General features: G+C 43.6%; 3 protein-coding genes and 2 long non-coding RNA genes across 6 annotated transcripts; 2 read left to right on the forward strand and 3 right to left on the reverse strand.

Moving 5' to 3' along the window:
- The first annotated feature begins 10,733 nt into the window (after positions 1 to 10,733).
- LOC137340864 (uncharacterized) lies at positions 10,734 to 284,711 on the forward strand. The gene is made up of 4 exons (XR_010966889.1): positions 10,734 to 10,939; positions 241,280 to 241,332; positions 282,786 to 282,838; positions 284,647 to 284,711. It is a non-coding gene; the product is annotated as an uncharacterized lncRNA (long non-coding RNA).
- Positions 284,712 to 297,267: 12,556 nt separating this feature from the next.
- On the reverse strand, positions 297,268 to 302,578 carry LOC137340469 (transcription factor SOX-8-like). The gene is made up of 3 exons (XM_068002918.1): positions 301,761 to 302,578; positions 299,992 to 300,248; positions 297,268 to 299,202 (listed from the first exon to the last, which is right to left on the reverse strand). Exons 1-3 carry the CDS (start codon positions 302,201 to 302,203, stop codon positions 298,475 to 298,477), a joined length of 1,428 nt encoding a protein of 475 aa, XP_067859019.1. The 5' UTR covers positions 302,204 to 302,578; the 3' UTR covers positions 297,268 to 298,474.
- A 12,495-nt stretch (positions 302,579 to 315,073) lies between these two features.
- On the forward strand, positions 315,074 to 784,907 carry lmf1 (lipase maturation factor 1). Of its 2 annotated transcripts, XM_068002920.1 has the most exons (11): positions 315,074 to 315,304; positions 333,156 to 333,465; positions 374,967 to 374,977; positions 470,307 to 470,455; positions 553,675 to 553,740; positions 675,824 to 675,991; positions 725,081 to 725,264; positions 732,822 to 732,975; positions 736,073 to 736,256; positions 767,169 to 767,281; positions 783,450 to 784,907. In XM_068002920.1, the coding sequence occupies exons 1-11, from the start codon at positions 315,079 to 315,081 to the stop codon at positions 783,622 to 783,624; spliced, it is 1,740 nt and encodes a 579-aa protein (XP_067859021.1). In that variant the 5' UTR covers positions 315,074 to 315,078; the 3' UTR covers positions 783,625 to 784,907. The 2 variants fall into 2 exon arrangements, with proteins under 2 accessions (XP_067859021.1, XP_067859022.1); XM_068002921.1 differs by lacking the exon at positions 315,074 to 315,304 and having other exon boundaries at positions 333,385 to 333,465; positions 374,967 to 375,036.
- Positions 492,606 to 498,098, reverse strand: LOC137340865 (uncharacterized). Its single transcript, XR_010966890.1, has 3 exons — positions 498,030 to 498,098; positions 496,497 to 496,636; positions 492,606 to 492,872 (listed from the first exon to the last, which is right to left on the reverse strand). It is a non-coding gene; the product is annotated as an uncharacterized lncRNA (long non-coding RNA).
- A 319,034-nt stretch (positions 784,908 to 1,103,941) lies between the features above and the next one.
- On the reverse strand, positions 1,103,942 to 1,107,527 carry LOC137340471 (ATP-sensitive inward rectifier potassium channel 12). The gene has a single exon (XM_068002922.1). It carries the CDS (start codon positions 1,107,507 to 1,107,509, stop codon positions 1,106,211 to 1,106,213), a length of 1,299 nt encoding a protein of 432 aa, XP_067859023.1. The 5' UTR covers positions 1,107,510 to 1,107,527; the 3' UTR covers positions 1,103,942 to 1,106,210.
- Positions 1,107,528 to 1,153,433: the final 45,906 nt, after the last annotated feature.

The following is a 1,153,433-nucleotide window of genomic DNA, read 5'->3' on the forward strand; positions in this document are numbered from 1 at the left end:
AATGTTCACAGCATAGTCTTATTAGGTGTTAGAAATAATATTTTAAAGTACATTCATTTCTAATAATAGATATATATGTAATCCTGTTACAGGAAAACTCCTCAAACTGCCCTCAAATATGAAAGTCACCAGTGAGTCCCGGTTTTGTTCCATATACAGTCTGTGGTATATCCACATTATATTTAACTCTAGTTATCAATACTTTTTAAAAAATCAGTCTCCACACATTGGGGGTAATTTTGACTTTGGGCGAAAATCAATGGAAATAAAAATCGTGAGAGATGAAAAGCAGGCTGACGATTCGCTGAAGCCTGTTTTACACTATCGCCCAAAAGCAAAATTACCTCCATTCTATATGATATGATTCCACTGCAAATGTCTCATTGTGTGACACACAACACCTGGCACGAGCCACATGATAGGTGACCAAAAGCTTATTCAAAGATGTAGATTTTAAGGAGCATCGTAAAGGAGGGGAGAGAGAGGCGGAGAGGTTTAGGGAGGGAATTCCAGAGCTTAGGGCTTAGACGGCTGAAGGCACGGCCGCCAATGGTGGAATGATGAAAATGCCAGAATTGGAGGAGCGTAGAGTTGTAGGGCTAGAGAAGGTTACAGAGAAAGGGAGGGGCGAGGTCATGGAAGGATTGGAAAGCAAGGATGAAAATTTTAATATCTGTATCATTGCATCTGTTCAGTCTGCGTTAGACCAACATTCATACCTCATGATTATTGAAACAATAGCTCCTCTGATTCACCTGTGAATTTCAATCAAATTAGACATGATTTTGTTTCAATTTACAAGTTTGTATGTGAGTCATCACTTTGCAGACATTTATATTCAAAATCAAAATAACTTCATCAGCAACTGGAAAAAATCGACAGCCACACATTGATCAACCAGCACCACCTTCTGTGCAAGTAGCATTCTTTGCCAATAATTGTACTTATATTGTGAAACCTCTACCACAAATCGAGGCGCTTTCTCAACCAGCTAAGCAAGCTCAGCTCCAATCTGAACAGCTTCATCAATCGTTGTCAGCCACGGCTCATTTGGTAGCACTCTTCCCTCTGAGTCAGAACGTTGTGGGTTCATAGTCCCACTCCAGAGACTTGAGCACATAATCCAGACTGACACTTTAGTGCAGTACTGAGGGAGTACTGCACTGTCGGAGGTGCCATCTTTCAGATGAGATGTTAAACCAAGGCACTGTCTTCCCTCTCAGATGGATGTAAAAAATCCCATGGCATTATTTGAAGAAGAGCAGGGGTGTTCTCCCTAGTGTTCTGACCAACATTTATCCCTCAACTAACATCACCAAAACAGATTATCTAGTTGTTATCACATTATGGGACCTTGCTGTGTACAGATTGACTGCTGTGTTTCCTATATTATAACTGTGACTACGCTTCAAAAGTACTTCACTGGCTATGAAGCACTTTGGGACATTCTGAGGTCTGAAAAGCGCTATATAAATGCAAGTTCTTTCTTCTTTGATGTGACGGGTTCATCTCCAACATAACAGCTCTCTCTTATAAGAAAAGCTTTCTATATTATCCCCATCTTTTCGTGGATTATTTTTCAGGCAGGATTACTTTCAAACGGAAGATTAAGTCAAGTGAAAAGGAAACGCACTGCAGCCATAAATTAATACAAGATGGTGTGACAATGATGTCACATGACATGAATCAAAAAGGATTTATAAAACTATTAAGGAAACAACATGAAAAAAAAATTGGTTATAAACCAAACACTTAAAAGTTTTATGGAAAAATGACAAGCTAGCCTCGAAACTATGATAGTTTCTGAGCTCCTGAATATCGACTGAATCACCAGTGTCTGCCATAACAGGCAAAATATATTATCTATCTATTGAACATCTATAACTTGAACACATATATCTATTAATGGAATGACTTTGCATATAACCTAAAAGCTTCTTATTCCTTGTTAATGATTCTGTTCGATCAATTGCTTTTATTTAATGAAATTGAAAGAGCTGAGCAAGGATTCATCTTATAGGGGAGGGTCCTCTAATGTCTCACACAGCTCAACAGACCTGGGGTTTCTTACGTTTAATCCTCAGTTTAAGCTGAGTTAGATGATCTCAGCCAGGGTCATGTTAGGGCTGCTACAATTTGCCTTAGCCCACCGAAGCAGGAAAAGAAAAAATATCAGCCTGGGTTCCTGATCTTGATCGCGGTCAAATGACCCTGCTGTAAAGTCTAGGTTCATATGTGGTGAAGATCAGGGACTTGACCAAGGCACCAGCGGAACTGTACTCCAGCACAAGTCTGAAGAGAGGAGGAATGAAAATGCAAATGACAAGGAACGAACACTGCAAGATGGAAGGAACAGGAAAAGAGTTTGATGGTTGTTCACGAAATAAAAGATCCCACGGCAATTTTTGAATTTGGAAGTTACAGGAAAATTCAAAGAAAATGTTTTCCTGAACCAATGACAGCAGCTGGGTCTAAACAGCTTTTGCAACCAACATTTTAAAGGACCCCAGTTCCCATGAGAAGGTGCATGGCAAACCTTTGTTACTGGTTTGCCAACGAACAATGAAATAACGGGAATTACATTTGAACACATCATTATGTGAGGTCAAGACAAGAAAAAAAGAACATGTGTTATATAGCACCTTTCATATCCTCGGGACATCCCAAAAACACTTTGCAGCCAATGAGTTACTTTTGCAGTTGTTTTGTAGGCAAACATGGCAGCCAATTTGCCCACCACAGGGTCCCACAGACAGCAGTGGGATAAATAACTAGTTAGTTGTATTTGGGGGTGTTGATGGTGGGATAAATATTGGCCAAGACACAAGAAGTCCCCTGCTCTTCTTTTACAAGCAGGCAGGCCCGCAGTTTAACATCTCATCCATTGCATCTTCAACAGTGCAGCATTCCCTCAGTGGTGCACGAAAGTGTCAAGGCTGATCATGTGCTTGAGTCCCTGGAATGAGAATTAACCCAAGACCTTCTGACTCAGAGTTGAGAGTGCTTCCATTGAGCCAAGCTGATACAAAGTTAGTCTCTAGCTTCTCTTTCTTTCTCCGCGCCCTCCCCCCAACAAAAAAGTTTGCCAAAGATGTTTTTTCATGTCAACACTCTTTTAAGGACTAATTATCCTAGAACGTCGAAGACAGGAATCTCTGTTCTGGTGACCTGGACCAATAGCTGCTGTGCTGAGAAACAAACGGTTTATTGTCTGGAGGCTGCTAAATTGTTTGAGGCAAGAAGCCTGTCAATCCCTTTGATAATGCTTGCTGCTTTAGGCTGCTGGATGTGCCTGAAGACAGCAGGCCTTTGAGTTCTGCTGGTCAGATTCAGTGGTTGAGACTTCTCATGGAGCCTGGCGACAGGATCCTATCACGGGATTGAGTTGCTGCACATGCTGAAGGGTGCCTGGCAGCGAGAAGCATTTCAGTTTGAAGCTGCAGAGTCCTCAGAGCTAAAAGCCTCTTGGCCCTGTCAACCTGAATTGGCTGCAGACTGCTAGGAGTGCCTGAGGCAGAAACCTTTTTGTTCTAATGGCAAGTTGTTGCACATCTAGCAAGCAAATGTCAAAACATTCAAGAGCATATAACTGTCTCTGAGGCCCAAGTCTGTGCAAGGTTTGAGTACTACATCCATAGTTGGGAGAGTCATCTAGCACGTTTCTCAAACTATTCAATTTCATTAATATGCTAATTTGACAAATGGCCACATTCTGAGCTTTTTAAAGTTTCTTTTTTCACCTCTAGCTTCCAGTCTTTCTCTCTCTTGCTCCATCCACTGCAACCTATTTCATCCAGTATTGGATGTGCGGAAATTTCCTCCGATTAAATATTGGGAAGACCGAAGCCACCGACTCCATCCCTCTCCCTGGTCACCATCTGAGGCTGAACCTCAGCCTCCTATTTGACCCTGAGCTGAGCTTCCGATCCCATATCCTCTCCATCACCAAAACCACATACTTCCAGCTCGGTAACATCGCTCCTCTGCTGTTGAAACCCTGAACAACTGAAAATGTCACCTCCAGAGCGCATTCCTGACCACTAGACGGCATGATTGTACATATTCAACATTCCCAATTTGCAGCATTTTGTCCTTCAGCAATACCATGAACAGTAAGCAGTGGTAACAGCCACTGCGTCTTGAGCGTTGAATTCTAAAGCTCCCGTGCATGATGTCTGCTTACAGACAAACTCCAAGTAGAAGTTTACAGCACATAATATGGAAACAGAGAAGCACCAACAAACACCTGTATAATTTCTCTTTAAAACATTTAGGATTACAGAGGAATTTTGATCAGAAGATGAGTAAGAATTTTTTAGGAAGCACAAAAGTCATAGGAACATTGGAACAGGAGGAGGCCATTCAGCCCCTCGAGCCTGTTCTGCCATTTAGTTAGATCATGGCTGATCTGTATTTACCCACCTTTGTTCCGTAACCCTTAATACCCTTGCCTAACAAAAATCTATCGATCTCAGTCCTGAAATTATCAATTGGCCCTCAGCCTCAACAGCTTTTTGGAGAGAGAGTTCCTGATCTCCATTACCCTTTGTGTGAAGAAGTGCTTCCCGATGTCACCCCAGAATTGCCTAGCTCTAATTTTAAGGTTATGCCTCCTTGTTCTGGACTTCCCCACCAAAGGAAACAGTTTCTCTCTATCTACCCTACCAAATCCTTTAATCACCTTAGGCCATTAGGCCACTCATCCAGCCTCTTTTTGATAGATCTTAACCATACCTATCTGCCTTCTCACCATATCCCTCAACCCCTTCTCTCTGCCTCTTGATCTCATTCATACTGCCTGTTTCAATGGCCTTTCCTGGTAAGTTATTCTGCAGCACTGTTACCTTCTGGGTAATTCCGTCCATTTGACATTCCATCTTACTCATCGACCTTAATTTGCACCTCACGTTATTTGAACCTTTCATTTTAGTGAAAAAAATCCTTGATCAGCTTTGCCAAATGTTTTCATAATGTTGAAAATTTCAAATAGGTCACCTCGAATTCCCTCTTTTACAAAGAGAACAAACCCAAATGTCTTAACTGTTGACAATGGGGAGAAGTTAATTCATAAAGATTAAACACGCTTTGGCTCTTTTCTCTAGAACAGAGATGGCTGAGGGGTGAGATTATGAAAGGGTTCGATTGGATAGACGTAAAAAAGATGTTTCCACTTTTGGGGGAGACTAAAACTCGGAGCCATAAATATAAGATAGTCACTAATAAATCCAATAGGGAATTCAGGAGCAACTTCTTTACCCAGAGAGTGGTTCGAATGTGGAACTCGCTACCACAAGGAGTAGTTGAGACATGAATGCATTTAAGGGGAAGCTAGATAAACACATGAGGGAGAAAGGAATAGAAGGATATGCTGATAGGGTAAGATGAAGAGGGGTGGGAGGAGGATCGTGTAGAGCATAAACACCGGCGTAGACCTGTTGGGCCGAATGGCCTGTTTCTGTGCTGTACATTCCATTTTTTTAAAATCTTAAAAAGATGAATTAGCTTTTCTGTTAATACCAGCGCACAATACCCCTGCCAACAATTTATCTGATGTGCTTAATCATTTTAATTTAAGGATAAAACATTAATGCAGTTGATAACAGTTCAATTCTCAAATCCTGTTAAAGTTGGATTAAGACATATTTCTATTTGAGTTTTCGACTCTGTTAAGTCTTAAACATTTAGGAGAAAGTATTTTTTTTGCAGCATTCAAAATACCATTGCTTCAGTTTAAAGTTTCAGGCAATCACACTTTAATCAGCCCAAAACATATTTTTCCAGAGTGTGCCTCATCAATCATACACTAACTTATCAGCAGACCTGTTGGGCTAAATCATTATTTAAACCAATTTTGGGTTTACATTTGTTTGCTTTTTGACTGTTAGATTGTTGAACAAGAAACAACTTCAGGACAATTGAGCAGGAATTCATAATCTTTCTTTTCACTGAAGTATCTATTAAATGTGATGAATGTTCCCAAATTGTTCCTGTCCTTCAAGAAAAGGTCCTATAAAAAGAATGTTAAGCACTTGATTGAGGTCCAATTTAAGAGCCACTAACTGCAGACATCAATACAAAAATAATCTGTAGAATCAGCCCTCATTAACCATCCAACACCTGCAGCCAGATGTCAAATGTGGAATGCTGCGGAAATAGAATCCTGTCGCTAGGAATACTTCTGCATCATGGGAGACCAATAGTCTGTTTATTTTACTGCCCCTCCGCCAACAACAGTCCCCATCAGCACCAAAACAATGAAAGAACTTGCATTTTTATAGCGCATTTCACAACCTCAGGAAATCCCAAAGTGCTTTACAGCCAATGAAGTACTTTTTTTTGAAGTGTAGTCACTGTTGTAATGTAGGAAACATGGCAGCCAATTTGCACACAGCAAGATCCCACAAACAGCAATTAGATAACGACCAGATAATTTTTTTTTAGTGATGTTAGTTGATGGATAAAACATTTGCCAAACATTTTTCATGAAGACAGTACCTCTTTATAGGGCTATTCAGTGGCTTTTCCTGCGAGCTAATTAGGCAACAATGAACGGGTAGGTACGTATATTAGGGATTTTATCACATCAGTGATTTTTCGCTGAATTGCATCAAGTGCTGGACTGTTTCCAAGAAAAATGTTTGGACAGATAGACAAAGGAAATACATAGCAATCTAATGACGCATTAATATTACAGCACTGGCAACATGAAAGAGGCTCCCAAGGGGAGGTGTCTAGGGGTGTCAACTTTGGTTGCACATATTCTGGGAGTTTCCATCACATGACCTCCCATCTCCAACCGCCCCGTTCCCCCACCCCCCCCACCAAAAACTCCAGGGTCGACAGTCTCACTGAAACAGTTGCTAGGAGTTTGCACCCGTCCCCATGGAGGCCCAGGTCCCTGTGTGGAGGCAGGTTATGATGACGAGGGCGGAACAGGGTTGGCGCCAGAGACCGTCGCGTGAGAACCGGGAAGCCTGCAAGCAGGCGAAGAAAGTACATAGCAAACTAAGAGCAGCTGTAACACGGTGAAGTCTGGATATAGGCAGAGCACTTTCTACATCTGGATGAACACAAGAACCGGAATGAGAGACAAGATTCTCACAGCTGCATCTGGAGACAGCCATTTTTAAAAATATGTATAATAGTCTATTCTCGCCCTCTGAACCTGCACACAATGATATTGTTGGGAGAATGTTAGGTAGCAGCTTCAAGGTGGAACATATCATTAGATTACATAGCACCTTAACTTAATTTTTGTTAGGTAAGGATATTGAGGGATATGGAATCAAGGCAGGTAAATGGAATTGAGCTACAGATCAGCCATGATCTAATTGAATGGTGGAGCAAGTTACCTGCTTCCTGATTTCACTCCTAAATGGCCTAGCTCTAATTTTAAGATTATGTTATTTCCTCCTATTCTGGATTCCCTCAACAGAGGAAATAGTTTCTCTGTATTTACCCTATTGAATCCCTTAATCATTTTAAATGCTTCGATGATATCACCCTCAACCTTTAAACTCAAGAGAATGCAAGCTAAATTTATGTAACCTGGCCTCATAATTTAACCCTTTAAGGCCCGGTATCATTCAGGTGAATCTGCACTGTATCCCATCCAAGACCAAAACTGTACACAATACTCCAGATGGGGTTTGACCAAGGCTCTGTGCAACTGAAGCATCACTCCCTCACTTTTGTATTCCAGCCCCCTTGAGATAAAGGGTAACATTCCATTAGCCTTTGATTACTTTTTGTACCTGTGCACTGCATTCAGTGATTTGTATACATGGACACCTAAATCCCTTTGCTCCTCTACTGCTCCTAGTATCTTATCATTAAGAAAATATTTCAATTTGTCTTTCTTAGATCAAAGTGGATGATCTCACATTTCCCCATATTGAACTCCATCTGCCATAATTTTGCCCAAAGTCTGTCTTTGCCCCATTATAATTTCCTCCTCCCATCCACACAACATACTGTGCCTCTTAACTTAGTGCCATCTGCAAACTTGGATATACAACTCTCTATTCCTTCATCCAAGTCATTGATATATATGGTGAAATGCTGAGACCCCAGTACAGATCCCTGGGGAACACCACTTGTCACATCCCATCAAACAGAGAATGAACCATTTATCCCTACTCTCTGTCTCTCACCTCCCAACCAATTACAATCCATATCATAAGGTTATCTCCAATTCCATCTGCTCTCATTTTTGCTGATAAGAACCTTATCAAATGCCTTCTGGAAGTCCATATAGACAACAACCATAAACACTCCCCTATCCAACATGCTAGAGACCTCCTCAAAATATTCAACTAGATTAGTCAGACGTGACCTACCATTCACAAATCCATGTTAACTCTCTTTGAACAACTCGATATGTTGATAGGGTGAGATGAAGAGAGGTGGGAGGAGGCTCGTGTGGAGCATAAACACCAGCATAGACCTGTTGGGCTGAATGGCCTGTTTCTCTGCTGCAAATTCCATGTAATTCTGTGTGATACCTGTCCAAATGTTCAGTCACTTTGTGTCTGATCATAGATTCCAGTAACATCTCCACAATTGATGTTAGAACTGAGAGGATATATTTATCAGGAAAGGCAGAACAGGCTGGGGCTCTTTTCTCTAGAAAAGAGAAGGCTGAGGGAGTGATCTGTTAGATGTCTTTAAGATTATGAAAGTGTTTGATAGGTAAACGTAGAGAAAATGTTTCCACTTGTGGGGGAGTCCAAAACTAAAGGTCATAAATATAAGATAGTCACTAATAAATCCAATAGGGAATTCAGGAGAAACTTCTTTATCCAAAGAGTGGTGAGAATGTGGAAAATGCTGCCACAAGGAGTAGTTGAGGCAAATAGCATAGATGCACTTAAGGGGAAGCTTGATAAGCACATGAGGGAGAAAGAAATAGAAGGATATGCTGATAGGATTAGATGAAGAGGGATGGGAGGAGGCTTGTGTGGAGCATAAATGCTGGCAAAGACCTATTGGGCCAAATGGCCTGTTTCTGTGCTGTGGACTCTATGTAACTCTATGAAATTCTATGTAACTTACAGGTCTGTAGTTACCTGGTTTCTCTCTTCTTCCCTTCTTAAATAATGGAGTGACATTTGCAGTTTTCCAATCCAAAGACAATTCCTGAATCTAGAGAGCTTTGGAAAATTATGACTAATACATCTGCAATTTCCTCACCTATTTTAATACTCTGGGGTGGAGCATTCATTTAACAAGTCTGCCATTTCCTTGTTATCCATTTATAGTCTTGCCTACACCTGTCTTTAAGGGCCCACACTGCCCTTTATCACTCTCTTTCTCTTAATATATTTATAAAAAGTTTTGCTTTTAGCTTTGATATCCCTTGCAAGTTTTTTTCATATTCTCTTATTACTTTCTTTGTATCCCTTTGTTGCTTTTTATATCTCTCCCTGTACGCTGGATTTCCACTTTTCCTTGCATTTGTGTAAGCCTTTTCTTTTAGCTTGATACTATCTCTTACCTCATTGTTGACCATGGTCACTTAACTACACCATGCTTTTGGTCATCTGTCCTAACTCCCCCTCCTACTACTCAGCACTTTGGGACATTTACTAGGTTAAAGGCACCAGATAAATACAAGTTGTTATTACATTACATTCAGATCCACACTCACACTGCTTTCACTGCAAAGCTGAAGAATTTAATGAATAAAATATTTCATAAAATAAAATGAAAAGAGTTGAAAAATTCAAATTATAAATTGCACACCTGAATAAAAAAAATTAAAATCTACATTTAGAGATGCATAAAGGTATGACTTGTACACCAGATTAGAACTGTTAAACTAACACATTAACAAAAAAATCTCACTGGTACATTCATGATCAACAATTATTAATCCCTGACCCGGTCCCGCTGCTGCTCAGGAGGTGAATTTACAGCACAGAAACAGGCCATTCGGCCCAGCAGGTCTATGCCAGTGTTTACGCTCCACATGAGCCTCCTCCCACCCCTCTTCATCTAACCCTATTAGCACAACCTTATATTCTTTTCTCCCTCACGCACTTATCTAGCTTCCCCTTAAATGCATCGATGCTATTTGCCTCATCTACTCCTTGTGGTAGTGAGCTTCACATTCTAACCATTCTCTGAGTAAAGAAGTTTCTCCTGAATTCCTTATTGGAGTCATTAGTGACTATCTTATATTTATGTCTCCTAGTTTTGGACTTCCCCACAAGTGGAAACGTCTTCTCCGCATCTACCCTATGGAACCCTTTCATAATTTAAAAGACCTTTATCAGTTCACCTCTGAGCCTTCTCTTTTCTAGCCTTTCCTGATGGTTATAACCTTTCAGTTCTGGTATCACCCTTGTAAATCTTTTTTGCACATATAATAAAGTCATGGGTGCGACTCATCCTTTTTCATGAAATAGAGACCATGAGGTAAATATGATAATTATAGATATATAATATTTGATTAATATTATCAATAGTAATATGAAACTTGCAACCAGAATGAAAATAAAAACCAGCCTTAAATGTTGTAGAAAACTGGATGCAGTCCGAAACAGAAGTTGGCAGCTATTTGATGATTGACATAACTCTCAGCCAACCGGAATTGAAAATGGGATGGCTGTCGGTTTTTGATTGGAGAGAAGTAGTTTCCAACAGCCAATGATCGTAGAAAGGCGGGGTCATGAGGTGGGGGGTACGCGCGCGTTGTTTTTGCCCTGTGTGTAAAGTTGTGAGATGTTGAAGGGAGGGGATGGGTCATCCCTCACATATATCAATGCTAAGTGCAAGGAGAGGACTGGGGAATCTTGATGTGACTGGATTTGAGTGGAGTCTTGGCTAAAGAAGTTTGTGTTAGTTAACTTTGGGGACTTGTCTTTGTAATCGAGGAGGAGTCCAGGACAGGATGCTGGTTGGAAGGACAGCTCGTGCAGAAAATGCAAACACGCAGGTAAGTGTTTGGGTTTTTAAATATCTGCTCCGCCCCAGGCAAGTTCTGTTTCTTTATTGAACCTGCATCGTTTTGCACGTTGTTTATTGCAGTAGCCATATAGTGCATCATTGCAACGTGCATTTTTGCTGATGAGTCTGTTTTGCAACCTGCCTTTACTTTAAAAGTTGTAAACAATTTTACAACACCAAGTTATAGTCCAGCAATTTTATTTTAAATTCACAAGCTTTCGGAGGCTTCCTCCTTCGTCAGGTAAATGTTTCAAAGTAATATATTATGTATTTGCTGCTGATGCACATCAATATTTGTAAATACTTGTGTAATGTTTTCCTTTGACGTGATTCCTAAGAGATTTTCATATTGGTATGTGTTTCTGCTAAAATATTTGAAGGGACATTCCTCCAAGCTGTTAGCTGCTCTTTCTCATCTCTGGAAACACGAATCACTTGTCTGTGATGTGATAAAGATCCCAAACATAACATTCTGCTCCTTCAAAACCGACTGACTGAAATCGCCTCCTTAAAACAAGGATATTTCTTCCCCTTTAAATAGAGTCGCCAATTCTCTGAATTAATTTTAAGGGCAGTAATCTAATCTAAAGACAGAAAATGCTGGAGAAGCTCAGCAAGTCAGGCAGCATCTGTGGAGAAAGAAACAGAGTTAACGTTTCAGGTCGAAGACCAGCATTTTCTGTTTTTATTTCAGATTTCCAGCATCCGCAGTATTTTTCTTTTGATTCAGTAATCTAATCCGATGGGTTCAGACAATATAACAAAGCCCAAACAGATTACAAGTATCATTTCAAACCCAAAATTTGCGTAATACCATGAAATGACTTCAGGATACATACTTATCTCAAAAGTACACTTAGTTTGAGGGAGTGATTTTATACTGTTTTATGGATACGGACTGTCAATTCTCTCGTTGGAGTTGCAGTATGGTAAGTCACATTGGAAAAAATAACAGTTGTTACGTTATTCTTGCAAATACATTGTAGATTATTGTATGGAAATCCTTTGTGCAGTATTTCATTTTATATGGAGTATATACAATTGTGAACTAAACTTTACTTTCTGTTTTCCTCATATATTCTGAAGTGCATCATGGTGAGTTTTAAAAACTAATAGTTTGAATAGTGAGATTACAATTGCAGAGGATGGTTTAATGCACTTCCTATTATGTATATAAAAAATACTTGCAATTATATAGCATCTTTCATGACATCCCAAAGACTTTACAGCCAATGAAGAACTTTTGAAGTGTAGCCACTGTTGTAATATAGGAAACTCAGCAGTCAATTTGCACACAGCAAGGTCCCACAAGCAGCAATGTGATAATGACCAGATAATCTGTTTTAGTGATGTTGGTTGAGGGATAAATATTGGCTAGGTCACTGGGGAGAACTCCCCTGCTCTTCAAAATAGTACCATGGGATCTTTTGCGTCCACCTGCAAGGGCAGACGGGGCCTCAGTTTAATGTCACATCTGAAACACAGCACCTTCAACAGTGCAGCACTCCCTCAGTACTGCAGTAGAGTGTCAGCCTAGATTTTGTACTGAAGTCTCTGGAGTGGGACCTGATCCCAACTACCTTCTGACTTAGAGGCAATAATGCTACCAACTGAGCTATGAATGAGTGAGATCATGCTGCAGACGTGATTGGCTGCTATCTTGAAATCCTCTGGACAAAGAAAGTCCCAGTTGAACACAAATCTCTATGGGGAGTGGTTCTCAACAGCCAGGAGTGTCCAAAGACTGATAATGTGGTAGACTGATGAGCAATGTAGGTGGTGACCTGTTTCTATGGCATGGTGCTCATTTGATTGTACCTTGAAATGAAAGGATGAGTGAACCCACCTGACATCCAACGCTCAATGAACGAAGCAACCTGGTGCTTCCTAAATATAGGATACTAAATTCATCTTGCTGCTAAATATTCATTCATTTACAAGGCTGCGACTCAATTGTAAATGCAGAAAACTAAAAGATACATTTTCATTCATTCTTAGTGCTTTAGTTACAGTACAGGTTGTAAGTGCAGTAGTACTTCCGTAAAACATATTTGTGATAGTCAAGGGGGAAGGTGAAATAGAGGTGAAGTTATCATGTGTATGAGATTTTTTTTAAACCCAGGAATATGGTGTTATCACATGAAGAATATAACACACATCTGTTGTATCACTGTACATTTATTACCTAAGAATTACATTCTGGTCAGCAGTGGCAAAAGAGTAACATATAAATTTCCTTCCATTCTGTGTAGCGACAGCTTCCACTTGGCATCTTCTCAGGAAAGCCTGGATGGAATAGGAAATTCACTGTCTGGAGAACATCGTACCACTCCATTGTGCAAACTGCTATATCAATATATTCCACCAGTCTTCAAGCTTTAAGTCTTATTTCTCAACAGTTGTCAGCAAATATGCCGAGATGAAGCTTTCACCCTAATTCAGTAAACGTCTTCTATTAATGGTTGAAAATAAAATTGGTAACTTGAAACTCAAGAATATTTGCCAACAGGAATTTGAGGTAACTATTAATTTGCTTCTCTCCTCCCTAATATTGAGAATTATTATTTAAAATTAATTTCCTTGTGTTTACTTCTGAAAGAGCCTAGTTGGTTTTCAGTCAGAACCCTGGTCCCAGGGGTAACTTTACTGTTAGCACCAAAGAGCCTCAGAAACTGAAATTACATATAATTACATGGAACTTTACACCACAATGCAGAAACAGGCCACTCGACCCAACAAGTCTATGCCCATGATTATGCTCCACATTAGCCTCCTCCCACCTTACTTCATCTCACCCTATCAATATAACCTTCTATATCCTTCTCCCTCATGTGCTTAAATGCATCTATGCTATTTGCCTCAACTACTCCTTGTGGTATCGAGTTCCACATTCTCATCACTCTCTGGGTAAAGAAGTTTCTCCTGACTTCCTTTTTGGAGTTATTTGTGACTGCCTTATATTTATGGCCCCTAATTGTTCTTTGTTGAGCAACATTCATCCTTTGAGCTCCCCTGTCAGATTTTGTGATGTATACCAGGGATTATATTTAATTATTCATGAGTTTTGAATAATCTTTCTGTGACTGGTAATAACGAGATCTGACTTAACTGCACAAACCGACCTAAAATTGGATCATTAAATCAGCTCCTGCTGTTGGTCTCCACTTGGCCAACAAAAGTGACTTGCCGTCCCATAAGGCCAATCTAAAGGATGTCTAGCAAATCAGTTAGTGTTCTAAGGCACCTCTAGACGAACAGGAAAGCAAATGGTTCAGTGTTCTTTGTTAGGGCTGGAATTGACCTGCCTGCTTCTGAAATACGGATTCAGTACACATTTCTTCTATTTGACAAAAATGGTAATTTTGACCTTTTTTTTATTCCTAGCTGAAAACATCAATCATTTGTCTGATGAATGTTTGGTTTTGCTTAACTAGTCAGCAGCCTGGTTGTTTTCGATGATATTTTATGGCTAAAGTGACACGTACAAAATCAAATGTTAAGTTAACAATTTATTACCTTTTTTGGATTTGATTTCCTTGAGGCTAGTTTGATCAGTCCATACTTTCCGCATTGTGAGTCTTAAAGTTGGTTTCTTTTCAGCTCAGGTATGTTATAGATACTTGCGATTAAAAAAGAATTGTATATTTTATGAAAATAGGGTGATGATTCAGATATTTAGTTAAATTTGAATCTTCTTGTCGTCCCATTGAAATAATCATTGAGAACTCACAATTTATCCCTTATTTAATGAGTGAGTATAATCCATTCCAATAGATATTCATTGTTCTGTTAGCTTCATGCACATGTTTGATAACATTCATATTCCACCTGTACATGACAAAAGTAAGTCAGCCAATTAGGGCTCTTTAAATACAGTCGGGAGCCTGTCATAGAGTCAAATGTGCCTGGCAGTGCGCATTCCCGATTTTAACTGCTCCACCATTGGTGACCAAGCCTTCAGCTGCCTAGGCCCTAAACTCTAGAATTCCCTCCCTAAACGTGTCTACCTCTCTCTTCTTGAAGATGTTCCTTAAAACCCATCTCTCTAACCAAGCTTTTGGTCGCCTGTCCTAATACCTCCTTATGTGGCTCAGTGTCAAATTATGTTTGATAATCGCACCTGTGAAGCACCTTGGGATGTTTTACAATATTATAGGCGCTATATAAATGCAAGTTGTTATTATAGCAAGGTAAGCAACTGACCAATCAGCATGCAAAATAACTCATTACCTGATACCTACTAACCAGTGTCCTGCTACTTATGCCATCAATGGTAAATCTGGTCATGTCTGATCATTTAATGGGCAGCTGGGAATCCAACTAGCCACACCACAATTATACAGTTTGCCAGTAATAAAGTTTGGCACAGTATTGATATTTCCTCAATAGATGTCAACATATTTAGTAAGTTCTAGGACATATATATTTATAAAGTGGGTTAAACTAGATCTATAATGTCAATGTTTTTGATATATAGATGAACTTCTTTTCTGAATTATAGCTCTAATTCTATCTGCTGTTATCCTTTAAAAATCATCCAACTATGTACTACTGAACTCAACATGATGCTGGATAGGGAAGATAAATTTGCTGTTCCTAATTAGTAAATTCAAAAACGAAAAACTTCCTGTGAAAAATGAAATTGCGCACCGCAGTGATATTATAGAATTTTTTAAAATTCATTTTCGGGCTGTGGGCATCACTGGCCAGGTTGACATTTATTGCCTACCCCTAGTTGTCCTGAGAAGGCGAGAGGTTGGCCGCCTACTCGAACCACTGCAAGCTGGCGTGCCCAGTTTTATTTGTGTTATTGTTTGTAGTGGTTTGATACCACTGAGTGGCTTGCTAGACCACATCAGAGCGCAGTTAAGAGTCAACCATATTGACGTGGGACTGGAATCATTTATACCGGATAAGGTCGGCAAGGTTCTTTTCCTAAAGGACATTAATCAACCAGTTAGGTTTTTATGACAATCTGACAGATTCATGGTCACTTTCACTGATACCAGCTTTTTATTTTAAAAATTGTATGCAAATTCTCAAACTACCATGGTGGGATTTGAACATGCATATTCTGGATTATTAGTCTAGGCCACTGGATTACTGGTCCAGTAACATAACCACTGCACAACCATACTGTAAATAAAGAACCTGAATTTATACAGTGTCTTTCATGGTCACCGGGCATCCCAAAGCGCTTAAAGCCAATGAAGTATTCTCTGAAGTGTAGTTACTGTTAGCGACACACAAGTTGCCAAGGAATTGGAGAGGGGGAGTGCAATTTGTTCCCATATGCTCATAAATGACTCTGCCTGTGGAACTGCAATATATTCATTAAGCAAGGAACAACTTATTGCCTTGTAAAGTCAACAGTTCAAACTTATATTGATCAAACTTATATCAATCAAACTGCATTGCTTTCATTGTATTTAATTCACAGAATCCCAAACATCTGTCACTCTCATTGAACGCATAAAAATAACTCAATAGAGATTTTTGCCATCTCGAGTACATTGTAATTAAATCTAAAAATAGGCTTGTGGTTACAGTTATGTGAAATTAAAGAAGTATCTAACATTAAATTGTTGCATTATCGGGGTATCTGCACTGACGGAAGACAAAAGTACATCGATTTGTGTATAACCCTTGTATATATGTGTAAAATATAGACTTTCTCCCCAGGCCATTAAGATTTTACTAGTATACATTTCTGTTAAAAATCATGAGAGTTGGCCAATTGTTCTTGCACCTATGAAAATAACATTGTGGATTTTGTGGCGGTGAAGTGCTGATAAAATTCTGGCAGAGTTACTGGTCACTTAAGGACTACCTGAAGGTAATCGCGGACTTTTTTATACTATCAAAGTTCCTGAACTATCTTTGGATTTTCAGGATATTCTGCATTTCTCAAACTCACATGCATCCTAAGTTGGCCTAGCTTTATCCTTCATAGTCGCTGGGTCAAAATCCTGGAACTCCCTACGGCACAGCACTGTGGGAGCACCTTCACCACGTGGACTGCAACGGTTCAAGAAGAAGGTCCACCATCACCTTCTCAACGGCAACTAGGGATGGGCAATAAATGCCAGTCTTGCCAGCGACGCCCACATCCTGAGAATGAATATTTAAAAAAAGTCTTCTATCCAAATTTGCGAATGGTAGAAAATGCACCATGTGTTTTATTATCCATGGTGACTTCTTTAAGAAAGATCCATGCATCTGCACAAATATGTATTGAAATTATTTTTTGGTGAACACTTGAGTGAAAGCAGATCTTAAAATTGAATTTTGAAAATTTGAATTTGCTTTTCACTATACACACACACACACACACACACACACTCACTCACTCACTCACTCACTCACTCACTAGAAATTGTGTTTCATTTCCACACTTTTCCCCTCCTGTAGTTTCTATCTGTAGTGTGCCTACACCAATACCACACTACTCTTACAAAAAAAAACATTTTTTTTGTTAAAGACTACAGCTTGGTATTTGCTTCCTTACGTTAATATACAACAACAACTTGCATTTACATAGTGCCTTTAACGTAGTAAAATGTCCCAAGGTGCTTCACGGGAGCGATTATCAAGCAAAATTTGAAACCGAGCCACATAAGGAGCTATTAGGATAGGTGACCAAAAGCTTGGTCAAAGAGGTAGGTTTTGAGGAGCGCCTTAAAGGAGAAAGGAGAGAGGCGGAGAGGTTTAGGGAGGGATTTCTAGAACTTGGGAGACTAGGCAGCTGAAGGCACGGCCGCCAATGCTGGAGTGATGAAAATCAGGGATGTGCAAGAGATCAGAATTGGAGGAGCGCAGAGACCTCAGAGGGTTGTAGGGCTGGAGGAGGTTACAGAGGTGGAGAAGGGCACACAAGGGGTTTAAAAATCAGCTTCGCTCACAGAGTACTGTTCCAATTCACGTTTGATACATTTGTTGCTGAATCAGTAGTTGTTGTAAGACAGATGCCTGAGGGAGAGACCAAACCATTCAATTCAAACACAAGCATTTTGTAAGAAATATTGACATTTAAGTTATTTCAATTTGCTGGATCCAGTCATTTTTTTGAAGATATGAGCCTGTCTTTTTCAGGCCAGTGAGCTTCTCAGAGCCTTCAAAGAGGATTAGTTCTCACAGATAGCTGGTGAAAAAATCATTCACATCATAGATTAGCACAATAGTTGCAAACTATTATTTTCTACTACTCGAGCCAGCAAAGCTTAATAACTCCTGTTTAAAAAATGTCATGTTACTGCCACTATTCACTTGTTCGTGCTGTCTAAGAAGCTTGCTTGCAGTTGAAGCCTAAGCCGAAGTCCAACGTAGTGTTATTTCGGTACCTTCTGAAGACAAAGTAGCGACATCATAGAAAGATACAGCACAGAAGGAGGCCATTTGGCCCGTCGTGTCTGTGCCGGCTCTTTGAAAGAGCTATCCAGTTAGTCCCAATCCCCTGCCCTCTCCCCATAGCCCTGCAAAATTTTCTCTCCAAGTATTTATCCAATTCCCTTTTGAAAGTTATTATTGAATCTGCTTCAACCACCCATTCAGGCAGTGCATTCCAGATCATAACAACTCGCTACATTTAAAAAAAATTCTCCTCATCTCCCCCCCCCCCCCGGTTCTTTTGCCAAATACCTTAAATCTGTGTCCTCTGGTTACCGACCCTTCTGCCACTGGGAACAGTTTCTCCGATCAAAACCCTTCGTAGGAGCCCATGTGACAAAACCAGTTAGGTGAAATAAACTGGAGAGGGTGCGCTGTTACCTGGACAACTATGAATTTTACATCTCTCTGGGCAAGTGGAATACTGGGAGCTTGGATTAGTCTGCAAGAATAGTCTGAAACATTGAAGCCAAAAAAAAGTTAAGAAACCCTAAAAGCATAATACCCACAACCTCAGACCAACCCATCTGTGTTCCTCAACATGACAAACAGCTGCAATCCAGTTGCTAATATTTGCAAAGCACAGATATTAGCAACTGGATTGCGACACAGATCAACTTGCATGCTTTCAGAGGAACGAAGTGGCATGATCCGTTTTTTTTCATTCGTTCATGGGATGTGGGCGTCGCTGGCGAGGCCAGCATTTATTGCCCATCCCTAATTGCCCTCGAGAAGGTGGTGGTGAGCCGCCGCCTTGAACCGCTGCAGTCCGTGTGGAGAAGGTTCTACGACAGTGCTGTTAGGAAGGGAGTTCCAGGATTTTGACCCAGCGACGATGAAGGAACGGCGATATATTTCCAAGTCGGGATGGTGTGTGACTTGGAGGGGAACGTGCAGGTGGTGTTGTTCCCATGTGCCTGCTGCTCTTGTCCTTCAAGGTGGTAGAGGTCGCGGGTTTGGGAGGTGCTGTCGAAGAAGGCTGGGCGAGTTGCTGCAGTGCATCCTGTGGATGGTACACACTGCAGCCACTGTGCGCCGGTGGTGGAGTGAGTGAATGTTTAGGGTGGTGGATGGGGTGCCAATCAAGTGGGCTGCTTTGTCCTGGATGGTGTGGAGCTTCTTGAGTGTTGTTGGAGCTGCACTCATCCAGGCAAGTGGAGAGTATTCCATCACACTCCTGACTTGTGCCTCGTAAATGGTGGAAAGGCTTTGGGGAGTCAGGAGGTAAGTCACTTGCCACAGAATACCCAGCCTCTGACCTGCTCTTGTAGCCACAGTATTTATATGGCTGGTCCAGTTAAGTTTCTGGTCAATGGTGACCCACAGGATGTTGATGGTGGGGGATTCGGCAATGGTAATGCGTTGAATGTCAAGGGGAGGTGGTTAGACTCTCACTTGTTGGAGATGGTCATTGCCTGGCACTTGTCTGGCGTGAATGTTACTTGCCACTTATCAGCCCAAGCCTGGATTTGTCCAGGTCTTGCTGCATGTGGGCTCGGACTGCTTCATTATCTGAGGGGTTGCAAATGGAACTGAACACTGTGCAATCATCAGCGAACATCCCCATTTCTGACCTTATGATGGAGGGAAGGTCATTGATGAAGCAGCTGAAGATGGTTGGGCCTAGGACACTGCCTTGAGGAACTCCTGCAGCAATGTCCTGGGGCTGAGATGATTGGCCTCCAACAACCACTACCATCTTTCTTTGTACTAGGTATGACTCCAGCCACTGGAAAGTTTTCCCCCTGATTCCCATTGATTTCAATTTTACTAGGGCTCCTTGGTGTCACACTCGGTCAAATGCTGCCTTGATGTCAAGGGCAGTCATTCTCACCTCACCTCTGGAATTCAGCTCTTTTGTCCGTGTTTGGACCAAGGCTGTAATGAGGTCTGGAGCCGAAAGAGAAAAAAGTGAATCAGCTGCGAAGATTCTAGACTTGGGCAAGGCCGACTTCAATGGGATGAGACAGAGACTGTCCACAGTAAACTGGGCAAATCTGTTAATGGGTAAAACGACTGATGATCAGTGGGAAATGTTTAAAGAAACATTTAACGTGATACAGAATCGGTTTATACCCCTGAGGGGCAAGAAATCTACTTGCCAAAAAAAACAGCCATGGACAACTAAAGAGGTACGGGACAGTATAAGACATAAGGAAAGGGCTTACAAAAAGGAAAAAAATGGCACAGATCCTGGCGAATGGGAAAGATACAAAGATCAACAAAGGGTCACAAAACAGATAGTAAGAGCTACAAAAAGAGAGTATGAAAAGAAACTCGCAAGGGATATCAAAACCAATACGAAGTACTTTTATCGTTATATTTGGAAAAAGAGGGTGGTCAGGAGCAGTGTTGGCCCCTTAAAAACTGAAAGTGAGGATATTGTCATTGACAATGAGTGGGGATATTGTCATTGACAATGGGGAAATGGCGGACATGTTGAACAATTACTTTGCGTCAGTATTTACAGTCGAAAAAGAGGATAGCATGCCGGAAATCCCAAGAAAACTAATATTGAATCGGGGACAGGGACTCGATAAGATTAACATAAGTAAAGCAACAGTAATGAAGAAAATAATAGCACTAAAGAGTGACAAATCATAGAATCATAGAATCATAGAAGTTACAACATGGAAACAGGCCCTTCGGCCCAACATGTCCATGTCGCCCAGTTTATACCACTAAGCTAGTCCCAATTGCCTGCACTTGGCCCATATCCCTCGATACCCATCTTCCCCATGTAACTGTCCAAATGCTTTTTAAAAGACAAAATTGTACCCGCCTCTACTACTGCCTCTGGCAGCTCGTTCCAGACACTCACCACCCTTTGAGTAAAAAAATTGCCCCTCTGGATCCTTTTGTATCTCTCCCCTCTCACCTTAAATCTGTGCCCAGGACCAGATGGTTTCCATCCCAGGGTTTTAAAGGAAGTAGGTGAGCACATTGCAGATGCCCGAACGAAGTTCTCTAGATTCAGGAACTGTCCCTCTAGATTGGAAAATTGCACATGTCACTTCGCTTTTTAAGAAAGGAGAGAGAGGGAAACCGGGGAATTATAGACCAGTTAGCCTAACATCTGTTGTGGGGAAAATGCTGGAGTCTATAATTAAGGATAGGGTGACTGAACACCTCGAGAATTTTCAGTTAATCAGAGAGAGCCAGCATGGATTTGTGAAAGGTAGGTCGTGCCTGACAAACCTGATTGAATTTTTTGAAGAGGTGACTAAAGTAGTGGCCAGGGGAATGTCAATGGATGTTATTTATCTGGACTTCCAGAAGGCATTTGATAAGGTCGCACATAAGAGACTGTTAGCTCAGATAGAAGCCCATGGAATCGAGGGAAAAGTACGGACTTGGTTAGGAAGTTGGCTGAGCGAAAGGCGTCAGAGAGTAGGGATAATGGGTAGGTACTCACAATGGCAGGATGTGACTAGTGGAGTCCCGCAGGGATCTGTCTTGGGGCCTCAATTATTCACAATATTTATTAACGACTTAGATGAAGGCATAGAAAGTCTCATATCTAAGTTTGCCGATGACACAAAGATTGGTGGCATTGTAAGCAGTGTAGATGAAAACATAAAATTACAAAGCGATATTGATAGACTAGGTGAATGGGCAAAACTGTGGCAAATGTGGACAAATGTGAGGTCATCCACTTTGGATCAGAAAAGGATAGAACAGGGTACTTTCTAAATGGTAAAAAGTTAAAAATAGTGGATGTCCAAAGGGACTTAGGGGTTCAGGTACATAGATCATTGAAGTGTCATGAACAGGTGCAGAAAATAATCAATAAGGCTAATGGAATGCTGGCCTTTATATCTGGAGGACTAGAGTACAAGGGGGCAGAAGTTATGCTGCAGCTATACAAATCCCTGGTTAGACCGCACCTGGAGTACTGTGAGCAGTTCTGGGCACCGCACCTTCGGAAGGACATACTGGCCTTGGAGGGAGTGCAGCGTCGGTTTACTCGAATGATATCCAGACTTCAAGGGTTAAGTTATGAGGAGAGATAACACAAATTGGAGTTGTATTCTCTGGAGTTTCGAAGGTTAAGGGGTGATCTGATCGAAATTTATAAGATATTAAGGGGAACGGATAGGGTGGATAGAGAGAAACTATTTCCGCTGGTTGGGGATTTTAGGAGTAGGGGGCACAGTCTAAAAATTATAGCCAGACCTTTCAGGAGCGAGATTAGAAAACATTTCTACACACAAAAGGTGGTAGAAGTTTGGAACTCTCTTCCGCAAACGGCAATTGATACTAGCTCAATTGCTAAATTTAAATCTGAGATAGATAGCCTTTTGGTAACCAAAGGTATTAAGGGATATGGGGTATATGGAGTTAGATCACAGATCAGCCATGATCTTATCAAATGGCAGAGCAGGCACGAGGGGCTGAATGGCCTAATCCTGTTCCTATGTTCCTATGTTCCTAGTCCTGGCGGAACCCAAACTGAGCATCGGTGAGCAGGTTATTGGTGAGTAAGTGCCGCTTGATAGCACTGTCGACGACACCTTCCATCACTTTGCTGATGATTGAGAGTAGACTGATGGGGCGGTAATTGGCCGGATTGGATTTGTCCTGCTTTTTTTGGACAGGACATGCCTGGGCAATTTTCCACATTGTCGGGTAGATGCCAGTGTTGTAGCTGTACTGGAACAGCTTGGCTAGAGGCGCAGCTCGTTCTGGAGCACAAGTCTTCAGCACTACAGCCGGGATGTTGTCGGGGCCCATAGCCTTTGCTGTATCCAGTGCACTCAGCCGTTTCTTGATATCACATGGAGTGAATCGAATTGGCTGAAGACTGGCTTCTGTGGAGGTGGGGATATCGGGAGGCGGCCGAGATGGATCATCCACTCGGCACTTCTGGCTGAAGATGGTTGCAAACGCTTCAGCCTTGTCTTTTGCACTCACGTGCTGGACTCCGCCATCGTTGAGAATGGGGATGTTTACAGAGCCTCCTCCTCCCTTTAGTTGTTTAATTGTCCACCACCATTTACAACTGGATGTGGCAGGACTGCAGAGCTTTGATCTGATCCGTTGGTTTTGGAATCACTTGGCTCTGTCTATAGCATGTTGCTTCTGCTGTTTAGCAAGCATGTAGTCCTGAGTTGTAGCTTCACCAGGTTGGCACCTCATTTTTAGGTACGCCTGGTGCTGCTCCTGGCATGCTCTTCTACACTCCTCATTGAACCAGGGTTGATCCCTTGGCTTGTTGGTAATGGTCGAGTGAGGAATATGCCAGGCCATGAGGTTACAAATTGTGCTGGAATACAATTCTGCTGCTGCTGATGGCCCACAGTGCCTCATGGATGCCCAGTTTTGAGCTGCTAGATCTGTTCTGAATCTATCCCATTTAGCACGGTGGTAGTGCCACACAACACGTTGGATTGTGTCCTGTTTGCAATGTCATGTTTTCTCGTGCCTCCCCAGAGCTGGGTTATTTCTGCAGGTCTATTGGTGTGAGCTGCCCTGCAAGATTTAAAACGCACTAGAAACGAGCAACAAAGCTTTCATATTTTCCGAAGTGTCCTGTGTTACTGGTTGTTGGCACATTATGCTCTTTGTGCAGCTCAGTTATTGCATATTTTCCTAAATTGGTTCCTTGTTTAGTGACTTTATCTGAATTGAAATACCTTTTTCTTTAACAAGAAAAAGCTGGTTATGGGCTTTGAATAATCCCAGTAATGCACATTAACAAGCTCTGGTACAGAGAGAACATTCTGTATTAGAATTGCTTGAATGCCAGTGTGTCAAACCTTTACACAAAGGGTTCAGTTGATGTGTTTAAGTTTTCTCAGAGTGGTAAACTGTGAAGGGCCAGATTGTAAACGGCATGAAGGAGCATTGCAATTACCTTTGAACACAGTTGTCATTTATTAGTCTTTGGAGGACAATGCCGAGTTTGTTCAGAGTTGGATGTTAAAGCCAGTCATTGGGCTACAAGGGAAAGGCTGTCGACCAATATGAGATCAAGCTGTTTATTTTACCCCTCGATGACCCCAGCTTCTCGGAAAAGACCACCTTCTGTTCTACTGAAAAGTCTTTTAAAGATCTTCCATGACTTCAGTTTAAAAGAACTGTGGCTAAATTTGATTGTGGGTAATGTATGTCCCCCAATTCTTTACCTCCCTCGACAAACTGAATGCAAATTAAAAAAAATAAATAGTTCAACCTGCTACATGATTCACACTGCAGACTGAACGTGCTGTTGCCAGTCATGGCTGTGCAAAAATCCTGACCTCGTATCACTCTAGTTTCAGTAGAGGACCTATGGAACTGAGTGGTGCATATCATTTAGTGCCGGACACAAACTGCAACATTAGGACAGTACCGTTATAAATAAATCAGTTGAATCCGTTATTTAGTGGTTAACCATGAATTGCAACAAAGAAACAGTTTGTAACCAATCTGTACCTGGATCAAGTTAACAGGCTGCAGTCTGATCATATTTCTATCTCAATGTAACATGAAGGGCATTGGAACTGACGCACAGTAAAAGTAGTAGCATTTTAAAAATCTGTTTGGGTTTTAGTGCTGACTCCATATTCCTGTATATGCACCAGTTATTATATACAATATTTTCTATTTCTAAATTCATTGACAAAAGTTACTGTCCCCGACCCATCTTTCTGCTGCTGTACAGGTTTTAGCAAAGAAATCAAAGTGCTGTCTCGTTAAACACACACACATACACACATGCAAGCTCAAATTCTGCAGTTTCTACCTTTCCTCCCAAATCCGTGCCCATCTTTCTTGCAACTCCATGCTTGAATCCCTCCAATCGGGTTTCTGCCCCGGCCAGAGTACTAAATCGGCCCTTATCAAAGTCACAAATGATATCCTATGTAACTGTGACGGTGGTAAACTATCCCTCCTCATCCTTCTCGACCTGCCTGTAGCCTTTGACATAGTTGACCACACCCCTCCAACGCCTCTCCTCTGTCGTCCAGCTGGGTGCGACTGCACTCGCCTGGTTCCATTCTTATCTATCCAGTCGCAGCCAGAGAATCACCTGCAATGACTTTTCTTCCCGCTCCTGCACCGTTACCTCTGGAGTCCCCCAAGACCTATCCTTGGCTCGCTCCTATTTCTCATCTATAGGCTGCCCATCGGCGACATCATCCGAAAACACGTCAGATTCCACATGTACGCTGACGACACCCAGCTCTACCTCACCGCCACCTCCCTCGACCCCTCCACTGACTCTGATTTGTCACACTGCTTGTCTGACATCTGATGCTGGATGGGCAAAAATTTCCTCAATTAAATGTTGGGAAGACTGAAGCCATTGTCTTTGGTCCCCACAACAAACGCCATTTCCTGGCCATTGACTCCATTCCTCTCTCTCTCCATGGCCACTGTCTGAGGCTGAACCAGACTGTTCACAACCTTGACATCCTGTTTGACCCTGAGATGAGTTTCTGACCACATATCCACTCCATCACCAAGACCCCCTACTTCTACCTCTGTAACATTGCCCGTCTCTGCCCCTGCCTCAGTTCATCTGCTGCTGAAACCCTCATCCATGCCTTTGTTACCTCAAGACTTGACTATTCCAGTGCTGTCCTGGTCGGCCTCCCATCTTCCACCCTTCATAAACTTGAGCTGATCCAAAACTTAGCCTATATCCTAACTTGCACCAAGTCCCGTTCACCCATTACCCCTGTGCTCACTGACCTACATTGACTCCCGGTCCGGGAATGCCTCGATTTTAAAATTCTCATCCTTGTTTTCGAATCCCTCCATGGCCTCGCTGTAACCTATCTCTGTAACCTCCTCCAGCCCTACAACCCTCCGAGATCTCTGCGCTCCTCCAATTCTCGCCTTTTGCGCATCCCCGATTTTCATCGCTCCACCATTGGCGGCCGTGCCTTCAGCTGCCTAGGCCCTAAGCTCCGGAATTACCTCCCTAAACTCTCTGCCTCTCTACCTCTCCTTTTAAGATGCTCCTTAAAACCTATCTCTTCGACCAAGCTTTTGGTCACCTGCCCTAATATCTCCTTATGTGACTTGGTGTCAAATTTTGTTTGATAATCGCATCTGTGAAGCTCCTTGGGATGTTTTAATACATTAAAGGCGCAAGTTGTTGTTGTAGGTCATTGTTATTTCAAGCTGTCACTCGGGGGGAGTGTGTCACAGTCAAGGTTGAATCTGTGCTCATGCAATGTCCACATGCACTCATTGGGTAGGGCTTGCAGGGCAATGATCAAAAGTGTGAATGTTGGTCAGTTTTCCCCTCCCTGATGCTACATGTTTTATTTGCGTTGTTATGACTTCAGGTCTGCCACAGATAGCTATTTGGGTTCGTTGGTGTCAGCTGCTCTTTGACGCAGCCTGGTCACCTGCTTCTTATGGAAGTTGACTCTCACTCCGCCTTATCGCCTAGGGTTGCCAACCCTCCAGTATTGTCCTGGAGTCTCCAGGAATTGAAGATTAATCTCCAGGACACTGCTGTGAGCAACCCGGGAAAAAAATCATTGGGGGCATTAAACACAGTTGTGTGTTTTTCATTTTCTTTGAACATTTTCATTTATTAGTTATAGAAATAGTGGAGATGGGAAGGGTGGGGAAGGCTGTTTCACTAACAGTCAAGATTTAATCCGGTTTGGTAACAGGAGTCTGTTCCCTTTCCAATTAGCCGTGGGAAGTCAGTGGCGCCTGGAGGATGGGCCAGTGGCGGGAATGTGGGGGTGGGGTGGTTCGCCGCGGGAGGTCATATGAGGAATACACCCAACCAAGTTGGCAACCCTAGTATCTGCTAGTGTTGTAGCAGGACCTGGGAGCATAACAGTGAAACTCTCGTGTTCTGGGCCAGATCTCCATGACTTACACAAGTGTACTCCTTCAATCTTTTCGAAAGACAGATCAGGTTAACATCAGGTGTCGTTTGATTCGATTTATAAGCTGTTTCATTCCACTGTAAGCAAAACATACAGAACAGAGTACAATTGTACCAAGTGACTATCAGTACAACTTCTGCTTGTATACCATTACCAAATAAAGAACCCACTTTGATGGGCCGTTTACTTAACATAAAAGCATGAGTTGACATCCTCTGTGACTGTGGTGTATTATCTCTCCTTGTCATACTCAGCCTCCCTGCAGCCTTTTGACAGGGTCAATCACACCATCCTCCTCCAATGCCTCTCCTCCATTGTCCAGCTGAGTGAGACTGCATCAGTTGATTCCATTCTTACCTATCCACTTGTATCCAGAGCATCTCCAGCAATGGCTTCTCTCCCCACCACACATCTCCCGAGTTCCTCAAGGCTCTAACCTTGATTTCACCACCCCCCCCCCCAGGCCCTTCTTCATCTACATGCTGTCCCATGGCTACTCACCACAGACATGGGGTCAGGTTTCACATGTACGCTGACAGCACACAGATCTACCTTTCCATCACCTCTCTTGACCCCGCCATTTCACCTGTGTTGTCAGACTGCTTGTCCGACATCAAGTCTTAGATGAGTCACAATTTCTTCCAGTTAAATATTGGGAAGACTGAAGTCATTGTTTTCAACTCCTGCCATAACCTCCCCACCAATTCCATCCCCCTTCCCCAGCTGAACCAAACTGTTCATAACTTTGGCATCCTATTCAACTTTGAGCTGAGCTTCTGAGCCCCCCTATCTATCACAAAGACCACCTACTTCCACCTCTAACATCACCTGACTCCACTTCAACCTCAGCCCATCACACCATCCTCCGGCAATGCCTTGCCTCTATTGTCCAGCTGAGCTGAAGCAAATTGATGCAAAAGCCCTCAACCCCAAATGCTTTTGTCACCTCCAGAATTGACTATTCTTATGACCTACTGATTGGCTTCCCATCCTCCACCGTCCAAAACTCTGCTGCCTGCATCCATTCCCATTCATCTATCACCCCTTACTGAGCTAATTGGCTCCCGGTCCCAGTGTCTCCAAATTAAAATTCTCATTCTTGTATTTAAATCCCTTCGGCCACACCCTCCTATCTCGGTAACCTCCAGCTCTATACCCTCTCCCGAACTCTCCTTTCCTCTGATTCTGGCCTTTTTGCACCCTTCCCTTCCTTTACCCCTACAGTGTCAGCTGTGCCTTCAGAGGCCTAAGCCCCATGCTCTTGAAATCCCTGCCTAAGACCATCTGCCTCTCCTTTTTAAGACCCTCCTGAAAATCCACCTCTGACCAAACGTTTGGTCACCCCTCCTACTATCTACTTCTTTGGCTCGGTGTCCAGTTTTTTTCCTGATTTACGCCTCTGTGAAGCAAATTGGGATGTTTTTCTACTTTACGGGTGCTATATAAATCCAAGTTGTTGAAATCACCTTGTATTCTGATTTTTAAAAGCCTTTCTTCAAAGACTCGTAGAAATGAAGAGGGTTTGTCAAGATGCTAGATGTCTTCCTGAATGGCCAGACATTGCGAACCAATTGGTCATTTTTTAGGATCTGTGCAAAGCAACTGCCCATCCTGCATTTTAAATATCTCTTTTATCTGCCTATGCATCCACTCAGCACGAGGCTGACCCGAAAGGCTAACACCTTTTTAGGATCAGTAAATATATTTTTAAAAAAACACTTGTTTTCAGACCTTTTCTGTGGTAAAATTGACCAAAGATTCCCAAACTTTGTCCCCTTTAAGTATGGTTCTTCCACTGTTCAATTTGGTTTCCAGCATTTATGTTGTTAAATCTGTCTCTTGTAGTCTGGTGACAGACTCCGAGCATAAACTCAAGGAGCTAGGTCAAAGACACCACACTCCTGGAAGCTGAATTAAAAGAACATCAATACTAATATTAGCTGTAGTCTGCATGGTAAGAATGGCACTAGTCTTTGTGATTTAACTTTGCAAGGAAGCGACTGAAGTGGGGAACATTTTAAAAACATAAGAAATAGTAGCAGGAGTAGGCCATATGGCCCCTCGAGCCTGCTCTGCCATTCAATAAGATCATGGCTGACCTTCTACCTCAACTCCACATGCCCGCCCTATCCCCATGTTCTTTGATTCCCTTAGTGTCCAAAAATCTATCGATCTCAATCTTGAATATACTCAATGACTGAGCACCCACAGTCCTCTGGGGTAGAGAATTCCAAAGATTCACAACCCGCCAAATGAAGAAATGTTTTCTCATCTCGGTCCAAAATGGCTGACCCCTTATCTTGAAACTATGACCCCTTGTTCTAGTCTCTCCAGCCAGGGGAAACAGCCTCTCAGCATTTACTCTGTCAAGCCCTCTAAGAATTTTATACGTTTCAATTGGATCACCTCTCATTCTTCTAAACTCCAGGGAATATAGGCCCATTCTACTAAATCTCTCCTCATAGGACAACCTTCTCATCCCAGGAATCAATCTAGTGAACCTTCGTTGCACCCCCTCTAAGACAATTATATCCTTCCCTAGGTATGGAGACCAAAACGGTACACAGTACTCCAGGCGTGGTCTCACCAGAGCCCTATATAATTGCAGGAAGACCTCCTTACTCTTACACTCCAACCCCCTTGCAATAAAGGTTAACATATCATTTGCCTTCCTAATTGCTTGCTGTACCTGCATGTTAATTTTCTATGATTCGTGTCCAAGGACACCCAAATCCCTCTGAATACCAACATTTCTTAGTCCCTCACCTTTTAAAAAAATATTCTGCTTTCCTATTCTTCCTACCAAGCGGATAATTTCACATTTCCCCGCATTATAATCCATCTGCCACATTCATGTCCAATCACTTAACCTGGTTATATCCCTTTGTAGCCTCTTTACACCTTCCTCACTGCTTATTTTCCCACCTAGTTTTGTATCATCAGCAAACTTGGATACATTACACTCGGTCCCCTCATCTAAGTCATTGATATATATTGTAAACAGCTGAGGCCCAAGCACTGATCCTTGCGGCACCCCACTAGTTACAGCCTGCCAAACTGAAAATGACCCATTTATTCCTACTCTCTGTTTTCTGTCCGTTAACCAATCCTCAATCCATGCTAATATATTACCCTCAATCCCATGAGCCCTTATCTTGTGTAGCAACCTTTTATGTGGTACCTTAATGAATGCCTTTTGAAAATCCAAATATACTACATCCACTAGTTCCTCATTATTTACCCTGCTAGTTGCACCTTCAAAGAACTCTAATATATTTGTCAAACACGATTTCCCTTTCATAAAACCATGTTGACTCTGCCTAATCACATTATGATTTTCTAAGTGCCTTGTTACTACGTCCTTAATAATAGATTCTAGCATTTTCCCCACTACTGATATCAGGCTAACTGACCTATGGTTCCCTGTTTTCTCACTCTCCTCCTTTCTTGAATAGCGGAGTTACATTTTCTACCTTCCAATCCATGGGGACTGTTCTAGAATCTAGGGAATTCTGGAAGATCAAAACCAATGTATCCACTTTCTCTGCATCCACCTCTTTTTTAAAACCCTAGGATGTAGACCATCAGGTCCAGGGGATTTCTCCAATACTTTTTCTTTACTAATCTTAATTGCTTTAAGTTTACAAGATGTTCCAGCGGTATTGATCAGGAAAATCCGCAGCATTACTTGAAAGTAATTCAAGACACTAAGACAAGGTTACAAAGGCTAAAACCGGACAATTTAAGAATAAAAGTAAGGAAGAATTTCTTCAGAGTGATCAACATTTGGAATGGTCTTCTGGGTAGGGTAGTTGAAGTGTCAAGAGACAGTTAGATAATGTGATGGGTAAATATATTGTCTTTTTTACGCTGGATAGACATTGGAGGAGTCTAGGACAAGGGGACATAACCTTAAAATCAGAGCCAGGTCATTCAGGAGAGAAATTAGGAAATACTTCTTCACATGGAGCTCTCCTGCAAAAAACAGTAGATGATAGCTCAATTAATAATTTTAAATCTGAGATCGATAGATTTTTGCTAGCCAAGGGTATTAAGTGATATGGAGCCAAGGCGAGTTGATGGAGTCAGGATACAAATCAGCCGTGATCTCATTGAATGGTGGAACAGACTCGAGGGGCTGAATTGCCTAACTCCTGTTCCAGTGTTAAGATGGGTTGAATGGCCTCCCTCTTTGCATCTATCCCGATGGTCTGTATTCCTGGTTTCATCTGGACTGGAGAATGTCACTGTTCCTCTTCTCTAAAGGAAGGGGGAAGGACCATTGAAGGACAAGCCAACTTGTGCTGTTCTGATAAACTCCAGGATGGTCGAGATGTTGCCTGTGCTCAGTCAAGCAATGGAACATGACCCTTGGTAGGAGAGAGAGAGAGAGAGAAAATCAGCAGCAGCTTGGCAGAAATGCTAGATTGACGTAGGCTTGGGGAGGGAGTTACCTTAGAAAACCAAAACTTCCCAGGAGGACAGTACTCCAGAGATGGAGGCAGTAACGAGTACGTATTGTCCCAGCAGAAGCCTCAGGGTCAAAAGATGTTGCGTGTTTCTTGAGTGAAAAAGTTTCTTTTTCTGGTAGCGCTCAATTTCTGAAGGTTGTTCAAAGGCACAGAAACATCAGGAGGCTTAGCTAAAATGTAAGCAGTTGGTCACAGTGCTGAGAATATTGTGGGAAAGTTGACATAATGAGCTGCCAGCCTGACCAAATGCAGCGTTTGCTTGATTGACACACTTCGAAGTAGAAAACTGGCGTCTGCTGCCTCCTGAGGGACGCCTGTCCTCTGGAAGGGATGTCCTTTGCACTCATTTTACAGCCTTTTGACACACACTTTGTCCAAGAGAGCAGAGAGCTGGTAGTTCTAATGCAGCGTCCAACCTGAACATAAGAACGTAAGAAATAGGAGCAGGAGTAGGCCAATCGGCCCCTCGAGCCTGCTCCGCCATTCAATAAGATCATGGCTGATCTGATCCTAACCTCAAATCTAAAGAACACAAGAAGTAGGAGCAGGACCCGGCCACTCAGCCCCTGGGCCCGCTCCGCCACCCACAGGGCCTTGACCGATCCGAACTCAGCTTCATGTCCAATTTCCTGCCCGCTCCCCGTAACCCTTAATTCCCTTTACTTCTAGGAAACTGTCTATTTCTGTTTTAAATTTATTTAATGATGTAGCTTCCATAGCTTCCTGGGGCAGCAAATTCCACAGACCTACTACCCTCTGATTGAAGAAGTTTCTCCTCATCTCAGTTTTGAAAGAGCAGCCCCTTATTCTAAGATTATGCCTCCTAGTTCTAGTTTCACCCATCCTTGGGAACATCCTTACCGCATCCACCGATCAAGCCCCTTCACAATCTTATATGTTTCAATAAGATCGCCTCTCATTCTTCTGAACTCCAATGAGTAGAGTCCCAATCTACTCAACCTCTCCTCATACGTCCACCCCCTCATCCCCGGGATTAACCGAGTGAACCTTCTTTGTACTGCCTCGAGAGCAAGTATGTCTTTTCTTAAGTATGGAGACCAAAACTGTATGCAGTATTCCAGGTGCGGTCTCACCAATACCTTATATAACTGCAGCAATACCTCCCTGTTTATATATTCTATCCCCCTAGCAATAAACGCTAACATTCCGTTGGCCTTCTTGATCACCTGCTGCACCTGCATACTAACTTTTTGATTTTCTTGCACTAGGACCCCCAGATCCCTTTGTACTGCAGTACTTTCCAGTTTCTCGCCATTAAGATCATAACTTGCTCTCTGATTTTTCCTGCCAAAGTGCAGAACCTCACATTTTCCAATATTGTATTGCATCTGCCAAATCTCCGCCCACTCACCTAGCCTGTCTATATCCCCTTGTAGGTTTTTTATGTCCTCCTCACTCTCTACTTTCCCTCCCATCTTTGTAACATCTGCAAACTTTGATATGTTACACTCGGTCCCCTCCTCCAAATCGTTAATATAGATTGTAAAGAGTTGGGGACCCAGCACCGACCCCTGCGGAACACCACTGGCTACTGGTTGCCAGTCCGAGAATGAACCATTTATCCCAACTCTCTGCTTCCTGTTAGATAACCAATCCTCCACCCATGCCAGAATATTACCCCCAATCCAGTGATTCTTTATCTTGAGCAATAATCTTTTATGTGGCACCTTGTCGAATGCCTTCTTGAAGTCTAAATACACTACGTCCACTGGTTCCCCTTTATCCACCCTGTACGTTATGTCCTCAAAGAACTCAAGCAAATTTGTCAGACATGACTTCCCCTTCATAAAGCCATGCTGACTTTGTCCTATTAAATTATGTTTATCTAAATGTTCCGTTACTGTCTCCTTAATAATAGACTCCAAAATTTTACCCACCACAGATGTTAGGCGAACTGATCTATAATTTCCAGCCTTCTGCCTACTACCCTTTTTAAATAAGGGTGTTACATTAGCAGTTTTCCAATCTTCCGGGACCTTTGCTGAAACATTAACTCTGTCAGAAGTTGATTGACGCATTGTGCATTTTCAGCACTTTCTACTTTTAGCTCAAATTTGTGGTTTCCTTTTTGCTTCTGATGTTTCCAACAATCTGTTACCACATATTATTTATTTACCACCACTATAATCTCAATGTGATTTGAAATTCAGGAATGCTGAGAATCAGGAGCCAGGTACCTAAAGAAAGAACTTGCATTTACAAAATGCCTTTCATGACCTTGGGCCGTCCCAAAGCGCTTTACAGCCAATGAAGTACTTTTGAAGTGTAGTCACTGTTGAAGGAAATGTGGCAGCCAATTTGTGCACAGCAAGGTCCCAAAAACAGCAATAAGATAAAGGACCAAAAACAGCAATAAGATAAAGCAATAAGATAAAGGATAAATCTTTTTTATGATGATATTGGTTGAGGGATAAATATTGGCCAGTACACCGGGGTGAACTCCCCTGCTCTTCTTCAAAATAGTGCCATGGGAACTTCTCGGGGTCTCAGTTTAACATCTTATCTGAAAGACGTCACCTCCAACAGCACTCCATCAGTATTGCACTGGGAGTGTCAGCCTAGATTATTGGCTCAAGTCTCTGGAGTGGGACTTTGAACCCACAACCTTCTGACTCAGGCGAGGGTGCTGCCAACTGAGCCATGGCTGACATGAAAATAAATGGAATGAAAGCCAGGCAGGTTCTATTAAGCACAGGCGATCTGTTCGGTCAGATTACTATCCAGGCAGTGAAGTTAAAATTCCACCCTACCGTTTTATCATTAATTAGTCTACACTAACATGACTTTGGACTATTTGCACGTTAAACACCTTTTATTTTTCCCTCCTTGTTTATGCTGTTCCTTTCTGTTACTGACCTCTTTATATTTTAAATTTTGCAAGTGTACAAAATACTTTGATCTCTGCAGAATATTCAGTATGGCCATTGCTGTTTGAGATTTGCATTGAAGGAAATCCTCGATATAAACAAGAAGCCTTCTCTGTACTTGTGTTTCCTGAAATGTAATGCTGAAGTTCTGGATTTCGGAAATATTTGTTGACTTGCTAGTACATTGTTTCTGCTGCTGGAAATTACACGAATGAAACATTTTCTGCAATGGTAGAATTCTTTTCATTTGGGTAATTTGATAACGACAACTACAACTACTACTTGCATTTATATAGCGCCTTTAATGTAGTAAAAGTCCCAAAGTGCTTCACAGGAGTGTTATCAAATAAAATTTGACACCGAGCCACATAAGGAGACATTAGGACAGGTGACCAAAAGCTTGATCAAAGAGGTAGGTTTTAAAGAGCGTCTTAAAGGAGGAGAGAGAGGTGGAGAAGTTTAGGGAGAGAATTCCAGAGCTTAGGACCTAGGCAGCTAAAGACACGATGATGCGCAAGAGGCCAGAATTGGAGGAGCGCAGAGATCTCATAAGAAATAGGAGCAGGAGTAGGCCAGACGGCCGCTCGAGACTGCTCTGCCATTCAATAAGATCATGGCTGATCTTCGACCTCAACTCCACTTTCCCACCTGATCCCCATATCCCTTGATTCCCCTGGAGTCCAAAAATCTATCAATCTCAGTGCTGAATATACTCAATGACTCAGCATCCACAGCCCTCTGGGGTAGAGAATTCCAATGATTCACAACCCTCCTAGTGAAGAAATTTCTTCTCATCTCGGTCCTAAATGGCCGACCCCTTATCCTGGGACTATGATACCTAGTCCTAGACTCTCCAGCCAGAGGAAACAGCCTCCCGGTATCTACCCTATCAAGCCCTCTCAGAATCTTATATGTTTCAATGAGATCACCTCTCATTCTTCTAAACACCAGAGAGTGTGGGCCCAGTCTACATAATCTCTCCTCAGAGGACAACCCTCTCATCCAGGAATCAATCCAGTGATCCGTCGATGCATCGCCTCTAAGGCAAGTACATCCTTCCTTAGATAAGGAGACTAAGGCCCCGATATTACCAGGGAGGCGGGACGGCAGCGATGGGGGGGCGACTGGGCGCATGGGTAACCCGCCCAGTGAAATCCGTCCGTTCCCCACGCGATCGCGGGTAAATTGAAGCCACTTACAGTGTCTTCCGGGTTTCCCGTCGTCAACCTGCGCAGCGGGCGGACTGCGCACCCGCATCACAGGCTGTCAGCCGGAGGAGCCCTATTTAAAGGGGCAGTCCTCCAATGCTGCTCCTCAAGCAAACAACCAAAATTATAGAATGGAGCAGCCCAGGGGAAAGGCTGCTCCTAGATTTACTGATGCCTCACTCCAGCTCCCACTGGATGGGGTGAGGAGGAGGAGGGATATTTTCTACCCAGCGGATGGGAGGAAGTGGCTTGCCTCTGCCACCAAGAAGGCCTGGCTTAAGGTGGCAGAGGAGGTCAGCAGCAGCAGCAACGTCTCCCGCACCTGGATATAGTGCAGGAAGCGCTTCAACGACCTAACTAGGTCATCCAAAGTGAGTACACTTACTCATTCTCCTACACTCCGTCTTCCACATCACCACCCCCACCCCACAACTCCTTCTGCACTGCCAACACTACTCCATCACATCTCTCCTCACACCCACTCAAACCTCATCTTCAACTTACCTGCACTCCAGACCTCCCCAGTACTCATCCCACCACTACCACTCATCCCAATCCTCATATAATGTCATGGCTCTGTCTCACACTCACCCTCTGATGCATCTCTTTCACGGTCAACCTCACCCAAACCAATGCATTCAGCGGTTGGCCACGTCACCGTCCCTCACTCACGCCTCTCTACTTTCTCCCCTTATAGGAGAAGAGCGCACAGAATGCACGGGAGAGGGCGAGTTCCGGAGGGGGGCCGCAACATCTGGTCGTCCTCACGGACGTGGAGCAGGAGGCTCTCAAATTGAGCCGCACCTTCGAGTGCCTGTCCGTGGGGGACGCCGAGACTGCCACCCGACAAACAGCTGGTGACAGAACTTTAACATTCAGCACTCACAATAGCAATTGATGTCAACATGCCTTGCCATCTTCAGCACCTCAATATCTGTCATCATGCTTAATATTGCCTTCTGTTCTCTTACAGGGCCTTCAGCGACCAATGTGATGGCAGAGAACGATTCCTCGGAGGACCTGCCGGCCTCTGAGGGGGCACCGTCACATCTGAGCGAGCCATCCACCAGCGCAGATGCACACACCTCAGTGGGTCCCTGTCCTCACTTAGATGGGGTCCCACATGGTGAGTCACCACACACATGTGAGCACGAGCAGGTACTGGTGGCAGGGGCAGCTGTGGAGAATCCGTGTCGGTGGGAGCTCTCTTCTCCAGGCTCTGCTCAGCTGGACACAGATGCTGAACCCTGCGGGCCATCCATGAAAAGGAGAATGATCGAGGGCCAGCAGCATATTTGCGAGGTGCTGGAACAGGTGCCACCTGCACTCTTCACATCGCGCAGAGGATGGAGGAGTCCAACTCCTGCATGAGTGGAATGGTGGCTCAGGCTCAGGTACAGGAGGGAATCTCTGAGATACTGTCACAGGGACGTGTGGGTATTTCTGAGATAGTGTCGCGGGTAAGTGCGGGAACGTCTGCGATGGAGAGAAGGCTAGTCTCCATCGAGCTTCAAGAACGGCTCACCAGTGAGTCCTTTCAGGCCCTGACAACGGCCCTTCGGACTCAGGGTGAGCAACATTCTACCGCCTTAAACAGGCAGGCAGATATCCTGGCACTGGCCTTACAAGGCTTCACACATGTCCTCCAAACTGTCGTCCAGCAGAGTGGTAGGAGTGGTGTGGGCTTGACTCAGTGGAGGGAAGATGCCGAAAGGGGACATGGAAGTGGGTACGCCACTCAAAGCGCCCCCACGTCTCACCCGTTGCCCCCCTCTCAACCAGTACCCGCAATGCTGCCTCCTCTCCTGGTGGCCGAGTCTGCCCCTGCACAGGTGCAGGTGGAGCAGTCTTTGGAGGGGCCCTCACGGGCACCGAAACCCAGCGGGCGTAGGCCCAAAGCATCTAATCGGTCAGGGCATGAACAAGAGCAACCTGCCACTACCTCTGCCGCAGCCACAGGGGATGCACCATGTAGGAGTAGTCGTAAGCGTAAGGCGAAGGTTTTGTGAGCACAAAGGGGATGCACAAGGGTGTTTGACGGTTTGTCATGTTTTTTATTTATATTTGATTTTTGTTAATGGCACATTAATTATTATTATTGTCACCACTACTGCCACGTCTTGCCCATTCTTGACTGGCTTCTGTAATAAGGCCCTTTCATGAGGTTCACCATGAACACCCACACTTGATTGCACCCATTGGGTCACTCTACAGTGGGTGTATGTGTAGCTGCACGACTATTTTGAGCAGGGGACGGGGGGGTGGGGGGCGGCACTGGTGTGGCCGCTCATCTGTCCAGGTGGTGAAGACTGGACTCTTCACACTGTCTGATGTTAGGAGAACCGTTCACATATCAGTGACTCCCTGGTGTATCCCACTCTGTCTGGTGCGTATTGAAGCGCTCCCCCAGAACGATCAGGGCACCTGAAGCGCATTTTGAGCATCCCTATAGCATGCTCAATTATAGACCTGGTAGCGATGTGGCTGTCGTTGTATCGACGCTGTTGCTCAGTGGTGGGGTTCCTCAGAGGTGTCCTGAGCCACGTGTGCAGGGGGTATCCCTTGTCCCCGAGGAGCCAGCCCTTGCGGGTGTTCGGTGCGTGGAAGAGGGGCGGGATGTTGGACTCCCGGAGGTTGAAGGAATCATGGCAGCTGCCGGGGTATCTGGCGCACACGTGAAGGAATCTCTTGCAGTGGTCACAGATGAGCTAAGTGTTGATGGAGTGATAGCCCTTCCTGTTGATGATCAGTCCTGGCTCGTGTGGAGGTGCTCGTATTACTATATGGGCGCAATCGATTACCCCCTCCACCCGTGGGAAGCCAGCCACAGAGTGGAATCCCACCGCCCTCTCCGTCTGGCTGAGGTCATCCATAGGGAAGTTGACATTGTGCGAGACCCTGCGAAACAAGTCGTCAGTGACCTTCCTTATGCACTTGTGTGCAGACGACTGAGAGACCCCGGTGATGTCCCCGGTGGCACCCTGGAATGATCCAGAGGCGAAGAAGTTGAGGGGAGTGGTGACTTTGACAGCGACAGGTAAGAAAATGCTGCTCGGGGCAGCCGGGAGCAGCTCAGCATGAAGGAGGCTGCAGATATCCGCGACTACCTGGCGACTGACTCTGAGCCTCTGAATGTGCTGCTCCTCAGAGAGGTCCAGGAAGCTGAGCCTCGGTCTGTAGACCCTGCGGCGAGGGTAGTGCCTTCTGCAACGTCGCTGTCTCTGTTATTGCCCTCTGTGCTCTTGTGCAGGTGCCTGTGGCACAGCACTGTGTTGTGGAGCTCCACGTAGCGGAGGTGGACGGCGTGCCTGGCGAGGCTGGTGATGTTCCTCGTCCTCGGATGAAGTGATGAATGCAGTTACGGCGCGCCCCACCCTGACAGTGTGAGTTTGAGGGGGTCCACAAAGTAGGGAAATATGTTTGCACAGCAGAGTTTAGGGTATAAATTAAGAATTTTGAGTGGAAAGACAAAGGTCTTGCAGCCAAAACTTTGTCTGAAGTGACAGAGTGCCCTGCTGCAATAAATGAGGTTTTCCCCCCCACCTGTCAAATAATCCTTTGCATCTTCCACTGGCTGCTGGCTGAAACACATTTGCTCCAATAGGGAGTGTTTCCCCCACCACAGGAAACATGCTGAGGATCCTTCAAAATTGCACCCCTGCCAAAATCTCCACTCAATGAGGTCTGTCATGTACCTCAACTATCTACCTAACTATCTAAAACAGCATCCCGCCGGCTTTAATTGCTGGTGGGAGTCCCGCATTCGGGAGCTGCGCGAGCACCTGAATGCGTCACTGGGGAACCCGGAAGTCAGCGGGTTGCAGCCGGGCTCCGAACCCGCTCCGGGATTCCGCCATTTTAGGAGCACCGCCCAACGCAACCACTCAGCCATCGGAAAATCGGCCCCTAAAAATGTACACATTACTTCAGGTGTTGGAGTATTCGGAGGTTTGTGGGCTGCAGGAGGTTACAGAGGTAGGGAGACTGTTTCAGAACAGGACACTAGGGAGCCGATTTTCGTATGGCCGAGCGGATTCCTTCACGTGTGTGCCAGATACCCCGGCAGCTGCCACGATTCCTTCATCCTCCGGGAGTCCAACATCCCGCCCCTCTTCCACGCATCGAACACCCGCAAGGGCTGATTCCTCAAGGTCAAGGGATACCCCCTGCACACGTGGCTCATGACAACTCTGAGGAACTTCACCACCGAGCAACAGCGTCGGTATAACGACAGCCAGTTCGCTACCAGGTCTCCAATTGAGCATGCTATAGGGCTGCTCAAGATGCACTTCAGGTGCCTTAATTGTTCTAGGAGAGCACTTCAATACGCACCAGACAGAGTGGGACACATTATAGTTGTGTGTTGTGCCCTGCACTACAGGGCACAACAGAGAGGGGTGCCGCTGGAGGAGGCCCCATCCACATCTGCCACCCATATTGAGGAGGAGGAGGAGGACGATGACGAGGAGGCAGAGGAGGAGCAGCAACCCATGGGCAGAACAGCGGTTCACCTGGCTGCTTGTGAGGCCAGGGAGTCACTGATATGTGAACGGTTCTCCTAACATCAGACAGTGTGAAGAGTCCAGTCTTCACCACCAGCGCCCCCCCGCCCCCTGCACAAAACAGTCCTGCAACTACACATAACACCCACTGTCGAGTAACCCAATGGGTGGCATCAAGTGTGGTGTTCATGGTGAACCTCATGAAAAGGCCTTAAGACACAAGCAGTCAAGAATGGGCAAGACGTGGCAGTAGTGGTGACAATAATAATAATTAATGTGCCATTAACAAAAATCAAATATAAATAAAAAACATGACAAACCATCAAACACCTTTGTGCATCCCCTTTGTGCTCACAAAACCTTCGCCTTGCGCTTCCGACTACTCCTACATGGTGCCTCCCCAGTGGCTGCAGCAGTGATATTGGCAGGTTGCTCTTGTTGATGCCCTGACCGATTAGATGCTTTGGGCCTACGCCTCTGGGTTTCTGTGCCCTTGAGGGCCCCTCCAAAGACTGCTCCACCTTCACCTGTGCAGGGGCAGACTCGCCCACCTGGAGAGGAGGCAGCATTGCGGGTACTGGTTGAGAGGGGGGCAACGGGTGAGACGTGGGGGCGCTTTGAGTGGCGTCCCCACTTTCATGTCCACTTTCGGCATCTTCCCTCCCCTGGGCCAGGCCCGCACCACTCCTACCACTCTGCTTGACAACAGTTTGGAGGACATGTGTGAAGCCTTGTAAGGCCAGTGCTAGAATATCTGCCTGCCTGTTTAAGGCGGCAGAATATTGCTCACCCTGAGTCCAAAGGGCCGTTGTCAGGGTCTGAATGGACTCATTTGTGAGCCGTGCTTGAAGCTCGATGGAGACTAGCCTTCCCTCCATCGCAGACATTCCTGCACCTACCCGCGACACTATCTCAGAGATGCCCTCACGGCCCTGTGACAGTATCTCAGAGATTCCCTCCTGTACCTGTGCCACCATTCCACTCATGCACAAGTTGGACTCCTCCATCCTCTGCGCTATTGCGGCGAGTGTGTGTGACACTTGTTCCAGCACCTTGCAAATGTGCTGCTGGCCCTCGAGCATTCTCCTTTTCATGGGTGGGCCCCAGGGTTCAGCATCTGTGTCTAGCTGAGCAAAGCCTGGAGAAGAATGCTCCCACCGACGCGGACTCTCCACAGCTGCCCCTGCCACCAGTACCTGCTCGTGCTCACGTGTTTGGTGACTCACCATGTGGGACCCCATCTAAGTGAGGACAGGGACCCACTGAGGTGTGTGTATCTGCGCTGGTGGATGGCTCGCTCAGATGTGACGGTGCCCCCTCAGAGGCCGGCAGGTCCTCTGAGGAATCGCTCTCCGCCGTCACAGCAGTCGGTGAAAGCCGCGTCAGAGAACAGAAGGCAATATTAAGCATGATGACAGATGTTGAGGTGCTGAAGATGGCAAGGCATGTTAACATCAATTGCTATTGTGAGTGCTGAATGTTAAAGTTCTGTCACCAGCTGTTTGTCGGGTGGCAGTCTCGGCGTCCCCCACGGACAGGCACTCGAGGGTGCGGCTTAGTTCCAGAGCCTCCTGCTCCGCGTTTGTGAGGACGACCAGATGTTGTGGCCCCCCTCCGGAACTTGCCCTCTCCCGTGCATTCTGTGCTCTCTTCTCCTATAAGGGGAGAAAGTAGAGAGGCGTGAGTGAGGGACGGTGACGTGGCCAACCGCTGAATGCATTGGTTTGGGTGAGGCTGACCGTGAAAGAGATGCATCAGAGGATAAGTATGAGACAGAGCCATCACATTGTATGAGGATTGGGTTGAGTGGTAGTGGTGGGATGAGTACTGGGGAGGTGAGGAAGTGCAGTTAAGTTGAAGATGAGGTTTGAGTGGATGTGAGGAGTGATGTGATGGAGTAGTGTTGGCAGTGCAGAAGGAGATGTGGGGTGGGGGCGGTGATGTGGAAGACGGAGTGTAGGAGAATGAGTAAGTGTACTCACTATGGCTGACCTAGTTAGGTCATTGAAGCGCTTCCTGCACTGTATCCATGTGCGGGAGACGTTGCTGGTGCTGCTGACCTCCTTTGCCACCTCGAGCCAGGCCTTCTTGGTGGCAGAGACAAGCCACTTCCTCCCATCCGCTGGGTAGAAAATATCCCTCCTCCTCCTCACCCCATCCAGTGGGAGCTGGAGTGAGGCATCAGTAAATCTGGGAGCAGCCTTTCCCCTGGGCTGCTCCATTCTATAATTTTGGTTGTTTGCTTGAGGAGCAGCATTGGAGGACTGCCCCTTTAAATAGGGCTCCTCCGGCTGACAGCCTGTGATGCGGGTGCGCAGTCCGCCCGCTGCGCAGGTTGACAACGGGAAACCTGGAAGCAACTGTAAGTGGCTTCAATTTACCCGCGATCGCGTGGGGAACGAATGGATTTCACTGGGCGGGTTACCCATGCGCCCAGTCGCCCCCCCGCCGCCGCTGCCATCCAGCCTCCCTGGTAATATCGGGGCCTAGGAGTCTGCAAGGGGCCTCAAGCACACAAGGGGCTAGAAATTGGACCGTGTATCGCCCGTTGTTTTCGTCAATACGCAGCCTCTTGAAGTGCCAAGATGGAGTCTTGCGTTTCTAGCGTGACTTGCGCGGATGCCATCTTGATATTCGTATTAGTGCATGCGCCAGTACCGAACACCGGCAGCATGTAAAGTAAGGAGAAAATAGATACAATCAGTGTGCAACGCTGATTAAAAGTGATGAGTTCCAAAATGGTGTCTGAAGCTCAACTCAATGCACATTGTTAACCACGACCATCTGAACATGTCTTTAGAGTGCCTGGAGGACCCCCCACCAGCGTTATTTAAAGGGACTATTCAGGATTTACAGGTTAGTTGGTGGATTATTGCTTCTGGCGGCTGATGCATTTGTAATTATTTTTTGGAGGTCTCCTATACTTGAATACTAGGACGCGGGGACACAGCCTAACATTTAGAGCCAGGATGTGCAGGCGTGAAGTTAGAAAACGCTTCTACACGTAAAGGGTGGGAGACGTATGGAACGTTCTTCTACAAATGGCAGTTGATGCTAGCTGAATTGTTAATTCTCAATCTGAGATTGATGAATTTCTGTGAACCAAGGGTATTAAGGGATGTGGGGCTAAGACAGGTATATGGAGTGAGGTCACAGGTCCACCATGATCTCATTGAATGGCGGAACTGGCTCGAGGGGCTAAATGTCACTGCCACTTGCTACCTCTTGATATGCGCCACCTTCTTCTGCAAGAAAGCTGGACGTGTGCCTGGGTGATGTACCTGTCATGGTTGAATAGCTGCCAGTGTGTGTGGTCTGTGAGATGTGGGTCAGCGGCTTGCAACAGTGGTAATGTGCAAGGGTGAGAGGAGGCATCTGATTGGAAGAGTTGAGTACCGATGGAAAGACTTTGTTGGTATGTGGGTGATGGGGGGTGTAGTGCATGGATCAGTGGATGCGGCCAGTGGTGCAGTTGGTACGAGTTGCCACTTGACGGTTAACCTCACTCACCTTGCTCATTCGTGTCAAAGCATTGAATTTCTTCCTGCACTGCATCCATGACTGTGATGCTGTGCGCCTGGCATTGACTTTGTCCCTCGCTGCCTCCCATTGCCTTTTGGGCAGATGTCTGGAGGGCCTCTTGTCCCCCCACCCCCCCACCCCCTCTCCACTGCGGATATAGGTGTCTCTCCTTCTGTCCACCTCTTGCACCATGGCCTGTAGTGCATCAGCAAAGAACCTTGGTGTACATACTCGTGCAGACCTGGTACAAAGTCAGATCGGCAGATTTGTGAGGTCTGGCATATAGATTGGAGGACGTGGGATTTAGTAGTGCGCAACCTTTATTCAGTGTTTTAACATAACTTATCAGTTTATAAACATAGGGATGGGACCTGCATCTGTGTTTTACTTGTGTGACGTCTGAAGTCCATTCAGACTCCATGCAGACAGCAGACTGTTATTTTTTTTAGCAAATAGCTACCTTTTTAAGAGATTTGAAGAGACATCCTCCCTTTAAGAGATTGGGGCTCCCCCAGCTGGTGGAAAGTGCGCATTTCCTTGAATCGTTGGGTCAGACCTAGTTTTTAACAGGTTGATGTCTCGACCTGCCTGCGCAGGAAGCACCGGGTGTGGGTTAATCGCGGATCGCGATACCCGCGCCCGGTTTGTAGCCCTATCCAAATTAACCCCCAAAAAGTTTGAAAAGCACTGGCCTAAAACTCAGATATGCGTGATAAGTGGGCATTTGTCGCCCCCTAGAGACAGGTACCGATACTGAAACAAAATCTCACTGTTCGGAGAACAAGCTATTAATCTGTTACTGTTTTTTGATATATAACTCAACTAATTAGAAAATGACAAAAACTGTGTGCTTTTAATTTATTAAATCTTTTAGTGATGCCTTTCCCATTTATAGGATCATTACTTATTGTTTTCAGTGCACATAATGCTCTCTCTGCCGAGTGAAATCCTTTTGTGAGAGAATTCCACGTTTCTGCCCTTGTGTTGGTGCAAAGATCCGCTTGATTGGCACCCCATCCACCGCCCTAAACATTCACTCTCTTCACCATCAACGCACCAGTGGCTGCAGTGTGTGCCATCCACAGGATGCACTGCAGCAACTCGCCAAGGCTTCTTCAACAGCACCTCCCAAACCCTCAACCTCTACCACCTAGAAGGACAAGAGCAGCAGGCACATGGGAACAACACCACCTGCACGTTCCCCTCCAAGTCACACACCATCCCGACTTGGAAATATATCGTCGTTCCTTCATCGTCGCTGGGTCAAAATCCTGGAACTCCCTTCCTAGCAGCACTGTGGGAGAACCTTCACCACACGGACTGCAGCGGTTCAAGAAGGCGGCTCACCACCACCTTCTCGAGGGCAATTAGGGATGGGCAATAAATGCCGGCCTCGCCAGCGACGCCCACATCCCATGAACAAATAAAAAAAAATTAGAAATCCGGTTGTATTTATTGGATACCACAGCCAACATTTGCAAATATCTTTTTCTTTATCCTGAAGTCCTGTTGGACAGAAGTTCTATCCTCAGTCCCTTGGAGGAGATTAACATCTTGTTGGTCATTGGTATAATGTCACAATTACTAGTATTGCACGCATCAAAGCTCTACAACTGAAAAAAACGAGAAGCCCTTTCTGAATAATGAAACTGAAGAAAGCAGGGGGAAGCCAGTCATCCTAAGATGCTGAGGCACTGACTGAACAAGAAATAAACCAGTTAGGCGCTATAAGGTTAATCAGTCTGTTCAGTAGTGGATATGTTCAGGTTCAACACTGGATTCCATTTTCTACATGAATCAACCCTGAGAAATACTGATGCTGAGTCTCGCCACCTTTTACGTAATACCGACTGCGGAAGCAATTCCCACCTCCCCATTACGTTCTATCTTAGTATCGTGTTGTTGTACCAGTCTCAGAAACAGTTAAGGAACAGTTAAGCACGATTGCCACAAGATTGGTGGTTCAGCATTCACAGCGGATGCAGAACTTTGGTGCAAAACATTGTAGACCATCACCTCCACCACTGCCTTATGTTGGTCACCCATGTTTCAGGTCATACAAATCTCAGTATTATCAGCAACTATTTCATTCTATCAGAAATTGAGCAGCATGCTGTTTGAAACATCCTATCTGAATCAATTCTGCATATAATCCTCCATCTGACTCAAGACAAAATTGGAGCAACATACTCCAGTCCATCTCTGGCTCTAATGTGATGATGCATAGAAACATCCAGGCCTATTACGGTACAGGTTCAAGAGACTTGGATTCAACTGCAAATGTGACGATGGATTGAACACTTCATCTGCACTTAAGTTGACTCGAGGGCATCCAGCCAGTTTGCTCAGTACTCGGTCCGGCACAGGCACGATGGGCCGAATGGCCTCCTGTGCTGTAAAGTTTAAGCACTTCATAGAACCAATCATCAAAGGATGAAAAGACTGGGGCTCTTTTCTCAAGAAAAGGGAAGGCTGAGGGGTGAGCTGATAGAGGTCTTTAAGATTATGAAAGGGTTTGATAAGGTAGACGTAGAGAAGATGTTTCCACTTGTGGGGGGAGACCAAAACTAGGGGCCATAAATATAGGATTTTTACTAATAAATCCAATCGAGAATTCAGGAGAAACTTCTTTACCCAGAGTGTGGTAAGAATGTGGAACTCGCTACCACAAGGAGTGGTTGGGATGAATAGCATAGATAAGAAAATAAGAACTAGGAACAGGAGTAGGCCATACGGCCCCTCGAGCCTGCTCCGCCATTCAATAAGATCATGGCTGATCTTCTACTTCAGTTCCACTTGCCCGCCCACTCCCCATATCCCTTGATTCCCTTAGTGTCCAAAAATCTATCAATCTCAGTTTTGAATATACTCAACAACTGAGCATCCACAGCCCTCGGGTAGAAAATTCTAAAGATTCACAACCGTCATGAATTTAAGGGGAAGCAAGATAAACACACGAGGGAGAAAGGAATAGAAGGATATGCTGATAGGGTTAGATGGAGGCTCGTGTGAAGCATAAACGCTGGCATGGACCAGTTGGGCCGAATGGCCTGTTTCTGTGCTATACATTCTTTGTAAATGTGTAAATGGACACATCTGCTGCACAGTTCAATTTTTACTGCAATTTTGCTCATTGTTCACTTGTTTTTGCTCTTTATAGAAATGTCACGTAAACTTATAAAGGTTTACAGTATGTATAAGCATCATTGATCAGGACTTGACATTTGTTTTTCCCATTTGAGAACTTATAGAACTCCACAGAGGTAGCGAGACCCTCTGTTAATCATATACTTCAAAGCAGTAACTATGGGTTTCCGTATAATGATGATGAAAATAGCAGGGACTGTTAATACATCATTGGAGAGACCTGTTGAGTTGCGTCTGCTTCCATATGTGTCGGTGATCTGGCTGATTATTTTCTCATTGGCGAAAATCACAAGTTTATTTCCCACCTGCAGGTACTGGCTGATGTACAACAGCAACTTGCATTTACATAGCACCTTTTAACATGTCCCAAGGCACAACACGGGAGTGTTATCAAACAAAATTTGACACCGAGCCACATAAGGAGATAATAAGACAGGTGACCAAAAGCTTGATCAAAAAGGTAGGTTTTAAGGAGCGTCTTAAAGGTGGGGAAGAGAGAGGTGGAAAGGTTTAGGGAGGGAATTCCAGAACTTAGGGCCTAGGCAGCTGAAGGCACGGCCGCCAATGGTGCAGCGATTAAAATCGGGGATGCGCAAGAGGCCAGAATTGGAGGAGCGCAGAGATCTCAGAGGGTTGTAGGGCTGGAGGAGGTTACAGAGATAGGGAGGGGCGAGGCCATTTTTAAAGCTATTGTTTGCATACCCCTGCTGTTCAAATCCAGCACTGACAGTAGAGAGATGTTGGTATGGGTCAGGCAGTGGTGCAGTGACAATTGCAGGATGAGGTCGACTCTACTCACGTCTGAGATTTATTTTCAAGGAGGACATAATCCCCCAGAGAGTTCTGATTTTTGACACTCTTTAGTCCATTCTCCAGCATTTGGAATAGACTGTTTGCACATCCACAAATATATTGTGTGCACTTCTTATGAGAGAATATGCCTCAGTTAGAAGTTAAACTATTGGTGAACCATGTACGTTATAGTTATTTAGGTGCCACCCGTGGCTCAGTTGGTTGCACTTTCACCTCTGAGTCAGAAGGTTGTGGGTTTAATTCCCACACCAGAGACTTGAGCCCATAATCTAGGCAGACAATTCAGCGCAGTACTGAGGGCATGCTATGCAGTCTTTTGGATGAGATGTTAAACCGAGGCCCCATCTGCTCCCTTAGGTGGACATAAAAGATCCCACGGCACTATTTCGAAGAAGAGCAGGGGCGTTTTCCCCAGTGCCCTGGCCAAGATTTATCCCTCAACCAACATCACTAAATCAGAATATCTGGTCATTATCACATTGTTGTTTGTGGGACTTTGCAGTGCGCAAATTGGCTGTTACATTTTCTGTCTACCTTTCTGTAGGTCTTTCTTTCTTTCTTTCTCTCTATATGTCTGTATTTCTTTCTTTTCTGCATGTCTTTCTTAAAACATTTTACACCTTAAAATATTTTTAAAATGTTGGAATACAAAGCAGCATATGAAAGAGGAAACATAGGTTAAAGTATTTTCCTTTTCACAAACCTGCTATGTATTTCCAAGGTTTTCCATTTTTATTTCACAGTTTTTCTTTTTAATTTTACATCTACGAGTGCAGTTCAGGTTGCAGCCTGACAGTATAATTTTTTACTTTACTTGTCTCCTGTAGTGCCAGGAACTCTGAGCACCCTGCTCAGGATAGAGCTTTGTGCATGCAGCTGGGGTACGGGCACGTGGCTGGGGTGCGGGCACACGGCTGGGGTACGGCACGCAGCAGGGGTACGGGCACACGGCTGGGGTACGGCACGCGGCAGGGGTGCGGGCACACGGCTGGGGTAAGGCACGCAGCAGGTGTACAGGCACACAGCTGGGGTACGGCACGCGGCAGGGGTGCGGGCACACGGCTGGGGTACGGCACGCGGCAGGGGTGCGGGCACACGGCTGGGGTACGGCACACGGCAGGGGTGCGGGCACACGGCTGGGGTACGGCACGCAGCAGGGGTACGGGCACACGGCTGGGGTACGGCACGCAGCAGGGGTACGGGCACACGGCTGGGGTACGGCATGCGGCTGGGATACGGGCACGCAGCAGGGGTACGGGCACGCGGCAGGGGTACGGGCACACAGCTGGGGTACGGCATGCGGCTGGGGTACGGGCACACGGCTGGGGTACGGCATGCGGCTGGGGTACGGGCACGCAGCAGGGGTACGGGCATGCGGCAGGGGTACGGGCACACGGCTGGGGTACGGGCACACAGCAGGGGTACGGGCACGCGGCTGGGGTACAGGCACACGGCTGGGGTACGGGCACACGGCTGGGGTACAGGCACACGGCTGGGGTACGGGCACACGGCTGGGGTACAGGCACGCGGCTGGGGTACGGGCACGCGGCTGGGGTACGGCACGCGGCTGGTTATCTGTGCGTGCAGAGATCTCTTCCCAACAGGTGAAATGTAAATGTCTAGAGAACGTGTCACGCTCCCTTCACATTGAAATTAAGGAAAGTGTCCTAAGTGATCCAGGGAACACTTTGTAGACCAGTTTGACACTGACCTTGATTTACACTCGTGCGGTGTGTGATTCCATCCTCCAGGAAGCCTCGCCACGGAGTCACGACCGACCCTGACTGCAGTTAGATTGCAAATTTAGTGTCGGTGCGAAGCAAATTCTGTCTTTGCACCAATGTTAAATTTTCAGTGTAAACACCTTTTCAGTTCAGATATGAAACAACAGCTTGCCCCCCCCCACCCCAAATAAATCAGACACCAGCTGTTGCCACAGGAACATAATTGAGAGAGGGGCCTACTTTCCCCTCCCCAGGAGCCATGGAGCTGCAGTCGGCAGTTTTCTTTCAGCGAGTCAACAGGTGGAATAAGTGATTGAGCGAAGAAAGAGTAAAATCTTTCAGCACATTAGGGCCATTTGTTATTTACTGAAAGTACTGTTGAGTGATGGACCCTCTGGGTTGTAACACTCTGTACCATGTTCAGTGTAGTCTTGATTACCGGACTGACATCTGAACAGACGAGTGCTCTGCCTGTTTGGGGAGGGCAGGGTACAATGTGTGTATGTGTCGTCATCATCAAAGCAAGGTTTAAAAATTCTGTGCTAAGTCCTTTGAGTGTATTTTTTCTTATCTGCAGTTGCACCAGAATTTTCAGTTTGTGTAAAGTTGCTGCTGTACAGCACATTAATCTACTTTTCAGTATGTAACAGGAATAGTTAAAACATCAAAATTTATGAAGTCAGTTTGTATAAAAGGAAAAGAAAGGCTTGCATTTATATAGCACCTTTCACAACCACAGGATGCTCCAAAGCGCTTTACAGCCAATTAAGTACTTTTTTAAAGTTTGAAGTGTAGTCACTGTTGCAATGTAGGAAATGCAGTAGCCAATTTGCGCGCAGCAAGATCCCTCAAACAGCAATGAGATAATGACTAGATAATCTGTTTTAGTGATGTTGGTTGAGTGATAAATATTGGCCTGGACACCAGGGAGAACTCCTCTGCTCTTCTTCAAAATAGTGCCATAGGATTTTTTACGTCCCCCTGAGAGGGCAGACGGGGCCTCGGTTTTATGTCACGTCCAAAAGAGGGCACCTCCGACAGTGCAGCACTCCCTAAGTACTGAACTGGAATGTCAGCCTAGATTTTCGGCCTATGTCTTTGGTGTGGGACTTGAGTCCACAACCTTCTGTCTCAGAGGCGAGAGTGTTACCCACTGAGCTGATTGATTCTTCTCTACCCCAAGCACTGCAGTGGGATTCATGACAGTGGCAGAGAACAAACTTCATGCTGGCAGCAGCATTGCTACCTGCAAAAACCTCCTGGAACTATGCCTTAGGAATGTACTGAAAGTCTTACTGTTCCTGTATTCCTTTCCCAACCGTAGAGGGCAGCATTTAGCCATGTTTATTCAGTTATAACCAACCCCCCTGTTTAAATTGCTTGCAGTGGATGTTGGGTGTAGCAGTAACAAAATATTTCACTGGTTCGCATAGCCCATTTATAAATAATTTCTGACAATATGGGCCTGGAATTTCCTGGATTGCACTCGCACAGAAATTACGCTGAACTTATGCCCAAATTTCCTGATGAGCTCATTTGCCTACGCTGGAATTTAAAATCCGGCATAAAACGAGTGCAAATTCAGCAATGTTTCTATATTCCAAATGGCTGGACAGAGGCTTAAATTAATGATTGATTGTTTTAGTCCTGTTCTAATAAAGTTGATCAAAACAGTACACCTGTATGCTAGCATTTTTACTTCATTGTATATCTTTAAATAACCAAACTTGCTGATCAATTAAACTTTGTTCTTTACTATATTTGTCCTTGATAAACACAACTAATTCAGAAAGCTCAAATGTGAATTCTTAGAAAACCAGATTTGAAGAGTAGCTACAAATGAATCAAATGATTTCATACATTGCGCAAACAATGTTTCGGTGTCCGGTGAGTAGTGATGTTTCGGTGTAAAACTGGTGTAAATCAGTCACGCTTGAATTTCCTTGGAGAAAATCTCCATTCTTACACTGTGGATACACTGTAAAATTCGAGGAAATTTCAGACCACATTGTTTGGTAGCACACTCCAGTCTATCTCGTTAACCGGCACACCCGAATTTAATGTGTACTTTGAGAAGAAAAATCCTTTTGCAGATTAATATTTCTATGTTCTGAAATTGAAGTGTTTCATACAAATACATTCCTGGCCCAATTAGTCTTGTTATCACGACAAAGCACATCTATCGATGATTTACTTTTTTTTTAGTAAAATCATCAAGGTCGATCGGTATAATTGCACAATACTTCGCATTAGTAACTGTGAACTCGATGTGAAACATGTCTAGCTGTAATAGTCTTGGGGAGATTTGCTCATTGCAAGCAAGGACAGGTGTAGATGATTTCACTTCGAACTTTCTTTGGTTGGGCGAACGAAATAGTGAAGTTGGAATAGATTGTGGCCGGGAAATTGGAGCCCGTTTTTTGGGCGTAAAACAGGGGTAGGGAAATCACAAATTTTCCGGGCCCCCAAGGACGCCTGAAATGCGTCTGCCTCCATATTGGGTCAGGTGATATTAAACAGGAGATTGGCCCCTTATTAACTCATACAGAGGGCTTGATGCCTGCTTCAGGACCCCTCTCCTAAATTGCTCAGTGCTGAGCGGGATGCTCCGCTCAGGTTTTCTGGCATCTGCTGCCTAACCAGCGACCGCCATCATAAACATACCTTTTTGTATTATACTTACATTCACGCGGAGCCGGGAGGAGCAGGGAGCTCCTTCCGGCCTCACGACACTACTACGAGTCGCTGTCGGCCCGCGTGAGCTCCCTCCCCCCCCCCCCCCCCCTTCTCTTCCCAGTACACCTGCGAGCTGCCTCTGGAGGCGTGACAGGCCTGAAAATAGGCCTAAGACGAATTTCTAGGCCTGTACCTTTCGGTAGCAGAAGAGTGTATGGCCAGAGAGTAGGACCCATTGTAAGCATTGTTATTTCAAGAGTAGCTTCAGACAGGAGGGCAACTGTAGCGCAGAAAAATTCATCAGGAGCCCACTTATTCGCCTCCTTTAAGGCAGTAATTTCCAGATGGGTACAGGCACTCAAATAACTGCTCCATGGGTCAGAGGATACTCTAAAGTGTAATGGCTTAAAGTGTGATGCTTGCAGGAAGTGCGTTCTACATGCAAGATCTCTCATATTATGGATATATATTTGGTACAAAATAACAAGAGGCTTCTGAATCTTTCACTAGCTGTTTTTGCCACGTTCATCAAAAAGCAATTTGCTTGGCCTCATGAGTCTGTAGTTGTAACTTGTACCCTCCTTCAGGCAAAAACATTTTAAAAAAGAAATTTTTTAACTTCTTATCTATGTTTCTTGTGTGTGTGTTTTGTGTGTTTGGTTGCGTGTGTGTTTGTTTATAGTTTTGCGCATGTGTTTTTTTTGCATACGAACATACGTACGAACATACAAATTAAGAGCAGGAATAGGCCATTCGGCCCCTCGAGTGTGCTCTGCCATTTGATAAAATCATGGCTGATCTGATTGTGACCTCAACCCTACTTCCCGTCTACCTAATATAACCTTTTGTGTGTGTTTTGTTGTTTGTGTGTGTGTGTGTGTGTGTGTGTTTTGTTTGAAGTTACATGAACAGCAAGTACAAGTTTCCCACTCTCCTATAAAAATATTCTGGCAGAAAACAAGCGGAGCAGCACTCTAGGGGCCAGTGAAATCTGATTTTTATTTTCACTCATGAGACAGGACAGATAACTCAGGAGCAACAAGTGGAAATAATTTGTATTTTACTGGTCCCTGAAGCATATCCCGTTTATAGTGCTCGAGGCCAGATGGTTTCCAAGAAAACAAGAGTGTAAACTATTTGTTTCTTTTGGGTTTTGGCGTAACTTCGTATGTGGAGTAGGGGAGGAGGAACATTCATGCAGTGATGCTGCACATACCCTCACTACCATGGGTATTACGTCCATTGGAGTTGAGGGACTTTTTTAAGATCGGCAAGATCTGGTTGTTGGCAAAGAAAACCAGTGAGGTGGGAAGAGCTGGACTGTAGGTAGATATCAGATGTGCCATTTTGTTCTATCAGTGGCTGGGCTCAACTATGTTTGCACATGGGGGCTACCTTGGGGAGGGAGGGTTGACTTACATTGCTTGCCCGCATGGGTCTTCCACTGATACCTAGAAGGTTTGTAAGCAGCGACGACCAAAATACAGCTTGAACTGCTGCGTGATGCAAGCGAAATTTGGGTATACCCAACGCCATCTTACAGAAAGACTTCAATTCAGAGCAGCTCCGAAATATGAATGACCTATGGAGGGGAGGGTAAATTTCAAGAAACTTCTGTTTGGCATATTGAAATGTTTACAATTTCTCTCATTGTCGATGATTTACTGTCTCTGCATCAACTTTTGATTCCCCACTTCCAAGAAGATATGTCGGAAACAGAATGAAAAACAAGCTTTGCCTTGGGGGCCCAGTAAGGAATCTCTTCCAGAATCAGGAAATGCTCTTTCCACCCGTGCATATTTGATTCTTTTTTTTAAATCGTTGGAAATCATCTTTTTACTGCTGTCACCCTTTATCTTCATCAGCAGCAGAACAGAAGGAATCTAACTCTTTACGGGATTTGCTCCAGAGTTAGAACGAAAAGCTCCCAGAGCTACTGTATGGCATGCAAAGTAACTCAGCACAAAAAAAAAGTGATTTGGAGGGCAAAATAAACTCTTGGAATCTTATACTACACAGGAGTGTGAACGGTTAAAATGACCAGTCCTGCACTCAAGAAAGTTTATTGTTGATGTAAGCTTATCTGTACAGTGTTTAGGGACTAAGAGCATCTGGCACAGTATGTACAAAAATATGCACCTTGGTTGCAGATTAATTAATGAGTAACACACAAGGTTAGCTCTTGTTTATTGTTCTGTTATGTTAGTTATTACAAATGCAAATGATTTACGAATAGAAATGTCATGTAGATATTATCAGCATATCCGTTCTACTTTTTACCCACTCTGGCCTCTGCTCCCTCCCAGACCTGCAATGAGTAGTCCCAATTTATCTCCAGTTCCTCACGACCAGCCCACCTCCAATAATCCGGCTCTGGCTCCAGTCCCACCCACCCTAGCCTGCCCTGAGTGCTTATCCCTGCTCCCTCCGTCCCACCGAGACTTGCCTCCAGGTCTACTCCCGCCCTTCTAGGGAGGCCCCCCACTTTGCCGAGCTCCAGGACCCTTCCTTCTTTCCTCCTCCCAGTTCTCAACCCTGCTCCCCAAGTCAAGAGATGCACCATTGCTGTTGCTGCGGGCCAGGAGATTGATAGATTTTTGGACTCCAGGGGAAATCAAGGGATATGGGGATCGGGCGGGAAAGTGGAGTTGAGGTCGAGGATCAGTCATGATCTTATTGAATGGCGGAGCAGACTCGAGGGGCTGTATGGCCTACTCCTGCTCCCATTTCTTATGTTTCTTAGCAGCTCAGGTATTAAGTGGATAGAACGTCTTGCTGAATGTGAGGGCTTGCACATCACCTGTTTTCTTCTTCCAAGGACTGTTCATATTGCTTCTAAAAATTAAAATGGATAAACAGCCCCGTTGGTGGTTGATTCTAGGTCCACCGGGGCAGACTTGCTCCCCTGAAAAGGTGCGCGATTCCTTGGGGATTCTCACTGAAAAATTGGTGGGGGGTGGGGGGGTGGTTGCCGATAATACAGCGATGTGGAACCATTTACTTGGGCATTTGGGAAATCTCCCGATCTCCCATGTGGCCAGTCCACCCCTGGGATCCACCACATGAAGAGGGTAGAGGACCATAGCTCCAGATGCAACACCTGTCCCAAGTAAGACCTCAATCCCATGCTTCCTCCTGGCCTGATGTCCCTGCTCGCTCACAATTCCCCAGTTTCTCTGATACCCTTAACACTAGCCCTGGATGGCCCCAGCCACAGCCTCTTTGACCAGCCCAGAACCCCATCTGTGATGAAGCATGTTATTCTTCTCATCTGGCTGTGTGCTCTATCCTTTAAAAATGTGAAAGGTATGAATCCTTCACCTTTGTGGTAACACAGTCTGCCCGGCCACCTGTCTCTTTCCATGTATGGAGGAGAGGAAAGAGCTTTGTGGATATTGGCCTGGATTTTCCGCTGCTCATTAGACTTGCACTGACCCATAAACTTTTCATTTGTTTTTTGCGCGGCAGGTTCCTCTCATGGGGCGCTGAATCCAGCGTGGCCCCCTCTACAGGGCATCTGGGACCTGTGTGAACGGGGCAAGCAACTGTCTGTGCCCTTAACTAATCAGATTAAAGCATCTGATGAATGGCAAAGTGCAAGTAGAATAGTGAATTCAATGTCAGATTAGGTACAGAAAGGGAAATGAAGAGTGGGTAAGAAATATTGAATTAAGAGACAGTGTTAAGACATACGTATCACGCTGATTCAGTCAGTCCTACATCAAGTGAAGGAACTAAACTAGTGGCATGTATAACGAGTGCAACTAATTTCTAAATTGGAGATCTATACATCTGAATTGATCTGAAAACATAGAGATTGGTCTGTCAATCCAGAATTGTAAACCTTGGCAGAAATTTAAAAGCTACAATATTTCACTTTTTTTGCCTGTACAAAAAAAAATCCCTGTTTCCAAAAGTTTTTTTTGCATACAGATTGGTTTCACATTTTTCCTATGTATCCCGGACATTTGTTTCCTTTGTGTGTTTTATTATCTATACACCAGGAGTGCAAACCTGCCAAAAGTATGGAAGCATTGAAAGTGTTTTGATATTTGGGTCCAAGATTATAAGGACAGTAATTATCTGCTCATGTGACCAGACTCTGCATTCCTCCAACTCTGGTCCCTTGCGTAGCCCCGATATCTGACCCTCCACCATTGGCGGCTGTGCCTACAGCCGTCTAGGCCCTAAGCTCTGAAATTCCCACCCACAACCTTTTTGCGTCTCCACCTTTTTCTCCTCCTTTTTAAGATGTTCCTTTAAAATCTACTTCTTTTGACCAAGCGTTTGGTCACCTGTCCTAATATCTCCTTCTTTGACTCGGTGCCAATTTTTGTCTGATAATCGCTCCTGTGAAGGGCCTTGGGATGTGTTACTACATTAAAGGCACTATATAAATGCAAGTTGGTGTTGTGACTTTCGTTCTCTGACATCAGAATGAGTTTCTGACCTGAATGAACTGAGCCCTTTCCAAATTTCCATGTTAACGTTAAGCAGGGATCATAAAACCATGAGACACCATAGAACAATAGAGTGTTGAGCATACTTTGGTTACACAAGTACATATACAGAAATTAAATTTACTAAAAGTCTGCTTTGATTTATTTTTCCTCCCCCACCAAAAAAATTGTCAATTTCTAGGGTGACGGTGATTTAAACTTTTAACGCAGTTTTATTTCCATCTTATTACTTCCCGTACCAATTTAAAAGTTAAGAAAGCATCAAACTATAAAAGCCCATCCCTTCCACAGACCAGGCACAATCTGTTCCATCATTGATCTTTGCCCGTCCCATTTAACCTCACGAGGAAATGTTCAGGTGGGTTCTGCGCAAAGGTAAGTCGTGAGATTCTGCATATTTGACTAATCCTTAGTCATTCATCCTTGACTGGTTCTGATCCTTACACTGCATTTCCATAATTGCAGTAGCTCAGGAACCATCCAAATTCACAAAGCACTTTTCATCCCCGATCTGCACGTATTCTTGATAATCATGGTACCATGGTGCAATGGTTATGTTACTGCCCTTGTTAGTCCAGTAGACTGTGAGTTCAAATCCCACCGTGGCAATTTGAATTCAGTTTTTAAAAAAAACTCTGGAAATAAAAAGCTGGTATCAGTAAAAGTGACCATGAATCTGTCAGATTGTCGTAAAAAAACCCAACTGGTTCACTCGAGACCTTTAAGCAAGGAAATCTGCCATCCTTACCTGGTCTGACCTATATGTGACTGCAGTCCCACATCTACGGGGTTGACTCTTAACTGCTCTCAGAAGTGGTCTAGCAACTAGGGGATGGGCAATAAATGCCGGCCTTGCCAGCGACGGCCACATCCCGAGAATGAATAATAAAAAAAAAACGGCAGTCTTGTTTCTTACCAGGCTTCCCTCCAGCATTTCTCACCTATTCTCCCTGCTGCCTCGTTCTCCAGACCAGGGAGAATTATTTACACTGTGGGAGGATGGTGATCACCTGTATTCTCAATGCAGGATAGATGAATCTACAAAGAGGTTTTAACCAACGCTACCATGTTTCCTTTGCTGGTGAGAAGAATGGAGAGGGCAAGAGGAGGTTCTGGGCAATAAACAAGTGGGATCATCACCTACACCACTAGGGGCAGCATACCCGTATTTCTGTCCTACATGCATTAAGGATCATGTAAGGGGAGTTCACTGACCTTCCTGTCAGCTTATGTCCGCATATCGCTGACCTTTTTTTAAAAAAAAGTCAAAAGCCTATATTAAAATAAGTAACTCAGCGCTGACCACAAAGATTTACAATTCATGACATTTTATGGGCAACATTAATTTTTTTGTGCCAAACAATAGTATTGGGAACACATCATTAATTAACAAAGATTTTGCATTAATAACTTTACTGCAGGCAATTATCATTTTGTTAAAGCTCGGGTGTTGGTAGCATTTGAGCAAATAAATTCAAATATGAACCGAGATCAATATTCATTTTGTCAGCTATTGCTGATGGCAGTTGTGTATTAAGCAAAGTTCTTTTGCTTTGCTTCTGAGTCTGTTTATTTTTCCCATATCAATGTCATCACTGGAGATTTGCAGAATACTGATTTCACAACTCTGGAGCAAGAGCAGAGCAATTCAAGTCTTGAAAGCTGGAAAAATCAATGGGTTACATTTTTGCAAGTATTTGATTTTTTTTAAACATGCATGGCCCTGAAAAAAGTATGTATTTTTTTGATATCTTGCATGCAACATACTTTATACACATTATTTTTAAAGAGGTGTGACACGTGGGGTGGGAAGAAGAAAATTATTTTGGCTTCCTGCTTCAGATGGGTGTCCGGCAGACCCTGCTTGGAGTACATGTGTGGACATCCAGTGTGGGCTGGATTGGGATCAACTGAGACTTATTCCTTCCTCCTCCTTCCCAGGCAGTCAAACCACCTGTCAACCTGCTCGGGGCAGGAAGCAGTTCATTGCCAATCCCAATGCTCTGAAGAGGACACCAGAAGGTGCCACAGTGTAGCCCAGCGACAGTTCTTTCTTTTCCTTTTCTGCCTTTCTGTCTTTCTTTCTAAAGATACAACAACTCTGGTATCTTTTGTTCCCCCACCACAGTTTATCTCCTCCAGTTCTCCCCCCGCCCCAGAAGGTATAGATTCCTTGCTGGGGTACAATCCCACAGCTGTCCTCTAGTACCTCGCTCGAGTGGTAATTGCTCATGTGTGAACCTTGAGTACTTGGTAATGAACAAAGACAAAGGACTTCATGTCAACTCTTTTATATATTCAAAAGTTCAGGAGCATTTCTTAATCCCATGATGAATTTTCATCATCTTGGCTGTAGACCGTGGTGTTTATTTTATCAGTTTAATTAAATGAGCCTAATAATACCCCTAGACTTCATTTTCTAAAACATGAGCACGTGACTGAGCATATCTGTTTGCAAACTGATATGCCCAGGGGCTTCAGTCCCAGATTCCCACGCCTTTCCTGCATCCTGATCCTGTAATTTATAAGCTGAAGGTGTATTTGAGAAGCGCAAGTGCCAGTTTATAACGAAATGCTGGTAATTTATTAACTTCCACTGGGCCGCCTGCCTAGCCTTCCTGACAGGATGATTGACAGCGGAGTCTGGGCTTATCTCTCTGTGAACATAATGACATTAACAGGAGTTTACAGGGTAGGACATGTGCTTGTATAGAACCCGACGGATCAAAACAGACCTCCCTCCCGGCCCTGCACTTATCCATGCTGTAGAACCGAACAGGATAAAGTTACTGCAAAGCGAAATCAGGTTGGCAGCATTTCTGCCGACTGATTAACCCTTTGGATGCTCCACTACTCAAGCCCTTTTGCAGAAATCAAACCCAAACGTTTATAATCCTAAAATCCAGGAGAACAATATTTAGTAAAGCTGTGGATGGAGATCAGTGGTAAATAACAACAGTAACTTGCATTTATATAGCGCCTTTAATGCAGTAAAACGCCCCAAAGCACTTCACAGGAATGTCATCAAATAAAATTTGACACCGAGCCACAAAAGGAGATATTAGGACAGGTGAGCTTGGTCAAAGAGAGAGGTTTTAAGGAGCATCTTGAGGAGGAAAGAGAGGTGGAGAAGCTGAGAGGTTTAGCGGGTAATTCCAGAGCTTAGGGCCGCGGCAGCTGAAGGCACGGCCGCCATGGTGGGGCAAAGGAAGTGGGGGATGCACAGTAAGGACTGCAGATTAGGCCGGTCAGACTCCGTGTCCTGGCCTAACGTCCAAGTTCCTGGGCGCCCACTTGGGGGGGTTGGCCCTTCACCAACCCATTGACGCAAAAGGAGCAAAGGCCAGGGGGGCAGGGACTCCCAATGCCAGGAGTTCCCGCATCTCTGGCTTTCAGAAGGACCTGGTGTAACATCAGCGTCAGCATGCCTGATAAGATCTGGAGCCCTGAAGATAGAGGTAAGTCGATCCTTAAAATTTTTAAATGGGGGCCACTGGAAGCAGTTAACGGATGTTTCCGAGAGGCCCCCCCCCCCAATATCCTCCCACCACCATTTGGCGCACTTGTGTCGCAGTTTGTGGCTACTTGGGGCAAGTAAGCACCAGAGATGTGCCCCTGCTGGCATGGAAACCCACCTGAGGTATTTAACTCGAGGGGCCTTTTCCTGACCCCACAAACCTAGGCGGAGGTCCAGAGTGGATCTACAGACCCAATGTGTATTAATGACTAGTGGATCTCCCGTAACTTTGCCCATGGAAAGTTAGGACAAAGCTAATTCTCCTCAGTCTATTCTTGATGCCGTCAGTATGCTATGGGGATCTGCAGTTTCTTGAGCTTTACATGCAGTACCTGTTATGCCTGTAGGTGGCACTCTGGGGGGCTTTCAATGGTGTTAGCTAATGTTGTAAGACCCTAAAGCTACTAACGCCCAAACTGCTAACACAATAACTGCTATTTTACATATAGGTGCCTGCACAGTAACAAAGTATTCTCACCTTCTGCAATTCCCAAGCCCTGCATAGAAAAGTATAAATAGGACCTCCTTGTAATTGCAAAAAAGGTGACATCTGAATTTAAAAAAAACTCAGGGCCATTTACTCCCTCCTCACCGCACCCCTTCCAGCTGAGAGTTGTTCCAATCCCTCCCCACACACACACACACTGAGTGTTTCAGACTCCTTCTCTTCTCCCCACCCCACCCCCATATTCTGAGGTACATGATAGCCCATTCCTTTCTCCTTCTTGCCATGGTCCAATTCACCTCTTGCCCTCGAACCCAATTTGACCTGAACTCTGCACTTGGTGTTGCACAATGGGAGGTAAGACTATGGGAGATTTACTAGTGTAGTAGATATGTAGTGGGACTCTATCCAAACATGAGTGACTTAAAAATTCACTATAAAACTTCCATTTATACATCCCAAATTGCTTTATAGTCAACAAATAACTTTTTGAAATGTAGTCACCGTTACGTAGGCAGCGATCAATTTTTGCACAGTTACGTCCCAGAAACAAGTGAATGATTGATCTGATCTGCTTTTGGTTGTGGGAGGAATGTTGGCCAGGACACCAATCAATAGACAGTGCCTCCAACAATGCAGCACTCCCTCACTGACGTGTCAGCCTAGACTGGTGAACAGTAGCAGAGAAAGGGCTAGGAACTGAGGTAACACAAAGATGCACATGTTTCAGCATCCCAGGCACACAAGCCACGATGGGGGAAGAATTCCTCTGGTTTCTATGGGCAATGCCATTATAACTGAGTTTGTGATGGTAAATATAAAGGAGTAAATTCTTCACATGCATTTATAACATCGCAACCAGAAGAATTTCTTGCCCTTATGTGTTTTATTTCACTTAGATTTTTTTTATTCATTAGAAACCGGGAGAAAGGCTGGATGGACTAATTAGGTCTTCCTCTGGAGTGTTCAGGTAGCACACGACATGAACTGAGTTGAGAAAAAGAACACTTCTCTTTATAATGTACACTAATAACCAGGATCACATTTTCAAGAATATTCCCGTGCAGCAAAGTAACAGAAGTGCAAAACAAAAAGCACCAAATGTCTTTTGCAGGAAATGTTGCAGGAGGTGAAAGGTTTCACATCAGATACATTTTTATGCCCTTGGCCATGTGACATTTCCAAAAATTATTTCCTGTCATTTTTCATACCTCACCACACATAATAGATTGAGAAGTGTAGAACACCTTGCATTTAAAAAAAAAACTCCACTCAAGTACGTGCACAAATACAGTCCTCCATTCATATTATTGCAAGTAGAAATTTTATTTTGAAATAAATTTTGACATTTTTTACATCACGCCAATGTGGTGGCATGAGAAATATCTTGTATTTTTTTTGTGTAGTGACAAAAGGGATTTGGCACAATGCTCAGAAGATCAGTTTACTGTGGTGCTTTGGGAGGTCAGTAGTCAATAGTTCTGTTCACAGCCCTCTCATACTTGGCTTGTATGTAAATGTGTCACATCGTAAGACTGATGACAGAAATATTCTGTGCCTGGTAGCACTGAGCAGGTGAGTGCTGTACTAGTTTTCCCTCCATTTTCTTCCCCCCCCCCTCTGTCGGGACACATGTGGCTTAGTGCGAACTATCTATTGCAAAGGTGGAATTATTTTCCAACCGTTGACGGAAGTGAGAGGCATCTGCAGGGTGGATGTAACCGATACCGTGAAAATGTTTTGTAGCTCATTATCGCACTCCGCAATATTTCTCTCGCGCTGGGGACATCTGTTGTTGCAGAGTTGGCTTCAGTTAGTTTCAGTTAAACGGACAGCTGCAGCGTTGGAAGAGGTGGAAGATATGTGTGACCTTCTGCAGTTGTTCGTTCTGTTTTTCACTGGACTTTTGACTTGGGGGTTTTCAACGTAAATCACATTTTGAGTGGATTGAACATGGCAAAATGCCACTGTGGGAACTTTTGGTAACTTACAAACTGAGCAACGACATTTTTCAAAGCCCTAAACAAAAGTATATTTGAAACTTCTCCAATGTACAAATAATCAGTATAACTGATCAGTATCACTATTTACATTATGGTATTTTCAGTTTTGGTATGGATTATACTTGTAATGAACAATATACACACGAGATGAATATGTCTTACAATAAATTGTTTTGTCTGGGTGTCAAATAAAATGAGGCCTTTTATAACTGAAGTTTAGCATTCATAGTGTTTGTCATTTATAAAATGTAATTGCTGGTATTAAATCTATTTCTATTTGCAGTTTTAGAACCATACAGCACAAAGGAAGGCCATTTGGCCCGTCATGCCTGTGCCGGCTCTTTGAAAGAGCTATCCAATTAGCCAATCCAACTAATAATGGGATAATAGAATGTACGGCATCAAGGAGGGATAAGTTGAGAGAAGGATCTTACTGGGATAATTGGGGTGATATCCTCAGCTTTCATCAAGTTGGCAGACAGAGGGAAAGTCATAGCACCATTACACTATCTCTGTCAGCTGTGACTTGGTGGGTAGTACTCTCGCCTGAGTCAGAAGTTTGTGGGTTCAAGTCCCACTTCAGGGACTAGGCTGACACTTCAGTGCAGTACAGTGTTGGAGGTGCTATCTATCAGATGAGGCGTTAAGCCGAATCCCCCATCTGCCCTCTCAGGTGAATGTAAGAGGTCCCATGGCATTATTTTGAAGAGCAGCGGAGTTCTCCTCGGTGTCCTGGCCAACATTTATCCCCCAACCAACATCACATTTTTATTTTAAAAAAAGCAGATTCTGGTCAATATCACAATGAGTTTGTGGGAGCTTGCTTTGCCCAAATTGGCTGCTGTGTTTCCTACATTACAACAGTGACTACACTTCAAAAGTATTTCAGTGGCTGTGAAGCACTTTCGGAAGTCCTGAGATCATGTCAAGTGCTGTATAAATCAAATTCTTTCTTTCTTCTTTATCTCCCTGCCTGATCCTGTTGCTGCTGTACACCTTGTACTGACTCATGCTATGCTGCACCTCTTTTAACTTCTTTCCTGGCATTGTGCAATATGATCAAATACCACATCAATTGCTATCTGCAGACACTTGGGGGCAGATTTTAACTCGGGGCAGGTTTCCGGCGGGAAACTGAACCGGCGAGTAGATTTGCCGCCCGGCAGAGACAGCGGGAGGCCACGCCAATTTTAGCCGCCAGTCTACTTCCAGGTAAGAGAGGGGCTCTCGGGAGGGTCTCGCAGTGGGGAGGCAGCGACGTTCCTGGTGGGGCCCGGAGGAGCACTCCTGCTCCGCCCCGCAAAGGAAAGTTTTGGATTAGCCCAAAGGGCCTCGTCTGTCTTCAGACCCGCTTCTGCCCAACGGGAAGGCCACAAAGGCTTCCCCGCTCAGGCCCTCGGTTAAAATCACATCAGGGTCCTAGTGACGTAATAGGACCCTAATTTGCATAAATTTATGAGGCTCCACCTGCTTTAGGTAGCTACCTCATCCGCCTGCAAAACCCTTTAGGTTAACATTGTAAATGGTCAGGATCTGCGCGGGTAAGTAACCTGATTGTTTTTTACTGCCCGCTCCCCTAGTTTCCACCGGACAGGTAGTGTTAAGATTGACTCCTTGGATGCAATGTGGTCACCTCTTTTGTTTTTGCCCTCTAACACTCCAGTGGCTGTTACCTACTCAGTTATCAGGGTTTCCTGTGTACAAAGCCATTTGTTCAATGCCATGTCATTTTAAAAGTTAGCCGTATTGAGCCAAATCCTACTTGAGAGAAACATTTTAAAGTTCACTTTACTGGAATGGTGAAGATTATGTTCTAGAATCTGTACAATTCTGTAAGGCGGTGGGGGGGGGTGGGGTGGGGGTTGTAATATTTTTACCAAACATCAAGCAAATATTGACTGTAATTTCCAGCAAGTATAATAGTACCCTTGAGCTAAAGCATTAAATATAGAACAAATCAATGGAACTTTGAGTGCATTTGTATTTGTGTAAAGGCAAAGTGGGATCTTAGATTACACGTGTTGTCATTGAATCAAAAGACACAGATTGTTCTGTGACTATATTTGATCATTTAAAACATTTTTTTATGGCTGTTGCTTCTTATTGATTCTCATTGACTTAGAAATGTTTCATTTATCTGCAAATAATTTCCAAAACACTAATGTAGATGGATGAGATAAAGGTCTGGATGGCTCCAGTTTCTGTTTCTGATTTCATTAATGTACAGTTGGCATATTTGTGAGGAGGAAAGGCATTTGGGTATTAGTGTGTCGTCACTGTGTGGGTGGTCCACACTTCAGTTCCACTAGTATTCTTGACCCTGCATGCTGTGCATTATCTTGTATCTCAAGTCGATACCCTGCAATAATTCAACGTGACTCTGTAGAATGTCCCCTTTAGATTCGATCACAACATTGGATTTTATTTGGTTGTAACTACTTAACCGAAGGGTTTAGAATGTCCAATACGATCCGACTTTTGCAAACCTTTTGGATAAGATTAAGGCATAACACTGAATAGGAAGTTCTCTCCAAGTAACTGTTGGAAGATGCAAGAATGCATAGAATGAGAAACGGTTGCAGTCCATCAAGGCTGCTCATTTTGTATACCGTATATGATCTATTCTTCATGTACTTCCTCCGAAGACAAAAGTGTGGATGAAAAGTTTTAAAAGGGGCAGTTTTGTTTGGCCTTTTGCCTGTTTGTAAAGCTTATTGTATTCTTATGTTCTGAGATTCTGTAAAGCTTCTTAGTGCTTCATAGATGAATTGAGTAAAATGCCAGCATATCTTGCCCAAACCAACATCTTGCACTCTCTAACCTTGACCTATTGCCTTCTGTGACGTGACCTTTCTCAGGTAGTACTAGTTCCGTTTATAATTTCATTAGAATATTTAGATTTTTTGTATTTAGAAAGAATTCTTGGGGGACAGGGTGGTGGAGTGGGCAAGAAACTGGCCTTTCAACTCAGGTCAAGATTAAAATTCAAGCCAAATTGATGGGATGAAAGACTGCTGACTGGATTAATAGCCCCACATGAAATGTGTTTGTGCAGTTTTAATCTGGATCCGAGTAGGATTGGGACTATGGCACAAAAGTGCCCTTAATTCAGGATGAAATTCACAATCTCCCTCAGAGAATCCATAGAATTATTGATTATTTCACTCATACCTTTTGTAGCCAGTACATCTCCAAAAAATGGCTTCTCCGTTTGCCCCTACACCGTCAGCTCCAGAGTTCCTCACAGTTTCATTCTCAGACCGGAGAAACTATTTCCTCTGGTGGGAGAGTCCAGAACAAGGGGGCATAACCTTAAAATTAGCGCTAGGTCGTTCAGGGGTGATGTCAGGAAGCACTTCTTCACACAAAGGGTAGTGGAAATCTGGAACTCACTCCCCCAAAAAGCTGTTGAGACTGGGGGTTAATTGAAAATTTTAAAACTGAGATTGATAGATTTTTGTAAGGCAAGGGTATTAAGAGTTACATAACCAAGGCGGATTGATGGAGTTAAGGTACAGATCAGCCATAATCTAATTGAATGGCGGAATGGGCTCGAGGGGCTGAATGGCCTACTAGACATGCTGGGCAGAACTTTCCAAGGCCTCACACAGTGGACAGCTTATCGGAGGATCATGGGTGCATTGACCCCGATTTTCCTCACATTATTATTATTTATTATTATTGAGTTGATGGACAGAAAATCACTGGCAAAACACCCAAAATTTTCCAAACACTCGGCTGCTGCTCGTGAAGCCCTATAAACTGCACAGTTGAGATTTAAGGTTTGGTGAAGAAGGATGTGGTTTGTAATGTGACCAACTCCACTAACACTAATACCAAGGAGCAGATATATTCCATTCACTGATGTCACTTCAGCATGCTTAAGGAGTAACAAGTACGCTCGTAGGCTTTCCTTCCCCTCTAATGAACCATCTACACCGATATGGCTGGGATAGTTAAAGGTAATATTATGCAATGCTGTTCCTATATCTAGCCCACATAAAACAAATTGAGGGACACCCTCTCTCTCTAGCATATTGCACAAATAAGTAAGTTTCAAATTGCAGACATGGTCCAGAAATTCCACTGGTAGCAGACCAGTAGAAACACCAAACAGAGGTGCAAGTGGCTGGAAATGGCCATTTGTGCTATTTTTCTTGGGCTTCTGCTGGACTTACGCTGTGGGGTGGGGGGGAGGGGGGATGGGGGGGACTGCAAGACCCTGGCAGAATTTCAGAGCCTATATATTCATTTCTTACTGGCTATTGGTTTGTCAAATGTGGAAAAAATGAGAAGAAGTATTAAACCTGAACAGGACCAGGGATGTGTCTGTTTGTTGCCCACCAATTAGCTGGAGCTGGGTGCGTGGATGCGTCCATGAGTATGACTCACGGAGTTTCAGCTGATTCTTTTTCTAATTTCCTTACACATGTGCAGGAAAACAGCTGCAGTAGTTGAGCTGAGTCTGCGGAGGATATCCTGTACTTTATGTTGGCCCTGGTGTATTGTAAAAAGTTGGTGAGTATTTTGGAAACGGTACAGATAAGCTCATATAACAGTGGAAAAAGGAGCGTGGAAAAAGTTTCTAAGTGCAGGAAAGTGCCCTTTTAGAATCTTTGATCTTCTAAATGACACAGCTTCCAGAATTGAAAAGTTACTGTTTGTCTGCAATTCCACCGTCCTCCAAGATGCAGATTTCCCCAAGGATTTGGTTCCACCATGGGTGCAAGAAGCCCTCGATTATTCGCCCAAGTGGCTATTTTTCATACTTTGACTGAGAATTGGCCGGCAGTTCAAACAAGAGGCTTCGCACCTGATCCTTTCTTACCTGACATTCACACCTGCGCACTTTCTGGCAAGGGTCACCTAAACAGTGATCACTAGTGTGAACCCTGGCTGGTTTTCACACCACAGTTACGTGTCCTTCAAGGCAGGTTTATCATCCATCCACCTTGTCTAATTTTGCAAAACGTCATATAATCAATGTCTGGGTGGAGTGGGGGGGGGGTTGAAATTGGTCACCATCAGTACCGCGAAATGGGCTGAAATCGGGCACGATGTAAAATGAGCTGCCGATTCACTATCAGCCCATATTGTGCTGCTGGTGGTGACCAATTTCACCCTTTGTCATATTTGCACCTCTTGGGCTCAAATATATGTATTGTATTAAAATTGGTACCTGGGTTGTGCACTTTATTGAAAAATCCTGTGTAAACTTTCCTATGTGAAACTGTCCACAGGCACTTGTCACTCTTTTTATCTGTAACTATTCCTTTTGATGCCAGTATGTGGTGCTGCAATGCAATTCGCAATGTTAATTTGATCACTGACCTGTAACATTCAACCTGTAAAGCACAAATTGTGCATTTTCAGCAGGCAGTTGAAGGCTCTGCTGTATTATCTTTTCCCCCACAAATCAATCAAAATGCTTTATGGAAAGTGTTCATCTTTTTTTCTCAGTAACTGAAATTTCTAACCTTCAAGATAAGCGTTCAAAGAAAATAAAACAAATTAGGGAAAAATTACACACTCTGCAATAACATAATCAAATTTGTCCATTCTGTTGATTTTTCTGTCTTTTAATGCCTTCTTTAAAGTTTTTACTTGAAGGCCTCAGCCTCTCCCAAAAGCCTGGGCATGGGCTTGATATTTTTATGCAGAGTACTAAAGCTGATAGTTGATTTCGAATTGTGCACCCTGAGCATGTGCAGTGTGCCAGGACACTACAGAATCATTCAGAAGTTGAATGGCTGGAATGCTTTTCTTTAATTTTTAGCAAGGGTTTTTTTTTGGTGGGGGGAACAAGAAAGAATAGTAATATACCTTAAATAGTAGAATTGGCAACAGATTAGAGCACCAGAGAGGTGGTGCAGAGACATAGATCTTTTAAAAACCATGTTGCAGGTGGAAAAAAAGCCATATAAAGGGAAAATGGTATTCTGGGTTTTATACACGGGGCATTGAATACAGAAGGATCTGAGATGAATCTTTATGAAATATTAGGCTACAGTTGGAGTTAGCCCACAGCTGGAAGACTGTTTGGACACCCTATTACAGAAAGGATATTGTAACCATGGAAAAATGCAGTGTAGACATCCGAAGATGACACTAGGGATGAGAGTTATGATGAGAAACGTGAAGAACTAGGACTCTGTTACCTGGGTTAGAGACCTTCAGGGGAGGAATGTAAAGAAGTGTTCAAAATTCGAAAAGGTTTGATAGGGTAAATAGTGAAAGATTATTTTCACTGGTTGGTGAATTGCTAACAAGGAGGTATAAATTTAGGATTAATATTAGTTGCACTGGGGAGGGAGGGGGAGTTGGTAATTTAGGATTAATACTAGTAGCACGGGGTCGGGGGGGGCGGGGGAGTTGGTAATTTAGGATTAGTACTAATAGCACAAGGGGGAAGTTAGAAGCAATTTAGGATTAGTACTAGAAACACAAGGGAGGAGGTTAGAAGTGGTTTAGGATTAGTACTAGAAACACAAGGAAGTTAGAAGTAATTTAGGATTAGTACTAGATGCACAAGGAAGTTAGAAGTAATTTAGGATTAGTACTAGAAGCACAAGGAGGTTAGAAGTGATTTAGGATTAGTACTAGAAACACAAGGAAGTTAGAAGTAATTTAGGATTAGTACTAGATGCACAAGGAAGTTAGAAGTAATTTAGGATTAGTACTAGAAGCACAAGGAGGTTAGAAGTGATTTAGGATTAGTACTAGAAACACAAGGGAGGAGGTTAGAAGTGGTTTAGGATTAGTACTAGAAGCACAAGGAAGTTAGAAGTAATTTAGTATTAGTACTAGAAGCACAAGGAGGGCAGTTAGAATTAATTTTCTCCCTGCAAAGGGAAAACAACATCACAAGTGGCTCTGGAGATTGCATCTTACACTTCCAGGAGAAAAACACTAAAAGGTATTGGAAAAGATCAGTGAAACAGGATTAGAGTAGATAGCTCCAATGTGGAGCTAGCACAATGGATCGAAATAGCTGCCTCGTGTTGAAATTTCAATGATTTTTTTGGATAAAGCAGTGCAGCATTGCTGGTAAGATTTATAATGTGATTTCTAATCCTCTCTCTCTTAGCCCCCTTCAACACACTCAAGGGTCTGTGCAGTTTCCTGAAGTTTTGACAAATTTGTTTCATTTTAAGTTCATAAAAGCCTCTTCGCATAATCTTTGAAACCTACTTGTGGTTGTATTCTGGATTGTCACTAGACCCGGTTGCCCAAGGCTGTATTCTTTGGTTTGTTTTTGTTTCAAAGGCAAGTGACCCTACACACATACATCCACTAAAGGAAATTGTGTAAGGCTCCAGTGGTGAAATTAATGTTTCACCCACCGGAATAAACGAGTGTAAGGATCACAGGGTCGAGATTGTCTGCTTGTTGTTGTAATGTTAATAGTTGATTTGGCCCATTTCAGAGGTCAGAACAAATTATATCTTTTGAGGTCTATGTCTTAAGTAAAGAGGTTCCAAAATGAAGCCTCTCCTTTTTTTGCCTTCGACTTGTAAATGACGCTCATAAGAAATATAATATGGGACAGCACAACAACATGGACAGTGACACCATTTGTAATCATACCATCGTCAATTGTATTGGTTGTTTTCACTTGTGGGGGAGTAAAACTAACGGCCATAAATGCAAGAAAGTCACTAATAAATCCAATAAGGAATTCAGGAGAAACTTCTTTACTCAGAGTGGTGAGAATGTGGAATTCGCTACCATATGGAGTGGTTGAGACAAAAAGCATAGATGCATTCAAGGGGAAGCTAGATAAGTGCGAGCAAGAAAGGAATTGAAGGATATGTTGATGGGAGGTGGGGGAGGGGGGGGAGTTGAAGTAGGGTGGGAGGAGGTTCAGGTGGAGCATAAACACCGGCATGGACCTGTTGGGTCAAATGGCCTGTTCTGTGCTGTAAAATTCTATGTAATTCTATATAAAGGAACATGAATGATACAAAAAATGATCAGACAGCACAACAGGTGAAAATTGTTAAATTCCTGTCAATTTCAAGAATTCAACCTGTTGGGTTTTGGAAGTTGGGCCTTAGAAATACCTACCCAGTGTAGTAGAGGATGGTGGACTGAGGCCATATCACACAGGGAACCCCATCATGAAGCCCAACCTAGACTGGCTCAGCATGTAATACGTAGCCCTGCAGCATTGACATTAGGAGCACAAAGTGTAACATTTTTTAGTATAAGTATTGTTGATTTTTTTTTAATTGATAAACCTAGGTGAAGGGTCTCAACTCATACTGCAAGACATCACTGAGGCTAAAGGGAGGAAAAGATAAGATAAATCAAGTAGTGGTGGTTAGCTCGTGTCAAGCTTTGGTTTTAAAAGCCTATGTATTCTAGGAACACGGAAGACAAGGCATTCTACTGTTTTGAGGTCCTGGGAAGGATAGTGTCATGAAAGAACTTGCATTTATAAAAGTGTCTAATCACATCCTTAGGACACCCCAAAGCACTTTACAACCAATGGATTAGAATCATAGAAAGTTACGGCACAGAAGGAGGCCATTCAGCCCATCGTGTCCGTGTCAGCCGAAAAAGAGCTATCCAGCCTAATCCCACTTTCCAGCACTTGGTCCGTAGCCCTGTAGGTTACGGCACTTCAGGTACACATCCAAGTACTTTTTAAATGCGATGAGGGATTCTGCCTACACTACCCTTTTAGGCAGTGAATTCCAGACCGGCAACACCCTCTGGGTGAAAAAATTTCTTCTCAGCTCCCCTCTAATCCTTCTACCAATTACTTTCAACCTATGCCCCCTGGTCACTGACCCCTCTGCTAAGGGAAATAGGTCCTTCCTATCCACTCTATCTAGTCCCGTCAAAATTTTATATACCTCAATTAAATCTCCCCTCAGCCTCCTCAGTCCAAAGAAAACAACCCCAGCCTATCCATCTTTTCTCATGGCTAAAATTCTCCAGCCCTGGCAACATCCTCGTAAATCTCCTCTGTACTTTCTCTAGTGCAATCACATCTTTCCTGTAATGTGGTGACCAGAATAATCCTATAACTCCAAGAACCCATTGTTGTTTTGTAGCCCACATTAGAAGCGTTGTATCGCAATGATGAAACATCAGCACCAATCCCGATATAGTTCATTGTGTTTTTGATTTGGAAACCACCGTCTAGTAGAGGAGTGCAAGTTGATGCCTCACTTCATTGGCACTGGTTGACAGAGATCAGATTATTCTATGTTCATGTCTTCAGATACTGGGATGCTGAATAAAATGTAATCTAAACTTTGATGCAGTTATTGGTATGAAGCTTGCTGTAGATGGCAGTGTGGTTCTACTACAGTGAGTCGCACTGTGTTGCTTTCACGTGTAATGTAAATTGTGGACTTTATTGGAGTAAGATTTTTTTTTAGAACAAATGGAGAAAACTCCGTGGTAACTTCACCAAGACATTCAACGAGATTAGATGCATTACAGGACACTTTTTGGAAATAAAACAATTCTCTTCACAGATTTACTTTATTAATAACTGAACATTAACAAAGCTGAGTCTTTGCATTTTGAACGTTCAGCTGCACAGGATAACAAAAACTTGGAGGCTTTGGCTCTGACCGTTGGCAGTGGACTGAAATCGAACCAGGCTAGGGAAGTAACTGTGGGCCAGAACAGGAGCTTTCAAGCCAAATTATTAGCTTCAAACTCAAGCAGAACAAAATCTTAAGGCTGCAAGGCTACACTGCAGCCCAGATTACTCAATGCACATTGCTCACCTATATCAGACAGCAATCAATAAATAAACCTCCAGTAATACTGATTGACTGTAGAAGTGATAAACACACAGTAACCTAAATGCCAAGTCTCACGATTTTCTGCATTTCTGGTAAGTGGCGTTTAGAGGTATGATTCAGTGCTGCTCCTAACTCGTAATGTAATTAGTTTTGTATTGCATTGTTTTTGAAAGTTGGACAATGGATGTCAAAATATGTGTTTATTGGAGGGGGTTTGAACACACTAGGGGTGGTTTTTCCTTTGGATCATAAGGTTGTCAACTTTACATGAAAAAATATTATTTGCATTTCAGTTTTTAAAAAAATAGTTGCATGAGAAAGTGCAAGGAGGAAGGGATTGGAATTTGAAATGAATGTTGTGTGTGTTGATACTGTGGTTTTTGCAAGCTTGTGATAGCCATTTGTTTTACCCGGTGATGATGCCACATTCGCTGGCTCCTTTTAGCCCAAACCTAGACTTCTGAAAGTACCAAAGAGAATAATTGAAACTTTTGGGTGTTGGAAGGCATGTGTTGGTGAAATATTCAAGTTACAATCAATTTGCTGCTGAACAAGCATCAATTTTAGTGAAAATGGCACACACACTTTGAATAAATATAGAAAGACAGTATTGGACAGCACCCATTGGCTCATGTTTCTGCAAAAAGTCTCAGCTTTTTTTGGATGGAATTATACAGCAAATTTCTGATTTAAATGGGGGCAATTTTAACCTAACTTGCCAGTCGGGAAACTGACAAGATTGGGTGGAAAGCTGGTTTAACACCACCCGATTTTATTCTCTGTTGAAGTCAACGGAGACTAATATTGGGCGGGGTGTAAAACCGGCGATCCACCGGATCCCATGGGTTTTCCGCCCAGCAAGTTAGGTTAAAATGACCCCCAAAGTGTATTTCAATTCTCACCCCACTGAAGGAATAGAAGCTCGATTTGGAAACCCGCTTTATACTCGGTGACTTTTTCACTAAGTTTAAAAAGTGGGGAAATCCACCTTCAGAGTTATCAACTGGTACAACAGATTCTGCAGCAAGCACTTTTATGGGTTAACTTGTTTCACAGGAATGTTGTTTATTGACAGAATACAGTTTCCAGACATTTTTCTCCCTCCCACCCAGTTAACTGGCAGTGGGATCATGTTGTGTTGGTTTTTTTTTTCATTTTCAGTTCAGTAACTTAAGGAGGGGAGTGTTCCGCTCTCATCAGACACCTTTGTAAATGGGCACACCCTGAACCACCAACATGTCCTGTCTGGATGTCTGAATCCACTAACATTACCTCAGTAACAATTTTTTCTTTCAATTTTCAACAATATCTAACGATTTGGGTTTCTTTCAAACATGAACATGCTGCGAGTAGCATATTATGCTATTGAGTTGAAATCACTGTGATTTTAGTAAAGAGCACACTATTGAATCATCTCATCGTCTTTTGTCCTCTATTAAACAGACATTAATCTGTATTAACATATCTGTTAAAAAATCGTGACGGGAATTTCATTCAAATGCGTTAACAGTTGATCACTAATATTGCAGAGTATGACATCAACCCAGATGTGTTTGGAAATAATTTGTGTTCAAACACTGAACTATCTTTCAGTAATGTTAAAATATTTAAAATTAAAATAAAATGTCAAATGTTGGAAACAGCCAACCAGTCAGTCATCATTTGAAAGAGAAAGACAGTTTAACATATCGAGTGGGCCCTTCATCATCGAAATGTTAACTAGTCTTTCTCTTTCAGAAGCTGACTGAGCTACTGTTCAGTTCCAGTTTATTTGTTTTTATTTCAGCTTATGGCATTTGTTGCTTTTTCTTCTTTGGCTTTCACTAAACGAGGTAAGGGATTTCAACTCGATGCATTCTTGTTCCTTTCCATATCAGATGAGCGGTCTATAAACTACCGATATACATTCATTCATGCATGTTTATGGACCTATAAATGCTGACTTGTGACCTCAATAAGTTAAAGACTTCATTAGAATTTAACCAAACTCTTAAGTGACTTCCTCTCATTAGGCAGTGTGCTAGTTTTAAAATAAAATTTGAATTGTAGGGTGAGCACTCTCGGTATTTGCGTGATTGCGATTGTAACCCATTAAAGACTGCACTGTGTGCTGTAGAAACATCATCTACTACACTATGAAAACGTGAAAGTGTACAGCAATTCTAGCATAAAGCACTTTTTTAAAAAGCTTGCAAATACACAGCGCAATGCATTGAAAACGACCTCCCTTTTACGTTGTGATGGCATTCATATATCAATATCTTGTTCAATTTGATTTCCGTAATCTTTGTCCGATGACACATTTATTAGGGCAGAAGAATTTTGTTAGTTTCGCCCACAGCTCTGGTTCTGAAATGTCTCGTGCATATTAATTTCCAGCATTGCTGTGCCTATGATGTTTTCTGCAATAACTACAGTAAACACAGCTTTAACTCTCAAATTACTCAGTGCTGGAAGATATATAGGTTTCTTGTAAATCTGTGAGGTGGGGCGAATCTCCTGTGTTACAAAATGTTAAATCATACAGTCTGCCATGCCAGAATAAAATCGAAGGTTTTGTATATTCAGCCTAAACTGGAGCACACATTAGAAATTTAGAACTCGTTTATTTTAAGAGTGTAGCCTTGTGTTTGTTTGGTTTTAAAAGCTCCATTTGACTCCTTCCCAGGGATAGCCAGCTGCCCATCCAAGCTTGTCCAAGCTGGCCAGCGCCAGAGCTACCTACTGAGGAGAGCAGCTCTGCAATGCCGATGGCAACTAGTTGGCTAGTTGTTATTGCAGCACCTCTGCCTCTCCCCATGAGCACCCCCCCCACCACCCCAGCACTCCTGAGCAGGGGTGACCCCAGCCCTGACACTAAGCAACCCTGACGCTGATGTAGTTAGAAATGTGTACTATGGCCATCCTAATCATGCCGGGCAGTATAAACAGCAACTTGCATTTATACAGTGCCTTTAATGTAGTAAAATGTCCCAAGGCGCTTCACAGGAGCGTTATCAGTCAAAATTTGACACCTAGCCAAAGAAAGAGACATTCGGACAGGTGACCAATAGCTTGGTCAAAGAGGTCAGTTTTAAGGAGGGTCTTAAAGGAGGACGGAGAGGAGGAGAGGTTTAGGCATCAAATTACAGAGCCTAGGGCCAAGACCTAGGGTGAAGGAAGTGGGGGTTTGACAAGAGGCCAGAGTTGGAGGAACGCAGAGTTCTTGGAGGGTTGTTAGGGCTGGAGGAGGCTACAGAGGTGGGGAGGGGCGAGGCCATGGAGAGATTTGAACCCGAAAATGAGAATTTTAAAATCGAGGCGTTGCCGGACCGGGAGCCAATGTAGATTGGCGAGCACAGGGGCGATGGGTGAACGGGACTTGATGCAAATTAGGATATGGATAGCAGAGTTTATGGAGGGTGGAAGATGGGAGACCGGCCAGGAGTGCATTGGAATAGTCTTGTTTGGAGGTAACAAAGGCATGGATGAGGGGTTAAGCAACAGAAGCATGTACTGCTGGCTATGAATGAGTACTGCAGCTGCCAGTTTCAGAGCAGGGGTTACAGTATAACTGCACCCTGAGTTGTTATGCAGCAAACCCCTGTTCTTGGGCAATATTGTATGTATATAGCAGTATATTCAGACTGTTACATATATATGAATTATTCTAAACATTGGCAGAATTACTGAAAGGGTTAAAGTAGATTTTTGCCAATTTAACTGAACAAAACCTTAATTTGAATATAATTCAAGTTATTGTCAATTAGATCCGTTGATCGACTTAGCACTAAATTTTAAAATTAAGACTGTTCCATTTACTTTGTTGCCATAACGATTGTCCGGACTGAACCATGTGCAGAGATCCTTTCTTCCTAAAAGCCAAACACTTCATTCCCTCTCATTTTATTTTTGGTTATTGTTTTTAAAGTCGAAAAGAAGCTTTAGGGCAAGAACCCTAAAGGGGTTTATCTCATACTCGGGGTTGATCCCATGTCAGGTACTGAGGGACAGACCGGGTAGTGGGCCCACGCCATTAGTCACTGCACCACACACTGTCGGAGAAATGGGGTCAGGCTGCAGAGGGGGTGGGGGGGCGGGAATGTTCAGCTGTCGAGTCCCAGAGCTGGCGTGCATCCAAACTGGTGGAGTTGGCGTGCTGCAATGTTTTTTAATCTCGATGCAAGTTACTGTAGTAACCGTTTAAGTCCCTGTGTCAGGCATTACTCACTTGCAAAGTCTAAAAAAGATTCTTGCCAGCAACAGGTTCTGCTGCAGGCACAGCAGACTAGTTAGTGGCAGTAAATATGAGGCAGATAAGATTTGTCAAATTCTGATTCCCAGAGACTGACTGACTGACTGACTGTTTTCAAAATTAAGCACAATGTAATTTATTTTTGTGTTTTTTTTCTGGAAGAGTTGGCTCTGGGACGCCCAGGGTTGCCAATTCTTCTTGGACGTATTCCTGGAGGTTTTATCACATGACCTCCCACCTCCAACTGCCTCCCGGTCAATCAGCCTTCCCCCCCGCCAAATCTCCAATATTTTTACAACTAAGAAACTAAATTGTTCAAAGAAAGTGAAGAAAATACAGAATTTTTATTTAATGCCTCTACGATTTTTCTCCCGGGTTGATTGTAGCAGTGTCCTGGAGATTAATCTTTAATTCTTGGAGACTCCAGGGCAATTCTGAAGAGTTGGCGACTCTAGGGACACCAGACAGTAATTGCTTAAACCATGTTGGTTGGTAACTCCAGCAAGCAGACACGGCCCGCAGTATGAACTTTTTGTAAAGTGGCATTTTGATTTTTGCTATAGTCGATGTACTTAAAAACTGTAGCAGCCGACATCATCGGTGACACAATTACGCAAGTGTGTGCACTCCATTTAAAAACTGGGCAAACTGGCTTTGGAGACACTTCATCAGCCCATTGAATACACAATTTACAAGCAGCATCTGAAAGGGTAAGATAGGTCAACACTTGAGTGCAGTTTGGATAAAAGGGTTACACCAAATGCTAACCTATCTTTCTCTTTTTCACATTTGCACTTCCAGCATTTTGTGTTTCTGTCAGTAGAATGGACTCTTGTCTGAACCACACTTTTTAGTTGGGTTTCATCCCATTTTTGAGCCACTACATTCCTGCCCGCTGGAATTCTCTCACAGAACCACGTTGCTCTGCTACCTCTGCTCCTGACTTCAGAAGCCTCCTAAAATTTAATCTCTGTTCTCTTTCCTCCCCCCACCCCCGGTAAAATTCCTGCTCCTCTTCCATGACACCCACTTCTCTGGTAATTTTTAGCATTCAGAGACATTCTCTTGCTGTATAAATGCAAGTCTTCATCCACAATTGGATCAGCAGCCTGGATTAAAAAGAATGCTGATTCCCCTCACTCAGCTCAATGGCAGACAGCCGGAGGTGGACCTACTTGGATATGTGTGAGTGGGTCTGTTCCAGCAGTGAGTCCCAACTTGGCAGATCTCCCCGAGGCTGTTTTTCTTCCTCTCCTCTCGGGGTAATATTCTCCGTAACTTAATGTTCCCTTTTCACTCCCTCCCCCCTCAACTATCGTTCCTTTTTATGGTTTCTCACTCAAAATAGTCCTTCGCTGTTCCTGGTGGTGTACTTTAAGACTGAGTAAGGATGTACTGTTGTTAGGAGGAATATAAATTTAGACTTTTTAAAAAAAAAAGCACTTTGGCTTTGTCCACAGTCAAGAAAGTGATTGGATTTCACTTGAATAAGCTGCAGCCAACTTTGGTTTTCCTGTTCTTGTATGTTCCCATTTCCTTCACTGCACCATTGATGGCCGTGCCTTCAGCCATCTAGGCCCTATGCTGTGGAATTCCCTCCCCAAACCTGTTCGCCTCTCCATCTCTCCTCCTTTAAAAGGCTGCTAAAAGCCTACCTCTTTGACCAAGCATTTAGTCCGCTGTCCTAATGTCTCCTTCTTTGGCTCAGTGTCAATTTTTGTCTGATTACGCTCCTGCGAAGCGCCTTGGGACATTCTACTATGTTCAAGATGCAATATAAATGCAAATTATTGTTCAAGGTATCTCTTATTAACAATTGTCACTGCATTGCATTTTCATAAGTATAGCTCGGAAAATCAGGTTCTCACTATTTACAAAGAAACTGCAACGATATTCCTGAAGGCCACAAAATGTCAGCAGAATTTCAGTGTGGTAGTGTAGATTTTATGCAAGTTGTCTTTTTTTCTGAGGTGGGGGGACGCAGAGGTTAGACTCTTCAAATAGTACATAGGAACATAGGAATATAGAAACAGGAGTAGGCCATTCGGCCCCTCGAGCCTGCTCTGCCATTTGATAAGATCATGGCTGATCTGTGATCTAACTCCATGGGCTCGATTTTACCAGCGGGTTCCGGGTGCGTTCCCGGCGGGGGGGCGTCGAAAATCGCGATATCCAGGTGCGTCACCGGATCGCGCCTCGATCCCGCCCACTTCCGGGTTTCACGCTGACGTGCGGGGGTGCGTGCGCAGACCCCGCCGGTGGGAATCCCGCAGGCAATTAAAGCCAGCGGGATGCCACTTGAGTGTATTTACCTTGCTTGTTGAGGTCATTAAATGACCTGATTCAGCTGTCATAACAGGAAGTGTGGGATTTTACCTTCAACTCAGACTGTTTCACACACTGGGGGAAACAGTCTCACTCCAACCGGACGTGTTGCAGCCAGCAGCCTGTGGCAGCTGCCAAGGTGCACTCCACAGCAGGGGGGAGAGCCCTCACCCACGCAGGAGGCCACCGCGTCACATAGGGCAACCCCTGCCCTCCACCACCCCCGCCAAGCCAGAGGACAGACCGACGTGAAACAGCAGCCCCAGTGCAAGGAACCACCTACCTACCCTGCACAACCCCTCAGACCAACACCTGCCAGATGGGTGGTGCGTTGACATCCTCGGAGGACGAACAGCATGACCAGCCCCAGCAGCCTCGCAGTCCACGCCCTCCGCCTCAGCGACGTGGAGCCCCCCAACACGGTGCTGTGGCACACCCACCTGCACAGCAGGAGGGAGGGCAACCGCAGAGAGAGATGCGTCGCAGGAGGCACTACCCTCCGCACAGGGTCTACAGACCGAGGCTCAGCTTCATGGACCTCTCCGAGGAGTAGTGCATACGGCGGCTCAGAGTCAATCGCCAGGTGGTCGCCGACATCTGCAGCCTCCTTAACGACGAGCTGCTCCCGGATGGACCAAGCAGCATCTTCTTACCTGTCGCCGTCAAAGTCACCACTGCCCTCAACTTCTTCGCATCCGGATCCTTCCAGGGTGCCACCGGGGACATCACCGGGGTCTGTCAGTCGTCTGCACACAAGTGCATAAGGCAGGTCACCGATGGGTTGTTCCGCAGGGCCTCGCACTACATCAACTTCGCCATGGACGAGCGCAGCCAGATGGAGAGGACGGTTGGATTCCATGCCATGGCTGGCTTCCCACTGGTACAGGGTGTAATCAACTGCACCCACATCGCAATACGGGCACCTCCGCATGAGCCAGGGCTGTTCATCAACAGGAAGGGGTATCACTCCATGAACGCGCAGCTCATCTGTGACCACCGCCAGAGATTCCTACACGTGTGCGCCAGATACCCCGGCAGCTGCCACGATGCCTTCGTCCTCAGGGAGTCCACCGTCCCGCCCATCTTCCACGCACCCAACGCCGGCAACGGCTGGCTCCTCGGCAACAAGGGGTATCCCCTACACACGTGGCTCATGACGCCTCTGAGGAACCCCATCACCAAGCCAGAGCGTCGGTACAATGACAGCCACACTGCTACCAGGTCTACAATTGAGCAGACCATAGGGCTGCTCAAGATGCGCTTCAGGTGCCTTGATCGTTCTGGGGGAGCGCTCCAATACACACCATTCAGAGTGGGACGAATCATAGTTGTCTGCTGTGCCCTGCACAACATGGCCCAACAGAGAGGGGTGCCGCTGGAGGAGGCCCCATCCACACCTGCCACCCACATTGAGGACGGCGATGAGGACGAGGAGGTGGAGGTGGAGGAGGAGGAGGGGGAGGAGGGGGACGCGCCAGAGGATGATGTACGACCCATGCGCCGAACCACGACTCACCGGGATGCTCGCCGGGCCAGGGAGGCACTCATATGTCAACGGTTCTCCTAGAGTCAGACAGTGCGAGGCGTTCGCATCTCCTCACCTGCACATGCGAGGGGCCATACCAGCCCCCTCCACTGAAGAGTGTTGCCAGTACTCCTGCACCCACAGCAGCATGCCCAATGGGCGGCAGCAGGTGTCCGCCGTCATGATGGGCTGCACGGAACGCACCTATTGCACAGGCCGCGGAAGAATGGACGAGAGGTGGCAGGAGTGGTGAGAACGATAGTGTTTAATATGTACAAGGTGCAATACTATAAACAAAAAGTGTACAAATTAACAGACACCCTGGTGCATTCCCTTTGTGCTTATAACGCCTTTGGATTTCTTTTCCGGGTACCCCTACGTGGTGCTACCCCTGTGGCTCCAGCAGAGGTAGTGGCAGGTTGCTCCTGTTCTTGCCTTGACCGGGTAGATGCTTTGGGCGGACAGCCCCTGGGTTTCGGTGCCCGTGAGGGCACCTCCACAGACTGCTCCTCCTGCACCTGTGCAGGGGCAGACTCGGCCACCTGGAGAGGAGGCACCATTGCGGGTACTGGTTGAGAGGGGGGCAACGGGTGGGACGTGGGGGCACCTTGAGAAGCGTCCCCGCTTCCATGTCCCCGGTCACCATCATCCCTCTCGTGGCCGCGGCCCACATCACCCCTTCCACCCTGCTGGACGACAGTTTGGATTGCATGTGTGAGGCCTTGCAAGGCCACCCCTAGTGTATCCGTCAGCCTGTTTATGGCGGCAGAATGTTGCTCACCCTGAATCCGTACAGCCGTTGTCAGGGCCTGCACGGACTCTATGTGGAGCTGTGCGTGACGCTCGAGGGAGGCCAGCCTGTCCTCCACCGCAGACGCTCCCGCACCTACCCGCGACACTATGTCGCCGGTACCCTCCTGTGCCTGCGCCACCAATGCCCGCATGCAGGAGTTGGACTCCTCCATCGCCTGCGCAATTGTGGACAATGCGCGCGGCACCTCTCCCAGTACCTCGGCAATTAGCTGGTGCCCCTCGACGACTCTCCTTTTGACTGGTGGCCCCCTGGGTTCAGCATCTGGGTCCGGCTGAGCAGAGCCTGGAGATGAGTGCTCCCACCGACGCGGACCCTCCGCGGCTGCCCCTGCCACCAGGGTCTGCTCATGCTCACACGTGCGCGGTGAATCACCAAGTGCTACCCCAACTAGTTGGCGAGGGGGACCCACCGAGGTGCGTGTCTCTGCGCTGGTGGATGGTTGGCTCATATGTGACGATGCACCCTCAGAGACCGGCATGTCCTCTGAGGAATCGCCCTCCTCAACCACAGCGCTCGCAAACGGCCCTGCAAGAGAACAGAGGGCACTATGAGGCATGTGCACAAACGTTACGGTGCGCCTGATGCCAGGTGATGATACGGTCACTCGAGATCATGAGTGTTGGTTGTCAGCTTTCCCTTACCGGCCGTTTCTGCAGCGACAGACTCGCCATCCGCAACAGAGAGGCAATGTTGCGTGCCGGCGAGGTCGAGCGCCTCCACCTCTGCATCCGTCAGATCGACCACGTGCGGCGGGCCACCTCCGGTGCGGGCCCTTTCTCGGTTGTTCTTGCATCTCTTCTCCTGTCAAGGCAAAACACAGATGCGTGAGTGGGTGCGTATTGCATAGTGAGACGCATCAAGCATCGGTGTGGGTGGGTTGAGCGTGGGGCAGATGGATGGGAGGATGCGTGTGCCACATGCCCATCCCATTGCATGGGGATTGGGGTGTGTGGTAGTGTTCGGGTGGGGACAGGGACGGTGGGTACTTGCGGGCACGGCGAGGATGGTGAGTGAGTGGCTGTGAGGATTGCTGCGGGAGCGCTGTGGTGGCTCTGCAGGAGGGGTTGTGATCTGTTTGGCGTGATGGTGGGGACGGGTTGTGGGAGGGTGCGTTGGTGTACTCACCTTGCCGGACCTAGTGAGGTCATTGAACCGCTTGCGGCACTGCTCCCATGTCCTGGGGGTGTTGGCCCTGCTGCTGACCTCCGCCGCCACCTCTGCCCATGCCTTCCTGGTGGCGGAGCCAGGGCACTTGTGTCCGTCCGCAGGGAACAGCGTGTCCCTCCTCCTCCTCACACCCTCCAGCATCAGCTGCAGCGCGAGGTCCGAGAAGCGTGGCGCAGCCTTGCCCCTGGGTTGCGCCATCCTGTTTTGCCTCTTGATTGCAGCAGGAGGGGCTTTGGGGGACTGCCCCTTTAAGTGGAGCTCCTACATCACATAAACGGTAGTGCGCATGCGCAGCCCGCCGGCACGCAGCTGGGGAGCGGAGAACCCGGAAGCAGGGCTTAATGTGATCAATTATCCCGCGATCGCGCGGGGGGGCGCACTCAATTAGCCGTCCGCGTTTTCCATGCTCCCGAAGGACCACCCGCTGGGAACTCGCAGGCCTGCTAAAATCGGGCCCCATATACCTGCCTTTGGCCCATATCCCTTAATACCTTTGGTTGCCAAAAAGCTATCTATCTCAGATTTGAATTTAGCAATTGAGCTAGCATCAATTGCCGTTTGCGGAAGAGAGTTCCAAACTTCTACCACCCTTTGTGTGTAGAAGTGTTTTCTAATCTCACTCCTGAAAGGTCTGGCTCTAATTTTTAGACTGTGCCCCCTACTCCTAAAATCCCCAACCAGCGGAAATAGTTTATCTCTATCCACCCTATCTGTTCCCCTTAATATCTTATAAACTTCGATCAGATCACCCCTTAACCTTCGAAACTCTAGAGAATACAATCCCAATTTGTGTAATCTCTCCTCGTAATTTAACCCTTGAAGTCCGGGTATCATTCTCGTAAAACTACGCTGCACTCCCTCCAAGTCCAATTTGTCCTTCCGAAGGTGCGGTGCCCAGAACTGCTCACAGTACTCCAGGTGCGGTCTAACCAGGGTTTTGTACAGCTGCAGCATAACTTCTGCCCCCTTGTACTCTAGTCCACCAGATATAAAGGCCAGCATTCCATTAGCCTTCTTGATTATTTTCTGCACCTGTTCATGACACTTCAATGATCTATGTACCTGAACCCCTAAGTCCCTTTGGACATCCACTGTTCTTAACTTTTTACCATTTAGAAAGTACCCTGCTCTATCCTTTTTTGATCCAAAGTGGATGACTTCACATTTGTCTACATTGAATTCCATTTGCCACAGTTTTGCCCATTCACCTAATCTAGCAATATCCCTTTGTAATTTTATGTTTTCATCCACACTGCTTACAATGCCACCAATCTTTGTGTCATCGGCAAACTTAGATATGAGACTTTCTATGCCTTCATCTAAGTCGATAATAAATATTGTGAATAATTGAGGCCCCACGACAGATCCCTGCGGGACTCCACTAGTCACATCCTGCCAATGTGAGTACCTACCATTTATCCCCACTCTCTGTCGCCTTTCGCTCAGCCAACTTCCTAACCAAGTCCGTACTTTTCCCTCAATTCCATGGGCTTCTATCTTAGCTAATAGTCTCTTATGTGGGACTTTATCAAATGCCTTCTGGAAGTCCATATAAATAACATCCATTGACATTCCCCTGTCCACTACTTTAGTCACCTCTTCAAAAAATTCAATCAGGTTTGTCAGGCACGACCTACCTTTCACAAATCCATGCTGGCTCTCTCGGATTAACTGAAAATTCTCAAGGTGTTCAGTCACCCTATCCTTAATTATAGACTCCAGCATTTTCCCCACAACAGATGTTAGGCTAACTGGTCTATAATTCCCTGGTTTCCCTCTCTCTCCTTTCTTAAAAAGCGGAGTGACATGTGCAATTTTCCAATCCAGAGGGACAGTTCCTGAATCTAGAGAACTTTGAAAGATTATAGTTAGGGCATCTGCAATCTGCTCACCTACTTCTTCTAAAATCCTGGGATGGAAACCATCTGGTCCTGGGAATTTGTCACTCTTTAGTGCTATTATTTTCTTCATTACTGTTGTTTTACTTGTGTTAATTTTATCGAGTCCCTGTCCCCGATTCAATATTAGTTTTCTTGGGATTTCCGGCATGCTATCCTCTTTCTCTACTGTAAATACTGACGCAAAGTAATCGTTCAACATGTCCGCCATTTCCCTATTGTCAATGACAATATCCCCACTTTTAGTTTTTAAGGGGCCAACACTGCTCCAGACCACCCTCTTTTTCCTAATATAACTATAAAAGTTCTTCGTATTGGTTTTGATATCCCTTGCAAGTTTCTTTTCATACTCTCTTTTTGGAGCTCTTACTATCTGTTTTGTGACCCTTTGTTGATCTTTGTATCTTTCCCATTCGCCAGGATATGTGCCATTTTTTGCCGTTTTGTATGCCCTTTCCTTATGTCTTATACTGTCCCTTACCTCTTTAGCTGTCCATAGCTGTTTTTTTTGGCAAGTATAGTCTTGCCCCTCAGGGGTACAGACCAATTCTGTATCACGGTAAACGTTTCTTTAAACATTTCCCACTGATCATCAGTCATTTTACCCATTAACAGCTTTGCCCAGTTTACTGTGGACAGTCTCTGTCTCATCCCATTGAAGTCAGCCTTACCCAAGTCTAGAATCTTAGCCCCTGATTCACTTTTTTCCCTTTCAAACACTACATTGAACTCGATCATGTTATGATCGCTATTGGATAGATGTTCACGCACAGTTAAGCTGTTAACTAAATCTGGTTCATTTCTCATTCCTAAATCTAGTATGGCTTGCCCCCTTGTTGCCTCTAGGACATACTGCTGTAGAAAACTATCCCGGACACACTCAAGAAATTCACTACCTTTCTGAGAGTTGCTAGTCTGCTTTTCCCAATCTATGTGAAGGTTAAAGTCCCCCATTAAGACCACTATACCTTTGTTACACGCTTGTCTAATACAATCTAGCATTTCAGAGCTGCTGCCAGGGGTCCTATACATAATTCCCACTATAGTCTTAGATCCTTTCCTATTTCTCAATTCAACACATAAGGTCTCTGTTGGCTGCTTACCCCTTGATATATCCTCCTTTATCATTGAAGTGATTTCATCTCTAATCACTAAGGCTACTCCTCCCCCTCTTCCTTTTTCCCTATCTCTCCTGTAGACCTTATAACTTGGTATATTTAGTTCCCAATCCTGACCATCCTGCAGCCATGTCTCAGTAATAGCTATCATGTCATACCCTCCAATTTGAATTTGAACCTGTAGTTCATTTAATTTATTCCTTATACTCCTTGCATTTGTATATAGAACTCTTAATTGGGCCACACACCCTAGCCTGACCTTCAGCTTTGATGCTGAGTTAATCGCTTGACACCTTCTAGTTTTCACTATATCTGTAGTGCCTAAAGTACACTTCCTTTTTGCTGCTCTACACTTTTCCCTTTCACTTGTTCTTGAACAACTATTTGTATTGTAAATTTCCCCTGGCTTCTCCCCTCTCTTGCTTCTCTCAACTTTACTCTCTTCTGACTCCACGCTCAGTTTCCCATCCCCCTGCCACTCTAATTTAAACTCTCCTCAACAGCAGTGGCAAACCCCCCTGCAAGGATATTTGTCCCGGATCTGTTGAGGTGTAACCCGTCCGGCTTGTACAGGTCCCATCTTCCCCAGAATCGGCCCCAATTCCTCAGGAATCTAAATCCCTCCCTCCTGCACCAACCCTCCAGCCACGCCTTCATCTGATCTATTCTCCTATTCCTATACTCACTAACACGTGGCACTGGGAGTAATCCTGAGATTACTACCCTTGAGGTCCTGTTTTTTTAACTTATTTCCTAACTCCTTATGTACATTTCTCACATCAACAGTGATCCCACTTCCCAACTGGCTCAACTTTGTTCCTCTCACTGTCGAGATTAATGGCATCCAAAGCTTTGAAGCAATTAGGTGAGAAGTAGACCTCGTTGACACGAGTGGTGCGACTTTTATTGTATACAGGCGGCTCCACTTAAAAGCAGAGGCTGACAACCATGAATTCTCTCTGAGCAAACTTGCTTAACGTGTTGTGGTTCATTTCTGTCCTGATTTCTTGTTAAAGGGCCCATATCATCACAAAGAACTGAGTGAGCAATCTTGTTTGCCAAGCGTGACTATATATATTAACATTGTTTCAACATCATTCCAGTTGCAAAGACATTATTTTGCCACTTGCACACGACTGGACAAGAGTAACACAGTTCCCGTCCCTCTCCCCAGTGACGTCAGTGAGTCGCCTTCAAGAAAAGCTGTTCCCTTTATAAACAGCTTCTCTTTTACCACAGTCCAACCCCATCATCTAAGGTGATAGGTAAGAATAGGAGTCGGCCATTCAGCCTCTGTATCTTAACTCCATCTACCCGCCTTGGTTCCATAACCCATAATACCCTTGCCTAACAAAAATCTATTAATCTCAGTTTTGACATTTTCAATAGACCTGCCCTCCCCTAAGCCTCAACAGCTTTTTGGGGGAGAGAGTTCCAGATTTCCACTACCCATTGTGTGAAGAAGTGCTTCCTGACACCACCCCTGAACAGCCTTGCTCTAATTTTAAGGTTATGTCCCCTTGTTCTGGACTCCCCTACCAGAGGAAATAGTTTCTCTCTTTCTACCCTATCAAATTCTTTAATGATCCAGCACCAATTTGCCCTGTGTAATAAAGGTTGTTTTGATTTATTTTTTAACGTGCTTTGTTTTTCTGTGTTCGAGAGGTGGTGATTCTCAAAAACAAGCTACCCAACAGTATCTCGCCACTGCGTACAGAGTTCAGGTTGTTCTTAGAGGCTTGAGTTCCTGCAGCAACCCACTCCAAAAACCGCAACTTAGCTTTTTAAAAAAAAAATTAAAGTAGACATAATCAACACTCCAATTACTTCAATATCAACGAGATCATTTTTTTTGTTAAATTATTTTCACCCATATTTTCTCCTCTGGTGCCCCAACCTCCTGAACTGAGCAGACAAGCCCGATGTGCCCCAGAGCCAGCCCCCCAGGAGCTGCCCAAAGTGACTGGTCCTCCTATTTTCCATCCTTCCCCTATAAGAAAGTGCCGAGTCTCTGCTCTGTGCCACCCCTCTGGCAACACAATTGGGAAATTCTCTTTTTATATGTAAGAAAGAACTTTCATTTCTATAACACCTAGCATGTCCTCGGGACATCCCAAAGCGCTTTGTAGCTAATGAAATACTTTTGAACAGTAGTCACCGTTGTAGTATTCTAAATGTGCATGAGTGTGTTCAAGGCTGTAATAAGGAAAAATTTGCAGGGCTTTGGGGAAAGAGCAGGGGAGTGGGACTAATTGGATAGCTCTTTCAAAGAGCTGGCACAGGCACAATGGGCCGAATGGCCTCCTTCTGTGCTGTATGATTCTATGAATAAATGAGGGCAGCCACAGCTTATGATGTCATTCAAAGCACTCAGCTGGGTTTCAGCCTTGGTACTTACTTCCAGTCATCTGTAATTTTCTACATCTTTACCCCATATACATTATAAAAGAATAATTTATGTAAGTTCTCTCTTTTTTTATCTAATCAATTTTCTGTGTAATTTGCTTTAACTTCCAAATTGCTAAGCATCAATTGAAAAGAAGCAGAAAGTAGCCAGTGAAAGGATTAGTTTTGTGATGTTCTTGTAGTCGGCAATGTGTCATTCCTCTTGAATGAATGGGCTTTGCATAAAGGCATGTTGCAAAAACAGAACACAATCCTGTCGAGCTGATTTGGTCAAACTGAAGTCATTTTGGCATTCACCCGCAAATTTAATATTTTAGTAAAAGAGACAAATGAAAAATGAATTTCCTTATTCCCGTTTCACCTATGATTTAGGAAAATATTAAGAGTTTTTTTGATTAATAATACTAAAACACGTGTTCAGGGACTCGCCATTTGACGTGGGGAGGTTTTTATCCTGTTCTTGGTATTATACAGTAATTAGGTTGATGTATAAATGCTCGCTAATCCTACATGGCAGGCTTAATACAAGAACTTGTCTGACAGAAGTGGTAGAAAAACACCTGGCCATAACCCCGTGTTGGAAGTGGTTTTTAAGAGAGTGTAATTTATTCTGTCAAAGATATTTAAGACTCAATTATGCTGCGACTTAAAGGAATGCAGGCACTACTTGAGATGCATAATATCTTGGAGTAGGAGGCATGAAAGAATGCTGTGGATGTGGAAATCGCAGCAAATTAAGTCAAAGCAGGCACCGTATTACGAGCAAGTATTTTGCATGCATATTCAAGGCTGCTTGAGAATGACCAAATTGCACTTGCATAGCACAAAAGGCGTCTTGGTTTGTCTTCGACATTCTGTCGCGTTGCTTGCACGCAGCTTTGGTTGGTAAAGTTCTAGTTTAAAATGTCTAGTTTGTAGACCAGAGTAATTGGCATTCGCATTTTAGTTTGTTACTTTATTTACATCAGCTTTATGGTCACGGCAAGTTAGTTTTCTCTGTATCGTGTCAACATATACATGTGGGGGGTTTTTTGGGGGTGTTTCTCCTTCAATTTTTTGGCCTTAAACCTTTCTTTCCTAAAGATGGTGGGGGGTGAAATTGGATGCGGGGGTGCAGGTGGGGGACGCAGAACGGGGTATGGCATTGGTCGTGTGTTATAAGCTCAGCTCGATATTCAATTCCCTTGACTTAAATGTCATGTCGAATAACCATCGGCCAATATCATTCCGCCTGGCTTGCGTCCCCGCCCATGTCCAATTCCTCCCTGACTCATGTTAAGTTACTGTTCCAAAAGTGGCAGACACCCCACCCCATTCCCCTACACACATGGCTTTTCCCCGTGGGTGAGCGTGTGAGGACAGAAATGGGAACCCCAGATAATTTCTCTCCTCCTCAAAGCAGGGGACACAGAAGCTAATAGCATCGTACTTGTCGACATAGAAAACTAGTAAAAGCTGACACCAGCCCAGAAAAGCTGACAGCTCAGAAAACAGCCTTGAATATAGGCCTAATGTCCCATGAAAATGAAGAGTTGCACTGATAGTGATGTTGGACGTGGACAGGTGATAACTTGAGCTGCAAGTATACCTAACATTCTCTTTTATTGGAGGGGAAATGCCCTCTAGTACTTAAAAATGCAGTTTGCAACAGTGATGAATTTAGAAGCTACTGAAAGTTGGGGAGGGGCTTGGAATACGAGTACTGAAGGTGTAAGATTTATTTTTGAGAGGGATCTGGGGATATACTGTCCCCCAGGAAGACACCATTCTTGACACTTTATTTGGTGCATTTTCTGGCGTTTTGGAGCCTACTGTAATTCCGCCTTTAAATCCAAAAATAATTTCTCATGGGTCAGAAGTATTTTAAATGTGAAAATAAAAGTCAATGAAATGGACTTCAATAAGTGACATCACCCATTAAAGTAATGGATAGAAGGATGCCAAACGATCACATTAAGTGTTCGTCGACTATTATTGCCGTCAATAATTTCTAGCCTTTGTCGCTCTTTGGAACCTGTCATTCTAGTTTATTTTCTTCGACTACAAATAAAAATCATACACATTCACAATCATTTTAAAATAGTAAAGTGTACAAAAATGTAGTTTCCATTAACAGGCAGTGGGAAGCTAAATTTCGATGCACCTACCTGCCTGCTTTAGTCTAGGGCTGGCCACTATACCCTTCTTGATTACTAATGTTATTCCTCTAATTTCCGCACGGATCTCGACCTCTCTAATTGGATGGTGTGACTCTTTCCCCAGTTACTCCAGAAGAACAAAGGTACCTCCACCACGTGGGCATAAAAAACTGAAAACCGCTAAGTTATGGACCATAACCTGGCATTGTGCTTCGTTGCGTACAATAGAGCAAAGCTCACTAAAAGTTCTTAAGTGAAGAAACACAGCTGATTCCTGAGATGTCCAAGAGCTTTGAGAGAGCCATCTTTTGGTACAGGGACCAGTACCAAATTTAGTATCCTGCAGTATCCCTTTGCAGCTCTCGAATGTACTATCCGCCAGTTTGCTCATTGAGTTCCAACATTAAGACCTCCATTCCCAAGAGTCAACGTTGTTAAATGATCCTACTGCTGCCTCTGGAAATTAGTTGGAAGAAACCATTCAGGCAGAAGCTCAGTACAAGGCCTGACTGCGGATGATGTTTATGATCAATGCGTAAGACAAATTCTACAAACATGGGATTCTGAATGGCCAGCACTGAGCAAGGATATGTTCACTTTGAGGAACATAAGCAGCTCCATGACCCCCCATTCAGACTGTCTGTATGAAGTGACACCGTGTTTTCTGTTGTGCACAGTACAGGGAGGAAAGCTTAGGTATTTTGCTACCTTTCAAGTGAATGCAAGTCTCACCAGTCTCTTGGACATGTTCCAGAAAAAGAAGTCAGTTATGAGCTTTCTGAGATATCAAATGACCATCTTATCACTTTACTGCTTTAACATGTGGATGCAGCTTTTATTTGGATGAGCTAAATGCAGATGTTTGTTATCAGCGGTTGCCACTGTTTCATCATTGCCTTTTCCTGCAGCTGATAATGGAGACAATTCCAGTATGGCCTGTCTTCTGGGACCTAGAGATGATCTTGACTAATCCCCTCACAGATGTTGTATTCAAAACATCTTGAATGATGTGGACCTCCCTGACAGAGTCCTCCTCAAAGGACATTGTCTTGTAGAACAGAGGCCTTAAGGTGAGAGTTGAGCAGTATGACTCAATTGTAACTCTATTCTAAAGAAAAGGTGAAGTTAAATGACCCCTTGAGCACCCTGGAAATAGATCTAACAATAGCCACTGCTTCAGTGTAGATCTCAGTAGTTTCCTCTTCAGTTGGGTTAGTTGACAGAGAAATAATTTTAGTTTTCCTCTCTCATTTTCAAATGGTCTCAGCAGATTGACCACAGACACTAACTGAACATCGAGTACCATGTTGTTTTGAAACATTCACCAGCTTTCCTTCTCTAGACAGGACAGGCAACTAGTTTTAATACTCTTCATTCTTTGTGTGTTTTAATACTTTCAACATAGGTGTGATCAATATTTCACACAGATTAAAAAAAACAATTGATTACACGTAAGCAAAATATCTAACTGCTAACGAGTGAGAGAGGTTATAACCAATTTGCGCATGCAGTAATGTACTTGAGAGACCTTAAACCATTTTTGCAGAATTTAGCCGTTAAACGTATGCCACTCTTCAACAATATTAATAACACTGAAAAAACTGGGGCTGATTTTTTTTTTTATTCGTTCACGGGATGTGGGCGTCGCTGGCAAGGCCGGCATTTATTGCCCATCCCTAATTGCCCTTGAGAAGGTGGTGGTGAGCCGCCTTCTTGAACCGCTGCAGTCCGTGTGGTGACGGTTCTCCCACAGTGCTGTTAGGAAGGGAGTTCCAGGATTTTGACCCAGCGACAATGAAGGAACGGCGATATATTTCCAAGTCTTGGAGGGGAACGTGCAGGTGGTGTTGTTCCCATGTGCCTGCTGCCCTTGTCCTTCTAGGTGGTAGAGGTCGCGCGTTTGGGAGGTGCTGTCGAAGAAGCCTTGGCGAGTTGCTGCAGTGCATCCTGTGGATGGTGCACACTGCGGCCACAGTGCGCCGGTGGTGAAGGGAGTGAATGTTTAGGGTGGTGGATGGGGTGCCAATCAAGCGGGCTGCTTTATCTTGGATGGTGTCGAGCTTCTTGAGTGTTGTTGGAGCTGCACTCATCCAGGCAAGTGGAGAGTATTCCATCACACTCCTGACTTGTGCCTTGTAGATGGTGGAAAGGCTTTGGGGAGTCAGGAGGTGAGTCACTCGCCGCAGAATACCCAGCCTCTGACCTGCTCTCGTAGCCACAGTATTTATATGGCTGGTCCAGTTAAGTTTCTGGTCAATGGTGACCCCCAGGATGTTGATGGTGGGGGATTCGGCGATGGTAATGCCGTTGAATGTCAAGGGGAGGTGGTTAGACTCTCTCTTGTTGGAGATGGTCATTGCCTGGCACTTATCTGGCGCGAATGTTACTTGCCACTTATCAGCCCAAGCCTGGATGTTGTCCAGGTCTTGCTGCATGCGGGCTCGGACTGCTTCATTATCTGAGGGGTTGCGAATGGAACTGAACACTGTGCAGTCATCAGCGAACATCCCCATTTCTGACCTTATGATGGAGGGAAGGTCATTGATGAAGCAGCTGAAGATGGTTGGGCCTAGGACACTGCCCTGAGGAACTCCTGCAGCAATGCCCTGGGGCTGAAATGATTGGCCTCCAACAACCACTACCATCTTCCTTTGTGCTAGGTATGACTCCAGCCACTGGAGAGTTTTTCCCCTGATTCCCATTGACTTCAATTTTACTAGGGCTCCTTGGTGCCACACTCGGTCAAATGCTGCCTTGATGTCAAGGGCAGTCACTCTCATCTCACCTCTGGAATTCAGCTCTTTTGTCCATGTTTGGACCAAGGCTGTAATGAGGTCTGGAGCCGAGTGGTCCTGGCGGAACCCAAACTGAGCATCGGTGAGCAGGTTATTGGTGAGTAAGGGCCACCTGATAGCACTGTCGACGACACCTTCCATCACTTTGCTGATGATTGAGAGTAGACTGATGGGGCGGTAATTGGCCGGATTGGATTTGTCCTGCTTTTTGTGGACAGGACATACCTGGGCAATTTTCCACATTGTCGGGTGGATGCCAGTGTTGTAGCTGTACTGGAACAGCTTGGCTAGAGGCGCAGCTAGTTCTGGAGCACAAGTCTTCAGCACTACAGCTGGGATGTTGTCGGGGCCCATAGCCTTTGCTGTATCCAGTGCACTCAGCCGTTTCTTGATATCACGTGGAGTGAATCGAATTGGCCGAAGACTGGCTTCCGTGATGGTGGGGATATCGGGAGGAGGCTGAGGTGGATCATCCACTCGGCACTTCTGGCTGAAGATGGTTGCAAACGCTTCAGCCTTGTCTTTTGCACTCACGTGCTGGACTCCGCCATCATTGAGGATGGGGATGTTTGCAGAGCCTCCTCCTCCCGTTAGTTGTTTAATTGTCCACCACCGTCCGGTTTTATTCTTATTATGACTTTTCGTAGCGAGATTTTACAACTGAGTGGCTTGCTAGGCCATTTCAGAGGGCAATTAAGAATCAACCACATTGCTGTGGGTCTGGAGTCACATATAGGCCAGACCGGGTAAGGGTGGCAGGCTTCCTTCCCTAAAGGACATTAGTGAACCAGATGGGTTTTTACGACAATCCGGTAGTTTCATGGCCATCATTACTGATACTAGTATTTTAATTCCAGATTTTTATTTAATTAATTGAATTTAATTAATTCATTGAATTTAAATTCGCCAGCTGCCGTGGCAGGATTTGAACTCATGACTCCGGATTTTAGTCTAGGCCTCTGGATTACTAGCCCAGTAACATAACCACTATGCTACCGTACCCCAGAAATGAGCACAGAGGGGCATAATGCAACAGGAAATTCAGTGGTGATCAGCCCCGACTGATGGTTGCCCATTCTGCACATTCTTGACGTTTGCGATTGGCACTGGGGCAGGCTGTCGTCCACCAGGATCTTCGTTTAAAATATGGAAACGGGGCAGGGACTATCCAACACACAATATCTTGACATGACGATGTGTGATGTTGACCACATCCAAGAAACCAGACTCCCAGGATCGTTGGAGTCCTGAAAGGTCAGGCAGCAGTTCATTTACAGCACACAGTGATACAAAGAGGTTTCTGAGGTGTTCTGGACCGTTTTGGATCTCTTTCATTTTTATTTGTGCCGTGCTGGCATGTCGGCTTTCATGAGCCTTTGTGCCAGTTGTTCTTAAATTATTTATTTATTTTGCCTCCAGCAGCATTGCTGGCGCCAGCGGGTTTCCCTATGGGAATCCTCTTATCTGAGGAGGCTAGAAGAGGAGGAGGATCTGTGGAGGGATGCCAGGCGGGCCAGGCTGCACAAAAAGATGTTTGCGTCTACCCACTGGTTTCTGCGCATTTTCAGACAGAGGTGAATATATTTCACTTTGGCAGACAATTAGTGGCAGATGGAGGCTTCTCTTCCCAAAGAAAGCTGGAACACAAGATCAAGTGGTACAATTAAGATGTGTGCCTTTAGGTGATTGGGTTGTTTTATTTGGAAGATTAATCAGAATCATCTCTAGCCATATATGCCAAGATGCCATCAATCATTTCTATAGGTGATGACTGTGGGAGCTGTAGTGATGATTTGGTCAGCCAAGAGGCAGATGCAGAGCTATGTCACCTGCTGGGTAGACAAATGCAGCATAGGGTTGGCACATCCAGTGACCGTAATGGTCAACTGCTGCCTGAAACTTGGTTCAGCTCTTTGCAGGCACACTGTTGCACTTGGCCTATGGGGATGGTGATATGGAGTGGCAGTCAAACGGTTAGTTACTGGGCTGATCTGCATAAAGTGTATACCTCGTCCCCCGCCCATTCATTTCACTTGGCATTCAAATCTCAGGTAACCCGTCACTAAACAATGTGTTGCTCGTTGGGTTTTGATGTACATCTTTGTTACGAAGTGGCAGGTTGACAACCCGATAAAGTGAACGCTTGTTCTACTCAAGCCATGACCACCTGAAGGGCCAGCCTCAAAAGAATCATCCTAAACCTCATGGAGCAATCCTCACACTTTTGCTCGATGTGTTGGAGTTCTTCAGCAGGACAAGGGCAGCAGGCGCATGGGAACACCAACACCTGCACGATCCAAGTCACACACCATCCCGACTTGGAAATATATTGCCGTTCCTTCGTCGTCACGGAGTAAAAATCCTGGAATTCCCTACCTGACGGCACTGTGGGAGAACTTTCACCACACGGACTGCAGCAGTTCAAGAAGGCAGCTCACCACCACCTACTCAATAGCAATTAGGGATGGGCAATAAATGCTGGCCTTGCCAGCGACACCCACATCCCAAGAATGAATTTTAAAAATAGCACAGTTCTTACGCGCATAACTTTTTAAACATAAGACACTATTTTTAGTTATGCTATAATGGAGGGAATCAAGGTGTCGTGATTCAGCCACTGCACTAAAAGGGCTCCCGGGCTTATGTGCAGTGAGGTTGTGTAGAACGTGGCTGAATGTACAATTATCAGCAAAAGGATAGATGGAATTTGATGATGAATTGAGACAAAGAAACAACAGAGTGAGAGAGAGGATAATTCATGGAAAAGAGATGTGGAGGATAAGCTTCAACCCAAGTTTCTCTGTTTATTTGTACTTTATTGGTTCATTTTGTAACCAATGATGAGTCGTTCCATGGCGCCAACTTTAAAGTATTTGTCCCGACCAGTATAAGGTTTGGTGCAGATATTACCCTTGATTTTAGCCTAAAGACTGAAAAATGATCCAGGGTGCCTTATGCCTACATACACTGCAGCATGTTGACACAGTAGTATGTTGATACTGTAGTATGTTGGCACTGTCATCAGTGAGCATTTTAATGAATTAATTGAAGGATAAAGCTGCACCCTGTTTGAATGTTCTGAAAATATTCTGCGTATGTTCTTTGTCACAAAGTTTAACATACACTTTCACAACATTTTTCTTTGTGGCTTTTCCACTAGGCAAAACTTTAAAGAAAATGAAATTGAAACGCAAAAGGTAGATTTGCTGGGCCAGAATTTGCTTTCTATTTTCTATTGGAAAATTGTTCCTTTTTTGCAAGACTCTTTGCCATTAAAACCAATGGTGCCTTGAACAATATTGGAGCATTTCCCGGATATTGAGTTGAATAATTAACCAGCTCACTTAACCTCCAGACTGTAAGTCTTCCTGCATTCTTCCTTCCTTCTCCCTGGCTGTTTTGCAGTTGCTATAGTAATGACTCCACAGTTGCTTCATGTGAATGATATCTATGGAAATCACTCTGAAACTTGTTGATTTATTAGGCTCTGTTGGTGGCTCCCAATGGAAGAATTTGGGCTTCTGCGACACTGTAATGATAGGTATAATCCAGTATGCTATTAACTGATTGGATAGTCTGCATTTTAATGTGTTTTGACCAATTGGGAGCAACAGTTGATGGGTCAGGAGACATGTCTTTGAATCGCAGAGACCTCTGGCTGAAAGTACACTCTCTCAATTTTTTTTAAAAAATGCAGCGCTCATGTCAATACCCATATGTGCTTTTGCTTAGCAACTTGCTGAGACTGTTCCAACAGCAGCTTAATCAAAATGGACTCTATCTGTTGGATATCTTGTTATTTTCTTCCCCTTTCCACCATCATTCTCAGTTCTGCCACCAACGCTCTGTTTTCAACTGCTGAAAGTTATGCAAGGACACCGTTTCATTTTGTGGAGTTAAAAGAAAAATTTTACCTGAGATATTAACAAAAAAGCAAAACCCTGCAGATGCTGGAAATCTGAAACAAAAGCAGAAAGTGCTGGAGACTCTTGGCAGGTCAGTTCAGAGGAAGCATTTACAGCTGAAACGACAGCTGACTTGACAGTGGCTGCCTGACCTCCTGAGTGTCTCCAAGGTTTTCTCTCTACCCAAGATGTTTGGTTGAAGTGCGCACAGGTATTAAAAAAACATGGTGTAGTCGTCATAATTCTTCATTCTGAAAATCCAGTCCAATCCTGATAGAGGCAGGCACATTGGTCAGATCTCCCAGTGGTTTTAAGCCACTTACACCTGCTGCCTGATCCCTGGTCTTGTGCTACATTTGCTGATCTTAGCGAAGCAATTGTGGGCGCATTTCAATCAATGTTGGCGCCCCAAACTATGGAGGGGGGAAGAAAGTCAGCTGAGAGAATGCTCAGGAGTGGGAACTGCTGGGGATCATTAAAGAAGGTGCTAATAGCACTGGAAATCTACCATGAATATATATTTGCATTGAGAAAAATTGGGCAGTTTCTTGGAGGAGTTACACTGACCAGTGGATGTGGTTTTGGTTCTATTTTAGCACAAAATCCACGAGAGAAAAAACTAGACCCTTAGTTCGTTCTCAGAACTTATCTGAACTTCCTGTAAAACTTTAAATTCCTATTCTTATGCTGCTTGTATGCATTATCGTAACATTCTGTATTCTCAGTGCCTTGGGTACAAGAGATTTTAAAAGGACCATTCAATGGACAGAATCAAGTATTAGTCATGTAACCATAGCAAAAATCAGATTCACCAAAAATATTTTCTCATGAAACTACCTGATCAGTGAGTGATTGTTGAAAGGAGAGTTTGAGTTTCAAAACCAAGCCAAGTATTGGAGTATTTTAGTTTTGAATGGGTGGATTAGTGTTAAGTAAATAAAATATTAAGTTTGATAGTCTTGGCTCACCCATGGCTCTGCTGGTGAGTAACTGAAGCCTACAGGCCAGGAATGTCCCAGTTTGATCACTGGTCTACACTGAGTTAAGTTATAGCAATGAGAGTGTTGGTCCGGGCAATAAAATTGGCCCCTTCCTAGTTAACGGAGCGGGGGTCGGGGGGAGAGGAGAGGGGGGATTAACCAGGGTTCCCGATCCTGATGTGCACATCTGCGGATTATAGGCCAAGACTGGATTGGACTGGGCTGTGAAGCCAACCATCCTGTAGTCGAATAGCTTGCTGAAATTCAAAGCCTGGATTCGTGCGTAAAGCACTTGGCAAGGTACCAGCACTGTTGTAACGGTACCTCAGCAAGGAGTAGATACCCTCGGGCAGGTAGAGGGCAAGAAAATGAATGGAAAAGGAAGAAGCAAGAAAAAAAAAATTTGCACCCATTCTCTCCATTATAGTGTGGTCCCCCGTGTATTGCAGTGAAATACATCACCTCCTAATGTGGCATTTAGTGTGGCCCCATCCAATAAATATAAATGAAAGAGCTGATAAATGAAGCCTAGTGCTCTCTTTACAGAGACTGTTACGTAACCGAAGGTTTTCCAGTGAGGGTAAATACATACATGAAATCTTCAAAATGGGTCTGAAAATGACTCTGGGTAACCCAATTTTATCCAATTTTATTAATAGACCCCAACGACTTGTGACTCATTCCCTCTCGAGCAGGACAATTTCTAGTTGTCAGTTGTAAACTATCTTTTTTTTTAACAGCACCATGTGCCGAAACTTTTAATTGGAGGCAATAATGAATTGTATGGCTACTGTTTAGCAGGAAATTATAGTGAGCTCAGTGTTATAGTGATGGCAGAAATAACTTGGGCAAAGTGCTTTCAGTTTTAAACCGAAAAAAAGTTTTGCTTTGAAGATTTTTGCGTATATAACAGTTTGTGAATTTTAATTCAATTTCAAAAATCTGGGAATAAAAAGCTGGGGCTCGATGTTACCAGGGCTGCGGGTACGCGGCGGAGGGGCTATTGGGTAACACGCCAGGTGAAATCAGTCTGCCCCGCACGCGATCGCAGCCTAATTGGAGCCACTTACCTGTTGTTCCGGGTTCCCCGCTGCTGATCTGCGCGTCGGGCGGGCTGCGCATGCGCAGTAAGGTCTGTCAGCTGGAGGAGCTCTATTTAAAGGGGCAGTCCTCCACTGACTGATGCTGCAACAAATAGGAAAAATTACACCATGGAGCAGCCCAGGGGGAAGGCTGCTCCCAGGTTTAATGATGCCTCACTCCAGGTATCATTAGATGGGGTGAGGAGGAGGGGGAGGACAGAGATCTTCCCCCCGGCGGGCAGGAGGAAGCGGCCTGCCTCTGCCACCAGGAAGGCCTGGCTCGAGGTGGCAGAGGAGGTCACCTGCACCACCAACATATCGTGCACCTGCATACATTGCAGGAGGCGCTGCAATGACCTAAGTAGGTCAGCCAAAGTGAGTACACTTACTCATTCCCCTACACTCCGTCTGCCACATCACCGCCCCTACCCCACATCTCCTTCTGCACTGCCAACACTACTCTGTCACATCACCCCTCACACCCACTCAAAGCTCATCCTCATCTTACCTGCACTTACTCACCTCGCCAGTACTCATCCCGCCACTACCACTCAACCCAATCCTCATACAATCTCATGGTTCCATCCCATACTCACCCTCTCATGCATCTCTTTCACAGTCAGCCTCACTCAACCTGCTACTACCTGTGCTGCAGCCACAGGGCATGCATCACATTTGTGCAGTAGGAAACGTAAGGCAAACGTGTTGGGAGCATGAAGGGGATGCACAAGGGTGTTAATTTCTGATCAACTCACATTACATATTATATTGGCACCACTACTGCCACGTCTTTGCGAATCTTGTCGGGTTTGTGCAATAATGCCCTTTCCTGAGGATCACAATGAAGACCCACACCTGATGCCACCCATTGTGTCACTGCAAAGTGGGTGTAGGTGTATTTGCAGGGCTCTTTTGTGCAGACGACTGAGAGAAGTCGGCGATGTCCCCGGTGGCACCCTGGAAGGATGCAGAGGAGAAGTTATTGAGGGCAGTGGTGACGTTGACAGCGACAGGTAAGAAGATGGTGCTCGGGCCAACCGGGAGCAGCTCGGCATGAAGGAGGCTGCAGGTGTCCACGACTAAATGTCAAGTGACTCTAAGCCTCCGTGTGCACTGCTGCTCAGAGAGGTCCAGGAAGCTGAGCCTCGGTCTGTGGACCCTGTGGCGAGGGTAGTGCCCTCTGCGACGCATCTCTCTCTGCGGTTGCCCTCCCTCCTGCTGTGCAGGTGGATGTGTCACAGCACTGTGTTGTGGAGCTCCACGTGTCAGAGGCGGACGGCGTGGCCGGCGAGGCTGGTGATGCTGTTCGCCCTCCGAGGAGGTCATGACTGCAGCTACGGCGGCCCCCATCCGGAAGATGTACATCTGAGGGGGTCCGCAAGGTAGGTACATGTGTCTGGACCCCGGGGTAAGTGTGCAAATTGGTGAATTTGATTGTCAGGAGGAGGGTGGTGGAGGCCAAACTTTGTCCCAAGTGACAGAGTGGCCTCCTGCAATGAGTGAGGGTCTGTCCCCCCCCCCCCCCACCTGTCAAATGGACCTTTGCAGCTGCCACAGGCTGATAGCTGCAACACGTCCATTTGAACTTGGAGTGTTTCCCCCAGTATGGGAAACAGTCCCAGTTGTTTCTAAAATCCCACCCCTCCTGACATATTCCCTTAATCAGGTCTGTTAATGACCTGAAATACCTAGGTAAATAGTCTCAAGTGGCACCCCGCTGGCTTTAATTGCCTGCGGGAGTCCCACATGCGGGGGCTGCGCGCGCACGTCGACGCGTCTGTGGGGAACCCGGAAGTGGGCGGGTTGGAGCCGGGCCCCCGACCCGCTCCAGGATTCCCCCATTTTCGGAGCCCCCCCCGCCAGGAACGCACCCGATAGCGGGTGCTAAAATGGAGGCCCTGGTATCAGTAAAAGCAACCATGAAGCTGTCGCATTGTCATAAAAACCCAACTGGTTCACTAATGTCCTTTTAGGGACAAAAACCTGCCTTCCTTACCCAGTCTGGCCTATGTGTAACTCCTGTCCCACATCAACGACTGACTCTTAATTGCCTTTGAAAGTGGCCAAGCAAGCAATTCAGTTGCAAGGTAGCAGATCAAGAAGAAGGCCCACCATCATCTTCTCAGGGCAGCTAGGGATGCGCAACATTGCCAGCGATGCCCATATCCGAAGAATTAATTTTTAAAATTACGTACTATTACAACACAGAAACAGGCCATTCGGTGCATCAAGTCTGCACCTTTTTTTTATTCGTTCATGGGATGTGGGCGTCGCTGGCAAGGCCAGCATTTATTGCCCATCCCTAATTGCCCTTGAGAAGGTGGTGATGAGCCGCTATCTTGAACCGCTGCAGTCCATGTGGTGAAGGTTCTCCCACAGTGCTGTTAGGAAGGGAGTTCCAGGATTTTGACCCAGCGACGATGAAGGAACAGCGATATATTTCCACATCGGGATGGTGTATGACTTGGAGGGGAACGTGCAGTGGTGTTGTTCCCATGTACCTGCTGCTCTTGTCCTTCTAGGTGGTAGAGGTCGCGGGTTTGGGAGGTTCTGTCGAAGAAGCCTTGGCAAGTTCCTGCAGTGCATCCTGTGGATGGTACATACTGCAGCCACAGTGTGCCGGTGGTGAAGTGAGTAAATGTTTAGGTTGGTGGATGGGGTGCCAATCAAGAGGGCTGCTTTGTCCTGGATGGTGTCAAGCTTCTTGAGTGTTATTGGAGCTGCGCTTATCCAGGCAAGTGGAGAGTATTCCATCACACTCCTGATTTGTGCCTTGTTGTTGATGGAAAGGCTTTGGGGAGTCAGGAGGTGAGCAACTCGCCGCAGAATACCCAGCCTCAGTTTCTGGTCAATGGCGACCTCCAGGATGTTGATGGTGGGGGATTCGGCGATGGTAATGCTGTTGAATATCAAGCGGAGATGGTTAGACTCTCTCTTGTTGGAGATGGTCATTGCCTGGCACTTGTCTGGTGCGAATGTTACTTGCCACTTATGAGCCCAAGCCTGGATGTTGTCCAGGTCTTGCTGCATGCGGGCTCGGACTGCTTCATTATTTGAGGGGTTTCAAATGGAACTGAACACTGTGCAATCATCAGCGAACATCCCCATTTCTGATTGTATGATGGAGGGAAGGTCATTGATGACCTGTGCCACAGAATGGAGAGGAATCAAGTATCAGCATTCAGATAGAAGACCATATAAATCGAGAAGTAGTGATTGGATGTTGCTAAAATTGGGTTTTTAAAAGCTTGGATCATGGCTGATCTTCTACCACAACTCCACTTTCCCCCCCAATCCCCTTATCCCTTGATTCCCCTAGTGATTCCCCCAGGGTAATAATCTATTGATCTGAGTCTTGAATATACTCAACGACTGAGCATCCATAGCCCTCTGGGGTAGAGAAGTTCAAAGATTCACAACCTTCTAAGTGAAGAAAGTTTTCCTCATCTTGGTCCGAAATGGCAGACCCCTTGTCTTGAGACTATGACCCCTAGTTCTAGACTCTCCAGTCAGAGGAAACAGCCTCTCAGCATCTACCCTGTCAAGCCCTCTAAGAATTTTATATGTTTCAATGAGATCACCCCTCATTCTTCTAAACTCCAGAGAATAGAGGCCCATTCTATTCAATCTCTCCTCATCCTAGGAATCAATCTAGTGAACCTTCGTTGCACCCTCTCATCCTTCCTTAGGTAAGGAGACCAAAACTGTACACTGTATCCCAGGTGTGGTCTCACCAGAGCCCTATATAATTGCAGCAAGATCTCTTTACTCATATACTCAAACCCACTTGCAGTAAAGACTAACATAGCATTTGCCTTCCTAATTGCTTGCTGTACCTGCATGTTAACTTTCTGTGATTTGTGTACAAGGACACCCACATTCCTCTGATTACCTACATTTCTTAGTCTCTCACCTTTTCAAAAAAAAATTCCTACCAAAATGGATAGTTTCACATTTCCCCACATTATACTCCTTCTGCCACCATCTCATCCATTCATTTAACCTATCTATATCCTTTTGCAGCCTCTTTGCGTCCTCCTCACAGCTTACTTTCCCACCTAGCTTTGTCAGCAAACTTGGATACACTACACTTGGTCCCCTCATCTAAGTCATTGATATATATTGTAAATAGCTGAGGCCCAAGCACTGATCCTTGTGTCATCCCACTAGTTACAGCCTGCCAACCGGAAAATGACCCATTTATTCTTTCTCTCTGTTTTCTGTCTGTTAACCAATCCTCTATCCATGCTAATATATTGCCCCCAGTCCCATGAGACCTAATTTTGTCTAACAACCTCTTGTGTGGCACCTTATTGAATGCCTTTTGAAAATCCAAATACACCACATCCACTGGTTCCCCCTTATCCACCCTGCTAGTTACATCCTCAAAGAACTCTAATAGATTTGTCAAACACGATTTCCCTTTCATAAAACTGTGTTGACTCTGCCTAATCATATTTGTTTGATAACGCTCCCGTGAAATGCCTTGGGACATTTTACTACGTTAAGGGCACTATATAAATGCAAGTTGTTGTTGCTCATGGACTGTTTATTTCAGTCTCTCTCTCTGATGTTTCTTAAGTGATAAATGTAGATTTAATTTTAAAGCCCATCAATGTGATCTTTGGTAGATTTATATTCTTCATTAAGTAAACCATCCTGAATAAAGATGGGGGTGGGGTCCACAAGACATAATTAAAATTGTAAGTTATGGGGGAGGTGCCTCGTCTCCTGCCACAGGTACATTGGGAGCCTGGGAGAATCTGCGTAGAATTTCAGACCCTCTACCTCTTTTGGGTTTGTGTGTGTCCGTGACCTTTATTGAGGGAAAATAACTTGGGAGAAAGCTTCTTCTTTTGCTGAGGCTAAAGGAAAAACTGGGAGTGATGGATATCTGCAGTAACAAACGGGGAGAAACTGTTTCCACTGGCAGGTGGGTCGGTAACCAGAGGACATAGACTAAAGATAATTAGCAAAAGTACCAGAGGGGAGGTGAGGAGAAATTTTCTTACGCGCCAAGTTGTTATGATCTGGAATGCACTTCCTGAAAGGAGGATGGTGGAAGCAGATTCAATAATAGCTTTCAAAAGGGAATTGGATTAAAAACTTGAAAAAGAAAAAAATTGCATGGCTATGGGGAAAGAACAGGGGAGTGGGACTAATTGGATAGCCCAGCACAGGCACAATGGGCCGATTGGCCACCTGTACTGTATCATTCTATAAATGCTGGAAATTTTGCATCTGAAGCATCTGGGATTTTTCTTTTGCTTTTTTTATTTCAAATTTTCCACCATTAACAATTCTTTTTTTGTTTTTGGTCCCAACTTTGATTTCCAGTCTGTGTTGAGGTAGCTGATTACATCCAGGAAGACACTGGGTGGGATAGAGTTGGCTTCAGTGCCCCTGGGCTTGGGAACGGAGCCAGGGCTCCCGGTCATTATCCCTGCTGTAATAGTGAGCATCAAGCGAGAGCACGATTGGTCACGGCTGTGAGGCCTCACTGTTGAATCACATGCCAGCAGTTACTGTCTCGGCTCACAAATAAAGCATCCGCCACTTAGCCTAGGTACCAGAGGGTATCCAATGGGAATAGACAGCTTCAGGAGAGAGATGGGGATGGGGTGGGGGGGGGGATAAAACAGCAAAGAAAATACATAACTTGCAGCGCTCAGAAAGTTAGATTTTCTTCAGGACACCGTGTGTGTGCCAGAAAATCCTGAGTTAACCAAAGGTTTACAAACCTGCAAAAAAAAATCCCACACCGGTTACAAAAACTGTTGACGTTTTTATGGTTATGTCAGAGTAATATATGTTTAAAAGCACCAGGTTTATTGCATAATATGATGAAAACGATTATACCGAGAACAAGGATTTGAATACAAATTAAGACTTTGAAATCTGTCATAGAGCTACCTTGTGCTAATAGAGTATCACATACCGAGGTCTGATGACCATTGTTTACGTTGAGAGATAATGACTGAAATAGCACGTAATTATTGTGCACATTTTTTTTCAAAAAATATACTTTATTCATAAAATTTGCAGCAGTTCATACAATACAGTTCTCATATCACATTCCAAACATACACAACATCGATTATGCAATTTGCAGGTTACATCAAGTACAGTTCAATGAAACACATTGGACATCATTACAGTTCATGACACTCTTGGGTGCCTCATTGCATCACAATCAATACAGGTGATTCATTACAGATTCATTGCAGATTTATTGCGGGTACATTACATCAATTTTGAGTTTTACATTCTGCCCGAGGGGGTTTTTCCCTGATTGCAGCCCCTCGGTATACAATGGCGGGAAGGCTCCAAACGGTTGCCTTTCCCCACAGAGCCTTTGCGGCGGCCGCACCCATCCTCAGTGCGTCCCTCAGCACGTAGTCCTGGACCTTGGAATGTGCCAGTCTGCAACACTCGGTCGAGGACAGCTCCTTGCACTGGAAGACCAGCAAGTTTCGGGCAGACCAAAGGGCATCTTTCACCGAGTTAACGGTCTTCCAGCAGCAGCTGATGTCCGTCTCAGTGTGCGTCCCCGGGAACAGCCCGTAGAGCACAGAATCCTGTGTTACGGAACTGCTCGGGACGAACCTGGACAGATACCACTGCATCTCTCTCCAGACCTTCTTTGCAAAGGCACATTCCAGAAGGAGATGGGTGACGGTCTCGTCTCCACCGCAGCCTCCTCGGGGACAGCGCGCGGTGGCGCTGAGAGTTCGGGAGTACATGAAGGATCTGACGGGAAGGGCCCTTCTCACCACCAGCCAAGCTAGGTCTCGGTGCTTGTTTGAAAGCTCTGGCGATGAGGCTTTCTGCCAAATGATATTGACAGTCTGCTCGGGGAACCAACCGACAGGATCCACCATCTCCTTTTCCCGCAGGGTCTCGAGGACGTTACGTGCGGACCACGTGCTGATCGCCTTGTGGTCAAAGGTGTTTTTCTGCACAAACTTTTCCACGAAGGACAGGTGGGGCGGAACGGTCCAACTGGATGGAGCGTTCCGTGGCAGCGTGGCCAGGCCCATCCTTCTCAACACCGGGGACAGGTAGAACCTCAGCATGCAGTGACACTTTGTGTTTGCGTACCGAGGGTCTATGCACAGCTTGATGCAGCCGCACACAAAGGTGGCCATCAGGATGAGGGTCACATTGAGCACGCCTTTCCCCCCTTTCTCTGGAGATTTGTACATCGTGACCCTGCGGACACGGTCCATTTTTGATCTCCGGGCAAAGCGGAAGATGGCTCGGGTGACTGTCGCGGCGCAGGAGCGAGGTATGGGCCAGACCTGCGCCACGCACAGCAACACCGAGAGCACCTCGCACCTGATGACCAGGCTCTTGCCCACGATCGAGAGGGATCGTCGATCCCACAGTCCCAGTTTCTGCTTAACCTTGGAAATACGCTCCTCGCAGTTTTTGGTGCACGCCCCGGCCCCCCCGAACCAGATCCCCAGCACCTTCAGGTAATCCGACCTGACGGTGAAGGGGACAAAGGATCGGTCGGTCCAGTTCCCAAAGAACATGGCCTCGCTCTTGCTACGATTTACCCTGGCCCCCGAGGCCAGTTCGAACTGGTCGCAGATGCTCATCAATCTGCGGACCGAGAGCTGATCCGAGCAAAAGACGGTGACGTCATCCATGTACAGGGAGGCCTTGACCTGAGTACCTCCGCTGCCTGGGATCGTCACCCCTCTTATGCCCGCATCCCTCCTGATGGACTCGGCAAAGGGTTCAATGAAACACAGTGAACAAGACAGAGGAGAGAGGACAGCCCTGCCTGACTCCAGATTTGATCGGGAAGCTTTCTGATTCCCACCCGTTGATTGAAACTGCGCTACTGATGTCTGTGTAGAGCAGTTGGATCCAATTGCGGATTCCCTCCCCAAACCCCATTTTGGAGAGCACATCCATCATGTACATGTGGGATATTCTGTCAAAGGCCTTCTCCTGGTCCAGGCTGATCAGGCAGGTATTCAGCCCCCTGTCCTGTACGTAGGCAATCGTATCCCTGAGTAGCGCCAGGCTATCAGAGATCTTCCTGCCGGGTACGGCGCAGGTCTGATCGGGGTGGATCACCACCTCCAGGGCTGACTTGACCCGATTGGCGATGACCTTTGTAGTCCACGTTAAGTAGTGAGATGGGTCGCCAATTTTTGATTTCTTCCCTCTCCCCCTTCCGCTTGTAGATGAGGGTGATGATGCCTTTCCTCATGGAGTCTGACATGCTGCCTGCCAGGAGCATACCCCCGTACACTTCCAGCAGGTCTGGGCCTATCCAGTCCCACAGAGCCGAGTACAACTCCACCGGTAAGCCGTCGCTTCCGGGAGTCTTACTCTTCTCGAAGGAACGGACGGCCTTCGTCAGTTCGTCCAGAATTAGCGAGTGATCCAGACTCTCCCGCTTGCTGTCGTCTCAAACCTCCGTGATAGACGACAAGAAGGACTGGGAGGCCTTATTTTTGTGCACATGCCAACATGTCTAACAAGCCTGTTTTTTCATTGATCAGCCACTTAGTTACCTTCTTAGCCACACCCATCACCCCCACTCTTCTCATTTACACTGACTGCATCAGTGGCGATTTATTCCACAACTCTAAGCCCTTTGAGCTCATCCAAAAATTCTGCTACCCACATCCTAACTCGCACCAATTCCCGCTCACCCATCACCCTTGTGTTCACTGACCTACATTGGCAATGCCTCAGTTTTAAAATTCTCATCCTTGTATTCAAATCCGTCCATGGCCTCGCCCCACCCTTTCTGTGTAACCTCCTCCAGCCCTCTGAGATCCCTGCGCTCCTCCAATTCTGGCCTCTTGCATATCCCCAATTTTCATCACTCCACTATTGGCGGCCGTGCCTTCAGCTGTCTGGGCCTTAAGCTCTGGAATTCCCTCTCCACCTCTCTGGTGTTTTGTTGGCTTGTTGCTTTTCCTAAAGGTCTGCCTCAACAAAACACCGTTAATAAAAAAAAAAGTTACTCTGCTCATGCAGCTTGCCTGCATCAATTACTAAAGCAAAACAGCCAAGGCTTGCCTCATTAATGATTTACTGAGAAGTTGGGACAGTATCAGTGCCATCTCACTGGAGCCTGTTACTACTTGCATAAATTCAAGGAAGAATCAGGTAGTGTTGTGTATAAAATACTGTCTGTGGGGGATCTCATTTTCAGAACTTTCAGTGCAAAATTACAGCTATTTTCCAACCTTTCAACACCCACTAGCTTCATACGTTGCTGCATATTTCATAGTACACAAAATCAGCGAAATTACCTTTTATGAAAGTTCACTTTGGGTGGAGGAGGGGAGCAGTGACCCATCCATTGTGATTGTCCGTTCTCAAACATTCCAGGGGTGAACTTCAGCTTCCCCCCAAAATGGGAGATTGTTTTCAGGTAACCACCAAAATCCGTAATTCCTTCTTGAGCAGCATGTGTGATATCCCACACTCATTGCTTCTCATCGGTAATGATCTTCCTTGGGACAGTACACAGACCTGCCATAATGGCTGCTGTTTTCTAGGAATAAAAATTGGGAGGGTGAAAAATTACTTATGTTTATATTACCCAAAGAATAGATGGTCTGTGAATTGGGTTTGCTGAAACTTTTAACGGAAACATTTCACTTTGCAGAGATCTCAAGCTTCAAGTATCTTTTTTTCAACAAAGGCATTCTGGCCTTTGGAGCCATTAAACTTATTTATTTAAGTTACCACACTGCAGTCTGTGTGGTGAAGGTGCTCCCATAGTGTTGGTAGGTAGGGAGTCCTAATCTTCTCCAAACGCACTTCACCCACATTGCTCCTAGTTAGCACTGGGAGAGGTAGATCAGGTGCTTGTATCTCACCAGAAGTTTCCATTATTAAACAAAGGTTTTTCTCGATGCCTTTTTAAAGGACCCCCTCATTTCTGACGTGGTTGGAGCCATATGGTCAGCATGGTAGTGCTCAATTCCTGCGATCAAAAAGAGTGGCCACCACAAATTATACAATAAAAGTTGCAGCAAGGCCCTCATTCGGTACTCAAGCAAATGTTCTGCCTTGTCTCATTGTCAGCAGCGACCAGGAGAAATAATCACCACAGCACGAGCACACCACCATGCAGGTGCTCCTCTCATCTTGCCAATAGCCAAAATAAAAAACCGGTGGCAACAGATTTAGTGCCAGTGACACTGACCGTGCCCACCACCCCCCTTCCAGAACAACGTCTTGGTCTGGACGCTTTTCACATCAGTCATCGCTTTTCCTGAGCAGATATTTTTTTAAAGGGGTGCTGATGAGATCTTGGCAGGAAGAATATTTATTATTTTCATCCCTTCCCCTTTGTAGTGCCCTCAAGCCGCATGGCATCATCATCCAAAACGGGAGGCAAGCAAACTCTGCCAATTCAGCTGGGCCACCAGAAGCTGTATGATTTCCCCGGCCCCCTCTGATTTCTCCCCATTTTTCTCTGGGAGATGCCTGCTGTGGAGTCACTAGCTCCAGATGGAACGTTTGAGTATTTTTGAGTAGTTCCTGTCCACCATCCTTGAGAGAGTCTCTTTCTTAAAGCCTCAGGGGACTATACGTAGTTCAAGATAATCATCTACCTATTACCTAACTGGAAAGGTATCTCCAAAAAAAAATTTCAGCCTAAGGCAAGAACTTGGCAGTAGAGTATGGACCATATCCCTGTATCAGCCTTTCTAAAATGTTGTGACCTTAGTGTGGTCTTTCTTGCTCATGGTATGCCTCTTAGTAAACTTTCTAATTAAGGTCAACAGGGTGAAGTTTTGTTTGAGAGTTTAAATGTCACTGTTTGTGCTTTTAAAGTTGTATATTTTTCTTAGTGACTCCAAATACTAAACCGTAGAACTTGTTGCCAAAACCACTTCCGAAGCAACACCCTTCTGTAGCTTAAACCCCCTTCCTCCCTCCCACTTTGCTTTATCTCACAGTGCTCATCATGACAGCCAACAGAATGTTGACACGACTCTTTTTAGTGTGTTTTATAAAAATGTTTGCATTTTCAAAATTTTGAATGCCTCCAGGATCCTGTGATTCTACTGCAAGGAGCCATATTGTAACCCTCAGACTCGTTTGAGTATGGTTGGTTTAGTCACCATATTACAAAGCCATTTTCGGAAGTCATAAGACTGGAGCCCATGGTTTAAAAAAAAACATACATGTGTCAGCAATTATACAAATGCAAAAAAAATTAAAATTTCACTGTAGGAAGTAAAAAGAGATTGTACATTATAAAATGTTGGCAAAAAAGCAATAGAATAAAGCTGCAAAAAATTAGCGAGGCCTCCTTGATTTTTATTCAACCCTAGTTTAACTATTTGAGACATTTTCCCCCGCTCCACTTCATTTAGAATATGGTTTCAGGAGTATCAGCTGTGGCTCAGTGGGCAGCACTCTCGCCTCAGAAGACTATGGGTTTATATCCCACTCCAGAGATTTGAGCATATAATCTAGGCTGGTAACTCCCAGTGCAGTACTGAGGGGGTGTTGCACTGTCAGAGGTGCCATCTTTCAGATGCGATGTTAAATGTCCTCTCTGGTGGACATAAAAGATAGCATGGCACTATTTCAAAGAAGAGCAGGGGAGTTCTCCCGGGTGCCCTGGCCAATATTTATCCCTCAACTGACATCACTAAAAAGACAGATTACCTGATCATTATCTCATTGTTGTTTGCGGGATCTAGCTGTGCACAAACTGACTGCCGCATTTCCTACATTACAACAGTGACAGCACTTCGAAACTACTTCATTGGCTGTAAAGCACTTTGGGACGTCCTGAGGTCATTAAAGGTGCTGCATAAATGCAAGATTTTCTTTCTTTAAAGCATGCTCTTCAAATGCCTCATAAATCTAGTGCCGAGGGTCGATACTCTTTTAATAAAAGCGATGAATTTGTGCCAGGTTCGGTCCCTGATTTGTGGTTAAGAATACTACAGTTGGCCTCAGCACTCCCTGGGCTAGGGAAGGGATAAATGAGCCATGGTCCTGGCTTTTGCTGGAAAGTCGGCATGCACGGATGTTGGGTGAGGCCAGGATTGGACTCGGCTATGATGGTTCCATTCAAGTGCCCTGCCAGCACTCACCATCTAAGTTGAGGCACGGAGAATAGCCACTTGGGTCAATGTACCAGAGGATGGCACTGAACCCTCACAAGAGACAAGTGCCTCCAACAGCATTAACTTGCATTTATATAGCACCTTCAACATAGTGAAACGTCCCAAGATTCTTCACAGGAGCGTAATCAGACAAAATTTGACACCACACCACATGCGATGTTAGGACAGGTGACCAAAAGCTTGATCAAAGAGGTAGGTTTTAAGAAGCGTCTTAAAGGAGAAGAGGGAGGTGGCAAGGTGGAGAGGTTTAGGGAGGGAATTCCAGCGCTTAGGGCCTAGACAGCTGAAGGCACAGCCGTCAATGATGGGGCAAAGGAAATCGGGGATGCACAGAGGCCAGAATTAGAGGAACACAGAGTTCTGAGGGTTGTAGGTTTGGAGGAGGTTGCATAGGGTGAGGCTGTGGAGGGATTTGAACACGAGGTTAAGAACTCCACAACAGGAGGGGAGAAGATTGGAAGGAAAAACAAATATAATATTTGGGCCCTTTATTTTGTTTCCCCTGCCCAATTAAACTAATTCTCTCTGTTGCTCGCCCACCCCTTAACCATCATGAGCACCAATGGAGTGCCCAAGTAATTCCTAAACTGGTCGAATTCTAGGTGAAAATGCACATCAAGTAGCTTTCAGTATCCTTCTCCCAGATGCGTTATGCTGAAATGTGAACAGTTCAAAATATTCTGACCTGCCCGCGATTATTCCACCGTTTGGAGGAGACGTTTTTGTATGTGTTATGTGGAGGATGACGAACCCAAGTTACGTTGGTGAGATCTGCATCACTCTGTTAGGTTCCACACCATTATCTACCAGGAATGTGGGTGGCCATGGATTATAGGCAGTAATCCAATCTCAGGGCTGATATTACTAATAAACCACTTGAGGCTCAAGATAAAATTGAAAACTGATTGGAAGTGGAATAGTAAATAATACAATTACTGCTTAGCAATCCATCCAGTAATCTCTGCTTTTGTAAAAAATGAAAGGAATGCTTCTTTGTCATCTCTCCCAATGGCCATTTCTCTTTTCTCAAAAAATATATATATTTGCTCATTTAGTATTTGCTTTAGATATATAAATTGCCACACAAATGCATGTCGGTGTGCAAGTTAGCACCAGAGCTAAGAAAGGAGGAGGTATCATGGCCTCCTTCTGTGCTGTATGATTCTAGGAACGGTTTTAATAGGGATGCAGTGTGCTTTTTTTGTTTTAAAAAATGTAAGTAAAAGGCCAAGGTCCATTTGTGGAAGGTGCCATCCAAGTTGAAAATAGTAGAACAGAAGCTGAGATAAATCAAGAAAGTGGTCAGGTGACGCCAATCTTGGGTTTTAAAGGTTTTCAAATTGTAAGCAGAAGGGGAGACTGAGGGCGGTTTGGAGTTTTAAGGTCCTGAGAACAAGTTAGAGTGGATGAATGAGTGCAAAGTCTTGATTTCACCACATGGAGGAGGTAAGCAAGAGCAATAAGATGGAAGGCGGTGCATTTTCAACTTGAGAGGAACAAAAAAGGAAAGTTTAACGGTGCACTGACCATATTGGTATTGGTAAAAGAGGGAAAAAGTTTGCAGCGAGTGAGAGTGTAAGTTAGAGGTGCGAGGAGGGCCGCCCATCAAACATCGAGGCTTGTCTCGTGTATCCTTTCCAGGAGTACAAAAGAGATGTAAGAAAAGCCTTCCCATTTATGGGAATAGTATTTAAGTCTTAGAGAGTCAAGAAGTGCATGGCATGATGGAGGAAACTGAGCTTCTTGGAAGTAGCTATCGTAATGGAAAAGATGTGGGAGTTCCATTCAAGACTAGATAACATAATGAGGCCAAAAGTGTCAAGAGATGGAGAAAAGCAGCTCCTGTATTGATCGAATCCACGTAGAGCACTTGTATATCCTGAGTCATTCTTCCTGGCCGGCTGAATAGATTTTAGTATGTCGAGGCACATTTAATATGTAGCTCCAGCAGGAATAAAAAACATTAAAATTTTATAGATAGCTGCTAATGCATAGCTGAGAGTGATTACAAGCAGCTGGTGTAAATATTGTCTTCCGATAATACTATAAAGAAGGAAAGTACCTTGTAGTCATCTGAACTCTTGAGATTAGATTATCTTATTTATATAGTGCCTTTAATAATGAAAAAGCTTCACAGAGACGTAATAAATAATTTGGATGCCAAGGCAAGGAAGGAGGGGTTGGTCACCGAGGTGGGTTTTAAGGAGCAGGAGGTGCAGGGGTTTGGGGAGGGAACTCAAGAGCTTGGGGCCCAGGCAGTTAAAGGCACAACTACCAATGGCAGGAAGGGGGAATGGGGCTACAGAAGAGGCTAGAATCAAAAGAATGGAAAGTTAGGGTGGGTGGGGCTGAACGGTTGGAAGATGTTACAGAGGTAGGGAGGGGGAGAGGTGCTTTATCGTTCTGAGATTTATTGATGTGCAATGGATGTTAAACGAGACAATAAAGTTCTTGACTCTAGGTTGGTGCAGTGCATTGGAGTTACGACACATTGTACCAGGGTGTGGTACCACTTAAGTTTACGCCTCCAACTGCCCACATGGTGTATTTCTGATCTTCACCATGGCAGTTGTAGGCGAGCCCTGAGCAGAGGCCAGAGTGTAGGGAGAGTTAGGTAGCTCCTAGTAGCCAGTTATAGAATGGCTATGTAGAGAACAGGAGACAGGCTGTCAAGTGGCTCTCGGCAAGAGAAGGTGCATAGCACAGGGAAACTTACTTGGAATGAATAAAGAAAGCAGAAATCTCTAAAAACACAACTCCAAACACCACCACAAATTATTTACTTCATCTAAAGCATATGGGATAAAACCTCACCAGGATAAAGCTACTATTTTAAAGTGAACTTTCAATCACAGTAAAATAAGCTTGTGTTGTTGTAAAGTTAACCTTATTTTAGGGTTTGTTATAATCCAACATTACATAGAACCATAGAAAAGATACAGCACCGACTCGAAGAACAACCAGATGCCCATTTTAATCCCACCTTCCAGCACCCGGTCCGTAGCCCTGCAGCTTAAAGCACCTTAGGTGCAGGTCCAGGTACTTTTTAAAAGAGTTGAGGGCCCCTGCCTCTACCACCAATTCGGGCAGCGAATTCCATACACCCACCACCCTCTGGGTAAAAAAGTTTTTCCTCATGTCTCCTCTAATCCTTCCGCCAATCAGCTTAAATCTATGTCCTCTAGTTCTTGAACTCTCCACTAGGGGAAACAGGTACTTCCTGTCTGCTGTATCTGTCAATCAAGTCTCCTCTCAGCTGCCTCTGCTCCAAGGAAAACAACCCCAGCCTGTCCAATCTCTCCTCGTAGCTGCAATTTTCAAGCCCTGGCAACATTCGTGTAAATCTTCTCTGCACTCTCTCCAGAGCAATTACGTCCTTCCTGTAATGTGACCAGAACTGCGCACAATACTCCAGCTGTGGCCTTACCAGCATTTTATACAGTTCCATCATTACATCCCTGCTTTTGTATTCTATACCTCGGCTAATAACAGAGAGCTTTCCGTATGCCTTCTTCACAACCTTATCTACCTGTACTGCCACCTTCAGGGACCTGTGCACATGCACTCCAAGGTCTCTCACTTCCTCTACCCCTCTCAGTATATTCCCATTTACTGCGTATTCTCTTTTACTGTTTGCCCGCCCTAAGTGCATTACCTCACACTTCTCTGAGTTGAACTCCATTTGCCACTTTTCCGCCCACTCCACCAACCCATTGATATCTTCTTGGAATCTACAGCTGTCCTCTTCATTGTCAACTACACGGCCAATTTTTGTGTCGTCTGCAAATTTGCCAATCATTCCCCCTACATTCAAGTCCAAATCATTAATATATACCACAAATAGCAAGGGACCCAACACTGAGCCCTGTGGCACACCACTGGAAACGGATTTCTATTCACAAAGACATCCATCGACTTTTATCCTTTGTTTCCTGTTACTGAGCCAATTTTGGATCCAATTCGCCACATATCCCTGTATCCCATGGGCTTTTACCTTTCTGACCAGACTGCCATGTGGGACCTTGTCAAATGCCTTACTAAAATCCATGTAGACAACATTCACTGCACTACCCTCATCAATCCTCCTTGTCACTTCTTCAAAGAATTTAATCAGATTTGTAAGGCATGACCCTCCCTGAATAAATCCATGCTGACTATCCCTGATTAAACCATGCTTTTCCAAGTGACAGTTTATCCTATCTCTCAGTATTGATTCTAATAGTTTGCCCACCACTGAGGTAAGACTGACTGGTCTATAATTGTTCGGCCTTTCCCTCGTACCCTTTTTAAACAATGGTACTACATTTGCAGTCTTCCAGTCCTCCGCTACCTCCCCTGTATCTAGTGAGGATTGGAAAATTATCCTTACAGCATCTGCTATTTCCTCCCTGGCTTCCTTCAATAGCCTAGGAAACAATCCATCCGGCCCTGGTGACTTATCAACTTTCAAGGATTCCAATCCCTCTAGTACTTCCTCTCTCGTTATGTTTACCTTATCCAATATTTCACACCTCTCTTTAACTACTACGTCTGGATCATCCCTTTCCTTTGTGAATACGGAGATAAAATATTCATTTAAAACCCTACCCACATCCTCTGTTACCCTTATCATCCCTGACAGGTCTCACCTTTTCCTTAGCTATTCTCTTGTTCTTAATGTACTGATAAAACATCTTTGGGTTTTCTTTAAACTTACTAGCTAATATTTTTTCATGCCCTCTCTTTGCTTTCCTTATTTCCTTTTTTACATCATCCCTGTACTTTCTATACTCCTCTAGGCTTTCTGCAGTATTTAGTTTACTGTGACATTCATAAGCTTTCTTTTTCTGCTTTATCTTACCCCGTATACTTCTAGACAACCAGGGGGCTCTAAATTTGGCAGTGCCACCCTTTTTCTTTGAGGGGACAAGTCTGCATTGTACCCGTAGAATTTCACTTTTTAGTACCTCCCACTGGCTTACCACTGATTTCTCCTCAAGTAGCTGTGTCCAGGCCACTTCTACCAAATCACCTCTTAGTTCCGTAAAATTTGCCTTCCCCCAATTTAAAACGTTTACTCCTGATTTAACTCTGTCCTTTTCCATAATAAAGCTAAAACGAACTGAATTGTGGTTACTATCCCCAATATGGTCATCCACTGTCATTTCACCCACTTGCCCATCTTCATTTCCCAGGGCTAAATCTAGAATTGCATCTCCTCTTGTTGGGCTTGTTACGTACTGGCTAAAAAAGTTCTCCTGGATACCGATCAAGAATTTTGCGCCCTCTGTGCCCCTTACACTGTTTGAATCCCAGTTGATGTTAGGGTAGTTGAAGTCCCCTATTATTATTGCCCTCTTATTTTTGCACTCAGAAATGTGCCAACAAATCTGTTCTTCTATCTCCCTTTCGCTATTCGGGGGTCTATAGTACACTCCTAATAGTGTGACTGCCCCTTTTTTATTTCTTAGCTCAACCCATATGGCCTCGATTGATGATCCATTTAGCATATCATCCTTTCTCACAACTGTAATTGATTCTTTAACCAATAATGCTACCCCCCTCCTTTTTTATCACCCACTCTATCCTGCCTAAAAACTCTATATCCAGGGATATTGAGCTACCAATTATCCCCCTCTTTAAGCCAGGTTTCCATTATAGCAATGATGTCATGTGTCTATCTGTGCCCTTAGCTCATCTGCTTTGTCTGTAATACTCCTTGCATTGAAGCATATACCCTTTAACCCCATCAAATTTCTGTCCTGAACACTATTTAACCTTTGCTTCTTTTGCCTTTCTGAGTCGCTAACTACGTCACTAACTGCTTTTCTATTTCCCGTTTCCTGGTCTGAATTTGTCCTATCTGTACCTGCACTTTGGTTCCCATCCCCGTGCCATACTAGTTTAAACTCTCCCCAACAGAACTAGCAAATATCCCTGCGAGGATATTGGTCCCGGTTCTGCTTGGGTGCAACCCGTCCAGCTTGTACAGGTCCCGCCTTTCCCAGAATCGGTCCCAATGCCTCAGGAATTTAAACCCCTCCCTCCTACATCACCTCTCAAGCCACCCATTCATCTGGTCTATTCTCCTATTTCTGCTCTCGCTAGCACGTGGCACTGGGAGTAATCCTGAGATTACTACCTTAGAGGTCCTGCTTTTTAATTTATTTCCTAACTCCCTATATTCTGCTTGCAGGACCTCCTCCCTTTTTTTACTGATGTCGTTGGTACCGATATGGACCACGACCTCTGGCTGTTCACCTTCCCCCTTCAGAATGTCCTGCTGCCGCTCCGTGACGTCCTTGACCCTAGCACCAGGGAGGCAACATACCATCCTGGAGTCACGTCTGCGGCAGCAGAAACGCCTGTCTGTTCCTCTTACGTTGGAATCTCCTATCGCTATTGCTCTCCCATTCTTTTTCCTCCCCTCCTGTGCAGCTGAGTCACTCGTGGTGCCACGGTCTTGGCTCTTGCTGCATTCCCCTGATAAGCCACCTCCCCCAACAATATCCAAATCGGAATATCTGTTTGAGAGGGAGATGGCCCCAGGGGACTCCTGCTCTACCTGCCTAGTCCTTTTATTCTGCCTGACAGTCACCCATTTCCTTTCTGCCTGCGTAATCATTACCTGCGGTGTGACCACTCACTGAATGGGCTATCCACGATAATCTCAGCATCACGGATGCTCCACAGTGAATCCACCCGCAGCTGCAGCTCCGAAATGCGGTTAGCCAGTAGCTGCAGCTGGACACACTTCCTGCACACGTGATAAAGGAATAGAATGAGAATAGACGAGCGCTGGGAAGAGAGAGGGACCAGGTCTGATGCAATAGCGGAAGGACTCTGCTAGGAGCGGGAACAGGGGAGAGGGTCCCAGATTGTGCTGATTCTTGTCAGCAAACTCTAACATGCTGACCGAGCCACCAAAACAGTGAAAGTGTTTGAGATTTATTCAGGTATAAAACAACCTTGTAATCAGCAGATCAGGCCTCTGCTTATTACAAACTCCATCTTGTGGGCTGACTGACTCACCCGGTCTGAATCCAGGCAGTTGTTTAATTGCAGTATTGATACGCACTTACTAATGTTAAAGGAATGTCTTTGAATTCCCGTACTGAAGCTGATATATTCGGGAAATTTTAACCTAGCCCGCCCAGCCAGAAACTGACTGGATCAATTTGGATGCCGGATTTTACACTCCATTGAACTCAGAGTAAAATCTGACAGAGTGTAAAACGGGCGGCTGGTATGAGTCTGTTAATTTCCCACTAGTTGGGTTAAAATGAGCCCTGTCATTACAAAGTTGATGTGGAAATTGGATCAGGTGCTGACTGTATGCAAATGAAGTGACACCCTTGACTTGAACAAAGGGATCACAAAACCCAATATCAACGGCTGCATTTCCCTTGCGGAAACCTGCAGTGTTCCAGATATACACGGCTAATTTTTGCTCTCCAGGGTCCCTGGTCATCTAATCCACCAGCCCAACAGGGAAGGTTTGTGTCTCTTATGTTTGCTTATTGCACAGCCCTGATTTTCATCATTCCACCATTGGCGGCCGTGCCTTCAGCTGCCTAGGCTCTAAGCTTTGGAATTCCCTCTCCACCTGTCTCTCCTCCTTTAAGACGCTCCTTAAAACCTACCTCTTTGACCAAGCTTTTGATCACCTGTCCTAATATCTCCTTATGTGGCTCAGTGCCAATTTTTGTCTGATCACAAAGAAAGAAAGACTTGCATTTATACAGCGCCTTTCACAACTTCAAGACATCCCAAAGCACTTTACAGCCAATGAAGTACTTTTGAAGTGTAGTCGCTGTTGTAATGTAGGGAAACGTGGCAACCAATTTGCAAACAGCAAGCTCCCACAAACCGCAATGAGATAATGATGAACCTGTCTTACTGATGTTATTTGAGGGATAAATATTGACCAGGACACCAGTGAGAACCGCGCTGCTCTTCTTCGAAATAATGCCATAGGATCCTTTACGTCAACCTGAGAGAGCAGACACGGCCTCAGTTTAACGTCTCATCTGAAAGACGGCACCTTCGACAGTGCAGCACTCCCTCAGTACTGCACTGAAGTGTCAGCATGAATTATGTGCTCAAATCTCTGGAGTGGGACTTGACCCCATGACCTTTGGATTTATTTAATTAAGGGGAATTTTAATTATTAATGGATTTCAGTGGACAAATAGTGTAAGATTATGTTCACTGGTCAGTGAATCAGCATGTGGAGATGCCGGAGGAAGGAGGTAGCCTCCGAAAGCTTGTGAATTTAAAATAAAATTGCTGGACTATAACTTGGTGTTGTAAAATTGTTTACAGTGAATCAGCGACAAGGGGTCATAAACTCAGGATTAGTACTAGAAGCATAAAGGGTGAGGTTAGAAGGAATGTTTCCACACACAAGGTAATTGGGATATGGCACGCATTACCACCAGTGCCCACTGCTGACAAGTTAATCATGATACTTAAGATGGCTTTAGTTTTCAAAGGGACAGGTAAAGAGATTTGAATAAATATCTGCAACGTGGAGCTAGCACTAACACAGGCACAGTAGGCCGAATGGCTCCTCCTGTATTGAAATGTCTGTGAATCTATGAAATCCTCCACTTCGTCCTATTATCTTGGCCTCCAGGGATTGTCCATCTCTTATGGTCAAGAGGGCAGGCTAACTACTAGACTAGCAACCCCGATGTCCTGTGTTCAAATCCCAATGTGAGATTAAATTCATTAAATCCGGTAAATTGTGGGCTGGCAGGAGGAATAAATAACCATTTAAAACTGCCAGATTTAAGCCCCAACCCAGTTCACTAATGTCCTTCAGGGACGGGAACCTGCCACTCCCACCCGGTCAGGTCTAGTCCACACTACTCTTCATGCTGTCTGAAATGGCCTAGTGAGCTGCCACTTTTTAACATGAAGACCCATCACCGCCCTCTTGGGACACCCAGGGGTGGCCAATAAATGTGGCTTTGCCAGCATCACCCACATACGAAGAGCAGATTTTTTTTTAAACTGCATGTATTGGTAGGGATCTCCCATTATTACTATATTGTGCTAGGAATATGCATATCGTTTGCTGGCCCTATACACACAACACGTCTTTAGTGATGCACTGACGTAGGTTAGTATTTGTCCTCTGAGGTTAACCTTGACTGATGTCACACACCTTGTTTTAAATGTGGAGTTAGCAGAGAAGGAGGAGCTTCAGTAGCCTATTTTAAATAAACCAATAGGGGTGACGCTAGATTGCCCCATTGTCACTAACAAAGAGGCAACTGCACAAGACCCTCCCTCAAACTGAGGAGGCACCACTGACACAATTAAACATAAAATCTAATGCTCTGTGAAGCGCCTTGGGACATTTTACTACGTTAAAAGCACTATATAAATGCAAGTTGTTGTTATTGAACTTGCGAAGATGTAGCCTATGTGTTGGACGGGCTCCATTGGCAACACTTTCAGCCCTGTTTGGGATTTTGCACAAATGCCGTATAAAACATCTGCTATTCTTTTAACACTTGAGCTCCTGAAGTTATTGAGTCCATTTAGGCTGCTGAGGAAGAAAAAAAAGTACACTCTAAGAAGATGGAAAGAAAAACCACAAACGCTAGAAATCTGAAACAAAAAACATTAAATGCAAAGAATTGGTTAAAGCTTCAGGTGGGGTACTGCCTCAGAACTGTGTTCCCATATCTGCATAAAGTAAACTGGCAATCTACAAAGAAAGAGAAGAATACAGGATAAACTGTACAGTCTAAAGGTATAGTCTGACTGTCTGGGAAAGGCAATGAGAACAAACAAAAGAAAATGTGGAAACTGTTTAGCACTATGTGTGATTTCTACTCATTCCCTGGAATTTGCATTTCCACATGAAAATAGACAGGGGAAACACTCGGAAATTATTGAGTGCAGCAAGGTGAATTGTTGGGTTGAAACAGCCAACTTTAATATCAACTCCAATTATAAGGCCATCTAGAGCTCAGGCTGAGTAATTACATATAAGTACAAGCGTATGTGCGTGTGTATGTATATAGCATCAGGGTATGATACACACGGTGGGAAAGGGGGGAGCTGTAAGAGAGCCAATAGTGCTGTAATTGTAAATTATATGTTTCTTTGAAGTACAGCCTGTGTCTTCACACCCATTGTGCCCCCTTGTTCTGGATTCCCCCACCAGAGGAAATGGTTTCTCTATATCTACCCTACTGAATCTTTTTAAGCACCTAGATTAGATCACCCCTCAATCTTCTATACTCAAGGGACTACGAGCCAAGTTTATGCAACCTGGCCTCGTAATTTAACCCTTAAAGCCCAGGTATTGTTCTGTTGTATCATTATGTTCTATATTATATGCAAAGGGAATATTCCAGAGAGTCTGAAATAAAAGCAGCCATTATATTACCACACCAACTTGAGTGTTTATCCGACATCACACCGCCCATCACTTATCATGTCTGTAAAGCCCTCTCCTGGACACTGCTTTCAACTGCAACTCTGTATGCAGATATTTCAACACAAGATCAGCCATGATCTTATTGAATGGCGGAGCAGGCTTGAGGGGCCGATTGGCCTACTCCTGCTCCTATTTCTTATGTTCTTATGCTCTTAAGAGTTAATCATCGCTTACAGAACATGGGTTGTTGTATCATCATGCATTGGGCTGTAGGAAATCTGTTGGTTTCAGTACAACAACAACAACTTGCATTTATATAGCACCTTTTACATAGTAAAACATCCCAAGGCTCCTCACAGGAGCGTAATTGGACAAAATTTGACACCGAGCCACGTAAGGAGATATTAGGACAAGTCAGTCTGGTGTGTGACTTGGAGGGGAATGTACAGGGGGTGTTATTCCCATGCACCTGCTGTCCTTGTCGTTCTACGTGGTAGAGGTCGCGGGTTTGGGAGGTGCTGTCGAAGAAGCCTTGGCGAGTTGCTGCAGTGCATCCTGTGGATGGCACACACTGCAGCCACTTTGCGCCGGTGGTGAAGGGAGTGAATGTTTAGGGTGGTGGATGGGGTGCCAATCAAGCGGGCTGCTTTGTCTGGATGGTGTGAGCTTCTTGATTGTTGTTGGAGCTGCACTCATCCAGGCAAGTGGAGAGTATTCCATCACACTCCTGACTTGTGCCTTGTAGTTGATGGAAAGGCTTTGGGGATTCATGAGGTGAGTCACTCACTGCAGAATACCCAGCCTCTGACCTGCTCTTGTAGCCACAGTATTTATGTGGCTGGTCGAGTTGAGTTTCTGGTCAATGGAGACCCCCAGGATGTTGATGGTGGGGGATTCGGCGATGGTAATGCCGTTGAATATCAAGGGGAGGTGATTTGACTCTCTCTTGTTGGTGATGGTCATTGCCTGGCACTTATCTGGCCGAATGTTACTTGCCACTCACCAGCCCAAGCCTGGATGTTGTCCAGGTCTTGCTGCATGTGGGCATAGACTGCTTCATTATCTGAGGAGTTGCGAATGGAACTGAACACTGTGCAATCATCAGCAAACATCCCCATTTCTGACCTTATGATGGCGGACGGTCATTGATGAAGCTGCTGAAGATGGTTGGGCCTAGGACACTGCCTTGAGGAACTCCTGCAGCAATGTCCTGGGGCTGAGATGATTGGCCTCCAACAACCACTACCATCTTCCTTTGTGCTAGGTATGACTCCAGCCACTGGAGAGTTTTCCCCCTGATTCCCATTGAGCAAATGGGAAATGGTGACCAAAAACGTGGTCAAAAAGGTAGGTTTTAAGGAGCGTCTTAAAGGAGCGGAGAGAGGTGGAGAGGTTTAGGGAGAGAATTCCAGAGCTTAGGGCCTAGGCAGCTGAAGGCACGGCCACCAATGTTGGAGTGATTAAAATCAGGAATGGACAAGAGGCCAGCATTGGAGGAGCGCAGAGATCTTGGAGGGTTGTAGAGCTAGTGGATGTTACAGAGATAGGAAGGGACGAGGCCATGGTGGGATTTGAAAACAGTATAATTTCTTCACATCTTGCTGTGCTCCCAGTGACCTCCAATTACAATATTTTGATGCAACTGGCGCCGAGAGCTTGCACCCTGTTGTGCTGCCTGTTGTACAAGAAAACACTTCTCTCTTTTCAGTACGTGAGCAGGACCTCAATAAATCAAAAAAACTGCGTTAATGTTTGGAGAAAGAATTAATAGTGGTCCCCAGTTTCTCTTATTTTGTGCCTTCCGTTGCTATGCTACCTTATGGTGCTGTAATATTACCAATTTAATCCTGAATTTATGCCAGCGTTGTCATATTTTTGGCACCCAATTGGTAATATTGCACCATAGTGGACTGCTGCGTTTGAAGAGAGCCGTCTCACGAGAGTCTGGTTCCTTCCAGACTATAGGAAGTGGCAGGCTAAGCATTGGCATTGCCCACTATGGCAGCTGAAGCTGGCACAGCACTCCAGGAATCTATGTATGTCATAGTGCGCTCAGAGCCTGGTCAATCTACTAACCCATGCAATTCCTGCTCTCCACCACCTGCCGTTTTTGGACCAAAGGACTCGCACCAGTGAACACAAGTGGATTGCGCACACTGTGTGGTCTATTTTCTTCAAACAACAAACTTGTGCTGGCAAAGGAAGCCAAAGAGCTAGCAGTATGAGAAAGTCTAATGTTGCACGGCCAAGACAGACAGAATTGTTTCATGTCACACCCCCTGTATATGTATTATAATGTACCTGCATTTATATTATAACCTTTCACATCAAAATGTTTCAAACCATTTTGCACTTTTTGATTGCTGTGTAGACAGGCCGCAGCCATTCTGCATCAGCAACATCCCATAAACAGCCATGAGATGAATGACCAATCTGGTTTCTGGTGATGGTCATTGCGGAGGAATCTTGGCCAGGACATTGGGAGAACTGTCTGCTGTTCTTCCAATAGTGTCGCTGCACCTTTTCATATCCACCTGATTCCTGATACCGGCAGACGGGGGCCTCAGTTTAATGTCTCATCAGAAAAGGTGCTATTGCTACATACGTAATAGCAACTTTAACAGTGTAGCTGCATGAGAGTGCACTGTACAAATGTGCTGCATCAAATCTTTTTCTCCCCCCCTGATTGTGTGTGTATAATTCTCCCATAATTCGGACCATTGCTCTTTGCTTAGAAGTATCCATGCTACGTTGTGAACTTGGGTTAAAGTAGTATTCCATCTATTTGTCTCTTGATACAGCTGTAACAGAGTTTGGAAATTGCTCTTGCCAAACTGTCTGGGGGGTGGGGGGGGGGGGGGGCGGGGTGGTGGCGGTGGATGTGTGGGGCTGTTACTTTCTAGTTCTGCCAAGACTGAAAATAAAACAGCGCTTGGACCCTGGGGGGCTATCAGTGTATCTGTCCCTCTATCTCCAACCTTATTACATTTTCACCTCTTTGTTCTTGTAGCATTTGATCTTTTGTAATCTATTGCAGCTCCTACTTGCTCCACTGCACCATGTCCCACCTGAAAGAATGCTGTATTTCCTTTTTGCAATTAATTTGCACAGGTTAAAATTCAAGGAACAGTTTTGAATAGGTGAATATATCATTCGGGTACATTTAAGCTTTTCCAAATAGCTACCAGTGTTGGAAACATCATTTAACACTCGATCGTTTTCAACTACATTCCAACTAACGTAGCAGAGAATATCAAATACATTGATATAATATATGTTGGAATGGCATAGATTTGTGTACATGTGGGACCATATGGCTGATGCAAAGCATCTGTGTTGTTTGAAACATATACTGTCATTCTCTTATCTCTAACACAATTTTCCCAACTTAACGGGTGGCTAAATTGGTATCGCCCATTTTACATAAATTGATATCGCCCGAAGTCAAAATGACGCCCATTGTGTTTGTTTTACTGTCAGTAGAGCTTATCACTAGTGTTCACCGACACCTAACAGATTGATGATGAGAACTGGGTAGCATACCCTAGTTAACTTCTCTTGCTTTGTGCTTGGGTGAACCTGGAGGCAATTGAGTGCCTAACCGTGTCATACTTCCACCTCTTGTATCGATACAAAGTGGTTTTGGATGTGCATCAATGTGAAAGTGGCAGTGGAACTCGTAATAATTAATAAAGTGAAGCACTAATACCAAGATTTATAAAGCAGCCACCATGAGGCCACCTTGCATTGCTTTTATTTCAGGTTTAGTATATTCCACCTGGTGCAAAGCCAAGTTTGAAGAGAACTCGGGTCAACCACCAGTTTAAACTTCATTTTCAATATTAGCATACTCCCCTCAACTCTCAGAAGGTTTCGCCTAACATTAAAATGTGACCTCCCAATAAACAGAGCTCCTTCGTCATTGAACAGTTTACAATGCGGAGCCGGCAGTATAACTCGGGTCTGCTGGCTGCACTTTGCTGGTACCTCCAGTACTAGGTCACCCTGAGTTAGATGAAAAATTCTTTCCCAAACTCCATGTGACGAAGTATCTAGCCTTTACTCGGCATCTACCCTGAGTGCCTGTCCAAGGTGCGGAGTTTGCCACATGTGGAATTGCGAGTGCAGTACAACATCCTACCAGACTGAAAAGCATCGTACTGATACACAAACTCTCTGTGATATTGGGTCACCTCACCCTGCCTTAATATTCTACAAGCCTAGATGAGGCTTAAAGAGTTGAAGAGTGTTAAAATTGGCTTTCGCAGGAGTCACTTTAAAGGGTGGAGGGGGGGTCAAAATTCATATTTTCAAGTTTGATAGGCTATATTGCCATTGTTTTGATCCCAATCATGATCGAAATGTTTTATATTCATTGTGGAATTGGAGCAAATCTTCCAAGTGTTTTCTATATTACAGTGGTGCACTGTCATTTTCCAGTTGCTTTCTACAGGGGGTATATCTGGTTTCTTAACAGACAGTGACACAATTTGCTTGTTGTGAGGTCCAGAACAACTTATTATTTGTTTTGGGAGTACTCGAAATAAATGTTATAACTCTTCCTTGTGATCTTCATATTTCGCAATCCTAAGGGGACATTAGGCAGGGTCTACACAGCATATTCCCTACAGAATGTGTTGGCAGTCCCTTGCTTTCTGACTGTGAAAACATTGGGCTTGCTTGTGAGAGGGTTTGCTGAATCCCTGACAACCAAATGGATGTTTGCCAAAGAGCCAACAAACGCCCAACTGGAAAAATATCCTCAGCTGAAACTATACTACAAGATATTGAAAGTAACGTTTAACTTGTCACTGAATTTATGTCTGCTTCTCTCTAAAAGATTAATGCATTCTCTTACAATTTTGTCATTGCGTTTGGTGAATTTCTGAATTTGTTGTATTTTGGTTTTTTTAAACCAACAACAATTTGCATTTATATAATGCCTTTTATGTAGTGAAATGTCCCAAGGCACTTCACAAGAGCGTAATCAGCCAAAAATTTGACACTGAGCCACATGAAGAGATATTAGGACAGGTGACCAAAAGCTTGGTCAAAGAAGCAGGTTTTAAGGAGTGACTTAAAGTAGGAGAGAGAGGCAGAGAGGTTTAGGGAGGGAATTCCAGAGCTGTCCTTTCGGAATCTTTTACGTCTCTCCTGTGACCTCTGCGTGATGCAGATTTTTAGTGTGAGCAGTAATCTCGTTGACATAGTTGTTTGACCATCTGAAGCACAGATAGCTGGAGGGATTATCCAGTTAATGTGCTTTAGCTGAGCCAGTGCACTCTCTTCTTGGTCATGATCATCAGTTGACAAATGAGAGTCCACTGATTCACTTTCAAAGGGTCCAAATGAGAATGAGTCATCGTTAGGATGTTTCTGTTAATTAAGTGGCATAATGGGATGCTAACAAGAGACGGACTTCTCATAAGATCGACCCTTGGCTGCTCAAAGTACTGAAAGACCTGAAGGCTTTGCAGAAGGATGAGTATGGAGTCATCCTTTGATCTAATGCACGGTCTAACCATTCCGTTTCCGCAATGCTTTCCTTGTTGACCTCAAGACACAACCCAGTGTGTATGGAGCTCTGGAAGAGAGAGAGAGCCTGTGCCATTACAGAGAGAAGGGTTGAGAGAAATTGGAACAAGGTTCTCCAGTCCAGGATTGGGGCTGGAAGGTTTGACATTTCAGGTTCTTCCCTCTTTCTTTTCCTCATGCAACTTTTTCACTAATGGATGGAGTGAATGGAGGACAATACGGGATGAACTGAGTGTTTGAGAAAGATTCCCAAATCTCCCAACTGCTGTTTAGAATTAGAGGATGATTCTTTTGATTCCATGCACAACCCCCAAAAAAACCTAAAGGGGGACATTCATTCATTTCAGAGGCATTTATTTCCCTTGTTTTCCAAACCTGCACATACTTTGGAAGGTAATGGACGCATGAGAATAATTAGAAGTTAGTTCGTTAGGGTCTTCTGTGCCTAGTGGCCCAAGAGGCGACCCATTTCTTCCACTGCTATCTGTCCAAAGCAGGGTATTTGACTCCACTCGGAGTATCATCTCCCCTCGCCTCCAGCAGATCGCGCTCCTCCATAGGTGATTTGCCAGTCTGTAACAGATGAGTCTTGTCTCTGGGTTGTTTCTGTAACATGAGGCATTTTTACATGGACAGGTTGTTAGCCTGACTCACAACTCCCTTCGCCTCGCCATTGGCTGCCGTGTCTTCAGCCGTCTAGGGCCTAAGCTCTGGAATTCCCTCATTGAACTCTTTACCTTCTCTCCTTTTAAAGATCCTCCTTAAAACCTACCTCTTTGACCAAGCTTTTGGTCACCTGTCCTAATGTCTCCTTCTTTGGCTCAAGTGTCAATTTTTTAGGCCTAATAACACTCCTGTAAAGTGCCTTGGGACATTTTACTACGTTAAAGGCGTTTTGTAAATGCAAATTGTTAATTGCTGTGAAAAATAAGTCTGTGTATGTTGCATGATTAGTAATGCAAATCAGCTGATACATTTGTCTACAAAATAACAGTGACTACTCTTGAAAGGTACTTTGGGATGTCATGAAGACTTGAAATGTGCTTTACAAATGCAAATTTTCGAGCTTTGTTTGATATGTCTGTTACTTTATCATGTCAAAATCAAACCTTGTCATCTTAAAACCACTTCAGTACTGTGGGAAAGCCTTGAGCTATCAAGATGTTACAAGGATGTGGGAGGAACTGTGATCTAATCCTGCAGACAACTGCAGATAAAGATAAGTTAGATGATATCTTGGCTCAAATCTCACTGAAACCTCGAGTTACATTTCTTTGATTTTGTTTTTCCTCTTCTGGTAGCAAACTACCTTAGCTTCTTAGAAATATTATGTCCTTCATTGAATGTTAGCTTAAGTAGTTGGTTTTAAAAAAACTGGCACAATTCCAGATGTGATATTGGTGATCAAATAGCACTGTGCCAGATGTGGTATTGGTAATTAACTGTTGAAGTTTTCTACTTTTTTAATGGAATTTTTAAAAAAGGTTCTCCAGAAGGTGCAGATATATACTGAGGTACTGCTGACTGCCCTCTGGTGCCTTATACAAGTGGCTATTCTTCATGTGTAAGCCTTAGCAGGCTATTTCACAGTGGAAGGCATCACAGACGAACAAAGCCCTGTCCTTATTCAGTGCCTTTACACACAGGCTTTTCCAGCAGGGGTCACTAGAGAGTCACCACGTGCCAGAACAACAACAACTTACATTTATATAGCACCTTTAACATAGTAAAATGCCCCAAGGCACGTCACAGGACCATTATCAAACAAAATTAGACACCAAACCGCATAAGGAGATATTAGGACAGGTGGCCAAAAGCTTGGTCAAAGAGGTAGGTTTTAAGGAATGTCTTAAAGGAGGAGAGAGGTAGAGAGGCGGAGAGGTTTAGGGAGGGAATTCCAGAGCTTGGGGCCTAGGCAGCTGAAGGTATGGCCGCCAGTGGTGGAGTGATTAAAATCGGGGATGAGCAAGAGGCCAGAATTGTAGGAGCGCAGAGATCTCGGAGAGTTGTAGGGCTGGAGGAGGTTACAGAGACAGGGAGGGGGCGAAGGCCATGGAGGGATTTCAAAACAAGGATGAGAATTTGGATGATATGTCCGTTCCAAGCCAAGGGACACAGAGGTCCAATTGTGCACCCCTCCCCCACACTGCTGTCCTGAATGAGATCAGCTAACTCCATACCGAACAGGGTTGAACCTGGGACCTTCTGGTCTTTATGGCTCGGTATCACACTGGGTATTGCCTTTAACCACAAAACCATCTGTGGAATGTACTTTTTTTAATTACAATCTCCTCCACTTAACAAGTGGCTTCTATTACATTCCGCTCACTACCATCCAGTTATAAGAGTGGGACACCCTGAGCCAAGAACATCTTCCATGACCATCAACACGGTCAATCAGTGGGAGTCACAGGTAAAATTAGGCAAGATAGACAATGCTAGTTTCCCCATCCTTTGGAGATGTAAATAGCAACCTGGAGTTTTTAGATGATGTTGTATTTAGCAGCTACGCTGAGCATTGACTAAACTGAAGCAGGTTCTGAGGTAAGTGAGCCTGAGTAGCAGGAAGCCCTTAGGCTGACCCAGTGACTGGTTAGGAGCACTCAATTGCTTGAGCTGCCGAATCAAATCTGTTAAACTTTAATCCGGACCTTTCATCACTGTAGTACAGTTAAAATTATTTGTTTTTTAAAAAAATTGGTGCATTGCCGAGTTTTGTCACTCAGGTAGACATGCACAGACTCATGCAAGCCTACAGGTAGGTGAGATAGAGAACATAAAACATTATATTAACACTTTAAGAGCAAGTTGTATCTTGAGGACTTGATTCTCCATTAATGTTTCTGCATCTCCAAAAAAACCCACTAATGTACCATTCTGGGGTTCCAAATGGAGCAGAGGCCATTTAAAAATAAGTTAAAAGAAAGGTTGAAGGAAAGGGGAATAAAGGAATTTGGGAATAGAGCGGGCAACATGGCATTAGGATCACTGCTCTTGTGGAGGATAAATACCAATATGGACTGGTTGGGCCGAACGGCCAGTTACAGTGTTGTAATTTCTATGTAATTGTATGCTCTACCTAAGACCATCCAAGAATATAATAAAGCAAATATTATTACATAGAATGTACAGCATAAACTGGCCATTCGGCCCAACTGGTCTATGCCGGTGTTTATGCTTCACATGAGCCTCCTCCCACCTCTCTTCATCTAACCCTATCGGCATAACCTTCTATTCCTTTCTCGTGTTTATCCAGCTTCCCCTTAAATGCAGCTATGTTATTCGCCTCAACTACTCCTTGTGGTAGCAAGTTCCACATTTTTTGTAACCACAATCTGGGTAAAGAAGTTTCTCCTGAATTCCCTATTGAGTTTATTAGTGACTACCTTATATTTATGGCCCCTAGTTTTGGTCTCCCTAACAAGTGGAAACATCTCTATATCTACCTTATAGAATCCCTTCGTAATCTTAAAGACCTCTATCAGGTCACCTCTCAGCCTTCTCTTTTCGACAGAAAGGAGCCTCAGCCTGTTCAGTCTTTCCTGATAAGTATAACCCCCTCACTTCTGGTATTATCTGTACTTTGCGGCCTGTAAGGTAAACTCACTTCTTCTCGGGTTACAGCAACGATCTCAGAAGCACAGGGTTTGTTTAGATATTAAAATAGACTCATTGTCACAATTGTAACGCAGGCATTTTAATACTGTAGCCTCTAGAGCAACCAATGTTTATAAAATGGTCATGATTTGCCGTTGTCTTCCCCAAGGTAAACAGCACCTAATGGAGTTTTCGATGTTAAGTGCGTCCACACCTATGTGTCAAATTTGTAATTGCCTGTAACGCCTACTGATGATGCTCTAATTGGACTTTCCCAGCTTAGATAACAATTTGGCTGTCACAAAACCCTGTGATGCAATTCAAGTACAGAGTGTCTATTGATACCACTGTATCAGCCTCTGAGTTGGAGGCAGGGCGCGGCTTATGGCAGGACTCACAGCAAACAAAGTCTATTTACTCAGCAAACAGAGTCTATTTAAACAACACACTACAGCAAACTATCTACAGAGTCTATTTAAAAAGAGTCTCTACGAACTAGATGAAACGGAACTCATGACTGAGATTACAGCAACTTCTCCCGATAAAAGCAGGGTGATTTCTCCAGCAAAATGCAGTGAGTGGAGGATAGTCACATAATACAAATTGATTATATCTCCAGCAAAATACAGAGTGGAGGATAGTTCCATTATGTCCGTAAAATCAATCCCAGTCACTTACGGCAGCGCGGTCTCCAGGCGCGATTGACGGAGAATTATCCAATCGTCTCCATTCTGGCCGGGCATAGTTGTGTCTCTACAGGCAGCCATTAAAGTATTAATTTAAAAAGTTGGTTTGAGCCTGCATGTAGTTTCAGACTCTGACCACCAGGCAGCACTGTGGAACATTTTTCTTTCCTTCTCAGCTCTGAGCCTTCGCCATGTTGCATTTCCATTTTGACAGTTTAGCTAGTTTAGTTTAACTATCATTTACATTTTTCAATACATTTTTTTTTCTGTTCTCATTTTTGCCCCTGTGCACACACACTCCACGCTCTCTGGCAATTCCCAGTCGAATATTATAGTGTGTATTTGCAGGTCCCACGAAGGCCTGCTTTCATAGGCACAGAGGGGCCGATTTTTGAGTGACTGAGCGGGTGTGTTGGGGGCCGGGGGGGGGCTCCAAAAATCGCTAAAATGCCGAGCGGGTTTGGAGCCTGGCTCTGACCCGCTGACTTCTGGGTTCCCCAGTGACGCGTCCGGGTGTGCGCGCGCGCCTCCCGAATGCGGGAGTCCCACCAGCAATTACAGCCGGCAGGATGATCATCTGCATAGTTTCTCCGATAGTTGAGGTACTTGAACTACTTGATTGACTAGACATTTTGGCAGGGGTGCGATTTTGAAGCTTCCTCAGCGTGTTTCCCGAGCTGTGGGAAACACTTCCTATTGCAACAGACGTGTTTCAGCCAGCAGCCAGTGGGAGATGCAAATGATTATTTGACAGGTGGGGGGGAAAACCTCATTTATTGCAGCAGGGCTCTCTGTCACTTCAGACAAAGTTTTGGCTGCAAGACCTTTGTGTTTTCACTCAAAATTCTTACTTTGCACCCAAAACTCTGCTGTGCAAACATATGTAACAACTTTGCGGATCCCCCTCAAACTCACACCGTCAGGATGGGGGGGGGGGGCGCCATGGCTGCATTCATCCGAGGACGAGCAACATCACCAGCCTCACCAGGCACAGCGTCCACTTCCACCACGTGGAGTTCCACATCACAGTGCTGCACCACAGGCACCTGCACAAGAGCATGGAGGGCAACAACAGAGAGAGCGGCGTCGCAGGAGGCACTACCCACGCAACAGGGTCTATAGACCGAGGCTCAGCTTCCTGGACCTCTCTGAGGAGTAGTGCATACGGAGGCTCAGAGTCAGTCGCTGGGTAGTCGCAGACATCTGCAGCCTCCTTCGTGCCAAGCTGCTCCCGGCTGGGCCGAGCAGCATCATCTTACCTGTTGCTGTCAAAGTCACCACTCCCCTCAACTTCTTCGCCTCTGGATCATTCCAAGGTGCTACCGGGGACATCACCGGGGTCTCTCAGTCGTCTGCACACAAGTGCATAAGGCAGGTCACTGACGGCTTGTTTCTCAGGGTCTCGCACAATGTCAACTTCCCTATGGATGACCTCAGCCAGACGGAGAGGGCGGTGGGATTCCACTCTGTGGCTGGCTTCCCACGGGTGGAGGGGGTAATCGATTGCGCCCATATAGCAATCCGAGCACCTCCACACGAGCCAGGACTGTTCATCAACAGGAAGGGCTATCACTCTATCAACACTCAGCTCATCTGTGACCACCGCAAGAGATTCCTTCATGTGTGCGCCAGATACCCTGGCAGCTGCCACGATTCCTTCATCCTCCGGGGGTCCAACGTTCCGCCCCTCTTCCACGCACCAAACACCTGTAAGGGCTGGCTCCTCGGGGACAAGGGATACCCCCTGCACACGTGGCTCAGGACACCTCTGAGGAACCCCACCACCGAGCAACAGCGTCGATATAACGACAGCCACATCGCTACCAGGTCTATAATTGAGCATGCTATAGGGCTGCTCAAGATGAGCTTCAGGTGCTTTGATCGTTCTGGTGGAACACTTCAATACGCACCAGACAGAGTGGGACACATTATAGTCGTGTGTTGTGCCCTGCACAATATGGCACAACAGAGAGGGGTACCGCTTGAGGAGGCCCCATCCACATCTGCCACTCACATTGGGGGGGAGGAGGAGGAGGAGGGGGCAGAGGAGGAGGAGGATGAGGACGAGGAGCAGGTGCAATCCATAGGCAGAACAGCAGCTCACCTGGCTGCTCGTGAGGCCAGGGAGTCACTGATATGTGAACGGTTCTCCTAACATCAGACAGTGTGAAGAGTCCAGTCTTCACCACCTGGACAGGGCAGCAGCCACACCAGCGGCCACACCAGGACCCCCCCCCACCGCCCCCTCCCGGAACAAAACAGTCCTGCAACTACACCTACACCCACTGTAGAGTGACCCAATGGGTGGCATCAAGTGTGGTGTTCATGGTGAACCTCATGAAAGGGCCTTATTACAGAAGCCAGTCAAGAATGGCCAAGACGTGGCAGTAGTGGTGACAATAACAATATTTAATGTGAGTTTAACAAAAAGCAAATATAAATAAAAAATATGACCAACCCCTTGTGCATCCCTTTTGTGCTAACAAAACCTTCGCCTTTCGCTTCGACTACTCCTACGTGGTGCCCCCCCCCCTGTGGCTGAAGCAGTGGTAGTGGCAGGTTGCTCTCGTTCATGCCCTGACCAATAAGATGCTTTGCGCGGACGCCCTTTGGGTTTCGGTGCCCGTGAGGGCCTCTCCAAAGACTGCTCCACCTGCACCTGTGCAGGGGCAGACTCGACCACCTGGAGAGGAGGCAGCATTGTGGGTACTGGTTGAGAGGGGGGGCAACGGGTGAGACGTGGGAGCACTTTGAGTGGCGTCCCCACTTCCATGTCCCCTTTTGCCATCATCCCTCCCCTGGGCCAGGCCCACACCACTCCTACCACCTTGCTGGACGACAGTTTGGAGGACATGTGTGAAGCCTTGTAAGGCCAGTGCTAGAATATCTGCCTGCCTGTTTAAGGCGGCAGAATGTTGCTCACCGAGTCCGAAGGGCCGTTGTCAGGGCCTGAATGGATTCATTTGTGAGCCGTGCTTGAAGCTCGATGGAGACTAGCCTTCCCTTCATCACAGACGTTCCCGCACTTACCCGCGACACTATCTCAGAGATGCCCTCACGTCCCTGTGACAGTATCTCAGAGATTCCCTCCTGTACCTGTGCCACCATTCCACTCATGCAGGAGTTGGACTCCTCCATCCTCTGTGCGATTGCGGAGAGTGCGCGTGGCACCTGTTCCAGCACCTTGCAAATGTGCTGCTGCCCCTCGATCATTCTCCTTTTTAAAAGATGGCACCCAGGTTTCAGCATCTGTGTCCAGCTGAGCAGAGCCTGGAGAAGAATGCTCCCACCAACACGGACTCTCCACAGCTGCCCCTGCCACCAGTATCTGCTCGTGCTCACATGTGTGGTAACCCACCATGTGCGACCCCAACTAACTGCGGACTGAGACCCACCGAGGTGTGTTTATCTGCGCTGGTGGATGGCTCACTTAGATGTGACAGTGCACTCTCAGAGGCCGGCAGGTCCTCTGAGGAATCGACCACCGCAGTCACGGCGGTCGCTGAAGGCCCTGTAAAAGAACAGAAAGCAATATGATCACAGATGTGTCATGTTGCGATTAGCATACTGAGCTGCTGAAGATGGCAAGGCATGTTAACATCAATTCATATTGTGTGTGCTGAATCTTAAAGTTCTGTCACCAGACGTTTGTCGGGTGCCAGTCTCGGCGTCCCTGACGGACGGGCACTCGAGGGTGCGGCTTAGCTCCAGCGCCTCCTGCTCTGCGTCTGCGAGGACGACTATTTGTTGTGGCCCCCCTCCAGTCCTCGCCCTCTCCCGTGCATTCTGGGCTCACTTCTATCTGGGGAGAAAGTACAGATGCATGAGTGAGTGATGGTGACGTGGTCAACCGATGAATGCATTGGTTTGGGTGAGGCTGACCGTGAAAGAGATGCATCAGAGGGTGAGTATGTAACAGAGCCATGACATTGTATGAGGATTGGGTTGCGTGGTAGTGGTGGGGTGAGTAATGGGGAGGTGAGGAAGTGCAGGTAAGTTGAGGATGAGGTTTGAGTGGGTGTGAGGAGTGATGTGATAGAGTAGTATTGGCAGTGCAGAATGAGTTAGGGGGTGGGGGCGATGATGTGGAAGACAGAGTGTAGGACAATGAGTAAGTGTACTCACTTTGGCTGACCTAGTTAGGTCATTGAAGCGCTTCCTGCACTGGATCCAGGTGCGGGAGATGTTGCTGCTGTTGGTGACCTCCTCTGCCACCTCAAGCCAGGCCTTCTTGGTGGCAGAGACAGGCCACTTCCTCCCGTCCGCCGGGTAAAAGACATGCCTCCTCCTCCTCACCCCATCCAATAGCACCTGGAGTGAGGCATCAGTAAATCTGGGAGCAGCCTTTCCCCTGGGATGCTCCAATGTGCTGTTTGGGTTTTTGCCCCAGGAGCAGCTGTCTGAGGACTGCCCCTTTAAGTAGAGCTCCTCCAGTTGACAGCCTGTGATGTGGGCGCAGTCCGCCCGCTGCGCAGCTTTCGGACGACAAACCCGGAAGCCACGTTAAGTGGCTCCAATTGACCTGCGATCGCATGGGGAATGAACAGATTTTATTGGACAGGTTACCCACGCGTCCAATAGCTCCCCCCTCCCCCCGCCCTGCTAATATCGGGGCCATAATATCATTACTTTCACATGGAGTACTCTGAAATCCATACAGGTCAGTCGGGACTTGAAGGTCATTTGCAATTCGGATCTGATGTTCCATATATTGGCAGCTTTTCCATATTTTGTGCCTGGTTTTTTCCTCTTTTTTTTTCCCCCCTGTGAAGCTGCGGAGGAGGACAAAACTTCCACAGATGCTTGTCACACTCCAGTGCCTCATCCAAGCAGTCATTCTTCACACATGATTCTAAGCAGTGGATGTTGACAGTCTGTCCAAGCATGGGGAGCCTCTCTCTGTCTCTCTCTCTCTCTCTCTCTCTCTCTCTCTCTTCGCTCCCGACCCCTGCTCCCCCGATCCTGAGCCTCCGACCTCCTCTCCTGACCTATGATCCCCGGCCCCCACGATTCCCCGGTCCTCCGGATCAGTGGAAAATAAAAACAGGCCGCCGATTCGCTGTCGCCTTTCACGGGCTACCGTCAGAGAACAGTTTCACGCGCAGCATATTTACAGCAAATATTTGGGAGCAGGGAGAGGGGTGAGCGACAACTCTTCGCTCTTGTGCAAAAGACTTGACAATTATGGAGGCCCCTAAGATCAAATGAAACCAAGCCATTGCAGAGAATCGAGTTTGACAGGTTGTCAAGACTGGGATTTGAACTTGAGCCACTAAATAGGGGTCCAGTATTGCATTGCTGCAGTTACTGGGCTACCCCCAGCTCATAAAAATGTCCAACTTGGTGCAGTGATAAGTTAGAGTGAAATTCTTCTTGTGACACCATATAATGTGTTGAAAATTTCACAGTTTGGTTTTTGCCTACACATGAAATGGGTCTACTTGTCACTCACAATTAAAGGTGGTGCTGACTGCCAACACCCCTGTTGCAGGCTGGGTAAAACAGAAGCCAAGTATAACACGCCTATCAGATTCTGTTCCGAACAATGAAGTTTCACAACTGGTCAATCAATCATCAGACTGACCTGTCTTGAACACTTGGCCAGCTGGATTGTCGGGCTGCCTAGTGACTCATTTAAAGTCACCTCTTCGGGAAGCAGCTGAAGTTTCCCATGCATCCCCTGTCATAAATCTCTCTTTGTGCTGGTCTCAACCAATTTTCAGGTGAGCCAACTTTAAGAGCTGCAGACCAGATTTTGGCATTGCCTTCACCAGCCAAAATGAAGATTGCTGAATTGGCCCCCAATAGTTCATGGAGGCGACTATAGCGATCCAGTGCTATTAGGTGCTAAGTATTTACACTTCAGTTTGTCATTAATGCGTTTTATTTTCTTGTCTTTTGAAAAGTCTCTTAAAATAATTACGAGTGGCGTAATGTTAATTCTCCATTTGCTCAGACGAGCGGACAGGTCGTCTGATGTGAAGCAAAGAGTTCCCTTAAGCGTATCAGCTTAAATATTGAGAAGAATATTGAGAGAGTGCTACACTGTCGGAGGTGCTGTCTTTCAGATGAGATGTTAAACCGAGGCCCCGTCTGCCCTCTCAGGTGGACATGGTTGATCCCATGGCACTATTTGAAGAAGAGCAGGGAAGTTCTCCCTGGCCAATATTTATCCCTTGACCAACGTTGCAAAAACAGATTATCTGGCCATTATCACATTGCTGTTCATGGGGCCTTGCTGTGCGCAAATCGGCTGCTGAATTTGTGCAGTACAACAGTGACTACACTTCAAAAGTACTTCATTAGCTGCAAAGTGCTTTGGGAGGTTGTGAAAGGTGCAACTGGTGGCACTTTTTACAGGCTGTATTTTTTTTCCTCATCATTTCTACCAAGCTTTTGCTAGCCTTGGAGGAGACGAAGGAAAGGGTTTGAACACCGTTTACCTGTTTATTTCTAGTCAGCAAACATGAATGCAAATCACTGATTGTATGAAAGTTATAAATGATCATACAGCTGTATTTGTCCCAGAATACAGTTCTTTTCTCCCCTATCTTCACCTTCTATAGTCTCCCCACACCAGTAACCAGCCCCAAAAGACTGTGGACAATTGAAGCTTTCAAGACTTGGGATAGATAGATTTTTGTTAGGTAAGGGATCTGGAGGAAAGGCGGGAAAATGGAGTTGAGGTGCAGATCAGCCATGATCTAATTGAATGGCAGAGCAGGCCTGAGGGGCTGAATGGCCTGCTCCTGTTCCTATGTTCCACTAGAATAGCTGGAGACCTGCTCCCAACACTATTCTATCACTACATGCTAAGAAGTTTGCAGGCATTTACTAGCACTGGTTGGTGCTCTGTAGCGCCCCAGTGTAGCGCAGTTGCATTAGAATGGTCACGGCGAGTGAAATTGTGGGCAACAACTCAATGTTCCTTTACGCAGCATGTTGAACCTCTCAAGTGTTGGTCCACCACGTAACCATTGGAATTCATTTCTTGTTTCCTGTACCTTCAGTTCAATCTTCCTTCACTTTACCGAGAATGCAAGGCCTCCTTTGGTCACCATCAATGTAGCTGAAAGGCAATCAACTTGGGGGCCCCCTGACACGGTGAGCTGTGTCACCACAAAGTCCTCTTTCCAATGACCCAACCACGAAACGGTCACGTGTGGGATATAAAGCTGACGCCTATAACTGGGAGTGCAGCATTCCAGCAACCTTATTGGTTTTTTTTTATTCCTCCTTCAAAAAATCTATTTGACCTTCAAAACAATTACGTGATCAAACCTTATAAATCTATAGCGATAGATTTTCTCATAAAAATGTCAGTGGAATTTATTGAGGTTAAAAGCCTTCTTGGAAAGGGTTCAAGAAAACATAAAGACTGAGCGAGGCGAGACAATGTAATGACCACTAAAGGTTTAAGCATCTGGTGGTGCTTAAATCCCCAGGGAGATTGTGTTTAAATTTGGGAAAGTAGGATTTTTTTCAGCCAAATAACAGGATTGAAATATTTCAATAAGTAGGACAAGTCCTGACAAAAAAGCTATTTAAAATCCTAAAGAAATTAAGTTCAGCTTAGTAAAGCATTAACCTAAGGATTTGGATTCCTGCTTTTAAGTCAAATAAATTATTGGGATGTGCAATTTTTATAATTTGCTTTTTTCCTTTTACATACAAATGAAATCCCAGAGAGCAAGCCAGGATAGGGCTATGGGGAAAGAGATGGGGAGCGGGAGTAATTGAATAACTCTTTCCAAGAGCTGGCACAGGCACGATGGGTCAAATGGCCTCCTTCAGCCATTCATGGCTCGGTGTTAGCACCCTCTCGCCTCCTGAGTCAGAAGGTTGTGGGTTCAAGTCCCACTCCAGGGACTTGAGCACATAATCTAGGCTGACACTCCAGTGTAGTTGCAGGTGCCGTCTTTTGGATGAGACGTTAAACCGAGGCCCCGTCTGGCCCTCAGAGGTGGGCATAAAAGATCCCGTCACACTATTTCGAAGAAGAGCAAGGGAGTTACCCCCGGTGTCCAGGCCAACATTTATCCCTCAACCAGACCCTAAAAACAGATTATCTGGTCATTATCACGTTGCTGTTTGTGGGAGCTTGCTGTGCGCAGATTGGCTGCCGTGTTTCCTTTCTTTCCCTTTCCTTTCTTTGACTACACTTCAAAAAGTACTTCATCGGCTGTAAAGCGCTTTGGGGCATCCTGAGATCATGAAAGGTGCTAAATAATGCAAGTATTTCCTTCTTTCCTTCTCCTTTCTTTCTTTTCTTTATGATTCCATAGAGGACAGTAGAAATGATGCATGCGAAACGAAGGCAGAAGAAAACGATCAGGTGCATCAGGCATGCCCCTTCCAGTAGACGGTGTAACCTTGTACACCATCCTCCCGTGCCCTAGTAATGCTTTTTCCTGGAAGTGATTTTTTAAAAAAATAAAATGCGTCCAATTCAGGTGAAACTCTAGGGAAACTCCTCTCTGACTCATTGAGGCAATTAAGCAAGCTCCAGACTGGAGACCACTGTTGCCCATAATGTATTACAGTCTGAACTAACTAAGCACTTACCCCGTATAATTGGCAATGTCCTCTTCTCTCAGGAATTTAAGTTCCCTATAAAGGACTCTTGGCAATCCCATACTCACCACGTGTGGACGTTTGATCCAAAGAGTGATGCTAAAAGAAATACTCCAGGCGTCTAACCTACAGATGCCTGCCAATTCTGCAGGAATGACAGGTAGTGTAGTGGTTATTCTTACGGGACTAGCAATCCAGAGACTTGGGCCATGATTTTAGCATGGTGGGAAGTCAGCAGGTGGGTGGATTTACACGTGGGGAACCCGGAAGCAAAGTGGGCACATTTAAATCAGCGATCGTACCTCGATTGCAGTCAGTTAGCTTTGCTTCTGGATTTTGCATCTCCAAGCTGCGCTGTGGGCCTACTGCGCACCGAAATGACGTAATTTAAAGCCGATTATTTAAAGGGCCAGTTCAAGAATGGATTTTGAAGGAGAAGTGGAGTCCAGGAGAGCAAAGGCAGCGCCTAGATTTACTGATGCTTCACTGGAAGTACTGCTGGGTGCGGTGAGAAGCAGGAGGGAGGCAACTTACCCAAGCGATGGGAGGATGAAACCTGGTTCTGTCACCAAGAAGGTGTGGCAGAAGAGGTGAGCAGCAGGAGCATGGTGCCCAGGTCTTGGCTGCAGTGCAGAAAGTAATTTAATGACCTAACCAGGTCAGGAAAAGTAAGTACATTTACTGATACATTTCACAGGATGTGAGTGAAACACCCCCCGTCCCCCACACCCTCACTCTGTGTTGACAAGCCTACTCCATCACATCACTCCTCACACCCACTTAATTCTCAGCATCAACTATCCTTCACTTACTGTGCACTTCCTCACCTCCCCATTTACGCACCCACCACTGCCACTCACCCCAGTCCTGATGCAATGTGATGCACCTGTCTGATAGTCACCCTCTGACGCATGTGTTTTAATGTCAGCCTCACCCAAAGCAATGCATCCATCGGGTAAACACGTCACCTTCAGTCGCTCACAGGTCTGTTCTTTCTCCCCTTGTAGAAGAAGAGAGTGCAAAATGCAAGGGAGAGGAGGAGGACTGGAGGTGGACCACCACAGATAGTCCAGTCACAATGCAGAGGAGGAGGCCATGGAGATAAGTCGCACCGTCGCATGCCTATCCATCAGAGATGGAGAGACTGGCAATCCGCAGATGGCTGGTGACAGAACTTTAACATCTTTCACACACACGATTGAAATGTTCCAGACCTCAGTATGGTCAGTGGAAAGACTGTCAATTTTCCGATGAATAATTAATATTGGCTTCTGTTGTCTTCCAGGGCCTTCACACCTCAACGAGGAATCAGCAGAAATGGAAGAAAGTGATTCCTCAGAGGAACTCATTCCTTCGGAGGGTGCACCATCACAGGACATCCAGCCATGCACCAGCGCAGATACCGGCACTTTGGTGGGTCTTGTTAACCAGATAGTTGGGTTGTCACCTGGTTATTCACCACTAACAAGTAAGCACAAGCAAAAACTGGCAGGGGCAGCTATGGAGAGTCCACATCGGGGGGCACACTCCTCTCTAAGCACTGCTCAGCTGGACGTAGACGCTGAACCCTGGGGGCCATCGTTGAGAATGAGAATGTTAGAGATACAGCTGCACCTTTGCTGGATAACGTGCCACACACACTCTCCATAAAGAGGATGGAGGAGTCCAGCTCCATCGCTAGTGGGTTGGTGGCGTGGATAAGTGTGGTAATGTCTGTGATGGAGTCAATGGTAACCTCCATTGAGCTTCAAGCACAGCTCTCAGATGAGTCCATGCATGCCATGACAACGGCCGTGCGGACTCTGGATGCCAACATGTCTGCCGCTTTAAACGGGCTGACAGATACATTAGCCGTGGCGTTACAACGCGGCACATCTGCTCACCAATCTGCCGGCCAGCAGAGTGATGGAAGTGATGTTGCGCTGGTCCAGGAGAGGGATGATGGCAAAAGAGGACATGGAAGTGGGGAGTGCACTCAAAGTGCTCCCATGTCTCACCCGTTGCCCCCTCCTCAACCAGTAGCCGCAATGCTGCCTTCTCTCCTGATGGCTGAGTCTGCCCCTGCACAGGAGCAGTCTTTGTCGGGGCCCTCACGGGCTCCAAAACCTAGAGGTCGTGGGTCGAGAGCATCTCAGCAGTCAGGGCAGGGATCTGAGCAACCTGCCTCCATCTCTGCTGAATCCACAGGGGATGCACCACGTAAAAGCAGTAGAAAGAGAAAGGCTAAGCATTTGTGATTCATCAAGGGTATACACAAAGGTGTTTGAGGAACTGTCATGTTGTTAATTTATATATTTTTTTGTTATGGCACATTAAATTTAATAATTATTACCACGTCTTGCCAATTATTGATTCCCTTTTCATGTGCTTCATCATGAATGCCAAGACATGATGATGCCCATTGGTCACCTATGCAATGGGTGTATGCATGGTTGAACGACTGTTTAGTGCAAACAAAGGGTGCGTGGGGAGGTTGGTGATGTACCTCCTCCTCAGATGTACTGTGGAATACATCCATTGTGCCCCCATCCTTGCTGCAGTCCGTGCCCGCATGCAGCAAAACCTGGACAACATCCAGGCTTGGGCTGATAAGTTGCAAGTAATATTCGCGCCGGACAAGTGCCAGGCAATGACCATCTCCAACAAGAGAGAATCTAACCACCTCCCCTTGAAATTCAACGGCATTACCATCGCCGAATCCCCCACCATCAACATCCTAGGGGTCACCATTGACCAGAAACTTAACTGGACCAGCACATAAATACTGTGGCTACAAGAGCAGGTCAGAGGCTGGGTATTCTGCGGCGAGTGACTCACCTCCTGACTCCCCAAAGCCTTTTCACCATCTACAAGGCACAAGTCAGGAGTGTGATGGAATACTCTCCACTTGCCTGGATGAGTGCAGCTCCAACAACACTCAAGAAGCTCACACCATCCAGGACAAAGCAGCCCGCTTGATTGGCACCCCATCCACCACCCTAAACATTCACTCCCTTCACCACCGGCGCATAGTGGCTGCAGTGTGTACCATCCACAGGATGCACTGCAGCAACTTGTCAAGGCTTCTTCGACAGCACCTCCCAAACCCGCGACCTCTACCACCTAGAACGACAAGGGCAGCACGCGCATGGGAACAACACCACCTGCACGTTCCCCTCCAAGTCACACACCATCCCGACTTGGAAATATATTGCCGCTTCCTTCATCGTCGCTAGGTCAAAATCCTGGAACTCCCTTCCAAACAGCACTGTGGGAGAACCTTCACCATACGGACTGCAGCGGTTCAAGGCGGCGGCTCACCACCACCTTCTCAAGGGCAATTAGGGATGGGCAATAAATGCTGGCCTTGCCAGCGATGCCCACATCCCATGAACGAATAAAAAAAAAATCCTGATCTTGTCAGTTTGAAGGGCTCCAAAATGTAGGTAAACTTGTCTGAACACAAGAATTCTCAGTCTCAACAAAGAAATCTCAGTCTCAACACAAAGAACTCCCAGCCAAACGTTTGTCTGAGAACTGAGTGCACATCTGCAATACCTCACCTTTTAATGAGCTGTGTCAATCACTGCTTTAAAGGGCCAAATGAGCTTTGGCTGCAACTCACCTCCATTTCGCTGGTGTGTTTCAGAAGCCACAGGAGACCCGTCCAGGAGTAGTTAAATCCGTTTCTGATGCAGAATCCACAAAAAGTTAATTACCTAAAAGTGTTTCAACTACCTGAATTGGCCCTTTAAATATCAGCCCTTCAGCTTTAAGTGAGGATGGGACTTCCGAATGTCTCTTGTGCGCGCGCACAACCAACATGCCTGCGGTCCCGTTCCAAAACTCCCAACCCGCCCGTTTTGGGGGTTAAAGTTACCCCCTGGACTATTGATTCAGCTAAGGTGAGTTCAAATCCTAACTTGGCAGTTGAGAATTTGAATTAAGTTTATTAAAAATAAATCTGGAAAGTTTCCACTGATTGTGGCCGTTCGAGGAGGGTCTTCAAATTAAGTTTGTTTTCTTAGGCGCGCAGGCACTAGTAGGCATGTTTTAAGCATTCTTGCATATTAAAAAATATTTAATTTACGAAGAAATTGACTATTGTACGCCAATGAAAGTAGTAAATGGTTCTGTATAGTTTTTTAAGTCATTCTCAGTGATTTTAAAATCAGGTTACTCACAGGTGGAGGACTGGACACCCTTATTAAAAATGCTTATTTTTTGTGATAAACCCATTTTCAGCTGTATTAATAAAACTGCACCAGGTTACCACTCTTAAATACATTTTAAATACATCAGTGAATATTTTTTATTGTAAAGAAATAAAAAATAGACACTTACGCTGTATTAAGCTTCCGGATTGCGCTGGTTCATGGAAGATTTTACATTTGTGATTATGCAAATACTTTTTATCAGAAACGCAAACTGTAACCTAACTGGCGCAATTTTCAGCCGCAATTTGCGCCCAATTACCGATTGCGCCCAAAGCGGAAACTCTACCCCTTGTTCTTTATTTCACATTTTTGTATCATTCAGGAATTTGAGAATCAACGCCCTCGTTTAGTGAAAATGATATGTAGTAACTGATCTAGTACAGAGACCTGAGGAACTCTGCTTCTAAATATTGCCTCAGTCAGACCCACTGGCATTAGTAACAGCTGTCTGGTTACATGATTTTAACCAGTTGCCTATCCAAGGTGCTAGCTGTCCAATAATGGGATTTTTTTTTTCCAATGGCCATATATGTGGAACATTATCAAAAGCTTTTTGGAAACCAAGGTAACCTACATTGACTGGATTACCTTCATCCATCATTCTGGCCGCTTCCTCATTGAACTAAATCAAGTTAGTGAGGCAGGGCCCGTGCTTCCGAAAGCCATGTTGGTATCCCTAATAACCGCTGTACTCTCCAAGTGGTCATCTATCGCAGTCGGCAAAACACTTTCTTACAGTTCCCCTGCAGCCGAAGTTAAGCTTACAGGCCTGTAAGTTCCAGGGTGTGATTCCCACTCTTAAATAACGGACCACATGAATCGCCCTCCAATCCTCAAGAACCAACTCAGATATCAACCAGCCATTGAACGCATGAACCAATGGCTCACGTACAAGCTCCCCCCATCTCCCTGAGCACTCTGGGGTAAATGGCGTTGAATGCTGCAGCACTATCAATCTTAAACGCATTAATCTCGGCTAAAACCATTTCCCTGCTTACTTCTGCCGAAGTCATTTTAGCCAAACATTTATATAATACAGGGAAAATGGCATCGTGAAAACAGATGCAAAGTATCTATTTAATTCATCAGCCATTTTCTTAGTGTCATACATAATTTGCCTGAACAAACCATTCAAAGGGTTGATATGGTCTTTGATCATTCTTTGCCTCCTAACCTAACTGAAAAAAACCTTGCCATCACCACTACAGTTGTCCACTACCGTTTTTTTCTAGTACTTTTTTAACATTCCTAATACTGGTTTTAATTATTGTCAGCCATTTTTTTTTAATACTTGGCCCTATTTTCTGACCATTGAACCTTTTGTACTTAATGAAATACCTGTTTATTACATATTACAAGAAATTTACAGCACAGGAACAGGCCATTTGGCCCAACTGGTCTATGCCGGTGTTTATGCTCCACACAAGCCTCCACCCACCCCCCTATCAGCATATCCTTCTATTCCTTTCTCTCACATGTACTTATCGATCTTATTTTTAGATTAATTTCTCTATGAATGTCCCTATTTAGTCTTTATCCTGAACCCTCCCTTTTCCCTATGAATATACAAGTTCCCTTGTCCTTGAGCATTGATTTTAAAAAGAATCTATTTTTCCTCGGTATCAGTTATTGTGATCCAACACCATACCCTAGTGTACCTTAAATCTTTCTTCATAAGTGAAAATTCAGTCCTCCTTTAGTTAGACACAAGTACCAAATTATCAGCACTATGAAGTCGCTATTGCAGTTAGAATCTAATAAAATGAACAGTATAGCCCAGGTACTGGCCCATATAAAGATTAGATATTGTCTTCGGCTCACTAATAAGCACTAAATTTAATAATTTAGCATCTATGGTATTCTTTCTACCATGTTACATAAGGTACTATCCCATAAACAATGACAACAAATAAATCCTCTGGATTGGTTGTCCCATATTGGAGCACGTGATGGACAGGTAGCGAAAATCTCCTATGATAACAATGTTACATTCTTCTGTTGCTCTTTCAAAGTGTCCGCTGCAGCTCAGTTGGCAGAAAGTTGTGGGTTAAAGTCCCACTCCAGAGACTTGAGCACAAAGTCTAGGCTAATACTTCCGATAGTGCAGCACTCCCTCAGTACTGTACTGAAGTGTTGTCTTTCGGATGAGAAGTTAAACCAAAATCTGCCCTCAGGTGGATGTAAAAGATCCCATGGCATTATTTGAAGAAGAGCAGGAGAGTTCTGCCTGGTGTCCTGGCCAATATTTATCTGACAACCAACATCAATAAAAACAGATTATCTGGTCATTTATCTCATTGCTGTTTGTGGGACCTTGCTGTGCGTAAATTGGCTGTCGCATTTCCCTTCATTACAACAGTGACTACACTTCAAAAGTACTTCATTGGTTGTAAAGCACCTTGGGATATCCTGAGGTCGTGAGAGGCGCTATATAAATGCAAGTTTTTTTTATTGTCACCATCAATTATACACGTATTTTTTTTAAATGTAAAGGCCTGTGGAAACTGCAAAGTACACTGTAAAATACAGTTTCAGAACAGCTTCCTTCTGCTTTTTGTTTTCAAGAGCTGAACTGCCTGAAAATATCCCCCAAATTGCAATGATGGCTATTAAGCATTGAGTTTTTATTTTAAACAGTACACATTTGTGAGGATAGCACTCAGACATTTTAGAAACTTCTGCTAGTTTCTGTTACCGTCAAAAAGAAAACTTTTTTTGGATATAAAAATAAATTCTGTTCAAAACCCAGAACTAACTGTGAGAAAATTTTTTTTGAAATTATATTAAAATGATTTTCAACTCAAACTTGTTTTGCCAAAAATTTGCATTTTGGCAAAATAATCCAATTTGTAATAATACCTATTTAACGTTTCAAATATTATGCATTATTTATGAATAGTGTGTTTTAATTCACAACTGTTTACTGAACTCCATGACGACAAGTTGCGTGGAACATACTGCTCAGGCCAAGATTTAAAATAAATGAAAAATAAATTTATCACGTCAACATCGAATTCTAATTTATTGGAGTTCCAGTCGACTTGTTAATCATTTTGGACTGCTGTTGGTTTTCAAAGTTGTCCTATTCTCCTTTCTTTTTGACCGTATCCCAGGAGAATAGCAAACTGCAAAGCATTCACCCGCACTTTACACTACTGGCAGCAGCCAGTCTCCATCGTCTCGCATCGTGATCATATTTTTCCGATTAGTTGGGGTAAAAGAAATTGTGTATTGCCTGGTTTTTGGTGGGGAGGGGGCAGGTTTGATTCACTATTCTTTCCGATGCGCATTTGTGAAAGGACATGCTGAGAAAGCGTTTAAACTGTTGAGGCATCTTGATCCAAATGTGGTTGCACAAGACGGTGTGTTGGAGCATCAGAGAATTGTGCCATAGAGTGAAGCAGATGCAACAACAACAACTTGCATTTATATAGCGCCTTTAACGTAGTAACATGCCCCAAGGTACTTCACAGAAGCGTTATCAATCATCCACCCAACAATGTGGAAAATTGCCCGGGTATGTCCTGTCCACAAAAAGCAGGACAAATCCAATCTGGCCAATTACTGCCCCATCAGCCTACTCTCAATCATCAGCAAAGTGATGGAAGGTGTCGTCGACAGTGCTATCAAGCGGCACTTACTCACCAATTACCTGCTCACCGATGCTCAGTTTGGGTTCCGCCAGGACCACTCGGCTCCAGACCTCATTACAGCCTTGGTCCAAACATGGACAAAAGAGCTGAATTCCAGAGGTGAGGTGAGAGTGACTGCCCTTGACATCAAGGCAGCATTTGACCGAGTGTGGCACCAAGGAGCCCTAGTAAAATTGAAGTCAATGGGAATCAGGGGGAAAACTCTCCCGTGGCTGGAGTCATACCTAGCACAAAGGAAGATGGTAGTGGTTGTTGGAGGCCAATCATCTCAGCCCCATGACATTGCTGCAGGGCAGTGTATTAGGCCCAACCATCTTCAGCTGCTTCATCAATGACCTTCCCTCCATCATAAGGTCAGAAATGGGGATGTTCACTGATGATTGCAGTGTTCAGTTCCATTCACAGCCCCTCAGATAATGAAGCAGTCCGAGCCCGCATGCAGCAAGACCTGGACAACATCCAGGCTTGGGCTGATAAGTGGCAAGTAACATTCGCACTAGACAAGTGCCAGGCAATGACCATCTCCAACAAGAGAGAGTCTAACCACCTCCCCTTGACATTCAACGGCATTACCATCGCCGAATCCCCCACCATCAACATCCTGGGGGTCACCATTGACCAGAAACTTAACTGGACCAGCCATATAAATACTGTGGCTACGAGAGCAGGTCAGAGACTGGGTATTCTGGGGCGAGTGACTCACCTCCTGACTCCCCAAAGCCTTTCCACCATCTACAAGGCACAAGTCAGGAGTGTGATGGAATACTCTCCACTTGCCTGGATGAGTGCAGCTCCAACAACACTCAAGAAGCTCAACACCATCCAGGACAAAGCAGCCCACTTGATTGGCACCCCATCCACCACCCTAAACATTCACTCCCTTCACCACCGGCGCACCGTGGCTGCAGTGTGTACCATCCACAGGATGCACTGCAGCAACTCGCCAAGGCTTCTTCCACAGCACCTCCCAAACCCACGACCTCTACCACCTAGAAGGACAAGAGCAGCAGTCAAATAGGAACAACACCACCTGCACGTTCCCCTCCAAGTCACACACCACCCCAACTTGGAAATATATCGTCGTTCCTTCGTCGCTGGGTCAAAATCCTGGAACTCCCTTCCTAACAGCAGTGCGGGAGAACCTTCACCACACGGACTGCAGCGGTTCAAGAAGGCGGCTCACCACCACCTTCTCAAGGGCAATTAGGGATGGGCAATATATGCCGGCCTCGCCAGCGACGCCCACATCCCATGAACGAATAAAAAAAAAATTGACACCAAGCCACGTACGGAGATATTAGGACAGGTGACCAAAAGCTTGTTTTTAAGGAGCGTCTTAAAGGAGGAGAGGGAGGCGGAGAGGTTTAAGGAGGGAATTCTAGAGCTTAGGGCCTAGACAGCTGAAGGAGGTTAGGGGTCCCCTTCTACCCCTCCACTGAGTTCCCCCTCTTACCTAGGACACTGTGTAGGAACGTGCCTGACTCGCAACAGCTGATTTCCCAAGGGATTGTCCACTGACTGTTTCCATTGTAAGAGGTGTGTCGCCTCGTCAGATGTTGGGGTGGGGAGAGTGTGGAATTTCATACCTTCAACAAAAAAAAATAATTCTGAACCAAGGTGTTTCTATCCAAAAAAAGCAACAAGGGAATGCACAGCTTACAGGAAATTCTTTGTTGTTTTTCTCCTTTGTCTGATTTGTTGTTTCTTATCTGTGTGCTGGGGGTGGAAGGAAAGGCTAAGCCATTATTTTGAAGGGACAGTGGGGTAGATTTTGACTTTGTGTGATAGTGTAAAACGGGTGATGAGCAAATATATTCAATGAACAAGTAAATACATGACAACAGTATAAAATGTAGTAGAAATGTTATCAACTATATCCCCAAAAAAAACAGTAAAAGCTTGCAAATCTATATGCTAACCTGCTTCTCTTTATTCAGCTGTTATTTACACAGCTGGCCCATTTCTTGTCTCCTTACTATCCGTGGGAGCCTAAAATCTACCTGCCTTTCTACGAAGATTTCAATTTATTTGATTCAACTTCACTCAGACAATGATTGGCAAATTTGTCTCTTTTTGTATTCCTCAACTTATTGTCAGAAATCATTAGAAATTCAGAACAGCCAGCCTTTTTTTAAATAGCTGTCAATTCTGCAACTGAATCAAGTCTTAAATCTGTATATATTTGACCTCGTCTTAAGCTTGTTACTAGGCAGACAATAATAAACTTTGCAACATATCTAAGGAGGTAGGCTGAGGCTGCCCGGGTGTCTTTTTTAAACGTTCGTGTATTGATTTAACGGGACAGCTACCAGACCAACACAGGACAGAAGCAAAATACTGCGGATGCTGGAAATCTGAAATAAAAACAGAAAATGCTGGAAGCACTCAGCAGGTCAGGCAGCATCTGTGGAGAGAGAACCAGAGTTAAGGTCTCCGGTCGATGACCTATCATCAGAACTGTTTCATATATTGTTACGGAATTAATATGGCGAATCCTATGCAGAAAGTTGGTTGTAATAATATGCACCCACTTTCACGTTTCCTATTTGTGTTTATTATATTTCAGAGAGTCATAAATCGATAGTCAGCATCAACACCATTGGTCGTGGACACCCTGAGCACAATGGCAGAAAAATATCCAAGAAGGTTATTAGAATGCTATCTTACACAATGCAAAGACAAAAATGTATCTATATGTTTCATGCTTTGGCCGGGGGGGGGGGGGGGCTATGAAATTGGTGGCAGCTTGACTTTTCCCGTAGATGGTGATCAAGTAGCTAATGAATCTACCATAGCTGTTCAAAATTGACACTTGAAAGAAGAGCTGTAGCCTCTCTCAGCCAGATCAATTTATACAGTCCATTCAAAAAAAAATACCCAGATCTCCACAGTATCTGTTGCTAGCATTTCTTAAATAACTCCAGTGAATGTCACATTTTGCCACTTGAACGAGCCAAGTTCCTTCGGTTCAAAGCCTTTGATCTAGTAAGTGAGACCCTGGCAAAATTTTACGGATGATGAATTGATCAAGGAGATCCAGACGATTGTAGACCTCTTAAATATGATTTGAAGGATCATTTTTATGACTCCCACAAGATCAGTTTGACTCGAGTTATCTGCACAATCATCTCCACTACCGGTGTACGAGAGATGAAAGTGATATAGTGGCTGAATGATGATGGTAACATCTGGACACATTGAAACTGTTATAGCTAAAACACTGCCCATTTCTTACCTCCAGCATGGAAAGCATAGCAAGACTGTAACTCTCTTTTCCTGTGTCCTTTTAACATTTATATTAAATTCAGTAGCTGTGGAATTCCCTGCCGAAACCTCTCTACCTCTCTCTCCTCCTTTAAGTCGCTCCTTAAAACCTACCTCTTTGACCAAGCTTTTGGTCACCTGTCTTAATATCTCCTTATGTGGCTCGGTGTCAAATTTTGTCTGTTAACGTTCCTGTGAAGCGCCTTGGGACGTTTTACTATGTTAAAGGCGCTGTATAAATACATGTTGTTTTACCCATTTTCTTGAGTCAAGTTAGGCGACAGGTTATCTAGTGCTTGCAGACATGTAGAGTGCTTTCTACATTTTTGATGCATTACATATTGACGACTGATAGATTGGGGTCACTTCTTGATGGGAGGTTACCAGGTTGAGCGAGTAAGGTGTATCAGAGTAAGGCGCTTACTGCAAGTGGGTCTGATTTGGGCATTAATGTATTCCACATTTACTTGAGCATTATCAAAGTACCTGGGCTATCCTTCCCATTTCTGTGCTTTCAGAAATAGTATCTATTATATTGAGAAATCTTATCTCTGCCCGATTGATGTGACAAGGGAATGCAATAAAAGTCAACTTGTTCATGTTAAAAATTATATCACCCAGTTTAATGTGCCCGTTCAGGACTGTTGAGTTAATTTTTTTTTTATTCGTTCACAGGATGTGGGCGTCGCTGGCAAGGCCGGCATTTATTGCCCATCCCTAATTGCCCTCGAGAAGGTGGTGGTGAGCCGCCTTCTTGAACCGCTGCAGTCCATGTGGTGACGCTTCTCCCACAGTGCTGTTAGGAAGGGAGTTCCAGGATTTTGACCCAGCGACAATGAAGGAACGGCGATATATTTCCAAGTCGGGATGGTGTGTGACTTGGAGGGGAACGTGCAGGTGGTGTTGTTCCCATGCGCCTGCTGCTCTTGTCCTTCTAGGTGGTAGAGGTCGCGGGTTTGGGAGGTGCTGTCGAAGAAGCCTAGGCGAGTTCCTGCAGTGCATCCTGTGGATGGTGCACGCTGCAGCCACAGTGCGCCGGTGGTGAAGGGAGTGAATGTTTAGGGTGGTGGATGGGGTGCCAATCAAGCGGGCTGCTTTATCTTGGATGGCGTCGAGCTTCTTGAGTGTTGTTGGAGCTGCACTCATCCAGGCAAGTGGAGAGTATTCCATCACACTCCTGACTTGTGCCTTGTAGATGGTGGAAAGGCTTTGGGGAGTCAGGAGGTGAGTCACTCGCCGCAGAATACCCAGCCTCTGACCTGCTCTCGTAGCCACAGTATTTATATGGCTGGTCCAGTTAAGTTTCTGGTCAATGGTGACCCCCAGGATGTTGATGGTGGGGGATTCGGCGATGGTAATGCCGTTGAATGTCAAGGGGAGGTGGTTAGACTCTCTCTTGTTGGAGATGGTCATTGCCTGGCACTTATCTGGCGCGAATGTTACTTGCCACTTATGAGCCCAAGCCTGGATGTTTGTCCAGGTCTTGCTGCATGCAGGCTCGGACTGCTTCATTATCTGAGGGGTTGCGAATGGAACTGAACACTGTGCAGTCATCAGCGAACATCCCCATTTCTGACCTTATGATGGAGGGAAGGTCATTGATGAAGCAGCTGAAGATGGTTGGGCCTAGGACACTGCCCTGAGGAACTCCTGCAGCAATGCCCTGGGGCTGAAATGATTGGCCTCCAACAACCACTACCATCTTCCTTTGTGCTAGGTATGACTCCAGCCACTGGAGAGTTTTCCCCCTGATTCCCATTGACTTCAATTTTACTAGGGCTCCTTGGTGCCACACTCGGTCAAATGCTGCCTTGATGTCAAGGGCAGTCACTCTCACCTCACCTCTGGAATTCAGCTCTTTTGTCCATGTTTGGACCAAGGCTGTAATGAGGTCTGGAGCCGAGTGGTCCTGGCGGAACCCAAACTGAGCATCGGTGAGCAGGTTATTGGTGAGTAAGGGCCACCTGATAGCACTGTCGACGACACCTTCCATCACTTTGCTGATGATTGAGAGTAGACTGATGGGGCGGTAATTGGCCGGATTGGATTTGTCCTGCTTTTTGTGGACAGGACATACCTGGGCAATTTTCCACTTTGTCGGATAGATGCCACTGTTGTAGCTGTACTGGAACAGCTTGGCTAGAGGCGCAGCTAGTTCTGGAGCACAAGTCTTCAGCACTACAGCTGGGATGTTGTCGGGGCCCATAGCCTTTGCTGTATCGAGTGCACTCAGCCGTTTCTTGATATCACGTGGAGTGAATCGAATTGGCCGAAGACTGGCTTCCGTGATGGTGGGGATATCGGGAGGAGGCTGAGGTGGATCATCCACTCGGCACTTCTGGCTGAAGATGGTTGCAAACGCTTCAGCCTTGTCTTTTGCACTCACGTGCTGGACTCCGCCATCATGGAGAATGGGGATGTTTGCAGAGCCTCCTCCTCCCGTTAGTTGTTTAATTGTCCACCACCATTCACGACTGGATGTGGCAGGACTGCAGAGCTTTGATCTGATCCGTTGGTTGTGGAATCGCTTAGCTCTGTCTAAAGCATGTTGCTTCCGCTGTTTAGCATGCATGTTGTCCTGAGTTGTAGCTTCACCAGGTTGGCACCTCGTTTTTCGGTACGCCTGGTGCTGCTCCTGACATGCTCTTCTACACTCCTCATTGAACCAGGGTTGATCCCCTGGCTTGTTGGTAATGGTAGAGTGAGGAATATGCTGGAATACAATTCTGCTGCTGCTGATGGCCCACAGCGCCTCATGGATGCCCAGTTTTGAGCTGCTAGATCTATCCCATTTAGCACGGTGGTAGTGCCACACAACACGTTGGATGGTGTCCTCAGTCCGAAGACGGGACTTCATCTCCACGAGGACTGTGCAGTGGTCACTCCTACCAATACTGTCATGGACAGATGCATTTGCGACAGGTAGATTGGTGAGGACGAGATCAAGTAAGTTTTTCCCTCGTGTTGGTTTGCTCACCACCTGCCGCAGGCCCAGTCTGGCAGCTATGTCCTTCAGGACTCGGCCAGCAGTGGTGCTACCGAGCCACTCTTGGTGATGGACATTGAAGTCCCCCACCCAGAGTACATTTTGTGCCCTTGCTACCCTCAGTGCTTCCTCAACATGGAGGAGGACTGATTCATCAGCTGAGGGAGGACGGTCGGTGGTAATCAGCAGGAGATTTCCTTGACCATGTTTGACCTGATGCCATGATATTTCATGGGGTCCAGAGTCAATGTTGAGAACTCCCAGGGCCACTCCCACCTGACTGTATATCACTGTACCGTCACCTCTGGTGGGTCTGTCCTGCCAGTGGGACAGGACGTACCCAAGGATGGTGATGGAAGTGTCTGGGACGTTGGCTGAAAGATATGATTCTGTAAGTATGGCTGTGTCAGGCTGTTGCTTGACTGGTCTGTGGTGACAGCTCTCCCAATTTTGGCACAAGTCCCCAGATGTTAGTAAGGAGGACCTTGCAGGGTCGACTGGGCTTGGTGTTTTCTTTGCTGTTGTCGTGTCCGGTGCCTGGTGGTCCGTCCGGTTTTATTCTTATTATGACTTTTACGTAGCGAGATTTTACAACTGAGTGGCTTGCTAGGCCATTTCAGAGGGCAGTTAAGAATCAACCACATTGCTGTGGGTCTGGAGTCACATATAGGTCAGCAGGTTTCCTTCCCTGAAGGACATTAGTGAACCAGATGGGTTTTTACAACAATCCGGTAGTTTCATGGCCATCATTGCTGATACTAGTATTTTAATTCCAGATTTTTATTTAATTAATTGAATTTAAATTCGCCAGCTGCCGTGGCAGGATTTGAACTTATGACTTTGGATTTTAGTCCAGGCCTCTGGATTAACTAGCCCAGTAACATAACCACTATGCTACCGTACCCCTGCTGATTTGACCATGTGTGCATTCACACCTGATGCTAGCCCTTCATAATGACATGCATTTAGTGCCCAAATAGCACCTGAAAAATGGGTGCTAACCTTTTGCCCCCTTCCCGCACCTGAATAACACTGCTCCTGAATTTCCTGACAGGCTTTTCTGGTGACTCTACTCCTTCCAGAGCTGCCACATTGGTGCTAGCAGTATTAAAGGAATGGACCGAACGTTACCTGGGCTCCAAGGGTTAAATTATGAGGACAGATTACATAAACTAAGCTTGTATTTCCTGGAATACAGACGATTAAGGGGTGATTTGATTGAGGTTTTTAGGATTTTAAAAGGAATTGATAAGGTAGATAGAGAGAGACTTTTTCCGCTCACGGGGGAGTCTAGGACATGGGGACGTAACCTTAAAATCAGAACCAGGCCATCCACAAGAGAAGTTAGGAAACACTTCTTCACGCAAAGGGTGGTAGAAGTGTGGAACTCTCTCCCACAAAAAGCAGTAGGTGCTAGCTCAATTAATAATTTTAAATTTGAGATCGAAAGATTTTTGCTAGCCAAGGGTATTAAAGGATATGGAGACAAGGCGGGTGGATAGAGTTAGGATACAGATCAGCCATGATCTCAATGAATGGCGGAACAGGCTCGAGGGACTGCATGACCTACTCCTGTTTCTATGTTCCTATATCATCAGGAAAGATCTTTTATTTATGGCTTTTTGAATTAAAAAAGTGCTGCATAAAGTGATGCCACAAGTCCCGGCCAGAGTGGAGATGATTGGGTAATTCCCCTGTCAATCACGCCTGGAGTGAGTGGAATTGATTTTACACACGTAATTTGTATTATGTAACTATCTTCTATTCACTGCATTTTGCTGGAGAAATAACCCTGCTATACTCGGGAGACTCTGTTTGCTGCAGTTTCAGTCGTGAGTTCGGAGACTCCGTAAATTAATACCACATGTCCCGCCCCACCTCCAACTCAGTGGCTGACACCGTGGTGTCAATATTCATTCCGATTTTCTTCTTGTTGCAGAATGTTGTTGGTCTTTCATATACCCACACGTTTTCTCAGTTTTTCCACGTATTGCTTGACACCACATAGTTGCCCTTTTACCAACTGCATCCAAGGCAGGTGGCAAGGATATCCATACTCCTACTCAGGGTGCAGCTGCCATCACAGGCTTGACACAGCAGTGGAAACTCACAGGAGCATAGATTCAGTCTGGTGAAAGGTGAATCTAGGCCTGGCGACAGAAGAATGACCAACCCATGAAATATACGGTAAGGTAGAGTCATGGAAGCAAAAGCCTTGAAATCATTCAAGAGCCGGTTCGATGCTGTGAAGGGGAGACTGTGAGATTCCTTTAAGAGCAGATGAGTTAAGATGGGCCAAATGGCTACCCTTGTTTGTATTAATCCTCTAAGAGGGAAGTTGAGCACATTTACTTTGGAAGTTGGGCAGAAACCCTATTTACACACGCAAACAGGTTTCCACCAAACTTCCGTCAAAGTTATGGTGGTGGAGCATGAAAATCCTTGAGGAAATTCCCAGTGACAGTATTCAAAAATTGAACTGCGCCAATAAATTCTGGGGAGGAAAAGCATTTTTTTTCTCCCTGAAACTGTTATTTGCATTACCTGTAACTTCTTTCCATTGGACAGGCTTTAAAAGTTCAAGCAAATGTCGAAACAGAGGTGCGTGTACTTTCAGATATTAAACTCATAAATTGTTCTCTGAACAACAGCTGCCAAAACCTGTCGACAAACCTGTGCTGCTGCTTTAAAAATGGAGGGGTCCATTTGAAAAGGACACGCTTCACATTTGCAACCTGCACCCGCCCAACTCCCATCACTGTTACTGTGACGGAAAAGTGTGTAAGACGTCCTGCACCGATTTTCAAATAAGTGTTTCAGTCTGAGGCAGCTGAGAGAATTAATTGTGAATGAAAATGCCATTTACATTGGTCCCACTGCCAGCAGGTTTCTCGAGCAATGTTATGCAAGCTGTGTACTCTGCACTTTCCAAGCCTTGCTGAAGACTTAAAATGAAACAATATGCAAAGAAATATACAGACTAACAAAGGGAATTCGGAAGCCGTATCTGACAACATCAGTGAGATAGCAGTGAGTGAATAAAAGGGTATGTGGAAGGAGGAAAGAGGAAAATATAAAATCATGCAATTTTACAGTGTAAAAGGAGGCCATTTGCCCATTGTCTGAAATAGCTATCATCTCTGTCCCATTCTTCTTCCCTTTCTGCCCTTTTACATTTTTCTTCAGAATCATAGTATGATACAGCACCGAAGGAGGACATTCGGCCCATCGTGCTTGTGCCGGCTCTTTGAAAGAGCTATCCAATTAGTCCCACTCCCCTGCTCTTTCCCCATAGCCCTGTAAATATTCCCCCTTCAAGTATTTATCCAATTCCCTTTTGAAAGTTATTATTGAATCTGCTTCCACTGCTCTTTCAGGCAGTGCATTCCAGATCAAAACAACTCGCTGCATAAAAAAAATGTTTCTTCATGTCACCTCTGGTTCTTTTGCCAATTATCCTCAATCTGTGTCCTCTGATTACCAATCCTTCTGCCACTGGAAACAGTTTCTCCTTATTTGCTCCATCAAAACCCCTCTATCAAATCTCCCCTTAATCTTCTTTGTCCTTTCTCAAATATGTATCCATTTCCCTTCTAAAAGACTTTGGGCCCGATATTACCAGGGCGGCGGGTTCGCGTTGGGGGGTAGATTGGGCGCGTGGGTAACGCGCCCAGTGAAATCAGTCTACTCCAAACGCAATCGCAGGCTGGTTGAATCCACTTACCTGTTCTTCCGTGTTCCCCGCTGCTAAGCTGTGTGTCGGGCGGACTGCGCATGCGCAGTAAGGTCTGTCAGCTGGAGGAGCTGTAAGAAATAGGAAAAATTACAGCATGGAGCAGCCCAGGGGGAAGGCTGCTCCCAGGTTTAATGATGCCTCACTCCAGGTATCATTTGATGGGGTGAGGAGGAGGGGGAGGACAGAGATCTTCCCCCCTGCGGGCGGGAGGAATCGGCCTGCCTCTGCCACCAGGAAGACCTGGCTCGAGGTGGCAGAGGAGGTCACCTGCACCACCAACATATCGCGCACCTGCATACAGTGCAGGAGGCGCTTCAATGACCTAAGTAGGTCAGCCAAAGTGAGTACACTTACTCATTCCCCTACATTCCATCTGCCACATCACCGCCCCCACCCCACATCTCCTTCTGCACTGCCAACACTACTCTGACACATCACCCCTCACACCCATTCAAACCTCATCCTCATCTTACCTGCACTTACTCACCTCGCCAGTACTCATCCCACCACTACCACTCAACCCAATCCTCATACAATCTCATGGCTCTATCTCATACTCACCCTCTCATGCATCTCTTTCACAGTCAGCCTCACTCAACCTGCCACTACCTGTGCTGCAACCACAGGGCATGCATCACATATGTGCAGTCGGAAGCGTAAGACAGACGTGTCGTGAGCATGAAGGGGATGCACAAGGGTGTTTGAGGGTTTGTCATGGTTTTTACTGATATTTAATTTCTGATCAACTCACATTACATATTATATTGGCACCACTACGGCCACGTCTTTGCGAATCTTGTCTGGTTTGTGCAATAATGCCCTTTCCTGAGGATCACAATGATGACCCACAACTGATGCCACCCATTGTGTCACTGCAGAGTGGGTGTATTTGCAGGGCTGTTTTGTGCAGACGACTGAGAGACATCGGCGATGTCCCTGGTGGCACCCTGGAAGGATGTGGAGGAGAAGTTGTTGAGGGCAGTGGTGACTTTGACAGCGACAGGTAAGAAGATGGTGCTCGAGCCAGCTGGGAGCAGCTCAGCATGAAGGAGGCTGCAGATGTCCATGACTACATGTCGAGTGACTCTGAGCCTCCATGTGCACTGCTCCTCAGAGAGGTCCAGGAAGCTGAGCCTCGGTCTGTGGACCCTGTGGCGAGGGTAGTGCCCTCTGTGACTCATCTCTCTCTGCGGTTGCCCTCCCTCCTGCTGTGCAGGTGGATGTGTCACAGCACTGTGTTGTGGAGCTCCACGTGTCAGAGGTGGACGGCGTGGCCGGTGAGGCTGGTGATGCTGTTCGCCCTCCAAGGAGGTCATGACTGCAGCTCCGGCGGCCCCCATCCGGAAGATGTACATCTGAGGGGGTCCGCAAGGTAGATAAATGTGTCTGGACACCGGGGTAAGTGTGCAAGTTGGTGAATTTTGTTGTTAGGAGGAGGGTGGTGGAGGCCAAACTTTGTCCAAAGTGACAGAGTGGCCTCCTGCAATGAGTGAGGGTCTCCCCCACCACCTGTCAAATGGACCTTTGCAGCTGCCACAGTCTGATGGCTGCAACACGTCCATTTGAATTGGGAGTGTTTCCCCCAGTACGGGAAACAGTCCCAGTCAGTTGCAAAATCCCATCCCTGCTAAAATATCAGGTCAATCAGGTCTGTAAACAACCTGAAGTACCTGTTCAAGTACTTTAAGTGGCACCCAGCCGGCTTTAATTACCGGCGGGAGTCCTACATGCGGGGGCTGCGCGCGCACGTCAGCGCATCAGTGGGGAACCCGGAAATGGGGCGGGTTGGAGCCGGGCTCCGGACCCGCCCCAGGAATCCCCAATTTTCGCAGCCCCCCCGCCACGAACGCACCCGATCGCGGGTGCGAAAATCGAGCCCCTTCTTTTTGTATTCTATGCCCCTATTTATAAAATCTAGGGTCCCATATGTGTATTTTAACAAATTTATCAACTTGTCCTCCCACTTTTAAAGATTCATCTATCTGAACCCTAAGGGCTCGATTTTCGCACCCCCAAGCGGGTGCGTTTGTGGCAGGGGGGCTGCGAAAATCGGGGATTCCCGGGGCGGGTCCGGAGCCCAACTCCAACCCGCCTACTTCCAGGTTCCCCAGTGACGCGCTGACAGGCGCGCGCGACCCCCGCATGTGGGACTCCCGCTGGCAATAAAAGCCAGCGGGGTGCCACTTGAAGTAATTAAAAAGGTACTTCAGGTCGTTTACAGAACTGATTGACCTGATATTTTAGGAGGGGTGGGATTTTCAGATCAACTGGGACTGTTTCCCGTACTGGGGGAAACACTCCCAGTTCAAATGGACGTGTTGCAGCCATCAGCCTGTGGGAGCTGCAAAGGTCCATTTGACAGGTGGTGGGGGAGAGCCTCACTCATTGCAGGAGGCCACTCTGTCACTTTGGACAAAGTTTGGCCTCCACCACCCTCCTCCTAACAATAAAATTCACCAACTTGCACACTTACCCCGGTGTCCAGACACATTTACCTACCTTGCGGACCCCCTCAAATGTACATTTTCTGGATGGGGGCCGCCATAGCTGCAGTCATGACCTCCTTGGAGGACGAACAGCATCACCAGCCTCGCCGGCCACACCGTCCACCTCTGACACGTGGAGCCCCACAACACAATGCTGTGACACATCCACCTGCACAGCAGGAGGGAGGGCAACAGCAGAGAGAGATGCGTCGCAGAGGGCACTACCCTCGCTACAGGGTCCACAGACCGAGGCTCAGCTTCCTGGACCTCTCTGAGCAGGAGTGCATACTGAGGCTCAGAGTCACTCGACATGTCGTCATGGACATCTGCAGCCTCCTTCATGCCGAGCTGCTCCCGGCTGGCCCATACACCATCTTCTTACCTGTCGCTGTCAAAGTCACCACTGCCCTCAACAACTTCTCCTCCGCATCCTTCCAGGGTGCCACCGGGGACATCGAAGACATCTCTCAGTCATCTGCATAAAAGAGCCCTGCAAGTACACCTACACCCACTCTGCAGTGACACAATGGGTGGCATCAATTGTGGGTCTTCATAGTGATCCTCAGGAAAGGGCATTATTGCATAAAACAGACAAGATTCGCAAAGATGTGGCAGTCGTGGTGACAATATAATATGTAATGTGAGTTGATCTGAAATTAAATATAAGTAAAAACCATGACAAACCCTCAAACACCCTTCATGCTCACGACACGTTTGCCTTACGCTTCCGACTGCACATATGTGATGCATGCCCTGTGGCTGCAGCACAGGTAGTGGCAGGTTGAATGAGGCTAACCGGGAAAGAGATGTATGAGAGGGTGACTATGAGATAGAGCCATGAGATTGTATGAAGATTGGGTTGAGTGGTAGTGGTGGGATGAGTACTGGCGAGGTGAGTAAGTGCAGGTAAGATGAGGATGAGGTTTGAGTGGGTGTGAGGGGTGATGTGACAGAGTAGTGTTGGCAGTGCAGAAGGAGATGTGGGGTGGGGGCGGTGATGTGGCAGACGGAGTGTAGGGGAATGAGTAAGTGTACTCACTTCGGCTGACCCACTTAGGTCATTGAAGCGCCTCCTGCACTGTATGCAGGTGGGTGATATGTTGGTGGTGCAGGTGACCTCCTCTGCTACCTCGAGCCAGTCCTTCTTGGTGGCAGAGGCAGGCCACTTCCTCCCGCCCGCCGGAGGGAAGATCTCTGTCCTCCCCCTCCTCCTCACCCCATCCAATAAGGCCTGGAGTGAGGCATCATTAACCTGGGAGCAGCCTTCCCCCTGTGCTGCTCCATGCTGTAATTTTTCCTATTTCCTGCAGCATCAGTCAGTGGAGGACTGCCCCTTTAAATAGGGCTCCTCCAGCTGACAGCCTGTGCTGCGCATGCGCAGTCCGCCCGCTGCGCAGCTTTCCAGCGTGAAACCCGGCAGTCAAGGTCAGTGGCTGCAATTAGCCTGCGATTGCGTGCCAAACCTACCGATTTCACTGGGCGCGTTACCCACGTGCCCAGTTGACCCCCCCGCTGCAAACCCGCCGCCCTCCTAAAATCAGGCCCTAAGTCTCTCTGCTCCTCTACTTTTAAAGTTTTTCCATTTAGTGTCTAGTCCTCTTCTTCCTCCTCCCAAAATGTATCACCTCACATTTCTGGGCATAAAATTTCATCTGGCATCTATCTGCCCAATCTACTAAGCTGTCTTTGACCTCCTGAAGTCACTTACAATGCTGTTCTCTCTTAACCATGTTTCTTATTTTTGTGTCCTCTGCAGATTTGGATGTTGTGCCACTATATTCAAATCCATAGATATAATGTTGAGAAGAGCAATGGTCTCAACATTGACCGCTGGCAACACTGCTGCTTCTATCTCTCCGGGCATAGAAACATCCAGAGAAACCACTACTCTCCGTTTTCTGACCTTTAACCCATGTGCCAGTGAGCCAATTGCCCTAGTTCACAGAAAGGTGGGGCAGAAATTGTTTTTTACCATTGGGATAACTTGGATACAAGAATGAGCAGGTCTGTACATGCACACCTACTCTTTTTGGCAACTTTGCCTTTATCTCTTACCCAAAGGGTTGGATGCTCAAGCAGGGTGGTTTCTTCCAGGAGGTCTCACCAACTTCCTAAGTGTGTGTCATGACATCTCCTTCAAGTCATCAGAGTCACCTTCTGCGACATTGCTGTGGAGACCAAAACAAAGGCTTGTTTGATACCAGGGGTCCTATCAAACGAAAATATGATTCTGTTGAAATTACCAAAAAAACTTGATGCACATTTTAGGGGGAACCGATATTAAGGAAAAGTAACTTAAGGTGTCCTGTATTTTTGGCTTGAAATCAAAAGTATGGTGCAACTTGATACTGAATCAGAGCGAAGGCTGTGTGTTCTACTCTGGCTTAATAAACATGATCTTATCTCCTTAACAACGCTCCCACGTAAGACAGTGGAACTTAATTTGGAAATTACTGTCAGGGCATGGCAGTCCCCTGCGGGGATATACATTGAAAATGATGCTGGTGTTCCCATTTTATATGAAAAATATTGTGCCCTTCATTTTGACTGCCTTCCAGCCAACACCGTATGCATTACTGTACCTGGTCACATGATGACAACTGGAGTTTGAGCAAAAGGAACTTAGGAACAGGAGTAGGCCATTCAGCCCCTTGAGCCTGTTCCGCCATTCATTGAGATCACGGCTGATCTGTATCCTACTCCATTTACCCGCATTTGCTCCATTTCCCTTAATACCCTTGGCTAACAAAAATCTATCAATCTTAGAGTTAAAATTATTAATTGAGCTAGCATCTACTGCTTTTTGTGGGAGAGAGTTCCACACTTCTATCACCCTTTGCGTGAAGAAGTGTTTCCTACCTTCTCTCCTGAATCGCCTGGCTCTAATTTTAAGGGAATGTCCCCTTGTCTTGAACTCCCCCACCAACAGAAGAAGTTTCTCTCTATCTACCCTATCAATTCCTTTCAAAATCCTAAAAACTGCAATCAAATCACCCCTTAACCTTCTATATTCAAGGGATTTTCCATAATAATTTTATTACAGAAAGATTTGAAAAAAAAATCCCTCATGTTATTTCGTCTCCTGACGTCCAGAAGCCAAACAGAAACTCATGATAAAGTTATTGATATGTTTTAGGTTTTTATCAAACTGTTATCTCTCTGTGGATTCTTAGGGCCCAACATTAGGAGGGAGGTGGGTTGGCAGCGGGGGGTCGAGTAAAATCGATGGGTTTGGCACGCGATCATAAGTAAATTAAAGCCACTTACCTTGGCTTCCAGGTTTTGTGCTGGAAAGCTGCGCAGCGGGCGGACTGCGCACCCGCATCATCGGCTGTCAGCTGGACGAGCCCTATTTAAAGGGGCAGTCCTCCACTGACTGATGCTGCAGAAAATAGGCAAAATTACAGCATGGAACAGCTCAAGGGGCAGGCTGCTCACAGTTTGAATGATGCCTCACTCCAGGTCCTACTGGATGGGGTGAGGAGGAGTAGGGAAATCTTCCACTCGGCGGACGGGAGGAAGTGGCCTGCCTCTGCCACCACGAAGGCCTGGCTCGAGGCGACAGAGGAGGTCACCAGTACCACCAACATATCACACACCTGCATACAGTGCAGGAGGCGCTTCAATGACCTAACCAGGTCAGCCAAAGTGAGTACACTTACTCATTGCCCTACACTCCGTCTGCCACATCACCGCCTCACCCCACATCTCCTTCTGCACTGTCAACACTACTCTGTCACATCACCCCTCACACCCACTCAAACCTCATCCTCATCTTACCTCCACTTCCTCACCTCCACAGTACTCATCCCACCACTACAACTCAACCCAATCCTCATACAATCTCGTGGCTCTGTCTCACACTCACCCTCTCATGCATCTCTTTCACAGTCAGCCTCACCCCACGTGCCACTACCTATGCTGCAGTCACACGTCATGCATCACGTATGTGTAATAGGAAGCGTGTGATGACCATAAAGGGGATGCACAAGGGTGTTTGAGGGTTTGTCATGGTTTTTACTTATATTTGATTTCTGATCAACTCACATTACATATCATATTATCACCACTACTGCCACGTCTTGACCATTCTTGACTGACTTGTGCAATAAGGCCCTTTCATGATGTTCTCCATGAACACCCTTGAAGCCACCCATTGGGTCACCTACAGTGGGTGTTTGTGTAGTTGCACGACTACTTTGTGCAGGTGCCTGTTGCGCAGCACTGTGTTGTGTAGCTCCACATGGCGGATGTGGACAGTGTGCCTGGCAAGGCTGGTGTTGTTGCTCGTCCTCCAATGGAGTGATGAAAGCAGCAATGGAACACCCCCCCTCCCCTTAATCCTGACGGTGTGAGTGTGAGGGGGTCCACAAAGTAGGTAAATGTGTTTGGACAGCAGAGTTTTTTTTTATTAGTTCATGGCATGTGGGCGTCGCTGGCAAGGCCAGCATTTATTGCCCATCCCTAATTGCCCTTGAGAAGGTGGTGGTGAGCCGCCTCCTTCAACCGCTGCAGTCTGTGTGGTGAAGGTTCTCCCACAGTGCTGTTCGGAAGGGAGTTCCAGGATTTTGACCCAGCGACAATGAAAGAACGTCGATATATTTCCAAGTCGGGATGGTGTGTGACTTGGAGGGGAACGTGCAAGTGGTGTTGTTCCCATGTACCTGCTGCCCTTGTCCTTGTAGGTGGTAGAGGTCGCAGGTTTGGGAGGTGCTGTCGAAGAAGCCTTGGCGAGTTGCTGCAGTGCATCCTGTGGATGGTACACACTGCAGCCACAGTGCGCCGGTGGTGAAGGGAGTGAATGTTTAGGGTGGTGGATGGGATGCCAGTCAAGTGGGCTGCTTTGTCCGGATGGTGTCGAGCTTCTTGAGTGTTGTAGGAGCTGCACTCATCCAGGCAAGTGGAGAGTATTCCATCACACTCCTGACTTGCGCCTTGTAGATGGTGGAAAGGCTTTGGGAAGTCAGGAGGTGAGTCACTCACTGCAGAATACCCAGCCTCTGACCTGCTCTTGTGGCCACAGTATTTATGTGGCTGGTCCAGTTAAGTTTCTGGTCAATGGTGACCCCCAGGATGTTGATGGTGGGGGATTCGGTGATGTTAATGCCGTTGAATGTCATGGGGAAGGTGGTTAGACTCTTGTTGGAGATGGTCATTGCCTGGCACTTGTCTGGCGCGAATGTTATTTGCCACTTATCAGCCCAAGCCTGCATGTTGTCCAGGTCTTGCTGCATGCTGGCACGGACTGCTTCATTATCTGAGGAGTTGCGAATGGAACTGAACACTGTGCAATCATCAGTGAACATCCCCATTTCTGACCTTATGATGGAGGGAAGGTCATTGATGAAACAGCTGAAGATGGTTGGGCCTAGGACACTGCCCTGAGGAACTCCTGCAGCAATGTCCTGGGGCTGAGATGACTGGCCTCCACTACCACGACCATCTTCCTTTGTGCTAGGTATGGCTCCAGCCACTGGAGAGCTTTCCCCCTGATTCCCATTGACTTCAATTTTGCTAGGCTCCTTGGTGCCACACTCAGTCAAATGCTGCCTTGATGTCAAGGGCAGTCACTCTCACCTCACCTCTGGAATTCAGCTCTTTTGTCCATGTTTGGACCAAGGCTGTAATGAGGTCTGGAGCCGAGTGGTCCTGGCGGAACCCAAACTGAGCATCGGTGAGCAGGTTATTGGTGAGTAAGTGCCGCTTGATAGCACTGTTGACGATACCTTCCATCACTTTGCTGATGATTGAGAGTAGGCTGATAGGGCGGTAATTGGCCGGATTGGATTTGTCCTGCTTTTTGTGGACAGGACATACCTGGGCAATTTGCTAAATTGTCAGGTAGATGCCAATGTTGTAACTGTACTGGAACAGTTTGGCTAGAGGCGCGGCTAGTTCTGGAGCACAAGACTTCAGCACAACAGTCGGGGCCTGTAGCCTTTGCTGTATCCAGTGCACTCAGCCGTTTCTTGATATCACGTGAAGTGAATCAAATTGGCTGAAGACTGGCTTCTGTGATGGTGGGGATATCGGGAGGAGGCCGAGATGGACCATCCACTCAGCACTTCTGGCTGAAGATGGTTGCAAACACGTCAGCCTTGTCTTTTGCACTCACGTGCTGGACTCCGCCATCATTGAGGATGGGGAGGATTTCAGAGCCTCCTCCTCCCATTAGTTGTTTAATTGTCCACCACCATTCACGACTGGATGTGGCAGGACTGCAGAGCTTTGATCTGATCCGTTGGTTGTGGAATCACTTAGCTCTGTCTATAGCATGTTGCTTCCGCTGTTTAGCATGCATGTAGTCCTGAGTTGTTGCTTCACCAGGTTGGCACCTCATTTTTCGGTACGCCTGGTGCTGCTCCTGGCATGCTCTTCTACACTCCTCATTGAACCAGGGTTGATCCCCTGGCTTGTTGGTAATGGTAGAGTGAGGAATATGCCGGGCCATGAGGTTACAGATTGTGCTGGAATACAATTCTGCTGCTGCTGATGGCCCACAGCGCCTCATGGATGCCCAGTTTTGAGCTGCTAGATCCGTTCTGAATCTATCCCATTTAGCACGGTGGTAGTGCCACACAACACATTGGATGGTGTCCTCAGTGCGAAGACGCGACTTCATCTCCACAAGGACTGTGCGGTGGTCACTCCTACCAATACTGTCGTGGACAGATGCATCTGCGACAGGTAGATTGGTGAGGACGAGGTCAAGTATGTTTTTCCCTCGTGTTGGTTCGCTCATCACCTGCTGTAAGCCCAGTCTGGCAGCTATGTCCTTCAGGACTTGGCCTGCTCGGTCAGTCTTGGTGCTACCGAGCCACTCTTGGTGATGGACATTGAAGTCCCCCACCCAGAGTACATTCTGTGCCCTTGCTACCCTCAGTGCTTCCTCCAAATGGTGCTCAACATGGAGGAGGACTGATTTATCAGCTGAGGGAGGACAGTAGGTGGTAATCAGCAGGAGGTTTCCTTGCCCATGTTTGACCTGATGCCATGAGATTTCATGGGGTCCGGAGAGAATGTTGAGGACTCCCAGGGCCAGTCCCTCCTGACTGTATATCACTGTACCGCCACCTCTGGTCGGTCTGTCCTGCCGATGGAACAGGACATACCCAGGGATGGTGATGGAAGAGTCTGGGACGTTAGCTGAAAGGTATGATTCTGTGAGTATGGCTATGTCAGGCTGTTGCTTGACTAGTCTGTGGGACAGCTCTCCCGATTTTGGCACAAGTCCCCAGATGTTAGTAAGGAGGACCTTGCAGGGTCGTCCGATGCCGGGTGGTCCGTCCGGTTTTATTCTTATTATGACTTTTCGTAGCAAGATTTTACAACTGAGTGGCTTGCTCGGCCATTTCGGAGGGCGATTAAGTATCAACCACATTGCTGTGGGTCTGGAGTCACATATAGGCCAGACCGGGTAAGGACGGCAGGTTTCCTTCCCTAAAGGACATTAGTGAACCAGATGGGTTTTTACGCCAATCCGGCAGTTTCATGGCCACCATTACTGATACTAGTTTTTTTTAATTCCAGATTTTATTTTATTGAATTTAAGTTACCCAGCTGCCGTGGCGAGATTTGAACTCATGGGCTCGATTTTCGGACCCCCGAGCCGGCAGGTTCGTGGCGGGGGGGGGCTCCGAAAATCGGGGGTTCTCGCGGCGGATCCGGAGCCCGGCTCCAACCCGCCCACTTCCAGGTTCCCCAGTGACGCGCTTACATGCGCGCGCAGCCCCCGCATGCGGGACCCCCACTGGCAATTAAAGCCGGCGGGGTGCCACTTAAGGTAATTATTGTGATACTTCAATACTTCAGGTCGTTAGCAGACCTGATTGACATGATATTTTAGGAGGGGTGGGATTTTCATCTCAACTGAGACTGTTTCCCGTACTGGGGGAAACACTCCCAGTTGAAATGGACGTGTTGCAGCTATCAGCCTGTGGCAGCTGAAAAGGTCCATTTGACAGGTGGTGGGGGGAGACCCTCACTCATTCCAGGAGGCCACTCTGTCACTTTGGACAAAGTTGGGCCTCCACCACCCTCCTCCAAACAACAGAATTCACAAACTTGCACACTTACCCCGGTGTGCAGACACATTTACCTACCTTGCGGACCCCCTCAAATGTACATCTTCTGGATGGGGGCCGCCGGAGGTGCAGTCATGACCTCCTTGGAGGGTGAACAGCATCACCAGCCTCGCCGGCCACGCCGTCCACCTCTGACATGTGGAGCCCCACAACACAGTGCTGTGATACATCCACCTGCACAGCAGAAGGCACTACCCTCGCCACAGGGTCTACAGACCAAGGCTCAGTTTCCTGGACCTCTCTGAGCAGGAGTGCATACGGAGGCTCAGAGTCACTCAACATGTAGTCGTGGACATCTGCAGCCTCCTTCATGCCGAGCTGCTCCCAGCTGGCCCGAGCACCATCTTCTTACCTGTCGCTGTCCAAAGTCACCACTGCCCTCAACAACTTCTCCGCATCCTTCCAGGGTGCCACCGGGGACATCGCCAACGTCACTCAGTCGTCTGCACAAAAGTGCCCTGCAAATACACCTACACCCACTCTGCAGTGACACAATGGGTGGCATCAGTTGTGGGTCTTCATAGTGATCCTCAGGAAAGGGCATTATTGCACAAACCAGACAAGATTCGCAAAGATGTGGCAGTTGTGGTGACAATATAATATGTAATGTGAGTTGATCAGAAATCAAATATAAGTAAAAACCATGACAAACCCTCAAACAACCTTGTGCATCCCCTTCATGCTCACGACACGTTTGCCTTACGCTTCCTACTGCACGTATGTGATGTATGCCCTGTGGCTGCAGCACAGGTAGTGGCAGGTTGAATGAGGCTAACCGTGAAAGAGATGCATGAGAGGGTGAGTATGAGATAGAGCCATGAGATTGTATGAGGATTGGGTTGAGTGGTAGTGGTGGGATGAGTACTGGCGAGGTGAGTAAGTGCAGGTAAGATAAGGATGAGCTTTGAGTGAGTGTGAGGAGTGATGTGATAGAGTAATGTTGGCAGTGCAGAAGGAGATGTGGGGTGGGGGCGGTGATGTGGCAGACGGAGTGTAGGGGAATGAGTAAGTGTGCTCACTTTGGCTGACCTACTTAGGTCATTGAAGCGCCTCCTGCACTGCATGCAGGTGGGCGATATGTTGGTGGTGCAGGTGACCTCCTCTGCCACCTCGAGCCAGGCCTTGGTGGCAGAGGCAGGCCACTTCCTCCCGCACGCCGGGGAGAAGATCTCTGTCCTCCCCCTACTCCTCACCCCATCCAATAAGACCTGGAGTGAGCCATCATTAAACCTGGGAGCAGCCTTTCCCCTGTGCTGCTCCATGCTGTAATTTTGCCTATTTTCTGCAGCATCAGTCAGTGGAGGACTGCCCCTTTAAATAGGGCTCCTCCAGCTGACAGCCTATGATGCGTCTGCGCAGTCCTCCGCCCGCTGCGCAGCTTTCCATCGTGAAACCCGGAAGCAAAGATAAGTGCCTTCAATCAAGCTGCGATTGCATGCCGAGCACCCCGATTTCACTGGGCGCGTTACGCACGCGCCCAGTTGACCCCCCCCCCCCCGCCTCCCTCCTAATATCAGGCCCCATGACTCTGGATTATTAGTCCAGGCCTTTGGATTACTTGTCGAGTGACATAACCACTATTCTACCATACCCTGTCAAGTTTAGGTTAAGATGTAATAATTTTGAGTGTGGAGACAACGGTGTGGCAGGCAAAACTTTGTCTGAGGTGACAGAGTGCCCTGCTGCAACGAATGAGGTAATCCCCCCAACTGTCAAGGAATCCTCTGCATCTCCCAATGTCTGCTGACTGAAACACATCTGCAACAACAGGGAAACATGCTGAGGAGAGTCCAAAATCACATCCCTGCTAAAATCTCTTCCCAATGAGGTCTGTCAACGACCTCAAGTATCTCCCTAACTATCTAAACTGTCATCTGGTGGGAATCCTGTATGCGGGGGCTGCGCACGCACCGATTCATGTCATTGGGGAACCCGGAAGTGGACGGGTTGGAGCCGGGCTCCAGACCCGCTCCGGGATTCCCCAATTTTAGAAACCCCCCCGCCACGAATGCACCCGCTCGGCCATCCTAAAATTGACCCCATAGCCTTTCTTGTAAGTGGACCTTGTCACCTATGATCTACAGAATGCAATGCAGCAACCAACCTTACTTCAACGTCACCTCCCTCCTCAGCCACCGAGGACAAGAGCACCCGTCATCTCCAATTTCCCCTCCAAGTCGTATAATCATCATGATTTGGATATATATCGGCGTTCCTTCGTCATCGCTGGGTCAAAATCCTGGAACTCCCGTGTGAGAGCACCATCACCACATGGACTGCTGTGGATCAAAGTCAAGGCCCACCACCATCTCAGGGCAACTGGGGATGAGCAATAAATGCGGCCTTGCCAGTGTCATCCACATCCCAAGATCACTGAAAAAATAAATCCAGAAACTTTTTTTCATCAATAAAATCTTTCACAAAGTTATATGATCAAAGGATTAACAGTTACAGTAATCTGCTTACTGGATTATGTAAAGTCTTGTACAATGCTGTCAATCACCTTGGAATGGCGGATATTAAACAAACCATATTTTACAGGCTAAATCTATGAATATATTTAAATGCAGCTGAATAAAAGTATGAAGCACAAAAGCTCAGTGAAATTTAACAGTACTATGTAACTATAAATATACATGTATATGATCAGTCATATACATGTATATGTCTATGGTCAGTCAGTCGACTTTGGTATGCAGTTCTTTTTGATTTTCTTGCATACTGGTGAAACAACTTCTTGTACCTTTTTCAGTGACTGCATAATTCACGAAATAGTGTCCATCAGGCAGGAGGTTACCATCTGTTCAAAAACAGAGATCATCACAAATGATTAACAGATGATCCTCCTACTGTTAACCTATGAGATCAAGATTTTCAGATAAAGTTTAATGAGGTTGCAATTCATGTGTACATTAGAAAACCTTACAGAATTACCAAATCTGACCCTTCGAGAATGGTGATGGAAATTCTACTGCAAATACATTTTTCAATTAGAAGAAAAAATTGCAGTGTGTTAGGACTTGTCCTCGTCTACCAAGTTTATTTTGTATTATGCATCGGAATTTAATATGAAACAATACTGATTTCTGTGTGTGGAACTGTGATAAAAGCGCTAATGAACTGTATCGAATGTTATTTTAAATTGAGAAACTGGGTAAGGGGTCAAGACCCATAATGCAGGACACCATCAAAGTTCAAAACAATAGGACACAACACATCGGTGGTGGAGAGAGTGCTTAGAAACTGTAACCTTGACTACATCGAGTTACTTGCCCTTCCCACAACATATTCTGTTGCTAGGCCAATATAATTCCAAGTATGTGGATAAAACTGCCTTCAAGACTGTCCACTGCCATGTGCATCCCCTACCCACCCCCCACCCCCCCAACCTGCCCCTATTATAGGAAGGATATTAGAGACATGGGAAAGATATGGTGAAGATTTACAATGATACCAAGAATAAAAAGTTATAGAAATGGTTCAAAGGAGCAGGGCTTATCACAGGAACAGAGATGGTTAAGGAGGATCTAGTAGAAGCTCTCAAAATTATGAAAATTTTTGAGGCAGTGAACAATGTAAGACTGTTTCCACTCTCTGGTGAATCATATTAGGGGGAGGGGAGGGGAAGGTAGGCGCAGGATTGTCACTAGAAGAACAAAGGAGGAAGTTAGAATTCTTTTCTTATGGAGTGTTATTGGAACATGGAATGCTTTACAACAAATGATTATTGAAGGAGAAAAGATGAGGTAAATCAAGAAGTACGGATTAGGGATGCCAAGCTTGGGTCTTTTTAAGTTTACTGATTGTATTCAGTGACGTATATTGATGAACTCATTCATCAACTACAAGATGTCACTCTTGAAATCAGTACATTTGGTTAATTTGCTTCTGCTTCAGTTTTTCTTAGTTGGACAGAAGTTGAGTTTGTTCTGTTACTGTGACTGTTAATCCTTTGGTCATACAACTTTGTTAAAGAAGATTTTATTCATCAAAAAAATACAGCTTCTTGGATTTTTTTTTTATGTGTTCTTGGGATGTGGGTGACCCTGGCAAGGCCGCATTTATTGCCTATCCTTAATTGCCCTGAGGAGGTGGTGGGCCTTCTCCTTCAACCGCTGCAGTCCATGAGATTCTGTTAGAACAAACAAAAGATCGTCACTGTTCTTTGACCTGAAATGTTAACTGTTTCTTTCTCCGCAGATGCTGCCTCACTTGCTGAGCTTTTCTAGCATTTTCTATTTTTATTTCAGATTTCCAGCATCCACAGTATTTTGCTTTTGAAAAGATTGTCATTAATGTAATGTCAGTGTTGCAGTAGCTTGCTCATTCCATGGCAAGTCTGCTTTTGATTTAATTCAGGTACAGCAGCATTGCCAGCTCTCACAATTGTGTTAAGTGTGGACTTTTCACTATTATTCTAATACACGATTCAGAAAGGAGAGATATGGAAATAGCTAATTAGAAAAGAGAAAAACAAAGAAGTAGCCAGTGAGGAAGAAGAAAACTAATCAATTTGACAGTGATAACAGTGATGACAGACACAAGAAATTTGATGTTTGTGTAGGCGCCTCCATTTGTTAATGTTTTGTGCATGGATGAGGAGTTTATCTCTCTGAAATAAAAGCACGCATTTCATATCTCATTTGTTGATCTCACTTTACATCTTGAAAGATTCAGAAATACCCATCAAAATATTAAGAAAAACTGTCTTGAACAAGAAGTACACACACACACAGCAGATTACGCTTTATTTTTTTGCTCTCAGGATGTGGTAATTCCACATTTATTGCCCATCCCTAGTTGTCCCGAAAAGGCAATGGACTGCTTTCTTGAACTACTGCAATCCTTGAGGTGATGGTGTTAGGTGAAAAATTCCAGGGTTTTGACCCAGTGACAATGAAAGAATGGCAATATATGTCTGTGCCAGGGTGGTGTGTGACTTGGAGGTGAAGGTGTTCCCGTGATTTGTTGCTCTTGTTCTCGTAGTCAACAGGGGTGGGAGCTGATGTTGACGTAAGCTTGGGTGAGTCACCACAGTACATCCTGCAGCTAGAACATACAGTTATACCACAATACACCGGTGGTGGAGAGAGTGCTTAGAAACTATAACGATGACTATATCGAGTTGCTTGTCCTTCCCACAGCATGTTCTGTTGCTACGCCAATAGGATTCCAGATATGTAGGTAAAACCAACTTCAAGATTGTCCAATGCCATGTGCATCCCTCCCATTATAGGAAGGATATTAGGAGACAATGAAAGGATATGATGAAGATTTACAAGAATGCCAAGAATGAAAAGTTATAGAAATGGTTCAAAAGAGTGGGGCTTTTCACTGGAACAGAGAATGTTAAGAAGGACCTAGCAGAGGTTCTCAAAAATATGGAAGATTTTGAGGAAGTGAACAATGAAAGACTGTTTCCACTTACTAGCAAATCATAATGGGGGGGGAGGGGAAGAGAGGAAACGTAGATTCAGGATTGTCACTAGAAGAACAAAGGAGGAAGTTAGAATTCTTTTCTTACGGAGCATTGTTGGAACATGGAATGCTTTACAACAAATGACTGTTGAAGCAAAGAATATAATATAATGTAAAATTGTTTAAGTATTTTAAAAAGGAAGAATATAAAAGGATATGGGGAAAGGGTAATGTTATGAGATTACAGTAGGCAGCTCCAGTTGAAGAGATAGGATTGTGAAAACACAATGGGCCAAATGGCCTCATGTTCTGTCATTCCTATGATTCTATACTATTTTAAATAGTGATGTGAGATTAGAAACAGTATGATTTAGGTTTTTTGTTGTTCCTTACCTCCCAGACTGGTGTCTATAACTTGGTAAGCATGCAGAGCCATTGTAAGTACATAACATCAAATGTTGCTATATTATAGGCTAATTATACTCTCCTGTGCATTTTGCATCCGTGTGAAGCAGTTTTCACTTCAGTACAGGGCACACTGTACAATGCTACTCCAATGTGAAGTCGTCTGAATCGAATTTAGCGTGAAGCATGAGACCATATCCAGGAGCTACTCCTTGGCTCTCATTGGACCATGTGGGAACATTTTAATCTTCACGTTTAATCCTGGAATATTAGCAGAGAGCCATCCACCTCAATAGCTCACTGCTAACTGCGTCAGAGAGTTCTATTTCCCTAGCCAGAGTGACCCAGAGCCGACACTGTGGGTGAAATGTTCCAAGATGCTGCATCGCTAACAGGGCCTCAATCACGTCAGATGGCTTACAGAACAATCGTGGGTGCACTGCCCGCCATTTTTCCACCTGTAGTTTTCCAGTAGGTTGTCTGCTGCGCATGGTGGTGCAAGATCTCAGACCGTTTCTCCCATGAACTTTGGTCTGCTGGTAAAGAATTGTTTGAAACAAGTGCCAGGATCAAACTGTCACTTACAGTGTAAGAACACTCTTAGCTGTGGCTCAGTTGGTAGCTCTCTCACCTCTGAGACAGAAGGGTTCAAGTCCCACTTTAGAGACTTGAGCACATAATCCAGGCTGGCATTCCAGTGACTACACTTCAAAAAGTACTTCATTGGCTGTAAAGCGCTTTGGGACGTCCTGAGGTGGTGAAAGGCGCTAAATAAATGCAAGTCTTTCGTTTTAGCTTCAATTGTGTTACTAGTTTCTGGCCAAAAACAGGAGCTTGAGCTTCCTGCAGCTTGATTCTTTGTAAATGTTGCTTTAAAGATCGGCAGTAATGAACAAATGACACGGGTATACTAATCTTAAACGTCACGCTTCCATTTAACTGTCTAATGGCTTAATATCAGTAATCATGCAAACTTTGCTACATCACACCTCTATTTGAATGTCTAATGTTGATCAGTAAACCTCAATCTGATTGCCACAGTACTGTATTAAATTAATGCACTGAATTTTGCTGACATTTTTCACATAATTTTCTGCAAAATGCATGTGTGGATGTGGACTAAATAGGGAGTGTCCATTATCTCCCAGCTCCATTCTTTGGTTGTAATGATGAGAGAGGTTCTTTAACTGCTATTGGTTTGAAGCAGTTTAAATTTTCTGTTTTTACTCTCCTGGGAATTTGCTTATTTTCTAATAATATCCAAAACACAGAGAAACTGGAAAAATGCTAAATTCTTTTATTAGACTTTACGTTGAACCTGGGCACGCGTCTTAAGACCTACTGCACAGCACCTTTAAAACCCTAATCGGAAGTGGTTTCCATGTTTGAAGTGTTGACAATATATAAACAGTTAACCCTGTTCGATCTGGAAATCCTGGTCGTGCGATCCTCATTAATAAACTAATTAAGATTACTGGTTTAAACAAGAAACTTCTACACTTGTCAAAAGCTCCCATCAACCTTTCTTTTTACGTTGTTGCCATAGCAATAATTGTTCGCTAATCTCTCATTCTTCAGATCAGCTCCCACTGTTTTGACTCTTCAGTCCTGCAAATACTGCAGCCGTACCTCTTCAGCCTCTTCTTTGAAATTTTTCTCTTTCCCCTTTAAGTAGGCTTTTATAGCCTTGGGCCTTGCATTTGTTTCTATGGTGACTCATGGCTCTGTTCAATAGGATACGGAGTAAATGCTGCCTTCTCAGGGATATCATACAACAAGGCCATGAAAACCCTTTATTGCAAACGTCACCTCTGACAGGATAATTTTACCTATCGGATCACATAATCTCTTCCCAGAATGCTCAGCCAGGAAATGAAGCAGGAACGTGCAGCCTTCTGCGCTAAAAGCTAAAATTCCTGGAGATAAGGGCCTGATCACTACTGGAGTAGCTGGAAGAGAATGGTGACAACATTGCCATGGAACAGTTAACATAACTGAATAGTGTCAGCCGTGGCTCAGTGGGTAGCACTATTGCCTATAAGTTAGAAGGTTGTGGGTTCTAGCCCCCTCCAGTTACTTGATGCACAAAATCTAGGCTGACACTTTAGTGCAGTACTGAAGAAGCACTGCACTGTTGGAGGTGCCATCTTTCAGATGAGATGTTAAACAGTGGCCTGTTTGCCCTCTCAGGTGGATGTAAACGATCCCATGGTACTATTTCGAAGAAGAGTAGGGGAATTCTCCCCAGTATCCTGGCTAATATTTATCCCTTGACCAACATCACTAAAAAAACAGATTATCTGGTTATTATCGCATTGCTGTTTGTGGGGGTTTGCTGTGCGCAAATTGGTTTCGTACATTACTACAGTGACTACACTTCAAAAGTGATTCATTGGCTGTAAAGCACTTTGGGACATCCTGAAGTTATGAAAGGTGCTTTATAAATTCAAGTCTTATTATTTTTCAATAAAATAAGCAATAATATTGCCTTATAACAGATTGCAGACATGCCACTTTATTCCAACAGTAATGTTGTCACCTTTTCTCAAGTCCAATCTTGTCCAAGACACAATAAGGCCATGACAGGGAGTACGATCAAGGCTTGAACTCAACATATTGCTTTGCTGCTCATCAAAATTTATTGAAAATCTCAATAACCTGTACCTTGAGATTTTGAGGCACTTAAGCAAAGTGGAAAACTTGAACTTCCATTTCAAAGAACCTTCTTTCAGTGCCCAGGGTGAAGTTTAGATATTTTCAGACAGCTTGTTCAAAAATGAGACAGGTTGTAACTGTACTCAACAGATTGTTTACAATGTTATGTTTTTTTTTCCTTCTGAATATTTCACGGGTTTATAGTTTAGCTAATGTTACCTATCCTCCTCAAACGCATCTCTTTTGGGGGTAGGGTTACCAACTCACCAGGATTGTCCTGGAGTATCCATGAATTAAAGATTAACCTCCTGGACACTGCTGTGAGCAACCCAGGCAGAAAAATCATAGAGGCATTAAAAGTTGTATTTTTACATATTCTTTGAACACTTTTGTTTATTAGTTATAAAAATATTGGAGATGTGAGGTGGGAGGGGAAAGGCTCTTTGACTGGGTGGAGTAGCTGGAGGTGGGAGGTCATGTGATGAAACCTCCAGGAATATGTCCAACCAGAGTTGGCAACCCTACTTGGGGGCCTCTGTGTGCTACTTCCTAACTGAGGCTAGTGGAAGTGATGAAAAGTATTCTGAGCTCATGGTTAAGACCACAACATGTGGATTAGAGGTTCAGGGAATGCTAAATGCCACTGTGTGTCGAATGCTATCAAAAGTTGGACATTAAAAGATGGTCACTTTACTCATTTGAGACACTAAAGTGAACAAGCCGTCCTGTTGTGTGGGTTTGCCACTCATTCCAGTTTTGAACCGGGCTGTCTAAATTTAAGAACTGTCCAAATTGTTCATTTGCAATAACTTTAGTGCTCAACGTTGAGTTTGTTTTATACAGTAAGGTCACATTAAACCAAGAAGTGATGTCACACTCCTCCAATTCTGGCCTCTTGCATATCCCTGATTTTCATCACTCCACCATGGGGGCCGTGCCTTTAGCTGCCTCGGCTCTAAGTTCTGGAACTTCCCCCACTAAACCTCTCTGCTCTACTTCTCTCCCCTCCTTCAAGATGCTCCTTAAAACCTACCTCTTTGACCAAGCTTTTAGTTATCATATCTCTGTAACTTTTTTTATTCATTCATGGGATGTGGGCATCGCTGGCAAGGCCAGCATTTATTGCCCATCCCTAATTGCCCTTGAGCATGTAGCTTTGTGTTAAATTTTGTTTAATGACGCTCCTGTGAAGCGCCTTGGGACATTTTACTATTTTAAAGGTACTATATAAACGCAAGCTGTTGTTGCTGTTGTCTGAATAGCAGGCTTATTTGCATTTTTATTTTTGATTGACACTTGATTGTGAATGGATAATGAGAATGCCGTTTATAAACTAAAGCTATTATGGTGTAGCAATTGTAGCAAGTGTCGCATTTGCGACGCCCACATCCCATGAATGAATAAACAGGTTATGCACTGTAAGATCGAAAAAGCCTAATCCCTGTCATTAATGTGTTTAAACCGGAAAGTCTACACTAAGGTGAAACATCAAAGTATGAATTTACCAACTCAGGATTTTACTAATCTCCCTGATGGTCTTTCTTTTTGAGATCTTACTTTCTTTTATCAGCTTTCTGGAGTAAAACTGGATTTAATTGCTGTATAGGTTATGGGGCTTAAGGATGTCCCCTCCACCTTCATCAACTTGCTTGTTGAGTCTCCCAACTTAAACTCAGAATCAGTGTCTGTGATCCCAGCGCCTGTTCCATTCGTCTTTATTTTCAGTGCTTGAATCCAAGTGCTGCACATGTGCTTCAGCCTCCTTGTCAGGGACTTCTCAGGCCCTTGATCATGCCATTATTTTGAAGAGGGGCTGAAATTGGCCATAGTTTATCTTAAAGAAACAAAACAGTTGCAAAGAAATATAATTTAGCTTCAACATAGTTTTTCTGTTGATTATTAACGCCACATGATTATGTCATCCTCAGGAAATACTTTTTCTTGCCAACTCTTTCCCCTCCCCTCCTTTGATGAATACATTGACTTTTTGCTGAGGAATTGACTCTTTGCCTTGGAATTGACTGCTGGACACATTGGGCTCGATTTTACCGTCGGGTTTCCTGTGGGTTTCTAGCGGGGGGGCCCCGAAAATCCCGATATCCAGTCACGTGACCGGATTGCACCACGATCCCGCCCACTTCCGGGTTCCCCGATGACGTGCGGGGGTGCGTGCATGGCCCCCGCTGGTGGGAATCCCGCAGGCAATTAAAGCCAGCGGGATGCCACTTGAGGTTATTTATTTTGCTTGTTCAGGTCATTAACTGACCTGATTAAGGGACTGTGTGTGATTTTGGGGAAACATGGGACTGTTTCACACACTGGGGGAAACAGTCCTAGTTGAACTGGACGTGTTGCAGCCGTCAGCCTGTGGCAGCTGCAAAGGTCCATTTGACAGGTGGGGGCGGGGGGGGAGACCCTCACCCATTGCAGGAGGCCACTCTGTCACTTGGGACAAAGTGTGGCCTCCACCACCCTCCTCCTGACAGTCAGAGTCACCAACCTGCACACTTACCCCGGGGTCCGGAGACATGTGCCTACCTTGCGGACCCCCTCAGATGTACATATTGCGGATGGGGGCCGCCGTAGCTGCAGTCATGACCCCCTTGGAGGGCGAACAGCATCACCAGCCTCGCCATCCACGCCGTCCACCTCTGACACGTGGAGCTCCACAATAGAGTGCTGTGCCACATCCACCTGTACAGCAGGAGGGAGGGCTACCGCAGAGAGAGACGCATCGCAGAGGGCACTACCCTCGCCACAGGGTCCACAGACCGAGGCGCAGCTCCCCGGACCTCTCCCAGCAGCAGTGCACACGGAGGCGCAGATTCACTCGACATGTAGTCGTGGAGATCTGCAGGCTCTTTCATGCCGAGCTGCTCCTGGCTGGCCCCAACACCATCTGCTTACCTGTCGCTGCCAAAGTCACCACTGCCCTCCACAACTTCTCCTCCGCATCCTTCCAGGGTGCAGCCAGGTACACCGCCGATGTCTCTCAGTCGTCTGCGCGGAGGAGCCCTGCAAATACACCTGCACCTACTCTGCAGTAACACAATGGGTGGCATCAGTGGTGGGTCCTCATAGTGATACCCAGGAGCGGGCATTATTGGACACAACAGACAGGATTCGCGGAGACATGGCAGTGGTGGTGCCAATATAATGTGTGATGTTTGTTGCTCTGAAATTCAATATAGGTAACACACATGGCAAACCCTCAGACACCCTTGTGCATCCCCTTCATGCTCACGACACGTTTGCCGTATGCTGCCTACTGCACATATGCGATGCATGCCCTGTGGCTGCAGCACAGGTGGTGGCAGGTTGAGTGAGGCTGGCCGTGAGAGAGATGCACGAGAGGGTGAGTATTGGATAGAGCCATGAGATTGTATGAGGATTGGGTTGCGTGGTAGTGGTGGGGTGAGTACTGGCGAGGTGAGTAGGTGCAGGTAAGATGAGGATGGGGTTTGAGTGGGTATGAGGGGTGATGTGACAGAGTAGTGTTGGCGGTGCCAAAGGAGATGTGGGGTGGGGGCAGTGTTGTGGCAGACGGAGTGTAGGGGAAAGACTACGTGTTCTCACTGTGGCTGACCTACTGCGGTCATTGGAGCGCCTCCTGCACTGTATGCAGGTGGGCGATATGTTGGTGGTGCAGGTGACCCCCTTTGCCACCTCGGGCCAGGCCTTCTTGGTGGCAGAGGCAGGCCGCTTCACCCCGCCCGCCGGGTGGAAGAGCTCTGTCCTCCCTCTCCTCCTCACCCCATCTGATGATACCTGGGGTGAGGCATCATTAAACTGGGAGCAGCCTTCCCCCTGGGCTGCTCCATGCTGTAATTTGTTCCATTGGTTGCAGCATCTGTCAGTGGAGGACTGCCCCTTTAACTAGAGAGCCTCCAGATGACAGATCGTACTGCGCATGCGCAGACCAGCAGTGGGGACCCCGGAGGAGCAGGTAAGTGATTCCAATTAGTGGATTGCCTGCTACGATCGCGCGGAAAACCCACTAATTTCACCGGGCGCGGAGGCCACGCACCCGAAACCCAACCCGCCGGATACCCGCAGGCCTGCTAAAATCAGGCCCATTGACTCTTTGCTGAGGAATTGACTGTTTGCTGAGGAATTGATTCTTTGCTGAAGGAATTGACTCTTTGCTGAACGCGTTGACTCTTTGCTGAGGAATTGACTCTTTGCTGAAGGAATTTACTCTTTGCTGAATGCGTTGACTCTTTGCTGAGGAATTGACTCTGCTGAGGAATTGATTCTTTGCTGAGGAATTGACCCTTTGCTGAACATATTGGGCCCGATTTTAGCACCCGCTACCGGGTGCGTTCTCGGCGGGGGGGGTCCCGAAAATCCCGAAATCCCGGATCGGGACCGGATCGCGCCTCGATCCCGCCCACTTCCGGATTCCGCGCTGACGTGCGGGGGTGCGTGCGCAGCCCCCGCTGGTGGGAATCCCGCAGGCAATGAAAGCCAGCGGGATGCCACTTGAGTGTATTTACTTTGCTTGTTCAGGTCATTAACTGACCTGATTAAGGGACTGTGTGTGATTTTGGATAAACATGGGACTGTTTCACACATTGGGGGAAACAGTCCCAGTTGAAATGGATGTGTTGCAGCCGTCAGCCTGTGGCAGCTGCAAAGGTTCATTTGACAGGTGGGGTGGGGGGAGACTCTCACCCATTGCAGGAGGCCGCTCTGTCACTTGGGGCAAAGTTTGGCCTCCACCACCCTCCTCCTGATGGTCGAAGTCACCAACCTGCACACTGACCCCGGGGTCCGGAGACATGTACCTACCTTGCGGACCCCCTCAGATGTACATCTTGCGGATGGGGGCCGCCGTAGCTGCAGTCATGACCTCCTCGGAGGGCGAACAGCATCACCAGCCTCGCCATCCACGCCGTCCACCTCTGACACGTAGAGCCCCACAACACAGTGCTGTGACACATCCACCTGTACAGCACGAGGGAGGGCTACCGCAGAGAGAGATGCGTCGCAGAGGGCACTACCCTCGCCACGGGGTCCACAGACCGAGGCTCAGCTTCCTGGACCTCTCTGAGCAGTAGTGCACACGGAGGCTCAGAGTCACTCGACATGTATCCATGGACATCTGCAGCCTCTTTCATGCCGAGCTGCTCCTGGCTGGTCCGTGCACCATCTTCCTACCTGTCACTGTCAAAGTCACCACTGCCCTCCCGAACTTCTGCTCCACAGCCTTCCAGGGTGCAACCGGGGACATCGCCGATGTGTCTCAGTCATCTGCGCAGAAGGTTCCCTGCAAATACACCTACACCCACTCTGCAGTGACACACTGGGTGGCATCAGTGGTGGGTCCTCGTAGGGATACCCAGGAGCGGGCATTATTGCACAAACCGGACAGGATTCGCGAAGCCATGGCAGTAGTGGTGCCAATATAATGTGTGATGTGAGTTGTTCTTTAATTCAATAGAAGTAAGAACCATGACAAACCCACAAACACCCCTGTGCATCCCCTTCATGCTCAGGACACGTTTGCCTTACGCTGCCTACTGCACATATGTGATGCATGCCCTGTGGCTGCAGCACAGGTGGTGGCAGGTTGAGTGAGGCTGGCCGTGAGAGAGATGCTCGAGAGGGTGAGTATGGGATAGAGCCATGAGATTGTATGAGGATTGGGTTGAGTGGTAGTGGCGGGGTGAGTACTGGCGAGGTGAGTAGGTGCAGGTAAGATGAGGATGAGGTTTGAGTGGGTATGAGGGGTCATGTGACAGAGTAGTGTTGGCAGTGCCGAAGGAGATGTGGGGTGGGGGCAGTGTTGTGGCAGACGGAGTGTCTGGAACGAGCTGCCAGAGGCAGTAGTAGAGGCGGGTACAATTTTGTCTTTTAAAAAGCATTTGGACAGTTACATGGGGAAGATGGGTATCGAGGGATATGGGCCAAGTGCAGGCAATTGGGACTAGCTTAGTGGTATAAACTGGGCGACATGGACATGTTGGGCCGAAGGGCCTGTTTCCATGTTGTAACTTCTATGATTCTATGATTCTATACTTGTTCTCACTGTAGCTGACCTACTGAGGTCATTGGACCGCCTCCTGCACTGTGTGCAGGTGGGCGATATGTTGGTGGCGCAGGTGACCCCCTCTGCCACCTCGAGCCAGGCCTTCTTGGTGGCAGAGGCAGGCCGCTTCCTCCCGCCCGCCGGGGGGAAGATCTCTGACCTCCCCCTCCTCCTCACCCCATCTAATGATACCTGGGGTGAGGCATCATTAAACTGGGAGCAGCCTTCCCCCTGGGCTGCTCCATGCTGTAATTTTTGCTGTTTGTGGCAGCATCTGTCAGTGGAGGACTGCCCCTTTAAATAGAGCGCCTCCAGCTGACAGATCTTACTGCGCATGCGCAGCCCGCCCGACGCGCAGTTCAGCATCGGGGACCCCGGAGGAGCAGGTAAGTGGATCCAATTAGTGTGTTGCCTGCTACGATCGCGCGGGAAACCCACTAATTTCAACGCGCCCGCTGACCTACCCATCGAGAACCCGCACCCCTGGTAAAATCGGGCCCATTGACTCTCTGCTGAGGAATTGACTCTTTGCTGAACATATTGACTCTTTGCTGAGGAATTGACTCTTTGCTGAGGAATTGATTCTTTGCTGAGGAATTGACCCTTTGCTGAACATATTGACTCTTTGCTGAGGAATTGACTCTTTGCTGAGGAATTGATTCTTTGCTGAGGAATTGACTCCTTGCTGAATGCATTGGCTGTTTGCTTAAGGCATTGACCCTTTGCTGAACATATTGACTCTTTGCTGAGGTATTGACTCTTTGCTGAACATATTGACTCTTTGCTGAGGTATTGACTCTTTGCTGAACATATTGACTCTTTGCTGAGGAATTGACTCTTTGCTGAGGAATTGATTCTTTGCTGAGGAATTGACCCTTTGCTGAACATATTGACTCTTTGCTGAGGTATTGACTCTTTGCTGAACATATTGACTCTTTGCTGAGGTATTGACTCTTTGCTGAGGTATTGACTCTTTGCTGAGGTATTGACTCTTTGCTGAGGTATTGACTCTTTGCTGAGGTATTGACTCTTTGCTGAGGTATTGACTCTTTGCTGAAGGCATTGGGCCAGATCTTGCTGGAGCGAGGCATCTTGTGGTGTATGCCGTTAGATGTTTTCCTGGACCCTTCAGCTTGAAATTTTTTGCGCCGTAACTTGCTAGAAGTGCGAGCTGATAATGGGGGCAATGGGGCATCTGGGACCTCAATGAACAGCGGGACCAACAGTTTGGGAAATCAAATAATTTCGTGAGCAAGGTAACAACATATAAACAAACTCAAACATTGATTAATTTTATCTTACTATTAACTCAATTTGATGCAGTTAACAAAAAATTGATTGGATGAGCACATGTCTTCTGAGTGATGCAACTCTGCTGACACATCTACCCAGGCATGGATTGCATGGACAACTACTCCAGAATAGAATTTGCAAGTTGAGGCATATTTCAGGCCAGCCGTTGGAACAAATGAAGAGTACTGCTGAAGTCTCGCCACTTGTCATATTCATCATCTAAGATCCAGCACTTATGTCGTAAAAAGGGCAAGAATGGGGAGGAGGAGGCAGAGAAAGCAAGAATTGTCTAGTCCCAGAAAGGCACTGGGTGGCCTGCTTAGCTTCTGGGCCCCAATTGTCTTTTCTTTTAAGTGGGGCAAAACGATGACTTTCTTCCCCTTCCTAACCTTTACTCTCCTGAAGGTATTGACTGCTTTACTGGGGCACAATCCACCGCCAACTTTGGTAGTACCTCATCCAAATGGCCATTATTCATGTGTGAGCCTTGCCAGCGACCGCAGATGGTCTCTCTGTGTTACAACCGAGCACAGTGATGTTTTCGCCCACCGTTTACAGCTGCGCACTGCCGCCCTTGGGTGGGCTAGGTGGTGACCAGTTGCAGGCAGTGCCAATACCCTGGCTACCACTCCTGCTGAGTTCAACTAACTTGGCACAGATGGAAGATCAAACCTGGGACCCTCACAATCTGTACGGCTGAGAGACAGTTACCTCACTGGTGTCTTTTTTTCCATTTGCATTCATTTCTTTGCATCTTGTTATGATTTCTGAATTACCAGTGCATTTTTTTGGTGAAACTTTTTTTTTCTCTAAATGCTGTTTTCACTTTCAAGACACAGTAAAAATGCATGTGTTTCTTAGTAACCAATATTTAACTAAGTGTGTTTAAAAACAAAGCCAATATTTCAGAGGAAAGAAGCCACATGTGAAAATGCCCACATGTAGTTCTAAGTTATGAGACAATTCTCATTAGAGACCTCATGTTAAAGAGGTGCCAAGCTCCTTTCACTAGATTCCCTAGTTTTCTTCTTTAATTGTAATTTATTTCCTCCACACGTTGCTTACGTCTCTGGTCTTGGGCACTTTCTGCTTGTTACTGTAACCCAGTGTGAGCTCAGGCCATAATCCCAGCCTGTACCATGCTCACTGTGCATTCTCTGGAATGCTGAACATACTGTCCCCTGCAGTGACGGAAGCCTGGTCTGCTTCTGTGATTCCCTGAACACTGAATTCAATCCTTCCACCGTGGCTAGCACTTTCCCAAAGGAAGAAGGAAAAGAACGCATCAGAGTAGGGTTGCCAATACTGGTTGGGTGTATTCCTGGAGGTTTCATCACATGATCCCCCGCTTTAAATTACGCCGCCCCCAAACTCCCGCCATGGGTCCATCCTCCAGGCGCCACTGCCTTCCCACGGCCAATTGGAAAGGCAACAAACCCTTTATTACCCAGTTGGATTAATCGTGACTGTTAGTGAAACAGCCTTTTTTCCCCATCTCCAATATTTTTATGAAGGTGTTTGGTGAAAATCAGAAAAATACAATTTTGCTTAATGCGCCTATGAATTTTCTCTTGGGTTTGCTCGTAGCAGTGTCCTGAAGATTATGCTTAAATTCCTGGAAACTCCAGGACAATACTGGAGGATTGGCGACCCTATGTCACACCCATAATTCTAATTCAATAGGGATCTTTCACTAGTAGCACAGATAGTCCTGCCTCCTAATAGCATTCCCTTGCCCCCTTTTGCTGGAAAGCCAGATAAAGTGAGGCAATGAGAGAGGCACAGAATCCCAGCTTGACCAGCATTTCTGAGAAGACCATAGGCAGCAGTCCTGACTAGGGCCATAGGCAAGGGGGAGAGAGGCTGCAAATAGCTCCTGAACTGTGTGATTAGTAACAATGTTCTTAACTGATTTTTTTTCCCTTCAGCAGTACTGCCAATTGACATCACGGCCTCTTAACCCTTTAAGGACTGCTTTGGACTTTTTCCACCAAAACTTATATGTTCAGTTTATTTGTGTAATTCTGTGCTTTCCTATTTTAGCTTGTGACATAAACAGAGTGTCACCTTTATTGCATTACGGTTAGATTGTGTGCTCTGGAAGCAGGACTCCAGATCAAGCACTGAAATGGCAGGCAAATCAAGAAGGGAAGTATGACGGGGCAAAACTAGCCTTGCCAAGCACTGTAGAGAGGGATCTCCTAGAAGGTGACATCGCCTGCAAAGAATAAGGGGTGAGACTAGAGAACTCCAGGACCCACAGACAGATGGTTAGTAACAGCGGTGGGTATCGCATAAGAAATAGGAGCAGGAGTAGGCACATGGCCCCTCCAGCCTGCTCCGCCATTCAATCAGATCATGGCTGACCTTCAACTTCAACTCCACTTTCCCGCCCGACCCCCATATCCTTTGATTCACCAAGAGTCCAAAAAATCCATCGATCTCAGCGTTGAACATATTCAACAACTCAGCAAAGGAAACTCAAAGGGATTCAAGCCAGGAAGCAAAAGCAGTGAATAATTGTGCGCTATTGAACAGAGATATCAGTCATGGATTGATATTAGGTGAAAAAAGAAAGTTGTTAAATGCTCCTGTTTGTAAAATAGTTGACTTATTTTACTAACCAGTCGGACTGAGTTAACAAAAAGTGAAGAAAGCTCTCCCTATCTGAAATAGAGCAGCCTCTGCTTTGTGCTGGCCTAGCACTGGACTTTGTACTTTTGGGAGGATTGCATGTAAAATATTTGGAAGGGTCAGGAGTCAACACTCATTAGCACATAGTGAATGAGAGATGATCACACAGGAAGTCCTGATTGCGTAACCCTGTTCACTTCTCCCACTTGCCAACTTCCAGACAGCTTCAGCTCCCACACAATGACCTCAACATCACTTACTCTTCTTTCTTGTCATTCTTTTGCCCTTTGTTTCTGACAAGTGAAGGTGATGGGGGTGGGGGGGGGGAGGGGGAAGAGTCGGTTTCTAAACATGTTAACTGTGACCGTGATTTTAAAATCCGGGCTTTAATCTTTTTGCTTATCAAATCCTCCATTAATTAGTCTTTCTTTTTAAAATGATATGATGATAGCATGATAGTTTGTACTTGTATTTTTGATGTGAAAACTAATGAACTAATTCCCATGGGTAGCATTGGTTTAGTGGGGAAGGATTTGGAATATACATTATTACTTCCTTCATTACCGTAATGATGTGTTGTATCTGATTTAAATTTCCCCAAACATGGAAGAATGGCATTATGTGTAAATGGGCGCTCTCTGCTCCTATCAAACATGTAGTCCTGTAAAAGGAAGATCACAGTGCTCAGTAGGACTTTGCCTGCACTAAGCAACAAGGCCTCAGCTGTGGTTCAGTGGGTCGCACTTTTGCCTCTGAGTCAGAAGGTTGTGGGTTCAAGCTCCACTCCAGAGACTTTAGCACAAAATCTAGGCTAATGCTCCCACTGGAGTAGTGAGGGAATGCTGCACTGTCAGTGGTATTGCCTTTCAGGTGGATGTAAAAGATCCCGTGGCACTATTTAAAAGAAAGAGCATGGAAGTTCTCCCTGGTGTCCTGGCCAATATTTATCCCTCAACTAACATAATTAAAACAAATTATCTGATTATTATCACATTGCTGTTTGTGGGACCTTGCTTTGTGCAAATTAGCTGCCACGTTTCCTACATTATAAGAGTGTCTACACTTCAAAAGTACTTAATAGCTGTAAAGCACTTTGAGACGTCCTGAAGTCATAAAAGGCACTATAGAAATGCAAATCTTCTTTCTTTCTTGTGTAATGCCTAGAGTATGCCGAATGTGAGGGTATCACAGCCTGACTTTAGAGGAACACACTCTCTTTCACAAAAAGGCATAATTTCTATGAAGAAGCCTTCAGGAGATGATTAAAGAAATTAGACACTGTTTGAAACTGTACCGTTGAAAATTTTAAATTGAATACTTTACATTTCAAGCACTTCAGCCTACGCTGGCATTCCCCAAATGACATTAAGTGGTTAAACAGTGCAGATGTGTTCTGAACAAGAAAAATTCAGCCCTCAAACGATGAAAAACAAAGCTCATGTGCCACAAACCAGACCAGCACTGGTGTGGGTGTGTGTAGATATATATCTTCCAATATTTCTGTTATCCCCTGGCCTAATTGCTTCTTGTTATTGCTGCCTGTCCCCTGCAGTAGGCTAAAAATAATTGCTATTCGATTCTAAAGTCTATCGATAATCATACATTGAATTCAGCTTCAATCCAAACTATCACAGCTTCTGTTAGTCCTAATCCTTTATCCTTAATAGTTTCAAGAAAACTAATCAAAGTCACATTATATATGTGACCATGGCGCATTGTCCCTCCTTGACCTCTCTGGAGCCTTTGACACGTTCAACCATATTATCGTCCTCCAATGGCTCTCATCCATTGTCCAGCTTGGTGAGATTGTGCTCGCTACATTCCACTCTCATCTATCCTATTGTAGCTGGAGCCTTTCTACCAATGGCTTCTCTTCCCACCCCCGCACCATTACCTCAAGAGTCCCCCAAGGATTTATCCTTAGCCCCCTCTTCATCATCTGCATGCTGCCCCTTGATGGCATCATCTACAGACGTGGTGTCAGCTTCTATGTGTACACTGATGACATTCAGTTCTACCTCCCTACCACCTCACGCCTTGGTACCTGTCTTGTCCCCTCCACTGCGTCTGACTGGTTGCACAACACCCAGTCTCAGATGAGTTGCAATTTTGTCTAGATGAACATTGCAAAGACCAAACCCTTATTATCTGCAGCTGATACCACAAACTCCGTGCCCGTACCACTGACTCCATCCCTCTCCCGAGCCACACTCTCAGGCTGAACCAGACTGTTCACAACCTCAGCAACCTATTTGACCCTGAGCTGAGCTTCTGACCCTATATCCTTTCAATCACAAAAGCCACCTACTTACATCTCTATAACATTGCTGCCTCTGCCCCTACCTCAGCCCATTTGCTACTGAAACCCCTCATCCATACCTTTGTCACCACCAACTATTCGAATACTGTCCTGGACAGCCTTCTATTCTCCACCCTCCATAAACCTCAACACATCCAAAACTCTGTTGTCTATATGCTATCCCACACCAAGTCCCACTTGCCAATCACTCCTGTCCTTACTGACCTACATTGGCTCCTGAACCCCAATTCCTCAAATTTAAAATCCTCATCCTTGTTCTATGCCCTCGTCACTTCACCCACCATTGCAGCTGTACCTTCAGCTGCCTAGGCCCCACGTTTTGGAAATCCCTTCATAAAACACCTTTCCCTCTCCACCTTCATCTCCCCCTTCAAGATCCTCCTTAAAACTCACCCCTTTGACCAACCTTTTGGTCATCTCTCCTAATATCTCCTTCTTTGGCTTAGCTTCCATTTTTTCCTTGTGCCTTTGTCAACTATCTCATAATGTTTTTCTACATTATAGATGCTGTGTAAATGCAACTTCTTGTAGTAGTAGTGATATAGCGGAACAAGTTAACAACCATTTAACAATCCAAACCAACATTTGAATTTCTTTAAACAAATCCTTTTTAGTTCTTGCACTTGCCACTATCACCACTCCGTTATCTCTCTGTACTTCTGCATGTCTTCACTTCAGCCTTCTTGGTTCTGGGCCAACCTAGGCTGAGGACTCCAACTCTGTTCTGCTCTTTGACGTCTCTCACTGAAACGTGACGTACAACTTGCAGCTCGCCCATGAAACGTTGTACACGCTCAAAACTTTACACGGTCAGTTCACTGCTGCACGTTGCAAGAAAAGAAAGGGAGATAGACATCGTCTGTCATTGTATTGAAACAGCTAACGATGAAGTTGAAGGAGATCCCAAGCTCAGTGTATTCAGGATTAATATGTCCAGTCACTGTGGAGCAAGGCAAATAGAATGTCGCACTGTAATCAGTAGTGTATAAGTTGGAGGATGCCATGCTGAAATATTACAATGCTCTAGTCAGACAATCCCTTAAGTTTTGTGTCCAGTTATTGTTCACCAAGACATATGGGAAACATCCTTGCCCTAAAGAGGTTACAGATAAGGGCCACAAGGATGATTCTTGTTATCAGAGGATTCAACTATAAGGAAAGACTGGAGAAGCTTTAGCCTTGAATAAAGATAGCTGAGGGGGGACTTTTCAGAGGTATGGAAGATATTAAATGGCATAAAACAGGCAAATCCATAGAACTATTTTTGAGGCAAACGGTAAATTTATGACTGACATAAGGAAGTTCTTCACACTTGGGATGGCATCTGAGTAGAAAGTGGAGGCAAAATCCTGGGAGCCCTTACAGTCACAGTTGGATATTGTGCTCACGGAAAGAGAGACTAGATTTTTCTAGGCAGATGAGCCAAGGTGGGCTGAGTAGCATTTCTCTTACAACAACAACTTGCATTTATTTAGCACCTTTAACATAGAAGGTGCTTCACAGGAGCGAAATCAGACAAAATTGACAACGAACCAAAGAAGGAGACAGTAAGACAGGTGAAAGAAGGAGGTTTTAAGTAGCGTCTTGGAGGAGGAGAGGAGGAGAGGCTTAGGGAGGGAATTCCAGAACTGAGGGCCTAGACGAATTAAGGCACGGCCGCCAATGGTGGGGCAAAGGAAGTGGGGGATGCACAAGAGGTCAGATTTGGAGGAACGCAGAGTTCTCGGAAGGTTGTAGAGCTAGAGGTGGTTGCAGAGATAGGGAGGAGCGAGGCCATGGAGGGATTTGAATACGAGGCTAAGAATTATAAAATTGAGTTGTTGGTGGACCATGTTACACATTTATATTGTGGAGTTTTTAGCTTGTACCTGCTGCAAGGTGAAATAAACTCCAATGACTGTATGCCATATGGCTAAAGAACAATTTAAAAGAAAAACAACTCTGGGTTAACAAAATTATCCAGTTATTTTTACCTTAACATTTGTTTCAAATCAAGAACTAGCACTGAGTTATGGCTGTAATTCAGTATAGGGTTTCTAATGGTACATTTGCTGTTATGAATGACTCTGGAATCTTAAGATTGAATTTGAACCATAAATTCACTGCCAGCTACTTGTTGCTAGAATAAATATATATTTAATAATTTTTCGTCTGCCTGCGTCAGACATGCCAAGTAAGGTCACTTGGTAAAGACAGCAAGATGGAGGTGAAAGCTGAATTTAGGACTGAAGTTGGGAAGGATTTCTGCACAAAAAAAGTAATCAACGCTTGAAATAGACTTCCGGGTAGAGTAGGGAGGATGGAGGGAGAAGAGCTTTAGTCATTCAAGGAAAGGGGGAACTGTAGGGTTTTGTTTCTGGAAGGATGAGTTAAGATGGAGTGACCTTCCTTAGCTGAATCTATCTTTGGGACTGCATAGCAACTACCATAGTATTAGATTTGTGGGGGTTTTTTTGCAAGTTAAAATTGTTTCCATTCACGTGGTGAATTTTCCTTGTTTTTGTCCGAGTATTTAATAGCTCCCAGAACAGCTGTCACAAAAGGCTTCATTGCCTTTTCATTTCAAACGTCCAGTTTGAAAATTATCCATCAGAAGTGGGGGTTACAGACTTCTCGCATCCGGATTTAATACAGCAACTCCCAAATGCAGAAGATTGCCTACTCCGCAGCTTCAGTATAAGGGCACAGCTGTTCCCCTAGGTGCTAGCTTGAGACCAGCGCCTTTTTTTAAAGAAATACCAGCAGCCTTGGGTCACACTACCAGTTCCATGTTGCTCTCGAGACAGAGAAAACTGAGGCCTGTGTGTGCGCCAAGTTCTGCTCACTGGCATCTGAATGCTTGTTAAATTTTAACTCAAACCAAGAGTTGATGGGGCAGCCAGTTCCTTGGGAACAAAAGGATTAAACATGAAGGTTCACAACTTTTTTAAGCTTTGCTTCACACCAGTTGCAGTTCTACTGTGATGGATGAGAACTGAAATGGTGTCAGAGTCGCCCCATTTGCCTAAATGCAATCTGGGGCACTTTGCACTTGAATAACACTCCGCAAAACCACTTCGCACTGACGTAAACTGTGAAGTCCAAGTATGTTTGACTGGACTTCCTAAAATAGCTGCATAAAACAAAAAATCCTTTCCGAGCTCGCACAAATAGTACTCTTGATGCTAAATTTAGTAAGAAGTGGAGTCAGATACTTCAACGTTTTTTTTAAGAAAAAGTCTTTCCATAAATTACAAGGTTGAATACAAAGAGTTTGACAAACAAAGAGTTCATCCGCCACAGAATTGGCCTGAGATCTGGGATAGCATCATAACTTAGTGCACGCAAAAAAACAGTTATGGATGTGGCTCCATTATGGTGGCAATTATATTTGGCGGGAGCCAAAAAGCTTCAATAAAAATTCCAAGCTGTCATTCTGGTTGTACTAAAACTCGGTTAAACTGTCAACCAAGAAAAAGGCAGAGGTCAAAGCTAATAGCTCATCAAAGAATAGTTGAGTGCCATCAAACAGTTGTCTACGACTTCTGCCCTTGTGCTGGATACTACTTCCTTTAACTGGGATTAGTGAGTGAATAAAAGACTTAAGCAGCCCAAGAGACAATTTACCAGTCAGCCTATTCAGTCTGGAATGAATTACATATACCTTCCTGTTCCATTTAACAGGAAGGAATAACAGTCTCTAGCACAGATACACTGGAGGAAATTTCTTTCACTTTCTAAAATTGATCCAAAAAATTTAGAAAGTTGACATCAGTTTTGACTGTCCCAGTCCAAAGAACTTGGCCCGGATGCCTCCCTTTCATGCCGACTCAGAACTTCTGCCTCAACTGTCCAACTCTGCGCCTTCTCCAACCCATTCTTTTGGGTCAGGGCCATTATTATGTGCACAGCACATTTCCAGCGTGATTCCTGTTGCCATGAGGGAGCCTGCCAGTGCCACCAAGAAACACCAGGTGGGACTATCGCTGAAGCACTTGTAGAGACAATGAGGGACCTTAAAGGATGAGACAAAGACTAGAGGGGAAAAGTGTTTTTTGGCCTCAGCTGGGACCACGGCCTAAAAAGATGATGTGTATGGGGCAGAAATTGAGAGAGAGGAATCCTCAACTAGGCGCTCTCCTTTCATTAGAAGAAATCTGGGGAGCTCCCGTTGCTACGCTGGGCCAGATGCCACGTGTCTCCGGGCAGTCCCAGAGAGTGACAAAGAGGAGGGAAAATGGGCCAGGAACCTGGCACTACCTACCCCACCAGTTGTGACTTGCGTCCAGAGGCTGGGGGTGAGACGGGCAGTGATGGTCCCAATAACATCAGGGGGAGAGAAGTCCAAGTCAGGCAGGAAGGCAGCAGTAGGTCTCATCAGGCCATTTTCTAGCCAATTTTGCCACTATCCCGCCCAATTTCGGGCAGGTTAATGGAGGAAAATCCAGCCCCCTTGTTTGCTTTCCTGTCCAAGCCTTGCTCTCAACAAACCACTCACTTGTATGTTACTAATTCAAATGAATTATATACAGTTTGGAACTACCAGCAAAAGCACAGTGGCTAAAGGCTTTCTCATATAGATAGTGTGCCCTTGGTGATACATAGGAATTGCTAGACGATAAAAGACAAAGGTCCATGTAGTTCTACAGCTGGGAGCAGCAGCAAACTACAATATAAAGGAGGCAAGTGGTATCTGGGACCAAAGAACAGCCACCAGAGGCACAGACAACATAGACCTCAAACTGCTGGTCCTCCAACATGGGCCATCAGCACACAAGCACTTTAAAATGAGGGGAGAGCAGCACTTGGAGACCGCAGTTTTACACTTGAGTGTCCCTCCACTGGTACCCCATAACTAATCCAAAACTGCTTTAAAAAAGAATTATTAGTTCTCTACTACCTCAGCTTCAGGCTGTTTTCAGTGAGCATCTTGAGGTGAGCTTGGGCAGTTATTCCTATAGTCCTGGCCTGATGAAGTGACACTGCTGGATGTGACCTAGTATTCATAATGGACAATTGGACTTACAGGCTTTCAGCTTTGCCAAAAAGAAAAGCTGTGAACAACAACAACTTGCATTTATATCGCACCTTTATCGTAGTAAACCGTCCCAAAGTGCTTCCCAGGAGCATTATCAGACAAAATCTGACACAGAGCCACACTTGAAAGACTTGCATTTATATAGTACCTTTCACGACCTCAGGACGTCCCAAAGCGCTTTACGGCCATTGAAGTACTTTTGAAGTGTAGTCACTGTTGTAATGTAGGAAACGCGGCAGCCAAATTGCGCACAGCAAGGTCCCACAAACAGCAATGTGATGAATGATGAGATTATCTGTTTTAGTGATGTTGGGTGAGGGATTAATTTGTCCAAGACACCGGTGAGAACTCCCCTGCTTTTCTTTGCATAGTGCCATGGATCTTTTATGTCCAACTGAGAGGGCAGACGGGACCTCAGATTAACGTCTCATCCGAGAGACGGCACCTCCTGATAGTGCAGCACTCCCCCAGTACTGCACTGAAATGTCAGACTGTGTGATGTTAGAACAGGTGACGAGGTAGGTTTTAAGGAGCATCTCAAAGGAGGAGAGAGAGGTATAGAGGCGGAGAGGTTTAGGGAGGGAATTCCAGAGCTTTGGGCCTAGGCAGCTGTAGGCATGGCTGCCAATGGTGGGGCGAAGGAAGTGGGGGGATGTACAAGAGGCCAGAGTTGGAGGAATGGAAAGAGATCTTAGGGCTGGAGGAGGTTACTGAGATAGGGAGGCCGCCAACAATGGAGTGATGAAAATCGGGGCTGTGCAAGAGGCAGAATTGGCTTTAATTGGTTTCTGACTTGCATCATATCATCATTACAATTGTCCACTACACTCTTTCTAAAGCCAAATGTAGAAATCCTAATATTGGCTTTAGTTATCATCAGTTTTTTTTTGTTTTTCATATTTGTCACTGCTCTCTTGACAATGGGACCTTTTGTAGATCGTGAAATACCTTTTTTAAGATTAATTTCCCTATGTAGCTCCCCATTTAGCCATTTAGGCTTCATTTTACCTTTTATCCTAGGCATATATAAGGCTTCCTTGTTCATCGGCATAGATTTAAAACTCCATTTTTCTTCTGTATCGCAGTTATTCTTACCCAGCAGCGTACCCTAATGTCGCATCCCCAAATCATCCCTCATTAGTGAAAATTTAACCTGGCTGAAATTCGGTAATTACACTAAATCATCAGCAGCGTTAATTTGCCTCAGAAACTGAACTCAAACAATACACTCATCGCTGTTGCCCAGATGCTCCCCACACACAGATCGGATAATGCCTCAGGTCACTACTAAGAACTTAATCTAATAGTTGCTCTCTCAAGCATGCTGATTAAGTTCAGACAGCGTTAATATATATATTTTGCAAAAACTAAAGTCAAAGCAGTCTTCAAAAGGTTCAACAGTTTTGATATTGGGCCAGAAATTGCTCCTGAAATAACGAAGGAGCTCAACAGCGCTCTCCGTCTTTATTGGCAAATCGAAGGAGCAAATTCCCGCGTTCGCACATGCGCACTAAAACGCAAAAATCGTGAACTCGCTGCTATTGGTTTGCCAGCGATTTGACAGCTTCCAATTAAAGGGCCATCACACGTTGCAATCAGAGAAATCATTGAAAAGTCGCAAACTTGCTTATCCGCCCAGCTGGAAAATAACTAATTATGGCACCAAACAGGTACGTTTAAAAATACCGGGTCTAAACTAAGTTTTAAAAGCGCGCTTAGTCTTAATGACTGTCAAACAACTAAAAATTAACTTTTAAAAATGTGAAGTCTCATATCACTCCCTATTTTAATAGTTTGTGGTCATTTAAAAAAAAATTAAAATTAAAAAGTTAAAAAAAAAATGTTTACTTTTCCCTTCTGTCTCTTTAATTTAATTCAATTATTTCTTTGGCTTTTTATTTTAAAAAATTAAAATTTTTATTTACAATGATATCCAAAATACTTACTTTAAATGAATGAAGTCTGCTTGCCTGCTTGTGGGCGTGGCTTCTCTTCCTGACAGATTATGTGGGCGTGTTTTGTATTCTCCAGACTGTTCCATGCGCATCAACTTACGCTGCTTAGAGGCTGGGTTGATAGCGCACAATTTTTTAAAAATTCAAAATCACGCAATTCGACTCCACAGACCCCGCAGTAATCATTTTCGTTAATTTAATTCGCAGGAGCTGTGGTGAGCGTTGCCTCGCCGCTCTGCACGATTCCTGGCCCATTAATTTTTATCTCAGTAGTTTCACACCGGCCAATGTAACGGTATTTCTTAGCACTGCTTCAAAACCCTTCTGCCTCGTGCCACAAGTAGGCCCATAATGTTCGCAGTACTCTGAGAAAAGTACAGTGTTCCTCTGTGTTAAATTACTGATTTTGTTCATACCAGGATTCTGAGTTACATGTTGGCTGAGTCGTCAGTGCTGGCGACACTGAAAGATTAGTGGTTAAACCAAAATATTACTTGTGAAACCTCACCCCCTCTCTCCTCAGAGTCAACCTTAAAGCCACTGGTTTCCCTTCCAACCCCCAGTACCAGCTGTAGGCAGCATTTTACAGGCAAATTGAATAGGCATATATCAAACCCAATAAAATGGATAACTAATATCCTGTGCCTTAAAGGCAGTTTATAGTTACGGTAAATAATTGTGAAGCAGGTTTTTATTCAACTTACCACAGCCCTCAAGTTACTTTGCTCAGGATCTGCTGCGTTTTAGGTAGACGTTTAAAAAAAAATCTGGAATGATGAGACGGCAGTAGGAAGGATGAGATCAAAGGGCTTTCTTCTTCCAAAGTTATCTTGTGAAAAGAAGATTTGCTTATGAGAGTACAATTGAAATGTGCATGGAAAAAACATTAATGGAAGGCCTGTTTACTATTACAAAAATCTTGCATTTGTCCCAACGAGCATGATCTCAAGACACAATAAAAAGTGTTTTTTTGTAAGACTAGAGCATATCGTTATTATAGTTTGCAACAATAAATCATTGCCATAATTATACCCTTCAAATGTGGTGGTATAAATGTGGACATCATTTCTAGTGTGATCTAGAGATGAGTAGCATAACCCAGTACCAAGGGTTCCAGATCAACTGCAGATTGGATTTGGGTTTAAATACCTTTTAATCAATGTATCTAAAGTTATTCGGAAAGAAGAGATGGGCTTGAGCTACTGTATTGGGCTCCACATGCTCAAATGTCCTGATTCTGCCCTAATTATCAGTGATAACTCCACAACTACAACCCACCGAGTTGGCCTAGGAATATGTTATGGTAGTTTGTGTTTTTGTGTGAACATAAGAAATAGGAGCAGGAGTAGGCCATACGGCCCCTCGAGCCTGCTCTGCCATTCAATAAGATCATGGCTGATCTTCTACCTCAACTCCACTTTCCCGCCCGATCACCATATCCCTTGATTCCCTTGGAGTCCAAATATCCATCGATCTCAGTCTTGAATATACTCAGCAACTGAGTATCCACAACCCTCTGGGGTAGAGAATTCCAAAGATTCACAACCCTCTGAGTGAAGAAATTTTTCCTCATCTCCAAGGGCCGACCCCTTACCCTGAGACCATGACCTCTAGTTCTAGACTCTCCAGCCAGGGGAAACAGCCTCTCAGCATCTACCCTGTCAAGCCCTCTAAGAATTTTATACATTTTAATGGGATCACCTCTCATTCTTCTAAACTCCAGGGAATATAGGCCCATTCTACTCAATCTCTCCTCATAGGAGAACCCTCTCGTCCCAGGAATCAATCTAGTGAACCTTCGTTGCACCCCTTCTAAGGCAAGTATATCCTTCCTTAGATAACGAGACCAAAACTGTACACACTACTCCAGGTGTAGTCTCAGAGCCCTATATAATTGCAGCAAGACGTCCTTACTCTTATACTCCAAACCCCTTGCAATAAAGGCTAACATACCATTTACCTTCCTAATTGCTTGCTGTACCTGCATGTTAACTTTCTGTGATTCATGTACAAGGACACCCAAATCCCTCTGACTACCAACATTTCTTAGTCTCTCACCTTTTAAAAAATATTCTGCTTTTCTATTCTTCCTAACAAAGTGGATAATTTCACATTTCCCCACATTACACTACTGTATCTGTCACCTTCTAACTCACTCACCTAACCTGTCCATATCCCTTTGTAGCCTCTACGTCCTCCTCAAAGCTTTCTTTACCACCTAGCTTTGTATCATCAGCAAACTTGGATACATTACACTCAGTCCCCTCATCTAAGTCATTGATACAGATTGTTAACAGCTGAGGCCCAAGCACTGATCCTCGCGGCACCCCACTAGTTATAACCTGCCAACCGGAAAATGACCCATTTATTCCTGCTCTCTGTTTTCTGTCCGTTAACCAATCCTCAATCCACGCTAATATATTACTCCCAATCCCATGAGCCCTAATCTTGTGTAACAATTTCCTGTATGGCACCTTATCAAATGCCTTTTGAATAATTTATGAAACTTTCTCATACCTGTAGTCCGTTCGTTGTTCAGATTCCTTGAAGCTTAATATTAAAGAGAGGAGGGCTATTTTCTATGGAACTGTCATTTTTCTAAGCACATATTTAATTTGTTACTACGCAAACATTTCACGGGGGAGGGGGTTTACTGAACCTCCCCATCCATTCTGAGAATTTGGACAAGAAATTCCAACTTGTACAAATTCCAATTATTGGGATAGTTTTGTTAACAGACCAGACTCATAATCTAAAACAGACTGTGCAGTAAATTGAAAACTTTTGAGAGAGTTTTATAGCAAGTTGAAATTTAGGAAGAGTTACTAAAAGTGATCAGGAGTATTTGCACATCCCAGACCCAGTGTTCTCTTTCTGTTCTTAGAGATGATCGATCCTGGATCTGAGGGTTCAGGGAGGCTAAAGCAATAAGTCAGCCTGGATTACAGACCTGTGGTGTAACAAACGAACAAGGGAAACGGCTGAGAGATGCGAAATAGCAGAAAAAGAATTGCTACAGTGATTAAGAATTGTTTTTAGGTTAAAACTAAATCTGAAGAATTGGAAAAATTCAATCACTTGGACACATGAACGGGCAGGTGTACGAACGTTCCCACATTAGGCACGAGTCTTGGCATCAGATCAGATCTCTCGCCCTCACACCTCCAAATTAACCTTATAATTAGAGCTAGGCCATTCAGGGATAATATCAGGAAGCACTTCTTCACACAAAGGATAGTGGAATTCTGGAACTCTCTCCCACAAAGACTGAGGCTGGAGGTCAATTGAAAATTTCAAAACTGAGATTGATAGATTTTTATTAGGCAAGGGTATTAAGCATTTCGGAACCAAGGCGGGTAGATGGAGTTAAAATACAGATCAGCCATGATCTAATTGAATGGCGGAACAGGCTCAAGGGGCTGAATAGCCTGTTCCTGTTCCTATGTCCCTGACACCCGCATTTTTCGCTAATTATTGACATTTCTTTCTCTCCCATGAGAAGATTTATTTTCTTGTGTGTGAAAGTTATCTTTTGCTGCTGCACTAGTTTCCACCTGAGGTAGGGTTGCCAGGACGTAGTCTTGGAGATTTCATCACATGACCTCCAACCACCCTGCCCCCACCCTCCCGCCATTGATCACCTGACACGTCCATCCTGATGGTGCCCCGCCACCCCAAGTCAATTGGAAAGGGAACAGGCTCTTTGTTACCCGATTGGATGATTCTTGACTGTCAGTCAGCCTTTCACCCATCTCCAATATTTTTATAACAAATAAACAAAAATGTTCAAAAAAGAGACAATTTATTTTTAAGTCCCTATCATTTTTCTCCTGGGTTGCTCGCAGGAAACTCCAAGACAATCCCGGAGCGTTGGCAACCCCAACCCGAAGGCCTGGTTGAGCCAGTTCTTGTCTACAGGAGATGAGAGTTAGGAGGCCTGAGATTCAAAGCCATGGTCAACTTGTTCCGTACTGCTAAGCCACGGAGCTACTGGGCATAACGTATTTTACCTTAGGAACCCAACCCTCATGGGATCTGATGTGTGAGACAAGCTAACTTCACTGAAGGGTTGTGGAGTGTGGAAGTTTGCAGCATTGTCTCTCACATCGTGATCACTAGTTACTTTTGACAGGGTTGGAAATGTATTTTAACAGTGCTTAAAATAAGACCTAAGCAAATTCAAATGAATGGACTGCTGCACAGTAAATATAGAAATTTTAAGAGTAAAATTTCTTAATTAAGAATGATAATTACAAGTAAGAATTAATTCCTTAATTCATGAAGGGGCTATGGGGAAAGAGCAGCGGAGTGTAACTAATTGGATAGCTCTTTTAAAGAGCCGGCACAGGCACGATGGGCCGAATGGCATCCTTCTGTGCTGTGTGATTCTACAATTCTAATCTAGGAAGGTGATTCAAGAAGACTATAAGTGGGTTCAAAACACAATTGGGTGTGTTTCTGAAGAGAGATGGGGTTGATGGATAAGTCGAGAAGGTGGGGTTGAAATCTAACAAAACAAAATCCTGAAAAATTCTTATCATCTTATGTAACTATTCCAGTGGTGCTATGTTGCAATGTGTTATTGTACCAAAGTAATGTGCTACTGAGTAGTAGGACTTGGCTTTCACCCATAAGTCTCAACAGAGTAGAGCTTATCTGGGCCTTTACTGGGAGGCCCCAAGTGGAGAGTCACAGAGAGGGGGGGGAAATTAGCCAAGGAATGATGAATGGTTCCAAGGAAAATTTATTTTGTAGGGAATTTAAAATGAGCTTTATTTCTTTTCCTTAAAAAAAACTACACATAAAACTATTCTATTATATGCACAAACGCAGTAATTCAGCTGAATCTTAAAAAAGAAATATTCCGTCTCAAACTCGAAATGTCACTTTTCATTAAGAGAACTGAACACTTTCACTGAACGAGTTCCAAGCTGGAGGCAGGCATGAGACTAGCTAGAGGTAGGACAAGAGCTGGAGAAATCCCACAGGGGCCAGCAGGTACTGCACAGACTGGAATCAATATAGTGCACACATAGAGAGCAAGTGGTTTGGGGTTTTAAATTTTTGTGGAATGAAGGTATTCACATACATGTAATCAACTCCACAAAACCACCATCAGGGGAACTCAAATCTCCAACCAATTTTGGTCATTGGCAATAGCATTTGAAAATATATTACAGTCTTTACCCACTCATGATTTTATCTTTCTAAAAGATGATCTGTTAATAGTCCTTTTTTTATTAAAAATAAAAGGTGCAAAGGCCACATTGGATGAAACTTTTCATGCAGTTTGTGTTGGCTGAAGGAGTTGATGAGTACAACTCTCATAGCCGCACACTCTACACTCAGAGTGGCTGCTTTTTTAGTGTTACTGGGGAATCTGTAATATCCGACAGGGGACCAACGCCCTCCCCCACCCCCAGATGGAGAATAGAAATTGGCAGATAATCAAATGTCTGCCAATTTTGGTCTTACACATATGGCACAATAGCCTAGTACAATACAAATAACAAACGACACATTATGTAGCTTTGTTCACCCGGAAAAGAGGACGGAATATACACAACAAAAGAAACTGCGTAATGAGGCAATGTCTCGCACAAGACATTGTCCTGTGAAAATTCTGGTGGATAAACAGGGTGGCAGACAATAGTGGGATTAATGGAGGTTCAGTTGTAATTTCTTTTAATATATTTTTGAGGGCGAGAATCTCTCTTTTTAAAGGTATTTTCTCCTCTTGCTTCCTCTTGGTCTCTTTCCTGTGATATCTGGCAAGGGGGTAGGAAGATGAGTAACTTGTCATACATCACTCCCGATCTTCCTTTTACTTCGCTCCCGATCTTCCTTTTACTTCGCTCCCGATCTTCCTTTTACATCACTCCCGATCTTCCTTTTACTTCGCTCCCGATCTTCCTTTTACTTCGCTCCCGATCTTCCTTTTACTTCACTCCCGATCTTCCTTTTACATCGCTCCGGATCTTCCTTTTACATCACTCCCGATCTTCCTTTCCCTTGACCTCAATGGAAAGGAAAATCGTGCGAGGTCTATAACTGGCGGTGATCTGATATCACCCATTTTATACTGTCACCACGAGTTAAAATTACCCCCGTATGTGTAACATGAATAACATCCTCATTGTTATAAAACAGCATATCCTCTAATGCACCATGAGCAGTGCCTTGGGACAGCTTAGTTTTATATATTATTGTCGATCTGACAATATTTGGTAAACAAGGGTGGAGCTAGCAATTTGAAGTTTGAATAGGCTAATGTCCCTGTGACTTTTTGTCTAGGGTTTCCGTTATTGTCCCGATTTCTGTATAGATAGTAACCCAGACAAAATCACAATGAACAAATCCCTCTGCACCACTACTGATATGATGCTTAAATAAGTACACTCCGTACACCTTCCCACATCCTGGAGCAGAAAAGGCTTAGCGGAGATTTAACAGAAGTTTTTAAAATTATGAAGGATTTTGAAAGGGTGAATAATCTGGTTGGGGAGTCAGTGATATTTAAAATTGTCACTTGAGAGTGAGGAGAGCGATTAGGAGAAATGTCTTCATGCAGAAAGTGGTTGGAGCACAGAATGCTTTGCCATAGGGAGTAGTTAAGGCACAGACAGAAAAGTGGACAAATATTTCAAGCAGAGAAAGATACAGGGGCTATGGAGAGAACAGCGCTGTGGAATTACTTTTGGATTGTTGTAGCTAAGAGCCAGCATAGAGACGATGGGCTGAATGGCCTTCTTCTGTGCTGTAAACTTATATGGTTCAATGCCTGCAGGGGGAAATCGATTAAATAGAAGAACTAAAACTTCAATGCTATTAATTATAGTGTAGAACTCATTTAGAATTTTTCCCCCACAAATATTAATTCTCTGAATGCTTCAGAGGGCTTTACTCATGAGTTAGTGGGACCACTAAAGACTATACTTACCGCCAGTTACACTATCAGGTTTTGACATGTTAAAGCACTGCAAAAAATTGACATTGTGTAGCCATGACCTTGTCAATCTTCCAATTCCGGGGTTTCGATGGCCAGGATAACAACCTTGAAAAGCTAGTATTCTGCCAATGGAGATCTATTTTTAAAACTTACTTTTAACCTTCAAAATAGGGAACAGGAGCCAGGAAAAAAGAAAGTAGGTTATGTAAAAATGTCAAACTTACTTTGCACAGGGGAGGGGAGGGGAAGAGAAAGATAGGAAAATACAAGGGGGGTGATTTTAAACCCCAAAAACGGGTGGGTTGGTGCCGGGTGGGAGTTGGAAATAGTTGTTTTTTGGGTCGCGACCGCAACCTGGTTTTATTTCCGGGTTTAACTTGGGCGCGTAAAAGTACAGGCTTCCCACTGGGAACGCAAAATCCAAATATTTTGCAGTTGCGACCCAAAAAACTATTTTCAACTCCCACCCGCCCCCAACCCACCCATTCTTGGGGGTTAAAATCACCCCCAATGGTTTAGATTCAGCAGAAAAAAACTCCAATTGAAGTTCAAAAAAAGTAAAATGGGGTGAATCGGAGGGAAAATAGGACGGGAACGGGTGAAGTGTTTATATTTTTTATTTTTATATAAATTTTTGGGTTTCTTTTTATAGTTTAGCGTTAATACTAAATAATAAAGCTTTTTAATTAGTTTTATTAGTGCAACAGTACATGGGGGTGAAAGTGGCCAAGATATGCAAAACAGGTGGAATTGTTTTTGCCCCCTCCGTCATGTGACACGCCCGAGATTCAGTTCCAGTGAGGTCAGTGGAAGTGTAACCGATGACCGCCTGTTTTGAGTCCCCCGTTCAATTTCACCCCCTTGCTTTCAGTGTGGCAGCCGGTGAGCTGCCAACCTAACTAGTTGGCATGGGATGAGGGAAGGGGGGGGGGGGGGGGCGTGGAGACAGGAATTTTATCTGAACCTGCCGACAGTCTTAAGGGTTAAATTCAGAACTTGAATCTCGAAAGCTTTAAAGTTATTAGCGAACTTGAATCTCGAAAGCTTTAAAGTCATTAGCGGACAAAGCAATATCACAGGAATGTGTCAAGTGTCTGTATGCTAATATTCGCAGAGTAAATTTTGATTTGATTGTAACTTATTTGTTTCACACTTGCTTTCATTTTTCTTTATAAAATCAACCCTATTTAGCCAATTGAAAGAAAGAAAGACTTGCATTTACATAGCGCCTTTCACGACCTCGGGACGTCCCAAAGCACTTTACGATGAAGTACTTTTTGAAGTGTAGTCACTGTTGTAATGTAGCAATTGAATTAAGTGAAGTAAATGGAAACAACTGAGAGAAATGATGTAGTTTTCCTGGAGTGCACTCGGCCTTTTTTTTAATACCACTTGTGTGTGCCCTTTGACCCCAGGGAATAACATCCTTCTACACGATCGCCTGCCATAGAATAACAGAGTGTTACTGGATATACTTTCAGCAAACATCCCCCACCAGCTCTTTTGGCGGCTGTGTCAAAAGTCACCCTTGCAACCGGGATTTAATGTTGAAGGAAACTTTCTTGGATCAGATCCTACAATGGGCTTATCCTCAAGTACACTGCAAGTAAAACAAAATCCTACCGAGCGATGCGGGGGGCAGGGTGGTGGTAAGGAGCCCAGGGAGCCCAGACTGATGCCAGGTTTCAAGTCCCAGATTTGGAAATGGTGCAGAGGTGAAAGGTCCCACCTGGGAGGCCAACCACGTGTGGTAAAATTCATTTCATTTTTAACTTAGGGATACGTTTTTATTACAAATGAAATGGAATGCTGGTATTAAAGCCGTGGTGCCGTTCCGTAGGCGTCAGTAACCCTCCAGTGCTTCACCTCAGTGGTTATCCTTCATGTCTGGCCAATTTTCATCAATTTAAAATTCTCACCCTTGTTTTCAAATCCCTCCATGGCCTCGTCCTTCCCTATCTCTGTAACCTCCTCCACAACCCTCCGAGATCTCTGCGTTCATCCAATTCTGGCCTCTTGCGCATCCCAGATTTCCTTTGCCCCACCTTTGGGGTCCATGACTTCAGCTGCCTCAGGCTCTAAGCTCTGGAATTCCCTCCCTAAACCTCTCTGCCTCTCTACCTCTCTGTCCTCCTTTAAGACGCTCCTTAAAACCTACCTCTTTGACCAAGCTGTTGGTCACCTGTCCTAATATCTCCTTATGTGGTTCGGTGTCAAATTTTGTCTGATACACTCCTGTGAAGCGCCTTGAGACATTTTACTACATTAAAGGCACTATATGAATGCAATTTGTTGTTGTTGAATGCCCAATTGTAGAACCCCATCCCCATTGCCTCCCAGACTGAGATCAGCTAACTTAGCACAGACGAAGGCATCAAACCGGGACTTCCATGATCTGTAAGGCTCAGTACTGCCCCATGTGGTGCCTTGACCCACTGCACCATCGGGGGCACTGGGAATTCTTCGACTTGTGACTAAATGCCACTTAAAACACTCGATCCCAAATGTGCTGCTTAGATGCTGAAAATGCCAGTATGAAAGAAAATACAGGAGTTACAGTGTCCACATTACGCTCCAAATGGCTGAATTCATTTTGAATCGAAATCTTTGAAGTTCTGTTCCATCACAGAGTGAAAAGTTTCCACCAGCTCCGTGACCAAATGTGAAACTACCTCCTCTTTATATAGAATTACGTAGAATTTTACAGCACAGAAACAGGCCACTCGACCCAACAAGTCTATGCCGGTGTTTATGCTCCACACGTGCCTCCTCCCACTTTACTTCATCTAACCCCATCAACATATCTTTCCATTCCTTTCTCCCTCATGTACTTATCGAGCTTCTCCTTAAATGCATCCATGCTATTCACCTCAACTACTCCTTGTGGTAGCGAGTTCCACATTCTCAGCCCCGTTTCAAGGAGGGAGTGTTATGTTCAGTCCCATAGCTGCAAAGAATTCTGATTGACATGGGAACATCAATTTCCTTTCTTCTGTCTATTTCTTAAATACGTTTTTTTTCCTTTGCAAATTCTTTTCCACCATCCTCTGTCAGCCCTGCCTCCTGCTGGGATACTGTTCCATAAGCTCAGGACGCCTTTCAGTAGCTTGGCTTGTGTAAGCCCAGAGAGTGAGTTGTGTCAACATAGAATTTGACCATGGGGAGTGTCACAACCCAGACCCCAATCCTGTCCTTCCCACCCCTCCCCCCAACATTTCACATGGATCCACTTTCCAGCTGGACCACATCATTTCAGGAGTAAGAATTGTGGCTTTTTATAGCCTCTCCTCCCAAGGGTTCTGAAGCCATTTGTGGCAGTCCCACCACCAACTCGGTCATGATCTGCTAACTCAGCACAGACTCGGGCAATCCAGTTCTATCTGTATCTGTCTTATTGTTTTTTTTTATTAATATTTCTCTTTTAAACAGTGATTTTACCACTGGGGATTCTGAGGGAGCTGTTTATTAACATTAGTAAAGATAATGTTAAAACCAAGGTGGGGGCTTCAGTCTCAACATGCATTCTTCCCTCCAAAGTTACATGCAATCCTTTTCCCAGCCAACTCCAATGCAGCACAGAAATTCCATGTGGTTTCCCCCATGTAAATCCAGTAATTTACAACATAATCTTTTACAGACTCAGGAAAAAGACACTGGTTGTACAATGACACAGTCAAAACTGATGTACAGTACCCTTGCAACTTGCAGTGAGAGTGAGGAGAACCAAGTTCTTTTTATTTATTGAAAAAAAACTCAATTTAAAACCTTTTCCAGCTCACTGTGCTTTCTGCAATAAACCCTCATCAGTGCTGTTGGTCACTGTTACAAGTACAAGTAAATTTGCAGATGACACAAAACTTGGAAGGTAGTAAGCAGTGAAGAGGATAGTGATAGATTTCAAGAGGATATAGACAGGCTGGTGGCATGGGCGGACACGTGGCAGAGGAAATTTAACGCAGAAAAATGCGAAGTGAAACATTTCGGTAGGAAGAACGAGGAGATGCAATATAAACTAAAGGGCACCACTCTAAAAGGGGTACAGGAAAAGAGAGATCTGGGGATTTATGTGCACAAATCGTTGAAGGTGGCAGGGCAGGTTGAGAAAGCAGTTAAAAAAGCATACGGGATCCTGGGCTTTATAAATAGACGCTTAGAGTACGAAAGTATGGAAGTCATGATGAAGCTTTATAAAACACCGGTTTGATCACAGTTGGAGTATTGTGTCCAGTTCTGGGCACCGCACCGTAGGAAAGATGTGAATACCTTACAGAGGGTGCAGAAGAGATTTACTAGAATGATTCCAGGGATGAGGGACTTTAGTTATGTGGATAGCTTGGAGAATCTGGGGTTGTTCTCCTTGGAACAGAGACAGTTGCGAGGAGATTTGATAGAGGTATTCAAAATTATGAAGGGTCTAGACAGAGTAGATAGAGAGAAACTGTTCCCATTGGCGGAAGGGTCAAGAACCAGAGGACATAGATTTAAGGTGATTGGCAAAAGAACCAAAGGTGACATGAGGAAAAACATTTTTATTCATTGAGTGGTCAGGATCTGGAATGCACTGCCTGAGGGGGTGATGGAGGCAGATTCAATCATGGCCTTCAAAAGGATAAGTACTTGAAAGAAAAAAAATTGCAGGGTTATGGGGAAAGGGCAGATGAGTGGGACTAGCTGGACAGGTCTTGCATAGAGCCGGTGCAGACTCGATGGGCCGAATGACCTCCTTCTGTGCTGTAACTGTTCTATGATTCTATGATCTCATACAGTGTCTTGGAAAGCCTTTCAGTGAGCAGGGGCTCGATTTTAGCACCCGCTAACGGGTGCGTTCTTGGCGGGGGGGCCCCGAAAATCGCAAAATCCAGGAGCGGGACCGGATCGCTCCTCGATCCCGCCCATTTCCGGGTTCCCCGCTGACGCGCCGGCGTGCGCACGCAGCCCCCGCTGGTGGGAATCCCGCAGGCAATTAAAGCCAGTGGGATGCCACTTGACGCTATTTCAGGTCATTAACTGACCTGATGAAGGGACTGTGTGTGATTTTTGATCAACATGGGACTGTTTCCCACACTGGGGGAAACACTCCCAGCTCGAATGGACGTGTTGCAGCTATCAGCCTGTGGCAGCTGCAAAGGCCCATTTGACAGGTTGGGTGGGGGAGACCCTCACCCATTGCAGGAGGCCACTCTGTCACTTGGGACAAAGTTTGGCCTCCACCACCCTCCTCCTGACGGTCAAAGTCACCAACCTGCACACTTACCCCGGGGTCCGGAGACATGTACCTACCTTGCGGACCCCCTCAAATGTACATCTTGCGGATGGGGGCCGCCGTAGCTGCAGTCATGACCTCCTCGGAGGGCGAACAGTATCACCAGCCTCGCCATCCACGCCGTCCACCTCTGACACGTGGAGCCCCACAACAGAGTGCTGTGACACATCCACCTGCACAGCAGGAGGGAGGGCAACCGCAGAGAGAGATGCGTCGCAGAGGGCACTACCCTCGCCGCAGGTTCCACAGACCGAGGCTCAGCCTCCTGGACGTCTCTGAGCAGCAGTGCACACGGAGGCTCAGAGTCACTCGACATGTAGCCGTGGACATCTGCAGCCTCTTTCATGCCGAGCTGCTCCTGGCTGGCCCGAGCACCATCTTCCTACCTGTCGCTGTCAAAGTCACCACTGCCCTCCCGAACCTCTCCTCCACAGCCTTCCAGGATGCAACCGGGGACATCGCCGATGTCTCTCAGTCGTCTGCGCAGAAGAGCCCTGCAAATACACCTACACCCACTCTGCAGTGACACAATGGGTGGCATCAGTGGTGGGTCCTCATAGTGATACCCAGGAGCGGGCATTATTGCACAAACCGGACAGGATTCGCGAAGACATGGCAGTAGTGGTGCCAATATAATGTGTGATGTGAGTTGTTCTGAAATTCAATATAAGTAACAACCATGACAAACCCTCAAACACCCTTGTGCATCCCCTTCATGCTCACGACACGTTTGCCTTACGCTGCCTACTGCACATATGTGATGCATGCCCTGTGGCTGCAGCACAGGTGGTGGCAGGTTGAGTGAGGCTGACCGTGAAAGAGATGCACGAGAGGGTGAGTATGGGATAGAGCCATGAGATTGTATGAGGATTGGGTTGCGTGGTAGTGGCGGGGTGAGTACTGGCGAGGTGAGTAGGTGCAGGTAAGATGAGGATGGGGTTTGACTGGATATGAGGGGTGATGTGACAGAGTAGTGTTGGCAATGCCGAAGGAGATGTGGGGTGGGGGCAGTGATGTAGCAGACGGAGTGTAGGGGAAAGACTACGTGTACTCACTTTGGCTGACCTACTGAGGTCATTGGACCGCCTCCTGCACTGTGTGCAGGTGGGCGATATGTTGGTGGTGCAGGTGACCCCCTCTGCCACCTCGAGCCAGGCCTTCCTGGTGGCAGAGGCGGGCCGCTACCTCCCGCCCGCCGGGTGGAAGATCTCTGTCCTCCCCCTCCTCCTCACCCCATGTATTGATACCTGGGGTGAGGCATCATTAAACTGGGAGCAGCCTTCCCCCTGGGCTGCTCCATGCTCCATGTAGTCATCTTTGCTATTGGTTGCAGCATCTGTCAGTGGAGGACTGCCCCTTTAAATAGAGCGCCTCCAGCTGACAGATCTTACTGCGTATGCGCAGCCCGCCCGACGTGCAGCTCAGCAGTGGGGAACCCGGAGGAGCAGGTAAGTGAATCCAATTAGTGGGTTGCCTGCTACGATCGCGCGGGAAACCCACTAATTTCACTGGGCGCGTTACCCACGCGCCCGCTTGCCCATCCGCCGAGAACCCGCATCCCTGCTAAAATCGGGCCCCAGATGTCTGAGAGGAAATTCCAGTGTCTTAAAGAAGAAAAGGAAAGAAAGAACTTGCATTAATATAGCGTTTTTCATGACCTCAGAACGTCCTAAAGAGCTTTACAACCAATGAAGTACTTTTTGAAGTGTAGTCATTGTTGTAATTCAGGAAACGTGGCAGCCAATTTGCACACAGCAAGGTCCCACAATGTGATAATGAACATATAATCTGTTTTTTAGTGATGTTGGTTGAGGGATAAATATTGGTCAGGACACCATGGAGAACTCCCCGGCTCTTCTTCGAATAGTGCCATGGGATCTTTTACGTCCACCTGAGAGGGCAGATAGGGCCTTGGTTTAACCTCTCATCTGAAAGACGGCACCTCCGGCAGTGCAGCACTCCCTCAGTTCTGCACTAGGAGTGTCAGCCAAGATTATGTGCTCAAGTCTCTAGAGTGGGTCTTGAATCCACGGCCTTCTGACTCAGACAAGAGTGCTACTAATTGAGCCACGACTGACACCTAATGATGGGATAAATACTTACTGAGAACTTTTTTTCTTTGTAAAAGTCTACTTGAACTATAAACCTAGCAATTCCACATGTATCAAAGGTGTAGAGGGGGCACACTGCTAGGATGCCTCCTTGCACCACTTCACTCTTTCAGTGCCTGCTGACTAAACTGGATGTACATTTTACTTTATAGAGGAACCCCTGTAAATGCAATTTATTTAACAAGTCACTGGAGGGAACAGAATCATTTCACAATCAACATCCAAGTAAGTCTACATCTTCCATTCAACCCAACAATAACATTACCCTTGCGCTGACGTCCGGCTTGTAACTCTCTTCCCAGCTACCTGGTGTTCTACAGGGGCTGAAGCACAACTTGGCACAACATTCTGTATTTTGTTGTAGATGTGGGGATGGAGGAAGAGAAAAATCTAACTTAAAAAAAAGAAAGAAAATGTAAAAATTAACAAGTAAGAAAACAAAACATGTGTCAATGCAAATATTTGCCCTTCATTTGAATAATCAACCGTGAATGGTTTTGTGTTGTTCTTTTTCCCTTTGTGGAAGTGAAAGCTAACGTAGGAAATAATTTTCATAGTCCTTTGCAACACTGAATGACCCCTCACCCAGTTTGAAAGAGCCTACATTTATATAGCGTCCCTCAGAAACATTCCAAAATGTTTCACCTACAGTGAATTACTTTGCAGTGTTATGTAGGCAAACACAGCTGCCATTTTGTTCACAAACAGCAATGAGATGGATGACCAGTTAGCTGTTTTTGACGGTGTTGGTTGAAGAAGGACTGATAGCCGAGACAATGAATAGGGCCTTTGGATCTTTAATCTCCATTTGTGCTGCTGGAGCAGGCAGCTCAAAGCGCGGTACTTCCAACAATGAAGCACTTCCTCAGTACTGTACTGGAGTGCTACCCTGGATTCTGTGCTTTAGTTCTGGAGCGGAGCTTGAACCACTATCTCGCTCAAACAAGAGTGCTACAAACTGACCCTAGCTGACACTGCAATGGAAAAGTTTCTGACCCGTCTCCTCAATCTCTACGCCCCCCCCGCCCCACATGCACGCACGCGGATCATTGGATGAAGGATCTTCCACAGCCCCCATTAGGCTACACACTCCATATACTTTGCTCTCAGCCAATGCCCAGCAAGTCCCCTGACTGACCCTCCTAAGCCCCTCTCCATCAAGAAAGCACCCCTCGTCTTGTCAACTTTGAATATTCAGTGCTAATGTTACGTACAAAACTCTGTACATAAACTGTATCTGCAGATACCATGCAAAGTAAGCTGCAGTGTACCGTACTCCAACAGAGTATGGAAACTTTGTTGAGTTTAATGAATAACCTTTTTATTCATTAGCTCATTGAAGGGGTTAAGCATTGTCCTCATACAGTTAAATTTCATTATAGCTAAGATTGTCATCACGGACCTCCCATTAATCCCAGTGCTTTCACCTTAGCTCCATCTGGTATAATAAGCAAGAAGAGCTAAAGCCTAAATAAGCTTGAACCTCTGATAAAAACAACAACTTTTTCAGTCCCTGTGAGCTAGCAATGAGGTTTTCAGTATTCCCGGTCCTTCGTCAAATATAATGTATTATAAAGTGTGTATTCAACCATCAGATATTGGAACTCCCCAGGGCAAATTGTAAACCCTTAAATATTTTTATCACTGTCTCCAGTATCCCATATAACAGTTTCACAAAAGAACTTGCATTTATATAGCGCCTTTCATGACCTCATGACATCCCAAAGCGCTTTACAGCCAATGATGTGTTTTTGAAGTGTAGTCACTGTTGTAATGTAGGTAACGCAGCAGCCAAATTGCGCACAGCAAGATCCCACAAACAGCATTATGATAATGACCCGATAATCTGTTTTAGTGATGTGGGTCAAGGGATAAATATTGGCCCGGACACCGGGGAGAACTCCCCTGCTCTTCTTCGAAATAGTGCCATGGGATCTTTTACGTCCACCTGAGAGGGCAGGCAGGGCCCCGGTTTAACGTCTCACCTGAAAGATGGCACCTCCGACAATGCAGGACTCCCTCAGTACTGCACTGGAGTGTTAGCCTGGATTATGTGTTCAAATCTCTGGAGTGGGACTTCGACCCACGACTTACTGACTCAGAGGCCAGAGTGCTACCAACTGAGCTAAGGCAAACCGTCAGATTAGGGGCCTAAATGTGAGGGAGTAATTCAAACTTAATACGTTGACCTTTGTCGCTGTCGCAATCACAGCCACAGAAGTAACGAAACATTGCATTTATAAAACAATCAGTTGAGCTCTGCTTTGTAAGGTTTTGGTAAATCTCCCATGACTTTTAGGTAAGTTCTAACAGATACCTTGAAACGGTCATTTAGTTTCAAATTTTTGGTCAGCCATGCTGGCAGCTCGACTGTTAATTTGACCTGCAAGCAGCTGAATTCGATCATAAAATGTCAGCTAGGAGCCTGTATTACTGTCAGTATTTTCCTTGCAGTAGACTGAGGGTTTCATTATATATATTTTTTTGATTGAGTTACATTAAGGTGTAGACAACTCGGCAAGGAGGATCATTTTTCTTCGTTTTGGTCCAAAGTAAATTAACCTCTTTCTAATGAAACCAGTGACTCCAGCTTCGGGCCGAACATTCGAGTCTAGCATTAGCAGGCTGCGGTTTCAGCACTGTCAAGCCTCAGTCTCCTGCTGCCTTCTAATGAAACCTCTCTGCACTACAGGGGACCCTGAAAAAAAAGTTAAGTATGCTGAGGGGATCTGGTTGGACATTTCATTGCTATGAATTATGAAAAAACAGTGCCGAAAAACGGATACAATTCCTTTATACCCACTGAATGCTGCATTTACTTTACAACATATATCTGATTGATGCCTTGCATCATACTATTAACCCTTTGAACATTGAGTGATCGATTTGAGTTTTCTGCAGAAAGACGACTATATTTTCTGTCACGTACACTTGTCTCTGACTACATGTCCACACACTCTTCATTATTGAACCCAGGAGTCCTCGAAAAAAAGAGGTAGCCACTGGTGAAAAATAGAAAGAAACGCTTTAGTTTGGAAAACAAAATAGCTTTGGGTGGATTAGGAACATAAGATTTGCGAATGGAAATCCGTTTCCAGTGGTGTGCCACAGGGCTCAGTGTTGGGTCCCTTGCTGTTTGTGGTATATATTAATGATTTGGACTTGAATGTAGGGGGCATCATTGGCAAATTTGCAGACGACACAAAAAATTGGCCGTGTAGGTGATAGTGAAAAGGATAGCTGTAGACTCCAAGAAGATATCAATGGGTTGGTGGAGTGGGCGGAAAAGTGGCAAATGGAGTTCAACCCGGAGAAGTGTGAGGTAATGCACTTAGGGAGGGCAAACAGTAAAAGGGAATACGCAGCAAACGGGAATATATTGAGAGGGGTAGAGGAAGTGAGAGACCTTGGAGTGCATGTGCACAGGTCCCTGAAGGTGGCAGTACAGGTAGATAAGGCTGTGAAGAAGGCATACGGAAAGCTCTCCGTTATTAGCCAAGGTATAGAATACAAAAGCAGGGACGTAATGATGGAACTGTATAAAATGCTGGTAAGGCCACAGCTGGAATATTGTGCACAGTTCTGGTCACCACATTACAGGAAGGACGTAATTGCTCTGGAGAGAGTGCAGAGAAGATTTACAAGAATGTTGCCAGGGCTTGAAAATTGCAGCTCCGAGGAGAGATTGGACAGGCTGGGGTTGTTTTCCTTGGAGCAGAGGAGGCTGAGGGAAGACTTGATTGAGGTGTACAAAATTATGAGGGCCAAGATAGAGTAGACAGGAAGTACCTGTTTCCCCTAGCAGAGAGTTCAAGAACTAGAGGACATAGATTTAAGCTGATTGGCGGAAGGATTAGAGGGGACATGAGGAAAAAATTTTTACCCAGAGGGTGGTGGGTGTATGGAATTCGCTGCCCGAATTGGTGGTAGAGACAGGGACCCTCAACTCTTTTAAAAAGTACCTGGACCTGCACTTAAAGTTCTGTAAGCTGCAGGGCGACGGACCGGGTGCTGGAAGGTGGGATCAGAATGGGCACCTGATTGTTCTTCGAGCCGGCGCGGACACGATGGGCTGAATGGCCCCCTTCTGTGCTGTACCTTTTCTATGGTTCTATCAGGAGTAGGCCATTCAGCCCCTCGAGCCTGTTTTGCCATTCAGTGAGATCGTGGCTGATCTGTATTCTAACTCTATCCACCCGCCTTGGCTCCGTATCCCTTAATACCCTTGGCTAGGAAAAATCTACCAGTCTCAGATTTAAAATGATTAATTGAGTTCGCATCTACTTCTTTTTGTGGGAGAGAGTTCCACACTCCTACCAACCTTTGCATAAAGAAGTGTTTCCTAAACATGAGTCTTGATCATGGGTGCTAAGAGCATGAAGTCAGAATTGTCATATTCACTGGAGTTTTTTTTTAAAGAATTCTTTGTCCATTTCAGTGCTAAAAAAATGGAATAAGTTTCCACTTTTTGTGTTCAGTGTGAACATCATACAGTCCCAGATCAGATGTAGTGTGACCACATGCAGATTAAAATTCCCTTTGCTTTGCCCAACCACATGTCTGAAGTCCAACCTCAGAATTCAGTTGCCAGCACACTTACCTCTGAGTTAGAAGGTTGTGGGTTCTAGCCCCACTCCGGGACTTGAGCACAAAGTCTTGGCTGACACTTCAGTGCATTCCTGAGGAAGTGCTCTATTGTCAGAGGTGCTGCCCTTCATCAGAGACGTGAAACCAAAGCCCCTGTTTGCCTGTTCTGATAGTTCAGGTGAACATTATAGATCCAATGGCACTGTTCAAAGAGCAAGGTGTTCTCCCAATGTCTAAACCAACATTCTCCCTCCACCAACACCGCCAAAAAAAAGATCAATTTGTTCATTATCTCATTGTTATGCACAAAATGACTGTTGCACCTCAGCTACATAACAATACTGACTGCAGTTCAAAGCAATTCATTGCACGTAAAGTGCTTTGGTACATTGCTGAGAGATGGGATAACGTACCATGCAAAGGCAAGATCTTTCCAAATATGTGAGGATTTACTCAGTGACAGTAAAGGGATAGGAAAATTAATTCCTACATTAGCACTCATTTACATTTTCAATTCCACATCCAGTTGATCTTTGAGTGAAATTTCTAATTTGGGCCAAATTATGGACAATTTTCTTTTTGTTGTTAACCCACGCACGCCAAGACTGCCCATACTCATTTCACAGCAGACTCTTAAAGCCCTCACAAAAAGAAGGTTTCATCCCATCCACACAGCCTGGATTCAAACCCAGGTTCCAGAGGTGAAAGAACAACATACTGCCCCTTTGACTCAACATTCCCAGTTGAATTGGGCCATTCCAGTTGGTGGGTAAATTTCAATCCTGTCCAACCATCCCAATTTTGGAGTGCCATTCCTGAATTTTAAAACTTCATTCAAGCCTGTTTCCCCTGTGGCTTGGTATTGTGTGTTTGTCGAGGGGGTAGTTCCTCACCTTCATAACAGATGAGGATTGGACAGCTCTTTCAAAGAGCCGACACAGACACGACGGGCCGAATGGTCTCTTCCTATGCTGTAAGCAGCCTAAATTTTGTGCTTAAGTCTCTGGAATACGACTTGAACCCACAACCTTCTGATTCAGAGGCATAAGAGTGTTATCAACTGAGCCACGGCTGACACCAGGACATATTTCTGAACCTGGACTGTGGTTTGATTTGATTCAGAAAGGGAAAATTAGCTTGTTGTCAGCTACTTTTCAAATAGTTTTGCTGCTCACCAGTTCACATAATTACATGGTTTGTTGGCTGCTTGTGTGTCATTTGCCATTAAAACTATCAAAATCTGAAAACTAGTCATCCAGATTTATCAACGGAATAAATTGCTGCCTGGGCTTCTGCAGTGTCAGTGGGGGTCAGTTGGAGATGAAGCGATGGGGCGAAAGATGCTACAATCACAATTAGCTATTCTTTTCTGTTTTGTTTCCGGAATTCTCATTAGCATAACGAGCTCTCTGGACAAAAGAAAGATTAAAAGTAATAAAACCGCGGACTGGGAATTACAGTTGCACAGCGTCACAGCTCTCAACCTACAGATTTGAAATTCAGGGACACAGCCCTAAAAACGAAGGGCAGATTGTCAAATTCGTGGACACTTTAATTTACTGTGTGCAGCACCGTGAATATTCCAATAGTGGTGTTTTTGGGCTAATGAGTTGATGCATTGTTTTGGCTTCCACTAATCTACTTCCCACTTCCCTATTGCACAATAGCTGATGTCGAAATCTCAGAAGATTAAACCAGTGTCCCACCTATACATAATGCCATGCATGTGCTTTGCCATTGTGCCACCCATCCACATAAATGTACATTAGGCCATTAACTACAGACGTGTGCCCCCCTTTCCACACTGAATCAACATTGGGGGCAGTTCCTGTCACTCTGTGTTGGCCGTAGCTCAGTTGCTAGCACTCTCACCTATATGTCACAAGTTTGTGAGCTCAAGCTCCACTCCAGAACATTGAGCACACAATTTAGGCTGACATTCCAGTGCATTACTGAGGGAGTGCTGAACTGTTAGAAGTCTGTATTTCGGATGAGACGTTAAACTGAGGCTCTGTCTGCACCTCTCAAGGTGGATGTGAAAGATCCCATGGTACTATTTTGAAGGAGAACAGGGGAGTTCTCACCGGTGTCCTGGCCAATATTTATCCCTCAACCAACATCACTTACAAAAAAATCTGGTCATTATCACATTGCTGCTTGTGGGACCTTGCAAATTGGCTGCCGTATTTCCTACATTACATCAGTGACTACACTTAAAAAGTATTTAATTGACTGTAAAGAGCTTCGGGACGCTGCATAAATGCAAGTCCTTTCCTTTCTAATCCTCGTGCTATGCACCAGCTCCTTCCTTTTAATTTTCAGCTCCCTGACTGAGTTATTCCAAACTAAAGTATGTGTTCAATAAGAGATACGCCAAGATCATCAGGTACTCCTATACACATGGACTGATGAAGCTGTGTAGCATTTTATAGCTCTCCTTCAGTACTTTAGCACAACATCATTGTCTTGAAGCTGTCCATCCCTTTACTCTGAACTCTAATCTTGCGTAGGCAAACATTACCTACAGATACCAAGAGACATTGAGAGATTTTGCATTATTATAGCTTGTGTTCTGGGTGCTGCTTTAGATTGTTTGTCAATCTGTGATTAAGGATTAATACCTTGTGCAGCTGAAGTTACATGATGCTGCTCTCTCCTGAATAATTTACTTATTGTATATCCTTTTTCTCCCCTCCTCCCCTTGAAGGTTGGCTGTGCTAAGGTATGATCCCTCTGATGCCAGACGCTCTCTTAGTTCTCACCTAAATGTCCACTCTTCATGTGTGAGCCTCAATGTCTCACCTCAGAGTCAGAAGAGTCGTGTGTTGAAGCCCCGTTCTAGCACTTGACTGCATCATCCAGGCTGACACTCCAGTGCAGGACTGAGGGAGTGCTGCACTGCCGGAGGTGCCATCTTTCGGATGAGACATTAAACCGAGGACCCATCTGCCTGTTGAGGTGGACGTGAAAGGTGACACCATTCAAAGAAGAGCAAGAGGTTTCTCGCTGGTGTCCTGGCCAGTGTTTATCCGTCAACATGTGGCACCCAAAAAAAAAACTGGTCTAGGGTCTAGGCTTTCAACATTGCTGCTCTGGTCTGACTGTTAGGAAATGTGCTGAAGTAGCCTGGGTTCATTGACCATCTGATCTCCCATCGCTCCCTCTGAGGAAGTGGCTGGTCTTCACTGAGTGTCTTCCTACAGCAGTACAGCTGAGATCAAGGACTAAACCTACTGTTAGGATTCAGGTGCACTTCAGATACTTTTCTCAAGCCCAGTGCAAGAGTCTGCTTCCACAGTCAGGTCCACTCTCCCGATGAATGAAAACTGTCTGGGATAGTTGACTGCAGGGCAATCAATGAGCCCTTTTATCAATGAGGTACCACTGTACACTCCTAATCTCTCCTGAGTAACAGAAAAGTAACTCTCCGGCAGACTATATATCTCAGGCTACAAATTATCAGGTTTACAAAAAAATAAAACAAACAGAACTAAAAGCAATACCAAAAGCAGGTAGATAAACCATAGTGTTTCAATTAATCTGTTACAAAACCATAAAATGTCTCAAAGTTCTAGACATTGCATAGAATTACATAGAATTTACAATGCAGAAACAGGCCATTTGGCCCAACTAGTCAATGCCGGTGTTTATGCTCCACACGAGCCTGCTCCCACCCTACTTCATCTCACCCTTTCTGCATATCCTCTATTCCTTTCTCCCTCGTGTACCTATCTAGCTGTCCCTTAATCTCTGTGGTATTCTACTTTGGACCAGTGTTTGTAATGCAAAGTTTACACGTGAAATCAGATATTCAGAGAATGCTCCATTAACCCAGCTCGTTAGCCATCTGGCAAAGCAGAGATTTGGGACAACGTTAGACTCCCTCCGTTTGAAGTCCAAACGGGGACAAATGAAGATAACGTAAGAGTAAGCTTCCGAATTATACAACGCTACCAATCAAAGAGTTTGTTCAGAGGCAGAGACACTGGCAGACAGGTTTTTCTGATATAGTGGGTTTGATTTTCACGAGACCCCTTTCATCAGGCGGGCAGTGATATTATTCGCAGAAAATAGAAGCCAAGCCCCAGCCTCAGGGATGGTATGTGACATAGAAACATAGAAAATAGGAGCAGGAGTAGGCCATTCGGCCCTTCGAGCCTGCTCCGCCATTCAATATGATCATGGCTGATCCTCTATCTCAGTACCATATTCCCGCTCTCTCCCCATACCTCTTGATGCCTTTTGTGTCTAGAAATCTATCTAGCTCCTTCTTAAATATATTCAGTGACTTGGCCTCCACAGCCTTCTGTGGTAGAGAATTCCACGGGTTCACCACCCTCTGAGTGAAGAAATTTCTCCTCATCTCAGTACTAAATGTCCTACCCCATATCCTGAGACTGTGACCCCTCGTTCTGGACCCCCCCAGCCAGGGGAAACATCCTCCCTGCATCCAGTCTTTCTAGCCCTGTCAGAACTTTATATGTTTCAATGAGATCCCCTCTCATTCTTCTAAACTCAAGTGAATACAGGCCGAGTCGACCCAATCTCTCCTCATACGACAGTCCTGCCATCCAAGGAATCAGTCTGGTGAACCTTTGCTGCACTCCCTCTATGGCAAGTGTCTCCTTTCTTAGGTAAGGAGACCAAAACTGCACACAATACTCCAGGTGTGGTCTCACCAAGGCCCTGTATAACTGCAGTAAGACATCCTTGCTCCTATACTCAAATCCTCTTGCAATGAAGGCCAACATACCATTTGCCTTCCTAACTGCTTGCTGCACCTGCATGTTTGCTTTCAGTGACTGGTGTACAAGGACACCCAGGTCCCTTTGTACATCAACATTCCCCAATCTATCACCATTGAAATAATACTCTGCCTTTCTATTTTTCCTTCCGAAGTGGATAACTTCACATTTATCCACATTATACTGCATCTGCCATGTATTTGCCCACTCACTCAACTTGTCTAAATCGCCTTGAAGCCTCTTTGCATCCTCCTCACAACTCACGATCCCACCTAGTTTTGTGTCGTCAGCAAACTTGGAAATAGGACATTTAGTTCCCTCATCCAAATCATTGATATGTATTGTGAATAGCTGGGGCCCAAGCACTGATCCCTGCGGTACCCCACTAGTCACCGCCTGCCACCCCGAAAAAGACCCATTTATTCCTACTTTCACTACAATGGGCATCTTCACTGCCCATGTACAAGATTGGACAGTCGCCATCCCAAGTGCTGTAATTCCATTTGTGACCTGCATAATATCGTAGCCATAGTCTCCCATAGATTTCTTCTGTTCCTTAACACAAAACTCTGGCTCCTGTGGAGTTGTCAGAGGTTCACTCTTGCCTATACTCTGGCTGACTAGTTTATTGGTGAGGCAAGGAAGGGATAAATCAGAAAATACTTTGCAAAATAAAATTACAACTGCAGAATATCAGAGTATTGGTATAGCCACTAAAATGTACAAATTCTGTTTCCATATTGTGAAATCACATAACTCCCAGCATTTGATTTTCCAGAGTAAAATTCACGGATGGAAAATCACAGGTTGACTATGCATACAAGTGGAGTGCAGAAAGGATGTAACAATTATCCCCGATTGCAGAAAATTATATAGTAGAATTGATGTAGGATTCCCACTATGTCTTCAGTCTACCAGATGGCAGAAAATATCACTCACTAAATTAGCTATCTACAGGTTAAAACAGCTAGTACAATTTATTTATATTTGCATATCATACAGAGGTAAAAATGCTTGGCATATGCTGTATAGTATCATACAAATATATTTTTAAATAAATGCACAGTACAGACAGAATCACTTTAGCATTCTCACCGTCCCTTCTAAAGCTATTAGAAAATACTTTTGAAATTAAGCCATTTCTTAGAATAACAAAGTTAATCTGCATCCCTTAGGTAGGGAATTTCTCATGAAGTACATAAGTGGAACAATCAGAGTTCTTTGGACTGAATATTCTCCAGAAATCTAGTAAGAACTCAAAGAAGACAGAACAATCCACTTGTGTGTGCTTCATTCCTTTACAAATCAAAACAACAACAGTATTTTGATGTGTGACAATGGTGCAGATTTCTTTAATGTTTCTCTAAGATTAGACTGCAATATCATGAAAAAAGACCCCCATGGAATGTTTATGAGGTAAGCACCACAAGCCTGGAATGTCCACAGGGGTTCTTCTGATCTCCCACTGTAACTTCGACCCAAGATCGGCAGAAACTCTAGAGGAATGTCGTTAAAGCCCTGCGGAAATCTATTGTATTAGTTGGAATATTAGCTAGTTTAACGCCTCAGTTTCCACAGCCAAAGAATTGTAACACTTGTTGAGAAACCTTTCACCTAGTTTGCAATAATCTAAAATGCAGAATCCAATTCATACCCAGTTTCTCCAGTCTCTTCACGTAACTGAAGACCCTCATCCCTGGGACCATTCTAGTAAATCTTTTCTGCACCCTCTCTAAGACCTTCACTTCCTTCCTAAAGTGCGGTACCAGAATTGAACACAATACTCGAGTTGTGGCTGAACCAGTATTTTATAAAGGTTCTTCATAACTTCCTTGCTTTTGTATTCTAAGCCTCTATTTATAAAGCCCAGGATCCCGTATGCTTTTTGAACCACTTTCTCAACCTGTCCTGCCACCTTCAGAGATTTGTGCACATATACCCTCAGGTCTCTCTGTTCCTGCAACCTCTTTAGAATTGTATCATTTAGTTTATATTGCCACTCCTCGTTCCCCCTGCCAAAATGTATCATTATATTTCTTAATGCTAGAAACTATGGTCTGGATTTTCCTCCACCATCCCACTAGAAATTGAGAAAGATAGCAGCAGAAATGATGGGAAAATGGGACGGTGACACTGACATCTTACGTCACCCACCGCGGTGATGACCTGGATTTCCCTGCTCTTGCCCCCAACGGGATCAGCATCGCGGCCCCCCTCCCCCCGCCATTTCCTTCTTACCACTGCTCCCCAGGACCATCTGATGGAAAAGGACTGTAGGTCCAGAGTGTTAGTGGTAATGGCCCCAATGTCTACAAGTGGACCGAGTGGGCCAAGTGGAGACCTCCTTTCTCTCCAATTTGGCTCCCAGCGTTCACCTTTGCAGGTCATGACCTCCAGTTAAGGCCACTGCAGCTCGTTCTTGGGGGGATCTTTTGCCCTTTTAAAGGTCCCTCGCCGCTGCTTCAGAAGAAGCAGCAGCCCTGGCATGCTGTCTCTCAGTGGCAGGAACCCACACTGCGAGGCCAATGAACCCCCTCCCGCCCCCACCCCCCCCAGCCCAGGAAAATGGGTCGGTGTTGCAGCGGAGTCAGAGGGAGGGGTGGAAGTCCCACCCCGACATCAGCAAGAAAACCCAGGCCCTGTCCCTTTCAATGGAGCTGGCAATAATGAGGTTAAAATACGACACATCCCCATTGGCACTGTGGCATTCTCCAGACCCCACACGCTACAATTCCCAAAGCCTTCACAATGCAGACCTACCAACATGATTCCCTTGAAGCCCTAAGCCATAAGCATTCTAACCTCATTATTACAAACCCATGGTGACCAGCAAAGTAGTTAGGAGATCATCTGACTGAGATTTAAGCTCCTCTACGGACTATAATGGAGCTTTAGTTGGGGGGAGGGAAAATTACAATAATAAGTTTGTAATGACAGAGGCTGCAAAATCATGGTTCCAATACCACTAAAAATGCTGAAGCATGCAAAGTAACTGAGGCTGCAATGACATCTTTAATCAAACTTCCTTTATACCCCTTCCCCTCCCCAATAAAATTCCACGTAGACGACAAAAATACCAACCTTGCTCAGGAAACTAGACATTTCTCATGCCTCTTAGATCCAGGTATGTTACAATAGCCACACCTCCCTGGGTCCAAGCTAGGGTTGCCAACCCTCCAGGGTTGCCCTGGAGTCTCCAGGAATTATAAACAATCTCCAGGACAACGCTGCGAGCAAAACCTGAGAGAAAAATAATAGGGGCGTTGAAACAAATTGTATTTTTCATTTTCGTCTATTAGTTCGAAAAATATTGGAGAAGGATAAAAAGGGCCGTTTAACCGGGGGTGGGGGGGATGCCGTTGGAGGCGGGAGGTCATGTGATGGAACCTCCAGGGATTTATCCAACCAGAGTTGGCAACCTTAGTACAAGCTCACTATGATTGTACCTCCTCTCCAGGCCAAGCTACTTTGCTTGGAGCCAGATCTCTAGTACCAGTTGGCACTTCGTGGAAGTCACCAGCACCTCTACAGAAGGAAGCAGGAATAGAACTTACATTTATAATTGCACCTTTCACTCCGCAGAATGTCCCATGCAGAATGCAGCCAATGAATTATATTTGAAGTGTAGTCACTGTTTGTGTGTGGGCAAACACAGCATCCAATTTGCACATATCAAGGTCCCACAAATAGCAATGATTTGAATGACCAGGTATTTGGATGGTGTTGGTTCAAGGATAAATATTGGCCAGAATATTGGGAGAACTCTCCTGCTCTTCATACATCCATGTGAGAGGGCAGACAAGGCCTAGGATTAATGTCTCATTCAAAAGGCAACACCTCCAACAGTGCAGCATTCCCTCAATCCTGTACTGGAGCGTCAGTCTGAATTACATGTGGAGTGGGGTTTGAACCCCCAACCTTCTGACTTAGAGGTGTGAGTGCTACCCCTGAGCCAAGGCCAACTCGTGGTATCTTTTATATCCGCTTCAGATGGCAGACGAGGCCTCAGTTTAACACCTCGTCTGAAAGATGGCACCCCTGACAATTTCATTTCCTTGGCTCAGAGTCACTGAGGCAATTTAAAAATAAAACAGTCCATCGCTTTGTGTAATTTCAGTACTCGTAACTTGAAATCTGCATAGTGAAAAGTCAATATGACCTTACTATTATTATATTTATCAATAGAATTATATAGTACAGAAGGAGGCTATTCGGCCCATCATGCCTGTGCCGGCTCTTTGAAAGAGCTATCCAATTAGTCCCACTCCCCCGCTCTTTCCCCATAGCCCTGAAAACTTTTCCTATTCAAGTCCAAAACTAAAAGATACAAATATAACATAGTTACTAATAAATCCAATAAGGAATTCAGGAGAAACTTCTTTACCTAGAGAGTGGTTAGAATGTGGAACTTGCTACCGTAAGGAGTAGTTGAGGTGAATAGCATAGATGCATTTAAGGGGAAGCTAGATAAACACATGAGGGAGAAAGGAATTGAAGGATATGCTGATAGGGTTAGATGAAGTAGGGAGGGAGGAGGCTCATGTGGAAGTAGACCAGTTGGGCTGAATGGCCTGTTTCTGAGCTGTAAATTCTATATAGTTCCATGTAAGTATTTATCCATTTCCCTTTTGAAAGTTACTGTTGAATCTACTTCCACCACTCTTTTCAGGCAGAGCATAATTTAAACCCAAGATGTTAATGCAATATTGTCTGCATGTGAGTTTTCAGTTGAGGTCTTTGCATTGTGTTATTTGACGGCATCTGTTAACTTAAAACGAAAGATTAATTTTGAGGGTTTTTTTTTGCCAGAAGCACAGAGATGTGTGCCTGCTGCGTTTTAGTCACGCTTTAGATTTCAAAAATAGTTGGTATAGTGCACTAGGTGGCCTTCATGTGGGGGGGAGGCCAGGCATCTGCCATATGTCCTGAGCAGTGAGGAGGGTCCTGGTGGCAGTCTTCAGTTCCACCATTATAAAACCCTGATAATTATGGTACATACCTCATGACCAAAATTATCATTCTGTCATTGACTGCGGGAAATTGGACATCTCTAATTATAGAAATACGACAAACTGATTTTTAAAAAAAAATCCCTTGCATTATTTAGGGTATGGTAAATTCTCAGCTATGTTTTAACCATTTGTTAACCCAGTCTAGTTTCATAGCATCTAACAGTACAGAAGGAGACCATTCGGCCCATCGTGCCTGTACCAGCCCACTGAAAGAGCTATCCAATTAGTACCGCTCCCTTGCTCTTTCTCCATGGCCCTGCAATTTTTCCTCTAGTGGGAAAAGAAATCAGATAAACCCATTTTTAGATGGTAATTTTAGTTTTGAGTTAGAATCTTAAGCTTGTGAGGCTAATTTGAGGATCCTAAAAGTAGAATTTTTAAACTATTTAAAAAAATGCAAATTTTTAAAAACATTTTTAAATGTCTAAACTATGTAAGAGTAGGAATAGACTGGATGCCAGGTGGTTCTTCTTTTCCCAGAGGGTAGTGAGCCTCTAGAATGCGTTGCTGGCTGGTGTTGTGGGTGCTGACTCTCAAGAGGGAGCTGGACTGGTTCTTGTCTGGGGCAGAGATCTCATCATATAGAAGATAAGTGTCTTTATGGATAACACTTGGTCCATGTGATCTCCTGGACTGGTTTCAATCACCCGAGGGGTGTCGGAGAGGAATTTTCCAGAGTATATTTTCCCTTGTCGGCCCTGGGTTTTTCTCTCTTTTTGCCCCTCCCAGGAGATGACATGCCCAAGGGGGAGGGTGGGGGAGGAGAGTCTAGTCACGATGCTCCAGCAATCATGCTATGGGGCAGGCTTTATGGGCCAGCTGGTCTCTTCCTGTCTTGTCAATTTTGTATGTTCGTATGATCCTTTATTAGCAGCTTGTTCTCAATATTGTTTAATGGGAATTAGGTTAGCAGCCAGATGCTGAAATGGCAGCTTTCGGTGTCTTTAACCCTCTGTCGGCACTGGCTAACATGTTTAAAGAGAGCATTAACAAACAAAAAACATTGGTCCTGAAATTACACCATGAGATATTAGTATACAGATGCTTGATAAGTACATCCTCAATTCCTCTGTCAGGTTTTTTAGCATGGGCATTAACCAGTTAAAAATGATTAAAGCTTGTGTTAAATCAATGGAGAGAGGAGTTTCAGGCAAAAGCATTCAGTGTTAGGATTCGGTGGTGTAATCCCAGGGCCTTTGTGTTAGCCTTTTTTGAAATCAGTCTGTAAACTGAGAGCATTTCTTGCGTGTTGCCTGAGAATTCATATTGTTCTGTTTGCAATTAGTTTTTGCTTTAATTGATATTTATTGAAATATCCTGAAAACATACGGATTCTGAGTCGTTTAAAATAAAATGGGGGAGTGGGGTGTCTTATTTTTGCATAAAAGCCGCCAAAGCAGAAGGGGAACAGCACTACCCAAATACACAAAGCCCTACACAATTGGGGTCACAGTGAGAGTTCTGCTGTTTTATAAGATCTACTGTAATAAAGAAACATCTGAACTAACTGAAAATCCCAGATGTACCTTTATTAAAAGAATAGAGCAGAGATTGCCCATGACCTAGAAATGTCTTAAGTTCAGGTTACCTGTACATTCAAATCATGTTTTAACTAAAACAAAACAATTTTTAAGTAAGTACTGTGTTTCATTACGAGGATTTGATATATACTTTTTTGGTTTCAAATGAATACCTTATGAATGGATTTACAGCAGGGAAAATGATATTTCTTAAGAGTAATATTTATTAGGACTGTAATTCATTAGTTAGTCAGAGAGAAGTTCGTGTTTCTATTCCCTTTCCTGCCTTTTTCGCGAGGTGACTACGCGGTGGTCCATCACGTACACTGATGTGTGGCTTGTGAGTTAATTCAAACACAATGGCCTCGATTTTTACGAGGGGGGTGGTGGGAAGGGTGCGAGGGAGGCTACCGGCCTCCCTCACACCCTTCGCACCACAAGTCGGGGAGGTGGAGGCCCGGCCGATCTTAACGGCAAGACCTCATTTAAATAAACCTTTCCAGTGTCCCGTCCGACACCCGGCCAGATTGACTAGCTGGCCGGCGGTGGGGAGTGGGAATTTAGCAGCAGGAAGCCGCAGCCGGGGACCTGTGGAAACAGACCCTGGCAGTTAGAGGGGTGGAGAGGGGGGGGGGGGGGTGGAATCTTTGGTGAATGGGTAGGAATAGTAGGCACAGCCCTGGGCCGGCTGAAATAGGAACACTTCGGGAAGATGATCGGCTAAAGGGAGGCTGTGGCCGCGATCGGCTGAAGTGGGAGAGGGGATGTGGGGTCTGACTGCAATCAGTGGGGTGGGGGGGTAGCCAGGGGAAGGGGATGCCCAAGGATTCAATGTGGGGCCTGGAGGAGCACAAGAAGTTCAGAGACGGGCAAAGTTCTAAAACTTACCAGGGCCTCTTCTGACCAGTCGGCTACTGGTCTCCCCCGTATGCTTAGCACCCTCCCTCAGAAAAATTGAGGCCGTTTTGTTGCTGCTGCCGTGGGTCTCCCCATGTTGACATCATCGGGCCATGACTTTTGAATCCTAAGCAGGTCCCCCTTACTTTTATTGGGGGCCTTGTCCACAGAATCACCGCCGTAAATATTACGTTGGCCAGGAACGCGGAGCCTTGAAGACGGGATCTACACATTTAGGATTTTAACCCCTGCCTGCCCGTCTTGGTGGATGTGGGGGGTTAAAATCGTGGCCAAGGTATTACTCATGGAAAGCTACGGTGATGTCGGGACCTGAGTATCACGAGTGAAGTCAAACATTTGACACTGCATGGAGCAGTCATGATTTCATCCGTATGCTGACCCAGGCCCGTGATCCCCCATCATGATTCTAGCATGGCCCAGTCAGCAGTGCGCTTTGGGAGGTCCTGAAGTCATGAAAGGCGCTCGACAAATGCAAGTTCTCTCTTTTACTCTGGCCTCTGGGTCAGGAGATTGTAGGGTAGGTTTTCCGATTTGGAAAGGCCAATGTTTGGACATAAAGTGGGCGTTATCAATCAGAACATTGATGGCGGTCACTTCCACCAATTTCTCATCCTACTTAGAATTACATTACATAGAATTTTACAGCACAGAGACAGGCCATTCGGCCCAACAGTTCTATGCTCCACACAAGCCTGATCAATTTTGGGATGGAAATTGTACTGGGTGAAGGAATGCAGCCACCAGTATGTGGACAGATGCCTGTCAACCAGGCCAAAACAACATCTTAACATCAAGCACTCTATTTTCCATCACTTCTGCCAGCTTAGCGTTGGTTCCATTGACTGTCCAGATGAATTGGTTGCCCAGGGTTAAAGAACCCAGTGAGAAGACTGCCAAATTGTCCTTAACCATTTCTTCTCTTTGTTTGTTCAAGTTCCTGTTGTGACTTCAGTTTCCTGTACTTTTGCTCCAATTGCGCTACAATGGGTTTCCCCGTGGGAATCGGTCTTTTTGAAGAGAGAAAAGAAAGGCCAACGGGTCAGGCTGTACCAGAGGTGCTCAGCACTCACCCGCCTGTAGTCCCCCCCTTCCCAACCAAAATCTACAGGCAGAGGCGCATGTACCTGCATTTGCCTGTGGAGACTCGATTTGGAAAGGACGCTGAGACAGAGCTATGCCACGTACTCCAACCAGAGTTGTAGCCAAACTCCTCCGGTGCTGTGGCTGCTTGTCGAGGTCATAACCACCCTTAACTTTTATGCTTCAGGATTATTCCAGGCTTCCACTGGGGACATCAGCAACCACAAGTCAATCAGCTGTCCATAAATATGTAAAGCAAGTGACCACCGACAGCAACGCGAGAGGGTTCGCAATTCTATAGAGAGGCAGGATTCACGGAGGTGCAGTCAGTTGTAGATTGTACCCCTGTGGCACTGCAATGCTGCATCACACATTGCTGCTACCTACATGAATAGGAAGGGATTCCACTCTCTATGTTCAGCTTGTTTGTGACCACCAGCTTCAGATTATGGAAGTCCATGCTCACTTCCCGAGCACTTGCCACAATGCTTTCATTTTAAGACAGTCAGCCGTCCCATCAATATTTGATTCACAAAGGCATCTCTCCTGAGATTTCTCAGATATCCTCTCGAGCCATGGCTACTTCCTACCTCGCCATGTCCAGCACCCTTCACGGCCTCCCTTCCCAGATACCCAGTCTGCCCCCTCTGTCAATGGAACCAAAGAGAATTACAACCTAACAAATGAGTTAACCTCCCCATCCGAACTTAATTTTTGATAATCCAATCATTCCAAAAGATATCCTTTCCAAGCATCCCATTGCCCCCTCAAATATTTCAGAATTAGTCTAACTGGATTTGTAGGGATAATTACAACTTACATTGCATTTTGCTTTGTCTTGCATAATGCAGTGGGAATTTCCAGAGTGAACAGAAAATTTTAGTTTTGTTTTCATTAAGGATTGAGTCATGGTCCCCATCTAACCCTAAATTTAAAAAATGTTGACTGTGACAGATTTTGACTCATTATCATTCACTGTTTAGATGCTGAATGTGACTGAATGTTTATCTGTCCGAGGGCAGGTTCTTGCTCCAACTTTTTACAGGCACCCCTTTGCTGGATATAAGAACATAAGAAATAGGAGCAGGAGTAGGCCATACGGCCCCTCGAGCCTGCTCCGCCATTCAGTCAGATAATGGCTGATCTTCGACCTCAACTCCACTTTCCCGCCCGATCCCCATATCCCTTGATTCCCCTAGAGTCCAAAAGTCTATCTATCTTAGCCTTGAATATACTCAATGACTCAGCATCCACAGCCCTCTGGGGTAGAGAATTCCAAAGATTCACAACTCTCTGAGAGATGAAATTCCTCCTCATCTCAGTCTTGAATGGCTGACATCTTACTCTGCGACTGTGCCCCCTAGTTCTCGACTCTCAAGCCAGGGGAAACAATCCCTCAGCATGTACCCTGTCAAGCCCCCTCATAATCTTATATGTTTCAATGAGATCACCTCTCATTCTTCTAAACTCCAGAGAGTATAGGCCCATTCTATAGGGGAGCTCTCTGGAGAGCTCAACGAAGGTAATCCCTAGAAAACGAGGCAGCAACCAACTTAGTCAGAGTCAGAAGGCTGTTGGTTCAAGTCCCATCCCAGAGACTTGGCATATAATCTAAGCTGACATTTCAGTGCAGTACTGAGGGAGTGCTGGACTGTTGGAGGTGCCGTCTTTCGGATGAGACGTTAAACTGAGGTCTCCGTCTGCCCCCTCAGGTGGACGTAAAAATTCCCATGGCATTATTTCGAAGGAGAGCAGTGGCATTCTCCCCGGTGTCCTGGCCAATATTTATCCCTCAAACACCTAAAACAGATTATCTGATCATCATCACGTTGCTGTTCGTGGGACCTTGCTGTGTGCAAATGGCTGTCGCGTTTCCTACATTACAACAGTAACTACATTTCAAAACAGTACTTCATTGGCTGTAAGGCACTTAGGGGCATCCTCAGGTCATGAAAGGCGCTTATATCAACGCAAATTCTTTCTTTCTTGAGTAAAGGGCTGGGTTGGCCAGGGTAGGTGTTTGGGTAATGGCCTAGATGAGCTAGGCCGGGTGCTAGGATAGTGGTTCGATTCGGTTTGAACCATGCCAGCAGCTCGAGTGATGGGCTGGTCTGAACTGGACCAGGACCAGGCCAGCCGCTGCAGCAATGGGTTGTGCTGAGATGGGCCGAGCCAAGGTCGTGGCCTAAAGTTGAGAAAAGTCATCCTGCAGAAGCTAAGATCGTGAATGGGAAGACTGCAGTGCGGGCTGGAAAAAATTCACCCTACTTTCAGGAACTCTACTTTCACCTGTAGCAGTCTGCCTCAACCATCTGATAACAGCTTCGAGTCAAAATATTATGCTTCACCAGCCTTAGGCTTGCCTTTGTTCAGGATGCCAAACAACTTTTATGTGGAATTTTGGGGAACTTCAACAAACTAATTATTTGCATGTTTTGTATATCTGTGTGCGCGCGCGGGTATTTTTATATATAATAATGTAGTATATAAATGAAAGGAGTATTGTGCTGATTTTGTTGATTAAGTTGAAATGCAGCTTGTGTAGGTTAAAATAAAAAAACAAAAGTGCTACTTTCTTCTTTTTTGAAAATAGTTGTTGCAGAAATATAGTTCTCAAAGGTGCAGTAAATAAAGATAAATGGTGATTGTTTTCCTGTCCTGTCTCTGCTGCTTTATAGCTTCCCCACGTTAAGCAGCGGTTCCCCTGAACCAAGAACATATTAGTATGAGTGCTTGGGAATTGGAAACTGCCAGTGACTGACAATTTACTGTGTGATAGCTAAATTAATTGCGTTTTAACAAGAAAAATATAGAAGCTGTGGAAGGTGATGGCTGTTGCGATTTACCGCACATCAATACAGAGGAAATCTCTAAATTATTTGACCCATTGACACCATCTTAGTGAGCACTTTCCAGTCAGTGCTCTACTGTGTCTAGTTGAGCTCACAGCGTGATCGAGACGGGTTCGTTTATTTTTTTTATATACAATGCAACAATTTTAGGTTTCTCCTCTCCAGTTTTCTTTTACCCTCCCTTCTCCAGCAGGCACTGAATCTTGCAGGGGTACAGTATTGTGACCACTGGCAACCATCCAGTACCTTGTCCATGTGACGCATAATTTACAGCATAGAAACAGGCCATTCAGCCCAACTGATCTGTGCCGGTGTTTGTGCTCCACACGAGCCTCCTCCCACCCTATCTGCATATTTTTCATGTCGCAGTTTAGATGATAACAGTGTCGGTATGCTATTTGACCATAGAAGGCATCACAGAACAGCCTGATCCTCTTCTCCCCCTCAATGTCCACTTTCCAGGGAGAGTCACAGAGTAGCAATCAGGAATGTAAACCCTACCTGTGTTTTTTTTCCTCTCCCTAGCTCAGGGTGCCAAGGGCCATTTGTAGTGCTCCAATTGTTGCCTGAGCTGAGGAGCCTTGGTGCAGTTTGTAGCACTCTCTGGCCGCTGAGTCAGAAGGGTGTGGGTTCAAGTCCAACTCTACAGACTTGAGCACATAATCTAGGCTGACACTCCCAATGCAGTACTGAGGGAGTGCTGTACTGTCGGAGGTTCTGTTTTTTTGGATGAGACGTTGAACCGAGGCCCCATCTGCCCTTTCAGGTGGACGTAAAAGATCCCATGGCCACTATTTCGAAGAAGAGCAGGGGAGTTCTCACCAGTGTCCTGGCCAATATTTATCCCTCAACCAACATCACTAAAACAGATTATCTGATCATTTATTTAATTGCTGTTTGTGGGACTTTGCTGTGTGAAAATTGGCTGCTGCATTTCCTACATTATAACAGTGACTATACTTCAAAAGTACTTCATTGGTTGTAAAGCACTTTGGGACATCCTGAGATTGTAAAAGGCGCCGTATAAATGCAAGTTCTTTCATCTTCCCACCTGTGGAGCCTTCCCCACCCACATCCCAGTGCATGCCCTAGTGTTTTCTGACTCAGGCCTCTTGTGCATGATCCCCTCGCTGTGCTCCATAGGGGCAGAGCCTTCAGCCATCTTGGTTCTAGTTTCTCAACCTCCCTCCCCAGATCCCTTGACCACTGCCTTCAAAACCTTATTCGAAACCTCTCTCTTCGAAGTGCCCCATTTCCTAAAAGCGCTGCTCCCTCACTAATGCATCAGAGTGTCGGCCTAAATTTTGCACTCAACTTGTGTTGTGGAGCTCAAACCCACGAACCTTCCGGCTCAGAGACACCAACTGAAGCAAGGCGACAGTGATGGCATTAAGCCCGCATTGAGGTGCAGTTCCACTGGCTTGGTATCAGTCCAGACCTGTTTCTGGGCCCAGTGCCCGAATCAGGACGGAGTCTTGCTCCACTACATTCTGTAGTCACGTCAGGCCGTGACTCCAGATATACTCTACAGCTTTAGTGCACCGAAGCTAAGGTTGCAGCGTAAATGCATCTTGAAGGGTTAATGTACTGCGTTAGCCATTGTACCAATGTTTAAACAGAACCTTATACAGCTATTTGTTGCATGAGCAGTAAACATAGCAAAACACGGTGGTGGGACATGCCGTCTTTCTTTATATGTCTGTACAGCTGCTCCTCAATAGTCATTATAAATGTTGGAAGAAACCACATGGAATTTAATGAGGACACCGCAGCCTGCTGGAAAGGATATTGTGTGGACATTTTCACATTCGTCACCCAGATGGGCACCAACTACACTCCGCTGGCAAGAAAGATTAAAACTCGGTAGTATGAACGGTGGCCTGAAGGACCATCGTAGTTTTTGATTAGAGTGTCACAGGTATCGTGTTTAACAGCACAGTGGCCAACGGGATTCTTGATGTTGGCTAACTGTGCAGTGCAAGTTCTCCTCTACTTCATGCAAGGGGTTAACTCAGGATACTCCAATGTAATGAGTACACAAGACAGATTGTGGTTTGCAAATAATGAGCACGGAGGAGGACAATTTTGAAACAAGTCACAATGTTGCAATTTCATTTTCTACTTCTGTTTCAGTCACAAAAACTATTCGCAACAGGTTTGTGATCGCAGTAGATTTTTAAGTCCTGCATTCGTACATTTCTGTTTCCCCCATCCTCACTCCCGTGACAGAAAAAGCTTTGGTGGCATTTATTTTCCTGTTGATTTTCCCTCCCCGCCCTCACCCTGGGCTACTTTAAATTCAAACTAAAGAAAAAGTTGTCGCAAAACCTAGGTCGGTAATACTTTGATCTCAGTTGGAGGTAAGCCATTGAGAGTTACAAGAGATTGTCAAAGAGGGACACTTGTAAACCATCAACAGCTCCAAGGAATTCGCTGCTCCCTGGGCCAGCCATTTTTTTTCTGCGATTTCAGCTCACGTACCTTGTCACTGAATCAAATCCTAAACAATAGTGATAACACTGCTTGGATATCAGGAGTAGCTTTGTTACTGTCACGATCTTACATGCAACTAAATTAATTTAACAATATTAAATACTTTTTTCTTTAAAAACCTCTTTTCTTCCTTATTATTTCTTTCTTTCTTTCTTCTGCACGTGGAATTGTAGAATGTTAGAAGAGGCCATTCTGCCCGAATCTCTGCAAGTGCTTTTCTTCACATAATCTGCCCAGCCACATGCTCCTGTAAAACCAGTTCACGGCATTTATGGCTCTTGGCCCTATTTGAGCTTGAACTCTTTATTCGAAATCTAGATAACAATCTTACCTGTTCCCCTTGCCTCTTCCATGCTTCCCCTTCGTATTCGAGACCAGTCCCCAGTTGTGTCAAAACCGGCTTGAACATTACGGGTTAGATTTTCCTCTTTTGCACTTGGGTGTTAAATAATCACCTGGGCGGAATGGATAGAGGAAAATCAGATGGGGAGGGTCAGTTGCTTGTAACAGAGCCCCCCCCCCCAGTATTCTGTTGATTTTAATTTCATGTGCTCAGGCGGGCTGCATGGCCTGATTCTCCTCCATACGCTCTGCCCAGGCGGTTGTCTAACGCCCAAGGACAAAAAAGCAAAATCTGCCCTTACTTTGGTATTTTGCATTGAGTGGCACCTCAAGAATGTAGTCTCGCACCGATTGCAGTTATACTGCATGCACTGTAATCACAAGAGTTAAAGTTTGCCGGCATAGGCACGATGGGCCAAATGGCCTCCTTCTGTGCTGTATTATTCTATATACAACCCACAGAGTCAGTAAGGCATTACTAGCACTTACATTCACTAGAATGGTATCAGGGATAAGTGACTTCAGTTATGTGGAAAGACTAGAGAAGCTGGTGGTGTTCTCCTTAGAGCAGAGAAGGATAAAGGGGGGGATTTAATAGAGGTGTTCAAAATCATGAGGGGTTTTGATAGTGTGGATAGAGTGAAACTGTTTCCACTGGCAGGAGGGTTGGTAACCAGAGGACACAGATTTAAGATAATTGGCGAAAGAACCAGAAGGGAGATGAATTTTTTTTAAGCAGCGAGTTGTTATGATCTGGAATGCACTCCCTGAAAGGGTGGTGGAAGCAGATTCAATAGTAACTCTGAAAAGGGAATTGGATACATACTTGAACAGGAAAGAACAAGGGCCGTTCAGCGATGATGTCAGGAAGCTTCTTCACACAAAGTATAATGGAAACCTGGAACTCTCTCCCCCAAAAAGCTGTTGAGGCTGGGGGTCAATTGAAAATTTCAAAACTGATATTGATAGATTTTTGTTTGGCAAGGGTATTAAGGGTTACGGAACCAAGGCGGGTAGATGGAGTTAAGATACAGATCAGCCATGATCTAATTGAATGGCGGAACAGGCTCGAGGGGCTGAATGGCCTGCTCCTGTTCCTATGCTCTTAAGTAGTGTTCTCCCCTCCTCTCCCAAAGGCATAGCACGTGCTGAGGTACAGTTCCATGGGTGCCGGCAGCTCTTGGGTACTTTGCCCTGGTGAACTATTCTTAAATGTAGCAATCAGAAGCAGGCAACCTGTCTGAGGGGGCCCAGTTGTAGCAGCCCAACCTCTGCCGCGGGTGAGACCAGTTAACTCAGTGCAGATCTAGCACCTTCTGGTTTGCATGGCTTTAGTGCTACACCGGAAAGGGTTTGTCCCACTGGGCTATCAGTGGAGCTGAGAACATAGTGTTTATGGACAGTACAGGTTTCTCCCACTTGGATCAAGTGGCGCCAATATGATTAAAATGCAGCAAACGTTGCTGCTGATTTACTAGTATTAGTACTTCTGTAATGAGACACAGTAGACCACTGACAGGCAAGCATTTCCTCATCCATTAAATCTAAGACTGGTGAGACCCATTGAACCCATTTAGAAAGTAATACTATAATTCAGATTAGTAATATATAGTCTGTTAATGAGATTCCATTCCTGTTGCAGGCATTCAGAAGCTGGGTTCAAACAGCCAATAATAATCCAACCTGTGATAGCATTCCCTTTCATGTACTTCAGTCTTAAAATAAGGTTGAATATAGTCAAGAAAGACAAGAGTAGGCCTATAGGAATGGACAAATGGGTTCACCTATAAACTACGTAAATTATAGTTTTAGATTATTTTTCTAAATACATGTATATTTATATTTTAAGAAGATTTGCTTTTGACAATCTTGAACAATTTCAGACAGAGTTTAATTCTTTAAAAAAGCAGGTGCCCAAAAGCGTGGTCAAAGAGGTAGGTTTTAAGGAACATCTTAAAGGAGGAGAGAGAGGTGGAGAGATTTAGAGAGGGAATTCCAGAGCTTAGGGCCTAGGCAGCTGAAGGCACGGCCGCCAATGGTGGGGCAAAGGTACCAGAATTGGAGGAGCGCAGAGATCTCAGAGGGTTGTAGGGCTGGAGGAGGTTACAGAGATAGGGAGGGGCAAAGCCATGGAGGGATTTGAACACAAGGATGAGAATTTTAAAATCGAGGCGTTGGGGGATCAAACAACAAGAACTGGCATTTAAATAGCTTTGCTGAACACCTCCGCTCTGTCCGCAATCGTGACCCTGACCTGCCAGCTGCTTGCTATTTTAAATCCCTGTCCCACTCCCACTCTGACCTGTCTGTCCTCGGCCTCTTACACTGTTCCAATGAAGCTCGAGGAACAGCATCTCATCTTTCGTTTGGGCACTTTACAACCCTCCAGTCGCAACATTGATTTCAATAACTTCAGATCATAACCACTGCTCCCATTTTTTCGGCCAGCCAGTGATGGTAATGGTTCTGCTGTTGCCATTCACAGCTACTCCTGATCAATCTTTTGTTTCTTCACCCATCCCATTATCACCCACCTTGCTTTGCACCATCATCCCTTTTGTCATTTAATCACTCTTGTCCTTTACTCTATCACACACCTTCTATTTTGTTATTTCCTCCCTTCCCCCCCCCCCTTTCCCTGGCTTTGTACTTGCGTAAAAACTTTAACCCTTTAACATCTTCCAGTTCTGATGAAAGTTCTTCGACCTGAAACATCAACTCTATTTCTTTCCCCACAGATGCTGCCTGACTTGCTGAGCTTCTCCAGCATTTTCTGTTTTTATTTCAGATTTCCAGCACCCGCAGTATTTTGCTTTTGATTTGGCATTTAAATAGTGCTTTTAACATAGTAAAACGTCCCAAGACACCTCACAGAGGTGTAAAATAACTGTTGACTTGTAGTAGGAAAAGAGGTAGCGAGGCAGAGGGGTTTGGAGAGAGAGTTCCAGATTATGGAGCCAAGATGGCTGAAGGGTCTGCCATCAAAGATGGTTTTGCTTTACCATAAAATTAATTGAGAGTGAACAGCAACGCATTACAGCTCCACTGTGATATCCCATGGAGTACTAGGCCGTGCTTTCATAGCCACAGATCCCCAGCCTACTTCAGCCCTGCCATCGTGGGAGGCATCAAGCAGAAGCCAAGTGTTTGCCCATAGGGAGAGAGAGAAAGTCAAAAAATGAGCCATTCTGCTCTGCTCATTTGCATCTTGTAGCAGCTGGTAGGGACCTGGTTGCAAGTTTTTTTTTTATATTCATTCTTGGGATGTGGCCATCGCTGGCAAGGCCAGCATTTATTGCCCATCGCTAGTTGCCCTTGAGAAGTTGGTGGTGGGCCTTCATCTTAAACCACTGCAGTCTGTGCAGTGAAGGCGCTGCTACAGTCACTTAATATATTTAAGAAGGAGATAAATAGATTTCTATTCACAAGGGGTATGGGGAGAGAGCAGGAATATGGTATTGAGATACAGGATCAGCCATGATCATATTGAATGGCGGTGCAGGCTCGAAGGGCCGAATGGCCTACTCCTGCTCCTATTTTCTATGTTTCTATGTTTCTATAACAGTGCTGTTGGGAGGGAGTTCCAGGACTGTGACCCAGTGACGATGAAGGAACGGAGATATGCATCCAAGTCAGGATGGTGTGGGGAACTTGGAGGTGATAGTGTTCCCATGTGCCTGCTGCCCTCGTCCTTCTAGGCGGTAGAGGTCATGGGTTGGGGAGTTCTTGCCTGTCCTCTCATGGAGTAATAGTGAAAGATCAGAGAAAGAACTACAGGGGGAAATGAAGAGAGAATATAAATACCTTCAAAAATAGATTAGGAGAAACGCAAAGAATTGCATTTGTTATTGTGGTTAAATAGACCAGTTAAACTACATATTGTATGATAAAGCAAAGTAGTTCCAGATACTCCTCAATGTAGAATATGAAGTAGACCTCCAGTGTGAGGCGTCCAATTGCAATTTAGAGAATATACAACAAGAACAGCCCAAGGGGGAGCAGGCATCACACCACCTCAGCTTCCCTAACTTTTAAAAGTTCTCACATGATGCAACTTTGATTTTTTTCACCTTGTGAATGTCAGCAGAGAGCTGCTTGTCCTGTCGACTTTCTAACATTAAAATTTAACCGGCATTCTAATGCAGTTGAGTGGAGCTTTGCACTTGCCCAGAGCCCGTCTTTTCCCGACCAGAGAGCAATGTCGGTCTGGCGGTATAACTCAGATCTACCAGCCCTGCCTCACTCTTGATCAGGTAACAGCCTCAAACTAGGGTTGCCAGCCCTCCAGGATTGTCCTGGAGTTTCCAGGAATTGAAGATTAATCTCCAGGACACTGCTGCGAGCAAAATCATAGAGGCGTTAAAAAAATTCTGGGTTTTTTTCATTTTCTTCGAACACTTCAGTTTATTAGTTATGAAAATATTGGAGATGGAGAATAAAGGATGTTTGACAGGACAGTCAAGAATCATCCAATTGGTTAATGAAGAGTCCTTATGCTTTCCAATTGGCCATGGGAAGGCGGGGCATCGCGAGGATGGACGTGTTGGGCGACCAACAGCGGGAGTATGGGGGCGGGACGGTTGGAGGCAGGAGATCATGTGATGAAACCTCCAGGAATACATCCAACCAGAGTTGGCAACCCTACCTCAAACTGCTATTTGTAGAATAACTGTGCCTTTAAAGCATAAAAAGGTCATTTTTTTCCTTTTAATTTTGATACAGTGAGGCTACTGTAGCTCTGAAGAGGTTAACAGTTTGCTCCCTCTGGAAATCATGATGTCAATTGAATTTAGAATAAATCAGTTAATCTCGTTTAATCTTTTGCCATGTGTTTCTAGTTATTACACAAACTCAGATGATTAATTTGTGTGATTTCAGAAAATCCCTTTTCCTCATTAAATAATTTATTGTATCTGATGTTGTTACTGCAGAGAGACTGAGTTCAAGTTCCCTTCTCGATTCTAATTCACGGAAACCGAAGCTCAAATTTTGTTTTTAAGTTATTGCAGTGAACAGTGAGAGCTGCCACTTAAATCCTAAGCTATGCAGCCACAACAGCCACCATGCAGTAACCACATCTTTTTTTTATTTTCTTTAATTTGATGGCATTCGCTAGCTGTTGGCTCGAAAAAGCCTTTCAATTAAACCACCCCACCAGTGGGGTGGCGAAGTGGGGGGGGGTTGGGGGCGCGGGTGGGCGAAGGGAGGTAAAACGGCTCTGAAAGGTCTTCACACGTGTACATTAGATTTAGAAGGCTCCCAGAAGAGAGATAGGATTTCTGTCATATTACAACTCACGCATTTGAGAAGTAAATTTTGCCATGTTTGTGTGGGAATTGGACAGGCTCAGTTGTAGTAACGGCTGCCACACACACACACCCCGCCCCCCCCACACACACACACACACACACCCATATGCCAACACACATACACACACCCCCACACACACACCCACACACATACGCCAACACACACACACACACACACACACACACATATGCTCAAAATCATGAAGGGTTTAGATAAAGTAAATAAAGAGAAACTGTTCCCATTGGCGGAAAGGTCGAGAACCACAGGACACAGGTTTAAGGTGATTGGCAAAAGAACCAAAGGCAACATGAGGAAAAACCTTTTTACACAGCGAGTAGTTATGATCTGGAATGCACTGCCTGAAAGGGTGGTGGAAGCAGATTCAATCGTGGCTTTCAAAAAGGAATTGGATAAATACTTGAAGGGAAAAACTTTTCAGGGCTACAGGGAAAGAGTGGGGAAATGGGACTAACTGGATTGCTCTTACAAAGAGCCAGCGTGGGCTTGATGGGCCGAATAGCCTACTTCTGTGCTGTAATTCATTCTATGATTCCATGCCAACTCACACACCAAAACTCACACACACATACACCCAACACACACTGACACACGCACACATATACACACCAACACACACACACACACAAACGCACACATACGCTAACACACACACAGGCCAACACACACACACGCCAACACTCACACACCGACAAAAACACATACACCAACACGCACACACTACATACATGCACGCATACTACACACGCACACGCACACAACGCTGCAGGTCTATGCCATATTATGCTTCTTAAAGACTGCATCTCTGAATGGAAGTAAGCTTAAGCGGCAGATGTTTGTCTTCTAGCCTCTTGCTTTGTACTCTTTGTGCAGACGATCTGGATCCACTGAAGAAATAATCAGGGGAAAATTGTATCAAAATGTTCCATTCCACACCACTGACATCCTCCATCTTAATGAGCACAAAAATTGATTAATAAACATATTTTAAAAGGAATGAGTTGATGGGTAATGCTGATACTGATTTAGAACAGAAGCATGGAGCTAAAAAGACCCCCCATACCTTCCGCAGACCCTCCTCAATTTGCCTCATTATCAAGGCTACTGATTTCTACCTTTCATGGAAAAGTGGATGAATCATGGTCCCCAAAACACTCGTAGAATTCCATGTAATAAAATGGATTTTGACTTATTCAACCATTGCAAAACAATGGCCTTGCTTATCATGCACTTCACCAAATTCATTCAACCTCCTGAGGGAAGATTCTGCAAAGTTCTTCCCTTCCTGTCCTCACCCACCAAAAGGTGAGTGTCAGCTTGGCTAAGTTAGCAGTACCTTCGAGTCAGAAGGTTGTGGGTTCAAGCCCCACTTCAGGATTTGAGCACAGACTCTGATCTGACACTCCAGTGCAGTACTGATTGCTGCATTGTCGGAGGTGCTATCTTTCAAATGAGATGTGAAATGAGGACCCATCTGCCTCTTCCACTGGACGCTAAAGATTCCATGGAAGTTCTCCCGTTTGCCCTGTCCAACAGTCTTACCTTCATCACCGCCACTAACAACAGATTAACTGCTCATTCACTTCAGTGCTGTTTGTGGGATCATGCTACGTGCAAGATGGCATTTACTTGCATGATGACAGACAGTGCACTTCAAAATAAATAGTAATTCATCCCTTTGAAATGTTTCTGAGAAACATGTTGTGGTGAATGTGAATCTTTCCCTCTAAGTGAAATTCTGGAGTATCTGTCAAACCCTATAATCTACATTCTTCACTCATCCTTTCCATGACTTGACACTTACCATTGTCCCACCAGCTCAATACCCTCCATGCTGCAGAGTACTTAACTGTGTATCTGAACCTGTCCTTCAATCTTCTTACTAATCAGGTTTTTATGGTTCTGTTTTCTAAAGGAGTTAATCAACATATCATTAAGTACTCTGCAGAGGTCCATATGTTCACTATGGGCTCATTAAATATGTAAACTCAGTGAATTTCTTTCTTCCATTGGCTACCAGTCATCTCTTGAAAATGTATGGCTTGCAATCAAAAAACCAGTAACACTACACTTTCATTGCATTTTGTATCATTTCCCTCTGTTTATTTGCTGTGGTATTCTATTAGCTTGTTTGTTAATTTGGTCTCCAGAATTCTTTGTAAATAGTATAGAAAGAAATAAATAACTTGCATTTATATACCACCTTTCACAGCCTCAGGACGTCCCAAAGCGCTTTACAGCCAATGAAGTACTGTTTTGAGGTGTAGTCACTGTTGTAATGTAGGAAACACATAAATACACCTGAAAAGTTAATATGTCTTTTTTTTTATTACAGATCCTGATGGACCTATTGTAGATTTCCAGCATTGCAGTTTTTCTTTTTGTCAGGTACAGTAAAATTTTGTTTCGCTGTTGGGAAAAAGCCAGCTTGCTGTGGTCTAGGAATAATGAGAGGCATTAAGAATCAAACCAACGGGCTCCCTCGATCAGACAGTTGGTAAAGGCAATGTGGTACTGAACCCTACAGACGAGGAAGATCCCAGGCTGGTCTGTGCTGAGTTACCAATCTCAACTGGGCTAGAATTGGAGGTGCTACAATAAAAGTCAACAGCTGTCCACAAGATCATTATTCAGTGACCTCTGCTGGAAAGTGCTCATGGAATGGGCTTGGCTGTGATTACCTCTCCTTTTCCCACTACGGCCTAAGGGCCGACTGACAGTATCTAGGCTCACACATGAAAAATGCCCACTTGGGCAAGGTATCGGAAGACAGGTGGGTCATGAGGAACGTGTCCCGATGCATTAGTGCCATCGGAAGTAAAGGAAAGAAAATTGGAGAGGATAAAGAATCAAACCTACTATGTGACACATGGCAATCCTCACAATAACCGATTTAGATGAACTTGTATTCCTTTAGCTGAACTACCATGGGAATAAAGTTCCACTTCTGTGCTCCCAGCCAGCGATTTTCTATCCACTAAAAGTAAAGGGCGAAAAATCACAGGCTGGGTAGAGCGCAATTCCACGATACGTTCTCACGCATGGCGTGAAGCGGAAATTTTACCTCCATGTTTCTTCACATATTTCCTTGAAATGCAAGTGAGAAGATTTTTTGTTTTGTTGAAAACTTATAACTTGATCTTTATAGGACCGGTGAGGAGAAGAAAAGATCCGAAAACTTTGATTGGGCAGCTCATCGCTACGGCTGCTCTGTGCTGGGTATCTGATTGGCTGGTTGTCCTTTTGGGGTTGACCTTGTCTGATGATGTCATTTGCCTTATAAGGCTGAAGACAAGTTGAAAAAAATAAAGAAAAGGGATAGTTTCAGTTCGAATTTCACCGGAGCATTGTAACTGGAAATAACGTCAGCACACGTCTGGCAAATTAGGAAGATTGTGTAATACATATTGTTGCTGTTTGTCCCACTCCACAGCAAGCTTTCTGTCATTCTCGTGTTACTCTGGACCATGTCTGTTGTTTTTTGTTAGCTTAGGGATTGCAAATATCACCATAAGATGTAATGCTACACTCCGCGCTAATCAATATCATCAGGGAATTGAACCAACGTTGGATCACTGGATGGCGTCCAGGAAAAAATGATCTCGATCCAGTGAAAACAGTCCTCACACTAGCAGTCTGTTCGCAAACCTGGCGTTTCATGGCTGCTGTTCGAAAATTTTCTAAAAACTGAATTAAATTAATGGGACGTCTTTGCAGTATGTAACGGCCGATGTTTTGTGAATAAATAAATTCTCCCCCTGGTCTCCTCAAGCCAGGCACCATCACCAGCTGGATGCTTAGGCAGAGACAAGGCAGTAAGAATGGCCCCACAGTGACTAAGTGTACCTTATCTTCACTCACTGCCATCCCATGCTGGGCTAAGATCAGGAGCTCATCACGGGGAGGCTTCATGGCAAAAATACATTTCTTTTCACCTCTTTGAATTATTCTGAAAACATTCATAAAAAATGGCCAATGCCAATTTATTGAGGAGAATTGAGCGATGCACTTCTTATAGGCTCATTTTCTTTGATAAAAGAAAGAACTTGTATTTATGTAGCACCTTTCATCTTCCAAAGTGCTCCATAGCTAATGAATTTGTTTTGAAATGTAGTCACAGTTGTTATGTAGGGAAAATGTAGGGAAAATGCGGCAGCCAATTTGCACACAGCAGGGTCCCACAAACGGCAATAAGATAAATGCACAGTCAATCTGTTTTAGTGATGTTGGCTGAGGGATAAATGTTGGCCAGGATGTCAGGAGAATGTCCCTGCTTTTCTTCGAATAATACCATGGGATCTTTTACGGCCACCTGAGAGTGCAGATGGGGCCTCGGTTTAACATCTGCCAGTGCAGCACTCTCTCAGTACTGCACTGAAAGTGACAGCCTAGATTTTGCGCTCAAGTCTCTGGAGTGGGACTTGAACGCATGACCTTCTGACTCAGAGGCGAGAATGCCACCGCTGAGCCAAAGCTGACACCTAACATATAACCAGAAACGCCCTGGTACCTCTCTCAAGTGGCACTTTTTCCATTTGCAACTCAAGTCAGCCAGTTATTGAAAAGAGGTATTATTGCCAAAGTTCCCACATGCAAATTTTCTAGCACTGCATGGTAATCAGGAGCTGATTATTCCCTTCCCTACTCAGAGGCACAGAGGCAAGTTGTAGCTTCCCTACTTCGACCATAGCTGAGATTAGCATAGACCCAGAATTGGAACTTCATGCCTTACATGGCACCTCATGGGCATTTACTACTGAGTTACCAAGGAAACATAGGGTTCATTATTATACTTTTTTAAAACCTATTATGAATTCCTATTGAATTTTGCACAGTTTACGTTTGCAAGCTGAGAAGCAGCAGTAAGTATCATAGCCAAGGTAGATGGGACAACTTTTGATGATGATGATATGCATTCTGGGATTATTGCCGGTGGCAAAGAGATTTATGCTGGCATGGCAATCAAGAGAGTCACTGAGATGTTCCCACTGAGGGAGCTTGGTCCTCACGAATAATAAACCCAGAAAAAATGGCTTTTTATAATTTCAGAGAGGTGAGACTCTACCATTAAATTTGGGAAGGGATGAAAAAGATCCTTGGAGTACAGGAATGAGATGTGGAAATCCTCTGGGAACCCTGCGTAACTGTTCTGGGTTGGTGGCTATAGGGGAACAATACTGGGAGTACATATCCCATCCAGGGACAGAGAAGAGCATTTACATTGCCAATTATTGGGCTATAGAGAAGGAGGAATGGAAGGCTCAGTTTATAATTGCATTGAGACATTTGTACCATACTTTGAGACGCACATGTATGTGTTGATTTGGATATCGGCCTGTGTTTATTTTGTTGATGTTTTGTAGCTTGTGATTCAATCTAAAAAAAACGTAATTTTAAAAATATAGTAATCCTACACTTGTATGCAGAAGCATATGGTAGAAATAAATCTGATATTTCCATACATTAGATGGTGTTAGTCTACAAGACTACAACAACTTGAGACCAGACTAATTGGCAGCCAGCTGTAACTGCGCAGTATTCTATCCCCATTGCAACTGGCTCCCCCTCAACACAATTACTTTTAAACAGACTTGCCAACACATCTTGTACAAATGTACACATTTTATACCGTAGCACCAATCATCCCAATTTCAGCTGCACAACAGTTAAGCTGATTAAAAACTACTGTCACAAGATTTACATTCTGCTTGGGACCAGCAAGCTATCTGTCATGTGCCAGTTTCAAATGCCTTTACTTCCCAAACAGTAAGTAAATCCTGCAGTGCATACAAGTTAACACATTGGCATTAAATGTTACACTAATAGGTACTAGACTGGAACCTAAAGTAACTAAGTTCCAGCACAGGCACGATGGACTGAATGGCCTCCTTCTGTGCTGTATGATGCTATGACTCGAAGTAGTTCAATGGCTTAGCTATTCTTCACTTATGTAGAGCACTTTGGAATGTTTTGTTGGGTTGAAGGCATGTTATGTAAGTTAAGCTGTTGTTAGTGGTTTCCATCTCTGCAAACTGTGGTTGAAAGTAACCTGATAGAATGAAGGTCTTTACCCTCTGCTGACTGTAAGGGTCTTGTGTAAAATAAGCCTGGGTAATCTTGCCCCACTTGTTACTGAGTGACAGTGCATAGCACAAAGTGCACTCACTACTAATTAGAGAGGGGGGGGGAAATCATTTTGATAGGTTGCTTGGGAGGAGGAGGAAGGAGAAAAGAAGTATTCTTTGTATGTGTGGTAATGCTTGCCTTAATTGTCTGCTTGGAAATATGGAGATGGAGTATAAAGCAGCTTGGATTTAGTCTGAAGCACACATGTGGCATCATAAGTGTGCCCTACATAACAAATCACCGAACTGCAGAAGTGATTTGTTGTATAAAGCATTTTGATGTGAAAGATGATATGCAGATGCAAGTATTGTTATTCTTCTTGGCAGTCTTAATCAGAGAAAAATAGCAGACTAATGCAAAAAGGGGGATGATGCTCTTAGTTTACGGTTAAAGCGCACCAGGGGTGTAATTATTAGCGTGAAATGAGCTGATAGCGAATCGGCAGCCCAATTTACACCATGCCCGATTTTCTTTTCCCTTGGACGCGGTGTAAAACCAGCTGCCAATTCACTAGGAGCCAGTTTTGCGTTACTGGCGTAGAACGATTTTCCTTCTTCCGCCTCCCCTCCCCTCGCTTGGTGAGGGCTGATTCTTGTTGGATGTGATTTAGGATTGCTTAATCTTGACATGACTACAAAAGGTGGGAAAATATTCCATCATCCAGTATTGATATATCTACACCTTGATGTGCAAATGTTCACTAAAAATTGGACGTAAATGATAAAAGACAATCTGGACAGTGGACTTAGGTCTCTTCTATGTTTGGAGTTCAGCGCTGATTTGGCAAATTCAAACAAATCTGATTATTTTCTTGACTTGGAATGCAGAGCAGGCAATAGCAGAAAATTGCCGATGTAACAACAAGTAGTGTAAAAATCACCCTTTCTACAGAGTGGAGAAAAAAAAGTTTAAAAATCCCTTTGGTCCAAAATCAGTGGAATACAAACTATGACCACTATCAAAGAGTAAGTGTTACTGGTGAAATGATAAGATGGACAAGGAAAGCAAGAAAAATGGGCCAGGTGAAGTCAAGTGATGAGTTGCTCCAACAACTTCATGACAATAAAAGCCTTGGTCCTTGTAGGCTCCAAACTCATTGAGACTCTCAAGGCTTTGACAGACACAGGAAAACTAGGATCAGCACAAAACCAAGAAAAAATACAGACAGAATTTTCCAGTCATGCATAAAAACGATGGGAAAATTCAGTCAATACCTAAAACCAAAGCTTACCCTCTGGTTCCTCATGCAATCCGCGATCCAGTAAACTTGCACAAAATCTATGCGCAACATAAACCACAAATGTGAAAACAGGAAATCTCAGGCTTTCTCTCAGGAATGAAAAAAAAAAGACAGGTTTCTATTTATATTCACTTGCATAACAACAGCGATTGGGCTTCAAAGTAATTCATGCACGTGAAGAGCTTTGGACTGTCCCTGAGAGGCATGATAAAGTGTTAAATAATGCAAGTTCTTTCTTAAATAATGCCTTATGACATCTCTCAGAAGTGTCTCAAAGCCTTTCAAATACAATGAATTTGTAGTAACTGACCCCACAATAGCAATATGAATGACTAGTTATAATCTTCTTCGGTTGTGTTGGTTGACAGAGTCGTGTTGGTCAGGGTTTCAGAGCAACTCTTCAAATAGTGTTGCGGGATCTTGGACACCAATCCAAATTAGCTGAACAGGCTGATGGTTTAATGTCTTATCTGAAGGACAGCACCTCTGACAATGGAGCTCTTCTTCAGTGCTGCCTTGATTGTGTGTATAAATCTGGAGTGGGACTGAACCCACAACTTTCTGACTCAGAGACGAAAATGCTACCAACACAATCTGCAAAGGAAGGTCTGCTCTGATTCATAGAGAAATCCAATGGGATTGAACAAATAGCGACTGTGGGGACATTGTAAGCAATGTTTTGGAGCACAAGCATCTAATCATACAAGAATGTCTCCAGGGGCAGTCTACCAGGAAAAAAGTGTTGCCAAGGTAAAATGGGCGCTTCCCATCAAGTCGCATGACGTAAGTTTCTGAGTGTAGTCATTTCTAAAAAAAGTGCTGTTGTGATTTGTTACAAGTAAGCTCCTTGTCCTGGGCCCATAAAAAAACTCCAGCCCCCGGGACTGTCTCTCCCCGCCCCCCCCAGACCTGATCTACCTGCCGTCTCAGTGTGGGAGCTGTCCAATTTCTCACCCTTCCACAATTGGCGAGCTGCAGTAGGGCACTCATTTGGTGCTGGTGGCATTTAATTGAGGCCGAACCCAAGTACGCTTCAGATGGGCATCGCTGCCACTCCACCGACTTTGTGCCCGTTTCGGCTGGAAGGCGAATTCTCCCCCCCACTCTCCCCTCCCCTTCCCCTCTCCCCCAACCATGGCTCAGTTCCGCACCGGGGTCTTGTCTTCATCAATTAATTGTAAACAATTTTACAACACCAAGTTATAGTCCAGCAATTTTATTTTAAATTCACAAGCTTTCGGAGGCTTCCTCCTTCCTCATTTACCTGAGGAAGGAGGAAGCCTCCGAAAGCTTGTGAATTTAAAATAAAATTGCTGGACTATAACTTGGTGTTGTAAAATTGTTTACAATTGTCAACCCCAGTCCATCACCGGCATCTCCACATCATGACTGTTCATCAATTAAGTCATTGATGGGAGCAAGTGAACACTTTATAAAATTGATACTGTTTTTTTTTAGTCGTATGCTCAACATTTTAAAGCATAAGCGATCCCAAAAATAACCCAAGAACTGGCAGAACCCTTACTACACAATAAACAGCTCTAACCCTGGCGGGGGGAGGCTGCAGTACGGTGATATAACCTGAAACTGAACTCATCCCAGAGAGCTCGAAAATAATCCTCGAAGCAAAACAGAAGTTCTAAAAGAGAGCCATAAAAACAATAAATGTCACTGCCCAAGATGTTTTTATGAGTATTATAAAGACACTAATGAATGGTTGCATATGTTGCATTATTTATACTTTGAGCAGCAAGCCAACCATAGCTCACTCATGAACATCTAAATCATGTAATCTGCTTAACCTTTTATTATCCTCCATTTGTAAGTCAAAGATAAATTGGCCCTTCATCTAATGATAAATGGTGACAGTTTATCCAGGAAATCATGCACCCTCTAGGTGTAGTCTTGTTTTTCTTTTCCTCCATAAAGATTAATGTATTATTGCAGGTTCTTTTTTAAAAATATCATGCACACTTATAGATACTACTGAAGAAGCATAAACATGTTGCAGTTTGGTGGCCTATAAATCTGTTTCATTTTAGCAATAATCATATATTCACTACATAATTATAATTCCAGGACTGCCTCTTGACTCTTGACAGCTTGGCTCAGTTGGTAGCACTCTCTCGCCTCTGAGCCAGAAGATCGTGGCTTCGAGCACCACTCCAGGACTTGAACATACAATCCAGGTGGATACTCTAGTGCAGTGCTGAGGGTGTGCTGCATTGTTAGAGCTGCTGCCCTCCAGATGAAAACCTTAAATTAAGGTCCCCTCTTGTCTGTTCCAGTGGATGTTAAAGTTCCCACGGAACTGTTCGAAGAAGACCATTGGTACCCTGGCCAATATTCCTTTCTCAGCCAACATGGTCATAAAAAGATTTCGCCGGTAGTCATGTCATTATTCTTTGTGGGATTTTGCTGTGCACAAACATGGCTGCCAAATTTGCGTACAAAACAAGTCACTGCTTCTCAAAGTAATTCACTGCGTGTGAAGTGCTTTGCTACATGATAAGGTCCTGCAGAAATGTAAGTCTTTATTTTGCTCAATTCTGTATCAACAAATGAAACAAAAATAAAGAGAAGTGGTTGGAGGAGTGGAGGGACTTGGTGTTTGATCTACAGGAAAGCTATGAAGGGACATGTGAGCTGCTTGTTTGTCATTCGATGTGGATGTTAATGGATCAACTTGTTATATTCCCACTTAAAAATAATTAAATTACAGCACTCTACAGCAGAACACAAATAATGGAGAAGTCAGATTTACTCTGAAATCTACCCATTCATATTTCATGATATCCACTGAATCAGAATGATACAGCACAGAAACAGGCCATTCAGCCCATCGTGCCTGTGCCTGCTCTTTGAAAGAGCTAATCAATTAGTCCCATTCCCCTGCTCTTTCCCCATAGCCCTGCAAATTTTTCCTCTTCAAGTATTTATCCGATTCCCTTTTGAAAGTTGTTGTTGAATCTGCTTCCATCCTTTCAGGTAGTGCATTCCAAATCATCAACTCACTGCCACATTTATTTTTCCTCATGTCACCTCTGGTTCTTTTGCCAATTACCTTAAATCTGTGTCCTCTGGCTAATGACCCTCCTGCCAGTGGAAACAGTTTCTCCTTATTTACTCTATCAAAACCGTTCATGATTTTGAACACCTCTATCAAATCTCTCCTTAATCTTCTCTGTTGTAAGGAGAACAACCTCTGATTCATAGCCGTCTTTCATAGAGCTTTGTCTCCTGTTGAGTTTTCCTGTCTCTGCTGGACACTTTTATGTTAATAGACCTGCTCAGATAACCATTAATGCAACGTTGCAATAATCGCCCAGTACGCTGAATGCTCGCACCATCCCAAGGGAGATGTAGCAAGGTGTCATTCTCCAACCCACATCTCCAGCGCTGGTCCAGTGAATCGTTCCCATGCCAAAGTGTTGCACTTAAATTCATATGTAGCATAACTGGAGATTGGTTGCTGCTCTGTTAATATAGTTAAGTGTAGACTTCTATTTAGTGGATAATATTGTGTTGCAACAAGACTATGTACTTAGGAATAGTTGACTGTGCACTAACCTTAGAGGCGGGGAAGAGAGATTTTTTCTCATTATTTCCTGCCAATTCCCAAAATCCCACATAATCCGGTGCCCAGAAAAGTTAGTTTAAGCCACTGTGTCATATGTAACCTGTAATCACAGTGTCTGTGGGAATCTGTATGGAGCTGCTTATAACGTGACAGGAATCTACTATCTCAGTAATATCTTGGTTAAGATTATATCTATGGTTATGGATTTAGGTTTGAGTCCCCGCAGTGGCTGAATCTTCAGTCTGCTAGTCACATACACAACAACCCCAATTTTATTAAAAGTTGGCATAAATTAGCACAACTTGTGCCCTCGAGCTGAATTGCTGCTCAGTGGTAATTAAGGCACAGTGAAAAGCTGAACATAAATTAAATTATATATTAACATGGCTCTCTACCACATCCTCTATCATATTGACAGAGTACGAGGGTGGGTTGTCTACTGCCAGGCCCCTGAGCTTTTTTTTATAACAAATGAAGTAAACATTTACTGCTCTCCTATAAAAAAGGAGACTTATTTCTTTAGGATCTTTGGAATGTACAAGGCTGGATGCAACCATTACGATGCATTGGGGCCGTTCCAACACTTAAAATATATCATGTACTATTCTGTCTCTCATACTCTTCAGTCACTTTCTCCAACAACCATCTTCCCGTTCTCTCTTGAATTTGCTGGCACTATGGGGACAGTTTTAACCTAACCCGCCCGTAGGGTTGCCAACCCCCCCAGGATTGTCCTGGACTCTTCAGGAATCAAGATCAATCTCCTGAGAGAAAAATCATAGGGGCATAATAAAAACAGTGTTTCTCTTTCATTTTCCTTAAACACTTTCATTTATTAGTTATAAAAATATTGGAGATGGGAAAAGGGCTGTTTGAATGGACAGGGCGGTGGGAGGTGGGAGGTCATGTGATGAAGCCTCCAGGATTACGTCCAACCAGAGTTGGCAACCCTACCAGCCCGTCGGAAAACTGACAAGATCGGATGCGATGCAGGTTTTCCACCCATTCGATTTTACTCTCCGTTTGAAGTCAACAGAGAGTAATATTGGACGTGGTGTAAAACCAACATTCCACCCAATCCCGTGGGTTTCCCACCCTGTGAGTTAGGTTAAAATCACCCCCTTTCTGTCATCAGTGCCTCTCTGGCATTCTGTTGCACATAGTCACCTCCCTCTATTACAGAAACGTCTCTTAGTTAAATGTTTGTTATAGTGTTGGTATGATTTGTGTTGGAAAAAAATATTTTGCACCACAAAAAATGTTCACTAAAATATTTGCCATGCCTTGCCTCAGACTAGACAGAAGATATTGCCTGTCTAAACAAACTGAAGTATGTTACATGGACCTGAGTATCCGCCACAGGGAGTAACAAACAATAACAAAGTTCTTTTAAAAATTAATTTTTTTAAAAACTGTCAATTTGAATCTGAACCATGTGTTACCTGCCTATAAACATGACCTGTTCTGTGGTGTTATCTTCTGAGATTTTAATCCCTTTGTCCATAAACAGGAACTCCTCTGTGATTAATTCCGCAAGTGTGCCTGATACTTTAATCAGATCAAGTTACATGCAACCTTGTGGTTGAATTAGGGGCAGTTTTAGTGTTGCAGCCACATGATCAGTAGACTGCCCAGCCCTAATACATGTGGGACCATTAATTGTTTTGACACCCATTAGTGAAAAGTTATATTTCCTTATTGCTTTGTTCTTCCCCGGGTAGTTGTTATTTTTGGTACTGGTTTGAAAAATCACTTGGAGCAATAAGCTCTTGAGTGACACTACCCTTCATTAATTCTTTAAATTACTTGCATGTTTAATTGTACCAAGGAAGTTTCTGTCCAACTACCTGACTCGTACCAAAGGTTAGGCTCAATTTGCCAATCTTGGCTTAGTGTTACCGTCAATCTCAACAGCACTGCTTCACTGTTTGTAAAGTTCAAAGAGTCTACAGTGACTACACCCTCTCAGGTGGATGTAGAAGATCCAACGGAACAATTTCAAAGAAGAGCTGGGGAATTCTCCCCGGTGCCCTGGCCATCAGGACATCCTGAGGTTGTGAAAGGCGCTATATAAATGCAACTTCTTTCTTTATGCAAGCTTTGATTGACGTTGTGTTCGGACATCTCTAAAGACTGTGGAATATTCTGTGGCCATTTCTGCATTACAGTATTAAAAGTTTGTGTGTGTTTTTTTGTGAATTTTACATTCATCAAACTGAGGCATATTAATGCTGAGAAACAGACTCCTTCCCTTTTCAGGCACCCAGTATCAGCATCAAACACTCCTAAGTCAGGTAGAGCAACAACAACTTGCATTTATATAGCGCCTTTAACGTAGTAAAAACATCCCAAGGTGCTTCACAGGAGCGCGTTATCAGACAAAATTTCACACCGAGACACATAAAGAGATATTAGGTGACCTAAAGCTTGGTCAAAAAGGTAGGTTTTAAGAAGCATCTTAAAGGAGGAGAGAGAGGCAGAGAGGTTTAGGGAGGGAATTCCAGAGCTTAGAGCCTAGGTAGCTGAAAGCATGGCTGCCCATAGTGGAGTAATGAAAATTGGGGATGCACAAGAGGCCAGAATTGGAGGAGCGCAGAGATCTCAAGGGGTTGTAGGGCTGGAGGAGGTTACAGAGATGGGGGGTGGGGGGTGAGGCCATGGATGCTAGATGCAGAGTAAAACTCCTCTGTTCTGCCCCAACAATGTGCCTCAACAGTCAGCAACAGGGGAAGATCCTCTGCTGCATTGGTCTGCACATTTCCATTTCCCACATCAGCTGCCCATGGCCTTTCTTAGTCAGATGACCAGTTTAATGCCAATTAGTGCTGAATTAGAGGCACTTTCTTTCCATGGGCCCCTGGCCAATATGAACTAGACTGAGCTTTGCCAGACTCATTTCACATAGGACCCTCGCAGCCAACAGACAGAGGAAACTTTCATATCGTCAGCCTGTGCTGGATCTGAACTTGGATTCCAATGGCAAAAGTTCCAGTAAAACACGAGCAAACACTTCAGAAGTTGCAAAATGAACTCTACTGACATTCTGGGTTGTTAGGGACTTCAGAAAAAAGACACCTCCATGTAGAGTTGGGCTTTTTTTTCCCAATTGATTCCGAATACATTCCAAAGAAGCTAGACTATGAGGAAATCCAGCAGATTATTCACATTATATCTTGTTAGACGAGTAAGAGAGTCGTTCTTTGAGAAAAGCAGTGGCATTTCTGGACCAGGATCAAACAGTAATTGATTAAGAATGAGCAAACTGGCTTTGGTTCAGATAGTTGAGTTTGCTTTAAGTCTGAAGGAAGCACATTGTAGAATGGGTCATATCAACGCTCATATCTCAAACTGCTAAGAAGGCCCAGATGAAAAGTATCCCAGGCTATTAAAAGAAGCAAGGGAGGAAATAGCGAAGGCTCTGATCATTATTTTCCGATCCTCCCCGGCTACAGGCATGGTGCCAGAGGATTGGAGGATTGCTAACGTTGTACTGTTGTTTAAGAAGGGAGAAAAGGATAGACCGAGTAATTATAGGCCAGTCAGTCTAACCTCGGTGGTGGACAAATTATTGGAATCAATTCTGAGGGACAGTATGAACTGTCATTTAGAAAGGCACAGATTAATCAAGGATAGTCAGCATGGATTTGTTAAGGGAAGGTCATGTCTAACTAACTTGATTGAATTTTTTGAGGAGGTAACAAGGAGGGTCGATGAGGGTAGTGCGTTTGATGTAGTCTACATGGAATTTAGCAAGGCTTTTGACAAGGTCACACATGGCAGACTGGTCAAAAAAGTAAAAGCCCATGGGATCCAAGGGAAAGTGGCAAATTGGATCCAAAATTGGCTCAGTGGCAGGAAGCAAAGGGTAATGGTCGACGGGTGTTTTTGTGACTGGAAGGCTGTTTCCAGTGGGGTTCCGCAGGGCCCAGTACTTGGCCCCTTGCTTTTTGTGCTATATATTAATGATTTAGACTTAAATGTAGGGGGTATGGTATATTGGTGAGATTTGAGTTTGAAGAGAGTAAAAGAAAAAGAATTTGCATTCATATAGGCCTTTCATGACCTCAGGATGTCCCAAAGTGCTTGACAGCCAATTAAGTACTTTTTTATTTGAAGTGTAGTCACTTGTAATGTGGGAAATGCGGCAGTCAATTTAGGCACAGCAAAGTCCCACAAACAGCAGTGTGATAATGACCAGGATACCGAGGAGAACTCCCCTGCTCTTCAAATAGTGCCATGAGATCTTCTACATCCACCTGAGAGGGCAGATGGGGCTTCGGTTTAACATCTCATCTGAAAGACCACACCGCCGACAATGCCGCACTCCCTCAGCACTGCACTGGAGAGTCAGCCTAGATTTTGAGCTCATGTCCCTAGAGTGGGGCCTGAACCCACAACCTTTTGACTCAGGGGTGAGAGTGCTACCTACTGAGCCATGACCGACTGACCAACAGACCGTCACACTCACTTGCACGCCACACCCACACACACCCCTGAATAATGTTTATCAGAGTGTTGCAAGTCTGTTCTTCGGGTAGGAAAGATCTCTGTGGTAATGGACAGTGCATATAATAAACTGTTGTCCTTGAAAGTGTTGTTTATCCTGTAGCTTTGAAAACTGAAACATTAGAAAGTCTGATGGCCTTTCCAGGCCACATCAGGACACGCGTTTATTTTTTGTCCAATCATTTATTTTTATTGGCTTGAAATCTTTACTGGCAACAGAACATCTTTGACAACAGTGGTATATTTTATACAGAGGCTCACACAGGAAATCATATAAACAGTGAGCTGCATGTCAATGTTCGTCACACTGTGGAAAAGGCTTTTCATACTTTGTTCCTTGTAACAGGTTAGCCTGGCAATACATTTATCACTTCATTGACTTAGTCTTCTCTCTGCTGAAATTTCCATTTCCCCTCTTTCCCTCTCATGCCCCCACCAATCATAAGTAGTCTATTCAACAAAGGACATAGTATGGCTAATGTTAGCTCCATAATAGAAAGTTAGAACATTAAATCAAGTTGCAGGAGGTTTAGGGCACTAAAGTTGGCCCTAGAGCCCGAGTTAGAGAGGAGAAGAAAAAAACAGCCAACATAACTGCTCCTGATGGCTAAAAGTGCACAGATATGAATATTGGCTATGGACAAAATCAAGCTTGATTCTGATACCCTCTCATGACCCAACAGCCTATCAGTATTCAGTGTGCAGGCTGATATATAACGAATAGCCACTTCGACCAGACACTCGAGGACTGGTGCCACTTCATGACTGAACTTTCGAGCTCCAAAATCAGTTGCAGTGTCCACCAGTGGGCCAGTTGAGATTGTTTAACTCGTGCACCTTGCTAATTATCTTCTGACGTACATCCTAAAACCATTTGGTACATGCACAACCAAGAGAGTTTAGAGGTTGGTCAGCAGACTGAATTATTTATGATGGATTTTCAGGTTTCAAACATTTGGATAGCAATAAATGTATCATAAACATCATTCATGATGTTTATGATACACTGATGTGATTTGCAGTTTTAATTGGTGTGTGAGAGTGGCATGGTTAGACATTGTGGGGCCAGCTTTTGGTAAGGAAATCAGTAGTGGTTTTGGGTGGGCATCTTGGAAGAGATAAGAGGAGGAATGGGGCAATGTCATACAAACATACAAAAATGATGGACAGGAAAAGATCAGATGGTGCATCATGATGGCCAGAGTATCATGACTAAACACTTCTTACACCCTCAACCCTGCAGCCATGTAATAATCTCCATGTCAGAAAAACGTAGTTGTGGCCCTGAAAGACAAGGTGTGTGATATGTTGGGTGAAGGAATGGATACCATGGAATATAGTGCAGTCTGGCTCTATGAGGATTAGGCAGTTTTCCAGCTTATGTTTAATTGCAAAAGTAATAGAACATTTTGCAACTTGCAGCAGAATTGATAGCAGAGGAAAATCCCTCTGATTCTTTAAAGGAATCTTTAAAAGAATTCTTTAAAAGAAAGCCCCCGAAAGCTTGTGGGATTAAAAATAAAATCGTTGGACTATAACTTGGTGTTGTAAAATTGTTTACAATTGTTAACCCCAGTCCATCACCGGCATCTTTAAAGGATGTCAAGCGGGTGCTTTGTCACTTATTTTTCAGTAATTCTGTTAGAAGCTGTCGCTAAATTTGCACTCGTTTGCCCAGGGTGGTCAGCAATGGAATTATCACTCGTCCTCCCCACTGGATTGTAATGTTCAAACAGACTTTGTGCGTTGGTGTGCCCATTTTTCTTGCTGCCTGGTACAAGTTGTTGGGGTATTTTTTCTTCCCCTATTTAGAATCCTGCCCGTGTGAGAATTACTGAGTGCTGAATGTTTTCTACCAAATCAGGAATAAGTCCAGCTCTCCGTTGAGCTTGCCTCTTACACGAATCACACCATTGAAAGAGGGAAATTAGGCATAAAGACAGCAATTCTTCAGCCCATCCTCATTGATGACTACTGATGTCAGCAGCAATTGGAGATTAATAACAATTGTAGTCATGGCAACAGTGAATGTTTAAAGCCCAGAGGCATGTTCTGGTTATACTCGTCATTGCCATCACTTAGATAATCCCGCACTTAGGCGCCTGTTTTTTTTTGATTATTTGCATAACTTGGGTAAAATTCTTATTGCCAAAATTCATTTAATTCTGGAGGGAGTATTTTTTCTTAACAGCATCTCAACACGTCTGTAAAATATCAAGCAAGTTGCACACAATGAAAGCCACACAAACATAGTAAGTAAAAAAAAAACACTTAATAAAGTGGAAACGGTAAATACTGGAAATGCACTGCAGGCCAGTCAGCCTCTGAAGATAGGCCCACGTTTCAAGGCTGGCCCTTCACCTGAACTGCAGCTCCGATGAAAGGTCTCACCCAAAACGATCGCCTACCTTTCCCTTTCAGATACTGATGGACCTGCTGAGTTGTTCTAGTATTTTCTGGTTTTCCAATACAATGGGTCAAATCGTCCTGGAAAAATGATGGCGAGTTAATGACGCACGCCACTATTAATGCGCAAATCAGCCAGCAAGTTCAGGGGAAGAAGAGATACGCCATGAGTTCCGAAGCTCCAGAACCTGCTGATCGATTTACGCCATTTGCTTCGCACAGACAACATCTCGCCCTCAATCTCCCCGCTATTTTTAAGAACTTGCTGAATTTACATGTTAATTGCCCTTTAAACTCACCCCAGAAAGTTAGGGCCCATATTTAACAGCAAAATTACCATTTAAACGATGCAATAATTGTTAATACAATGCCAGTCAACCTCTCTAGCCCAGAAATGGAACAATTTAAACTGTTCAATCTCATTCCTGCATGTAGTAAGTTCTTTTCAGAGATTTTTTAAAATTTAAATTTTCAAGTTTTTTTATTTTCCTTTCTGTCTCTTTTTTCTCTTTCGCTTAATCCAACCTTTCTTTCCCTCTCTTTATTTCTCTTTCTAATTTGACTCTAATTCACCCTATTTCTTTCTCCATCGTTCCTCTGTTTCTTTCTCAATCCTTAAATCTCATTGATTAGGGAGATAGACTGTTGGTCCCGTCGTTGACTAAGGTCCCAGATGCCTCGCTGTCAGCGCGCACTTCCAGCAAGTTATGGCGCAAATTAGATTTGAGCAGAAGGGTGCCAGACAAAGTCTAACTAACGACGTACGCTGCGAGATGCCCCGCTCCAGCAAGATCCGGCCCAATAAACCTTGATTTAAATACTTAAGGAAGAATTTCTCTTGTTTTTGTCAGTGTGACTTTTTTTTAAATATAAAAATGTTATTGCTTTGCCTGCAACAGGTAAAAATATCAACATAAAAAAGTTCCACCTTAAATGCCTTTGTAAATTTGAATGTTGCAGATTTGCACAGTAACGCTGGTGGTTACGAGAGAGATGACAAATAGTTTTCTCTTTCCAACGAAATAGAAGGGAATGTGGTAAACAAAGTTATTCCTAGACCAGTGTGCAAGTAAAAGTACATGTAGGGTTGACAGGAAAAGGCTGGTCTGAATCAAAATTGTTCAAATTTAATTTTTCCCTGCAAAAGAACAAAATAATAACACTCACTGCATTGTAACTAAATGTGTAATGTCTAGCAAGATTTGATAGGGTAGATAATAAAGAAATAGAAAGACTTACATTTATATAATGCCTTTCACGACCTCAGGACGTTCCAAGGCGCTTTACAGCCAGTGAAGTACTTTTGAAATGTAGTCATTGTAGAGAGAAACTATTTTCTCTGGTTGGGGAGTATAATAAAGGGTATGAAGGGATATGGAACCAAGGCAGGTAAATGGAGTTAAGATACAGATCAGCCTTGATCTAATTGAATGGCGGAACAGACTCGAGGGGCTGAATGGCCTACTCCTGTTCCTATAAGATAGAAGATACATTGATTCAAAAGAACCATCTGCTTTTTCTCTTTTATGTGTTAACCTGTCACCTGAGCAACAGATGACTCTGCAGTTTAATGGTCCATGTTAGGCTCAAATAACAAATCATGTAAATTATGGGCTGTGAGGGATAGAAAACGATTGCCAAAAAGAGCTGCGTAACAGGGGTGAGTAAACCAGCAATATAATTTCATAGCTCCATAGCTAAATTAATATGTTATGTTTTAAGATCTCAGTTCCTGAACTCACTCACGTTGTTAGTGCTCATGAATTCTCCATTCTTCCGTATTAACAGAGATATTTACCATATCTCACTACTGTTCATTGCATTTCCTTTCCATAATGTCATTACTCAATATTACTGGCATAATTGCTGGCAGATAGAGCTTTCAAGTAAAGATGTTCCTCAGTAATACATATTAGGTTTCCTGCCAAAAGAAGGAAAGAACTTGCTTTTATATAGTACCTTTCACATCCTCAGGACATCCCAAAGCGCTTCACAGCCACCAAAATATTTTTGAAATGCAGTCGCTTTTGTAATGTAGGGAAACACGACAGCCAATTTGTGCTCAGCAAGGTCCCACAAACTGCAATGAGATAAATGATCAGATTTTTAAAACTTTTGTGCTTGGTATGTTGGTGACATCCCAATTTCTTGCTGTAACTTTGGCGGAAACCATGGTGAAACAGAGTGAACAGCTGTTTACTCCATTTAGGAACATAGGAGGAACATAGGAACAGGAGTAGGCCATTTAGCCCCTCGTGCCTGCTCCACCATTTGATAAGATCATGGCTGATCTCTAATCTAACTCCATATACCTGCCTTTGGCCCATATCCCTTAATACCTTTGGTTGCCAAAAAGCTATCGATCTCACACTTAAATTTAGCAATTGAGCTAATATCAATTGCCGTTTGCGGAAGAGAGTTCCAAACTTCCACCCTTTGTGCGTAGAAATGTTTTCTAATCTCACTCCTGAAAGGTCTGGCTCTAATTTTTAGACTGTGCCCCCTACTCCTAGAATCCCCAACCAGCGGAAATAGTTTCTCTCTATCCACCCTATCCGTTCTCTTTAATATCTTATAAACTTCGATCAGATCACCCCTTAACCTTCGAAACTCTAGAGAATACAACCCCAATTTGTGTAATCTCTCCTCGTAACTTAATCCTTGAAGTCCGGGTATCATTCTAGTAAACCTACGCTGCACTCCCTCCAAGGCCAATATGTCCTTCCGAAGGTGCGGTGCCCAGAACTGCTCACAGTACTCCAGGTGCGGTCTAACCAGGGTTTTGTATAGCTGAAGCATAACTTCTGCCCCCTTGTACTCCAGTCCTCTAGATATAAAGGCCAGCATTCCATTAGCCTTATTGATTATTTTCTGCACCTGTTCATGACACTTCAATGATCTATGTACCTGAACCCCGAAGTCCCTTTGGACATCCACTGTTTTTAACTTTTTACCATTTAGAAAGTACCCTGTTCTATCCTTTTTTGATCCAAATTTCTTCAGGGTTTCCATTGACCTTCCGCCAAAGCTATGGTGAAAGAGCGGGAGAATCCCCATGGAAATTTTACCACAATGTGTTTTCGTGATGTTGGTTGAGGGATAAATGTTGATCGGGGCACTGGGAGAACTCGCCCCCTCTTTGAATAGTGCGATTAAATCTTTTTTAGATCCACCTGAGTGGCCAGATGGGGAGTCGGTTTAATGTCTCATCGGAAAGACAGCACCTCCAACAATGCAGCACCCCCTCAGTACTGCATTGGAGTATCAGCCTGGATTATGTGCTGAAGCCTCTGGCGTGGGGCTTGAACCCACAACCTTTTGATTCACCAAGAGTGCTATCAACTGAGCCAACTACTGCATCATAGGTGTGTGCTCTGAGCCAAGCCCAATATTTGAACAACAGGATGCATCTTTCAGGCTGGGTTTTAGTTGTCTGAGTTCACACCTCATGAGAATGCCGTTCAGAAAGGAACAGAAGTTTGCACTTGTCCAGCTGATCACTTTTACCGTGGGGTTCCACCAAGGAATGTCACTGCTTCAGATGTGGGTTCAAGTTTGATGTGCTGAGATCAGTTCAGAATCAAACTGACCTGGTCTGAACCATCCATTCCTGCTGCACTATGCAGATGCCCATTCATTTCCATAACCCAAAAGATTTTTTTTTAATTGTCACCTGATGCCATTTTTTCCATTTATATTAAAATTAGTACAGGCAGGCAACAAAACTGGATAACTGACTCCAGTCCAATATTCATCAGATCTGGTGATCATGGCCTCAGGTAATATTATAGAACAATGGAGACCAAGATTCATTTAGATGATGTTGTATACCCAAGGTATATTTAAATGTTTTCTCTTCAATGTTCGTTTAATCCTTTCTCAGGAAATATATTGGTCCAGAATTTGCTGCAGTGGGGCATCTCACACCGTGCCTCGTTTCTTACATTTTTTTCCTCACCCTTTAGCTCGAAAATATTTTGCGCTGCAAATTTGCTGGAAGTACGAACTGATAATGGGGCAGTGAAGGCAACGGGGCATCTGGGACCAAAGTGAATGACGGGACCAACAGGCTATCTCCTTAACCAATGAGATGTAAGGATTGAGAAAGAAAGAGGAATGACAGAGAAGGAAATAGGGTGAATTAGTCAATTTTTTTTATTCGTTCATGGGATGTGGGCACCGCTGGCGAGGCCAGCATTTATTGCCCATCCCTAATTGCCCTTGAGAAGGTGGTGGTGAGCCACCTTCTTGAACTGCTGCAGTCCGTGTGGTGAAGGTTTTCCCACAGTGCTGTTAGGAAGGGAGTTCCAGGATTTTGACCCAGCAACGATGAAGGAACGGCGATATATTTCCAAGTCGGGATGGTGTGCGACTTGGAGGGGAACGTGCAGGTGGTGGTGTTCCCATGTGCCTGCTGCTCTTGTCCTTCTAAGTGGTAGAGGTCGCGGGTTTGGGAGGTGTTGTCGAAGGAGCCTTGTCGAGTTGCTGCAGTGCATCCTGTGGATGGTACACACTGCAGCCACTGTGCGCCGATGGTGAAGGGAGTGAATGTTTAGGGTGGTGGATGGGATTCCTATCAAGCGGGCTGTTTTGTCCTGAGTGTTGTTGGAGCTGCACTCATCCAGGCAAGTGGAGAGTATTCCATCACGCTCCTGACTTGTGCCTTGTAGATGGCGGAAAGGCTTTGGGGAGTCAGGAGGTGATTCACTCACCGCAGAATACCTAGCCTCTGACCTGCTCTTGTAGCCACAGTATTTATATGGCTGGTCCAGTTAAGTTTCTGGTCAATGGTGACCCCCAGGATGTTGATGATGGGGGGGGGGGCGTTCGGCAATGGTAATGCCGTTGAATGTCAAGAGGAGGTGGTTAGACTCTTTCTTGTTGGAGATAGTCATTGCCTGGCACTTTCTGGCGCGAATGTTACTTGCCACTTATGGGCCCAAGCCTGGATGTTGTCCAGGTCTTGCTGCATGCGGGCTCAGACTGCTTCATTATTTGAGGGGTTGCGAATGGAACCGAACATTTTGCAATCATTAGCAAACATCCCCATTTCTGACCTTATGATGGAGGGAAGGTCATTGATGAAGCAGCTGAAGATGGTTGGGCCTAGGACATTGCCCTGAGGAACTCCTGCAGCAATGTCCTGGGGCTGAGTTGATTGGTCTCCAACAACCACTACCATCTTCCTTTGTGCTAGGTATGACTCCAGCCACTGGAGAGTTTTCCCCCTGATTCCCATTGACTTCAATTTTACTAGGGCTCCTTGGTGCCACACTCGGTCAAATGCTGCCTTGATGTCAAGGGCAGTCACTCTCACCTCACCTCTGGAATTCAGCTCTTTTGTCCATGTTTGGACCAAGGCTGTAATGAAGTCTGGAGCAGAGTGGTCCTGGCGGAACCCAAACTAAGCATCGGTGAGCAGATTATTGTTGAGTACAGAAAGGGAAAGAGAGGGAAAGAAAGATTGGATTCAGAGAGAGAAAAAAAGAAATGGAAAGGAAAAGTAAGAAAAAAAATTTAGAAGTTAAAATGGCAGTGCATTCCAGAAAATAATAACTCGCGCTTAAAAAAATTTCTCCTCATCTCACCTCTGGTTCATATGCCAATTTCCTTAAATCTGTGATCTCTGGTTACTGACCCTTCAGCTGGTGGAAACAGTTTCTCCTTATTTTCTCTATCAAAACCCTTCATGATTTTGATTTCCAGTCCACTGAATGTAAATGCTCCACTTAGTGTCACTGATCTTCTCAGTATTATCTTTGGTGATGATGGGGAGTGCTGATTGTTATAACTGGATAGCCATATGGTGACGGTTAGAATACTAGAGCCTGGTCTTTAGTTGTTTCCAAGTTTTTATTCATCGGGATTCCCCTTACACACACATCACACCCTCGATCAGCTCTCCTCTTCAAAGGATACAAGAGAGTCCTCAATCGATACCCACCACCTGAGTACAATTAACACTCATTGATATAAATCATACAGTTAACACTAATCCTGAACTCAAAGGCTCAGGGCCACTGTCCCCAGACATATGGGATCTTAATGGCAAACGTATCACATGTTTATACTTCAATCAGCTCCCAACATATATTATGAAAGTTCAATTTATAAAAAAATCAGAAACAAGTATCAGCGGAGGTAATTTTAACTTTGGGTGATGGTGTAAAACCGAAGATATAGAATTAGCAGCCTGTTATACACCCCGCCTGATATTTCCTTTCCATTGAAGTCAATAGGTGCATGGTGGGCAGTCACTTCAACAGGGGCCATTTTACACTATCACCCAAAGTTAAAATGATCCCCCAACCAGTCTAACTCATAACAGTGACTACACCTCAAAAGTACTTCTTTGGCTGTAAAGTGCTTTGGGGTGTCCTGGGGTTGTGAAATATGCTATATAGATGCAAGTCTTTCTTTTCTTTCTTCTATTAACATTGAGGATTTATTTAACTGCCAAACATCAGCAAAGTCCCAGATGTTCCATGCTTGTCTCCTCTCCAGGAAACCTTTCCATTCCTATATCCTTCTATGTAATGTTTGAGATTGGAATTCACAATATTCGTCAGAAATGGTTTGAGTAAATTATAAGAATATCTCAAGAGATAAGAATTGCTCAAGAGACTCTACTGCTGCAAGAGGAAATCTGGAGTGTGGGAGTGGGGGAAGGGAGCACATGGCAATCACTTGAATAAAGTTAGGTATGTTGTTCTCCCTCTCAAAGTTACCTCAGGTAGAGATTCAAACCCTACATTGTCTTTGGGGAGAAATTCACAGTTACTTTCAATGCTTCTTACAATGTTTCCTTGGCTGTTAGTGTCGACAGTCCTTTTTGAATTGGGGGAGGGTGGGTTTACAAACAGTAATTAACTAAATGATCTGTAATGGGCTAGTCTTGCAGTCAATTATTAAAAAATTCAGGTGTGTTACGCACCCCCAGCTCCAAAATATGGTGGTGGCAATTAGACAGAGAGAGAGAGAGAGAGAGCCTCAATTATATTTTGATAATGAAGAGTGGAGATGTTTAGCATGATTCACTTGGATTGTAGCCAATAAAAAGGACCCAAGGCATTAGCAGAAAAGAATGGACAACAAAGCTCAACTCAGTAATTGAAGGTCCAGGAAAGTACTCCAAATGTAGCCCCAGGCTCCCAGCACAGGCATAGGCCTCTGCAAGTAAATTTACAGGGATTTACAACATAAGAATGTTACTCTGCATTGTTCAATTCTTTATGATTTTCCTGCGTTAGACATCTAACTTAGGTTATATTTTCAGCTAGCTGAACAATCAAGATGGCGGCTCAAACCAATCTCTGCTCCCCGACAGTTCAGCATCGGCAGCTTCGAAAAGAAATTGAGCAATTTGATTATTCAGCTTCCTGATGCTTACACGTTAATCATTGGTGCCTATCAAACGAATCGAGCTGCTTTCGATTCACTTATGCTTAGTCGATCAGATATTTGATTGATAACTTAACAGATAAGTGCTTATTTCAGCCAATCGCTAACTTTGCCCTACAGCTGTGTGACACGTTTGAAGTGTGCACATATCCAGTGGCCACAATTTGAGGTTTGGCCCCTGTGAGGCGTGATGTAGATAGATGCAAGATTTTCAATGATATAAACTTTAAAGTATGGTTATGGCACATGAATTTTTTTTTGAAATTGGAATTGAGTAAAAGGACCCATTTGTAGTGTCAGCATCCTCATGTCTGACCTCGATTGGATTTACTTGTGGCCAGTGAGTCCCTCAGTAATACATCTGCACTATCATGCAAGACCTTATGAATAAAAGCTGTTTGAACCAAGCTAATTATGTGTAAAATTTGAGTTCAGATGTAGGACTCTCTGCTGCCTGTTAACTTCACTGGAAGATTTCCTGTAGTGAGAGTGCTCAAAGGGATTTGTTTTTTTAACCTGCAATACGTCAATTGTTTTGCAAAAGTTGTGTTAAAGATGCAACAAATTAGTAAAAGTTGGAAGGGTTAGGAAACTTTCTGTGATGCCCGGGAGATATTGTGATGCTTATGAGACGTTGTGAACCTGACTTATTGACTTGGGTCATTTTCCTGCTCTTCAATTAGCATTTTTATACCTGATTTCACTTTCAAATCAGCATCAGCTTCCTGTCTATGCTATCTACTCTCATCACCGAAATCAATTATGTACTGCCAAACAGAGCCAGACACAGTGCAATTATAAAATGATAATTAAAAGGCTAACATTATTTATGAAGTCGACCAAAGTGATTTTATAGGGCTGATTCCCGATCAGGCAGTGCCAAGGCGGAACAGTGCTTGCAGGGAAATCTTGCATGGCCATATATTACCTTCTGAATCAGAAAACTAGCACTGATAAGAATTAAGTTTATGGTTTTCTCCCCTCCTTTCCCAAACTGTGGACTCTGCTGAGGTGCAGTTCCAGTGTCCCTCTGGTAACTTGTCCAAGTAGCCATTTTACATGTCTGAACTTTTACAGTCAGTGTCAAAAGGCTGTTTGACACCACATCCGAACCCAGTCCTGTCCTCACCTGATGTCTACACAGGCACAGAGGGGTCACTGATTAGAAACCAGGGACAGGAAACCCTCCATAGCTCAGGGATCTATCTATTCCCTTCAATGGGGCCTGTAGTCGGATTAGAAGCTCTTGCCTCAATTGTTATGGTATCAGGTTCACAGAATATGTTGTTTACTAAAAAGATTGATAAGTTAAAGGACAGAATTTGATGGGACCCACAGCCCATGGTTGACGTAAAGTTCTATTTACCAACTAGTCAAGTACAGTTTAAATCCAGTTTTGTGAAGTTGAAAAGTATGGTCGCTGTTAAATGCAAACATCAGTGTGCTTGTTCCTCCATCCCCAGTCTTTCACTGCATCCTTCTGAGCTCTCTTTATGCATTCGATCTTATCTGGCTTCTCACAGCTCGTCCCTAATCTGCTAATTTGTTATCTGCACCAAAGGGTTGTTTGTTTCTTTTTGAGAACGTGGAATTATTTGGAACAAGCAAGTGCAAGCTACTCATCACGCCAATTCCTTTTGAGTGACCTTGGATAGTCTGTGTTTTCATTGACTCTTTCTTAGTTCATTAATTTCCTGAGGGAACATGAATAACCACAGGGTGACACCATGAAGAAGCAAAAACTCTACCTGACCCCTGAAAGTAATTGCGCAAAAAAAAATCACAGTTATCAGTCTTACGTTATTCAGTGCTGACCAGCTGCATGCCACAGATGACATTCCTATGATTGCAGCACAAACTGGAGCCATGATCGTCTATGCCTATATGTTCTATATATCTTTCAATCCTTTCGTAGCCAGATTTTTGTTCAGCTTTTTTTTAACAAAGAAGAAAGAAAGACTTGTATTTATATCGCGCCTTTCATGACCTCAGGACATCCCAAAGAGCCTTACAGCCAATTGAGTAATTTTGAAGTGTAGTCACTGCTGTCATGGAGGAAACATGGCACCCAAATTGCACACAGCAAGATCCCACAAACAGCAATAATGACCAGATAATCTGTTTCAGTGATGTTGCTTGATGGATAAATGTTAGCCAGGAAATTGGGGAGAACCCCCCTGTTCTTCTTCGAAAAGGGCCATGGGATCTTTTATATCCACCTGATGGGGCAGATGTCTCACCCGAAAAAGGGAAGTCTTAATCAACAAGATGTTAATTATCTCTGAATGGTTTCTTAAAAAAAATAAGCAAGTGTAGAATGGAAAAAGCCCATTCAGCCCATCAACCCTGTTACCGAAGCAGGGAGTGGGAAGAGGCCATTCAGCCGATTGAGCCTAATTCCATAAAGAAGATGCAATGGGCATGATTTTATTGGGGGGAGTGGTGGGTGGGGCGGAGTTCCTGACAGGAAACCCGGAAGTACGGGTTTCCCGTCGATTTTGACATGAGGATGTCTTTGACGTAAGGATGCCATTAATTTTTTTTTGTACGTTTGCTGCCCAACAGGCCAGTCTGATTTACAGGTTGACCTCAGTTGGACAGGAGAAGAGGATGGAAGAGGACTTGAAAAGCTAAGTGTTAGTTGGGGGAGGGTGGGTGCGGCTCATCGGTGGGGGGGTTGGTGGTCACTGGAGTGGGGGGTTTGTCAGTCACCAGGGGGGTCGGGGTCACTGGGAATCAGTCATTGGAGGGGATCAGTCATCGGGGGGATGGGGGGTCAGTCATCAGTGGGTTTCAGTCATCGGGGGGGCTCAGTCATTGGGGGGGGGGGTCAGAGATCGTGAGGGGGGCTGGAGATCGTGAGGAGGGGTCGGAGATCATGGGGGGAGTTGGTCGATTGGTCGATTTATAGCGTCGCTGCAGGTAGGCCTGTTGGGCCTGGTGGAAGCACTCTTGCTCCTCCAGGCCCACAAGCTGTGCTATAAAGGCACTTACCTGCTGTTTCAAGCTTTCTAACCTCCTCTCACGTGGCGTGAAGGAGAAGGCCCGGGAACCCCGGCCCCCAGGGATTAAAAGCAAAATACTGTCAAAATGAAGGCCCACAGCCTCCTTTAAAGCTTTTAGCAACCGACCCGCCTCCTGAGAGTGGGTTGGTCACCCGCCCCTCGTCCCGCCTCCGTTAAAACTGGAAGTGGGCGGGTTGGAGGCAGGTTATAGATTTTTTAAAATTTTACTGCCCCCCCCCACCCCCAACTCACCCATTTTCCCATTTAAAATCGTGCCCAATGTCACTTATCATGGATCCCACCCAATTTATTTTATCCCCTAAGGGAATGTTTTATGAAATGTCCCATTTAACCCAATGGTCATCAAACCATACTCCAGAATAGCAATGTGTAATCTCTGGCCTTCCTTGAGCCTTGCTTATTTTGTGCTTGTTCTTTTGTCCTGCAGTCTCACTTTACATCTACATTATCCATAGGTTTTAATGTGTGATGGCTTTGGTCCATGTATTTTCTCTGCAAGAGACATAAGACCAATTCTGTCAGCCTAATTCATAATATATGAAGTCCTGAAATTATCCCTTTGTTTTTCTCAGATCCCAGTGTGCATCAAAGCATTTTAAACATTAGGCACCCAAAAGAGCATACAATGTTCCAAATGTAACCTGATCAATAAGTTATAAAAGGTTAAGGTGACCTGTTCTGACTTGTACTCAAAGACCCTCAAAATACATTCCTGCACTTGATTATCCTTGTTGAGGATAGCCTCATATTGACTAAGTATTTTCAATAAATAGTTGGCAGTTGTACCCAAATAATTTTCCTTTTCCACATTTATCAAAAATAGGATACTTTCATTATGTATACGTGTTTCATCTTTCCTGCACAAATGTATATTCATTTATATTTTTCCACCTGAATTTTCATGTGTCATTTCTTAGCTCATCTTCCCAATCTGGCCAAAACTTTTTCAATACTATCAGTCGCCCCAACTCTGATCATTGGTCGCATCAGCAGATTTGATTATCCAATAAATACTTCTACCATATTATTTCTGACTAGATTAAACAACAGAGGGCTGGAACAGACCCCTGCAAAACTGCGTGAGTTACTGCCCTCAGAGCTTTAGGATAAAAGAACCTTTTATCAATTTATTTTCTCTGGTTAAAGTCCAAGTAACAGATTTTGGTGAGTGAAAGGTTGAGCTTAGAAAACATGATGCTCACTCAGCGGTGAATACTTTCTCAAATATTCTCTAGCACTTGTTGAAAAGTCAAACATGAATTGAGTTGTAATGCTGGAACCATTTCGGTGTCAGTAACCCTTCAATCCTGCTGAAAATAGCTATCAATTTACTTTGAATTGTCAAATTGGTGAACTATCTTACTTTGGATTCAGGAGAGTCATGGAATCTTTCTTGAAGGCAAAGTACTTTTTTTCTCATTCACGAAGCTCCGTATGATGGTACCTGCTCAATCTTTGACTGATGTCCTTTGAAGCGCCTTGGGACGCTTTACTATATTAAAGGCATTATATTAATGGAAGTAGTTGTTGTTGATATAGTGTAGGGGTTGAGTGTTGAAAGTTTGAGTATCCAGTGTGGATTAACGAGTAATGATTCGTGATGGTTTTTGGCTGCCTGGTTATTCTGCCTTGTCTCAACACGTCTAACCCAATAAGAAACATCTCTGTACACAGAAACTTACCAATATCCAAGCCTAGCATCCTCCTACAATCATCATTGTTGACAAAAGAATACATGGTTTTATTAGACTTTGAATTTTCTTAGCAAAATAGTTGCACCAGCAGTAACTCTAAATGGCTGTACTTAGGGAACATCAGCAACTAGAAATCCTAAATGTGAGCTAGTGGCCAGCAATTACAACACAAGAAAGCCCAAACTCTTCAGAAACATAGAGTCCTGGCCAATATTTATCCCTCAACTAAAAGAACAGATTATCTGGCCATTATCACACTGATGTTTGTGGGACCTTGCTGTGTGTAAATTGATTGCCACGTTTCTTACAACATGACTACATTTAAAAAAAAGTACTTCATTGGCTGTAAAATGAAATGGGATGTCCTGAGATCATGAAAGGCGTTATATAAAATATGAGTCTTTGTTTCTTTCTTTCAATCAGCTGTATGCTTAGGACACAAACTGTGTTCTGAGTAAGTTGCCTCACTGCTGGTGACCTCTGCAGCATATTTTCAAAAGCTCCAAACTATCGCCTTTGAAGTGAATAAATGTACAGTGCAGTAACAATGCCCCAAATTCATGTCATGAAAGATCTTGCTGTCCTTTGGAAATTTTGAACTACTTCCCACTTTGTCCAGTGAAAAGTAAATCCACTTCTTTGCCTGTCTATTGTTTCATGAGTCAGCCACGTGTCCCACTGGCAAACCTCACATGCACCAATAACCAGGCTAGCTGAATGCTTGCCAGGTCTGTCCAGTAACAGGAGAAGCAACCAGTTGTTGTAGATATAAAATCATGATAGCTTGATGCAAATTGACCAGATGTTGTAAGTAATTGCTAACGCAATGTATGCCCTTGGGCTTGAAGCTTTAAAGAAATACACATGGAGGAACTAATACATTGATGTCTTTGCTTTATTACTAAAGGAACATATGAAATTTCATTGTGAAAAGCCATTCAGAACTGAGAAAGCGAAGTAAAACATTCCCTTCAAAAGATTTCCTGCGTACTTAAGAATTGAACCTCTTCTTTCTATTTCAAAAAATATGGAAAAATGAAACTAAGACTTAAAAATAAGCTAATTATCATGAGAGCATAGAAACAAAGGAATCATAATCACTTACTGTGTCAGAAAGATGTTATACGCTGATCAGTTTACAGTGAGCATCAAGTTTCCACCCTGGTTAACACTTGACTCTGAATTATGACTGGCATTCAAAGCAAAGGTAGGTTTTGAAGCTTCACGTACAGGATGGCAACTTAACTCTGCCAGAATGAAATACAGGAACATGCAGCAAGTTTTTTAACAACAATATAAGAATAAGCAAGCTATATAAATGCATAATATTGCAGGGCTGGCTCAGGGGGGAATGGGCACATGAAAACCAGCTGGATGGAAATGACCAAGACTAGAAATGGTTTAAGAATGAACTTTGACACCAAGTAAATACTCCGGAAACATATTTACACCCCTTCCAAAATCCTACAAGAAGACTCCTACCACTAGATGGATTTTTTGAGAAACCTTCAAGTTGTGTACTGTACAATCCCAGGGGAGCCAAAATCTTCCAACTCTAGCTATTCATTACATTGCCTATGACCAGCGCATATTTGATCCATTACATGCTATTTTTTAATAGCTGTAAGCTTTATGGTGGGGGACCATGGTACCCCAAATAAATATGGCGTTTAACCCACTGCCCCTCAGGAAAAGGCTTAAATTACAACTCACTTCTACCAGCCAATGTTTTGTTCCTATTTTACTATCTTTATTTCTGTGCAGTAGATATTACTCTTGGAAAAAGTACTACAAATGAAACATATAATTAAGTAAAGATTTTCTATTTATAATTACATTTGTCTGTTGCTAAGCTCACTTAAATTGTATTGTGAATGTTTGCCAGGCCTCTCTTGTTAATGCAGTACATGCGTGATCAGGGAGATGACTGATTACTTTTTTTTTATTCGTTCATGGGATGTGGGCGTCGCTGGCGAGGCCGGCATTTATTGCCCATCCCTAATTGCCCTTGAGAAGGTGGTGGTGAGCCGCCTTCTTGAACCGCTGCAGTCCGTGTGATGAAAGTTCTCCCACAGTGCTGTTAGGAAGGGAGTTCCAGGATTTTGACCCAGCGACGATGAAGGAATGGCGATATATTTCCAAGTCGGGATGGTGTGTGACTTAGAGGGGAACGTGCAGGTGGTGTTGTTCCCATGTGCCTGCTGCTCTTGTTCTTCTAGGTGGTAGAGGTCGCGGGTTTGGGAGGTGCTGTCGAAGAAGCCTTGGCGAGTTGCTGCAGTGCATCCTGTGGATGGTACACACTGCAGCTACTGTGCGCCGGTGGTGAAGGGAGTTTATGTTTAGGGTTGTGGATGGGGTGCCAATCAAGCGGGCTGCTTTGTCCTGGATGGTGTCGAGCCTCTTGAGTGTTGTTGGAGCTGCACTCATCCAGGCAAGTGGAGAGCATTCCATCACAATCCTGACTTGTGCCTTGTAGATGGTGGAAAAGCTTTGGGGAGTCAGGAGGTGAGTCACTCGCCACAGAATACCCAGCCTCTGACCTGCTCTTGTAGCCACAGTATTTATATGGCTGGTCCAGTTAAGTTTCTGGTCAATGGTGAGCCCCAGGATGTTGATGGTGGGGGATTCGGCGATGGTAATGCCGTTGAATGTCAAGGGGAGGTGGTTAGACTCTCTCTTATTGGAGATGGTCATTGCCTGGCACTTGTCTGGCGTGAATGTTACTTGCCACTTATCAGCCCAAACCTGGACGTTGTCCAGGTCTTGCTGCATGCGGGCTCGGACTGCTTCATTATTTGAGGGGTTGCGAATGGAACTGAACACTGTACTTCACCACTGCAGCTACATACTAGACTCTAGGCTCTGGCCACAATCTTCCAATCCTTAGATATGGGGATGGTGCCGGAGGACTGGAAGGATTGCAAATGTTACACCCCTGTTCAAAAAAGGGGAGAGGAATAAACCCAGCAATTACAGGCCAGTCAGCCTACCTTCTGTGGTGAGGAAACTTTTAGAAACAATAATCCAGGACAAAACTAATTGGCACTTGGAAAAGTATCAGCTAATATATGAAAGTCAACACGGATTTGTTCAAGGGAAATCATGTTTTACTAACTTGCATGAATTCTTTGATGAAGTAATGAAGAGGGTTGATGAGGGTAGTGCAGTTGAAGTTGTGTATATGGACTTTCAAAATTTGATAAAGTACCACGTAATGGACTTGTTAACAAAATTAAAGCCCATGGGATTAAAGGGACAGTGGCAGCCTGGATACAAAATTGGCTATGGGACAGAAAGCAAAGACTTGTGATGAATGGTTGTTTTTCAAACTGGAGGGTTAGTAACATAGGAACAGGAATAGGCCATTTAGCCCTTTGAGCCTGTTCCGCCATTCAATGAGATGATGGCTGATCTGTGACCTAACTCCATATACCCACCTTAGCCTCAAATCCCTTTAAAAGCTTTGGTTAACAAAAATCTTATCAATCTCAGATTTAAAATTAACAATTGAGCTAGCATCAACTACTGTTTGTGAAAGAGAGTTCCAAACTTCTACCACCCTTTACGTGTGGAAGTGTTTCCCAACTTCACTCCTGAAAGTTCTGGTTCTCATTTTTAGGATATGTCCTCTATTCCTAGACTCCCCAACCAGCGGAAATATTTTCCCTCTATCTACCCTATCAGTTCCGCTTAATGTCTTGTAAAACTTTGATGAAATCACAGCATAATCTTCTAAATTCCAGGGAATACAACCCTAGTTTGTGTAATCGCTCCTTGTAATTTAACCCTTGGAGTCCAGGTATCATTCTAGTAAATCTACGCTGCACTTCTTCCAAGGCCAATATATCCTTCCTAAGGTGCGGTGCCCAGAACTGAACACAATACTCCAGGTGTGGTCTAACCAGGGCTTTATATAGCTGTAGCATAACTTCTACCCCCTTGTATTCTAGTCCTTTAGATATAAAGGCCAGCATTCCATTAGCCTTTTTGATTATTTTCTCTACCTGTCCATGACATTTTAATGATATATGTACATGGACCCCTAAGTCTCTTTGGACCTCCACTGTTTCAAGCTTTTCACCATTTGGAAAGTACTCTGATCTATCCTTTTTAGGTCCAAAGTGGATGACCTCACACTTGCCTACATTAAAATCCATTTGCCACAGTTTTGCCAATTCACTCAATCTATTAATATCTCTCTATAATTTTATGCTTCCATCTACACTGCTTACAATGCTGCCTATCTTTGTGTCATCGGCAAATTTGGATATGTGGCTCTCTATCCCGTCATCTAAGTCATTAATAAATACAGTGAATAGTTGAGGCCCCAACACAGATCCCTGTGGGACACCACTAGTCACATCCTGCCAATTTGAGTGTCTGCCCATTATCCCTACTCTCTGTCTACTCTGAGTGGTATTCGGACCACTGCTCTTTTTGATATATATTAATGACCTGGACTTAGGTATAAAGGGCATAATTTCAAAGTTTGCAGATAACACGAAACTTGGAAATATAGTAAACAATGTGGAGGATAGTATCTGCCTTCAGGAGGACATAGACAACTGGTGATATGGGCAGACACATGGCAGATAAAATTTAACGCAGAGAAGTGTGAAGTGATATATTTTGGTAGAAAGAATGAGGAGAGGCAATATAAACTAAATGGTACAATTTTAAAGGCGGTGCAGGAACAGAGAGACCTGGGGTGTATGTACACAAATCTTTGAAGGTGGCAGGACAAGTTGAGAAGGCTGTTAAAAAAGCATATGGGAGCCTGGGCTTTATTAATAGAAACATAGAATCATAGAATCATAGAAGTTACAACATGGAAACAGGCCCTTCAGCCCAACATGTCCATGTCGCCCAGTTTATACCACTAAGCTAGTCCCAATTTCATGCACTTGGTCCATATCCCTCTATACCCATCTTACCCATGTAACTGTCCAAATGCTTTTTAAAAGACAAAATTGTACCTGCCTCTACTACTGCCTCTGGCAGCTCGTTCCAGACACTCACCACCCTTTGAGTGAAAAAATTGCCCCTCTGGACCCTTTTGTATCTCTCCCCTCTCACCTTAAATCTATGCCCCCTCGTTATAGACTCCCCTACCTTTGGGAAAAGATTTTGACTATCTACCTTATCTATGCCCCTCATTATTTTATAGACTTCTATAAGATCACCCCTTAACCTCCTACTCTCCAGGGAAAAAAGTCCCAGTCTGTCTAACCTCTCCCTATAAGTCAAACCATCAAGTCCCGGTAGCATCCTAGTAAATCTTTTCTGTACTCTTTCTAGTTTAATAATATCCTTTCTATAATAGGGTGACCAGAACTGTACACAGTACTCCAAGTGTGGCCTCACCAATGCCCTGTACAACTTCAACAAGACATCCCAACTCCTGCATTCAATGTTCTGACCAATGAAACCAAGCATGCCGAATGCCTTCTTCACCACCCTATCCACCTGTGACTCCACTTTCAAGGAGCTATGAACCTGTACTCCTAGATCTCTTTGTTCTATAACTCTCCCCAACGCCCTACCATTAACGGAGTAGGTCCTGGCCCGATTCGATCTACCAAAATGCATCACCTCACATTTATCTAAATTAAACTCCATCTGCCATTCATCGGCCCACTGGCCCAATTTATCAAGATCCCGTTGCAATCCTAGATAAACTTCTTCACTGTCCACAATGCCACCAATCTTGGTGTCATCTGCAAACTTACTAACCATGCCTCCTAAATTCTCATCCAAATCATTAATATAAATAACAAATAACAGCAGACCCAGCACCGATCCCTGAGGCACACCGCTGGACACAGGCATCCAGTTTGAAAAACAACCCTCTACAACCACCCTCTGTCTTCTGTCGTCAAGCCAATTTTGTATCCAATTGACTACCTCACCTTGGATCCCATGAGATTTAACCTTATGTAACAACCTACCATGCGGTACCTTGTCAAAGGCTTTGCTGAAGTCCATGTAGACCACGTCTACTGCACAGCCCTCATCTATCTTCTTGGTTACCCATTCATGTCCCCTATTTGCCCTCCTGATTTCTCTCTTAACTCTACTCCGGCAATCTCTATACTCTTCAAGGGATCCACTTGATCCCAGCTGCCTATGCATGTCATATGCCTCCTTCTTCTTTTTGACTAGGGCCTCAATCTCCCGAGTCATCCAAGGTTCCCTACTTCTACCAGCCTTGCCCTTCACTTTATAAGGAATGTGCTTACCCTGAACCCTGGTTAACACACTTTTGAAAGCCTCCCACTTACCAGACGTCCCTTTGCCTGCCAACAGACTCTGAAAGTTCCTGTCTAATACCATCAAAATTGGCCTTTCCCCAATTTAGAATTTTAACTTTTGGGCCAGACCTATCCTTCTCCATAGCTATCTTAAAACTAATGGAATTATGATCACTGGTCCCAAAGTGATCCCTCACTAACACTTCTGTCACCTGCCCTTCCTTATTTCCCAAGAGGAGGTCAAGTTTTGCCCCCTCTCTAGTCGGGCCATCCACATACTGAATGAGAAATTCCTCCTGAATACACTCAACAAATTTCCCTCCATCCAAGCCCCTAATGCTATGGCTGTCCCAGTCAATATTGGGAAAGTTAAAGTCCCCTACGATTACCACCCTATTTTTCTTGCAGCTGTCTGTAATCTCCTTACACATTTGCTCCTCAATTTCCCGTTGACTATTTGGGGGTCTGTAGTACAATCCTATCAAAGTGATCTCTCCCTTCTTATTTTTCAGTTCTACCCATATAGACTCAGTGGGCGAACCCTCGGATATATCCCCTCTCACTACTGCCGTGATGTTCTCCCTAATCAAGAACGCAACTCCCCCTCCTCTCTTACCTCCTGCTCTATCTTTCCAATAGCATCTGTACCCTGGAACATTGAGCTGCCAGTCCTACCCCTCCCTTAGCCATGTTTCAGTAATAGCTATAACTTGCCAGTCCCATGTACCCATCCATGCCCTGAGTTCATCTGCCTTGCCCATCAGACTTCTTGCATTGAAATAAATGCAGTTTAATCTAGACTTCCCTTGGTCTTTGCCCTGCTTTCTCAGACCATCTGTCCGGTCATGTTCTGTACACTCTCCCTTACTGCCTTTTGTTTCTGTCACCACTTTATTTCCCACTGACTTCCTGCATCGGTTCCCATCCCCCTGCCATATTAGTTTAAACCCTCCCCAACAGCACTATCGAGTATAAAAGCAAGGATGTTATACTAAACCTTTATAAAACACTGGTTAGGCCTCAGCTGGAGTATTGTGTTCAATTCTAACCACCACATTTTAGGAAGAATATCAAGGCCTTAGAGAGGGTGCATCAGAGTTTTACTAGAATGGTACCATGGATGAGGGACTTCAGTTATGTGGAAAGAATGGAGAAGCTGGGGTTGTTCTCCTTAGAACAGAGAAGATTAAGGGGAGATTTGATAGAGGTGTTCAAAATCATGAACGGTTTTGATAGAGTAAATAAGGAGAAACTGTTTCCAGTGGCAGAAGTTCAGTAACCAGAGCACACAGATTTAAAGTGATTGGCAAAAGAGCCAGAGGCAACATGAGAAACATTTTTTTACGCAGCGAGTTGTAACAATCTGGAGTGTGCTGCCTGAAAGGGTGGTGGAAGCAGATTCAATAGTAAGCTTTCAAAAGGGAATTGGATGAATGCTTGAAGGGAAAAAATTTACAGGGCAATGGGGAAAGAGCAGGGGAATGGGACTAATTGGATAGCTCGTTCAAAGAAACGGAACAGGCACGATGGGCTGAATGGCCTCCTCCTGTGCTGTACCTGTTATGATACAATGATACTTAAGTGTCAATGAATTGTTTGTATTCTATAATTGATGTTGAAATCCAATGTTACCACACTCCAGTTTGATACACAACTTACCCCCCCACCTTAGTTGCGATACTGAATTTATCACATGATCTCCTTCCTTTAGATACCATACAATTCCTGAATAACCAAATTATATGCCATTTGCATTATCTCAGCCAATGCTGGAGTGGGTGAAAATCATAGAACCCACTGATGAAAATCTCATCAGAAGCGAAAGACTTTACTCATATGCAACCTAAACCTGACTATTAGCTCCTTGGGCAGTCAGCTCAGGGATTCTGCCCCTAATCACTATCAAGTAATTCCTCCTGGAGAATTCACATCAGTCGAGGACAGGATTGGGTGCAGCTGTAATGTTCCCCCCAGGGTCAAATAGCCTCACTTTGTGGGTTCAGGCATAAAGAGTGGTCACTTGTAGCACTGCACCCCAGCGTAGTTCAGCATCGGGAGGAGAAATGAGGGGAGAAAAGTGCAATGGAAAATTAAAGACAGAAACTTTTGCATCATTCCAGCCTCCATCTTCCCCCCTTCCCCCAACTCTAAAATTATGTAATTTTGTGAAGCTTAAAGTCAATACTATCACTTGTGCGTCCAATACAGAGACAAATAAACCCACACTAGCAACTGGGAAAATCTTTTGAAAATCATCGTCCCACTGCTGCAGATCTTTTAAAAAGTCAAATGCCAAGGGAGCAAAATTGGTCAATGGCAGTGGTGCAAAAAACAGGCTCGTAGCAAATCGGCAGCTCGTTTTGCACCCCCATTTTCTTTCCCATTGATGGGCTCCCGATTAGCAATCAGCCCATTTTGCACTACTGCCATTGACCAATTTTACCCCCTCCCCCCGCCAAGTCTTTAATATCTCCACTAGGCGGCAACGTAGCATATCAATCGCAAAGTTTGTTGCTGATGCTGATATTAACTGATTGGAAGTGTTAAGGATTTGCTGTGGTGAAGACCCAATTCACACAGCGATTTAGTTACCTAGTCGTTGTGGAAAGGTAAGGAAGCCAGGCAATTTGATCTCAAATGACAGAACTTATAATACAGTCCACAATTTTTTATCTTAATTGGATTTTATAGACTCACTCTTACCCATGATAGTCCATAATGCTGTGAATAAGAAACACATGTTTTTGGATGATTTGGAGTTCCAGATTCCTCAGCCCACATCTGGAAGATAAAAAAATATGAATTTGAAGTTGGAAGAAAAATCATGATGTGTGAAGAAAGTTTGTTGCAAAATCACCAGGGACACTGAAATAGATCTCTTTCCTTCCCCTCCTCCACCAATCACCAGAGACACTGAAATAGATCTATTTCCTTCCCCTCCTCCACCAATCACCAGGGACACTGAAATAGATCTCTTTCCTTCCCCTCCTCCACCAATCACCACAGACACTGAAATAGATCTCTTTCCTTCCCCTCCTCCACCAATCACCACAGACACTGAAATAGATCTCTTTCCTTCCCCTCCTCCACCAATCACCAGAGACACTGAAATAGATCTCTTCTCCTCCCATCCTCCACCAATCACCAGAGACACTAAAATAGATCTCTTTCCTTCTCCTCCTCCACCAATCACCAGTGACACTGAAATAGATCTCTTCCCTCCTCCTCCTCCACCAATCACCAGAGACACTGAAATAGATCTCTTCCCTTCTCCTCCTCCACCAATCACCACGGACACTGAAATAGATCTCTTCTCCTCCCGCCCTCCACCAATCACCAGAGACACCGAAATAGATCTCTTCCCTTCTCCTCCTCCACCAATCACCAGTGACACTAAAATAGATCTCTTCCCTTCTCCTCCTCCACCAATTACCAAGGACACTGAAATAGATCTCTTCCCTCCTCCTCATCCACCAATCACCAGGGACACTGCAATAGATCTCTTCCCTTCTCCTCCTCCACCAATCATCACGGACACTGAAATAGATCTCTTCCCCTCCCGTCCTCCACCAATCACCAGAGACACTGAAATAAATCTCTTCCCTTCTCCTCCTCCACCAATCATCACGGACACTGAAATAGATCTCTTCTCCTCCCGTCCTCCACCAATCACCAGAGACACTGAAATAGATCTCTTCCCTCCTCCTCCTCCACCAATCACCAAGGACACTGCAATAGATCTCTTCCCTTCTACTCCTCCACCAATCACCAAAGAAATGGATGACATCCCACAACACCATCAGTGAGACAGTCACCCCAGGCTACCATGGATAAATGAAAATTGAAGAGATTGAATATACTTTGCGCAAAATAATATATTTAATTTTTGTTTAAAATAATCCCTCAGATAGAGCACAACCCCCACAAGTTACACAATTATGCAAACTTTTAGTGCACCTGACCTGCACAAGACAGACAAAGATAACAGAATATCTCCTTCCCCATGATATAAAACAACAGAACCACGAGTCAGCCCAATTTGAATTGATTTAGGTTCAAGTGTTGCCAGGAAGATGTGAATGGTGGACAAAAAGTAGATATTGTGTGTGGTGCATAAAATATACAGATTGTAAATGGATTTGATCATATGAGAGTTGTCTTAATCAGCAGTTTCCTATTAGTAGAGTCATTTGTGAAGATTGAAACCAAACTTTGATTTTTGGATACAAGAGCTGGACCTTGTTAGCCAATGAATATAATCAGTTGGAAACCATTAAAATGTGCAGACACAGCATTTCCTTTGAATCGTCAATATAACCAGAAACAGTTGGGATTGGAAAGACATTTGACCTACCCTCCTTGAAACAATAAACAACACATGAAGCTGGGGGATCAGTGACATTGCAGAGAATGAAGTGTTGGCAATGGCAACGCTGCAAGGACCACCAGGACATGGTCCAGTGAAGAAGGATGTCCGGTTCATTCTGCTTCCTGTGCTGAGACCTGTGCGAGACAAATTTCAGCAACAAGACATAACAGTTAACCACTTTAATGAAATTTTTTTTTTTAAAAAGCTAAATGATGCACAGAACTAGAATTGGATTGTGCAGCTTTGGCCTGCACTTGTAAATATGTTTGTTGCAATTCAGGTTTAGTACAAGGACCTAGGCAGTTGGTGATGGTAATTACCTGTTCTTTGCAGTGCACAAACTCCTTTCATGATATGTCTTCTTGAAAGAAGAATACTACTTTTCTGTGTTGTTTCAATGATCTTTCTTGTGAAAACATCTGCTCTGTGGATTGGTGGCCGTGCCTTCAGCTACCTAGGCCCTAGGCTCTGGAATTCCCTCCCTAAAACTCTCCGCCTCTCTCTCCTCTTTTAAGACGCTCCTTAAAACCTACCTCTTTGACCAAGCTTTTTGGTCACCTGTCCTAATATCTCCTTATCTGGCATTTGACAACACTCCTGTGAAGCGCCTTGGGACGTTTTACTACATTGAAGGCGCTTATGTAAATGCAAGTTGTTGTTGTTTTGTTGACCTGAGACTTTAAGTAGCAACTGTTGGGTTACAGTGCTTTCATTACCAATATTTCACTGTACCAGTAAAACCGCCTATTTAGAAACTACCGTTTTACCAAAAGCCAAAAGGAACAGAGCCCAACATGTTTGCAAGTTCAGCCAAAACCATACTTTAATCACTGAGATATTTAATTCAGTAAATCTTGATTTTGGGACCATTATGGTAATTTATTTTTCTGGTCTGTATGGCTTGGTACCACACCAACCAATGTGTTTACCCCAGAACCACACCACACAGTGGACTGAACCATTGAGGGGAACTCCTTAAGTAATTCCTGACGTCAAACGAAAGTTGATCTAATGCACAGCCCAACTCGTATCAAATGATCATTCAATTTTGGACCAACCAGGTTTCATTGAAGAATAATTCAAAACTGAATCCAGAGATTTTCTCATTTGGCTGTCAAAAGCCCAAATTAGGATCATTGTGGTGTTACAGTACATTATTGGCTCAATACATCGAATGGGAGAAATTAAAAATAACTTCAAAAATTCAAGCAAAAAAAAAATCAGATTGGATCCTCTGACAAACAAAAAAAATTCACTTTCGAAGTTCAGCCAAACCATCCTAGGCTCATTGCCGCTATTCAGATATGCTCAGATTAGACTTCTTCCTGTCTTGTGCAATAAACAATGCCTGAAATGCCATAAAACCAATTGTGCCATTAAAAAAGAAATCAGAATCTAATTACCGAAAAAATAAACAAATTCGATGCAATGGGACTATTTGGTCTGTTCTCACACGGGCCAGTAGCCCATCTGAGCCCATGCCCAGCACAAATGGGCTTCAAGAAGTGTTCGCAGATGTCATCAGTTTCTCATGACAGTGACAATGCAACTCCAGCAACGCAGCCCCCTTCAATGCCAGCACAGGAGGGAGCTTCAGGCATTTTCCCAGAAAAGAATTGAATGCACAAGTGACACGGTACTCGAAGCAGGTCCTGCAACAACATCAGTATCACTCAGATGAGTGTCACCTCAGTCCTCCAGGCTCCGTCGGTACAGTCCCAGCACCAACCTCTCAACCTCCTGATGCTGAGGTCACACCACATTGAACCTGTTGTCGTTCTCTGACCTCAGATGACAGAGTGGTGTCATCAGCCATGACTAGAGTAGGTAATCCTGGTCTCCAAGCAGCTATCCAGATACAGTTCTCTGAATGCAGATATTTTTGAGTATCAGAAAACAAAAGAATCATGGCAGTTTCCAGGGTAACATACAGGGTTCACACACCAGAACAATGTGACACTCCAAATTGCTTTACAGCCAATGAAATACTTTTGAAGTGTAGCCACTGTTGAAGTGTAGGAAATGCGGCAGCCAATTTGCGCACAGTAAGCTCCCGCAAACAGCAATGTGATAATGACCAGATAATCTGTTACAGTGATGTTGGTTTAGAGGTAAATATTGGCCAGGACCCGGGGGAGAACTCCCCTACTCTTCTTCGAATAGTGCTATAGGATCTTTTACGTCCACCTGAGAGGGCAGATAGGGTCTCAGTTTAACGTCTCATCTGAAAGATAGCACCTCCAACAGTGCAAAAGTCCCTCAGAACTGCACTGTGAGTGTCAACCTAGATTTTGTGCTCAAGTCCCTGGAGTGAGATTTGCACCCACAACCTTCTGACTCAGAGGCGAGAGTGCTGCCTACTGAGCCATGGCTGACTGAACGTGCCCATCTCTGTCTCTACCACACCACTAAGGAAATTTCAAAATAAGGTGGCCTCGATCTGGACATACTGTTTGATATGTTCAGTGATGCTGCTGTAGTACCAGCCAACAGCACTGTTGTGAGCGAGTAAAGTGATACTGAGCAGTTCACATCCACTGAGACATACTTGCCCGACGCTCCAGTCTCCTCTGAAATCCTGATTGTCACTGAATGGCGGGTGACCTGGGTCTCAGAGGAAACCAGGGGGTGGAAGGTGCTGTCCATTTCACCCAGCCATGCTACTGCAAATCGACTTACTAGTCCACATCTACCAACCCCAAGGGATTTCTATTGGAGCCGACACCACATAAATACGGTGAGATGTCCTGACCTAATGTGGTGTGCGGGCACTGAATCCAGACGAACAGATGTATCCAGATGTTATATCACTTAGTTTGATGCCAGGTTTATGCCCATACTGGTATATCAGAAAAAAGTTGATTTACACATCCTCTGAGTCTCGTATATGTCTTTTATTCCTCTAATTTCTCTCATTCTTTCTCATTTTCAATTATCACTTAACATTCAGCCATCTCCTGTTCTCCACCTAATCACTTTACAGTTCATTCTTTGTCTTTTCTTGTGTATCTGGTCATTTTCTTCCCCGTCCCCTTCCTCCTTTGCTCTGTCCCTCCTGATAAGTTTTTTTTTATTCGTTCACGGGATGTGGGCGTCGCTGGCGAGGCCAGCATTTATTGCCCATCCCTAATTGCCCTCGAGAAGGTGGTGGTGAGCCGCCTTCTTGAATATCAGTAACATCTTCCAGTCCTAATGAAGGGTCATATGAATCTGAGGCATTAACTTTTCTCCTCTCTCTGCAGATGCTGCTTGACCTGCTGAGTGTTTCCAGCATTTCCTGTTTTTATTGCATGAGGTATCTGCTTTTTCTTTTTTTAGTCCTGAATTTATTTACAGCACTACATGCATGTATGCTGTGGAATCTCAATAACATTTTGTCTGAATGTTTGTAAAAGAAAGAACTTGCATTTCTATAGCACCTTTCATGACCACCCAAAGCACTTTACAGCCAATGAAGTACTTTGGAAGTGTGGTCACTGTTGTAATGTAGGAAACACAGCAACCTGTTTTTTTAGTGATGTTGGATGAGAGACAAATATTGGCCAGCACTCCCCTGCTCTTCTTCAAAATAGTGCCCTGGGATCTTTTATGTCCACCTGAGAGGGCAGAGGGGGCCTCAGTTTAAAGTCTCATTCGAAAGTCTACACCTCCAACAGTGTAACACTCCCTCAGCGCTACACTGGAATATCAGTCTGGATTATATGCTTAAGTCTATGGAGGGGGACTCTGAACCCACAACTGTCTGACTCAGAGGCAAGAGTGCTACCAACTGAGCCACTGCTGACACCTGGCTAAGGTGCGAGTCTGAAGCATCATAACACTCACTCAGACACAACGACAGCTTAGCAATTACAACCTTGATGCACATTTCCATTTAATCGGTGTCAGATTTTAAATAGGGTTTATAATCACCCAAGTTGCCATATTCCAGTAGTCCTTTCAGAAATCTGTATTGGATATATTCTGATTCAAGAACTCTAATGTACCTTTACTTGGCACCGGGAATGCCCAAAGGTTCTCCCACTTGAGTCTAAAGCACTTAATAATACCTAAAATAGCCTTAACAATTCACATCCAATTTAATCAAGTGCTGTGTGTGTGAGACCGACAATCTCCAGTTTCTATTCAGAGACTTCACTGCCTATAAACTGTTTAATAATTGAGAAAATTGGGCAAGAACGTAATTTTTCTGATTCAGCCATCGATATGAAAGAAGTAAATATCTGAATGAGTTACATTGGTTGATTTCAGATTAAAGTGGCCTACAAAAGGGGACTGGTATGGGGCAACAGTCTAAATTTGTTAGCTGCATATAAAATACAAGGTGGAGAAGAGTAGATTTCCAAAGAAAATAAATCACAGAGTGATGTCTGATTACATAAACTGAGGTCAGAAGGGGAGTGGGTTACATAGCCAAACATGAAGAACTGGTTTGCTTTCAGTTAAAGCAGTTGCAATGGGTTTCAAATTCTCAACTTAAAAACAAATGTGCCTGCATTTTTGGCAAACGGGAAGGATTAAAGAATGCGCAGTTTTAAAGGGCTGTCACGGGGTGAAGCGGCCTTGAACGTTGACTCTGATACCTGGACTCAGACTGTGTAGGGCTAAGATCAGAGAGGATCTAGAGATAAAAAGTAAACGAATCCAGGAAAAGAACGAGGGCTGGGGCAGGAACAAAGAAAGGGATGTTATCGAGGGTGTGCACAGGTCACTGTATTTGGGTGCATTACACTCTCCAAATCACCATTTGGGGAGTAGCTGCCATCCAGCTCCCTCCCTATGTCAGCACCTCTAGCCATCTGAAAAAAACTATACAATCTATAACAGACTCAGATGCAACTTATGGACCTAATTTGCAGCCGTCTGTTTCAAATTGTAATTTACAAACGCAGCAAGTTATGTTTATATTTCCACTGGCAAATTTGAGAATTTAGGCCTTAAAGGATACCATGACTTGACTGTTTATAATTAATGATCTTTTCAATTCCTTCATTTTATTTTTGTATCTTCTTTCAAAAAATGTGTTTTATTCAAGGTAAATGCATATTAGTACAGCTATATTTATGAGAAAGAAAATTATATGTTTTCTTTTACTTCACCAAGGAACCTTGCTGAAGGGTCAAGGCCCAGAGTGCAGGACACCACCAAGATTGAAAACAGAAGATGAGGTAAATGAAGAATTAGTGGTTAGAGGACGTCGGGTTAGGTTTTAGTGCAAAGTACAGAGAGAAGATAAGGACGAGTGAGGCAAGGAGTTGCACAGTTGTGAAGCCATGGGACAGAATGAGTTGTGGTGGGAAACAAAGACATACGCACCTATAAACAGCTATACACACAGACGCATTCCCAGACCACTGAAGGACACCTCACATTGCACAAAATTATAGACTTGGATTGTACAAAAGAAACATTTAAAATGGTACTCCTAAAGTTTGACTTCCCTAATATTCACATGAAAGAAAGAAATGACAAAGGCAGTGGGTTGATTTGTAATTTCTTTTCTTGAAGCATGAGCCCAAAAATGGGCCACCGCATCTTGTGAATATGTTTTTGTTGCTCAAGATAGTGGGCTTGTTTTGCTTTCCATTGAATGGGATGTTTTCCAAACTTGAAAGCATTTCCTTACCCATACAAACATATGGTTTAGCATTTTGGCTTAGCAATCTCTAATTTAATAAGAATCTTTTTCTGGATAGATGCCGGACGTTTGGCCCTGTTGGCACTTCCTGTCATAAAACACATAAAAATATGGTTCCAGACCCAATTAAAAAAAAAAATTGAATACCATTATTAAGGTTAGAGCAATTTCATCTTCAGTTTCTTCAGCCCTCCAAACCAAGCGTTCCAAAAGTGTTTTGGCACAGTCAACGCAATGATTTAATCCCAATATGGCGCAACCTGGCTATTCCATATAAAGTTGCAGGTAAGAGAATGTTAGTTGCAATGTGGAGTTTAAGAAAAAGCTGGAAAAACAAAGTTGTGGTGGAGTAGTCCAACCCTGACCTTTCCTTCACAATACTGTGGGTGTTCAGTTGAGCCTAGTTAGACTGACTCTGTATTGCTCCCAGTTAGATTGAACCTAGTTAAGCTGTCTCTGTATTGCTCCCAGTTAGATTGAACCTAGTTAGACTGACTCTGTATTGCTCCCAGTTAGATTGAACCTAGTTAAGCTGTCTCTGTATTGCTCCCAGTTAGATTGAACCTAGTTAAGCTGTCTCTGTATTGCTCCCAGTTAGATTGAACCTAGTTAGACTGACTCTGTATTGCTCCCAGTTAGATTGAACCTAGTTAAGCTGTCTCTGTATTGCTCCCAGTTAGATTGAACCTAGTTAGACTGTCTCTGTATTGCTCCCAGTTAGATTGAACCTAGTTAGACTGTCTCTGTATTGCTCCCAGTTAGATTGAACCTAGTTAGACTGTCTCTGTATTGCTCCCAGTTAGATTGAACCTAGTTAGACTGTCTCTGTATTGCTCCCAGTTAGATTGAACCTAGTTAGACTGTCTCTGTATTGCTCCCAGTTAGATTGAACCTAGTTAGACTGTCTCTGTATTGCTCCCAGTTAGATTGAACCTAGTTAGACTGTCTCTGTATTGCTCCCAGTTAGATTGAACCTAGTTAGACTGTCTCTGTATTGCTCCCAGTTAGATTAAACCTAGTTAGACTGTCTCTGTATTGCTCCCAGTTAGATTGAACCTAGTTAAGCTGTCTCTGTATTACTCCCAGTTAGATTGAACCTAGTTAGACTGACTTTGTATTGCTCCCAGTTAGATTGAACCTAGTTAAGCTGTCTCTGTATTGCTCCCAGTTAGATTGAACCTAGTTAGACTGTCTCTGTATTGCTCCCAGTTAGATTGAACCTAGTTAGACTGTCTCTGTATTGCTCCCAGTTAGATTGAACCTAGTTAGACTGTCTCTGTATTGCTCCCAGTTAGATTGAACCTAGTTAGACTGTCTCTGTATTGCTCCCAGTTAGATTGAACCTAGTTAGACTGTCTCTGTATTGCTCACAGTTAGATTGAACCTAGTTAGACTGTCTCTATTGCTCCCAGTTAGATTGAACCTAGTTAAGCTGTCTCTGTATTGCTCCCAGTTAGATTGAACCTAGTTAAGCTGTCTCTGTATTGCTCCCAGTTAGATTGAACCTAGTTAAGCTGTCTCTGTATTACTCCCAGTTAGATTGAACCTAGTTAAGCTGTCTCTGTATTGCTCCCAGTTAGATTGAGCCCAATTAGGCTAACACTTTATTCCTCCTAGTCAAAACTTACAACAATGCTTCCTCAGTTCTTATTTATTGCAAAATGGGAGAAAAATGGCAGAGGTGCCATCCTCACCCTTGGAAGGAAATGTGTTCTCTGACTGATGGATCTGCTTAAGAAACCACAAAAGATACCATGAGCTAGTTGCTAGGTACAAGGCAATTAAAGGTATTTCAGTCTTCATTATTCTCAGACACTATCCTTCGCCAATGAAGTTAAGTATCCAGGATGGGTAACCAATAACTGCCCCTCATATTGATAATCATGAAGAGTCACAAGTGAAATGAGAGGTGACCACTTGGTGTTTCCTTGACAATGGGCTCAACCCTCATTTATTCCTAGTTCACACAAGCCATCTCAGCCTTTTACACTATAGTGGACCTTTCTGTGAATTCTTAATCCACTGGTGTTGTGGTTACTCAGTGCATTTGGGACACTTGTTTTTTTTTTACTTTGATTTCTTGCCCAAAAGCCTTGTTCACAAATTTATACATCTTTCTTGGACCTTTGTGAATGTGGTGGTGGAGAGGGGAAGGGCAGTGGTCTGTACAGGTCAGCAATTGCTGGCTTGTATGGGTGGCCTGATAACTCGGCCAGCTGACTGCTGGAACAAAATGGAGGCAGCAATAAACAGACGGCGGACCCTGGTGAGAATTTAAAATTTACTGTCGTGGTGCTTTAGCCTCAGTGTTTATACTGAAAAGAATTCCGATTGGTGAGGATGTGAAACAGTTCTGAAACACTGGAATACATTTCTGAAATAATTATACTGTTTTGATTGCTGCAGTCTTCAGGGCTGGGTGGCACAGTGGGTTAGAACAATCCTGAGTGATAGTATTAACGTCTATCCTCTCTGCCGGCTGTAAGGGCCCAAAGTGTCACCCCAACCCAACCCAATTCCTTGTGAACTGGAATCTCCAGTATTACACTGCCCTGTAATTCAGCACTAAGGTGGCAGTCTCCCTCAGATAGGCCACAAGGATGACTGGTGTGAAAAAATGGGCATATCACACTAGGAGGGGGTGTGCGTCTGAGATTCCATTTAGGCGTATTATTAGAGCAGTTATATGTAGCAGTTATAACCTGTGCTGTGTCTGAGCAGGAGTGTTTGATGGTGACCCTGGACACGAAAGTGGAAAATATTCCATCCCCCGATACTCATCATCTCTCACTTTACATACAGAAGTATTTACCACACCAAAAAAAAATGGTTTCAGTCTACTGTATTATCTCTTTGCAGACTCTTGAAGAAAAATCACTTTCTGCGTCCTGGTTCTCTTTCCACATGCCAGTAAACAAACTGGGCGGAAGAACAACAAAACCCCGTGTGAAAGTTGGAACACAAAGTTGGGGAATCAGTTGAGGAAAAGGATTGCTAACGCGGCAAAACAGTACCACAACTGAGCACCCCGACTCGCTGCTGTGATCAATCCTCTGATCCTGGGAAACAAGTTACGGCAGAGCGCAGGTTCATATAACCAGGGTTGTAACCCCCCAAAATGGCAAGCTTGCGTTCAAAATAACCTGCAGCAGTTATGACCTAAGCTCTTCCACCGCCTCTGAGCTGAATGGAAGAAAGAAAATGCAAAGCAAAACATGTTGAAGCCTGGGAGTTCTTCGCAAGAGTCGGAAAGTTGGTTACAGGCGTTCGGATAATAAAATCCTTCCAAATAGTAAATCATCTCTTTCTCAGTTTAATTAATGTTAACAGCCCATGGATTAAAAAAAAGATATAAAATAATGGAAATATGCAGCTGTTGGTGGCAGTATTTACATGTTCTAGAACAGCATTCCTTCACAACTTGCTGTCCTTTCTGAGAAAAAATGCAGTTGAAATTCCGCCCACATGTGCATCTAATCAGCCATACAGAAGGCATTAATGACTTGTCAGTTATATGCCCTGCCATTTTCTGTCCCAATTAATTCTTTCATTGTGCACCGAATAAAAAAAAAGACAAAGGCCTTTTGCACACAATAACCAATCATTAAAATTCAGCAGGTTCCCCTTGTTTCCTTGGCTTCTCACCAAGAGAGCACTGCCTGCTTTCCTTCTGTACACTAACAATGTCTAAAATTAAGCTTACCCCAGCAAAGATATCAGTAAACATTTCCTGGAGTATACCTTTATTATACCCTTCTCCTAGGACATTGTGGGCATCTGATATACAAGAAAAACAATGTACAAGTTTGAAAACAAAAGGGGGGAAAACTGAAAAACTATTGCATGTACAAGCTGTAAACATGAAAATTATGAATATGCATTTGTACTTTTTAATTTATCCTTTTCACATTATTAAGTATCTAAAAGTAGTGGATTAGTGCATCATATTATAATCATCACCTTCATTACCAGCTTTCCCATTTTATTTCTTTGATACTTATTCCTCATGTTAAGTTGTTTAGAATCCTCTGTACACTGCCAATTTTGTAACTAAAATGTAAGGCAATGGAGAAAGAATCACTCACCAAACAACTATAAGGAGATGCCTGAACAAAAATAGCCTAGCTACAGAATGGTGCATGACCTTCACTTGGCCTTTGACTTTGTACACTGTGCATGGACGCAAGTATGCATGCGCGCAATAATCAGTTCATACCTGTTTCAATACAAAGTACATACATGTGCAGTAGATTTTAGTTTACAGCAAACCGTAGGGTGTAGTTATGTGTCTTTCTCCTGTTCTATTTGGCGTATAGTGCGAGAACCAGTGAGTGAATGAAGCAATAAGTACACGTGCTATAAACACAGCACAATGGCCCAGAATTTGCTATCAAAATAACAGTGAGGCTAACGGTGCTGTCCTCTATTTATGCGTAAATGGTACAACAACTTCAGGCGAGGAGCAGATGTGCGGTTAAATGCCAATATCCAAAAGTTGCTGTCCGAGTTGCGCCACTCCACCGTTAGCTTCGCAAAAATGGCATCTCGCTGTCTGTGCCTCACTGTTGAAATGCATTGAATACGTGAAGTTCCTGTGTTTGCACAGTAGATACAAACTAAAGTCAAGTCTTGTCATTTCAAGAGTAAGTACCCTTTTAACAATGTGATGACTATTAGTTACTGCCAATCAACCTCTTTGGCACTGAAAATTAACAATTACAAGTGTGGAGTCTCATTCCTTCAGGTATTAATTGTTTTTGGAGATTTTAAAAATGTCAATTTTTTTTTAAATGTCAACTTTTTACTTTTCTTCTGTCTCTCTTTTCTCTCTCTCTTAATCCAACCTTTCTTTCCCTCTCTTTATTTCTCTTTCTGTACCTGATTTGACATTGAATTCACCCAATCTAATTTGCACTTCCTTCTCAGTCCTTCCGCTGTGTATTTCTCAGTCATTCAATCTTTCCTTCCAGGTCACAAAGTACCTTTTAAATTTACAATCAAACTTTTTTAAGAATAGAAATTAGCAAGGATTTATTTTACACCGCAATTTATAGTGGGCCAGATTTTGCTTAAGGAGATATCCTGTTGCTTGCTCTGTTCACTCAGGTCCCAGAGGCCCTGTTTCCCTCGCTGCCCCGTTATCAGCTCGCACTTTCAGCAACTTAGTGGTCAAAAAATGTTTTGAGCTGAAGGGTGCAGGGGGCAAGTCTAACTAACAGCAGATGCTGTTAGATGCCCCGCTAAAACAAAATCTGGCCCACTATAAATTGCGGTGTAAAATAAATCCTTGCTAATTTCTATTCTTAAAAAAGTTTGATTGTAAAATTAGAAGGTACTTTGTGACCTGGAAGGAAAGGATCTGAGTGTTCAAATGAGACAAAATGCCTTGCAATATTATGTAGACTATTTAAAAATCTTAAAAAGAAATAAAAAATAATATTTTAAAGCTGTGTGGTATCCTGAAATGAACCTGAGGTAGCAGTGCTTAACATACCATAGACTGGTAGAACTTGGGTTGATACTCATTATTGCCCATGGAGTGAGTCCAGAACTGAGAGGTTATACCTATCAGGAAAAACTGAACAGGCTGGGGCTCTTTTCTTTAGAAAGAGAAGACTGAGGGGTGACCTTATCGAGGTCTTTAAGACTATGAAAGGGTTTGATAGGGTAGACGTAGAGAGAATGTTTCCACTTGTGTGGGAGACCAGAACTAGGGGCCATAAATATAAAATAGTCACTAATAAATCCAATAGGGAATTCAGGAAAAAACTTCTTTACCAAGTGATTGGTTAGAATGTGGAACTCGCTACCACAAGGAATAGTTCAGACGAATAGCATAGATGCATTTATGGGGAAGTTAGATAAACACATGAGGGAGAAAAGAATAGAAGATTATGCTGATAGGGTGAGATGAAGTAGAGTGGGAGGAGGCTCGTGTGGAGCATAAATACCGGCATGGACCAGTTGGGCCGAAAGGCCTGTTTCTGTACCGTACATTCTATGTAATTCTATGATCATTGCTGGGGCATTATGGAAGGTGTAAGGTACAAAAATACTAGGAGGGGGTCACCCCAACATCACTCCCTCAGACCTTCTCATGGGCATTTATAATTAGCCTTGGTGGAGGCTGGAGGAGTGGAGATGTAAAGAGGGGCTGAAAATAAGTGAATGTTTAAGCAAGTCTGGGCTTGCATAAAATGTGGCAGGAGCAGTACTGCAGATACACAATTTCAGACGTCTGCTCATTTCTGAAAGCCGAATAATGCCCAGCTCCCCATGCGCTCTGGCATGTTATGTTTATGTAGCCTCGTTTTATCTGGTTGAAGTTTTATATATCTCTATATACAAGAACACTTTGTACAGAAGAGATAATAAATAAGGAAGTTGTTCAGACCCCCTAGGGCCTAGATGGCTGAAGGCACAGCCAACAATGGTGGAGTGAAAGAAATTGGGAATGTGCAAGAAGCCAGGATTGGAGGAGCGCAGAGATCTCGGAGGGTTGTAGGGCTGGAGGAGGTTCCAGAGATAGTGAGGGGCGAGGCCCATGGAGGGATTTGAACACAAGGATGAGAATTTTAAAATCGCGGTGTTCCCAGATCGGGAGCCATTGTAGGTCGGCGAGCACAGGGGGTGATGGGTGAATGGGACTGTGTGCGAGTTAGAATACAGGCAGCAGAGTTTTGGATGAGCTCAAGTATACAAAGGGTGGTAGGTGGGAGGAGAGCATTGGAATAATCGAGTCTGGAGATAACGCAGATCACAGTTACAACACAGGCAGCTGCATCAAAATCCACTGGAAGTTTTTCCGCAATATACATTAGGTATAAGAGGGAATGTCACTTGAGTCCACCTGCTGCTGTTTGGAGTTATGTCAGTTCTCAGCTAGACCACTAGATGGAGTGCCTCTCTTTGGTGAGACATTTCAACCAGGGAAAACTTGTAATGGCCAGAATGTCTTTGTGCAAGTACATCTCCAGTCAGATGATTGTCCTTTATGGTGCTGGCTGTAGTTTACCCTGCCAGACCAAATGACCTTCCTAACATCAGGCAGCTCCTATTGTTGGTTGTATTGTTCGAAGGAAGTGTTATGGAGATAGTGGGGTCATTACAACAGTGACTACACTTCAAAAAGTACTTCATTGGCTCTAAAGTGGTTTGGGATGTCCTAAAGTCATGAAAAGCGTGATATAAATGCAAGTCTTTCTTCTAATTTACCACAGGCAGGAGAGGGAAATCTTTATATGTGAAAACCAGGAAATTATTAGTTGAAATGGGACCGCTCTAATGACACAGACAATGTAATATGGCACTGACACTCAGTGTAGATTGCTAGGCCATCTAAGGGGAGGAAGAGAGGCACTTGTCACTGATAGAAGCTTTGGCATGAGTTGGGAATCATACATGGTGTTGTACCTGTGGAACTAGGAAGAACCTAACTCATAAAAAGGTGGCGTGGGTAGGGAAAGGAATGTGGGGATGAAATGGTCACAATGTGCAGGAGGAAATAGAAAGAAGACCACCATCCAGGTAGCTTTTGACAAAATTAAAAGCATCAAAGATCTGTTCTGGCCACACTTCTAGTCCAATATCCATTTTGATCTACATTCCACAAAAGTATATGTACTACATATAGGATAATGTCAAGATCTTTCTAATGATCTCCAAACATCACCAATGAATTTTAATGTAACAGATAAAAGTGAGCACTGGAATGTCTTTTTGATAAAAATTACACAATTTGGACCAGACTCCATTGGTTACGGTCCAGTCATAGTTAAACATTAATTAAATTCATTGACCCAGTCCTCCCTGTGCGTGACATTGTGTGCAAACTCCCTTGATAAAGCAAGGCACATCCAGTGTGATACCCTCTAAATGTGGATTCTAAAACAATTGCCTGAGTTACATTAAATTAAAACCTTTATTGAGCAACCATTTACATATTTTGATCGCAGCTCCCTAAAATATACAAACTCACTCAGTCTGCTGCCAGTAGTAAACACCAGCATCCTACAGGTAACCACAAAAGCAGTTATCCCTTCAGAGGTCAGCTGTGGCTCAGTTGGTAGCACTCTCACCTCTGAGTCAGAAGATTGTCAGTTCAAGTCCACTCCATTTTGAGCACAAAATTTAGGTTGACACTCCCAGAGCAGTACTGCACTGTCGGAGGTGCCGTTTGTTCACCTGGTCACTTATCTCATTGCTGTTTGTGGGATCTTGCTGTGCGCAAAATGGCTGCCACGTTTCCTACAGTACAACAGTGACTACATTTCAAAAAGTACCTCATTGGCTGTAAAGCTTTGGGACGTGCTGAGGTCATAAAAGACGCCATATAAATGCAAGTTTTTCTTTTTTAAATAACATTCAGACACCAAGTAAACATCATTTCCCTGAACTGTTCATAAACTGTTGACCAATAAATAGTCCAAATGGTGGCTCTTTTAAAAAAGTAGGTTAGACTCTAGTACATGGTAGCAACCTACTTTAATGATTCCATTCACAAGTTTTACTGAATGTTCAAATGGATGTAAGATTTAAACTGCTCAAGATATCAAGTCTTTTTTTCTTCCACTTGTGAGGAGTTTATCTTAAAGTTGTATTACGACTGCCTCACACTTCTATTACCAGTCTTTATATTTCCAAGTGTCCCTAATGGATTATGTTCTTGAACATACACACTGCACCTAGTATTGGCTTTAAGTGCAGCCTGTAGCATTTAACATCATACTGCCCTGGTGTGCAGTATGTGCTATAATTATTTCATCTTGACCTGACCTTTGCTGTGCTTCCTTCCCATTGCATTGTAGTCAGTCAGACTATTTAGTGACAGGCCATTTATAAATTAGCACAAGAAAGCAAAAAAAAACACTTGTTTTATTTTTTATTAAATTGGTACAAAAATACTCATTTTATTTTATATGTATGAAAAACAAATCTGAAATTAATATGTTGAAAATTGAAGAACAACAGTGGAACTTCAACTTTCCTGGAATGTCAAGCTGATTGCATGTATGCATTTAGAGTGAATATACTGTTCTGGGACAGGTAGCAACAATGCAAGTTTCAACCAGACAGTACCCCATATACACTGCCTGGATGAAACTTCAGTTCTGCTGTCCAGGAGGGAGCTCTGTGCACGAGTGGCTAACACACAAGCACAGATCCTCTGTCCCAGTGGTTAAACTTTACATGTTTTGAGAGTGCAGGAGACACCATTCATGTTGTCTACACATTTTAATTAATTGCAGGTAGGCTGCATCCAGTTTGATACCACAGTGGAGTTACACCCCATGGAGTGCCAAACTAAAGTATGAGAGTACTCTCTCCATTGATTTTAAAATTCTCATCCTTATTTTCAAGCCCCTCCCTATCTCTGTAACCTCCTCCAGCCCTACGACCTTCCGCGATCTCCTCCAATTCTGGTCTCTTGCGCACCCCCAGTTTCCTTCGCTCCACCATTGGCGGCCGTGCCTTCAGCTGCCTGGGCCCTAAGCTCTGGAATTCCCTCCCTAAACCTCTTCGCTTCTCTACCTCTCTCTCCTCCTTTAAGACGTTGCTTAAAACCTACCTCTTTGACCAAGCTATCCTAATATATCCTTATATAGCTCGGTGTCAAATTTTGTTTGAAAATCGCTCCTGTGAAGTGCCTTGGGACGTTTTACTACATTAAAGGCTCTATATAAATGCAAGTTGTTACTGTTGTTGGTGATTTATTGGCAAGGATGCAGGATTTTTGGTAGCAAGCAAATAAGATGGCGTCTGTTATCCCAATGTTCAATTGGAGAAAGTTCTGGTTCAACGACAAGTTGATGTCAGATAGGCAGCTGATAACACAAAGGTGGCTATAGAATGGAAGGTGGTGGTGGAGTGAGAGAGCTGGGCATATGTACGGAACCAGATCCCATGCCAGCAGATAAAGCTTGCAAGGGTTGGTATGTAAATAAGGAAAAGTAGGGGTGCAAGGATGGGACCATGAGCTACTCCAGGGTTGACAACCATGGGGCAAGAAGAGAAACCATTGCTGGAGGTGTTTTGGCTGCACTGGGACAAGTAGGAATGGAATCAAACGAAGGCAGTCCCCTGAAGGTGGACCACAGAGGCGAAGTGGTGGAGGGAAATGGAGAGACTGAGGACCACAAGGATATGATCAGTGATTTTGACTCGAGTAGTCTCGATGCTGTGAATGGGACATAAACCAAATGGAAAGATCCAAAACAGGAAATTTTAGAGCAAGTAAGCATGGAGCTGGGTGATGATTTCTGTTCTGGATGCAACATCAAATAGCCCAGACGTCATTAGACTTGCATATTAAACATTAATATTTAATGGTTAAACATTAATATTTAATCAGAACATTGATATTGGCAATGCACAATCTGAAAAAAACAGCCCTACACTGAAATAAGAGTAGAAAATGCTTCAAACGTTAACTCTATTTCTTTCTCCACAGATGCTGCCTGACTTACTAAGTATTTCCAGCATTTTCTACTCTTATTTCAGATTTCCAGCATCTGCAGTATTTTGCTTTTGACTGAAATAAGAGTATTCAATCAGACATTTGGTATGGACTGTATAGTAAAACTGATGAGAAAGTGTAATTAGTCACTGGTCTAGGAACTTTTAGATAAACAGGTGGAGAATGTGCAGTAATATTGGTTTATTATTTGACTAAAAGGCCAAAATAGCAGAAAATCATTTTCCATTGGTTCCAGGGTAACCTACTTTATAATAGGTGGGAGCTATCAGTATGTTAGTCATGCAAATAATTGCAGTTCTAAGCCGTTAAACAAGCAGAAAGTGACCACTAATGTTACATTGCTTTTCACTCGGTGGAATACTTGGGGGTTCATGTATATATATATCGAGATATATTTATGTCTTTTGGATGTGACGTAAAACCAATGTCCCATCTGCCTTCTCAGGTAAACGTAAAATACTCCATGGCACTATTTCGAAGAAGAGCATGGGAGTTCTTCCTGGTGTCCTAGCCAAAATTTATCCCTCAATCAACATCACTAAAACAGAATATCTGGACATTATCACATTGCTGATGGTGGGACCTTGCTGTGCGCAAATTGGCTGCCGGGTTTCCTACATTAGAACAGTGACTACACTTCAAAAAGAAAAGTACTTTATTGGCTGTAAAGCACTTTGGGATGTCCTGAGGTTGTGAAAAGTGCTATATAAATGCAAGTCTTTTTTCTTTCTGTATATTATATAATAAAAAGCGGCATATAGCGTGCACTTTCTGCAAAAGTGTCACACTTCCTGTAACACTTTCTCCAATTTGATGGTAACAGCCCTATAGTTATAAAATATTCTATCCTGACTCATTATGAGCAATGTTATAGGAAATCTGGTTGTGTACATCATCTGTAAGACTTGTGGGACATAGCCCACAAAGAAGCTTTTAATCCCTTTTAAAATCAATTCTAGTTTATATTAGAATAAGAACAAAATGACTGCATTTCTAAGATTGTTTGAAAACGATTAAACTTGAAGAAGTACAGGTTTACCAAAAGAAAAAAAATCTCCCTTGAAAATGATGCAAGAACATAGTGACTACACTTCAAAAGTACTTCATTGGCTCTAAAGCGCTTTGGGATGTCCTGAGTTAGTGAAAAGCGCTATATAAATGCAAATCTTTCTTTCCTTATAAACAAGGCAGGTAGCTGTGCAATTTTGTTGAGCATTCTCCCATGTACTGAAGAAGTTAGCAATACAGTAAACAAATTGAAATATTTCAATTTGTTGCTCGATATTTTCATGTTTTAAAAGGTACTTCACTCAAAAGTCCAACACGATAAACCCAAATCTGCCAAAAATGGACATGATTTTTGGAGGCACAATTAAAAATAACACACTGGGTCATTAGATCTTAAACCTCAGATCGATCTTCAGTGAACATGACAGAGCCGGAAACTGATCTTTTAGATTATTAATCGCCGTCAGATTCCTCTCATTCCAGATTTAACCTTTTACTGTCCAACAAAACTTTTTTCTAAATTGAATATGAAACGTAATTCTTTTCGTTAAAAGTAGATACACCAACAAAATACAGTAAAAAGCTTTGTTTTTAATCTTGACAAATTTTACCTGTACAAAAGTTAACATTGCTTAGTCAGAAATTATTCTGCATACCTCTAACAGAAGATTCTAGTACAAACAGAATGGTTAAGTTACAGTTGATTTTTTTTTCAAACTTTATACAGAAAACGGTTTGCAAAAAAAAGGAATTCACCAAGAATATCCTTGCCAAAATGAACACTTTTTTTCCAAAAATAGAAGTAAAAATTAACGTTAAAAAAAATCAATTTTTTTTAGTTTTGCAAACATTTAAAGGCACAAGTTAGCACTTAAATGGAAAATGAGTTTATATGCTCAGCATACAATTGAAACTAGAAAACAAAAGACAGTATTAGACTACACTACTTATCGGACAGCGTTTGTTAATATAGGTGCAGTTTTATTGTAGAGGAGAATTAAAAGATTCACAGCTTGTTGGCTAAAATATCTGGTCCCCAAAAGCCCGAGTTGACAAGGAACAAACTTTCTTAGAATTTCTCTGTTAGAAAAGTGTTACCATTTTCTCCAGAAACTCAGCTAGGGTGATAAACACATGATTCCAAAGCATGTAACATGTTTAATAAGGTACGGCTTCCGCTCCGATTCAGAAAACAGTTGGCACGCCAATCAAAGTCAAGAAGTACCTCCCATTCCCATGGGAAATAAGTCAACAGACTTATTTTCCCTCAAGACAGGCTCTCCATTATTACACATGAACTCCTGATCCCATGTGAAAGTCTTATCTCTTTTTGCTTGAACTATTCCAAATAACAAAAGGGAAAAAAATACAGAAATGATACGTTTCAAAACTCGAGGACTCCTCAACACTTGCAGTACCTCTTTTCACAAACTTAGGAAATAAAACAAACTGGAAAAAAAGTTTGCAGAATTTGACCAATTTCATTTAAGTGTACTTTGTCCTCACAGAGGATTTTAGAGGTTCCTATTCTTGTCTGTAATCGACCTGGAAATGCTTCTTAAATCTGTCCGGACCAAAAGCTTTGCGTTCCTTTTTTTTAAAAACTAAAAGCAAGTGGTGGTTTTCATTGGCCAGGATTGGCATCCTTTTGGATCAGCAGGCACTTAAACTGGAATGGCACAGTGCTCCACTTGTTCAGTCCTTCATTAGTGCATAATGCCATGGAAGACTGGTTAAGTCTCAAGGCTTCTTGAGATCACTGTTTCCCCAACCCCCCCCCAACATATTTCCTGGGAGGTGAGGACTTCCTATGGCCTGGTGAGGGTTGTGTAGACTGGTTGGTCCCAGTTAGTTGGGCTGTGGGATGGAGGAATGGACAGAGTATTCAGGAGGGGTGAAGCATAAGGGCGGCGGGATGAATGGAAATATGGGTACTGGTAGATGCTCGAAGGGTATCCAGAGTATGGATTGTAGTAATTGGGACCCTGGACGTCTGAATAGTCACATTGGGAGCCAGAAAAGGCAGCAGCAGCAGCACTGGCAGGAGTGCAACCCTGGTTACTGTAGGAGCTATAATCGGTTTGAGGCGAAGAGCCATGCTGTTGGTCACCGTAGTGGCTTGGGCTGAGCTGTTCGGTCTTAATGTGCGGCCTTTGCTGACTTGGTTCACTGGAGACTGACGATGAAGATGAAGAGGACGAGGCACTCTTATGGTTCCAGATGACTTGGGCAGTGCCGCTGCTGGTTATGTAGGCCGCACTGTAGGAGCTTGCCGAGTTCGGTCCGTGGCTGTGGTCAGAGGGGAGAGCCACTGCATGGCCATTCAGTGGTAGGTACTGGTCAAACTCGTGGACGTCAAAGGTCTCCATGTTGTTGATGACCTCGCTGCTCAGCTCACTGATGTCCACATTGCTGAAGTCGATGTTCTGGCGGCCAGTCTCCGCCATGTGGCGCCCCTCCCTTTTCAGCTCCTGCTTCGCTGTGTGGAGATCAGTTTTGGGGGTGGTGGGTGGTGTTGGGGGCCCTTGTGCGTGGCCTGATTAAGAACAAAAGAAAAGGACAAGCCTTTACTTAAAAGGTCAAAAATAGGCCAAACAATTACATGGTGGCAATCATGAGTGACCAAGAACTTAACATTTGAAAACCACTAGCAATTCTGTGAAATATTTATTTCTAACTCACATCAATTAAAAACTAAATTGTTTTAATTGTCAAACTCCGCTCATTTTATGCATATGTTAACATAAATTAGAAGGTCTAAACAATCTTATTTAGTAATCCCCCCCACCCCCCCCCCCCCCCATAGAGTTGACAGTTCTGCCCTGGGGGACTGGTCCTTTATGAATTGAAAGCGTTTACATGTTGGAAAAGAAATGTAAATTGATTGTTTTGCTGCCTGGCAGAGGAACTTGACTCTCAAATGAAACTGGAACCACAACAGTGCCGCAATCGAAAGTCTCGCTCCTTAACACAACTCTTGAGCGTGTGGCCACTCTTAAATAATAATAGTTTTTTTTTAAAGATTGAACATCTCAATTAAATGCTGATAAAATCATCCTCTCCTCTGAGATGCTTCGGTGCAAACACACGACGGCAAATTAAATCCCTTACCCCTGTCCCGTCTGTCAAAACTCGTTGAAAGAGGGTTTGAGCAATGAATGTTGCTCTTGAGATTCCAAGTATAACGCTGCTTCGTCCTAAATTCCCCCTCATTCTCCTCGCTTGCTTTACGTTTGTTCTGGATGCATTTCTTTAATGTATCCCTGTTTTTTGTCCCATTCTGCCCTGTAACGACCACCCCACCACCAACTCCCCATCTCCTCACCTGTGTGTTCAGACGGGTGGTGCCCATCGGAAATCATTCTCCCTCCGGGGAGGCTGTCGGACGGATGGCCGCCTTTGTACAGTTGGTTCACCTGTAGGTGGCTTTGCTCGGCGCCCTGATCCGAGTCCGCCTGCCCGTTCTTCACGCTCTTTCTCCGACGGGGCTGGTACTTGTAATCGGGGTGGTCCTTCTTGTGCTGGACTCTCAGGCGCTCAGCCTCCTCCACAAAGGGACGCTTCTCATTCTCACTCAGTAAACTTTAAAGTAAAACAAATCGATGGATTAGATTGAGCCTTACAGATATAACGAGGCTACTTTTCCTCCTCCCAGAGAATCATAGAAAGAGCTATCCAATTAGCCCCACTCCCCTGCCCTTTCCCCATAGCCCTGCAAATGTTTCCCCTTCACGTATGTATCCAATTCCCTTTTGAAAGTTATTATTAAATAAAATAAAAAAGTAAATGCTGCCCATAGCTCCTCTCTGCTACCGATCTCATCATTCCCCCTAAGTAGGGAATGGGGATTCCTATTTAATGAAACGATGTTTTATTGGTTTCCAGCTCGCTTGCTGAGAAATCCCTGGATTTTAGAAACGGATAGGTGATTCTGCACTTTCCTTAATCGGTAACCAAATGAATTCCGTCTCCAAAAAGTACTTATGTGGTCTGGGAAGCTTATCTGCGTCACTCAATTTGTAACCTAGTCTTAATAAAGGGATCAAGTGACCGACAAGACCGTCTTCCTTTCACATTGAGGGCTCAAATTCGTCCAATGGATCCTGACAATATTCACATGGCAGAAATTAAGTTGCCTTTCTTCTCCCACCCCTTTCTTAACTTTCATTCCTGGGTGTAATAAGTACTATTTAATGAGCTGAACATTAACATATGGGTTTTTGTTTTGCCTTGTAATCATAGAGGAACGTAAAATGGGAGGGGTTCGGACGCTGCAGACACTCTGCGCCAGCCAGTTCGACAAGAGCCGGGACTCCCCTCCGTGACAGCCCAGCCGCTGGGGATTGGGATTCAACCTTTGGCTATTTGCAAAGCCTCGACCATTGAATCTGCTCTCAATATAGATATAGATAGATATGGAAAACGGGCGCCGAAGCCCACGAACCAATTCCGTAAATTATGTTCAGATAGAATCCTCTCCCCTTATAAAAACTCCCAACATATCTTCCCGCCCGATAAAGTCACAAAACGAGTGGAATACAGATTTATAAATACTTAAAGCTCACCCTATATTACATGAGCTATTGACATTAAAATACTGTAACCAAGTGCTTTGGTCCCTATTCCTAGTGACTTGGCAAACGACTTCATAAAGATATCCTCTGGTCGGTATTTCTAGCGAAATCGTACTTAACAACCAGGACAATTCTTCAATCCCCCCAAAACGACTGCCAGATATTATCAATTGGGTTCATAACCTTTCAATTTGATAGTGTGAGGGGAGAAGAGATCAGGAAGAAAACGAGATACAAAACAGATATGTATCAAGATGGGGGAATAGATATTGGATATCAATACTGCGGCTCAAATTATGTTACAGAACTTGCATTTAATATAGCATTTATACCGTATGGTAATACTTGCATTTATATATTTATACCGTAATACTTACATTTATACTGCATCAGTTCTCTCAGAAACATCCCAAAGGCTCAGGGACAATCACATTACATTATATTATGTGGGTAAATATTTTAAGCTGCCAATTTAGTGCCGTATTTACTTCTCATCATCTTGTCAAGGGGACAAACTTACCGCCAGAGTTTGCCCAGGGTTTTGCTGAGCTCGGCGTTGTGAAGGTGCGGGTACTGATCCGCCAGTTTCCGACGAGCCGCCTGCGCCCACACCATAAAGGCGTTCATGGGTCTCTTGACGTGGGGCTTGTTCTTGGACGTGCCGTTTATCCGCACCGGCATAGGCACCAGGGTCCAGTCGTATCCCTTCAGCACTTGGCTCACTGCCTCTCGGATGCAAGCCGGGAAGCGCTCGTCCTCTTCGCCGCTCATCTTCTTGCCGTTGGCGGACGAGAGCGAACGGCGGCCGCCGCCGTCCTCCGACTCGGACATGCCGGCGTGATGAGCCTCGCTATCCGACATGGAGCCCGGGGAACCCACCGACTCGCTCTCGGAGCCGCTGCAACCCGGGCTGCACGCCACCTCCGCCATCATCTTATCGTGTTCTTCTGTCATGTTCAGCATCGACGTAGCAAATCCGATCGTCTTGTTACAGCCACAAATGTAAAAAAAAAATTGCAAAAAGATACTTTGCAATAAAAAAAATTGCAAAGCAAAAAAAAAACTTGTCTTTTTTAAAAAATAAAACTTTCTAAAAAAAAGTATTTTATTAAATTAAAAACTGCAACAAAAAATTGCAAATGCAAGTTCAAACAAAATCAGGATCCTACATTAAAGTCATGCTTCAATTTGTGCATTTAAGAAATAAAATGCAGGGCAAAAACTCCTTTGAGCAGAGACCTAGCGAGCGATGTCCACAGGAGCCACTCAGAGAGACACAGCTCGGTGCGAGAGTCCCTGTCAAATCGCCTTCGATATTCGCAGGGCGGCTGGTCACAGAAAACTTGGAAAAGAAACTTTTTGTCAGAAGTTTGTTTACGGCTACAGTATATCAGTCTCTGCTGCGTCTCTCTGATTGGTCCGTGTCGCCGTTCCTCTGATTGGCCCTTGCCATGGGATTCTCTTAAAGGGGTGATCCATATTTTTCTTCTTTACCTTTATAAAATTCAACGATCTGCCCAACTCCCTCAGAATCCTTTTAACTATGTAAATATTAAACGGGAGGTCACCAGAAATATTCGGCGTCAAAGCTATTGCCAAGAAAGGTTTTTTTAAAAAAATGAAACACAAAACATTTCAGTCTATAGACCATAATTAGCTTTTATTTTGCTTCCTAATCAGAAACAATGTTAAAGCATCTCGAAGCTCAATGACTTAATAGGTTTAAACGACATATACATATTTCTGTTCAAAGACATGCATTCTTTAAAAAAAACATTAAGTTGCAGTATTCATTTTCCACGCTAAGCGGCTCGCTATGTTCCTCTTTATTGTTGGATACTTATCTGTAACTTATTCAACTTTAAAGCATATGAACATAAGGCCGTAATTCAGACGATCCCATTTGTCAATCAGAAATAAATGGCTAATTATCTTTACATTTATGAATCAGTCAATTGGCACCAGCCTGTCAAAATGGATATTACATCTTTAAATGAAATAACACTAGGTCACCAAGGAAAACTACCCGCTAAACTCTCGTCCACTTCGATTGTTTTATTATTTTTTAAAAATCGTAAGTAACTTACATGCATCACAAACCGTGTATGTGTGTTTTATGGTTCATTGCAACGTTTAAACCTGTATTAAGTACTTTACACTTGAAGTATACAGGGGGTCCATTGTGATTGTCAGCGCTGGCAGTTGCAAAATTTGGCTCTGTAAGTGACCGTTTAATTACTATATCGCGCTCCGGCTGGGTTACTAAATACCAGGCAGTGTTATCAAATACTTGAAGCCACATTGAAGCTACAGAAGAGGAGTTGATGTGTAATCTGCCCCTAATTAAAATGTGTTTACTGACCTAGACGGTGCAGTTTAGCGATTTCGGAATCTGTTGCAAAACTATTAACGCTTTCCAGTATCGCACTGTGAATGTGGACAGATTCTCGGCGGTTAGTATCAACGCAAGTGTTTAATACTTGGGTTGTTTTGTGGACTGAAGTCTTTATGATACTAAATTATCAAATGTTTTCTCCTAGATACATAGAAGACGGACAAGACTTTTGTTTAATTTAGCTGTTTACTAAAAAGTATTTTCCTTGTGCTATATCAAGTTAGTTTCACATTAATTTCTGAAGAGGTACTTTTGGGGAGTATTGGTGAATCTCTCTCTGTCTTTCTCATTTGTAGTTTATTTTTGTTCTTTCTTTCGCTATTTGTCCCTTCTTTACTGTCTCTCATATCACCCTCAGCAATAGTTCTGCTGCAGCCGGAACATTTTGAACAATTGATATAAAAATATTGGAAGGTGGATTAATATCCAGACGATATTACTTTTGTTCGAAGTGTTAGCATAGGTCTAAAATAGAAGATAGGGAATCTTATTTTTACACAGATCCATTTGGAAAATATCTACCGTCCCTGAAATTCTCTTAGGTATCACTCCAGTAACACCTGTCAAAGGGTTCGGGTAAAACGCTAGGAGTTCGCACAGTTGGGGGAGGGGTGTTTGAGTTCTCCCACACTCCTTCGCTAGTTTCTTACAAGTGATAGTTATAAATTGTTTGTTATTTTTTACTCTGCTGTTTATAGTCTGAAGTGAGAACGTCTGGTGTATAGTTTAGACGACTTGCATTGTTTATTTCAAATTAAAAGGACATCGGGGGCAACTCAAATGTTATAATCTGTTGACTTAAATGTGAACATAAAAAGGACACCGACTTAGGAATATGATTTATATCCACAAATAATCTTAACGTAAACGTTTTAATGTAAAGATACATGTAATGTATCCACAATGCACTGGTTTATAAATATATTTCTGAAGCGATATGAACTAAATTAACGGGACATTTTTAATGTAAAGTGAATATTTCGTTCCTCTACTTCAGCGATGCCGGTAGTAAAGTCGGACTGGATCTGAGGTGCATTAGAGTCATAGGGTTTCCTTTAAAAATCAAATAAAAAGAAACAAAGCATGAAATTAACATAATTTGATTCTGTTAACGTCAGCTGATGTAAAACTGAAATTGACAGAGTCAAATGATGTTCATTTCATGCTTTGTTTCTTTTTATTTGATTTTTTTAAGGAATCCTCATGCTGAGGCTCACTCCAATATATATGCGCGTGTGAGTGTGCGGGTCACCAGTATTGCGCTTAAGAAAAAACTTGGAAATTCGACAGAAACTAATGAATCAAAACTATAAAAAGATGCCAATTTCAATCAGAATCCGTTGCAACCGTTTGTTCTTAAAGGATTCTGATGGTGAGACTTTTTCCAAGTGGAACTGTGAACCAAATTAATGACAAGAAGAATCGATCTTAGGGAAGTTTCCATGGATGTTGTAGTTTAATGTGACTTCTAAGGTATAAGACAATCCGAAGTCAGCAATGCAACGGTTTGAATGGGGAAGGTGCGAGATTTCTGTGAGGACCGATGTTTGACCCGGACTGATACCGAATGCTTTCAGCCTATTTTTAAGAGAAAGAGGGATCATATACGAAGGAGAACAAGAGTGCGAGTTTCGCTGGGATTATTATTGTCTTAATTTTCTCATTACACATTGATTGGATTGTTAAAATCTGCACAAGGCAGAATGAGGGAAGCTATCGATCAAATGCCCGCGAGTGAGTATTCTGTCTGAATTAGAGAAGGGTCAAAGGAAACGGAAACGATCTGTTGGGTTACAGTGTGTCTTTGTGTTTACTTCCAAAACTAGCTCTGCCTGTCTGTGCAATAAACAACGAATTATAGCAGGCATTACAAAAAATGAGTCCCCGATGTAGTATTCGGATGCGATTCAAAAGCTGAAAGCCATATATATATAGAGAGATATGTTTTAAATTGATCTTGGAAAAAATAGTTTATTACAAAGTAATGATCGTTCAGGGCATCGAATTGGGGGACGGAGGGAGACTTTCGGGAAGTGAGTGGGACAGGAAAGTTTATATAAGCGACTCACACATTTCCTGCTTCAACGCTTCACTAAAGAATCACCGATCACTGTTTTAACTTCTGTTCGATTTTCACCAGCGTGTACGTTACATTTTTACATCTTACTTGGCTGCACTTTCTGCCCCAATGTCACAGCGTGATATCGCATGGTAATAATTTATTTTGATTTATTTAACAATCTTACTTGTCAACTAAACTCAGACTAAACTCGTTGTGTGTTTGTGTTTCTTCACATATATAAATTATAAACACACACAAAGCACATGTTGCCTGATTATATTGCGTGGGTGTTTGCATCAGTGGGACAGAGCTGGGACCTCTGGAGAGGCCTGTTCTGTGCAGGTGTTTTGATGTTAATGTACCCTAATTATATGATACCTTTGTGATTGACAGCGTGCCACGAGTGTCACGGCCATTCAAGCCTTGTATTTCGAGACTGTTGTCTGACCTGTAATATGATGCTCATATTTTAAGACGTAGGCAAAATATGACAGGGCCAGATTGCGAGTGGATTTTACAACGTGTTCTTTTTGCAGATTGTTCGACATTACTCAATTATATGGTGCAAAAATTGTGTATATATATCCGCAGGAAAGTGGGACACTCTACTTCTGTACCGATTTGGCAACAAATCCCTTCCCACAAATTGGATGCATACCTTGTTATTTTAAGCAAATAAAAAGACTGCTATGGATTAATAGAAACTAATGTGAATTTATTCTTCTGACTAGTTTCCAATCGGAGTGTTGGCACATCGCATCTTCGGTCCAGCAGTCGAAATCTCAGACCATCGGCAGATCATCATGTGCCATGGTTGCACCCAGCAGAAGTGGTACAGGGTAAAAACATTTCAAGGGAAATAAGCTTCCCCCCCGCCCCCTCTCTCTTTGGATCATCAGGTTTTAATATCATTATTAAACAGTAAATGTAGATAAACATATAACGTTACAATCACTCAGTCAATCAGAATTCCATTTTTGTTAGAATTGATGATAAATAATTCCTTAATCGTGTGATAATATTAACTCACGAATGGACACGTATTGTGTGTAATAATTGTAATATGTAAATCAAAAAAAGTGTTAAGATTTATTCTTTTTTATTTTATGAAATTAAACAAGTGCCGTTTCAACATTTATTCACTTTCCACAGACTGCACTGTGTAATCCTATTTGGAAAAAAATGTAAATTTCAGCGAAATGAGGAGTTTATATTTTGCCCTGGGAATGTTATATGTCTGTCTTATTCCACCCAACCTTTAAGGAATAAATTTGCTTTTGTGTTATTAAGGAATAAACTTCAAGTCATTTGGAAATTGAATGTTCGGCTCTCTACAAGTCTCTTTATGCTGCAGGTTTAATATGTCCTCTTTCTAAAATGCCAAAAAGAGCTTGTGGTTACTCTATCAAAGGCTCGTGTGCTGTTTAACATAACTTTCTTACCAACGTAAAGTATAAGCCGTCAAACGAGGATTCCTGTTATTTATACCCGCTGTCGGTTGTAGTCAGCGTTATAATTCCCCAAACCCGTTTACAGTTAATTGCAGGCATTTAATTTTGGATGAGACCCAATTATTTTGTAGGTTTCATTTCGCACAACTGATCCTTTCAAAAATAAGTATGCACTGCACCTGCACGAAACTTTACAGCGTCAAAAACACGTGGTAACTACGTTTCACTGTAGTTACCAAAGGATTTCAGTTCCTTAGGTGGTTGATTTTGACTATTTCAATTATCAATATATGTCTATTACCTGGAATTAATCAAACGTTGCTTGTATTTAATGACAGTAACATAGGAATAGGAGTACGCCATTCGATGAGATCATGACTGACCTGTATCCTTACTCCATATCCCTAATACCTTTGGCTAGCAAAAAATCTATCGATCCCAGATTTAAAATTATTAATTGAGCTAGCACCTACTGCTTTTTTTGTGGGAGACAGTTCCACACTCCTACCAACTTTTGTGTGAGGAAGTGTTTGCTGACTTCTCTCCTGAGTGGCCTGGCTCTGATTTTAAAGTTATGTTCCCTTGTCCTCAACTCCCTCACCGGGGGAAAAAAGTTTCTCTCTATCTATCCTATCAATTCCTTTCAAAATCCTAAAAACCTCAATCAAATCACCCATTCATCTTCCATATTCCAGGGAATAAAAGTATAGTATATGTAATGCCTCGTCATAATCAGAAAGGGATGTTTTGTCTATTGAAAGGTTAAAATGAAAGCATTCTTCGTTAGAAATATACTTATGTTCATTAATAGGTATTTGTATTATGATTTTTTGAAAAATAGTAAACCAGGAATTCCAATATCCCACCATCACAGTTAATCGTGGTGCTGTTTCAGCAGTATGGCTATTAATATAATAAACAGATTCTGGACAGCTCAAAATGTGCCACCGAGTACTGACTTTAAATGTTTATGAAATCATGAACACAGACGGGCGAACGCCAGGCTGTCTTGCGCCTGACTGAAGGCCGGTTTGTACGTGCTGGTTGTAGAAAGACTTAAAGTGTCTTTCGAACAAAAGGACGTAAACAAAACTGAATCAATCAGTTTCCTAATTTTTTACATTGCACAGACCTTCAATTGCATGATGTACACACGAAATTAATTGTCAATTATCCGCCCTCCAGCCTGTTTTTATTGCCTTTATATTGTTTCCAGTGTTTAAATAATTATTACATAGACAATGGTCGATATTTAATTTCATTATTCGATCTTAAATTCTTGGTAAGTTCCATAACAGTCACGAGAGTGCCAGAGTATTTAGAAGGACAGGCAACAATGTTTAACAAATGAAGGGAGATAACTGCAATGCTTCTTTGACCAGCGACTCATTGCATTCCCCCGCAAATACTTTTGTTAGATACCCAAGTGTTTGATGTTCGTCACGATAATAACGAATGTCATTTGCACGGGTTAACAGCCAGGTCATCCAACTTAATGGCGACTGGGATAGATTTGACTTATTTTCGTCTAATGATCGCTTGCATATGAGTGCGATCAAATGAAATAAACTGGGAGATAATTGGAGGGTCTTCTGCACATAGGGAGGGCTGTTGGGACTTGTATTCAAACTCATTAAATGATATTTCAAGTGCAGAGGTGCCCAATAGTTTCGTTCTAAGCTTCGGAAGTGGAATGGGTGAAAAAATAATATCCTCTAAATCTCGCAGTTCATAGACTTCTCAAATTATGTTGTTTTACTTAAAAATCATTTCATCAACAATAAGAAATAATAATAAAACGGGTGAAACCATTCATAAAATGTTACAAATGATTGTAGGAAAAGGTTTACATTAATACCCATCAACTAGCACAGAGCGCTGAAGTTTAAATGATGTAATTTAGTCCACACTCAAGAGCACAGACGAGTTTATTCAATATAAGAAGCATAAAGGTCTTCTTTCATACCCGATTCGACGGAGCCTCTGCCCTTGTCAGGTCAGTTATTTTTGAAGGGCTGCCATTCTTGCATTTCATAAATTCCCTCTGTGTCGTCTCTCTCCCCGCCCCCCCCCCCCCACCCCCCTTTGAATGACCGCTGAAATCTGCTAACAGTATCCTTCGAGAGACACCGTAAATTTTACTAGTAGCTGGAGTGTTTTTTTTAATAAACTGGTTCATAATTTCAGCAGAACTCCCCAGGATTCGCCAAACTGTCTGAACTTACCTGTCTATAAAGGAGTTGTTATCAACTGCCACAAACCTCTTCGATTCTCACAATATGATAGCGGGGTGGTGGTGATAAGAATACGGCACGGGAGGGGGGGAGGAGTAACAGAGAACATTGAGATATTGGGTTGGTGGGCACTGAATTTATTCAGGAAGCTTCAAAGACTCAAATTGGTTTGATAATTTGGGTTTCGGCCAGCCGGATTGTGAATTGTCAGCTCTCATGATTTCCATGAATTGTATAGAGTTCATATTAAATGGAACACTGTCATGTTTAAAGGGGGATCTTTGGCGTTTGGGCAGAGATGGTACCTGCAAGGATTGAACACTGTGCTGCTGCTATGTCCCAGGGATGCAGCAGTGGGGGCTTTTTGCAATGCGATTCACTGCATCATGAATTTCATTCATATTGTTCATATTCTTGCTTTGCATATTCATCAACACCAGGGAACGATGATACTCTTTAATTGTTTGACTAGATTTTCTTGTAAAAAGCGATAGTATTTATACATGTGACCCATTGTTTTGTAATCCGTCAGAAGAAAAAATAACCAAAGTCAACTCATTTCTACAAATATTAGCTTTCTTTTTCACTAAATACAGAAAACACTGTACAGGTACATACGGGCATATATAACACAGACATACACACACATCAGAAAGATATACGACCTATAAAGATTTCTGTATCTATTGTGGAAGAATGTGCTCACTTATTTATGCCACCAAGACTGCGATATTACATTCCTTCCCATCTTAACGGGGATGCTAATGTTACAAGTATTGATGGTAACTATTTCTCCTAGTTCACCTCTATGGGATTTACAGTTTGTACTACAGGCACCGACACTGAGTGAGACGTGCAGCCAGTCGACGCCAGTTACCACTGCTGACTGCACCTAACCTACATGTTCGTTCACAAAGGTCTCAAGCGCATGGGAAGAGCACCATTCCTTCGGAGCTAATCTCTAATGTTGCGAGAGTTTCTGTCAAATCATTTTTTTTTAAGTGTCAAAAGTAAGTCAACGAATTTCCCAAGAGGCTCAGGTGTCAGCCTGGACACTTTTAAAGTGTGGCTTTTAAGTTATATTGCACACTCGAAACACCGAAGCAAAAAGTAGTAATATATCCACATAGCCTTAAAGTATAACAATATTTTAAACCGATTGTGTTTCTAGCGTTGATAGGAAGAGTCGTATTTGCCAGCCATTTCCTGGACCAGACACTCTGGGTTTAATAAGAAAAGGGTTTAATTGCAGTATGTTTACTCCATAACTTTTACTATCAATGGAATCTTGACTTTAATTATAATAGTTTTAGGGAACAATGTCACTCGGGCAAAAAAACCGTGTGACATAATTCACCCATGACTGATAGATGGAAGGAATATGATAGCGCAGTCCTGGTGGCCTAAATAAGCGAGGACACAGTGTTCTGACTAGCTGAGTAAGCAAGCAATTGAAAAACATAATTAAATGGAAAGAAAAACGAGGAATGCATCGAAGGGAGTGGGCTAGGTGTTGGATTTCTAATTTTCCTTTAAAACTATTGTTCTACAGCCTGTCTGTTAGCTGTTCATTTAAAAAAAAACTTTTGTTGTCAACAACGACCGACACTTGTTTTTCGTACTCATCGTTTTCCTACACACATATAACGTTTATTATTTACATATCCCGCCAGTTAGCTGCAGGTGTTTGCAGTTTCTGTTAATGGGACAATACGATGAGTGTCTGTCTCCACACACCAGAGATTTCAGATGATATCAGAAATTATGCTTCACTCTGTTGGTTTTCCCTTTGGAGGTCAAGAGACCTTGCTATCCACTCTTGTCTGTAATATTCGTTGTGATGTGTTAATAGTTGGAACATGTGGAGTTGGCTTTGGTCCATTTTCAATTATCTTTCCACTCGGGGTAGGTGCCCATTGATGACAGGCTCCCGCAATTTAACACGTGACATGAATTCAGCACTTAAAAATGCTATTACGTCATATGATTTGAAATGTTGCAGGAAGGTAACACCATCTATTTTTATTACACCACGACTGTATCACAATGAAGTGTTTGCTTTGTATCAAAAGACTTTACTGCACTACACAATGGTGTAGCGGCAATGTTCAGAGTGAACTGTCATCATGTAAAGATTTTTTTGGGGGGCAGGTTGGAGCATGCAGTCGCAGAAAAGTTTGCTTGTATCACTTTATTTAGTGGATTTTTCAGCATTTTGGAGTGGACTTTATATATGTAAATATTTTCTGATATATTTTGCATATTTGTTTCCTCTATAAGAGACTATTTCCAACTAAATTGGACTGAAAATTATACAGGCGAATCGTGTACATTGTGGTCATCTTAGAATCACAGAATCATAGAATGGTCACAGCACAGAAGGAGGCCATTTGGCCCATCAAGCCCGTGCTGGCTCTTTGTGAGAGCAATCCAGTTAGTTCCATTCCCCCTCCCTTTTCCAGTAGCCCTGCAATTTTTTTCCCTTCAAGTATTTATCCAATTCCTTTTTGAAAGCCACCATTGAAGGGTATTGACAAAATCATATACTTGTTCATTCACTCTTGTTTCTTGCTGTAATGCTATACTTTCTCGGCCTAGAAATTACTCTTTGTGATATTTGTAAGGTATTCCTTTAGTCCACTGTTTTAATCCAGTTATTAATTTATTTTAAAACATATATTCTCAGAACGTGGGTGATGCTGGCAAAGGTACATTTATTTCCCATCCCTTATTGCCCTGAGAAGGTGCCAGTGGGATTTCTCTTGTGGCATTGGTGCTCTCACAATGGTGTTAGGTAGAGAATTTGAGTATATTGACCCAGTGACAATAAAGGAATAGCGTTGTATGTCAAAGCAAGGATAGCGTGTGACTTGGAGGGGAAATTGGAGGTGATGGTCTCCCCTCTTAATTCCTCCTTTTCTGCTCACTGTCCAACTCTTCCCTCTTGTAAAGCATTCTGGGAAGCTCTTTTACAGGGGGCACTATACAAATGTAAATTGTGTATAATTAGATGATGGAACCAAATGCCAGAAAATTACATTTCTGCACAATAGGGTTTTGGAATATATGGTTTAGTCTTTTGCCCATTTGAAAAGGCTCACAGTTAACTTGTTCCAGTGATTTAGAGTCAAATTGGGCAACAAAGTCATTGGTTTCTTATATACAGTCCATGTCAAAATGTTTTGAAATTGGGCAGGACTAGTAAACAAATTCCAATGAGAAAAGAAAACCATAACCAGGGAACCAAGAAGGCGATCTGTCTAAAGTTGTTAAAGAGGCACAGTCTTCATTAAAAAGTGCCTGGTAAATCTTTTTCTCCCCATTTGTAAACATAACATTGTGATGCAAATCAAATCAAAATGCAAAAAGGCAGGTAATCTTTTCTCATCTACATGCTGCCCCTTGGCGACATCATCTGAAAACACCTCAGATTCCACATTGTATGCTGACGACACCCAGTTCTACCACACCACCACCTCTCTTGACCCCTCCACTGCCTTTCATTCATCACGCTGCTTGCCCAACATCCAGTACTGGATGAGAAAACATTTCCTCCAACTGAATATTGGAAATACAGAAGCCATTATCTTTGGTCCCCACCACAAACTCAGTTCCCTAGCCATTGACTTCATCTCTTTCCCTGGCCACTGTCCAAGGCTGAACCAGACCATTTGCAACCTTGGTGTCCTATTTGACCCTGAGATGAGCTTCCAACTGCATATCCGCTCCATCACCAAGATCGACCACTTTCATCTCCTTAAGATCATCCATCTCCACCCCTGCTTCAGCTCATCTGCTGCTGAAACCCTCATCTATGCCGTTGTTACCTCTAGACTCGACTATCCCAATGCTCTCCTGGTTGGTCTCCCATCTTGCACCCTCCATAAACTTGAGCTCATCCAAAACTCTGCTGCCCATATCCTAACTCGCACCAAGTCCTGTTATCCCATCATCCCTGTGCTCACTGACCTACATTGGCTCCCGGTCTGGGAATGCCTCAATTTTAAAATTCTCATCCTTGGTTTCAAATCCCTCCATGGCATCACCCCTCCCTATCTCTGTAACCTTCTCCATCCCTAAAACCCTCCAAGATCTCTGTGCTCCTCCAATTCTTGCCTCTGGTGCATTCCCGATTTTAATCGCTCCACCACTGTTGGCCGTGTCTTCAGCTGCCTAGGTCCTAAGCTCTGGAATTCCATCCCTTAACTTCTCCGCCTTTCTGTCTCTCTCTCCTCCTTTAAGATGCTCCTTAAAACCTAGCTCTTTGACCAAGCTTTTGGTCACCTGTCCTAATATCTCCTTATATGGCTCGGTGTCAAATTTTATTTAATAACGCTCTCTTGAAACGCCTTGGGACGTTTTACTACATTAAAGGCGCTATATAAATGCAAGTTGTTGTTGTTTATTGTTGTTGCAAAACCTAAGTGAAAGACCAAGACCTACAGTGTGGGATGCTGCCAAGGATCAATAACAGGTAAACATGAAGACAAGTTAAATCAGGATGCATTGATTAGATGATACAAGCTAAAAGTCTGAAGATTGTAGGGAGAAGGACAGAATTACGGAGGTAAAGAGTGCCGCAGGTTTAAAGTCCTATGAAAGAATATGTTGGGAGTGGGATTTGAGACTTGAATTCAACACAGCGAGAATGTGGAGAGAAGCGTGTAGAATGACATATTTGCATCTAGGATATTTTAGAGGATCACTGACACTAAGAGAAGATTCCATAAAATAAATATCATACCACAAGCGTAGGAGATACTGTTCATGATTTATTTTGATTCCACTTTCGTTTAATGCTTAACTAACTTGACAATTGTAAACAATTTTACAACACCAAGTTATAGTCCAGCAATTTTATTTTAAATTGCTGGACTATAACTTGGTGTTGTAAAATTGTTTACAATTGTCAACCCCAGTCCATCACCGGCATCTCCACATCATAACTAACTTGACTAACAATGACAGTCATAACGAGAAAAACAAAACGAAATCAACAAAGAACCGCAGCATACGCAAAGAACTAGAATATTTTGAAAACAAAAATTAACTGCTACAGACAGATTTATCCTAGTAATATACCAAGTATTTTAATAATAGGAACAATACAAATAATTCGTTCTGATATTTAACTTCAAAGGAGCATTTCCTTTGGGAATAATTGTCAAAGTTTTTCATTTGTTTACAAGCAGTTGATGCGGAGCTGTGGACATCGAGATATATTTGGAGCAACATTAAGTAACGAGAACAACGTGGATTGCAAACCTATTTAAACCTGGTGGTTTTGAACAGACGCATCGAAATTGGTCATGTTTTAAGTGAACGATTCTCACTTCCAATGGTTGGGATTTGGAAGGTTTATTAATTCCATTGCAATTCATACCAACAGCAATCTTGGTATCAGTGTAATCTTGAAAATTGCGCTCTCTAAAAGGTTACTCTAACATTTTTTGTGCAATATCTGTGTCTTTAATATGTGCAGATTTATCATTTTAAAAAATTTAATTTTAAAGTACTGCGATAAAAATAGCGGTGTGATTTAAACTTTAACACGTGCATAAATTTGTAAGAGAGGCGAAACAACAAAAAAAACCCGAATTAGTTTTGGGTCAAACTGGTGGGAAATTCGCTGCTGATAAAACAACTTGTTTCTGGAGCGCCTGGCCCGGGATCGCGCAGGCGCGGTGCGAGTAAAGATGGCGGCGGAAGGGGTGCGAGGCCGGCGTGTGGGCCCAGAGCAGTCAAAGCGAAACTCGCGGCCGAATCTCCTCACGGACGACGAGAAAAGCGGCCGGGAGGCGCAGGAGGGCAAACGTAAAGCCGCGGAGGAGGGTGGCGTTGGCGGCGTGCAGCTGAAGCTGAAGCCGGGCACCTTCTGGCTGACCAGGATAGTTTTACTGCGCTCCATAGCGTTCATTTACTGTGAGTGAAATGGGGGGGGGGGGGGAGAGAGAGAAATAAAACCGTTAGTCATTTAAATCAATTTGAATTGATGCAGTAACAGCCCCCTCCCTCACTCACTCACTCCCTCACTTTAGGCCCAGGGTAGTTTGCAGGCTGATGTCGTCCCCTCCCCCCCCCTCTGAAGGCTGACGTGTGATTTGACAGCTGCAGAAAGTTCCTCGTTCCCAACCCCTATGGCAACAACACAGACACCTATCATAATACTATGATTTGGAATAGAAGTTTGTTTTTTCGTTCAAATTAGATTTCATGTTTAAATTATTGTATTATTTGTGCTTCCTTACAAGGGGGCACCTGCAAATTTGTCTTTCTGTTGATCACCCTCAATTAAAAGGACTGTCAACTCTCTCTTTTCTCCCCCCCCCCCCCTCCAATGAGACTTTTCAATTGGAATATTCAACCATATTAAATGTTTACAATCTTAATCTTCAGACCCTTACGCATTTTGCCAGCTTTGTTGCTACAGGGCTCTTTTCCCTGTTGTAACAGGTACACATCACATCTCTTGTGGTTCAGCAAAGGACATTTGCACGAAAAACAACAAACATACTCCTGCACTTAATACATTTTCATTTCCTTCCCTTGTGTTTTCTTGGCTCAAGACGAGCATCCTCTACCACACACATACACATTGAATTCACTTCATGTATTTTGATGGCAGTGTTACCCAGTTTAATGCCATTTAAACGGTCGACCGATGATCTAAAATTTTCTTTGGAATAGCAAATATTTGGATTTTTGCAATATAAAAAAAGTACCTTTTATTGAAATTAAATATGATAAGTAATACAAACAAACTATATAAAATTTATCAGTATTTTTGTGGTGGGCACAGGCAGTATATCTTTTGACATCTGATGATTCAGTCAAATTGTTCACTTGTAACTTGTGTCTTCTTCAGTCAGAGCATAGCTTTGTGAGGGGAGAGAGAGAGAGAAAGAAATGGGACCATAATGTAGCTTACTGGTCCTGAATGAGTATTCCATGGATAGAGCAGAGGGAAATATAAATGCATTACTGGTCCTGAAAGTATATTCCATGAATAGTGGGTGGGGTGGAGGGGAAATCTTAATGTATTAGTGGTCCTGAATGAGTATTCACTGTAATCAGATTTTGTTACACCTGTGAACTGAATTTATTTTTAAAAAGGGACAGCATTTTCACCTGCATTGTGGAATGTTGTGACATCAGTGGACTTGGCTGTCTTCTATAGGGGAGTTGGAAAATAGGCCAGGCTGTTGGTCACATGATGACCAGGTAACTTTTACTGCAATATTAGTTCAAGTGGTTGCACAAACTCTTGGTCTTTTTGTTTGGAATACTGTCAGCGGGGGTAAAAAATTGAATGTAAAATAGGCAAAGGCGAAGCAACAAATGCAAACAAAGACTGTTGGAGGTGGAAGGTCAATGACAGCAATTTGCATAAACAGAGAAATATAATTCCCCCAGTCTCAACCTAGCACAAGAATGATGAACTGAGGTAAATGTATGATGTGGAGATGCCGGTGATGGACTGGGGTGGACAAATGTAAGGAATCTTACAACACCAGGTTATAGTCCAACAAATTTATTTTAAAATCACAAGCTTTCGGAGATTATCCCCTTCGTCAGATGAATGAGTGAAAAGGTTCTCAAATCGCATATCTTATACTAGGCAGGGACAGCATCACACCAATCAAAAGGTGTCATTGTTATTCAAACAGGCCAGTCACGGAGAACAGCACGCCCCAGTACACTGGATATACATTGTGTCAATTACACAGACAGGCAGAAAGAAACCCAAAATGGCAGAGAGAGAGAATATTAAAAATCACCAACAACAGCCAATCTCCAGACGCCATCCTGGATCACAATGTCTTCACCTTCAATAACCAGTTCTTTACCCAAACACACGGAACAGCCATGGGGACCAAATTCGCACCCCAATACGCCAACATTTTCATGCACAAGTTCGAGCACGACTTCTTCACTGCACAGGACCTCCAACCAACGCTATACACCAGATACATCGACGACATTTTCTTCCTATGGACCCACGGCGAAGAATCACTGAAGAGACTACACGATAACATCAACAAGTTCCATCCCACCATCAAACTCACCATGGACTACTCCTCAGAATCGGTTTCTTTCTTGGACACACAAATCTCCATCAAAGACGGGCACCTCAGCACCTCACTCTACCGCAAGCCCACGGACAACCTCACGATGCTCCACTTTTCCAGCTTCCACCCCAACCACGTCAAAGAGGCCATCCCCTATGGACAGGCCCTACGAATACACAGGATCTGCTCAGACGAGGAGGAACGCGATGGACACCTACAGACGCTGAAAGACGCCCTCGTAAGAACGGGATATGATGCTCGACTTGTTGATCGACAGTTCCGACAGGCCACAGCGAAGAATCGCATAGACCTCCTCAGAAGACAAACACGGGACGCAACCAACAGAGTACCCTTCATCATCCAGTACTTCCCTGGAGCGGAGAAACTACACCATGTTCTCCGCAGCCTTCAACATGTCATCGATGACGACGAACACCTCGCTAAGGCCATCCCCACGCCTCCACTACTCGCCTTTAAACAGCCACCCAACCTCAAACAGACCATCGTTCACAGCAAGTTACCCAGTTTTCAGGAGAACAGCGTCCACGACACCACACAACCCTGCCACGGCAACCTCTGCAAGACATGCCAGATCATCGACACGGATACCACCATCACACGAGAGGACACCACCCACCAGGTACATGGTTCATACTCCTGTGACTCGGCCAACGTTGTCCACCTCATACGTTGCAAGAAAGGATGCCCCGGAGCATGGTACATTGGCGAGACCATGCAGACACTGCGACAACGGATGAACGGACACCGCGCAACAATCGCCAGACAGGAGGGTTCCCTCCCAGTCGGGGAACACTTTAGCAGTCAAGGACATTCAGCCACCGATCTTCGGGTAAGCGTTCTCCAAGGTGGCCTTCGAGACACACGACAACGCAAAATCGTCGAGCAGAAGTTGATAGCCAAGTTCCGCACCCATGAGGACGGCCTCAACTGGGATCTTGGGTTCATGTCACGCTACACGTAACCCCACCAGCAAAAAAAGGAAAAAAATTACATTTTTTAATATTCTCTCTCTGCCATTTTGGGTTTCTTTCTGCCTGTCTGTGTAATTGACACAATGTATATCCAGTGTACTGGGACGTGCTGTTCTCCGTGACTGGCCTGTTTGAACAACAACGACACCTTTTGATTGGTGTGATGCTGTCCCAGCCTAGTATAAGATATGCGATTTGAGAACCTTTTCACTCATTCGTCTGACGAAGGGGATAATCTCCGAAAGCTTGTGATTTTAAAATAAATTTGTTGGACTATAACCTGGTGTTGTAAGATTCCTTACATTTGAGGTAAATGTAAGCATTTATGAAACTGAACACAGTGATGTGTTGCTTCTGATGGTATTTTCTTCTTTAATGTCCAGTTCAGGCAGTTTGCAGTTTGAAATGATCTGCTCCACCCCCCCTCACAGTCCACTCTTTTTTTCATTTGTTCTTTTGCTGTTACCTGTCTATCGCTCTCCCAACCTTTCAATATGTTTAAATCCCTCATGGCCTCGCCCTCCTCTAGCTCCACAACACCCCACTCCCCCACCCCCGGACTTTCCTCTCCTCTGACTCTGGCCTCTTGTGCACCCCTTCGCCCCATCGTTGGTGGCCATGCCTTCAGCTGTCTAGGCCCCATGCTCTGGCATTCCCTCCCTAAACCTCTCTGCCTCTCCACTTCTGTATCCTCCTTCAAGACCCTTCTTAAAACAGCACCTCAGTAGTTGCACTTTGACCACGCTTTTGGTCATCTTTCCGAATAGCTCCTCCTCTGGCTCGGTATCCTTTTTGTCTGATTACGCCTTTGTGAAGCACTGGGGACAATTTTCCACATTAAAAATGCTATATAGATGCAAGTTGTTGTATGACTGAGTACTACACTAAACAATCATCTTCAGCTGCTTCATCAATGACCTTCCCTCCATCATAAGGTCAGAAATGGGGATGTTCGCTGATGATTGCACAGTGTTCAGTTCCATTCACAATCCTTCAAATAATGAAGCAGTCCGAGCCCGCATGCAGCAAGACCTGGACAACATCCAGGCTTGGGCTCATAAGTGGCAAGTAACATTCGTGCCAGGCAATGACCATCTCCAACAAGAGAGAGTCTAACCACCTCCCCTTGACATTCAATGGCATTACCATCGCCGAATCCATCACCATCAACATCCTGGGGGTCACCATTGACCAGAAACTTAACTGGACCAGCCATATAAATACTGTGGCTACGAGAGCAGGTCAGAGGCTGGGTATTCTGCTGCGAGTGACTCACCTTCTGACTCCCCAAAGCCTTTCCACCATTTACAAGGCACAAGTCAGGAGTGTGATGGAATACTCTCCACTTGCCTGGATGAGTGCAGCTCCAACAACACTCAAGAAGCTTGACACCATCCAGGACAAAGTAGCCCACTTGATTGGCACCCCATCCACCACCCTAAACATTCACTCCCTTCACCACTGGCGCACTGTGGCTGCAGTGTGTACCATCCACAGGATGCACTGCAGCAACTCGTCAAGGCTTCTTCAACAGCACCTCCCAAACTCGCGACCTCTACCACCTAGAAGGACAAGAGCAGCAGGCACATGGGAACAACACCACCTGCACGTTCCCCTCCAAGTCACACACCATCCCGACTTGGAAATATATCGCCGTTCCTTCATTGTCACTGGGTCAAAATCCTGGAACTCCCTTCCTAACAGCACTGTGGGAGAACAGTGGGACTGCAGCGGTTCAAGAAGGTGGCTCACCACCACCTTCTCAAGGGCAATTAGGGATGGGCAATAAATGCCGGCCTTGCCAGCGACGCCCACATCCCATGAACGAATTAAAAAAATGCGCTTGCCAAATGAGCCAATGGAGAAGCTCTGCTTCTGCATTGTTGGATTTTGTGAATTTATGTTTCCTTATTCATAACTCTTGTTGTGTGACATGGAAGTACATTATTGTTCGATCAGTAGATTACACTTATGTTTTGCACTCTTATTAGTGTTGTTCTGTTGACATCAAATAGCAAGTAACAGTGAAAATGCTTTTCCTCCATGTGATGGCTGTTCTACTAATCCTGTTTACATGAATCCAAGGGTATCCATTCCGTTGTGTGCACAATGCCCACATATCGTGCACAGCACCTCAGTAGTTGCACATACACAGTGTAGATACAGAACAAAATAAGTGGTGTCACTTTCATCCAAATGTCCTGCTTCGAATCGCAGGCTACTGTAACTGGTACAAGTTTCTGCCCCACACTTTGTCCTCAAAATGATCTTTGGACTTAAACCCACCTAATTGTAATCAGCAAAATCTAATAGCAAGCTAAACTAAGTTGAAGCCACAAAATCCTAATTGTTGGTCCATGAAAACCAACATGTGAACATTCCACTCCACTCAGATAGCCATCTGAAGCTCCAGGAATAGTTTGTTGGAAAAAACTGCTCTCGTGCCTTGAGTCACATGTAGATAGTCATCGTCTACTTGAGTGCCTCATTTAAGCATTAACCAGCTAATCTACTGGCAGAGGCTTCATTTTACGTGCACTGCCCACATTCTTCCTCGATGTTGCACAAGTCTAGTCAATAGCCGATGTGTAGATAACTGTATCTGGTCTGGATATACTAATCTTGCGCGGGCAGTGTTGAAAACTGCTCACAAGGTCTCGACAGTTTCTTTTTCTAAAAGAACTTAATTCCATTGCATTGATAAGCTAAGCATTATGACAGTTAACATTTAAAAGATGAACAAAAATGGTGTGAATGTGCATGTTTGCTGTAGTTAGCCCAGAAGCAGAGTGTGCTGGCGCACAAACACGCTGTGGTGTGTATTGTCAGTTGTGGATTCTTTCCTAAGATTCTCGCCGTAGTGAGTTCCCACAGTGCCAGCTGTGGCTCAGCTGGTAGCACTCTCGCCTCTGAGTCAGAAGGTTGTGGGTTCAAGTCCCATTCCAGCGACTTGAGCATAAAATCTCGGCCCTCACTTCAGTTCAGTCGCAAGGGAGTGCTGCACTGTCAGGAGTTCTGTTTTTCGGATGAGACGTTAAACCGAGGCCCTGACTGTCGTCTCGTGGATGTAAAATATCCCATCGCGCTATTTCGAAGAAGAGCAGGGCAGCTCTTCCCCAGTGTCCTGGCAAATATCTTTCCCTCAACCAACACTTAAAAACAGATGATCTGGTCATTATCACATTGCTGTTTGTGGGACCTTGCTGTGTGCAAATTGGCTGCCGCATTTCCTACGCTATAACAGCGACTTCGCTTCAAAAGTACTTCATTGGCTGTAAAGCGCTTAGGGACATCCTGAGATCGTGAAAGGTGCTTTATAAATATAAGTTCTTTCTTTCCTTCTAATGTCCTGACAGAGTATGTAGGAATATGTCAAACAAAGGCGAGGTACTTCCCAGTGCAGCAATTGGAGAGTGTGTCTTAGCCAGTCAGGAAGAGGAGGCTAAAAGTAAAAGACTGCAGATGCTGGAAATCTAAAGCAAAACCAAGAAATGCTGGAGACGCTCAGCAGGTCAGGCAGCAACTGTTGTGCGAACACAAGTCGATGTTTCGGATATTGAATCCTTCCTCAGTTTTGAGGAAGGGTTCAACACCTGAAAAGTTGACTTGTGTTTTCTCGACAGATGGTGCCTGACCTGCTGAGTATCTCCAGCATTTTCTGTTTTTGTTTCAGGAAGAGGAGGCCAAGTGTTTGCCCAAAGGGAGGAGAATAGGAAAACCGATGAGGATGTTGTGGCATTCCTCTGCAGCAACCTGATCAAAGTAGTATTGGCAGAGACTTGGGAACCGGTCGTTTGTAAAAGATCCTGGGAGCACTGAGTGGGGGTACTTGTGGACAGTTGTACACATTTGTGTTGCTGTTAACTGGTTTCAGCTTCATAGCAATGGACGAATTGCAGAATTTATTGTTAAATATTCCATTTATAGCTTGACTTCAACACTGCACTGATACTTCAGGTTCTAGTGCCTGCTTTCAGAGGGATGCAGATAGTGGCATTCAGTTATACTGCTCTGCTTGCATTCCTTCCTGGTCAAGAGAGAGCAATGCTCTCCATATGTCTGCTTAAGTGTGTGTGCATGATTCTGCTCACAAGCTGTTGCAGTTTCTAATGTCAGGAGAGAAAAGGCTTTGTCATCAGCTGTTTACGAACTTTGGAAACTCAGAAGCGATCTCTGCTTTTTAAAAAAAAATTAAAACAGGACTGGTATCTGGTTGCATTTGTACCATAGCCAGTGTGAAGTCAAAGTGGTGTGGGACTATTCATCACCATTGTGCAAAGGCTACTTCTAGTTAGCAGTAATTATTGGTAGGTAGTGTGAAAAATATAATGAAAGACTGTTGCTCAGATAGGTTCTCTGGATTGGCTGTAATGTTGTTAACCCTGTGATTTTACAGCAAACATTAAAATGTATCAGGTTTATATTTTTTCTTTTATTTTTGGAGAATAGGACAAATGGGTGTTTGATTCAATACCAAATCTTATTTTTTGCCTTGATCCTTTTTTAAAATTTGGTTTCCTTGAGCTATGCATTTACTATGCCGGAGAAGCTGGGTAACTCTCAGCCTCCCACCAATGTCATTCAGCACTGGTTGTTGAGAAGTGCACAAGAACACTTTTCCTGTCATATCTCATCTCTTCCCACCTGTACCAAGTTGTCATTTGTGGCCTCCTTAAAGTAGTGTGACAGAGATCAAGAACTCAGGTGTCTGTGAAAGATCCTGTAGCATTTTTCAAAGAAGAGCAGGGCGTTCTCTGTGTCCTGGCCAACAATCATCCATTAACCAACACTACCAAAAGAGATTAACTGGCCATTCATCTCAGTATTGTTTGTGAGACCTTGCCATGTGCAAATTGGCTGCTGCATTGGCCTACAAGAAGCACAGTGACTGCATTTCAAAAAGTAATTCATTGGCTGTAAAGCATTTTGGGCCATCCTGAATATGTGAATGACGCTATATAAATGCAAACCTCTCTCTCCTATGGTGCTGTTGTTACTCGCTGCTCCAGTGTGCTTTGTTGCAGTGCCATTTCCTTTATTCTGTGTATAATATTCAGCATTAGGGAATTACAGTAAATCATTTTGTTGGTTCTGCACAAAAAATTAACCTCAATTGGAGCCTTCAGCCTTTTGCATTCTGTTTTGACAGATTTATAGTAAAATCTCACTAAAGTGGCAAAATGTCAGTTGTGTTGCTTTCATAAGTGGCAATTAAGGAAGGTACTTTGTGTACAGTGTGTATCGATGTGTATATAATAATCAGTATATGACGTTTGCATTAGGGACAAGAAAACAGACGAATGTTATACAGGTCCATTTTGTAGTTGGAGGAAATCAGTATAGTGGGTATTTATACCAGGAAGTCAAGCCATTGAATGGCATTTCCTTGAGGTAATGCCATATGAAGAATATGAATATTAGTGGTGTTCCAAGACCTTATTTGAGAAGAGGATATTAAGTTATAGTGGAAAAGAAAATCAGCGTGCTGATTTAATAGAGAGCTAAGCTAGAGAAGTGGCACAGACAGTGAAAGTGGTTCAGTTATTTACGGGAGAATTGAAAAGAGAGCAGAGCAAGACTCGAGATTAAAAAAGACAAGTAGTAGCTAAAAGGTGATGGATTCTTCTTTACACTGAATCTTCATTCTAGTACCTAAACTCAGCAGCCATATTTGTGTTTGTGCAGTGATTAGCAATAATATTTACATCTCTGATCGTCATCAGGCCGGCTGCTGAGAAGTGAAAGCACTTATTTTTAATAGAGGCAGGTTGGAGTAGCTGTGGTGAGTGGAACAGAAATTATTCATTCTCTCATTGATAATTTAGATGCACTGCTTCCAAATTGGTTCTATTGCAATCAGCAAAGCTTCCCCAGAAGTGGCTTTATTTCTGTGTTGGAACCAAATTAGTGAACAGAATTCTCTGTTTTCACCTGCTGGTGGAGGTTGGATTTGGGTGGATGCTGAGTTCATCCAACTTTTTACTAATGGTGTGAATAACTTAATGGGCACTGTTCTGATACACCCACATACAACATTTTGCTTGGTATGAAAACATAAGACTTAATTGCTAACTCTATAGATTTGACGGTTTGCCTGATGTATGCAAATCCTATTTCTATGCAAACAATTTGTCTTTTAAATTGATGCAGTCTTGCCAACAGGCTTTGGTGTGTCTATAAACAAATAGCAAAATATTGCAGATGCTGGAAATCTGAAACAAAAACAGGAAATGCTGGAATCATTCAGCAGGTCAGGCAGCATCTGTGGAGAGAAGAGACAAGTTAATGTTTTAGGTGTGAACTCTTCATCAGAAGCTGTTACAGATGAACAGCACGTGAAAAGGAACAGAACAAAGGGGAGAGGGAACACACACACACACACACACACACACACACACACACACGTTCATTGGCAGAAGTGATATTAGCGTTGCTGGAATTCTGAAACAAAACTACTGGAAATCTGAAGCAAGAACAAATGCTAATATCACTTCTGCCATTTAATCATCTCATGTTTTCCACTTAAAACACATTACAGGTTATTCTATTTCTTTGTGTGTGTGTGTTCCTCTTTCCCCTTCCACTTGTTTTGTTCCCTTTTAAATGCTGTTCATCTGTAATATCTTTCAGTTCTGATGAAGGATCCACATGTCAAATGTTAACTTGTCTGTTATTTCCACAAATGCTGTCTGACCTGCTGAGTATTTCAACATTTTCTGTTTTTGTTTCAGTCGACACATATTCACCTTTCTCAATGATTCACATTGCTTCATGAGTACTGTACCTTGAATTACATTACTTCTATTGTAGACCGTACCAAGAAAATAATTATTTGAAGAGCATGTTTGAGAAACATAAAAAATGTAATGCTCTCAGTTTATGAAACAAATGGAATTAATATACTGGCAGGCTTAGTGTATTAGCTGGTTATGGTGTGAAGTGATGAGGTGGGGGCTTGCATGTGTAGTTCTTTATTGTACAAGCTTCAGTCTTAACTGGTTTCTTCTGAGTGGAAGTGGCATGCAGAGACCTGCCATTTCTCTACAAGGAGGAATGCAGAATTGTAGGGCAAGCAAACCCGATTTGCTGTCATGTTATACTTAGTTGCTGGTTATACAGTAACAATGGGAACAAGTGGTGGAGCCCACAGCCTGCCATATTGATTAGGAAATGAATAGTGCATGGTGCGAAGGATGAATATGGGTAAACTTATTTGAAATAACATGACTTTTTTTATACCTCGAAGATTAACTTAATGTGACCATGTCTGTCTTCAGATAGGTCTTTTGGTTGGCGAGGGGTGGGGGGATTGCCTTTCAAGCTGCTTGAAATCCCAGCTATTTAGAAGTTGATTCTTCCCTTAAAGTGGTGGGGGAGAACCAGGAGGGAGTAGAAAATGGATGATGAAGGATTACATTTTTTTGGAACGAAAGGTTTAGAATAGATAGATTTGGTTAGAATGGACAGCAAAAAAAAATCTAGGAACAAGAGAGTGGGATAGAAGAGAAAATGGTTGGAACAAGAGAAGGCGAGGAAACAGGCAGTTTTTAAACGTGTTTGATTTAGAATTAATAAGTGATTACGTAAAAACTGGTGGTTTTAATTATATTTCTGACTGAATGCTGCATTAGGGTTAGGGTTAACTGCTATGGTTTGCTCCTATGAAAAACAAATAAGCACCTGTACACAACTAAAATTGTAATTGAAACGCAGTAGTTCAAAATCTGTCCACCACTTCAAAAACCGTGCCATATTAAGCTGTGCATTAGATTGTTTTCAGAGTTAAGTACTTCCATACTTCCTACAGTAAGGAAGTCATTAATCAGCCGTACAAATGTATTATTAAAAGCAAACCTGAGTTATTAGCTACTGTGACTGATATATATTGAAGTGAAAGTCCAGTGTTATAGTGTGATCTCATTATTTTTTTTCATTCCCTTTCAACAACAACAACTTGTATTTACATAGCGCCTTTAACGTAGTAAATCATCCCAAGGTGCTTCACAGGAGCGTAATCAAACAAAGTATGACACTGAGCCACATTGCACTTTGTAGCTGGAGTGTTTTGTGCCATTTGATTTTAAACTGTAGCCTTCTGTGATACTGCACCTGTTCTACACATAGCTCCAAATTTTACCTATGCAATCAAACACGCAACCCTCTCTCCATATTTAGTTTATATCAGATGTTAGAACAATGGCAGTACACATACTGTACACAGTATGTAATGAGCTAGTTTTACCACTGTACTTTTAAGTGAAAGGTTCGTCAGTTAAAAGGGACCTTGCATCTAGTACAGAACAGGAGCTGTTTGTCTGGCAGCAAACAATGAACTTTCATGCGAGTTAAATGGCTCTGTTAATGACAGACACCTCTTCATGTAGGGAAAGATAAGGATACTGCAGATAAAAATCTCTTTCATGACTCCCTTCTGTGTCTCTTTCCTATGTTGATTTTGACCTAACAAAAGGCCCTATATAAAAAAGCCCTATATAAAAAGCACCTATATAAAAAGATAGTGGGCTAGCAAAAAGGTGAAAGTGACAGGAGCAAATAGTGGAACTGACTGCTTGCACTGGGAAGACTTGGCTGGCTTCGCAGAGTGCATGTAACCGGGACAGTGTAATTGTAAATAAGAGGATGGTTTTATATTTGATTTAAGAAAGAAATTGAGGCATTGATGAAGAGAATTTATTGGAAAACAAAACTATTTTCCTATGGGTAAGAATAGATTTGTTGTTTTATGAAGTGAAGTTATGATTAACACTAAAGGATCTTTTTTTTCCCCTGAACTGTATGGATTATATTTTATAGCAAGTCAGATTCGTGCTGCAATATGTAATAATGTATTTGATCTTTATTGCAAACTTCCTTCTTATTGTAATTCTGTAAGGTTTTCTGACCCAATGTATGTAACAGTAGAATGCAACAGGGATTAGTATTATACATGCACTGTATTTCACTGATTCATATCCATTGTGTCATTGTAATTGATGCTGCAAGGTGGTTATTGAAAACCAAGTGCAAAACTTAAGATTATTAAAAACATTATTTGGAGCTTTGTAATTGAGGAATCTGCCATAGATGGGATCGATAATTCCTAACTCCTTTCATGGATATTCAAGATGGACCCATCCTTGACCCCCCACCCCCCCCTATTTCTAAGCTCCCTTTTCATGTAAGGCTTTCGAATGTGTCATAATTACCCATCCCCATGCTCACTTATTCTGTTATTCCCTGTTTGAATTTCTTCTGCTTTCACCTTGCTTATGACTCACCTATATGCATTCCATTGATGACATGATTAACATGGTTAACTTCCACAAGTACACTAATAGCACCCAGCTCGACCTCTCGGCCACCCCGCTCTTAATCCCACAACTAAAACTGTTTGACATCAAGTCCTGGATGAGCCAGAACTTTCTCCAACATAACTTCAGCAAGAACAAAGCCATCCTGTTTGGCTTGGTTGCTGTAAAGTCAGTTTCAAATGGTCAGGACTCTTTATGTTCTGAGTCACTTTCATAATATAAACAAAGTTGCAGAAGAACTGTCGTCTAGCTTGTGGATTCGGTGATTTGATCCCTTGTAGAGTATTTTTTCGATGCTCAGTGATTATCTGTTGCATATCCATTGCAAACCTGGCACTTCAGTTACGTCTAATAGACTAAATTGGATGTACATTTTTAAACTTGGACTTGGTATTTAAAAATCCACAAGTGCTGGTACCACCAACAGAATATGTTTTTATAGGAATTCAAAGAAGAGAATGGAGCTGAAAAACTCAGCAACAAATTGCCGTTTAAATATTCAATCTTAATGTTGAAAGAGGAATCAGAGAAAGAATTGAAAGGTTTTAAAATTACTTGTATGCAGCAGGGCAACAAACTAGGAGAGTGTAGTTATAATTATGTTCTTTATAAGTTATTTTTTATTTTCTCCCATTTCCCCTTACTAGCCTGTCCTTTACAATGCATTGTACGTTGGGGGTGAGAGCAGGTAGGCAATCTACTTACAGCTTTTTTTGCCATCCCGCTGCTGACCAAGTTAAAGAAAGAACTTGCATTTATATACCGTATTTCATGTCCTCAGAACATCGTAAAGCGCTTCACAGCTAATGAATTGGTTTTGAAGCGTAGTCACTTTTGTTTCGTAGGCAACTGCAGCAGCCAATTTGCACACAGGAAGGTCCAACAAAAAGCAATGAGATAAATGACCAATTAACCTTTTTTTGGAGGTGTTGATTGAGGGGTAAATGTCTGCCAAGGCATGGGGAGAGCTCCCCTGCTCTTTGCATGGTGCCTTGGGATCCTTTATATCCCTGAGTGGCAGCTGATTTAGAGGCCGTGATTTATCGTCTCATTTGAAAGACAGCACTCCCATAATGTAGCCCTCCCTCATTACTCCACTGAAGTGGGGCTTTAACCCATAACCTACTGACTCGGAAGCTGACACAAATTGCAAGGAAATGAGCAAAAGCAGCCCAAGGTGAATCTCCCTTTAATCTATATTTTTGTCCCTCCTCTTCCTCTGCTGTGGCGAAGCACCTATATTCCACCCACCTGTCCTTCGATGCAATGCTGAAATTGAGAACTCACTGCGTGGGGAATTGCAGCCTACATCTCACTACTTTGTTGCACATCTCACTGCCTCTAATTTTTTTTTAATGATCTCCCTGCATGCTGCTCTTAATCCTGCAGCACCATGTCCCAGAGGATTTCAGTTGCACCACTGTCTATTGGTTTGTCCCTTGATCCATTTAACACTAACTTACCACACCAATAACTTGAAAATGCTTTATGGGCTCTTAATAGAATATAATGTCTGAGGATACTGGGTTCCTTTTGTAAATCAATGTGCTGTGTATGTTTGCATCAATTAAAACATATAATTTCAATAGTTTAAACTAAATGCCACAGTACTTTGCCTGTGATTTAAGCATTTAAACCGGGTGATGTGTGTGAAAGATTTATTTAATATGTCAGTATGAGTTTCTGCAAAACTAAATTATTATATACAGTACACACTATTTTGTGAAGATGCTTCATCACTGGCATTATGGGGAGCTGATGTATAAATGTGCTACAGATGCATGTCTGTGATTTCCTCTGTAGTGAATTCTTGATCTCTGGCAGGTCACCTGGGGGCAATGCTGAGTAGGGGCAATGCATTTGCTTATGGAGATTCAGACAGAGTATGACCAGAACTCAATGAAAAAACTGAAGGTGCTGACCCAAGCTGAGTAAGGTTCCATGGCTCGGCATCCTCCACTGCATTCGGCATGTATGAGCCGAAATAGCGAACGTCAGCAGTCAGTTTGACCATTGGGGCATTGCTGCCAAGCCTAATAATCTGGGCTTCATATGATAATCATGTACATTTATTTTCCAGTGTAAGTGGAAATCTGGAGTGGGAATAATGGCATTTCCTTCCTCTAGCATAAGTGTACTTATGGCAATCACCTACCTTACATTTTGTGCTGATTGATAGCAGTTAATCCAGCATAGGTAAAGGGATGAATCTGAGACCTTCCTGGTCTGTATGGCTCAGTTCCATTCAGGACAATGCATTTACTAATTGAGTCATTTGGGTAGCTGACTATATTTTTTCCACATAAAATGTATTGTCATTCAGATTTTCTTTAAAATTGCAGTTTCTATCAATGTGACTCCTAAAGGTTTTGGGAATTGAGGCCTATCCCTCTCAGTCTTGAAAACAGTAGCCATCAAAGATGATTTGGGAGTAGAAAACATAACTGAAAGCCACTATTTTTTTTCAAACTGTTGTAAACTGCAAGATGAGAACCATCTGAATGTACAAGATGTACAGGCTGCTCTGACTAGAAAATGTTGGAATAAAATTTAAATCAAGCAAAGCAAAAAAGCTGGCTCATTTACTGAGCATTGAATTACCTTCTGATTGTGTTTTTTTCATAAATGAACAATGATTGAATTCTATTGCATAACAGTGTTGGACCCAAGACAGAGTTGAGTTTTCTTTCCCACAGGAAACCACAAGAGGCTAATGGATACCTTGCTTTTAAATGGCATTGTTCATCAGTATTAGTGTGTGTATGGGTGTCTGGGTGATGATGCACTCTGGAACTTGGGTCACCAATTGCCTGGTCTCTGCTTTTGTTTCTCTGCATCTGGACGGCCTTTTAATCGTTATTCAAATACTATAAACATTGATAACTGCTGTAAAGTGAGGGTAACCATGCAATCCAAATTCAACAGAATGACCAAGGTATTCATAGAGCTGCTGCCCATCCCTTCCTGGCCCCTATTCTATCTGACGTCGTAAATGGTTTCCTCTCTTATGGTGCTGTCCCCATCCCTTTCAAATCGGCCATCAGCACCTCCATCCTCAAAAAACCCACCTTTGACCCCTTGTCCTCGCTAACTATCGCCCCACCTCCAACCATCTGTTCCTCTCTAAGGTCTTTGAATGTGTCATCGCTTGCCAGACCTATGACCAGCTCTCCTGTTTGAATCTCTCCAATCAAATTCTCTCCCTCTCACAGCACTATAATGGCCCTAACTAAAATACAAACAATATTCTCTGTAATTGTGATTATGATGCATTATTGCTGCTGTCCTCCTCGACCTCTCTGCAGCCATCAACATGTTCAGTCACACCATCCTCCTTCAACGCCTCTTCTCTATTGTTTGGTTTCATTGTTGCTAACCTGATCGTAGCCAGAGCATCTCTGCACCATCACCTCAAGAATCCCCCAAGAATTCATCCTCAGTCCCTTCCTGTTCCTCTTCGCAACATCATCTGCAGCCATAGGATCAGCTTTCATATATACGTTAATGATACTCTATCTCTCCACCATAGGAACAAGAGTAGGCCATTCAACCCCTCGTGCCTGCTCCGCCATTTGATAAGATCATGGCTGATCTGTGATCTAACTCCATATACCCGCCATTGGCCCATATCCCTTAATACTTTTGGTTGCCAGAAAGCTATCTATCTCAGATTTAAATTTAGCAATCGAGCTAGTACCACCTCTCGACTCTGCCACTGCCTCTGTGCTGTCAATCTGCTCGTGTGACATCCAGCCTTGAATGAGTTGCAGTTTCTTCAGCTAAACATTGTGAATACTAAAGTCTTTGGCTGCCAGCACAAACTCTGCACCCCAGTCACCGACTCCATTCTCCTCCCAGGATTCTTTCACAGGCTGAACCAGGTTGTTTGAAAATTTGGCATCCTGTTCGATCCTGAGCTGAGTTTTGACCCTATAATCCTCTTGATCACAAAAAAACACGTCCACACATCACCTCCCTCTGCCCCAACCTCAGCTTATCTGCCGCTGAAACTGTCATCTATGTGACCTCCAGATTAATTTACTCCAGTGCTTTTCTGGCTGGCCTCCCATCCTTCATTCTCCATAAACTTTAGCTCATCCACAACTCTGCTGCCCATATCCTATCCCTCACCAAGTCCCGTTTGCCCATCACCCCAGTCCTAACTGATTTACATTGCCATGTGATCCTCCAACGTCTCAAACTTAAATTTCTCCTCCTCATGTTTAATTCCCTCCATTGCCTTGTTCCTCCCTATTTCTGTAACCTCCTCTAGCTGTACAACCCCACCAAACTCTCCATTCCTCTGATTATTCCAAATTCTTATCACCATTTAGCAACGATTTCTTTGTGAGGTCAGTTTAGAATTTACTTTACACTAATTTAAATTTGTCATTTTGTACCACTGGCTTGATGTACCATGAAATAAGATTCTAAATTCATCTTATCTATACCATTTATGAATGTGGTCCCCCTTACCCTTTAAATTCTTTCTAGAATGCCGTTGCATTGTGGCCAATGGCGTTTCTTTCCTATTTCAACAGGTTTGATATAGTACATTTTTCAAAGTTTTTGAGGCATTCAATATAGGACTGCGATTATAATGCACACGGTAATTACATTTTTTATGGTGAACAGGAATTGTAAGGGGTTGTGATTTGCACCTAGCCCTGTTGAGCTGCAGTCTTTTGAATAAGCCTCCAGACTGGACAGAAATGTACATTCAGAACATTTAAAAGTTTGTTGAATTACATTGTGTGTAAATTTCCAAAATAATGGAAGGATCTGTTATCATGTAATGGCAAAATTAACCATCAGCAATGTTCAAATCCTATCCTATTCTGTTTTGTGGTGCAACAGCCCTTGGAATTTGCATGAGATAGGCTGATTATAGAAGAGAGACAAACTTCTTTATTTGATAAAGATGGACATTCGATGGAAAGACACTAGGTTTTCAAGTTTTGTGCCAACTGTAAACATAATCAACAATATTTCAAAGGGTCTTAATTTGTTTCCTGATTCTGATACTGATATTTGAAAATTGAATGTCCATGCTGCCTTCTGATTAAATTTGGATCTCGTTTCGGAACATATTACAGGCTAGTCTAACTAGGATCAGCTTGTCTTCGAGAAACAAAATGTATTATGAAAGAGAAATTCCAAGTCTTATATTTGTTCTTGCAGAACTGGTATTTTTGGCAACATCATTTATTCTTAGACAGGAATTTAATATTTTTTCAGTGACCTAAGTAACCATTATCAGTCTTTCGTGACAATTAATGCACATCATGCATCACTGTTTGGAGTTAAATTATCTCCCGATGGTGAAGAATATAGTGTTATATATCTTGTTTTGTTCTGCGTCGCTCACAATGTTATTCAGTATTGTCTCTCTTCTTTGCAGTTGTGGCCTTCTCTGTTGCCTGCTACCAAAACAGACAGCTGTTTGGAGAGAAGGGGCTGCTACCAGGCAAACAGTATTTACAGAAGGTTCAACGTTATGCTGGAGGCAGAGTTGGTATGGAGGCTTTTAGCTATGCACCGACGATTTTGTGGTTCCTGGACTGGTCTGACATGGACACACATCTTGGCAATATTTCCTTGCTGGGAATGGGACTGTCTGTGTTTGTACTACTCATGGGATGTGCCAACATGATCATCATGTTTCTTTTGTGGATCCTCTATCATTCACTGGTGAACATTGGTCAGATCTGGTGAGTGAAAATTATACCTCTGAGTGGTGTGACAGCATTATATAGTTACAGTAGAAAAAACAATTCTGTAATGATTAATTGGTTAAATAATACTGTGTGTCACATGGGATAATGCTCCTTTTTTTATAATACAGAGTATTCTCTAATCTACCATGAGCAGCACCACAGGAGATCTGGTTGTTTAAAAAAAATGTTTCAGCATTAATAGAAAATAACTTTTTTGCGCTTTATTCTGTGTGACATGGCAAGAGCAAGCATGAGCGCAGTAAGAACAGTTTTACAAGGCCCTTGTTTTGGCTTTTGTTACTGGAACATTCAATATAATTTTATATTGTACCTCAGCATTACTGAACTGTACTGATCTAGTTGGGTTTGCCCTTTAGGTCTTGAAATAAAACATGAGATTGTAGCATGCTTAAGAGAATAACAATAACTAACATTCGGCCCTTGTCACAAACTCCGTACTCTTGCCACTGATTCCATCCCTCTTCCCGGCCCCACACTCGGGCTGAACCAGACTGCAATCTCGGTGTCCTGTTCGATCCTGAGCTGAGTTTCCGACCCCAAATCCTCTACATCACAAAGACCGCATACCTCCATTTCTGTAACATCACCTGCCTCAATCCATCAATAGTCGTGACTCTGGTATAGTGACTGCCTTAATCTGGAGGGGTTGTCAAAACTAGCATTATTTCAGGAGTGCAGTTTGGTAACACTGTACTTGATTAACCACTGGCAAAAAAACATTTTTTAACTTGTGTGAGGCAAAATACTACTGTGCTAAAAGTATTGTTTTGAGACTTGATAGGCACACCATCTACCACCCTAAACATTCACTCCCTTCACCACCGGCGCACCGTGGCTACAGTGTGTACCGTCTACGGGATGCACTGCAGCAACTCACCAAGGCTTCTTCGACAGCGCCTCCCAAACCTGCGACCTCTACCACCTAGAGGGACAAGGGCAGCAGGTATATGGGAACAACACCACCTGCACGTTTCCCTCCAAGTCACACACCATCCCGACTTGGAAATATATCGCTGTTCCTTCATCGTCGCTGGGTCAAAATCCTGAAACTCCCTACTAACAGCGGTGTGGGAGAACCTTCGCCACACGGACTGCAGCGGTTCAAGAAGGTGGCTCATCACCACCTTCTCAAGGATGGGCAATAAATGCTGGCCTTGCCAGCGACGCCCACATCCCATGAACAAATAAAAAAAAACTTGAGGATATGTTATCATAACATACATCCTAAGCCATCAACACTTTCGGTATTAGTTAAGGGTGCATTCACATTGTAACTGCACCAGGCTACAATAACAGTGTAAATGCAGCCTAAATTCGGTATTGGAGGTGGACCTGACACTGGTAGGAAGCTGTGCGACACTCCCTGGTCGAGGTAGTCTAATTTCACTTTGGTGTGGAGTCTATTCGGGCCATGGGCACCTAGTTTACACTCCAGCCTAGATTTTTCAATTGGGGGCACATCTCCAGGAGACCATTAACATACTGTAGATGGGCTCTGCAACCACCCCTGTGGATTCTCACTGAACATTTGGCAGAAAATAGAGGCCTGCTGCAGGGCCCCCGGCAACTTTAGAGCCTCACAGACCCTTGCTATGGGACAGTTATTGACTCCTTCCGCCAATCTCTGAATGCTTGATGCTTGAGCATAGCGCATCCCTGAGCAGTTTTCAGGCCCTGTTCACCCTAGATCTTCCAAGAAACTGTTGGAAGAGGCCTTTCCAAGTTCAGCATCAACGCAAAGTGGTTTCTGCTTTTCACCAGTGCTAAATTTTCAGAGCCTGATCGCACCCTAAATATATTTTAGTCAAAGAGTTCTGATGGTATTGCAAATGTGGGCACAATCCACTTAGTCTATGCTAGACCTTTGCCATATTCATCTGAAACCACAAGTACCATTTAACATTCGAATCCTGAAGGAGGTTCAAAGAAGAGGCACAAGCTGATCCGTAGTGTGAAACAAATGAATTATGAGGAGCATCATATGTTCATATACAAAATGTTAAACTTGTGTAGTAAAGGTAAATCAAAAGTATGCCAAGGGGACACAGGTTCAAACTGATCAAAGGCAAATTTTGGATTGTTGAGAGGAAGTTGTTTTGGTAGAGAGTAATTAACAGTTGGAATGGATTTTTGGGCAGGCTAGTGAAGGCAGAAAACATTGAAATTGAAGAGATGGTCAGGTGCTGTGATGTGGAGAACTGTAAGTTTTTTTTAGGTAGATGAACTGAAATGGGCCTTCCTCATCTGTATTTATCTTTTGATACGGGTACTAGATTCACTCACTTCTGAAGGGAAGGATTGTAACTAGAAGTAAAATTTTCATATCAAACATGTTGATAAACTTTATGGTCATTTGGTTTTAAACATTGTCTCGGCAATAATTCCCCCCCCCCTCCTTTATTTTGATTGATTCTTTGGGGGGGGGGGGAAAGGCAACAAAAGATATAACAAATGAGTCACAAAAGGCAAGGTTACATGTCTATTATCCTGTTACAGTACAACAAAAGAAAAAGTGGGCGGCTTAGAAGTTATGGTTAATGACCATGTAGCGTCTGTGGGAGCTGATACTTGAGAGTGATGAGTTTGTGAGCCTGAGGTACAGGGCTGCAGAATGCGACTTAATTCACTAACTCAGATGTCAGGAATCTGAAGTGTGGGATCAGATTTCATGCTTCAGATTTCAAACTGTTAATTATGAATTTCTAATCTCTAATTGCTCTTCGTCGGGCGATTTTGCAGTTTGAATCACCGGTGTTTCAATAGATTGAGAAAAGGGCCAAGCTTTTATGACACTTGGCTTGGTCAAAGCCTCAGTCAGTACATTCTGTTCTCAGACTGGGCAGTGGTCCATTGTTGTTTATTCAGGAGCTCTGGATATTTTTAGTCTTGTTGTGATACACCTGCACGCAGGTGATGGATGGGTTCAAATTTCTTTTTTTAGCCAAAACGTTTAAATATTAAATTGTTTAATATTGTATTCTGACTTTTGGAATATTAATGGCATATTATTTTTATGTGCAAACAGCAAAGATGTGGGGGCCAAAATCCGTGATCCCAATGTACTACCATAACTACTATTTGATGGTATCGCTCTCCATTATTCTCCTGTTGCCACACACCGACTATTAACTGACCTACCAGACCTCCAACAATGCAACTTTGAACCTACCACTAACTGCAGCACAACAGTGGCCCAGAAACTAAATAGTCTCTGATTTACCTTCCATTCTCACGGTACATAATCATCTGGCCTCCCTCATCAATCCCTCCCATGCAGTGGGACTTCTCCGCGACGAACTTGCGGGCATGATTCCATCATAACTCCCGGAGTCAGCCAATTTAAATAAAGTGGGTGGGCAACTGAACCAACAGCTGTGCAGCTGGGGTACCCGTTAGGTGGGGGTGGGAATTGTGTTGGGCAGCTGCCAGGGTTGGGAAGTGCTACCAATTTCTGCTCCCTGCCTGCCTGCCTTGACAATGTTACCAGTTTGCCCTGATCCCTGAGGAAATTTGGAGTCTTTATTTTTATAAATACGAAACTTGCATTTATATATCACCTTTCAATATAGAAAAATGCCCCAAGGTGCTTCATAGAGGCATGAGTGGAAAAAATGGATACAGAGCCAAAAAAGGAGAGATTAGGAGGGGTGACCAAAGACTTGAGGCAGAACTTTCAACTTTGGCGAGGGTGCTGAAACAGCCATTATCAGATAGGCTGCCCATTATATTGACTTCAACGGGTGGGGCGTATAACGTGCGGCTGATACACTATTGACTGTTCTGCACCCCCACCAAAATTGAAAGTTCCGGCGTTGGTCAAAAAGGTGGGTCTTAAGAAGGGTCTCAAAGGAGAGAAGTAGCTGGAGATGTGCAGGGAGGGGGATGCACAAGAGGCCGGAGTCATAGGAATAGAGAATTTGATGGGGGTGGTTGTAGGGCTGGAGGAGGTTACCGAGGTAGGGAAGGGTGAGGTCACAGAGGGATTTAAACACAAGGATAGAGTTTTGAATTTGAGGCGTTGGGGAACTGGGAGCCAGTGAAGGTCGTTGAGGACAGGTGATGATCAAGTGGAACTTACTGCAGGAGTGGATATAGGACAGAAGCGTGGCGGGTGGAGGCTGCGAGGTCAGCCAGCAAAGCATTGGAGTAATTGGGACTGGTGGTGACAGGGTGCAGTGAAATACTCTTGTGCTGCTCCCTGTCATCAGTAGCAGAAAAAAATTGCAGAAGTGTTGAGGGGGTAAAGCAATGCTTGTACGTCTTACCGAGAATTACTTAGAAATTACCTCACGGAAACAGATTGTTCGGCTCAAACTGTCCATGTGATTTGAATGCTACTTGAAAAATTGGGGTGGTTTTTATTCGAACAGAGGAGATTGCAGGTATTCGGCAGAGGTATTTAATATAATGCACTCACAAATGTAAAATGCATGAAATGTTTGTATGTCAACTTCACCAATTGGAAGTTTTGCCCTAAGCTAGCAAAAGCCTGTGAAAATCCTAAATTCTTCAACATATTCTCTGAAATAGTTTAACTTCAGTGACATTTATGGCTTAATGTCATTTAAAGATTTTCCTTGAATATAACGCTTTGGTAAATGTAGCCATGAAAACTAAATTAGCTGTCCAGTGCTCACTGGTAGTAGTTCTTACAACACTCATTTATTTTAAACATATCAAGATCTGTGTCTGCTTCCTTGAGCAAAACCAGGGAATGTTTTTCCTGGTCAAAATATGCAACCCAGATCACGTTGTACTTTATTCCATGACGAAACAAATTCTAATCAGATTAAAACGCAGATTACATCGTGTTGGAGTGCATGCACGATGTTGTGAATGGTTTTAATGTGAAAAGCCGTGCTTTCATGGTGTGATTTCTGAGAGCTGAAAGATGATTTCTTTCATCCAACTTGCTTTTATTCATTATTACTCATCCTGAAAACAAACCATTTATAGATTCTGGTTCCTATTTTTAGTGACGTTTTTTTTAAAAATGGAAAATTATTGCTACTGCTCCAGAGAGGATAATTTTAATGTGCTCTGTTTTCTTTCTGGATATAACTGGTATGTGCCATTGCTAAAAATGAATGAATATCGTAAATTGTACACACATTTTAGCATTTATTAGAATTATATCAATATAACAGTAATGGAAACTGCACTGTGCTTACGTGCTACAGTTCACTCAGACATAATTATTTTATTCATTAGTCGTTCTGATATAGATCACTGCATGATCAAATAACATATTACCGTGGTATATGCCCAGAGACTTTACTGTTAACCCATCTGAGTGCATTTTTTAAAAACACTATCATACAGAGAGAACACTGCATAATTTCAGTTGCGTAGTCAATTTCCAGGTTTTACTTGCTCTCACATTATGTACTCAGTGTAGTTGGAAGGTTATTTACAGTCTGATGCCAAAATGATATATTAATTGTCTTTGTCTGCTGCTGACACAAATCTCTAAGTACGATATGTACAGTAAAGTTCAACTTCAGTGTGTTTGCCATCTATATCATTTAGCCCTTAATAAAAGGATTTGATAGGGTAGATACGGAGAAACTGTTTCCTCTGGAGGAATCAAGAGCAAGGGGACATAATAAAATTAGAGCTCGGCCATTCAAGAGCAAAATCAGATTTCTACCACCATTTTTTGCACAAAGGTTGGTAGAAATTTGGAACCCTTCCCCCAAAAGGCTGTGGATGCGAGAGGAATTGGAACTTTCAAGACTGAGATCGACAGATTTTTGTTAGGTAAGGATACCAAAGGATATGGAGTTGAGATACAGATCAGCCATGATCTAATTGAATGACGGAGCAGGCTCAAGGGGCTGAATGGCCTACTCCTGTTCCTAATATTCCTATGTTCCAACTAAATGTATGGCTTTCTATGCCTTTTGCTTGAAAAGTAAAATTTAGTACCATTTCTCATGTTTCACTCTTCTAATTTCTTATTCTACAGATTTGTGATTTTCTTTTGCTGCTTTTCGGTAATATTCAAATTTCACAAAATTAGTGTTATCGGAAGTTACTTTTTTTTCATTCGTTCATGGGATGTGGGCGTCGCTGGTGAGGCCAGCATTTATTGCCTATCCCCAATTGCCCCTGAGAAGGTGGTGGTGAGCCGCCTTCTTGAACCGCTGCAGTCCGTGTGGTGAAGGTTCTCCCGCAGTGCTGTTAGAAAGGGAGTTCCAGGATTTTGACCCAGCGACAATGAAGGAACGGCGATATATTTCCAAGTCGGGATGGTGTATGATTTAGAGGGGAATATGCAGGTGGTGTTCCCATGTGCCTGCTGCCCTTGTCGTTCTACATGGTAGAGGTCGCGGGTTTGGGAGATGCTGTTGAAGAAGCCTTGGCGAGTTGCTGCAGTCCATCCTGTGGATGGTACACACTGCAGCCACTGTGTGCTGGTGGTGAAGGGAGTGAATGTTTAGGGTGGTGGATGGGGTGCCAATCAAGCGGGCTGCTATGTCCTAGATGGTGTCAAACTTCTTGAGTGTTGTTGGAGCTGCACTCGTCCAGACAAGTGGAGAGTATTCCATCACACTCCTGACTTGTGCCTTGTAAATGGCGGAAAGGCTTTGGGGAGTCGGGAGGTGAGTCACTCGCCACAGAATACCCAGCTTCTGACCTGCTCTTGTAGCTACAGTATTTATGTGGCTGGTCCAGTTAAGTTTCTGGTCAATGGTGACCCCAAAGATGTTGATGGTGGGGGATTCGGCAATGGTAATGCCGTTGAATGTCACGGGGAGGTGGTTAGATTCTCTCTTGTTGGAGATGGTCATTGCCTGGCACTTGTCTGTCGCGAATGTTACTTGCCACTTATGCGCCCAAGCCTGGATGTCATCCAGGTCTTGCTGCATGCGGGCACGGACTGCTTCATCACCTGAGGGGTTGCAAACGGAACTGAACGCTGTGCAATCATCAGCGAACATCCCCATTTCTGACCTTATGATGGAGGGAAGGTCATTGATGAAGCAGCTGAAGATGGTTAGACCTAGGACACTGCCCTGAGGAACTCCTGCAGCAATGTCCTGGGGCTGAGATGACTGACCTCCAACAACCACTACCACCTTCCTTTTGTGCTCGGTATGACTCCAGCCACTGGAGAGTTTTCCCCCTGATTCCCATTGACTTCAATTTTACTCGGGCTCCTTGGTGCCACACTCGATCAAATGCTGCCTTGATGTCAAGGGCAGTCACTCTCACCTCACCTCTGGAATTCAGCTCTTTTGTCCATGTTTGGACCAAGCTGTAATGAAGTCTGGAACCGAGTGGTCCTGGTGGAACCCAAACTGAGCATCGGTGAGCAGGTTATTGGTGAGTAAGTGTCGCTTGATAGCACTGTCGACAACACTTTCCATCACTTTGCTGATGATTGAGAGTAGACTGATGGGGCGGTAATTGGCCGGATGGATTTGTCCTGCTTTTTGCGGACAGGACATACCTGGGCAATTTTCCACATTGTCGGGTAGTGTTGTAGCTGCACTGGAACAGTTTGGCTAGAGGTGCAGCTAGTTCTGGAACACAAGTCTTCAGCACAACAGCCGAGATGTTGTCGGGGTCCATAGTCTTTGCTGTATCCAGTGCACTCAGCCGTTTCTTGATATCATGTGGAGTGAATCGAATTGGCTGAAGACTGGCTTCTGTGATGGTGGGGATATCGGGAGGAGGTAGAGATGGATCATCCACTCAGCACTTCTGGCTGAAGATGGTTGTCAGCCTTGTCTTTTGCACTCACACGCTGGACTCCACCATCATTGAGGATGGGGATGTTTACAGAGCCTCCTTCCTCCCGTTAGTTGATTAATTGTCCACCACCATTCACAACTGGATGTGGCTGGACTGCAGAGCTTTGATTTGAGCTGTTGGTTGTGGAATCGCTTAGCTCTGTCTATAGCATGTTGCTTCCGCTGTTTAGCATGCATGTAGTCCTGTGTTGTAGCTTCACCAGGTTGGCACCTCATTTTTAGGTACGCCTGGTGCTGCTCCTGGCATGCTCTTCTACACTTGTTGGTAATGGTAGAGTGAGGAATATGCCGGGCCATGAGGTTACAGATTGTGCTGGAATACAATTTTGCCGCTGCTGATGGTCCACAGCGCCTCATGGATGCCCAGTTTTGAGCTGCTAGATCTGTTCTGAATCTATCCCATTTAGCACGGTGATAGTGCCACACAACACGTTGGATGGTGTTCTCAGTGCAAAGACGGAACTTCATCTCCACGAGGACTGTGCAGTGGTCACTGCTATCAATACTGTCATGGACAGATGCATCTTCGACAGGTAGATTGGTGAGGATGTGGTCAAGTTGATTTTTCCCTTGTGTTGGTTCGCTCACCACCTGCCGCAGGCCCAGTCTGGCAGCTATGTCCTTCAGGACTCGGCCAGATCGGTCAGTCGTGGTGCTACCAAGCCATTCTTGGTGATGGACATTGAAATCCCCCACTCAGTGTACATTTTGTGCCCTTGCTACCCTCAGTGCTTCCTCCAATTGCTGCTCAAAATGGAGGTGTACTGATTCATCAGCTGAGGGAGGGCAGTAGGTGGTAATCAGCAGGAGGTTTCCTTGCCCATGTTTGTCCTGATGCCATGAGATTTCATGGGGTCCGGAGTCAATGTTGAGGACTCCCAGGGCCACTCCCTCCTGACTGTATATCACTGTACATCCGCCTCTGGTGGGTCTGGTGATGGAAGAGTCTGGGACGTTGGCTGAAAGGTATCATTCTGTGAGTGTGGCTATGTCAGGCTGTTGCTTGGCAGGTCTGTGGGACAGCTGTCCCAATTTTGGCACAAGTGCCCAGATGTTCGTGAGGACGACTTTGCAGGGTCAACTGGACTTGGTTTGCCTTTGTCGTGTCCAGTACCTTGTGGTCCGATGCACGGGGGTCCGTCCGGTTTTATTTTTATTGTGACTTTTTTTAAAGAGAGATTGTACAACTGAGTTGCTTGCTCGGCCATTTCAGAGGGCAATTAAGAATCAATCACATTTCTGTGTGTTTCGAGTCACATATAGGCCAGACCGGGTAAGGATGGCAGGTTTCCTAGTGAACCAGATGGATTTTTAACAACAATCCGGTAGTTTCATGGCCAACATTACTGATACTAGTTTTTTTTTAACTCCAGATTTAATTTTAATTAATTGAATTTAAATTCCCCAGCTGCCATGGCGGGATTTGAACTCATGATTCCGGGTTATTAGTCCAGGCCTCTGGATTACTAGTCCAGTAACATAACCACTATGCTACCATACCCAGATGTTACTGCATCCTCGATTAGATGTGTTAATGATGAAGGCTACACTTGAAATGTTGTAGCCTGTCTTTTCTCTCTACCAATGCTGACTGATCTGTGTATTTCCAGCATTTTATGTTTTTATTTCAGATTTCCAGCATTTCCAGTTTTTCTTTTTTAATCTAATAAAATGATCGCCTTGGGATTCTCTGCTTCTAGACCCTGACTTAACCAAACTCCTGCTTGATGAAAGAGCACATGACATGTTCATGTCATTGCAAAGTGATTTTGGCTGCACATCAATACAAAAGTGGTATTGCAGTTTGGGAGTTAGGTCCTAATGTGGTGCTTTTTAAATGCAAGCCTTTGTTTTCTGTGCTGCAACACAACAGTTTTGTTTCTGGAAGGCAGTTTGTGGAAGACTTAAAGTAACACTTTGAGCAACATAACATTTGTTCACTCTAAATATCAAGTCTTTACAGCAATGAACAACAGACAATATCTTCATTTGATAGCTAGTGATTGCAGCAAATAGTGACTGACTGCAGCTCACTCCCACTTTCACAAGCATACTGGCAAACGGAAATCAAAAGTAACTTAAACAGTATTCCTAACAGAAACCAATGGGACTGCTCACCAGCATGCACCCCAACTCTAAAGCAATGACACACGTGGCAGGGGCGGAGCAAATTGAGCCAGTTCCTCCTCATTGGGAACTAGGAACTTTTTTAGGGGCAGTGGGTCAGATGATGTGCTGAAGTGGGCCTCATTTGGCCTGTGGGCCGCCAGATGTTCACTGCAGCTGTAGGATATAGGCTAAATCTGTAAGTTTTCTATCTTGAGGTTACTTTTTATTTAATTAATGTAATTTTAATTTCTATTAAAATTAAGAGGATGTCAGTGTCACAAAAAACAACCTGCAAAGAACAACTGAGATTGTTTGTCTTTAAATACATGTTTTTTTTTTAATGGGAAATGGCAAGACATGTAGGCACATAAAATATGATCTGCAATTCTGATAATTGTAGATGTGCTTAGGGCGTGGTATTGCCAGAGCTAAGGTCATGAGAAGCGAAGTGGTGCTGACAGCACCTTTATCGGTCTTTTTGAATACTAGCAGTCAGTGGTGTCTGCTGTGGTTTCTCAATCTTTCCTTCCTCCTACAATTTACAGGTCTTTAAAGCCAAAGATTTGGAATCTCCTGATTTGCCTCATTTTCCATTCTACTCTTTGTGACTTCAGTGGTGATCTTGCAATGTGGACTTTTGTCCTTCATCGAGGTTTATTCACAAAAAAAAATGAAGTTTCTGTGTAGCATGAATGCGGTTGTTGCACTTTATTCTTTGTTGTTGAAGCATTTTTCTGTCCTTTGAATGCTGCAGTGCCAACATCTGATTTCTGCTACCAATTACAAACCTGGTTGGCCAATTATTGGCTCTGTTCCTGTTGGAGTGAATTGGATCATACTTAACTGGCCAAAAGGTAAACTTTGGACAGGAAGGATATGGCAGTCTCCTGAATCATTTGCATGCCTTTTATGCCTCAGAAAGCACAATTTCTAGTTGTTCCAGAATCAGCAGAGGAAACTCTGAAGACCATTTTAGTTAATCCCTCCATTGAAATATGTTCAGAGTTCCTGCACAGATTTGAAGCTTGCTTGAACCATCAAGTCTGCAAGATAAGAAAAAGATGAGGCACCTTATCACAATGATTCAAAGCTCTTCACATACAGTGATATTTTTTTAAATGTTCATTATATACAAGATATATTTTGCATTTTTTTATTTGCTCTTGGGATGTGGGCAGTGCTGGCAAGGCAGTATTTAATGCCCGTTCCTAGTTGACCTGAGGACATTAAAAGTCAACCATGTAGTGTGGGACTGGAGCTAGTCTGAAAAACAATCGTTCACCACTACTCTCCAGTCCCACACTACATTAAAAGTCAACCATGTAGTGTGGGACTGGAGCTAGTCTGAAAAACAATCGTTCACCACTACTCTCCAGTCCCACACTACATTAAAAGTCAACCATATAATGTGGTACTGGAGAATAGTGGTGAACGATTGTTTTTCAGACTGGAGGGAAATATATAGTGGTGTTCCCCAGGGGTCAGTATTAGGACCACTGCTCTTTTTGATATATATTAATGACCTGGACTTGGGTATAGAGGGTATAATTTCAAAGTTTGCAGATGACACGAAACTTGGAAATGTCGTAAACAATGTGGAGGATGGTATCAGACTTCAGAAGGACATAGACAGACTGGTGAAATGGGCAGACATGTGGCAGATGAAATTTAATGCAAGGAAGTGTAAAGTGATGCATTTTGGTAGGAAGAATGAGGAGAGGCAATATAAACTAAATAGTATAATTTTAAAGGGGGTGCGGGAACAGCGATATCCAGGGATGTATGTACACAAATCTTTGAAGGTGGCAGGACTAGTTGAGAAGGCGGTTAAGAAAGCATATGGGATCCTGTGCTTTATTAAAAGCAAGGAAGTTATGCTAAACCTTTTTTAAAACACTGGTTAGGTCTTAGCTAGAGCATTGTGTTCAATTCTGGGGACCACACTTTAGGAAGGATATTAAGGCTTAGAGAGGGCCCAGAAGAGATTTACTAAAATGGTGGCAAGGATGAGGGATTTCAGTTATGTGGAGAGATTGGAGAAGCTGGGGTTGTTCTCCTTAGCACAGAGAAGGTTAAGGGGAGATTTGATAGAGGTGTTCAAAATCATGAACGGTTTTGATAGAGTAAATAAGGAGAAACTGTTCCCAGTGGTAGAAGGGTTGGTGACCAGAGGACACAGATTTAAGGTGATCAACAAAAGAGCCAGAGGCGACATGAGGAAACATTTTTTTTTTACTCAGCAAGTTGTAATACACTGGAATGCACTGCCTGAAAGGGTGGTGGAAGCAGATTCAATCGTAACTTTCAAAAAGGATTTGGATAAATACTTGAAGAGAAATTTACAGGGCGATGGGGAAAGAGCAGGGGAATGGGACTAATTAGATAGCTCTTTCAAAGAACCGGCACAGGCACGATGGGCCGAATGGCCTCCTCCTGTGCTGTGTGATTCTATGATATTGGACCACGTATACGTTCTCACATTACTCCATACCTTGAAGCATATTGCAAAAGATTTTGTTCAGTTAGCTAGGGCTGGTCATTACACCTATTTAATTTACTCGTGAAGAATAGATAGCTCTCAAATAGAATATGCTTTGCTTTTTAAACAAAAACCTTTCGTAAAGGAAAGTCCACTTTGAGTATGTCCAATATGATCTTGACAACACATGCTAATCAGACCTAGAAATGAGCACTGGAGCAGTGCAGAGATGAACCATTGTGAGAGTTTTGAGTTATGAAGAAAGACTGGATAAAATTGGAGTTTTCAGACTGGAAAAGAGGTGTCTGAGAGGTGATCTAATAGAGGTAGATAAGACTGTTAGGGGTATAGGAAAAATCTAACCTGGCATGTTACTTAAACTGCGAGAAACAGGCTTGCATTAGTAAAAGGTAATTTTAGGACTGATATCAGGGAATTCTTCTTCATACAAAGAGTTGTAAAATGAGTCGCTGCTGTAGTTCAGCTTACATCTTCGTGGCCATGTTTTTTAAACCACAGATTTTTTTGGAATGTAAATATTTCTGGCAGAAATTATTTTTATAATAAAAGAACATGTCTGTTACAACTGGAACAGCTAAAAACAAATCCCCAAGCAAAGATTCCAAGACAAAGATATATAGAGTAAGTAATACTTGATTTTTAAAAACCTCAAATAGCGGTTGACTGCACACTGTGCCCTAAATTATCCTTGTTAGACTATCCTGTGCAGATGTTTCAATTGTTCGATGCTACAGCTTGACGTTAGGATTTAACATTTTGAACGTTTAAGGCCATATGATGACATTTGACCAACCACAAGATGTCTTGTTGTGCTTGGTAACTAAAATAGTTTAGCATTTCTGGCTCTCATTTCAAGTGCATGGTGGCAAGGAGGGGGATTCTTTTCACAGATTGGAAATAAGTACTTTATTGAATTGTGTGATGGCAAGATCGAGATATTACTCTCATTTTGTTACGATAATAACTGGAAATAGGAGACGAGGGTGGAAATTACAGTAGCATGTGCTATACATCTTCCTTGAGACATTTTCGCGAGCAATGTATGGGAAAATGACTAACAATTCATCATGAATTATAAAGTTGACTTTAGACTTCAAGGTATACCAGAATATCAACAGTTGTAGGCACCAAACTTGATATTTTTTTTGTGCTTCAGCTATTGGAAAAGAGCAGGGGAGTGGGACTAATTGGATAGCTCTTTCTAAGAGCTAGTACAGGCAAAATGGGCCGAATGGCGGCCTCCTGTGCTGTAAAATTCTATGATTTTGTTTTTGTAGCATCTCTAGTTTTTCTGCTTTCTCATTGGTGCTCTGTCTGTGTATTTGTTTGTTTTAACATTCTAATGGGTTATTTTTTGCCAAGAAATATTCCGCCACCATGATAAACCCCACCCAGTTTCAAATTCTGAGGATACTATTGATACTAAGAAAGTGATTAATTCTGTCAAATACCTTGTGACAGCTTTCAACAGAGTGATAAGTACATTAATTTCTTTCTTTGTATGGCGGTTGAAGTTCCTATCCCATAAGAGAGGTTATTTTCTAAGTACTGATTTATAGAGATGCATTGCGCACTCCTCACATTTTTTGGGGTTCACTCACTGAATGACTTATTTTTTTTAAATGATTGTGCGACTTTATTTTTCATGTTGTCGAGAAAACCTGAATATTAAGTAGATACTAGGGGCCCGATATTACCAGGGCGGCGGGTTCGCAGCGGGGGGGCGATTGGGCATGTGGGTAATGCGCCCGGTGAAATCAGTCTGCCCCGCGAGCAATCGCAGGCTAATTGGATCCACTTACCTCTTGTTCCGGGTTCCCCGCTGCTAAGCTGCACGGTGGGCGGACTGCGCATACGCAGTAAGGTCTGTCAGCTGGAGGAGCTCTATTTAAAGGGGCAGTCCTCCACTGACTGATGCTGCAAGAAATAGGAAAAAGTACAGCATGGAGCAGCCCAGGGGGAAGGCTGCTCCCAGGTTTAATGATGCCTCACTCCAGGTATCATTGGATGGGGTGAGGAGGAGGGGGAGGACAGAGATCTTCCCCCCGGCGGGCGGGAGGAAGCGGCTTCCCTCTGCCAGCAAGAAGGCCTGGCTCGAGGTGGCAGAGGAGGTCACCTGCACCACCAACATATCGTGCACCTGCATACAGTGCAGGAGGCACTGCAATGACCTAAGTAGGTCAGCCAAAGTGAGTACACTTACTCATTCCCCTACACTCCGTCTGCCACATCACCGCCCCCACCCCACATCTCCTTCTGCACTGTCAACACTACTCTGTCACATCACCCCTCACACCCACTCAAACCTCATCCTCATCTTACCTGCACTTACCCACCTCGCCAGTACTCATCCCGCCACTACCACTCAACCCAATCCTCATATAATCTCATGGCTCTATCTCATACTCACCCTCTCATGCATCTCTTTCACAGTCAGCCTCACTCAACCTGCCACTACCTGTGCTGCAGCCACAGGGCATGCATCACATATGTGCAGTGGGCAGTGTAAGGCAAACGTGTCGTGAGCATGAAGGGGATGCACAAGGGTGTTTGAGGGTTTGTCATGGTTTTTACTTATATTTAATTTCTGACCAACTCACATTACATATTATATTGGCACCACTACGGCCACGTCTTTGCGAATCTTGTCTGGTTTGTGCAATAATGCCCTTTCCTGAGGATCACAATGATGACCCACAACTGATGCCACCCATTGTGTCACTGCAGAGTGGGTGTAGGTGTATATGCAGGGCTGTTTTGTGCAGACGACTGAGAGACGTCGGCGATGTCCCCGGTGGCACCCTGGAAGGATGTGGAGGAGACGATGTTGAGGGCAGTGGTGACTTTGACAGCGACAGGTAAGAAGATGGTGCTCAGGCCAGCCGGGAGCAGCTCGGCATGAAGGAGGCTGCAGATGTCCACGACTACGTCGAGTGACTCTGAGCCTCCATGTGCACTGCTGCTCAGAGAGGTCCAGGAAGCTGAGCCTCGGTCTGTGGACCCTGTTGCGAGGGTAGTGCCCTCTGCGACGCATCTCTCTCTGCGGTTGCCCTCCCTCCTGCTGTGCAGGTGGATGTGTCACAGCACTGTGTTGTGGAGCTCCACGTGTCAGAGGTGGACAGCGTGGCCGGCGAGGCTGGTGATGCTGTTCGCCCTCCGAGGAGGTCATGACTTCAGCTACGGCGGCCCCCATCCGGAAGATGTACATCTGAGGGGGTCTGCAAGGTTGGTACATGTGTCTGGACACCGGGGTAAGTGTGCAAGTTGGTGAATTTGATTGTTAGGAGGAGGGTGGTGGAGGCCAAACTTTGTCTAAAGTGACAGAGTGGCCTCCTGCAATGAGTGAGGGTCTGTCCCCCCACCAAACCTGTCAAATGGACCTTTGCAGCTGCCACAGGCTGATGGTTGCAACACGTCCATTTGAACTGGGAGTGTTTCCCCCAGTACGGGAAACAGTCCCAGTTGTATGTAAAATCCCAACCCTCCTAAAATATCTCGTTAATCAGGTCTGTAAACGACCTGAAATACCAAAATGAATAGCTTAAGTGGCACCCCGCTGGCTTCAATTGCCGACAGGAGTCCCACATTCGGGAGCTGCGCGCACATGTCAGCGCGTCTGTGGGAAACACGGAAGTGGGTGGGTTGGAGCCGGGCTCCCGACCCGCCCAGGGAATCCCCGATTTTCGAAGCCCCTCGCCAGGAACGCACCCGATCGCGGGTGCTAAAATAGAGCCCCAGGTCACTCTGTTCCTGTGGTTGCGTCTTGGTTAACTGCAGACCCGGTCACAATATACTTCTGCCAACATGTATGTTTATGATATATTTCTATAATATGATTAACTTTGTCAATCCTTTTGTTTTTCTTATAATATCTTATTTTACAAGTATTGAGTGAGGAACGGGCTAAGCAGAGTTAGAGTTTTGCTATGTGAGGAAACTGTTAGGAGCAGAGCTAGATAGTCATTTACCTAAGATGCTTTTGTAATTGTCTTTTCATTGAATTAGGGTAATTTACCTCCCTCACCTCCCCTCATCTTGGGCTCAATGATTCCAAGCCCTTTTCCCCTAATTTATGTTATCAGGACTTGGTATTTGAACAAAAATAATATTAAAAATCTCCTTACTTAACACTTGTTAATTTGTTTCATTTTAATTATCTCCTCGCATTTTGCAATTGCTTTTTTGTCCCCTTGTCATTTGCCATTCCCTCAGTTGAGGAGTTGGGTAAGTATTTTCTGGTTAGGCCTCTGCTGCTGTAGCTTTGTTGTGGAGAGGTGTACAAGGGTAGCCAGCGGTGACGTGCCTTCTGCTTTTTAAATTTTGGTTCTGCCTATGGAGAAATGTGTCATATCCCCTCCCCCCACCAATATAGCAAAGATTGGGAAATTGTGAGCATGAACCTACATTTTATCACTCTATTTGCAATCCTCTAATAAACCAGTGTGCCTCTTTTTCAGGTTACTGTTTTGTTTCTTAGGAAATAATGAGTTTGAAGTTTATCTTCTCTCTGTTTATGCTTTGTATAATATGAGCTTTCAGTAGGAACTGAATCTTTCGATCACAAAGAAAGGAAGACTTGCATTTATTTAATGACATATGACATCTCAAATTTATGACATCTGAAAGTGCTTGACAATAAATTACTTTGAAGTGTGTGACAACTGCTGTTACGTAGCCAAACATTGGCAACCATTTTGCACATAGCAAGATCCTTCAAACAACAAAACGAATAACACATTAAAATTTTTTTTGGAGAAGCTGAAATGTTAGTTTCGACATTGGTAGAACTTCCTGCTGCACTTCGAAATGGCTCTTTGCGTAGTGCCATGGGATCTTTTAATCTCCTCCTGAACCACCAGAACAGGCAAATGGCACTTATGACAATGCAGCACTCTGAGTACTGCACAGAGCCCAGACTATGTGCTCAGGTCCTGGAGTGGAGTTGAACCCAAAATTATCTGATTCAGAGGCATGAATGCAACCAACTGAGTAGAGTATTTAATTTATTACCCCCTAAAAAGTTAAAACTTTAGAATAATATAAATCTTCAACAGGTTTTCTGTGTAGTGAAGGAGTGTTGGAATTTCTCTTTGCGATTAAGTGGGTTTGCTCTTTATACACATGAAGCTTGGAAGTAATGCACTTAAGACTTGAAGTCATTAAAGTCTTTTGTACACTGCATACATTTCATGTTCAACCAAGTACCTGAAACCTTTTCTCACTAGTTTCAAGCCAGTCACAAAAAATAGGGAACAATGGGTTAATTAATGGGGGTGATTGCAAGAGGTTCCGGTGACATCATAACCCATCAAAGTGAGGCGTTATGAGTTTATTGTTCCAGTCCGCGATTACTTTCACTGCGGCTAGTTCCACCATCCTTTTTTTAATAATCTGTAACAAATGTATAATATGTTATTTCAAAATATAAAAATTACTTGGCTCGGAAGGGATATTTGTAATGGTTGGCATCAGCCAGCACACCCTGTTCACTCTATAATGTCATCCTCGTTGAAGGATAACATTTGTGAAGCTATTACTGCAATATTACAGGAATTTAATCTGTTATAGATCCCTGGGACATAATGCTGGTCTATATTATTAAAATGTTGAATTGTCCTGGTACCTTACAAACAGTTCCAATTCTCAGGAGAAAATGACCACGGCATTCTGTGCTTTTATAAGTACGCAATACAACAGTTGTATTGTGTGTGTGTGTGTGTGTGATAAATTACAAATTATTTCTTGTTTTAGTTTGCTTTGGAGAACAGCCTTTATAACTTACTTTTGCCTGTTCTACTCAAGTTAACTGGTTGTCCAAACTGCAGAGAATGTTAAGTTCAGCTTCTTCATTCAATTTTCACACCACTTGTTGATACCATGGCTAGCTTTACAGTGTCTCTTCCATAAATTTGAACCAACTGCTTCATGTTATTTCTTTGCGTCAAGAAGAAATAGTGTCTCAGCGCAGTATGATCCTTCCAGCCTCGGTGTTGTCATTAGTATCACATTGCTATAGTTTTTTTGAATTGTTTGGCAGTTCTGTCTTGAAAGAAATCATCAAACTTCTTCAGGACAGATCCTGTAGTTGAGTCTGGCAGCTTGTAATGGTGTCCAGTTGTGGCGTTGAGTGTTGACACGCGGGGGTATATTTTAACCCCAAAGAATGGGTGGGCTGGGGTCCGGTGGGCAGTGAAAATTCTCCATTTTGGAGCAGGTCCGCATCCCGGCTCCAACCCGCCGACTTCCGGGTTTGACCCAGACGCATCTGGGTGTGCGCGCGCTTCTGAAAGCCGGCGGGACGATATTTAAAGGGCCAGTTGAGGTACTTAAAGATGTTAAATTTTTGTGGTTTGAAGTTCACAAGCCATTTTAACTGCTTTTGAATGTGTCTCCTGTGGCCTCTGAAAGACACCATGGAAATGGAGGCGAGTTGCAGCCAGCACCCATTTGGATCTTTAAATCAGTGATTGACACATGAAGAAAAGGTGAGTCTTTGCAGCAGGGCAGTCAGTTCTCTGAGATAAACCTCTGGGAGTTCTTTTGCGTTTAGTCTGAGATTTCTTGGTTCACACTCAGAATTCTTGTGTTCACACATATTTACCTACATTTTGGACCCCCTCAATCTGACAGCATCAGGATGGGGGGGTGCAATGGATTTATTGTACAGTACATTTGAGGAGGAGACACAACACCATCCACGGCAGGCAAGGCATGCAGTTCTGGGAATTGCAGCTCCACAAGACAGAGGTGCGCCACAAGGACCTGCAGAAGAGCAGAGAGGGGACCAACGGAGGGACAGAGGTTGCAGGAGGCACTACCCATGTGAGACGGTCTACAGGCAGGCTGTGCTTCCTGGACTTCGCTAAGGAGCGGTGCCTACGAAGGCTCCGATTGTGTCACCAGGTGGTCACAGACACCTGCAGGCTCCTGCACGCACAGCTGCTCCCGGCTGGGCCTGGTGGAACGCATTGTCCGTCACAGTTAAAGTCACCACTGCCCTTAATTTCTTCATCTCCGGATCCTTCCAGGGTGCCACCGATGACGTCACCAGGATCTCTGTCGTCTGCACACAAGTGTAAATGACAGATCACGGATGACTTGTTTGCCAGGGCATCCGACTACGTCAACTTTCCATCGACGACATCATCCAGGCTGAGAGGGCACTGTGTTTCCACTTTCTGGCTGACTTCCCACAAGTATAGGATGCAAGTGATTGCACAGACATAGCAATCCGAGGACCTGCACATGAGCCAGGACTGTTAATCAACCAAAAGGGGCATCACTCCATCAGTGCGCAGCTGGTTTATGATCACCGGAAGATGTTTCTGCAGGCGTGTGCCAAATTCCCTGGCAGCTGCCATGATTCCTTCACTTTGCACGAATCCAACATCTTGGCGCTCTTCCACACATAAGGCAGTCTTAAGGGTTGGCTCCTTGGAGACGAGGGCTACCCCCTGCAGATGTGGCTCATGACACCTGTGAGAAACCCCACCAGCGAGGCACAGCAGTGGTATGACGACAGTCACATCACCACCAGGTCTGTCATTGAACAAGCCATAGGAATGCTCGAAATGCACTTCAGGTGCCTGAATCAATCTGGGGGATCCCTTCAGTACTCACCGGTGAGGGTGTGTAGAATAATAGTCTTGCGTTGCATCCTGCACAACAACGCTCAACAGAGAGGGTTACAGGTGGATGAGGTCCCATGCGCTCATGAAGCATCCACATCTGCCGGCAACATTGAAGAAGAGGACAAGGAGGAGGACAATGGGCAACCCATTGACAGAGCAGCGACACACCTGGCTGCTCGTGATGCCAGAACGTCACTCATATTTGATATCTCATGAGATCTGCAAAGTGAAGTTCTCAGACCACCTGGAATGACCACCAACACCAGCGCCCCCCCACCCCGTTTGCACAAAATAGTCCAACAACCACACGTATACCCATGGTAAATGCCCCCAATGGGTGGCATCAAGTCTTGCCATTCATGATGAGGCACATGCAAGGGCGCTTTCACGAAGGGACTCATCAATGGACAAGATGTGGCAATGGTGGTGACAAATATGACATTTATTGTGACTAACAAAAAGCAAAGAGAAATGAAAACCATGACATTTAGTCAGACATCCTTGTGCACACCTTGGTAATCACAAAACCTTCGCCTTCCTCTTCCTACTACTTCTACGGGTTGCATCCCCTGTGGCTTCAGCAGAGATAGAGGCAGGCAGCTCAGGTCCCTGCCCTGACTGCTGAGATGCTCTCGGCCTATGCCCTCTGGGTTTTGGCGCCTGTGAAGGCCCCACCAAAGACTGCTCCTGCACCTGTGCAGGGGCAGACTCTGCCATCGGGAGAGGGGGCAGCATTGCAGGTACCAGTTGAGGGGTTGGCGGGGGGCAACGGGTGAGACGTGGGAACCCTTTAAGTGGAATCCCCACTTCCATGCCCCCTTTCGCCATCATCCCTCTCCAGGTCCATGGTCATATCACTCCTACCACTCTGCTGGACAACAGCTTGGAGGACATCTGTGATGCCTTGTAAGGCCACTGCTAAAGTATCTGTCTGCCTGTTTAAGGCGGCAGAATGTTGGTCACCTGAGTCCGCACGGCCGCTGTTGGGGCTTGACAGGACTCATTTGTAAGCTGTGCTTGAAGCTCAATGGAGGCTGCCATTCTCTCCATTGCAGACATTCCCACACTTACCTGCACCATCATTCCACTATTGCTGGAGGTGGACTCTTCCATCCTCTCCGCCATTGTGGAGAGTGTGCGTGGCACGTTTCCTGGTACATCGCAAAGGTGCATCTCTACCTCGATCTTTCTCCTTCTCAAGGATGGCCCCCAGGGTTCAGCACCTGTGTCCAGCTGAGCAGAGCTTGGAGAGGAATGCGCCCAACAATGTGAACTCTCCACAGCTGCCCCGTTTGCCCGTGCTCACTTGCGAGTAGTGAATCACCAGGTGACAACCCAACTAACTGTCTAATAGGACCCATCGAGGTGTGAGTATCTGCACTGGTGCATGGCTCACTATGATGTGACGGTGTGCCATCAGAGGCATGGAGCTCCTCTGAGGAATTGTCCTCGTCCAGGTCATCTGCTGCTTCAGCAATCCTTGAAGGTCCTGGAAGAGAACATACAGCAATATTAAGAATCGTCGCAGAAGTGATGTTTGATTGAGCATCTTGTGGTGTGCAAGAGGCCAATCGTTGATTACATCAATTCATGTTGTGTGTAAGGGATGTTAAAGTTCTGTCACCAGATGTTTGTGGGGTGCCAGTCTCGGCATCTCCATCAGCCAGGCATCCCTGTGTCTGGCTGAGCTCCAAGGCCTCTTCCTCCGTCTCTGTCAGGGCCACTATTTGTGGTGGTCCTCCTCCAGTCCAACTCCTCTCCCTTGTCTTTTGCGCTCTCTTCTCCTACAAGTGGAGAAAGTACCGATGTGTGAGTGAGTGAGGGTGACGGGGTCACCTGACTGATGCATTGCCCTGAGTCAGGCTGATGTTGAAACAGATGCATCAGAGGGTGAATATCAGAAAGATTCTTAATATTGCATCAGGATTGGGGTGAGCGGGAGCGGTGGGTGCATAAATGGGGAGGTGAGGAAGTGCACAGAAAGTGAAGGTAACTTGACTCTGAGCCTTAAGTGGGTGTGAGGAATGATGTGATGGAATAAGCATTGCAGGGCAGAGTTTGAGGCGGGGTAATGTGCACCACAGAATGCAGGTGAATCAGTAACTGTACTCGCCTTTCTTGACCTGGTTAGGTCATTGAAGCGCTTCCTGCACTGCATCCAAGTCCTTGGGATGGTATTCCTGCTGGTCACCTCCTCTGCCACCTCAAGCCAGGCCTTCTTGGTGGAAGAGGCAGGGCACTTCCTCTTGTCAGCTGGGTACAATATTTGTCTCCTGCTCCTCACACCGGCTAACAGCAACTCCAGCGAAGAGTCATGGAACTGGGGTGCTGGCCCCATCCTCCGCTGCTCCATATTTGCGGCTTTCTCCTTTCTCCCTCAATATCCATGGTTGCTATGGCCCTTTAAATAATCCAGTTCCCAGCACGTCATTCGGGTACGCAGTCCGCCCGCTGCGCAGCTTGGAGACGCGAAACCGAGAAGGCACATTAAGGGACTTCAATTGAGCCGCGATCACTTGAGAAAACGCATGAAAATTTTTCCCGGGTTTCCCACCCACGTATTGACCCCCCTGCTGAGATCCTTGCCAGTGTGTTAAAATTTACCCCGTGGTATAGGATATTGGTTACTAGATCTGACATGTCCCATCATGTCTTGGCCATGAGCAACATGAAGCATGACCATTTGTATTTGCCCAATGAATGTACAACTTCTAAGTACTATAATTTAAGTATTTAATATGCTGCATTTAGTTAAACTAGTATACAGCAAAACTTGCTACTACGATTTTGTTGACTTCATAAGGCATTAATACTGTTATGTCTTTGAGTATTGCGCATCATTTACATGGACTATGTTCATGGCTAGCACCCTACAAAGTATAATACAAGCCCTCCTTAAAAATAATTGGAGAGTTCAGGGCTGCAGTCTAATCTCAGGGTTTTGGTGACCATTATGAAAAGTTCATACTTTGCTTTTGTGATTTTTAAAAAAATATAACATGATCTGAACCCTGAGAATAGATTAATTGCCCAGTAACTAATTCCCAGGTAGGCAATGTATTCTGTATCCTACTCTTCACACATGGTAGATACCAAAGTGGTGATCATTGAATAAGCATTGCATACATAGGGTTAGTGTTGACCTCCTTTTGTTCCCTGTGTGCATGGATGTGAATATCTTGACCATATTGGTAGCATCATTGGTAGGACTCTGATAACCCATTTCTAAAGTGGGGAAAAAGTGGTCATCATACCTTGTGTTTGATCAGACTGAATCTCTCTCTCTGCTGTTTGCTTGTTGAGAGTGCCTCCTGTTACAGTTTGAAAATGTAATAATTGTCTAGAGTTCAGGAGAATAGTTGCTGTGAAATGAGAGTGCATAAGGTTGTAAAGTGGATATTGCAGACTGATGCATACAGCATGCTTTTTGAACTAGGGACATCTAAAAACTTTTCTGTTGTGAACACATAATACTTTTACACTTGTCTAACTGAAGTATTATTTATCTCAAAGATATACCTAGACTATTGGAAATATTACATATTGACTTGATTTTCCATTTGCACCTTGTTCACTTTTGATGTGGACTTCCATTTTAAATTATCCTTTTGGGTACGATAACGATACCATATGTAACGATACCATATGAAGCATCCGCATCTGCCGGCAACATTGAAGAAGAGGACGAGGAGGAGGACGATGGGCAACCCACTGACAGAGCAGCGGTACACCTGGCTGCTCGTGATGCCAGGACGTGTCTCATATATGCTTCAGCGGCTACACCGAAAACCAGCTGTGTGAAGAATTTCTGAACTATAACACCACTGTTCGATATTTTTTTATTTTCTGTGACTTTTGATGAAAAATATTGTGAAAATTACTGGCCTCTTCCCTGACTACACTGTCCCTACTCATACATACGCTCTGTAATTAAAATACAGGTCGAAGGTGCTTTTATACTGCAACCTTAGCATTGTTGCAAAGTTCGATGGTGACACTAAAGTTGCAGTATAAATTGAGAGTCTCATCCTGACGTTAATGGAAGAGTTAGTCTCTCCCTGCATTTATTTGACACCACATGCATTATATTTGTAGTGGGGTGTCAAACTATTACTATAAAATCCTTAGACGGGGGGTGGGGGTGGTGTGGATTGTTGGACCTCCTCGACCGTTTACAAACTTACTCAGATCTTATTTAAATGTACCGAGAATGTGGAAGCGGCCATCTGCATTCTGGATAGATTTAAGATTTACAGGCAAGGAAGGGAGGTTTACACATGCATGTAATCTATCTCTTGGATCCGAGGGTCCAAATTACATCCAAGCAGCATAAATCAGGTACTGCTATATGTGAATGGAAGCTGTAGCTTCCAAGATCTGTAATTACTGTTTAACTGCACCTTGAAAATGCTATATGCAATATAATATGAAGGTGGTGTGTTGTAATTTTTTTTCAATCCTGTCAGTATTGTATTTAATATAAATACTGAAAGTAATTTTTGTTTGCCAGGATTTGGCAAATATATACATATCCAGTCCCATCTCCAAAGCAACAGAACATCCTTTTGCAATATGAGTTTGCTGGGTTTCTATTGACTACCACATAGTGAAATAAGCGTACAGTTTAATACATAATGCCCAATTGTCATTGATTCTATCTTAAATCAATATCAATCTGATTCTCAAATGATTTACCATACACCAGCCTCAAAATCTTCCAGTCAGCTTTTGGTACCTGTAAGAGACTACATATTTCTCTCTAGTTAACCTATTGTGGTTATGTTACATATTGAGGTTGAATTTTTTTTAAAACTCGTTCATGGGATGTGGGCGTCGCTGGCGAGGCCGGCATTTATTGCCCATCCCTAATTGCCCTTGAGAAGGTGGTGGTGAGCCGCCTTCTTGAACCGCTGCAGTCTGTGTGGTGAAGGTTTTCCCACAGTGCTGTTAGGAAGGGAGTTCCAGGATTTTGACCCAACGACGATGAAGGAACGGCGATATATTTCCAAGTCGGGATGGTGTGTGACTTGGAGGGGAACGTGCAGGTGGTGTTGTTCCCGCTGCTCTTGTCCTTCTAGGTGGTAGAGGTCGCGGGTTTGGGAGGTGCTGTCGAAGAAGCCTTGGCGAGTTGATGCAGTGCATCCTGTGGATGGTACACACTGCAGCCACTGTGCGCTGGTGGTGAAGAGAGTGAATGTTTAGGGTGGTAAATTGTGACCTCAAAAGCCCTGTCAACAACAACGTACTTAATTTTTGAAGATTAAGAGAGTCTCCCCTCTCCCCCCTCCTAAATTAGCTTATTAAGTATCATGCAAGTGTTGTGAAAGCAATGCTATACTGACAGAACAGTTCATTGTCAGTTTTAGAAATAACAACCATTCCTTGCCCTTGCACTACAGTTGTGTTTTCTCAAAGAATCGGTAGCAGCATACTAGAGTGGGAACTGGTAGACATCGAATAGATTTTTCAAATAGTGATATTTTGAAATAAAGTAATATTTACAAGGCATGTTATAACCTTTGAGTGCTTGATACTAGGGGCCCGATTTTACCAGGGGTGCGGGTTCCCGGCGGGTAGGCCTGCGGGCACGTACCAAACGCGCCCGGTGAAATTAGTGGGTTGCCCGCGCGATCGCAGCAGGCAATCCACTAATTGGATCCACTTACCTGCTCCTCCGGGTTCCGCGCTGCTGATCTGCGCGTCGGGCGGGCTGCGCATGCGCAGTAAGATCTGTCAGCTGGAGGCGCTCTATTTAAAGGGGCAGTCCTCCACTGACATGCTGCCACAAAAAGTAAAAATTACAGCATGGAGCAGCCCAGGGGGAAGGCTGCTCCCAGTTTAATGATGCCTCACCCCAGGTATCATTAGATGGGGTGAGGAGGAGGGGGAGGACAGAGATCTTCCCCCCAGCGGCCGGGAGGAAGCGGCCTGCCTCTGCCACCAAGAAGGCCTGGCCCGAGGTGGCAGAGGGGGTCAGCTGCGCCACCAACATATCGCCCACCTGCATACAATGCAGGTGGCGCACCAATGACCTCAGTAGTCAGCCACAGTGAGAACACGTAGTCTTTCCCCTACACTCCGCCTGCCACATCACTGCCCCCACCCCACATCTCCTTCGGCACTGCCAACACTACTCTGTCACATCACCCCTCATACCCACTCAAACATCATCCTCATCTGACCTGCACCTACTCACCTCGCGAGTACTCACCCCACCACTACCACTCAACCCAATCCTCATACAATCTCATGGCTCTATCCCATACTCACCCTCTCGTGCATCTCTCTCACGGCCAGCCTCACTCAACCTGCCACCACCTGTGCTGCAGCCACAGGGCATGCATCACATATGTGCGGTAGGCAGCGTAAGGCAAACGTGTCGTGAGCATGAAGAGGATGCACAAGGGTGTTTGAGGGTCTGTCATGGTTCGTACTTCTATTGAATTTCAGAACAACTCACATCACACATTACATTGGCTCCACTACTGCCATGTCTTCGCGAATCCTGTCCGGTTTGTGCAAGAATGCCCGCTCCTGGGTATCCCTATGAGGACCCACCACTGATGCCACCCAGTGTGTCACTGCAGAGTGGGTGTAGATGTATTTGCAGGGCTCTTCTGCGCAGACGACTGAGAGACACCGGGGATGTCCCGGTTGCAGCCTGGAAGGCTGTGGAGGTGCCCTCACGGGCACCGAAACACAGGGGGCGTCGGCCCAAAGCATCTACCAGGTCAGGGCATAAACAGGAGCAACCTGCCACCACCTCTGCTGGAGCCACAGGGGTAGCACCACGTAGGGGTACCAGGAAACGAGAACCCAAAGTTCCGTGAGCACACAGGGATTGCACCAGGGTGTTTGTCTATTTGTTATCTTTTTATTTCCAGTCTTTGAATGGCAACACGAAATAAAGTCACTTTTTCTCACCAATGCTGCCATCTCTTGTCCATAATTCTGTGGCTTGTGCAATATGTCCCTTCCGTGCGCCTCATCATCACGACGACCACCCCGTCCCACCCATTGGGCATAATACAGTGGGTGCAGGTGTACAGGCACCACTCTTCTGTGGAGGGAGCCTGTATGGCCCCTCGTCTGCGCACGTTATGACATGTGAACGCCTCACACAGTGTGATGTTAGGAGAACCGTTGGCATATGAGTGCCTCCCTGGCCTGACGAGCGCGCAGGTGTGCTGGTGTTCGGGCCATGGGTCGTTCCTCCTCCTCTCGCTCGTACTCCTCCTCTTCCTCCTCCTCCTCCTCCTCCTCATTGTCGTCCTCAATGTGGGTGGCGGGTGTGCATGGGGCCTCCTCCAGCGGCACCCCTCTCTGTAGTGCCATGTTGTGCAGGGCACAGCAGACAACTATAATTCGTCCCACTCGGAGTGGCGTGTATTGGTGCGCTCCCCCTGAACGATCAAGGCACCTGAAGCGGATCTTGAGCAGCGCTATGGCCTGCTCAATTGTAGACCTGGTAGCAATGTGGCTGTCATTATATCGACGATGCGGCTCGGTAATGGGGTTCCTCAGAGGTGTCATAAGCCACGTGTGCAGGGGATATCCCTTGTCGCCGAGGAGCCAAACGTTGCCGGTGTTGGGTGCGTGGAAGAGGGGCGGGACGGTGTACTCCCTGAGGACGAAGGCATCGTGGCAGCTGCCAGGGTATCTGGCGCACACGTGTAGGAATCTCTGGCGGTGGTCACAAATGCGCTGGGCTTTCATGGAGTGATACCCTTTCCTGTTGATGAACAGCCCTGGCTCATGTGGAGGTGCCCGTATTGCTATGTGGGTGCAATCGATTACACCCTGCACCTGTGGGAAGCCAGCCACATCATGGAATCCCACCGCCCTCTACATCTGGCTGCGCTCATCCATGGCGAAGTTGATGTAGGTCGAGGCCCTGCGGAACAGCCCATCGGTGACCTGCCTTATGCACTTGTGTGCAGACGACTGAGAGACCCCGGTGATGTCCCCCGTGGCACCCTGGAAGGATCCGGAGGTGAAGAAGTTGAGGGCAGTGGTGACTTTGACGGTGACGGGTAAGAAGATGCTGCTTGGTCCATCCGTGAGCAGCTCGTCATTAAGGAGGCTGCCGATGTCAGCGACTACCTGGCGAGTGACTCTGAGCCTCCGTATGCACTGCTGCTCAGAGAGGTCCATGAAGCTGAGCCTCGGTCTGTAGACCCTCTGCAGAGGGTAGTGCCTCCTGCGACGCAGCTCTCTCTGCGGTTGCCCTCCCTCCTGCTGTGCAGGCGGGTGTGCCGCAGCAACGTGTTGGGGGGCTCCACGTCGATGAGGCGGACGGCGTGGACTGCGAGGCTGCTGGGGCTGGTGATGCTGTTCGTCCTCCGAGGATGTCGAAGCGGCCCCCATCTGGCAGGTGTTGGTCTGAGGGGTTGTGCACGGTAGGTAGGTGTTTCCTCGCACTGGGGCTGCGGTTCCACGTCGGGGTCTCCTCTGGTTTGGAGGGGGGTGGTGGAGGGCAGGCGTTGCCCTATGTGACGGAGTGGCCTCCTGCGTGGGTGAGGGGTCTCCTCCCCCCCCCCCCCCCCCCCCCCACTGTGGAGTGCACCTTGGCAGCTGCCACAGGCTGCTGGCTGCAACACGTCCGGTTGGAGTGAGACTGTTTCCCCCAGTATGTGAAACAGTCTGAGTTGAAGGTAAAATCCCACACTTCCTAATAAGACAGCTGAATCAGGTCATTTAATGACCTGAACAAGCAAAGTAAATACACTCAAGTGGCATCCCGCTGGCTTTAATTGCCAGCGGGATTCCCACCAGCCCCGCATGTCAGCGTGGAACCCGGAAGTGGCCGGGATCGCGGCGCGTTCCGGTCCTGCACCTGGGGATCGCGATTATCGAGGCCCCCCCGCCGAGAACACACATGAAACCCGATGCTAAAATCGGGCCCTAGGAGGTTATGTCTGCTAATACCCCTAGGTTATGTTGAGGTTTGACTTGAGCACTAGATTTTACAGTTATAACATTAAGAATAACCTATCTAGGAATGTGTTTCAAGACAGTAACAGACGTTGGGGGTTTGAAGATATTCAGGTAAGGCTTACAAAGTCATCTGAATCCTTCAATATATTGCAACACACCAACTTCAAAACTTTGGAACTCTTTACCTCCCTTCGTCTTCCCTTTCTCTGTAATTAAAGGCTTTTAAAAGTCTAATCACAACTACATGATTTATCCCGCCCTTTTTCCCCACTCTTTTTAACCTATGTGAGGACCTGCACTATGGACCTTTGCCCCACACCTAGATTTCCCCAGTTAAAATAAAATCCTATTTATGACATAATCTAGAGATCCAGGAGTTTGTAAATGCTACCTGAATTCTTGGAGCACGTAGTCTTTGGTTTGTTTCTGATGTTTGTTGTTTTATAAAGATTTGTCTCTTTTTGGAATTTAAAATTCAATTATTGTTACTCATTTTTACTTGACTACTCCAGTTTTTTTTCCTTCTAAGCATTCCAGAGACCCTGCAGTGCTGGGAGAGTCAAGGAGCACTGTTGTACTCAGATCATTACTGCAGGTTTATTGGAAAATAATTAGCAGTAAATTACAGGAAAGTTCCATACACAGAATACATCAGATTGCAAACAGACTAGATGAAAATGTTATTATGAAATATACAGACATATAAAAGTCTGAATTTCTGCCATGGATGAGCTAAGGACACATGTTCTCAATGTGTTCTTAATAAAAGACAGCGTAGCCAGAATCGGTATAATTATGTAGTATTTAAAAATGGCTTTAAAAGGCAATGCCCATATTCTGTTTGATTTGATTGATTACCGTGTGGTAGTACTGTTTTTAAAAAAAAATCACAAAGTAGTAAAAAGACTTGTTTATTGAAGCTCATTTGTACTGATTGACGTTATAACGGGTGGTAATTTGTGGTTTTCATCAGATCTAATTATGATTTAAGTAAATTAAATAATCTGTCTGCCTTATATATTCTGCATGTGCCATATATAGGCTTGTTCTTCTGCGCTCACAGCTACTTAATGATTAAAACGGTGTCCAATTAAACCCACGGGGGGAGAAAAAGTGACTCTAAAGCTTTAATCTTTGTGGAAGTCAGCAGACATTGCCTTTGTAAAAGATTGGAGACTGACTCGATCCATGAACGGTTGATGAAAGCCGTTAATCAGAATCATAGAATTTTACAGCACGGAAGGAGACCATTCAGCCCACCGTGTCTGTGCTGGATCTCTGAGCTATTCATTTAGATCTATAGCCTTTTCCACATCAGGTATTTTTAAACGCTATTGCAAATTCTGCTTCCATCACTGATTCTGGTAGGGTATTCCATGTCCTAGTAACTTTCTGCGTAAAGACATTACTCCTGATCTCTCTCCTTTTTCTTGTGATGGCGATCTTAAATTTCTGCTTTCTAGTTACCAACTCCCCGATCAATGGAAATAGTTTTTCCCCCTCTTAATTTTGAACATCTCTGTTGGATCGCCCCATCTCTGTTCTAATGGTATGAGCCCTAGTTTCCCATTATCAGTTTGGCTAAGTGGTAGCACTCTTGCCTCTCAGTCAGAAGGTTGTGGGTTCAAGCCCCATTCCAGGACTTGCAAATCTAGCCGACTACAGTGTTCTGAGAGGCTTCATTGTTGGAGGTGCCATCTTTTGGATGAGATATTGCACTTGAGGCCCTGTCTGCCTGTTTAGGTGGACCTAAAAGATCCCATGGCACTTTTTATTTGTTCTCAGGAAAGGGGCAAAGCTGCATTTACCTAGTTGCCCTGAGAGTGGTGGTGAATCGCTGTTTGAAGAAGAGCAGGGGAGTTCTTCCAGTGTCTTGGCCAAAATGTAACCCTCAACCAACATCCTGAAATATAATAACTGGTCAATCATCTTGCTGTCTTTGGGATGTGTTGTGTGCAAATTGGCTGCCATGTTTGCCTACTTAACAACAATCACTTCACTTGCAAATTGGCTATGAAGCACTTTAGGTTGTCCTGAGGATGTGAAAGGTGCTATATAAATGCAAGTTCTTTCTTTTCATTAGTCTCTCATCATAACGAACATTTTTCATTCTTGGTGAATCTTCCTCTCCATGTCCTTGACACCCTTGCTAAAGTAGGCACCCAAAACTCGACACAATATTCAAACTCTGTTGTTCAATAGAAATTGCTGACCAGACACAGGTGTGGCTACAACAACACCATTTTAGCAACATGCACTCACACAATACAGGTAAATGTACTTCACATGTGTATTTACTTAACAAACAGCCACCACCATTCAGTAACCAAGGAAGTAAAGCACTCACCATGATCAAAAAATACTTGCACACTGCTTTTCATCTTACTGTTTTACCAACAAACTCTCAAAAAATGCACATGCATATGCCATGTGAATGTGTATTGAGATCATATGCCAAACAACAGTATCTATTACTCATTTTTTATTTACTAATCAGTAATGCAATTAGCCACGTCTTGAGTCCCAATTAGTCGCATGTGACTAGTAGCTAATGTATGAATTGGACAACACTGTATTAACTGCAGCCAAACTAATGATTTGTATAAAAAAGTAAAATTCATTTTAATTGACACAGTGTGTTCCACAACATAAACTTAATTTAGTCTTCTAACTATAGTGATGAGGTGTTAATCAGGTAACAACTGCTGTCTGCTGCTCTGGAAAATATTCCTGTCAAGTTGGAATTAATTGTACTCCCCGGCTATGCCAGTGGGTCCCCTATTATTCATCATTGTTTTGTGTTACTCCTGCGAAAGAAGTGCTTTGTATAATTGCCAGATGCAAAGTTTAAAGGGGAAGGGGAGCAATTTAATTCCATGACCATTGTCAAGTCTTTTTGTACAAAAAGAGCACAAGAATGGTTTCAAAAATTGTGCAGCTGGCTATAGCCTTAAACCTAGCAATGACAAAAAAACTGCTTTGTGGGTTCGTTCTATCCCCACAGAGGATGTGGGTTTCTCTGTCTCCTGCTTGAAATGCAGGAAGAAAGTATCTGTTTTAGAATGGACTTCAAGTTTGTCCAATGTTCGATTGCTTTCTTGGCCTCCAATGTGGCTTCTATTAATGCAAACCTTACCATGAGATTAATAACGGACAAATGCACTTGTAATAAAACTTAATTTTAAACTATGAATATAGGGTGGTTTTGACATTAGATCAAACATGGTTACTGTCTATGTTACATCCTTAATTTAAATGCCTAAGAATATAATTAATGACAAAAAAAATCTAATATGCCAAATGTGTTAAATAAATTATATAATGTCACAAAGCCCCGCTCAAAATCAGTGTGCGTCGCCAGATTTTTTTTGAAGTGTTGGATGGTTTATTGGCTATCATCTCACCAACCTGAAAAATGACAGGACTCTCAAATTAATCCAAAGATCTGATGGGATATATCCAGCATCGCACAGATGACTTTTCTGTAAAAGAGAAAAAGACATTTGCTAAGGTTTCAGAGGATTTTTATCCAGTTTGCAAAATTATGCAACAATAACTCGAATTGGGTAATCTTTATAACGTGCACAGCTATCTGAGTGCTCTCAGTCTTTCTTATTTATAAATTTCTTCAATAAATTATATGAAATAAAAAATGAAAGAGGAATATTGAAGGTTACGGGAGGAAGCAGGCGAGTGAGATTAGGCTAGGTGGCTCGGAGAGGAAAAACACTGGCACAGACTTGATTGGCTAAGTAATCTGTTCCTGTACTATTCCATTCTATGATTCTATGAAAAGTATAAAAATGCATTTGATTTGAACTGTAGCGATGCATGTTGTTAAATAATTTGCGGATGTTATGAAAGTATTATAAACATTCCCATATCCGACAAGTGGAGAGTAATCCTATAGAATTAATGAGACAGCATTGTGTTTGCTCACTTAAAACTACCCGTGTCTTTGTTAGGTGCAATTTAAACTTTGATTAATGTGGATTTTTAAAAATTTGTTTGGAATTTTCCCAACATCTAAGTGACTCTCGCTTTCTCGTTGTCAGAGTCTCCTCCACAGAAACCCTACAGCTAAATAAAATACAAGAGGCACATACAAGATAGTGGTAGGCATGAGACGGATGAAAAAACTAGATTGACACACTGGGGTTGATTGACAGCTTGTTAACCATGTTAAATAAAGCAGAAGATTTGATGACCATTTTGATTGTGACAGGGACAGGTCTATTTTCTTCAGAATATAAGAAGCCCACAGCCAGAAAAGACCATTCAGCCTATCCAAGCCCTTGATCTCCAATTTTATAGAACGCTATGGCCCCGAAATTAGATGGAGGCATAGTAACCTGTTTAAAATAAATGGGTTGACACCTCTGCTGAAAGAGTGGTTGAGGAATGTTGGACAAATGCATTAAGCTTCTGTATGCTGGTATCCTATGCCATCAGAGTGCAAGTTCCTTTCCCTACCTCCCCTTGAAAAAAATTAAGCAGCATTATTAATATCACTATAAGCGTCCAATTCCCTGAATAGCATGGCATCAAAACATAGTTGACCATCAATGAAATCTGAACCCAGTCTGATAAAGATTTAAACGGAGTAATTAATTTTATGTTTTACATTGTGGCATCGTTGGTCATTTTGATTGTTGCTTTAAACATCTTTCTGTGTATTGTTAAAATAAAAACGGCTTAAAGAAGGAAAACCTTGCAGTTGTGGTGGTACCTTGATAAATAATAATTTCTGCATGTTTCATAGTTATCCACACTATGCCTGTTATTTACATTCTCATTGCTTCTGAAATGTCAGTCAGAAAAAATGGACCTAGACTAGCAGTGAAACATGAACAATGTGATGATAAAATTTGAAGAATTTTTCTGTGCATTTAGGAGTGCAGGGAGTGGCTGAATCCTATATTGAGCATGGTGCTATATGTTTTAGACCTTGTGTATAAGCTAGTGAAGTAAAACCGTGCATACGTGTCAATATATGGAACCCTCTTTTCTGTTATTGGAATGCAGAAATATAGAAGTTTTTAAACTGGAAGCTACACAATGAATGTCATCTTTTTCTACTGGCTTTCCTTTACTATGTAGATAATGTTAGGTTTCAGGAGTGGCTTTTGAACCACTGCTGAAACAACAAGACCCTACATCAGTGCCAGACATTGCAGTGATGTTTCACCAGCTCTGCCTCAAACTGGCATGCATCTCCGATTTAGTTTTTGAGGATTTTGAAAAATTGCATCATCGTTCCAGTGCCATAAGCACAAGGAGGATGTTGAATGGACAGAATGCATGACCAAGACTCAGTTATTTCACAAAGAAACAAACTGCTCACACCTGGGGCACTCATGGGTCAGGCACCCTGATACTAATCTAAGTTTATTTTCAATGATCTATTCCCGCCAGCCATGCAGCACCTCAGGGTTCTTCCCCAGGAATACTTTCAAAGTGGGTTCTTCAGTACCCACCGATTATATGTTTTCTGTTCAAAGCAAAAGGGCAAAGAATTCACAGTGTGGAACATAACCCTCCCTCTGCTTATTGAAGCTTCAAAGATTTGCTGCTGTGAAACTTCCTTCAGTAACAACAACTTCTGAGGTAAGTTTTTTAACAAAAAAAGTTCAATTGCTTGTGCAATGACACCACTTGAAGGCAAAATTCAGTTTCTTTGCTTCTAGGATTGTTTGATATCTCATCTGAGACCATACTGAACCTGAATCCATATGTAAAATTCTGATCGAGATGCTTGCAGTACACGAGTGCTGTGCACAATTTACTCTTCACTGTTATAATGCAATATTTTTTCCTTTCCCTCCCCATCCCAGCCCCCAAACTTGAACGTTCAGCCTCAATTTTAATCCAGACTGGTTGAGGGTGAATGACTGACCTGGTTCTCTGCTTACTCCAACTTAAATTGGCACAAAAAATGAAGGAGTTTTCAAATTGTTTTAAAATGTTTAACCATTTGCCCTCTTCAGGATACTCTCTGCCAAAAACAGACTGACATTTGAAGCACTTATTAGGGGGGTAAGGGCAAAAGGTTAAAGCTATTTAGGATGCCTCATAATTATTACAGGCCTCGATGCCCTTGTTAAAAGAAAAAGTTGTTAAAATAATCACCCTGTGTGTTGGTATGGCTCACGGAAGGTCATTAAATAAATTATACGAATGGATTAAAAGGTGATTTTTAAAGAAAATTTTAAAAAACTTGTGCTTTATTTAAAGCATGTAACTAAAGACCATCATTAGACAAAGAAAAAAATAATTTACATCTTTGACAGCTGTTTTTAGTTGGTGCCAAACCTAAATATTCTGCAACAGTCGTAGGGGAGGAAATAAGTTGGAATGGTGGTAAATGAAACCACTTGTCTGGTTTCAGCATTCTCTTTGTTGTGGTTGCAGTTCTCCAAACTGGGCTCCTAAACTCTGTAATTACACTGTCCATATTCCTAGGAAGGAAAAAGAAATGTAGAGGAAGCTTTCTCCTCTAGGGTATTTGATTATAGAGACGGAAGGAAGGGTCTTGCTGAAGAACTCCAGGGCACATGTAATTGGAGAAATATTACCTTGCAGTGTACATGCTGTTTTTATAAACAAGAGCCATAGTCAATTCATATAAACCTGCCAAAGTAAAGTAATTACAGGGTATTTTCACAAGTTTAGCAGTGTGGAGGTCTAAAGAGTTAGTCGGTGACTTTGTAAAACTGAGAATCAAATAATTTCAAGAATTAATAAAAAAAATACAGTGCACACATTATTAGTGAATATAATACACTCCAGGGTTAACTGAAGTTAAATCTTGAATTGAACAGTACACATAAAAGCTGGTTGTTATTTTCTGACTCTGTTTTTGTTATGACATACTTTGGAGGAACCAACCTCAGTTAATTTAGAAATAGTTTTAATCTTTTAGATAAACTTATCTTTCTCAACAGCAAGACTTTAGTCATTGAGGTTTTGGCTGTTTGAAGGGATGGTATTGGTCTTTAAATAAAATGTGTAATTTTTGTTTTTGTTATTGGAACTATATTGTACTGTCATTTGTCCAAAGGGTTCTTTAGTATTTTTAAAAAATCGTTCCACTAGTAGATCCAAACCCAGTTGGTTCTTTTTCTCTTCAGACCAGCCAGAGTGGCAGACGTGATCACAAACCTATTGTTTCTGTAGTTGCAGTCTGCGCTGCCTGGGGAACAGAGTGGGAATGTAGAGCTGTGGTCTGCATAGCTTGACCAAATTCAAAATGCTTGCCCTGGGAGGACAGCAAAATTGCCACTATTTGTGGAGTAATAACTTTTATTTATCAAATTTTAACCGATAGTAAAAAGATCAAAATGAGGTGATTGATTCCAGAACAATCAGAAATATGCAATAATTTTAGAATAAACACACTATTAAATAATTGGGAATATGCAGCAAATAATAAAAAAAACTGTAGCCAAGACTAAAAAGGAACAAGAGCAGAATGGACTGTAACTAATAGTGGTCTAACATGCAGCGCAGGTGGTGAATGACCACAGACCCACCATGTAGGGAGTGCACAAGATTTAAAAAAAATGTAGTTTATTGGTTCCATTGATGGCTTAGTGACTTTATCCATTGAGTAGCTGAGCCATACAGACCGGGAAGACACAGAAACAATAGCCACATAAGCATGGTATTGCAGGGTGTATGGCATCATTGGCTCATGCCCCAGCATGATACCTGAGGGAATGAAGAAAAGAGGGGATAAAGTATATGACTGTCACTTTTGGTGACAGAATAACATTGTTAAGTGGATGGACTGCCAGCAAGGATAATTTAAGAATATTGTGGAATCTCGATTGTCTGCACTTCTATTATCCATATCCTTACCCACAACAATTTCAGTGGATGTCAGAAGACCAGTAGATCACACTCTAGGGAGCAGTCAAAGACAAAATCATACTGTGATCAGCTGGACAGGTGAATAGGAATTGCTAGACAAAAGAAGACCAAAGGCCATCGAGTTTGCCTTTTACCATCCTGGTAGTTGCATGATTCAATGATAATGGACTTGTTGACTAATCATTGCAATCAATCTCTATCAGTTAGTCTACAACAGAGAAGCTTCTTTACATACTGTTTCTTTTCAAATCTTTTATTGAGTATTTCAAACTAGCAAGATTTGAAAAGAGATTCAATGCATGGAGGACTGATGTAAAAGAGAACAGAGGGCAGTGGCAGCATTTGAGAGAGATCGTTGGAGAAAAAGGACCGAGCACTAGAATCAATGAGAAGGAACACATTGATTAGCTCTTTAGGTTGGAGTTGTACTGCAATCCGATCGGTGTGTGATGGCCTCCTGCAGAACTTTGGTATGCTCAGCAGTCTCCTCAGATATTGAGTCACGTTTGCATTGAAAAATGCAAAACTACTGTATTGATGAAAAAGTAGCAGTATACCGCACCCGATGTTTGGCTGTCTTTACATTCTGTTCCTTTTCATTTTTTTGTCGACTCGAGAAAAATTCAACCAAAGATTTGAAAAGAAGCAAACTATAAGGAGAGACATACACATCAGGCTTGTTCACTCATCCTGAATAGCTGATAGGTCCACTCCTCATTTCAGTAGAACCTCAATTGAACAGCAATCCATTGTCCACTCATAATTGAAGTACCACTCTGTGCTCCAGTGCTGAAACACATTTAATCTACTTTCTCTCCTATTAAATTACTGTTGAATATGAATTCATTCATGTTATATAAAGAAATACAGAAACCTGATAAAATGTGCATCATTCGTAACTTAATAGTGCAACTTCCATAATCAACTGTAAATTATTTCTGAGTGATCTTGCAGTAATGATGGTTTAGATTTCTACTCTTACAATGTGAATGTTGTTACGGGATAGATTTTCTGGCTGGCAAGATCGTTACAGTACGAAGTGGGCAGGGATCCATATTGCTGGATCCCTATTTGAATCACATGGCTTAATCATCATACCCAGTCTAAAATGCACTTGCAGATTCTGTAGGAGCTTCATTTTAAAATGGAAGTGGTATTTAAAAGAGGCTGCATGCAATTCCCTGATTTTCTTGTGAAGAATGTGCTGTATGCTCACCTAGTCTGTAACAAAAAAACAGAGCAATAAAAATTACTTAAAGCCATACTGTTGGAATTTTCATTGCTGTAACCTAATTTCTTAAAATGTGTTTTGATTTGCATGTTCCTCTATTTAAATTTTTTGGAGATGTGGAAGAAGAGGATGAGAAGTTGATTGTGGGGCAGGTTCGTTTGCAACAGAGGCTGACTGCCGTTACTCAACTTTACTCACACAGACCTAGACAATTGTAAACAATTTTACAACACCAAGTTATAGTCCAGCAATTTTATTTTAAATTCACAAGCTTTCGGAGGCTACCTCCTTCCTCAGGTGAACGATGTGGAAACATACCTACCCAGAAGTGTACGAAGAAATCTACCTTCATAGTTTTCATTTCACCAGGGAGATAATGACTGACATCTGTTACCTGCATTAACAGGTAACAGATGTCAGTCATTATCTAACCTGGAGAGAGCATCGACAAAAGGGGAGGCCTTGCCAATGGTTGTGATAGTCACCACAGCACTGGACTTTTATTCCTCTGGCTCCTTCCAAGCTACCTTAGAGAACATATGCAACAGGGGTAATGGGTGAACTGAACTTAATGCAGAATAGGGTGTGGGCGGCAGAGTTTTGGGTGCGCTGAAGTTTATGGCAGGTGGCAGGTGGAGGATGGGAGGCTGGCTAGTGGAGCATTGGAATAGTTAAAACTGCAGACAAAAGCCTGGATGAGGGTTTCAGCAGCAGATGGGCTGAGGTAAGGCCAAAGATTGGTGAAGTTATGGAGGTGGGAGCAGGTAGTCTTTGTGATGGAGAGGCTAGATGATTGAAACCTCACCTCGGAGTTGAGCAGGACGCCAAGGTCACGAACAGTCTGATTCAGCATGAGACAGTGGTCAAGGAAGGGGATGGAGTCAGTGATCGACAAGTTGTTATAAACCCCTCGGGCCAATCAGAGGGCAGTTATAAGTAGCTATAATCCCCTGGATTTACTGGTTGATGAGTGAACAGAACACATACACCTGACTAGCATCTATCCCCCAGGCAAACATTATCACATCTTTATCCATTGCCCTTTTTTACTTCTGAAAGTACTTCTCTGCATTCTCAATTATATATTTGAAACATGCAGCTTCTTGCCTCGACACCACCTTAGAGCAGATGTAAAATTTTTTGGAATTTTCTGCTACGTGTGCTGTTCTTTTAATGTCAGGACCCTGCTCTGTTACTGCTTTCAACTGGCTTTTGCCAGTTGAAAGATATTAATTACTTTCTCCATGAACAGGTTATAGTTAGAAACTTTTCCTAATTGTCCTTTGGGAAGACAAGGTCAGTATAATGTTATACAGTTGGTTGATTAGATCTGTTGAACAAAACGGCAGTGTTGGGGGTAAGGGGAGGGGAAGAGAGAAATTGGCATTGCTTAATGATGCATCTTAATATATCGTAAACAATTTTACAACACCAAGTTATAGTCCAGCAATTTTATTTTAAATTCACAAGCTTTCGGAGGCTTCCTCCTTCGTCAGGTGAACGATGTGAAACATCGTCAGGTGAACATCGTTCACCTGACGAAGGAGGAAGCCTCCGAAAGCTTGTGAATTTAAAATAAAATTGCTGGACTATAACTTGGTGTTGTAAAATTGTTTACAATTGTCAACCCCAGTCCATCACCGGCATCTCCACATCTTAATATATCAGTAAAGTTTGAACAGTTGCTTTATATTGGAAATTATGTCCTGTATCATTCAACAAAAATAGGCAATTGTATTTCCTTAAATATAAGGGATAATGAAACCTGCTCCAGACTTGTAATAAATCGGAGATTTGTCTTGTTTCAAATCGTAAAAGACTTGATTGTTAGTATTTCTTTGGAGAATTTGTCGATTGGTAGTATTGTTGATAGCGTTCTCCGTTATGTTTTGAAGCCTGTCTTTTTTTCTCTCAGGGAAAGTATACATCGATTCACTTGCTAATGTAATTTCAAAGGGGTTTGCCTGATCATGACAAGCTGGCCAGTTCACTGGGGGACGGCTATTACCCATTGCTTCAGAGGTGCTGTTGCACAGGAAAACCTGCCAGGTAGTTCCTCTGCCGTTTGAACATTGCTTTGGTTGTCAGGGTTGTTGTTATTGGAAAAGTGTATATTTGTGTTATCTTCTTTCTTCCCAGTTTAGACTTAAAAAGGAAAAAGGAGATATAACTATTGTCCCATATCAAGGTTGCTTCAGTAAATCTCTGCTTTGCCAGGCAGGTAATGAGCTGGGGCTTGCAGAACATTATGTACAAGTCCGATTTCATGTGTACTTCGCCTTGTGGGCACCTGGTCTAAATGAAGAGTATTACTTCCAAGATCATCTAGAGTTTTGAGACATTTGCTATTTTGAACAGGGACTTCAAGTAAAGCTTTCTAATTGGTGTTTTCTCTTGCGATTGTTTAATTTTACTTGACACATTTGATTCGTAGTTGTAGTCTGAGTCATACGGTCTGTCATTGTTATTTGTTCAACCATGGTAGAGATGGAGAACGTACAGTGAAATTATGACCTGCAACATTTCCAGTATTTAACTCATCAGTAAAAAGGTTTGTTGTTCACTCTGGGCTCACTATCGCAGATCACTTTTTGGTTCATAGGAAGCATGAGCTAGCTGTGGATATGGACTTTTTTGTTGTGTGTGAGAGAAAGTATCAAGAGCATTTCCAAATTGGAACATAGTCCTCATGGTTTCAGAACTTTTAAAGCTGATTTATTTAATTGAATCTGCCCCCTAACATTTCATTTGGCTAAATTGATTTTTAAAATTTTGATAGTGGTAATAATTCATCACCCTCTTAAACTTCTGTTAGAATGTGCAGGTGACATTTACACTATTGGATTTATTCTTGGTGCCTCGTCTGCAAAATACCACACGGCAGTAATTGAGTGACAAAATTATAGATGCTCTGAACACATGTCCCTGCATTCCTTTACCCCAGATGCCATTGTAACTTTTAATGTGCATGTTTTCTTCTTGTAGTCACACAGCTTCCTTAGCTCAGTAGGTGTGCTAAAATTTTGCACCCTGACATCTGCTAGCGCTGCATTACAGTTGCCCACTAGGATGTAAAGGGATTACTGATGTTCAAATTTTCCCTCCCACTATCTGGGCAAATGCTTTATCTTTGCTCACTGCCTACCCCCTCAGTGCCACACTTGAGATTGCGAACCTATTGTGTTGCAAGTTGTGGATTTGACCCTTCATCCCATCACTCTGTGGTACCAATCAATATTTTTTCAAGCCGTGGACACCATTGGCAATGAGATAATGTAATTAGCTGTTACTATTTTCATTTTACCAGGACAGTGAAGCCCTTTTGACAGCAAACAATAACCTTTAAATTCAGTTCTTGTTGCATTATAAATGTACATTGTGCTTTTTAATGATTTTGTTCCAAATACTATTGTGGCTTTTTTTTTGTTTTCCAGGTACTCCTTTGGTAAGTGGATGAAATTTCAGACCCTTTGAAGATCGTTCGGTACTGATACAGTAGAAAGAGTATGATTTTATTTTATAATTCATAACTAATTCTTCACAAAGACAATTAAAATGCATCAGTTGCGATAATGATAAATGATGAAATAGTCCATTTAATGTATTAATAATGCCTATCTCTGGCTCAATAGTGGATGTTAAAGCTATGCAACTAATGAGACTGATTCACAAAAGGGCTTCTTCCCAAGTGACCAGACCACAGTGCAATGCACTTGGTAAAATATTATGTTGATTCTTTGTGTGTTTGAGGTCTGGGATGCTGAAAGCCTCGATTATTAAATGATGATTTTATAACTTTGTTGCATTCTAACTTGTATATTATGTGTGTTGGAGACAGTGGAAATTATGATTAATGTACACAGAATGAATTACATAATGTGATACACTGGTAACGGGCATTCCCTGATTTATGTAGACTCGATTCCTCTAGGGGCTGAGTGCCCTGCTTTCAAATTATATTTGTTTATCTGCGCTATTCATTATTAGGGATCGAAGATCTTCTTTAGTTTCTTAAGGGTATTTTCTGTGGACTGTAAATTGAGATGGGAGATTTTCCAAATAAAACTACTAATGCTCTTAACACATTGTCAATTGGGAGATAGTTCAAATAATAGAAGTCTTGCAAGTTGATACAGGTCCATAGGATATAAATATTTTATTTGGTCAGCCAGATGTCTGACACATGGGGAAATCCATCAAAGTGTCTCAACATCTCCAAACCAAACTATTTACCCAGGTTCAGAGAGCTTAGATGCAGATAGACAGAGCCAAGGTTTAGGGCTCCCCAAATGTGCATAAGAGTACGACTGCCAAATTTGCCAAAGGACTTCTCTTCACTGGCTCTGTGATCTATTTGGTTGAAGGGGTGCTACGACAATACTGCACATGCATGTGTTGACCTTCTTTCTAAGGTTCACAACAACACGCTTTGAGTAAGTACGAGACACTTGATAATGGAGTATACGGAACAGACTTTATTCATCTACAGTACAGGAGTGGCTTTAGGTTTCTCTCTCTTCGAGCTCTCCCAGCTAACTCTGGTAAAATCCACTCTTATACACCTCAGTTTACCAACGTCAAAGGTGTATTTCACACAAGACCTCATGATTTATCTGTTCTTGGATTCTTTCAAGCATCTTCAGCCAGAAGTGCCTAGTACATGATCCATCTCGGCCTCCTCCTGATATCCCCACCATCACAGAAGCCAGTCTTCAGCTAATTTGATTCACTCCACGTGATATCAAGAAATAAGAACATAAGAAATAGGAGCAGGAGTAGGCCAATCGGCCCCTCGAGCCTGCTCCGCCATTCATTAAGATCATGGCTGATCTGATCCTAACCTCAAATCTAAATTCATGTCCAATTTCCTGCCCGCTCCCCGTAACCCCTAATTCCCTTTACTTCTAGGAAACTGTCTATTTCTGTTTTAAATTTATTTAATGATGTAGCTTCCACAGCTTCCTGGGGCAGCAAATTCCACAGACCTACTACCCTCTGAGTGAAGAAGTTTCTCCTCATCTCAGTTTTGAAAGAGCAGCCCCTTATTCTAAGATTATGCCCCCTAGTTCTAGTTTCACCCATCCTTGGGAACATCCTTACCGCATCCAACCGATCAAGCCCCTTCACAATCTTATATGTTTCAATAAGATCGCCTCTCATTCTTCTGAACTCCAATGAGTAGAGTCCCAATCTACTCAACCTCTCCTCATATGTCCGCCCCCTCATCCCCGGGATTAACCGAGTGAACCTTCTTTGTACTGCCTCGAGAGCAAGTATGTCTTTTCTTAAGTATGGAGACCAAAACTGTATGCAGTATTCCAGGTGCGGTCTCACCAATACCTTATATAACTGCAGCAATACCTCCCTGTTTTTATATTCTATCCCCCTAGCAATAAAAGCCAACATTCCGTTAGCCTTCTTGATCACCTGCTGCACCTGCATACTAACTTTTTGATTTTCTTGCACTAGGACCCTCAGATCCCTTTGTACTGCAGTACTTTCCAGTTTCTCACCATTAAGATAATAACTTGCTCTCTGATTTTTCCTGCCAAAGTGCATAAACTCACATTTTCCAATATTGTATTGCAAATGGCTGAGTGCACTGGATGCAACAAAGGCTATGGACCCCTTCAACATCCCGGCTGTAGTGCTGAAGACTTGTGCTCCAGAACTAACTGCGCCTCTAGCCAAACTGTTCCAGTAGAGCTACAACACTGGCATCTACCCGACAATGTGGAAAATTGCCCAGGTATGTCCTGTCCACAAAAAGCAGGACAAATCCAATCCGGCCAATTATCACCCCATGAGTCGACTCTCAATCATCAGCAAAGTGATGGAAGGTGTCGTCAACAGTGCCATCAAGCGGCACCTACTCACCAGTAACCTGCTTGCTGATGCTCAGTTTGGGTTCTGCCAGGACCACTCGGTTCCTGACCTCATTATAGCCTTGGTCCAAACATGAACAAAAGAGCTGAATTCCAGAGGTGAGGTGAGAGTGACTGCCCTTGACTCAAGGCACCAAGGAGCCCTAGTAAAATTGAAGTCATTGGAATCAGGGGGACAACTCTCCAGTGGCTGGAGTCATGCTCAGCACAAAGGAAGATGTTAGTGGTTATTGGAGGCCAATCATCTCAGCCCCAGGACATTGCTGCAGGTGTTCCTCAGGGCAGTGTCCTAGGCCCAACCATCTTCAGCTGCTTCATCAATGACCTTCCCTCCATCATAAGGTCAGAAATGGGGATGTTTGCTGATGATGCCGTTCCAGTCACTATCCCTTTGCACAGCCATCACTTGTAGATCGTTATCAGACCTTAGAAGTAGGCTATATAATTCATCCTTTCTTCTCCCAGAAACCCCGCTGGTTTATTGTTTATCTTAGAAAGCCTGTTGCTCCCATGACTAGTTGTAGTTATACGGGTAAGTTTGATTATTAACCCTTAACTCTCCAACATGTCTAACAGTATACACATTCATGGACAAAATTGTGGAGAATTTCTACGGGCAACTCCCAATCTCCCACTGTATATTCAGTCAAAATCAGCTGAAATCATAGAATCATAGAATGGTTATGGCACAGAAGGAGGCCATTCGGCCCATCAAGCCTGTGCTGACTCTCCAAGAGCAATCCAGCTGGTCCCACTTCCCCGCTCTTTCCCCGTGGCCCTGCAAATTTTTCTCCTTCAGGTACCTATCTAATTATTTTTTGAAAGCCACAATTGATCCTGCTTCCACCACACTTTCAGGCAGTGCATTCCAGATCCTATCCACTCGCTGTGTAAAAAGGTTTTTCCTCATGTCGCCTTTGGTTCTTTTGCCAATCACCTTAAACCTGTGTCCTCTGGTTCGCGACCCTTCCGCCAGTGGGAACAGTTTTTCTTTATTTACTTTGTGTAGAACTTTCATGAATTTGAACACCTCTATCCAATCTCCTCTCAACCTTCTCTGCTTTAAGGAGAACAATCCCAGTTTTTCCAGTCTATCCACGTAACTGAAGTCCCTCATCCCTGGAACCATTCTGGTAAATCTTTTCTGCACCCTCTCTGAGGCCTTCACATCCTTCCTAAAGTGCCGTGCCCAGAATTGGACACAATACTCCAATTGTGGCTGAACCAGTGTTTTATAAAGGTTCAACATAACTTCCTCGCTTTTGCATTCTATTATGAAAAATTGAAGACAAAAGTTTTGGCGGAAAATGAAAACGCATACCAGAAGATCAGTTCTATGTTTTATCAAAGTGGAGTGAGTACCGAACACTGCCAGCATACACCGTTTACTTGTAGAATCTATCTTTTTATATTTGAATTCATATTACAGGAATGCAGCTTAAACTGCTTTGATAATACTAACTAGTAGAATCTTATGCTAACTACATTTCTTAGTTATTCTACCACCAATTAGAGAGTCTCGTCATAGCTGGTTTTGATAAAGTTTAAGAATCGTGATGATTTATTAGTTGTCAACATTGATCTGTTCAAATTCACCGTGCTGAAAGATTCACTATCAGGTTAACTGTTGAAAATCAATAAGTTAGGAACAAGAACTTATTTTACACAAAGGGGTACAGACTCGTAAAATAATTTACTAGATCGTCATTGAAGCAGATAGTACCAGTGAGTTTGAAAGGCAATTGGATGTTTTCCTGGAGTGAGAAAGGGTTGAGGGATATGGTGAGAAGGCAATGGGTGGGGTTGAGATCTGTCAAAATAAGATGGTCTTGCTGGACACAGTCATCTTTCTTTTCCCAAAAAATCTTTTGTTATGGATCATCTCTAAATTACTGGTGTTTATAGATGTTTGCTGGAAATTTTGAAAGTGAACTTCTGTTCACTGTTGGAGTAAAATTGGTCAATATTGTAATTTACAAGATTCCTTTAAATATTTTGAATCTTCTGTCATGATGAAACTGTTGTAATAAATGCTTTAAAAAGCTACAGAGAAAATAATATAGTTGTCCATCAGGATATAATTATATAATCAAATCACTTGAAACAAAAAAGGTAGACCGATTATCTGCAAGTGAAGAGCAGCTGTACTAACACACAACTTGAACTGAATACTGCACAATCAAGGGTCAAGAATTTCCACTGATCCGAGGTCTGGGACCTGCTATTTTTAGGTTCGGACTTCCAGAATACATTCCTTTTAAGTGCATTTGCCCTGTTGATACATAGAAAGAGATGAATTAAAAAAAAAAATTCATTTGTGACTATTAGGAAGTATTGATATAAAGAGCAAGTGGGGGAAAAAAACAAATAAATTATATGAAATGAAACCAGAAAAAGGAAAATGAATAAATATAATCTGGCTAAAAAATGATTTTCATCCAATTATAGGATCTGGATGAGTAGGTTTGTTTAAAGGCTGGTTTTGGACCAATAACTTATTTTTGATCTCTGATTATGTAGTATTTCTTCACAGTGCTAAGTGTGTAGTGGTGTTATTTTTACCAGAAAATGCTTTGTAAAACTTTTTTTGGAATTGCTTCATATTCTTATCTGTGTTGTCTTCTGCCTCCAAACTACTCCGTTCTGATTTCCTCTTTCCTTCACTCTCTCTGTTTTCCCTCCCCACACATCTTTGCCCTGTGGTGAGTTAATTGACCTGTGCTTTGCATTTCCATGAGCAAACTTTCTCGTATTCCCAGCAAAATTCCAGGTTAACTGGCCAGCCCTCGAATGTGGCCGGTGGCTAACACTGTATACTGATCTATTAGCAACATTTGTCAGTCAACAGGTGATTTCTGGATTATTGCCCCTTGCGTATCTCATTCAATTCATCTACAAGATGTGACTCCACTAGGTACCAGGATTATCTATAGGGCCGGGGTGTGAGGTGAACTGAATTCCAAATGCAATCCAAATGATTTGAGTCCAGTTTGGATTACTTCACATGCAAACAGTGGAGGGGGTGAGAGGAGACTACTAATGAGGTATCTATGACTTGCGAGAAAATGTTGGCCTTGACTAGCCTTATCTGTTACACAAACAGTCGATCAAGCCTATTTGTATTTCTCAAGCTAGAATGATGAAAAATAAGCTTGCTTTTAGCTCAGTACATACTGGCTACCATTAGGAATAATACCATTGCAATGCTACTTGTTGCAAATCTCCATTTCTAGCCTATTTGATAAATCACTGTACTCAATCAAAGTATACCTGTGGCTCTTAGTATAAATGAATGAAATGTATAGACTTCTTTAAGTCCATGGCCTGGAGATTCGTTTAGGCCAGTTTTCAAGCGCCAAATAGCCTCAAGGAATGATTGCTGTGCCTGAAATTGAGGTTCGAGGATGTCAAGAAATTGGTCTTTGGGCCTCCTCTGAAGAATCACATTTTATGTAAAACATGTGCAACAAAATCAAATTTTTACCCCCATGTGTTGGAAGATATGGATTGTTCACATTGGAGTCAGGCTAGAGTTGGTTGATCGCATCTGTTCCCATTCGACTGGAACATTAAAGCCATAGAGAATGTACAGCATAGGTTCATCAGGATGATGCTGGAAATCTATAATTATAAGGAGAGACTGGGAATATTTCCACAGCAGCAGGAAAGGCTAAGAGAAAATTTAATAGAGGTTTTGAAAATTATTAAGGGATTTGATAGGTTGAATAGGAGAAAATCATTTCGTCTGTTTGGTGATGAGAGGTCATCAATTTAAGGTTGTCATTAAGAAATTGAGGAGGGAGATTGGGAAAAATGTCTTCACTCAGTTGTTCGCTACAGGGCGAAGACATCATTGCATCTTTTAAGGGGAAATGTCATAAATTTTGAAGCAGAGGAAAATAAGAGCTACGGGGAGACTGCAACACAATGGGGTGAGTTTTAGATTTTTCTAGCAAAGTGCAGACACAGACATGATGGGCCATTTGGCCTCCTTTGGTGCTCTAAACTTCTATGGAATTGCAGCTAACTTTGTGAGAAAGTGGTCAGCGATTGATGCCATGTTTGCCTGCTTTTAAGCTTCTGTGAACAACTAAGATCTTAAACTGCCCCAAACCGAAACAAAATCCCTTTTAAAGTGCAATAGGAATAAAGCCGTAGAGAATTGATAGCACACTGGTGAGCAGTGCACTTAAATGGGAGCACGCAGCTGGTAATCAAAATATGGTAACAAGAAAGCTGATTGTTGAGTGTGACAACATGTTCAAGAATATTACTTACAAAGGAACTTAAGAAATAGCTATGTTTGAAACTGTCAAACAACATGGGTTGGAAGAATGCACTAGTGATGCTTTTCTTGGAATGGAATTAACTTTACCTGCATTCTGTACTCATTAAGGCTCGTTTAATGGGTTTATGCCCCATTGAGGAGTCTGATAAATGGTCTGTCAGTGGAAGATTTTTGTCCTTCAGCTTTTTATCTGGTTCTGTTTACTGTCAGCTAGCCACTCCTACCATCACCTCTGAAATCAATAACTGTCTAATTATTAGTTCTGCTGGCTCCGACAAATTTTGCCATCAGCACCACAATCAATCAGACTTGTTCCCAGGCGGATCCTACAGCTCGAAACACTGCTGGGCTAATTGTCAAGTAATTTGGAACCAACAGACGATTTATGTTCATAATTAATTTTAGTAGGGATTCGTACTGGGAGGAATAAAACTCAAACTCAAGGCTAATGTGTATAGGCCACAGGAAACAATATATTAATGTTACTTTTACAAGTGAAGGATAAAGAAAATATGTACATTACTTCCTATTCAGTTCTGATTATAGCAGAGAAAGGTAGGAGACTTCAGTATCATTTTAACTAGGACAAACACTAATTGATGAAGGGATTAATTGTTTTCACAGTTATGAGTTTGTGTTTTGCAGTAGTTACACCGTTAGCCAAGGTGTAACTTTTGTACTGGGAGCAGATTCTGAGCACAAGGACTGAATGTTGCAATTCTTCTATGATGTGGTTTTAACTGCTAGTTTTAAAAAAAAGCATTTAAGGTCACTCTTTCCCTTTTGTTCACTCAACTATTAAATGCCTTCTTCCTTCTGTGAGGTTAGAAGTATTTCGACTGAAGTGACAATGCTGCAGTGACATTTTTAATGTCACAAGTAATAATGTACTTTCTTTAGCAATGCATTTTTTGTTTCCTTCAATAATATGAAATCTGTTCTACTTTCTAGCCAATGCTCCTGATTTCCCCAGGCCTCACTGCAGGCGAACTTGCTGTGAGAGCTCTGCCAGTGCTGCTCAGAGCCAGATCCAAGGAGGTGCACAAAAGCAGATCAGGAACTATTCTCCCTTCCTTTACTATTGGAGAAGGAGCTGACTGAGATTGACAACTCAACTATGTGTGAGCTTGAACCTGCATCCCACCACTGTGCAGTTTCTAGAATTTTTAAAAATTTGTTCATGGGATGTGGGCATCGCTGGCAAGGCCAGCATTTATTGCCCATCCCTAATTGCTCATGAGAAGGTGGTGCGAAGGAGCCACCTCCTTGAACCGCTGCAGTCTGTGTGGTGAAGGTTCTCCCACAGTGCTGTTAGGTAGGGAGTTCCAGGATTTTTACCCAGCGACGATGAAGGAACGGCAATATATTTCCAAGTCGGAATGGTGTGTGACTTAGAGGGGAACATGCAGGTGGTGTTGTTCCCATGTGCCTGCTGCTCTTGCCCTTCTGGGTGGTTGAGGTCGCGGGTTTGGGAGGTGCTGTTGAAGAAACCTTGGCGAGTTGCTGCAGTGCATCCTGTAGATGGTACACACTGCAGCCACGGTGCACTGGTAGTGAAGGGAGTGAATGTTTAGGGTGGTGGATGGGGTGCCAATCAAGAGGGCTGCTTTGGTGTCAAGCTTCTTGAGTGTTGTTGGAGCTGCACTCATCCAGGCAAGTGGAGAATATTCCATCACACTCCTGACTTGTGCCTTGTAGATGGTGGAAAAGCTTTGGGGAGTCAGGAGGTGAGTCACTCGCCACAGAATACCCAGTCTCTGACCTGCCCTTGTAGTCACATTATTTATGTGGCTGGTCCAGTTAAGTTTCTGGTCAGTGGTGACCCCCAGGATGTTGATGGTGGGGGATTCGGCGATGGTAATGCCGTTGAATGTCATGGGGAGGTGGTTAGACTCTCTCTTGTTGGAGATGGTCATTGCCTGGCACTTGTCTGGTGCGAATGTTACTTGCCACTTATCAGCCCAAACCTGGATGTTGTCCAGGTCTTGCTGCATGCAGGCACGGACTGCTTCATTATCTGAGGGGTTGCGAATGGAACTGAACACTGTGCAATCATCAGCGAGCATCCCCATTTCTGACCTTATGATGGAGGGAAAGTCATTGATGAAGCAACTGAAGATGGTTGGGCCTAGGACACTGTCCTGAGGAACTCCTGCAGCAATGTCCTGGGGCTGAGATGATTGGCCTCCAACAACCACTACCATCTTCCTTTGTGCTAGATATGACTCCAACCACTGGAGAGTTTTCCCCCTCGAGTTCAAGGGGGAAAACTCGAACTATATAGTTTTGTTGACCAGGGGCTGCAGAAACTACTGAGTTTATTCCGAACTGCTGACACACAGGCAAAAGCAACTTTTGAACTGAAGTAAACCTGAGTTCAGTCGCTGGCCTGAGCTGGCTGGAACCAGTTTGAATTAGCTAAGTTTTGTGAAAGACAAAGGAGATGTGATAAGACACAAGTCCTTATTTAGAAAAGGAGTAATGAGGTAATACCACCTAAGTCCTTGGGACAGAGCCAATGAGGAGAAGACACGGACTTGGTGAGCAAGCCTAAACCAACGGGGGAGAGAGACAGCACAGCTTGAAGAGATGAGATTCGGAATAAGAATGAAGAATCTCGGGTGTGGAGCCAGCGAAGACTCCGGAGACCAACCATCGCGGAATTGGAAGAACCTACGTCAGGGACGTAGAGACGACATCGAAAGAGAGAGAGAACGGAACGCCTGGCCAGTGTCAGATCTCCTTTTCGGGTATTAGCCTTTATATTCTGTGACCACTTGGAGTGTCAGAGAAACCTAGTGGGTGTGCGTTTAGATCCTAGTCTGGATATAAAACTGTATAACCTGGTGCAAACTGCATGTCTATATCTAACCAGACGTATAAGCTATATGTGTATGATCTAACGACATGAATAAAGCGAATTGAGAGTTAAGAGAGAATTGACTCTTCTCCTCTTTGTACTAAGCCAGTAACCGTAACCAGTGACCTCTGGTCAACAGTTTAACTTTATAGTTCGAGTAAGGTAAGTATAGTAATATGAAGAATAGGTTACTCTTGTCTACTGACTTATACTTTTAGGGCCTATGAAAATATACAAAATAGTTAATTTTTGAGCACTAGGTAGATCATCTTGATTGAATTTGGGGTGGTAATACAGTGGAAAAATGATCAATGTGCAAGATCTGCACAAAGCAATTGTTTTTTAAGAGTGCTGTGTTTATATTGTATGTGATAAAAATTTAAATTTAATGAGTTCACCACCAGAATGATTACTTAGTTAATTGTGTGACATTCTGTGCTGCTGTGCAGCCGTAGTGGTCTAATTTTGAAGTTGGCCACACTACATTAATACAAACGGCCCACATGATACATGTGCCCATCATGATTTGAAGTTGCTTTCTGTATTTGTTCATGTGGCATTTGAGATTGGGCTTTTGTTGGGCACACTAGCTGAGTTGTTATAATCTGAATGACTGGTTGCACTCAATTCATTGGTTTGCTCATATTATGGACGAGCATATGGTCAGTGTGACAACAGACTGATGCTTGGTTGGGAGTTATAGATCAAGGTCACCAACTAACTACAGTAGTTTCCTCTAATCCTGTAATTAATCCTTTATAATTGGGTTGTAAGATCTGAATTCATCAGAAGTAATTCAAAAGTAGATACAGAGAAACTATTTCCGCTGGTGGGGGAATCCAAAGCAAGGGGGCATAATCTTAAAATGAGAACTAGGCCATTTAGGAGTGAAATCAGGAAGCACTTTTTCCACATAAAGGGTAGTGGAAATCTGGAATTCTCTTCCCTCAGAAGGCTGTGGATGCTGGAGATCAGTTGACATTTTCAAGACTGAGATTGATGTATTTTTGTAAGGTAAGGGTATCCAGGGATATGGAGCTGGGGTACAGATCAGCCATGATCTAATTGAATGCCGGAACAAGCTTGAGGAGTTGAATGGCCTACTCCTGTTTCTATGTTGCTATGTTCAAAGCAATTTATGTCAGATTCATGAGACAGCTGAGGGAAAAATGATGGGAAAATAGGGTTATCTTCTCTGTGCCAACATCAATCTTGTTTCTGACTTGTATCGCCCGTATTACCTCGGAAACTTTAGATCGGCTACCTGACATACACTTCTCATGCACCTTGAGAGAAGCATTGCTGATAAAAGTGACCCCACAACCAGGGGTTTATATCAATCCTATAAGGCTGCAGCAAAGGAATGACCAACTGCATCGCTGGTACAAGTGAGTAAGATAACTTCACTGTTGCAGAATCAAGCATTCACAGTTTTTTGTTAAAAATAAATGACAGAAAACATGTTTTGTGCATTGAATGTAGATTTTCTTGAAGTACTTACATTGGATTGTATTTTCACAGCTACCACAGTGTGGATTTTTTTTAAAACACTGGTTCCAGTCCTTTACCTACGTCACTCTGCGACAGGAGATGTTTGAGTGCCCAGGAGATCCTTTATCTCCCGTCTGCCTTCTACTGATGCTATGCTGCAGTGGCAGAGCAGAGATTAATGACTTACCCTGTTGAGGAATTATGGGCGTGACCCTGTGTCCTACCTCTCTGTGGCTCGTTTTGGATTTCAACATTCTCTGGACCTGTGCCAACTCTCTGTTTCTTACACTTAACTAGTTACCAACATGTTAGAGTTGAAGTATATTTACAAATTGTAAGAAAAATGCACTTAGTTGAAATCAACTTAGTTGATATATTTACTTCAAATCTTTTCAATTTATTTCCACTTTAAAGACCAGTTCCCAGAGTGGCTTTTTTACAGCAGCATGTCGCTAGGAAGCGTAGGTTAATATTTCATGCTGTCATTTTTTTCTGCTTTTGCATTGATGGAGTCGGATGTTTATGTGGCCTGGCCAGTTGAACCCTTGTGTTTCTAATCATAACATCACCTTTGGAGAATAGTTCTGTGTCAAATTTTAGTTTAGACCTTTCACCTCTTTTTCTCCTTTAATTTCATGCTGTAAAAACAGCATAATGAGGGGTTTACTGACCCAATTGGAAGTTTTAATAAAACCTATTAGTGCTAAAAGTTGTGCCTTAAGGAAACAATTACTAAAAGAAACCCAGCTTGGTGCTGGCCTAGGTAATGGACGTTCCCATTAAATGTTTCCAGATTGGTTGTTTAACTGTTACACTACCTTCTTTCTGCTGTAAGTGCTTTCACTGCAGTAACTCCATCTACAAAGGTGCATTATCGAGCAGCGATGTTTTAGTAACTGGAGTACCAAACTGATATATTGGCACTGCTTTATGTACTGAGGTTGAACTGTGGTTTTGACACAGGACACATAGCTACAGACATGTAACTATGACCACTGCAACCCAATCTGTGGGGTTAATCACAACCTTTTCCAGTTCCAGACCAGCACTCATGATGAACAACAACTGAACAAGATTGGTGCCAATTAGCATTGGTTTGTCCCTGCTAGAAACTGCTGGACTAAAAATTAAGGACACTGATTATTGATCTTAATAAATAATAAATCTTGCATAAAGGAAATTTTTAACCATTGGAGGTTTTCTGTCAAACGTTCAGCAATATAAATACTTCCTGCTATGCATTTGCCAATTTATAAAACATTAGTACATCTCCTGTGGTATTGCCCAGAAACCAAGGAATGAAGACCCAAAAGTGAACTGGGGCTTCTATTTAAGATTAAAGCAATGGGAATTCAAAGAAAAACTGAGAAATCGATAAGAAACGGCGAAATAGGAAGTGCACAGGTATTGGTTAGAGGAGTAATATCATGATGGGAGGTGGGGTCCGTACTGAGTGGAGCGCCCCAATGATTGGTGTTTGCACCCCCAATGTTTTTAATTTACATAAATGACCTGGATTCAGAAGCTCAATGCAACCTATTACATTCACAGAGATACCAAACTATCAGGGGACAGTTAGATTTGAAGAGGCAGTCAAGGACTTACAAAATGTGTGTAAGTGTAAAACACTGCACATTGGAAGAAAGAATGGTTTTATATAGCTAAAGCTGAAGTTTAGAGATATCTAGGGGTGCTGGTAGACTCAGATTTTGTTTGCTACATGCTGGATTGACTGTATAATCAATAAAGTGTATAGAATGCTGAACTATGCAGCCAAATCAGTAGAGTACAAGTCGAAGAATGTCAGGCTGCTGCTATTTTGGTCAGACTACAGTTCAATTACCATTGAGGTTTGCAAAGGTCTGTATTTAGTGCAATTGACTCATTGGTATGCAGATCTTAAATCGAAACACCAAAATCTGTTTGCATGCTCTTCAAACTGCAGATACTAACGAATGGGGACATTGATTTAAACTTTAAATGAGGCCACGAAGCACCATGGTATACATGAATGCAGCCTACAAAGATAAAGCTTTTGGACAGTCCTGCTATAGAGTGATGGTATGTAGCATTTGGTAAATTCAATGTAGAGGCAGTCTTGCTGGTGTAGATGTTGTGAAGCAGTAGCAGTATTCAAGACATGGATGTTTGGGGTGGGGGAGATCCTCCCCAAAAAATTACTAGTCTAAGAGATTGCAGGAGGGGGGACAGATTAAAAGACTGCCTTCTTGGGGCCCGCATGCATGAGCATCACATTATTTTGGAAGTATCAGTTCCAGAAGTAATGCACTGCAAATAAACCAGCCGTAGTCGCTACATATTATTTAAAAACATAACTGTGGGGAGGAGGGAGATGAAAAAATGTGGCTCGTGCACCTTCTGACTTCAGGAGTGTATAAACCCCATTGTCCTTGAATCGTTACGTTGCTACTACATCTCTGACAGATTTAAGTTGTTCGCTTTGTACTTCAACTATGAAAGTTGATGCTACCTTTAAGCTTGGTGCTGGCCATTTGGCATATCATAAGGAACTATTCAATTTAATATATGAGAATTGCTGGAATGACAGACCTAAATGCAACTTTTCACCCCTGAAACTTCCAGATTTGCATGGCAAGTATATTATAGAAATACTGGCCGCCTGCTCTACAGCATGTCTTTTTAAAATTTTGTTCTTGGGATGTGGATGACACTAACAAGGCAGTATCTATTATCACTTGTTGCCCTGAGGGAATTGTGGAACTGAGTCCCGTGTCAAACAGATCAGGTAGGGGTGGCACAATCATTAGAGGCTCTTATGGTACCTTTCTGATACTAGCCCACAAAATCCCGATTTTATTGAATTCAGTTTCACAGTGGTGGGTTTGAACTCATGGGGCATGATTTTAACATGGCGGGATCCTAGTGGGGGGATCAATAATCGGATGGAAAACCTGGAGAAAAAAAATTGTATGGTTTCCTGAGCGATCGCGACTAAATTGAAGCCACATAACTGAACTTCCAGGTTTCGTGTCAAGCTGCGCAGCGGGCGTAGTGCGCACCCGCATGATGCGTTTAAAGCCCACTATTTAAAGGGTCACTCCAACAAAGCATTTTGCAACGTTCCAGAGCCAGGCCAGCACCTAGGTTCTCCGCTGCTGCCCTACAGACATTGTTGGATGCAGTGAGAAGCAGGAGGGAGGTGCTTTATCAAGCAGACAGACCCAGGTTTCTTCCTTCTGTCACAAAGAAGGCGTGGCTGGAGTTGGCAGACCAGATCAGCAGCAGAAGCCCGGTTCCCCGGTTGTGGCTTCAATGCAGAAAGAGATTTAATGACCTAACCAGGTCAGGAAAAGTGAGTACAGTTACTGATTCACTTGCATTCTGTGGTGAACATTACCGCCACAGCCTCCCCCCCCACCCCCCACCCAAAACTCTCACTGCCCTGCAAACCCTACTCCATCACATCACTCCTCACGCCCACTTAAGGCTGTCTTGACTTACTGTCACTTTCTGTGCACTTCTTCAACACCCCTACCCCCCCGCCCCCAATTTGCATGCCCACCTCTCCCACTCACCCCAATCCTGATGCAATGAGATCAATCTGTTTGTTAGTCACCCACTGATGCATCTGCTTTGTTGACATCTCGACCCAAAGCAATGCATCCAATGGTTGCACTCACTCACATGTCTGTACTTTCTCCCCTTGTAGGAGAAGAGAGCATAAAATGCAAGGGAGAGGGTGCGGACTGGAGGGGGGTCTCCACAAATCATGGTCCTCACAAAGGTGGAGGAGGAGGCATTGTGGATATAAGTCGGATGGTGGAGTGCCTGGCCATAGGGGATGCCGAGACTGGCACGCCGCAAACGTCTGGTGACAGAACTTTAACGTCCCTCACACACAACATAGATTGATGTTGTCAATGATCTGTTGCACACCTCAGTATGCTCATCTCAACATTACTTCTACGATGATTATTAATATTGCTGTATGTTTTCCTCCAAGGGCATCACGAATTAAAGATGTGGTCGAGGGCGATTCCTCACAGGAGCTCCCTGCCTCTGAGGGCGCACTGTCACATCTTAGGGAGCCATCCACCAGCGCAGATACTCGCACCTCGGTGGGTCCTATTAGAGAGATAGTTGGATTGTCACCTGGTGAATCAACACACACAAGTGAGCACGAGCAGACACTGGTGGCAGGGGCAGCGGTGGAAAGTCCGTGTTGGTGGGCGCACTCCTCTCCAAGTTCTGCTCAGCTTGGCACAGATGCTGAACCCCAGGGGCCATCCTTGAGAAGGAAAATGATAGAGTTACAGGAGCAACTTTGCGAAGGAGTAGAAAACATGCCATGCACACACTCCACAATAGCGGAGAGGATGGAGGAGTCCAACTCCATCGCTAGTGGAATCGCAGCGCAGGTAAGTGCGGCAGTATCTGCGATGGAGAGAATGGCTGCCTCCATTGAGCTTCAAGAATGGCTCACAACTGAGTCCATTCAGGCCCTGGCAATGGCCGTGTGGACTCAGGGCAAACTACATTCTGCTGCTTTAGACAGGCAGAAGACACATATATTCAGAACCTCTCTGGCCACAGGGGATGTGCCAGAGGACTGGAGAACCGCTAATGTAATACCATTATTCAAGAAGGGGAGTAGGGAAAAACCGGGGAACTACAGGCCAGTGAGCCTAACATCAGTGGTAGGAAAATTATTGGAAAAAATTCTGAAGGACAAAATTAGTCTCCACTTGGAGAAGCAAGGATTAATCAGGGATAGTCAACATGGCTTTGTCAAGGGAAGATCATGTCTGACTAATTTGATTGAATTTTTTGAGGGGGTGACTAGGCGTGTGGATGAGGGTAACGCAGTGGATGTGGTATACATGGATTTCAGTAAGGCCTTCGATAAAGTCCCCCACAGGAGACTGGTCAAGAAGGTACGAGCCCATGGAATCCAGGGTGCCTTGGCACTTTGGATACAAAACTGGCTTAGTGGCAGAAGGCAGAGGGTGATGGTCGAAGGTTGTTTTTGTGACTGGAAGCCTGTGGCCAGTGGGGTACCACAGGGATCGGTGCTGGGTCCCTTGCTGTTTGTGGTCTACATTAATGACTTGGATATGAATGTGAAAGGTATGATCAGTAAGTTCGCTGATGATACAAAAATTGGTAGGGTGGTAAATAGCGAGGAGGATAGCCTCAGTCTGCAGGACGATATAGATGGGTTGGTCAGATGGGCGGAACAGTGGCAAATGGAATTTAACCCGGAAAAGTGCGAGGTGATGCACTTTGGAGGGACTAACAAGGCAAGGGAATACACAATGAATGGGAGGACCCTAGGCAAGACAGAGGGTCAGAGGGATCTTGGTGTGCAAGTTCACAGATCCCTGAAGGCGGCGGAACAGGTAGATAAGGTGGTAAAGAAGGCATATGGGATACTTGCCTTTATTAGCCGAGGCATAGAATATAAGAGCAAGGAGGTTATGATGGAGCTGTATAAAACACTGGTTAGGCCACAGCTGGAGTACTGTGTGCAGTTCTGGTCGCCACACTACAGGAAGGATGTGATCGCTTTGGAGAGGGTGCAGAGGAGATTCACCAGGATGTTACCAGGGCTGGAGCGCTTCAGCTATGAAGAGAGACTGGGAAGATTGGGTTTGTTTTCCTTGGAGCAGAGGAGGCTGAGGGGGGACATGATTGAGGTGTACAAAATTATGAGGGGCACAGATAGGATGGATACTAAGGAGCTTTTTCCCTTCGTTGAGGGTACTATAACAAGGGGACATAGATTCAAGGTAAAAGGCGGGAGGTTTAGAGGGGATTTGAGAAAGAACTTTTTCACCCAGAGGGTGGTTGGAGTCTGGAACTCACTGCCTGAAAGGGTTGTGGAGGCAGGAACCCTCACAACATTCAAGAAGCATTTGGATGAGCACTTGAAATGCCATAGCATACAAGGCTACGGACCAAATGCTGGAATATGGGATTAGAGTAGACAGGGCTGATGGCCGGCGCGGACACGATGGGCCGAAGGGCCTCTATCCGTGCTGTATAACTCTATGACTCTATACATTAGCACTGGCCTTACAAGGCATCACACATGTTCTGCAAGCTGTTGTCCAGCAGAGTGGTAGAAGTGATGTGGCCCTGGCCCAGGAGAGGGGTGATGGCGAAAGGGGACATGGAAGTGGGGAAGCCACTCAAATCACTCCCATATCTCACCTGTTGTGCCCCCTCCCCCCCACCTCAACCAGTACCCGCAATGCTGCCTCCTCTCCAGATGGCTGAGTCTGTCCCTGCACAGGTGCAGGTGGAGCAGTCTTTGGAGGGGCCCTCACGGGTTCTAAAACCCAGAAGTCATAGGCTGAAAGCATCTGAGTCGTCCGGGCATGAATCTGAGCAACCTGCCACTACCTCTGCTGCAGCCACAGGGGATGCACCAAGTAGAAGCTGCAGGAAGAGGAAGTCGAACGTTTTATAATCACCAAGGATATACACAAAATGTCATGTTTTTCATTTATATGTTGGTTTATGTTAAAATCACATGAAATGTTATGATTATCACCACCACTGCCAAGTCTTGCCCATTCTTGAGTCCCTTTTGTGGTTCCTCATGAAAGGCGAGACTTGATGCTTCCCATTGGATGCGTTTGCAATGGGTGTATCTGTCATTGTATGACTGTTTTGTGCAACCTGGGTGGGGAAGGGGGGTGGCTTGTGGTTGTGGCGGTCCTTACAGGTGGCCTGAGTACTTGGCTGTAGTTACTTTGCAAATCTCCCTGTGAGAATCTATCAAATATGAATGACTCCCCGGCATGACGAGCAACCAGGTTAGATGCTGCTCTGCCGATGGTTCGCACATCCTCGTCCTCCTCCTCCTCATAATTGTCTTCGTCAATGTTGATGGCAGGTGCGGCTGCTTGTGGAGCGCATGGGAATTTATCCATTGGCAACTCCCTCTGATGAGCGATGTTGTGCAGGACCCAACATACGAGTATTAGTCTACATGCTCTCGCCGGTGAGTACGGAAGGGCTCCCCCAGATCGATCCAGGCACCGGAAGCGCATCTTCAGCAGTCCTATGGCATGCTCTATGACAGACCTGGTGGTGCTGTGACTGTCATTGTACAGCTTCTGTGGGTCACTGGTGGGGTTCCTTATAGGTATCATAAGCCATGTCTGCAGGAGGTATCCCTTGTCTCCATCCCTTAAGTGTGTCTTGTGTGTGGAAGAGAGCTGGGATGTTGGATTTGCGTGGAATGAAAGAATCATGGCAGCTGTCCGGGAATTTGGCACACGCCTGCAGAAACCTCTTCCGGTGATCACAAACCAGCTGCGCATTGATAGAGTGATATCCTTTTCTGTTGATGAACATCCCTGGCTCATGTGGAGGTGCTTGGATTGCTACATGTGTGCAATCAATTGCGCTCTGTACCCATGGGAAGCCTGCCAGAGTGGAGGCTCACTGCCCTCTCTGTCTGGCTAAGGTTGTCGATGGGGAAGTTGACGTATGGGATGCCCTGGCAAACAAGCCATCTGTGATCTGTCGTATACACTCATGGGCAGGCGATTGAGAGATCCTGGTGATGTCACCAGTGGCGCCCTGGAACTCCCAGCCAAATGTTTGTCTGAGATATCTGCTTGCTCTGCTGCAAAAACTCATCTTTTATCCCCATTTGTCAATCACTAGTTAAAAGTCCAAACTGCTGCCAGCTGCAACTTGCCTCCATTTCCATGGCATGTTTCAGAGGCCATGGGAGACACTTTCAAGCAGAGTTAAAATCGTTTCTCTGCCTCAATCCTCACAAATTGATTTGATTTAAGCACTTTAATGATCTTAATTCCCCCTTTAAATGTCATCCCGCCAGTTTTAATTGCCGGTTTTAACTTCTGGGTTTCTGAAGCGTGTACGCACCCAGATGCATCTGGGTGAAACTCATTTTCTGGCGCGTTGGAGCTGGGACTTGTTCCAGCTCCTAGCTTTTAAAATTTTTACTGCCCTCGTCCCCAACCTATCCGTTCTTCGGGGTTTAAATCATGCCCATGACCTCTAGGTTCCTAGTCCACTGCCATAACCCTGAGGCTACCATACCCTCAGACACCCTGATTGGCATGTGACAAAGTCAGTGGTGTAAAAACTTTCATGCTAACTAGCAATTTTGGCTAACCTCTTCTGGAGCAATAGCCCAGTCCAATCTCTCAAGAAATCATTGATACCTTCTTGTATTTTGTACTTATAATGTCTGTGTGCTGCTGCTGAATGGTATCATTCCTGACCTCCCAAAGCAGAGGGTAAGTTTTGGATAAAATCTCCATTCGATGCACGGGTACGGCAGCATAGTGGTTATGTTACTGGGCGAGTAATCCAGAGGCCTGGACTAAAATCCAGAGTCATGAGTTCAAATCCCGCCACGGCAGCTGGCGAATTTAAATTCAATTAATTAATTAAATTCAATTAATTAAATAAAAATCTGGAATTAAAATACTAGTATCAGTAATGATGGCCATGAAACTACCGGATTGTCGTAAAAACCCATCTGGTTCACTAATGTCCTTTAGGGAAGGAAGCCTGCCGTCCTTACCCGGTCTGGCCTATATGTGACTCCAGATCAACAGCAATGTGGTTGATTCTGAACTGCCCTCTGAAATGGCCTAGCAAGCCACTCAGTTGTAAAATCTCGCTACGAAAAGTCATAATAAGAATAAAACCGGACGGACCACCCGGCATCGGACCACAAGGCACCGGACACGACAACGGCAAAACACCAAGCCCAGTCGACCCTGCAAGGTCCTCCTTACTAACATCTGGGGACTTGTGCCAAAATTGGGAGAGCTGTCCCACAGACCAGTCAAGCAACAGCCTGACATAGCCATACTCACAGAATCATACCTGTCAGCCAACGTCCCAGACTCTTCCATCACCATCCCTGGGTATGTCCTGTCCCATCGGCAGGACAGACCCACCAGAGGTGGCGGTACAGTGATATACAGTCAGGAGGGAGTGGCCCTGGGAGTCCTCAACATTGACTCTGGACCCCATGAAATCTCATGGCATCAGGTCAAACATGGGCAAGGAAACCTCCTGCTGATTACCACCTACCGTCCTCCCTCAGCTGATGAATCAGTCCTCCTCCATGTTGAACACCACTTGGAGGAAGCACTGAGGGTAGCAAGGGCACAAAATGTACTCTGGGTGGGGGACTTCAATGTCCATCACCAAGAGTGGCTCGGTAGCACCACTACTGACCGAGCTGGCCGAGTCCTGAAGGACATAGCTGCTAGACTGGGCCTGCGGCAGGTGGTGAGCGAACCAACACGAGGGAAAAACTTACTTGACCTCGTCCTCACCAATCTACCTGTCGTAAATGCATCTGTCCATGACAGTATTGGTAGGAGTGACCACCGCACAGTCCTCGTGGAGATGAAATCCCGTCTTCGCACTGAGGACACCATCCAACGTGTTGTGTGGCACTACCACCGTGCTAAATGGGATAGATTCAGAACAGATCTAGCAGCTCAAAACTGGGCATCCATGAGGCGCTGTGGGCCATCAGCAGCAGCAGAATTGTATTCCAGCACAATCTGTAACCTCATGGCCCGGCATATTCCTCACTCTACCATTACCAACAAGCCAGGGGATCAACCCTGGTTCAATGAGGAGTGCAGAAGAGCATGCCAGGAGCAGCACCAGGCGTACCTAAAAATGAGGTGCCAACCTGGTGAAGCTACAACTCAGGACTACATGCATGCTAAACAGCGGAAGCAACATGCTATAGACAGAGCTAAGCGATTCCACAACCAACGGATCAGATCAAAGCTCTGCAGTCCTGCCACATCCAGTCGTGAATGGTGGTGGACAATTAAACAACTAACGGGAGGAGGAGGCTCTGCAAACATCCCCATTCTCAATGATGGCAAAAGACAAGGCTGAAGCGTTTGCAACCATCTTCAGCCAGAAGTGCCGAGTGGATAATCCATCTCAGCCTCCTCCCGATATCCCCACCATCACGGAAGCCAGTCTTCGGCCAATTCGATTCACTCCACGTGATATCAAGAAACGGCTGAGTGCACTGGATACAGCAAAGGCTATGGGCCCTGACAACATCCCAGCTGTAGTGCTGAAGACTTGTGCTCCAGAACTAGCTGCGCCTCTAGCCAAGCTGTTCCAGTACAGCTACAACACTGGCATCCACCCGACAATGTGGAAAATTGCCCAGGTATGTCCTGTCCACAAAAAGCAGGACAAATCCAATCCGGCCAATTACCGCCCCATCAGTCTACTGTCAATCATCAGCAAAGTGATGGAAGGTGTTGTCGACAGTGCTATCAAGCGGCACTTACTCACCAATAACCTGCTCACCGATGCTCAGTTTGGGTTCCGCCAGGACCACTCGGCTCCAGACCTCATTACAGCCTTGGTCCAAACATGGACAAAAGAGCTGAATTCCAGAGGTGAGGTGAGAGTGACTGCCCTTGACATCAAGGCAGCATTTGACTGAGTGTGGCACCAAGGAGCCCTAGTAAAATTGAAGTCAATGGGAATCAGGGGGAAAACTCTCCAGTGGCTGGAGTCATACCTAGCACAAAGGAAGATGGTAGTGGTTGTTGGAGGCCAATCATCTCAGCCCCAGGGCATTGCTGCAGGAGTTCCTCAGGGCAGTGTCCTTGGCCCAACCATCTTCAGCTGCTTCATCAATGACCTTCCCTCCATCATAAGGTCAGAAATGGGGATGTTCGCTGATGACTGCACAGTGTTCAGTTCCATTCGCAACCCCTCAGATAATGAAGCAGTCCGAGCCTGCATGCAGCAAGACCTGGACAACATCCAGGCTTGGGCTCATAAGTGGCAAGTAACATTCGCGCCAGATAAGTGCCAGGCAATGACCATCTCCAACAAGAGAGAGTCTAACCTCCTCCCCTTGACATTCAACGGCATCACCATCGCCGAATCCCCCACCATCAACATCCTGGGGGTCACCATTGACCAGAAACTTAACTGGACCAGCCATATAAATACTGTGGCTACGAGAGCAGGTCAGAGGCTGGGTATTCTGCAGCGAGTGACTCACCTCCTGACTCCCCAAAGCCTTTCCACCATCTACAAGGCACAAGTCAGGAGTGTGATGGAATACTCTCCACTTGCCTGGATGAGTGCAGCTCCAACAACACTCAAGAAGCTCGACACCATCCAAGATAAAGCAGCCCGCTTGATTGGCACCCCATCCACCACCCTAAACATTCACTCCCTTCACCACCGGCGCACTGTGGCTGCAGTGTGCACCATCCACAGGATGCACTGCAGCAACTCGCCAAGGCTTCTTCGACAGCACCTCCAAAACTCGCGACCTCTACCACCTAGAAGGACAAGGGCAGCAGGCGCATGGGAACAACACCACCTGCACGTTCCCCTCCAAGTCACACACCATCCCGACTTGGAAATATATTGCCGTTCCTTCATTGTCGCTGGGTCAAAATCCTGGAACTCCCTTCCTAACAGCACTGTGGGAGAACCGTCACCACACGGACTGCAGCGGTTCAAGAAGGCGGCTCACCACCACCTTCTAGAGGGCAATTAGGGATGGGCAATAAATGCCGGCCTTGCCAGCGACGCCCACATCCCGTGAACGAATAAAGAAAAAAAGGTTTCTCCCAGTCCTAGTTAGTACATGTCAATTTATACACGAGAAAGTCAACCCCATCAGGTTTAATGTATAAAAATGTGCATCCCATTTGTCGTCATGTCAGGTTTGGTAAGTTTTTGGTTTATTCAAATGGTTCGGTTGTTGTTTCCATGCATTTACTTATCTGGCATTAGTAGATGAGATTTGTTGACAATTCAAAGATAATGACCTAAATATAACAAGATCTAGAGCTTAGTTTCCTTGGTTCGTGTTAATGCATTTTTGAAACCCTTTTTTTAATAAATATCAATGATAATTGAGCATTTTCTATAAGGAGAATTATCTTCTTCCTTTACGTTATTTAGTGTGTGTGTGGAGGAGGTGGTGATTGGTGCAGAATAAAGATGAATGGTTTTCAAAAGAACTTTGTTAAAATTCTGGGGTGTGCAGAGACACAAAAGTGTTCAGATGGACTGGGAGGTACAAATATGTGATGGCTATAAATCTATACTATTGGTTATTAATATTTTTAGACCAAGAAAAGGCTATTAAGCTCAAACAAGTCCTTCCTTTTTATAGATATGCTATCAAAAGTATTAATGACGAAGTAAATACATTTTGAATTTAGGTTTGTAAATTTAAGTGTACTGTAAAACCCATATATTTTTTGATGGAATAATTAGTAATTTTCCTTTTCTTAAAATGTGGTTTCTCAAATTGTCTTGGGACGCTTGAGAGGAAACTTGTTCTTGTTTCATTTTTAGGTACCACTGATGTGAATGAATGAAGTGGGTTAGATTTGCCATTGGCATCTGGCTAGAGTTAACCTGGCCAAATCTCAACTTCTCCCTCCCTGTTGATACCACTTCCCAAAATGAGACCTCCTCCCTAGGGAAAACAGAATCCTCAGCACTAATGCACCAAAGTATGTGACCTGTAAAACTCTTGTCTCATTACACACTTTAACAATTCCAGATAAATAAGTGTCTTTCTTTTGCATTATTTTGAAAATACATTTCCCCACCTGGGGAAAACTGCTTCACATGTTGAAGGCTTTTTGATGGGTGAAGATGCTCTGCCTGATGGCTGCAAAGGCTTATGGCGATGGATCAGGTTTCTGGATGCTTGTTTGACACATTAAGGCTTTTACTTATCAGGTTTTGCAATTCCTTGGGGCGAAAATGTCATTTTGTTTCCTCTCTGCTTTGACTTTATATTGGGAGGAAAGTCATTTGCAGTTTAATGGAAAACTTAACCAGAGTGAAATAGTTCATGGACTTGAAGCCTACTTTTCAAATAGCAATCTTTAGGGCAACCAAACATTTGTTGATTATGGTTGTGTAAGATAAATATAATTAATAAAAAGCTTGTTTTTTTTTATCTTGCCAATTTTCTCTCTCTACTTCTAGCAGGGCTGCTGAATGCTGATTTGGGAACCATGGCCAATTTTTGCTCCTCCCTAATCCAGGGTGCTAAGGGCAATTTTACAACCGCCAGGGTGAGATCAGTGTGCTCAACACAAGTCATAGATCATACCTTGTTCGTATGGCTCGAAATTCACTGAGCTATCAAAAAACCAAAAGCCTATTTTTCTGTCATTTTTTAAAAACAGAACTTAAATCAATTTCCTGTAATTATAGAGGTTTCTTCATATTTTATGTGCACCGTTCATGAGTCAAATTTATATATTGTTAACACACTCCCATGGCATCAGAAGTTTCAACTTCATCATTTCAACAGGGCCTTCAGTATTGGTTATTTTCCTTCCAAAGGGTTTCCTTGTTTAAGACAACTCCCTTTTGGGACTTTCTTTTGTCAACTACCTGAACCATCTTTCCCACCAAAAATTCCAAACTGAGCCTCCTTCTATAAATAGAGTAAAAAAACTCTACCTTTTGTGTGGAGTGTGAATCTATTTCTTTTAGGGTGAATAATTCTGCATACTTTGTTTTGCGCCTCCATTGCCAAATTGAAAACAACAATTTTTACATAAGGGAAAAATGAGAACTCTTTCCTCCATTATTACTGCTGTGCCCAAGAGACAAACATTCCCACCCCATGATTATCAAAAATAGACTAGGCCATAAGCAGGCTATGAAACATGAAGATGCCTGTAAATCATACCTGATTTCATTGTTTATAATAAGTTAAGTGGTCCGCCTCAGTGGGGAGGGGGAGTCCTATACAATAGCTGGCCGGGACCCCTCTGATATTGATTCTATACTTGTATCTCTTGGATAAGCTGATTGTGTAGGAAATAGTGGATGGAAACCCACATCCTGCCATCCATTTGGTCCACTGTCCTAGTACCACCTGTGCACTGTGACATTTAGAAACCAGCTTTGACCTGTAGCACTTTTGCTGAGAATCTGCAACATATAGATATCAAAGCATACAATATTTTATGTTGAGACTTATTTATGTTGAGACGAATTGAATCCATGTGAACATGGCTGTCAAATAATGAAACAGATCGCAGCCACTATATGTTGAGATGATTAGTTTTAATATGAGGTGGCTTTAGAAGAAAAAATAATTAACTCTCATTTTGAAAGAGAATACACATACAGGAATATCTCCTTTATAGGTGCAAGATTAATGTGGTAACCAGCTCAGCTGGACTGCTTTAACATTTGAGAATATATTCCTACGACATAATTCAGATGTATCGAGTAAATGTAGGGTAGATGTAGGGTTAAGTGAGGCAGACGTCCAGCCAGGTGGCTGCCATTTGTGGGCTTATTTGTTTTACTGGCTTGTTTCTTCTCCTGATTGGTTTATCAGTAAACTCCACAAAGCTTATGGCCTCTAAGTGTGCTATGGATTGCATTCAGGCAGCTGGCCTCTGATCTCTGCAGTCATTTATCCCCTCGGGGCAGCTACAATCACATTCTTTTATGTTGTACACACTCTATTTTGACTGAGGGTTGGCTATGGGAGCTGCTGGTTCAATGTAGGTGGGGACTCCCCGCCCCCCCCCCCCTCCTCCAAGCCCCCCACACTTGTTTATGTAGGAATGTTCCCCATTTATTACTATTGCCCGTTGAAAACGTTGCAGGTTGATTTTCCAGAATAGGAAACTTGACCTGTAGTTTGTTCTAGTTGTGGTGACATACTGTGAATGTTCTGCTTGTGTATAGTTAGTTCTGAAATTCCATGGCACTTATCAAATTTAAGTTTCAGTTAATAGTGCAGTATTTGAACTGGCAACTGTGGAAATTGTATTACAATCAAGTCTTATTGAATTATCTCCAAACTCTTCCTCCCTCAGTCTTTGCTGCAATTATATAGTCAGAAGTGTGATTGAATACTCTCCACTTGCCTGGATGAGTGCAGCTCCAACAACACTCAAGAAGCTCGTCACTGTCCAGGACAAAGCAGCCCGCTTGATTGACACCCCATCCACCACCCTAAACATTCACTCCCTTCACCACTGCAGCAACTTGCCAAGGCTTCCTCGACAGCACCTCCCAAACCTGCGACCTCTACCACCTCGAAGGACAAGAGCAGCAGGCACATGGGAATAACACTATCTGCATGTTCCCCTCCAAGTCACACACCATCCCGACTTGGAAATATATCGCCGTTCCTTCATCGTCGCTGGGTCAAAATCCTGGAACTTCCTTCCTAACAGCACTGTGGGAGAACCGTCACCACACGGACTGCAGCGGTTCAAGAAGGCGGCTCACCACCACCTTCTCAAGGGCAATTAGGGATGGGCAATAAATGTCGGCCTCGCCAGCGACGCCCACATCCCATGAACGAATAAAAAAAATATATAGGGCTCTAGTGAGACTACACCTGGAGTATTGTGTACAGTTTTGGACTCCTTACCTAAGGAAGGATATACTTGCCTTAGACTGAGTGCAACAAAGATTCATTAGATTGATTCCTGGGATGAGAGGGTTGTCCTTTGAGGAGAGATTGAGTAGAATGGGCCTATATTCTCTGGAGTTTAGAAGAATGAGAGGTGATCTCATTGAAACGTATAACATTCTTAGAGGGCTTGACAGGATAGATGCCGAGAGGCTGGAGAGTCTAGAACTAGGGGTCATAGTCTCGAGGTAAGGAATCGGCCATTTAGGACTGAAATGAGGGAGAATTTCTTCACTCAGCGGGTTGTGAATGTTTGGAATTCTGTACCCCAGTGGGCTGTGGGTGCTCAGTCGTTAAGTATATTCAAGATTGAGATTGATAGATTTTTGGACACTAAGGGAATCAAGGGATATGGGGATAGGGCAGGGAAATGGAGTTCAGGTAGAAGATCAGCCATGATCTAATTGAATGGTGGAGCAGGCTCGAGGGGCCGTACGGCCTACTCCTCCTATTTAATATTTCTCCTATAGGTTCTTACCTAATCACTACTTTTGGTTTACCTCATCTTCACACTTACTCTTTCCAACCTTCATGGTGTCCTGCACTTATGGGCCATGACAACATTTAAAAAAGTATACTGACTTAAAAAAAAATTAAGGTAATACATCCTTGGGCGGGGTTAGGGCGGGATTGAGATACGTAGTGGAATCGCATACTGACCTTTTACTTCTGTTATGTTCAAACCTAGCTCAGGGTGTTGGGAATGAAGTCTCTATCATTTGGCTGTAAAATAAATTTGGTTAGCTTCAGCTCAGTTTGTGCTGTGTATATGTCTGCAGTACAAAACTGCTCACAGTGCAGCACAAATTACCATAAAACTGGCAATCTTCAGGCCATATGGGTGGTTGGTGTGGAAAATGGAGACTTTACACTGGTGCAGTAGGGGGTGTCCTTTTGAGCGCATGGTTAACACACATTGTTGGGGCAGACTAGAGAGTTTGACTCTGTCTGACCTGGGGAATGATTGATACTGATGTTGGCAGCAAAAGGTGAAAAATTGTTACACTCCCCAGGACTAATATTGATGAGCATAGAATTCACTACATAATTAAACAAGGGAGAAGTAAAGTCCAACTGTAATTGCTTATTCCTCGATGAGTTCCAGGTATTAAGGTATGAAATTGTTTTCCAAATATTCACATGGGTCCTGTGTGGTGCTTTGTATATTCTTAATTTCACAGCTATATCATAGTAGCTGCAGCACAGGAAGAGGCCATTCGGCCTGTGCCGGCTCTTTGAAAAAGCTATCCAATTAGTCCCATTCCCCTGCTCTTTCCCCATAGCCCTGTGAATTTTTTCCCTTCAAGTATTTATCCCATTCCCTTTTGAAAGTTATTATTGAATCTGCTTCCATCATCCTTTCAGAGTGCATTCCAGATCATTACAACTTGCTGCGTTTAAAAAAAAGTGTTTGCTGATGTCGCCTTTGGCTCTTTCGCCAATCACCTTAAATCTGTATCCTCTGATTATCGACCCTTCTGCCACTGGAAACAGTTTCTCCTTATTTACTCTGTCAAAATGCTGGAGATGATGTGCTGTGGTGATGCAATCAAAGAAGATCCACATGGAGTTCATCTGCTTCTCATCATTGGGCTTAGTGCAATAAGTCTGTCTTAAGACTGATTTGGTGTGGCTTTTTCTTTCTTCCCGCGCTCAGGCTCTATTGAGTATTTACCCCCGGGTGTTCTTTTCCCCCCCTTAAAGCTTGAAAAGATGTTGACATTATAAATGGACAACCTAATGTGTGTCTGTAAAATATGTTTTTAATTTCTATTCATGAGGCTGACTGTAACTCAGTTTAGTCTTAATGGTGTGAGTTATGCAGTTAGCCTTGCCTGTGCAATTAAAAATCATAGGCCATATGCTGCATTTGACAAAATAATGGGTAAAAATTACCATTTTTCTTGGTGATCTACAATTTGCTAACAACATTGTGGAAATGCATGGTTTAGCAATGTGTGATTTCTGTGAATGTGATTTTCTTAGCAAGAACAAAAATAAAGGAACCTGCAATAATGGTCCTTTCTCAAACAGCTAATGAGACACTTAAGGGTAAAAACATCAGATAACTGGAGTGCACAATTTATGTATGAAATAGCTCAATGAGAACAGAGAAAAGCCTGATTTACAAACTTACAAACAAGGCCCTGAATTGCTGATAAACTGCAGTGGAGTGATGCGAGCAAGTTATTAAAGGGACGGAGGATTGCACCCAACAATGCAAAGAAGGCAACAAGCATGACAGGAGGTCAAAGATATCAGTGACTCATTGAACATAGTGGGAGGACAGGAAGAAGTTGCATTACTTAAAAAGACCACACAGGTAATACAGCATTGCTCAGAGGTAAAATAATTGTCTCGGAGCCATGTAGACGAGGAAGGTTTTTTGTTTGATCCCCATTCTCTATTGAGTTAGCCGGTACAAGTGACAAAATGGAAGATGTGGTACAATTGGCTCCAGCAACCTGGATTGAGGAGGAAAAATTGCTCAGGGTTCCTGCTCATGATCACTGTAAAAATGCAATTTTTAAGTTTTCTTGTCCTTGGTCTGGATTGTGTGGAGAAGTCCCATATTCAGATTTAAGCTGAAAGAATGATTGTCTGTACAGCAATCTATCATTAAGTACGTGGGGGCAAGGCCACTGGCATGGTAGGAACAAATCTCTTCAATACTACCACTGCAATTGTGCATAACGTGGAGATGCCTGCTGGAAGTTGCATGTTTAGAGTAGTGCAGGTGCAGCTACTTGTCACTTGCATCAGTGCTATGGTAATATTTTGGTCTACACAACTGACAGATGCTGTGCCTGAAAGCAATACCCCACAGCAATTCCAGCAAAGGATACTTGGCATTGATAGTCACCTATCTTAGATAGTTGAAGACATATGTAGTGGTCCATCTGTATTCCATGCAGCTTCATGGATGACTCTGCAGCTTTACCACCATGTGCATAAAGGAGATATTAGTAAGCAACTGCCAAAGGTTCATGGCATATAAATTGAAAATACATTAATCACAAATAACAAATAAACTGAAGCACAAGATTAAAATTAATTCACTTACAATATCTTGAGTCTGTTGTTCTTTATTTGTGATTAAAGTGTCAGTGTCCAAAGGCCAAAGTGGCTTACTCCTGAGCTGTCTCCCGTGTATGCTTAAATGCCTGGATGGCCTGTGGCATAAAAGTAGCGAGGGCAATCGAGAGCTTCGTTGCCACTGGTAGTGCAGTGGGATAACTCTACATCAATCAGGTGGCACACTTAAGCCACAAACTCCTGATGAGACGAGTCTCCTCATGGCCAAGGAGCTGACTGTGTTCGAGCATGCCTATTGCCTGAGGTAGTGCGGTCTATGTATCTTGCGTCTCCTATGTCCTCTCTTTCTCTGCCTACTGTGATATAGCTGTCAATGGCTGTTATGCATTTGTTCGCTGACAGAAAAAACCCCTATTGTCTACTCTTCACTTCTTTCACTGCCAGGATAATATCTCCAAATCTTCCCGTTAATTCAGGTCACTAATTTCAGGTTGAAAAAGAATAAAATATTAATTTTTCAATTTGACTTTGCAACTGCAGAATGTTGCATGAGTTCTTATCAGTGACCTGAATGAGAAAAAATCTTTTCTTAACTTTACACTAATATGTTACCCCATTTTTGGAGGGGTAGGAATACTAAGGGTAGTACTAAACAGGGATGAAATGATGAATTGGTGTTTTCTATTGGTTGTGTGCCACTGATTATGCATGTCTTTTTTTGTGAACAGAGGAAAATATCACCCTATTTATCAAGAAGACTTCAGGTATTCTCTATAAATGTTTCAAGAAACATTTACAACATAGACAGTGTTTTTGTCGTTAGAAAGCCCTGTTGCCATTGCTTACATTTTCAGGCAATCTTGCGATCTACTCCTCTTAATTCAAAATTGCTTAAGTAGAATTGTCTGTTAACTTGAATTGCAAACATGCAAAAAAAAAAGTGTCCAGTGGTGTTTCTTGACAATTTGATTTTTTTTGGATAAGGAAGTCTTCAAATTAATAGAAGTAGACTGTATATGATTTCTAAATAATGTGAAAATGATCCATTCAATATATGATATCTAAGTTTCTCAAAATAATGTGAAAATGATCTAGTCAAGGCTGACATAAAATAGGTTCACCTTTAATGAAATTGATGCACATGGATCACCTTTTTTACAAAAAAAGGATTAACGTTATGTACATTTGTGCCTCCTTGCAAAATGAGTGTTTTCGGTCAATTAATAGGCAAAGGTACAGCCAGCACTGTATAAAAATGGTATGTGTATCTTATTTGACCTGTATGCCATTTCTACAACACATGTACAGCATTTATGCTCTGAGAATACACTACCTATCCATCATACAATTGAACTGCTGTCCTAATTACTAATGCAACTTGTCATACACTCAGATTCTGGTTTCTTAACTTGGAAGTCTGCCAAGAAATCAGTACCTTAGAGTATGACAAGTTGCATTGGTAATTAGGACAGCAGTTAAAAAGAAATAATTCACTCACCTAGTTTTGTATGCTTCAGAAATCTATCAGCGTATGTATTTCTTTTTAACTGTTTGTATCTCACTGATTCCTCCCCCGCGCCCCCCCCCTGCCCCGGGCCACAAGTGTCTTTTGTAATACACCTGAGGTTGTGCTTCAGCTAAAGGAACCTGAACTCACCTGTATTGGTCTCAGAGATTTGCAGCCTTGGTATTGGCTGCTGTCCAAAAACTGCAGCTTTTGTGGTTATTTTTTCTGTTGCTGCCTATAAATTGAGACAGAACCCGCTCCACCAGGGTTTGACCCCTTTATGGCCCAGTGGAAAATCCCAGAAGATTTGAAGGTGTGTTACAATGGTAAATGAGGAAAATACACCCTCATTTATGACTTTGGCAAGGTCTTCTAATTTTAAGAACATTATTCCAAAAGATTGGACACCACGATAACAGATATATCTAAATATAAGTGGCTGCTTCCCCATGCTGTTAAGGAGTCCCTGATGTCCAGCATTGCTATGGGCATGGGGTTGGAGGTGGGGGGGGGGGCGGCAGCGGGAGGTTCTGGATTCTGGAATGCAGTTGAGTGCAGAGAAATTGTTTATCCTGCTGAAACTGGCAGAAGGTGGCACTGGGGAAGTTCAATATTTCAGCTACCCCACCAGAGCCCCAAGTGCCACAGTGAAATTCGTCCCCTGCCCTGCTCCCCAAGAGAAGTGGGTGCCCGAAATGCCATGGGTGCCTGCCCTTAACATCTAAATGGCCCTGACCCGAAGGCCAGGCACACCAGAGTGGGCGGGTAGAAGTTTCACTCCACCCTCCAAGAGCTCCCGACGAAGTTATGGGCCACAATTTTTATGTCTGAATTTGTTACCAATCACACTTCGACAAATCATGATCATGTATTTTTTAACGTATTCATTTAATTGTTTCAAAATTACACCTCATTTTGCTTTATAAGAAGTTCCAACTAATCCCTAAATTATGGTCAACTTGCTGTTGTGAGTTTGACTCTAAATTATATGCTAATGTTCATTTTTCTTTAAAATTATTCAGTGGTACTGTATTTAGGTTTCACAAAATAGTACATGTCATTCACCGGAAAATGCATCACATTTATTTTTAAATCAATCATAGCTAAAGGTGGTTGTGTTGCTTTCGGATTATTTGTTATCTAACATTTCCCTGCTTACTATTGAGGATTTCCCTGCTTACTATTGAGGATTTGTAAGCATTTGTGTTATAAAAGAAGCACTTTTGTCAAAGTTTTAATATTGGCTTCTTTAATTCTGTCATGGTACATAAGCAGTTAAAAATAGTTTCACTGACTGAAGTTATGTTCCAGCTTAACCTGATACAGTGTTCCGACATAGATTTGATTGGAGGAGGGGCTAAGCCACACAATTCAAATAGAAGCATGCAATGTTATTTGTCCAAGTATTTAGCAGCTTTTTGAATTTAACAGTTATACAAATTTTGTTTGGATCTAATTATATAAAAAAAGTTATAAACAAACAGGACGAATGCACAGAAGCAATTTCACCAGAACTGACTATGACTAACCAATGAAATTGTCAAATTGAGGCGGTAGGTCAGTGGAAATTCCAAAGCCAGAACTAACAAAAAACAAGAACTTGCAGTAGTGGCACTTGTTTTGCTCAATTGGCACTTCAGCACTTTTAAAGTACACTACTTTCACTATCAAAAATGTTCCCCTTTAATAGATTTTTTTTTTGTTTTTTTTTATCGCTCAGCTTTTCATTTCTTTCCTCCTTTCCAGGGCCTCTCACCACTGCATTCTCCTTCACGGGAGAGTGGAATGGTCTGGCCTATGGACTTCTGTATGACCACATCATGGCTGTCATGCAGTCAGCTGGCAAGGAAGTGTGATTACACTAGAACAAGATAAGTAATGCAGTTTTTTGTCCCACTGACATGCCTTACCTTGCTTTAATTTGTTGCTCTGTCCAATGAACTCATGAAACTTGTTCAATTGACACTTGTGGGTGACTGGGATTGCACATGTGAGCTGCTGGCTGGACGGTTAAGTAGTGCACTTTGCGTCTTGAGTTACCTGAGTTATTTAGTGCAGCCCAAGGGGAGACACTGCTGCTGTTTGTCTGTGTATCGCTATAATATTGGATAACTGTGTATTAAATAACAAATTGGATTGCAAAGTATCTAATGAAAGTAATTTATTGGTGATTTTATTTGTTGAGCAGAATTTTAATTCTGATTCAGACCACTACTGTAGCAGCTGTTGCCATGTCATCACAAGAGGGAATAGGAGCAACTCTTGATGTGATATAATGTGGTTGTGTTGGTCTGATCATGTTAGGATAGATTTTGTTTCAGCAACCTAGGAAGGCAGTGATGAAAATGTTGTTTGAGAATATGGAAATAATATTGCATAGGCTTTGAAAGACAGAGAGTGAATGTGCCTTTAAATCAGTGGTGCCCAAGCTTTAAATGACATTGTAGTGTACTTAGGAACCTCTGGGCCACATATTAAGTTTAAATGAACTTTCCCATTCATTTTCACACATCTTAGCTGCCAATACTAACCAGGATCAGATTTTGGATTTATTCATCGATGAGGAGTAGCTCTCTAAACCTCCAGATTAAATTCGAACAGATTAACCAGCAGAATAAGAAATACAAGCGCAAAGTATAAACCGAGTTGCTGGGGTTGTGGGCCATATTTTTAAAAATTTGTTCTTGTCATGTGATTGACATTGCCAAGGACCTATTTACTGCCTGTCCCTTGTTACCCTGAGAAGGTGGCAATGGGCCTTCTCCTTGAACTGCTGCAGTCCTTGTGGCAATGGTGATCTAGTAATGATGTTGGGTATGGTATTCTAGGATACTGACCCAGTGACAATGAAGGAATGGCGGACAATGAAGGAATGGCGGACAGTGAAGGAACGGCGGTAGATGTCCAAGTCAGGATGATGTGCGACTTGGAGGTGATAGTGTTCCCACGACATTGCTGCTCTTCTCCTTCTCAGTGGTAGAGGTCACAGGGCAGGGAGGTCGTAATTTGAACGCATCGGCTTCAAATCAAACTCATATTGAAAGGTCTCACTGGGGGCTAGCCCTTTTCCATCATTCTAAAAGAAAAAGTATGTTGCATTAAGAATAAATATTTTTATAAATATATTTATGTAAGGGTCAAGACTCACCAAAACTTAAAAACATGCTTGTATTTCGAGGGTTAATAAGTAAGAATGGATTAAATCTTCCTGGCAAACTTCCTGTGTGTTTAACTTCACGCAGTATTTTGCCATCTGTTTGCTATTATTACGTATACTTATGATGTTTAACTTTTCCTCCAACTTGTACTCAATTCCAAAAGTAATATTATAGGCCTATGTGTGGTTTACAAATTCAAAACACAAAGAAATTGTTTTTTTTAAAGCTAATGTGTTATGGAAAGGAGGAGTGAAGTAAGTCTATTTGTTAAAATTTGTCTTTTATCGCTCACTATGGTTTTAGCATTTACAAAATTATGAATTTTAGCACATAATGTAAATTTAAACAGCTGTTACCTTTTGTCAACCAAGCCTAAGAGTACTTCTTTCACATTTTCGGTACAATGGATACTGTTACTACACATTGCAGGAATACTTTTTCTTCATTCTTAGTGGTATAATTTTAAAATTTAATGATAGTTGGTAAAAGTTGCACTTACTTGGTTTGCAACTATTTCCTGATCTACGGCAATGAGAATTACGATTTATGGAATAAATGTCTACATGCCCTGGAATTCTGTTGTATGCAATAGGTTGAGGAGGACAAAAAAAATTGCACGTAACAGAGCAGTTATAGTGTTACTCACAGTGATGTCCCGAGAGCAGCACTGGCTGTTAATAATAAATGTGACTATAATTTATGTCCAAACATAATATGAATCAAATTCACATATACAATACAAAAACTTGGGTTCTCATTGTCAGTGCCGGGTAGAATTTTCCCCATAGTTTATGACTCATGAAAACATGCTCCCGCCGAGAAGCCCCTGTACCACCAGGAGGAAAATCGATAATTTGGTGCGTGCTCCCCATATTTTTTTATCCATTAAAATTTTAATGGCTGGAAAATCATGGGGAACGTTTGTCTGAATTACTGATGCACCTTCCCAGCAGGTGAGGGGCCTTGTCAAGAGAGTCATTTTGTAAAATCAGCCTTATTCTTTCTTGTTGTTTTGCTTTTTACTTAATTTAAATTAAGCTACTGGATTCAGACAGCTATATATTTTCTCATTCTACATTAGCATTTCCACAAAGTGAGGTATTCAGTACTGATGTAAAACCTTGAAGTTGCTTACAAATTCGATGGTGCGCACCCGTTTTACAGGCCTAAAACAGGCACCTAAGCATCCAATATGGCGGGCGGTGTGCACACAAGAGCTCATTTTGCACTGGAATTGTGCTGCCTGCCATATTGGTAAAGGCTCCTGCATAGGCATCGAGGGCCATGCCTGAAACAGGCATGCTGCTATCAGTATTCTCAGACGTTTGGTAACCAAACCAGCAGTCTCGGAGACTGCCCCTGGAAAGGTAAACTTAGTTGACTTATTTACCTTATTGTGGAGTTGGGAGGAGCAAGAGTGCTCCACGTTAAATTTGCGGGCCACTGCCAGCCATCTTTATCCCCCCTTCTGATTGACTCCCCACCTCCCGACTCTACTTTTGATCCAAGCTGGTGTCCGAACCGGACGTTCTTGGTGCCTCCCAAGACCGGCGAACTGCCTCTGGGGTTGTGACTGGCATTTATACCTTGGTGCTAATAAACAAATGAAGCCTGTGGACCAATTTCCCTGGTCCTGCCACCGGCCTCATTAGGTGTGTGCAACATCAGGGTCGTGCCCCAATTTAGGCATGATCTAATTTCTAGACCATTGTATGTGAATGGTCATAAGTCACATAATTATTTTACACTAGTTTTAATATTTGTGGTTACAGATCCTTAACTAGAAATTGATTGTTTAAGTAAATAAACATTTTGGACTTGAGTGCATTCACACCATGACTGGTTTTGCTTTGTATCGATGCTGCAGCTATAGTGTAAAGGCAGCCTGATTCCTGAGTCAGGGCCCAACCTGACACTGGAGCAGAGGATTGAGACTCTCTGGAGGAGGGAGATTCATCCTGCTTCACTTTGGAGTCAATTAGGGCCTGGATGCCCAATTTATACTCCAACTTCCATGCAGGTGTGGAACTGAATTCACTTTGCACCACGCCAAACTTTAATGTGAGTGCATGGAAAGTTCGTTCATTTGTATTTCAAATGTGCATCTGGTCTTGTGTACATATTTTGGTTTTTATTTCTTTTTTATTAGGTGAGTTTTCTTCCATTATTTAGCAATATTTTTCTTTAAGGGAATCTTGTTGGAAGCGGTGTCTATCGTTTCATTGTATCTATCCAAGTTTCCAGTGTGGGCTAGAATTTTCCATTTTGAATGAAATAATTTTGAAATGATTTGATCGGGAATGGTTTATTTGTTGTTTGTGGCAGACCTTCATTAGATTCTCTGGCTTCAATGCAGAGCGGTTGAGAAATTCAAGATTTGTTGTTGATTGTTGACACAAAATTTGGAGGCAAAACACCAAGTGCATCTAAACTGGTTAGTTTGGTGTGTTTTTATTTTGGAGGCTCCGCTATCCTTTTGTGTTCCCCTTTTTCTACCATTACAGGTCTTTCTTTTATGCACTGCCAAGCTGGGTGAGCAGGTAACCTGCTCTCAGTCCTCTTTCAATGCTGCTTTCAGCAAGCCACTTGGAGAATTGCGACAGTACCCCATCAAAAACTGTCCCTCTGTGTTATGGGGAAGCTACTAAGTGGAGGTTGGGAACTCCCTACAGCGATACAGGTAGATTTGGGAACTTAGAGTAGGAAAACCAGATCTCCTTCCCTTTGGTCCACGATGCTCATTTTATTGGCAAATTCAAAATAATCAACAAAAAAACCCATAGCTCACAGGCTTTATATAAATAGTTCTGTTGGGAACCGTTTTAAATCTCCTTGGGGGTGCTTGGCAGACTGTTTCTGGAGTGTGATTAGTTTTATTAAGTGGATGTTTGGTGGTGCATAATTGGGATGATTCCCAACACAGAAATGTGGTGTATCCTTTGATTCTATCCTCGTGCAGTTTTCACTGTTAAATGTGATTTAGGATCTGTATATAGTTGGCACCAATTGTTTCTTCTGTGTGGATTTTTTTTCTGGATTTAGGGCATTCATATGGCTATTATGGGATAAAAACAATGTACAAGAAGGAACCACCCTCTGTGATAAACTCAGCTTCAATTATGTGCTTAACTCTTTGTGCTATGTACACATAAGAAACTTCAAGTCGGAATCGAGCAACACAGGGCTGGGATTATGGGATACATAAAAAATTTCCAGTTAGGAAAGCGTGCGTAGTAATTGGTCTTGCAATAAATAGAAATGCAACAGAAACTGTTGTGAAGATGTAATGCAGTGGTAGGGCACAGGGTTGCAATGTGATTCACCACATGGTGAGTTCTTGATCTCAGCTGGACTATTGCAGGATTGTACTGTCGAGATCTCATACATCTACAAAGGGAGAGAGGGAAAATCTGACAGTCAGTTTGAACCATTCAGTATTGTTGGCATGCGTACCAGATGTGTTCTCTCTCCATATCTCTTTATCTTCTCTGTTTCAGAATGTGGGGGAAAATGGACTGGTTTATGGCAATGGGGGCCAAAGTAGAAGTGTACACATAATATGGGTGGAACACCTGAAATTGTTCTTGTTTCCATTGAAAGAAGTTCTTCCAAAGATAAGAACTAGATTGGTATTTACAAGGTCATTTTGCTCTCTGTTACTTGTTATTGGAAGACTGTAGGCTATACTTTGACAAGAGCGTAAATTCATTGTAATAAACTATTATACTGGAAACTATGTGTATTCTCGGTAGCTAGAAAACCAATAAAACCTTTCTTTTAAACAAAAAAAGATCTGGTAGAAATATATTAATTTTTGTAGTCTGCAAGAACATACATCTGTAACAGATCAACATACTTGCATATTACCCTGGAGTACTAGCTATATAGCACTGGGAAATATCAGAATGTTTTTAATGGTTTTAAAGTTGTTAAGTGGTTTTAAAGTAGGGACATTTCTGCAGATGATACCAAGACCTCCATGTTGCTGGTTTTAATTGCTTCAGGACCGTAAAGCATAGTTAAATATTTTGATGAGGGAACATTAAATAAAGCACATATGGTGAGATGCAAGACCAAATGATGGACTCTGTTAGTGGGGCATTCTCTATCTGCTATAATGGAGGTGCCCACTGGAAGATCATGGAGAGTGGTGGATAGTTGAAGACCCCCACATTTTGGTGTTACACACTTGTGGAATAGCAGTACACTTGGCAAAGGAATAAAAGCAAGTACAATACAAATAATGAAAGAAACATAGTTTTGTTTACCAAGCAAAGGAGACAAAATACAAATAACAGAAGAAGCTGTGCAATGAGGTAATATCTCGCTCAAGACTGTTATGTAAGAACGTTGGCAGATAACTGGAATGGATATAATAGGAATGTGGATATTTTAGGTTCCACTGAGTCATTACGAGGGCTTTTGCTAAACTTACTTTTCCCCCTATCAATTATGAAGCTCGAGCAATTGCAAAGGAAGACTGCAACTTTTTTTTTAAACTGTAAACTAGAATGAGTCAAATTTCTACTTTCTATTCAAAAGGGTAAAAATTGAAAAGAAGCAAAAGGTTTTTACTTTTTGAAAATGATTTGCAGCTTGTGCTATTTAAACCAGGGATATTAGGGTTACTGAAATCACATTCTTGTGATGATAATGCCTGCAGAAATTAACTCTTAGAAAATTGGTTCTTCAAGCAAGGGCTGTCACCACAAGAGACTGTCAGTCTAAAAAACCATCTCTTCAAAACCTCAACTGGAGGATAAATCTACACAATGCTCTATAGGGAGTGCCATTGTCAGGCATCTTTGCCAGATGGTTCTGTTTAAGAATATCCTAAACAACAGGTTAGGGAGAACATCTCCTTATTTGTGGCCCATGTGCTAACCAAAAAACGTTTTTTTACATTTCATTAGATTGTTTCTGTTTTTAATACTTTATGAGAGATTGGTCACAAAACAAAACTGATCTCTGTGGAAACCAATAATCCCATCTCCGTATATTCTGCCAACATCCTTAACAGTTCAAGATCTTAAGTTTTGTAAAGGTGGGTGTAAAATTAAACCTAACTATCAAATGTCTTTGAGTTATGTAATATGGTTGGCTCCAACCTCTTGAATACTGAGTGTCATTTCCAGCTCTTGAAACAGGCACATAATTGCTCTCTTGCAATGCAAACAAATATGTTTTTGGAAATGTTTCACGTTGAATACTAAAAAGTCGACTTGGAGGACGGTTTTGGAGTCATCCGAGTGGCTCAGCTGGCAGTGAGTATTTGAGCCATCTAGACTAAGAAGATCCCACGTTCATTCCCTGGACTGTGTTGAGTTTGTTGTTCTGAGTCATGGCAGTGGTGGAGGCACTACAACTGGCCTCGGTGTGGTTTGTAACAAGAGAGTTTGTTAGGTACAGTAACAATTTGTGCTACAGAATGATAGGACACTTCTTTACACCTACAAGTCTCTTCATGGTGAATTTCCAGTTTCAGTCAGGCCACCAAAGGGGGATGGAAGAAGTTAAGGGAAGGCACTATACCTCAGTCAAGGAGTGTGAATCCTGACTACTCTTGTACACTTCCTTGTGGCCAGTTACACAACTGGATTTAAATAGACTGCTTGCCACCTTGGTTTGGCCTATAGAATAATAGTAATATATCCATGAAACTATTTAAATGTGTGATTTGGCTCAACTTCGTCAACAAGGCACCAGGATAGATATGATTAACCTAGTAATTCTTCAGTTTTATGATCTCATTTCTGGCATTTCGAAAGAACACATTTCACAGCCACTTGTCTTTGTGACTCCTGTATTTACAAGAGATAATGGTTTCCAGAGCAAGCTAACCATATGACTAGATCCTGGCTGAAGACCCTACAATGCAGCAAGAATGTATTAAAGTTGCTAATTTTTGTCTGAATTTCCATTTTTTAAAACAAACTCACTGTAATTACTTGTCTGCTAGTTTACAGGGAATGGTGGCAGAGTCCATATTAAATTTAAAACAGGGGTGAATGTTTTAGATAGAGGAAACATAATCCAATCTGAAATTATTTTATGTTGAAGGGAAGGGGTGACAGCGTAGAGGGGATGACAGAGACGAGCCTTGAAAGCTTGCAATCATGTGAGCAGTGCAAAGCAATTAGCATGACCTTCCTCTGGCTTTTGTTTCAAAACTGACTGTTCTATAAAAAGTCATAAATTTCTTACTGGAATTGCTGAATTGGTTTGTTGAAGTTTAGCCAGGATCTATAAAAGGATTAGAAAGGTTGAATAAGTGCAGCAGTATTTGAGTTGTCTTAATTTCATAGAGCTTATTGATATCTACGATTAACTGATGCTGAAACTAATAATTGGGCTTTGTGTACCTTGCCCTTTTTACCAAGGTGTCAGAAATGTTCTTAAAAATCCTCTTGATCATAAGTTTCTTCAGTTAGTAAAAGCTGTAATAGATTTTATTAGCCACTATATTATGCTTTTTCTTTGAACAGATCGCTTGCACCATCATAAAGTAGAGCTTGTTGGGGGATGTTGTATTTACTTGTGGCTTTACTGAAATCCTGTTATTGCTCATTAAAAGCTGCTGTTGGTGCACTGGTAACAAAAAATTCCTGAGCAACAGTTCAACATTAAGTGTAATGTTTTGGGGACAGATTTTTAAATCGGTAGTTCTCTTACTGGTCCACTCGCACCAGGCAGTAAGTGGCTGCTGCTTGATGCCCATAGGCTTTTGACACTGCTATGGTCATTTTGCATATATCAGCGTAGATTAGTTGATCATCACACCCCTTTTCCAATTTTCCGCATTAAACTACATGGCTTAGTTCAAACCAGGTTAAGTAGGTTTTCATATTGGTCTGAGGACACAAGTAGTTTTTTTTTTACTAAACTGCAAGTATCGGGTGTCTTGTCCGTGGGAGTAGGGTCTTGGGCCTTCCAGTGACAAACATGATTTTATCCATAAATTAGGAATTTCCCACTAGCGTTATAGAATTTACATTACAGAGGACTTCAGTCCATCACACCTGTGCTGGCTTGCTGAAAGTGCTATCCACCTAAGCACATTCCCCTGCTCTTTTCTCATACCCTTTTAAAAAATTTTCTTTCTCAAATATTTATCCATTGCATTTTAAAAACTACTATAGATTCTGTTTCTGATGGGGCATTCCATGTCCTAACAACCCTCATCCTAAAAAAAATATACTAACATCTCCCTTTGTTCTTTTGCTGCAGATCTTAAATTTATGCCCTTTGGTTACCTACTCACTGACCAGTGGAATTACATTTTTCCTCTTTATCAAAATCCTTCGTCATTTTGAAAACATCTATCAGATCTCCCCTTAACTGTCTGTCTTTTAGAAAGAGTCCTATTTATTCAATTTATCTTCATAACTAAAACTGCTTATTCCTGGTTTAATAAATCCTTTCTGCACCCTTTCCATGGCCGTGACATCCTTCCGAGGGTAGGGCGCCCAAAACTTTGCCCAGAAATACTTAAATAAGCTTTTTGATCTCCTGTGGCGTTGCATAAAGGGGAGTTGAGACCAGTGGGGGTCTTCAGGTGAAGCAGGTTAGAGGATGTGGGGTGGGGGATAATTGGAGAAGAGGGGAAAGGCTGCGTTTACTGGGAGTCTTCTCTAAGGGGAGGGGGCAGGGGGACTGCTGCAAGATCCTCTCATTGTAAGGGGGGCTGGCCGAGGGTTGGTAGATGAGCTCACTGGGTGGAGTGATGGTGCTAGTGCCGGTTCAAGGTCTCATTGTGGTCGGAGGAGCTGAGAAAGGGAATGGGCCAGTAAAATCACTCCATGGGTTGAGTGGGCAGGCTCTGAAGAGCATGACTCAGTAACATCGTTAAGACTCTCATGCGAGAGACACTAATGAGGGCTCCGGGGAAGCAAAACGTCAGTTGATGAACTTGTTTTAAGGCCCATGGTGACTTGGGGGGCACGATTTGGAGGCAGGATTCGGAATTTGGAAAGTGATTTTTAGGATATTTAGGCGACAGCGTAGAAGTGTTGAGGTAACAATTCATTTCAATTAACTACATTTCAATTAAATTGTTCATAAAAATATGTTGGCACACAGGGGAAAAAAAAATGTACAAACCTGCCTCATGTAGGCACTGTGGTTAGAATCCTAAATGGCTGAAGATTCAACTGGTGGTTAGGGTGTGGAAATGCATGCATCCTTGAATCGTCAGTGTGGAGTAGGAGGTACAGTTTTGGATTGTAATGTTATTTGGGTTTTAATGTTGAGAATAACTCACAGCGCCACCAATAGGCATAGCAGATACTGCAAAGCATGTGGTGACCCACCCAGCGATTTTAATATAACAGATGGTTCACGCTACCTGGCACAAAACAGTCCAGGCAGAAACCCACAATTATTTTTCCAGGCCATAACACCTTGCGTGCCTGATTGGATAAACAGGGCAACATTTTCGGAGTCCCCGTGCCATCGATGGGGCAGCTCATCAGAAAACCGTGGGTGCATAACCTTTTATTTTCCGTCGGTTGATTTTCTGATAAGCTGCCCACTGCATGTGGTGCGGGGTCTAGGAAAACTTTGACGACAGAGTCTAAAGATTTTTAGCATTGCTAACATGCTGAATTTGTAAAATTTATAAATGAAATTGTTGCTATATCCAAGATATTTGAATGACCATATCTTTCTCTCCCTCATTGCACACCCATGAAGTCCCTCACTTCTATCCGGCCTGCTTCAACTTGCAAGGGTATTTAGACCATAGACTACTTGAGGAAGTTAGCAAAAGCTGTTAAGCATGCTTACAATCAGAGGATCAGACAGTTTATTTCTTCTTCCTTCTCTGAACAGGTGGAAGACAGTCTCCCTTCAGCAACTTGGCTGAAAAATGATGAAACTCCAACTCCACCCCCCAGTGGAAACCAGCACGAGTTGTATTTCTCCCCCATAGGATCAGAAAAGGCCTTTTGGCCCATTCAAGCTAGCTTCTTTCACAGGCCATGGGTACAGCCTGCTGTATATTGAGCTTTGCTCAAACCACTTCACCTCTTGAGGAAAGATTCATTCTCTGCCTTAAAGGTGAATCAGACAAGACTTCAGAATATCTATTCAGCCTAACCTCATCTATTAATCCTTGATTGGTTGTTTCCCTTGACATGCTTCCATGGTCCCATGGCCTGTGTCATTCCAGCATGTTTAGCTTCCGAAACTAATATGGAGAGCTCCACAGAGGATTATTTTCTATATAAATTGCCTAATATTTTTGGTGATAGTAGAGAAGTCAGTCCGGATGGAAACCAAGAAATATAGACTGTATTTGTTTAAACAAGATTTTCTTTGCTGCAGATACTAGCCACAAAACCCTGAGGAAATGTACTTTACCTAAGATCCTTATTTTGATCTTATGAATGGAAATACCAAATTTAGACAATTGGATGTCCAATTGCACTATGGTAACGTTGTCTTAGTGATCACTGGTTGAGCCATCCAATGCTAAGTATCCTAAAAAAAAATCCATTTTGTATGGCTGAAAAATGTTCCCAAAGGATTTGTAATGAATAATGGACACCCGAGAGTGATTTCAAAGCACTAATCTAATCAAAGGTTCAGAAGACAAACACTAGAACGAAGCTTGAGCAGTTTATAACAGTTGTTTGAACACAGATTATATTACAACCTTGAAATCACTCACTGATATGTTATTATTTGTAATATATACTGTTCCAATTATTCATGGGGAAATTTAATCTGCTTTTGCTTTTTTTTGTGCTAGCAGTGGCTGCCTGTTGGTGTGAATTTGGACTGTCCTGTGTGCATGATGATGTTAGTCATAGAAATTTCAGCACAGGAGGAGGTCACTTGGCTCATTGGGCCCGTGCTAGTATTCACGTGAGAGGATTAGCTGTTGTGACATTATTACAACCTGTTTATTGGGAAATATCAGCAACTGATTGCAGGTAAAGACTATAACCAGCGTATAGGGAATAATATATACATGTAAGGGAACTGCAAAGCAGTAATCTCGTGAAGGGGTTTGGTTGACATCAAAGATTATGAGACAAAGATTTGAGCTGTTCAGGAATGTTGTCTAAATGTAGAGACCGCATGACTGCCTGAATTCCCTCTGCTGCTGTTTATAACCTGTACTCTCTAAGATCTGTAAAACTGGCTTCAAACAAGCAAGCTCTACTTTTATTTCCACCTTTCATGATGTAGATAATTTTTGTGCCCCTATGTCAAGTCTTACCACTAAGAGTAGCTTTCTTTAGGCTTTGTGTGTAATTGTGTGCATGTCTTTAAGCAGCAACTGCAGCATGAGGGCAGGTGAAAAGACAGAGAAGTGTTATTTTTGGTTGATGTAGTGCTGTTGTTATCAAAATGTTTATTGTTTTGCAATGGCTGTTCCTACCTGTCAGGATAAAAATAGAACCATATGATTTAAGCTCTCAGTCTGGATGGTGACAGAATTTTCAGGATTGCAAAGTTTATTTCTTCAGTAATTTACTAGGCTGATTATGATATACAACAGTTGGACTTTTGGCTTTGCCACCAATTCATTAACAAAGCACTGATAACCTTTTAATTTGGCTAAGACTTTTACTGACCAATTAGTCAAGTTGGCAACTGGCTATGTGTGCAGGAAGCTCCAGTAGAAGGAATTGGCTACAGTTTGATTATTTGAGTAATCATATCCCTGCACTGCAGAATAATAATGCCTGGAGCAAATGGTCAAAATAATCAATTTAAAATTGGCTTCAAACTAGTGAGCTCCACATTAATTCCTGCCTTTCATGAATAATTTTTGGGCTGCTGTGACAAGTGGCTCCCATCCAAGAACACTATTAGTCATTTCATCATATGTTTTCCTGACAGGTATACGTCTGTTGGGGAAGTGTGGGTGGAGCAAATTTCAGAAAATCTTGAAAATGAACGAAAATTATTTTTTCTACTCCAATGCACCCCTTTTCACTTGGACAATATTTTGTGTTTTATAGAAAAAAAATCTCACTTAACTATTTTTATTCCTGTTGCAGGCGTCCTTCCTCCACTAACAGGATGGCCAAGCAATCTACTCCCACGTCTCTGCTCTTAGGCTAACTTGTGCGAAAGAGCACTCCTTTTTATTTGCTTCTTCCCTGATGGAAGGTTATCTGACCAGTCTGGTGCCTTGTACTAATATGTTGCATTAAATGGATATACTGATAGAGTTAGATGAAGTAGGGTTGGAGGAGGCTCGTGTGGAGCATAAACACCAGCAGAGACCGATTGAGCCATATGGCCTGTTTTTGTGCTGTAAATTCTATGTATTTCTAAATAATATATATTGTTTGCTGGATAGCAATTAGTATAGAAGCGTTTTGTGCAATGCGATGTGATTCTTTGATACTTAAGATGAGTCCGCACAAAGTGCATTTATTGCCGATGGTCTTAGTTCACAGACGACAGTGCAGCCTTCTAATTTTTTTGACTTAATGATAAATGAAAAGTTTACGTTTTGGTGGATGAAATGATGTGAAACGTCCTAATATTTCTCATTCACAAATTTTGTTTTTTTTCCCCTTGATTAATATTCCTATTTGTAAATCAGTCAGTACAGTTTTGCAAAACAACCAGGAAAAAAACAAATGTCTAATCTTGTCAGAGTGCTCTAGAACCGAAAATAAAACCCCTTTTCCGTGTAATCTGCAATAAGAAACGAGAAGGAACACACTAAGAAAAATCACCCCAGAAGAAAAGAAGGATAGACAATTTTTCAAGTATTGAAAATGTAATGAAGTACAGTTATATCCTTTGTACATGTATTTCATACTGGTGCCTGTACAGGTTGGGTAGTAGTGCTGGGATATTTGTATCAGATCCATGATTCATTCCCCAGGTTTACTTGAATGCTTTACAGATGGCCAAGTCTATGTGTTATGGCCTTGATATGAGTAGTGTTGGGTGGGATGCAGTGACACAGAAAGAACAGCAAACCTGACTCCAAAGGGAGGTCGACTCATATCACTTGGGTTTGACACTGCATGGTGTGATACTATAATGTCATGTCAGCCCAGGTATATAAACTATTTGGGGAATAAGTAAGACTTCCTGGGCACTTTGTAAACTTGCTAAGTTTTTCTTCCACTGCTTTGACAGTGTGGACAGTCTGCACACATTCTCATAACATATAAAATTTATTGGCTGCGAACTTTCCTGGAGGTGAGATTTCAGATCAGATCCAGGCAGTCTGAACAAGGTATTGCCTCGCTCAAATCAACTCTGTAGCTGTCGGTCCCAACTGCTGCATACTTGGAATATTCCAGAGGTAGAGAAAACAATCCTACCTCACTGACAGATTGGTGATAAACAAAGACCATGGGGGTAATTTTAACCCCCAAGAATGCGGGACCGTATCCTGATACAAACGCCCACTTCTGCAATGTGCGCACCCTCCCACCCCCACGATGTCCTGAGATAGAGAAAGGCACAATATGAATGCAAGTTCGTTCTATCTATCTCTATCTCTATTTCTCTCTATCTCTCTCTCTATGTATATATGATCGAGAACAAATTTATGATATCACCAGACTTCTCATTAAAGGATATACCTTCAAGACAAAGCTGTTCAGTGACTAATGTTGCTTTAAAACTGCTAGCTGTTTTAATTAAAATTCCAGAAGATTAGCTCCCAGCATTGACACTATCTTATCCGGGTGGCAGACTCATAGGCCACAAAAAACTGGATCTGCAAGTGTACTGCTGGGACAAGGGAGCCAGATTTAGCATTGGCATTGCTGGGAGCCAGCTCACAAAAGCCATTCCCCCAGAATCCGAATGAATGCAGTGCCAATGTCAAAGTAGCATGAGTGTGGTTATGATTGAGAGGTGGATGGAAGAAGCGAATTGCTTAAACATTATGGTTACTGTTCGCAGTAATATATGGCCTGAGGCTTCTAATTTAATTCTGCATTCTTGCATTTGGAAGAAAATCTGACTTTGATATTTAGTGTAAATGGTGTTGCTTATTGTATATTTGAAATCCTAAATCTCAATATATCTAAAAGATTAATACACTAGCAGAATGTTAAAAAATATATCATCACACATTGTAGTATCTTATGACTTCTGTTGAAGTACTGGAGAACCAAATTTGTCTGTTGACCTCACACATTGGTGATCATAGTTGTAAGCTCCGCTTTAGTGCAGTAACTTATTACCTCTGTGTCCTTTCACTTCGGGTTGGTGTGCAGTGTGTACAGACCTAAAAAAGAGTAATAGAAAAATCAGAGTTCTATTTTTCTCACTCTGATTCCTATGTAAATGTAACTAGCTCAACTGAATATGTGTAAGTGCAAAAACCCTTGTATTTATGTGAAACTTTGGCTTTAAGACTGATTCCAATCTGCCTATCAGCATATTTTGTTTGAGTTTAGTCTCTTGATCTAACCAGGACCAATTGAAGTCCCTTCCAATCGAGCAGACAGGATAGGAAAATGCAGCGTTTTGTGAGATAAATGCCAAAAAAAGCAATAACAAAACCAAATTTGTTGCTTCAGTACTTTGTGTGGTTTTCCTGACATTTTTCTGAACTGTAGTTCAAATATAGAAACACAAAATTGGTTAGAAGGGAACTATTATCCTATTCATTTTATTGAGATTTCACTGACTTAGATATTGAATAACATGCCTCTAGTTCCAATGTTAATTAATTAACGGGAGTGGAACTATGAGAGAAATCCATATAACAATTGACTTGGTAAATTTGTGAGGTACCCGTGTTTTGCTTTTTCTTGCTCTATTACCCTGAAGCCATTAACTCCTTGCTTGGGTATGATTCCATGGGCACTGGTGCCCTCTGGTATCTCACCCAAGTGACCATTATTCATTTGCAAGCTTCAGCAGTGAGTGTGGGCAGGGTATTTGACCATCGGGCTGTCCACATCCAAGGCCAATTTCCAGCGGGTGTTGCTGGATAGCAGTCAGCAGGAATCCTGGCTGATTTTCTCTCTAACCCTGAGGTACTGAGAACAATTTTAGTGCTGCTTAACCATCCTGGCTAGAATCTGCTAACTCAGCACAGACAAGGGTCAAATTTGGGACACTTTGAAAATAAGACCATAAAGACCATAAGAGATAGGAGCAGGAGTAGGCCATTCGGCCCCTTGAGCCTGCTCCGCCATTTAATGAGATCATGGCTGATCTGATTTTTACCTCAACTCCACTTTCCTGCCCTTTCCCCATATCCTTTGACTCCCTTGCTGATCAAAAATTTGTCAAACTCAGCCTTGAATGTATTCAATGACTCAGCCTCCACAGCTTTTTGGGGTAAAGAATTCCAAAGATTCACGACCCTCTGGGAGAAGAAATTCCTCCTCATTTCCATCTTAAACGGGCGACCCCTTATTCTGAGACTATGTCCCCTAGCTTTAGATTCCCCCATGAGGGGTAACATCCTCTCAGCATCGACCCTATCGAGTCCCCTCAGAATCTTGTATGTTTCAATAAGATCTCCTCTCGTTCTTCTAAACTCCAATGAGTATAGACCCAACCTGTTCAATCTTTCCTCATAAGACAACCCTTCCATACCCGGAATCAACCTAGTGAACCTTCTCTGAACTGCCTCCAATGCAAGTATGTCCTTCCTTAAATAAGAGCACCAGAACTGTACGCAGTATTCCAGGTGTGGTCTCACCAGCACCCTGTACAGTTGTAGCATGACTTCCTTGCTTTTATACTTCATCCCCCTAGAAATAAAGGCCAATATTCTGTTTGCCTTCTGGATTACCTGCTGCACCTGTATGTTGACTTTTTGTGTTTCATGTACGAGGACACCCAGATCCCTCTGTACCGCAGCATTTTGTAGTATTTCTCCATTCAAATAATATTTTGCTTTTTTATTTTTCCTCCCAAAGTGGATGACTTCACATTTTCCCACATTATATTCCATCTGCCAAATTTTTGCCTATTCACTTAACCTGTCAATATCCCTTTGCAGACACTTTGTGTCCTCATCGCAAATCTCGGATAAGGACCCGATTAGACTGAAACTCGTACGGGCGGGGAAAAAATTGGTTTGAATTTCCAAAGAACAGAATAATTTAAACTCCTGCAGAGTTAAGAATTTAAGAAGAAAAACTAAAAAGACAAACTTGCATTTATATATTACCTTTCACATCCTCAGGACATTCATAAGTCCTTCACAGCCAATTAATTAATTTTGAGGTGCTGTCACTGAGAGGGTAGACAGGGCCTCTGTTTAACGTCTGATCCAAAAGATGGCACCTCTGACAGTGAATTGTCAGCCTAGATTACATACTGAAGGCTTGAACCCATGACTGTCTGATGCAGAAGCGAGAGTGCTACCACTCAGCCAAGGATGACCCATGTTCAAAAAGGTTATTTGCAAAAAGTTTGCTTTGTTCCTAGAGTTGTTATCTTTTTATTATTTTGTCCATTTGAGGAGTTAGATGGAAGTATATCTCCTGTAAATATACAAGTCTTATATTTCTATTACTTATTTACTTGTTCATCTCTTGTAAAATAAATTTACTTGATAATTTAAGCTTAAAGTTTAATGTAATTTTCTTACCACTTTCAAAGACCAGAGTGAGAATTTATTGAGGCACAGGATAAGTCCATTAGTTAAAAGCAATTACACGACCAGGATATGCCCTCTCGAAGGAATGGGGAGTTGGGACTTATCCCTGAGAGTGATCTAAGATATGAGAGTTGAAATAATAGAGCAGGATGCAAAAAGATCCAAAAACGTAACGGGTACAAGTGAACGTTATTTATTTCCCCTCTTGTTTTTATATGAAAGTATTCATTTTCTTTCGAACTCTGTATACCATGCGTTATTCTCTGGTGAGTGATGGATTCACAGCATACGCAGTGCGTTCTTTACTGCCAGGAGATTATTTATTCCTTGTGACCAAGTCTTACAAACAAGCTAAACACTGCAGTCCAGACTCTTGAGATGAAAGTCAAATCTGCCTGCCAGCTGTAAAGGTGCTACATTGCAGGAGTACAGACAATCCAATTCACAGTTCACTAAGAATTGTGCTCTGGAACTAGCCGCACCTCTAGCCAAGCTGTGCCAGTACAGCTACAACACTGGCAACTATCTGACAAAGTGGAAAATTTCCCAGGTATGTCCTGTCCACAAAAAGCAGGACAAATCCAATCCGGCCAATTACCGCCCCATCAGTCTACTTTCAATCATCAGCAAAGTGATGGAAGGTGTCATCAACAGTGCTATCAAGCGGCTCTTGCTCACCAATAACCTGCTCACTGATGCTCAGTTTGGGTTCCGCCAGGACCACTCGGCTCCAGACCTCATTACAGCCTTGGTCCAAACATGGACAAAAGAGCTGAATTCCAGAGGTGAGGTAAGAGTGACTGCCCTTGACATCAAGGCAGCATTTGACCGAGTGTGGCACCAAGGAGCCCTAGTAAAATTGAAATCAATGGGAATCGGGGGAACTTTCCAGTGGCTGGAGTCATACCTGGTTGTTGGAAGCCAATCATCTCAGCCCCAGGACATTGCTGCAGGAGTTCCTCAGGGCAGTGCCCTAGGCCCAACCATCTTCAGCTGCTTTTTCATTGACCTTCCCTCCATCACAAGGTTAGAAGTGGGGATGTTCACTGACGATTGCACAGTGTTCAGTTCCATTTGCAACCCCTCAGATAATGAAGCAGTCCGTGCCCACATGCATCAAGACCTGGACAACATCCAGACTTGGGCTGATAAGTAGCAAGTAACGTTCGCCCCAGACAATGACCATCTCCAACAAGAGAGAGTCTAACCACCTACTTGTCATCACCGAATCCCCCACCATCAACATCCTGGGGGTCACCATTGACCAGAAACTAAACTGGACCAGCCACATTAATACAGTGGCTACAAGAGCAGGTCAGAGGCTGGGCATTCTGCGGCGAGTGACTTACTTCCTGACTCCCCAAAGCCTTTCCATCATCCACAAGTCACAAGTTAGGAGTGTGGAATACTCTCCACTAGTCTGGATGAGTGCAGCTCCAACAACACTCAAGAAGCTCGACAGCATCCAGGACAAAGCAGCTCGCTTGATTGGCACCCCATCCACCACCCTAAACATTCACTCCCTTCACCACCGGCGCACTGTGGCTGCAGTGTGTACCATCTACAAGATGCACAGGAGCAACTCGACAAGGCTTCTTGGACAGCACCTCCCAAACCTGCGACCTCTACCACTTAGAAGGACAAGGGCAGCAGGTGCCTGGGAACACCGCCACCTGCACATTCCCCTCAAAGTCACACACTATCCTGACTTGGAAATATATCACTGTTCCTTCATCGTTGCTGGGTCAATATCCTAGAACTCCCTACCTAACAGCACTGTGGCAGAACCTTCACCACATGGACCAGCAGTTCAAGAAGGTGGCTCACCACCACCTTCTCTAGGGCAATTAGGGATGGGTAATAAATGCTGGCCTTGCCAGCGACGCCCACATCCCATGAATGAATTTTAAAAAAAGTGCATGTGGCCCTAAATGGCACTTTCTTTCGGGGTTGGTTGGTGTGGGTAATGGGATCGTGTTGCACAAGAATGGTTGCGGCTGAGACACATGATTGAGCAGAGTAGAAGGAGCCTTACTCCGCATATACCTGATCTGGTCATGCTTGTTCGTGATACCGGATGTCTGAAATTGAAAGTGTTCCATTGCTCAGCACTGATATCTGCACAAAAATACAAAAATGTTTTTATGAAACTGTGTATTAGGTATTCAAATGCAGTATTTTACTATTCATGGTAACCATAGTTATTGCTTCAGCGGTTACCTTGAACAGTAAAATCTTAGTAAAATAAGCGATTTGAATAGTCTCTAATATGCAACATGTAACTGTGAACTTGTGGAGAGAATGTGCGTTCATTCAGTCCTTATTAATTGGACACCGTTTATGTACACTGATGTGGGTTTTTGCACTTCACTGCATACAGCTTTACAGCTAATCTGGCCAAACACTCGGACAGGTAAAATTTAGTTTCATTCATTCAAAAAAAGACACTAGAAATTCACAGCAGCTTGATCACCTGAAAGGGAATAGGAAGTGAAACCCTTCATTGGAACTGGTACAGACAGACATCAGACTAACATTTTGAGGGTGTACCATCCAAGTATATCAGTTCCGAGGAAGGGTCCCACCTGAAATGTTAACCTACCATTCTGTCTTGGTCGCTGATAACCCGCTGTTCATTTCTAGCACTTGTTGTTTTCTTTACACAACATCTCATTTCAGTATCAATCCTGAATAAGAGATTTCCGACAATAATATTTAAAGTTGGAATGATAAATTCATTGTTGAGAGTGCCCATTGTAAAAGTTAAGACGTATTTGTAACATCATGTGTGAAGTCAATGTTGAATTAATTTCCACTATTTAGACCATAAGAGATGGGAGCAGGAGTAGGCCATTCGGTCCTTTGAGCGTGCTCCGCCATTCAATGAGATCATGGCTGATCTGATTTTTACCTTAACTCCACTTTCCTGCACCTTTCCCCAAATTCTTTTACTCTCTTGCTGATCAAAAATTTGTCTAACTCACCTTGAATGTATTCAATGACTCAGCATCCACAGCTTTTTGGGGTAAAGAATTCCAAAGATTCACGACCCTCTGGGAGAAGAAATTCCTCCTCATTTCCGTCTTAAACGGGCGACCCCTTATTCTGAGACTATGCCCCTTAGTTTTAGATTCCCCCATGAGGGGTAACATCCTCTCAGCATCGACCCTATCGAGTCCCCTCAGAACCTGGTATGTTTCAATAAGGTTTCCTCTCATTCTTCTAAACTCCAAGGAGCATGGACCCAACCAGTTCAATCTTTCCTCATAAGGTAACCCTTCCATACCCGGAATCAACCTGGTGAGCCTTCTCTGAACTGCCTCCAATGCAAGTATGTCCTTCCTTAAATAAGAGCACCAGAACTGTACGCAGTATTCCAGGTGTGGTCTCACCAGCACCCTGTACAGTTGTAGCATGACTTCCCTGCTTTTATACTCCATCCCCCTAGAAATAAAGGCCAATATTCCGTTTGTTTTCCGGATTACCTGCTGCACCTGTATGTTGACCTTTTGTGTTTCATGTACGAGGACATCCAGATCCCTCTGTACCACAGCATTTTGTAATATTTCTCCATTCAAATTATATTTTGCTTTTTTATTTTTCCTCCCAAAGTGGATGACTTCACATTTTCCCATATCATATTCCATCTGCCAAATTTTTGCCCATTACCATCCCTTTGCAGACACTTTGGGCCCGATTTTACCAGGGGTGCGGGTTCCCCGCTGCTGACTGATCTGCGCGTCGGGCGGGCTGCGCATGCGCAGTAAGATCTGTCAGCTGGAGGCGCTCTATTTAAAGGGGCAGTCCTCCACTGACAGATGCTGCAAGAAATAGCAAAGATGACTGCATGGAGCAGCCCAGGGGGACGGCTGCTCCCAGTTTAATGATCCCTCACCCCAGGTATCAATACATGGGGTGAGGAGGAGGGGGAGGACAGAGATCTTCCACCCGGCGGGCGGGAGGAAGCGGCCCGCCCCTGCCACCAGGAAGGCCTGGCTCGAGGTGGCAGAGGGGGTCACCCGCGCCACCAACATATCGCCCACCTGCACACAGTGCAGGAGGCGGTCCAATGACCTCAGTAGGTCAGCCACAGTGAGTACACGTAGTCTTTCCCCTACACTCCGTCTACTACATCACTGCCCCCACCCCACATCTCCTTCGGCACTGCCAACACTACTCTGTCACATCACCCCTCATACCCACTCAAACCCCATCCTCATCTTACCTGCACCTATTCACCTCGCCAGTACTCACCCCGCCACTACCACGCAACCCAATCCTCATACAATCTCATGGCTCTATCTCATACTCACCCTCTCGTGCATCTCTCTCACGGCCAGCCTCACTCAACCTGCCACCACCTGTGCTGCAGCCACAGGGCATGCATCACATATGTGCAGTAGGCAGCGTAAGGCAAACGTGTCGTGAGCATGAAGGGGATGCACAAGGGTGTTTGAGGGTTTGTCATGGTTGTTACTTCTATTGAATTTCAGAACAACTCACATCACACATTCTATTGGCACCACTACTGCCATGTCTTCGCGAATCCTGTCCGGTTTGTGCAATAATGCCCACTCGTGGGTATCACTTTGAGGACCCACCACTGATGCCACCCATTGTGTCACTACAGAGTGGGTGTAGGTGTATTTGCAGGGCTCTTCTGCGCAGACGACTGAGAGACATCGGCGATGTCCCCGGTGGCACCCTGGAAGGATGCGGAGGAGAAGTTCGGGAGGGCAGTGGTGACTTTGACACCGACAGGTAGGAAGATGGTGCACGGGCCAGCCGGGAGCAGCTCGGCATAAAAGAGGCTGCAGATGTCCACGGCTACATGTCGAGTGACTCTGAGCCTCCGTGTGCACTGCTGCTCAGAGAGGTCCAGGAGGCTGAGCCTCGGTCTGTGGAACCTGTGGCGAGGGTAGTGCCCTCTGCGACGCATCTCTCTCTGCGGTAGCCCTCCCTCCTGCTGTACAGGTGGGTGTGTCACAGCACTCTGTTGTGGAGCTCCACGTGTCAGAGGTGGACGGCGTGGATGGCGAGGCTGGTGATGCTGTTCGCCCTCTGAGGAGGTCATGACTGCAGCTACGGCGGCCCCCATCCGGAAGATGTACATCTGAGGGGGTCCGCAAGGTAGGTACATGTCTCCGGACCCCGGGGTAAGTGTGCAGGTTGGTGACTTTGACCGTCAGGAGGAGGGTGGTGGAGGCCAAACTTTGTCCCAAGTGACAGAGTGGCCTCCTGCAATGAGTGAGAGTCTCCACCGCCCCCCCCCCCCCACCAACCTGTCAAATGGACCTTTGCAGCTGCCACAGGCTGACAGCTGCAACACGTCCATTCCAGCTGGGAGTGTTTCCCCCAGTGTGGGAAACAGTCCCATGTTGATCAAAAATCACACACAGTCCCTTCATCAGGTCAGTTAATGACCTGAAATAGCGTCAAGTGGCATCCTGCTGGCTTTAATTGCCTGCGGGATTCCCACCAGCAGGGGCTGCCCGCGTGTCAGCGGGGAACCCGGAAGTGGGCGGGATCGAGGCGCGATCCGGTCCCGCTCCTGGATTTCGCAATTTTCGAGGCCCCCCCGCCGAGAACGCACCCGAGAGCGGGTGCTAAAATCGGGCCCTTTGTGTCCTCATTGCTTTTTCCACCTATCTTTGTATCATCAGCAAATTTGACCACAAGACACTCTGTTCCTTCATCCAAGTCATTGATATATATTGTAAATAGTTGAGGCCCCAGTACTGATCCCTGCGGCATCCCACTAGTTACAGATTGTGATTTTGAAAATGACTCTTTTATCCCGACTCTTTGTTTTCTGTTAGCTAGTCAATCCTTTATCCATGCCAGTATATTACCCCCAACACCATGAGCTCTTATCTTGTGGCACCTTAGCGAATGCCTTTTGGAAATCCAAATATACTGCATCCATTGGTTCCCCTTTATCCACCCTGCCCGTTACTTCCTCAAAGCACTCTAATAAATTTGTCAGACACGATATTTGAATATGAAGGATTTCCTTTCCCTGTTGCTCTGTAATATGACTTTTTATAACATATTTTATATAATACTTTTTATAATATATTTTATAATATATTTAAATTTCCCTTCTCACTCCCTTTGTAGTAGTGTAGTGCCTGCACTGAGACTTCAGCTTGTTCTGGCAGATGAAGTTTGTCTCCTAAGCTAACTCAAAGTGCAACATGAAAACATCATGAGCACTAGCCCGGATTTTAACACTCCGTCCAGCGTGAAAGGGGTGGGCGAGTAGTTAAAATGGTGGTGGGGCAGGATATTCGTGCCGCACTCCCATCCCACGTCAGTTTTAATTGAGCAGAGAACTCATTCAGGAGGGCAGCCCGCTCCAGGCAGGCGGGGGCCTACTTGTCATACAAACGTTGTGGCCTGATGATATCATCGGCGTTGCAACATGATTTTTACTTGCTGAAATGGGAGACCTGCCCGAATTGAAACCCAGTGAAACCTGGTGTCTGAAGCTGTATAAAAGGGGCACGCAGCTGCTGCGCAGCGGGTCCATGGATCTTTGCTGTCTGGCTTGCCAGGAGAAACTCCAGCATTCCAGATCGCATCTCTCGTACTTTTCTTCATCAAGGTGCTATTATTGCCAGCCTTATCTGGATGGAGGAAGAGTTGGAGAAAGAGGAGCAGCAGCAGCCGCCTCAGGAGCCTCAGCAATGTCAGCGGCCTCAGGGAATAGCACCTCTCAGAAAACGCCAGGTGAGGGGAGCTGATCGTAGGAAGCCACACCCAGCATGCAGGGTGAACAGGCACAGAGTAACTTTCCTGGACTCGACTTAGGAACAGGGTGTCAGAAGGTTTACACTTTACCATGCAGGATGTCTCAGATATCTGCAACTTGCTGCAAGGGGATTTATTGCCTGCTGGACCAGGGGAGTCCTTCTTTGCCTTTGGCTGTCAAAGTCATCACAGTTCTTTGCTTTTCGAATATTGACAAGGCCTTGGAGGGATTTGAAAGCATGGTCAAGGATCTTAAAATCAATTTGCTAAGGCACAGGGAACCATTGAGGATTGGCAAGAATAGGGGCGATGAGAGTTAACATAGAAACATAGAAAATAGGAGCAGGAGTAGGCCATTCGGCCCTTCGAGCCTGCTCCGCCATTCAATATGATCATAGCTGATCCTATATCTCAATACCATATTCCCGCTCTCTCCTCATATCCTTTGATGCCTTTTGTGTCCAGAAATCTGTCTAGCTCTTTCTTAAATATATTCAGTGACTTGGCCTCCACAGCCTTCTGTGGTAGAGAATTCTACAGGTTCACCACCCCCTGAGTGAAGAAATTTCTCCTCATCTCAGTCCTACCCCATATCCTGAGACTGTGGCCCCTCGTTCTGGACCCCCCAGCCAGGGGAAACATCCTCCCTGCATCCAGTCTGTCCAGCCCTTTCAGAATGTTATATATTTCAATGAGATCCCCTCTCATTCTTCTAAATTCGAGTGAATACAGGCCGAGTCAACCCAATCTCTCCTCGTACGACAGTCCTGCCGTCCCAGAGATCAGTCTGGTGAACCTTCGCTGCACTCCCTTTATGGCAAGTATATCCTTTCTTAGGTAAGGAGACCAAAACTGCACACAATACTCCAGGTGTGGTCTCACCAAGTCCCTGTATAACTGCAGGAAGACATCCTTGCTCCTGTACTCAAATCCTCTTGCAGTGAAGGCCAACATACCATTTGCCTTCCTAACTGCTTGCTGCACCTGTATGTTTGCTTTCAGTGACTGGTGTACAAGGACACCCAGGTCCCTTTTACATCAACATTCCCCATTTAAATAATACTCTGCTTTTCTGATTTTCCTTCCGAAGTGGATAACTTCACATTTATCCACATTATACTGCATCTGCCATGTATTTGCCCGCTCACTCAACTTGTCTAAATCACCTTGAAGCCTCTTTGCATCCTCCTCACAACTCACGCTCCCACCTAGTTTTGTGTCGTCAGCAAACTTGGAAATATTACATTTGGTTCCCTCATCCAAATCATTGATATATATTGTGAATAGCTGGGGCCCAAGCACTTAAGGATGTGATGTGGCATGCTGAAAAGTTGTAGCTTTTAGATGGAGAAGACTAGCAAGGAGAGTGTCTGAGAAGTTGAGTCTCCAAGAGATGAAGGCATGGATTAGGGTTTCAGCAGTGGCGAGTTGCAAACTGATCATGTTTCACAAGTGAATGAAAGTGGTCTTGGCCACAGATTATATGTGGGAATGAAAGCTCAGCTCAGGGCTTAACATGGTTGCCACCTCAAGCTAAATCCAACCCTCCAAATTTAGCCTAACGTGGCAGCCAGGTAGGTTGATGTAATTAAGGCCAGAGTCACGTCGGTGTTGGCGGGAGCTAAAGATAATGGCATTGGTTTTAGGTATCAGCCTTGGATCAGCAATAGCACTCTTGCCTCTGAGTCAGGCCCACTCCAGGTATTTAAGCACATTATGTAGACACACTTCAGTGCAGTCCTGAGGGAGTACTGTGTTGTCAGGTGCCGTCTTTCGGATGAGTTGTTAAATCGAGGCCCCAATTGAAAAGTTGTAGTTTGTAGAGGGAGGAGGCTAGCAAGAAGAGCATCTGAAAAGTTGAGTCTTCATGTGATGAAGGCATGGATTAGGGTTTTGGCAGTGACTAGTTGTAAACTGATAATGTTACATAGGTAGATGAAAGTGGTCTTGACAACAGATTGTATGTGGGAAACAAAAGTTCAGCTCAGGGCTGGCACTGTTTGAAGAATAGCAAGGAAGTTTTATTGGTGTCCTGGACAAAATTTATCCCTCAATGAGCATCACTGAAATGGATTAACCAGTCGTTATCTCACTGCTGTTTGTGGGACCTTGCTGTGTAGAAGTTAGTGGTCATATTTCCTTACATTACAACAATGACTACACTTCAGAAGTACTTCATTGGCTATGAAGTGTTTTGGAACATCCCAAGGTCATGAAAGGTGCTACATAAATGTAAGTTCTTTTCTTTCTTTTACCAATGTTGAGTTGGAGCAAATTTAGAAGCATAGAAAATAGGAGCAAGAGTAGGTCATTCGGCCCTTCGGGCCTGCTCCGCCATTCAAAATGATCATGGCTGATCGTCGAACTCAGTACCCTGTTCCTGCTTTTTCCCAATATCCCTTGATCCCTTTAGCATTAAGAAATATATCTATCTCCTTCTTGAATATATTTAATGACTTGGCCTCCACTGCCTTCTGTGGTGGAGAATTCCCCGCATCCTGAGACTGGGACCCCTGGTTCTGGACTCCCCAGCCATGGGGAACATCCTCCCTGCATCTAGTCTACCTAGTCCTGTTTGAATTTTATATGTTTCGATGAGATCACCTCTCATTCTTCTAAAGTGAATATAGGCCTAGTCGACCCAATCTCTCCTCATACGTCAGTCCTGCCATCCCAGGAATCAGTCTGGTAAACCTTTGTTGCACTCCCTCCATGGCAAGGATATCCTTCCTCAGATAAGAAGACCAAAACTGCACACAATACTTCAGATGTGGTCTCACCAAGGCCCTGAACACCTGCAGCAAGACATCTCTGCTCCTGTACTCAAATCCTCTTGCAATGAAGGCCAACATACCATTCGCCTTCTTAACTGCTTGCTGCACCTGAATGCTCGCTTTCAGCAACTGGTGTACAAGGACACCCAGGTTTCGTTGCACCTCCCCTTTTCCCAATCTATCACCATTCAGATAATAATCTGCCTTTCTGTTTTTACAACCAAAGTGGATAACCTTACATTTATCCACGTTAGACTGCATCTGCTATGTTCTTGCCCACACACCCAACTTGTCTAAATCACATTGGAGCCTCTTTGCATCCTCCTCACAGCTCACATTCCACCCCAGTTTTGTGTCGTCTGCAAACTTGGAAATGTTATGTTTAGTTCCCTCATCCAAATCATTGATATTTGTTGTGAATAGCTGGGGCCCAAGCACTGATCCCTGCGGTACCCCACTAGTCACTGCCTGCCACCCGGAAAACGACCCGTTTATTCCTACTCTCTGTTTCCTGTCTGCCAACCAATCCTCAATCCATGCCAGTATATTTCCCCCCCCCCCTCCCAATCTCGTGCTTTAATTTTGCACACTAACCTCTTGTGTGGAACCTTTATCAAAAGCCTTCTGAAAATCCAAATACACCACATCCACTGGTTCTCCCCTATCTATTCTACTAGTGACATCCTCAAAAAACTCCAGTAGATTTGTTAAGCATGATTTCCCTTTCATAAACCCATGCTGACTTTGTCCAATCCCATTGGTGCCTTCCAAGTGTTCTGGTATCACATCTTTTATAATAGACTCTAGCATTTTCCCCACTACTGATGTTAGGCTAACTGGTCTGTAATTCCTGTCTGTTTTTTCTCTCCCTCCTTTTTTAAATAGTGGGGTTACATTTGCCACCCTCCAATCTGTAGGAACTGTTCCAGAGTCTATAGAATTTTGGAAGATGACCACCAATGCATCCACTATTTCCAGGGCCACTTCTTTTAGTACTCTGGGATGTAGATTATCAGGCCCTGGGGATTTGTCAGCCTTTAGCCCCATTAATTTCCCTAGCACTTTTTTTTTACTAATACTGGTTTCCTTCAGTTCCTCCCTCACACCAGACCCTTGGTTCCCTAACATTTCTGGGAGGTTATTTGTGTCCTCCTTTGTGAAGACAGAACCAAAGTATGTGTTTAATTGTTCTGCCATTTCTTTATTCCCCATTTCTGACTGTAAGGGACCTACATTTGTCTTCACTAATCTTTTTCTTTTGTCATATTTATAGAATCTTTTACAGTCAGTTTTTATGTTCCCTGCTAGTTTACTCTCATACTCTATTTTTCCCCTCTTAATCAATCTCTTTGTCCTCCTTTGCTGAATTCTGAACTGCTCCCAATCCTCAGGCTTGCCGCTTTTTCTGGCAATTTTATATGTCTCCTCTTTGGATCTAATACTATCCCTAATTTCTTTTGTAAGCCATGGTTGAGCCACCTTTCCTGTTTTATTTTTGCGCCAGACAAGAATGAATAACTGTCGTAATTCCTGCACACGTTCTTTAAATATTTGCCATTGCCTATCCACCATCGTCCCTTTTAGTAAAGTTCCCCAATCTATCATAGCCAACTCGCACCTCATACTTTTGTAATTTCCTTTATTTAGATTCAGGACCCTAGTTTCGGATTCAACTACTTCACTCTCCATCTTAATGAGGAATTCTATCATGCTTTGGTCGCTCTTCCCTAAGGGACCCCGCACAACAAGATTGTTAATTAATCCTTTCTCATTGCACAATACCCAATCTAGGATCGCCTGTTCTCTAGTTGGTTCCTCAACGTATTGGTCTAGAAAACCATCACGTACACACTCCAGGAATTGCTCCCCCACAGTATTATTGCTAATTTGGTTTGGCCAATCTATATGTAGATTAAAGTCACCCATGATTATAGTTGTACCCTTCTTACATGCGTCTCTAATTTCCTATTTAATGCCCTCCCCTACATTTTCACTACTGTTTGGGGGCCTATAGACAACCCCCACCAACGTTTTCTGCCCCTTGGTGTTTCTTAGCTCCACCCATACAGATTCCACATTGTGATTTTCCGAGCCAATATCCTTCCTCACTGTTGCATTGATTTCCTTCTTTACTAACAACACTACCGCCTGTCCTTCCTAAATATTGAATACCCCTGGATGTTCAGTTCCCATCCTTGGTCACCCTGCAGCCATGTTTTCGTAATCGCAACTATATCAAAACCGTTAATATCTATCTGCGCTGTTAATTCATCTACTTTATTGCGAATGCTTCACGCATTAAGACACAATGCCTTTAGACTTGTCTTTTTAAGATTGCTAGTAATCTTAGTTTTATTTTGCACTATGGCCCTATTTGTTTTTCGCCCTTGTTTTCTCTGCCTTCCACTATTGCTTCTTCCCTTTCTGTCTTTTGTTTCTATCCTTGTTTCCCCCTCCTCTGTCTCCCTGCTCAGGTTCCCATCCCCCTGCCATTCTAATTTAAACCTTCCCCAACAGCACTAGCAAACACCCCCGCGAGGAGATCGGTCCCGGCCCTGCTCAGGTGTAGCCCGTCCCGCTTGTACAGGTCCCACCTTCCCCAGATCCGGTCCCAATGTCCCAGGAATCTAAATCCCTCCCTCCTACACCATCCCTGCAGCCACTCATTCATCTGGTCTATTCTCCTGTTCCTATACTCACTAGCCCAAGGTAGAGATCACTACCTTTGAGGTCCTGCTTTTTAATTTATTTCCTAACTCCTTAATTTCACCTTGCAGGACCTCATCCTTTTTTTTAAACCTATGTCGTTGGTGCCGATATGGACCATGACTACTGGCTGTTCACCCTCCCCCTCCAGAATGCCCTGCAGCCGCTCCGTGACATCCTTGACCCTAGCACCAGGAAGACAACATACCATCCTGGAGTCATGTTTGTGGCCGCAGAAACGCCTATCTGTTCCCCTTACAATTGAATCCCCTATCACTGTAGCCTTGCCACTCTTATTCCTCCCCTCCTGTGCAGCAGAGCCACCTGTGGTGCCACGAACTTGGCTCTTGCTGCTTTCCCCTGATAAGCCATCTCCCCCAACAGTATCCAAAGCGGAATATCTGTTTGAGAGTCATTCGGATTTTAAAGTTGGACAGGCAGTTGGAGCTACAGCAAGAACCTTGGAGTTAGCGGGTGATGTGGTGTCTCAGGACTTTTTAAAACCATTTTTCCACAGAGAGGATTTGGGGAAAAAAAAACTTCTCTATGTTGGATTTTAAAAACAAAGTGGATTTGCACAGGTTTAAAAAGAAAGGCCAGAGGCTTCAAGTATTTTTTGAGTGTGTGTTAGAGCGAGATATTAATACTGCTACTAGGACAATCTGAAGCAATAGGGGAGTTGTTATCCCATCACAGAGGCTCCCATCAAACGTTCACACCATGGGAGGATAGAATGTCCCCTTCCTGTTGCACTTTACATAAAACTAGTTTCAAAGGCAGGGGTCAAGAAACAAGTCCCAACTTCCTGTGGAGACAGGAAAGAGGTTAACAAAAACACACTCAGGTCAGCTGTTTTTTTAAAAAAAGAAAAAACTGTAAGAGTCTTCACTGAGGCAGACTCAAAAGTCAGAAGTTTTGGAGAAAAAGTTAGAAGACATCTTGTAAGTCAAGTAAAACAACCCACTGGTGTGGGGTAGCTTAGCGTGATCTTTATTTTGTGTCATTACACGAAGATAAGTTGTACAAATTGAAATGTGAACTTGATCAAAATTGTTGCTCTGTCTGTTGACCTTAGTGTGGAATAAAACAGCGTAAGCATTTATATCGAGCCTAACCTCGCCTGGTGGGAACCCGGTCTATCTTTCAAGAGATTGAAGTAGCAGGTTGCCATAATATGTCCATCCCATGTGTCAGCTAAAGGCACAGGAGCAACAAGTGGATGCCGAATAGCATCTGGTCTATAGCCACGGTTCATATACAAAGTATGGTTTGAGAAAAGGCCATTTTGTCAGTCAAACTCTCTTATTTCAAACTCCATTTACAATCTCGTCATGGACTGCCCCACCTAGTTAAATCTTTCAAGGAAAAGCTCCATATTTGCAGAAGTCACCTTTTTTTTGCATTAAACTTATTGGCAGTACTAATACTGAGAGCTCTAAGAAAACTAACACGGTCTAAGCTTAATTCAGAATTGCCTAATTCAAATCAGATAATTTCATGTTTTTGACCTATATTCTCACTTGGCTGTGTTATTCACATTGCTTAATTCAAATTATTGGATAAATTACATTTTTTGTGCAAAAATCTCTTCAATTATCAGGAGTGGATTATATGTGTCAGTGGAGGTTGAAGTAATAAACACATTAACAATGTATAATTATTCCTGATTTCATTGCAACTTGCTTCTTGATAGGGTCAGCTTCCACATGTACACTGATGATACCCAGCTTCACCTCTCAGTACCCACCTGTTACAAACTCGGGTCTGGCATAGATAGCTTCCTGGTTATTATGTCACTGTGTGAGCGGTCTGAGGGCCTTACTTTTATGGGAGTTGACTCATCTGCTTGCATGACAGCATAACCCAGGGATGGCACAGTAGTATCCCATTGTGATCTGGACTGTATAATCACAGCTTTTGCAAAACTGCTGCTTCCTGGACCTGTCTCCACATCCCATCCCAGTTTTCCAGTGGATATAAATGAGGTGGAGACTTGGTGCAAAGGAATAACTGCCCCAAGTTCCTCCCCGACTGTTGGAGTCATGCTCCAACCACATCTCCTCCACAGAGGAATTTCTAGCCTCAGATGTTTCTGTTTCATTAATTTTCCCAACTCTGCTACTGATCGTCCTCTGATACTTCAGATAAATGTCCATTCTTTATGTGTGAGTCCAGACGGTGCCTGTCAGCAGACTGTTTGCCGCAGGATTATTCTAGCCTCGCCTGATCTAACACCAGCTCGCATGACTTTCTAGCAAGATTTGCTGGATAGTGATTGGGAAATGTTTCGTTTGGAACGTTTTTTTAATTGTGCAAAAATTATTCAAAGTGTGGGTGTAGACGCTATTTCAATTCTCTAAAACAGCTTGTGCAGATGAAGTAAGGTTAATTCTTGGTTAACTTAAACAGCTGAAAAACAGAGTTCTCGTCCTGCATCTAAATTGCCTTTGAGCGATGTGTTGCTGCATAGGAATCTATTGACCTTAAAGAGCCCTGTGTTGCTTGGTTTAATTTCCTTCAAAAGGAAAGAACGTCTCAGATGGCTGTTTGACAGCAATAAAATTGACCGAGGTCATTGTTGTGGTTATTTCGGAACACCAGTCCTGTACCACCTGTGTAGATTCAGGGCACACTGGACATCTGTGAGTGGGAACGCTGGTTGTTATGGAGACTGACTTTCAGCGAGTATCATGGCAGGAGATGAATTTAACTGCGAGGTTATTAGTGTGGGTGTTTGGGTCACCCTACTCACTTCCTGTCTGTCTAGTCATTTGCAAAGTCTTTTAAAAATGTTAACAATTAACTCTGCCATTAATGGCACAGATGTACATCGGCATCGAAAGAAGTAGGAAAATAACAAAAGGAAAATGTTCACTCAGCAGAACCTTTTTTTTCTCTCAATAATGAACAGAAAACCCTGTTCATTTGGCCGGTTTTTCTGTATCTTTGTACTTCTAGCAGTACAAACATTTCTCAAATATAACAGAAATTCTCACCAGTCTTTTAAGGACTGTGGTGAATCTGCTTGCAAAATAACAGCATAACTTGATTATTTTATTTTTCTTAAAACTTCATTTAGATAATATTTTGAATGAAGAAATGTTCAAATGTTCAAATTGGTCAAATTCTGCTCTGAGATATCACAAGTAAATGGAGAATTTTGAAAGCTGCGAAGTATTTTGTGACTCCAAAAGTTTAACTATTGGCTTGGTTTATCTCACTATTTCATCACATCGATGTAATGTAGCAGCTTATTGCCACACTGCACCCCTCTATCAATTCCTGATTAGAGATGACCCAGGCCCTGTCACCAAGCCACCCCTTCTCCTGATGTATGGAACTGTATATGACCTTCATTGCAATTATCTGCAAGTATTGTGAAATTTGTACTATAGCGTGTACTCTTTATGAAACCATGTCCTAAGAGCAAGTAAGTTTCTTGTATAATGTTAAAAAAAAAACTTAAAAGCAGTGTCTTCTCATGATCAGATGGGAATCCCCCCCCCCCCACCCCCCTGCCGATTTTCTCCTCCTTCCGCTTTCCTGAAGGCACTCAGGGTATGGATCATTGTTTCTGCCAGGTAACCATTCTTCATCTATGATCTGAATCGTGAGTGTCAGCAGGATATTTTACCACAGAGGGCATCACAGCCAAATTTGACCCTGGTTTTCATATATATTGTGTCCACGCACTTGCACTTTCCAGCAGGCGTCACTAGGTAGTGATCAGGAGTGGGAACACTGGCTGATTTCCTCCCTCCTTTACCCTTACCTCGTTTTCCCTCCATTTATGCTGAAGCCAACTATTACATTGCAGCTGCTGCCGTCTGAGGTCAGCTAACTCAGCACAGATTGGGAATCAGATCTGTGACCGCCTGGTCTGTAAGGCTTAGTGCTACACTAAGGTAGAGTAGTGCCTTTGATATGTTTTTATTTAGTAAAGAATGGTTTAATTTTTTTGTGATAAAGTGGTGGTAGTGGCATTTTCATTATATTTTTTCCACATAGTGAATTCATGGTCTTTCTATCAGAGGTTCACAGTCATGTGAAAAATTAAGCCTCGTGGGTAGCATGGTGATGCCATGTGTTGGAGGAATAGAGACTCCGTTTCCTCCCATTCCACTGAGTCGCTAGTTTCAGATGTGCTGCTGTGGAGGGCAGCTCGCTCATCACGGGCGAAGGAAAAATTGATCGGGAGTCTTTACCAGGCCAGCCTCCAGAGAGGTTGGCAGTGACAGGCTGCCATCCCTCCTCTTGGTCACGGAAAGTGCATGACTCTTGGGTGGGGCATTGGGGGAAAGGGAGCCTTTTGAGAAAACTACTCAAGAATTCTACATATCACTTTGTTGTTTTAGTGAAAGTGGTTTTCTTTAATTGAAGAAGATATCGAAGGAAAGTGACAACTGTTGCATTTAGGACATGACTTTGTCCTTGGTGATGCTCTACATGATGACTTCTTTCTCTCAGGCTGCCAAGCAGGCTTGCTTTCCCTGGAAAGAAGGGCCACTCGAGAGTGAATTGAACCATGGTGCTCTCATCCATACCCTTGTGGTTGGTTCTAGAATTTTGAGGGTAGAACATGTGTCCATGTTCTTGGTTTTGGATTAGTGCATAGTATGGACATTTATTTTAATAAAGGAGGAAAAGCTTACAAACAATAGAAAGAATTGAGGATAGTTTGTGCAATAGTGGTACAGATTGCCAAGATGTTCCTTTGGACCAACCAATTATTACACAAACTTCCAATTGCAGACATGCTACCAAGGAGATTTCTTCTCTTATCTGAAGGGTGAGCTTATCCATCCCACTCTTGCATGTTCCCTCAATTACAGGTACTGGAGGCCATTAGATCTATCTTAGTTCATCTATTTCAAAATAACCAAAAATTCCTCCATTGCAGCGTCCTATTGGTTCTTGATTGCAGGGATTTTGCATTTAATACTCTATCTGGACGTTCATTCTGTGTATTGATCACGCTTTCTGAGAAGAACATCCTCTTGATATCAGTCCTAAATTAGCTTGTTAGTTTGAGCCTGTGTCCCCTTGTCCTGCTCGTTGCAATTTACTTTGAGATTCTTTTCCACATTTATTATTTCCTTACAGTTGACTATCTTGTATACCTCTATAAGATCACATCTTGGCTGCCTCCTTTCATAAGAACATAAGAACATAAGAAATTGGAGCAGGAGTAGGCCAATCGGCCCCTCGAGCCTGCTCCGCCATTCAATAAGATCATGGCTGATCTGATCCCAACCACAAATCGAAAGAACACAAGAAGTAGGAGCAGGACCCGGCCACACAGCCCCTGGGCCCTCTCCGCCACCCACAGGGCATTGACCGATCCGAACTCAGCTTCATGTCCAATTTCCTGCCCGCTCCCCATAACCCCTAATTCCCTTTACTTCTAGAAAACTGTCTATTTCTGTTTTAAATTTATCTAATGATGTAGCTTCCACAGCTTCCTGGGGCAGCAAATTCCACAGACCTACCACCCTCTGAGTGAAGAAGTTTCTCCTCATCTCAGTTTTGAAAGAGCAGCCCCTTATTCTAAGACTATGCCCCCTAGTTCTAGTTTCACCCATCTTTGGGAACATCCTTACTGCATCCACCGGATCAAGCCCCTTCACAATCTTATATGTTTCAATAAGATCGCCTCTCATTCTTCTGAACTCCAATGAGTAGAGTCCCAATCTACTCAACCTCTCCTCATATGTCCGCCCCCTCATCCCCGGGATTAACCGAGTGAACCTTCTTTGTACTGCCTCGAGAGCAAGTATGTCTTTTCTTAAGTATGGAGACCAAAACTGTATGCAGTATTCCAGGTGCGGTCTCACCAATACCCTATATAACTGTAGCAATACCTCCCTGTTTTTATATTCTATCCCCCTAGCAATAAAAGCCAACATTCCGTTGGCTTTCTTGATCACCTGCTGCACCTGCATACCAACTTTTTGATTTTCTTGCACTAGGACCCCCAGATCCCTTTGTACTGCAGTACTTTCCAGTCTCTCGCCATTAAGAAAATAACTTGCTCTCTGATTTTTCCTGCCAAAGTGCATAACCTCACATTTTCCAATATTATATTGCATCTGCCAAATCTCCGCCCACTCACCCAGCCTGTCTATATCCCCTTGCAGGTTTTTTATGTCCTCCTCACTCTCTACTTTCCCTCCCATCTTTGTATCATCTGCATTTCGAAGCTGAAAAGCCCAAGTGTCTCATAACCCAGTCCTCTGACACTAGGGATCACCTTGTGGCTCTCCTCTGCACTGCCTTCCAGTGCTTGAGGCCCTCAAATTCCGCAGGGATTTTCCTGGTCTTCCACCGAGCTCTGGTGGAAGACTGGTAGAACCTCCCAAAAATAGGTTACGCCATGTTCTTTCCATGGTGGGGGAAGAGGGGGGGTTCTGCTAGTCTCCCACCAACATTGCAGCGGGAGACTTTGAGATTGCCCCATGGAATTTCAGAACCTGAAGTCTCCCTTGTGTCTTGATGACCAGAAATAGACACAGTACTCAAGGTGCGGAATGACCTGAGCACAATTGATCTTGGATCAAAAGAAAAGAAAACATAATGCTTTGATTTAGTCTGCCTAATTTTGATAGAAAAATTGCCCATTTCTTTTACTGCATTTTTTCACATTGGTAATATAAATGCCAACTTGAATTCATTCTTTCTTAAAACAAAAAACAATTTGAAATGTTATTTTTTTAATTCTAGTTATCCCTCAGATTTTCTTCTCTTACACTTTTTCTGAAAGCAGTGTTAGATGGTATTATAAGGAACAATCTAGGCCATGGTAAAAGAGTGCACGTAATGGAGCCAACTCAATCTACTTTTCTTTTCCCCAAGGAAGATAATATTGCACTGGCCATGAGACAGTGACCTCACTTGACAGTTTGGACCCTTGCTAGATGGATAGTAGATACCTGGAACTCCTGATTGGCTTGGTGAGCAGCACAGCTTACCACAAAATCTGAGAGGGCGTTGTCACTATCCTCCTGATTATAGCATGGGACACACCATACCCCATTTAGTGTTGGTATCAACAGTTGGAGGTGTGGAATTTCAGCAACAATTGCTTGAAACTCACTTATTTTAGGCACTGAACTCTGGATGTGTGAATATGTGTCCTCATACTCATCCTCCAGTTAACTCTTTCCAGCAACTGTTGTTCCAAACCTTAAAGTTTCCTCATCAGCTGTGCAAACATCTGGTTTCAGCATGGTAGAAGTTTCAGGACAGGACCAGTTTCAATGTGCCAATAACCTTGATATTCTAGATAAGCAAATCCAGTGCTGCAAAAAAAGCTACTCATTTACATTCTTATGTGAAGGGCTTTTGCAAAGAGATGTGCTGCTGAGGCTGACTCCCTCTCAAGAGTGACCAGTTGGTATAGGTTGTAGCTCTCCCTCCTTGCAACTGTTCAGGTTTACTACAAATCCCACCAGCGATATTTGTTTTACCTTAGTGTGTCTATCATCCATCTTGTTCCTTTTTAGCTCAGCCCTTCAAATCAAACATTATATTACTATATGCACAGTGTACAAACTGGTATTTGTCTTCTAGTTCTGAAAACGCTGGATTTAATTCTAGCTTGTATTTTCAATACCATCTCTACTAAATTTAGAACATACCATGGAGTCAGACAATAAAGCAATAGAGGTAAGAAGTCATGCCCATTATTACCCTCAGTTCTGAGTTTTCTGTATCAGTCATGTTGGAAGTACAGAAAAGGAATGGAGGATAAAAAAAATTAGAGGTGCTTTGTACAATGGTGCTTTATTTCATTATAGTTCTTTTAGAAGAAATCAAGTTTGTCATTAAGTGTGCATTGCTGACACGAGTGCTATTAATAAGACTTTTTCATATAGGAGAGAATTTGCATGAGCTATCTCCAAGATAAGAACACAGATTTATGGATGCTACCTAGTGAGATCATGGAGCATGGGACAATTATGTGAAGATCTTTCCTGCATTTTGAGGCTCAATAAATCCTCAATATTACCTAACATATGGGTGCATAAGGCTATTGTCACTCACCAGCTCTTGTGGAGGTGTTTTTTGGGACAATATTGTGAAAGGCACAAAGGATTAAAAAGCCATTCGTCTTAACCTTTTTAGGTGATCAGTTTAATATTTGGCTGATTCATAAATTAGCAGAGACTTTGATTTGGAATTTAACAGTTACTTGCGAAGACAGGACAGTGAATAATCACCAACATTGACTTAATATATTTTGGCTACATCCAGGGTAGAATTGCTGATTGGTACTATAGTCTCTATAAAAGAAGATACACTTGAAAGAGAAAAGTGCAGACAATGACAGTCGTGTCATTTGGCGCTCTTTTTGGTAGGAATTATATCTGACTCTTCAGAGTGAAAAAACAGTGGCTTATTGTATCGGAGTGCAGCTGGCGTGTGGAGAAATCCAACAGGATAGAGAAGAACTGGAGCAGGTGGACCAACAACACAGTCCGTTCTTTCCCATAAATATCAAGCTCCACTCTGGGCCCAGGGGGATGCTGCATTAAGTGTCATTAGGCCCTCAGTTCCCTCTGTGCAGTCTAAGAGGCTTTGGGACCAGCCTGCCACTGAGTGCAGACTCTGTTATCAGATTTAAGCTGGTTGCAAGTGTTTTGTTGATAGATTTCATCATTAGGGTTTGACTTATCGAGTTTCAGCAGTTTCCCCAGGGGTACGTATCACACAGCGGACTTTCTATTGCTACTTAAAAAATGAATGAGGTGTTTGAACTTATTCTACCGCAGACCCTTTCTATTGTGCCCAATTTGGGAGCAATGTAGCAAAGGGTGTAACACCATAAAGTAGAGAATATTTGTGGGAAAGGTACTTGTGTTGTAATTGTGTGTTATTATTTGGCACAAGGCGTTTTTTTGTATCAAAATGATATGATGTTATGCTGTTTCTCATAAGCAGATTATTTCTGCACTTCCATGAAGCTTTGTGTCTCTTGATAAACATTTTGGAAACGTCATGTTATTCCTTCAGTTGGAAGATTTGAATTTTTAAATAGAAATCGATCTTCAGTTTTAAAGCTCTGATGACGAAGCGTTACATCAGTTTTCTAAAATGACTGCCTGAATTTAAAATGTTTTTCAATGATAAACTGAAGACACCATTTGCAATGACAGATTTCTGAATTGTCCTTTATTTCTAGAAGGAGTGAAAAATACTGAATCAGAATTTGAATGCATTCAAATTCTGCAAATTGGCCATAATGGCAAGGTCAGGGGTGGGATTGGAATGAGACTCATAGAAAAGGTGTGAACAATCTCCCCACAATCTTTCAACAGCACAAGACTAAATTCTCAGAAAAAGAAAATCGTATTTTGATGAAAGTCCACAGGCATTTTGTATAACAAGCATCTGCCCTATACACTGAAATAGATAACTCGTGCAGAACAACATATCATTACTCTCATTAGTTTTGGAATATCAATTTGTTTTTTTTTGTTCTCAATCTAATTGGACTGAAGATTGTTTCCAGAATAATGAAAGCTGATGTGATGTTTTGGCAGATGACTGGGGCAGGTGGAGGAGCTTCTTCCAAAAGGAGGCAGGCGCAGGATAGGATATGGGCAGCAGAGTTTTGGATAGCTGATGTTTATGGACGGTGGAGGATGGGAGGCCGGCTAGGAGAGCATTGGAATAGTCGAATCTGGAGGTGATAAAGGCATGCAAGAGGGATTCAGTAGATGAGCTGAGGCATGAGAGAGGGCCCACTTGGACAAGGCACCAGAGGATGCTGGTACATGTGGAGCTATGGCACAACATGGCAGTGGTTTCAGGAGAGGAGGAAAAGATATTGGAGGGGCAGAAGGAAATAAAGAAATCTGTGAAGAGGTGTAGTTAAAAAGAAAGTTGCTTTATTAGCACCACTATATGTTGTAACTTTGAACTGTCAGCGTGTAGATTAAGTTTTTTTTTGTGAAACACCATAAATCTAGAAACAAAAATATTTTAGTATTCTCTTAGGTTATTGCTGGTGCTTGAAGTAGCTAAGGAAAAATTGCTTTCAGTGGAAAAGGGAATAAATCGGTATGGTCTCTTCATTTATATTTTGCACTCAAAAACTCAATTGTTTGATGCATAAAGGGCAAAAAATATGCAGATTAACGAGGTGCAATTCCACCCACATTCTGGTTGCATTATAATCCTCTCCCTCCTCCCACCCACCCACCCACCCTACTTTTGAAATGTTATTTTTCTCTAAGTTCTCCCTACAATACATAACGTTTCCCAACCAAGAGAACAGGCAGAAAACCTGTTCTTAGGGCACTGCTCATGGTTCTCTGAACAAATTACTGGGAAGGGTTCAAAAATCAAGATGGTTGACTTGCTTTGTTATTTATTTACTCCTTTCAAGAGCATCTAAGGTATGGATTTTCACATTAATAAATACCCATGCTAATATTTTTTGAAAAGAGAGCAAAGTGATGTAGCATTTTGGAGCCAAAATAATATCATGCTCCAGAGTCTGGAAGTGTTAAAAGCTTCTTAATTGTGCCACCATGGAGAAGCACCTCATGGAAGGCCAGCACTTCCCACAGGAAGGATAGAAAACTGGAAGGCCCCTTTTTTTGCACTTCTTGGTAGCTAACTATAGAGCACCATTAGTGGAGACCTGGGAATAAGAGAAAGAAAATTAAAGCCGTTTCAGTACATTCACTTTCATAGGTTTTGCAGTCTACATGCATTCAATGTCATAAGTATATAAATAAAGAATAGCTGACTTAACCAGCCAGTGGTAAATGTGTGCTGTTATGCATCACATTGATGCAGGAGCTCTGGTTAACTTACAGTGGTTCACAGTAATATTGTTCACTGATTTTGGTTATTTCAGCACTTACTATAGCATATGCATCACTGCACAAAACAGTCAAGATATTTGAATACTTGGTAGATCCTTGTTACTCCATTTGTTAAAGGATTGAATTGCCTCTTATACATGGATGGCTGTATTAAGGTTAAAAAAATGCCATTTCTATAACCAGAAAACTGCACTTGATTGACTTAGATATAAGAAATTTGGATAGGGAGCAGTAACTCCTAGGGAAAAAAATAAGTATGAAAGTGAGAAAATTATCAAGATTAACTTTTCAGTCTGTTAGACCCTAGGTTTGTGTCACTCCAAAATATCTAAACGTTTTTCGCACCTTTCTTTGTCTTAGTCTCCCGGTGTTGAGTGATTCTCCCAATTATTCCAGTGCTGAAACATTTGGCACGTCCTCATGATGACATGACTGAGAATGGGATTTCACTGTATGGATAGTCACAGACCACAAACCCACATCCTACTGCTCCTTGATACACCCATCTTGGAGCTCCATAGGATGTGTTACCAGAGTGCAGGTACTTTTTAAACTCTCCCTCCATCATAAGAAGTGCAAAATGCTGTATATTCTTAGGCACTCTCCATCTTAATGTCTGCATGTTTCTTTTAAGCACAAACATAAAGGCTTTTTTTTGATAGACCTAAAAATGATTTTGGTAGATTGTGGTTCTGTTCAAATCTGGGTATATTTTCTGACCTTCCACTCCTCTGTGAACACTTAAAGCATCGCCAGCGTAACAACAGAAACCTCTTTTGGACTTTCACCAAACTGCTGCACCACTTGATACTAATTTGACAGTTGGGTTCAGAGAGGCCATGTAGAATTTGACCTGGGAATGCATGGTGGTGTAGCAAAGTAGTTCTGGCTTTGCAGGCCAGTGGAAAGCTTCCCAGGCAGCCCTGGTTTTAATATTGTTAGCAGATAGCCAATTGTTCCGTCAGCTCTCCTGTAACATTAAAGTTTAACCAGCAATGGGATGATGGTGAGTCCATTGTTCCTGGGCAGAGTGCAGAGCGGGAGGCTGCTTCCTCACTCATGTCTACTTGTTGCTCTAAGCTGATACTTGCAGTATAACTGTCCTTGAAAAGTCAAATAAATTTCCAATAACTGCTCTTTTTCTTTAACAAGAACTAGTTATTTTTTTAATGACACTAATTTCTGTTCATTACTCTGGTTAATGTGCATTGTATTTTAATTTAAATATTGTCAGTTATACATTGTGACTCAGCACTATAAATTTAAATAATCTTTTCAATCTATCTGATTGCATGGCAGTTGCCACAGTTTGACAGCTAGGTACACACACCACAGAAAACATGCACATGTTCATGTTCTTTACTGGCTATCTTCTACTGTTGAAAATAGAGGCAGAGAATAAGATTTCAACAGTATGAGGAAAAATAAAGAGAGATTTCTTAATGTTAAAGTTGACTAGAACCTCTCGCTAGAAGGCTGCTTTAGTCAGCCATGCAAACAATGTTTAAGGAAGACTCATAAAGGATAAGCTCCTTGGGTTCAAGAGAAACATGTTTTGCAACCCTCTCTAACACTGGTACATATGTGGTAACCAGTAATTACACAGTAACAGTCATATCCAGTATATATAGTCTACAAAGAATCAATAATTTGAAGAGACATTTATTCCACACAGATTGTGCAGATTTATATCACAGCACTATAGTGATCCAAATAAATTGAAAAGTATACATTGAGGTGGTGTTACAGGGTGTTCTATTAGTTTGGGGAACTGCAGCAATGCATGTTTTATACTATTGGGTAATTATCACTTTTGGGGCAGTGCCACAAAAGTGGTGGTAGCAGATTGGCTGCATGTTAAACACCCCATCTGATTTTTTTTTCCCATGGTTTTCTGCCCTGCCAATAGTGAAAATTACCCCTTATGTGTTTTGGGCTGAATGTTCATTGTTTAATTGTTGGAGATGCTACCAGGAAACAGAACTTGCATTGACTTGAGAATATTATTCTGTTGTGTATGCACACCTGTTGCTCCCTTTTATCAGCATTTTATATCAGTTACAAGTAATTTCTTTTGAGTGTAGCCCTCAGGCGCATGCAAGTTGGCATTCTTTCCCGTTTTTCTTGATAACTTTCTTCCTTCCACTCCTCTCATAGACTCCTTGCAGGGATATGGCTGTGCAGGAGCTGATCACCGTCTGACACCTTGCCCAAGTGACTATTCCTCTTTACACTGAGTATTAATATGTTATACAAACAGGGGACATCAAGGCCTAGCCTGATTGTGTCCTCCTCCTCCTCCCTCCACACTCACATATTTCCAGCAGTTGGTTAGTAATCGGGAGTAGGACGATTTCCTCCTCTTGTCCTGGTGCACTGAGACCCATTGCAGTTTTGTACTGCTGTGCCATAACATTGAACCTGGGACTTTCCTAGCTTAGCTTCTCATTGAGCCATTTAGCAAGCCATGATCCAAATCTACTGAACTGAAGTTGCCCTCCATGTGCCCACTGTTGCTGAGTGGTGTATTTGTTGAAGTATGATGTTTTGCCATATATTCTCAGTACATTGGTGGTGGTGTGCCAGAGGATACCTCATAGTATTTTTTAAAAATAAAATTTTAATTGTTATTCAACACGCTGTACCGTTGTACAGGATTAGCAGCTACATTACAATAAACATCAGGTTTTATTCGCACCAAAATTGTAACTAATGGAAAATTTTAACATTCTGAATAAAAATGCTGCAAGAAATTGTTGCTTTTTTGAATCTCTTATTTTCATTTGTGGGCGATGGCAACTTGCGTTTGGCAAGACCATTGTCAGCCATTACGCAGTGCAGATATATCAGATATCCCTCCGTTTATCAAATTATATTATTCTTGTGTTAAAAAGGCGAAGCTTTTACAATATTTTTAAATTGAAAGTTTAGTCAGCAGTATATAAAATTTGTGATAGACTGGTACTAGTGAGTCTCCTTTCAGCAGTGGCCACTGTGATATATCCTGCACAATACCTCCACTATGTAGGTAGAAATGGGTGAAAGGTAAATTTAAAACCGAAAGCAGCAGAACTTGCATACTGAAAGAATGATAAATGTTTGGAATAATCTGCTTGGCAAAGTTGTAGAAACAAAATGTGCATTGTTCAAAATGCAGCTGATGTTGTGATGGGACAGTTAGGGCACTGGAGGGATGAGCTTCGATGGGACAAATGGCCTTTTCTCATCCCAGATTTATTTTGTTAATGCATACGGATTACAGAGCATTTGTTGTGCATTTAACTGGCATATAGGTTTAATCTGTGCTACTGTAGTTGAAAACAGTATTATGATCCAGCATGACAAACTTCAAAAATGAAGACCATGGTGTTAAGAGCACAGAATGTGGGTGAAATTTCCATATGAAAAGTAGCAGTAGTATGGTTGTGTAGTTGAAGTTGTTTACAATTTAATCTCACGATATGCATAACCACCTTGCTGTTGTTTCACCAGTTCATTTAACCTCTGAAGTACCATTTAAGGGCAGGTAGTAAAGATACAAAATAAATTTTAAGAGTGGAACAAAATCCTGATCAGACTGTTCCTGTCGAACCTCCACGCTCAATTATTTTTATATCCAGCATTTGAAATGTGTAACAAATTGGAGGCTGTAGCAATATAGTACTGTTTTGGTGAACTCATTTACAGTACCAATCTTAGTTGAGGCATGAGTTCTGGTTTTTGATTCCTTCCCCTCCGGTGGGAAAGTTTCACTAATTCTCAGGGTGTGAGATTGGAACAGTTCCCAATAAAACCCACTCTTAAGTGTACAACAAAATGAAAAGGTCTTTTTTTGAAGAGCAGTTAATACTGGGGGAATGTGTGATTACAGCCTGACAAGCTTTAAACAGGCAATTTTCCATTAAAAATGTGGACATAGGAATCTATGATGCAAAAAAGTTGATCGAAACTGTGCACCGGCATAAGATTTTTAATATATTCTAGATAATGGTATTGCATTACCAAAATACGATTGACTTTGGTCAAATATCTAGAAGATACTGGATGTTGAAGCCAATAATCCAGTCAAAAGTGAAATGCGTGAATTTGCTGAACCCCAGGATTGGATTGCTTACTTAATTTCCTTGTATTACTTGTATTGGACAATTGATGTTTAATTAAAAAAAAGAAACCTACTTCACCTCCAGTGGCATTGCTCACAGACAAATTTCATTTTTAAAAAAACTTTCTTTTTTTCCAATTGAGTTGGACTCTACAGGTTGCTCATCCGTTTCTTTTTCCCAGCATTGTCCGAAGGGCCAATGCTTGCTGAAATACAGGTCTCATTCTGTCCATGGCACTTGTAAGTGTAAATGATTCGCCATTTACACAGCCGAAAGCAGAGGATGTGGACTTTATTGTTGGTTTCCTGATCTATTCCAACAACAACCTCCACCTATAGCTTGCTAAATGGGCTGAACTGTATCAGTGCAGCACGGTGCATTGTAATACAAATAGCGCCATAAGCTTGTTGACGCACGGGACCAGTTCCGTGTCTAATTTCCTGGCCTTCCATCTGCATGAGTTGTGTGAAGATATGAAATTCTGTTACAATGTGATGTTTCCAGACCACCCCCTGAATCACTTTCCCATAGACTCGCACAAAGACCAGAAAAAGACATCGATACAAATGTGCCGGAGTGATGCTTTGGTGTCAGTCTCCCTGTACTTGACCCCATGGTTGCTAAAGGGAAAAGGTGCTTTAGCTAAACTTTCACTTCGAACTTGAATTTTAAAAATGTTTACAATTATTGTAACTTCAACTTTCAATTACAACTTTTAAGTGGTTTTGGTTATTTCAACTCAATTAAATTTTCAGGTTTGTGTTGAAGTACCTTCTGTGCTTGCTGTGGAATGATTCTTGGTTTTGATTGGTCCTTGGTAAGCAACAAGCAACCAGAAAAGAGTACCCATGACCAATGATGGGACGATTTCCACAATTACCACAATTGACTCAATCTTGGATTGATGGACATTCAGAGTTGGATAACATGGTGAACGTTGGGCATTTTGTGGTTGCAAAGGTTATTACTCTTGTACAGTATTATCAAGCTATTTTAGATGGTAAATTACAGAAAGATTTGCTGTCCATTATATTGTATAATGTCTTTTCAGAAAACAATGGATCTTCTGGTGCAAAATGGCCACTTCTAAGTTCAGCAACTTGATCAAGACAAAATGTGTTAATTTTGCATTAGTCACCAATAAGTTTTTCCAGGGAAGATAAGATCAGATAAAAATGTGCATGTTTTGCATGTTCAAATCTATTAGTACTCAAACAGTACACTGATATTTACATACATCAAGGCTATATGGTCTTTTAAAAAAATACTATGCAAAGCAATATTTGCATACTATTTCCTGCTTCTGTTGATTTTAGCACATGAGAAAGTGTTCTGTTCTTCTTTTGCCAGAAACATTTTCTTAATATATTTAGCTTTTGGCTAAAAAGATTGAAGTGATGAATAAAGAAATGGAGATAATGGCATTGAAAGGCTATTACTTGGTTCATTTCTGAAAGACCCAGATAAGGGCTGGAGACAGAAAAGAATTGTGAAGCTTTTGTCATGATTGAAATAAACCCATTTATCCACAATTACTGCTGAAATATTCTGTTTCTTACGCATAATGTGGTGTTCTAAAAGATAATCAATCATTTTTTCCTTAAGTATTGTGCTCACCAAGTTGAGGGATATTAGTTCCAAGAAATGGAACACTTCCCATTGATTAGCACTTTCCAGTGGGCAGCACTCTCGACTCTGAGTCAGATGGTCGTGGGTTTAAATCCTACTCTAGAGACTGGAGTGCATAATCTAGGCTGACATTCCAGTGCAGTACTGAGGGAGTGCTGCACTGTCGGAGGTGCCCTTTCGGATGAGACATTAAACTGAGGACCCATCTGCCCCCTCTGGTGGACGTAAAAGATCGCATGATGCTATTTCGAAGAAGAGCAGGGGAGTTCTCCCCGGTGTCCTGGCCAATATTTATCCCTCAACCAACACCTAAAAAAATAGATTATCTAGTCATTATCACATTGCTGTTTGTGGGACTTTGCTGTGCACAAATTGGCTGCTGCGTTTCCTACATTACAACAGTGACTACACTTCAAAAGTACTTCACTGGCTGTAAAGCGCTTTGGGACGTCCCGTAATTGTGAAAGGTGCTGTATAAAGCAAGTCTATTATTATATTCTATTTCAGACAATCAGTGTTGATGTCAAGCAATTCCTAGTTCAGGCATAATGTGGTGAGGTGATGGCACCTTAGAGAATAGAGCCAGAAACTGCTGCTTCACCTTGGAGCTGCACTTCTCTGAGCCTGGTGAATAGGAGTCTAGAGGCATGCATACCTTATTCTTGTGCTGTTTCCCTTTATTGAAAACCAGGACCATGTTTTCTATCTGGACTTCTGATTCTTTGATGTTTGTGTCAATGCTATGTCGCAGGAATTCTGCAGGTGTTCATGATACTTTTCCACCTCTTGCTGAGGTATAGGTTAAAGCTGCTTCCTCTAACAACCCTGAAATCTGTTGCTGACCAGCTGTACATTTCCCTGCCGATGGCTGTGAAGTTGAATGTGGCATCACTGTGCACCATGATTTAGAATCATAGAACCTTACAGCATGGAAGGAGGCCATTCGGCTCTTTGAAAGAACTATCCAATTAGTTCCACTCCCCTGCTCTTTCCCCATAGCACTGCAATTTTCTCCCCTTGAAGTACATATTCAATTACATTTTGAAAGTTACCATTGAATCTGCTTCCACTACGCTTTCAGGCAGTGTTTTCCAGATCATCATAACCTGCTACATAAAGAAATTTCACCTCATCTCCCCAGTGGTTCTTTTGCCATTTACCTTAAATCTGTGTCCTCTGGTTATCGACCCTTCTGCCAGTGGAACCAGTTTCTCCTTATTTGCTCTTACCAAAACCCTTCATCTCTTAGAATTTGGAGCAGGTTACTGTCCCATATGCCTTCAAGGGACTGCCTTTGGAAAACTCCTTTATGGGGTTGTAACACCAGAACTTTGGCGCACAGCCATCTGCCCTTATAATCTAGAAAACATCCTAAAACACTTCATTGAGGCAAAATGGACACAGAGCAGTCACACAATTAAAGAGATGAAAAAAGCATGGTTGAAAAGATAGGATTTTAGGGGGCTTTTGAAGGCTAGGAGCGAAGTAGCAAAGAGGAAAGTTTTAGGAAGGGCTTTCCAGGGAGTAGAACAAAATGGCTGAAAGCTCCACCATCAATGGTGGAGCAGAGGGTGAGGGGATACACAGCAGGCCAGAGTTTAAGAACAGAAAGACACAACTGGAGGAGGTTATAGAGTTAAGGTGGGGAGAGATCATGAAAAGACTTGTAAATGGGGATAAGAATTTTTGAGTTTGATGCATTAGGATAAGAGAGCCAATGGAATGTAGAAGGATGGGAGTGACGGGTGAGCAGGACAGGGTTGAGGAGTTTTGGAGCTCAGGGAGGCTGACATTTGAAAAATCTGATTCTGGAAATAACTAAACCGTGATTAGGAACTTCAGTTATAGTGGGAGGTGAGGCAAGGATCGAGGCAATGCACAAAATATATAGCAGGATAAGAGTGTATTCCAAAGCAATAATGCCTTGCAGTGCATTTTGAACTTTGCCCTCATTTATCTTGTAATATCAGCCCCTTAATATGTTATTTGACATGATACACTTGTACCTCTGTAATATATATTTTTAATGCATTTTGTGGGTTTAATAAATATATCCTTTTCAGTTAAGTAATAGTTTGTACTTTTGCAGCAACTTCTAATTTAAACATTTTAGAAGTTGTTTCCTGCAGGTTGTGTATAATTTTACTGTTCGCTGTTGTTAGTGTTACAGCTAAATCTAGATCAGCAATCATTAATTGTTGTACGTGAAATAAAATATTCACCTGTGCGGTTACTTCATATTTTCTTCTATTCCTCCATTTTGGGTCCCCTGCACTGTGGGCAGCATATTAACAGAAGGGTGGGTAGTTGACTTGCTCCCAAGCCTTCTCCTTGACATCCTGGCTGAGATTCAGAGCTCTCCACATGGGAAACTGGAGCACAGACCCCCCCCTCCCCCCAATCTTACCACCAGTATTGCAGTTTATTAATGATGGAGCAAAGTATAGATTAACAATGGGAAAACATTTGGAGCAGACAGTATAAATGGGTTCAAATAACAATTGGATGTGCTTCTGAAGAGTGAAGGGATTGAATGATCTGGTGGGAATGTGAGTGACAGAACTTGTATGGGCTTTTTCTGTTCTTATGTTTACAAAAACATTTAACATTTGCGAATGGAAATCCGTTTCCAGTGGTGTGCCACAGGGCTCAGTGTTGGGTCCCTTGCTGTTTGTGGTATATATTAATGATTTGGACTTGAATGTAGGGGGCATGATTGGCAAATTTGCAGACAACACAAAAATTGGCCGTATAGTTGATAGTGAAGAGGATAGCTGTAGACTCCAAGAAGATATCAATGGGTTGGTGGAGTGGGCGGAAAAGTGGCAAATGGAGTTCAACCCGGAGAAGTGTGAGGTATGCACTTAGGGAGGGCAAACAGTAAAAGGGAATATGCAGTAAACGGGAATATATTGAGAGGGGTAGAGGAAGTGAGAGACCTTGGAGTGCATGTGCACAGGTCCCTGAAGGTGGCAGTACAGGTAGATAAGATTGTGAAGAAGGCATATGGAATGCCCACCGTTATTAGCCGAGGTATAGAATACAAAAGCAGGGATGTAATGATGGAACTGTATAAAAAGCTGGTAAGGCCACAACCGGAGTGTTGTGTGCAGTTCTGGTCACCACATTACAGGAAGGATGTAATTGCTCTGGAGAGAGTGCAGAGAAGATTTACAAGAATGTCGCCAGGGTTTAAAAATGGGAGTTACGAGGAGAGATTGGATAGACTGGGGTTGTTTTCCTTATAGCAGAGGAGGCTGAGGGGAGACTTGATTGAGGTGTACAAAATTATGAGGGGCTCAGATAGAGTAGACAGGAAGTACCTGTTTCCCCTAGCGGAGAGTTCAAGAACTAGAGGACATAGATTTAAGCTGATTGGCGGAAGGATTAGAGGGGACAGGAGGAAAAACTTTTTTGCCCAGAGGGTGGTGGGTGTATGGAATTTGCTGCCCAAATTGGTGGTAGAGACAGGGACCCTCAACTCTTTTAAAAAGTACCTGGACCTGCACCTAAAATGCTGTGAGCTGCAGGGCTACGGACTGGGTGCTGGAAGGTGGGATTAGAATGGGCACCTGGTTGTTCTTTGAGCTGGTGCAGACACGATGGGCCGAATGGCCCCCTTCTGTGCTGTATCTTTTCTATGGTTCTTTTAGATAGGAGATTTTAAAAAAATACAATTTTTTAACAAGCGACTCAAATATTTCTGTTTGCTTCCCAGTCCACTGTTCTCCCAGACTTCATACATTATCTCTGTGGGACAGGTCTTGGAGCCAGCCGTATGGGAGAGTCATATGGGGCTGTACCCTTCAAATTTCCCATCCCCACTTCGGCAAAGTGTCAGGCCTTTGCTCTGCACCTCCCTACAGCACTGCAACTGAGATCTAGAGATCAGTGGATGGGTAGGGTTGAATGTGTGTTGCAACAGTGCATTATGTCACCCACAGTGCAAAGAATTATTTATACAGCTGCAAGATGTTTCTTCTCTGGCAACCAATTCTACACAACAAAAAAAAACCCCAGAAATAGAACACAACAAAATTTCTGCTGTAAAATTGAATTTGAGGTTAAAACACAAATGCATGAAATTTCAAAATTCCTAGGCCATTATGAGGCACAAGCAGATGCCTATTTGGTTATACCCAGAATCTCAAGTAAATTCAAAATAGATCTCAGATAAATTAGTTTATTTCTTAAACGGGCTGTTTTTTTGTCAAATTGCTGTACAGGCAGTGATATTCATCGTTTGCCCAAATGCAGTGACATTTTCATGCAATTTGCATGTGCAAATTTTAAATTTCCCATTTGAAAAATCCATTTGATTTCCTGCTTCATATTTTGCCTGTGTGCTTAGGTGAGGCACATAGATGAGAGTTTTTTTTTGTTGATGTTTATAGCTATCCTTTTAATTTTTCCCCCTCCCTCCCTAATTTTGTTCCATTAAAATCTTAACGAGCCACCGACTCTCAATTCTCAGCCTGTGCCACATCACCTACCTGAATACATTTTGTCAAAAGGGTTTGTTCGTAGTATATCACCATGATAGGCTACCCAGGTGTCAGCTTGACTCAGTTGGTAAGACTCTTACCTCAGAGTCAAAAAGTTGTTTGTACTGGCAGCATTCTGGACTGAAGCACAGAATGCAGGCTGATTAACATTGTATTGCTGGGGTTGTTGTCCTTTGGATGAGATGCTTTACTGCTTGTTCCACTGGTTCAGGTGCATGTGTAAAAATTACATGGTTATATTGAATGAGGGGAAGGGAATTCTTTCAGTGTCCTGGTCAACATTCTTCCCTCAGCGAACACCACCAAAACAGATGAACTGATCATTTATCTCACTTCTGTTTGTAGGACCATGCTGTATGTAAAATGGCTGCTCTGTTTATCTATATAAAGCCATCCCTTACATTTCAAAATAATTCATCATATGCAAAGTGTTGGACATGTTTCTGAAAGGTGCGATAAAGTATTTTCGCCTAGTTTTGGTGGTGGCTGTTTTCTTAAAACTAACCGTAATAGATAACTATATATATATATACACATGGAAAATGCTGAAAAGGCTCATCAATTGAGGCAGCATCTGGGAGAAAGAAACAGAGTTAACGTTTCAGGTCGATGACCTTTCGTCAGAACTGGAAGATGTTAATGGGTTAAAGTTTTTTAGCAAGTACAGAGCCAGGGAAAGTGGGGGGAAGGGAGGGAAGGAAAGAACAAAAGGGAAGGTCTGTGATAGGGTAGAGGGCAAGAGTGATTAAATGACAAAAGGGATGATGGTGCAAGGCAAGGAGGGTGGTAATGGGACAGGTTAAAAAACAAAAGATAGGTCTAGAGCTGTGAATAACAACAATAGAACCATTACCAGACTTGCTGTCTGGAAAAATGGGAGCAATGGTTATGATCTGAAATTATTGAAATCAATGTTGAGTCCGGAAGGTTGTAAAGTGCCTAAAGGAAAGATGAGGTGCTGTTCCTCGAGCTTCATTGGAACAGTGTAAGAGGCTGAGGTCAGAGTGGGAGTGAGACAGGGAATTAAAATGGCAAGTGACTGGCAGGTCAGGGTCACACTTGCGGACAGAGCGGAGTGTTCAGCAAGACAGTCTGCGTTTGATCTCCCCAATGTAGAGGAGACCGTATTGTGAGCAGCGAATACAGTATACTAAATTGAAAGAAGTACAAGTAATCCGCTGTTTCATCTGGAAGGAGTATATGGGGCCCTGGACGGTGGGAAGGGAGGGGGTGAAGGGGCAGGTTTTGCATCTCCTGTGCTCGCAGGTGCCGTGGGGAGGAGAGCGGGTGTTGGGGGTGATGGAAGAGTGGACCAGGATGCCGCGGAGGGAGTGGTCCCTTCGGAATGCTGAAAGGGGAGGGGAAGATGTGTTTGGTGGTGGGATCGCACTGGAGGTGACGGAAATGGCGGACGATGATACGTTGAATGTGGAGGCTGGTGGGATGGAAGGTGAGGACAAGGGGACCCTATCATGGTTCTGGGAGGGAAGGGAAGGGAAGGGATGAGGGTAGAAGTGCGGGAAATAGGACGGACACGGTCGAGGGCCCTGTCAACTACAGTGGAGGGGAATCCTCGGTTGAGGAAAAAGGAAGACATATCGGAGGCACTGGTGTGGAAGGTGGCATCCTCAGTACAGATGCGACGGAGAAACTGGGAGAAGGGAATAGAGTCCTCACAGGAAGCGGGGTGGGTTGAAGTATAATCAAGGTAACTGTGGGAGTCGGTGGGCTTATAATAGATATTGGTTGACAGCCTATCCCCAGAAATGGAGTTAGAGAAGTTGAGGAAGGGAAGAGTCAGAGATGGACCACATGAAGGCGAGGGAAGGGTGGAAATTGGAAGCAAAGTTGATGAAATTTTCCAGTTCGGGGCGAGAGCAGGAAGCAGCACCGATGCAGTCATCAATGTACTGGAAAAAGAGGTGAAGGAGGGCACCTGAGTAGGACTGGAACAAGGAATGTTCCACGTATCCCACAAAAGGGCAGGCAAAGCTGGGACCCAAACGGGTTCCCATAGCGACACTTTTTATTTGGAGGAAGTGAGTGGAGTCAAAGGAGAAGTTGTTCAACGTAAGAACAAGTTCAGCCAGGCGGAGGAGGGTGGTGGTGGTTGGGGACTGGTTGGACCTCCGTTCAAGGAAGAAGTGGAGGGCTTGCAGGCTGTCCTGGTGAGGGATGGAGATAAAGAAGGACTGGACATCCATGGTGAAAAGGAGATGGTTAGGGCCGGGGAACTGGAAACTGTTAAAGTGGTGGAGGGCGTCAGAAGAGCCACGGATGTAGGTCAGAAGAGACTGGACAAGGGAAGAAAAAATAGAGTAGAGATAGGAGGAAATAGGTTCCGTGGGACAAGAACGGGCTGAAACGATCTTGGGAAGGAGATAGAAGCAGGTTGGGGGGGTCCATGAGGTTGGAGGCTGTGGGGAGATGATCTCCAGAGGAGATGAGGTCAGTGACGGTCTGGGAAACTATGGCTTGATGTTCAGCAGTGGGGTCGTGGTCCAGGGGGAGTTAGGAGGAGGTGTCGGAGAGTTGGCTTTCAGCCTCCGCAAGGTAGAGGTCTGTTCGTCATACAACAACAGCGCTGCTCTTGTCAGCGGGTTTAATGACAATGTCAGGGTTTGACCTGAGAGAACGGAGTGCTGCGAGTTCAGAGGGAGGTAGATTAGAGTGAGTGAGGGCAGTAGAGAAATTGAGACGGCTGATGTCACATCGGCAGTTCGCAATGAAAAGATCAAGAGAGGGTAAGAGGCCAGAGGGAGGGGTCCAGGTGGAATGAGAATTCTGAAGATGGGAGAAAGGGTCCGCTGTGCAGGGGGGAAGACTCCTGGCAAAGGAAGTCAATGCGGAGGCGAAGGTGCCGGAAGAAGAGTTCAGTATCGTGTCGAGCTCAAAATTCATTGAGGAGGGGTGTAAGGGGATGAAGCTAAGGCCTTTGCTGAGGACTGATCGTTCGGGGTCATAGAGGGGAAGGTCAGAGGGGATAGTGAAAACACAACAAAGGGTGAGATTGGAGGGAGGGATGGGGTCAGAGGAAAGTGAAGGGGAAGAATGATCAGGAGGGGTGTTGGTATCTAAGAGTTGTTGAAGCTTACGGTCCCTGACACCTGAAAGGAAGAAGAAAAGTTTTTTGTTAAAGTGTCGGATGAGGTGAAGGATGAAATAGAACTGCGGACCAGGATAACTCAAATAGAGTGAGTTGGTGCTGCTGGAGTGAGAGGTCGAGAGTGCGCATGGTGTGAGCATGGATCTTGGGAAGCGGCGAGAGCAGTGGTTCGAGGAACGCTGAATATCATGGAGATATCTGTAATCACGGGTGGATCCGAAACATGAAGGGTGGAATTTAAGTTGAAAACCATGAGCTGGAGACAGTTGCTGAGGAAAGAGATGTGGCTGTGAAAGCGGGTTTGCGTCTGTGGGAAACTTGGAAGTCAGCGGGTTGGAGCTGGCTTCCGAACCCTTTCTGCAATTTTCGCAGCCCCAACGCACCCGCAATTTAAGTTGAAAATTGAGCCCAACGTTTCAAGTCGAAGACCTTTTGTCAGAACGGGAAGATGTTAAAGAGTTAACGTTTTTAAGCAAACGGTTGTTTTTTACATTGGAGGGAGGTGTACAGTGGTGTTCCCCGCGGTTGGTACTGGGACCACTGCTTTTCTTGATAGATATTAATGACTTGGACTTGGGTGTACAGGGCACAATTTCCAAATTTGCAGATGACGCAAAACTTGGAAGTGTAGTGAACAGTGAGGAGGATAGTGATGGACTTCAAGAAGACATAGACAGGCTGGTGGCATGGGCGGGCACATGGCAGATGAAATTTAACGCAGAAAAATACGAGGTGATACATTTTGGTAGGAAGAATGAGGAGAGGCAATATAAACTAAAGGGTACAATTCTAAAAGGGGTACAGGAACAGAGAGATCTGGGGGTATATATACACAAATCGTTGAAGGTGGCAGGGCAGATTAAAAAAGCATATGGGATCCTGGGCTTTATAAATAGAGGCATAGAGTACAAAAGCAAGGAAGTCATGATGAACCTTTATAAAACACTGGTTCGGCCATGGCTGGAGTATTGTGACCAGTTCTGGGCACCACCCTTTAGGAAGGATGTGAAGTCCTTAGAGAGGTTGTGGAAGAGATTTACTAGAATGGTTCCAGGGATGAGGGACTTTAGTTACATGGATAGACTGGAAAAGTTGGGGTTGTTCGCCTTGGAGCAGAGGAGGTTGAGAGGAGATTTGACAGAGGTATTCAAAATCATGAAGGGTCTAGACAGAGTAGATAGAAAGTTGCGCCAAATGGCCTGTTTCTGTGCTGTAAATTCTTATGTAATAAGGAATTTAAAAGTCGTCTAAGTCAGAGCCTTGTACAGCCCCGATCCCAATACTGTGTTGCAAGTTTCGTCAGTTGCAGGCTGGACAGAGGAATGTTTCAAACTCAATCAGCGCTGCGTGATTGATCCAGTTTGTTCGTGACTTTTGAGTGGTGGGATATTCAAAATCCAGAAAGTCACGTTAATTCTTTTCCAGGATATAAAAAGAGCTGTTCTGTTCAAATCAAGGATTCTGTTTGCAAATTGCAAAGCGATTGGTCAGTTTGAAACACCTGAACGGGAGAAAAATTGGTTTGAATTTCTAAGAAATTAATTAAGCTCCCATAAATGACAAAAAAAATTCTAGGAAAAGAAACACTGAATCCTTTAAAAGTTATTTGAAAAAAATTAGCTTAGTTCTTAAGAGTTACAATCTTTTTATTTTGTCCACTTGAAGAGTTAGGTGGAAGGATACCTATTGGGAATAAGTAACTAAATTATATGACTATTATGAGCTTGCTCATCAACTTGCTTAATATTTGAAACTTAAATTAAGGTCTGATGTGCTGCCTACTGCTTTTGAAGACTGGAGAGAAATGATCTTGCAATACTGTAAACTCCAGTAGGCAAAAGCAAATTACTGGATAAGGATTTACTTTTCATTTCCTAGCATGTTACTGAAATCTCAAGTAAAGGACACAAAGGTTGGAGACTTGTCCATGAGTGTGATATAAGATACGAGAGCCAAAATAATCTAGGGTAAGAAGGTTAGACAAGACCAAAAAACTTAACAGCACTATATAATACAAGTATTTCTTGCCTGCTTTAGTGAACCAGAACATTATCCAACTTAGTTCTGTTTGGTAGATGTGCCCTGCTGCTACTCCTTATGGCCTGTGCCATGAAACATGTTTGCTTTGAAAGTGCTGGCATAAATTAAATGATTCCTGGGTTTTACAGGGCAACCTGTCAACAATAGCTATCTGTTATATTGTCTGATTTTGGAATCTACCATTCTAGGATGTATGAATAGGTTAATACTCTACATATAAATTTCCCGGTTATAATCCAACAATTTTATTTTAAAATCACAAGCTTTCGGAGATTATCCCCTTCGTCAGGTGAATGAGTGAAAGATTCTCAAATCGCATATCTTATATTAGGCTGGGACAGCATCACACCAATCAAAAGGTGTCGTTGTTGTTCAAACAGGCCAGTCACGGAGAACAGCACGTCCCAGTACACTGGATATACATTGTGTCAATTACACAGACAGAAAGAAAGAGACCCAAATGGCAGAGAGAGAGAGAGAGAATATTAAAACACATAACTTTTTTTTCCCTTTTTGCTGGTGGGGTTACGTGTAGCGTGACATGAACCCAAGATCCCGGTTGAGGCCGTCCTCATGGGTGCGGAACTTGGCTATCAACTTCTGCTCGACGATTTTGCGTTGTCGTGTGTCTCGAAGGCCGCCTTGGAGAACGCTTACCCGAAGATCGGTGGCTGAATGTCCTTGACTGCTAAAGTGTTCCCCGACTGGGAGGGAACCCTCCTGTCTGGCGATTGTTGCGTGGTGTCCGTTCATCCGTTGTCGCAGTGTCTGCATGGTCTCGCCAATGTACCATGCTCCGGGGCATCCTTTCCTGCAACGTATGAGGTAGACAACGTTGGCCGAGTCACAGGAGTATGAACCATGTACCTGGTGGGTGGTGTCCTCTCGTGTGATGGTGGTATCCGTGTCGATGATCTGGCATGTCTTGCAGAGGTTGCCGTGGCAGGGTTGTGTGGTGTCGTGGACGCTGTTCTCCTGAAAGCTGGGTAATTTGCTGCGAACGATGGTCTGTTTGAGGTTGGGTGGCTGTTTAAAGGCGAGTAGTGGAGGCGTGGGGATGGCCTTAGCGAGGTGTTCGTCGTCATCGATGACATGTTGAAGGCTGCGGAGAACATGGTGTAGTTTCTCTGCTCCGGGGGAGTACTGGACGACGAAGGGTACTCTGTTGGTTGCGTCCCGTGTTTGTCTTCTGAGGAGGTCTATGCGATTCTTCGCTGTGGCCTGTCGGAACTGTCGATCGACCTCCCTGACAGTGCTGCTTTGTAACCAGCCTTACAGAAATGCCCAGGACTATTCTGAACAGACTTATTTAATTTATTTTGTTTCTTGCATTCCTGGCAGACAAGTGCTTTGCTTCTGTTTGATGCCTTCTTCAAACCACCTGGTTGAGCTCAGGAATTTATTTGGGAGCGGGCAGCTCGCAGATAAAATCCCATTTCCTAACTCTGCAATACAAAGACCACCGTGGTGCCCTGCCTTTTCACTTACTTTTAACCTTACTGTTCATTGTATTGCCATACTTAAAAAGTGTGTAGTTTCCTACATTACAACAGTGACTACACTTCAAAAATACTTCATTGGCTGTAAAGCACTTAGGAACCTTATGAGGCCGTGAAAGGCGTTACATAAATGCTTTTTTCTTTTCTCTTTTTCTTTCTAACAGCAGCACTATGTGTGGTAGCTCACTGTCTGTCTTCTACAGTGAATAAGATATATCTGAAAGGTATTCTTAATTGTGGTGTAAAAGGAGCGCAGCTTTACAAATAATATTTTGTAATTAACTTGGATAATAATGCATCATACATTGTAAAAGATGTTAGCTGTCTTGAGTTTTGGTAAAGTTTCTAATTAAATTAGTCGTCTTTGTTTTTTCTCCAACCCCCCATCACCCAAATTTAATTTGTTTTCTTCTCATGAAGTCTACATAATTTCCTGCCTTTTTTTTATCCAAGGGCTGGAGTTTGGTGGGCAGGGCTGACAATCTATTTTCAAGCATCTGCCAATGCTACTGTTGAGCAGGTTACTAGGGGACAAGCAAGAGGTGCGTGGCTCATTGTTTATTTCTTTCTCTTCTCCAGACATCTTGGTTGAGATTCTGACCTTACTGTGTGAAGGATCACAGGATGAGTCTGGGGGCTGCAGGGGGTGGGTGTAAAATATGAAGAGAGGGCACCTGTGTTATACTGCTCCGCAGTACACACCAACGTATTGAGCTGCCTTAGATGCGTTTAATTCACAAAATTGATTCTTCTGTTGCCCTGAGGTTGTGTAAATCTGTTCATTTACTTTCCAAAGTTGCAGTGTTACAGATGGTCCAATTAGTAGCACAGGAGTTGTAGTAAATAATTCCTAGCTCAAGTTTGTGAAATAAAATCTGTTTGGAAAATGTTACACATTGATCTGAGGAGAGAGATGTGGAAATGAAATATGTCACTTTTTTTTCTTAGTGCCACTGTGCAGTGATGTGGATGGCAGGTAATGAGGCACAACAGTGACAGTGTTAACTGAAGTGGGTTAAACTACAGGAGCTATCTAAATAACTAGTTTGCCCATACGGTATTACTGTGATCTGATGTGAAAGTGTATTGAGCTGCCCAATGCAGTATTAGCTTTTGCTGCTCTATTTTTCACGGGAAAATAACCTACTTATTGAATTATATTGCAGAGAACGTTCTACGCAAACGTGACTATTATAATTAACCCATTTGAGCCGTGATTGCTGCTTTCAGTGTTCTCGTGATTTTTAGCCTGTATTGTCTGTCAGATTATTTTGTATAAATAGTATTTGACTATACAGGCTCTGCGTTGGACTAGGGAACAGAGATCTGATAAAAGTATGAAACACTGCTTTTTAATGTTAGGCAGATCTTGAGGCAGCTGCTAGGAATTTCACAACAGTGGCCTTGTAATGGATAGCCAGCAGGAAACCCCTTACTGATTCCTCTCCTCCCTGAACCAGGGGCATTGCAGCCAATTGTAGCGCTCCCGAACGACTATTTCCCCTAGTGGGGAAGTCCAGAACAAGGGGGCATAACCTTAAAATTAGAGCTAGGCTCTCTAGGGGTGATGTCAGGAATCACTTCTTCACAATGGTAGTGGAAATCTGGAACACTTTCCTCCAAAAGCTGTTGAGGCTGGGGGTCAATTGAAAATGTCAAAACTGAGACTGATAGGTTTTTGTTTGGTAAGGGTTGTTAGAACCAAGGCGGGTAAATGGGGTTAAGATTCAGATCAGTAATGACCGAATTGAATGGCGGGAGGAACAGGCTCGAGGGGCTGAATTACCTACCCCTGTTCCTATGACTTGTCCCAGCTAAAATCAGCACAGGTTGAGAATCAAAGCTGGGGTCTTCCTGGCCTGTATGACTCAGCACCACAACAGATGAGCCCTCTCAGGAGCGCTAAATCATTAGATTCTAATAAAGCTGTCTACAAAAGCTGAATATGCAAATTCATTGGTTGAAGAGATATTTTACCCATCTTGTTTTTCTCATTGGATTGAGCATTTGAGAATTCTATTGCTACACTGTAAATCGAATTTGAAAGCTACATTGTGAGGGTGTTCTCATTTGCAGCAGTGACGATGATTTACTGTCAACCAGCTGGAGAGTGAAACTGTCTCCTACCACTGTGGCACAGTGTATTGTTGCAACATTGGGTTGCAGTCAGTTCCGTGATTTATTTTCCACAAAAGAATCCAACACAGCAGGGCTTAAAACAAAAGGAGACATTTTAGAAAATTGCTCCAAAATGATAACACCTATGAACTGAGATCCAGCTTAAATTGAGCCTTAAAAATAATCTACTCATCACTCCTTACGAACGTTTCTGGACCTTCTGTTCCTCCCACCTCAAAAAACTCCGGGAGCTGAGTTTAACAGCTCTCACAAATACCTCAGCTGAAGGCCAGTCAGCTGTAGCCTGACCTATTAAATTAAGAGCATCATGTGGAATTTTGTAGTAATGTCTGGTTATAATCATAAGAAATTATAACTTTTGTCTTTGGATGGGGTGGGGGGGGGGGGGGGCGATGAAATGGGTGGTCTGAGAAATGTCACTGTAATCCTCAAATTCTTGTAATAGTAATGTCAGAATTATTAAGAGAATTGCTGCATTGAATAAAAAGCTTGAGGTAACCCTGCAAGTTACAATGTTATAATTGCAGCATTCTTTTGTTCTCTGTCCATGAGTGAGTCACATGGAAACCAACCACACACAGTCGCTTGTAATGGATGGTATGGCATACAGAGGATTTGCGCCTGCCAGATGTGGCATATGATTTTTTTTTAGACCACTCACGAATCTAACCACAGAGCCAATAAGCAGCAAAGTCATGAGTGGGTTAGGCTGGCTGGAGTCACAAATAATCTAAGAATGACATTCTGACGTATTGTAACCAGCAGCCTTGTGCTCAGTTTATGTGTGGCTTTGCAGACTAGAGTTTTAGTGTAAATGTACATGGCTTTCACACAGCATGTTTTAATACATTTGTAGTACTGTAAAGTGAAGTGCAATTTACCTGCTGACAAGCATGCAATTGTTTGAATGGTAACCACAAAATAAAGTGAGTACTGTTACCTGCCCAATCCTTAGTCATCTAATTTAATTATTTGCTTACCATGGGCATTCAGGTAAATAAATTTGGACTTGTCAATACTGGAAGAGTTGACAAAAAAACTCAGAATTTCATCTATGTTTAGCAGCATTTCCATTGGTAATACAAAGATAGAAGGAAAGAAAGACTTGCATTTATATTGCGCCTTTCACGACCTCAGGACGCCCCAAAACGCTTTACAGCCATTTAAGTACTTTTTGATCGGTAGTTGTAATGTAACCTTACTACCTGTTATAATGTAGGAAATGCGGCAGCCAATTTGTGCATAGCTAAGTTTATACGAATCATTGGTTAGGCTTCAGATAGAATATTGTGTCCAGTTTTGGGTGTCTGAGTTGAGGAGGGATGTCAAAACCACTAAGATGGTGCAGAACAGACTCAATAAGACAATACCAGAGGTTTTAGGTATGAGGAAAGGCTTGAGAAAGCCTTGTTCTCATTGAGAACAAGAAGGTTACTAGGAGATCTGATGGAGGTATCCTCAGTGTTTGAGGATACTTAAGAATGTTAGTGACAGTAATAATTTATACTAGTTGATCTTGTGAAATTCTGCACAAGGCATGATTAATCTTTGACAGAGTCTCCCAAATTCCTAATGCCAGCTCTGGTGCATAGTACATAGGACCATTATTGTTTTAACAGTATATCAATGAAAATAAATCAACAGTGCATTTGTTCAACAATGAAAGATGTATGGATACCCTGAATGAGATAGCAGAATTTGCTTTGGGACAAACAAATTGTTTTCCTCTTTTTAAAATATATTTCACGGCTGTTCCAACATGCTCTCTATCAATGCAGCCAGGAGCAATTGTTAGTGAACTTCTCAGTGGTTACTGGGCCTTGTACTCTGCAGTGTGTGTTTATTGACAACAGTTATTGTACATACTGTGGGACAAAAATGAGAGAGAATCTTGTAATAATTTTTACGATTCACTTTTCTTCTCTAGTAGTCCTGCTGAAATTTGACACATGTGCTAATTGACTACTTCAAATCTTACAGCCTTGCTGAAGGAACCCATGTATTCCTGAAAGCTGTTGGGTAGACTTTCATCTTTACGTCCTAGGCATTAGGTATCAGCTGGGCAGAGCACAGAGAGGAAAACATGTCCGCAGCACACACAGCCTTCCCAGTTTTCCTTCTAATGGTGCTATCAGCAAATGAGCGATTATTGTATTTGTATGTTATATTGATGTTTATTTTAAATAGGTTAATGCCTCCACTAAAGTACCAGGCAGAGGAATATCATCTGAGCATATTATGTGTTTGTCCATTGGTATTGCCAAAAGTAATTTTTATGGCTTACAACAGTGTAAAGTGCCATAAATGCTTACCAGTTATATATTCTACCAATAATTTTTACGTTGTAGTATTAGGTTCCAAGCTAGCAATTCAAACATTTGTTTTTCCATCAAAAGAATCAACACATAACCATAAAAGTGTTTAACAGTATTTATTGTCCGGTGAATCAGATTATGGTTTATGTTTATCATCTAAACACAGGTGAGTCAATTCAGCTCCATTCTTACAGTACTCGATTTTAGTTTTAAGTTCACTGAGTGATGTTGGATACTTTGGACTTGAAAATATTCATGTAATATTTATTTTCTGTTCAATTTCTCTTAACGAGCAGCTGTTACTGTCCCTATTTCAGTCTTAAATTGGTGATGTTGGAGCCCAAGAAATGTCTTGTTCACTGTTAGAAGAATTATTCTAAACTTTAAAATATAACTATGTCTATTATTTTACTTCTCATAGTTGTAAAAGATTATATTACTATTGGAACACAGGCTTGAGTCTGATTTTTTTTGTTTTCCCCGTTATCTCTTTCTCTGTGCTTTTCCTTTAAGTACAATCCTTCTTAGTTTTGAGTTAGTTATGAGTTAGGTTCTTTGCTTATTGAGTGCCTATTGTGTTTGAAACCAAGCAACTGCCAGGAAGAGAAGATTGCTGTTTGTAAATTTCAACATCAAGTTACTAGCATGTTCCCTGTTTAGTAGCTTTTGTTTCGAACATCCTTCATTATGATCATAGAACAACCCAGAGCTAAATGTTGACCAAAAATACTTTCAAAAGCCTGTTTGTACCTACTGAGGTGCTATTCAGTTGTTTGCAGGACCCCCTCAATTGTGCCTCAAGTGAATGGATGGGCCCTCGAGCTCCTCCAATCTCTGCTTTGTAACCTGCTAGTCGCAAGAATGGAGATGAATTGACTCACCTGTGATTTTTCTTTTCCCTTATGTGGGGAAGTGCCTGGTCTACTCTTAGCACCTCTCAGTAACAGCCAGGAGAAATTATGAACTCTGCTCTGGGAACTGAGCATGCAAATCCACATCCTGCCACTACGGGAAGAATCTCAATAGAATGGGTTCTACAGTGTATGCGGTCAAAATAAAATTCAACATCCAAATACAGTTAACAATTTTTTTAATGTTCTTATCTTCTATCTCTCTACAGGCTGGGAGTCTCAGCTGCTGGAAACCGGGTTCCTTGGTATTTTCCTGTGTCCTGTGCTGACCCTCCGTACCATTCCACGTCATACGCCACCATCCAAAATTGTCATCTGGTCTTTTCGTTGGCTCATTTTCCGCATTATGCTGGGAGCGGTAAGGGTTTTTATCATTGAAATATTAGATTTCACTCTAATCTTCTGTTCCGCAGCATTAATTAGGAGCAGGTGCAATTTAGAGATGCACAATTAAAACTGGAATGGTGGGGGGGTTGTGCAGGAGAGAGAGAGATAGGTTGTAAACAAGTTCTTCTGTGACATGATCATTGATTAAACTGAAGAGAGGAGAAAAATAAGATGCTGTATCTGGCAACCAAATTGAAATGTGAATAGATTTATATCGAGTACATTTTAAAGGTAAACCCTGAAGCATCTGTTGCACATCCTGATTCACTGAATAAGAACATTAGTTAATTTTTTTCATTGTACCTTACCTCACCTCTATTATCATGCATCCTAGTGTTATCTGCTGCCTTTAAGGAGATTATAAGAACAAGCAGATCCTATGTATGTTACTATGGGTTGCAAGCCATGTACTCAATTAAAGTCACTAAACTCCTATAAGGAATTCAGGAGAAACTTCTTTACCCAGAGAGTGGTTAGAATGTAGAACTTGCTACCATATGGAGTAGTTGAGATGAATAGCATAGATGCATTTAAGGGGAAGCTGATAAACACATGAGGGAGAAAGGAATGCTGCTAGGGTTAGATGATGTGGAGATGCCGGTGATGGACTGGGGTTGACAATTGTAAACAATTTTACAACACCAAGTTATAGTCCAGCAATTTTATTTTAAATTCACAAGCTTTCGGAGGCTACCTCCTTCCTCGGGTGAACGATGTGGAAATCATTTCCACATCGTTCACCTGAGGAAGGAGGTAGCCTCCGAAAGCTTGTGAATTTAAAATAAAATTGCTGGACTATAACTTGGTGTTGTAAAATTGTTTACAAGGGTTAGATGAAGTAGAGTGGGAGGAGGAACCTGTGGAACAGAAACACCGGCATGACCAGTTGGGCCGAATGGCCTGTTCCTATGTGTTAATTATATCCATGTGATTTATATCAATTAGTGTTAATTGTATTCAGGTGGTGCATATCAATTGGGAACGCTCTTGTATCCATTTATAAGAGAGCTGATCTAGGGTGTGGTGTGGGTGTAATGTGGAGCTCTGAATAAAGGCTTGGAAGCAACTGAAGACTAGGCTCTAGTATTCTATCCTTTACCACCTGGCTACCCAGTTTATAACGCTGATGAAAATTCTATGTAATTCTGTGTAAAAGGAGCTACAAATATGGTTGGCGTATCATATTTTGTTTTCCCCCTCAAGACGGTGGCTCACCAGAAAACTGATTCAATAAAACCATTAACCTTAGTTGTGCCATTCCAATTAATACTGCCACTAACAATAAATCAACAGCAGGCAAAAGACAAGTGAGAAGATGAGATATGCTGGCCAATTAATAATAAATGGTTAACGCATGCAGCCATTCACTTAAAGTCATCTACATGCGAATTGGTTGTTTTCAATCCATTTCTGGCTATTAAATAGAAGGGGTCCACGTAGAGTGATGAGGCTTTAAAGGGCAACCTGGATGCAAATCAATTTGTTTGCCAAAGTAGTGGAATTTTCTCTCTAAATTTGACTATGAAGATGATGCAATTATAGATGGGTGTACATGGAAATCATGTACTAGATTGGGAAGGAATTGAGAGTTAGGATTTAGAGCCACTTTATTGACTAAAATTTCTAGGAAACAATAGTCAGTAAAAGAAAATTGCAAGCTGCTGACATAACTAGAAGTTGCTGTTATCAGAAAAGTTCCAACAAGAATTTGAAATCCAAAATAGCTATCTGTTCAAAAAGTGGATCGACCAATTCAGAAAACAAGTTTATTACCTAATATGGTAGGACAGCATTAATTTGGAGAGGATAGAACAGAGCAAAATTCTACTTTGAGAAAATGGACAATCATGTAGGTTAGCCCTCCAGCCTATATGGAAGGCTGGAGTGGTCAACATGTGTTCTGAGTTAACTGGGTTTATAACCAGAATTACATAAAGGCCGTAGGTTATTGTTTAGAGAGGAAACAGTGAATTGTGTAATGAAAATAGAGCTTCATCATATAATAGGAATATTTCTGTATTATATTTTTAGATGTTTTTAGCGAAACAGAGTAAATGTGTTTTAAATGTTGACTTTGGGTAGCCTTGGTCTTTGTGTCAAAAATATTTCCAATCCACAAAATTCTCCAGATTCAGCAGTATTACAATAAAAGTTGTCTGAATAGTTTTCCTGTTTAAAGTTGTTGCTTGTCAGAAAAATATTCTGCAGAAGATATTTAAACTCTTGTGGATTCGTTCAATCTTTACTGTTTTCTAAATATTTATACCATCAGTATCTTGGCAATGCTTTCCTGCTACTGTGTAATTACCTTACTTGTAAATAAATTTCACTCTTAATTTTAGCCTGAACCTATCGGCCTGGCTTTGTGGAGTGCCCTGCTTATGTAAACTGTCTTTTGACTCTGGATGCAAATGGTGTTGAGAGAGAACCGAAGTTGCGACCAACTGGATCCAGTGACTAAGAGGGACACCACAAGCTAGATCTTTTTAAATTTTGTTTTAAAGCTGCCATATACTGACATAAGGAGACATTGCTAGAAAAGTCTGCAACAAGGAAACTGTCCATTTCAGAGCTCAGCCCATTGTCTAACAATGGAGCTGGCACTAGATCATTTTGCTCTGCTCCTAAGGTAAAACTTTGGGGAGCAGATGGGTGAGATGGGTTTATGTAGGAGATATATTATTGAAGAAGAAAACAAGAACACTTAACCATATTAGTTTTTGTTCTTGCAACTGAGGTTTTCAGACATCATGAGCCTTTGGGAATGGAACTTAGTTAGATAAAGTAGCTGTGGTCAATTGAAACTGAACTGAACAAAACATAGGAACCTAAATTAACTTGAGAAGTGCAGGAAGCAGGGACACATGCAATAGGTGCACATCTCCACAGAGAAATTAATGGAGATGAATGCTATTTTCTTCCAATAGTCTGAAAGAACCAGTGCTTTTAGTATTTGAAGACAACTTCAGTTCAAAGCATGTGGCAAGTAATCTTTAGCTTTGTTTACCCTACTGCTGCTAATTTGCCACAAATGTTAAATTGCAACTGATTCAATGTAAATGGTCAAGAATAAGTAGTGTGGAGTTTTTACTTTGATTGCAGCTCAAGAGTAAACTCTCTCACTTCTTGACACTGGAGTTGACCTCAACTACAAAGTGGGAGATTTGCATTATGCTGCTCGGAGCACCTGATGTAAATCTCCTTCCATTTACTGCAGGAAGAAGAACCCAGTGCATGCATCAGGCTCTTAATTTAATACAGACCTAGCGCATAAATCTGGACAGCTGTAAGTGTAAACCTTGGGAGACGGCATTCAGTTTGGACTATCATGATCTGAACTGTGTGTGATGTCTAGTGCTGTAGTACAAGTAGAACTAACTATTCTTTTGTTTCTTTTTGACTATTTGGAGTCATGTATTGGTGGTTTGTGCTGCAAACCACTGAAATGGAGTGTGTTCAAATCCAGTTTCTTTTGGTCAGAGCATAGAGTAACTATATCCTCTGTGAGCCTGGAATTGGACCTTCATCATCGCAATTCATGTGGTCAAAAAATGACCAAGCTGTCCTCATTATCCCTAAAACCTTCCATTTCATTGATTTAAATCAGTGTTTAAATGAATATCACTGGTGATTACAATGGAAACAGATAAGGAATAAGAAATATAGTTTGTTACATAAAATTTTTTAAATAGAGTTTTAATATTTTTTGTTGCATTTATATTGACTATTAATTTCAATTTTGGCACAATTACCAACATTTCTGCTTTTTTTTGTTGTGTTCAGTTAAAACAAAATTTTGATTTGAAATACTTTTAAGTCCTAGTCTGTGACTTCCACAATTTAAAAAAAAATCTGTGCTGCTTTTGGGAATACTTTTGCAGTAAATGTATAGTTAAAACTTAATCCGATCTGTCGTGTTTGAGGGCTGAGTTATGAGAAAAGGCTGGAGAAACTTGGAAGGAAGGCCTGGAATCATTTAAGAAACAATTGGATGCTGCTTTGCGGGGAATGTAGGGTTCTTCTGGATGGATGACTCAGGCCAAATGGCTTCCCTCATCCATAATTATTTTGTGACTGGCACTTTTTTGTTTACCTTACTCATGGTCTACAACTTGAAGCGAGGAGACAACTGTTTGCCTTAAATACAGTCTTTTTTCAGTATAAGTTTGCCAAGCGCTGCAAACGGATTTGTCAACTGTGTTGACCAAGGAAATGAGTAGTTTGGCTAACAACAAAAACAAATTGTTTTAGCCTAAATTGCACTGAAAGATTTGCATATTTCCTTAAATGTACATGTTTATGATAAATGGTCCACAAAGTGAACAGATTTGGCTATTGTCTACTCTGACCCTCTGATATCGCACTGCAAGATTAGAGACCAAAGAGTTACTTGTAAGGAGTGGGCGACTGAACTTGTTAACGTCACAGTCGTGACCTGCTGGACCTAATCCACGTGGTTATTCAAATAGACTGTAGAGGATTAAGAGCTGCGGGTAAAGTTCAAGGAGTGTTTCAGTGCAAGGTATTGAGATACCTTAGAAAAACTGCTGCTTGCTGGAAAGAGCGTCTCTTTTGCAAAGCTGCTCTGCATATGGTCCTAGTTGCTACATTCCGATCCTTTCCAGCCCACACAGGCTAAAAGTAATCGCAGGGACCAAAAGTGGTTATTTTCTGTCGCCAGCGGCCAAGACTACCAGTAACGTACAAATATTGCAAATCAGTTTAAGATGTCTAAGTGAAGTGTCATCCATCTGTTTAATGAGGCTTGGGACGTTAACATCAGTGGGGGTGACCAATGTAGTAAAATTTGAAATGTTGCAGATGGCTGCCATTTCAAAGCTTGATTTCTGGAACAATCACAGGCTGCAATAGTTTATATTTGAGTAATTAAGTGGAAATCATATTCAGCTAAATGTATACAATTTCAAAACCATAAATGACCTGTACCCATTGCATTTTGGCCAAATAACCGTACGCTTCCACGTATGTACATTAGTAACCCATCTTTTATGTTCATCCCGAGCGCTCTCAAATTCTGTGAGTCAGCAGCTGTGGATCTGTAGATCTGTCACCTCGTGTAAGTTGTTTTTGTATCTTCACACTCTTCCCTTGGAGAACAGTGTGAAGTAACGGAAGGATTTGCAGGCTGTTTAACAGCCCGACAGCATGACGTGAGTGCTGCTTCCATGGCCACGATCATCTTTATCCCAGTCGATCGGGAGGTTAGTCCGACACGGCGGGAGGATATTATGGGCTTCCACATCCCATGCGATGAGGGGAGGGGCCACTCACACCCATCAGATTCAGCTGGATATCAACCCAGAATTCAGAGCTGGTGCTTCGGTTGCCTGGAGTGGGGTTTGAACCCTGCACCTTCTGACTCAGAGGTGGGTCGCTACCACTATGCCAAAGGCTCATTCCCCCCACATGTATGTTCTCAATAAATATGAAAGTGCTCTATGCTTTTGTCACTAGGAAAATGGCGCAATGGAGCACTGTGCAGTTGCAAGTATATAATAGATGGTGTTTGGCTGAAAAACATCCCACTTCTTGGAATTTTGTAGTAGTTTATTTTAGTTTTAAAGTATTGCTGACAAGATATTTGGCTGAGAAAGTGCTAAGGGGACTGCAACAACAGGACACTATCAAAGTGTTATGTGAAACAGAAAATGTTAGTGAGTTTTGTACTGTTTCTGCTGCCTCAAAAAGAGTAATTTGAAAAATGTAACATGACAAAAAGAAATGAAATAAAATTACTTTTCAAATTAAGTTCCTTTCAAAAAATGTTTTATTTCATTGGTGTACTTTTAATTTTTCTGTGGAGTTTTAGATTTTGTGCTTCAGAATTCTATCCCTTTGTGTTGCACAATCCCCCTGAGGACAGCTTATATTTCCCATTATTGCAGCCAAGTTTTAGCCTTATAGTGTGATATTCTACAGTAATATTCTGTTCCGGTTCATGTTACCCTCAATTAAATTACTTGTTTTTTTTTGTTCTCACTATGTTTAAAAAAATAAGCATAGGGATAGAAATTCCACTTCTGCCATTATTAGCAACTTTTGTTCATGGATGGAAAATCACGGCCTGGCGAGCCCAGAAGCTGAAATTTTACCTCATGATATGCAAGAATAATTCTCGGTGCACATATTTCCGTTATGGGTGCCGCAGGCCATGGGTTCAATTTCTACTCCAGGATTAAAATTGATTGCATGACCTGCTTAGCCCGTTGTGACTTTTTTTTTTGAATGGTCCTCCCAGTGCCCAAGTGAGTAAATGCACTGCCCAGTTTAGCACTGAGACGTACAGACTAGGAAGATCTCGGTTGCAATCATTAGTTTGTGCTGAGTTACCTTGTATTAAATGGGGTCGTAAAAGGACACTGCAAGTGGCATCAGCACATCGAGCTAGGAAAGGAAAACAGAATGACCCGAAGAGAGCACGCCCGGTCGTTATTGGGTATTGCTGCAAAGTGTGTACATGTGGATCTCGAGTAGGGATGAGATTGGGTTCAGCTGCGATGCTCATCACGGCTGAGCAGCCTGCCAACACATGGTGTTCTTCATGCATGAGCGAAGACACAAAGGTACCAGAAGGCTTCCAGTTCCTATGAATCCATATTCCGATATGAGTTAGCGGCTTTCAGGAAAAAAGGGGAACATTTTGGAAAAATGCAACAAAAAATGGTGGAGTCGTGGGATTGGGGCAAAAAAAATTGTGGCAAATACTAATGCAGCACAGAATTTACAGAAGTATTGGAGTTGCGCTGTGTTGATTTGATTCGATTCAAGCTTGCTTTAGAATCTGGTTCGTATGTGTTTCCCAAAGTTGTTTGTTTGATTTCCAGGATGATCTTAACAAATGTATCTGGATTGAACTTTCCCATTCAACCATTTTATACTTTTCCGATCCAAAGAGCTCAAAATACAAAGTTATTTTTCTACAATTTTCACAAGTATTGCAATTTTTTTTCTTAGTGCATTTTCTGCCAATGGTACACTTTTTTTGTGGTACTTATTGAATTGTATGCAAAAAAAAGTACAGGTAGTGAAAATATCCAAAGTGGCAGTAATACAAAAATAGAAGTATATCTGATGGTGCCAGTTATCCATTGCATTATCTGGTTGACTTAGAAGAGATGTTTGAATCTTTTTACATGTAAAAGTAGATTTTGACCGTTCCAACTTGGCAACTCTGAGAGTCAGAAAATGCCAGCTAATTTATCTGAATTCCCCTGCTATATATTGCTTATACTAGTGGAAAAGTTAGACATGATATTTGTGACACGTTTTGGGTTTGATCATTTCACAGCCAGTACTGGCTGATAGCAGATTTTGCAAGTCAGTTCTTCAGAAAAAAAATTTGACACTTAATTTTTCCAACTAAAATTGGGCTGAATTCAGCATCACTCACTCCAAGCGACAAATATTTAGAGTTCTCATGCATTGAGGGATTTTAAAATTGCTCTTTTTAAAAAAGTTATGACTAATAAAACCAAGTTCTTTACTTTCCTTCTCTTCTTTCCTTCTCCTTTCTATCTCTTCTTTTCCATCTCTTTTTTTCTCTTTTTCTTTTCTTATCTAGTGCTTTGTTGGAGAGCCCACTTTGCCGATAGGTGAATTGAGTCACACGGATCACTCCCTTGTTATGGATGAGGTCTATGAGTGGAGTGTTTTTTGAATTGATGCTGAAACTACAACGTTTTGCTACTGCTGACTATCCATGTCAGTAATTGGCTACTTGCCTGTCCAAATGTGCGCCTCTTCTGTACCATAATCTACAAAACACAGTTTGCTGGTGAGAGCTTTTATTTTGCTGGTGGAAAAGCCCAATATCCATCTGGTTGAACAGCTTGCCAGATGTGATGGGCATTCCTGTTGTAATGTCCCTACTGGCTTCAAGTGTGGCAGCAAAATTGAGCAAGTACGCACCCCTCCTTTGCATCGTTTGAAATCCCAAGAGTTTTGGACAGGATGTCGCTCTTATCAAACATACTGTTGTCCAGCTGTCAAATGATGTTGATATACTTGTCTGGGCATCAAAACGTCGCTAGGAATTGCCATAGACCAGGACAGCTAACAGTGTTAGATGGATGAGTACAGTATGCAGGTCTCTGTTCTGCTCTCGGCTCATCTGTGTTTGTCTTGGATGACGGTCATACGTTTCGTGCCATATTCGATTCGACACCTGTATAACGTGTAGTATTTGCAAAGAATGCTAGTGACATCTAGTGGCTCTGCATTAGTCTTTATTTATATTACTTTTTATTAACGCATTGCCCAGTTTGGGTACGCTAAATTCTGTTTGTGGTGTCCAATTGCAATATCAGCCATCTATTAGGCATGTGGTTGACGCTAATCAAGGTTGAGGTCTTACTCAGTTGTGGAATATAGTGTTTGCACATTGAGTACACTTGATATTTTTGATGGCCTGGAGGGTTTTGCCAGGACTTCGGCCTTTGACCATGGCACTGTGAAGTAAGTAACTTGCATTTGATTTACGATTGTTTTGAAAGGCAGGGCACATAGTGTCTTCTTTTAGAAAATGGACTGCTTAGGATGTATTTCACAGAACCATAAGCTGTTTGAGGAAGGAAAGGTCCTTGGAGAACAGTTAAACAGTTAATCTGTGAAAGGAGAAAGAGCTGTGATTGATGGGGGTGTTAATGTCACTGGTCATGAACATGACACACAGACACTTGTAAGATTCCTTCTGTGCAAGGATAATGTGCTTGACAGGCATGATAAAGTTAGTTTAATGCATGAAACTCCCGTTTCCTTTGGAAAAGGGAATGCACCTGTTAGGACGTAGCTCTGAGTACCACGCTAAGCCTAGCAGGAGATGTAACACGTGCACTTCACGAGAGGTTTCCCAGGGCTGATTTTAAGCAGGCAACTGAACTTAGCGAGCCATACATAACACATGTCCCAGTGAGTTACAGGCAACAAACCTTGACTCCATTTAACAGATACTTGCAAAACCTCTCATTTCTAAAACAAAAGGTATGCATTTAGTGGCTTATCACTTTCCCTTTCTCTTAAAATGAACAGGCTGTTTGGATTATGTAATTCTGTCACCTGTTTATAGAAGAAACATTTAAATCTTTCCAAAAGTTAAAGCAGCAACATGGAATTGATGAGCGACTTTCCCATCAATATTTACAGTTACATCCTTTATTATTGAACAAGGAGATAATATAAATGTCTGTCAGCTATTATTTCTATTGGATTTATTTATTTAAAGAAAAATTCGTAAATTGTTAGTATATTGTACCAGTTGTTTATTACGGGTTAACTATTTCTGAAGGCAGTGCGCAAAAATTAGGACAACTCATTTGTGATGAGAACTGAAAAGGTAATTGGGCAAGTGTTCAGAGGTTCAGCTAAAGGGGAAAAAAAAGTTCAGTTAAATTATGACTGATAATTCATCACATCCCAGACATAAAATTGTAGATCAATATTAGTACTGTTGCTAAAAGCAATTTGCACAAAGTGTGATAGCTATGACCAAAATCTTCTTTTTAAAAAAAAGCACTGGGTTCGGACTTGGTCAGCAATGCAGTGATGCCTTTGGATCACTGAGTCCTCTGCACCTCTATGTTAACAAAATACATGAAACTATTCCGTTTCATGAGCAGATGAAGACTTATCTGCTGAATGATGGCTTTTTACGGGTTCATTAAAAAAAAATCAGCACATTGTTTTAATAAGCAAATTACTTTATACGTTACTGGCATTGACAATGTAGATATTTATTCCATGCCATGATTTTTTTTTAAATTGCAAAGGGCTCGTGCTAGCTGCAGGCAAGATTAATATAAAAATTTAACCCAGGAAATGTTTGTTGAATAGATAACAAGTTTTTGATTACAATGAATATGGAGAAAGTGTTACTTAACTCATGTAATGCACGCACACATGCATACGCACACTTTCTTTTCCTACCTTTGCCAAGTGATTATACACATAATAAATCACTTGATTTAACTAATGAGAAATGTTCTTAATTAAAGCAGGCATGGGATCAATAAGCAGCCCAGAGGGCAGTTCTTAAGTATATTCACAACACTTTCTCTTTTCTGGGCTTTCGGAGTTGCTCCATATTATAATGGCAGACGGAGGTAAGATTTGCCCTCAAATCTGACCCATGTTTGCTATTGCAAACTACCCAAATTGCTAGTTCTGAATGTGCACCAGTGTAAACCAGACACAACTACAGGGTAGGTCTTGTGCTAATTCCAGCTCAGATGAAAAATAAAGGCAATTCCTCTGTGCATTTCTCCTAATATGCTGTTTTAACATGCTCGCTATGTGTGTGCATGAAGAGTTGTTCATCAGTATAATAGAAAGAAAGAAAGACTTTCACTTATATAGCACCTTTCAAGACCTCAGGACGTCCCAAAGTGCTTTACAGCCAGTGAAGTAGTTTTGAAGTGTAGTCACTGTTGTAATGTAGGAAACGCAGCAGCCAATTTGTGCACAGCAAGCTCCCACAGACAACAATGAGACAATGACCAGATAATCTGTTTTAGTGGTGATGCTTCATGGCTAATGAAGGCTGTTTCGTTAAATTTTGATGTGCATTTGAAAGCTAAGCTCAGATTTCGCGTTGGATCTCAGTGCAACAAAGACGTAACGAGATGTATAGAACGATATATGAGTGAATTGACCATTTTTCCGTGGTATGTACTTCATCTCATTGAATGATTGTCATTTTTTAAAGAATCATACAGTCGCACGACTCCCAGATACTAATTTAAGAATACCATTCCTAGAGACCTAACAAAATGTCTGTTTGATCTCTTGGCTGTGCGCTGGTTTGTGATATGAGCAAATCGAACAGGAAGGGAGAAAATCGATTAAAATGGGGGAGACAGGGAAATAAATATTTTTTTTAAACTACTTGCTAACTGTACAACATGATTGTTTAGTTAACCTTTAAGCAATTGTCTTTTTGTAGCTCTTTTCCAGCATGCACACGTTTTGTAAATGGTTTAAATGTCGAATACTGGATAGTTTAGCAGAACAGTATAGTGTTCCTTTTGTCGCAGCCAGAGCACATTTTTCTCTACGTCTTATAACCTTAAGTAGGAAGAACTCAATTCAATCTCTATCTCCAGAATATTTGCTGCAGTATTTTAGTGCAATATCAAAAGGTGGCATTGTAATCGTCTCATATTTTTGATAGTGGATAATAGCAATTATTGTACAAGATTGATCTGTTTGTGGTGACACTGATTTTGTAATTTTCAAGGTACTTAGTTTTTGAAGCTATAAATAGGAAGTTCAAGTTACTAATTTTAAGATAAGTCATGAGTTCATTCCTTTCTCTGCAGAAAAATACCTTACAGACCAAGTTTTTAAAAAATGATTTCAAGTTCAGAAAGCAATATGACCAAGGGTATTTAAGGCTAATGTATTACTGCAGCTACTGATCTGAAACTGGCCTCTATAGATTGTAGCGCAGTAACTGGCAGCCCAAGTTACACTACTAGCTTCATCTCGCTGTCATTCATACTGAGTTCAGCGATAAAAGAGCATTCTGCACGTGTGCTCAGACTCTCCAGGGTGGCTAATTTTTAATCCTGTAAGCGAGTGAGCAGAAGCATCCCTTCTGTCACCTCATTAAAAAGATTTAATAAAGTTTCAGAAGTGCCTAGGAGGTCCAGTGGAACGCAACGTAGGTAATAGAACCCATCCAGCATGAATGAGGTGAGGGTGTTTAATGTATCTCATTCTTGGTGCCCAAAGTTTAACAAGGGCAGAAAAGAAATCGTAAAAACTGTAACCTATTGCAATTATCCAATTGCCCTTAACCAAGTTATATCTTAAAAGTGCAGTAGTCAAATTTAAGAGTTAGAATCACTTGGTCTTCTCAAGTCTGCTTCAACATACTGAATAGTTTCAATAGTTTTATTACTTCATGTACAGTGACAAAAAGAAATGTTTCCTTTTTGACAATGATTGGAATAGAAATTGTAGCTGATTTTGTGAACAGCATTTTCTTTGCGCCTTTGCTCAGATGATGGGAGTTGTCAATTTTTTATTGATATTTTGGAAGTAATGCCACCTCATTCAGTTTTATGGATTTTGATCCTAAATTTTGGACACTGGATCATTTTATTGTCTGGTGAACTATTAAACAGGTCACCTCCCATCTTTCCAATTACCCAACGTCCTCTCTCGCTTACAATAGATGTAAAATTACAAGTTCAATTACACTGGTGGTGTAATACGTTCTAAGAATTGGGAGTGATTCTAAAACTACAAGTCTGGTGCAAAATTGCACCTTCATTTGGAGGACTTTCTCACCTGTGAAAAAGAGGGTGAATTTATGTTTTGCTTCTAGTGTAGAGAAAAAGAAAGACTTAGGATTTAGATAGTGCCGTATCACATCTCTCAACATCACATGAAATGACAGTGACTATTATGCAGGCAAATATGGCAGCCACTTTATTGTCAGCAACATTCGACAAGCAGGATTAGGATGAGTGACCAGTTGATTTATTTTTAGTGGTGTTGGTCGAGTTGACCAGGTCACCAGAGAACTCTACTCTTCTTCAAATAGTGCCATGGAATCTTTAACATCCACTAGAACAGGCAGATGGCACCTTGATTTAGTGTTTCATCTGAAGGATGACAGCTCCAAAAATGCCGTCTTTCCTCTGTACTGCACTGAAGTGTCAGCCTAGATTATGAGCTCAAGTCCTGGTAGAGAGCTTGAACCCATTCCAGCCTTCTGACCCAGAGATGAGACTGGTTAACTACTGAACGAGATGACAGTCAGTGATGGAAGTCATAGGTACCCCTTTTACACCATTGATGTAAACATACAAATGGAATTTGCAACTTTCGTTTATTAAAATAAACGTGTATAAGAGAATATACTTTAGAAATGTCAAAGCATTTGCTAATTAATATTTTGATGACCTTAGTGAGGTTGATTAATGAAATTATACCTGTGATTTAATGATATACAAATATGGATACTAATGAAATCTTAGTAACCATGTAGGGAACTAAAGTGATTTTTAAGACGATGTTAAATGTTTTAAGAGGAAAAAATATGACTAATGTACCAAACTTTTCCCTTGGTGACTAATTTTTCTGATTTTAATTTCCTAATTGTATAGTGAAGGGGACATATTGTTCTTACTTTATTCCATGTTTCCGCTACTTGATGTTCTTCCAGCATAAGGTCTTGGCAAAAAAAAACTAGAATTAATCTGGTTGTTCTGCCAGACTTTGTACACAGGCAAAAAAAGTCAATAAAGGTATAATAGTATTCTTGGCAGATGAGCACTAATTTATAATGCTCATTGTACAACTTTAATATACAGCTATTAAGCTTTAAGTGTAATGTGTCTGATGATGATTATACCACATTAACGTACGTCATGGGTTTAATTTATGATGTATGCTAGGCATGTATTCCCTGCATCAAAGGATGAACTAAAACTTCTTCACTTCAGTGTTAACCATGTGTTTTTTTTAAAAAAAGTTTATTTCAAGCAACTAAGCAGATCAATGTGCTACTTACTTTTTGACATATTTCCCTGCAGCATTCAATTAAAGCTAATATCACTGCAGTGCGGCATTACTTGCATTAATATATAGCACTTTATCATGACATCCCAAAATGTTTTACAACTAATGAATTACTTTTGAAATATATACTGTTATGATGTAGGCAAGCACAGAGGCCAATTTGCACATAACAAAGTCCTGCAAATAGCAAATCAATGATAGCCTGGATAATCTGTTTTTGTGGTGGTGCTGGTTGAACGAGGAATTTTAGGCAACTCATTGGGAGAATTTCCTACTCTTCTTTGAATAGTACCATGGGATCTTTTACATTCGCTTGAGCAGGTAGCGGAGCATCAATTTAACAAGACATTCGAACGGCCCCCCTTAAATGGAAGAGTCCCTCGGTAACCCACCATGGCGTTGGCCTGGATTATGTGCTCAAGTTCGTAGTGGGGCATAAATTAGAAAGTATAAAGAGGAGTCTCAATTTCAGTTTGATTGTCAAATTCCCTAGGAAATTTGCATGGGAGCAGGGAATCTAGATAAAAATCATGGAACAGAACAATGATAAATTTTCTAGGTGAAGATGTCATTGTTGTAAGAAAATGCAGAAAATCACTTTGCGCGGGTATTCATTTCTAGCTTGAAATTCATCTCTGCAATTTCATTAAAATAGCACACAAAACATTTAACACCAAGTGCATTAAAATGGTGCACAGATGAATTTCGATCCTTTAGTCTACTTTACGTGAGTTTTTAATACTTTTCCCCATCTTGTTTGTTTTATTTAAAATAACATAATCAAATTAGAAAAAAGTATGAAAGAGCATATGAGCTGAATAATAAGATTAGTTTTTTCCACTCGAGGTGAACAGTTTGCTTTGAACGTTTTATATTACATGTTTTAACAGGAATTCTCCTAATGGCAGATGGGGGAATTGGACCAAGGCATTTGAAGCAGATTAACCTTGTGCCAAAGGCTCAGTGGCCATAAGGAGAGGGAGGTGCCACTGAAATGCAAAGTGGTTGGGGGAGATGTAGAGATCAAAATTCCTAGCAGGAAAATGGGGAACCCAGCAAATGGGTATCCCATAGGCAACAGTAACGTCAATATAGGATTCAGACTTGTGTGTCTTAACTTTGGATAGTGTACTTGAAAAGAGATCGAACAAAACACTACAAGACCGTACCAGATGCTGGCTCCATGTGCAACTGAAAGAGACAGACAGCAGCAAATCACATGAGACTTGAGAAAAAAAATCAGAAGACAATGGGAAGTTGGGCAAGTAGCCAAATTTGTTAGCTTTGCGCGAAAAATCAACAGAAGAAACAATTTGGAATGATTTCAAAATCTGGCAAAATCAGTTTTTAAAAAGTTAGAAAACAAGGGACCTTAGTTCTGAGATACAATATCACTAAAGAAAGAGAGAACTCGCATTTATACAATGCCATATCGCATTGTCAGGATATCCCAAAGTGCTTCACAGCCGCTGGATTATTTTGTTACTGTTACTGTGTAGGCAAACTTTAATTTTAGTCCTATGGTTTAGTTGTTGCTAACTGCAATTCCTTCACTGCGCCATTGATTTTGATCAAGCTGCACGTACTTGTGTATAGAATGACACATGGGGGATGGTTTCCCCGCTGTTCTATGTATTGGGAAGTTGCAGGCATCTTGTGGATGGTTTTCTGTCCACTGACAGAGAATTGTGGGCAGCATGCCTGTGATTTCCCAATAAGTGCTGACAGCGGGTGAGACTCCCTGCCGACAACTTGGAAAATTGGCCCCATAAAGGAATGTGTTTCCAAGCATAAAAAGATCAAGGGTTCAGATGACATCACAAATTGCAAGCACGAAACTCAAGTAAGTGTATTGATATCAAACTAAAGCTCTGAATGTGTCATTGTCTTGCAACACATCTTATTTTAATTGTCACACACTTCTAGCCATGTTTTATCTTTCAGGAACTATATTCCGAGCTATATATTATATATTGATATTGTATATTATATTGGTAATAAATCCAATAGGAAATTCAGGAGAAACTTCTTTACCAGAGAGTGGTTAGAATGTGGGACTCGGTACCACAAGGAGTAGTTGAGGCGAATAGCATAGATGCATTTAAGGGGAAGTTAGATAAACACATGAGGGAGAAAGAAATAGACCGATATGCTGATAGGGTTAGATGAAGAGGGGTGGGAGGAGGCTCGTGTGAAGCATTATCACCGGCTTAGACCAGTTGGGCCGAATGGCCTGTTTCTCTGCTGTATATTCTGTGTAACTTTATTGTCCTGTATTTTCATTGGTAAAAGGTAAACTGGAAGTGCACAGTCAATTTCTGAAAGCGATAAAACAGGTGAACGTTTTGAGTGGATCCCTTTTCCAAAACTCAAGTTCTGATAAAGCATCTTTACCTAAAACATATTACTGTCTTTTCTCTTTCAGGTGCTGATGGGTCTGCTGTGTATTTCCAGGATTTAACTTTTGCTCAGAATCTATATTTATATAATTTCCTTGGGCAAATTTTGCATCATTATATTGAATGAATGTTTGTAGTAAAACGAATGAAATGAGGTACTTAGTGCATTGTGTATTGGAACTATGTTGTTGGTGGGTTATTGTATATTAGAACTATTTTATACTAGGAACCTATATTTCAGCTGCTACGAGAAGTACTGTACAACTGGCTTAGTACTAAACTGCAGCAATTCTTTAAGTGAACTACATGTGTATTTAATTAATCAATTTTCTTTACCCGATTCCTTCCCAAGTGAGCTCCCCTACTTGTGCTCGTCTAGGTATTTCTATCAGCATTGTGCCAGAAGGTAAACTATAACACAAGTAAATACTACAGAAGATTTGTATACAGTTGCAATACATTTATCTGATGCTGTCTAATGCTAATTGCTAATATATTTTGGCATCTTATTTCCCTCCTTGTAACAAATCAGAGTGAAAAGTCACAGAAATCATTTGCTTTAATGAAAGATTATAGAAGCTTGTGTCCCACGGTGGCACATTCTTAGGTAAAAGTTTTATTAGCTGGGCTATTGATCTAGAAGTACTCGCCTGATATTTTACTCAGAACTGGAATTAAAGTAAGCCTCTGCATACTCTGAGATTTTAACTGTTTGTTGCAAGATTGAAGAAATACAACAGATGCCAATGAACTGGTGTGAAGAGGTGGAGAAAGTGGAAAGACACAGCTGTTCAGAGTCAAATGTGGCTGTGGTCTCACGTAGCGCCTATGGTGTTGCCTGTGGTCAGCAGAGGGCAAGATGGTTCAATTTTCACATGTTGGTATCAATTCTGAACAAAAAATATTTTAAAGAAAGTTTGCGGAATGTTCCAAGTCTGCAAGGTCACTTTTTAAAAAAAAACATTTTTTCCTCAAATATTGTGTTGCAGGGAATAAAATTCAGTCTTCTATAATTGATGAAATTTCTCTCAAATGGGTGTTCTACTGTGCATTGAAACATTAATCTTGTTGGGTAAATAAAAATCAAAAGGATCCTAATCAAACTAAATGGAATAATACATTCCCTTCCAACCTCCAATTTTTCCCTCCCAATTTCCTGCCCATTTATAACTTTGAAATTATGCATGTTTCCCAATCCTCTGCCAGTATGACTGTGAATGGTTACATACGAACATACCAAATTGATGATCAGGAAAAGACCAGCTGGTCCATCAAGACTGCCTCACACCATGATGGCTGGAGCATCAAGACTAAACATTTCTCTTTACCCATCGACCCCCACAGCCATGTAATCTCCTGGGAGAGGCGAAAAAACCCAGGGCCAATAAGGGAAAAAATACTTTGGAAAATTCCCCTCCGACTCCCTCAGGCGATCGAGACCAGTCCAGGAGATCACATGGACCAGGTGTTACCTTACCTTACCTTACCTTCTATATGATGTGATCTCTGCCGCAGTCAAGAACCGGTCCAGCCCCCTCTTGAAGGCAAACAGAGAGTCAGCAACCACCACACCAGCTGGCAACACATCCCAGAGGCTCACAATTCTCTGAGAAAAGAAGAACTGCTGTTAGAAGATATTCTGGTGTGGCCTACTGATTCTTTTTAAATTCGACATCCTGCCAAATATTGGGGAATCACGAGTGCAAACCTTCGACCTGCCACTCTGGCTGTTTGCATTATGTTACCTCTTTTGTTTTCAACTTTATCTACAATTCCTAAATGAAGTTTAGTTCTTGTATTGTTTCATGCATATGCCGTAGAAGATTTCACTTAAGTTTTTTTTTGCAAATCTTCTCTCAAAGCAATCATCCTTTAAGGACTCATTTGGGAAAATTCTTTAAAGCAGTCCACCAACTGTGTGGCAAAATAGAGAGGATGCAGTCCAGTGACATCAGCCAAACAGATCTTTGTGGAGCAAGTCTATTTTAAATTTCATCTGCAATATGTTCCATATATAATTGATGAAGTTATTTGCTGAAGTAATAGAAAATGATTGCCAACAACATAACTTGTGTTCTAATGTGAAATGCTTTGCCAAGATAGCCTAATTTGGGGTAAGGTTACACAGGACACTTACGGTTGTGTGGTTGGAAATTTTATAATGGCAGGCTGGTTTTCTGGGTACAACTTAAACCAAAAGCTCTGCCATTTTGGCTGTTTAGGAAGGTTTGTTCTGGCAGAGGTGTTCTGTTTCTGGTACAGACGCTTTTCCAAATGTTTCCATCCATCTACCTTTTATTCATTTGAGAGAAAGTTTGAAGGGGATTTATCAAGATAAATGCAATCAGTGTTGCAATGGTATGATCGCATAGGAACCCAGTAAAATGTTGTGCAAGATATTTCATGTGCATGGCAATGCCATAAAGTACTCCAGAAAATAAGTGTGTCACTGAAGTAAACTATTTTTTTTGGTGTGTCACAAAGCTAAGCTTTTGGCTTTGCCTTCATTTCCGTGTAGTTTTGAAGCTTTCAGACTTCACCCTACAAAATTGGGTAACAGTGATATTTAATAATCTGCTTCTAGTTTGATGTGCTTTGCTTCCTCAGATGACCAGACCATAACAGGGAATTTGCTTAGCAAAACCTGCAGTTGGTAAATTCATAAGACCAAGTCAACCAATACGGGGAACGGTGTTGACTATGTTGTGGTGGTGTGTTAACCAATCAGAAGTTAAGGTGAGTGTTGCAGTTGGGCTTTTCCCAACACCTTTTCCTTGTGGAAATGGCTTGACAATAGTATCCACAAGAAGACTAAGGGCTCGATTTTCGGATCCCCGAGCCGGCGGGTTCATGGCGGGGGGGCTCCGAAAATCGGGGATTCCCGGGGTGGGTCCAGAACCCGGCTCCAACCCGCCCACTTCCGGGTTCCCCAGTGATGCGCTTACATGCACGCGCAGCCCCCGCATGTGGGACTCCCGCCGGCAATTAAAGCCGGCGGGATGCCACTTAAACTAATTAAGTAGGTACTTCAGGTCGTTTGCAGACCTGATTGACCTGATATTTTAGGAGGGGTGGGATTTTCAAAGCAACTGAGACTGTTTCCCGTACTGGGGGAAACACTCCCAGTTGAAATGGATGTGTTGCAGCCATCAGACTGGCAGCTGCAAAGGCCTATTTGACAGGTGGGGGGGAGACCCTCTCTCATTGCAGGAGGCCACTCTGCCACTTTGGACAAAGTTTGGCCTCCACCACCTTCCTCCTAACAATCAAATTCACCAACTTGCACACTTACCCCGGTGTGCAGACACATTTACCTACCTTGCAGACCCCCTCAAACGTACATGTTCTGGATGGGGGCCGCCTTAGCTGCAGTCATGACCTCCTTGGAGGACGAACAGCATCATCGGCCACGCCGTCCACCTCTGACACGTGGAGCTCCACAACACAGTGCTGTGACACATCCACCTGCACAGCAGGAGGGAGGGCAACCGCAGAGAGAGATGCATCGCAGAGGGCACTACCCTCGCCACAGGGTCTACAGACCGAGGCTCAGCTTCTTGGACTTCTCTGAGCAGCAGTGCACATGGAGGCTCAGAGTCACTCGATGTAGTCGTGGACATCTGCAGCCTCCTTCATGCTGAGCTGCTCCCGGCTGGCCTGAGCACCATCTTCTTACCTGTCGCTGTCAAAGTCACCACTGCCCTCAACAACTTCTCCTCCGCATCCTTCCAGGGTGCCACCGGGGACATCGCCGACGTGTCTCAGTCGTCTGCACAAAAGAGCCCTGCAAATACACCTACACCCACTCTGCAGTGACACAATGGGTGGCATCAGTTGTGGGTCATCATTGTGATCCTCAGGAAAGGGCATTATTGCACAAACCAGACAAGATTCGCAAAGACGTGGCAGTAATGGTGACAATATAATATGTAATATGAGTTGATCAGAAATCAAATATAAGTAAAAACCATGACAAACCCTCAAACACCCTGTGCATCCCCTTCATGCTCACGACACGTTTGCCTTACGCTTCCTACTGCACATATGTAATGCATGTCCTGTGGCTGCAGCACAGGTAGTGGCAGGTTGAGTGAGGCTGACCGTGAAAGAGATGCATGAGAGGGTGAGTATGAGATAGAGCCATGAGATTGTATGAGGATAGGCTTGAGTGGTAGTGGCGGGATGAGTACTGGCGAGGTGGGTAAGTGCAGGTAAGATGAGGATGAGGTTTGAGTGGGTGTGAGGGGTGATGTGACAGAGTAGTGTTGGCAGTGCAGAAGGAGATGTGGGGTGGGGGCAGTGATGTGGCAGACGGAGTGTAGGGGAATGAGTAAGTGTACTCACTTCGGCTGACTTACTTAGGTCATTGTAGCACCTCCTGCACTGTATGCAGGTGCGGGATATGTTGGTGGTGCAGGTGACCTCCTCTGCCACCTCGAGCCAGGCCTTGATGGTAGAGGCAGGCCACTTTCTCCCGCCCGCCGTGGAGAAGATCTCTGTCCTCCCCCTCCTCCTCACCCCATCCAATAAGACCTGGAGCGAGGCATCACTAAACCTGGGAGCAGCCTTCCCCCTGGGCTGCTCCATGCTGTAATTTTTCCTATTTTCTGCAGCACAGTCAGTGGAGGACTGTCCCTTTAAATAGGGCTCCTCCAGCTGACAGCCTATGATGCGCGGCTTTCCAGCGCGAAACCCGGAAGCAAAGGTAAGTACCTTCAATCAAGCTGCGATTGCATGCGGAGCACCCCGATTTCACTGGGCGTGTTACCCACGTGCCCAGTCGACCCCCCACTGCCAAGCCGCCTCCCTCCTAATATCGGAACCCCAAGTCTGTCTTCTCTGCTGTATTTGGTCACATCTAATAATTAAGCTAATTGTGGTGAATTGCTTTTTGGAGAATGTGTCTGAGGCCCGCCGCATCTGCTTTTCTACAAATGGCACACTGCTGGATAATTAATGCAGGGTACAATCAGAAGAAAAGCAGAATGTTCTGATAAACCCACTGCTGGCATCTGCTATTCCCTCCTATTTCCCCATCTTCTTCACCCACATGACCTTTCTCTCCAGGATTTATAATGCTGCATCCTGATGAGGGGTTCGAGGTCTGAGGTTTAGGCATCTCCTCTTGCAACAGCTCCCTCTCGACTATTACAGGCTGTCGTTGCCTTTTAAGCTGCTGTAGCCCTTTAAATTCTGTAGTTCTTTGGCAACCTCCATACTGGAGTTTCCAATGAGAGGTGTTTTTAACACCTAGAACTTGCTCAAATAATTGCAAGGAGCCTAAATCCAGAAATTATGGCGGGGTCAACATTCATTATGTAATGCTGGCGTGAATTGGATTGACACTTCTGGTTTAGCCACAAGTCAATCAATAATTAGGATAACTAGCTGTTTCCAATATGAGTAGATTGTGTTGTGTTTAGACATGTAATATATATGTCCGTGTATATATAATCTATGTACACCTTATGAGAATGGATCTGCAAAAAGCTAGGTGATGTTCCTTTGCTGTGTTCTTTGTTTTTCCACCTGTACAGAGAGACAGCGCACTACCAAGTGCTATGAAGAAAGTTTTTGAATCTGTCGTTACATCAATTTTTTGTGTTTTATTCCCATAGGTTATCATAAAATTTTTACATTTTAATTCTAAATGTGAATACAATATACCCAATTTAAATGAAACCTCAGACTGCAAATTTATGTTGCAGCTGTTAATGAACACTGCTATTTTCCAACAGCTGCCCTTGTTTTATTTTCTTAAAAATTAGAATTATTTTGTTGAGTTAACCATGCCTAGTAGCCTCCTGTCCATCACATAGCTGATCATGGTTCGCTTCATTGGTCTTGTGATTGTTTTTCCTACAAGCATAACTCACAAATTTAAATTCTGGAATAAATATTGGTAAGCATAGTATAGATGAAATTAATGCTCTCTAGCCAGTTGGCTTCCTAAATCTGTTTGTCAGATGTGATTGTGTGTGCATTTATCCATTTAGTCACAGAGAACCAAGAAGATTTGAACACAAAAAGTAGTAAAGTACCATAACTATGCTGCAATTTTTTTTTTCTTATTGAGAAACCAAGGCGAAGGACCAAGACCCCTAATTCAGGACATCACCAAGGTGGAAAAGAGAAAGAGAGAAGATGCGGCAAATCAAAAAATCAGTGGTTAAGTGTTGCCAATCTTGGGCTTTAATGGCTTGTGGATTTAAAGCAAGACTGAAGAAAGTAGAGTGTTATTTCATTTTGAGTTCTGCGCACAGGAGATGGTTTGATGAGCCTTGGTTTCAGCGTGGTGAAGATGCAGGGATGAACAAGAGTCTGGTCCTGTGCAAGTAAAAAGAAGATGGCCTAGCAAGCCACTCAGTTGTTCAAGAAGGCAGCTCACCACCACCTTCTCAAGGGCAATTGGGATGGGCAATAAATGCTGGCCTTGCCCACATCCTATGAACGGAATAAAAAAAAAGTTGCTTTAATATACGTCGTAACAAAAATCTAGCAGAGACAGAGAGAAGGTATTAACACAGGAAGGTTTCATAAAGCACAAAAATACAAAGCTTTAGAATCATAAATGTTACTTAAATGAAATGTTTAAAAGCTTTCTTACTTCCTCTTACTCATTGAAGGAGAGCTTCAGTGTAGGGTTGGGTATTGGAAATGGTGAATTAATTTAATTTTGTTTGTGGCGGGGGGGATATTTGTTTATTTTTAAAAACTAGAAATGTTACGAACATATAAAATTGAAGGGCAGGAAAAGACCAGTTGGTCTATCAAGACTGGAGCACATGACTAACGCTCCCCGCCCCCTCACCCGCAGCCATGTAATCTCCTGGCAGAGGCAAAAAAAAACAAAGAGAAAACCCAGGGCCAATAAGGGAAAAAATACTCTGGAAAATTCTTCTTTGACCCCTTCAGGTGATTGAAACCAGTCCAGGAGATCACATGGACCAAGTGTTATCTGTAAAGAAAGTGAGTCTGCTGTTCTGTAATGTTGGCAAACGAAAGTCAACATTTCTTCTTCCTGTGCCAGCAGAGTTATTGGTGAGTAAGGTAAGCACCACCAATGAAAATCAGTCTGGGAACGTGGAATGAAGGAACTCGAAAGCGTTGCCTGAAAAACCTGCACATGAGAATCAGGTCAGAAATAAAGTAAGCAAAGAGACAGTGCTGCCAGCTCCCAGCGGGTGTGCAACTGGCTGCTCCCCTCTTCCCGTCTAGACCTGCTGAATCTGACACACGTGAAAGCATTAGCAGTATGCTAACGACTGACGCAGGAGATTGGGGCTGAGGTTTAGTCAGTGTTCTGGTGCCTTTGTTTTGAAGAATATTTTTTTGTACGATGTAACACTTACAATCAGAAACACAGACACACAAAAATGTATTCAAGAGATAGGTCTTTCTCTTTGCAGAGCTCTGCATTTAGTTTACTGTGAAGGACATAGACCTGGCTGCAGAGACAGTGGGTGCTTTGGTTTTGATCTTCCAGAATTCCCTAGATTGTAGAATGGTCCCCGTGGATTGGAAGTTAGCAAATGTAACCTTGCTATTGACTAAAAGGAGGAAGAGAAAAAACAGGGAGCTATAGGCCAGTTAGCCTGACATCAGTAGTAGAGAAAATGCTAGAGTCTATTATTGGGGACGTGGTAACAGGGCACTTAGAAAATCATCATATGATTAGGCAGTGTCAACACAGTTTTATGAAAGGGAAATCATGTTTGACAAATTGATTAGAGTTTTTTGAGGGTGTAACTAGCAGGGTAGATAAAGGGGAACCAGGAGATGTAGTATATTTGGATTTTCAAAAGACATTCGATAAGGTGCCACACAAGAGGTTGTTACACAAGATTATGGGTTCATGGGATTGGGGGTAATATATTAGCGTGGATGAGGATTGGTAATGGACAGAAAACAGAATAGGAATAAATGGGTCATTTTCGGGCTGGCAGGTTGTAACTAGTGGGGTGCCGCAAGGATCAGTGCTGGGGCCTCAGCTATTTACAATCTATATCAATGACTTAGATGAGGGGACTGAGTGTAATGTATCCAAGTTTGCTGACGATACAAAGCTGGGTGGGAAAGTAAGGTGTGAGGAGGACGCAAAGAGGCTTCAAAGGGATATAGACAGGTTAAGTGATTGGGCAAGAAGGTGGCAGATGGATTATAATGTGGGGAAATGTGAAATTATCCACTTTGGTGGGAAGAATAGAAAAGCAGAATATTTTTTTAAAAAGGAGAGACTGGTAAATGTTGGTATTCAGAGGGATTTGGGTGTCCTTGTACATGAGTCACAGAAAGTTAACATACAGGTACAGCAAGCAATTAGGAAAGCAAATGGTATGTTAGCCTTTTTTGCAAGGGGGTTGGAGTATAAGAGTAAGGAAGTCTTGCTGCAATTACATAGGGCTTTGGTGGGACCATAGCTGGAATACTGTGTACAGTTTTGGTCTCCTTACCTAAGGAAGGCGATACTTGCCTTGGAGGGGGTTCAACAAATGTTCACTAAATTGATTCCTGGGATGAGAGGGTTGTCTTATGAGGAGAGATTGAGTAGAATGGGCTTATGTTCTCTGGAGTTTAGAAGAATGAGAGGTGATCTCATTGAAACATATAAAATTCTGAGAGGGCTTCACTGGGTAGATGCTGAGAGGCTGTTTCCCCTGGCTGGAGAGTCTTGAATTTGGGGCCATCATCTCAGGATAAGGGGCCGGCCATTTAGGACCGAGATGAGGAAGAATTTCTTCACTGAGGGTTGTGAATCTTTGGAGTTCTTTACCCCAGATGGCTGTGGATGCTCAGTCATTAAGTATATTCAAAACTCAAAACGATAGATTTTTGGACACTAAGGGAATCAAGGGCTATGGGAATCGGGGAGGAAAGTGGAGTTGAGGTAAAAGATCAGCTATGATCTGATTGAATGGCGGAGCAGGCTCGAGGGGCTGTATGGCCTACTCCTGCTCCTATATTTTATGTTCTTATGAATGATCTAAACCACTCCTTGGAGCACATCTGCTTGATAATTGCATCGTTGTGTCACTTTTCGCAGGCTTTGCAAATTCGTTGCAAAACCTGAGCCAAATATCACACAAAAGACCAGTCATTCTTGCAACATTTTACTAGTTCTGGTTGCGTGCAGCTAATAGATTATTCAGAAGCAGAGCAGCAGAATTATCACCTCGTGTTCTAATTTTGTTTTGGTATTTTAAAAATTACCGGTGATAACAACGGGTAGAAGTATCTCTGGATTGGCTGTTGTTCTTTATGTGCTAAGCAACTTTGATGTACTAAAATCCAGGGTAGCTCTGCTGTGTACTTGTTTGTTATTGCCTATTTGACCACGTCATACTAACTGCGCAGTTGAATATTTCCTACAGTCATTCATTAAGTCAAATTACTTCCTGGCATAGCTGTGTTGCCAACTCGACTGTACCATCTGATTGATTAACAGAAAGAAAACCTGGAAGAGGTGGCCTTCCTTTTTCATGGCCTTGAGCTGTTTTTCAGAATTATCAGTAATCAGATGTACTTGTACATGGCGTCTGGATTAATACATTTCATTCCTTTCTAAACGATACACATGATTTCTTGAACCATTTAATGTGAATGTTTATGTACAATTTTTAAATGAGCCAGCAACTGAAGATGGCAGATTGCTGCTGACTATTACAGTCACATTTGATGAAGTTCGATTTGAAAGAATTGGAATAGGCTAGCCTGACAGTGCAGTTCCTTAAGGTTTGTTCCTAATTTCTCACATTTCTCTTTGTCCATCAAGAAATTTCCTTTACTGGAACCTAGCTGTTTGGCCAAACGAAGGTGAGTAAATGGAGTTGAAGTACAGATCAGCCATGATCTAATTGAATGGCAGAGCGCACTCGAGAGACTGAATAACCTACTCCTATTCCTATGTTTCAATCCCCACTCTCCTTACTGTTGGCTTTTCTTCTCCTACAATGCCCCTTTTTAAAAAAAAATGTTGAACTTTCCCCTCCAATTTTCACTCCGCCTCTTCTGAAGGCACAGACTTGAGATGGAGTTTGGTCCTACACACACTTAACTGTCCTTCTTTACCTTGAGTAAGTGGCCATTTTTAATGTGTTGACAGTGAGTGACAGATGGCTGCTTAACTTTCATTGTGTCGTCTCTGGACATCCACGCACATACACCTTCCAACTGGAGTCACTGCACAGTGAGCAGGAATCTAGACTGTTCTGCGGAAACAATATTTCAGTGAGCGAGTGTTCAGTCTGTGGAACAGGCTCCCTAGGGAGACGGTGGAAGCAGTTAGTATTGCTTCATTCAAATGAAAATTAGGTAAATTTCTTTCAGAAAATAACACTTGGGATACAGTATATGAGTAATTTGGGAAGAACAGGTGACTTTGGACCTATGGTTCCAAAAAAACTCCACCACTGGGGTTTTCCTCATGTCATGTATGGGTCTGTTGTAGACTTATTGATAGAGATTGATTGCTATGATTAGTCAACAACTCCATTATCGTTGTATCATGTGACCTACAGGATGGTAGAAAGCGAACTAGATGGACTTTTCTCGTCTAGCAATTCCTATGTTCCTATGGTATTTTTATCCCTCTTCTAGATCAGAGGTGTAAATGCCAATTGTAGCATCGCTATTGCTGGGACCTCCATGGTTCAGTTCCACACTGGGCAGTAAATTTATTGACCGAGCCACCACAGGCCTTTCATCTGGGTGGATGGAATGATCCAGAACATGGACCTCACCAGCTTTACCATTAGTGGGTTTGTGATTGGCTTATATGACATGTGCTTCTGCTGAGTTGGGGTGACCAACACCACTTTTTCCAGGCCTGGAACTCTGCAGTACGACACGCCGCTCAACTTCAAGGCGCAGCTGACGAATGGCAAACCAGGTGGCTCAGGCTGACTGATACTAATTTCTTTAAAAATATACACATTCCCTGTTTTCCTAAATGCAAGAATTCTGCCACAATCTCTTTTTTCTCTCATCATTTTCTAGGCTGCCAGTTGTCTATGAAGAAGGAGGAACCTCTTCCAGTTTATTACCGTCTTTCAGATAAGACGCTAGACTGAGGCTCCATCTGCCTGCTCAAGTAGATGGCACTATTCAAAGAATAGTGAGGAGTTCTCCCGTTGTCCTGGTTAATATTCATCCTTCAACCAACACCGCTAACATATAACCTGGTCTTTTAACTCATTTTCTGCTCATGGGATCTTGCTGTGCCCAAATTGGCTGCCACATTTGCCAACATAATAACAGCGACTGCACTTCAAAAGTAATTCATGCACAATGAAGCACTTTAGGATGTCCTGAGGTCATGAAAGGTGCTACATAAATATATGTTTTCTGTTAACAATGTTTTTCATGCTGGTCAGCCAGCTGTAAGCAGTGAGCTTCAATTGCTGAATGTTTCAAAGTGCCCATCTCCGTAGGTCAAACGTGCGCAAGGAAGTTTAGTAGTGTAAACAAACTTTTCCAGTGCACAAACTAAGCTTAATTTTTATTGGCTTAATGTGGCATAAGCACATTAAAAATCCCGGTTTATGGTCGAACAAATGCTTAAAGTTTTCAAAGGGAATGCAAATACAGAGTTTTAGCACATACCTGTGTGCACCAGTGCTGGGCCTGGGAAATTCCACAGGTTGTGGACATTGTTGGGGTTTAACTTGGAAGCTGGTGGCTTTGTTGTCTGTTGTTCTCTTTCTGTCAGTGTTTCTCTCTGCATGCATGTTGTGTGTGCCTTTTACTTCTGTCAATGGATTTTGTGTCTCTGTATTTACATTTCTCTCCCATGTCAGCACTTGAAATGCTGTTTGGGGCAGCACTGCTCTAAAGGAATTGTAAATATTTGGTTAGAAAATTTGTTTTGGAAAGCTATAATTCACCCAACTATACTGCTTACGGATATTTCATAAAGTCTTGTACACAATGGTGTAGAACACTGTAGGGTGATACAACTTCAGTGCGTGGTGGTATATAAATTAACCATGTTTTTGGTGCTGCCATGCTGTGGAATTTTAGCCTGTTAACTGCTGTTTTCTTTCAGATGATAGTTGTGAGAATAATATCGTGATGACTGTTGTAGAGTTAGAGAAAATTGCAGAATGAATGAATGTTGCTTAATTCATGCTGGGAATTGACTAAAAATAATGGGAAAAAATCTTATTTTCACGAACTCTTCCTTCAGTTTATTTTTTTCACTTACCGCCCCCCCCCCCCCCCACTTAGTTTGACATCCCAGTCCCTAGCTAAAAGGGACCAGAGCCTTTGCAGCAGCAGTGAGACTGGGAGGAAATTCCCACGCTGCGGCCCTTGCAGCAACAATGGGAGGAGTTACGCATTGGTCTCCATACTTTGCAGTTGCAGTGGGAGAGGAAGGGATCAGACTGTCGGCAGGGCTATTATGGCAGCAGCGGGAATGGGAGGGAATCTCAGGCTGGGACTGTCGTTGCAGCAGTGGGAGTGGGGAGGGTTTCGCACCTTTGGGAGTTGCAGCACCAGTAACAGAAGCAGGGGCGATCGGGTCAGGGCAACTGAGGGAGGGAAGCTAGATAAGTACATAAGTGAGAAAGGAATAGAAGGATATGCAGATAAGGCTAGATTAAGGAGGGCGGAAGGAAGCTCATGTGGAGCGTCGGGCATAGACCAATTGGGCTGAATGGCCTGTTTCTGTGCTGTAAATTCTATGTAACTTGAAGTCCACTTCAAGTTACATAGAATTTACAGCACTCTGATGTGTGCTAATTTTTCCCTAATTAACTCATTGATGTACAGGTCTAGTTTATAAACAAATTATTTGGGGTTTGGTTCATTCTGTTGTAAGTAATGGGCTCCTACGATTATATTTACATTTCAGAATCATGTCACTTTTCAATTCCATGTGAATTGTATTAACTTTTATTTTTTCACAAAGTTTTAAAATTGTTGACAAAGTCAACAAAATTAAGATGTATTGAAACAAAGTTAGATTAATGTTTTTTTTGTTGTATGAATTTTTTTTTGTACTTTGCAAAATTTTGAAAGCTTCATTGTCGGGATTTAACATAAGAACATAAGAAATAGGAGCAGGAGTAGGCCAATCGGCCCCTTGAGCCTGCTCCGCCATTCAATAAGATCATGGCTGATCTGATCCTAACCTCAAATCTAAATTCATGTCCAATTTCCTGCCTGCTCCCCGTAACCCCTAATTCCCTTTACTTCTAGGAAACTGTCTATTTCTGTTTTAAATTTATTTAATGATGTAGCTTCCACAGCTTCCTGGGGAAGCAAATTCCACAGACCTACTACCCTCTGAGTGAAGAAGTTTCTCCTCATCTCAATTTTCAAAGAGCAGCCCCTTATTCTAAGATTATGCCCCCTAGTTCTAGTTTCACCCATCCTTGGGAACACCCTTACCGCATCCACCCGATCAAGCCCCTTCACAATCTTATATGTTTCAATAAGATCGCCTCTCATTCTTCTGAACTCCAATGAGTAGAGTCCCAATCTACTCAACCTCTCCTCATATGTCCGCCCCCTCATCCCCGGGATTAACCGAGTGAACCTTCTTTGTACTGCCTCGAGAGCAAGTATGTCTTTTCTTAAGTATGGAGACCAAAACTGTATGCAGTATTCCAGGTGCGGTCTCACCAATACCTTATATAACTGCAGCAATACCTCCCTGTTTTTATAGTCTATCCCCCGAGCAACATTCCGTTGGCCTTCTTGATCACCTGCTGCACCTGCATACTAACTTTTTGATTTTCTTGCACTAGGACCCCCAGATCCCTTTGTACTGCAGTACTTTCCAGTCTCTTGCCATTAAGATAATAACTTGCTCTCTGATTTTTCCTGCCAAAGTGCATAACCTCACATTTTCCAATATTGTATTGCATCTGCCAAATCTCCGCCCACTCACCCAGCCTGTCTATATCCCCTTGTAGGTTTATGATGTCCTCCTCACTCTCTACTTTCCCTCCCATCTTTGTATCATCTGCAAACTTTGATGTGTTACACTCGGTCCCATCCTCCAAATCGTTAATATAGATTGTAAAGAGTTGGGGACCCAGCACCGACCCCTGCGGAACACCACTGGCTACTGGTTGCCAGTCCGAGAATGAACCATTTATCCCAACTCTCTGCTTCCTGTTAGATAACCAATCCTCCACCCATGCCAGAATATTACCCCCAATCCAGTGATTCTTTATCTTGAGCAATAATCTTTTATGTGGCACCTTGTCGAATGCCTTCTGGAAGTCTAAATACACTACGTCCACTGGTTCCCCTTTATCCACCCTGTATGTTATGTCCTCAAAGAACTCAAGCAAATTTGTCAGACATGACTTCCCCTTCGTAAAGCCATGCTGACTTTGTCCTATTAAATTATGTTTATCCAAATGTTCCGCTACTGCCTCCTTAATAATAGACTCCAAAATTTTACCCACCACAGATGTTAGGCGAACTGGTCTATAATTTCCAGCCTTCTGCCTACTACCCTTTTTAAATAAGGGTGTTACATTAGCAGTTTTCCAATCTGCCGGGACCGTTGCCGAGTCCAGAGAATTTTGGAAAATTATTACCAAAGCATCCACAATCCCTACTGCCACTTCCCTCAAGACCCTAGGATGTAAGCCATCAGGTCCAGGGGATTTATCCGCCTTGAGTCCCATTAATTTACTGAGTACCAATTCCTTAGTGATTTTAATCGTATTTAGCTCCTCCCCCCCTAGAGCCCTCTGTTTGTCCAGTGTTGGGATATTCTTAGTGTCCTCAACCGTAAAGACTGAAACAAAATATTTGTTCAGCATTTTTGCCATCTCCATGTTTCCCACCATTAATTTACCGGTCTCATCCTCTAAGGGACCTACGTTTGCCTTAGCCACCCTTTTTCTTTTTATATAACTATAGAATCTCTTGCTATCTGTTGTAATATGTTTTGCTAATTTATTTTCATAATCTATCTTCCCTTTCTTAATCAATCCTTTAGTTACTTTTTGCTGTCTTTTGAAGACTTCCCAATCTTCTATCCTCCCACTAAGTTTGGCTGCCTTATATGTCCTTGTTTTTAGTCGGATACTATCCTTAATTTCTTTACTTAGCCACGGATGGCTGTCATTTCTTTTACACCCTTTTTTCCTCAGTGGAATATATATTTTTTGAAAGTTGTAAAATAACTCCTTAAATGAACACCACTGCTCATGTACTGTCTTACCCTTTAATCTATTTTCCCAGTCCACTTTAATCAATTCTGCTCTCACACTATCATAGTCTCCTTTATTCAAGCTCAGTACGCTTGTTTGAGAACCAACCTTCTCACCCTCTAATTGGATATGGGATGTAACCATGTTGTGGTCACTCATTCCAAGGGGATCCTTAACTAGGACATTATTAATTAATCCTGGCTCATTACACAGGACCAGGTCCAAGGTTGCTTGCCCCCTTGTAGGATCAGTTACATACTGCTCAAGAAATCCATCCCTAATACACTCAATAAACTCTTCCTCAAGGCTGCCCTGCCCAATTTGATTTGTCCAGTTAATATGATAGTTAAAATCCCCCATAATTATAGCTGTTCCCTTATTACATGCCCCGACTATTTCCTGATTAATACTTCTTCCAGCAGAGTTGCAACTATTAGGAGGCCTATATACTACGCCCACTAGTGTTTTTTCCCCTTGTTATTCCTTATCTCTACCCAAATTGTTTCATTATCCTGATCCTTTGTCCCAATATCATTTCTCTGGATTACAGTGATTCCTTCCTTTATTAACATAGCCACCCCACCTCCCCTTCCTTCCTGATTGTTAAATACCCTGGCATATTTAATTCCCAGTCGTTGTCACCCTGCAGTCATGTTTCTGTAATGGCCACAAGATCATACTGAACATGCTATCCACGATATTCTCAGCATCGCGGATGCTCCATAGTGAATCCACCCGCAGCTCCAGCTCCGAAAGACGGTTAGCCAGTAGCTGCAGCTGGACACACTTCCTGCACACATGGTCGCCAGGGACACTGGTAGTGTCCATGACTTCCCACATAGTGCAGGAGGAGCATATCACGGGTGCGAGCGGTGCTGCCATGACTTGCCTTAGACTCTCAGACTCTCCTCCCGCTCTCGGTCTCTCCTTTTATACTGTGCTCACCTCTTGGACTCTCCTGCCTCACCTGTGACGTCGCACAGTAGTTTTCTCTTGTTGTAGGTCTGCTGCTGCTTTTATTCCCCAATCTCAGTCTTCTACTCTCAGGTCCACTGCCGCTCTGGGGAAAAAGTTAGTAAAAGCAAGGCAAAGCAGCACCTCCTTCCCTCACTTCACCGAACTCCCACACTTACCAAACTCTCCGTTCACACTGTGTTGTCCGCACGCCGTGCTGTTCGCACTCTACTTAGTATATTTCTTTTCGTATAAATTGCATTCCAATTTTAAAAACAAGCTGAATGTACAAGTTGTGCTGGATAGCAGGTCTCTTTTGATGGTCATTTAAAAATTTAAGTTACAATAGGAATATTCTCTAATTTCTTACTTTAATATTCCGTAACTAACATAATGGCCGCAGAGAACTGTGGGAATATATTGCCTTGGGCATTATGCAGTTGTACATAACAGTTTGCATTTCCACAGTTTCAACTGGGGGAAAGCTCGGATTTGGGTGTGTAACAAAGAGCTATTGATGGTGCTAAGAAAAGAGACATGGTTGCATTTTATGTTTACAAGCACAAACATATAACTAGCTAGATTGTTAATTAGACTCTGTGCAATATGTAGCGCCAACATCCACAATAAGCTTTCTGTTCCTCAGTCAGTGTGTGAAAAGAACACATGTCAAGGTTGACATTTGAAATGAAACAATTATTATTTGTGATATTGCGCTGCCCAGTTGACAAAGCTTTGCATTAAAGCACTGTAGGACCATAAATAAGTATATATTTGACTGGCCATGAGTGCGGCATGTGGGGATCAGGCGATTGGCAAGATCGCATCATGGTGCCACGAGAGCCTGTTGTAATTTTAACAACCGTGCCTCATTTAAATGTTGGTCTTGAGTCTCATGCCCGAATCCGATAGGAATTGTTACCTGTCTGGGGGTGGGAACAGGATTTTGGGCACCAGGAGACTGCCGCCAGAGTCCCGAGGGCACGGCCTCCGGCATAAGGTCAGTGGTGAGGGAGGATAATCCAGAAGTGATTGCAGGAGGAGGGAAGCCTGGGGCAGGGGAGGCCCAAGGTTTCCTTTTAGGGCCTCGATGAGCACTCACGAGCTGGCGCCTTCTTTAATGAAGTGTATTTTGTTTTTGAACTCTGGGATTAGCCAGATGGACCACATTAGTTATTTGCGGAGTGTACTTCGCTATCTTGCTATGATGGTTGAAATGACTTTAAATTTGTTAACAATTATGTTAAAATGGCGCACAGAGGAATTTTGTATGGGCCTCCCAGCACATTTGTAACTAGTCTTGCTGTTTATATCTCCTAATGTTCGTTCATTCAGATGCATCATATTCCTGGGAATATTTTGTAGACTGGTAGGAAAATAAGTTGCAGGTATTTAAACTCCTTACTTGAAGGATTGTTTTTAAATAGTTAGAGAACAGAAAGTACACATTTTAGAAGGATTGTCCTCTCACTGTATTTTTAAATATATTTCAGATACATGGTTCATATTGCATAGAAGATCCTTTATTCTTGGTGTGAGTTTTAAGCTGGCACGGTGAAGAACCAATTCGGCAGTTTTGAGGATACAGCCATGCCCTATCTGTTATGGGAACAGGATAAGAACTCCCTGAGGCATAAAATCCAACCTTCCTACCCTTCCACTGCCACTGAATGTCCCGCAGCACCTTCTTGGGCTAACACAGGCTGTGAGGCTATCCACGTTTGTAACCTCCCGTGCCACTTGGTAGGCACCTTTTGAAGCTGAAGTGGATTATTGAATTCAGTATAATGGGGGTAATTTTCCAAGTTCACTCTATTAGCGGGAGCCTTGCCTGTGATCTTTCAATAAATCGTCCCTATTTTGTTGTCTGGTACCTGCTGATTAATGACCTGTACGTTAGGACTATTTTATAATAACTATGAATTTAATGTAACTTTTGTTCATTTGATTATGTGTAAAGATCCTTTGCCCAGTATGAAAAGTCGATTAAAAGTTAGGATGCAGAAATTCTCAATGCAATAAATTCAGTAGCCAAATGTTTAAGGTGAATTTATGGTATAGGTTTAATGTCAGTGTGAGGTGGTTTCAGCTTGGCAGCGACACTAGCATGTAAAGTGTAAATCAAGTGTCCAGGGCAGAACTACCTTCAAGATGTAGCAGAGTGAGACGCCCTCCTCCAAGGAGTCTCATTTCCCTTCACTCCAGTGTCAGGTTTGGCTCTGACTCCAGGCTGACTTTAAAATTGACTGTAGCCTTCGTGCAAAATGAAACTGCTTTGCAAGACAGTAGTTACTGTGTGAATGCACCTTTAATTACAGTCACTGGTAGATTTAGAAATACCTTACAATTAAACCTGGAGTTAAAAAGGCCCTGAAACAAGGATGTACATATTTTATTTTTGAAAACTAATTGCAAAACTTCTTTACGAATGCGACCTTTATTATAACATGCAATATGTATCCTATGTTAGAAGTTTTGGATCTTCGTGATTAAATCGGTTGTTGATAGCATTCATCCCATGCCATTATTCTGGAAATTGTAAACAATTTTACAACACCAAGTTATAGTCCAACAATTTTATTTTAAAATCCACAAGCTTTCGGAGGCTTCCTCCTTCCTCAGGTGAAGGCTTCCTCCTTCCTCAGGCTTCCTCCTTCCTCACATTCACCGGAGGAAGGAGGAAGCCTCCGAAAGCTTGTGGATTTTAAAATAAAATTGTTGGACTATAACTTGGTGTTGTAAAATTGTTTACAATTGTCAACCCCAGTCCATCACCGGCATCTCCACATCATTATTCTGGAACATATTTTACAGCATGTGGGCATAGAATCATAGAATGGTACAGCACAGAAAGAGGCCATTTGGCTCATCTTGCCTGTGCCGGCTCTTTAAAAGAGCCATTCAATAGTCCCACTCCTCTGCTGTTACCCCATAGGCCTGCAGTTTTCTCCCCTTCAAATATTTATCCAATTCAAAAACTTGTATTTATATAGTGCCTGTAACGTAGTAAAACGTCCCAAGGCACTTCACAGAAGCATTATCAAACATGCATAGTGGTTATGTTACTGGGCTAGTAATCCAGAGGCCTGGACTAAAATCCAGAGTCATGAGTTCGAATCCCGCCACGGCAGCTGGCGAATTTAACTTCAATTAATTAAATAAAAATCTGGAATTAAAATACTAGTATCAGTAATGATGGCCATGAAACTACCGGATTGTCGTAAAAACCCATCTGGTTCACTAATGTCCTGCCGTCCTTACCCGGTCTGGCCTATATGTGACTCCAGACCCACAGCAATGTGGTTGATTCTTAATTGCCCTCTGAAATGGCCTAGCAAGCCACTCAGTTGTAAATTCTAACTCCTTTCCTGCAGCGGTTCAAGAAGGCGGCTCACCACCACCTTCTCAAGGGCAACGCCTGCATCCCGTGAACGAATAAAAAAAAAAATTTGACACTGATCCACTGATAAAGCGATATTAGGAGAGGCAGAGAGGTTTAGGGAGGGAATTCCAGAGCTTCGGGCCTAGACAGTTGAAGGCACGGCTACCAATGGTGGAGCGATTAAAATCTGGGATGTTGAAATGTTCCTAACACTATTAAGGACATTCAGACCGTCTCCTAGAAATTTGAGCTTTTATATTGAGATGTTAGTTATTTTCTTGTAAGTGGAATAGTAATTGTTTTGTTCTAGCACACAAGTAATTGTTAATTGGAACACACAAAGACTCCCTTTTGGAGTGTCACTTTGCATTACGATTTTATCAGTTCCTGTACAGTCTGTCCTGCCCAAGCAAATTACACCTGGGTGGTTAGAATATAATTAAAAATAATGCTGTGTGCTAAATACTGTTGCAGAGTAAAATTGTGACAATCTTATTTTACAGTGACACTGTCGCAGCGCATAGATCTTTATTTTTTTTTAAATTGCTTGGCAGCCTGCCAATCATTACGTGACTCAGTGAAAGTCCTACTGATTCCCTGTACAGCCACTTCTAGAAATCTTTATTGTTATGCCATAATTTTAAATATAACTACGTCACTAATTTTTCAAATAATGATAGTCATATAAAATCAACTTTTTCTTATTAATGTTGTCCCCAATTGCAATGATTGTGAAATATCTGCTGCCTGATATAAATTTGAATATTTCAGTTATTGTAATGTATTTTCCAACAGGTGTCAGTCGTGGCTCAGTGGGTAGCAGTCGCCTGAGTCAGAAGGTCGTGGGTTCAAGTCCCACTCCAGAGACTTGAGCACAAATATCTAGCCTGACACTTCTATGCAGTACTGAAGGAGCTGTCGGCGGTGCCATCTTTCGTTTGAGACATTAAACTGCTCAATCAGTTGTGTTCAAACTTAGTCTCTACCTGTGACTCTCTGCTCCGGGCTTCTACAATCTCACTTCCTATGATTTGCATCAATCTTGGACTCTTACTATGGTACCATTTGAGCTGAGGATAGAAAACAGAAAAGACCACTATTGAAAAGAAAAAAATAGATTTTATGTCGAATGGAACAAATTACTAAATATAAACTGTGGATTCACAATGATGGATTGAAATTAGGCAGGACTGCAAATTCCTTTCTTGTTTTCACCCTCCATAATTGTTAATTTTCTGCATCTTCAAGCAGTTTCCTTTTCTATTTAATTTAGTCTTGGGATGTGGCAGCACTGGTCACATTTATTGCCCATCCCTGGTTGCCCATAGAAGGTGGTGGGTCACCTTAAACTGCTGCAGTCTGTATGGTGATGGTGCTCCCATAATGGCGTTAGATAAGGAATTCCAGGATAATGACCCAGCGACGACGGAGCAACGGCGATATATGTCCAAGTCGGGATCGTATGTGATTTGGTTCTGCTCTTCTCTTTTTTGGTGGTAGACATCGTGGGGGAGGGAGGTGCTGTTGAAGTAACCTTGGTGGATTGCTGCAGTGCGTCCTGCAGGTAGTACATACTGCAGCCACGGTGAGCTGGTGATGTTAAATCTAGTGGCAGGGGTGCTCATTAAATAAACTGGCCTGTCTTGGATGGTGTCGAGCTTCTTCACTCTCATTGTGGCTGCAGCGATCCAGGCGAGTGGTGAGTATTCTATCATAGTCCTGACTAGAGCCTTGTAGATGATGGAGAGGTTTTTAAAGGTCACTAGCCATAGAGTATGCATAGTGTACTTCCATTACTTGTAGCATGGTGTTGATATGGGTGGCCTTGTTAAGCTTCTGGTTAATGGTAAAGCAGGTAGACAATCCTCTCCTTAGTCATCCATCTATGGTGCTCTTGGCTTCAGGGCAAGAAGGGAGAAAAAGGAATAACATTGGAAAGAAGGGAATAAAATGTCTGTGTAAATGCCAGTTCAAAGTCTCAAAACTTCCAGTTAATTTGTTACTCAACTGTGCTGGATACTGTAAAGCTGAGTAAAGTAGGATTTCTTAGGGTACGGGCTTACAGTATTTAACACAATTAAAGCCACGAGTAACTTAAGAGGTTGCATGAATAACTACGACCACACAAGTCATTTAATAGGTCATGTGCAATATCCTATCATGTGGATCAATTATACTGTCACTTGGAATAACTGAGCTCAGTGCTGTTATTGAAAAGAATTTTCTTAATTTCCTACCAAGAAACTTTCACAGTATTTCTTGAGTTTCTGCCAGGTTTTTCTGTGATATCTTAATACATTCTAAAACATACTGTAACAGAAGACATAAACAGCTTTTCACCAAAACAACTGCTAATAGTTTTCCACAATTACAGTAAATAGCGCACAAAATCTCTCCATACTTTGCTATTTCACACTTTTGGATATTACAAGAGGCAATCGTTTACGACGATTGCTTGAGAAGAGGCAGCCAAGGTGCTGGCTGCCACTTTACAAGAAAGCTGTCATGGCTAATATCCATTAGTTGATCTGATCAAGGAAAGTATGAAAAGTCCAAAGCGGTTCTGATGAAGGGTCGTGGACCTGAAACATTAACCTAACCTTTTTCCTTTCTGCACAGATGCTGAGTGTTTCCAGCATTTTTTCTGTCTTTATTCCAAACACTGTGAACTGTTTTCTTCGCCCCATTCTGCTTGCATTTGAAACTTGAGGTTAATTTCTCATAAGTTGCTTTTTTGTAGGGAATACTAATAGTGATAGCATAATTACAGGAAAGCCTGCATAGCATAATTATTTTAGCGATAGTGGTAGGAACAGCGATGAATTAAGCTTACTAAGGCATGAGATTGATACAGAAAAATATGTTGAAATACATGTCAACCAGCCAGAAATTTAAGAATCGTTTTACTACATTAAAAACACTATATCAATCCAAGTTGTTGTTGGATCGTTCCCATATTATAATTAAGCACCTGAATAGCATAGTATCATGGTGGCATGGTGGCACAGTGTGTTGGTGCCACAGTGCTAGGATTATGTTATTGTCTAAATTGCCCATGCATTGATTTTCTAATCTTAACACAGAATGTTGCACCATAGAAACATGTCATTTTGCCCATCAAGTCTGCACCAGTGCTTTTCTCCGCATGAGCCACCTAGTCTTAATCCCAATCTTCTGCTCATTCCATACCCTTTAATATTCCTGTTTTCAAGCAAAGAATTTCCTTTTAAAAGAATTTATGGACTCCGATTCAACAATGATTTGGCAGAAAATTCTACATTCAGATCACCCTCGGTGATCTATCCTCCGCTTTAATTTTTTTGTCACTGTCTTAAAATTGTGCCCTCATTATTGTCTCACTGCCTCCTTTGTTGGCGATAAAAAGGTATTGCTCTAGAAAGCAGCCTTGGATGCATTGTAGAAACCATTCCCTTTCTTTGCCCCAAGCTATCTATGGGTAATTAAAATCACCCATCTTTCACCGTGTTATTTCTACATTTTATCTAAATTGACTATGAAGCTCTTCCTCTATCTCCTTTCCATTGTCTGGCAGTAATAATAAATTCCCATTGACCGTCCAGTCAGCTATCTCCTAACATTTGAATTGTCACCAACAATTGGAGGCTGGTGCTAGCGGGCAGCACAGTTGTGTCTTAGAAATGCTCTTGCTAGCTACATCATTCGGTGCAGTATAACTGGGCGAAAGGTCTATGTCGTTTGAGAGCTTCCATGGGAGAGGAGAGGGCGAAAAAGTGTGGAGATATCCCTCCTCTAGGCCCCACCACTGCATGTACAGTAGCAAAGCTACTGTAATCATGTCTGTGCTTGCAGCTGTACCGAGGCCATGCTGTTGCGGTTACTCCGGGGACACGATTAAGCAACAAAATTTATGTTTTGAATTCCAGTTGAATTGAGTATTGCTTTATTTAAAGAACCAAACTATACAGGACAGAATGTACCACAATTTGATTAAAGTGATATGAAACTTAATTGAGTATGTCAATGTGAATGAATTCATGAAAATCCAATTTCTAATTGGTGGCACAAAATGCTTTCTGCATTGTTGCTGCACAACATGTGTGGAAAGTATTCGGCTGATTGCATCCCTCTCCTCTCCTTGGCATATGTCAGCTCTTTTTATTTTGCAGTACAGTGTAAAAATTAAAGGGAAGTTATTTGAATCTAGTTGGTTTCATACCCGTTTGTCTTGAATTTCTTTTTATCTTTTGCTGCAAAATTCAGGTATTGAGGGTGTTCAGTACAGAAGAGTACATTTTCATTGAGGTGGAAATGTTATTAAATTGTGAGGAGAAATCAAATGGTTAGTTTTTGTAGTGGTTCAGAATTTCCTGTATGGGTGCAATAGATAACGCACAATGTAAATAAGGCAGTTGCGATGTCTGATCTTCTCGCACTTGCGCCAAAATTTCCTGGAAAATCAATTTGACCATGGCGCAGCGAGCTCAATGAAGGATCAGGGACTTTGTTTGTGATGCAGCCACTGGCTTACCCTGCAGGCCTACCATGTGATACTACATTTGTTGTGTATGTTGATAGTGCCTAGTCCCCCTTGGCCTCTTATTGCACAGATCGGGGTGGAGGGTGGTGAAATTCAACTTCGGCGAGAGCGCTAAATGGGAAGTATTGGATCAGCCGCCCGTTGTACACCCCGCCCAATTTTCCTTTCAATTGAAGGCCTTGCGGCCATAATTCCGAGATAGGGCTTTTATATGAAGGATCACAGCAGATGGAGCATATGTGATGGGTGGTGCCACCATAACTTCAAACTCTTCCCTGTCAATGCCTTTTACGAATTCCTGTCTACAAAATGTGAGGGCCATCTCCTCACATGTAGTGAGCTACTTCAGTAGGGCAAGCCCACCTTCTTTCCTGTTGGTTGTGCACAGCCTTGTCTTGTAAACAGGACCATGTTTATAAAGAGATTAACAAGTGGCAGAGGAGATGAAATAGAACCACTACGGCCTGATCATTCCTATGAGTTTGGATAGTGGTTTCCCAGGTATGACTCTTTTGTGATTGACCTGTGAAGAGCTATGTGCATGGAACAGTTGGCCCACTGGCACAATGCCATGCAGCTTCTGTGGAATGAAGGTATTTTGCAAATAGGGAACAATGCTGTGTGCTGGCTTGGCAAGTGATCTCGCTGAGGGTGCAGCAAATGGATAATTACATTGGGGCTACGCCTTGTACGAACAATTGTTAATGGGATGAAGCTAAATCACGGGTTTTTGAATGTTCCTGCTAAATTATCTCATCAGGTCACAATTGTCCTGTTGGGGCCCCTGACAGAATAGCTCAGTTTGGCTCTTGCAAAAACTTAAAAAGAAGTTTGGCCTCCATTTGGTTTGGACCTCCAGAGCTGGCAATGGAACAATTCCTGCTCAGGAGAAAGTAAAATATTTCAACTTAATACAAAGGTAAAATATGATATGGTACAAATCAAGAGGAAATAATACTGAAATAAAAAAATGTAAAAGGGAGAGTTTGGGAAAGCTGATAGAATGTAGGAAAAAAGGGAAGATGGAGTGAGCAGAAGTTCCAACCTTTATTTTTGTAATATGCTGTTTAATATTGCTTTGATATTGAGTATTGTTTCTGTGTCATGGTTGCGTGAGCTGAAAACTTTAACAAACTGGCTGGCCCAGGGAGCTGTGGTCCAAGGGTTAAATTAAACCTTAATACTGCCCCCCCTCCGCCCAACACTTACAATGCTTCTGAATGCTGCAAGAATATTGTAAGGCAGCGGTAGCATGAGAATAGTCTCTTGTAACCTTCAGTCAATATGATTTAAGCTCTGTTTTTACTGTCATTAGCATTGTTTCAGCTTTGAGCCCAAAGTAGGCTTTTTAAAATATATGATAGATCAAAGAAAGTGAGCAATAATGTGTAATTGAGTCACGGGGTTCAGATGACATCTATAAGCCTTTGGTGCTGTGGTTTATGACATCATTTGAACTCCTTGATTAAATTGCAGCCTAATCACTCACTCCTCCTCACTGAGGAATCTTATGCTCCCTATGTATCATCCTTCTCGTTTATAATCAACAAGAAAACACAAGAAATTAATATGTTCTCATTCTATGGATACTGATTGACTAAGCGTCAACATAAAAATGCCCATTATCTATTGGAATCATCATAGAGTCATAGAAAGTTATGGCACAGAAGGAGGTCATTTGGCCCATCATATCCACGCAGGCCGAATAAAGAGCTATCCAGCTTAATCCCACTTTCCAGCACTTGGTCCGTAGCCCTGTAGGTTATGGCACTTCTAGTGCACATCCAAGTACTTTTTAAATGAGTTGAGACTGGACTATTAGAGACTGGATGCACCACAGTAAAATGATCTCTAATAACTCTCAGTGGGTAAATCATATTGGTTTTTTAAAAAAATGCATTTAATCGGTTGAGGCAAAAAGAAAATTGAATGTTGGAACACTGCACAGCATGTTGCTCAGCATTTAAAAGGACCCGTATGTTATACTCTTAATTAGATTCAATCATAACACAAAAATCTCTCGCTTCAAATAATCACACCTAGTTCAGCACTGGTTCAGAGCTTTTTGGTCCTGTTATTTACCTTCTGACACTTTGGATTTCCCCGTGACACTTAATATTTGCTGACAGAAAGAGTGGGCAAATGAACATATTCCAGGCGTCTTGCTGTGACATTCCTGATCTGGATACGGTTGAAAGCGTGTGCATGTTCAAATCAACTGATTCTTAAGTTTCTTTGATAGTATAGCAGTAAACCTCTTCTTAAACCTTATTCACATTTTAAAGATTTCTAAGAAACAAATGCTGATAGATAAAGCACATGAACAACAATGGCAACAATAACTTGCATTTATATTCCAATGCTCTCCTGGCCGGCCGCCCATCTTCCATCCTTCATAAACTTGCCCTCATCCAAAACTCCGCTGCTGTGTCCTAGCACCAAGTCCCGTTCACCCATCACCCCTGTGATCACTGACTTACATTGGCTCCCAGTCGGCCAACGCCTCGATTTTAAAATTTTCATCCTTGTTTTCAAATCCTTCCGTGGCCTCACCCCGCCCTATCTCTGTAACCTCCCCCAGCTCTGCAACCCTCCGAAATCTCTGCGCTCCTCCAATTCTGGCCTCTTGCACATCCCCAATTTTAATCGCTTCACCATTGTTGGCTGTGTCTTCAGCTGCCTAGGCCCTAAGTTCTGGAATTCCCTCCCTAAACCTCTCAACCTCTCTACTGTCCTCCTTCAAAATGTTCCTTAAAACCTACCCCTTTGATCAAGCTTTTGGTCACCTGTCCTAACATCTTCTTATGTGGTTCGGTGCCAAATTTTGTTTGATGGCGCTCCTGTGAAGCACCTTGGGAGGTTTTACTACGTTAAAGATGCTATATAAATGCAAGTTGTTGTATAGCACCTTTAACCTAGCAAAGCAGCCTAAGAGGCATAGTCAAAAAAAAGTGGATACTGAGCCAGAGAAGGAGATATTAGGAGGGGTAACCAGATGCTTGGTCCAAGAGATGGGTTTTAAAGATGGCCTTAAAGGAGGACAAATGTAAGGAATCTTACAACACCAAGTTATAGTCCAACTGTTTTATTTGAAAATCGCAAGCTTTCGGAGGCTTTCTCCTTCGTCAGGTGAGCATGATGGCCACTTAAAGGAGGAGACAGAGGTGGAGGGGTTTAGGGGAAGGAATTGCTGAGCCTGGGGCCCAGGAGGCTAAAGGCACCGCTAATGGTGGAGTGAAGGGAGTTAGGACTGCAAGAGGCCAGAGTCAGAGGAATGGAGAGTTCGCGGACCGAGGTGGGGGGTGGCGGAGGGGGGGCTTTGTAGGGACAGAAGAGATTACAGAGATATTGTGGGGCAAGGCCTTGAAAGGAATTAAACATGAGGATGAGAATTTTAAATTTGAGGCTTTGGGAGATTGGGGGCTGGTATTGATCAGCAAGGACAGGGGAAATGGGCAAGCGGGATTTTGCGTGGGATAGGATACCAGCAGTAGAATGTTGGATGAGCTGAAATTTATGGAGGGTGGAGGATGGGAGGCTGGCCAGGATAGCATTGGAATAGTTGAGGCTGGAGGTGACAAAAACATAAATGAGGATTCAATGAAGATGATGTTACAGAGGTGGAAGTATGGGGACTTTATAATGGAGAGGATATGGGGTCAAACGAAACTCTAGATTGAATAGGTCACCAGAGTTGCATGCAGTTTGGCTTGGCTGGCGAAACCTTTTTTTAAAAAAGTATTTTATCCCGAGTTTGTGATTTCTTTGGATGGCGATGTTTTGGTTTTGAAATAACTTGTTTAATACTAGAATATTTCTCGGAATTTATTCTCTCAGGCTTTTGACAACCTCAGTGTGCAACTGTCCATTTTGAAAGGCTTAATAGTGATCCAGGTCTGACTCTCCCTCCCTGTAGGAAATCCGTGAACTCCCCGAAAAACTCCATTCTGCACTTCCACACCATAGCACGGCTGAGAGAAGAAGCTTGCAGAGTGGAGACTGTGGTAGCAAAACCCCATCTTACAGTCCTGTGGCACAGAACGATAGATCGCCAGTGAGCACAACCACAGTACTTCAATGCCATTTCTGTTTTGAATGGAATATAAGAATCTTTCTTTTTTCAATTTTCAAAAATGTACAGTTTGTAAGGACAAACATGTTTCATAGTTCCTTTTATTGCGTGGTATTATTCAAGTTGATGACAAACAAGTTTATTTGTTTCAAAACGCAATGAAACTACCGAACTCATAACCAAGCTATTAAACACTTCAGTGTTACAGCGATAGTATTGCATTACGCATCTGCATGCTTGTACGTTTATTAGATATAATGAGATAAATGATGGAATGTAGTGGCCTCACTGTTGTTAAATACCAAAAGTAACAGATGCGATGGCTATCCTGTTTATGTGCATGTCCTCATCCTGTATATTATGGGCCTTAAATTGAGAGTAATTATTCTAATTTGTTTTATTACATTAGTGTAGGTCGTATGAATAAAGGGGGCTTTCTTTATTGCTTTATTATTATTCATAAGAGAAGAGTCAGCTAGCCCAGACTTGTGACTTTTGTGCTGTGCTTCATGGGAATTTTTAGAAAATGATGTCTAAAATGCTCTGACCTGTGACCTTTCCAGCTGCAGCCCCTGCTCTCCACAGGAATCCCATACTTGACTCCTTAGAAAGTCCTTTGTAGTAGTTATCTTCATCCATTTGTTTTGCAGTAGCCTTTGGCAACACGATTTGATGCCACTGAATGGAATAAAAGGCGTAGAATCATTAATGCCAAGTTCTTTTCAAATCCCTTTCACCCACCATTTAAAGCTGGACTTGAAAGTGTCTGGATCGCAAACAATTCTGTCCAGGCACAAATGCATTGACTATCCGACGTACTGATACAATTTAACATTAAAAAAACTCGGAGCTAGTTTCGATTTCTTGTTGAGTATGAGAAAAATGTAATCTTGGACAGACAAGAGAATGTAGCTGTAGCTTTGAAATGCCACAAACCTGTATATGCAGAATTAAAAAAATAACTGTGGCTTAATTGACTGAAATGATTTGCCTTTTTCAAAATAACTTGCTTAATATGAGAGTTAATCTGTATTTTGTGAGCATAACAGAGACTGTCTACTGATGAAGTGAAGTTTTCAAAATGTTCGTCCATTTGCAAAATGTAAATTTTTTAAGAACGATTTACATTCTGTTTTCCAAATATGTAGTACTTGGTAACGTTAAGGATATATTTTCTGAATCCAAATTAAATGAAACCATTCAGACTTTGTGTTCAAATTGATTTGGATTTAGGCAACTCATACAGCCAGTTGAAATGAATGCAGTTTCAGTGTTTTAAAAAAAACAATAAACCAAGATTCTGAAGTGACATAATGGGATGGCTAAAGGAAAGACAATGAGGTAGCTGAGTGCTTTTGAGCGCCAAAGTACATCAGAACAGTAGGAATACATTTCTGTGCCAGTAGTTCCTCAATATGGTGAGTTCCTGATTTTTACCAGGTTGACAGTTGGGAGTGGGGGTTCAGGGCGTGCTAATGTGGAGACTTTTCTACAGGGAGCAAGAGTAAATCAGAGAGTAATTCACCCCACACATCTTCAATGCACCTTCTAGTGGCATTTTATAGAATTCCATTGGTAGAGGCCTAAGAACAGGTTTCATGCACCTCTTTGGTGCAGAGAGGGTTGGGGGACAGATAGCTTAAAAATAAGGCAAAGAAAGATTCTTAGTGAGTTTGAAATGCAAAATACAGACCCCTGATCAATTGAAATTCCCAATATACTTCAACCTAAGTAATATAACCTGAATAGGTTTATACCAGTGCTCATAAAGCATGCAGAAGGATTCTTTAAGGGGGCATTCAGCATTTGTACAGGAACAGTGCAGGTTGGAAAATACATGCTGTATAGTTTTATGTGAGCCACAACTTGGCACAATGGTATCCAGATTGTAATTGCATCAATTCTTGCCGTTGAAATTATAAATTGCAACCCAGCTAGAAGCAAATTCCTGGCACGTGCAATCCGTTCCCAAGTTTCATTTTGTACTTTACATAGTTAGCATGGTAAATTCTTTAAATGCTACTTTGTTGTCTGGATTCGGCACATGTAACAGTATACAATCTATTGTACAATCTCCTGTCTTGAACATTCTCAGCGCTGTCATTTTTACATATTTTGAAAATTCATTCATGCCTAATCACTTAATAGATTTTCTTCATCTTGACTGTGCTTGCATTTTTCCATTTACTCCATGAAAGATATGAAATAACTTGCATTTGTATCGCACTTTTCATAACCACAGGACATCCCAAAGTCCTTTCCTAGCCAATGAAATGCTTTTGAAGTGTAGTCATTGTTGTAATATAGGGAATGGCCCAACAATTCTACAAAATCTGTATCTAATTTGCCATTTTGACAGTAAGGTTGTCCTCTCGATCTGTGGTCAACATCAAGTGTAATTAACGGTTTTGCTTCCAGTTTCTAAAATCTGCCCACTCATCCTCCTTTCTTCTGAAAAGATACCTAATCTGCATTAATAACCACACTGAACCGGGCCTGTGTATCCTATTCGCTGGTCTCCCACATCAGCAGTGCATTTCTCTAAGTATGGAGACGGAGAGACCAAAACTTCTTGTAGAAGTCTTAAATGTGGTCTAACCAAAGCATTGTAAAGAGTTGATATCATCGCTCTGGATTAAAGTTTGCCGCACACCCTGCATATTTATTTAGACCTGATTGAAAGCACTCAGACTAGATCAATGAGTGGTTAATTAGAACCCGCAAGTCTTTTTCACATTTCACTTCCTTCTCCCTCCTCCACAGTGTAATCATTCCCAGTGTATTCAGGCCTAATATGCATAACTGTACGCTTATCCACATTGGAAAGCATCTATCATTTAACCATCCAAGTAGAGCCCAAATCTCTCTGACTACTCGGTACTCTACCAGAGAATTTTATCCATTTAGTTCTCTAGTTTCACGTACCTTCACCTAAATGATTAAAGGGCCACTTCAGCAATTTTTTTGGGGAGTGGGGGGGAGAACGAGAAGACCCATGTGTGATTTTTGAAATGCTAGTTTTTTTCAGATTATACCGTTCAATCACGAGACCTGTACAAAGACAAAGAAAATGTCCTCATTTTTATTTAAGTAAAGAGGATGCTGCTTTAAAGGAACACGTTAAAGATCAATTTACTTTCATTGATCCTTTTGGGGCAACACTGCACCTATTTTAGAAAACTTTTCATTTAGAACTCTGAAAATCCCGTGATATTAAAAAGCTCATCTAACTCAGGACTCCTGTATTTTTAGGGTTTAAGTGATTCAGCTAATTTCTGCCAACTGGTTTGTAACTGTTTCAAGTACTGTTTATCAGCTTCTGAAACACCAAATTCTGAAAATGATCATGCAGGTTATGTGAAGTGGACAAATTCTGTTCAAGTATTTGTTTCTGAAGAATTATTGTGTGACCAGTTTTATTTCTCAATCATATTTGAAATGAGACTGACAAAATATTTGACTGCTGCATCCATCCAGTAGCCAGTTTGGTTAATTCCTGCCATTTCTAGAGCACCTATTTTTCTTTGAACACAGACCAGCCTGAAAGGCTTTCAACTGATAATACAGGACAATCACGAGGAGGCTCTTCATTCCATCTTAATTCCTACAATGAGAAAGATCCTACAGTGCCCCCCTTTTTCAACAAGTAATTGTCTCTTAAATGATCCCAGAGTTTTCGCCTCCATGATTCTATCTGGAACTCCATTCCATATGTTGATCACCCTTTGTGTGAAGAAGAACTTCCTGACATCAGTCTTAAAACTTTTGACACTTGTCTCTGAATCAGAAGGGTCTGGGTTCAAGTTCCACTCCAGAGACTTCAGCATAAAATTTAGGCTAACACTTCAGTGCAGTACTGAGGGAGTGTTGCACTGTTGGAGATGCCTTTCCGATGATATGTTAAACCTCTCAGGTGGATATAAAAGATCCCCTGGCACTATTTTGAAGAAGAGCATGGGAGTTCTCCCCTGGCCAATATTTATACTTCAACAGATATCACAAAAAAAAATTATCTGGCCATTATCACATTGCTGTTTGTGGGAGCTTGCTTTGTGCAAAATGGCTGCCGTGTTTCCTACAATACAACAATGACTACACTTCACAAAGTACTTCATTGGTTGTAAAGCGCTTTGGGATCTCCTGAGGTCGTGAAAGATGCTATATGAATGCAATTCTTTCTGTCTTTCTTTTTTTCTTCCTGTCTGTCTTTCTTTCTTTCTGTCTTTCTTCCTGTCTTGTTTTTACTAGTTTAAATCTGTGTCCCCGAATAGAGGACAAAGATTGGTCTCCCTTTACTATTAGGCAATGTGGAAGTAATTTTCACCTTCACCATCCGGGCGGTAATTTGGTGGAGCGGATTACCCGCTCGTTGTAGCATCCATTGTAGAAACTGCCAGATTTTCATCACATTCAAATGATTGCGATGAAAATTGGGAAGGTTCTAAAATGGGCGGGTAATTCGCTGCGCCCATGTGCTGAAGGTTAAAATTCACCCTCACATGTATTATCAGAGAATGTTGACATGCTGCATGTGCACACATGCTAACACATGAATCCATCCTGAGCCCCAGAATTTAATTCAGGGGTTATTTCACTCCAAAATTATTATGCAGTTCCAACTGGCTTGTTTCTAGGATTGTAGTTGTGTGAGCAATCGCAGAGTTTTGATTTCTAGTCTATAGCCAGCTCTCCATTGTTACTAAATCAACATGGTCATGTGTAACAAATCCCACAGTTGAACTGCTGTTCAGCATCCTTAGTGGAGTCTGTATATGCAAAGACACAAACCGGGAAGCAAGACTGTATTTTGCAGAGCATGTGGAAACAATGCAGCAAATTGCTTCTTTTTTTTATTACTGACGTGCATAAATCTGTCAATCATCCACACCTTTTACATAATGAATCAAATCCTTTTTCCATTACTATGTATATGCTACACACACCACAAATTGGAGGGCTAAGATGTTTTTGATTACGCTTTTTTTTACATTCTTGCCTTTTGTTCAGGGCAATTCTTTTTTTAAAGCGTGTCTGTTTTTTATTTAGCATCTACTTTATGTAGTCCAGTCCAATAAATGAAATTGGCCATCAGCCTGCCCTGTCTTGATTACATGCCCAAAAAATTAGTTTGGTTTCAATGCGCCATTAGCACATTCGGTTGCTTTAAAGGAAAGACATAGAAAGTTGGTGCCTTCACTTAGTGCTACACTGGGAGGTCACTTGTACTTGAAACGTGATTTAATTTTTATCAGCTGAACAGAAATAAAGGATTAACAACATTTTGTTCAGGCATCATGGTGCGCCCTGAGGTGGTTGTTATTGGCTTGAATGAAGCAGTGGATTGTAATGAGACACTTGGAGTTGGTAATGGTCGTAATGCTTGAATAAAACAATGTTATCACTGTTGTTATCAGTTTGTATGTGTAGCCTTTTTCCAAATGTTCCACATTGAGGCTATTTGCATGAAGTCAAAGACGATGGTTTCTTTGTTCAATAGCTTGAATAAGCTCGACAAAACAGGAAAAAAAATCATTCATTTTTCCTGTTTACGTGCAGCTGATGTCTTGTTGACTTGTTTTGTGTTGCCGGAAGACTCGACAACAAATCTTGGAATATCAAATAATTCCGGAATTTCCTAGCACCTGGTGTGTACATGGAGTCAAACTGAAATCTGCCCCAACAAATTCTGTTGGAAATTCCTTTATGAACACAAATTAGGAGAATGCCTGTTTTTCTGTGCATTTAGTGGCCCAGTAACAAAATTGTATTTCAGAAATTGCACTTTTCAAAGCTGGGTTTTCCGAGGGCTTAATTTACAGGTTGTTAATTACAGAGAAATGCAGTGTTCTCCTGTTTGCCAATAGCAGTTAAATTTCAGGCTCTAGTTCCCTTAGTTTTTCAACACATGTAAATCTACAACAGCAACAACTTGCATTTATATAGCGTCTTTAACATAGTAAAACATCCCAAGGCGCTTCACAGAAGATTATCAGACAATTTGAGAAGATAAGAAGATGTTAAAACTAGTGATCAAAAGCTTGGCCGAAGAGGTACGTTTTAAGGAGGGTCTGAGAGGAGGAGAGAGAGGTGGAGAGGCAGAGGGGTTAAGGGAATGAATTCCAGAGCTTAAGGCCTAGACAAATGAAGGCACTGCCGTCATTGGTGGGGCGAAGGAAATTGGGGATGCACGAGATGCCAGAATTGGAGGAACGCAGAGGTTTTGGAGGGTTGACAGGCTGGAGGAGGTCACAGAGATAGAGAGGGGCGAGGGCATGGAGGGATTTGAGCACAAGGATGAGAATTTTAAAATTGAGGCGTTGCTGGACCAGGAGCCAATTCAGCTAAATGAACACAGGGGTGATGGGTGAACGGTTATTTGTCACAAATATTTCAACAACGAGGTTCGCACTTAGATCATGGAATTTATTGACAAATGTCAACCCATTCTGCTGCTTCGGGTATTAAATATTGACTAAACACCTTCTGTTGTCAATTCTTCTAATTCATTGAAATAAAATAACTTTGGAAATTTTTAAAAGTTGAGAAACTGGTCAAAATTGAATGGTCAGTTTGCCTTTACTCCAAGGGCATAAGCTCCAGTCTGTTTAGAACATCTTGTTATCAACTCCATTGGTAAAACAAGCTTCTGCTTTGAGATCCAGTGTAATGCATTTCACTGTTTTCTGGAATGATAATTTAGACTGTGCTGTGGGAGTAATGTTTAGCATTGTTCTATTGTGGGATGGGATATCCTTGTTGGTAGTGGGCTACTACCAGTAGATATATCTTTTTAGTTAACACCTAGAGGGTGGAAGTGAATCCATGTATGTCCTGCTGGCAGTGGTAGGGACTTGGAAGACTAGTTGATGGATGGAACAGACATTCCTGAGCCATCATTCATATTTGACACTCTTTGATGGTGTTACCTACAGTGAGGATAAGTTCAGGAATGACTGCTGCTTCTGGAAAGGCCTACCATGGATGCTGAATTTTGGTTGAAGTTCTCTTCTCAGTGAAGGCCAAAATGTTTCTTTTAAGCTTTTGCATCTTTTGAGGAGAGAGGAAGGGTAAGGTAGGCTTGTGCTCAACTGCAGTATGGGAAGATGGAACATTTGATACCCAAAGTCCGCAATGCATTTTAAGCCAGTTTGGCGCATGTCAATTTCTGATCAAGCAAGAAGACTGGTGCGGGTGTTGAAAAGTTGCCTGCTGCTATCTGGGATGTTTTACCTTTCTTCAAGATATTTTTTCTTGTACTTTTCACACACATTAATGAATTTCAACAAACAGTTGGCTTCAAAGCCAATTTCACATGTGATAACTTATTCTTAATTACAATGAATGTGTTTATGTCATAGATAAACTTAGATTTTGATTTATTAATTAGATTTATAATTTCATATTTTTACTTTTAAACAGTTCCCATTTTGAAAAAAAATAGTTAAGATAGGAAATATGTTTATATTTTACTTAACTGGCTACAAAGAAAATTCATTGGCTTTTTATAGAATGGATTCTGTCAGATATCTTACCCCAATTAAAAGTTGTCTGCAACCTTCGGTTCCAAAGCAGATGTTCATTTACAAACTCCATGGGCCTGACCACTAAGCAGATGTATTTGACAGATCTAATTATACCAGTGTGAACTCGTACCATGCATGTGAGATAATGTTACCAGGATGAAATTGCTTAGCGCATAAAACATAAATGTGCTTTACCTACACAGTTGTTGTTTGGAATTGAAGCCGAATGTTTTTAAAGATATTAAAATATTTACACCAAAGATGTTAAAATATCTTTGGTATAAATAGTACATCGTAGATGCAAATTCAGTGAGTATATTGGATGAGGGTGATCCTATGAGTTTAACACTTAATTGCCTTTCTGATTGTTGAAGAGACACTGGACAGTGATGAGAGCCAGCTCACCATTGGCGGCCGTGCCTTCAATTGCCTAGGTTCCAAGCTCTGGAATGCCCTCCATAATCCTCTCCACCTCTCTATCTCTCCCTCATCCATTAAGATGCTTAAAACCTACTTTGACCAAGTGTTTGGTCACCTGTCCTAATGTCTCTTTTGGCTCGGTGTCAGTTTTTGTCTGATTATGCTCCTGCAAAGCACCTTGGGACATTTTACTATGTTAAAGGCACGATATAAATGCAAGTTGTTATTGTTTGGAACTAAATTTTAAAAATATTAATTTAAATATTTTATATGTAAAATTAAAACAGTTAAAAATATCCTCACATTTTTTTGTCATCAAAGTACACAACAGCAGAAGATTAATGTTGTTCCACTCATGAAAACCTTCATCATCATTGAGAGCTTTGCTACATGTAACTTATCACTTCATCTTCACTCATGGAATAATTTGATGTTCTACCATTTCCCATTGTGGATCCTCTTTTTTAGTCTTTAGTTCATAAAATGCCACTCATTTAAATCCCTGAAGTGAGCCTACAATAATATGAAAGTGTGAGGTCATCCACTTTGGACCTAAGAAAGATAGATTAGAGTATTTTCGAAATGAAAATTTAGAAAGGCTAATAAATGAAAGTCAGCATGGATTTGTTAAAGAAAAATCATGTTTGACTAATGTGTTTGAGTTCTTTGATGAAGTAACGAAGAGGGTTGATGAGGCTAGTGCGGTGGATGTTGTGTATATGGACTTTCAAAAGGCATCTGATAAAGTAACACATAATGGAGTTGTTAGCAAAATTAAAGCCCATAGGATTAAAGAGACAGTGACAGTGTGGATACAAAATTGGCTAAGGGACAGAAAGCAGAGAGTAGTGTGAATGGTTCTTTTTCAGACTGGAGAGAAGTATATAGTGGTGGTCCCCGGGGGTCAGTATTAGGACCACTGCTCTTTTTGATATATATTAATGACCTGGACATGGGTATAGAGGGTATAATTTTAAAGTTTGTATATCACATGAAATTCGGAAATGTAGTAAACAATATGGAGGATAGTAACAGACTTCAGAAGGACAGACAGACTGGTGAAATGGGCAGACACATGGCAGATGAAATTTAATGCAGAGAAGTGTGAAGTGATACATTTTGGTAGGAAGAATGAGGAGAGGCAATATAAACTACATGGTACAATTTTAAAGGGAGTGCAGGAACAGAGAGACCTGGGGTTGTGTATACACAAATCTTTGAAGGTGGCAGGACAAGTTGAGAAGGCTGCTAAAAAAGCATATGGGATCCTGGGCTTTATTAATAGTGGCATAGAGTACAAAAGCAAGGAAGTTGTGCTGAACCTTTTTAAAACACTGGAAAGGCATCAGCTGGAGTATTGTGTTCAATTCTGGGCACCACACTTAAGGAAGGATGTCAAGGCCATAGAGAGGGTGCAGAAGAGATTTACTAGAATGGTACCAGGGATGAGGAATTTCAGTTATGTGGAGAGACTGGAGAAGCCTGGTTTTTCTCCTTAGAACAGAAAAGATTAAGGGGAGATTTGATAGAGGTGTTCAAAATCATGATCAGTTTTGATAGAGCAAATAAGGAAAAAGTGGTTCCAGTGGCAGAAGGGTCGGTAACCAGAGGACACAGATTTAGGGTGATCTGCAAAAGAGCCAGAGGCGACATGAGGAAACATTTTTTTACGCAGCAAGTTGTAGTGACCTGAAATGCACTGCTGAAAGGGCGGTGGAAGCAGATTCAATAGTAACTCTCAAAAAGGAATTGGATAAATACTTGAAGGGAAAATATTTACAGGGCAATGGGACTAATTGAATAGCTCTTTCAAAGAGCTGGCACAGGCTTGATGGGCCGAATGGCTTCTTCCTGTGCTATACCATACTATGAAATGGCGAGAAGCTAGTAACTGTGGATGAGCAGAGAGATTTAGGGGGTCCAAGTACAGGAATAATTAAAATGGCTAATGGAATGTTGGCCTTTATCTCAAGAGGGCTGGAATACAAAGGGATGGAAGTTATGTTACAGCTGCACAGAGAGTTCTGGTTAGCCCCCATCTGGAGTATTGCATTCAGTTCTGGGCACCGCACCTCAAGAAGAATATATTGGCCTTGGAGGGGGCGCAGTGCTAATTCACCAGAATGATACCCGGGCTAAAAGGGTTAAGTTATGAGAGGTTGCATAAACTCGGCTTGTATTCCCTTGAATATAGAAGATTAAGAGGTGATCTAATTGAAGTGTTTAAGATCATTAAAGGATTTGATAGGGTAGATAGAGAAAAACTATTTCCTCTGGTGGGAGAGTTCAGAACAAGGGGGCATAACCTTAAAATTAGAGCTAGGCCATTCAAGAGAGAAGTGTGGAAACACTTTGTCACGCAAAGGGTGGCAGAAGTGTGGAACACTCTCCCACAAAAAGCAGTAGGTGCTAGCTCAATTAATAATTTTAAATCTGAGGTCGCTAGATTTTTGCTGGCCAAGGGTATTAAGGGATATGGAGCCAAGGCGGGTGGATGGAGTTAGGATACAGATCAGCCATGATCTCATTGAATGGCAGAATAGGCTCGAGGGGCTAAATGGCCTACTTCTGTTCCTATGTTCCTACTTACAAGACACGTGTTTCCTGATACGGAACAACGAAATAAATTTCATATCGTTTCAGTCTTAGTCATGTGAAATATTGGGAAATAAACCAGTCTTTAACCTCATCTGAATTGAAATTTCTGATAATTCTAGTTAAAGCTATTTGTATAGTAAAGAATGCGAAGATATGAGTGTGTTTTATGCATATTTTTGTGCAAGGATTCAAATAACATACATAAACCTGAGCTTTGTTCTCATAGCTGAATGTTAACTGAATTCTGAATGCTAGAAATTTGAACCAAAGATGGAAAATGCTGGAAATACATGGGCAGGTCAGTCAATATCTGAAAAGACAGGTTAATATTTTTGATGTTGGATCATTTCATTGTGGATATGATTCCAGAAGTTTGATTGCAAAAACTAATTTTGAGTTCAAAAGATGGTTGTGAAAGTTTTGGAGATTCTCAGACTGCAGCACTGATGACATTTTCTTCTCATAGTTTCCCAGCAAATATGAATAGAAATGCAGACATAGCTGTAGGTCACTTGGCTTTTATTAGTCTCCCGTGCCCTTGCCCTGTCTATACCAGTTTTTGAATTAATTTTGGGTTGAAATGCTCAAAGACGGCTTTGTTCAGCAGACACTTGTGATCTAAAAATCCGTGGAGGATCTGACATCTGCATGTGGAAAATCAATAGATTAAGAGTGAGTATAATTATATACTGTTTCCGAAAGATTCCTGCCTCCTTTCATACTTAATTAGTGCAGAATTTCTTTTTTTATTCCAACATACTTTCCATTATATCTTTTAAAGCTTTGTAATGATATATTTGGTGTAAAAAGTTAAGCTTCATAGTATTTGCAGCTTTTAGTCGATTCTGTAGTGCTATAAAACCACTGCGTCATGGACCTGCTTTATGTTTACAAATATTTATCACATTTCTGGAAATAAATATTAAGCAAAGAATTTTAGCCAGTTAAGATTTATAAGCTATGCTCCATTGGCTATAACATTCTGGTGAGTTTTCCAAAAGAAAGTGAAAAGTCCTGATAATTCTCAAGGCAAAAGTTGGCTCAAATATAATGATTGCAACTTATTACATGGTGTTTTACTTACATAACAACAGTGGATGTGAAGCATTTTGTGAGGTTCCGAGAGCGTGGTAAGGTGCTATATAAATGAAGGTTTGTCATTTCTTTTTTAGAGCAGTGGAAAATTCCCTTCAAGATAGGTTGAACAGGCTGGGGCATTTAAGGCTGAGGAGTGATCTTTAAGATTATGAAGGGGTTTGATAGGATAGACGCAGAGAAGATGTTTCCACTTGAGGGGGAGACCAAAACTAGGGGCCATTAATATAAGATAGTCACTAATAAATCCAATGGGGAATTCAGGAGAAACTTCTTTACCCAAAGAGTGGTAAGAATGTGGAACTCACTACAGCAAGGAGTAATTGAGGCGAATAGCATAGATGCATTTAAGGGGAAGCTAGATAAACACAAGAGGGAGAAAGGAATAGAAGGTTATGATCGGGTTAGATGAAGTAGGGAGGGAGGAGGCTCATGTGGAGCATAAACACCGGCACGGATCAGGTGGGCCGAATGACCTCTTTCTGTGCTGTACATTCCATGTAATTTGATGTAAATTCATTGCTGTTGCATATAGAGTAGCACCTAGGAGTGTTTTACAAGGCAGCAATAAACCTAGGGGCTCAGAGGGCCTAAACTAATACACTAGGAGCAAAAACATGAACAATTTATCAACATCATCTGAATCTGAAGTGTGCTGCTGTGTGAACCACAAATGCTGATGTTTTTGAAAAAAGTAAAAGTCCACTGGAAGTGATCTACAGGTAAGTACCCATGATTCTATTGTACTTAGCCATAGAATTCCCATCTCCTGTACTTTTCCCCACATTTGCTGTTATAATAATTAGAGTTCTCCTCCAATGCTCACCACTCTTACTCATAAGGCAAATAATTGAGAATGTTAGGGATTTAGATATGCAAAAAGAGCAAAGAGAAAAAAAACATCTGGCTGTCATTGAATTACTGCCGCAGTCAGTGCAAATAGGACAAGGGTTTTTTGTCACCACAGGAATTAGGCCATCCCCGGCAGCCTGGGACACTTGCAGGAATGGTTCCCGACCGTTCTCTCTTGTCTGTCCCATTGGCTCACCAGCTGAGAATAAAATGACTGAGGATAAAAAGGCAACATGTGAACTGGAAACAATTAAACATCAAAAAGAGAAAATTGGGTGATGCAAAAGACAAAAACATCCAGTCAAAACAAATAAAGCGAAGAACTAAAATAAAAAGTTGTCAAAGTAAAGTGAAAGTAAGGAGCCAAATTTTACAAAGCTAACACATACGGAAAGTGAAGACTGTCCAAAAAGAAAGTATGCAGCAAAAACAGAATGAGAAAAGTAAAATAAACAAGCGGATCAGCGTTACCTCTCTGTGTTTATAGAACATTTTTTACTTTTCTTAAACTAGGGTTCACAGTAAGGTTTAACGGTACTGTGGGTGCATACATTTTATATCTAGAGAACATGTTTCCACTTCTAGGGGAGTCCAAAACTAGGGTCCATCAATAGTTACTAATAAATCCAATAAAGAATTCAGGAAAAACTTTACCCAGAGAGGGGTTAGAATATGTAATTTGCTACCACATGTAGTAGTTGAGGCAAATAGTGTAGATGCCTTTAAGGGGAAGCTATTTAAGTACACGAGGGAGAAAAGAATAGAAGAATATGCAGATTGGGTTAGATGAAGTATGGTGGGAGGAGGCTCGTGTGGAACATAAACACCGGCATGGACCAATTGGGCCGAATGGCCTGTTTTGGTGCTGTAAGTGCTATGGAATTCTATGTTTTTATTTAACATTAGCATATGTTACTGATGCTCAGTTTGGGTTCCGCCAGGACCACTTGGCTCCAGACCTCATTACAGCCTTGGCCCAAACAGGGACAAAAGAGCTGAATTCCAGATGTGAGGTGAGAGTGACTGCCCTTGACATCAAGGCAGCATTTGACCGAGTGTGGCACCAAGGAGCCCTAGTAAATTTGAAGTCAATGGGAATCAGGGGGAAAACGCTCCAGTGGCTGGAGTTATACCTAGCAAAAAGGAAGATGGCAGTGGTTGTTGGAGACCAATCATCTCAGCCCCAGGACATTGCTGCAGGAGTTCCTGGGGGTCACCATTGACCAGAAACTTAACTGGACCAGCCATATAAATACTGTGGCTACAAGAGCAGGTCAGAGGCTGGGTATTCTGCAGCAAGTGACTCACCTCCTGACTCCCCAAAGCCATTCTACCATCTACAAGGCACAAGTCAGGATTGTGATGGAATACTCTCCACTTGCCTCGATGAGTGCAGCTCCTACAACACTCAAAAAGCTCGACACCATCCAGGACAAAGCAGCCCACTTGATTGGCACCCTATCCACCACTCAAAACATTCACTCCCTTCACCACCGGCACACTGTGGCTGCCGTGTGTACCATCCACAGGATGCACTGCAGCAACCTGCCAAGGTTTCTTCAACCGACAGTTGAAATAGACAGTTTCCTGGAAGTGAAGGGAATTAGGGGTTACGTGGAGCGGGCAGGAAATTGGACATGAATTTAGATTTGAGGTTAGGATCAGATCAGCCATGATCTTATTGAATGGCGGAGCAGGCTCGAGGGGCCGATTGGCCTACTCCTGCTCCTATTTCTTATGTTCTTATGTAACAGCACCTCCCAAACCCTTGACCTCTACCACTAGAAGGACAAGAGCAGCAGGCACATGTGAACACCACCATCTGCACGTTCCCCTTCAAGTCACACACCATCCCAACTTGGAAATATATCGTCGTTTCTTCATCGTCGCTGGGTCAAAATTCTGGAACTCCCTTCCTAACAGCACTGTGGGAGAACCTTCACCACACGGACTGCAGCAGTTCAAGAAGGCGGCTCACCACCACCTTCTGAAGGGCAATTAGGGATGGGCAATAAACGCCGGCCTCGCCAGCGACGCCCACATCCCATGAACGAATAAAAAAAATGATTGGCTTCCTTGATAGCTGAACAGGTTTAACCAGTGAGTAATTCAACTATATGCTTGCTGTCAAGGATTGCACATGAATAATGGCCACTATGTGAGCTACTGGAGAGTGACCAGCTCTCAGTCAGGTGTTGGTACCTGCAGGAGAGTTGGGATGGGAGAAAATTGGTGAGGAAGACAAAGATCAGGGCCATCAGTGAGCAGATGTTGTAAATTTAATATCTTACTTTCCGCTTACCCTTGCTTTGAAAAGATAACGTATGCACACTAGATGTTTTGCATTCTGCCAAATGTTATATTACTGGATCATATTGCGTCACCTCTTTAGTCGGCTGAACAGTTGCAGAAATATACTTGGGATGATGAAGAACAGTAACAGAATTAACTGTAGTACGATGTGTAATCCTCTTTGGTATTAGTGGAACTTTGACTAACAAAATAGAGTGCAGAATCAATCCAGAGATTTGCATCAACTCTGAATTACTGTAAGTCATGTCATCTTGTTAGGGATTGTTGGATCATTTGAACATCTAAATAACAGCAACATTCAGTTCACTCATTCACAGTGCCTCTCTTTTGACTTGATTGACCCAGTTAACTCCATAAAGGTCCATCAGTTCACTGACATTCATTTTAAACCTCAGCCTTGGAAAGGTGTGCAACGATTAGTGTAAGGAGACTTTCTGAATGTTTTCATTTTAATTGTGATCAGGGATTATTGGTGTAGCTGATAATATGAGATTTTCCAGTTGGTTTGCTTTGAACTGGACAGTCTGTTTTTGAGCAGGTTGTTTGAAATTTTGAGACTCTAAAGCAGACATTTAAATCCATACTTTTAAAATAGAAGTCAATTTTTTCCATGTTGTGTCTTATGATGTGGAGGCATTAGTTTATTAAGGTTTTCAGTAAATTTTCATCATCTGTACAGAGATGCTCAGAACTCAACCAGTTATTCCCAGCTCACTCTGGTTTTGGATTTGGCAACGGTGATAATTCTATATAATATGTTGGTCCCATTCACTGTCCTTCGTTTCTGGGACTAGTCACTCAGTCCAGCTCAGAGAGATTAGATCAATGCCTCCTCTTTATGGCAGCGGTTAAGCAGGGCTTAAAATTCTTGTGTGTTGATGTCTTAGCTTTGAAGTTGCTAAAACCCAATTTCTTTTGGAGCTAAACTTGGCTGGTGCTATAATTAGGTCTAAAAGTTCCACAATCCTTATATGCTCCCTACCAACTTTTTTATTCTTCAGCTTCTGATAAGAACATAAAAAATAGGAGTAGGCCATACGGCCCCTTGAGCCTGCTGCGCCATTCAACAAGATCATGACTGATCTTCTACCTCAACTCCACTCTCTCGTCCTATCCCCAAGCTGAGGAATGCTGAGGAACTCCGAGGGGCCTAGGTTAGCTCCTGCCAAAAGTGTCTAAATTCAAGGCCTGCAAAATTGGGGAAAGAATTCCCAAAGAAATAGATTCACTCATTGTATTGCAGTCATTAATGGGGAAAACACATTTGGATCACCTTTTGTTTGGAAGTATTACTTGTCGAGATATCAGGACTGCAAGAGTACATCATTTTTATTGAATCCAGTACAGTCAATCCTCGTTTTGTTATTTTTTTTAGGAATGCAGAGTAAAAAGTTAGTAAATTTTTCTTTTGCACTGTTTGCTAAATGTTTTAGAATGATGATTTATAATATTTTGGTAGTTTGTAGAAATGATTCTTGAAATTATATGGCGATGCACACATCAAAAAACCTCGAAGAACATCACGCAGTGACTTACTTTTGAAGTGCAGTGACTGCTGCTATGCAGACAAAACACAATGAGGCAGAGAAATTTCCTAAGTTACGAGCATTGAAATGTGTTCGGTGAAGTAAAAAGAAAAAAAACGTGAATGCCAGCAATTTGTAATTAATAAAATGTCCAAGGTTGATAAGCATTTGAAAAATAAATAGGCTAACTGGTAAAAGCCAGTCTAGAAGGAGTGCCTTTTTCCCCAAAGTACTCTTGCATTTATCGAGAAAAATAATGGACTCACCAAAATTTTGTGCACTATATTTTTTTAAAAAACATATTGCTTTTCTTAGCTGTTGGGATGGTTGAGTTTGCGATTCGCTCTCTGCCAGACCCCTCAGTGATGATATTGATCGGGAGCATCTTGGAGCAGCTTTGTTGGAAAGAACTGCGACTTTGAACTGGCCTGAGAGCTGCTCTGGGGTCTTGGGACCTCGGCATGTGCTCTTCATCCTTGGCGGGGAATGCAGAATGCCTCCCTTGCCGAGTATCACACCAGATGTATGTCTGGTGTACACCACAGCAGACTCTTCTTGCAGTTTCCATGGATACTGCCTAACTTGGGGAAGTGGATTTTCACTTAACAGGTATTTACAACAAATTAATATTCATTAACTGGAGCAAAAAATGTTTAAGTGATCTAACCTTGCCTTGTCATGCGAGGTTGGTTTATTTTTGAGCAGGCATATGGACTGCATGGCCAGCAATGTTCTGGAAGTTGGTGCATTGATCCTTGGAAGTGTGTCCCTATTTGGTGAAGATCCCCACACAAATGGATTTGAAACTCAGTGGTAATGGTATCTTTTAACATAAGTAAATCACTATTCCACAAATCATGACATTTCATTGTTTTGATGGAGATTTCAAAATTATCATCCTTGTTTTCAAATCCCTCCATGACCTCGCCCCTTCCGATCTCTGAAACCTCCTCCAGCCCTACAACTCTCCGAGATCTCTGCATTCCTCCAACTCTGGCCTCTTGCACATCCCCAATTTCCTTTGCTGCACCATTGGCGGCTGTAACTTCATCTGCCTTGACCCTAAGCTCTGGAATTCCCTCCCTAAACATCTCCGCCACTCATAAGAATGTAAGAAATAGGAGCAGTAGTAGGCCATACGGCCCCTCGAGCCTGTTCCGCCATTCAATCAGATCATGGCTGATCTTCAACCTCAATTCCACTTTCCTGCCCGATTCACATATCCCTTGATTCCCCAAGAGTCCAAAAATCTATTTATCTCAGCCTCGAATATACTCAGCGATTCAGGGTCCACAGCCCTCTGGGGTAGAGAATTCCAAAGATTCACAATCCTCTGAGTGAAGAAATTCCTCTTCAACTCAGTCTTAAATGGCCGACCCCTCACCCTGCGACTATGCCGTCTAGTTCTCGACTCTCCAGCCAGGGGAAACAACCTCTCAGCACCTCTCCACCTCTCTCTCCTTTAAGACGTCCCTTAACACCTACCTCTTTGACCAAGCTTTTGGTCATCTGTCCTGATATCTCCTCACGGGGCTCGGTGTCAAATTTTTGTTTGATAATGCTCCTGTGAAACATCTTGGAATGTTTTACTATGCTAAAGGCACTATATAAATGCAAGTTGTTGTTGTTGAGATAAAGTGAGTTACTAAATGCTTATTAATACCGATGTTGCCGATCCAAAAATGTGAGAACATCCTTAATGTACACAATAGCATTTCATAGAAACAAATGGGACATCTTTGCTTTTCCAGTTTTAAGGTACACAATCAGCACAAAGGCTTAATCTTTCCTGGAAAATACCTAATCATTGTCTTTTCCTCTTTGTTAGCGATCTGTAATGATACCGATGTAGTAGGTATAGCACCGGAGGAGGACATTCGGCCCATCGTACCTGTGCCAGATCTTTGAAAGAACTATCCAATTAGTTCAATTCCCCAGTTCTTTCCCTGTAGCCCTGTAAATTTTTCCCCTTCAAGTATTTATCCAACTCCCTTTTGAAAGTTACTATTGAATCTGCTTCCACCACCTTCTCAGGTAGTGCATTCCAGATCATTACAACTTGCTGCGTAAAAAAATGTTTCCTCATGTCACCTCTGGCTCTGTTGCTGATCACTTTAAATCCATGTCCTCTGGTTACTGACTCTCCTGCCATTGGAAACAATTTCTCCTTATTTACTCTGTCAAAACCGTTCATGATTTTGAACACCTCTATCAAATCTCCCCTTAATTTTCTCTGTTCTAAGGTGAACAACCCCAGCTTCTCCTGTCTCTTCACATAACTGAAGACCCTCATCTCTGGCACCATTCTAGTAAATCTCTTCTGCACTCTCTCCAAGGCCTTGACATCCTTCCCAAAGTGTGGTGCCCAGAATTGAACACAATACTCCAGGTGAGGCCTTACCAATGTTCCTGTATGGTTGTATGGGTCCTGGGAAAGGGGCAGGAAAGAAAGAACAGAGTAGGAGAGAGAGAAAAGAAAGGAACGTGAACAGAAAAAGAAATAAACAGTGAGAAATTGAGAAACATTTTTTTTTTGTAGTTTTATTCCTGTTTTAATTACAAGTATCATCACAGTGTGTTGACTACTTCATTCTCAACCAGAGTGGGACTGTTCAGATGCACACACTCCTGAATTGATTTGGAGCTTCCATGTGCAACTTAGGTTGTGCCAATCCTGCATATACTGGCCCATAACACCTCATGGCTGCATACATCTGCAATGATTTCATATATTTATGTATTTTGGGCTGTCGGCGATGTATTTTGTTGTGGGGAGGGGACAGGATTTCAAATGATATATTAGAAACCACAAAGCTTAAACTCCTTGATTAAGGTGCAGTCTTTCACCGTACAATGTTCATTATTACAATGCCTCGTATAAGCTTTTGACATATGCATCAACTCCGCAAATTAAATTTTTATTGACCTTTATAGAGCATAGACCAAGTTTTATTTCAATTGAATCTCTATAAGAAAGCCATTCAAAGAAACATTCCAACATTAAACATTACAAAGCAAGAGTTGGGTAGCAATAAATGTATTTGCCCCACAATTGTCCCCTTTCCTCCTCACTGACTGTTGCTGGAGTATGGACCTTGGCGAAATTTACATTCCTAATGTGCGAACTTAGATAATGAGTGTTGGCAGGCTCTTGGCACAGGAAGAGCATCAGAGCTTAGACTGATCTGGTTCTCTCCTAATGTCCACACGTGCATATTTTCCAAGAGGGGTTACAGCATAACAGTTAGCGCTGGGAATCCTGACCAATTAACTTTTTTCTCTCTTTGCTGCCTAGCATAGGAACACTAGGGCCAATCGTAGCCCCGCAGCTGCAGACCTGCCTGAGAATCGCTAACTCGGCTTAAACCCCAGATTGATCTGTATGGCTCAGCACTACATCGGGTGGCATCTTTATCCATGAAATAAATTTTTTATTGCATTGTGCGGAATTATCTTAGACCATTTTGAATCTTGACATGGTGTACAGTAACCTCCACCATAGCACTACCTAACACAATGTAACGTGCGATGCAACACTCATTGGGCTCAATTTTAAAAGAGAGCCGGAAAGGGGGTGGGGGGGTCAATTTGAGGTTGGGAAACCCATTAGTACATCCCGGACATCCTTACAATTTTGACGTAAGGACGTCATTTATTTATTTTTTGTCAGTTTCCGGTCCACCTGACCGGCTGATAGGCTAGTCTCAGTCGGACGGGAGACCAGCCAGGGAGAGGACGTCTTCAGGTAAGTCTTTGTTTGTATGGATTGGGGGGGAGGGGGGGTGCACAGGTGGGAAAGGGGAATGGGTGGGCATAGGTGGACACGGGGGTCGTGAGTCATGGGGGATGGGATCGGGGGTCAACGCGGTGATCTTTGATCGTTGAGGGGGGAGGATCGAGGTCGGGGTCGGAGGATTGGGGGTCCGTGATCGGGGGGGGGGGGGGCGCGGGGTGGTGGTGGTCGGTGCAGGTAGGTTTGTTGGGCCTGGGGGGAGCACTCCTGCTCCTCCGGGCCCACAAGCTGTGTCTTTCTAGGCACTTTACCTGTTAGTCTCGTGCCTTCTCGCCTCCTTTCACGAGGCGTAAAACAGAAGGCCTGGGAATCCCGGCCCCTGGGATTGAAATCAGGAATTAGTGAAAAATGGAGGCCTGACACCTCCTTGAAAGGTTTTAAGGCCTGACCCGCCTCCTGGGAGCGGGTTTGCTGCCCTCCCCTTATCCCGCCCCCGTGAAAACTGGAAATGGGCAGGTTGTGGGCGGGTCTGAAATGTTCGCAATTTTCAATGCCCATCCGCCCCCAACCATTAATTTCTCCAGTACTTTTTCTTTACCAATATTAATTACTTTAAGTTCCTCCCTCTTATTAGACCATTGGTTCCCCACTATTTCTGGTATGTTTTTTGAGTCTTCTACTGTTAAGACAGATACAAAATATTTGTTTAATGTATCTGCTAGTTCCTTATTCCCCATTATAATTTCTCCTGTCTCAGCCTCTAAGGGACCAATATTTACTTTTGCTACTTTACTTCCCGTTCTTTACTTTTAAAATCGAGCCCATTGTGCTTACAGAATCATAGAATGATACAGCACAGAAGGAGGCCATTCTGCCCATTGTGCCAGTGCCAGCTGTTTGAATGAGCCGTCCAATAGACCTACTCCCTTGCTCTTTCCCCATAGCCCTGCAAATTTTTCCACTTCAAGTATTTATCCAATTCTCTTTTTAAAGTTATTATTAAATCTGCTCCCATCAATATGGTTCAACTATTGATCTAAATTGCTCCTCATTCCTCATTATAACACTTCATTATGTGAATTTCAAAGGCAGTGCTATAGAGAAGGGTCCAATGTATTTTTCAATGCAGAAATTAAACCATGCACTTTAAGAGGTTAACTGACCCACTTTGTTTTTGATAAGCTTCAGCGGAACACGAGCGATCACCTGAAACTACTCCAAATGCACACTCAGATACATTTCTGTTTCAAAACAATTCTATAACTGGGGCTAGGACGAATGAGAAACAGAACTAATATTCCTGCTTGTGTTTGCATCTCTTAGTAAAATAATATTCAAATACCAAAATATTGAAATGAGCTGGCAGGATTGAACACCACACCACAAAGCATAGTCTCTATTAGCCTTGTTTCCTGTTATCTAGTTGACTGCGTGTCAAAGACCGTGAACATTTGTCCAGGTTTAGGTGGGTAAAAATAAAACTGTGAGCATATTCCTTTACCAGAATATCACCTAGGCCATTGTAATGAAAAACTCTTGTGTGATTGTTTCGAATTCTTGCAGGTGGCGGAACAAATAATATTGGATACGTGGAAAATCCTTACTTGTTTGCACTCTGTTGTGTAGATTTAATAGACAAGAGACCACTGATATTATGCTCCAAGAAAGCCTGTGATCACATTAAAAGCTTGATTACAGTCAAGTTTAGCTAATAAAACTCACATCACTAGAAAACAGTTCATTTACAACAGGGGTTTCATTTTACTTGAGGAAGCTAGATAAGTACATGAGGGAGAAAGGAAAAGAAGGTTATGTCGATAGGGTGAGATGAAGTAAATAGAGTGGGAGGAGACTCATGTGGAGCATAAACAGGGGCCAAATGGCCTGTTGCTGTGCTGTAAATTCTATGTAATTCTGTGTACTGAAGTTCAGACTCCCATCTTGATTTTAGTAGAATTTTAGCAGGGTCAGGAAAAAGTTTGATGCAATAGGAGATTTTATAATAAGCACATGGTTCTACTTTGCATCTAAACATTGGAGTTTCTCAAAAGTCATAATTCCTCTTCAAATTTAAAGAACAGTGTATCCTAAACCAATGTGCCATGGTGAGGTAGTAGGGTTCCCATCAATTTATTCTATTTTTATTTTAAAAAGATAAACCTATTTTCAAAATATACAATGCGTTGAACTGAATCGACTACGACATTTGTGATTTCCCTTGTTGGAGTAAAATCGCCTCAGACCACACAAATGATGGCACGCTGCATTCTATTGAAAGATGCAGTATCCCTTTCCCTTGACCTGTTGAGGATGCTAGTCAAAACTGTGAAACATTATACGGGCATGTAAAATGCTGTACCTGGCTCAAAATTACCAGGCGAGGTTGTGGAAACCACAAAATAATGAGCGTGCCTTGTCTAACTGCTATTTTGCTCTACTAAGAACTCGTAAGGATTTTTTAAAAGAAAACTGGCAATTTAAAATTCTTGCTGTGATTACAAACGTTTGATCATTATTTTGCTAATATACGTGTTTTAGTTTTGAAAAGGTGCCTACTGCCGCACACACTGTTCCAAACTGCTATGCAAAAATGGTTTTGTGCCCTGCAGCAGTTTCAGAGAAAGTTGGTTCAGTTTTCCTTATTACAAGTATCTCTTTCCTTTTTTTTGAAAAGAAGGCATACTGTGGGAGATTTCAAATGATCAATAACTGAAAGCCTTTACTGTATCTGACTTCAAACAGAAATACAGTACTGTGCTTTTGGCAAAGTGTATCTCAAATGTTGGTTAGTTTTGGGCTGCAGTATGGGAATAACAACGACTGATACCTAACTCTTACGTCCGTTTTGACGAAGGGGTGGAAACTCTTTATGTGTTGCACTTTTATCAAGTGCTTCCGCCAGAGGTAGCCTCAACTTCGAGGGTAGCGCTGTAATGTAAGGGAAATGGTGCCTCCGCCATTACTGCCGCTGGATGCCATGCAATAAGCATTGCTGAGTTCAAGGGGGCTGAACACTCACTCCTACTGGCCCACACGGACCTTCCACCGACATCGGGGAAGGGCTGTGTGCAGAGTCATAACTGTTTCACAGACTAGGCTTGTATTCCCTTGTATGTAGAAGATTAAGGGGTGATTTAATTGAGGTGTTTAAGATGATTAAAGGGTTAAATCTTTATCTCAAGGGGGCTGGAGTGCAAAGGGATGGAAGTTATGTTGCAGTTATATAAAGCTCTGGTTAGAACCCCATTTAGAGTACTGCGTTCTGGGCACTGCACCTCAGGAAAAATATATTCGCTTTGGAGGGGCTGCAGTACAAATTCAGCAGAATGATACTGGGCTAAAAGGGTTAAATTACGAGGAGGGGTTGCATAGACTAGGCTTATATTCCCTTGAGTACAGACGATGAAGGGGTGATCTAATTGAGGTGTTTAAGACGATTAAAGGATTTAATAGGGTAAATAGAGAGAAACTATTTCCTCCAGTGGGGGAGTCCAGAAAAAGGGGCATTTTTTTTTATTCGTTCATGGGATGTGGGCGTCGCTGGCGAGGCCAGCATTTATTGCCCGTCCATAATTGCCCTTGAGAAGGTGGTGGTGAGCCGCTTTCTTGAACCGCTGCAGTCCGTGTGGTGACGGTTCTCCCACAGTGCTGTTAGGTAGAGAGTTCTAGGATTTTGACCCAGCGACGATGAAGGAACGGCGATATATTTCCAAGTCAGGATGGTGTGTGACTTAGAGGGGAATGTGCAGGTGATGTTGTTCCCATGTGTCTGCTGCTCTTGTCCTTCTAGGTGGCAGAGGTTGTGGGTTTGGGAGGTGCTGTCGAAGAAACCTTAGCGAGTTGCTGCAGTGCATCCTGTGGATGGTACACACTGCAGCCACTGTGCGCCGGTGGTGAAGGGAGTGAATGTTTAGGGTGGTGGATGGGGTGCCAATCAAGCGGGCTGCTTTGTCCTGGATGGTGTCGAGCTTCTTGAGTATTGTAGGAGCGGCACTCATCCAGGCAAGTGGAGAGTATTCCATCACACTCCTGACTCGTGCCATGTAGATGGTGGAAAGGCTTTGGGGAGTCAGGAGGTGAGTCACTCGCTGCAGAATACCCAGCTTCTGACCTGCTCTTGTAGCCACAGTATTTATATGGCTGGTCCAGTTAAGTTTCTGGTCAATGGTGACCCCCAGGATGTTGATGGTGGGGGATTCGGTGATGGTAATGCCGTTGTATGTTTAGGGGAGGTGGTTAGACTCTCTCTTGTTGGAGATAGTCGTTGCCTGGCATTTGTCTGGCACGAATGTTACTTGCCACTTATGAGCCCAAGCCTGGATGTTGTCCAGGTCTTGCTGCATGGGGGCACGGACGACTTCATTATCTGAGGGTTGCGAATGGAACTGAACACTACAATCATCAGCAAACATCCCCATTTCTGACCTTATGATGGAGCGAAGGTCATTGATGAAGCAGCTGAAGATGGTTGGGCCAAGGACACTGCCCTGAGGAACTCCTGCAGCAATGTCCTGGGGCTGAGATGATTGGCCTCCAACAACCACTGCCATCTTCCTTTGTGCTTGGTATGACTCCAGCCACTGGAGAGTTTTCCCCCTGATTCCCATTGACTTCAATTTTACTCGGGCTCCTTGGTGCCACACTTGGTCAAATGCTGCCTTGATGTCAAGGACAGTCACTCTCACCTCACCTCTGGAATTCAGCTCTTTTGTCCATGTTTGGACCAAGGCTGTAATGAGGTCTGGTGCCGAGTGGTCCTGGCGGAACCCAAACTGAGCATTGGTGAGCAGGTTATTAGTGAGTAAGTGCCGCTTGATCGCATTGTCGATGACACCTTCCATCACTTTGCTGATGATTGAGAGTAGACTGATGGGGCGGTAATTGGCTGGATTGGAATTGTCCTGCTTTTTGTGGACAGGACATACTTGGGCAATTTTCCACATTGTCAGTTAGATGCCAGTGTTGTAGCTGTACTGGAACAGTTTAGCTAGAGGCACGGCTAGTTCTGGAGCACAAGTCTTCAGCGCTACAGCCGGGATGTTGTTGGGACCCATAGCCTTTGCTGTATCCAGTGCACTCAGCCGTGACCTTAAAATTAGAGCTAGGCCGTTTAGAGATGATATCAGGAAGCACTTCTTCACACAATGGGTAGTGGAAATCTGGAACTGTCTCCCCCAAAAAGCTGTTGAGTCTAGGTCAATTGAAAATTTCAAAACTGAGATTGATACATTTTTGTTAGGCAACGGTATTGAGCGTTACGGAACCAAAACGGGTAAATGGAGTTAAGATACAGATCAGCTATGATCTAACTGAATGGAGGAACAAGTTCGAGGGGCTGAATGGCTTACTCCTGTTCCTATGTGATTGCTAAACAATGCCATCCTACGTGACTGATAGTGGTACACTTTCGTTCCTCATCCTTCTCGACCTGTCTACAGCCTTTGACACAGTTGACCACAGCACCCTCCTCAACGCCTCTCCTCCATCGTCCAGCTGGATGGGACTGCGCTCACTTGGTTCCATTCTTTGCTATCCAATTGTAACCAGAGAATCACTTGCAATGGCTTCTCGTCCTGCACCGTTACCTCTGGAGACCCCAAGGATCAATCCTCGGCCCCCTCCTATTTCTCATCTACATGTTGACCCTCGCCGACATCATCCGAAAGCACAACATCAGGTTCCACATGTACACTGACGACACTCAGCTCTACCTCACCACCACCTCTCTCGACCTTTCCACTGTCTCTGATTTGTCGCTCTGCTTGTCCAACTGGATAAGCAAAAATTTCCTCCAACTAAATATCGGGAAGACCGAAGCCACAAACTGCAGACAGGTCGGGAAGGATGAGGAGGGATAGTGTACAACTGTTACAGTCACATAGGATGGTCATTGTTTAGCGATCACATAGGAACAGGAGTAGGCCATTCAGCCCCTCGAGCCTGTTCTGCTATTCCCTAGCCACCAACTCCATCCCTCTCCCTGGCCACTGCCTGAGGCTGAACCAGACCATTCGCAATCTTGGTGTCCTATTAGACCCTGAGATGAGCTTCTGACCACATATCCACTCCATCACCAAGACCACCTATTTCCACCTTCGTAACATCGCCTGTCTCCGCCTCTGCCTCAGCTGAAACCCTCAACCATCAGGGAGTCCAGAAAAAGGGGCATAACCTTAAAATTAAAACGAGGCTGTTTAGGGATGTTACCTCTAGATTCTACTATTCCAATGCTCTCCTGGCTGGCCTCCCATCTTCCACCCAACTCATCCAAAACTCTGCTGCCCATATCCTAACCCACATCAAGTCCTGTTTACCCATCAGCCCAGTGCTCGCTGACCTACATTGGTTTGCAGTCCGACAACGCCTCGATTTTAAAATTCTCATACTGTTTTCAAATCCCTGCATGACCTCACCCCTCCCTATCTCTGTAACCTCTTCCAGTCCTACAACCCTCCGAGATCTCTGTGCTCCTCCAATTCTTGCTTCTTGTGTATCCCCGATTTTAATCGCTCCACCATTGGCGGCTGTGCCTTCAGCTGTCTAGGCCCTAAGCTCTGGAATTCCATCCCTAAACCTCTCCGCCTCTCTACCACTCTTTCCTCCTTTAAAATGCTCCTTGACCAAATCTATTACCTCCTTATGTGGCTTGGTGTGAAATTTTGTTTGATAACGCCCCTGTGAAGCGCCTTGGGACGTTTTACTACGTTAAAAGCGCTATATAAATGCAAGTTATTGTTGTAAACAGCTATATGTGCAAACTGCTGCATGTGTGGCTGTTTGTGTTGTCACCAGCGCTTTGGAATCTGCCCTGAAGCTGTAAGCGGGGCGAATTCTGCAGCACTAGTAGCTGACACATCTCCCAATGCTTTCGCTTGAGGCAGATGCATTGGAGTTTTCAAAAGGCTTTGTTTATCCAGGAGCTGAGAATCCAATGCTTGGCTGATTCATCTCGAGCATAGTCATTGTGGCAATTGGGGAATGTTCAAGTTGCAGTAAGTGCTGTGTCTGAACAGCACCACCTTTTGCAGCATGGTTTCTGGTGAGAAAAAGAGCCAGAGAGGTACAGGAGCAGCAGCAAGAGAAAACATACGAGAGGCAAAAGAGGGAGATGAGAGGCATGGAAGACAAAGAGAGAGAGAACATTAGAATACGGATAAACAGTTACAGAAAAGAGAGAATATTTTTAAGCTTTGGTCTGTCAGCAATGCTGTGGGAAACCATCTAACATACATTAATTTAAATCAAAAACACTCACTTTTTAGGCATAACTTTTTGGCAGGGAGGTTTGGCAAATGACAAGGTGAACTGCGAGCACTTAGACAAGTTAGCAGACGGTGGCAGATAGGATTTAATACCAAGAAGTATGAGTTAATGCATTTTCTGAGGAAAATAAGAAATGGGAGTGTAAACCCAATGGACAGGTGCTGAAGGGTGCAGTGGTACAGAGACTGAGAGGTGCAGGTAGGCAAAGCAATAAAAGGTAAAAGCATTTTTAGGTAGAAATTGGACCTCGTTTTGCATATGTTCTGGACGGATGCGAAAAGGACGAATTTCACAGAGTCATGTCTTGCGCCCCAAAGATGCTTGAAATACATCCCACCCCATATTGAGTCAGGCGATTCTTTCAAGTGTCCCTGGCGGCTGCCTAAAACAGGTTTTAGCCCCCTTGCATATGTTAATAAGCAGCCTTATGCCTGCTTGGGTTTTCCTGTCATGGATATAGCCTAATGAGCAGCTGCCAAGAAAAAATAATTTTGAAAACAAAATATACTTTCATGTGGAGCCAGGAGGAGCAGAGTGCTCCTAGCGCATCATTCTGAGGGTCTCTCCCGTTCAACCCCCTCCGCCGCCTCCCCGCAATGTGAACCTGAGGGCAAGCAGCCCAAATTGTTTCTTGTAAAAGTGGGGGCGTGCAGCTCGCAGCAATGATTGAATTGAGGCCCGAGGCTCAATTTTGGGCCAGCCTCAGGCCTCTCGGTTCTGGCGCCGCTGTGTATGCACCATTAGTTATGCGCCCAAAAATGAGCTGTAACATATTTTCCCCCCTTTAGGTTTTATAAATAGGAGCGAAGAGGTATGATAAATTTGTGCTTGGCCATCGTTCGAGTACTGTATGCAGTTTTCAGCACCCTATTATACAAAGGACATTCAAGCTATATGGAATGTACAGTGTAGATTCACCAGGCTGGTTTCAAAGATGAGAAATTGTAGCTATGAGGAGAAACTTGTGATACTTGGACTATTTCCACCGGTGTAGACAAGGCTGGGGGAAGATTTAATGGAGGGTTTTTAAAATTATAAAAGGTTTTGATACTGTGAATACGGAAAGACTATTTCCTCTGGTTGAGAATCAGTGACAATGGGTCATCAATTTAATATTGTCCATTGAGAGTAAGGAGAGAAGCTAGGAAATGTTTCTTTGTTTAAGGTGTTGATGGAGCATGGAATGCTTTCCCACAAGGAATAGTTGTGTCAGTGATCATTGCATCTTTTAAGGGAAGAATGTTTGAAGTAGAGGAAGATATGGGGTGATGGGGAGAGAGTAGAGCAGTTGGATTAGTTTTGGATTGCAAGCAAAGCTGGCATAGGTACGATGTACCAAATGGTCTCCTTTTGTGCTGTAAACTTCTAAGGCAGCCACAGATCATGAGGTCCAGTGGATAAAGGGAAGAATACATTCATTTTTACTGTCTATTTTACAAAACAAGAGTGAGATAAGTTACTGTTTAGCACTGTGACAGTAGTACATTTCAAATGATGTTCAGGCTCCTGTGATTGTATGTGATTTTGGTTTTCCTTTCCCCTCCTCTCCTCACTGGGTACAGTGAACCATCGAATGGTTCCGCAGTGCCAATCACCCTCCAGTATCTCGCCAAGCGCCTATTCTTCTTGGGTTAGTCTAGGCAGGGAATGTTGACAGCCTATTTCATTGGGGATCATCTCTATCACGTGTATACTTTCCAGTGGGAGTCAACAGAGAGTCTGATGAAGAGTCCCACTCAAAGCATTAACCTGTCTTTCTCTGACATTGCTTCAACTTTCCAGCCTTATCTATTTTATCCTGGTGCTTTGATAATTTTACATTTTCAACTGTGCATCTTAATTCTGCCCGTTCAGCAATTCTTTCAAACCTGTGCCGCAATGTTTTCAATGCCCCCATTATGTTTTACCAGAAATAGACAGAAAATAGTAAATTAATTGTAGTTGTTTTGAAATGTATTGTGTGCGTGTGTGTGTGTTTAATGAGAGCTACCCAAATTGAGAATCCCACTTCAACAGAATTGTTGGCAAGTCAGGAGTGGGGGTTGGGGGAATGAGACTGAAATGCTGCCGGTTGTTATTGCTAGCCAAATAAGTACTAACACAGAAGAAGATGTTTTATGTGCACAAATGGCAAAATTGGCAATTAGCATAACTTCCACTCACACCTGCTGTTATATCGTTTGGATGGGAGATAGAAGTGTCCTAATTTGCACACTGCCCCTATAAGCCATGTTATTTGAATTGAAAGGCATTATTTTTCACTGTCCTAGTGAAAGGTGCCTTTGTTCAGATCCGGTTGCATTTGTCAGCTTTGCATATGAATATGGGAAAAGCTGCTGCAGGATGAAAATGAACAGTTATTCTGAAACCGTACTGTATCTGTTACAGTAAGACTTGCATTGATAAAGAAAAACGGCATCTGTGCTAACTGCAAGATGCATCTAGGTGAGCTGAAATTTGAATTAGTGCTCAGCACCTGACGAGATTCTGTTTTGCCCACATTGCAAGGGAAGAAATGTTTTTAAAAACTTTTTTTTTGCTTTTTTAAACGATGTTTATGTTTTGGAGATTCGGTACGATGCAAAATAAAGTGAAATTACTGACAGCTGTTGGCAACTTCTAATGACTGTGTCCTTCTCACTGAAATGAATGGGCAACAGTTGCTGTGGGGGAGAGAGGACACCGGATTGCCATACACACGTCCTCAACATGGAGTTGTGCCAAAAATATGCAATAGAATTTCCTCCACAGAGATTGCAAAACTCCTACTGTTGTAACTCGTACATGCCCCTGTAAACGTGCTCCCAACTGCTGCAGGCTTTATTTTGGGGGTGGGGGGGTGGTGGTGGCTGAAGCAGCGTATAATTTTATTTCTCCCCTCTCTTATTTGCTAGAAGGTGACGTAGGCCCACAAGTCCCTTGGAAAAGTGATATGAGTGCTAGCTCTGAGATGGCTGGTTGTGACTCTGGTTGACCCCCCATATGCTCTTCACTTTGACCTCCAATGGATTCTGTGCATCATGGCATCGGCCAAAAATTGGCTCGGGGTATGCTGATCACTGCTCGCGAGACAACTTTTTGCCTGGAGCCACTGGTCACTTCACTAAATCTTCTATGGGAGGCCTTACCGGGAAACTGGGATTATTTTTTTAAAAATTACTTGATATGGTCTGTTGCTGGGCAGTAATTTGCAGAATTAGAGAGCTTGCTTGATTTTGAGTTGCTCCCCCCATTTCTTACTGTGTGGAACTAACAAATGTCCTGGCCAAGGTGGCAGGTCTCCAAAATCATATGAATTTTAAGTGCCTGGATATGGCATGACCATAATGCCTTTTGTGTTCAGCTTCATAATGCTGTCTTTGATTGTGCGCTCTCCTCTATTTTCTGATGTCCTCGGCATTTTTGCATGCATGAAATTGTTTTCAAAGCAAGAGAACCTAAAAAATGGGAAGCAGGGCTTTTGAGTGGAAGTGTGTTGCTGAAGGTTTGTGCGCTGTTCACCTCATTGGGTTGTTTCTGAATTGTTTCGGGCAGTGGGAGTGACCACCAGTGCCATGGAAATAAGCTTTCCATATTGCTTGATGAGCAGAAAAGCAGGCTGCATTCTGTTTAATTAGCTTGTCTTAACTGTAAAACACACAACGTTCCAGTTGCTATGTAACATTCCTTTGGGTGTGTGTGTGTTAATCCCATCTCTCCCTTGTGCACACATTGGTTCTTAACTCTGTATCTTGGATCCCTTCTATTAATCGCAGGATTTTTATTGAGCACTGGGCATCACCTTGCTTTCCCTCAGGAGCTGTAATTTAAAACCTGTTGCAGGAATTTGAACCAGCCTCTGTCCTGGCCTGTTTGGACACTGACAGATAACATTGTAAATAGTAACAAGCGATGACAAATCCATCTAGTTGATGTGCATGGACATCCCTGAGGCTTGGAAATTGGTTAAATTATTTAGAAAATGTTGATGGGAGACAAATTAGCAGAAGTTATCCAATGCTTTCGGTATCATTCCATACAATTTAAAAAGTACAGGCTCCATAATAGAACCAGACAGCTAGATTTAAAGTAAAGGAGTTTCTGTGTGAATGGTTAAAAACATCACAATTTCTAAAAGGGATATTTTATATTTGACTTATGGTTAGAGTTGTCTCAGATTGTATTGCAGCATAATATAAAGTCTTGCATCAAGAGTTCCAAGTATTAAAGGGGCAATTCTTGCAAGATATAGGAACACAGGAATAGGCCATTCAGCCCCTCGAGCCACTTCCACTTTACCTTGTTTGTAAACAGATGGATACTACTCAAATGTGAGATTTCAAATTTAAAAAAAAATTCAATTCAGATTTAAAGAACATTGGAAAACAGATTGTGTTGCAGCAGATGTATCTGGGAATTAGCGTGCCTGAAATCTCCTTATTGAGCCAAACTCTCCCCTCCAAAAGGTATGGAAAGTGACAATATTTGCAAGCAACAGCACAGCACACAGTGTAAGTGCTGTACTATTGTATATTTATCATAACACAACAATGATTGGTTAGTGAGCGTCTGAGAGCTGGCTCTGTATGGTTTAACCATTGTTTATCAAACTGTTTAAAGGCTGGTTATATTTGGCAGGGTAGCTCTCTACATTTTCAATGTTTTATTTTTTCCCCCCACCATGCCTCTCCCCTTTTTTTCCTTGTGGCTCCTGCCTCATCCTGTGGCGTGGGTCCACTGGTATCAGCCACTCATTCCGTACATCAACCAAGTAGCCGTCTGTTCTTGAAGTGTGAGCCTAGACAGTGTGTGCCGGCAGTCTTAACACCTTTTTTTATGGCATCACAGCTGGGCCTGACTCTACAGTCTCTGAGCGTCTGCATACCTGCACATTCTACAGGTCACTGGAAAATGATCATTAGAGGGAATATTTTTCTTCCATAACTGGTGCTGAGGCCAATTGTTGTACCCTCATGCCACCCCTCTGACTTCTCTCCCTTTTCATATGTCCCCAATGCCTCTGTGTGGCTCTGATACATGTTCTACAACCCTCCAAGAATTGCGTTCCCCCAACTCTGACCTCTTACGCATCCCCCACTTCCTTTGGTCCACCATTGGCGGCCGTGCTTCAGCCTTCTAGGGTCTAAGCTCTGGAATGCCCTTCATAAACCTCTCCACCTCTCCATCTCTCGCCTCCTCTAAGACCCTCCTTAAAACCTACCTCTGACCAAGGTTTTAGTCATCCCTCCTAATATCTGCTCCTTTGGCTCAGTGTCAATTTTTGTCTGTTTACGCTCCTGTGAAGCACCTTGGGACATATACGCTATATAAATGAAAATTGCTGTTCTGGTTGGATATAGACTTACCTTTCTCTTTAATGAGAGTAAAATGAAGCTGGGCCATTTGTAATTGTAACTTTTTGACGATGGGGCAGAAATTGCTTGCAAAATAACGGAGAGCTCAACAGCGCTGTCCGTTGTTAGTTGTTAGTGGCGAAATGGAGGAGCAAGTTCCGGTGTGCGCACATGCGCAGTGAAACGCGGAAATCCAGAACTTGAACCAACTGGTTCACCGGCGATACGACAGCTTTGAATTAAAGGTATACCGCTGGCTGCAATCAGTGAAATCATTGCAAAAGCGCCAACATGCTCATCTGCCCAGCTGGAAAGTAACTAAAATCGCCACAAGGTATGCTTAAAAATACCAGGTCTGAACTAAGTTTTAACAGCATGGTAAGTCTTAATGACCGCCAAACAACTAAAAATTAACTTTTAAAAATGTCTCATTGCACCTTATTTTAATAGTTTTTAGTCATTTAAAATTAAAAAGTTACAATTTTTTTTACTTTCCCCTTCTGTCTCTTTTATTTAATTCAATTATTTCTTACCCTCTTTTTTTTGCTGTCTATAACAGTTTTTACAATGCTTTTAATGTTGTATCTTTCACTTCCTGGTTTTATGCCTGCAGATAGTTAATGCAGCTTGTCCAAAATGCTCCAGATTGTTCGAGGGTAGAGTGTGATCCTTTCGCTTCTCCCAGGGTCCTAGCTTCACTTGAACTGACGCTGGACTCTTCTCTACTTCCTATTCGAGGAAGTGCCTGAAGTAAGTTAGTGGGTTAGTATAAATCTATGGAGCGGTGAGCGCTGTTGGCTCGCTGCTCTGAGCAATTTCTGCCCCATTGTTGCTTACTCCCACTCCAAGACATACAATAAAAGATGTTAGTGAAAATTGATTTATATAAATGTGCCGACACAATTCCTCTTCACCATCTTTGCTGCAAAGATGATGGCAATTATGGATAGTCCTTTATAATACTATAAAAGTAGGCTTTTAGTTTACCTCCAATAGTCATAAATATATAGATATTTTAGAAGGTCTATTTCTATAGACTGGTCAATCGCTTCCTTTATTTTCTTGAAACAATAAACATGACATTACAGGAGATTAAATGCTTTTTTATATTGGAATTTTGGGACATGTATTGAAAGGTGGAGATGAGGAAGATACAGCACAAAACACAGATACAGGACGTTTAGAACAGTGCACCAGTATTATTCAGAAACTTGTCAAGCTGAAGGAAGCATTTCTTACCGACTTTATATTGCAATGCACCAAAAATGACGAATACAATAAGAGTCCAATAGAAAGGAAGGTAAAAAGGATTGTGTTCAGCATCTCGACATATCTTTGAGTGATATTAAGTTAGCACTTAATTGCTGTGATTTTGGTGTGGTCAACCTGCCTCCCAGCTCTATGTTTGCACCATTTACACGATTTCAGAAGCACAGGAAGAAGATGTCGACTCATGTGGCATCCGTATGTGTGCACAGCAATGTTTGAGATCTGAGCACTGTAAAATATATGCATTTGCAGTGTCTGAATGCTAGGGGTGGTGGTGATGCACACAACATAACCTTCCTTAGAAGAGTAGAAAGAAAGAACTTGTATTTATATAGCGCCTTACAGATCCCACGACATCCCAAAGTGCTTTACAGCCAATAGAAGTACTTTTTGAAGTGTAGTCACTGTTGTAATGTGGGAAACATGGTAGCCAATTTGCATACAGCAAGGTCCCACAAACAGCAATGAGATAATGACCAGATAATCTGTTTTGGCGATGTTGTTTGAAGGATAAATATTGGCCATGGAATCTTTTACATCCAACTGAGAGCGCAGACGGGTCCTCGATTGAACATCTCACTTGAAAGGCAGCACTCCCTCAGTACTGCACTGAAGTGTCATCCTGGATATGTGCTCAAGTCACTGGAGTGGGACTTGATCCCACAACCTTCTGACTCAGAGGTAAAAGTGTTACCAACTGAGCCATGGCTGACACCAAGCAATATGGCTGTATCTTCCTGCACCCCTGCTGAGTCAGGGACCAGAGTTATGGATGTATCCTCCTGGCCCCACCAACAGTCTGATATGGATGTATTTTCCTTCTCCCTCACTGGATGATTAGGGAGAATGAAGTTATCCCCCCTGCCATTTACCACCAGATGATAGGGAGTATGGATACCTCTTCCCACCCATCCCTTAATGGACAGCCAGGTAACATGCATACAGAGTTAGTAATTGACTATATGGCACAAAAAAAAATGAAACTGGATTGGAAGGAGAGGGTGTGGGTTTAATTGACAGGAATATGCTCGGCTAAGTTAGGTTTGGACTGGATTTCAAACAGGGGTTGCTGTGGTGCATATCTACCAGGTTAAAAGAGCTATTGATCGATCTGTCCTTGTGTTGTCCAGATGGAATGAAGGAATAGGGCACTCTTAACAAAATTTGAAATGGGGACCGATTGAAGCTTCACTTGAAATATTACAGCTTGATAACAGAAAGAGTTGGAGAAGGCAGAAGGTCATCGAGATAATCTTATGTTAATATCAACCATCGTCCCGTTGCATTCTTCTCCATGCTTTTCTACAATGTCGTCTCCCTCTTGGTGACAGCTTTGGCAGTATGTATCCTGAATTCTTGTGAGATCACCTCAAGAGATATCCCTGTAACCTTAGAAAGAGAAGGCAGAGATTGGATCAGGTTTTTCTGACTACTTTGGTCTGTTACATTGTAATTCTAATCAGAATCTGCCTGTACTTCAAAGGCCCACGACAGGCTGCATAGCTCCGGGCCCATGCGATCTGATTGCGTATCTTCCTGTCGGTAGTATTGCCGTGATCCAGGTGTCTTTGTTGTTGTGGGCCATTGGTTTCCTTTTATTATTATTTGTGGTGATGAAGAAATTTAATCCATTTTTTATGAGCCCTGGCACAGCTCAGTGGGTCGGAAATGTTATCCTGCACTTATTTTGAAATTCAAATGCAGGACAGATAATAGCAGTGTCGTCTTTTTCAATACATACTTCCTTAGTAACATGTACCAGCATCTGATCAGTTACAGTTACATACCTGTAGGCCTGTCACCTTTGTAACAAAATAATTCCAGAAGTGAGAGGTTATAATCATCAGGGAAGACTGAATAGGCTGGGGCTCATTTCTCTAGAAAAGAGAAAGCTGAGGGGTGACCTAATAGAAGTCTTTAAAATTATGAAGGGGGTTCGATAGGGTAGACATAGAGAAAATGTATCTGCTTGTGGGGGAATCCAAAACTAGAGGTCATAAATATAAGATAGTCACCAATAAATCCAATAAGGTATTCAGGAGAAACTTTTTTACCCAGAGAGTGGTTAGAATGTGGAACTCGCTACCACAAGTAGTTGAGGCGAATAGTATAGATGCATTTAAGGGGAAGCTAGATGAGTACGTGAGGGAAAAAGGAATAGAAGGATATGTTGATAGGGTTAGATGAAGAAGGGTGGGAGGAGGTTCGAGTGGAACATAAACACAGGCATAGACCAGTTGGGTCGAATGGCTGTTTCTGTGCTGTGAATTTCATGTAATAATATTAACTTTAAAATGACAGTGCACTGAATACATGCAGAGTGGTCACCGTGCCCATTCTACCTTTTTGTTAACAGTGCACCAACTGTAGGTGGAGGAGTTGAAACTATTGCTCGTATCATTTGTGTCCCACTTCTTGAAGTACAGGTGTCCTCAGCACTATCTCTTTTTTTAAAAAAAATTACAGGGAATCATTGTTAACTTGAGTATCCTTTTGGTTTATTTCTGAAGTCACTGTTTAAAAAAAATAAAAAGATGGAAATAAATCAAAAGGGTATCATAGTTGTGACAAAGCTAATGAAAGTAAAATGCAGAATGATTGAAAGTGTGAGGAAGCTGAATGAACATATATGTTTGAAGTTTAGTGTAGAAGATACGCAATGGGGTGACACGGAATTTGATTTATAAATCAAGACTGGCATTTCTAATAATTTATTCTGAATTATGGTCAGTGCCACAAATGGCGTACAGCCCAGTGGGTGAACTTTACCAATTTGCGCTTCTGGCAAAGAGCTTTGTGCTCCAGGAGCTCATATCGGGAATTCGGGCTGCGAGGTCAGCAGGTCCCATAGGATCTTCTGTCCATCGCTTCCGGGAACATTCATTTGTAAAATCTACCCTTGCATCTCCTGGCTACTCATCACGTATTCTGTTTATACTGCAGTGCTCCGTTTACACCGTTTGACTATAAAACAATGATCCCTGCACTCTGACTAATTCATTGTAATTTATTTGAGACATTTCAATGTGATTAGTAACATTAGGTGATTAAGGTATGAAAGTTGGATAGGAATTTTAATTTTGGAGAATCACTTTGCAAACTAGTTGAAGTAAGTTATTTGTCTAGCAATTCTCCCCCTTCCACTATAGGGGAAGATTTTCGTTGTGCACTTTGTAGCAAAATCATATTTCCTTTCTTTCTAAATGCAGTAACAACGTTTTTACACACCTAGAGCAGAGATGAAATCGTCCTCCTATGTTTGTTGTCAATTGTAGCATTATCCCCACACAATGAAAAAAATATTTCATACGTATAGTATGGAAAACTATGGGTTAATAACCAATTTTGTGTTTTCCCCCCTCACCCCACCATTGGCAGCTGTGCCTTTAGCCATCTAGGCACCACGCCATGGAATTCCCTCCCTAAATCCCTCCACCTTTAATCCTTTAAGATCTTTCTTAAAACCTGCTTCTTTGACCAAGCTTTTGGTCACCCCTCCTCATATCTCCTTTTGCTTGACGTCCATTTTTGTCTTATTACACCTCTGTGAAGCACTTTTGGACATTTTAACATGTTAAAGGCACTATATAAATACAAGTTGTTGACAATGTCCAGCTCTTTTATGCTGTCAGGCTCTATCTTGACTAAGATAGTTGCCCTATAGTAAATTGCATAAGTAAAGAACAGAATGACAAACTGAAAGTTGTTACTCCTAAATCTTTGTGTAGGCGATCACCATTGGTACCATTTTAAAAAATCAGTTACAAAGCTCAACTTGCATTGTTCAATACTAAAGAATGACTTTCATTTATATAATGCCTTTCACGACCTCAGGACGTCCACAGCGCTTCACAGCCAATGAAATACTTTTTGAAGTGTAGTCACTGTTGTAATGCAGGAAATGCGGCAGCCAATTGCACACAGCAAGTTCTCACAAACAGCGAAAAGATAATGACCGGATAATCTGTTTTAGTGATGTTGATTGAGGGATAGTTATTGGCCCAGGACACAGGGAAGAGCTCCCTTGCTCTTCTATAAATAGTGCCATGGGATCTTTTATGTCCACCTGAGAGGGCAGACGGGGCCTTGGTTCAATGTCTCATCTGAAAGATGGCACTGTTGACAGTGCAGCATTCCTTCAGTACTGCACTGAACTGTCGGCCTGGATTACGTGCTTAAGTCTCTGGAATGGGACTTGAGCCCACGACCTTCCAACTCAGAGGCGAGAGCACTACCACTGAGCCATGACTAACAAGTTTTTACGACTGCTTGCTCCATGATGCAATGCTTGCATTACACTCATTGTCATGTTATATACATTTTGTTTCACATACTCTACCTACCATGGAAAATTGTAGCCTATGTTATGTTAGCACAGTAACGTCTCTGCATTGTGATGATAGCCATCTGAAGTCCTTGATGTGTAACTCATTCATTACTGTAACACACTCCTAGCTGCCTGTTATCCTGTATACGTGGTATACTTCTTGCTAACTAGAGTCATACATACAACCTAATTTTTGTGAAGAGAAGGTAATGGAAAATATGTTTTGAGTTCCAAATTCCAAAGAAATTCTGTAGTCCAGGGGCAATCTGCTACCTATAGATCAGCAGATTCCTTCTAAATTATTTATTTTTAGATGTTTTGAAACAGTAATGGGTTTGAGTCTCTTGGTTTACGGAAGCAATCACTCTGTGTTTGTGTAACATAGATCAGTGATGTCAATTGAAGAGAATGTTACAGCAAAAATGAAATCGACACTCCTGTAAATAACCTCAAATACACTGTCTGTAAAGTTTCCTAAAAATTATTCTGTTAATACCGCCATAGTGTTGGCATAAAGGTTATTATATCCTCTTTTCAAAGACGTCCCGAGAACAATAAGGAATCGAATTTGTAATGTTTTAACATTAGAAAAATACGAACAGCATCTACAATAATGGAAGGAGGCGAAGGGTGTAGTCTGATTCAGTCAGATGTAGTCCATTCTGGCGAGGATTCTCCAGTTTCTTTTGCTGTCATCCGAACCCCTTAATTGAACTACAATCTTATACTTGCTCACAGATATAGACGCTTCAAGACCGGCATAAATATTTATTACCAGAATTTTATATTTAAAAATGTTGAAATTCTATGCCACTTTCTCATTACTGTTTTAATTTATTTCCTGCCTCAGCATTTAATTGTAAACTGGATGCTTGTGGTTTTTATTGGCAGGGACTGATTAAAATCCGTGGAGATCGCTGCTGGAAAGACCTGACCTGTATGAACTATCATTATGAGGTATGTGTACTGCAGCAGTGTTCCATGAAGTATATCTGACCCATTTTAGGATGTCACTTCAGCATGACTTAGTTTAATTATCATGTACTGATCATCCTTTTTTGTACACTATGTATAAGAGCTGCAAAGCAGGTAAAAAGCAGATTGATCACCCCCATCTGGTATTGTATGGGCCATGTGTGTGTGTTTACACTGTAAAGGAATCTAAAATTGAAAGGAGAAAATGTTGAAAACACACAACAGGCCAGCAGTATCTGAAAGGAGGAGACATCCTGTGCAGCTGTGACTATCACTCTCTGCCTCGTCAACCTTGACTGTCCTGCTGCCTCTGATGCTGTTGCCCACTCCCTCTTCCAATATTTCCAAGTGTCTACCTCCTGGTATTGCTCTCTCCTGGTTCAGTTTGTTACTTTGACTTCAACAGCTTCTCCTCCTTTGCCCACTCAATCACCTTCCATATACCTGAGAGTCCAAACTTCCCCCTTTGCTCCTCACCATTTACATGTTACCCCTTGGTGATATCGTCCAGAAAAACGCATGGTGGGGTCAGCACCCACATGTATGCTGATGACACCCAACTCTACTTCCCTGCCTGCTCCATTGGTCCAAAAGGCTCCAAACATTTTACTTACATCAGTGATGGGCCAAAAATTCCTCCAGCTTAATGTTAGAAAAACTGAAGCTATCCTCTTCAACTCCTGCCAGTACCTACATGTGTATGTGACTCCATCTACTTCCCCGACTGTGAACACAGGCTGAGTCCAGAGATGTGGAGGCTTGCCGTATTCTTGCGCCCCAATCTCAGCTTCCTCTCCATCTCCGCTCCTTCGCTAAGTTCGCTTTTATTCACCATCACAATGTTGCCTGCCTCTGCTCCAACCTCTTTTCACCGCCACCGAAACCCTGGTCCTTGCCTTGATCACCTCAATTCCCGAATTGTCTAACCTTCTCTCAGCCTAAACCCAAAATGTTAACTTGTCTTTTTTCAGATTCTGGAGTACTTCCAGCGTTCTATGTTTTTATTTGTGTTCAATATAAATTGGCTGAATTGCATTCTGACCATAGGATAGACTAGGCTAATGATGGAAGTCCAGTTTAAGACTTAGCGTCCCGCAACCAGAGGAGTGAATCGTTATCAGTGCAGGTGATGAGTCCATACTTTAGTGTAACATGGTCAGAATCTGTAAAGAAATTAGGAATTGAAAACTCCAGTGATTCAAAGTCCAGCTTTTGGGGGGGGTCTAAATCCACCAACAACAAAATAATTCCAGGTAAGTGATAAATGTTTGCTGTTTAAAAATACTTGTGCCATTTACCATCCTTCCCTCATTTCAGTACTGTGATACTCAATACCTCATGCACAAAAGGCATTTACTACAAAGCTAGCCAAATAGTTATTGAATTCTGTGCAAACATTTACAGAAAGATTTAGTGCAACAATCATTAAACACAACACACAATAAACTATAAAATCTTTACATAAGGGTAATATCCTATAGCAGAACACATGAAAGGCCTCGACTTGCGTATCATTCTGCTTTTTTCTCTCCGTTTGAAGTCTTATTTCAATTGTAAATGGTACTAGATTGGTAACAGCTCCCTGTTTGTATTCTGGCTCCACTTTTTATCACAGCTAGATTGTGGAGAGACAGAGCTGCAATCAGTCTTATGGGAAATTCACTGTCTATTCATTGAACAGTCACACGCTGGCCTATTGCAGTTACTTACTAATGCTAATAAGAGGCAATTAACATTTTTTTTAACATGTAAAGCCTTGGACTGGCCTGATAGCTGGTCTTTTGCCCCAATTAAACCACATCAAGTGTTGCCATTCGACATCCTGCAAAAAATAAACTTGAATTGGGGAAAGTATAATTTTACATCATTGGTATCCAGGTATATACTTGGAGCTCTGATCACCAGCCCCTGATTGTGAGAGATGTTTCTAAAATTGGAAAAGAGCTGATAGGATGGGCAACTCAGTTAAACCCGGAAGAAAAAGGAAATCTAATTTGAGCTTGAATAGCTCTTTCAAAACTGTGATCTTTGTCACAAATTCCATGAATTTGTGATCCACTCAACCTATTTGTTTCTGACTCCTACATGACAGGAGAAAATGTAAATAGTGCATTAGGATTTTACATATAGATCAATTATGCGTTTTGTCCATACTTGACTGATTAATTCAGCTCAGGATCACAGGACAGTTTGATGATCTTAGACTTGTCGTTGCTGACTCTACCTTTTTGTAGACACATTTTCTAGTAGGAAGTGGCTATGAAAAGACTATCTGTTATTTTAAAAGGAAGTTGTCTGAAAGATGTAATTGTGGTACGCTGAATTTCTCTATCCACCCTCCTAGATAGAGTGCTGTTTTCAGTCACAAAAAATGTTATCAAATTAAAGAGGATTTTCAAAAAATTATTACCCATCAACATGTAGGGTTTAATGGATATTTGGAATGGGCTTATTTATTACTTTTATAAAACAGTTTTGTGTCTCCCAACTCCTCTGCATGTACAATGCTTCAAACAACTCTGCTTCCGAATTGCTGTAAGTTTTCCTATGTAAATATAAATAATGAATAATAATCAAAAATAAGGAGAATGAATGAGTTTGAAAATAGGGACTGAATATATATATATTTCATATTATATATTTATCTATAAATGTAATTAAAATATTTACAACTGCACAACCTGGTCTAATTGTACACAACCCAGTAACCTCACTTCACCTGAAGGCTATACTGGCCTTCAATCCTTGTATGCAATGACATAGGGGATTGACTGTATAATCTATATGTAAAGCCATTGACCTCCTTGGCTAGATCACTGTCTTGTAATTCTTCCCAGCTATCTGTACTCTTTCTATAGACTTGGACATTGAAACTGTGCGACGCTTGTAGATTTTCTGATACTTTTTTCTTCAGTTGTTATTAGTGTTGCATTCTTAAAGTAATGTAATAACACTGTGATGTTCTGGGTGCTGGTTTGAGGCTGGCACCTCCTTAGAACGAGAGGGAGCTGACTGATAAAATACTGCCTGCTCCGCAGCAGGTTCTGGCAAGTCATAGAGTAGCTATACGCAATCATTCATATGGAAAGTTCCACACACTGCCACCCAAATGTCTGTTAAATTTATTAATATTTATTAATATTAGTGAGGAGCCGACTGTCCTGGCAGTTCTTTGCTTCTGAACAGTTGATTTGTATCACTCTTGTCTCTGAGTCAGAAGGTTGTGGGTTTGAGTTCCGCTGCAAGCCTTGAGCACACGTCAGTGCAGTACTTTTGGATGAGACATTAAACAAACCCCAGTTTGCCTGTTCTGGTTCTGGTGGATGTTCAAGATCTCATGGCTTTAATCAAAGAAAAGCAGGGAATTCTCACATTGTCCTGGCTGTTACTCCAACCTCAATCCTAAAAATACATTAACCGGTCATTCATTTCATTGCTGTTTGTGGGATTTTGATGTGTACAGAATGGCTGCTGAGTTTTTGCATAAAACAATGGTTACTAACTCCTTTCAAAGTAATTCATTGTACGTGATGACCTTTGATACATTTTTGAGAGAAGTAGTAAGGTGCTATGTAAATGCAAGTCTTTCACTTTTGCCAGAATTCAAAAGGTTAAAACTGAAGGTTAGAAAGCTCTGGAACTTTTTTTTTAAGTTAACTTTGTACTGGCTGCAATGTGAAACTACCTCCTTGAAGTGGTCTCACACTGCTTGCCAGAATTCAATCCCGACAACTTCACTCCCCAGTTATGTGACCCTTTTTGCGTTGACGAGAAGGAGTTTTGGCTTTGCATCAGTGCAAAACATTGCAGTACGACCAACCTATAAGTGAAATTACAGATTCAATTACTCGGTAGTAACATTTGTAATGTGGCAGTTCTGTCCTGATGTGTGAGGAATGCTTGTTTGTAATGAAATGATTCCTTTGACAGATGGTTAAACTTTAATTGTAGATTAGCCAGCAAACTAAGATATCTTTTCATTTTTTTTAACTCTCTTTTAAAGTGGTGATAGTAGAACCGAGGTTTTTTGCAAAGCTGCAGGAGCAACGACAGTAGCAGGGAAGACAAGCAGGATAAACTACTGCACAAAATGGAGTCTGTGGGATAATAGAACAATTATCCGTTTACTTTCATATTGATTTAGCTTGGTATTATCACATGCCATTTTCCCTTAACTACACAGTAGTATTGAGTAAGGCCTGGGACTGACTTACATTTACAGTTCAATATAAAACACAACAGTAAAATCTGTTTTTCTTGCAAAAATCTTCCAACAAAAGTGCATGCAGGAAACAAAGAAATAGACCATTGAAGTCTCCAGCATCATGTCATGTTTTTGTAGTGAGGGCAGTTTTGTGGGGAAAAAAAGCTTGCATCTAGGCTACAGCTTTAGTCAGATGAAAGCAAATCTGTAACAAAAACAGAGCCAGAATTGTCTGTTTTATCTCAATACTAAAATATATATACACACAGCTTTAAACACATGAAACCTGTTTACAAAAGTACATTCGCCCATCCGGACTCATTTTTTCTGAAGTGGGCCCACCCACCTGTTGACAAGAACCTACCAGTAGTTTTTCTATTCGATAATTTCCCTTCCCCAAGGCACTGGCAATTGTTGGGGTACGCTTCTTCAGATCACGGCATTCCCCCCCCCCCTCCCATTATTGTTCCCAATTGGGCATTTTGAATATATAAGTCTGGTCGGTGAGTGTTGGTAGGCTATTTGACAATGGAGACCAGCAAAGTTGAACCTGTCTCCACTGTGTGTGGGGAAACCTGGTTGAGCTTTACTTTAACTGAAGCACATTGAGTGTAACTGCAGCAACCCAATTGCAGCCCTGGCTGAGGTTATGTAACTCAGCTAGAAAACCAACTTACAATGTTCCTGGTCTCAGTACCACACCAGGCAGTATCTTCATCCAATAAGCAGATGGAATTCCAGCTACAGTTCCGTGTTGAGGTTCGACTCTAAGTATGGGGTACAATAAAGAAAGAGATTGGCAGGAATTACGGTGAGATGGGGCTTCTGCTGCAAATTTTTAAAGTGACCAAAACTTAATACATTTTTAAAGAAAGAAAGACTTGCATTTATATGCGCTTTTTACGACCTCAGGACAACCTGAAGTACTGTAGTCACTGTTATAACGTAGGAAACATGGCAGCCAATTTGCGCACAGCAAGGTCCCACAAATAGCAATAAGATAATGACCAGATTATCGATTTTAGTGATGTTGGTTGAGGGATAAATATTGGCCAGGACACCAGGGGGAACTCCCGTGCTCTTTTTCGTAATAGTGCTATGGGATCTTCTATGTCCACCTGAGAGGGCAGACGGGGCCTTGGCTTAATGGCTCATCCGAAAGATGGAACCTCTGATAGTACAGCACTGAAGTGTCAGCCTAGATTTTGTGCTCAAGTTCCGTAGAACGAGAAGTGCTTCTTAGAGTCAATTCAGCTCACTTGTGCATCCAATAATCACTTGGATACCACAAAACCGTCAGGAGTCATTGCCTTATCTCTGAATTAATTTTGAGGTAGCACATGTTGCATTGAAGTGAATCATATTAAATTGAAGCTGATATTGTGAATTTGATTTGTATGGTGGATGTAAACAAACTGATTCATCGGAATAGATTTCTCAGCGTCAAGTACTTATTTCAACTGCAGCAGCTCAGTGACCCAGAAACACGAGGTAATTTTTAACTTCATGATCGAAGCAGGTCACTTATCTCTAATCAAGTTTGAAGCGTGACCTCCTGACTTTTCAAGATGAAGATGAGAGCCGTTGTATAGCACAATGTTTACAAATTGCACCAGCATTGTTGGTCTCCATTTATTTCTGTCAGTCATGGAGTCGGGGACTAGTAATGCGGAATGTATGGTTTGCAAACATTGCTGCAGAACAAAATATTTCCAGCAGATCATTTTTCACAAAGATCTGTGGAGAGCGAAATAGTCAATTCCACATTTCAAACAATTTAATGTTTCGTACACAGTGGGTTCTTCCAGTGTCTGCTCCCTTACACTAAATGCTAAGGGAAGTTTCTAAGTGAATGCATTCCACTTATGAACAACTGACATTCATTGCTGTGTTTACGTTAGGTGTAATAATACTTGACCAATGAATGAAACTGTACAGGAGTTTCCTGTCTGTTAACACATTCATTACCATGTTCTTCTCATCAGTAAAATTAAAGTTAATTAGTTTGATAGAATTAAGAGCTTCCAGAATTCAGTTGCTTTGTCCTGAATGCTCCATCTGCAGAAATCTTGTCTGTTGGAGCTTCAGCTTGGGACCTCCAACCCGCAGTGCATGAAAAGACTTCCATTTATATTAGCACCTTATCATGTCTCATGGAATCTTCTTAAAGCATTTCAGATACAATCAGTTGATTTCAGTGACTTCAGATCAGAACCTCTACTTCCATTTTTTCAGACAGCGGGTGCTGGTAATGATTCTGTTGTTGCCATTTACCACTCCTCTAGACCCATCTTTTGTTTCTTTACTTGTTCCATTACCACCCTATCACAGACCTTCCTCCTCCCTCCCCCCACACACTTTCCCTGGCTCGGTACTTGCTTAAAAACTGTTAAGTCATTACTTCTTCCAGTTCTGACGAAAGGTCATCGACCTGAAACGTTAACTCTGTTTCTCTCTCCACAGATGCTGTCTGACGTGAGTATTTCCAGCATTTTCTGTTTTTATTTCAGATTTCCAGCATCTGCAGTATTTTGCTTTTGTCACATTCAGTCAGTTGCTTTGAAGCGCAGTGATTGTTGTTACGTTAGCAAACGCAGCCGCAGCTTTGCACACAGAAAGATCCAACAGCATTACCCCGGCAACGCTGGTGTGGTCAACCCACTCCTGGGCGGGCAGGCGCGAAGTACACGCCGCCATTTTATTTTTATTTGGGATCTCACCCAAGCAGATTATTTAGACCAACGTAGCACGTCATCAGATGATTTATAGCTGTAACTTGAATCTGACCTTCATTAATCCTGAAATGTTGGTTAATCCATTAGAGCTTTTCACGACTTTAGCCACTGTGTCTATATAACTGTGTCACTGTTACTTCAGCTGATTTTCTTCTCCCCTAAACAGATGCAGATGGCATACTGTGACAATGAGCTAATCACTCCATGTGGGGCATATCTGGGACCGTCCTCACTATTAGCTTTCATCATTGTTACGGTAAAATACATTAGCATGGCGGTGGGGGATACCTTGTATTAATTAGTTCCATGTATACGGTGCCTATATAACAGGGCTGGAAAATTCCACTTGCCAACTAATGGAGGATGAGGTGGTTTTCAGCTTCGATGAGCTGAAAAGCCAAGCTACTTGCCAGATTGCAAATGACATCCACGTGTTTATCCGTCCATCTCCAATCCCTAGTTGCTTCTTTGTTTTGTAGTTCTTCCCTATCACACTATGGCCAATTTCCTTTGGTCAAAGTCCAAGTAACTGTTTTAGGGAGGAATAAAAAGTTAATTTTTAAAAAGAAAAAGTCTTGCTTGCCAAATGATAGCAAATTTTCCACGTATTTTTTTTTGTGAAATAGGGACCTCACTAGGAAAAGTCCTGGCATTGAGATCGCTGTGGTTGACGGGAGATCACATGGAAACTGCTTTATGCATTAAAGCAGAATATTACTTTGGGAGGGGTGAGGCGGAAACATTTTCAATGGATATTATTCCCATGCGTCCAACATAAAGTTTATTTAGAAGATTCTTTAGTCATCTCTTTTTAAGGGAAATCACCACTTTCATCGCTGGCTGGCAGCCTGCAACAGACCTACAAGATTGAGTCTCTTCTGCCTGGATAGTACCTGACTTCAGTAGCAGATTTCTTAGTGAGTGGTTGTCCTAATGGGAGCATAGATGCTTATGTGAGTGCTGCAAAGTGATTTTTTAAAAATCAGCATCAATCGAGTCTGCTACCTAGTGTCAGCTGATACTGATGATTAATTTTTTTGCTAAACCTTTTCAGAGCATTGTGGTTGGCATCCAGGACCAGAAAGAGTGCTGCTCTTCGCTTCCACAATGGAGCTAGTCAGTCATGGACCTACTGCCGAAATCAGTATAGCTTCAGTCTTTTCACTGGAAACTCGATGAGTGATAATTTCATAGAATCATAGAAATTACAGCACTATGCTGGTGCGAGCTCGTCAAATGGAGCTGTCTACTCTAGTCCCTGCTCTTTCTCCATGTGAACAACAACAACTTGCGTTTATACAGCACCTTTAACGTAGTAAAACGTCCCAAGGCACTTCACAGGAGCTTTATCAAACAAACTTTGACACCGATCCACATGCGATATTAGGACAGGTGACCAAAAGCTTGGTCAAAGAGGTAGGTTTTAAGGAGCGTCTTAAAGGAGGAGAGCGAGGTATAGCGGCGGAGAGGTTTAGGGAGGTAATTCCAGAGCTTAGGGTCTAGGCAGCTGAAGGCACAGCTGCCAACGGTGGAGCGATTAAAATTGGGGATGCTCAAGAGACAAGAATTGGAGGAGCGCAGAGATCTTGGAGGGTTGTAAGGCTGGAGGAGGTTACAGAGATAGGGAGAGGGAAGGCCATGGAGGGATCTGAAAACAAGAATGAGAATTTTAAAATCGAGGTGTTGCCGGACCGGTAGTCAATGTAGGTCAACGAGCACGGTTGTGGTGGTTGAACGGAACTTGGTGTGAGTTAGGATATGAGTAGCAAAGTTTTGGATGTTTATGGAAGGTGGAAGATGGGAGGCCGGCCAGGAGAGCAATTGGAGTCAAGTCTAGAGGTAACAAAGGCATGGATGAGGATTTCAGCAGCAGACAAGCTGAGGCAGGGGAAGAGACGGGCGATGTTAGGGAGGTGGAAGTAGGCAGTCTTGGTGATGGAGTGGATATGTGGTCAGAAGCTCACCTCAGGGTCAAATAGGACGCCAAGGTTGCGAACGTTCTGGTTCAGCCTCAGATAGTGGCCAGGGAGAGGGATGGAGTCGATGGCTAGGGAACGGAGTTTGTGGCAGGGACTGAAAAAAAAATGGCTTGGGTCTTCCCAGTATTTAGTTGGAGGAAAATTTTGCGCATCCAGTACTGGATGTCTAGCAAGCAGTGTGACAAATCATAAACCGTGAAGTTTTCAAGGGAGGTGGTGGTGAGGTAGAGCTGGGTGTCATTAGCATACATCTGGAACCTGACGTCGTGTTTTCGGATGAGGTCGTCGAGATGTAGATAAGAATAGGAGGGAGCCAAGGTTAGATCCTTTGGGGACTCCAGAGCACTGTTCCCTCTAAGCTGTGCGCGTGCACGGCTTTGTGTGCCGCGTACTTAAAACATCCTGTCCGTGCGCCAAATCAGTGCTGTCGGCCCCTCTCTCACACTGACCAGTGACCGGACTACAGGCCCTTCTCCAGCTCTGCCTCCCCAGTCCCCAGTGCTCCAGCCCCAGTCAGGCTGCTCTGCCTCTGGTGCTGGGGAGTGCCCGGGGGTCCGATTCTGTGTCTCCAGCCCTAGCCGCCGCATTGTTTACTGCGTTGCTATGAAACGCAGACAGCAAGCAGCTGATTTGGCTGCGTGGAAACCAGACCAGGGAGTAAAATGTAAACCAGTTGGCGAACCAATCGGAGACCGGGCACCTCCGCCCAATCGGAGACCGGGCACCTCCGCCCAATCGGAGACCGGGAACCTTCCTGCCTTACATAGAGGCAGCCAAAACTAATGAGACCTGCAAGATTTTTCAATTGTAATGCAATCAATTTTTAAACCCAGCTGAGGATTCAGTGGTGGGTGGGGTGGGGGGTGGGCGCGGGGGTGAAGAGAGCTTTAAGTAAACTGTTCCCTATCCCCAAATTCACACTGACTGATTTGACAGCTGTTTTGTATTTCTGACTCAATTTAAAAATTCTGATTGCACGCGATTTATTTCTATTTGAATCAGTCATTGAGCTGATTCAACAAAAAGCTGATTGGAATCATTCCCATCAGATAATTTTTAATAAAATATAACGAGACTGGTCTGCTCAATCCTAGTGCAACTTAAGAAACCCATTTCATAAATTATATAACTTTATCAGCCAATATAAAATTAAAGTTGTGATTTTTTTTACGGTGGCACGCATAGCCTTTATATCAGTGCACAAACCCAAAATTAGAGGGAACATTGCTCCAGAGATAACGCAAGAGTGGAGATTCTCTAGCTACGACTGGATAGATAAGAATGGAACCAGGCGAGCGCAGCTCCACCCTGCTGGATGTTGGAGGAGAGGCATTGGAGGAGGATGGTGTGGTCAACTGTGTCAAAGGCTACAGACAGGTCGAGAAGGATGAGGAGGGATGGTTTACCATGGTCACAGTTACATAGCATGTCATTTGTGACTTTGATAAGGGCGATTTCAGTACAGTGGCGGGGCAGAAACCTATAATGTAGTAAAATGTCCCAAGGCATATCACAGGAGCGTTATCAAACATAATTTGACACTGAGCCACATTAGGAGATATTAGGACAGGTGAAAGAGGTAGGTTTTAAGGAGAATCCTAAAGCAGGAGAGAGAGGTGGAGAGTTTAGTGAAGGAATTCCAGAACTTAGGGTCTAGGCAGCTGAAGGCACAGCCGCCAATGGTGGAGTGATGAAAAGCGATGAATATCCTTTTATTTTCTTCCTTTTATTACTTTATTCCTTCCTGCACAAGGGCGAGCTGCTTGTGGAGGCAACTTGAACGCTGGCAGCTGGGCCAAATTAAGCAAATGAGGCCTGAGGGCCAATTTCGGGGCCGCCTTGGGCGCTGTCGGCATGCCGTTGGTTATGGACCCAAAAATGGACCATAACCAATTTCCACCGCGTAGTCTCACAGCACTTGGACTCCGCACTGGCTGCAGTATTACTACAAACTGCAAAATCATCTATTAAAAGTACTCCATTTCTGCTCTCTACGTTATAAGTTAGTTGCCCAAGGAGTGGAGTTCTATACATGCATCTGTGTCCCTACTTGCAGAGCCTCCTTCATCAGTAAGCTCAGTGTGAGGTGCAGTCAGCAGTATAGCCTCCATTCTAAATCGCATTCAAAGAGTGCTGGTCTCAGACCAATATCTGTATTATAACTGCATCCTTAAAAAATTACAATCAGGAGACAGGCTAATGATTCTGCACCTAATTTTAACTTCAGAAGTGTTCTTTACCCAAGAGTTACTCTTACCGCTGGATGAAAATTGCTCTAAAATCAAGTAGAAATGGTATCACCGAGAAGACTGTATTAACCCAGATGATACTTTAGCTGTGCATATTAATCAAGCTTCCTCACATTATTGTGCTTGGTTACTGATCCAAGATGGTACAGTATTACAACAACAACTTGCATTTATATACCATTAATGTCATCAGAACTTGGTTTAATTTTTTTTTTGGAAAAGTGGGTACTGACAATGAAGCTCTTAAAGTAATTCCAAGGAAATGAAATGTAGCATCTTGTTGAAGCAGGTTTACAGTGGAACCTCATTATTACAAACTCTTGTAACTACAGAATCTTTCCTGGACATATCTAAAACCCCAATGACCTAAGTGGAGGGGCTCTAAACTAACATGAACGCCTGATTAGAGCTACTCCACTGAGCTACCTCAGTAAATTTGTAATGAGGTAGGACTTTACTTGACTCTATATATATATATATATATATATATATATATACATAAATGTTGTCTTTTTTGAGAAAGCATACCATTTTGTGGCATTCAACTTTCTGCAGCTCTGGAAGTCCAGCTAGAAGTGAGCCATGGTTACAAATTTGTCAACGCTGAGGGTCTTTTAAAGGCTGAGCTCCTGGTATAAAACTGACCATAAAAACATTGCTGCTAGTTGCAGACTGTGCAATAACATGGGGAGATTTAATAGAGGTATTCAAAATCATGAAGGGTTTTGTTACAGTAAATAAGGAGAAACTGTTTCCAGTGGCAAAATGGTTGGTAACCAGAGCACGCAGATTTAAGATAATTGGTGAGGTGAGGAGAAATCTTTTGAGTTGTTCTGATCTGGAATGCACAGCCTCAAAGGGTGGTGGAAGCAGATTCAACAATAACATTCAAAAGGGAGTTGAATGAATACTTGAAGGGGAAAGATTTGAAGGGCTATGGGGAAAGAGCAGGGGAGTGGGACTAATTGGATAGCTCTTTCAAAGAGCCGGCACCGCCACGATGGGCTGAATGGCGGCCTCCTGTGCTGTATCTTTCTATGATTCTACGTGCACTAAGATTTATACTCAATGACTAGTGTTAAATGAATCACCCAGCAGGGATGTGTCCCACAGTACAGAGGTCTAAATAATCCGAACACCAGCCTTTCGACAATATGTGCTGAAAATAGACATGAGATTATTTCAATTATAAAAATGCCTCTTTAGCTGTCGTATAAATACTAAACAAAACCCCTTTTTAAAAATCCATTGAGACTGCAAAGTTTACTATTTATTCCTTAAATATAAACTCTTGATTGATATGTTTGGATCTACTTTGGTTCCCAGTTTACACAAAAGAACTCATAAACTGTGATGTCTGTAACCCCTAATTGCACACTTGCTAACTGATAATAGCTCTGATAAAGATCAGAATGGAAGGTACTCTTGTCATTTGGAGCTTGTTTCATCACATCAATTAACCTTTGCCCTTTGCTCAAGAGATGCAATCATCCCCTTTGTCTTTCCTCCAGAATGACCATTGAACTGGAGTCTGCCTTGACTATTTTATGACCTTGGGAGTAATTAAAAACTCATTATATGGCAATTATTTTCATGAGGATGAAAATTATCTTGCAGTGTCATCATCAGCGTCTGGTAACTTGTTTGATAGGAGCAGTGGGAGTCTATTGATGAGGTTAATAAAGACCTAGGCATATCTTGGGATTGGGCCAGGTTTTAGATATATATGTTAAAGTCTTATTGCTGACGTTTCTGAGTTACTTATTAATCTGGGTCAAAAAGGTACCAGTAGTTTAGTGATAATGAAGGTAGATATTTGCGAGAGAGTTCTGATTGGGTGTTAGAGAATGAGTTAAAGGCTCATGAGCGTTCTTTAGGCCTTAAAGCACAGTGAGCCAGGCATTAGGTCTTTAGGTAATAAAGGGATTGTTGGACAATGAATATAAACCTAGGGATTTATGAAGATGTGAACTCTTATTATTTCTGTGGAACGTTCATGGCCTGATGCAGGCATCCTTCCTTTAAGGACTGAAAATGCTTGAAATGTATAGCAGGTCAGTTAGCATCTGTGGAGAGAGCAAACAAGGTAACATTTCAGGAGTGGACCCTTCTTCAGATCCGGAACATAAATGGACAGACATATTAATGACAATCAGAAAAAGGGGATAGGGAAAATAGATATATAACAACAACTTGCATTTATATAGTGCCTTTAGCGTAGTAAAATGGCCGAAGGCACTTCACAGGAGCGATTATCAAACAAAATTTGACACCGAGCCACGTGTGGAGATATTAGGACAGATGACCAAAAGCTTGGTCAAAGAGGTAGGTTTTAAGGAGCGACTTAAAGGAGAAGAGACAGGTGGAGAGGTCTAGGGTGAGAATTCCATATATGTATTAAAAAAATAGATAAACCCAGTGAGTAATGATGGGTGGAATGATATAGCAGATCATCGTAAGTCAAGTTGTGGACTGAAGCATTAAAGGACCAAAAGATGTGTAAATGTCTAAGAAAGACAGGTCTGGGGAAATGTGCGAAAATGGGAGGGATGGAAAAGCCTCCCAGGTATGAAATTAAAAAAGGTGTGAAGATGAGGATAGAGCTAAAATCTGAAGTTGCTGAAATCAGTTTTCACACCAGAAGGTTGCACGGTGGGTGAGAGAGAGATGTGATATTGTTCTTGAAGCTTGCGTTGAGCTTTGTTAGAACAGTGTACTAGGCTAGTGACAGGAGGTCAGAGTGGGAATGGGAGAGCGAGCCACAGGGAGCTTGGGGTCACACTTGCTAACAGAACAGAGGTGTTCAGCAAAGTCGTCATGTAACCTGTGCCAGGTTTCTCCAATTTAGAGGAGATCACACCGTGAGCAGTGAATGCAATATACTAGATTAGAGGAACTATATGTAAATTATTGTCTCACAGCGAAGGAGTTGTGTTTCAGTTCTGAAGAAGGGTCCACACCTTGTCCATTCTCTCTACAGATGCTGAGAGACCTACTGTGAGTTTTCAGCATTTTTTGTTTCAGATTTCCGTACCTGCGGTATTTCGCTTTTTACTTCCTTTAAGGAATTTTTTTAATTTTTTTTATTCGTTCACGGGATGTGGGCGTCGCTGGCAAGGCCGGCATTTATTGCCCATCCCTAATTGCCCTCGAGAAGGTGGTGGTGAGCCGCCTTCTTGAACCGCTGCAGTCCGTGTGGTGACGGTTCTCCCACAGTGCTGTTAGGAAGGGAGTTCCAGGATTTTGACCCAGCGACAATGAAGGAACAGCGATATATTTCCAAGTCGGGATGGTGTGTGACTTGGAGGGGAACGTGCAGGTGGTGGTGTTCCCATGCGCCTGCTGCCCTTGTCCTTCTAGATGGTAGAAGTCGCGGGTTTGGGAGGTGCTGTCGAAGAAGCCTTGGCGAGTTGCTGCAGTGCATCCTGTGGATGGTGCACACTGCAGCCACAGTGCGCCGGTGGTGAAGGGAGTGAATGTTTAGGGTGGTGGATGGGGTGCCAATCAAGCGGGCTGCTTTATCTTGGATGGTGTCGAGCTTCTTGAGTGTTGTTGGAGCTGCACTCATCCAGGCAAGTGGAGAGTATTCCATCACACTCCTGACTTGTGCCTTGTAGATGGTGGAAAGGCTTTGGGGAGTCAGGAGGTGAGTCACTCGCCGCAGAATACCCAGCCTCTGACCTGCTCTCGTAGCTACAGTATTTATATGGCTGGTCCAGTTAAGTTTCTGGTCAATGGTGACCCCCAGGATGTTGATGGTGGGGGATTCGGCGATGGTAATGCCGTTGAATGTCAAGGGGAGGTGGTTGGACTCTCTCTTGTTGGAGATGGTCATTGCCTGGCACTTATCTGGCGGAATTGTGTTGTCCTTTTGAAGAGGTTTGCTGGGAGGCTCAGATCCTCAAACTGTCAGTCAGCACTTCTCCAAACAGGGATGGTGGGGTTATTCTAGATGTGATGTGGGGGCGGGGGGGCTGCAAAGGCCTAGCTGCTACACCCCCGCCCCCACTGAAATGGAAAAATGTGGCTTATATTGAGTAAGCAGATAAACAAAACAGGTAATCTGTAGCCCTGATTTTAACCTAACGTGCCCAGCGAGAATGGGGCGCATTTGGATTGGGCACCTGAATTACATCCCACTCGAATTTTGTAAATTCAGATGGGATGTAAATCAAGAGTCCAATCTGAAGGCACCCTGTTCTCGTGGGCATGCTAGGTTAAAATCAGGGCTCATATGTCTGATACACCCATCAACCCTCCAATTTGCAGTTATTATTTTGTCGATGCTTGTGATTGGCTGAGAAGTGGAATATTTGTCATTCTGGCAATAAAATCAGATTTAGTTTAGATGATGCTTTTGTTGCAGTAAAAATGCAATTTTCCTGTGGTGAATCCCTCCAGAGGGCAGAGGGCACCTCATTCTCTGAACATCTCCCCCAAGGCATTCATCCTGGACCTTTGGTACCTGTCATTTCAATAAGATGCAACGTACCTTGAACTGTTACATTTTTCATGGAGTGGTCTACACTCAAGGCAGGAATTTTACTTTATTCTCTTGCTACATGTTGCCATTGAATATTCCACATTGTCTCAACAGCTGATTTCCCCCCTCCCCCCACCGAGTTTTAATGATGCTTAGAGTTAAATCCTTATCAGATTGTGTGTGCCAACTGTTTTCTTTCCTGATTTCTGTTATCACTTCATAACGAGTTCCAACAAAAACACCTTTACTTTCACAGATGTAAACTTCACAGTACATTTGAGCACCGCATGTCATGAAAATCACTTGCTGCATATTTTGGTCATGTATTATTGCACATTCTACTTCACACTGGACAGTGAAAAGCTGCAAGAGTATGGGATGAGATACCTCACTGTTTCTAACTCAAGTTCTTAGGCTGAAGAACCAGAACATGCCTACAAGCCTGTGGGAAGGCTTTGAATGAAGGATTTAATCGATTAGCAAAGCTTTGATTTTGCTTCTCCGGGTTCAAAGCTTTCTGAGGGGAGGTCATTCCCCATTACCAGCCTCTGTGCCACTCCCCCCCTGACCCAGCACTTGCTCTGCAAAGCCTGAAATGAACAGCAGACAAAAGCTTTAGAGTAAAGTAACGACCAAAGCCTGGAAGCAAAAAAAGAAAGGGACTAACAGCAGCTTTGTGTTAAAGTCCCTGCAATTGTAATTCTAAATAGGAGAAAATCTGCTTACAAAAAATCTACAGGATCCTTGAAGAGACAAATCCATTCAATTTTGACATTTATAGTGAGTTCAAGCTTCAGAATTTGTAAACTGTTAAGATTTTTGGGCAGCAGCAGACATTTCTCTTGTGCTCTGCACCAAGAATCCCATAAGTGAGCCCTCTCTCTACAGATCTTATATGCACAATATCTGGTCTAGCAGTGTAACTTGAGGTTGACACCCTTGTTACTGTAATTTGCTCACAGGAAATGATACAAGTCTATCATGTTTTCATCATTTTCAGATGATAGAGTATTCACTCTGCCAGACTCTGTGGCTTAGGCTGTAATCTACAAATCAGGTTTATTAAAAGGTGAATGTTAAACAGCAACAAAGAATCGACACAACAGATTCCACTAGATTACAACATTTAATTTACAACTCTTCAGTTCACAAAATAATAAAAGTAACAACACTTCACTGACTCTGTACTACCACAGAACTTGGTCGTGAGATTAAGTCCACCCTCTGGACCCTTCATGTGTTGATTTCCATATTGGTAGGACTGCTGAACTGGCCAAATGCTGCAACATATTTCCCCATCCGCCAGAGACACGCTGTGGGACATCCTCAGCTATGAGAACCAGATGACTGAAGTTTAGGTTTCTTATGTGTTTGAGATTGTCACTCATCAATCATAAAATATAATGGCACCAGCCTGGATTTTTTTTCCCCCAGAACAAACCCAGTCATGAACAATGACAATGTGGGTCTGTAACATCAAACCAATAAGCATGGGGTGATGGAATAAGCAATTAAAACAGTTGAGTCATTTGCTTGCAGTCACCAGCTTTAATAAAAGGCAAACCCACCTCCTATTGGCATTCCCAGTCACAAGTCAATGTAGGTTCCCTTCCAACACAGAGAAAAGTAATGACACTTCATTGCATCTGACAAAGTAATGAAAAGTATCCTGAGTAATTAGGTCGACTGCACATGCTCAGACTGCACTTTCCAAAATTCAGCACCAAGAGTCGCAGCTCTGGGCAAAAATATCCAGTTCAAACCCAGGCTTTTGGGAGAATCTGAGACCTAAAATAACAACTGTAATGAAAGCATTAAAGACACAAAAACAATTCAATCGCTGGATTTAAATTGTATTATTGTGATAATATGTATTTTTTAAATCTTTAAACCTTTATTTTGGATATTAGAAATTTCAGTTATTGAGCAAACAATGAAACTGGAAAAAATGTGAGAAAGCATCTTGAGTGACTTATGGGAACCTGGTGGCTACATTGTGTGCACACAGGGTAATACACTTACTATGAAATTGCAGCTATTGTGTTTCAAACAGTGAAAATACCTATCACAGCACCACCTACAGGAATAACAGGTACTGCAGTTACTTATAATGAGTTTTCCCACATTCTGAATTTAATGATACTTCAATTTTCAAAATTAATGAATTTTGAAGCCGACTGATTATTTCCACCTGTGTCCCAGAGGTGAAAGATCAGTGTACTGTCCGGTTCCCAGGCTTTCTAGCTTAAAAGACAAATGGTGAATTAAAAAAAAACTCACCATGTGCTGACTGACATCTGATCAGTAGCTGTGTCATCATGTGTTGACATTTCCAATCCTGAATCATGAGAAGGGACTTAGTGCTGAGAAGTGGCCAGACTTTTAAATATCCTCTGGTGAATAAAATGTGAATTGTTAAGAAAAATCATTTCATTTTTGTTAAGAAAAATCATAGAATCACACAGCACAGAAGGAGGCCATTCGGCCCATTGTGTCTGTGCTGGCTCTTTGAAAGAGCTATCCAATTAGTCCCACTCACCGTGCTCTTTCCCCATAGCCCTGCAAATTTCTGCTTTACAAGTATATATCCAATTCCCTTTTGAAAGTTACTATTGAATCTGCTTCCACCACCCTTTCAGGCAGTGCATTCCAGATCATAACAACTCACTGCATTAAAAAAAATCTCCACTTTTCCCCCCTGGATTTTTTTGCCAATTATCTTAAATCAATTCGCTTTTTAAAAACCACAATGATTGACTACATCTGGCCATTCACAATACCCATCAATCAAATGAGTTAGGAAAGAACAATACAAAAGTACCTACAGTCTGCTTCTGATAATTCAGTCAATTTTATTACACAAAAAAAAAACAATTTTCTAGTCATTTGAATTAAGCAGCACTTAATTTTTTTTGTGTTTATATCAAAATTGCAATTGAAGGATAATTTGAATTAAGTGACTTTGAATCGTCAGGGGCATTCTGTAGCGTATAACTTTACTCTGTCTAAACCGCCAAAATCAACATTTATAATCTCGTCATTCTCATTGTCTCATACAGTCACCCCTGAAGACTTAATTTACTCTGGATGTGATGTTAGATTTGCTTGAACTTTGGGACTTTTGTAGTCAGTTAAATAATCAGTAAATCGGGACTAATAAGCACTGCATATGTATCACATGTAGGCTGTTGAAACTTTACTCTGGGAAAGGTCCTGGCCTGGGAAGATTTCACCTGTAATTAATGTGTTAAATGAGAACCTGACTCTTTTATTTGCACAGTGGAAATTAATCTGCTTGAGTGATTTGCTGTAGTTGTCCGGGCACCAGGGTAGATACTAAGTTGAATTATTTCTAGTTTGTCCCACAGCAGAATGCTTCAAATTACAGCTTTCTATAGAATTGCAGCTGGATTTGAATATGTTACAAAGCTGCCACATAATGGAGCGACTGAAATGACATCACAAGCTGAGAGAGCAAAGCTTGACCTAGCAACTCTCCTAAATGACTTTTTATATAATAAAGTTTGTATTACTTTGCTACTTGGGGATGTTGTGTTGATTCTTTGTTGCTGTTTAATATTCACCTTTTAATAAACCTGATTTGTAGATTACAGCCTAAGCCACACTGGTGATCTTTTATGTGCTTAATTCTGGTTTTGGTCAGTTTTATGATGGAGATTATTGGTTGAGGGATACTTGGACTTTTTTGAATGGTAGGGAGTCTGTGGGCTGAAGTGTTTGTTTTGAAGCTTCTTAGTGATGTAGATGAAGCAACACAAGGGAAAGGATACAATTTCAAAAATAATTCTTGAATGTTTAGTCCCATATTTTCAAGAAAATGTTTTTTTTAAATTTTAAGACAGAGCAAAGGCTGCAGGAGAATTCTGGTCTCTGAAGAACAACCTGGATTTTAGTGGCGCTGAGCAGGAGCGAGGACTTGATAGAGCTCAAGGGCTGGAACCACATTTCAGAATGTTGTGGCCCACTTTCGCCACTGGTGTAGTTGATGTCCTTGACTCATGATGATAACAACACAAGAGCATTAATGATTTTACCTTAAGCACTACAAGTTCATCGAGAAATAATTTGCAGTTGATTAGTGGGAGATTCTGTGTCCAGTGTAGATATTATGCAATAATAGCAGTAAAATGTGTACTTCATTTTAGACTTCCTGCCTCTTCCCTTGCAGCTTAAATGATTTCTATTAAATATAGTTTGTATCAAGACTGCATTGAGTCTCCATTGTTTGTTGCCTTGTTGTCAATTTTCTCAAATCTTCTTGGAAAATGTAGGATCTGGCTATTGTACCAATTATAATCGAGGCACAATGTTTTTTCTAGCGATGTGAAGTGTGTAAGTTTTTGAAGAAATCCACATCTGTGCTTTTTTTTATAAAAGTGCTGCCAAATCACTTTGAAACATTTTTGTCTCTGAGAGATTGTTACATTCAAACTGTTGCAAAACGATGCAAATCTCCCGTGTGCTGTGTTCCTCGCTGCCACTGTAGAACTGGTGAGCAGTTTACAGAAGCTGTAACTCTGAAATACAAGAACGTAGCATAAAGTTTCAGAGAGTGACTCGCGGCAGGCCCTTGGAACGCTTGGGAGAATTAACCCTTTCGCTGCCGCAGATCTACATTTAAAGCTTCAATAAACCATACTCCAGATTGCATCACTTTATAATTTTCTTCAAACAATAGATTTTCACAATTGTGTGGTTTTTCTCAAATTAAAGGGGTCCAATTCAATAAGAATTTTGGCAAAAATGAAAAAAAAAACAACTTGCATTTATATAGCACCTTTAATGTAACCAAACACCCCAAGGCACTTCGCGGAAACATAATCAGACAAAATTTGACAAACAGCCATATAAGGAGAGGGTGACCAAAAGCGTCTTAAGGAGCGATTAAAGGAGAGAGAGGTAGAGAGACGGAGGGGTTTTGGGAGGGAATGCCAGAGCTTAGGGTCGAGATGGCCGCCAATGTTGGGGCGAAGGGAGTGGGGATGCACAAGAGTCCAGAGTTGGAGGAACGCAGAGTCCTAAGAGGGTTGTAGGGCTGGAGGCGGCTACAAAAAAAATAATCCTCAGTGATCAATGGATTTTGTATAGCTGTAATTAACATCCATTGATAATGGGCCAAATCTTGCTGTAAAAATAACTTTTGCTAATGTGCAAATCGGCCAACAAGTTCAGGGGATTATGAGATAAGCCGTGAGTTGTGAATCTCCAGGACTTGCTGGTCGATTTACGCTGCTCCGCTGTTTGCTTCGCATAAACGGCATCTCGCTCTTAGCCTCCCAGTTATTTTTAAGAATTCGCTGAATTTGCACATTAATTGTCTGTTAAACTTGCCGCAGAAAGTTAGGGCTCATAATTAACCCTTTTAACAACTTGATAATTGTTAATACAATGCCAATCAATTTCTCCGGCCCAGAAAGGGAACAGTTTAAACTGTTGAGTCTCATTCCTGCATGTAGTCAATTCTTCTTAAAGATTTAAAAAAATGTAAGTTTTACATTTTTTATTTTTTTTCTTGCTTTTCCTCTCTGTCTCTTATTTCTCGCTCTATTAATCTAATCTTTCTTTTCCTCTCTTTATTTCTCTTTCTGTACCTGATTTTTTTTTATTCATTTGTTCATGGGATGTGGGTATTGCTGGCAAGGCCAACATTTATTGCTCATCCCTAATTGCCCTTGCGAAGGTGGTGGTGAGCCGCCGCCTTGAACCGCTGCAGTCCATGTGGTGAAGGTATTGACTCTAATTCACCCTCCTTCTCCGTTGTTCCTCTGTTTCTTTCTCAATCCTTAAATCTCTTTGGTTAAGGAGATAGACTGTCAGTCCCGTCGTTCACTAAGGTCCCAGATGCCCCGCTGTGCTGTTATCAGCTTGCACTTTCAGCAAGTTACAGTGCAAATTATTGTAAACAATTTTACAACACCAAGTTATAGTCCAGCAATTTTATTTTAAATTCACAAGCTTTCGGAGGCTACCTCCTTCACCTGACGAAGGAGGTAGCCTCCGAAAGCTTGTGAATTTAAAATAAAATTGCTGGACTATAACTTGGTGTTGTAAAATTGTTTACAATTGTCAACCCCAGTCCATCACCGGCATCTCCACATCATGAGTGCAAATTATAGTTGAGCTGAAGGGTGCAGAAGAAAATCTAACTAATTCTGCACACCGTGAGATGCCCCGCTCCAGCAAGATTTCACCCAATTTTGAACAGTCAGTGACATATTGAGGGTACCTCCATGTTTATCAGGAAGTTTTCAGGTAAGCTTGGCTACAGGAACAGCCTTTTCTAAATATGCCACTGCTGCACATGACCTGTTGCTTGTTACTGTGAGTTTCTGTTGCCACAAATGTTGCACTTGCTACAGTGCAAGCCTTTTTTGTTAAATATTTTATCATATAAAACTAAAAGTTTAAAATGTAAATTTTCAGCAGACATGCGCCAGAAGTCCAAGAGCAGACGACCCGCCTTGCCTCTTGGCGGTGTAGTATTAGTAAGTGCGGTGGGATGACCTAATGAAGACGAGAAAGTCGTGGAAGAAAACAGAGCTGCTTTCTACAGTACTGGAGTACTCCAGCCCATAACCCTGTCAGTGCACGTGTACTTGTGCTTTGTGACGTATTGCACCAAATCATTGGATAATGACCGGCCCCGAGAGAGTCAGCTTTAACTTTTTAATCAATCACATGCTGTACTTTGGACCATGCTGTTTGACGTCTCCAGGGTGTCCTTTCGTGCCCTACGGTATTGATGCCAAAAGTCCTCAGTAGTAGCAGCACACGATGAGAAAACTAAGATGCTGCAGACGGAACTAATTTACTGCTTGCTGAGTTTAACCTGCGCTTAACCAGAAAGCTGTTGTGTTGCAGCTTCATGTAACTACATTTTGGGGGCCATAAATATAAGATAGTCACTAATAAATCCAATCGGGAATTCAGGAGAAACTTCTTTACCCAGAGAGTGGTTAGAATGTGGAACTCGCTTCTGCAAGGAGTGGTTGAGGCGAATAGCACAGATGCATTTAAGGGGAAGGTAGATAAGTACATGAGGGAGAAAGGAATAGAAGCTTAGATGAAGTAGGGCGGGAGGAGGCTTGTTTGGAACATAAACACCGGCATGGGCTGAATAGCCTGTTTCTGTGCTGTACATTCCATGTAATTTTTCCTTCTGCATTGACCAAGTTGCCTGACTCTTGTCAGGTTAGGAGTCAATATAAATGTTACTGTTGGGTGCTACATCCCACCATCCCCCCACTCCAGAATAGTTTTTGGCCAGTTCTTTTGCATAACAAATAAAGGAAACTCTTGAGGTTCCTTGTCACCCAGCTTAAAACTGCAGCATTTCTTTGGAAACCACCAGTGTGTTTCAATTAATTTAAGGTCCAACCACGTCATTCTCGGTGCACTTGAGCTGAAATCTCGGAACAGTGGCAATAAGCAGTTTTAAAAAATGACTTTTAAAGAAGAACTTAAAGTTGTCTGAATGTAATGTTACAATTTTCTGAGAGTTTGCTCGTTTCCTTATGTTTTGTAAATCTATTTTCCTCCTTTTTTAGACTTTCCTCCTCACCCCAAATGCAAATCATTCCTCAGCTGCTAGGAAGTATGCGAAACCAGACTGGGGTAGTTTGTCCTTTCATTTGACCCCTACTGTCCTGTTCTGCCTATGCGGTATGCCTCTCCATGGCCAAAATTGAGAACTTTGGCATGGGGAATTGTGAGTGTAAACATGCAATGAACCGACTCTTATTTTTGGGGGTTATACATGTCCACGGAAAGGAAGCCATTGCAGGTTTAAACTGTAGTCTGCGTACGTGAAATTTCACAGTCGACAGCAGATACATTACTAAAGTACACTTTGATTCGTAGAATACAGACCTTTAAAGTGTTGCATTCCCAAAGGAATTAAATCATTGTATCTGAGGGAAATCTCCTCTCTGTTTAAAATCACAGTATTATAATTATGACTAATACTAACTCTCGCTGAAAACTACCATCAGAACAATATAGCATTGCGACGCAGCAAAATATGTGATGTCTTTTTTCTCGGTATTCCCTCATTTTCTCCATATGACTGTGGATCAAAGGAGAATTTTTAAAAAATAAGTATGATGCATAAACTGAATTATGATACATATTGATCTGATCGTGTTCCATCTTAACAGTACAATGCAACGCTGTTTAACATAGGCACTCCCGAAGCAGTATCCAGATTATTATCTCACTGCATAGTGTTTTTGGGTCTGCTTACAGCTTTTGGGCCAAGCTAGCAAGGTCATTCCATGATCCACATGAGGTTCCAAAACATTATACAGTGCAGTAATATATTTTAATATGATACATCTTGTTACTTGGAATGCATTGTTTCGTGAGGAAAATTATCCTATTTATTATTATTTTTTAATAATTAACCTAAGTGCTCAATGAGGTAAAGTGGAAGGTATCCCTATCTGACTTTCTATCTTCCATTGAAAACAGTGTGAGCACAAACACATATACAAAAGCCTTTCTACATGAGGCCAACAAACCATTGATAACAATGGGATTTTTTTTAAAGATTATGACTTAGATTACAAATTCATTGAAATAGTTTTTTTTAAAAATGTGAACCACACAGAAAACTCTGCTGGAAATAAGTGCGATTATACTGCTCTGTTGTTACCAGCACCACCAACAACTGGCCTATTGTAAGCTTTCTAGTTTGTCACTAGTCATAATTTTAACAATTGTTTTATGAAGAATGAAAGAACTTGCAGTTATGTAGCACCTTCCTTGACCTCAGAATCATCCCAAAGTGCTTCAAATGCAATGAAGTACATTTGAACTGCAATCACTAGGGAAATATGCTTATGGGGCTCCCATCAGTGATTTACAGGTCTCCCACATTACTCCGTTAAATTGTTTTGAAACTGTGTAAATGCTCCTCCCCTTAATGGTGGCCTTTGTATACTCACTTCCCATCTGCACTCTGACTTTTCTGTTCTCCCCCCCCCAGGTACTTGTATGTTTGCCCACTTTGCGTCTCTCTTATCTTTGTCCATTTTATCTTTTCTGCACGCTCATCTTTCTTTGCTGTTCTTCATTCTAATTTGATTTATGGATCTCCTTATTCTTACTGTGGGATCTGAATGAGTTTCCAGCAATGCTGACTTCTGAAAGAGTGCAGCACCAGTGCTATCAACTCACCAACCATTCCGCCTCCACACAGTTCAGTGCACCACATAACTCTTAAAAGAAGTACAATAGCTTGGTTGAGGGTGCATTTTTTGATTGATATTTTTCTTCTGCTCTGCCTTTTCCTTCAGTTAGGAGGTCAGTCTTCCAGTTGGGCTTTTTTCCAGCTCCTTTTTTTCACATAAATGACTTGTTGACCTTATCTATAAGCACACCAAGAAACAAAAAGATGGAAGCAAAATATTAAACAGCTCAATACTTGCATGACAAAACTGGAATCAATCCTCAAGGAGGCAACATACCCTTTTCATAAGATCACAGTATAATTATGGATGAGGAAGGCCTTTTACTATTTTGAACCTCTGTCCCCTTGTCCTACTCTCACAATTTAATTTGAAATAATATTCCAGATTTACCTTTTCCATTACCTTAATTATCTTATAGAGCTATATAAGATAATTCTCTCAGATGCCTCTTTTCCAGGCTTAGAAGCCCAAGTTTCTTCAATTTATCCTAATAACTCCGACCCTTGAGACTAGGAATCACCCTGATGGTGTTTCTCTGCTTCCTGTGCCTGAATGTCTCTCGGTGACCAGAACTGTGCACTGTATTCCAGCTATGGTCTGACCAGAGGACTGTCCAATTCCCTGTAAGAGTAGCCTGCTTGATTAGATACCTGACAATAATTGGAAATTACATTTTCATCTGCCAAAAGCTGCATCCTTTAGTGTTTAAAACTTATCACCCCAGCCATCAAGCAGAATATTATCACCTAATTTTTGGACTGTGACCCTGCCTGGTTTATGTACGAGGAATGCCTCCGATAGTCTATCATTTGTACTTCGAAAAGAAGACAACTTCTACTATAAATCCCGGCTACATGAAACTGCGTGAACCTAAAAACAGAAATTGCTATTTTTGTAACAGTCAGTACAGTCTTAACCCTGAAATTACCCGCTCTGTTATTGGTTGCTTAATTTACAATTGTCGGGTTAAGGGGAAAGGGAGAAAAAAATTAGTTAAACAATTTGTCTTACTTTCTTTCCCACAAAATTTATTGTTTTGCTGCTATAAAATTCTCAATCTATCGAATTGCTGAAGATCTGATAGAACTTACTCAATTAGTGTCAATGAACTTTTGAGGTTAACCGAGGTTAGCGTTTGAACTCCTGACCCTCATTTTGAGAGCCTAGCCTTCTACCACCTACTGGGCCATGGCAAGGTTCAACGTCTCAGCATCAGGCTTATTGCTCTTGAGCATGTTTGTCTCTGTGCCATCTCCAGAAAAACAGCAAATGATACAAGAACAGAAAATGCTGGAAACACTCAGCAGGTTAGGCAGCATCAGTAAAGGGAACAAACGAGTAAACATTTCAGGTGTGGAACCCTTTGCCAAAACTGTTTTGATCAATGAGCCACCCCTGAAATGTTAAGTTGCCTGTTCTCTCCACAGATGTTGCCTGACCTGCTGAGCATTTCCAGCATTATTCTGCTTTTATTTCAGATTTGCAGCACCTGCAGTATTTTGCTTTTAATGCAAAGTACATTTGTGAGTTCAAGTAATGCTTTGGGATGTATATTTGTTGAAGAAGTTTGATGATCTGCAGAGCATTGTTTAAATCTGGTAGGATTCACCCTGGTTAGAGGACACAGCAGTATTCTCCAAAGCAGCTAATTTCATCGTCCTTCATGATTCTGGTGAAGGGTATAATTTTAAATCAAATAAGCATTTAACTTTCATGTTGACTGTACTCTAGAAAGTAGTGCATGGAGGACACTTAAAAGAAGCATAGAAACTTCATTGTTTTCAAAGTAGAGCACTACACAGGTAGACTTTCTTCTGATTTGGAATCCTGCACCCTCAGGGGAAACTGAGGATATCTCATCATTTGTAATAATTCTTACTTACGTGTAAAATTCAAGCGAGTAAGAAAGAAAGAACGAACTTGCAATTTTATGCGCCTTTCACGACTTTGGGACCTCCCAAAGAGCTTTACAGCCTACTTTTGAAATGTAGTCACTGTTGTAATATAAGAAACACGACAGCCAATTTGCACACAGCAAAGTCTCACAAACAGCAATGAAATAAATGACCAGGTCATCTGTTTTAGGTGATGGTTGAGGGATAAATGTTGGCTAGGACACTGGGAGAACTCCCCTGCTCTTCTTCGATTAGTGCGATGGGGGGAATCTTTTACATCCACCTGAGAGGACAGTTTAACTTCTCATCCGAAGGACGGCACATACCACAGTGCAGCATTCCCTCAATACTTCACTGAACTGTCAGCCTAGATTACGTGCTCAAGTCTCTGGAGTGAGGTTTGAACCCACAAGCTTTTGACCCGGGGCGAGAGTGCTCCCACTCTCCAGAATAGTTGGTGGAGAATTCCGAAATACAATTTCTATTCCATGAGTTAAGATACTCCAATACTGATGAAGTCATAGGGCAAATCTGCCATAATTCATGGAATTAAATTGACAGTCAGGGAAGTCATACGATGGTTAATGTAGGAAATGCAAAAGTCAAACTGCCACAGTAGAGGGGGCTCAGCTGAGGTTGGGGTCAAGGCGTATTGAGGGCACAGAGAAAAGGAAGCTTTACTGTACAGCTGATGTGTGCTATACATGGCCTTGGAATGGTCGATGCTGACACATGAAGATGAGAAATGGGAAAAGTAATGAAATCTCTCACTTGAGCACAGAGTGACCTCAAGGAAAAAAATAATTAAAAAATGGAACTGGCTAGAAGAGTGTGATCTTTCCATTTGCTCGGCAGGCAATCTTTGTGTGCTTTCTAACTGCAGTTGCTTAGTTATTGGCTATTGGTGCCAATTATAGCCAGTTATGTGGTGTGGACTAGTATCTACCAACAGCTGGTTTAAACCGCCTAGGACCTCCACAGTAACATCCATAGGAAAGGAGATTTTCATCTGATCTGCTCCAATTGATTTGAACCCATATTTCAGCGATGAAAAGAGACTGTTTGAATAGGTCTCTTTTCAATTATATATTTTACATTTTTAAAAGGGCATGACTTTTATTTCTGAATAAATTTCTGGAAAACCCATATATTTGTTTTCTATATTTGGTTTCTTTAGAGTACATGCGATGGATATTATTCTGCATTGTTTACAAAGTTGGTAAAACAATATTCTTTGGAATCTTTTATGATTGTTACTTTGACATTAAATTGTTGACCAGCGTCAGTGTGGTGTGCTTCAGGTTCATGGCTGCCATTTTCCACAATTCACATTCTTAGTAGGCCTGTCAAGAGGGGGTCCTTTGCAATGGGGACCTGCAGTCTCAAAAGAAGAGAGAGATGACCAGAGAGTGAAAACTAAGGCTGCACTCGTATACCTCCCAGCAACTAGCAAGGAACAGAGGCCAAGAATTAGGTCAGCTATCTGTCTGGACAGCCAAAAATCATGACCTAAAAAAACAGACCAAATGGCTTTTGAAAATGAGGAATAATTATGTTTTTCAAAAATGTTGTAGCTATATTCATAATAAGTGGCACTGTGAAATACAGGAAGCTAAAACTATAATGCTTTAAACCCAGAAACTGTTCCTGTTTTCCAAAAGCTTCAGTTTGAAGGCTTTGAATGCAGCTTTGCATATTGATGGCTTATGACCCCGTGCCAACAGCTTCTTTGGAAAGTATTTCCTATAATGCTGCAATTTTCGTGTAGATGTTGGAATATTCAGATTAGTGAGGTTAGGGGAATGATATTGAGATTGAAACAAAAGGCTTTCTGCTTCGCATTCTTGGAAAACTTAATAGAGAAAAATCTTTTTTATTGAAACTTTTTTTTTGCTGGTTGGAGGGTCTGATTCCTCTTTTGTTTACAATTGACCCTGTGGTTCACCCAAAGCACCCACATGCTCGTATTACAGTCAGCGCGATACATGTTGTGCTTTTACTGTCAAAAAAGATAGATTGAACTCTGAGATAGCGGAAACAGGAACAGTGCAGGGGTTTGTATTTAGCATTTTGGATCATTGGCAGAATTTGTTATTGATTCAGAAAAGGCCACCAGTAAATTATTTTTTTTAAAAAGAGACGCCATTCCTCTTTATAAGTTTAAAATGTTTTAGCAGCCTTCTCGCTTCCATATATCCAAATCTTTCATTGCTCATATTGAGTGAGAAGAAACGATGTTTTATAACAGCAAACGTTATGCTGTATAACGTACCATGTATTATTATCAAGCTCAGTGATTTGCAGGGACTAAATAAGTCAGCTAATATTTTTGTTATATGGAAGTTTGTGATTTTTAATCAGTGATTTAGGGAAATTCCGTGATCCTCTTCAGTTTTCTGTGCAAAATTTGCACCCTTAATTATTATGTGTTCTTTTACCCACTTGTTCAATTTTTATCTTTTACACTTTTTAAAACCCAGGATACACAACAGATGATGGACATCTTGGTTTGATGTAGGTACATAACGTCTAGCTGCATTGGGTAGGTATGGGCACATTGAGGGTGGTTCTGGGGTTTGGCAGAACTAGGGTGTGTGGCTTTCCAACACAAGAGAGGGTCTTGAGGATTAGGAGCACAGGAGGGTCCTGGATTTAGCAGCACTGAGGGAGTGATACTGGAGGGTTACAGCATTGGGGTCCTGGGGTTAAGCAATAAAGGGACATGATCCTGGGGTTTTGCAGCACTGAGGAGAGGGAACTTAGGGTTTGGGCAAAGCTGTGTTTAAGAATGAGGTTTGGCTCACTGGGGGTTTCTTGGGTCTGGCCACACAGGGAGAGAGGTCACGGGATGTGGCAAAACAGTGGGATGGGGTCACAGGCCTAGCAATTTGGGCGCAAGGAATGACCCCTGCGCCTGAATGGTGAGGCCCGAGGCACACCCGATATTGGTCTCGGGCCTAATTTCCATTGAGCTGTGGACAGTAAGAGGCAGCTCAGCGGTGAAGCGGCATCGAAGATTGGGCTGCTGCGACGCCAGCAGTGGCCCTCAGGTATTTGATGAAGTGGGGGTGATCGGGAGTTGGACTTGAACCCACAGCCTTCTGACTCAGAGTTGAGAATGGTACCAACTGAAGTAAGGCACCTTGATACTGTTATCAACTGTTAAGTTTATTCAGAAATAGAATTTACAGCACAGAAACAGGCCATTTGGCCCAACTGGTATGTATCAATGATTATGCTCCACATAAACCTCCTCCCACTCTTCTTCATCTAACCCTATCAGCATATCCTACTATTCCTTTCTCCCTCATGTACTTACCTAGCTTCCCCTTAAATGTATCTATGCTTTTGCCTCAACTACTCCTTGTGGTGGCAAGTTCCACATTCTAACCACTCTCTGGGTAAAGAAGTTTCTCCTGAATTCCCTATTGGATTTATTAGTGACTATCTTATATTTATTACCTCTAGTTTTGAACTCCCCCACAGAATAGTATTAAATTCACTGCAATGTTAGTTCTAGTAATGTAATTACAATATAAAATTAAAATTCTTTGAAAAAGAATCTTACGAAATCTATTGTAATATTAAATGACTATATTCTATTATCGTTTCAGTAGTGATTTTGATCTGATGCTTTTCATTTCCTTTGTCTCTCATATCCTAACTCAATATAGTTAATACGGATTACATTTTCATTCTGTTATTAACTAATCTTTTCAAGATTGTTTGAAGTTTTCGTTCCCTAAAACAAATGGGCTGCCTCGTTGTCCCCACTGTCCTAATCTTTGGCCTTGTGCATCTCGCTGCTCACAATCTCCCTGACGGTCAACCTCATTCTTCTCACTCTCCCTGATATTGAGCCTCATTGTCCCCACTCTTCCAATCTTTTGCCTTGTTCTCCCTCACTGTCTGCACTCCCCGACATTCTCCCTCACTGCCTGCGCACCCCAACATTCTCCCTCACTGCCTGCGCACCCCAACATTAGCCCTCTCTGTCTGCACTCCCCGACATTCTCCCTCACTGCCCGAGCTCCCCGACATTCTCCCTCACTGTCTGCACTCCCCGACATTCTCCCTCACTGCCCGAGCTCCCCGACATTCTCCCTCACTGCCTGCGCTCCCCGACATTCTCCCTCACTGCCTGCGCACCCCGACATTAGCCCTCTCTGTCTGCACTCCCCGACATTCTCCCTCACTGCCTGCGCTCCCCGACATTCTCCCTCACTGCCTGCGCTCCCCGACATTCTCCCTCACTGCCTGCGCACCCCGACATTAGCCCTCTCTGTCTGCACTCCCCGACATTCTCCCTGACTGCCCGCGCTCCCCGACATTCTCCCTCACTGGCCGCGCTCCCCGACATTCTCCCTCTCTGCCCGAGCTCCCCGACATTCTCCCTCTCTGCCCGCGCTCCCCGACATTCTCCCTCTCTGCCCGCGCTCCCCGACATTCTCCCTCTCTGCCTGCGCTCCCCGACATTCGCCCTCACTGCCCGCGCACCCCGACATTCGCCCTCACTGCCCGCGCTCCCCGACATTCGCCCTCACTGCCCGCGCTCCCCGACATTCGCCCTCACTGCCCGCGCTCCCCGACATTCGCCCTCACTGTGGAAAAAATGAGACAGAAGTGTTGCGGGTTGGATAAAGAAGGCCTACAAGCTACGTAAAGCCCAAGCACTGTAGTTTGAACACTCCAGACTTGTACAGTAGACTGTCTCTAGAATGCCATCTTTGGGACCTGTACAACAAATATGCAATAGCGAGTGGTGTGCTTACAGAGATATATGATGAGAATATGGCCTCTCTCAATGAGGGAACTGATATGCATTCTATTAGAGCTTACAATGTAAGGAGTGATAGAGTGAGAGGAATAAAAGTTTGATTGAAAGTGAGGAATTTTATTTTCTACGTTGGCCCAAAGTAATGATGTAACAATTGATGAGTGCCTGGCTACTTGAACTATCAGACTTAGTTACTGAAAACAGATGCAAAATTAATAATTCTCAATTCCCCATTAGGTTTGAATGATGTCCTTAAGATTACTCACTTACACACACTGATTGTTTTGGCCAAAACATTAACTATGATGTCATCTATCTTGTTGGGAAAATTACCGAAAATCAGGAAATGACCTTAAGATTATTAATTTCACATACAATAAGAGTGGTTGCTGTTATTATAATCCCCAGTGGTATAATTTAGAGTTGTATAAAATTCCACCGTCTCATAATATTTAAAGCTGCAATGTTCCCCCCCACCCCACCGCACCGTTTGTAATAAAATGTTTTTTTTCCCGCTCTGACTTACGCCTAAGTGGTAAAGCGCCATTCTTCAGGAAGATAGTCATGCTCTTCCAGTGGAGATCAGTTTTAGAAGGCACTGCCTGTGCCAGTGGTAGCTTCGCTGCTGGTTTCTGGCCACTGCAATTGGCAGGAACCCAGGATTGTTTGGATGATCTTATGTTTAAGGTTAATTTAAAAAAAATAGGGAACTTCAGTTCTTGCCTGATATACTTTTCTGTTTTCTGATTAATTAGGAAATAGTAAGAAGTAACTGTATAATCTCACTTACCCATAGGCCAGAAATCTGAATAAGCTTGATCACTGAATTCCCTCATAATGAACAACCAAGTAGGTTTCCAAATGTCCTTTCACCATCTTTTACATGGTTAGCTTTAGGTGTCAGCCTTGGCTCAATTGGTACCACTCTTGCCTCTGAGTCAGAAGGTTGTGGGTTCAAGTCCTACTGCAGATGCTTGAGCCCACGTTTTAGGCTGACACTCCAGTGCAGTACTTAGGAAGTGCTGTACTGTTGGAGGTGCGTCTTTCGGATGAGATGTTGAACCGAGGCCCCGTCTGCCCTTTCAGGTGGACGTAAAAGATCCCATGGCACTATTCGAAGAAGAGTTCTCCCTGGTGTCCTGGCCAATATTTATCCCTCAACCAACATCTAAAACCAATTATCGGGCCATTTTCCTCATTGCTGTTTGTGGGACCTTACTGTTCTCAAATTGGTTGCCACGTTTCCTACATTACAACAGACTACACTTCAAAAAGTACTTCATTGGCTGCAAAGCATTTTGGGATGTCCTGAGATCGTGAAAGGGGCTATATTAATGCAAGTCTTTTTTTAGGCACAGAAACTTCCAGTTTCCAGCCAGTGTCCTGGGGCGTTTTTCCCATCTTAGTTGTTCACATATTCGACTCTCCCTTAATCCTGAAGTGTTCAAATGTGATTTTGTACCGTGCTAACAATTGGTGAATTTTTCACGAAGAGCAAACGAGTTCTTCTGAAATATCTTCTATAGAGAAACAAAGATAACTGGGAGAGTGTGACATTGTGATTAACAGCTGGCTGGGAAAGTGTGATGAAGGGGATAATAAATGGCTGGGAGTGTGTCACAGGGCTTAAAACACAAGGGGGTCAGTTAATTTCTCAATGGTCAGGATGAAGTTGAAGTGAATTACCTGAAACCTGAGATGTATTTCTGCTGCAAACGACACTGCTAAGCACGTTCATTAACATTTATGTTAAAAGATAAGTGTCTGTCATTTCAAGAAAAGTGGAGACAGCAATGCTGAGCGAAACAAACCCTTCAGTCCACTACATGTGAGGATGGTAAGTGTATGACTGACCACTGAGTATGTGGGACAGCCCGAACTGCCATCCATTAATTTGAAGGTTCTACAAAGACGAGCTTATTTCATCAGATACACTTTTTAATCAGATTGTTTTTGATTTTTTTTACATATATTGTCAGTATACGTTAGGAGCATGGTGAGGTAAGCCCAATTACCCGCTACTGAACAAGTCACTTCCTGCTTAGGCAGTTGCAGCCCAAATGAATTGCCTATAAGAATCTGTAACTCAGCAATAATTGATGATTTGTTTCATTTCTATTACATACTCAACTTGGAGATACAGTGGAACCTGGTCCTGCAGACACTCGCAAATGCCGGACAACTGTAAAATACGGACACTTCATGACTGTCTCAAATATTTTACATTATAAAAGATACAAGAGGCATTCTGAAACCACGTACACTCACAAATTACGGACTACGGACACTCTTCAATGTACAAGCCCTAATTACTTAGTGTATTTTGCACCTTAAAACACGGGACAGTGCATCTTTCCTAAGGTGATGAGCTCAAAACTGAACATAGTGCTCCAAATGAAGTCTGACCAGTGACCTGTGTGACTATAGCAATACTTCATTGCTTTTATATTTGAAACTACTTGTGACAAAACACAATATCTCAACAACCTTTTGATCACTTTCTGAACAAGTAAACAAGCTTTTTAGTGATATGTAAATATTGGATATTAACCTTAGGAGTTTTATTATTTTTAAATACTATCATTGTTTACATTCTCATCCTAAACATAACTTTGCCTTGAGTGTTTTCTGACATTGATCATTTTTCCTGTGCAGTATTGTATCTGTATTTCCCAGCAATCTCAAACATGGTCACAGACCACCCAGCCACTCGTCACCTGACTTTGAATATTACAGCAAACTCTTCAATGTTAATCGGGTTAAACCCGAAACCTACATCACAGGCACTTTAATCAGATCTCCAAGGTGACCTTCACTGCGCTTTTCATCCTTTTGACCAGTTTAACAGGCCTGAAAAACAACCATTACATCTGTTTGTTGCTGGGAGAGGTAGTTGAACTCAGCCACTTGAAACTCTTGATGGTCTCTTCAGGTTCAATTAGCCTCTTTTAAAGACCTGAGGGATTCTCGGAATGCCTTTTGTTTTGACATCGTAGCCCTAACATAGTCACAGAAAGACATAAACAGGTTTGTTTTGGAAGATGTACAAGGTTAATGATGTATATTTTAGGTGAAGCTAACAACCAAGTTGGTGGTAACTAAAATGCTGTACATAGATCAAAACTAATGGTGAATGCTTCTCTACAGCATTGTGGTGATCTTTTAAAGTTGCACCCCCAAAATACCAATCCTAATGGGTTCATGCGTTCAGTTCGCAGCCCTGATTTCAGCCAGATCATCAAGGGAAAATTAGATGCTTCCTCATAGTGGGAGAATTGGAGGGCTAGACAACCTCCAAACTGTTGGCTCAAGAGGCAGAGTCCTGAGAATTGGCAGTCTTCCCAGGGAGCTAAAGGGAGAGGTAAATAACAAAATCATCATATTTTAAAAAGAAAATTATAAAACTAAACTTTTCCAACCAAGGACAGGCCTTTAACTGATTTACACAATGTGAATAATCAGTTTGTCCTAAAGATGAGGAATGTTAATTTTGACTTAATTTTTAATCCTCCAACGAAAATGTGTAAATCTATCTTAAATCATGACAGCGAAGATTGCAAGGGACTTCTGTATATTTTAAGAGATTTACATTCTGTAACTCATGACTTTGCTTTACTACGATGGTTATACATCACTCTTATCCGACTGTCACAAGATCATTGAGTACGTGGTACAGGGTTAGGCGAGGACACTGGAATTGGATGGTGCACCTTTTTATCTAGTTTATTTCAGGGTAAAATTTGGAAGATATTAGAAATGAACAATGAAAAGTTTATTTCTGTGAGCTGAAATGGAGGAGTAGTCATAGTGCTGAGAAGGTCCACGTTCAGACTGCTCCGCCCTGCCAGCAAGGAGGACAGTGTATCAGCCGGAAAGAAAAGCAAATTAGCAGAAAAGTGATTATCACTTTTTTTTTGGTGACTTGCCAAAGGAATGCTGAAGAGTGTCTTTAACCATTAAGACCATAATGTGACAATGTACACCCTGTTTAGGAAATTGTAGAGTCCTGAGGTGCTCATCTTTTTCTTTGCATGTGTCATAAAGGTAGAAACTTCTTGCTCTGTTAGGATCCAGTGAATTTCAAATATGAAAATTTGGCTTCACTGTAAATGGCAAAGAGAAGCCACAAAAATTGGGTCTGCTGTTTCAACATTCGAGGATTTTTTATATTTTAAATGTCTGAAGGGATAACAGTTGGTGCAAAATGCCTGCCACATTCTCTGTCGTAAACAGTGAATTACAGGTTCTGACTATGCGGGCCAATTACCTGTAAACGGGCAAGAGTTTTTGATCCATGGTTTCTAAATCACATTGCAACCTCTCTTATACTTCACATCTGAAATCCTTAAAATACCACAGAGAAAGTCTTATTTTGCATTAATTTATAGTCAAGAATTGAAGAATCAGCATGAAGAAAACAAGCAGATTCAAAATTTTTATTGCAGTTTGTCATAATGAAATATCTGTGTGTTGTACCTTTGTGGTATGCATGCTGCCTTTATTATAGGAATGACAGCCGAAGATAGAAAAGAGGAGTAGTGTCTTTTTCTTTCTTGCTGCATCTGACTCTTTCTATTAGCTGAAGTATTTTACTGGATTTCTTGATTGCAGAAAAAAGAAAGAAAGAAAGAACTTGCATTTATATAGCGTCTTTCACAAACTCAGGGCGTCCCAAAGCACTTTACAGCCAAAGAAGTACTTTTGAAGTGTAGTCACTGTTTTAATGTAGGAAACGCGGCAGCCAATTTACGCACAGCAAGATCCCACAAACAACAATGAGATAATGACCAGATAATCTGTTTTAGTGACGTTGGTTGAGGGATAAATATTGGCCAGGACACCGGGGAGAACTCCCCTGCACTTCTTCGAAATAGTGCCGTGGGATCTTTTACATCCACCTGAGAGGGCAGATAGGGCCTCGGTTTAATATCTCATCCGAAAGATGGCACCTTTGACAATGCAGCACTCCCTCAGTACTGCTCTGGAGTGTCAGCCTAGATTTTGATCTCAAGTGTCTAGAGTGGGACTCGAACCCATGACCTTCCGACTCAAGAGGAGAGAGGGCTACCCACTGAGGCACGGCTAACACCCTTTAACGTAGCTGATAAAAACAAAGAAACTTCAAATATTAGAAATCCGAAATGAAAACTGGAGATCGGACAGAAGTGTTCACAATTATGAGAAGTTTTGATAAAGTAAATTCGGAAAAACTATTTCCACTGGTTGGTGGATCAGTAACCAGAGGGGCATACATTTTAGGATTAACACAAAAACAACAAAGGGAGAGCTTAGGTGAATTTTTTTATGCAGAGGATTGTTACGCTATGGAATGCCCTACCAGAAACAATGGTGAAAGGGGAATCCATACTAGCTTTTGAAAGGAAATGGAGAAATATTTGAAAAAGAGAGGGTGTGGAGAAAGGGCATGGGAATGGCACTAAGTGGGTGGCACTTTTGGAGAGACGGCATCGGGCTATGGGCCATTTGACCTTCTGTGCTGTAAAATTGTGTGATGCGGTGATTGGGAGCAGAGAAACTGAAATCATCAAAGTGGTTGAAGGATCAGAAAAGTCACCGCTATAATAAGTAGTGACTGGACAAAGTGGTGGTGGTGGGGTGGGGGGTGGTGATGGCAAGAACAGGAACAAGCTGTATTGTTCTCTCTATCAAAAATGAGAATTTTCTGTCAATGGGCTGGGTATAGAGCATTCATAGAAAGAATAATTAAAACCTATTTTATGCTTTAGAAAGTAGGAAATTGTTTAATGGTCTTCAAAACTTTTCAGAAATTATGCTTCATGGTATAGCTGTAAAACACTCAACTTGCACCTCTGCTATAAAGTTTATGGTTCTAGTCCCTGGGAGGCTAGACTCAACTGGCAGCCGACCACATGTGTGTTGAGTTTTAAGAGTCTTCAGCCAACTACTTGGTAACCTGAGGAGTGGTGTGGGGGATTGTTCCATAACTCTGACGATGAATAGGTTAAGAGTGTCACCTGTTGGCTAATCCAGGGGCTGCCAAGTCTGACTGCTGCTACTTCTGTCAACACCATATGTTACAGCTTCTGCTGATGCCAAGTTTTGGCTCTGTTTAGAGCAGGCACCAGGTATACCAGTATTATTTAAAGATGTAGAGGGCCGATCTTCGACTTCCTCCATTTGGCCATTTCTTGAGTGGCCACCAGTGCTCCCTTTTAAGGCTGCTTAACACCTGGTACAAATGGGCGGAGCATGCGTGGCACACCCTCTGCCCAGTTGCACCTGAAAATTGCAATTGAGGTCCTACACCCGGCATAGGATCCCGATTTGCAGATTTAAGTAGCCTCCTGCCTGCCATTTACAGGCCCACTTCAAAAATTGGACATCAATGGACGGTTAGGGTAATCCCACCACCCCCCCCCCCCCCCCCACCACTTTTCACTAGCTGCCCTCGTGTTTTTCAGGCGAGGAAGAGGGGGGCTGGGTTGGGAGGGGTGGCGGCAGTTGAAAATTGCCCCCATAGAGGTCTATATCGACAGATATTGAAGTAGCAATGCATCCACCAGTTCAGGACATCAGGAAACCACCATCATAAAAGCACAGATGTGTTTTTAACCTGTCTCTGGAACAAGAATGTCATGCAGTATAAAGAACTATTGGGTAACAATTGAAGGGCTCACAAACTGAGAGCAAAACTTGAGCAAATCTTTTGAGATTCAAGATTGAATTACAGGTTTCCACTCACTTCCTGGTGTGTAAATAAAAACACTAGTGGACCTCTTGCTCACAGAAAGTCGGAGGATTTGTTGCTGACCTCTTCGCTGCTGGCCTCTGGTTCCTGTGCCACGTTCAGGCCAGCAGTTGACCCTGTTGTCTCCCCCGGTGACCCACCTGCTACCCTACCACTCTTCGAACGATCTGCTGCTGTGTGGTCTCTTCCTCAGCCCTACATCCTCCCTCTCTGGGTATCCTTGATGTTCTGAATATGCTAGTCTGCCCTCCATGTTCTCCGCCCCCTGCCCCCCCCTCCCCCCATCTTTATGCCTTGCGTTCTTGTATCTAACAAAAAGATATTTTGGGCACTCGGGTACTGCCTCATTATGGTGGCCCAGCGGCAGGGGAGGGCCAGCTATTTGCTCGCTCCTGCCAGGCCTTTGTCATCCTGGCACATCCTGCAATCCTGCTACGTCCCCAAATTTGATCTGGGATCTTTGCCAGTAAGCTGGCAGTTCGGTTCCGAAAGCGAAATGGGCAGATCAGGCCTCGGGGCACAGCAAAGTCACAGGAGACACCTGGAAGACGAAGGGCACTTTGGGGGCGGCAGTAGGCCCTATCTTGGACCACCGTGGAGGGGTGGAAAGTGAGTGGGAAAGACAACTAGGAGGTCAGGGCTGGTATATAGAAGGCCGTAGGCCTCTGCTCGACAGTAGAGGGGCATGGCAGGCCTCCAGCCCTGTAATGGAGGGGGAGGCCTTGGGGCAGGACAGGCAGCGGCAGAAAGAAAATTGAGGAAGAAACCTTGAAAAAAAATTTGTGGGTGAGAAAAAATATAAATTTACCTATAATAAATTGAAGACCAGGTAAATGGAGAAAATGTTGGAGAAAGAAAAGAAAAGCACAATAGTGGGTAAACGTGGGCAGCTCATTGCACACTGCTAGCAGCAGTGGGAGGCTGAGTGTGACAGGCAGTCAGGATTGGACATTGCTAAATGTTTACCCATTCTAAATGTTTAGGAACATGGGAACAGGAGTAGGAAATTCAGCCCCTCGAGCCTGTTCTGCCAGCCATTCAATTAGATCATGGCTGATCTGTATCTTAATTCCATCTACCCGCCTTGGTTCTGTAACCCTTAATACCTTTGCCTAACAAAAATCTATCAATCTCAGTTTGAAATTTTCAATTGACCCTCAGCCTCAACAGCTTTTGGGGGAGAGAGTTCCAGATTTCAGGTTTATTTGGGGAATGTCTGTTATAAATGTTGACATAAAAAGCATTGCTCATTTGTACCAGGTGTTAAGCAGCAGAACCTCAGTGAGTGAGGTTGTAGACGAGGTTCACGTCGTACACAAGACTTTTTAATACATAGAAATATTCCAAATAATGTGCTGTTCATAATTTTAATTTTAAATTATGTAATTTTGTTTAGCTATAATGCAGCAGGTGCATAAAGAATAAGTGTCATCATACCTAAGAAGGTCTCATAACTTCTTAAAGCTCTGATATATGGAGCACATGACTAAGACGTGTCAGACGTAGTTGGTACAGCACAGGAGGAGGCTATTCGGCCCATCATGCCTGTGCCGGTTCTTTGAAAGAGCTGTCCAATTGGTCCCATTCCCCTGCTCTTTCCCCATTGCCCTGTAAATTTTTTCCCTCCAAGTATTTATCCAATTCCCTTTTGAAAGTTACTATTGAATCTGCTTCCACCGCCCTTTCAGGCAGTGCATTCCAGATCATAACAACTCGCTGCGTTAAAAAAATGTTTCCTCATGTCGCCTCATGGCTTTTTTGCCGATCACCTTTAATCTGTGTCCTCTGGTTACTGACCCTACTGCCACTGGAAACAGTTTCTCCTTATTTACTCTATCAAAATCCTTCATGATTTTGAACACCTCTGTCAAATCTCCTCTTGACCTTCTCTGCTCTAAGGTGAACAACCCCAGCTTCTCCAGTCTCTCCACATAACTGAAGTCCCTCGTCCCTGGTACCATTCGAGAAAATCTCTTCTGCACCCTCTCTAAGGCCTTGACATCCTTCCTAAAGTGTGGTGCCCAGAATTGAACACAATACTCCAGCTGAAGCTGATGGTGAAGTTAATGCATGTGAAATAAAACATTTTTATTTTGTTGTTTTCTAACTATATTTTGATACTTTGGCACACATTTGAGAGAAAAAAATTCAAAAAAGTCCTCAGAGAAAAACTTTAACATTGCTGGCCCGTTACAGACCACCCCCCATAATTCAGGAAGATCTGCAGCCAGAAAGTGAAAGTCAAGATGACAACTTTTAAACAGCGCGTGTGGAGCAGCTGTTTCTGTGTTGCTGCAGGCACTTTGAAAGCTTTGGGACAGAATCGGAGCATTGCGAGCTCCAGCAGATTGTCGAACCATTTCAAATAGAAGCAGCTCTACAATATAAAGGTGGAATGAGGGGCCCAGGTGGATTCATTGATAATTATAGTTACAGTAAAATGCAGTAACTTGGTCGTAGCTTCATTCATTTGTTTATGACTATACTGCTACAGTATGATGTAATTTGTGAAACCGTGTGATCTCTGTACAAATAGTGCCTAATTTCACTAAGTGTCTGAATCAGCAGCTGCTTTTTATTCTGATAGCGAAATGCAGTCAGTCAGATCATCTAAAAAAAATGTTAATGTCTCTCACTGTGAGAAGTACCCTCGTAAGTCAAAATGGATTTTTGATTGCCCTTACTCTTTTCGATCATAAATCTCACTCCTAATATTTCCTCGATGTTGACAGCTTTGCCAGTAGGACTTAAAAGAGGAGAAAATGTAACCTAAGAGAGAGAGAGAGAGAAAGCACTTGCATTTATTTAACACCTTGTCACATCCCCACGACCTTCATTTCCAACCCAATGAATTACTCAGAGGTGCAGTCGCTGTATCAATGCAAGCAAAGAACAGAGAGGGAGGAATAATCACAAAGTTTATCATAGGAAATATGTATTTCTTTTAATTTTCAGACAGATTTGCTGGTATGTGTCCAGTCTGAATGATTGGTAAATGTCATATTGGCCCAAAACTGTCAAATATAGTTTTAAAATATAGCTCAGTAAAATTCAATTATAACTGAAACTGCAAATGAGAAATATGAAAAAAAAACTGCCTTAAATACTGTGATGGTTTTTGATGTCATCAGACTTTGTCTTGTTTGCTTAAAAGAAATTCCCAAGTTGAGTAACTCAAAATTTGTTTGAGCATTTGTTTGTTACAATTCAAAAAGCCCTGAGGACGTGTCACAAACTTGATGCCAAGTTTTGGATCACTTCATGATGACTATGAAGTTCTGGACGCTGAGAGGGTAAGTTGAATACAGTCGATGTCAGCTGCTCTCCTCGCTCAATTCACAGTTCCACGAGTAAAGTAGATGTAGTCCACTGGGGATCAGGGGAGCAACATAAATTTTTAGTGGACCTGAAATTTAAGGCTCTTTTTCAGGGTGCTGAACGTTAGAGGATTATAGCTTAACAAGGGATTCACTGTTTGTCAGAATCTATAATGAATATTGCCTTTTCAAATGCTCATTTTAGGTGTGCTCTATCACCCTCCCTGAGTAACATCTTTATCACTTTCCTGTGTCTATTAAAGCTGCTTACAGCCATATAAACCATTAGGGGGGGTTATTTAGACCTTATTTAAATGGTTATTTACTTGCCTATTTATAGTGTCTTATGTCAAAGTCTCAAAGTACTTAACATAATGAATTACAAGAGTGAAAGTGACTTTTATTGTGCGGACAAACATGGCAGCTACTCTACAAGAGACGAATGACCAGTTCATCTGTTTTGTTGGTGGTGTTGGTGGAGGGAAGAACATTGGTCAGGCCATCAGGAGAACTTTGTGCTCTGCTCTAATAGCACCATGGGTTCTTCAACATCCTAAACCACTGGAACAGGCAGATGGGACCCTAGTTTAATGTGTCTTCTGAAGAATATCAGTTCCGACGATACAGCACTCCATCACTCCTGCATCATCATTACACCCACAAATACTAGAGTGGGATTCAAATCCACCATATCTGTCTTGGAGACAAGAGTGCTACCAGTTGATCCAAATTGTGAGATAATGTCAGGTTCTGTATCAACCAATTTGAATCTAGGTGTCAAAATATGAGAGAGAAGTCACTTTATCCTGCTTTTTTGCAATCTTTATTGCCAGCCAATAACCCTAACAATTTCTGAGGACATCACGTTATTGAGCAGCAAAACACTCCCCTTAAGAGTGTTGCACAGCATGTTTTGTCTACACTTTGATAAAATACTGTATAAATCCAGTACAGTGGCTGAGGTATTATGTAACCTTGTTGTGGCATTAGTAGGAGATTGATCTCATGATCTGATCTCCACATGAGTTAGCTAAAATAAATGCTGGTTACTGTATCTATTTTTGAATTAAATGCTTCACATGTTTCCCACCCTCTCTGTCTTGGGCCCTAATGAAGTGGAACGTGACTCCATTATACAAGGGGAGAAATCGAGGGCAGGTGAGATTCAGGAGCACTGCAGAAATTCAGGGGGAAAGCCTCACCACGATTCAAGTAACAATATCTCAGGCTTTGCACGTGCTGGAGGTAAAGGCTTGTTTTGAAGGTAACTGGAGTTAGGGAAGTTCAACACAGTACAATGGAGCTAGATTTTCAAATACATCTGGGTTTATTTTTTTTTCATCTCAACAATCATTTTGGACGTAACTCGATTCTGAGATATGTTCAATATTTTGGGTTTAGTTGTTTAGGTTTTCTGTCTTAAAATTGGTCAGCTGGTTATTGTTATTAACAACTGCAGCGACAGTGTTGCCATCCCAGCTAGATTTTACTGTGAAAGGCCGCTTGGAAAACAAGCACAAAATAACAACAGAAATGTTAGCAACAACAGCCATTTCTAGGAGGCTTTATTCAGAATTCCAACCCAGATGTTACCAATAAAAAACTGTACACAACCAGCGCTTACTGGTTAGCAATCTGTACTTTAGATTAATCGAACATAAATCAGTATAACACCAATTACTACAAATTTTGAAAAGGCTTCCTCTGATAAATCACTTTCTTCTGTTCATGAGGAAATGAATTGCTAACACATTGCAGTGCACTATCAAATAAAATTCTGTGATTTTGAATATGACAAAGTCCGTGGTGCTATTTAATAATAGCATTGACTATTTGACATAGTGTGCTCCTATTCCACCCACTAATCACGTTCATAGTTTTTTATTCATTCTTGGGATATGGTCGTCGCTAGCAAGGACGGCATTTATTGCCCATCCCTAGTTGCCTTTGAAGAGGTGGTGGTGAGCCGCCTTCTTGAACCGCTGCAGCCCGTGTGGTGAAGGTTCTCCCACAGTGTTGTTAAATAGGGAGTTCCAGGACTTTGACCCAGTGACGATGAAGGAATGATAATATATGTCCAAGTCTGGATGGTGTGTGACTTGGAGGGGAACTTGGAAGTGATGATGTTCCCATGTGCCTGCTGTCCTTGACCTAGGTGGTAGAGGGTATAGCTGAAGTTCTCCATTTTATTCTTTTACTTTCCTGAGATTTATTTTTAGAACTTGAATTGAACTCTTGACATTCTGCAAGATACTAGTTGATGTTTTGGTGGTAGGTGATTTCCAGCTCCTGGTAAGGCACTCTTATATTACATGTCAGTTATACTACACACTTTGCATTGATACAAAGCAGTTTCAGGTTTCATACTGCAGTGCATTATTTAAGTGTACATTTACTCAAAATATAAAAACTGACTGCCTGGAAACCCATTTTTAGTTCTTTTAATTTTAGCCAAGAGCTGCTTATCTCATTGGATCTTTTTAATATTAAAATGTAATGAACATTTGGATCCCAGTGAGTGTAGCTGTGCAGGTGTGTGTAAGAATGTATGCGAAGAGGTCTGTTTTCACTTGTTGGAAAGGGGTAGGAGTTCAGAGTAGTTTGTTGGTCCCTTGTCACTCGATGCGGGGCACTGGCCTTGAATCAGAACCTGTGTTGTAACAGCACTGTTAAGTTTTTATTTCACACCAAAATTAACGATAATCTCACCACTGAGCTTTTGATAATACAGATTGGGGTCAAACAAATTTACACCTGCCTCAGTCCTGGTATTGTGCCCATACATAGGACATCAGATGTCAGATTGACCTCAGGGCTGATCTTTCCTTGATTCCCTTTGGCCTCTGAAATGCTCATGGAGCCATCTCCTGCTTGTTGCCTGATTGTCCACCACCATTCTCAATTGGGTGGGGTAGGACTTCAGAACTTTGCTCTGATCCATTGGTTCTGGGACCGCTTAGCTCTTTCTATAGCTTGTGCTTTTGGCATTTAGCATGCAGCTACTATTGTGTTGAAGCTTCGTTCAGTTGGTCCCTCATTCTAAGATATGCCTGGTTCTGCTTTTGGAAAACGCTTCCATATTCCTTGTTGAGCCAGGGTTGGTCTCCCAGGTTGATGATGGAGGAGTGAGGGACATGCTGAGTCATGAGGTTACAGATTGTGGTGATATACATTTCTGCTGCTGACGGCCCAAAGTATCTCATGGATGCCCGATTTTGGGTGCTGAGTTTGCTTACCACACTACGTGATGGAGGGTGCCCTCACAGTAGCTTCAAGGAATGTGCATTAGGCACTCCTACCAATGCTGTCGTGGACAGGTGTGTCTGTGACAGGTAGGTCGGTGAGGATGGTGTTATTACATGTAGGGCACTTTGTGTTTTTTGAGAGGATACTTCTTGTTACGTTCTTGGATTTTACATCACATATTTTCCTCGGGTTCGGCTCCAAAAACTGCACCCATAAACAAGCCCTCACTCCCTACAAATGGGCACGTGCAATACCTGCCCTATAGCTAGGTAATTATAGCAAGTCTGGTGGTTGAACAGAAACTCTTATCACTGTACTTCAGCTTACTGGATATATCTGGACTTCACGTGACTTCCATAACTTCAGAACGCAGAGGAACAAATATTATCATGTGGTTTAGACTATAAACTGCCAGATTTATTAAAAAGTAAGTAGCTAAGTGAACAATAGGAACATGAAATAATAGATTTACAGTAATTTACTATTCCGGTTCAGACTATAGAAAAAGAAAAACATGTAGTTACGTCTCATGCGTGAACACTCATTTTAAAACTGAACCTGAAGTGTGGTCCCCGCTCATAACCTTACTTGGTATCTTGGTGTGCATCTTCCATGGAGTCTCCTGCCTAAATCTCTCTCATGGCTTTAGACTTTCTGAGATAAACATTCAAAATCCTTTTGAAGAGTGACTGGAACAAAGGAAAGTAAAAATATATCTCCCAGACTCGAAAGAGAGCTGTCAATCAAACTTGTACTTTAAAAGACACAAAAGTTTTTTGTAATTGACTTGAAAAGCTTGGTCCCCTTTCTGGGAATAAACTGACCTGTTTCAAACACTGGATAAAGTGAGAGACATTAATGTCTATGAAATGCAGCAGTGGTAAACATTTGCATGTCAATACCTTTTGAAATGCTCTTTTGCTTACCAGATTTTATATGAAGAAAGTTAGAAAGCTAGCCCATCAATGCAACTTTTGACTTGCTTTTGTTTCTATTTACTTGAAATCTACATTATACTCTCTCATTCCCACTCTGACTACTCTCTGTCTCCCTGTTCCTCACCCCTTCATATTGCCTCTCTCACAAGCCTCTTCTCTGCTTGTCTGTCATTCCTTTTCCCCTATCTCACATTCCCTTTCTTATTTTGTGTCTCATTCCTTTTTCTCCTGTCTTTCATGCTCTCTTCTTCCCTCTTTCTCTGTCTCTCTCACATATTCCCTCCTTGCCTTTCATTTTGTTCGTCCCCTTCTCTCATTCCTTTCCACACTTTCATTCTCTCTCTAATTGCATCTCTGTGAGATCTTGGGGGTAATTTTGACTTTGGGCAATAGTGTAAAACGGACGATATTGGACCAGCCGCCTGTTATACACCTCTCCCTATTGAAGTCAATGGAAATGAAAACTGGGAGAGATATTTATGATCCAGTATTGCCCGCTTTCACTATTGCCCTTGACCTTTTAGGTAGAAACATTGGAACTTTTGTAACTTGAATGACTGAAGACTAGTTACTTATCAGTAATTCAGTAAAGATTACATCCAATCCAGTGAATCCTTGGGATGGCCATAGTATTATTGTGACATCAGAGGACAGTGATTCTGAATTGCTGAGAATTTCTGAGAGAATTTTCTTCTTCTCTGATAGGACCTTGAAAACTGTGACTCTTCAAAGTGAGCAAATATTTTACAATTCCTAAGGGCTACCTCACAAAAACTAATGCTTTGAGGGTTAAAGGAGACTCAGAATGCCTGAAGCGGAAAGTTTGCAGCATTATTGTAAACTCAAAGGTCATTCTCTAGGGTCAATCTTTCAATACTTTTGGGTATGCTGTGGTTAGTACACCACTTGGCTGTAATCACTCACTCAGTGCACCAAATACCTTAGCAAGTAGTAGTGTACATTGTGACACCACAGGCCTAAAGCTCAGTCCATTGATTCTGGGCAGTTTCAACACAGTGCCTAGGGCTGAGAGTCCACAACACAAGGCTGCATACGTTGGTTGAGAGTTATAGCCACAAAGATGGTTGGTATGGGAATAGAAATGTCACCCTGCGGCAGTAAGATAGACTCTTTTGCAGCTATGATTAAGACATTTTGTTAGAAGAACATCATCCAACATCTAGCCAATGGTTTACCTCATCTGGGCGTATGTGAGACTGACATAGGATACTGAAAATGAAAAAATGCCTCTAATTTCCAAGCACAATAACTTCTTTTCTTAATAACAAGTAATTTGCACTCCATATTTTATTCAATGGCTTTTTTAAAAAAAATCATAAATTTATAGAGTACTCCAAGTTTTCACGTAAAAGTCAGCTCATTATTTTAATGTTACCACAATGCTGAAATATTTAGCATTTAGCGTTTTCTTCTAATAGAACAAGATGAAGCACAGAGCCTAAATTAACAGAAAAATATAAAGTGGCCACGTATTTCTGACCACAATCTCTTTATAGCTGTTACAATTCCATCAGTGCGGTTGATTCCTTCCATAAATTAGTAGTGTCATTTTTATTTTAAAAACAAAATCTTCTGTATTTATGTCCTCCCCAGTCACTATCCTCCTCAAATTTAGCTGCAGAAATGATGACGTATATGTGTATAAAAAGCAGTTTGGTCTGGTTCTTTATAATTTCTAAGAGTCACAGCTAATTACAGTACCTTGTGGTAGGTGAATCCCAGTCAGTTAAGTATTGGTTGATATAAGTGATTGTCACAGAAATGTTTTATAAGATGACATCTGACATACAGGTATGATGGTGCCTTGGCTATTTCATATAAGACAGGATGCATTTAAAGGGAAGCCAGATAAGCACATGAAGGAGAAAGCAATATTAGGATATGATGATAGGGTGAGATGAAGTAGGGTGAGAGGAGGTTCATGTGGAGCATAAACGGCGGCATAGACCAGTTGGGACGAATGGCCTGTTTCGATGCTGTAGACTCTGTGAAATTTTATGTAATTCTGTGTAACTATCATTAATTTTAATATGCTTCAATTTGTAATGTATTTCTTCCCATTTTATTATTTTATGTCATGTACTTCCTGCTAATAGAGTGGCCAGATAACCTGCTTCCAGGCCTCTGGCAATATTCTTCTGCAACTGGGTCACTAAGCGGTACAGTTGTAACCCTGGTTAACTAGTCCCTTGATTTCTACCCCCCTCCCCACCCAGCTGTCTTGGCTAAGATTGTGAATTTACATTATGAAGAATTGTGACGTTATGAATAAATGCACTGGGCCTGATTTTCCTCCACTCAATTTGTGGCGTAAGTATGGTGGGGTTGGCTTTGAGCCCACCCGCCCGACTGACGTGCTGCTGATCCCTGCACAGTGTCCAAGGTCAGCCTTATTTCCCATTGGGATCCTAGCCTATGCCTGGGAGCTTGGCAATGAGGAGGTGACGATTTTTGGGTGGTGGAAGGGTGGGAACAGGAAATGGTTGCTGCCACAGGAGATGGACGTCTGCAGCAATTTAAAGGGTCAAGCAACCTCAAAAGAATTTCCTTACCAATGCAGGACACCTGCTAAATGCTGCCCTAAGCAGTGTTCAGAGTTGATGAGGCAATAATGACAGGAAATGTGTCTTATGGCATCACTCCATCATTATTGCCTCATTTCAATTTGTCCACCATATTTCGACGGACACTTCCAGCATCTGGCGGCACTGATACTGGAAGATCTTTACGACCATTTGAATGGGCAGGCATCTGGTGGAATGGGTCCCAGCCCAATTTTCCAACAAGCGATACTGGAAAATTGGCATATGTTGGGTGGAAAATCTTGCTTAATGTGTACAATTTCAGGGGGATAAAAATAACCATGTCACAGTCACACTATGAGAAAATGTTGGTGTACTAATGCATTATAGCATGGATTGGTAGGATACTGGTTTGCACCTAGCATTCTTCGCACAGCAAGTATCTGATTTAGTCTCTACCATCAATTGGAAGCACTGAGGAGAGGGAGGGTGCTTCTTAGCAACAAGATTTTGACATATTTCTTTGAAAAGCTTCAGCGGGGTCGTTACGTGCAACTTTGATTTCATGAATCCATATTGACTATCCTTTAACATGCTATGCTTTATTAAGTGTTAACTCATGTGATTCCTTAAAATTGTTGATATTCCCTTCAACTGACAAACTTGCTGGCCCATCATCCAATTATGTCTCTTGATTCTTTTAAATAATGCAATTTTGATAGTTATTTTCCAATCCTTAGAAACCTTTTCCAAACTTCCAAGGATGATAGTTCAGCCATAAGCAAACAAACCTTTTGCTGACGTCTATAACAGGAAACTGCGAGGTTTTTTTTGTAGTGAGTAGAATCATAGAATCATTACAACACGGAAGAAGACCTTTCGACCGTTGAGTCCGTGGGGGCTCTCTGCAAGAGCAAACCAGCTAGCTCCACTTCCCCGCCCTATCCCCGTAGCCTTGCAAATTTATTCCCTTCAAGCACGTATATCTCCCGTAGAAAAGAGAATGTTACGAACATCAGCATGCTGGTGATGTGATAGATAAAGTACATTCTGGACTATTCTCGGGCAATGGTCAATTGCTGCCTGTGTTCTTAAAATGGTCCTATTGTACTCTCAGCTGAACGTACACTTATGCAATTGATGATGACAACGGTATAGGCATAACTTTTATAACTCACGTCGATTCTAGTTGGTCATGGCATCAAGCGATGTCTGCCTCAGCTAATAAACTGATTACAGCATATTTAGCAATGTGATGCATGTTAGCTGTGTCTAAAGCTAATTGCTAATTCCATGTCACAAGACCTTTGTAGAAAATTGATGGTTCCCAATTAATTATGCATGGTGAAAGTAAGGTCTATCCTTCTTCCTCACAAACACAGCTGCCTTTGTTGAGAGGTCCTTTGGGCAATCAGGAACAAAGTTGCACATGAAATACCTGAGGGCAAAGCTCTGCCTTTTAGCCCTTGCCTATTTTTCACACTCCTTTTAAAGTGTATGTAATTTGTGAGAGAGCATTCCCAACCTATTTTCCAATTGATTGTTGTTTATTTCTGATATAATAAACAAGATCTAAGGCTTTTTCCCCCTTTTCTGACCAGATAGACAGCCATTTATTAATATTGAAGGGGTATAATTTTAATACATGATGAAGAGATTTGATGACCAAATCCGTTGGGTCAGTGGAAATGAAGAGTTGGAAAGTTCTTTCCTCCCTCCTTCCCTGGAGAATTAAAGACTTTTTTTTGTCAATGTGCTCAACTGAAGATTAAAATTCTTCTTTATCCCACATATATGGGAAACAATAATGGGAGACACCTCATTAATGGCCCTGAATTCAAGAACTATTTTAATTCACTGAGATTTGAGTTTGGCTAAATATTGTCATTAATATTTTTTGCTTTATACCAATTCCTGTCTTCAATGTTTATATGGATTGTAGAAAAGTATTTTGTCAGCACTTCTAGGGAATCTTGACTAATATGAAAGGCTAATATCTTTTGGAGCTGTTGTAGTCCAGAATGTTTCAACTTTCACCTTTGTGGTTGAGCACAAGAAGCATCCCAAACTGATCCCCAAATCTTCCTCTACTCTTTTTCACTCCCAGGAGGGGAAATTGGACAATAAACAACGCAAAAGGAGAGCTTCCAGGCTTGACATACTAGTTTAAATGCTCTTCTTCAGATGATTAATTTAATGTCAATGTCAAAGTCATTAAACAAATTCTAAAAAGAATCCAAAGCATGAAAAGGAATCCATTCTCAAGCTGGAGTCAGATTCCCCAGACGCACTACTTGTGTAGCTTCAATAAAGCGACTTGGGAAACTGGTTGCTGATACTTATCCATGGGGTTGGCACGGCATTGTTTTTAATTTCTGCCAACAAAAGTGCTTTATCATTAAACCATGTCGCTCATGTGTTGCTTGTGCACAGGTCCATTAAACCAAAGCTTTGAGAACCTTGGCAGCTCTAAAAAGGGGGAATTTGCATGACTCCAAATACTGCTGTATCTTTGAAATGAAGGCCATACCAGACTTGAGTTAATTCATTTGTTACACTGGAGGTATATAAGGTTGTTCCCCAAGAAACTCTGTGAGGTCAAATATCATAGAAAATAAATTCTCCTCGAAAGTACCTTTCAAAAAGAAAGAAAGAATTTGGATTTATATAGCACCTTTCACGGCCTCAGGACGTCCCAAAGTGCTTTACAGTCAATGAAGTACTTTTTGAAATAGTAGTAGTAGTCACTGTTATAATGTAGGAAACGCAGCAACCAATTTGAGCACAGCAAGGCCCCACAAGTAGATTGGTTAGGCGGTAGAAGACAGAGTGTAGGGATAATCAGAATGTACTCGAATTGGGAGGAAGTGATTGGCGGTATTTCACAAGGATCTGTGCTGGGGCCTCGACCATTCACTATATTTATTAATGACTTAGATAACACAGTAGAAAGCCATATATCCAATTTTGCCAATTCTACAAAGATTGGTGGCATAGTAAGTAGTGTAGATGGGAGCATAAAATTTCAAAGAGACATTAATAGATTAAGTGAGTAGGCAAAACTGTGGCAGATGGATTTCAATGCAGGTAAGTGTGAGGTCATTCATCTTAGACCAAAAAAGGATAGATCCGAGTATTTTTCAAATGGTGAAAAGCTCGGAACAGTGGAGTTCCAAAGAGATTTAGGGGTCCATGTACACAGATCACTAAAATGTAGTAGTCAGGTACAAAAAATAATCAAAAAGAATAATGGACTATCTATAACTTGAGGGCTAAAATTTAAAGGGGAGGAAGTTTTGCTACAGCTATGCAAAGTCCTGGTTAGACCACGTCTGGAGTACTATGTACAGTTCTGGGCACCACACCTTAGAAAGGAGTGCAGTACAGATTCACCAGGGCTCCAAGGGTTAAATTATGAGGAGCGATTACATAAACTAAGCTTGCATCCCCCAGAAGAAAAAAGGTTAAGGGGTGATTTGATTGAGGTTTTTAGGATTTTGAAAGAAATTGATAGGGTAAATACTGAGAAGCTTTTTCCACTGGTGGGGGAGTCTAGGACATTGACAAAAAAAAGGGGACATAACCTTAAAATCAGAGCCAGGCCATTCAGGTGAGCAGTTAGGAAACATTTCTTCACGGAAAGGATGGTAGAAGTGTGGAACACTGTCCCACAAAAGCAGTAGATGCTAGCTCAATTAATAATTTAAAATCTGAGATCGATAGATTTTTGCTGGCCAAGGGTGTTAAGAGATATGGAGCCAAGGCGGGTAGATGGAGTTAGGATACAGATCAGCCATGATCTCGTTGAATGGCAGAACAGGCTCGAGGGGCAGAATGGCCTACTCCTGTTCCTATGTTCCTAACAATGTGATAATGACCAGATAATCAGTTTTAGTGATGTTGGTTGAGGGATAAATATTAGCCAGGACACTGGGGAGGACTCCTCTGCTCTTCTTCGAATAGTGCCATGGGATCTTTTACATCGACTTGATAGGGCAGACAGGGCCTTAGTTTAATGTCTCATCCGAAATACGACACCTCTGACATTGCAGCACTCCCTCAGTAATGCACTGGAGTGTCAGCCTAGATAAATTGTTGGAAATATAGAGCAGGCCAGTCAGTGTGTGTGTGGCAAAATGCATGTATGTTCACTGCCTCTCTCCAGAGACATGATAGGACTTGTAGTCTCGAAGTTCAGTTCAAAAGGGAGGAGGTTAAACTACAGCTCCCAGCATGCAGTGCAAGGTTCCACAAGAAGTGGAAAAAGAAATTGATTCTTGTCGTACAACACAACCAAAACAGAGAGAGAATGAACCTTTCAGAATAGCAATTAATTGTTAGAGAACATTCCCATTCTGATTTAATCGCTGTTATTGACAGGGCGTGTAGTCCAGATTGCGATTTTAACAATTTGATCATTGCCCTTTCAATCGTGAACCTTGAAATTGCCCAGTCTTTTAGCACAGATATAGGAGTATTGTAATGTAGTTCCGTAAGGCAAAAATTGTTCACATTTTTTTTAATGATCTGAATATTAAACAACCAACATTAACCTTTAGCTGCAACAACTTTTAAACTTATGCCCCTCACTGTTGAATTTTTGTGTTCGTTGAGATCTGCCATTGCTGAGGTTGGGGAATGGAACATTTTTATCACTTTTGGCATCCACTGTAGGTATCAAGTACTCTCCGTAGAGATAAAAAGAAAACGTTGAAAAGCTGACATAGAAACAGCATGCATGTTAACTGTCTGCTTACTTTGCGGACAGACACTGTTTGGGGTCCCTGTTCATGCTGTGTGCAATGGTGGCAAGAAATTATATCGGAATTGGAATTCCTTGCTATGGAGGGCAGAAGATGAAGGGAATTTATAATCCAATGAAATAAATCTAAGGGAAGAGAAGAATTGCATTCATATATTGCCTGATCGTGTCTCTCAGAAACACTTCACATATAATGGGGCAGAAATTGCTCGGAGCGGCAAACCAACAGCGCTCGCTGCTCCACAAATTTATACTAGCCCACAAACTTACCGCGGTCTTTTCTTCGGCCTCAAATGGGAAGCAGAGAAGAGCCCAGCATCAGTTCAGGCGAAGCTGGGACCCTTGAAGAAGCGAGAGGATCGATCTCTCCCGTCGACCAATTTTGACAAGCTGCGTTCACTGTCTCTGCAAACTTGCAGCATTAAACCAGGAACTGAAAGGTACATTTTAAATCAATATAAAAACAGTTATAGTCAGCGAAAAAAAGAGGGTAAGAAATAATTGAATTAAATAAAAGAGACAGAAGGGAAAAGTAAAAAAAATTACATTTTTTAATTTAAAAATAAATGTTTTAATGACCAAAAACTATTAAAATAAGAAGTAATAAGACTCCATATTTTTAAAAGTTAATTTTTAGTTGTTTGGCAGCCATTAAGACTTACCACGCTGTTAAAACTTAGTTTAGACCTGTATTTTTAAGCATACCTGTTTGGTGACGTACCTGTTTAGTTACTTTCCAGCTGGGCAGATAAGCAAGTTCGCACTTTTTCAATGATTTCACTGATTGCAGCGTGCGATGTCCCTTTAATTCAAAGCTGTCATATTGCCGGTGAACCACTAGGAGCAAGTTCCGGATTTCATTGTTTCACTGTGCATGTGCGAACGCCGGAGCTTGCTTCTCCATTTCACCACTAACAACGGACAGCGCTGTTGAGCCCTGTTATTTCGGGAGCGATTTCTGCCCCAGTGAATTTTTTTCGAGTGCAATTACTGTTATGTGAGCAAACATGGCAGACCTTTGGCCAACAGCAATATTTGAATGACTAGTTGATCTGTTTTTGGTGGAAATGGTTGAGGGAGGAATGTTGGCCAGGACTCCAAGACAGCTCCCTGCTCATCTTCAAATTAATGAATTAGTCTCATGAACTAGCACTACCAGACTGGCTTCTTTTAGAAAATCTTGATCTCCCTTTTTGAGCAGATCTCACACAGTAAGTAGCAGAAAAAAACCTGAAGCAGGAAACCTATGCAAGGTTAATTTCTTTTTACGTTCAGGAGATTTATAAAAGAGTTATCCGTTCTGAAAATTGTGAGTTTTAGGCAATTGGGGCAACCTGCTTCACCTTGGTTGCTGACCATCCGCCACTTCAGCAACTTATGCTCAATCTCTTACCTGCTTACTTCATACCAACTCCCCCTGCTGAGAGAATTCGCCCAATTTCCCCTCCCCCTACTTAGGTAGTTTCCCTGCTTTTGTTCCCCTGTCCACATCACTTTTCTGTACTCTCCTCCAACCCATATCGCCCTTGCCCCTCTTCCCCTCTTCTATCCCTGCCCCTTCCCTCCTCTCCCTCCTCTCCCTGCCCCTCTTTTCTCCTCCCTGCCCCTCTTTTCTTCTCTCTCCCCCTCTTTTCTTCTCTCTCCCCCTCTTTTCTCCGTCTTTTCTCCTTCTCTCCCTCCCCTCTTTTCTCCCTCCCTTCTTTCTTATCCCCTCCTTTCTTCTCTCCCCTCCTTTCCTTTTCCCCTCCTTTCCTTTCCCCTCCCCAAATGTTTCCAATTATTGTGAATATTTGCCCCAGTGCAGCCTATAATGCATTTTATGATGCTTTGATTTGGATGCAGGCTTGCTCTCCGTGCTAGAAATGCAGAATTTTCTTTGCAGTGTAGTCATAACTGCAGCACAGCTTTAAGTGATCCAATAATCTTTACAGCTTCCAAGACCTAGAGAGATTTTTATTTAGTTATTCTACATGCATAGCCCACTTTTTCTAGACGTCATGTTAGACAAATTTATTGGTATCATTTTATGATGATTATAATGGGAGCGAGGTGGGGGGAGGTTGTACTTTTGGGAAATGTAGTTGGAAGGTAAGCCACAAACCCATGACTGTACTTAAAACGAGGCCCCAGTATTTTATTTGCTACTGTTACCTTAAAATTGTGACCCTGTTAATGAATCAAAGCTCTAGCACAGAGTACTGCTGGAAGTGAGGAGCCATTTTTCACGTTACTATGGTATATGGAAACCCAGCATGATCTTTTTCTTCAACAGATGCCAGCATGTCGATGTTCGGACATGTAAGCTGATTTCTGCCATGGTGTTTTACTTTCATGGTATTTGATTATACAAGTTGAAGCAGGGGGATATGTATCTTTTTATAACTTTTTTTTTGGAATTTTGCGATCCATAGTAATAGCTACAACATGTAAGGAGGGAAATGAGCAAAAATACAAGTGAAGAATATTTTTAAAAATGAGGCTAACTTCACACTATATATAGAATAACAATATTGTAACAAAAGCAGCCTTAAGTACAAGTTTCTTGTCATCAGGTACCTAAAGGAACATTAAGCCAATTATCATTAATGTTGAAAGATTCTATAAGACCCAATGAGACTCTGATTATAGAATGTAACAGTGAAGAGAGCCTGTTATGGTTCTCCTCATCAACTCTTCAGGCTTAATATTGGTAGGGTTGGTTATTTTGTTTCAAGACAGCGAGTCATAGAACTTACCTAGGAAAGATCTGATCTATGGTTATCAGGACTCCGAAGGGTCAGTCGATCAAAATGAAATGATTATTTGGGCAGGAGCTGATGAGAGGATGAAAATCAGAGTAAAATAAGAACAATAATACAGAGAGGGGAAGGTGGGAATTACTGGGTTCCATCCAATTGGCTGAGCTGAAAGTTCCCTCATTCATGTTTCAGGAAAAATCTTTCTTTTAATCATTTTCTCCACTTTCCTACAAACTGCTTGAGCTTTATTTTTCAGATTATGGGTTGATGGAACCCCTTAGTTAGATTACCGGCTTGTAATGTCTCCCAGAATATCTGTCATTCTCTGTATAACATTGTACAGGACACACGGAAATTTGAGATGAAGGAGCTGAATAAAATCAGTTGTAATGGGTCCATTGAATGGATTTTGTCACTGACTGGTTGAACAGAATGGGGTAGAATTTTGGCCGGACCTCTCCCAATCTCCTGTCATTACTTTGGCAGATACCTTTAGGAACTTCAAGGCACATAATACCCATGTAGTCCTTCCCAGAGCTTTGTAGCATATTGTGATATCTCAACTTAACATTAAAACCAATTGCTTTGCAGATGACTTCTCTGCCCAACTTGTTGGTCTAGTGGATGGCCGTATGAAAAGCTTATGAATCTGGAGCCCTGTTATTGTGACATTCGTAAAGTGGAACACAATAATTGTGCTGATCAAAAGGCCACCACAGAGCTGAGCAGAGAGACCAGTGACACATCAGACATGGGGACATGATCTAGAACTTAAAGTTACATTTTCAGCAAAGAAACAATTAGCTCCAAACTTAAAAATTCCAGCTGCAAAATTCCATCATTATTTTCACTTCTTCTGATAAAGACTCTGGTCTAAATTCAACAGCGTTGCGCCTGTTTTATGAGCATAAATTTAGCAGTGGGGAGGTTTGCGCCCAATTTGCATGTGCGCCAGGGGCCTTATTTTAGTTGGCTGTGGCGACTGCCTGACATGAACGCAGATTTCATTTCAGTTGAATTGAGGCTCCTGTGCCCATTTCCATTCCCGAAAAGTAGTCGGAGCTTGCACTGTTACCATTTACAGGAAGAAGTTTGTGCTTATTCCTATGCTGAAAATTTCAGATTTGCTTTTTTTTTCCCCTTATTGGTTGCAATCTATAAACACTGATCTCTGATGTAAGCTACTAACACAAGACTATTGAAATGATTTAGTTGCAAATTAGAAGCAGTTATTGCCCACAACAAGGTTAAAGAGAGGTCTGAGTAGGTTTGTTGCCTGATTTTAATTTTCATTTAATCTCCCCCCCCCCCCCCCCCGACCCCATCAATGAAGTGCGTAACTTGCCCTGGGCATTTCCACTGATTGCACAACCAAGATTGTCTTTCACCACTAGAAAATTGCACAGACAGATTTGTCTTCTGCTCTATAGCACAGTATGGTCAGAAGTTGTTGGTTCAAGACCCACTTCAGACTTAAGCGCATATCTCGTCTGACCCGGTTCAGTAATGAGGGAGTGTTGTCCTGTCACAGATGAGATGTTAAAAACTGAGGCCCCCTATCAGGTTCAGGTGACTGTTTTAAAGACCCATGCCACTATTCAAAGACCAGCAGCGACTTTTCCTGGTGTCCAGGCCAACATTCCTCTCTCAACCAATACAACAAAAACCGACTAATTGGTAATTCATTTGATCATGCTCCTGGGATCTTGCTGTGTGAAAAATGGCTGCTGCATTTGCCTACATAACAATCGTCACTGTAGTCTAAAGGTAGTTCAGTGTATTCATTTCTGAGAGAGGTGACAAGGCGCGCTATAAATCCAAGTTTTCAAGTTGTCTTCTGCATTGGTAGACTAATGTTCTGCTCCAGGATTTATTAATAATTCTTTACATTGTGAAATAAATATCATTGCAATATTCCAATTAGCATCTAAACTTATTTTCTTTCATTATATATTAATTGCTGACTGTTTACAAAGACTTAGTGCATATCGGATAAATACATTTGCTTGCAGCCATATCTGGATCTCTATACTTATCTTTGTAGTTTTTGAAACAATTATTGTGCAGGGAATACTTTAGGATGGGAATATGATCTTGGTATATTAGTGTATCTGCTTCCAAGCTAATTATTTTCCTCAGCCTGTCACTTTTCCCTTCCCCTCTCCTAGTGCGTATAGTTGTAATTTTTAGCAGTAACTCGAGAGACTAATGTTTTACGTAGATAATTTCTGAAACTATTAGACATTGCGCAGCAGGACTCACTTTTGCTGTGCAGCTGGGCCTTGCTGATACTTGAGCCGGAAACATCTGGGTCCATCCACTGATTGCTCTTCTTGTTTCACCCCCTCGTGTGGAGCTCTATGATTGATTCTTCAGCTTTAAGGCTTCAGTCGCTTGAGACAATTTGCTGCCTTGCTGGAATTTGACTTTATAAAGTATATAACAGGAACGCAAAAAGGGAGTTTATATAGAAAAAACTGAACAAAGGGAGGAAATTGCAATAATGTTTTAATGTTGCAGTACTGTACTCCACAATTGTTCGAAAATTGCTTGTTAGAAAATGTTGTTCCTATTGTCATTTGTTTTGAAGGTACCTGCACTGGAGGTCAATTTTGAGAGTGTATGGTTTGTGTACAGCTGAGGCTAAACTAGTTTCTCCACCCCAAGTTCCTACCAATCACTCGTGCAAGACCTAGGGGTGACATGGAGTGATTAGCATCGGGACTGCACTAATTGCTCATTCCTGACATTATCCTTCACTGAAGAGACTTGAATAGAAGAGTCCTTTTTTCCACATTGGGGTTGAAGCTCATTGTTGAAGCAGAGTAGAGAGAGCTTTACTCTGCGCCCAAGCTGATTTGGGAGTGCTGATAATGGTTGGAAGAAATAGGAAAGTGTTCCATTCCCTAGCGCTATCATCACTCACTTTGAGCACAGAAATGTACCAAAAATCATTTTGAAAAGAATAACATAATTTTGATAAGGAGGCCAGAAAATGCTTGGATAATAAGAGTCTAAGTGGGGTAGAGGAGCAAAGAAATCTGGGGGCACAGATACACAAATCACTAAAAGTAGCGACGCAGGTTAATAAAGCCATAAAAAAGGCAAACCAAGCACTGGAGTTCATTTCTAGAGAGATAGAATTGAAAAGCAGATAAATTATGTTAAACTTGTATAGAACCTTGGTTAGACCACACTTGGAGTACTGTGCACAGTTCTGGTGTCCATATTATAAAAAGTTATAGCGGCATTGGAGAAGGTGTAAAAAAGATTCACAAGGATGAGCCCAGAACTGAGAGGATATCCTTATCAGGAAAGGCTGAACAGGCTGGGGCTCTTTTCTCTAGGAAAGAGAAGGCTAAGGGGCGACCTGATAGAGGTCTTTAAGTAATGAAAGGGTTTGATAGGGTAGACGTAGAGAAAACATTTTCATTTGTGGAGGAGTCCAAAACTAGAGGTCAGAAATATAACATCAGAAATATAACATAATCACGAATAAATCCAATAGGGAATTCAAGAGAAACTTCTTTACCCAAAGAGTGGTAAGAATGTGGAACAGAGAGTAGTTGAGGCAACTAGCATAGATGCATTTAAAGGGAAGCTGGATAAGCACATGAGGGAGAAAGGAATAGAAGGGTATGCTCATCGGGTTAGATAAAGTAGGGAAGGAGGAGGCTCGTGTGTAGCATAAATGCCGTCATGGACCAGTTGGGCTGAATGGCCTGTTTCTGTGCTGTAGACTCGATGTAACTCGATAACAGTGGAACTGAGATATGCTTTTTATAACAGATGTTATTTGGAAGAACAATTCTGAAACCAGGAGGATTACTTAGTACTGATCTATATGTCAGATTTATTTGTTTGCATGGTAACTGCAGCATGTTTTTAGAAAGGAATCTTCCAACGGAAATGCTTAAAATAAGACGAGCTAAAAGGGAACAGCCTTTTCTGTCTTAATGTCTATAAATGTTGCATCATGAAAATCAGCCACTGTGTTTTCTGAATAAAATAGCTATTTTCTTGTTTTCTTTTATCTTATTTCTGACTCGCCTTGGAGAGGGGAAAGCTGTCTTTTAACTTATGATATATTGCTATACATGTTCCTTGTTTGGCCTTTTCAATTCAGTGCTTCAACTACATATAAAAATGCTGATATTTTGATTTGTAACCTTATTTGTCGTTACTTTGTCTATCTTCACTGGCTGTTTATATGTAATTAGTTAATAAAGGGTAGATAAATAGGTTCTAGACAATTCCCAAATCCACGTCTCAAATGGCAGAGGATGAGATTAGGTTATTGTGGACGGTAGTACTGTTTTGACATGATGTTCAGCGTATCTGTAGTTCTGTGTAGTAGAGATCTATCCATTGTTCTACATTCGTCCGGCTTCAGTTCATCTCAGCCTCTTGAGTTGCAAGTGTTGTGTGTCCAGAACTTTGAAAGATTGTTCGGGAGCCCAAAATGCTGAAAAGGTGCAATTGAGTGCGGTGATTCCGCAATGTTCTGGTTTTATGCTTTTAAAGTGATCCAGTGTTTGTACCGAGTCTTGTGTGCTTTAATGGTAGAAGACTCCATGGGCCCGATATTACCAGGGCGGCGGGTTCGCGGGGGGCGCGATTGGGCGCGTGGGTAACGCGCCCGGTGAAATCAGTCTGCCCCGCGCGCAATCGCAGGCTAATTGGATCCACTTACCTGTTCCGAGTTCCCCGCTGCTGATCTGCGCGGCGGGCGGACTGCGCATGCGCAGTAAGGTCTGTCAGCTGGAGGAGCCCTATTTAAAGGGGCAGTCCTCCACTGACTGATGCTGCAAGAAATAGGAAAAATTACACCATGGAGCAGCCCAGGGGGAAGGCTGCTCCCAGGTTTAATGATGCCTCACTCCAGGTATCATTTGATGGGGTGAGGAGGAGGGGGAGGACAGAGATCTTCCCCCCGGCGGGCGGGAGGAAGCGGCCTGCCTCTGCCACCAAGAAGGCCTGGCTCGAGGTGGCAGACCTGCACCACCAACATATCACGCACCTGCATACAGTGCAGGAGGCGCTTCAATGACCTAAGTAGGTCAGCCAAAGTGAGTACACTTACTCATTCCCCTACACTCCGTCTGCCACATCACCGCCCCCACCCCACATCTCCTTCTGCACTGCCAACACTACTCTGTCACATCACCCCACACACCCACTCAAACCTCATCCTCATCTTACCTGCACTTACTCACCTCGCCAGTACTCATCCCGCCACTACCACTCAACCCAATCCTCATACAATCTCATGGCTCTATCCCATACTCACCCTCTCATGCATCTCTTTCACAGTCAGCCTCACTCAACCTGCCACTACCTGTGCTGCAGCCACAGGGCATGCATCACATATGTGCAGTAGGCAGCGTAAGGCAAACGTGTCGTGAGCATGAAGGGGATGCACAGGGTGTTTGAGGGTTTGTTATGGTTTTTACTTATATTTAATTTCTGATCAACTCACATTACATATTATATTGTCACCACTACTGCCACGTCTTTGCGAATCTTGTCTGGTTTGTGCAATAATGCCCTTTCCTGAGGATCACAATGAAGACCCACACCTGATGCCACCCATTGTGTCACTGCAGAGTGGGTGTAGGTGTATTTGCAGGGCTCTTTTGTGCAGACGACTGAGAGGCGTCGGCGATGTCCCCGGTGGCACCCTGGAAGGATGCAGAGGAGAAGTTGTTGAGGGCAGTGGTGACTTTGACAGCGACAGGTAAGAAGATGGTGCTCGGGCCAGCCGGGAGCAGCTCGGCATCAAGGAGGCTGCAGATGTCCATGACTACATGTCGAGTGACTCTGAGCCTCCGTATGCACTGCTGCTCAGAGAGGTCCAGGAAGCTGAGCCTCGGTCTGTGGACCCTGTGGCGAGGGTAGCGCCCCCTGCGACGCATCTCTCTCTGCGGTTGCCCTCCCTCCTGCTGTGCAGGTGGATGTGTCACAGCACTGTGTTGTGGAGCTCCACGTGTCAGAGGTGGACGGCGTGGCCGGCGAGGCTGGTGATGCTGTTCGTCCTCCGAGGAGGTCATGACTGCAGCTACGGTGGCCCCCATCCGGAAGATGTACATCTGAGGGGGTCCGCAAGGTAGGTACATGTGTCTGGACACTGGGGTAAGTGTGCAAGTTGGTGAATTTGATTGTTAGGAGGAGGGTGGTGGAGGCCAAACTTTGTCCAAAGTGACAGAGTGGCCTCCTGCAATGAGTGAGGGTCTCCCCCCACCACCTGTCAAATGGACCTTTGCAGCTGCCACAGGCTGATGGCTGCAACTCGTCCATTTCAACTGGGAGTGTTCCCCCAGTACGGGAAACAGTCACAGTTGTTTGTAAAATCCCAACTCTCCTAAAATATCTCGTTAATCAGGTCTGTAAACGACCTGAAGTACCAAGATAAATAGCTTAAGTGGCACCCCGCTGGCTTTAATTGCCGGCGGGATTCCCACATGCGGGGGCTGCGCGCGCATGTCAGCGCGTCTGTGGGAAACCTGGAAGTGGGCGGGTTGGAGCCGGGCTTCCGACCCGCCCCGGGAATCCCCGATTTTCGGAGCCCCCCCGCCACGAACGCACCCGATCGTGGGTGCTAAAATCACGCCCCATATCTTACCACTGGTGGAACTGTGCATCCTCGTGTTCTTTAATGGCTCACTATTTACATCGGAAGGGTGAAGAACATAGATGGGCATAGGTACAGAATACATACAGAATAATGAATTAAGCCAAGAGACTCCTGGGACAGTAATGTATTCAAGGATTCAGATGATACTTTACACTTCAGGAGTGTTGCTCAAATGACTTAATATTGGTCCTGAACATTATCTGAATACCCTTGTAGAGTTCTATCTTTGTGGAAATTATAAATGAAAGGAGCCTTACTGCCTTATTCCAAGTGGCCTCAGATCTCTATGGGAGTGATGTCAGTCACATGGCTAGTACTAGGGTGTTCATAACACCTCTGTCTATTGTAACTTTTGTGTCCATTTATTATGCTTTTGAGAGTTAAGTTTGTGCACACCAAATTCCCCCACATACATTCTATTTCTAACTAGCTGAAGTATTGTAAACAATTTTACAACACCAAGTTATAGTCCAACAATTTTATTTTTAATCCCACAAGCTTTTGGGGGCTTCCCCCTTCCTCAGGTGGTGTGAAAATGACATTTTCGAATCCTTCGCATTTTAAGATCACAGAACAATGCCTGGTGATTACTGCCCGTTGCCAAGGCAATCACAGTGAGCAGACAGAAAGGTGTCACCTAAAAAGGCCACCGAATATACAAACCCCCCAAAAAAAGAGAGAGAGAGATAAGGAAGACAGTCAATGACCCGTTATATTAAAAACAGATAACATTTGTTCGCTGGCAGGGTTACGTGTAGTGTGACATGAACCCAAGATCCCGGTTGAGGCCGTCCTCATGGGTGCGGAACTTGGCTATCAATTTCTGCTCGAGACACACGACAACGCAAAATCGTCGCGCAGAAATTGATAGCCAAGTTCCGCACCCATGAGGACGGCCTCAACCGGGATCTTGGGTTCATGTCACACTACACGTAACCCCGCCAGCGAACAAATGTTATCTGTTTTTAATATAACGGGTCATTGACTGTCTTCCTTATCTCTCTCTCTCTTTTTTTTTGGGGTTTGTATATTCGGTGGCCTTTTTCGGTGACACCTTTCTGTCTGCTCACTGTGATTGCCTTGGCAACGGGCAGTAATCACCAGGCATTGTTCTGTGATCTTAAAATGCGAAGGATTGGAAAATGTCATTTCCACACCACCTGAGGAAGGGGGAAGCCCCCGAAAGTTTGTGGGATTAAAAATAAAATTGTTGGACTGTAACTTGGTGTTGTAAAATTGTTTACAATTGTCAACCCCAGTCCATCACCGGCATCTCCACATCATAGCTGAAGTATGACAACTACAAACAAAAAAGGATACTTTGAATGATTGTTTCTGGAGCTTGTTGAACCCATTGTTGGTCAATGCTGTTGCATCAAATTTAAAAATAAATTAATACACTTTCTTGGGAATTGTGGCTTTTGTCCAGCTCTCTAGATGACACAGTGAGCAAAGCCGCCACAAGGTGTAGCATTAACTGATGCAGGTGAGAAGGTCCTCGGTTCAATTCTCAATCTGATGAGTTGGCAGATCTCAGTTCGGGTGCAATAATTGGCCTCAGTGCCTCTGGGCTAAGGAGGGGAGAAATCAGCACAGATTCACCCCCCCGATTGCTTTTTCGTGACTCCTACTGGGAAAGTACACATGTGGATGCGTGAGATTAGCATTAAGCATGGCTGCGATGTCATCGATGTCCAAATAGCCTATGATGCTGCCTGGGCCCACAAATGAAGAATGGCCAGTTGGGTGAGGTAATAGGAGAGCCTCAGGAAGTGTCATCATATTCAGGGCAGCAGCAGAGAATATGGTGTTGGGGGGGAATAAAAAGTGCAGCTAATCTTTTTGTGACTGTTGTTATTTGAGTTGGTCCAGGAAGTTTAATGAAATATCATAGAATCAAAAATCATAGAATGATATAGCACAGAAGGGGGGGCCATTTGGCCCATCGTGTCCATGGCAGCTCTTTGAAAAAGCTGTCCAATTAGCCCCACTCCCCTGTTCGTTCCCCATAGCCCTGCAGATTTCTTCTTTTCATGTATTTATCCAATTCCCTTTTGAAAGTTACCATTGAATCTGCTTCTACCACCCTTTCAGGCAGTGCATTCCAGATCATAACAACACGCTGCGTTAAAAAAAAAAATTCTCTTCATCTCCCCACTGGATTTTTTTTGTCAATTATCTTAAATCTGCGTCCCCTGGTTACCGATCCTCCTGCCAGTGGAAACAGTTTCTCCCTCTCTACTCTATTGAAACCCCTCATAACCTCTAATAAATCTCCCCTTAACCTTCTCTGCTCTAAGAAGAACAATCCCAGCTTCTCTAGTCTCTCCACATAACTGAAGTCCCTCATCCCTTTGTAATATTATAGTATGTTTTGTTGATTTGTAATGGTGCCTTGTAGAAAGTAATACTGAAGTTTAGATTCGATTTATAAAAAAAATCTAATTTTTTGTGAACTGCAGTTAGGAACCAACCTACGTAGATTTCAGCCGAGCACACAAGTTGGTTTAGCATCAATGTTGGAGTCTGGCAAAGCTGCAGCGTTGCACCCCTCGCTGATCAGTCTTGTTACTGTGACCACATCTTGGCAAAGGGGCTGGAGAGCAGGACTGCAGGAGTCCTGGTTAATCGGATCCAGATGACCCTGCTCATGTATGCTGATGGCATTACGATAGCTGGCCTTTGGCTTTCACGCAGTGCTCGAGTTTGAGTCGGTCTGTGTGCCGCAGCAATTAACTAACAATCAGTGTCGCCAAAATTGCAGCTGCTTTATGTATAGCTCGAGTTCTCACTCAGTAAGCATGTCAGTATCGACAAAGTGACATTTGCACAAGTTTTTGATTCCAGTATATTAACTAGCAGTATCATGCTGGAAGATATCAGAAGCAGTGACTTCAGACTGGTGGCAGGTTTCAGGCAACTCAAGCAGCTTTGCAATTATGACATGAAATAAGGCAAGTTAGAAGTGCATTATACAATAGTTACCGAGCTGTGCTTTGTGATATCGAAGGAGATCAGCAAAGGAATGTATGTAAGTTGGAAGGGGTTCCTATGAGAGAACTTTGGACAACTGCAAAGGCAGCAAGGCAATTAAGTAATTAAGAGAGAAAGATTCATTACCAGGTGTGCCTGATGTCAGGGAAAAGGCTACCTTAATAGATGCTATATGCCTGATGCTACAAGTGGAAGGTGGCCAATAGTGTAGGGCAGAAGGATGTTGTAGTTTTTGCTGAACTGTTGGACCTTACATTTACATCTATATATGTTCATTTTTGAACAACAACAACTTGCATGTATACAGCACCGTTAGCATAGTAACAATGTGAACTTGTATTGTTGGTGACTGCTCCCAATTTGACTGAACAGCTAAGACAATAAATGTGGAAATGGAGTTGTCAGTTTGACCCCCAGTGACATCCGAGACACATTTCGCGTGGTAACGGGTTTGAAACTTGGCAAATGACCCATCTATTACCAACCAAATTTTATTGTCTTTATCCCCAAGAAAAACAGTGTAACTCCTCTCCTGAGGCCTGTAAATCAGGATATTTGGGAGAAAACCAGTGACTAGAACTGTTGAATCCCTCCAGACATGTATTTAATAGTGGTTGTTTGGAAAGAAACTTTTTAAATTGTCATTGAATTGTTAAAGTAAACATAATTCCTCAAGATTCTCTGCCAGAACACTCAGTGCTGCCTAATGTCGCCTAATGAAGACATTTTCCTGTGCTTAACTCCCTATTAATGTGGTAAGGACTGCATGTGTGATTACATAGAATGAATCTTGAAATAATTGAACACAGGTCACTGGACTCTTTAAAGGTACAGTAACCCTGTAAGTAAAATATTTCTTGAGCAAGATCTCCACAATTACTGTAACTTAAAAATAAAGGCAAAAACACAACTGCACAGTATTTTTAACTCCTTAAGCTGTAATTGTTTCCAGAAATCCAAATCGCTTTCATCCTCCACACCCCTTTCCACAATAATCATTTGAAGAGTTGAGCAGCATTTCTAATGTTCCAAAATAGTACAATCTTCTTTGAAGCATGACAAGAAAAAAATTCAATTGCTTTTTCCACCCTCGTAGAGTCAGCTTTTGCAAAATATTTATTAAAAACTGGTATGCAATAAGCCCAGTTGTATTCTAAAAGATAAAACGACAAAAATCAAGTTGTGTGCAATTTGCCTTCCCTTTCCATGGTCAGGTTAAAACAATGGATGCGAGCAGCTTGGTAGGTGCAGTACTAGTGTTTAATGTTCCACTGGAAAACTCCAGTTCGAATCCCAGTCTAGTCCAAGATTAACCATCAAACTTGCACCGGAAGCCTAGGCCAGTTGTCTAGAGAGGGATGGATGGAAAATCAACTTTTTATTGGAAGGGAGGCTCGATTTTTCCATAGCTGAAATGCAGTTACTTATAAATCAGTCAAGGATGTAGATGACCATGAGGAGGGGGTGGAGGGATTGGGGGCATTTGATCAAGGAAAACACCTGTGGATGTGGGAGATGCTCAGGATGGAGTGGAAGGAGATGCTAACTAGGATAATAGTTCAGCTCTAATGTGCTTTTTAAAAAAAAAAGTGGGGACGAGGAAGATATGGTGGTTTGTAAAATTGTGCAATGAGTGTATTAAGTAATGTAATTGCAGCCTCTGATATGGCACTACTGGTAGTGTGCACAAATGAAGAAGATTGGAGTTTAGTGGTCAATTTTCTGTCATGCTTGTCTTGCATGAAGGTTGACCACTAACTAAACCAAAATACTGCTAAGTTTCCTGTCCTTTGTAACTGTGCTCATTGAAAATTGACCACAGTCTGTAGATACGGTGGTGTATGTCACACTAGACTAGGCAATGCTCTGGTTACTGACTTTCATTGAAACCCCGATGTTACAGTACTATTTGTAGAGAAGTTTCTTGGCCTATTTTAACAGCATTGCCAGTTTGCTAAGTGAATTTAACACATTTATTGTCCTGGTGAGAATAAGATGGTGTTTAGAGTGTTAAAAGATATTTGACATTTTTGTATGAGGGAATGTCTGTTGGCCATTAGTAAAAAACTGTCTCTTTAAGTTAAAACCATTGTTGAGTAATAGACTTATGATGTGGTGTCAGAAATGCTACTGTGTGCCTTTGGGGAAAGAGGGTTAATCCCAGGCTATTCAGACTGTTCAGCTTCCTGCTCTCCACCTCACTGGGTAACCTGAGACTCAGACTCTGCTACATCCTGCAGAAGCTTTTCTGTTGGCAGAATGTTAGCACTGTATTCGCCTGAGGCACTTCCACCACTAACAAACTGCAACAGGAAGACTCCTAAGGGGTTCAGAGTACATTCAACAAAACAAATGAAGGCTTGGCAAAAATGAAGTACCTTTTCGAGAATATGTATTAATGTTCCTTAAAATGAACGTGACTCTTCGCTTTATTTGGCATGTGATTAACTTTCATTTTTTGTGATGACAAGTTTCATAGAAGGAGCCTGTACTTTTGTGAATTTGAGATGTCTTTACTTGTTGTTTCACTGAGGATTATATAACTTGGTGGGACCCATCATCAGCGAGTATGCAGTACCCATCCCAGCTCCGTGATGCTCTCCATTAGCTCAGAAGGGCAGACCACCTTGGCTGTAGATATTGTCAATGCTGCTTAAATTGTCTGTTGCGTGCTTTAGTTTGGAACAACTGCCAGGCTCAATAAAACATATTTTAAGTGCGATTTTTAAAAAAAATAAGTGGCCATATGCTACTTGCAAATTTCTTACTTTCTAATAAGTTCTTTAGCTTACAAACTGCGGTTTTGTTTCTGTGCATGTGTAAAAATAGGTTACTGCTACTTCATGAAAATAACCCATGATGTATATCCTAAGCACATACATAGTAAATACAAACACACACGTTCTAACTGTGATGATCATTATGTTTCTCATTGTCATTTTTTTGTCATTGAGTAAAAACGGATGTTCATGTTCTCTTGGAGACCATGTCATAGTGAGTTAAAAGAATAAAGAACTTGCATTTATGTATATATCGCGCCTTTCATGACCTTGGGACATCCCAAAGCGCTTTATAGCCAATGAAGTACTTTTGAAATGTCGTCACTGTAGTAATGAGGGGCAGCCAATTTGCGCACAGCAAGGTCCCACAAACAGCAATGTGATAATGATCAAATAATCTGTTTTAGTGATGTTGGTTGAGAGATAAATATTGGCCCCAGGAGACTGGGGAGAACTCCCTTGCTCTTCTTCAAATAGTACCATAGGATCTTTTGCGTCCACCTGAGAGGGCAGACAGGGCCTCGGTTTAAGGTCTCATCCGAAAGATGGCACCTCAGACAGTGCAGCACTCCCTTAGTACTGCATGGGAATGTCAGCCTAGATCTTCTGCTGAAGTCTCTGGTTTGGAAATGAATGTCAATTGGGACGAGGTTCGCTAGGGTATGTATGAATTGACAGGTAATCGAGAGTTTGGAGTAGAAGATGTTAAGCTATTATACTCAACATTTTATTTCAAATCAGTTGATTGACAAGTTGAGTGCTGGTAACAGTTACATTTGCAAAAGATTTCTGGGTCTAATTTTCCTGGCCTCCCTCTTCCCAGAAATTGGAAATAGTGCAGTTTGCCCAAAGTGCACTGTGCCTGACCAGGCCAATGCACTCTGGAGATTTGGTGGGCTGGGCCTTTAATATAGCCTGCCAGGGTGTTGCGCCAGGAAACAAGGGTAGAAATGGGACCTCAGAGACCTGCAGAACAGCATCCAAAAAGCCTACGAGCCTGAAAATCCAATTGGCGCTGAAAAAAAGCTAGTTAACTTTTGACCTGGCCCCCTCAGATCCTCCGACTGCCAATACAAGGCCCACAGCCATCTTCTTCAGGCAGCCTTGCATTTGGATGCCCAACCAGCCAAGTGACAGGGAAATGAGGCGAGAGGGCATGGGATGCGCCCTCCTGTCTGAGAACAGTAGGCCACGCACCTATTGCAAGTGCAGGTCCTGCTTCGCCCCTCAGAGGAGGCCGTGAAAATCCCAGGCCTTCATAAAGGGGGCAGAGACCACACATCATGCACTCTGCCCTCATTTTCCTGACCTCTGTGGCCAGGGAGTAGGTGTTCGGGGGAGGGGTCAAAGGTCAGTAAAACTGGCCCCTATATATTTGACATCCTGAAGTGGAACATTTAAAAAGTAAAACGCTCTTCCTTCGTCTCCAGCCCAGACTGATGAAATGAAAGTTTCTTTGTTTTGCTGGCCGCAAGAGTTCCATGTGAATGAGTTTGGGCTAGGGTAGTCACACCTCCTTTTCCACCACACAAATCTACAGATAATTCATCCTAATGGAGGCTACATTGACAATCTCACTCCCAGGGGAAAGGGGAGAATGAAACTTATGTTCCTGGTAATTAAAATGAAATAAAAAGCACAGGTATAAAGCAGGTTTCCTTCACTTATAACTCACTCTGACTTTTCATTAGATTAGTGAAGACAGCAATTTGACCCCCATGGCTAGCTGGTATGGAAAATGTCACACTGACACATTGGTGGGAGAGAATACTTTCCTGATACTGTACCCTAACCTCAGTATCGGGGAGGAGTAGAAGGAGTTTAACACCACATGATATCCATGCTGTAAACAACCTTGGGAGTGATTAATATTCAAAAGCCCAGTATTAATATCCCTCAGCTCAGTGAGCACAAACAAATTCACCCAAAAAATTGGAACAACAGACTTGACTTGAAAGTAAAGTTATAACACGTGTAGGGACAAAGTGATTTTTTTAGTTCGTAGTATAAGGAAGCATATTACCATAACCATTGATCTAATTTTCGACCCAGCTTCAGACAGTTTTTAAGTGCAAATGACAGTTTAGGATTTGAGCAAACTTATTGTCGGTTCACTGCTTCGTGCCCTGGGAAAAATTACAGTCTGCGTTGTATAGAGGGCAAGATGTCCACGCCCCACCACTGTGATTGAAGGTTGGAGTCTCCACACTCAAACTTATGTCCCGATGAGGGTTGTTAACTCTGGTTGGACATAATCCTGGATGTTTCATCACATGACCTCCGGCATCCAACCGCCCCGCCCCCACACTCCATCCATTGGCCACTGGACATGTCCATCTTCCTGGTGCCCCACCTTCCTACACCAATCGGAAAGTGAATAGACTGGATGATGCTTCACTGTCAGTCAACAGTTTTTTTCCCATGCCTGATATTTTTATAACTAATAAACAAGTGCTTACAGACCATTTTTTTTCAAAAACAATTTTTTAATGCCCCTATGATTTTTCTCCTGATTTGCTCGCAACAGTGCCCTGGAGATTAATCTTTAATTCTTGGAGACTCCAGGCCAATCCTGGAGGGTTGGCAACCCTAGTCCTAATGCATGCCTTGAGGTTCTTAGTTCTCTGCTGGACCTCTTATTTTACCTCTGCTTTTCCTTTTACCCCAGAGTAAAAACATCTGGTGAGAGGTCAGTTAGATTTCCCGCTAAGAAATTATACTTCCCTGTCCTTCAAAACAAGTTCACCAAGTTCAAATCCCATCAGGAGCTGAATCATCACTGAAGCAGCAAAGGTTCGCTCAATTGTCACTTGAGAAGGCTGTGAAATTGGTCTGTGTGTATGTGTCTTTGACATCATTTAGTTGTGCTTGACATGTTGATTTTCAAGAGGGTAAGTTGTTCTGCTGTACCTGTCGCAAGGACAGCTACATTTGATCAAATTATCTCTGGCGTATTTGGCTGTCAGTGACATTGACAGCAGAAAGGAAACAAACAGCTGGCAACAAACAGCTGCACATAAGAATGTGTTCATATATTGTTAGAAAATGAGGTGAGATGGAAGGATGCAGAATAGGATACTGCTATGAGTGTTTTCAATAAGTACTGGGTTTCTTTTGGAAGACTTGCTTTTGTATTTCAATGAATAGAAGAGTTAATTTTTTAAAAAAAATACACCATTTCCCTTAAAATTTTTGTAAATCATAATTTTGGATTGAACGTATGCAATAGGCAGTAATACAACGGATCTACAGCATGAATGTTGTGTTTTTAGCATTTTGGGATTGATTCTGTATTCAGTTTTATAACTTTAAATGGGGCAAGAAAGTTGCAAGCCTTCTTCAAGTCTCTGGAGTGGGTTCAAGTCTACCTCCAGAGACCTGAATACATAATCAAGGCTGCTATTTCAGTGCAGTACTGAGGAAGTGCTGCACTGTTCGAGGTGCCGTCTTTTGGATGAGACAATAAACCGGGGCCCCGTCTGCCCTCTCAGGTGGATGTAAAAGTTCTCACGGCACTATTCGAAGAAGAACAGGGGAGTTCTCCTGGTGTCCTGGCCAACATTTATCCCTCAACCAACCCCTAAATCTGATTATCTGGTCATTTATTTCATTGCTGTTTGTGGGAGCTTGCTGTGCGCAAATTGGTTGCCACGTTTCCTATATTACAACAGTGACTACACTTCAAAAGTACTTCATTGGTTGTAAAGCACTTTGGGAAGTCCTGAGGTTGTGGAAAGGCGCTGTTTATAAATGCAAGTGTTCCTTTCTTCGTCTTGGTGGCTTGCAGTGGCATTCTCCTCCTCAAAACCTACCTTGGGCTGCAGGAGGGTTGGTGCCCCGGAAAAGATTAATGAAAGGAGAAAACCTGGAGACAAAGCAGGTAACAAACATAGCCTCAAAAAGAGATTTCCATTTTTCAATCCTATTGTAGCATTTTAATGAAAAAACATGAATCTGTTCAGATAACTAGCAGTCTGAATTTCCCTTTAATCACTCTGACAGGTAGTTGTTTAAATATACTGCTGTTTGAGAGACCAGCTGACAGTGTGAAGTGCAGATCCATGTCATATAGATGGCTTTTCTTGTCGGATGCACGATTGAGAAATGAAAGACACATGGTGGAGTTTTTTGCCTTGCTGCAGGCAATGTACTAATTCCTGTTGTAATTCCCCTACAGTTTTACGGTAAATATTTACATTTATTCTTTGGTTGATTTCCACATGTCCCAACAATTATTGTAATAATGATATTTTCTCTTCCGTTTACTGTAGAAATCTTTTCAAAAAATAAAACCCTAAAGGTTGTACATTTGGAAACATATGAAATCCATCTTTCAGTACAGGACTCTATTCTGTTTTAGGTTCATTTCCACATATCAACAGTTATGATTTTTTTTCCTTCCGCTTACTAAATACATTAAAAAAAACCCTAAAGGTTGTATATTTGGAAACATATGAAATACATTTTGTAATGGTGTAAGTTTCAGTACAGGACTCCATCCTGTATGACCATTTTTTAAAAATTCATTCTTGGGATATGATTGTTGGCGAGGCCAGATTTGTTGCCTATCCCTTGTTGCCCTTGGGAAGGTGGTGGTGGGCCGCCTTCTTGAACTGTTGCGGTCCATGTGGTGAAAGTGCTCCCACAGGGATGTTGGGCAGGGAATTCCAGGATTTTGACCCAGCGACCATGAAGGAATGGCCGATATATATCCAAGTCGGGATGGTGCATGTGACTTGGAGGGAAACTTGGAGGTAGTGCTGTTCCCATGCACCTGCTGTCCTTCTCCTTCTAGGTGGTGGAGGTCACTGGTGTTAAACCTGTTTAGACTGATTTAAAATTGTAATTGTTTCATACCACTTTGCATGAAAAATTTATATTTCTTTGCAAGAGTGTATAATGAAAATACTTCAATCAGGTTATATTTTTTCATTGGGTATGTTCAGACATGGAAGCTTCAATTTTGGGCAGTGCCAGTGAGAAATGGTGATCTCAGCTGCTGTAATGCTATTAATTATAATTATAGGTATGGATGAAAGATTTATTATCTACTAGTCTAATGTAATCTAAATGCAGCATTTATTTTACAAAATAATTGTGTTATAAAACACCATGAATACCATGTTACTATACTCATCATGTTAAAATTATGCCTCTTTCTCCTGGAATTAGTCAACATTCTTAGTTTATGGAAGGCACTGCCTAGTCACCCCCTGCTGGGAATGGATATGTATGAATGTTGGTGAGTACAGACTTGGACTTAGCTGTGATATACCCTTGCTCAAATAGTTCAATACCATTCTACATTCAGGCTCACACATAGAGAATGATCCCCTGGTGTGCAGTACCAAAGGGTTGTCCCTATTGATGGAATTATAGCCCAGTATGCGTTCCACCTTCAGGAATGGACAGGTAAGGGAAGAGGAAGAAATAGAAAAAGGAGATACTGGAGTGTGAGTTCATATTGTCAGACTATGAAAGTAGCAGCACCACCAGTAAAACGGAACCTGTGCCCAGAATTTGCCTTTGGGGACTTCATTAAATGAGGGCATTGTAATTGGTGGTCACCTGTATTGCATGACCTTAACTCTCGTGTCAAGATTTGATCCTCCACACCACTTGCCATGATCTTAGAATCATAGAAAGGTTACAGCACAGAAGGAGGTCATTCGGCCCATTGAGTCCATGCCGGCTCTATGCAAGAGCAATCCAGCTAGTCCCACTCCCTCGCCCTATCCCCATAGCCCTGCAATTTTTTTTCCTTTCAAATATTTATCCATTTTCCTTTTGAAAGCCACGATTGAATCTGCCTCCACCACCTCCTCAGGCAGTGCATTCCAGATCCTAACCACTCGCTGTGTAAAAATGTTTTTCCTTATGTCACCTTTGGTTCTTTTGCCAATCACCTTAAATCTATTTCCTCTGGTTTTTGACCCTTCCGCCAATGGGGACAGTTTCTCTCTATCTATTCTGTCTAGACCCTTCGTGATTTTGAACACTTCTGTCAAATCTCCTCTCAACCTTCTCTGTTCCAAGGAGAACAACCCCAACTTCTCCAGTCTATCCATGTAACTAAAGTCTTTTACGTCCCCTGAACATAACACTTCTCATTTTAAATCCTTGCCTCATTTTATATCTTCAGTGGACAAAGAAATGTTTTGTTAAAAGTAAAACTTTGAAAGCATCGATTTTGTTAGGTTTTAATGCTTCAAATAAAAACTGTGCCTTCTTTGTTTGAGATGGAAGTCTGCATATATAGTGTCATTTTCAATGACTTTTAAATAAATCTATGAAGACCCAGAAAAGAGGGATGTTGTGACTTCAACTCTGACATCAACAAAAGAAACCCAATCTCTTCCATATAATGAAAAGTAGTGCCACAATATACCAAAGAATTGGGAAAATAATACTTTAGTGAAGTAGTGATATAGAAGTAGAGGTTGGAAATGCAGAAGTAGGTCATGTCATTCAGAGCAGAGATGCAGAGTGCGGCCTACTTCAGTTGGCATCATGTGATCCTGTTCTAGAGATTTCAGCGGTTGTTCCAAGCCTGGGGCTGTCCACATGGAGAGTCGTTTTTCATGATGCAATGATCTTTGGTTGACTTGATCTCTCTGGAGACCAGAGAATATTTTCCAAAGTGTTTGGTTTCGACAAGCCTCACAGTAAAATTCCTAGGTGTTTTGAAGAAGGTTGCCTGAGTAAACATCTATTATTAAATATAAGTCACTGTCAGTTCAATTAAAGTTGATGAATAAGTGCAGTGCAATTGAATTACTGTTATTTAATGGGGGTTGGGGGGGACACTGTGGATTACTTTATTCAACAACATAGACTGTACAGCCATTTGCATTGAACACAGACCCAAGACAGTATGAAGTTCTCAGTTGTTGAACCTTCAGCTTTGAAGGCTGATTAACATTAGTAAACTAACAGGAAAAGACATGAATGAAGTAAACTTTTCTGATTGAGAATGATTGCTGCCATCTTTGCTTTAGTGCTGATAATATAACTTCACGTCACAGAGCTGCCTCATTAGAATCCCAATTGCTACAGTTGGGATGATATCCATCAGTTCTCAGTTAGGATGCCAAGCCACCTTGAGACAGTAGAGAGCTACACCTTGATTTAGGAGGAGGGGACAAAAATAAAGCAATTGACACTGACACTGTGGGGGCGATTTTCAACCCTCACATGTCCATTTTTCACCTGAAAAATGGGTGGCTGGCAGAGGAAAATTGGGGTGTGGACCGGGAGAGCGTCGTCCGCCCCATGGATGCCCAAGGCCAACCCGACGCTGTTTCAGGTGGGTCTGTAAATGGGCGCACAGTATGCCCACCAGTTTCAGTGGGAGGCTGTTTAAATATGCAGACCGGGTTCCTACGCCTTAGTAGGATTTGAGGCACAAATGAGTGGAACATGTGCCGAGCACGCTCTGTCCAATTGTACCAGGCAGTGAGCAGCCTAATCAGCAGTCCTTTAAAGGGATCGCGCGTGGACACACCACAAAAGGACCCCAAACCTTTTTTTCTTTTATTACAACAACTCGCATTTATAAAGTGCCTTTAATGCAGTAAAACTTCCCAAGGCACTTCACAGGAGCGTAATCAGACAAAATTTGACACCGAGCCACATGAGATTTTAGGATAGATGACCAAAAGCTTGGTCGAAGAGGTAGGTTTTAAGGAGCGTCTTGAAGCAGGAGAGAAATGGAGAGGTTTAGGGAGGGAATTCCAGAGCTGAGAGCTTAGGCAGCTGAAGGCACGACCGCCAATGGAACGATGAAAATAGGGGATGCGCAAGAGGCCAGAATGTTAGCTTGAATCTAAGTCCCCTTGTCCTACTTACCTCCACTTAATTTAAAGTAATATTCCGGTTTACCTTTTCCATTCCTTTAACTGTATCTCAAATACTTCTATAAGTTCAAGCCCTGACTGTGATGACCTGAGGATATCACGAAACTTGAATATGAAAGTGTCACCATTTCTGAGCCAGACAACACAGTAGGGTAATAAAGCCTGAGTTGGAGATTCCATCTCTCACACACCCTGTTTGCATTTTACTGCTGATTTATGAAGTGATGTTGCCTTAATGCTCAATCTGGAGGAGTTAGACTGCCTCTAGGTTTAATTTTTTTAATCTAAAAGTAAAAGATTTGAAATAAATTGTTCTTTTTTCCAGTACTTTGTTTGGGGCATAATAAAGTATATTCAAATATACTGAAAAATGAAATAAAAACAGAAAATGCTGGAAAACATTCAGGTCAGGCAGCATCTGTGGCGAGAGAAACAGAGTTAACATTTCAGGTCGATGCCCTTTCATCAGAACTGGCCGATGTTCAAGATTCAGGGAAAAGGGTTAGGGGTGAGGTGAGGTTGGGGGGTCAGGGGGAGAGGGGGGTGGAGAACAAAGGAGAAAGTGATGGGGTGGAGAGGCAGGAGTGCTTAAATGCCAAATTCAATGACCTGCTTTGCTTGGCGTAATAAAACCTTGTAAAACAATGATTAATTACATTGAAAGTTAATACATTTCTATTGTGTGTTGTTGACTGTGCTTTGTATGGTGTAAAGTTTATCATGGACCAGGATCGTAGTGCTGAAGCATTCACCTTTGCTGTTCTGTGCCAAATGCCATAATCATGACATCCCTAATTATTCAAACCCACTTGATTTTAAAAAAATTATTCTTGGTAAGGCTGCATTTATTGCCAATCGCCAGTTGTCCCACAAAAGTGCTCGGGAATCCTCTTCTTGAACTGCTGCCCCTGAGTGTGATATTAAAAGCCATGTGTGGTGCTTTACGTTCGAAGGAACCCTGTCGCCCAATGAAAGCTTTGTCCCTTGTCCACATGGAAAGTGATGAAAGGATTCTCTCTTGAAAACATAGCATAGAGTAAATAAGAAGAGACGGTTTCCATTGGCAGACGAGTCAGTAACCAGAGGACACAGATTTAGATAATTGGTAAAAGAACCAGAGGGGAGATGAGGATAGATTTTTTTATGCTGTGAGTTTGTTCTGATCTGAAAGGGTGGTGGAAGCAGATTCACTAATACTTTCAAAAGGGAATTGGATAAATACTTGAAGGGGAAAAATTTGCAGGGCTATGGTGAAAGAGCAGGGGAGTGAGACTAATTGGATAGCTCTTTCAAAGAGCAGACATGATGGGCTGAATGGCCTTCTGCTGTGCTGTATGATTCTATAATTCATGCTCCTTGATTTGCACTTGTTCTTTAAACTGGCAAATCTCATTGTCACCAGTGAAATGGAGTGGATGTGTTGTGACCAATTTGCTTTGGTCTACATCATTTCACCTTGTATGTTTTGCTTGCAGAGTGGAACCATTGTGGATTCTAGTGAAATGGAGCTAGCAAAGAGATGAGTCTGCTTAGACATGCCCAGGCAGGAGTGATGTGGTCTGTATCATAGGTCCTGGGGGACTGGTATGGGTGCACAGAGCACCAGAGGTGTCTTTGCATCTGAAGTGGCCCCCCTCATCCAGATGTTGGCACAGTGAGTGCCATCCTCCCAACCTTCTTAGTTGATACGTGTATTGCTGCAGCTGTTTGCCACTTTAAATTCTAGGATAGCACAGGAAAAGTAATGATTGTACAGCACAAAAAGACAAATTGCAAAATACTCCCACTGAAAAATAACATCGGGACCCCAGATTGAACAACTGAAAAGAAGCTTTAAAGGGCTTCTGTTGGGCCTGCTCAGTACTGACGATCCCAGTCTTTGTGGGCAAGGCTAATCCTGTGGGCGGAACTTCTCCCAAGCTCGTGAATTTCGACCTGTGCCAGCTTGTAGTCCACTCCCTTTATTCCCCCCCCACAAATTGCACCTCGTAGAATAGGGTGAAGGACTCTGAGTTCCTGGGCCACGCCCACTGCCTGCATGCCCCGTGCTGCCAGCCGGGTTTGGCAAAATCAAGGGGTGGACGGGGGGTGGAGGGTATGTAAATGTGTCTGTTTATGGCCTCCAGGACCTTGCTCCCAGCCCCTTCTCAGGTCCTCCGATCTAAGAACGACCTGGTGCACACCGTAAGGTCTACTATCAGTGGGTGAACCTCTATCAAACAGAGACCCAGGGAAATGAGGCAGCAAGTGTTGTGGTATCACTGCTGACTCATTTCTGTATAATTTAAGTGCTTGCGCCTGCTGGAAGCCACCGGAAAGTATGAGGGAAATGAGCACTCCCTGGGCGCCAGGAAGAGGAAAAGTGGCCCTTAACTGCTTGTCTATACTCTGTCGGCTTCTGATCTATATTTTACCAGTTGGTTGGATATTAGTGGATGATTTTGGTTTGCGTGAGATTGCAGATGTCAGCATTAAAGAGGAAAAACCACAGAGTTGGAAATCTGAAATAAATAAATAGAAATGCTGGAAACACACAGCAGGTCAGCGAGCCTCTGTAAAGAGAAAAGACAGGTTATGTATGACATTTTGGGTGCATGCCCTTCATCAGACTAAGTATTAAATTATCTTGCACAATAATGTTTTGTAATGATTGCATACAGGCAGTTACAAAAGTATGATTTTTTTTAATGATTCTATCCTTGAATCTCTTATAACCCAGAACTCCTCCAATTATCCTTGAATCTCTTGTAAGCCAGAACTCCTCCAGTGATGGAGCCCCTTTAAATTTTATTCAGGCACCTGGTTAAGAAGAACACATTGTGCAAATTCCTGATCTCAGGATATTTTGCTTAATTCAGTGGGTCATTAGTCAGTAGTTGCTGCCATTGGGCTGTATTACATCAGTGTGTCTCTCTTTCTCTGTACTTGAGTGACAAATCACTTGATAGTTTGATGGTTTGCAGGCATGATAGTCTATTTCTCTACTGTCTGATTGCTCTGGCCCGGGTTCCTAAAGGGCTTCACCCCACCCTGACATGTGGTTATTATAATTGCACTGCATCTCTTTCGCCCTTCCCCCTTTAGGGCACGTCAAAATTGATTACAGTCTTAAAACATGAGTTGTTTTCAGTTGTCTATATGCTTAAACAAGACTTCAATACTTAAGACATAAATACTGAGAGAGAATGTTAGTTGAAATGAGGATTTTTCCACAAGTCTTTCTTTTTTGGAGATGGTTGGTGAACTCCTACACAGCTGTCTACATATTGGATCACTTGGGCTAATACCTTCCATTTATTCTATGTGTCAGCTGTGGCTCAGTGGTAGAACTCTTGCCTCTGAGTCAGAAGGTCATGGGTTCAAGCCCCACTCCAGATACTTGAGTACATGATCTAGGCTGACACTTCAGTGCAGTACTGAGGGAGCACTGCACTGTTGGAGGTGACGTTAAGGCGTTAAACGTGAAAGATCCTATGGCACTATTCGAAGACGAGCTGGTGTCCTGGCCAACATTTATCCTTCAACCAACATTGCAAAAACAGATTATCTGGTCATTTATGTCATTGCTGTTTGTAGGATCTTGATGTGCACAAATTGGCTGCCACCTTTCCCTACAGTACAACACTTTAAAAGTACTTCATTGGTAATGAAGTGCTGTGGGTCATCTGAGGTCATGAAAAGTGCTATATAAACGCAAGTTCTTTCTTTACTAATGAGAAAGAACCTATTTAAAATAAACTGATTTGCCCACAATAACAGTCTACAATACGATATATATTTTCATTTCTCTAAGGCCACGGTTTACCAACTGGATCCCTGACCTTGTTTAAAGCAAATACTTTATCAACTTATTTCAGTGTCTTTAGTTAATTGCAGCATAGAAACATGCCATTCTGCCCAACTGGTCTATGCTGGTGTTTATGCTCCACACGAGCCTCCTCCCGCCCTACTTCATCTAACCCTATCAGCATACCCTTCTATTCCTTTCTCCCTTATGTAATTATCTTGCTTCCCCTTAAATGCATCTATGTTATTCGCCTCAACTATTCCATGTGGTAGCAAGTTCCATATTCTAACCACTCTCTGGGTAGATAGGTTTCTCCTGAATTCCGTATTGGATTTATTAGTGACTGTCTTATATTTATGGCCCCTAGTTTTGGATTCCCCCACAGTTGGAAAAATCTTCTCTACATCTACCCTATCAAATCCTTTCATAATTTTAAAGACCTCTATTAGGCCTTCTCTTTTCAAGAGAAAAAGAGCTTCAGCCTGTTCAGTCTTTCCTGATAGTTATAACCTCTCAGTTCTGGTATCATCCTTGTAAACCTCCTTTGCACCTACTCCAGTGCCTATTAACATAAGGATGAATTGATGGAGTAGATTGCTTGCCTGTCCTCAAAGTTTGTTTGGAGGCTACAATCCAACACCAGGTCTGCATGACTTTTGGAAAGAACTTGACCTTCATTGTTACATGACATCATCATAAACCCCTGAGGTAACACAGTCCTAGCCATCTGTTACTTCAGATTCAAGTTGACAGTTTTCAAACTGTACAAAATATTGCCACTCACTTCAGACAGAAAAGTTTATTTCTATTGGAAAACATGAAAAGATACATAATTTGTTCTTTCTAAACAGCTCTGAAATTTTCTTGTTTCCAACAAGGAAAATTAGCATTTGGACTATATCCTGAAGAAATGTTTCCCTCCATCAGAATGCGCTGTAATTAAATGAGTATTTTGGCTTCCACAATTTTTCTTTTGCTTGGTTGTGTTTATTTTCCTTAATTTTATTGAACATGCATCACAGAGCTGGTTGCCCAATTTCATCATTTTTTTTTGTTGAAAGTCATATGGTACAGAGTAATAACTAAAGTGATCAACAACTGAATGATGATGATGGATCTTTGGCACTATTTATGGCTTACACAGTTAAATGAACTTCGTGCTTGATGGTAGGCAGGCCTACTGTTTTGCTGTAGCAATTTTTTTTAATGGAAATTAAACCTTTATTACATTTTCTCTTTAAAAGGGATAGTCCCAACATGTGGACTTAACTCTTGATTACCCTGTTTACTTATATTGACTGCCTTCTCAATTAAAATTTTAATTTAATTTAAAATTGTAAATCTTTAAGCATCTAATTTAGAAACTGCCTGACATAACGCATCTAGTTAATCACATCTGATGTTTTGGAAAGCAAGTCACCAGGATGAGGTCTGAAAATAATCTATTTTATTTTGATGAATAAATACTCACACAAAATAAGCATTGCCCGATTTTACTGGTGTCAATCTGCATTGGCTAATGTTGACCTATAAATGGCTGATTTTGGAATAAATCTGCTTGTGCTATTGTTCATGAAATTTGGACATGATAAAGTATGAAAACTAGTGACACTATTCCAATGCTGTCCTGGCCGGCCTTTCATCTTCCACCCTCCATAAGCTTGAGCTCATCCAAAACTCTGCTGCCCATATCCTAACTTGTATCAAGTCCTGTTCACCCATCGCCACTATGTCGCTGACTGGTCCGGGAATGCCTCGATTTTAAAATCTCATCCTTGTTTTCAAATCCCTCCATGGCCTTTGTAACCTTCTCCAGCCCTACAACCCTCCTAGATCTCTGCGCTCCTCCAATTGTTGTCTCTTGCGCATCTCCGATTTTAATCGCTCTGCGCTCGGCGGCCGTGCCTTCAGCTGCCTAGGCTCTAAGCTCTGGAATTCCCTCCATAAACCTCTTTGCCTCTCCTCCTTAAATCTACCTCTTTAACCAAGCTTTTGGTCACCTGTCATAATATCTCCTTATGTGGCTTGGTGTCAAATTTTGTTTGCTAACAGTCCTGTGAAGTGCCTTGGGACATTTTACTATGTTAAAGGCGCTATATAAATGCAAGTTGTTGTTGTTGCAGACTGTTTGCTGGATGGCTCCTTTCTTAAGTAAGGACGTTGCCTATTATGTTACTTACTCCCTGGCACAATTAGAATTTTTTCAAATAAGTTTGGCACATTAGCCCCATACTAGGAAGATGAAAAAAAAATGCAAAGAAGTATATTTAACACCAGGGGCTGGGTCATTCAGCTATGAAGGAGGACCTATCTAGTTTACCTATTACCTTTTTCTCACTTTTTGTATATCTTTGAAAGTATTGTTTTCAGTATTTTTGTACATTTGGAGGTGGTTTTCTGAGATGTGTACTTACAGATGAGGCTACAGGCTGCCAGTGTGTACTTGTAAAATTATTCTCAAGTACAAACCAAAAGCACATTACGAGTTCACTGCATATGATGCTTTTATAACGAGGTGACATGTTGTTATGCACTTTGGATATCATTGCCTGTCTTACACAGTCACGTCTGCCCATCAGATGAACACTGTATCCAACAAGTACTTGGTATACGTCCTCTGGTTAGAATGTGGAACTTGCTACCACAAGGAGTAGTTGGGGCGAATAGCATAGATGCATCTAAGGGGAAGCTAGATAAGCACTTGAGGGAGAAAGGAATAGAGGTTATGCTGACAGGGTTAGATGAAGTAGGGAGGGAGGAGGCTCGTGTGGAGCATAAACACTGGCAAAGACCATTTGGGCCGAATGGCCTTTTTCTGTGCTGTACATTCTATGGAATTCTCTGTTTCACATATTCCTTTGAATGTGTTCATCTTCAGCACAAGAATGAAAAGTTTTGTCTTTCTTTACTTCTTCATAGATCTTCATACTCTCAGCTTCAGAACAAGCATTCTAGACTTCAATTTCACTCTTGCATTTGTTGTATTTTAGCACAATTTATTATTTGTCTGAGCCTCGAGTTCATGACCTTGGAATAACTTGGTGATTTTAATAGGCAGCTAGCAAGTTTGCATTACACCACAACAGTCATCTCATGGAACTTGATAGTGTTAGATATGTAAGCTATTCCTTTAGTTTTCTTTTCGTGAAGAATTTATCTTCACTAAATGCCTCCAGACATTAAGGGTTAGTTGAAAGATTTGGTCTGAATTATGCAGTGATGGTACAGAAACAGTAGTCATCACTCCATTATGTCCCAAAGAACATTAGATTGGTGCAGGCATTAACTTGCATTAAAATGTGCAGGTTGTATTCTGTGGGTATGACAGATTATTTAATTGGCCACAGGATTGGAATTTCACAGTACAAGATAGAGACAGATGAGGAAGGCCCATTTTAACTCATCCAGAAAAAAATGTTGGTGTCTCCATCACAGCTTCTACTTGTCTCTTAAATGAGTCCCAGGTTTTTGCTATAAGCCTACCTGGGAGTTCAATCCAACTCTTAGTTACACTTTGTGTGAAAGAACAATTAAAAGGGGCCTTCAGTATCAAAAATATTGCATACCTAATTGTGTAGAAATCCTGGACTTTTTTAATTGTCCATTCATTTCCTCCATTACGATCATGGTTTAAGGCTCCATGGAGAATCTCGATTCAAGGCCTTGGAGAGGATGCAGAGGAGATTTACTAGTATGGTTCCAGGGATGAAGGACTTCAGATACATGGAGAGACTAGAGCAGAGGCAGTAAGGGGAGATTTGATAGAGGTGTTCAAAATTCTGAGGGGTTTTGATAGAGTAGATAAGGAGAAACTGTTTCCACTGGCAGGAGGTTCGGTAACCAGAGGACACAGATTTAAGATAATTGGCAAAAGAACCAGAGGGGAGATGAGGAGAATTTTTTTTAGGCAGCCAGTTATGATCTGGAATGCACTGCCTGAAAGGGTGGTGGAAGCAGATTCAATAGTGACTTTCAAAAGGGAATTGGATAAATACTTGAAAAGGAGAAATTTGCAGGGCTATGGGGAAAGAGCTGGGGAGTGGGACTAATTGGATAACTCTTTCAAAGAGTCGGCACAGACACAATGGGCTGAATGGCCTCCTTCTGCGCTGTATGATTCTATAATTCATGCTTTTTGATTTGCACTTGTTCTTTAAACTGGCAAATCACATTGTCACCAGTGAAATGGAGTGGATGTGTTGTGACCAATTTCCTTTGGTCTACATCATTTCACCTTGTATGTTTTGCTTGCAGAGTGGAACCGTTTATCCTTTCAAGGCACTTCAGCTGGTGGCCTGTTTGAAGCCATTGACGTCATCTGTGACTCTGATTGGTGGAGTCAGTAACAGACATTCATGAGACCTAGTTGTGAAGCAAACCTTTTATTGGTTACACGACCAGAATGGTTTTTTTGCATTGGATTTTAGCATTTCCTAATTCTGACCGCAACATAAAACTTAGTTTTAAAATATTAACTTCTTTCTTCAACCAAAATTAGTTTGACACAATAAAAGTCAACAAATTAGTGAACAGTATACATCCAGGCCGATTAAAGATACATTTATACTACACCAAGCCAACTAAGGGTTAATTGCTCCTGAGTTTACGTATATTTTGACAGTAGATTTACACTGATTCTCCAAAACTGCTCCCTGCATTTAATTGCTGTTGAATTTATTGCTCCATGGCATGTTGATGTTACAACACATGACAGTTAAATTTACAAGCAATAAAAAGTAGTTTCTACATTATCCCAGAAACAACAATAAATTTATTTTCTTAAATTTGCAATTTTACCTGCCTCGCCTGCAAAATTTTAGCCGTTCTCTAGCCCTTGCTCTGCACTTCAGAACCCGAGCTGCAGAAGTCCAGGTTTGCACTGCAGCTTGGGATCTGCAGTTCGGGTGTGAAACCCCCAGCTCTCGGACATTTCACTTCATTAGCTCAATCTCTGTCTGCACATCAACTTGAGCTCCCCAGAGCAATGGGAACAGCTTTGTTGCCATGCTCAAGCTCGTGTATGAGTGGCTCAAGAGAGTCCACTACAGTAAAATGTAAATAAATTTCATTTCCTTCAGGGCCTCGTTTGTGGGTTAGCCTATAAATCTCTGGAGGGAGGGGAACCTATGAAACATTGATTAACCCTTTAAATAATACTCTGTGGGGTTTGCACCAGAACAGGACAGTTACTGTAACAAGACTAAACATTCTGGTAATGCAATTTTTTTAAATGTTTGTTAAGTGTTCTCTTAATTTATTTTACATTTAGCATTAGAAATGTAGAAACATATTTTTGCAGATGTTTTGAAAGCGTAAACACTTGTATTTTGTAACAGTGCTAGTTTGATTTAGGAGATTCTCAGTGGGCTGAATGAACACAGTGACTTTGCTGTAAATCTACCAGTTTAGGCCATTGCAACTTCTAGCAGTTCCCCCTCTTGCCCTGTTAGACTTGTGAACACATTCTGCTTTATATAATCTAAGGTTGGGATTTTCTTGTTTTCTGTTGTATGTTCACACCTCTCTGTCTCTTAGTGCATCACATAAAAACGATATATTATCACATGAAATAACAGAATTTTTCAGATTTATTGACTTTTTTGAAATCAGTTTCTTGGTATGTGCAACCAGATGAGGCAGTTATACTATGCCTTAACTTCAGCGCACAACCATCACTGTCCTCAATTTGTATCTCTATGGCTCAATCCCAATTATCACTGCAATATGGAGTACTATACTGGCCGAAAGGGATGACTGATGCATTGGTCAACATGGCTGGCACTGTAATCTCCCTTCCCATTGACTAATATTGCCACATTGGTGCATTTCCCAGGGTGTCACTGATTGCTGTGTCCAACTTGAAGCCCTTGGGAACTGTGATTGTGCTGCTGCTTTTATTGTATGATATAGCTTGAATGTGTGCCCCACTCGGTTGTGGGTATGCATGCGATGTAATGAAAAGAGCTGTAAGATTGTATGAAGGCTTGAATGGGTAAACTCTTTGCAACATGTGCCGTAGACCCGTTGGTTACCATGCCAGATCCCATAAAGAGTACCGTCTTCTCCTGCATCGTTCTCAGGCACTCTAGGTTCAGTCTGGCTGTCACCTCCTGCTAGGCATGATACACTGCTGCCTTCTGAGGATGGTTCCCTGGAGTGCCAATCAGGGCAGGCGTCATTGCACCAACCTCATGCACTAGCAGGTTAATCTTGCCAGTCATCAAACATGGGATCGGAGGTTGTGTTGCTGTGCCATTTGCCCATAGCCCCAGTTTCGTTCCTCCACATTATTCTCCACTGCCTTCCTTTCCATCCACTTCTTCCCTCCACGTACAGCCTTTGAAAAGGTTGACATTTTTAAAAGCTTTTCGCAGACTTGTGAAAAGCTGCAGACATTTTTGCCACTCACTTCCCCATATGGCCACTAATCTTGAAGTAGCCTCATCACTTTACTTTGGAGCCTGAGAGTGCTGGCTGCTTTTCTCTCCGACTGAAGAACCGTCCCCAAAATGAGCAGCATAAGCGCAGTCTATCATTACCTGAAAGAAAGGGGAAAAGGATAGTTTAGAAGACTCTGTATCTGAGGTGACAAACAGTAAATGCACACTGTTGGTTGGAGCTTGTTATCCCATTTCAGATGATTGCCTCACAAAAAGCACTGGCGTTATTTCCTAGTTATGATTGTTTTTTATTGCAGTCTAAAAATGGTATAGCACATTTTCTGTCTGACAGCCAACTTTCTGCTGGTAAGAAAGTGGGGAGAGCTTAGTTGCTCTCCATCTAATGAAGTTTCTCAATTTGTAGAGTTCTGAACTGTAAGTCATGGTCTGGTTCCTTGATTATATTTTCTAACTATGGGTCAAGATCATCAGCACATGTTGCAATGTCCCTATTTCTTCTCCTGTAGTCGTGTATTCTATTCCTAGCAGTAAGAAAGAAAGACTTGCATTTATATAGCGCTTTTCACAACCTCAGGATGTCCCAAAGCGCTTTACGGCCAATGATGTACTTTTGAAGTGCAGTCACCATTGTAATGTAGGAATTGCAGCAGCCAATTTGCGCACAGCAAGCTCCCACAAACAGGAATGAGATAATGACCAGACACTCTGTTTTAGTGATGTTGGTTGAAGGATAAATATTGGCCAGGACACTGCGGAGAACTCTCCTGCTCTTCTTTGAAATAGTGCCATGGGATGTTTTACATCCGCCGGAGAGGGCAGACAGGGCCTCAGTTTAATGTCTTATCCGAAAGACGGCACCTCCGATAGTGCTGATCCTTCAGCTCAGTAATAACAACAACAGCAGCTGAGTAGACACTGTAGATTGTATCCACTCACTTTTCAGTTGGGTTATTCGGAGGCAAGGTTGTGAAAATTAACACTTGGAATTGTTTGCCCCACGTTATTGTGCCTCAGTTCGGCTATGCTGTTGGACAGATTGATATGGGAAAGTTTTGCAGGAATTACTGTTTAGTTTACTTACTCTCCCAGGTTCTAGGTGGGTTGCTTCCAATTGAATAGTTGTGAACTGACGAGTGAAAGATGGGCAGAAAACATGAGCAACATACAGCTAAGATCACTTTAACAGATCACAGATTGCACTGCATAGTTGCTGAGATATTAACAGTAATGGTTTAACATACATATCCATCGTGGAAAAACTGAGATGTAGCTTTATTAAATGGAAGCTGTACTCCACCTACACAGGAGACCAGTACTGTTGCTGAGGATGCATGCCAATTATGTGTGGCTGCCTCAACTGTCTGGGATGCTAGAAAAATAAACACTGGCTCATCCATCATACATCTAACACATTGTGCTTTGCTCACAGAAAACATCTAAGTGATGGTGGACATACACGTTATCTGTTTTACTGTAGACTTGTACAGGAGTTAACACTGAGTTATGTGTCAAGTTGTATAGTATCAGATATGCGGGAATTGACAACTTTTGTCTCGTGTTTATAGTAAATTGACAGTTGTAGTGGAGAAAGTATTGAAGACTTATTCTCCTTTCTTAAAAGAATGAGACAAATGTGCTTTTTGGCACTGAAGATGAATTCTGGATAACACCCCACAGAATACTTAAGAGTTTGGGAATCATTTCAAAAGGAAACTTGAACGTTTATTTTTTTTAAAAACTGCATCTAGTTATCCCACTGACATGGTACACTATCAAATTATGGGTTAGACTGAAGTTACTCTATTGGTTATCTGATCTTTGTTCATTTAAGTGGCTGGCTTCATATCTCATTGCTAACCAGGCTGCGTCCTCAGTCTTTCAATCTTCTGAAACTGAGCCATTTTATGTAACAAAAGAAATTGTGTTTTTTGATAGCTTAATTGAAAAAGAGCAGTGAATGTATACAATGCTGCCCTCTTTAGGAGTTTGGAGCTGAGAGGAGTAAAAGATTCATGTCCCAGACCTTGGGCTCGATTTTCAAATGGTAGCGGGATGGCAGCGGGATGGCAGCGGGGGTGGGGTCAATCGGCACGCGGCAAACCCGGATAATAAAATCTCCCCTTTCCCCACAATCGCGAGGTAATTGATGCTCATTAATCTTGTTTCCGGGTTTCGTGTCCTGTCAATCAGGCTGGCTGCCGACAGGACTGCAGTGCCGACGGTGGGGGAGAGAAAGAGAGAAAAGATAGAGAGAGGGACATCATCCGGCGTTGGAACAGAGATTGGGGAGGAGCGGGACAAAGATGGGGGGGGAAACATCGGACATCGTTGGAGGTGGGAGGGAGACATCGGAGAAGAGACAACGGGGCGTGAGACACGTACATTGGAGCAGGGGGATGCAGGTGAGATTGTTGTGAAATATTATTTTATTTATTTTATTTTCGCCTGATCTGGCCCTTCACGCCTTTCACCAGGCGTGAATCGGAAGCCGTGAGAAAGCCACCCAGGTAAGTTGAAAATTGTTTTAACTACCTACTATTTAACAAATAAAGTACCTTAAGTACCTCAATGAAGTACATTTGCTTCTTTAAAGGACTTAAGGATTCCAGAACCCTGCACGCACACAGATGTGTCTGTGCAAGGAGCGGAAGTCGGCGGGTTGGAGCGGGTTCCTTACCCGCTCCGGATTTTACCAATTTTCGCTGCCTCCCGCCCCCAACGCACCCGGCGTTTCATTTGAAAATCGAGCCCCTTATATTTGATTGTTAACGATGTAGATACGTTGCCTCTTTTATAAATTTTGATGCGGTCTATTAATTTATAATCACCATTGAAGGCAAGATACTTGAGCATAAAATCAAGCTGACACTTCAGTGCAATACTAACGGTATGTCTTTTGGATGAGATGTTAAACCGAGGCCACATCTGCCCTCTTGGGTGGACGTAAAAGATCCCATGGACACTATTTCAAAGAAGAGCAGGGGAGTTCTCCCCGGTATCCTGGCCAATATTTATCCCTCAACCAATATCAGTAAAACAGATTATCTGGTCATTATCACATTGTTGTTTGTGGGAGCTTGCTGTGTGCAAATTGGTTGCCAGTGGTTGGTCTATCCTGTGGTGCTGTTATTCTTCAGGTCACATATTGCCAGAATGCTATATCCGCGTCCTTACATAAATTTCTGCACATCGCTTGTCTTCCCGACACTGCCGGCAAAGTTACAGTAAAAAAAAAGGAATTGATTGTAAACACAAAGACATTAGAAACACCAAACACTTCACAGCATTTTCAAGTTACTTGTTCATGTAAACTGTAAAAAATTGCTTTTTTGTAACTGAGGAATATAGGTGAATATTGCGCAGCACAAGATGTAGGACACCACTGAGGTTGAAAGTTGACAAAAGGAGATGAGATAAATCAAGAAATAATGGTTAGGTAATGCCAAGTTTGGGTTTTTGAAGCCTGGAAGAATAGAAGTGTGAGGGAGTCACTGTTTCAAGCTGCCAAATTCACACAAAAATCAAGTTGCCACACTTGTAAATTACCTTTCATGGACAGTCACCGGCAGCACTGTATACATCTATTCATTAAATGGCCAATTGTTTTGTCTAAAGAAAATAACATGAATTAATGCCACCAATTCTATGTCAGGAGTTCAGATAATGTTCATTGTCTGCTCCCATGGCGATTTATATCATCTCAACCCCTCAATGATAATACTGCCCTGCACCTTGCTCTGTGTGTGTAACAAAGATCCATTTGTTTCATCAAAAAATCACTGAGTGATGCTAGGCATGTAACTATTTGCACAGATCTAAATCATTGGTGATTTGTTTTCCTTAATCCGCTGAGTCCTGTTGTGTGTCATGTTTTACTCTCACGCTAATTGATTTTTACAAATGCATTTGGCCCAACTGGCTATGCCAGTGTTTATGCTCCACACGAGCCTCCTCCCACCCTACTTCATCTAACCCTATCAACATATCCTTCCATTACTTTCTCTCTCTTCTGCTTATCTGGGTTCCCCTTAAACGCATCTGTGCTATTCGTCTCAGCTACTCCATGTGGTAGCAAGTTCCACATTCAGCTCTTTTTAAAGATGGAGTGCCCGTAAGAATTGAACTCTGTTGGCTTCCCGTTGATGAGGACTGCTGCAGGCTGTGATGGTGCAATATCATGTGCTATTTGGCCAGTTTAATGTGGAGGTGACTGGCTAATATCTATATTCTGTAGCAGTAGAAAGCATAAGTGTAACCTTCAAGAAATAGCTGTTGTAGCAAAGACTTAAATAATGACAACAAGGAGCACATGTTAGGGCAAGAGAGTACCTTATAAACTACTGGCGTATGGCATTGCATTCATTCATATGTTACACCTCATGAATTTGGGAGTGAAAGAGTGCCAGTGTTAGAGATAATTGATCACCACCCATCAACAACAACTTGCATTTATACAGTGCTTTTAACGTAGTAAAACATCCCAAGGAGCTTCACAGAAGCATTATCTGATAAAATTTGACACCGAGCCGCATAAGGAGATATTAGGACAGGTGACTTAAAGCTTGATCAGAGATAAACATTTAAACATATGCTTTTAGGAATCTAGAAAACCTTTCTACAACAGAGCAATAATGATCCAAATAAAATCCTGTGGGATTTGGAAATTGATCTCATGGATCCTGTTAAATCCTATTTAAGATACAATAAAAATCCAGATTTATCAAGCAGGATTGTATAAGCAAACATCCCACTTTTAAAATATTTGGCGGATACACCTGCAACAAGGACGGATGTCTTGCATTGACCCTGGTGGTTGTAAAGACTCAGCTGTTAATGAGGAATGTTCTTGGATTTTCCATCTCTGCCATGTTGTTGGGGAGCTATGAATGGGAGCCTGCATAGGGAGGAACTGATCGGTGAGTGAATCACCCTGCTCACCTATCATACTCCCTCCTGGTGGCTAAGTTGGGGGAGAGAAAATATATGTCTATAAACGCAGTAGTGAAGTTGTTCCAGATGTGATTCCAACAACTCCCAAGAATTGTTTGTGCTCTGTAGTCAGGGATATTTCTTCAGAATTAACCTCAAGTGGATTGGCAGCAGTTACCATTGTGTTGTTCTACTTGAAACTACACTGTACCAATGGAAAATCTAAGGGAGCCATGAACATATGATTGACATGGGGATACAGGCATTACTGAGTAAGCCAGTGTAGAATATTACTGAAACTTTCAGTTTTCCCATTAAAACAAAGTGAGGCAGTATTGCCACTGACAAACTCAGATAAAAAATCTAATTTCTTCATCTCATGTGAAGGATGTCCATCTGCTCCACCATGAAAAGGTGTCTGATTATTTTTGACTAACTAATTTCTCCCATAAAGCAGCTGTAAATACACTATTACAGTCTCGGGATTGGTGTAGTAGGTAAATTTTAGATGTTTGAGCCCATAGTGATCAGCAGTGCTGGCTAAACCTCTTCAGTACAAAGTTTACAAGTTGGCCACACCCTAGAATGCAACTCCTCACTCTTTCCACAAAACAAAAGATGAGCGTCTACAGCACGAGCTAAAAACGTCCGTGCTTCACTGACTGACTGGCTTACCCCTCTGCTTACATTGCAGCATATAATTCCTCTTCATTTTTTTTGCTAGTTTTCTCTCATGCTCCCTCTTAGCCTTTTGTTTAGTTCTTCGTATATTCCCTTTTGTTGGACCTCTGGGAAACCCTGTATGTCCTCCATTTTAGAAGCAAAACTAAGCAGATGCCTGTGGTAGAGTAAGCCCATGGGATTCTCTTAGAGCACATCATTGGTGTCAGTCTAGTTAGTTATTTCTCCCAATTGCAGGTCATATATTTTTTGAGGGAGCGGGGGTGGAGGGAGAGGGTGATGTCTTCACTGTTTCTTTCAGATGAGATGTTAAACCGAGGCCCCATCTGCCCGCTCAAGTGGACGTAAAAGATCCTATGGCATTATTTTGAAGAACTGCAGAGAAGTTTCCCCCGGTGTCCTGGCCAATATTCATCCCTCAACCAACACCACCAGATTATCTGGTCATTACCACATTGCTGTTTTTGGGTCCTTGCTGTGTGTAAATTGGTTGCCACGTTTCCTACATTACAACACTTCAAAATGCTTAATTGGCTGTAAAGGCTTTTGGGACGTCCTCAGGTCGTGAAAGGCCTCTAAATGCAAGTCTTTCTTTGGTATCCGTTTGGGTGACTGTAAAGGGTTAACTTGCACTTCTTCAGTTTATTATTTTCTTTTTTTTAAAAGTAAAATTCATTTATTTAATGCTAAGTAGAAATGAAAGAGCCACCTTGGACACTCAGTGTCACTAATAACTTGACTCTCTTTGTTTATTCCAAAAGTTGTAGTTTATTCTTTCCACTGTACCACCCACATTCACACACCTGCAGATACAAATATGCCCACGGGTAGGTCACGTACCTTTTTATATTCCATAACAATGAGTTTTCTGTGACAATGAAGATTAATTACTAAAGGTTTCCTCATGGGACCATATACAAAAGGTATTGCAAATGTAACACGGACCAACAGCAGTCAGTGGACTAATGCATTAGAACTGGCATGAAAATCCATTATCCCATTTACTGATATAAACCTGAGTAGGATTTGAGCAAAACTGCCTCCAGGACAGCATTAACCTATGTGTAGGTTTGCATTGCTATTAAATATTCGCCGTGCAGTTGCATTTGTGTGGTAGCCGTGAATCAGAACACATTAAACACATTCAGTTTTGTGCACAAGCTGAGGAAATTATTTTGAGTAAATTCTACCTCACGTAATTATAGAGCAATTCCAATTCAATGCTGTAATAAAAACGCTTCAGGAAGTATATTGATTGACGATGGATTTTTTTTGTTGAAGGAATATTTCAGGAAGCTGGCTTGGGATTAAAACTAATGTGGAGTGGCACATTGCAGTAGGGTATAGGATCAGATTGGCCACATTGTAGACGTGAGATTTTTTTAGCAGCCACCCGGTGACTAACAGAGGTGTGGCTTCACGCCAAGCGTACAAGCTTTCCATATCCTCTAACTGCAATGCCATGGTGGAATTTAACCACTTGGGTGCCTAATCTTCGGCTCCAGAGTGTACCTGCCAGGAGCTCACAATCGCTCTCCTCCAAAAAAAACACATGCTAAACATGTCATGAAGCAATTATAATTTATTAAAAACAAGACATATTCATATAGTACTTTATCTCTGAATATCTTGCGCACAATGAATTGCTTTAAAATGTGGTGACTTATGTAGACAAATGCAGTGACCATTTTGTGCGATAAAAAACAATGAAATAAATAGAATTATAGAATCTTACAGCGCAGATGGAGGCCATTCGGCCCATAGTGCCTGTGTCTGCTCTTTGAAAGAGCTATCCAATTAGTTCCACTCCCCTGCTCTTTCCCCATAGACCTGCAAATTTTTCTCCTTCAAGTATTTATCCAATTCTTTTTTGAAAGTTACTATTGAATCTGCTTCCACCACCCTTTCAGGCAGCGCATTCCAGATCATAATAGTACTTAGTGGTTGAGGGAGGAATGTTTGCCAGGATTGCTCCGATTAGTGCTGTGGGTTCTTCATTGTCCATTGGAAAAGGCCTCGGTTTAACATCTCATCCGAAGAACGTTCCCCCCCCCGGCCCCTGACAATGCAGCACTCCCTCAGTACTGCACTGAAATGTCGGCCTAGATTGTGTGTTCAAGTTCAGAAGTGGAGCTTAAACCCATTGACTACTGATTCGGATAGGAGTGCTTCCAATGAGCCAAGCTAACACTTAATAGATAATTAGATTATATTTTTTTAAATGTTTGTTTTTGGAAAGTCTTAATATATGGATGCTTTGAGCCATACTATTCCGAATTTAAATTAGTTTTCTTAGAACACAGGACTAGCGGGGATTTATGCCTGTATCAGATCACATTACTTTTAAGAAAACATTCTGGCAGCTCCCAGTGGGCACAACTCAACTCAACAAAACAAAATAAAACGACTCCTTATTTGGCAATCTGGTCTGGTCTTATCAACAAGAACTGTAGATTAGTCGTGTAGACAATGGAAGCGTTATCTCACTGATCCGTGCATTGCCTATAAACACTCTTAAGTATGCATAAGTGGGTTTTTTTAGGAGTCTAAATGTTATGTCAATCAGGACTCTCTGAATTTATAGAATTTGGATGGTAAGTTGAATAATATGGCAATGAACCCAGAAAACTATACTAAAAATTCTTACTAGTATTCCTGTTTCAATTTAATATGATGCATTTAAAATGTTAATAACTTGCGCGGTACAATCCAAACCAGGATTTCAATTTACAACTTACATTTACATAGCTCGTTTAATGTAGTTAATGTCCCAAGGTGATTCACAGAAGCAGAATGGACATTGAGCAGCAGAATTAGGGTGATCAAAGACATGGTAGAAAAGGTTAAAAAAAACTTACATTTATATATTGCCTTTCACGTCCCAGAATGTCTCAAAAGTACTTCACAATCAATTAATTAATTACTTCTGAAGCATGATCACTATTGTTATACAGCCAATTTGCACAAAGTCGCACAAACAGCACTGAGATCAATAACCAGTTAAAGGTAGACAAGGTAATGTAGTAGATGTGATATATTTGGATTTTCAAAAGGCCTTCGATAAGGTACCGCCATAGCAGACTCATGACTAAGGTCAGAGCATTTGGAGTCAGGGGACAAGTAGCAGAATGGATAGCAAGCTGGCTACAAAATAGAAAACAGAGAATAGGGTTTAAATGTAGTTACTCAGACTGGCAAAAGGTGGGACGTGGTGTTCCACAAGAATCAGTGCTGGGACCACTGTTGTTCACCATTTACAAACGATTTGGACTCTGGAATCGGAAGCACAATTTCAAAATTTGCAAATGACAAATTGGGGGGTATAATTAATACTGAGGAGGACTGTGCCAAATACAGGAAGATATTAATAAACTTGCAGAATGGGCGTGCAATTGACAAATTAATTTCAAAATAGATAAGTGTGAGGTGGTACATTTTGGTAGGAAGAATAAGGAGGCCACATACTCCTTGGAAAGTAAGAGTCTAAATGGGGTAGAGGAGCAGAGGGATCTGGAGGTACAGATGCACAAATCACTAAAAGTAGCGACGCAGGTTAATTAGACCATAAAAAAGAAAGCAACAAAGCACGAGTTCATTTCTAGAGGAAGAAAATTGAAAAGCAGGGAAGTTATGTTAAACTTGTATAGAACCTTGGTTAGGCCACACTTGGAGTACTATGAACAGTTCTGGTGTCCATATTATGAAAAGGATATAGAGGCACTGGAGAAGATGCAAAAAAGATTTACTAGGATGCTACCAGAACTGAGAGGTTATAACTATCATAAAAGGCTAAATAGGCTGGGGCTCTTTTCCCTAGAAAAGAGAAGACTGAGGGGCGACCTGATAGAGGTCTTTAAGATTATGAAAGGGTTTGATAGGGTAGACATAGAGAAAATGTTTCCACTTGCGGGGGAGTCCAGAACTAGGGGCCATTAATATAAGATAGTCACTATTCAATCCAGGGAATTCTGGAGAAACTTTACCCAGAGAGTGGTTAGAATGTGGAACTCACTACCACAGGTAGTAGTTGAGGTGACTAGCATTGATGCATTTAAGGGGAAGCTAGATAACCACATGAGGGAGAAAGGAATAGAAGACTATGTTGATGGATTTGGATGAAGAAGGTTGGGAGGAGGCTGGTGTGGAGCATGAACACTGGCATGGACCTGTTGGGCCGAATGGCCTGTTTCTGTGTTGCACATTCTATGTAATTTTATGTAATCTGTTTTGGTGCAGTTGATTGAGGAATAAATTTTGGCCAGTACACTGAGAGAACTCCCCTGCTCTTTTTTTGAATAGTGCCATGGGATTTTTTATGACCACCTGAACCAGCAAAGACTTATTTGTCTTAGCTGAAAGATAGCAACTCCAATAATGCATCAGTTCTGCACTGAAATGTCGGCTAGATTATGTGCTCAAGTCCTGTAGTGGGGCCTGAACCATGGCCTGACTCACAGGTGAGAGTACAACTCATGAGCCAAGCTGTCACTTCAGGTAGAATTTAAGGCGGCTCTTAAAAGTGGGAAGGGTGGAACAAGGTGGAGGGATTTATGGCGAGAGTTCCAAAACGTGGGGGTCAGGTGGTTGAAGGCCAGTGGTGGAATATAGCAGGAGGGGATGCAAAGAAGGCCATAGTCAAAATAGCAGCAGACATGTGGTGGCAGATTGCAGAGGTAAAGTAAGATAAGACTGTGAAGGAATTTGTAAATAAGGACTAGGACTTTGAATTTAATGCCCTGGGGGATGGGAAACCAATGGATGTTGGAATGTTAGGGGAGTGAAACTTAGTCCGGGATAGAATGTGGATGGCAGAATTTTGGATGAGTTGATGACTGTGTAGGGTGGAGTGTGCGAGGCTGGAGAAGAGATTTTGAAGAAGCTGAGCCTGTTGGTGCTGAGGATTTCAGCAGATGTGAGGGTGAAGTAAGGGCGGAGGTGGGCAATGTGGCAGAGGTGGTCTTGGTGATTGGTGGGATTTGAAGCTCTGATCAGGGTTAACTGGACACTGTTGTTGCACACTGTTGACTTTGGCCTATGAGAGCAGCTAGGATGGAGGATGCTAGCTGCATAGTTTTTGGTGGGAATCAAACAACATGGCTTTGGTCTTGCTGATGTTAAGTTGCACAATGTTCTGGCTCATCTCTGACTTGACGTTGAACAAACAGTCAGACAGCACAAGGGCAATTGTAGAGTCAAGGGTGGTGGCAAAGAAGTAGAGCTGGGTGTCATTTTACACATATGAAACCTGAGCCATGCCTAAGGATGCTGTTGCCAAGAGACAGCACATAAACAATTAACAGGAGGGGGCATGATGGGTTGAGGAGATGCGCTGCTTACACTGAGACAGACAGAAGTGGAACCAAGCGAAGGTGAGCCACAGTGAGGAGGGTGGAGTGGTCAACCATGTCGATTGCAGCAGAAAGGTAGAGAAGAATACCACCATAGTTGTTGTCACAAAGGATGTAGTTGATGACTTGTTCAGGGAGGTGTTTGTCAAAGTCACCAGTGTATTTTTTTCTATCCGTTTCTTTTTTTTTCCCCCAACTTTTTCATGTAAACTGAGATACTTTGTAAAGAGCTAAATTCACAGCCATAATCAAACCTTACATGTGGCAAGCCTATCGACTGTGCCTCTTAGTTATACTCGATGTTAATTCCACTCCTTTTCATTGTTGGGCTCAGTAATTCCTCCCAGACAGTTCTTCTGATGATATCGGCAACACTCGGGATATATTAAAGTTAAGAGTGATACTTATGGTGAAACTCATAGATTTCTCTATACATTTGGCTGCAACAATAGCTCTAAAGACAGCAGTTGCAGAGTTTGCTTTAACAGAGACATTAGCCACACTATTAGTAAAATTAATAGCTCTATTATTTCACTTTTCCTGTTGCTAAGTGATTGAAGTGTTAAAATTTGGTTTGCAGTCACCGCACGGTGATCTAATTAATAAATTGCTCTGGTCTGTGAAAAGGGCAGGGAATTGAACCCTCAGTTGTATTGGACTCAAATTTTGGCTTGGAAATGTTGATCTTATCAAGAATTGGCCTGACACTGGATCTTATATGTAACTTGACATGCTACATTGTTGGAATAGAAATAATTTTCTGCATTGAAAACTGAGCTTAAGGAGGCAATTGCACCATTGGTGCTTGTTTTAAGGAGACAGTCTCACCATCGTTGCTCATTTTAAGGAGACAGTCTCACCATCGTTGCTCATTTTAAGGAGACAGTCTCACCATCGTTGCTCATTTTAGGGAGACAGTCTCACCATCGTTGCTAGTTTTAAGGAGACAGTCTCACCATCGTTGCTCATTTTAAGGAGACAGTCTCACCATCGTTGCTCGTTTTAAGGAGACAGTCTCACCATTGTTACTCATTTTAAGGAGACAGTCTCACCATTGTTGCTCGTTTTAAGGAGACAGTCTCACCATCGTTGCTCGTTTTAAGGAGACAGTCTCACCATCGTTGCTCGTTTTAAGGAGACAGTCTCACCATCGTTGCTAGTTTTAAGGAGACAGTCTCACCATCGTTGCTCATTTTAGGGAGACAGTCTCACCATCATTGCTCGTTTTAAGGAGACAGTCTCACCATCGTTGCTCTGTTTAAAAAAAACAATTCAGTGAAAATTAACTAACTGACTTCTTTTTAATCTGTTTCTGCTTTTTAAAATTTTCCTCAAACTTTGAGTGCTGAAGAAATAATTGATCCAACTCATTGAGAGGAATTACTGAGCCTTACAGTATGAGGGTCTCAATTGACATCCATATATTTGGAATGACAAAAATTACAGAAGCATGTTGGGCTCGTAACTTTGTATGTATGATGATAATTCAGCGCTATTAAACTAGCAGGCTTGAACTCCTCTAAGTTTAACAAGAATATTCTAAGATACAACCAGATAAATGGGGAAAAATCTTACTTACTTGCTTTTTGATCATTGTAAGAGCTTTACTTCCTTGGTTAATGAATGGTGATAGATGTTTGTTAAGTAAACATACACATGTGAAGTACATTTACCTGTATTATGTGTGTTTGTAAAGTGTTAAAATTAGTCCATGTGGCTAAAATGGTGTTGCCATAGCCACATCTGTGGCTGGTCAGCAATTTCTATTGGACAACACTAATGTAGGTTAATGCAACAGCCATTTTGCAAACAGTAAGGTCCCATGAACAATTTATGAGACAAATGATTACTTATCCTAAGAAGGAACTTTATACAGTGCCTTCAAATCCTCAGGATATTCCAAAGTGCTTCACAGTCAATGAATTACTTTTGAAGTGTTCATTTCAGTAGCTAATTTCAGTAGCAAACAGCAGCCATTTTGCACTGAGCAAGGTCCCACATACATCAAATGAGATGAATAGCCAGTTAATTTACTTTGGGTGGTGTTGGTTGAGTGTGAACATTGAACAGGGTAATGGAAGAACTCCTGCTCTTCAACTAGTGCCACTTGAACAGACAAACATCTCTGAACATCCCATCTGAAAGACAGCACCTTTGCAGCACTGCACCGGAGTGTCAGCCTAGATTTTGTACTCATGTCCTGGAGTGGAACTTGAACCCACAACCTTCTGACTCAGAGGCAAAAAGTCTACCAACCAATCTCTATAACCTCCTCCAACCCTACAACCCTCCGAGATCTCTGCACTCTTCAATTCTGGCCTCTTGCACATCCCCGATCTTAATCGCTCCGCCATTGGCGGCTATGGCTTCAGCTGCCTAGGTCCTGGCTCTGGGATTCCCTCTCCAAATCTCTTCATCTCTCTGCACCTCTCCTTTAAGATGCTTCTTAAAACCTACCTCTTTGACCCTGTCCTAATATCTCCTTATGTGGTTCGCTGTCACATTGATAACGCTTTTGTGAAGCGCCTTGGGATGTTTTACTCCAAAAAAGGCACGATATAAATGCAAGTTGTTGTTGATGGCGTTATTTGAGCGAAAAATTTGCTCAGGACGGCAGGACAATTTCCTGCTCTTCAAATAGTGCCATGGGATCTTAAATAGCGTACACTTTAACCACCGAAACAGGCAGACAGAGCTTTCATTCAAAGAATAGCACCTCTGATAATGTAGCACTCCCTCAGCATTGAACGGAAGTGCCAGTCTTGATGTGCATAAGGCTTGTTCTGGCTGAGAATTTCTTAACAGGTCCTGTCATAATATACGCATAAGCACTCTTCATATTTTTTGAAACCATTTTTGTGCATTAAGTGTGCGGTTGGATCAAAGAGTCTCTATACATTCTCACACAAAGAGTACTGTTTCATTCTTTGTCCTCTTTGTACACACCAACACAAGCAGATCAGCTCACATCAGTAGCATGCTGGCTCATGCTGATGTATATATTGTATGGTGTCAGCTGTGACTCAGTGGTAACACTCTCGCCTCTAAGTTGGAAGGTCGTGGGATCCAATCCCACTCCAGAGACTTGAGCACAAAAATCCAGGCTGATACTTCAGTGCAGTACTGAGGGAGCATTGCACTGTCGGAGGTGGCATCTTTTGGATGAGACGTTAAACCGAGGCCTCGCAGGTGGATGTAAAAGATCCAAAGGCACTATTTTGAAGAAGAGCAGGGCTGTTCTCCCCGGTGTCCTGGACAATATTTATCTCTCAACCAACATCAATAAAACAGATTATCTGGTCATTAACTCATTGTTGTTTGTGGGACCTTGCTGTGTGCAAATTGGCTGATGCATTTCCTACATTACAACAGAGTCTGCACTTCACAACTACTCCATTGCTTTGGGACATCAAAGTCGTAAAAGGCGCTATATAAATGAAAATCTTTTCTTTCTTTTCAAAAGTCTACCATTTATTGTTTTTAGTGTATTTTTGGAGGGAGGCTCACTTCATGGAGGTATGTTGTTACTGAGAGGCAATTAGTCAGATTAGTAATTTTGACACAATTACTCAAGCTGTACTTGAATTGCTAAGTCGTGGTTAGAGTCTTTGTTTTATCTCTGGGACTTAGTGGTTTACCTGCAGTACAGCTTGTGTAGGCAGCATTCAGTGTGAAAAGGTTAGAATTTACTGTGTTGCATGCTGATGCCAAACCACAATATTATAAACCTCTTGTTCTCTCCTTATTGAGGTTATCTGTGTACATCATGATGTGAAGAGTATTGAATCACCGCGATGCATATTAAAACTTCATTGATACCAAAAATATCGCTGGAAGAGTATAACTTGAAACATAAAGTGAGATAGCTTTAAAAATCAATGATTGAGTCATTCGATTTCCTGCTTATTTTATCTGTATCTGTCTATTTTTAACTATAAGCAAACATTAGAGGAGGTCTTAACATTATTGGAAGAAATGATCAGTCAACATAATGGTCCCACAAAGGGATTAAATGTATTAGGTAACTTAGCTCATGTTTGTATACGTTTCAGTGCACAGGGGAATTCAGTGCTGAATGCGTTAATCAGAAAGCCTTGCTTTCTGGAAGTCAAGTTGGTGTCCATTAGGATTAAATGTTCTGGCTGCCTCATTTGCTTTGAGGATTGGGTCCCCAGTGAGGCATTTGCACAACCAGTACCGTAGAATTGGCACCAGCACAGCCACTAGGCCTGTAAAAATGAAGTATCTCCAGCTTCCAAAAGACAAGCTCACTTAGGCGAAATAGCCCTGAATGGCGTGGATGGTCAGATGCTCAGAAAAAGCACTTTGCATTCTTACACTGTGTTGAACAATAATTTTTGGATTTGTATGTGTGTATGTTTTTTTTATGGTGGGGGGGGCGCGTGTGGTTAACCTTGTTGTAGCCACATGGAAAAAATGTACCCATCTCTCAGGGGGTACAGAAATTGGTGCCAGTAGGCAAGGCAAAACAATAGAACTCCAGCTTCATCTCGAAGCCAGAGTAAGCTTTTTTTGGTGAAACATCAGGGAAGATATTCTGAGATAATTTCCTGCTCGGTTCTGCTACTGCCACTTTAGCCGTACAGCATTGGCACATTGCTGCACTGTATTTATTATATATTTTTTTTAAAGCAGTTGCCATCTAAATAAAAACCAATGCCAGCCAATGAAGTAAGTTTTATGTTTATAGATAGATAACGCTGATAGCTTATCAGTAAACTTACTGATATGTATTCTGTTTTGCTAACGTTTTACGTCACTACTCAAGATTAGCGATAGAAGGTGGGGGGAATTTCCTGCTCCTGATAGCTGGCCAGTGATTTTTGCTGGTAAAAGTGAATGTATGGTTATTGAGTAAGAACATGAGCAGGCTGGGCATCAATTCCTCTCCCTCTCCCACAGTCAAATAGCCTGTTGACATTCGCTTTCTTGGCTGCCGTGTGCGGAATAGCTGCTTGTGTCAGGTACTGGAGGGATACAGCCATCTGTGGAGCCAGTACGAGTCAACACTTAGCATGGGGCCAGAAAATTGGAAAAGAGAAACAGTTGAATGATGTTCACACAAATGGTGCCCTTATGTGCTGAAAACCCTACTGCTATATCATTTTTGCCTCAAAGAAAAATCTCATCTCCACATGAATTGTGCTACTCTTGTCTGCTGTCTGTCACAGAACACACAAAATTTGCTTTCACTCAGGGCGTAGTAGGCAGTTAATGCACTTATAATCCGCAAGTCCTTACAAAGCGATGTGTATAGTACCGAAATTTCCCCTTCTGTTAGCAGCTTACATCTGATCTTGATTTAATTCCTCAGGGATTGTGGTGCGGCATACTGTCTCTTGTAAATTGCCAATATTTTATGGCTGGACCAGCTCTGGGTCAAACACACATCATTTTGGCAAAATGTGCTCTCAGAAAGCGTGCTGATTTTTTATGTTTGCATACAGATCGAGAATTACTTTTGACTGTTCTAGGAAGACACTTCTTAATTCAGGCTGCACCATAAGCAGTTATGATTCCTAGTGGATTTAATTGTACAGATGTTTGAATTTCTATTTAAATCTGAAAAACTGACATGTATAGTAAATGTAAGTTAAATGCAAAAACAAAAGATTTCCTCTTCTAATTAAATCTCAAAATACACAATATTGAATTTGATGTAAAACTGATTTCAGAACTGGCGTATTTCTTCTAGGCTGAAGTTAATGATGTGTAAATTATAAATTTCTTTTCAATTGACTTTGTGGCCAACCGTGCAAGGAATAGTTTATGTTGTAATCTGTTTCTGGGGCTCCCCTGAAGGTTGAGTGGGTAAAATGTCCTACCCAGTGAACAAAATGCCCTGTGTAGTGTGGTATTGAGCCACCTAGATCAGGAAGATCCTAGGTTCGATGTTTGGTCTGATCTGTGCTAACTTGGCTGATCTCAGCCAGGGCGTTGTCAAGAGTGAGGTTAAAAAAAAACATTTGGCCTGTCAAGCCTGCTGAATCCAAAGACCACAGATGATTATTCTGACATTGACTCTGTCAGCCTCGCCGTCACCTGTTGATCCTCTACTTCAGTTCAGTATATTTGATCTCAATGATCCAAGGCAAATGAGGGTAAAAACCAGCCAGCTTCCAAGTACCCATCAGTATTCATTGATCTCCACTGGAAAGTGTGCAAGTGCTCATACCTTGAAGACAGTATCCAATTTGGTGGCGATGCCTCATGGCTTGCCAGTGCTCAGTATCCAGATTCAGACACGAAGAATGGTTCGGGCACGATATCAAAGGGATTTGTGGCATCCCAGAAGCTATACCCAGCATGAATCACCAGAGATGGGGATAAAAGGTGAGTAAATTGGAAAAATAAAAACAGACTATTTTTGACACTGATCAATATTTCTGTAAAGTGGTGCGGCGTGTTGGTAAGTTCCTAATGTTAGGCAGCCTGTCAAAGGGAGTGAATCACTGGAGGGAATCGATTCAACTTGTAACATATCCTTAACCTACAAGCATGAACATACAAAAATAACGAGCAGCTGGTCAATGAAGCCTGCCCCACACTCATGATGCCTGAAGCATCATGACTAGATACTTCCTCCCCCATCCCCACTATCCCCTGCAGCCAAGTAATCACCTGTGAGAGGCAGAAAACCAGGAAACAAAACCCAGGGTCAGTAAAGATCCAGATACAGAGTGCCATTGACAGACGCTTAGAAAGTGTCTGCTGGCCTGGCCTTTTCAGACTGTGATGCAAGCGAACCTAAAAGAGGAATATGCAGGAACATTTTGGAGTGAATAAATAGATAACATCTGGCTTATTTTGTGGTGTCATGAATATCGCATCATGGGTTTGGATGAGAATATGTTTCAGTGGGTAATGGTAGAACATTGTGTCCCCATTATTAGTAGGCACTGCCCTATTACCATAGGATTCTTGTGGAATCCTGGAGCCCACTATGTAAATATCTTACAAAGCTTTGATGGTGACATGAAGGGGTAATGAAATTTTCTATATTAAAGGGTAAAAATTCACTTTGATCAGATTAACGGTGTACAGCCAAATGTCATTAGTACTCTTGTCACCGCAAACCTCCTGGTATAACTAACATCTTCTCTGATCCTGATGGAAGCACTATTATAGTCAGGAGAGTTAATTGTTAAAGAGAGCTCATTTTTCTCTTGCCTTTGTATCACACTCCCAGAAACACGCAGCCTTTACTCATAGTGTGATCTTGGAACCTGGATGAGTACAACTAACACAAAGGTGAGTAGTCAATGAGGAAGAAACTTGCAAAAATAGTGGAGAACCCCCCATTAATCTGCTCGGTATCAACCCAGCTACGGAATATGCAAATTGGAATAATGATGAAGGGACTAACTTAGAAAAAATAAAGACTTGTGACGTATCACGTCTTTCAGATACATACGTTGAATTACTTTGAAGTCTTTCATGTCACAGGTACTAACTTTGAGACAGCAATGGCAGGAAAGCTCCTTATTGTATAGCAATAACAACAACTTGCATTTATATCGCACCTCTAATGTAGTAAAATGTCCCAAGGTGCTTCATAGGAGCGTTAACAGACAATTGATACCGAGCCAAAGAAGGAGACATTAGGACAGGTGACCAAAAGCTTGGTCAAAAAGGTAGGTTTTAAGGAGGGTCTGAAAGGAGGAGAGTGAGGCGGTGCGAATTAGGGAGGGAATTCCAGAGCTTAGGGCCTAGACAGCTGAAGGCATGGCCGCCAATGGTGAAGCAAAGGAAGTTGGGGATGCAGAAGGAGCCAGAATTGGAGGAGCGCAGTGTTCACGGAGGGTTGTCGGGCTGGAGGAGGTTACAGAGATAGGGAGGGGTTCAGCCTGAGACAGTGGCCAGGGAGGGGGATGGAATCGGTGGCTAGGGAACAGAGTTTATGGTGGGGGCATATATGAGGTATCCTGCTTGAAAGATAACAGCTATTGTTTTCTCACAATGGCAAACTGCATATTTTGTCTGAGGGATTAATCAAACTAACTTTGTCCTAACAGGGATCTGTCTGATTAATTTATTTAAATGCTGATCATCAGATAAGTAAGTCCTGATGCTGCATTGGACGGCTTGCTGTGCGTGTGGAAAATCGCAAAGGTTGCACATGCAGCTGGAAACAATGATATCAGAGGCCAACGGCCAGGTGGGAATTCCCCCCAAAGACATACGGTTGACCCTCAAATCACTCACCAACAGTAATTTCTAGGCTAGTATCTTGTTTATCTTTTCTAAGGCTTGTATTTACTTAAACGTTGGAGTAAGCTTGCCTGAATTTCCTTGGAGCTTGTCCTGATCCATAGAAGTTTGGTGGAAGCCAAAGTTAATGGTGATAGAGTGGGAGAAGTCCTGAGGAAATTCACTCCCATAATATTCAACCACTCGAATGAATGGTTGAAAGATACAGAAAGACACTTGTAACTGCAAATGTGGCTTTCAAAAAATGTATAGATGCATTTTAGTATCTTAAGTAAGGCTTGGGTCAACCTTGGCTCAGTGAGTAGCACTCTTGCCTCTCAGTCAGAAGGTCATGTGTTCAAGTCTCACTCCAGTGACTTGAGCACATAACCTAGGCTGATACTGAGGGAGTGCTGCACTATCGGAGGTGCCCTCTTTCAGATGAGGTGTTAAACCGAGGCCCCATCTGCCCCCTCGGGTAAATGTTAAAGATCCCATGCCACTATTCGAAGAAGAGTAGGGGAATTCTCCCAGATGTCCTGGCCAACATTTATCCCTCAATCAGCACCTAAAACAGATTATCTGGTCATTATTACATTGCTGTTTGTGGGTCCTTGCTGTGTGCAAATTAGCAGCGGCATTTCCTACATTACAGTGACTACACTTCAAAAATACTTCATTGGTTGTAAAGTGCTTTGGAACATCCTGAGGTCGTGAACGGCGCTATAGAAATGCAAGTTGTTCATTCTTTCTTTTCTATTAACCCTACTATTGAGACTCCTCTTCCTCCCACATTACTGCACTTTTTACAGGTGACATATTTTCTGAATAGTTCTGCATGCTTACTGACTTTTCAAGTAGGTAATTTTATTAGTCTATGCCATGTATTTTGGAAGCTGGTTGTTTCTACTGTTGAATGTTGCATGGTGTTGTCTTTAGTTGTTGCTACTATATTCTGAAAAAGTCTGCTAATGTGACTGAATACAGTTTGGATATGTAGGCCTGGCTGAAGAGTCCTAAATCTTCATGTTGTCACTGCCTTTTGTGTCTTTGGGGAAGAGGAAAGTCTAGGCTGACACTCCAGTGCAATACTGAGGGAGTGCTGCACTATCGGAGGTGCCGTCTTTCTGATGAGACTTTAGACCGAGGCCCCGTCTGCCCTTTCAGGTGGATGTAAAAGATCCCACGGCACTATTTCGAAGAAGAGGAGGGGAATTCTCCCCGGTGTCCTGCCCAATATTTATCCCTCGACCAACGTCACAAAAACAGATTATCTGGTCATTAACTCGTTGCTGTTTATGGGATCTTGCTGTGTGCAAATTGACTGCTGGGTTTCCTACATTGCTCGCTCAATTACTAAATTTAAATCTGAGATAGATAGCTTTTTGGCAACCAAAGGTATTAAGGGATATGGGCCAAAGGCAGGTATATGGGGCCTGATTTTCGCACCCGCTATCGGGTGCATTCTCGGCGGGGGGGCCTCGAAAATAGCGAAATCCAGGATCCCGACCGGATCGCGCCTCGATCCCGCCCACTTCCGGGTTTGCCGCTGACACGCCGGCGTGCGCGTGCAGCCCCCGCTGGTGGGAATCCCGCAGGCAATTAAAGCCAGCGGGATGCCACTTGAGAGTATTTACTTAGCTATTTCAGGTCATTGACTGACCTGATTAAGGGACTGTGTGTGATTTTGGATCAACATGGGACTGTTTCCCACACTGGGGGAAACACTCCCAGATCGAATGGACGTGTTGCAGCTGTCAGCCTGTGGCAGCTGCAAAGGTCCATTTGACAGGTGGGGTGGGGGGAGACCCTCACCCATTGCAGGAGGCCACTCTGTCACTTGGGGCAAAGTTTGGCCTCCACCACCCTCCTCCTGACGGTCAAAGTCACCAACCTGCACACTTACCCTGGGGTCCGGAGACATGTACCTACCTTGCGGACCCCCTCACATGTACATCTTGCGGATGGGGGCCGCCGTAGCTGCAGTCATGACCTCCTCGGAGGGTGAACAGCATCACCAGCCTCGCCATCCACGCCGTCCACCTCTGACACGTGGAGCTCCACAACAGAGTGCTGTGACACATCCACCTGCACAGCAGGAGGGAGGGCTACCGCAGAGAGAGATGCGTCGCAGAGGGCACTACCCTCGCCACAGGGTCCACAGACCGAGGCTCAGCCTCCTGGACCTCTCTGAACCGCAGTGCACACGGAGGCTCAGAGTCACTCGACATGTAGCTGTTGACATCTGCAGCCTCTTTCATGCCGAACTGCTCCTGGCTGGCCCGTGCACCATCTTCCTACCTGTCACTGTCAAATTCACCACTGCCCTCCCGAACTTCTGCTCCACAGCCTTCCAGGGTGCAACCGGGGACATAAGAACATAAGAACATAAGAACATAAGAAATTGGAGCAGGAGTAGGCCAATCGGCCCCTCGAGCCTGCTCCGCCATTCAATAAGATCATGGCTGATCTGATCCCAACCACAAATCTAAAGAACACAAGAAGTCGGAGCAGGACCCGGCCACATAGCCCCTGGGCCCTCTCCGCCACCCACAGGGCATTGACCGATCCGAACTCAGCTTCATGTCCAATTTCCTGCCCGCTCCCCATAACCCCTAATTCCCTTTACTTCTAGGAAACTGTCTATTTCTGTTTTAAATTTATCTAATGATGTAGCTTCCACAGCTTCCTGGGGCAGCAAATTCCACAGACCTACCACCCTCTGAGTGAAGAAGTTTCTCCTCATCTCAGTTTTGAAAGAGCAGCCCCTTATTCTAAGATTATGCCCCCTAGTTCTAGTTTCACCCATCTTTGGGAACATCCTTACCGCATCCACCCGATCAAGACCCTTCACAATCTTATATGTTTCAATAAGATCGCCTCTCATTTTTCTGAACTCCAATGAGTAGAGTCCCAATCTACTCAACCTCTCCTCATATGTCCGCCCCCTCATCCCCGGGATTAACCGAGTGAACCTTCTTTGTACTGCCTCGAGAGCAAGTATGTCTTTTCTTAAGTATGGAGACCAAAACTGTATGCAGTATTCCAGGTGCGGTCTCACCAATACCTTATATAACTGCAGCAATACCTCCTTGTTTTTATATTCTATCCCCCTAGCAATAAAAGCCAACATTCCGTTGGCTTTCTTGATCACCTGCTGCACCTGCATACCAACTTTTTGATTTTCTTGCACTAGGACCCCCAGATCCCTTTGTACTGCAGTACTTTCCAGTCTCTCGCCATTAAGAAAATAACTTGCTCTCTGATTTTTCCTGCCAAAGTGCATAACCTCACATTTTCCAATATTATATTGCATCTGCCAAATCTCCGCCCACTCACCCAGCCTGTCTATATCCCCTTGCAGGTTTTTTATGTCCTCCTCACTCTCTACTTTCCCTCCCATCTTTGTATCATCTGCAAATTTTGATATGTTGCACTCGGTCCCCTCCTCCAAATCGTTAATATAGATTGTAAAGAGTTGGGGACCCAGCACCGACCCCTGTGGAACACCACTGGTTACTGGTTGCCAGTCCGAAAATGAACCATTTATCCCAACTCTCTGCTTCCTGTTTGATAACCAATCCTCCACCCATGCCAGAATATTACCTCCAATCCCGTGATTTTTTATCTTAAGTAATAATCTTTTATGTGGCACCTTGTCGAATGCCTTCTGGAAGTCTAAATACACTACGTCCACTGGTTCCCCTTTATCCACCCTATACGTTATATCCTCGAAGAACTCAAGCAAATTTGTCAGACATGACTTCCCCTTCATAAAGCCATGCTGACTTTGTCCTATTAAATTATGCTTATCTAAATGTTCCGTTACTGTCTCCTTAATAATAGACTCCAAAATTTTACCCACCACAGATGTTAAGCTAACTGGCCTATAATTTCCAGCCTTCTGCCTACTACCCTTTTTAAATAACGGTGTTACATTAGCAGTTTTCCAATCTGCCGGGACCTCTCCTGAGTCCAGGGAATTTTGGAAAACTATCACCAAAGCATCCACAATCCCTACTGCCACTTCCCTCAAGACCCTAGGATGGAAGCCATCAGGTCCAGGGGATTTATCCGCCTTGAGTCCCATTATTTTACTGAGTACCATCTCTTGAGTGATTTTAATCGTATTTAGCTCCTCCCCCCCGAGAGTCCCCTGTTTGTCCAGTGTTGGGATATTCTTAGTGTCCTCTACTGTAAAGACTGAAACAAAATATTTGTTCAGCATTTTTGCCATCTCCATGTTTCCCACCATTAATTTCCCGGTCTCATCCTCTAAGGGACCTATGTTTGCCTTAGCCACCCTTTTTCTTTTTATATAACTATAGAAACTCTTGCTATCTGTTTTTATATTTTTTGCTAATTTCTTTTCATAATCTAACTTCCCTTTCTTAATCAATCCTTTAGTTACTTTTTGCTGTCTTTTGAAGAATTCCCAATCTTCTATCCTCCCACTAAGTTTGGCTACCTTATATGTCCTTGTTTTTAGTCGGATACTATCCTTGATTTCTTTACTTAGCCACGGGTGGCTGTCATTTCTTTTACACCCTTTTTTCCTCAGTGGAATATATTTATTTTGAAAGTTGTAAAATAACTCCCTAAATGAACACCACTGCTCATGTACCGTCTTACCCTTTAATCTATTTTCCCAGTCCACTTTAATCAATTCCGCTCTCATACCATCATAGTCTCCTTTATTCAAGCTCAGTACGCTTGTTTGAGAATCAACCTTCTCACCCTCTAATTGGATATGGAATTCAACCATGTTGTGGTCGCTCGTTCCAAGGGGATCCTTAACTAGGACATTATTAATTAATCCTGACTCATTACACAGGACCAGGTCCAAGGTTGCCTGCCCCCTTGTAGGATCAGTTACATACTGCTCAAGAAATCCATCCCTGATGCACTCAATGAACTCGTCCTCAAGGCTGCTCTGCCCAATTTGATTTGTCCAGTTAATATGATAATTAAAATCCCCCATAATTATGGCTGTTCCCTTATTACATGCCCCGACTATCTCCTGATTAATACTTCTTCCAGCAGAGTTGCAACTATTAGGAGGCCTATATACTACGCCCACTAATGTTTTTTTTCCCTTATTATTCCTTATCTCCACCCAAACTGTTTCATTATCTTGATGCTTTGTCCCAATATCATTTCTCTGTATTACAGTGATTCCTTCCTTTATTAACATAGCCACCCCACCTCCCCTTCCTTCCTGCCTGTCCTTCCTGATTGTTAAATACCCTGGCATATTTAATTCCCAGTCGTTGTCACCCTGCAGCCATGTTTCTGTAATGGCCACAAGATCATACCCATACGTAGTTATTTGTGCCGTTAACTCGTCCATTTTATTACGAATGCTACGTGCATTCAGATAAAGAACTTTCAAATCTGTTTTGTGACGCTTAGTTCCTGCTTTTTCCTTTTTTAACACTTTACCTATTACTCCATACCTTCTGTCCCTTCCTGTTACGCTTTCCTCTCTCTCCCTGCTCAGGTTCCCAACCCCCTGCCACTCAGTCGTCTGCGCAGAAGAGCCCTGCAAATACACCTACACCCACTCTGCAGTGACACAATGGGTGGCATCAGTGGTGGTCCTTTACAGTGATACCCAGGAGCGGGCATTATTGCACAAACCGGACAGGATTGGCGAAGACATGGCAGTAGTGATGCCAATATAATGTGTGATGTGAGTTGTTCTGAAATTCAATATAAGTAACAACCATGACAAACCCTCAAACACCCTTGTGCATCCCCTTCATGCTCACGACATGTTTGCCTTACTCTGCCTACTGCACATATGTGATGCATGCCCTGTGGCTGCAGCACAGGTGGTGGCAGGTTGAGTGAGGCTGGCCGTGAGAGAGATGCATGAGAGGGTGAGTATGGGATAGAGCCATGAGATTGTATGAGGATTGGGTTGCGTGGTAGTGGCGGGGTGAGTACTGGCGAGGTGAGTAGGTGCAGGTAAGATGAGGATGGGGTTTCAGTGGGTATGAGGGGTGATGTGACAGAGTAGTGTTGGCAGTGCAGAAGGAGATGTGGGGTGGGGGCAGTGATGTGGCAGGCGGAGTGTAGGGGAAAGACTACGTGTTCTCACTGTCGCTGACCTACTGAGGTCATTGGACCGCCTCCTGCACTGTGTGCAGGTGGGCGATATGTTGGTGGCGCAGGTGACCCCCTCTGTCACCTCGAGCCGGGCCTTCCTGGTGGCGGAGGCGGGCCGCTTCCTCCCGCCCGCCGGGTGGAAGATCTCTGTCCTCCCCCTCCTCCTCACCCCATGTATTGATACCTGGGGCGAGGCATCATTAAACTGGGAGCAGCCTTCATCCTGGGCTGCTCCATGCAGTCATCTTTGCTATTGGTTGCAGCATCTGTCAGTGGAGGACTGCCCCTTTAAATAGAGCGCCTCCAGCTGACAGATCTTACTGCGCATGCGCAGCCTGCCCGACGCGCAGATCAGCAGCGGGGAACCCGGAGGAGCAGGTAAGTGGATCCAATTAGTGGGTTGCCTGCTGCGATCGCGCGGGAAACCCACTAATTTCACCACGCCCGCTTGCCCATCCGCCGGGAACCCGCACCCCTGGTAAAATCGGGCCCATGGAGTTAGATCACAGATCAGCCATGATCTTATCAAATGGCTGAGCAGGCAAGAGGGGCTGAATGGCCTACTCCTGTGCCTATGTTCCTATTACAACAGTGACTACACTTCAAAAGTATTTAATTGACAGTAAAGCACTTTTGAACGTCCTTAGGTCGTGAAAGGTGCTATATAAAAGCAAGTCATTTCTTTCCTTTTATTACTAGTGTGGAATAATTTAAGAATATACACCTTTAACTGCTGGTTTATGAGCTTTGTCAGTTCTGTTCAAATTGACCTAGTTAGCTGATTCAATCATTCTTGGTTACAGGGAGCCTTCTGTGAATTGGGAGCTTTGATGAGTATATGGACCAGTCACTCCATCAGCAGTGTATTCTTGTGATAATTTTCTTTCAATGGAGAGATTGTCTTCAAGAAGTTTTTTTCTTTTCCTTTTGCTACTGGGGAAAAAAATCCCAGAAGCATCATGCATCATTTCCTCACAGTTATGTCTAGTTTCTGATGTGATTTATGCCATTCTGTTGTACATTTGTAAATTTTACAAAACTTTGACGAACAGCAGTTTTTCAGGAAGGCAATGCCCCTGTTAAAATGCACTTTATTGATTATTTATCTTTCTTACCAACTTTTGTGCAACCAACTCCTGAACATTCTGTGCAAGTCATTTTAGAATGCAGGTGCAATGGCAGTTTGCAGCAACCCAGGAGGAACGATCTAACTGCGGAGAACGATGCTGATGTGCTTTCGGAGCACAGTGGTGTAAACCAGGTTTCCTGAGGAACTCTTGAGTTAACTCTAGTGCAATGATGGGATCTAGGTTATAAAGCAATCAGGAGAATCATTGTAACAGTGAGAAAACCGACACAGTGCTGAGTGGATGCCCTCCGGAATAGAATCATACAGCATAGAAGGAGGCCATTCGGCCCATCGTGCCTGTGCTGGCTCTTTGGAAGAGCCATCCAATTAGTCCCACTCCCCTTCTCTTTCCTGTGCACCAGACATTTCCTGTGAGATGTTTCCAGCTATTTCAAGATATTAGATATGAAAAGAAAATCCTTAACTGCATTGGTTGTGAATTAGTCTTTCTGATAAGGGCCATATATTCTGTGCTGCTACTTGTTGTAGTTCCTTAGCTGATTATAACTCAAAGCAACCAACATCTTTAGCTATTATTCATGCATGTGCTTCCAAGAAATGCTTCAGAAATTTAAGGCTGTTCAATTTTTTTTGTAATATATTTCTAAAATGCTACTTCTGTTGGCTAATAACAAAGTGTCTGCAGAATATTAAAGGAATGACTTTATAATTGTAGGTCAAGAAGCCATTTGATTTTTATTATACCATCGAGATGCTATTTCACTATGATACAATAGCCAGATGTTCCTGTTTAAATCACACGATTACAGAACATCCGCACAGTATCAAAAGTTTGCAGCCTCTAGGGGTTCTCGGGATGGACAAAATTAATCTTTAGTTTGCCAGTAGGAGACTTCATCAGAAAAAAATTGAGGGGGATAGAAAGTGAGAATGTACACTACCTTCTAGAAAGCACTATGTCCGCAGTGATATATTTTCAAGATAAGTTATTATGCTTTTATGAATTAATGTCTCCTTTCACATATAAAAGGAATGATTTGAGTACAATTTCTGCCTCCATAGAAAGCTTTTTATGTACTCTATGAAAAGCTTAACACTCAAGAGGAAATCATCCCTGAAAGATAACCATTTGTCAGAAATAAGTCCAAGTACAGCAGATACTCCTTTGCTAAACAGACCTCTTGGGAGGCGTAAAGGAAGTCAAGGGCCAAGACTTCAGACACTTCGGGAAGAGGCTTCAATGCATTTGTCTGGAAATTTCTTCCTGTATAATGGTCTGCGTCCTTTTATTGTACTGAGAAGCTATCACCAGTCATGACTTTGAAAACACTGTGAAAGGCGTCCACCATTTCTGCAAACTGTTCAGTGAAAACAAGCAGCACTTTACAAGATTAAACGTAAATAGATTTTTAAGTAACATTTGAAGGACCTCACATCTACAAATAAAACAGAGGGGGAGAGAAAACTGTGAATGTGTTAGTAAGATATAACTCATTTGAAGGATCCTGATCACAGAATAAGCCATGAGGCCAACAACCCAAGATTAAATTGAATGCATTTAGATGTTATGCAGTAATATATAAAAGCCCATATTTCTTGCATCTCCATTATGAGTAACATTTTCCATCTAGAATTCCTACTTCAGATATGTTGGAGCCTCCTTTGAAGTTGGAGCTTAAATTACAATTGATAAGATTCTTTGTAAGAGTTATGATACCAGACCTACTACACCAGTATCATATGATGGGAAAGGAGCGTGTTTGTGTATGGAAACATATATAATCTTACGTCTAATGCACACCATGTCCCGTTCACCCATCACCCCTGTGCTTGCTGACGTACATTGGCTCTCGGTCTGGCAACTCCTGCATTTTAAAATTCTCATCCTTGTCTTCAAATCCCTCCATGGCTTCGCCCCTCCTTAACTCTGTAACCTCCTCCAGCCCGAGATCTCTGCAGTCCTCCAATTCTCGCCTCTTCTGCATCTCCGATTTTAATTGCTCCACCATTGGTGTCCATGCCTTCAGCTGCCTAGTCCCTAAGCTCTGGAATTCCCTCCCGAAACCTCTCTACCTCTCTCTCCTCCTTTAAGATGCTCCTTGAAACCTACATCTTTGACCAAACTTTTGCTCATCTGTCCTAATAAGTCCTTATGTGGCTACGTGTCAAATTTTGTTTGATTAGGCTCGTGTGAAGTACCTTGGGACATTTTACTATGTTAAAGACGCTATATAAATGCAAGTTGTTGTACATCAGCACGCCATTCCTGTCTACCAAACCCTACTTCCTCTTGTCACATTTTTTGTCACACTTTTGTCATCTTTTCCCATTATAGATTCCTATGTCCACATTTTTAACAGAAATGCCCCATCTAAACATGTAAGTGTACAAATGTCTTAATCTAAGAAGTCTGCCGCCCTTCAAAGTGTCAAAAATATAAAAGTAGAGAGACAATTTCTTTTGGAACCAGGAATTTACAACCAACTGCCAATCTGCCAACATCCCTGATCAACATCAATTAACTTCTAATTGACCTCAGGGTGCGCCTATTTGCAACAATTCCATGTTGTGGCCTAAAAGAAACAGGTCAGATAAACACAGCTGTATCAATAATACCTTATGCATCATATGGTAGAATACTCCTCTCATTATAAAACAGTTTATCATCTGATTTCCCTTCAGAAACAGCGGGAGATCTGCTAGTTTTAAAAAAAAATTGTAGTTAAACCAGAAAGGGTTAATTTTAAGTTTTCTGCATATTTTCCACCACTCCCCTTTGGATACACACCTCTTTGTGCCCAGGCTAACTCCCTTCAGTCAGGAGAGCAGGATGTTTCATTAATAACAGTAGTCAAATTAAGGTTCATGATCAACCAACATGATCCAAGGCAGGCCTATCTGCCAAGTCTCAACCATTTGGTTAAAAATATGATCTATCTTGACACAGCTCACTCCTTTAAAAAAAAATAAACATAACCCCATGTGTTTAAAGTGGGTATGCAATTTCTCTTTGTAATCATAAATCTCCAGTCCTAACATTTCCTCACAATGTTGATAGCTGTTTTCAAGGGTCAGATTCTTCAGTTTTTCCTGACCATTCATTCTAAAGTCAGGTTCATGAAAATGAGACTATTTCCAGAGAAACTCAGCATTGAATTTGAATCCCTTTCTTTTTAGCATTATGTCCTGCCCCCCCACCCCAGTTCATGGTTGGATTACTAGATACTTAACAGTAGCTCCGACTTGCGTGGGAGGAAGAGTCACCCAGGGCAAGTCCTACTTTGTTGAAGTGCATTTGACCTGTCAGCTAATTATGGGAGCAGATATACTCGAGTTGCCTGAAAATGTGGCTGTGAGAGAAAAAAAGAGAAAAATGTTCCAAATATTGTGTAAACTTAAAGCTTCTGTACGGTTGTCGTCATATTATGAGCCGGAATTGGCTGGAAACTTACGCCATAGTCATGGCGCATCTACAGCGCATGCCATTACCATTTCCAGGAAATTATGGCGTGAGGGAACCAGACCATTACTTGTGGCACGCCGAAATTTCCAGGGGACCCTCTCTGCCACGCCTCCATGAACCTCGCTGAATTCCAATGTTGTAGTTCCACCCCCCCCGCCCCTCATTAAATCAATGGCAATGTCCAATTTGCTGGATCAACACTACTTTGATCTCCGCTGCCACTTAGACTGAACCAGAATGGTACTGGTGACCTGACAATGGCCTGATTTATTGCTCCGACATCGACTTCCCTTAAACAAAAATGTCTTTTAGCTGAGCTTTGCCGATTTATTCAGCTAATGGCAAAAATAATTATCTCTCAGGCATACAAGCTGGCCAGAAAGTTTCCTGTTAAACGGAATTGAATTTTTGAAAGCCATTTAATGTTTGTATCGATTCACTGATCACTGGTCCCTTAACAGTATTGATCGCTAATTTTAACATAGAGTATCCATCCAAGTATGTGTTTAGAATCATAGAATCATAGAAAAGTTACGGAAGGAGGCCATTCGGCCCATCGAGTCTGCACCGGCTCTATACAAGAGCAATCCAGCTGGTCCCACTCCTCCGTCCTTTCCCCGTAGCCCTGCAAATTTTTTCCTTTCAAGCACTTATCCAGTTCCCTTTAGAAGGCAATGATTGAATCTGCCTTCACCACCCCCTCGGGGGAAACTTATGGCTTTCTTTTGGAATTCATGTTGATAAATACATTCAATTCCAATTCAATGGGATAGTGCGCCAGTAAATATTGTGGTGTGGGAATAAAAGGAAAATTGGTCCATTTAAAGATGACTATTAGAGACCATGCAGCTGCTTTGAATTTAAAGGCAGGAGTATCTGAGAAATGAATTATTAAATAATTGCTTCCTACAGTATCTTCCATTGAGTTTTTAATGGATTTCAACTGCAAAACACAGGACGCGTGCTTTGAAATAAATTTGTCCACTAACATCTGAAAACAATTACAATTTAGAAGCCTTTAATTATCTCGGGTACCTGCAGCCTCACTCGGCCTGCCCATATTACACCCAGGGATAACTTTACAAAACAAAATAAATAACCTGACTAACAGATTTGTGGTAAATTCTCAAAACGGGACTCACCAGTCGAGTAAGGGCTTTTATAAAGCAGCATTGAAAGCGACACTGTTCAAGTGATCATAATCGGAATTGACGGCATATGTTTGTCAATGGCTGCGTCGCTCCCGAATTACCACTGTCCTTGCTGTAGTGTATTCTGATGAGCTCTCCTGCAAATTTTGGCGTAAATTTGTGACTGGAGAATGGGCAGTCAACTTATGGCATTCGAGGCCAAAAAGATGTATGGCAACACCCATTTCTTCACAAATGCACAACACAATGGCATAAATCTCATGGAAACACATCACCATGACACTTGGACGGGACACCATTGTGTGAAAATGGTGTACCTTTCTCCTGACTCTTTTCTCTCCACAAACTAAAAAGATTTGACCAATGGTTTTTCATGAGGTTTGAGCAGTGACTCAGTTCTGACCTACAGATATGCAATGTTGTCAAAGTTTGATTATCTGTTTATTTTCGAAGTAACTTGATTTTCTTTCGCTCCTTGCAAATGATCTATCGCAATGCATGCTCTCCATCTGTAAGGGCGGAGAAGTGCGAATCATGAATTACTGCTGAATCGGCAACCCTGCAGTTCCAAGATCAGTAATAGATACTGTTTGAGCAGAATGGGTCAGATATGATATATTCCCTCTCATTCTCGTCCTTTCTCCAAAGTGCTACGTTTAATAGAGGTTTTTAAAATTTCTGTGTGGGCACACTTCCTCGGAATCCCTACAAACACTGATGTGCCACTAGGGGACCCCTTATCCTGACTTCCAAAAAAACCCCCACACAATTTCAGTTGTTCAGCTACTCCTGTAAAACATTTTCTTAACGTTAGTATACAGCAACATAAATAATGGGGGTGATTTTAGGAGGCAAATGCGGGTGCGTTTGGGGCTCCGAAAATTGCGGAAATCCTGTTCGGGTTTGGAGCCGGCTCCAGCCCACCGACCTCCGAGTTTCCCAGGGACCCACCCGTGTGCGCACAGGCGACCCGAAAACGGAAGTCCCGCTGACAATTAAAACCGGCGGGTTGTCGGTTAAAGAGCCAAATGTATCTCATTGAGGTACTTAAGGCACTTTACCTGTGACAGATTAAGTAGTTAGCAAGATTTTTAACTTACCTGGGCTGCTTGCCCACCGCTTCTGATTCACGCCCGATCTTCCCCTCTTCCTCCCCCCAAGTCTTCCATTCTCCGTCCCCCCCCCCCCCCCCCCCCGTCAGTCAGGCTGGCTGCCGAATGCGAAACTCGGAGAGGACGTTAATCACTATCAATCAACGTGCAATCTCGTTGGAAACGGTAAGTTTGCTTTATTTGGGTTTGCCACACCCCCAATCGCCCCCCTGCTGCCATCCTGCCTCCTCGCTAATATCGGGGCCAATGTGTTAGTAAGTCAACAAATACAGAAATCTGTTGATGTCACAAACCACCTGGACACTCCCTGGAGACCCTAGTTTGAAAACCTGTGCTCCAGTAGACTGGTGGAAACATCCCCATATGAGGAAAAGATAATTTGAATAATGAGTAACCCTGGGAATCAAATCCATGTTTTTTTGGTTGAGATTTGAGTGTACAATGGCTTAAGTGATTTTTCTACATTGAAGGTGTATATAAATGAAGTTGTTGCTGTTGAAGTACAAGGGTGCAGATTCAGTATTAACCAAAGTATGATAAGTTCACTGACACCGAGATTTTTTTTTCATTCTTGGGACATGGGCATCACTGGCAAGGCCAGCACTTATTGCCTAGTTGCACTTGAGCAGCTGGTGGTGGTGGGCCTTCTTCTTGAACCGCTGCAGTTCATGTGGTCCCGCAATGCTTTTAGGTAGGGAGTTCCATGATTTTGACCCAATGCCAAAGAAGGAACGGCGATACATGTCCAAGTCTGGACGGTGAGTGACTTGGAGGTGATGGTGTCCCCATGCACCTTGCCCTTAAAGAGTCCAGTTGGTAAAAAAATGCAAAGCGGCATTGTATTAGAGACTTTCTAACATCTACAACACATTAAGATCTTATCCACAAGTTGATATTAATGGGCTTCAACGTGACTGACAAACATAATCTAGGATACTTAATGTTTCCGAAAGGTGATGGGAAAATAGCTTATTTTTTTTAAGAGAACGAAAAATTATGCGAAGCCCTAGTCTTCACCCCTCTCTATCTCTGTAACTTCCTCCAGCCCCACAAACCTCCGAGATCTCTGTGCTCCTCCAATTCTGGCCTCTGGCACATCTCCGATCTCCTTTGCTCCACCATTGACGGCCGTGCCTTCAAATGCCTAGGTCCTAAACTCTGGTATTCCCTCTCTAAACCTCTCCGCCTCTAAACCTCCTCGCCTCTCTACCGCCTCTCCTCCTTTAAGTCGGACTTAAAACCTATCTCTTTGACCAAGTCAAAAAGACAAGTCACCAGTCCTAATATCTCTTTATGTGGCTCAGTGTTAAATTTTGTCTGATGACACACCTGTGAAGTGCCTTGTGACATTTTGCTATGTTAAAGGTGCTGAATAGATGCAAGTTGGTGGTGTTGTTCAGCAATAACCATTTTTCTGACCATTGTCTCTGTACTTCCAATTTCAGCTGAAGCCTTTTGCACATTGAACAATTCCATTGCAAAATCTACAAAGTGACTGAAGTGAAACATAATAATTTGTGATGTCCAACTGAAGGAATTGTAACCTGCAGATTGTGGCATCACAATAAGTGAAAGCTGGCTGTGTCTGACACCGCAGAAACATTGAATTGCTTCCCCTCAGGAAATGCCTCAAGAAGCATTTCAAACACATGCGCCTCGCTGACCTGGGAAGTAATAATTCTGTGACCCTTACCCAGTGCAATTGGTGAACTTCTAGCCATATCTGGCTGCTTCCTGCATTGGTCTTGGAGGAGGAAGGAAGGATGCGGTAGTGTCCTCAGGGGGGAATCAGTGCTCACTAATACAAATACAAGAACTAGTTTATTAATTCCAGGTTGTGCAGAGATTATTATCACTCTGTTTATTGGCAATGAGGATATACTTTTGCCATACAGTATGTGAGGAAAATGGACATGTCGGAAGTAAACACATGTAACCCAAGTTAAAAATATGTTAAGTGCATCTTCTACTTCTGATGTCCTTTGTCATTTCCCCAACCTTCTGAAAGTCATCCTTCAGAATTTCGTGTTCATACCAGCTAGGTAGTCTATTAGAGAAATACTACTAAAATATCAACGGCCTCTGAATAACTATTTAAAGTTCATGGTTTTTCTTTCCAAAATTAACCAATTGATATTGTAGAAATAATTCTTTTGCATCTCCCCTAACAACAAAAAAGGTTGCAATTGTCAGGGACAATTAATGTTCTTGAATGACGAAATAATCCCTGACTCCATGCACTTCTTTAATTCAGTAATTTCTTTTTGCTTATGATTTCCCTAGCAGCCTTGCAAGAGCTAATGAAACTGATCATACTTGGTTCAAAGTTCTTGCATGCTACTATCTAATGAGTATTTTAGTACCACTATGCTGCCACTATGAAAAATCAAAGTTAGTGACTCTCCCTTTCCCCCGTTCCAATTCTTACCGTTACACATTTAACTTTTTTATGTTCATTTTGGTGCTGTGTATCGACTCCAGACTGGTGATGGTGTAGTATTGTTCAATTTGCATTGACGTATCATTCACAAAAATGTTTGGCAATGATTGCCTTAATTCAGAATCTTCTACTTCACCATTACTCCTGGATTGCCTATATTCTTAGCACCGTAGTAGAAATGGAAATAAAAGGAGAAAGGATCGAACAAATAGCAAATTTTACTGTTTGAGATCCTGGGTCATAGAATATCACTCATACAGCCTGACTTGCCTGGCATCCCTATATAGGTTCTTCTCCTCTTCCAGACGTGTCCAATATGGGGATTCCCATTGAGAAACCCATTGGTATGAATGGTGTTGCTGGGGTAAAAACATGAATAATTTACATTACTTGAAATGAAGGACATTGCATTGTGGTGAATGTTTAATGTTGCTGATGGGTCCATGTCAGCTTTGTGACACCCTGGACCACAATCAGATCCTACCATTGGTCCATTTCCACCTGTAATGATAGTTCCCTGTTCCTCCACCCTGAGTATTTAATCCCAACCTCTGGCCTGTTCTCTCTCCCAGGTCCATCCTGAGTGCTGTGGCTTTGTTCCATTAACTCTTTCCCACAATTGTCCACCCCCTAGTGCTCTGGCTCCACTTCCTCTCTCACAGTAGTTTTAGGAGCAACCCTCCCCCTACCATTCTCTGTGGTTCCATAAGCACTTCCCCCCCCCCCCCTCCCACCCAACCTCTCATGGGCCCAAGTGGAGGAGGCACAGTGGGCAAGTTTTAGGCAGGCAGACAGCTTTGCTCATCTTTGCAACCTGAAGACCACCTGATTTGCCAGGTGCACCTGGATTAGCGCTCAGGAAATCAGTTGACTTATCCTGTGCCCCCTCTTACAACAGAGCCCTGCTAAGCTCCTAGCCCCAGTGCTGGCAATACTCCTCTGTCCCCAAGCACAAGGAGAAGATAAGGCCTCCACCTGAAGATTCCAAGTTGCTGCCCAGACTTGAGCTACAGTTTCCCTCTCGCACAAGTGTTGCAGCAGCTCACGTATGCGCCAGAGAAGAGAGACAAGGTTTTATTTTAAATGCAGGAATGAGGTGTACAGGCTATGTGAAAAGGCATTAGTAATATCAAAGGTCAGTATTTTCCATAATTCATTTCATAGTTTGGTTCTGATTTCAATTTTCAACATCTTGAAGAACACGTAAACTGAAACCTGTTTGCTCATCTCTGCTAATTGGCAATTTTTTTATTTTGTTCTGTGTTGCAGACTCAACCTGTGCCTAATCCTATTGCTTATTACATGCATCGATCTCCATGGTGGTTCCACAGTTTTGAGGTTCTTGCCAACCATTTTATTGAGCTTATTGTGCCCTTTTTCCTATTTGTTGGACGCCGGATGTGTGTAATCCATGGAATTCTGCAGATTCTTTTCCAGGTAGGATTGCACATTTACTACCAGTTCTACTAATCAGTTCTCATGTTGTTATTGCTACAATAATCCTCAGAAGAAAAAAAATTAAGGTTAGAAGTGTCCTGGTTAGCCAATTACTGTCTTGCTATCTTAGTATAATTTGCAATTGCCCAGTGTGTACTTGGGTTTTGTTTCCAATGCAATTTTCTCATTTCTTTTTCCAATTTCTCACCTCCTCCCATGAAGTGGTGGCTCTTGTTGGGTTATGATTCTACGGACATTGGTAGTCCACTATTACCTCACCCAAGTGGCTGTTCTTCATGTTGTGTGAGTACAGTGAGTATTGGCAGGTTGCTGTGGGAACCCACCGCAGTCGAGCCTGATCCTGTGCTCGCTGTACCTGCGTACTTTCCAGCAGGGAGTCAATGGGTAGCAATGGGGAACCGGAGCCCTGGTTGACTTTTCCCTCCCCGTTAAAGGGCACTATGGCCAATTCTACTGCCCAACTGGGATACTTGCTGAGAACAGATAGCTCAGCACAGACTGGGGATCAAACTTGTAACTTTTTGGACTGAATGGGCCAGCACTCTGGGGAGTGTCATTATGCATTAGGCTGCTGGGAGGATCCTCAGAGCAGTTTATATATATATATATATATAAATAAATAAAAATAATATTTATATACATATATAATATAATATTTATCTTTCGGATGAGCCATTAAACTGAGGCCGTGTCTGCCCTCTCAGGTGGACGTCAAAGATCCCATGGCACTATTTCGAAGAAGAGCAGGAGAGTTCTCCCCAACAGCCAAATGCATAATGACACTCTCCAGAGTACTGGGCCATTCAGTCCAAAAAACTACAAGTTTGATCCTCTGTCTGCGCTGAGCTATCTGTTCTCAGCAAGTGTCGTAGTAGAACTGGCCACAGCGCCCTTTAATGGGTAGGAAAAAATCAACCAGAGCTCCGGTTCCCGATTGCTATCCATTGACTCCCTGCTGGAAAGTATGCAGATACGGCGAGGATAGGATCAGGCTCCACTGCGGTGGATCCCCATGGCAACCTGCCAATACTCACTGTGCTCACACAACGTGAAGAACAGCCACTTGGGTGAGGTAATAGCGGACTACATTTATTCCTCAACCAACATCACCAAACAGATTATCTGGTCATTTTCACATTGCTGTTTGTGGGACCTTGCTGTGTGCAAATTGGCTGCTGCGTTTCCTACATTACAACAGTGACTACACTTCAAAAAGTACTTCATTGGCTGTAAAGCGCTTTGGAGCACCCTAAGGTCGTGAAAAGCACTATACAAATGCAAGTCTTTCTTTTTATATAGCACTGAGCTACATTTACTGCTTCTCAACTGTCTGTCGCTCAATAACAACAGCCGTTACATTAAGCTTACCAGCTGTGAGAAAACTCAAAATTTTTTTTCTATCTTTCTTTTGCTCCATGTAACATTTTACATCCAAACAGTGTCAAATTACTGATGGTAAGGGCAGAAAGAAATCAAACTGTGTCCAGAGTTTCTATGCCAAGAATCCCAAACTTTTGTGTTACATTTTTATATTAAAGGACTGCCTCCTTATCACATCTGTGGTCGTGTGTTTTGGTTATGAAAGATGCCATTTTCAAACTAAATCCATAAATTTTGCTATCAGCTGTTCACTGGCAAATGCACTTGGGATATGTGAACTGACTGAAGCTCAGTGGAGTGCTTCAGTTCCACAAAAATAAAGGAGAGTTCTTTTCTACATGGGATAATGCATGTAATAGGAACATTAGGAGCAACAGTGGGCCATTCACCCCCTCGATCCTGCTCCGCCAATCAATCAGGTCACAGCTGATCTGCACCTCAACTCCATTTACCCGTCTTTGCTGAATATCCCTTGATAACCTTACCTAACACACATCTATCGATCCCATTCTTGAGAGTTCCAGATTTCTACTACCCTTTGTGTGGAAAAAGTGCTTCCTGATTTCACTCCTGAATGGCCTAGCTCTAATTTTAAGATTATGTCCCCTTGTTCTTGATTCCCCTACCAGAGGAAATAGATTCCCCATATCTACCCTATTAAATCTTTTTAGCATTTTAAGCACCTCGATCAGATCACTCCTCAATACTCAAGGGAATACAAGCCCATAGTCATTTCAGAATTTGTAGCTTTTTTTTGATATCTTGCTGTTAAATTGACTGGATAACACTTTTACTCTGTACTTGTCCAACAGGTTGGGAGTGCCCAGAACTTATGTTAGTGGTGTTCTTTTCATGTTTCTTTTGATGCACTGTACTTTGTCTCAAAAACTGCCTGAGGATCCGCAATAACATATACATTAGCACATTGTTAAAATCCTACCTTTAGATCTATTTCAGTGGCTAGTGTGAAAGATTTATGAATCTGCTGTTTGTTGTCTTAATTCATAGTCTTGTTGCCATGTGATAGGCCATTTAGGTGACTGTAGCTGTATGACTGTACTTATCAGTCCCATCGTGCACACTGGAATGGGCCTTGCATTGTACAGAAAGAACAGCGTTTGCTGTTCTATGACCATTTGAAGAATAATTTGGGCCAAACATGGAGCATTATTGGCTTCATTGGAGCACATTTTCCTGGTCCTGTGCTTGGAGGGAAAATTGGGTGTGCTCGTCCTCACCTGAATTTCCTGTATTCTCCGTGCCTAGCTGATCCAATTCACCCAGGAAAATCCAATGCATTCCGTATGTCCTGAGCAAGAATTGAAAACTGTTGTTAAGCAGTGGTGAAAATGAACATTATTGAAAGTAAACTGTTGTAATCTGAGAGAAAATTATACTTCTGTATGTTGTGAATTGTTTGCCTTTTTAAAAAAAAATCCTGAAAATCAATATAGGGAGATACTAGCTTTAACTGAAAATATCTTTCTGTCCATCCGTCCATTCATTATGTGTGTGTGTATATATATATATATATATATATATATATAAACTTTACATCTAGCATATAACTATGACACAAACATTGTCACATAAGAAAAGCCACGATTGTCTCAAATTTCTCACACCCAATCATAATTGCTTCAAATTTTCCAGGAATCGGCCAAGAAACATTTTAACGTTTACTCCACTGCCTCTAAACACGTCACTTGCAAGCTTCTTTCCAAATCCTTTCAGTGGCCAACTTGCTTTCTCACTGCCGCTGGCTTCTAAAGCAGCACATCCTACGATTCACGGCGAGCAACATCATCAGAGATCTTTTAATAATATCCAGAACCATCGCATTTTAGAATGCCCCATTTAAAGGCCGCATTAGTGAAAATTTAAATGTATTACAATCATTCTCAGCCTTTGCTAATGATTTCCACATTCATAGAGTCTTTGCAACTTAAAGATGTCCAATAAATTTCTATTTTTATTTGAGGTGATAATTCTCATAATTCCACCTATAGTCGCTGCTAAAGGTTATACCGACCAGTCTCGGTGAGTACTTGTTGCGTCCAGATGATGGCTCAAGGCTTTGAGAAAGCCATCAATACAATCAAGTGATCCTTTTAATCCTTGTCCCTCGATAACTGGTTTTGTTGAGGTTACATAGGATTGTTATATGCTAATTCATAGGCAGCACTAGCTAAGGGATGGTTTTTGGGCAATGGCAGTCCTTCAGCTATTTGCCCAAGTGGTCATTTCTTTATGAGTGAACCATGACACTGAATGCTGACGAGCTGTTTGGCCAGAGAGGATTTCGAAGCTGAACTCAATGTTTGGCCTTCATGTCCATACAGTCACATTTTCTCGCAGGAGCCCTTGGATACCGTTCAGGAAGAGGAAGCCCTTTGCTGATTTTTCTCTTTGTAGCTTAGGTGTGCTGAAGCCAATTTTGTGCCCCAGCTAATACCAGTTAATTCAGTACTGACTGTTCTGTATGGTTCAGTACTATGCTAATTGTACATTTACTCACTTAGCTATCGGGGCAGGTACTCAGGCAGCACTTCCCATTTGGCCCAACTGCTGGAGAGTTAGTGGATTCCAATAGGTTTTATTCACAAATCCTGTGCTCCCAGCATGGAGCTTCACTCAACAGGAGCGCAGGTCGGACAATCAGTGCTAAGTTGTTATAACCCTACACCTGACCTGCACTCCCATTTAACGAGCTGGGAGCCCAGTATTGCTAATCTTTACCCCTCCATTTGTACAGTTACCATCTAGGGGTGATTCTTTGATCTGACGCTACCAACAGGGAGCAGTGCTCACAGGGAGCACACCTCGGCAAATAGCAGATGTCAGTCCTGTAATTTTCCATTCATTAATCTTAAAGGATGGAAAATCCTGGGTTATGCACCCATGATCTCCCAGGACTGGCTCCCTGCAAGCACTGGCCCTCTGGACGCGCTGGATTGTAAAATCACCCTTTATATGTTGCCTATATCTTGTCCAGAATGATGACAGCTAGTTAGCCTTATACAATACTTAAAAGAACTGCACATGTTAATATGGGAGATAAGGCATCCAAATGCTATCTTTGGAATTGATGGGTGAAATATTCAATTGTATTTTTATTACTCCCCAATGGACTGCTAATCTCTTAATAAGTGATGTCTGGAGTGGATACTTTTGAAAGCTAGTGGCGATCGCAGGGATCATTGGTTAGGCTTTGTTAATGTGCATTAGTAAAGTGAAGAACTGTGATTTCACGAAACATGACCTCACTGCATAACTCACACCTGCAATATTATTGATGAAAAGAAAAATCACAAGGATACCTCTTTATCAAACATGCCCTGGAGGAAAGTGTCACTCAAACTAGTTGCACTACACTTAGAATATCTTCTCCATTCTTTACTTGGTCAAAGTAGTCTTTTACTGCAATAAATATACAATTGATACCAGTGAAAAAGTAACGTTGGATGGAAAGGTTTCATGGTTAGTTGTAGGAGAGGGAAACACGCTCATAATTAATGAAACTGAGGAGAGAAGGTAAGAAAGCCAAAGTGACAGGAACTTCAGTACTAAAGATGTTACAGTGACTGATGGATTATGCTGTGTTGATCTCTGTATTCTGTTACATCTATCCAACCTTGCCTGGAGATAAAAATCTACCCTTTCACATGTTGTGATTTTCTCAAAGACTCGGCCCATACTTTGATGCGCCAATCTTGTTTTTGTTTTTTTTCCCCAGTCATGAAGAACGACTAACAATCGAGTGAGACAAAACTTAATTCTTAGGGCATTAATCACAGGGCGATCTCTTAGTATTTCTGCAGCTTGGACCTCAGGGTCTGTATGTTCAATAATTCATTGGTGGACTTGAAAAGCTATTTCCAGATTGCTATTACCCTAGGGGAGTCCCACAGTAAGTGCAGTAAGGTTCCTGGGAAGCAACCCTATATCTCATGTGCATCTTTCCTCTTTCCCCTACTTAAACCGTTCAGTAAACCTTATTGAGAGCTGTGCAAAGCTGTGTTCAATCTTACGGTGAATCTGTTAAAGGTGGGCATTCCATATGGGTATCTGTTGAGACTTTTTTTCCACATAATAAACATGTTATGAATGTGGCTCTTATTGTATCAAGTAAGGATTTTAATATGTTGTAATATGTTGCTCCTCACTATTTGTTAGAGGATAGTAACAGCACCTCTTTCCTTCTGTTAGATTCAAGGGATGTATGGAACAGTTGGTATTTAAAGAAGGTTTGGGGATCAAGTGAAATTGATTTAGAAGATGTACAAATGTAATTAAAGTCTCTCCTGCGAATAAGTCTACAACACATGTATTGCCAACCTAGGCCCAACCATCTTAAGCTGCTTCATCAATGACCTTCCCTCCATCATTAGGTCAGAAATGGGGATGTTCGCTGATGATTGCACAGTGTTCAGTTCCATTCGCAACCCCTCAAATAATGAAGCAGTCCGAGCCCGCATGCAGCAAGACCTGGACAACATCCAGGCTTGGGCTCATAAGTGGCAAGTAACATTCGTGCCAGATAAATGCCAGGCAATGACCATCTCCAACAAGAGAGAGTCTAACCACCTCCCCTTGACATTCAATAGCATTAACATCGCCGAATCCCGCACCAACATCCTGGGAGTCACCATTGACTAGAAACTTAGCTGGACCAGCCATATAAATACTGTGGCTACGAGAGCAGGTCAGAGGCTGGGTATTCTGTGGCGAGTGACTCACCTTCTGACTCACCAAAGCTTTTCCACCATCTACAAGGCACAAGTCAGGAGTGTGATGGAATACTCTCCACTTGCTTGGATGAGTGCAGCTCCAACAACACTCAAGAAGCTCGACACCATCCAAGATAAAGCAGCCCGCTTGATTGGCACCCTATCCACCACCCTAAACATTCACTCCCTTCACCACCGGCGCACAGTGGCTGCAGTGTGTACCATCCACAGGATGCACTGCAGCAACTCGCCAAGGCTTCTTCGACAGTATCTCCCAAACCCGCGACCTCTACCACCTAGAAGGACAAGAGCAGCAGGCACATGGGAACAACACCACCTGCACGTTCCCCTCCAAGTCACACACCATCCCGACTTGGAAATATATCGCCGTTCCTTCATCGTCGCTGGGTCAAAATCCTGCAACTCCCTTCCTAACAGCACTGTGGGAGAACCTTCACCACATGGACTGCAATGGTTCAAGAAGGCGGCTCACCACCACCTTCTCAAGGGCAATTAGGGATGGGCAATAAATGCCGGCCTCGCAGCGACGCCCACATCCCATGAACGAATAATAAAAAAACCTGGGACCAAACTATCAAAATAATTTGACTTACAAGTTTTTTCTTTTGCGGTGAAGTAGACTGAAAAGCGATGTTTCATGTAGTCTGGTTGTATAATAAAGTTTGTAGTTGATGTTATCTTAGTGAGCTATAGGGTTAGCCATTAGAAGTCCACAAGGCCAACCAAACAACGGAGATACAGATGTTACACAGAGGCCATTTTTTTCTCATTGCACAGTTAGCTTGGTAGAGTTTCTGAGATTGAGGAACAGCAGAGTAGCTCTCAGATGACAGAACATGTCTCTATGCTTCCAGTTCGGTGGTGACATGCAACGATTCCGTGGGTCCGACTGCAGCAGTGCTCACCAACTGCTAAGAAGGATCAATCATGGAATCATACAGCACAGAAGGAGGCCATTCAGCCCCTTATGCCTGTGCCAGCTCTTTGAAAGAGCTACCCAATTAGTCCCATTCTCCTGCTCTTTCCTCATAGCCCTGCAAAAGGCCCTTCTGTCTGTTCCAGACCAATAGCAACTATGGTTTTGGCAGTACTTTCTCAGGGAGCGTACAGCTCATATATGTTCATTCACAGATAATGTTTTCTACTGGCTTGGATATGCAACTGGCTTTTAAACTGTGGAGGGACAAGGTAGGGATGCTCTGTGTCCAGAACAATGTATTCTGAACTCAGTCTGGATCTAAAACTACAACTTGATCCATGCCCACCTAGGTAATGGGGGGGGGGGGGAAGGGGGGGAAGGGGGTGGCGGGGGGGGGGAATCATAGCAGGAGCCACCAGATGTAGATGGAGGTGACATTTTGTTCATTTTATCTTTAGCTATGACAGCAATTGAGAACCAGATTGAGAACGTCAGTGTTATTTAGAGAACCAAGTCCTGTCTCCTCATAACCTGTATTGTACTTTGCACTTTATAGTAGATAATGGAAGCTTGCTGAATGGGGAATGAAAAAGTCTTCTATAAAAATTAAATATGGATTGCAGATTTCATGAACCTTTTAACTATTTGTGTTGTGGTGTGCAAGCTACCTGTGAAACAAATTGCTGAAACTATGAATGTGTTGGAAAAAGGCTTGAGTTCTGCTTTATAGTTTAACATTAATAATAATCTGCATCACAAGACTCAGAAATTGTGTTTATTTTATTCTGTCTTGATACTTTCACTGCTCCCGACTAATTCCCCGAGGGAAAATTAATCACTTGAGGGCCTGCTTTGTTTAATGTGTTTCCTGATAACTTTGACTAATTATCAACACAGCCTGTGGAATAAACAGATCATTGCAAATGTTGCACTAATGCCATTGCATAGCATTTAAACGGCCTCTCCAACTTGGTTTCAGTAACCTTTTTGCTAATTTCAAAGAGAGGAGATTATAGTGTAGGTCTATACTTAACCACAGAGTGTTGTTCCTCTGGGTACCTCAAAAATGGCCACTCTTCACAGGTCACCTTAGACAGTGAGTATCAAAAGGCTGTTCAACCATAAAGACCATCACAGCTGAGGCCAGTCACGTTCTCGCCCAATAACTCTGGTTGACTTTTTCTTCCATAGCTCAGGAGGGTTGAGGCCAGTTGTAGTTGTAGCCCTGGTTGACATCAGCTTTCCCAAAAAGACCAAGAATCCACTTTATGTCCTTCTGATGCAGCTTGGTACCCCACTGACTAATCTATCAGGAGAGTTCTTTTAACACCTATTTAAGGGAAACCGCAATATATTTTTTAAAAACGTTATATAATTACAAATGAAATTACCTGCATTCTGTTGCGAACCATTGGTGCAGTGTCATGGAGAATCGAACCTGTCACATTCCATCATTTACTTTAGGAGACATTACTGCTTATTCTGGGAAAGATTTTCGCTATTAAGGCTCACAAGGTAGCTAAGGCGATATAATTCTTCCCAGAATGCATTGTGTGAGAAAGAAACAATGGTGTGTCCTCCAATACTGAATACATTAAATAAGTACAATTAGTGTTTTTTTTAACTTATTGAATGACATAAGAACAGGTTGCACTCAAAGCTGACTAACTAGGATATATGTCTCATGGAATTGGCCATGGTGGTTGGTGAGAACACAGTTAAATTGTACCGGGGCATCAGGAAAGAAGTGAGATTTCTCATAGTTTAATGCAACACTGACTCAGCAAAAGTTGACAGCAGAATTTTTCCACCACACCTAACTGTGTGCTTCAGAGAACTAAGCAAATGATTTTTTTCTTCTGACTAACTTACCTTTCTTAATTCATAGACCATAGAGTAGATGTTCTGACCCTGGTTATGGGTATCAGAATGGTTAGCTGCCGGTGCAAAGCTAGCCAAAAGCGCACTGACTGCCTGCAACTTTTTCCGGGACCAGCTCATTTGAATAATTAGCATGATCTCAGCATAGTTTTGGCCTTGCGATGGGAGCGAGCCAATGGGGAAGGCAGTAGATCTGGTTGACAGCTCAAACTGAAGTGGATGTGGCTACTTAAAGATAAGTGGCTGCATATGGGGGTAGATATAGCCTTTATACAGGCTCAAAATGGATTTTAAATATTTGTCAACCTTTTACCAAGCCTATGAGTTGAGAAAAGAACTGCCAGGCAAAAATAAACCCAGTATGGAGGCACAAAACAGAGTTTGTGAGCAAGTGACAGTGTGGCGCAGCATGTGACAGCATGTTTGGCTGGAGAAGTAGATGTATTGCTGCAGGAGGTTGGGTGAGAGTAGGGCTGCTCTCTTTGGCGCTCCAGGGCATCCTCTGCAGAGGACGGCAATGTACCATGCCTTTCAGGAGGTGACGGCCACGCTCAACAATCTGAATAATACCAGCAGGACCTGCGAAGAGTACTGGAAGAAGGTGGCACACTTTAAAGGATGTGCCAAGATAAGATTACACAGCAGTACTGCTTACCATGTCAAAGGCCAAAAATCAGGCCACAAAATATTACTCGTCAACTTGTTTCACGTTTACTGCTTACCCAAGGTATGCCTTCACACAACCTAACAGTTGCATCACACACATTCCCATACTTAAGCAGGACACTCGTTCAAGATGTAATGTATGATTGATGGCCTTGTCACACTCACATCTTACAAATGCTTCACACTTCAAATCATTGTAACACGACCTTGCTGTATGATGCATGGTCACTTACTGACACACATGTTGGCCTGCCAACTCTTAAAGGCCAGAGTCATGTGCCCATTTTCTACGTACAAGTAGCATTATGAGTGAGGAGGCCTCCCCCAAGAATTAGGAACAGGAGTAGGCCATACAGCTCCTCGAGCCTGCTCCGCCATTCAATAAGATCATGGCTGATCTTCTACCTCAACTTCACTTTCCCACCCTATCACCATATCCCTTGATTCCCTTGGTGTCCAAAAACTTTCATCGAGCAACATTCTGTGCCACAAAATGAAGTATATAGAAGTAATAAATATTTGAAAGTGCAGTTACAAATTAATCAGTACATTGGATCATCTTGTTCTGGTTTTGTGCTAACCTTTCACGATCCACACAAACCTCCGAGTATCTCGTTTTGCTGGTCTAAGATTTTTTTATTGTTCTCACACACCAGTCATGGTGGTCAGAGATTAAGCCATCAGATTAATCTCCTTATTGATTATTATTATTATTATTAAGGGGAAATCTCTGCTTAAATTTCTTCCCTGTACTCCCTTAGGAACCAATGGTCAGGAAGCCAGTGAAACAGCTTGCAGCTGACTGAAGGAACCGGTTCAGTTGGTGGGTGCTACCCGCTCCACCACATTGACCCAACTGGGGTCAATATCATCTTCATTCCTAGATGCTAATCAGGAACTATTAGTGTTCGAACTCACTTACTTGTAGTTACAAGTGAGAAATCTAATTGGCAGCTCTGAATTGGAATCTAGGAAATTAAAAAGATGCTAATCCCCATTACATTTTTAAAAATTCATTCATGGGATGTGGGCATCGCTGGCAAGGCCAGTATTTATTGCCCACCCCTAATTTCCGTTCAGAAGGTGGTGGTGAGCTGCCTTCTTGAACCACTGCAGTCTGTGTGGTGAAGGTTCTCCCACAATGCTGCTAGGTAGGGAATGCCAGGATTTTGACCCCGCGACGATATAGGGACGGCGATATATTTCCAAGTGAGGATGGTGTGTGACTTGGAGGGGAACATGAAGGTGGTGATGTTCCCATGAACCTGCTGCCCTTGCCCTGCTCGGTGTAGAGGTCGCTGGTTTGGAAGGTGCTGTCAAAGAAGCCTTTGTGAGTTGCTGCAGCGCATCTTGTAGATGGTACACACTGCAGCCACGGTGCGCTGGTGGTGGTGGGATTGAGTGTTTAAGGTGGAGGATAGGGTGCCAATCAAGCACCTTGACATTGGAGACGCATTCACTGACTTGATCTGAGGTCGACATCATTAAAGCTACTGCACTGTCATCCTAATCTGAAGTAATCAAGCCTCCTTAGGGAGGTGAGATGGCAAATGCCAGCAGTTTGGAGATGGTGTAAAGTACTTTACAGCAATGCCTTCAAATATTTCTGTGTGGCGTCAGCCCTGAAAATGTTAACACAATCTCAGGGGAACCCTTGTCCTAACTGGTGAAAGATAATGTTAGCTACCCAAAGGAAAACAGCACTGTAATTGCAGAAAATTGCTCTTATTAACAGACAGCAACAGAGACAAGAGCCTCCCCCCACCCCATAATAACAGGGGGACGGGTAGGGAGCGGGGGTGAGATTTAGCAGCCGTGAAATACGGGTTCCCCGGAAGTCCTGACGAATTCAACGGCAGGACCTGTTTTAAATTTTTCAAATCAGTTTCCCGCCTGCTGCCAGCCAGAGAGAGAGGCTGGCTGTTGGGCGGGAAGGCCCTGCGGCACCAGGTCGCAGCTGGGGAGCGGAGGGGAAGGAGTGAGAGATCATGGGTCATTGAGGAGGAGATCGGGGGTGGGGGGGGGCGGGGGTGGTGAGTTGGATATCAGAGGTTGGGGGTGAGGGGGGGGGGGAGTCAAAGGTCGGAGGGGGAAGTTGGGCATCGGAGGTTGGGGTGGAGTTGGACATCGGAGGTCGGGGGGGTGGAGTTGGACATCGGCGGTCGGGAGGTGAGTTGGACATTGGGCATGGGGGTGGAGGGGGTCGGCTGATCAAGGGGGTCTGATCGCGGGGATGGAAGCAGGTAAGCTTGGGGGGCTGGAGGGAAGCAATCCTGCTCCTGCTGGTTCACAAGCCGTGCTGGAAAGGCACTTAACTGTTCCATTCAGCCGTTCCCTCCGCCCTTCAGCTGCTGGGTTTCCCGAGGCCCCGGAAATTCCGGCCCCTGGGAGTTAAATGGGAAATGGAGGTTAAATTTGAGGCAAGCAGAGAAGGTTAATCACCCGCCGCCCCCCCCAACCTGCCTCCATTAAAACCAGAAGTGGGCAGGTTGGGGTCAGATATCTGATTTTTTTTTTCATTTTTAACATATATCCAATTCCCTTTTGAAAGTTACTATTGAATCTTCTTCCACCACCCTTTCAGACTGTGTACTCCACAAATGCCAGGCAGGGTAACATAAGCCACAATAACTGGGGGAGGGGAATAGATCAACAGTGTAAACTGACTGAAGGTAATATGTAAATATTTTCCATAAGCATTCTTTCCTTGCCTGTAATTTTATATATATTTTTTAATGATGTGCAACTACTATCTAAACTAGGGTGACCACCCGCCCACTTTGGAGCTGGTCAGTTCATGGCCAACGCACAATTTTGAGGAATGGAAACTGTCAGTAAAAGTCTGATCTTTGACAGCTGCATTTTTAAAAAAAAGTAAAAAGGTTGTGCACATACAGGAAACATAAGAATGCCCCATTCCTGTCCATTTGAACTGCATAGCTCTTGCAACACCCCCCCCTCCCACCAAAGTCTCTGATTACATTACCCCACACACCTGCTTCTGAAGTGGCCAAAGAGTGGCACCCTTTTACAGCGTAGTGTTTCCAGCTACTGAAGTACTTATTGGGAATTCGGACAAGGAGATTAGAACACCCGGTTCATAGTTTGTACAATTTTCTGTCCATTAATTTTAATCAACTGCGAATTGGGCACACAAACCTTTGTGTCTAAATTCCTGATATGCAAAGCTCTGCGTGGGGCCCTTAACTTGTTAAATTTACTCCAGCGATTTTAACACCAAACCCATTGGTACCAGTGATCAAGAGCAGATGCATTTGAATGGGATAATCTCTTATGTATCCAGCCCATTGAGCCCAACGATGTGCTCCGCTGTTGGTTTAGGGAATTGGATGACTACAGGTCTTGATGGAGGTGCCCCATAAATTGGATTTTTAAAAAAGTAATTATCTTGCAATAAAATTGTGTGGGGATTCATTTACCACTCACGGTGCTTATCCCAGAGTTTCATTCACTTTTAAAAGGCCTGCTTTTTTTTTTAAGTGCTTCTCTCCCTTTCTAAGTTAAAAGCTGTTGAAAACTCTAAGGAGTAGCAGGGCGCCTCTTTTGCAGCAAAGGGCTAGAATGAAATGTTTTTCCCTTTCACTGCCTCAACCCACAACATCCATTTTTTTGAAGAAGTTTTTTTTTAAAAGATGTTTCGTTTAATGTACAGAATATTCTGCTTCCTGTTTTTGGGTTTATACAGGGATAGCCACAGTAGTTATTTTTCTGGATCTGCACCAAATTGTCTCAGATTAGATTTTTTTTGAATGTTGTGATGAGGCACAGAGGGGCTTAAAAGTGAAATTATGGCCTCATTCTTGACTTGTAGGTCAGTTTACATCTCTGCTATTGCTAATGTAAGTTTAAAGACTTCTGATGAAATAGCGTATTGTATTTCACCTCCAATATACTTTCATCCCTGGCTGACGATGCTGCCCTAAGGTAGGGTGCACTACCCGGCTGCCCTCTGCTACCTCATCCAAGTGGCTGCTCTCCATCTCCATGTCCAGAGGCTATTCCGTAACAGAGGGCATCACCAATGAGTTGAATTCCCCACTCCACACTTTCCAGCAAGATTCAGGCTCATGTGGAGCATAAGCACTGGCATTGACCAGTTGGGCCGAATGGCCTGTTTTTGTGCTGAACATTCAATGTAATTCTATGCAATTCACTTCATAGTAACTAGGAGCAAGAGCCCTGTCTTTTATTTTTTAAAAGCTCCTCCTTAGCCCAGGAGTGGTGTACTGTTTTTCAATCATCTAGAGGGGGATTCGGAGAGGAATTTTCCAGAGTATTTTTTCCCTTATTGGCCCTGGGTTCTCTTTTTTTTGCCTCTCCCAGGAGATTACATGGCTCATGGGGAGTGTGTGTGTGTTGGGGAGGGGTGGAGGGAGCGTCTAGTCACGATGCTCCAACCATCATGGATATGGGGCAGGCTTGATGGACCAGCTAGTCTTTTCCTGCCCGTCATTTTCGTTTGTTTGTATGTCCCCAGGCTGAGATCTGATTAACTTGGTACAGGCCAGCAATCCAGTCAGGGAGCTTCCTGGTCTGTATTCACTTACCCACCTGCGCAATGGGTGCATGTTGTAACCCATGTTTGTACATAGGATTATTGGCTAAAACGTGGGTTAATTTTACACTGTAAAGGTTCCTGTGACCGAAGTGCATGTTGGGAATTCGGGCAAGGTGATTGGAACACCTGGTTCATAGCTTGTCCAATTTTCCGACCATTAATTTTAATGAACTGCGAATTGGGCATACCGTCCTTTGTGTCTAAATTCCTGATATGCAAAGCTCTGTGTGGGGTACCTATATAGTAAAGTTTACCCCAAAGTTTTCAAACAGCAGATTAATGAGCCCTAACCATACAAATTCTGCTCTTCATTCAAGTCAAACACCTCATTATTAACGACCACAGCCTTCCCGATGCAGAAGTCACGCTCCTTACCTCTAGTAATTATCCTCATTTTCCAGTTATTGCAAATGTCAAAAGCATTCTTCAGAACAAACTATATTTTGTACCTCAACATACGTAATAAGCTGCACCTTAATGAACATTTAAGGTATAATTGGCAGAAAGTCTGCTTTGGATTTAAGAGAGTGCATTACATTCTCTTGAGTGTGGGCAGTGCCCTCCTTTAGAGCCAACAGCAGTTTTGGAAACACTGGGGTAAATTTTCATATTCCTACTGGCCTGTTGTTGCTGAAAGGGAGGCAGTAGGCAGATGAGCTTTTTTTAAAAAAAACTACAGGCTCACCTGGCCGGATTTTCGAGGGGGCTTTAAAATGGGTGACCAGCACTACCGCCCGGAACAGGCGGGAGCCTTATTAGAATATTACATCCTGAAACTCGAAGGAGTCGCCTTTTAAAAATATCGCATTGATATGCTAGCTCACTCCTCATCTTTCTAAGATCTGCCCTATCCAGTCATATTACACAGCAGTGATCAAGGCTACAAGGACCCAAGACGAAGAAGCAAAAGGACTGCTGTTGGCGTAACTACCAGAACCTGAAGTCCACACCTCCCAACGAGAATGAAGAAGAAATAAGCCAGCAACATTCCACTTGGAGCAACAGGGAGGCAGCCAGAAGGGGCAGAGTTGCGTGAGAGGTGTTTTTTTTAATGAACTTATGCTGCAGTCAGGTAACTGGAAATACTCTCGCTCACCTCTGGCCTTTTTCTGGCTACCCTCTTTCTGCTTCTATGACTCCCTTGACAGGCCGCCATGATGGGGAACCATGGCCTTGAACCCACATCCTACCGTTCTGACAACACATTGAAGCACCAATGTATTTGCCTCACTGTGTTCCTTCAACTGTTTTCGTTGATAGCTTTGTATAACAATTTATTGGTGATTAAAATGTTATGAACTACTAGCTAAATGTACAAAACCTTTGGGACTTCAGTACATTAACCAGGTTCTTTTGGGGTGCTGTTAGTCCTCAAAATACACCCAGAAGTGGCCTTGACATAAGCTAATTAAAACAAGTTGTTTTGTTAATGTTTAAGTCACTCATTATTAATTATTTTCTCCTGTGGAAATTTGTTGGTTGCTTTACAGAGCATGAATCTTGTGGGTTTGTACTTGTTAATTTAAAAAATATGTAAATGTCAAAAACCTAAGCCTTACTTTGAAGATATGTTCTTCATTCAAGAACCAAAGATCTTTCAGTTTGTAAGAAATGCTTCATAAACTTCCTCCAGTTTTTTCCCCTCTTCTCCTGAAGGCCCTGGCTCATGCTGCGATAAAGTTCCACGGGTGCTGACAACTTCTCCAGTGCCTTCCGAATATTAGCTGCTATTTGAAGAGGGAGTGAAACATCAGATCTTACCTCGATCCTAACTTCATTCAATGTTCTTTTCTCTCTCTCTACTTACACGTACTCTCTTTCACACTCACTCTGAGACTCTCTCTGACTCACACTCACACTCACACTCACACGTGCTGCATGGCAATCAGGAGTGGGAGCCCTGACTGATTTTTCCTCTCCCTGGCCCAATGACACTGAGACCAGATATGATGTTTTATCACCACTCTATCGGAGATCAGCTAACTCAGCATAGACTGGGCATCAAACCTGGAATATTTCTGCTCTGTACACTTCAGTATGACACTGACCTGTGCACATTATGTACTGAGCATTCTGAGTGATCTGAAATTATATCTTTAACGATTTATCCCACTAAAATATATTGATATTATTTACCTAAAGTCATGTATAGTGGCAAATATTCCGCCAACTAAGTTAGCGAATTAGCCCGTCCTGTTTTAACCAACAAATCTTTTGAATTGTATTATACATAGGCTAGTTTACTTGTCATTCAGTTTTCAAGATTGGGAAATTTGCTGACAGATATGGAAAGTTAGTCAGTAAATTAGTTGTCAAAAACTTTTCGACAAAAAGTAGCTGCCTATGTTTATACGATGTCTGCAAATTCTGGAAACAGCACATAAGCCGTTAAAGGTTATTTGTTTTTTGTTACACACTCCAGATGTGGAGAAAATACAGAATGAGTCACCAAAAGTCAGACCTTAAACTGTTTCACAAAACATCAACGCTACATAATGGGGCTGGAAGATAGTTTTGCTCATCAGCTGGGTTTACTTGAGTCAACAAATAAACAATTCTTCCTCCTTCTAAACCAACATTATCAGCTTCACCTAAAGAGGGCTTTGAGATCAAGTGCAAAGCCCAAAAAATAATTCAATAGTTGCAAACCTGCCCCACCCCCCCTTCCTGTCTGAGTAATGGATTGAAGATTTCTCACTTTGAAATGATGTCAGATAGCCTCAGGCCATTTATGGGCAATAATCATTTCACACTTTAACCTTTAACATGACACACATTTTCCGAATGTACCATTTCAGTACTGTTCACTGGTACATCCCAGCCCCATGATGCTGACTGCAAGTTAATTTTTGTAAATGGCTCTCTGTCATCATGTGTGCTCTGAAAGAAGGTAAGCCGTACATTTTTGGAATGGGGAATAGTAATCCTGATTGGCGGAGTTGCCAGCTTTTGCCAAGTCCAAAGCTTAACAGTAGATAGGACAGGAGTGGTTCGTGGTTGGAGAATTTGCTTGACTGATCAAAATTCATCAAAATCTTGTTAACCGCAATAACCGAATGCCTTAGAGACATAGAAATAAGTGGAAAAAATTGACGACTCTATATTTTAAAAAAAGATGTTTGGCGATGGGTCACGTTCTTGAATTTCCCAGACAGCACATTGCACAATCAGCCATAACTGGGTGGGGAGGCTTTAAATTTCTTCAAAACCCCTCCACCCGCTAATGAGGTATTTTCTGTTCTGTATGCATCAACTGTGGCTGAGTTGGTAGCACTGTTGTCTCTGAGGTGGAAGGTTGTGGGTTTGAGTCCCACTTCAGAGACTTGAGCGCACAATCTCGGCAAACACTCCAGTGCAGTACTGAGGGAATGCTGCAGTGTCGTAGGTGCCATCTTTCGGATCTTTACGCTCTCAGGTGGACGTAAAAGATCCCATGGTACTATTTCGAAGAAGAACAGGGGAGTTCTTCCTGGTGTCCTGACCAATATTTATCTCTCAAGCAAGATCACTAAAACAGACTATGTGGTCATTATCACTTTACTGTTTGTGGGACTTTGCTGCCCGCAAATTGGCTGCCGCATTTCCTACATTACAACAGTGACTACACTTAAAAAATACTTCATTGGCTAAAGCGCTTTGGGACATCCTGAGGACATGAAAGGTGCTATGTAAATGCAAGTCTTTCTTCTTTCTGAATCTCATGAACAGAGCTAGATTGAATTGTTTGACAAGCTTTAGCTTGGTTCACGAGCTGAGAATTAACCAGATCCTGCCGACAGGAGGAGAATCGGAATTTTCTTTTTGTGACCACTGCTATAAAAAGTATGTATTTTTAATCTTCAATTCAGAAAACTGTTTTTGGGGACAGTTTAAACAGCAGGAATCAGTCCACTGGCACAGCCTTCAGCGTGTTTTATACTTCACTCTGTTGCCGTTCCCAGTGACTTGAATTTCAGATCTCTGTACAGCCACACTCTTAGTCATCTCAGGTGAGTTAGTCGTAATTACTGAAGATGCATTACTTCCTGCTGGAGGCAAAACACGGGTGAAACAATACACTGCCATCGCTGGGGCTGAAATGGTTGCAGGGCAATAAAGCAAAAGAAACTCGAGACTTCTCAGATGTGTCTTTTCTTTAGTGTGAACCTAGTTTTCTTTGAAAGCAGTGCAACAAGGGGAGGAAAATGCTCGAAGTTTCACATTTAAGTTTGCCCCTCAGGAGTGCCATTGCTGGAGGATGTGTCACTGGCTGATATTACAGTAGATAGACTCAGCTGAACCACAGGGTAGAAGAGACTCAACTAACCCTTTAGGACTGAAACTGGATCCCCTTTTACTCAAGACAGTGAACTGCACCTGGGACATTTCAGCTGTAGAACCTTCCTGTGAAAGACCGACATTTAGATGCATCATTGTGGTTGAGGACCTAAGGGGAAAATGAAGAAAAATAAGTTTCTTTTGGGTTGGAAAATACCTGTAATTAAACATTAGCATGTTAGTGACTTTTATGGTCATTCTATTCATCATTGTTCAAGTTTTTTTTCCCATCAAGCTGACCTTTTTAATAAATATCTGGAAGACTGAAGATGAGCTCTGGAATTTTGAAGATGCTTGGCGGTTTTCTGGGAGCTCACTTTCCTGAACTGTGCAAAGGTATATTTTGGGAAGCAGAGAATTGCACAATTTGCTGGAACTTCCATGAACCTGCACAGATTTGATAGCCACTCTGGGAAGTCCTTATTGTCTTTAACTCAGTGGGTGGGCTCACAATGTTCAGATGATGTTTTTTGAGAAGAATTTAACAAGTTAATATGATGACTGCGGCATGTGCCCTTTTTGAGTACTTGGGCTTCCATTGTAACTTGTCAGAATTAACCATCTGGAGAAGACATACCTCATGTTGTTATGTTCCCTCCATATAATGGTGACCCTTGCACTTTTCAAGGGACGAACAGAAGACCAAGATTGAACAGTGCAGATGTAAGGGAGATGATGAAATTTGGAATTTTGCTTGATTATATTTTGGGATCAGGGAGTATTTGTCAGGAAATCAAGCTGATAGGGTAGAGTCCCCGATAGGGTGAATTGCACATGATCTGTGGAAGGAGTTTGATGGTCCAAATGACCATTTCTCATTTCACGCTTTCAGATGTTCTTAAGGTATTTGCAAGACATTTTATTTTAAAGGCATATTGTTGACCCAGCAAAGCATCTTGCAATGTACCTTAGTCAGGTGTGTAAATTGAGAGTATAATGCCATTTTCGCACAGCTGCTGCTCTAAAATTAAAATCGTGCCTCAAAACTGGCTTGAAAGCTAGAGATGAAAGAGAAATGGCATCAAAAATTTGTGCTGCAGTTCAGTCACTAGGATGTTGTCTGAGAGTTTTTGGATGAAATATATTCCTGGAATAACTCTGCTGCCCATATCCTAACTCGCACAAGTCCCATTCACCCATCACCCCGTGCTCGCTGACCTACATTGGCTCCCGGTCTGGCAATGCCTCGATTTTAAAATTCTCATCCATGTTTTCAAATCCCTCCATGGTCTTGCCTCTACCTATCTCTGTAACCTCCTCCAGCCCGACAACCCTCCAAGATCTCTGTGCTCCTCCAATTCTGGCTTCTTGCGCATCCTCGATTTTCATCGTTCCGCCATCGGCGGCCGTGCTTTCAGCTGCCTAGGCCCTAAGCTCTGAAATTCCCTCCCTACATCTCTACCTCTCTTTCCTCCTTTAAGGCGCTCCTTAAGACCCATGTAACTACTTTAAAGGTGCTATATAAATGTAGGTGGTTGTTGTTGTTGTTGGATACGCCAGGAGCCAAGCCTACTTGAAATTCCTAATACAGTGACAAGACCCTTTACCATGTAGTTTCATAAATGAGTTGTTAGTATTTAGTATAATCATGTAGTACCAAAAAATAAAACCCATTTTGTAGAAACAATATTTGTACAGATAATTATAATTCCCATCTTGTAGCTAGTCCATTTAATATTGGGTTAAAGTTGACATTAAAAGTGTGAGATGCCTCAGTACCGTAGATGCGCCCCATTCCTCCAGGACACATCAGACAGACCTGCACTCAGGCACCTTTCTTACAGTTCACAACAGAGACACCAATCCTTCAAGATCACATCAGAAAATGTGCACTATTCTTCCCGGTCACATTTCACCACCTCAGGACATATGAACTTAATGGTTCTGTTCTGAAAGGTCTCTTCAGAGAAATGACTTATTTACTACTGTGAGTTTGTCTTGAGGAAACGATTACCTTATTTCTCCCTCCTCCCCTCCCTTTGGTTTTCCTGTGTTTTGGCTATGTACTGTTCCTGACCACACAGGTAAATGGGCACCCATCTCCTCGGCCTCGACCAGTGCTTCTTTGCTATCAGCCACTAACATTGTGTAGGAAGGACCCTGTTGTGTCTTCTCTGATTGTCACTCCCACTCTGTGTGTAATTGCCTGATCTTTACTTAATGTCTCCCCACCTCAAGCTGCTGAATTATGGATCTCAACATGGAGGATTGTGGGTGAAAACTTGTGTCTTATCATTCTCTGATGCCCTCTGTCCTATTGCAGGTTTTTAAAATCATACTATAAGCTGGCCTGGGAAGTAGCGATGTTATGCAATTCACACAGTTGGGGATGGAGTGAATGCAGAAAATATTATCATGTGTAGTAACCGTTATCATATTTCAACCCATCCAAAGGAATGATAATTACTTTCCATGTTCTTTAATATAGATGTGTGTAAGATGTGACTTGTGTATGTGGTGTAAATGTGATGTACGGGATGTGACTTGTGTTTGTGGTGTAGATGTGATGTACACGATGTGACTTATGTATAAGGTGTAGATGTGGCATATTAAGATGTGACACCACAAGGTAGCAAATGACCAAAGCCAAATGTGAGCCCAGTTGTGCCCTCACCCAATACACACATACCTTTCTGGATGGCAGTCAGAAGCAGGAACCACCACTGAGTAGCTTTCCTTCCCTAGCCCAGGGACCCCGAAGCCCATTGTATTGTACCCACCGTTGGCTGAGATCAACCAGGAATTGAACCCTGGATTTATTTCTAGCTCAGTATCACATCAGGCAAGGCTATTTTCTCCTTTTTAATATCTGCACATTGAATTTGAATGTTTAATTTTAGGGCACTGCAGCATGAGTGTTTTGCATTGATGCTTTTAATTGGTTTTTGATGGAGACAAATGTAGGAAAATCAGCTTTTCACTTTGGCAGCCTTCTATATTCTGACTTATGCTGAAGCAATTGCTACCTTCTATCATAAAAATGACTGCAGACAGTGATGGATGATATCCATCATATGTGGGATGTTCAGCTGATTCCAGCCTCTTTAAAGTTTAATGATATGGTGAGGCATTCAGATAATGTATTACAGATGTGTTCTACACCAAATCATTGATTATTGTTTGACGTGTGAAATATAAAACAAGGAATATCTCCTTTGTTGGGGCCCCATAATAAACTCCCGATGTATAATGTGTACAAATAGCTGTATGGTAATAAAAAAAGAGAATTTCTTTGTTCATTGAGCATTCTCCATGATTTAAAGATGTTCTGTGTGAGGTAGAAATGCAATTATTTCAGGACTGTTTAGCATCACTGCTTGCACCCCTGTGGACTACATACAAACTAAACAATGACTCAGGGCTCTGACTGTAACTCCATGTCGGTTTTGGGCAGGTGGGTAGTGAGGTGAGTTGGAAGCTCACTCGCTGCTCCAGAAATGAGGCCCAGGCTATTTTAACTCTCGGGCTTCAAACTAAATCCCGCCAGCCGACTTCCCACCCCTTGGCAACATCATCGCAGGTGAGCTTCCACACGTGTGCTGACTACATCCGGCTCTACCTCTCCACCATGCCTGGACCCTTCCACTGCTTGTCTGACATCCAGTCCCGTATGAGTGCAACTTCTTCCTGCTAAACATTGGTAAGACTGAAGACATTGTCTTCGCCTATCCCACTCCCCGATCGCTGTCTCAAGTTGAACGCGACTGTTCACAACCTTGGCCTTGAGCTGACTTTCCAACTCCATATCCGCTCTACCGCAAAGACTACCTACTTCCACCTGCCTCCACCCCGCCTCAGCCCGTCTGCTGCCAAAACCCTCATCCATTCCTTGTCACCTCCAGACTAGACTATTCCAGTGCTCTCCATGGCGACTTCCCATCCCTCCATCCTTCATAAACTTCAGCTCGTCCAAAGCCCTGCTGCCCATATCCTCCTGAGGGACGAAATAGGCAGAAAGAAAGTGATCAAAAATGACACTTCAGGAAAAATGATGAACTACAGCATTCTTGAGATTAAAGTTACTAAATCAAGGAATGTTAGTCCAGCACATGACGTTCCAAGAGAGCACTCTAAGTACTTCAGTGGAGCAATTCATTGACTGTAAAGTGCTTTGGGACATCCTGAGGTCATGAAAGGCGCTATATAAATGCAAGTCTTTCTTTAAGTCATTCTTTCAAAGACATTCTGCAGAAAGCTCCAGGAATGAGTATTTAGAACTGTTTGGGTTCCAGATTTTAAGGCTCTAAATTTCCCGTGTTACATTAAGATAAGGTGTGATATATGGAGCTGATCAGTAACGTTGATGTCACTGGTGTGTAGTCAGGAATTGCAACCCATTTTGAAAAAGTTAACTGGACTTTCGGTAGCCCGCAGGTTGGGCCTGCTGACTCGTTGTTCAGTGAATGCTGATCTGTATCTGCAGCTTAAAGAGAAGTGACTACATAGGGAGCAAAAAATTCTAACGCCCTTTCGAAAGGTTCAAAAGTGTTTCAACCCATTGACAACCTTTGCAAAGAGAGAAGGGGTAAGAAATGAAAGAGAAAACCTAGTTTGCGGAGTATGATATAGGGTCTGGGAGCACCACCACTGGAATCGCACAATGCTGCTCAGAGCCTGTGAAAATAAACTTCTGATCCGCGCATGAAATCTTTCACAATTACTGTAACTGCCTTTTTAATACTCGGTACCCTAAATAAAGTTAATCCGTTGCCAATTTTCAACCATGGAAGACAGGTCATTTCTAATCGCTTGAATACAAGACAGTTTTTTTTTGTTAGTCTTTTTGCTTACGCTGAGTCACTAAATGAATTAAATGAGCTGTAATACCATCAATTGAAAATTGGCTATTTTTATCTTGTTCATTCTTGATCCAAGCATGATATGCCCTGGCAAAGCGTGTTAGTCAGGATTCAACAGTAACACGGGTGTGGTGTAGCTCACAAGTATTGACTGATCAATGGGACAAAGACTGTAATAACTGGAGAAAGGTCAGCAGAAAATCCAGTATATTTAGAAAATTATTCATTTTGATCCAAAGTAATATTGGTGTTATTATACTGCAGCTTCAGAAAGGTGCGCCCTGAGTTTTGAGTATAAGTTATTTTCTGACAAGATAAGCTGACAGCACAGTGTAGGTTAAAGAACCCGTCATTTTCTTTTTAATATTCAGTCTCTGGATATGGGCGTCGCTGGAAAGGCCAGCATTTATTGCCCAGCCCTAGTCGACCGCCTTGTTCCACTGCAGTCCGTGTGCCGAAGGTAGCAAGTTGCAGGATTTTGACCCAGCGTTCTAATAAAGCTGCTGATTTTGAACTTTATACTGGCATGAATACAAATATATCTACTTAAATTATGTCGCTAAGCTGAGTAGCTATTTTGGACAAGTTTGAAACTCAAATTATACCAGTCTTGTGACGTATCTGGAAGAGGAGGTCATTAGAGTCCATGGGCTTATGATTTATACTGGGAGGACACCGATACAAAACTGCTTTGACCACTGGCATCAGTTTGAGCCTACTCTCACCACAGACGTCAATGCAGGACTGCGCAGACCACAGGCGCGGTATGAAACAGCTTTTAACCACAGATGCTACGACAGTGTGATACCGCAGCCCATTAGAAAAAAAGAGTCACAGTGCTGTACGCTTTCACAGATTCTTCGTGATGCTCAAACATTGACAGTGACTTCTGTAATTTAAAAAATAAATCATCAGGGAGAAAATGAATTGAAGAGGGAGTCACTCAGCTTCATTAACCTTTTAAAAAAATTAAGCATATAAAAGGAATGAGTGAGCTGCTCTCCACCAGGGCAACAGTGGAGTTACTAAAATTGGGAGGAGGTGAATAGAAAACAAAAGGGTGGAAGTTATGCCACAGTTGTATAGAGCTCTGGTTTGACCACATCTGGAATACTGAGTTAAGTTCCAGGCACCGCACCTCAGGAAGGATATATTGGCCTTGGAGGGGGTGCAGCACAGATTCACTAGAATGATACTGGTGCTAAAAGGGTTAAATTATGAGGACAGGTTGTATAGACTAGGCTTGTAATCCCTTGAGTATAGAAGATATGGAACTACATGCCATTTGAAAAACTGCATTTGTCAATGGGGCCCAATGTACCATGCAAACATTTATATTTATCTGTCAACTCTGGGCAGAGGCACTGTCATATGCCAGTCTGCTGTTAATGTGATGCGGGTTGAGAATATTCTTTGAACTCGTGTAAACAAATTTGCTGTCCTCATTCAACAACAACCACTTGCATTTATATAGTGCTTTTAAGGTAGCAAAACATCCCAAGGGGCTTCACAGAACGTTATCAAATATAATTTGACTCCAAGCCAGATAAGGAGATATTAGGACAGGTGACCAAGAGCTTGGTCAAACAGGTAGATTTTAAGGAGCGTCTTAAAGGAGGAGAGAGAGGTAGAGGCCGGAGAGGTTTAGGGAGGGAATTCCAGAGCTTAGGGCCTAGGCAGCTCAAGGCACGGCTGCCAATGGTGGAGTGATGAAAATCGGGGATGTGCAAGAGGCCAGAACTGGAGGAACCCAGAGATCTCAGAGGGTTGTAGGGCTGGAGGAGGGTACAGAGATAAGGAGGGGCGAGGTCATGGAAGGATTTGAAAACAAAGATGAGCATTTTAAAATCGAGGTGTTGCCGGACCGGGAGCCAATGTAGGTCAGCAAGTATTGGATGAACGGGACTTGGTGTGAGTTAGGATACAGGAAGCAGAGTTCTAGATGAGCTCAAGTTTACGGAGGGTGCAAGAATGGAGGCCGGCCAGGAGAGCATTGGAATACTCACTCCACCCATGCGACCTAGGCCGATAAGGCAGGCAGCCAGCCAAGGTTTGTGATGAGTCAATAGGAAGTGTGCAAGAGCAGTTCAGGGTGACTCAGGTCACCAGTTTTCCACCCCTGCTCGGGATCTGTCCCAACGGCGCTGTAAAGACTGGGAGCTTTCCCATGTGTGAGTTGTGCCAGTCTGCAGCACAGTACGTTGGACCACTGCCATCTTGAGTAATTTAATAGTGTTCAGCTCTTCTGACTAATTATAAAGTTCTTCGCAGGCCGGATGAAATAATCAAGTGGGCCGGATTTGGCCTGGGGGGGGGTGGGGCCTAGAGTTACGGACCCCTGACTTACAATACACCATAAAACAACAAGAGACCTGATCTTTAACAGATTACTTCGAGTGAGCGGGGCCTGGTTAACTCCAGCCTCCTACTGTTTAATACTTGAATTCTTACAGTGCAAAGCAAAGCATTTTTACTGTCATCTGTTAAAGATGGAGGCCAGACACTCTCAACATTTATCAAACCCAGTGTCATCTGGAGATAGTTTCACGGAAACAGATTGTGACTTTATGGGCAGGATGGGGCATGTTAAAGGAAATGTCACACATTTGTTTTCAATAGTATTGAAGGCAGCTGGAGACTTAACCCAGAATGATGACTGTAATTATCAATTACCATATAAATTATTTTTTTTATTTTTATCTAATTACAGACTACATTGTAAAAACCAACATAAAAGTTTTTCTTTAAAAATATATATATATATTTAAATGAAATAAAACCAGTTGTTAGAGAAAAAAAAGTACTAGTTGCACTCCCAATATCAAAAGCAAAATACTGCGGATGCTGGAAATCTGAAATAAAAACAGAAAATGCTGGAGAAGCTCAGCAAGTCAGGCGGCATCTGTGGGGAAAGAAACAGAGTTAACGTTTCAGGTCAAAAACCTTTCGTCAGAACTGGAAGATGTTAAAGGGTTAAAGTTTTTGAGCAAGTACAGAGCCAGGGAAAGGGGGGGAGGAAAGAACAAAAGGGTAGGTCTGTGATAGGGTAGAGGACAAGAGTGATTAAATGACAAAAGAGATGATGGTGCAAGGCAAGGAGGGTGGGAATGGGACAGGTTAAAAAACAAAAGATTGATCAGGAGTAGCTGTAAATGGCAACAGCAGAACCATCACCAGCACCTGCTGACTGAAAAAATGGGAGCAGTGGTTCTGATCTGAAGTTATTGAAATCAGTGTTGAGTCTGGAAGGTTGTAAAGTGCCCAATCGAAAGATGAGGCGCTGTTCCTCGATCTTACGTTGAACTTCATAGGAACAGTGTAAGAGGCCGAGGTCAGAGTGGGACTGGGAAGGGGAATTAAAATGGCAAGCAACCAGAAGGTCAGGGCCGCGCTTGTGGACAGAGCGGAAGTGTTCAGCAAAGCGATCGCCCAATCTGGGTTTGGTCTCCTCAGTGTAGAGGAGACCACATTGTGTGCAGCGAATACAGTGTACTAAATTGAAAGAAGTACAAGTAAACCGCTGTTTCACCTGGAAGGAGTGTTTGGGTCCCTGCACAGTGGGAAGGGAGGAGGTGAAGGGGCAGGTGTTGCATTTCCTGTGCTCGCACGGGAAGGTGCTGTGGTGAGGTGAGCAGGTGTTGGGGATGATGGAAGAGTAGATTAGGGTGTCGTGGAGGGAGTGGTCCCTTCGGAATGCTGAAAGGAGAGGGGAAGATGTGTTTGGTGGTGGGATCACGCTGGAGGTGGCAGAAATGGCGGAGGATGATACGTTGAACATAGAGGCTGGTGGGTGGAAGGTGAGGACAATGGGGACCCTATCACTCCCAATAGCTGTCGTGTAAGCCATCAACAGTTTGATTTGAATCAAGTTTATGTTTGTCTTATCGTGGGAAATATATTTTTAAAATCTATAGGGAAACGCATGGGTGTTTCTTTTTATTAACTAAATTGTCAGTAGAAATATATCGCTGATTAAAAATAGATACTTTGACAGGAAATTGTAAGAAAAACAAGGCATTAGTCTGTAAATACTGTTGCTGGTGTGGACTTGGTTAATTAGTGCATATGAAGGTCCTCTTTCATTCAGTTTAATCTCTCCCCTGCCTTGGCGCCAGGCCTGTATTCCTCTGCTTGTTTTTTGAGTGCATCAGATGAGCCTATGCCCATTGCACACGGTGTCTGTCTATTGCACAAATCAGCAACTCCAGTGGCTATCTTATGTTGTCCTCAGGTGCCAGGAGAGTGGCACACAAGTGGGCATTGCTCTTCCTGGTGTATCTGGGGTGTTGTGTCCAGTGCAGAGGCAGATCCATTGAAAAGAAAGAACAAACTTGTATTTATATAACACCTTTCATGACCTCAGGACGTCCCAAAGTGCTTTACAGCCAATGAAGTACATTTGAAGTGCAGTCACTCTTTTAATGTCTGAGACATGGCAGCCAATTTGGGCACAGCATGATCCCACAAACAGCAATGTAATAATGACCAGATAATCTGTTTTAGCGATGTTGGTTCAGGGATAAATATTGGCCAGGACACCGGGGAAAATGCCCCTGCTCTTCTTCGAAATTGTGCCATGGGATCTTTTACATCCACCCGAGAGGCAGACGGGGCCTCGGTTTGACATCTCGTCCAAAAGACTACATCTCCGACAGGGTAGCACTCCCTCCGTGTCGGCCTAGATTATGTGCTCAAGTCTCTGGCGTGTGGCTTGAACCCACTAACCTTCTGACTCAGGCGTGAGTGCTACCAACTGAGCCACGGCATACCCAATGGGGATAGAGGTCTGTGCCTTCCGCTGAATCCAGCCATAACACTCAAGGCCCATGAAAATTCAGGTCTAGAGCACCGTTGGAGGCACAAAGTTCACATTATTTATAGTGAAGTGCCATCAGCAGAGTGAGTACCATGGTGGGAGGAGTGGGGTATCACCAGTTGCAAATTGCCACGGTAAAACTGCTACTAAGTGTGAGGTACTTGCTTCTGAAAGAGATGGGTAACTCAACTTACGAATACTATCGCTGATAGGTTACCCACACAGTTTTCCATTGAATTTTATGCAGAGCTTTTTAGTCATTGGGATTGCTCCTCAAAGCTCTGCCAGTGGTCATTTCATCCAGCCGCGAGAGCTTAAGTAAAGTCAGGGGGTTGGACATCCCCTTTAATACATCTCTCCGCTGCACAGGGATCAACGTTTACAGTCTCGTAAAGTCTGCAGGGACGGTTAAAAGCCCCATAAAAACTCATGTAAAAGAGAATAAAAAGGGAAGTCAGGAAATATATATATGTTGACTTCTCAATATCCTTAAACATTTTCTTCAATAGTAATTCCCCAATATCAGATTGAAACAGATATACATTTTCCATATTTTCGGCAGCAGTTGTACTTCTAAGGTTAGATTTTAATTGCTGTTGTTGAGAAACTTCTATTTTAGATTTAGAAATGAGTTATTGAGGAAGTAAATTGAAATTTCATTGAAACCCCTGTTGTTTTTCACTTTCTTTTTAGTTTATTTGTCACCTGTACAGTATCATTAATGAGAACTGTCTTTTCAGGTTCTGCGCAAGAGGGCAGAATTGGAGGAGCACAGGGATCTCGGAGGGTTGTAGGGCTGGAGGAGGTTACAGAGATAGGAAGGAAGGCCGTGGAGGGGTTTGAAAATAAGGTTGAGAATTTTAAAAATGAGGTGTTGCCGGACCGGGAGCCAATGTAGGTCAGCGAGCGCAGGGGTGATGAGTGATCGGGATTTGGTGCGAGTTAGGATACGGGCAGCAGAGTTTTGGTGGAGCTCAAGTTCACGGAGGGTGGATGACATGTTTCTAGCATTTTCAAACAAAATTTTCCAGAAAATGTAAATACTCCATCTTTCATGATACTCCCTTTTCTTGGATCTCCCTAGGCACACACCACGTTGGTTCAATTCTCCTCCCTCCCCCCCCACCCCCCACACACTTTCTGAGATAGTGCCTTCCCTCTGCTAAGAATCGTTTCTCATGAATGTTGAGATCACTAACTGGAAGCTTGTGGGCACAGTGTCATGTCCAATGACTTCATGTTGCACTTGGGTGAGGCTCCAGAGTTGTGTGTAGTGCAATAATCCTGCCTCATGGCACTTGCAAAAAGGACCTTGTTTAAGAGTAAATTATTGAAATTTAGTTTTATAAAACTGGGTAGAGCCACCAGATTGAGTATCCTTTACAACTTATTTTTAATCATACCCTCTAGTAGATTCATCACACGGGCCCTATTTAGATGAAGTTGATAAGGTCAGTTGCTTATTCAAGTCGATGAAATCAAGTTAAATAATAAAAGTAGTTATTTTAGCATTTAATTGCAGTTGATAAGCTCTGGAATTCCCTCCCTAAACTTGTCAGCCTCTCCTCCTTTAAGATGCTTCTTAAAACTTACCTCTTTGACCAAGCTTTTGGTCACCTGTCCTAACGTCTCCTTATGTGGCTTGGTGTCAAATTTTGTTTGATAATCGCTCCTGTGAAGTGTCTTGGGATGTTTTATTATGTTATATAAGGTGCTATATAAATGCAAGTTGTCGTTGTTGATGTATTTTAGCCTGGAAATGACAGTTGGTGGTATTAACGGCTGAACACTTAATACTTTATGTGATGTTCCTCAGCTCACCATTTTAACAGCAGCGTTAACCCATTGGTGTGAAATGAGTTAATGCTTCCATTGAAGTAGCCGGCAGAGGAATGTCATATTACTGTCCGAAGCATCCATTCATTAATATCGCTGTCAGTTCTGGCCTCTTGTGTTGACAGAAGATTTTTCGACAGTAGCCCCAGCTACTATTGAATTTTTAAAACAAATCTCTTCGTAGCCTCTGCATTGGTGTCAAGATCTGGGTTTTCCAACCTAGATGAATTCTTCCTGTCAAAGTCCAGGAATCCCTGTAGAGGTGGAGAGTCAACACAAAAAAGTAGCGGACTCAAATCACACATCGCATGAAAGAGACGCAACTTTGTGTACTGAATGTGTACAAATAGAAATACACTTGGTGGCATTAAATTTCCAGTTGCAGGAGATTTGGTTAATATCTGAGTGCAATACCATTCGGACAAATTACAATCTATTTTCCTCAAGAGAATCAATTTCCTTCTGTTCCGCTTGACTTAGTGTAGTTGGTGTATGTTAACAGAGCGCCACAGCACAAATGGAGGGAGGTATTCAGTAATCTTGGCAGCTACCTGGCCATTTTCTGTTGTGTTTTTCCCACTAAATTCTTCTCGAAAGCCCAGCTGTGATGTTATTGCAATTTTGGGGGACTAATTAGAGCAATTTCTAATTAGAACAAATTGTAAATTTACAAACTTTTAAAGGTAGTTTTATGGCCCTGCATATTTGTTAGAACACACCCAGTGGCTCTCCGTTCATTGAAAACATCTGGGGCCGGTAACAGGCAGTAAATCTGAACACCCGCTTCCTTCAACGCTGATATAACTGACTGCCTGCCGGAACCAAGGAGGTCAAAGTTTGCTAAAGCAAATGTACTCCAGTAGTAGCAATGCAGATTAAAAATTCAGACGACACCACTTGCTGATACTCCTGCTATTTGTACAGGACTTGACACTAAGACTGACTCAGAGATTACCAGATGAGTGTGACGTTTTGGGTTTTGCCCACCGTGTGTAGTTTTGAGGAGTTTTATCAGTTATAGAATCACAGAAGGAGGCCATTCAGCCTATCGTGCCTGTGATGGCTCTTGAAAGAACTATCCAATTAGTCCCACTCCCCTGCTCTTTCCCAACAGCCCTGCAAATTTTTCCTTTTCAAGTATATATCCAATTCACTTTGAAAGTTACTATTGAATCTGCTTCCACCACCCTTTCAGGCAGTGCATTCCAGATCATAACAACTTGCTGTGTAAAAAAAATTCTCCTCATCTCCCCCATGGTTCTTTTGCCAGTTATCTTAAATCTATGTCCTCTGGTTACCAACTCTCCCGCCAATGGATACAATCTCTCCTTATTTACTCTATTAAAAACCCCTCATAATTTTGAACATCTCTATTAAATCTCCCCTTAACCATCTCTGCTCTAAGGAGAACACCGTTTCCTTCAATGCTGAATAACTGACTGCCTGAACCAAAGAGGTTAGAGTTTGCTGAAGCAAATGTACTCCAATAGTAGCAATGCAGGTTAAAGATTCAGACACTGCTACTGGCTGACACTCCAGCTATTTCTACAGGACCTGACACTGAGACTGACTCAGAGACTACCAGATAAGTGTGACTTTTTAAGTAGTAAATATGGATTCTATAGTTGCTGCAACACCCCTCAATTAGTGAAGGGAACATCATCCAAAGTCCCCACATCTGATTATGATGCAGTGACCCCTGCTGCATGTTGCTGTGTGTGAATGCTGGGCGAGGAAAGGAGCAGGCTTGCTTGTGATGTCCTCCACAGTCGGATAGGCGGCCGACACTCACCGTCGAGGCTCATACATGAAGAATGGGCACTTGGACAACTTACCAGATGGCGACTGTTGCTTCTGGAACCATGTCCCATGATTTGGGAGAACAAAGTGGAGATGAAGAGAAGAGAATTTAACAAAGGACCAGTGCCTGGAAGCTTTGACAGTAATTTCTGACTACCTGAAACTTGTTCGAACTGAGACTCAGGGCCTCAGTCTGAGCTTAGTATATGAATTTTTATTCAGTATTGATTTTCAGCAGAGCACCTTCTCAGCTAAAACATTTTAAATTATATTTTGTACACATGCAGTTGGCAGTGATTTGTGTGTTCTGATGTTAGAATTGGAGAGTTAATTGAGCAGTGAATTCCTTGACGCTTTTCAGGGCATTGCCTCCAAATTGGTGCCAGACTGTAGGGGACCCTCCTTATGGACTGGCAAGAGCTCACTTGCAGCTCAGTGTTGCACTAATTGTTAAGGGTGGGCTTAAATTCACCCCAAACCGATGGGATGGAAATCCTTCCCTGATAGTTAGAATGGTCCTGCATAAAATGAGTGGCAGTCTTGGGAGTTCCTTATTGACCCCCAACTGCAGGCAAAACTGCCCGTGAGTCAACACTGTTTTATACTTAAATTGTATTCCCAAAGAATGCAAAAGAGTGGCTGACAAGGGAAATGGATAACTTACAATGGTATATTGGGGTGCTAATCAGAGGTTGAGATAAAGACATTTTGTTGGCACAGCGTAGAAGGAGCTTCTAACACTGTTTATATCAATTGTAAACAATTTTACAACACCAAGTTATAGTCCAACAATTTTATTTGAAATTCACAAGCTTTCGGAGGCTTCCTCCTTCCTCAGGTGAATGTGGAAATGAAAAAAAAATGAAAAAACTTTTCATTTATATCAAAACATTGCTTCCACTCGAAACAGTTCCATAATACTGTTCTATACGTTTGCTGCCTAACCTGTCTTGTTTACCTGTACACAGTTTTCCCCTGATGTCGGGGAAGGTCTGTGCAGACCAGCAATGACGAGAGATCAGACCCAAGAAGGGGGACCTGACCCAAATGATGGGCTCAACGTGGTACTGTAAATGGGGTATTGTTCTCCGCGTAACTCATGCTGTAGCTGACCCAGAAAGTGCTTAGTACTGAGTGGGGAAAAAAGTGGCAAAAATGATTCATTTCCCGAAATCCCCTTCCTGCATGTGAGGACTGCTATAGAAATGCTAGTTGCTGTTCACATGATGAATCCAAAATTCACCAAAAACAAATAAAATGCCACCGTAGATCAAAGTAACTTGAACTGAACAAGCAAATTGTTAAGAAAGTGAATCTGCAGCGGTTACTGTAACTTATCCAATGGGCGTGTCCAGAGAATAGTTTTCTGAAACTTTACACATTTAGTCCAATTAGACTCTTATCAGATATATTGTACACTTAAAACAAATCTCACTATAATGAAGAGACTGAGATCAGTTCCTTGCTGCAGGTCTGTAATGTATCCCTTTACAACCAAAGGCCCTGCTCCTTTACAGTTTGACAGTACATTACCACTTTGAACAATCTCCCACCCTTTGTGCTGTTGTTATGCAAAAGATCCTTCACTGTCATCTAGCCTATTAAGATATCTTGCTGGGGAGGGAGATTAATGTCATTGTCCCTTTGTACTTTTACTGCGGTTTACTGCACATCATTGGCATACCTTATAATAATAGGGAAAAGTAAACCTTATATAAATCAACTGAATGTTTTGGGAGGGGGATAGTCTACTTCTATTTCTTATAGAATCTTACAGCATGGAAGGAGGCCATTCAGTCCATCGTGCCTGTGCTGGCTCTTTGAAAGCTATCCAATTAGTTCCACTCCCCCGACCTTTCCCCCACAGACCTGCAAATTTTTCCTTTTCAAGTATATATCCAATTCCCTTTTGAAAGTGACTACTGAATCTACTTCCACCACCCTCCTTTAAAGCGGTGCATTCCCAGATCATAACAACTCCCTGCGTGAAAAAAATTTCTCCTCATCTCCCCTCTGATTCTTTTGCCAATTATCTTAAATCTGTGCCCTCTTGGTACCAACCCTCCTGCCAGTGGAAACAGTTTCTCCTTATTTATCCTGTCAAAACCCTTCATAATTTTGAACGCCTCAAAATTATCTTGCTTAAACTAGCACTGTTGCCAACCAAACGCTGTCACTGCTTTGCAACAATGGCCTAAAGTGTGAAGAAGTATTTCAACAATAGTTTGACATAGGGTGCCATGGGGAAAGCTGAAAGTGGAATTCTATTCTAATCACTTACCAGATTATTGCCATCCGGGGCTTAGTGGGTTAAATTATGAGAACAGGTTCCATAAACTTGGCTTGGATTCCCTTGAGTATAGGAGAATGAGGGATGATTTGATCGAGAAGCTTAAAATGTTAAAAGGATTTGATAGGATAGATACAGAGAAACCATTTACTCTGGAGGGGGAATCAAGAACAAGGGGACATAATCTTAAAATTAGAGCTCGGCCATTTAGGAGGGAAATCAGGAAGTACTTTTTCACACAAAGGGTGGTAGAAATCTGGAATCCTCTGCCCCAAGAGGCTGTGGATGCTAGAACAATTGGAGCTTTCAAGGCTGAGATCGATAGATTTTTGTCAGGTAAGGGTATCAAGGTATATGGATCTAAGGCAGGTAAATGGAGTTGATCTAATTGAACGGCGGAGCAGGCTTGAGGGGCTGAATGGCTTATTTCTGTTCCTATGTTTGAAGATCAAGCCAATGTTTCAGCAAACATATTTCTAGTTTTGTACCGTACCTATATTTTTATCATGTAAAGTACGTATACAGTATGCTAGAACCTGTCAACTTTTATTGATAGCCACATCAGAATAATTGTGCTTAATACTCAGCCTGTGTGTGAACATTGATGGCAAAAAGAGCAAAACCTTTTGATGGCTTTAACATGCTCTATTTTCATCATCTTCCTGCTCATATTATATTTGAACACAGCTAAAGATAATGGATATGATTTGGATACCCAATACAGCCCCTGGTGAACAAAATCATTAAAATATAGAGCTAACTTTAATCTTAAGATTCTAGCGGACGACCACACCAACTTGCCTTTATATAGTGTCTTATATAATGTAGTAAAACATCCAAGGCGCTTCACAGGAGCGTTATCAGACATAATTTGACACCCAGCCACGTAAGGAGATATTAGGACAGGTGACCAAAAGCTTGGTCAAAGAGGTAGGTTTTAAGTAAACTTGTAGTTACTGCTTAGGGCTTGGAAGTATGACTGTTAAGCTTTCCTCAGAGAATTTTCTTTAAAAAAAATTATTTTTAGCTTATATATTAAAAAAATTAGTTAACAAATGACGTGCCATTTCATTTGAACGCAGTGATTGGCAATGGGAGCCATATGATTGCAAAATCTCAACCGTTGTTGGTTCATGGTATTACATTGACAAGGCTGTCAACCAGTGACGTGGCAGATGTGACAGAGGCCCAACCAATAGATACAGAGGAGAGGCTGAGGCTGAAACTTGCTGCCTTTGATTTTCGTAGCAAAGGCAATGGTCCAAAAGACTCTCCTGACCTGCAATTCACCTCCTCCCAGCCTTTGGTGATTGCATCTTAACCAGTAATAAAGCAGATGGACCATATACCGTCAGGCTGGCAGTTTCACGTGATCGACTTTTCTCAAATGTGCTGTGAACATTTAAGCACCAGAACTGCTGCTCTCCCTGGCCCCAGCACAAGGCCTGAGGCTCTTGCTAGCCTCAGCAGCAGGGCTTGCAAGTCTCTCTGCGCCCAGTGTTCTCCACCGCCTGCATGGTGAACTTGGCAATCTCCTTGGCCTCAGCCTCAGCCCCCAGATCTTACTGCTGTGTTCTGTAAGGCAAGAATTCTGTTCCCAGCCTGAATCCCAGGAAAGATTCGGATCCCAGCTCTAGATCCAGGCACTGCCAACCCAAGGCCTGGACTGAAGCTGATTCCAATCCAGGCAAGAAGTGGATGAAACCTTCCAGAACCTAATCAAGTTACTGCACCAGTCTGAAAGAACGTCAGCTCTGTTTCTAATTAAACTCTTGAAGTCTGTATTTCCCAGTATTGGAGGAAGATGTTCTCTAGCAAAATCATACAGGAGTGTAAAGAACCTGTTTACAATTTCACTACGAATAGTACAAGGAAATCCTCGACCATTGTCTTTCCTGGGCTGAGAATATCTGTAGCTTCTAACTGACATCTGAATTGTTTTTCTCCATGTTCCAGCTTCACTTTTCTCAAGTTTTCTTTCACTTTCCTTTTCGTTTCTCTATTACTTTCATTTTGCCCAGTTCTCTTTTCTTTCCATTTCTTTATTTCTCATTCGTTTTCATTTTGTGTTCTTTTGCTTCCGTATTTTTCCCACCTTGTTTGATGATGGAGGGGGTGAAGGCTATGTTACAATACAGGAATTCTGCAGTTGGTAACAAAGCATTAGTGTCGTGCAACAGAAGTAAGACTTTCACAGAGCTTTCTCCTTGGAATGTTTTAACCTCTCATCATTTACCTCCCTCAAAGGGTTGATTAAGTTATGGAGAGGCCATAATTGCGCCCATCAGAAGAGACATTGGGCTGACAGTCCTTTTCTTGAAATAAAAACAGATAATGCTGGAGAAGCTGAGCAAGTCAGGCAGCCGTGGAGAAAGATCTGTGTTTTAATTTTGTTCTCCCAATTTTTTTCCCTCTGGTTTTGCTTTCCCCTTTTCCTGAAAACAGTGACATGTTTGGATCAGGTTCAACAGGCAGGGCATCTTTCCAATATCTTGTTTTAGTGATTATTCTTCCTGTGTGACCCTGTATAGTGAGTGTCATTGGTCTTTTCAACTATGGAGCCATCACATCTAAGTCAAATACTGTCATCATTGGCAACAACAGATGTGCAGTTTCAACAGGGGTTAGTGCATCACAATCAAGATGGGAGAAGGAATCCTGTCCAAGTTACTCTCTGTCTCCTCCCCCCCTCCCCCCTTACAAAGTGTTTTTCTCATTTTAATTTTTTCCATTCTTGTGAGATCCTTTTTTTGTTTTTCTCCCATTCTTCTACTCCTGCCAAATTCATTGTTTAGCTGCCCACTAGAAGATGCACGAGATTGGCCAGGTATGACTCTCATGTACGATTTAAAATTTAAAAAAAAACATTTTCTTTCTCATCAATCCCCGCAGAGAAGCTTTTGGCCGGCATTATGCGTCTGTCTTGGCCTGCTCTCTGTGTCCGTCTCCTGACTGGAATGACGGAGTTCTGGAGCCAACTTTTCAGGAAATTCCAAGCTTGAACCTGGGCCTTCCCAGTCAGTGGCACAGCCTGGTGAAGCTCCAACCTTAATGCCAGCCACTTTGCCTACTTTCCCCTGTTCCTCCTTTGCTTTTTTAAACGCTCAGCACAGCTTCTTTGCTCTTTCTGGGTAGCAGCTCCCCACCAATGAAAATCAGAATCCATCTTTAATCGCAATTCCCAGTGCTCCAATTTAAGGTGTACATAGGCTGCAAAGATGTTGGCCTGAGCTGTAACAGAATTCAGCACTGCTCATTACTAAAGGGTAGCTGCCTGCTTGCTTACTGAAATTCAGAGGGGCAGTTGTCAGCGAGAAAAATATGAGAAATAATTTTGGATTTTATAACTTGCATAAGCAAAAAAATGTCTCAGATTATTCCTCTGAGTTCAATAAATGTACGTTATTTTGTTTTACACTTCATAAAAGCTCCACTAAAAACAAACACGTTCATTTGATTGAACAAGGTCTGCCTGTTTTTGGAATCCCAAGCTGTACTTAGGGGCAGTTTTTTGTAGCTCCACAGCTCTTGGGGGACAGGGCAGAGCAGCATTAGTGCAGTGTTTCCAAAGGCTGTCCTTTCATCTTCTGGACTCCACTTCATTCCACGACCAGAGGTGATGAAGGTCTCTGTAAGCTGTTAAGGGTTGTGTGCGAAATAAATTCTGGCACTCACAATCCTGCTCCCAGTGGACTGGAGTGCATAACACAAATTAACCATGGACTCAACACTAACTGCTGTTGAGATCAGAGACTTTCCACAGGATTGGGTGTAGGGACTCAGTTTATATTCGGTGCAGTGTGTTCAGGTCAAGTTATCTCAGGATTATGAGCATCCGGAAGCCTTATATTTTGTACTTTATTTTACAGAATAGCATGATATTTAACTATAATAACTGACGTGGGGAATGATTGGAGCATCAAATGACGCAGGGAAGACTAAGTTATGCTCCAGTTATCTTACCATGTCTCTGCCAATGGCATCCCTAACTGTAGGACCAGCAATGTAACAAATAAATCCAAATTTAAAAGCCAACATAGTTGTGAACCATAGTTTTAAAATAAACTTCCTGTGCAGTTGTTTTTCCCAGTATTGTGGAGTCTGTCCTGCAAGAAATCAAGTGATTTCCACAAACCCAGATACTTGGCCATTATTGCAGAACCAAAAAGGGGCACTCTAGTGTAAATAGGCCATCAGTTACACTTCGATTGAATGGGTTGTAGCTCCCCAAGCCTGTTGGGTAATTGGTTTTCTATTATCTGACTGATGCTGCCATTGTACTACTGCAGTAGAGGGCCCTCTTCAGAGACTGGAATTGAGGTCAGTCATCGGGATAACTGGAGGATACCCAGTGAGTTCCCAATGGATGGTTTTTCTGGAACAAGTGGAGCTGCATGAGTAATGCATAAGTAATAAAGTCACAAGTATATTGTAGTTTTAGATTTGCAAATTATATGCATATTATTTCCATGGAAATCTATCATGTTTACTGCTTCTTCTGTGACTGTTGTGCCAAATATTTTTAAGCATGTTATATTCGAGTATCAAGAACTTGGTGGGTTGTAGAATTGGTGACACCATGTGGTACACTTGGGTTCAGCAGGGGTCACTGAATAGTGATCAGGTGTAGGAGCCCTTATTCAAACCTTTCCCTGGCTGAGATGAACTAACTCAGCATGGATCGGGGATTGAAGCCACACTGGGAGGCCTATTTAGTCACTAAAGCCAGCAGAGAAAGCTTGGTCCAGTGGATTAAAAATGAAAGTCAATGGTAACAATAATGTGGGTAATGTGGAGCAGTCTCCTACCAGTGCTCCACAGCTCCAGCATGCTGTTAGTGAGTAGCAATTTTGTACAAACTTTGATCCTGGCAGAGTTGGGGCTGTGGATGCACCTGTACCTGTAGCTTGGGAAGGACCAGGCACAGGGAAAGCTTGCCCAGAGAACTTGGCCTTTTGAACATTTAGCCGCGGAGCACAAAATCCAGTGAGACCCAGTAAAAGGGCTGCAGTCTGCCATAAAAGGGGTAGTTGTGGCAGTGACAGAAAAGTGGACTAATCGTCGATGGCATAATGGAAACTTGTGGGCAACGCTGCTGTCTTTGATACTGATGAGTTGGAGGTCTTGCTGCAAGAGTTGCAGGGGATGGGGTGGGGTGGTGGGGTGTTTCTGTGGGGCTGGAGCCCACAATGTAGTAAAATTACAGGTGCAAGCTGAATGGAAGGAGGTCGGCAACTAAATCAGTGCAGTCACCCCTGCCTTTTTACCTGCCTGCAAATGCGGAAGAAGTGTTTTGATATCAGGAGCGGGATGAATGTTACATGCTGTTCATTTTTACAGATGTATCATATGTGGCACATTAGGTACAGTACAAACCCAAGTTGTGAAGTACGTCACAATCTGGGAAGTACCATTTGAACAATTGTGCACAACCCATTACCCTCCTGCGCACACTCTGCCTGAGATACAGGGCACACTTGTTTTAAAGGTGGAAGTGGTAGCTGAAGAACTGCAAGTGGATGTAGAGGCAAAGTGCTCCTCTGCTGTTTGGGGATTTCTCAGTGGGGTTCAGCAGCCACGGATGTAGAGGACAGAAAAGAGATTTCCTCCAATGTTTCTTCTCTCTCAACTAATGTGGGCATCATGGATGTTTCCTGGATAATGCCACTGACATGCCTGATGATCTGTCTGAATACAAGCTGTTTCTTTCCATGGGATTAATATGAAGAACCCTCATGCCCACATAGGTACGATGTACGACTCTTTGCACTCAAGGGAACCCTGCCACTCGGTGAAAGCTGTGTGTCCTGTGCAGCTGATTGCCACTGGAAATGTGATGAAGATCTTGCCCCTTGAAAACGTAGTGATTGTCACTTCCCTGATACATGTGTGTGCTGCAGACTGCCTGATGCGGCAGATGTCTCCTGGGGGTGGCTTGAAAGGATGTGGTTGCATGAAAGCTTTGTACTGTGGTAATCTTCACTTCTATGGGAAGAGCCAGCCCTACAACAGAAGTTAACTGTAGGTCACTGCACAGCAGATGGCACAACTCTGTGGCAGACTTGTCTTGTGAAGCTGGTGAAGCCGTGTCCAGGTACAAGTCCTGGGGCCATGATGAGAAATTGAGTAGAATGGGCCTATATTCTTCGGAGGTTAGAAGAATGAGGGGTGATCTCATTGAAACATAGAAGATTTTGAGGATGCTTGACAGGGTAGATGCTGAGAGGTTGTTTCCCCTGGCTAGAGAATCAAGAACTAGGGGGCACAGTCGCAGGGTAAGGGGTCGGCCATTTAAGACTGACAGAAGGAATTTTTTCACTCAGAGGGTTGTGAATCTTTGGAATTCTCAACCACACAGGGCTGTGGATGCTGAGTCGTTGAGTATATTCAAGGCTGAGATAGATAGATTTTTGGACTCTAGGGGAATCAATGGATACAGAGTAGAATGGGCCTATATTCTCAGGAGTTTAGAAGAATGAGAGGTGATCTCATTGAAATATATTGGGATTGGGCGGGAAAGTGGAGTTGAAGTCGAAGATCAGCCATGATCTTATTGAATGGTGGAGCAGGCTCGAGGGGCCGCATTACCTACTCCTACTCCTATTTGTTTTGTTCTTACTTGATGAGCCAAAATGACTCGGGGCGGTGACGGGGAGGGCGTCATTGCAACTGCATTTCTTGGCCCCTCACGAAAACCTGTGCCACTGCTCAAAGGACTCCCAAAAGGAACAGCCATCCTTACCCCTTTGTAGGGTTTGATTTAAATGCTGCAGAAACCAGAAATAATAAAATATTCACAGGGAATAAAGCTCAAGGATAACCCAGCAAAACAAACTAATGCCATAAGATGGAAATAAAAAAGAATTTTTTTTACTTGCATCAAAAGCCTAATTTCTAGCTTTAAGAGGCCTACTTGAGCAGGCCATGTCCTGGAATTCCAGTGGGCCCACATTGGCTGAAGCCTAATCCAAATACACGAAATTCAGTGAGGCTGTGCGGGCCAGTAGTATGACCTCAGGTTTGACCCTGAAATTGCCTGTTGGTAAATTGGGCTTCCTATGACTCAGGCATGCAATTTTCTCACCTGCGCCCACCCCATACCGCGGGTGGGGGCCCTGCAGAATTTACCCTGGTGCTTCTGATATCACCTGTGTGGAGGTGGCCATTGGATGCCACTTCTGTACAGGAGTCACTATAGAAACTTACACCTGAAAACTAACTGAAACTATTTTTGTACAATGTTTTACAGGAGACAGAGAAAGATAGGAGAATGTGATGGTGAGCTTTGAGAGCTGAATCCAGTTCTTCAAGCGGCAGAGTGGAGGTTTTCCAACACAATAATGAAGTTTCATATTGTTTTTTCCCTTCGTGGATGAGGTGTTCACTGTGGCTCAGTGCCTCGCCTTTGAGTCAATAGGTTGTGGGTTCAAGTCCCACTCCAGGGACTTGAGCACATAATCTAAGGTACTGAGAGAGTGCTGCACTGTTGGAGGTGCCGTCTTTCAGATGAGATGTTAAATTGAGGCCCCCCTCTGCCCTCTCAGGTGGACATAAAAGATCCCACGGCATTATTTCGAAGAAGAGCAGGGGAGTTCTCCAGGGTGTCCTGGCCAATATTTATCCCTCAATCAACACCTAAAAACAGATTATCTGGTCATTATCTCATTGTCATTTGTGGGACCTTGCTATGCGCAAAGTTGGCTGCCTCGTTTCCTACATTACAACAGTGACTACACTTAAAAAGTAATTAATTGGCTGTAAAGCACTTTGGGACATCCTGAGGTCATGAAATGTGCTATATAAATGCAAGTCTTTCTTTTAAAAATATTGCTGAAAGTATCTACACTTTTTTGGACTTTTTTAAGCAGTTCGGATCTATTTTTGGACTGATAATTTGCATTATCGATTTTTTTTTGAGTAAACAGCAATAAAAACAGTATGAAAATGAATAATTTCACTGTTAAAATCACCCCATAGGAGCAGGTTCTATCACTTAACATCTAAAAAATAAATTGTAGGATACGTTGAAGTTTGGTTCGACAATTATACTAAAGTTCAACTCCATTCCAAATATGAAAAAACGTGGTGGCCAGTCAACTCTCCTGTTTACAAAGAGCATTGAAGAATGGCCTGGGATGAACTTCCTCCTTCATTTAACATGGAGTAGCTGCTAGATTAAGCATGGGAATGGTAGGACCGCTTCCAGTGCAAGGCTAAATTGAGTGAGGTCAACCATAAGTTTGGTGTGTATGCATCCTTCACAAAGCCAAACATTTCTCATTAGGATAAATGTTATTCGATCTAAGCGTCAACCGGCTCTGAAGTACTTTCCATGTTTGTAAATAAATTATTTGGCGTTTCGAAATGAGTTATATGTGGCCGATATGATTCACTGGAGCTCCTGGCAGCGAAAAGATGCGTAAATGGAAGCCAGCAAACTGAAATAAACACTGAAACTGCTGGAGATACACGGGTCTCTCAGAGCATGTGTATAACAAGAACAATAACAACTTGCATTTATATAGCGCCTTTAATGTAGTAAAACGTCCCAAGGCGCTTCACAGGAGTGTTTATCAAACAAAATTTGACACCGAGCCACATAAGGAGATATTAGGACAGGTGACCAAAAGCTTGGTCAAATAGGTAGGATTTAAGGAGTGTCTTGAAGGAGGTAGAGAGGCATAGAGGTTTAGGGAGGGAATTCCAGAGCTTAGAGCCTAGACAGCTGACGGCACAGCCGCCAATGGTGGAGCGATGTACAGAGGAAGGACGGTTAGTGTGTTGGGTGCAGATGCTTTGTCAGAATATGGGACATCCATAATGGGGAGGAAAGTCATTGCTGATATTTGGACTTCACTCTTTTTGTTTAGTCAATGAAGTCATACAGTTGAAGATTAATGAACAGTTTAAGGCTAGTTGTATATTTATGTAATCTAATTGCAGTAACAGAATCTGATAAATTTAGACAAGGTTGGTTTGATAGATAAGGTTTTATTTGTTTGCATGCAAGTGTTTACTTGGGCAATATGGTGGTTGTACAGCACATTTGAAGAGAATTTACAGTATTTGCATAGAAGACATATGGTTTGAATTTTATACTGTGTTTTTGTCATAAGCACTTAAAGTAAATCCAAGGTTAGGTCACCGGAACAACTACTTCCGGAGTACAGTGCTTGGCATTTTCCAGTTGGATTGTCTAATACCTCGGTTAAAGATTATGAGAGTAATCTGCAAACCTCTATCTATGTAGCACATTATCTAACGTAATCACCCAAATCTACCTGTTTGCTTCATCCATGCACACTGCAAGTGTGGAGGAAACAAGGGTATGTCTGGTTCCCACCTTTTTTGATGGCCATCAAATTTCCTCCAGAAATGGAGGCAGGTGCATAATATACCTGCCCACATACAACCATTTCTCATTATTTGTGCCATAACAAAGCTGGTCTCAAGCGATGCCTATGCATCCCTGGCGTTGTGCGATGCTAAGGGCCTTGAGGGGGGGATTAAAAGGCAACTTTTCCCAAAAGCCATCAATCAGATTGCTTTCAGGAAGCTGGCATATAGAACCTCAAGGCAATACTTTTTGTTTTGTAAACTATTGGCTGAGTCTGTGGGCCCATTTATGCTGTGGAAATGTGTTGCAGTGAATTCTCTCCCTTCACCTGAGGTGGGCATCCACTGTGTCAGTTTTGGCTCAGTGGTAGCACTCTAACCTCTGAGTCAGAAGGTTGTGTTCTGGTCCCACTCCTGAGACTTGAGTACAAAATCTGGGCTGACACTTCAGTGCTGTACGGAGGGAGTGCTGCTTTGTCAGAGGTGCTGCCTTTCAGATGAGACGTTAAGCCGAGGCCCCGTTTGCCCTCTCAGGCAGACTAAAAGATCCTATGGTACTATTGGAAGCAGAGCAGGGAAGTTCTCCTCAATATCTATCCCTCAACCAACATCATTGAAACAGATTATCTGGTCAAATATATCATTACTGTTTGTGGGACCTTGCTGTTTGTAGATTGGCTGCCATGTTTCCTACATTACAACAGTGACTACACTTGAAAAGTACTTCATTGGCTGTAAAATGCTTTGGGACGTTCTGAGGTCGTGCAAGGTGCTATATAAATGCAAGTTCTTTCAATTGGTGCTACAACTGGCGCCGGCCCCCATCCATAATATTTAATATAATAAATGCCCCCAACCTGAGACATGGGCTGGGGTCAAAGGGGAAGACGGATGTTCTACCCTGTCAAAGATCCAGGAGACCTTCCTCAACATTTTTCCCTGCAGTTATGAAAAGTGATGAGAGTTATATTTATATAAACCCTTCTGAAAAAAGCTTTCTCATTTTACTTTTCAATAGTGTGGATACACCTTTAAAACCGTGTAGTCAAAAAGAAATTCAGGGACTCGTGTCAGTTTTATATAGTTGTTTTATTTGAATTACATCATAATCAATAACTTCAACACATGTTTTTAGGAAGTAAAACAATAGGAAGATTTGGATAACACAGACTGGGAGGATGCTAATTAATTGACTTCTCTGCAACAGGCAGGGAGGCTCAGAATAAAGCACTTTGCAAAGTAAATGGCAATTATAATAGGCTAAATTGCACATATCTTTTAACAAGGTCCCACATGGCAGACTGGTCAAAAAAATACAAGCCCATGGGATCCAAGGGAAAGTGGCAAGTTGTATCCAAAATTGGCTCAGTGGCAGGAAGCAAAGGGTAATGGTTGACGGGTGTTTCTGTGACTGGAAGGCTATTTCCAGTGGGGTTCCACAGGGCTCAGTACTAGGTCCCTTGCTTTTTGTGATATGTATTAATGATTTGGACTTAAATGTCGGGGGCATGATTAAGAAGTTTGCAGATGAATACAAAAATTGGCTGTGTGGTTGATAGTGAGGAGGAAAGCTGTAGACTGCAGGAAGACCGCACCAATGGACTGGTCAGGTGGTCAGAAAGGTGGCAAATGGAATTCAATCCGGAGATGTGTGAGGTAATTCATTTGGGGAAGGCAAACAAGGCAAGGGACAGCTATAAATGGGAGGATACTGAAAGGTGCAGAGGAAGTGAGGGACCTTGGAGTGCATGTCCACAGATCTCTGCAGGTAGCAGGACAGGTAGATAAGGTGGTTAAAAAGGCAATTATGGAATACTTTCCTTTATTAACGGAGGCATAGAATAGGCAGGAAGGTTATGCTGGAACTGTATAAAATACTGGTTAGGCCACAGCTTGAGTACTGTGTACAGTTCTGGTCACCACATTACAGGAAGGATGTAATTGCACGAGAGAGGGTACAGAGGAGATTTATGAGGATGTTGCCAGGACTGGAGAATTTTAGCTATGAGGAAAGATTGGATAGGCTGGGGTTGTTCTCTTTGAACAGAGGAGGCTGAGGGGTGATTTAATTGAGGTGTAAAAAATTATGAGGGACCTAGATAGAGTGGATAGGAAGGATCTATTTCCCTTAGTAGAGAGGTCAATAACCAGGGGGCATAGATTTAAAATGATTGATAGAAGGATTAGAAGGGAGCTGAGGAAAAACTTTTTCACCCAGAGGGTAGTGGGGGTCTGGAACTCACTGCCTGAAAGGATGGTAGAAGCAGAAACCCTCAACTCATTTATAAAGTACCTGGATGTGCACCTGAAGTGCTGTGACCTACAGGGCTACGGACCAAGTGCTGGAAAGTGGGATTAGGCTGGGTGGCTTATTTTCAGCTGGTGCGAACACGATGAACCGAATGGCCTCCTTCTATGTTGTAAATTTTCTATGAAACTATAGCCTCCCTGTGCTGGAAGAACTGGAGGCTGTGAGGAGTGTTTTATCGCTCATTATAGGCCTCTCCAAACAATCCAGAAATTTTGGCCACCAGTCATAATTAGGTTTTAAAAAAAGGTTGGCACAACATTACCAATGTACACAATCCATTACTCATGGAGCTTTCTTTTTTTTTTAAACCACATCTCTCCGAGAGCGCATTGCATATTAAGCTGATAAATCATTTTATTTGAAGTTGCCTGCCATTGTATCCTAGTAAAGTGGTAAAGCCACAACCCACCCTCAATAACACAATGCCTCCAAAGTCTTTGGTCCACAGTCCAGTTGGAATCAAAAAAGTGATGCATTCCATTTGGCACAAGAGAAAGTTGACATAATTTGGAAACCTTTTATAGAACGTTTGTCATGGTGACATGCCTAATCAAAGACCTTAGTCTAATAGAACCATGAGCCACTGGATCCTTGGTATTAATAGTATCAATATCACCACAAACTGGCTTGCAAAATGGGTCCGACGCAGTCTCAGACTTTGTTTTTACCATAAAATCCAGAGTATAAGTTCCTCCCAGTTTCGATACTTGAGAAAAGGGAGCCCCCTATGATGCATTCAGCTACATGCCAGGCAATTTCTTCAATCTCAGCAATCAGGCAAACAATGGAGGGAAACGTAACATGAGAGATAAGGGACACTTAAACAGCAGCAGCCGGTTACATATCAAAAAAAGTCTAAAAATATTAATTGCGCCAGTGTGAAGCCTTCCACACTTTGTCTCAATACACTCCCACTGGCATCTGTAAATTGTTGCTATCTTCCCAGGCTATTGCACTATCCTTCACAAGCTCGGCTTTGCTAACTCTCCCACACAAATATAGTTGATACCAATACTACGCAGAGAACAAGCCTTTTCTTTTGAGAACAACACACGCTGCAACGATGATTTAATGCATTTTTGTGGTCCTATCCAAGCATTTTATTTCAACTGACTATCTGAAGGAAAATTCCCATCCTGTCTAATCTGCCTCATTTGTCCACAATCCAGATGGTGCTGCACTGCACATTGGGCAAAAATAGCAAATTATCGTTTCATTCATTTGGGAATTTCTTTAAAGCTTCATGCACTCAAATTTGTTGTTTTTGTATCTTCGCACTCTTCCCTTGGAGAATGGTGTGACGTAGTGAAAGGATTCGCAGGCTGATTAACAGTCGGACAGGCCGCGACATGAACGCTCCATGGCCATAACACGTTGGATTTGGCAAAGTCTAACCCTGTGGAGATACATCATCAAGTACCTCCCTTCACAGGGAAGGTATAGATAAGACAAATTCAGATTCTCTACTTCAACTTAAGTATTAGTTGAAATTCCGGGGAAGAGTGCCCGCCCAAATTGCCATCCAAGCAAAACAAATAGTCCAGGATGTATAATATTGCCAATCAGTGTTCCCCCAACGACTCACTTAGCTTCACAGATTTAGATTGCACCCAGATGACCTTTGAGTACCAACATGTGTTGCACACAATGTCTGCTGTGAGTTTGTTTTTGACTGCTCCTGACTTTATCGCCCTAACTTAATTTCTCTCTTTTTGTTATTATTCTTTTGTTTACACACAGTGCCACATAGCAAAGAAGACAAAGAGGATTTTTATGCGATTAGAACTTATCATGAAGTCAGGGATGAAAAATGCCACGCCATTGGAGCACTTATCTTTAGGACCCCAACTGTCTCACTGTAGCATTTATCCCAGTGTTTTTGTCTGTTACCCCGCCTAGCACATTTCTCTAAATACAGAAGCTCTTCTTCATATTTAGTCTAATTTACTTTTCGCAAATTTCCAATTCTATCCTCTGGTCCTACTTTCCTGGCTTACTTTGATAGTAATCAAGGTTTAGCTTGTCTATACCATTTCATGTTTCATGGTGTAGAACTTGGGCTTTTTTGTGCCCGTTTTAGGGGCATAAAGTGAACGCAATGAGGTCCAAATTCAGAGACCAATGTCCTGCATCCCAAGGCTGCCTGAAAAACATCCGACTCGGAATTGGGTCGAGCCATTTTTCAGGCGCCCCTGGAGGATACCTAATAGACGCGTTAGGTCCCTTACATGTGTAAAATGAGGCACCTAATGCCTGTTTTAAGCCTTCTCTGTGAAATTGGACATCGACGAGCTCAGGGTTCTTCAGTGGCCGCTGCATCCGCCGACCAAAAGTTTTTTTTAAAGCTCATTTTTACAAATGCCTTCTTGTGGAGCCAGGAGGAGTTGGAGTGCTTACCCCCCCCCCCCCCACTTCACAGTCGTCTCAATTGTCCCCCCCCCCCCCCAACCAGTTACCCGCTGCAACCCTCCTCCCAGGACTTACCTTCAGGCCGCTGCCGGTGAGGTAAGCCGCCCGGCTTCCATGCCGTTCAAATGTGCGAGCTGTCTGTGGAGGTGTGAAAGGTGTCGGCAGCTCGTGCATTAAAATGTTAGAGGCCCAATTTTGGGTTGGCCTCAGGCCTCAAGATTAGGGCTGCCTGCGAATCGCAGAGTCTGGACCCAAACGAATTTCTACCTCTATATATTTCAGTGATGTCTCCCTTAACTGCCTTCTTTCTAGATTGACTATTGACTCTTCACTGAAAGTATCCAATCTGCATGAGGTTCATCATTGTCTTGACCATTCCTCTCCGAATCTCTTCCCCATCTGCTCCTTTTTATCACCTCTCTCCATAAAGTGCTTGGGACATTAAAGGCGCTATATAATGCAAATTATTGTTATATTAAAGAATGAAATTATAGAACTCCAACATAAGAAAAAAGTGTATGAATTGGAGGATTGTGGAAGTATTATAACGAAGATTAAACTGGCAAGAAAGCAAACAACAGGAAGATAAATAAAAGTTTTATGTGTGTGCCTGCACAGTTGAACAGAAATTTAATGTAATATTTCTGAGGCTAGAAATTCCTACCAAGGCAAGCCAAGAAAATTGTTTACATTTAATGTTGGGTTTGTTAAAATGTTACAATATAAGAAAAAAAAGACATGAATTGTGTTCCGTTATGTTATAAAACAGGCTGACGTGCAGTATATAGAAAGGAATAGAGAATGATTTGGCATTTTGACATTTTGTAATAAAAAATGGCCCATGACATAAAGTGGTTTGATAATAATTGAATGCCACTATATCAACAAAGCAAACTGCACTATGTGTACAAGACCTTTACAGTGTCACTTCCTTGGTATACTGCAGCTGCAAATTTTATTTTCTTTCCTTCTCTTTAGGTCTTACTCATCATAAGTGGGAATCTCAGCTTCTTGAACTGGTTGACTATTGTTCCAAGTATTGCCTGCTTTGACGACTCCAATCTGGCCTTTCTCTTCAGCTCGCGCCAAGGGGGGGTCAAAGATCAAGTATCCAAGATTCAGGCTAAGGAGGCAGTGGGTCAGAAACCACCTACTCATTATGGTATGTGATATTGATTAACGACCTGTCCAATGTTTTTGATACAGACCTTTTCCATGAACTTTACTTTTATTCCTTAAAGCATTCACTACAAAAGACAGCAGTTTTGAGTCCTTGCCACAGCGAGTCTTGGTCCAAAAATGTCAACTGATGTTGACATCACTGCCATTGGGCAGAATGGATGCACACTGTAGTTACTGGCTTCACAGTCAGTAGTCTGCAGCAAATAAATTGAAGAGGGATTTATAGATAAGTACGAGTCTGAATTCCAAATCAAAAGTGAATCGCATTGGCTAGTTTGGATCGACTTGCCTTGTGAGTACTCAAACTTCAACATGAACCCACCATTATTTTACAGAGAGTTACGTCGAATTTACACCACAGAAACAGGCCGTTTTGTCCAAATCGCCTATGGCAGTGTTTATGCTCCATATGAGCCTCCTCCCACCCCACCTCATCTATCCCTATCAGCATACCCTTTTATTCCTTTCTATTTTATATTTACGGCCCCTAGTTTTGAACTCCCCCACAAGCGGAAACATTTTCTCTATGTCTACCCTATCAAACCCATTCATAATTTTAAAGACCTCTATTAGGTCACTCCTCAGCCTGCTCTTTTCTAGAGAAAAGAGCCCCAGCTTGTTCAGTCTTTCCTGATAAATAGATGTAGAAAATGTATATCTATCACAGTAGCTATTCAGAGCCTGAATTGTAATCCTTTACTTCCTCAGTTTTCTCTGTCTCCTGCAAGCTTTTAAAACCCAAACTTGCCAACTGCTAATTGTAGCCATGTGATTTATATCAATTAGTGTTAATTGTATTCAGGTGGTGCATATCAATTGGGAACTCTCTTCTATCCATTTATAAGAGAGCTGATCTAGGGTGTGGGGTGGGTGTAATTTAGAGCTCTGTGAATAAAGGCTTGGAAGCAACTGGAGACTAGGCTCTAGTATTCCATCCTTCACCACCTGGCTATTCAGTTTATAACACCAACACCTAATTATTACTTCATGACTTTCCCTCATCTTTTGGCCTACCTTAGTCAGCCTTGACGGTATCCTATATAGGACCCTTGCCCATTCACCTGGCTTTCTCAATTAAAACAAATAACTGGTTGGAGGCAACTTGAGAACTGTTTGTGTCAAATTCCACCAATACAACTGAATGAAGTAATCTGTGAATCGCTCCCTTCATTCATGAATTAATTGAAGAGAGAATGCCATGCAAAAGTTGTGTTCCCAGGCTGTCATTTACCTGCTCGATGTGTAGAAGGCAAAAACAAAACATGATTGAGAGGCACAAGTAGTGTATAGATATCTCTCTTTGGTTTTAGCCAATTTCTTCTATTTGAAAGTGTTGATGCCTTCTGAGATACTGTTACATGGGCATGAAGTACATTCCACTATCTCACCATTCTTCATGTCAGAGGGGAGATGGTACATTTTGGCTAGTTATGCACATACACATGTACACACATGTATGCATGCCCTTTCTATTCTCTCTCTCTCTCTCTCTCTAGCTAACATTCTGTGACTATCCTGGCTGATTTTCCACTTTCTAGTCCAGGGGCACTGAAGCAAAAATGCAGTATTCCTGCTGTCACCCAACTGCGATCAGAGGTATTACTCTGTAAAGTTTAGGCTTTCGTGTGACAGTGTGGCAGAATGCAGGTCCAGCAGGTCGTCTTCCAGTTTGATTTTCTCCTTTTTTAAAAAGAAAAGCCTGTTGCACGTTAAGGAGTAATGACCACATTACATTGTCACCATAGTTGCGTTCATATCATTGCATGATTGTTTTCGAAATTGTAATTGCTCACGTATGTCACATTGTATGTGCAATTATAAACAGTGTGTTAACACCTTTGTCATTAACCAGCAGGTTTTTAATGTATGCTATTACTCAGAGAGTGCTCAGTGCCAGTACAGCAACAGAATGCTTGGCTCCGTGCTGTCACTTCGGCTCATTATTTTGCTCTAATGCCCAATATATCAAGAACGTGCATTTAATAAATATTCGTTTATGGCAATTATGCTTTGGGAAAAGTTAATTTACCAGATGCCGAATGTTAACGTCTTTGCATTGAAATGAAATGAAAGCCAGGTTACGTTGAGTAATTACTGTTCAATTTTATAGTTACTAAAATACCAATTTGTAAAGAATGCGGTTTTGGTTTGATAGTCAGAGCTTTGAGAAAAGCAAGTAGCAATGGCACTGACACTGTTTTAGTTTTCTCCTCTCCAGCCCTAAAGAGAGTGGCACATTCTTGGGGTATTGCTCCATGAATGGTAGCAGCCTACTGGCACCTCCAGGTTTGTTATGTGTGAACCTGGACAGTGAATGTTAGTGGGCTATTTGACAATGAAGGCATCACAGCTGAGCCAATCCTGTCCTCGGGACCAGAGGTCATTCCTATAAAGAGTTAAGTTAGATGGAAGGAACTATTTGTTTTCACAGTGGGTGGGTGGGGGTTGGGCATCGTCCTCTGGATCAAATTGCGGAGCCATGGCCATGCGCAAAGGCTTTAAATATTGTAGAAAATATAATAGTACCTTCACAATGGTTGCATAAAATGCGTATCGGCTAAACATAAGGCAGCATTGCCTCACAAAATGCACCCATAAAGAATCAATATGTTTCCTGCCTTAATCAGAGCAAGGTAGAGAAGCAGAGTAAGTCTAAGAATCCAGTCATGCCCCACTGGGTATTGCTGAACACATAAGTCCTCTGCACTAAGACACCATTGGCACGAATAGATGCTGAATTCTGTTTTTTATTTATTTGTTCTCAAGATGCGGGTTACACTGGCAAGGGTGGTATTTATTGTCTGTCCCTAGTTGCCCTGAGAAGGTGATGATGGACTGCGGTTCTCACACAATGGTGTTATGTAGAGAACTCCAGAATTTTGACCCAGCGACGATGAAGGAACAGTAGTATATCTACAAGTCAGGATGGTGTGTCACTTGGGGATCTTGGAGTCCAAAGGGATTTGGGGGTACAGGTACATAGATCATTGAAGTGTCATGAACAGGTGCAGAAAACTAATGGAATGCTGGCCTTTATATCTAGAGGATGCAGTACAAGGGGGCAGAAGTTATGCTGCAGCTATACAAAACCCTGGTTAGACCACACCTGGAGTACTGTGAGCAGTTCTGGGCACCGCACCTTCGGAAGGACATATTAGCCTTGGAGGGAATGCAGCGTAGGTTTACTAGAATGATGCCCGGACTTCAAGGGTTAAGTTACGAGGAGCGATTACACAAATTGGGGTTGTATTCTCTGGAGTTTCGAAGGTTAAGGGGTGATCTGATCGAAGTTTATAAGATATTAAGGGGAACGGATAGGGTGGATAGAGAGAAACTATTTCCGCTGGTTGGGAATTCTAGGAGTAGGAGGCACAGTCTAAAAATTAGAGCCAGACCTTTTAGGAGTGAGATTAGAAAACATTTCTACACACAAAGGGTGGTAGAAGTTTGGAACTCTCTTCTGCAAACGGCAATTGATACTAGCTCAATTGCTAAATTTAAATCTGAGATAAATAGCTTTTTGGCAACCAAAGGTATTAAGGGATATGGGCCAAAGGCGGGTTTATGGAGTTAGATCACAGATCAGCCATGATCTTATCAAATGGTGGAGCAGGCACGAGGGGCTGAATGGCCTACTCCTGTTCCTATGTTCCTATGGAGGTGATGGTGTTCCCACAATATTGCTGCTCTCGTCCTTCTCGGTGTTTGGGGTTGCAGGGGGAGGGAGGTGCTGTCAAAGTAACTTTGGTGAGCAGCCACAGTAAGCTGGTGACAGAGAGGGTGGATTTTCAGCCTTTTTACAGGGGCTGCCAATCAAGTGAACTGAATGGTGTCAAGCTTCTTGAGTGTTGTTGTGGCTGCACCCATTCTGGCGAGTGGCGAGTACTTCATCACAGTCCTGAACAGAGCCCTATTCATGGTGGATGTGCTTTGAGGGGTCAGGAGGTAAGCCACTTGGTGCCCTGGTATTGTAGCAGTGGTGTTGATATGGCTGATCCACTTCAGCTTCTGGTCTGTGGTGATCCCCAAGATGTTGACAGTGAGTGACTTAGCAGTGATGGTGTCATTGGAGGTCATGGGGAGATGACTGGAACATGGGAAGATAGGAGGAGGAGTCAATCCATTTAGCACCTCGAGCCTGTTCCGCCATTCATTGAGATCATGGCTGATCTGTGACCTAGCTCCATAAATGGGGCTTCCTCTTGTTCAAGATGGTCATTATCTGGTACTTATGTGCCATGAATGTTACCTGCCAGTCCGCCCAAGCCTGGCTGTTATCCAGGTCCTGTTGTGGGCTGCCATGGGCTGCTTCACTTTCGGAGGAGTTTTATGAACGGGGCGAACACTATGGAGTCATCAGTAAACAGCATCACTTCTGACTTTCTGATGGAGAGAAGGTCACTGATGAAGCAGCTGAAGATGTTTGGGCTGAGGACACTTCTCTGAGGAACTCTTGATGTGATATCTGGGGGATGTGATGACAGCACATAAGAAACAGGGCAAAATCCAGGTGGAACTAGTTTCTGCACCAAATTCTGGCTTCAGATTCGAATTTCAGGACCACAGTCCCTCGGGGCTAGCTTGACATTGACAAAATCCATTTCTCTTGGGAGACCTGCAGTCAACATGCCACTGCTTTAGCATAGATTGAAACCCAGGCCCCCAGAGGATGCGCCCAATCCACTTTGCTAATTCCCGCAGCCTGCCAAGAACTAATACAGAACAGAATAAAAGGTTAAATTCCCAAGTTAGCTAAGGGAGTAACCAAAGGAAAATGAGAAGAAAGGACAATCCTTAACACTGAGCAAAAGGGAGAAATATGTTGAAGGAGAGGGAACTGAGTTGAGAAGGTTTAAAAAGAAAAGAAAGTCTTATATTTATATAGCGCCTTTCACGATCTCAGGACGTCCCAAAGCACTTTACAGCCAATGAAGTACTTTTGAAGTGTAGTCACTGTTGTAATGTAGGAAACTCTGCAGCCAATTTTGGCACAAACAGCAATGGGATACTTAACAAGATAACCTGTGGTTGAGGGATAAATATTGGCCAGGTCACCAGGAGAACTCCCCTGCTCTTATTTGAATAGTGCAAACTGAGAGGAGCCTCAGTTTAATGTCTTATCCCAAAGACGGCACCTCCAACATTACAGCACTCCCTCAATACTGCATTTGAGTGTCAACCTAGATTTTGTGCTCAAGCCTCTGGAGTGGGACTTGAACCCTCAACCTTCTGACTCAGGAGGCGAGAGTGCTACCAACTGAGCCACAGGTAACACCTATTTAGGCCCTATTCCCAGTGGATTTAAATTGCACCTCAGTAATATTTCCCCATTGCATTGGGAATGTAATTTACAGCTTTCACCTGGGAGCTTAGCAGTAAAAAGTCAATAAATTTTACCAAGGTACAGACCTACCTTTAAATCTTTGTTTACCAGGGCAAAGTTTTACAAACATTTCCTGAACAAGAGGAACTGATTAAAAGAAAATAAGAGAAAGCCCAGTCCACCACATAAATGTAACTGTATCCACGTTAGCTGATATTGTTAATGGTTCCCTCTCCCTGACCCCCTCCCTTTCAAATCTGCCGTCATCGCCTCAAAGAACCCACCCTTGACCCCCTGTCCTTCGAAATTCCATCTCCAACCTCCCTTTCCTCTCCAAAGTCCTTGAATGTGTTGTCGCTTCCCAAATCCATGTCCATCTTTCCTGCCACTCCATGTTTGAATCCCTCAAATCAGGTTTCCGCCCCTGCCACCATAGTGAAACGGCTTTTATCAAAGTCACAAATGACACCCTATACGACCGTGACCATGGTAAACTATCCTTCCTCATCCTTCTCGACCTGTCTGCAGCCTTTGACACGGTTGACCACACCATCCTTCTCCAATGCCTCTCCTCTGTCGTCCAGCTGGGTGCGACTGCACTCGCCTGGTTCCATTCTTATCTATCCAATCGGAGTCAGAGAATCACCTGCAGTGGCTTTTCTTCCCGCTCCTGCACCATTATCTCTGGAGTCCCCCAAGGATCTATCCTTGGCCCTCTCCTATTTCTCATCTACATGCTGCCCCTCGGCAACATCATCCGAAAACACAGCATCAGGTTCCACGTGTATGCTGACGACACCCAGCTCAATCTCACTATCACCTCCCTCGACCTCTCTACCCCTCTCTTTGCTCCTTTAAGATGTTCCTTAAAACTTCCTTCTTGACCAAACTTTTGATCACCTGTCCTAATATCTCCTTATGTGGCTTGGTGTCAAATTTTGTTTGATAATCGCTCCAGTGAAGCGCCTTGGGACTTTTACTACATTAAAGGCGCTATGTAAATGCAAGTTGTTGTATCGTTTGACTGATTGCTGTAGTGATATCGCTGGCTTCATACTAAGGGCTGCATTGCCCAAGCCTGTGAGATAACTGCAGAGTAAGACTTTTGTCGCAAACATCACATCAATCCAATCTCCTTCGACTTGGCATTTTTAAATTTAGTAATCAGTAACTTACTTTAAATTTTATACACTTTTATCACCTGAGCTTACTTGTGTCACAGCTTTTAAATGGAAAATATTTTGGTTGCCCACTTCATATTAATTATGAGAATCCCTCATATTGAGAATGATTGGATCACTCGAAGTTTCCCCTGTTCTGTGTCGTTTGGGGCCCGCAGGTCTTCTCACACTGGTCACAGCACACAATGGTATGGATGGAGTCTGTCAGCTGCTGTTGCCATTGTGCGGTTCTGCTCTATTCATACAGGTGTTAGTTTGTTTTGAAGTGAGAGACACCAGCCTGCAGGGCAGTGCATCATACTGGCTTATTCATGCCTATCCCACTCATTAGATATTTTACCTATTCAACTGGAAGTCGGAAAGTCTTAATGGCACGGATACTGGGATTCCTGCTGGACATTTGCGGGTTGTACTTCACTGGCAAGGAATATGTCTTCTGGTCGCTATGCGTAGCAACACTGGAAACTGGAAACTATTACTTACGCAGCCGTTTCTTTTTCAGTGCTTCTACAGTTTTGCTAGAAGCAGCAAACATAGAACATCACTCCAGTGTTCCCAGCTTGCAGCAATGTTGCTGTACAGCTGTTGGGAGTACAGGAATGGTAAAGTGGCTGGTCTTACTTTTTCTCTTCCCCCTCCCTGTGAGAGGGGGCTTTGCCTTCCCCACAAATGCACGGTTGACTTTGACATGACATGTGGTGAGTGTACCATGCTTGGAGGAGCAGGTGACTTTGGACCTATGTTTCCCAAAGCTCTCCACCTCTGGGGTTTTCCTCGCCTCATGTCTGGGTCTGTTGTAGACTAATTGATAGAGATTGATTGCTAGGATTAGTCAACAACTCCTTATCATTGTATCATGTGACTACCAGGATGTTAGACAGCGAACTGGATGGACCTTGCTCTTTCTTTGTCTAGCAGTTCCTATGTTCCTATTATAATACCCCATCCCCAGATAACCCCCCACTTCTGAAGCCAGTATTCAAGGCCCACAGTACAGTATTAAAATGATTCCAGTCTATGTCTGCTTTTTCAGGTGCCTACATTCGACGAGTGCTGAACATTTCCTTTGGGGTTCTTATTGCCTATCTCAGTCTACCAGTGATTGTAAATCTGCTCAGCTCAAAACAAATGATGAACACTTCCTTCAATCCACTGCGAATTGTCAACACCTATGGAGCCTTTGGAAGGTGCGAAGCAGGAATAGTTTTGTTATCCAATAATGGTGTTATCCCTTACGCGAGCATTATTTTGCATCATTGCAAACGAGTTAAGATTTGTCACAAGCAGGAATTTAAACCATAACTGGCTGTCCTAGCTTATTCGTTTTGATGTACTCCCAGTCTTGCTAAATAGTTTTATTGTTGACTTAATTTTTATTCTGGTTTGCTGATGACCATTTTAGGCACAACCAGTCTTTTTAATACTCCTATTTAACCCGAGTTGTCTCCTGCCCTGTCCATAGATACGTCTGCCTCCCATCTCAAAAGGGCCCTGAACTGGGATTAAGTATTCAATTTATAGGAACTACTTCTTTTATGAGTGGCTCACTATAACACAATGGGGGTAATTTGCACCTTCACCGCCTGGGTGGTAATCTGGCGGAGCTGATTTCCCGCCCATTGTAGAACCTTACAGATCTTCATCCCATCGATTTCAATAGGATGAAAATCGGCCAGGCAATTCACTCCACCAGATTACTGCCCAGGCAGTGAAGGTGAAAATTAGCCCCAGTGTGGCTACAGAAATGGACTCGCTCTTCACATTTACCATCAGCTGTTGTATGGAAAGAATCAAGTCACCTTTTCAGCTCTGTATGGCAGGCTGTGCATATAGCAGAATCCTTATGTCTACAAAAGGACAAAATAGTCATGATGCACATAGCTGGACTTCCATATAACGTGATGTTATTAATTAGGATACAAAATTGGCACATAGCAACATTTCTCATGTATACTGCCATGAATCCTGCTGCTGTTAAACCAACAATTTGATCATTAATTTGGCATAAATCAAGCAGCGATCTCATTCAAATTCCCTAATTCCCTTCTTACAGCATAAGAATAATTTAAATCCTTTCGAATGTTATATTATTTTACAGAAATGCTATCTAGGTCCTTTGAGTGTTAACCTGTGTAATTATATTTTAACCAATTACCTCAGGGTAATCACTGCGGAGGCTGTAAATGTAATAACATTTCAGTGAGTTGCTGTCACATGGTCAGCATGTGTTAGCACAGAAGCACCTGGGAGTGTCCCGAATGCTCACCATTGGCAGCACAGAGAAGACTTAAGCAATTCATTACACAGTAGGAGTCGTTGGTCCAGAACGGCCCAGTGAGGGAAAACCTCTGTTACCAGTTTTTTAATAAATGATGATGTGCAATTGAAATTTACGTTGAATAAAATGTCAGCCCCACGGGTTTTTTTAATATATATATATACAAGAAGAAGTGAAGTTTGTGATGGATGTTGAATTTTACATAATTCAAATGACACAAAGAACTTCTTTTAAAAATCGTTCGATAACTTTGATTTAGTAAGTGCTGCCGGTAACCTGGAAATAAAGCAAACTCCATATTTCATACATTAATGAGGTGAGCCGCCCGACTGCAGGGCACTTTGTACGCTGGGGATAACTTTAACCCTTTCAGGCCCAGGAAGCTGCTGTTAGTAAAGCAACTTCGGTGCCCACTGGACGACGTCGGGTAATGGAAAGCTGGCAGTCCATTTATCCAGCATGGCTGACAGACACCAGTAGAAAGTCTGGGAGGGGTCTGTCGCACGTGGAGTTTTAATCGCAAGGAGAAAAGAGAAATAAAGAAACTCTTCGCATATTACGCTCAAAGTTGGTTTCTGAGCTGTAGAAATATGGGAAGGTTTAGACATTGCTGCAGGCAGACTTTCAAGATCCAACATTTTATTTTTGTCCTCTCACCCCTGTAGGCAGTGGCTCACTGGGGTACGGTTCTACATAGGAACGTCAATACCTCTCCCATGTGAACATTCCTGATGCGTGAACCTAATGGAGAGTATGACCATTCTCAGGATGTGGGCGTCACTGTCATTTATTGCCTATCCCTATTTGGCCTGAGAAAGTGGTAGTGGGCCTTCTTGCAATCAAAATGGTTTTGACACAACTGAGTGGCTTGCTAGGCCACTTCAAAGGCAGCTAAGATTTACCCACATTGGTGTGGGACTGGAGTCACATATAGGCAGGCTTCCTTCCCTAAGGGACATTAGTGAACCAGTTGAGTTTTTACAACAATCCGACAGCTTCATGGTCACTTTTTTTTCTGACACCAGCTTTTTGTTTCCAGATTTTTGAAAAGCTGAATTCAGATTCCCACATTGCCACTGTGGGATTTGAATTCAGGTTCTCTGGATTATTAGCTCAGACATCTGGATTACTAGTCCAGTATCATATCCACTATACTACTGTACCCATGATGTTCAACCACTTTGAGGAAGGGGGGAGGGAAAGCATCACAGTTGAACCCAGTACTGCCCTCACCCGACACCCAGTGGGGTTACTGGTTAATGAGCAACAGTAGGAACCTTGGCTGATATTTTTTCCACTCTGAGAGACTGATGTCAATTGTAGTGCTTCCACCACTGCCCCCACCGAAATTGGCTATCTTGGCACTGACCAGGGTTTCAAACAGGCACCTTCCTATTCCGTGTGACTTAGTACCATACCACACAGTGACGCATCATGAGAACTCGAACAACCAAACATCTTAGAACTTTGCAGAAATTAATATTTGTAGATGTATGAAAGGTGATTTGCATGACTTGCGACTTAAAAGAAATGACTCAAGTGTTCAGTGGATTAAGTGGAATTCCAGTCACAATGCTGACTATCCTTATGCTATCAGCAGTTGTGGAGAGCTTTTGTTTAGGGATGCAGGCTACATAATTTGTTCTGATGGACCAACAAATAAATAATGCAAAAGAAAAAATTACAAGGTGGAACTTGCTACCAGAAGGAGTAGTTGGGGCGAATAGCATAGATGCATTTAAGAGGAAGCTAGATAAACACATGAGGGAGAAAGGAATAGAACGATATGTTGATAGAGTTAGATGAAGAAGAGTAGGAGGAGGCTCGTGTGGAACATAAACACCGGCATGGACCAGTTGGGCCTGTTTCAGTGCTGTATATTCTATGTAAAAATTGTTTTAAAAGTGCACTTCTAGTAACTTTTCACTCATTGGTATCCTGACAATAGAATAAAAAAAATTTCTAATTCTCAATGTGATGTTTCTGTTTTGTTTCTGTTTGCCCAGTATTACAAAAGAACGGACCGAGGTCATAGTTCAGGGGACGACGAGTCAGGATCCGCATGATCCCAGTGCCTTGTGGGAGGAATATGAGTTCAAGTGTAAACCTGGTGATTTGAAGCGGAGACCGTGCCTTATTAGTCCGTACCATTACCGCCTCGACTGGCTTATGTGGTTTGCTGCATTCCAGGCAAGTGCTTTGTTTTTCTTTAACCATGGTAAATGAACTGTATGTTATCTCTAAATCATTTAATTTGTTTTATAGGTGACATAAAGACCATTTTCCATGGTTATATTCAAAGAGCAGTTGAAGGAAGACACCTTGAGGTTACAATGTAATTGCGATGTGTTGCATCTTGGTGTTATATCCGTGCTGTGTGCCTTTAAAACCTGGAGCACAGCACCCTCCTGCAGGCACACATGACTGGAAGTACTCTTAAAGCTGTACTGCCAGACCTTTTGCAATGATTTAGGAGAGCTCATTGAGCCTTTTTTTGCATTGCATTTTTGTTCTCTCACCATTTCTTTAGATTGGATCATCAATTTGTTGCCAGTTTTTCACTAGACATTCTGTTTTGCTCCCCAACAATTCAAGCTAGTTTGCCTGTACGAGCCACCAGGACCCTGGAGATAGCGTGGGCATTCCTTTGGGAATTCCCCTTGCCATTAAGAAGATGGAGGATGCAGAGATTTGTAGCCATTAGCAGAGGCAGCTGCCACCTGCATGCTGATCCCCAATGGGGACCATAGAATGGTAGTCCACTATATCCAATGTCAGGAGAGCCAAGGGCTTGATATCTGGTGCCGACCCTCCATTTTTCAAATGCTCTCCTTTATAGTGAGCTTCCATTGTCTGCAATTGAAAATCATAGCTGGAAATGCTGTTCCCTGTGGCTTGCTATAGTTATGCAATTGGCTTCTCAAACCAAGAGTACAAGCGTTTGAGTGGGTATTGGGGGAGTCTTTAGTAGCTCTACCCAATGAGTGAAAGGTTTCCTCGGAAGATGAAATGTGTCATGCGTTCATAAGTGCTAGTGTTAGAGAGAGCAAGAGGGTGTGTTAAAGATCAGAAAGCATTCTGTGTGAAAATAACCTAATGGGTTTCTCTCCTAGAAATTTGCTTCCAATGAGTTTACAAGGAGAGTAAACCCCAATCAGGATGTAAAAAATGGGAGTGGGGTATGGAGGTTGTTTGATTCAATCAATGTGCATCCAGCAAATCAAACCTTCGTACTTCTTTATTGATATAAAATATATTGATAGATTCAAAATTCAATGTATTTTTAAAATTCCCATCAAAAAGGTCATATTGATGAGAATGTATGAAGTTGTGAATTTCTAGACACAGCATAATCTTCAAATTATAGAAATAAAGGGTTGCAACTTCCATTCCATTACGACATTGTTAATATAAAATAGAACATAGGAACAGGAGTAGGCCATTCAGCCCCTCGTGCCTGCTCCGCCATTTGATAAAATCATGGCTGATCTGGTGATCTAACTCCATATACCTGCCTTTGGCCCATATCCCTTAATACCTTTGGTTGCCAAAAAGCTCACATTTAAATTTAGCAATTGAGCTAGTATCAATTGCCGTTTGCGGAAGAGAGTTCCAAACTTCTACCACCCTTTGTGTGTAGAAATGTTTTCTAATCTCGCTCCTGAAAGGTCTGGCTCTAATTTTTAGACTGTGCCCCCTACTCCTAAAATCCCCAACCAGCGGAAATAGTTTCTCTCTATCCACCCTATCTGTTCCCCTTAATATCTTATAAACTTCGATCAGATCACCCCTTAACCTTCGAAACTCCAGAGAATACAACCCCAATTTGTGTAATCTCTCCTCGTAACTTAACCCTTGAAGTCCGGGTATCATTCTAGTAAACTTACGCTGCACTCTCTCGAAGGCCAATATGTCCTTCCGAAGGTGCGGTGCCCAGAACTGCTCACAGTACTCCAGGTGCGGTCTAACCAGGGTTTTGTATAGCTGCAGCATAACTTCTGCCCCCTTGTACTCTAGTCCTCTAGATATAAAGGCCAGCATTCCATTAGCCTTCTTGATTATTTTCTGCACCTGTTCATGACACTTCAATGATCTACGTACCTGAACCCCTAGGTCCCTTTGGACATCCACTGTTTTTAACTTTTTACCATTTAGAAAGTACCACTAGTACCTTACAGTCTGAATGAGGAAGAATAGGACTTACCAAACATCAGTGGGCAGGTTGAAATATCAGCTTCTGCAAGAATTTGAAGTCCAAGAAGTTCAGGCCAGCTTTAAATGTGGGCACCAGCCACCAGATTTTAGTAGCCAGCTGCTTAGTTACTTCTGTAAAAGTAAATTCTTTGTATATTTGGTTTTATCCTCTTACTACCTTTGGAATTTACAGCTTTCTCCTTATTTGCTGCTTTGTTCCTTCTGATTCTCTTGTCTTTCTGCTCTGTGTCCTCTCTAAGGTCACTTACCCTTATGGTCCAGGAAGAGCGTTCTTAGTGACTCGTGACTTCCGTGCAGCTCACTTTCTTGTTTACTTTACCAGGTGCCAGGGCACGAGTCAAACTCTACTGGAAGTAGGCAGCTTCCCAATGCAAAAAGAGAGGGAATATCACTCCACTGTTTTACATTTGAATAGAGACCTGGCAGCAACTCAGATAGTACCCCCCCGCCCCAAAATGTGGGTCTCCAATGACACTGGCTTGCCAGAGCGCCTTGTATTGCAAAGATTGCCTTCTCACAGCATGAGAACCAGCACATGAACTTGATGGCACTGTCCTAATTTAAAAGCCCTTCACTTTATTGGTCCTCCTTCATTTTATTCACCTTTTCTCAAATCTTTTACTTTATCGTAATTTGCCCTTTATGTATTTCTGTCTTGTTCTTCCTCGTCTTGTTGGCATCGCTGTTTTCTGCCTTGCGTTTCCCTTTGTCCTGACACTCTGAACAAGAGCTGCCATTGCCTCAGGCAAACCAATGCTATGGACCCCAAGCAGCTCAATTCTACTTAGTCTCATAAGAGCATTAGGAACAGGAGTAGGCCATTCAACCCCTCAAACCTGCTTTGCCATTCAATTACATCATGGCTGATCTGCACCTCAACAAAATCTTCCCATTCGGCTGCACTGCTTTGTAAGTAGATTTATGAATGCAAAAAAATTCCACGTTTGCAAATTGGCTCGAAGCTCATGCGTCACTATCAACCATTAACCCTGTTCTGGTGGCAATCACTTAAAAATTAAATGCTGCAGCAAGAGGCAATAATTTGTAACAAGGACACAGATCAATGTTCATATTTACAACCATTTCAGTTACCCAAGCACATACTGTAAAATGTTTTGTCATACTGTAACTACTCCCACCTAGGTTTATTATTATCTTACAAAGTATCTTACATCACACTATACTCACTGTCGAGGGAAATGCAAATAACACTCGTAGTATTTTAAACCGCTTATACAAGCTTGACTTTCATCTGAGAACCTTTTGAATTCTTTGGTGCTCATAGTATCCAAAGAATTGTGTAACGGTAACTTCATGTTTCTTTAAATAAACCGACCAGTCTCCATTTTGTCACACTTATTGAGAAGGTGCAGAAATCTGGTTTATGCCGGGGACACAAGAGGACAGGGAATATATTTCCCACCACTTCCAGGTCTGACAGGGCGTCTTTCTTTAAGCTTTGCTTAGCACCTGACACTTTATTTCACCAACTGCTTCTGAAAAATATTTTCCAAATGTTTACTGTGATTGGGGTCTTATCCTAAAAGGGAACCGTGCTGATTGATAGTCTTGGAATCTGTCAGCGAGTGACGACTTCTTGCATGTCACTTGTTTTATTATATATCAGACTGGCAGTTTTAAGAAATGAGAATGCCAAAAGTTCAAGGCAAGTATGTTGAAAACGTTAAGAAAACACAAGTTCAGGCTGTAACTCTACTGCTTTATCTTGCAAATGATCTAAAAATGTGTTTTTTCCCCCTATAGTTTTGTGTTGCACTGATGCATTGGTTCCCGAATTCAAAATAATTGAAGTTACATACTGATGGAAAATCAAATCTTTACATTTGTCCTTCACCTTTGCTTTCATGTTTCTCTTTTACTTCATGAACACACATATTATACAAAGTGTTTGGACAGAGTCTGGATCAGAAGTCACTCCCTCAGCCTTCATAACCTAGCATAAGTAATGTTTACCAACATAAGTCACAGCATGTTACGGCTGGCACTTCAGTGCAGTACTGAGGGAGTGCTGCATTGTCAGAGTTTCGGTCTTTCAGATGAGACGTTCAACCGAGGCCCCGATTTGCCTTCTCAGGTGGACATAAATTATCCCATGGCCACCATTCGAAGAAGAGCAGGAGAGTTCTCTCGGTGTCCTGGCCAATCAACATCACTAAAACAGTTTAATTAGTCATTTATCTCATTGCTGTATGCAAATTGGTTGCAGCTTTTCCCTACATTACAACAATGACTATACTTGTAGAAAATTTACTTCATTCGCTGTAAAGCACTTTGGGACATCCTGATGTCGTGAAAGGCGCTAAATAAATACAAGTTCTTTTTTTTCTTTTTCTTGTCTTTCTTTTCATCCTTCTTTCCTTCTTCCCATGCACTGCTGTGCTGTCCTTCGACACAAAAGTAGTCTTTCAGGTCAAGCCATGGTCTCCTCCCAGGTTATGCTGCACCACCTTTCCACACTGAACTAACTTTTCAGAGTACGTAGCATCACACTCCCAAATGATACTGCACTACCCTCCAATACGTTACTAACTTCCAGGAGATGCACCATTATCCTGCACAATTCTCCCAGGCCGTGTGTCATAACTCTCCCCCAGTGAACTAGCTTTCCAGACCGCGCCACACCACTCTCCCAGGTAATGCTGCACTCCCCTCCCAGCCCGTGCTGCTCCATTTTCTGAAGTCACATCCTGCCCATCCTCCCAGGTCATACTATACAACACTACTCACTGTCCCTGACTATACTGCACTCCTTTCCCAGATCACACAGTATTATCTTCCCAGGCCATGCAACTTCAACCTCCAGACTATACTGCACTACCGTCCTGTAGTAAACCACCATTTCAGTGCTCATGTTGGTAGAATGTTAGAAATCCCATCTTTGGGTTGGGAATGTGATTAAAACAGTTGATGGCAAAGACTTTGTTTGTGTTTCAGGATGACCCAACACAATATAAATACCTTGAGGCCTAGTTTTAAATCAACTCTGCCAGACTGTTTGTAGAAGCGATTTTGCTTCACATATGGCTGGTGTGGAGTTGTTGTGGCTGCTCAAGTTCTGTCTGCAAAAGATTTGTGGGATTTTTTAAGCCAAGGGGACGTTGCGTGTGGAAAATTCTACTTTCCTTGTATTAAATTGTGGCTGTGCAGCCCTTAGCCATGGGACATTTCTCTACAGCAGCTTCCTGACGTTGTAATAAATGGCTCAAAGAATTTTTTTTGCTTTTGTTTAAAAATTCAAATGCAAAAATGGTTTTAATTACATGTCTCCTTGCTCCCCAGTGGTCCACTGTGGCCTGTTCCAAGTTACTAATTAAAACAATTTGGAACGTTTTTTTTTCCATGTCGGCATATTACGCAACCCAGTTTTAACTCCCTTGGAGGTAGTGCAAATGAGGCAAGTGATCCACACGTGCAGAATTGTGTGCATGTGCTAATGAGCAGTATACTTTACTGTTTTATATATTTTGATTGAAGATATAGTTATCCTCATTCCATGGGAACTATTTGCATTTTGGACAGTTAGGTTTGCTTCAGAACAGTGTATAGCCCGGAGGCCACTTGAAGTGCTGCTCTTCTTCACTTGTGGTCCTCAGCATAGCTGCTGCTCTGTGTTCCTGGGTCTTCATTCATGGCCTGTCCAGCTGTGGGATGTCATTCAGTGCTATAACTGTGACTACACTTCAAAAGTAATTCACTGGCTGTAAAGTGCTTTGGGACGTCCTGAGGTTTTGAAAGACGTTATGTAAATACAAGTTCATTCTTTCATTCATCATGTAGATCTCCTCAATCGACTGCCTTCTCTACATCGATCGCCTCTGTTTGCTCTCTGATCCATTCCTACCATGAAAATAAACTGTGCTAGTCTCTCTTAAATCTTCCAAACTTAGGCTTGGCTGTATGCAACATGGAACATTGCTTCAAACGCTGCTAGTGATGTTAAAGGACAACAAACTAGGGTAGAAAATGGATATATTCAACAAGGAATTGAACGATTTCCAATTTGGGAAGACTTTTAAGAGGTGCAACCCTAATTAGGGTTAAAATTCTGATACCTTGAAACCAAGGTAAGCTCTAAGCAGCAGTGCCCCCCGTGATGATCAAACCTTTAATGGGCACCACACAATGTTTCTTGTACTTCAGTGCATTTAATGGCCGCTTTTCCTTTGTACCTTTCTGTGGGCGTGGTGCCAACATGCTAAGTAAAAGTACGGAAATATCAAAAGGGTTTCTATACGTTACCTAGTGTGTTCTTGGCTCGTGTACAAGAAAACCATTAACGATTTTGTGGTAATGCTTGCTTTATTCACTGTATCTTTTCTTAGCTCCTCTGATTTTACCTTGCTTCCCTGCTGCTGCTTTTCCGTGTTTTCATTTTACTTGCTTCTTGTGTGTTTTTTTGTTTTGCCTTTTCTCTCGTGGCCCTGTTTACTCCTGTCCCATTTCATTTTTATTTCCCACTCCTCTCATCATTCCTTGAATCCCTGCCGGCTCCCAGACCCTGAGATAATAAGCAGTGTACGACGCTTGCAGCAAAATAGTTGCCAAGATTATCTGAGAAAATAAGCACTCCTGGAGAATCTGGCAGCCATTTGCATAGTTTCCTCACGTCATTGGAAAGCCTTTAGAAATGGGCATTCACATGAAATCTTTTGTGTAATAGTTTTTTGACTACGGGGTTCGATAGAAGACAAAAAATTCTCCGTAGAGATGGGAGTCCTGTCACAGCATCATCTGAAACTGTAAATTACAGATGGAGCAGGATATAAATGATGCTTGTGACAGGGAGCTGGGTTCCAAAAGGAATAGGCCGAGCAAAGCAAATGACCTTTATTTACGAAGCAATGAAGGCCTAAGTTGACATTTTCTCTGCAGTGCAAATTCTTCAGCGATTTGTGTGCCATGTTTGGCTCTTCGAGCAAATAATTGCATTGCTAAGTCTCTCCATGGGGTTTACACAATTTATTAAATTACATAGAATTTACAGAACAGAAACAGGCCGTTCGACCCAACTGGTCCATGCCGGCATTTATGCTCCACACGAGCCTCCTCCCACCCCTCTTGATCCAACCCTATCAGCATATCGTTCTATTCCTTTCTCCCTCGTGCATAATTATCCAGCTTCCCCTTAAATGCATCTATGCTATTTGCCTCAACTACTCCTTGTGGTAGCGAGTTCCACATTCTAACACTCTTTGGGTATTATCAATAATTATTAATAATTTGAACTCTGGCACCACTTTCTTTTCGGGTGCGGAGAGGTATTTTGATCAAAGCGTGGACATGTGAAGAAAACAGGACTGAAATGTAAATGAAGGGTTGTTGGCTGAGGCACATTGTTAGAGCAGAGGAGAGGGGGGATCTTTAATATAAAAACATAAAAAATAGGAGCAGCAGTAGGCCATACGACCCCTCGAGCCTGTTCTACCATTCAATCAGATCATGGCTGATCTTCGACCTCAACTCCACTTTCCTACCTGATCCCCATATCCCTTGATTCCCCATGAGTCCAAAAATCTATCTATCTCAGCCTTGAATATATTCAGTGACTCAGCATCCACAGCCCTATGGGGTAGAGAATTCCAAAGATTCACAACCCTCTGCGTGAATAAATTCCTCCTCATCTCAGTCTTGAATGGCTGACCCCATATCCTGCGACTATGCCCCCTAGTTCTAGACTCTCAGCATCTACCCTGTCAAACCCCCTAATAATCTTATATGTTTCAATGAGATCACCTCTCATTCTTCTAAACTCCAGAGAGTATAGGCCCTTTCTACTCAATCTCTCTTCATAGGACCACCCTCTCATCCCAGGAATTAATCTAGTGAACCATTGTTGCACCGCCTCCAAGGCAAGTATATCCGTCCTTAGATAAGGAGACCAAAACTGTCCGCAGTACTCTAGGTGAGGTCTCACTAAAGCCCTATACAACTGTAGTAAGACTTCCTTACTTTTGTACTCCAGCCCCCTTGCAATAAAGGCCAACATGCCATTTGCTTTCCTAATTGCCTGCTGTACCTGCATACTACACACTACACATCTTTACTCTACATCGAATTGTAAGATACCTGACCTGACTGTGATTGATGCCGACACTGAGTGCCTAAAGTGGAAAGAGTGCTGGGCAATGTAACAAACGCCAAAGAAAAAAGAAAGGAATAATGGGGTAGGATTCACGCTGTTCGTTCTGTGAATGCTTATCTAAAGAACAAATTTAGAATTTTGCTATGAATAGCGCGCAGTGAAAATCTTGTCCCAATATCTTTTTGCTTAGAGTAGTTGACTTGTGAACCAAAAGTCTGCACCAAAATACCTTGCCGTGATTTTCTCCTACCTGCTGGTGGCAGGGAAGGGTCTTCACCAGTGCAGACCTAGAGATAGAGCCTCACCCCTTGGAATAGGGCATCACTTCATGCTATAATTGCTAATTCAGTCAAGCCATTTAACAAGGAATTGGATTGATTCCTGATTCAGCCAAGAGTAATGGGATATAGATTTGGGGCAGAGAAAGGGAAAGTTTTTCATCATGGATGCTCAAACGTGAGTTGGGTGACAGAGGAATGGATGGGTTTTTTTCACTTTTGTTCTTGTGTTACATTGCAATGTTCATTTTTCACTTTACTGCTATTTACAACAAAATACTTTGTAGTGAAATTCCTTCTGTTAAAAGATGTAATGATATAAAGATAGCTAAGACAGCAACAGGAGACATTTCTCCCCACCCCCCTCCTTAGCCAATCGAATTCATTTTATTTTTGGAAAAAAGAGCTTTAAATCAGACCTTTGCAATAAACACTGTCTGCAATGAATGGGCAGTTTGGGTTTTTATAGAATTCAGACTGAAGGTAAGGAAGGGCAAAGGGTTCATGCCAAGTATCTGTTTACATTGTCGGTGACTCACACATTTCTGACCTTTGCATTTTTTTCAGCCTCGTTCTCCCATTTAGTAGACTTGCTGAAAACTTTCTCAAGGCAGCTGTCCCTTTGATGCTAATCTTTAATTGTCATTCTTGGCTAACACGTGTAGGCATTAACCTTGTAAAATGTGCACTCTATCTCTGCTGAAGTTGCAGCTATGTTGATCTGTGAGGTGCTGTTATGGTCATCCAGTGTCACATGAAAATTAATATTGTGGGGTACATTTTAGTCTGCATCGCACAGGCAGTAATCTGGCAGAGCAGATCATCTGCCTGTTATCGAACCCGCCCGCCTGTTATCGAATCCGCCTGATTTTCATTTCCGTCGATTGGTCCCATTGGTTTACCGCTGAAACGGTGAAGACAAAATCGTCTCCAAAATAACTTGTGGTGTATACATCCACTATTATTTTCATATATAGCATTGTATAGCGTTTTAAAAAGGCACGTGAACTGGGTTCAACCTAACTGGAGGGTGAAATCATGGCAACAACATGAATCAACTTTAAAGAGGAAAAATAGGAAATTGTTGACAGCCGATTTCTTACTACTTGAAAGCGAGCTGCTTGTTGAGACATGTTGAAGTGTGCTTTGAGAGTCTCGCAAACATGAAAACATGGCTGTGCCAAGTGGTTGAACTGTTCCCTTGGTCATAAAGTGCAGAAAAGACGAAGTTTTTATAAACTGGAACCATTTTCAGCCCCCGTTTATGACATTTTCTCTTCTCCTTTTGTGCCATTTTCATGGGTGAGAACGGTGATCAAGCAACCAATCAAGACCTCTTTTAATGCCAATTGGAGGTGCAACGGAACAGCTGCTTTACAATCGTACCTCCTGTCCTATAGGGAACAGCTCCACTCAGTCTTTCATCGTCATGCCCTGATCAAGATATAGGACTTATTATGTGTGAAATCACAGAAGTGAAGCCCCTCCCCATTGCATTCAGCGATGCCATCTGATTGGGGTACAGTTTTGAAATGAGTCCTTTGTTGAATTGGTCCTTGTAGTGGCCAATCACATTGGGCTGGTGAGAGTCTACATGTTTACTAAACGGTGCCAGTGGGAAAAGAATTGCAGGAAGGGGTTGGAATAAAACATAACATTAGTTCATATTTACAAACAGAAACACATTTGACAACTGAAGAGTTAAGTGTCAAAAGCAAAAGCTTATTGTAGATCCATTATTTTACTGTCCTGAAAAAAAAAAGCAGGTTTTCCTCTCCTTATCAGGTAAATTAGCAGATGGGGTGAAAAAAAATCACTTGTTCAGCATTTTCTGTTTATTTTAGACAAGTCCTATCAGACGTTATATTTCCTCCTGATAAGCGTCAGTCTTCGCTGACACACTTCCATTTAAGTCACAGAGTGCATTATCCAACCAAGCGTGCTGTAACTCTGACTATAGCAAGCGCCTTTTAGGTAGGACTTACACTGGCACATTTAACTCCTGCACCAAACCTTATTTTTCAATTCGCTTCTGCTGGTTTCACTGCAATATTGTGTTTTTAATATTTTGTGCAGGCAACCATATCAACTCGTAAAACATGTTTGTGAGGATTCTGTTTTGTAGACCCTGTCTGCCCTCTCAGGTGGACGTAGAAGATCCCACGGCACTATATCGAAGGAGAGCAAAGGAGTTCTCCCCGATATCCTGGCCAATATTTATCAACATCAACCAACATCACTAAAACAGATTACCTGGTCAATATCTCATTGCTGTTTGTGGGACCTTGCTGTGTGCAAATTGGCTGCCGCGTTTCCTACATTACAACAGTGACTACACTTCAAAAGTACTTCATTGGCTATAAAATGCTTTGGAACGTTCTGAGGTCATGAAAGGTGCTGTATAAATCCAAATCCGTCTTTCTTCTAATGTGTTTACAAATGTTTCTGTACATGGAAATTGTGACTATACTAGCTGAACTGACTCCATCCTATTGTAAGTTTCCCTATCTTGGGGGTTGCAACTGAACAATAGTCCTCTGTGGCTGGAGCCATATCAAGGTGGATGTAGTTTTAACTTGGATTATTTTTTTTTTAACCAGCCAACATGATAGGGGGCACTTTTTTGTCAGTCTGGGATGGCTGTTCAACCTCATTGGCCCAATGTAACATCAAGGGCTAGATTTTCCCACCATTCAAAGGGGATGGGTGGAAAATATAGGCTTATTCTCCTTGATGGTGTAGAGAAAAGGAGCTTCTGTGAGGTGGTTTGGTAGTGGAGCCCCTGGCAGTATAGGTGGGCTAATTGATTGGAGGGGGGTGTCTAAATATAATGAAGATTGTAATGCGAGACAGGCTCATGTTCCTCAGTGTTCCAGAGATACATGTCTGTCAACCATTATGATCCCATCTTCAGATGTGGTTTCAGAATTTTAGACTTCTAAGGATTAAATGTATTGAGAAACCTCAATTGTTCCACTTCGGAATCAAGAACCACTTTAGCACAGATGTAGACCCAATGCAGATATAGACCCTTCTAGGCCAGTGACGTTTGAAATTCAAAGAAAATAATAATTAAAATTATTATAAAACAATTTGTTTAGTCATCAGGTTTTCATTATCTGGAAAAGTATACTTGCACAACACTTTCTAATCCCCATTATTTATTTTTCACTTAGTATTTTTGCCAGTTTTCTGCCAAAACTGATCTATACCTGGCTACTATGGAATGTGCAAGAGTGGGAGTGTTGGGTTCCCCCTCTTTCTTTCTCCCTTCTTGCAGAGTGGTGTATAATTCCTGTCAAGCATGTCCCTCCCCTTATCTGCAGGGGCATGAATCGGAGGATGAAATTGGGCCCATAAATTTACTTCCCACCACATTGGTACACGTTGTTCTGACAGCCTTGGCTCAGTGGTAGCACTCTGACTTCTGAGTTGGAAGGTCAATCCCACTCCAGAGACTGCAGCACATAATCTAGGCTGACACTTCATTGCAGTGCTGAGGGAGTTCTGCACTGTCAAAGGCGCAGTCTTTAAACCGCGATCCTGTCTGCCTCCTCAGATGGACGTCAAAAATCCCATGGCACTATTCGAAGAAAAGCAGGGGAGTTCCGTTGTCCTGAGCAACATTTATCTCTCAACCAACACCACCAAAAACGGATTATCGAGTCATTATCTCACTGCTGTTTGTGGGAAAATTGGCTGCCGCGTTTCCTACATTACAGCAGTGACTGCATTTCAAAAATACATCATTGGCTGTGAAGCACTTTGGGATGTCCTGAGGATATAAAGCACACTATATAAATGCACGTTCTGTCTTTTCATTGCCATGACACCTTTTCTTCTGCTGATGCTAACGGCTCATCACATTTGTGTATATATGTGTGTGTGTAAAGCTTGGTTGGGATTAAATTACACACAGGTTGCGTAGCTCAAGCAGGTATCGGGAGCCACTCGTGCATATGAAATTCCCTCAGCCAGTGATGAACTCCATACCCATCTGTAATTAATCCCTTGCTATTATTCCGTAAACACTCCGGGAACTTTATTACGATTCATGAAAAAATGATTGACCTTGAGGTGAAAGGGGGTTCTACAAGCAAGGAGGCTGTTGGAAATGAAGAATAATAGATGTGGAATAAAATGGGTACAGGAGAACAGAGATAATTGAACATCGAAGGTGCAACCTTGCAGGAAAAGAATTTATTGATGTCTGAATGTGTACTTTACAAAACCATAATTTTCAGAGATTAAATCCTAATAAAACGCTGGTACCTTTCTATTTTCAAATGGCCAGACATAGGCAACAAGCTAATTAAAGAGTTAGTCATAGCAACATTCTTAAAACTGCTGCAGTGTAATTGAAAACTTCTTTTAAGGTTTTGGCACACTTGATTTGTTTATACAGTGTACAGCGAGCTACTGGAAAAAAAGCTGGACATAGTTGGTACAAACTACTGAAGTTTAGTTTTAGGATGGTTAGTTCAAAACGTTCAGCATTTTAAAAGATGTGCTTTGTGGCGTCAGTGGTTACCAGCGAAGACTTGTACAAAGGCATTGCACTGCAAGTGGCATAAGGGGATGCTGGTGGACGCTGGAAAAATGTTCAGAAGAGGTCTTTATGTGCGATTTAGTTTTTTGCGTAGGATGATAACTGCTCTCTCGATTCAGTAGGATGCCCTGTTGTTTTAGATCTCACAGTTTGTATTTTTCTGCCTGACAATATCTTCTTCAGGTTTTGCTCTGGCGTTAATGCCTTTTTATTTTTGTTACGTTGCTCTCCTTTCAAGTTCAGCTCCTTCTAGGCTGCGCACGGCTCCCTCAACTGATTCCTTATTTATATTTCAGAAATGGTTCCACCCGAAGTGCAAGTTAACCTGGTTCTGCTGGACCTGCCCCATTTGTACTATGGGATGGTTTCAGCAACAATGAATAACTGCACGTGTAAAATTCCATGCAGTTGCACAACTGTGAATGTGCAGTTCTTGCCATGGTCAGACACAAGTTGGCAGAACCAACCTAAGGGCAGGTGGCAGCAGCTACCTGCCTTTGGCATCGCCGGCATTCAGCTGCTGGAGGTACTCTGGGAAGCCCCTTCCCAAGTTGATGGATGAGGGAGACCATTTGGCCCATCTTCGCTCACCCATCCAGGAAGACTGTAAAGTTGAGTTATGGTGACTTCTATTGCACTGGTGTCAGGTTGTTTACAGAGTTGCCTCTGATGTCGTTCTTGCACCTCCATTTTGCACCTCCGGGGCCCCAACCTATATGATTAAGTCAATGACACTATACATTTCATACTTCTACAAATACTAGATGCATTAGTAACCAGGCTCAAATAATTTGGCACAGATGCCTGGGATGCCAGTTCCAATCATAGAATCTTACAGCACAGAAGGAGGCCATTCGGCCTAATGTGCCTATGCCGGCTTTTGAAAGAGCTATTCAATTAGCCCCACTTCTCCCGCTCTTTCCTCATGGCCCTGCAGATTTTTCCTTTTTAAGTATATATCCAAGTCTCTTTTGAAAGTTATGATTAAATCTGCTTCCACCGCCCTTTCAGGCAGTGCATTCCAGATCATAACAACTCGCTGTGTAAAAAAAATCTCCTCATCTCCCCTCTGGTTCATTTGCCAATTATCTTAAATCTGTGTCCTCTGGTTACTGACCCTCCTGCCAGTGGAATCAGTTTCTCCCTATATCAAAATGTATCATAATTTTGAAGGACATCTACCCTAGAAGAAGGGCATAGTCATATCTACCACATTGTGGGGGTTCTCGCCAAGGAGTCATGGTGACAAAAATAAAATATTCCCAAGGAGTCAAAGCAGAAAAACATTATTTAAATAAAATGCTACTTTGTGTTCCCAAGAGATGAGGAAGACTCTACCCCTTCCTGAACCTCAGAAACCAGAAAAAATTCATAAGGAAGGAAAAGTTCAAGATGATTACCCTGCCCACAGTTATGTAGGCCGCGTGCCCAAGAGATTTGCTAACAACCAAAAATACTATTTCCACAGAACCATCCAAGAAACAGAAAGTTTCTTTTATAATTTCAGGTGCTGGTCATGTGTAAACAAAACAAGATACTATCCTTCGGACTACCCTCTGTGCAAAATGTTTTCACAAATATCTTTCTATCAGAGTATATATCTTCTGACCTTTCTATGAATGTCCAAATATCCCATCAGCACAAAGATCCTTTGGTGAATCCTATATATCATCTACGTTTAGGAAGTGGACCCAGAAGACTTGACCAGTTATCAAATCAGTAGTTCCAACATGGAAACTCAACCTGACAATATACAATTTAACACATCCTTTTGAATCTTTTGCCAAAATATATTCTGGACTGACAATAGGATAAAAAATTGTCATAGCTTGATTCACCCTAACAAATGGGGGCTGACTTTGATGTATAGTGTACGTCAGGTGGAACAGTTGGATTGCCCGCCCATTGTCACCAGTGAGAGGCCCAAACCATTTTGCTGGTCAAGCCTTCAGCGCTAATAGGCAGCTTGCTAATTGGGGCAGCGAGTAGGGTGGGGGCGAGTGTGGGGGCGGCAAGTGGAGTGGGGGGTGGAATCCAGTGGCTAATCCATGGAGCCAAGCTGGCAGTTCTGACTTGAGAGGGAGGGCCAGGCCGATTGGGAGGCGGGATGGGGGGAGGAAGTGGAAGGTGAGTAAGCGGGTGGTAGCATTTATTTTGGCGCCACAGGAATAGCTATTATGGCTATGCAAATTGGCTGCCACATTTGCCTACATAACAACAGTGACTGCACTTCAAAAGTAATTCTTTAATTGTAAAGCATTTACGGTAACGTGAGAACATGAGCAGGCGCTACATAAATACAAGTTTTTTTCTTTTCTTGCTGATTGTGTAGAAGGGCTGCTGCATTTGCCTACATAACAACAGTCACTGCATTGCAAAAGTGATTCATTGTGTGAAGTGCTTTGAGGTGCTTTGACTTGTAAACTACTGTGCATAATTTACCCCGTGCAGGTACAAAATTTTACATTATGTAGATGGCAAGGTGTACGAATCGGATTAATGCAGTTAAAATGAGACAGTAGCTGGAATAACATGGGTTAAAGGCTGCATTATTATTGCAATGAATTCAGTTACCTCATACCATAATAACTCTTCCAAGACAATTTCCCTTGATTACATCAGCATTTATTACTTAAAGCAAATTTTCATAACAAATCATAAAAAGGTAACTAAAAAAAAAGCATGTGAAAAATCCCGAATTCTTAGTGACCACTTGATTTTTGGAAAGGGATTCTGCTGTGAAACTCAGTCTTTAAATAAGAGCTCTCTAAGAACTAAGGAATTATATTGGAGTGGGAGGTTAGGAAGTTAAACAAAGGTGAAATAATTTGCCACGATTCGAGGCTGGGCCAGGTGTCGTAACTCACTTCCATTACACGCTTTTCGCTATTTCTTCAACATTTACCTGGCAGCCCAGTGTTTTATTTCCATAAATCTTGAGAGGAGCACAGCTGAGACGTGCTACAGGTCAGCCCATGGGATTAGGCACAAAGGCTTTGAAAGTTAAAAATGAAACAAAAGCAGCTGTTAGAAAAATATTGCTGTACTGTAATAACGGCAATAAAAATCATTTACAGTCTGCAGTGCAGTTTGAGTGAGGCCAGCCATACTTTCCACGCTAGCCAGTGTGGTATTAACGGTCTGATATCATTCACAGCTTTTGTTTCCCTGTAGGGATATAAAACGTTGGTGACCCATCCACAGACCTCACTTGAGTCGGATATTGGAATGATGCTGCAGTCTGTCACTTACTGGGTCTGGCTATTTCCCGTTGCAAAAAATGTTTTACGCTGTATTAAAGCACAATGAGATGGGTAGAACATGGGCTAGTACAGCCTAAAACATGCTTCCAACTTGAGAATGTCTTTGTTAGTGCACTCCAGCCCCTGATTTCTATCAAGGGAGCTGGAATACAAAGAGCTAGAATTAATGTTACAGCTATACAAAGCTCTGGAGTACTGTGTTCAGTTCCGGGCACTGTGCCTCAGGAAGGATATCTTGGCCTTGGAGAGGGTGCAGCGCAGATTCACCGGAATGATACCGGACCTAAAAGGGTTAAATTATGAGGACAGGTTGTATAGGCTAGGTTTGTATTCCCTCAAGTATAGAAGATTAAGGGGTGATCTAATTTAGGTATTTAAGATGATTAAAGGAGTGGGTGGGGTAGATAGAAAGAAACTATTTCCTCTGGTGGGGAAGTCCAGACAAGGGGGCATAACCTTAAAATTAGAGCTAGGCCGTTCAGGGGTGATGTCAAAAGGCACTACCTCACACAAAGGGGAGTGGAAATCTACAACTCTCCCCCATAAAGCTGTTGAGGTTGGGCTGAAAATTTCAAAACTGAGTGACAGATTTTTGTAGGCAAGGGTATTAAAGGTTATGGAACAAAAGTGGGTAGATGGAGTTATGATACAGATCAGCCATGATCTAATTGAATGTGGAGCAGGCTCGAGGGGCTGTATGGCCTACTCCTGTTCCTATGTTCCTAAGTGATCTGTGCTGGAAAGTACACATGTACGACTGTCTTACGAGGGCAGAATTGCGCTCAGCTGTGATGCCCCTGATAACTCACTGTCAACGCTCACACAAGACGCACGGTCACTTGGGCTAGGTACAGAAAGACGGCCAGTATCTGTCGAATCATACCCGAGCACGAGTCACTACATGAGGAGAAAATCGGGGCGAAAAGATGGGAGGCGGTGAATGTGGGCCTGCAATTGTGAGCTGCCAAAGTGCTAAAAAATTTGAAAGCTTACATGTGTTGAACCATGTGAACCTTCTACTTTTACTGGATTACTTTTCCAATAAAGGAACAGCTGCCTGAGTAGAATTGAATTAAAGTAATTTGTACATCTGCCTTGATTGATCTGCTTATTATAACAGCAAAGAAAAGTTCTGAGTAGCCTTACTGTGCAGCCATGGGGCTGACTGTGTCCTGTTGCTGTTTGAAATTTGGGCTCCTGTTTCTCTTAGAAACCTCCAAGAGAGTGTGCCTCAACATTATGACCTCCAGGGAGATGTTATTCTGGAGAGTGAACGCACGATGTATTGCCTTGATATTATTATTTATTTGGTGTATGCAGACCTGGCTTAGTGGGTAGTACTCTTGCCTCTGAGTCAAGGATGTGAGTTTAAGCCCCACTCCAGAGACTTGAGCACTTAGTGGAGGCTGGCACTTCTGTGCAGTACTGAGGGAGCGCTGCACTGTTGGAGTCACCATCTTTCAGATGACACGTTAAACTAAAGCCCCGTCTGTCCTCCCAGATGGACATAAAAGATCCCACAGCACTGCAGAATAGTTCTCCTGGTGTCCTAGCCAACATTTATCACTCAACCAACACCTAAAACAGATGATCAGGTCATTTATTTCATTGCTTAGTTGTGGGACCTTGCTGTGTGCAAATTGGCTGCTGTGTTTCCTACATTACAACAGTGACTACACTTCAAAAGTACTTCATTGGTTGTAAAGTGCTTTGGGACATTACAACCAATGAAGTGCGAGAGCAGATGAGAGTAAAGTGGAGGCAATTGCTTCCCAGGTAGAGCCGACAGGTTTGACGATTAGATTATTTTGCATTTTGATTTTCTCAGCAGTTTTGAGTAGGTGGTTTTTGTAGGTTAGTAATTGGGTGAATGTTATGTTTGAGGAGCTGACCCTTTAAGATGATAGTGAGTACACGAGAGGCACCAGCATTATGCAAGTGAAAGACAGAGGAGGAGACTCTTATTGGTACTTGGTTGAATATGCCATTTTAGGCGGTATTCCTTCATGAGTTTCATTTCATTAGTAAGTGTGGTTGCCAGGGTGGAAAAGTCATGAGCTTGAGTAGCAAAGGCACTGTCATTAGCGTAGATGAATTTCCACGATCTGGTTGCAGGCAGGTTGTTTATATACAGATTAAAAAGGAGTGGTGCTAGAACCGATCACCGAGGGAGGCTATTGATTTGGTATCTCTGTGGGCTGGTAGGGTCGGTTGTGTGTATTCTGAAACATCAGCCCCGTTGCAGTAATTCAACTAAGTAGCTAGCCCAGTATGGCAAGACTCTCTATATTTTCAGCCATGATGTGGAGATGCCGGTGATGGACTGGGGTGGACAAATGTAAGGAATCTTACAACACCAGGTTATAGTCCAACAAATTTATTTTAAAATCACAAGCTTTCGGAGATTATCTCCTTCGTCAGATGAATGAATGAAAAGGTTCTCAAATCGCATATCTTATACGATGTTGGGACAGCATCACACCAATCAAAAGGTGTCGTTGTTATTCAAACAGGCCAGTCACGGAGAACAGCACGTCCCAGTACACTCGATATACATTGTGTCTTTTACACAGGCAGGCAGAAAGAAACTCAAAATGGCAGAGAGAGAGAGAGAGAGAGAATTTTAAAAAACATATAAATTTTTTCCCCCTTTTTGCTGGTGGGGTTACGTGTAGCGTGACATGAACCCAAGATCCCGGTTGAGGCCGTCCTCATGGGTGCGGAACTTGGCTATCAACTTCTGCTCGACGATTTTGCGTTGTCGTGTGTCTCGAAGGCCGCCTTGGAGAACGCTTACCCGAAGATCGGTGGCTGAATGTCCTTGACTGCTAAAGTGTTCCCCAACTGGGAGGGAACCCTCCTGTTTGGCGATTGTTGCGCGGTGTCCGTTCATCCGTTGTCGCAGCGTCTGCATGGTCTCGCCAATGTACCATGCTCCGGGGCATCCTTTCCTGCAACGTATGAGGTAAACAACGTTGGCCGAGTCACAGGAGTATGAACCATGTACCTGGTGGGTGGTGTCCTCTCGTGTGATGGTGGTATCCGTGTCGATGATGTGGCAAGTCTTGCAGAGGTTGCCGTGGCAGGGTTGTGTGGTGTCGTGGACGCTGTTCTCCTGAAAACTGGGTAACTTGCTGCGAACGATGGTCTGTTTGAGGTTGGGTGGCTGTTTAAAGGCGAGCAGTGGAGGCGTGGGGATGGCCCTAGCGAGGTGTTCGTCGTCATCGATGACATGTTGAAGGCTGCGGAGAACATGGTGTAGTTTCTCCGCTCCAGGGAAGTACTGGACGACGAAGGGTACTCTGTTGGTTGCGTCCCGTGTTTGTCTTCTGAGGAGGTCTATGCGATTCTTCGCTGTGGCCCGTCGGAACTGTCGATCGACAAGTCGAGCGTCATATCCCGTTCTTACGAGGGCGTCTTTCAGCGTCTGTAGGTGTCCATCGCGTTCCTCCTCGTCTGAGCAGATCCTGTGTATTCGTAGGGCCTGTCCATAGGGGATGGCCTCTTTGACGTGGTTGGGGTGGAAGCTGGAAAAGTGGAGCATCGTGAGGTTGTCCGTGGGCTTGCGGTAGAGTGAGGTGCTGAGGTGCCCGTCTTTGATGGAGATTTGTGTGTCCAAGAAAGAAACCGATTGTGAGGAGTAGTCCATGGTGAGTTTGATGGTGGGATGGAACTTGTTGATGTTATCGTGTAGTCTCTTCAGTGATTCTTCGCCGTGGGTCCATAGGAAGAAAATGTCGTCGATGTATCTGGTGTATAGCGTTGGTTGGAGGTCCTGTGCAGTGAAGAAGTCGTGCTCGAACTTGTGCATGAAAATGTTGGCGTATTGGGGTGCGAATTTGGTCCCCATGGCTGTTCCGTGTGTTTGGGTAAAGAACTGGTTATTGAAGGTGAAGACATTGTGATCCAGGATGAAGCGGATGAGTTGTAGGATGGCGTCTGGAGATTGGCTGTTGTTGGTGTTGAGTACTGAGGCTGTTGCAGCGATGCCGTCATCGTGGGGTATACTGGTGTATAGTGCCGAGACATCCATCGTGGTGAGAAGTGTTCCTGGTTCAACTGGTCCGTGCGTGCTGAGTTTTTGTAGGAAGTCTGTAGTGTCGCGACAGAAGCTGGGGGTTCCCTGTACGATGGGTTTCAGGATGCCCTCGACGTATCCAGAGAGGTTCTCACACAGGGTTCCGTTGCCTGATACGATAGGACGTCCGGGTGTGTTGGCTTTGTGTATCTTTGGGAGGCAGTAGAAGTCTCCCACGCGGGGAGTACGTGGGATGAGAGTGCGTAGGATGCTTTGAAGGTCTGGATCGAAGGTCTTGATCAGTTTGTTGAGCTGGTGGGTGTGTTCTTTGGTCGGATCTGCGGGTAACCGTCTGTAGTGTTCCTGGTTGTCCAGTTGTCGGTATGCTTCTTTGCAATAGTCCGTTCTGTTCTGTATGACAATGGCTCCTCCTTTGTCCGCTGGTTTGATGACGATGTTTCGCTTGGTCTTGAGAGCGTTGATGGCGTTGCGTTGTGCTCGGGTGACATTCTGGACTGTCTTCTGAGTGCGCCTGATGAATCTGGCATTGACGCATTTCCTGACAGCTTGGGCATACATGTCAAGCTGAGGGTAGCGACCCTCCGGAGGAGTCCAGTTTGACTCTTTCCTCTTCGGTTGCTGTACCGTGGATCCCTCTGTCTGCTGTTCTGGATCATTGATTGTCTCATTGGGTTCACTGTTGAAATCTTGGGGTTTGTGGTAAAATTCCCGGAGCCTCATTCTCCTGATGAATTCCTCTGTGTCCGCCGCGAGACCGATGCGGTCCATTTTGGTGGTGGGGCAGAAATTGAGCCCTCGGCTGAGAACCTCGATTTCGTCTGGTTGAAGGGTGTGGTCGGACAAATTGATGATAGACTTCCCTGTGGTTGTAACCGTGGTACCGGGGGAGGCTTGGTTGATGCTGGTGGTGATGCCGAGTTTCTCAAGCTTCCTGCTCTTGGTTTTCATGTAGGCAGTGTAGTTCCGTTGCCTCGTCTGTTTGGCGGTATATCGTAGCTGGTCTGCTGTGTCCTGAGTACAGGTTGAGAGTATGGACTCTATCTTGGTTTCGAGGTTGTGGCGTCTGCTGTAGAGTTGGTGTATGAGATGGTTGCAGAGTGTGCGAGAGGTACGGCGGCAGAGTCTCTCAGCGTAATCCGAGTTGTATGTGGACTTGAGTGGGTTCTTGATCTGTAGTCCTTTCGGGATCTTGTCTGCTTTCTTGCAGCTCTGTAAAAACTTGATGTCTGTGTCGATATGCGCAATCTTCATGGAGATCCTTAACACTGTGAGCCGGCAGTTTGTGGTGTCGCTAGTAGCCATGATGTGGAGATGCCGGTGATGGACTGGGGTGGACAAATGTAAGGAATCTTACAACACCAGGTTATAGTCCAACAAATTTATTTTAAAATCACAAGCTTTCGGAGATTATCTCCTTCGTCAGATGAATGAATGAAAAGGTTCTCAAATCGCATATCTTATACGATGTTGGGACAGCATCACACCAATCAAAAGGTGTCGTTGTTATTCAAACAGGCCAGTCACGGAGAACAGCACGTCCCAGTACACTCGATATACATTGTGTCTTTTACACAGGCAGGCAGAAAGAAACACAAAATGGCAGAGAGAGAAAGAGAGAGAATTTTAAAAAACATATAAATTTTTTCCCCCTTTTTGCTGGTGGGGTTACGTGTAGCGTGACATGAACCCAAGATCCCGGTTGAGGCCGTCCTCATGGGTGCGGAACTTGGCTATCAACTTCTGCTCGACGATTTTGCGTTGTCGTGTGTCTCGAAGGCCGCCTTGGAGAACGCTTACCCGAAGATCGGTGGCTGAATGTCCTTGACTGCTAAAGTGTTCCCCGACTGGGAGGGAACCCTCCTGTTTGGCGATTGTTGCGCGGTGTCCGTTCATCCGTTGTCGCAGCGTCTGCATGGTCTCGCCAATGTACCATGCTCCGGGGCATCCTTTCCTGCAACGTATGAGGTAAACAACGTTGGCCGAGTCACAGGAGTATGAACCACGTACCTGGTGGGTGGTGTCCTCTCGTGTGATGGTGGTATCCGTGTCGATGATGTGGCAAGTCTTGCAGAGGTTGCCGTGGCAGGGTTGTGTGGTGTCGTGGACGCTGTTCTCCTGAAAACTGGGTAACTTGCTGCGAACGATGGTCTGTTTGAGGTTGGGTGGCTGTTTAAAGGCGAGCAGTGGAGGCGTGGGGATGGCCCTAGCGAGGTGTTCGTCGTCATCGATGACATGTTGAAGGCTGCGGAGAACATGGTGTAGTTTCTCCGCTCCAGGGAAGTACTGGACGACGAAGGGTACTCTGTTGGTTGCGTCCCGTGTTTGTCTTCTGAGGAGGTCTATGCGATTCTTCGCTGTGGCCCGTCGGAACTGTCGATCGACAAGTCGAGCGTCATATCCCGTTCTTACGAGGGCGTCTTTCAGCGTCTGTAGGTGTCCATCGCGTTCCTCCTCGTCTGAGCAGATCCTGTGTATTCGTAGGGCCTGTCCATAGGGGATGGCCTCTTTGACGTGGTTGGGGTGGAAGCTGGAAAAGTGGAGCATCGTGAGGTTGTCCGTGGGCTTGCGGTAGAGTGAGGTGCTGAGGTGCCCGTCTTTGATGGAGATTTGTGTGTCCAAGAAAGACGCAACCAACAGAGTACCCCAGAGTACCCCAAGGAGCATAATTAAGACAAAAACTGACACAGAGCCAAAGAAGGGGGCATTAGGACCAAAAGCCTGGCCAAAGAGGTAGGTTTTAAGGTGCGTCTTAAAAGATGAGGAGAGAGATGAAGAGGCAGGGAAGCTTAGGGAGGAAATTCCAGAGCTTAGGACCTAGGCAGCTGAAGGCATGGCCAGCAGTGGTGGAGCAAAGGAAGTCGGGGATGTGAAAGAGACCAGAATTGGAGGAATGCAGAGTTCTTAGAGGGCTGCAGTAAAAAAAAACATTGCTCTAAACTTCATGAGGGTGACGATACCTTTTTCTTGTTAATAGTGTTTGTTGAACTGATTTTTAAAAATAGCCCTGATGACAAGACTTTCTTCTAAAGACTTGACTTGACTCTGGGGGGACTGATTGGTGCAAAGAAGATTTACAACAGTAGCCTTTCACCTCTTAACCTAGTTTGGAAATCTCTTCAGTCTACTGAAGTAAGGCTCCTAGATAAAATGAGCCTAGACAGTCTCACTCCAGTTCTTAGTGGATGTTAGTTCACACTGCTCAAATGTCCAAAGTGGCAGTGCTGTCATTCAAAGAGACCCAAGGTTCATTGGTGAAGGAAATGGAAATAGAAGTAATGGAAATGTAAGATGTGCTTGACTGAGATTAGAGGTTAAAGTAGATTGTGCTAAAGAGTGGAAGGAGCTTAATTCTGTGCTCTGCCTGACTAGATTCTGACCACAAGTGGAAAGCTGTTCCGTCCCATCAGCTGAAATTCCTCACCCTGATGGGCAAAAATGAGGGGGGCAGTTCTCACTCTGCTGGTTAGCATCTATATTCTAGCTCTGAGCTGCCATCAAACAAAGGGGAAAATGTCAGCATTAACATTAACTAGATTTCCAACTTATCCCAACAAGTCAAAACAGATGTTGGTGTTGGTGGAGTTCCCCTCCCTCCCTCCCCTAAATTACCCGCACATGTTCTTTGTAAAGAAGTGCTGATTGTTTTATGTGCAAATTGGATCTTTTTTTCTGTTGAATTTAAAGCTTTTTTTTACCTAGAGGCGATGAAAACAACCTCAGGTGTTATTTATTTGTGGCCATTCACCACAGGAGCCCAACATTTTGTTTTTTCTGTTTAGTTTGGACACCACGTAACATACAGGGCTACCAACTCCCCTGTGTTCCCCAGGAGACATGGGCGTAAGATCTCAAATCTCCCGTTCTCCTGACTCAGGATTGAGAGCTCGTACCTAAGTTTCCTTTTAATAAAGTGCTTTGCCTGCCACTAAGGATGCAGGCAGAGCCCAAACTACCTAGCTTCAGGAGGAAACATGCACAAATCCCAGAGTCAAGGGGACTGGGAAAATGGGGGGAAAAAAAGTACAGAAAAGGAGAAAAAGAATATATTCATGCCACTCAGCCATCCTCTGGCAGCCCATTTAAGACATCCCATGTGCTCACTGACCTACATTGGCTCCAGGTCCGGTAATACATCGAATTTAAAATTCTCATCCTTGTTTTCAAATCCATCCATGGCCTCACCCCTCCCTATCTCTGTAACCTTCTCCAGCCCTACAAGCCTCTGAGACCTCTATGCTTCTACAATTCTTGCCTCTTGTGCATCCCTGGTTTTAATCACTCCACCATTGGTGGCCGTGCCTTCAGCTGCCTAGGCCTAAGCTCTGGAAAACCCCTCCGCCTCTCCACCTTTGAGACGCCTCTTAAAACCTACCTCTTTGCCCAAGCTTTTGGTCACCTGTCCTAATGTCTCCTTATGTGGCTTGGTGTCAAATTTTGTTTGATAATGCTTCTGTGAAGTGCCTTGGGATGTTTTACTACATTAAAGGCATTGTATAAATGCAAGTTGTTGTTGTACTCAGCTGAAGGACACTGAGTTCAATTGCAGTTCTCCTATTTTTTTTGCCTTGGCTGACATCAGTCAATAGTACAGGTAGAAAATAGACAACAAAAGAGTTTGGCAGTGCTTAATGGTATACACTTCAACGCAAGCAGTCTAGTCAATAAGGCAGATGAGCTGAGGGCACAGATAGACACGTGGAAGTATGATATATTAGCTATTACTGAAGCATAGCTTAAAGAGGGGCAGGAATGGCAGCTCAACATTCCTGGTTACAGGGTTTTCAGATGAGCGAGAGAGTGGGATAAAAAGTAGGGCGGTGGCAATATCGGTTAAAGAAACAATTACAGCTGTGAGGAAGGATGATATGTTAGAAGATCATCAAATGAGGCCATATGGGTTGAGCTAAAGAACAAAAAAGGGGCAATCACACTGCTGGAAGTGTACAATAGACCCCCAAACAGACAGAGGGAGATAGAAGAGCAAATATGTAGGCAAATTTCTGAGAAGTGCAAAACAATAGGGCAGTAATATTAACTGGGATACAATCAGTGTAAAAGATATATTCTAATCCTCTTAATACTTCCTCTCTCACTATGTTTATCCTATCCAATATTTCACACTCCTCCTCCTTAACTATAATCTCTGCATCATCTCCCTCTTTTGTGAAGACAGATGGAAAGTATTCATTAAGAACCGTACCCACATCTTCCGCCTCATCTGCTGAAACCCTCATCCATGCCTTTGTTACCTCAAGACTTGATTATTCCAATGTTCTCTTGGCCGGCCTCCCATCTTCCACCCTCCATAAACTTGAGCTCATCCAAAACTCTACTGCTCGTATCCTAACTTGCACCAAGTCCCGTTCATCCATGAGGCAGAATTCTTAAATTGCATTCAGGAGAGCTTTTTTAGACAGGAACGTAGCAAGCCCAACAAGGGGAGGGGAGCAGTTCTGGATTTAGTTTTAGGGAATGAAGCTGGACAGGTGGATGGAGTATCAGTGGGAGAGCATTTTGCTGGTATTGATCATAATTCAGTTAGATTTAGCATAGTTATTGAAAAAGACAAAGATAGACCAGGAGTAAAAATTCTAAATTGGGGAAAGGCCAATTTTGCTAAGCTGAGAAGTGATTTAGCAGAAGTGGACTGGAAACAGCTACTTGAAGGTAAATTAGTGTCAGAGCAGTGGGAGGCATTCAAGCGAAAGATAGTGAGGGTTCAGAACAGACATGTTCCCACAAAGAAAAAGGGTGGGACTGCCAAATCTCGAGCCCCCTGGATGACAAGGAGCATACAGGGTAAGATACGGCAAAAAAGGGAAGCTTATGTCAGATACCAAGAGTTCAATACTGCAGAAAGCTTAGAGGAGTATAGAAAGTACAGGGGTGAAATTAAAAAGGAAATTAGGAAAGTAAAGAGAGGGCATGAAAAAATACTGGCAAGTAAAATCAAGGAAAACCCAAAGATGTTTTATGAATACATAAAGAGCAAGAGAGTAACTAAGGAAAGAGTAGGGCCTATTAGAAACCAAAAAGGTAATCTATGTGTGGAGACAGAAGATGTGGATACGGTTCTTAATGAATACTTTCCATCTGTCTTCACAAAAGAGGGGGAAAATGCAGAGATTATAGTTAAGGAGGAGGAGTGTGAAATATTGGATAGGATAAACATAGTGAGAGAGAAAGTATTAAGAGGATTAGCATCTTTGAAAGTAGATAAATCGCCAGGCCCAGATGAAATGTATCCCAGGCTGTTAAGAGGAGCAAGGGAGGAAATAGCAGAGGCTCTGACCATCATTTTTGAATCCTCCCTGGCTACAGGCGTGGTGCCAGAGGAATGGAGGACTACTAACATTGTACCATTGTTTAAAAAGGGAGAAAGGGATAGACTGAGTAATTACAGGCCAGTCAGTCTAACCTTGGTGGTGGGCAAATTATTGGAATCAATTCTGAGGGATAGCATAAATCGTCATTCAGAAAGGCAGAGAGTAATCAAGGACAGTCAGCATAGATTTGTTAAAGGAAGGTCGTGTCTCACTAAGTTGATTGAAATTTTTGAGGAGTTAAGGAGTGTCAATGAGGGTAACGCGTTTGATGTAGTCTACATGGATTTTACCAAGGTTTTTGACAAGGTCCCACATGGCAGACTGGTCAAAAAGTAAAAGCCCTTGGGATCCAAGGGAAAGTGGCAAATTGGATCCAAAATTGGCTCAGTGGCAGGAAAGAAAGGGTAATGGTCGATGGGTGTTTTTGTGACTGGAAGGCTGTTTCCAGTGGGGTTCCGCAGGGCTCAGTACTAGGTCCCTTACTTTTTGTGATATATATTAATGATTTGGTCTTGAATGTAGAGGGCACGATCAAGAAGTTTGCAGATGATACAAAAATTGGCCGTGTGGTTGATGGTGAGGAGGAAGGCTGTAGACTGCAGGAAGATATCAATGGACTGGTCAGATGGTCAGAAAAATGGCAAATGGAATTCAATCCAGAGAAGTGTGAGGTAATGCATTTGGAGAGGGCAAACAAGGCAAAGGAACACACAATAAATGGGAGGATACTAAGAGGTGTAGAGGAAGAGAGGGACCTTGGAGTGCACGTCCACAGATCCCTGAAGGTAGCAGGACAGGTGGATAAGGTGGTTAAAAAGGCATATGGGATACTTTCCTGTATTAGCCGAGGCATAGAGTATAAGAGCTGCGAGGTTATGCTAGAACTGTATAAAATACTAGTTAGGCCACAGCTTGAGTACTGTGTACAGTTCTGGTCACCACATTACAGAAAAAATGTGTTTGCACTAGAGAGGGTACAGAGGAGATTTACGAGGCTATTGCAAGGGCTGGAGAATTTTAGCTATGAGAAAAGATTGGATAGGCTTGGGTTGTTTTCTTTGGAACAAAGGAGGCTGAGGGGAGATTTCATTGAGGTGTATAAAATTATGAGGGGCCTAAATAGAGTGGATAGGGAGGACCTATTTCCCTTAGGAGATAAGGAGTCTCATCGTCTACCTCACCTCTTCCTCTTCTATCCCTCTCTTCTTTCTATCCTTCTTCCTCTTTCTCCATCTTCTCTCTCTCTCTTGCTCTCTTTCCTCTCACTCTCTCTCTCTCTTTCTCTCCAAAGGGTGCATGAGCAATATGTGTTCTTATCAGAGGTTGGGTATACTGGAGGGAGTTTTGCTGCCAAATTACTCTTCTACTTTTCCTTATTGATGTCTTAACATTGTTATTCCAACTCAGATTTTTAAACAATGATCTGATCCTTAAGCAAATGTTTTTAATCATTGCAGCGACACTAAAGCCTGAGGTCATTCCCCAGCCCTTAACAATAGTTTGTCCGTTCTCCAGATTCAGCTTTCATCAAACTTAACGTACTTTTCAGCACTTTATATTAAAATCATGATATTAATTATGATGTTGGGGTTTCCTAGAGTTTAGATGGATATTGGCTTTTGATTATCAACACATGAGTGTTCGGCCTAGATGTAATTTCCTTGGCACAATTAAAGCATTGTGGGTTCAAGTTCCTGCATTACTACACTGTCCCCTAGAGTTTCAAGAGAAAATGATTCAGAATAAAAACCATCAAGATCCAGTCATGGTGAAATTCTACGATCGTTCTCCTGGCATTTATCAAATAGTATGATAGAGACATGATGCTGATATGAGTGGTTCACATGATAATATGTTTCATTGTCATATGAAGATAGGAAAATACAAGGAAAGTTTATCACAATCCATCCATCCTAAAAGATTTGTACTGTCAAATTACATGGAGGTGTCAGGGACTGAATCTAAAGCTGTAAGCATGCAAAGCATGCCCTGTGCCACTGAACCATATCGCCCACTGTGTCGACATGTTTGATTTTGTTGATTAAAGTCATTAAGCGATGCTGTTCGCATGTAGTCAGTGTTTGCTGGCATGTCCTGAATTGCTGAAAGATTTATCGATGATGACTCTTGTGATTTCTTCACATCTGGTGTCTTTGCATGAACCACTTTCCAAGATTTGCCAGCCTCATGCAAATGGAAGCAGCCAAGTTTTTTTTTTCTGTTTTCTAATTTGCTTCCCACGGATCATTTAATTCATCAAATACACTCGTCGACAAACTTGTCAGCTCTAACTTAATGCATTCTCAATGACATCATGCAAACTGCCCCGGAGAAACTGCATTACAATTGTACTGATAACCTGCACTGCTTAAATCCACATTTGTGTTGTTTGTTAGCATGCATATGAAGAACACGTTTACAACTCTGCTACAAATCACAAGCAAAGAGCTTAAAATAGCAATAAAACATTTATAATGTGAGCAATGCTGATTCTCCCAGTTTGTTCAAGGGTTGCCAACTCTCGTTGAACATATTCCTGGAGGTCATCACATGACCACCTAGCTCCAACTGCCTCGCCCCCGCACTCCTGCCATTGGTTGCCTAACATGTCCATCTTGCGGTGCACTGCCTTTCCACAGCCAATTGGAAAGCGAATAGACTTTTCGTTATCTGATTGGATGATTCTTGACTGTCAGTCAAACAGCCTTTTTTCCCATGTCCAATATTTTTGTAACTAGTAAACAAAAGTGTTGAAAAAACATTTTTTTTTAAAACAGAATTTTTTATCGCCCCTATGATTTTTCTACTGGGTGTTTGCTCAAAGCAGTGTCCTGGAGATTAGTCTTTAATTCCTGGAGACTCTAGGGCAATCCTGGAGGGTTGGCAACCTTAGTTTGTTGCTTCACCCTATTGTTCCTTTTTAATCAGAATTTTCTTGAAGTACTTTTTGTTTTCTCCCCTCTGTTCATGTTCCTTGTCATGGGAATCCCCAGGCAGTAAAGTAGGCAATCAAAGTAAACGCTTGTAGCTATCACGTTCCTATCTCTGAAGTGCTGGATATTAATCAGATTTTTTTACAGGTGTAACTATAGTTTAATCGATGACTAGCAGTGTGTTCATCGTTTAGAAGTGAACCGAGCTCATCAAGTGATGCCATAAACTATAAGATCATCAGCAAAACCCAGAAATTGAACCCATGTCTTATTCTCACTGCCTGGTCTTTATCGTTCTTTATAGCTTTTTTATAATACCACAATTGCTTTTCTTAGCATACCTTGAGCACAATTCTGCCCTCACAACAACAACAACAATTTGTATTTAAAAAGCACCTTTAATGTAGTAAAACTTCCTAAGACGCTTCACAGGAGCGTTATCAACCAAAATTGGACACTGATCCCACATAAGGTGATATTAGCATTGGTGACCAAAAGCTCGGTCAAAGAGGTAAGTTTTAAGGAGAGTCTTAAAGGAGGAGAGAGAGAGGCGGAGAGGTTTAGGGAGGGAATTCCAGAGCTGAGGGCCTAGGCAGCTGAAGGCACGGCCGCCAATGTGGAGCGATGAAAATCGGGGATGCGTAAGATGGAAGAAAGGGTAACATAGTGATATAGGTCCAGGATCATATATGATAGTGCAGTACTGTCAGCTTATTTCCTTTTTAAAGCAGCTCTGGGAATTAAACAGTATATTACACTATTAGAAACAGTAGTGCTGCATTTGCTATTTGGAGTGAAATCGTAGGCAAGTATAAAGGCACACATTTACAATTTCACCACAGACTACGAACAGAGGAAATCTTCCCCCGGTAACTCCTGCTTAATAAACTGCAGCATCTATCACTGTAATAGACTGCTTATTATCCAGCAAGAGGAGGTTGTAGGGGATATAAAGCAGGTCAGAATCATACAAGCACATAGAAGTACTGAAGGCTGTTTGACCAGACGATTGTTGTGTTAACCGTTTCCTCTCCTGAAGTCACTGAACCATGTTGGGTGCATTCCATTGGGTTCTAGCAGTCGCCTGGCACCTTTCCCAAGTGGCCTTTTTTCATGTGTGAGCCTGGACAGTGTCAGCAAGCTATTTGACCATGGAGGACATCGCAGCTAAGCCCAATCCTGCCCTCACCCAACATCCATATATGGGCAATTTTTGCATACGGATCACGAAATAGTAATCGGGAGAGTAAACCCAGGCTAATTCCCCTCTCCCATTCCATCCAGCAGTTTCCCCAATTCCCGCCCTGACCAAAAGCAGCAAATTCAGGGCTCAATTTGGTCTTACGATCTCTGGACAAGTGTATGGTAATAAATTTTGTATCTATAATCTTTCCAGACCTATGAACAAAATGAATGGCTAATCCACCTGGCAGGAAGACTGCTGACGAACGATAGCCTCGTACTGTCACTAATGGCACATAACCCATTCGAGGGTGGAGAAACACCAAGGTGAGAAGTCCTAATCTTGATTCATTTGGTGCATTTTGAGTTGAATTAAGAGTGGAATGCAGCTGGAGCTGCAGTCAACAGGATTCCCAAGTAGGTTTTTAAAAAAATTAATTCTTGGTATAATGGCAAGGCCAGCATTTATTGCCCATCCCTAGTTGCCCCATGAGGAGGTGGTGGTGAGCAGCCTTTTTGAACCGCTGCAGCCCATGTGGTGAAGGTGCTCCGACAGCGCTGTTAAGTAGGGAGTTCCAGGACTTTGACCCAGCAACCCAGGTTTACATGCATACCAAGTGTAACTTGATTTCTTGATCCTGCAAGTCAACTCAACTGTGGCATTTTAATAGTTAACCATTACCTGTGGTACAAATATAGTCACAGATTTTTGTTAAATTGTCAGTCGGAACTTTTTATTTCCTCTACTTTGTTTCCAGGCTATGCTGGGTATTATTAAAGCAGCATTTAGTGAGCAGAGAATGGGAATAAAAACCTGATTGATCTGTAATCAGACTGGTCACACTAACACCAGCAATGAGGAGCTAGCATATTCCAAGAGGAGCCTGTCTTCTTTGGTGAACAGTATGAAACATAAACAGGGTGTCAAATAACCATATGATTTTTGTTTTTGGGATATACGTTTTCCATAAAGAAAAGTGTGACAGTATCACACAAACGAGGCTTGGCCACATGAACAAAACTACTGCAAACACAATGCTTCTTTATTTTGTACACAGTTAAAGATGAAAGCCTAGAATTGACTGTTGGTCATGTTATCGTATGATTGCTTAATACGCTTGTGTTTTATGCCTCTCCCTAGAGACATTTTACTATGCTTAAGGCACTATGTAAATGTAAGTTGTTTTTGTGTCAAATTTATTCTTTCTGCCATTTTAACCAGGGCATTAATCTGGAGTAAGTTTCTGTCCTTAAATACTTTGCGATGATCTATGGATAAGTACTTGGAATTAATAATAACTTCAATATAATAAAAAGAAATTGGCAGCATAAGCCCTCTAATATGTAACCAATCTTATGCCCCTAATGTGCTCCCCCATCCACAACCACTACATAACTTCTTCATGCTTGGAGTCATTGACTTATGAATGGACTGACATCAAGTACAGTATGTGCTGCTCATTGTAAAGTGAATTGGCAGCTCCGCCAATGGCTTGGCTAGTGAAGGCAGTGAATAGCTGAGCCTTACAGGCCAGGAAGATCGAAGGTCAATCCACGGTCTGTGCTGACATAGCTGACCTCAGCGTTAACTGCACCTCTGGCTTAGGGAGGCTTGCTACTGATGGCTATCCAGCAACCCTTGCACGCACGTGATGCCCATTGGGGGCAGGATCAGGGCCTTCCACAGTCGAATAACTTGTCGACACTCACTGCCACTCTTCCTGCACATAAAATGGGCGTGAGCAGAAGGGAAAAAATTGATGGAAGATAGATAGTGTAGGTAAAGGAAAGCAGAAACCTACGTTCCATGGTTCCACTCCTACCTGCCCCTACATATGCAGCATGGGCTTCTCTATCCGCCTCTCACGGCTACCTCCGACATGTCCCAAGGTTCCATCCTAAATCCTATTTAATGTGTCAGCTTTGGCTCAGTGGTTCTGACTGAGTCAATAGGTTGTGGGTTCAGGTCCCACTCCAGAGACTTGAGCACATAACCTAGGCTGGTACTTCAGTGCAGTACTGAAAGAGTGCTGCACTGTCGGAGACCTTTTGGATGAGACATTAAACTGAGGTGAATGTAATAGATTCCACGACACGAAGAAGTGCAGGGGAGTTTTCCATGGTGTCCTGGCCAATATTTATCCCTCAACCAACATCTAAAACAGATTATCTGGTCATTTATTTCATTGCTGTTTGTGGGATCTTGCTGTGCGCAAGTTGGCTGCCATGTTTCCTACATTGCAACAGTGACTACACTTCAAAAGTACTTCATTGGCTGTGAAGCGCTTTGGGACGTCCTGGGGTGGTGATCCTTCCTTCATTCCTCCCCTTCCCTTTTTACCTTTTCCTTTTCTGATTTACAAGCTGCCTCTAAGTGACATTATCCCTAAGCATGCGGGTCACCTTCCATATGTTCGCAGAAGACACCCAGCTTTACATCTCTGTCACCGGCCTTTATTGTATGCTTTTACAATTTTAAATGGACAGTATACTTTTCAGCGGTAGATTTCACACTGTAAATAACTCGAAGGATGGGTAGTAAGTTCACACAGCGCACCAGAGCTCTCTAATTGCCAGTTGGTTGCTTTCCCACAGTGAATAAGGGCGAAAAAAACACAGAGGGAGCATAGCTGGGGCTGGACTCCCGAGCACCTGGTTGGCTGCTAGCATTGAGGTAGATTCTTTGATGTTGGTTGCCTGTTTATCCTCTTGGCCAGAGGCACTTGCTATGGGGAGACTGAGAAAAAGTAAAAGTGGAGAACAAAATAAAATAGCCAACTCCCCAAAAAATAAAGACGCAGCCTAAATTTTAAACAGGCGATTTTCTTACATTTTCTACCTGTCTACAGCAATGAAAAACACTGAAAAAAACAAAGCAAAGTTGGAATAAGCCTCATAAAAGTAACCTAAAACAATAGCAGTTGTTGTGTAACGATTACAAACAAGACACTGGAGAAAAAGAAAGCGTAACTTTAAAGGGGGAATATGGACTTAGAGTAACTACACAAAAGGAAAGGAGACTTTCACGAAAGTCTCATTTTGCCCTTGGATGACCAACTTCCCGCTGGACTGTAAGACCATTAATCCTGACACAAGACATGATTACGTTTTCCCTCCAAAACCTCCCAGCTGTTGCTTAAAAGCAGCTGCTCCCCTCTGGAATTAATTCCAGCTGTCGGGAGTCTTAAATGCTAAGCATAACATTACGAATATAGCCGCGTGGTTTTTAGGTTATATTGCGCTTTTCTTTCTTCCAAATTTTTTTTCCCGAGTATTTGGCTGCCCCTCCGAACAACAGGTCTTGCTTTTTGCAACAATTTCTACCCGCATTTCACGTCTTTATTCTAAAGGGAGGTTAAAATATTAAAAGCAAATGTGGCCTATGCTGCTTTTAAAACTGTACTTGCCACCGGACAGTAATTAATCTCTATTTAACTAAAGTAAGGCTGCTACAGAGTTCATGTGTTGATCAAAGATATCATACTCACTGCAGGCTGTCATGTTGTAACAGCAATGTAAAGTCAGTACTCGAGGGGTTAAGTCTGTTATTTTAACTCTCTAAGCACTGGATGTACTTCACCTCTTTCAAAATTAACAATCAATCAATTGTGAAAATGATATTATGTGGACTTCATTTTAACTCCTGCCCTCCCTTGAAGGCATTGACTGTTGCTAGGATACAGTTCCTCGGTCAACAGCAGCCTTCCCGTACCTTGCTATAGGGTACGATAGTGGTTATGTTACTGGACCAGTAATCCAGAGGCCTGGACTGATAATCCAGAGAACGTGAGTTCAAATCCCACCTCGGCAGTTTGAGAATTTGAATTCAGTTTAAATAAATCTGGAAATAAAAATGCTGGTATCAGTAAAAGTGACCATGAAGCTGTCAGATTGTCGTAAAAACCCAACTGGCTCACTGATGTTTTTTTACCAGTCCTTCGGTCTGCTCTATAACGTGACTCCAGTCCTACACCAATGTGGTTTACTCTTACCTACCCTCTGAAGTGAGCCTGGCGTTCAGTTATATCAAAACCGGCCCACCAGCACCTTCTCGGGCAACTGGGGATGAGCAATAAATGCCGGCCTTGCCAGCAACACCCATATCCTGAGAATGAATTAAAAAAAGATCATTCTTCATTTATGAGCCAAGGTATAAAAAATAGAACAGTGGGTTCGGCTCGGAAACACTACAAACATTATCTAGGCTGCTACAGCCGCAGCTTCTTGGGTTTACGCACATCTATGAAGGTGAATAATTGCGATCCGGGCTAGACCTTCAGCTAGTCAGGAAAAATCTCATTACTTAAAGAAGGATAAATATATAGAATAATTCACCAACCAGGCCTAATGGAGACAAAAAACTGGTGCCGGGATTCTCCTCAAGGGTTCTCCCAATCGGCCAGCGGAAGATCAGCAGAATTCCCGTTCAGCGTCTATCTGGGATTTTGTGCCGATCTCCTGCTGACGTTACAGCAGCCGATCGGGAGAACACTCCCTACACCAGGAAATTACTGGCGCGAGTTAGGAACGTAGGAACAGGAGTTGGCCATTTAGCCCCTCGAGCCTGTTCCACCATTCGGTTAGATCATGGCTGATCTGTATCTTAAATCCATTTACCCGCCTTGGTTCCATAACTCTTAATACCTTGCCTAACAAAAATCTATCAATCTCAGTTTTTAAATTTTCAATTGACCCTCAGACTCAACAGCTTTATGGGTGGGGGGGGGGGGGAAGAGTTCCAGATTTCCACTACCCTTTATGGGAAGAAGTGCTTCCTGACATCACCCCTGAACGGCCTAGCTCTAATTTTAAGGCTATGCCCTCTTGTTCTGGAATCCCCCACCAGAGGAAATAGCTGCTCTCTATCTACCCTATCAACTTCTTCAATCATCTTAAACACCTCAATTAGATCATCTCTTAATCTTCTATACTCAAGGGAATACAAGCCTAGTCTATGCAGCCTGCCTTCATAATTTATGTCTTTTAGCTCTGGTATCATTCTGGTAAATCTGCGCTGCACCCCCTAAAAGGCCAATTAAGTGCCACGGTGGGAGAGTTAATATTACTGGAGGGATGAGCTTGAATGTTATGCAAGGTCACAACAAGCGACTGGCCCTTCAAGTACAGCCAGAAAGCTTCAGTGCTGGAATAATGCAGTTCATAGAATCATAGAAAGTTTACGGCACAGAAGGAGGCCATTCGGCCCATCATGTCCGTGCCGGCTGAGAAATCAATCACCCAGCCTAATCCCACTTTCCTGCATTTGGTCCGTAGCCCTGCAGGTCATGGCTCTTCAGGTGCACATCCAGGAAGATATCAATGGACTGGTCAGATGGGCAGAAAAGTGGCAAATGGAGTTCAATCCGGAGAAGTGTAAGATAATGCATTTGGGGAGAGCAAACAAGGCTAGGGAATACACAATAAATGGAAGGATACCTCTGGGTGAAAAAATGTTTCCTCATTTCCGTTCTAATCCTTCTACCAATCACTTTAAATCTATGCCCCCTGGTTATTGACCCCTACGCTAAGGGAAATAGGTCCTTCCTATCCACTCTATCTAGGCCCCTCATAATTTTGTACACCTCAATCAAATCACCCCTCAGCCTCCTCTGTTCCAAGGAAAACAACCCCAGCCTATCCAATCTGTCATCATTAGCTAAAATTCTCCAGTCCTGGCAACATCCTCATAAATCTCCCCTGCACCCTCTCTAGTGCAATTACATCCTTCCTGTAATGTGGTGACCAGAACTGTGCACAGTACTCAAGCTGTGGCCTAACTCGTGTTTTATACAGTTCTAGCATAACCTCCCTGCTTTTGTATTCTATGCCTTGGCTAATAAAGGAAAGCATTCCATATGCCTTCTTAACCACCTTATCTACCTATCCTGCTACCTTCAGGGATCTGTGGACATGCACTCCAAGTTCCTCACTTCCTTTGCACCTCTCAGTATCCCCCCATTTATTGTGTATTCCCTTGCCTTGTTTGCTCTCCTCAAATGCATTACCTCACACTTCTCCGGATTGAACTCCATTTGCCACTTTTCTGCCCATCTGACCAGTCCATTGATATCTTCCTGCAGTCTACAGCTTTCCTCCTCACGATCAACCACACGGCCTATCTTTGTGTCATCCGCAAATTTCTTAATCATGCCCGCTACGTTTAAGTCCAAATCGTTAACGTATACCACAAAAAGCAAAGGACCTCACTGGAAACAGCCTTCCAGTTGCAAAAACAACCGTCGACCATTACCCTTTGCTTCCTGCATCAAATTTGCCACATTCCCAAATTCCCTTGGATCCCATGGGCCTTTACTTTTTTGACCAATCTGCCATGTGGCACCTTGTCAAAAGCCATGCTAAAATCCATGTAGACTACATCTAGAAGAGCATGCCAGGAGCAGCACCGGGCATACCTAAAAATGAGATGCTATGCATGCTAAACAGCGGAAGCAATGTACTATAGACAGAGCTAAGCGATTCCACAGCCAACGGATCAGATCAAAGCTCTGCAGTCCTGCCACATCCAGTCGTGAATGGTGGTGGACAATTAAACAACTAACGAGAGGAGGAGGCTCTATAAACATCCCCATCCTCAATGATGGCGGAGTCCAGCACGTGAGTGCAAAAGACAAGGCTGAAGCGTTTGCAACCATCTTCAGTCAGAAGTGCCGAGTAAATAATCCATCTTGGCCTCCTTCCGATATCCCCACCATCACAGAAGCCAGTCTTCAGCCAATTCGATTCACTCCACGTGATATCAAGAAACGGCTGAATGCACTGGATACAGCAAAGGCTCTGGGCCCCGACAACGCTTCAGCCTTGTCTTTTGCACTCACGTGCTGGACTCCGCCATCATTGAGGATGGGGATGTTTATAGAGCCTCCTCCTCTTGTTAGTTGTTTAATTGTCCACCACCATTCACGACTGGATGTGGCAGGACTGCAGAGCTTTGATCTGATCCGTTGGCTGTGGAATCGCTTAGCCCCGACAACATCCCAGCTGTAGTGCTGAAGACTTGTGCTCCAGAACTAGCCGCGCCTCTAGCCAAACTGTTCCAGTACAGCAACAACACTGGCATCTACCCAACAATGTGGAAAATTGCTCAGGTATGTCCTGTCCACAAAAAGCAGGACAAATCCAATCCGGCCAATTACCACCCCATCAGTCCACACTCAATCATCAGCAAAGTGATGGAAGGTATCGTCGACAGTGCTATCAAGCGGCACTTACACACCAATAACCTGCTCACCGATGCTCAGTTTGGGTTCTGTCAGGACGACTCGGCTCCAGGCCTCATTACAGCCTTGGTCCAAACATAGACCAGAGAGCTGAATTCCAGAGGTGAGGTGCGAGTGACTGCCCTTGACATCAAGGCAGCATTTGACCGAGTGTGGCACCAAGGGGCCCTAGTAAAATTGAAGTCAATGGGAATCAGGGGGAAAACACTCCAGTGACTGGAGTCATACCTAGCACAGAGGAAGATGGTAGTGGTTGTTGTTGGAGGCCAATCGTCTCAGCCCCAGGACATTGCTGCAGGAGTTCCTCAGGGCTGTGTCCGAGGCCCAACCATCTTCAGCTGCTTCATCAATGACCTTCCTTCCGTCATAAGGTCAGAAATGGGGATGTTCGCTGATGATGATGTCGCACAGTGTTTAGTTGCATTCGCAACCCCTCAGATAATGAAGCACTCTGTGCCCGCATGCAGCAAGACCTGGACAACATCCAGGCTTGGGCTCATAAGTGGCAAGTAACATTCGCGCCAGACAAGTGCCAAGCAATGACCATCTCTAACAAGAGAGAGTCTAACCACCTTCCCATTGACATTTAAAGGCATTACTATCGCCGAATCCCCCACCATCAACATCCTGGGGGTCACCATTGACCAGAAACTTAACTGGACCAGCCATATAAATACTGTGGCTACAAGAGCAGGTCAGAGGCTAGGTATTCTGCGGCAAGTGACTCACCTCCTGACTCCCCAAAGCCTTTCCACCATCTACAAGGCACAAGGCAGGAATGTGATGGAATATTCTCCACTTGCCTGTATGAGTGCAGCTCCAACAACACTCAAGAAGCTCGACACCATCCAGGAAAAGCAGCCCGCTTGATTGGCACCCCATCCACCACCCCAAACATTCACTCCCTTCACCACCAGCGCACTGTGGCTGCAGTGTGTACCATCCACAGGATGCACTGCAGCAACTCGCCAAGGCTTCTTCATCAGCACCTCCCAAACCCACGACCTCTACCACCTAGAAGGATAAGGGCAGCAGGCACATGGGAACAATATCTGCACATTCCCCTCCAAGTCACACACCATTCCGACTTGGAAATATATCGCCATTCCTTCATCGTCGCTGGGTCAAAATCCTGGAACTCCCTTCCTAACAGCACTGTGGGAGAACCTTCACCACACGGACTGCAGCGGTTCAAGAAGGCGGCTCACCGCCACCTTCTCAAGGGCAATTAGGGATGGGCAATAAATGCTGGCCTTGCCAGCGACGCCCACATCCCATTAACGAATGAAAAAAAAATTGCGCTACCCTCATCGATCCTCCTTGTCACCTCCTCGAAAAATTCAATCAAGTTAGTCAGACACAACTTCCCCTTAACAAATCCGTGCTGACTGTCCTTGATTAGCCCGTGCCTTTCTAAGTGACAGTTTATCCTGTCCCTCAGAATTGATTCCAATAATTTGCCCACCACCGAGGTTAGGCTGACTGGCCTGTATAAAGTGAAGTTTGTGAAATGATTGTTAAAGCCTCCGTTATTTGCTCCCTGGCTTCTTTTAACAGCCTGGGATACATTTCAGCTGGCCCTGGTGATTTATCCACTTTCAAAGATGCTAATCTTAATACTTCCTCTCTCACTATGTTTATCCCATCCAATATTTCACACTCCTCCTCCTTAACTTCAATCCCTGCATCATCCCTCTCCTTTGTGAAGACATCTGTTTTCATTAAGAACCATACCCACATCTTCTGCCTCCACACATAGTTTCCCTTTTTGGTCTCTGATAGGCCCTACTCTTTCCTTAATTATCCTCTTGCTCTTAATGTATTTATAAAACATCTTTGGGTTTTCTTTGATTTTACCTGCTAATATTTTTTCATGCCCTCTCTTTGATTTCTTAATTTCCTTTTTAACTTCACCCCTGCGCTTTGTATACTCCTCTAAGCTTTCCGTAGTATTGAGTTCCCGGTGTCTAGCATAGATTTTCTTTTTTTGCCTTATCTTACCCTGAATGCTTCTTGACATCCAGGGGGCTCTAGATTTGGCAGCCCCTCCCTTTTTCTTTGTGGGAACATGTTAACCCTGAACCCCTTGAATCACCCCTTTGAATGTCTCCCACTGCTGACACTGATTTACCTTCAAGTTGCTGTTTCCAGTTTACTTCGTATTCTGAAGAATGCACTTTTTTTTCCTCTTTATTTTAAAACAAAATGTAAATCTAGTAATGTAAATATAGTACATTTGGAATAACAGATCGTTGTAACTTTATCATGAATCACGGATGGATAAAATGTATCCCCCTGGGTTGGAACTCTTGTATTTTTTTAAGTGAATCGTATCTGACACAGGAACGAAATAATTGCCGATAAATTCAAGTTCTGCTTTAAAATTGTCGCTCTGGCAAGGTTGTGCTCGTTACCGACTGTTTCTGCACGCTGATTTATGGGTTAGGTGATTACAGAATGGAGATCTGGAGTTTTCCGGGTAAGATTGTTGTACGGTGTTGCAGTCTTTGTGCAGTTGTCAGCCGTGACTCAGTTGGTCGCACTCTCGCCTCTGAGTCAGAAGGTTGTGGGTTCAAGCCCCCCATCCAGAGACTTCAGCACACAAACCAGGCTGATACTTCTGTGCGGTACTAAAGGAGGTGCCGTCTTTTGGATGAGATGTTAAATCGAGACCCCCATCTGCCCTCTTAGGTGGCTGTAAAAGACCCCATGGTACTAGTCAAAGAGCAGCGGAGTTCTCCTGATGTCCTGGCCAATATTTATCCCTCAACCAACACCTAAAACAGATTATCAGGTCATTTATCCCTTTGTTATTTATGGGATCTTGCTGTGCACAAATTGATTGATGCGCTTCCTACATTACAACAGTGACAACACTTCAAAAAGTACTTCATTGGTTGCAAAGTCATGCCATGAAAGGTGTTATATAAATGCAAGTTTGTTCTTTCTTTTTTTCTTTCTCTTTGTTTCGCCAGCCTTATTTGGCCTCTGGGCCCAAGTCATCCTTGGCCGAAAAAGGTGGTATATGTAACCAACAGACTCTCCATGGATGCCTTCAATCTAATTCCTGTGTGGACTTACCAGGAGATGCACCTGAACAGAACCAGGAAAATATCCCTTCCCTACTTACTGTATCTGACCTGACCAATGCAGGGGCTTGTGTTTTGTGCGAAAAGGGACGCACCACTGTTACTCGGCAGTCAATCCTATCTCTTCTGCGCCCCCCACCCCCACCCCCCACTCCCCTAAAGCTTTCCAGTCATGCCAGGTAGATTTGTGTGACAAACTGCTCAGGACTTGAATATTAATGGGGGGGAATTCTGACTCAGTGATCACCAGATATTGAGCACTCAGTTTTAATGAGACCAAACTGCCAGGTGCGCTGTAGGAATTATCTAAGCCATAGTAAAGATTAACCTGGCATTTGCCCATGTCATAACAACGTGCAGATAAAACTTTCTGTTCATTAAGTGTTACTTCACTTCTGGTTACTTTGCGATAAGGACAGAATATTGCTGACTTTCAAATCCTTTTTGAACAAAACAAAATCTTTAAGGAAGATTAAACGCTGCAGTCTCCCTTTTCTCAGGTCATTTATAGGATTACATGTAAACCCCCCCCCCCACAACAACATGAAGGTGAAGTAGCTGTCATTTTAACCTCTTCAGCCTTTTCTCTTGTGCTACTTTTCCTTTAAGCAAACTTTTTTTTAAAACTCAGCTTGTGTACACAGAAATCACCCAAAGGCAGACCTGGAATTGAAATCGATTTTTTAAAACCTTCCTTTGAAAGGAGGGTTGCTGTTTTAAAGGGCCACTGTCTTCATAAAAAAGTGTTTGGCAGTCCCCTGTTTATTTTTAGTTTGATGAGGGAGAGGAATCGTCATAGCGATGAAGCGTTTGGCTCATGTCTGTAAACACTTTTTTTTAAGTTTGTCAAACTTTTTCTTTCAAGAAGATAACACTGTTATTTTTTTATTGAATCTCTTTGATCTTGTTCCCCCATTTTACCCCTTCATTTCTCGAAACCATTGACTCTCCCTCTTGCATTTTGCCCACGTGGTCATTGTTTATGTGCCAGCCTCGCCCACTGAGTGTTAGCAGGCTGTTTGACCATGGGGGCATTACAGCCAGCCCAACCTTGTCCTCGCAACTACACTTTCCAGTGGGGATCATTGGATAATGATTGGTAATGGGAACTGTGGCTGGTTTTCTTCTTCCTTGCTCAGGATCACTATAGTTGAGATTCTGTTGTCAGCCGTGGCTCAGTTGACAGCACTCTTGCCTCTGAGTCAGAAGATCGTGGGTTCAAGTCCCACTCCAGGTAGTTGAGCACAAAATCTAGTCTGACACTCCAGTGCAGTACTGAAGGAATGCTGCATTGTCAGAGGTGCCGAATTTTGGACGAAACATTAAACCGAGGCCCCATCTGCCCTCTCAGCTGGATGTAAAACATCCCATGACACTATCTCGAAGAAAAGCAGGGGATTTCTCCCCGGTTTCCTGGCCAATATTGATCCCTCAACCAACATCACTAAAGCAGACCATCGGGTCATCACCAGATTGCCGTTTGTGGGACCTTGCTGTGCACAAATTGGCTGCCGCATTTCCTACCTTACAACAGTGACTACACTTCAGAAAATACCTCATTGGCTGCAAAGTGCTTTGGGATGTCCTGAGGTCGTGAAAGGCGCTATATAAATGCAAGTCTTTCTTTTTACTTTTTTTTTCAAAAAATATACTTTATTCATAAAATTTGCAGCAATACATACAATACAGTTCTCATATCACATTCCAAACGTACACAATACAGATTATACAATTTGCAGGTTACATCAAGTACAGTTCAATGAAACACATTGGACATAATTACAGTTCATGACACTCTAGGGTGCCTCATTGCAATACACTCAATACACATTTTTGATAACAGGTACATTACAGATTCTTTACAGGTTCATTACCGAATCATTACAGTTACATTACATCAATTAAAATTTTACATTCTGCCCGAGGGGATTTTTCCCTGATTGCAGCCCCTCGGTATACAATGGCGGGAAGGCTCTAAACGGTTGCCTTTCCCCACAGAGCCTTTGCGGCGGCCGCACCCATCCTCAGTGCGTCCCTCAGCACGTAGTCCTGGACCTTGGAATGTGCCAGTCTGCAACACTCGGTTTTACTGTCCTTCTAACTAATAATCAGACTTGGGGCCTTCCTGTTCTGTAAGGCTGAGTATCATACAGGTTAGTCCATTCACCGGCTCAGCCTTTGGATGGTGGTGGGGGTGGGAGTTCAACTTTTTAATTTGGTTGCAACTTTAAATACGGTTTCCCAACAACTGGAACTTAGTGGGGTTGTATCAGTGTGGAAGTAAATGCAAATAGGAGGGACTGACAATGAGATCTGATTCAGGTCAGTAAATCTTGCAAATCTTTTCTCCCTGAGTCATTTGTGATTTACAATAAGAGACATTCACATCAGACAACAGTGAGGCTTACTGCAAACAATAATGAGTTTTTTTTTAAAAGTTATAATTAATTTTTTAGAATTTTGTACAATCTCAGGATTAGGATAAGAGTAAACATCATTAGTGATGCAGTAAGATGTGTATGGAAGTTATCACAAATCTCTGCTGCCTTGAACTTTGCTGAGATATCAGAATACGGTTATGTCTTTTAATTTAAATCCTTTCTTTTTCAGAAACTCAGCAAGGGGAGAGGAGCTGAAATGGCTTCTTCAAGTGGGTATCCTTTAAGTCCATAATGGACTCAAAAAGGCCCCAATTCTTTTGCAAAGTTAACTACTATTCAGCCTCCTAGAGTTGAGTCTCTTTGCGGTCTTGTTATGGATTGAGCTGTGACTTAAAGCAGAAGGCTACTCGATCAAGAAATACTTTGTTTTCCAATTTTCTCCCCTCCACTCCTGAAAGTAGTGACTCCTGACAGGTTTTAGTTCTGGCAGCCCTCTGAGACCCCATCCAAATGGCCATTCTTCATGTGTGAGCCTAGATATTGAGACGGCGTTTTCCTCAAGAGCGACATTGTCAGCCTTGGCTCAGTTGGTACACTCTTGCCTCTGAGTCAGAAGGTTGTGGTTTCAAGTTCTACTCCAGAGACTAGAGCACACTCTCAGTGCAGTACTGAGGGAGTGCTGCGCTATCAGAGGTGCCGTCTTTCAGATGAAGCATTAAACCAAGGTACTTTCTGCCTTCTCAGGTGTATGTATAAGATCTCATGCCACTATTTTGAAGAAGAGCAGGGGAGTTGTCCCAGGTGTCCTGGTCTCTCCTGCTCTCTCGTGAGTGGAACGCTTAGTGCAGGGCCTGTAATGGGAAGGGCAAATATTAAAGAGAGCACAAGCTCCTTAATCTCCCATCACCCCTGTGCTCACTGACCTACATTGGCTCCTGGTCCAGCAGTGCCTCAAATTTAAAATTATCATCCTTGTGTTCACATCCCTCTATGGCCTCGCCCCTCCCTAATACTGTACCCTCCTCGAGCCCAACAACCCTCCGAGATTTCTGCATTCCTTCAATTGTAGCCTCTTGTGCATCCCTGATTTCCTTCGCCCCACCATTGGTGGCCGTGCCTTCAGCTGTCTAGGCCCCAAGCACTGGAATTCCCTCCCTAAGCCGCTCTACCTCTCTCTCTCTTTCCTTTAAGATGCTCCTTAACACCTACCTCTTTGACCAAGCTTTTGGTCACCTGTCCTAATATCTCCTTACGTGGCTCGGTGTCAAATTTTGACTGGTAACGCTTCTGTGAAGCACCTTGGGACGTTTTACTATGTTAAAGGTGCTATATAAATGCAAGTTGTTAGTGTGCCAGTGCTAAATTTTGAATTGGCTCTAAAAGAGCCCAGCAGCAGGGTTGGGAGAGGGACAACTCCCCAGCTCTCCGAACTAGCAACCAAATAAAGTACTCTTGCCTCCCATTGCCACAGTCTCCCTCCCACCTCCTGCTTTCTTGTCTGCATCGCCATTGGTGATTCAGAGGTGGGAATGGAGAGAAATTAGCTGGAGCCATAAACCCTCCCGCCCTTATTATCATTTGCATGCGACGGGACTGTGATGGGTTGAAGCCTAAGTCTGTGTTTGGGCTATTGAAAGAGTTAATTGCCCCTTATAAACCAGTACATTGGGCCAGAAATGACCCTGCAAAATTCAACAGTGCTCATAGGATTGTGGGAATCCTTGAGGAGGAAATGATTCTGTAGATTTATTTTCACAGAATGAAAAAGACAAAAACAATTTGTTTTTCCAATTTTGAAGTTACATAGGTCCTTTCAAAAATCAAAGTCCTCACTGCCTGTGACCCTGGGTCTTTAAGTAGATTTAGTTCAGTGATATCCTGCAGTTCCTGTCACTGCAGAATCTGGCCATATACATCACTGGACATTGAACATTTGCAACTGACAAAATAGTCACGATATGGTGGCCAAACTCCCTCGAGCCCTGCTGCCCAATGGGGTGTGGAGTGGCGGGATTTCTGACCGCCAGTCTGGCCAGGCAACTAATGGTCATTTAGGTGAGTTCAGTGAAAAACCTTGCCCTCTAAGTTCCAGGCTGTGTCTAAAGGCCTTGTCCAAAGCTGAATCAAGTCGTAATGGCTAGGTTGTCTCATGCTGGGTTATAAAAGAAGCAAAAAGGGAAGACTGAGGGAGGTAAGGGGTTCTACAGTTTGATGTCCTTGGAAAGAATGAATTTGAGTCGGAGATGGCACGATTTTCCCAAGAAAGCACTTCTTCACACAAAGGGTAGTGGAAATCTGGAACTCTCTCCCCCCAAAAGCTGTTGAAGCTGGGGGTCAATTGAAAATGTCAAAATTGAGATTGATGGATTTTTGTTAGGCAAAGGTATTAAGGGTTATGGAACCAAGGTAGGTAGATGGTGTTAAGATACAGATCAACCATAATCTAATTGAATGCCAAAACAGGCTAGAGGGGCTGAATGGCCGACTGTTGTTCTTATGTTCTTCCTATGTTCCTTGTGAGCACATAGGAAGGAACAAGAGTTTATAGAGCCAAGCAGTGATTATAGTAATATTGATAAAATGGAGCAAGATCAGAAAGATTGTGTTGCAGAGTTGGCAGTTGAGGGCTTGAAGTGAGAGAAGGATTTTCCTACAGATGACGATTGTTTTCTCTGATCCTGGCCAGACGTGCGGGAGATTGCTTGAAGAGCCTCTCCAAATATGGGAGCAGCACTCAGTTTTGAACAGATTTGGCGAGTCCTTTTATTTTTCAACTCCTCAAGTTTGTAAAGTAACTTGGTTCCCATCGCTAGTTGACAAGTGGGATTTTCCTGGTGCGTGCAGACAAGAACTTCTTGTTCAAACTTGTTCTAACAGTCTCCGCAGAGAGATTGGACTAGCTGTGGTGCATCTCCATCCAGCGTAAGGGGTGGGGGGAGGAAGAAGAATCTTCCAGAATTATTGATTTAATTAACTTACACTTGGTTTATGTGTAAACTGGAAAAATTGACTGAGTTTTTTTTTCTCAAGAACAACTGGCTTTTTGCAGCTCATGAGCAACTTGTCGATGACTCTGATTTGAAATGGGTTCATTTTCTGAGACATGAAGAAAATTGCTGTTACAGAGTTGAGTTATCAAGGGCTCTTTCTGGTCAAACATCTGACCAACTAAGCTGGAAATGTTACTGTTCTGGAGACAAGACTAAATAGTATTCAGTGGTAAAGCTCTTATTTCCAAACAAAAGGTTTAATTTTAGCTGTAATATTAGTAGTGAACGCATTAACACATTCATATGAAATTCATCAGCCTGCAATTTTAACCTGTTTATTTTAAACGGGTTAAAATTATTTTTGCCACTGTCCTCCATCACATATGGTCCAATGGTTTGTCTGTCCATTATGTCCATGGTCTTTCGCTCCGTTGTGTGTCTTCAACCACACTATGCCAAGCAGTGCTTGGTATTCACTTTCCATCCACCACTTCTCTTCAGATTATCTTTGTCATGAATGATGCATCTGAACTGTTTTCTATTGCTGACAATTAAAAAGATAAGTACAATTATTTATTAGGAGTTCTAAGCCTTTTGCACATCCTTTTGAGAATTATATTGTGATTCTCATTCACTCACACACACACACACACACACACACACACACACACACGCGCGCGTGCAGTTCCATAAGTGCTGAGCCACTTGTAGCATCCAGTCGATGTTGGTTTTGGCGCACTGCCATACAAGGTTTGACGGTAGGCAGCCACAATAACTCGATCTGTTTCTGTCGACAGGTGGATAAGGGGCGAGCACTATCGCTACAAATTCAGCAGGCCCCTTGGTAACCATGCTGCAGATGGTAAGTGGTGGATTCGGAAACGGATTGGAGTGTATTTCCCACCTGTCAACGTGCAGGGGCTGAAGAAGTATTTTAAGGAACGGGAATGGCCACTTCATAAGACACAATGAAGTGAGATGTCTCCTTTGGGAGAAAACCAAATTGGCTTCCACAAGAACACCTTAATGGTACCTCAGGACTGCAAACATATCATCTCATACCATGAAGCTCAGATGATTTGACCTTTAACCTTACAGAGTAAACATCGTACTTTAATTCAAAGTGGGACTAATGTTCAAGACTTGTGATGTTACACATGTTATTTCAGATGAATTTCTGACATTTTCAGTACTCATTGTGCACAATTTTTCCAAGTTTTAACAGAGAAAAGATTTTCTTTTAGCAATTTTGTCTGGACGTGTCTTTTAGTTCAGCCTCTCTTGTCTTCCTGGTGTGCAACTTCCGTCTTAAAGGGTACCTATGAAACAAAAGGTTAGACACTACTGTTGGCGATAATAGTGGCGAAATGCTTAGCTCACTCAAAGGATGTTACTTTGTCCCAGTGGTGGGGTCAGGGAAGGTCATGACCCCCACCCCCCAATCATTTTGAGTTCAGTAATGAGACTTTGGAGGACTGCCTCCATTTTGCTCCCAGGAACCTCTGTCCCGTCTTTGGCCTCCAGGTTTGGCCTGCAATTGGGTTGCCAACCTCCCAGGATTGTCCTGGAGTCTCCAGGAATTGAAGATTATTCTCCAGGATACTGCTGCCAGCAACCCAGGAGAAAAACCACAGGGGCACTTAACAAAATTGTGTTTTTTTTTCATTTTCTTTGAACACTTTCATTTATAAAAATATTGGGTGGGAGGGGAGGCTGATTCACTAACGGTCAAGCTTAACCCAATTGGGTAACAAAGAGTCTATTCCCTTTCCAATTAGCCTTGCGCCTGGAGGATGGATCAATGGCGGGAGTGTGGGGGTGGGGCGGTCAAGGAGGGAGGTCATGTGATTAAACCTCCAGGAATTGACCCAACCAGAGTTGGCAACCTCACCCTGCAAGTCTGTGTGGTTCCTGGCTCAGCCTTTGGACAAGGGTAAGTCAGTATTCTCCATTTCCCAGCTCAGTCTCCTTCCTACCCTAAGTCTCATGTTCGACATCCCCACCACCCCCCCCTCCCCAAAGTTGGCCAAACCTAGCTCCACATTGCTTTGTCAGCTATTTGAATGAAGACATTAATCAGTTTTAAAAAAGGGGGCAGTCCCCCTGTTACAATACTGGAATGTTACGCATTCAATTGCTATAATCGTCAACAGTAATGTTGAGCCCAAAATGGCTTAGAACTGTTTTGACTTCATTTACACAATGAGACAGTGCTGTAAAGTAGAGCATTAAATTCAGTCTGGGGACCACTGCCATTCGAAGTTTTTTTTTGTGTAGTTTCAGCAATCCAGTTCTAAATATGAATCAATCATGTTACCAAGTGGATCAACACAGTTCAGAAAAAAAAGGGCCAAGTAACTCTGGATTCCTAGAGGTCAGGTATTAGCTTTGTGAATGGGTTGCCAATTGAGCTATAGGTTCAGCTCTTGCTGAAGAAGTTACTGTTGTGTTGCCGACAATGTTACCAGAAATTGTTTTGGACTTTCTAACTCTAAATGAGGAAATTTATCACTTGTTTTCTGTTATTTCTTCAATGTGATAATCATCCCAAAGGGCCATCTGTTGAAGAGTAATATAGCTATGCAATTAAAATGCATTTCTATTCTAGACTTACTATTAAATCACCGGTTATAGCCATACAATGGAAAGCATAGAAACAGGAGTGGAGTGGAAAAATCATTTAAAATCTGTTTGATACCCTAGGAATGATTTAATAATCCGGTGCTCCCAGTGGGAAGTGCAGCTCACAGGGAGCCCATCTTGGGAAATCAGGAGTATATAGAAATCTCGCCATGCAGGGCTTTGGGGAAAGAGCGGGGGAGTGGGACTGATTGGAGATAGCTCTTTCAAAGAGCCGGCACAGGCACGACGGGCCGCGTGGCCTCTTTCTGTGCTGTATGATTCTATGGTGATGGGCACAAAATCACAGGCTGCCCCCAGCCCCCCTGTGATTTCAAAATGGCGGCAGGAGGAACGACGGCAGGAATGGGGGTGGCAAATTCTGCATGCTGATTGTGACTGCGCTATTGTCCCGGTTCCCACACAAGGACAGGGGTGAAAATCAGCTCCCCATGTCTGCCAGAACAGCGCAGAATGTCATCTTCCTCACTTAAATTATACTTGCGTGTGGTTTTGCCACTGCTCTGCACCTGTCCACGTATATCCTTGGGTGTAAGTTGCCTACAGTAATGCATAAATTTGCCTGTGTTCTGAATATTGGGTCAAGTATTTTGGTGGCTAACTTAACACAATTTTCTGTTGACATGATCAAGATGTGCTTTACAAAATGCAAAATGGCAGGAATATTTTTACAGGTCCTCAGCCAGCATTCTGCTTGCCTGTTGCATAACTCGTCTTCAAACACTCGGTGCGCTTGTCGTGAGGTAAGCTTCCTCCATTCCTATTCTCCCCCCCCCCCCCCGCCACCCTGGCCGTCAGCTTAAAACATTGCATCAAAACAAGGAATACTAGGGGGTGAAATTGATCTGCACCAATAATGTGAAACAGGCTGATGGAAGTCATTGGAAAAGAGATTAGGGCGCAGTCTAAAACAGGCTTACCAAATCGCTATCACCTGCTGGTCATCTCCATGGCCATCTGGTTGGGAATAACCCACTTTACATCTCAAGACATCCACTGCAATAATCTGGAGGCACAATGGAAATAGTCCTCTGATACGCGCTGGTGGTGGTTAAAGTTCCCCACTGCCTGCACCTACTCAAAACATTATCCATAACAGGTCAGCTCCTGGATTTCAGTCTCTAAATGTATTTTAAATCCATCAGTCAACACAGTGGGCCGGCCTCATGGGAAAGGGAAGTCCAGCTCATTGCAAAAGTGGCTTCGGAAGCTCTGTTGCATTCGGGCCGTTCCACTATCCCAGCGGAGAGGGGAATGAAAGGAAGTGTGTGCTCAGACTCCCTATGGGATAGGAGAAGCGAAGCAATAACTACTTTAAAGAGAAAACTGAAAAAATCGGAATAGAGATTGTTTCCGTGTTTTGTGGGTACAAACTAACTTCTTCACAGTTCAAGAAAAAGAAATTTGTTGCATAAGCTTGGTTAGTGCCCCCTTGAGGCTAGAAGATTGAGGGGTGATCTAATCGAGGTGTTCAAAATGATAAAAGGATTCGATAGGGTGGATACAGCGAAACTATTTCCTCTGGTGGCAGAATGCAGAACAAGGGGGCATAAGAAAATTAGAACCAGACAATTCAGGAGTGAAATCAGGAAGCATTTTTTCACACAAAGAGTAGTAGAAATCTGGAACTCTTCCTCTCCCCTCCCCACCCCCATGAAAAGGCTGTGGATGCTGGGGGTCAATTAAAACTTTTAAGACAGGGTTCGATAGATTTTTGTTAAATAAAGGTATCAAGGGATTTGGAGCTAAGGCGGGTAATTGGAGCTGAGGTACAGATCAGTCGTGATCTAATTGAATGGCGGAGCAGGATCGAGGGGCTGAATGGCCTACTCCAGTTCCTGTGAGTGGGTTTACTGTATCTTTAACCACATCGTTTTGGGTAAGGACAAATGTTTTAAGGCAGAGGTAAATTTTTGAGAATTTTTCGATTATGAAACAAAATGAGGCCGAAGATTGTGTTGTATATGTTCTGTGCTGTGATTAGAAAGTTTCTATTGTAAATACAAATATAGTGTCTCTGCAGTGGTGATTGAATAGTTAAATATGAATTGGCTGAGAGTATGTGGTTTATGAGATCACACAAGAGAAAGCTTGTGCATAACTACCTTAGTATGGGATTGGAGAATTTCTTTGTACACTGAAGATTTGCCACATTTTTAAAATTGTATTCGTCCTGTTGACGTGCAGTTCCTTTCCATTTCACTCCATCATCTTGGATTACCATCGGCATTGTAGATATCAAAATGCCAAGTTTCCGTTCTGTGTGCTTCCTATTGTGTAACTGCATTCCTGCGAGGTGCGAGTTAGGGCTTTGTTTAGCAGGAGATGATGTTAATCTGTCAATGGCTTGTTGGGCATTTGATTATCTCGAGGCTCTTGGTCGAAATCCATTGTCACAGTTTCTCCTCCAGAATTGAATGTTTGGAGAGTTACTCAATAGCAGGATTCAAATGATCATATAAACTGAGTTTTGTTGTCATGGTTTATCACATCACCTAAGCATTCCAGTCATGTTTTTGAGCCATTACATCACTCCTGGCCAGTGTGGGAAGCAGAGCTTGACTGAGAATGACCCAGCAGTCTTCATCTTAAACCGGTAACGCTTCCAGTTCCATAGCATACTACCAAATCGCACAAGTTCCGCTCTAAAAAGCCAGAGAATGCCCTACCACTGGTAGTATCAGTGTACGCTATTTGTCACTGACATGTAATACGTGACTGTCATTTCCAGGCAATTAGCTGTGATTATTTTACTAAATAAACTTGTAATTAAATCATTATTGTTAATCCATCACTTTAGATGTCATCACATATCAACAATGTGAAAAGTGCCACTTCCAGTGTCTGCCATGATCCATGATTGTAAACAATTTTACAACACCAAGTTATAGTCCAGCAATTTTATTTTAAATTCACAAGCTTTCGGAGATTTCCTCCTTCCTCAGGCAAATGTTTCAGCTCTTGAAACATTTGCCTGAGGAAGGAGGAAATCTCCGAAAGCTTGTGAATTTAAAATAAAATTGCTGGACTATAACTTGGTGTTGTAAAATTGTTTACAATTGTCAACCCCAGTCCATCACCGGCATCTCCACATCATGATCCATGATGTGTGACTTAACAACTATGAAACCAGAACAGAATAAAACATTCCTACAAATTGAGTCATACATAATATAAAATATAACTGACTATTTGATCTCCTGCAAATGGTTAAAAAAGACTTTTCCTGTAAATTTCCCTGGGATTTGTTTCCCAATCTCTGATTCTTTGCCTCTTCCTCTCAGTCTTTCTGTTTGTCTTTCACTCTCTAGGACTGATGGTCTTTCTTGCCATCTCTGTCCTTCTGTTTGTCTCTGACTTTTTCTCACTCTCACTCTGTCATCCTATTCTTCCTTGTCTCCCCTTTCTTCTGTCTCCACACTCTGTATACTTATTTATGTTTAGTATATAATTTAATATTAAATATAAATTATATTAAATATTATTTAACACTGCTCCTTTAAAAACTATACTTTTAACTATTTATTTATATGCCTATGATTAAACATGAAAAAGCTGAGGGGTGGCTATGTTTCTAGAATTTTACTTAAAACCTTGCAATATAAGCCTGCAGAATATCACCTATCGTGATGCTAAAAGAGAAAAGAATGTGTATTTGAAATTAGCAAAGAACGTTAAGATCTCTGAGGGCTAAAAATCCTGATGCTGTTGTCTATTTGTAGCAATAAACTTAACTTCAGGAATGATTCAGCTGCCAGTGACTTTGGGGTTTAAATTCAGCCTAATGCACATATTACTCATTGCTTTTTAATCATCACCGCATCTAATTATTGTCTTACTTTTTTTGGCTTCCACCTCACTTTTATAAAGCGCACCCTGAACTTTAATTTATTTGCACGCAAACTCACAAAGTGTGAGCAGCACACGGAATCCAAAGGCCTCGAAAGCAGTAGGCCAGGCATCGAGGACGGGGCCTGGACTCAGGGCTGGGAGAGGGCAGCCAGGAAAGGAACCAGGACGCAGGGAAAAGACAGCAGGCAAAAAAAATGCTGAATCTCCATGCCCAACTTTAGTTGTCATGCGGTTCTCGTGGGCCAATCGGATCGTCCAAAAGGAACGGACACCATTTTTTTTTAATGTAGGTAGCCAGATACATGGTCGAGATTTTACGGTTATAATCTTTTGGACCTCAAATAATAGTCCTAACTCAGAAAACAAGGTTGCTGCCTTCTGATTGCTCTCTACGCCAACTGTAAAAAATTCTCACCGGATTTACACTGATGGCATCATGCCTTCAACATCAGTGCCCATGGCATGTCAGCACGTGGGCAGCCTGAGAGCTAGTTTAGTCAACTACAGCACAATATGGACCCAGTACCGGTGAATGGGCTACTGTCTTGATTGAAAAGCTTTCAGCAAGCCTCTGTGGATGCATTGATGACAATGAGGTATTTCTGTTCTCTCATCCCAAACAACAACTTGCATTTATATAGCACCTTTAAGGTAGGAAATCGTCCCAACATGCTTCACAGTGTGAGGTGGGTGTCGCTCTGAGCAAGAAAGAGGAGGGGAGAAGGCCCAAGAAAAGTTTCACCAGACATTTTTTTTTACGAAGACAGTCCCTCCGACTATTAGTCTGCTAGTCTGTCATCAAATTGATGTCTTCTTTCTAAGACGGTGTTTGAAGCACTAATTGGATAGCTCTTTCAAAGAGCAGGCACAATGGGCCGAATGGCCTCCTGCTGTGCTGTATGATTCTATGATTCTAAGCACAGTGCAACTCCCTGACATTCTGTCAGCAGAAGATAGAATTCCTGTGAATCTAAAATGGCTCAGAACTATTGTAAAGTAAAAGCAGTCTGCTGGAATAAACACCAAGCCTGTCAGAATCCTTGAAGAGAAAAGACAGGCTGACATTTTGGATGCAGATGCACAGGGCCTACTGAATCATTAGACATTCTTTAGAAATGATGATAGGCTTGCTGTGTATTGTCAGCATTTTCTGTTTTAATTTCAGATTTCCAGCATTTGCCATTTTCTTTCTGTCTTTATCTCTCGTATAGAATAATTGTTACAGTCCACAAAGGGTTAAATTGTAATGTCACCCTCCCCCTTTACTTTTTTCCAGGCTATCACATGACCAGCTAGCCAGACAACATGACAGAAAGCTGAGTGTCTGAGAAGTTATAAGTGTCATTTGCTTGTCTGTTCAGGAAGACTCTGTGAGATGTAGCGCATAACACGGCTTCTGCTAGAATAATTATCATCTCAGGTTTTACTCTACGTATTGGGATCTAGAGAAAGGGCAGCAAATGGACTCGGCCTCCATTGTAGTTTTATTTGTTCAGCATTTCACTCTTGTAGACTGTCCCAACAGATTCAGAAGTGCGAAAAAAAACTTAAAGCCATGTCTAGCGGGGGAAAGGAAGCGTTCCAGACACATAGCGATCATTTTCTCAGCAGCACAAGTCTATAAAAATAATCATCTTCCTTTCTTTCCCCAACCACCGCCCCCCCCCCCCAAAAAAAAACTAGAATGGACTGTTGGGTTTGTGTTTATCAAAGGAAATAATAGAGACCTACAAATTGCTAGGCCACTGAAGCATGACATACGTGGGAGGAGAATCGGTCCACATCAGGATAGACTTTCACTCTTATTGACCATGACTGAAATCAAGTACCTTGCCAGAGTGAAGTCTGTCGGCCCATATCTCCTTCTGTTATGCAAAAGGAATGGAGAAAACAAATATCGGGATTGACACATTCCAACATTTCCCAAATTCTCAGAAACCAGATGCAACCATTTAAATGCTAGATGCTATCAGGAGGTAAAAGGAATCAAACACATTCTATCAGTAAGTATGAAGGAATGCAAATATTGATTAGATTTAGAGATTATTTTCTAAAATATGCCAACAGAAGCAAAAACGCAGAGCTGTTACTGTTGGGGTGATGTCATCGGGCAGTGACCTTTCACCTCCAGTGTCACCATGGAGATTACTTCCTGCTGAAGTGTTCACTGATCTTGAGTCATCTGGGTTGAAACAACTAGAAAGTGACTGTAGCAAAAGGATTTTGCAAAAAACATATGTTGCCTGCCTGTTGTTTAGGTACAAATATTAAAATACCCAGTGGCCCTTAGAAATTAATCATCCCACTTGAGAGGAAGTTGATTCATTCTTCAATCCACTCCCCCAATAATTGCACCACCACTTCCTCTCAACTGAGAAACTACAGGTGGAAAACTGAAGCTGAATTTGTTGATCGCTGAATTGCCACCAAGTCAGTAAAATCTGATCACCAGGAGCCAAGTTCCTCTTCGGTGTGCGTGTAGAACCACTCAGTGGGTTTCTATTGATTGCTTTGACACTTAGACCCTTACTCACGTGCTCTGGGAACGTAGTGGTTTAGTGGTTGAAAGAGCTAACCATGTGGATAATTGAGATATCAATAAACCTCGTAGCTTCACTCTGTCCAAGCAGATAAAGTCTACTGTTTATTACAGCACTTATCCAATCAGGATGCTCTTAAAACATATGTTTTAAATTAAATGGGTCACGATTAAAACTGTGCTTGTTGCTGTGATTGCCATTGCAAAATTTTTGTCAGCTCCACTGATTGAAGATGTAATGAGGTAAACTGCTAATTGTAAGGCAAACTGTGATGTCCACGGTAGGCCAGTCCATTCAGATAAAGCATAAGCTCGACAACTAACTGGAGATACACATAGAACAGGGATGTCTATATTGTGGTTCATGGGCCACGTGTGACCCTTCCTTGACCCTTGGCAATCCAGCTCTCAAAGTTGAGGAAACTCACTTCTGTTTATTATGTTTCTGATTTCCTTGTTTGTCCTGTTAAAACCCAGAGATTTGGTAAGAGTTGTTTTTAGTGCTGTTTATTGGATAAAGAACCAGAGGGGAAATGAAGAAAATTTTTTTTAGCAGCGAGTTGTTATGATCTGGAATGCACTGCCTGAAAGGGCGGTGGAAGCAGATTTAATAGTAACTTTCAAAAGAGAATTGGATAAATACTTGAAAAGGAAAACATTTGCAGTGGGGAAAGAGCGGGTGGAATGGGACTAATTGGATAGCTCTTTCAAAGAGCAGGTACGATGGGCCAAATGACCTCCTGTGCTGTATGATTCTATGAAGTCTACCTCTCTTAATTCAGGGTTGCTTAAGCGAGCTATCGAATTGAAATTGTGAAAAAAAGGACCTCTTGTGCTGTTTTATTAAAATAGCTTAATTTGTACTCCTTGATAATTTTCAAGCAAATAAACCACTTTTAATTAACAGGGGTAAACTGTAACTCTTAAATCAGCACACCAAGATCTATTAGTATCAGTAACTTGAGATACATGGTAAATTAATAAATTAAACTTTAGATGTGCCCCAAAGGCTCCATAGAATGCACCCTCATGCCCTACAAAGACAAAAGGTTTTGGACACCCCTACGACACAGGATCTTAAACACTTGAACGTCAAAATTTGAATAAGGTGTTGGTTATTTGTCAAAACATTTTTTTTCTTCATGTTCACTTTTAGTGCCTATAATTGAGGATTTACTTGATGTAGACGGTGCCTGGGCTTCAGTCCTAAGGATGCCAGATAAGTAAGGCCACTGTGGGGACTGAGCTTTCTCAGTGGGACCTTTAGATTATGGCCATGCTTCATCAAAGGGCAGAGAAAAACATGTCCCACAAACCCTTCTGCTGGTGCACTTCCCCACAGAGCAATAATGGAACAGCGTTGACAAGCATCACGACTGAAGAGCACACTGTGGCATTTTGTGTGAAAAATGATAAGAGTAACCAGAGGACACAGATTTAAGGTAATTGGCAAAGGAACCAGAGGTGAGATGAGGAGAATTTTTTTTTAATACAGCGAGCTTAAAAGGGTGGTGGAAGCAGATTCAATAATAACTTTCAAAAGGGAATTGGATAAATACTTGAAGCGGCAAAATTTGCCGGGGTTTGGGGAAAGGGGAGTGGGACTAAATTGGATAGCCGGCACAGGCACAGAGGGCTGAATGGCCTCCTTCTGTGCTGTATCATTCTATGAGTAGAGGTGGATTAGAAAGTTTTTTTTTAAAAAGGTGAATTTAATAGTGGCAGAGGCTGGGATCAGTGCTATCAGAATTAATCTGGCCTTCCAGCATAAATGGGCAAAACATTCTACCCTACAGGGATCATAAGAACAGCTGTACTTTAGAGTACTTAGTGCTTACTTTGAAATATCTTTTTCAGCAATTCTCTAGAACCCATACTCTTGGACGAAATCCATATGGTTCCACACTCAGTTGTTGTTTCAGCAGATGAAGGTTTAATTTGTCCAGAGGGATGCAGGATTTAAGCATTCTCCTTTTTTTTATTCCTTGGCCATCTTTGATTTGCCCCCTCTCTTTCCCCCCCCAGCCCCCTCTGTTGCCGTTCGTAATCGGGATTATTTTGAAATATCTGACGGTTGTTAGGGCCACACTGTATTTTGTCACCTGTTCCATTTTCCCATAGAGACAAAGATTTGCATCAGATCATTACAGCTGCCGATTTGTAACCCTTTGGCAGAGAGCTGCTGAAAACTTAGCCATCAAATGTCAACCCAATGCCTTTGTAGCTGTACCAATCCTCTGAAGTCACGTCAAAAGCAGTCTACCTTGTATAAAACTGTTCCCACTTAAAGGGGCGAGGGAGCACTTTCACATCGAAAGAAAATGATTCTGTCTACGCACCCCAGGAATTGGATAAATACTTGAAGGGAAAAAATTTGCAGGGCTACAGGGAAAGAGCGGGGAATGGGACTAATTGGATTGCTCTTACAAAGAGCCGGCAAGGGCTCGATGGGCCGAATGGCCTCCTTCTGTGCTGTAACTATTCTGTGATTGTCAGTTTTTTTAAACTGAATTCAGTATTTGGAAGATGCGCAGCAATTTGCAATTAAAATGGGCATGTATTAAATACTGCAAAGAGAATTCATAGCTCAAAAGAAGCCGTTCGCAATCAATAACCAACAGGTTTTGAGTCACCTGGAATAGTCAGGGAGGTAACAAAGGCATGGATGAGTGTTTCGGCACCAGATGGGCTGAGGCAGGGGTGGCAATGGACGTTGTTACTGAGGTCTTTATGTTGGAGAAGATGTGGGGTCAGACGCTCAGCTCAGGGTCAAATAGAACACAGAGGTTGCGAATAGTCTGGTTCAGCCTGAGACGGCAAGACGATCGCATTTGTGGCAAAGACCTTGTTGGCTTCAGTCTTCCCAATGTTTTGCTGGAGAAAATTGGGTCTCATCCAAGGCTTCACACTTCCTCATCTCATCTGTTTTTTTGCATTTTCCCATCTGCCCTTCCTTCATTTCTGAACCTTTTGGTATCTAAAGTGTCTGTTGTAATGTAGGAAATGCAGCAGCCAATTTGCGCACATCAAGGTCCCACAAACAGCGATGTGATAATGATCAGATAATTTGTTATTGGCCAGAACACCAGAGAGAGCTCCCCTGCTTTTCTTCGAATAGTGCCATGGGATCTTTTACGTCCACCTGAGGGCAGATGGGGCCTCAGTTTAATGTCTCATCTGAAAGACAGGACCTCCGACAGTGCAGCACTCACTCAGCATTGCACTGAAGTGCCAGCCTAGATTATGTGCTCAAGTTTCTGGAGTGGGACTTGAACTCACAACCTTCTGACTCAGAGGTGAGATTGCAACGCAGTGAGCCACGGCTGACACCTTACCTCTCCTAATCACCTCTCGCTCATGCATACCAACAGTTAGCCCTTGTAAAATGTCATCTTTGAACCTCTGAGTACTCACAATTATTACTCTTCTCATCTCTCCTCTTATCTTGCTCATCTAGTTTCCGAACACCTTCATGTTCACAATTACAGAGCCCCACATCAAGTCTGACTTTATTTTCTTAGTTGTCGTTGCCCACAACTCAATCTCAGCTCACCCCTTCCTTACATAATTGCTGATTCTTCTCTCTGATAGAATTCTGTTTTTCCCTCCACAGCCCATACTTTCTGTTAAACCTTCTCCACCCTTTTTTGCAAGTCGTATTGGTGCCTTTGATCATCAATGCTTACGCCCACATCTGTATTAGGTCTGCAATGTGGGAGGAGAGAGCATATCCAATACTGTGCCCATTCTTCCCCTGGAGTTAGTTGGGTGGGTGAATGGGGTGCCTCCCACGTGTTGCTGCTGACTGATAATTTGATTTATGCTGACTGCCCCCTCCTCCTCCCTCTGCTTCAGATCATTTCTTTGATTGTAGATATTCGTGCGATCCTGCTTCATGTATGAGTTTGCCTTTATCTTTTCAGCAATGCTTTGTGATGCTCTAAGGGGAAAACAATGATAGTCTTGAAACTTCAGCTACTGTTTGTACTTCAAGGAGGTTTCCTCAAATAAAAATGTCCATCCAAAATGGATTAAGACATTTAGCTACTTTAAAGGCACAAACCCCTAGACCCCCCTCCACACTATTCCCATTGTTCTTAATATCTTTGAATTATAATATACGTAGTTGCCTGTGACAGACCCTAATCCCATTCTGAGCATGTTACCGATAATTATATAGTTGAGAATTACAATTCAAATGCTTTGAGATCTCTGCATTCCTCCAATTCTGGCCTCTTGCACATCCCTGATTTTCATCGCTCCACCATTGGAAGCCGTGCCTTCAATTGCCTAGGCTCTAAGCTCTGGAATTCCCTCCATTAAACCTCTCCGCCTCTTCCTCTCCTCCTTTAAGATACTCCTTAAAACCTACCTCTTTGACCAAGCTTTTGGTCACCTGTCCTAATATCTCCCTTATGTGGCTCGATGTCAAGTTTTGTCAGATTACGCTCCTGTGAAGCGCTTTGGGATGTTTTACTACGTGATAGGCGCTATATAAATGCAAGTTGCTGTTAACATGCCAGGTTAGCCCTTGAATTTACAGCACAAAACTACTAGCAGATTTACCTAGCCTCCACTAATCCAGATAGTTTACAGAAAGAAAATCTCACTACAGTAGTAAATGAATGCCGTTTCTTTTTATGGAGGAAACAGCCGTAACAGCTCTACCATGCAATAGTTCACAACCCTGAACTGTAAGGATGGTTACTGTAATAATCGCAGTAATTCTCACACCTGCAAGCACTTACAAGGGCCATAAACTTCTGACTTTTCTGATAGCTTTTAACACCTGTGCAGGATGTCAACAATTGACAGCTAACTCAAAGAATTAGACCTAGGCTGGGATGGGGAAAGAGAGATGAACATTGACCATTCTTTTATCCCTTCCCCTGCTTATCTCTGTCCTCATCAACAGGGAAGCAAAATTGTGTAACAGCACAAAAAAATTTATTGTCTTTTGTTTTAAAACCCGAGCAACATGAAAGCTTTGAATGTTAATCTTCATTCAAATGACCATCTGCCAATCTGGCCCCAGGGGGAAAAATGTGTGGCTATCATGGAAAGTGTTATCGTCAGCGCAAGGTCAGATAGATTGTATCTGTGAAAGGAAAGTTATAAAGCAAAGTTGTTGCTTTTTACTCAGTGAAAGTAGATTGCGAGTGTGGTATGGGGGCTTTTTACAACTTGTGGGGGAAGCTATTATACCTTCCCGCCCTCTTCCCTCCCACCCCCCCCCCCCCTTCATCACTGCCCCCTTCCTTCTTTGATCTTGCCCGTTGGTCACCTGTAAACCAGACACCTTATCTGCTCCGTCATTCAGTGCAGAGCTTGAAGTGCGATGCTTTCTCCTTTATCAGTTTCTGCTCGCAGTGATTACTCTCTCATCAAACCAATATTTTATATAATTTTCATCAGAGGTTCTATTGATGGCGGAAGAACACTTTGGAACATTAACCCCTTCGCCACCGACTGGGAATAGAAGAATATTATTTCCATTTAACCCTTTGAGTACAAGACAAGGATTTGAAATCCAAAACAAGGGAGTTATAATAAGTTTTAGAAAATCTTGGATGTTCTTGAAGCATCCAGATTTTCACCTTGGTTGAGATTGTCTAACTCAAGCACAGACTGGGACCTTCCTCTTCCATATGGCTCAGCACATCACTCATTTATCCACTGAGCCATGGAGGGTCATGGAAAAATTCTTTTCGCTGAATGTAAGCTAAGGAGACCATTGGGAAAACATTAGGAAAAGAAAAGAAATTGCATTTATATAGCAACTTTCACGACCTCAGGACATCCCAAAGTGCTTTACAGCCAATTAAGTACTTTTGAAGTGTAGTCACCATGGTGATGTAGGAAACGTGGCAGCCAATTTACGCACAGCAATCTCCCACAAATAGTAATGTGATAATGACCAGCGAATCTGTTTTTGGTGTTGATTGAGGGATGGATATTGACCAGGACACTGGGGAGAACTCCCCTGCTCTTCTTCGAAAAAGTGCCGTGGGATCTTTTACGTCCACCTGAGAGGGCAGACAGGGGAGTAACAACTTCACGTTATAAAGTTCTCCTGGAATCAGCTGTCGTCTAGTTTAATGACTGTCAGCTTTCAAAAAAGAAATGGATGGATTCTTGAATCAGCAGGGAGCAAAGGTCATTCAAAGAGAATACTAAAGTGGAGAGTCTTGTAATGAGGCTAAGGTGTGTTAGAAACATAAATCTAAATAAGGATAGTGTGTATAACTAGCAGAACTGGGAGAAATTGTGGCAATAAGGATGGGATATACTGCAGCCAGAAACTGGAGGGTGATGTATTGCAGAGGCAGAGCCAGAAAGCATGAGCCTTACAGTATTAATGAATATACATACTGTTGACCACACTCTACATTCCTGAGTGTCAAATAAGTAGACAGGAGCACTGCAGCAGTAGCCCAGTCCACTATGTCCTGTCTCCAAACTGGAGCAACACTGAACACCAGGAAATAGTTAAGATTTAAAAAGAAGGTAACAGACGGACAGAAAAACCGCAGACTGAGAGTTAGCCTCCGGGGATTGTGTAGTCCTGCAATAAATCCCAGACTATTACATCTGATTCCTGAAATAATCACTGATTCAGATTCAGCTCTTTCAGTTACATCACCGGCCAGTCGAAGCCAACCCACTTTGGAGGAGTGGAGAGCAATATCAAAAAATGCTGCACTCCGGCTATGAGTGATATTATCTGACAAATCTGTTGAAAATGGCACCAACCAGATGGCAGGTTCTTTTCTAAGTACTTTTTATTTCGGGGGGTTTTGTGCACCGATTCTTTTGTTTTTTTAAATTCATGCATTTGATCCCAATGCAAAGTACTTCCACACTCTCCCAGGTTAGGTGGAGTATAACTCTGTCTCAACCATGCACCTCCTAGAATCATACAGTACAGAAGGAGGCCGTTCAGCCCATCGAGCCTGTACCGGCTCTTTGAAAGAGCTATCCAATTAGTCCCTCTCCCCTGCTCTTTCCCCATAGCCCTGCAAATTTTCCCTTCTGAAAGTTACTATTGAATCTGCTTCCACCGCTTTCAGGCAGCCTGTTCCAAATCATCATAACTCGCTGCTTTAAAAAAATTTCTCCTCAACTCCCCTTTGGTTCTTTTGACAATCACCTTAAATCTGTGTCCTCTGGTTACCGACACTCCCCTGCCAGTGGAAACAGTTTCTCCTTATTTACTCTATCAAAGCCTTTATAATTTTGAACACCTCTATTAAATCTCCCCTTAACCTTTTCTGCTCTAAGGAGAACAACCCCAGCTTCTCCAGTCTCTCCACACAACTGAAGTCCCTCATCCCTGGTATCATTCAACGTAAATCTCCTCTGCACCCTCTCCAAGGCCTTGACATCCTTCCTAAAGTGTGGTGCCCAGAATTGGACACAATACTCCAGCTGAGGCCTAACCAGTGATTTATAAAGGTTCAGCAGAACTTCCTTGCTTTTGTACTCTAGTATATAATAAATGCCAGATGAGTGCCTCCTACTGTAGCTGTGTGGTATTTCAGCTTCCCACACTACTTTCTGTGAGAGAGTTCCGGTTGATACTGAATTAAGGTCAGTTGTGCTTTGCAGCCACGTCCCTCAGGTGCTGTGTTTGAATTGTCCCAAACCTCTCCCTTACAGCAAAAAGACAATTTCAACTCATCTTTCTTTGTTGGAGAGAAGACAGTGGTGTAAGCGATATTGCAACAAACAGCATTATTTATTCAGGCTGTAAGCAAAAGGAAACCAATTTAAAACGCAAGAGTCTTTGAGGTATAATGGAAGAAAGGTTGTCAACTCGAGTCACCATTTGATCAACGTGCTTGTTGGGTTATTGCCGAGTTTGACCTTTGGTCTCATCCTATTCATTCAGACTATCCTCATTTACCTGATCGACAAGAAGTCATTGTGTAGACACGTTTACTGTTGACCGGTTTATCAACTAGTTTTATTGTCCTTCACACGTCTCAAACTTCAGTTAATAGAGAACTCCACAAAGTCCTCATTGCCCCATTCCTTGCAAAGTCCTTCGTGCTACCACCTGCATATCAACTCCAAGGTCCTTGTCCTCATTTTCAAAAACTCTTGCTGCACCTTATCTGAATGATCCACTCCGGCCTCATGTCTGGTCTGCACCACTCCAACTCTGACGGCTGCTTGTCCCGCACTTCTGCCCCTCACCACTAGAGGCTGATCGTTCAGTCATATGTTCCTACTCTTTAAAACTCTCTCCTGAAAACAAGTCCCCTTACTCCCTTTAAAAGCTTCCTTGAAAACCTATTGTTTTAGTACACTCTCCGACCACAGATGGTTTCCTGTCTCCTGCTCCCCCGCCCCCCCCACCAGAAACCGGAAAGTATTCCGACACATTCCCAGATGAGGAACGTTATATAAATATGTTTTAATAGTTTTTTCCCCCCTATAATGGCCTTCCCTCCACCAAAGGCACTTATAAAAGAAAAAGAAAAAACTTGCATTTATATAGCGCCTTTCACAACCTCAGAACGTCTCAAAGCGCATTACAGCCAATCAAGTACTTTTTGAAATGTAGGCACTGTTGTAATGTAGGAATCGTTGGGATACAGGGCCCAAGTAGCCGTTCTTTGTGTGACCCTAGAGAGGTGAATGTCAGCATTGGTGAGGGCATCACAGCTGAATATCCACACATGCACTTTCCAGTACGAGCCATTGGATAGAGCTCAAGAGTAGAAACTTTCCTGGCTAGGCAATATCCAACTCTATTCCACACAGTTCATTTACCTACTGAGGGAACCGGCAGGCATCGCATTGCCAACTCTAGTTGGATGTATTCCTGGAGGTTTCATCACATGACCTCCCATCTCCAACTGCCTTGCCCAGTCGAACAGCCTTTTTTTCCCATCTCCATTATTTTTATAACTAATCAACGAAAGTGTTCAAAACATTTTTTTGAAACTACACAATTTTTAATGTCCCTATGATTTTTCTCCCGGGTTGCTCAGAGCAGTGTCCAGGAAATTTATAATTCCTGGAGACCCCAGAACAATCCTGGAGAGTTGGCAACGCTAAAGGATTACCAGCAGTGACCCTTCAATGTTATGCAGGGAAATAATCCCAGTCTGTGCTGTTGGCTTTTTAAACAAAAATAGCAAAAGAATCATAGCTCACTAATCTGAGATGAACCCTGTAAACTTAGACCCTGGCTAAGGAAAATCTAACTTTCAAACTTACGAACACTGATGGACAGGCAAAGACCCTCTGGTCCATCCAGCCTGTCCCACACAAATGTGATAGCTTGCGCATCACAATACAGACACTCCCCACCTCACCCGAAAACCATGTAATCTCTTGGGAGAGGCAAGAAACCAGATTAAAAACCCAGGCCGTTAGGGGAACAAAATCTGGGAAATTCCTCTCTGATTCCTCCTTAGACAATCAAAACTAGTCCAGGAGATCATCCTGACCATGATTAATTACCTGATACCGACCTCTTGTACAAGGTGATCTCCGCTACAGCCAGAAACTGGTCCCACTCTTGCTTGAAGTCCACAGGCACTTACAATAGCACCTTTCACATCCTCAGGATGTCCCAAAGTACTTTATAGCCTGGGAATTATTTTGAAGTGTTGTCACTGTTGGTATGTAAGCAAACGCAGCAGCCAGTCTGCACACAGCAAAGTCCCACAAACAGCAATGAGATAAATGACCAATTCATCTGTTTTTGATGGTACTGGCTGAGGGATAAATGTTAGCCAGAATACTGGGAGAATTGTGCCGGGGATCTTTCACATCAGTTTAATGACTCATTTGAAAGACTGAGCCTCGAACAATGCAACATTCCCTCAATCCTGCCCTGCAGGATTAGCCTAGCTTCTGTGTTCTCAAGTACCTGGAACGGGGTTTGAACCCACGACCTTCTGACTCAGAGGTGAAGGTGCTACCACTGAGCTACGACTGACAGTTGACCAGGCAAGATCAGTTCACGGAATCTGGAGTTGAAAGAACACCAATCTTCCAAAAGCATAATTCCACTTCTACGTTCCACTATGCAAATAAGCTAAGATCGATTTTAACACTTCACGGGCGGCTGTGGTTCGGCCCCACGTTTTACACCTCACCTGTTCTTGGCGGGAACAGATAAAATTAACCCCACTGTATTTGTGAAGAACACATAGAAATTCACGTAGAACCTTACAGTACAGAAGGAGGCCAATAGGCCCATCGTGTCTGTGCTGGCTCTTTGAAAGAGCTATCGATTAGCCCCACTTCCTCCTGTTCTTTCTCCATAGCCTTGCAAGTTTTCCCTTTCCAAGTATATATGCAATTCCCTTTTGAAAGTTACTATTGAATCTGCTTTCACCACCCTTTCAGGCAATGCATTCCTGATCATAACAACTCGCTGCGTAAAAAAATTTCTCATCTCACTTCTGGTTCTTTTGCCAATTGTCTTAAATCTGTGTCCTCTGGTTACTGATCTTCCTGCGAATTGAAACAGTCTCTTCCTTAACTACTCTATCAAAACCCCTCATAATTTTGAACACCTCTATTAAATCTCCCCTTAACCTTCTCTGGTCTAAGGAGAACATAAAACTGTCTTACATGTTAGAAACACAGTTCTGCATATTTCCTTTTTTTAAATAACGTTTCACCAAATACTACCTTTAGAGAGGCAAGTATTGCCTTATGGACAGCATGGATGTTGCTATAACAACAGGCTGCGTTGATACAACAATTTCAGAGAAGCGTGGGGGTGTTTATTTGTCAGCATTGTCGTCCTGTCTAGTCAGAACGCCTACATGCTTCTGCTTATTTAATCATAAATCACATATTGCTCGTCCCCAGATAAAACCCAGACAAGCATTAATGCCTCATAAATCACTTAACGTTTAACTAGATGAGAATACGTACTTATTGCAATCACACTACGGCACTGGAGCATTCAGGCCACTTTCTAGATCTTAGCTCTCGACTGTGGCCTGTACAGGGCCCCTGGATGGCGCTTTATCGCACTGCCCTTTGGGAGGGAGGGGGGAGGATGGTTTCACATCAACCGAGATCTTGGTTGTCACTCCCCCTGTATGGGTGGGTGGTCAGTCAGATTTTTGACTTATCTAAAAATAACAGGAAGAGATGCCTATGAATATTTATGGATAGTACAATTTTCCTACAATGCCATATGAAATCATCCCTCTGTTTTTTGTCATGGCTTACTAAGTCGGATAAGAAAAATAGCTTCATTCATATGAAGAAACAAAAAGAAAAATGCTGAATGCTGGGAATTCTCCGCACGGTTTGATTTTCCTCTGGTAGTGCAATAGTTAATGTATTTATGTAAAATTCCTTTGTGCGCCATGTTTAACCTGTTTAAAATAAATGGGTTAGCAACTGAGTTAAAACAGCGTGCAAAATAATTTTATACACACACCTAACTATATGCTGCCAGAAAAAATTAAAACCGGCAGATCAGTTTAACTGCAGGTTCAGAAGGTTGCAGGTTTGATTTCCGCTCCTCGGTTTTACGTCTCATCCGAAAGACGCCATCTCCGAGAGTGCAGCGCTCCCTCAGTACTGGCGCTGGAGTGTCAGCCTAGATTTTGATCTCAAATTGGACCTCTCAGTTGGACGTAAAAGATCCCGCAGCACTATTTCGAAAAAGAGCAGGGGAGTTCTCCCTGGTGGCCTGGCCAATATTTTTCTCTCAACCAATGTTACGGAAGCAGATTATCTGGTCATTATCACATTGCTCTTTGTGGGATCTTGCTGTGCACAAATTGGCTGCTGCGTTTCCTACAGTAGAACAGTGACTACATTTCAAAAAGTACTTAATTGGCTATAAAGCGCATTGGGATGTCCTGAGGATGTGAAAGTTCTTCCTTTTAGTGGTAGGGTTGCTGCAATCAGGGTCTGTGCCCCTGGGCTAGTGAAGGAAAAAATAAGCGGTCAGGGTTCCTATTACTAGTTGCTCTCCAGCAGCCCTGGCTAAAAAATGCACACAGGGTGAGGGCAGGATCGGGTTTCGCTGTGATGCCTTCCACAGTTGAATAGTCAACTGGCACTTTTGGCCTAGGCCCGCGCACAAAGATTGATGAGGTACCGGAAGGCACTCGACCCTTTAAACTGCAGGCCAGCATGAGACGAGGGAGAAAACTGAGAGGGAAAATGCAAACATCATTGCACTGGGAAAATGATTGTGCCTGTTCATTAGTGTTTTCCTCTTCATGGATGTCAGTAATTGCACTGTATGCAGGTCTCTAGGTAAACCGCTGCTGATTGCTGTCCCTGAGGGAAGACTCTTTGTACACTGATGGATGTTTTATTTCCCTGCACCTGATGCTGTTTAGTTGGCACATGGCCTGTTTTCTCTCTTCCCCCCCCCCCACTCCCTCCCTCTTCCCCATAAATATCATGAGTCATTAGCTGGCCTGACCTGTGGCTTATCTGGAGACCTTGAGGTGAGCCATTCCACCTACAACATAGGCTGAGAAAAAAAAAGCTGGCGGAACTCATTCTGTTTGTTAATGTTTGACATCTGAGTCATTCCTCATGCTTCTGTGTGGTGCTCTGCTGTGACCTACGGTGAGGTAAAGGGTGAAGTAATGCACTCAGTCGATACTTGATAGTAGTACACAGCTCACCTGCTACTGTTTCGTCTTATTTTAATTAAGCTTCTCAGGGGGTTTTTGCTGGAATTGGGGACACAGGTTAAACTGAGGAGCTGGACTGACAGCAAAGCATTTCGAGAGGTTACGCCTATTGTGCTTTAAATAATTTTGTGCGCAACTGCGCATTAAAGAGGCATGGTGCTCTTAATACAACAATAGTCGGAAAACTTTACTGAGTAATTGTAAGCTGAGATTAGCATTGCCTCATGTCATGCTTTATTCAGAATTGGCCTTGGAGGGGGTGCAGCACAGATTCACCAGAATGATACCAGGGCTAAAAGGGTTAAGTGTGAGGACAGTTTGCATAGACTAGGCTTGTATTCCTTTGAGTGTAGACGATTAAGGGTGATCTAATTGAGGTGTTTAAGATGATTAAAGAAGTCGATAGGGTAGATAGAGAGAAACTATTTCCTGTGGTGGGGGAGTCCAGAACAAGGGGGCATAAAATTAGAGCTAGGCCGTTCAGGGGTGATGTCAGGAAGCACTTCTTCACACAAAGGGTAGTGGAAATCTGGAACTCGCTCCCCCAAAAAGCTGTTGAGGCTGGGAGTCAATTGAAAAATTCAAAACTGAGATCGATAGATTTTTGTTAGGAACCACCAGAACAGGTAGATGAAGCCTCTATTTAACGTCTCTTCTGGACGACAGCACATCGGTCAGTGCAGATTTTGAGCTCAAGTCCCAGAATGACTTAAGTTTACAGTCATTTCCATACACTACATGTCTACACTCCAGAGACTTGAGCACAAAATTTAGGCTGACACTCCAGTGCAGTACTGAGGGAGTGCTGCACTGTCAGAGGTGCCATCTTTCAGATGATATGCTAAACCGAGGTCCTGTCTGCCTTCCCATGGCACTATTTCTGGCCAATTTTTATCCCTCAACCAACATCACTAAAAAAACAGATTATCTGGTCATAATGACATTGCTGTTTGTGGGACCTTGCTGTGTGCAAAATTGGCTGCCAGGTTTCCTACATTACAACAGTGACTACACTTCAAAAGTACTTCATTGTCTGTAAAGCACTTTAGGGTGTCCTGAGGTTGTGAAAGGCACTGTATAAATACAAGTCTTTCTTTCTTTACTATGTAGCAACATCCTCATCTCTACTCAATGTTCTGGAAGTCATGATGACTCTTGGTTTGGCTCCAGGAGATGATCATTGAAGCTCTTTCCAGGCTTGCTCCCTTCTTTGGACTTCATTGCATTGAACTCGCTGAGAGGAGGTAATAAAGGCTCAGACCACAGGTTTTCAATCCTCCTTCGATTTGCAAATTGTGTCTTCTTTGGCCCAGAGTCCATTTTTTTCTTGACTCTGTGAAGCTCCCTGGGACACTTTTTTTAAACATCAAAGGAGTGATATAAATGCAAGTTGTTGCTGTGGGACTGGAAGGCAACCAAAGTAACATCAAGAGGGAAGATAAGGATAGACCAGGAAACTATAGACCAGGTTAGTCTAATGTCAATTGTGAGCAAACTCTTAGAATCAATAGGTGGAGATAAAATTAGTGAGTATTTAGAACCGCATGGGTTAATCAGTGACAGCCAGCATGGATTTATTAAAGGCAAGTTGTGTTTGACAAATTTAATAAGAGTTTTTGGCCAAAGTGATTGATTGGAAAGATAAAGAGATTGCAGTAGATGAGAAGCATATGGAGTTTCAGAAGGCATTCAATAAGGTGCCTCTCAGGAAGCTTGTTACAAAACTTCAAGCATATGGTCAAAGAGGAGATGTAGAAGCAGGGGTGGAAAGTTGGTTGGCAGGCAGGAAATACAGGTTTAGGGTAAGTGTGTGCTGTTAGTTACATAGAGTTACATCGAAACTACAACATAGAAACAGGCCTTTCGGCCCAACTGGTTTGTGCTCCACGAGAGCCTCCTCCCTCCCTGCTTCATCTAACCCTATCAGGATTCCCTTCCATTCCTTTCTCCCTCATGTGTTTATCTAGCTTCCCCTTAAATACATCTATGCTATTCACCTCAACTACTCCTTGTGGTAGCGAGTTCCACATTCTAACCACTCTCTGGGTAAAGATGTTTCTCCTGAATTGCCTATTGGATTTATTAATAACTATCTTATATTTATGGCCTCTAGTGAGTGGAAACATTTCTACGTCTACCTTATCGAACCCTTTCATAATCTGAAAGACCTCTATCAGGTCACCCCTCAGCCTTCTCTTTTCTAGAGAAAAGAGCCCCAGCCTGTTCAATCTTTGAGAGGTTTGGGATATCAGGCCTATTTCCACTGGAGCAGACAAAGGTAAAAGAAGATTTAATAGAGGTTTTTAAAATTATGAAGGGTTATGACAGAGTGAATGGGGAAAGATTATTTCCTCTGGTAGGGGAGTCAGTGTCAAGGAGTCATCAATTTAAAATTATCACTGGGGAGAGAGGTTAGGAGAAATTTCTTCACGAGGAGGGTTGTTGGAGCGTAGAATATTTTGCCACAGGGACTGGTTGAGGCTAAAACCATTGCATCTTTTTAAGGCAAATTGGATAAATATTTGAAATAAAGGAAGATACAGGGCTATGGAGAGAGGGTAGGACGGTGGGATTAGTTTTGGATTGCTCTAGCGAGCTGGTACAGACACGGTGGGCTGAATGGTATCCTCTGTTCTATAAACCTCAATGGTTCTACTCACAATTCCTTCCACAACCCGTTTGGCCTCTCGTGCTCTCTTTCTCTCACGCTCTTTTTCTCTCTCACGCTCTTTTTCTTTCTCTCGCTCGCTCTATCTCACACCAACAACGGAAATAAAAACAGAAGATGCTGGGAACGCACAGCAGCCAATCGACGTTGAAAAAAGAATGACAGATTGGTGTTTGAGGTGTGACTCTTGGTCAAAGTGAACTTTCAAAAGGGAATTGGATAAATACTTGAAAAGGAAAAAAATTACAGGGCTACAGGGAAAGAGCAGGGGGAGAGGGACTAATTGCATAACACTTTCAAAGAGCCGGCAAAGGCATGATGGGCCGAATGGCCTCCCGCTTGTGCTGTATGATTCTATGAAAGTCTGATTGAGCAGCACGGCTCAAAGGGTTAACTATTACCGAGCGATTTTAGGGGAAGGATGGGATCGGTGAGGTGGATGGGAAATCCGACTGGTCCTCTAGCGTGAGGCCCAGGAGATTTTAACTGTCTGGGCCTGTCTCCCGCCAAAGCCCGGCCGCAGGAGCTACGCAGCCGGTGGGCGGGAGCAGGACTTTGGACAGCAAAACGCCACCTCTTCGGACTCCAGCACTAAGGTATGTGATTGGGAGGGAGGGGGCTGGTCAGACGATTGATGGAGCACTCCTCCTGGCCCACAAAGAATAAAATTGATATTTCTGGGCCTCTATTGGCCCCGGCTACTGTTCCCCAACAGGTTTAGCCTGGTGGAGAAGCACGAGAACTGCCCCCGTTAAAATTGCAGTCGGATCCTGATGACATCATCGGACGGGTGTCCTCTTGGGCACTTGCAAATTAACACTGCAGTTGGCAGGATCAGGGTGGCAGGCCAACGGGTAAACTCCACCCCCCTCCCCCCATTTTAACTGGGGAGTTAAAAATCCACCCCCTGCCCCCGTCACCTCACATTCTTTTTGTGTTTTATTTCCGATCACCAGCATTTTATTGTTACCTCCGCATTCAACAACTGACACACTCTGCCCCTTCCCCCTGTGCAAACTGCACCCCCTGCTGGCCAGCCTGTGAAACGGCCCGGCCCGCAGAAGCTGTCCAGAGATGAGAGAGAGAGAGAGACCACTTTCTCGAAACAGCATTTCCCCCTCTGCCGCCGGTCCTAATATCCCTTCCCGAACGGCGCCTCGGTTGTCATTACGAGGGGTTAACGTTCAAGGGGGTGGAGGAGGGGAGGGAGGGGCACCGATGAAAACTAGCCTTATTGTCCGCGGAGGCTATTTTAAAAGCCGATGTTTTTAAAAGATGGAATCCATCGCTTTTGGCCTGGGTTTCTGCAGCTGGTCGCTGCAAGAGAGGAGGTGACTTGTGCCCTGGCAGGTCCCTGATATTTTTGTTTAATAAAGAATGAGACAGCTGCGCGTGCCTGGTACTGAGGGGACCCAGACTAGCCATTCATCACAGCTCTGACTGGTGCGGATACTTACTCTGCGGAAAGGACTCTTCGAAGTGGGGGGGGTGTGGGGGGGAGAGGTGGGGGTGGGGATGGTGAGGAGAGGCATGGGGGTTGCAATGGGAAGCAGGGTTCAGCTGCAATACGACCTTTTAATATCAGGAAATGCTACATTTTGGGGAGGTGTACGCTGCATTTTGGGGAGGTGTACGCTACATTTTGGGGAAGTGTACGCTGCATTTTGGGGAGGTGTACGCTGCATTTTGGGGAAGTGTACGCTGCATTTTGGGGAGGTGTACGCTGCATTTTGGGGAGGTGTACGCTGCATTTTGGGGAGGTGTACGCTGCATTTTGGGGAAGTGTACGTTGCATTTTGGGGAGGTGTACGCCGACATCTCCAGTTTATTTCCCTTCCGTAATTATACAGGATTAAGCGTTACAGCTGTTAAAACTCAAGCAGTTTAACAGCCTTTCCTTACATGTTCTATATAATCCTTTAATTCCAGAACCTTCTTTCTAGCTATGCGCTCGTTCTGTAACGCAGGCGAAAAACAAAATGATTCTAAGTTTCTAGTCCTTGGAGGATGAAGTAGAATTACAGAGAATTGCAGAACGGCACATTCCCCAGCACCAAGGTTTATTTTCGCATTCAGTTTTATCTTGTCTGCTTAATTCTGCCCCCATGTATGTGCTGCTCTTCATCTAGGAAAGGTCAAAGGTGACCTCCAGTCAGGCCGACACCAATGGTGCTTTTTATCCAGTGATAAGGAGGTAGGTGAGTTGGGGCCCACATTTCATAGGAACAGGAGTAGGCCATTTAGCCCACAAGCCTGGTCCGCCATTCAGTGAGATCATGGCTGACCTGTGACCTAACTCCATATATTCGCCTTAGCCCCATATCCCTTTGGTTAACAAAAATCTATCAAGCTCAGATTTAAAATTAACAATTGAGCTAACATCAACTGCTGTTTGTGGAAGAGAGTTCCAAACTTCTACCACCCTTTGTGTGTAGAAGTGTTTCCCAACTTCACTCCTGAAAGTCCTGGCTCTAATTTTCAGGCCAGGTCCCCTAATCCTAGACTCCCCAACCAGCGGAAATAGTTTCTCTCTATCCACCCTATCAGTTCCCCTTAATATCTTGAAAGCTTCGATCAACTCACCCCTTAATCTTTTAAATTCCAGGGAATACAGCCCTAGTTTGTATAATCTCGCCCTGTAATTTAACCCTTGGAGTTCAGGTATCATTCTAGTAAATCTACGCTGCACTCCCTCCAAGGCCAATATATCCATCCTAAGGTGCGGTGCCCAGAACTGAACACAGTACTCCAGGTGTGGTCTAACCAGGGCTTTGTATAGCTGTAGCATAACTTCTACCCCCTTGTATTATAGTCCTTTAGATATAACGGTCAGCATTCCATTAGCCTTTTTGATTATTTTCTGTACCTGTCCATGGCATTTTAATGATCTATGTACATGGACCCTTAAGTCTCTTTGGACCTCCACTGTTTCGAGCTTTTCACCATTTAGAAAGTACTCTGATCTATCCTTTTTAGGTCCAAAGTGGATGACCTCACACTTGCCTACATTGAAATCCATTTGCCACAGTTTTGCCCATTCACTTCATCTATTAATATCTCTCTCTAATTTCATACTTCCATCTACACTGTTTGTGTCATCGGCAAACTAGGATCTGTGGCTCTCTATCCCGTCATCTAAGTCATTAATAAATATACTGAGGCCTGCACCAATGGTGCTTTTCATCCAGCGATTAGGAGGTGGGTGAGTTGGTGCCCATATTTCAGTCTCGAGCGCCTCATCCAAAATGCCCATTCTTCTGGTGTCGATGATGTGGAGATGCCAGTGATGGACTGGGGTTGGCAAATGTAAAGAATCTTACAACACCAGGTTATAGTCCAACAATTTTATTTGAAAATCACAAGCTTTCGGAGGCTTTCTCCTTCGTCAGGTGAAACACATTCACCCAACGAAGGAGAAAGCCTCCGAAAGCTTGTGATTTTCAAATAAAATTGTTAGACTATAACCTGGTGTTGTAAGATTCTTTACATTCTGGTGTCGACAGTGAGTATCAGTGAGCTATTCCCCCACGGGGAACATTGCAACTGACCCTTCCCTCATCCACTATCTGCATGCCCCACCGATCTAGGCAGCTGTCCCTGGACGGTGTTCAAACCTTGGATGATTTTCCTCCTCTCTAATCAAGGAGCACAATGGCCAATATTAACCAGCCAACTATTACCCACGCTGAGATCAGCTAACAAGGCAAAGATAGGGAATCATAAATCACCTTGTTCTGTATGTCTCACCCAGTGGCCCAGCTACCCAGTGAGCCATCAAGGAATGGATTTTGTTAAATTTAATAAGTAATCTTTGGATAGGATTTGTGATAATTACTTGTAGAGATATGGGCCCAAAATTTGCTGGAGTGGGGCATCTCGCAGCATACCCCGGTTAGTTAGACTTTTACCTGCACCCTTCAGCTCAAAAGTTTTTTGCCCTGTAAGTTACTGGAAGTGCGAGCCGATAACGTGCGAGGGCAACGGGGCAGCTGAAGCTAACGGCGGAGCGGTGCGAATCGTCCAGCGACTTGCAATTCACGGGGTATCTCTTCCTCGCCGCAGTTGCTGGCCAATTTGTGCATTAATAACAGCGTGCGTTGTTCACACACTGTTACTTTTCAACAAATTCCGGCCCATTACTACACTGCTAAAATGCTCAACACTGTAGGAAAGTGCGGGATTTAATTTCAGACAAAGATAGTGCAAAGAGGAGATTAAATTCCGTTGTGCGTGGCGGGGGGAAGGGATATAGGGTGAGCTGAACATTTATTCTATAAGTTGACACCCCATCTTGAATGATGGGTATAAAACTGTTTTGCTTCTTGTACAAATGTAGCAGGATATGCTGAATGTTTTTTTAAACTCTGTCACCGATAAACTGTGGAAAATTGTGTCCTAAACAAACCTTCCCTCAGCGACCAGTCACCTAGCACTCAAAGCAAAGAGTTAAAATAACCAATTATATTCGCAGCCATGGCAACTACTGCAGAGCCAATGGTATGTGGAGTAGAATGGGCCTATACTGTCTGGAGTTTAGAAGAATGAGAGGTGATCTCATTGAAACGTATAAGATTTTGAGGGGACTTGACAAGGTAGTTGCTGAGAGGATGTTTCCCCTGGCTGAAGAGTCTAGAACTAGGGGGCATAGTCTCAGGATAAGGGGTTGGACATTTAGGACTGAGATGAGGAGGAATTTCTTCACTCGGGGTTGTGAATCTTTGGAATTCTCTACCCCAAAGGGCTGTAGATGCTCAGTCGTTGAGTATGTTCAAGAATGAGATCGATAGATTTTTGGACTCTAAAGGAATCAAGGGATATTGGGATCGGGTGGGAAAGTGGAGTTGAGGTTGAAGATCAGCCATGATCTGATTGAATGGCGGAGCAGGCTCGAAGGGCTGTATGGCCTACTCCTCCTATTTCTTATGTTCATATGGTATGATTTTCACTGCTTTGAGATGATGTCACATTTTCTATGACATCACAGTGTGCCCTATGACCTTAATCGGTGTTATCCAGTCAGATCATTCATAGGAAGAGCTGGGTGTTTTGTACAGTTCTCTGATATGTTTGATGAATTATGCACTCTTCTGTGATGCATCTGAATTGGCCTCCGTCTTTACAGAACTGTAGATGCAACTGCAATTAGAGCTTCTGTCCTAGTTGGTTTGCTTTTTTCCTGCTATATGAGCAGAAAACCACATTGGAGTTGCTGGCGTCTTAGTGCCAAAAACAATCCTCACTGCCCCCTAATAGAGTGTTGGCCTTTACCTCAAGGGGGGTTGTGTACAAAAGTGAGGAAGTTTTGCTTCAGTTATACAGATCCTCGGTCAGACCCCTGTGTTTCTGTTCTGGGCACCGAACCTCAGGAAGGATATATTGGCCTTGGAGGGGGTGCAGTGCAGATTCACCAGAATGATACCGGGGCTTAAAGGGTTGAATTATGAGGACAGGTTGCACAGACAAGGCAGGAATTCCCTTGAGTATAGAAGGTTGAGAGGTGGTCCGATCAAGCTCTTCAAAATGATAAAGGGGTTCGATAGAGTAGACACAGAGAAATTATTTCCTCTGGCAGGGGATTCCAGAACAAGGGGTCATAATCTTAAAATTAGAGCTAGGCCATTTAGGAGTGAAATCAGGAAGCACTTTTTTTCACACAAAGGATATGTGGAAATCCGGAACTGTACCCCAAAAGACTACGGATGCTGGGGGTCAATTGAAACTTTCAAGACTGAGATCGATAGGTTTTTGTTGGTTAAGGGTATCAAGGGATATGGAGCAAAGGTGGGGTAAATGCAGTTGAGGTACTGATCAGCCATGATCTGATTGAATGATGGAACAGGTTCGAGGGGCTGAATGGCCTACTCCTGTTTCTGTGTTCCTTGTTCCTCATGCCTGAAATAGTCTGTTCTCGCACTAGAATCTGACACGTCAAAAACAATTTCAGCTTTTCTTTCATTCATTCGTCAAGATGATTTTCTGTTCTTGCTTCTCAAGGCCATTATTACAAACTTCAGCAACGTACAAAGCAACAAGTTATATAATAGGTGTTAAGATGTGCATCATTCCCATTGTGGCTGTGGCTGGGTTTCTGATGAGTAACTCATTCTACGTCCTGTTACATTGTGTGTGTGAAGGTTTCTGCCTGTGCAAAAATAGAAGTACTTTGGTGCGTAGTGCAATTATCATCATAAAGGTAACTGTCTTCGAAAGGGTCCAATTTCTGCGCCATTTGTTTCTTCCATCCCACAATGCAGCATAACCATCACTACCATGTTACATGGTTTCACTGTGACAGATGGGCAAAATAGAGGCAAGGTTAAGAAATAAATCCTGAGTGTAATGGAAATCACTTTCTTCTTTCAGCTCTGTTACCATGTACTATCTGCACTTAGCATTTGATGGAGGACTCTTAACGCTGTAATATACGCAGACTATGACAGTCTGATCCAGTGTGGCACGCAGAAGATAATCACTTCTGCTCGAGTTATTCAGTGATGGAGCCTGCTTTTGGCTGATGTCAGCCATGACTAATCCTGCTCAAAATAAAATAAAAACACCACCACAAACTGTTCGTTTACCTATCCAGAATAAGGCTGGTTGGAGTGAGAGAGCTTGGAAGGCATCTGAAGGATCGCATGATGCTTTACTCTCAGTTTGAGAGGCTGGGCAAACCCCTCAATATGTTGCCAGTTTGTAGCAAACGCATTCCTGCAGGTTTATGAGGGAGAAAAGGTCTTCCAGCCCATCCACATCGCTCTATCTATCTACTGAGGCTGTTTGGGAAAATGAATCCCCTTTTAAATCGAGCTGCACAAACATCAAACCACACTCCCTCAAGTCATTACTGAAAGCAGGAATATTTTGCTGCGTTACAAATTACACGTCATCCATTGTAACGCACACGGGATCTAAGATGGTCCTATACGTTGGGGTGTCACTGAGGGGACCAAGGCCATTCCCTGGCACTGGGCCTAGGCCTTGGACTCGGGCCTAGACGCTAAGCATCTGTAGAAATAGAAACCAGTAACAAACCAAATAGTACTTTACAATTCATAGTGTTGGAGATATAAAGATCTAAACCTTTGCGACATGAGGCCCAGAACTAGGGGATTTATTCTTGTATGCTAAATACCAGCGAAAGAGATTTTTCTTTTCAGGGGAGAGAGATTTATGCCAACTATTTTAGCTTGTGACCACAGACATCCCATTGAATCAAATGTTATCCAAAAAAAATCCATAAATGAATAATTAGAAATATTTTGAGAAGAACTAATCAGTGCTTTGAAACAGCGCAAAAGGGAATAACTGGAGGTTGACTCAACAATAAGGAAATTGCCTCCTTATCAAAGCACTTCAAAGAGCTGTCTCCACAGGATGCAGCTGGTGGTCGCAATGGCGTGTGTCCTCGATGGTACGAATACTGCCTGAATTTTGCAACATATAATTGTAGGGCTCATATAAGAACATAAGAAATAGGACCCAGAGTAGGCCACACGGCCCCTCGAGCCTGCTCTGCCATTCAATCAGATCATGGCTGATCTTCAACCTCAACTCTACTTTCCTGCCCGATCCCCATATCCCTTGATTCCCCTAGGGGCCAAAAAAACATCTATCTCAGCCTTGAATATATTCAATGACTCAGCATCCACAGTCCTCTGGGGTACAAAATTCCAAAGATTCATAACCCTCTGAGCGAAGAAATTCTTCCTCATCTCACTCTTAAATGGTTGACCCCTTTTCCTGAGACTATGCCCCCTAGTTCTAGACTCTCTAGCCAGGGGAAACAGCCTCTCAGCAACTACCCTGTCAAGCCCCCTCATAATCTTTTATGTTTCAATGAGATCACCTCTCATTCTTCTAAACTCCAGAGAGTATAGGCCCACTCTACTCAACCTCTCTTCACAGGACAATCCTCTCATCCCAGGAATCAATCTAGTGAACCTTTGTTGCACCGTCTCTAAGGCAAGTATATCCTTCCTTAGATAAAGAGACCAAAACTGTACACAGTACTCCAGGTGAGGTCTCACCAAAGCCTTGTACAATTGTAGTAAGACTTCCTTACTTTTGTACTCCAACCCTTTTGCAATAAAGGCCAATGTTTCATTTGCTTTCCTAATTGCTTGCTGTACCTGCCTGCTAACTTTTTGTGTTTCTTGTACGGGGACACCCAAGTCTCTCTGAACACCAACATTTAATAGTTTCTCACCATTTAAAAAAATATTCTGTTTTTCTATTCTTCCTACCAAAGTGAATAACCTCACATTTCCACACATTATACTCCATCTGCCACCTTCTCGCCCACTCACTTAACCTGTTTATATCCCTTTACAGACTCTTTGTGTTCTCCTCACAGCTTACTTTCCCACCTAGCTTTGTATTGTCAGCAAACTCGGATACATTACACTCGGTCCCTTCATCTAAGTCATTAATATAGATTGTAAATAGCTGAGGCCCCAGCACCGATCCTTGCGGCACCCCACAGGTTACAGCCTGCCAATCTGAGAATGACCCGTTTATCCCTACTCTGTTTTCTGTCCGTTAACCAATCCTCTATCCATGCTAATATGTTATTCCCAACCCCATGAGCCCTTTCGTGACCTCACTTGTGTTTCAAGAACCTGAAGGGATAGCATTTTTTTTACCAGGATGTCAGCAAAGAGTCCAAATAATTGAGAGAGAATTTTCTTTATTTGTGCCCTTGCATATCATAGAATTATCTGAAAATTACAGCACAGAAACAGGCCATTCGGCCCAACTGGTCTATGCCAGTGTTTATACTCCACACGAGCCTCCTCCTACCCTCCTTCATCTCACCCTATCAGCATATCCTTCTACTCCTTTCTCCCTCGTGTTTATCTAGCTTCCTCTGAAATACATCTATGCTAGTCACCTCAACCACATTCTAACCACTCCCTGGGTAAAGAAGTTTCTCCTGAATTCCTTATTGGATTTATTAGTGACTATCTTATATTTATGACCCCTAGTTTTGGACTCCCCCACAAGTGGAAATAATCTTTCCCAAACGTCACGTGGGAAGAAAGTTCAAGACAGTCGTAGGAAAGGAGAGGAAGTCGAACCAGGACTCGTGGAGGAGTGAGTCAGCTGTGGTGCTAATGATCGTCAAGACAACGCCATCTTTTTTTTTTATTCGTTCACGGGATGTGGGCGTCGTTGGCAAAGCCAGCATTTATTGCCCATCCCTAATTGCCCTCGAGAAGGTGGTGGTGAGCCGCCTTCTTGAACGGCTGCAGTCCGTGTGGTGACGGTTCTCCCACAGTGCTGTTAGGAAGGGAGTTCCAGGATTTTGACCCAGGGATTCTGCTAGGAGCTGTGTGACTGTAGACTTAGATGACTCTCAATACTTATAAGGACATTTCTGGCACTTGCCCTACCCCTCCCCATAATGACACAGCCGAAATTGGTAACTCAGCGAGTGGAAGATTGTGGGCATGAACATTTAGTCTTGGCACTCTATGATTTCACAATGATTGGTGACGTTTTTTGACATAGTATTTTTTATAGATATATAACTATCAGGTATCAATATCAGAATCAGTATTTTTTTCTTTTATTAAAAGTTTCACAGCTGGACTTCTGCCCTAGAGAATAGCAGTTTTATGCCAAGTTCTTTCACAAACAGAGAGCAAGAGTAATCAACAGCAGGAGTGGGTTGGTGGGAAGGTTTGCTGAGGCCAGGATGCTGAAATCATGTACGAAACAGCAGGAAAACATAGGCTTGATATTCTGGAAGGACGAGATTAAATAGCCCAAAGGGCTTCCTTCATTCAAACCCATCTTGTAAAGAGTAATATTGAGCCCATTTCTCGTCATTGCTGAATTCCTGGAGCAATTAGCCCACCTGTCTCTCAGCCAAGCTACGGTGAGCTGCAGTGGGAAATCTGAAAGGACAAAAAGAGAGAGATTATTCCGTGTTAACTCTTAGGTTTCGCCTGAAGGCCTGTTCACTACCACTGTGGCCTGTAAGCAAATAACTGGACCATACTCCTCTCTGTTCCCTGTGACTGTTTTTAATGTAATGTGCCCTCAACAGCATCTAAAGTGCAACAAGTAAAGGTGACCTACATCAACTTACATTTATACAGTGCCTTTAACATAGTAAAACATCCCAAGGTTCCTGCGCAGGAGCGATTATCAAACAAAATTTGACACTGAGCCACACAAAGGGATATTAGGACAGGTGACCAAAAGCATGGTCAAAGAGGTCGGTTTTAAGGAGCGTCTTATTATGTTGTCAAAGAGCTAGGAGCTCTCCTAGCTGTGGAGCGGCAATGGTGTGAGAGGGCCAATTTAAAAAAATTTAAGTGGAGTTCTTATTATCTCCCAGCTTACGGCCTCCTCTGCAGTTTTTATTTTAATCGCGAATTCTTCTTCCACTTACCCCACAGAGGGTATTTCACTTGATATGCTGTCCTTCCGAGCATGACTACCATCTTGCTGAGGTTCAAAAAATGCAGCTGGGATTTAGCCGACCGGTTTGCACAGGTACGAGAGGCCTTAACGGTCCACTGGACGATGCACCAATGAGTTGAAGCCCCAGCTGTCCAGTGGCTGCTGAGAATTGAAGTCTTGTCAGGAGTCACATGCCCCATACTTGTTTTACCTGTTCCAGGATTATTCTTTAAAAGGCAAAATACCGCAGATGCTGAAAATCTGAAACAAAGATGGAAAATGCCAGACTTAGCAGGTCGGGCTGCATCTGTGGAGAGTCAGTATTTTGGGTGTGGACTCTTGGTCAAAACTGATTTATTCATTTAAATGTTTCAGCTGTGGCTAAGTGGGTATCGCTCTCGGCTCTGAGTCAGAAGGTTGTGGGTTCAAACCCCGCTGCAAAACTGGAGGGCATAATCTGGGCTGACACTCCAGTGCAGTACTGAGGGATAAACCGAGGCCCTGTCTGCCCTCTCAGGTAGATGTAAAAGATCTTGTGACACTATTTCAAAGAAGAGCAGAAGAGTTCACCCCGGTGTCCTGGCTAATATTTATTCCTCAACCAACATTACTGATCAAACAGATGATCTGGTCAGTATCACATTGCTGTTTGTGGGATCTTGCTGTGTGTAAATTGACTGCTGCGTTTCCTACATTACAACAGTGACTACACTTCAAAAAGTATTTCACTGGCTGTAAAGCGCTTTGGGACGTCCTGAGGTTGTGAAAGGCGCGATATAAATACAGGTTCTTTTTTCCATTTTTTTTCGACTGAAGTGTTATTAAACATGCCCTTCTAATCCATTTGTTTTAAATCTTCCTCATCTCTTTGAATTTTAAAGTTGTAAATCTGGCTCCTGGTCTGAAGTTAATGTTAAATTTGATCATTCTGTGGTCACCGTCTCCCAGAGATGCTATGACGTGCATTTCCTGTACACTGTCTGGGTCATTTACAAATACTAGGTCAAAGTGAACACTGCATCTTGCGGCTTCCCTTCCGTACAGAGTCATGTAGCTGTCATGCATGACATTTACCAATTCTGACTCCGGACCACTTGGGTTTTCCCAATTTATATTGTGTTGACTGAAATCCCCCATTAAAATAACCTTTCTTATCTTACAAAACCTTCTTATCTCTTCATAGAGTGAGCTGTCCTGTTCTTTAGAAAACCACTTCTGTTTTTTTTATATTCATTCATGGGATGTGGGCGTCGCTGGCGAGGCCGGCATTTATTGCCCATCCCTAATTGCCCTTGAGAAGGTGGTGGTGAGCCGCCTTCTTGAACCGCTGTAGTCCGTGTGGTGACGGTTCTCCCACAGTGCTGTTAGGAAGGGAGTTCCAGGATTTTGACCCAGCGACGATGAAGGAACGGCGATATATTTCCAAGTCGGGATGGTGTGTGACTTGGAGGAGAACGTGCAGGTGGTGTTGTTCCCATGTGCCTGCTGCTCTTGTCCTTCTAGGTGGTAGAGGTCGCGGGTTTTGGAGGTGCTGTCGAAGAAGCCTTGGCGAGTTGCTGCAGTGCATCCTGTGGATGATACACACTGCAGCCACAGTGCGCCGATAGTGAAGGGAGTGAATGTTTAGGGTGGTGTATGGGGGTCCCAATCAAGCAGGCTGCTTTGTCCTGGATGGTGTCGAGCTTCTTGAGTGTTGTTGGAGCTGCACTCATCCAGGCAAGTGGAGAGTATTCCATCACAATCCTGACTTGTGCCTTATAGATGGTAGAAAGTTTTTGGGGAGTCAGGATGTGAGTCACTCGCTGCAGAATACCCATCCTCTGACCTGTTCTTGTAGCCACAGTATTTATATGGCTGGTCCAGTTAAGTTTCTGGTCAATGGTGACCCCCCAGAATGTTGATGGTGGGGGATTCAGCGAAAGTAATGCCGTTGAATGTCAAGGGGAGGTGGTTAGACTCTCTCTTGTTGGAGATGGTCATTGCCTGGCACTTGTCTGGCGCGAATGTTACTTGCCACTTATCGGCCCAAGCCTGGATGTTGTCCAGGTCTTGCTGCATGTGGGCAGAGACTGCTTCATTATCTGAGGGGTTGCGAATGGAACTGAACACTGTGCAATCATCAGCGAACATCTCCATTTCTGACCTTATGATGGAGGGAAGGTCATTGATGAAGCAACTGAAGATGGTTGGGCCTTGGACACTGCTCTGAGGAACTCGTGCAGCAATGTCCTGGGCTGAGATGATTGGCCTCCAACAACCACTACCATCTTCCTTTGTGCTAGGTATGACTCCAGCCATGGGAGAGTTTTCCCCCTGATTCCCATTGACTTTAATTTTACGAGGGCTCCTTGGTGCCACACTGGGTCAAATGCTGCCTTGATGTCAAGGGCAGTCACTCTCACCTCACCTCTGGAATTCAGCTCTTTTGTCCATGTTTGGACCAAGGCTGTAATGAGGTCTGGAGCCGAGTGGTCCTGGCGGAACCCAAACTGAGCATTGGTGAGCAGGTTATTGGTGAGTAAGTGCCGCTTGATAGCACTGTCGACGACACCTTCCATCACTTTGCAGATGATTGAGAGTAGACTGATGGGGCGGTAATTGGCCGGATTGGATTTGTCCTGCTTTTTGTGGACAGGACATACCTGGGCAATTTTCCACATTGTCGGGTAGATGCCAGTGTTGTAGCTATACTGGAACAGCTTGGCTAGAGGCGCAGCTAGTTCTGGAGCACAAGTCTTCAGCACTACAGCTGGGATGTTGTCGGGGCCCATAGCCTTTGCTGTATCCAGTGCACTCAGCCATTTCCTAATATCACGTGGAGTGAATGGAATTGGCCGAAGACTGGCTTCTGTGATGGTGGGGATATCGGGAGGAGGCCGAGATGGATCATCCACCTGGCACTTCTGGCTGAAGATGGTTGCAAACGCTTCAGCCTTGTCTTTTGCACTCACGTGCTGGACTCCGCCATCGTTGAGGATGGGGATATTTACAGAGCCTCCTCCTCCTGTTAGTTGTTTAATTGTCCACCACCATTCACGACTGGATGTGGCAGGACTGCGGAGCTTTGATCTGATCCGTTGGTTGTGGAATCGCTTAGCTCTGTCTCTAGCTTGTTGCTTCTGCTGTTTAGCATGCATGTAGACCTGAGTTGTAGCTTCACCAGGTTGGCACCTCATTTTTAGCTACGCCTGGCATGCTCTTCTACACTCCTCATTGAACCAGGGTTGATCCCCTGGCTTGTTGGTAATGGTAGAGTGAGGAATATGCCAGGCCATGAGGTTGCAGATTGTGCTGGAATATAATTCTGCTGCTGCTGATGGCCCACAGCACCTCATGGATGCCCAATTTTGAGCTGCTAGATATGTTCTGAATCTATCCCATTTAGCACGGTGATAGTGCCACACAACACGTTGGATGGTGTCCTCAGTGCGAAGACGGGACTTCGTCTCCACGAGAACTGTGTGGTGGTCACTCCTACCAATACTGTCATGGACAGATGCATCTGCGACAGGTAAATTGGTGAGGACGAGGTCAAGTAGATTTTTCCCTCACCACCTGCCGCAGGACCAGTCTGGCAGCTATGTCCTTCAGGACTCGGCCAGCTCGGTCAATAGAGGTGCTACCGAGCCACTCTTGGTGATGGACATTGAAGTTCCCTCACCAAGAATACATTCTGTGCCCTTGCTACCCTTAGTGCTTCCTCCAAGTGGTGCTTAACATGGAGGAGGACTGATTCATCAGCTGAGGGAGGGCGGTAGGTGGTAATCAGCAGGAGGTTTCCTTGCCCATGTTTGACCTGATGCCATGAGATTTCATGGGGTCCGGAGTCAATGTTGAGGACTCCCAGGGCCACTCCCTCCTGACTGTATATCATTGTACCGCCACCTCTGGTGGTGATGTACTGCCACCAGGGATGGTGATGGAAGAGTCTGGGACATTGGCTGAAAGGTATGATTCTGTGAGTATGGCTATGTCAGGCTGTTGCTTGACTCGTCTGTGGGACAGCTCTCCCAATTTTGGCACAAGTCTCCAGATGTTCATGAGGAGGACTTTGCAGGGTTGACTGGGCTTGGTTTGCCTTTGTCGTGTCCGGTGCCTAGTGGTCCGTCCGGTTTTATTCTTGTTATAACTTTTTTTAGCGAGATTTTACAACTGAGTTGCTTGCTCGGCCATTTCAGAGGGCTATTAAGAATCAACCATATTGCTGTGGGTCTGGAGTCACATATAGGCCAGACCGGGTAAGGACGGCAGGTTTCCTTCCCTAAAGGGCATTAGTGAACCAGATGGGTTTTTACAACGATCCGATAGTTTCATTACCACCATTACGGATACTGTTTTTTTTAATTCCAGATTTTATTTAATTAATTGAATTAAAATTCCCCAGCTGCCGTGGCGGGATTTGAACTCATGACTCCGGATTATTAGTCCAGGCCTCTGGATTACTCGTCCAGTGACATAACCACTATGCTACTGTACCCTATGTTAGCTTTGATTTTCTTTCTTTGACATTTGTGTGGCTTACCCCTTCCCGCAGGATCAACTTCATTCACCTTCCAGTTGTCCCTGACATATATGGCTAAGCCTCCTCCTTTTTTGACTTTTCCGAACACTCTGTACCCCCTGAATTTCCATCCACCGGGGTTAGCTGTGTTTCTGATATTCCCACCATTTCTGCCTTAACAGCCTCCAGTTCTGTCATTTATGATGCTACTAGCGTTCATATACTACTTTTATAAATAACTAAGCATCCTCAATGTAGATTTGCCTTCTTTTGTGTCCCTCTAATGACAGCCTATTTCTGTGCTCCTGTATGTGTGTGTGTCTGAGTTACTGGGGTAGAAATCCTTCTTGGACGGTATCGAATTGGCCGCCCATTGTACGCGCCCATGGCATATCGGGCGGGGCGTATGACGGGCGCCCATTTTGCACTGGTGCCCAAGATGAGTTTCTACCACACCGTGTCCATCGCCACCTGCTGACTACCTTCACGGGAGGGGCAGGGGAGTTCGCCAATATTTATCCCTAAATCAACATCGCCAGAACAGATTATCTGGTCATTTATCACAATGCTGTTTGTGGGAGCTTACTGTACGCACATTGGCTGCCGCGTTTCCTACATTTCAACAGTGGCTACACTTCAAAAGTATTTCATTGGCTGTAATGTGCGTCCTGAGGTTGTGAAAAGTGCCATATAAATACAAGTCTCACTTTCTTTACTATATAGTAACAACTTTATCTCCAGTCAATGTCATGGAAGTCTTGATAATTCTTGGTTTAGCTCTAGGTGAAAGTTATTATTGAATCTGCTTCCACCACCCTTTCAGGCAGTGCATTCCAGATCATAACAACTCGCTGCGTAAAAAAAATTCTCCTCACCTCCCCTCTCGTCCTTTTACCAATTATCTTAAATCTGTGTCCTTTGGTTACCGACCCTCCTACAAGTGGAAACAGTTTCTCCTTATTTACTCTATCAAAACCCCTCATAATTTTGTACACCTCTATTAAATCTCCCCTTAACCTTCTCTGCTCCAAGGTGAACAATCCCAGCTTCTCTCGTTTAGGCTCACACATGAGGAATAGCTGCTCGGCAGCCAAAGCTGGCCAGTGATGTGAGCAAAGGAAGGGGAGGGAAAAGGTCTCAGTCACCATTCGCAAACGTACATAATCTTAACCACGTGAATAAAGGCCCCTCCCCTGCCCTCGAGAGAAAAGCCCGGGGAACGATGTACATACCGAATCGCAATTACCCAGCCACTTTGATTATGATTCAGCAGTTTAATAAGTTGGAAACGGAAAGTTATTTTTAATCCTTTTACACAGTCTGTTGTACACAAAAATAAAAGTAATTTTGATTTGGAAAAGCACTGGCTGGGAAATTTCACCACAGTCTGTACATTTGTCCCCAGTCACCCATTTGGCAATGACTAGCGGTGAGTGTGGATTAGCTTGTACTTTGGCAGATGAGGCAGCTGGTGTAGCACAGTGAGGGGGCAAGAAAACAGAAAGACTATCTCTTTCCTCCCTGATGTAATTATCTACCATATTAACTTGCATACAGGCCGCACTTTTTTTTAAAGCAAAAACCCAATTTAAGATTGTGAGTGCAGCTTATATAGATGAGTTAAATGGCTTTTTTTTTCCCCAATGAGGTTTGGGATGCGGTTGTGTCAAGAAAGCATTTCAGCATAAATATACATACAACACATGGAAAGGGGAAAGATGGAGAATGGAGAAACCTCTTCACCCAGAGAGTGGTTAAATGTGGAACATCGTTACCACAAGGAGTAGTTGAGGCGAGTAATATAGATGTATTTAAAGGGGAAGCTAGATAAACACATGAGGGAGAAAGGAATAGAAGGATATGCTGATAGAGTTAGATGAAGATGGGTGGGAGGAGGCTCGTGTGGAGCACGAACACTGGCATAGACCAGTTGGGCCGAATGGCCTGTTTCTGTGCTGTCAACTCGATGTAATATATGTAATAGCTCACTTTCGAATACTGCAATGCTTATATTTCTGTCCAGTGTCAGAAATATGCAGAGCCACCATACATTGTCCACCAGTAAGCAAGCTCACTGATAACTAGCAGGGGAATCGGAACGTAGGGATGTAATCTTACAATTCAAACCTAGCCAATTGGGGAAAAAAAATTCCTTTACACAGAGGTCTGTGAGGATGTGGAATTTATCACCCCAGGAGGCCATAAAGGCAGAATCAATTCGTGTCTTTGAAAGGGATATAGGGAAAGGATAAGGAACTCGGATTAGAAACAAAATGGCAGAGCGGGCTTGATGGGCTGAATGGTTCCTATGAAAACAGGCTGCAGATCCTTGTATTAACTCTGTCAAAATCCCACAAACTTGAACACCAGGGAGACATTTCTGGGCAACCTGTTTATTTCGAGCCTGTCCTGGAGCAGCAGGTGCTTCCTCTTGACTTTTGACCTTTGACCCAAGAAGCTTTTTGAATGACCTATAATAGGAAGTTCCTGTAGTTATGAAGAGAGGGGGGTCACAAAATGGGACTTATTACCCAGCGAAGCAGAATTAGTGGCAATGTCCTTCTCTGATTGTTGTTTCAGGATTTCCGGTGCATCTTCGGGTTAAAGGGCTGCCATGGGGCAGGTTCTGGAGAGAGAGCGGGGAGCAGGCTGGGACGGAGGAGGTTAAGTGTGAGCAGCAGCTGTCCTTGTCACCTGTTTCGATGCAGGCTGCTGCAGCTGTGCACAACACAACGCCATGTCTCAGCCTAGGCCAGATTAAAAGAACGGGAAAAAAAGGAGAGACTTTCGCACATGTGCGCGAGATGCCATTGCCTTCGCTAATCATTCGTTTATATTTTCTACTGCTGTATAAATCAGGCATTGCTTATGAACAGAGAAACTATTTCCTCTGGTGGGGGTGGGGGAATCCAGAACAAGAGGGCAAAATCTTAAAATTAGAGCTAAGCCGTTCAGGGGTGATGTCAGGAAGTTCTTCACAACAAAGGGTAGTGGAAATCTGGAACTCTCTCCCCCAAGAGGCTGTAAAAGCTGGGGATCAATTGAAATTTTCAAGTTTAGCAGCGATAGATTTTTATTGGGTGAAGATATCAAGGGATATGGAGCAAAGGTGAGTAAATGAAGTTGAGGTACAGATCAGCCATGATCTAATGGAATGGTGGAACAGGCTCGAGGGGCCAGATAGCCTACTCGTGTTAATGCCAACGGGGACTGGTTGGGCCAAACGGCCTGTTTCCAAGTTATAACTTCTATGTAATACTATATCCCGAAGCTCAGAGCCTTCAGTCTATGAACAGTGGTGATCTATCCATCTTAAAGAGAGAAAGTTTCCCTCTCGATATCCCATTTACAAATCGAATGCTGCACACTTTCCAGTAGCAGCATTAGATCGTGGTGGGGATTGGAACCCTGTCTGATTTTTGTTTAGTCTCCCCTCTCTTGCCCAAGAGTGACACCTCTACCACCACCTCAGCTAAAATCAGCATCGCGTGGGGATCATACCTGGGAGTCTGTGGGCTGTATGGTGCACTAGACGATGCCATTACCCACTGGGGCATTAGGGGAGTTTATTTTCTTCTGTTCCTGAGTGCAGGGAGAATGTGTTGCATTTTCTCTCTGGAAATGTGAAATATTGATATGCCATATTAGGTATCTCTATAATGTTGAGTTAATGACCATATGGAGTAATATTGTACTGATAGTTCTAGCAGCCACTCTTATTGTGTAACACTTGGCACAGGCCAGTTATAAACGTGAAGGCTCCATTTCAGTGTTATTCTCGTCGCAAACTAACACGTGTACAAGTTTCGTTCAAACTCTGACCAGTGCCAATGGGGGAGAAAATACACATGATTTGACTTGCAGTTTTACATCTAGTGACTTTTTAAAACCCCCCATACCTATCGAGGACAATTCAGCCTGGCTGGTGGTTGCAGCTGGGAATTGAACTTGAGGCCTTTTGAATGGAGTCTAGTAGTCCAGTACTTGAGGTCAGGTGACCAGTAATGATAAGGAGGGCCGCAGTTCTTTTTCCTGTGAGACCTTCTCAGATTCAGTCATAAGCCCCTTGTGGATCCCCTGGGATCCTGTCAGAGGCCCCTTTGTGGATCCCTGGGAATCTATCACAGGCCCCATTGTGGATCCTCTGGGATTCAGTCACAAGCCCCTTTGTGGACCCTCTGGGATCCAGTCACAAGCCCCTTTGTGGATCCCCTGGGATCCTGTCACAGGCCCCTTTGTGGATCCCCTGGGATCCTGTCACAGGCCCCTTTGTGGACCCTCTGGGATCCAGTCACAAGCCCCTTTGTGGATCCTCTGGGATCCTGTCACAAGGCCCTTTGGATCCCCTGGGATCTTGTCATAGGCCCCTGTGGACCTTCTGGGATCCAATCACAAGCCCCTCTGGGTCTGCGGTCCACTGTAAACTATTGAAGTAAAAAAAAAGCCAGAACATTCCTTTATTGATCACATTCTCTCAATTATTTATATAAAACGTTTATCTTGCCGCTCATAAGGAGTTAAATAAAGACATTAGATGTTGATGGTACATCTCTGTGATTAAGAGCCAGACTAGTTTAGGTATCATCTCTCTTTTCTTGGCAGTTTGTTTGCCCCCTTCCTTTCTTTTTGGAAACTCCCTCATAAATGTATCTTTAATCATTGCGGAATAATTTCCAGAATTTTGGACGAAGCAGGTGTCCAGTAGGGGCCACCTCCTGTGGGAATTTTTCAGGAATTTCACAGATAATCCCTCGGCCTTTCCATTTCCTCCCCTCACCTCCCCCTCCCCTCTCCCCACAGTGACACTTCCTCTGACCCCTGAACAGGCATGGTGTCGCCATGCCTTCCTGACATGACTGGGTCGATGTTTTGATAAGCCCTTGTTGAGATGACAGTGCTGACCAACGTGCTGTTAAGTATATAACAGGGTGGGGGGCTGTGGCTTTCTTGTGAACAGATTACGAGGATGTTCTCTGCTATTTCTGAGGGCAGATGTTTAGAGTGTTCTCTGTTAGTAACTTCATCAACAACTGATCAATGATGTTTGTACAAATGGCTTTCACTTTGATTAAAGCCAAACGTAAAGGCATTATGTTGGTGAGGAATTTCTAGCTTGCGAGCAGCAAACTTCTGATCGTGCCCATTAAGATAAGACGGTGATGTTGTTCAGAGACCAAGCGATTATATCCTGTAAAAGATTGGGGCATAAAATGTAAATTATGTTCATTACATTTATAATGTAAGAAAGAAGAACTAGCATTTATATAACACCTTTCACGACCTCATGATGTCCCAAAGCGTGTTACAGCCAATGAAGTATTTTTGAAATGGAGTCACTGGCAGCCAATTTGGGCACAGCAAGATGCCACATACAGCAACGAGGTAATGCCCGGATAATTTTTTTTAGTGATGTTGGTTGAGGGATAAATATTGGCCAGGACACCGGGGCGAACCCCCTGGCTCTTCTTCCAAATAGTGGCCATGGGATCTTTTACGTCCACCTGAGAGGGTAAGCGGGGCCTCGGTTTAACATCTCATCCAAAAGGCAGCACTGGGAGTGTCAGCTGAGATTATGTGCTCAAATATCTGGAGTGGGACTTGAACCCACAATCTTCTGACTCAGAGGCTGGAGCACTATCCACTAAGCCACAGCTGACACCACTGTAGAATCATGTGGCATTTTCCTCTTTTAATGAATGCCATCATACATTTAGCAGACGCAGAAACTATACAGTCAGAGAAAAAATAAGCTAACATTCAGGTTGGGGACTCCTTTCTTAGAACTGTTCTGCTTCCTTTTTATCTCAGATTACCTCTCTCAGTCTTCCCATCCTCCTACAATCGCCTGGCTTTTGAAAACCCACGGCAAATGATGTTAAATCACCGTCTCGCCCCTGAACGCTGGCATTTTTCTGGTTGCAAAAATAGATGACCATAAATTCTCAGCCCCCAACTCCAGCTGCCTCGTGCAAATCTCCTGCGTTGCACCTGAGATTCCCCCTCAAGGTCAGAAGGTGGGAGTTTGCAGTCAGTGCTGCAATTATCTGGGGGGGTTAACTTTCTGGGGTCAAGTGCTGAGAGTTTGTGCTTTGAACTACAACCCTGCACCTGACCATTTAGTGGAGTCAGCTGTAAATAGTTGAAAAGAGATTAAGTGGTCACATGAAATACAGACCAACAGTTGGGATCTGTAACTTATTTGACTCCCCCCCCAGGTACAAGCCTGAGCTGTAGGGTATGTGAACAGGAGGAATATCCCTTGATGTGTCTACCTATCTTTATATATATTTAAATCCAGCTATATACCTGCATTTATGTAGTGCTCCTCATGCACAGGAAGACCTTGGAATACTTTACAATAAGGAGGGAAAAGGATACAGTGAATGTTAAGGAAGGGAAGGAGACTAAAAGTGGAGAGGCTATGACTGGGATCTGAAGGCATAGCTGAAGAGGAGGGTTTCGAGAGAGTTTTTCAAAGCAGCGAAGAAGGTATCAAGATGGAAAAAAATGGGGAATTCTAGAGGGCATGAGTGTAGTGGCTGTAGTTGGAGGTGAGGAAAAATGTGGTGCTAGATGGGCGGAGGGTTGATGTGAGGAATTGAGGCAGGAGGAGATCGCGAAGGTAGGGTGGAGATTTGAAATGGACATTGGGCATGGGGAGCCTGGAGAAGATGAAGGCAGTCGGAGCTATGGCATTAGCATGAGTAAGCATGTGGGCCGTGGCTTTTTGGATGAGCTGAAGCTCGTGGAGGGTTGAGGGTGTTATTCTTGAGGTGATAAAGGCATCGACTGGCGGAAATGGAAGAAAGTAGGTTTGGTACTGGAGCAGGTGCGGAGGGAGCTGAGCTCGGGATCATTTAGGACATCAAGATTCCGCTGATTCACTCTGAGGTGGCAGCCAGGGAGGTTGGTGGAAAGGAGGCCAGAGGCACATGGCTGCTAACTGGAGCCGAGAAAGAACGGTCTCAGTTTTGCCGACACTCAGCTAGAGGCAAATTTGCCTCATCTGGGTTTTCAAGTCAGTCAGGCAACGGAGGAGACAACAGGGTAGAGCTGGGTTACGGAACCCAGTTACACCTGAATTGTGCCCCATTAGACTGGCCCTTCAAATTCCGAGGATTCATCGGGCTTTATTCTCCCCTCCCCCCCCAACCTGAGCTGGTGTGAATCCCTTTGAAGTTTTCTGAAAGGCTCAAACCTTATCTAGACTAATGTAATCGATCCCAGAGAGGGTGAGTTACCTTCTCTGGAGGCAGAAGGTTCCAAAATGTTTTTTTTCTTTGGCTACGTTGGGGGCCTTTACATGGAGAGGCAGTTGAATAATTCTTGCAACTTACTGTGTCATTTTATATTCTGGGCACAAGGCAGCCATTTTGGAACAGGGCAAAATACAATGCCAACAACAACTTGCATTTATAAAGCGCCTTTAACATAGTAAAGCTTGGTCAAATAGGTAGGTGTTAAGGAGCATCTTCAAGCAGGAGAGAGAGGCTGAGCGGTTTAGGGAGGGAATTCCAGAGCTAAAGGCCTAGGTAGCTGAAGGCTCGGTCACCAATGGTGGGGCGATTAAAATCAGGGATGCAGTCAAAATCCCTGTTGATTGGGTGCTTTTTTTCCCCTCGTTCGACTGTCGCCCATGATTGGCAATGATCACACGGGCCGTACCCCGATTGCACAGGGGCCGTACCCCGATTGCACAGGGGCCGTACACCGATTGTACAAGAACAATACATCATCAGGGTGCTTGTTATTGGAGGTGCTAGACATAGGAATGCTCCTATCACCTATCAACAACAACTACTTGCATTTATACAGCACCTTTAACGTAGTAAAACGTCCCAAGACAAAAATTGCACTGATCCAAAGAAGGAGACATTAGGACAGGTGATCAAAAGATTGGTCAAAGTGGTAGGTTAAAGGAGAAGAGTTGAAGAGACAGGGAGATTTAGGGAAGGAATTCCAGAGTTTAGGGCCTAGACAGCTGAAGGCACAGCCGCCAATGGTGGGGTGAAGGAACGGGACAGGGCGGGTGGGACAAAAGGCCAGAGTTGGAGGAACACAGAGTTCTCGGAGGGCAATGTGTGTTGCCTTGCTCCTAGTACTGCACCTCCTCTGAAGTTGAAAAGACATGACTTACCCAGTTTACAGCAGATGTACATGAACTGAAGTGACAGTATGACATTAAACCATTCAATACCGGATGTGACTGTATTGCCTGTTTTTACTCAATGTGGACTGTAAGTGTTAGTTTGGCTCACTTGGTAGCACTCTTGCTTTGTGATTCAGAAGGTTGTGGGTTCAAACCCTGCCCTAGGACTTCAGCATACAGTGGAGGCTGCCATTCTTCAGAGGAGAGCTTAAACTGAGGCAATGTCTGCAAGTTTTAGTGGTTAACAATCCTATGTTGCTTTTCAAAGAAGAGCAGGCCAACTATTCCTCCCTCGAACAACCACATCAAGAAAGCAGATGAACTGGTCGTTGCTGTGTGCAAAATGGCTGCTGGGTTCATCTATGTGACAACAGTGACTGCCCTTCAGAAGTAATTCAGTGTGAGTGAAGCATGAGGGTATGATGTATAAATGCAAGGTCCTTACCATTTCTTCTCTGACCTCTCAGATGACGTTTAAATTTTACCATCATAACAATTTTTTACATTAACAAAGAATTAAATATGAAGTTAAATGCTTGTCCTAAAACCAGATCATAAAGACATAGTGAAGTGAAATGATTTCTTATCTATATTTGGTATCGTGCTGGGATATACTGCTGTAGGCGCTTTCGAGATATAGGAAAGAGTTAAAAGTGACAGCTCTGCTGCAGTTAAAATGTGCTGATTCTGTACAACCATCTCTCCCCGCTGTGGTGTTCTGTTTTTTTTTGCAATGGAGCCTTATCTGACTCTTCAAAATAATTGGTCATACTCTGGTGGCCTGATCTAACGACTGTACGCGGAGAGTTTCGAGAAAGGGAAAAGAGAAAAAGAAAAAAAAAATCTCGGAGCAGAACAGCTGTTGGGTGAGTTCATCTCCTGGAAGGGCCTCAACCCAGCTGTTGCTATCTGTATGTGTCAACCCTTCCCCGAATGGAGATTGATCGAACTGAGCACGTTCCTCGGGATGTCAGGTGGCGATTTCCTCTTATAAACCTCCCTTTGTGCCTTGGATTTCTGCTCCTTTTGTCAGAATGCACACATCACCCATTTTTTTTTTTGGCACATACTTAATCTTAATCAATGGGGGACCCTGGCCAAGCTCACGGCAGACTTAAGGGCAAAGCTTTCGGGTCTGATAGCAGTGGGTTTATCATGCAAATGGACCTGCCGGGCTTCCATCCAAGGCATTTGTTAATGGTCAAAATACGGACAGCGTGAAGGGTTGAATTTGTATCAGCTGCAGACTTTGTGTAGTTTGTAACCCTTTCCTGTCCCGTGGACAGAGAAAGTAACTTTCAACTCAGAATCCTTTGAAACTAAACTAATTCTACTCGCCAGGTAGCCTGACCATGCAGCTTCCCCTTTTTCGGTTTCACCACATGGGCTGCAGCGGTTCAAGAAGGCGGCTCACCACCACCTTCTCAAGGGCAATTAGGGATGGGCAATAAATGCCGGCCTCGCCAGCAACGCCCACATCCCATGAATGAATTAAAAAAAAGTATCTGCATGTTAAAGCACGTGTTTAATGAACCTTACGTAGTACGTAAGAAAGAACTTGCAGTTTTTACATATCAAAATGAAGAAAGAAGGAAAGCCTTGCATTTATATAGCGCCTTTCACATCCTCAGGACGTCCCAAAGCACTTTACAGCCAATCAAGTACTTTTGAAGTGTAGTCACCGTGGTAACATAGGAAACGTGGCAGCCAATTTATGCATAGTAAGGTCCCACAAACAACAATGCGATAAATGACCAGATAATCTGTTTTTTCATTGATAATGGTTGAGGGATAAATGTTGAGTCAGGACACTGGGGAGAACTCCCCTGCTCTTCTTCGAAATAGTGCCGTGGGATCTTTTATGTCCACCTTAGAGGGCAGACGGGGCCTCGGTTTAACGTCTCATCTGGAGGTTGGTATAGAGTTTTCTTCAGGTGGTGCATTAGATTTCATAAGCTGCTTTTATATTGATCTGGTGCCATGTTAGTGCTGCCCAGGGTTGCCAATTCTCCAGGATTGTCCTGGAGTCTCCAGGAATTAAAGATTAATCTCCCGGCCAGCAACCCAAGGGAGAAAAATCATCGGGGGCATTGCAAAAAAAAAGTGCTTTTTTTTCCATTTTCTTTGAAGACTTTTGTTTAGTAGTTATAAAAATATTAAAGATGGGGTGTGGGGGGGAAGGCTGTTTGATTGAGTGGGTGATCATGTGATTTAACCTCCAGGAATACATCCAACCAGAGTTGGGAACGCTAGTGCTGCCAGTCCCCAATGCACAAGGTAACCGTACCGGGTTCACTAAGGCCAGCAGCCGACAAGACTTGTGCTTTTTATTTTCACTGGGTCTTCCTGGGCAGCAACCTTAATGAACCCGGCAGGTTTACTGGGTGTTGCTGTCTGCTACATACGGCCTGCAAAAGGCAATAACTTGCAACTCCTCGATTTTAAAATTCTCATCCTTGTTTTCAAATCCCTCCATGGCCTTGCCACCCCCTCCCTATCTTTGTAACCTCCTCCAGCCCTACAATCCTCCGAGATCTCTGCGTTCCTCCAAATTCTGGCCTCTTGCATATCCCCGATTTTCATCACTCCACCATTGGCGGCCGTGCCTTCAGCTGCCTAGGTCCTAAGCTCTGGAATTCCCTCCCTAAACCTCTCCGCCTCTCTACCTCTCTCCTCATGTAAGACTCTCCTTAAAAATGAACTCTTTGCCCAAGCTTTTGGTCACCTGTCCTAATATCTCCTTATGTGGCTCGGTGTCAAATTTTGTTTGATAACGCTCCTGTGAAGTGCCTGGGAATGTTTTACTATGTTAAAGGCGTTGTATAATGCAAATTGTTGTATACAACCCCTTTGACGTAGTAATATGTCCCAAGGAGCTTCACAGGAGCATAATCAGACAATTTGATACTGAGCCACATAAAGAGATATTATTACCTGCACACGGAAATCGTCAACACTAATGCACAACGTGACACCAGTATAAAAGCCACTGTGGATGCATTGGTCAATACTTGGTTTTCCTGAGAGGATGAGGAGAGTCTGGGTGGATTACAGGGCTGAATCTGTGCGCGCTTTCCAATCTTCTGTGCTGAAACCACGCTGCAGCAGCATGTAAACGTGTTTGTATCAAATCCCACTGCCAACAGAGGTGTCCGCATGTTTAAAGTAACTGGGTTAACACCTCCAAAGGGGTTTGATACAAATGTATTAATGCATCAGTATACTAATATCACACAGTGCAATGTCATTTTAATAGAGTTTATCTTTAATAACTTGCATCTTTTCAAACACTACAGTCATTTATAAAATAAAAATAATGAAAAACAGACTGTATTTAAAAGGATTTTCAATGCTGCCTTCAGCCACCTCAGTCCCACTCTCTGGAACTCCTCTCTAAACGCCTCTTTCTCTTCTTCCCAAGCCATCTTAATACCCATTTTTTCAGCATCTCCTAACCCCCTTGAAATAGCTCAAAGTCCTGTTCTTTTTTCCTTCTGTGAAATGCCTTGGGATGTTTTTCTACCGTAAATTGAACTTTCAGTTGCTGCTGTTCTTAGAAAATATGTATTGTAAGTTTTGAGTCAGAAGGTCATAGGTTCAAGCCCCACTTCAGAGACTTGAGCGCATAATCCAGGCTGACACTCCCAGTGCAGTACTGAGGGAGTGCTGCACTGTTGGAGGTGCCGTCTTTCGGATCAGACATTAAATTGAGGCTCCATCGGCCCTCTCAGGTGGACATAAAAGATCCCATGCCACTATTTTGAAGAAGAGCAGGGGTTTTCTTCCTGGTGTCCTGGCCACTTTTTATCTCTCAACCAACATCACTAAAACAGATTACCTGATCGTTATATTGTTGCTCTTTATGGGACCTTGCAAATTGACTGCCATGGTTTCCTACATTACAACAGTGACTGCACTTCACAAAGAAGTACAGTAGGTCATTAGCTGTAAGGTGCTTTGGGATGTCCTGAGTTCTGTCTTTCTTCCCAAATCATCTTAATCCCCATCTTTTCAACCTTTCCTAACTTTCCCGTTATAGCTCAAAGTCCTGTTGTTTTTTTCAATTCTGTTAAATGCCTTGGGATAGTTTTCCACAGTAAATTGAACTTCAAAAAGAATGAAAGACTTGCATTTCCATAGTGTTGTTCAAGACCTCAGGATGTCCCAAAGCGCTTTACAGAAAATAAAGTATTTTTGAAGTGTAGCCACGATTGTAATATAGGAAACGAGGCAGCCAATTTGTACAGCAAGGTCCCACAAACAGCAATGTGATAATGACCAGATAATTTGTTTTAGTGATGTTGGTTGAGGAATGAATACTGGCCAGGACACTGGGGAGAACTTCCCTGCTCTTCTTCGAAATAGTATGGGATCTTTTATGTCCAACTGAGAGGGCAGACGGGTCTTCGGTTTAACGTCTCATCCGAAAGACGACACCTCCAGCAGTGCAGCACTCCCTCAGTACTGTTACTGGAGTGTCAGTCTAGACCCTGGAGTGGGACTTGAATCCACAACCTTCTGACTCAGAGGTGCTTATAAGTGCATGTTGTTGTTGTTCTTGGAAAATATGTATTGTAAGTTTCAAGAATCAAACGTAGAATACTACATAGAGTGTGCTTATTGCTGGTGCACGAGGAGAGTGATCATGTTCATCCCTATCCATAGTGTAGGGTGGAGGAATGAAATTGCTTTGACGAATTGACCTTTTCTCTGTGAAACTCCATCTTCTTCACTGTTTAACTGAACCACTTGTCCAGCACTCCAGTGGGCAGGTGACAATCCAACTGGACACCCTGCCAGTGTAATGAAACAAAAGATTGGTTGATTCTGTGCTTCTGCTCATAGATACCGCTAATCCATTCAATATGAAAAATAAAATATATTCAAAAAGAGGCAGAACGGTTTTGCTGCACTGATTTGTTCGTACCTTGGGTTCTGAATCCAATATTGCACATAGAATCATACAACACAGAAGGAGGCCAAATGACCCATCATGCCTGTGCTGGCTCTTTGAAAGAGTTACTGATTAGTCCCACTCCCCTGCTCTTTCCCCACAGTCCTGCAGATTTTTCATTTTCAAGTTTATATCCAATTCCCTTTTGAAAGTTACTATTGAATCTGCTTCCACCGCCCTTTCAGGCAGTGCATTCCAGATCATAACAACTAGCTGCGTAAAAAACATTTCTCCTCTTCTCCCCCCTGGCTTCTTTGCCAATTATTTTAAATCTGTGTCCTCTGGTTACCGACCCTTCCGCCAGTGGAAACATCTGACTTGCGGAAATAAGATGCTAAATGGAATGCTACTTCAGAATCCTGGAGCTGACAGTAATGCTCTCCCAGGTCTTCTGAATCCCTTGCTTGTGAAGAAACCCATCGCATGATGTTGCAGTCTTCCACCCCTGTGGTTTATGGCTAATACAACTCCAAGTTGTCATTTACTTACGAACATGTGGAAATGATGGATAGACCCACTGTCCATCCAGCCTGTCCCATCTAGTTGTGACGCCCCATGCATCATGATACAGACACTGCCCACCCACCCAGAGCCATGTAATCTCCTGGGAGAGGCAAAAAACCAGATGGAAACCCAGGTCAATTATGGAAACAAAGGGCCCGATATTACCAGGGCGGCGGGTTCGCGGCGGGGGGGTGATTGGGCGTGTGGGTAACGCGCCCGGTGAAATCAGTCTGCCCCGCGAGCAATCGCAGGCTGATTGGATCCACTTACCTGGTCTTCCGGGTTCCCCGCTGCTGAGCTGCGCGGCGGGCGGGCTGCGCATACGCAGTAAGGTCTGTCAGCTGGAGGAGCTCTATTTAAAGGGGCAGTCCTCCAATGACAGATGCTGCAAGAAATAGGAAAAATTACACCATGGAGCAGCCCAGGGGGAAGGCTGCTCCCAGGTTTAATGATGCCTCACTCCAGCTCTTATTGGATGGGGTGAGGGGGAGGGGGAGGACAAAGATCTTCCCCCCGGCGGGCGGGAGGAAGCGGCCTGCCTCTGCCACCAAGAAGGCCTGGCTCGAGGTGGCAGAGGAGGTCACCTGCACCACCAACATATCACGCACCTGCATACAGTGCAGGAGGCGCTGCAATGACCTAAGTAGGTCAGCCAAAGTGAGTACACTTACTCATTCCCCTACACTCCGTCTGCCACATCACCGCCCCCACCCCACATCTCCTTCTGCACAGCCAACACTACTCTGTCACATCACCCCTCACACCCACTCATACCTCATCCTCATCTTACCTGCACTTACTCACCTCGCCAGTACTCATCCCGCCACTACCGCTCAACCCAATCCTCATACAATCTCATGGCTCTATCTCATACTCACCCTCTCGTGCATCTCTTTCACAGTCAGCCTCACTCAACCTGCCACTACCTGTGCTTGCAGCCACAGGGCATGCATCACATATGTGCAGTAGGAAGCGTAAGGCAAACGTGTCGTGAGCATGAAGGGGATGCACAAGGGTGTTTGAGGGTTTGTCATGGTTTTTACTTATATTTAATTTCTGATCAACTCACATTACATGTTATATTGGCACCACCACTGCCATGTCTTTGCGAATCTTGTCTGGTTTGTGCAATAATGCCCTTTCCTGAGGATCACAATGAAGACCCACACCTGATGCCACCCATTGTGTCACTGCAGAGTGGGTGTAGGTGTATTTGCAGGGCTCTTTTGTGCAGACGACTGAGAGACATCGGCGATGTCCCCGGTTGCACCCTGGAAGGATGCGGAGGAGAAGTTGTTGAGGGCAGTGGTGACTTTGACAGTGACAGGTAAGAAGATGGTGCTCGGGCCAGCCGGGAGCAGCTCGGCATGAAGGAGGCTGCAGATGTCCACGACTACATGTCGAGTGACTCTGAGCCTCCGTGTGCACTGCTGCTCAGAGAGGTCCAGGAAGCTGAGCCTCGGTCTGTGGACCCTGTGGCGAGGGTAGTGCCCTCTGCGACGCATCTCTCTCTGCGGTTGCCCTCCCTCCTGCTGTGCAGGTGGATGTGTCACAGCACTGTGTTGTGGGGCTCCACGTGTCAGAGGTAGACGGCGAGGCTGGTGATGCTGTTCCCCCTCTGAGGAGGTCATGACTGCAGCTACGATGGCCCCCATCCGGAAGATGTACATCTGAGGGGGTCTGCAAGGTAGGTACATGTCTCTGGACCCCGGGGTAAGTGTGCAAGTTGGTGAATTTTATTGTTTGGAGGAGGGTGGTGGAGGCCAAACTTTGTCCAAAGTGACAGAGTGGCCTCCTGCAATGAGTGAGGGTCTCCCCTCGCCACCTGTCAAATGGACCTTTGCAGCTGCCACAGGCTGATGGCTGCAACACGTCCATTTGAACTGGGAGTGTTTCCCCCAGTTGGGGAAACAGTCCCAATCAGTTGCAAAATCCCATCCCTGCTAAAATAACAGGTCAATCAGGTCTGTCAACAACCTGAAATACCTGTTCAGTTACTTTAAGTGACACCCCGTCGGCTTTAATTGCCTGCGGGAGTCCCACATGCGGGGGCTGCGCGCGCATGTCAGCGCGTCTGTGGGAAACCCGGAAGTGGGCGGGTTGGAGCCGGGCTCCGGACCCGCCCCGGGAATCCCCGATATTCGTAACCCCCCCCCCCCACCCCACCACGAACGCACCCGATCGCGGGTGCTAAAATCGAGCCCAAAAAATCTGGAGAAGTTCTCTCCAACCGATCCCTTAAGGTGATCGAAACTAGTCCAGGAGATCACATTGATCCTGATTTATATTACAGAGCAGCTACCTCTTACACGAGGTGATCTCCACCCCAGCCAGGAACAGGTCCAGCTCCCTCTTGAAGGAATACAGCGAATCAGCGTTCACCGCGTGAGCCGGCAACCTGTTCCACGAGGAAGCAGAAATTGCTGCTCTTTGACTACACCTTGAACATGGAGATCATGGAAGCAATGGTGAGGAACAAAGCTCCCAGCTTTGAATGAAGCTGGTAATGTATTAATAGGAGTATGTCACTGATTGATCTCGTACAAGATGAAATTATGCCTTACAAACAAATCACACTCAATATGAGGTAAAGGCACTTGCTTTTGGTTATTTACTTGAACTTATTCAATCACGAGAGTGTCTTCACACTTGTGATTTTTCTTTGTGTAAGTCTTCATTCATTACGTGAACAAAACTCCTCAGAAATTCTAGCAACTTGAAAGAAACAGCCCCTGTTGTTACGCCATCCCTTACTTCTCAGTCATCTTTCCACTTTGTAGAAAGTGCTTCTTCTCCACACATTTTGTCCCTATGATAATGGGGATTTTTGGTAAAAAGCCTCTTTGTGTTTCTGGTACATACTTTTCTATTGTTCCTTTATGCTCCCAGACAAGCGACTTCATTGCAAATTGCGACAGGTTCTTAAAATACAAGGTAAGAGAGCTTGTTCCTAAAATAGATGCAAGTTTACGCCCTGGGCCATTGCATGTTCTTGATGCATGAGATCTAAATGTGTGGTACTGTGGGGCAGAACGTACTGTTCGAAATCACTGGAATGTGAAACGAAAAGAAAATATTTACAAGAGATGCCAAGATGTATATGATGTCAGGGATGTTGTGTTATGTTTCTGAACTAAGTCTGAATGAATGTCAAATCTCTGATCTACAAAGAGTCTGCACTGTACAGGACAAAGCTTGTTGCCTTATTGTTAATCCTGTCACTTCTACCCTCCAAACTCTTTCTTTTTCTCTCTCTGACACAATCTTTCCACATTTTCTTCATGATCATTGCTCCTTTGAATTTTCCTCTCTTGCTCCTACGAAGTCCTAAATACACCATCCGACACCCTCTTCCTCTTCCCTGCATCCTCACTGTGTTGAAATCAAGACTTGTCCCACCTTTTTTCAACTCATCCTATCCCAGGATCTCACAGTTGTGGATCTTCTCCCATTCTTTTTTCTCTCCTTCCTGCTACAATCTTCAGGCTTTTAAAACCCATAGATCATGTCATCTAATTGTTGATTTACCTCATTTTCTCTCCTCAAGCTTGCTGACGTCCTGTACTGTGACCCTTCACCTGACAAAAAGGATGGACGATTGTGATAGATGATTGACAGCAATGTGACATGAGTGCATTACACAAAGTGCTAAACAATAACAACACAGAGAAATTTCAACCCTGTAGTGAATAAACATTTATCCAAAAGAAAAATTAATGGATCAGCAAGTGTTCATTCAGTACATCACATGGTTACCAAGGACAACTCAATGAAATGCCCCTTCTCTTTTTAATTTTCTTGTGGACCTGTGAAGGAAATAGTTACGAAGGGGAAAGCATTGATCCTTGCCCTTTATGAGTAGCACAGAGGGACTTCTATTTAATGGCATTCCCAACACTCTGTGTCCCCAATACTGCACTGATGTAGAATCACAGAATCTTACAGTGCAGAAGGAGGCCATTCGGCCCATCGTGCCTGTGCCGGCTCTTTGAAAAAGCTATCCAATTAGTCCCACTCCCCTGCTATAGAATCATGTGTTGGTATTTGTTGAAAGTTCTGCTCCCCTTGGGAGGTTCAAATCTAGAAACCATCGTTCAGAGATGAGACCACAGCCAACTGAGCCACCTAGCTGATGGCTGTTGTTAACTGACAGCATAAGCTTCCCTGTAGGTTTGTTTATTTATTCACTTGTAATTACTATTCTAAGTCGTGTTGGTTTGGGCTTACTTGTGACTCTTTAAGTCTGTCCCATTCTTACAGAAATGTTTGTGAAGTAGAACATAGTAATCCCAGCTTTTTATTCGTGTTGCTATGTGGTTCCTGAATATCAGCATCAGCCCCTTGAGTTCAATAATGGAAATTAGCCAATCAAACTCACACATTTTTTGATTGACAGTCTATCAACCAATTACTTAAATAATGGACACACATTTTGTGCTCATCAAAAGAACCAGAGGGGAGATGAGGAGATTTTTTTTAAGCAGCAAGTTGTAATGATCTGGAATACACTGCCTGAACGGGTGGTGAAAGCAGATTCAATAGTAACTTTCAAAAGGGAATTGGAGAAATACTTGAAACGGAAAACTTTACAGGGCTATGGGGAAAGAGCAGGGGAATGGGGCTAATTGGATAGCTCTTTCAAAGAGCCGGCACAGGCACGATGGGCCAAATGACCTGCTTCATAAGATTCTATGATCAAGGTGAGGGATGTTAAGTGCTCAGGAATGGAACACTCCTCATTCCAGGAACCCAGCATCTAGCAGTCCCAGATCAGGTGTATCACAGCCAGAGGCAGAATAAAGCTCCCTCTATATTTCTCAAATGTCCCTCAGTTCCAATGTCAGAAGAGCATATCCTACTGCACAGTACCATTTTTTCCATACCAACTGTCCTTAAGCCTGTCTGAGTGACATTCCCAATTAGTGTCAAATTTTGCCCATTCCCATCGGGTTGGAACCCCTATTACTTCCTCACATTCAGTCACGACTCTGCATCGTTGTAGTCCATCCCAAGGACGTTGCTACAAGTCCTTTCCCCAACCCTGGCACCCATTCCCTTTACAGCAGTCATCTCCAACCCCAGATACTAAAACCTATTGCAGTACAGCATGTAGCATAATGTGTGCCCAGTTGGACAATCTATCCCGATACACCCACTCACTGACATTTCTTACATTCTTTCTTAAAGGAATGATGCATTCGAATCCATCTCCACATAGCTCACTTCACCCATCAAAGTGGGCAGTGACCATGGAGACCCTTCATGACTAACCATAGAAGGCAACATCCAAGCCTGTTGTTTTAGGTTCTGCCTAATCTTTGTCTCCACTTCAAGGTGGAACAGTTGTCTTGTCACAAACATCTTATTATGAACTGTATCTTCGCACCTTTCTCCAAGCTTGAGACAAGAACCTGTGTGCTTCATCTGATGATTGAACTACAACAACAACTTGCATTTATATAGCGCCATTAACGTAGTAAAATGTCCCACGGTGCTTCACAGGAACATAATCAGAAAAAATTTGACAGCGAGCCAAAAAACGAGATCTTAGGACAGGTGAAGAGGTGGGTGTTAAGGAGATAGGAGGAGATGAGACGGAGAGGTTAAAGGTGGGAATTCCAGAGCTAAGGAGGCAGCTGAAGGCACAGCTGTCAATGGTGGGTTGAAGTAAGTGGAGGCTTGCCAACCCTCCTGGATTGGTAACCGGTAGAACCACACAATGGATAGAGTGGTTTCTGGAGCACAGAGGACTGCGGGTATTGTAGCTGCCATTATTAACTGCGTGCTGCGAGGATTGATGTGTTGGGTGACCAATGGCGGGAGCGTGGTGGGGTGGGGTGGGGTGGGGTGGGGGGCTGGGTCCAACCAGAGCTGGTAACTTTAAACTGAACTGAGCAAACTCAAAATCTATTGTTTGGGATTCAAGTGCTCGGCCACTGAGTCCTGGCGCTTATTTTGTGTTCTCAAATCAATCAGCGATGTCCTTTGATGATTGTACCTGCGATCTAAACCAGTTTATTCAAGTGTTCTGTGTGTTGTTTGAGATCCCTGACTAACAACACCTGCAAAGTCCTGCTGTGTTCAATTATACCATCACCAGAAACATTCTCCTTAAATTAATCATTAGATATTGAATTAAACTGGGCAGAGTGCCAACTTTTTTTCCTACTCATTGAAAAATGAGCCACGTTATTCTATTCCTAATGTGGGTTTAGCACCAGAGGGGATACATTCTGACTTTAACATAAAACACAACATTCAAAACAAGCCAGCGTAACAAGTCAGAATGAATGCAGGCTCAGATTGGGCAACTACCTGCGACGGGTAATTCTTTTACACTTTTGAGATGTACCTGGAACAATAGAATGAACAGTTGTTGTCAACTTTTGACTCCCAGAACATCCGCTACTTGTCCAAGTGAGATATGTTGGAAATCATTCAGGGGCTGCGATTGTATGTGACAACTTTCTGCTTTCTGGGTCTGTGGTAGACTAATTGATAGAGATTGATTGCTATGATTAGTCAACAGCTCCATTATTGTCGTATCAAGCGACTACCAGGATGGTAGAAGGCGAACTCGATGGACCTTGGTCTAGCAATTCCTATGTTAAAAATGTTGGAGATAGCTCCCCTAGTGGCTCCGATAGTAAGAGCACTGCCTCGGTGGAGTACTGAGCCACACAGACCAGGAAGGTGAGAGGTTCGATTCCGGATCTTGGCTGACTTCGCTGATCCACAGTTTCCCTCAGCACCAATGAGCTATACAAACGGAGGGGAGGAGGGTGAATGAGCAAGGGTGCCCACTCCAGATCGAGATGCATGCTGGAAAAAGCACATTTACTGTTGTCAAGTGAGGGCAGGTTTGGGTAGATGTTCCCTTCATGGTGGAATAGCCCACTCCCACTCACTGTCTAGACAGCCAGTGCCAATGGAACTGTACCCCAGTATGTGTAAAAATTGCGGGGGGGGGGGGGAAATGTGGGATCAAAATCCAATTTATTCCTGTGTAACTTACGGGAACTGTCGATGCCTCACCTATAATGCTCGATAGAGGGGATCTCCAATGGTTTACTAATCCATTGAGAACAGAATCAGAGGCTGACTTTACAAAGGATAGTGCCTGGGTTCAGGAGGGAGCGGAAAGTGACCAGACTCAGTAAGAACAATGACTGTGTGAAAGTATACCTAAAAATAATGTCATTAATCGAGTCTGACTAAGATCAGCACTTTAATTTTTCCATTTTGCTTGCTCCCCTATTGCACAAAGAATACTGGGAGATTCGAATGGGTTACCTATTTGGGAGTTGAGCAGTGCTGTGAGCTCACAGCATAGATGCATCTAAGTAGAAGCTAGATAAATACATGAGGGGGAAAGGAATGGAAGGGCATGCTGATAGGGTGAGATGAAGTAGGGTGGGAGGAGGCTCGTGTGGAGCATGAACCCCGGCATGGACCAGTTGGGCCGAATGGCCTGTTTCGGAACTGTAAATTCTATATAATTCTATGTAATTCACCTTTGGAATTGTATATTTATAATTCCTTGAGAATCAAAGGATTCAGTGGTCGCAGTTTGTCAGAAACAGCCAGCCAACAGCGCACTCTACTGGTAGAACCCTCTGTCACATCTCAGGGCCACCATGCTAACAGCTGACCCAGTCTGGTGCTGTCTTCCAATCCTTACATTTTCACAAAGCTCTTCCAGAACCTTCCTGCTGTTTACACGGTCCTATCACTTGATATTTCCTGCCGGCTGTCTCATGTCAACTTTGTTTCTCTAGCGTGAAATTGTGGTTTTAACAAGCAGCGACATGTGTGTCTTATATTAAAAAAAAAGAGGGAACTGGTGTGCGGAGGCCCAGCTGCTGCTGCTCGTATAATCCCTCCATTTTCTTCCTTAACAATAAAAAAAAATCACTGTCCTTGAGTCAGAAAGCTTCTTTTAACTGTAGTAAAAATGCAAAGTACATGCAGACGCTTCAGATCAAAGATCTCTGACGTAATACTCGCAAGATAACTACAGATGACAAAGGCCATCTTAAGTTATCTGTACAGAGACCCTAAAGTCCTCACCATTGTTTCTTAAATGATTCCAGGGTTTTCATCCTGGATAAGTCTATTCCAACGTCTGGTCGCTCTTTATGTGAAGAACTTCCGGATGTCAGTCCTATATTTACCTTTCACTACTTTGAACCTATTGCCCTCCTCTCACAATTTAATTAACCTTTTTCCATTTCCTGAACTATTTTGTGTCCCTCCATAGAATCACCCATCAGACAGCCCCTCTCCAGGTCGAAGAGCCCAGGCAACCCCCAGCAGCACTTCAAACACTGCGCACAGTATCAGGCAAAGAATCTCCCTGGAGTGATATCGGTGTTCATGAACAAAGGATCGGTCTTCCCAGCTGGGAGATAGTTTGTGTGCTGACTGACCAGCAATGGGCCCTGTATGTATTTGTGTCTGCCTGTCTGTTGGGTCGGGGGAGCAGGAAGGGAAAGGAAATGTTTATTTTTCTAACATGTGTTTCACCAAGTACAAGAAATATAGAATCATACAGCACAGAAGGAGGCCATTCGGCCCATTGTGCCTTTGCCAGGCTCTCTGAAACAGCTATCTAATTAGTCCCTCATCCCTGCTCTTTCCCCGTAGCCCTGCAAATTTTTCCTTTTTAAGTGTATATCCAATTACCTTTTGGAAGTTATTATTGTTCAGGCAATGCATTCCAGATCATAACAACTCGCTGAGTAAAAAAATTTCTCCTCATCTTCCCCCTGGTTCTTTGCCAATTATTTTAAATCTGTGTCCTCTGATTATCGATCCTCCTGCCAGTGGAAACAGTTTCTCCTTATTTACTCTATAAAAACCACTCATAAATACAATATAAATATGAACACAAATAATGACACTGTTGCTAGGCAGCAAATAATTTCTAGGCCCAGGCTCTTTGCCCTTTGACTCGCACCTCTTTCCATTTCTGACCCCTTGGGGTGACACAAGAGGCCAGAGTCGGAAGAATGAGGAGTTTGCGGGGAGGGGAGATTGTCGGGCTGGAGGAGGTTACAGAAATCGGGAGGGGTGAGGCCAGGGAGGGATTTAAACGAGAGAAAGTTGGTCTGATCAGCCCGACACCTCAATCACATCCTACGTATTCCCTAACCCTTGGTTCTTACCAATCTACGGCTGTTATCTGGACTTAGATAAGTGGGATGTGTCTCTATAGGGAGAGTCTGTGGACTCTATTAAGCAAACAGCAATCCCTTATGTGGATTTAGTTTGGAGATTCTTAAGCATGGTACTGGGCTGGCCCATGTGTCAGATACCAGGCTAACCAACAAACAAATGGAAGATTTAATAGTACAGGTTCAAACCCAGCAGGGTTTTTCATTATATATTTTCTCTGAGACTTCAACCTGCCAGGTTTATCATCTGACAGCCAACCAAAATAACTTTTAAAATGCTTCCCAGTTATTGTCGGGTTCTATTAAATGCATTGTCTTTTGCTGAAGCACTCTGTTTATATTCGATAACTAGCTCCGTCTCACATTTAGCAAACCCTGTTTTTTTTGGTTTATTCTGCTCCTTGTAATTGAATCTCCTTGTACTTGCCTCTTGTCATAAGCTCAGTCGGGCCTCCCAACTTCAATCGGCTGCAGATCGTGGAGAAAGAATTTTTAAAAAAAATATGAAATGCATCAAAGACATGTTGAAATGTGAAAAATATTCTGACAGCTGATGTGAGTGACAGCGCAGTGCGACTGGGAGAGCTGCAGAGTGATTATTTTTGTATTTTACTTTTATTTCAAACCTTGATGAAGTGTTCTCTCCACAGGCTGAGCATTGGTCTCTTAAGTGACAGCCACATTTGGTAGAGGCTGTAATGGAGCATTATCAAGCTGCTGACTTGCTATTTCCTTTCTGCCAGTTTTCTCTTCCCCTCTCATGAAATTCTACCCTTCCACAGGCAACGTTATTTTTGTTAGGTAAGGGTATTAAGGGTTACAGAACCAAGGCGGGTAGATGGAGTTAAGCCATCTAATTGAATGACGGAACCTCCTCGAGGGGCCGAATGGCCTACTTCTGTTCCTATATTCCTTCCTATGTTCCTATGCTAGCCCTCAAGTACCTCGCCCAAAATAGGTGGTGAGCCTACAACAGTGAGTGCTGCTTGTCTGTTTGATTGTAGAGGGTGCTGGAATGGAGAAGGTTCATCTGCTGCTGAAACTCTCATCCATGACATTGTTACCTCCAGACTCGACTGTTCCAATGCATTCCTAGTCGGTCTCCCATCTTCGACCCTCTGTAAACTTGAGCTCATCCAAAACTCTACCGCCTGTATCCTAACTCGCACCAAATCCCATTCACCCATCACCCCCTGTGCTCGCTGACCTACATTGGTTCCCGGTCCGGCAATGCGTCGAATTTAAAATTCTCATCCTCGTTTTCAAATCCTTCCATGGTCTCACCCCTCCCCATCTCTATAACCTCCTCCAGCCCCACAACCCTCCGAGAACTCTGCGTTCCTCCAATTCCGGCCTCTTGTGCATCCCGAATTCCTTTCGCTCCACCATTGACGGCCGTCCCTTCAGCCCAAAGCTCTGGAATTCCCTGCCTAAAACTCTCCGCGCCTCTCTCTCCTCCTTTAAAAAGCTCCTTAAAACCTACCACTTTGACCAAGCCTGTTCCATGTGACTCGGTGTCAATTTTTGTCTGATAACGCTCCTGTGAAGTGCCTAGGAACGTTTTACAACGTTAAAGGCGCTATATAAATGCCAGTTGTTGTTGTCGAGGTGATATGATTGCTGCCGTCAGTACAACCAGCTCTTGTTTGGCGATGTCTGGTGCAGGAGATTGTGATGAGGTTTAGTCGGGCCGCAAAACATCAACGTGGCTGTATCTCGGATATAATAATGTTCTGTTTTTTGTTGGGGTGCAGGAGTGCTACCGACAGCCCTTGGAAGGGGTAAAGGACAGACTTACTCGGGTGCCTTATCCCAAAAACCAATGAAGAAATATAGTGTAGGGCTTCTGAATACCTCAAGGTTAACCACTCATTGAGTTATGCATTTTTTTCAGTGGCTTAAGTACAAAATAATTAACGATCCTGTGGAGATTCAGGTCAACTTTTAAGTGTCGCAATTAATCCTGAGGGACATTCATCACCGCTTAACCCTTTGAAGACTAGTAACCTCTTGGTAACAAATATTACAGTATTTTCTAGGAGATATATTCAGGGCCCCTTGTTTATATTAACTGAAAAATTGTAGTCCAGTTTATTGTGGTATTTTGGGATAATTACCAGTTTTTTGGGAGGATCTCATTTTGCAATTCCCTCCATTTCCCTGTGAAAACAATAGACTAACGGCCTTGTAAATATTCTAATTTGGTTTCGGAATATATTAAATTTAATTTGTACAGTGCATTATGTTCTTGTTTTATTTCCTCCCTCAGCACTACAGTGATTTGGTTTCTTGACTACCCTATACTGTAGGGTCGATGCAAATTAAATCTTTCAAAAAGTTCTCGTTTTTCAAGCTCCGACTTCCTGCCCAGATACTTATGCTTTGTGCCACCTTCTTTAGGCCTAAACATAATACAGCAGAATGGCCAAACTCTGTCATTCCTCTCTTCCTTTCTCAATCCTTAAATCTCTTTGGTTATGGAGATAGACTGTTGGTCCCGTCATTCACCAAGGTCCCAGATGCCCCGTTGCCCTCGCTGCGCTGATATCAGCTCGCGCTTCCAGCCAGTTATGCCGCAAAAATTTTTCGAGCTGTAGGCGCAGAGATTTGGCCCATTGTCCCTGAGATAGTGTTGGAAAATGAAGTTCAAATCTCTGGAGAACCAAGGACCTCGGCCAAAAGGCTGATTTTGCCTTTGGCCTCCTCCAGCGGATAAAACAGGTATCCATCTCCTGATGTAGACATTAAATTCTGTTTCAAACATATCTTGGCTCCTACATGTTTTGGTTGGCTGTTCCAGAAGCAGGAAGCGACACGATGGGTTTAGCTTTGAGGAAGAAAAGCAGCAAAGGCATAATTCACAGTTGGCAGAACATCACCAGACACCAACGTGCTGTGCCAGGGAATTATATAGGATGGTCGGGGGGTGGGGGTTCCTCTCAACCTAGCAAAGTGGTGTTCTCTTCCGTGGTTTCAGGAAGAGCTGCTGAACGGAAGCCAGGCATAGGGAGGAGAGCAAAAATGAACAGTGAGTCACTCTGAGCCCCTCCAACACACCCTCCCACGGGCTGACTCAACATTGCAATTGGCAGAAGCCAGGGAACAGGTTGCCTGATCACCCATGCGTCATAGCATTGAAAATAAAATTGATACTACCTGGGCCGGGAGCCAACCAAGTTCATGGTGGGCGTGAGATAAATGGCTGCTATCTGTGGTTGGAATTATAGCAGCAAGGGCAAGGAACTTTTCTCTTTTAGTGAGGACAGAACAGCTTCTTTAGTAGCTATCTTTGCCCTCTCATAGGTCTCTGTAGCACCCCCAGTGGGCTGCCTCCCTCAGGAATGATATGAAAAGCTGTCACCAGAGATTCACGGCGGCGGGCGGGGCGGGGGGGGTGGTGGAGGTGCGGCGGGAGGTGGGGGGGCTTGGGTGGGGGGAGGTGGGGGAGCTTGGTTGGGGGGAGGTGGGGGGGGTTGGGTGGGGGGAGGTGGGTTGGGTTGGGTGAGGGGAGGTGGGTTGGGTTGGGTGAGGGGAGGTGGGTTGGGTTGGGTGGGGGGAGGTGGGGGGGTTGGGTGGGGGAGGTGTGGGGGGTTGGGTGGGGGGAGGTGAGGGGGGGTTGGGTGGGGGGGTGGTGGGGGGGGTTGGGTGGGGGGAGGTCCAGGGTATTGCACTCTCCAATTTTTCCAGCCACTCTATGGGGATAGCACCTGATCTATTGGCTCAATTTAAAGAAAATTCAATGTTAATAAAACCATACGGTGGGAAAAGGTGCCATTGAACACAATGTTCTACCTCGGTAAAATTGAATGTATTGTTGTCAATAATAGTCCCCCCCACCTCCGTCAGCTGCTTTCAATATATCCTTCTCCCCCTCCCACCCTCCACCACCTTGGTCATGCAGCATAGGCCATGAATTTCCTCAGAGACGTTCCTACTCCGGGGTTCCTGCTGCACTTCCGGCTAAGTTACGGGGGCAGAGTGGGAGCATCGCCGAGGGAATTCCCTGGCCATTAGGCCCATTCCACAAAAGCCGTTCCTTTCACCTGCTGCCGCCTCATGCTGACCTGCATGTCCCGTGTTTTAAGTTGTAAACAGACTCGGTGCATTGAAGGCTGTGCTCAGTTTGTAATTTTGCGAGTGTCCGTGGTTTCAAGGTGCAGCTTGTATCTGTTGCAATGTAAGTTATTTGGGACCGTCAATAAGTGTCCGTTTTTTTTGCAGGTGTTTGTTTTTTGGGAGTGTCCGTTTGTACAGGTTTCATTGTATTTGTTGTGCAATCTTCAGGTTCAGTTATCACTTCAAAACTGCTAAAGCTTCTCCCTGTCTCTTACACAGACGTAACACAGACACGCATAGGCACACAGGCACACGCACACGCACACACAAACACACACACACACACACACAGAAATGCAAAGACTCACACACACGCACACACAGACACAGACGCACACACACGCACACACAGACACAGACGCACACACACACACCCTCCCCTCAGTTACATTGCTATCTTGTAATTACACCCAGACACATCCATTATATTCTAGGCTACTGGTTGACACTGTGACATGACGATCAATGAACTTTAAAATAACCCCAAGAATATTTACTTTAAATTCACACACCGCAGTGACCCACCATCTAATTGTTTTGAATACTTTTTTTTTATGTTTGTGAGGTATTAAAATAAGAGACTGGCAACAAAATGCTTGGGGTGAGAACAAGGTTATAATCATAAAAAAATTACATTTGCATAGATTCCCACTGAGTTACATTTGGCCAATCTCACACATTGTGTGAAATTTTATAGTGACCTTTTATTATTCGTTCCCTGCTATTTGTATCAATTGCACTCACTGTGCCAGAATATTGTTGGGAAATAATTGGAACTGACTTAATTTCACAGAGTTCTCCAAGTTTACTGATTGAAGGGAGCTATTAGACATAAATGTAGTTAGCTAAAGTGCTTTTAACTAAAGGCATCTCTGAGACTCCTAACCTTGGCACTTAACAGCAGTAGGATGTATTTTAAAAGCAACTCTGCAAATCTATGTGAAAGAAAGGACTTGAATTTATATTGTGCCTTTCACAACCACAGGATGTCCCAAAGTGCTTGACAGCCAATCAAGTACTTTGAAGTGTCGTCATTGTTGTAATGTAGCAGCCAATTTGTGCACAGCAGGATCCCACAAACAGCAATGTGATAATCTGTTTTTTTTTAGTGATTTTGTTTGAGGGATAAATATTGGCCAGGACCCCAAGAAAAACTCCACTGCTCTTCTTTGAAATAGTGCCATGGGATCTTTAATGTCCACCTGTGTGGGCAGATGGGGCCTCGGTTTAATATCTCATCCGAAAGACAGCACCTCTGACAGTGCAGCACTCCCTCAGTACTGCACTGAGAGTGTCGGCCTAGATTTTGTGCTGAAGTCATTGGAGTGGGGTTTGACCCCACCACCTTCTAACTCAGAGGCGAGAGTGCTACGCACTGAGCCAAGCATGACAAGTTGATAATATGTCTACTGTCCCTCAGTACTGCACTGGGAGTGTTGGCCTAGATTATGTGCTCAAGTCTCTGGAGTGGGACTTGATATGTATTTCTGTTTCTGTACATTCAGGTTATTGCAGTATATGTTGTAGTTGGGATGTGCAGGGATAGTGGGGCTATGTTGGGGAAGAGAGCTGGTCCTTACAATTAATTCTGACTTGTCTACGTTTCCAGTTCCATCAGTGCTGGTAAACCTTTTTCACCTTGCCCAAGTCGCCATTCTTCATCTGCGAGCCCAGATAGTGAGCATCAGTGTGCTGGTCGACCGTGGGTGACCTCATTACGAAATTCAACCCATTCCACACCCAACATTCACACATACTTTCCCGCAGCAGTCAGTCACTCGATGGTGATCAGGGACGACAACACTCGCTCGATTTCTTTCTTTCCTACTCCCTAGGCCGCAGGGATTGAGGCCAATTGCACCATTCCAACTGCGTAGGCAGCTGGGATCGGTTAACTCAGCTCAGATCCCTAGTAAAACCTGAATCTTCCTGATCTGTTTGGCTCAACGTCAACCTGGGACGTACATCAACTTTCTTTTTTAAGTAAAGAAATTTTGTAACTAACCATTTTAAAAACAAAACAAACACACAGACTAATGGATCAACCGTAGTAGCATCACTGAGGGATAATCTGAAGTATTGCAGCTCACCTGATCTGTCCGTTTTAGGGCACTGCCCAAGTACTCTCTTTGGGAAAGACGTCAATCAAATGTCACTGCTTGTAAATTTTAGGTACTAGGTCGTCAGCCGTGGCTCAGTGGGTAGTACTCTCGCCCCTGAGTCAGAAGGTTGTGGCTTTGAAGAGTTCTCCCCCGTGTCCTGGCCAATATTTATCCCTCAACCAACATCACTGAAAAAGCAAATTATCTGGTCATTATCACATTGCTGTTTGTGGGATCTTGCTGTGCGAATTGGCTGCTGTATTTCCTACATTACGACAGTGACTACACTTCGAAAGTACCCCATTGGCTGTAAAGCGCTTTGGGATGTCCTGAGGTCATGAAAGGTGCTATATAAATGCAAGTTCTTTCTTTCTCTTAAAACCACTTAGTTCTAAGCATGAAGAAAAGCATAAAAATAGGAGATTCCATCAGCCATCACAAATTTTAAATGAACACACCCCCATCACATTTACAGGCAACCACTTTGAGTCTGGATATAACACATGGCAAGCACAGCAGTACGCCGGAGAGGAAACTAAAAATTGCTATCATTTCATTTGAACAATGTTAACACACACATTAAATTCTTAAAACCTCTTTAAATGGAAGAGCAAATAATAGGATTTCGGTGACCTCTTATTACCCAGGCTTCAGCTGGGCAAAGGTCAAGCTGCATTTTTTGGGGTTGCTGGATTTCCAAGCTGTAACTAATTAATTCTTTTAAGGTCTCCAATGGGCAGGAAATTCCTCACGAACCGCGGGCTGACTTTGTTTCCCAGCAGGGGTGGCTGCGTGGTTCGGAGATGGCTTTCTGACTAAGGATGTGGAGAGGATGTGCAGAGGGTTCACTGTGCAACTGGAGTCGTTCCTGCACGTTTCCAAGTGGGTTTGTGGTATGTTTGACCGGAGCAGCACAAATCAGGATATTAAAGCTGTGATTATCATGTGCGAACCTGGGTTACATCATCTTACACATTTCATTCAGGAAATAGCACCCTGGGAATTGATGTACCTCATTCTTAAACGGCCTCATCTTTTAACTCTTCAAATACCAAATTAGGCCACTTGTGGGGGAGTCTAAAACTATGGGCCATACATATAAGATGGTCACTGATAAATCCAGGAAGGAATTCGGGAGGAACTTCTTTACCCAGAGAGTGGCTAGAATGTGGAACTCGCTACCACATGGAGTTGTTGAGGTGAATAGCATCGATGCATTTAAGGGGAAGCTAGATAAACATGTGAGGGAGAAAGGAATAGAAGGATATGTCAATAGGGTGAGATGAAGCAGGGAGGGAGGAGGCCAGTGTGGAGCATAAACACTGGCACAGACCAGTTGGGCTGAATGGCCTGTTTCTGTGCTGTAAATTCTATGTAGACAGATTATAGGCTTGACTTCATCTGAGCTATCATCGCCACAACTGAAAAGAAAAGCCTTGCATTTATATAGTGCTTTATAATGTGTCTCGGAAACATCCCAAAAGCACTTCACATCTGATGAATTACTGTGAAGTGCAGAGACAGTTGTTACGTAGGCGAAAATGCCAGCTATTTTGCACACAGCAAGATCCCACAGGCGACAATGAGAAGCACGACCAGTTGATCTGTTTTTGGTGGTGTTGGTCGAGGGTGGAATGTTGGCCTGGACACCGGAGAGAACTCGCTGCTGTTCTTGGAATAGTGCGAAGGGATTTTCAACATCCGCCTGAAAAGGCAGACAGGGCCTCGGTAAAATGTCAAGTCCCAACATCACAGCTCTCCTTCAGTACTGTTTGGAGTGTTAGCCTAAATTACGCATGTGTGTTCTGGTGGTGGGGTGGGGTCGGAAGTTGAATTCTGTGTGATACTTGCTACCACATGGAGTAGTTGAGGCAAATAGCATGGATACATTTAAGGGGCAGCTAAATTTTTTAAATTTTTTTTATTCGTTCACGGGATGTGGGTGTCGCTGGCAAGGCCGGCATTTATTGCCCATCCCTAATTGCCCTCGAGAAGGTGGTGGTGAGCCGCCTTCTTGAACCGCTGCAGTCCGTGTGGTGACGGTTCTCCCACAGTGCTGTTAGGAAGGGAGTTCCAGGATTTTGACCCTGCGACAATGAAGGAACGGTGATATATTTCCAAGTCGGGATGGTGTGTGACTTGGCGGGGAACGTGCAGGTGGTGTTGTTCCCATGCGCCTGCTGCCCTTGTCCTTCTAGGTGGCAGAGGTCGCGGGTTTGGGAGGTGCTGTCGAAGAAGCCTTGGCGAGTTGCTGCAGTGCATCCTGTGGATGGTGCACACTGCAGCCACAGTGCGCCGGTGGTGAAGGGAGTGAATGTTTAGGGTGGTGGATGGGGTGCCAATCAAGCGGGCTGCTTTATCTTGGATGGTGTCGAGCTTCTTGAGTGTTGTTGGAGCTGCACTCATCCAGACAAGTGGAGAGTATTCCATCACACTCCTGACTTGTGCCTTGTAGATGGTGGAAAGGCTTTGGGGAGTCAGGAGGTGAGTCACTCGCCGCAGAATACCCAGCCTCTGACCTGCTCTCGTAGCCACAGTATTTATATGGCTGGTCCAGTTAAGTTTCTGGTCAATGGTGACCCCCAGGATGTTGATGGTGGGGGATTCGGCGATGGTAATGCCGTTGAATGTCAAGGGGAGGTGGTTAGACTCTCTCTTGTTGGAGATGGTCATTGCCTGGCACTTATCTGGCGCGAATGTTACTTGCCACTTATCAGCCCAAGCCTGGATGTTGTCCAGGTCTTGCTGCATGCGGGCTCGGACTGCTTCATTATCTGAGGGGTTGCGAATGGAACTGAACACTGTGCAGTCATCAGCGAACATCCCCATTTCTGACCTTATGATGGAGGGAAGGTCATTGATGAAGCAGCTGAAGATGGTTGGGCCTAGGACACTGCCCTGAGGAACTCCTGCAGCAATGCCCTGGGGCTGAAATGATTGGCCTCCAACAACCACTACCATCTTCCTTTGTGCTAGGTATGACTCCAGCCATGGGAGAGTTTTCCCCCTGATTCCCATTGACTTCAATTTTACTAGGGCTCCTTGGTGCCACACTCGGTCAAATGCTGCCTTGATGTCAAGGGCAGTCACTCTCACCTCACCTCTGGAATTCAGCTCTTTTGTCCATGTTTGGACCAAGGCTGTAATGAGGTCTGGAGCCGAGTGGTCCTGGCGGAACCCAAACTGAGCATCGGTGAGCAGGTTATTGGTGAGTAAGTGCCGCTTGATAGCACTGTCGACGACACCTTCCATCACTTTGCTGATGATTGAGAGTAGACTGATGGGGCGGTAATTGGCCGGATTGGATTTGTCCTGCTTTTTGTGGACAGGACATACCTGGGCAATTTTCCACATTGTCGGGTGGATGCCAGTGTTGTAGCTGTACTGGAACAGCTTGGCTAGAGGCGCAGCTAGTTCTGGAGCACAAGTCTTCAGCACTACAGCCGGGATGTTGTCAGGGCCCATAGCCTTTGCTGTATCCAGTGCACTCAGCCGCTTCTTGATATCACGTGGAGTGAATCGAATTGGCCGAAGACTGGCTTCCGTGATGGTGGGGATATCGGGAGGAGGCTGAGATGGATTATCCACTCGGCACTTCTGGCTGAAGATGAAGTTCATGAGGGAGAAAGGAATAGAAGAGTATGCTGATCGGGTTAGATAAAGTAGGGTGGGAGGAGGTTAGCGTGGAGTATAAACACCAGCATGGACCAATTGGGCCGAATGGCCTGATTCTGTGCTGTAAATTCTATGTAACTCAGGGCAGGAGTGCTACCAATTGAGCCAAACTAACATCGTAGTCTTGAAGTGCCTCCATCCCTGGTGCTGTGCTGAGGGAACAGGGTTAGGCTATCCTATTCCCAACGCCACCCTTGACCCAAGATAGTGGAAGGTGGGTACAATCACCTTGGGTCGTTTCCCCCTTTGCATCTCCTCTCACTCCCTCGGGGGAAGCATCACACCGCTGCCCATTCCTCCCACAGGTAGTCCATCTACAACCACAAACTCACTCCGGGGAAACCGAGGTCCCACCACTCTGGGGGAGCTGGCCCAAGGCGCAGTCCATAGGGCCACCTGGCAGTGATAGTTCAGAAAATTCTAATGGCAGAAATATAAAAAGAACTATTACAAAACAAGGCAGCCGGCTTCCTTGAGTGATGCACCTTCTCGCCAGTTTTCCAATGTCTAAGCAATGCTGACACTGGTCTCATGCTGTCTGTATATGTTGCCGTTCCTATATATTTTCACTCTATTCCCAATGGTGTAGTCAGCAGAGGGTCATGACCCCCCGCCCCCCCCCCCATCCTTCCATCACTTTGAGGTTGCCCGATTTTGTCTGTCAGGACTCGGCCAAAACTGACCGCAAATAGTTTACTCACTTTGCTTTTAAATTCCTGATGGTGACCGCGTTGTCGTTTTAATCTGACGCAAACAGCAACACAGCATTGGAGGAGGACGCCATTATGGCGGTGCTGTGGCAAGTCGGCCAAAACTGGACTTCAAATGCACCCCCCCCCACAAATCCTTTGATCGTAGCATCATCCCGTCCAATTCCAGAGGTGAATTTAAAGGCAAATAGCTGTATGTACTGTGAGCTATTGACACTATGCATTATCTTTGAAAATGACAAGGAAATAAATGCGTGAAGGGGGTCTCACTTTTTTTTAATATGTGAGAGGCTTGCAGTTTTGTGCGTGGGGCTCACGGTTCTTGAAATATCAGATGCAGGTTGCTCACTGGCTTTGTTGTGTATCTGGCCCCTAGGTTTGACTAGGGATTTATTGTAGTTAAGGTGATGAAATGTTTGTCTGGAGCCGCTCTTTCATCAATCTACACAATGGGGGTAACTTACCAACCTCACATTGCTGACGAGGAGCCTCGACTGCCGGACGGACATATCATAGAATCATACAGCATAGAAGGGGGCCGTTCAGCCCATTGTGCCTGTGCTGGCTCTTTGAACGAGCTATCCAATTAGTCCCGCTCCCCTGCTCTTTCCTCACAGCCCTGCAATTATTTCCTTTTCAAGTATATATCCGATTCCCATTTGAAAGTTATTATTGAATCTACTTCCACCACCCTTTTAGGCAGCGCATTCCAGATCATAACAACTCGCTGCGTAAAAAAAATTCTTAAAACCTCCACTCCCTCCACTGCCGGTGCACTGTGGCTGCAAAAGGTACTATATACAGGATGCAGCTCCTCCCAAAGCTGCAGTCTCCACCACCTAGAAGGACAAGGATGGCAGGTGCATGGGAACACCGTCACCTCCAAGCTCCCCTCCCAGACACACACCATCCCAACTTGGACATATAACGGCCGGCCATTCCTTCATCGTCGCTGGGACAAAAATCCTGGAACTCCCGACCTAACAGCACTGTGGGAGAACCTTCACCACATGGACTGCAGCGGTTCAAGAAGAAGGCGGCTCACCACCACCTTCTCAAGGGCAACTAGGGATGGGCAATAAATGCTGGCCTCGCCATGGACGCCCACATCTCCAGAATGAATTTTTTTTTAAAAGGCCTCGGAGATTTTCACACAGTCTGATTCATTTTTTCAAACTTAGAAATGGTAACATTTAAAAAATAGAGAAGTGTTGGTTACCCTGGTGCGATACCGAATGTGTGATGGGATTCCTGATTCCAACATCCCGAAATGTCAAAGGCAGAGAATGGTCGATAAAAATTTGCTTAAAGCAATTTGTCATGTCCAGGGTCTGTATTTCATATCACTAGATTTTCAGTGATTCTAATGATTGACATTTAGTTGCTTTAGAGGAACTGAGTTAACTATTGTGCAAGGAAAATTATAATCAGATTTTGACTAACTTTTACATATTTATTAATGCAACTGATGCAAAATATGGCTGAATGGCCCCAGATTTGCATTGAATGTCTGCTATTAACTGGGCCTGTCCTGATCAGTATGGCTTTTAATGGCACAGCCTCCCCTGGTTACTTTGCATGCCATAAGGTCAGAAGCATTGAATTCTAAATAAAGAAAAGTGGGTCAGACTGACCCCCCTCATTATGGCGCTATGGTCAAAGTTTAATTAGAACAAATGTACAGCTCAGTCTCCATCCGCCTGTGAGCTAGTTGGACTGTAATGGATTTGAAATTGAAACATGTTTGGGGGACCATCAATAATCTGCCCCTTTCTCACAAGAACTCTTGTTGTCACCCTCCCTCGTACTAATACAAGCTGTAAACAGATAATGAAACAGATTTTGTTTAAGGTGTACATGGATCATTCTCTGCCCCTAGCAGTTTATTCTCACTGTGGTGAGATTGGCCTGTGCGTGTGTTGTCACATCCAGATATACAGGCAATATCGAAAGACCCACAGTTCAAACAAGACAATAAATGCTGTATCTGTTAAAGAAATAAATCAAGGTAAGACTGAATAAGCAGAGAAATCTGTTTAGTATTTGACAGTTTTTCTCTCAATTGTCGGCCTTGGCTCAGTGGGCAACTCTGAGTCTCTGAGTCAGAAGGTCATGGCTTCGAGCCCTACTCCACAGACCTGAGCACATAATCTAGGCTGACACTCCCAATGCAGCACTGAGGGAGTGCTGCACTGTCGGAGGTGCCGTCTTTCGGTTGAGAAGTTAAACTGAGACCCAGTCTGCCCTCTCAGATGGACGTAAAACATCCCATGGCACTATTTCGAAGAAGAGCAGGGGAGTTCTCCCAGGTGTCCTGGTCTCTCTCGCTCGCTCTCACTGACCTTCCCTCGCTCTCGCTCTCTCTCTCGTACACTCTCTTGTTCTCTCTCTCTCGTGCTCTCTCTATCTCTATCTCCATGGTACGCAGTAATATCACTGGGCACTGTCCCATATGGTTCCACCATGGTATGCAATAATATCATTGATGTGTACTGACCTATACTGTTCCTCCATGGTGTGTAGTACTATCGCTGATGGGTAATGACCCATATGTTTCCTCTATGGTATGCAGTAATGTCATTTGCAGTTCTTGTTTCCCACTTGTCTATCTCTCATCCTTCTCTCCCCGCCTCTTAATCACCAACCGCATTGTGCAACCCATTTACAGAACAATCTGGAAGAATATAAAAGAATTTGGTGAAAAGCACAGGGAAGTGGGGATTAGAGGAGACAACTAAAGTTGAAGAGCTAGTCCTGCTGTGCTATAGCTCCTCTAATTGCCTGTTATTCTAGCTGGAGTAATGGATGGGACAAAAAGCACATTAGCAACTCTGCGCCAAAAGTTGAAGACCCACCTGAGAAATATGGCAGGGAGTTACAGCAGGCTGACTGTCCCTTATTGCAGTAAACACTTGAAAATACAATTACAAGATATAATACAACACACATTTTTGAAGAGGAAGCTGGCTGGGAGGGGTTTGACTTTTGACCCTTGGATGGGTAAATAAGTTCTGGAATTGGTTACAGTTATTGGCAGTGGGTTAACTGAATAATTAATTGTGGAAGTACTGGTATATAGTGGATGCTGTCACGCCACAAATGGGTTTAAACACATAGAACTTTATTTGTATTTGTACATTTTGGTGTAAAATGTGTCATCCTATCAACTTCAGCTCATTCAGAACTTTGCTGCCAGTGTCCTATCCAACATTACAACAGTGACTGCACTTCAAACATACTTCATTGGCTGTAAAGCACTTTAGGACATCCTGAAGTCATGAAACGCATTATACAAATACAAGTCTTTCTTTTATCCAAGTCCTGCTCACCCATCACCCCTGTCCTCACTGACCTACATTGGCATCCAGTCCTCCAACTCCACCAATTTAAATTTCTTATCCTCCTGTTTAAAAACTTTCATGGCCTCACCTCCTCCCTATCCTTGTAACCTCCTCCAGCCTTACAAACCCCCTGCTCCCCAGAATGCTCCACTCCTCCAACTCTGGCCTCTTGTGCGTCCCTCCCTCCCTTCATCCCACCATTGGCGGCCGTACCTTAGGCCATCTCAGTCCCACATTTTCCGGAATTCCCTCCCTAAACCCCTTCCACCACCCCTCCTTCTCCTTTAGGACCCTCCTTAAAACCCACCGCTTTGACTAAGTTTTGGGGTAAAGCTCCTAATATCTCATATTTTGCCTCGCTGTCCATTTCTGTCTGATTACGACTGTGTGAAGTGCCTTGGGATGTTTTTCTACGTCAGAGGCGCTATATAAATGCGAGTGGTTGTTAAAATGTAGCTATCTTGACTGGAAGCGAGAGAAGTAATGGGAGTTTGGCAACGAGCACCTGCTAATGGGAGAGTATTTCACTGACTTGATTGAGTGAGAATTTGTGTTGGAACATTCCATGACTAATAGTTGAAATTTATGATCTCATTGCAAAATGATAGTGAAAATTAAAAAAAAACAAAAAATTCGGTTACATTGAAAGACAAGGCTTTCATCTTTTGAAAAGTTGCTTAACTTGAACTCAGAACTGATAGCTGACTGTTAAATGAGTGTGTGGTGGGCCATTTGTGCAGCTCCAACAACGCTCAAAAAGCTCGACACCATCCAGGACAAAGCAGCCCGCTTGATTGGCACCCCATCCACCACACTAAACATTCACTCCCTTCACCACCGGCGCACTGTGGCTGCAGTGTGTACCATCCACAGGATGCACTGCAGCAACTCGCCAAGGCTTCTTCAACAGCACCTCCCAAACCCGCGACCTCTACCACCTAGAAGGTCAAGAGCAGCAGGCGCATGGGAACAACACCACCTGCACGTTCCCCGCCAAGTCACACACCATCCCGACTTGGAAATATATCGCCGTTCCTTCATCGTCGCTGGGTCAAAATCCTGGAACTCCCTTCCTAACAGCACTGTGGGAGAACCGTCACCACACGGACTGCAGCGGTTCAAGAAGGCGGCTCACCACCACCTTCTCAAGGGCAATTAGGGATGGGCAATAAATGCTGGCCTCGCCTGCGACGCCCACATCCCATGAACGAATAATAAAAAAATAATTTTCTGAGCCTGTGCCACCAAAGTTTGCCACTTTATAATCAAGGTTTTATATTTCCTACACTGGCAAAATGCCAACTTATCTGCATGTTGCTACAAAGTACAGATTTTACCAATGGCAAAATAATGGTTTAAAAATGTGCCATGTTATGTAGGAAAAGGCAACTGTTGTGAAGTGGTTTTGTGACTGCTGAAACAATCTCTCATTCTAGCTGTCATAGGTTTATTACAATGCTTCCAAAATCCTTGTGCAGAGTTCTTTTTTTAAAATGCATTCTCGGGATGTGGGCATCGCTGGCAAGGCCGGCATTTCTGCCCATCTTTCGTGGCTCTCGAGAAGAAAGTGGTGGGGCCTTCTTCTCAAACCACTGTGTGTAACAGTTTTGATACAACTGTGAGTACTTGCTAGGCTACTTCCGAGCGCAGTTAAGAGTCAACCACGTTGGAGTCACTTGTAGACCACCTGGGTAAGGAAGGCAGGTTTCCTTCCCTAAAGGCCTTTAGTGAACCACTTCCAACAGCTTCATGGTCACTTTTACTGATACCAGCTTTCATCACACAGTAGATTTCCCCCATCTCAATCCCCATGCTACCAGAGGTTGGAGGAGAGAGGAAGGTTGGAAGTGGAGGATGTGGTGCCAAGAATTCACATGGCTCCTGAAAGGGAAAATTGGAGAGAGAGCCATTCTGGGAACTTTTGCATAACTTCTGATGGCGGGTCACAATGCGACATTGGCTGTGCACAATGCGTAGGGCACCTGCCCACTGTCTGAACTGGTGTGTACGTCATGGCATTGGTGGGCGGGCGACGAGAGAAAATGAGGAGACAGTCTTAAATGATAACTTCCAAAAGGAAATCCTTTGAGGCTTTCCTCATTTTCCGATGGGTCAAGTTTCTTACAAATCCAACATTCATATACAAGCATAAGAAAATGACGGGCAGGAAAAGACCAGCTGGTCCATCAAGCCTGCCCCACACTTCCTACCCCCACCAGCAGCCACGTAATCTTCTGGGAGAGGCAAAAAAAACAGAAAAAGAAACCCAGGGCCAAAAAGAGGGGGAAACTATCTGGAAAATTCTTCTCCACCCCCCCCCCCCCTCAGGCGATAGAAACTAGTCCAGGAGATCACATGGACCATAAGTACGTCAATTGTTAAATCACTTACCTTTTCTAAGATGTGATCTCAGCCCCAGCCAAGAACCGGTCTGTAAGAAAATAAAACTTTAATAAGAAAGTAAAATTATTAATACTTCATCTTTTAGCAGAATGCCCCCTTTAGGTAGTGGTGCAGTGTGAGACTACCCCTCATGGGTGCTGTAGCAGGAAACTGTTGCTGTTGGAGGCATTGAACCTTGCTGGAGGTAAATACGCAAATTGGCATTGCATATTCGTCCTGCGGTACATGACATTGAGTCACGCCAAAGGATAAAGTGCACACGTTGTGCCAAGGGGCACATGTTTCAGTTAATGGTGGCGCTGATACCAACTGCAATAGTGATACAGTTCTTGTCCAAAAAACAAAAGTGGACTCTCTTGATGATTCAGCTGGTTAAGTCAGTGAAAAGTTGAGCCACACAGAGCCCAGGTTCGATACTGATCTGCGCTGAGTTAGCTAATCTCCGCTGGGTTGGCAGAGGAAGTGTTGCATTTGGCTTCAGCACCCCTTGGGGTAAGGAGGAGAAAATTAGTCCAGGCCCCTGCTCTTGGTTGCCATCCAGCAACATGTATTGGAAAGTGCTTGGGCGAGGACAGGATTTGGTTTGTCTCTGCTGTGATGCTCGACGTGGCTGAATAGCCTGATGCGATTCGCTGCCCGGCACGCGCCAGGAGGGTGCTGGTGAGGTACCGCTCCCCAGCCAAGAGTTTATTGCTTTCGGAAGAGGCAGGAAGGGAGGGAAAATTGACGGAAAAAGGAGGTAATGTCATATCCTGACCAAAACGCCTAGAGGCATCCAGCTCAAACCTTTCGAATCCAAGCACAGACGCAGCCAATACCTGATCTTTTTGATAGAGTGGAGCTCGTGAAGCTCTCCAGGATAATCTTTCACTTGGCCTATATCCTGACTTAATTCAGTCCTCTGTCCCCTCACAACCACCCCCTACCCACCCAGTGTTAGAACACTAACATTTGTGGTAAAGGTGCAAAGAAAAGGCTGTCATATTGAAACAATCTTTTTTGAAAAGAAAAATCACGGAGATTACTAGATTATGAGATTACATTTTATGCCTAATTGCTCTCGAATGAGTTATGGGGGAGAGGTTATGCAGAGCAGTTCTTGGTGTTTTTTTTTAAACACTAGGATAATTTTGGCAAGAATTCTAGAAAAGCAAGAAGTAAACACACAAGATACATAGACACTATCTAACGCACTTCCGTTACTGTGATTAGATTATGATATGCACCTCAAGATTAAACCCAAATGCTTTGAAAAAGCTTGGCTGTATTTTTGAATAGTATTGCTTCTGGAATATTCTAATACAAGTACAGCAAACTTTCTTTCTTTGGGAGAGGGAATCTCCATTTTTTGTTTGTTTTAGTGACAGAACTATCAAAATTGTGATCTCTGGGAGAGAATTGTTTGTCCCACTTCATTGCTTTGCATTTTTTGCCCCCCCCCAGTTTTCTTCCCCTTCGCTCCCCTCATCTCCTGACGCCACTGACTGTTACAGGCATAAAGTTCCATGCGTTCTGGAAGTCCTCTCGTGCCTCACTATAGTGGCCGTTTCTCATGTGAGCCTGAAAAAGAAAAGAAAGACTTACATTTACATCCCGCCTTTCATAATCTCAGGGTGCCTCAAAATGCTTCACAGCCAATGGAGTACTTTTTGATGTGTAGTTACTGTTGTAATTTATGAAATACGGCAGCCAATTTTGCACACAGCAAGGCCCCACAAACAGCAATGTGATAATGACCAGATGATCTGTTTTAGTGATGTTGGTTGCGGGATAAATATTGGTCAGGACACCGGGGAGAACTCCCCTGCTCTTCTTCGAAGGAGGGCCCTGCGATCTTTTATGTCCACCCGAGTGGGTAGATGGGCCCTCAGTTTAATGTCTCATCCAAAAGACAGCACCTTCGACAGTGCAACACTCCCCTGGAGTGTCAGTCTGGATAATGTACTCAAGTCTCTGGAGTGGGGCTTGAACCCACGACCTTTTGACTTAGAGTTGAGCATGCTACCAATTGAGCCATAGTTGACACAGTGAGTGCTGGCGGGTTATACAACAGTGAAGGGTATTGCAGCCGAGCCCAGTCTTGCTCTTGGCCAAAGTCCACAGATGTGCCAAGGGTCATTGGGTAGCAATCAGGAGCAGGAACCCTGGCGGATCATTGGCGCAGTGACATGGTAGAGTGTACTCCTCTGTTATCATTGGCAGAGTGGCATATATATACTTGAAAAGGAAAGATTTGCAGGGCTATGAGGAAAGATCAGGGGGTGTGGGACTAATTGAATCGCTCTTTCAAAATGCCTGTCACAGGCACGATGGGCCGAATGGCCTCCTTTTGTGCTGTATGATCTTTCGCCGCCCTCGCCCAATTGAGGCAAGTTGTAGGACCCGAGCTGATGCCCTGGCTGAGATTAGATAACGCCACACAAACCGAAGATCAAACCTGAGGCCTCGTGATCAGTGTGGAATGCCTTTACCCACACCTGCGGCTACAGTAGAGTAATGGTCGTGGTACTGGACCAGCAACCCAGAGGTCGCGACTTTAATTGGCATGGCAAATTGTGGAATTGGACGCAATGGAGTAAATTTTTGTCTTCACCACATGGGTGATAACCTTGAGCGCATTGCCTGCCCGTTATAGAACACGTCCACCCCTGATTTTCATTCCGATGATTTCAGATGGGTACCAAAATGGACGGGTACCAAAATGGGCGGGCGATGTGTTCTGAAGGTGTGCGGTAAAGACAAAATATTTACCCCAATAAACCTGGTAATTTGTTTGCTGGCACCAGGAAAGAAAGTGTCCGCGAAAGCTGCCCAGATTGTTGTAAAAACCAAACTAGTTGACGAATGTCCATCAGGAAAGGGCACTTACCATCCCTAACCTGCCTGGCCTAAAAATGTAACTCTAGTCCCATGCACACTATGTGGCTCATTATTAATGCAATAGCCTAGTCGTATAAGGTCATGGGTTGAAGCCCCACTCCGGGGACTTGAGCATAAAATCTAGGCTGACACTCCCAGTGCAGTACTGAGGGAGTGCTGCACTGTTGGAGATGCCGCCTTTCGGATGAGACATTAAACTGAGGGCCAATCTGCCCTCTCAGGTGGAGATAAAAGATCCCATGGTGCTATTTCGAAGAAGAGCAGAGGAGTTCTCCCCGGTGTCCTGGCCAATATTTATCCCTCAACCAACATCACCTAAAACAGATTATCTGCTCATTGCTGTTTGTGGGATCTTGCTGTGCGCAAATTGGCTGCCGCGTTTCCCCACATTACAACAGTGACTACACTTCAAAAAGTACTTCATTGGCTGTAAAGAACTTTGGAACGTCCTGAGGTTGTGAAAGGCGCTACATAAATGCAAATCTTTCTGTCTTTCTTAGTTGCAGAAGCTGTCACTTCCATTGTACCTTCTCAGAGCACCAAACGTGGCTTCGCCAGTATTGTCACATCCTGTGAAAAGTTTTTTAAAAACACATAGATCTTTTGAGTGCATTAACAGCTGTAAAATTGTTTTCATAGTAGCTTTTAGTTTTTTTGCAGTTATCTGATTTATTTCGTAAATGATGCTTGTTTCCCTCCAGTGCTGGGATTTTAATGGTTCGAAAAGACATTTTTAGCAGGGCACTCACAGCTGGGTAAGAACTGATCAATAAATCAGTTCTCGATGTGACTTGGACGGTCCACTAAAGTTTCCTGAAGTGATAGGAGATTGTAAACTGGTTACTTGGAAGCATGTGTTTTCCACATTTTTTCTGTTTTGGGAAATAATGGATTTTCCTGGGTTGCCCCCTTCATTTCTGCCTTCAGACCTTTTTCTTGCAGTAATCACATTTGCAGGTGAATAGTTTCTAAGATGATAGTGGTGCAATCTCAGCTGAACAGATGTTACCTCATGCATTCATCTTAAAGCTCTATTACAGAATCAAATGGTTAATCCATTAAGAATGGTGTGGCCAGAACTCGTTCACATTGAAATTCACTCAGTTTAATCCAGATTAAACACAAACTAGTTTGCCAAGAAATTGTGTGGCTGATCATCTTTGTCCCTCCTAAATTATAAATACCCTGTCTGTCTAGATCCGTGTAGTCTCACTGTATCCATGTTTTCAAATCCCCTCCATGGTCTCGCACCCCCCACCCCCATCTCTGTAACCTCCTCCAGATGTACAACCCTCCGAGATCTCTGCGCTCCTCCAATTCTGGCCTCTTGCGCCTCCCTGATTTTCATCCCTCCACCATTGGCGGCCGTGCCTTCAGCTGCCTCGGCCCTAAGCTCTAGAATTCACTCCCTAAACCTCTGTCCTTTAAGATGCTCCTTAAAACCTGCCTCTTTGACCAAGCTTTTGGTCACCTGTCCTAACATCTCCTTATGTGGCTCGGTATCAAATTTTGTTTGATAATCGCCCTGTGAAGCTCCTTGGGATGTGTTAAAGGTGCTATATAAATGCACGCTGCTGTTGTTGTTGTTGTTGTTGTTGTTGTGTCGAAATCAAGTCTCATCGCACTGTCTGCTACTCTAACTCATTCTTTCCCAGGACCTATAAATTGCCATGTCTTCTTCAATCTTCCCTTCCTCTTTCAATGTACAGGCTTTTAAAACCCTAACATGACAGCTTTTGAACACTGCTTCCACGTTTACCCCCCCTCCTATCCCACGTTTCTTTTAACCTTGGTAATTTTCTACACTATCTGCCTTGGCTCTTCTCCCAGTAACAAAATGAAGGATTATTGCTTGGATTTCTCCAGAGGGACAAAGAAAGAAAGACTTGCATTTACACACTGCCTTTCACAACCTTAGGACATCCCAAAGGGCTTTACAACTAATTAAGTACTTTTGAAGTGGAATGTAGGAAATGCAGCAGCTAATTTGCACTCAGCAAGGTCCCACAAACAGCAATGAGATAAATGACCAGATCATCTATTTTAGGTGTTGGTTGAGGGATAAATATTGGCCAGGACACCGGGAAGAACTCCCCTGCTCTTCTTCAAAATAGTGCTGTGGGATCTTTTACATCCACCTGAGAGGGCCGACAGGGCCTCGGTTTAATGTCCCATCCGAAAGATGGCACTTCTGACAGTGCAGCACTCCCTCAGTACTGCACTGAAATGTCACCCTTGTGCTCAAGTCCCTGGAGTGGGACTTGAACCCACAACCGTCTGACTCAGAGGCGAGAGTGCTGCCCACTGAGCCACGGCTGACAAGTTGATAATAGATCTGCTATACTCAGTACTGCTTCCGCACCAAAATGGCCATGACAGCTATAATTATAAAATTATAATTGATCACATGTAGGAGGTATTAATGAATGTGTGATGTACTTAATCTAATGTCCTTTGTAAAGATCTACTTAAGCACCGGTTAACTGGGTCTTCAACTCCTTCCAGACTAAACTCCATACACGCTGCTGCATATCGAGCAATACTAACCAGTAACAGTGACTACGACTTAAACTCCCCCTGCCTGGCAGAGACAAGGCGAGAGGAGGCAATAAAAATGGATATAGAAATGAGGCCAAGGAGTTAAAGTCTCTCCAGGTCTCGATATGGGATCTTGTTGCTCGCCCAGACCCCCTCTCACAGAATGATCTGCCCCCCCCAACCCCGATACAGTCAGGGCCAATGATATAAGCCGTCTGCCTTGCTCTGTTCGTCCATAGCACCTTCTGCAGTTTGCCTTATCTACCCAACTTCCTCCTCCCCTTCTATCAGGGATGTGAAGGGGCCATATCTCCACACTCCAACAGCCCACTCCCTTACAACTGGAACACCCAAATCGGGATTTGGATGAGCAAAATTAATGCACTGAAATTTGAAAATTTGAATGACTTAAGAAAATGTTATGACTGGATCAGGATCATTAATGTGTTATACTTGGATGGGAACTCCTATATATACTGGAAATGATTTGATACAGTGCAAATATTCTTGGTCGTGTACTCATTTATTTGGAGTCGGTTTTGTTCTTATTTAGCACGGTACTTGTCTGGCCTCTTGATCTGATTTTTCAGACCCAGGAAAAAAACCTGTTAAACTTTCACCATCCACTAGACTTTTAACACATTTGGTACCATTTAATGTGTAGCTTTTCCTCCTTCAACAACCATCATTGGACTGATTAAATCACAAGTAGTAAGATGAGCTGACTACTCAGGGCTGTGATGTGACTTAAGTGGAATTGACTATCACTGTTTGGTAATAATACAGCAACATAATATGAAAAGATATGATGATGGATTATCAGTTTTTCAATCAGATTATGAAATCCTGTTGACTCATTTCCTGTCCATGTTTTTCTGCTTTTATTTCACTCCCTCGCTTTCTTAAAATCTGCCTTCTTTTCCTGGACATGATCCCTATTTCCCACTGCTTATCTCCTGCCCAGGCGGGGTTGGGGGGGGGTGGCTGTAAAGCAGAAGCTGGCTTAAACCTTCGTTTCCGCTGCCTGAAGCCCTCTTTGAAAGCCACTGTGAATCTGCTGAAAAGATAACAGATAGTGGTTTGACTTTAGTGACCGCTACTATAAAGGTTTCGGTGTCACCCTCCAATAGTCAGAATGACTGGTGGCACAAAGTTGACTCAGAGCATAAGACTTTCTCGTAGTACGGTAGAACTGTTGATAACAAAATGGACTTTCAAAACATTAACAGAAAGACTTGCATTTATATAGCGCCTTTCATGACGCCCCAAAGCGCTTTACACCCAATGAAGTACAGTCACTGTTGTAATGTAGGAAATGTGTCAGTCAATTTGCGCACAGCAAGGTCCCACAAACAACAATGTGGTAATGAACAGCTAATCTGTTTTAGCAATGTAGGTTGAGGGATAAATACTGGCCAGAACTCCTCTGCTGTTCTTCGAAATAGTGCTGTGGGGTCTTTTGCACCCACCTGAGAGGGCAGAAGGGGCCTTGGTTTAACATCTCATCTGAAACACAGCACCTCTGACAGTGCAGCAGTTCCTCAGTACTGTACTGTTGTGTCAGTCTAGACTTTTGTGCTCAAGTCATTGGAGTGGGACTTGAACGCAGAACCTTCTGACTCAGACACAAGAGCGCTACCCACTGAGCCACACCTAACTCTGCAGTAAACAGGTTTCTTCTTGTTAAAAAGTCAGGACAGCTCCATAGCTTATAGCTTACAGGAAACTCAAGGCTCTTTGCTCCAATACTGCAGGGTTAAGTGCAGTTTGGCCAAATATCCAGGCTTATCCAAATGTGATCAGTTCAGGCAGACCTGGCCAAAAACTAATACTGCGCACTTTAAGCTGAGAGAGTTTTTTTTTGTTTTTCCTTTTCTTTTGTGGCACATGCAATGCTGTGTCAGACATACCTCCTTTTTCTATTTGGAAAAAAGAGCTACATCCCTTCTGGACTGCACAAACACATCTTTTAGGGGGACGACAAGAGAACACGATTGACTGTATCCGTGAAGCTGTCTGCGACTTTATAGGAACAGGAGCAGGCCATTCAGCCCCTCAAGCCTGTTCCGCCATTCAATTAGATCATGGCTGATCTGTATTTTAACTCCATCTACTTGGTTCCATATCCCTCAATACCCTTGCTTAACAAAATTCTATCAATCTCAGTTTTGAAATTGTCAATTGACCCCCAGCGTCAACAGCTTTTTTGGGGAGAGAGTTCCAGATTTCCACTACCCTTTGTGTGAAGAAGTGCTTCCTAGCATCACCCCTGAATGGCCTAGCTCTAATTTTAAGATTATGCCTCCTTGTTCTGGACTCCCCCACCAGAGGAAATAGTTTCTCACTATCTACCCTATCAATTCCTTTGATTATCTTTACCACCCCAGTTAGATCACCCTGTAATCAAGGGACTACAAGCCTAGGGGTATAGGAACAGACAGAACTGGGGCTATATGTGCACAAATCATTGAAGGCGGCAGGGCAGGTTGAGAAAGCGGTTAAAAAAGCATATGGGATCCTGGGCTTTATAAATAGAGGCATAGAGTACAAAAGCAAGGAAGTCATGATGAATCTTTATAAAACACTGGTTCGGCCACAACTGGAGTATTGTGTCCAGTTCTGGACACTGCACTTTAGGAAAGATGTGAAGGTCTTAGAGAGGGTGCAGAAAAGATTTACTAGAATGATTCCAGGAATGAGGGACTTTATGTGGATAAACTGGAGAAGCTGGGGTTGGAACAGAGACGATTGCGAGGAGATTTGATAGAAGTATTCAAAATCATGAAGGGTGTAGACAGAGTAGATAGAGAGAAACTGTTCCCATTTGTGGAAGAGTCAAGAACCAGAGGGCATAGATTTAAGGTGATTGGCAAAAGAACCAAAAGTAACATGAAGAAAAACTTCTTTACACAGCGAGTGGTTAGGATCTGGAATGCACTGCCTGAGGGGGTGGTGGGGGAAGATTCAATTATGGCCTTCAAAAGGGAACTGGATAAGTACTTGAAAGGAAAAAATTTGCAGGGCTATGGGGAAAGGGCAGAGGAGTGGGATTAGCTGGATTGCTCTTGCATAGAGCCGGCATGGACTCGACGGGCCGAATGGCGTCCTTCCGTGCTATAACCTTTCTATGATTTTATGATTCTAGTCTATGCAACCTGTCCTCATAATTTAATCCTTTTAGCATCAGTATAATTCTGGTGAATTTATGTCCCATTTTCTTGACCAAGAACAGCCAAGTGTAAGTGCTGGGAAAAGGGAGGTGTTGGACAAGCAGGAAATGGTAATAGTAAAATTACAACCATTCAACGAAAGTCGTGGTAATCCTTCTAAAAGATAACCCTGGCTAATTGCTCGTAATATTAGAAATGTCTGCTATCTCTTCTTATTAAAGAGAATTAGCGCCCTAAGTTTTCAGACTAAGCCCTGGGTTCATCTTCTTTTGTTACTAATCAAAACTCAGCATGGACTCGATTCAGAATTAAGAATTTTAGTGAATGGTGACAAAGGAGACTTCATTGGTTTTATGTATATGTAACAATGACTCCCATAGGCTAATCAACTGGCTGCCGCAGTCCACCTTAATCCTACATCTTATATCACCTGTTGTTACAAACTGGCCATTTCTGAAGGATTATTACACCATTACACGATACTGCTGGACTATTTAGCACTTTCTGCTTCCTTGCAATCAATCTTTTCAGTATTAAACTTACTGCCAGGAGTCAATTATTCTTACAGCGAGAAAGTTTACAGGTCAGTTGGTTCCCCTAGGATGCATACTTTTTCTCAGAGATGTATGAAAGTGGTGAGTAGGCTTGAGAGATTACTGTCAGCTTAATACAATTCTTGTAGACTTGTGGTCAAGAGCATTTCAATTTCCCTCAGAGGAGCCGTCCACAACGTACATATGTACGTACTTCGCAAAAGTGCTTTCGAAAAATATTGCCTGAAAGTTTTGTTTGAAATGGTGGCTAGAACCTTTGAGCGGAGTTGAGTAAGTGAATATTATCTTTCAGAAAGGAAACTATTAATTTCTCTTCTCTCACTTCAGAGTTTTTTTTTGCTAGACAAGGCCATCGAAAAAAAGAATTATTGGAAATGTCAGATGTTCTTGAGTATGATGTCTGCAAAATAGATATTAAGTAGGACTATCACATTTGGGCCCAACCAAGAATTGACTTGCAACAGTCACATCAGTTTCAGCTATAAGAATTAGATTAGAGGGAAATCCCAAAAGATGAGTCAAAGACATCCGACCCTCTCCAAAGTCTCGCCAACATATATAAGGCGACCATTTATGTAAACTAAGAGGGGCACAATATAAAATTTGAAGTTACTTCTCATTCCTATCTTGTAGTGATATACTACCTTATCACAGTGTGTCTCAGAGCACTTCATGTACAATTAGCAATGAGATGAATCAATCTGTTTTTTGGTGCTATTGACCAAGGTAGGAATGTTGGCCAGGGCATTGGGAGAACACTCTACGCTTCTTTGAATAGTGCCACAAAGTCTTGAACGTCCACCTGAACTACAAAAAGGAAGACGATGCCTCAGTTTAGGTCTCACCTGAAGTAAGGTACCTCCAACAATGCAGCAATATCAGTACTGCAGTGGAGTGTCAGCCGACCAACTAAACCACGCTGTCACTTCATGAGGAGGTGAAACATTTAGCCTCCTACTGCTTGTCCGAAATTTCCTGATTTGGATCAACCCTCCCGCATCATGAAAGAGGTATAACGTTTTTATATATCTACGTGATTCGACACTCCAGTGCAGTAGTAAGGGAGTGCTGCACTGTCGGAGGTGCCGTCATTTGGATGAGATGTTAAACCGAGGCCTCTTCTGTCTTCTCAGGTGGACATAAAAGATCCCTTGACACTATTTCAAAGAAGAGCATGGGAGTTCTCCCCGGTGTTCTGGCCAGTATTTATCCCTCATCCAACATCACTAAAAAACAGATGATCTGGGCATTATCTCATTGCTGTTTAAGGGATCTTGCTGTGCGCAAATTGGCTGCCGTGTTTCCTACACCTCAACAGTGACTACACTTCAAAAGTGCTTCATTGGTTGTAAAGTGCTTTGAGACATCCCGAGGTCATGAGAGGCACTGCATAAATGCAAGTTCTTTCTTTCTTTCATTCAGAGGACTCAGCAGTGACGAGGTTTCATTTACAGGTTTTTTGCGATGTCAGAACAATTAGCTTAAAAGGATTTCTGCCACGTTGGATTCCCAGTGTTGGTGGCTACAGTTGCCAAGGATGTGAAACACTCGCTGGCCAACTGTATATCTTTCAGGCACCTCTCTCGTGGTTCAGAATCTACTCTGACTTTGGCAGACATAATTTCTGATTGGTCATAGTTCGGTGATGATTCTAATCCAAAGATAATGCATTCAGAAGGCGTTAACATCCTGTCAGCACAGATTCTAGTGTGGGTGCGATGTTATTCAAATGCACAAAATGCAAGGCCCCATCCAACAAAAACAACTCCTGCCTCAATGTAATAGAACATATTAGATCACAAGCCATGAATCTTGTAGAGTTACAGCCTCATTTCTCTGTCAACGCAGATATAGAATCGGGCACACCACAGTGGCATAGGTATTTCCAAGAACCAGATTGGCAGATGTTATGTTGAAAATGCTGCCTATGTTGTGTCTAACCAGGCATGAGCACGTCCTCTAATCCAGGCCCAGACCAAAAGGCATCAGACTTGTTGAGGAAAGTTTCCATAGACCGGCAACAAAGATGGAAGAAGTAATTAGCCTTTCATTCCTTGGATAACTCATTTGTTGCAAAACATTACCATTTATCTGCAGTTGGCATGTTTGGGAAGGAAACCACATCACGATTATGTTGCCCACTTGCCCTAACCCTGCCATTACTGTCACATTCTACACGGTACGATAGATTGTCAGACAAGTAAAGCAAATAACACACAGTTGTTATCATGGTAGAGGTCCATCTACTGTTGAACTGTTCCTGCCAAATAAAGATCCCCGATATCACTCTCCAATAAAAGATATTATTTTTATTCTTATTAATAATAACGAGCCTTGATCAAGAACTGATGAAGAGAAAGGGACACCCCAATTGGGATATGAGTAAGTCATAGTCCTGGCAGTCTTCTTGTTGATATTCATGATTGTAATCTAACCAATTATTTCCCAATTTCCTCCTGAGTCAGGCGACTGCCTTTATTATGAGTCAATGCTCCACCAAGTCTCTTTTTGGCATTATTGGTGACGCCCCTGCCAAAGTCAATAGAACAGGTGAAAACGCATGGACAAGCGGAGAAATCTGTCTTGTGTTGCAAGAGTCCCAAGCCACCGAGACTGACACGGTGAATACTGAAAGGGTTAAATTCCGCTTTTGGCCTGACCAGATCAATGTAGCCAAGTTTAGTGTTTTTACTTTGCAGCATGTACCAAACTTAAACCCTGCATAAATCAATAACAATGTGGAAAATCAGTTAAGCACTTCAAAGAAATGCACTGCACTCATTTTGGACTTAAGGTCTAAAATGTTCACTTGATTATTCTACCAGCTGCACATTGTCTCAGGAAAACGAGTGCCGTATCACTTCTTCTCTGCTCTAGTCTATAACTGAGGGTTAAGGACATTGCGGATGTTGAAGCCCTCACGATGCTCTTTGAGGAAGAGTAGGGTGTTCACCCATTGTCCTGGCCAACACTCCTTCCTCACCCAACCGAAAATAAGCTCACTGCTCATTCATTTCATCGCTGTTTGTGCGAGCTTGGTGGGCAAAAATGGCCGTCACATTCACCTGGGCAACAATTACTGCACTTCAAATTAATTCATTGTACGCGAATGACTTCGGAATGTCTCTGAGGGATGCGGTAAGATGCTTTATAAATGCAAGTCCTTTCATTCTTTTCTTTCATGGAGGAACATAGGAACAGGAGTAGGTCGTTCAGCCCCCTTGAGCCTATTCTGCCATTTAGTTTAAGATTCAGGGCTGCCAGACACTTCACTCCACCTTTCTACTGTCGCGCTTGTTCTAGAGTCCTGTTTCAGGGAGAGAGAGGTCGCTGTGTGTCACTCTTCTACTTTTGCACTGTGTGTCAGGTGTCAGCGTTAGTGGGCGTGCTGGAATCTCCCCGTGTAAAGTGGAGACCTGGGTTGTGATCATGTCAGGTTGCCTCCCTGCATTCATTCCACTGAAACTGACAGACGCAGCCCATTTTTCTTGGGTCTACAACATCATTGGCTGTCCAAACCTCGGCCGTTCTACACTAGAGTCAGCCGTGGCTCTGTGGTAGCACTCTGGCCTCTGAGTCAGAAGGTCATGCGTCCAATTCCCACTCCAGAGACTTGAGCATAATGTACTGAGGCAGTGCTGCACTGTCGGCGGTGCGGTTAAGATGTTTCAGATGAGATGTTAAACCGAGGTCCTGTCTACACCTCTCAGGTGGATGTAAAAGATCCCACAGGCATTATTTCGAAGAAGAGCAGGGGAGTTCTGCCTGGTGTCCCAATCAATAGTTATCCCTCAACCAACACCAATTCAAAAAAGCAGATGATCTGGTCATTAGCACATTGCTGTTTGTGGGAGCTTGCTGTGTGTAGATTGGCTGCCGCATTTCCTACATTACAACAGGGACTACACTTTAAAAGTACTTCATTGGCTGTAGAGCAGCTTTGGGACGTCCTGAGGTTGTGGAAGGCACTATATATAAATGCAAGTTCTTTCTTTAGAGTACTGCAGCCAATAGATTGACAACCACGTGTCCATCTCCAGTATTCACCTGTAGTGTAAATGCGCCTTTGTGCTTCTTGTACACATAAAGGATGTTTCAGCCGCAGGGTGGTTGTTTTGAGTGGGAAATTCTGTGCTATAAGTGGGAAATTCACAGACAGGACCAGCTGCAACAGTATTTTTTTGCACTGATGACGGAATGTCTGGAACTTCTTGCCACTGGTGAAATATTCTGATCAATGTGCCAATGTTTGGCTTCTGGTAAAATAGTATAAATCTCTTCAGGTAAATTGTATTACACCCTATGACTCACCAAGTGTTGCGTTTGGAAATAATACTTTGACTTTAGTATATATTTACCTTACTAGCCTTCACTTGCCTCGATCTACTCTCTAGCTTACCCTCCCTGTACCTCTCCACCTCTTAAAGATCTTCTCAAAACCTATCTCCTTGACCAACCACCCCCAATCTCTCCCTTCCTTGCTCGATTTCCTTATGTCCATTGTAGCACCGTGGGACATTTCTTTATGATGAAGACTCAATATAAATGCAAATTGTTGTTGTTGTTTGAAATGTCCATTCTGTGAGGAAACGAGCAGTCACACCCATTGAAGAAAGGTCCATTGGTGTCAAGCAGTTCTCCATGGTTGCCATCTTGCAATAATAAAGGAGGTGATAGAAAAATTGATATAGGCTGTCTTAATCAACGGCAGGTGTCTTTGCTGAGCATGTAGCAGCATTAACATTGATTTAGAGGATACTTCAATCTCCCTAGCTGCCCCTCACTTATCAAGGGGTACGTGAAGCAGTTTGTTGGTGGATGGAGGCAACAATGTAGAATGGTAAATTTCTTCATCCTGGTACTCAATATTACAGTAAAGTTGTGGACAGTGTTAACAGTACCATATTGTGGAGCTGCCTCTACCTCTGCTGAGCTGGTTTAGGATATATTTAGGGTCTAGGGCCTTGAAAATCCATGGTCCATCCACCAGACTCTTTGCAAAGTTACAGCAGGAGTCTGCCAGAAGGGCCGCAAATTAGGCTGGGACCAGGCCTTAAGAGGTGCCGAAAGACCTCTGACAAGCGCTCGCTTATACTGCACTGAAATGTGAGCCTCGATTATGTACTCAAGTATCTGGAGTGCGGTTTGAGTCCATGACCTTCTGACTCTGAAGCGCGAGTGCTACCTGTGACAGGTTAGGGTGCACCATCTTTTAGATGAGATGTTGAACCGAGGCCCCACCTGGTCGCTCAAGTGAACATAAAAAAATCCCGTGGCACTATTCAAAGAAGAGCAGAGGAGTTCTTCCATTGTCCCGGCCAACAAATATCCCTCAGCCAACTCCACTAAAAAAATCTGGTCATTTATCCAATTGCTATTGGTGCTGTGTGCAAATTGGCTGTTGTGTTGGCCAACACAACAAGAGTGACTACAATTCAAAATAATTAATTGGCTGTGAAGCGCTTTGTGACGCCTTGAGGACATGAAAGGCACACTTCTCATTGTGGAACTGTGCTGTACAGACCTGGAAAGTTCCTTGGGCTGTGTCGTTGAGTTAGGTGACCTGATTTAGTTAGGGTTACTGCCATTGGCCTCAGTGCTGCAACTTCCTGATCACCGCCGAGTAACCCCTGTGTGGTCATCGGGTGAGGACAGGATGGAGCTTGGCTATAATGCCAGCAGTAAAGTGGGTTGTGAACACTCCCTGGGTGCACAGTTCAAGAAGCGTCACTTGGGCGGGGCATCAGAGGGTGCCCATGGAATGATACCACGATGAGAGTCAATGCCTGGAGGAGATGAATGTAAGGAATCTTACAACACCAGGTTATAGTCCAACAATTTTATTTTAAAATCACAAGCTTTCGGAGATTATCCCCTTCGTCAGGTGAGATTCATTCATTCACCTGACGAAGGGGATAATCTCCGAAAGCTTGTGATTTTAAAATAAAATTGCTGGACTATAACCTGGTGTTGTAAGATTCCTTACATTTGTCCACCCCAGTCCATCACCGGCATCTCCACATCATGGAGGAGATGAAGGGGAAGAAATCGTAGTTGTAGTGTATACTACAATAGTGTAGTTGATTACTGGAAAATTCTACAGCTATCACGGGAAAAGATTTCCTCTGTGCACTATTTGAAGTGAAATTGCAAACCTGTCTACAAAGATGGGGTTTATGATGTACTTACACATAGCACACAGAGGAATGCTCCTACCTGTATGTTATAAGCCTTTCTTCCTGTAGGGGTGCTTGTCAGACACAAGGTCAAAGTGTTGGATTCCAATGAGACTAAATAGGAGTCAAATTCCAAGTCTTGACTGGTTTTCTCTGGCTGGTGAATTGTCTGTTTCTGTGGTGGGGCTGGGGGTCGAGGGGGATCAAAAGCTGTTTGGTGAGGCACAATATATGTGTACACTGCCTGTTAATAGGCTGATAAACAAGGAGCACTGACGGGCTGTGTAGAAGTTGTCAAAGGCTGCCGGTCAAGGAACATAATGTGGTGGTGTTTGCCTGAATGAAGGGACTGAAATGGGAGGTAAAGGTTTCCCTGTAGGCCTGTTGTGACTTTCCCTGCTCTCAGACCATGTATCCTAGGCCATTAATGTAACAGGCAGTAACGATGGGTCTGAGCCCTCCTGAAAGAGGGAAAGGATTTGCAGGGAAGAAAAGTTGGATCAACATGTAAATAGAAAAAGAAATCCATTTTTATCTATCTATCTATCTATCTATGTAATATGTGTTTAAGAATTGCTTCCTGTCGAGGTCTGTACCTTTAATAACTTCAGCTCATGCAGAAAGTCTCTCTGTGACATAATTTCCTGCCTCTCTGTAGCTTTAGGGCTGAGACTTCTGTTTAAGTCAAGCTTATTATAACATTTATTTGGTCTTGATTAATAGAGAGACTGCAGACATAACTATTTATCCTCTGGGTCTCATTTTGAATGTTCCTGGATTCTGAAGCGATGCACTGTAGACCAATCTGGCTGATGTGTAAGTTAATGGGCAGTAATAGCAATGAATGTCAAGCTGTTCTTGGGTAGCATCCAGGATTCTTCAGTTACCTCTGTCTGGTGAAAGCAGTTTCCTGCTCATTTTGATGTATGTTGTCCCTGTAGCTGTTGTCCCTGGATACTGGGACCATTTGAGGCATTGAGTGGTCCTTTCATCAATATTTTGGGGGTGGGGGTGGAGTGGTGGCAAATAGAAGAACAGGTTCAAAAGCATAATACTGCGGATACTTGAAATCTGAAGACCAGGTTTCATCAGTGTACTTCAAAGTCGACCATAGTTATAATAGGCCCTTGGAGTCAGATTCTTTTATAGGCCTGTTATAGCCTGTCGACAATGCTACATCTTTGTGACAAAGGCCCCCTGCTTTCCCATTGTATCATTCCTGTTTCACTATGGATAGAAGTGTGAGCCTGTTTTACTCATACACGTCTTGAAGGTTCATTTCGAACCTCTTTTGGCTTAAAGTATCTCCGGATTTCTAAATTCTTTTTCTAAACCTGACCTAACAGCATGTAATAATAACATTAAAAAAATCTAGTGACAGGTTACTCCATGTAATGATTGTCCAAGCAACTGGTCATTAAGTTGTCTACTGGAAGGGATGGGGGTAATAGTATGTTTCGGCACTTATTTTTTGCATCACTATTAGGTTTAAAGGTCTCTAGCTGCCGTTAACTACAACTGTCAAGAGAAAAATTAGGACCAGACATTCCAACCGTCCAACATCCCAGTCTGGATTTTTTTCAGGGTGGTGGGTTAAACCAAGGTTTCCCAAACTGTGGGGCGCGCCCCCCTCAAAGGGAGGTGCTAAGAGGTCGGAAAAATAAAATATTTTCAGAAAAAATGACGTTGAGGTGTGTCCCAAAGTGAACACTTTTGCCATGCTCCCTACACCCTCTGCATGTAGCGGTTTGGGACACTGCCTTGGACTCCAATAATCCACTCACTTGACTGGGGACGTCCCATGAAATGGCATTGACACCGCTCCGGCAAATGAACAATGGGCTGTGTGTGTGAGGGGCCATTGGTCATTTCTGGAGCAACGTTTTATTTTTATACTTGTGATTTATTGAACTTTGTTTTATGTTTTGTAAGTTATTAACAAATGTCTAATGTTTACGTTTATAGGGGGGGGCGCGAGAGTCCTCGCCTTCACTACTGCGGGGCAGGAGCCAGAATAGTTTGGGAAATGCTGGGTTAAGCACACAATTTGTCTCTGACTTCTACCCCCCCTTAACATATAGGGCCAGAAATCGCTCACCTCCAGACGCTGTTCCATAATGGCGTCCTCTCTCTCCGCCGGCGAATCGAGGAAACAAGTTCACGAATGCGCACTAAAACCCGGAAATCATGTACTTACTCCCATTGGTTCGCCTGCGGTTTGACAGCTGCGAATTAAAGGGGCATGGTACGCTTCAATCACTGCAATCATTCCAAAATCGTAAACTTACCCGTCTGCCCAGCTGGAACGAAAATACTTACGCCACCAAAAGGTAGGCCGAAAAATACGGGCTCTACATTACTTATTAAAAGTGCAATGACTCCTAATGACTGCGAAAAAACTAAAAATTAAATTTTAAAAATGTGGAATGTCATATTACTCTTATTTGCTCATTTAAAAAAAAATTTAAAATTAAAAATTTAAACTTTTTTTTACTTTTAACTTCTGTCTGTTTCATTAAATTAAATCATTTGCTTGGCTTTCCATAAGAAGATATGTTAATTTTTTATTTACACTGACGTACAGCAGTTGACTTTAAATGAATCTACTTGCCTGCATGTGGGCGGGGCTTCCATTCCCACAGATATTTCCCACGCGAATCAACCCCGCGCTGTTCAGAGGCTGGACTGATGTCACGATTTTTTTCCAAAGCTTCAAAATCACGCAAGTCTGCGGCACGGATCCATCCGTGGTAAGTACATTCGGACATTTTATTCGCAGGAGCTGCTGCGATCGTTGCCACGCTGATGTGAGCAATTTCCGGCCCATAAAGTTTCCTTCCTATGCTTCCAATCAGTAGGGAATTAGTTGATGGGAATTGGTTCTGCTGCTGCCATTTACACCTCCTCTGGACCCATTTTTTGTTTTTTTATTGTCCCATTATCACCTCACTTTTGCCTTTTACCATCATCTCTTTTGTCATTTAATCACGCCTGCCCTCCGCCCTACCACAGGCCCTCCCTCCACCACCCCCCCCCTCAACCCTTTTTCCTGGCTCTGTACTTGCTTAAAAACTGATAAATCTCTAACTTCTTCCAGTCCATTGTCCTGAAACATTGGGGTAATTTTAACCCCCAAGGATGGGTGGGTTGGGGCAGGTGGGCAGTCAAAATAGTAGATTTTTGGAGCGGGACCCCACATTCCAGGTTTTGGGTTTTACCCAGGCAGGTTTGTCTGTGTGTGGACAGCAGACACCAGGGAGTCCCGCCCCCACTTAAAGCTGGCGGGCCGATACTTAAAGGGCCAATGTACCTCATTGAGTATATTGAATACCCCATCGCTTCCGATTCAAGTCAGGTGAAAGCAGACGGGAAGGGCCGGATCCATGAGGTGAGTGCCTTTATTGCTTTGTTTGTGGGCCCAGAGGAGCAGGAGTGCTTCATCCAGGCTCAAAAAGCTCACCTGGCCAACAGGACCCCTACGATGGGCTGACACTCTACCCCCCACAACCGATGGTGGACCCCCTCTCCGATGCTGGACCCCCCCACTCCGATCTCCGATGCTGGTTGACCTCCCTAATTCCTGATGCTGGCTGGACCCCCCCCCCCCCCCCACCGATGTCGTCCACGTCCCCCCATCTCCATCCCCCCCCCCCAATTTTTTTCCAAGCCTGATGATCTCTCACTCCCACCCGCTCCCCTTTCTGATTTGTAGCTCCTTTCACTGCCGACAGGCAGCCACCCTGTCAATCCGGTAACCCGGAAGCTCAAATACTCACCTTCAATTGAGTTGCGATCACAGATTGCGACGCACTCAATTCGCTTCCGGGTTTCCCACGCAATTATCTGCAGACGTCTGGGGTGCCTGGCCCGGAGTAAATATCATGTCCATTAACTCTGTTTCTCTCTCCACACACACTGCCTGACCTGCTGGGTGTTTTCCAGCATTTTCTGTTTTTATTTCAGATTTCCAGCATTGCGGTATTTTGCTTTTGAACTAGTTGATGGGAATTGGCACATTAACTGATGCCCATTCTAGGAGAGACCTAGCTAATAGCTGTACCCACTGCAGGCATGATCTGTGCATGATGTACCTTACAAAGTCAGAATGAGTGGCCAAACAGAGTTCCAAATGTAAGAGAGCTACAAGGTTCATTCTCAACACCTTGAAGTCCTGTTTACTTACATTTGAAAGTGAAGCCTGGAATATTCCTTTCAAAGTCTCCAAGAATAAAACCCTGCTATGCAGTGATGATGCAAACAAGTTAGATTAGCTTCCTTGCCTTTGGTAGAAACAAAGAAAGAACCTGCATTTCTATAGTGCCTTTCACGGCCTCAGGACATCCCAAAGTGCTTTACAACCAATGAAATATTTTTTGAAGTTATAATGTAGGAAATGCAGCAGCCAAATTGCGCACAGCAAGATCCCACAAACAGCAATGTGATCATGACCAGAGAATCTGTTTTAGGTGTTGGTTGAGGGATAAATATTGGCCCGGACACCGGAGAGAACTCCCCTGCTCTTCTTCGAAATAGTGCCATGGGATCATTTACGTCAAACTGAGGGGGCAGACAGGGCCTCGGTTTAATGTCATCATCCGAAAGGGAAATTACCATTCACTTTAAAATCCTGACAGCACATAAGTCTTTTATGAAGGCCAAGTGGTGAAAAGTTAATCATCCAGAATCGACATTGTAAATTTCATTGCCAAAATTATATTCATCTCGTTTTTCATATGAAATGCTCCAATGGAATGACGTAATGAGATAGTAAGCTAATGTGTACAGCATGGCTGGGATTTATCAACCAAATAAATTCACTGAACAAAAGTGGGGGAGAAATTCACAAACTTCAGTACTTTCATTTATTAGTTATCTCAAAATATTTCTCATTACTTCTATTTCTATTACTACAACTACTATTACTTCTATTACTACAACTGCTACTGTCATTACTACAACTATTACTGTTACTACAACTACTCCCATTACTACAATTACTGTTACAACTACTATTGTTACTGCAACTACTACTATCATTACTGTAACTTCTATTGTAACTGCTATTACAACAACTACTTTTACGACTTCAACTATTACTACCATTACTTCTATTATATCTATTACTACTACTGTTACTACTCCAAGTACTAGTACTATTACTTCTATACAACTACTATTAATACTACAACTACTAATGTTAATACTTCTATTACAACTAATACTGTTACTACTATTACAACTTCTACTACTTCTACTATTTCAGTCAGTTTACTGAATCCGTTGGTGAGTATATGGATTTTTGGGATCAACATTTTTGTAGTTGTAGTTGTGGCATGTGAGGGGGACCAATTTATTTATTCTATCTCTATCTATTTCTCCCTCTCTCTATTTATCTCTCCCTCTTTATCTATTTCTCCCTCTCTCTATCAATCTCTCCCTCTCTCTATCTATCTCTCTCTCTCTATCTCTCCCTCTCTCTATCTATCTCTCCCTCTTTATCTATCTCTCCATCTCTATCTTTCTCTCCCTCTCTCTATCTATCTCTCCCTCTCTCTATCTATTTCTCCCTCTCTCTATCTATCTCTCCCTCTATCTATCTAGCTCTCCCTCTCTCCATCTATCCCTCCCTCTGAGCACATCTCTCATAACTTCTTTCTAAATCCTTTCAGCACTGGGGCACATCCCTTCCCCCACTCCCCAGCACACAACAGTGTAAGATCTGAGTCACTGGGAGTAGTGTGACAGGAGATCCCCAAGCATGCTTAAAACGACTATTTCTCAGCAGGTTAAAGAGGAAGGTGTAAAAGGGTTAAAGGATTAAAAAACAATCTGTTTTTGATGAGAGCAATAAAAGTCTGACCCTGGGCAGACATTTCCTGCCTTGGCGCTCTGGTTTCTCGTGTCAGTTCATTCTTTGGGGTGTTTTGTGCCTAACAAGCGGCAGGTGCAAACTAGTGAATATTCCCAGCGGTAATGAAGCAGAGGTACTGCAGAGCTAAACTCTCCAACGGAATTTATAAAACTAGACTTTATGGGCGGTGGGGGGGATGCTATTTTGCTCTGCTCTTCTCTACGATTTATGCTTGGGATCAAATTTTCTTCCTCTTGACTCAGAAAAAATTAGTGAAAAACAAAAGGTTTCCTGCAGGGGCTTTGCTCGTAGGTGTCAATCTATTGCCCACGTTCTCTTCTCCATTTAAGATTTACTCCATCGCGTGGCTACTGGGGAATAAATGTAAGGAATCTTACAACACCAGGTTATATTCCTTACATTTGTCCACCCCAGTACATCACCGGCATCTCCACATACTGGGGAATAGGCAGTGAAGTTGTGCTGTTTATTGGCCAGTAGGCTCGGGTTTTCCCCCATGGAGCCACGGCTTATTCACAAAGGTAAATGTCCTCGGCCGTATTAAATAAATGTTTGCGATTGTTGTGTGGGTGGTGATCAGAGTGTGCTCCCAGCAGGGTTTGGTGAGAGAGTAGGAGGTTTATTGAAACCTCGTGGGGTTCATGTGTACATTTTAACAGCTTCGCCTGTTATTAGAGGCTACAGATCAAGGACACATCTCTGGTGCACAGCACTGCAACCTGAAACCAAAGTGTCTGAAACTTGCAACCTTTGTCTTCACAAAAACAATGTTGGCTATCCGAATAATTTTTACAGTGCACGCTAAACCAAAACTGACAATTTCTTCATTGATCTGTTAAGAGTCTCAATTGGGGGTGGAGGGAGACCAAAACTAGGGGCCATAAATGAAATAGTCACTAATAAATCCAGTAAGGAATTCAGGAGAAACGCCCTTACCCAGAGAGCCATTCGTTTGGATGAGACTGCCAGTATGAGGATTCCTGTCTGACGATTAACAACGCATCGGATTAACGCCTCATCCAAAGGATGGCACCTTCAGCCATGTGGCACTTCCTCAGTATTGCATCGGAGTGGCAGCCCAGATCGTGTGCTGAACTCCGAATATGGGGCTTGAGCCCACAACCTTCTGACCCAGAAGCAACGTTCTACCGACTGAGGCAGAATCTCCCCCACCTTAACCTCCCCGGGTGAAAAATTAATCTTAAGTGTAGGTTTCATCCTCAAACATTCGCACATTTCACAGACATTAAAAAGGATGGTCAGGTAGTATGGTTGGCATGGAGGGGCACCAACACATGGTGCCAAGGGGAGGGGGGAAAGGCATAGATTCAGCCTTTTACTCTAGTGAGTTCTTGATCTCAGTTCCCTGCTGCAGGTGATTAGTTACTTTTGGAGTGTAGTGACCACTGTAATGTAGAATAATGCGTCAGGAATTCTGCAATACGCACATCCCAATAGCCATGAGATGAATAACCAGTCGTTCTGTTTCTGATGGTGCAGTTTGAGGGAAGAATGTTGGTCAGGGCACCAGGAGAACTGCCTGTCCATTTTTGAATAGTGCCAAGGGATCTTTATCATCCTAAACAGACAGGAGCTCTGCTTAAAGTCTAACCCAAGAACAGCACATCTGACAATGCTGCATTCCCTCAGTTACCTCTTTGGAGTGTCAGTCTAGATTATGCATGCAAGGTGTGAATCCAAAACCTTCTGACCCAAAGGTGAGGGTGCTACTAGGCCAAGCTGACATTAGAAGACATAAGAAGAATGGAGTGAGTTGCATGAGCTTTGGTGTTGGAACCAGTGAGATGCCTCTGAGTTCCTCTGTTAACTTACAAAATACACATTAAAAAAAGACTTGCATTTCCACAGCGCCTTTCATGACCTCAGGACCTCCCAAAGCGCTTTACAGCCAATGAAGTACTTTTGAAGTGTCGTCACTGTTGTAATGTAGGGAAACAGGGCAGCAAGATCCCACAAACAGCAATGTGATAATGACCAGAGCATCTGTTATCCAGTACAAACATGGCAAGGGAGGTTAAAAGATATTCTTCATGCAAGGGGCCATTAGAATATGGATTGCATTACCACAAGTGACTATTGAAACTGAGTCAATAATGACATTTAAGAGGGAATTAGATAAATATTTGAAAAAAGCAAATCAAGGGTACAGGTAAGGAGCAGGAAAATGAGATTAGAATGAAAAGAAAGAAGAAAGACTTGCATTTCTATAGCACCTTTCACATCCTCAGGGCATCTCAAAGCACTTTACAGCCAATGAAGTACTTTTGAAGTGTAGTCACTGTTCTAATGTGGCCAGTTTATGCACAGCAAGGCCCTAAAAACGGCAATTGAGATGAATGGACAGTTATGATGTATAGGAAGCATTGGTTGAGGGATAGATATTGGCCAGGAGAGACCCCCTGCTCTGCTTCGTGATGTGAGATTTTTTTTAATATACATTTACCTGCATAGACAGTCAGGGCATTGGCTTAACACCAATGGGGGTTGGGGGTGGAGGGTGGGGGGATTGGGGGTCGGGAGTGGAGGGTGGAGGGTGGGGTGATTGGGGGTTGGGAGTGGAGGGTGGAGGGTGGGGGGATTGGGGGTCGGGAGTGGAGGGTGGGGGGATTGGGGGTTGGGAGTGGAGGGTGGGGGGGATCGGGGGTCGGGAGTGGAGGGTGGGGGGATTGGGGGTTGGGAGTGGAGGGTGGGGGGGATCGGGGGTCGGGAGTGGAGGGTGGGGGGATTGGGGGTTGGGAGTGGAGGGTGGGGGGGATCGGGGGTCGGGAGTGGAGGGTGGAGGGTGGGGGGATTGGGGGTTGGGAGTGGAGGGTGGGGGGATTGGGGGTCGGGAGTGGTGGGTGGGGGGTCGGGAGTGGAGGGTGGGGGGATTGGGGGTCGGGAGTGGAGGGTGGGGGGATTGGGGGTCGGGAGTGGAGGGTGGGGGGATTGGGGGTCGGGAGTGGAGGGTGGGGGGGATCGGGGGTCGGGAGTGGAGGGTGGGGGGGTCGGGAGTGGAGGGTGGGGGGAATCGGGGGTCGGGAGAGGAGGGAGTGGAGGATCGGGAGTGGAGGGTGGGGGGTGGGGGGGGTTGGGAATGGAGGGCGGGGGTGTTGGGAGTGGAGGGTGGGGTGGATCGGGGGTCGGGAGTGGAGGGTGGGGGGGATCGGGGGTCGGGAGTGGAGGGTGGGGGGGATCGGGGGTCGGGAGTGGAGGGTGGGGGGGATCGGGGGTCGGGAGAGGAGGCCCGGAGTTGGGATGGGCGATTGGGGGTCTAGAGAGGACGCTGGAGGGGGAGGATCGGGGTCTGGAGCGGCAGCGATTGGGAAGGGGGTCAAAAGTCGGGTGTGGAGACCCATGAATGTTTACATCCAGATACATTACTTACCTTCGTGGTTGGCAGGCGTTCAGTAGGGCTGGTTTCCCTGAGTGCAGCCCACAGTGGCACTGGCTGCCTCAGGGCAAACCAACCTCGGAAAGGGGACCGCAAACAGGCACCTTGCCCCTTATTTGCATGTGCAAAGGGCCTAAGGCCTTGCTTCAGGTGTGGGTAAAGGATGCCTCTTGTTTGTCCTTACCCAATATGGCGGGTGACCCACTTCCATCCAGAACTGAGCGCGTGCTTCCTGCCCGCTGTATTGGAGCCTTAGTAGTCCACGTATCACCCGACAAATGTGCGTTGTGGAGCTTGCACGCGCACAATGAAACAAATGGCCTCTGTCTGTGCTGAAATTTCTGTGATTCTATAATTCTGACAAGCTTCTGAAGTGCGGATTCTGTGAGGAGAAGTAACATAGACATCTCACTTAAGCATTATCTTGGAGGTTGATATTCAGTCAGCTTGGATACATTAGTGTCACTCACTACCAATTGTGGACAAACTAAGTGTTCTCAACTTGCATCATCTGGGAGTCGGTCGAGGCTGCTCAAACTACTTTGACTTAAGAACCTTAACAGCCATCTGAGAGAGGGTGGGGAAGAGGAGACCCTCATTTAACCTGCCCAGGCTGGGTTTGAATCCAGGCCCTCGAGGTGCAGGACAGGATATGTGAATTCCAGGGGAAGGAAGCTTTCCACAGTTGGTAAACTGACTGAAATATATAATTCCCATGAAATAGAGTAAGGGAAAAAAAAAATCACCCAGGGCGGGTTAAGCAGACTGCAGAATGGATCATCTTTCCTTGTGAAACCCAGCAATTGCATCAAGTATTCCCTGGTCAGGCTTAGCATAGGTCAAGGTCTGCTCGCTGTACAGTCCCAACATCCGATCAAATCAAATTTAAAGAAAGAAGGACTTGCATTTATATAGCGCCTTTCACAACCTCAGGACGCCCCCCAGCGCTTTACAGCCAATGACGTACTTTTTTGAAATGTAGTCACTGTTATAATGTAGGAAATGAGGCAGCTAATTTGCGCACAGCAAGGTCCCATAAACAGCAATGGGATAAATGACCAGATAATCTGTTTTTAGGTGTTGGTTGAGGGTTACATGTTGGCCATGACAACGGGGAGAACTCCCCTGCTCTAGTGCCGTGGGATCTTTAATATCCACCTGAGAGGGCAGAGGCAGCCTCAGTTTAATGTCTCATCTGAAAGACGGCACCTCCCACATTGCAGCACTCCCTCAGTACTGCACAGGGAAGTGTCAGCCTAGATTATGTACTGAAGTGTCTGGATTAGGATTTGAACCCACAACATTCAGACTACCACTGAGCCAAGGCTGACACCTACGTTTCAAGAGGGTTTCAATTGACCCAAACTGTCAATTGGGATTGTAAGACTACAAATATGGAAAATACTGTAAAAACACTGTAAAACAGCAAGACATGAAACAGACTGCGAGATATGAAACAGTTAACCCCAGGTGCCAGTCAAAGAGACTCATTTACATCAAACAATGATCTCCTGGCGAAGACACATTAACATCGAGACAATGTACAACCAATCTGAGTCTCTGAGCCATGCTCAGTCTCGGAGAAGAAAGGAAGGTCTTTCACACCTAAACAATGTTGTGAGCCAAGGGCCCATCACAATGAGGAATACCGCATTGTCCTGATACTTTGCAGGTTAAGGGGGAGGAGATAAGGAGTTGTCTCTCGACCTCACAGCTCTACACAACTAAGGAGTTTTGAATCACCGAGGTGCCCAGATGAAGAGGTGTGAATGTCAAGCAATCCAACAGATTGATAGCTGAAAACCACAGATGAGGCCCAGGTGGGGGTTTGCGTGGCTGGAACACTTTAAGAAGGTACAACAGCAGCACGTGGAGGCTGCAGTCAGGTGAAGACGGACGGAGACCAGTCACCTCCAGATCCAGGCCTACGACCAACATCGGTAACGACCAGCCACGTGGCTGATTGTAAGTTCCAGTCAAATCATAGAAGTGTTTAGACTGGGGTTTTGTTGGCCTAATAAACTAACAAGTTTGGGTTGAGCCAAAGCCTGTTTGTCGCATGCAATTTTGTTCTTGTAATTCCGAGGTCCAAGAACTGGTGTGAGGCGGAAGGGAATGGAATACCTTACAGGATAGAATAAATCTGGATACTTATAAACAGCTGCAAAATGGCTTATTTCTTCTCACATTATCATTCAGTTTGCCAGCATTCACCCCAACACGAACCCAGCTTCTGTGTCTGCAGCAGATGCAAATTAAGGCCGGAACCTCAACAGCCTTCTGACAAAGGAAGAGAAGACATTCATTCAAGCTGCCAGAGTTGGATCTAAACCTTGGACTTGGAGGTATGGAACAGGATAGATGAATCCTAGGGAAAAGAAGCTTTCAATTGTTGGTAGGTTTTCAAAAGTATATTTCCCCAGAAATAGAGTAAGGCAGAGAGTAATCATCCAGGACAGGAAGGCATGCTGCAGAATGGAACATCTTCCCTTTTTCGACCCTTGTTCATTTTTCTCCCCTCCCTTCCTCTTCTGACGGCACTGATTGTTGCTGGAGTAAATCCAGCATCTCCCCTTGGCTTTGCCCAAGTGTCTAACCTTCATTTGGGTGCTTGGATATTAAAGGGCACACATGGGGGATTTTTTGAGCAATTATCCAGAAGCAGACAAATGACAACCTTCACTTGTATGTAATGAGGCAGCGCACCAGCAACGAAGCCTCCCACTTTTTGCTCTTCAGTGTTGGCGAGCTATTTGACTGTGGAGGGCATCACTGATGATCCTGATCCTCCCCCCTGCCCCACCATCCATATTTGAACCAACCAACAGGGGGTACTGGATACAGGTTGTGATCCCAGGCAGGTTATTCCTCTCCCTAGGCCAGGCGAGATGAGGCCAATTGTATTATTCCAACTGCCGCTGAGACTAAGGTCAGATAACCGGGCAGAGGCCAAGGAATGAACCCGCGACCTTTTGGTCTGCGCAGCTCGGTTCCAGATCACGTGGCTCGTTTATCCCTTAATCCGTCAGGGGATATTATTGTTGATGTTTCTCTGTTAAATGATCATAAAATGAAACTCATGCCTTTGTGTGGAGGGTTTGTATTATATGCATTTTGGGAAAGATTTGTAAAACGAGGAACCTGGCAGAAAGCAGCTGTAGGAAGGGCTGACTCCATTAACACATTTTATCTGTTTGACACAGCTGTCTTCTCTTGGTTCTACACATCTGGATTTCATCGACCTCCATCTTGTGTAACAAATTGCCTTTTTTGAAAGGTGATAGAGCGGAGAGCTCTCCACCATCAGAGAAAGCAACCAAAAGGGGGGAGAAAAAGGCTTTTTTGAGAAATTATCTGGAAATAGGCAGATATTTGATTGTCCCCTCGTTCCCCTCCAAGTCACACACCATCCCGACTTGGAAATATATCGCCGTTCCTTCATTGTCGCTGGGTCCCTACCTAACAGCACTGTGGGAGAACCGTCACCACACGGACTGCAGCGGTTCAAGAAGGCGGCTCACCACCACCTTCTCAAGGGCAATTAGGGATGGGCAATAAATGCTGGCCTCGCCAGTGACGCCCACATCCCGTGAACGAATAAAAAAAAATGTATCAAGTGAATGTGATCTCATCCCACAGAGAGTGGTTGAGGCGAATAGCATAGATGTCTTTAAGGGGAAGCTAGATCAACACATGAGGGAGAAAGGAATAGAAGGATATGCTGGTAGGGTTAGATAAAGAGGGGTAGGGGGAGGCTCATGTGGAGCATAAACACTGGAATGGACCCGTTGGGCCGAATGGCCTGTTTCTGTGCTGTAAATTCTATGTAATTCTATGCAATCAACTCTTGCTTTCCAATGCTTTATGATGCTTCACCACCATCACACTTCCAACAAAGGCCCTGACAACAAAATATCAGAGAATGTCCCATTTTTTCTTTGTGATTTAATCGTGAAACGGCATCTGTTTGAAATGTGCATTTCCTGAGAATACAGTTTAGTTAGTGGTAATAAATCACAAATGTCCTGCAACAAAGGGAAGTGGAAATCTGGAACTCTCTCCCTCAAAAACGCTGTTGAGGCTGGGGGTCAATTGAAAATTTCAAAACTGAGATCGATAGATTTTTGTTAGGCAAGGGTATTGTGGATTACAGAACTGAGGTGGGTAGATGGAGTTAAGATGCAGATCAGCCATGATCTAATTGAATGGTAGAACAGTCTCGAGGGGCTGAATGGCCTACTCCTGTTCCTATGTTCCTAACAATGGTCCTCCAATGGTTCTCAAGCAGCTAATGAGCCAAATAAATGTCAGCTTCTGAACACAGCCGTTAAGTGTGCAGATTTTGTGGAAAATGGCTGAACAAGTGGCAAAATCCCAATTGACCCCCGAGACCTTGTATGTGCTGGTGACCTCTGTTATGGAGAAATGAGGGAATGTTTTTGGTGCGATAGGACAGTGCCCAAATACACAGAGGAGATGTTAAATATGTGTCACTGAAAGAAGTGAACTCAGTCTCGACTATTTGGAGGACCTGGCTGAAGGTCCAGAATAAACTGTGTGACTTGTAGAAGAGCAGAAAGGAAGATTACTGTAAAGTAGCAGTGAAGGGCATGTATGGACTTGAGGAAAAGTAATTGTTAAAGTTATATTTGCAAAAAAGCACCGTACTGAAGCAGAGAAATGTTAGCAAGGATGGAACAAGTAAGGTATTAGAAGTGAAAATAGCAGGGTTATGAAAATTACATTAGCGAATAGAATCATAGAATCTTACAGCACAGAAAAAGGCCATAACATTGACCAATCAGGCAGAGTATAAAACATAGGGCCGACTCATTGCCCTCTGTTAAAATGAACCCCACTGTATTTGTGAGGAATGCATAGAAAGTCACATAGAATCATAGAATCTTACAGCACAGAAGGAGGCCTTTCGGCCCATCGTGCCTGTGTAGTCACCCCCTGTTCTAAATCGCCCACATTTTAATCAAAGAAGGAGGAATTTGCATTTCTATAGCACCTATCATGACCTCAGGATGGCCCACAGCGCTTTACAGCCAATTAAGTACTTTTGAAGTGTAGTCAATGTTGTAATGTAGGGAAACACGGCAGCCAATTTCCACACAGCAAGGTCCCACAAACAGCAATGAGATAAATGACCAGACAATCTATTTTGGGAGTATTGGTTGAGGAATAAAGTCCCCTGCTCTTCATTGAATAGTGCAATGGGATCTTTTACATCCTCCTGAGAGGGCAGACCGGGCCGTGGTTTAACAGCCCATCCAAAAGACTTTCAATTTGCTTTACTCGAATAATAATGAGGTCAATTCTGTCAGCATCCCACGCATCAGAGTCAACCTTCTCGCTCTTCTGTAGAATATCAGTGTCCTATGGACATTGTTCCCCAAATTGCACACTTTACCTATGCATTCTCCAAGATTAAAAGATACATCCCAATACATGAACAGTCTTGTTGACAGTAGCTTTACAGTCACAGGATAGTTTCAATGAATGTTCAATAATTATACCCAAATCTTCTTCCTCTTCAACCTTTACCAATGGTTAACAGTCCAGTGTGCATCCACTGGCCCAGGATGCATCGTATTGCTAGGCAAGCTTCCTCCAACTGTCCACATTTGGAGCTATAGTTGATCCATGGGCGAACATGTCGTATCTACTGGGTCGCTAGATGCCTTCCATGGACTGTGTGGAGTTTCCATTTTAATTTCCCTGTAAACCTGACCCCATATTCAAAATCATGAGGGGTCCAGACAGAGTAAATAGGGAGAAACTGTTCCCATTGGTAGAAGGGTCAAGAACCAGAGGACACAGATTTAAGGTAATTTGCGAAAGAACCAAAGGCAACATGAGGAAAAACTTTTTTACGCAGCGAGTGGTTATGATCTGGAATGGGCTGCCTGAGGCAGATTCAATTGTGACTTTCAAAAGGGAATTGGATAAGTACTTGAAGGAAAAAAATTTGCAGGGCTACAGTGAAAGAGCGGGGCAGTGGGACTAACTGGATTGTTCTTGCAGAGAGCCGGCATGGACTCGACGGGCCAAATAGCCTCCTTCTGTGCTGTAACCATTCTATGATTTTATGATTCTATTCTATGATATTTCTATTGGCAGCCACAAAATAGGAAGACTCCAGGATGTCTAGTTTGTTATTTTAGTTCACGTTTGTTTAAAATTCATTTGGATCGCTCTGCTCTCCTTAATCATTTAATGGTGTCACCCTTAGACGAGGCCCAGTGCAATTAGACTTATCCATGGGCCTATCTCAAAATAAGAAGCATTCATTTGTGACTGCATGGCATATTTTATATTGTTTCCTTTCACCTTATTGTTTGAATTTATCTTTGTTTCTGCTTATTTTTTATTTTGCTTATTAATGTCAGTTTGACCCCTCCTTGAATTATCATGATGTCCTCCCTGTAAGGCGAGGCATTTAACGATGAATCCCGCCAGGAATGGGCTTTGTCCAGTATTTGTGTTCAAATCCCTCCATGGCCTCGATTCTCCCTATCTCTGTAACCTCCTCCAGCCCCACAACCCTCCGATAAATCTGCGCTCCTCTAATTTTGGCCCCCTTGTGCATCCCCCCGACTTCCTTCGCCCCACCATTGGCGGCCGTGCCTTCAGCTGTCTAGGCCCTAAGTTCTAGAATTCCCTCCCTAAACCTCTCTGCCTCTCTTTCCCCCTTGAAAATCCTGCTTAAAACCTACCTCTTTGACCAAGCATTTAGTCCCTGTCCTAATGTTTCCTTATGTGGCTCAGTGTCTATTTTTGCCTGATAACGCTCCTGTGAAGCGCCTTGGGATGTTTTACTACATTAAAGGTGCTACATAAACGTAAGTTGTTGTTGTTGTTGTCCCGTCCAATGTGGATGCACCAAATATTTCCTGTATCCATTAAATTCCATCTCCTGATCCTTAGCCCAGCTTCTTAAGGAGTAGACTCATTGGCAGAGTCTTTCCATCTTCTGATGCGTGTAAAAAGACAGAAATGACCTATTCTGGAAATTGTTAACCTATATATATATATATATATATATATACACACCCATTCCCCTCCGCCAAAATTGCTTTAAGATGGAAGGTGGGTATCAACAGGAAATAAAAATTAATTTCCATGGATCTGACGGCAACCCAAGGGTTAAATCACATTCTACCTCAAGGGAGGCACCACACACACACACAGACACAGACACACATCCACATTTATAACCAGAATAATGTTACTAGACATAAGTCAATATATTCTTTTATGAGAACATTGGGTCCTGGCAGCTCAGCTCCAGAAATGTTGAGCTAAACCAAAAATACTGACAACGGTCGGTGTGCGTTGAAAAGTTTTGGATATAAGTGGGGCCCACTCCTTACCGAGGACGGCAGAGATGAAAAATATTTTGAGATAACTAATAAATGAAAGTACTGAAATTTGTGAATTTCTCCCCCACTTTTGTTCAGTGAATTTATTTGGTTGATAAATCCCAGCCATGCTGTACATATTGGCTTACTATCTCATTACGTCATTCCATTGGACCCTTTCATGCGAAAAACAAGACGATGAAAGTAATTTTGGCAATGAAATTTACAATGTCAATTCTGGATGATTAACTTTTCACCACTAGGCCTTCATTGGCCAATATTTCTCCCTCAACCAACATCACTAAAACAGATTATCCGCTCGTTTATCTCATTGCTGATTGTGGGATCTTGCTGTGCACAAATTGGCTGCTGCATGTCCTACATCACAACAGTGACTACGCTTCAAAAAGTACTTCGTTGGCTGTAACGCACTTTGGGATGTCCTCAGACCATGAAAGGCACTTTCTTTACTGCCCATGGTTTATGGGCAGGTTGAGGAACTGGCAGTAGCGATGCGGTAAAGAGGAAAATAGCATTGGGGTCCTGGCGACATCCTTTGACCTCGATTTGCATATATTACTGAAGCATCCGCCTGTTCCCGGCAGGTGCTCTGTCCGCCTAAATCGAGGCTCACCTGGAACGAGTGTCCTTCAGGGGTAAGTTGGCGTTCCCCTCCCTCCCCCACCCACCCTAACATTTTTGTTCCGCTATTGCCCAGTTTACACTTAAAAACAGAGCGGTCGCAAGACAAAAATGGGCTCCATTGTCTAGATGCACATATGAAGACTGACCACGTGTGGGAGCTACAGTATGCCACCCAACACCCTTGAAGCTTTGCTGCAGCCTAAATCAGTGCCTTAGGCGAGGAGGGGGAAACTGCAAACCGTATCAAACAGTTTATTCGTTTGAACACAATTGGACGAGGATTTAGCTCTAACGCTTCTTTCACATGCACTGCCCTCATTCCACACTGCAGCAAATGTACTCTTAAAAACACACAGCTGCTTTACACCAAGAAGAACTTGCATTTATACAGCGCCTTTAACGTCCTAAGGCGCTTCCCAGGAGCGTAATGAGACACAAATTTGACACTGAGCCACATAAGGAGATATTAGGACAGGTGACTAAAAGCTTGGTCAAAGAGGTAGGTTTTAAGGAGCGTCTTAAAGGAGGAGAGAGAGGCAGAGAGGTTTAGGGAGGGAATTCCAGAGCTTTAGGTCTAGATGGCTGAAGGCATGGCGATCTACAGTGGGAAAGACGCTAAATGGCGTCTTCAGTAGTGAATGAGTTAAAAAAAGAAAACTGAGCCCCTCACTTGTCGTATGTCAGCGTTGATTAATCCTCAGAAGCACCTGTGCCAGTACAGTGAAATCAATAGGACATTGATGGCTTTTCCAGAAACTGGTGAGATCCACATTTTTTTTAATGTTTAGTCCAGGTTTTCTAGTAATGCTGAAAGATCCCTGTTTTGGCACAAGAGTAGAACTTCTGGTTTTGAAATCAGTCTCTCTTTAGAAAAAGAAAAATTATTACATTGCATATGTTTTTGATAAATCAAAAAGTCTGAAAGCTGTAAAATCCATTCTACATGAAGGGACTATTTAACAAGACGAAAGTCAGATTTTAAAAGTTGATTAGGTTTGATAACTATTCAGTTACACATTGATTGGTTATTTAGATTATTAACCCCTTTAAGGGATTTTGATTACCTGACAGGACAAGAATGGATTTCACTCCAGTTCATATTACAATCTTAATGGGAGGAGGGGGGCTGGAAGGAAAGAAGTCTTAAACATGCTATAATTGTCTGACACGGTCCCTCTAAACCTCCCACTGTTGGAGTAGTGTCCACTGTTAGTCATAAAACAGCTGTAGACCTTAAACATAGTTTTTAACCAAATACCCAAACCCTCTGTTTGCTCATACATTAATCCCTGAAACTGAAAAATGATTCAAATAAATTTGAATTTACGAGAGCAGGTTAAATCCAACCCGGCCAATTACCACCCTATCAGCCTACTCTCAATCACCAGCCAAGTGATGGAAGGTGTCGTCAACAGTGCTATCAAGCGGCACTTACTCACCAATAACCTGCTCACCATTGCTCAGTTTGGGTTTCAGCCAGGACCTCTCAGCTCCAGACCTCATTACAGTCTGGTGAGCGGGACTTGGTGTAGGTTAGGACGCGGGCAGCAGAGTGTTGGATGAGCTCAAGTTTATGGAGAATGGAAGGCCTGCCAGAAGAGCATTGGAATAGTCGAGACAAAGGCATGGATGAAAGTTTCAGCAGCAGACAGTGAGGCAGGGGTGGAGGCACCTGAAGTGGAAGTAAGGCAGTTTTTGTGATAGAGATGACGTGGGGTCGGAAGCTTAGCTCAGGGTTGAGTAGGACAATGAGGCTGCAAACAATTTAGTTTAACCTGAGACAATGGCTGAGCAGAGGGACGTAATCAATGGCAAGGGTACGGAGTTTGTGGTGGGGGCCGAAGACAATGGCTTTGGTCTTCCCAATGTTTAACTGGAGGAAATTGCGGCTCATCCGAGACCAGATGTTGGACAAGTAGTCTGACAACACAGTGATCGAGGGAGGTGGTGGAGAGATAGAGCTGGGTGTCATCAGCGTACATGTGGAAGCTGACCCCATGTCTTCAGATAATTTTGCCAAGGGGCAACATGTAGATGAGGAAGAGGAGAGGACCAAGGATAGATCCTTGGGGGACTCCAAAGACAATGGAGCGGCGGCGGGAAGAGAAGCCTTTGCTGAAGATGCTCTGGCTACAGTCAGATAGGTAAAGGTGAAACCAAGTGGGGAGAGTTCCACTGAGCTGGACAGCAGGTGAGAGGCATTGGAGGAGGATGGTGTGGTCGATCGTGTCAAAGGCTGCAGAGAGGTTGAGGAGGATGGAAAGGGATGATGCACCACAATCTCAGAGGATGTCATTTGTGACTTTGATTAGGGCTGTTTCAGTGCTGTGACAAGGCTGGGCCCAAACTCCAGACCCTAGACTTGAGTGTAAGCCTGGTCTTCTGCAGCACGGGTTCAGAAGTGCAGAGCAGGGTGAGGGCAGGGGTTGGCACTTTGCCAGCGTGGCAGATGAACCGCTTGTCCCTCCTGGGGACAACAAAGGAAATCTTTTTAACTGCTGACAAATCTAACTGACTGTCCTGGGAGGTCATCAAGCAAACATCTTGAGGCAAAAACAACAGGAGTCCTCAGAGACAATTAAACCCAGGTGGTAAAGATCTGGTTGTGGAGGAGCTGGTGTAAAACCCAATGTGAGCTTGGGAGTGATTTACTGTCAGTTCGTATCATCCCTTGTGATCACACCATTAGGTATCAGCTGTGGCTCAGTGGGCAGCTCTCTCGCCTCTGAGTCAGAAGGTTGTGGGTTCGTGTCCCACTCCAGGGACTTGAGCCCAAAATCTAGGCTGACATTTCAGTGCAATACTGGGGGGGTGCTGTTTTTTGGATGAAACATTAAACCAAGGCCCCATCTATCCTCTCAGGTGGATGTAAAAGATCCTACGGCACTAATTGAAGAAGAGCAGGGATGTTCTCCCCGGTGTCCTGGCCAACATTTACCCCTCAACCAGCATCACTAAAAACAGATTATTACATTGCTGTTTGTGGGATCTTGCTGTGCACAAATTGACTGCTACGTTTCCTACATTACAACAGTGACTGCACTTCAGAAGCACTTCAATGGCTGTAACGTGCTTTGGGATGTCCTGCGGTCATTAAAGGCACTACATAAATGCAAGTTCTTTCTTTTCATTAATTGCTTGCTGCTGGTACAGTTTATTTTCTTTAACTGCGAGTTGAATTGATATCGCCACGCTGCAAAGTGACTTCGACACCTGAGGGGACTCTGGGTTCTGCGGAAATGCTACTGCAGGAGCAGCAGAGTTAAGTCGGTGGATTCCAGCTGAAAATTCCAGGTAGGAGGTCATATGCAGACTGCGCTATCATGTAGCTCTGCTGTAATGGCCACAGTGGAACTGGGCAGAATGTTTTAGCAGCTGGCTAATTTGGCTGTCACGGTTAAGCTTAACTTACTGCTGTTTGGCATTTGCCCAGACCCCAGGCCCCGATCGGGTTACCGGAAGGAGGGCTGCAGGCAAAATGCACAGCTGCAAAGGGTCTTCTCAACAAACAAAAAAAAAGGGAAGATGTGCACAAACAGATAAAACAATCTCCCGAGAGGAATGGAATTGAGGAGTGCTTGTGTAACAAGTCTGTGGTTAGCAAACTGGCCTTTGTTTGTGGTTTTGGTTCATTTTGATTTAAACTGATGTGATGCCATCAAATTCCTGGGCAGTCATTCTTTCCGAATCTTACCTTCCAATCTCCATTGCTGTCTAAGGTACTGAGGCCAGCTGATTGCAAAGTGTCAACTGACCTGAATCTAGCTGACACTGAATTGCAGGGATAACAAAAGAAAGAAAGAAAGAGGGAACTTGCATTTACATATCGCTTTTCACGCCCTCAGGATGTGCCAAAGCGCTTTACAGCCAATGAACTACTTTTTGAAGTGTAGTCACTGTTGTAATGTAGGAAAGGCAGCAGCCAATTTGTGCACAGCAAGCTCCCACAAACAGCAATGTGATAACGACCAGATAATCTGCTTTAGTGGTGTTGGGTTGAGGGATAAATTTTGGCCAGGATACCTAGGAGAACTCCCTTGCTCTTCTTCAAAATAGTGACATGGGATCTTTTACGTCCACCTGATAGGGCAGACGGGGCCTCGTTTGAATGTCTCATCTGAAAGACGACACCTTCGACAGTGCAGCACTCCCTCAGTACTGCACTGGGAGTGCCAGCCTAGATTTTGTGCTCAAGTCTCTGGAGCAGCATTGACCAGCAGCCCCATAACAAAGGCACTGGGGGAAAATAAAAGAGGACCTGGAAATAATGAGGCTTGGATATGTGGTAGTGATCAATCTGCCTAACAGATATCATTGTACATCGTAGGTCAGGAACAAGCTGGATGGCGGAACTGGGCTGGTTTATCTATCAAACAGTACAAGAGCTACTGAACTTGTAAGGACTGCTGGCACTGATGATGGATAAAAGCTAATATAATCCCATTTGATAGGTTTAGAAAACTTAACGTGAAGCAATCAGATATTTTGTAGCAGGTAACTGAGCCAATAGTAATGTCGTTGTTAGGTTCCTGGAGCAATAAGGCACCTTCTATACAACAACACAGTTAATGACTCCTTAATCATCAAAGGGCATCCATCTACCGAGCTGAGGTGGAGTTAGGAGCTACTTATGGAAAGAATCCCAGATCCTCATGGTGCAATAAAGAATTGGTTAATTTTATTGCGGTAGCTGTTTATGGAGATGACATCAGAAAGTATGGAAGAGGGCAATGTGTTTTTAAGCACTGCTGGATTCCTTAAATACAGAAAGGAGTGATGTAATCCATTAAACCTCCTTGATGTTATTCAGAAAGCTCCAAGAACACTTCCGTTCTGCCTTGTGTGCCAAAGAAACCTTCAACCTCACGGGCAGCTCACTAAATTACCTTTCAAAAGTCATCAGAAATGAAAGGCTTTTACGATATTGGATGTTGAAACACTTGGATTTTATTACAATCCCGTGTGGAGTTAAGTGAAGGACAATGCCAGTTCCTGCACTGTACCTGATATACAGGAGGGAATTAAACAACGATCCTAATATATGGGAGAAAACATTCAAATATGTCGATGGAATGAATTTTTGAGATTATTGTGTGAAAGTTTGGGCCGCAGAACTGAATTTGAGCAATATCAATGTTTCCCAGTGGATGACTTTTAATGAGAAATATGCATTGGAGCGCTAAAGGTAGACAAGGTTTATATAGCTGAACAAATCTCTATTCTCCCAGGAACACAGCAAAAAAAAACACATAGGAGAAAAGAATAGGGAAGCCATTTTGTTCCCAGTGACGATGCGCTCAACACCCATTTATCTGAGCTGTAAATTTGGCAAGATCTAGTTTCACATTACGTCTAATATAAGGTAGTGCAACTACTTTGTAATGGAACGATGGATGAATGCAAGACTAAGGGATGGGAACAACATATTAAGCTTGGAGATCGGTGATGTTCAGCTTTAATAGACTCAATCCCTGGTTTCCTTCTCTTCTTACATGAAGCCTCTTGTTGAGCTAAGGTTCAACCGGCATTGGAAGCTCCCCAATACTCTTCCAAGTTCTTCAATTGTGAGTCTTGACGGTGGTGGATGGCAGTCTATCTGACCCTGGAGGACATCATAGCTGAGCCCGATCCTGTTGTCATCCAACATGTGCACACTTTCCATTCGGTGGGGGGGAGGGGCGCGGGGGTCACAGAATAGCCACTAGAGAATGGGAATCCTAGTTCATGTCTTCCCTCCCTGGCCAATTATAGCTCTCCAACTGATGCCCCATTACCAAGCTCAGCTAATTCAGCACAGACATGTATTGAGCCCGCTATCTTCTGGTCTGTGTGGCTTAATGAAACAACAACTTGCATTTGCACAGCACCTTTAACATAGACGAACGTCCCAAGGTGCTAGACAAGGGCGTAATCTGAAAATAATTCACACTGAGACAAAGAAGAAGATATTAGGATGGGTGACCACAGCTTGGGCAAAGAGGTGGGTTTTAAGTAGGGTCTTAAAGGAGGAGGCGAAGGCATTTAGGGAGGGAATTCCAGAGTGTGGGGCCCAGACAGCTGAAGGCACAGCCGCCAATGGTCGGGCGAAGGGAAGAGGGAGGACACACAAAAGGCCAGAGTCATAGGGGCGCTTGCATCATTTTTCCAGGGTTTCTCTAGCTCTTCTGCCAAATGTACAGCAGACGAGTGGGAAAACCCGTGTTGGGCAAGTCTATTTCCTCATTTTTAACAGGGAATTAAATGTTATTTTGTGCGTAACGAGCTGGGTGATGTCAGTAGTGGAGACTGTAATATTGTATCGGTTTTTACACTTTTGTGACAGAATCAAATACCCCAATGGCAGAGATTAGATACAAGGTACCCTCTTCAGGACATAATCTTAGCGTTTTTCATCGTCTTCCTACCCAGAACTTGTATCTCTCCATTCCCTGCTGAATCAGGAATGGATCCAACTACACTTTGAAACCTTAGGCAGCATCAACTGTGTCAGGTGACAGTCTCTTATACAAGATGTGGAGATGCCGGTGATGGACTGGGGTGGACAAATGTAAGGAATCTTACAACACCAGGTTATAGTCCAACAGTTTTATTTCAAATAAAACTGTTGGACTATAACCTGGTGTTGTAAGATTCCTTACATTAGTCTCTTATACAAGTCAACAACAGAATTGTGAAGAGGTTATTACTCATGTTCTTGGTCCCTTTAGTTTACAATGATGTCCACTGGTTCCTCTATCCTATTTTTTCCACAAAAAAGACTCTTTTAAAAAAGAAAGACTTGCACTTCTCCTTTCACAACCTCAGGACGTCCCAAACTGCTTTACAACCAATGAAGTACTTTTTTGCAGTGCAGTCACTGTTGTAACGTAGGAAATGTAGCAGCCAATTTTGCATACACCAAGCTCCCACAAACAGCAATGTGATAATAACCAGATAATCTGTTTTAATAGTGTTGGTTGAGGGATAAATATTGGCCAGGACATCAGGGAGAATTCCCCTGCTCTTCTTCAAAATAGTGCCACAGGATCTTTTATGTCCACCTGAGAGAGCCTCAGTTTTAACATCACATCTGAAAGACATCACCTCTAATAGTGCAGAACCCACTCAATACTGCACTGGATGTATCAGCCTAGATTTTGTGCTCAAATTCTTGGAATGGGACTTGAACCCATAACCGTCTGACTCAGAGGCAAGAGTGCTACCCACTGAGCCACAGCTGACACCTTATTACAGCCTCATTATGATCTCCCTTCAGCGAAAATCTCAGTTAGCACTGCACCTTAACTATCTCTCGGTTGCCTATGCACTCTCTCTCCCTCAATCTCTACTTCTCTTGCTCGTGATGTCTTTATCTTTATTTTATTCCATTTTATCTCTCTCTCTCTCTCTCTTCCTTGAGCCCCTGTCGCTTTTCCTTTGTCTTTAGCTCTTTTCCTCTATCCTCTCCCCTTCTCTCTTTCTCTCTGGCTCCCTTAGGTTAAAATGCCAGTTATCAAAGCATCAAAAGTCACTGGGTGCATTTTCCTCCTCTTGGTCTCTCTGGTTCAGAAAGTTGTGGGTTCAAGCCCTACTCCAGACACTTGAGCACATAATCCAAGCTGAGGAAGTGCTGCACTGTCAGAGGTGCTGTCTTTCGGATGAGATGTTAAAACGAGGCTCCATCTGCTCTCTCAGGGATATTTATCCCTCAACCAACATCTTAAAAAGCACATTATCTCATTGGTGTTTGTGGGATCTTGCTGTGCACAATTTGGCTGCCACGTTTCCTACATTATAACAGTGACTACACTTCAAAAAGTACTTCATTGGCTGTGAAGCATTTTGGGATGCCCTGAGGTCATGAAAGGGGTTATATAAATGCAAGTCTTTCTTTTTCTATTTACCTCCTCACTTGCTCGCCAGCTCTCCCTTTCTCAATCCCTCTCAGAAACACACACTCAGACTTATCTCTGACAATAAGCCCACCTCCAACTCTTTCAGCACGCGTGTTGTTGAATACTTTTTTGTGAGCGTTTCCTTTCTGAGGCAGTCCAACTATTCTTGACCGTTACTGTTCCGTAGACAGAATTTGTTGGTAGCTTTAGAAACAGTTCTCAGAATTTTGAAAGAACAAGTGCACAGATGGGAACAGGCTGAGTCAAACACTTAATTTACAACTGATCTCTGTACAAATCACTTGATTGACAAAACAGTTGGAGAGCGTTGATCAGAATTTTGAATTTATAACACACTGCTACGGGAAGTTTAGTTTAATCCGTTATTTCAAACACAAAACTGAAATTAAGGACATTTTTTGAAGCAAATATAATTAAATGTTGAAGTTAACCTGTGAGGTTTTATATTATAACCTATTTTCAATGAATAATTTGGTGCTGGGAGTTTGGGTTAATTGAGGATCACTTATATGTGTAGCTTGCCTCTGCAATGTGATGAGGTTGGTTTTCTCTGATTGAGAACCCAGCCGCATTGTGATGAGTTTATTTTTTTCAAAGGATAGGTAATTTTTTTTGTATAATTGTATACAGCAGTACCCAAAACTTTGCTGCCCATACCCTAACCCATACCAAGTCCCATTCACTCATCACCACTGTGCTTGTTGACCAACACTGGCTCCTGATCCACCAACGCCTCGAATTTAAAATTCTCATTCTCATGTTCAAATCCTTCCATGGCCTCGCCCCTCCCTATCTCTGTAACCTCCACCAGCCCTTCAACCAAATCCCTCCAATTCTGGCCTCTTGCGCATCCTCCTCTACCTTCGCCCCACCATTGGCGGCCGTGCCTTCAGCTGTATAGGCCCTAACCTCTGGAATTCCCTCCCTAATCCTCTCCTCCTTTAAGACGCTCCTTAAAACCCACCTTTTTGACCATAGCTTTTGGTCACCTGTCCTAATGTCTCCTTCTTTGGCTCGGTGTCAGTTTTTGTCTGATTACGCTCCTATGAAGTGCTTTGGAATGTTTTACTACGTTAAAGGCACTATATAAATGCAAGTTATTGTTGTTGCATATTTTTCAAATGAAAACACTGGGACAGAGAAGTCATGATCTCTAATATTATGTTGACTGACGAAAAGATTTTGACCTTTAGGCTTGCAGCCAATAGGAGATGTGATTGATGTAGATTCTGATCCTCCTTAAAAGAGGCAGTGGATTAACGGACAAGAATCATTGGAAGAATTAATGTTATATAAATGATTCTGCTTTTGAACCCAATTGCTTATGGGATGTAGACGGGGAGAAATATTTTACATATAAGCAGCTACCCTGACACAAATGCTCCATTAGTGTATTAGCTTCATTCTTTGTGTGAGGGTGCCTCCCGGTCAGAATTATTGAGATGAAAGTTCCCAATGCTAACCGTTAACCTGCCATTCCGTTTCAGATTCTGACCAACCTGCCGTGTATTTCCAATGATTTTTTTTCTTTTTTCTTTTAGGTATGAATAATCCATGGACTGATATTAATATGATTGATGCTTCCAACTTCATGAATATCAATCGATGTCTTGATTACATTGCAAACTCTTCAGCTACGTCAAAAATTGTGAAATATTAAAGAGCTTTATCTCCAGAATAATACCGTTCTTTATACTGGGTCAGTCAGAAGTAGTCTGCAGGGAGTGCTGAAACTCCCTGATAACATTCTCTCTCTCCCTCTCTTATCTTCTCCCCCCTCCTCTCCTCCTCTGTTTCCCTCTCCACTTTCCTCTCCCTCTCCTCCTCCTCCCTCTCCCTCTCCTCCTCCCTCTCTGTCTCCTCTCCCTCCCTCCCTCCTCCCTCCTTCTTTCTTTCTCTCCCACCCTCTTTTTCTCTCCCTTCTCTCTCTCTCTCTCTCTGCTGTCAGCTGACCTGGGAGTACTGATGCACCAAAAAGTTGAAAAGTGCTTCTGATATTCCTCACCTTGAGCAGCACAAACTCCCCCACCCACCCTCCACCCAACTCCCCCAAAAATTTCCAATGCTATGCAGAAGAGTACAGTGGCCCTTTGGGGCATTGTGCTGTATCTCTCCAAGTTCCAGATCCACACAGATGCATTCCAATCCCGGCAGCATCACTGTGGCACGGTGCCAAGAACAGGAAATGGAACATCAGAGGATAGGTCATCTCTAGGCCACTGTCACATTCCTCTGCAGGGGTTGGCTCAGATCCATTAGTGATGGTCTGGGATCAGGTCACTCAGCCAGCCTCTTGGCTGCAATTAGTGTGTGGTCTTGGAGTAAAATAGAGAGGGATTCCTTTCAAATAATAGTAAGGATGAATTGATGGCAGTGCAGAATGGAACTGGAAGAACACTATCTAGGACAAAGCAGTCCGCTTGATTGACACCACATCCACTGGCTTAAACACCCACTCCCTCCACCATCGGCGCACCGTGGCTGCAGTGTGTGCTATCCACAGGATGCTCTGCAGCAACTTGCCAAGGCTTCTTTGGCAGCTCCTCCCAAACCCGCGACTTCCAACACCTAGAAGGACAACGGCGGCAGGTGTATGGGAACACCATCACCTCCAAGCTCCCCTCCAAGTCATCACCATCCTGACTTGGACATATATCGGCCATTCCTTCATGGTCGCAGGGTCAAAATCATGGAAATCCCTACTTAACAGCACTGCGGGAGCACCTTCACCATACAGACTGCAGTGGTTCAAGGAGAGGGCCCTCCACCACCTTCTCAAGGGCAACTAGGGATGGGCAATAAATGCCGGCCTTGCCAGCGATGCCCACATCCCGAGAATGAATCGGAAAAAAATTGGAACATTGTGCTGTTGCCGACAGTTAAGGGTTAGACAATATTTAGGTTGCTGTTCTGGGTGAACAGGCCATTGCTCAGTAAGCCACTTGAGGCCGCAGACATGGAACGATTCAAATTTCTGCACTGGAACAGAACGTGCAAGATTCACATAAACAGCGAATGAAATTCTGGATTCAACGTTGAGACAAGACATCGTATTGCGCCTATAAAATAGAGCCGCCGCACTGAGCAATACATGAAAGCAAGACAGCCCCATGAATAATAATAACAGCGACTATATCCTCAGCAGTAACTAATTAATACTGCTTTTGTATAGCGGAGTAACACTCAGAGTGTGGGATGGTACCGGTGGAACTTTAGTCTTTAAAATTATGAAGGGGTTTGATAGGATAGATGTAGAGAAGATGTTTCCACTTGTGGGGGAATCCAAAACCAGGGGCCATAAATATAAGATAGTCACTAATAAATCCAATAAGTAGTTGAGGTGAACAGCATCGATGCATTTAAGGGGAAGCTAGATAAACACACAATGGAGAAAGGAATAGAAGGTTATGCTGATAGGGTGAGATGATGTAGGGAGGGAGGAGGCTCGTGTGGAGCATAAACACTGGCAGAGACCCGTTGGGCCGAAGGGCCTGTTTCTGTGCTGTAAATAGTATGTAATTCTATGTAATTAAAACAGCTTCCATTTGCTTTATATAACTGTCACAAGGTTCAACTTTTCAGAGCTGAGGTGATGCAGCAGGCCAGCCTTTCAATTTCTTCCCATCAAACAAGAGCTGATTGTACCTTCCACAGTCAGTGCACTCCACTGCATCTATTGTTTGAAGATCACACATTATATCAAGGCATTCTTTTTCAGTCGGTACAGCAACAACTTGTCACTTGCACTGTGCCTTTAATGTAGTGAAACATCCCAAAGTGTTTGTCAGGGGGTGGGGCAGTCTATGTGTCGTAGTTCTGAGAGGAGGGTGGGGGAGAAGAGTTAGGGAGGTGGCAATAACAACTTGCATTTATATAGCACCTTTAACGTAGGAAACCGTTCCAAGGTGCTTCACAGGAGTGTAATCAGACAAAAATTGACACCGAGCCAAAGAAGGAGCTATTAGGACAGGTGACCAAATGCTTGGTCAAAGAGGTAAGTTTTAAGGAGGGTCTCAAAGGATGAGAGTCGGAATAATGCAGTTTTCGAAGTGTTGTGGGGCTGGAGGAGGTTATATATGATGTGGTCAAAGTGGTAGGTGTTGAGGGATTATTGAAGGGGAGGAGAGATGTTAGTATAAATTGAGTGTAATCAGAAACCAGTGAGGAGCGGTCCATTCCTACAGTTGTGTGCATAAGAAGGTCTGCTTTTATCCTCTCCCTGAATTGGTCCATACGATCAAATCGAAAGGCTGTCGAAGTGCTGTCTGTACTGGGGAGGCAGATAAGGTACAAAGACTATATGAGCCAAAATTGCCCATCGTCCGACGATCAGGCACTGCAGGCTAACTTTGCACTGTCTGAATAACTCCAAACTCACCATCCTCTGTGCAGTTATGGAAGGGTTGCTAACTCTGGTTGGACGTATTCCTGGAGGTTTCATCACATGACCTCCCGCCTCCGACCGCCCTGCCCCCACGCTCCCGCCATTGGTGGCCTGGAACATCCATCCTCGCGATGCTCCGCCTTCCCATGGCCAATTGGAAAGCCAGAAGACTCTTTGTTACCCGATTGGATGATTCTTGACTATCAGTCAAACTGCCTTTTCCCCATCTCCAATATTTTTATAACTAATAAGCAAAAAGTGCTCATAGAAAATTTTGAAAAACACACAATTATTTTTAATGCCCTTAGGATTTTTCTCCCGGATGTTGCTCACAGCAGTGTCCTGGAGATTAATCTTTAATTCCTGGAGGCTCCAGGACAATCCTGGAGAGTTGGCAACCCTAAGTAACGGCTATTTTAAACCTTAACTAGTCGTGACAAGTTTTCAGTGAAATAAAGAAATGACGTTACATTTTCGAATTGATTTAATTAAACTGGACTTTCTGTAGATTGAGATAAGTCGCAGGTGATGTTTTAAATATTTGTGAGGTTTTCATTTTTGGTTAGAATTCAGTGTCCTTTCTCCTGCCCCACCCGAAACCCATTGGGCAGACGCCCTTTGTCAATATTCCACAGTAATGGCCGTGAGCTTGACGGGGTAGATGCTGAGAAGTTGTTTCCCCTGGCTGGAGACTAGGGGTCATATCTCAAGATAAGGGGTCGGCAATTTAGGACCGAGATAAGGAAAAATTTCTTCACTCAGAGGGTTGTTAACATTTGGAATTCTCTACCCCAGAGGGCTGTGGATGCTCAGTCTTTGAGTATATTCAAGACTAAGATTGATGGATTATTGGACTCTAAGGGAATCAAGGGATATGGGGATCGGGCGGGAAAGTGGAGTGGAGGGAGAAGATCAGCCATGATCTGATTGAATGGCGGGGCAGGCTCGAGGGGCCGTATGGCCTACTCCTGCTCCTATTTCTTATGTCCTTATGAGTTCGGTGTCCGTTTTGTCAGCATTTCTTTTGAGCTGATGAGTCTGCATCCCACAATTCACCTGTGGATTAGTTGAGATGCAAATCAGCATTTCTTCAAAGTCTAGGAGAAGCCGACCCTTTTTTCCAGACCTTCCTGTAATGTGGGTGAGGCAGTGGCTCGTTTCTATCATAACAGCTCCACCGTGAGTCCACAGGCGGAATTGCCGCCACCAGTTCTGTACCCAGGGCGGGGGGTCGGCCAATCTGCTTGTGGGAGCGCTGGGCTCAGACAGCGCTGAGGCGCCACCCCAGCGATTACCTTAGGACCCCCAGTGCCCGCTGGTGCCGACCCCCCACTAGAGTTTGCGGGCTCAGTGGGAGGGCATCTAGTTTGCATGGGGCAGTCACTAGTGCCCGCCTGCCCCACACAGCTGGACGATCTGCCCATCGACTCCCACCAATGCCCCCTTCTGTTACCCTGTGCGAGTGGGCTGATCAAGAGATTCTTCCATTCACTGGGGGCCCAAGCCTGCCTGTTTTCCTGTGTGTATTAAGAAAAAGAAAGAAAGAACTTTGTATTTCTATAGCACCTTTCATGACCTCAGGACACCCCAAAGCGCTTAACAACCAATGAAGTACTTTTAAAGTGTAGTCACTGTTGTAATGTACGAAACGCAGCAGCCCAATTTTGCGCACAGAAAGATCCCACAATCAGCAATGTGATCATGACCAGAGAATCTGTTTTAGTGATGTTGGTTGAGGGATAATATTGGCCAGGACACCAGGGAGAACTCCCCTGCTCTTCTTCTAAATAGTGCCATGGGATTTTTTACGTCTGCCTGAGAGGGCAGGTGGGGCCTCTGTTTAATGTCTCATCCTGAAGACGGTACCTCCAACAGTACTGCACTTCAATGCCAGCCTGGATTATGTGGTCAAGTCTCTGGAGTGGGACGAATCCACAACTGTCTATTGTACTGCAGCCTGCCTGTTAGCCTGTGTGTAATGCTCAGTCAGGCATAGTACATCAACTTGACCTGCAAGACAATGGAGTGAATGAGGGTAAGGCTGGCAGTTGAGGAGTGCGTGCGAAGTGGTATGGGAGAGGCGAGCGTATGAGACTGTTAAAGTGGAGGGAAGGGGTTTTACGGTTGTGCATGTAAGTAAAGAGCTGGGTAGCCATAGTGCAAGTTGCTGAGTTAGGGATGCCCCGTGAAGTTGTGCAAGTGTTGCTTTAAGAGGATGAAGAGTGTCCTGGCGCCCTGAGTGGGCAAGGAACAAAAGGTGCTGTGTGGTACCTTGCCTGCCTTGCTGAGGATGTGGATCTCTTTGTGCCATTGTTCAGTAGGCCTGGCAGGTGAGAGCGTTGACAGTCGGTGGCAGTGCCACCTCCCTCCAGGTGGCACAAGTATTACTTTTGGGTGACTTGGCAGTACCCAACCCCAGGAGTGTTCATCCTATCTTCAGAGCCGTCCAGGAGGGCTTGTAGGTCTGAAAGAGAGAAGTTGTGTGTTCTTTCCTGGCTTGGTGCCATGCCCCACTGTCCTCTGGGTCAAGATGGTCCTTGAGTGTTCATAATTCTGTACGAGTATAATAGCAATATTGCTAAGACCTGCAGTGAAGTATTTGAGTAAAATGAGAGAGCCAAACACTGTTCGTTTCTTACCTGGTTGACCCCAGTCTGCTACTGATGAGTGCAGGCTGAACTGTCCGAGTAGTTCAGCTCCAGACACCCGTGTCACACTGGTTTTACACCAATAGGTAAGCAAATGAACAGACCCAGGAAACCTGCATATAACCCCCCCTCTACAGGCCAATGGGGGGCACAAATGTTTTTTTAAAGGTGCAACAATGGCGTAACTCACTTTGAGGGAATTCTAGGCCGCTGTTTCTTTCAAGAATTGACAGAAGCAGGAATTTCCTGTCCTTATGAAAGGACATACCCATTCAGTCGAAGTTTAGTTGAAGTATGTAAAAAAATGTAATGACTAATCCATCCCATGGCCTAGGATTAAAGACAATATTGATTCTTCCACTAACTATGCAAATGTTTTGATAAATCCTTCAACAGAAAAATAAGTTGACAGCACTGACATGTAAATAAGATTGAACAAATGGCCCATCTATTTATCCTGGTTTGCAGTCAAGGTTGAATTCCTTCTCCAATGTTCTGATCTTTCGGCCCTGATTCTGTGGTCCTCAGCACAGGGTTCAAAGGGAAGGAAAGTCCGGGGAGTCACTTTTGGTCAAAGTATTCCACAAAATCTGCGTGAAAAATATATAATTATAAAATTAATTGTGACAATTTTATTTTTAAACTCCTACCCTGACAGCCTCACCGTTTTGGTTATCCACCACTTTTGGCCACATAGCTGACAGGAAGGGGCCTCCTGTATCCCAGAGGATCCCCATCTGGTTTAATGGGGGTTCCCATTGGCCTTGGACTCAGTTGTGAGTCACTTAACCCTCAAGATCCCCACTCCCTGCTGGGGAAGTACTCCATTGGTTGGAAAGCGTGTTTTGGGGTTGTGAGAGGCGCTATATAAATGCAAGTTCTTTCTTTTTATTTTTATCTTATACTGGAATAAATATGGGAAATAGTTCACTGAGAGGATAGCAGAATAGTCTGTTTATTCATGGTTTTGCAATGAAATTGTAGGAGTCCTTGCTTTATGTCTCCCAAGTGCATCAGCTCCTTTCAAATGGATGACCATGCTGGGATGTTAACAGACCTGGCTAATTCTGATCCAGGATTAAGTACAAGCAATTCTTAGTACTGTCGAAGGTGCCATCTTTCGGATGAGACGTCAAACCGAGGCCCCTTCTGCCCTCTCAGGTGGACGTAAAAGATCCCATGGTCATTATTTGGAAGAAAAGCAGGGGAGTTCTCCCGGGTGTCCTGGCCAAACACTTCTCCTTGCAGATATTGCCCCTTTAAATAACCCTTAAAGTGGTACGTACTTGGGGAGTGTTGGCTGCTTTCCATTTTGTACACAAAACCAGACGGTAGATGGTGCTGAAAGATTGAGCTCTGTGTGCTGTCAAAGCTGCCTGACAGATTAATAGAAGAAAGCTCAGATCGGACTGACCCCAGAGCTGCACACAAAAGTTATTTTGCCTGACTCCTCCATGTCACAAAGATCGTGGGATTTTTCATCCACGTGAAGGGCAGGTATTATATTTTGATAATTCGTACACCATCGTTTCTTAAACACCTGAGTGACATGAACAACGGGTCCAGCAAAGCTCTGCCCTATAATTATTGATAAATAATCTGATAGCGGTTTAACCACAACAGATCCATCTTAAATTACAATTGCAGTGCATTCTGGGTTAGAACCATTCAGTTTATTCTCCGATCTTCCTTCCTGTCTTGGCCCCTCCCTCCTCCTCCCCCGTCCCAATTTTCTCTCCTCCACGTCCTGAAGATGCTGACTCATATCCAGATCCTCGCGAGTTGGCATACTGACTTGCTGTAGAAGGCATTCTTCATGTCTGAGCCTACTCAGCGAGTGTCGGCAAGCTGTTCAACCAGGAGTGCATCACAGCCAAGCCAGATTCTCACCCGCATTCACAAAGAATGCCGGCACGGGCTCAATGGGCCCAATGGCCTCCTCCTGTGCCATAACCATTCTATGATTCTATGCATTTTCCCCAGGTGTAGGGACAACTGATTGATATTTTCCCCCCCTCTCTAGGCCGGAGGTCGTGAGCCACTTGTAGTGACCTTAATGATAACTCATCGTTCATATATGTAGGACCTGATCATGTTGCAACATGTCCAAGCACTTCACACAATGAATTACATGAGGGGCAGTGACTGTACTCCAATTCTGGCCTCGTGTGCATCCCCCACTCCCTTCACCCCACCGTTGGCGGACGTGCCTTAAGCTGCCTAGGCCCAAAGCTCTGGAATTCCCTCCCTAAACCTCTTTTCCTCTCTACCTCTCTCTCCTCCTTTAAGACACTTCATAAAACCTACCTCTTTCACCTGTCCTAATATCTCTTGCGGCTCAGGGAGTATATCCAAGACTGAGATCGATGGATATTTGGACTCTAGGGGAATCAAGGGATATGAGGATAGGGCAGGAAATTGGAATTGAGGTTGAAGATCAGCCATGATCTTACTGAATGGCGGAGCAGGCTCGAGGGGCCATACGGCCTACTCCTGCTCCTATTTCTTATGTTCTTAGTGTCAAATTTTGTTTGATTACACCCCTGTGAGATGTGTTGGGACATTTTACTACCTTAAAGGCGCTGCATAAATGCAAGTTGTTGTTATGTGGAGAGCATGGCAGTCGTTCTGTGGCTCTTTGGTGGTATTGATTGAGGGAGGAATGTTGGCTGTTTAATGGCCGCCCGAACCACTGCAACAGGCAGACAGGACATCAGTTTAAAGCTTCGTCCATAGATTGGCACCTCTAACAATGCAGCACTCCCTCAGGACTGCTGGAGTGCCAGCCTGGATTATGTGCTCAATGTGGGGCTCAAACAACAGCTTGCATTTATATAGCGCCTTTAATGTAGTAAAATGTCCCAAGATGCTTCACAGGAGCGGTTATCAAACAAAATTTGACACCGAGTCACATAAAGAGATGTTAGGACAGGTGACCAAAAGCTAAAAATAGGGAACTAAACCCTCAGAACAAAAGAATGTCATCCCTTTAACTGAGAGTTTTTTGCCAGCTCACTTGAGCTCATGCTAAGCTTTTCTCTTATTCAACATGCAAGCTGCACGCAGAGAGGGATAAAAGATTGGAAGAGAGGATATAATTACAATCTTCATAATAAAGCATCTCTCGGCATATATTCAGGACTTTATATAACTGTATAATCCTATTCCAACCTCTCACCATCTTGTTACGTTACAAAGACAATTAGATTTTAAATGTGGCCGATGTTTTTTGGAGTCTCCAGTCACAATATAGATAATTAACTGATCTTACTTTCTTTTTATTTAAGCCAGTGAATGGGGTGCCAATCAACAGAACAAAGCAGTCCACTTGATTGGCACCCCATCCACTACCTTAAACATCCACTCCCTCCATCACCGGCGCACCGTGGCTGCAGTGTGTACCATCCTGCAGCAACTCGCCAAGGCTTCTTCGACAGCACCTCCCAAATCCATGACCTTCTCCACCTCGAAGGACAAGAGCAGCAGGTGCATGGGAACACCACCACCTGCACGTTCCCCTCCAAGTCACACACCGTCCCGACTTGGACATATATCGCCGTTCTTTCATCGTCGCTGGGTCAAAATTCTATCTAACAGCATTGCGGGAGTACCTTCACCACATGGACTGCAACGGTTAAAGAAGAAGGCCCACCACTACCCTCTCAAGGGGCATCTAGGGATGGACAATAAATGCCGGCCTTGCCAGCAACGCCCACATCCCGAGAATGAATTAAAAAAAAATACTGCAACTATTTTATTTTCAGTTGGATTATGGCTGCTGTAATCATTGTGCTTCTTCTTAATCTAACAAACTCTTCCTCCTTTCGACCTTGTTGACAGTGACGCGGTTCATTCGCCTGACACTCTGCTCTCGGTGTCCCCCTCGCTCTCGTGTCAATGCGTGGGCCGTGTAACCAGGCCTCTGTGCGAGGCTGAATCTTCTTGCTGGCAGGAAGTCCACGTGCGACGGCGATGTCATCAGACTCACACGCTTGTGCGACTCTTCGGGCTTTAAAAGCAACGTTTTTTTCAGCCGAGACGGGAGACGCCGGAGTGGGTCAGCTTCTGAAAGAGGAGAGGTGAACATCCCGGTCTCTCATTTTCACAGGCGCACCAGCCTGGTGAAGTGGCTGAACTTAAAAGAACCCAAATGCCAGAATTGGGGAATCGGTAGTGGGAATGCACAGCGAGGTTGATCGGAATCAAATGGTTAATTGACCGGTTTCCATTTCCCAGCGTTTTCCTTCCTTTTATTTCTGGTTTGACCTTGGCATTATGTAACTTTTCATTTTTTTGTTTATTCTTTAATTCTCCCCTCCCCCACCCTCCTGCTGCTTTTGTAGTAGGGTGCATAACAAGAGAGAATAAACCCTGGATCTCGGTCACCAGTGACGGGACCCCCAAGCCTCAATAAATCATCTAAAGGTGGAATGTCAGAGCACAGAAACAGGCCATTTGGCCCATCAAGTGCGAGCCGGTGTTTTCCTCTGGCTGAGCTGCCAACTGGCAATTAATGATTCAAGGTAATTATTGAATTTTCTTTTCAATTGTCATCCTTTTCAAAATATTCCCATTTACAGAGCAACTCAGTGAAGCAGAGGAGTGTGTGCTGCCAAAGAGTCGGCCAAGGGCATCTTCTCGGATTGCACCTGTCTCCCAATGTTCGTATAAAATTCTCACCCTTGTTTTCATCTCTCCATGGCCTCGCCCCTCCCTATCTCTGTAACTTCCTCCAGCCCTACAACCCTCCGAGATCTCTGCGCTCCTCCAATTCCGGCTTCTTGCGCATCCCCGATTTTCTTCGCTCCACCATTGGCGGCCGTGCCTTCAGCTGCCTAGGCCCTAAGCTCTGGAATTCCCTCCCTAAACCTCTCCACCTCTCTACCTCTCTCTCCTCCTTTAAGATGCTCCTTAAAACCTACCCCTTCGACCAAGCTTTTTGGTCACCTGATCTAATATATCCTTATGTGGCTCGGTGTCAAATTCTGTTTGATAACACACCTGTGAAGCGCCTTGGGATGTTTTACTTCGTTAAAGGCGCTATATAATGCAAGTTTGTTATTTCTTGACCATGTTAAGTACTTCCATGCTTCACTCTCCTCAGTCAAATCTCCCAGGATTATCCTGCAGGGCAAGCCACTAACATCAACAATATTGAATCAGTCATTTTCAGCCAACATATCCATCATAAGCTGTGTTCCCTTGCCACTGACCCCACCCCCTCTTCAGTCACTCATTAAGACTGATTCGCGCCATGTCAATTCTTGACGCGTTATCCAATCCAGAGCTAAGCTTCAAAGTCCACATCCCAATCATCATCAAGACTGCTCACTTTCACCTCCTCAACATCGCCTGATTCTGCCCCAGATCACCCAACACCCACCAAAACCCTTTTCCATGCTTTTATCTCCTTTAGATTTGATTCCTCCAAAATCTTTCTTTCCACACCCTCTCCCTTCCTCCTGCATCTTTCATAAGTTCCAACTTGTCCAAAATTCAGCTGCCTGTATTCTGTCCCATACTAAGTCCTACTCCCCCGTCAACCCCAGTTCCTTGCTGACTTGCACTGGCTGTTTGTGTAGGATTCAATGTAAAATCCTATCCTTCATCTTCAAATCATTCCATGGCCTCACCCCACTCTTCCTCCACCAACATTTTATCTCCTCCTAGACCTTTGGTTTGCTTGACTCTGGCTTTCTGTGAATAATGCCATGGGATCTTTTATGTCCACCTGAGATGGCAGACAGAGCCCCAGTTTAATGTCTCATCTGAAATACAATATCTCCAACAGTGCTGGACTCCTTCAGTACCGCATGGGAGTATCAACCTGGATTATGTGCTCAAGTCTCTGGAGTGGGACTTGAACCTATGACCATCATGGCTCAGAGTGTCACCCACTGAGCCATGCCTAGCCCCTTATAAAAGGTACGTTAGCCCGAGGTGAGCAAGCGCAAGATTGTTTGAGATGGTATGGGAGATTCGGAGAGAGAGTTTGTGATGGTATTGGAGATTTTGAGACGGTATGGGAGATTTGGAGAGAGGGTTTGAGATGAAATGGGAGATTCGGAGAGAGGGTTTGAGATGGTATGGGAGATTCGGAGAGAGGGTTTGTGATGGTATTGGAGATTTTGAGACGGTATGGGAGATTTGGAGAGAGGGTTTGAGATGAAATGGGAGATTTGGAGAGAGAGTTTGAGGTGGTGTGGGAGATTCGGAGAGAGGGTTTGAAATGGTATGGAAGATTCGGAGAGAGGGTTTGAAATGGTATGGAAGATTCGGAGAGAGAGTTTGAGATGGTATGGAAGATTTGAAGAGAGAGTTTGAGATGGTACGGGAGATGTGGAGAGAGAGTTTGAGATGAAATGGGAGATTCAGAGAGCGGGTTTGAGATGGTATGGGAGATTTGGAGACAGAGTTTGAGATGAAATGGGAGATTCGGAGAGAGGGTTTGAGATGGTATGGGAGATTCGGAGAAGTTTGAGATTGTATGGGAGATTTGGAGAGAGCTTGATATGGCATGGGAGATTTGGAGAGAGAGTTTGAGATGGTATGGGAGATTTGGAGAAGTTTGAGATTGTATGGGAGATTTGGAGAGAGCTCGAAAGAGAGTGCAAGATGCAGGGAAGTGTTGTCTATGAAGAAAAGATTGAAGTCTGTACTTTGATTAAGTCTGCCACCTCCGTGAAAGAAACTGGAGAAACACTCAAGCTGTCAGGGGAAGAGCAACTGATTGCTGTGCAACTAAATCTGTACACTGCTAACTCACAGGATTTGGTTATGAGCCATAGAATGTTTGTCTTATTCCGAATAAAATCAACTTACTTTTGTGGAAAAATGAATGATTCTTCTGAGCTATTTAGGTGTATGAAGACCTCCTTCAACCCGCAGAGAAAGTGTCCCAGAATGGTTATCAGGGTCAGGTATTGTCAGTCATTGCAGAGTTTACTCCCTCAGCATCCTCTGGCCAAATATCGTTTGACCTTTAATGTGCCAAAGCAAGGCTTTGTTACATCGTAACTGCCTGCAATTGCAGTTTGTTTATTGAAAGTTTGATTTACATTGAGAATTTCTTCCATCCTGAACAATTGCCATGTAACAAGGCATTCCCCCCCCCACCCACCCACCCACCCACCCCACTTTATGGACAATTGAAGCCAACTGATTCTGTTTCTCCAGCAACTCCTGACTAAACAAACAGCTGTGTAGCACAGAACAGCTGGATTCAACAATCAAAATCCCTACTTGTCAATAAAGTGTCAAGCACAATGGTGCAAGCAATATGCCCTGACCCAGCACATAGTTTCAAAGGCCACCAATGGAGTTAAATGCAATGACTTTTTGTAAACTGTGTTGATTCTCTGTATGGAGCAGTCACTGAGCTCTCAGCTGCTTGTCCAGTGTGCTAACCAACAATAGGTTGATGTGTGTCAGCTGTGGCTCAGTTGGTAGTACTATTGCTTCTGTAATCGGCAGGTTGTGGGTTCAATTCCCACTGTAGAGATTTAAGTATAAAATCTAAGCTGATACTTGTGTGTAGTGCTTTTATCTTTCAGATGAGATGTTAAACCGAGGCCCCGTCTGCCCTCTCAGGTGGACATAAAAGATCCCATGGCAACATTTCGAAGAAGAGCAGGGGAGTTCTCCAACCGTTCTGGCCAATATTTATACCTCAACCAACATCAACTAAAAACAGATTATCTGGTCATTATCACATTGCAGTTTGCGGGACCTTACTGTGCACAAATTGGCTGCTGCGTTTCCCACATTACAACAGTGACTACACTCCAAAAGTACTTTGGGACGTCCTGAGGTCGTGAAAGGCGCTGTATAAATGCAAGTCTTTCTTTTTCCTTTCTTCACTTTGATGAGTACAAAGGCTGCATTTGTGTTCCCTTGTGTGCCTTGGTGGCTGGAGAATTAGACAGTCTTCATCTTCAACTTCAAAAATATCCTGGCTTTGTGGACTTCTAAACAGAATCAAGAATCAAGCAAAAAAAAGGATTTCTCAATGTTAAATGCTGAAAGATTATGTTAAATGGGAGTGTTCAGCTCAGTGAAAAGTTCTAATAAACTGACTCAGATCGTTAGATCTGCCCTGAGGTCTGAATATCAAAAATGTATGTGCAGATTGTTGAGCATTGCAAGCAGTGGACCTATTATGTATGAATTCGTATAAGCTGAGTCTGGCGTCAACTCATTAAGGCAAGAAGCTAAAGTAATTGTTGATGTCCAGCAGAGGGCAGCAGAGTTAGCAAATAGCTACAGTTCATTTTTTACATGTATATTTATATATACTGTTTTTTTATTTATAACTTTTAACAGCCTACATAAACTGATTTATTAACAGTTGGTTTTGGGGTGGGGAGGGGGTGGGGAAAGAAAGAGTTGTGTAGATATCTTTTCATCTTGTGAGTGTTCTGACCGAGATAATCCAGGCTGCAGTGAGGGGAACTGTCCTTCAACTTGCCTGTGTTGGGGTCTCGGTGGCCGTGAGTGACTCTTTTTAATTAGTCATGAGCTGCTTTTATCTTGTGCACAAAAGCCTATGGGATGACAAGGATGCAAATGAGCGTGCATAATTGTGTCCGCTCCGAGTGCATAATTACCGAGGCAGTTTGAACAGCAGGAGGGAGAGAAAGAAAGAAAGGAGTGCAGACACTGTTCGAATGTAGGAAACGCAGCAGCCAATTTGTGCACAGCAAGATCCCACAAACACCAATGAGATAAACGACCAGGTAATCTGTTTTTAGTGGTGTTGGTTGATGGATAAATATTGGCAAACTCCCCTGCTCTTCTTCAAAATTGTGGCCGTGGCATCTTTTATGTCTGCTTGAGAGGGCCTCGGTTTAACACCTCATCCGAAAGACATCACCTCCAACAGTGCAGCTTTCCCTCAGTACTACACAGGGAGTGTCAGCCTAGATTAAGTTAAGTCTCTGGAGTGGGACTTGAACCCACAACCTGATAAGTGGTGATGAGCAACCATGTACAGCAGTAACTAAATCTCCAGACAACAGCAACTTGCATTTATATGCACAGGGTAGGCGAAGGCTGAGGCAGCCAGCCCTTCTCATTGTAGCTAGTCAGCACAGGACTGTGTGCAAGGCTCATTAGCCCCCTGGATAAGGGAGCTTCCCCAGAATCCAGCTCAGAGCTTCTTAGCAGTTGCTTTAGTCAATCAGCACTTGTTTGGAAAGAGACAGCTCTAAAATGGAGGGAATTGATTTGGAAGGTGGACGGTTGATCCTTCGAGTAGCAAGGATAATAATCCACATCTCTGCTGCCCGTATCCTAACTCGCACCAACTCCCATTCATCCACCACCCCTGAGCTCGCAGACCTACATTGGCTCCGGGTCCAGGAACACCTTTGAATTTAAAATTCTCGTCCTTGTATTCAAATCCTTCCATGGCCTTCCCTATCTCTGTAACCTCCTCCAGCCCTACAACCCTCCAAAATCTCTGTGCTCCTCCAATCCTGGCCTCTTGCGCATCCCCGATTTTAATCGCTCCACCAGTGGCGGCCGTGCCTTCAGCTGTCTAGGCCCTAAGCTCTGGAATTCCCTCCCTAAACCTCTCCACCTCTCTCTCCTCCTTTAAGACCCTACTTAAAACCTACGTCTTTAACCAAGCTTTTGGTCACCTGTCCTAATATCTCCTTATGTGGCTCGTTGTCAAATTTTGTCTGATAATCGCTCCTGTGAAGCGCCTTGGGGCATTTTACTACTTTAATAGCGCTATATAAATGCAAATTGTTGTTAAGATGTAATCTATGAACAATGGCAAGAGCTATTTGTGATTACCTGCATTTTCAACCTTCATCCAACCCGAATTTCAGAACCGGTTGGTCTCAAAGGATAAACAGAGGATTATGAAACATTGAGGGTTCTGTAAGGTTCTACGGAGAATTATAAGCTGCACTCGGAGAAGATGGAATTGAGTCAATGAATTCAACGAGCACTGCTTCAGGCTGTAGATATAGAGAGAAACAAATAAGAAACAAGTATCTGGGTGACTACCTCCTCAAAACAATTCGAGCTGCCACCATTAGATCTGTGAGGTAAGTTGTGGACACAAAGATTGATTTGCCTACAAGAAGAGAAAGTACACAGCAAGGGTCTGTCTCCATCCTGATCTGTGAATATTGAGCAGACTATTAAGAGCAAAGTCTATTACTGGCGTCATACAGTTACCTTAATGTACAGCCCAGCATTTTCCAGTGTCCTTCCTGCGATTCTATTACTTGACACCAAATGAGGCTCCGTTGAAGAATTCTGAAGAATTGTGTGGGTTGCGCAAGTGTATGAGTGGTTGGCAGTTTTGCGACCTGTTGGTAAAATGACCTTTCAGAAGCTGTTCTGTAATCAGGTTCCAGAGAACCATAGAAAAGATACAGCACAGAAGGGGGCCATTCGGCCCATCGTGTCTGCGCCGGCTCGAAGAACAACCAGGTGACCATTCTAATCCCACCTTCCAGGTTTGTCTTTTTTTTCCCTGGTTCTATAGGATTTTTTTTCCTGTGTGAATGATTTTTTGCTGATCAAGGCGAGGGGGGTTGTCAGTATTGAGCAATGGAATGGTTATTCACTTCAAGATCCCAGTGTCTGAATCAAGCACTTCCAGTTGAACCATCTTCCACTCTGCCCCAAAAATGTACCACAGCCCCAATCTCAGAGGAATGCCCCTTACTGTGTCAGCGAGACACTTTTCCGTTTCCCACGCCAGCAGCTCTGTGACCTCTCTGATTGATTGTTGTAGCTGTACTGGAACAGTGTTGTAGCTGTTCCAGTACAGCTACAACACTGGCATCCACCCGACAATGTGGAAAATTGACCAGGTATGTCCTGTCCACAAAAAGCAGGACAAATCCAATCCGGCCAATTACCGCCCCATCAGTCTACCCTCAATCATCAGCAAAGTGATGGAAGGTGTCGTCGACAGTGCTATCAAGCGGCACTTACTCACCAATAACCTGCTCACCGATGCTCAGTTTGGGTTCCGCCAGGACCACTCGGCTCCAGACCTCATTACAGCCTTGGTCCAAACATGGACAAAAGAGCTGAATTCCAGAGGTGAGGTGAGAGTGACTGCCCTTGACATCAAGGCAGCATTTGACCGAGTGTGGCACCAAGGAGCCCTCGTAAAATTGAAGTCAATGGGAATCAGGGGGAAAACTCTCCAGTGGCTGGAGTCATACCTGGCACAAAGGAAGATGGTAGTGGTTGTTGGGGGCCAGTCATCTCAGCCCCAGGGCATTGCTGCAGGAGTTCCTCAGGGCAGTGTCCTAGGCCCAACCATCTTCAGCTGCTTCATCAATGACCTTCCCTCCATCATAAGGTCAGAAATGGGGATGTTCGCTGATGACTGCACAGTGTTCAGTTCCATTCGCAACCCCTCAGATAATGAAGCAGTCCGAGCCTGCATGCAGCAAGACCTGGACAACATCCAGGCTTGGGCTCATAAGTGGCAAGTAACATTCGCTCCAGACAAGTGCCAGGCAATGACCATCTCCAACAAGAGAGAGTCTAACCACCTCCCCTTGACATTCAACGGCATTACCATCGCCGAATCCCCCACCATCAACATCCTGGGGGTCACCATTGACCAGAAACTGAACTGGACCAGCCATATAAATACTGTGGCTACGAGAGCAGGTCAGAGGCTGGGTATTCTGCGGCGAGTGACTCACCTCCTGACTCCCCAAAGCCTTTTCACTATCTACAAGGCACAAGTCAGGAGTGTGATGGAATACTCTCCACTTGCCTGGATGAGTGCAGCTCCAACAACACTCAAGAAGCTCGATACCATCCAAGATAAAGCAGCCCGCTTGATTGGCACCCCATCCACCACCCTAAACATTCACTCCCTTCACCACCGGCGCACTGTGGCTGCAGTGTGCACCATCCACAGGATGCACTGCAGCAACTCGCCAAGGCTTCTTCGACAGCACCTCCCAAACCCGCGACCTCTACCACCTAGAAGGACAAGAGCAGCAGGCACATGGGAACAACACCACCTGCACGTTCCCCTCCAAGTCACACACCATCCCGACTTGGAAATATATCGCCGTTCCTTCATTGTCGCTGGGTCAAAATCCTGGAACTCCCTTCCTAACAGCATTGTGGGAGAACCGTCACCACACGGACTGCAGCGGTTCAAGAAGGCGGCTCACCACCACCTTCTCGAGGGCAATTAGGGATGGGCAATAAATGCCGGCCTTGCCAGCGACGCCCACATCCCATGAACGAATAAAAAAAAAGAATCAGGGGCAGTTTTGTGAAGGTGCCAGCCGTGGCTCAGTGGGCAGCACTCTTTCACCTCTGAGTTAGTAGGTTGTGGGTTCAAGTCCCACGCTAGGAACTTGAGCACAAAACCTAGGCTGATAATCCAGTGCAGTACCGAGGGAGTGCTGCACTGTCGGAGGTGCCGTCTTTTGGATAAGATGTTAAACCGAGGCTTGGTCTGCCCTCTCAGGTGGACGTAAAAGATCCCACGGCACTACTCCAAGAAGAGCAGGGGAGTTTTCCTGGTGTTATGGCCAATATTTATCTCATTGCTGTTTGTGGAATCTTGCTGTGTGCAAAATGGCTGCTGCATTTTTCTACTTTACAAGAGTGACTACATTTCATTAGTTGTTAAGCACGCTGGGATGTCCTGAGGACTTAAAAGGTGCTATATAAATGCAAGTTCTTTTCATACTATAATATTCTGTGATATATTAATGATCTGCTGTACAGCTCCATCATTTTCTGTTCCTACTTTCACCATTCCCAGATTTTCTTTTTCTTCAATAAGCGAGGGTGCTGGTTATATTCAGAGGAGACAAGTCTTTTGTGAAAATTATGGCACACATTCTGTTGCCAGACCCCTGATACTTTGATACATTTAAGGGGAAGCTAGATAAGCACATGAGGGAGAAAGGAATAGAAGGATATGCTGACAGGGTGAGATGAAGTAGGGAGGGAGGAGGCTCGTGTGGAGCATAAACACCGGCATGGACCTGTTGGGCCGAATGGCCTATTTTTGTGCTCTGGACTCTATGTAATTCTATGTAGCTTTAGGACTTTATTTCCATGTTTTTGTAAATAATCTTTTAATTGATCAGAGTACAGAATAGAGCGGGCTCTCAGTTATTCATTGCACTCCAATGAATGATCAGTTCGAGCCCATTGCTAATCTCTGGAACAAGGTGCTTGAAATTCTGCCTGTGGCATCACTGCACTGATTTCCCTTTATTCCTCCAGACCAACAAGCACATAACAGGTCTCACGATCATCTGGCTATTTACCTGACAACATAATGAGGAGTCACTACTGGACTGACAGCTCGAGGCAAGAACATCTCAATTCCCACTCAGCTCATTTGCAACAATAAATACACGCAGTGATCTCATTAGGAGCGGCAACTGCATCCCATTACAGTTGTAACGACGGCCCAATGCGGAACTGCTGCTGTTAGAGCCTAGCAGAGCACTCCACAGAGAGTGAGCTACATGGAGGTCAGAAGTTTCCAATTCCCCGGAGCACTCTTCACAAATGACTGTGCGTTCTTTTAAAATCTGTTTGTTGAGTTGCACACGAGATGGATGCAGGGATTATACCAGGCCGTTTATTCCATGCTTTTGAGGAGCTGATGCTACACGTGTCAGGCTGAATGTTTATGCTGTTCAGCGCTGTCTTTTTTAGCCATTTCTGCTCCATTGTAAAGTACAGCGGAATTTTGGTTATCTGGCATAACAGGGGCCCCTTGCTAGTCGATAATCGAAACTTGCAGATAATTGAGTGGAAGCTAAGTGCCGATTAATGACCCAACCCGAATCCCCCACTTGACCTGAAGTGGCAATATAACCAAAGACACAGTCCAACCCAAATTAATAAAAAAAACAAATAATTGGGAACCTCCATTAGATCCCTCTGAGAATGGGAACCTCCATTAGATCCCTCAGTGAATGGGAACCTCCATTAGATCCCTCTGAGAATGGGAACCTCTATTAGATCCCTCTGAGAATGGGAACCTCTATTAGATCCCTCTGTGAATGGGAACCTCCATTAGATCCCTCTGTGAATGGGAACCTCCATTAGATCCCTCAGTGAATGGGAACCTCCATTAGATCCCTCTGAGAATGGGAACCTCTATTAGATCCCTCTGAGAATGAGAACCTCCATTAGATCCCTCTGTGAATGGGAACCTCTATTAGATCCCTCTGTGAATGGGAACCTCCATTAGATCCCTCAGTGAATGGGAACCTCCATTAGATCCCTCTGAGAATGGGAACCTCCATTAGATCCCTCAGTGAATGAGAACCTCCATTAGATCTCTCTGTGCCAGTGAACAGGAGACTCTCCTCCATTGCTGAATGGGAGCCTCAGACAGAAAAAGAAAATGATGAAATGCAAAAATAAAACTATAAATTCTGGAAATCTGAAATAAAAACAGAAAATACCCAGTAGGTCTGTCAACATCTGAAAAGGGAAAAGATTTGTTAGTATTGCTGGTGTTGACCTATCGTCAGAACTGGAAATCAAAGAGAAGCAAACACCTGAATAAGACTGAAGGAAATGAAGGGGAGTGGGGCATGGTTGCCAACCTTCCAGGATTGTCCTGGAGTCTCCAGGAGTTTGACACTTACTGCAAGCAACACCCAGGGGAAAAATCATAGGGGTGCTAAAAAAGAACAATGTTTTTTTTTCATCTTCTAATAAACTAATTTGACAAGGGGATGGGCACCAGGATGTAGCATTGGACAGGAGAAACAAAGGGCACAAAGGATTGGGAGAGAAAGATAGTACTAGAGCAAGAAATAGCACTGCAGTAGATGGGACCAGACTAAGAGAGAATACAAGAAAGTCTAAGATAGGTTTGTAGTACATGTGTGTAAACGCACAAAGTGTGTTAAACAAGGTTGGAGAGTTGCAGGTGCAATTAGCCACATGGGAATATGATGTTGTGGCGATAACGGAGACCTGGCTCAAAAAAGGGCAGGACTGAGCACTAAATACTCCTGGATACAAGGGTGTCCAGGAAAGATAGGGAAGGGAAGAAAGAAGGGGCATGGCAGTATTGATTAAGGAGAATATTGCAGTGCTGGAAAGAGGATATCCTGGAGGGATTGTGGACAGAATCTATTTGGTTAGAGTTAAGAAACAATAGAGGTGCCATTACACTACTGGGTGTATTCTATAGGCCACCAACTAGTGGGAAGGAGATAGAGGAGCAAATTTGCAAGGAAATTACAGAGAAGTGCTAAAGCCATAGAGTAGTGATAACTGTGGACTTCAACTATCCTAATATAGACTGGGGTAGAAATAATATAAGGGGCAAAGAGGGGGAGGAATTGCTGAAATGTGTTCAAGAGAACTTTCTTGACCACTACATTTCTGGCCTAGCGAGGAAGGAGGCATTGCTGGACTTGGTTCTGGGGAATGAGACGGGCCAAGTGGAGCAAGTGTCAGTGGGGGAGCATTTAGGGAATAGCGATCATAATATCATAAGATTTAGAATAGCTATGGAAAAGGACATGGACCATTCTAAAATAAAAATACTCAGATGGAGGAGGGCCAATTTCAGTGAGATGAGAATAGATCTGGCCCGGGTAAATTGGAATCAATGATTGGCAGGCAAAACTGTAATTGAACAGTGGGTGGCCTTTAAGGAGGTGATGGTTCAGGTACAGTCTAGGTACATTCCCACGAGGGAGAAAGGTAGGGCAATTAAAGCCAGAGCTCCCTGCATGACAAAAGAGATAGAGAGTAAGATGAAGCAGAAAAATGGGGCCTATGACAGATGTCAAGTTGCTAACACAAGTGAGAACCAGGCTGAATATAGAAAGTTCAGAGAGGATTCAGATTATGGAACAGTTCCTGCAGATTGGAGGGTAGCAAATGTAACCCCACTATTTAAAAAAGGAGGGAGAGAGAAAATAGGGAACTACAGACCGGTTAGCCTAACATCAGTAGTAGGGAAAATGCTAGAGTCTATTATAAAGAATGTGATAACAGGACACTTAGAAAATATCAACAGGATTAGACAAAGTCAACATGGATTTATGAAAGGGAAATCATGTTTGACAAACCTACTGGAGTTTTTTGAGGATGTAACTGGTAGAATAGATAAGGGAGAACCAGTGGATGTGGTTTATTTGGATTTTCAGAAGGCCTTTGATAAAGTCCCACTTAAGAGGTTAGTGTGTAAAATTAAAGCACATGGGATTGGGGGTAATATTCTGGCATGGATTGAAAATTGGTTAACAGACAGGAAACAGGGAGTAGGAATAAATGGGACTTTTTCGGAGTGGCAGGCAGTGACTAGTGAGGTACCGCAGTGATCAGTGCTTGGGCCCCAGCTATTCACAATATATATCAATGATTTGGATGAGGGAACCAAATGTAACATTTCCAAGTTTGCTGATGACACAAAACTAGGTGGGATCGTGAGTTGTGAGGAGGATGCAAAGAGGCTTCAAGGCGATTTAGACAGGTCGAGCGAGTGGGCAAATACATGGCAGATGCAGTATAATGTGGACAAATGTGAAGTTATCCACTTCGGAAAGAAAAATAGAAAGGCAGAGTATTATTTAAATGGTGATAGATTGGGAAATGTTGATATACAAAGGGACCTGGGTGTCCTTGTACACCAGTCACTGAAAACAAACATGCAGGAGCAGCAAGCAGTTAGGAAGGCAAATGGTATGTTGGCCTTCATTGCAAGAGGATTTAAATACAGGAGCAAGGATGTCTTACTGCAGTTATACAGGGCCTTGGTGAGATCACACCTGGAGTATTGTGTGCAGTTTTGGTCTCCTTACCTAAGAAAGGATATATTCGCCATAGAGGGAGTGCAGCAAAGGTTCACCAGACTGATTCCTGGGATGGCAGAACTGTCATATGAGGAGAGATTGGGTCGACTCGGCCTGTATTCACTCAAGTTTAGAAGAATGAGAGGGGATCTCATTGAAACATATAAAATTCTGACAGGGCTGGACAGACTGGATGCAGGGAGGATGTTTCCCCTGGCTGGGGGGTCCAGAACGAGGGCTCACAGTCTCAGGATACGAGATAGGACATTTAGGACTGAGATGAGGAGAAATTTCTTCACTCAGAGGGTGGTGAACCTGTGGAATTCTTTACCACAGAAGGCTGTGGAGGCCAAGTCACTGAATATATTTAAGAAGGAGCTAGATAGATTTTTAGACACAAAAGGCATCAAGGGGTATGGGGAGAGAGCAGGAATATGGTATTGAGATAGAGGATCAGCCATGATCATATTGAATGGCGGAGCAGGCTCGAAGGGCCGAATGGCCTACTCCTGCTCTTATTTTCTATGTTTCTTTGTTTCTATGAAGTAAAAAAGGAAATAAGAGGGGCAAAGAGAGAGTATGAGAATAGACTGGAGGCAAACATAAAAGGGAATTCAAAAATCTTCTACAGGCATGTTAACAGTAAACGGGTAGTAAGAGGAGGGGTGGTGCCGATTAGGGACCATAAAGGAGATCTACGCATAGAGGCAGTGGGCATGGCCTAGGTACTAAATGAGTACTTTGAATCTGACTTTACCAAGGAAGAAGATGCTGCCAGAGTTTCTCTGTTACCTCATTAAAAAACTATATCAAGTTAGTTAAACACGATTTGCCTTTAACAAATCCGTGCTGGCTTTCCCTAATCAATCCACACTTGTCCAAGTGACTGCTAATTCTGTCCCGGATTATCATTTCTAAAAGTTTCCCCACCACCGAGGTTAAACTGACTGGCCTGTAGTTGCTGGGTTCATCCTTACACCCTTTTTTGAACAAAGGTGTAACATTTGCAATTCTCCAGTGCCGCATAATAGGCTTCTCATCAAGATTGAAGCCCATAGAATAAAGGGGGCAGTAGCAGCATGGATACAAAATTGGCTCAGTAGCAGGAAGCAGAGAGTAGTGGTGAACGGTTGTTTTTCGGACTGGAGGGAGGTGTACAGTGGTGTTCCCCGCGGTTGGTACTGGGACCGCTGCTTTTCTTGATAGATATTAATGACTTGGACTTGGGTGTACAGGGCACAATTTCCAAATTTGCAGATGACACAAAACTTGGAAGTGATTGAACAGTGAGGTGGATAGTGATAGACTTCAAGAGGATATAGACAGGCTGGTGGCATGGGCGGACACGTGGCAGATGAAATTTAACGCAGAAAAATGAAACGTGATACATTTCGGTAGGAAGAACGAGGAGAGGCAATATAAACTAGAGGGCACAACTCTAAAAGGGGTACGAGAACATGGGATCCTGGGCTTTATAAATAGAGGCATAGAGTACGAAAGCAAGAAAGTCATGATGAACCTTTATAAAACACTGGTTCGACCACAACTGGAGTATTGTGTCCTGTTCTGCGTACTGTACTTTAGGAAAGAGGTGAAGACCTTAGAGAGGATGCAGAAAAGATTTACTAAAATGATTCCAGGGATGAGGGACTTTAGTTACGTGGATAGACTGGAGAAGCTGGGGTTGTTCTCCTTGGAACAGGGAAGGTTGAGAGGAGATTTGATAGAGGTATTCAAATCATGAAGGGTCTAGATGGAGCAGATAGAGAGAAACTATTCCCATTGGCAGGAGGGTCAAGAACCAGAAGACATAGATTTAAGGTGATTGGCAAAAGAACCAAAGGTGACACGAGGAAAAAATGTTTTATGCAGCGAGTGGTTATAATCTGGAATGCACTGCCAGAGGAGGCAGATTCAATTTTGGCTTTCAAAAGGGAACCGGATAAGTACTTGAAAGGAAAAAAATTTGCAGGTCTACGGGGATTGGGCGGGGAGTGGGACTAACTGGATTGCTCTTGCATAGAGCCGACATGGACTCGATGGGCCGAATGGCCTCCTTCCGTGCTGTAATCATTTTATGATTCTGTGATTCTCTGACCACTTTTGTTTATTAGATATAAAAATATTGGAGATGGGAAAATAGGCTGTTTAACTGGGCGGGGCGGTTGGAGGCTGGAGGTCATATGATGAAACGTCCAGGAATACGTCCAACCAGAGTTGGCAACCCTCGAATGGGGAGGAAGAACCACTGAACAAAAGAAAGGTGGGGGGCAGGGGGGAGAGAAGATGACTTCCCCTCCTCATTTTGTTCATCCTGTGCTGGTGCTTGCTGATCTCCCAGTTTCCTGTTCTGACAAAGGGTCCAAGCCTGAAATATTAACCCTTTGTTTCCTCGACGAAGGGTCATCGACCTGAAACGTTAACTCTTTCTTTCTCCACAGATGCTGCCTGACTTGCTGAGTGCTTCCAGCATCTTCTGTTTTTATTTCAGATTTCCAGCATCCGCAGTATTTTGCTTTTGACTTTGTTTCCTATCTCAGATGTTAGTGAGCCTGCTGTGCATTTTGAGGAAAAGAAAATTATTTCTCTCAACCCACCCCCACCCACACAAACACACACACACGTCAGATCTGTTTGGCCAATAGCGTATGTAGTTGCACCATGAGTGCATCTTAAGAAAATGGCTTCTACATATTTTGTGTGGTGAATTTGGGCTGACTGTGGTACAAGACGATACTGCTACTCAATGGATAATAGGTCTACGTGTTTGAAACCAGTTGTTAGCATCTTGGCTCCCCATAAACTTCCCCAGCAGCAACCCCTCACCAGGACCTTCATGACAGCATCCTCTGCACCAGTGACACAATATTTACTGCCTTCGACACCAGACATTCCTTATTCTTCATTTTGTTGTAGAGAAGATGTTTCCATTTATGGGGTAGTTCAAACCTAGGGGCCATAAATATAAGATAGTCACTAATAAATCCAGTAAGGAATTTAGGAGAAACTTCTTTACCCAGAGAGTGGTGAGAATGTGGAACTCGCTACCAAATGGAGTGGTTGAGGCGAATAGCACAGATGCCTTTAAGGGATAAGTACATGAGGGAGAAAGGGATAGAAGGATATGCTGATAGGGTGAGGTGAAGAGGGGTGGGGGGAGAATCGTTGGGAGCATAAACACCGGCATGGACCAGTTGAGCCAAATGGCCTGTTTCTGAGCTGTAAATTTGATTTAATGTAATTATGAGCCTTCTGAATGAGATTTCCCAATGGCAGCATCAGATAATGGGAGGGTTTATAGGTCTCCTGTCCACTGGGAACTGGATTGAGATACCAAAACTAATTCGACTTAGGACACAGCAGCTGCCCGACACACTAGGTTTTCATCCCTCTCAGTGTGGGCTGGAATTGACACTCAGTCTCAAGAGGTGTAATGACAGTGTCATATTGAATTATATCATCTACTCCCCGTATGCTTCTGCAGTTCCAGCTTTGAACCCTTACACTTGACTTTATCAACCGTTATAATTATATATAAATGCTGGAAAAAAGGCACCTCAGGACTTTCAGCATCTGAAAGAGAAGCCAGGTTAAAGTTTCAGGTTGGTGCCTTCCATCCGAACAGACACAGCAAGGTTGGGGAGGCTCCTTTACAGGACTGACTGACACATAAAGGGTAAAGGTCAATGGCTCAGCTCTGCTCATTACATTCAAAAGGAGGCAGGTAACGGGCCTACTAGCCTATATATTAGCAAAACCTGGACAGAGGTGCTAAAATGCTGTAGATTATATAATGGTCTCCTCGTCAGAACGGGTCAAAACAATAACTTGCAAAGCTTTTCATTTCTGACTTTCAGCATTCACAGCTTTTCGTTTTATCTCTGATATCATTGTGTATCTAACGGGATATACCCCCCCTCCCACCCTGCCCCAACACGACTTCCCTGATGGCCATTGCCAATGAAACAGCCGATCCAAAGTGGTCCCGCTGTGGCTGTCTTGCGATTGTCTCAGCACCGTCCATTCGAGCCCGTAATCGGGCGCTAACCAATTTCTCCCCCTCACTGTGTCTCATTCAACAATGTGCTGGGATCGGTGATTTTGCCCAGTGTGGTCTCACATGATGAGAAAAATGTTTATATTCTCCATAGAAACAGACAGTGCTCCCCCTCCCCCTCCACGGTGCTTTCATTCCATGCCTGGATTTCCTGTCAAGATACAACCGAAAGACCTTTGACCCTGAATTTGCTCAGCCTTCCGGTCACGGTAAACTCTGGCAGGAGTCCAGTGAAACAGTCGGCAACTCCACATGGGCTTTCTCTACGCCAGTTCTGGGCCTTACACGGGAGTTTCCTGGTGGTCTCTAGGGTACAGGGCTGAGGACAGGCGCTCCCTACACTGGGAGTTTCCACCACCTCGGCCTTAAAGAGACCTGGGGTATATTTGCAGGCGTATGTTTGAGTGGGATTAGGTTTATCTGCCTTCAGAAAGGCGCAAGTGGGCCTTACTAGGGTGGGGGAGGGGTGGGTCAAGCCTGGGGTTGGGGCCTATACCCACAAAGACTGTAGGGCAGTTTTTTTTTAAAATGTAGTCTCCTAACACAGGGGCAGCTTGGGACATCCGGAAATCCTTTTCCGAGAGGGGAAGAAGAGCCTGGCAACCCCACAGGACAAACATCTTGCACTTGTGTGCAGTGTAGAGGGAGCTTCACTCTGTATCTAACCCCTGCTGTACCTGCCCTGGGAGTGTTTGATGGGGCAGTGTAGAGGGAGCTTTACTCTGTATCTAACCCCTACTGTACCTGACCCGGGAGTGTTTGATGGGGCAGTGTAGAGGGAGCTTCACTCTGTATCTAACCCCTACTGTACCTGACCCGGGAGTGTTTGATGGGGCAGTGTAGAGGGAGCTTCACTCTGTATCTAACCCCTACTGTACCTGACCTGGGAGTGTTTGATGGGACAGTGTAGAGGGAGCTTTACTCTGTATCTAACCCCTACTGTACCTGACCTGGGAGTGTTTGATGGGGCAGTGTAGAGGGAGCTTCACTCTGTATCTAACCCCTACTGTACCTGCCCTGGGAGTGTTTGATGGGACAGTGTAGAGGGAGTTTTACTTTGCATCTTATCTTGATGTACCTGACCCGGGAGTGCTTGATGAGGCAGTGTGGAGGAAGCTCCACTTTGCAACTTATCTTACTGTACCTGACCTTGGAGTGTTTGATGGGACTGCGTAGAGGGAGCTTTACTCTTTATCTTATCTTGATATGCCTGACCCGAAAGTATTTGATGGCACAGTGTAGAGGGAGCTTCACTCTGTATCTAACCCCTGCTGTACCTGACTAGGGAGTGTTTGATTAGGCAGTGTAGAGGGAGCTTCACTCTGTATCTTATCTTGCTGTGCTTGACCCAGGAGTGCCTGATCTAAGAGGCTTGATCCTGGTGCTCAGATAGGAGGTGTCCATTCCCCTGTGCTAAGACCCTTCACTTTAATAAGCAAAAAACCCCCCACAAAATTTAAAGAACAAAAACTGTGATGTGAATATGACATGCACTGGATCCATGGCAGTAATATTCCTGTTCAATCTGTGCACACGCCAGTAGTCACTACATTAATTAGTATGTCAGTTTGTGCATCTGTTAAACTGTCAGTCCAAGTCTCCTGTTTAACCTCCCATCTGTTCCTCTGCCAGTCTTTACTCCCTTATGACATGGTATCTTATCAAACATAATTGTACACAGTCAATTCATGCATGCGGGTATTTCAGTTGACAGCCTCTGGTTGGTGTGATGCTACATTAGCAATTTGTTACCCAATGGGTGTTTAAAGTTGTTGTCATCGTTGCTGTATTTGCAGAATGCTACACAGATATAATTGTTCAATGAATTAAGATTGCAGAATGCAGTTCAAAGAAATGAAGAGTCTTTAGTTGTTGGAGCTGGGTGGGACGGCAGCAGGTATGAAGACTGGGAGGTACAACATGCTGGAATTACATCCTTTCACTTCAAGGATCTGAGTTGGGAACCAAACCCAGACAGATGGTGGGCAAGTCTCCTCTAGCTGAAGAAAAACAGTTAGCATTTGGACTAAGTCACATGGAAAGAGGATTGGACTAACTCCAGATTTGTTGTTTTTTTGTCATTTTTCCACCCTGTGTGTTTGGGACCTCCTGGACTGTTGGCTTCTGTGGGGATGCTCGGGGTGCTTCGTTATGACTAGTCACTCAACAAGGTTGGCTGGGCTGGGCTTGTTGGTTCTTCCAGCTCTCTCTCTCTCTTTCCTTGCCCCTTTTGCCATACTGTGCTCCATCTGGAAGCCTGGCTAAAGTGTGCTGAAATTCACTCAGCTGAGGCTGCGTGAGTTTGAAAGTCATTTAAGGCAGCGGCTCAGGCCTCAGGTAATCACTGACTTTCAGTCCGGAGTCTTGTCTTATCATTAGAGCATCTGGTCCCACATATCTTGAAGAAAGCAACATCAATGATGATGTATACATTAAAGTCAACTCTGAGCCTTTGAGGAAGTGATTTACCCGGAAAAGTTATTGGAGAAAATAGTCATGTAATTGAACCCGATAATACGGAACTTCCTTAGACTTAGTCCATGGAGATTGGGCTTCACTAGGTGTGAAATCACTGACCCATCAGGAGATATTGTAACAGTATGGCAAACATTCCCTACAGTGTCCTATTTTCTCCCCACCATAAGACAAGGTGCTCATCATATCCACCACCCACCTGTGGCGGGTTTATCAGGATTCCCATCCTCTGACACTACTATATTCTCCTTGGTCCCTTGAGCGAGGAGGCCCAATCTGAGCACCTGTTTTTTAAAACAAAATCGAACTCTTCGGGGGTCCAAGCCGGTTGCCTGGCCTGAACCTCACTGGTGAGGCCCTCATACACCCTTGTGATCTACATTGGCTTCCAGTCTAGCAATTCTTTGATTTTAAAATTCTCATCCTGGTTTTCAAATCCCTCCATGGCCTCGCCCTTCCCTATCTCTCTAACCTCCTCCAGCCCTACAACCCTTCGAGATCTCTGCGCTCCTCCAATTCTGGCCTCTTGCGCATCCTTGATTGCTCCACCATTGGCGGCCGTGCCTTCAACTGCCTCGGCCCTAAGCTCTGAAATTCCCTCCCTAAACCTCCCCACCTCTCCACCTCTCTCTCTTCCTTTAAGACGCTCCTTAAAACCTATCTCCTTGACCATCTGTCCCATTATCTCCTTATGTGGCTCGGTGTCAAATTTTGTTTGATAACGCTCATGTGAAGTGCCTTGGGGCATTTTACTACTTTAAAGGCGCTGTATAAATGCAAGTAGTTGTTGTTGTTGTGGAGGCCGGTATGCCTCCCCACCCACTCACCGTACTGTCCGCCGCTACTAGGCTGGGTTCCCTTCCAGGTCCAGGAGCGGGAACCCTTGACTCAGGGTGTTCTTGTCCCTGGCTCTCTGCCCCCTTGGCATCAGTTGCTTTGTAAGGAGCAGGTAGAGGTTCTGGTCCTTACAAGGTAGCTGGGAAACACCTGGAAATGGTGGAGACCCGGCACGACTGAGGAATTATGGGCTTTTAATCTATATTGACGTTCCAATGCGGTAGTGAGGGAATATTGCATTGTTGGAGGTGCGGTGTTTAGTCATCCATCTCATTGCTGCTCCTGGGATATCACTCTGTGGAAAATGCCTGCCATGTTTGCCTACATCACAACAGTCATTGTACCTCGAAATAATTCATTGTACATGAAGCGTTCTAAATTTGCTTTGGGCCCACTTGTCCTACTTTACCAATTCAATTTAAAGTCGATACAGAGCTATCTCTGTTCAACTCATTCTATAATTTCTAAGCTGCCTTCTCCAATTCCCTTATCTCTCCTAGCTTGGTATCATCTGCAAATATGACCAATATGTTGGATATCGGAGTCCAAGTAATTGATGTAAAATAGAAACAGTAGTGGTCCCAAAACTGATCTCCCAGAGCATCCCATTCACTAATTCTCCCCACCTCAACTTGTATAGAACCTTGGTTAGACCACACTCAGACTACTGTGAACAGTTCTGGTCTCCATATTATAAAAAGGACATAGAGGCACTGGAGAAGGTGCAAAAAAGATTTACTAGGATGGTACCCGAACTGAGAGGTTATACCTATCAGGAAAAATTGAACAGGCTGGGGTTCTTTTCTCTAGAAAAGAGAAGGGAAGACTGAGGGGTGACCTGATAGAGGCCTTTAAGATTATGAAAGGGTTTGATAGGGTAGACGTAGAGAAGATGTTTCCACTTGTGGGGGAGTCCAGAACTAGGGGCTATAAATATAAGATAGTCACTAATAAATCCAATAGGAATTCAGGAGAAAGTTCTCTATCCAGAGAGTGGGTAGAATGTGGAACTCGCTACCACAAAGAGTAGTTGAGATGATTATCATAGATGCATTTAAGGGAAAGCTAGACAAACACATGAGGGAGAAAGGAATAGAAGGATATGCTGATAGGGTTAGATGAAGTAGGGAGGGAGGAGGCTCATGTGGGGCATAAACACCGGCAGTCACCCGTTGGGCCGAAAGGCTTGTTTCTGTGCTGTACATTCTATGTAGGTCAACAGAACTCCTTGAACAAGTACTTGCTGTTGTCTACCCTTCTGTCAATGACTTATCCAAACCCAAGATTTACCCTCAATTGCCACAGTCTTGAGCCTATCAGTTTCCGACACTGTGTGTGGATCTATGGTGCCAGTGAAACAACCGGCAACTACTGGGTCCTAACAAGGCCGACAGACTTGAGGACTTGTGACCTTCAGGTGGGTTCCCATTGCAGTAGGAACAGGTTACCTAGCTACCCTACAGGTCAACAATCGTGTGTGCCACAGGGGTCAGTGGAGCGCAGGGAAGAAATTAAAAGAATCTGAAAGGGTGGAAATGTGAGGGAAGAAAATCAAAATAATGATACATGTGCTTCCAAACATGAGTATTGTTGAAGAAATGCAAGGTGACCAGTTTGAAGTAGTTTGCATCATCTATTCGTTTCAGTGCTATCATGCTCAATATACATTTGAGGTAAAACTCTGACAGGATTAATATAATCCTCTGGACCAGAAGATCATGCGTTCAAGCCCCACACCAGGACTTGAGCACACATTCTAGGCTGACAGTCCAGTACGCTACTGAGGGAGAGCTACATTGTCAGAGGCACTGTTGTTCAGATCAGACATTAAACCTTTTTTAAGATCCTATGGAGAGCGGGGAATGCTTTTGGTGTCTGGGTCAACTTTCCTCCCTCAACAATACAACCAAAATAAAACCATTCGTTGATTTAATTGCTGCTTATGGACCGTTACTGGTATACAATGGCTGCCATCTTTGTCTCCGTAGCAACAATCACTCCATTTTAAAAAACAAATGCCATGAGACATTTCCATATGATACACAGTTAGATATAAGCAAATGTTATTATTTATAATAATTGCCACCAGGGAAAATGACTAACAAATGTGAACATGAAATGTGCCAATTATTAGAGATTCAGAATTGGAAAAGGTTTGTGCCAGTTTAACTAGGCATCTATTACCCACCTGTGAAAGCAGCTGTAAGGATGAACCGCCACTGATATATGTTAGCAATGTGAAAAAGAAGCCTGGCTCCTACTTCTTGAAGAGAGGCTTCCCTTTAAAAAAGTGCCAAGTTCCGCCCGGCACTGGGTTTGCTAAGTGTAACATCTTGTAATTTCTCCGTCGGCAGTTTTTTTTGAAAAAATGCATCAATAAAAGCCACGATATCACGCAGGATGTCTCAGCTTTTGCCACTCCGTTCACAGTGGAACGAATGGCTCAGTTGACCATTTGCAAAAATGACAGAGGAGAAAAAAAGCACAATAGGAACATAGGAACAGGAGTAGGCCATTCAGCCCCTCGAACCTGTTCCACCATTCAATTAGTTCATGGCTGATCTGTATCTTAACTCCACCTACCCGCCTTGGTTCTGTAACCCTTAATACCCTTGCCTAACAAAAAATCTTTCAATCTCAGTTTTGAAATTTTCAATTGACCCCCAGCCTCAACAGCTTTTTGGGGGAGAGAGTTCCAGATTTCCACTACACTTTGTGTGAAGAAGTGCTTCTTGACTTCACTCCTGAACGGCCTAGCTCTAGTTTTTTAGGCTCTGCCCGCTTGTTCTGGACGCCCCCACCAGAGGAAATAGTTCCTCACATAATTCTACAAGATCACCCTTCAGATGCCTCCTTTCCAGGCTGAAAATCCCAAGTTTCTTCAGTCTTTCCTCATAACTTAGACCCTTGACTCTAGGGATCAGCCTTGTGCCTCTCCTTCACACTCCCTTCAGCATTCAAGTGTCTCCCTTTTCTCTTGTTGACCAGAACTGGACATGGTACTCAAGTTGCAGTCTGACCGGAGCACTGTAGAGTTTGATCACAACTTCCTTTGGCTTATGTTCTACTATTTTGTCCATGTAGTTCAGAATTCTATTGTCTGTTGTTAATTGTATCCATGTGACTTATATCAATTAGTGTTAATTGTATTCAGGTGGTGTGTATCAATTGGGAACTCTCTTGTATCCATATATAAGAGAGCTGATCTTGGGCATGGTGTGGGTGTAATGTTTATCTCTGTGAATAAAGGCTTGGAAGCAACTGAAGACCAGGCTCTAGTATTCTATCCTTCACTACTGGGCTGTCCAGTTTATAACGTTTATGTTGACTGCCGTTCTGCATTGATTGGACATTCTTGGTCTGTGCTGAGTTAGCTGATTGTGATCGAGTTAACAGTTGGGCTACAATTGGCCTCATCACCCTTGGGTTCGAGAGGGTGTCAGCCGTGGCTCTCACCACTGAGTTAGAAGGTTATGGGTTTAAGTCTGGCTCCAGATATGATCAAGGTTGACACTTCCAGTGCAGTACTAAGGGAGTGCTGCACTGTCGGAGGTGCAGTCTTTCAGATGAGACGTTAAACCAAGTCCCACTCTGCCCTCTCAGGTGGACACAAAAAATCCCATGGCCCTATTTTGAAGAAGAGCAGGGGAGTTCTCCCCGGTGTCCAGGCCAATATTTATCCCTCACCAAACATCTAAAAACAGATTATCTGATCATTATCACATTGCTGTTTGTGGGACCTTGCTGTGCGCAAATTGGCTGCTATGTTTCCTACATCACCATGCTTCAAAAAGTACTTCAATGGCTGTAAAGTGCTTTGGGATGTCCTGAGGTGGTGAAAGATGCTATATAAATGCAAGTCTTATACGCCCAGTAAAATATTCAACGAATTCACATTCCTTGAAAATATTTCGACATTCTGCTGTATAAGCTTTTAAACAGCCTATGTTTAGTGCTATATTTATTAATTAGTGAGACATGTAGTTAAAACACCGTTATGTTCAGTTAATGGAGACAGAAGGATTTCTTTTGAAACATTACCGTACCATTTTGCCATTCAAAAATTTGTTGATGTGCACTTTTAAGGCTTGTCCTCCAAGTGACCCTCCAGGTCTGGCACTGTGCCACCTTCTTTTACATTATCTCTTCATATTTCCATGGGAGGATAAGATCCTTTTCTTTTTCTGTTCCTGGTCTCATTTTAATTATCTAAGAGATGTGGCTATAAATAGCTGCCATCCTCTGTGACTGAATCGTATCCATGATCCCATCACCTGGTCCATTACAATGCATCATAGGCAAACATTAGCCAACTATCATTATAAATAAAAGTGGTTATTGAAGCTGGCATCATGACTGCCCCCTGGAAGCTGAATAATCTTATTTCAGCACTTCCTCAGGGCCAGTTAATAACTGGATGACTCTCGTTGCTAGCTGACAGGAGAAGAGTAACGGCTAGTTCTGTCAACTACATTATGTGGAACACGGAAGGCAAAAAAGTAGTCACTGTGTAGATGTGTGTGTCCCATTACATACACTGTAACTCACTATAGATGTGTGTGTCCCATTGTACACACTGTAACTCACAATAGATATGTGTGTCCCATTGTACACACTGTAACTCACTATAGATGTGTGTGTCCCATTGTACACACTGTAACTCACTATAGATGTGTGTGTACCCATTGTACACACTGTAACTCACTTGTAGATTTGTGTGTCCCATTGTACACACTGTAACTCACTATAGATGTGTGTGTCCCATTGTACACACTGTAACTAACTGTGTAGATGTGAGTGTTCCATTATACACACTAACTAACTATGTAGATGTGTGTGTCCCATTGTACACACTGTAACTAACTGTGTTAATGTGTGTGTCCCATTGTACACACTGTAACTAACTGTAATGCGTGTGTCCCATTGTACACACTGTAACTGACTGTAATGCGTGTGTCACATTGTACAGACTGTAACTATGTAGATGTGTGTGTCCCATTGTACACACTGTAACTCACTGTGTAGATGTGTGTGTCCCATTATACACACTGTAACTAACTGTGTAGATGTGTGTGTCCCATTGTAGACACTGTAACTAACTATGTAGATGTGTGTGTCCCATTGTACACACTGTAACTCACTGTGTAGGTGTGTGTGTCCCATTGTACACACTGTAACACACTGTGTAGATGTGTGTGTCCCATTGTACACACTGTAACTCACTATGTAGATGTGTGTGTCCCATTGTACAGACCGTGTAACTATGTATATGTGTGTGTCCCACTGTTCACACTGTAGCTCACGATGTAGGGATGTGTGTTTTGTCGTAATATTCAACTTTGTGGATTTACCAATGGAGTTGCAAGTTACAGCCTTGAACTACATCACTGTCATCTGAGAATGTGACAAATGTACTAAGAGACACATGGATACTGATATTCTTGGATAGTCCATTACCTATTCATCAGCCATTAGATAGTTCTTTATAATTCCTCCTGCCTAGGCCTCAATTTGTAAAGATAAATGTTATGGCCAAGGACAAGTACCGGGTAAGTGGCACATAGATCTGTGATTGCATTCCTAGAATCACATAACACTTGCATCATTATTGAGTGTAAAGCCTTTCTTGTTAAAGCATATATATGTGTTCAGAGTGGCCACATAGAAGATTATATGAGTGCAGCCAACAGCAGTGAGGATACGGGGAATTCACTAATTACACAGCATGTACAACACAGAAACAGGCCGTTCGGCACAACTGGTCTACGCCGGTGTTTATGCTCCACACGAGCCAACTCCCTCTCTACTTCATCCAACCCTATCAACATATCCTTCTATTCTTTTCTCTCACATATGTTTATCTAACTTCCCCTTAAATGCATCTATGCTAGTCACTTCAACTACTGCTTGTGGTAGCGAGTTCCACATTCTCACCACTCTCTGGGTAAAGGAGTTTCTCCTGAATTCCTTATTGGATTTATTACTGACCATCTTATATTAATGGCCCCGAGTTTTGGTCTCCCCCTCGACGTCCACCTTATCGAACCCTTTCAGAATTTTAAAGACCTCTATTAGGTCACCCCTCAGTCTTCTCTTCTCTTTTCTAGAGAAAAGAGCCCCAGTCTGTTCAATCTTTCCTGATCGATATAACCTCTCAGTTCTGGTATCATCCTTGTAAATCTTTTTTGCACCTTCTCCAGTGCCTCTATATCCTTTTTCTAATAGGGAGACCAGTGCCAAAGAATTCATGTACTGCTGCGGGGACATAGTGGAAAACGGTGATGAGCAGAGAAACATCTTGGTACATTTCGGACTCACAATTGACTGGGATCTGAAAGGCCTGACAGCAGAGAAAGGAACAGCAGCCTGGTCCCGCACTGCAGGGCAGCTGAGATTGGGAACTAATCAGAGTGAGGAGCAGTCCATCAGCCAACCATTCTGTACACAGTGACGTCCCACTCTGTTACTTGTTTATTATCAGAAATTACATTTTCTTTAGAGCCCTATAAACCATTTAACCTTGGTCCCAACTAATCTCCCTCCACCTTCACCCTCTTCTATTTCCCGCCTTAACATATTATTTTCCCCCTACTTTGAACATATTTTTAGGAGGCTTATTTTAATGCAGCGAGTTGTTATGATCTGGGAATGCACTGCCTGAAAGGGTGGTGGAAGCAGAAACTTTCAAAAGGGAATTGGATAAATACTTAAAAAGGAAAGATTTGCAGGGCTATGGGGGAAGATCAAGGTGGGTGGGACTAATTGGGTAGCTCTTTCAGAGAGCCGGCACAGGCACGATGGGCCGAATGGCCTCCTTATGTGCTATTTAATTCTATGATTCTATATTCTTCCCTCGAAAGACGATGGGGGTGAAATTGGTCTTCGGCGGTAGTGCAATATGGGCAATAGTGAATTGGAATGGAAAGGAAAAGTAGGCGGGTTATAAAGGGGCCTGCCGATTCTCTGTTGTATGTATTGTATTACCACCGAAGACCAATTTCACCCCCGACATCGCCGGACAATGCAACACTCTCTCAGTATTGAAACTAGGGTTTCCAACCCACCAGGATAGTCCTGGCGTCCCCAGGAGTTAAAGATTAATCTCCTGGGCACTGCCTCCAGCAACTCTGGAGAGAGATTGTAAAGGGCATTAAAAAAAAGTGTTTTTTTTCATTTATTTGAACACTTTCATTTATTAGTCATAAAAATATTGGAGATGGGAAGATAGATTCTTTGTCTGACAGTCAAGAATCACCCAATCGGGTAACGAAGGAGTCTGCTCACTTTCCAATTGGCCGTGGGAAGGTGGGGCATCGTGAGGATGGTTGCGTTGGGCGACCAATGGCGAAGCAGGGTGGTCGGAGTTAGGAGGGTCGTGTGACGATACCTCCAGGAATACATCCAACCAGAGTTGGCAACCCTACTTGGCATGGCAGTGTAAGTCATACACTGAAGTCTTGCAACCTTCTGACTTGGAGACCAGAGTGCCACCATTGAGGCAAAGCAACACTTCGGTTATATAGCAAAATGCTTAGCTTTCTGTAGATTATTAAATGTAGCGCGGAAAGCATAACGTTTTCATACAAGGCTTTATCATCAAAGTCTAAATTTTAGTTTTTAAAAAAAGATCATTTGAGACCTCTTCATTGAGATTTCGCCATCTCTACTTCGCTGTTTTACCTTTGAATTAATTGATTCTGTTTATTGCTTTTTGATTTTGGTTCCTTTTTTTGAGGACCATGAATGTTAAAAGTGATCATCCAAACTTTGCTTCAGATTATTTACTTGCCGCATTCCAAAGTGAAGCTAAAATTGGAAGCAAGTGGGCCTTAAAACTATTGGAGGAAACAAAGGAGAATGAGAATTGCGCCTGACAAAGTTCTCTGCTTTCTGATTCATTGGAGCCATCTCCTGCCTCGGGGGACAGATTAGAACCTGTACGTGGGTGGAATAAGAGACGCTTCATTCTGCTTTAGAACAAAACGATCTCTTAATTTCCTGATGAATGTGCTGTGCAGGACAGGCCTATTAATACTCTTCCGCTCACTAGTGCCTTTCCTGTGTAACCGCATGTCTTATTTCTTAAGCTGGTAACTGTACCCACTATCAGGAATTACCCACAATGTTTTCCTTCCCCCTTCCTCTTGCCTACGGTTTCTTGTCCTCCTGCTCTGAAGGTGCTAACGGAGGCCTCCCAGAACATCACTCATTGGAGCATAGGAACAGGAGTAGGCCAGACAGCTCCTCGAGCCTGTTCCGCTGTTCAGTTAGATCATAGCTGATCTATACCTTATCTCCATTTACCCGCCTTTGCTCCACCTCTCTTAATAGATACCCTTACCCAACAGAAATCTGTCAATCTCAGTCTTGAAAGCTCCAATTAACCCCCAGCATCCACAGCCTTTTGGGGGAGAAACTTCCAGCTTTCCACTACCCCTTTGTGCAAAAATTTCACTTGTTAATGGCCTAGTTCTAATTCTAAGATTAGGCCCTCTTGTTCTGGATTCCCCCACCAGAGGTAATAGTTTCTCTGTATCTACCCTATCGAATCCAAGTGGCCATTGTTTTCATGTGTGCACTCAGATGTTGGAGGTTTACCAGCTATTTGTCTGTGAGATATCCCACTCTCACCTGATGACCACACATGCACACTTTTGCAGGAGGAGTCACTGGGTAGCTGTGACTGGCTGCATTTTCTCCTTCCTAAAACTGATTGGGTGATACCTATCGGTAAAGACTGAACAGGCTGGGGCTGAGGGGTGACCTGAGTATGTCCTGTCCCACCGGCAGGACAGACCCACCAGAGGTGGATGTACAGTGATATACAGTCAGGAGGGAGTGGCCCTGGGAGTCCTCAACATTGACCTGGACCGCATGAAATCTCATGGCATCCGATCAAACATGGGCAAGGAAACCTCCTGCTGATTACCACCTACCGCCCTCCCTCAGCTGATGAATCAGTCCTCCTCCATGTTGAACACCATTTGGGGAAGCACTGAGGGTAGCAAGGGCACAGAATGTACTCTGGGTGGGGGACTTCAATGTCCATCGCCAAGAGTGGCTCGGTAGCACCACTACTGACCGAGCTGGCCGAGTCCTGAAGGACATAGCTGCCAGACTGGGCCTGCGGCAGGTGGTGAGCGAACCAACACGAGGGAAAAACTTACTTGATCTCGTCCTCAACAATCTACCTGTCGCAGATGTATCTGTCCATGACAGTACTGGTAGGAGTGACCACTGCACAGTCCTCGTGGAGACGAAGTCCCGTCTTCGCACTGAGGACACCATCCAACGTGTTGTGTGGCACTACCACCGTGCTAAATGGGATAGATTCAGGACAGATCTAGCAGCTCAAAACTGGGCATCCATGAGGCGCTGTGGGCCATCAGCAGCAGCAGAATTGTATTCCAGCACAATCTGTAACCTCATGGCCCGGCATATTCCTCACTCTGCCATTACCAACAAGCCAGGGGATCAACCCTGGTTCAATGAAGAGTGTAGAAGAGCATGCCAGGAGCAGCACCAGGTGTACCTAAAAATGAGGTGCCAACCTGGTGAAGCTACAACTCAGGACTACATGCATGCTAAACAGTGGAAGCAACATGCTACAGACAGAGCTAAGTGATTCCACAACCAATGGATCAGATCAAAGCTCTGCAGTCCTGCCACATCCAGTCGTGAATGGTGGTGGACAATTAAACAACTAACGGGAGGAGGAGGCTCTGCAAACATCCCCATCCTCAACGATGGCGGAGTCCAGCACATGAGTGCAAAAGACAAGGCTGAAGCGTTTGCAACCATCTTCAGCCAGAAGTGCCGAGTGGATGATCCATCTCGGCCTCCTCCCGATATCCCCACCATCACAGCAGCCAGTCTTCAGCCAATTCGATTCACTCCACGTGATATCAAGAAACGGCTGAGTGCACTGGATACAGCAAAGGCTATGGGCCCCGACAACATCCTAGCTATAGTGCTGAAGACTTGTGCTCCAGAACTAGCTGCGCCTCTAGCCAAACTGTTCCAGTACAGCTACAACACTGGCGTCTACCCGACAATGTGGAAAATTGCCCAGGTATGTCCTGTCCACAAAAAGCAGGACAAATCCAATCCGGCCAATTACCGCCCCATCAGTTCACTCTCAATCATCAGCAAAGTGATGGAAGGTGTCGTCGACAGTGCTATCAAGCGGCACTTACTCACCAATAACCTGCTCACCGATGCTCAGTTTGGGTTCTGCCAGGACCACTCGGCTCCAGACCTCATTACAGCCTTGGTCCATATATGGACAAAAGGGCTGAATTCCAGAGGTGAGGTGAGAGTGACTGCCCTTGACATCAAGGCAGCATTTGACTGAGTGTGGCACCAAGGAGCCCTAGTAAAATTGAAGTCATTGGGAATCAGGGGAAAAACTCTCCAGTGGCTGGAGTCATACCTAGCACAAAGGAAGATGGTAGTGGTTGTTGGTGGCCAATCATCTCAGCCCCAGGACATTGCTGCAGGAGTTCCTCAAGGCAGTTTCCTAGGTCCAACCATCTTCAACTGCTTCATCGATGACCTTCCCTCCATCATAAGGTCAGAAATGGGGATGTTTGCTGATGATTGCACGGTGTTCAGTTCCATTCGCAACCCCTCAGATAATGAAGCAGTCCGAGCCCACATGCAGCAAGACCTGGACAACATCCAGGCTTGGGCTCGTAAGTGGCAAGTAACATTCGCGCCAGACAAGTGCCAGGCAATGACCATCTCCAACAAGAGAGAGTCTAACCACCTCCCCTTGACATTCAACGTCATTACCATCGCCGAATCCCCCACCATCAACATCCTGGGGGTCACCATTGACCAGAAACTTAACTGGACCAGCCATAAAAATACTGTGGCTACAAGAGCAGGTCAGAGGCTGGGTATTCTTTGGTGAGTGACTCATCTCCTGACTCCCCAAAGCCTTTCCACCATCTACAAGGCACAAGTCAGGAGTGTGATGGAATACTCTCCACTTGCCTGGATGAGTGCAGCTCCAACAACACTCAAGAAGTTCGACACCATCCGGGACAAAGCAGCCCGCTTGATTGACACCCCATCCACAACCCTAACCATTCACTCCCTTCACCACCGGCGCACTGTGGCTGCAGTGTGTACCATCCACAAGAAGCACTGCAGCAACTCGCTAAGGCTTCATCGACAGCCCCTCCCAAACCCGCGACCTCTACCACCTAGAAGGACAAGAGCTGCAGGTACATGGGAACAACACCACCTGCACATTCCCCTCCAAGTCACTCACCATCCCGACTTGGAAACATATCGCCGTTCCTTCATCGTCGCTGGGTCAAAATCCTGGAACTCCCTTCCTAACAGCACTGTGGGAGAACCTTCACCACACGGACTATAGCGGTTCAAGAAGGTGGCTCACCATCACCTTCTCAAGGGCAATTAGGGATGGGCAATAAATGCCGGCCTCGCCATCGACGCCCACACCCCATGAACGAATGAAATAAAAAGGTCTTTAAGATTATGAAAGGGTTTGATCGGTCGACCTCGAGAAGATGTTTCCACTTGCGGGGGAGACAGGAACTCGGGGGCCATAGATATAAGAAAGTCACTCATAAATCCAATAGGGAATTCAGGAGAAACTTCTTTACCCAGAAAGTGGTTAGAATGTGGAACTCGCTACCACAAGGAGTTGTTGAGGCGAATAACATAGATGCATTTAAGGTGAAGCTTGATAAACACATGAGGGAGAAAGGAATAGAAGGTTGTGCTGATAGCTTTAGATGAAGGGGGGTGAATTGAATGGAATGGAAAAGAAAACGGGCGTGGTCGAAAACGGGCTTCCGATTCGCTGTGATCCTGTTTACGGTGAAGACCAATTTCAAACCCCTCCCCCACGTTCCTTAGTCCTGTTCTCTCATCACCCCTGTGCTTACTGAGCTACATCGGCTCCCGGTCCAGCAACACGTTGATTTTAAACTCACCCTTGTTTTCAAATCCCTCCATGGCCTCTCCCCTTCCTATCTCTGTGATCTCCTTCAGCCCTACAACCCTCCGAGATCTCTGCGCTCCTCCAATTCTTGCCTCTTGCGCATCCCCGATTTCCATCTCCCCACCATTGGTGGCCGTGCCTTCAGCTGCCTACGCCTTGAGCTCTGGAATTCCCTCCCTAAACATCTCTGCCTCTCTACCTCTCCTCTCTTAAGACGCTCCTTAAAACCTACCTCTTTGACCAAGCTTTTGGTCACCGGTCCTAATATCTCCTTATGGGGCTCGATAAAAAAAATTTTTGATAATGCTCCTGTGAAGCGCCTTGGAATGTTTTACTACGTTAAAGGTGCTATATAAATGCAAGTTGTTGTTGTTGTGCCAACACCAGGCTCTGCACAAGTGACAGACTTTGATGCTGGAAGCAGTGTTGGCCCTGGGAGAACAACACAGGACATTCTTGGCAGATAGACTAGGCCTTTGGCGGCAGAAGCAGATGGCGGCCACGTGCCAGCAGAATCCCCAAGGCCAAACACAGGAGTCCCTCTCAGTCAGCCTCCGCAAATATACCTTCCATTCGAAGCACGCTTTAGAGCAGTTCAGTGGATGGACCATGCAGGAGGCCACTGTGACATGGGGAACAGACCATGTTATAATCAGTGTAGATATTCACTATTACTGCAAGAAACCCTTAATAAGAGGTCCATTTTCCTTCAGGCCTCTTGTGAAGGAATGTTTCTACATTTAAATGCAGGTTGTTGTTGTTTCAGAACTCAATCCACACTCCCACCTCTTGCCTGCAGGTACACAGTCTCATGTTTGGTTCTAGTAGAGACTTGAGGCTCTAAAGTTCCTCAGGGGTTTTGTCATTGTCCTGCTGTAAGACTGGTGGGAGGCTGGTGAGGGGATGGAGGGAGGCTGGAAGGGGATGGAGGGAGGCTGGAGGGGATGGAGTGAGGCTGGGGGGGATGCAGGGAGGCTGGAGGGGGATGGAGGCGGATGGAGGGAGGCTGGTGGGAGGCTGGTGGGGGACTGGCGGAACCCCCAGGAAAACAGCGGACACCTGGCTGTGCTGGATCTCTGCCAGCTCCGGGAGTTGCCTGCTTCCTTTGGAAGGGGTGCAACATCTCCATCTGTCTTTTGTTAGGTAAATGATGGTCGGGGGTGCAGCCAGGGTTGGCACTCCCTAAGAAGGAAGTTCCAGCACCTGAGGCCCATTTGGGACCCAGCGTAGTAATGGCAGCCGGTACGCTGTGTGACTTGGAGATGTGACGGCCTTCGCAAGTGTGGATGTGGGGTCCAGCAGTGGGGTCCTGGTCAGGCAAGTGGCCTGGACCCTAAGAGACTTCAATCTTATTTAAAGAAAAATACCCACATTGTCCTCATTGCTGGAGAGGCTGAGGAGAATATGGCCAGAGTTGAGGGGGATGGTTTAGGCATTTCTCCTCCTCACAACCAATGCCAGAGTTTCCAACAGTCTTGCGGGCAGGCTGCACCAGAGATGCGCCTAACCTTTGCCCTCCTGCTGCTCCTGTGGTTTCCAGTGGGGTCAGCGCTGGAGATCACCAAGAATGGGAATTGCGACCCAAGGAATTTTCATTAACCCTCTTTTTATTAAGGGTATTATTCAGTTGGAATTCACTGGACCGCTGATGGCATCATTGCCATCAGAGGATTAATGCCGCAGCTTGAAAGACACCACAACGAGGGCACTCAGAGGGTTGCCAACCCTCTAGGATTGCCCTGGAGTCTCCAAGAATTAAAGATTAATCTCCAGGACGCTGCTGCGAGCAAAAACCCGGGAGAAAAATCATAGTGGCGTTTCAAAACGAATGAGTGATTTTTTTTTCATGTTCTTTGAACACTTCTGTTTATTAGTTATAGAAATATTGAAGATGGGGAATAATAGCTGTTTGACTGGGTTGGAGGTGAGATGTCATGCGATGAAACCTCCAGGAATAGGTCCAGCCAGAGTTGGCAACCCGAAGTTCCCCCTTTAAGAAGCATGAGTAAAACACGGCTTCCCTTTGTGTGCTTTCCGCCTCTCCTATCATACTGCAGCTTGAGGGTTAACTGCCTGGGCTGGGTTTTTTTTCTCTCTGTTGTTTTTTTTTTGGTCGGCTGACTGGTGACCTCTGTCTTACCAGCTGGTGAATCAGCAGGTCGCAGCGTAAAAATGGAAAGCTGCTTTCTTTATTTCCGCCAGCAGGCGAGGGCCCCTGCTGGCGAACCTCCCGTCAAAAGTCCCGAGAAAGCAGAATGCGACCGCACCACACTGTGCACCCTCGGTGACCACTAGGTGACGCATCCCACACAAAATGGATTTGATTTCATGTTCCTTTCCATGCCCGTTTTGACCTCTACGGGGACCTGTACTATTCTGAGAATGGTGTCTGCTGGTCTCTCTCCCCCCCTCCCCCCTCAGCTCAAGATGTCCTTTAACCCCATGAGTACCAGCTTCCAATGCAGCAGGTGACCAACACCAGTGAAATGAACTTTTGATCTCCTGATTACTCAGTGGTCTGTGGGATGACTAATGAGTCTCACTGCTTCACAGCAAAGCCTCGAATGCTGTCTTTACAGTGAGCCTGTCCATCCCAACTTGACACTGCAGCCTCTTCGTGGCTCAGTGGGCAGGTTGTGGGTTCTAGTCCCACTCCAGAGACTTGAGCACATAAACCAGGCTGATACTCCCAGTGCGGTACTGAGGGAGTGCTGTACTGTTGGAGGTGCCGTCTTTTGAATAAGATGTTGTGCTGTCTGCCCTCTCAGGTGGATGTAAAAGATCCCATGGTGCTACTTTGAAGAAGAGCAGGGGAGTTCTCCCCGGTGTGCTGGCCAATATTTATCCCTCAACCAACATCACTAAAACAGATTATCTGGTCATTCTCACATTGCTGTTTGAAGGACCTTGCTGTGTGCAAATTGGCTGCCACGTTTCCTACATTAGAATAGTGACTACAGTTCAAAAAGTACTTAATTGGATGTAAAGCGCTTTGGGACGTCTTGAGATTGTGAAAGGCACCATATAAATGCAAGTTCTTTTTTTTGCTCGTAAGGTTGAATTCAACTTCAGACACATTTACATTATAAAATCCCTGAGAACATCTCCCACCGCAATCCTACACATTCCATTTTTTCCCCTCTTGTTTTCCAATCTTCTTCCTTTTCTGTTGCTGAGGTAGCGGCCCCAAAAACCCGATAGCGCCAGAGTTTGCAGGGTCAGGGGGGAGAGGTCACGAGTCCCAGTCTTTGCTGGGAGCTGTGGCTTGAAATCTGGGCCACCCACAACAGAAGTGGGAAGTCTGCTGGTTCTGGGGAGGGAAGGGGAGGGAAGGTACCAGATCACAACTGGAAACAAATCCTTGGTGCCTCCAGTTGCTCCTTTCGGCAAGGCAGGCCTGCTGAGACCAGGTACTGCTCTGCTGTGGGTTGGTATATGAATTGACCCCAGAATGTCCCCCAAATGGTGAGGTGTTGATCTGATTTGGAACATCTGTAGGAGGTGAGGCTGTTTCCCAGAAAATGGGAAAATTGGAGGTAGAACCTACAAAGAATTACATAGAATGTACAGCACAGAAACAGGCCATTTGGCCCAACTGGTTCATGCTGGTGTTTATGCTCCACACGAGCCTCCTCCCACCCCTTTTTATCTGACCCTATCTGCACAACCTTCTATTCCTTTCTCCCTCTTGTACTTATCTAGCTTCCCCTTAAATGCATCAATGCTATTCGCCTCAACTACTCCTTGTGGTAGCGAGTTCCACATTCTAACCACTCTCTGGGTAAAGAAGTGACCTTCATGAACACCAATGGCAGTGCTGGAAGTCTTCCCGCTGCCTACGGTACTGGAATATTCTGTGGCTTGGCAAGGAGGAGAAGAACTAAAGAAACTAATATAATTTGCTAAAATGAGGGAGGAAGAAATAATTAGGCATCTTGTGAATTTTATTTGTTTAATCTGCCAGATTGCTACTGAGCTCACTCGATATTTTGGGACTCAAGGAAATCAAATTGGAAAACTGTGAAGTGGGGGAGGACTCATTAAACTCTCTCACTACCGAAAGACTTTTTCTGCCTTTGATTCTTGTGGATCAAATTATATCAACAATAGTTTCTGGAAATTTGGAGGTGTAGGTTCAGAAAAATCTCTGCAGCTGCGTCTCATTTCATAACTGTCTATGTGCTTCGGGATATATTCATTTTTTCTCACAGTCCTCCTGCTTGCCAGCACAGCCCAACATTGAGGCTCATGGGTGGGAGGCCTAATCTCTTCCCCTACTGTTGAGGATTAATGTCATTGGAAGGAGTCAGTCATGGCTCAGTGGGCAGCACCCTCACCTCTGAGTAAGAAGGTTGTGGATTTAAGTCCCACTCCAGAGACTTGAGCACAAAATCTAGCCTGACACTCCCAGTGCAGTACTGAGGGAGTGCTGCACCGCTGGAGGTACCATCTTTCGGATGAGATGTTAAACCGAGGCCCCCTCTGCTCTCTCTGGTGGACGTAAAAGATCACTATTTGAAGAAGAGCAGAGGAGTTCTCCTCAGTGTCCTGGCCAGTATCCCTCAACAAACACCTAAAACAGATTATCTGGTCATTCATCTCATTGCTGTTTGTGGGATCTTGCTGTGCGCAAATTGGCTGCTGTGTTTCCCTACATTACAACAGTGACTACACTTCAAAAGTACTTCATTGCACTTTGGGACATCCTGAGGTCATGAAAGGCGCTATATAAATGCAAGTTATTTCCTTCTAGTGGCCTAGGGCAACTCTCCCAGCATTCAGCTCTTCTCGATGGCAGGCCGATTGAGATGAAAAGCTCAGTGTTGGCTGTAAGTGAATTGCAAGGCTCAATCGGCTACCTTGGGTATTGACACCGTCTACAGAGGCATTTGGTGTGCAGGTTTAAAAAAAAATTCCAAGTACATAGTATCGGTTGCTCTGGAGGCTGAGGCAGAGTGCGTTAACTAGCAAGTGGTGAATAAGCCAGCAAAAATCGTTTTGTAGGTATGTTTGAAATAAAACCTAAAGAGCCAGAGAGGCAAAACGTGAGCAATCACAGGTGTCTACCCATTAAAACTATAAACTCGAGTATTTTTTTTATTATTAATTGTTCTCGGGATGTGGGTGTCACTGGCAAGGCTGGCATTTATTGTCCATCCCTCGTTTTCCCAAGAAGGTGATGGTGGGCCTCCTTCTTAAGCTAATTAGCAAATTATTTTAGATTCTTTCATTGATTTCCTTTTGATTTCCTTGAGTCCCAAAATATCGAGTGAGCTCAGCAGCAATCTGGCAGATTAAACAAATAAAATTCACAAGATGCCTAATTATTTCTTCTTCCCTCATTTTAGCAAATTATATTCGTTTCTTTAGTTCTTCTCCTATTCTAGTACCGTAGGCAGCGGGAAGACTTACAGCACCGCCATTGGTGTTTGTGAAGGTCCCAGATCTTTTTTCCCCAGCGTGGTGGGAATGTGGACACCACATGGAGTAGTTGAGGCGAATAGTATAGATGCATTTAAGGGGAAGTTAGATAAGTACATGAGGGAGAAAGGAATAGAAGGTTATGCAGATAGGGTGAGATGAAGAGGGTCGTGTGGAGCATAAACACCAGCATGGACCAGTTGGGCCAAATGGCCTGTTTCTGTGCTGCAAATTCTATTTTAATACAGAGGGATTTCCCTACTGTCCGCCACGGGAAAGGTCATCGCGAGAATCCTCCTCAACCGCCTCCTTCCAGTGGCCAAAGAGCTCCTCCCTGAGTCTCAAAGTGGCTTCCGCCCATCAAGAGGCACAAAGAGGCACAAATCCAGGAAAAGTGCAGGGAGCGGCATCAACCTCTGTACATGGCCTTCTTCGATCTCGCAAAGGCCTTCGACTCTGTCAACTGTGAGGGATTGTGGAGCATCCTCCTCAAATTCGGCTGCCCGCAGAAATTCGTCACCATTCTCTGCCTGCTCCACGATGACATGCAAGCCATGATCCTCACCAACGGATCCACCACAGACCCAATATGAATGCAAACTGGAGACAAGCAGGGCTGCGTTATCGCACCAACGCTCTTCTCCATCTTCCTCGCTGCAACACTCCACCCCATCACCATGAAGCTCCCCGCCGGAGTGGAGCTAACCTACAGGACAAGTGGGAAACTGTTCAACCTTCAACGCCTCCAGGCCAGAACCAAGACCACCCCAACTTCTGTCATCGAGCTGCAGTACGCAGACGACGCCTGCGTGTGCGCACACTCAGAGGCCGAGCTACAAACCATCGTCGACGCACTCACCGAGGCGTATGAGAGAAAGGGCCTCAGGCTAAACATCCAGAAAACAAAGGTCCTCTCCCAGCCCACTCCTGCCGCACAACACTGCCCCCCGACCATCAAGATCCACGGTGAGCCTCTGGACAGCGTGGATCATTTCCCATACCTCGGGAGCCTCCTCTCGGTGTGAGCAGACGTCAACGATGAAATTCAACATTGACTCCAATGTGCCAGTGTAGCTTTCGGACGCCTGAGGAACAGAGTGTTCGAAGATTGAGACCTCAAATCCAGCACCAAGCTCATGGTCTACAGAACAGCCGTGGTCCCCGCCCTCCTGTACACATCAGAAACATGGACAATGTACAGCAGACACCTCAAATCTCTGGAGAGATATCACCAACGTTGCCTCCGCAAGATCCTGCAAATCCACTGGCAGGATAGGCGTACCAACGTGAGCGTTCTCTCCCAGGCTAACATCCCCAATATCGAGGCACTGGTCACGCTCAACCAGCTGTGATGGGCGGGCCACATTGTCCGCATGTCCAACACAAGATTCCCTAAGCAAGTGCTCTACTCTGAGTTCCGCAATGGCAGGTGATCACTAGGAGAGCAGAGGAAACGCTATAAGGACACTCTCAAAGTCTCCCTAAAAAAATGCAACATCCCCACCGACACGTGGGAATCGCTAGCCCTAGAACGCCCAAACTGGAGAAGAAGCATCCGTGAAGGCGCCAACTACCTCAAGCGTCACTGAGTGGAGCACGTGGAGGCCAAGTGTAAGCAGCGAAAAGAGCGCGCAGAATCCAGAGCGCCTCACCCACCCGCCTTATTAAACACTACCTGCCCCACCTGTGGCAGAGTCTGCGGCTCCAGGACTATTCAACCACCGCAGAACCCACCCTCCCTGAGTGGAAGCAAGTCATCCTCGACCCTGAGGGACTGCCAAAGAAGAAAGAAAGACCTCCAATTTTCCCAGTTAGAACTGGCTTGATGCAACTGAGTGTCTCACTTGGCCACGTCCGAGGGCAGTTAAGAGTCAACTACGTTAGTGAGGGACTGGAGTCACGTATAAGCCAGACCAGATAAGGACAGAAGGTTTTAATGACAATCTGACAGCTCTATGGTCACTGATACCAGCTTTTTATTTTCGGATTTTTTTTAAACTGAACTCAAATTCTCAACATGCCTTGGTGGGATTTGAACTCACGTTCTCTGGATAATTAGTCAAGGTCTGCTGGATTACTAGTCCAGTGACATTATCACACTAACAAACCCTAGTTGATGTTTGGACAGAAATACTTAATAGGCCTCAAAAGGATTAATGACGGTTATTAGAGGGGGCGGGGTGGGGGGTCCATTTAGAATGAAAATGCTTAGATACAAGTTTATAAAATGGCACCATCGACAAATTTATCATTTTCGCTTTACAACGGAAGATTCCACAGCAGCGGCTTGGGGTAGGGGAGTGGGGGGTAGCAAAGGGGATGTAAGTAGCCTGATAGAGCCATAAAGATAAAGGACAGTTTTGTATGACCTATAATGATGTTTCATTGGCCCAAAGAGCAGTGACTCCCCACCCCCCCAGTCCTGATGAGCTATTCTCTTGAGATGTTTCTTTCTGTGTCATACAAGGAAACCTATTACCTCAGCACGAGTGTAAATATAATCCTATTAAACTGTATACCGTCCTCCTGTGGGCATGCTGTGCTAGCGCTTATAAAGTAGCTACATCAGCGTATGTTTTAATGCAGTCTCTGTATGAGAATCTCTGGACCTGATTCATTGACCCACTAAGGGGGACAAATTTTCCTTGTGAACAATCTGTAACAAAATAGTCAATCCTTTCTTTAGATATGGTACACAGGGGCCTTTCAACGTAACCAAAGTAAATATTTCACTGCATTCATTTCAGTTGATGTATGCATCAATACTTTTGTCCATTTTTGCAGTCTATTTGCAGACTTTGCCTCACTGATTTGCGTACATTCAACGCTGGAATTCTTCACCTGTGAAATTAGTCCACTAGATGCAGCAAGGCATTGCAGAAAGGGCAGCGGTGTGTCTTTGAATCCTTTCTGTTGAGTAAAATCACTTGAAAATACTTTCTGTAAATGCCTAATGCTGAATATTATAAAGCAGAATGTTGGAAATTTCTTGAATTGTATCCTGATTGTCTGTGATGGTGGGTTACCCTTCAGCTGGTAGCTTCTAGGCCTATCTCCTGCATGTTCTCCCCACCCCTCCCTGCCTCGGGCATTGTAGTGACCTGAATGTAAAAGTAGCATTAAAATATTAATGATAAACATAAACAGAACAGTCTGGAAGTGCAGAGTAGGTCAGTCAGCATATGAGAGAGAAAGACAGTGAATGATTTTGGGATGTGACCCTTCATCAGGACTGACTTTACCATTAATTGTCTGTCTGTCTGTCTGTCTATCTATCTATCTATCTATCTATCTCTCTCTCTCTCTCTCTATCTATCTCTATCTATCTCTCTCACTCTCTATCTCTATCTATCTATCTCTCGCTCTTTCTACCTATCTATCTATCTGTCGCTCTCTCTATCTATCTCTATCTATCTGTCTAACTCTCTATCTCTATCTCTATCTCTCTATCTCTATCTCTATCTATCTATCTCTCGCTCTTTCTACCTATCTATCTATCTGTCGCTCTCTCTATCTATCTCTATCTATCTGTCTAACTCTCTATCTCTATCTCTATCTATCTATCGCTCTTTCTATCTATCTATCTGTCACTCTCTCTATCTATCTCGCTATCTATCTGTCTAACTCTATATCTCTATCTATCTGTCTATCTCTATATCTCTATCCCTCTCTAAAAATCTATTCTATCTATCTATCTATCTATCTATCTATCTATCTATCTATCTATCTATCTATCTATCTATCTATCTCTCTCTCACTCACCCTATCTATCTCTCTATCTCTCTCTATCTATCCCACTCGCTATCTATCTATCTATCTCTATCTCTCTTACCCTATCTATCTTTCTCTATCTCCCTATCTCTATCCATCTATCTCTCTCTCTATCTATCTCTATCTCTCTCTCTATCTATCTCTATCTCGCTCTCTCTATCTATCTGTCATGTGGCTCATTAGCTGCTTCAAAAGAATGAAATGAGCATGTCGTGATTGGCTGAGAATTGTTTTTTTGATTGCCGCTAATGAGATCGTATTTGTGCTGAACTCCCAGGCTTGTGTCGTTCTTTTGCTAAAATGGCTGAAAACATGCTTTTCGCTCACTTTTTCTTTTGATCAGAGAAATGTTGCCCCCACAGATCGGAAACGAACGGTGCTCTTTCCCTTGGGTTGAGTGTTAACTTTGCATTTCGATGACATTGGACACTGTTGGGAATCAGGATGTTGTGTCCTAATGATTAATTCATTTGGGTCAGATTGCAATTGCTGTAGTGGAATGTGAGAAATCCATGCATGTACATTAGTGTTCTCTGAATAGCCTGAAAAGAATCCCTCTGCATATTTACACTTTGCCGTTCTTCTACTTAACAGGTCCCTATCCAAAAATGTCAACCCATTTTATCTCGATTTGGCTTTGAGGCCTGACACTGGCTGGGATCTTTCTGATTAGACTTTTCCACCCATTTTGAAGATTTAAATTAGAGATGGTGACCGCTATGAGCTAATTGTTTGGTCACATTAACTGCCCAGCCACATAAGGAAAGAACTTACATTTATATAGCGCCTTTCACGATCTTGTTCTTTCAAAATTTTAAGAACTGTTTCTAAAGCTACGAATAAATTCTGTCTACGGAACAGTAACGGTCGAGAATAGTTGGACTACTTCAGAAAGGAAATGCTCATAAAAAAGTATTCAACAATATGCGTGCTGAAAGAGTTGGAGGTGGGCTTATTGGCAGAGATAAGTCTGAGTGTGTGTTTCTGAAAGGGATTGAGAAAGGGAGAGCTGGTGAGCAAGTGAGGAGGTAAATAGAAAAAGAAAAGAAAGACTTTCATTGCTATAGCGCCTTTCACGACCTCAGTGCTTTACAGCCAGTGAAGTACTTATGAAGTTTAGTCACTATTGCAATGTAGGAAACGCGGCAGCCAATTTACGCACAGTAAGCTCCCACAAACGGCAATGAGATAATGAGCAGATAATCTGTTTTTAGTTGTTGGCTGAGGGTTAAATATTGGCCAGGACACCAGGAGAACTCCACTGTTTGTCTTCGAAATAATGCTGTGGGATCTTTTACATCCACCTGAGAGGGCAGACGGGGCCTCGGTTTAACGTCTCATCTGACAGTGCAGCACTCCCTCAGTACTGCACTGAAGCATCAGCCTAGATTATGTGCTTAAGTTTCTGGAGTGGGGCTTAAACCTTCTAACTCGGAGGCGAGAGTGCCAACCACTGAGCCACGGCTATGCCAGGAGTTGCCCCAGGCTGTGTAAATGGACCGGGGGAGGGAGGGAGTGAAAATACGTGCAGCAGCCTCCCCACAGACGCAGCATGCCTGAGGTGCATTGTGTCTGTCAGGTGTCCTCTGGGCACCCAGAGAAGAAAATCATCCCAATATAGTTTACCAACAGGCAGTGTTTTTCCCACTAATTAGGGTGCTCCTTAGTTGTCTCTTGAAGTATTCCAAGTCGTAACTAAAAAAAGGCAACTGTAGGGAGCTGATTCAATCTCCCTGCAGGGATATCACTTTCAACGCAAAGTGCTGTGGAATCAGGAAGTAATACAGATTATAACGAATGCAGGCAGAACACAGATAGAAATATATATTTAATAACAGTATGATGAGGATCTCTATATGTAAAGAGAGCATTGTGTTGAAGTGACTGATTGACGTTGGAGACAAGCGCGGCCTAGTGATGTGCGATAAGGGACGTGATAAAACCATAAGCTGTCGTAATTATTGATAGACTTGCGGACAGCTGATTATTCAATAACTGTTTCTGAGGTTTCATTATATTATAAAATGAATGATTGTCAGAGGCAGGGATTTCTCGAGGATTATTACATCTTGGAAAGTATGTAGCATGCTTTAAAAGAAAAACTATTGCTATATTCAGTCAATCTGTCTGGGCATCGTGTTGCTCTAATAATCCAAAGGCTAGTAATAACATTGCTTTAATGCCGGTGCCCTGACATATTTATTAATTAACTAAGGCTATGTATACAATGTAATATGCTCTTGTGTCCCTCGAACTCTAACACATGGCTTATTTGATGTTGATGAGGTGGGGGGGGGGGGCCTTAATTCACCCAAGAAACCTGCCGTCTAACTCAATATATTACATCAAGTATCACTCTAGATATACCAATTTAGTACCATAACGTATTTTCAGAATGTTATATGTATTTCTCACGCACATTACTGCCTCATTCCAGTGTTTTATGGTCTATGCTTGTTTGGTGATCTTTGCACATCTCATTACAGCTGCATTTTATCCAATTCCATTCTTAGATTTTTTTTCCTTGTTGCATAACTACTGGTAGATTTTCTTTTTAAATTTTACAATTTAGAGGTTTAGGGCTCCAGGTACAGAAATCACTAAGAGCTAGTGGGCAGGTACAAAAAACATAATTAAAAAGGCTAATGGAACGTTAGATAGAACTCTTCCCCCACCTCCCAAAAAAAAAGCTGTTGAGGCTGGGGGTCAATTGAAAATTCCAAAACTGAGATTGATAGATTTTTGTTAGGCAAAGGGTATTAAGGGATATGGAGCAAAGGCGGGTAAATGGAGTTGAGTTACAGATCAGTCATGATTTAATTGAATGGCGGAACAGGCTCGAGGATTCTGAACGGCTTCCTCCTGTTTCTATGTTCCTTCCTATGTATTTCTAATTAAGGAATGCGAGTGAAAGCCTGAGGCTCACAGTGCCAAGAGCCACCAAAGTTAAAAAGAGGATGAGGCAAATCAAGAACTGGCAATTAGATGGTGTCAGGCTTGGGGTTTAAAAAAGTGTAGCTTGTAGGAGGGAGACTGAGGGAGGTCTTTGGAGCTTGGGAATGAATGAATTAGAGGAGGAGACAACACGATGATCTTGATTTCAGCAGAGTGAGGATGCAGAGAAGAGGAAGGCCATATAGGATCCCATATTTGGAATTGAGAAAGTAAGAGGAAAGCTCAGAAGAACTATAAACTATAGCGAGATGAGAGAGGTTGAAATGAAGGGAGAGGTTGGGGGTTATAGGTTATAGATAATCTGCCTGCCAGATGATGAGCACTATTGGTACTTCGACACGATGCAGACAAGTGGTCAAAAGGACGAGGGAGCAAATAGAAGAAGAGAAGGGTTTGGGGTGAGTTTCTGTTCCAGATTAGTTTGCTGTACTACTATGTTATGGCCTATGTCTAAATGCATAACACCAACATTGGAACAACTGTAAGAGGAATTTGAGGCGGACCATCCACTTCAACTATCTGTGAGTGATGAGTCTTTCATTGGAAAGTGTTGGTTATTACTCTAAATCAGGTGACTTTGATACAGGAAATAATCTTTCCCTGTTCATCCTATTTAAATTCTTTATAATTTAAGAAGGACTTGTATTTATATAACACCTTTCATGACCTCAGGATGTCCCAAAGCGCATTACAGCCAATGAAGTACTTTTGAAGTGTAGTCGCTGCTGTTATGTAGGAAACTCGGCAGCCAATTTGCACACAGCAAGATCCCACAAACAGTAAAGAGATAATAACCAGATATCTATTTTAGTGATGTTGGCTAAGGGATAAATATTGGCCCAGGACACCTTATCTGCTCTTCTTTGAAATGATGCCTGTGGCATCTTTTACATCCACCTGGTTTAATATCTCATCTGAAGGATGGCACCTCTGACAGTGCAGCACTCCCTCAGTAATGCACTGGAGTGTCAGCCTAGATTATTGTGCTTAAGTCTCTGGAGTGGGACTTGAACTCACAGACCTCTTGAGAGCTACCTACTGAGCTATGACTGAACCTTCATTTAAAAAACCTTTATTAAGTCTCCAGTTAGCGTACTCTGCTCCAGTGGCAATAGTCTCACTATCTGAAGTCTCTTCTTATAACTATAACTTCCCTTCCCTGCTATCACCCTGGTCAATCTATGCTGTACACTCTCTATGACTTAATGTCCTTTCTTAAATGGGGTACCCAAAACTGCACACTGTGCTCTAACTAGGGCCTAACTGTGGCCTTGTACAAATTTATCAATACTTTATTCTTATGCTTATACGGGCTGAACTTTCAACTTTACTGGGGGCGCTAAAATGGTGGTATTGGATCAGCTGCCATTATACATCCTGCCAGACTTCAACGGGTGGCCAGTTTTACAACCTGGCCAGAGTCACAAATTCAGCCCATAGTCTCAATTTTTAAACTGAAAATACTGTTGGTCTTTCTTATATCGTTATCCATCCGTCTACACTCACACTTTTGGGGAATGAATGTATTTGTAGGGCTAGATTTCTTATTTCCTTCCTATCTTTCCGTGTCGTTCCATTGAGTTTATCTCCCCTCCCTCCATTTCTTGATTTTTCCTCCCAAAATATGTGATCTGACATTTCTCTGCATTAAACTGCATCTACCACCTGACTGCTCATCATTCCCCCAATGACATCATCTCCTCCACACCTCAGGCGCCTCGTGTGACATAGCTGCGAGGGTTGCAGTAGTTTGAACGTTATCCCACTGAGCACTTTTGCCAATTTGTACAAACCTGGTAAAACTCAGTGACCTGTCCCGAAAAAAAAAAATTCCAATATCGTTTGCACTTCCCAAAGGTGTGGATTCTAGGTGTGACTTTCTGGCTTCTCGCTCATTTAGAACTTACTGTTATAGTTCAGTCACTATTGGCATAACACTGCTAAAGGATTTATCTTCATTAATTAGTTTCTTAAAAAAGCACAGAAAAGAGGTGTTACTTCGAATTGGGCAACAGCAGCAACCTAATACAACACAAAAAACAGCACAATAAGGATCCTTAAAGGGGCATGGTCCCAGCACCAACCCTCAGCATCACTCCCTGCTCCAACACTTATGAATACCGCATGAACTGGTAAGGGGAAAGGAGAGAGTCAGTATGAACTGGGAGGGGAGGAAGGAGAGAGTCAGTGTGAGCTGGGAGGGGAGGAAGGAGAGAGTCAGTGTGAGCTGGGAGGGGAGGAAGGAGAGAGTCAGTGTGAGCTGGGAAGGGAGGAAGAAGAGAGTCAGTGTGAGCTGGGAGGGGAGGAAGGAGAGAGTCAGTGTGAGCTGGGAGGGGAGGAAGGAGAGAGTCAGTGTGAGCTGGAAGGGGAGGAAGGAGAGAGTCAGTGTGAGCTGGGAGGGGCGGAAGGAGAGAGTCAGTGTGAGCTGGGAGGGGAGGAAGGAGAGAGTCAGTGTGAGCTGGAAGGGGAGGAAGGAGAGAGTCAGTGTGAGCTGGGAGGGGAGGAAGGAGAGAGTCAGTGTGAGCTGGGAGGGGAGGAAGGAGAGAGTCGGTGTGAGCTGGGAGGGGAGGAAGGAGAGAGTCAGTGTGAGCTGGGAGGGGAGGAAAGAGAGAGTCAGTGTGAGCTGGGAGGGGAGGAAGGAGAGAGTCAGTATGAGCGTGTGAGCTGGAAGGGGAGGAGAGATTCAGTATGAGTTGCAGGTGGGGAAGAGAGAGTCATCTTAATTGGAGGGGGGGAGGGGGCCTCTATGTCACTGTCACAACCATAGAAACAATTGAAAAATGACCTTACAATCAGATTTAGCAACAGTGTATCTCCACATGTCCACAATTTGCATGAAATAAGGATAAAATCCCCACAGTGTTTGCTGCGGTCCTGCATTATACAAGTGATGGAGTTTCGGGTATCCCTGCTGTTAAATTATGACTAGCCCATGTCCCACTGCACGTTCAGTACATCGCAGGCCAACATTGAAGGCTGTGTTTTGAGTTGTCAGCTTTTTGTGAAGCCCCTTGTCACTGCGTTTCTGCTGATTAAGAATACAGCAGAACGGATGCTCAGTCGCAATTCTGAAGGCAGTAATCTAATCGACAGGGGTTCCGATACTTTGTATATAGAATAATTCATTCCTAATGGTAGAGTTAGGAGGGAGACATTGTGCAGCGAAGCGATAGCACTTTAAAATTTTAATCTAATCGCAGACTTGAAATAACTCCCATGGTCTCTTATTTCTTGGATTAGCTATGCCTCCATCTTTGTCACAAATGTCACTAGTTTATCTTTCAAAATCCATTCCCCCTTCTTTTTGGCTTCTAGAGTTAAGATTGCAGTCTTTGGAGGTTGTAAGTTCGAGCCGTACTCCAGAGACTTGAGCAGAAAATCTAGGCTGACCCTCCCAGTGCAGTACTGAGGGAGTGCTGCGCTGTCAGAGGTGCCGCCTTTCAGATGAGACGTTAAACCGAGGCCCCATCTGCCCTCTCAGCCGGATGTGAAAGATCCCACGGCACTATTTCGAAGAGGAGCATGGAGAGTTCTCCCCGGTGTCCTAGGCCAACATTTATCCTTCAACACCTAATTATCCGATCATTATCACATTGCGACCTTGCTGTGCGCAAATTGGCTGCCGCGTTTCATAGATTTATATGGAATTTACAGCACTGAAACAGGCCATTCAGCCCAACTAGTCAATGCTAGTCTTTATACTCCATACGAGCCTCCTCCCACTTTCATTGCCTCTTCCCACTCTGGCCCCATATTCCTCTATTTCCTTCTCCCTCATGAGCATCTGCAAATTGCATTCCAGCTGGTCACCATGAAGGTGACTTGAATTCTTTTAAAAAGTGCTGCTTTGACAGAAGTTCACTTGCTGCTTCTGGACTGCAGCATGCATGAGTGCTGTGGCTGCCCAGAAAGCTGCAATGCCATCAGTCACAATCGAAGGTCAAAGAGCCACATTTAACAGTAGAAGAACAGAACCACACGTGGCTCATAAGCTGCAGTAGTTGTAATGTTTCTGGAAATAAATCCGGAAATAAAAAGCTATTGTCATGTTTCCTACATTACAACTGTGACTACACTTCAAAAAGTACTTAATTGCCTATAAAGCATTTTGGGACGTCCTGAGGTCATGAAAGGCGCTGTATAAATGCAAGTCTTTTTTTTTCCCTGCTGAACTTACGGCAGGAATATTCCAGAAGGGCTGCGGATTTTCGGACCCAAGTTTCTCTTCTTACGTCACCAATTCCTTTCATGCTGCAGAGCAGCTCAGACAAGGACTTCATTGGCTGGGACATTATCCAATATACTCAAACCCTTCTTAATGATTTTGGAGTTATGCTTGCTCTGAGATAGTTTACACAACAGCCATGTATGGAATAATAATCCAGAGAACGTGAGTTCAAATCCCACCACAGCAGTTTGAGAATCTGAATTCAGTTGAAAAGCTGGTATCAGTAAAAGCTGTCGGATTGTCGTAAAATCCCAACTTGTTCACTCAAGTCTCTTTAGGGGAAGGAAACCTGCTGTCCTTATCCGGTCTGGGCCTATATATGACTCCAGTCCCACACCAACGTGGGTTGACCCTTAACTGCCCTCTGAAGTTGCCAAGCAAGCCACTCAGTTGTATCAAACTGCTTACCCTGCGGTTCAAGAAGAAGGCCCACCACCACCTTCTCGGGACAACTAGGGATGGGCAATAAATGCCGGCTTTGCCAGAGACATCCACATCCCGAGAATTAATATATTTTTTTAAAAAGCAGCGTTCGAAAGCCTTCCCGCTATCTACTGTGTGCTTCGTTTGTTTGCTGTGTATGTGCACAGCACTGATGCCGAGGTCGGGTTCTGTAGGGAAAGCACATTGTAGTGCGAAAAGAAAGTATTTGAAATGTCAATCAAACATCGCTGACAGGGGTCCCAGAAGGAAACTTCCCTGATGCAAAGATTCTTTCTTATGAGGAAGAAGTGACATTTCGAGTCGCTGCCTCGGTTCTTTTGTTTAGAATTTTTAAGAGGGAAACCTTCATCTCTCACGTCTGTTCTGCTGCAGTGAAAACTGAGTTGGACACAATTATGGAACAAATTAAGTGGAGCATTGGCAATAAGAGTCGCAGTGAAATCACATCTTCTGCAAAATGTGTGGCCTGTCTATCTGTTTGTATGTATAAAGTCAAGGAATATCTAAGCCCCAGGGCTTTCATCTGTAAGTTTTACAGTGAGACGGAGGATCAGGTGTTTGAGTGAAGAGTCTCCTGCTCCTTTTCTTTCCTCGTCCATTTTCTCTTTCTTTCCTTCCTTCTCCCTCCTCCCCTTGAAGGCGTTGACTCCTTGCAGAGGGGACAGTTCCACAGGTACCTCTTGAACTTCCAGCCCAACACCCAGGACGCCATCACTCACGTCTTGAGTTTTGACAGCGACTGTCGATCGGCGTGCAATTCAACTATGTGGGGTATCACAACTGAGCCTGATCCTGCCATTGCCTGACCTCAACAAGTGAGCACTCAGAGCAGGGAGGAATTGCATTACGATCAGAGTGGGTACCCTGGAAGATTTCTACCCTCCCTACTGCTGAGGGCAACTGTAATGCCCCCACCGCTGCCTTGGCTGACATCAGCACAGACCTAGGATCAAATTTTGTCCTTTCTGTTGTGAGTGGTACAAAATATTGACTTGAGATCGATAGATTGTTGTTAGGTAAGGGTATCAAAGGCGGGCAAATGGGGTTGAGGTACAGATCAGCCATGATCCAGTAGAATGGCGGAGCAGGCTCGAGGGACTGAATGGCCTGTTTCCTATGTTCCTCATGGAGTTATCGAGGGAGCACCTCTTGCTGTTTTGAGTAACGTTGCAGAAACGCATGTAGGTGCCAATGGCTTTTTGAATGTAATAATACTTTTCCACCCTCGACATCTCCCCTGAAAGCACGGCCCAAGCCTTCACAGGGGTGGGAGGTGAGCGTGGGCCACACTATACTGCCCGCAGCTGGACCTGCTGAGAGGAGCCATTAGGCTGATCCCTAGTGTCAAGGGACTGAGTGATGAGGAAAAACGGGAGGAACTTGGGAAGTCTGAAAAGCCCAGGTTTCTCCAGTTGGGGGGAAACAGAGCTCGGTCCAGGATACTGCGGAGTGTCACATGCTAACTCCACGGCTGCCTTATTTGTGCACATGACCTGAAGTAGTCCACCAGGTCTGTGCTTTTTACTCCTGTGACCTGTGACAGATGCTACTGCTTAAACATGGTCTTAATTGACCAGCTACCCTGAGAATGAAGCCCACCACTGCCTTAGAGTTGTAAGAAAAAAATGTTCCCCCAACTTTATTTAATCCTTTAATGTTTTTTGGTTGTATCCCTGGTAGGCCCTCTCACCCCATCCCCCCACAAGCACACATGTCACTATCCAAAGAGGCCTGTATCTAGCCCCTGCCTCTGTCAGCCTTGATTTACATATGTGGCACTGGGTGTGGTGCAGGTTGACTTGTCTTCTGATTGTCCCCCTTCCTTTAGGGGGAAAGGTCTTCCCGTGTGTTCCTGTTTCCGATCGGGATCTGGGTAGCTGAGGTACCGCGTGGTTAAGCCTCTAATCTATGCTGCACCTATGAAGTAAGGGCTGTGACTCTTTGGAATTCTCTACCCCAGAGGGCTGTGGATGCTCAGTTGTTGAGTATATTCAAGGCTGAGATCGATGGACTTTTGGACTCTAAGGGAGTCAAGGGATATGGGGATCAGGCGGGAAAGTGGAATTGAATTAGAAGATCAGCCATGATCTTATTGAATGACGGAGCAGGCTTGAGGGGCCGTATGGCCTACTCCTGTTCCAATTTCTTATGGTCTTAAGATCTTTAACCATAACTCCAATGAATTGTCCTCTCCCTTCCCCCTAACAAAACATGAAGCCTTGGGCTGATTGCAAATGGAATCCTAGGGCTGTTTAGAAAAGTTTGATAGGTCCATCTTGCTTCGGAGAAAAATAATTGACATCTCCTTTCCAGTTAATAGTTTAAAAAAAATGTAAAGTACTGCCTAAAAACCACAGGGCACTGTCAAACCAATTTCACAAATGAGAAATGTAGTGAACAGAAGGAAAGGTAATTTGCTGTATTTCCAGAGAGTGTTATATTGATATGTTGCAGCTTGACTAATGGGTACCCTGGCACTGGTTACCATGGTAACAAGCTTTGCCATCTAATAATGATACAACTTTATGAAAAAAACACTTCATGAATTCTGTGCTTCTTACAGTTTTGGGTTTTCAGTATCGTTTTTCTTTGTCTCTTAATGACACCCTAAGTAGACCATAGCGTCACGAATTCTAGAAACTCTTGCCATTGCAGAGACGAAGGCCCAACAATTGCTGTCATCTGTTTACTACAACAACTTGCAACTTACAACAGCAACTTGCATTTATTTAGCACCTTCAACATTGTAAAACGTCCCAAGGTGCTTCACAGGAGCATTACCAAACAAAATTTGACACCGAGCCACATAATGAGATATTAGGACAGGTGACCAAAAGCTTGGTCAAAGAGGTAGGTTTTAAGGAATGTCTTAAAGGAGGAGAGAGAGGTAGAGAGGCAGAAAGGTTTAGGGAGGGAATTCCAGAGCTTAGGGCCTAGGCAGCTGAAGGCACGGCCGCCAATGGTGGAGCGATTAAAATTGGAGATGCGCAAGAGGCCAGAAATTGGAGGAGCGCAGAGATCTCGGAGGGTTGTAGGGCCGGAGGAGGTTACAGAGATAGGGAGGGGGTGAGGCCTTGGAGGGATTTGAAAACAAGGATGAGAATTTTAAAATTGAGGCATTGCCAGACCGGGAACCAATGTAGGTCAGTGAGCACAGGGGTGATGGGTGAAGGGGACTAGTTTTAACATAAGGCGGTAATTTTAACCCTACCCCGCCCGGCGGGAAACTGACATGATCAGATCGACCACCCGTTTTACACCCTGCCCAAATGTACTTTCATTGGTGGCCGATCTGATATCTTTCCCGTCTGTCAGGTTACCCCCTGTAATCTTGTGCCACGATACAGAATTCTCTATCCAATGACGTCAGCACATAGGGCAGATTTTTACAGACTAAAGCCATTAATCATTTTATTTTCAAACAAATATCAATTAAAAACATAATAATAAGCAATTCCATAAGTGACAAAGGAAATGTCTGTAATGAGTTAATTGACTGCAGTAAGAAATACTTTGATTTATTTCATCAACAATATTTGTAATATATATATATTCATATAGTGCCTTTAATGTATGAAGCTAGATAAGTACATGAGGGAGAAAGGAATGGAAGGATAGGCTGGTAGGGTTAGATGAAGTAAGGTGGGAGGAGGCTCGTGTGGAGCATGAACATCAGCATAGACCAGTTGGGCCGAATGGCCTGTTTCTGTGCTGTAAATTCTGTGTAATTCTATGTATTTGTATATCGATATGTAATATAGATAAAACATCCCAAGGCACTTCGCAGAGATGTAATCAGAAAAATGGATCCCAAGCCAAAGAACGAGATGTTAGCAGGGGTGGTCAAAAGCTTGGTCAAAACGATGGGTTTTAATCAGGGTGATAAAGGGTTTCAAAGGTAAGTTGACAAATTTCAAGAGAATGTTGAGAAAGTTCTTGTACCTATAAGGTAAATTCAGGTTTTTTTCTTCCTTCTAGTGATTGTAATTCTCCCTCAGGTAGGGTTTAATGGTGAGATCTCCATGACTGGTACAGGCACCAGGATTCAAAGGAACTCCTTTACCCTTTACGGGCGTAAGACAGGGCGCAACAAGGGCCAATTTCGGGGACCAACACCAATACGCGCCTAAATTGGGTCAAGCCATTTTTCAGGCATCCCTGGCAGCCACCTAAAACAGGTATAGTACACCTACAGCCACGGTGCACCGGTGGTGGAGGGAGTGGATGCTTAAGATGGTGGATGGGCTGCCGATCAAGGTATAAGAAAGAGCAGGCCAGCCTTAGTCCAGCCATTATTAGCTTGGGCGCTGTTGAGCGCCCAAGCCAATAATGGCTGGACTAAGACTGGCCTGCTCTTTCTTATACCTTGATCGGCAGCCCATGTGTCGCATTTTCAGAGCTAAAAGGAGAGCTCCTCATGTTTGTATTCAGTGCGTCAGTCTGGCCTATCATTCATATGTGGGTATTGATTCTCATTTCACATGGCAACTTTGTAATTTCACATCTTCACACATGACTGAAGGCCCATCAAGTAGGACAAGAAATGTTATAAATGCCAGTGAAATGAATGTTGCAGAAAATCATAGAGGCTATTTCCAAGCGGCAGAGCTTATAATACTGTATAAAGGGTTATTTCAATTTAAAAAATGATTAAATACAAAGAGGTAGAGTTTCCGCTTGTTTACACTAGTAATATCAACGCAATCTGGGGCGGAATTGGCCAAGCCAGCCCAAAACATTTACAGGGCTATGGGGAAAGAACGAGGGAGTGGGACTAATTGGATAGCTCTTTCAAAGAGCCGGCACGATGGGCCGAATGGCCTCTTTCTGTGCTGTACCATACTATGATACTATGATAAAAGATCAGGAAATTTTAAACGCACGTGAGTTACACCCAAATCCACCTACGTCCGTGTTTTCCGCAATCTTTTACGCTAGTTCAAGATTCGATTTGCCGGAATCAGGCCCCTCCCACAAAACTGGCCACCCTTGTGGGATTTCACTGTTTGCGCTGGTTAAGGAAGGCTCTTCAAATTGGGCTCATTTTCTTAGGCGCACAGGCACTAGTAGGCACATTTGAAAAGTTTTTTATATCAAAAAATATTTAACCTACTAAGAAACTGACTAGTGTACCCCAATGAAATTATTGAATGGTTCAGTATAGTTTTTTAAAGTCATTTTCAGCGATTTTAAATCAGGTTACTCACGGCTGGAGGACTGGACACCCTGCTTAAAAATGCTTATTTTGGTGATAAACCTATTTTCAGCTGTATTAATAAAACTGCACCAGGATACCACTCTTAAATACATCAAGGAATATTTTCTAATGGAAAGAGGAAAGAGAAAAAAAAGGAAACTATTACATTCTATTACGCTGCCCAATTGCACTGGTTCAGGGAAGATTTTGCGTTTGTGATTATGCAAATGAATTTTATCGGAAACTTGAACTGTAACCTAACCAGGGCAATTTCGAGCGTATTTTGGGCGCAATTTCCCAATTGCTTCCAAAGCAGAAACTCTACTCCAAAGTCCGGTATATTCAGTCCTATTCACTTGCTCATTATCCTGGATTGAAGGCCACTTCTTTCCAAGCCTTTTACCTGAACTTTTATGGATGGAAATGATGACTCTAGTAAGTTGGCTGAATGTTGGATCTGAGCCACCGCAAGGAGGAAAAGGTGAGGAAGACGGTTGTCAGGGAGCCTTGGAGCTGCCAGCTTAACCTTTGGTAGACAAGAGCACTGATTTAGATTGAAGTGCAATTTGTAAGAGTGATGCTGAGGAAGTTTTTTCTGCTTCAACAAACTTAGAGATTCTTTCTCGTTCTGAAGAACGAATGAGTCGGGGACACTGGATGATGCGATGGAAATGAGGCTGAACTCTTGCCATGTCAAACTCTGAAACCTGCCTCAAAGTCATGTCCAGGTAGGTGGAGTTAACAGCAACAATAGTGGCGTGCATTAATATGGTGCCTTTAACATGGAAGCTTAATCAAAAAATCAAAGTCCAGCGTCTCCTGTCAGTTCCAAGTAAAATTAGTTTCTGAGAAAGGTAACACTCGATGGGGTAGGCACTCAGCGTGGGTAGTTGGGCAGCAGCACGATACAGGCGCTATTCAGTTACATCAACTTAATGGAATGGAATAACGGGGTGGGGGAGGGGGGTGTATAATGGGTGGGACATAAATCGGGCAGGGCATATATCGGGCGCATAACTGGCAGGGCGTATAATGGTGGGGGCATAAAACGGAGGAAGGAGGCGTATATTGGTGGAGGCGTAGAACGGCGGTGGCATATAATGGGGGGACGTATAACGGGCGGGCGTATAATGGGGGTGTATAACGGGCGGGTCGCATAACGGGGGCGTATAATGGGCGGGGCATATAATGGCAAGTGTATAACGTGGGGGCGTATAATGGGGGGGGGCGTATAACGGGCGGGGCATAAATCGGGTGGGCGTATAACGGGGAGGTGTAACATGAGGGCGTAAAATGGGGGAGACATATAATGGGGGGGTGTATAACGGGCGGGGGTATAACTGATGGGGCATAAATCTTGCGGGACGTATAACGGGCGGAGCGTAATTCGGGCAAGCGTGTATCCAGTAGGGTGTATATTGGGCGGAGTGTATAACGGGCGGGGCATATATATCGGCAGGGCCTATAACAGGCGGGGCATATAATGGATGGGCGTGTATCGGGTGTGGCATATAATGGGCAGGTGTATATAATGGATGGGAATATATTGGGCAGGGCATATAACGGGCAGGTGTGTATCAGGCGAAGTGTATAATGCTGGGTGTATATCAGGTAGGGCGTATAACAGGTAGCCATGTATCCGACGGGGCGTATAACGGGCAGGACATATAATGGGAGAACGATCCGACACCGCCCGTGACGAATTTCTACGCCGATATGTTTAAAAATGCTCTGCGTACCTTTGAAAGGTTCTTCTGATTTATATGCTGCTCTTAGCCTCAGAAAGACAAGTCAAATACTTTACAGATCAGATAAATGAGAAACAGACAGTGCGTGGGAAGGAGAAGAATAAGTATAAAGTGGAAAGAAACAGCCTGTGTTTATAATGGCGCCTTTCACGTCCTCAATGTGTCCCAAAGCACCAATGGATTATTTTTTGGTAGATTTTTGAAAGCAGGGCAGGAGAAGGTAAGGTGGAGGGACATGTTGGCTGAAATGTTAGGGCCAATGGTGGAGTGAAGAGGATTGGGAAATTGAGAGTAGATCACTGTCAGATGCGGGAGTGAACAGTGACATAAGAACATAAGAAATAGGAGCAGGAGTAGGCCATACGGCCCCTCGAGCCTGCTCCGCCATTCAATCAGATCATGGCTGATCTTCAACCTCAACTCCACTTTCCTGCCTGATCCCCATATCCCTTGATTCCCTTAGAGTCCAAAAATCTATCAATCTCAGTCTTGAATATGCTCAATGACTGAGCATCCACAGTCCTCTGGGATAGAGAATTCCAAAGATTCACAACCCTCTGAGTGAAGAAATTCCTCCTCACCCCAGTCCTAAATGACCGTGACTATTCCCTCTAGTTCTAGACTCTCCAGCCATGGGAAACATCCTCTCAGCATCTATCAGCCCTCTCAGAATCTTATACGTTTCAATGAGATCACCTCTCATTCTTCTAAACTCCAGCGAGTATAGGCCCATTCTACTTAATCTGTCCTCATAGGACAACCCTCTCATCCCAGGAATCAATCTAGTGAACCTTCCTCACCTCCTCCAAGGCAAGTATATTCTTCTTTAGATAAGGAGACCAAAACTGTACACAGTACTCCAGGAGAGGTCTCACCAGAGCCCTGTACAATTGAAACAAGACTGCCTTACTCTTGTATTCCAACCCCCTTGCAATAAAGGCCAATTTACCATTTGCCTTCCTAATTGCTTACTGTACGTGCATGTTAACCTTTTGTGTTTAATGTACAAGGACACCCAATCCCTCTAAACACCAACATGTAATAATTCCTCACCATTTAAAAAATACTCTTATTTTTCTATTCTTCCTATCAAAGTGAATAACCTCACATTTCCCCACATTATGTTCCATCTGCCACCTTCTTGCCACAGGATTGAAGTTGGTCACTGAGATACAGTGAGGCAAGGCCATAGAGGAACTTAATAGGTGATGATGAAGACTGTGAAATTGATACATCGGGTCACAGGGAGCCAATAGAGCATGGTGAGGACTTGAGTACTGGAAGTGTGATGTTTTGAGTAGGTAAAGGCATAAGCAGTAACCTTTTGGATGAGTTACAGTTCCCTCTATTGCAAAGAAATTTGTGTTTCCATAATGGAGGTCAAGTCTAGGAGTGCACAATCAAGTAATGGTTGTGTAACACAAGAAATCATAGTATGGGAAAAAGCCATTCATCCGTCTCCACTATTCAATCCTGGTCTGCTGCTCTCCACAGACAAGGTTCCCCACCTTCATTTCCATAGCCCGAGTGTCTCATGAACCATCATGTTTTGTGGAGTATTTGACTGTTTTACTCTATACCTATCCATAGAACCCCAGTAACATTCCCAATCAAATATCTGGCTTAATTGCTCTGTTCTCTATTTATGGTGCAATGGCTAATGTGTTCATGCTAAATTCCTGTCCCCACCATAAAAATGAACAGGTTAATGACTGTGTTACAATAGTGCAGATAGGAATTCGAAGCAAACATGCAAAAAAAGGATAGGAAAAGATCAGCTGGTCCATCAAGCCTGTCCCAGTCCTTCATGTTAACCAACACGTTTAAAATAACCTACAGAGAAAATTAAACTCCAAGTTGTCGGAAAACCTGTGAGGCTCTGCGACTATAAAAGTTGCCCGTGGTGTCGTAGGAAGCTTCCTTCATGACTAGACCATCCCCATGGAGCTCAGCCTCTTCCTGACGTTCCTCAGTGCAGGAGCAGTGATCGAGGATCTGTATGGATACAGCACTCCATCTCTCAAATATTTACAGCAGGGATTTGATCTGCTTTTGATCTCAGACGTGTCAGGCTTGAACTGTTTCAACAGGAGACTTTTGAAACCAAAAAGTAAAAGGAATTAGCTTGAAGTTGTTCCAGCGCCAATTCAATGGGATTCTGATATCCTTGTGGCTCGTTTGTTGAAACCTGTTCTGCTTGGCTCAGGATTCCTTTGGACTATGATTTAAAAGAAACAAAGTGAGTATTGACATCACTGTGTCAGCCAATGAGTTGGAGGTGGGGCACGACTTATGGGAGGACTCACAGCAAACAGAATCTATTTTACAGCAAACCGGGTCTATTTTACAGCAAACCGAGTCGATTTACTTAGCAAACAGCAAAGAGAGTCTATTTTACAGCAAATAAAGTTTATTTTACAGCAAACAAAGTCTATTAATGCAGCAAACAGTGTCTTTTCAAAAGAATCTCTATGAGTTACAGCAAATGGAACCCGTGACCGAAACTACAGCAAAGTCTCCTGATAAAAGCAGGATTATTTCTCCAGCAACATGCAGTGAGTGGAGGTCAGTTACATAATACAAATTCTGTGCGTGAAATCAATCCCAGTCACTTACAGCAGTGCGGTCCCCAGGCGTGATTGATGGGGGAATTACCCAATCATCTCCACTCTGGCCAGCAATAGTGGTGTCACTATATGCAGCCTAAAAAAAAAGCCTGATAAATCTTTGACTCGTAACCTATTTAATCATTCATTCAGCAACTCAATCTGAACAAGGAACACAGAGCACATTTTATATAGACACCTGGAGCATGCAGCTACCTGTAGGTGAATTTTGGCAGTGGAAAGTTTGGTGTCCAGTCCACTGAGCATCTAAGTAGCAGTCTCCAGAAATCAATGTAAATCATTGGATCCCTCCTGACTTCACCAAGCCTCAGGAAGCATTGCCAGCCCTCTAGGATTGCCCTGGAGTCTCCAGGAATTAAAGACTAATCTCCAGGACACTGCTTCGAGCAACCCAGGAGAAAAATCATAGGGGCAATAAATTTTTTTTAAAAAAGAAATTTCTTTGAACACTTTTGTTTACTAGTTATAAAAATATTGGACATGGGGGAAAAAGGCTGTTTGACTGACAGTCAAGAATCACCCAATTGGGAAATGAAGAGTCTATTCGCTTTCCGATTGGCCGTGGGAAGGCGGGGCACAGCGAGGATGGGCGTGTTGGGTGACCAACAGCGAGCATGTGGGGGGGGTTGGAGGCAGGAGGTCATGTGATGACACCTCTAGGAATATGTCCAACCAGAGTCGGCAACCCTAGATTCAGGGGGATTCTGTGAGAAAAGGTACAGTCTCCAACATATATCCTCATCAATGCTAACCTCCCACAGTACTCTCTACCTCTGAAGGTGCACTTTACAAGTTCATGTTACACCATTTAGTAAAATCACTGGTCGGCCCCTTGCTATTATCCCTGTTCCATTAAAAATGCATGAAACGGCAGTGATAGTGTGCACAGTTACAGAACTACCTGTCTGATAAATCTTCGTTGCACTCCCTCCATAGCAATGGAGAGATTGGGTCAACTAGGCCTATATTCACTAGAGTTTAGAAGAATGAGAGGTGATCTCATCGAAACATATAAAATTCAAACAGGACTGGACAGACTAGATGCAGGGAGGATGTTCCCGATGGCTGGGGAGTCCAGAATCAGGGGTCACAGTCTCAGGATACGGGGTAGGCCATTTAGAACTGAGATGAGGAGAAATTTCTTCACTCAGAGGGTGGTGAACCTGTGGAATTCTCTACCAAGTCATTAGATGTATTCAAGAAGGAGATAGATATATTTCTTAATGCTAAAGGGATCAAGGGATATGGGGAAAAAGCGGGAACATGGTACTGAGTTAGACGATCAGCCATGATCATTTTCAATGGCGGAGCAGGCCCAAAGGGCCGAATGGCCTACTCTTGCTCCTATTTTCTATGTTTCTAAACCTAAACAAGAGCGTTTAAATTGTAACAGGATTAATTTAAGGCCCTTTGAACAGTTTTGAACAGATTCTCCTCTATTCTATTACACCTCGGTATCGGGCTATACCCAAATCAAGGGTTGGTGATCGGGGCCTACTTAAATTAGGGCTTTGCAAACGAGCAGATCCAAAGCAGCCGGGTGACTGAGCCAAAATAAAATAACCGCACAATAAAGAAGGTGGAGGGAGAGAGAATGAAAAAAGAAGACTTCGTCTTTGCTATTTTAAAGAGCAAGAGACTCTGTTGAATGTTTGTTGCCTCTGTAAGCCCCATTCTAGTGCATTACTGAAGGAATGCTGTACAACAACAACTTGCATTTATATAGCACCTTTAACGGAGCAAAAAGTCCCAAGGCGCTTCACAGGAGCGTTATCTGCCAGAGGTCCTGTCCTTCAGATGAGACTTTAAGCTAGGACCCTGATATCAATGGAATTAAAATCGGGCGGGTTCTATAACAGGTGGGACGATCCACTCCGTCAGATTACCGACTAGGCTGTGAAAATCTACCCCCCAACCCGTGTTTTAGCACAGTCCTGCAAGCTGGCTAAGTCTGCAAGAGTTTCTGTGATGAGTTTTTTTCCACGTTCCAAACCATTACACGGAAAGAGATTACGGGGGCTAAATTGGGCCACGTAGTGCCCGTTTTGTAGGTGCTACGCGGACACCTAAGCCCCGAAAATGGTGTCCGAGATGCACGCCCACACTTCCAGCATGACGTGCACAGGACGCCTTATTGGTAAAGATGTTTGCGCACGCACACCTAACGAACGCCAGAAGCATGTAGAGTGGGGAGATTATGACGTAAATCAGTGTGCAACGCTGATCTGAAGCAGTCGGCAGCAATTTCGAACTCTCAGTTCCAGCCAATGCACTATCCCAACAGCTGAACAGGAGTTAAAGGGCATAAAGGACCCCCACCAGTGTTATTATAGGGAGCATGCAGGAGTTACAGGTTAGTTGCTGGATTAGTTATTCTGGCTGCTGGTACAATTGTGGGTGTTTGCGGAAGTTTCCTACACTTGGAGAAAGTTGCAATATTATATAGAGAGAGTGGTTTGGCTGGTCTTGCAGTACTGTTAGTGGCATTTAAAATAATGTGCTGAACAGCGTTGCTTCTAGACATGGATGGCCTGCTAGGGCTTCCTCTGGGAATTGAACATGACTGGGAGGATGTAGAGAGGCCACGCAGAGCAGGACAAGCTGCCAGAAGAGGGAGGAGGAGGAGCAGGAGGAGGAGACGGAGGAGGAAGTGAAAAAAGAGGCAGGGAGTCAACAAGGTAGACAGGCCCTGTCTGCCAGGGCTCTGGGTGATCAGATGATTAATGAGTGATACCAGTAACCTTAACGACACCTCCCCATTCATCAACAGTCCCATACTCCTTACCTTTCCTCTCCCACATGACTATCAAATCGTCCTCCTTATGATTACACATTGCTTCCTCCCTCAGCTCATCGCAGAAATGAAAACCAACACCAAATACAAATTCATAACCACATTTATAGATTTACAAATCAAATGATTCAAACAAACTGACACTATTCACCCTTGTGCATTCCGTTAGTGCCTGTCGTTCGTGTGCCTTTACCTTTCCTTGCGCCCCTACGAGCTGCATCCTCAGTGGCTGGAGCATGGGTGGTGGAAGGCTGCTGATCTTCAATTGAAGACAATGCAGATGGCTGTGGAGGACGACCTCGAGCAGCTCTGGGCCGGGAGGGCCCGGCTTCAGACTGCACCATCTCGGCCTGGGCTGCAGCAGTCTGGCCTGGCTGGCTGACAGATAACAGCAGGAGCACTGGCGGAGTGGCAGGGGTGGGAGCAGGAATGCTGTCATCCTGAGAGAGGACAGCAGGTTCATCTTCCATGGCGTCAATGCCACTCCCGGGGCGGCGCCTCAGCAATCCTGGTGATCTGTTGGTGAACAGATTGCTGGACTGCTGTGATGCCCTGCAAGCCCCTTTCAACGGTGGTGCCCAGAGCCATGATAGCAACAGTCTGAGCTTCCAAAGCAGCAGCCAGACCTTTGATGGCAGATGTTTGTGCTGCAATGGAAGCTGTGACATCAGTCATGAGACGCTGCATCATGGTGGGTTCCAGAGCTGTACTGATGGAGGTGACCACCCGTTCCATGTGGGAAAGGATGGGCTCTAAGCTCTGTGCAAAGCCCTGTGCCAAGTTGGAGCTGGACTCCTCCATGCCCCTTGACGTTGTGCGCAAGCTTTCTGGCAGACTTTCCAGTACACCCATCAGCCATCTTTTGTAGCCTGGCCCATCGAAGTCATCATCTGACTCCTCTGCAGTAGAACTAGTATGCAACCTCGCCCTCCGGCGATCTGGCACCTGCGGCATCTGTTCCCCCTCCCCAGCTCCTGCACACTTGTGCCCGGTGTCTCACTACGTGTAGATCCCTCCTCTATCCTAGCCTCTAAACTACGCACAGTTTCAGTCTCTGAGCTGGTGGCTGCGAGTGTAAGATCGAGTGACGGTGTGTCTGCATCATCACTGTCATCTGCCTCTGCCTCTTCTGACGGTGCTGGCTCCAGATCTTGGTTATCTGAAATGACAAAGGGACAGGGGTTGAGTTGTGGCGAGGGAAGAGGAGAAAATAAGATGTGCGTGCTCACACCATCTGTAGCACGTGAGTCAGAAAAGATTGTGGGCTGAGGGAGAAGTGGGAAGTGAGAAGGACGATTCGGTATGCAGAGACCCTCATCATTGATCCCTCCAGCACCATCAGTGGCCACGGCTGCAGCAATGGCCCTTCCATTGATGGTCAGCACTGTCTCCTCCATGGGAGTTAGGATGTATAGACACACATGTCCTTCTCCAGTTCTTTCTTGCTGCCTAGTGTTATGCGCTATCTTCTCCTGCAAGAAAGAGGGAAGTGTGTTAGTGAGTGTCCTGCAAGATGTTTGGGTGATGTGGCTGTCATGATTGAATAGCTGCCAGTGCGTGTAACCTGTGAGTTGTGGGTGTGCGGCTCGCAAGAGTGGTAAAGTATGAGGGTGAGATGATGCATCTGGTTTGAAGAGTTGCATACTGGCTGAAAGAGTTTGTTGGTAGGTGGGTGATAGTATGTGTAGTGTGTGGAGCAGTGGTTGAGGCAAATGGTGCAGTTGGTAGGAGATGCCACTTGACTGTTGAACTCACTCACCTTAACCACTCGTGTCAAATCATTGAACTTTTTCCTGCACTGCATCCATGTGCATGGTGCGATGCTTCTGGCGTGACTTTGTGCGTGACTTCCTCCCACTGCCTCTTCAGCATATGTCTGGAGGGCCAGCTCTTCATGCAGCCACTGTGGGCCTCCCCTTTAAGAGGTGCAGACTGCCTTTAATAGCGCTAGCCACTCCCAATATCGGGGCCCCCCGCTGGTGCGTGCAGCCAATCAACAGCGCAGGCAGCGCTGGCAGCACGTAGCAATCATTTAAATAATGAGGCAGCACGAATATTACCCACTGCCTGCATTGCAACCAATGGGCACGGGTTAATCGCTCACTGCAATCCCAGCACCCGTTTTCGGGGGCTAACCAATTTAACCCTCTACATTGTGTTAAAGACTGATTCACTGAGTGCCTCTTTGAGCTGTATTGAAGCATGCACTGTCTGCATTGTGCTCCAAAAGTATGTTCGCTGAAGTATATACAGTATGGTCCTTTCTTTCAGATCATGATGTCTTCCTCACATAAAAAAACATTACGAGTCAGCAAAAAGTGGTTTGGGACATCCTGAGGTCATGAAAGGTGCAAAAGTCTGTCTTTCTTTTATTGGCGGCACTCCTGTAACACAAAAAGCACCAAGCGATTAGCCAAAAGGAGTCATGTTTTCCCATCACAGTGCTGCCACTGCCAGCTCTTCCTACTCCACCATTAGTACAGCTACATGGTCCATCAAAACTGGGGGAAATCTTGGAAGTAGTTAACTAAATATCTGGTTATGAAATGGATTGAGGGCTCTAGAGATTAGTGGTCGCTTGAACTTTATTGACCTTTCGAGGCTCCAGCTGTGCTGGGACCTGAGGAACCCGCTTGGGTTTCAGTAATGTGAGGTTGTGCTTTTTCTTCTGATTGCCTTTTGGGTTCAGGAAAAAGGACTGCAGAAGGTTCTACTTTTCTGATTGTCACTTGGGAATTATTTGTGTGTCTCTCCCTCTCTCCTCTCTCTCCTGAATAAGTTCAAGAAAGTTTATAAAGATAGAAATTGCACGAGATTCACTGGGAAGTGTGGCCTGATGTATCAAATGGCTTTTTCCCATTCTATGCTTTTCTTTGTTATTGTTCTGTCAGCCCATTGATGAGACTGGAATGAAAGTCAAGGCTGAGATTCAGACTTGGGCCTGGAATGTGCCCTGTGTTCCAGAATTTGATTATAATTTAATTTCTTTGTTTTAACTGTTCCTTAAGTCAGGGATTCTTTTGAAATTCAGATGAGACATATTGTTCGTATTCACATAAATGCACAAGTCTCATTTATGTGGATCAGATATCAATCAATAATCTCAGATTCAGACATCGAGGATACTATAACATCGCCAGAGAGACACCATTTATTTATATTCCACTTTTAATGAGTGGCACAGCGCTGAGCTCTCCTCAAGTCTTTTTGAGGCATTTTCTTTCCCTTCCTCATTCTTCGATCCCCTTGTGCCACTGAGGGCATTCGGGTGACCTGCTCCCAGTGTTCTTGTCGATGCCGCTGGAAAAATCGGAAGATCGCTCTGGGAGATTTCCCTCCTTCCCTGTGGAAAATCATCTGTCCACAGCTTGGCTCATGAGCAAATTGTGAGTTCAGTGCGTGAAGATTGATGGATCCCAGACCATATCCTTCCGGTGTATTGGAATTCCATTGTATGTCACCAAACTACCCACACGGGGTCACATTTTATTCCATGTCAGCTGTTCAGAAAAATATAGACAGCACCAAAGTGGTCATAATTGACACTAATGCTAGTAATTCAGGAGCGTGACTCAGAGAGGTGATAAGGACAAGCAGGCCGTGAGAAAGAGAGTGAGAGAGCGAGAGATAGATAGAGAGAGAGAATAAGAGAAATTATGAGAGAAGACAAGATAAATCAAGGAACAGGGTTTAGGTGGCACCAAGCATGGTTTTAAAAGCCCTTAGATTGTAGGAGGAAGGGAATGAGATAAGGAGTTTCACAGTTTTGAGGTAATGGGTAAATTAGTTAAAGTTGGAAACTATGAGGTGCAATAAGACTTGGCCATTCCCAGGGCAAAGGTCAATTGAGGGGTAGAAAGAGAGAGAAACAGGCAGTGAAGTGTAAAATAGGGGAATGTTGTGCATAAAAACGTTCCATTTAGTTTTTTTTTCAGCTGTCCTCTTTGTTGCCTGAATTTGTTCAAGATGCTTCAGATTTTATGACCAGGATGAAGAGAGTTAGTAAGATTTAAGTTAGCGATAGGCTGAGATTCCAACTGTGCATCAGCGTTAATGGAGCAAACATTGTGGACCTACAATTAATGTAGTGCTGAGTGCAGCAGGTTATTACAGCAATACCCGCACACAACATCATCGGTTAGTCCGGCACTTCAGGCTTTTCTGGAGATTTTTCTAGGTAAGAGAATACCACAGGGGAAGGTGGAACGTAATCCCTTTTAAAGGTTAACTCCTCGTTGAACTGTCACTAAAATAATGTGGCTGCTTTAATAAAAATAATGTAACTGATGACTAAAACTAATTTAATCAATATTTAAAGGCTACATCTACTTATAAATGCTCTGATCAAATAGCACAATTATGATATTTCACTTAACCTCCTCCAGCCCTACAACCCTCCGAGATCGCTGCGCTCCTCCAATTCTGGCTTCTTGTGCATCCTTGATTTTCATCACTCCACTATTGGCGGTCGTGCCTTCAGCTGCCTAGGTCCTAAGCTCTGGAATTCCCTCCCTAAACCTCTCAGCCTCTCTATCTCTCTCCTCCTTTAAAGTGCTTCCTAGCTCTTTGACCAAGTTTTTGGTCAGCTGTCCTAATATCTCCTTATGTGGCTCAGTGCCACACTTTTTTTTTGATAATCGCTCCTGTGAAGCACCTTGGGACATTTTACTACATTAAAGGCGCTATATAAATGCAAGTTGTTGTTAATTATAAATGGATGCATTTTGTACTGGTACTGGACTAAAAATAATATGTGTGTGTGTGTAGGATGCATCAGGATGGATAGTTTTAAGCTGATTAAAAATTGAATATTCAGATTGTTTCAGTGGGAGGAGGGGTTGGCAGTTTAAACGAATGAAACTTTAGAATTGATGCCAGGAAATTCCCCACACAGAAGGGGCTGAATTTAATCTCCCGAGCCCAATGGGAATGGGGTACTCGAGGGGTTAAAATGGAGGCAGCGTCCTGTCATGGAATTATGGAATCTTACAGCACAGAAGGAGGCCATTCGGCCCATAGTGCTTGTGCCGGCTCTTTGAAAGAGCAATCCAATTAGTCCCACTCTCCCTGCTCTTTCCTCATAGTCCTGCATATTTTTTTCCTTTTCAAATATTTATCCAATTCCCTTTTGAAAGTTACTATTGAATCTGCTTCCACCGCCCTTTCAGGCAGTGCATTCCAGATTGTAACAACTCACTGCGTAAAAAAAAAATTCTCATCATCTCACCTCTGGCTCCTTTGCCAATTATCTTAAACCTGTGTCCTCTGGTCACCGACCCTCCTGCCACTGGGAATAGTTTCTCCTTATTTACTCTATCAAAACCGTGGTGCTGCACTCACACTGGCCAGTGTTTAAACTCCCGGGCTTTGGGAGCTGCGTGAGGACCTCATTTAAATGCAGAAATCTTTTTGGCGGTAAAAGTGGGTTAGTTCTGGAGTGGGGAGTCAGAATTTCTTTTGGCTTAAGTCCAGAGGTGCACCCCTTCGAAGATACACGCTGAGCTTTGGTAGAATTGACTGCTGGCCGAAGATGTGTTCATCCCTTCAAGTGATGGATGTCTGCAAATGACAGGATCAAATGTCCCAGGAATTTTGATATTTACACCAGAATTGCACCCAACCTGTCGAAAAGAGGGGTGAGTTACCTGTGTGTGGGGGGGGGGGGGTCGTGAGTGCAGAGGTTGGGGGTCCCGGAATGGCAGCGGCCCTGATTATTTTTGTGCTCCACTGGGCCCCCAAAACTAATTCAGTGGTTACCTTTAGTGGGCCTCTTCGGTCCCATCGCCCGTTGAACTGGTCGGAGCCTAGTTCCGACCCAAAATGGCAATTGGGGTCGTATTTATATAATAGGACCCCGACTTCCATACTAAAAGGGGCCTCTGGCCTGAAACGGGCGGGCACTTTGGACACCCGGCGGTAGGCCTCTTTCAAAATTGTGCTGGCTACATCGCTGGTGGTAATGGTGAGGTTACCCACCCATCTGAGGCCGTTACCACCCCATTAACACCCCATTAATGCCCCATTAACGCCCCATTAACACCCCATTAACACCAGGCAAAGGCGGTCAAGATCGTCCCCACTTTGCCTGAAAAATCAGCTTTGACATTGGGAAAATCTGTGCTGTTAAGAAAAGACTGTACAAGCTGTTTCAGATTGGAAATTGATTTTCTTCCCACCCTTCTGTCACAGAGATCTTATCATTGGGTTCACTATGGGCAGTCCCATATATAACCTTAAGATGGAGGCAGAACAGTAGCGAGGGGAAGAAGAAATTATAGCGGAACATAGGAACAGGAGTAGGCCATTCAGCCCCTCAAGCGTGTTCCACCTTTCAATTGGATCATGGCTGATCTGTACCTCAACTCTATTTACCCACCTTTGACCCATATCATTTGATACCCTTACCCAACAAAAATCTATCGATCTCCGTCTAAAAAGATTCAATTGACCCCAGCATCCACAGCCTTTTGTGAGGGAGAGAGTTCCAGGCTTTTACTCCCCTTTGTGTGAAGAAGTGCTTCCCGATTTCACTCATTGTCCAAGTGTATATGATGCACTATATGTGACATATATCGAAGAATCTTTAATTATTCTGGCGCAACAGGTGGATAATTCATTAATAACTCGTACACTTACTTAAACGGAACAGAAATCTTCAAAGCATCAGTTTAGTTGTCCGAAACTGAAAGGGGGAAATGTTTTAAGATTTTATCATCTTGTATAAAGATGAGAAAAGCAGCTTTTCATTCTGAATATTTTGTGTTTCCAAATACTGTGTGCCATAATTTTCAGTGAGTTATAGACTTCTCTTGTGAATAGCTGCCTGAATTATTCATGTTGATTATGACAATAAACAATCAATTTGTACAAGTGATACAGCTATCCCCTGCAGTGCCTGTTGTATAAAAGAAAATCAGATAAACTGTCTGGTTTCACCCGTGCTTGTCTCCCAAGAGTGTGCCAGAACAAGCTATAAAAACACTGTTACATCTTGACTCTGCATCTCTTTCCAACCCTCTTTTCCTCACTCAGTGCATTAGAAGATCACTGAGGGTCAGGCATGAGACTGTCAAAGTCGATGGGCTCACGGGTGCCAGACTATCCCTATCTGAAATGATCACAGCTGAACACAGCAGACACTGTCACCATCATAATCACTGATTGCTGCCTCCTTCTGTGCACAGAACATTTACAGGTGTCTCACTCAGCACTTTGTGCAATTTGTTTTTCTCTTCGTGCTGTATTCTCAAAGGACACAAGTGGGCCACCCGAGGCCACTATCACACTCGGTCTGACAGCTCGACACAACAGCGTTGACAGAGAGCAAGGAGCAGGCTGTCAGCCCAGCCATTTTAACCAGAAATGGTTTGTGATCCAGGGATACCTAAGGAAAAGGAGGCACGTGGAGGGGGGGAAGGAGGCCAAGAAAAAACAGAGTTTGTTTCTTGAAAACAGAAGAATGCCTTCACCAATGCAAGATGTAGCCTTCCAACCTTAGCATTGACCTTAACAACTTTAGATCTTTCTCATCGCTCCCATCTGCAGTAACCATTTACACCTCCTCTAGACCCATCTTTTGTTTCTTTACTTGTCCCATTCCCACCCTCCTTGCCTTGCACCATCATCCCTTTAGTCATTTAATCACTCCTGCCCTCCACTCCATCACAGACCTTTCCCTTTTGTTCTTTCCCTACCCCTGCCCCTCTTTTCCCAGGCTCTGTATTTGCTTAAACATCTCTGGCATCTTCCAGTTCTGACGAAAGTCAACAACCTGAAACGTTAACTCTGTTTCTCTCTCCACAGATGCTGCCTGACCTGTTGAGTGTTTCCAGCATTTTCTGTATTTACTATAAAAGATCCAGGGCTTGGCTTGGTGGAAACTCTACTAACCCCAATCTGTGTTCCCGACTATTTGGCTGAATCCTCATGGAATAAAGCCTTGTACAAGATTGCCTCATTTCACAGCCTGTTAAAACCAGTCTCCTCCTCCATTTCATAGGCCAAAGATCATCAAATTCAGTTTGTGTTACTTGTATCGTAATAAATCCAATACGGAACTCAGGAGAAACTTCTTTACCCAGAGAGTGGTGAGAATGTGGATCTCGCTACCACAAGGAGTAGTTGAGGTGAATAGCATCAATACATTTAAGGGGAAGGTGGATAAGTACATGAGGGAAAAAGGAATAAAAGGATATGTTGATTGGGTTGCCTGAAGAACGGTGGGAGGAGGCTCGTGTGGAGAATAAACACTGGCACGGACCAGTTGGGCCGAATGGCCTGTTTCTGTGCTATAAAATCTATGTAATACGTTTTTGTGCTCAGGATATTGCTGTAGCATATGTGTAAGATGATTTTTCTGAATTATCCATCAATTATCATTGTCCACCAGGGCATTAAGGAGAATATTATTGATGACTAATATCAAAAGTAGTGCAGTGGTTATGGTACTAAGTGAGCAACCTAGGCAATCTAAATCCCACCATGGCAAGTTGTGTTATTGAATGCAATTAATCATGTAATTAATGGGCTAGCTTTAGGGGAAATGACCACAAAAGCTGCTGGGTTGTTGTAAAAACCCAACTGGTTCACTAATGTTCTTCAGGGAAGGGAGCTCAATATATGACTCCAGTCCCACACTAGGTGGTTGACTCTTAATGGCTAGCAAACTGCTCAATTACGAACAATAACAGACAGGAAAAGACCCTCTGGTCCATCCAGCCTGTTTCTACACAACTGCGATACCTTGTGCATCATACAACATACACTGTCCACCCCACCTGAAACCATGTGATCTCCTGCGAGAGGCAAAAAAACAGATTTAAAAAACCCAGGCCGATTTGAGAGAAGAAAAAATCTGGGAAATTCGTCTCCGCTGCCCCCACCCCTCCAGTCCAGGAGATCTCTCTGGCCCTGATTAATGTTATGCAGTACCTACCTACCTACTTCTTTACCCAGAGAGTGGTTAGTCTCTGTAACTCATTACTACAAGGAGTTGTTGAGACGAATAGCATAGATGCATTGAAGGGGAAACTAGATAAGTACGAGGGTTACATCAAGTTACATAGAAACTACAGCACAGAAACAGGCCATTCGGCCCAACTTGTCTATGCTGGTGTTTATGCTCCACACGAGCCTCCTCCCTCCCTACTTCATCCAACCCTATCAAGATACCCTTCTATTCCTTTCTCCCCCATGTGCTTATCTAGCTTCCCCTTAAATGCATCTATGCTATTTGCCTCATCCACTCCTTGTGGTAGCAAGTTCCACATTCTAACCACTCTCTGGGTAAAGAAGTTTCTCCTGAATTCCCTATTGGATTAATTAGTGACTATTTTATATTTATGACCTCTAGTTTTGGACTCCAAAACTAGAGGTCATATTCTCTACATCTACCCTATCAAACCCTATCATTATCCTAAAGACTTCTATCAGGTCACCCCTCAGCCTTCTCTTTTCTAGAGAAAAGAGTCCCAGCCTGTTCAGCTTTTCCTGATTAGGATATCCTCTCAGTTTTGCGAATCTTTTTTGCACCCTCTCCAATGTCTCTATATCCTTTATTTAATATGGAGACCAGAACTGTGCACAACACTTCAAGTGTGCTCTAACCAAGGTTCTATATAAATTTAACATAACTTCTTTGCTTTTCAATTCCATCCCTCTAGAGGGAGAAAGGAATAGAAGGTTATGCTGATAGGATTAGATGATGTAGGGTGGGAGGAAGCTCGCGTAGAGCATAAATACTGGCACAGACCAATTGGGCCGAATGGCCTGTCTGTGCTGTAAATTCTATGTAATATCCCAGCAACTTAGTACAGCCGAGGGATTAAGCCTGTGGCCTACCTGCTTGGTACCACATGAAGCAGTGCATTTATTCATTGAGCCACTAGAGGTGCTATGCTCTGCTTTTTGTGCTGTAGGTTCAAAAGACCAGCTGGACAGCCCTATAATTACCAGACCCCATTTCCCCTGACGGCCTGAGATGATTGAAAGCAGCAATCTCAAGTCCAGTTTTAATTTCTAAATGTCAAAACAGTCTGGAGAAATTGTTTTTTTTAAAGTAGTTTTTGCTAGAACGTAACACTGTGATCCTTCTAATAATATTTGATATTAATACAGAGTTCTCTGACAAATTGAGAAATCTGTATATTTCTGTATATTTTACATATCATCTTCTACATATAAATTAAATGGACGTCTTTCCAGACCAGCGCACCGGGATCAGTTTTAGGGACGAACAAACATTTAGAACAGTACGAATCACAAGTCAACACAAAAATCATTGGAAATAAGCAGTATCTTAAGAGGGCAAAGATGGTTAATGTTTTGGTAGATGCCCTTCTCCAGCTAAAAGGTTAAGCTTTCGTTTCAGATGCTGAATGACCTGTGGCCTATTTCCAGTGTTTCAGCTGTGTCAGCTGTAGCTCAGTAGGTAGCACTCTTGCCTCTATGTCATAAAGGTTGTGGGTTCAAGTCCTGACTCCTAAGACTTGAACATATAATCCAGGCTTACAGTACTGAGGGAGTGCTGCACTGTTGATAGGTGCCCTCTTTCAGATGTGACATTAAATTGAGGCCCTGTCTTCCCTTTCAGGCAGATGTAAAAGACCCCTTGACATTATTTTGAAGAAGAGCAGGGGAGTGCTGGCCAATATTTATCCTTCAACCAACATCACTAAAACAGATTATCTGGTCGTTATCTCAATGCGGCTTGTGGGACATTGCTTTGCACAAATTGGCTGCCATATTTCCTACATTACAACAGTGACTACACTTCAAAAAGTACTTAATTGGCTGTAAAGCGTTTTGGGAGGTCTCGAGGCCATTGAAGGCGCGATAGAAATGCAAGTTTTTTATTTCAGATTTGCAGCGTTTGCAGTTTTCTTTCTTTCCATCTCTATGACATGAATCAGAACGTTGCCATGGTACCTACTGATTGCATGCTACTGGGAGTTCTTAAGAGGTGCACAGTATGTGCGTGTTAAATCGGAAGAGGGAAAACATTATGTGATTGCTCTTGAGGAACCTGTTATTCGCCACTGAAGTTGATTGCTGATCTTCACAAGTTTTGCCTGACGATTGACCTTATGCTCAGGCTCTTGAGCATGCTATCCTCCAGCGGAAACATGCTTTGTGCAAGGTTGAGCTAATCTACTTTGAAACGGAATCAACCCTGTATTAAATGTGCTCTGGGTCCCCACGGGTTCAGGAACACATGCTAAGTTACGCAAAATGGATATCAACCATATGGGTATGCAATACAGTGGAGCAGAAGTTATGCTACTGTTGTATAAAGCACTGATTAGACCCCACCTGGAGTACTGCGTTCACTTCTGGGCACCGCACCTCAGGAAGGATATATATTGGCTTTGGAAGGGGTGCTGCTAAGTCTCAAGGCTCAGAGATTGAGATCTCCAAGAGCAGCCAGCAAGTCCTGCTGAACTGTAAGATTCTCTGGGGAAAGTGGGTGGGTGGGTAAGAATGATCATAGCCATCCTCACATGGACGCTTTTAGCCTTCCCCAGGACCCCTGTAGAACTTCCAATTGGCGGAGGGCTGACAGGCCGTTCACAGCGCCATGTCCTTTGATCACCCCTTCCCCCTGGGGTGTGTAGCCATTGAGGGAACCGGAGAATGAGGTGCGAGGCTGGGAATACCTCCTCCTTCCTCATTTGCACTCAGCCATCAGACCTTCGCCTAACTGCAGGACCAGCCCAAGCTCGAGCCCTCCAGGCAAGCCCCAGAAACCCCTGGGCAACATTAAAGGGGCACAGATATGTCTCCACCTCTTTTTTCCTGACCTTTGCACCCGGGGAACTAGGCATTCCCCCCCTCATTTCCCATAACTGCATTAGATGTGGTCAGACATTCACAGGATTCAAAATGGAGGTTGCCCACACAAATATAAAACATACATGCACTGTAAATGGCCCCATTGGATGCATGTAATTGGTTGGAATTGTCTGACCCATTGATCAGTGAGATGAGTCTCCATCTATGGGCAATGGGCAGCAATCAACCCACATATATCAAGGTTTTCCTCAACTACATTATCTTTGTTTTGTCCTGAGGCATGTGTACATCAGCCAGTTTGGGATGTGTATTCTCTATCACCTGCAAGAACGAATCCAGTAAATAATCTGCCATAAGCAAAAATGCTTAATTTTTGTCACTTAATTTAACAACAGGAGCTCAAACTCTGCAGAATTCAAGCCTTGGGAATGATCAAAACTCAAGACCCAGCCCCCCAGGGATGAGAATAGGACTTTTGGGAGGAAACTTCTCTGAGAATTTTCCAGTGAACACTGGCTATTATTATGGTAAGTTTAGCATTTAGTTTAGCATTATGGAACTTTTAATGTACCCATTAATGTAATATGGTGTAAATTTTATTTTAGTTCCATGTCAGAGGACCTGCAGAAAATGAGCGGTTTGATTGCTTGGCTTTATGACTTTTGCTGTTTGTTAATGATCTAGAGAGTATTTGCACCTTTATAGCACCTTATCACATCCTCAGAACATCCTAAAGCAATTTGCAGTTACTTTTGAGGTGCAGTAACTGTTATGTTGCAGTCAATGTGTGCACAGCAAGGTCCCACAAAGAGCAAGCAAGATGAATTACCAATAGATTGTTTGCTGCTCGCCAATTACCCACTGGTTGGTTTTCCACCTTCCTAATCACATTTCAGTCAATCGATACCCCCATTTAACAGTGATTTGTTGCTTCTTTCTCAATATAATATTTGAGCCAATCACAATTCTGTGCCCCAGGGATACTTTGCATGCGTGTGACAGAATGTGGCCGTCATGTACTAGCTGTAAGGTTGAAAGCAAACACAAGAGGTTGGATCATAAATGGTCAGCAGGAATTGCAAGTGTGATTCCTCACTGCCTAATTCTGGAACAAGGGAAAGTTTACAACAACAAAGTGTCCAAATGAGGATAATGTATTATTTATATCTGGACAGCATGTTGTCAATGCAAATAACTCTCCTGCCAGCAACCTTGCTCCAAACTGGATTACTCCATTAATAAAATAGGTTTTAGAAGAATTGGTTGTGAAAAAGATTAAAGGTTCTAATGATAAGTATAGGCATGATGGGCCAAGTATGGATCACCATGGCTCCAGTCCTGGTGAGACCATGATGATGTCCACTGTGGAACATAACTGTTCTATATTGAATATCGTAGACTAAAATATACAATTCATATTCTGCAGTTTTGATCAACTATCTTTGGGAGCTGGGGAGAGATTGCACAATTTTCTCTTTTTTAAGTTTGTCTGTGAATATTCTGCTCCCTTAGGACACTGAATAAGCTAACGAGAATCCATAACACTGCAAGTTGGATCTGTTCCAGCGAGATGAATAGAATCATAGAATCATAGAAAGTTACGGCACAGAAGGAGGCCAGTTGGCCCATCGTGTCCATGCTGGCCGAAGAAGAGCTATCCAGCATAATCCCACTTTTCAGCTCTTGGTCCGTAGCCCTGTAGGTTACGGCACTTCAAGTGCTCATTCAAGTACTTTTTAAATGAGTTGAGGGTTTCTGCCTCTACCAGCTTTTCAGGCAGTGAGTTCCAGACCCCCTCCACCCTCTGGGTGAAAAAAATTCTCCTCAGCTCCCCTCTAATCCTTCTACCAATTACTTTAAATCTATGCCCCCTGGTCACTGACCACTCTGCTAAGGGAAATAGATCTTCCCTTTCCACTCTATCTCGTCCTGTCATAATTTTATACACCTTAATTAAATCTCCCCTCAGCCTCCTTTGTTCCAAAGAAAACAAAACCCAGCCTATCCAATCTTTTCTCATAGCTAAAATTCTCCAGCCCTGGCAACATCCTTGTAAATCTCCTCTGCACCCTCTCTAGTGCAATCACATCTTTCCTGTAATGTGCTGACCAGAACTGTACACAGTACTCAAGCTGTGGCCTAACCAATGTTTTATACAGTTCCAGCATAACCTCCCTGCTCTTATATTCTATGCCTTGGCTAATAAAGGAAAGTATCCCGTATGCCTTTTTAACCACCTTAATCTACCTGTCCTGCTGCCTTCAGGGATCTGAGAACATGCGCTCCAAGGTCCCTCACTTCCTCTACTCCTCTCAGTATCCTCCCATTTATTGTGTATTCCCTTGCCTTATTGGCCCTCCCCAAATGCATTACCTCACACTTCTCTGGATTGAATTCCATTTGCCACTTTTCTGTCCACCTGACCAGTCCATTGATATCTTCCTGCAGTCTACCATTTTCCTCCTTACTTTCAGCCACATGGCCAATTTTTGTATCATCTGCAAACTTCTTGATCAAGCCCCACACATTCAAGTCCAAATAATTAATACATACTATAAAAAGCAAGGGACCTAGTATTGAGCCTTGCAGGGCCCCACTGGAAACAGCCTTCCAGTCGCAAAAACACCCGTCAACCGTTACCCTTTGTCTCCTGCCACTGAGACAATTTTGGATCCAACTAGCCACTTTCCCTTGGCTTTTACTTTTTTGAACAGTCTACCATGTGGGACCTTGTCAAAAACCTTGCTAAAACCCATGCACACTACATCAAACGCGTTACTCTCATCGACCCTCCTTGTTACCTGCTCAAAAAATTCAATCAAATTAGTCAGACACGACCTTCCCTTAACAAACTCATGCTGACTGTCCTTGATTAACCTGTGCTTTTCTAAATGACGATTTATGCTGTCCCTCAGAATTGATTCCAATAATTTGCCCACCACTGAGGTTAGACTGACTGGCCTGTAATTACTCATTCTATCTCTTTCTCCCTTTTTAAACAACGGTACAACCTTAGCGGTCCTCCAATCCTCCGGCATCATACCTGTAGCCAGGGAGGATTGGAAAATGATGGTCAGAGCCTCCGCTATTTCCTCCTTTGTTTCTCCTAACAGCCTGGGGTACATTTCATCCTTGCCTTTCAAAGATGCTAATCCCCTTAATACTTCCTCTCTCACTATGTTTATCCCATTCAATATTTCACACTCCTCCTCCTTAACTACAATCTCTGCATTGTCCCCCTCTTTTGTGAAGACAGACGCAAAGTATTCATTAAGAACCATACCCACATCTTCCGCCTCCACACATAGGTTACCTTTTTGGTCTCCAATAGGCCCTACTCTTTCCTCAGTTATCCTTTTGCTCTTTATGTATTTATAAAACATTTTTGGGTTTTCCTTGATTTTACTTGCCAGTATTTTTTCATGCCCACTCTTTGCTTTCCTAATTTCCTTTTTAATTTCACCCCTGCACTTTCTATACTCCTCTAGGCTTTCTGCAGTATTGAGCTCGTGGTGTCTGACATAAGCTTCCCTTTTTTGCCGTATCTTACCCTGTAGGCTCCTTGTCATCCAGATTTGGCAGTCCCACCCTTTTTCTTTGTGGGAACATGTTGACTCTGAAACCCTTGAATCTCCTCCTTGAATGCCTCCCACTGCTCTGACACTGATTTACCTTCAAGTAGCTGTTTCCAGTCCACTTTTGCTAAATCACTTCTTAGCTTAGTAAAATTGGCCTTTCCCCAATTGAGAACTTTTACTCCTGGTCCATCTTTGTCGTTTTCAATAACTATGCTAAATCTGACTGAATTATGATCACTACCAGCAAAATGCTCTCCCACTGATGCTTCATCTACCTGCACAGTTTCATTCCCTAAAATTAAATCCATTACTGTCCCCCCTCTTGTTGGGCTTGCTACGAACTGACTAAAAAAGTTCTCCTGAATGCAATGTGTGTGCCTGCCCCTTCTTTGTTCATTAGCTCAACCCATATAATAACTTCAATGTCTTGAATATATTTATATTCTTGTGTTAGTTCCTATAATATTTTTCATTTTTTAATGTTCTATTACTCAATGAATGGCAAAAATAGGTCAGGAAACTGCGTTCCTGCACCATTGAAATTGAATGTGGTCATTGGGGTGAAACCATATTTAATAAAATATACATTGTAATAAAATACAGACATTGGTTTGAGCCAGCGTTCCTTTTTATTGGTACTCAGATAAATATAGTGTGGTTTATGCACCCAATGATGTCAATGAACAGATTTTCATCAAAATTTCTGCACAAAGGATGCCATTCAGCCCATTGCACCTGTACCGGTGCTAGCTCCCCTACTAGAGCTATTCACTGTAATCCCATTTCTTTCCTTATAAAGGTGTAAGCCTTGGCTCAGTGGTAGCACTCTCATCTCTGAGTCAGAAGGAATTTTAGAAGGTTGTGTGTCCAGCTCCATGCCAGTGGCTTGAGTCATAATCTAAGCTGAGACTTCAGTGCAGTACTGAGGGAGTGCTGCACTGTTGGAGGTGGCGTCTTTTGAATGAAATGTCAAGTTGCGGCCCTGTCTACCTTCTCCAGAGAACGAAAAAGATTCCATGATAATATTCAAAGAAGAACAGGGGTGTTCTCCCCAGTGTCCTGGCCAATATTTATCCCTCAACCAATATCACTAAAACAGATTATCTGGTCATTATCCCATTGCTGTTTGAGGGATTTTGAGGGATTTTGCTGTGAGCAAATTGGATTATACTAATCGCTGTTTGTGGAACCTTGCTGTATGAAAATTGTGTTTTCCTACATTGCAACAGTGACTACACATCAAAATAATTAATTGGTTCTGAAGCACTTTCGGACATTCTGAGGTCATGAAAGGTGCTACATAAAAGCAAGTTTTCTCTCTACAAATGCTGCCTGACCTGCCGAGTGTTTCCAGCATTTTCTGTTTTTATCTCTATCTAAAAGCAAGTTCTTTAGGAACTCTCTCCCACAAAAGGCTGTGGATGCTGGGTCAATTGACATTTTCAAGACTGATATCGATAGATTTTTTGTTGGGTGAGGTTATCAAGGGATATGAAGCAAAGGCAGGTAAATGGAGTTGAGATACAGATCAGCCGTGATCTAATTGAACGGCGGACCAGGCTCGAGGGGCTGAATGGCCTCCTCCTGTTCCTATGTTCATCTATTTTCTCTTTCCCCACACCCTTTAACATCTTTCTTGTCTTTATCTAATTCCCCATCAAATGTCATGATTGACTCAACTTTAATATTCCCTTGAGTATAGAAGATTAAGGGGTGATTTAATTAAGGTGTGTAAGATGATTAAAGAATTTGGTAGGATAGATAGAGAGAAACTGTTTCCTCTGGTGGGAGATTCCAGAACAAGGGGCCATGACCTTAAAATTGGAGCTAGGCCGTTCAGGGGTGATGTCAGGAAGCACTTCTTCACACAAAGGGGAGTGGAAATCTGGAACTCTCTTCCCCCAAAATGCTGTTGAGGCTGGGAGCCAAGTGAAAATTTGAAAACTGAGATTAATAGATTTTTGTTAGGTAAGGGTATTAAGAGTTACGAAACCCAGGTGGCTAGATGGAGTTAAGATACAGATCAGCCATGATGTAATTGAATGGCGGAATAGGCTCAAGGGGCTGAATGGCCTACTCCTGTTCCTATGTTCCTAATATGTCTTTAAACTTTCTTCAAAGAATGCACAGGGTATTGCAGCAGTGAAGTGGTCATCCTAATTATATCATTCATCTTTGAAGTAGCTGTCATTTTACACAATCCACCTACGATTCAAAAGGTCAGAAATAATGGAGCTTTCCTGACAAATTCATCTCTTATATCAAAGAGATCTTTAAAAAGGTGTCCAAAGCAATCATTAAACATTTGAATAAAGCCACATACTGAACAACTTTGAACCTTTTCTCACCCATTGAAATGGGAAACATTGACTCAATAACGAATTCAAGACTGAATTCTTCGGTTGGACATTCACGTTAATTCTGATTTACTGCAGTGCATCGTGTATCCTGATAGAGAAGAGAGGAATTTAACCAGAAGCAACAACCATGCCTTGAGATCTGTGGATTGTTAGTTTGTCTTTAATGGAAATTTGGGCTCTTTTCATCAAGATATATAAATATTTCAATGCTGTACTGAGGGAGCCATGATGTGGAGATGCCGGTGATGGACTGGGGTTGACAATTGTAAACGATTTTACAACACCAAGTTATAGTCCAACAAATTTATTTTAAATTCCACAAGCTTTCGGAGGCTTCCTCCTTCCTCAGGTGAATGGTGTGGAAATGAAATCTTCAAATCCTTCACATTTGAAAATCACAGAACAATGCCTGGTGATTACTGCCCGTTGCCAAGGCAATCACAGTGAGCAGACAGAAAGGTGTCACCTAAAAGGCCACCGAATATACAAACCCCCCAAAAAAAAGAGAGAGAGAGAAGGAAGACAGTCAATGACCCGTTATATTAAAAACAGATAACATTTGTTCGCTGTTGGGGTTACGTGTAGTGTGACATGAACCCAAGATCCCAGTTGAGGCCGTCCTCATGGGTGCGGAACTTGGCTATCAATTTCTGCTCGACGATTTTGCGTTGTCGTGTGTCTCGAAGGCCGCCTTGGAGTATGCTTACCCGAAGGTCGGTGGCTGAATGTCCATGACTGCTGAAGTGTTCCCCGACAGGGAGAGAACCCTCCTGTTTGGCGATTGTTGCGCGGTGTCCGTTCATCCGTTGTCGCAGCGTCTGCATGGTCTCGCCAATGTACCATGCTCTGGAGCATCCTTTCCTGCAACGTATGAGGTAGACAACGTTGGCCGAGTCACAGGAGTATGAACCGTGCACCTGGTGGGTGGTGTCCTCTCGTGTGATGGTGGTATCTGTGTCGATGATCTGGCATGTCTTGCAGAGGTTACCGTGGCAGGGTTGTGTGGTGTCGTGGACACTGTTCTCCTGAAAGCTGGGTAATTTGCTGCGAACGATGGTTTGTTTGAGGTTGGGTGGCTGTTTAAAGGCGAGTAGTGGAGGTGTGGGGATGGCCATAGCGAGGTGTTCGTCATCATTGATGACATGTTGAAGGCTGCGGAGAACATGGCGTAGTTTCTCCGCTCCGGGGAAGTACTGGACGACGAAGGGTACTCTGTTGGTTGCGTCCCGTGTTAGTCTTCTGAGGAGGTCTACGCGATTTTTCGCTGTGGCCCGTCGGAACTGTCGATCGATGAGTCGAGCATCATATCCCGTTCTTACTAGGGCGTCTGTAGGCGTCTGTAGGCGTCCATCGCGTTCCTCCTCGTCTGAGCAGTCCCTGTGTATTCGCAGGGCCTGTCCATAGGGGATGGCCTCTTTGACGTGGTTAGGGTGGAAGCTGGAAAAGTGGAGCATCGTGAGGTTGTCCGTGGGCTTGCGGTAGAGTGAGGTGCTGAGGTGCCCGTCTTTGATGGAGATTCGTGTGTCCAAGAAAGAAACTGATTCTGAGGAGTAGTCCATGGTGAGCTTGATGGTGGGATGGAACTTGTTGATGTTATCGTGTAGTCTCTTCAGTGATTCCTCACCGTGGGCCCATAGAAAGAAAATGTCGTCGATGTATCTGGTGTATAGTGTTGGTTGGAGGTCCTGTGCAGTGAAGAAGTCCTGCTCGAACTTGTGCATGTTGGCGTATTGGGGTGCGAATTTGGTCCCCATGGCTGTTCCGTGTGTTTGGGTAAAGAACTGGTTATTGAAGGTGAAGACATTGTGATCCAGGATGAAGCGGATGAGTTGTAGGATGGCGTCTGGAGATTGGCTGTTGTTGGTGTTGAGTATTGATGCTGTCACAGCAATGCCGTCATCGTGGGGGATACTGGTGTAGAGTGCCGAGACGTCCATCGTGGTGAGAAGTTTTCCTGGTTCAACAGGTCCGTGGGTACTGAGTTTTTGTAGAAAGTCTGTAGTGTCGCGACAGAAGCTGGGGGTTCCCTGCACGATGGGTTTCAGGATGCCCTCGATGTATCCAGAGAGGTTCTCACACAGGGTTCCGTTGCCTGATACAATAGGACATCCGGGTGTGTTGGCTTTGTGTATCTTTGGGAGGCAGTAGAAGTCTCCCACGTGAGGAGTACGTGGGATGAGAGTGCGTAGGATGTTTTGAAGGTCTGGATCGAAGGTCTTGATCAGTTTGTTGAGCTGATGGGTGTGTTCTTTGGTCGGGTCTGTGGGTAACCGTCTGTAGTGTTCCTGGTTGTCCAGTTGTCGGTATGCTTCTTTGCAATAGTCCGTTCTGTTCTGTATGAAGATGGCTCCTCCTTTGTCCGCTGGTTTGATGACGATGTTGCGGTTGGTCTTGAGAGCTTTGATGGCGTTGCGTTGTGCTTGGGTGACATTCTGGACTGTACTGAGGGAGGGCTGCATTGTCAGAGGTGGCATCTTTCAGATTAGATGTTCAACCGAGGCCCCACCTGCCTGTTTAGGTGAACATTAAAGATCCTATGGTTCTATTCAAGGAAGAGCAGGGAGTTCTCTGGTGCCCTGGCCATTAGTATTCCCTCAACCAACACTGCTAAAAATAGATTAACTAGTTAGCTATCTCATTGCTGTTAGTAGGACTTTGTCTGCAAATTGGCTGCCATGTTTACCTATAAAAGAACAGTGACTACACTTTAAGAATAGTCATTCATTGTTTGAGAAGTACTTTGGGATGCCCTGAGGATGTGAAAGGCACTATATAAATGCAAAGTTCTTTATTTGTTTTGTGACTGGGAGATTTTCTGCTCTTCCTCTTTTTTTCTTCCTCATTGAATCTGTTCTTTTTCTCTGCTACACTTGTATTCTTCTCAGTCATCCTGGCCACTGAGATGCTCTGAGAATCTCGGTGGCCATTTTGAAACCAGTCAGGACAAATAGTATCGCAGGACTCCATACATCAGCAAAGTTTGACATTTGTTTTCCCATACCTGGCCTCAAATCAAGGTTCCTGTTAAATACAGGAATTTTCATAGATCTGGGAATGAAAGAACACTGTCAACCTCATTGGTGGTACATTATAATGCTTCATGATTTCCTCATGCTGGATTACATTCATGAAATATTGGTAATATAATTACAAAGATTAAAAGTGCATTCACACAAAAAATCTGAAAATAAATATGATCAGAAGAGATTTTTAAAGAAAAAACGAAACATCAAAGAAAGTGAAACCTCATGATGTCTTATGGAAACCACTGTGACATTATGGTTGTTTTTATGTCTTCTGGGAAGCAGAAGTTCATGTAAAACACAGAAGAACTATCCGACATCAAGTATATCATCTATTTATAATCATGATCTTTCTCACCCACATTACTCGTATGTACAATTCTCATCCTTGTTTTCAAATCCCTCCATGACCGCCCCTCTCCCTATTTCTGTAACCTCCTACAGCCCTACAACCCTCCGAGATCTCTGCGCTCCTCCAATTCTGGCCTCTTGTGCATCCCCGATTTCCATCGCTCCACCATTGGCGGTCGTGCCTTCAGCTGCCTGGGCCCTTAGCGCTGGAATTGCCTCCATAAATCTCTCTGCCTCTCTACCTCTCTCTCCTCCTTTGAGATGCTCCTTAAAACCTAGTCACATGTCCTAATATCTCCTTATGTGGCTTGGTGTCAATTTTTGGCTGATTATGCCCCTGTGCAGTGCCTTGGGAAGTTTTACTACATTAAAGGCACGATATAAATGCAACCTGTGGGTGAAGCTCTGCAATGGGAGTGTGCACTTGTAATATTGTCCCTGTATTGAATTGGCAGCATAATGCTGGAGGGAAAGTTATGATGAAGCCGAAATACTTTAATGTGCTCTACTCTTAGTTCTTCACCTCATTGCTTCCAGCACCAGTGTTAGTTTTTCACCCGAGTGTTGCATGGTTTAAAGTACCCTCTCCAGATACGGCCCAAGTTTGCAGGAGCACAATGTGACTGCCGGTTTCTCACGGTTCAGGTGGACCTTACTTGAAAATCTCACACAGCCACTGTTGCGATTTACTGACAAACTGATGCGTAGTGTAAGCAATGGAGCTGTAAATACAGATACTTATACTGTTCTATATGTTTTTGGACCTTCCTTCCGTGCTCCCCTCAAAGTAATTTATTAGTTCCCATGTGCATTATACCACACCTCATGGTTTGGCATGAAACGTGAAGGCGCACAATGATTTATTTTCTGTCGGGGCTGTGATTCCTTCCTGCAAATCTTAACATGTCACTCTGTAAAGGTCTGGGTCAGTGTATTGTGTTGAACCTGGTCCATGTCACTCTGTAACGGACTGGGTCAGTGTATTGTGTCGAACCTGGTCCATGTCACTCTGTAATGGTCTGGGTCAGTGTATTGTGTCGAACCTGGTCCATGTCACTCTGTAACGGACTGGGTCAGTGTATTGTGTCGAACCTGGTCCATGTCACTCTGTAACGGACTGGGTCAATGTATTGTGTCGAACCTGGTCCATGTCACTCTGTAACGGTCTGGGTCAGTGTATTGTGTCGAACCTGGTCCATGTCACTCTGTAACGGACTGGGTCAATGTATTGTGTCGAACCTGGTCCATGTCACTCTGTAATGGTCTGGGTCAGTGTATTGTGTCGAACCTGGTCCATGTCACTCTGTAACGGTCTGGGTCAGTGTATTGTGTTGAACCTGGTCCATGTCACTCTGTAACGGACTGGGTCAGTGTATTGTGTCGAACCTGGTCCATGTCACTCTGTAACGGACTGGGTCAGTGTATTGTGTCGAACCTGGTCCATGTCACTCTGTAACGATCTGGGTCAGTGTATTGTGTCGAACCTGGTCCATGCCAGTCAATTGGGTGGGGGGGGGGGAATCAGTAGCAGCCAAATCCTACAAGAAAGACTAGCTCAGATTTAGAGCCAAAACTTCATTACTCAGCCATTTCCATCCCTTTCCTGTCCACTCCTTGTGGTCACATAACATCGAGCACCACCTGTCAGGTTAATGGAGCTGAGTCTCATGTTTTGAAACAAAATCGCTGTGGGAGACAATAGAACAGTTTCATTGTCGAAGGTTTCCTTTTATCATTGAAGCAGCATCAAAATATCGTGTTACTCATCTCTACAAAGGCGCCGATAAGAACATTAGCTACTGCAAGTTCTTCAAACCGTTCAAGGTCTTGGTTTGGTAGTAATTTAAGATACAAGCTTTCTATTGAAAATAAGAGCACACATGTGTACCAGGGTTCACTGACAGGTTGAATTAGGGGCTTTACCAGATAGATGCATCATTTGTGTTCTATGAAATCATAATTGTGCTAATGACATGAGTGCATGTTTTTTCTAAATAGGAGCGAAAAGAGCTACCTGTTCTGCATGATAGCTCATATAGAATAAAATCATACAGCACAGAAGGAGGCCATTCAGCCTATCGGGCCTGTGCCGATTCTTTGAAAGAGCTATCCAATTAGTCCCACTCCCCTGCTTTCTCCCCCAGAGCCCTGTAAATTTTTCCGTTTCAATTCCCCTTTTGAAAGTTACTATTGAATCTGCTTCCACCGCCCTTTCAGGCAGTGCATTCCAGATCATAACAACTCCCTACGTAAAAAAATTCTCCTCATCTCCCCACTGGTTCTTTTGCCAATTAATTACAATTAATTACTTTTACAAAGGAAATATGACATTTGACTAGACAATTGTATTTGATTCTGAGGAGACGATTTTAAGTGCTCTCAACTGGTGTAAATGGAGTGGTAGTGGCTTGAAAATGGCATTGAGTCACCCACCGTCCCCCCTACGCTGCCGCTATACTTTGTAGCCACTGTTCTACTGTAGGAAATGTGGCAGCCAACTTGCACACAGCAAACTCCCACAATCCACAATGCAATAAATGACTGGTCATCTGTTTTGGGTGTTGGTTGAGGGATTAGTGATGCTGACATTTGAATTTTTATTTGGGCAAACTTTTGCGCCCATAAGACTTATTTTTGCACCCAGTATCAGCATCAAATACTCTCAAGTCAGGTATGATGCAGAATCATCAGCAGGTAAGTTAGAAGGTCATGGGTTCAAGTCCCACCTCCAACTAGGCTGACACTCCCAGTGCAGTACTGGGGGAGCGCTGCACTGTCGGAGGTGCCATCTTTCGGATGAGATGTTAAACTGAGGCCCTGTCTGCCCTCTCAGTTGGATGTAAAAGATCCCATGGCACTATTTTGAAGAGGAACAGGGGAATTCTCCCTGGTGTCCTGGTCAATATTTGTCCCTCAACCCACATCACTAAAACAGATGATCTGGTCATTATGACATTGCTGTTTGTGCAGTCTTGCTGTGCGCAAATTGGTTGCCCCAGTGACTACACTTCAGAAGTACTTCATTGGCTGTAAAGCGCTTTGGGATGATCTGAGGTTGTGAAAGACACTATATAAATGCAAGTTCTTCTCTTTCTTTAAAATCAAAGGAACAGAAGATGCTAGACACACTCTGCAGATCTGGCAGCCGCTGTGGAGAGAAAGACCACTCGCCGTTTCAGGTGTGAGCCCTTTGTCCAAAACCACACACCCAAAACGTTAACTTGTTTCCATCACTCCATATCTGACCTTCCATCATTTTCTGTGTTTTTTTTTGTTTCAGATTTCCAGCATCTGCAGTAGTTTTGCTTTTTGTGCAGGTATCGCGCTGGGTTAGGTGTGGAGAAAAGCTCCCTCTGCTTGGCCCCAGCTACACACTGTAATCTTGATCTCAGCAAAGCACCCTGCCCGCACCAGAGTGACATTTCCATTTCTCACACCATCCGTTATTGTGGCTGTGAGTGAAGATTGCCAATTTAGTGTCAATTAGTGATGAATTATGTCCAATTTGTGCTGTGGACTGATGCCCACTGGCAACTGGACTGAGTCTAGCCAATCTCATTACTTAGGACCCTTACAGCTGGCCGACAGAATAGACTTTTAAGCCATCAGTCTTGGATGAATTCCAACCCAAGACCCAGATGTGAAGGGACAGTCTGCTTAAGCCACTCTACCAGCCAAGCCCATGGAATATGTGGTCTGGGTGATATTCTCCTGGAAGGAGAGCAATACTCAATACTGACCGATGAAATATGGTCAGATGGGCATGGTTGCTATGGTGCATCGTTAGGGCCTCAAGGTACCCTGAGAATTATCACAGTGGATTTCAGGAGCACAGCTAGTATTATTGGATAAGTAGATGGCATTGCAGAATCTCCTTTAAGTACTACAGCAAGTTCATCATTGGAATTAGGTTAACTCTTCCAGTTCTTTGTCACTGATAAGACATGAAATTGTCAAAGGGGATCGTGTACATGTATCTTACCAGTGATGACTTAGTGCAAATCGTAGGGTAAGAGGAATCCTTAATTTACAATAAGAGTCCGATCATACAAGTCATTAAAGGAGAGCGATCATACTAGCCAAAAAACATTCCCTTCCCCCACATCTTGTTGGCACAGCACTGAGCGTAGGTGATATGCTGTTTCTGAACATAAAGTGTTGAAGAATCACGCTGGAATCACTGTACTGATGCGTGGGCTTGTTTTGCTCTTGTTATCCTGAACTTCCAGTCACGCAAGAATCTTGATGACAACCATTTGATAACGCAAGTGTGTTGGATTGTTTGGGATGAATGTTGAGGGTGATGACTGGAACATTTTGCATTGTTTTTTTGCACCCGGTGCCCGGATCGAGTAGTCACTGGTCGATTATAACATGGAGTTATACGTAAGGTAAAGCTCTTTCACTGCTATCCTTCAAAACTAACCTCAAAAAGCAATGTGTACCACAACAGTGGTGCATTTCCATTTCTTACACCAGACAAGTTTATGGCCCCTTTGATGGAGCCTGCCAATTAGTGCTGGAACACAGGCAGTTCTGTGCTGTGGACTGATGCCCACTAGGAAACTGGGTTAAGACAGCCCAGAGTGAGTTGTATCAACTTGAATTTGCATTGCCATAAGCAGATATCTACAACAACAACTTGCATTCATATAGCGCCTTTAGCGCTGTAAAACATCCCAAAATTTGACGCTGAGCCACATAAGAAGATATTAGGGCAAGTGACCAAAAGCTTGGTCAAAGAGGTAGGTTTTGAGGAGCATCTTAAAGGAGGAGAGGAAGGTAGAGAGGCAGAGAAGGTTAGGGAGGGAATTCCAAGGCATTGGGACGAGGCAGCTGAAGGCACGGCCGCCAATGATGGGCAAAAGATATGCGGGATGCACAAGAGGCCAGAATTGGAGGAGTGCAAAGATCTTGGAGGGTTGTAGGGCTGGAGGAGGTTCCAGAGATAGGGAGGGGCGAGGCCATGGAGGGATTTGAAAACAAGGATGAGAATTTTAAAATCAAGATGTTGCCAGAAAGGGAGCCAATGTAAGTCAGCGAGCACAGGGGTGATGGGTGAATGAATGCAATCATGGAATGTCATTGCCTGTCTGAAGTTGAATTTGGTCTTGGCAAGTCTACCAATCTGCCACCAACTCTTGCCCACCTCCCAATATACTGACTCCCACTGCGACCTTCCCGATCTACAGCCACCTCTGGCCCATCTCCCAATTTACCGACTCCTGCCCTACTCCTGATCTCCAGCCACCTCTGATGCAACTCCCAATCGGCCAACTCATTTGCAACAGAGCATCATCTACACTCACCACGTGTCATGACAAAAATTGACTAGCTAGGCAACAAAAATCAAAGCACTACTGAGATGGAAATCTTCCCTGTTTCAGTCGTAAATATAATTGTGCTGCAAACACTTTCCCTAGTGCAGATCACAGTCCATGACCAACAGAGGAGTATGGTCACGTTCAGGAGGCCCCTGGCAGGTTGAGTATGTACTTACAGTGGTTCATCTCCACTTCATAACACCAGACAACTTTATGGCCCTTTTGATGGAGCCTGTCAATTTAATGCCAATTAATGCTGGAACACAGGCCGTTCTGTGCCGTGGACTGAGTGGTGAGGGATACAAGGAAATGATCAGAGATGGCCTTGTCTGTGATTGAGACAATGGGAATAGCGAGGCCTCATGAGATGGTAAGGTCGAGGGGTGGCCGTGAATATGGGTAGGGGGTTTGTATGGAGGGAGAGGTTAAGGGAGGACAGGAGGGCAGTGAGCTCAGAGGAGAGAGAGCATGATGAGTTGAGATGGAAGTTGAAATTACCAAGGATGAGAAGTTGCTCGGTGCAGAGGCCGAGGGAAGAAGGGAGTGAGGAAATCTGATAAGATGCTACATAAATGCGAGTCTTTATTTCTTAATTAAATTTGCAGTGATTAACAAGCTAATATGTTAGTTATTTTGTGAGATTAGCAAATGTAGTTGCACTGAATATTAAATATACCATGAAAAAAAAAGTATCAATCAATTTGTGATCTCAACAGCAATGGTAAAAATCCTGGAATCCCAAGTAATAAAAAAAGATTTCCACTAATTCGATCACTATAAACCGTGTTGTCCAATACATTAATCACTAGCCACATGTGGCTAATTGGAAATCCAGATGAGGCTAATTGCATTTCTGATCAGTAAATTAAAAAATGAGTAATAAACACCATGGTTGGGCATGTGATCTCAATACGCATAGTCGCACCTTTTTGTGCGTTTCTTGGTAAAATGGTACGGTATAATAAATGTGGCTAAAATGGTGTCGCCATAGCCACATTTGTGGCTAGTCAGCGATTTCTATTGGACAACACTGCTGTAAACCAGTGGCCCTGCTCGTTTAGTTTGTACAATAACCCTATACCTGTAAATAGGCATTGCAAAGGAGAGTACATCACCAGACTGCTTTCTCAGTGCCTTATTCAGATTAAGACTATGGAGACCTTCAACAGTGTGGGGTCGTAGGGGTTAATGAAAGGTGGCGTCAGGACAACCAAGAGACAAACTGTTGAACCTTCCTCCCATATATAATTAGACGTGAACTTTCAATTGGAGACAATTGGAGACCCACTGAGTTTGGTTCCAGTGAGTCTGGCAAGTGAGGTGTGAAAAGCAATTACGAGTGAGACTGTATGGCAGAAGTCCTCGCTAAGAAGAGGCAGCTTTGCCAGTTTTTGTAAAAACTGACCTCGGTTGAGTTTGCTGAAGCAATAAACAAGGTGGGACGTGGTTGTCCTATGATGTGCTTTACCTGTTGGTGTAAGTAACGGAGAGAAAGGTTTGGGAGACTCCAAACGGATGAGGGGACGAAGGGCACAAGGCATCGTTTAACTATTCTACACGAGCAATATTTTTGCATTAGAAGGGCACATCAGGGGCACCCCAGTGGCTCAGCTAGTGCAAGACCGACCCATATAATTCAGGAAAGTCCCAGGCTGTCATAGGAACATAGGAACAGGAGTAGGTCATTCAGCCCCTCGTGCCTGCTCCGCCATTTGATAAGATCATGGCTGATCTGTGATCTAACTCCATATACCTGCCTTTGGCCCATATCCCTTAATACCTTTGATTACCAAAAAGCTATCTATCTCAGATTTAAATTTAGCAATTGAGCTAGTATCAATTGCCGTTTGCGGAAGAGAGTTCCAAACTTCTACCACCCTTTGTGTGTAGAAATGTTTTCTAATCTCGCTCCTGAAAGGTCTGGCTCTAATTTTTAGACTGTGCCCCCTACTCCTAAAATCCCCAACCAGCGGAAATAGTTTCTCTCTATCCACCCTATCTGTTCCGCTTAATATCTTATCGACATGGACATGTTGGGCCGAAGGGCCTGTTTCCATGTTGTAACTTCTATGTAACTTCTATAACTTCGATCAGATCACCCCTTAACCTTCGAAACTCTAGAGAATACAACCCCAATTTGTGTAATCTCTGCTCGTAACTTAACCCTTGAAGTCCGGGTATCATTCTAGTAAACCTACGCTGCACTCCCTCCAAGGCCAATATGTCCTTCCGAAGGTGCGGTGCCCAGAACTGCTCACAGTACTCCAGGTGCGGTCTAACCAGGGTTTTGTATAGCTGCAGCATAACTTCTGCCCCCTTGTACTCTAGTCCTCTAGATACAAAGGCCAGCATTCCATTAGCCTTATTGATTATTTTCTGCACCTGTTCATGACACTTCAATGATCGATGTACCTGAACCCCGAAGTCCCTTTGGACATCCACTGTTTTTAACTTTTTACCATTTAGAAAGTACCCTGTTCTATCCTTTTTTGATCCAAAGTGGATGACCTCACATTTGTCTACATCGAATTCTATTTGCCACAGTTTTGCCCATTCATCTAATCTATCAATATCGCTTTGTAATTTTATGTTTTCATCTACACTGCTTACAATGCCACCAATCTTTGTGTTATTGGCAAACTTAGATATGAGACTTTCTATGCCTTCATCTAAGTCGTTAATAAATATTGTGAATAATTGAGGCCCCAAGACAGATCCCTACGGGACTCCACTAGTCACATCCTGCCAATGTGAGTACCTACCCATTATCCCTACTCTCTGTCGCCTTTCACTCAGCCAACTTCCTAACCAAGTCCGTACTTTTCCCTCGATTCCATGGGCTTCTATCTTAGCTAACAGTCTCTTATGTGGGACCTTATCAAATGACTTCTGGAAGTCCATATAAATAACATCCATTGACATTCCCCTGTCCACTATTTTAGTCACCTCTTCAAAAAATTCAGTCAGGTTTGTCAGGCACGACCTACCTTTCACAAATCCATGCTGGCTCTCTCTGATTAACTGAAAATTCTCGAGGTGTTCAGTCACCCTATCCTTAATTATAGACTCCAGCATAGTCCTCGGATAGTGATGGCTGATCTTTGACTTGCTGGCATTAGGGTTCCTATGATTGTCCACAGCATCATGGAATAAGATAGTGAAAAATCCTGCTCTCGATCACTATCCAGTGCCTTCTGCTTGAATGTGTAACCGTGGGGAGGTTGGGTGAGGACAGGATTGGATATCGGTTATACTGAATAGCCTGGTGACACATGCTGTTTGGCTCATGTGTGAAGAATGGTTATTTGGGTGAGGTACTGACGGGGGTGGGGGGGGGGGGCGGGTGGAGGGCAGCATCTATGCAACTGTACTCCAATATGTCCTCGCTGACCATCATTGGCTCTAGAGCCCCCAACGTCTCAAATTTACAATTCTCATCCTCATGTTAAATCCCTTCGTGGCCTAACTCCTCCCTGTATCTGTGACCTCCTCCTGCCCTACAATCCCCCACAAACACTCCACTCCTTTGACTCTGGCCTCTTGTGCATCCCCCCCTCCCTTAAACTCACCAGTCGCGGCCGTGCCTTCAGCTGCCTGGGCCCTAAGCTCCGGAATTCCTTCCCTAAACCTCTCCGCCTCTCCACCTCCCTCTCCTCCTTTAAGACCCCACTTAAAACCCACCTCTGCCATCCCTCCTAATATCTCCCTCCTTGGCTCAGCATCCAGTTATTTTTGATTAGGCCTCTGTGAAGTGCTTTGGGACACTTTTTAAAGGCGCTATATGAAGGCAAGAGAAAACTAGAGGGACAATACGGATAGGATGGAGATAGGCCCTTCTCAAACGGCAATGGATATCTAGAACCAGCTGATGAAAAAAGAGCACAATTTTTGCTTCCAACACAAACCACAGCATGTTCCTGTCAGTACCCAGATTAAATTCTGCTGATAGGTTGAGCAGTTACTTGATTCTGTGCCACTGTCTACAACACATTTTGATACAAGCCAGTACGATGTACTTTTGGCACTGTAGAAGAACCGTTGTGTGCCCTGTTACTGAGAGAAAAGCTGAGTTGCAAAGTGCAAGTGTACGACCGAGCATGGCACAAGATATCAATGAAGGCAAGCGAGCACCATGGTGTGGCACAGGGACCAAATTTCACAATGTGGAGATAGAAAGGGAACTAGGATTGAGGATTGAGATAGTTATGGAATTGAAAAACTCAAAGGTCCAAGCCTACAAATAAAATGGGGCCATGAGTCGGACACAGTGGCATGTTGTCACAGACCAGTAAGAAAGAACTTGCATTTATATAGTGCCTTTTATGTCCTCAGGATGCCGCCAAAGCACTTCATACCCAATGAAGTACTTTTGAAGTGTAGTCACGTTGTAATGCAGAGAAACGCAGCACCCAATTTGCACAGAGCAAGGTCCCACAAACAGGAATGTGATAATGACCAGATAATCTGTATTTAGTTGTGTTGGTTGAGGGATAAATGTTGGCTAGGACACCGGGGAGAACTACCCTGCTTTTCCGCTATGGGATTCTTTACGTTCATCTGAAAGGGCAGAGGGCAGAGGGACCATGGTTTAATGTCTCAAGGCAACACCTCCAACAGTGCAGCACTCTCTCTGTACTGTACTGGAGTGTTAGCCTAGATTATGTGCTCAAGTCTCTGGAGTGGGCCATCAGCAGCAGCAGAACCGTATTCGAGCACAATCTGTAACCTCATGGCCTGGCATATTCCTCACTCTACCATTACCAACAAGCCAGGGGATCAACCCTGGTTCAATGAGGAGTGTAGAAGAGCAAGCCAGGAGCAGCACCAGGTGTACCTAAAAATGAGGTGCCTACCTGGTGAAGCTACAACTCAGGACTACATGCATGCTAAACAGTGGAAGTAACATGTAAAATTGTTTACAATTGTCAACCCCAGTCCATCACCGGCATCTCCACATCATAACATGCTATAGACAGAGCTAAGCGATTCCACAACCAACGGATCAGATCAAAGCTCTGCAGTCCTGCCACATCCAATCGTGAATGGTAGTGGACAATTAAACAATGGGAGGAGGAGGCTCTGTAAACATCCCCATCCTCAATGATGGCGGAGTCCAGCACGTGAGTGCAAAAGACAAGGCTGAAGCGTTTGCAACCATCTTCAGCCAGAAGTGCCGAGTGGATGATCCATCTCGGCCTCCTCCCGATATCCCCACCATCACAGAAACCAGTCTTCAGCCAATTCGATTCACTCCACGTGATATCAAGAAACGGCTGAGTGCACTGGATACAGCAAAGGCTATGGGCCCCAACAACATCCCGGCTGTAGTGCTGAAGACTTACGCTCCAGAACTAGCCGTGCCTCTAGCTAAGCTGTTCCAGTACAGCTAGAACACTGGCATCTACCTGACAATGTGGAAAATTGCCCAGGTATGTCCTGTCCACACAAAGCAGGACAAATCCAAACCAGCCAATTACCGTCCCATCATCCTACTCTCGATCATCAGCAAAGTGATGAAAGGTGTCGTCGACAGTGCTATCAAGCGGCACTTACTCACCAATAACCTGCTCACCGATGCTCAGTTTGGGTTCCGCCAGGACCACTTGGCTCCAGACCTCATTACAGCATTGGTCCAAACATGGACAAAAGAGCTGAATTCCAGAGGTGAGGTGAGAGTGACTGCCCTTGACATCAAGGCAGCATTTGACCGAGTGTGGCACCAAGGAGCCCTAGTAAAATTGAAGTCATTGGGAATCAGGGGGAAAACTCTCCAGTGGCTGGAGTCATACCTAGCACAAAGGAAGATGGTAGTGGTTGTTAGAGGCCAATCATCTCAGCCCCAGGACATTGCTGCAGGAGTTCCTCAGGGCAGTGTCCTAGGCCCAACCATCTTCAGCTGCTTCATCAATGACCTTCCCTCCATCATAAGGTCAGAAATAGGGATGTTCGCTGATGATTGCACAGTGTTCAGTTCCATTCGCAACCCCTCAGATAATGAAGCAGTCCGAGCCTGCTTGCAGCAAGATCTGGAGAACATCCAGGCTTGGACTGATATGTGGCAAGTAACATTCGTGCCAGACAAGTGCCAGGCAATGACCATCTCCAACAAGAGAGAGTCTAACCACCTCCCCTTGACATTCAACGGCATTACCATCGCCGAATCCCCCACCATCAACATTCTGGGGGTCACCATTGACCAGAAACTTAACTGGACCAGTCATATAAATACTGTGGCTACAATAGCAGGTCAGAGGCGGGATATTCTGTGGCGAGTGACTCACCTCCTGACTCCCCAAAGCCTTTCCATCATCTACAAGGCACAAGTCAGGAGTGTGATGGAATACTCTCCACTTGCCTGGATGAGTGCAGCTCCAACAACACTCAAGAAGCTCAACACCATCCAGGACAAAGCAGCCCGCTTGATTGGCACCCCATCCACCACCGTAAACATTCACTCCCTTCACCAACGGCGCACTGTGGCTGCAGTGTGTACCATCCACAGGATGCACTGCAGTAACTCGCCAAGGCTTCTTCAACAGCACCTCCCAAACCCACAACCTCTACCACCTAGAAGGACAAGAGCAGCAGGCACATGGGAACAACGCCACCTGCACATTCCCCTTCAAGTCACACACCATCCCGACTTGGAAATATATCGCCGTTCCTTCATCATTGCTGGGTCAAAATCCTAGAACTCCCTCCCTAACAGCACTGTGGGAGAACCTTCACCACACGGACTGCAGCTGTTCAAGAAGGCGGCTCACCACCACCTTCTCAAGGGCAATTAGGGATGGGCAATAAATGCTGGCCTCGCCAGCGATGCCCACATCCCATGAACGAATAAAAAAAAAGAACCCACTGAAATGAGGCACGATCGCACAGCCCGTCAAGTGCCCGCTGTCCGCCCGAATTTAAAATTGGCCCCACTGCCTTCCATTTGTATCAGAAGAGATTTCAGCATGTGAAACCAAAGTCAATGTGAATGAGTTCAAAACAGGCGTGCGCCTAGGCCTTCCTTGTGAAGGCCCCAAACAAAATGGCGGGTGGATCAGGAATGGGAATGGGGCAGTACGTTCGGCCCCTGCAGTTTTCGGGGCGCTATCACCCCATTCCCGCCCAGCAGAGGCTGGGGAAATAGGCCCCAGTGTGATTTGGAGCCACAAGTGCCAGTGGTCGTGGCTTCTTCGTCTTTCCTGCACCCATCAACAGTTAAAGATTGTTGCAGAAATGCTCGTGTTTTTCCGACTCCTTCGCAACCTTCTTGTGCTGAAGTTTACCTTAACTGTGAGTTAAATATTTGGGTATATCACAAACTGTAACTTAACACACCGTTCCAGATGTAGCTTGAAAGACAATAACATGAAGAGAGAACTGGCTTTGAAAGTGCTGTGATCTGTGTGTTTTAAAGCTCATTTGATCTAACCATTGACATTTGAGACTATGTCATCCTAGAATAGTCTGATTATTTAAAATAGTTCATGTATATCTAGTTCAATAGCCTGATGCACCTAGTTTTTGACATCCGGCTGGTTGGTTTCGACGTCTTAGACAATTGATCATTATACTGCCAAAGAATGGGACCACCTAACGCCTGCATAAAGTGTTAACAGGTCATGAAATGAGGCCAAAAGAGCACTCCCTACAGCACGAGCATGGTCGTTCCATTCTCTGTACTCTCTGCTTTCCTTTGTACCTCTCAGGGTAGGTCGATCAGTTTGCTCTCATTAATATTTTCTTCGGGGCTATTTTGCTGACAGACTGCCAGATCTGCCTGGCCTACTTCTGATGAAAGTGAGGAGGTTTCAAGTGATGAAGTGGCTGGTTTCATTGGAGGGACGGTGCACGGTCCCATGCAGTGGGCCGATGACCTTGCTCCTCTTCCTGCCGTTGGTGCGAGGAAGTTGATGGAAGGCGAACATGTCTCCGCATGGAAGGAAGGGGAAATCGGGAGAGTCACCCTGAGACAACTGGAGTATGGTGTCCACACTTTAGGAAGGAAGTCAAGGCCTTGGAGAGGGTGTCGAGGAGATTTACCGGGATGGTACCAGGGATGAGGTGTTTCAGTTACCTGGAGAGACTGGAGAAGCTGGAATCTGACAAAGGAGGCAACGTCCTTCAGTTATGTGGAGAGACTGAAGAAGCTGGGGTTGCTCTCCTTCGAGCAGAGAAGGTTAAGGGGAGATTTAACAGAGGTGTTCAAAATTATGAAAGGTTTTGATAGACTAAATAAAGGAGAAACTGTTTGCACTGGCAGGAGGGTTGGTAATCAGAGGACACCGATTTAAAATAATTTGCAAAAAAGTCAGGGGGGAGATGTGGAGAAATTTTTTTATGAGTTGTAATGATCTGGAATGCACTGCCTGAAAGGGCGGTGGAAGCAGATTCAATAGTAACTTTCAAAAGGGAATTGGATAAATACTTGAAAATGAAAAATTTGGAGGGCTATGGGGAGATAGCTCTTTCAGAGAGCTGGCACAGACACGATGGGCCGAATGACCTCCTTCTGTGCTGTATGATTCTATGATTCTATAAGGTAATCGATGGCTGGTTTTAGAGAGGCACCTACAGAGGCCTGGGCACAAGTCACCTGTCCACCTGTCCTGCCCTCTTAATGCAGGGAGAGTTTATCAGGGAAGAAAATAGGAAAACTCTGCAAAAAAAAAATCTGAGGTGAATTTAATCAACCAAAATCCTAACTGGGCATCACACTATGGGTACATTTCACACACTCTCTTCATGTATATGAACCTGCTTTCACATCAATCACTGTAAGTTCATTCCCAGCAATTATAATGTAATAATTATTTTTCCTCCAACTTCTCCCCCTCCATTCATTTTTATTCTTTCATTGAGTGCTTCAAATGCAGATCCTGCTTACATGTGGGCTCGAACTTAATTGAAAATGGAGAATAATGGAAATGAAAATCTGATGGTTTCTATAACGACCTGCCAATCCGCAACCCCAGTTTTACGCCCCTTGGTTTGTTAATTTTACCTACTGTTCTTCCCTCTTCACCTTCTTTCAGTCAGTCCTGTAAAGGGGCTCACTTACCTTCATAGAACCATAGAAATTACAGGACTCTAGGTGTCTGCTCAAAATAATAGAGTGTGTGCTGCCTTCTCAACAACAACAACTTGCATTTATATAGCGCCTTTAATGTAGTAAAACGTCCCAAGACATGTCACTGGAGCGTTCTCAGACAAACATTGGCACCGAGCCAAAGAAGGAGACATTAGGACAGTTAGGTAGGTTTTAAGGAGCGTCTTAAAGGAGGAGAGAGAGGCGGAGGTTTAGGGAGGGAATTTCACGAGCTTTGGGCCCAGGCACAGGCGCCAACTGTGGGGCAAAGGAAGTGGGGGATGCACAAGAGGCCAGAGTTGGAAGAATATAGAGTTCTTGGAGAGTCGTAGGGCTGGAGGAGGTTATAGAGATAGGGAGGGGTGAGGCTATGGGGTGTTTTGAACAGGTGGATGAGAATTTTAAAATCTGAGGATTCAGGCTTCCTGTTGGGACCACAGATCAAATACAGTCCATCAAAGTAAAGCAGTGCACTATCATTACTTGAACTGCAAGGCTCCTATATGTTGGCTATTGTGTAACCACATTACCCAACAAATCAACCTGTGTCGCTACATTGTACAGTCCTCAATAACTCCTCATTTAGATGATGATGAGTCCACTACTGGTGTTTATTTTGACCTGTCTGCCCCTCGCCCTGGTTACTGTTATTAGACACACTGCTGTATAAACATGTGTCATGGTGTTTGCCATTTAAAGGGGGGAGCATCACTCTTGTGAAGAGGGAACGAGTCTGGGAGAACTCAGCGTCATTCTCGTTGCAATGTGACGTGCGAGGAGCACGAGTTATGTTTTGCTGCCGTGTGAGTGACATCATTGCTAAGTGTGCTGATAAATACAGCCATAAAGGAACGCCAGTAACTTTCTAGTGGTGATAATCCCTTTGAAGCAGTATTCTCAGCCTCACTATATTTAGAATATTAAACTTTTGCAAAAGAGCCGGCTCAGAGCAAACTTAATTTCAGGAACCGGCGTGCAGCATCTAGTGAGGACTATCTGTTACCAAATGAAATATACCATTTGTTCTTGTACAAGACCTTAGTTAGGCCTCATTTAGAACACTTACCCTTACCCCACCCTTTGTAATCTAGGCTGGGAATGTCAGCCTAGATTAAAAAATCTAGACTGACACTCCCAGTGCAGTACTGAGGGAGTGCTGCACTGTCGGAGATGCCGTCTTTCCAATGTGACTTTAAACTGAGGTCCTGTCTGCCCTCTCGGGTGGATGTAAAAGGTCCCATCTTCCTCCAGCATCTCTGCAGCCCCCCTTGGCAGCAGTACTCTCTCCTGTCACAATGCAGACATCACATTGCCTTCATTGGCTTCTCCTCCTCTGCCGATATTGTCACCCCTGGTGTACCACACCGTTCAGCCCTTCATCCCCTCCTCTCCATCATCTACATGCTATCCCTTAGTGATATCATCTAGAAGCATGGCGTCAACTTTCACATTTACACTGGCGACAGCCAGCTCTACCCCTCTGCCTCCTCCTTCGATCTAAAGGGTGTTCGCTGCTCTCTAACTGTCTGTGCTACATTAAGCTCTGGGTGATAGATGGTTTCCTCTACCTCAATATCAAGAAAACTGAATCCATTCCTTCGGCTCCCAACACTACCTACATATCTTTGGTCTTCACCCTGTAAACCTCCCCAGTTGCTAACTCAGGGTACATCTTGAGGTGCAGAACAATGCTATATAGCTCAATCCTGATTTTCCACAGAGTTCATTCCATCAACAAGATTGCTTTCTTCCATCCGAGGGAAATAAGGAGAGACTGTTTCTACTGGGGGGAGGGTCGGTAACCAGAGGGCACAGATTTAAGATAATATACAAAAGAACCAGAGGGGAGATGAGGAGAATATTTTTTATGCAGTTGTTATGATCTGGAATGCACTGCCTGAAAGGGTGGTGGAAACAGATTCGATACTTGCTTTCAAAAGGGAATTGGATATATACTTGAAAAGAAAAAATGTGCATGGATATGTGGAAAGAGCAGGGGAGTGGGACTAATTGGATAGCTATTTCAAAGAGCCAGCACAGGTACGATGGACCGAATGGCCTCCTTCTGTACTGTAAGATTCTATGATAGCCCTAACAGTACCTGCCTCCGCGCCTACACTGCCAAAACCCTAGACCATATCTTCATCACCTTGAGGTATGATTTCCCCAATGTTCTTCTCACTGGCTTCCTCACCTCATGTCCATACCCTCCTTGCACAAAGCGGCTCACTCCCATCGCTCCCCTCCTCTCCAAACACCACAGGCTTCCTATACCCCGTTGAACGGACTTTAAAATTCTCACTTATGCTTTCCCTCCATGGGCTCATTCCCCCTACCTTCACAATCTCCTCCTGCCTTATGCCCCCATAGGCACAGTCTGCTCCTCTGACACTAGTTACTCCTTGTCCTCTGCTCCACGATTGGTGGCCAATGGCTCAGCCACTATTCTCCTGTTCTCTGGAATTATCTCCCAACTTCCTCCACGTTGCCAACTCTCTCCTCATTTTCAAATACCTCCTCAAAGTTGTCTTTGAGTTTTGGACCCTCCCACCCTAATCCTCTCCATTTTCCATTTCCCTCCGTCTTACTGTTTTGCCCTCCTCAAAATAAAGCATTTTGAGACTTCATCCTGTACCTGAGGTTAGGGGTTGCCAACCCTCCAGGATTGTCCTGGAGTCCCCAGGAATTGAAGATTAATCTCCAGGACACTGCTGTAAGCAAACCCAGGAGAAAAATCACAGGGACATTAAACAAAACTGTTTTTTTTTTCATTTTCTTTGAAGACCTTCATTTATTAGTTATAAAAATATTGGAGATGGGGGAATAAAGACTGCCCCACTAACAGTCAAGATTCGAACAATTGTGTAAAAAAGAGTCTGTTCCCTTTCCAATTGGCCGTGGGATGGACCAATGGTGGGGGCCGGGGCAGGGGCGGGGGTGGGGGTTTCAAGGTGGGAGGTCATGTGATGAAACCTCCAGGAAGACATCCAACCAGAGTTGGCAACCCGAACCTGAGGAGCACTATAGAAATACAGCTTGTTGTGACTGTTGACCTCTGACCCAACCACCTCACTCAATTGACCACTTGAGTCCTGCTCATAAAAACTTAAATGGAATATGATGTTCCATTAATTCAAACACTCGGTGATGAGGAAGTCGTTTGCTGGTTTTCACCTCAATCTCCGGTTTTGAATTTCCAATTTGGTCTCCTGCCAAACCTAATGTCTTGATCTGACATCCAGGCTCTCATTGTTTGCCAGGCGTGTTGACAAGAACACGTGGATGGCTTTGTTTGCTTCAATCGCTTGCAGCCTCCACCATAAATACTTCCGGGAATTCGATACAATTCATTTCACTCGGAACATTTCATTCTCAACCGCAACAGAATACTTACTGACACATCCAAAACACTGGAATCAATCGAACTTCCTGGAGAGAGTGAAAATGATCCTTGACAGCTCAGCCTCTGCTGATCCCGTGTCAGACTGCACCTCTCCCTTGCCAACACCACATCTGTGTTTCAGCCCCCTCGACCAGAGGATCAGGTAGTCTTGCCATGTTAAATGCTCAGTAAGATGGAGGAAGAGACGTGTTCAATTGTGTAGGCTTAATTGCATTTGCATCGTCATGTAGCATTATAATAAATTAATACATTCGTTTATCAAGAGCAATCTTTCTTCTTACTGTGACCTGCAACCTTGCATGTCTTGCAACTCTTCAGGGGTCATTTTTGGACAATAAGGGAATCGAGGGATATGGGTTAGGGCGGGCAAGTGGAGTTGATCAGCCATGATCTTATTGAATAGCGGAACAGGCTCGAGGGGCCGTATGGCCTACTCCTGCTCCTATTTCTTATGTTCTTATGTTTAACCAAACTTGCTGGGCAGGAAATCCATGGGATCGAGTGGAACGCTGGTTTTGCACCCAACCCAATATTACTCTTCACTGATTTCAACGGAGAGTCAGCTCGGGCAGGATGTAAAACCAGGGTTCCACTCGATCCCATGGGTTACACCATGGGTTAAACCAGCGTTACACCTCATCCCGTCAGTTTCCTGACAGGCGGGTTAGGTTAAAATTGTTCCCTTCATTTCAGGATTATTCAACAACCTAAACATAAGGAACTGAAATATTAAAAGTCTGTACTACAATACAGTCCCCAAACTACTGCAAATTCCCAGTTACTCCCACTTACAGTGCCACTATTGATATATTAGACAGCAACACATTAAAGAGAGTCTGTTTGGGCTCGCTGACTGCATTTTGCCATGTCTTTTCCCTGATCTGTTAGTTTTAGTTTCTGCTCAGCAGGTTTAACTTGAAAATCCAATAGTTTGTACAGCGCTGCTTATATATTTTGAAACCTTCCTTTCCCCACAAGGCTATTAAGAATCAATAAGAGTTTATATCGTCCTGCGGGAGGAGAAGGAACTCATGCACTGTTTTCTTCTTGGTGGAAAAGGTAGATTGAGGCAGTTACGTTGTGTAACTAGAATACCATCAGACCGTACAGGACACTGGTGTTCTCTCAGGTTGGTTTCCGTAACTCTCTGCCACATGTTGTAAGACACCTGTGGGGAAACTATCCTCTGGTTGCTGGTTGCACTGTAAACACAGCCTATCCTCTGATCACAGGGCATCAATGGCATCCTGAATACAGTGGGTCCTGTCGCTACTCTGTGACTGAAACAGGCGATGGCGCATCAGCACCCCGATTTACACCCCGCCCGATTTACACCCCGCCCGATTTACACCCCGCCCGATTTACACCCCGCCCGATGTACACCCCGCCCGATGTACACCCCGTCCGATTTACACCCCGCCCGATTTACACCCCGCCCGATGTACACCCCGCCCGATTTACACCCCGCCCGATGTACACCCCGCCCGATTTACACCCCGCCCGATGTACACCCCGTCCGATTTACACCCCGTCCGATGTACACCCCGTCCGATTTACACCCCGTCCGATTTACACCCCGTCCGATTTACACCCCGTCCGATTTACACCCCGTCCGATGTACACCCCGTCCGATTTACACCCCGCCCGATTTACACCCCGCCCGATTTACACCCCGTCCGATTTACACCCCGCCCGATTTACACCCCGCCCGATTTACACCCCGTCCGATTTACACCCCGTCCGATGTACACCCCGTCCGATTTACACCCCGTCCGATTTACACCCCGTCCGATTTACACTCCACCCGATTTACACCCCGTCCGATTTACACCCCGTCCGATGTACACCCCGCCCGATTTACACCCCGTCCGATTTACACCCCGTCCGATGTACACCCCGTCCGATTTACACCCCGTCCGATTTACACCTCGTCCGATTTACACCCCGCCCGATTTACACTCCACCCGATTTACACCCCGTCCGATTTACACCCCGCCCGATTTACACCCCGTCCGATGTACACCCCGTCCGATTTACACTCCACCCGATTTACACCCCGTCCGATTTACACCCCGTCCGATTTACACCCCGCCCGATTTACACTCCGCCCGATTTACACCCCGTCCGATTTACACCCCGCCCGATGTACACCCCGTCCGATTTACACCCCGCCCGATTTACACTCCGCCCGATTTACACCCCGTCCGATTTACACCCCGCCCGATTTACACCCCGCCCGATTTACACCCTGTCCGATTTACACCCTGCCCGATTTACACTCCGCCCGATTTACACCCCGTCCGATTTACACCCCGTCCGATTTACACCCCGTCCGATTTACACTCCGCCCGATTTACACCCTGTCCGATTTACACCCCGCCCGATTTACACCCCGCCCGATTTACACTCCGCCCGATTTACACCCCGTCCGATTTACACCCCGCCCGATTTACACCCCGTCCGATTTACGCTCCGCCCGATTTACACCCCGCTCGATGTACACCCTGCCCGATGTACACCCTGTCGGATTTACACCCCGCCCGATTTACACCCCGTCCGATTTACGCTCCGCCCGATTTACACTCCACCCCGATTTACACTCCGCCCGATGTACACCCTGCCCGATTTTCTTTTCCATTGACTTTAATGCCTCGATTTTAAAATTCTCAGCCTTGTTTTCAAGTCCCTCCATGGCCTCGCCCCCTCTCTATCTCTGTGACCTCCTTCAACCCTACAACCCTCTGAGATCTCTGCACTCTTCCAATTCCGGCCTCTTGCGCATTTTCGACTTCCTTTGCTTCACCATTGGCGGCCGTGCCTTCAGCTGCCTAGGCCCTAAGCTCTGGAATTCCCTCCCTAAACCTCTCCGTCTCTCTACCTCTCTCTCCTCCTTTAAGACACTCCTTAAACCCTCCCTCTTTGGCCACATTTTTCGTCACCTGTCTTAATATTTCCTATGTGAAAGGTGCTATATAAATGAAGTTATTGTTGTTGAAGTCAACCGAAAAAAATCGGAGGGTGTGTAAAACAGGCTGCCTCTGTGTTAGTGGAGTCCGAAACACAATGGGTTGGATTATTGTCTTCGGGCCTAGGTGGTAATTTGGCCTTTCGGGATTGCCTGCCCGTTACAGAACCCATCTGATTTACATTTCATTGAAATGAATGGACTGGAAATCCAGCCAAATTGCTACCCAGTTGATGAAGATCTTTCCCCATGGGTCATGGCATCTTTTACATGCACCCAAGAGAGCAGACTTGGTTTAGCATCTTATCCGAAATACAGCACCTCCGACAGTGCAGCACTCCCTCAGTGAGGGGGGAGATTTTGTGCTCAAATCTGTGGAACAGGGACTTGAATCCATGACCTTCTGACTCAAGAGGCAAGAGTTTGACCCACTGAGCCACAGCTGACACCACTTTCTTGGCACTTTCATGTGTGAGTTTTTCCCAGGCCTTTTCGTTGCCTCACTGGGATGATCTGTAGCTGGAGTTAAGATGCAGATCAGCCATGATCTGATTGAATGGTGGAACAGGCTCAAGGGGCTGAATGGCCTCCTCCTGTTCCTATGCTCCTATCCTATCTAACCATGTCCTGCTTTTCGATTCAGTTGTTCACAGGCCATACGACCCATTAACTCCCTCTCCGTGATTGGAGTATCTGCTTTATCTTCCCCTTGCCCATACCCAAGAGGCCTTGCTTACCTTTCAGTGTTCGGCTCTGATGAAGGGTCGAGAACAGTATCCAAGCCCTGCGTGTGGTTCCAGCAATTTTCAGGTTTTAAGCGGAGTTGACCTCGCGTTGCTACAGTAACAATAACTCCACTTGTTATGTCGCAGACTATGAACAGCTAATTCCACCCGTCCCATCCATTGTGTTGTCTAATGTAGGCTGATGTCCAGTGACATTTCGAACTCCTTCATCATCAATGCAGAGCTGAGGCTTATTAAGGGACACACTCTGGGCGAGTTGTAGAACAGCATTACAAACAATTTAACATCAGGCAATTAGGCATGTCGCTCCTCTGTGCCTCATTTAAACAATCACCATGGCAACTGCTCTTAATATAGTTACAGCTTCTCTGCTGCTGTGTTTGTACCTGAGGTAGTCAGGGCCGTTGTTCAGTAAGGGTTCAGGGAATAATTGCAACAAACTCCAAGGTCTGACTCATTGGCCTGTTGTTCTCTAGGGAAAAAAAATTCTTGTCCCCCGTATTTATTTTTCTACCTATTTACACAGAGATTTAAAGGATATCGGCCAGCGAATTTCAGAGCGGTAATCAATTTGGAGGGATTCCGCAAAGCTAAGCTCAGTGTGCATAGTGTGAACCCCAAGATTAAATTAGAAACTTAACATCATGTACGGGGCTAATCTGTTGGTTGCGATTGTGTCCAGTAGAATTTTTTTTTGATTCAAAAATAACCTTTTGTTCTTTGATTTGGTTGTTTGTATTAGAGAGCTGGAAAAAAGGTATTGCCAATTTTAAGATCGAGTTCTAGATAAGAGATCAAGTTATATTAGGCTGTATGTGGGATCACTGGAAAATTGTGGGAAAAATTACAGGGACTTTACTTCATTCCTCATAGGGAAATTGAGGGTTATTTCCGGCTGTGGATTGGTTTTATCTGTTGGCAGGTGTAGGGGCACTCCAACCCCCACCCCCAAATTACATATGAACATACGAATTAAGAGCAGGAGTAGGCCATTCGGCCCCTCTGCCATTTGATAAGATCATGGCTGATCTGATTGTGACCTCAACCCTACGTTCCTGCAAGCCCTCCTCTCAGGCCCCCCAAAATCATGGAGGCTTCTTCTCCCCCTCACAATTCATGGAGGCCCTCTTCTTCTCTCCTTCCTCAATTCACATAGGTCCTCTCATTTTCTTTCCCCCTGCCCCCGATTCAAGGAGGCACCCTTCCTTCCCCCACCCCACCCCCCATAATTGACGAAAGCCCTCTTCTCTTCCCCCCTCCATGAATTCATGGACACCGCTCTTGCCCCCCCCTCCCCATAAATTCCTGGAGGCACTCTTCCAGCTGACAGAGGCACTTTTGAAATGCTTATTTAATGAGAACATTGGAACATAGGAAGGCAAGGACACGAAAATGGCCAGGCAGCCCCCTTCGAGTACCCCTTTGTCACTTGTTTCAATCACCAGCTTCATTTAGTTTCGGAGGTTCAAATGACTGTTGAAGACAATGATATGGAGGGGGAGGGGCAGTAAATAGATTAATATTTACATATTTAAATATTTATATACAGGGCTATAATAGTATTTTATGACAATCAGTGGAAATACCACCTCGATTGTATTTGAAACACATTCCCACTGGTTTAACGTTACGCAATTCAGATCCAGTTCTGTACAACCTTGGGTCATTTCGCAGTAGTAACTGGGCTACGCTGGAGTCACACTTAATGACTCCTTGATGAACACTGAGTGGATGTGTGCTACAGTGGTAATCGTTCCCTTTCAGTTCATTATCAGTTTATCGACTCCCAGCATAACCTTTGAGCCTCCAGCTGCGATTATTGTGGTTTTCGAACCTATGCTCTCTGGTTGTTTATCAAACCCCTTAAGCCCCGTAGGATCAATCTGGCGTGAACAGCCCGTCAAAGGTGAAGCACGTCAATTAAAGCTGCACTTGTCTTTGATCGCGTGCCGTTGGATTCGGAGGCGAGGGTGTCACTCTGTCGGTGCCAACCGCAAGATAAACAACAACAACTTGCATTTATATAGCGCCTTTAACATAATAAAACATTTCAAGACACTTCACAGGAGTGATTATCAAACAAAATTTGACACTGCGCCACATAAGGAGATATCAGGACAGGTGACCAAAAGCTTGATTGAACAGGTAGGTTTTAAGGAGCGTCTTAAAGGAGGAGAGAGAGGTAGAAAGGCGGAGAGGTTTAGGGAGGGAATTCCAGAGCTTAGGGCCTAGGCAGCTGAAGGCACGGCCGCCAATGGTGGAGCGATTAAAATCGGGGATGCGCAAGAGGCCAGAATTGGAGGAGCACAGAGATCTCGAATGGTTGTAGGGCTGGAGGAGGTTACAGAGATAGGGAGGGGTGAGACCATGGAGGGATTTGAAAACAAGGATGAGAGTTTTAAAATCGAGGCGTTCCCGGACCGGGGACCAATGTAGGTCAGCGAGCACAGGGGGTGATGGGTGAACGGGACTTGGTGCAAGTTAGGATACGGGAAGCAGAGTTTTGGATGAGCTCAAGTTTATGAAGGGTGGACAATGGGAGGCCGGCCAAGAGAGCATTGGAATAGTCAACTCTAGAGGTAACAAAGGCACGGATGAGGGTTTGAGCTGCAGATGAGCCAAGGCAGGGTTGGAGACGGGCGATGTTACGGAGGTGGAAGTAAACTAAGAAGATTGTTCATGACTGGCAGCCAGGAACACACAGGAACAGAAGTAGGTCATTCAGCCCCTAGGGCCTGCTCCGCCGTTCAATCAAATCATGGCTGAGCTCCACCTCAACCCCATTTGCCCGTCTTTGCTCAATCCCTTGATACCCTTACCTAACCAAAAGCCTATCGATCTCATGTCTTGAAAGCTTCAATTGACCCCCAGCATTCACAGGCTTTTGAGGGGAGAGAGTTCCAGATTTCCACTATCCTTTGTGTGAAAAAAAGTGCTTCCTGATTTCACTCCTGACTGACCTGGCTCTAATTTTAAGATTATGCCCCCTTGTTCTGGATTCCCCCACCAGAGGAAATAGTTTCTCCGTATCTACTCTATTGAATCCCTTTATCATTTTAAACACCTTGATTAGATTGCCCTTCAACCTTCTAATCTCAAGGGAGCACAGCCAAGTTTAAGCAACCGGCCCTCGTAATTTAACCCTTTAAGCCCTGGTATCATTCTGGCTTTTACTGTATCTATCTAGTAAATGACCTGTTGTGGTGGCCACTTGACTTCGAGAATGACATCGGTACATAAGTGCCGCATTGTAGTGATATCACATCAAAAACAAAGCACTTACATTTATGTAGCACCTTTCACATCCTCATGACATTCCAAAATGCTTCACAGCCAATGCATTGCTTTTGAAGTGTAGTCATGAGCAACCAACCTGTGCACAGCAAGTCCCCACAAAAAGTAATTAAATACATGACCAGTTAATCTGGTTTTCTGGAGGTGTTGATTGAGGGATAAATGTTTGCCTGGTCAACTCCACAGCTCCTCTTCAAATAGAGTTATGGGATCTTTTCCGTCCACCTTAACAGGCCCTCAGTTTAACATCTCATCTGAAAGGTGGCACCTCCAACACCTTGGCCAGAACAGTAGAACCAGAGGACATGGCCTGTGCTTGAAGGAGGTAAATTCAAAACTAATCTGCAGAAACATTAGCCTAGTTTTTAACCTCCCCTCCCCTGACTGGCGGGAGAGGGTCGAGGGGGACGTCAATATATTGGGATCGAGCAACTGGACCCCAACTCGACCCCAACCAGAACTCATTCCCGGCCGTTTAAATATAAAAAAATAACAAATCGGGTCATCGATGAGACTCCTGCAAAAGGCAGGCGAGAGCTTAATTAATATTCAAAAGTCGTGACCCGATGACATCATCGGCACCACGACTTAAACTTAACTGTGGGTCGGGGAGGCCCGTACTGTCGGCTGCCCAGCAGCAGATCTGAGGGGGCTGGGGGGGGCACCGACTACCGATGGTAAGGATTGAAGATCTCCTTTTGGCACTCCTTGTGTCAGGAGGAGCAGGAACACATCCCCCAGGCCTCACAAGGACGCCTTCGGCTCCCCCGCCCCCAGCCACCATCGTGGCCCGGAGCTTCTGCTTCCCCCTCCGCCCAACACTGACTGCTGGGGACCGTCCCCACCGGTCTCCGGCTGCGGCCTCATGCCGCTACTTACAATCTGGCCGGTGTCGGGCGGGAGTCTGCCCAAAATTATCCAAATGAGGCCCTGCCGTTGAGATCGGCATCCCTGGCCTTGCCGGGTTCTTCACCTGCTACCAGGCTCCCCCACACCCTCCCCGCCTCCCCGTTAATATCGGGGCCATATTCTCTGAATTATTAGACCAGCCCTCTGGATCACTAGCCCAATAACCTAGACTACAGTGTCCATGTTAGTTTTCCTAAGGAAAGACAGTTCCTTTAGTCTGGCCTCATGCCGCTACTTAGTCTGTTCAGAATGTTTTTCAGCCCAAACCTGTTGAATGTTCATATGTTTATTGATGTGTCTGCGGTATTCAACATGGCCAGACCTGCTAAATGTTAAACATCTCCAAGCCCGCGGGGAATCTGACAACAGTACAGTGTGTGAATCTTTGGAACAAATTCAGTTTGCTTTATTAATAATAATAACAGATTATAAAAGCACAGCATGATAAATGGAACACAGGTACAAGTACTCAATGCTGAATAAATTAGACAAATAAATAAGACCATTAGCGTAAATCAAGACTCACCAAAACCTTAATAAAATCACTAAGGAGTTATTTCTATTAACAACAGAAGTGAATAGCACGGTTGTTTGCTCATAAAAGTTAGAAACGGGTTTGATTAACGTTATATATTCCTAAAATGATATTCCTGAAGGTATACTGAGTTTTATAGAGTGAGGCTTCAGGACAGAAGTAGGCCATTTGGCTCAGTGAGCTGATCCTACTCCCCCTACTCTAAGCCTACTGCTCAGTTTTAAAGGACCCAACAAGAGTAAAGTTGACACGATCCTTTACATGTACACACAGAGGGAAAAAAGTTGCTTTGGAATGTTTGTTCTATATGTATATGTGAGAGGCAACCACCAACTTATGAAAGAGGCATGGCGGTATGGTGTTCATAGAGTGGATATACCCTGCTGGTTGAGGTCGCCCACCCTCTGAGATGCTCATCATGCAAATATTGGCTGCTTCAATATCAATTTCAATAGGTCCTGCTCTCAGATACAGGAATCTCCATCCACTGAAGAACTTGTCCTGACCTCCTGAAATGGAGTTAAGATTCGGATCAGCCATGATCTGATTGAATGGTGGAACAGGTTCTAGGGGCTGAATGGGCCTACTCCCATTAGATTAGCTAAAGAGTCTATACTGCTGTAATGTATGAGGATCTCCATCTCTTGAAGAACTTATCCCAAATTCAATTAGCTAAAAAGCCTGTCCTGCTCTCAGTTACTGGGATCTCCATCTATTAAGAACATAAGAACATAAGAAATAAGAGCAGGAGCAGGCCACACGGCCCCTCGGGCCTGCTCCGTCATTCAACGAGTTCATGGCTGATCTTTGACCTCAACTCCATTGAAGAACTTGTCCTGAATTCCATTACCCAAGGAGCCAGTCCTGCTCTCAGATACTGGGATCTTCATCCAATACATGGCTGGTGCACAGTAGAAGGGAGCTTTACCATTACTATAACTGACTGGTGTACACATGATTCTGACCCTTTCTAAAATGGGAACGTGTTTCATTCCCTGGCAATCACACGCCTTGATTCGATGAGCGCAAAATTCACCGGCAAAACACCTTTCAAACGAGAAGTGGAATTTGACCCAAAAGCAATGTGATAAGGCAAGCGCGAATGAGAGTGAAACGAGGAACAAATGGTGTCAATGTGAATCCACTGTAGCTCGGTGGTACATGGTTGTAATCTTGCCCAGTGATTGCAGAGTGGGATCCTACAGACCCCGGCTTGGCTTCACATATTCTGGCATTGTGATGAGCTTCTCAGAGCTACTAGCCAGCTTCATGGAGAGGGATCCTGCTGGGGGTAACTGGTGTAACTGATGTTGCCTGGCTATGCAGCTGGGGCTCAGGAATCTGTTCGCCTGCTCCTTGTTTTACCCGCTGTATGATAATAATGGAGTCAGCCGTGGCTCAGTTGATCGCACTCTTGTCTCCGAGCCGGAAGATCATGGGTTCAAACCCCACTTCAGAGACTTTGAGCACATAATCTAGGCTGACACTCCCAGTACTGTACTGTCTTTTGGATGAGACGTTAAACCGAGGCCCCATCTGCCCTCTCAGGCGGATGTAAAAGATCCCATGGCATTATTTTGAAGAAGAGCAGGGAGTTCTCCCCAATGTCCTGGCCAATATTTATCCTTCAACCAACATCACTAAAACAGATGATCTGGTCAGTTATTTAATTGCTGTTTGTGGGATCTTGCTGTGCGTAAAATGGCTGCTGCGTTTCCTACATTACAACAGTGACTACACTTCAAAAGTACTTCATTGGCTGTAAAGCGCTTTGGGACATCCTGAGGTCGTGAAAGACACTATAGAAATGCAAGATCTTTTTTTATTTTTCCATCACTTGCTGCTTGGAACTGTTGCAGTTGCCTCGCTCGGAGATTAATTAAAGGGCCGGCTTGTTTGTCTGTGGAGGCGAATGTTGTTGAGTGAGATGCTTCCTAGTAAGCGGCCGCTTTCGTTGCACGCAGGGGGCGGGGAGCGTGCTGCACGTGACTCTTTACGCGGTCACAAAGTCCTTGACGCTGACAGCTCATTATCGTGACTCAGGCTTGCGGCCCATGCTGTTCATAGGCTGCGCGGCCCTTTTGGGGTGGGGGGGAGGGGCGGAAAGTCAGATTGACTAATGCCACTTTGAAGGCAGCCGGCACCTCTTAAAGGGGTGGTGCGCCTGGCCTACAGACAGCAGGGAAACCTCGCAGGTGGAAAAATGGCTGCAAAAAGCTTTAAATGGCGCTGCTGAAGGGCCCTTCCTGTCTGTTAGCGCCACGGATTGCGGAGCGAGTGGATCACGTAGTGAGACAGGCGCAGGACCCTAATTGAAATATTATAATGAGCGTTTTTAAGACATCCATCGCGAGCCCTCAACGCCCACGGAGGATCTTTTACCAATGTGACGGGTGGCGCACTCCCGGCGCGGAATGAGTGCGACTCTCAGGCCCCTGTTTTAGGCCTGTAAAATGGTGGAATTTCCGGGCCCATCAGTTCAGATATCCTACAGTTCCGATTATGATCCTATCTCTCTGTAAGGCGGATTTGCAACTCTGGATCTACCCTATTCATTGTGTTTTGTTTAAACGAATGCTGGTAGAAAGTGACACCCACAGACTGATACGGCTTTTGTCTAAAATATACAGTGTGGTTGAGTTGATAGCTCAGTCGTGACTTTACCACTTGTGAGTAATGTCATTAACCACACATGTTGAGTAGAGGCAGCTCACCCATCAGTTCCTCTGCATGCATGAGTACTCAGTCAGTTATAAATATAGGTGCAGCCTATTAAATAATACATGAGAAGCTGGTGCTGTGGAATGAAAGACTTCTCTACTCTTTAGAATCCTAAAGCGCAGAAGGAGGCCATTCGGCCCATCGTGCCTGTGCCGGCTCTTTGAAAGAGCTCTCCAATTAGTACCACTCCCCCTGCTCTTTCCCCACAGTGCTGCAATTTTTTTCTTTTCAAGTCCCTAAACAGCTCCACCTCTCTACCTCTCTCTCCTCTTTTATCGTTGTTATATATCCAATTGCCTTTTGCATAAGCTCCAGCAACTTTTCTTCCTTTGCTCTGTTGGTATAATCTTGAACACCAACAGGTTTCACACATCTCTGTGATGTTGTTGAATACGCATGGAATTGGCCAACCTTGACTTAATGCTGGAGGGCCAAGAGCAAGAAATAGCAAACAGGATAATATTTTATCCCTGGGCAGATGTTGACTGTGACAAGTAGGTCGCAAGATTCCTGATTGTCCACAAGTTTGTCCATCCATCTCCATCTCCTGATTGTTATAGCATGGTTCAGGTGTGATTACAACAACAACAACTTGCATTTATATAGCGCCTTTAATGTAGTAATACGTCCCAAGAGGCTTCACGGGAGCGTCAGCAAATAAAATTTGACACCGAGCCACATAAGGAGATATTAGGATAGGTGACCATAAGTTTGGTCAAAGAGGTAGGTTTTAAGAAGCATTTTAAAGGAGGAGAGAGAGGCGGAGAGGTTTAGGGAGGGAATTCCAGAGCTTAGGGCCTAGGCAGCTGAAGGCACAGCCGCCAATGGTGGAGCGATGAAAATTGGAGATGCGCAAGTGGCCAGAATTGGAGGAGCGCAGAGATCGCGGAGGGTTGTAGGGCTTGAGGAGGTTACAGAGATAGGGAAGGGTGAGGCCATGGAGGGATTTGAAAACAAGGATGAGAATTTAAAATTGAGGCATTGCCGGACCGGGAGCCAATGTAGGTCAGCGAGCACAGGGGTGATGGGTGAACAGGACTTGGTGCAAGTTAGGATTTAGGCTAAGCAAAGGATACCTGTAAGTGAAGCGTATTTGACACTGTTATTAAGAGGTGGATGAACAGTTTAATGGTCAAGCTTTCCGGGTGGAGTCATTGCCTTTGTCTTTTTGCAGCTGAAAATAGCACACCCCATTAGACAAGCCAACCTGCCAATACACATGAAAGCACACAAGCGAGAAACAGGCACGGGATGACAAATTAATTTCTCTTTCAGTACACTTTAGGGAGGCAAGGCAGTTCAAACCTTGTGCTATCTTTGGAGAGGTGTAAAAAGGGCTAATGCAACTTGTTAATTAAATACGTTTGAAACTCAGAGAAATGTTATTTGTGTGTTTATATGTGAGGTGTGAAAAGACTACTATAATGATGAGTGGGTAATTCCGTTGAGACTATGCTATCTCAGTCAAATGCGTGCAAAGAATCAGCTGACTGCTGATTTAAGTTGGCAATGGCTTTGAAGCCAGGCTAACATTTCGAATTAAAAATAAGATGTAAGAAATGACATCAATGAGACATCTTAGTTGATTGTGGACAAAGTATACGTTCAGTACAATGTATCACAGAGTGTGCTGCACCATCATTAAAACCTCAATCAATACAGGTGCTGTCAATCTTGTCTCTACATGAATTTGGGATTTTTATTTTGGTTTAATGAATTCTTCAGTGAAAAACGTGCTTTGATGTTGGAGCCACCATCATCGGCTGGGGGTTTTTGTAAATGGACTTGCGTGTCAGAAAATTGTATGTCCCAAAGGTTTGAACTTGGAGACTCGCTCTACCTTGTTCTAATGATGTGCAGAATGGAAAAAAGAAAAAGTAACACTTGCATTTATACAGCACCTTTCACAACCTCAGGACGTCCCAAAGTGCTTTTCAGCCAGTGAAGTACTTTTTTGAAGGGTGGTCACTGTTGTAAAGTAGGAAAAGCAGCTTCCAATTTGCGCACAGCAAGCTCCCACAAACAACAAAGTGATAAATGACCAGACAATCTGTTTTTAGTGATATTGATTTTTCCTTGGTACACAGTATTTATTCTTAACAGGAATTGACTGTAGTCAGGAGGGAGTTAAAGGCAGTAGCACAAAACACAGAGCTTCACTCTTTTTTGGTTCATGTCACCATCCAAACCCACTTATTATGTTGATGCTTTGTAACTCCCTCCTACCTATCCATTAGTCATGCTATTTCATTAAAAACAGAACTGCCTCTGCACTCATAGAATTTAATCGAAGACGCAAAAAGCTGCACATTGTAAAATGCCATATTCTGCTGCTCTGGGACCCCCGTGCAGTAAGGCCAGTTCCTTTCTTTCCCCCTACTTCCTCTTTTGGGTCCTTTGCATCATCTTCATTTGTCCCTGGGCCTGGAGGACAGGCAGGTGTCCAGCCCTACTGACACCACCTGTCTCCGGCAGGTACGTAGGGAAAGGTGCCTGTGTTGACCCATCCTCTTGATTGTTTTTCCCACTCGCGGGGGGAATGCCTCAGCTTCTGTTTGACCAGCTCCCACCAACGGCTCAGCAGACATTGGAAATGCAACCCGCGGGGATTAAATTATATCAAATAAAGAGGGAGAAAGGGCATCGCGAGTGTGTTTTTGGGTAAGAGTGAGTTCAGGACCAAGCATCAGCATCCGACCCCCTCCCTTGTTTGGTTATGTGGTTTAAATATTGGAATTGTGATCCAATCTGCCCCAGGCCCCGTTCAGATTTTGGTGGGCCTGTAACTTTACGAAAATGCCCAACCCCAGTAAGGGGATTTACCTTGGTCTGTGTAAGCTTAACACCATTTTGTTTGTGTAGCTGGGTGTCAGTAGGCAGCTCTAGAGGGACTGCAAGCCAAGTGAGTTTTTAAAAATTGGATTTTTGTAACATTTGGGGTGTGTCATGTTGTTCAGTCTTCCCTGGCAACTATCTCCATGGCGATTCAATGTATGTTTCTGGTATCCTTTTCTTTCCCCTGTACGTCCATGGGGTGGGGGAAACTAAGGATTTTTTTGGCCATTCTGAGCCCATCACATCAATGCCAGGAATGAAGAGAAAGAGCTGGAAAATAAACCAGTACCTGGATACCAAGGGATCAAGCCTGATTTCAGAGATCTCGCAGGACCTTGAAAGGGAGTGCAGTCTCTGCCCACCCCTTACAAATCCAGCGGAATAGGAGGGGTTGATGCCCAGGACCAGAGTATCCCTCACTCTGGCTGTATAAAGTCCACTGAGTAGATCCCCAAGGGGGCAAGAAGATGGAAATGTGCAGGCAAACTCGCCATGGGCAAAAGGTGTCTCGGAAGTGAACACCTTTAACTCATACAATCCTGGGCATGGTGTTTCCGCTAAGTGCGGCCAGAGTGCGCTGGATACTGTGGCCGGTTTTGCCGAAGTGAAGTTAGTCTCAAATTCCTGGATACTCCAGTATAAAGTAAGGAATCTTACAACACCAGGTTATAGTCCAACAAATTTATTTTAAAATCACAAGCTTTCGGAGATTATCTCCTTCGTCAGATGAATGAATGAAAAGGTTCTCAAATCGCATATGCGATTTGAGAACCTTTTCATTCATTCATCTGACGAAGGAGATAATCTCCGAAAGCTTGTGATTTTAAAATAAATTTGTTGGACTATAACCTGGTGTTGTAAGATTCCTTACATTTGTCCACCCCAGTCCATCACCGGCATCTCCACATCACAGTATAAAGTAGCCATGGGTGCAACTCACTTCCGTTTAAAATTCCGCGATCTGTAGCGCTATTTCATTGGATTCTGCCCAGGTCACACTGATATCTTGGAAACTCCAGGCCATTGGCCCATTTACCTGTGCCTTCTCCTCACTGCAATGGCAGAGGGGCTTAACCAATGCCTGATAGGTCTGCAGTATGGAAGGAATTTGAAGCAAGGAAGCACCCCCCACCCCAAACAAACACTGTCGTAAACTTTGATTATTTCACTTCCGAATGTTCCTGTGCCCGTTGACGACGGCCACAGATGGAGCAATCTGTCAGAGCAGGGAGCACTCTGCCATCTTGTAAAGGAGAAAAACAAGGCCTGAAGTTTCACTCGCGTCGCATTGCTGGCTGAGCGACACATCTGAAGCGATCCAGACTGACACATCGTCATTATGAGGGAGTTCCCAAGTTCTCACACGATCCTGAACACCACGATAAATGAATGGTAACCATGTTACTGATACAATTTGACACTGCTTACAGCGAACAGAGCTCATCCAAAACTCTGCTGCCCGTATCCTATCTCGCACCAAGTCCCGTTCACCCATCACCCACTGTGCTCGCTGATCTATGTTGGCTGCCAGTCTGGTAATTCCGGTCGTTACCTCATTGCTGTTTGTGGGACCTTGCTGTGCGCAAATTGGCTGCTGTGTTTCCTACATTACAACAGTGACTACACTTCAAAAGTACTTCATTGGCTGTAAAGCGCTTTGGGACGTCCTGAGGTCGTGAAAGGCGCTATATAAATGCAAGTTCTTTCTTTCTTTCATTTTACGAACTGCAATTGCTATCCCTTCAAACAAAGGAAATCCATCAGGTACGACTAACGCTAAAGGTACAATGACTGTCGTGATATTCACAAACTTGAGCGTGTGATACATGACACCTATCTGTTCTGCTCCGACACAGACAGAAGCTATAATGGTAAGTGACCTTTTAGCTTTTCCATAGTAAGAATTACAGGAGTTCCACACATGATCTATTTTCAACCGTGCCATTTGTTCATTATTCCCACATCCCAATTTCTTCCTTAAAACCGCACACATTCGCAAACTTCTTCAAACTTTGAAACTATTCAGCAAACATATAAATTTACGAGTCAGGGATTTAGCAAGGACGTTCATATCGCATGCCTCACGTCAGCAAGACATCCCAGAATGCTTTGCAGATGGGAGGGGCCTGCTTTCGTCTCATCGTTTATAATGTCATTTGAAACCCTTCGAACCGGTTACTTCCTAGTAAGGCTCCCATTGCCTGCTGTTAGCTGTTGTCTTCTAATTAAAGAATTATGGGTCCCAGTGCACACGTTGACTGTGCACATTGAGAAAATTAACTGCTCGGAATGATTTAGAAAGTCATGGAAGGTTTCGATCGGGATTGGAGAACATTATCCAAGTTCCTGTCGAGTAATTCAAGTGAATTACAGTTCAGCATTTTATTGTTCCATGTGGTGCAACAGATGGTGGGTCCAAGCTGAGTGTCACGGTTTATATGCTATAAGGGGAGCTAACAAGTGACAGAGGTGATAACCTGGTTTGTTAGTGTCTAAAAAAATGGTCAGACCATGGGGTCGATTCTGCCTGGGCGTGAAACTGGCATTGTGGATCGGCCGCACGTCATAGAAACCACCTCGATTTCCATGTTTTCCGCACATGCGCCAGGTTGAAAATCTACCCTGATATAATGTCCATTATGTTCAGATACTCTTAACCCAGTAATAGAGAGTTACTGGAAGTTTTGAGGCTGTAGTTATCGGGGGGTGTATTTTTTAGCACAGTGGTTAATGCACTTGTGTCAATGCACGGGCGCAGTGTTTTAACAAACCCGCTAATCTGTGGGCTAATGTCTTTCGCAGCATAGGAAGACAGGAGTTCGAGGCTGTCACGTTAACGAGCGCATTGAAAGTAGTGAGCGGAAGAAGTTTAACCCTGACATCTTTGTCTCAAGTGACGTTCAGGATTCAGTGTGCTGCGGTCAGGCTTCAACCAGGGAGGGGCCTGAAGTAGGTGTTAGGCCCCCCCCGATTTGCACAGGCAACGGGCCTAATGCCCATTTCAGGCAGGAGCCCAGGACGACTGGAGGGCCCTAACCAATATGGCGTGCAGTGCATAGCCTGCATGGCCAGACCCCCCCCCCCCCCCATCCCAATCGCGGAAAGTCCTCCCACTAACTGCTGGGAACCATCCCCATGGGTCCCTGGCTGCAGCCTCCTGCCACTTGTTTGCGCTCCCGTCCACCGGCCAGGCTGTCAATTTGGCCGGCTGCAGCGTATTATTTAAATGAGGCCCTGCCATTAAGATCAGCAGGGCCTCCACGTCCCCAGCTTTATCCGGGTTTTCCCTGAACTCCCCGTTAATATCGGGGCCATAGTTAGCATTTTGGTTCGATGACCTTTCCTCAGGACTGAGATGTGAAGTTGAGCTTGGCTTGCTTGGCAGCACTGTTGCCTCTAAGTCAGAAGATTGTAGGTTTGAGCTCCACATCAGCAGCTTGAGCTCAGAATCTAATCTGACAGTCCTAGTAAATGACTACAATTTGCATTTATATAGCATCTTTCACGACCACAGCACGTCCTAAAGTGCTTTACAGCTAATGAAGTACTTTTGAAGTGAAGATCCTGCAAGGTCCCACAAACAGCAACATGATAATGACCAGATAATCTGCTCTTAGGTGTTGGTTGAGGGATAAATATCGGCCAGGACACTGGGGAGAACGTACCCGCTCTTCTTCGAAATAGTGGCCGTGGGATCTTTTATGTCCACCCGAGAGGGCAGACGGGGCCTCGGTTTAACGTCTCATCCGAAACTCGGCACCTCCGACAGTACAACGCTCCCTCAGTGCTGCACCGCGAACGTCAGCCTAGATTTTGTGCTCAATCCTCTGGAGTGGGACCCTGAAACCACAACCTTCTGAATCAGAGGTGAGAGTGCTACCCACCGAGCCATGGCTTGAGTCCTGTGCAATACAGAGGGAATCCTACATCCTTGGGCTGGGTATTAAACTAAAGCCCTGCCTGTCTGTTCAGGTAGATGTTGAAGAACCCATAACTCTATTTGAACATGCCTCTCTTGACCAACACCAATCATAACAGTGCTGTTGTGTGAAATAGAGGAATTTCAGCCCTTATATTTTGGTCTCAAATGAAGTCAGTACAAAATGGCCACTGTATTTACACACTGCACTTCAAAAGAAATGTCATTGTATGTGAAGTGTGGAGGGGATGTGATAAAGTTGGTATATAAAAGGAAGTGTTTACAAAGGCTAGTGCCAATACCTATTCGTGGTTTCATTAGTTCCTAATGTGATTCGGAGATTAGAAATGTTTAGAAAATCGTCTTTTAAAAATGCAAGAAAGATTCTCAAGGCTGCGAGGGAAATTCTGTGCAGAGTGGGTTAAGCTGCAGCTCGGCTAACCAAGAATATATTTAGCATAGCCTCGATATTAACAGATTGATCAGCTCAATAGCAGTGTTCAACTGCCACTGTATTTGGACAAGTGCCTTCATTTCACCACAATGACAGTTCCAAACCTCTGCCCTCTTATTGCTTAGCTGCTAGGAGCTCACATTGTTAACATTAGTTACCAAATTCTAGTGAGGACTGTTGCAGGTTAATTTAGATTTCAGACTGAGATTTGGCCCTTCCCAAAATTTCAGCGCCCATTTATACCAGCATGCTGCAGGGAAATGCAAAACAGGCTTCTCTGACAGTCAAGGCAATTTAATGCATGGACTTACTGGACTAGCAGAAAAATTGGATCGACTTGCATGCCTGGGTGGTCAGGGATTTGGGAGGCGGTGCTGTCAGGGGCCTGACTCGAGCAGTCACACAAGTGTCGCCTTTCACCGGACCTTGCCGACGGTGTTAGGTGCAAAGATTTGCTGTAGCACAGAGCTCCCCCCTCTCCCTGAACTCCACCTTCTAGAAAAGAAAACAAACCACGGCCATGGTACCTTGCCACATCGTCCCCTCCCCTGAGTGCAGAACAACATTGATGTTGGGCACCATGGTGGATGCTGCGCACTCCTCTCCTGTTCTCATACCTGGACAAGCTGATCTAGATGGGAGGGGGGAATGGGCCTGGATCTGGCAGATGGCATTTGATTTTGATAAAATGTAAGGTTAATGCATTTGGGTAGGGCTAATGCCAAGCATGTACCCACCATACTTGGCACAGAAGTGAAGTCCTATATGTGGGAAAGGGACCTGAGAAAGGTGGTATAGTACATGAGTAACTGAAGGACCAGTGCCATAGGCTATTGCAAAGGTGAATAGACTACCAGGGTGTATGGTGAGGACAATTCAGTATAAAGTTAAAGAACTGTAGTGGCTATGTCCAAGACTTTAATTAGGCCTCATTTGGAATATTGTGTTCAGGTTTGGTCCCTTCGCATGCTGGGTGATATAGAGGCTCTGGAAAAGGTCCGAAGGAGGGCCCACACACTGATCCCTAGTTTAAAAGCCCTTAGTTATCACAATACGTTGAGAGAACTGGGCCTTTTTACCCTGACGTCAATGGAAATGAAAATGGGGAGAGATGTGAAATGAGCGGCCCACTCGCTATCGTCCGTTTTACACTTTTGCACTAAATCAAGATCTACCCCATTATTCCAGGGATGAGGAGGCAGGTTGGAGCGGAAAGGGGTTAGAGTAATCTTTTTAATCAATTCTCAGGTTCTGGGCCTCGATAGGAGAAGATATCTTAATTGGAAGGTGCAGTGGATTGGAGTGTTGCCCTCTTGCCTCTGGAATCTAGAGTTGATCCAACATAAGGGATGAGTTCTCTCCCTCAGTGAAATTTGGGTAGAATGGACTGAGATATTAGTGGGCTTGAGGTCATAGCACAAAGCTCCCCACAGTATAGCACTTATTGTACTTTACTCTATCATTCAGCAAGGCTATATGGATTCCTGGTGTGGGATAGATGATGAATGTGTAAGATTTAAGTTAAGGTTTCTTGCGGAGGGAGGCTTACCCTGTTTACTATCTATGTGATACCTGTAAACAATTTTACAACACCAAGTTATAGTCCAGCAATTTTATTTTAAATTCACAAGCTTTCGGAGATTTTCTCCCTGACATCTGTGATACCTGACCTCACTGCAATTGACTGAAGTACAAAAAGTGGGCAAATGTTCCATTCTCCAGTACTGACACCCATATTAGCATAAGAAGATAGGAAGGACTCCCCCCACCCCCCCCGCAAAAAAAAACATCCAGCACATCATGATCACTGTGCCACAAAGGATTCCCCAGCTCTATGAGTAGAAATTTCACCTCCCCCTATCTACAAAAAGCTAGGAATAGTTCTTGCAACAAATTGAATTGAACCTGGATTTTTAAAAACTTATAGTATTTCTGTAGCGCTAAATATCGTATTCCTTCTCAACAATAAGCCAGGACCCTGAAACCAGAACAGCTATTATAAGAAAGAAATTGGAATTCTATAGCACCTTTCACGACCTCAGGATGACCCAAAGTGCTTTACAGCCAATACTTTTGAAGTGTAGTCACCGTTGTAATGTAGGAAACGTACTATGGTGATTTAAAGTGTTAATCAGCCATTCAAAGAAAGACCATTGTGTACATTCATTGTGTACAATCTCAAACATTCCAGACGACTGTGAGTGGAACATGCTTTGTGATACCTGGCATTGTTCCATTCCAGCTGCGTGCTTAGCCTCACACTCGCACATATAAGGATAGGTGTCCTGCTTCAGAGTAGTAACTTTGATTGACAGCCAAACCTTCCCCCATCTTACAGACTTCAGAGAGGCAACAGAGAAGGTTCTGCCTCTCTCTCCCAGATGTAGCATGAGCTAGGTTCCAGCAGGCAATGGCAGAAAGTTGCATGCATTTCAAAAAAGGTCTGCACCAGCTAGCTTTTGAGTAGCTTGGCTAGAGAAGTGTGCGTTTATGGAGTTAGTAAATTGCACCTTTATTATTTTCCGTTAACAAGGACCGTAAGAGATTGACTGTTCTTACTTTGAAAATTGTACACTGTTCAATCATGTGTTTTGTGTAAAATAAAGCAGTTGTTGGTTTGAAGTTGTGCAAAACAATGTGGCATATTTCAGTAGTTAGAATACACACTCAGGGTTCCCTGTTACAACCCCCAGGTCATGCTATCATTTATCTAGATCTTGGGCAGATAAGGGCGCACTCCAGATCATAGGGGACATGAAGTCCGCTTACAGGAGTCGGGTGCTGCTGAACCCAAGAAAATCATAGAACCATAGAATCAGAGAAGGTTATAGCACGGAAGGAGGCCATTCGGCCCATCAAGTCCGTGCCGACTCTATGCATGAGCAATCCAGTTAGTCCCACTGCCCCGCCCTATCCCCGTAACCCTGCACATTTTTTCATTTCTAGTACTTATCCAGTTCCCTTTTGAAGGCCATGATTGAATCTGCCTCCACCACTCCCTCGGGCAGTGCATTCCAGATCCTAACCGCTCGCTGTGTAAAAAAGTTTTTCCTCATATCACCTTTGGTTGTTTTGCCAATCACCTTAAACCTATGCCCTCTGGTTCCTGACCCTTCCACCAATGGGAGGGTCATGATTTTGAACACCTCTATCAAATCTCCTCTCAACCTTCCCTGTTCCAAGGAGAACAACCCCAGCTTCTCCAGTCTATCCACGTAACTAAAGTCCTTCATCCCTAGAATCATTCTAGTAAATCTCCTTTGCACCCTCTCTAAGGCTTTCACATCTTTCCTAAAGTGCGGTGCCCAGAACTGGACACAATACTCCAGTTGTGGCCGAACCAGTGTTTTATAAAGGTTCATCGTGACTTCCTTGGCTTTGTACTCTATGCCTCTATTTATAAAGTCCAGGACCCCGTAATATATCTAAGTACAAAAAGAACTGTGACACTTACGTTATAAAAGCTATCGCATTATCTAAACAGGGGCACTACAGAAAAAGTTTTATGTGAAGAGAGTTCTTTTGAAATATTCTAAAATGTCCTTTGCTTAAAAAAAATGATGTCATGTACTCTCATTTTGGTTCTCATCTTTAAGAGCATTAAATCATCTGCACATCATCGATGTGGTGACCTTGTCAACAGCACACTTCGATGCCAGCCCAAAAACCTGATAACATAAACTCTTCACAATGATGTACAAAGAATGTGTCTGATCGTAACAGATTCCAATCTTAGAAAATCTTCCATAGTAACAAAAAAAATCAACATTTGCAGTTGAACAATATATGCACCTACTCTCGTTGCCTAGGAACATAGGGACATAGAAACTTAGGAACAAGTGTAGGCTATTCCACCTCTTGAGCCTGTTCTGCCATTCAATGAGATTGTGGTTGATCTGTATCCTAACTCCATCTACCTGCCTTGGCTCCATATCCCTTAATACTCTCTGCTAGCAAAAATCTATCGATCTCAGACTTAAAATTATTAATGGAGCTAGCATCCACTGCTTTTTGTGGGAGAGAGTTCCACATTTCTACCACCCTTTGCGTGAGGAAGTGTTTCTTAACTTCTCTCCTGAATGGCCTGCCTCCCCTTGTCCTAGACTCCTCCATCAGCTGAAAAAGTTTCTCTCTATCTACCCTATCAATTCCTTTCAAAATCCTAAAAACCTCAATCAAATCACCCCTTAACCTTCTATATTCCCGGGAATACAAGCCGAGTTTATGTAATCTCTCCTCATAATTTAACCCTTGGAGCCCTGGGAACGTTCTGGTGAATCTGTGCTGCACTCCCTCCAAGGCCAATATATCCTTTCTAAGATGTGGTCTAACCAGGGCTTTGTATAGCTGTAGCAAAATTTCCTCCCCTTTATATTCTAGCCTTTTAGGTATAAAGGCTAACATTCCTTCAGCCTTTTTGATTATTTTTTTGTACCTGACTACTACATTTTAGTGATCTGTGCACATGGGCCTTTAAATCTCTTTGGACCTCCACTATAAGAACACCTCTCTTCCCCCTTCTTTCCAATCTTGGTGCTGTTTTCCACTATGGGCTTTGGTCCTTCACTTAATTAAAAAAGTCATATTATAATGTACTGTATGCTATAGCAATGTCACATAAAGTGATGAGGAGCCCTGGCGCAATAGCTTTAGAACAGAGATGGTTTTATGACTTTTAATATGCATTATACTCTTTTCGTTAAACTAGAGTTCATTGAAATATTTCTGCACCGAACAGCGCAAAACTACACAATGGAAAGACAAAAAATTCTATCAATACTCTGAATGCCAAAAAAACTTTGTTTTATTTAAATGTAGACAATGAAATCCTATCCATATTTCCTCCTCGTATATTCAAGGAAGATAAAGTGAGCTATGTCCATGGACTTCTAGTGTTGGATGCTTTGGATAGATGTATCTAAATTTAACCACCTTTTCATCTGAAGTGTAAACAATTTTACAACACCAAGTTATAGTCCAGCAATTTTATTTTAAATTCACAAGCTTTCGGAGATTTTCTCCTTCCTCAGGCAAATGTTTCAAGAGCTCTTGAAACATTTGCCTGAGGAAGGAGAAAATCTCCGAAAGCTTGTGAATTTAAAATAAAATTGCTGGACTATAACTTGGTGTTGTAAAATTGTTTACAATTGTCAACCCCAGTCCATCACCGGCATCTCCACATCTGAAGTGTGCCTGATGTTTGCATGTGAAGAGGGGAGTAGACAATATTATTTCCACACGGTGTGACAGCTCTGGTTAAATAAAAGGATATTTATGTCAAACACTGGGAAACATATCCATAAGGCTGAGAATGCCGTGTTTACTTAAGAAAAGGTGCACCAAACCTTTTATGGTAAGATTGAAAAGATCTGATGAAGCTATGACTGCCATCATTTCTTCACTGAGAGCAAAATATTCCTAATTATCTGCGCATTGATGTGTTTACAAGGTATTAATGAAACTCTAAGCAGTTTGATGCACTGATGTAACTTGCACAAATCTCTCTAAAACCCCTGTACAGTCACTGAAGGAGGTTATCTAACCAAGCTCACTTGCTTTGTCCTCGAAATCTGAAGCAGTAAAGCTTTTTCTCTGGCAATGATGTAAAACAGGTCCGTCCATGCGTGCTTTGATCTTTCTGAAGAGGAAGAAGGGAGTGTTTGTCTGGAGCTAAACTGTCTGTGATTCAATAGGACAAAGATTAATATTGTTTACAGCCTGAGTCCAATTCAGGTTGAATTGTCTGTGAGCTAGTGATGTATGAAAATTAAGCCTTGGCAGTTGGAACAATGCAGATCGACATTTCCTTCAGATGCCATGGTTTTTAGCCTTTCATTATTATGGTATTTGTCTGAAGATGAGTTGGAAGTGTGCTACTCGTAATTCTTTTAGCCAATCTGACAAGGGCTTGCGCATAAAAGAAAAAGTTAATAAGCATACTTGTCAGTTAAAAAAAATAGTTGGAGAACAAGTCAAAAAGGAGGCACGTTGTTTGATGTATAACAATCCAGCAGCTTTGGCAGCGAGGGTGCAACTCTACCTCAGAAAAGGGAGCTTTTTACTTCCTGAGGTATGTTGCAAATTACAAGTGATGTGAGTTGTGGTAGGGCTGAGAGGGAGTGCGAAGGGTTATAGGCCAGAAATCTACAACATAGAAATGTATTGGGTGGGAGGGGGCTCATGTGGAGCATAAACACCAGCATGGACCAGTTGGGTTGAATGGCCTGTTTCTGTGCTGTAAATTCTATGTAATTCTATGTATTGAATTGGGCATCCAATGGATGTGCTCACTCCTGAGGAGAACATAAGAATATAAAATTTTTGTAGGAACAGGAAAAGGTCATTATGTCCAACAAATCAATCATTTTTTGATAGATCAGTGTCACTTGCCCACTTTCTCATCATATCCTTTAATCCCATCTCTCTCTAGAAGCCCATCTATTTGTCTCATGAACCCATTTGTCTTGTGCAATTCATTAGGCTTCCCTGGTAGGCTATTTCACAAGTCTATTATGCTCTGGTTGAAAAAGTTCCAACTGACTCCCTTCGTAATACTAACTCCTTCATTTCTATCTTATGTCGTCTGGTATTTGAATCCTTTGCAAAGGGAACAAGCTGCCTGGATCAACTTTATTGAGTCCCTTCATAGTCTTGAAAACGTCAATCATGTTTCCTCAAAGTCTCCTCTTTCCCAAAGAAAGCAAACCAACACTCTGTAAGATTTACTCACACCATTAACTCCTGATATGTGGGATGATGTTTGTTGCTTATCCCTGGAGAAGGAAAATATACCAGAATTAGGTGGTGGGACATATTACCAACAAAGGTAAGTAAAAAGGAAAGAGGCCATTCAGTCCATCGAACTCATCGTTCCATAGAAACCAACAATCCCCAATCATGGCGTCCAGCTGCCTCTTGGATGACTCCAGCTTTTGACTCCACTACTCGGCCTGTACGATCATTAAACAATCAATCTTTGCATGAAGAAGTGTTTTCTGCCATCCATCCTGAACTTATGTTTTACCAATTTTTTGCCTCTATCCCTTTGTTCTGCAGTTGTGGTTTAACGTGAAATAGTGCTGAGAATTAATCTAGTCCAATCCACTTAAAATCTTTTAGATGAGACTTTAAACCGAGGCCCCATCTGCCCTGTCAGGCTGATGTAAAAGATTCCATGGCACTATTTCAAAGAAGAGCAGGAGAATTCTCCCCAGTGATCCTGGCCAATATTTATCCCTCAACCACATCACTAAAAACAGATTATCTGGTCATTATCACATTGCTGTTTGTGGGATCTTGCTGTGCGCAAATTGGCTCCCGTGTTACCTACATTACAAAAGTGACTACACTTCAAAAGCACTTCATTGGCTGTAAAGCTCTTTGGGAGGTCCTGAGGTCGTGAAAGGCACTATATAAACGCAAATCTTTCCTTTTGATGCATTGTTCAACCACAGGTCACACCCCTGGGAACACCAGATTGGAGGAAACCATAATGCTCTATCTGGGTGAGCTCAAAGTTGCAAAATTCCAAACACTGCTCTGTCTCTCATATGCCTCAATCTCTTTCTCTGCCAACTATCTATCTAGTTCCCTTTTGAATTTACTGGCACTGTCTGCCTCTACTGCCTCCTAGGGCAGTCTGTTCCACATATTCACCATCTTCTGTGTAAAGTGCCTAGAAGTACCTGTTCACCTTCTCTACCCATGAAGTAGCATTTTATAGTTTTGAAACGATGAAGTGAAAATGGTTCATTTAATGACTATTCAACAGACAAAGTGGTTAGGCAAACATGAATTTGCTTTTCCCATTTTCAGGATGTGGGCATCGCTGGCATTTATTGCCCATCTCTACTTGCCCTGAGAAGGTGGTAGGCCGCCTTCTTGAACCATTGCAATGTTTTAATACAACCGAGCGGCTTGCTTGGCCACTTCTGAGGGCAGTTAAGAGTCAATCACGTTGGTGTGGAATTGGAGCCACATATAGATCAGATCGGGTAAGGACATCAGGTTTCCTTTTCTAAAAGGACGTTAGTGAAGCAGTTTGGGTTTTTACGACAATGCGACAGCTTCATGGTCACATTTTATTTTTTTATTAATTTCTATTTCTAAGTATTCTTTCTATTATTTGTGGCCTGCAGCATCACACAACATCTCCACCTAAGAAAGTTGCTTAATCTGCTCCCAGATCTCTGGCAACACCACATTGGCTGACTAGTAGGAGACATGTGAGAGAGGTCCAGGGTGACACTCGCTTTAAGCTTTCTGTAGCCCTCTGTTTGGTGCTTTCCTGTTGAGATTGGTGACATATATGAAGAATCTGTGGTGTTAACCTGCACCGTACTATATTATGGAACATCGCATTGCAGTTTCAATGTGCTATGCCGTACTAAACATATACAAAGACAATCTTTGTTCCATTCTCTTCCATGGAGTGCTGATCTGCTAAGAATATTACAATAGGGGTCATTTTTTGCACAAGTGGGTCAATTGACAGGCCTTTCCTACAATGCATGATTAATGTCAGTCATTGACCTAGATAGTTCCATTTAATTTCTTATTATTCATCAACAACAATAAGCGTACATCTTGTATTAGATTGCAGGTAAAGATAAGGATAGGTGCCTGCTGATTGACTGAGACGTGTTGTAATATGTGCAGTACTAAATGCAGGCTTTTTCTCTGCTTCATAACCTTTCAAAGTTCTGCAACAAAGATGCTGCTGAGAAAGGCAGACAATCACTGACAACTACAGAATATAAATCAACACTTTTACAAAAGCTAAACAAAGCCTCCATAAAATCACCAATATTGGTTCTGCTACCTACACTTGAAGAGATACTTCATCCTCTCTTGCAAAAAGGCAAGGGGCTCTTTGAGTCTGCTGCCTACCAGCCTAGTTCTCTTTAGAACTTTGATTCCTCAGTTTTTTCCTCCAAAATCCTTGCAAACTCACCTGAATAATCTGGGTTCCAAATATATTGATCTTTTGTTTGCAGTAGGGAGTGTAACAATACTGTTCAGCAGCTTCTTAACATTGCATTTTGTGTTGGCTAACATGAACCTGGGCCTCTCTTTTTGATGCAGCGATGGGCTTTGATAGAGTGCGGTGGTCTTTTCTGCAAGGGTGTTAGGAGCTTGTTGTGTCTGAGGAAACCGTTGCCCAATACACCTCCTTGTTTTACTCCTACCCTCACTCGTCACTGTGCCTGTATGCGATCGGTCCTCAATCCCACCACACCACGATTGGTAAATGTGGAAAATTCACTCAAAAAAGTAGGTTTTATTGAAGTCTGGAAATATGCGCTGTTTACAGTTGGGATGGTGTGTGACTTGGAGGGGAACTTGGAGGTGATGGTGTTCTCATGCACCTGCTGCCCTCACCCTTCTAGGTGGCGGAGGTTGTGGGTTTGGGAGGTGCTGCTGAAGAAGCCTTGGCGACTTGCTGCAGTGCATCCTGTAGATCGTACACACTGCAGCCACAGTGTGCCAGTAGTGGAGGGAGTGGATTTTTAAGGCAGCTTCTTCATCTATGTCTATTATTTTGAACTTTCATGATGTCCTGCACCACAGGCTTCAGCCTTTCACTGAGGATTTCTCAATAAAAAAATACATGAGATGTAAGAAAAACGCAAAATCCCACAATAATGCGCTAAATTGGGGAACACAGTTGCTTGTGGCCTCTATAGAACTTTACAAGTTGAGCGCTTAAGCACACTCTGTAGGGTAAGTGTACACTCTGGATAAGTGCACACAAATTGTGGCAAATCAGTTGTATATTGACAATGAGCGCATTGTACTGGAGGTCTGTAATTCAATGAAGGAGGCAATTTCATTGACAAAACTGTTAAATTATTTGGTCCACTGAAAATATATGTTACTACCAGGGACATGCAGTTATCAAATAAGTTACTGGTGATCAATGATACCTAATTAATCATTAAGTACTGTTGTAACAAGTGAATAATTTACACTGAGTTCAATTGCAGCAACTGTAACAGAATATTTTGGACAGACCTCCACACACTGTTACATGTGACTTCGAGCCACTAAGCCCCATTGCTTTGTTATTGGCGTGATTTGCTATTTTCTCTAGAAAAGAGAAGGCTGAGGGGTGACCTAATAGAGGCATTTAAAATTATGAAAGGGTTCGGGTTCGATAGGGTAGACATAGAGAAGATGTTTCCACTTGTGGGGGAAACCAAAACTAGGGATCATAACTATAAGATAGTTATTAATAAATCCAATAAGGAATTCAGGAGAAACTTCTTTACCCAGAGAGTGATTAGAATGTGGGACTCGCTACCACATGGAGTAGTTGAGGCGAATAGTGTAGATGCATTTAAGGGGAAGCTAGATACGTACATGCAGGAGAAAGGAATAGAAGGATATGCTGATAGGGTTAGATGAAGGGGGGTGGGAGGAGGCCAGTGTGGAGCATAAACACCAGCACAGACCAATTGGGCCGAATGGCCTGTTTCTATACTGTAAATTCTATGTAATTTCATGTAATACTCAAATCTACATCATCACTTTTTTTTATAATAATTACGCTGATAGATGCAGTACCCACACAGTTATTTTTTAAAAATAACATGAGCCATTTCTTTTCACACTAACCATTGCACGCAGCCAAGTAAAAATGCTAATGGACAGATCTGGCTTTCAGAGAGAGTTATTAGAGAGATGACAGTAGCCTCGGGGGACTGAGAATGTTGTGTATTAGTAGTAATTTGTCTGGTTACGGTGTTCCAAGCTCACAGACTCATTCTAGCACAGTCTTTTTGTTATGTGCTTTTGGTGTGCTGTCAAATTGGGCAATATCAATCCTAAGGAACAGAAACCTTTTCCACTCGACACTCCAGGTTAATTTTTCCAATTGCGCCAAAAACGCCTATTGGCCAATCGTGTGTGGGCCTCAGCATCGGGAGCATGCGATTGTAACATTTGCCCTCCAGTGTCAACATGAAGTACTTCCAGGTCAGGTGCAATGTGGGCCTAATGTATATTAGTTCTGGTCACTACATTACAGGAATGGTGTAAATGCACGAGAGAGGGTACAGAGGAGATTTACAAGGATGTTGCCAGGACTGGAGAATTTTAACTATGAGGAAAGATTGGATAGGCTGGGGTTGTTTTCTTTGGAACAGAGGAGGCTGAGGGGAAATTTAATTGAGGTGTATAAAATTATGAGGGGCCTAGATAAAGTGGATAGGAAGGACCTATTTACCTTAGCAGAGAGGTCAATAACCAGGGGGCATAGATTTAAAGTAATTGGTAGGATGATTGGAGGAGAGCTGAGGAGAATTTTTTTTCACCCAGAGGATGGTGGGGGTCTGGAACTCACTGCCTGAAAGGGTGGTAGAGGCAGAAACCCTCAACTCATTTAAAAAGCATCTGGATGTGCACTTGAAGTGTTGTAACCTACAAGGCTACAGACCAAGAGCTGGAAAGTGGGATTAGGCTGGATAGCTCTTTTTTTGGCTGGCACAGACACGATGGGCCGAATGGCCTCCTTCCATGCCATAAATTTCTACGATTCTATGATTAAGGATCCCCAAGACTATGGGCTCGATTTTAGGGTCGGGTTACCTGCGGGTTTCCAGCGGGGGGGCCCCGAAAATCCCGATCTCCGATCACGTGACCGGATTCGGACGAAATCCCGGCCACTTCCGGGTACCGCGCTGACGTGCGGGGCTGCGCGCGCAAGCCCCGCTGGTGGGAATCCCGCAGGCAATTAAAGCCAGCGGGGTTCCACTTGAGAGCACTTAACTTGCTCGTTGTGGTCAGTTAATGAGCTGAAGCAGCTGTCAAAAGAGGAAGTGTGGGATTTTACGTTCAAAGCAGTCAGTTTCCCACACTGGGGGAAACAGGACCCTTCAAACCAGGCGTGTTGCAGCCAGCAGCCTGTGGCAGGTGCCAAGGTGCGCTCCACGGGGGAGCGCCCTCACCCACGCAGGAGGCCACCGCGTCACATAGGGCAACCCCTGCCCCCCACCACCCCCCGGCCAAGCCAGAGGACAGACCGACACGAAACCGCAGCCCCAGTCCGAGGACCCACACACCTACCCTGCACAACCCCTCAGACCAACACCTGCCAGTTGGGTGGTGTGTGGACACCCTCGGAGGACGAAGAGCATGACCACCACCAGCAGCCTCGCAGTCCACGCCGTCCGCCGCAGAGACGTGGATCCCCCCAACACGGTATGGTTGCACGCCCACCTGCACAGCAGGAGGGAGGGCTACCGCAGAGAGAGATGCGTCGCAGAGGGCACTACCCTCGCCACAGGGTCCACAGACCGAGGCGCAGCTCCCCGGACCTCTCCCAGCAGCAGTGCACAGGGAGGCGCAGATTCGCTCGACATGTAGTCGTGGAGATCTGCAGCCTCTTTCATGCCGAGCTGCTCCTGGCTGGCCCCAGCACCAACTGCTTACCTGTCGCTGGCAAAGTCACCACTATCCTCCACACCTTCTCCTCCGCATCCTTCCAGGGTGCAGCCGGCAACACCGCCGATGTCTCTCAGTTGTCTGCGCGGACGAGCCCTGCAAATACACCTGCACCTACTCTGCAGTAACACGATGGGTGGCATCAGTGGTGGGTCCTCATAGTGATACCCAGGAGCGGGCATTATTGGACACAATGGACAGGATTCGCGGAGACATGGCAGTGGTGGTGTCAATATAATGTGTGCTGTTTGTGGCTCTGAAATTCAATATGGGTAACACCCATGACAAACCCTCAGACACCCTTGTGCACCCCCTTCATGCTGACGAGACGTTTGCCTTACCCTGCCTACTGCACATATGTGATGCATGCCCTGTGGCTGCAGCACAGGTGGTGGCAGGTTGAGTGAGGCTGGCCGTGAGGGAGATGCACGAGAGGGTGAGTATGGGATGGAGCCATGAGATTGTATGAGGATTGGGTCGCGTGTTAGTGGCAGGATGAGTACTGGCGAGGTGAGTAGGTGGAGGTAAGATGAGGATGGGGTGTGAGTGGGCATGAAGGGTGATGTGACAGAATAGTGTTGGCGGTGCCGAAGGAGATTTGGGGTGGGGGCAGTGTTGTGGCAGACGGAGTGTAGGGGAAAGACTTCGTGTTCTCACTGTGGCTGACCTACTGCGGTCATTGCAGCGCCTCCTGCACTGTATGCAGGTGGGCGATATGTTGGTGGCGCAGGTGACCCCCTCTGCCACCTCGAGCCAGGCCTTCTTGGTGGCAGAGGCAGGCCGCTTCCTCCCGCCCGCCGGGGGGAAGATCTGTGTCCTCCCCCTCCTCCTCACCCCATCTGATGATACCTGGGGTGAGGCATCATTAAACTGGGAGCAGCCTTCCCCCTGGGCTGCTCCATGCTGCAATTTGTCCCATTGGTTGCAGCATCTGTCAGTGGAGGACTGCCCCTTTAACTAGAGAGCCTCCAGCTGACAGATCGTACTGCGCATGCGCAGCCCGCCCGACGCGCAGGCCAGCGCCGTGGACCCCGGAGGAGCAGGTAATTGGATCCTATTAGTGGATTGCCTGCTACGATCGCGTGGGCAACCCACTAATTTCGCCGTTCGCGTTTTCGACGCTCCCGGAGGACCACCCGCTGGGAACCCGCAGGCCTGCTAAATTCGAGCCCAATGGACAGGATTCGCGGAGACATGGCAGTGGTGGTGTCAATATAATGTGTGCTGTTTGTGGCTCTGAAATTCAATATGGGTAACACCCATGACAAACCCTCAGACACCCTTGTGCACCCCCTTCATGCTGACGAGACGTTTGCCTTACCCTGCCTACTGCACATATGTGATGCATGCCCTGTGGCTGCAGCACAGGTGGTGGCAGGTTGAGTGAGGCTGGCCGTGAGGGAGATGCACGAGAGGGTGAGTATGGGATGGAGCCATGAGATTGTATGAGGATTGGGTCGCGTGTTAGTGGCAGGATGAGTACTGGCGAGGTGAGTAGGTGGAGGTAAGATGAGGATGGGGTGTGAGTGGGCATGAAGGGTGATGTGACAGAATAGTGTTGGCGGTGCTGAAGGAGATTTGGGGTGGGGGCAGTGTTGTGGCAGACGGAGTGTAGGGGAAAGACTTCGTGTTCTCACTGTGGCTGACCTACTGAGGTCATTGCAGCGCCTCCTGCACTGTATGCAGGTGGGCGATATGTTGGTGGCGCAGGTGACCCCCTCTGCCACCTCGAGCCAGGCCTTCTTGGTGGCAGAGGCAGGCCGCTTCCTCCCGCCAGCCGGGGGGAAGATCTGTGTCCTCCCCCTCCTCCTCACCCCATCTGATGATATCTGGGGTGAGGCATCATTAAACTGGGAGCAGCCTTCCCCCTGGGCTGCTCCATGCTGCAATTTGTCCCATTGGTTGCAGCATCTGTCAGTGGAGGACTGCCCCTTTAACTCGAGAGCCTCCAGCTGACAGATCGTACTGCGCATGCGCAGCCCGCCCGACGCGCAGGCCAGCGCCGTGGACCCCGGAGGAGCAGGTAATTGGATCCTATTAGTGGATTGCCTGCTACGATCGCGTGGGCAACCCACTAATTTCGCCGTTCGCGTTTTCGACGCTCCCGGAGGACCACCCGCTGGGAACCCGCAGGCCTGCTAAATTCGAGCCCTATGTGTGGGGATGAAACTGCCAAATCTTTCAAAATTGATAGAGGCGAACCCCATTTGGTAGAACTACTTGCTCTGAAAATTTCACCGGATTAGAATGTTCAGAGTATTAACATTACAAAACAATGTCACATATCAGTAGTCAGAATTAACAAATGCCTCCAGCTACAAACAGATCTAGGGATAGATTTTATGAATTAGTTGCTCCTGGCGTAGAGCTTTGCCTGATGGGAGTCCGCAGTGCACCCTGTCCAATTGTCTGTTGATTAAAATCAAGCAGGGAGTATTGACTTCCATGTTGTTTTTGTGAGGGGTGGAGGTTGTTTATTTCACATTTGTTTCTCTTTTTAACTGTAGCTGTAGGTGTCACCACGAGAGCTTATTGAGAAGCCATTTGCAATTGAGTAATCGGGAAACCTTGCCATATATTTCAGATTGAGAAACCTGGGTGAGGGGCCAAGGCCCAGAGTATAAAACATCAGCAAGCTTGAAAAGAGTGGGAGAGAAGATAAATCAAGGAACGTTGTTGGGTTTTAAAAACCTGTACCTTGTAGGATGAAGGGAACATAGAAACAGTTAAGGAGCATCACATTAACTATACATACGTATATAAAAAGGTTGTTAAATAGACAGCAGTGACTACAAATATATCAAGATAGTATAATGTTGTAAACAAGGCAGCCGAGATTTAAATGTTATTGATGTTATTCAGGCTTTGTTGAAATCAGACCCAATTACACTGTCTCCTACTTGAACTCATTCTTTACTAGGACCATAAAACTTTAAAACACTCTGCCTGTCTTCGGCTTTCTACCTACAATCCTCAGCCTTTTGAAACTCAAGCTTGGCGTCATCTAATCACTACTTCCATGCTTATCTTGCCTTCTCTTTAGACCTTGGTTGGGCAGTGAACTATGGGCATTCTCAATAAAAGAGGCCAATCTTTGAACACATCCTCAGGTCTCATCTTGTCCTTCTTTGCTCCACAATGTAGGTATTCCAAGGTTTGATCTGTTAGCTTTTATTTCTAACTCGAATGTATTAAATTTTATTAGCAGTCTAACAATTGGGAATCATTCTTTGGCCTTACCTTTGTGCTGCATGGTGCAATGTTACCGAACAATATCCAAAGAGATTAGTTTGTTACTTGACTTGTGGAATATTGTCCATAAAGGTAGGAAGAGATCCATGGCACCATCAATGGCACTTTAAGACTCTGAATCTATGAAGATTGGATGGCTGTGTAAGGTGTGGGGTAATGTTCCTTCAGGCAAGTGCAAGATTTAATGGAAGAACAAGATATGTTCTGTCAGGGTTTTGGGTTTTGTGTTGCATTCTAAATTATTTTTTAACACATATGCTGTATTATCCAGTTGCAGTTCTGATTTGGTTTTATTTACATCCCTGTGTAATAAAATACTGGAAGGGTGTAGGTACATATTTATCATAGCCTTTGGGAGATTAGTTGACTGCTTTTTATCTCAGGACATGACCTCAGTGGCCCAATGGAATTTTTAAAGGATTATAAGTTAATTCTAAGACACGTGTTTGCTGTAGTATTACTAAATATTATGGTCCCCGCTATACCATTAGCGATGTTCTTTTTGTACCTCAGAAATGGTGATGTTAACTAAACTAAATATGTTGGTAATGTATAGTTTCAAAATGCAATAGAAATGTAGGTTTTCTTAATCTGTCCGTCATCAGATATAAATAGGTTAATCTTTTCTAACAAATACAAAATGTGCTGAGATACATTTGTAATGAACAAAGTTTGTGACACAAACTAAGATGGCTTTCACAACATCAGGACATCCCAAAATGCTTTACAGCCAATTAAGTACTTTTGAAGTGTAGTCCACTTTGTAATGTAGGGAAACACAGCAGCCAATTTGCACACAGCAAGGTTCCACAAAGAGCAATGTGATAATGACCAGATCATCTGTTTTTAGTGATGTTGATTGAGGGATAAATATTGGCCAGGACACTGGGGAGAACTCTGCTGCTCTTCTTCGAAATAGTGCCGTGGGATCTTTTACGTCCACCTGAGAGGGCAGACGGGGCTTTGGTTTATACAGCTCTTAAGAAGGACGGCACCTCCGACATTGCAGCACTCCCTCAGTACTTCACTGTAGTGTCAACCTGGATTGTACACTCAAGTCTCTGGAGTGGGACTTGAACCCACAGCCTTTTGACTCGGAGGTCAGAGTGCTGCCAACTGAGCCACAGTTTTGAGTTCTTGGGAAAGAATGAGTGACAGTAGAAGACGGTGCTATGAGTATTGACTCAAGCTAGAGAAGATACAGAGAGGAGGAAGTGCATGGAACGTAAAATATTTGGATCTTGGAAGGAACAAGTGAGGAAAGCTCAGAGTAACATTGACCAATGCAGTATTGGTAAAATAGAAAAAGAAAAAGAAAAAATAGAAAAGAATAGAGAGAGAGAGAGAGAGAGAGATGCTAGGAGCGAGAGAAGGATTACTTATCAAATGACCAGCTTTTTCTTGTATTCTTTAATTATACATGAAAGAGATTTGGACCAACAGCAGTGAATAAAAACACACCACACAGTACAGTGTGAGCAAGCATAGCAGGCATTGGGGATTTCAAAATTGATTAAGAATGGAAAATAATGTTACTTAAAAGTGGGCAAACAATTTTGATTTTTACAATTGATCCCCTGCAGGACATATATTTATTATATTACATTATCATTAGAGTGTGGAATATTTCTCTGTTATTGCTGTTCATCTTACAAACAAGAGTTTGTAAACTCCCTTCATTGAGAAAAGTGACAGCTACTGAAGTGAGGTTGGATCTTACAATTCTTCTGTCATGTCCTTCAGACTGTGGGGAAATCAAGATTCGTTGCAGTGTCTCTTGTCCAGCTCGAAACTGTGGAACTTCTTACCTTTTTCAGTCTTTCATTCTTCTTTCAATCTTCAGGCATTGAAAGCCCAGTTTTGTTGTCACACATTCCTCACCCATCGACTCAATTCATCTTCACATCTACTCTTTTCAACCTTGGTGATGTCTTGCACTGTGAACATTGCTGTTGACCCTTGACCTGGATATGTCAATGAAAGAAGCCCAGTCTTTGAGTGCATGCTTCTTTGCAATACAGTAAGAAAGAAAGGCTTGCATTTATATAGTGTTGTTCACGTTCTTAGGACATCCCGAAGCACTTAACAGTCAATGAAGTACTTTTTTGAAGTGTAGTCACTGTTGCAATGTAGGGAATGCAGCAGCCAATTTGCGCACAGCAAGCTCCCATAAACAGCAATATGATAATGACTAAATAAACTGTTTTGGTGATGTTGATTGAGGGATAAATGTTGGCCAGGACACCAGGGAGAACTCTCTTGCTCTTCTTCGGAATCGTGCCATGGGATCATTTACATCTACCTGGGCGGACAGATTGAGCCTCGGTTTAACGTCCCATCTGAAAGGCGGCACCTCCAACAGTGCAACACATCCTCAATATTGCACTGGGGTGTCAACCCAGATGTACATATTGTAAGGTTTGATGTGCTATTTCTACAGTCAGCTGACTTTTTTTCCCCCTTAAATGACATTAGTTTAGTCCCCCAGCTTTTCCTTATCAGTAATATACATGCTTAGAATCATATATTTTAACTGCTTTGGGGATTTAATCAATGCTCTTGCCTTTGTATTGATTCTCTAAGTGGTGCACTGTTACCTAAACATTAAAGGCATTATTTTATCATTTGGTGTTTGCAAGACCATCCAATGTACTGGGAGATCCATGGTGCCAGAGAGGGCACTTTAAGCCGTTTTGAGGATTAGATAGGTCTGTTGTACATGTATTGTTTCTTCACGATAATGCAAGGCTGAATGAACAACAAGATGAGTTCTGTTATTGTCTTGGGTTTTATGTTGCATTCCAATTTATTTGTACCAGATATGTTGCCTTATCCAGTTGCAGTTCTGATTTGGATTTGTTTACATCCCTGAGCAATAAGATACTGGGAGGATGTAGGTAAATGTTCATTGTCGCCTTACTGCAGATTATATACTCTTTGTTTTATTTGTTGCTCCCTTTCCCTTCTCTCCAGAAAGTGTTGACTCCTTGTTAGACTTTGATTACACAAGTGCTAGGTCGTCCAACACCTTGTTCAAGCGGCCATTCTTCTTTCTGTGTCAGTGAATGCTCGTGGGCTAATTTACTTCAGAGGACATAACAGGTGTCCTCACCTTACATCCACATCTCCTGTAGGGATCATTGAGTAGTCATCAGAAGTGGATACCCCGGCTGATTTTCCTATCCCAATCTTGGGGCATGTAGGTCAGGAGTACATTACCTACGTTTACACCTCAAAAATACTTCATTGGCTGCAAAGCGCTTTGGAACGTCCTGAGGTTGTGAAAGGCGCTATATAAATGCAAATCTTTCTTTCTTTTAGCAGCGCTCTACCATCACCTCGGCTGAGACCAGCTGATCAGAGTAGCCCCGGTATTTGAACCTGGGATTGTCCTGGTGTGTGTGATTCAGCTCCTCACTGCTTTTACCACCTGGACCATCAGAAAGGCCGAAATAATTTCTGACTTAAGGCAGGTCTTTCATGGTATGGTGGAGTTTTTAAGGATGACAAGACTTTAATTCCTAAATAGGTCTTTATTTGGCCTGGCCTATATGTGACTGCAGTCCCACACCTAGCGCTTGACTCTTAACTGCCCTCCGAAGTGGCCTAGCAAGCCCCTCACTATGAACCAAGGCCCACCACCACCTTCTCAGGGGCAACCAGAGGTATGCAATAAATGCCGGCCTTGCCATCCCGAGAATGAATAAGAAAAACAACCATTTTTCTACAGTAAGGTTTTGGAAATGTGTTGCATCTAAATGTTGGGTTTTTAAAGTACCAAAAGTTTTAAAAAATAACTGATGAGAGACAGTTAAAATGCAATGAGCTAGCAGAGAAATTGTTTCCGCACAAACCAAAACAATAAACAATTAGTTAGCTTGTCTCGATAATTGATAAAACCTCACACCCACAGTGTTGTGAAGTTCCTGGTCCCTGCTGCTCAGCATAATTTATTTGGCGCAAGCTTTGGCTGAGAACAAAGGGGCATAAAATAGGAACAGAAACACACCATGACAGTCAGGTGTTTAAAGCAGGGTTTTACCCAGATTCAGAAGGTTAGGATGCAGAAGGGTAGTTAGAAGATCTTGGGAGTAATTGTAACCTAACCCGCCCGGCGGGAAACGGACAGGATCAGATCGGCCGCCTGTTTCACACCCGTCTGATTTTGCTTTCCATTGGCTTTAAAGGAATGTGAAATCGGACAGGGTGTAAAACAGACGACCGCAATCCAGTCAGTTTCCTGCCGGGCAGGTTAGGTTAAAATTACTCTCACATTGTGTTTAAGTTAAGGAAGATGAGCCATTGACGTGGGGCAATATTAATGTTCATTATTTTGTACTATTACGAGAAAACAAGTTGCACTGATTGTATTGTGAGTCCAATCATAACTGTTGCTCTGTATGTTTACTTGCTGTCTGAGAAGTAAAGTAGCTCAGGGCTCGATATTACCAGGGCGGCGGGTTAACAGCGGGGGGTCGACTGGACGCGTGGGTAACGCGCCCGGTGAAATCACTGTGCTCCGCACGGAATTGCAGGCTAATTGGATCCACTTACCTGGTCTTCCAGGTTCTCCGCTGCTGAGCTGCACGGTGGGCGGACTGCGCATGCGCAGTAAGGTCTGTCAGCTGGAGGAGCTCTATTTAAAGGGGCAGTCCTCCACTGACTGATGCTGCAGAAAATAGGAAAAATTACAGCGTGGAGCAGCCCAGGGGGAAGGCTGCTCCCAGGTTTTATGATGCCTCACTCCAGGTATCATTGGATGGGGTGAGGAGGAGGGGGAGGACAGAGATCGTCTCCCCGGCGGGCGGGAGGAAGCGGCCTGCCTCTGCCACCAAGAAGGCCTGGCTCGAGGTGGCAGAGGAGGTCACCTACACCACCAACATATCGCACACCTGCATACAGTGCAGGAGGCACTGCAATGACCTAGGTAGGTCAGCCGAAGTGAGTACACTTACTCATTCCCCTACACTCCGTCTGCCACATCACCGCCCCCACCCCACATCTCCTTCTGCACTGTCAACACTACTCTATCACATCACCCCTCACACCCACTCAAACCTCATCCTCATCTTACCTGCACTTACTCACCTCGCCAGTACTCATCCCGCCACTACCACTCAACCCAATCCTCATACAATCTCATGGCTCTATCTCATACTCACCCTCTCATGCATCTCTTTCACAGTCAGCCTCACTCAACCTGCCACTACCTGTGCTGCAGCCACAGGGCATGCATCACATATGTGCAGTAGGCAGCGTAAGGCAAACGTGTTGTGAGCATGAAGGGTGTTTGAGGGTTTGTCATGGTGTTTACCTATATTTAATTTCTGATCAACTCACATAACATATTATATTGTCACCACTACTGCCACATCTTTGCGAATCTTGTCTGGTTTGTGCAATAATGCCCTTTCCTGAGGATCACTATGGCAACCCACAACTGATGCCACCCATTGTGTCACTGCAGAGTGGGTGTAGGTGTATTTGCAGGGCTCTTTTATGCAGACGACTGAGAGACGTCGGTGATGTCCCCGGTGGCACCCTGGAAGGATGCGGAGGAGAAGTTGTTGAGGGCAGTGGTGACTTTGACAGCGACAGGTAAGAAGATGGTGCTCGGGCCAGCTGGGAGCAGCTCAGCATGAAGGAGGCTGCAGATGTCCACGACTACATGTCGAGTGACTCTGAGCCTCCGTGTGCACTGCTGCTCAGAGAAGTCCAGGAAGCTGAGCCTCGGTCTGTGGACCCTGTGGCGAGGGTAGCGCCCCCTGCGACGCATCTCTCTCTGCGGTTGCTCTCCCTCCTGCTGTGCAGGTAGATGTGTCACAGCACTGTGTTGTGGAGCTCCACGTGTCAGAGGTAGACGGCGTGGCCGGCGAGGCTGGTGATGCTTTTCGCCCTCCGAGGAGGTCATGACTGCAGCTACGGCGGCCCCCATCCGGAAGATGTACATCTGAGGGGGTCCGCAAGGTAGGTACATGTGTCTGGACCCCGGGGTAAGTGTGCAAGTTCGTGAATTTTATTGTTAGGAGGAGGGTGGTGGAGGCCAAACTTTGTCCAAAGTGACAGAGTGGCCTCCTGCAATGAGTGAGGGTCTCGCCCCCCCACCTGTCAAATGGACCTTTGCTGCTGCCACAGGCTGATAGCTGCAACACGTCCATTTCAACTGGGAGTGTTTCCCCCAGTACGGGAAACAGTCTCAGTTCATTTCAAAATCCCATCCCTCCTAAAATATCAGGTCAATCAGGTCTGTAAACAACCTGAAGTACCTGTTCAAGTACTTTAAGTCATGCGGGGACTGCGCGCGCATGTCAGCGCGTCACTGGGGAACCTGGAAGTGGGCGGGTTAGAGCTGGGTTCCAGACCCTCCCCGGGAATCCCGGATTTTCGCAGCCCCCCCGCCACTAACGCACCCGATCGCGGGTGCGAAAATCGAGCCCTTAATGTTTCATTCTGGTCTCATTTCATTAAAGTGTAAACAGTCTGCTCAATGAGGACACATGTAAAAGATACAATATCCAGGTTGTATGTCAAGGGGAGAACATATTGTTACATCCCCTCAGTTATGCTATCCTATTAGTAGGTATTGGGCAGTGTGAGTCAACTCCAAAATGTAAGGGATATGGGGTCCAGTTATGGGAGCGACTGACGCCACTGAAACCAAGAAGATATCTATGACAGACCTAAGCTTGTAATGGTAACCCATCATTTGCCTATATTTAGCACACATAGAGGGGTTTCAAGCCATTAGATTCCATGTACCATCTCCCACTCTAAGTCATTCTTTCCAGTCTTTCCGTCCATGGCTCACTCTTGGTGGCACTCTTGCATCTGAATTAAAAAGTCATGGGTTTAAGCCCCACTCCAGAGACTTGAACACAAAATCGTAGACTGATGCTCCAGTGCAGTTCTGAGAGAGTGCTGCACTGTCACAGGTGCCGTCTTTCAGATGAGATGTTAAACTGAGGCCCCGTCTGCCCTCATAAAAGATTCCATGGCACTATTTCGAAGAAGAGCAGGGGAGTTCTCCCCAGGTGTCCTGGCCAATATTTATCCCTCAACCAACATCACTAAACGCATTATCTGATCATTATCCCGTTGCTGTTTGAGGGATTTTGCTGTGCGCAAATTGTCTGCCGTGTTTCCTACAGTACAACAGTGACTACACTTGAAAAGTACTTAAGCGGCTGTAAAGCACTTTGGGACATCCTGAGGATGTGAAAGGCTTTGTATAAATGCAAGCCTTTCTTTATTTCTATAATCTTCACACTATTAATACTCAAAATTATCATCACCAAGTTTACTTCCTGATTTACCTCAACTTTTTTCCTACTGTTTTCAACCTTAGACGTGATCTGACCCTTCAATTAAGCGTCTCAGTAAAAAACATGATTGGATTCCACCAAGTGCCTCTTTCCTACATATATTTTTTCCTTCAACTGATATTCTATAATGAATATCAGATGTTTGATTGCTCCCCCTTGCCATTGTTTTATTAGTGAACTGATTACAGTCATTCACTGTAGCTGCTATTGGGTGTCATTTAATGGCCTCACCTTGGTCCTAATTCTCTGCATGGTGCACTGTTACCTAAACAATATCCGAGGGATTATTTTCTCACTCGACTTCTCCAGGATTGGCCAATATGCTGGAAGGTCCATGGCTTCAGAAAAGGTACTTTAAGCCTTTTAAAAAAAATTTGGGCAAGTCGGTAGTGCGGGATAATGTTTCTTCATGATAGTTCAAGGTTGAATGGACAACAAGACAAGTTCTTTCAGTATCATAGGTTTAATGTTGCATTCTAAGTCATTTGTATGCAGTCTTATCCAGTTGCAGTTCTGATTTGGTTTAATTTACATCCCTGGGCCATAAGCTAGCGGAAGGGTGCAGGTGCATGTTTGCTTTAGTTTTCCAGAGATTAGTTGACTATTCTCTTGCCTTAAGGCACGATCCCCGACAATGTGGTGAAAGTTTCTAAATGTGCGGAGAATCGATTGTAAAACAGTTTGCTGTAATGTTACTATATATCTTGGTCCCTCATTTCCATTAATGATGTGATTGCTCAGCTCAGGACAGGTGATGCTCCTGGTCCCACATTTCAGTATTGCCAGGGGAAGAGTTGCCCAGTGCATTGCAGAACAAGGTTTCTTCAACCACACATGAGCGTCTACAGATAATGTTGATTCTTCTACTGATTTCAAATTGTTTTACAAAACTGTCCTTGCAATAAAAGAAAGATTTGCATTTTTATAGTGTTTTTCACGACCTCAGGATGTCCCAAAGCACTTTACAACCAATTAAGTACTTTTGAAGTGTAGTCACTGTTGTAATATAGGAAACTTTGGGATTTTTTACATCCACCTGAAAAGGCTCAGTTTAACAGCTCATCCAAAAGATAGCACCTCCAACAGCGCAGCACTCCCTCGGTACTGCAGTGGAGCATCAGCCTAGATTTAGTGCTCAAGTCTCTGGAGTGGGACTTGAACGTACAATGATCTTTAGGACTCAGAGGGGTGAGTGCTACCCACTGAGCCATGGCTGATACCAATAGAAAGCGATTTGTGACTCTTACCAATTTTGTAAAATGCAAAGTAACCTCATCTAATTTTGTAAAATGCAAAGTAAAATCATCATATTGTGAATAAAGTAATGTCCAAATAGTTTTGATAGATAAAAATATGCATTAAGAGACAAACTTGAGTTATTCCTTGGTTGTAATACAATCAAAGGGTTCAGATGATGCTCTGAGGAACAAAGAATGGGTGTTCATTTTTAACTTTGTCAGGCTGGTAGTAACCTGGCAGAGTAGATCGACTGCCCATTGTGGACTCATTGTGGTTGCAATCAAAATCAATATAATGAAAATCAGGTGGGTGCAGTGTTGGCAGGAGATGGGCACTGCCAGAATACCTCCCAGGTGGCAAAGTTGACAATGATCTCCTTGGTATCAGTTCAGAAATTTATTGAGAAAGGGTTTTCAGTTGATCAATGGGAAATTACATAGAATTGCATAGAATTTACATCACAGAAACAGGCCATTCAGCCCAACCAGTCTATGCCAGTGTTTATGCTCCAAATGAGCCTCCTCCCACCCTACTTCATCTAACCCTTTGAGCAAATCTGTCTATTTCTTTCTCCCTCATGTGCTTAACTAGCTTCCCCTTAAATGCATCTATGCTATTTGTCTCAACTACTCCATGTGGTAGCAAGTTCCTCATTCTAAGCACTCTCTGGGTAAAGAAGTTTCTCCTGAATTCGCTATTGGATTTACGGTGACTATCTTATATTTATGACCCCTAGTTTTGGACTCCCCACAAGTGGAAACATTTATATGACCAGGTACATACATGTGTGCACACACACACACACACAGATATATATACAAACAAATACATATGCACACATATACAGATACACACACACATGTGCAGGATAAGGCACATAGTGCAAGGCACAGCCACCTTTGAAGAGATTAGAAGATAAGTCAAGACGGGGTGATATCTATGTTGCTACTACCTTATTTGTGCATAAAAACAGGATGGTAGCAGGACCAACATAATTGACACTTAACGAACGTCAACTTGCTGCTAGGTTCCCGCCCATTCTGGTTCTCGCGTGATTGTCAATTCGGGTGGCCACATTTCCTGCTGGAATCAGGTGGGAGCCTCATGAATATATGCTAATCAAGATCCAATGACGTAAGTATGACTCCTTAAGGCAATTGCATCTCTGTCCGTGGATTACCATCATAAGAACATAATTTTTATGTTCTTATGTTCTTATGTAGGAGTAGGCCAATCGGCCCCTCGAGCCTGCTCCGCCATTCGATAAGATCATGGCTGATCTGATCCTAACCTCAAATCTAAATTCATGTCCAATTTCCTGCCCATTCCCCGTAACCCCTAATTCCCTTTACTTCTAGGAAACTGTCTATTTCTGTTTTAAATTTATTTAATGATGTAGCTTCCACAGCTTCCTGGGGCAGCAAATTCCACAGACCTACTACCCTCTGAGTGAAGAAGTTTCTCCTCATCTCAGTTTTGAAAGAGCAGCCCCTTATTCTAAGATTATGCCCCCAGTTCTAGTTTCACCCATCCTTGGGAACATCCTTACCGCATCCACCCGATCAAGCCCCTTCACAATCTTATATGTTTCAATAAGATCGCCTCTCATTCTTCTGAACTCCAATGAGTAGAGTCCCAATCTACTCAACCTCTCCTCATATGTCCGCCCCCTCATCCCCGGGATTAACCGAGTGAACCTTCTTTGTACTGCCTCGAGAGCAAGTATGTCTTTTCTTAAGTATGGAGACCAAAACTGTATGCAGTATTCCAGGTGCGGTCTCACCAATACCTTATATAACTGCAGCAATACCTCCCTGTTTTTATATTCTATACCCCGAGCAATAAAAACCAACATTCCGTTGGCCTTCTTGATCACCTGCTACACCTGCATACTAACTTTTTGATTTTCTTGCACTAGGACCCCCAGATCCCTTTGTACTGCAGTACTTTCCAGTTTCTCGCCATTAAGATAATAACTTGCTCTCTGATTTTTCCTGCCAAAGTGCAGAACCTCACATTTTCCAATATTGTATTGCATCTGCCAAATCTCCGCCCACTCACCCAGCCTGTCTATATCCCCTTGTAGGTTTTTTATGTCCTCCTCACTCTCTACTTTCCCTCCCATCTTTGTATCATCTGCAAATTTTGATATGTTACACTCGGTCCCCTCCTCCAAATCGTTAATATAGATTGTAAAGAGTTGGGGACCCAGCACCGACCCCTGCGGAACACCACTGGCTACTGGTTGCCACTCCGAGAATGAACCATTTATCCCAACTCTCTGCTTCCTGTTAGATAACCAATCCTCCACCCATGCCAGAATATTACCCCCAATCCAGTGATTCTTTATCTTGAGCAATAATCTTTTATGTGGCACCTTGTCGAATGCCTTCTTGAAGTCTAAATACACTACGTCCACTGGTTCCCCTTTATCCACCCTGTACGTTATGTCCTCAAAGAACTCAAGCAAATTTGTCAGACATGACTTCCCCTTCGTAAAGCCATGCTGACTTTGTCCTATTAAATTATGTTTATCCAAATGTTCCGCTACTGTCTCCTTAATAATAGACTCCAAAATTTTACCCACCACAAATGTTAGGCTAACTGGTCTATAATTTCCAGCCTTCTGCCTACTACCCTTTTTAAATAAGGGTGTTACATTAGCAGTTTTCCAATCTGCCGGGACCTTTGCCGAGTCCAAAGAATTTTGGAAAATTATTACCAAAGCATTCACAATCCCCACTGCCACTTCCCTCAAGACCCTAGGATGCAAGCCATCAGGTCCAGGGGATTTATCCGCCTTGAGTCCCATTAATTTACTGAGTACCAATTTAACTCCAGGCTGCAGGCTTGGCACACTTTTTTTTTATGCCAGTCACTTGTGGGTTTTGAGGCTTAAAGGCTTCCGCAATTAATGATCTTGCCGCTGGAGCTGCTGCAAAAATTTTGCCTGCAGCTCTAAACCGATGTTTCCGGTCAATCCCGATGCCTCCTTCCTTCCTCTTTGAAGTGCTGCTGGAGGCCCTTCAAATTCAGCTGCCCCGGCGAATTTCCTGCTCTCCTCATTGGGAGCACAATTAGCCCTAGCAACTCACCAGATTAATTTAAATTATGCCCACCTATAAAAATTTCATATGGGTCCCATGCCGACTCCTTTGGGTGTGTGCTGTGCACACTCTGCTCACCGCCTGCCTGATTTACCCTCTTTACTTGAAAATCACCCCCGATAAGTCAAGAAGTCGTTAGTAGGTAACTCCAAGCTTGGGTTTTAAAAGCTTCTCGATTGTAGGAGGGAGGGAAGACATAGTTCTGAGGTCCATGGAAAGAAAGAGTTTGAGAATCCGCATCCCCGATTTTCATCGCTCATTAGCGACCGTGCCTTCAGCTGCCTAGGCTCTAAGCTTGGAATTCCCTCCCTAAACCTCTTTGCCTCTCTACCTCACTCTCCTCCTTTAAGACGCTTCTTAAAATCTACTTCTTTGACCAAGCTTTTGGTTACCTGTCCTAATATCTCCTCATGTTGCTCAATTTTTGTCTAAACGCTCCTGTGAAGAGCCTTGGAACATTTTACTACGTTAAAGGCGCTATATAAATGTAAGAAAAGCTTCAATCCAGCTTCCTTCACTATTATAAACTTGATTTTAAGTCAAATGTATGTAGTCTAGCGCTTTGCTGTGAACAAAGGATGGTCTGCTTTCAATCGCGACAGGCTTTCTGTAACCTTGATCAAAAGAAAGGCCCTTTACATAGTGGCACCTGGCAATGTCCTCAAGACTTGTTTTCTATGCAGGAAAACAAGTCAAACAGGACGTTATCACCTTGGTGTGGAGATAAGGGTGTGCTAGATCCTTCTCAAAGCAATCATGTACTGGTGCCTTCTTTGGTTATCAGTGTGAAAGGAAGACATCCTTCCTGGATGTGGAGCTTTGCACCGTCCCAAGGCATGCGCATATCATCGTGAGATGAGAAGGGAGGGTAAGGAGGTGGCAGCTTCACGCAGCAGGGAGGATGATCGATGGGAAACTCATACAGAGCTCTTTTGTGTTTAAAACATATATCAGAAAGGTGCTTTCCGATAACTGGTTAGAATTCTCAAGGCCCGGACTGGCTGTCTAACTATCAAGGTCATTGGGGTGCACACCAAGGCTTTGGCGAGTGACTGAATTGTATCAGGATGTATTTGTCTATCTAGTGTTGTATTCTTGTATGTTAATCTCTTAATAACTTGTTACTTCTTAATAAAGCCATTATACTTTGGAACAAAACCACTTCACGCCTTAATTGGGATTATTAAGTCAAAGGCGTTTTTACTTACATATTGGCTTTTACTTACAATAAATGCAAGTTATTGTTGTATATAATGGAGAACTAAGGTAGTATAGGCTGAATTTCCGATATGCGCTCATGGAAGGCTAACTTGTTCAGGAGTGTGAAGTCGGAAAATGACCTCCAAGATTCAGCACACCACCTCCAACTCTGACTCATATTTTCGCAGGATCTCAAAACTATGGCACCTCCCCCCCTCACCTTCCTTGGTCTTCCCTTCTGCCTACATTCTGCAGGTTTTCAAAGGCTAACCTTGGAGTCATTCATTCCTGATTTACCTTATCTTCTTTCTCTATTATTTTCAATCTTTGCAGTCTTGACCCTTCACCTAGGTTTAGTGATATCTTAAAAAAAAAAGCTGTGTTAAGATCTCTCCTTGTTCTCTTTTGGCTGAACAATGAACATTTTGATCATGTCTGATCTGTTATTATTGTTAGTTTGCTTTCCCCACTCCTGTTTTCTCAGTAGGGTACTTGTTGGAAGTCATCCATTGGCCTAATTGGTCTTTGTCCTAATTCTCTGCACGGTGCCACATTACCTAAATACTGTCCAAACAGATTATTTTGTCATTTGACTTCTACAAGATTGTCCATTAAGCTGGTAGTGAATGCAACTGAAGCCTGTTTTATGGTTGGAGGAGTCTGTAGTGCAGGGTAATGTTTCTTCAGCGGTAGTGCAAAGTTGAATGGAATAACAAGGAAAGCCTATTAGTGCCATGGGTTTTGAGTTGCATACTAAGTTATTTTCTATCAGCTATGTTCTCTTATCAAGTAACAGTTCTGATTTGGTTTTACTTACATCCCTGGGCAATAAGATGTAGGTGCATGTCCAACACAGCCTTCCAAAGATTAATTGATAAGTCTCTTTCTTAAGGCATGGACCACATGGCACAGTGGAGCTGTTTATGGGCGATTAGAGCCAATTCTAAGGTAGGTATTTGCTGTAACATTACTGCACTGAGTGTCGGTAGCTATGGAGGGCATCATAGACAAGCCCAATCTGTTCTCATCCAATGTCCACAAATATGTATATTTCCTATGCGGGTCACTGGATAGTGTGCGATTAGGAGTGGGAGCCTCAGATGGACATAAAAGATCCCACGGCACTATTTCGAAGAAGAGCAGGGGAGTTCTCCCCGCCGTCCTGGACAATATTTATCCCCCAATCAACACCACTAAAAACAGACTATCTGGTTATTATCACATTACTGTCTGTGGCACCTTGCTGTGAGCAAATTGGCTGCCATGTTTTCCTATAACACAATAGTGACTACACTTCAAAAAAGTACTTCAATGGACGTCCTGAGGTGGTGAAAGGTGCCATATGAATGCCAGTATTTCTTAGATGAACAACTGCGTAAAAATAGCACAAAACAATTTAACACAAATGCTACCGGAGGGAGTTAAGCTCCTGAAAGAGCAAGCATAAGTTAACTTGTCGAGGGTGACCCTTCTACAAGAACTAATAACCAGTTCTGATACGAGTGCACATTGAAAGTGACAACTGTCCTTTCACTTTCAGACGCTGACAGACCCATTGAACATTTCCAGTATCACCTGTTTCACATTTCACAGTTTTTATTTTTATCCCAGGAAAAGTTGAAGCCAGCCGAGTAACCATGGTAACAGGAGCGTTCATTCTTTTTTAGTCAGCAGATTTCTAGCGATTCAACATTTTTGACACAAAAGCAATATAAACATTATCTGCCAACACATCAGCGAATCTACTGAACCTATTAAAGTCCCAAGGCATGAAGATTACATGGTGTGCTGTTATCTACAAGTGCTTCACATATTCATATCAAATAACGCGGGCCGAACTTGTTTATTTTAAACAGCTTAATGCCTTTATTAAAATAGCACGCAAAGGATCTTGATACAAACAGGTTACGATTTTGTACAATGCTAGCACACTGAGAGCAAATCAGCAGTGTACACAGGGCTGCTTATATAATGGGGGAGCTGGCCAGGTAGTGGGAGGGAACAGAATTAACACTCACACAGTTGTGGAGGTACAGTCACTGAAGCATTTGTGGATTAAGGGCTGCACTGATTTGAGAGCTCGCTCACATTGTCAGGGTTGTTGGGGTGGAATTTTAACCCCCAAGAATGAGTGGGTGGGAAGTTAAAATAATAGAAACTTGCAGGGCGACCGCAAACCGGCTCCGACCTGCCCACTTCCGGGTTTAACGGAAACGGGTCAGGGGGCGGGCGACCTAACCTGCTCTCAGGAGGCGGGTCGGTCAGTAAAATCTTTTAAGGAGGCTGTGGGCCTCCATTTTACCCAAATTTTTATTTTTAATCTATGGAGGCCTGGTTTCCCGGGCCAAGGGAATCCTGGCAGGTAAAAGGAGGCAAGAAGAGCCGTATCCATGAGGTAAGTGCGTTTACAGAACTGCTTGTGGACCTGGAGGAGCAGAAGTGTTTCCCCCAGCCCTCCCCAAAGCTAACCTCTTCACACACCCCGCGATGGGACCCCTGCGATCTCCGACTGCTCATCCCCCCCACGATGTCTGACATCCGCCTCCCCCCCACAATATCTGACATCCCCCCATACCCCTACGTGTCTGACATCCCCCGCCAACACCCCCTCCCCCCACGATATATGACCTCCCCCACCCCTCTGCGATCGGTGGCCCCTCCCATCCAAACCCCAAAGACCCCGATCATTCCCCAGCTGCTTTCCTGCCTGATAGGCAGCCGGCCTGTCCATCTGGCAGACTGTCGGATGCAAAACCCGTTGAAAAAATTTAAAAGATGTCTTACTGTCAAAATCGTCAAGAGGTGAGGGAAACCCTTACTTCCAGGTTCCTGTCCCCAAATCCTCCTCTCTCCCACTCTCTTCCCAGCTCTGGGTTAATATCCAGGCCATTAACTGCTCAAAGAGTTTTGCTGATTATATCATCAATACTTTAAACAATGCAAGTGATCAGCAGATGCAGAGACAGTTCACAAAGATAAGCGCAGCAGGGAGGCCATATGGCCTGTCAAACTCATCCTACCATCAAAAGCTGCAATGCCCCATCACAGCGTTTAACTGTCTCTTGAATGACCCATCATTGTATTATCTAGAAACCATTCTTGTATCAATAATACTTGCACTGTATTGAATTCAAGACTGGTTCCACAGTCTGCTGCTTCAACATGGTAATGGACCATGTGGAGATGCAAAGGTCATTCAGCTCGTTCCTAACTCAACCCAATGAGAAAGAACTTATAATTTCCCCAACTGTTCCTTTAATAATTCCAGGATTTCTGCCACCACTATTCTCTCTACGAGTCCATTTTGTGCGTTGGTCACTCTGTGTGGTGAAGAACGTGCTGGTATGGGTTAGTGGTCAAGGCAGAAACTATATCAACATTCAGGATTAGATCGGATAGAACCATAGAATCATAGAAAGGTTACAGCATGGAAGGAGGCCATTCGGCCCATCGAGTCCGCGGCAGCTCTATGCAAGAGCAATCCAGCTAGTCCCACTCCCCCGCGCTTTCCCCGTATCCCTGCAAATTTTTTCGTTTCGAGCACTTATCCAGTTCCCTTTTGAAGGCCGTGATTGAATCTGTTTCCACCACCCCCTCGGGCAGTGCATTCCAGATCCTAACCACTCACTGCGTAAAAAAGTCTTTCCTCATGTCGCCTTTGGTTCTTTTGCCAATCACCTTAAATCTATGTCCTCCGGTCCTTGACTCTTCTGCCAATGGGAACAGTTTCTCTCTATCTACTCTGTCTAGACCCTTCATGATTTTGAACACCTCTATCAAATCTCCTCGCAACTGTCTCTGTTCCAAGGAGAACAACCCCAACCTCTCCAGTCTATCCACGTAACTAAAGTCCCCCATCCCCAGAATCAGTCTAGTAAATCTCCTCTGCACCCTTTCTAAGGCCTTCACATCCTTCCTAAAGTGCAGTGCCCAGAACTGAACACAATACTCCAGTTGTGGCCGAATCAGCGTTTTATAAAGGTTTATCATGACTTCCTTACTTTTGTACTCTATGCCTCTATTTATAAAGCCCAGGATCCCGTATGCTTTTTAATCCACTTTCTCAACCAGCCCTGCCACCTTCAACGATTTGTGCACATATACCCCCCAGATCTCTCTGTTCCTGTACCCCTTTTAGAATTGTGCCCTTTAGTTTATATTGCCTCTCCTCGTTCTTCCTACCGAAATGTATCACTTTGCATTTTCTGCCTTAAATTTCATCTGCCACGTGTCCGCCCATGTCACCAGCCTGTCTATATCCTCTTGAAGTCTATCACTATCCTCCTCATTGCTTATTACCCTTCCAAGTTTTGTGTCATCTGCAAATTTTGAAATTGTGCCCTATACACCCAGGTCTAAGTCATCAATATATATCAAGAAAAGCAGTGGTCCCAGTACCGACCCCTGGGGAACACCATTGTACACCTCCCTCGAATCCGAAAAACAACCGTTCAGCACTACTCTTTGTTTCGTGTCCCTTAGCCAATTCTGTATCCATGTTGCTACTGCCCTCTTTATTCCATGGGTCTAATCTTGATGATAAGCCTACCATGCGGCACTTTATCAAACGCCTTTTGAAAGTCCATATACACCACATCAACTGCATTGCCCTCATCTACCCTCTCTGTTACCTATCAAAAAATTCTATCAGGTTAGTATATAGGTGGATGAGGAGAAGGGGTTGAAGGGACATGGGAACAGGGTGGAGAAATGTGAATCGAAGTATTTGCTTGCGTGGAGGGTAAACGCTGACACAGACTGCTTCGGTTCAAATGGCTTGTTTGTGTGTTGTAATTTATACGTATTAGGCCTAAATTTGACTTTGACTAGTTTAAATACGTGCTCTCTTGTCCTCCTGTCATATAAGAACATAAGAAATAGGAGCAGGAAGTAGGCCTTTGAGCCTGCTCCACCAAACAATAAGACCATGGCTGATCTTCAACCTCAACTTCACTTTCCTGCCTGATCCCCATATTCCTTGATACCCTTACTGTCCAAATATCCATCGATCTCAGTCTTGAATCTACTCAATGACTCAGCATCCACAGCCCTCTGGGGTAGAGAATTCCAAAGATTCACAACCCTCTGAGTGAAGAAATTTTTCCTCATCTCGGTCCCAAGTGGCCGAACCCTTATCTTGAGACTATGACCCCTAGTTCTAGACACTCCAGCCAGAGGAAACAGCCTCTCTGCATCTACTCTATCAAGCCCTCTAAGAACTTCAAATCGTTTCAATGAGATCACCTCTCATTCTTCTAAACGCCAGAGAATATAGGCCCATTCTACTCAATCTCTCCTCATAGAACAACCCTCTCATCCCAGGAATCAATTTAGTGAACCTTCATTGCACCCCCTCTAAGGCAAGTATATCCTTCCTTAGGTAAAGAGATCAAAACTGTACACAGTACTCCAGGTGTGGTCACAGTTCTGGATTGGGCCTTTGTTGCCACCTTATATACCTCATGAAGTTTTTCAGAACTGCAGACCTCGCTACTCCCCTTAGTGTTTCCTCCTTTCTTACAGTGTTTGGGATTTTGAAATCCAAGCTCGACACGCGATAATCACCGCTTCCTGATTCACCCTGTCTTCTCATTTACTCTGTTTAACCTTAGCAAGTACGGGCCTTGGTCTTTCCACCGAGTTTTATCCAAGAAAAATTTTTTTTAATAAGAAAGGTTACGGATGGCAGACCTGCCAAGTGTCAGCTGGGGCTCAGTGGGTAGTGTTCTTGCCTCTGAATCTGATGGTTGTAGGTTCACAGTCCCAATCCAGAGACTAAAGTATAAAATCTAAGCTGATGCTCCCAGTGTAGTACTAAGGGTGCTCTGTCGGAGATGCCGTCTTTTGGATGAGACGTTAAACCGAGGCCCTGTCTGCCCTCTCAGGTGGACGCAAAGGATCGCATGGACACTATTTTGAAGAAGAGCAGGGGAGGCCTCCCCGGTTTTCTGGCCAAGATTTATCCCTCAACCAACATCAATAAAAACAGATTATCTGGTCATTATCTCTTTGCTGTTTGTGGGACCTTGCTGTATGCAAATTGGCTGCCGCATTTCATACATTACAGCAGGGACAATATTCAAAAAGTATTTTATTGGCCGAAAAGCACTTTGGACTTCCTGAGATCGTGAAAGGCGCTATAAAAATACAAGTTCTTTCATCTTCTTTCTTTCTTTACCTTCTTTAAGGTCAGTACGTATCCAAACTGCTGATCCGTGGCTGCAGCCTTTCTCCATGTGGGTTGATACACAGGGGAGGCTTACCCTCCACTGAACAGGGGTAAATGAATCATGAAAAGCTCGTGTAGGAACACGGAAGGAGCATTGTAATACGGGCCACTGACACGACTGATAGCAGCTGGTATAATTCGCTGAGGGAGTGTGAGTGGTCATGCAAAATGCAAAGACTTTATGCCGCTCTTCATTTTCGGAAATTGTTCTGCTTTCACCAAGCATAACAATGGTAGCAGTTGTTTGAAAATAAATGTTAATCTTATGGATCAGTGATATTTTACTGTAGATTGTTCACGGAGTAAATGTCCCCACTGAAATAGAAATGATTGCTGTACTGATTTGATGCACTGAGCTTGGTCCCACAGATCTAGTTATGGGGTAGTGTAACCTGGTTTGGTCACGTGCTCTGAATTGCTGAAACCGAATATTGGTACTTGTTCAGTCGCTGCGCCATTTCGCCAATGATATTAAACCTGAAACCCCCCCAATGGCATTGTGGTCAAATGCACCCTCCTGATGTCCTGACGTCCCATTCACCCATCACGCCTGTGCTCCGACCTACGTTGTCTCCCGAGTGCCTCGATTTTAAAATTCTCATTCATGTGTTCAAATCGCCTCCATGGCCTCGCCCCCTCCCTATCTCTGTAACCTCCTCCAGCCCTACAACCCTCCGAGATCTCTGCGCTCCTCCAACTCTGGCCTCTTGCACATCCCCCACTCCCTTCGCCCCAAGATTGGCGGCCGTGCCTTCGGCTGTCTAGGCCCTATGCTGTGGAATTCCCTCCCTAAACCTCTCTGCTTCTCCACCTCCCTCTCTCCTCCTTTAAGACACTTCTTAAAACCTACCTCTTTGACTTAGCTTTTGGTCACCTGTCCTAATATCTCCTTCTTTGGCTCGCTGATTACCCTCCTATGAACCGCCTTGGGACGTTTTACTCCGTTAAACTTATATGAATAAATGCAAGTTGTTGTTGTCGTCTAGAAAATTATAGGTGCTCATGTCCCTGCGACAGACGATTTCACGCAGCACGAATCCATTAGAAAACCAGCCTGTAACAATGCACCCCTAATAACAATCCTTTAACACTTCTCAAGCTGTGAACTTGCTGCTTATGAAAGCTAAACTCATTATGGCCCAGAAATTGCTGAATCCATTTAAGCTGTTGTCCTTAGAGTTCCGCCGGTCTCCCAGAGTTACGGTGCAACACCAGTAGAATTCCCATTCAATTCCAGGGCCTTGGTGTAATCGTAGAATCATACAGCACAGAAGGAGGTCATTCGGCCCATTTTACCTGTGCCAGCTCTTTGAAAGCACTATCCAATAAGTCCCACTCCCCCTGCTCTTTCCCCATTGCCCTGCAATTCTTTCCTTTTCAAGTATTTATCCAATTCCCTTTTGAAAGTTACTATTGAATCTGCTTCCTCTGCCCTTTCAGGCAGTGCATTCCAGATCATAACAACTCGTTGTGTAAAAATAAAAATTTCCTCATCTCCCCTCTGGTCCTTTTGCCAATTATCTTAAATCTGCGCCCTCTCGTTACCGAGCCTTCTGCTAATGGAAACAGTCTCTCTCCTCATTTATTCTATCAAAACCCCATGTAATTTTGAACAGCTCTATTAAATCGCCCCTTAACCTTCTCTGCTCTAAGGAGAACAATCCCATCTTTTCCAGTCTCTTCACATAACTGAAGGACGTTGCCTCCTTTCTAGGATCTTTCGAAGGATGACCTTGCAGATGAAAAGCATGAAACTAGAAACAAGTGGATTATTTCAGTCTGCTTTAGCCCTCAAGGAGTGATGAACCTATGAAATACCTTGGACTCCTTGTCAGCCATGGCTCAGTGGTAGCACTCTTGTCACTTAGACAGATGTCCCACTCCAGTGACTTGAGCACATAATCTAGGCTAACACCCTAGCGCAGTACTGAGGGAGTGCTGCACTGTCGGAGGTGCCGTCTTTCAGATGACAAGTTAAACCAAGGCCCCGTCTGCCCTCTCAGGTGGACGTAAAAGATCCCCATGGCACTATTTGGAAGAAGAGCAGGGGAGTTCTCCCCGATGTCCTGGCCAATATTTATCCCTTAACCAGCAGCACCAAAACAGATTAGCTGGTCATTATCACATTGCTGTTTGTGGGATCTTGCTGTGCGCAAATTGGCTGCTGCATTACCTACATTACAACAGTGACTACACTTCAAAAAGTACGTCGTTGGCTGTAAAGCTTTGGGATGTCCTGAGGTGGTGAAAGGCACTACATAAATGCAAGTTCTTTCTTTTTTTCCTTGGTATGTAGGTGTTACCCCAGTTATTTCAAACAGGCTAAAGTCTTCATTAAAGTAGCAGACAAAGAAATTTCATACAAACACGTTCAATGTCCTTGCGCTAATAGAATGTTTTTTTGTGGCCTACGATGCAGCCACAAAGGAATTTTTTGGATTTGAAAGCAATGTGTAATACTTAAAACCATGATTAAAGGGTTTGCTTGTGTTAAAACAGTACTAACATGACAGGGGAATGATGAATTACCTGGCACACATTCCTGTGCATCCAATGAGGAATGAGGGCCCTGAGGCTGAATTTGTCACACGATTGTCACAACAATCTCAAACCTCAGATAACGAATACATGTGGCATGTAGTCTTCTCATTATTGTTTTTACATAGAATTTATAGAATTTACAGCATACAAACAGGCCATTCGGCCCAATTGGTCTATGCCGGTGGTTATGCTCCACATGAACCTCCTCCCACCCTTTTTCAACTCACTCTATCGACATAACCTTCTATTCCTTTCTTCCTCATGTGTTTATCTAGCTTCCCCTTAAAAGCACCTATGTTATTCACCTCAAGTACTCCTTGTGGTAGGGAGTTCCACATTCTAACCACTCTCTAGGTGAAGAAGTTTCGCTATTGGATTTATTAGTGACTATCTTATATTTATGGCCTCTAGTTTTGGTCTCCCCCACAAGTGGAAACATTAATGGGAAAAAAAGCAAACTAAACACTGGGGTTCATTTCTATAGGGATAGAATTGAAAAGCAGAGAAGTTATGTTAAACTTGTACAGAACCTTGGTTAGACCACACTTGGACTATTGTGCACAGTTCTGGTCTCCATATTATAAAATGGATATAGAGGCACTGGAGAAAGTGCAAAAAAGATTTACTAGGATGATATCAAAATGAGAGGTTGTACCTATCAGGAAAGATTGAACAGGCTGGGGCTCTTTTCTCCAGAAAAGAGAAGACTGAGGAGTGACCTGATAGAGGTCTTTAAGATTATGAAAGGGTTTGATAGGGTAGACATAGAGAAGATGTTTCAACTTGCGGGGGAGACCAGAACTAGGGGCCATAAATATAAGATAGTCCCTAACAAATCTGATAGGGAATTCAGGAGAAACTTCTTCACCCAGAAAGTGTTAAGAATGTGGAATTCGCTGCTACAAGGAGTACTTGAGGCGACTAACACAGATGCATTTAAGGGGAAGCTAGACAAACTAGAGGGAGAAAGGAATGGAAGGATATGCTGATAGGGTTAGACGAAGAAGGGTGTGAGGAGACTCACGTGGAGTGTAAACACGGGCATGTTTCTGTGCTGTACATTCTATGTAATTCTATAATGCTTAGATGTTTAGTTTGAATGCATTGCTGAATCCTTGGAATTTTATAATCAGCCTGTTTCCATCCAGGCTAATCTCGTTGCGGGAATGACCGTACTAACAGAAACTCTGCAAATTGGCTGCTTCACTGAGCTCTGCGGTGCACACAGTGATTCTGTAGGCGATGAGGACAACGGCAGCCAACTCTAAACTAGTCATGACTCAGAACGAGTGTCAGATGCCAACAAGGCTGATTAGGGAAGTCAAAGTAAAAATTTAAAACAGTGCTTGTCAGCTGTCTAATGATCAAATAATAACTAACGGCTTTGGGGGTGGGGGGGGGGGGGGTGGAGGAGGGGTGGGGGTAAGCAGGGGACTGATTGGCTCCAAGGTCGGCCAATGGCAGATTGGAACTGAGTCAATTCACTAGGGTAGGCTTGGTAATCCAATATTTGACCCAGGCAGGTCCACACTACTCCAGGGCATTGTTCATGGCTGACCAGCCAGTCTTGCCCATTGATGCTATCTGGAGTGGTAGACCTTTGATTGACGGTTGGAAGTCTCCGCGATTGGCTCCAGAGAACAGCAACAAAAACTTGCATTTATATAGCGCCTTTAACGTAGTAAAACGTCCCAAGGCGCTTCACTGGAGTGTCAAACAAAATCTGACACTGAGCCACATAAGGAGATACCAGGACAGCTTGGTCAAAGAGGTAGGTTTTAAGAAGCGTCTTAAAGGAGGTGGCGAGACGGAGAGGTTTAGGGAGGGAAATCCAGAACTTAGGGCCTAGGCAGCTGAAGGCACGGCCGCCAATGGACGGGCGAAGGAATTCGGGGGTGCACAAGAGACCAAACGCAGAGTTCTTGGAGGGTTGTAGGGCTGGAGGCGAACCTTAGAGGTCGAAGTCATAATGGGTAGGGTGGTCCTGCCTGGACAAGCCACATGTAGCTCACCCATGCTCTATGCTGATAAGTTATGGGGGTTTTAGCTGGTTAAACTCGAGCAGCTCTCCTGCACACATTAGGGGAGACCTCATACTTTGAGTCTTGCCAAATTGTGTTTACCATCTCAGGGCTTAGGTAAATGGAGTTGTACTCCCTATCAGGCAAACAGAAACTATTTATATGGATTTCTTGGTGGCATGGCTTGGAGACTTGAGCCCAGTGATTAATTTCTGCGTGAGTCAGACCCAAACCCTTTCTGCTGGAAAAATATTTTTTTTGAAAAGGCATTTCAAAGTTAACCGACTTTACAAATCAACTCCCAATGCACTATTGCAGGAATGTGATTGAACATCATGGGCTCAATTTTAAAATGAAAGTCCGGGTGCGTTGGGGGCGGGGAGGGGGGGCCAAGAAACCCGGAGAAATCCGGAGCGGGCAGGATTCCCGGCTCCAACCCGCTGAAGAACGTGCACGACCCAGAGTCATCTGGGTGCGTGCACCGTTCCCGAACCCGGAAGTCCCGGCGGCTTTCCCACGGCTTCCGATTCACCTGGTGAGACCAGACATGAAGGGCCGGATGAGGCAAAAATAAACTAAATAAATTAAATAAAATTACATTTCCTATTATAAAAAAATAAATAAACATATCTTGCAAACAATGTCACCCCCCCCCACCCCCCCGCCCCGGTGCGATATCTGATGTCTCTCTGATGTCTAATGTCTTCTCCCCCCACTTCCAATGTCTGGTGTCTTCACCCTCCCCCCCCCCCGATCTTTGTCTCTCCCACCCCCACTCTCTCTCGCAATGGCCGATGAGGTCTCTCTCTCTCTCTCTCTTTCTCCCCCCCCCCACCTCGGATTTGCAGCTCCTGTTGGCAGCCAGCCTGTAAATCAGGCTGGCTGGCGGGCGTGAAACCCGGAAGAGGCTTTAATTGGCCTCATTAGGGTTGTGATCCCGCCTACTACCCTTCTGGGTTTGGCGCCCGCAAATCACCCCCCGCCGTTGCCATCCCACCACCCTTTTCAAATTGAGCCCCATGTTCTTCACTGAGCTTTTTGTGACTTTACCTTTCACCTTTTTCTAGTCTTTCTTTCTTGAAGTAAGGCCATTGCTGGCAGAGATGAATGCAACACAGAGGAAAGGCTAATGGTGCAGTGACATTCAGAATTGCAACTGATGATAGTCTTTCAGATCAATTCTTCTTTTACTCGATGTAGCATGTCTCTATTTTACTGCTGCACTTTGGTAAAAAGAACTGTGCAACTTACAATGTATAAACTGTATGAAATTTCGCACTGTCATTGACAGGAATCTCCAACCATTGAACTCTCTCCCACACTGTCAACCACTGGGTTGACAGAAAGAAAGAAAGAAAGAGGGAGAGAGAAAGAGAGAAAATGTATACGGCACCTTTCATGACCTCAGGACATCCCAAAGCGCTTTACAGCCAATGAAGTACTTTTGAAGTGTAGTCACTGTTGTAATGTGGGAAATGCAGCAGCCAATTTGTGCACAGCAAGATCCCACAAACAGCAATGTGATAATGACCAGAGAATCTGTTTTCAGTGATGTTGGTTGAAGGATGAATATTGGCCAGGACGCTGGGGAGAACTATTCTTTGAATAATGCCGTGGGATCTTTTACGTCCACCTGAGAGGCCAGATGGGGCCTTGGTTTAACGTCTCATCCCGAAAGACAGTGTAATTAGTTTTAAACATGACAAATCTTAAGACTCCCTGTATACAGAGCTTACCAGAGGTGCCAGCTTTCAGATGAGAAGTTAAACCGATGTAAGCAATATTTATACCCAGCTCCCTCTATTATGGGCGGATTTTGCAGTACATGTTAGGGATGTATTCTATCATCATCTGCTGTGCAATCAGAGAAGGAAGGCCATGTTGCTTTTCAGAGTATAGCACAGTTTTTATTTTTAATCTTTGTAAAGCTTTCTTTCCAAGCGTCAGACTGCCATGAGCAGCAACACGTGGCGTGGATTGTTCTGTTTTGTCACCCAAGGGTCAAAGTGTAGAAAGGCAATGCAGTCACAAGGAAGAACTGCTACTTCTGCATGAAGTAATTTCAGCGAGCAGACTGCTGGCTACAGCACATTTAATTACAGCACAACTAATCATTGTGTGCTGGGCCTGTCACATCCAATAAGGCAATGCATCAACTTCATTACTCATAAAAGGGTGGAAAAGCAATCGCACGCTGGCTGTCAGTTTGGAAGCAGTGGTGATGTTCCGTTCCACTCTTTTGACCACAATTCATAGCTAATGGGAGCGCAATTGAACCATTATCACCATTCTGTGAGGTGAAGGGGGGGTGGACGGACGGGCAGAGTGGTCATGTTGTGTGATGTGGTGTTTCCGTTCATCAAACAGGTCTATGCGTATCACCCTCCCAAATATCTATCACAAAGATTTTAAGTGGGGAGAAAACCCAGCCAAACATACATTACTGGAAACCTATTTCTTGAAATCAAAAAATAATTGTGCAGCAATCTGAGGTGGACTGGTTGTAACAGGCAACTTAAAGAAAAAAGGATATGTTCTGAGAATTCAGATTCACTCGAGGTGTGCGGGATGGGGTAGAGAAGGAGTGCATCTGGTTTGTACAGTGTTCCAGAAAGCAGCACCTCCCAAACCCTTGACAGCACCACCTAGAAGGACAATGGCAGCAAGTGCATGGGATCACCACCACCTCCAAGTCACACACCATCCCGACTTGGACATGTATCGGCCATTCTTTCATGGTCGCTGGGTCAAAATCCTGGATTGTGGGAGCACCTTCATCACACGGACGAAAGCGGTTCAAGAAGAAGGCCCACCACCACCTTCTCAAGGGCAACTAGAGATGGGCAATACATTTTGCCCATGCCAACGACTCCCACATCCCGAGAATGAATCTAAAGAAACTTTATTGTGCTGATTAAGGCCACTGGTTACACTCTGAGACAAATGCAGTGTAAGAGACAGACTTGAAGTCTAAGAGACTTCAATCCTATTGTTTCCTTCTAAATGTAATTCACGCTGCTGAATATGTATAAACTGATCATTTGGATAATATATGACTGATTCCCATCTGTCACGTCTCATAATTCATCAACAGTTTGGCCTCCTGATCGAACAAGCAACTATTTTTGCTGATCTGAATCATAAAATCTTACAGCATGGAAGGAGGCCATTTGGCCCATCGTGCCTGTGCCGGTTGTGCTCTTTAGAAATGAGCTAAATCTACAAATACAAATGTTTCTACTGCGGGATTACAGTAGGGTTCTGGTCCCCTATTCTCTTCAATGGGTGACCATGTAACTACTGAGCATGCCCAGAAATGGCTCCGAACCCAATGCTATTCAGTCTGGAAAGAGATGCTATGTGATCATTAACGGGAATGATAGCAAGACACAATTTAGAAAAACGTAAGCAGCAAATAGTTTGGACCAGTCGAGGTGGGATGATTTCTGCTAAGGCTGCAAAGAATCTTGGATCACCTCTACACATAAAGTGTAGAACCAGCATGAAACTCAGCTCCACGGAGTGAGAATAATGGGAGCCAAGCAGACTGACCTCACACAAAACACCAAATTCACTCCATGTGGAGTTAATTAACGCAATCAGAGACTCTGAAAAACTAACATCAATGGGGTGAAATCGTGCTGTGCGATATTAATGTCTCAATGCTTCACGCCTTCCTATCAAATTCCTTTATTCGCCATGTTAATGGTGGTATTAATCCATTGAAAATAAACAGGCTACCACCTTTCAATAGGGTAGGTACAGAGAAACTATTTCCTCTGGTGGGGCATAATCTTAAAATTAGAGCTACCACTCAGGAGTGAAATCTCGACCATTTAAAATTAAAATCAGGAAGCACTTATTCAAACAAAGGGTGGCAGAAACCTAAAACTTTCTCTCCCCCAAAAGACTGTGCATGCTGGGTCAGTTGAAATTTTCATGACTGAGGTTGATAGATTTTTATTATAAGGGTATCAAGGGATATGGAGCAAAGGCGGGTAAATTAGTCTTTGCTCCAGTGGAAATAGTCCTAGTTTCTCATTACTATAGTTTCCCATCTCTGGCAGCATCCTGGTGAATTTGCGATGTACGCTCTCTAGGCAGCGATGATCTAATTAAATGGCCGAACAGGCTCGAGGGGTTGAATGGCCTACTCATATTCCTATGTCCCTAAGCTTGGGAAAATAGAAGCCAAACTTAGTAGGCTAACATTGCAACGCTTGATTTTACCCCAAGTAAGGTAGTTCTACGATTAACGTAGCATCAGTGTGGAGCAGTTTCCCATAGATGCACAATGTATAGTATAACTCAGGTTTAAAGTCACCGAAATCAAACTTAAGCAAGTGACACGAGTCTTACACAAGTTCAACTTCACACTGGAGGCATTTTAACAGCGACTGGTACAATGAGAACTTTGAAACAGTTCCTAGAGGATTCACTTTTAAAATTCATTTTAATGTTAGCAATGAACTAACGATTCCCTGTCTGCTAACATAAAAATGTATCCAGCATTTGAATGCCACTGAGTGGAATGCTGTTTTCCCTGGCAGAGCACGATGCAGATCTGGCAGTATAACTCACATTTTCTGGCTGCATAGCACGTGAACCAGCGACTGGCTTCAAACCATATAACTGCACCTAAGGAAAAATAAAACCACTTGAAAAAGTACTGAACTCCCAACTTTAGAAGAATTTTTAATTTTCAATAAAACACAACCTTTATTTTGTTCACTTAGTGATTTTCATGGAGCCAAATATCTTTAATTGTAGACTGCAGTCTGTTTTGAGGGCTTGGACCTTAAAAGCATAGAATTTCACAGCATGGAAAGAGGCCATTTGGCCCATTGTAACTGTGCCAGTTCCTTGCTAGAGCAATGCAAAACTAACCCCACTGCCCCTGTTCTCTCCCCATAGCCCTGTATCTTCCTCTGCTTCAAATATTTATCCAATTTATCTTTAAAAGATACAATGGTCTCTGCCTCAACCATTCTCTGTGGCAAAGTTTTCCATTCTCCAACAACCCTTGGTGTAAAGAAATTTCTCCTAACTTATCTCCTCACAATCTTAGTGACAATTTTAAATTGATAACCCTTTGTCACTGAATCCTCAACTGGAGGAAATTGTTTTTCTCTATTTACCCTATCAAAATCCTCTATATTTTTAAAGCCATCTGTTAAATCTCCTTTTAGCCTTTGCTCCAGTGGAAATAGTCCTAGTATCTCATTACCATAGTTTCCCACCTCTGGCATCATTCTGATGAATTTGCGATGTATACTCTCTATGGTTTAAATGTTCTTTCCATAATGGGACATCCAAAACTGCACATAGTATTCTAACTGTGGCCTAATCTAGAAAAGAGAAGTCTGTGGGGGGGTGACCTGACAGAGGACTTTAAGATTCTGAAAGGGTTCAATAGGGTAGACGTAGAGAAGATGTTTTCACTTGTGGAATAGTCTAAAACTAGGGGCCATAAATATAAGATAGCTGCTAATAAATCCAATAAGGAATTCAGGAGAAACTTCTTTACTCAGAGAATGGTGAGAATGTGCATTTAAGAGGAGGCTAGATAAGTACGTGAGGGGGAATGGAACAGAAGGTTATGCTGACAGGGTGAGATGAAGTAAGGTGGGAGGAGGCTCGTGTGGAACATAAACACTGGCATAGACCAGTTGGGTCGAATGGCCTGTTTCTATGCTGTAAATTCTGTGTAATTCTATGTAATCAATTTCTTGTACAAATTTATCATTACTTCTTCACTTTTGCACTGCATATCCCAATTAAAACTCAGAATACTGTTGGGCTATTTAAGGCTTTATCTAGCTACATTCACAATTTCAAGGCATTATGTACTTGAACCGTTAGGCTTCTCTGTGTTGGACTGGAAAAATAGGCTTGTGAACAGAAATCCAAAACCTCCAGCCTCCCCTCACCTAACCTGATATATATATATATTAGAGAATGATTAGCCATTCCTATCCTCACATACATAAGTAGTTAAATCGCACATGTAGCATTTACGTAGCAGCAAAGCATGATGGGATACTTGACCATTATGGGAGCAGTTCGTAACCCACACTGTAAAAGCTGACAAAGGCAGGTTTGTTGGACTTATGGCCACCACCTCGCTTATCTCCAGAACACATTAAGGAATGTTTACCCAAGGCCGAGGCTGACATTGTTTATCCTAACCAGCTTACTTCGGATGATTAAGGGAGGAGCGGTGGATATCTCCAAGGTCACCCCAGCACAAAGGGGAGTGAGGGATGAGCTGATCAGGACTTTGTGAAGACCCCCGTACAGTCTCAATGTCTAGGACTTATGTGTTTACTGATAAGGGTCCTCCTCAGGAATGTGAGATGTTTAATGTCATGGGATGACCCAAGGTAGCCCCTGACAAGTGAGTGGCAGACTATACCACCCAATGAAACCCACTGTAGTTACATAAACATGTACCCTCACCTTTCACAGCAGGTGGTGTTGCTTATTGAAAGGTACAAACATGCTTGTAGTACTGATGTATCTTTGAGAGTTAGGTGCGAGCTGGAGGAAGTTTACCACTCTCCCTTTGTGCACAAAGCTTTCTAATAAACTTTAACTTTGTCAGCAATTCCGTCTCCGTCTGGTTTTGCTCCAAAAATTCGAGTCTAACAGCTGTACATCCACACCCTTCAGTGCCTTTCTGTTGAGTGCATATGCCCATTTCTTGTTTTTCCTCCCAAAATGTATTACCTCACACTCAAGGTAGAAAAAATGCCCCAAGGCATTTCACAAACATCAGCAATAAATAGACACTGAGACAAAGAAGGAGATGTTAGGACGGGTGACCAAAAGCACCTACATAGCACCTTTTACATCCTACTTCTCAGCCAATGAATTACTTAAGCATAATCATTGCTGTTCTGTAGGCCAACGCAGCAGACCATTTGCGCAGTGCAAGCTCCTGCAGACAGCACTGAGATAATTGATGGCATTGGCCATAGGATTCTTACATCTACCCAAACAGGGGGAATGGGGCCTCAGATTGACATCTCACCCAGAAGATGGCACCTCTGGCAATGCACCAAAGTATCAAGCTAGATTATGTGGTCAAGTCCTGCGGTGGAGCTTGAACCACAATCTTCTGATTCCAAGGCAAGAGTGCGATCATTGAGCTAAGCTGATACGTAATAAATAACAAAGTCGCTTAGGAATTACCATTGGTGACATAGATGGATGATTGTTTGATGCGTTTGAATAACATTCCTCTGTCCACTATTTTAGTACAGGTGTTAACCTATTTATCTTAAACTGGTATTGTTCTCCTTAGGGCAGAGAAGGTTAAGGGGAGATTTAATAGAAGTGTTCAAATTTATGAGGGGTTTTGATAGAGTAGATAGGGAAAAACCACTGGCAGGAGGGTCGGGAACCAAAGGACACAGATTTAAGATAATTATCAAAAGAACCAGGGGAGAGATGAGGAGACATTTTTTTACGCAGCGATTTGTTATGATCTAGAATGCACTGCCTGAAAGGATGGTGGAAGCAGGTTTTATAGTAACTTTCAAAAGGGAGTTGGATAAATACTTGAAAAAGAAAAAAATTGTGGGCTATAGAGAAAGAGCAGGGGAGTGGGACTAAAAGGATAGCTCTTTCAAAGAACCAGCACAGGCATGATGGGCCAAATGGCCTCCTCTGCGCTGTAAGATTCTATGATTCTATGAAATGGGTTGGTAAAATTATGGGTAAGGGATGTCATGCCAACATGCTGAGTGCTTGTACACTAATATCGCTGTAATGATTTGGGATTGTTGACCATTTTTCCATAGAAAAGGATTTGGGGAATGAGGTGCATTTAAGTGTTGCATTTAAAATAAAGGCTTCCATTAAAGAGTTAAGCAGTCTGCTTACCGAAAGACTGGAGAAGTGGACAGGAAGGCATGTGCAAAGGTCACGTATCCAGTTCAGATCACAAGGGGATCCTATTGTTACACGAAAGGTTACGAGATTGTATAATTAGATATTGGACAGCATGGGTGAACTCCTGAATTTAAGGGACCTGGGATCCACTTATGAAAGTGACTGTTGTTGTTGAACCTGTGAGAATATCTAAGGCAGATCTGAAACTTGCAACAATTGATGATGGTCATTTCTCAACTCAAATTGCAGACATACTACTAAAATGTCCTGGCCAATATTGCTTCCACAACTAAAGCCACCATTGATTGGTCAATCATCTCATTGCTGTTTGTGGGATCTTGCTGGAGCAGATGCCTGTTGGGTTTCCCTAATGAATAATACTTTCTGTATTCCTAAAAGTAAATCGGCATGTGTTGATAAGGTATCGTCCAAATGATTTATTAGAATGAGAGTAAACGAGGGGGTAAGTATTCTAAAATAAATATCCTGCAGTGTTTTCAGTAACTCAGAAAATTCAGTTCTGTATTGTGATTTTGTGGCAGTTTGACTTTACTTCCAATGTGATCCTAAATGTCTGGCAGTGAGGTTGCGAGGCTGTATTTCAATCAAGCACCTCTGGTGACATCTTAAATCACAAGAGCAAAGCTTAAACAATTTCTGGACGTCAGTAGAGGAGCAAGATTGAATTACAGCTTTCAACCAGCTGCCAGAGATATGTTAGCTTTTATTTAATGTAGACAGTAGTCTGTTCTTACTTTAAGAAAAACACCCCTATTTCCTTTAACATTGTGGACGTAGCATCCTCTCTCTCCTCCTCTAAGACGCTCCTTAAAACCTATCTCTTTGACTGAGCTTTTGGTCACCAGTCCTGATATCTCCTTATGTAGCTCAGTGTCAAATTTTGTTTGATAATCGCTCCTGCGAAGTGTCTTGGGACATTTTACGACGTTAAAGGTGCTATATAAATGCAAGTTGTTGTTGTTGAGCTTGGTTGAGGAGGCGCAATGCAATTGAAAGGGTGGTGTCATAACATATGGCATCATGTGAAAGGTACTGCTTTATTACCACATAGTGGTTCTTTGGGAGGTCCACTGCAGAATGTGGTGTTGCTGGTGAGTGTCATGTGATTGGAGAGTTGAACAGAGACAGAATGCTCCATGTAGATGGCTGATATTTCAAGTTGAAAACCTATCTTGCGTTTGGAAAGAGTCCGTCCACTGGCATTGATTCAACAATCTCACTCGGAGAGACAAGTAGGACAGATGATATGAGAAGTGGAACAGATGTACTGATGTAGTAGAGGCTGCTCTTCTGAGCCTTGATCAAGGCGAACCAGGGAGCAGGCACATATCTGTTAGTGCTGGGGTGCAGAACACAGTTTTAACCAGCTACTGTCAATGTCAAGCATGTTCAGGTCATGCGTAGCGTGGGACAGAATCAAAGTGAAGCTCTCTCTACTCTGCCTGAGTAACCGGCTAAAAAGAAAGAAAGATGTGCCTTCATGACGTCAGGGTGTCTCAAAGCGCTTTACAGCCAATGAAGTACTTTTTTGAAGTGTAGTCACTGTTGTAATGTAGGAAACACAGCAGCCAATTTGTGCACAGCAAGCTCCCACAATCAGAAATGAGGTAAATGACCAGATAATCTGTTTTTAGTAGTGTTGGTTGAGCGATACACTGGGGCATGACACTGGGACGAACTCCCTGCTCTACTTCGAAATAATACCATGGGAACTTTTACGTCCACCTGGGAGGGCAGACATGGCCTCGGTTTCATGTCTCATCTGAAAGACGGCACCTCCGACGGTGCAGCACTCCCGCAGTAAAACTCCAGCTTCAGCATCAGTACCACCAATGTGACATTTCCATTTCCCACACCCTTCCATCTTTATTATCTCGCCGAGTGAGATTGTCAGTTTATTGCCAATTTATATATAACTTTTGAATCTAGCGTGAGCCTGTCTCACATCAGACATCGTACTTCAAAGTGTTAAAAGTGTGAAACGAAAGAGAAAGAAAGCCAGTCATTTCCTGCCATTTTTTTCTGACCTGTATAACTGGCTCTCCCCAAGGAAAAAAGCTGGCAATTTAGGAGTAGCTGCCAAACTTCCCTCAGCAATTGCCCTCTAGTAGTCAGATTGGCCCGGTTGCTGGTAGTCTTACTGATAAAGAAAGAAAGACTTGCATTTATATGTTACCTTTCACGACCTGAGGACATCCCAAAGTGCTGTTCAGCCAATAATGTACTTTTGAAGTGTAGTCACTGTTGTAATGTAGGAAATGCAGCAGCCAATTTGTGCACAGCAAGGTCCCACAAACAGTAATGAAATAAATGACCAGATAATCTGTTTTTAGTGATTTTGGTTGAGAGATAACTATTGGTCAGGACACCGGTTGAATTCCCCTGCTCTTCTTCAAATAGTGCCATGGGATCTTTTACAGCCACCTGAGAGGTTTAGTGCCTTATCCAAAAGACGGCACCTCTGACAGTGCAGCACTCCCTCAGTACTGCACTGAGTATCAGCCAAGATTTTGTGCTCAAGTCTCTGGAGTGGGACTTGAATCAATGACCTTCTGAGTCAGAAGGTTGTGGGTTCAAGCCCAATTATGCACTAGGTCAGATAATTTAAGCTAAATCTCCACTGCAGTACTGAGAAATCCAGCATTTTTCGGAGGCACTGCCTTTCAAATGTGATGTTAAACTGCCTGCCTGTTCATGCAGACATAAAAGATCCCACGGCACTATTTGAAGAAGAGCCGGGAGTTTGCCTCAATCAACACTACTCAAAACAGATTAACTGGTCAGTCATATCATTTGCTCTTTGTGAGACCTTGCTGCGTACAATTAGCTGCCACATTTGCCTACGTAACAACAGCACTTCAGAAATAATCAGTTTCAAGTACTTTGGGATGTACCGAGAATGTAATAAGGCGCTAAGTAAATGTAAGTTCTTTCTTTAACTCTTTGTCCATTTAGACTACTTCCCCACAGGGAGCAGTGGCCCTCGTTGCCAGGTTAAAACGACTCCATCTTAGCAACTAACCACCACTGTGCCCTAGACATCCGACTCCCCATCAGGAAGGCCCTGGGAGATTACTAGTTTGCGATTAATTATGAGAAGTTTTTGCTGTGCGTCAATACAGACCGAGAACTGGGTTGAGACTGCCTGACCTGATTTCGCATATGACCCACTGTACCAGTGTGCATTTAAATTGGCCAGTGGTGTAAATGAAGTAACGCAAACAGGGTGATATTAGTGGCAGTGTGCTCAGAGATACAGTCAGATAGCAGGCTCGATGGTTTGACCGAAGGGAAGGTTGTGATACTATAGCAGATCTGCTCTCAGATACTTGGAGGGAGAAGCAGGTGTATTTATAGCTGGGAATTAACTGAATGATTACAGGCCATAAAAGCTCACAATGGTAATACAGTAAACATATTCCAACCATCTTAGCATTCGTGGTGTCTGCCTTGGCTCAGTGGGCAGCACTCTTGCCTTCTGAGTCAGCAGGTTGTGGATTCAAGTCCCACTCTAGGGACTGGAGCAATAATCTTGGCTGACACTCCAGTGCAGTACTGAGGGAATGCTACACTATCAGACATGTGCTGTCTTTCAGATGGGACATTAAACCAAGGCCCTGTCTATCCTCCCAGGTGGATGTAAAAGTTCCCATGGTATTATTTCAAAGAAGAGTAGGGGGTGGGGTTCTCCCTGGTGGCATGGCCAATATTTATTCCCCAAGCAATGTCACTAAAACAGGTTATCTGGTCATTTATCCCATTGCTGTTTGTGGGATCTTGCTATGCACAAATTGGTTGCTGCGCTTCCCACATTACAACAGTAACTGCACTTTAAAAAGTCCTTCGTTGGCTGTAAAGCACTTTGGGACGTCCTGAGGTCCTTGAAATGTGCTACATAAATGCAAGTTCTTTCTTTCTTCTTATTGTCAGATAGATGACCCTTATCCCGCCTTTAGCTTCCAAGCTCTCTTCATCATTATCTTTCATCATTCTCTATTTTATTAACATAACTATTGAATTCCTTTGAATTGGCCTCTCATTTTTCTGCTACGCTCCAAATAGACACTCTTCCTGCTCACTGCATCCTTACTGTGTTTAAATCAAGACTCTCTTATTCTCACTCATTCTTTCACAGGAACCCTCCCATAATCTCCCCTTCCTCTTACAATCTGCATGTTTTGAAAACCCAACAAACAGTGTCTCCTCACCACTATTTCCTGGTCTGACTCATCTCCTCTCTTACTCCTTTCAAATATACTGATGTTCTGCACCATGATCATTGGCCTTTCAACTCAAAACATGTGTGAGCTTGTTTGATGGAGTTTTATGCCAATTTGGACAGGGGATTTGAACTGTTTATATGGAACACTAGTGTTACACATGAGAAAGGTGTATCAAATTGGAATTAGAATAAAACCACATGGGATAGAATGAACTGAGTTGGGTCTGACTGCAGTTGGGTTAAACCAGATGGAACAAGATGAATTGAAGTTTATTAGAGTGAAACTGGATTAAAACCACCTGAAATAGAACCATGCTAAACCTATTGGGCTGTCCTGAAGTATTGGCCAGCCACTGACCCACAGAATTAACAGTAATTCACCCTTCATGATTCAGCATCATTTGTACAAGGAGAAGACTGGGGCTGGATTAAACCACATGAAACAGGATGAAGTGAAATGTATTGATGTAGAACTGAAAATAAACCACAGGGAACACAACCAGTTAGAAGTATCTTGTCTGTTTCCTTTCCATTGCAAGCTACAGAATGTTGGGAGAAACTAATGTCTTCTGGTGCTGGCATAACTTAAAATTCATCAGGTGTCAGCTGTGGCTCAGTGGGTAGCACTCTCTCATCTCTGAGTCAGAAGGTTGTGGGTTCAAGTCCCACTCCAGAGATGTAAGCACATGATCTAAGCTGACACTCTAGTGCAGTTGGAGATACTGTCTTTTGGATGAGATATTAAACTGAGGCCCTGTCTGCCCTCTCAGGTGGATGTGAAAGATCCCATGGCCATTATTTCACAGAAGAGCAGGGGAGTTCTCCTTGGCAGCCAATTTGAGCACAGCAAAGTCCCATAAACAGCAGTGTGATAATGACCAGATAATCTGTTTCAGTGTTGTTGGTTGAGGGATAAATATTGACCAGGACACCGGGGAGAACTCCCCTGCTCTTCCTTGACATATGTAAGGAATCTTACAACACCAGGTTATAGTCCAACAGTTTTATTTGAAAATCACAAGCTTTCGGAGGCTTTCGCCTTTGTCAGATGACCTGACGAAGGAGAAAGCCTCCGAAAGCTTGTGATTTTCAAATAAAACTGTTGGACTATAACCTGGTGTTGTAAGATTCCTTACATTTGTCCACCCCAGTCCATCACCGGCATCTCCACATCATGGCTTCTTTGACATAGTGTTAGGGGATCTTTTACATCCACCTGAGAGGGCAGACAGGGCCTTGGTTTAACATCTCGTCCAAAAGATGGCACCTCCAATAGTGCAGCACGGGTCAGCCTTGATTTTGTGCTTAAGAATCTGGAGTGGGACTTGAACCCACAACCATGTAACACAGAAAGCAAGAGCACTACATCTGTGCTATGGTAGACTCTGCTAACATAGCTTCCAACTTGGAATGGAGTGTCCCTATACCATATTGTGTATAGGTTCCTGGATGGTTGTATATCCATATTGTTCTTGTCTTGTGCTGTTATAGTTACAATGGTTATTCATTGGTACAGAATTCCCTATCAGCTATTGGCAATGCTGTCCATTAACTCCTTTCTCCCCAGTCATTATGTTACTAGGGAGAGGTTCTGTCTAATGTGTCTGACACCAAGCTATCTCTCACCAACACATTTAAAACAAAAAGCAAAAGAACGAGGATTGAGAGATATGAGTAAACATATAGTTAATCCCTTTCAGAAGATTTAAGATTGTGTTAATTCAGATAAATGCATTTCCCTGTAAAAATAAATAATACACTTGGCTTTATATAGCATGCTATCAGATAGAAATATGTCAAAGTGCTTCACACAATGAATTATGACTCAATTATTTTTGTAAGTTCAATTTCTCCTTGTGTTTAAAAGTAAGTTTCATTTTTATAAAATGTAAATCTGATCTGAGAACAGAAAATGCTGGAAATGTAAAGCAGGTCAGTCAGTATTTGAAAGAAAAGGGCAGGGTAACACCTCAGGTGAGACCTTTCATCGGAAGTTTTGTTTAAAGTTGTGTTCAGCACTGTGCTAGCAATATGCTTGTCAATTTTAGGTCGGTTTCATCAAGGCAGAATTCGCCTACCATTGACGTTCGTAACACTGTCAGTTTTGGAAGCAGATTTCTTCAGAAAGCCAAGAAAAGAAAGAGTAAACAAATTGAATCAGGCAGGGGATTACTCAGTCACAAGAGAGTAGCAACCACCACTCAAGGTAAGAGTCTGCTTCTTAGGCTATGGGTAAATGTGGTGACATAAGGATTTTGTTTTGTTGTCACAAAGAAGGCCACTTGAGCCATATCTAGAAAGGGTTTTCTACCATCTCTCTCGCAATGCTGGCACGATACAAGATAAAAATTTGTCACCTAACCTCTAGTCTCCAACCTCCAAACTTTCTATTTGATCAATGTTATTATATTCAGTAATAAAAGCAGAAAATGCTGGAAACAAGGCTGAAGCGTTTGCAACCATCTTCAGCCAGAAGTGCCGAGTGGATGATCCATCTCGGCCTCCTCCCGATATCCCCACCATCACAGAAGCCAGTCTTCAGCCAATTCGATTCACTCCACGTGATATCAAGAAACGGCTGAGTGCACTGAATACAGCAAATGCTATGGGCCCCGACAACATCCCGGCTGTAGTGCTGAAGACTTGTGCTCCAGAACTAGCAGCGCCTCTAGCCAAGCTGTTCCAGTATAGCTACAACACTGGTATCTACCCGACAATGTGGAAAATTGCCCAGGTATGTCCTGTCCACAAAAAGCAGGACAAATCCAATCCGGCCAATTACCGGCCCATCAGTCTACTCTCAATCATCAGCAAAGTGATGGAAGATGTCGTCGACAGTGCTATCAAGCGGCACTTACTCACCAATAACCTGCTCACCGATGCTCAGTTTGGGTTCCGCCAGGACCACTCGGCTCCAGACCTCATTACAGCCTTGGTCCAAACATGGACAAAAGAGCTGAATTCCAGAGGTGAGGTGAGAGTGACTGCCCTTGACATCAAGGCAGCATTTGACCGAGTGTGGCACCAAGAAGCCCTAGTAAAATTGAAGTCAATGGGAATCAGGGGGAAAACTCTCCAGTGGCTGGAGTCATACCTCGCACAAAGAAAGATGGTAGTGGTTGTTGGAGGCCAATCATCTCAGCCCCCGGGCATTGCTGCAGGAGTTCCTCAGGGCAGTGTCCTAGGCCCAACCATCTTCAGCTGCTTCATCAATGACCTTCCCTCCATCATAAGGTCAGAAATGGGGATGTTCGCTGATGATTGCACAGTGTTCAGTTCCATTCGCAACCCCTCAGATAATGAAGCAGTCCGAGCCCGCATGCAGCAAGACCTGGACAACATCCAGGCTTGGGCTCATAAGTGCCAAGTAACATTCGCGCCAGACAAGTGCCAGGCAATGACCATCTCTAACAAGAGAGAGTCTAACCACCTCCCCTTGACATTCAACGGCATTACCATCACCGAATCCCCCACCATCAACATCCTGGGAGTCACCATTGACCAGAAACTTAACTGGACCAGCCATATAAATACTGTGGCTACAAGAGCAGGTCAGAGGCTGGGTATTCTGCGACGAGTGACTCACCTCCTGACTCCCCAAAGCCTTTCCACCATCTACAAGGCACAAGTCAGGAGTGTGATTGAATACTCTCCACTTGCCTGGATGAGTGCAGCTCCAACAACACTCAAGAAGCTTGACACCATCCAGACAAAGCGGCCGCTCGATCGACACCCCATCCACCACCCTAAACATTCACTCCCTTCACCACCGGCGCACTGTGGCTGCAGTGTGTACCATCCACAGGATGCACTGCAGCAACTCGCCAAGGCTTCTTCAACAGCACCTCCCAAACCCGCGACCTCTACCACCTAGAAGGACAGGAGCAGCAGGCACATGGGAACAACACCACCTGCACGTTCCCCTCCAAGTCACACACCATCCCGACTTGGAAATATATCGCCGTTCCTTCATCGTCGCTGGGTCAAAATCCTGAAACTCCCTTCCTAACAGCACTGTGGGAGAACCTTCACTACACGGACTGCAGCGGTTCAAGAAGGCGGCTCACCGTCACCTTCTCAAGGGCAATTAGGGATGGGCAATAAATGCTGGCCTCGCCAGCGATGCCCACATCCCATGAACAAACAAAAAAAACCACTCAACACACTAGAACTGATGAAAAGTCATCGAGCTGAAACATTAACTCTATTTCTCTCTCCACAGATGCTGCCTGACTTGCTGAGTGTTCCAGAATTTTCTGTTTTTACTTCAGATTTCCAGCATCCACAGTATTTTGCTTTTGCTTTATTCTGTTCAGTGTTCCCCTGAACTTTCCTCTCGTGTTCCTTCAAAGCTCCAAACGTGCTACCTTATAAACTTTTCCTCCTTCTTGCATCCTCAGTGTGTTGAGGATTGAGATATTATCCTGTTTAAATTAAATGGGCTAACATCTCCACTGAAACAGTGGAAGGAGGAATTTCAGATGAACAGGTTCACTCTTTGTTCGCCAGTATCCTGCAGTGTACAAGTTCTTGGCCATGGGCAGTTACTTGGTTACCAACCCATATATCACTCACAAAGTTATACATCGCTGTATAGCCTCCTGATCCAACTCATTCTTTCCCAGGACCAAAAAACAATGCAACTCTTCTCCTCAATCTTCCCTTTCTCTAACACTCTTGAGGCTTTTGAAACCCAAGCTTGGCATCACTTGATCACCATCTCCTGATCTCTTTTATGCCTTTCAACCCTGGTGGTATCCTACACTTTGGGCTTTGACCGTTCTCTCCCATCACCCCATAGCTCGCTGACCTGATTTGGCTCCTACTCCAGGCATGCCTCGATTTTAAAACTATCATCCTTGTTTTCAAATCCCCCCATGGCCTCACCCCGTCCCTATCACTGTAACCTCCTCCTTTGAGATCTCTGTGCTCCTCCAATTCTAGTCTCTTACGCATCCCCAATTTTTATCGCTCCACCATTGGCAGTCATGCCTTCAGCCGCCTAGGCCCTAAGCTCTGGAATTCCCTCCATAAACCTTTCCGCCTCTCTACCTCACTTTCCTCCTTTAGGACACTTCTTAAAACCTACCTCTTTGATCAAGCTTTTGGTCACCTGTCCTAATATCTCCTTATGCTGCTCGATGTCAAATTTTGTTTGATAATCGCTCCTGTGAAGGGCCGTGGAACCTTTTACTACGTTAAAGGTGCTGTATAAAGTTGTTGTTGTTTTTCTCTTGGTTTCTTAATTTTTAAAAAACGTAGCTGCCCTATTGTTTTCTTTCTAGTTTAACTCTACTCATCTAATTATAATCCTGTTGTATCACCTAACTCAGCCTCTTCAGGAAACAACACAACACATTGGAAAAGAACGTCAGGAAATATTCCCCAGGACTGTCAATCACTGCACTCTATGAAATTGACCTTGCCAGTTACATGTACATGGTTATGTAACAAGACTTGTTTTGCACCCAGCTAAAGGAACATTGCGATATGAAACCAAAGCTGTAAAAACTGAAACCTTCATGCTGCTCAGTATAGTTTTAAAGAGGATGTTTACAATGAACATCTTGCTTGGTTGCTTTTACCCCTTTAAGGTGCCTTAGTACTTGGCCACTCTCGTAACCCAGGGGTATAATAAAGCTGTTGCATAAGGGGAAGTCATTTACGATGAGCGGTCTTTCCAAATGGGCCCATGTATGTATAGATAGGAATGTGAAGGCCTTAGAGAGGGTCCAGAAGAGATTTACTAGAATGGTGCCAGGGATGAGGGACGTCAGTTATGTGGAGAGAGTGGAAAAGCTGGGGTTGTTCTCCTTTGGGGAGAAGGTTAAGAGAAGATTTGAAAGAATACTCAGTTACCAACCTATACACCATTAACAGAGTGTGACTACACAGACCGCTAATAACAAATAAAAAGAGGAGGAGATTCCATGAGGAGGGAATGAAAGAGGAAGCATGTGAGTTACTCTGGGGCGAGAAACCAATCCTTTAGGCTCTTTACTCAGTCCCACCAATCAAACGAAAATTAAAGGATCATCTAGAGAATCCTTGATTGGGAACTGTCAAAAGAAGTACCACAACGATACCCTCATGAATGGAGACCTTAGCCAATAAAATTTGGCCTAGTTCAGCCAGAGAGTGAACACCATTTTATCTGACCGTGCTACTTTCAGTGCCTTTCAACTGAAGCAGAATTCTGAGGCAACTCCATTCAGCTCTAAAGAACTTGGTTTCAGCTTCTGGTTGAGTACAAAAGGAGGTATATGGGATTGCCAAGCGAAGAATCCAAAGGTGACTTTGGAAGATGCCTGGAGTCAACCACAAAACTGCTGATAGTGTTCATCGCTACTGGATTCATGAAGCAGATACTTTGGATGTTAGAATTTATCCAAAAACGTATGGGGAAAGAATATCAACTTCAAGTTAACTGTAAAAGGAAAGGGATAATGAAGGGAGCAGTTCTTTTCGTATGAGGCACTTAGCTCATCCAGACCATTCCAAATGAAGTGACTATCTCTCATCTCATAGGAGATTGGGCAGGTGTTTACCATTTTCCATGGAGTTCTGAGTATATTGGGTCCTTCGCCAATGATGTAGGTTACAGATTAGTTCCATAAAGTAGCCTTTGCATTAGTCCAATGCCAATCTGAGGTGTCCCAGCGGGTATTAATTAGTACCGGTTAAGTATTAGCCCCCTGGCAATACTGCTCTTGAATGAGATAGTAGGAAGTTAGTGCGAGGTGGCACGGCCCTTCCTCAAATTTCTCTCTTTCTTCCTCTGGAACTGATCCTACCTGTCACTGATGACACAGCTAAGATTAGAAACATTTCAGTTACAGCCTCATTGGCATTGACCCACGTCCTATTTCTCTGTGGTTGGCAGAAGAGAACCAATGTGATGTGCCAAAACACTGTCCTGCTGTATCCCTCATCAACTGGATTTTAAATTGGCTCTTCTAGTGTCATCTGATGTGTGCTTTGTCTGTCAGATCTGCTTTGCCCAAAAGGAAATCCGAATCTGTCATCTTTGCCAAAATCTCAAAGTATTTTTTCAACTGATTTTTTCATTTCGCAAAAGAGCTCAGCTACTAAACCGAAGACTCAATCTCCATATTTGTTGCGTTATTGAAACATTATCACTTGTCTCCTGTAAAACAAGACTCAACCGATCGCTTCTAATGGGGGCACAGGACTGTACCACACTTGTGCAGGGTAAATGATCATTTGTTGTCTAATCTCTCTGCTGTCTGTTTTGAGTAAAATATTTAATAAGTGAGTCACATTTTTAACAAAGAGGCTTGCATTTGTACAGCAATTTATTATGTCTCAGAAACATCCCAAAGCTCTTCACTTACAATGGATTACATTGTTACGTTGCAGATAAATGCAGTAGGGATTTTGTGCACTGCAAAATCCCAGAACCAGCAATGAGATATCTATTTTTGAGTGGCATCTAAGGGAGGAATGTTGGCCAGAACACCATTCTTCTGTGAATAGACCCATGGAATCTTAAATAGTCATCTGAACCAACAAAACAGGCAGACTGGACCTCAGCTTAGCATCTCAACCAAAGGACGACACCTCCAATACTCCATCAGTACTGCACTGTGGTGTCAGCCTAGATTATGTGCTCAAAGTCCTGTATCAAGTCCTCTGGTCGATATGTGTTACTCACATCCTAAACTTAACAGGGAGGTTTTATCTGGTCAATATGTGTTAGTCAAACCTTAAACTTAACAGGAGGGTTTCCTCTGGTCGAAACGTGTTACTCACACACTAAACTTAGCAGGAAGGTTTCCTCTGATATCTATTTCTAATGAAATAATAATATGCTCTTATAGACATTTTTATAATTTTGCTGGAAAGGACCAACATGGGGTCAGCATTTTTTGTGGCATTGTCACCTGATTTCCTTATTTTATTTGCGCCCACATATTCAAATGGCAAATGAATGACGCTATTATGTTGTCAGACGTATTTCCCATTATTAATGCCTCAGCAACACTCGGTATCTGGAACTCCTTGATGCTCCTGACTTCTGATGTTGCCAAAGCAGCAGAAGAAGGCTGGGTATCCCAGTGGCAGTGGAAATATTGCCAGGAGCCCACCAAAAACATCTCAATAAGAATGACCCTCTGCCAGAGCCAGTGCTCACGGAGAATGGGTGGACATAAAGCCTGCCCAAGCCCCACCGTGGGGGGGATATCAGAAAATCCAGGTCTTACTGTGTAGACTCTCACATGAAGAAAGGCTACTTGAGGTGAGGTACTAGAAGGTAACTGGCACCTGAGGAACTGTACCCCGAAACAGAATCAACACTGCCAGTGGGGGAGGGGAGAAAATTATGACAGAAAGAAAAAAGAAGAATTGATTGTTTAATTATGTTTATGAGGACTTTCAAAGTACGCAACAGTGGAAGAATTCTCAATCTATTTTCCTTCTTTTTCAGATGTATTTCTGGTAATGTTTCAAATCCATCAGTAACACCTTCCAAGCTGCTCGCGCATGCGGAACTCCTGCTACATTTATTAATTCATATTTAAAATTTAATTCAAAATAGTGACATTAGACACCATGTGCCTGGCATGGGGCACAATACATTGGGTATCAGGTGGCAGTGGGATGTTGCCACCTTAAGCTGTGTGGACTCAACTCGCACTGCGCTCCACAATTGTTGCCTTTCTTTCAGATCATGTTGCTACCGTTTTTGTTCCACTGACAAAATAAAGCTTATCTGCCTTAATGCCAGTTTACCATCGCTCAGTGGCTTAATGCTATTGCTAAACAAACAGGCCTCCAGGTGGTTAGTGCAACACAAGGACTGTTATTCAGTAGTGCACAGGGTTAGAGAGGCTGAGGCACACAGTAACAATAGAGAGTATCATATGTACATCCATGTTCATAGCATAAAGTATAGTGTCCTCCTTGTGGAGGAGGTGAAGACCCAGTAGTATAGACTAATGAATGTTTTTTATTAGACAGCATAATACGTCTTTATTCCTTTTTTCTTTACTAGATATTCGTTTCGAGAAATCTATGTTGAGTGTAAAAGAAAGTTGGAGTGAAAGAGTTTACCAATTAGTTAATGGCAATTCTGCTGCCTGGTGCGGTTACTGGGCCACACAAACCAGGAAGGTACCAGGTTCAATCCCTAACCCAGGTTAAGGTAGCCCATCTCAACAGTAGGGGTGGTGCAATTGAGCGCAGTGCTAAACTGTGAATGTGCGCACACAAAAACACACATACACACACACACACCTTCAATATTGGGAATTGTGTGCATCTGTGTGTGTGGTGTGTGTGTGTGTGTGGTTGTGTGTGGTTATCGAACAAGGAAAGGATTAGACTTAGTTGTGATAACCTCTGTAATCGAATAGCCTGTCAAGCCTCACATGGAGAATGGTCACTTGGGTGAAGGAGTGGAGTGACTGGCGCCCATACTGCAGCATGGATGAGCACCTATAAGAGAGGTAGAGAAATAAGTTAGAACTGAATATGCCTACAGAAAGGGATAAACGTCTGGATTGGCCCCTCCATCTATGTTTAGTGTAAACTTACAAGAGATGTGATCATCGACCAGGAAATAATTGAAGTGAATTCAACCAGAAGAAAGGTAATAATTGTAACCGTAACATAAATTACGACAGGCAGGTCCAGAGACTCCCTACACTGAGAGTACCTGTGGCCTAAACTTACAGTGACCCAGCATAAGGTTGAAGGCAGGTACATTGAGAGAAGGGAGGCATACATATTATTTCTACTTTAAAAGGCTGTGTCAGGAACATTTGTCCAGTTGTTTTCCTGCTTCTCCAACACAATTTTCAAATATGGCTTCTTTGGTCCCTATATGACTCCTTCTGGAAGGAGGTGGATTCCTGGACCCTCAAAGTTTGTAACCATGACTGACTTTCCCCCCCCCGTCCCCCGCCCCCCGCCCCCCTCTCTTGCCCAGGATAATTGAGGGTAATTGCACCACTACTACTAATGTCCTTGCTGAATTCAATAACAGCATAAGGTCATCCACTTTGGACCTAAAAAGGATAGATCAGAGTACTTTCTAAGTGGTGAAAAGCTCGAAACAGTGGCAGTCCAAAGAGACTTAGGGGTCCATGTATATAGATCATTAAAACGCCATGGACAGGTACAGAAAATAATCAAAAATGTTAATGGAATGCTGGCCTTTATATCTAGAGGACTAGAATACAAGGGGGTAGAAGTTATGCTGCAGCTATACAAAGCCCTGGTTAGACCACACCTGGAGTATTGTGTTCAGTTCTGGGCACTGGACCTTAGGAAGGATATAATGGCCTTGGAGGGAGTGCAGTGAATATTTACTAGAATGATAGCTGGACTCCAACGGTTAAATTACGGGGAGAGATTACACAAACTAGGGTTGTATTCCCTGGAATTTAGAAGACTAAGGGGTGATTTGATTGAAGTTTTCAAGATCTTAAGCGGAATTGATAGGGTGGATAGAGAGAAACTATTTCCGCTGGTTGGGGACTCTAGGACTAGGGGACATAGCCTAAAAATTAGAGCCAGGACTTTCAGGAGTGAAGTTAGGAAACACTTCTACACACAAAGGGTGGTAGAAGTTTGGAACTCTCTTCCGCAAACAGCAGTTGATACTAGCTCAATTGTTAATTTTAAATCTGAGCTTGATAGATTTCTGTTAACCAAAGGTATTAAGGGATATGGGGCTAAGGAGGGTATATGGAGTTAGGTCACAGATCAGCCATGATCTCATTGAATGGTGGAACAAGGGGCTAAATGGACTACTCCTGTTCCTACGATCCTAGCACAGAATGGCAATCAAACCTGGGACCTTCCTGCTCAGTACTGGACCAAACAATGTTCACAATTCTTCATAAGTTTTACAACAACAGCAACACTGCTTGCATTTGTATAGCGCCTTTATTGAAGTGAAATGTCCCAAGGCGCTTCACAGGTGCGATTAACAAACAAAATTTGACACCGAGCCACATAAGGAGATGTTAGGACAGGTGACCAAAAGCTTGGTCAGAGAGGTAGGTTTTAAGGTGTGTCTTAAAGGAGGAGAGAGAGGTAGAGAGGCGGAGAGGTTTAGGGAGGGAATTCCAGAGCTTAGCGCCTAGGCAGCTGAAGGCATGGCCGCCAATAGTGGGGCGAAGGAAATCGGGGATGCGCAACAGGCCAGAATTGGAGGAAGGCAGAGATCTCAGAAGGTTGTAGGGCTGGAGGGGGTTACAGAGATAGGGAGGGGCAAGGCCATTGAGGGATTTGAAAACAAGGATGAGAATTTTAAAATTGATTTATGATTTGGAAAGAATGAATGGCAAGACTCCACCCTCAAGTAATAGAGGTATAAAATGCTAAAACATACCTGGTTTTGAGACTCATGCCCAAGTAAATCTTAGTAGAAACTCAAGCCGGTCATCAGACAGGGATCCTAGTAAAAGATAAAGAAAGAAAGACTTGCATTTATATAGCGCCTTTTACAACCTCAGGAAGTCCCAAAACGCTTGATATAGCCAATGAAGTACTTTTGAAGTGCAGTCACTGTTGTAATGTAGAATGAAATATCCTGAAGACTTTTACCTTTAATAGCTCTCTCTTCCAGAAGAGTGGCACTTGTAATGATATTTTGATGGCACCCTTCAGATAGTTAGTTTTGCATCACTTAACACCTGCAGGGAAAATGTTATAAGGAAGCGAATGGTGAGAGCTTTTAGGAATAATAGATACTTATCCGTGAATTAGAAGGACGTGTTGTAATAATGATATTCAGATGGTTTGTGTATAGAATCATGGATATCTGGCAGTGATCCTACAGCCACTCTATAATTAAAGGGGGTTCAGGTGGTTTCTCAATAAAATAATGGATATTTGAGAGTGATTTGTATATAGAGTTGCAAATCTTTCTTCACGATGCTCTCTCCGTTCTCACACCACACTTTGAGGTCAGCATTGCTGTCGGAGAGGTTTTTGTGACAGGAGCATATGTTGGCATTTAGGAATTTCCGTCGCACTTGCGGCAAGGTTACGTTGGCTAGGGCTGAGTGGGGGAAGTCACCATGGCTCGAACGTCAGGTTGAAGCAGGTCATTGGCTGTTGGGAAGGTCCAAGAGGCCCCTCAAAACAATTGAAAAGAACTTCCTTCATTGGTCCAGGTGGAGTGGGAGTGATCCTCTGGGCCCCACAAGGAAAGTTGCAGGCCTCCCCTGCCCCGAACTCCCTCCTCTTTTCTCCTGTGAGACCCTTCCCGAAACCCCCTGCCCGCCACTTATCTGGAAGCTGGCAGGCACTCCTTGGCCACCCGACCTTTGCTCGACGGCTGCCACGCTGCTCCCTCTTCCCATCCGTTCTGGGCGGGAAGTGGACTAATGGCATTTAAATGAATTAAAATACCCCGGGCCCGAAACTTAGGCCAATGAGTCCTTTTCGCACTCACCCCCCCACAACCTCCCAAAACTCACTACAGGTTAAAATCGACACCCCTCGACTTCTCTCCTACTCTTTTTCATCTCTGTGGCGTCCTGCCCAATGGGCCATGACCCTAGACCTCGGATTCCAAAAGAAGAAAACACTCAATGTGAAACCTAGAATATGCAGCATGAGGTGACTGAGCTACAGGGTATTCCAGAATCAGTGAAAGAAACTACTAAGCAGCCTGGAGCTCACTCATCTCCAAGCACTTAACCTTGGCTTGATATCCTCCCTTCCCGATGGCACATCTGAAGAGAGAAAGTCACAAAGAGGGTGAAACCATAAGCCTGAATTTGTGTCCCATCACTGTGATGCATGTCGACAGGCTGTTACATTACCTTCTACTACTTAAGACTTTTATTGAAAGAAATATTCATTATATCACCAGTCAGGCTGCCCAACAAATGCTTGTTATTTTCAGATGTGTTAATTATTCCTTGCTTTGGTTCAATATGTGTGGAAAGAATTCAGCGGAACTGTGAAAAATAACTCCAACGCTCACACAACAATGTAAACTCATGTTCTGTGTGAATCTACTTAAAGGAGCAGCGAAGCCTTAGGGTAGATGCTGTTCCGCATGTTCCAGCTTTCACAGTGAATGTTTTGTTCTCGAGGGATCCGAGGTCTAAGGTCATGGCCCATAATGCAGGGCACCACTGTGGTTAAAAAGAGCCGGAGAGAAGGTGAGCTAAATCACAAAGTAGTGGTGAGGGACCGCAAGCTAGAGGTTTAGAAGCCTGTTGAATGTAGGAGTTAGAGAAGATGCTGAAGTCATTTGAGACAATGAATTAGAGTGGACAGGTGAGAAAGTTCAGACGATCAGGAGGTAAATAAGGATGAGGAAGCATTAGCTTCGGTCACCCATCTACTGTGTTCCCATCGCAGGATCCAACCGTCTCTTAAATTATTACAAGGTTTTGCCCCACTCCCCTACCAGGTTGCTGGTTGTAATCACCTCCTATGTGTGAGGAAGAACTTCCTGACATCATCCCTGATGTGTTCCTAAGTTCCTTTTGACTCAACCCTGATGACTCTCCCAATCTGTAGAGTTCCTTCATCATGCACTTTGCGAGAGCAGTCCGAGGCAGTAGTAAGTTTATAGGCTTCTTCTTTTGATTCAGGTTTTGCTGAATGTTTGTTCAAATAAGAAAGAAAATACCTTATAATGGCTTCAGGACATCCCAAACATTTGAAACATAATATGCAGTTGTAATATGGGCAAACAGTTGCTCCAGCAAATAGAAACAAGGCTCACCCTTGATCATATTATCTGTCCAATTAATATACCGGGCTGCAGTGTGTACTATCTACAATAATTACAATGTGTCTTGGCCAACATTTTATCCATCGACCAACATCACTAAAACAAGTTATCTGGTCACTTATCTCATTGCTGCTTGTGGGAGCTTGCTGTGTACAAATTGGCTGCCCCACTTTCCCTACTTTACAACAGTGACTGCACTTCAAAACGTAAAGTGCTTTGGGACGTCCATGAAAGGTGCTATATAAATGCAAGTTTGTTCTTTCTTTCTTTCTTTCTTTAGATTGTAGGAGGAAGAAAAGACCAGGTTTCACAGTGCTGACGTCCTTGGGGTGGGGGGCAGGAATGAATGAAAGTGGGAGATGGTGCATTGAGTCTCTGCTTTTTGATTTCAGAGCAGTGAACCTGTAGGGGGAGGAAGTGTGGGTGGGATGACATATTTGAAGCTAGAGAAGAAGAGAGGAAAGTTATTCTCTGGTGAGATGGAAAGAAAATGACACGTAATTTGCCTGCAAAATGCCTGGTACTGATTTAATTCACAAGAAAGGTCTAGAACAATGAGTTCCACCTTGACTGGAATAAACCCAGTAAGACACCCCCAGTGCTATGCTAATCTTTTGACTATACAGCAACTACATTTAAAGGTGAAGCAACTGATGATATTTTAATCCAAAGAAGACTTTTATTGGACTATGTTTTTAGTACGTCATGGTAGTTCCCATGACAACAAGATTCTGGTACCTGTTGTGCGATTGTCACTTTTATCCCACGGGAGGTTCTCTGCAGAGGGGGAAAATCTCCCCTGTTTTATGTTTGCACCAAAATTGTAAATATGTTCACTCAGGCGTCCTCTGTTCAGTATATATAATTGCAAATCATGCAAATCATAATACAAATCACAAACGTAAGTTTAGAATGTATCCTGTAGATAGTACACATTGCAGCCACTTATCCCCTCTACCATTAGCGCACCGTGGCTGCAGTGTGTACGATCTACAGGATGCACTGCAGCAAGTCGCCAAGGCTTCTTCGACAGCACCTCCCAAACCCGCGACCCCAACCTCCGCCACCTAAAAGGACACAGGCAGCAGGTGCATGGGGAAACCATCACCTCCAAGTTCCCCTCCAAGTCACACACCATGCCGATTTGGACATATATCGGTCGTTGAGTCAAAATCCTGGAACTCCGGGCTTACCAGCACGGTGAGAGAACCTTCACCACACGGACTGCAGCGGTTCAAGACGGCGGCTCACCACCTTCTCAAGGGCAACTAAGGTTGGGCAATAAATGCCGCCCTTGCCAGTGATGCCCATATCCCGAGAATTAATTTTTAAAAAATGTTTGTGAACTAGCAAACGGAGGGAATCTCTGCTCAAAATTCAGTTACCAACTTGAGACTGGTACCGGTTGAGAGTGAAGTGGGATCGGCAGACCCAAGTTATACTGCTGGCTATGTATCCTATGTATATACAGGGCAACACTCACTGGTGACTAAAATGCCGGTTAAGTTTTAATGTTAGTACAAAGCCGACTCTACTAACAAATATGAAGTTTAAAAGGGTCCCAGGCCAAATAAAAAGGAAGGAAAGAACTTCATTTTATATAACACCTCATCACATCCTCAGGACATCCCAAAGTACTTCACTTTCAATTAATTACTTTTACCAACAATTCCCAATGGAATCCTTTTAAGTCTTGTTTCACATTGACTGCAGTTATATTGCACCTGGTGCAAAATCAAAGCAGTTCCTTAAAACAGGTTCAGTAAAAATGTACTGCGCAACACAGTTTGCATCAGTGTGAAGCTGCTTTGTATCTTTGCAAAACATGTAACATGACAGGCCAATTTATCACAGGGTGCCTGCACTGTGGTAATACATGCGGTTAGACCGCATTTGGAGTACTGCATTCAGTTCTGGGCACCGCACCTCAGGAAGGATATATTGGCCTTGGAGGGGGTGCAGCGCAGATTCACCAGAATGATACCCGGGCTAAAAGGGTTAAATTATGAGGACAGGTTCCATAGACTAGGCTTGTATTCCCTTGAATATAGATTATGGAGTGACTTAATTGAGGTGTTTAAGATGATAGGGTAGATAGATGAAAATATTTCCTCTGGCGGGACTGTCCAGAACAACTTAAACCTTAAAATTAGAGCTAGGCCGTTCAGGGGTGATGTCAGGAAGCACTTCTTCACACAAAGGGTAGTGCAAATCTGGAACTCTGTCCCTCCAAAAGGCTGTGGATGCTGGGTCAATTGAAAATCTTAAGACTGAGATTGATAGAATTTGTTAGGTAAGGGTATTAAGGGATAGGAAACCAAGGTGGGTAAATAGAGTTAAGATACAGGCCATAATCTAATTGAATGGTGGAACAGGATCGCGGGGCCTGGCTCTAATATTAAGATTATGCCCCCTTGTTATGGACTCCCCCGCCAGAGGAAATAGTTTCTATCTACCCTATCACATCCTTTAATCATCTTAAACACCTCAATTAGATCGCACAGTAGTACTGCAGCACTTGCTGGACTGCAAATGTTGTTTTGACAAATCTCTATTACCATTTTCATTTTTTACTAGTGTGAAACAACACTGGCAAAAAGTGAAAATAGCAATAACAGATCTGTAATAAATATAGATTTAGAACTATATAAATAGCTGAGTGTAAGGCTGTAATGATTTCAAGATGCTCAGTTCGCTCCATTAACTCAGAGGGGTTTTTAATGGTAGTGCACTGGTTAATGTGCTCGTATGAAAATCCTTGGGGGTGATTTTCAACTGCTGCCCGCCCACTTCTCATCTGAAAAAGCCAGCAGTTGAAAATTGGAGGGGGCTCCTTAAATGCCCAAAGCCCACCTGATGCAATTTTCAGGTGGGCCTTTAAATGGACACACAGCACGCCCACCTGTGTTGGTTAGGGAGCTGTTTAAATATGCAAATCGGGGTCCTCCACCCATTTTACTGGGTGGTGAGTGCCTAACTAGTGGAGCTGCTGGCGGACACTCCTGACAAGTCCCCAAACCTTTTCTCTTTTAATTTTTGTAGGGTCAGCAGAATTGCTTCCCTCACCCCTGTCCCCCACCCACCCCCCACGCCCATCCCAGGCCTAATCTATGCACAACTGGTGAGCGCCACCTGGTGCCCCCTGGAAATGGTTCAGAGACCCCCGGACCTCAACTTCTGGCCACTCTGCACAAAAAACGTGAAGTTGGCAGAAGTCAAAAATCCTCCCTTGTGCGTTACTTTAACGCAGCTGGTTTAAAGTGAATGAGTTAGCAACTGGATTAAAATAGACCATAAAGGAATTTTACATTAAAGTGTTGAGCAAAATCATTATCAAAGGAAATGAAACCCATAACGGTCACGTTTGAACTGCTGATAACGCAGAATCACATGTTGGGATTGCTGCTTTGGTTTTGATCTGTTATTTTTTTCCAGTGTATGCTGACCACTTTTTATGAAGTATTTTTTAATTATCCTTTCTTATGTTGCTCATGTTTTGTGGCTTTGGTGCCAGTCCCAATACTGTGAATCATGAAGGAGATACTTGTGCTTGCATCTACAGTCAACTCTATCGATTTTATTATATCCCCAGCACAATGTGTTTGTGCTACCACAGTATGTACACATTCTTCACGCACTCTGGTCTTGCCTCCCACTATTCTATAGATTATTGGATCCCTGTATTCTATGTGTTGTTGGTTTGCACTATTCTATAGATTATTGGATCCCTGTATTCTATCAGTTGTTGGTTTGCACTATTCTATAGATTATTGGATCCCTGTATTCTATATGTTGTTGGTTTGCACTATTCTATAGATTATTGGATCCCTGTATTCTATGTTGTTGGTTTGCACTATTCTATAGATTATTGGATCCCTGTATTCTATGTTGTTGGTTTGCACTATTCTATAGATTATTGGATCCCTGTATTCTATGTGTTGTTGGTTTGCACTATTCTATAGATTATTGGATCCCTGTATTCTATATGTTGTTGGTTTGCACTATTCTATAGATTATTGGATCCCTGTATTCTATGTGTTGTTGGTTTGCACTATTCTATAGATTATTGGATCCCTGTATTCTATATGTTGTTGGTTTGCACTATTCTATAGATTACTGGATCCCTGTATTCTATCAGTTGTTGGTTTGCACTATTCTATAGATTATTGGATCCCTGTATTCTATGTTGTTGGTTTGCACCAGTCTATAGATTATTGGATCCCTGTATTCTATGTGTTGTTGGTTTGCACTATTCTATAGATTACTGGATCCCTGTATTCTATCAGTTGTTGGTTTGCACTATTCTATAGATTATTGGATCCCTGTATTCTATGTTGTTGGTTTGCACTATTCTATAGATTATTGGATCCCTGTATTCTATATGTTGTTGGTTTGCACTATTCTATAGATTACTGGATCCCTGTATTCTATCAGTTGTTGGTTTGCACTATTCTATAGATTATTGGATCCCTGTATTCTATGTTGTTGGTTTGCACTAGTCTATAGATTATTGGATCCCTGTATTCTATGTGTTGTTGGTTTGCACTATTCTATAGATTACTGGATCCCTGTATTCTATCAGTTGTTGGTTTGCACTATTCTATAGATTATTGGATCCCTGTATTCTATGTTGTTGGTTTGCACTATTCTATAGATTATTGGATCCCTGTATTCTATATGTTGTTGGTTTGCACTATTCTATAGATTACTGGATCCCTGTATTCTATCAGTTGTTGGTTTGCACTATTCTATAGATTATTGGATCCCTGTATTCTATGTTGTTGGTTTGCACTATTCTATAGATTATTGGATCCCTGTATTCTATGTTGTTGGTTTGCACTATTCTATAGATTACTGGATCCCTGTATTCTATCAGTTGTTGGTTTGCACTATTCTATAGATTATTGGATCCCTGTATTCTATGTTGTTGGTTTGCACTATTCTATAGATTATTGGATCCCTGTATTCTATCAGTTGTTGGTTTGCACTATTCTATAGATTATTGGATCCCTGTATTCTATGTTGTTGGTTTGCACTATTCTATAGATTACTGGATCACTGTATTCTATCAGTTGTTGGTTTGCACTATTCTATAGATTATTGGACCCCTGTATTCTATGTTGTTGGTTTGCACTATTCTATAGATTATTGGATCCCTGTATTCTATGTTGTTGGTTTGCACTATTCTATAGATTACTGGATCCCTGTATTCTATCAGTTGTTGGTTTGCACTATTCTATAGATTATTGGATCCCTGTATTCTATGTTGTTGGTTTGCACTATTCTATAGATTATTGGATCCCTGTATTCTATGTTGTTGGTTTGCACTATTCTATAGATTATTGGATCCCTGTATTCTATGTTGTTGGTTTGCACTATTCTATAGATTATTGGATCCCTGTATTCTATCAGTTGTTGGTTTGCACTATTCTCTAGATTATTGGATCCCTGTATTCAGTATGTTATTCTGTAGATTATTGGATCCCTATGTTTTATTTGTTGCTGTTTTTCACTACTTTATAGAATCTGCCTTAAATCTGCCTGTATTCTATGTTGTTGGTTTGCACTATTCTATAGATTATTGGATCCCTGTATTCTATGTTGTTGGTTTGCACTATTCTATAGATTATTGGATCCCTGTATTCTATGTTGTTGGTTTGCACTATTCTATAGATTATTGGATCCCTGTATTCTATCAGTTGTTGGTTTGCACTATTCTATAGATTATTGGATCCCTGTATTCTATCAGTTGTTGGTTTGCACTATTCTATAGATTATTGGATCCCTGTATTCTATATGTTGTTGGTTTGCACTATTCTATAGATTATTGGATCCCTGTATTCTATAGATTTTTAGATCCCTGTATTCTATAGATTTTTAGATCCCTGTATTCTATAGATTATTGGATCCCTGTATTCTATAGATTATTGGATCCCTGTATTCTATAGATTATTGGATCCCTGTATTCTATAGATTATTGGATCCCTGTATTCTATGTGTTGTTGGTTTGCACTATTCTATAGATTATTGGATCCCTGTATTCTATAGATTATTGGATCCCTGTATTCTATAGATTATTGGATCCCTGTATTCTATAGATTATTGGATCCCTGTATTCTATGTGTTGTTGGTTTGCACTATTCTATAGATTATTGGATCCCTGTATTCTATAGATTATTGGATCCCTGTATTCTATAGATTATTGGATCCCTGTATTCTATAGATTATTGGATCCCTGTATTCTATAGATTATTGGATCCCTGTATTCTATGTGTTGTTGGTTTGCACTATTCTATGGATTATTGGATCCCTGTATTCTATAGATTATTGGATCCCTGTATTCTATAGATTATTGGATCCCTGTATTCTATGTGTTGTTGGTTTGCACTATTCTATAGATTATTGGATCCCTGTATTCTATAGATTATTGGATCCCTGTATTCTATAGATTATTGGATCCCTGTATTCTATATGTTGTTGGTTTGCACTATTCTATAGATTATTGGATCCCTGTATTCTATAGATTATTGGATCCCTGTATTCTATAGATTTTTAGATCCCTGTATTCTATAGATTACTGGATCCCTGTATTCTATAGATTTTTAGATCCCTGTATTCTATAGATTACTGGATCCCTGTATTCTATAGATTTTTAGATCCCTGTATTCTATAGATTACTGGATCCCTGTATTCTATAGATTTTTAGATCCCTGTATTCTATAGATTTTTAGATCCCTGTATTCTATAGATTTTTAGATCTGAATCCTTTGGATTTCTCACTCTGAATTGTGCAGATCCTTATTGGAGGAGGGAGGCTTTTCAATAGTTTGAACTTTTACAGGAAATCCTCTCTTTCCTGCCTCCTCATGTCAGCCTTGGCTCAGGGTCGGCACTCGAGCCACTGAGTCAGAAGATTATGGGTTCAAGCCCCACTTCAAGTGCAGTACTGAGGGAGCACTGCATTAGCGGAGGTGCCGTCCCTCGCATGAGACATTAAACTGAGGCCCCATCTGCCTACTTAGGTGGACATAAAAGATACCACGGGGCTATTCAAAGAAAAGCAGGGGAGTTCTCCTCGGTGTCCTGACCAATATTTATCCCTCGAGCATCACCTAAAAACAGATTATCTGGTCATTAACACACTGCTGTTTGTGGGACCTTGCTGTGTGCAAATTTCTGTCGCGTTTCCTACATTACAACTGCACTTCAAAAGTACTTCACTGGCTGTAAAGCGCTTTGGGACACCCTGAGTTCATGAAAGATGTTATATAAATGCAAGTCTTTTCTTTCTTGTGGTTTGGAATGAATGGCTGATGGACAAAAATATGTGAAGTCCTGAGATGGCCATTTTATCGAAGGAAGTAATATCGTTCAAAGGGCACTGAGGGTATCCAATATTATTCTCATAAATTTGATAAAACAATCTATAATATCAAATACTTTTATCACTTCTTATTATACCGTTGGTGGATTAATATTGCTGAAAAAAAAGACAAATTCCAATTTGTATTAGAATTCTTTAATTTAATAAATTCTTTGATCATCCAATAAAATAAACAGAACCCAGAGTCATTCTTTACATTTACAATCTGGGTGAAGAGGAAGACTTCTACAGAGGTCAAAGTTCACCTTATCCCTTTAAGAGAAATACCTTTTTTAATCACAAGCTTCTATGCTGAGACGTATCGCAAAAATTGAGAAGAAAAAAACAAAGTAACGGGAATGCAAGGTTAAGCTTATTGGCTACGTCGAAAACAAGGAGGTTGGTTAGCACGATCGAAGATGGTCAAAGCAATTAATACAGTCTTACAGGTGCAAGGCTGCAGCAGAGAAGCTGATGATGCTGTCACCATGGTTACCTAGTGTGAGACAAGCCACAAACATCCCAGTGGTATCACACCCCTATAAGTAGGTACAAGGATTTCACACAACAGGTGTCAAAGACAGTGCCTTCCCAGAAGGCATTGCAAATGCTAAAGAGTGCACCAAAATCAACAAAAGCTTAAAGGGGAAGGAAAGTCCAGGGAGAGTACCTTTTGTTTAAAGTACTCTCCCATCTATGAGTTGCTCACCAGAATTTTTTAGTTGATGTTTTTGCAAAAAGGCCAGTGCGTTCTGGAGCGACTCCATAGGAATCTTAATACTGTGAGAGCACCTTCACAGACTGCAGCGGTTCAAGAAGGCGGCCCACCATCACCTTCTCAAGGGCCAACTAGGGATGGGCAATAAATGCCGGCCTCGCCAGCAACGCCCACATCCCGAGAATGAATTATTTTTAAAAAAAATCGGTGGGAACCAGAAGTTGTCTGTCCCGTTGGATCCCAGGAAACAACGCAATTGGTTGGAAAACCTGTACTCCCAGCAGATAATGTGATGGAGACCCCCTTGGCTATGAATCAGTTCTCAGGCTGTTCTGAAGTCATGGTCCTCCTGTTTCTTTATGAAATTGCTCTGGGAGGCGGAGTTACACTCCTCACTGATGATGTCACCAGAGCAGCCTAGCAGAGAGGAACATCTGACTGAAAGGTTTCCACGTAAAGTGGCATTTTTGTAAAAAAACTATCAATCAAAATTCTGGTTAGTACATTGTGGGGGTAATTCTGTGGGGCTCTGCTCCTAGATTGGGGCCTTGCTAAAGGAGAATGTAGGGTTGAGATAGGGCTATAACACTATATGGCCGATTCTTCAACCTGGGCTCCCATCTAGTGATACTCCACAGTGGGAGTGGATCCTTGCAGAATTATCCCATCTATTTCCATCTAAAGTGGAGAAACGCTATCCCTCCAGACATTCCTTCCCCTTCAATTACTCCCTGATAGTAATTAACCATAGCACTCACCCAGGCTAGGTCTATACAGTATATAACACCATTCCTCCCAACTATACAGTGTGTGTATGTGTGTGTGTGTGTATGTATGTGTATATGTGTGTGTACATATATATATAAAATATATGGGAACAGCACTCTCCTTAGCTAGGCCTATACATTATATATAACAGCACTCAGTCTAGCTAGGTCTGTACAGTAGTATAATCTTGTGAAGCAATTTGTATTTAAAGATAAAGAACTTTATTTTTTTACAAAATTGTACTCTGCTTGAGCAACATCGATGTGACATCTCGAGCGCAAATGACACCATTTTGTATCTTTTTTTTGTACGCCTCAGGAGCTTTGCGTAGTTTTCACCTCATACAATATCTAGCTCTTCACACCAGTTAAGTTCACAGGTAATCGTGCTTGCTGACATAGAGCCACCCGCACTCTGTGGCTGACTTAATGTGCATTGCTGTACGGTAATTCCATCTCTGCTCTCTATTCATCTGCCAGCTGGTACGAAGGTTCCTTCTTTCAAGCAAAAATGTCAAATGGTGAAAAAAACCCACACAGAAGGAGCATTAAATCTGGTCTGACAAGTTGAAATGCCTATTTGCAAGTCTAAACATCATGGTTTTGTTCTGGATCTATTCTCCTTAAAGCTCACAGTTGCCCACATCCTAAAGAACTTGATTCAACATCTTTCTGTACCCAATTCTATAACTTTCTACATTAATGTCTAATCCATTGGAAGGTAATTACCAATGTTACATAATCTCCTAAAAGCACGACAGTAATAATTCTATCTTTACTCACATTGAACGCTAACTCATTCTGTTGCATTGTAGTTATCATTCAGATTGACTTCATATTTGAGAATTCCCTCCACCATTACAATCAAATTTTGACCTAATTCTATGCAAGCTTTAAAATCCTTTATGGCACCCATGATGATTGATATCCCATTTCTTACATTTGATAAAAGGGTCATTGTAACAGTCAACGGTCATATCTCGGACTCCCTTCTGTAAGACCTTTGATCTAACGCTATTGTTGCCTGTAATCGGTCGAATTCGTGCCGGCTGCTGTTTGGGCTCGGGTCATCCAGGACCCTGCTATCATCATCGTCGCCCTCGTCGTCCTCATCCCGGCTCATGAAAGCCAACTCGTTCTCGTAGCAGAAGGAGTTTGTGCTGGGAACGAGGAACTTGCTTTCCACCAGGTCCTTGGCGCTGCATCGCGGAGTGGTGGGCACCTCATACGTTTTATGGAAATGTGAGTAGTCCACTTTGTACTGGTCCTTCTCCTCAAAGAGCACCGGTTCGAAACGCTGACCCCACAGAATCTCGCTGGCCAAGTATGAGCTGCGGGCTTGCGTGGTCATCGCTGTGGCTTCCACCATTCCTTCTAGGATGACCACAATTTCAAAATCCGCCATCTCCAGGTCCTGCTTGCTGATACCATACAGTGGACTGTCCTCATCGATCTCATGGAGAATAGTTATAGGGGAAACTAGGAATATACGATCGTATCCTTTATCAAAACCCACGTCAATGTCAATCTGGTCAAGGGGTATGTACTCTCCTTCCTCAGTGATCCGTGGCTTGATTAATTGAGCCCTGACGTGGGCTTCCACTATGTGACTTTTCCTCAGATTTCCCACCCGCCACATAAGAGAAAGCTTGCCATCCCTCATGGCTATTACCGCATTGTGGCTAAAAAGTAAGGTCTGGGCTCGTTTCTTTGGTCGTGCCATCTTAGCCATTATGGCGCCAATCATGAACGAGTCTATTATGCAACCCACGATGGACTGGAAGACAACCACAAAGATGGCCAATGGACACTCCTCCGTCACGCAGCGGAAGCCATACCCAATAGTTGTCTGTGTTTCAATAGAAAAAAGGAAGGCAGCGATGAATCCATTCACCTGCAAAACGCAAGGCATGAAGTTCTCGTCACCAGCCGGGTTCTCTAGGTCTCCGTGTATCAGGGCGATGAGCCAAAAGGCAAGGCCGAAAGCCAGCCACGAAATGAGGAAGGCTAGCGAGAAGATCAACAGCATGTACCGCCAGCGGACGTCCACGCAGGTGGTGAAGATGTCAGCAATGTACCGCTGGGGCTTGTTGCTCATGTTTGCAAACTGTACATTGCACTGGCCGTTCTTCTTCACAAAACGGCTGCGGCACTTCCTCCTGGTGTGGATTTTGCCGTTGCCATAGCCGTTGATTCCTGGCATGGTTGTCAACCTCAGGCCGTCTTCTTCGGAGGACACAATGCTGTAGCGGTTGTCACGGGCACCGGTCATTCCTGTCCACAGAACAGAATTTGTTCAGCCGGGGTCCCGTATGCCAACCGCCACCCCCCCACCCCCCCCCCCCACCCCCAAAGAAAAATAACCAAAGTAGAGTCTCTGACAATGGAAGTAAGTCCAGGCAGGTTGGCTGGCCGTCTGTGGAGTCTTGTCAGCGCGGTACCCTGGAACGAAAACAATGAGGGTTAAAATGTGCAATATTTATAAATGCAACCTCCGTGAAAATTTTTTAATATAATTTGGGTCTGCGTCACTAGTGTTGAGTTAAACTGAGTTATCGCCTTTAATAAATTAGGAACAGGGGTAGGCCATTCAGCCCTCAGCCTGCGCTGCCTTTCAATCAGATCATAGTTCGTCAACGCAGCGAGGTCCTGGACTCGACCTGTGCCACTGCTGCTAGGTGCTGATCAGTGGCCGGGGTTATTTCCCCCCCTGTAGGGTCTTGCACACCTGCTAACAACGACGACGACGACAACAACAACAACGTGCATTTATATAGTACCTTTAACGTTAAAAAACGTCCCAAGCCGCTTCCCAGGAGCATAATCAAACAAAATTTGACACTGAGCCACATAAGGAGATATTAGGACAGGTGACCAAAAGTTTGGTCAAAGAGGCAGGTTTTAAGGAGCGTCTTAAAGGAGGAGAGAGAGGTGGAGAGGCTGAGAGATTTATGGAGGGAATTCCAGAGAATTATTGAAGTCAGTCACAAGGTAACCTTGGTGGAGGGTTGCAAGCAGTGCTTGTGAGAAACAGGTTCAGCCCAAAATAAGTGGATTTAAGCACATGCAAACCTCTTGTGCAGTTTTAAGTAAAGATTAGTGAACTAGGAAGGGGGAGGGGAATAAGGCAGAAGATGTGATTCTTAAATATGCAGTCAAGAATCAGCCCCACTCAAGTGTCAGGACTCTGAAACTAGATTTATCCCTGAATATGAGCAGATATAGGCTGAATAGGATTTCTCATTTCATGGTGTCATTTTGCGTTAACATTGTGTCCAGTCCCTCTAAACATTTAAACTGAGTTAGAATTTAAACAAGATTCCAAAGAAAGGGAATACAAATCTGGCACAGGCACGATGGGCCAAATGGCCTCCTTCTGTGCTGTATGATTCTAAGAAGTCCTGTCAGAGTGACAGGGCGCCACAGAGAAATGGGACAGGGGCACAATCCCACACTCTGCTGAGTCGCCAATCGCCTCGGGCATTTCCACATGAGATGGAAGGAAAATCAATGGACGAGTTCTGTTCTCGGGCATCTCCTAGCAGTGGGGCTGAAACACCCCATTGGCAGATGCCTGGGAACAGGGTTGTCCAGAGCTGGATAAATGGGGTTGAGGTGCAGATCGGCAAAGATCTAATTGAATGGCGGAGCAGGCTCGAGGGGCTGAATGGCCCACTCCTGTTCCTGTGCTCCTATGTTCCATGAGGAGAGATAAATGTAGGAAGAAAATTGAACGTTAGTGCACTCTCACCGTCTATTAAAGGAACTAAATGTTGGCATTTGGTCAGCGGGACTGGGACAATAGTGCACCAACGGTGAGACTGCGACCTAGAGCTACAGAACCAGTGCCCTGTACACGTCACAGTCCCATGATATTGTATGACAAGTTGTGTAACACTGCAAATAACTTGGCGTTCAGTAATTCAAAAGCAGCCAACAATAATCACATTTCCGATTCCTGTGCTGCTTTGGGCTGAGAACAGGTTTATTTAGAAGACAACACTTTCTTTTTCCTCGATCCATTTTCTATCAGTTCAATAGCAGCAACAATTTCTTACAATTGCTTCAGAAATATTTTATTGCAGTAAGATTGCGCTCCCAGTAAAGGTTTCAAGCCCTAAACTGATTTTCTAGCGTTTTGTTTTCTAAATTACAACTTTCAGATTCCAAGAATTGGATGTCCCAAATCGTCATCACACATTTTTAAAAAAAAGCACTTGCTTGCTTTTTGCAAAGTATTGAGTTTGGAGAGCAAATCTAATCTATTCTAAAAATGTTTTATGTATTGTCAATTCTCTACTTTCTGTGAATTTTTGTGCTCATCAAGATGAGGGGAATAAAACACTTTACACTTCACACTTCAGATCAGCATCAAGTGCTCCAAAATCAGGTATCACGCAGCTAAAGGCGGAATAAAGTTCCCTCAACTTGATCGCAACAATGCACGTCAGTCCTGACCTCAGAAAAACAGACCCGACTGCACCAGTGTGACACTTGATTGAGACTGTCCAAATATTTTTTTTTGTTCGTTCATGGCAATGCCAGCATTTATTGCCTATCCCTAATTGCCCTTGAGAAGGTGGTGGTGAGCCACCTTCTTGAACCGCTGCAGTCCGTGTGGTGACGGTTCTCCCACAGTGCTGTTAGGTTGGGAGTTCCAGGATTTTGACCCAGTGACAATGAAGGAACGGCGATATATTTCCAAGTTGGGATGGTGTGTGACTTGGAGGGGAACGTGCAGGTGGTGGTGTTACCATGTGCCTGCTGCCCTTGTCCTTCTAGGTGGTAGAGGTTGCGGGTTTGGGAGGTGCTGTCGAAGAAGTCTTGGCGAGTTGTTGCAGTGCATCCTGTGGATGGTGCACACTGCAGCCAACGGTGCACCAGTGGTGGAGGGAAAGAATGTTTAGGGTGGTGGATGGGGTGCCAATCAAGCAGGCTGCTTTGTCCTGGATGGTGTCGAGCTTCTTGAGTGTGGTTGGAGCTGCACTCATCCAGGCAAGTGGAGAGTATTCCATCACACTCCTGACTTGTGCCTTGTAGATGGTGGAAAGGCTTTGGAGAGTTAGGAGGTGAGTCACTCACCACAGAATACCCAGCCTCTGACCTGCTCTTGTAGCCACAGTATTTATGTGGCTGGTCCAGTTAAGTTTCTGGTCAATGGTGACACCCAGGATGTTGATGGTGGGGGATTCGGTGATGGTAGTGTCGTTAAATGTCAAGGGAAGTGGTTAGACTCTCTTTTGTTGGAGATGATCATTGCCTGGCACTTGTCTGGCGCGAATATTACTTGCCACTTATCAGCCCAAGCCTGGATGTTGTCCAGGTCTTGCTGCATGCGGGCACGGACTGCTTCATTATCTGAGGAGTTGCGAATGGAACTGAACACTGTGCAATCATCAGCGAACATCCCCATTTCTGACCTTATGATGGAGGGAAGGTCATTGATGAAGCAGCTGAAGATGGTTGGGCCTAGGACACTGCCCTGAGGAACTCCTGCAGCAATGTCCTGGGGCTGAGATGATTGGCCTCCAACAACCACTACCATCTTTCTTTGTCCTAGGTATGACTCGAGCCACTGGAGAGTTTTCCCCCTGATGCTTCATATTGGACCCTTCAGGGTAGACCTTGACTTTGTACGATAGTGTAGAACTTCAGCCGTGACTCAGCGGGTAGCACTCTCTCCTCTGAGTCTGAAGGTTGTGGGTTCACAGTCACATTCCAGAAACCTGAGCACAAAATCTAGGCTGACACTCCAGTGCAGTACTGAGGAAGTGCTGCATTGTCAGATATGTTGCCTTTTGGATGAGATTTTAAACCGAAGCCCTGTCTGCCCTCTCAGGTAGATGTAAAAGATTCTATGGAACTAGTCGAAGTAGAGCAGGGGAGTTCTCCCCGGTGTCCTGGCCAATATTTATCCCTCAACCAACATCACTAAAACAGACTATCTGGTCATGATCACATTGTTGTTTGTGGGATCTTGCTGTGCGCAAATTGGATGCTGCGTTTCCAACAGTGACTATGCTTCAAAAGTATTTTATTGGCTGTAAAGCACTTTGGGATGTCCTGAGGTCATGAAAGGCGCTATATAAATGCAAGTTCTTTCTTTTGATAGCGAGTCGGCAGCCTGTTTTATATCTCTCCCTATTTTAATTTCCACTGAATCGCACAAGGTCAGGATCTACCTCAGAGTCAGCAGGCAGCGAGTGGAGGATTTCAACCCATCAGCCAGGGCTGGATTTAAGCCCAGGTCCTAAGGGTGAAATGCCACATGATAGAAAACACAGAAAATGGTGGAAACACTCAGCAGGTCAGCCAGCATCTGTGGAGAGAGCAGACAAGTTAATGTTTCGGGTGTGCACTCTTCAATAGTTCTCATCTGATCTTTCCCCAGCTGTTCGAGACTTTCCACCATTTTCTGCATCTGTTTCAGATTTCCAGCATCGTCAGTACTTTGGCTTTTTGTCAAACCCATTTTGTCTCTGCAGATTTTGTTATACACCATTGAAACTTTTCAGAATCGCCTCTCTCCAGTTCAGAGCATATCAACACCCACAAAGTGGGCTTGAAATTCTAACCAATAAATCCAGAAATATTATGGTTCTGTTTCTTTTTTTTTGGGGGGGGGGTGGGGGTAAGGGGGTTAATTTTGTGCTCTTCACAACGAGATACTTCAACCCTGGGGAATGAAGGACTTCCACCTTTGTCACTCAGTGTCGGCAGCTCTCCCGGGTCAGGTAACCGCACACTAGTTGTCGAGTTATGATCCCTCACCTTGCTCTGGCAATGTGTCTCGAGCCCAGCTTCACGAGAATACCCCACTGCTTCAGGGTAACACTTCCATTTCCTGCATTATCCGAGTGAGGTGGTGAACTTGCGTCAAATCACGACAGTTCGGTGCTGTCGACTGGAGCTCATTAGGAACTGCCCAGAACCTGGGAGACCAACAGAGAGTGGAGACTTTCTCCCATCAGTCTCAAACTGGATTTGACCACATCCCAGAACTCAAAAACAGTTTTCTAAACACCAGGGACCCAAATATCTGCCGGCTATGGTCCTGCTGGTTATATCGGGATCATGCCCGTCAGTGCCCTCCAGTGCTAACTCTGCCAGATTTCGCACCTGATTTGCATGGTGCTGACAGGTGCCCACACCACTACAAGTACATCCCCCAGCAGCTGCCTGCCCTCGGGTTGCCAACACTGGTTGGGAATATTCCTGGAGGTGTCATCACATGATCTCTTGCTTCCAACCACCCCCTCCCCACTCTCCCGCCATTGGTCGCCTGACACGCCCATCCTCGCGGCACACCCTCTTCCTGCCGCCAATTAGAAAGTCAATAGACTCTTCGTTACCCGACTGGAAGATTCTTGACTGTCAGTCAAACAGCCTTTTTTCCCCCATGTCCAATATTTTTACAAGGAATAATCAAAAGTGGTTTAAGAGAATTAAAAAAAAACAATTTTTTATTGCTCCTATGATATTTCTCCCAGGTTGCTCCCAGCAGTGTCCTGGAGCTTAATCTTTAATTCCTGGGGACTCCAGGACAATTCTGGAAGGTTGGCAACCCTACTCTGCCCCATGCTGCTGACAATCGGGCGTGTGACCGCCATTGGGACCCTCATGGAGTCCCCCTTTGGGCCCCTTTCTCTTTAGGACGCCAAGTTGTTCCCCTGACCTGGACCCATCTGACGGGACCCAGGCCTCCCTTCTGGAGACCAGCACGCCTCATCTCTCATTATGGACCGGTCTCTGGTTTAGCGCTGGGTCCTTTCTGGTGCCAGGGAAGTGGGAACTCCCAGCACAGGGAAATCCCGCCCTCAGCTCCAGCCCTGGACATCATCGGCCTTGTAAAGAGGTAGGCGGACGTTCCACCCCTTACAAGGCCAACTGTCAGCTCCCAGAGTCGGCAGGGACCCAACCTATCTGGGTTCCCTGTTTGCTTCCAGAACCTTCTGCTAGACTTCTGCGAGAGTTACAGTGCAATTCTGGTGGATCTCGGGAGGAAATTCGGAACCAGTGTGCCACTAACCTTCAAACGATTTGAAGATCTCAAGATATGATGATTAACAAATCAGCTAATGGGCTAAGTAACTTATAGCATAAAACTAAATTTAAAAAAAACTAAACTTAATTTAATAAATTAAACAAGGCCAGTACTTGGTTCAACCTAAAAATAATTTCATTGGCATTGTATTAATCAATTAAATAAATAAAATAGTTACGACAGGGCAGGAGATGTGTTGCAGCTGCAATTTGTGGGAGCTACTGGACAGTTTTGTCCAGGGCGACTACATCTGCGGTAAATGTCTGCAGTTCGAGGATCTTCGGCTCCGAGTTGAGGAGCTGGAGTCCGAGCTGCAGACATTGCGAGGCATCAGGGAGGGAGAAAGTTACCTGGACACTTTGATCCAGGAGGCAGTCACACCCCTTAGACTAAATACTGTAGAATTGGCACATGGTCAGGGACAGGATGGTGTGACTGCGAGTGAGGCAGGTAAGGGGATCCAGGAGGTAGCACTGTAGGAGCCTCAGCCTCTGCACTTGTCCAATAGATACGAGGTTCTTGCAGCCCTTGTGGACGAGTGCAGGGACTGCCATGGCACCGAGGTTCAGGGGGCCATTCAAGAGGAGGGAGTAAAAAGGAATGTGGTTGTAGTAGGCGACAGTATAGTTAGAGGGATAGATACTGTTCTCTGCAGCCAAGAGCGAGAGTCCCGAAGGCTGTGCTGCCTACCCAGTGCCAGGGTTAAGGACATCTCCTCAGGGCTGGAGAGAAACTTATAGAATCATAGAATCATAGAAGTTACAACATGGAAACAGGCCCTTTGGCCCAACATGTCCATGTCGCCCAGTTTATACCACTAAGCTAGTCCCAATTTCCTGCACTTGGCCCATATCCCTCTATACCCATCTTACCCATGTAACTGTCCAAATGCTTTTTAAAAGACAAAATTGTACCCGCCTCTGCTACTGCCTCTGGCAGCTCGTTCCAGACACTCACCACCCTTTGAGTGAAAAAATTGCCCCTCTGGACCCTTTTGTATCTCTCCCCTCTCACCTTAAATCTATGCCCCCTCATTATAGACTCCCCTACCTTTGGGAAAAGATTTTGACTATCTACTCTCCAGGGAAAAAAGTCCCAGTCTGTCTAACCTCTCCCTATAAGTCAAACCATCAAGTCCCGGTAGCATCCTAGTAAATCTTTTCTGCACTCTTTCTAGTTTAATAACATCCTTTCTATAATAGGGTGACCAGAACTGTACACAGTATTCCAAGTGTGGCCTCACCAATGCCCTGTACAACTTCAACAAGACATCCCAACTCCTGCATTCAATGTTCTGACCAATGAAACCAAGCATGCCGAATGCCTTCTTCACCACCCTATCCACCTGTGACTCCACTTTCAAGGAGCTATGAACCTGTACTCCTAGATCTCTTTGTTCTATAACTCTCCCCAACGCCCTACCATTAACTTGGAGTGGGAGGGGGAGGATCCAGTTGTCGTGGTCCACGTAGGTACAAACGACATAGGTAGGACTAAGAAAGAGTTTCTGCTGAGGGAGATTGAGCAGCTAGGGACTAAATTAGAAAGTAGATCCACAAGGGTGATAATCTCCAAATTATTACCTGAGCCACGAGCAAATTGGCACAGGGTAAAACAGATCAGAGAGATGAATGCGTGGCTCAAAGATTGGTATGGGAGAAGTGGGTTTCGATTCATGGGGCACTGGCAACAGTACTGGGGAAAGAGGGAGCTGTTCCGTTCGGACGGGCTTCACCTGAACCATGCTGGGACCAGTGTTCTGTCAAACCGAATAACTAAGGCGGTAGAGAAGGCTTTAAACTAAATGGGGGGGGGGAAGGGCTCAGATGGGGCGAAGTTTAGATTGATAAAGAGAAAAGACAAGGAAGTAGTACAGGAAAGTGATGGGGGTAATGATAAACAGAGTGTGTCAGGAAGGGACAGAGCGTACAAACATAAGAGTGCGCTAGCAAATGGGGCCGGGGTAGGAAAGAATGGTAAAAAGACAAAATTAAAGGTTCTTTATCTGAATGCACGCAGCATTCGTAATAAGATAGATGAATTGACGGCACAAATAGAAACAAATGGGTATGATCTCGTGGCCATTACAGAGACATGGTTGCAAGGTGACCAAGGTTGGGAGCTAAATATTCAGGGTTATTTAACATTTCGGAAGGATAAGAAAAAAGGTAAAGGTGGTGGGGTAGCTCTGTTAATAAAGGATGAAATTGGTATAATAGTGAGAAATGATCTTGGCTCAGAAGATCAAGATGTCGAATCAATTTGGGTGGAGGTAAGAAATAGCAAGGGAAAGAAATCATTGGTGGGAGTAGTCTATAGGCCCCCTAACAGTAGCTACACTGTAGGGCAAAATATTAATCAGGAAATAAGGGGGGGCTTGTAGAAAAGGTAATGCAATAATCATGGGCGATTTTAACTTTCACATAGATTGGACAAATCAAATTGGCAAAAATAGCCCTGAGGAGGAGTTCATAGAGTGTATTAGGGATTGTTTCTTAGACCAATACATCAGGGAACCAACCAGGGAACAGGCCATTTTGGATCTGGTAATGGGTAACGAAACAGGATTAATTAATGATCTCAAAGTAAAGGATCCCTTGGGAAGCAGTGATCATAACATGATAAAATTTCACATCCAGTTTGAGAGCGAGGATCTTAGGTCTGAAACTACTGTATTAAACTTAAATAAGGGCAATTATAAAGGAATGAGGGCAGAATTGGCTAAAGTGGACTGGGTAAACAGATTAGATGGTATGATGGTGGATAAGCAGTGGCAAACATTTAAAAAGATATTTTATGACTCGCAACAGGAAGAAAGACTCCACAAAAAGGGTGAACCAACCATGGCTAACTAAAGAAGTCAAGGATGGTATCAGGTTAAAAGAAAAAGCATACAACATGGCAAAGATTACTGGTAAGCCCAAAGATTGGGAAAACTTTAAAAACCAGCAAAGGATGACTAAAAGAATAATAAAGAGGGAGAAAATAAATTATGAGAGTAAACTAGCAAGAAATATAAAAACTGACAGTAAAAGCTTCTTCAAGTATATAAAAAGGAAGAGGGTAGCTAAAGTAATCATTGGTCCCTTAGAGGATGAGACTGGGGAAATAATAATGGAAAACAAGGAAATGGCAGAGGAATTGAAAAGATATTTTGTATCTGTCTTCACAGTAGAAGACACTAATAACATATCAATAATAGTAGAAAATCAAGGGGCAAAGGGGAGGGAGGAACTAAAAACAATCATTATCACTAGAGAAAAAGTACTTGGTAAACAAATGGGTCTAAAGGCTGACAAGTCCCCTGGACCTGATGGCTTGCATCCGAGGGTTTTAAAGGAAGTGGCTACAGAGATAGTGGATGCATTGGTTTTAATCTTCCAGAATTCACCAGATTCTGGAAAGGTCCCAGCGGATTGGAAAACCACAAATATAACACCCCTATTCAAGAACGGAGTGTGACAGAAAGCAGGTAACTATAGACCAGTTAGCCTAACATCTGTCATTGGGAAAATGCTAGAATCCATTATTAAGGAAGTAGTAGCAGGATATTTGGAGACTCATAATACAATCAAGGAGAGTCAACATGGCTTTATGAAGGGGAAATCATGTCTGACAAATTTATTAGAGTTCTTTGAGGAAGTAACGGGCAGGTGGATGAAGGGGAACCAATGGATGCAGTATATTTGGATTTCCAAAAGGCATTCGATAAGGTGCCACATAAAAGATTACTGCACAAGATAAGAGCTCATGATGTTGGGAGTAATATACTGGCTTGGATAGAGGATTGGCTAACTAACAGAAAACAAAGACTCGGGATAAAAGGAATCCAGGGTGCCTTGGCACTTTGGATACAAAACTGGCTTAGTGGCAGAAGGCAGAGGGTGATGGTCGAAGGTTGTTTTTGTGACTGGAAGCCTGTGGCCAGTGGGGTACCACAGGGATCGGTGCTGGGTCCCTTGCTGTTTGTGGTCTACATTAATGACTTGGATATGAATGTAAAAGGTATGATCAGTAAGTTCGCTGATGATACAAAAATTGGTAGGGTGGTAAATAGCGAGGAGGATAGCCCCAGTCTGCAGGACGATATAGATGGGTTGGTCAGATGGGCGGAACAGTGGCAAATGGAATTTAACCCGGAAAAGTGCGAGGTGATGCACTTTGGAGGGACTAACAAGGCAAGGGAATACACAATGAATGGGAGGACCCTAGGCAAGACAGAGGGTCAGAGGGATCTTGGTGTGCAAGTTCACAGATCCCTGAAGGCGGCGGAACAGGTAGATAAGGTGGTAAAGAAGGCATATGGGATACTTGCCTTTATTAGCCGAGGCATAGAATATAAGAGCAAGGAGGTTATGATGGAGCTGTATAAAACACTGGTTAGGCCACAGCTGGAGTACTGTGTGCAGTTCTGGTCGCCACACTACAGGAAGGATGTGATCGCTTTGGAGAGGGTGCAGAGGAGATTCACCAGGATGTTACCAGGGCTGGAGCGCTTCAGCTATGAAGAGAGACTAGGAAGATTGGGTTTGTTTTCCTTGGAGCAGAGGAGGCTGAGGGGGGACATGATTGAGGTGTACAAAATTATGAGGGGCACAGATAGGATGGATACTAAGGAGCTTTTTCCCTTCGTTGAGGGTTCTATAACAAGGGGACATAGATTCAAGGTAAAAGGCGGGAGGTTTAGAGGGGATTTGAGAAAGAACTTTTTCACCCAGAGGGTGGTTGGAGTCTGGAACTCACTGCCTGAAAGGGTTGTGGAGGCAGGAACCCTCACAACATTCAAGAAGCATTTGGATGAGCACTTGAAATGCCATAGCATACAAGGCTATGGACCAAATGCTGGAATATGGGATTAGAGTAGACAGGGCTGATGGCCAGCGCGGACACGATGGGCCGAAGGGCCTCTATCCATGCTGTATAACTCTATGACTCTATGATCTTTTTCAAAATGGCAATCTGTAACTAGTGGATTGCCACAGGGATCAGTGCTGGGGCCTCAACTATTAACAATATATATCAATGACTTGGATGAAGGAACAGAGTATCTTGTGGCCAAATTTGCTGATGATACAAAGATAGGTGTAAGTTGCGATGAGGACACAAAGTGTCTGCAAAGGGATATTGACAGGTTAAGCGAATGGGCAAAAATTTGGCAGATGGATTATAATGTGGGAAAATATGAAGTCATCCACTTTGGGAGGAAAAATAAAAAAGCAAAATATTATTTGAATGGAGAAATACTACAAAATGCTGCGGGGCAGAGGGATCTGGGTGCCCTCATACATGAAACACAAAAAGTCAACATACAGGTACAGCAGGTAATCTGGAAGGCAAATGGAATATTGGCCTTTATTTCTAGGGGGATGAAGTATAAAAGCAAGGAAGTCATGCTACAACTGTACAGGGTGCTGGTGAGACCACACCTGGAATACTGCGTACAGTTCTGGTGCCCTTATTTAAGGAAGGACATACTTGCATTGGAGGCAGTTCAGAGAAGGTTCACTAGGTTGATTCCGGGTATGGAAGGGTTGTCTTATGAGGAAAGATTGAACAGGTTGGGTCTATACTCATTGGAGTTTAGAAGAATGAGGGGAGATCTTATTGAAACATACAAGATTCTGAGGGGACTCGATAGGGTCGATGCTGAGAGGATGTTACCCCTCATGGGGGAATCTAAAACTAGGGGACATAGTCTCAGAATAAGGGGTCGCCCGTTTAAGATGGAAATGAGGAGGAATTTCTTCTCCCAGAGGGTCGGGAATCTTTGGAATTCTTTACCCCAAAAAGCTGTGGAGGCTGAGCCATTGAATACATTCAAGGCTGAGGTAGACAAATTTTTGATCAGCAAGGGAGTCAAAGGATATGGGGAAAGGGCAGGAAAGTGGAGTTGAGGTAAAAATCAGATCAGCCATGATCTCATTAAATGGCGGAGCAGGCTCGAGGGGCCGAATGACCTACTCCTGCACCTATCTCTTATGGTCTTTTGGTCTTATACTGAAGGTTAAATGATGTCAAGCGATAACATAAAATTTTGAAGCCTTGGAATGCAACAACCAATTGCCAAAACTGTAAGTTTATTCAACCCAATTGCACTGGAGGACAGCAGCAAGTGGATATTGTACTGGATTAGAGTACACAGAGGACATGAGTACAAATCCCACCAACAAATTTGATAATTTGTGGATTTGAACCAGAAAAGACGACCATGAAAGCTGTCTGATTTAAAAAACCCAAATCTAATATTCTTCAGGGAAGAGAAATTTGCCACTCCTCCCCTGGTCTCACCCATGCTCTATTGTTGACTCTTAATGCCCTTCGGGTAACTAGAAATGGTCAATAAATGCAGGGGTTGGGGAGGGGTTAATTTTAACTGTTTGGCTGCCTGTTTTACACCCTGCCCAATTTTTCCTTTTCCTTTCCATGGAACAAATGAGTGCCAAAATTGTAAGTCTAGTCCGTGAAAAGGAAAATTGGGCGAGGCGATTGGGCAATTCCAATCTCCCCCCCTCCCCCCCCCCCCCCAGTCTCTACTTGCAAACAAATTCCTTCAAGATGGAATTCAATTGATTAGTTTACAACAGGCTTGCATTAACTGGATACTTTTACTGAACGATCGATAATCAGACCCAGTTGTATTGTCTTTTTTTCACCTTTGTCAATGGACACATATTCCATTGTCTTCATTCTTAACTCCCTACTCAGCAATGAAGGACAGACTGCACTCATCCAATTTGGCTTAATGACATTTTGGGCAGTGTACCAAATCTGGTGACCAGATAGGCTGGCTTCATATTTTTTTTTAAAAATTGGTAATATATCTATTATTTGCCCCGTTTCCTCCCTCTGTGGTCTCCCTGAACAATGTACCACCCCTAATCGAGACGTCAGACGCGTGACATGGTCCAAAGCCTCTGCCAATCCCACTTTAAAATTATCTGCTCGTGGGCCCATGTTTTTTTCTCTGTTTTTTCCCTCTGACTCAGTGCCTGATTGTGATGGGATTAGGATAGTGGTTGGAGAGTTTCAGGCACTTGCATATACCCTACCACTGAAGTTCCTAAACACTGACACCCCAATTCACACCATCCTGCATTTAGTCCAACTATCTTCTCCTGTCTAGAAGGGACAGGATTTAAATGCTCTCAGGGTAATGGCAACTCGGTGTGTCTGCTCTCAATTATAGATGGCAACAGTTGACTAACTGAACCCAAAACATGAATCCAAATTGGTCTGAAATAAGAAATTCAGCTCTCACGAACACCTGAATTCAGCCCATTTAAATGCACCTGTCCCTTTAAAACAAAACTGGCCACGCTGGTGTGAATAAAATCTCTCTTCTGTGCGTCAGACCATTCCCTTCGAGGTCCTAAAGCCTTTCACGCCTGTGATAACTCCAGGTGCTCAGGAGCGCCTGGTGCTCAAAGGGATGGAGCTGTTTGACAAAAGTTTCTTTAATCTTTCGTTTCAAGTGCAAGAATTTGTTTGCAAAAAGAAATCGCACACTTAATCAGGATTTTAAAAATAACCAATTGACATGAGTTTGTACCAAAGCCAATGTAATCACTATTCAGTGATTCAAATAAAATAAGAACAAAAACACAGAAAATCCTAAACTTTACACAAGATGATTCAGCTTCTGTTGCTGCATCTTTATTACAGAACAAAAAAAACTTGTGTTTTTATAGTTCAGGATGTCCCAAAGCCATTTTATAGCCATTGAAGTACAGTACCTTTGAAGCTGTAGGTAGCTCTCTCACCTCTGAATCAGACGGCTGTGAGTTCAAGTCCCACTCCAGAGACTTGAACACATGATCCAGGCTGACACTCCAGTGCAGTACTGAGGGAGTGCTGCATTGTCGGAGATCCTTCGGATGATTTGTTAGCCCGAGGCCCTGTCTGCTCTCAGGTGGATGTAAAAGATCCCATGGCACTATTCAAAGAGCAGGGGAGTTCTCCCCGGTGTCCTGGCCAACATTTATCCCTCAACCAACACCTAACAGTGGATGATCTGACCATCTACCTCATTGCTGTTTGTGAGACCTTGCTGTGCACAATTTGGCTGTCGCATTTCCCTACAGTACTACAGTGACTACACTTCAAAAGTACTTCATTGGCTGCAAAGTGCTTTGGGACATCCTGGGGTCCTGAACAGTGCTGCATAAATGCAAAGGGCATAATTTTTACTTCGGGCCGGGTACCCAGCGCATCCACAGATATTTGCGTGGGGAATCTGGAAGCAGATTGAGTGCGTCGCAATCTGTGATCACAACTCAAGTGAAGGTGCGTATTTGAGCTTCTGGATTTCCCATGCGCCAGACAGCCAGATTGTAGGGCTGGCTGTCTGTTGGGAGTGAAAGGAGCTGCAAACTGGGGGGGGGGGGGGGGTGGAGGGTGGGTGGGTGGGAGAGATCATCGGGCTTGGAAAAAGTCAGAGGGGGAGTGGGAAGGTGGGGGGACGTGGACGACATCGGGGGAGGGGGGGTCCATCCAGTATCGGAGATTGAGGGGGGGGTCAGCCAGCATCAGAGATCGGAGGGGGGTCAGCCACATTGGGGGAGGGGGGAGTCAGCCAGCATCGGACATTGGGTGGGGGGCGGAATCAACCAGTATCGGACATCGGGGAAGTCAGCAAGCAATGCAGATTGGGTGTGGGGGGGGGGCGGGCGGGGGGGTGGTGTCAGCCAGCAACAGAGATCGGGGAGGGGGTCAGCATTGGGGGGTGGGGGGGTGTCGGGCGATCACGGGGTACCTGTCGGCCAGGTGAGCTTGTTGGGCCTGGATGAAGCAGTCCTGCTCCTCCGGGTCCACTTGCAGTGCAATAAAGGCCCTCACCTCATGGATCCAGCCCTTCCTGCCTGCTTTCACCTGACCCTGACGTGATTCAGAAACGAAAGGAAACCCAAACAGGTAAGGTTAAATTCATTTTAATGTTCCAATACACAAAATATTAAATACCACAAGTATTTCAATGAGGTACATTGCCCCTTTAAGTATCGGCCTGCCAGCTTTAAGTGGGGGCGGGACTTCCTGGTGTCTGTTGTCCACACAATACAAACCTGCCTTGGTTAAACCCGGAAGTGGGCGAGTTGGAACTGAGATGCGGTCCTGCTCCAAAAAGCTGTTATTTTAACCTCCCACCCGTCCGTTCTTGGGGGCTAAAATTTACCCCCAAGTTTTTCTTTTTATACAATGGGATTGAATGGGAAGAGGTTTAGTTCGTAAGAATTTTATACAATGGGAATAAATGGGAAGGGGTTTAGTCCATGGGAATTCTATACAATGGGAGTGAATAGGAATTAGTTAAGGAGGAATTCTACAGTTAAATCAGCTTGTAATCTGTAATCAGGTCTGGTGCTTTTTGTGATAAAAAGAAAATAACAATGATGGAAATTTACTGCAAGTTGATCAGTATTTGATAGGGAAGATGGTTAATGTTCCAGGTGTAACATTACACTTGAACCCAGTTACTCCAGTACTGATGGACCTGCTGTGTCGTTCGAGCATCTTTAGTTACTATTTCAGATCTCTCATATCCCAGTTTTATTTTGACAGACTTGATAAACTGGATATTGGAATTCTCATCAGTGCCAAACACTTTGGGAATTACAAAGCTTTCTCTGCCTCTCCATCAAACATCTTGTGGTGAAAAATTTAAAAATGTTGAATTATTGACAGCATTAGTGCAGTGCAGTATCTGTTCAGAATCACAGCGAGACGAGAGTAGACTTTCCAATAACAGTCAAAGTGCCTCGTTCTCTATATGAGAACCACTGTCTCCTCCCCCATGGACACAGCATTTCGAGGCAGCAGCTGACTTTTCCTTCCCAGGTGATAGAGCTTTTCTGTGTCGAGCTTATCACGGCCACTTATGTAGTCGACAAGTCTGGCTCAACTTCATAATCTTGGTGAGCACCTGATGAACTGTGCACTGGGCACTGGTGGCTGGATCACAAACAACAACAACTTGCATTTATACAGCGCCTTTAATGTAGTAAAACGTCCCAAGGTATTTCACAGGAGCGATTATCAAACAAAATTTGATACTAAGCCACATTATGAGATATTAGGACAGGTGACTAAAAGCTTGGTCAAAGAGGTAGGTTTTAAGGAGCGCCTTAAAGGAGGAGCGAGAAGTAGAGAGGCGGAGAGATTCAGGGAGGGAATTCCAGAGCTTAGGGCCCAGGCAGCAGAAGGCACGGCTGCCAATGGCTGTGCGATTAAAATCGGGAATGTGCAAGAGGCCAGAATTGGAGGAGTGCAGAGACCACGGACGGTTGTAGGGCTGGAAGAGGTTACAGAGAAAAGGAGGGACGAGGTCATGGAGGGATTTGAACATGAGGATGGGAGCAGAGCCAACTACCTGAAAAATGCGATGATGCCATTTTCATTTGGTAGTGTGTCTCACTCCCGCTCCAGTCAATCTCCCTCTCTTGCAAGTCAAGTCAGTCTCCATCTGGACTCTACTCTCTTGTCAATCAGTCCCCTCTCTTTAATTGGTGAGCTCTTACTCTCTCTGGCTTTCTTCCCTATCACTTCTTCCTGCTGCCTTCTGCCTCGAAATTAGGCTCTTTAGACAGTAGTGTACACACCTTGATGGAGGACTAACCCATTTATTTTAAATGGACCAGCACTTATGTTAAAATAGCGGATGAGGGATTGCAGCATAAATTTAGTGCTCTCGCACTCCAAGTGTGGAACCACTTCAAAAGGAGTGTGGGCCAGATGATCAGGACCACAGTGCTGTAGCCCCATCTCCGACCCACATTCTCTTCATATGCAGTTGCTTCCCTGGAGGTGCTTAGTTTACCCTTCATACCAATGTGTTAAAGAGCCTAATTGAAATTGATTCAAATCAGCCCTTCCTGCTTTCTCCTTAACAGGTCTTCTTCCTTGCCCTGTCCGCTTCATTCTCCCTTCCACTTCCCTTTCAGTTTCCATCATTTCTCCCTGCTCTCTCCATCATTTCTCCCCCCCCAGTACTTCTCTCTTGCTCCCTCCATCTCCCCTTTCTTTCATTGATTCTGACAGTGAAGAAGCAAAGAGTGGACAATGAGTGAGTGTTCCTCTTGCTTGCCAATGTGAGGGGCCAGTGGTGGAAAGTGGCCTCTCAACGGGACCCATGCAAGCAGATGCAATGCTGCTCCTGCGCCTGCCAGCAGAACCTAATTCATCTTCACTGCAGTTAGCTTGCAATATCAGATAAAACTATCTCTCCTTCCGTGCCAAGTGTGAACACCCACCTCAACCAAGACACGCTGCCAGAATCCAAACAATGGCTAAACAGTTCATTCATTTTAGTAATTACTTGCTCAGATTGAGGGGAAGTCCATCAGCATTGATGTTTCCCCCCAGGGCCCTGTGTATTTAAAATGTGAAACAAATATCACTGAGATAATAAGAAACATTGAAAAAAAAACTGACTGATGAAACATGGCCAGAACTAAACAGCTACCAGTCAGTCAGAGCTGGGTGTTCAGGGAAGAATGTTGCTTTAATTTGACATAAGTTAGCTATCAGAGTTTGACATGAACCTCAACGGAAGCTCAAGGAACAGCACCTAATCTTTCGATTGGCACTTTACAACCTTCTGGTCTCAACATTGATTTTAATAACTTCAGATCATAACCACTGCTCCCATTTTTTCAGACTGCAAGTGCTGCTAATGATTCTGATGTTGCCATTTACAGCTCCTCTAGACCCATCTTTTGTTTCTTTACTTGTCCTATTACCACCCTCCTTGCCTTGCACCATCATCCCTTTTGTCATTTAATCACTCCTGCCCTCCACCCTATCAGAGACCTTTCCTTTTGGTCTTTCCTCCCCTCCTCTACCTCCCTCCCCCTCTTTCCCTGGCTCTGTACTTGCTTAAAAACTGTTTAATCTTCAACTTCTTCCAGTTCTGATGAAAGGTCATCGACCTGAAACATTAACTCTGATTCTTTCTCCACAGATGCTGCCTGACTTGCTGAGTATTTCCAGCATTTTCTGTTTTTATTTTAGCAATCAGAGTTGATGTGTTATGAGGAGGTGGTGTTCCAGGCACTAATAGTTCTGAATGACATGTGCTTTGTTGACGGTTGCGATGAGCACAGAAAGCTTTGTGGCATTAAAACAGAAAATGCTGGAAAAGCTCAGCAACTGAGGCAGCATCTGTGGAGAAAGAAACAGAGTTAACATTCTGATGAAAGGTCTTCGACCTGAAACGTTAACTCTGTTTCTCTCTCCACAGATGCTGCCTGACTTGCTGAGCTTCTCCAGCATTTTCTGCTTTTATTTCAGATTTCCAGCATCCGCAGTATTTTGCTTTTGAAAACTGTGTGGCTCCTTCCTGACTCATGTCAATCTTTCAAATAATCGGACGCTAGTCCTGCCTTGGATTTGCATGAAACAAAACATTCTTGGTACACAGCACTGGACGGCAATTAAAGAGGTGCTGTCCTCTCAAACTGGCTGACTCCTGGCAAACCCCCGTACTAAAAACTGCTGTCAACGGTCATGTGTTAGCCAGAAGAAAGGAGAATCGTGCTGCAGAGGTTGTCATAACGATCACTGTGCCAACCGAAACATATTAGGATTTTTGCATTATCAGCCTCACTTTCACTCATTCTTTGATATAGATTATTTTTTACTCCCTTGAAGGGGCTTTTGCTGGGGTACTGTTCCACAGCTCCGCCCCTTGTGCCCTCATCTCCTAGTATCTCACCCAGGTGGCTAAGTGTCACCAATGAGCCAATACAGCAGGGGCAATTTTCACCTTCACCGTCTGGGCAGTAACCTGGAGGAGCAGATTGTTCACCCATTGTAGAACCCTCCCGATTTTCATCTCATTAAAATCAGACTGGTCATCCTGTACTGTATCACAATTGGGCCCAATCCTGTCCTCACCCAATGTCCATACCTGCCTCCTGAGGCAGTCAGTGGATAGTGATCAGAAACAGGACCTGTGTTGTTCATATTTTATCTTCTCTGAAGCTCAGAGACACTGATATTACCTAACTCAGCCTGAACCAGGACCTTCTCAAGTCTATGTAGCTCAAGCAGAATACAGCGCACTTCATTTATCCAGTGAGCCATCACAAGAGTCCATAAATTAAACTTTTGTGCATCGTATTTGATCAATTAATGCAATGACATAATTGTATCACCGTTTTCTCTGGTAAACGGCCTTGCAAAATACTCATGTTCACTAGGAATTATCCGTACCTGTTGATAATTCATAATGGTTGGGAATTTGCTTTACAATTATTTTTCTTAGTATTGCAGTGTCCGCTCTCAGTTTGTGTTGCCATTACAAGGTGCTACTTTACATCTCTGAAGGAACATTGACTTTAACATGGAGGGCTTGACTGTATCTTGGATCTGACAGTAAATTGGATTTGTAAGGTTGGACCTGCAGCATTAATACGTTATTCTTTTTTCAGAATGAATTACACAACCATCAGGAATATCAGGATTACATTTATTTTGTTCTTAAATTTTAGTTTTTTCACCCTATTCGATAATCCTATCCTGTTAAGTTTCTTTATTCCTTCCTCTTCCATGCTCCCCTCTCTGCTTCTGATATTGTCCCTTGGTTGATGGCAATAAATGCTCTCTGGCACCACCTCAGGCCAGGCAGAGAACTGCATCCACAAAAGAAAAAGATTTTCAAACACAAAAAAAAGAAAATGTTGGAAATGCAGCTAATTGATCAGCAACTGAAAGAGGAAGATGATGAACATTTCACAGGTAATCCTTACCAGAACAGGCATTGCGAGACTGACCAAGAAAACAAGGGTTCAAATTTAGAGGCGGCTAATGGGTGTAATAGAAACAGGTTTTAAAATGCTGGGAAAAGTTGCACTCAGATTCTACTGCAGTTCCTTTATTGTCCAGCTGTGTCACTGTTGAGCACACACAATAATAGACAACAAAACTTATCTTTGAAGAATAAAGAAAGGATGTAGTCCATAACACAACAAATGACTGATTGAAATGGTTAGCTGTCTCTACATAAAATGATCACAGCTTTTTAAAACTTTATATTTATTGACAAGCTCTATGACCCCATGTTAAATACAGACGATGGAACTCCCAATATCCAGCATTTAGTCTGTTAGCCAATTGGTTTTAGGCTTTAATATGTTCAGTAGCTTACTGATATCTTTTAAAGCAGAACTCTTTATTTTTAGATTGCTGCTGCTCCTAAGCTCCTTATACCACCCTGCACCCTCACTGTGCTGAAATCGAGACACATCGCACCTTCTCTTACACTGACTCATTCGTTCCCAGGACCTCAAAATCATCAAACTTCTCACCTCTCTCATTCTTTCTTTCTTTGTAAAATCTATAGGCTTGGCCGTGGCTCAGTGGCCAGCACTCTTGCCTCTAAGTTAAACAAAGTTGTGGGTTCAAGCCCCACTCCAGACTTGAGCACAAAATCTAGGCTGATACTCCTAGTGTAATACTGAGGGAGTGCTGCACTGTCAGAGATGCCATCTTTCAGATGAGGTATTAAACTGAGGCCCAGTCTGCCCTTGCAGGTAGTTATAAAAGATCCCATGGTGCTATTTTGAACTATGAAGTTCAGGCCATTCATAATTCCCAAATACAGCAAGTGGTGGGAGAACTGCTTGTTTATCGTGGCTGAACCATCCGAACATAAAAGCGACTTTAAAGGTGCTGCTGCTGAAGACATTTTCTAACAAACTGTGCTCCTTGTATAATGGGAACCCGTTGAAGCAGGGAGGTAATAGAAGGTGGAGCAGGGGAATGGAACATTATTCACCTATTGTCTGCATCAAGTGCAGATGTGCCACTTACACATGGACCAGATACAGAGTAAAGTTCCCTCTTCCCTGTCCACAGTGTGCCTTAACCCCAGCCTCAAACAAGCATCCTCTACTTCCAATTCCCACTCCAGCCACCCTCTGAGTTAATAACTGTGTGCCAAATTATTCCTACTGTGCCACTCGTGTCTAAAAGGAACTGGGCCGAGACAGGCCTGGGCTCATTTCAATGAGATTCTTTACAACTGGCAGAGAGGGGAGACTTGCACTCCCACCAGTCTCGGCAGAATTGAAAGCCAAGCTCCCAGAGGTGGAAGGACAGCGTGTCACCGCCAATCATGACCAATATTTATCCCTCAACCAACATCACTAAAAAAAACAGATTACCTGGTCATTATCACATTGCTGTTTGTGGGACCTTGCTGTGCATTAATTTGCTGCTGCGTTTCCTATATTACAACAGTGACTACACTTCAAAAAAATACTTCATTGGCTGTAAAGCACTTTGGGACGTCATGAGGCCGTGGAAGACGCTATATAAATGCAAGTCTTTATTTTTTTCTTGACTTATCTCAACATTGCTCCTATTCTTCTTAACGAGCTGCCTTCCTTTCTGGGCTGTGACCCTTCCATGCACAGATACGTTTCAGTGGGAGGTTGCACTGCATTCAGGCAGTTCTGTTGTGTTTGTTTGACAAATGCCTCTGGCAGACAGCAGCATTTTACAACGGAATCACAATGTGCAGAGCTGCAACGAGCTAGAAAAATAAGCTGTACTGTACCAGGGACTGGGGATCGCAAGCCAATTTAATGGACTTAACCTGGTTCTCATCTTTCAGGTTGACCTGTTTGTCCTCTATTATCTGGTGTAGCACAGTGCCCATCCATTATTACTTAAATATACCACTGACAGAAATATGACACATAACATTTCACCGAACTGTTAATCTCTTTATTAAATCGTCAGACTTTTAGGTTCATCGCTATATTGGCCACCACTTTCATTAGCTAATATTTCCTTTTTACCTCAGAATTACTCATCTAATTTCATTAGGTAAACAGAAACAATGCGGAGACTGAAAGTGCCAATCAAGGGGACTGGGTCATGCGAGGCAGTTGCTGTTTTAGTATTTTCGCACTCTTCCCTTGGGCAATACTGTGAATTAGTGGAAGGATTTGCAGAGCTGATTAACAGTCTGACAGGCCGTGACGTGAACACTCCTTCCATGGCCGTGACGGTTTTTATACCAGCCGATAGGTTAGTCCAAAATGGAAGGAGGGTTTTATGGGCTCCCACAATCCATACGATGAGGGGGAGGCCACCCACACCCACACCCACCAGACACAAATATCCCGCTGGATCGTCAACCCAGAATTCAAAGCTGGAGCTCTGGTCTCCACTTGCCGGGACTGTCTGGTGCGGGGTTCAAACCCTGAACCTTCTGACTCAGTGGGATTGCTATCACTGAGACTGGTGAGAGTGTAAGTCTCCCCTCTCTGCCAGCTGTAAGGAACCTCACTGAAATGAGCCCAGGCCTGTCTCGATCCAGTTCCTTTTGGGCACGAGTGGCACAGTAGGAATAATTTGGCACTCGGTTATTCACTCAAAGGATGGCTGGAGTGGGAATTGGAAGTAGAGGATGCTTGTTTGAGGCTGGGGTTAAGGCACACTGTGGACAGGGAAGAGGGAACTTTACCCTGTATCTGGTTCATGTGCGAGTGGCACATTTGCACTTGATGCACTTGATGATGACAATGGGTGAATAATATGGGAAAATGTTCCATTCCCCTGCTCCACCGTCTAGCACCTTGATAAGCACATTTCCCTCTCTCGACTCCCTGCTTCAATGGGTTCCCATCATACAAGGATCACAATTTGTTGGAAAATGTCTTCGGGAGCAGCACCTTTAAAGTCCCTTTTATGTTCGAATGGTTCAGCCACGATAAACAAGCATTTCTCCCACCGCTTGCTGCGTTTGGGAAATAAGAATGGCCTGAACTTCGTAGTTGCGACCTAGGTTGTCCCGGGTCACACAACTTCCGTCTCAGGTTTAAAACTAAAAGCACGGACCGGGTTTCCCTCATTTTTAACCATGGGAATTGACCCAGTCACGGCTATAAGTCTTTTGTTAGGACCAGCAAAGCCAGGTAAAATAAACAGGAGTGATCGGCTCACAGGAATGCTGCTCCCCTGGGACTCCTTGTTAAACATACAAACACCTTGTGGGCCCTATTTACTGGAGGTAACTTTCTGAGCGCGTGCAATTTCCCAACCTGCACCGCAAGTGGGCATGGGTCCCTGACGCCTGTGCATGATTGGAAGATTACTTCCACTGTGCCAACTGGTTTTGTTGCTTTAACAAGTAGCTCACTTAGACTGCCACAGGATTCCTGTCATGCACTGTGACATTGAACTGAACCTGGAGATTGCCCTGTGTGCTATTAGTAACAGACACATGAAAACACTCTGATGTCTTTCCTCTGTCTACTATTTTAGCAAAGGCAATAACCCGCTTAAAATAAGGTTAGTGCTTTCTTTAAAGTTCCTGATATCTGACAGTGATTACAGTAATAAAGCTACCTCAAAGTCATCCTTTTACCATATTATTAACCAGAATCTACTGAAGTAAGCACTTAAAATGCAACTTTAAATAGAAATTTAAAAAATGAAACAGTTTAATTCTGTTCGACCTGTTAATCTTTACGCCCTCCTTGTTCTCTCTTGTTACTCTCCCTGATGTCCTGGCCAATGTTTATCCTGGCTGCTGCGTTTCCTACATTACAACAGTGACTACACTTCAAAAAGTACTTCATTGGCTGTAAAGCGATTTGGGACGTCTTGAGGTCGTGAAAGGCACTATATAAATGCAAATCTTTCTTTCTTTTCTTTCTTACATATAAACATATGGAAAAGAACAGGAAAAGAACAATGGGTCCACTCAGACAATAGTGTAGCCCATATGCACCATCAAACTAGATCCCCAGTGAGGCAATCTAGGGTTAGGGTTAAGGTTAATCCATAGAGTGCTTTTATGTATCAAGAATGGAAGGGACTCTGCCAAGGAGTAAAGTTACGAGTGAATCCCAGCAGCTGAGGGTATCACAGTTCTTATCCAACATCTATGTACACGCACTTTCCAGCAGGAGTCACTAGACCAAATCTAAGCTAATCTATCCTTTTTCTTTAATTGTTATAACTTTAAAATCATTTACTTCTGTTCTTTCTTCTCTCTGCTGACTCCTCACATTCACAAGGTAGGGGCTTTATTGGCTAAAAAAAAAGCTATGAAGGCCAACTAGGAGCCCAGAATGCAAACATTAATATAGCTACATATATTTACACAGCGCCTTTAACGTAGAAAAACAATCTAAGTTGCATCACAGAGCCGTGACGAAGAAAAAAATGGACACCGAACCAAAGAAGGAGATATTAGGAGGGGTGACCAAAAGCTTGGTCAAAGAGTGGGTTATAAGGAGGGTCTTAAAGAAGGAAAGGGAGGTGGAGATGCAGAGGGGTTTAAGGAGGGAATTCAAGCGCATGGGTCCTGGACGACTGAAGGCATGGCTGTCAATGATGGGGCAAAGGATCGGAGGGACACACAAGTGCCTGAAGTCACAGGAACGGGGAGTGCTGGTGGGCTGTTGTAGCACTGGAGGAGGTTACAGAGATAGGGATGGGCAAGGCCATAGAGGGATTATAACATGAAGTAAACTTATGAGTGAATCCCAACAGAGGAGCTAAACAGCAATCATGGGTGGAAACCCTAAATAATTTTCCCCTCCTTAACCTCGGCCACAGAGGCCAACTATAGCGGCCCATTGACAGCATGGCTGCCCAAGGTTGCGCACATGCACAGTTGTTCAAGAGCTGCAATTGTAACTTTATATTTCAGGCTCTGATTGCATTGTAAAAACCACATTGTCAGTTTGCATGGAGTGAGCGGAGAGGTCAGCACAGTCAGTGTTAGAGAAATGGCAGCCAGTAGCAATAAAACCTCAACTGAGACACCTCTTTATATTTGCTCTGAAGAGGTCCTATTTCTTATGTTCTTATGTCCCTTGGAAGCACACCTCATGGGATGGGCCTCAATGCCTCCAGCGGCACCTGCGCTGCATGTTATAATGTAGCCCTGCCTCCGAAGGCAGGACTGTGATATAAATGTCGCATAAATCTGTATAGGTTTAATATGTGCAGAATCAATGTGAACAGCAAACCTTAGTATAACATCACCCTTCAGTGAATCATAGGGGCATACATACCAGGCAGCACACTCACTGCTGCCTCTGAAAGACACATCTATAATAGCCTAACATCTCCATCAAAGTATAACCAACACTATATATTTACAGTCTGGAGAATCACTTTACTGAGAAGCAGCAATATTTTCCCTGTAGTGCTGTTTGAAAACACTTTTAGCTAAAATGATTTTGTACTCTCAGAGGGAGAGACGGAGTGAGAAAAAAAAGCTAAATTAAATAAATGTATATAGATTGCTCTGAAATTTGCTGAATGCAAAAAGGAACAACTTTTTTGACATCTGGATCACTGAAAAGAGTCCGGAAAATTTGAATCTTGAATTATTTATGGGTCTGGTGCAGAAATGCTGCAAACCACCCCCCCCCACCAAAGATTAATCCTTAATCCTGTGAACCGCAGCGTTACTGATGCACTGCACCTGCCAGTAAGGTCCTCGTCACACTCCCTCCCACTATTTGCTCACTCCCATTATAATTCTTCACTGCTATATTTTCCTTCTGTATCCTACCAAAAAAACCACCGTGCATTCATTTGCCAAAAAAAGAGGGAGGAAACTGTTTTGAAAGCCACTAAAATTCTACTTGAAATACAAAAAAACCCCAGTCACGTCGCAATAGGTGGACAATTACACTGACATTAAAAGCAAATGTGAGATGCAAGTACACACGAACAATCTGGCCCCTAGAGTCTGCTTCTCACTGGGGCTTCTCTGACCTTTGGCTACTTATTTCAGTTCTCTCTCCCTCGCTCGCTCTTTGTCAACAGTTCCTTGCTAATCTCCCTGTTTGCTTTCTTTTTCTACTACAACTCTGTCCTCGATATTCCATATCCTCTTTCTTCCTGTCCTCACAAATTCTTCCTCCTCTTTAGTGTACTCCTGTTTCTCTCTATCCTTCTCCCTGTCCTCACTGCTAAGGTGTCTGTTTCCAACCCCTGTCCACTTGTCATCACCATGTCTTTTTACTGTGCATCCTCTCTCTGTCCCTTCCTCTCCCGGTCCTCACTGTTCCCCGCTATCTAAATGTCTCCCTGTTCCTCTCCCTGTTTCTCACTTCTATTTTGTCTGGGAAGTATCCAGTCAGATGACCCGACCTTGTAATTGTGACAATATGATTGGAAATGTCTTAGACCCAATTGTCACACACTGCGTACAATAACTCCATGATGTTAACACTTGGAATTCATATTTGGTGTGTTAGCTATGAGATTAGCCATGATCAAATTGAACGGCAGAGCAGGCTCGAGGGGCTGAATGGCCTCCTGCTGTTCCTATCTTCCTATATAAGCACGGCCCAGGGAGGCCTGATTCTTAGTTTCATGTTAACATCAGTATTTCAAATTTGAATTTGTAGAATTGCAATTTTGTGCTCACAATGAACCCGGAATTCAACTACATCCAATTGCTACTACTCTCTTTATTTCTTACTGTCGTGCTTCTCTGATTTCCTTCCATTTTACAAGCCCCCTCTGTCAACCTGCAAGAAAGGAGTTTCACTATTTAATATTTTAAGAGCTACTCAATACTTGCCTCAACCACATGGAGTAGTTGAGGTGAATTGCATAGGTGCATTTAAGGGGAGGTTAGATAAGTACATGAAAGGAATAGGAAGTTATGCTGATAGGGTAAGGTGAAGTAGGGTGGGAGGAGGCTTGTGGGGAGCATAAACACCAGCGTGGGCCATCTGGGCCGAATGGCTGTTCCTGCGCTATAAAGTCTATGCAATTCTATGTAATATCAGTTCACATCACACAAACCAAAACAGGTTCAAGTCTAGGCAAAAACTACAAAGATCTGAACAGCCTTTCAAGTGCTCAGTTTAGGTTCCGCCAGGATCACATGGCTCCAGACCTCATTACAGCCTTGGTCCAAACACGGACAAAAGAGTTGAATTCCAGAGGTGAGGTGAGAGTGACTGCCCTTGACATCAAGGCAGCATTTGACCGAGTGTGGCACCAAGCAGCCCTAGTAAAATTGAAGTCAATGGGAATCAGGGGGAAAACTCTCCAGTGGCTGGAGTCATACCTGGCACAAAGGAAGATGGTAGTGGTTGTTGAAGGCCAATCATCTCAGCCCCAGGAGACTGCTGCAGGAGTTCCTCAGGGCAATGTCCTAGGCCCAACCATCTTCAGCTGCTTCATCAATGGCCTTCCCTCCATCATAAGGTCAGAAATAGGGATGTTCGCTGATGATTGCACAGTGTTCAGTTCCATTCGCAACCCCTCAGATAATGAAGCAGTCCGTGCCCGCATGCAGTAAGACCTGGACAACATCCAGGCTTGGGCTCATAAGTAGCAAGTAACATTCGCACCAGACAAGTGCCAGGCAATGACCATCTCCAACAAGAGAGAGTCTAACCACCTCACTTTGACCTTCAACGGCATTTCCATCGCCAAATCCCGCACCATCAACATCCTGGGGGTCACCATTGACCAGAAACTTAACTGGACCAGCCACATAAATACTGTGGCTACAAGAGCAGGTCAGAGACTGGGTATTCTGCAGCGAGTGACTCACCTCCTGACTCCCCAAAGCCTTTCCACCATCTATAAGGCACAAGTCAGGAGTGTGATGGAATACTCTCCACTTGCCTGGATGAATGCAGCTCCAACAACACTCAAGAAGCCCGACACCATCCAGGACAAAGCAGCCCACTTGATTGGCACCCCATCCACCACCCTAATCATTCACTCCCTTCACCACCAGCGCACCATGGCTACAGTGTGTGCCATCCACAGGATGCACTGCAGCAACTCGCCAAGGCTTCTTCGACAGCACCTCCCCAACCCGCAACCTCTACCACCTAGAAGGACAAGGGCAGTAGGCACATGGGAACAACACCACCTGCAAGTTCCCCTCCAAGTCACACACCATCCCGACTTGGAAATATATCGCCGTTCCTTCATTGTCACTGGGTCAAAATCCTGGAACTCCCTACCTAACAGCACTGTGGGAGAACCTTCATCACACGGACTGCAGCGGTTCAAGAAGGCGGCTCACCACCACCTTCTCAAGGGCAATTAGGGATGGGACGCCCACATCCCATGAACAAATAAAATAAAATCAGGAGGAACAGGCTCGAGGGGATGAATGGACTGCTCCTGTTCCAATGTTCCAGTCGTGTGTACCTGCACTGATGAGAGCTGACTTGCTAAATTAGCAGACTGGGTGGCAAAGTTGATCAGAACGTTGTCCTGTCAGAACATGGATCTGTTATGACACACTTCAATATCTGCACACAGCGGGCTCAAATTTGAAATGGTGGTGGGTTGGCAGCGGGTGGAGGTGAAGGTGCTCGTGGCAAACCTGAATTTAAAAAAATTTCCAATGCGATCGCGATGTAATTGATGGTGATTAAAATTCTTTCTGGGTTTTGGGCCCAGCAGCCCCTGATTGACAGGCTGACTGCCGACAGGAGCTGCAACACTGAGGAGGGGGAGAAAAAGAGAGAGAGAGATGTCATCTGGTGTTGGAACGGAAGATCGGGGGTGGGTAGGGAGAGTGGAAGATCGGGGGGGGGGAGGGGAAGATCGGGGGGGAGAGGGGAAGATTGGGGGGTGCTGAGAGGGACATCGGAGAAGGACATTGGGGACTGAGAGGGACATCGGAGAGGGACATTGGGGACTGAGAGGGACATCGGAGAGGGACATTGGGGACTGAGAGGGACATCGGAGAGGGACATTGGGGACTGAGAGGGACATCGGAGAGGGACATTGGGGACTGAGAGGGACATCGGAGAGGGAGACATTAGACATCGGAGCAGGATGGAAAGGTAGGTTTATTTTGTTTTTTATTTAATTTATTTTGTTTATTTTTGCCTGATCCGACCCTTGACGCTTAGTTTCATTAAAAATTGTTTTAACTACCTAATATATCAGAAGTAAAGTACCTTAAGTGCCTCAATGAGGTACATTTGGTTCTTTAACTATCAGCCGGCGGGACTTCCAGATTCGGGAAGCCCAGGTGCACACAGGTGCATCTGTGGGAAACTCGGAAGTCGGGGGGGTGGAGCCGGCTTCCAAACCCGCTGGGGATTTTTGCCATTTTTGCAGCCCCTTCCCCCGCCCCCAACGCACCCGCAATTTAATTTTAAAATTGAGCCCAGTATCACTGCACCTCATCATCTGTATCACCACAGTCTGACCGTGACTGAGGTACTCACCAAAGGAGGGCACTTGTCTTGTTTTTTAATTGCATGGGGGTTATCACCATGGGTCTCTTCACCACTGATTTTTCTGGGTTCATGGGGTTCTTTCAGCTATGGCCCTTCTCCCTTTGGATACCAGGACAGATCCCTTTGAGGCGATAGTGGTCCCAGCACCCTTGTCACCTGGTGACTCTGAAATATTAGGGTTAGCATTCCTGTAACTGTATTCAGGGACCGGGCAAATAAAACAATGTGGGATAGGGGGGAGGGATTGATATAATTCTGAAGTATGCTCTCTTACCTTCCATTATCCACCCCCCCATTAAACCTTCCACCTAGATATTCTTGACTTTGGGTATTGTGAGTTGCTCGGATGAGTCTACTCTGCTGTAATAGTCAGTCTTTCTTACCACTTACGTTCTAAGTACAGTATAGTACCTTTACATTTTCCATCTCACCCTAATATTGGCTTCGAATGTGTTAGAACGTCAGTCGATGGTGATGCTCAACCAGCTTCACAGTGAACAATAGCAGCCAATCTAGAGAAAATGACTGCACAGAGGAAGGCAATAGATGCTACTAATGAAAGAGTGGTTGAGAATTACTGTTGCAATTAGGTGTCAGCTGTGGCGCAGTGGGTAACACTCTCACCTACTGAGTCAGAAGGTCTGTGGGTTTAAGTCCTGCTCCAGGGAATTAAACACAAAATGTAGGTTCCCACTTTAGTATAGTACTGAGGGAATGCTGCACTACCTAGAGGGTGCTGTCTTTCAGATGAGGTATTAAACCAAGGCCCTATCTGCCCTCTAAGGTAAAAGATCCCATGGCACTATTTTGAAGAAGAGCAGCGGAGTTCTCCCTGGATTCCTGGCCAATATTTATCCCTCAACCAACATTACTAAAGCAGATTATCTGGGCATTTTCACATTGTTGTTGGTGGGACCTTGCTGTGTGCAAATTGGCTGCTGCGTTTCCCACATTACAACACTGACTACACTTTGAAAGTACATCATTGGCTATGAAGCATTTTGTGACGTCCTGAGGTTGTGGAAGGCGCTATATAAATGCAAGATCTTCCTTTTGTTTTCTTTTTCCATGAGTGAACCTTCTTGAAGTCGGGGATGTGCTGCTATTTCAACTAATATGAGGACTAGAGGGAAAAAGATTGTGCTGTTTGAGTGAGCACTTACTGACTTCCGCTGTGCAGTCATTTTCTCCAGGCTGGCTGCTGTTCATAGCTGTGAAGGATCTTCCCACAGCACTGACTGCAGAAAGCACTATAGGGACACGCTTGTTGGGGTTATTCAAACATCTGATTGAAGGCTCAGGGTTCAACCACCTCGGCACAGCTTGCGAAGTATTTGAAATTGAGCGAGACCTTGGTAAGCCATGATGTCTGTTGTAGCTGACATTTCTAGGTTACCTCCTCCCCAATCCCTGTCCCAATGGATTTGCGGTGCAGTTTTCTGCAAGATTTTCTTCATCTTTCCAAATACTACATAGTTCACAGAAAATATGCTCTCTACTAGGGTACAATCCTCGTACCTCCTCGTATAACAAAAGTGCAAAATAAAAGTGACCACAAAATAGTCAATTGGCGACGATGATGACGACGACAACAACAACAACTTGCATTTATATGTGACAGAAATACACAGCAGGTCAGTCAGCATCTGAAAGAGAAAACTTGGCTCTGACAAAGGCTCTCCACTAGAACATTAACCTGTTGTTACTCTTCTGGACACTGATGGGCCTACTATGCAGTTCCAGCATTTCTGATATTGTGTATTTTTTCTTCTTACTAGTTCCTGAAACAACAGATAGGAAGAACTAGTACTGAATCTGTAATAAACTGAGAGAGGTATTTATTCACAGTTAGGGTCTTTTTTTAAAATTCGTTCATGGGATGTGGGCATCGCTGGCGAGGCCGGCATTTATTGCCCATCCCTAATTGCCCTTGAGAAGGTGGTGGTGAGCCGCCTTCTTGAACCTCTGCAGTCCGTGTGGTGAAGGTTCTCCCACAGTGCTGTTAGGAAGGGAGTTCCAGGATTTTGACCCAGCGACGATGAAGGAACGGCGATATATTTCCAAGTCGGGATGGTGTGTGACTTGGAGGGGAACGTGCAGGTGGTGTTGTTCCCATGTGCCTGCTGCCCTTGTCCTTCTAGGTGGTAGAGGTCGCGGGTTTGGGAGGTGCTGTCGAAGAAGCCTTGGCGAGTTGCTGCAGTGCATCCTGTGGATGGTACACACTGCAGCCACAGTGCGCCGGTGGTGAAGGGAGTGAATGTTTAGGGTGGTGGATGGGGTGTCGATCAAGCGGGCTGCTTTGTCTTGGATGGTGTCGAGCTTCTTGAGTGTTGTTGGAGCTGCACTCATCCAGGCAAGTGGAGAGTATTCCATCACACTCCTGACTTGTGCCTTATAGATGGTGGAAAGGCTTTGGGGAGTCAGGAGGCGAGTCACTCGCTGCAGAATACCCAGCCTCTGACCTGCTCTTGTTGCCACAGTATTTATATGGCTGGTCCAGTTAAGTTTCTCGTCAATGGTGACCCCCAGGATGTTAATGGTGAGGGATTCGGCAATGGTAATGCCGTTGAATGTCAAGGGGAGTGGTTAGACTCTCTCTTGTTGGAGATGGTCATTGCCTGGTACTTGTCTGGCGTGAATGTTACTTGCCACTTATAAGCCCAAGCCTGGATGCTTCATTATTTGAGGGGTTGCGAATGCAACTGAACACTGTGCAATCATCAGCGAACATCCCCTTTTTTGAACTTATGGTGGAGGGAAGGTCATTGATGAAGCAGCTGGAGATGGTTGGGCCTAGGAAACTGCCCTGAGGAACTCCTGCAGCATTGCCCTGGGGCTGAGATGATTGGCCTCCGACAACCATTACCATCTTCCTTTGTGCTAGGTATGATTCCAGCCACTGGAGAGTTTTTCCCCTGATTCCCATTGACTTCAATTTTACTAGGGCTCCTTGGTGCCACACTCGGTCAAATGCTGCCTTGATGTCAAGGGCAGTCACTCTCACCTCACCTCTGGAATTCAGCTCTTTTGTCCATGTTTGGACCATGGCTGTAATGAGGTCTGGAGCCGAGTGGTCCTGGCGGAACCCAAACTGAGCATCAATCTATAGATATTTAAGTGCTATAGATCTGCATTTTTATCAACTCTATTTGAAACCCTTATGTGGACATGCTACATTAAGACTCATTTTAGTAACCTGACAGACATGCTAATGTGTTACCATGAGAACAGGCTCCCATAGGCACAGCATGGGTACCTGCAGGACCAAAACATCACAAAAGTTCTTGGATGCTCCAGTACACAGTCTCCCTGCCAGGAACATCCATGACATGAAAATCTTCATGTAAAATGTCCCTCAGATAAAATCCCTCAGCCACACATCAAGTGCAAATGGTGACCCAATCCAATGACATAACGAGACAAGGTAAGACAGCTCCTGTCCTCCCTTCCCAATAAGAGAAGACCTGTATCTCACAACAGATCACAGCTTTATCACAGGCTTTGCATTTCTCATTTGGTCCCACTCACTGGATAAAAATAAATTCTATCATATTGCAAGAGTTTTTTATTTTTCTAATTTATTGGAGATCTTTTTGTACTAAGGTGGTGCTGTGAGAATCAAGCACACCCGTGTTAAGCTCAATTTGGGCCAGATGCAGAGTAATTTTCCTCTAATACACCGTAACAATATACCCTAAACTCCAACCTTATCAGAACACTTACTGCATCACAAGAACGCAAGATAGGTTAGGAATGAAGAAGGGCATTTGGCCCATTGCTCTCATCCTTCCAGAAGACAAGTGCTATATTCTTCCCATAACAGCATATAGCCGTGTCTTTACTGGCCAGTGTTCTGGCCTCAATCTTCCTTCCTTGCAATCTGTTCCATCTGTTGATCACTTAACATGTAAATAAATACTTCCTGGTGTCTGTCGCAGAGATGTCCTTCACAACCCTGAACCTGTGCCCTCTTATCCTGCTGCTTCGGTGTATCTGAAAGTATTGTTCCGGGCTTGCTTTTTCTATCCAACTTGTTAGTGTGGCATTTCTATTTCTGACACCAGCTATCCTTACCGTCTCTCTGAATGAAGTTGTAAGCTAGCACGAATTATGTGTGGTTTTGCAGTGTGTAATTTCACCCATTAGGGCTAAGACTGGTATCGTATTTCTATCATTAATATGAGACTTTATCAAATACATTCTCCTTTAGTTACTAATGTGAATGAAAATGTCAACGTGGCTATAAAACTCAAACAGCAGAATCTTTTTCCGTCTCGTCGTCATAATGGTTGAAACAGCAGCACAACCCTGACTTCAAGAAGGTTCACTCATGGAAAAAGAAAACAAAAGATGTTGCATTTATATAGAGCCTTTCACAACCTCAGGACATCACAAAGTGCTTTACAGCCAATGAAGCACTTTTAAAGTGTAGTCAATGTTGTAATGTAGGAAACACAGCAGCCAAATTGCACACAGCAAGATCCCACCAACGACAATGTGATAATGACCAGATAATCTGCTTTGATGATGTTGATTGAGGAATAAACATCGGCCAGGACACCGGAGGAAAATATATCCTAATACTCTACATGGATTTAAACCATTGCGTTGAATTAGGATGGCAGATGAATCCTTCGATATAACTATAAGATATCCTGTGGCATTGCTTAGTGTAGGTCAACGGTTAAACTGTTGCAAGGAGCAAGGTGCGGAAATGGAGAGTGGAGAATGGAAAGCAAGTCTACAAGAGATTTCCCAGATAGAGTGAAGTAACTGTTTTTTGACTGGTTCCTGTAAATTAAATAAATAGTACGTTCCTTAACAATTGTGTGTATATAAAGGAATACATTTGTTCTCTGACATACCACACGTATATAAATAAACAAAACCATTTATGAGCCTAAAATAGGCTTTACGTTTATTGCTTAGGGTGTGGCTTCTGCTAGCAAAGTCCAAAAAATGTATTACTTAAATTCTCATTTGCTTCTTAACCAAATATCCAATAATTGTTTGGAGTTCTCAGTAAAAACATAATTAGGGGCAGCTGTTGTAACCATTTGAAACATTGTGCAATATATCAGGACCTGCACCTTCCCCCTTCACTGGTTTTCTCCTTAGACGTATCTGTCTTCAGATGTCTTATTGAACTATATTTAAAAGCCATCAGATAGTAACATTTTTACTTTCAAAGCTTCCAATGATGGCTTCCCTGAGGATTTTTGTGCACTGGAAATTTTCCATCAATACAAAGGATTGGGGAGGGGCTTGCAAACACCAACGTCCGACATTCTCTGGCCAGTTTTCCTTGTCCGTCTTAAAAAAATTATAGAATCTTACAGCTTAGAAGGAGGCCATTTGACCCATCATGTCTGTGCTGGCTCTTTGAAAGAGCTATCCAATTAATCCCATTCCCTTGCTCTTCCCCCAGGGCCCAGTATATTTTTTCCCTTCAAGTATTTATCCAATTCCCTTTTGAAAGTTACTATTGAATCTGCCTCCACTGCCCTTTCAGGCAGTGCATTCCAGATCAGAATATCTAGAAGTTCTAGGCATAGATGCATGGTGGGAGCTGTAGGCGGTTATCCTGTTTGGCCTCCTTAACTGATATTGATAAGTCTGAGAACCTGAATGAAATCATTGGCTTCTTGCACTGGCTTCCAATGAAAGACATTGTTTGAGGCATTTCTAGCACAGTAAATGCTAGTGTGCTTGCTGACCTACGTTGACTCCTGGTCTGGCAACGCCTTGGTTTTAAAATTCTCATCCTTGTTTACAAATCCTTCCATGGCCTCACCCCTCCCTATCTCTGTAACCTCCTCCAGCCGTAAAACCCTCCGAGATCTCTGCGCTCTTGCGCATCCCCAATTTGCATCGCTCCACCATTGGCGGCCGTGTCTTTTTTTTTATTCGTTCATGGGATGTGGGCGTCGCTGGCGAGGCCAGAATTTATTGCCCTTGAGAAGGTGGTGGTGAGCCGCCTTCTTGAACCTCTGCAGTCCGTGTGGTGAAGGTTCTCCCACAGTGCTGTTAGGAAGGAAGTTTCAGGATTTTGACCCAGCGATGATGAAGGAGCGGCGATATATTTCCAAGTCGGGATGGTGTGTGACTTGGAGGGAAACGTGCAGGTGGTGTTGTTCCCATGTGCCTGCTGCCCTTGTCCTTCTAGGTGGTAGAGGTCGCGGGTTTGGGAGGTGCTGTTGAAGAAGCCTTGGTGAGTTGCTGCAGTGCATCCTGTGGATGGTACACACTGCAGCCACAGTGCGCTGGTGGTGAAGGGAGTGAATGTTTAGGGTGGTGGATGGGGTGACAATCAAGCGGGCTGCTTTGTCCTGGATGGTATCAAGCTTCTTGAGTGTTGTTGGAGCTGCACTCATCCAGGCAAGTGGAGAGTATTCCATCGCACTCCTGACTCATGCCTTGTAGATGGTGGAAAGGCTATAGGGAGTCAGGAGGTGAGTCACTCGCCACAGAATACCCAGCCCCTGACCTGCTCTTGTAGCCACAGTATTTATATGGCTGGTCCAGTTAACTGCCTAGGCCCTAAGCTCTGGAATTGCCTCCCTAAACCTCTTCACCTCTCTAGCTCTCTCTCCTCCTTTAAGACGCTCCTTAAAACCCACCTCTTGTCACCTGTCCTAATATATCTTTATGTGAGACAGTGTCAAATTTTGTTTGATAATCGCTCCTGTGAAGCATCTTGGGATGTTTTACTACATTAAAGGCGCTATATAAATGCAAGCTGTTGTTGTTGTAGAAGTATTTTCAATCATCTTTTTGTAATTTATAATGTCTTTATTATGCTACAAAGCCTATTTCCAGTAGAGAACCCAAGACGATGGCCAAAAGGATTTTCAGATAATATTTAGAAGGATTTGTTTGGTTTGTCTTCTTTTTATATTGGTAGCTGTTGCTGACTGCCCATTTCTGATTTGTAACTTTTTTGAACTTCATAACCTGTAGCTCACATCCCTGCCTGTGACTTGCTAATTGGTACATTCCTTATCTATTCAGTTGTGATTTGTTGTTTTATGAACATGAAATTTGAGCCAGTCAGGTTCAAGTGTGACACAGGAATCTGCATGATTCAGACAGACAAATCTTGCACGAGGTACACCATTTTATACATAGAAACACAAGAGTGGAACTTCCTGGTGTGGCTCACGATGGGGACAATTTTAACTTTTGGCAATAGTGCAAAACAGGTGATATTGGATCAGCCGCCCGTTATACACCTCTCCCGATTGACTTCAAGGGAAAGTAAAATGGGGAGAGATGTACAGTGGGCGGCTGATCCGATATCACCCATTTTACACTATTGCCATAAGTTAAAATGATCCCCCAATGACCTGTTTTATAAGGACCTTGTAAAATTATACAATACAGAACATATTGCTCTACTACTGAGAATTACATGGAAATTACAACACGGATACAGGCTGTTCAACCCAACCAGTCCGTGTTGGTGTTTACCCTCCACAAAAAGCAGTTGTCCTAATCCCACGTGCCTGCTCAGTTCCCATATTCATTTCAGATTTCCAGCATCTGCAGTATTTTGCTTTTGTTCCCTTTATTCCCCTATCCTTCAACCACCTATTTAACCTATTCTTAAATGTTGATATAGTCTCTGCTTCAGTCGCCGCAATGCCAGTTTTAAGCATGGGAAGCAAGTTGAATATCTACCCCACTGTTATACACCCACCCACCTCGTCTTCGAAACATCCATTCCATATTTATTGTACTTGTTTTTTTGGAATTTGCGTCAGCATTTCTATGAATGCCAAACCTATTAGCGCTGTCGGGCTGGGTAACCTGCTTGTATAAAGCATGGACACGCTCTTAATAACATTTGGCTTATTAGGGGTTGAGCTCCCCAGTCTCTTGACTGTCTGCAGTCAGAGAAGGTAGTTGTTATAATGAGAATCTTGGTACAAAGACAGGATATTTACCTCTGATCAATTGAAGCAATGTTCCATTTATGAAATGGCAGATCACTAAAGGGCACCATCTTCATGACTAAGCTTCTGGCACACAGGTTTTTTGGTTTGTCTGCAATTGCATGACACAATTCACAGAACCTTATGCTTTTTTGCACAAAATAGAGAATTGCTTTCTTGCGTTAAATGCCTATCACGATATCCTCTACATACAGAGCAAAATTATTTTTCTTCTTTGCTGTATCACAAGTTGAAATAGAGCGAAGAACTACACTGAATGATACTTTGGGGCTTAGGTGGCACATCAGGTGATAGCAGTGGTTCAGTAGTGTAACACTCTTACCCCTAAATCAAGCCCCACTGCAGAGACTTCAGCACATAATCTAGGCTGACACTCCAGTGTAGTACTGAGGGAGTGCTGCATTATCGGATGTGCGGTTGTTCGAAAGAGATTTTAAACCGAGGCCCCATCTGCTCTCTCAGGTAGATGTATAAGATCCCATGACTATTACTTTGGAGAAGAGCAGATGAGTTCTCCCCAGTGCCCTGGCCAATATTTATCCTCAACTGACATCATTAAACAGATTATCTGGTCATTATCACCTTGCTGTTTGTGGGAGCTTGGTGTCTGTAAATTGACTGCTGCTTAGAATCATAGAATGGTTACAGCTCAGAAGGAGGCCATTCAGCCCATCAAATAAGTGCCGGCTCTTTGTAAGAGCAATCCAATTAGTCCCATTTCCCTACTCTTTCCCCGTAGCCCTGAAAATTTTTTCCCTTCAAGTATTTATCCAATTCCTTTTTGAAAGCCACGATTGAATCTGCTTCCACCACCCTTTCAGGCAGCGCATTCCAGATCATAACTACTTGCTGCGTAAAAAAGTTTTTCCTCATGTCGCCTTTGGTTCTTTTGTTAATCATCTTAAACCTATGTCCTATGGTTCTCGACCCTTCTGCCAATGGGAACAGTTTCTCTTTATTTACTTTATCTAAACCCTTCATGATTTTGAATGCTTCTTCTACATTACAACAGTGACAACACTCCATTGGCTGTAAAGCTCTTTGGGACATCCTGAGGTCATAAAAGATGCTATACAAATACGAATTCTTTCTTTCTTACTACCCTTGCATCTCTATGACCTGAGCTTGAATCTAGACTGACAGGATATAAGATCTCCCCCTTACTGATGGATGTAAGGATCCAGTCTCGAGCCAGTTCCTAGAGGATGCAAGTCCACAGCATAAAGCTGGCCATAGTTCATACTTAGTGGTAATGTTACTCAGATAGACCAAAAGATAGCTAATGTAGGAAATGGGGCTAATTGTTTGAGCTCGTGTTACCATTGGGGAGTCGAGCCGGTTGGGTGGCCACACTAATCAGGTAATGGCGCATGCACTGCCCACGGTTTTCCATTTGTTAATATAACAGGTGAAACTTGTGGCAGTGTGCCCGTGATTTCCTGATATCCTCAGCCGGTAGTGCCAAGTTGGGAAAAAAAATTGGTCCTTAAAAGTGGAATGCATCAATTAACAAGGATCAAGTATGTCGTAATGTTGATTTAAATATAATGGGGTGTGATGTACACGTATGATTAAAGATGGTTGTGAGCTCCATGGGTGGTGTGAGAGGGAGAGTCAATAACATGTCTTGAGCAGTTTAAAAAGCCAACTTGTGCCTGAATCTGAATTGGTACAGTGCCTTCTACTCACTCCATGTCATGTCTTATTTTACGTAATTACAATTTTCTTAATTGAACGTTTTTTAAAAATTTCCCATCCAATGTTCTCCCTTTCCTGAGGCACTGGCTTGTGGTGGTGTATGATCCCACACACACTTGGCTCTTCACCCAGCTGGCCATTCTGTGTGTGACAGCCTGGATGGTCTCAATAGGCTAGTTGACTGTGAGAGACTTCACGGCCGAGCTCAAACCCCATCGTTAACCAATGTCCACAAACATGCACTGGCCAGCAGTTGTCACTGGAAAATGGCCAGATGTGGGGAACTTTAACCTTCTGTACACCAGCCAGGCTGAACCCAGTTGGTAACTCAGCCCATCAAATACGTGCCAGTTGTCTGCCCTCTCAGGTAGATGTAAAAGGTCCCATTCTCTTCCTATTTCGAAGAAGAGCAGGGGAGTTATCCCAGATGTCCCGGCCAATATTTATCCCTCAACCAACATCACTAAAAAAAACCAGATGATCCGGTCATTTATCACATTGCTATTTGTGGGAGTTTGCTGTGCACAAATTGGCTGCTGCATTTCCTGTATTGCAACAGTGACTATATTTTAAAGATATTTGACTGTAAAGCACTTAGGGACATCCTGAGGTTATGAAAGGTGGTATATAAATGCAAGTTCTTTCTTTTTTACCTGGAAACTTCTTGTTGTGAATGGCTCAGTTGCACATTGAGCACCTCATTTACCAACTGAGCTATGTTTTTTTATATACACAAGTTCCCATGCAACTACAGACCTACTATCTCAGTAAGATGCACCCACAAAAAATATAGGCCCCACACACTAATCAGCTTTGACAAATTCATTACAATCCTCATCAACCTAAAAAAAGATGAGGCTTAGACTGCAGACTGCCAGTCAATTATGATTTTGCAGCATGTCATTCCGGTGCACTTTGGGTGGGATACAGGACTTGGTTAAAGACTAGCTAGGTGTTGTAATAATGAGAGTAGGGTTGGTACTCAGGAATACAATGAGGCTTCATCACCACACATTTTGTGGGGGTCAGGAATGTTTTTGTGTTTATGAAAATGGAGAGGAAGCAACAAATGGTGAATCTAGCTCAAAACGTGAAGGGAAGCATATTTGATAAGAGGTTACTACGGATTAATCACATAATACTTGAAGGGAAAAAATTTATAGGCCTATGGGGAAAGAGCAGAGGAATGGGACTAATTGGATAGCTCTTTCAAAGTGCCGGCACAGCCACGATGGGCAGAATGGCCTCCTCCTGTGCTGTACCATACTATGATGCTATGATACTAAAGGCAAAAATCTACACAATTCCGACAGTCTCTCAGTCAGCTCTTGTTATTCTGCATAGGTTTAAAAACTACTGTTTGGAAACAGTCAGGACAGATATTTTGTGTATAACTGTTCCCGATATCACAGAAGTTCTGATCTGATGTTATAATAAATGGGCAGACCCCAGTCAAACTTACTGTGCCCACTGGAATAAAGCATCCTGATGGTATCAGGTCACGGAGATTTCCCCACAAAACATAGAAACATGCTCACTTTCTTAATGGATAAATTCACCACCAACTGATGGTGTTCCTGAGCCACAGAGTCTCTTTATCTCAAGGGGGTTGGATTACGAAGGGGAGGGAGTTATGCATCAGTCGTACAGAGCCTTGGTCAGACCCCATCTGGAGTACTGCGTTCAGTTTTGGGTACTGAACCTCAGGAAGGATATAAAGGCCTTGCAGGGGCGCAGATCAGATTCACCATGGTGATATTGGGGCTTAGAGGGTTAAATTATGAGGACAGATTGCATAAGCCTTGGCTTGTATTCCCTCGAGTGTAGAAGATTGAGGGCCGATCTGAACGAGGTGTGTAAAATGTCAAAAGGATTCGATAGGGTAGACACAGAGAAACCATTTCCTCTGATGGGGGAATCAAGAACGAGGGGGCATAAACTTAAAATAAGAGCTAGACCATTTAGGAGGGAAATCAGGAAGCATTTTTTCACAGAAATCTGGAAATCTCTCCCCAAAAAGCTGTGGATGCTGGGACAATTGGAGCTTTCAAGACTGAGATCGATAGATTTTTGTTAGGCAAGGGTATCAAGGGATATGGAACAAAGGCGGGTAAATGGAGTTGAGAGACAGATCAGCTGTGATCTATTTGAATGGTGGGGCAGGTTCGAGGGGGCTGAATGGCCTGCTGCTGTTCTTATGAAACCAAGAAGGTCGCATGCTTGATTCTCCAGCAATTGTCGAGTTAGTTGACGTCTGTCAAGCCAGCATTTGGGATGCTACAAAGGACTAAATGCCCTTGGGCCAAGGGAAGAGGAAAACAATCTGCCATGCTTCCTACCCCTGATCAGTATCCAGTGACCCCTGATAGAAAGTGCATGCATGTGTGGAAGTTGATAAGAATACAGCCAGTCGGCTGTGATGCTCCCCAATTGAACTATGTCCCACTGTGCCTCAAATTTTATTATAGAGAATCCTGTCTTCAGGAGAGGAGAGAAAAACTGGAAATATTTAATAATGCCAGTAAGCGACCGGATCTCTCCCCTTATGCTGTTTAGGATTATGTGACAATTCAGCAGCATACACTTGCTCTTTAAGAAGCCAGCGTCTATATATAGTCTTAATAAAATGAAGTCAGCTGATAACGGTTATACGTTTTGGTGAAATGACATTGAACGAAGATGTTGAGAACCATAGTGCAGAAAGATATTGTTACATGTTCCACAGGAAGGTGTTATACAGAGAATGGGGCCCTGGGAGTAATTCCAAGGCAGGGGTCTCATTTTAGGGTTCAAAACTCAAAAGCAAAGAGAAGCCCTGGACCCTAAGAATCGCTCCCGTGTTATCTATCGTTATGTTTTTAGCAATTTCATATACTGCAGGGCTGGTAGGGGCAGGTTTATCCCATTCAAAATACTTCTTTTTGCTTGTGCTGAGCATCAGCAGTGGAATGTCAATGGCCAGAATGATCCGTAGAATTGACGCCTGATGACTGAAGGATTGCTACCTGTGGCTCAATCACTCCACTTAACAGTGATCATTACATTGTGTTACTGCAAGGCAATCCACCAGAATATTGGTAAATTATGAGAGGTTTCGATTAAGGTAGATAGGGAGAAACTCTTTCCACTGGAGCCAGGATCGGTCACCAGAGGACAGATTGAAAATAATTGGCAAAAAAGCTAGGGTCAGATGAGGAGAAATGTTTTTATGCAGCAAATTGTTATGATCTGGAACGCGCTGCCTGAACGGGCGGTGGAAGCAGATTCAATAGTAACTTTCAAAAGGGAATTGGATAGATACTTGAAAAGGAAAAATATGCAGGGCTACGGGGAAAGAGCAGGTGATGGAATGGGACTAATTGGATAGCTCTTTCAGAGAGCCGGTACTGGTACGATGGGCCAAATGGCCTCCTTCTGTGCTGTATGATTTTATTATACTGGAATTCAAAGTTTTAAAGCAGAATTACAAAGGGATTAAAGGGCAGCGTTTTCATGACAAAGCATTTGGCAAATCTTTTTTTGTGTGCTTTTGTAAACACATACCTCGGTAATATAAATTATGTTGAAATATATCTGTGGGATCTTCATAACACTCTTCAGATCCTCCCCCACTCAAAAAGGTTTTCCAAAGTTTTTCAGGCAGCCTTTTGAGAGACTGCCCCTTTTAGAGCCCAATATCTGTCATACGATTTTATTTCTATTTCTATTTCTCCACACAAGTGTGACTATTCTGTTTTGTTGAAACTGGAATACTGCCCTCAAAAACATGCCTTAATCCCCAACCTTTGTGGGCTGAACCAGTGTGATCTATAATTTCTCATGTCAGTCATCCCTTGGCCTCTGTGAGTGAGTCAAACATTTTTTGACATCACAAAGGGTTTCTCCCGTCAAGAACTGGGAATGCTGCCTGCAGTTCTCCTTCCCCATTCATTGGGAAGACCGAAGCCATCATTTTTGGCCCCTGACATAAGCTCTGCTCCCTTGCCCTTGCATCCATTCCCCTCCCTTGGCCACTCGCTCAGGCTGAACGTCAAACCTGGGCATCTTGTTCGACCCAGCGCTGAACTTCAAACCCCACCACCACCAACCCCCACCCCGCCATGCTATCCATCATTAAGAACATTTACATGCAACCTGCACAATGCTGCCCCTCATTGCTTCTATATCAGCTCCAACACTCCTGAAACCCTTATCCATGATTTTGTCACTTATAGTCTTGATTTCTCCAAATTTCTCCTTGTCTGCCTCCCATCCTCCATAAAGCTCAGCTATTTATATCCTGTCCTGCTTGCATGTCGCTCCCCATCCTCACTGACCTACATTGTCTATCTGTCTACCAATGCATCGAATTTAAAATCCTCGTCCTCATCTTCAATCCCCCACCAAGGCCTCATCCCACTCTATCCCTGCAGTCTCCTCCAGCTTTATGCCCTCTTCCCTCACCATCCGGTTCCCTGACTGGCCATTTGTGTATCCCCCCCTCTCCACAATTTTTGACACAACCTTCAGCTACTTCGGCCCTCCTCTAGCTACTTTGAAGTGTTTTCTGTGGCTCAGTGGGTAACACTCTCACCTCTGAGGTAAAAGGTGGTGGGTTCAAGTTTCACTCCAGCGACTTGAGCACATAATCCAGGCTGACACTCCCAGTGCAGTACTGAGGGAGCACTGAACTTTTGGAGGTGCTGTCTTTCGGATGAGACGTTAAAGCAAGGCCCTGTCCGCCCTCTCAGGTGGACATAAAAGATCCCACCCCACCGTTGTGAAGAAAAGCAGGGGAGTTCTCCCCTGTGTCCTGGCCAATATTTATTCCTCAACCAACATCACTAAAACAGATGATCGGGTCATTTATTTCATTGTTATTTGTGGGATCTTGCTGTGTGCAAATTGGCTGCCGCGATTCCTACAACAGTGACTATACTTCAAAAGTACTTAACTGGCTGTAAAGCGCTTTGGGTCATGAAAGGTGCTAAATAATGCAAGTCTTTCTTTTCTTTGCCTCTGCACTTCTCTCTCCACCTACCTTTTTGACCAAGCTTCAAATCATCTCTCCTCATTCTCCCACTCTGGCTTGGCATCTGTTCCTTCAATTCCTTTATTTTATTTATTTTTCCCTTCCCCCTGTCCCCCACCCCCCAGTAAAGAGCCTGGAGAGGTTTTCTACATTGAAGGCGTTTATATAATTGCAAGTTATTGTTGATACAGCCAATGGATTAAAGAAAAGAGAAGATTACCCATGGAGGTCAGTCTCCAATAGGTTCTGCACTGATCTCCACTTCCACCAACAGCCAATGAGGCAAACAACGCTCAGTCCCTGCCATCTCCTGTCATACATCTGGTACTCATTTTATCCACCAACCACAGAAGGAAGAAAGGCCAATTAAACCCCCCTGACCTTGAGTTTGTTGCTCAATCGACCTTTGCCAATGAAGAACAACTTCATGGAGTCACTGGAGAGGAGACACTGCACAGAATGTCGACTTCTGACGATAGGTTATCAACCTGAAACGTTATCCCTGTTTCTTTCCCCACAGATGCTGCCTGACTTGCTGAGCATTTCCAGCATTTTCTGTTTTTATCTCAGATTTCCAGCATCCGCAGTATTTTGCTTTTGATGTCTAGCCTGCCTCTGCCTGCTGCTTTGAAAGCACAAAGTGCAAGAACAAGGGAGCACTGAGAGACACCAATATGTGGATAGGCGTCTGCTGTTATAGCAATTTAGCCTTAGGTGCCAATTCACTAGATTAACCATCCCTTTTATTAATCCTCTGGAGGTAACTCTGTGCTTCCTACAGCTACTTCTACAAGCTGCTGAAGGTGAGACATAGGCAGGCGGAATAGTCCAGCTTTCTCTGGAAAATTCCACCTCGTGAAATAAAAGTTACTGTAGCAGTAAATCTTACTTCTGATGTTGCTGCTGTGCCTGTACTGAATGTATAAATACAAGCTGTGCTGCTAAGAAATCCGGTCTTGCTGTATTTGCAGCGTAGTAGCTAATGACACGATTGAGTCAAAGTTGCAAACAAGGATGGGGAAATAACTGGTTCAAATAATTAATGGCAGCACAAATTCGCCAAATGAAAATTCTTTTTTGTTTTCACTGTTCCTCTTATAAAGGTGCTGCCTCATGCTTGGGTTTGGTTCTATTGGTGCTGCCCTGCCCAGGAAACAATTGTTCATGCACGATATTGGAGAGTGCCCAGGCTGGGGCCATCAGGCCTGATCTGGCCTCTATTCACATACTGTTCCATTAGGGGTTGCTGAACAGCAATCAGCAGTAGGAGCCCTGGTTAATTCTACCCCTCGCTAGCTCAGGGTTGCTGTGACCCATTTGTAGCGCTACATTGCCACTCTAGTCCAGAGACTTGAGCACAAAATCCAGGCCGACACTCCAGTCCAGTACTGAGGGAGTGCTGCACTGTCGAAGGTGCCGGCTTTCGGATGAGACGTTAAACCAAGGGCCCGTCTCCCCTCTCAGGTAGACGTAAAAGACCCCATGGCACTATTTCAAAGATATGGGGAGTTCTCCCCGGCGTCCTGGGCAATATTTATCCCTCAATTAACATCACTAAAGAACAGATTAGCTGGTCATTATCTCATTGCTGTTTGTGGGATCTTACTGCACAGAATTTGGCTGCCGCGTTTCCTACATTATAACAGTGACCACACTTCAAAAGTACTTCATTGGCTGTAAAGCGCTTTGGGACGTTCTGAGGTCGTGAAAGGTGCTACATAAATGCAAATCCTTTCTTTCTTTCTTAGTTGAGATCAACCATCGCACACTGACCAGGGTTTAACCCTGAGATCTTCATGGTCTGTTTAGATCTGCAGGTCGTGGACCACCTGAGACAGCTCTGAAAACTCTTTCTTAGAAAGAGTACAAACAGTAAAATATTTAAAAATATCCTATGAGGACTCACTGATGGCTCAGTGAGATTAACCACTGAGTAGCTGAGCCAATTAGCTATATTCAGCTGGGGTATCCACTACCTCCTGTTGAAAAGTGTGTGTGTGTGTGTCCATGCACCTGTTTGCATATTATAAGGACTGGATCACACTTAGCTCTGATATTCCCATAAAGAAAGAACTTACATTTAAATAGTGCCTTTCATAACCTCAGGATGTCCCAAAGCACTTCGGAGCCAACTGAATACTTGTGAAGCGCAGTCACTGTTGTGATGTAGGCAAAGTCGGAAGCCAATTTGCGCACAGCAAGATCCCACAGACAACAATGGAATGAATGACCAGATAATCTGTTTTATTTTAGCGATGTTGTTTGAGGGATAAATGTTGGCCAGGAT

Source organism: Heptranchias perlo, chromosome 22 (genome assembly GCF_035084215.1).
Source record: "Heptranchias perlo isolate sHepPer1 chromosome 22, sHepPer1.hap1, whole genome shotgun sequence".
NCBI classification, from domain to species: Eukaryota; Metazoa; Chordata; class Chondrichthyes; order Hexanchiformes; family Hexanchidae; genus Heptranchias; species Heptranchias perlo.

Excerpts from the sequence above, each read along its gene's own strand:
- LOC137340469 (XM_068002918.1), bottom strand. The coding sequence starts at position 302,203 with ATGCTGAACATGACAGAAGAACACGATAAGATGATGGCGGAGGTGGCG. Across the intron at positions 300,249-301,760 it reads ACCCTGGGCAAACTCTGGCG|TTTACTGAGTGAGAATGAGA; the intron begins GTAAGTTTGTCC and ends TTTACTTTAAAG. Across the intron at positions 299,203-299,991 it reads CCACCCGTCTGAACACACAG|GCCACGCACAAGGGCCCCCA; the intron begins GTGAGGAGATGG and ends GTTCTTAATCAG.
- lmf1 (XM_068002920.1), top strand. The coding sequence starts at position 315,079 with ATGGCGGCGGAAGGGGTGCGAGGCCGGCGTGTGGGCCCAGAGCAGTCA. Across the intron at positions 470,456-553,674 it reads TCCGCATTATGCTGGGAGCG|GGACTGATTAAAATCCGTGG; the intron begins GTAAGGGTTTTT and ends TTTTATTGGCAG. Across the intron at positions 732,976-736,072 it reads ACCTATGGAGCCTTTGGAAG|TATTACAAAAGAACGGACCG; the intron begins GTGCGAAGCAGG and ends CTGTTTGCCCAG.
- LOC137340471 (XM_068002922.1), bottom strand. The coding sequence starts at position 1,107,509 with ATGACCGGTGCCCGTGACAACCGCTACAGCATTGTGTCCTCCGAAGAA.